This window comes from Ischnura elegans, chromosome 7 (assembly GCF_921293095.1).
Source record: "Ischnura elegans chromosome 7, ioIscEleg1.1, whole genome shotgun sequence".
NCBI classification, from domain to species: Eukaryota; Metazoa; Arthropoda; class Insecta; order Odonata; family Coenagrionidae; genus Ischnura; species Ischnura elegans.
In genome coordinates, this window is record NC_060252.1 from 100,910,844 (window position 1) to 102,064,276 (window position 1,153,433).

Here is a 1,153,433-nt window from a genome sequence, read left to right on the forward strand (position 1 = left end):
GTGGAGAATCCTCTGGGATATTCCTCTATTGGGTTCTGTTCTTCAGGATCTGCTCCAAGTAACCGGTGGACCCATTAAACAGAATCTACTGTATCCTTAAATCAAAATTGTACCACAAACCAACCTTACATTTCTCCAATAATAGAGCTTTGCAGTGTGACTAGAAAGCAAAGACTTAGTTCTATTTCGATTAACTGTGTTGTTTTAGCAAACATGAAACTTCTTTCTACTTGGAGTTCCAGACTCTAAAATTAACAAATAGTAAATTAAAGAGAAAAACAATTTCAACCACTTTATTTTCAAAACTGTTTTAGGGTTAACATGTGCATGGCACTCAATTATAACAAGTATGTGTGCATTGTAATGTTGAATAAGTATCCAAAATGTATTTTTATATTTGATTGTATAAATCCTAAAATTTATAGCAGCACCTTTGCATACATGGTTTATTAGATTTATCATTGATCTATGGATCACTCAAATAAATATGTACAACTTACACACATATGCATACCATTAAATGTGGGCGTAATAATAGAAAACTCCAATAGCTAGTTTTTGCTGATATTACACAGCTAATCATTCTTATTGGCAACAGAAAATAATAGAGAGTAATTTATCATATAAAATCAGCAAAAAAAAGAGAAAATAAATTTCTTCAAATTTCCCATGATATAACAATATGCATAATTAATGCCATTTTTCAATAAGAAGTCAAAGAAATCAACTATCCTTTCATTAATCCATCAAACTTAAACAATATACTTTCAAAGAGAAATTTTCAAATATTTCTTCAACCGACAAGAAATACTGCCATAGATAGTAAGAAACTGTACAGCATGGGTTCTATAAGTATACAGAAAACATCATGTATCAACATCCCAAATTTTCTGAACAGTCAATCAAACAGCTGATATGAATTTGGAGTGGATTGCAGTTCATGAATAACACACACCATTTAAGTTACATTTGTACTCATTAAGACATCCAATTTCTTACACAATAGTAATTGTAATAAAGTTATTATTTACACATTTTGTGATGAGCATAGATCTATCTCCAGCCTTGTATAAAGGGAGATAGAGACTTATTTGTTCATTTAATAAATACTTAAATGGCTACAAAATTATACTTTATAAAAATTGACAAATATTACAATGCATTCAAACTTTTTAAGAGAAGAAAAAATTCTCACAGCATAAACATGATGATCTACAAGAAACCTGTACTAGAATTTTCTCACATTTTTCATTATCATACAATGAACACATTATAAGGTGTAAAGATTTATGAGATAGACAATTGAAACTTACCTAGCATTTAAGTCACATTCTTCTTGAATTTAATATTTATTAACAGCTTATCCAATCACACTGATTGACAAAAACCACCATAATGGGAAAATCGGAGAGAGCCTGTTAGTATTACCAATATGAATGCACTATGACTATGTAGTCTACTTCCAATGGCTATGCTGCACTGATATGTAGTGCCATTCTAGTACAGGTTCAAATTCATCACCAAAATATTTCAATCCTCATAGTAATGTAAAATGGTAAGAAAATGGAATAATGAATTTCAACAGAGATATTTATAGACTGATGAATGAGGAGACAATAAATAGCAATTTTGACACTTAAACAGTCCCATTTCAAGGCTTGTTACCTAAATTGAGATTTTAACATAGAACATTAGGAACTAACTCAATGACACCAGAGGAACATCATAAAATATTCGTTTAACACAAACTTCACGGTTAACTCTAATAGAGTTTCATTTTTACTTTGAAGTTTGAAATTTAAGATGAACTATAACGAGGTAAAATAAGTTTGATACATTCGACTTTCTATCAACAGGCCATTTATAAGCAACATCTGACCACAACCAGTAATTAATGAAGAGATACCTAAAAGTTTGTCATTCTACATATGAATTGTACATGCAGGTTAAAAATTATTGAATTAAAAAAATATGTTGATGAGTCAATAACTTTTTTGAAGAGGCCTATTTTTCTATCCCTGGAATCATCCAATGAGATGTAATCACGACAAAAAATATTCATCAATGCTATGTACTGCCATGATAATCAAAAGAACAAGGGGAGTAGCACTTATTCTTACTCTTATTCAACCTTTCAGACATGATAATGGATCTCTGTACTTTGCTTTAAATTCATTAAACATTAAAGGATATTTGAAAATTTTTCATGAGATATCAAAAATAAACTAAAAGAATAGATGATCTCAAATAAAGCCCAGCAACAATCCACACTACCTATAAATACCCTAAGAATGAACACAATTGAATCAGTTTGAAATTCCAGAAAAAGGACACTACAAACATTTACAGCAGGGTTGAAAAACAAAAAAAAGGAGACTTTGGAAAAATCACTACTTAGTCGCACTCTTAAAATAAAAATCAGTCAAAAATAGTTTTTCATTTTAATTGTTTTTTCCCGAGCTGCATATGCCAGAAAATGATGAATCACACATGATAGAAAATGTTGTGCAAGCATAGAATATTGAAGACTTGATGATATTTAGAAAGGTCGAACAGAAGAAAAATACAACAAAAAAATAAATACCTTTTTAAAGCCAGATTTGCAGGACAAATCAGAAATAAATACCTCAGAAATAGCATGAATGACACGAGAAAAAAATATCAAGAAACTGCCTATGCCACTGGATAAAAAGGAATAGACAGACTAAAATAATTAACCACATTTCTTTCAAAATAGATCTTCAAAGATAGATCAAACAAGGATTATTTTTGTTATTCCTTTCCGTTTTAGCTAATGAGGCCAGATAGATGACCGATGAAGTAGAAAAGACTAATGACCAACACTCCAGAATTACAATACTAACAAATGCCATTCTTTAGCAAGCTTGACAGCAGCGAAATCCAACATCACAGCACTCATGTTCACAAGAGAGCGAATGAACCTCCGGGTGGTCGATGAGAATCATAAATACAATATTTTCAATGAGAAAAAATGTACAACAATCATACTGATTCACAATGGTTAAATTTCCACCAAGCAAATTGTATATTGCCTTTGGACATTTTCCATTATCAAGTTAGCAAAACCCTCCAGAATACCGACGGGCAAAAACCAAATGCATCCAAGAGCTATCACTGCCACTAGCAAAGACTTAACCATGCTTACAGGGAAATTTCTCACGTACACGTTACCTCCTTAAAGTCAACTTGCATGTGACACAGACCAGTCTTTTTCTGTCAACAAGGAGACACCACAATGGAGGAGCAATTAGCAGCCAAAAACAATTTTACAATAAATTGATCTGTATATTCAGTCATGTGCGACCTCGAATTCAGCCCACACATTGAGATATATGATTGGCGCGAGACTAAACCAGGAATTGAAATTCACTATCAGAATTTTCAATTTGTATAATGGGCATGAAACAAAAGAATGTACTTGGTCCTATCAAGTTTGTGGTTTTGTATAATTTATTCCGAAAAAATACTTGAGAGCTATCATAAATACTTGCAAAAATAATAAGTAACTTTAATTCAAAATAAAGTTTTGAAACATCCGAGCACTCTTCTTAGATTACAGAATTGGTATATGCTATCAATTAAACTTTAATCCTCAAGTGAGCTACCACAAATTATGTTGGAATGAGAAAAAATAGGACAAGAGATCACTTATTCGAGCACCCAGTAATAAAAAAAATATGGAACATTCTGGCAGAGGAAACAAGTTCACAGAACAAGTGTTTCACTAGCATCCAAGGCCCTCCATTCAATTCTTTAAATGAAGAGGCTTCGTAAAAAATATAACGATACTTAAAACCATCATAATATTCTACAGTCTCTGTCAATCTACAGCCTCACACCTCATTTTTTTTCATTTTTACAAAATCATCCCCAAATCTTTCAAGGATGATAAAAAAAATTCAGGAGTCATGTGCATGCTCCAACCTCACTCACTTCAGATTTCCCATATTTCTATGAACTGGAAGGACAGAGTGAATCAAATGCAGCTCTCCAACATCCACACTGTTCGGCCCTTGCCGCCAAGGGCCTTGGATGAGGCCTCCTCATCCTTCTCACTGCTCTCGACATGAGACGCTTCCCCCCCCTCCCTCCGGAGGGGGGTGCGGTCCTCTCAGAAGGCCTCCACGAAGCTGGCTGGGAAGAGGCCAGTGCGCCCCGTCCGCTGGAGTGTACCCTTGTACCAGCCATCGTCCCTCTTGCGGTGCACGTAGATGACATCTCCCACTTTAAGTTCAAGCTCATATTCACTGTTGGGGGGATACGCCACAATGCATCGGAACCTGCAACGGAATGAGCGGAAAATATACTAAGTTACATCTTCTATAACATGGCAGATGAATACTTCATCTCAACAGAAAGAAGAACATGCACTGAATTGTTGAGGCCTTTACTTTGTAGAATTCCATATTTAATGTTTGGAAGGAAATTTCTTAGCTTTTCTACAAGAACACACACTTTATTGCCGACTAGTTTCGGTTACACTGTACCATTTTCAAGACTAGTGACTAGTCTTGAAAATGGTACAGTGTAACCGAAACTAGTCGGCAATAAAGTGTGTGTTTTTGTAGAAAAGCTAAGAAATTTCCTTCCAAACATTAAAGAAAGAAGAACAAATAAAAACTATATTTTTGGCTAAATTCACTTTTTTCTTTCACGCATTACTTACAAACTCCGTGAGTAAAAGCACCCTCTTTGGTTTTTATTTTGATAAAATTTTTTTTTCAATCAAAATGTGGCCAGAAATTCCAAACAAAACAAGCTCTACAGGAATTGTTCACCAAAAGTTCCAGGTACATGGTTGCAAGACCAGTTATTGCCAGAGCCACAAATTATTGCGGCACAATTTCCTAACTGAAATAAGCCACAAACTATTAAGATTTAATATTTTCAGGAGTAACTTTGAGCTAGATCATTATGTAATAATGGTGAAAGCAACTATGTTTAAATCCACAGAATTTTTGATTCGTTACTGCAAGTATTGTGGCCACTACATCATCATCAGGTACAAACCAAATACAGTGAAACCTCGATATAACGACACCCCACGGTGCACTAATAAACACTCGCTATAGCGAATTGTCGCTTTACCGGAGTCGGTGGAGCAAATAATAGCCAATATACCTGTTGCGAACAGATATACAGGAACAGGAGTGGTGCGGCGACAGATAAACATCTATCCGATAAACGTAAGCATAAATCCAGACGAAAGGCGATGTTTTTTTGCATCACTAAATTTCCTTACTCAAATAACGACTAACTATTCAAACAATTTATAAGCGCCGCACTGAATAAAAATCATGCAAAGCATTGTTTCGTCATCATTATATTTATCGAACGACAGTTTACCACATAAATTTGAGACTGAGCACTCCATTAACTTCATTTCTAACAGATCGCTAGCAATTACAGAGGTTAAGGAGTCTTCATGAAAGTCTTCCGGCGGTAAAACCCTCGCTATGGCGAGAGCCAACACCGAAAGGGTCTCGTAAAAACGAATTCTTTAACACGCTTATTATAGGGTCAATTGATGGTGCATCGGCTATCTCTCGTAATAGCGGGGGTGTCGCTATAGCCCGTACTCGCTTTAACGAGGTTCCACTGCATTCAATTCCAGTGGTATAACTGAAATACAGGGAGGTGGAAGGGATAAGAAGAGGTTGCTAGTATGATGCGAGAATTCATGCAAAAATGATGTGAGGGTGGTTGGTTCCTGGAACGGCTCACACTGGGGTTTAAATTCTTAGCCCTAATAACAAGGGAACCATAAAGAGAGGGGTTGAGTCACTGGTTTCAAGTCCATCATCTTAACCTTCCACAATAGACAAAATATAAAACAAAATTTTTAAAACTTCTTATCCCAATAATCAGGGAGGCGTAAGTGGTGATGTTGAGTCACTGAATCCTTCCAATAAAATCTTTCTCCAATTGAGTTAAACTTGCAAATAGTAGGGGTTGTTAGTCAATTAAAATTTGTCGCTTTGCCAGCCTCGGTCACACAGAGATGTTTTTGGTGGTATGGTAATGAATAAATAAATAAAATGCCATTCACTAAAGAGTCCATGTTTTCGGTGCCTTCTTATCTCTCTTTACCAACTCATCTGTTTTACACCCTTTTTTGTCTCGTGTTGTGTTGCAGGATTGAATTCACTCCCGTGTCCTTCCTCAAGCAATTGCTTAGTAAAATGTGATTGTGAGACTGTTGAAATGTTGGTGATATGCAACAAATTAAACTGGTGGAAATCCAGAGAATATTTCATACAGAAAAATATCCATTATGCAAAAAGACCCTTTTACTATTCTGAGAAATATGGTCCACTGATAAAGATTTCAGTTCTAGCCATTAACTGTCTACTCCTCCACTCATTTAAATTTAATATTGAATTTCAAGTCAACAGCGTGTTGCTATTGATATCCGTAATCTGACAAGAGCTTATACAAGAGAGAACTTTGTAAGCGAGCGAACGCTTTATAAGCGAGAACTTGAAAGAATAACACAGTAAACCAGAGAAAATTGAAATATTCATCGTCAATTGATCATGCATTACAACCACACAAACACTGACTATGGCAACACGATTGGAAGTATTACACAAAATAATTATTTTATTTTGAATTCACAATTTTTTCAACAACCTTCAATGGAAAATTTCAACAACCTTCGCCGGCCTCGGTGGCAGCCGGGTAAAGTCCTCGCCTGCCAAACAGAAGGTCGCAGGTTCGAGTCCCGCCTGGGTAAGTTACCCCTATCAAGGGCATGGTTGTTTGTGTACGTTAAACTGTTAAAATGTTAAAAATCCCGATGTAAAAGGCTGTATTGAGCTGTTTTTGGTGTTATATAAATAAAAAAAGAAAACACCAGAATACTATTCCATTATAATAATGTTAATGCTTTCATTTTTCTTTCGGTTGATACAAGTTGTCTCATGCAGATATTTTCAAAATTATTTTCTTAAATTAATTGCCAAAAAACAAAGTACGAGTCTTACATGAGGGCATGTGGTACATGAGAATGAATTAATGGTACTTTCCTTAAATTCTTTCCCAAAACTATCACTGGCATTGACTGAAGTTAATTGCAACAATAACCTAGGTGAAACCATGACAAAAGAGACCATGCGGAAGAGATATTAAGGTAATATTTACCTCTCCTTGACAGGAGGAACAAGCTGTTTCGATTTCTTCACAGAATCTCCAGATCCCCCACTACTTAAGCAGGTGCCTGCATCCAGGGAGTTGGACTTGCGATGCCCACCGCTAGAGGAACTACTGCCGCCCCCCACAGCCATACCAGTTGCAGACGCTGAACCATTTTCTACTCCAACAACTCCAGGATTTGACCTATTACACGCCATTCACAAGAAATGTAGTAATTGGAAACAAAATTGGTACACACAAGAATTTAAGCTAAAGAATTAAGAAAAGCCAACAAAACATTTAATGAACCACTAGAAACATATTTTCAGAAATAGAATTAATACATAATTATGGATAATTCAATCAAAGGTAAAAAGCAAATTAAATATGTATATACATTCAATCGGTGAATATACTGGATGCAGCATAATTTTTGTCCTCAACAAACAAATCGATACCTCCACTGCAAAAACGTTCAACAATTGCCCACCGAAACAAATCCCCTCATCTAGTAGCCCAACAATACGAATCCACTCAGCTTGGAGAATAGGAGGTGAGCGTTTATGTTTTGGACACTGCCATCTGAGCGGATTTGTATTGTTGGGGTGCTAGATGAATGGACTTGATTCCGTGGTTAATTGTTGAGCATTTTTGCAGTGGAGGTATCAAAATCAAAACCAGTAAAAACATAAAAACAATTTGGCAGAGTAAACTGGCTTTAACAGAGCTTCATAATCAAGTTCATTCTAAAAAATATATTTAAAAAAATACTGCCACCAATGAAAAAAGGCATTTCTTTTAAGTTTCAACATCGATATTAGCCACAGAGCAAATATTCACACTGATAACAAAATTGAACTTGACTATCAAATCATGTGCAAAATGCAAATGGAGATAAAAAAAATATTGGGCTATCAAATAAATTTACTGTGTGGGGAAGAAGAGATAATTTAAAAAGTGGCACCTACTAAATCTGGGTGGTCCTATTTTCACTCAGCATTAGCTTTGAAAAATTTCTTGGCCGCATGAGACAGTTCTTAATTGATAGGAAATATTCTGTAATCATATGAAACCAACCACCTCTAAGCGAGGTTGTACCTCCAGTTGTTATCTTTCTAAACGGCCTTCTAAAATTAAGTACCAGGGAGAAAAAAAATGAACCACTAGGACTTGGACAGAAGACCACTTTCAAAAGTTCAGCATGTAGTGCCGAGGATTAACAACCTTGTACATCATCTTGTTCACTCTCTGGTAAGCTCAAAATTTCTACAAATTTGACGGTTCCTGTGACACTGGGGAAATACTGACACCTTTAAAAATACAAAAGCTTACTTCAAGTTCTTAATGTCTGTACACAATGGTGCATTGACTCAGTAAACAATTTAGGCCAATTAAGCTAATTCTTAGACAAAAAATCCAAATGGGGACATTGGTAGACATGAATATATTTCACACAAAATTTAGGTGCCAATGTGTGCAATAAGTGTTATATTTAATTTTGGAATGAATGAAGATGGTGAAATTTAAGTATAGAGTTTGGTGAAATATTTATTTAGAGTGCTGTATGGTGAAAAAGTGTCAATGTTTTATAAAATATGTATGGGCAATTGAAACTTAGTAATGACCCCCTACAGTGCCACAACACACTATGCACGGTGAGTTTTGTTCTCATCCATTACTCTTTTCCTTTGAATGAAAATTTATGATTTTTTTCTACAGCTATGAAATCCAAAGTGACCTGATAACCATCACTAATTATTCCCTGCATGAAATACCCGAGCTGAAAAAAATATGAAATTAAAAAAAAATCCCACTTGTAAGTTTCTTGTGCCTGAAATTGTTTTTGCCGATGAGAATCTTTCAAGGGGATTAATGAATGAGTGATCTAACCTCTAGACTAAATTAGACCAAATTTAATGGACATTGGCGTTCTTTTTGTAACCCACACAAAATTCATACTCCTTAGCTGTTTGTTGTCTGCTATGCCATTGGGTGTCTCAGGCTAGTTTTCCTCACTAATATTTGCTTTATCATGCCTCAAATTCCAGTACATAAGTACTTACTATGGCTAGTGGAAAAAAGACCTGTTAGTCCTGTGATAATTTTGAACTTCTTCCTGAATTAAAAGTAGTTTTCACTGAAATCCATTAATATTACTACCTTTTTATGAATGATTTATGTCTTTCCTTTTACGAAAAACAATAATTTTCTAATGGTGACATAATAATGTGGTAAAAGTTTGAGTAATCCAACAGGAATGGAGTAATGGACAAAAACTCACAGTGCATAGGGTGTTGTGGCACTGTCGGGGTCGTTACCAAATTTCAATTGCCCATATTTTATAAACTGTTAACATTTGAACATTAAAATTTCACATAATCTCTATTCATACAAAAATAAATGTCCATAGAAAGAAACATGAAAATCCAAGCTGGTGGGTGTCAGGGCCTAGTTGATTTGATGTGGTGTACGCCGTAAGATAACTAGTAACAGGCCAATAAAATACTAAAATATGATTTTATGAGAGAATTTGTATTGACTGGATGGTCTGTTTTCAACATTTGTAGTACTGATTAAGAAACTTTTAACTATCATGAGAATATACCATTGCAATAATGGCAACTTGCAGGTGATGAAGAATAGATAATATAAAAGAAAAGTGGCTCCTTCCAACCAAAATCTTGCCTGATCTACTGTATTTAATTATCCTCAATAATAGCATCGATTTTTAACTTCTATTATTTATTAAGCCAGATTCAAGTGAGAGGCCCATGCAAGAAATGAGGAAAAAGCAGTATATTCTGGAGGCAAATTATCACTGAATACAAAAAGGCTAACAGCAAGGATACTATTTATAAAGCAGGGGTGATTTCATCAAGCTAATTAACATTCCTTATTATTAAATAGAACACACATAATACAGTGTGAATGCACAGCAAAACCACATAAAACATTCTAGATGCATCAAACACAGATAACATGGGGCAAACATGAAATATTTCAACAAACATGCCAACATACAAGCTAGCTCAACACACACACACACACACATGAAAGTGAATGAAGATGAAATAAATGGAACCCTACAGGAACATTGAAAAACTTTGAATAGTTTTAAAATAAAAAAATTGAGGTAATTGTAGCAAAAGACAAACCTTCCAAAGAGAACTAGATTGGCTGTGACTACACTCGGTCTCTCTTTATGTTTCTGCCTCTGTGATTCTGAGCATAACAGTCGATGGTGATGTTTCAGTTCGGAGGTATTACCATCAGGAGGGAGTGCCTGCAGAAGCTGACTTGGACAGGACCCTGACCTGTCGCGCAACATATAATGTACATTTCTACAGTTAGATAACACAAAAGTCACACAACATGGAAAGCAGAAAAAAACAAGAGAAAAGAGACAAATGTGTTCAGATGGAGATGATCACAAGCAATTTCTGAGGTCAACACAGAAATACTAGGGTGATACAGGAATCTACTAAGTCAAGGAAGCTAGCAATTAATGCAAGGGAACACAAATTTTGGAGGTGTGTGATTAAGTACCATTCTTAGAGGTGCTTCTACAAGAATGATTAATAATGAAAATGTTTACTAAGGTTATTAGACAGCATCTACAACTATAATCGCATTACAGACTATTTTTAGTGAAAATCGAGATGATTTCAACTTAAAAATGTTTAGGCTTCATTATTTTACACAAAAAATAAACACTCCATAACAACAGCTTCACACCAGATAACCGATTTGTGCCTATGCATACATATTTGCAACATTTGCAGCATATTGACAAAAAAATATTACTGATATCTAAATGACATCTACTATTATTTACACTAGGGCAAGAGATGATATCAGCTACCAATCGAGATAGTAGAGAGGGAAGAGTAGGTAAAGGCAACCATTATGTACATAATTTATACCATGCTGTGAGTGAAACAAAACTATTCAGTTACAAAAGAAAAAAGGCCATTCACATGTAATGAGATGGGATTTGAACATTTGGATAATAGTTGAAAGTGGAATCATAGTCATCATGGAGTGGAATATACTTGATTGTAACTATAGCCTGACTTGAACCATGTGAATTTCAGCCCGACTTGACCCAAGTTGAAAATTTGGTGTTTGCGTAGCTCTTGGCAATTTCTATTACAATTCTTCTTATTTCATATGTTTGATTCAGGACTTAGTGACATGAATGAATCAGATAAAATTGTTCAGGTTCTTTCTTTTGACACTTTTTAACATAAAATTTGTTTTCTTTTCTATCTACTATAATACTTGACCACACACCACGCAGGCAATGAAGCGAAAAACTTTACTCACCTCACCATCAAAATATGAAAACCAAATTAATCCACCAAATTACCATATTTGGATGAAATATCAAATAAACAAATAATGATAAGGAACCTAACAGCTCCTCTATCACCATTAGTAAAATTATCGAAAATATGTTATGAATCCATTTATAACAATAAGAAACATTTAAGATGTCCATTTATTAAACAAACCATTAACTAAATCCCTAGAAGTTAAGACCAAAAAGAATTGTCTCACATTGTATTGTATTGGCAGAAAAGTTAAGAGGTGAAAATCTAATTAACCTAAATAATTTTCTTCACTAAGTGATGATAAATGTATGCACAAAAAAGCACCCCACATTAAGAGACATGTCACTCTCTTAAGAAACCAACAAGAAGCAAGTACAGGCGGTCCTCGACTTTCGTACACTCGACTTTCGTACAATTCGCACTTTCGTACGCTCAAAATTGACACATTTTACTCGACTTTCGTACGCTAAATTCGGACTTTCGGACGTTGGTCTGTAATTTTTTTAAAATTCCCGCGATGTTTATTGCGCATCCCAACATTCAATTGTTTTAAATGGCAGTATCGGCAGTATATGCGAACAATACGAACATATATAATGAAGGGAATTGTTGGTAATTGACTCTAATCTAGGTGATTTATTTGGGAGAGAGACTGCCTGCTATAGGATCCTTTATCAAGAGAAGAAGAAAGCCTTCATTGAAGATATTTTTCAAAAGAAGTTGACGAGACATCATCGAATAGCTTTCAATAAAACTAGTAAGACCTTCTTTCTAATTGTGTTTTTTCGTTTGAGTGCTGTTTAATTCATATAAACCTTCAGCAACGATATTGCACGAAATATCACCCGAATTCCGTTTGTCTTTTTTGAATAACATGCGGAATATACGCGATCACGAATGTCACCTGCCAAATATCGAATTTTGGTGTAAAAATTAAAAGGTATTCAGAGTGCGGGTTCAACAAATACATTTTGTTATGCTTCTTGATATGTCCTTTTATTTATAGTGGATGTAATAAGTGGAATGTCAACTTAAACGCCAAGAGGAAGTTTCACTCGATAGCCAACGGAGTTCTTGTTTTTCAAACTTTTATTTGCATTTTCTGCGTATTTTCGAAAGAAATTAGATGATTTGAGGAGTTTTATTAACATAATATTAAAATTAAGTCAATTGAAATGAATTCCGTGAAAAAAAAAGGTTTCAGTACGTATATTCCGCTCTTTTGGAACGTAACCCCTAATTAGTATGGAAGTCAATGGTTCGACTTTCGTACATTCAACTTTCGTACAAGTTTTCGGGAACGCATTGTGTACGAAAGTCGGGGACCACCTGTAATTGTACGATGCAAATTGCAAAACCTGGAATAAAAAATTTTAATGGCAACTATTGGTAATGATAATATGCTTCAAGAGAATTATTTATACAAGGGCATGAAGGATGATTTTTGTGGAGTAAAAAATATTAATACAACAGAGACATAACTAACAAGACACTATTTCAAATAATGCTGTTTTATTTTTATTTGGGGAATGCAATTAATAATAGTAATATTGTAATTCTTGCCATTTATTTTGAATTAGGTTTAGGGATAACAAAACAGACACAAATGAGAATCTGACACGACACATCCAATACAAGAAGTACCATTAAGCAGAAAGACAAGTTATGTTGAACATCAAGTAATGTAAATATTTCGGTTACTCTTTAGCCTAAGTCACACAACTTATGTACAATATTGTAAATGACTAAAAGAACTGAAGATTAGAAATAACGTAGCATATTAGCCACAGAAAAACCCCACTAATCCAACACCACCTCAAAAGAGAACATGATCAGAAAACAACATAAAGGGCAAGATGATTAATACTGAATAATTTATTTGCATAAAAATGTGATAAAATAGTATAATAGAAAATACGTTAATACACACAGTTTCAGAGACGTAATATTATGGTGAATTATACATAAAATATCTGCAATAAAAATATGTACTGTAAGAGAGCTCAAGACACTTGAAGTGAGGCCTATCGGTAGTTGTCAAAGACAAAGGTAACACACACCAATAAAAGCAAAGGCACGGTCAGACTAAGCAAGGAGTCAGACCATCTTCGGCCAGATTATCAAGGTGCTACTGACTGGTAAGATAGGATCAAAAGGTACCTTATGGATAGGTAAAAGTTGATATTATTTACTTGGCTGCTATCAACTCCAGAAAATTACTTCATTGAAGGATAAAATAGTTCAGGCAAAAATTATTCCATGACACCATCCACTTCCTCTACACAAAAGAATAGCAACAATATTTTAAAAAATTACATCTACCTGCTCAGAGTTTATACCTTCTGAACTATGCTAAGAAGTATTTTGCATCTATTATTCAGATCCTCACCCTCAAGGTTTTTGAAAATGCTCAATGAATTGACACAAGATACATGACATGAACACAGAAAAGTGGTACTTTTATGACAATGAAGGCCACTATACACGGTGAATGATCATGCGAATGAAATCATTCGCAGTGTATACAGGAAAAATTCACAAATGAACAGTCATGCACATGATCATTCACTGTGTATAACGGCCTTAAAAGATGTTAAAGAGTTATTATTAAAGCTTTAATAACTTAGCAATTATCCCCCACCAAATAATTACACACAACCATTGCAAAACATGCAAGTGCACATATTCTCCCACATGCAGTTCACAAACAAACATGAGAAAATAAACAAGCTAAAGGAACCAAGCCTTGTCATAAAATACTTTAAGTATGTGCTCTTAGTTATTGTTTAGTTCCTAAACAGAAGAAGGAGCTTTTCTCAAAGGAGAGCACTCTGTAAAGAATATTCGACCAATCAAAGTAAACAAGCATCAGATTTGATTGAAAATGGTATTGCAAATAGTTATTTTGATCACTATTCGAAATGAATTACGAGTTTTCTGACCTCTACAAATGAGATTTATTAAGATCTAAGTCCTTGATCACGCCAGTCAGAAAGTATTTCCTTCTTTTAGCTGTAATACGATTAATTGATACGATATCGATTACAATATTGTATCAATTTATTAGCAAATTTTGAGTTAAGCATGAAAAAATTAGGAGCAAAAATAAACATAGACAATATTTATGAAAAAAAAACTCCAGCTCATAAATGGAACCAGATCAGTTCATGTATATGGTATCGACATGATTAATTAAAATAATGCAGGATAAAATAGGAGCATTATCTTCTGGAAACATTTGAGTTTAATTACAGTCCGACCGCTGAGAGTTGTCCGTTGACAGCAAGAAGGGGAAGGGGGCAAGGTTGCCAGGTAAGAAAGGGAAACGCCCACATCTCATGTAAACAAAAGGGTTCCACGAAGAAAGTAGCCAGAAGGGACGACGAGCGTGAAGGATCCAAAGAAAGAATCGCACAATTTTCGCACAATTGTGCATTGCGGGTGACTCCCGTAAAAGTTATCACCGGGGCTAGTCCCGGTATACTTAAATTCGTCAAAGAGAGAACACCTATATGTGTTCAAAGTTCGGACTTTACTCTCCGGCTGTGGCGCCGTGCGCACGATTTGGACTGCTCGTCACATAACATGCTCAGCAGTCCATACCACCTTGTCCGGTATAGTCCACAAATTTCCACAGGGAAGAAAGACGTCTCGGTAGCTTAACTGGCTAAAGCACTCGGCCGGAAATCGAGGGATCCGGGTTCGAATCCCGGTCAAGGCGAATGATTTTTTCTCTGTGGATTTTTCGCACAAAGAATCCTTTGTTTTGGCGATTCGCAGAAAGGGCTTGTTTTGATGGTTCAGGCTTGTTTCAGTGCTTCATATATGCATGTGACAACGTTGTATGACTAGGCGAAGGTGTGAGGTGCATTTGGGGGACAGTGATTGGTTGCAAACCATGTTGGCACAGGGTTCTCCGCCCCTCCTTTTAAAGGTACCATCGGACAACTCTCGCCGGCTGGATTGTAGTGATTGGCCTTAAGTTCTTGCTATCCCAATGAGGCTGTATCAAAGTTTTACATTTTTAAAGTAAATTTGACAAAATTTACCATATTTATGTGGGTAACATGTCTTATTTAAGTGAATTTATAAATAGATATCAGTCCTTTATTTGCTAAAAAGCTTTTCAGTACATTAAAAAGGGTTATAACTCCTGTCTCGGTCCCTCCTTTTAAAGTGCCATTGGACAACTCTCGACGGCTGGACTGTAGAATATGGTAGAACGAAGAGCACATCCTTTCCTGTCCCCACACCAAGATAAAGTGAGTGCATACAAGACCAGAGTTGAAAGAAAGCATGCAACATATCTCACTGACCTAACATGCACAGAGTGCGTTCCAGGTGATCCATGATGAGGAGTCTGGTGTGCAGAAGAAAGGATCTGCCCACTCGGCCTAGTGGAAGGACCAGAAACAACCATGCACCCATCCTCAAACACTGGGTTGTCCATAGAATATGACGAAGGTGCCAGGGGTGGGGACTTCGACTTGGACTTCATGCTTGTCAAACGCCTCATCAAACTGACTCCGCTGCTCCCCCTATCTTTCTTATCTCTCATCTGCAAAATTCGAGAAAAGCATGAAAAAATTAGGAGCAAATATAAACATAGATGCAGTAAAACCTCTTTACATTGTAATGGAGGGGACCAAAATTGGTGCAATGTGACGTATTGAGGCAATATAGAGAGGTTTTAGTGATAGGCACCATTTTTTCATATCCTTCGGAAATGAAAGGCACTACTCTCATTTGAACCATTATATTTATGCGTTTAAACAAACATGCATGCATTAGTGATCATATATTTATATTTAATAATTAGAGAAAGCGAGCACTATCGCATGATTTCTAGCATGATTCGAGAGAAAACAATGTGAGCTCTCTTAATTCAAAAGTCACTTAAAATTATTAGGATAGTTGGACACCGTTTTTCTTATTTACTGCTAGGTATGCTCTCATATGGAACAAAATGGCCATAACTGACAGTTAACATGAAAATTACATTATATTAAAGGTGTATAAGAAAAAAAAATAAGCGTGAAACATTTATCACTGGAAATGTCATTCCATGAACGTAATCGCGGCTGCATTAATGGTCTCTGGTTGTCTCGGTACGATTGGCAGAGGTAGTTTGGTCATCTTGGGGGTGTCTGCTTGGTATTATAAATGGAGGTTTTACGAGATACAGAGGTTCACTACATAGAGGTTTGCCTATAAATTTACATGTAAATCAGAGGGGACCGTAGGGGTGGTATGAAGTATGGAGGTTTACGATGTAAAGAGGTTCACCACATAGAGGTTTTACTGCAAATATTTATGAAAAAAAAAAAACTTCAGCTCATAAATGGAACCAGCTAAGTTCATGTAAACTTAACCAGTATAATTGAGAATTCTACTTAAGAGGTATCTTGACAGGCATTTTCATTAATACAGTTAAACATATTCATAAACAAAGCAAAGGGACAGCAATTTAGATCATCTTGATGCATGGAAGTTCACAATCAAGATATTTTCCGACTGATGAATTACAGAGATTAATTAGGTCTCGAACTTAAATGAACTAGAACAATGGATTTGAATTTATATATTGGGACTTTGCCAAAAGTAATAATGCCCATGAGAAATTCATGTGATTGCAAGTCTTACTAGCGCTGCTCACACAGACTATGATAAACTTGGGAATTTTATGGTGTGGCGAGGAGAAATAGACAGCATCATTTTGATTAAGGAAGTGGGCCAAAACAATTTTAAATTAACTCTGCATAGTGAGAATTGCAAATCCATTACTTACTCTCTCTCTCATGGGGCACAATAAACTGGCTGTCAAGCAAATAACTTATTTATAATAGTTATTTATCATATGAAATGTAGAAAATATATTTCATGAGAAATCCCCACCAAAACTCTTCAGCCAATGCTGAGAGAGCATTAGGGTATTCTGACTGTATCTGAAGGTTGAATTCAATTTCTAATGGCATAAAATTTACAAGGCCCTGCACTGCCAAAATTCATGATTAAAATTTTCAATTATTATTGCCTGAAAAAATAATAACAATACTCCTTCATTCAGGGGTGCAATAGGGTGGCCTACAACAATGAAATTTTCCTCATTTTTTAAAATTTCACTCTTATATATTCGAGACTCAAGTCACCACTAGCGGCGCTAGTGTCGGTGACGTAATTTTCCAATATGGCCGACGAAAGCGGGATAAACTTTGAAGCTGTAAGTTGTGGTAAGTGGCTAGTCGTGCGTTGGAAGTGCTTTGTAGTGTTGTTGTAGGGAAGAGAAAGGGAAAAATGTCTGCCAGAGTGATTTTAAAGTTTGAGGAGATGGTTAGGTATTTGGGAGGGAATGTAGGATCGCGATGTGTGATTGAAGGCGAATGTGTTTTTAATGCGGGGCTCGTGATGGTAGTGGGCACTCGCGGAAGTAGAGAAGAAGACAAAATAAATATTTTATCGTTTGTATTGCAAACAAGTGCACTTTCTAAAGATCCTGTGCAAGTTTCTGGCTCATTAGAGGTCACCGAGGAGGGAGATTAGTCTGTGCGAATAATGAGTTGTTCATGCAAAGCGGGGAACTCGGAGAAATAATTTTGGAGATTTTTGATGTTTTGGTAAGGATTGGACCAACGTGAAATGTTTTTAGCTTTAGTAGTGTATTGCTTATTATAATTTGGCTCTCTCTAATTTGTAATAAATCTGTATATAGCTTTGAACTGGCATAAAATTTGAGGATAAGTAACCTATTGTTTTATCCTTTGCATTTTTGCTCACCCTTTGATATAATCGAAATAGCTCTATGAGTATAAATATTTTTCTACCAATGAACGTGCCTTCTCATTGATTGACTCAGTTCCCAACAGGCAAGTAAGGTATCTTATTTAAATTTTAGTTGTCTTATGTTTCAAAGAACCCCCTAATAGGCTAGATAGCAATGCTTTCAAAAGTGATATTTAAACTTGCAATGTATGGTGGTCTTCTTGTAAATGAAGAAATACCTATTAACTTCATTGGAAATAGCTAAATTTTCATGCTTAATTATTCCCATACTTTTAACGCTCTAGAATAATACCTTATAATTAATTTTTTGATATAACTGGTGCTTGTTATCATTAGTATCATACCTTTTCTTTGGAAACTGTTGGCGTGATAGTTAGTAAGGACAATATATCAGAGGATTTCATCTTATTTTTTAGCATATCATTCAGGGAGAAAATTCCAATGTCTTCTACGACTTGAAAGTATTCGCAAATTCAAATTTTGTTCAAAAATATTGAGTCCTGGGTCATTATGTGACTTTCTCTTAATATTATAGTCATTATTTTAAGAAATTTATCTTGAATCATTTCTGAAGCATTGGTGTGCCTCAAACTATGGATTCCATATCACAGTACAGTATTCCAGAACAGATCTCTCTAGAGTAGCATAGAGCAGTGATAGTCAGTTTTTAAAATCTCTTCAAATTCAGTAAATGAATGGCAACATTTTGTAAGTAATTTATTCAATATGCATTTCAAAGCCTAAATTATTTTCAAATAAAATTCCTAAGTCAGAGAAGCAACTAACTCTCTTCAAGGGGGTACTAGCTAAATCATAATGACATAATAGGCTTTACTTTTGAAAAAGACCTTGCACTTACCAAAATTTAATTGCATTTGGTTAGAACATCACCAAGTAAGTAAATTGTTAAAGAAATTTTGAAGTTTCTTGACATTCTCAGTGCAATCAATAGGGTGGTAAATTTTTATATTATCAGCATATTGGATACATTTTGTGGGGGGAATGTAAGAACATCTTTATTAATAACTGTAAAAAAAGTAATGGTTCTAGGTCGGATCCTTAATGTATGCCCAAAGTTGCCCAAATGAAAATTCTTTTTGAAATGTGGATTTTTAACGATGTCAGTAGTGTCAGGCTAAACATGATGGAACTCTTTCATAATGAAACAAGTTAGCAAGTGAATGAAAGAATTTTGATTTTTGTGGAGAGCTTTTGATTTTGTAGTTCATGGTAGTCTTAGAAATTGAAAGGAAGTTAAGCAACCATGTTTGGGATAGCCATAATTATGGAGCTTGCAAGGCATATGGAGCATAAAATTTAAGGGTAGATTTAGACTGTAAGAGAAGAATATCAGCAGGTAATAATCATAGGTCTTCTCAATGAGTCAAATAAGATGTGGTTGGCATTGCAGAACGGTTACTGTGTAACTGCAAAGCATTTATGAAAAACTCCGAATCATGAACTATTGTAATAATGGGTCATGGTTGACATTACAATTACCTTCCATTATAGGATAAGCAAGCATGCAATATTTCACAGGACTCATGGGGTTGTTAGGGATGTAACTTTAAGGCCCTATGAAATAGTTTAATTTATCTCAAGTCAACACATCTGTTTCCAATGTAAGTCAAAGCATTTCTTTTCTATGGAAAATTACTTCTTCCTATATGTTTCCTGCATACATGATCGAAAACGACTGAAGCGAAGTTTAGGGTGAGTTCTCGCTTTGGAATTGCACTGAGGGACACAACAATTCCGATTGAAATTGTTTTTCCTCGGCGAAAACTTCGTACCTCCACTAACCATTGCCAGAATCACTTCAAGACTAAGTGGCGATACCTAATATCTAACGCAAAACCCGGAATACCTAAGTAACTAACCTATTACTAACAACTATAAAAAGTTTTAAACTAATAATGCGTGTACAGGCATCCCCCGAGTTACGTAAGAGATGCGTTCCGGCAGACTATGCGTAAGTCGAAATTTACGTAAGTCGAAACTTTGCGTTGGCGCTTCAGAGATTGCTGTATAACAAGTTGTATCGTAAAGAAATGAGCGCAACCACATACGCCACCACATCCATCGCTAGAACTGCAAATTTTCACGTTGATTGCTGACTTGGGATTTATAAGCGATTTTTCTACAGAAATTAATGAAATTTCCTTCGAGGAATGACAAAAATGGGTCACTTTGTTATTTTTAGCACGTAAAAAACTCGATAACTATTCGATATTTTTTCTACCATAGGTTGTACGAGCGAATACCTACTTCTTCGCGCTCGCATTCGAAAATTAACGTAATCATTTGAAATACGGTTATCGCTTACGTAAGTACGGATTTACGTAAGTCGAGACATACGTAACTCGGGGGATGCCTGTAAATAACCAGTTAAATGATTTAAAAAATGATCTAATAAAACTAGTACACTAGAACAATGCTAACCTACTTAAAGAAGAATGACAATGACCCTTAAAACTGAATGAGCTATTCTAAAAACTAGAGAGATTATCAACAAGATACAGATTACTAAAATTTTCAATCAACAACCACCTAAGACTACAGAAAATTAAGGTAATAATAAATTAAAATCCTAAAAAAGCCTCGTAACTAATAGCTTAATTAATAACTTAAAATGGTATACTAACTCAGCTAAAACTATGTTACGAGGTAATTAATTATCTGTAATACGACGAAAAATTAAATTATAGAGATTAAAGTCAATGAAAAAGGTTTTAAATCTCAAAAAACTGCTCAACGCCACTGAATCTCAACGTGCTCCTTCTGAATGCTAATAGGGGTATCCCTCAACCTGTACTTGCGAATTCGGCCGCTAGATAGCGTCTCTCTTGTCTGGAATCTCGAATAGTATCATTGATTTTACTTATTTAAAATTACATAAACATCTATTGACCTTGGCCTCACTGAAATATAAACTATATAATCTAGTGCCTTCAAAAAGGTGAATTTTCTCTTTTATAACTACCTATCCCCTCTATAATGAAAAGACACAAACAATGAACATGGCAATGGTAGCCTGGTAACCAAGCCCTTATAAGCTGCAAGTGCAAGTAATAGCCATTTGATTCTCCACCTAAACCTACCTTGTCTGAATATGGAGTTGTGGCCGTTGGAGAGGGTCGCCCTGATGGACCAGGAGCAGCTGGGGCATATGCATTAGGACTACTTCCCACGGAGATATTCGGTGGGGGTGCTACAGCAGTAGAAAGTGGTGTGTGAGGCCCTCCCGGAGACCCCCTGCTCCCAGGTACACTTTCGCCTGGTTGGTGACATGCATGCCAGGAAGATGAAGTCGATGACGGAGTGCTTCCTCCCAGCATCCCACTGGTCGAGCCAGACGGTGGGGGTGCCGAAGTAGTGAGGGAGGAAGGAGGGGGCGGATGGAAGTGGTGGTGATGGTGGGGGCTGGGGCTTGAAGACCTCGGAGGCAGCTCAGGCGGGGGGGAGTTCACTGGCAATGAATGCTGAGGCTGGTGGTGATGTGAAGGAGTCCCTGAAAATTCAAACATGATCATCAGACTGTAAAATCTTCACAGCAGCGTTAATATTTTATATAATATTACAGTATTCTATTTGTATGTATACAATAATAATTACTGTATTCTAACGATTAAGGTAGGTTTCCATGGAGTACTATAGAAGTGATCTGGGAGCCTCCCTTCCCTTCCAGCGCTACCTTCTTCAATTCACTGTAAGGCCTACTCCCTTTCAATCTATCTAAAAATCCTATTCTTTTCCTTCCCCTCCCTCATTTCCCTAACATTCTATCTTCTAACACCATTTTCAACATCCCCTACCCGCTACGTATTTGCATCATCCATACATTCTGTCTCCTCCGTATCTCATCTAATAGCTGCCTCTCCTCGCCAACCATATCCAGCACTTCGTCGTTCCTCTTCCTCTCTGTCCATTTCACCTTCTCCATTCCCACATCTCGAATGCCTCCAATCTTCTCTCACCTTCTTTCCTCAATGTCCATGTTTCCGCACAGTAGAGCGCTACACTCCAGATCTAACTCTTCACTAACCTTTTCTTTAAACTCTTTTAACTCTAACTCTTTCAACTCTAAATATTTTATACTAGAAGAAAAAATACTATCACTGTTCACAGAGGAAATTAGCCTACTGAAACCTATTGGAGGATTATTCCGTAAAATATCGCTAACTCTTCCAAAATTAGAAGTGTCATCAGTGTCCTGTGCATACTGTAATAATTTTATAATTACAGCACCAGAGCCCCATTGACACTTATTATTTTTCCTTGTCTTAGATGAATCGAGGTTTCTAAGCTACTATGAATTACCAATGCAAGTGCTTCATGTCATACATTCTCTCTGTGCAGACATGTTGTGTGTAGAATGTGTAAAATAAAGAGAAAATGGTAGAAAATTCTGTCCTCGTATTTAAATATGTACTACATGCATAACCCTGAAGACTACCAAGATATTCGTCACATTTATATGAGAGATAACCAAATTGAATGGTGAAACCAAGGATTTATTTACTTATAAAAACAAAACGAAAGAAATAAATTTTCACGATCACACATCGATCGATGACAAAGAAAATCAACATCGTCCACTAAAAAAATAAATAACCAGGGTATCAGTGGTACGTCATGTGATTGGCCTGAATCTTAACTTCTAAATCGGATCCATTATGTATCTCTTTTTGACAATGGTGCTTACAACCACTCAAATGTAACCCTCAGCTCTCTTGGGGTTTCACAAGGTTCTACTCTTGGTCCAATTCTGATCTTAATTTACATTAATAACATGACTCACTGAATCACTGAAACCGTTGCTATATGCTTGCTTCTCTATGCCAATGACACGTTCTTGTTACCTCCTCTACATACCCTTCAGCCCTACACTGATCAAAAATGCTAATGTTATATAAAATAAACCCCAACACTGGTATCGAGAAAATTTCCTCTGCCATAATACCCAAAAATCACAAATAGGTAGATATTCTCTAAACAAAACTAACTCCATCAGCAGATTTCATAGTTAAAATGCAATAATGAAACTGTAGCGCAGGTTTTCTATAAAATTCCTCGGCATTCATTTCAGGGTAAACCTTTCTCGTGAACTTCATATTGACTCACTCAAGAAAATAAGTAGCTCAGTGTGTTACCTTGTATTATCCACTTATGTATCTATACCTTATGTATCCACTTCCTAGTATTTACATCATGTACTCTATACTATATGTGACACTAAATCTGTCCAAATTGACTATAAATGTATAATTCCATAGGCATAAGACTTGAATCTCAGAATATCTCCATTAAATAATAAATATTTGATCACAATGGGCATTTGAAAAAAAATGTTTGTAAATTCCAACAGAATTTACTTTACCCAATAAATGAATACATATAAGAATAATTATTCTGACTGTAAAACATTCTCAATCAATTGCTCTGAGTTTGGTTTTATTGTCCACACGTTTTCATTGTATATATCTTGAAATTCCTTGTATCATGAGCACACGATCTTTGGAAAAGTAGATTATAATAATAATAGCCTGCTAGAAATGAAAAATTATTGTTATATTTGTGCCTCCATCCATGGCTCAATGGAAGGATTCAAGAATGTAAAGGGGACGCTCACCCATAATGTGAGGGCTATGAGGCCGTGGCGGCTTGGGAGGCACGTTTCCACCATGTGGTGATGGAGATGAACTTTGAGCTCCCTCGCCAAAGTGGCGACCATCACCACTGGTGTTCAGGCCATGGCTCGATGGAGGGGGAACAGCAGGGGGCATGGGCACCTTGCCTCGCGTGAAAGACTGTGCCGACGGAGAGACTGAAGCGACAGGAATCCTCGAAGAATTGGAAGATGAGGGAGAGATGGATGCCTGTGGAGAAGTTCCGTGGCCACTGGGTCTCGATGGGGAACTGGAGGAGCCAGAGGAGAGCCGTGATGATGCAGATGATGATGTTGCCATACCGTGGTTGGACATTGACACCTGAGGTGACGAACCATTCTGATTTGGTTGACGGTACGGTGGGGGAGGATCCGGAGGTCTACAATTGAAACAGAAAAATCAGCATAAGAGACAGTCATCAAGTTATGCCCCTCCTTGACCGCCCAATTCCTACCCATAATTTACTGCTTCCAAGAAGGGTTATTCTTACAATATTACCTTGAGCAGCAATTATGATTATCATTAACAAAAAAGCTTCCAACAACACAGCAACACAGTATTATGAATTTACCAAGTAAACAGCTGATCTACCTAAATTCAACAAAAATGGAATATTTACTTTCACTACACGAGTTTCAATTGTTACTTAAATAGGCTGCAACCTTTGCTGGAGGACATCACACAAAACTGAATACACACCTAACAAGGGCAACATAATTCCCAGGGAATACACCACTCTTGTGAGTACGGAGAGATGTCCCTTTGAACCAACCATCCTGGCATTTCTCTGTCACTGTGTAAACAGATCCTTTGCGCAGTTCAAGCTCGTCACTCTTTTGAGGCTTGTATGGGTAGAGAGCAACATATCTACAAAGATAAGAATCTCACAATTAGAATACAATGGTAAGCATTCATTCCACAAATATCTGTACAACTTTGGGACCCAGAATAAATCCTGCTGCTCAGGATGCCATTTCACAACAAAGGGAGACTCAAAATATTAAACACTAGGTAATCATTAAAATTTCTTGAAATAAGACAAATTATTAATAGGGATTTTTAGCAATTTAGGATATCCACCCCTCAAAAATTAGCTATCTCTTGAAATTAGGCCCTGCAAGGTTACAAAAATTTGGTTTAACATTTGGTTAAAACTACTAAGTAACATAAATCTAACTGATCAAGGTTCACATCAGAGCTCACAAGGATAATAATTTACACGACCATGAGAACAGGTGCCTCAAATGAACAATAAACCCATTTTTAACCCTTTTACTGCCAGCCCATTTCAGGTGTGATGCGCGAAGACTGCCAAGGCTATTTTCTGGAATTAGCAACATTTCAGATTTAAAAAATTTTCAGCTACTTAATTCTATTTAACACTAGAAGGACGGCAGGGGTCATTTGACCCATTTTCAGAATTCAAATTTATTTTTCTCTAATTAAAATATTTTTTTAAATTTTGAAACTTTTTGACTTTGTTCATTTTGGTCTATATTTTGATAAATTAGTGAAAATTCAACAATAATGTTTTGTTTTAAATTTTTATGACGTGTTATACCTAGAAGGACGGCTAGGGGTCATTTGACCCACAACTGGTTTTCGCGCTATTTTCTTGCCCGTGGGCACTTTAGTGACATGAATATAATATAATCAGCAAGAGGCTAGTGTGGTAGATGATTTGCTTCATTTTGAATCTGGAAGTACCCGGTTCAATGCCAGTTTCGTCCCAAGGGCTCCTATCTGTATTCGAAAACCTAGGCATGGCGACTTGTTGTGCACAATCTTTCGATATTTTTTGGGCAGCAAAGGGAAATAAAACCTTTTCAATCCTTGATTTTCGTAAATTCATGTTATTATGATATTTTCATTTTGTTTTATTTATTGTTCAATGATTATTGTATTACCCACACCAAAAAATCGTCACGTATTCCAAGAATTGTTTTCCGTCGTCCAAGGTTCAGAGCTCTTAGAGACATTATTTTCAATATCGACTCATCAGGTTTACGAATAACTTTCATTTTTCTGGCCTGACGGCACTGTCACTTGACTTAGCCCCTTTGCCGTGTGTCCAGCATTAGTGCCGCCAGACCCCGTCGGGGTTTGGGGCGGGTTGACTGCACGCTGCGTCCTGGGGAAAAATCCTGTCTCTTTTTGAGAGAGCGGAGGAATTGGGTGGACTGTAAAATTCTACTGTAAATCCTACCCTTGGAATCCGCACGTAGGTCGGAGAAGAAGCATTACTGCAAGTTCCTGGAAGATACGAATCAGGATACGGTTGGCGGTTGAGTCCCTGCCTTTCGAATGGCAATTAGCGTTACTTCTGAAATTTAATTTGTCCTTTTGTATGAATTTCTAATGCTCTCCAGCTCTCTATACCTCCAATGCAACTAGAGAAGATTCTACCATAATGCGCTTTCGTTTGTAGATTTTTTTGCATGAATATCAGTAGCGAGTTGAGGAAGAAAGTAAGAAGTCGAGAAATACATAAAGAGAAGAGAATCGTCGCGATACAAATAGCTGTAGGGAATATTGAATATCAGTCTGGTAGTGAATCGTAAACATCAGTTCAAGGACATTCTGACCAATCCATCAACATTTGCGTGTGATGGAAGCGACGAAGACCAAGATAGTGAATCCGATGGTGACTTTGGCGTGATAGCAAATACACAGCTCTATCTAACAAAATGCAGCTGTCCTTTTATGAGGTAAATTCCAAATAAACCAGACAAATTTGGAATCGAGTACTGGGTTTTGACAGATGTGAAATGAAAATACAGCCTAAACGAATTTCCATATTGTGGCAAAGATGATGATTGGCCATCAAATCAAGCGTTGGGGAAATAAATAGTTACTAAAGTGACCGTAACATACAAGAATTCAGGAATAAATGTAACTTGTAACAATTATTTTCCATCTATCCAGCTGGCAGGAAGTCATAAAAAAATGGAAAACTTCTCTTGCATGGACGATCTGAAAAAAACAGGCGTGACGCACAGATATCCATGACCCCTAAAATAGCCATGTAATCCATTCAACGCGAGTGTGCAAAAATACCTTAGGCCATACTCTTTCGTAGAATCAGGCAAACTAGAACAATAATGTACTTTCACTCAGCAGCATGATCTCAGACGAAACTATTTCCGAAACGAATAAAAGAATGCCGGAGACCATCCTATTTCATAATAAAAACAAAGCGGGAGTAGATATGATGGATAGCATGTATCAATTTATTTACACGTCTCCAAATCCAACAGCCATATCTCCACGGGCACAAAAAAGAAAAAGGTCCCAAATACCATCAAATTGATCATTGCACCGATTTCCTTTCCATTTTCCAAATTCCTTTTCATGTGCAAATGGCTGGTGTCCTAACTACCCCTGCCGCACGCTTTTAAGTGGCTTGCGGGTTAGTGTGTGGATTTAGATGTAGATGAATAAATCGTCCAATGAACGCATTCAGCGCAAAAAAATATTTTGAGGAAACAGCGCTGAAAAAATACTGTCCGTCTGAGATTTACAACAAAGAAATAAGTTTTAAAAATTTTAATGCAAATTTTGTAAACCCAGTACCCCTATTGTTTAAACATGTAACACAACTTGTGTATTGACTGTATGTATTTTCATTATTAGATTTGCAATCGACTACTACATACGGTTTAATTCATGATTCTTTAAAATAATTGTTATTAACTTTTGACGATGGAAATAATATTTAATAATGTTAAATAGTGTTTTTAATGAACTGATTCAACAATTAATACGATTAAACTGAATATTGGTTGAAAATTAGGCGTTTTATTCCAAATTACATTTTAGGGGTCAAATGACCCATAGCCGTCCTTCTAGGTAGCGCGAAACTCCCGTCCTCCTAGTGTTAATATGTCTAGATTTTTTTTCCAATTCTTGAGATATATTTACATCTTATAACCATACAGAGATTATGGGGATTTACAGAAATTACAGCCGTTGAAAAGGCCACAATCACGAAAAAAAGTGAAATTATTGGGGCCGATAAATCGGCCCCTGGCAGTTTTCACTCAACCAGCGAGGGCCGATATATCGGCCTGGTGGCAGTAAAAGGATTAAGCAAGTTATTCAATTTTTGTTTCTGAAAAATCTTACGAAGCAGGTAGCATTGCAGACGATGAACTTTGATCCTGGAGAGAGGATGGCCCTTGAGAAGATGACGATGTCGAAGAGGCTAAGTCACTCCCCGATCGCCTGTGTCGATGTTGAGAACTCTTACTAGGTCCAGGGCCCGAGGACCCTTCAGGTTGACAATCCTGCCAATGAAACATGAAAATGAGGCTATCTCCATTCTCCACAAACATTTTAAATTTCATAAGACTGTTTACGAATAAAATAACGCTTGCAGAATCCATAAGCCAAATTATGGGTGACAACTTGTACTGGTATAACTAGTTACCAATGATATGAACACAATAAAATGATTAATAAAATTCAACTCTGCAGGATGTTTTTTTTCACAATTTTAAGAAGCAAAATATAATCACTTGAAAGTCACAATTTATTGATGCCCTGCAACTACAAAAGATGAATTTAAAGCAAAAATTTTCATCAAATAAAAGAATTCTACTTGCATTCATCAGCATATTTCCTCTTGTTCCAACATCATTATCTTTTCCCCAGAAAAACTTGTAACTCATGAATGCAAAGAAGCCTTTTAAGCTCACCTTCGATTGATCCTCTGGCAAATGCTCAGGAGCACTCGTATTAGTGGGACTCAGAATTTCAGCAGAATGCCTGGAAAACAAATTTAATTGTAACAACACTTCAGTGCTTAAGGATGTGAAAAGCATGAATCAGAAAACCTTAAATGCTCCGGGAAAAAATAATCTAATAATGACCAATATCTTAGTGCTTAATAATAATTTTTACTAAAAAAATACAAATTTATAAGAACTTTTGAAAACTATGAAGCACTAAATGCATCGATATTTAAAAAAAATGCAATAATACAATAATTTACATTTAGAATATTAGATATGAAGTGAAACACTTAGCATTTTTAGAATATTAGTGGATATCTAAAAATCAATGAGATTGGGACCTGAATGTTTCTCCTGAAAGACAAGCTTTTCAAATTAAAATTCAAATACAAAATTGTAAGCGGAACATCTTGAGTTCGCAGAGACGTGAAACCGGATGGTAATGCTATTCTGATCCCCATGCATAGAGAGTGCGTGGGAGTGATGCTGCCATCAGCACCTTCCGGGAAGCCGCAGGCCACGTGTGGAAAAGGCAGCGGGCAGTCGGCGGAAAGTACTCATGTGTAAAGGCCGCAGGCCATGTGTGCGACGCACGGTGTGTGATTGATAATAAATACCTTCACTAAATGAGTTGATTTCAATAATTCCTCTGGAGTGCCAACCCAATAGAAACCACGCGCTTACAACTGGTGTCAGAGTGCGACGTTGGCCTCCAACAAAAAGAGGAATCAAGTCTATAGTGAAGGTAAGCGAGGATGACGGGCAGAGTTAGCATATCGGGCCAAGAAATGGATATCCAACGCGCGTTAGACACGTTGACTGCGCAGTTAAAGGACTTGCAGGAGGAGAACGCGAGAATGAGGGCTCGGGAGGCCGAGAGACCCTTGCACCCCCTCGCCCCGACCGCTGAGAACTACGCGGATAGACAACCGAATTTCGCCCTCTTAGCCTCGGTTGAGAATTTCTGCGGCGGACCAGCGGAGGATGTGGATGCCTTTATCGAACGGTTCGACAGGGCTGCCTTGCTGAGTAAGTGGACGGAGGAGGAGAAACAGCATGCGATTAGGCTGCGACTAAAGGGGGCCGCGGACACGTATTGCCGAGCCAAGGCTGAGGGCAGAGAGGCATTGACTTATCCGGAGATTACCGAACTGCTGAAGGAGAGATACAGGTCAAGCAAAAGCCGGCGGTACTACCGGGAGTTGCTGTCCACCCTGCGGATGAAGACGGGGGAGACCATACAGGAATTCGCGGATCGGGTTCGTGAAACGAATGTACGGACCTATTCTGTCGAAGGCACTGAGGAGAGGGTGGCTGCCATCCGGGAAGAGGCCGACCAGAGGGCATTGGATGCCTTCTTAAACGGTCTCTCTGGCGAGGTGGGTAGACAAACGCGACTGAGGATGCCAGCGACGTTTGATGACGCCATTGAGAACGCCACGCGCATCGTGGAGGTGGAACGGCGTGCAAAGAGGCCAGTTGAGGAGAGGGAAGTCTTTGCATCGACGGCAAAGGCGTGTTTTTCGTGCGGGAAGGAGGGTCATTTCGCACGCTTATGTCCGAGCCGCCCCCGAGGGCCCTGCTTCGCCTGCGGCCGCCAGGGGCATTTTGCGAGGGACTGCAAGAGTACTCCGCGGCCGTCGAGCGACAGAAAGCCGGATTTAAACTAGGGTGGGGCCGAGTTAATCGCCAAACGCGGTCCCCCCAGGAGGTGGCGATCACACCTGTTTGCTCGCTCCGCGAGGCAAATGGACTGGTAGTGCGAGTGGAGAAGGACGGACGGGTGTGGCCTATGCTAGTGGACACAGGAGCCCAAGTTTCCCTAATGACTAGACAGTGCAGTGGCAAGTTGACCCCCACTTTCTCACCCTTTAGGATACGAGGGATTTCGGGGGGGCACATGCGAAATTACGGCGAAGTAGTGGCCCCTTTGAGAGTTGGCGGCATGTCACTGATGCTGCGTGCGCAAGTGGTGGACTCGCTGGGCGACTATGCTGGACTGTGGGGGATGGACTTTTTAAGAAAAAACGGCGCAGTGATTGATCTCACTCGGGGAGTGTTGGTATTGAATGGAAAAATAGTTCATTTGGCCGACGCGCGAGAGAGTGCGTCGACTAGGAGGGAGGCGGCGATGGGCGCGGTGGGTTGTTATCAGCGGGCCCCGTCCGACGGGATGGAAGGAAAAGTGGGCGTGGTTTCGCCCCAGCGCAAGAAGAGAGGGGGAAGAAGGAGACCGACCGACGGGCCGTCATCGCCCGCGGCTGATGGGGCCGCTCTTGCGGGGACGAGGAGCCCGCTGTCACCGGCAGTGGACCCGGCGCTAGCGGCGGCGACCGACCATGATCTCCCTTTCCGCCCCGACGCGGCGAGGAGAGGGGGCGAAAAGATACCACGAGGATACCCCACGAGGATGTACCATCGCCATGGAGCAGTTGACGTACCGGTTCGACTCCTGCGCGCTGAAATCGTTCCGGGTAGGAGCGTGCGACTCCTGCCTATTTTCTTGGACACCGAAGTTTGGCGGCCGGGTCAGGAGTGCCTGGTGGAATCTGCCCTGGAGGAGGAGGAGTGCTGGGTGGCCAGGTGTGTGTGCTTGGTGAGCGATGAGGGAAGCGTCACCACACACGTAAGTAATTTTGGACCTGATACACTTACGCTAAACAAGGGGACATTGATCGCGAGAGTTAGCGAGGTGCACTCGGGTGAGGACATTCAAACGGGCCGCGAAGAGGGGACAACTGGATGGGAGGAAAAGTGCGTTGGGGTAATGGAAGTGAAGGAATTCGGAAGGGACATTCGGGATAAGTTGGGGCACTTGAAAGGGGAGGAACGAGAAGTACTAGCCCCAGTGATTGAGAAATTTCAGAATTTGTTTACGCAAACGGGCGGGCCCCCTGCCACTCATCTAGTGGAGCACGAAATTCCGACGGGTGATGCCCGCCCGATTTATAAAAAACCCTATAGGACCCCGCACCACCTGAAGCCCCTGATAGAGAATTTCGTGAAAGAGCAATTAGACGGGGGGGTCATCCAGCCTAGCAATAGCCCGTGGGCGTTTCCGGTGGTGGTGGTTCCGAAAAAGTCACTGGATGGCAAGCCAAACTATCGATTCTGCATAGACTTTAGGGCCCTTAATGCTATCACTAAAGCAGATGTTTACCCCCTTCCCAATATCACAGAGACTTTGGAATATTTAGGCGGATGTAAGTACTTCACGACCCTCGACCTCACTAGCGGATATCACCAGATTCCGATGGCCGCGGACTCGCGTGAGAAGGCCGCCTTTATCGTAAACAGCGGCCATTACGAATACGTCCGCATGCCATTTGGACTTAGAAACGCGCCCGCGACATTCCAACGGATGATGGATGGAGTGCTACGGGGGATGACGCCGTCGGAATGTTTAGTTTATCTAGACGACGTCATCGTGTTTAGCGATTCGATTGACACGCACGCCTCACGGCTAAGCAAGGTATTCGAGAAGTTGGAAGCGGCCGGCCTGTCGTTGAAATTGACTAAGTGCCACTTTGCCCTCCCACAAGTAAAGTACCTTGGCCATGTTATCAGCGCCAACGGGATCAGGCCCGACCCAGAAAAAGTTGCTGCGGTGCGCGATTACCCAACCCCGAGAACGGCAAAGGAAATTCAGTCATTTTTAGGACTTACGAACTATTACCGCCGGTTCGTGGATAACTACGCCGTCCTCGCCCGACCACTGACAGCGTTGCTGCGGAAAGGGACTACTTTTAATTGGACGCCTGAGTGTGATGAGGCTGTGGAGAGTTTAAAGGAATCGTTGACGAGTAGTCCGGTATTAATTTACCCCGACTTCAACCGACCTTTCATCATCTCTACGGACGCGAGTAATTTCGCAATAGGAGCCGTGTTATCACAGGTGATCGATGGGGAGGAACATCCCGTGGCATACGCGTCTCGGCAAATGAAAAACCCCGAAATAAACTATACTACAACAGAGAAGGAACTCCTCGCTGTCGTGTGGGCAGTGCGACAGTTTAAGTGTTACGTGTTCGGCCGTAAATTCTTGATCGTAACTGACCATGCTGCTCTTAAGTGGTTGTTTGGTCTCAAGGATCCAAGCAGCAGGCTAATGCGTTGGACACTTAAGTTAAGCGAGTACGACTACGAAGTAGCGCACAAGCCCGGGAAGGCGCATTTAAATGCCGACACGCTCAGCCGGAAGGTGAGGGGCGTGGTCGCTGAGGGAGCGATAGACTTCGCGGATGCGCAAGGGAGTGATGAGGAGTGCCGAGGGTGGAGGGAAGACAAAAATTTCGCGGTAATCGACAACGTGTTGTTTAGGAAAACGAAACGGGGGAATAGGACTGTGGTGCCGAGAAGCTGTAGGGAGGAAATACTTAAGCAATGCCATGATCATATAATGGCGGGACATTTAGGTAGGGAAGCAACGGTGACTCGACTAGTATCGCAATATTGGTGGCCAGGTATCGAAAGAGCCGGGAGGGAGCACGTCAAGCACTGCATTGCGTGCAATCGAAGAAGCCCGTATGGAGGCTCTAAGGCCCCCTTGCAGGAAGTGCCTTATGCCTCGCGGCCGTTTGAGTTCTTAGCGCTAGATATTGTAGGCCCTTTGCCGCGAACAGATAAAGGAAACCGGTTCATATTGACAATTGTGGATCACTTTTCACGGTATGTAGTCATGACGGCCATGGCCGACCAAACTGCGGAGACGGTGGCTGCGGCGCTTGTTAGGAATTGGATTTTGCGATTCGGAGTCCCAAAGACGATCCTCACCGATCAGGGAACCAATTTTGAATCGGAGTTGTTCCGCGAGATGTGTAGACTGCTCGAAGAGAAGCGATTACGCACGTCATCGTATCACCCGGAGGCGAACGGGAGGGTTGAGCGAGTGCATCGCACGATCGCCCAAATACTGAGCCATTACGTGAATTACAATAACAACAATTGGGATTCTTTATTAAACTATGCAGTCTCTGTGTATAATATTAAAAAGCACCGTAGTACAGAGTACTCCCCCCACGAAGTGATATTCGGATTTCCGATGGCCTCCCCCTTTGAAGTCATAGCGGCGAACGATGTTCCGTCCAAGCACCCGGCTGTGGAAGAATTGTGTGCGAGACTAACAAAGTTGTGGGAAGTTTGCAAGGAAAACAATCGGAGGGCACAAAAGACGCAAGCAGAGGGGGTAAAAACAAAGGGAAAACAACGCAGGTACGAGGTGGGCGACTACGTATATTTACGCGACCCATGTTTGAAGCCAGGACAAGTGAAAAAGTTTCATTGCCCCTGGGAAGGGCCGTATCGAGTGATAAGAGTTTTGTCCGATTGCAATTTAGAGTTGGAGCTTCCATTTCGAAAAATTGTGGTGCATGTGAATCGTGTGAAACCTTATTCAGGTTCTATTCCACCCCCAGATTTAGGAAGGAGACGTGCTCGCCCCCGAGGAAGACCCCGGAAGAATCCACCCCTTCCTCCCCAAACCCCAATTCTACCCCCTTGCAGTGACATAGAGTTCGAATCTGTGGAGCCGCGGGGATACGCCGACGTTCCAGAAGCCAGCCAGCTGGGAACGGATAGCGGGGAAGGGTTTGACTCCCCCCCCTCAACCCCTCCAGACAGCGAGGCGCCGGCGAAGGGAGAAGGAGTGGTTTCCCCCCCTCCCAACCAAGATGAGAGCTCCTCCCAGCGGAACGAAGCAGCCTCCCCTCCACCGCCTTCCCCTCTCCTCCCAAGGCGGTCCCCTTACCCCCTCCGCAGCCGACAGCGAACAGCTGAGAGAACCGCAGCCCCTCCCCTGTCCCCTTCTCCAGCGCCCTCACACTCCTATTCGCTCCGATCACAAGGACCCTTGTCCACGGTTCTAGAGGAAGACGAACAAGAACAATGACCTTGGTATTCGCCATTTTAGTCGCCGCTGGGATAGCGGGACTTGAAATGGCTCAAGAATTAGTGCCATTAAAAAAAAAAAAAAAGAAAACGGTTTGGTATTTGATCGTGGACAAGATGTGGGGTTAATAGAACACGATTGGATGGTGGTAATTAATTTTGATTTGAAGGAATGAATAATGAGTATAAATTAATAGGTCAATTGTTTGACAGAGCTATGGGGAGGATACGTGATGGGGGGCGGGGACCCCTAGATAATGGGTATGCAATGTTAGATTTAAGGTTGTAAAAATGAAGGGTATAGCTTAACAGTGATAATGTGTAATGTGTGAAGTGCATCAGTAGTGTGGGGCGGGGTCGTGGGCGGTGAATTGCCAAGAGGGTTTTTAAAATCCAAGGGATTCCTGTGCAAAGATGACGAGTGCTTGGGAAGGTGGGAATTTGTGATTCTAGGAAAGTGTAGGCCACGGCCGAAGATTGAACTCTGGACCTATTGATCCACTTGAATTGATTCATATATTTCAACTTGTACGGTTTTCTGTTAAGTGCTTTAAGTTTTTTTTCTTTCTTTCATCTATCATTGGGTAACTTTTCATCTTTCTTTGTTTTACTGTGATTTTAATGGTTTCCATGTATTCTAGTATTGAATTGTTATGTTTTTAGGATATTCAACAATTCACTTTGGAGGGGGTATAGTTGTAAGCGGAACATCTTGAGTTCGCAGAGACGTGAAACCGGATGGTAATGCTATTCTGATCCCCATGCATAGAGAGTGCGTGGGAGTGATGCTGCCATCAGCACCTTCCGGGAAGCCGCAGGCCACGTGTGGAAAAGGCAGCGGGCAGTCGGCGGAAAGTACTCATGTGTAAAGGCCGCAGGCCATGTGTGCGACGCACGGTGTGTGATTGATAATAAATACCTTCACTAAATGAGTTGATTTCAATAATTCCTCTGGAGTGCCAACCCAATAGAAACCACGCGCTTACAAAATTAATAAGAACATGCTTTTGCTTAAGTAAAGCTTGGACTTTTTATAGATTAGGAAATTATCTTTTAAAAAATGATGAAAAAATTTAATTTTCCATAGTAAAGCAGACATAAAAAGTACAAGCAATTTCTGTAGTTTTCATTACTTTTGGAAACACTATTGGGTAAACCAATATAATTATGGAATTGATATAATAGGAGCACATTGAGTTAAACTTTTCATGAGACATTCTACAATATCAATACATGATTTTCAAGGGCATATATTTTAAAAGTCTTGGGGATCAGTTAAAAGCTTAAAATTTCTCTTCAACTAGAAAAAATTCATAATAACGGTAAGACTTTAGAGCAATTATTTGACGACATTCTCATCAAACATATTCCGTATTCCTCTGAAAGCCCCCCCCCCCCTAATTTTGAGGCTTCAGTTTCGGGAAAAAATTTAAATGATGTATTTGAATATAGTCCCCCTTTACTTTTACCAAAGGTATTTTTGAAAAAAAAGGGGGGACTATACACAGCTACTTCACCAAAATGCTTGTACAGACCAAATGCTATGGCTTGGAACGTGGAAAGTATGACATCCAAGAATTTTACACACAAATATTTTAAATTGCTTTGGCTTAAATGGGGCTGTAAAATATAGACATTCAATGCACAAACATGAATGTTGGATGTACTGCATCTCAAATATGCATTTTATGACTTACTATTAGAATGAATTTAATAACTGGCGTGTGAAATGAACAATAGGGTGGTTTCCTATTATTTTTTTATTGCCTAAATCGAAAGAATATTACTCCTGGAGTACGCATTTCACGCTCTTAGATTTTCGAACGACGACATCTATTTTTTGCGATTAAACGAAAAGTGAAAAATTTCAAGCGTGCGAAAACGCGATGGCTAAGTAGGAATGATGGGAAAAGTCCGTGTGACGTCATTCTGGTTCCCACTTCTGCCGTGTCAGGTGACCTTGGGGTGAGGATATTGTGTGCCGCTGCGACGCTGGCTGCTACCAGGTAGCAGAGTATCCTGCTAGCAGGTAGCGCTTGGCTTAAATAAGGATTATTAATACCTTATCAAACGAAGGAAACTTTCCGACTTTTGGCAGTTTTAATAGGTGATTATCAAGAGATGTTTCCCTGAAGTCTGAGCCTCATGCATACATTTGTAATCTCAGATGATGTAAAACTCCTATCTACTCGTATAGAAACTAGGTCCCTGTGACGTCACGTGGAGTGGCATCGCATGGGCGCCAGTCTGGCCTTTTTCAAATGAGGATAAAATTGACCATTAACTTCGTCTAAACTGGGATTTCTAAAACCAAATAATTTGTATATTATGAATACACTAATGGTGGGTAACCAATCGCAATCAATGCCTATTGTTTTCTTTGATGAAAGAAACTACCCTATTGGCTACCGTCACACTAGCCTCACCTGTGAGTGGCTTGCTGGGGAAAGTTCTGATTCGAATGGAGGACATTGAAACTGTGCCGCTTCTCTCTTTGGTACTGCTGTGGCAGTGGAAAGGATGAGCCCGGAGAGGGAGGCCTGCTCGAAGATGGCCCCCTCTGCTGCACCTGCGGCTGGTCCATGACACCGCCCGAAGTGGTTGGTGCAGCACTGGAGGACACTGCACTCAGCACCTCCTGCGATGACCCAGACGATGGGGGCAGCGGCGGAGGCAGGGGTGGGGGCGGTGGCGATGCAGGGGACGACGGAATGGAGCTGGGAACGGAGGACCCATTTGGAGAGTTGGTGGTGGCCGTGGAAGAGGAAGAAGACGATGCCGAGGTGGAGGACGATGGGGTGGACGACGTCGAAGAGGATGGAGAGGAAGAGGTGCTCGAAGACACTGACGATGACAGCGGAGTGGACACAACCGTAGTGGCCGGCTGGGCAGTCTGTAAGACTTGCTGCGCCTGGGATGCAGTCGCCTGCGGTGGCTGGGGATGAGACTGACTGTGGTGGTGACGATGGTGGCCGTGCCGCGACTGATGGTGGTGGTGAGGAGTGCTGTTGGCAGCCATCTGGTTGGCCTGATGCAGGGGCATGGCTGGGTGGGAAGCACTGACAGTTGTGGTGGCCACAAGGGGGGAAGACTGTGAGGGTGGGGTGGAATGGAACGATGTGGAGGAGTAGTGTGGGTTGGCCATCATGGATGGGGCGGACGTCACCAAGTGATCCGTGGGAATGAGTGGGGTCGCATCTTCGGAGGTGGGAGTGGGTGGAGCAACACGAGACGGCCCCGGCTGAGAGCTTTACAAGGGAGAAGGGAAGGAAACAAAATAATTCAGTTCAGGGAGATAACACAAATTATTAACACCAAAACCAGAGACAATTTCACACACATATTATCATGTGACCCTGCACAGACTATGCTATATAAACAAACAAGAAAATAAAAAAAACACTGTGTACACTAGCAAATCATAGCTTTAGCTTCTAGTGACTGGATTCCTATTTTTGGTAGCATTACACATTGAAGTTTAAGTATTTCTATAAACTAACATGCAATCTTACAAGAAATGAATGGGTAACTTACAATAGAGTTAATAAGTATTATCTCAGGTAGAGATCAAAACACAGATTGGAGAAAATTAATCTATATGTATACCTAATAAATTTAAAAAAAATATACTCTCTTCCTAGGGAAATTTGAATATAAAATTAATAAATGTGGATACGATTTTTTAACTTCTATAATCACAAAAAACTGCCACCCCGATACTATAATGGCTAAGTTGGTTAGATACCCAGCATTTTGGCTTGAGATTGCATTGAGATATTAGATTGTTTGTAGTACAGAGGATAGATATTCCAAATCAGGAGGTCCAAATTAAAAAAGCTGTTAACAGATGGTGTCTATAATAACAGTCTACACAAGCAAGCTATAAAAGCTAGGGTGACTCCAAAGAAAAAAAAAAACTCCTCTAAATATACGAGGAAAGTGTACTGATGAATGTGTAGTAACAAAATTAACAATAAACTAGCCATTGCACTTTAAATGGATTTTCCTCACCATTACCACACCAAATAATGAGATTTAAGATGCCATGATAAAAATGTCAACTGAAAGAATTCTTTTAATTTGAGAAGCCCAATAATAAAATGGACATTTTGATTACACAATAGAAAGAAGACCGATGGAACAAAAGTATCCATTGGGTATAATAAATAACTGCACTGATTAAATTTGGCGATTAAAAATTAACCACAATTTATAAGAATTTAAATTAATCATTAAATCTGTCAGAAATTTAGTTCCTTAGGTGAGAGGAGCTTTCCTTCTCACAATTAATTTACTCCAGGAATCGGATTGTATCTCTAAAATGAAGCTGTATGATCAAACTAAAACATAACCAATGCACTACACAATTGCATGCGCAATAAGTATAGAAAGCACCAACCACTTATATTGTCATCACTCAGGAGCACTTTGTTAGCCCACAAGACTCGGATATTGATTAAGAAAACCACTTCTGCTAGGATATTAGTAACATTCAGTCTTCATGCATAAAGAATTATTGGGTCTCCACAATGCTTTGTAATTTAGCAAAGAATGTGAGTGAGAACATGATTAGTTGATGCTCTCAGAGGTATGGTAGGAAGACTTATTGCGGTGCTAGGGAAATGACAAACAAATGGCCTCAGAGTGGTTGGTTTGAAGAAGGTAGATCAGGAAAAATGTATCAGTATGACACAATACATATTGTGTTTTAACCTGGGTTTTAACCACCTACATACAGTAGACTGGCCATAATCCATTCTGATGATTGCGAAGAGAGGCAGCAATAATAAAAAAATATGGATAATCCAAACAAACTTTCTTATTTCATTAGTCATTTACTTGACTTGAATCTAAGGTAAACACACAAGTATCAAGAGGGCTGTGCCATAAATAATTAGTAGGGATACTACACAATGAAATATGTTGCAACTAATGTAAAGATACATGAGACAAGGCAAGGTGATAGGTCAAAGATGGAATTCCAATAAAACGCCCTACCTAAAATGATGAAAGCAAATACAATAACAGTCACCAGTAAGTAAAAAACAACCAGTGAGTAATAAACCTTCTAAACTCACTAATGAGAAATATCAATTGGTATTAATAAAATTGATTTCTTCAGGTAATATTTCTAAACATAATTTCCCATTCAAAATACAGATACATTTTAATATTAAAAGAAGCTGAAACAATTTTATAAACAAGCACATTGAAATTTCATTCGTAAGCTCAATTTATTGGCATTAATGATAAAATCATGTGAACACAAAAGAAAGCTTCTGGTCAATTAAATAGATTTTTAAAAATCTTGAATTTAGCAAGTTATTATGTATTTAAATACATAAAAGTGCTACGATCTTTTATTTATTTAAATATGTCTAACTTCCACCAATTGAAGCCTGAATCTGTTGAAGTTATTATGTCACATGCTACTATGGAAGAGAGCCCTTTAAGGCTGAAGGGGTTATCTCCTAATCAAATTATAGATAAGAAATTTCATAAAACCATATAACATATATTATGAGATAACAGCTAAGCCATAATTAACCATTGCCACACACTTACTTAGAAGAGAGCTTAACAAGGGCTCGAGCAATGTCATTCAGTTCCACGAAAGCAAGGGGAAAAATGCCTATGCGGTCTGCTAGCTTGCCCTCCGCCCAGTTTTCATCCACACGACGGATCACTGTCAAAATTTCTCCCTGCAATTACAATACCAACAAGTTGAAAAAAAAAATTGCAACAATCCATCCCAACAAAATTCAGAGGATACAATCATTGACTTCCACTACAGATTGCAATTTTTAATACCTTTTTAAATGTTAAGCATCCTTCTTCATCATCATTTGTCATTTTAAAATCATAAAGAGCTTTACATTGAGGAATGTGAGATGGTAAAGGGGTGATCACCTGAAAGAATAAAAATCAAGACTTAGTGATAGTTATAAGGCTTATTAAAAAATCTACAACCAATTACATGACCAAAAAACCAAATTTGGAATTAAAACATATGCATTAGTATTTAGTGTTCAGTCACTATTCAAAATTTAAAAATAATAAATCTAACAAAATAATAAATTATGTTACCTGCACATAAGTCGAAGGGAAAACACCTGTATTTCCGGCCAACTCTCCCTCATACCAATTCACATCTATTTTCTTTTTCAGCAAGATTATGTCCCCTTTCTTGAAAATCAGATCTCTAATAGGGATGAAATAAAATAAACAAAATTATTCAGGGTTATGACAAAATTAAACCAAAAATAGCTCAAGTTTGCAACTCTTTTAGTGCCAACTTCTTCCACCTGGCTCATAAAAAAATGGTAACGTTTCTTGGCATGATTTGCTCTTTGAAATTTATTTAAAACCGAATATGGATGAGCTAAAAGAAAAATTTAAAATTCACATTTCTAATACCCATAGACTTAATAAAAGAATTTTTTCTCTTCTATATAGCCTGAAAAAAGTGAGCAGGGAAGAGAATACAGAAATATTTATTGCCAACAAATCAGCCTGAGGTGTTCTTAGCACATGCTCTCAGGGTCAAACATTGACCTAGTGGCACTAAAGAGTTAAAAATTATGAAAAAATACTTACCCTGGGACTCTAGACTGATAAGAAAACAGGGCTTTAGCACAAGGCTGGTTGGGAAACACCGGCTAAAAAAAAGAAAGAACACCAAAAATTAAAATAGAAAAATGGAACAATATGATGAGAAAATTTGTTCTTGCAAAATTTCAATCAATGACCTATTTCTACATATACATAAATTTATAAAAATTATTTAATGATACGAGGGGCTACATTTGACTAATCACGCAAGTTCAAGAATTATTTAAAAAAATCAGGTGTCTCGACAGGAGATAGAAAAATAGTCCGCAAGCAGGTTCACATGAAAACTAAGATGAGATTGACATTCATACCCACACTCCTCAACTGTTAATTGAATCTCTATCTTGACGTATGGTTTACCTCTGCATGATTTCACCTCTGAATACTTAAGTATAATGGTGTGCAATGTTATTACATATTATGCGGTTGAAGAACTGAGAGCAACCACTGTTTTACTATAGATGAATTACCATGAGAAAGAATTCCCCTGAACCGGGAATCAAACCACGGAACTTGAGCTTTCTGGGCCACTGCGCAGACCACTATGCTACCCAGCTTCCCGATTCCCCATGGCAATTGTGCAGAGGCTCATGGCATTAAATGTGAAGCCCTTGCTGTCCATCAAGAATGCCAACACGATGGAGAAAGGACTTCAATGAAGGACCACAACCGGTTGAGAGCCTCAAACCTGCACTCAAGCTGGGCATACTGGTATGCGTAATATTAATATTTCAAAGCCTGCCACATGAACAATTCATGTATATTTCAAAGCAGTTCATGGGGAAGGCTTTGAAATATTACACAATGTTTTGACATTATGAATGTCATATTCAAGCAATAATTAAAAAACATGGTAGAGGCCCAAACTTAACTTTTCCGCACCATTGCTAAAACACAATACTCAAAGTAGCGAACTATCAGCAGTCCATTGACATACTATGAGACAGAGGAGGGGGAGGGTTAGTCAAACCCATAAACTAACAGCAATATTCATGCATAAAAACAAAATTGAAAGGAAGATTAGCTCATTCAAGAAAATTCAACAACATAATAGCAATTAGCTATAAATACAAGGCAGGGAAAAATGTTGCCAACATACAGTTAACACAAATTGGGTTTTCCTTTCCCAAATGAGATAACTTTGATTTGATAGGCTATTTGATTTTTTGCCAGCTCGACCATGCAAATATGTATAGCTAATTTTGATTTTTTCGTCTAAAAAAGTAAAAAGCTGACTTCCTATTAGGAGTTAAGTGGAGCAGATTTCACCTTGCTGTTACATCACATATCTAAATCTTTTAACTTGAGATCATGCTGATTTTTGGAGATGCCATTATTTATGGAACCTTAAAAATGCAACACATTTCTCATGTACATTAGTTATTAGAATCGAAAATGAAAAGGAGACTTTGTTGACTTCCACAGATTGAAGTCAACGAAGTCTCCTTTTCATTTTTAAATTTCAACTTCCACATGGTTGAGCCTAATACCATTGAACGAGTCATTAGAATTCTGAAAACTAAAAAAAGATGCTGATGACTTAACTTTTGTAGCCTCATAGGAACACCTTGCACAGGTGAATCATAATTGTGTGATGTAATTTGATGAATTTCGTTAGCCAGGGCAGATATGAGACGAACAGTCTTGATCCTTAAAGTTATGAGCACTGAAGAGAGTTTTTCGACAGCAGGAATATGTAGGAGCAGAGTGGTCTGTGCAGTATTCCAGAAAGCCTAACCTAAATTGGTTGATTTCTGATCTACCTGGATGAATTTTACTTCATGGCAAGAGTGGGTGTTGTGCCCGATAGTGGGATTCTCATCTAATCCTTGCATAATAGCATAATCCAATGCAGTGAATAATGTGGGATGAATTTGAACACTAAATCACCAATTACACTCAAAGTGGATGAGGCAGTGTGATCTAAGATGCTATTTTAGGGGTTTGAAACTTGGAAGTAGAGGGCTATCATGATTTTGTTTAAATTAATAGTAATTTGAAAACACACTTGACAATAACTTTTGCCACTACAACTTTTCCCTTTCTCCTGACAGCACACACTTCAATTTTGCCTGATCACTCTCACCCCTAGTGGTAAGGTCTTTCCTTTGTTGAAGGGATCACACTTTGAGTCATGCTAAAGAATGTTTCTAAGACAATGGTTCAATTAGCATTTAAATAAAAGATAGTGTCCGGCGTGATACGGTAGAAATCTTTGATATTCAGCTTAGTAAAACCACTTGTCTGTTTCCACACACTTTTATTTAAACGGACCATGGTTTTGGCAACTCGTGCCACTATCAAGGTACATAGCCTTGACAGCCTTTTTATATTGGTAGAGTTTTTCAGGAGTGGGGGGGGGTTATAGGGGTGTCTTCATTCCAAGGTTAATGATGACGTCAATGGGCAATGGGTGGGAGGTAGGGTAATGTTCAGGAGGGGTGAATGGAATGGGAACATATGGTCGTTACATAATTTAAAATTAGCGGGGCAATTAACAATTTCAAACTGTTCTAAGAAGTCCAGTTTCCACCCCTTGTCATGTACATGTAAAATTTTTGCATCAAAATTGCACCAGTGGTGTTCGTCATTCAAATGTCTTGCAATTGCTAATGAGTCGTAATTATTTAAAAACATCGTCTATGTTCTCTCATTCTCATTTTAAAACTCCTCCCAGTCTGGCCAATATATTTGGTTTCACAATTGTCACAAATCAGTTCATACACTCCACTTTTATAATCATTACAATATGCATCTTTAGAGTTAAACAATAATTTACCTAGTGTCAATGGATTATAAAAAGCCACTTTCATTTTGTCATTTGAAATAATCTTGCCTAGTTTAAAAGAAATTTTCAGGATAAATGGTATCTTTCGCCAATTAGATGGTTTGTCTCTATTCTCATGTTTGCGGGCTATCATAATGAGGGCTTTTTTCCGTCTAGAACATTCCAAGAGTCTGTTTATTAAAAAGGCTGTCACCCAAGGCAATGTACCTTGATAATGGCACGAGTTGCCGAAACCATGGTCGGTTTAAATAAAAGTGTGTGGAAACAGACAAGTGGTTTTACTAAGCTGAATAGCATTTAAAACTCACCTTAACCAGTAGAATACTTAAACAATAATATTAATCACCTTAAAAGATCATGGTATGGGGAAATATGGTCTTTGTGGCTTAATAAAAATTAGCAACGCACACGACAAAAGGAATATAGGAAGTATTATTGGTTGGGTTGCGAAGCAGTTTCTCAAATTCTGAGCAAAAATCAAAAGTAAACATTAATTTACAAAATTTTCCAGAACTCCAACCCTTTACAGATAATGGGATAACCTCTGCCCCCTAGATATGAGTTCTCATATTGCTCTGCCACGGTGTTCCTGGATCAGAAATGGACAATGTGAAAATCAGGAGTAATATTCAACCTGAAAACCAAACCTACGCCTGTACCTAACCGATTCCTAAAAGGTAGAAGTGAAAGGAACATAGTATGGGCTGCATGAAACGGCATTTTCAAATAGACGAGTGTAGTTCTGGAAAGACTTTTTGCATTAAAAAGTTATTTAAATCCTTTTTAAAAAATATTTAATAAACCTGTTAAAACTTAGTTTGATTTTTCATAGTGTGGTCCCTACATCCTAGCAAATGATGTTTCTGCTAAGGAATTTGTTTGTGAATAACCTTGGTTGCTTGGCTCCAGGGTTGATCCCTACATACACACGAACAACTTACCACAAACAGCTGTGAGTGTGAGAGACTAAATCACATATAGGCGTCTATCAGGTTTCATTCCATCTGTCCATGTTCGATTTTTCTGAATTATCCCCTATTTTGAGTACAATTTAAAAAAAATTCCCCTTTACATCAGTGACAATTAGTAATTCGTAAGGATGTGAGAAAAAGCCCAGCAAGCTGCGTTACATACTACCCTGTAAGCTGCCTCAATAGTCAAGTGACAGGGGAGTTAGGACAAAGAAATTAGAAGAAATGTGGATGCAAGTTAGAGTAACTTGACAATGCAGTTTCACCTAGCATTTATTGAAGTCCTTTATTATTTGGTGCAGAAACAGATTCTTATACTCGTCTGTTCAGCAAAATATTTTTCATTTCATCATTTCTGCCAAACTTAATGAGGCTCTAAGATGATGTACATAGCTCGGAAAGATGGCAACAAAATACCTCACCATTCTAATGCAACAATGCTTCATACGTCTGAACAAAACTTAGTATTTTTGTTGCATCTGACAAAGGGAGTATTTCCCTGATTTCCAGATGCAATTTTTACTTCCCCGACCAGAACGATGGGTGGCCCAAAGTTTATTTTTCTGAAAGTATTAGCTGTGGAGGATTTTTTGTAGTTGTAGTTTCATCAGTAAAAAAGCAGCATGACTGCACATATGTATTAAGGCTCAGTCGAATAGTATTTTCAAACATTGGCTGGATTTATCAACAATTTCTCACTTTACAGGGGCATTTTAACCCGTATTTATTCATCATTTTTTGACATCACAGGCATCAACCAAGCTTTTTCTCAAGGGATCAGAGGGTGGCATCATAGTGAAAGGTGAAGTCATCCTATTGGGTTAAAAATAATGTCACACTAACACACTACCAATTAAAGAGCGTTTCCCTTAAAATAGATGGAATTATTTCCATAACATTCACTAATAGCATGATAATAATGAAAGTGAGAACCAATAAGACTTAGATCATGGCCCTTCCCTACTCATATATTCGAAGTATTACTTGACAGCTATAAAAATCTTGATCTTTTCAACCAAAAAAATGATGCTTCAATACCTGGAGACTCCATTTAAAACAGCCATTGGCCAGCGATAATAGCAAAAATATCATTCACACAATGGTGGAATTTAAACATCCTGACATAGAAATAGTAGGGACCATGATGTCTTTTGCAATAAAGTAATGATAAATTGATGAAGGTAAAAATGAAGGTGTCTTCCACATCATGAAAGCTGCTGGGAAAAACGGAGACTCAATGATGTAGAAAAAGCTAGAAGCAGTACACTGGAAATCAGAATAGACCTACGGCATTTTACTTTCTATAGTAGGCACTTTAAAATTTTGCCCGGAAATGTGATTGTACATTTTGAGAAGCAGGTTTAATATTTGCTGGAAAAACTAGAAAACAAGACTATTATAAGGAGATTAGAGGATTTGAGTAAACAATAGTGCATGGAAGTGACTACAATTGCCAGGGCAAAAGATGTCCGATGACAGCTTCCAAAGAGAGAGGGTGGAACCCCACCGATCCCATTCACCATCTAATTCCCATGCTGACCCTGGCGATATTTTCACCTGTGGCTGAGTACCTTTCTCTCTTTAGTCTCTTCATGAGCTACTGACCATAAGAACTTCAGACAAGGTACCTGGCTATTATTCCCTCTCATTCTTAGTCCACGATGTTAGCTGTTGTAAAACTTCTTTAGCCGTGGCAAGTGCACGATGGACAATGAAGGGTAGAAAAATATGGTATTTGGTGAGTATGGTGGCTAGAAGACTGTTTTCGAATCTGGTAGGCATATGGATACCGATGAAAATGAGGTACCATTCCCTCATTAAGATAAGTACCACACATAAAATTAATTTATTGGTTGTTGCAGTGCTTCTGTCCATACGTAGGATTGCTTAGAAAGTGAAAAATCCTAAATTTGGTGAAAATCCAACAAAAATTGTCCTTTTGATAAAAGTAGACTGTTTTCCTGTACCATCCCACCACAATTGGACAAAATTGGAGAGGAACACTTTGAGAATGTTCTTCCTTAGTTCCCCAGTCTTGACAAGTTGTGAAACGGTATAGTTACTTCCAGCATTGATGGATTAAACAAACTGAGTCGCTTGATCGATCTCAACATTTGCTCCAATAAGGGTAATAGTTGCAAGCGGAGGACACTACTTTTTCAATATTAATATTCACTTGGATTGAATTTTTACATAACAATTAGGAAATTTTGGCAGGTTGAATAACAACATGGGGTATCATGAACTCCACAGGCATGCTTGAAACGATGAAAATGAAAAATTCCATACTTCTTCACATTTTTAAATGCCATTTTTAAGCTTTCCGAACATCCCTGCTCTCCAAGATCAACACAACACTGAATAATGTAAAACATTTTGTTAACAGTTGAAGAATGAAACTGCTGAAGTGATTATCAAGCAATACAATAACTTGTACAAGTAGTAGTACCACTTAAGGTAAAAAGATGTATCCAACACTTTTATAATTGTATGTAAAACTTACTGCATGTTTCTGAATTTCTATTCTATATTCTATTTCTAACAGCATATAGTAGTATAGTTTGTTATTATACGGGACGTTTCTTGGACGGTGTGGTGTGCATGTGGGATTCCAAATGCATGCTGCATGCTGGTGATTGATCACCCCCTGCCAAACACCCTAGAGGTGGCTCGCAGGGTAATTTGTAGATGTAGATGTAGATGTATAATCTCTCCTGCTCGTGGAATAATTATACACCAGAACTTTACCCTGCACTCAATATTTTTGTCATTTTTGAATGGATTTAAAAATTAAAATAATTTTTGGCATTTCATGGTCTGTTTCTACTTGGTTAGAGTTACAAAATATCTCATTATATATCATACACCAATGGGTTTAGAAATGGACTTAGAAGTTGATGCGTAGGTGTACACCCTCCATTAAGTCAGGCTTCACTGTCAAGGGTATACTTAACATTACAGTGATTTAACACAAAGGAAGATGGAAACAAAAGAACTAGTATGAAGTAAGTGATATAAGAAACTGGATGAACCAATATCCAATCAAATGGTGAACCAGAATATTTATCAATACCTCCACTGGAAAAACACTCAACAATCGCCCACCGAATCAAATCCATCGCACCTAGTAGCCCAACAATACGAATGTGCTCAGCTGGTAGTAGCTGAAGCATAAACCCTCACCTCAAATTCTCCAACCTTCAGAGATGAGGGTTTGTACTTTGGCTACTGCCAGCTGAGCGCATTAATAATGTTGGGCTCCTAGATGAGCGGATTTGTTTCGATGGGGTATTTTTGAGCATTTGTGGAGTGGTGGCATCATTATCTTGTCTGTAAAACATGAAGATTTTCAGCAGGGTCACTAAATACAATTTATTACGCCATTAGTTTTTCTTATTTAAAGACATGTTTCAATAGACCTATTTGTTCTCAGTTGAAAGTAAGATTCAATGTTTTCGTCATTGTGGTCATAATTGAATATTATTACCAAGTTTCTACATAATATTACACTATACACAATGCTACTAAAGTCACATATCTTTCTCTGCAGGTAGAACAAAGCAGTCAAGACACCACAAATAATAAACTGGACTGAAAAAACTATATAGTTATGCCTATGTAGGCACTATGCCCACATAGGCACTTTACTGAAGTGAAGATGAAAGCAATTAATTTCGTTTATCCAATAGATGGAAGACTTGATGACAATTGAGTCTTAGAGCATAGCTTTTCCAGGTTAACCAAGAAGTGCTGTACAAAGGCCCAATCAAAAATGTCTTCAATTACGCATGAAACCACTTCAATGGTTACTGTACAAAATGTTATTAGTAAGATATTTAATACAAAATTGACATAAATCAATTGAATGAGGTGGTTTAACTTGATATAATTTACATAAAATAACCATTAACTGAATTCATGACCTAGCGAACACCTAAGACATCTTTAAAGTGGGTCTCACGCTTAAATGAAAACAATCATAATTTCATATAGGGGCATGACAAGATTGATATACAATCAATTTAGGAAAGGGTGTAGTATAAAAAATCTAGTATGCCCCAATCTGGAGCACTTCAGCCCAGCATTCTAATCCCAAATACATCATATTACTCTCAACATACTAAGAGTTTATTTCCATTAAGCAAGCATGCTATCACAAGCTTTCTACGAACTTTTAACTGATAAGATAGTGTCTGGCTGATAAAACGGTTCCACGAGATAACAATTACATTAGATACAGACAAAATCGACGCAAGCGATATAGTAACAACTGGAACCATACCTGCTTCACACAATCCCATGACCGGGTCAAAACAGTGAAGAGTGACAGTAACACTACTTTAAAATATTTAATGAATTCAGTACAAGATGGTAAACTAAAACAGAAACTTCCAACCAAAAAGAATGACTAATATTTACCTATTGAACATATGTTCGTCTAAGCTACTAAATCAATTCACCCCTATAAATACTTCAATTTAGATAAATATTTCAAAATAATATTATAACAACACTTCACCATGGGTAATATGCATCATTAACGACAATGGATGGAATGGATTCGTAGTGTGGTTTTCTATCACAGCATTTGTATGACAGGAAAACTGACTCATAACCGATGAGGTACGTGCCCCGGGAGTCCCGCATGACTTTACCTGTTTGGGGGAGTGGTGGGACCGGATGCTATGGTGTTCTCGGGCGGCCGGATGTGGGGCCAGATATGTGCGGTGGTGGTGTTGGTGGCCCGGTGACTGCTGCTGTGGTTGGGGGTTGTGTGGGCTGGAAAGGAAACCTTGCTGCTGCTGTTGTAGGAGCATTGCTGGGTGAGGTCTTGAAGAAGTTGAGGCAGAATTCGATACTCCTCTCTTCTTTGGTGCATTTCTCATTCCCTCCAATATCCTCATGAGGAGCACGTTAGGAGGCAGGTCGTCAATTCTTAATTCAACTAAAATGCGGCACTCGGGGCACCTTAACTCTTTGTGAGTGCTAACAATCTCTTCGAGGCACTTTCGGCAAAACGTATGCTGGCAAGGGAGCACCTTGCTGGACGTGTCCAGACGCTCCAGACACACAGAGCATTCCAAAAGATCATTTAACATCCACTCATCCATTGTGAAAATAAAAATTATTAAATTATTAACAAAATTACTCTTTACGAACAACCTGTTACAGACGCCTAAACATAAATAGCATTTTATGCAAACATGTACGATCACCGACGAAAGCCGAAAGCAACATTAAATCAGGTTATGTCTACAGATAGAATGAACAATTCCATGTTCAATCAGGAAATATCTGAAAAAGAAGGTATGGTATAATTAATTCATCACCAATTATATTAAGGATTGCAAAAAATAAGACTAAAACATTCATGGTTCATTTACCCGAGCGATACGCTATTAACTCCTACTACAAAGCGAAACAATTACATTTCACCCTTCAAACACTGGATACTTTTAGCCATTCCGCAATAGCACAAACTATAGGTCCCTTCACTTCATCCAATGAACACAATTAATTTTAATCCACTCCGAAAGGAGCCAATAATTGCTTCCTATTACTGAGTCACAGGCAAGATAATTCAGATGGAATCACATCCAGCGTATGATGAAAGCACAATCAAAACGGCGAAATAAACTTATTTTTAGCCAATTTTAGAACATGCTACAGGGAGCAACGAAAATATGTACTTACATATCAACAATAGAGCCATTACGAAATAAATTATACTCTGACACCACTTTCTTCAGTTCAGTCCACAAATATTACAGGCCCAATCAATTGCTCGTTTCCCTTCCTCTGTATTCTTCCGCTGAGGTATTCACACCCAGCCAGAGGACCGGATAAGTAATCCCTAAAAATATAATTTTTTTGTTAGACTTGGAATCGTTAGTTTCCATTAAATGAATATATCAGGTGAATTAACACGTGATAAAATTTACTTTTTTAAGCATTATTATTTCTGAAAAATATTTTTCCCTTTTTCCTCAAATGAACATATTCCATGAAAACAGCAGAAATCGAAAGAAATGCCGTATAGAAATAGAATTGAAATTGTTCATATTAAAATCCGATACTCTATCCAAATATTTTTATTTTAATTTTTATTGAAAGAAATTTACGATAATTCTTTAGTTATTTAAGTTTTAATTTTCTCGTGTGATCCTACGCGCATCCACTTGTCTCGCCATGTTTGGAACTCGGTAGGAATCAGAAAGAGTGGAAAGAAAGGAAGCAAAGATAAAGGAAGTGTGTAATGAAAGTGAATGTTGGCGTTGGTTGCATCTCTTGATGGAGCAGTGTTAACTTAATCTCTAGTATTTCATCTTTCGACATTACAGTTTATGTTTGTCATTCTGAGCTGTAGATAATTTTTGTTATTACTGATAAATACGATGTAGGCTGTGTTGCCGGCTGATGTGCCAGTGGAGCAAGAAGCTTCATATGTCGTGCCTTGCGGTAGTATTAAGAGAAGGATTAAGATCAACAGTTCAGTTAACCCCAAGGAGTATTTTTTATTAGTGTTCACTGTTTTCGATGCCAAGCGAAGAAATTTAGGGAATGGTGTAGCCATCCGTCAGCATGGATACGTCTCTCTTGAGACAAGCAATAAGGGCCATCAGGATGAAGCTCGGAAGTTCCTGATTTACGTACTATGTCGCTGGGCATACATTCCTTGAATATTTCACTTATATTATGATTACTATTTCTGTTAACCGAACCTACTGGGAATTTATATTGAGGTGCAGTTGCTGATTGCTCAAAGCTTAGGAAGTTGTGAATGTTGTAGCTGTAGAATATGGACAAAAATGTAAGGCAGTGTTTTAGACGGAAAATATGTGATGATATACTTAAAATTATCATGCATAAATACCGTTCCTTGATGTCGGTGTTGAATGGATCACCCATACATTTAATTAACGTTAACCTATTTTATGGTCGTACTTCAAATGTCAATGATATAGTTGTTAAGAAGATTAGTATACATTACTTATGCTATGGTTGCTATTTCTCTCCCCTACAGTCGAACATCCAGCGGCAGCTGACTGTAAAAGATGAGAACTTTATTTCCAGTGTATCACATTGTATTAGCAATTGAAGAAAGCAGGATGGAAGTTCCCACTAAAGGCAGGCTCCTTTAAAGCTTATATGAATATTGGAATTCGTTTTTTTCCAATGGCAAAGTTATTCCTCTTGGGGTAGTTATTCATGCGTAGCTATCTATGTATACCAGGATGGAAAATCTGGGAAGAATTTTCTTCTGAGTTTCATCCCGATGCCCCTTATTTCATCCATTCTTGTCTCTAGACAGATGTACCCTGACGGTTCAAAATCCATCAAAATGATGGAAAGTTTTGTGTTATATGTTGTCCTATCTAAATATATATCCTTATTTGAATAACCTGTCCTTTCAGGTGAACCTTGTATTATATTACTTCATTTTTTGTCTCGTAGGGCATGTTTTTGAAGTAAAGCTCTTTTTTCTCTTGCTTAACACACACAGAAATCTCTAAAGAGCTAAGTAATGTTTTGTGCGGAAACTCAAAATGGTTGCTGTCATCTGTTACAATTGTCACTTGATAGAGTAGTGAACCAAGGGATTGAATGTTGCCCTAAATTATTTTCAATTCTGGTTTTAAGTTATCACCTTCAAATCTGGTTGGAAAAAGGCCACTGCCGACTCAACAAAAATTCACAAGAGAATGTATACTAGATGTATCAGATGACATTATGTTGAAGGAAAAATAAAAACTTAAACATATGCTTATGGTACAATGAAAACATATGAAGTGTAGTTTGGAGATAAGTCCATGATCATCAGCTAAAATTCAGATATAATGATGAACTGGAATTCAGATGTATGGCCTTTGATTACCAGGTACAAGAGCCACCCTTTGATTCATTCTGCAGTTGGTCTTTAGGTGGGCAACCCCTACTACAAAGCTTACAGTTTGAAAGGCCTGATTTTTTTATTTTTCTTCTTGTCATACCACCGAAAACAGTACTTTTTTGACTTCACATTGGGGTTTTCATAACATTTAACAAGTATATGAATGAGCAATTTCATCGATTTAACAAGTATATGAATGAACCATAGTTGCAACCATGGCCCTTATATACGGGCCTTGGTTGCAACCTACCCAGGCAGGACTCGAATGTGCAACATTCGGTTTAGCCATGGGTTTAGTAGGCAAGGACTTTACCCAGAGGCTGGTGAGTCATTTCTATGACAAGTCAAAGATTGTTCATGATGTTATTGCCAAGTAGTATTTCAAATATGTGTACTCACATTTTCTGGACTTATTTGATTAGCTGCGGCTACTAATATCAAATTTAAGATTAAGTACACCGAAACTAGCTACGGTGATAACTTTACGGAGTCGCCCGCTATGCACATATTGCATGAAAAATCCACAGATAAAAATCATTTGCCTTGTCTGGGATTCGAACACGGATCTATTGATTTCTGGTTGAATGCGTTAGTCAGTAAAGCTACTGACACATTCTTCTCTGTGGAAATTTGAGGACTATACTGGACAAGATAGTATGAACTGCTGAGCATGCAATGCAACAAGCAGTCCAATTCATGCTCACAGCTGGACAGCAAAGCCCAAACTTTGAACACAGATATGTTTGCTCTTGTCTAATTTAAGTATTCCGGGACTAGCCATGGTGATAACTTGATGGAGTTACCGGCAATGCACAAATTGTGAGAATGATGTCTCGGTAGCTTAACTGGCTAAAGCACTTAACCAGAAATCAGGTTTCGAATCCCGGTCAAGGCAATTGGTATTTTCTTTGTGAATTTTGGTTGAAAAATGTGAATGGGAGAAATATTGATTTTTTTAGGATTGTATAAATGTTGTACCATTTTTCTTCCATTTACAGGTGATCTCATAAAGATTACTTTCACGACTTATGGAACTTTGTGTTTAATGGTCGAAGTTTTTGAAAAAAATTTGAATCTTCTTTAATCCTTTCCTGCCGGCACCTGCGATAGAAAAATGTTTTCATGCTACGAGTAGCATAAAAATATAAACCTCTCCGTACGGAGCTCTTTTTTGGGGGTGAGTTGCCTGGGTATTTTCGTCTATCAGATTTGGGACCCAGCTCAACAAGGTGCCCGTCCCTTACCATAGCCACTGGACTTCACCCTCTAACCCTATCATAGCACGAATCCACGGTCAACTTATTGTGTTACTGGTGTTTTCTTCAACCAAACATTGTAGTTAATTTTAAATAAGTTACTCTTCTAAAAGAATTATTAACTTTTTTTTAAGCATTGTGGAATTTTAAACGGGTTAATAGCAACAAAGTTAGTAAATATAAGGTAATAAGATAAGTCCAGAAGTCCGTTATTTTTAACGCTAAAATACCATTTAAAAATTGCTTGGGCACAGAACAAAAGGAAGAATTCATTTCAAAGTATAAAAACATAGTACATAGTATGCAATAAAACATATCACTGAAAAAACTATTGAAAACATAACTAATATGCAATGGATTCCTGCGGTGAGGATGGTCATAAATGAGTGGGAGGGTCGGGCTTTATTGCCTAGGAGTGGCCCTAAGGACTCGCTAAGCTGGGTCTCAAGCTGGGCCTGAATGCATCGAACAATTGCTATCTCGGTGGTCACTTCCCTTCCATCGTGTCAGCCAGAGCCGATGTCCGGTTGTCTGAGTTGAAAAATCCGTAACAGCTATACCCGACGTCAGGTTTTCTGCATATGAAAATGCCTGTCGGCTCCACCTAATGTCTGGCACGAAAGGGATAATCATAAATTTTATTGGGTTTTTATCATTACTTGACCCTTTGCTCTACATTACATCTATTCCGCTGTTGCCAATGCACATACTGTAAAAAATATTTTCTTTGTTGCATACATCCAGATAAATGGTCTTTTGACCAAAAATGACATTAATCTGGAATGTACCTATCTGGACCCAAGTGTTCTGGATTATTGTTCTTCTGCAGAGGAAATACTTTCTAATATTGAGGAAAAAGCCGATGTGATGACACAATTATAAAAACTAAATGGATTTTAGAATATAATATTTACCCAGAAAAAGGCACACTCGCAAAATTTTTAGCCAGACGTTCCAGTGAGGTGACCATTCTCAATGAGAGGGAATGGACCCATTAGTTCATCGCATCCCCACTCAGCACTCGTCCAATCCAAACCTTATGTCACTCCATATCTCATCTAAAAGCTGCCTCTCCTTACCCACAATTTCTGACACTTCTTGTTCCTCCTCTCCATCCACTTCACCTTCTCCATTCTTCTTCATATCCAATCTTGAATACCTCCAGTCTTTTCTCATCGTCCATCTTAAGTATGTATCCATATGTCAGCACTGCAGAATTCTACACTCCAGATCACACTCTTTAGAAGCCTTTTCTTCAACATTATAAGATTGAAAATCTCTACTTATTGCCCTGTAAAAGAATTTCATTCGGTGAATTTTCTAAAATATGAAGACATTGTTTTGGTGGAATGATTTCAGGGTAGGTCAAACAGTTTCTGAACTGGAGAAATTCATACTTTTTAGGCAACTATCAATATTTTAATACAAAAATGATTTAACCCCTTACGTGAGAATACATGTGGCCTTTCCTTGTTCTTATACTATGCTGTCAACACCCATTCTGATATTTTATTCCCTTTTCTTCAACCCACTACATCCCCCAAAACCCTTCTCACTTTACTCATCCCTATCTGTGTATTTGACAAGTGAGCGAGGTCAGGATATGTTTTTCTCTTAGCCAGTGAGGAAAAAATACTCGATTACGTATTTAGGATTTTTGTGATCATAGTCTCATTGAACTGGGATGAGATTGAGAGTATCCCATTCGCTTGAAATATTGGGTGATAAAAAACCTGTGAAAGGGACAGTTAATTTTATTAATAAATTCGAAAAGTACTACTTATTAAGATAAAAAAAAGTCTCAGAAAATGGAATATTTGGGTGGATTTATCCAATGATTCAACTGCGCTCAACACTTGCAATATATGGGATATGACAAATGTGTTTTGATTTATTTGTCTTATTTTGAAGAAAGATATGATATTTTTTTGGTGACTAGTGTTTGATTAATTATTCGTTATCCTTTGTTTTGGCTATGCTGTCATAGGGCTCTCATTTATAAAACTCATTGATTTGACCAATCTGGATGTTTGATCTTTATTTATTTTGCTGTGGAATATTAAGTTACTATTCCCTAAACTGTGAAGATAAGGGAAGTTTGTGTCCACTTATTTAATTAATAAATGGTTTCATTCGTATCTACAGGAAAGATTTCAGCTGGTTGAAATTTCTCATTTTGATTCATCGGCAAACCTAAAGCTAAATTTTCAGTCTGCCAAAAGAGCAATGAAATCTGGCGTCCCCCAGGGCTCGATACTCGGGCCCCTACTTTTTTTGTTGTATATAAACGACTTACCAAGTTGTGTCCCAGAAGCTGAAACTGTTTTATTTGCAGACGACACTAGTGTATTAATTCAAGGGACTACTCCAGAGTCATTACAATACAAAATAAATTGTACCATGAAATCTTTTCAAAATTGGTTACATGATAATCTGTTGGCCATAAATGTCCAAAAATCTGTGTGCCTAAATTTTAGCAAAGAACAGTGTACATCAGTACAACTTAACGATGTTGACCTCTTATTTACAGACAATGTAAAATTCCTTGGTGTTGTATTCGAGCCATCCTTAAAATGGTCCTCACACATCAATTCAATAATACCCAAGCTAAGTAAATCTCTGTATCAGCTTAGATATCTTCGCCTTAGCGTAAGCTTTAATATTCTGAAGATGATATATTTTTCTAACTTCCAATCCATACTGGCATATGGCCTCATTTTATGGGGCAGTTCCTGCCACAGTGCAAAAATTTTTAAATTGCAAAAGCAGGCCATAAGGACTCTCTTCAACCTATCTTATAGAGAGTCCTGTAGACCTTATTTTAGTAAGGCCAGTATAATGCCCCTACCCTCCTTGTATATTTTTGAACTCATTCTGTTTGTTAAAAATAACATGAATTTATATGAGTTAAACTGCAACATTCACCAGCATCATACCAGGTCAAACCTAGATATCCACATCAAAACTAGATCTACCACACTAAATACTGAGGGTCCATACCACAAAGGAGCAAAACTCCACAATTCACTCCCACAAAATATTAAAAAAATCAACAATTTTTGTAAATTCAAAACAGAGCTAAAAAAATTTTTAATACAAAAACCTTTATATTCTACTGATGAATTTTATGCTGTATGTAAAGAAAAACTTAAATGAGTTATGTTGTATGTAAGGAAAAACTTAAATGTAAATTAATGTATTAAATATTGTCCTGATGTATCTTTAATTGTCATTTGCATACACACTGTGTTCTATTGCCATTATTTGTTTGTGTTTTATCCTTTATGTAATGTAACTTGACGAAGCTATGCAATTGTATTGCCTTCAGCGAATAAACTATTATTATTATTATTATTATTATTGTAGCAGTCGATACATCTTTGTTATGTCTTCAGTAATTATGAGCTTTAGTACCACTTACCTTGGGCTACAACCTTGTCGTGGAGGAAAGGCTTGCGCATTCCTATGACCCCTAGAGCTGCACTGGTGGGATTAATTCTAAATTATTCCCGGCAGGGCCACCCATGCCAGATAGGTCGAAGGGTAGGAGCCAGAAAGGTAGTCCTAGATCAATCTCACAATCTTTCTGTTCTGTTGAATCACTATTCAAAATTCTCAAAACCAAGAATAATTTGCTATGAAAAGAGACTTGAAAAATATCCCCTCACCTTTATGCATCTATTTATTGAGTTTCATTCATAGAGAGGAAAATAAGTGATTGACGTGAAGCCCAAGCAGGGTTTAATAACTCTTTCAGTCGAATCTAGGATTATAGGTGAATTTTCTATGTTTGGTGAACCATTCCAAGGAGCAGGGGGGCAGCTAGGAATCAAGGCTTGGGGGGGTTTAGGTGCAACTAATACCGGGGTGTGTGGGGGTATGGAATACCACCAGGATAAGCGGTAGTTGCGAGATTAATAAATTGCGGAATTTTAAGATGCATGGTTCAAAATGGTGAGTTTTATGGCTTTATGTGGGATATTTTATTAATCCTTACAGTATTCTATTAGTAATATCAATCCGATTACGTAAAATGGATTAAACTTAAAAATTTCTCTGAGCTATTGTGGGGGGGGTTTATCCCCCAAGACCCCCCCCCTCGCTGCGCCACTGCCAAGGAGTGCATCATGAACACTTCTTGATTTCCATTTAGTTATCTAAGGGAACAGTTGAAAACCTAATGAATTCTGAATCCAAATTCTTGTAGTCTCTCCTCATCCACTTATTCCTCCTTGTGGTTGCTCTATTATAATAATAATAAGACATGATAATAATAACAGATGATAATAATTGAACTATCACGAGGTTGGTAGTCATACCTGAATCTCTACCACCAGAATCCTGTCACTAGCCTGATATATTCCTTTTCATTCCCTGCTTCCCTTTAATGCTAAAGCTACCTCTTATTGACTTTCCTACCCACCCCAATATAAAACCCTATTTACCATCACTCCAATAGTCCCCACCATCCTCCAGCTCATCCCACGCAGTCCCAAGTTATCTATACTCTGTTTCCTGTTCTTTGCAGACCTCACCGTTCAATAAGTTTCTGAAAGTTCAATTTATTGAACTAAGGGAAGAGATGGTTGGTATGGTTTCCCACTTTCATTCTAGCAGTGTTTTTTACGTCACACCATCATATGAACTGCCTTCCATTTGGTGCCTATCCTTTTATCTATCTGACATGAGTGGCCCTGCCAGGAGTAATTGAGAATTAACTCTACCAGTGCAGCTCTAAGGCTCATAGGAACACACAAGCCTTTCCACCTTGACAAAGTTGTAGGCCAATTGAAAGGGTTGCAATGATGAACTTTAAAAAATCCCTAGGGATACCAGTGTTTCAAATATTAAGATATTTTGAATGCAAGGAAAATAAAAGTATCTTCGAGGAAAATCAATAAAATTGAAGTTCATTTTTGGAACAGTTACAACTCTATTTAGCTAAGTTTTTCTCCTCATTGCAATGTTCTCCATTAGAATCACAAATGGCTCGGACCCAGCTCATAGCTTTCAGAAGAGAACAACACCTTTGTATAACAAAACCAGTGGAAAATTCACTACAATGTACTCCTCTGCGTAGTATATTGACTCCATGGTTCCATTGGAATGTGCAGGGCTTCCCACTTGGGGTTATTAGGAGGTTGCACCAGAAAAATAATTTTGGGTGATTTTTTAAATTCATGCCATATACTTGCAGATGGGAGGGAGAAGACATTGCTTTTGAATGGGAATGTGCCATGATGGGAAGGGGGAAAGGCACCTCTACGGATGCTGATATATTAATGGTACCTACCAGTGGCGCCGACTCCATGGGCCTGAGGGGGCCCAAGCCCCTCAAAAATTCGTTATGGGTGTGATGAAAAAATTTGCCAGGCTTGTCAATTTTCCTCGGAGTGTCCAGATATCGAGATTCGAGTTATCAGGGCTCTAATGTTGATCATATGACTCTCCTAAAATGCTTAAAAACTTAAAACTCATTACTTATAAAATTTCCCAGTGCAAGATCCCAAGTTTGGGCCCCCCCAATATTTTTTGTGAGTCGGCACCCCTGGTACCTACTACTTTCCATGTATGTATACTGAAGCAAGGTACATATGTGCTGATTTTCCAGGAGTTAACCTCAGTCTCCATTCCCATATTCTTGGACTTAATTGTAGTTAGTCATTTCTAGCAACTGCCCTCAAAAATAACTGGATGCTTACACTAACACTATCAGGTGGTATTCAAGAACTTAATGTTAAAAAAAGGATGGTAGCAATGTGAACTTGATTCCAGTACATCATCCTAAAATGTTATTCTACTTCTTCAAGATAAATCATGTGGGATACATAGGACAAAGTGCATTGAAAAAAACCAACCAACCTCTAGTTTACAGGCGAACGAGTATTTGGGCGAGGATCGGTTCGGTTTCAGAAAAGGAAAGTCAGATTGTGATGCAATAGCGATAATGAGGTCCATGGTGGAGAGGAACCCAGTATATGATCACGATGTGTATGTCTACTTTGTGGATTTTTAAAAGTGTTTGATGGAGTAGACTGAGTTAAGTTAATGGATACATATTCTCAAAATAATATGCGTAGATTGGAGGGATAGGCGACTGATTCGTAATCTGTATATGCATGACCCAGACTTTGCAAGTGAGAGTAGCAGATGGAGAGTCAGGGTGGGTGAGCATTTGCCGAGGAGCAAAGGAAGGCTGTTTACTATCTCTGTTGCTTTTTAGCGTCTACTCTGAGGACATGGTAAGAGAGGCGTGGGATGAGATGTAATGTGGAATAAAAGTGGGAGAATGATGTTTAAATCAGTGAGTTTGGAGGTGATTATGTGTTGTATATTATATGTATATTAGCCAGTTAGCAGGAGGGCTACAGGCTGTAGTGAATGCATTAGACAAGCGTTGCAAAGAGTAAGGGTATGAGGATTAATCACAAGAAGGCCAAGGTTGTGCAGTTTTGTAAAGCATCACGACCTAGGAAAGAGAGACTCAACGAGAAAAGTAGGTGGGGAAAAACTTGAGCAGATGGAGGCATTCAATTATTTGGGCATTATAATAGAGGAAAACAATAAGGACATCAGAAAGAGAAGATCGTTAGCAAAGGGGGTGAGATAAGTGCATCACATGAGTGTTTACACATTCAATGTCTTAACCAAAGTCTTAGATTTTAAATGAGCCATAAATTATGGCTCCTTGACAATTTGGTGGTGAAATAGAAGGAAATATATGATTCGAGGCATATTTTTTTTAAAGATGCATAAAAATTCAAATGTGCATAAAATGCACACTATTTTTGCGAAATGGTTGCGGGGTTTTTTGTTTGAGGTGGATATAGGTCCATAGAGAAATTTTCATCTAAATCTGAGACCATTACGACAAACGTTTGTTGAAATGAGGGAGAATTACTCAGAGATTACTGAGATTAACCAAGCAACAGTTATAGCTTAAATATCATTTAGTGAAAATTTTTATTGGAATGGGGATTTAAACCTCTGCAAAAAATTATTTCTGTTGTAATATTTCATTATAAATAACATTCAATGGTTTTCAATTCTTGATGGCGATTTTTTAACAGATTTATTTTTTCTTAGATACATATTTGAAATACAATATTTCAGATGAAGGTTAATTGCATCTTTCAATTGGTTTTGGTACAAAAGAAGTGTATGTTGACTTATTATGATATCCTATTAACTTTCTGGTTGTGTAAAATTGTTAAAGTTATTGGGAGAGTTAATCTTGTATTGCAAGGAAGAATAAATATAAAAGTACTTCTGGGTGTGTATCTTGAAATAGCTGTTTGTCTGGTTATTAGTTTGCCAACTCTTGCTGATGAGGGACACTGTGTTAATGTTTGCTCATTGTGGAAGCTTTATATCCACCTATAGCGATAGTCTTACTGCATACTACATCAGGATTTCAGAACGTTTTCCCATTAGCTGCTTTAATCTGTCTTTTTATGTTGGATGTAGTATTAAGGATTAAGTAATTACTTTTCATATGTGTTGGTATATATTCAACTATTATTATATTATTGATAACATTCACTTGAATGTAATCAAATTAAATAATATATGTATATTCATAAAATCAAAGGAATATTTAAAGCACTTTTTAAATTAGTAATAATAATTCATCTAGGTACTTATTCATCAAGGGAATTTCCTGTTGAGATTATGTGTATGAAAGGAATTGTAAATTGAATGTCTGAGGAAAGTGTGCATTGCTGGAAATACATACTACCATGCCTTTTAAGCATTAGGTGCTCAATTATACTGAAAACTTGTTTAATATACCATACAATATGAAAATAATCTTGAAGCAAGTACATGTTAATATTATCAATGTATCACATATGCTTGGATACTGCTGGATACCTTCTGATGTTTCTTTAATTCCTGGTGTTATCTCACTATTCAGTTTTCATTTTGATGAATCGGAGTGCATATCTATCACCAGAGAAAGTGTTCAGGAAATTTTGTTGATTACCCATTTTAATTTTTCCTTTTGGTAATTCATTACCTGTGCCTCTCAATTGTGGGTTTTACGGCATAGTAAAACCTTGATTTACAATTGGTTTGACTTAATGATAGATTCAGCATATGATCTGAGCTGATTTTGTGAGCTCTTTTTTTTTAATTTCACACTTTGATGATTTTGAAACTTTGTATGCACTCAGAAAAATCATAATGGAGTGTGCAATTCTTCTCCTTATTTGTCATTAAAGTATGTTTTTAACATGGCAACATTTATATGCACTGAAACTGTTGAAACTGACCCCTCGTCTAGAAATAATGCATAAGCAGCTTATGATGGAATTCACTTCACGGATAGTCCTCTGTAATTATTGTTAAGTGAGGGTCTACTGCAGGTCTTGAATCACTAAATTGAGGGAGTATAGGATGGGGAGGGTGGATTGGTAAGATTACTGGACACGGAATGAGTGCTTGGACGCTCTCTTGCTCGCAGATCACTGGTAGATCTCTTCAGCTTAGGGAATTTTGGATGTATTTTGGAGAAGCGTACTATATCTTGAAAAACAGACCACACCTGGAACAAATAATGGTATCAGTAAATAATGATGTTATCAGTGAATGGAATTTTTCAATTAGCTTGGATTTAAATTTTCTTGGGAGTTGGAAGGCAGGCCTAAACTTTGTGGGGGTGAAGGTAGAGAGGCTACCTGAATCAGTGACTCTACTTGGTTAGTGTGACTGTGGCCTCAGCTTTCAGAAATTCAGTCATGCGCTGATCTCTCTTAACAGGGGCACAGCTAAGAATTAAAGTTGGGGGGGTTTTAGGCGTAACTATAATACTTAGGGGTGTGAGGGTACTGCATACCCGCCAGGGTAAGCGGGAGTTGTGAGGGCCCTCCTCCAAAAATTTTTTAAGATTAATGGTTCAGTATGGCGAGTTTTACGGCTTTCTGAGGGATATTTGATTAATCGTAACACTATTCTGTAAGTAATACTAATCCATTAAGTAAAATGGATTAAATTTAAAAATTTCTCTGAGTTCTGGTGGGACTTTATCCCCCAAAACCCCCCCCTCGCTGCGCCACTGTCTCTTAACACATTCAATGCGGGCCCGATTTTCATGAAAGTCGTCAGAATCGGCTGATAAAATAAGAAAGAAAAATAAAGAGAGGTTTTCGCACCATAACTTGCGTTCAAATACTGCTATTTACACATGGGTCGAAAGAGGGAAGCTTGCTGAAGGTTATGCACACGATCGGAAGACTCGGAAGTGGATATAAGTCATGTACGGAGGCGGAGAAAGGGCTCCCGGGCCGACCAGCAGAGCATGTCAATTGACGTGCTCCGCCCTGAATGTTTTGCTTTGTGGATTGACTTGTGGGGTTGCCAAAATGGAGCATCTAGGTATTCTTCAGGTGGATTTCCTCAGTTGAAAATGCTAAGCTTGCTAATGTGTGCAGTTTGTGAAGGCTGCTCCCCAGCCTCTCAAAATGAAGATCTTCGACTTCCTAAGGAAATACATATAGGCACACATCCCCACACATTTTTGGCATGCCTCCCTGTACCCAAGATATTTGAATTTCATTACATATAATTGTTCACAGCATTACCCAATAGATACCCAATGTTTGAATTGGGAAGCTCTTATGTTTCCATGGAAAAACGGATCATAATATGGAAGGAGCTAGTAGAGATTAACAAATTTACCCCTTATTTTGAGGAAGGAGATGTACTAGATATATTGATTAACTGTCTTATCGATCAATTGACTGCCGGCCTCAGTGGTGGTGGGGTAAAGTCCTTGCCTGACAAACAAGAGGTCGCAGGTTTGAGTCCTGCCTGGGTAGGTTTCTCTTATCCAGAGCATGGTTGTTTGTAATGTGCAATAGGGTAGTTTCCTTCATCAAAGAAAACAAAAGGCATTGATTGCGTTTCGTTACCAACCATTAGTGTATTCATAATATACAAATTATTTCGTTTAAGAAATACCGGTTTAGACGAATGGCAGGGGTCAATTTTATCCTCATTTGAAAAAGGCCAGATTGGCGCCCATGCGATGCCACTCCACGTAACGTCACAGGGACCTAGTTTCTATACGAGTAGATAGGAGTTTTACATCGTCTGAGATTACCAATGCATGCATGAGGCACAGAGCTCAGGGAAACACAATCACCTATTAAAACTGGCTATGGTCGGAAAGTTTTCTTCGTTTGATAAGGTATTAATAATCCTTATTTAAGCCAAGCGCTACCAGCTAGCAGGGTACTCTGCTACCTGCTACCTGCTAGCATTCTGCATTGTATCAGCGCTCAGAGCCTCGCCCCAAGGTCACCTCACTTGTGGTAGCGGGAACCAGAACGACGTCACATGGAGATTTCCCAGCATTCAGACTTAACCGTCGCGTTTTCGTGCGGTTGAAAAATTTTATTTTTCATTTAATCGCGAAAAATAGATATCGTCATTTAAAAATCTAAAAGCGTGAAATACGTACTCCAGGAGTAATAATCTTTCGATTTAAAAAAATAATAGGAAACCACCCTATTGTTGAAATTTTTTAATACTCTGACATAAAATGGCCTATGAGAGCTGTGTTCGGTGGTTTGGGAATAAAATTAATTAAAATTGGAATAAAGGAAAAAAACGGGAGGAGTTTTTGCGGTAGCATGTTGGAGCTTCCCACATTTGCCCATGCAAGTGAATATGGTTAAGTGATGACATGCACCTCATCTAAGTTTTCACGAACTGAAATCTCATGGAAGGAAGCACATCCGATATCCTTACTCCTCCTTTCTCCTTCATCATGTGTCACCATTCTCTCTCCCCAAGCGTCAGTTTTGTTCCCCACCAGTATAACAATGGGTGTATCTGGTGCCACATTTGCTGCTGAGGAGCCTAAAGTAAAGTGAGATGACGATAGCCAAGGATTCCATGGTGCTGATATCGACCAACCCACTGTTGTGTCCTGTTCATAGAGAAATGGAGAAAGGAATGAATTTTGTGAGCATTTAAACTTATTCCTGGGTTATACCTGGCACACTTGATACAACTTTGAATGTGATAACTTTCCTAAGGATGAGATTCCCACCTTGATATGCCTCCAAAACGCAGGGTCCACTCCTGAAGAAAGTAGGAAGTGTCACCCAAATGTCAATGATCAACCTCAAAGTGGATTCTTAGACCCCAAGGGTATATCAAATAGTATACATATAAGGGTATATTATTCGATGGCAACAGGATTTGCCTCTTACTTTATTCTTGTACCTATCACTTTTTGATCCTTGAAAATTTGTCTTATTTTCAGAGAGAGCCCTTGCACCAACTTTGTTAGTTTGGAGTAATGAGTATTTTATAGCTGTAAAATACTTTGGTTAAACTTAGGGATGGTCAGATCGGATACCTCGGTTCCAAATATCCGTGGATATTGCCATTCATTGGATACATCGGATCCAAAGTTGTGGAAGACATCGGATCTGGATCCGAAATTTTAAATGATAGCTTCAGTGAATGCATAAATTGTGGAAAGAGTTCCGATTCTCTCTTCGAATGTGCCGTTGCATGCGATTTTTGTCCTACGCCACTGGTCAGTGGTTTATCCGAAGATTTTTCCTATTTTCATTTCCAAACCCAAGCGTAACAGTTTAGGTCCTGATCATGTAAAGATGTTTTAAAAAAACAACTTGAAAGCCTATAAAAATGATTTTTAATTTATAAAAATATTAAAATGTGTATGAAAATCTAAAAAGCATTCCTTCGATTGTACGTATCCAGAATAAACTTGAATAATTATTTCGTTTAATAGCAGGAATCGCAGGAAAATGCATTTGGATCCGAAAATATATGATCCGAAAGATCCGGCTCCGAAAATCAAGGAACCGATCCGAATTCAGTTCCGAAAAAAAATCCTGGATCCGTCCATCCCTAGTTAAACTGATTGAGGAAATGGGACTGAAAATTATTCTCTCTCTCAAAGTTGGACCTTCAGCTAGCATCATCATGATCCTTGAATGCTAATGGTAAATTACAAGAAAGGCTTCCATTGTGAAATGAAAATGAATGCTCCATGCTTAGGAGTACCTCACTTCATAATTATATTTAGAGAAAACACTTTTCCTCAAGTTCTATTCGACATCTACGGGTCAAAGTGTTGTTGCTGTGGTGCAGTAGAATGAATAGCCTGCTCTAAAATGCTGGGATGACAGCTATAGATAAATCCAACTGCTCGCCCATTAAAAAAATACAGTATGTAGTGGTTTGCAGTGGATATTGGTCATGTAAAATTCCCATAATTTTGGATTGCTTTCTTTTTTTAAATATAACAGAACAAAATTTCTCTTTGTGCTTTAAATAATGTTAGCAACTTCCAGATTATATTTTAGCATTATTTATGAATAGTATTAAGCTCTCCTCCAATGGCAGCATTACCAGGTGACTAAATGCAAGGTGAACTAGTGGTTAGAATACTTGGATGCTGATTGCAAGGTCCTGGATATAAAAGCCCTTCGGACACCCCCGAACAAAAATCCCCAAGTATGAGGTACTAGCCCCCATACTTAGTGTGAAAAGCACTTGCCTGTGACTCATAATGGGGTCTCGAGGGAACTTTAATCTTAATATTTAAAATCATATACATAATTTTAACATAGTTCACCAATGATAATGGTTATGCTTGTACATGATAATGAAGTACTCGCATAAAAAGCAGTATTCTTGCATATTACCCACCTAACCCATCAATAATGAAGAAAAGCATTCATTTGTTGAGAAACTACTGTTGTTCTATGCTTGTAATAGTACTTTCTCAATAATACTTCATATCAACTTTGGGTTACAACACAGGGTAAGAACTGAAAATTTGAGAAGTATGTTTAGAAGTGTAGGAAAACTGCAGTTTACAACCACATGCTCATGATTAGAAAGTAAATAAAATACCAATATTTCTCTCTCAACACTATGTAATGTTCCTTGAAAGTATTGCCCTAAGTGAGGGTAGTATACAAGGCAATATAATTTACTGTTTCTGCATCGTAGGCATTGAATGTTGTGGGGGCTATTTCACATCCTTGGATATCAATACAGTTGATGAGGCTCAGTGATAAAAAATCCTGGAGGTTGTTATCTTTAGTAGAGGCAATTAGGTACTTCATCAATATGCTATGGTAATTTGTGTTTTTGTTTTCCCCAAGCTTATAAAGAGGTGACATGAAAAATTTGGCAAATTCCTAACGCAAAATTTGGTAATTGCATGAAGATTGATTGGATTAATAGAGAGCAATGTTGAGACCCTGTAATCGGGCGGATCCAGGATTTTTTTCTGGGAGGGGCACAAGCAAGGCCGTATCCAGGATTTTGTTCTGGGTGGGGCACAAGGATACCTCGTAATACAAAACGAATGCAATGATAATGGGACCGTATAAAATATCATGCATTTTTTTGAGGGTCTGGGGGGGGCACGTGCCCCCGTGCCCCCCCCTGGATCCGCCTATGCCTGTAATGTTATATTGAAAACGGTGTTAAGCAAATACAAGTGAAACGAGGGATACCCATACACATTATTCTTGTAGCCATGGTTAAATAAAAACACAGTACTATTCCATTCAACTCATCCCGTAGTACGGCAAAACAGGCGTTTCTCTTCAATAAATCTGTTGATTTTATTCTTGTAGCCTTTCTGAAAAAGTTTTCTGCATGTAGGTGCCTTCTTTTTATTGATGAGTCTAATTGTCACTCATGTTTGCCTGGCTACCCTCTCCAGTAATGTATCCCTGGTTTATGAGAGCCATCATCATAAGACTACCTGCCAGACAATCCTGGATTTCTCTACATATAATACTAGAGCAGATTATCCTTGATCACAGGCAACCAACATTACTCCTAATTGGGACCACGACATTGCAAAATGATATGCATTACTTTATAATATTAATGAACTGTTAATTGTTTTTATGTAATTATGCTCTGAAAGATGAATATTTTCTGGAAATGGACTAAAGAATAGTTTAAAGAAATCACTCTTGTCAAAGAATAGTAGAAATGGCTTTTCATAAATGTTGATGAGATAACAGGATATCTCAGTACATGGATATGGAGCTTAACATCTTCTTTTATTTCAAATAAAGGATTTTTATCATGTGATGAGGAAAGACCCTTCATTTGGATGTGTGAAAATATGAGTAATATGCATGAAGATTGATTTATATGTCCTTCATTGTAATGTAAAAGCATGATCATCATCACTATAGTAAGCCATGTTAAGATTCCATATTTTCCCGGGGAATAAAATTAATGAAACTCTATTGCACTTAGGGAAAGGGCAAAATGAAGTGATGTTCAATGAGGAAATGAAACTCTGAAGGATAGGAATGTGATGGGGTTATAGGTGAAGGAAATGGAATTTTAATTTACATGAAGAATTTTGACTGGCTGTGGATATGGCAAGCCAGGTCAAAATGCTTTGCAGTCTTAAAATATTAGGATATATTGGGAAAAACAACCAAAGTTATTTTAAAATACAAACATTGAAAAATTCCCAAAATTTCATCTTTAAAATGAAACAAAAAAAATGCGTATTGAGGTAACATGTTCCTCTAATGATATAATTCTTTAATTATATATATTTATATCTGTATTTTTTATCTTAGTATCAATATCCCTCACTTAAACACTGTCGTTCCTAAAAAGTGTCATATTGAGTGAATTTTGTGTTGAGTGAGAGGTATTCATAAGGCAATATAATTTACACTTTCTGCACCATAGGCTGACTTTTCTGGAGACATTTTCACATTAGTACATGTACTTCACATAATGAATCCATGTCAGGCAGCACATCAGTGTTTTAGGATAGATTTTGCTTTGTAAATCATTAAATGCCTGTGTACATATGTAGGGCTGGTTTAAGCAGTTAGCAAACTATGTGGCCTCGTAGGGAGCCAAGCAAAAGGAGTGGCATAGCACTCAGTCCAGTGTTCAGAACTTATCAAACAAGGAGATTAAATGTTGCGTGTTGATTTTCTCCACCATATTGTCGTGTGCCAGGAAGGACTCACAGACTAGGAACATAGTTTAACTCGGATGTTGGGATCTTTCATACCTCGGAAAGAAATACACTCCAATTGTTTAAGCAAAGTCCATTTAATTAGAAAATGCTATAAAGTTTTAAACGTTAATTAGAAAATGTTATTGAGCGGAGATGCCAGCGTGCATGCTTAGAACGTGAGAAAGAGATGACCTTTCGAAATGGGCTAAGATTAGATTTTGGAAAGTGTGTGATTTGGAAGGTTAGGAACCAGTAAGATCCAGAACATAACAATGTTATTGTCGAAGTAAGGATATATCATGAAGTGGATACACCCATACCCCCACCACTCGGGTTATTGTTATTTCCAAATGGAATCGTCTGTTGGACGCCCCTCCGTCTTCTACTAACTCATTCGTAACTGTACTCTGAATTTTTATATGTAATTAGTTTTTATGCCTTAAAAACATCAAATTCTATATATAAGAGCCACGATGTTATAAGTTCGTGTTGATATTTAAGTCTTAACTTTTTTCCTAAAGTATTAACATTTATTCTAAAATGTATCCAGAGAGAATCCCATTTACCTCTCAGGTTATTTTCTAGGGGGGAAGTTGCTGGAATGTTTTTGGCTTGCTCTAGAAAAGTATCTAGAATTGGCCCTGTACATTTGTCACTTATGTCCACTGCGGCTTACAACCAATTCATGGGAACTCATCCTGCTCATATGTCGGAGAGTACCTGTTTATGGATATTTCTTCATGTATTAGAGCTTTCTTAAAAGGATGCATTCCACATGATATCAGCTTACAATTTTCAGGATACATGTTTAGTGTAGATCCTGTTCAAAAATTCACTTCATCTTAAATTTGAAATCTACTCACAGTATTTTCTCCTGTGCAAATTTCTTTGAGAGACAAGCAAATATTGTTAATGATATTCTCTGCATACTCTGAAAATTTCAAGATGCGATAGTTTTAAATGAGTCATACATATGTTTAGCTTATTTAAAACTTACGATATTTCATAAATATGTACATAAACCCCCCTAAAAGACAAAAAAGTACCAGTTGAGAGGGAGGTATGCATCCCCTTAAGCAGTTTTATTGCCAATAATGAAATGATTCTCTCAGTTTTTTTATGGTCAGACATCAGTTTCTAAATGTTAGATTTAATTATCATTAATCTGTAATGATATCAATGCTCTTACAATAGATAATTTTTTTCATGGAAGAGAAATGACCTACCTTACCAATGGTGCTGCTACCACCTCCACATCTCCTCATGAGTCGTCTCCGTTTATTGTAATTGATTAGAAATTTCAGTCTATTGCATTCATCAAATGAGCACTTGTCTGTCACTGAGTACATGAGCACAAAAGCCTCTGCCCACCTTATATTTGATTCCAGTCTAACATTTTCACCTTCCTGCAATGGAAATTGTTTATATAGAGTATTATATTAAGTATAGATAGAGTATTATACTAAGATAGTTGCTTAGTAAATGTATGTATGTACATATTATTATTCACATTTTGGGAAAAACACTGTTCAGTGGCCCTATGATTTATTCGCACACAGATACAGAAATTACAAGACTTTCCACACTTTCTTTCACGTGCTGTCCCTTCAAGAGCGGACTGTAGACTGCCAAAAAAAAAGGAAGTCCACCCAGGAACAGCCCGCCAGCCAACGGCACCCACACATTCAAATAGGCAGCGGGAGACGCACTCCCCAAACAAACACATCACATGTAATTATTTCTTGGCTAAGTAAGTCTAAAGAAATGCACCCTACTAAATGGTTGCCATGAAATGATTATTGGTGGATGTTTGAAAAGATAACTGCTCATCCACACTTTAAAAAGTGACCATATTATAGTTGATTCCTCTACAAGAATAGATATATGATTATTATTTTACTGATTGAGGCTAATTTGCTCAGTAGAGCAATCAGTGTTTGATGTGAGACTATCTAAGGTTTTAACATTTTACTACTTCCTATGGTAGAGAAAATTTTGCTATTTGAAAGTTACCCTTGCTTATTTGTTGAATTTGATGATTTTCTAATCTTTTAGACGTTGAGTGTACATCGTGGGATGGGAAAGATAATTGTGAGTTTTAAAATAAATTTCCATCTTTTTATGGTTATTTTATGCCTCTATTAATTTTGGTATTTGATGATAACATGTGATATCAGAGATGACTTTTTCTTATGAATTTTTGGTTGACTATTTTAGTTTTTTTTTTGTAAATTGTCAAACAGTGATTATTTTCAGGAAAATAACAATGAAATTTAAGAGTATATCCTCTGTGCATTTCAGGTTCAACTTCATTAAAAGGACATTTCTATACTAACTTTTTAAAATTTCTCTTGCAAAAATTACTGTGAAGTATGAAGAAAAATTTTAATATATGTATATATCAAAGATGTGAAATTTTTCTTTAGGAAAAGGAGGAGAGATATAAGATTGGAGTAAGAACATTATGTTATGTATAAATTATGTTCTCTCCTTAATTTTTAACAAGTTAACCAGGAATTAATGCTGGGGCTTATTTATAAAAATTACTATCTTCAAAAACACAACAAATAACTTCTTCTTGTGTAACAAGGCACTGAAATTAAAATTGAGGAAGAGATTGGTGAAATGCTATGTGTGGATGTTGTATGTATGGATGTGAGACTTGGACGATGGGGAAGAGAGACAGGGACAGGATTGGGGCGTTTGAGATGTGGGTTTGGAGGAAGATGGAGGGAATACGGTGGACGGATCGAGTTAGGAATGAGCATGTGTTAAATAGGATAGATGAGAAAAGAATGTTGGTGGACAAAATAAATCAAAGGAAGGGTAACTGGCTGGGACATTTGATGAGAGGGAATGGAATTTTGAAAGTAGCTTTGGAGGGAACGGTAGAAGGGATCAGAAGAAGGGGAAGGAGAAGGCTGAAGTTAATTGACAACATAAAAATTGGAAGACATGGAGTCTTCAAGGAGATGGCCAGAGTCAGGAGGGAATGGAGACAGCATTGGCGTGGGGGACCTGCCGACGGGCAGAACACCACAAGGTGATGATGACTATCTTCATAATTCATTACATATTTACTTATTAGATTTTCAATACATATATATTATATACGATATATAAATTATGTACAAATTCAACAAATCTTACGTGTGGCTGTCCTGCTGTGTCCAAGATCTCAAATGAAACAGCTTCTCCTCCTAGCATAGTATGGAAGGCATACACTTTTTCCAAATTTGGGTCATACTCTCCTATGTAGCGGCGGGTAATGAACCGGACCACCAAAGCTGACAGATGATTAAAATAAAAAAGAAAGAATCATTGTAAGCTAGTTCCATCTTTAATGATATGTAGAGATGCGTGAAAATTGCACTTTCATTTTTATTTTATCGTACTTTCAATAACAGTTTATCGCATTTTGTAGCGTCTATTTTTTTGTTTTCATAATGAGGTAGATGACGATAAAATGTAGTGGAACACAGTTATATGACAAAATACAGAATATTTTAAATAATTATGTTGTAGAACAATGATAAATTAAGCAATAAGACAGATAGTGGCGGAGGTGTAGCTTGCCCGTGCCCACTTGTAGTTCGCGGCCACATAAGAGTCCCAGCCAACTTTTTAGTACAACTGGCCAGTTACATAGTATGTACTACATATATAGCACAACCAACGGCCAACTATATAGTACAACTACAGCCAGTCGCTCACATGCTTTAAGCGGTGAGTGTCGGCGGAGCATTTAAACTGCACTCGGCACAAAATGTACGAATTTTGCTGTAGAAAAGGCAAATTTGCGTAAACATATCATAGAAGTCCAGTCATTGCATCTATGTCGCATTTATTTGTGCACATCGCGCTTATATCGCATTTGCTATTTTCATGCATCTCTAATGATATGTTTAAAAATATAGAACAGCATTAGGATAGTTCACTGCAGGATAATGGGTAGTGGATTTATTAGATGGCTTTTCTGAATACATATTTAAAAAGAATGGATATTTCATTTATTTTTCTCTATTGCCTCTCTGACAAATGTAATTATGGTAAAATATAAAACTGTCCATTTTGCAGGATTTTACACAAGTAAATATTCTCAGGTTCAATTTTATGGCTTGTTTTTCCCAATGATATCCACAATGGACCCTCACTTTGTGATATTGACCCATTTGGAGGATTGATCGTGAAGCAAATCCCACTGTATGTTGAAAATTGGCATTATTTCTGGATTAGAAATCAGTTTAAAGAGTATCAGTGCATGCATGTAAACATTATGCTAATATATGTGTTTAATTAATAAATAAGATTAATTAAATAAGATTAATAGATAAGATAAGAAGTTGAACCCATCAATAAGCCTTAGAGTGCCGGGGAGTGCTATTGCACACTTCCTATCTCTCGCAAAAAGTGCCAGGAGTGCGATCGCGCTCTTCCTGCAATGTCATTCTTGAAATTATAAAAATTAACTAATATTACCAAATATTCATCAAATAATACATTAAAAAGGTGAAACCACATATAGTAAAGATTTCTTAAAGTTCTTGAATATATACCTTTAGTTGTTTTTGAGACATAATTTTTATTCCTAACCTACTGCAATACCAACAAAAATGCCTCGGCACTTTTAGCATAGTACCTAGAAAACTGGTTGGCACTCAGAGGGTTAAGCAAGAGTCTTCTGGCAGCTGATTTTGAATCTTAAATGATATGCATGTATTTAATTTATAGCTTTCTCTCATTAATCCCTTCCATTTGATTGTATACTTTACAGTTTTGTTGTATGTATATTTACTTTACATTTTCGATTGTATGCTTCACAGTTACTCTACAGTTGAGCACAAAAAGCAACTGCATGCTAGGGGGATATTATAGTGAACTCCTTGGAAAGGTAGGCTTTTTAATAATACCCTATGAAGTGGCTGTGACTTAGTGACAGTAGGCTGTTTTGATCCGTGCTTCCCATCATCCAGAGGAGAAGGTACATAGTAGGTCGTTTAAATATAACTGAGGATGGAGATTACAGTGGTCAGTACAGCGACACTCATTTTATTTTGGGCTTTGTAATTAATTTGACGGCTCTTATACTGCCATATGTGACCAACAAATTATTTCACAAAGAAGTTGCAGTTGCTCAACTATTTTATTCATTTTTCGAGACGTGATGGCTCCCTTTTGAGCAAATATTCCAGAGGTAAAATAGTACCCTATTCCAATCACTGGGTGAGGGTTATATGAGACAGACAGTCAAATGTGAAGAACGTGAAAGAAGAATGCTCCAAAAGCCACAATGTATGATACATTACTATACGTTATGGCTTTCTGAGTATTTTAATATTCTATTCCATATTCAATGCCATAGAGCTCAAAGTCCAGTTTCAGGAAAGTAGACTTTTGGCGTGGATACTAAAGGGTTTGATAAGGCTTGACTGTAATGCCCATTCAGTCTGTCAAATCAGGTATAGAGGGCTTCAGCGAAATGATCATTTAAACTTGTATTCTTTAGCATCTACAGATTTGTTAAATTCTCATTAGATTGTGTTATCTTTTACATAAGGTACAACTTTCTGTGTTTAGGGTGTAGTAAACTGTAATTATGACCATTAATATGATGGCGGATTACATTTTTACTCATGTAAGTTTTACCCATCTACATGCCACAGTGTTTGAAGATGATGCCTTATGGCTTGGAATCTTTTTAAATAGGATGCATGCTCTATAACTTACCTGATTTTCCTACACCAGCTTGTCCTAAAACCATAACTCTTAGTGGTTTTGGTCGGGTCCCAAGACTTATCCTGCAGAAAGGAGAAGATAATACTGGCAGAGGGCTATTCGGAGTCGAAGAACTTGATGATGTTGAAATATTGCTTGTTTGGGTTGTGCCAGAGGATGAAGATGCATTTGTCACGCCTTCAAGGTAAGAAGAAGAAATTATTTACCATTGAGTTTTTAAATTCGTGAAATTATTTAGTTATTCTTTGTTATCATCAGCTTATTTTTTACTAAATTTTTGTAATTAAAACATCGCTTAGTCACTAGCATTCTATTAGGATTTGAGCTTTTGATTGCGTTTACTTTGATGAGCATCTGTACATTGTTGAGATTCGTCTTAAAAATTTTGCTGTCATCTATTGTGCACTAGTTTTAAATTTTTATTTATTTATGAGAAAGGTTTCGGTAGATAACTAAGGCCTGAAGGCAATATTGTAAAATTGGATGTATGTAATTGGGTTAATAATGTTCTGTGGAAATAAATGTTTTCCAAAGCGTGAAAAAGAGGAGATTTTGAATCTGAAAGTAATTACAGGAAAAATCTTCAAGAGTAGGTGAAGTACTTTTCCTTTCATAAATATTATGTGCTGATTTTGATCATATTTGACATTTTTGTCTCATCTCTTGTTCATGATAGTTTGCTAAGTTATTTTTCTGTTTCATCATTTTCATAATCGTGCCAAATTGAACTTAAGTGTTAAACTCACTAAAACAAAAACATTCTTTCTTATGTTTACCTGGTCTTCCCATGGTAAAATCAGATGATTTTCTTCCACAAATAGTGATTGACAGGTTTAATTTTATCCATAGCTATTGCTCCTGGCTCCTTAAAAAGAGTTAGTGCGGGAAGGCCATGATATACCCTTCATCGTATGTCCTTGAAAAGAGAAATTAATTTGGTTATTACATATGTAATTATGCCATTTTTATACCCCAATCTGATTTTTATCCTAATTTTTGTAACTACCCATTGGATTGAAATGATCAGCTATATTTTAACAATCACAATATATAACAGGGGGTACATGAGAAGACTCTTTATGTTATTCAAGTGGGATGCCTGATGGATCAGGTCCTGTGGATTTTACAGAAACCTAGTATCTACTGAAAAAAATTGTTACAGTAAGTTCAGCCAGTTTGAATCTAATAAAGGTTAAGGGTATTTTTTTGCTATGTGTACTACTTTTGGTGGGCTTCATTAGTTCCATTTTCACTAAAGAATATCTACATGTACACACTACCCCGCAAGCCAAGCACAATGGTTCGGGGGAGGAAGGAATTCACATATCTATCAGTTAGACAAAATATCTCTCTTAATTTATCGTTTCTGTTAGACCTGGAAATATAGTGGAGCTCTAATGTTCTCTGTGTCGCTCTTAAAGATATCTATTCTCAATTGTTCAAACAATCTAAGCCTAGCACGCCTCCAAGTCTCCAGCGGCTCCCAGCCTAATTTGCTTAATATTTGGGTAATGCTGTCTGTACGCCCGTAGCAGTTTTTGACGAACTGCACAGCCTTCCTTTGTATTTTATTCAGTTCGTGGATTAAGTCTTTCTGTACTGGATCCCATACGCTCTCTGCATATTCAAGGTGCGGTCAGACAAGTGTGAAGTAGCACCTTTCTTTTACTTTCTCATCCAAAAATCTTCCCACAATATGCTAGACAAATCCTAATTTCTTCAGGGCTATGCTGCAAATATTCCGTGTATGTGTTCCCCGTGAGAGGTTCGAGGTTATCGTAACTCCTAGGTACTTCATTTCATCTGTTGCCTTTATGTTAATACCATCCATAGCACAAACATGGTTAAAGTTGGACAAACTCTGCAAAAATTGTACTGACATGCATTTGCTCAAATTAAGTTGGAGTCCACACTCTTGGCTCCACAAATAAACCTTGTTCAAATCCGAGTTTATGATTGACCCTTAGGGTGCCGGGGAGCGCTATCGCACTCCTATCTCTCACGAAAAGTGCCAGGAGTGCGATAGTGCTCCTCCTACTATGTCTCTCTTAGATGCTGATAGTTCACTAATAATTCAATAGTCAGTATCAATTTTATTTTAACATGAACTATTTTCTTTTAATTATAAAAAATTAACTCATATTACCAAAAATTCGTCAAATAATACATTAAAAAGGTGAAACCACATATAATAAGGATTTCTTAAAGTTTTTGAATATATACCTTTAGTTGTTTTTGAAACCTAATTTTTTTTCCTAAACTACAGCAAAATCAGCAAAAGTGACTTGGCACATATAGCATAGTACCTGGAAAACCGGTTGGCACTAAAGGGTCAGGTGCAATATTTCAAAAATTGATAGTATTGGATATATTCCTCGTGTAAGTTGATATACATGCATTTTTTAATTTTTGGCTGACTATCACTGAGACACACAAAAAACATTTTCTCCCAGTGCCTAACGGAGGCTAATTGTAAGGGCAGATATGCATTTCAGGTTGCCTAGTCGTAAGGATGGACAATTTTACCATGTCAATTCTCAGAAGTTGTTCTATCAACTTATTTTACAGAGGTTGGTGGATTTAGAATTCAACGGTAATACGGCGAAAATTCTCGGTGAGAAAGCTCAACTAAATGCATTAGGGGTTTGTCAGGCAAGAGTGGATTATTGTAGTCTGCCGATGATTTTTCCTTGTTTTGGGAACATAGAGGGAGAGCTCTTTTTAGTCGAGAGCTTGAGAACTGCCCTATGGGGATCGATTTGATGGGACTTAACTCGGGAACGGAGGATAAGATTACTAGCAGTATTGTGGTTTTTATAGAAACCCTGATTCTCAAAGTAAAGCGGCTATTTGTGCCGCGAAAAATTGGGTTCATAGTGAAAACAGGTATATCTAATGCAATTGACAAAAATAAAGCATTAGAATATTATTTTGGGGAAAGGGGGGGTAATAGCGTACACTTAAGCATTTTTATTTTATATCTTTCAATTGAAAACTTCAATGAGAGGGGCAATCAAATTATTTCGAAGGAAATTCGATTTCCCACCAATTCTTTGTTTTATATTTGGAATATTTAACTTTGAGTGTTGAACCCATTTTACAAAACCCTTACACTGTACGGTTTTGTACCGGATGCTGGGGTAATACCGTGCACCAGTTAGGGGCAATACCGCTCTGTGCGGTATTCCTCCATGATGAACGTTATTGTGGAGACTGAGGGAAAAAACAAAGGTGGAAAATGTAATTTAAAGTTTTATTCTATCATCGAAATAAGTAAAACATAGCATATTAGTTTGCATTAAAATTAAAATAATACCAAACTCCCCATCTTACAATTAGTTGTAATAAAAGTGAGCTAACATAGAACTAAAATTTAAAAAATCCTTTTCTGTTTACGATGAAATATTTTATTGTAGCATCAAAATATGAAAAGCCATTAATAGCACAGTCAAACTGACGACACGACGGATGAAGGTCGCTCGGATTATTGAGGTGTCCCGACCACAAAATGTTCGGACTACCTTTACTTAGGAGGTTTGGCAACTCACCCAATCTAAGGTCCTTCATAATTCACGTAAACATTCTTAAAACATAAAAAATTTGATGTTCAAGTTACTCAGAAAATTTATAATACTATATGAGGCATTATGTTAATATTGGGGTAATCATTTAAAATTCAAATTGAATCAATAATTTCTTTCCTTACCTATTTCACCGACACGTCCTCTACTTATTAATATACATCTAAACATTTGTTCTTTTACTGACGCGGATGTACTTGAAACAGTATATGCGGATTAGTATAGGAATAAGATATAGAAATATATATATAAGAGGAAAATTATAGGAATAATATATAAGAATAGTATTTGAGATAACTAATTACGCGCTCAATTCAACCCACTTTTCTCGTAATTTTACACTATTTCTTGCGGAAAAAAAATTACCTCGTACTTGCTAGGACCTCTCTAATCTTCCCCATGACAGATTGGGTGAGAATCGGCTTGACCCCTTTCCCCCCCTAAACGCCCCACGTAATTATAATGAATGCCCCCCTAAGAGAATGAAGGGTGAAAGAGGTATCTTGGCATTCAATATTTATATAAAGCAACAGAAATATGTCAGTATTATTAAGATAAGCAACCTTTAGATAACTCTCACTGCCTAGCTTAAAACGAATCTACATCGATTTTTCTAAAATATTTAACGAATCTCGGAATCGTAATCAATCAATCACGTATCTACAACCGAGAACAGAATTCTCCTTCCATATTCACGCATAATTCATAGAAAAACGTTTCTGTGACCCTGATAACCTCTAAAACATAACGCGTATATTTGTATTTATTAAAAACCGTGCTCTTTCGTGATTCTAAATATGCTATTGTAGTGTCCTACAATTGAGTCATTAATTTGATTAATCGATCTCATTTAATCAGACTCATGGAAGCAATCAACAGTAAAAACGTCCTATTTTGGTAATGTCTTAGTTCTAACGTAAATGTGAATGAAAATATGTTTTGTTAGAGACTCTCGGCGCAAATTTGTGAGTATCCTGGGGTGAATAAATATATTTTAGTATTTGCGTCGGGAATTCATTCTTCATTTTCAGTTTGGCATAGCCATCGGGAAGATTGATTGGCGTTCGCAACCAATGCGATTGGAAAGCGACGAGACTCGGCACTTGTTCTCTCCGCAGAAGGAGGTGAAAGATTTTGATATTTCACTTGATCGTTAAAAAAAATCAAACAAACAATCTGTCACATATAGCGTTTCAACAACTAGACCGCGGACTCTCATATTCTCTCACCGGCGCATCTGTCTCCTCGAAATATCTCGTCCTCACCTCCCCCACTCATGTGGACTCGGGGCGAGCTGTCTTATCTCCCAGAGGGTGTGCGATTGACACTGATCGGCATTACTCCTATCGGTTTTCATTACGAGCGGTTGATTCCGAGTGGTTGGCAACGCGATCGGTATTCGTTGTGTTTGAAAATTTTCATTCCTACGTCTCACTGCGATGAGCTCATCTTAAGGATTGACGGCCGTGAAGAATATCTTTGGCGTTGGGTTCTTGCGGAGACTTGAAATTCTTGGGGGATTTTCAAGGTTACAGAAACGTTTTTCTATGAATTATGCGTGAGTATGGAAGGAGAATTCTTTTCTTGGTTTTAGATGGGTGATTTACTGATTACGATTCCGAGATTCGTTAAATATTGTGGAATGGTCGATGTAGATTCGTTTTCAGCTAGGCAGTGAGAGAGTATTTTTTCCAAAAAATCTCAAGGTCGCTTATCCTAATAATACTAACGTATGACTGTTGCTTTTATTCAATATTGGGTGCCGAGATACCTCTTTCGCCCTTCATTTTCTTTGGGGGCATCCATTGATTACGTGAGGCGTTTGAGGGAGTCAAGCCGATTCTTCGTAGGTCCTACGAGTAAGTACGAGGTGATTTTTTTTCCGCAAGAAGCAGTGTAAAATTGCGAGAAAAGTGGGTTGAATTGAGCGCCTAATCTCAATTACTAGTCTTAACTAATCTTAAATAAAATTTATTAAAGATTTTTTTAAATGAAACCAATGCAATGAAGCATAGGTTATCGTATTTACACTGAGAATACGCATTTTAAACAATCTAACACGAGATAAGAGGGAGGGGTACCAGCCAAATCTCACGATATCTCGCTAAGGAGGAAGGGAGGGGGGGGGGGGGGGGGCAAAAATTGGTCCATTGCTAAGTCAATCAATTTCTTCTTCAATGAATGAATTTTTGACTCAAAGATCATCTCCAAAAATTAAATTATTCACGAATCCGTAAATCAGAGCCTTCGGAGGTAGGGTTCCTACACAGGCGTGATTAGGAAACGAGTAATTTGATTGGGAAGCAAATAACTTCAACCGGCGGCCGCCATATAAATCCATAAGAATACCTCAGGTGAATAATACTCCGTTACTCGGAGTAAATAAATTCAGGTGAAATATTTTTCCATTAACTTTTAATATTGCCATATTATATCGGAATCGCAGAAACGTGTATGCTTTGTTTGTCCATAAAGCCTCTTGGTACCCTCAGAAAAAATTCCATGCTTAAATTTGTATATTACTGTGGGGAAATCGAAAATGGTCTCTGATAGGGATCATTCTCCTTCGCTGTCAATGTGTTGAATTGAATTCCCAGTGGCGGATCCATGGAGGGGTTAAGGGGCTATAGCCCCATCCATGGAGTATTTAATTTACACAATATAGAATGGTAATAGGGTAGTTTCCTTCATCAAAGAAAACGAAAGGCATTGATTGTGATTCGTTACCCACCTTTAGTGTATTCATTATATACACATTATTTAGTTTTATAAATCCCAGTTTAAACGAATGGCAATCGTCAATTTTAACCTCATTTGAAAAAGGCCAGATTGGCGGCCATGCGATGCCACTCCACGTGACGTCACAGGGTCTTAGTTTCTATACGAGTAGATAGGAGTTTTACATCGTCTGAGGTTACCAATGGATACATGAAGCACAGGGCTCAGGGAAACATCTCTTAATAATCACCCGTTAAAATTACCTATGTTCGGAAAGTTTCCTTCGTTTGATAGGGTATTAATGATCCTTATTTAAGCCAAGCGCTACCTGCTAGCATCCTGCGTCGTATCAGCTCGCAAAGCCTCGCGCCAAGGTCACCTCACACGGCGACAGCGGGAACCAGAATGACGTTACGCGGAGTTTTCCCAGCATTCATACTTAGCCGTCGCGTTTTCGCGTTCTTGAAAATTTTCACTTTTCATTTAATCGCGAAAAATAGATATCGTCATTAAAAATCTGTAAGCGTGAAATACGTACTCCAGGAGTAGTAATATTTCGATTTAGGCAATAAAAAAATAATAGGAAACTACCCTATTACTCAGTGATTGAATTCGCAGTGTTCTGACTGCCGAGTCTACCAGTCTTGACCTTCATGAGACGACCTGGGAGTCAAAATCATCCCTTCGCGTAGTGAAAGGCGTAGAGGTCCTATTGAATGTTCTCGAGGAAAGAAATGAAAGGCCAAGGTAGCGCTAGTGTTGTATTTGACTCGGTGAAATGAATACGTGAAACAACGTGGGCATACCTTCCCTCTACGAAGGGCGTCTTTCGCATTTTTCATTTTTGTGACTCTTGTTGCTAATATCGGCTGTAACTTAATGCTCGGGGAATGTCTGTATCTACTTATTATTATTCTATAAAAAGAGGTATGTCCCAATGCATGTTTGTTGCGCAAGGATTCACGCATAAGAAATTATATCCTTACCGACATTTGACATTGCCCACGACGTAATGCGTGTTTATTCGAATGCGTGTTGTTTTTCCGTTTCCATTTATCTCATTCATACTCTATTTACCACTCAGTATCTGTTACATGGAGACTAGAGCCATCTGTCACTTTTGCTGTTTCAAGCAGTCTTCCATTTATTTTTTTCTGGTTATAAAATTTCCGAGACTTGTACTCGTTTAGTTTTCGTTGATAAATACTCTTATGATATATGTCTTTCTAGGAGGCTTGTGGTATTAGGTTTGCTGGATTTCACACTTATTTTCACCGCATTTGCATATATGTATTTTCTTTAAATGCGACCGATTTGTCATTGGAATACAAATAATGAAAGAAGCAGCGAAAAATGATTGGCGCTATGCGAGAGTCTACTGCAACGCCGCCACTAGCCGTTTGAGTATTTTAGTGGTCACACCATGACGACTAACATAAGTTTACTAATAAAATGATATTAGGGGAATGGATTCTTATATTTTACGTGGTTAGTTAGCAGTTATCTACCAAGAAAACTGAAAAATCTATTTTTTGTTGTTGTAAGAAGGTTATATTAGCCCTGGACCTCGGGCGGTGTGAAGATGGTGAAATAAACTAATCAATAGAAATCAAATTTAATGCTGAGAAAAAACCAGGTAGAGATGTAAGATAAGCTCCCCGAGATTTGAGAATTCAAGGTATTTAATGTGGATGAATGGGTGAATATGAATGTCGTTACTGGCGTCAGGAAAATCAATCATTCATGAATAAATGCTGAACTTTTCAATTAAATGTCTACAGACTCTATCTATCTATATGCTCCCAGCCTAATTTGCTTAACATCTGGGTAACACTGTCTGTACGCCCTTAGCAGTTTTTGACGAACCCCGCAGCCTTCCTTGGTATCTTTTCAGTTCTCGGATTAAGTCTTTCTGCTCCGGATCCCATACGCTCGCTGCATATTCAAGGTGCGGTCGGACGAGAGCGAATTAGTACCTTTCTTTTACTTTCTCATTCGAAAAATCTTCACACAATACGCTTGACGAATCCTAATTTCTTCCGGGCTATGCCGCAAATATTCTTAATGTGTGTTCCCTACGTGAGGTTCGAGGTTATCGTAACTCCCAGGTACTTCACTTCGTCTGTTGCCTTTATGTTAATACCATCCACTGCATAAACATGGTTAGAGTTGGACGAATTCCGCAAGAAATGTACCGTCATGCATTCGCTCAGTTTAACTTCGAGTCCCCACTCTTGGCTCCACAAATGAACGTTGTTTAAGTCAGCTGATAGAATTTCATAGTCAGAGTGATCACTAATTTCGCGATAGATGACAGCGTCGTCAGCAAATAAACGTTTTTTACTGCTAATGCGGGAGCAGAGATCCTTAATGTATATAATGGACAACAGGGGGCCGATTACGCTTCCTTGTGGAACACCTGATGTAACTTTTACTACATCAGAGCTAATTCCATCAAGAACTACTTTTTGTTTACAATCACTGAGAAAGTCGCGAATCCAGTTTACAACTGTTTTGTTTAATCCGCATGACTGTAAATGTGGCTGTTTCACGCGCGAGCCAAAAGTACTGTACGTGTACCAACTATCTTTCCCTAAAAAATTATGAGGAGACGATGAAAAATTTGCTGGAGGGATACTTGGATGATGGAGGAAGAAAAGTGGGTTCTTGGGCATCGTAGGAAAAGTCTAATCGGCTTTAGAATATTTCTAATACTGACTAGAAGGAGAGGATATGATGGAGGAGGGGAACAGGCCGGAGTGATTAGTAAAATGTGTTATGTCAACCTACGATTGCACCGTAGATAACTTCATTAATTACGTCGCCACTAATATCTTTCGTGTGCCTGTGACCTTCGGAGATACATTGTTAGAACCTAATTTAATTATCGCCGTCATCGAAGAATTCCAAACCAGGCCGATCGCAGATGTGTAAACTAGATGAAAATTAGTCAATGCAATGGTGACAAATAATACTTCGTATGACGCTTAAAGTTCCTCCATTACGCCATCATTTTGGTTTACACGTGTGTCACTTTTTTCTGAGCTGCGATGAAATCTCCCTGGAAACTATATCCATGTATTCGAAGGGTAACGTTGTTTTTATGTGCGCAAAAGTGAATTTTGAAGATATAAAACTAGGGAAGCACAACGACGAGAATAGGCTGCTTCAAAGAATGACAATAATTCCTAATGTCACAATTATAGAAGTGACGACAGTGTGGTTGAAGTATGTCTAGCGAGTAAAGGAATATACTCTGAAATTCATGCAAAAAGGATAAGATTGCAGCTAAATGTCTATCAGGTTTGGTGGGAATTTTCCTCGAAGTTTTACCTGCGCGTGACGTGTTCCGAGTATTTTGTCATTATCAAGTACGCTGTCATAGCCCCTAGTCGAAACGCGTCGCTCGCAAGTAAGTCTTTGTGAAAAAGTGCCATCTTGTTTGATTAACATATTGGTGTTAGTCCAAGATATCTCGCCTTCTAGAGTTTCTTTTATCCGGAAAGTAAGTGGCCCGCCAGCCCTAAATCAGAGCCACCAAGATCGGCAGTCGATTATTTTAATAACAAAAAAAGCCCATCCCTATATGTTTTCCCCTTTTCCATTAAGAATTGCTTTAGGAAAGGGGGCATTAATGAATGGAAACAGCTGATTAGAGGATCGTTATGAGTGTTAAGAAAAGGCAAGTGGAAAGACTGACCTGGAGTAAAATTCATTACTCTTCGGAAACTTGGATACTTTGGGATAAACCTCCCCCCACAGAGCTCAGATAAAATGTTTAAATTTAATCCATTTTACTTCATTGGATTGATACAATTAATAGAATGGTGTAAGGATTAATAAATTATCCCTCAGAAAGTCGTAAAACTCACCATTTTGAACCGTTCATCTTAAAATTCCGCAATTTATTAATGTCATACCTAGCGCTTATCCTGGTGGGTATTCCATACCTCCACACACCCCGGTATTAGTTGCACCAACCCCCCCCCCCCCTGCGCCCCTGCTTAGGAAGGAGGACGAGAGGATGCTCGAGGGATTCGAGATGTGGGTATGGACCCAGTGAGAAATGGGTGGTGGAATCCACGTGGAATCCACGTTGACTCGTGGATATATGGTGGTGGTGGATATTGAGTGGTTGGACCCACGTGGAATCCACGTTGATTTCAAGTGGATTTGTGGTGATTAGCATAAAATGTTAAACAGAATTTCTAATTTGTGGAACTTAACTCTCTGGTGATATTGCGTCATTTATCATCCTGAAACCACGCTAGTGAAAATGTATCGCACATTCTATTTTTATATAATTTGTGGAAAGGCAGCCATGAGAGCACATGAAAAATCGTAGACACATATATAGAAGGTTTAGATGTAGAGTGGTTGAGGTTTTAATGGTTTTAGGACAGCACCTACTGCTGTTTTAATTTTTCCACCAAATTTCCACGTGGGTTCCACGTTGATTCCACGACCAAAAACACGTGGTATCCACGTTACATCTCCACGTGGGTTCCACGTGGATTCCACCACCCATTTCTCACTGGGGAGGAGAATAAAGAAGATGAAGTTTCAGCTAAGAAAGAGGAACGACGACATGGTGGACCATACGGGGTGTGCTTGACTCTGTTCGGAATTATGTCATTACGTTTTCATTGCGAAGGGTGGATTCCGATCGGTTTGCAACGCGACCAGAATTTTTGGTGCTTGAAATTGCATTCTGATTACAATATCAGCCCTCGCAGTGAATCGTCGAGGTGAACATTTTCGAAAACGACAATATCCAATCGCTTCGCAACCAGTGGGGCAGCCAAGAATTTCGTTCGGGGGGGTCCAAAATCAGGGGAAAATAAAAAACAGGGTACTAAGAAGCGGGTTTTAAACTAATTTGAACGCTTTTCTTAAAAAAAACTTCATTCTTCAAAGAAATATTTTTTAAATTCATGATTTTTCCCTATTTTGTTTTCTTTTATGAAGAAAAGTAAATGTGTTTTTGTATTTTTTTCGGGGGAGGGGAGTCCGGACCCCCCCTGGCTACTCCACTGCTTGCAACCAAGCGGAATCAACCTTTCTATCAATACTTCATTCACTTGGATTATTACACCCCACCCACCGCCGATTGACATCAGACATCAAATTTCTCTACTGTATCATGAATGGGTCCTTCATATGCATTTATCTCCTAACTTTCTTTTCACTCCGCATTCCAGCTCGCAAAACCCGCAATACTGAAGCTCTGCACCAGCCCAATTTCTGCCTCGCAATATCTCATAGATCCCTTTTTTATCACTTACCTTCCATTTGCAATTCAATCTCAAATACTTATTCTTCCCTTGACCTCTTTGCCTCCCGCACCAAATTTAATAACCAACTGAAAAGACTATATTTTTTACACCCACCTTTTGTATGCATTATATGTCGAAAATGGTTGTTATTTATGAGATTATTTTTATACATGTTTACTAATTATATTTACATAATTTATTTTGTTAATAAACCAAATGTAAAGGCCTAAGTGCTGTTTTTGGCGTTAAATAAAAAAATAAATAAGTACATAAAGAAATACATAAATAAATAAACAAATACATAAAGAAATACATAAATAAATAAATATATAAAAACTCTTCTCGGGATACCGCGCGGGTAAGATTACTTATGTGAGAGCGCCGACGTTTCGGGCACCGATTCGATACCCATTCTCACGGCTACGTTAAATAAAACATAATAAATACATAATAAATAAATGAATAAACAGGGAAAAACGAGAATGTGAGAAAGGATATCGGTAAAGCCAGAATCCTGGGATCATTTTTCCGTCCCTCAGAGTGACAGCTCCAGCGATAGTTTTTCAGGGACCAAAGGAGTGGTCGCTTGACCCATCATTTTCTGAATCACGAGGTCATTCCCACCGTCCCTTTATCCATCGCCTATCCCGCCACTTTTCGTATTTATAACCGCCATTCAATTAAAATCCAAGAGTGGCGTTACAATCGTTGTCAGCGGCCGTGCGTTCTACGATGCCAGCCACGACTATTACAATAGAGAATCCTCAACAGGGCCTCATAATGTGTTGTCGTCCACCGCGCCTTTAATTGGGTTTACAAAAGTCAACACTTGTGAAGCTGACGGACAAATTGATCCGAGTTTAAGGGGGAATAAGGTGTAATTAGGGGTATTAATCGAAATTTATACACATGATGATGTGATCTATCAAGTCCATTCCTTATCAGAGCTATTACTCGCAATCAGTGGCGCAGCGAGGGGGAGGGGTTTGGGGGCTAAACCCCCCCCCCCCACCAGAGCTCACAGAAATTTTTAAGTTAAATCTATTTTACTTAATTGGATTAATATTACTTGTAGAATAGTGTGAGGATGAATAAAATATCCCCTAGAAGGCTCTAAAAATCACCATTTTTGAACCATTTACCTTAATTTTTTCCGGCGGAGGGCCTCCGTACCTCCGTACCTCCAGCTTTTCCTGGCGAGGTGGCAAGCCTTGGGGGTATTCTTTCTGCAAATTTAGGAAAAAATTAGATCGCATTGCACTCATCACCGCGCCGCGGACATTTTTGAAAACCGATTTAAAGGCGACCGAAGTGGCAGCAGAAATCAGCCTTATATGGGATGGAGTTGGGTCCCCTTGGTGCCAGCAATGAGCCGAGCAATAGAATAAAGGATGGGATTTATATCCCTTGAGCCATCGCGGAAAGTGATTGCGTGACACGGTTATTTTTCCGCCACCGTTATAGCGATCGCAGGGAAGGGACGGAAATAATGATGGCGTGATCCTGGCTTGAGTCGAAAGTAAAGCCTGAATCACACGATCATTTTTTTCGTCGCGAAAAGTGATCACTATCGCGATCCCTTTTCCCGTCGCGAAAAGCGATCGCTCTAGTGATCATTTTTCTGAATCACACGGTCCCTCCCGCCGTCGGCTTTCGCATCACTTCCGATATCACAGCTCGTTGTCACGTGGCCCGCATAACGAAAATATACAGCGTGTGTGTTTATCTATGTCGCTCCCACGATTGTCAAACGTTGCGCTGCAATCGTTCCATTCGGGCATGCGTTCCTATCGGCTGATATGGGGTTTTAAGGACGGTTTTAGCGACGGAAAAAGCGACCGGACGAGTGATGAAAAATAGCGATGGGAATCCTCATCGCGATCGCGAAAAACAATCGCCGGCGTCGATCATTTGCGAGTGATCACTCTAGTGATCGCGATCATGGGCGCAGCTAGGAATTAAGGCTGGGGGGTGTTTAAGGTGCAACTAATACTGGGATGTGTGAGGGTATTGTATACCCACCAGGATAAGCGGTAGGTACGAGATTAATAAATTGCGTAATTTTAAAGATAAATGGTTAAAAATGGTGAGTTTTACGGCTTTATGAGGGATCTTTTTATTAATCCTTACACTATTCTATTAGTAATATGAATACAATGAAGTAAAATTGGTTAAACTTAAAAATTTCTCTCAGCTCTGGGGGGGGGGGGGGGATTTATCCCCCAAAACCACCCCCCTCGCTGCGCCACTGCGCGATAGTGATCACTTTTCGCGACGGAAATAATGATGGTGTGATTCAGGCTTGAGTCGAAAGTAAGGAACGGGTTGGGAACCCTTGTGGAAGCCATTGAATGCGCATTTTGCTTTGAAAAAAGCCGCGCAGCTCGATGCGAAAGGGGAAGGAAACGAGTAAAGCGGAGCGGGGAGGAAAAAAAAAGGAGGCATACCTTGATGCGTAACTGGATCGCCTTTGTCGGCTCTGCGGGGAGAACTTGGTGGATTCGTGAACAGTTTTCGAGAGGACGAGGACGTATTTGTTTTCCCCTGGACGCGCGGAATCGAAGAGCAACCGAATACGCGCGTTACGTAATCGAAAGGATATTAAGAAGTGAAGGGAGAGCTGGAACGCCTCATGGGCATCTGCGAGAGGGATGTCGGGACGGACGGCGAGTGAGAGAAGATATTATAAAAAGAGTTTGTAAAAAGGGATACGGGATAGGGACGTCCGGATTGAGTGACGGTTTACGGTCTGCGGTCAACTTTTGCGGTCTGGAGAGGGTGGCTTAGGGGGTCGCGATGTTTCCATCCACACCCCCTCTTTTCCTCCCCCACGCTGCGTCACCTCTTCGCCCCAGTGGACATCTTTGGTCATTCACCCAAACCTTTGATCGAAAGGTCATCTTATACGTTGTCCCAAGGCATTATGTCCCTCTTCAAGGGCCTTCTTATGCTAGCCTGTGGAGCGATTAATATGGAAGTGTGTCTACGTATACACACCAACCCGCAAATCGCCTAAAATGACGTTTAGCAGGGGGTGTTAGGACACCAGACGTTTACTCATAAAAAGTAAATGCTCTAACAAAATTTTGACTAGTATTCGCTTCAGTGGACATCTTTGGTCATTCACCAAAGATTTGATCGTAAGGTCATCTTAGACGTTTTCCCAAGGCATTATCACTTGAGGGCCCTTCTCGTGCTAGGCTGTGGAGGAATTAATATAGAACCGTCTCTTCATTTGAATACTAACCTACAAGCCGCTAAAAAAAGGCGTGTGGCAGGGGGGGTTAGCATAGGCGTATTTAGGGAGGGGGGGCACGTGCCCTCCCGGACGCTTAAAATATAGACAACATTTGTAATACGGTTATTATTACGTTCGTTTTGTTTTTTGTATAACGGTCCTTCAATAATTTTATTTTAATAACTTTCATATTAAATACACAAACAGAATATTTCGTGCAGTAATTGTTGTATGTTATTTTTAATCTCAAATATGATGAAACCGTTTGCCTGTCAGACCCTTGTGCCCACCAGAAAAAAATCTTGGGTCCGGCCTTGGATAATAGGACACCAATCGTTTACTTATAAAAAGCGAATTCTCAAAAAAATTACGACTAGTATTTATTGCAGTCCTTTATGATTCAGGGGAAAATGAATTCCCATATCAATCCGTTACTGGAAAATTTTCCGCTTTTAAAGATTCTCAATTGCTCAAGAAATCTAAGCCTAGGGACCGTATCCAGAAACCTCACTACTGCTAGATACGTCATCAGATGATGACGTAGCTGCTATTGCGGCCGAGCACCGCTACGATCACCCGCTGCAAAGTCTAGTGAGGTCCATGGCATGCTACTCGCTACAAGTAATATGGCCGCCAGATTTCGTCTGCTTATCGTCTCGCATTTATTATTAATAATTATTGATGTTGAAAGGGCCATTAGCTCATGATAACCATTTCTTATTACATAAAAATATAGTAGGAATGCTTCAATAACCGGCTTTTATGCTAATGAGTAAATATTTTACCTTATTTAACTGCCAATAACTATTGTCAACAATACCGTGATGAAACCTCTTCGGCTTTCCTTGAAAACCATATATAATTGCCCAAATAAAGTTGCAATCACCAGCTTTGTGCCTCTGACATCCACAATTTGCGTAAAATATTCAAAGCAACAAAGCCGTATTCTAGGGCGCTGTCTCCGTGTCTGTAGCGGCTCCCGGCCTAATTTGCGTATCATCTGCGTGACGCTGTCTTTACGCCCGTAGCAGTTTTTGACGAATCGCGCAGCTTTCCTTTGTATTTTATTCGGTTCACGGATTAAGTCTTTCTGTGTCAGTGTAGAGAGAATGAATACTGGCGTATTAAGCAGAAGTGCTACGTCATCATGTTGACACTCCAATTTCTTAGTCTAGCAGCATTGATAAAATAAAAGAGACATATTTCTGGAAGGATAAATAAATACTAGGTTATATTTTTAAAAAATTTCATAATTGAAAGAGCACTCAACTCGAATCAATCGAATGCGGAACTCAGTGGATTTACGCTCGATACTAAGCACTAGTTCCTCTTCCGGTGATGTAGCTATGCCTAAATCGATGAAAGCTCATTTTTTATCAGTGCTCGCAATAACAAAATCGGGTTTCAAATCTTTTATTGGTCGTATACTTACATACTCACTATAATTTGGTTCTTGACGATTGAGATGTGCTGGAAAAGTTTTAATTAATGCACAATTGTTCTTATAAATTTCCTCTTATGATTTTGAGAGTTTTAATAAGATTTTCAGGATTTCTCTCGATGTTCATCAGATACCTCAGGGTTGGTGGTGACTATTGCAGTAATTGAATGGGGGCCAAGTTACGAAATTATATTTATTTGTGGGTCATATGTAATTTTATAAGAATATAACACTTCGGAAATACTTTAGAGTATGAATTAGAGCAAAATTGCTATCCATGTATTAGGGAAATAAATTTTAAAACTTTTCAGTAGGTATCTGAATCCTGGATTGGGCAGATTTTTATGCGGCATGGCTCGTTCAGTTGAGTAATCGTTAGCTCTCGTTCTCTGAATTTGGAATAAATGAGAAGTTTAAGGCCATTAGACGTCGATTATGGTTTCGAAAACCTTTCCGTATGAGAAGTTAATGGAAAATTCTCTAGTAACAATATTAGTCGCTTGAATATTTTCTCCTGGGTCTCTTACCCTCTTGCAAATATTTCCTTCAGGTTACCACTTACTCAGTCTGTTATTCAACTCATAAGTTGGTAGAGGTGGACGAGGGTAGGGCTCACTCTTGACTAGATCACAGCCACGTAAATTAATTGTCAAGATTGGGTGTGGGGAGCCCTTTCCGTAAGTCACATCGCGCACTTGAGAATCAGAAAGCCAGCGCTGTCCCTACTGGGCCATCAGGCTCACATCTAATAGCTCTTATCATTATTATTTTTCCCACTCAATCAGAGGCGCCGACTCCATGGGGCCTGAGGGGGCCCGAGCCCCCTCAAAAATTTGTTATGGGCGTGAGGAAAAAATGTGTTAGGCTTGTTGATTTTCCCCGGAGTGTTCAGATATCGAGATTCGAGCTATAAGGGTTCTAATGTCGATCGTATGACTCTTATAAAATGCTTGAAAAACTTAAAACTCACTACTTATAAAATTTCCCGGGGCAAGATCCCCGGGTTGGTCCCCGCCAATATTTTTTGTAAGTCGGCATCCCTGTACTCAATATACATTCGATGTGTAATATTATCCTTGCAACACAGAGTATGTGATACTATAATTACAGAATTCCGGAATTCCTTCCTTAAATAAATCATAAATTTCTCCTAAAGCACTCCATAGTTGACTTTTTTTCGAAAATACTTTCTTTATTCGTGGATCTCTTCATCTTCCGGGGTTTCGCCGCGTTGGTTATCAGAGGTTGACGACAGTTTTGCCGGAATTCCACCAGGCGTCTACAGGACGAAGTGCCGATGTCGGCATTTTGGCTGCGTTTATATTATATCCCTCGTTCCGATCGTTATAGTGTTAGTCAGATGGTATCCGTCTACACTGTTGAAATTTCTTAGTGTTTTTGTGATCTTAACTTTTTTCATTGGTGAATTAATTAACGATGACCATTATTAATGAGGGAAATAGGAGAAAACATTTATTGTTAAGTATCCGTGACCGATGAGGGGAAGACAATATGTATGGTTGAATTATATATTAATTTGGATTACGGCCTTATTTCTGGGCTGATAAAGACGTAGATGTTTAGTTGAAAAGAGAAGGGTCATCAGGGAAAGGATATCAAACAAGAACATTATTGTTAAAAATTAAAGATTGTATTCTGTGCTATCAATTAGAACTTCATAAACAGTGCGTTTCAATGCTTAAATACATATCATCATCATCATCGGTTTCGAAAATTTTGTTTATTGCAATATTTTATGTTCAATTTAAATTTTGTTAAATGTTTGAAAGGATTAAAGTATTTATGTTTTGACCTTGACCGATTTTCTAAATCATTAAATTCTAAACATATTTTTTTCCATCCCAAGGGAATGAAAAAAATAGAAATTTTAACGTCTTTCCTCATATTTGCTTCCACTAAGTAGCCTGAAAATGATTCTGAGGTATTAAAAAAATAATTAAAAGAGAACCTCATCAAAATTGAGCGATTCATCAAGATTAAAGTGTAAGTTTCATTATATTTTCTGTATTTTTTCGAGATAGGCAAAGTTATTTATAAATATATATATTTAGAGTCGACTGCATTGAAAAAATAGGAATTGTTTGGAATAATGAAAGTAGCAGTTCGTAATAAGTAGAGGCTGTATAGCTTGACATCGGATCTGTTGACAGCTCCAAATAAAAGGAACAGAAATGGCGTCAAATCAAAATGTCGGTTTTGGGTTTCCCGCTTGGGTGGGCTGGGGATACACTTCTTATGTCTCGCTGTGGTCAGGACGAAAAGTGACCATTAAGGATGGAGATCAAGGAGAAAAAATGTATTTCCCGCGTCTCTTTCTCTTCTGAATCTCCTTCTCCTCTTTATACGTAAAAAAACCTGCTCTTTGACAGGAGTTTTCAAAGAACCCAATGACAAAATTAACAATCTTCGGCTAAGAGGGAAATTTTCGCTACCGTGGAGAAAGTCTTCTATTCCCTATCTTCATCAACTCTGCATTTTTGCTAACTTCTACGCTCTCATATGCACCATAGGACCTAAAGTTTGTCTCCATTACTTAATCTTATTAGTGTAATCGAAAATTCCATTTCATAGGCATAAGAAGAATTTAAGTATACCGGGACTAGCCACGGTGATAACTTTACGGGAGTCACCCGCAATGCACAATTGTGCGAAAAGTTATCACCGTGGCTAGTCCCGGTATACTTAAATTCGTCAAGAGAGAACACCTCTATGCGTTCAAAGTTCGGGCTTTACTCCCCGGCTGTGGCGCCATGCGCACGATTTGGACTGCTCGTCGCATAATATGCTCGGCAGTCCATTCCACCATGTCCAGTATAGTCCACAAATTTCCACAAGGAAGAATGACGCCTCGGAGCTTAACTGGCTAAAGCACTCGGCCGGAAATCGAGGGATCCGGGTTCGAATCCCGGTCAAGGCGAATGATTTTTTCTCTGTGGAATTTTCGCACATAAGAAGAATGTCGAGGGATTAATATTTTGAAACAGTATAGGTGTGAAGTACCGAGTCGGAAAGGGATAAGGGATTTCGCAAGTAGACAGAACATGCGGTAGTGTTGTGGCCAGGATAGTAACCAATTGTATAGGGTATTTATGCATGGGTTTACGCGCAAATATTTTCTCACGGTCAGGGAAAATACCCAAAATGGGAACATTATGACGGTATGAGCGTTTGGTTATTTGCAGTAAATTTTAAAAGTATTTTCAAATAGCATAGTGGCCATGAATTATCTGGAAATTCATTTAAGATTTTCTTTAAAATGACATGCTTATGCATTATTTCGCTCATTTTTTGCGCGCAACAATTCTGAAAGTTCTTTAACTTTAAAGAATTATTAAGTCACCAAAAATTAAAAAAAAATTACACAGGCATAGAGGAATGGATGTGTCCTCTTTATGACTTATTCGTTCGGAGTAATTCATTTGCCCTTTTGAAGAAACTCTTCGGTAAATTTCAACATATTTTATGGCCAACACACAATAAAGATCCTCTCGTCCTATCATCATTAGAAATTTTCAGAGTATATGGTAAGGTCCTACGTCAGAATTTTCTAGTATCTCCATAAAAAAATGTATCCGAGAATTAGGCCGAGGTAAAGTTGACAAATTTAAGATACGGAAAATGTAAACGAGGATCTATTCTGTTTACCCTATTTCATGTAGTTTTACTCCAAGCTGTTTTTTGGAATGGAATTGTCTGTTTTCCTTGCGTAAAAATTCAAGTATAAACTTATTCTGCCAGCCATATATTTATTTATTACTTTTTTTTTTAACCTTGCCTCATGCGAGTGCCTATGCCCTATAAAAATCGGGGAGGGGAGGCTCAAGTGAGGAGGGGCGCTCAATGGAGAGGTGCATATAGCGTAACTTTGGGTAAATCCGGCCCTGGAAGTAATCAGCCACCAAAATGATCCGGTCGTGCGGGAGACACGTATGCGTCTTTCGCAATTTTGGTCTTGCCGCCAGAAAAAATTGTATATGGCAATTGATCTTAGGCATCCCATACAACACATAAGGATTAACGAACTGAAATGCGAGTTGAACGAATAAAAAATATATGTTCTACATGCTTCTTTACTGAATCCATTGAAAATCATTTGTTTAAATTAGTAAATCTCTCGAAAAATTGATTGAATCTTTATCTTACTTCAAAAGTATTAGATGCAAATAGGCCCATACAGTTAAACGGATGGCTTAAGGTTAGGAATGACATAAAACTCGGTAGTTTTCCGCAAAACACGAATTATATCTCATCTGATTCGAATTGAGGACGAATTAATAGTGTTTTTATGGAAAACTACATGCACAAATTGATACTCCAAACAACAGATTCCAAATTACGATTTTTCACATCTCTGAGCTTATGAACTCATTAAATATGTAATGCAGAAGAATCATGCAGGTGTTAAAAGATTAGCTGATAGGAGATATAGTGGAGAGCTGCGACAAACCAATCCTAGGATTATTGACCAGTGATGATGATGATTACAATTATTGCGGTATTATTTCCTCTTTAGTTGAGCGGCATTGTTTAAATTATCTTTGGTTTGAAAATGAAGGTTTTTCAGGCTTCAAATTGACTTGACATAGTTAGCATGCATGAGTCACGTAAATGGAGTGGGTGCTGATACTGCTCCTTAGTGTTTTCCCCAGAATTATATCTCCTCCTTGGCATGAAGTACCTTTAAGTAGCATCCATGGATGATCGCCACAATGATGGTGGCTCTGTATTCTTCCTGGTGAGTTGGTATAGCCAAATCTCATTCCTAAAAGTGTCTTTTAGAGTTTATTAATATATATTTTAGGTACTAAAGCTAGTGTTTGCGGAAGTGATTGGTGAGTGACTTTTTAGATTTTTACAAAAATTGAAAAGGTATTCATTGGGATTGCGATGGGAGGCTTGATGTTCAAATACGACGCCTTGAATGGTGATAAGGATCAGCTGAGGCACTTGCGGTATGAATAATTAATGGCGTTTGAAGAGATATTTCTCTTCTTTTGTGCAGGGAGAAAATTAATCATTCCTTGGAGCACTTTGGGATTGACCTTTAAATGCCGATATTTACATACGATCTATAGTCCAATCTCGACGATTGCTAAAAGCTTGGACTACTCGGAAAAGGAATCTACTGTCACTTTTCGACTGGATATGGTACTACTTCATCTAATATTTTAGTTATTGCCTCAATTGCCAACGGTGAAAGAAAACTCAGACTCTTCAGCATGATTTTAATTCTACACTAGGGGATTGGAAAAAGTTAAGAGGCAGCGTGGTTGACAGCATGGAGCGAAGTGTGGTAGGAATGGAGTTATCGGGTACTTGGACCAGAACATTGGCCATCTCATAAAGGTCAATGCGTTATTTTTGGTGAAAGTTTTGGTCAAAGATCGTTAATACATTAAAATAAACTAACGAGCGCACTATGGTAAACTGTTTTTTTTACGTTATTGGTAGGTTTCGCGAAGTAATGTCTCGGAGAAAAATCATTAACGATCTCCACGGTTACAACTAGCTCAGCTGAAAATAAAGTTATACAAGTACGAATTAGTCATTTCCCTGCACTTCTACAGGTATTTAATTTGATAACACCCAATGGAAATATAAAGATCACTCAACGGCCACAATCATAGTACAAAAGTATGTTCATGAGTATATCCCCATCATTAATGTAGCTAATGGGACACAGAGGTTATATATTTAATGGTTGTATCACGAATGATCTGCAAAATCGTATAAAAATCAGCGGCTGAATAAAAGAGATTATGGCTGCAGTTCTCGTTTGACGAGTGAATTTGCAGAAAAAAACTTAGCCAACTAAAACTATCAGTCGGAGACTTAACACTGGCATGCCCGACCAATCCCTACACCCTATTATGCCCAAGTGGGTCAATTTGACCCAATATGACCATTGTTGCATATTTTACCAAAAATAATCAATTCGTTCCCAGTTTATTTATTAACATTGTTTATAAAGCATTTGGGAGGGTAGTAGAAAATTTAATTGGACGAAAAATATTACAATTGCAGTTGTTCAAAAATTTCTATGATGTTATGGGAAACTAGCTTCCACAAATTTGTGAATACTTATCACTTTTCCTCTGATGGGTTTGGGAGGTACAATGAGTTTCTATGGTATCAGGTTAAAAAAATTACAGAAACATTTTCGCAAAAAATCAGTATAAATCACACCGTTACTTTGAATAAAATGGAAAATAAAAAGGCTTCAAATGGATTTGAGAGTCTGGGTCAAAATGAGCCATCCGGGCATGGCAGGTGTAAGCGATGAGAAAATATGAAAAAAAAATAATAAAAATATCAGGCCTAACTCTTGCACAGTAGTAAATCAAACTAAAAAATTTTAAGTCATGAAATATAAGTCTAAAATTTTTCCTCCTTTCAAAATAATCAACATAAATAGTCTCTTTTGGGTCAAATTGACCTAGCCGGGCATTCTATTGTTAAGTCTAAAAATTGTCAAACTAAGATGGTGGAAGTCTGACTACGCAAAAAACTTGGAGACCGCGCCTCCAGGTTCTCAAACCTCCTTGATTCCATCCTACGACGAAGATCAGTATTGAAATTTGAGCCCAAATAGTCATGGGCGTACCCAGCGAGGGGCAGGAGGGTGCATCGGCCCCCCCGAGAAGCAAAAATCGCAATTTTTTTAAGGAAAATAATATTTTTCAAGCAAATAATAACAAAAATTAATAAAGAGCTGTTACAGTTTCCTTAAAATGTTGATTTCATTCACCTTTTCCATGCTTAAATCTTCCCTACAACTTGAACAACCATGGTTTGCCACCCCCTAGTTTTGATCCTGGATACGCCCTTGTAAATAGTTTGTAATAGTAAATTATTTGTGATGGCTTTGAATCACATACAACAGCACCCTAATCAGCATGGACTCCATCGCAGGGGTGCAACAAGGAATTAAGGCTAGGCGGGGTTTTAGGAGCAACTAATACTTGCGGGTGTAAGGGTATTGCATACTCACCAGGATAAGGAGGGGTTGCGGGGGCCCTCCTCCAGAAAAATGTATAGAATAATGGTTCAAAATGGCGAGTTTTATGGCTTCCTGAAGGATATTTGATAAATCCTGACACTATTCTATAAGTAATACTGATCCAAATAAGTAAAATGGATAAAACTTAAAAATTTCTCTGAGCTCTGGGGGGGGATTTACCCCCCAAAACCCCCCTCGCTGCGCCACTGCTCCATCGCACGCGCTTCGTAACTTTTACACCCGAGCAACCGGTTCCATTGGGCTAAGTAGTTCTTCGTAATTTAGTTAAGGTTTTTTCTCGTCACCACACCTTGTGTGACACCTGCCTTTCTTGGTCGTTTTGTCAGCCGCGGAACAGCAGGTCGACTGCGGTTGAGGGCCCGAGGACAAGCCCTGAAGTTCAATGAAGATCTTCGTCGATTGAGGACCTTTTTTCCCTTCAAAATTTTAAGACCCGAAAAAAAGAAATTGTATTGATTTTTCGCCTGGCATGTGGTTTATAGCGGCGCAGGTTGATCGAATGTTTGCAAACGACCTGAAACCTGCTCACCCAGAAATCGCTGACAAGGGAAAACATTCGGATCGCGTTTCATCTCCGACTTGAAGGTTATTCGGCTCAAGTCCGGAAATTAGTGAAAGGAATCCCAGGAAAGTCAACGCACTTTCATGTAAATGTCCAAAAAAATCAACCCCCAGGTTCGCCCTAAACGAGGACTAGTTCAAACTTTTTGTTGAATTTATATGTGCTAACATATGCTATAAAGCACACCTTGACATGAGGAGGCTTATGTTTTGTTAAGAGACTGAAATATTTATTCATTGGAACTGAAACTGATAAAGATTCTCATTACTTCATTATTCGAGACATATTAATTCCGATAGTCATTTCCGAATTAGTCTCTGTGCGATTATTTTCTAAAAATGATGTTTTTAATTTGATTCAGTTTGGTGCGTTCAAACGGTCATAACAAAAAATGGAGGTGCTACAATCCTAGGGTAAGGGGTAAAATACGAAAATCGGCTATATTTCACAAGTACATCCGTCATTAAATTTAAATTTCTCTCCATTACGTAAACATTAAGTTCAAAACGTTCTCCTAACGTTCATATCATCGTGGTAACTAAGACGACCTTAAGTATTGTTGATGGCGCATGAGCGAGTTGTTCGCCCATTCGGCCCATTTCAATGACATTTTGAGTGTTTTTTTTCGCTTTTTGTTAGCAACTTATGGGCCCAATACTTGAACACAGGTGACACAAATATGTTCCAACCCCCCTAATTACCCGCTTGATGAATTCAAGCGCCCATCGACTCGTTATGTTTATAAAGTTACTAAATTCAAATATTATGGTTTTAAAGTTGTATCACCCAAAATTTATTCTCATTTTACAGTTAAATTTATGAAATCAAGCAATATTTTTAGAATTAAAGAGCTTTTTTATAGTTATAATAAAATTTAAAAAGTATGTATATTGAACGAAGATAATGGGGATAACTGTTGGTACTTCACCGAGAAGTTCAGCAAGCGATTCATCGCAGAAAAAGGTACACAATAAGCTTCAAGGAAAAAAGGGAAAGAAAATGTAGACCAATTCCAGTTGACAAGTGAACCCTGTATTATCACACTGTAGTAAATGCAAACAATTTTATCACGATGTAGTGAACAGTAAATACAAACAATTTTATGATGTAACACAGTGTTTCAATGATTTCCCTGTGTACCGTATAGTGGCATTAGACTAAACATATTGCTTGGAAACTATGGGTGATACAAAAAAACTAAGGTCAGGTTTGGAATCGGCACATCAAAATCCAAAAAGATCAGCTATTAAAATAAAAATGTTTTCAAACAAAATATTTTTGTTGGCCTGTGTAATTCACCTATGATATTTAAATTTAAACGGATGGGATTATATGTCGATAAGTGTTAATTCAGCCAACGCATTGATTGATTGATTTTCTTTGAGCATAGGTCTTGAAAAATTTTAAATGCTAATTTTTGCCAACGTTTCGGTATATATTCATACACCTTCATCAGGGCTCTCGATGAATATGAGTACAAAATGTTGATGCGTAAAAGGTGATAAAATGTTTTTACAATAACAAAATAAAATAAGAATTCAGTTGTAAATTAATTAAAAGTCAAAATTCTAGTCTCTTCTTTTCAATTAATTTAGATCTGAATTATTTTTCATTTTATTATTGTAAAAACATTGTTATGACCTTTTATGTATCAAAATTATGTACCTATATTTATTCATAGCTATGATGAAGGCTTATAAATATACCAATCGTAGGAAAAATTTGCCTTTTAATTTACTCTAGACCTATACTCCGAGACACAGAAATTAACTAGGAATTAAACAATATTAGGAATTAAAAAGAAACTAAACATTAGGAATCAAAATTAGAAATAGAAGTCAACAGGAAGAAATAAAACCTCAATTTCAAGGAATATCACTGCATGTCACGGCCGTACCCTAGCGCAAGATTAATTGAACTGTTTTATACTTCGGTACTAAATCTGTTCATTATTTTTCTTATTTCGGGGACTTGAGGTAGGAACCTGGGTGCCTCTCCTCTGTATACGCCCTTGATCCGCATGTCCAAACCACTCGCGGCTGACCAATTTGTACCCAAAATTTGGTAAACAAAACACAATTGAAATTCATCGACCTGAGTGTAAATGGAAATTCTCCCTTACATTTATATCAATATGACACAATTATAACAACGGCGATCTTTAAACTGTAATTTTTTGATATTCGCAAAGTTAAATACATTTTTATCAATGAATAATTCAAGGAAAGAAAACAACAGAAAACTCAATTTTTCTCTATTTCTCGTTCCTCTGCAAGTAAAAACAAAGTTTTTTTTGGAGAATACTCAAGCCCTTGAATCTATTAGGCAACAAAATTTTATCATCCTCCCTGTTTAATCTTTTCACACCTTAAATGCTTTTTTTTCAATAGAAAATGTTATTATTACCCTATTTTTTGACTTTAAAAAAATTTTATTACATGACTTTATTTTAAGATACATAGCTCAAACATTAAAACACATTATAATACATTAAAAACATACCCTTTACAAAGATTTAATATGCTTTTCCCTGTGTTACAAACACATCTTTTGACTTATAGTGCAAGAAAAGAGAAAAAACCTTAAATTACAGTATTTTAGATTTAAAAATATTTTTACAATTAGAAGACCTTCTGAGGCACAACAGGCTCATCAACCATAATTCCGACCATAAAACCGACTCCATAATTCATTTTCAATTAGTTAAAACATCTAAAACATTAAAAGAAACAATAAAAAACTCATATTGCCTTAAAATTAAAATTATAGTCCTCCAGCAGATAATTAAAAAGTTTACTTTTAATAGCCGAATATATTTCTAAACCATGCATTTCCTTTAACCATGCATTTCATTTATTTGCTCAATCTTCCTTGAAGAGCTAGAAAAGTGATTTCCCTATCTCTTAAAATATCGTTAATAATTCGTGCTACAAGTGCCTCAGCCTGTCTCGCTTTGATATTAGTTTTCCTTCCCCTTCCAACGAGGGACGCATCTCCACATGAGCACTCGTTTACCTTGCCCCCCTTTTCGTCTTCCTTCCACGTCTATATTTAACTTCTGATTTAGCTTCTTCTGTCTCTACCGTCAACAAGAAATCATCTAACATAATCAAGTCTCCCGAATCGGATAATATTGACTGTAACATCAACAGCTATAGGCCTCTTTCCTCAACTTGACCTTCCAATAGCGCTTCAATAATAATCCATTACTGTTATTCTCTTTCCTTCCACCGTAGTTTGGAATAGAATCGAGGACATACGATTGGCACTAAGGAACCACATCTAAAGCTTAAGACAGCATAACTTTAGTATAAATACAAAAAATAGAGAAATAATTGATTAATTAGATCAGTGATATTCTTGCATTAATGTTTCTCTTTCGCTACCGATATGGCAATTAGATGCTTCGGTGAGCGGGGTAGCCTGTGGCTAATTCCAGGTTGAGTTCTACCTCACCTATCCAAGTCAAACTTCTGGTTAATTTACTGAGCGAGTGACCTTCATAGTTACTTTTTTATCTTAGCTAATAGTTACAGCCTAATCATTGGTAATAGTTCTTCGTTTCGAGTTTTTTCCTTGAAACTCATATTTTCCACGGCAATATTGGATGACTGATGACTTTTAAATAAAAATTAACCGCTTTCTTCTCTCAATGATCTGTGGAGTAAACTCTGAGCCCAAAGTCTGCCAGGTGCAGACTCGCCAAAAAATATAGCGAAGTTAACTAATAGTAGAGAATTATTGGCGGAGAGAGTAATTTTATCGATTCAAACTTGAACGCTGACTCTTCCTGAAGACACAATTAAAATAATCAATCAATTAATTTTAATCGTTGATTTTTTTATTAGTAATGACAGAAGAATCATCCACAGTCTATACAAAAACCAAGTAGCGGTGATAAAATCAGGGCCAAGCTGTGAAGAAGCAAGAATTAAGAAAGGAGTGCGACAAGGCTTTACATTGTCACCCGTAATTTTCAACGTTTACATTGAGAAAGCCATTAATGAAATCAAATAAAAGGCATTGGGAGTGAATATCCATGGAGAAAAAATAAGCATGCTAAGAATTTGCCGATGGCATAGCCGTTATAGCAGAAACAGAGGCGGATTTGAAAAATATTCTGGTTAATATGGGAAGGGTAATGAGTAGATATCAACTGAAAATAAGCACGAAGAAAACCAAGATCTTAGTAAGCAGTAGAAGAGAAGAAGTCAAGACGAACATTAAAATATGGAGGCAAAAACTGATGGAGGTGGATGAATTCGGTTATTTGGGAAGCAAGATAACTAGTGACGGGAGAAGTAAGAGAGAAATTATCAGCAGAATAGCCCAGGCGAAGAGAATGTTCCACCAAAAGAGAGACCTGCTTACAGCGGGAAACTTAAATATGGAAGTAAAGAAACAATTTATAAGACCTACATTTGGAGTTTGCTCCTATACGGAAGTGAGGCATGAACAATGACCGCAGCGGAGAAAGCAAGGATAGAGGCCTTCGAAATGTGGTGCTACAGAAGAATGATGAAAATCAAATGGATCGACCGAGTTAGTAACGAGGAAGTCCTAAGAAGAGTAGGAGAGAAGAGAAGCCTCATGAAAACCTTAACAAGAAGACGGAACAACCTTATAGGCCACATCTTGAGACATGATGGCCTGATGAAGACAATCGTCGAAGGACAAGTGGAAGGCAAGAACGGAAAAGGAAGACCTCGAAAAAAATATATGGAACAAGTAAAGAAAGATGTGAAAGAGAAGAAATACGTAGGTGTGAAAAGATTAGCAGATAGGAGAATTGAGTGGAGAGCTGCATCAAACCTAATGTATTTATATAGGTGCCGAAAAGACTCCATGGGTTACCTTCCCCCACTCTGAAGTTCATGTTTCAGCATTTCGTGTTTTTATTGCTTGATGATGCAAGCATGCAGTGGTGTAACTACGAATAGGATTTTGGAGGGGGATGAAGGAGGCTGGGGTGGGACCCCCCTCATGCAACCGGGGTACCGGGAAAATTTAAAAAATTGAAATTCCTGGAAATATATTTTACACCATTTTGGCACTTAAAATTTAACAGAAATAACAGTAGATGCAGTCATTATACGTCAAAACTGGACAATAGTTTTAAATGTTTTTTTTAATTTCTCTGAGGGTTTGGGGGTGGGGATCTATCCCCTCATCCCCCACCATTGTTACGCTACTGCCAGTATGAAAATATTACGTCGTAGTGAGAAAATACTTATCCAGCTGAAGAAGTCGATGGTACGACCTCGGTTCCCCACCGCTTACGACGCATTTGTATCCACGTTAATAGAAGATGCACATGAAAAATTTCGTTAAAAAAGAGGAATAGGAAACGATCCTGAAGTAGAGGGTATATATGCTGGACTGTGAGCAAGAATATGTCGCATCGTTCTTTCTGTGCGAAATTGAACTGCCGAGAAAGAATGTTGAGAACAGAATACTTCTCTGAATGAGGTGTTCATTAACAGAAAAGAGCTAATGAAAGGATTAGATAAGGTGTTGGGAGAGCGAAGTTCTCTTGTATAGGCTTGTATTAGTGAAACGGTACTCTTTTGGAAGAGGCTGAGGCTGCCAACGTTCAAAATGACTCCAGTGAGAGACAGAGAGTGAGATAATGTTAAAGAAATGAGAAAGAAGTCCTATTCACGGGGAGATGATTCAAATTTCTTGAGGCAGTCCTCGAAGTAGAAAATTAAGTGGTGGGAGTACCTACTTATGGCGGGTATATCTTTTTGTTTCCTCTTTGTGATAATTTACTTCGGGGATGCTGGAGTGTCATACCGGACAGGGGCGCAGCTAAGAATTAAGGCTACGGGGGCATCTGGTGCGGCACCGAACCAAAGGATATATCCCCCAAAAACTTAGATTTAAAATTCTATGGCCACATGAACGTTTTTCAGAAACAAATCAATGCATTTCCCACTTTTACTAATATTGTTATTGAGCCTACTCCATCTCGTTTAGTAACTTTGGTGTGGCTCCTACCCTATGACCTACGTACCATTTATTGCCCCACATGGAGCAATTCATATTGCCCACGCCAGGCCAGCCCCCGAGTTGTCATTCCATTGAGAGCATCCCCTTTCCATCGTGAAAGGCGCCCATGGGAAAGGCAAGTAGTGATAGTGCTTTATTATAGGATGCTACGTAATACTGAATCGGATAACCTTTTAAGACGATCTCGTCATTAAGAAGGGAGTATTCAGCTGTATCTGGCAGCCAAGCACGAATAAGGGAAAGTGATGAATGAAAATCAAGTGGGAATTTTTGTCCTATGGAGTACATTTACTAGAGCTTCAATTAGAAAAAATATATTCATATATTTCATTCACGTAAACCACAAGCTCTGAACGCACTCTCTCAGGGTAAAATGATTTTTTGAAAATAGCATCATTGTCGATTAGATTTCTATTCCTCAAATGAAATGAATTGTTGTTGACTCTCAATTTTTTATTCTGCAGGTGGGGAGTAAAAATATTTTTTACCCAATCAAATATATAGAAATTACTTTCATTCGTGTAGTCAAATTGTATCTTTAATACATGTTATCAATTGTATGAGGTGAATGAGGTATTTTTATGGAAAAACCAATTTAATATTGCTCAATTGTTCATCCCTCAACTTCTAACGACGAGTTATAATATCTTACGCTCTGCCATGCCTTCGCTGTGTCAAGTAGTGATGAATGACTTTCGCACGACGATGAGAGCAAAACGTTGTTGGAATCGGAAATTGAAAGGCAACTTCATGAGTGATCACGGTTACGGAGTCTAAGATAAGAGCTGTAATTGTGTTGATTATATTTGGATTGACAAGTATTGACATCAGCAAATGGCAGTATTTGACCGAATGTAGAAAGCTCAATTACAATAGTTATGTAGGTTAATTCAGTACGGAAGACTTGAGAATCGTGAGTTATGGTGAGGAACGTGGAAATATTCGTGAATGCGCATCATGCGATGCGTAATATCAATCGCTATGTGACCAATGAAAGGTTATCAGACCAAACTTCTAAACACCGTCCTTGTTTGAAGAGTAAAATGCTTGAAACCCGTAGCCTTGGGCGGAGAACAATTTCGAAAAGTGGCTCTTATATTCGTCTCACCCAGGTCTTGCCGGCTTCTTTCACCGATATGTATCGTATTCCTCGCGTAAGATGTACATTGAACTGGTGTATCAATTGTTAATCTTAATAACTCATTAAAAATTAATTCTTTTAATATTTGATAAGTATTTCTTAAAATAAAAATTCAAAGGTAAATTATCATAGCTCTGGGACACAGCGCTGGAGACTGACTGGAACTATATATAAAGAGAGGTGGAGCTATCCAAACAAAAGATAACCTTATTCTCAGGACCGTTATAACCAAGAAAAAGTTGTTTCACAATTGAAATTTTCATCGACACAGTTTTCAGTCGGAATACTGTGCAAATGCCTAAAATCATTCGCTCCTCAACAGGTTGAACTCCAATGAAACTTTAGTTAAAATGTGAGCTTCTACGAGGGCTGCGTTTTGCGTTAATGATAGGACGAGTGACGTAGAGGAAAAATCAGTTCTTATAGTCACGGCACCAACTGCATACATTCCTTTGACTTTTGATTTCATAACTGAGTAAGGAATTTCTTTTAAATAATCGAATTTTAAATAGAAATTAATCCTGATACTCATCTTATAGAGTATTTAAAAATTCAGAGTGGATTAATGGTATAAAATATTAAATTATTTTGCATGACTATGGCTAATCCGAAAATTCGTCGTAATACGCAATCCCGTTGAAATTGCGGGTTTACTTTCGTTCATACCATTCGTGATCATCATCCGCATAATTATCTCAAGTCCACCAGTTGAGATGGTTGTATAGAAAATTATCTTGACGCTTTATATTTCTAAGATAACAATCTGCGTCATATTTGGACGTTCTCTAGGCTGTTAATCTCTGTAAAGATATTTTCAGGGTATCTCTAGAAAAGCTGGTTTTCCACAAATTGAACGCTATATGCTGCTGCTTTCAGTGTAGATATGTTTCATATTTAAAGGAAGTTATGAACGCTCACTGATTATTTTAACTTTTCTCGTTTTGATTATAATATATTCGAATATATTCGGTAGATTTTGGTGATATATCGTTGACGTAATTTAGGCACCAAACCCTTAGAATCAAACTTTGTATGCTTATCGGAGATTTTTCATGAGAAAATATCATCGAGTAAATTGAACTTCCGAGCTCGTTCTGAACTCGTCTTAGTATTTGTATTTTTTTTCATGCAGGCTAAAAATCTTACTTTCTCGCGCTAACTTTACAATGATGTTGGAAAAAGTACTGCAGTAGTGAAATTTTCGGAGATTATGCATGCATTTTGATACATTCTGATCAACGGTCTGGTTGAAAATATATTTTTTCTGAGAAAAACGAAAGATATCAAATAAGATGCAAATATAATAAAAAATTTCCCATATTATTCCATAGCTATGTGCTCTTTAGTCGGGACTCAGGTCTCTCTCTGTACCAGTGGCGTAGCCAGGAATTTCGTTCGGGGGGGGGGGGGAGGGGGGGAATCCAATACCACGGGGGAAAATTAAAAAAAAGGGTATTATGCAATGGGTTTTAAACTAATTTTAACACTTTTCACAATAGAAAAAACTTCATTTGTTAAAAAAAAATTCTTTATAAATTCATGATTTTCAATAATTTGTTTTCTTTTACTAAGGAAAATAATTGTGCTTTTATATTTCGGGGAGGGGGGGGAGGGGTCCGGACCCCCTGGACCTTCCCCTGGCTATGCCACTGCTCTGTACTATCGATAGTCATTACGTCCGTGTCCACGAAATGTTTTGTCCTAGTCAATCAACAGCTCTATTTATATTAGTATTTGTTGAAGTTTATAAATAAGCAAAGGGTTGTCAAGGGTAAGAAAAAGTTGTTGACTAGTTACCAAAGCAGTTGAATAAATAAGTTAAAATGAGAGAACAACATCGTGTTTAATTAAGAAGAATAAAAAGTTACATTACGTTGTCAAGAGTTCGATTGAAGATATTGAGCTCTAAAATGGGTCTTTTCTAAATAAATGAAACCAAGAGTTGTATCATTGATTAATTAACAAGGGAAAGAGTTCGAGTAATTGTTTTAACGAAATGTTAATGTAAATCAACAAGGGAAAGTGTTGAAGTTAATAGTAATTATTTTAACGAAATGTTAATTTAAATCAAAAACATCGTGTGTAATTAAGAAGAATAATTGTGTTACATTAGTATTGCCTGTCAATTTTTGTAGTCCACGTTCGTGAGTGGTTAGTGGGGTAAGAAATGGAAGACGAGAATGATTACTCACCCGCAATGGGTGTGAACTCAAGGTAGGCGTGATTTTCAGGCGGTAGACTGCTCCGCTCTTGCGACTCTGGCGTGAACAATAGGATTAACCAGCTGGTGACCGGATGGACCCCTAATGATGAACTGAGCGCGAGAAGATTTGAACTCCGGAGAGGGAAGAGATAGAGAGAGAGAGAATCATCCCCTTCCTCTTCCTTCTCGCGGCGGTCAAATGGAGGGGTGCTGTGTCTATCCTCAGAATCCAAGTGCCGCCATCTCTCGGGGTTCCCGCTAACATAAAACTCCAGCAGATGGTCGCACGGCGGCGCACCGTTCCACTGAGGCATATTTTGGCGCGCATTCCTGAACTACATTCAGGAGACGCACTGTAGACTCATCGATATTTGTTCAAAAAGGGCTTTTCTAGGTCAATATCGCTGTGGTATTTTAATGATACTGTAAATGCTATTTTTCAGTTGTACTTTGGTAGAACAGCCGTTACTGTGAATGAGAAACATTAAAATTTTCGTTCAATCGTCTACATCTGGGTACGGAAATATGCCAAGAAGTCAGCTTGTCTCTACATTAATTTTTCCAAACTTCGACTACTGTTGCCTGTTTTATGATCTTACAGCCGAACTCAATATTAAGCTTCAACGCCTGATGAATTCCTCTGTAATATTCATATATAAATTTCGGAAAGATGCTCATATAACCCCACTACAGAAACATGTCTGTATGTCCTGCATTGTTGTTTGTATATTTTTCTTCCGTTGTATTTGATTAACTTGAAAATTTTGTAAATGTTCATTTCTGTTAATTGTTTCAAATTATTTTCTTCTATTGTATTTGATTAACTTGAAAGTTTTGTTAATTGGTTCAAATGATTATTCTATTTGTTAAACTGATTGCTGAGATAGAAATTGTTTATATAAAAATGTTCCATCGGATGTAAAGATCTGAGAACAATAAATTATATTATTCTTATTATTTTTATGATCGCTAAGTAGATGTAAAGTCTGGAGTGAGCAGAAAAGCTTACTCCGGAACCTGCATCCTTCTGTCTGTAATAAGAGATCCGAGTGCTCTACATACTGAACACAATTAGGTCACTTCAAGATCATAGAATTTGAATAGGTCTCATTTCATATCCATGGCAAAGCTGAATAGCTGACACAATCACACCATCCGGATCCCTATGTAAGGGTACACTTTTCTTCTTACAAGAGATGTCCCGCTAGTGGTACCACGTTATGTTACGTGAAACTAACCCCCAAGATCGGGATTCGAACTCGTGTCCCCTCAAACAGGAAGTGTGCACTCGGCTACCCGTATTTCCTCCTCCGCTCCCATTTTTCCGTCCTTTACGTTTCCGCATGAATTTGCCATTTTTCTCTATGCTTACCGTCAACTGCGGTCACTTTTCCAGCACAGTCTAGTAAAGTGAATGCAATAAACCATTAAAAATATTATTTACGCTTAAATTGTTCTCTTTTCTCTTCTTTGTAATTAGGGGCGGTCTGGGGTGATTGGGGGCCCTTTGCTGGGGGTCATGATGGGGTCCATCTTAAGGAGAGATTCGGGTGTCCTCCGGAAAATTTTAGGAAATTGTATGGACCCAATTACGGCTCTTAAACACTAGATAAAAGTTAGTAAAAAAAATGGCAATTTCGTAAAAAAAACTTTAAAAAGTGAGAATTTCACAGCTTATAATATTTAATTATGGATAGGGTAGTTTCCTTCATCAAAGAAAACGAAAGGCATTGATTGCGATTCGTTACCCACCATTACTGTATTCATAATATACAGATTATTTGGTTTTAGAAATCCCATTTCATACGAATGGCAATGGTCAATTTTAACAGCATTTGAAAAATGCCAGATTGGCGCCCATGCGATTCCACTCCACGTGACGTCACAGGGACCTAGTCTCTATACGAGTAGATAGGAGTTTTACATCGTGTGAGATAACCAATGCAAGCATGTGGCATAGAGCTCAGGGAAATATGCCTTAGTGATCAACTATTAAAACTCCCTATGGTCGGAAAGTTTCCTTCGTTTGATAAGGTAATAATAATCCATATTTAAGCCAAGCGCTACCTGCTAGCAGGGTACTCTGCTACCTGCTACCAGCCTGCGTCGTATTAGCGCTCAAACCTCGCCTCAAGGTCACCTCACGGGGCGGCAGCGGGAACCAGAAATACGTCACACGGACTTTTCCCATCATTCCTACTTAGCCGTCGCGTTTTCGCGCGCTTGAAAATTTTCGCTTTTCGTTTAATCGCGAAAAATAGATGTCGTCGTTCGAAAATCTAAGTGAGTGAAATGCGTACTCCAGGAGTAATAATCTTTCGATTTAGGCAGTAAAAAATAATAGGAAACCACCCTATTCATCAGATGGCACGTATGGAGCATGTTTCTCTATGGGAGCGGGAGTTGTAATCTGCAGGGAGGTCAAGAGTGGGAGCATTCTAATTGTGTTGCTACCGAAGCAAGGGCGTACCCAGGATCAAAACTAGGGGGGGCAAACCATGGTTGTTCAAGTTGTAGGTAAGATTTAAGAATGGAAAAGGCGAATGAAATCAACATTTTAAGAAAACTGTAACTGCACTTCATTTGTTTTTAAAAATTATTTGCTTGAAAAAATATTACTTTCCTTAAAAAAAATTGCGAATTTTGCTTTAAGGGGGGGGGGCAGCTGCCCCCTCCTGCCCCTCGCTGGGTACGCCCATGTACCAAAGAATGTTAAAGATAAAATTGATCGACCCAATAGGTACTGAGGGGCAAGCCATGGTTCTTCAGGTTTTAGGTAAGATTTAAGCATAAGCAAAAATATTATTTTCCTTAAAAACACTTGCGAATTTCGCTTTTAGGGGGGGCAGCTGCCCCCTCCTGCCCCTCGCTGGGTACACCCATTCACCGAAGAATGTTAAAGATAAAATTGATCGATCGAGTAGGAAGGACTGAGAAGTAGTAGTGAGGAATTGCTGTGAAGAGTGGGAGAAAAGAGAATATCTTTCTCCATATCCGCCGGCTCGACCTCTTCTATCCTTATCCCACTGTCATGTATGGGCGAATTGGTGGTATCTTGGATGCGTGTTCCGCTTTACTGCTAGATCAGGTGTAATCTTTTTCTTCTGCTCTTTTATTTCCTGTATCATCCAAAGCAGGATGATAGGAGTGATTTCAAAGTGTGGAGTGGGATAAGAACTCACCGCCTGCATCTGCAGCTCTTACCATGGCCTGCACCTTTTCTTTTCCTTAGTACCTCCTCCCTTACATTACCTCGCGAACCTATTTCTCTGTACTGTAATCAGTTTCATTTCGCCACACTCCTTGCCTTCGAAATACTATCGCCTGCATTCCGTGTTTTGTTTTTTTCCTTCTTAATTTTTTTTGCATAGCGTAGTTCCTTATTTTTTCATGCTGCCTCGACATATCCCTTCTAAAAACCTTAAGCAGAAGACGGTACAACTTAGTCAACACATCATGACACATTTTGCCCTGAGGAAGGCAATCGTCGTAGGAAAGGAGGGCAAGAGGAAGGGTTAGGTATGGCCCCGATTGAGTTACATTGGATAAGTTATTAAGGATGCAAAAGAGAGGAAATACGTCACTAAAATGATAGCGGATAGGAAAGCGGAAGAGAGAGTTGCGGCAAGCCAATCTTAAGGCCGTTTTACACGGGGCACGGAATTGCGCAGGTTAGAGCTGCATTTATTTCTAAAATGGCGTGGAACTGCGCGAATGCATGAACGAAATTAGAACAGGGGCTATTTTTCAGTCTCGCATCCACGCATTATCGCATGTGTTCTAGCAATTCACCGCTTTACACGACGCAATTTTGATTGCGCCTTCGCACGTACGTCAGATGGCGCAGTTCCTTGTACCGTGTAAAACGGCCTTTAGGATTGTCGAATCCCATGCAGTGTATTCGATGATTCCTCATGTATAGATATGTTTAGTCTGGGGTCGAGTCCCCGACACCATCACTGGGAATCTAAATTTCAGGACACGTTGCTGCGTTCACCGTTGATGGGTCAGGGATGGATACGGAGCTGCTGACCAGGTTAATCGCATCACGATTCACCATTCGATCGCTGGCCAAGACGCATCTCTCCCTTCAACTGGAAAAAAATAATAAATATCGGAGCATCCACTGGGGGTTTCGCGCACGCGCATTGAATCCACGACACCTTTCACCTCATACTTGCTGACGCAACGTCATTCCGTGGAGATTGCTGGAAGTGAATGCATGTAGGCCAAAACGTGACTGGCGGTGCCCAATTCCATCAGGCATCCATCCCACCGTTTTCTCCGTCTCTCCCTACTAAATATTTGCTGTTATTCATTTCGAGCTCCTTGCTATGGTTCCAGGATTAACATCGGAAAATTTATTTCTTTTGTTCTATTTTAATTTATTCAGTCTTGTCATGTATGGGTCACGGAAATATAACCCTCAATTTTCGGAAAAAACCGCTAATATATTGGAAAAAAGTAAAATTAGGTAAATATCCACAGTATTCAGGCTACACGTGTAAAGACGACCTCGGATATACGAGTTTATACCTTTATGAGTGATCGTAAAGAGTATCACAAAATATTATTTTAACTTGATACTAAAAAAATTTTTCCACACTCTTGTAATGTTATGCCTAAGCTATTTTATAGGAACCCAAGAATGTACCTTCTCTGAGTTTGTTTTGCTTCTAATGATACATTTTATTTAGTTGTTAGGAGGGAAAACATTCATTCGTCTATCAATATAGGCTTTTGCAAATGACAGGTTTTCCTGATTAATATATGTTCTGCTAATACGGACCGAAGAGAAAAGGCTCTTATTTTTCAACTATCGTTGTAGTTTATTTCAGTTATTGATGTTTACTAGAGTTGAAAAGTCATTAGTAGTTGTATTTCAGAGGCTGTTGCTTAAGTAAATGAGCGATAAGCATCGCTAAGTGAGGTTATGCGTTCATTTGCACGATTACCCGTGATTTCTTAGTTCTTGGCGTTCTTCATATTCATGGAAGATAGTAAACATTAAAGTCAGAGTAAAAAATCTTCACACGCAATGAAATTATGGACTTTCCATTGTCATACTGAATTTTCTCTCCCGATATTTACTGAGGACATCGCCATACGGTGGAGAAATATAGTATTGTTTTTCTAAGTACTGGAGGGGTGCTTAAAGGAATACAAGATCAACGCTTCAACACCCATGCTGTCAATAGGCAATCTAAATGAAAACCTTGGAAACGGACCTCTGTGATTCTCTGTGATTTCTAATGTAGGTAGATAGATTTTGATTATATGTACTATTTACGGAATTTATATTTTCTTCCCAAATAATTACTGGAGATGTAAGTTAATCATTCGAAGGGAATAAGTCATCGCTATTAGTTCTACAAACATTTTATTGATACTAAAATTCACAGGCCTACTTCAATGTCACTTCATGGCGTCGGAGCGTATAGCACAGGAGGAAATAGTGAGAGTATAGCTACTATGTTCAACTGGCCTCCTAGATGACGCTTTTCCTAACTACATATTATGTCTATGCACATCACTCAGAGGGAGTCGACCTTTCGAATTCAACCCTTTAAACTCAATGGCCGTTGAGGAAACTTGTTGGAGTTAATCTGGTGGAAATCAATGTTTTTATAGCAGTACTTATTCATGAAGGATCTAAGGTTTCCCCGGCGAATAGACTGGAGGAAGAGTTCTTGGGTTTCCAGCCGGGTCCAAGGGTTTTTCAGCACCGACGTTTCGAGGGCGAAGTCTGCCATCGTCTTCAGGGTGAATGAATTTTCATCCTGGGCTGGGGATCAGGGTGAATGTTCACCCTGAAGACGATGGCAGACTTCGCCCTCGAAACGTCGGTGCTGAAAAACCCTTGGACCCGGCTGGAAACCTGAGAAATCTTCCTCCAGTACTTATTCATAACTCCAATTTTTACCTTTAGAAAACTTTCTTCTTCCGAAATATGTAAAATACTGGGTTTATTCTCTAACTACTGCTACCCTGTTTATACTCTTGTGCTGCGTTTGATATTTATCTTCTTTATCATGGTTTGAAACGCTGTCGATTCTCTGGTTAATTAGGGCAAAGCGCCGTTTAAACGGGCCACGGGACGCGTTATGAGAAAAAAGGTAGTGGTATACGTAAAAGTGAATTTTCCAAGAAATCTTATAATGGAATACCACAAGTTTAAAATAGAGTTAATGAATTTTGAAGGTGAGATTCCTCTCCATACGTTTTGTGGAGATCAGTTGAAGTTAAAGGGTGCTGACGGAATATTTACTTATTCATGGGCTTAAGGATGTCGAAAATTGGAAATGCTGGGAAGAATTTGAGCAAGCGCGGAGGTAGAAGAAGGTTTTTCATGGATGAAGGAAAGAGTAGTGGCCTTCATACCGAACTGAAGAAGGAAATTCGACGCTGGGAGGCCGGGTTGATTTGAAAAATGCTCCATGAAAACATACCTCAAGAGGACGTATCACTCTTGCTGGATTGGTTGTATTTTATCATTTTCCTCACGTAATACTCTTTAAAACTCTATAGCTCACGCATAACTGACTCTCATCTTGAAAATTTAAGGGTACATTGAGTGCACGTTTGTCAAAATTTACCTCCGTCTCAAATATATTTTTTCCCGTTCAGAGAACTCATCGAGGTGAAATGTTTATTACTTTACATGCAGGTAATGTTGAAAGGGCCTTCTCGATATACTTACTCCTGATAATTTCAAGATGATAGATAGCATCAACTTTAAAAAATTTGTGGAATGTATGATAGAGAATTGTAATTTCGGGAGTAATATAGTGGAAACATTAAGTTTTTTTTAATAGCGTGAATGCCTTTGTCTTGTAGAATTGATGGCTCTTAAAACAAATTCTTTTGTACATTTAGTGTGACGTGACGTTCATAAGTACAAGAACTAATGTGTCAGGGAATCAGGCCGGTCGAGCGTGAATGGTTTAATAGTATTGTTCTTACTCATGGAAATGAACGCGGGTTAGCCAGCGGATTTCCTTTCGCCTCCGTTCACGCAGCCATATTATAATATATTGCGCGTATGAGCCGACGTTGGCAGTAAAATTACAGCACTGGACACCGGCTAAGAAAAGGACACCAGGATAACGCCTTCCAGTCACCACTTGACTTCATCTGCAACATAAAATCCATGAGCATCCTTTACACGGCGGTCTACGTGGGGTTTTTGCCGGTTTCCCTCAAGTTTCGGACGAATGTCAGACCAATAGCTATCCCGGAGGAAAAGATTTCCAGATAAATATGTATTACAATTGCTGCTACAAGCTCACAAACACCTGTAAACTTAAAATACCTATGGCAAACCCTGAAGAGGAAAATTGTCCTATAACGGGGTTCATGCTGTAAATATGTCTAAAGGCCTGGCTACACGGTACAGTCGGATTCAAAAGTATTGCAACAAATGGTGCGGCGCCACTTTCACCACAGTTTTGAAATCGAGTTTCGGTATTTTCTATTGCACCAGTGGGAGGGAAATTTGAACAATACATGGCTCCGTAGCCGAGTGGGTCTATACTGTGCGCTGTAACTTAATGAAAATTTTGCGAGGGTTCAAGTCCGAAGTAATCAATTTTTTCTCTATCTCTCTCTCATATCTCTCTCAATTTGTCGTTTCTGTCGGACCCGGAAATGTTGTGGTATTCTAATATCATGTTCTTCATCCAACATCTATTGAGTGTAAGGTAAGGGTATACCTTCCTTGGGACTCCTTCCCCTGCCATCTGACTGCCCTTCCTCTACACTCAATTAACGGTAAGGCAAGTTTAGGACTATCCTTCGTCCATCCTTCCTTGGAACCTCTTCTCTGTAAAATAACATAAGCAGCCTTTGATAGCAAAGCTAGACGGGATGCAAAACAAATATTTAAAAGTCCTCTAAGGAAAAGTAGTTGATATAATTGTGTGAAAAGGACCTAATGTTTCTATATGGCTGTCATGGAGACATCGCGAGAGTGATGTTCGGGATTTGAATGCCAATGTTATTTTCTAAAACAAATAAATAAATATATAGGCAAGGCTACCTTGGCAGCCGTGGGTCTCACGGTGTGTGGTTCGCGGATTCAAGTCCACACGAAGGGTAATTTTTTTCTGTCTTCTAATTTTAGAAATCACTGTTAAAACTCATCCCCATTCGTTTAATTTAGTTGCGATAATTATGTTGCGATTTTTTTATTTTCATATTATTTTATGGATTTTTAGTTTTCATATTAGTGCTCCCCTTCCTTTACCCTTCATTGAGAATGGCCCAACCCTTCATCTACCTTTACCCTACACTCCAGGAAGGATAGGGCCTACCCGCCAATGTTCTAAAATACGCTCCGTCTATCCTTGCTAAAGGGTATTGGAAGGGTAGTCCAAGGAAGGGTAGTTTTAGGAATCAGAAATAAAAAGATAACTGAGAGAGATTTATACGTATCTAGTGAGCCAGATATAATTGCAACAATAAAAAGCAATTTTTTAAGATGGATATCATCATCATCTGGAGTTTTTCCTGTTGGCAGGTCCCTTGAGCCAACGCTGTCTCCATTATTTCCTGTTTCTAGCCCTTTCTTTTTAGCCGCTATATTTTCCCATCTTTATATAGGGTAGTTTCCTTCATCAAAGAAAACGAAAGGCATATATTGCGATTCGTTACCCACCATTAGTGTATTCATAATACACAAATTATTTGGTTTTTGAAATACCGGTTTAGACGAATGGCAAGGGTCAAATTTTATCCTCATTTGAAAAAGGCCAGATTGGCGCCCATGCGATTCCACTCCACGTGACGTCACAGGGACCTAGTTTCTACACGAGAGGATAGGAGTTATACATAGTCTGAGGTTACCAACGCATGCATGAGGCACAGAGCTCAGGGAAACATGTCTTAATAATCACCTATTAAAACTGGCTAAGGTCGAAAAGTTTCCTTCGTTTGATAAGGTATTAATAATCCTTTTTTAAGCCAAGCGCTACCAGCCAGCAAGGTACTAGCTACCCGCTAGCATCCTGCGTCCTATCAGCGCTCAGAGCCTCGATCAAGGTCACCTCACAAGGCGGGAGGGGGAACCAGAAATGCGTCGCACGGACTTTTTCCCATCATTCCTACTTACGCGTCGCGTTTTCGCGCGCTTGAAATTTTACACTTTTCATTTAATCGCGAAAAATAGATATCGTCACTTAAAAATCTAAAAGCGTGAAATACGTACTCCAGGAGTAATAATCTTTCGATTTAGGCAATAAAAAAATAATAGGAAACCACCCTATTGTCAACTAACAGCCGGTATGATAAAACAGCCTGTTAACTGTAGACCAATTGATAAGACAAGTGACTGACCAAGACTGCGTTTGTGAGACCAAGTGCCAAAGGATGTAAATAGATGTGGACTGGAAATAGAAATGACAGAAGAGTGAATGCGGTTCGTTTGCGAGGCCAAAAACCATCATGGGTTCACATGGCCACACGAGTGAGTAAGTTATGTGGGAATCCATAAGCTCCTCAGGCCAGCAATGGGAGGGAGAGATGGAACAAGAAAGAGAAAATAACAGTTACATAAATGCTTGTCAAAAGTACAAAAAGCTTACTTTTTTGTTTTGTCTATTTATTGCATCTTACACCCCCAACAGGTATGAGGCCAGCAATTTTCTCCTGGGGAGCTTAGCAATTCCTACACTAGAAAATCGTACACATCATTAAATCAGCTACACATATTTTTCATTGGAATCTTGCCTGAAGTAAAATTCGAAGTTTTTTTGCTGACATTAGATATGTTGTAATGTTTGTTTTTTCTGTGACATCATCTTGGCCAATCGCCGCGGTGCATTTTGTTCTTCTTTTTTTTAACGTCTTCACCCTGCTGGTCGTGTATGACATGTAAGAGTGTTTTTTTCGGAAGTACAGATTAAAGTCAACCTTGTTGAAGTAAGAATGTGTGTTATTCCATGCGAAATTCATCATGAACAATAAGACATGGAATAAAACTAATGAGGCGATGGCAAAACTACACATAGGCCTAGAGTCTACCGATACTGTGACAAACGGCAATGACTGAGTTTATGCCTAATAGCAAGTACGCCAGAGTATTAGAATTCTATATAGAGTTTAATTTCACTCATTTAATTTTCTTTATTTCGATTGTTTTAAATTAATGACTTTCAACACAGTACAGTTTTTGACTTTAAGTAAAATATTGAATATTGTATGGATTTTGTTGTTTTATTGTGTACTATACTTTAAAATGTGCACATGAAAGAATTATTATACTGTGCTTATCACCTAAATATTAAATAAAATAACTATACTGTAAATAAAAAAGTCAATTTCTTTGAAAATATTTTGTCTTAGAGCTGTTTGCATTAAGCAGATGTTTGGATTGCATGTGTCTGCATTAGCTAGACTCCAATGTATTTGGAAAAATGGAGTATTCGAGGATGGATTGCCCTGGGCTAGTGGTCTCCTCAACAGATGTACCAACGGCAGTTGCCGTAAAGGAAAAATTTTGGTGGAAAGTGATACCTCCAATGCTCTTCCCTCGCCTGACATTCAGTTGCAAGAGTTAAGGCTACTCCATCTTCATCGCAAACTTCTCAAAAAAAAACAGCTCATGTTCGAGAGCTCATGTTCATTTCCTATGGGGTCCTTCAGTCAGACCCAATATTACAATTCTACCAGGCAATTCTGTTAGTGGATGGAAAAGATAAGTCATGACAAAAAAGGTATTTCTCATTCAGTCATTTTCTCATAACTTTTAAGTGAAAAAATGCAAAATTTACCAATTATTTTTCATGAGTTAGTGATGTTGTTAAGTTCTGGTTCATTAATTCATTTAGATAAAGAGGTAGATTTCACTGTTAATTTTCATCCTTTTCAGTAAAAAGAGCGATTCTTGATGAACCTTCCCAGCATATTAAAGTTGAGGACCTCAAATCCGGAATCCAGAACATTTGAAAATTCCTCTGCGTAGTGTTTTGACTTGCCACTCCAAGTGGCTTCACTTTATGACCATCAAATGATTCTAATATTTATGACGTGGGTTTCAATTCCACCTTCATCAAATTATCACTTTTACAATGTGCCAGTATTCTGTGAGGCAAAACATTCACTTGAGCACCGATATCTAGTTTAAATTTGACGTTTACACCATTAACATTAATAGTCTCAGACCAGACATTCGAATCATCTTTCATTCTTAAACTGTTCACAACACTTTCAATTACAAAATCATTAAGATCGTGTTCAACAATTACGTCTGGGGAATATAAGTCAACTAATTTTACTTTAGTATTATTATACAATTTTCTAAATTTACATGCAATTGCAAAATGATTTTGCTTTCCACAATTATTGAAAAATTTACCAAATTATCGACATTCTCCTTTTTTATGCTTAAAATTGCACGTTTTACACAAATTCACTACTGTCTCAGGTAGGTACTTATCAGTATGCCTCACTGACTCCTTCAATGCTTCAGCTCTCGTTCTTTTCCTGCTGACTGCATCCACGGGTTTGGTTCCTTGCTGGGTCTCAGCCTGATGTTTCCCCATCTCAGCTGCCTTGCAGATCTCTTTTATGCACCCTGAAAATTCCAAGTTGGTACATGAGTTTTAAGCTAGTAATCCGTCACAAAAAAGACCGATTGAGCTCGAGGTATGCGTCCTCTTAAAAACTAACACTAAATATCAGCGCTGAAGTTGGGCACTGCGTGATAGTTTTTGTATGAGCACATTTTTTTCGCATAATAAATCGAAGCTGTTAACTAGGGCTGGCAACTGATAAGCAACGGAGCTGTGGCAAGGCGACGTCACTGAAAATGAGTTCTAAGAGGTGTGTAAGGAGTTGTAGAAGACCGATAGCTGCTTTGAAAAAGTTAGGCAAGGAAAACAAACCTGTCTAGAGACAAAAGAAAAACCAAAGCTTAAAATATAGGAGTTATTCGAAGATAAGATCCTAGCTTAGGCCGAGAAGTTCATTTCTTGTCCTGGTTGGTTAGTGCAGGCCGAAGCAAGGAAAAGAGGTGGGATCTTAAAGGTTAGGAGGTAGAATGGTATGTATTGGTATATGGGCACTTTACTCGAGCAGAGAGGTTCAGATCCAGTTGAGTCTACCTGATTCACCCCAAAAAGAGGTAATGCGAAGTTGGATCTAACCGGTCATATCAACGTGTGGATAATAGCTGGAGATTTATTGTGAGTGGTATATAGGTCTAACGCCTCAACAGATGAAAGTTAGTCGGAAATAAGTTACATTTATGCAAACCGAAGGTTTTTATTGAAGAAAATTGGCCACACCATTCCCCTGCAGTTAATTTCATGGCCTAGAGAAACATTTCCGCCCCCCAGTATTTACGGGAATAGCAATTGATATGCCATGAATTTTTCTCGGACTTCCGACATACTGTTAGTGAGACGCGTCCATCGAAACGTCGGCAGAAATTGGGGAGCCTAACCCGGACGGAAACCCAGAGAGAAAAAGCCATCGCTGCAGCTCAACGGGAAAGCAGCAGCAGAAAAAATACTTCTCAGGCACTATAAATTTCATCGTTTAGCCCAACTTGTTGAAATCGTTGCGGTCTCGAAAATATTCACGCAAATGGCAGAAAATAATCATCAAGATGGACAGAGAATTTTGAATGATTTTTGGAATGTTATGTGAATTGGCACAGAAAATAGAGTAATTCGACACTTGAATAAACACTTGAAGAGGCATCGCATTGGTGTGAGCCATGCGTGAGAGAGTTACTATATTACCTTTACCGTTATTCAAATCAAGGCCGCGGTCGTAACATAGTGGGGATAGAACCACCCATGTAATTTCTGGGAAAATTGAAAATATTGCAATTGCTTTTAGTTGGCTTACCAATGAAAATTTTCGCACGACCAGATTATTGAACAATGTTTTAAAATAATTTATGAAAACCACAAAGTCACTCGTCAGCGTATATCAGGCTTCACACGTAATATCACTAACAGGTATTGCACACCACCAAGTCGCGGTATGGAAGTTAATGAACCCCCTAAATAACGATGTACAACGACTGCTCCAGCCATACACATAAAATGTCCTGGTAGGAGGGGTTCATTATGAGGGATTTCGCATATGATCATTCTCTCCTGAATTTCGATAGGAAGAGGAATTGAGAACTCCCTGGCTTTCCCACCGCTACCACGCCAATGCCCTTAAGCTATTACCATTATTTCATTGAAAAAACATTACGAAAATACATGCAAATGCGGATGAGTTGATCTTTACCATTAAGTTCTTAATGTACTATATGGAACTACCGAAACCGTAAATATATGGAAAGTGATAAGCAACACAAAAACAGCAATCCGATTGAATCTTAACGTACAACTCAACCACCCACTTAAAAGTGCAGCAAATTATCTCATTTAAATAATAATTTTAATGCTTTTAACACTGTCATGGAGATCAGTTAGCGACCGATTTTTACGTCCTTTAATTGCACTGCTATTTTGACGAAAAAATCACACCTCAAATAGCGAGATTTTACAAATGCCTATTACTTTTTTTCGATTCTTCCCACCCTACAAATACAACCAGTGAAATAATTACGAACATTATCCTAAAATATATCGCATGACTTTTTCAAAGTAAGTTTGTCCTATGAATTGTTCTACCGCCAGTAAAACATTCTCGTACTCACGTAAATGGCCATCCGAAGAGTTATTATATTTCTTTCGTAGTCTCCTTCGCACTGTCTTCTTACACTAACTCCGTAACTGCTGAGAAAGAAGGCGATCTTGACGAAGAGGGTTGGTTTGTTTATCAGCTGTCTAATCAAGAAATAAGTTGCTTGAAATGGCACCAAGGTTCGTGACGAGTTGACTAGAGGGGGGTAAGACTTGATAGGAGGCGGGGTAGGGCAGTTACTGAGGCCGTCGAATTAAGGCAGGCTGGACATCAAACAGCCATGACTACTGCCCAATTTTACGTCGCGGAGCAGACTGTTACGAGAGGCAATGGAATAATGCAATACTTTCGTGAAATGATGATTATCTTGCGGATGACGTCTTTGAATGACCTTTGAAGCAGATTTTCCCCCTCCCGCAATGGGATGATTTTTCTAGAAGGCGCGAAAAAAGGTTGGAAAAATTGCATCGAGACCCTCGCGGAAGGATACTGTTTTCCGCTAAAGTTATTCCGCGAAGACTTAAAATTAAATTCGTTCTTCCGCGTAACGAATCAATTTTCTAATCGCACCTAAACGTATTATTAAATTAATAAGCAACATCAAATATTAAAATTAATAGATTTAAATATTTTATAAGTTATTTATGTTATGCTGTAGCTTGCTTTTTACTGTTTTTTTTTAATTTATCGGAACTATTTATTGTGGTGGCTAGTTGTCACGTGACACTCGAAGAGGCCCACAATGCTTCTCCTGAAAATCTTTCATCAGTCTGGCGGCAACTTGCATTGAGTTTAGAGGTGAGTACGGGAGTGTTCCCAAAAAAGTTAACAACTTGGATTTTCTAAGTTTTCTTCAGTGTTGATTGTGTGTGATTTCAACTTTAGGCATGTGAAATAATTGTTGTAGCGAGTGACTATGGAACCCGTAAAGTAAATTAATTTTGCGGAAAATCGTGTTCAACGAAGTGCTGAGGACCAGTGACCCCGTATAGTCTTCAAGCTTATCAAGAGTAATTCTCATATTTTATTCGATGTTTGAGGCTACGTAATGTAATCGTTATCGATATGATGGTCGTGAATATATTTTTCGGAGGGAAGTTTCCATCGTTCGTTTACCTGAACCGTTCTCGTTTGGTCATGTTTTGGGACTTGCAAAATACTTGCAACGTATGAAATATCCATTTTTGTGTGTGGTGAATTTCTCTATTTTTTCTCTATAATTCTCTATTCTCTATAATTTTTACTATTTGATGAATTATCAATCATTGAATTATTTTTTACAAATGGATACAATTTAGGAGACTCAAATGTTCTTATGAACTCCTTCTTGAAGTCTATATCAATAATAACTGGGTCATTTAAGGTTCGATTTCCTTGTATTAGTTCATGCACTGTTCCTTTTTATTTCGATTTACTTTGTCCAATTGTTCCATGTAATATGAGTTAGCCGCATTACGGACACATATACACAGTTTATTCTTATCTTTACGTACTCTTTTCTCAAGCCGTTATTGTGCGGGTGGTGGCGGCGTAGTTTTAGAAAAAGATTTTTTTACGCGCAACTTTGCTCATCGAGGAGTCAGTCATCCAGGGCTTTAATTTTACGGTACGTTCATTCCTGACCATACTTAAGACTCATTGACACATGTTAACAGTATCTTTGAAAATGTAGTAAAAGTTTAGGCAATTTCATGTTCTTCATACAATACTTCCCAAGAATACAGTCGAACATTTTCATTTAATGATTTACGGCAGTGACATTAGATGGTGTACTTTCGTTTTCTTCGCGAGCAGAAAGATTGGGATTGGGTTGGACTCGAGAGTGATGCGTTATACCTATATGCATAAACTTGGCTTTGAGGTCTACATTGAATGTGTTAAACCACCGAGTGATTACATGATCTGAACAGGTAGCTCATTGTCTAGTCATTCTGGTTGCTTCATTGATTAAGGTAGTCAAGCCACATGAACTCATGAGATTTGTCAACTGCTTGGCGTCGCAGCTGGGCATTAGTAACTGAACATTCATATCACTGACCATTACTAATTTTTGAGATATGCACCTTGATTAGGGTTCAAAATCTGAAACAAATTGATCAATAGAAATTTTTTGTCCCTGTAGACGACAAAGACATCAAATATACAAAACCTGCATGAAACATTGATCAACAAGCAATCAGTAGGGTTTATATGACAAGGCCTCAGTACGGTTGTTATGTCATGTCTTATAAACGCTAACACACCTCTTGCTCTTTCAGAAGTATTACAATTTCCATAAGAATAGTACCTACCCACTCACTGTATATACATTAATTTAATCAGATTGTATTCCTATTTCATTCAAAGCTATAATATCGGGTAATTGTGAAATGCTATTTAAATGTGAAAGTAGTAAATTAAAGTTGCGTCTAACACTTCGGATATTTTGATGGACGATCAATAGGGAATTCATTCCATTAAAGGCATTTACAGTACTATTCATATCCATAAAATTGGCTTATAGTCAAGGTATACCTTCTATATCATTGAGTTATGAATCACAAAAGCAACGATCAAAGATGTTTTACATCATCCATGATGCTAACTACAATTGCTGGCTCCTTTTCTACTTTTCTCAAATAAATTTTACCTCCGCGAATCCATAGATGCTTACAGTGCTTATCATGCCGCGCCACCCCACCTTTCTACCAGCACAAAGGGTCTCATTGATGCAAACAAGTATTATCGTTTTCAATAATGTGCAGACACCTACCAGTCCCATTTCATTGATGGGGCCGTGTTGGTGACCACTTACAGGGTTGGCACTCAATGCGAGCTCCTTCCTTTGCCTTTACGTCGCCGACGAGGTCGGACGCGGATGCAGCCTGGCTAGCGAAATGGGAGTCGAACTCCCGGGGCAAAAACCCTAGTGGTTGCAATGCGCTGAGGAAACTCACGCACACGTTGGGCCATCGGAGTGTTTTCTTTCGGGCTCAGCGGCAAGTACAAACTATGATGTGACTCACTTGAGGGGGTGTATATCGGCCACACTGGGAGGAACTTCTTTACTCGTGTGTCCGAACGCAAAAGGTGCTTGGAGAACCGTGACCCAACTTTTCAAAGCGCCGAATGGCACACAAACATGCATCAAATTTTCGATATTAAATTATTCAGTTCCAAGAAAAAACGGCTTATTTTAGGTGCGGCCGAAAAGTGGGAAATGGTGAAAAAGAAAAGGAAGAAATTTGACTTACTGAACGGAAATGGGTTTTTTAGTCACTCCCCCATCTTATATGTACTCCCCTGACTGCTACCTAACCCCACTTCCTTCCCCAAAACCTTTTTTACCTCGTGACATGACGCAAGTCCGGAATTTAGGTTGTCTGTATGATGAACTCTTCTTGACTTACCGTCTGTGCCCCCTCCTACAACCCCTCCACCTACTTCATTCTGATCCTTCACCCTCACTACTTTTCAGTAACGGATACAGAAAAAACTCAAGGGGGAGGGCAAAAGATATTTTGAGCCTCCTGTACTTTAATCGTAATGAAGAATAATCAAGTTACATGCAAAGATTAAGATAGTTTTATTCAAAATGATTATACGCAAATATACAAGACAATGCTATCTTATGATATAAGAAAGTTACAATTTAGGTTCTGAAATATTAGGCGATGCGGGCGGTCCCGTAAGGGTAATATGTTTTCGCCACTGCTACTTTTGAAGATATATATTTCTGTCCGAAATAGTAATTTGTTTGTACCCGATTATGACTATATAGAAATCGAAACACGTGCTGTGAGGAGTGGAATGAAATTAGTGGGCAGTACGATATCTTTGCATCAATTCGATATTTTGTTCCGCGATATCTCTCCGGAAAAAGGTTGACTTCGCGCCATGGTACATCCTCTTTTCATTTTCATACGTGACTCACCGTTTCTGACTTACGAAGTTGTGGCTCTATAGCTTGCATGTGCGCTCTATATATTACATGTGCGGTTGTTGCGGTGAAATGTGGGAGGGTGTAAAATCGAATTAATTATTCTCTTTTACATTTTATAAAATAATAGAGTATACAAGAGTCGATACTACATTTATAAAAATAATGCCTCTATCTACCTTAACACATTTCTTTCTAAACAGATTAAATCACTGAGGTAAAATAAGTCGGGGAGGTGGCAGTGGTTGTATCTTAATTTCCTTGCGGCTAATCACTGTCAAATATCCATTGAGTAAAATCCCGACTTATAGTATCGGCAATACTCGATAACTAACCAGCTACATTCGTAGTTGAAATCATTTTATAGCCCTGGTGTATGAAAATTATTTTAACTCACTAAAATGGGACACGTGGATGTCTATGATATTATTGAAAACGATTGTACATCATTAGGAGGTAGGATTACAAGGTCAAGAGTCGAATAGAAAAAAAAAATTACTTGGCACTTAGCTAACAGCTTATCATTTACGTGCTGATTCAGAATTCGGAGTTGAATTCCTCCTGTTTCCCAACTAGATTTCGTCTTAACCGGGTAGTAGTGGACAATTAGGCTACTATTTATTTCTGCATCTAATGCAGCACAAACTTTATTCACTACTACTTCCATATTTTCATCATATTGGCTGGGGATGCCATTAAATTTCGTCTTAATACCTAACATGCCTTTCGCAAGGCCATCAGAACGGTTTAGTGCGTAAGAAAGTTGCGTCTTCAGCACCACATTTTCACTTTGCAATTTGGATATTTGATCTAAAAATTTCTCTAATATTTTACCCTGCGATTCAATTAACTTCAACCTGTCTCCCAATTTATCGTATGGCTTATGAATAGTGTTCCCTAGTTTTTTTGATCCGTTACATTTATTTATTTTACATTCCCTATGAACAAATAAAATATTTCCTGAAGGGATTTACCTTCCGATTTACTTCTGTCCATTCGGGATGTCTTTCGTAAATTTTGGCAGTACACACATTTCCAGGATTGTCCTCTTGATTCAATCCCTTCGATGTCAGCGACTCCTGTAGAGAAAATCCATGGAAGATTTAACGGCAGGTATCGCTATTGATGGAAGTTGTATTCCGTGTAGATGTGTTACACTTTGCACACGAACTAATGCCAGAAAGATGTTGTAGGCATGGCGGATATAACTCCTGTAAGCTCGATTTAGCACACTTTTCTTTACACAAATAAGGCTTCCACTCAATGAAGGCAACTATTTTCACACAGTTAGCCGGAAACTAAATGGCTCGCAACCGGCGATGCATAGCGTTGAGTCAACCACACGGAGTGAGAACTCATCCATACCCGACGGGAGCGGAACACGAACTGAATGTAGCCAATCTTAGCACCGGACCTCGTTGCACTCACTGCCCTTTAGTTTACATCTACATACTACCCCGCAAGCCGCCTAAAAAGGCGTGCGGCAGGGGGTGTTAGGACAAAAGCCGTTTACATATGAAAGAAAATGCTCTAACGAAATAACGGCTAGCATTTTTTTTAAAGTCCTTTATGATTCGGGGGAAAAACGAATTCACACATCTATCCGTTCGCCAAAATATCTCTTTTAATTTATTGCTTCTGTCGGACCTGGAAATATAGAGGGGCTCTAATACTATTATGTTCTCAATGTCACTCTTAAAGATATTTATACTCAATTGTTCAAACAATCTTAGCCTATCGCGCAGCCACCGAGTCTTCGGTGGCTACTTCGCTGGGTAACGCTGTCTGTACGCCCGTAGGAGTTCTATTACGAATCGTGCAGCTTTTATTTGTACTTTGTTCAGCTCGCGGATTATGTCTTTCTGCACCGCATCCCATATGCTTGCTGCATATTCAAGGTGTGGACAGGAAGAGCGTAAAATAGCACCTCTCTTTCAGTTTTTCATCCGAAAATCTTCCCACAATACGCTTCACGAATCTTAACTTCTTTAGGACTCTGCCAGAAATATTCCTTATATGTGTTCCCCACGATTGTTTAAGTTATCATAACTCCCAGGTACTTCACTTCGTCCGTTGCTTTAATGTTAATACCACAGTTTAATCAAGCGGAGAGGCACCGCGAAGTTTTCAGACACGGAAATGAACCTTTGATTACCGGAGTAACTAAAACAGTCGAACGTAATTAATTCCGTTACACAGAACGAAGGGAGTCGTATCAACATTAATTCGAGGCTGTAGAATCTCACCTGGTTAAGAAGCTCGGCTGCACGATTCTAGTGGTACCAAAATGACAATCAGCGAAATGGAAAATGAAGGCAGGTCTCACCAGATGTCAAATATTTCATATTGCTCTTCGGTAATCAATCACCTTCTCAGATGCCAGTGAAATTAACCCTCCACCACTTGCCCGTTATCGTTTATTTATCCAATGAGCAGTGTTGGTAAAAGTGCTGAGAAAAAGAAACTCGGCTATATTGCAGTTACTTTTTAAAAGGTAATCATTTACCGGTATAAATTACTGATTTTAAAAGTAATCAGTAAAGTTATATTAACTTCTTCTAAATTGTCCACTCTAAAGACCACTTGGCAATTAATGTCGAATATTGGAGTAAAAATATGGAAAACTAGAATCAGAAATAGCTAAAGTTGCACTTTAACTCGCGATGCATACAATGATAACTATTGTACCCATTTGTGTTGTTGGCTACAACATAAGAGTGGCTGAACCTAAGCAAGGGAATTATGACACTCAAGGATTAGAAGTTATACGTAGGCCTAGGCAAATCAGTAAAACCTATAATGTTAGCGTCGATTAGGAGCAATTAACGATTACATCGATAGTACCGATTCCTCTTCCAACGTAAGTAGTAAATTAAAAATAAAACTTGCATTTCGTAAAAGTAATTGCTACAATTTACTACAAATTACTGCAAAAGTAATCGTTTCAAGAATGCCGACGAGTTTTACTCGATTGCCAACCAAAAACTCCGATGAGGTACACTTACGGTAATTATTCCATGTTGGGTTATTCCCTGCATAGAGGAGGCATCAAATGAGATGAGACACGTTTTGCTCTGCCGTTCCAAGCACTCCAATACACACAATTCTAGCGTTGAAACACAACAAAGTACTCTGTTAACATCAAATAGATTAGCTTAAAGCCAGAGGTATCACGCTGAATTATTTTTGAAGGCGGACGTGGAGATTCGCACACGACATACTCACCTCTCGCACGCAACGGGCTGATAATGATTTTTCGGAGGACGAGGCATTCACACTGCGGATTGTCAAGTAGAAGAATGCTTGTGCCTTCATCCGTAAGGGCCCACAATTATTTACAGAATATTAAATGCAATCTCTAGAAATGCAGCTGTTTTTCAGAAATCCACCTTTTTTAACAAAGTTCCATGACAGGCTATAAAAAAATGTTTTTTTTTTCAACGATAAAGGTATTTTAATTTTCTCTATTTCAGAGGATATAATTATTTATGTAAAAACATTATTCCGTTATCCGAAATGTCACATTCGGGGACTTTCCTTGCCCTTATTTCCTTCCACCTGTCCTTCTAAGATAGTTTTCATCAGATTATCATGGCTCATATTATTGCCAACTCAATTTTCCCGTCTTATCCTATGGATTTTAGAATATTTCTCTTTTCTCCCACTTTTCTTGGCACTTCCTCATTATACTTAAGTCATACTCATAACATCACTCATATCTCATACTTATATCATACATCATATCATGTACTCATTAGTCGATCCATTTCACATTCATCATTCGTCTATAGCACCTATTCGCTTCATCAACTTTATCTTTATCATTCTCCGGTAGCACCGCATTTCGAATGCTTCCACTCTTGACTTCTCTACTGCTGTCAACGTCCAAGTCTCACAACACGCCATAACGACACGAATTTGAAATATTTCACGATTATTATCAATCAGCGATTGATAAATAGAATAGGTATTTACATCAGCATCGTCATGTGGGTAGATAGGCTATACCATTTTGAATTCAATTTCGAAAAATAGATATCACGACTAACAACATATATTAATATATTTTTAATAAAATGAACGTTACAGTGAGAGTAATTTACGGTTTTTATTGATAATAGGAATTTCTATCAACGCCGTCATATACGTAGCCAAGCCACAAAATTTCCAATACACTCGCGAATAATCGTAAGATGGCACTATACATTGCACAGAAAATGTTAGAGGTGGTTTACATTAGGATTCATTTGGTTATCGCGCGATTACTTTTCGAAACTTTTCCATTCTCCCCTCGTACGTAGAATGTAAGTACTATCGTTTTCCAAACATGTAGACACCCAGTAGTCGTACTTTAAACTGATGGGGCTGGGTCGGTGAAAACTTGACAGGTTGGCACATAGAGCGACCTGCATCCCTCACTCGTAAGCAACCAAGAGCCGACGAGGACGGAGGTGGACGCGACCTAGCCACCGAATCTGGAGTCAAACTCCATTAGCATTAGCCCAATCAGAATTAAGATTAGCGGATGGAATGTACCGAGGTAACCCACGTCCACACTGCCTGCCCACACTGCCCACTGTCGCAGTGTTTTCTTTCGGGCTCCTTGGCGAGGTTCTGCCTATCTTTAGACTCAAATTTGGACTCAACGTTTGTCTCTTACCACTTCGTGGCTCCGTCGCCGAGTACATCTTTACTGTGCGCGGTTGTTACGGAAAAGTTCTGGGGTTATAACTGAGCTCATCAGAGGCTCCGAAGTCTTGTACTGCAAAATGTTTTCGATGCTGGTTATTCTTCTGTTAACTAGAGTCGCGTTGAGAACTCGGAGCTGACAGCTGTTGTTGAGTCCTAGTTTATAACCGATTATTTATACGGATATCAGTACTCCTTTTTTAAACCTTATTTAGGCTTTATATGACAGTTGTTACAGTTTTTATAAGGTGTTTAAGTGGGCGTTGAATGCTGATACGCTGTAGTGAATATATTGTTGATGACTTACTTAGTATAGTGTAAGTAATACTATCTTAATATGGACGGGCTCTAGGAACCCTTTAACTATAAATGAAATACGGGATGGACAGACAGGGGTATACGCCATAATTTAATAAAATGTAATAATTTCATTGGAAATCGGGAAGTACTAACCATTGCCCAGGAAAATTACTGGAGTATTTGTTGGAAAATTGCCATATGACAAAATTGATTCGAGTTCTTTGTATGCCGCCAATGAATAAATTCAGATTAATTTTATAGTGTCCGTGAGCGATAAATCATGCGAAGAAAGGAAGTTAGGACCCAAGGAACGCAGTAAATTACATTTTCAACGATAGTTTCATTTGAAATCACGGGCCTCCTCTTACATTACTATCATGTTTCGTAAACATTTATGGAAGGTAGCTTACATGCTTGTGATAAGCCAACCCTGCCAAACACCTTTTCAGTTTGCTGACTGGATAAGTGTTTCTTTTTTTATAAGTATACCGGGACTAGCCACGGTGGTAACTTTACGAGAGTCACCCACAATGCACAAATTGTGCTAAAATCCACTGAGAAAAATTTTTTTAAGGGGGTATCCGGGTTCGAATCCTGGCGAATGATTTTTTTCTCCGTGGATTTTTCGCATAATGCTAGCTGGATATTATGCTGAGTTAGCATTTGACATAGGGATATATGTCTCACTCTCGTTGGCGCTAATTTAACTAAACCTTCAAAGGGCATCGGAAAAAATGTCACATGAAGCATAAATAAGCAAAGAAGCTGAGAAAAAGTGCATAAATAGTCTCTCGCGTACAGAAAGCTAGTACCTACGTGATTCGATTCAGTGAATGAGGCTAATCATTTATGACATAAGTTACAGGATAAGACCGTGCTTTAATTGTTTTTTAATCATATACTTCACCACCGAAGTTGAAACGTTTGAAAAATTATAATATATTTATTCAATATTTAGCATTTCATACTTTCAATTTCATAATTTTTTCGCAGATGGAGTTTTCACGCTTATCTTTTACGTGTCCGTACTCGATATACAGGTGAAAAATAAGAGAACCGAGTATTATTATCATATTATTCTCAAAGTTCCTCTCATTATAAACTGATAGACCCTCCACTTTCCCCTCGACTTGTAGGCACAACAGAGCCATACTTTTCGGACGTTAATGTCAAATAATGCTTCGTTGGTTTACTTCTACACCTTCCTTATTTCCTGAAAGGATTTTATTTTCTTATTTTTTTCAACATTCAAGCAAAATATACCACTTTCGTCTGTCAACTATATGTTTACTTTGTATCATACAAGATAATTCTTACGAATATTACATCTTTGTGGGTATCAATTAACCCTTTCGACACCGTGGTGTTGTTTCCTTACCATTCGACTGTTGGACTGAGCCCCAAGGGTCTCTTCCGTCCCCTCTGTACGGACCATTTTTGCAGGACATTGGTTAAGAAGGGTCTCACGGATAATCACACTCTCTCAGCGCCAACCTTATTCGACTTTTCCTAGCGGGGACTCCGCATTATCTCGGACTCAAAGTTTAATTGGTCTTCCTCCTTTCCGGGTTGAGAGCCCTAGCAGCGGATTTAGTGCCGGGTCACCTCGTGGTTAGTTTTTGTAAATTAGCTGCATGGATAATTGTTGTTTACCCGTATTTTGCAGATTTCGAATTCAATTCCTCGGTTTTTTTGTGCATTGCCAAATTTGAACGGAGCTATACCGTCCTAATTAACGAATTTAATACACCAACAATTTCTATGTTGATGTTTATATCAAAATCGAGATATAAGTTAATGATTATGGTAAAATTTCATTTAAAAATTGTAAGCGCTCCTTAAAAGACAAAAAAAGAACTCAATAGGGTGGTTTCCTATTATTTTTTATTGCCTAAATCGAAAGATTATTCTACGTGAAATACGTACTCCTGGAGTACGTATTTCACGCTTTTAGGTTTTTAAATGACGATATCTATTTTTCGCGATTAAATGAAAAGTGAAAATTTTCAAGCGCGCGAAAACGCGACGGCTAATTATGAATGCTGGGAAAAGCCCGTGTGACGTCGTTCTGGTTCCCGCTGCCGCCAAGTGAGGTGACCTTGGGGCGAGGCTTTGAGCGCTGATACGACGCAGGCTGCTAGCGGGTAGCTGAGTACCCTGCTGGCTGGTAGCGCTTGGCTTAAATAAGGATTATTAATACCTTATCAAACGAAGAAAACTTTCCGACCTAAGCCAGTTTTAATAAGTGATTATTAAGACATGTTTCCCTGAGCTCTGCGCCTCATGCATGCATTGGTAATCTCAGACGATGTTTAACTCCTATCTTCTCCTATAGAAACTAGGTCCCTGTGACCTCACGTGGAGTGTAATCGCATGGGCGCCAATCTGGCCCTTTTCAAATGAGGATAAAAATGGACCATTGCCATTCGTCTAAACCGGTGTTTCTAAAACGAAATAATTTATATATTATGAATACACTAGTGGTGGGTAACGAATCGCAATCAATGACTTTCGTTTTCTTTGATTAAGGAAACTACCCCATTATTAGTTTATATTTTTTGAGAAAGGATCTCTCAAAACTCAATAGGATTTCAAAAACTGACTAAATGATCGCTATCCCTTACCACAAAAAGGGTAATAGAAGACGAGGTATCCGGGTACCTGCTCCCGGATTTCGAGGGTACGGCCTATGTCCCCGCTTTGTTGGGTTCCGATAAGACTTCGCATAGCTGCGACCAGCATAAAAGGGCAACGAAATAGATATTTGCGGCATTCATTCGCCTGCGTAGGAAAATGTTAGACGAAAATTTGTTGCTTTCGTCTTCCGCGTCAAAAACCGTTCGGGCGAATATTTACTTTGTTAGTAGCGAAAGGGTTAGTCAGATGTGGTGTTTAGGATGGGCGAGGGGGTCAAGCCGATTCTCACCCAATCTCACGTCCTTGCAACTATCACGTAATTTTTTTCATAAAAAAATGATAACACATTGTTTTTTAACAAATCTAACGAATGAAGGTTAGATTAACGTGTTTACACTGAAAATACGCATTCAATTCTGTCGCGATAACAACGCATGCTTATGGGGCATGGTTTTAAGTTATTGATTTTTCATTTTACCACTAAGATAACCCGTGAAATATAGAAATAAGGTTCACTTGACTGCCCATTTTGTTTCCAGTATCAATTCCAACGATTTATATGAAGAGAGAAGGAAATTTTTATATAAATATTTACTGTGATTATTGATTAAAAATGAGCTTCCATACTATGTATCCATAATAAACGTATCCAAAATAAACTAGATACAGTTAAATCGTGATCTCGGTGGAACAAATCAACTTTGAATTCCGATTTGTACAAATCCAATATAGATAAAGAATCTTGCTCAAGTTGTAATACACTGACATCAAGTGGTCAATAACTTCAATTTTTTTAGTTATGAATTCAAATTTTGCTGTCTGCCTACTTTTTAAAACAAAATAGTTAATACGATGTAATATTTCCCAAAATGTTTGTTTGCTATGTATTTCTTTGGTAGTGCTTATTCTACGAATTCCCTAGTGTTGCTATTGGAATAATTAAAGTTATATATTTCTAAGCCATTTTACATATTTATACAAATCTTTCACTGCTAAAATCAATTGGATATAAAGAATTTCACATTAAATTACAATAATTTAATCTGTTTAAGAGAGATTTTAATATACCTACCCTATTCAATATCACTTTAGCAAGCTCCCTAAAAATAGCCTGTTGTTTAAAAGTCATTGAACAAATATGTGAATTTCTAGAGAATTTTTTGAGTATCCTTCTTTTTAAATAAACAGCCTTTGTTTTAGCATCCATTTCCACGAATTTTAAAGACAGACGGGTATAATAGTTTGAGTCATTCCACCTCAATTCCAAAAAAGCTTGTCCCGTAGGGTCTCAGATTTTGATGAATTCATGGTTGATATTTTATAGTTGACGCTGTAGGTCATACTACTATGATATAGACTACCAGTCTATGAGTGCACGTCCGTAGACTAGTATTAAAAGTAATCGGAAAGCCGCACGGGAGAAAAAGTAAACGTTTTAATATTTTCAAAAAATATCATTCAGGAGGTGATTTAAATTTAATTTTTGTAATTCTAAGGTAATGAATGAGCCTACATTCTAAATAATAAATGCGTGGGCCAATTCTGAGATGGATTATTTTGAGAAAAGTTGATTAACAATGTTTTTTAAATTTAAATATAACAATAATAGGGAAGTGCACTTTATAAATATTTTACTCAGAGTGACTGCCGAAAGGACTTAGCTGTAAAAAAAAGCAATACATAATGGCTATACGACAATTTGATAGTTAAATTGTGGGATTTATATGATTTAAGGCAATTTTCTTTTGGAAAAAACCGATAACGTATTAAAACCACATAAAAAAAGATCTCAGGGTATTTAGTTTGAGGTTGATGTAGACCCATATAGATAACAAAATCTGAGTCTCTTAGGGACAAACGCTTGTTGAATTTAGGTGGAGTGACCCATATTTAATAATCTAACCCCCGAATTTAATTTAAAATTTTGCTCTCTCCTTAGGTGCAAGCCATCCCCGGACGTGAGGGGGAGAATGAAGGGTAGAGCAGGAAGAATGAAGAAGAGAAGAAGACGGTGGCCTCGCGGGACATCCAATGCTAATTCCTTTTATGTTATTCGGAGAGATTTGACTCGAATTTTAATCCACATTTTTGCTTTTTCAATTTCAGAATGAATATTGAAGAATTAGAACATCATTCATCGACTTGAGTTGAATGCTGGGAAGAATGCAGTTTTCCTCGGACGTTGGTCATTGCCGTATCAGGTTTTCATCAGGTTATCTTGAACATGAAATGGTAAATTAGGGCCGACCTGAACCACACACCTGGAGTTATGAGAGACTCCTGGTGGAAAGTGAATTCACACTCTATTATCAAAGCACGACCTCTAGGTAACAACAGTACACGAAAGGTAACGGCTGTAAGGAGCAGGTTCAAAAAGGTTTCGAAACACCGCTGAAACTAAGGTACCAGAAAGTGCACTTTAAAGTTATTTTCTACGAATGATACCGGTCCTAGGAGACAAAGAATGCATTCTTAAGCAGGAAATCCATGTGGGTATTTTTGTGTGTGTAGTTTTTTAAGGTATTTGGGTGGGTTTTGTACTAACACCATTTATTGCAGGAATGAAGAATGAAGAAAGAAGACGTAGCTGAGGCCCCGAAGATAGAAGACATCGCAGGGGGCCTCGAAGAATGAAGAGTGAAGATAATGTGCAGGTGTATATCGGGAATGAGTGGACATTGATAATCCCTCGCCTGAAATGAGTGTTTTTTTTGTACTTAATTGTAACATGTCTGTAACTCTTTCCCTTCCAGCCATGAAGACTGAAGACATCAAATTGAGCTCGAAGAACGGCAAGGATCCGATTGCGTGTGTTTTTTTTTAATCTATCGTGTGATTTCGTGTGATATTTTTCTGCGTGTGATTATTTATATTTGCGTGTGCTGCGATTATTTTTCCGTTGCGTTGCGTTAGTGTTATTTATTTATTTATTTGTGCATGCACTAATCTTACCTCTTCACAGATTCAAGCCATCGCTGGACTTCAAGGAAGGAAGAGTGAAGACTGCACGAAGAAGAGAAGATTGATGACGCAAGTATTCACAGAAGAAAGAAGAGGAGCATCGTAAGAAGACGTGTGCGATATTTGCGGTTTAGTTTTGGGCCCTTCTGGTCAATGAACAAAAATTTTCGTAAGGCTAGGCGTTTTTCCGTGCGTTAGTTTTAGTTTTTTTGTGCCGTGGTTTTGCATTACGGATTCCATTGCGTCATGCAGGAATGTGGCTGTGGCTAGGTAGGAAATGTGTGGTTTCCTATTGATGCCATGGTCACGTTCTTGTGTGCTGCTTTGGAGTGGTGCAAATCCTCGGAAGGGTTATTTATTTGTGTATGCACTAACCCGCTCTCTCCCTAGGTCCGCAAGCCATCGCTGGATGTGAAGAGAAGAATGAAGATTCATCGGAAGAAGAGAAGACAGAAGACGATGGCATCGCGGGACCAGAAGAAGACGACATCTTAGCTTTGGGCCCTTCTGGCCAGTGAACATAAATTTGCGTAAGGCTAGGCGCTTTTTTTTGCGCGCGTTAGTTGTAGTTTTTTTGCCGTGGTTTTGCATTACGGATTCCATTGCGTCATGCAGGAATGTGGCTGTGGCTAGGTAGGAAATTTATGATTTCCTATTGATGCCATGGTCACGTTCTTGTGTGCTGCTATGGAGTGGTGCAAATCCTCGGAAGGGTTATTTATTTGTGTATGCACTAACCCGCTCTCTCCCTAGGTCCGCAAGCCATCGCTGGATGTGAAGAGAAGAATGAAGATTCATCGGAAGAAGAGAAGACAGAAGAGGATGGCATCGCAGGACCAGAAGAAGACGACATCTTAGCTTTGGGCCCTTCTGGCCAGTGAACATAAATTTGCGTAAGGCTAGGCGTTTTTTTTGCGCGCGTTAGTTGTAGTTTTTTGTGCCGTGGTTTTGCATTACGGATTCCATTGCGTCATGCAGGAATGTGGCTGTGGCTAGGTAGGAAATTTATCATTTCCTATCGATGCCATTGTCACGTTCTTGTGTGCTGCTTTGGAGTGGTGCAAATCCTCGGAAGGGTTATTTATTTGTGTATGCACTAACCCGCTCTGTCCTTAGGCGCGATTCATCGCTGGACATGATGATAAGGAGAAAGAAGACACTTGGAAGAAGATTGGATGGTGCACATTACCGAGCTGGCTTCTTACGGCTCTACATGAGTTGCAGCAGATAAGGAGCGGTATGATCTCAATACTCATTCAAATTTGGTTCATTTTTCCAATGCAAATTTTTAACTTAACGAGTTGCTTGAGAATGTTCAATTTTGCATTCATTAACGGAACTCAATTGTGCTCATGCTTATACTGAACTTCTTATTTGCCCATAATGCCATCAAAATTTACAAATAAACTTAATATCCCCCTCAATTTAGTCATTGACTACTTAGTTTGCAAAATTGTACTTGGTTATAAGGAACTGGAAGTGATATTTCATTGACCAATTAACTTCGAAATGAATTGAAAACTTATGAAATATATTGCAATGGGCAAAATATTTTTTTGTGCCAACATTTTTCTGGATGAATCATAATCACCTATTAACGTATTTTCTTTTCAAGTGTTTTCAAGTCAAAATATCACCTCCCTTAACAGTTTCCGCAAAATATTTTCACATTATAAAGCAGTCCGAAATACTTTTATTTGTAATCAGTTTCTAATTATCTGTTTATTCATTATAAATTTTATTTTGATTTTTCATTTTGAATTATTTAACTATTATTATCCTGTGAAAGGTACCCACTTCAAAATCAATCCTTAATTTTTCCTATTTAAACAAATATATAGTTCCATTTAATTGGAATTAACTTTTTATTTTAATAAGTATTATTAATTAATTGAATATTATTTTAATTTCCCCTGCAATACGGGAAATGTTATTTTTCACTCGAAGTTTTTTTAAATCTAATGAAAAGGTGAGCCTTATTACTCTCTAACGTCTATGCGCCATAAGAAAATTTATTGATTGATTCAGCCATGAGGCCTATTTTCTAGGACATTGGTTTGTCTCTTTATGAGTGTTCGTTTTTTTTCCATTGCAGAGTTCGTTGGATCGTCTTGTGTGAGTTGACTACTCGAGGCCTCGGTGAAAGCACGTGCAAAATGATCGAAAGAATGCAGCTCGTTGCCGCAGGCAGACGGTAAGATTTCATTCATTCCTCTTCCAAGTTTTGAGTTCAGTTCAGAACCATTATTTAGTGATCACAAAGGTATACTATAATTTTTACATTCAGGAACCACGATGATAAAAGTAATGAATGCGTAATAAAATAAATAAATATTTTCACTTTTCCAACGCGAAAATATTTAATTAAACCGCACCAAAAATTAAGATCTAGCGCTATTTTTGCTACACTCACAACACTTAAATCCCGCGCTGAATCTCAAGGCATTGATTGGTTGACGACGACGATAGCGTTTACTTTCATATATTTCGGTTTGATACCTCATTTCCATTAAATTTAATAATTCTAATGAAGGGCAATTATGGGGATTTTCGTGTATCTTTCATAAGTATTTACTTTTCTCTTTTATTTTCTCATTGTAATTTGGAGGTCGAGGTTTCCATATTGGCCTTGCTTTTGGTAACTCAGCAACCGTCATGCGCGCTCAAGTAATTACTTCCTCGGAGACCCTACCTGAGGGAAACATGAGATTCCGGTAATATTTTCTACCTTTCTGAAATTTTCCGTCAATTTAATGAGTATAAGTGACATATTTCAAAAAAAGTCGCAGCAATAATGTTACAATGATTGATACTCTTTTGTGTTTAATTTTGGGTACTTAATTTCTGGTGACGCGTTTTTCCTTGCTATTAAATATTTATTAAGCCAATGGTGTCAGAAAAAATCAGTATATATTTTTCATTTTTTTTCCGGCTGTTTTTTTCTGAAGTGATACTTTGACCTCTGGCTCTTTGCATGATCTTGAGAATTAACTTATATTATTTCTTTCGTATCAGAAGACTTTATTATTAAATTACATCTTAAAAGAAATTATTAAAATATATCCTCCTGGATAGGTGTTGTGTCCTTAATATGGATGCCATATTTGTAACTTCTGGTTTCGTCTTTTTAAATAGTTTCATCGTATTGATTTTTATAATTTCATTATTGTTTTCCAATTCATATAATCGTACATATATTAAATGCAGAATGGTGTATATTTGCTATCAATTTTTAGTAATACCCATGAAGTCCAAGTAAGTCGTAAAAAAGGTATATATATAACAGACTCAGCTCACTGTAATGATTTCCGGGAAAATTTTTAATATTGCTTGATCATATCTTTAAAATGTTTAAAGAATAATGAAAATACATTGAAATATCGCCAATGAGATAAGCGTCAAATAATTTGGAATTACCCGCTCTTGCATTTTTTTAATTTTAAAAATTTCTTGACAATTACAAAGTTAATATTTTCTCAACGCCTTCCTCGAAATGATATTTCTGAGCTGAGAGTTGACTTTTTAGGTCTCCCCTTTGTTGGATTTTGAGAATTTTTTGTTATATTACCACAGGTCATGCTTGTGGACAACGACAGCGATTGCTTTTGGAGACAATTGTGGAGGTCCATGAAATGGACACCTGAAGGTTACTGCGCCGACAACTAGAGACTTGAGGATTTATCGTGAGGAAAGGAAGAATGAAGATAGGAAGAAAGAAGACACCAAGCCTGAAGATAGTTGTTTTTTTTTGCATTTTTTTGTTGCAATTATTGTACAGGGTGTTTGTATATTTTTTATTTATGCATGTATTTTTTCCAGCTATAGATAAGATTTGCGGCAGGAGAGTAGGGATTTTATATTGCGTCCTGCCGTCGAGTAGAAATAACTCAGATTAGGCAGGTCTTCGTATATCGTGGCCACGATTCCGTATTTAGGCGTTTAATTAATTCAGGCGTATAAAGAAGTATTTAGGTAGGCAGGGCTGTACGAATGGATGAATGTGACTTTATGAATGAGTGAATGGAATGTGATTTTATGAATGAGAGGGTGGAATGTGATTTTATGAATGAGTGAATGGAATGTGGTTTATGAATGAGTGAATGATATTAGTAGTAGTAGTGCTTGATTGTTATGAATTGCTAATTCTTTTTTGTGTAGTTTTTTATTCTTATTAATTTTGGTCGTAGTGTAGTGCATGCCCCCCTCAAATCCAAACTGTTCCCTCATCGTGGGGAGGGGGTGTAACAGGGATAAGTCATTAATTTACGCCAAATGCTTGCAAAATTGCACCCTTATTGGGAATGTGATAGATTATTTTTTCTTTCAAAGTTTATGGAGTTTCCGCATGAGTTGCAAATTGTAAATGTTATTTGATAACATGCAAATATGACCTATCCCTGGCTAAAACAGTTGGTGCATTTGTGATTTGTATTTAAATATGTGAAATCATTGAATATAATATATTATATGATGCTATGTTCTTTATTCCAGTGCTAAGTACTATTTGCATTACTGTTTTTGTGGTTTTTCGATAATATTGTACAGAGCCTTCTTTTATTTTTGTAACTATTGCTTGTATTTATGCCAGCTATAGTTTAGACTTGGGGCAGGAGAGTAGGGATTTAATATTGCATCTGACAGTTGTTTAGAAATGACTCAGAATAGGCAGGTCTTCGTATTTGCGACCATGAAAATATAATTAAGTAACACCTTGACCAGAATAAATTGTACCCATTGCTAAGGTCAATTTGTATTATTGTTGTTGATAATTTGTCTCGATTTTTAATGATATTATTTTAATAGCATTTGAAATTATTAATTTAAGAATTTTAAATACTATTAAATTGTGTGCATGTTATTTCTCCCTACTACTTTGTACAAGTAAAGGCAATACAACTATTTTCTGTATACAATTGACTATGTTACAAAGGAGATGTTGTAAAAATAAAATATTTTAATATCTTTGTGATTGGTGACATATAATAAAACATTTTACATGTAATTTTTGTGAAAATTAAAGTTCTGGTACAAATCCAGTAAAATGGAATGTCGTTAAAGTATTGACAAAATTTTACATTCGTCAGTTGACAATTAACCTAAATAAATTGAACATTTTCAGAAAGCATCCATCAAGTGCAATTACATTGGGCATATATTGTGTGCATAACTATATTTTAATTCATTCTACTGTATGCAAATAGGCTATTTGTTAACATTGTTAATCCATTTTTTGTAATGATAATAGGACATTGATACACAAAAAGAATAATAACATGTATTTTTTCGGCTACAGTTTAGATTTGGAACGGGAGAATATGGGTTATATATTAATTATATAATGCTGTCGATGGTAAATAACTCAACTAGGCAGGCCTTTGGACATCGTACAATGAGTCCATATTATGGCGTTAGATTAATTCAGGCGTGCATGTTGAGGTATTTAGTTATGTAGGGCTTTAACAATGGATGAATGTAATTTTGTGAATAAGTGTAATAGTACTGGTAATGCTTGATCAGTATGAATTGATTTTAATAATGTATGTTTTAATTTTTTATAACCATAGGGGTGTTCTGGGGACATAAACATCCCTCATATTTCTCCCCTGGAGGTAACTGTCTGCAACGCATCTGCTGAGAAGACCACAAGCCCTCCAGCACTCCAATTTTCAAATTATGTTGTTACATTTCATTATGTATTCCAGTAATCAATGAATTGTTATAATGCTGAAAGATTATTTCATCGTTAAGTAGCTGAAAAGTTTGTAACGAGTGTATCGTTGTCTGATACCTGCGAGACGACGACGACAAAAGAGAATCAGTAAAGGCAAACCACATAACACCCAAACTCTTAGTACCTTTCTGGTTATGTGGCTGATTGAGAACTCGGCAGCGATCTGCCAGGTCAGTTCAACCATGACAATCAGAGCCTCATTTGCATAGCTAATTTGTATTGTGTTTTTTTTTTAATATCTAACACTGTTTGACAGTAAGATGGAGGGGAAGGGGCTTTGGGATATTAGCCTCGAATATTTGTACATATGAGATGAAAATATTCCAGGTTGGGCACGCACAGTATAAGACAATTTAATAAAAATCCTTTCTAACTCTGAGGAAGGTGGTAGTTGCCCCTGAAAATTTATTTATTTTCATCTTTAAGTGTGTATTTTACTGTGTGCGCCCAACCTGGGACATTTTTGTGTAACACACATCATAGAGGAATATCCTGAAATATTTATACATATAATGGTAAGCAGGGGCGGATATAGGAATTTCTTTCTTGGGGGGGGGGGGGGGGCACAAGCGCGACCATATTCAGGATTTTGTTCTAGGGGGCACAAGGATACTTTGTAATACAAAGCGAACGCAATGATAATGGGACCGTATTAAAAATATTGCATATTTTTTTAAGGGTCTGGGGGGGCACGGGCCCCCGTGCCCCCCTATAGATGCACCTATGATGGTAAGTTATTAGTTATATTTATATATTGTCACTTCTTGGTAGGGTAAGGTAGGTACCCCAAAAAACCAGATGCAGTAATATCCAGTATTATATGTATATATTTGAGTGTGCAAGAGCAATCTCACATGGTCACTAAGTGTCATACATCGCTGGCGAGAGCGGCGAGACAATTCCCGCAGCCGCTCCTGTGCGAACTCCCGTTCCCCATCCAGCGACGGGCTATGCTGTTATCACGCGAGGTTTGCGGAGAAGACGCATCGCTGTGTGTCCCCATGTAGCTTCGCGGAAAACATGTAGGGTAGTTGGTAAACGCGGCAAGTGCCCTGCAGTCAGCCGCCTTTTCATCACTGATGCCGCCTTTGAACTGCAGCATCACATCGACTCTGGATCGGACTTGTAGAATCCTGGAGGGAAAACTTCGCTGTCGCTTATATCCTTCATAAGTCAACTCTCTGTTCCTATGACCATGTCTGCGTCCTGAAATTTACACCCGATTTTAGCACTCTTGTTTATAACGCTATGAAAGTTAATTGCGACAAAGTTAATGTCATATTTTATAGATTACCTTTGGGTCGGTTCTTTTCTTCACTGTTCATAAGATGAATGTATCACTATGAGAGTGCTAATCAATTTAGATCCCTGCATTACTGCTCCTAAATTTACTTCATGTGATGTGAGGATTTACGCATGTGTGGATCACCTCGGAGTCTACATTTAGAAAACTTTACTCCTTAAAAAAATCCAGTATTGAATTTTTCGTAGTCACCATCATTATTATGTTGATAAAATAAACTGCATTGTTTTGCAATAATTTTGTTTAAAAAATGAAAAAAATTGATTACTTCGGACTTGATCCCTCGCAAAATTCTCATGAAGTTACAGCGCATAGTATAGACCTACTCGGCTACGGAGCCACGTATTGGGAAGAGGTAAAAGGTGAGTCCAAATATGAATCCAAAGATAGGAAATGATATCTGCGGAAATCAAAAAGAGAATTTTCTCCATTAAAAATTTTATAACGACAGCAGTGTTTAATTAAGTTAATATGCGTTTAAGTGGATTTAAAAAATTGTTACTGCCATCCCATGTAATTGAAAAAAAAATTTTGCCGAGAGGTTCGAAACACCTACTTCGGATTACTATCGCGGTAAGTCTGCTCCTTCACCACTACTCCATCTCACACGTTGACTCGGAAGGGGATTCATTACGAGCTTTGTCAGGAAAGGGAATGAACCAGTCTTCTAGTGTCACTAAATCAAACTGAATTTTAACACTCAGTGGCATTATTTGCTGTGATATTGCGGCGGATATTTTATGTGTATGTTTTGTTCGCTATCGCTTATCGAAAAGCTTCAGCGTTATTTGTAAGACAACATACTTCGACGGATCGGCCAGCTTACGAGAAGAAGTAAAGTGACGTTCTGGACGTAGATTTATTATCTAGTATGAGCTGCACAATTTATGTGGTATTAAACACTGCACATACCCCGCATACATTTCCCTTTAATGATGTTGTTATAAAAAATATTTCGGGAAGTGGGAATGTTGTTCAAATTTCCCTCCCACTATTGCAATAGAAAATACGAAAACTCGATTTCAAAACTGCGGCGAAAGTGGCGCCGCTCCATTTGTTGCAATACTTTTGAATCCGACTGTACATGAGAATGTACAAGAAAATGTGAGAATGTCTGAATCTCAGAATGAACGCGAAAATGCACTGTGTAACCACGCAAAATGTAAGAATGTATGAATTTCTGAACGCCTGCTCTAATTTCGTTCAGACAATCATACAATTTGAACTCAGAGTCACCTGGTGGCAGACTACGAAAACGACACATTCATTTCATCTGGCTTGTATAGGCGACTTCTTTGTTTACGTACGGACCCGATAGTTATTTCGATTTGATATGATCTTGCTTGACTTGGATATCTCACTGATTGGATATGGGTAGCGAAAGAATGGAACACAAGAAAAGGGGATGGGTAAAAGGAAGGATCAGATGGAAAGGCGCTGAATGTATGAACCGCGAGAATCGTCCAAGATTGAGATCCAAATGATCGTTAAAAGGTCATAAAAAAGCATGCGATAGGCAAAGAAATAAGATTCAAGTACTATTTACGCTGTATTTACTCAAGTTCCTGTTTTTGAATCGAGACCGACTGCAAAACGAGTCGAAATTTTAGGTGTTGCGTTGACATGCAGCGAACGTTATGGGTATCGCAGTAATAAATATTGAATTTACCTTGCCAAAAGCCTCATATTTCTCGTATATTCCTGTAGCGTGCGCCGATTCACAGGAGAAGGATGGAGAGAAATCACGACACACTCGCTTTCAAGTATAAAATTCAACTGCCTTTATTATGTCCTGTTTATTGTATCACAAGGCTTAAGGGCACGAGAAATTTTGAAAATGTGCTTTTATTATGGAACACTACTATCCAACAAAATTTTAACGATATCGGCGAAAGACACTTCGTGAATATTCCTTGTTAGGGGCTCCTTGTGACGAGAGGCCGGCCGCCCATTACATTCCTTATTTTTCAACGTGGTTTAATCGTAATCAGTATTTATTCTCGTAAACAGCCACTTTCCTTATAATTTGATCCTACAATGGGTAGAATGATAGGTTACATTTATAGAGTTGTTTACAAAGGAAATAAGTAACTTGATAAAATCCTGCGGTAACCCTGATTTAAGAGTGTACCCAGTCAACACAACAATTATGGCCACAATGTGGCCACACTGTGGCCGTACTGTGGCAAGGCATTATGGCCATAGTGGGTTGCCATTATGGCGCCATAATGGTTTTGACCCCCGGCCACACTGTGGCCAAAGTGTGGCTAGCCATAATGTGGCTTTAGTGTGGATAGCCACACTATGGCCACATTTTGGCTAGCCACAATGCTCCACCACTAATATATTAATATTTATGCATATAATAATTCCTTTTTACTGGTATTATTATGCCCCCTTCAATCCTAGCCATGCCCATCAATGCAAAAATAATGATATTTTGGAAAATTAGATGCGAACCAAAAATTTTAATTTACCATCAATTTAAATAATAAATACGATAAAATGCCCTCTGGTTGGCACCCCATACCCCAAGTAGCACTTTGCGATATAGAGTATCAGAAAGGCAAATGCAAATAAAAGTTCCTACTTAGTAAGTGATGTTTGTAAGCACTTTATTATTGCAGTAAATTCACCATTAATAATATAATATAACCATTAATGATCGCCTAGGTTAGCCACTAAAAAAACATAACAACATTGCAGATAAGCTAGTATTACAATATTGCCTTGGATTTGAGACAGTAACATGTTACACATCCACCTTAAGTTATTTTAGCTAGGCTTATGGACCCATCTGTAACAGGTAAAATCACATATTTAGTCATTACAACATTTACGGTAGGGTATCTAATCTTCCCCACATTTCAACATCACAGTACTCACGGAAAGACGCCGAAATAGATTAAATCAATAAATAATGTGGAAGCCTTTAATACATATTATTCTTTCTTTAACACACTTTCTTTATATCAATGAAATCAACCAACTCTCATTTTGATAACTCATCAACAAGTCTGCATCTATAGCAACCGTAAACAAACTTTATCATCTGTGGCAGCTGTGGCTTTCCAAAGTGTGGCCATAGTTGCATATATGTTTGGCAAGCCACACTATGGCTTGCCACATGGCAACCACAGTCTGGCCATAGTATGGCAAGCTGTGGCTAGCCATAGCCATAGTTGCCACAGGTAAACCACAGTTCGGCCACACTGTGGCCATAATTGTTGTGTTGACTGGGTACTTACGTTGAGGATATCCCGTTGACAATATAGATAATGTATTTGACTTCATTCTGCGGATCATCAACCACTTATTCCTCTTATTTTTGTCCCTTCGGACACGCAAAAAACTTCTCCGGCGAGTAAATAGAGGTACTAGACGTCGGGGCACTTTATATGGTTTTATGGGATACACGATTTATATGGTTTTCACACGTTTTTCTATTGAAGTTCCATGCTGCAATATACTTACTGTATTAAGCAAATGATGTAGGTGTGTAACGTAGATCACAATCTGCAATCAACTTATTTTAATTTAATCTTTCCAAAGCCCCCAAACAATCGCCTTTATTTATTTCAACAACGCCTTGGCAACCCAATATATTCACAATCCGAAGTTTGACGTTAAAGCAGCAATTATATTCGCCAAATTTGCGTTTGAGTCCCTACATAGACAGTTTTTCTATCCACTTCCTCAGTCTGCCATCAGTGGATTCCAGGCCGTGATGTAACGCGCGCACGCTCCGTCACGTGTTTTCAAACAGTCGATGAAGATTATTTTTAAAGACTCATATCTCAGCTATAAAACATTATTCATCCGCGAAATTTTCGGCAAGTACATTTGAGGTAAGGATCTTATTGTTCTAGTACTTTTAAAAAAGTTTGCATGTTCCCCATTAGTTTATATTTGAAGTTGAAATAATTTGTTGCGCATTTTAAAATGCACGAAAAAATGTCCGAAAAAATGTACCGTGTAACCACCTACTCGTGGATCTTGTCCATGAGAATGTACAAGAATCTGTTCAGAAAACCATTCAGAAAAATGTACAGATTCTTGTACATTTTAATGTACCGTGTAACCAGGCCTTTAAACCTACCAATACTATGTAAATATCCATGTACACTGGCAGCATTGGAAATAAGCATTTTTTGAATTGAATTGAAAACGACGTTGGACCAATTGGGCCGGTTGAGTAAAAGTGTACACTCGGGCGCATCTGTATCGTTTTATCAGAGAGCAGATTTATATTTTCGGTTTTATGTTCGGAGATGCGCCTCTTCCCAGGATGTCGTGGTCTCCACGAGCAGGTGCCCATTGTCGATGGGGACGCGAGCGTTGTCACCGCCGAGGAGTGGGGAACGGCCCTCGACGGGCGGACGGCGGCGGCGTGCGTCAACGCGCGTGACCCGAGTGAGCAGCCGTTGGCATTCCGCCGCCCAGCGTCCACATGGGAGTGGCCCCGTGCGCTGCCTGCCATCCCGTGAGAATGGCTCGGGTCTCTTGGCCATTCCACTCACGGTTTAGGACTAGGAGACAGAGCCAGCCAGTCCTTGGATCTTCCCCTCTCTTCACAGTGCCTCAACCAGCCGACAAGGGAATATCCAAGCCTCTCCCTAAAGGCTGACGGGTGGGGAGAAATATTGATGTCAGGCTAACGTTAACTCAACGTTGAAATCCCTGCATCTTCATGGAAACGTTGACGTTTAACAAATAGTGTAATTGGTGTAGCTCTTGAGGACAATCTAACGGGTAAAGCGATCTAACGTGTTGAAATAAATACTTGCAATTTTCCACGGTTATAAAATTTATTACGGCCTAGGTTTCAGTGGTACTAACTCATCTTCGAGGTGATGTAGTATCATTGAAATCTAGGTCGTAATACATTTTATAATCGTGGAATATTGCAAGTATTTATTTATTTCAACATGGAAAAAATTCACTCCATCACGCTTGAATATTCGGCTAACGTAGTTTTGTTGCAAGCATGAATATTAATATATTGAAAAAGACGTGCTGTCTGACAATACTTCAATATTCATTATGGAAATTACCTTCCTTCCGAGAATAATATATCCTTATAAAATAATTAATTTTATGTATATAAATAGTTATGATTTTTTTATGACACGAAGACGCTCCAAAATATTGAAGACGATGATAATCGAAGTGTGCTAAACGATGTCTTTCGCTTTTGATTGAAGAATGAGTGTTCATGAAAACTTAATGAATGCTTGATATAAAAGGCATGTATGTATATGGGCGTAAGATGAGGAAAAACTAGTGTTGAGAGTATGATATTATGCTGGCGGAATATCTGTGTATTTCTATTGAATGTATTTGGGTGAGTTGGGAGTGATTGATAGCTTAATAATGTCCATAAATCCCGCTTCCCTCTTTTTTACATCTTCATCTTGATTTAACCTCCGTTATTTATTTGATTGTATTCTCTTTCCTGTCTATCTCTTTTAGCCATGTATTAATATCAGTTGCTTCCTCTGCTCGCCGATAAAGTACTTCTTAGTTAGTCTCCCTCTGTGTACCTCTTTCCCTATTCTATTGTCCTCCGCGACCTTTTCTGGAATTTTTAATAATGAATTGTAAGTTCGGGAGTAATATGGTGGAAAAAGTCAGTTTTTTTAATAATGTGAATTCCTTTGCCTTGTAGAATCGATGGCTGTTAAAACAAATTATTTAGTAAATACAATGTGACGCGACGTTCATAAGGCATTGAGACCGTGTGTTATTTGTTACCCTTTTGGTTGAAGGACTGGTATAGAAAGAACTTGGGGAAAAATATGAGGAAAAAAACTACTTTAATTCAACCTAATTTAGAGTAAGGGACATGAACTAAATGGAAATTTATATTAATTTCCAGGGGGACCTTTTTATGTCATTTATGAAATATTTTTATGGAATTAAGTGGAAAATTGTGAAGGAAAGAAAGCACAAGATTATCATATCTATCTAGCGTAACCAGGATCCCTACACTTGTATTATTATGCATACCTAACAGAGGCAAAGAATGTCACTTAAAATTTAGTTTTTCTCTTCATTTTTAATTTAGTTTTTAACTCAATTTTTATGCCTGGTAGGTGTCGCAGCGCCAATGGTATTTCGTGGGCACGATGCGTACCATAGGGTGGTTTACTATTATTTTTTTATTACCTAAATCGAAAGATTATTGCTCCTGGAGTACGTATTTCACGCTTTTAGATTTTTAAATTACGATGTCTTTTTTTCGCGATTTAATGCAAAGTGAACATTTTCAACCGCGCGAAAACGCGACGGCTAAGTATGAATACTGGGAAAACCCCCGGTGACGTCATTCTGGTTCCAGCTGTCGCCGTGTGAGGTGACCTTGGGGCGAGGCTTTGCGAGCTGATACGATGCAAGATGCTAGCAGGTAGCAGAGTACCCTGCTAGCAGGTAGCGCTTGGCTTAAATAAGGATTTTTAATACCTTATCAAACGCATGAAACTTTCCGACCTCAGGCAGTTTTAATAGGTGATTATTAAGACATGTTTCCCTGAGCTCTGTGCCTCATGCATGCATTGTTGATCTCAGACGATGTAAAACTCCTATCTACTGGTATAGAAACTAGGTCCCTGTGACGTCACGTGGAGTGGAATCGCATGGGCGCCAATCTGGCCTTTTTCAAATGAGATTAAAATTGACGATTAACATTCGTCTAAACTGGGATTTCTAAGACTAAATAATTTATATATTATGAATACACTAATGGTGGGTAACGAATCGCAATCAATGCCTTTCGTTTTATTTGATGAAGGAAACTACCCTATTGAAAAATGAAGAAACTCCGTGATTTCTTTGAACTCTTTGCCAACTTTTTCTTTTTTATTTGTGTTGAACTTATTTCCGGAATGCGTTCTTTGGGACGCGTGCCGTTGTTTGGCAACGTAGCGTTGAAATCTTTCCGTCCATTATTACTTGGAACAAAGCATGGGGTGAGGGAGGAAGTGGCGTCATATTTACCCAGAAATTGGTCCTTTTGGGAGGTGCGGGCTGGCAAAGATATCGGCTACACTGCCAAGGGTTAAGATATGAAAGGAATGATTGGCGTGATCTCCGCAGGAAGTTGTGTGTGATTGATTTCCTGCCATTGGTATGCACACTGCAACGTGGTGACCTAATGTTTTGAGTAATCGGCTGCCGAACGACGGGTAATTCTGTTGAGGGCGTCTTCTGGACTAGCCCTTGATGTTCATTCATGACTGTTTCAAACGCATCTCCACTTTTAGCTGTCCAGTTCACTGCGAAGAAGGCGAAATGTCGTCGACCTTCAATAATTTTGTCAGTTGGAGACTCTAAATTTCCTCTATTGGGTTCACATTATGGATCCAAAGGTATGAAATGTGTAATCGGGAGACTCTTAACTCATTATAACCCAATGTTGCTTCTAAGCAACATCAAAAATGTTTATATTATATGCTCTGTTTAGGAAATATCTAAACAACGCATTATTTTGTGGCGTTTATTGTAATGACGAAATATTCAGCTTCCACGATAATTATGATCGATTGCAAAATTTTCAAGTTTTCATGATGAAAGATCTTGAAATTTGAATTCTTCCAAAAGCTGCTCTGGGTTACAAAAGGTTAAAAGGAACGATATTTTTTCCCGACGAGTTACTCCTTTCAAACCTTCGCTTCCAGAACATAAAATTTACATAGTGTACAGAGTGGATCCTTTTCGACATATACCTGTGACTAAAATTTGAAAATGTACCTTATTATTTTCTCAGGTCCAATTTTTTTTCTATTTGAGATGCAAGTAAATATAGGCGAATGATTATTCAGTGCACCATGAAGATTTATCGATAATAATGTTGTTTTAAAAGAGTACTTAGTTGCAAAAGAAAAATACAAAACACGATCGGTTGAGAGGAGGGGATGCTTCCTCTTAAAACACAAACCTTGTGCTCAAACCAGTTAAAGTCGCTTAATTTATTGAATTCTCATATTCATCTACATCTACAAAACACCCTGCAAGCCGCCTAAAAGGCGTGTGGCAGGGGGTGTTAGGACACCAGCCGTTTACAGCTAAAAAGAAAAAAAATGAAGTGCTCTAACGAAGTTGGAACTAGAGTTTATTGAAGTCCTTTATAGTTCGGGGGAAAAACGAATTCTCATATCTATCCGTTCGGCAAAACATCTCATTAATCTCACATTAATTTATCGCATCTATATTACCGGGGGGGGAGGGGCAATGGAGAAGTTGAAGTGGACAGAGAGCAGGTGGACGAATAAAGTGCTGGAAATGGTGGGTGAGGAGAGGCAGCTTCTAGATGAGTTTCGAAGGAGACAGAGGGCATTGATGGAGCGAATACGGAGTGGGGAGGGAATATCGATAGCAGTGTTAGAGGGTAGAATGTTGGGTAAACGAGGGAGGGGAAGGAAGAGAATAGGATTTTATAGATATAATGAAAGGGAGTTGGACTAGTACAGCTATCTTTACCTACCATTTTCACTGGTTCCCGCTTCCCACATTCTTCCCTCAGTTATTGTTCATAACTACTTTCAATAAATTTAATCAGAGTTGTTGGGCAATGGTGAATAAATAGTATTACAATATGCACCTATATTTCACTCAAGTGAATTGTAGAAAAACGTTAGTATAATAAGTAAAAAATAGTTTATAATTAGGTGTAATAAATAATAGTTTATACAATATATTAATGAAGCAATTAGAGTTTTCAATTCTCGCTATTACTGCACCAATTTTCCTCTGAATTGTCCTCATTTTAAGTATAGTAACAGGATAAAAGCAGGCCTGCCCGGAAAACTTATATTGTTGGAATAACTTCTTACTCCAGGGGGGTTGTGTTTGAATCGCTCGTAATAATTCCACTCACTCACCATCACGAGCGGTCCATTACGAGTGCTCACCAACACGAAGGGTAATTGGTGTGTTTGAAACTTTTCGTCTCGAAGTCGTATTGGAGCCTTCGTAATGAGATGGATCACGAGTGGTGGTTGTGGCAACGTTGTAATTTCCTTCATTTGTTTACGATTTCGTCAGTAGCGCGGTGTAAATTAAAGTAAACAAAGGCGTAAATATGAAGTTATCGCTGAGCAGAAATATATGCTTCGGCAATTCATTCTGAAGGTACACTATATAAAATGAAACGTATTGCGACATTAATGATTAATTCATTATTAATAAACCATTAAGCGTATTAGTTATTTATATTTACGCTACATTAGCCTCTTATTCTTCCATATCTGATCCATATTTTTCGGTAAATGATCGTTTTCTCATAAAGTAATTATTTTTTACAGAGTGATTAGCTTAAATGAAACGTAAAAATAACTACTTACTCAAAAATAGAAAAATATGTAGCATCGTATATGTTGCTGAGAAACTATGTTTCCATAAATTGCCATTTAAGAATCTCATAACATTTGTTGTGATTAATAAATTTTCCCTCAGCGTTGGCAAGATTTGAAATCTGCCGCTAAAGTAGCGTGTTACAATCGTGAGGGCACCAAGACTGGGAGTGGAGCCCTTAAATTTAGTGAGCTTAATCATATTAAAAAAACGTATGATAGCACTGATAGGGAAGAATGCGACACACGGGCATGAAGACTTGCAGGAAATACTAATCATTTTCGATATTGAGGTAATACTAACATTAGCGTAGCAGACCCCAAGTGTAGCTAAGTTGAGTATATATGTCACAAAATAGAATCATTGGTTATTTCAGCAACAGAATTCATCAGATAGCCAGGTAGGTAAAGAAAAAATAGTGAATCTGTGGACTCAAGTGATCTTTCTTCCTTTGACCCGACCCCATCAACCTCAAAATCTCCTTCCACATCTACTAAGAGTGTTTCAACACTTATTTCCACTTCTAATCCACTTTCCATAATTATTCAGACCCTCTCAATTACTAATCCCCACTCAAGCTCACTCACTTCCTCCTCAAATCAAACTACCACACCAAGCACCATTGTTTCAATTCTCACGACGAGGCGGACGACTCTAAAGCAAGTCTTGCATAATATCCCATGAGGAAAAGCTTATACAGCCTGTATGTGCGACTACATAGTATGTGCAGTAAAATGGCCCAACTTATGTAGCCATTTCCTCTTGGGATTTTAGCCTGAAATTAGCTCTGAGCTCTTATTTAGTGTTTGTGTGAACTTTCCGGCCTATTGTTTTTCATTGAGAGTTATTCTGTACCATAAGTATTACTACTTATGTGCTGAATCCACTATCCATAACCTAACACTCATACATGTTTCTATCCCCCTGCGCATTTTAATCAACTTTAATTATGCCTAGCACAAAAATTAATGCTGGAAGATAGGAGCAATGAGAGAAATGCCCATTTTTTCAAAGTTCAAGATGAAAAAAATTCCAGTAATGAAAAGAAAATTAGAAGATGAATAGGAATGGAGGGAGGTTTAAGATGTGAAAAAGATAAAATAGAATTTGATCTACATAGGGGATTCAGTATCCAATAAGACCTGCAAGAATATCCTCAAAGCAATGCATATATACTTCATGCCCAATTCTAATTTCTTGTGATTAAATAGGGGAAGAAACACAATATAATTGTTACAAAAAATGTACTCTCCTATTAAAAAAAATTCTATAGCCTCTTGCTTAATCCTATTGGTTCAATCTACGACTCATCTTGGTTTCTAAAGGATGCTGTTATAAAATTAATGCTATTCTAATCCATTAGCTTTGTCACTATTATAGGTGAACATTTAAATTTATCTTATACAAGGTCAAGGTTATATAAAAAATAGTATCAGTAACATGCATCTTGGCATTGAATTGTCTTTATTTTCAAAGAAAAGTACAACACACAGTATCGTTGATGCACTGCAATAGAAATAACGTTTTTTAAGGAGTTGGTATACATCACATTCATGGATCACATTAATGTAAAGTTGAGAAAGTACAGCATATCATAGAAACATAAAATGTTGTATGCCATAATGGATTTATTATTGAATATTGAGTATTAACAACCATTATGGATGGATAGAGCAGCAAAAGGCAAAGGCACATGCTCTCTTGCCATACCTGGCTGGAACGTCGGAAAGAATTGCTAGAGTTCTCGCCAAATATGACGTTCTGACGCGATTTATAAGTTTGAAGAAGACCTCTGACCTCCTCCGGAGTGAAAAAGATCGTCATCCATCAGATATCTATGAAGGAGTGTATGAAGTAACGTGTTCCTGTGGTTCATCATACATCGGGCAAACATCTAGATCCCTCAAATGCAGAATAAATGAACATCTTAAGGCAACCGAAAAGAAAATTTTTCGTCTTTCTGCGGTTGCAGAGCATGCATGGTCGGAACCTGGGCACGTCATATTTTTCAAGGAATCGAAAATCATCGCCAGGGAAAATAAATATATCCCTAGGCTGATGAGGGAGGCGATTGAAATAGCGAGTCACCCTAAGAACTTCAATAGGGAAGACGGCTATCCTTTATCCTCATCTTTCAAACGGCTTTTCCAACAATGGAATTAAAAATCAACATCCGTCTGACTAGCTGTAAATAAATAAGGATCACAGATCTGCAAATCATTTGGACCCGAAGACGGGAGCTGGAACGCGCCCGAAACTGTCGTCCGCAAAACATGTATCAACGCGGTGTAAACCCGGAAAACCATCACCAAATAACTAACCGCGGAAGCCTCCGTAATAATGCGTTTACTCTTTTTCATTTCGATTTTTTAATACAGTCCGATTATGTTATCTGCGGTACATACCTCCGGTCTTTTTAATTAAAAATTTCCAATTGTTAGCCATGCATTAAAGCCATTTATTTTCTAATAACTCTTGAGAGTATACCCCTTAATTCTTTTCTGAAGCGTTCTCAATATTAAATAACTGGAGTAACGGTATGCAATCAAAGGTTAATGCAGCAATGAACGACAAAAATAGAAGACCCGAAAGACAGAGAGAAATGGACAGCGTACTATGAATGAATACAATAGCTGTGGCAATCAGAGCATTTTAGCTCGGCCGAGGTTTACAATTCCATTTCCTAGTGGACATTCAAGGCACGATTCAGTTAGGATAATTACCAATCAGGGTCAATTACAATTGATTTTAAGGTACACACAACCAGCCGCATTGACAATGCTGTTCCGGAAATAATTGTTTTCTTCCTCCAAGTGGAAATTCCCTTTTCAGTATACAATAGTGGTCCGAAAATTTCGTTATCCACCATCGTGGATATGTTTCGGTTACCGATTGTCATTTGCCAAACCTTTATCGCTCGATGCTGTACCATGACTTTTGGAAATTCTCTTTATCCCTTTCCGGGATAATACATGCCGCCTCTTTTGTTCCCTGTTATGTGGTCACTCATTAATCACAAGAAGACTAAGGTAATGCGGTTTTGTAAAGTATCGAGAGTGAGGAATGTGAGACTCAAAATAAAAGTAGGTGGGGAAAAACTTGAGCAAGTAGAGCAATTTAACTATTTGGGCAGCACATTAGAGGAAAACGGACACAGTAGCAAGGACGAATTGCGACGAATTGCAAGGAAGGAAGCGAATTGCACTAGCAAAGGAGGCGTTCATGAACAGGAAGGAGCTTCTGAGAGGATCGTTACGTAAGAAAGAGTTTAAAGAAAAGGTTAGTGAAGAGTTTGATCTGGAGTGTAGCTCTCTACGGTGCGGAAACGTGGACACTGAGGAAAGAAGACGAGAGAACATTGGAGGCATTCGAGATGTGGGTATGGAGAGGAATGGAGAGGGTGAAATGGACGGAGAGGAAAAGGAATGACGAAGTGCTGGATGCGGTTGGCGAGGAGAGGCAGCTTTTAGATGAGATACGGAGGAGACAGAAGGTATGGATGGAGTTAGTGCTTAGCGGTGAGGGGATGTTGAAAATGGTGTTAGAGGGTAGAATGTTAGGGAAACGATTGAGGGGAAGGAAAAGAATAGGATTTTTAGATAGATTAAAAGGGAGTAGGCTTTACAGTGAATTAAAGAAGGCAGTGCTGGAAGGAAAGGAAGGCTCCCAGATCACTTCTTGAATGCTCCATGGAAACCTACCTTAATCGGTATAATACTATATTAATAATGTGGTCACTCATGCATTCATCTCATTCGTAAATCGACTTCGAGCTGCCGAATACATCGTTACCTCCACTCATTAGGTGGTACACATCTGAAACTGAGCGTCAGCCATTAGGTGACCGACTATGTACCCTTCCCTCGTTGAGCTTTCTAGGGTATCACCGTGCAAAAAATGTATTCTCAGAAAATTTGAAAAGGAGTGACTGGTGTTTGCGACCTGTTCTTTAAGGCCGTATCGGGAAAGAGGACAAAAACCAGTCATGAAGTACGTGATTGAAATTTTTACGCGGTGGTCCAGACGGATGGATGATGAAGGCACTGTTATGGCTGGGATGAGTTTATTTTTTCTGCATTAGCCTGACCAGCGTTCATACTTCGTCGCTAAGCGACGTGCTGAGAGGGGAGTTTTTGAAGACACGCGTTGGATACAAAAGCCAGGATCTTATGAGGGTGGGGTTAAATCGCTATAGTAGAAGTGATTACATTATTATTTGAAGAGAGTCTACTGGGATTTTTAGGGCTGTAAAGGATTTCTAGAGGTTCATTGTATTGAAGGGTTTTTTACCCCAACAGTGGCTTAGTAAGCACGACCTCGCCACATGTGCCACAATGTGGACTTGTGACGTCAACATCTTGTTCGGTAAAACCCATCCCGAAGATCGCTCTGAGAAAATGGCTTGGTGGTGGAACTGGTGAACACACCTGACCGGCAATCGGAAGATCCGGGTTCGAATTCCGGCTAAGTCAAATATTTTTTCATGGCGAACCTCATCCTTTGGTGTATTCAAATGATTGCCTTAGAGACGCTAACCGAAAGCTAAAATGGCTTAAAGTCAGAGAAAGACTTGGTGGTTTCTGGTGATACTTTATGGAAATTACTCATTACAAGCTGTACTCAGTGCAATTTCAACTCATTCACATTTAAAAAGAACATTTCAAATCGCTTAACACGCTCCCAGCATATTGACCAACAGATCCCGCAGCAAAAAACTGAAATGCCTCGTTAATCCTTCGTAGGTACGATACCACTGTATTGGAATGCAATCCCGGGGGATATAAAATTATGTCAATCTGTGACTAGTTTCAAAAGAAAATTATTGAACTACTTATTTTTGAAAAATGATTAATCTTCCTTAGTAAATTTTTTGAGCAGAAGGTATCCTAAATTTAGTTATTATCTGTGTTATTCATATTAATTTGTGATCCGTTTATTTCTCCTGTGCGGTAGTAGGTAAATGTGGAATTCCTGTAAATGTAGATAGGCATGTTGTGTCTTTAGTGTATACTACTATGTACAGTCACTTTTTCTTATATACTTTGCGAACTGTTCCAATTCCATCATGCTCGAGGTCAACACCGTCTCATATTTGGCTGTGTATTGAATGGAAGTTTTGTTGTTATATGGAGGTTACTAAATTAGTTTTTAATGTAATATTTCTGCTGTAGTTCTTTGGTATTTACTACGTCTTATTGCTTTCTAATTGTATAACCCACCCTGTAAAGTCTTTGGAACCATATGGGTCCACTAGAATAAAAGTTTGTTATTTTTATTATTATCACATACTTTATGGAAATTACTCATTACAAGCTTGCTTACAATTTGCTTTACAAGTCACCCCGGCCTGACACCCTCCCACAAATAGGGTAGTATCACACAGCAAAGAAAACGAAAGGCATTGATTGCGATTCGTTACCCACCATTAGTGTATTCATAATATACAAATTATTTGGTTTTACAAATTCCAGTTTAGACGAATGGCAATGGTCAATTTTAATCGCATTTGAAAAAGGCCAAAAGCGTCACAGGGACCTTGATTCTATACGAGTAGATAGGAGTTTTACACTGTCTGAGATTACCATATAACGATTTGATCGTTGGATTATTCTTCCTCGTAGAATAATCCCCCAAGGTCGTTAGAATATTAATTGCATATTGCTTGGTTTCGCTTATAGTAGGACCTGCCCGCCTTGTGACGGTGCAGGATTCCTCGTCCCGTCCTTCCTTCCCCGTCCTACCCCTGGAGGCGTCGTCGGGCTCTCATCGCGGCGATGCCTCTAATCCTTTGTTCCTATCTGTCCTCCCCCTCTCGAGAGGCTCGGGCGTATAAGTCTCAGACTTGGTTCCCGGTCCTCGAGAGCGTATCCTTGCGGGGGCCCGCCCTGGACCCCCGAACACATTGTCTGAGATTACCAATGCATGCATGAGGCACAGAGCTCAGGGAAACATGTCTAATAATCACCAATTAAAACTGCCTGGGGTGGGAAAGTTTCCTTCGTTTGATAGGGTATTAATAATCCTTATTTATGCCAAGCGCTACCTGCTAGCAGGGTACTCTGCTACAGGCTAGCATCCTGCGTCGTATCAGCGCTCAAAGACTCGCCCCAAGGTCACCTCACACAGCGACAGCTGGAACCTGAAATACGAGTCACGGACTTTTCCCAGTATTCCTACTTAGGCGTCGCGTTTTCGCGCGCTTGAAAATTTTCAATTCTCGTTTAATCGCGAAAAATAGATATCGTCTTTAGAAAATCTAAGAGCGTGAATTGCGTACTCCAGGAGTAATAATCTTTCGATTTAGGCAATAAAAAAATAATAAGGATTAACCCTATTATGCCTCTTCAATTCCCGGTAAGGCCTTCCTCCCTCGAGCACAGCTTTTAGCATCCCCTTACACTTCGCTCTCGCTCCATCCAAACCCTCTGTGTCCTCCGCAATCTCGTCTTGAAGTTTTCTCTCTCCGCCCTCCGCGTCTTATACTTCCGCTTCCTTCTCCTCTCCGACCATTCCACCTTCTCAATTCTCCAAACTAGCAGTAGAAGGCAATTTAAATTTTACCTAGGAAATTTTACCTGTTGCGGAAAAGTTATGGTCTGATATCCGGATCTCAGGTTCGACATTTTTAGTTGGATAATTTTTAACTTCCTCCACTTAATGGTTGAAGTTTTGAGAAAATACAAGCGAATTTGGGAAACAAACGCATTTGAAGACGTAGCCAATGATCTCTGGACTTCTCATTGGTCTATAGCTATGACTAGAAGAGTCAGAAATGTACCAACGCATTTTCAGTAGGGATGGTGGGATCGGATACCTCGGATCCAAATATCCGCGGATATTGCCCTTCATCGGATAAATCGGATCCTAAGTCGCGGAAGACATCGGATCTGCTTCCGAAGTTACGCAGCAGAATTTCAGCCGTGGAAAATAAAAAAGGCAAAATACGACTGGCACATAGTGTGACTCTTACCAAGAGATTGAACAACCATCGGGGGAATCTCAGAGTCGTAGGATAATAACTACGTCAAAAGTAACTACGTCGCAGATTTCAGAAAACCACCCTAGACCGTCCATCAGCCCGAGCCTCTGTTGTTTTTTCCGAAATCACAAGGACCATAAATCATTGTCTTCGTTAGGGGGAAATTTGTAAACAACATGGTACAAAGTAGAGGGTTTCAAACTAATTTTGACACCGTTCATAATCGAAAAAACGTCATTTTTCAAATAAATCTATTGTAAATTCTTAATTTTTCAATATTTTGTTTCCTTTTATGTAATAAAGTACTTGAATAATTACTTCGTTTAGTAGCAGAAATATGAAAATGCATTTGAATACGAAAATATCCGATCCGAAAGATCCGGCTCCGAAAATCAAGGATCCGATCCGAATCCGGATCCGAAAATAATCCTGGACCCGTCCATCCCTAATTTTCAGTTTAGTAAAATAAAATTTATGCTTTAGCGAGATGTGGAAATAGGGTAGTTTCCTTCATCAAAGAAAACGAAAGGCATTGATTGTGATTCGTAACCCACCATTAGTTTATTCATTATATACACATTATTTGGTTTTATAAATCCCAGTTTAAACGAATGGTAATGGTCAATTTTAACCACATTTGAAAAAGGCCAGATTGGCACCCATGCGATGCCACTCCACGTGACGGCACAGGGACCTAGTTTCTATACGAGTGGATAGGAGTTTTACATTGTCTGAGAACACCAATGCATGCATGAGGCACAGCGCTCAGGGAAACATGTCCACCTATTAAAACTGCCTGAGTTCAGAAAGTTTCATTCGTTTGATAAGGTATTAAAAATCCTAATTTATGCCAAGCGCTACCTGCTAGCAGGATACTCTGCTACCTGCTAGCATCCTGCATCGTATCAGCTCGCAAAGCCTCGCCCCAAGATCACCTCACACGGCGACAGCTGGAACCAGAATGACGTCACACGGGCTTTTCCCAGCATTCATACTTGGCCTTCGCGTTTTAGCGCTTGGAAATTTGCACTTTTCATATAATCGCGAAAATTAGATATCGTCATTTAAAAATCTAAAAACGTGAAATTCGTACTTCAGGAGTAATAATATTTCTAAGTAGGCAATAAAAAATAATAGGAAACCACCCTATTGACGGCAGATTTTGAGTTCGAGATCGAAGTTGGCTCGCATGCAGGTGTAAAGGCTCAAATGCCCGACGAGAGGAAGTGGTTGCGCTTTGGGAGACGTGCCTGGGATCGATGCGATTGACCATGAATATATGCCCCTTTCTCCTGCATCCCTCTCACCTGATGATAGGGTATCCACCTGCTTCGTCTTGACGATCGCGGTCGCGCTGTGCTGAGCCGAGTATTTTTTTCTATCCGCGGACGTGAATGATACCGTGTGAAGAATCAATTTCTTCGATTCAAGGGCAGTGGGAATCATTTTTCTTTCCGAGGTCCGCGGCAAGAAAAACGTGCGCTGAAATTCGCGAATCCATGAAATGGGAAAAGTTGGCCATGCGTTTAATTTCTTTCTTCGTTTTCCCCGTGAGAGTTTTTTTTTCTTTAAAGCATTAATTTCGCAGTCCCATTGCTAATGACGCATGGTAATAATGTTACGTGAGCGTAAACATTTTTCTCTATTTTTATATAAAATTCTGTTACGTAAATTGATTCGAAAGTTGATTAATAATTTTTTATTCTAGAAGCTTGCCTTTGATTTACACGCTCTTTTCCACTGAAAACAAAAAAAACCATATGAATTTTCTTACAATCCTATTTTTACCTGGAATGGTAATGCTCTTTTTTCTGGGTCTATTGCTGTAGTGGAATGAATAGTGTATGCTTTGTGAGAGGCGACTTGTACCAAATATGTCCGAGTATGTATGATCAGATAGATTTAGAATGTAGTTTTTTTCCGCGATTTTTAAGAGACTGTAACAGCAGCGCTACAACTTACAAACAGGTTTGTTGACTTGTAGTGTAGCCTACTGACTTATGTATCCCTATTATTTTCTGTGCATCCTGGCTTTATTGCCTTTAAGAATAGCTGGCAAGTTTTTTGACTTTGCACGAATGTGGAAGTATAATTTGTTAGAATGCATTACATTTTTATGTCCGTGTCGTGTGCACGTGTTTGTCCTTTTGCATGTTGTATATTAGTGATTGATCACACCTGCCAAACATCCTAGGGAAGAATTATGCTCTATTATGAAGATTTAGATGAGTAAGTTCAACAGATTCAGGCTTAAATTGGTGGAAGTTAGACATATTTAAATAAATAAAAGATCGTAGCACTTTTCCACAAGAATTTTTAATGCGTACAACACGTTTCGGCTCACTGAGCCATCATCTGGTATAAGACAGTCTGCGCATTAAAAAATCATGTGGAAAATTGCTACGATCTTTTATTTAATTAAATTTAGATAAGTGTTGTCGTGGTACTAATTACAAGTAGTTTAGTGCATGTTGGGGGAAACATACCCTCTGCCAATTGCAATAGTGCCAGCACAAGGAGTATCCTTTTGGTGCATATCTCATTGGTCTCATTAGATTTCTTTGTTAGTCGAAGACAGGCAACCCTTCCTTCTCATATGATTTCCTCATTATTTAGCCCATAAAATCTGACGATTAGAGCTCATTTGTTATACTTATTTGATGAAGCAAACCATTGCTTCAGCGTTGTAAAGTAGTTAAAGACGATTGGAGCGTCGTATTGTTATACATCCGGCCCCTTTGGCCTCGCTCTGAGCAGAGCGCGATCCAAGAGGGTAGCTTCCTTCATCAAAGAAAACGAAATGCATTGATTGCGACTCGTTACCCACCATTAGTGTATTCATAATATACAAATTATTTTCTTTCAGAAATCCCAGTTTATACGAATGGCAATGGTCAATTTTATCCTCATTTGAAAATGGCCAGATTGGCGCCCATGCGATGCCACTCCACCTGACGTCACTGGGACCTAGTTCTTATACGAGTTGATAGAAGTTTTACATCGTATAAGATTACTAATGCATGCATGAGGCACAGAGCTCAGGGAAACATGTCTTAATAATCACCCATTAAAACTGCCTGAGGTCGGAAAGTTTCATGCGTTTGATAAGTTATTAATAATCCTTATTTAAGCCAAGCGCTACCAGCTAGCAGGGTACTCTCCTACCTGCTAGCAGCCTGCATCGTATCAGCGCTCAAAGCCTCGCCCCAAGGTCACCTCCCTGCGGCAGCGGGAACCAGAACGACGTCACACGGGAGTTTTCTCTGCATTCATACTTAGCCGTCGTGTTTTCGCGCGGTTGAAAATGTTCACTTTTCATTTAATCGCGAAAAATAGATGTCTTAATTAAAAAAAACTAAAAGCGTGAAATACGTACTTCAGGAGTAATAATCTTTCGATTTAGGCAATAAAATAATAATAGGAAACCACCCTATAGTGGCGGCACATATAGGCGGCACTTTTGGTGCCTATCTCATTGGTCTCATTAGATTTCTTTGTTAGTAGAAGACGAGCAACCCTTCTTGGTATGGTTTTTGGGGGAGGCGACCGACAGCTGAGGTCATTTGCGCCTTGAGGGAAGGGTAGGTTTGGAATGGTGGAGAGAAACCCGGCGTCGGCATTAGCCTGCTCTTAACGAAAGGAGCCAGGGGGACCGCGGCTTAACGTCCCATCCGACGGACGGCGTGTTGCACTTGAAATGTCCTCCACACTACATTCAAGCAGGGATCGGGCAGTCTCTGAAAAATTTCTGCCACTGTCGAGATTTGAACCCGAGCCCACCGGGTGGGAAGCCAACACTCTAGCCACCACACCAACCCGATCCCAGCAACCCTTCCTTCTCATATGCTTCCCTGATTATTTTGCTTATGAAATCTGACGATTAGAGCTCATTAGCTATACTTGTTTGATGAAGCAAACCATTACTTCAGCATTGTGAAGTAGTTAAGGACGATTTGAGCGTCGTATTGTTGAACATCCGGGCCCTTTGGGCTCCTTCGGAGAAGAGCGCGATCCAATTAGCGCCTGGTGTCTGTGAGTGGCCGCCCTTCCCTGGGAAGTCTTGTTGGAGAGCGTTCGCAGACCCTGGACACGCCCTCCATACCTTTCCTCCCTCGGCCTGTCCCTGACTTGCTTATTTACGCCCGTGGCGTCAAAAGGGGGCGACCGACCATGACCCAACCTCGGCGGCGGGCCGGTGCAGGTGAATCCCTCGAGGGACCACCCTGAAGGAGTTGTGGCGGGGTCGCAGCGTGGTGATCTCCACCTCTTCCCCGTCTAGCAAACACTTTCCCGCCATATGCCTCGTTCACATTACGATTGCCCGAGCGATCGTCCTAACGACAGTTGGCCGAACTAGCCGTGTGAATGCATGTCCTGACAGTACGATCCCTCCACTGCATAAACGCTAAACAATCGCCTACCGAATCAAATCCGCTCATCTAGTATTATAAGGGCTATCTAGATGAGCGGATTTGAATCGGGGGGCGATTGTCGAGCGTTTATGCAGTGGAGGGATCGAATAGTTCACGTAGTTGCGAACGTTGCCACTTTACGATGGTTAGGCGCTGGGTGACCGGAAACGGAAGCGAAAAGAGAAAGACGAAAAGTTCGTGAAGCTCCCTTCGCTCTATTTTTTTCATGTATTTGTCGTAGGAAGGAAGAATATGGGCGGAAGAAAAATTATTCGGTAAATACACGTTGAACACAGTAATATCTTGACCCTGCATATCTCAACAGCTTTGCTAACCGTCAATTACCCGTTCACTTTAGATGTCAGCACTAGAGGGCAGCACAGGTTTTAACCATCGTCCTGTGAATGCACTATAGTTCCGACAATCGTTGGAACAATCGTAATGTGAATGAGGCAAAACACTTGCCCGCCATAGAAACCCCGTGTCATGCCTGCAGCCTTTCTCGTCGACCCTTCCGTAACTCACGGCTTCGTTTGGGTGTGCCCTTGACCTTGGCTTAACCTTGCTCTTAGGGAAACTTTCATGAGTCAATAGGGTGGTTTCCTATTATTTTTTTATTGCCTAATTCGAAATATTATTACTCCTGGGGTACGTATTTCACGCTTTTAGATTTTTTAATGACGATATCTATTTTTCGCGATTTAATGAAAAGTGAACATTTTCAAGCGCGCGAAAACGCGACGGCTAAGTATGAATGCTGGCAAAGCCCGTGTGATGTCATTCTGGTTCGGGCTGCCGCCGTGTACGGCCACCTTTGTGCGAGGCTATCAGAGTTGCTACGATGCAGGTTGCTAGCAGGTAGCAGAGTATCCAGCTAGCAGTTAGCGCTTGGCTTAAATAAGGATTATTAATACCGTATCATCCGAAGGAAACTTTCCGACCATAGGCAATTTTAATAGGTTATTATTAAGAGATGTTTCCCTTAGCTCTGTGCCGCATGCATGCATTGGTAATCTCAGACGATGTAATAGCATCTTGGTCCCTGTGATATCACGCGGAGTGGCATCCCATGGGCGCCAATCTGGCCTTTTTCAAAAGAGGTTAAAATTGACCATTAAAATTCGTCTAAACTGGAGTTTCTAAAACCGAATAATTTGTATATTATGAATACACTATATAATGGTGGGTAACGAAATGAAATCTTTGATGAAGGAAATTACCCTATTGCAGAAGAAGGGAAGAAAAAAACGAGACAATGCAATCGCAACGAGTGAATCAACAGGAATTGTTGGCAACGATATGACATGGTAGAACTTAATCCTGGTCTAAGTCATAGACGAGTGAAATTCACACATAAGGATAACGGTATGTCGATATGTACAAACAATCCACAGAGAAAAAAACTCATTCGCCTCGACCGGGATTCGAACCCGGATCCCTCGAATTCCATCCGAGTGTTTTAGCTTCTGACTGAATAGTCTTGGGTTCAAATATATGGCCTGTATATATTCAAAGTATATGTAATTATACTTTAAATATATGTACGGCGATTTCTGAAACTATTTATCAAAGTCGAGGTAGTTAGAAACTGACGGAAACTTGTGCAATTCAGACGATACCGATAATGTATAATAGCGTATTCGCATCAAACGCAGCATTAGTTCAAGTTACAACGTAATGTGTTTTCAAACATCATGAGCCACGATGATTTTATTAAAAGTGTCGCTGTTAGACAGCAGGAAGAGGATGACGGTAGAGGTAGGCCACGGGTGATTACTAAAACTTTTGTGGAACGTACAATATTATTGTATCTGTGATTATGTTTCATGTTGCATAGTTCCTTCAAATATCGCTATCCACTCTTTAAATTCAGTAGAAAACTTGTTTACCCCCTGATAATATAGCTTTTGAAACACGTCTGAGACAACTTTTTGTCGTCGAAACGGTTAAGTCTCATACTTATTTGTTTCTTAACGAGGGAAACTGTCGTCCTTGCGAAAAATTAACCGGTAAATCTCGTGAATGAGGGCCGGTAGTCGAGAGGGTTGGTCCTCACCGCAGAATGACACCTGCTGAGTCGACGTTGCGTGATTTTTTTTGGGATGCCAGAGCTTCCTCGCAAAACCACGAAGTTGGCCTACAGACACAAAACCGGCTCTGTAAACCTGATGCGTTACCTACCCCCTCGTGACGGATGGAACTCGAGTTAGCGCGGTGAGGTGTTCATTTTCCTCTGGTAACCGTTAAGTTTCTTAAACATAATGAAGAAGGCAAACACCCAAGTGACTTGACTAATGGAGAAGAAAGAGGAGGACAGAGGGTGCACGATGATACAGTCATTTTTATAATGATTTATATCATATATGTTTTGGAATGAAAGTAATGGCTTCTTTTTATTGCTCTTGCGCCTTTATTTATAATCAATCAGTTGTGAAAGTATGTCACAATGGAGATGTCAGTAGAAATATCTCAGATCCTGGATGACTGAATCATGGAAAAACATCTAATAATAATCTGATAGAGATAGACAAAATAAAGGTGTTGAATAAAGTTTAACCTTTATGATGAATATATAGAAATGACATAAAAATGCCTCCATATTTTTCGCTGAACTCGTCAAAAATAAATTGAAGAATAAAATCCTGATAAGGTATTAAGTAACATCACTCATGTGTCGGTTTTTATTTTTCAGTTTGTCATTGTTTTTGACATAATTTCAATCAAATGGACCCATTTAAATGATTTACTGCTTTTACATTGAGAAAAAGAACCTAGTTTTTCAGTTCAATACGGCGAACGAGTGAGCATCGGCTTCCTTTTTTTCTTAGCTCAAGAAAAAGTCACGTTTTTTTCTATTTCTAGCAATGTGAGGCGACTGGTGGGTGGATTAAATCTCTGTTTTGCAGTATATTTCTTTTATTTTATTCTCGTGATCACGTCTACCATAGTACGATGGTAAACGAAAGATATTTTTAGCAGGGTGCTCTGCTACCTGCTAGCAGCGTACATCTCATACCCTCGCACCATCACACGGCGGCAGCGGGAACGAGAACGACGTCACCCGGGGTTTTCCCAGAATTCATACTTAGCCGTCGCGTTTTCGCGCGCTTGAAAATTTTCACTTTTTATTTAATCGCAAAAAATAGATATCGTCATTTAAAAATCTAACAGCGTGAAATACGTACTCCAGGAGTAATAAACGTTCGATTTAGGAAATAAAAAAGTAATAGGAAACCACCCTATTATTACCACTGCCGAGTAGTCGCCCTTTCTGTCCAAGTTCCGTGTTGCGACTCGTCTTTCGAGCCGTTCCTTCCCCGCATCTTTCGAGAATTCCTTCCCATCCTCCACGTTCTCCCGCCTTCTAACGACCCTCCCTTCCCCCGCAAGTGTTCGTTGCGTCGAGATGACTAAACCCTTTGGCGTCCACATCGCACGGACGCGTCACATCTTGGCGGTGTGACCTCACTCGCTCGAGTGGCGATATTGTGACTCAAAGGCCGAAATTTCACGATGAAAGAATCTTAAAAAAAGCAATGGTTGACGATAGGGATGGTGGGATCGGATACCTCGGATCCAAATATCCGCTGATATCGCCCTTCATCGGATACATCGGATCGAAAGTCGCGGAAGGCATCGGATCTGGATCCGAAATTTTAAATAATAGCTTCAGTGAATACCTCATTAGGGTGGAAAGAGTTCCGATTCTCTCTTCGCATGCGATTCTTGTCCTACGCCACTGGACAGTGGTTTATCCGAAGATTTTTCCTATTTTCATTTCCAAACCCAAGCGTAACAGTTTCGGTCCCGAGCATGTAAAGATGTTAAAAAAAAGAACTTGAAAGCGTATAAAAATGATTTTTAATTTATAAATTTTAAAATGTGTATGAAAATCTAAAAAGCATTCCTTCGATTGTACGTACCCTGAATAATCTATAATAATTACTTCGTTTAATAGCAGGAATCGCAGGACAATGCATTTGGATCCGAAAATATCCGATCCGAAAGATCCGGCTCCGAAAGAAATCCTGGATCCGTCATTCCTAGTTGAGGACTTACCTTTTAAAAACGACGCTGACTTTTTCCACCTCAGACACGCGGCATTATATGGATCATTATCAAAATAATCACTACACCTGCGTTGGATACATCCAGAACTGTGATTATGATGAAATAGCATCGGACCAGTGGCGTAACTATGGGGGGTTGGGGGATAGATTCCCCCCCCCCCCCAAAGCCTTAGAGAAATAAAAATAATATTCAAAAGTATTGTCTAGTTTTGACTTGCAGTAAATTTTAGCGTAACCTTTTAATGAAACCTAAATTTTAAGTGCTAAAATTATGTAATATGTATCTGCAGGCATGTAATTTTTCCAAAATTTTCCTAAAATGGGGTGATGGGTGGGTGGGAGGTCGCCCTTCCCCATTCGAAGTTAACCATATCTTACGGACGCCAACATACTACGGAAGATCAGATCATATAAATAAAATAAGAGAGATAGATCGTAGAACAGACAGATTCAGAATGTCATTTTTTCCACGATCGATAAGAGATTATAACGGCAGAGATAGAACTCATAAATAGATTGCATGACTTGTAGTGTAGCCTACTAACCTATTTAAAACTTAGTGCATGTTTCTTCATTTTATTATTATTTCTAACAGCATATAGTAGTATAATTTGTTAGTATGCGTGACGTTTTTTGTACTGTGTGGTGTGCATGTTGGAGTCCAATTGCATGCTGCATGCTGGTGATTGATTACCCCCTGCCAAACACCCTAGAGATGGCTCGCAGGGTATTATGTAGATGTAGATCCCCTCTCATCCCCCCCAAATATATTCCTAGTAACGCCACTACATCGGACATAGTCAAAATATCAAATTTAAATTGAAAATTTCAAGGTCATATTTTCCTCTACCAACACCATCTTAGTTTTTACGATTTTCCGCCGATACTGTGAGCTACTTCACCAAATCCACTAACCATTAGTTCCGTGGTCACCTCTGGTAACGACATTAATTTATTGGCATACGATTCAGTGTCATGAATAATTTTTCTCGCCAAATAATCTTATGGCAATATTGACTAAAAATGTTCGTAAAGCACTATGAGGTTACGTACCCGACGTTGAGGACGCATTTGTCATGTTACTCCTACCACCTGTAAACTCTACTGGTCCACCTTTTTTTATAATAGATGGCTGCATGAGTGAGTCGGATGAAGTTAGGACGTTTGCTTAGGCGAAGAGAATGAAGTCTCAAGCTAGAATTGTGCAAAACTTCCATCTACATCAGTTTAAGTCTAAATCAGTTCAAGTCAGTAAGAAAAATTCTGTCTAATTTGGAGGATCTTTGGAATCCTATTGAAAAGATAATAATTTTGGTTGCGTCTTGTTCACCACCTCTTCAATTATTGGAAATTACCGATTTTAATTAACCCTGATGCTCTTTTATACGCAGCACATTGTTAAGAGATCCCATTTTTTGTGTGTATTAGCTATTTGTCAATAATATACTGTAGTTATTGCGGGAGTAGGATATGTTTTGATGGATATTATCTCTGATTTTCATTTTTAATTGTTCAAAATACTTTGGTCTATTTTGTCAACATAACTGAATCGCGTAGGATGTAGTAGGGTGCTAAAAATTGACCCATATATACGCCTGCGGTTGAAGTAGGTAATTGTGTATTCAATGAAGCGGAATACCTAATTTTTAGGAAGTACAATTGAAGAAAGTAAAAATATTTCCTAAGGGCCTTTTCTGTCATGGTGAACTTTGCGCGAAAATTTTCAAACCTATGGCGTAATTTACTTTCGCTGCCCGCAGAAGAAGGAAATCCTCTTGACCTTTCATTTATTGAGCACCGAAGGTAAGCCTTTATTCCCCAAAAAGATTCTATCTTCACCGAAAGTCATCTCATTCTTCAGTATTCTCATTTTGTTGTTTAATACTGATGAGGATACAAGCTATTGAAATATGGTTCAATCATTTATAAAATCCCAAAATAATTTCCCATATTTAACTCTGTTCCAAAAATTTCCTTTTTTGAATTAGGGAAAAGTATTGAAAAAATAGTCACCTCTCATTACAAAATGTATTGTAAGGGTGATAATACCGGTACGAAAAAGTTTAAAAGTGCACAGAGAACTCTTCATTTCATACCTCGTATACGAGGCAAGTGTATGGGATATGATGCAGTTAGATTAAGTAATGGGTAGTTTCCATTATCAAAGAAAACGAAAGGCATTGATTGCGATTCGTTACCCACCATTAGTATATTGATAATATATAAATTATTTGGTTTTATAAATACCGGTTTAGACGAATGGCAATGGTCAATTTTATCATCATTTTAAAAAGGCCAGATTGGCGCCCATACGATGCCACTCCACGTGACGTCACATCGACCTAGTTTCTTTACGATTGATAGGAGTTTTACATCGTCTGAGATTACCAATACATGCATGAGGCACAGAGCTCAGGGAAACATGTGTTAATAATCACCTATTAAAAATGGCTAAGGTCGGAAAGTTTTCTTCGTTTGATAAGGTATTAATAATCCTTATTTAAGGAAAGCGCTACCTGATAGCAGGGTACTCTGCTACCTGCTAGCATCCTGCGTCGTATCAGCGCTCGCCCCAAGGTCACCTCACTTGCGGCAGCGGGAACCAGAACGACGTCACGCGGAGTTTTTCCCGGCATTCATACTTACCCGTCGCGTTTTCGCGCGCTTGAAAATTTAAACGATAAAATAAGAGAGATAGGTATATTTCGATATGGATAGGTAAAGGGATTAGTTTTTTCTCCGATACATTAAGGATTTTAAGTAATAATAGCATAGGCGGATCTAGGGGAGGGGGGCGGGTCACGTGCTCCCCAGGCACATTTAAAAAATAAGGAAGATTTTAACACGGTCCCATTATCATCGCGTTCGTTTTGTTTTGCGAGGTATCCTTGAGTCCCCCCCCAGAAAGAAATCCTAGATCCGCCCCTGAATACTAGGAGGAATTTAGTAAGACAAATCTCTAGCATCGCGCACCTTAATGTATTGACTTTCAAATCATAGATATTCAGATAGATCAGAGGTATTCATATAAATAAAATAAGAGAGATAGGCTGTAAAACAGACAGATTCAGAATGTCTTTTTCCACGATCAATAAGAGCGTTAGAGCTCCTTAATAGATTAGATGACTAGTAGTGTAGCCTACTAACCTATGCAAAACTTAGTGCATTTTTCTGAATTTTATTATTATTTCTAACAGCATATGGTAGCATAATTTGTTAGTATGCGTGACGGTTTTTGGACCGTGGTGTGTGCATGTGGGAGTCCAATTGCATGCTGGTGATTGATCACCCCCTGCCAAACACCCTAGAGGTGGCTCGCAGGGTATTATGTAGATGTAGATCAACGGCTGGTTTCCTAGCACCTCTCGCCACGCACCTATTGATGTGATTTGCGGGGTAGTCAAGGAGGTTGTGAATATCTGGAGGGGCCACCACTGGTTTCGAGCGTGGAGCGAAGTGTGGGCGGAATGGCGGTGCTTGGGTAGGACAAGCCACGCCCCTTTCGACCAAAACATTGACAATCCCATAAGGGTCAATTCTGACTATTTGGTGAAATTCTTGGTCATAACTCGTAAATACATCAAAATATCTTCTTCATCATTGGTCTACAATCCCAGGATTGGTTTGACGCAGCTCTCCACTCAGTTCTCCTATCAGCTAAGGTTCATTCTTCGCATCTCCACCTTCAAGTTCTCTAGCCTACCGCAAGTACGAAGTGATCTAACGTTCCATGTTCCTATCCTTAACATTCTATCACCTTTGACCGATGTACCATCTCGAGTAGTCCCCGCCCTGAGATCCGAATGGGGGACTAGTTTACCTCCGGAATATTTTACTTGAGAGAATTCCATCATTTCATTATATAAATTGAGTGGAGTAGCTGTGACTCCTCGGGATGATAATGTGGTGGTTTCCCCTTGCCTTCCACATCGCAATACTACAGCCGTTAAAGTAAATGCTACCACGCCCGTAGTGAAATGTGTGTCGCTGTACCGACTAATATGGTCTCCACCTTCGCACATATGAAGAAGAGCTGCTGCCCTCTCCCCCGGGTGATGAGAGGCATAATTGTTGGCGGCCCCCAGTCGCCAAGTCACGGCATCTTCACAGGTTTTGGTATCACTTAAATGGTCTACCTTACCCAAGGGTAGCCCAATATTCCCCCAGAACACCGCCGCTTTTTGTCCACGACTGTTTATTCGACGAGAGAACTCGCTTATCTCGCAGCTAACCTCTATATCTAAAGGTCGAGCCACCATCCGCATCCCGGTGGACGCACTCGGTGGCTTTAAGTTCAGCCGCGATCAAAATATCTTATGGAACGCAAAATGTAAACTTTTTTCTTAATTCATTGGTTGGTATCGCGAAGTTATGACTCGAACATCTTTTCCCAGAGAAAAATTATTATCAATCACCACGGTTGCGTTCTACAACTCGGTTAGCTGAAAATAAAATTTACGAGAGGAAACTAATCATTTACCTGCATTTACACTGATATTTAATTTTATTATAACCGATGGAAATCTAACAATTACAGTAATAAAGTATATTTTCAAGGATATGCCCACTAGAAAAGTGGCTAACAGACACCGAATCTTCTATATTATTTCTACTATATAGATACCTTTTTCTCAACTTATACGCAACCAAACAAATGAGGTACCAAATTACACAGAATTTATCAGATAACATGCGACGGCATATCTTACTTCCTAAATATTGCTATTGTTTCCTAAAATTGGTGGACCTGCATTGAAAAGAGGGAAAGAAAGCGGGGGAAGCCCGCTGGGTGCGGGCGCAGCACGCTCGTTAATACATTAATAGAAGTATCGCGAAAGATGGGAAAAATCCGGTGACAGTCACCGGAGAAATACTAGTGATTATGGTAGCATTTTTCATTTAATCCACTTCATTTTCAGAGCAATACTTAGACATCCCAAAATATCAGTCGGAGACTAAGTCCCAAAATTGTCAAAACAAGATTGCGGAACTTTGACCACGCTAACAACTCGGAAACAGCGACTCCAGATATTTATTTATTTAAGGAGTTACTCACTTACAGCATTTCTGCCAATTTATAGTGACGTAGTAACAAACATGAAATTTTAACATAAAAAATCTGAACAAAGAGTGCAGGCATAAGATAGTAAAGAACAAAATAGAAGGCACGAGGAAAGGGAGGTGGAGAGGGAGGTTTATTTATTAGCCGAGGAATGGGACATGGCGAGATTGACAAATGAGTTTAAGGGCAGAAAAAAACGGATCAATATTGTCTGGTAATGAATTGAGCAGGGAGCAAAGGCGGTGTTGGAGTGAGCGCTTAGCGAGGGATAGTCTAGGGATAGGCGTATGGAGTTAGTAAGGAATGTGTACGAGTGGGTCGGCAAGGCAATCTGAAATTAATGGATGAAAGCAAATCAGGACAATCAATGTGTGAATTTAGAATATTGTTAATTAGTTTTAAGTCTGTTTTAATCCTTTGTTGGGAGAGATCAGTCATTGATAGGGAAAATAAGAGTGAGCTGGTGGACATGTCACGTAAGTGGGGACCTCTGCGTCTTACGATTCTGGCAAAGAAGCTGGTTATACTGTCAAGAGAGGTGAGGTTAGAAGGAGCTGTGATGGACCATATGGGAGAGCGATATCCGGTGACTGGAAGGACAAATGCCGAGAAGTATGATTTTAGAGCTGTGGGATCGGTTATTTCTGTGTAGCGGTAGAGGAGACCTAAAAGTAACATAGCTTTGCTCTTGATTAAATGAATGTGTTCCGAGAAGTTAAGTTTGTTGTCTGTTATGTCGGCTAAATCCTTCACAGCCGAAACACGTTGAAGAGACTCGGAATTAACTGAATATTGAAAAGTAATAGGGCAATTTTAATAGAGAAATCGAAAGGGAATTGCATTTACTGAAATTTATGTGTAGGTTAGCTTTTAGATTATGTAAGAAGGAGACAATGTATGGATGGAGCGAGTACTTAGCGGGGAGGGGATGTTGAAAATGGTGTTAGAGGGTGGAATGTTAGGGAAACGAGGAAGGGGAAGGAAAAGAATAGGATTTTGAGATAGATTGAAAGGGAGTAGGCCTTGCAGTGAATTGAAGAAGGTAGCGCTGGAAGGAAAGGGAGGCTCCCAGATCTCTTCTTTAGTACTCCATGGAAACCTACCTTAATCGGTTGAATACTGTAATAATAATGTGTAGGTTATTTAGGTATAGGTTTAAACCTCATTGGAGATAGTTCGTAAATGTAAATGGGCCCAGCCATTTCATTTTCAATTATTTTATCGGTTCGGACAGCGAACACTCAAAAGCACCACGTGCTGTGCGCGCGGCATGTCGCGTAGACATGCTCACTGCGGCTAATCGTGCCGACTTTTTTTTTTTTTTTTTTCCCGCGCCGGCAACTCGCCTCATGGAACATTCTTCTGTTCCCTCCGCTCATATTTTTTTCCCTCCTTTTTTTCCCACTCGGAATATCTGGCCGCTTCAAGAACTTTCACTCACGAGACTTGCGAGCGCGCTCCGGAGAACACGCGCGCCCCAGACCTCACGTTGCTTTAAAATGCTCCGAGGCGTTGAGGGAGCCTCCGTCGAGGAGATTGTCGGGGGGAGCGCACTTCATGTTGTACATATGCGTGTTCACGCAAAGCCCTTTCCCTCTGTGAATATGGCTCCCAACCGCTACGACGCGCCATCGTTGTTGAACATTTTGAAAATGTTCTCCCTGTTTCGTTTTCATGTTAAAATAGTTCTTGGGGTGTAGGTCAATGTATGTTATGCAAAAATGTTTTAGCCAACGTTTCTGTTTATTTGAAACTATCATCAGGGCTTCAATATATTCTAAGTTTCCTCTTGTATTTCTTGTTAAATTTTCCATTTTCGAAGTCCAAAAAATGGGTTAAGGTTTGATGATGTATTCTTCGGATTCTTCTCCTTGCACTTCACTATTGTAGTATGAGATGACGGTGATATGAAAGTGATGAATAACTTTCCTCCTTGGTGGATTAGATAATTATATTTTTTCCTTGTCTTGACCTCGTTTAATTTATGTCAACCGGAACAGCCAGCTCAAATCCATGCCTTGAGTGAGCTCCTCAGGTGAAAATGCGTACTGCGTGACGTCAGTAGTGTGGTTTTGTATTTTCGCCAACTGTTACGGGGGTAAGTGTATAAAAGAACTAGGGATGGTCGGATCGGATACCTCGGATCCAAATATCCGCGGATATTGCTCTTCATCGGCTACATCGGATCCAAACTCGCGGAAGACATCGGATCTGGATCCAAAATTTTAAATAATAGTTTCAATGCCCCATAAGGGTGGAAAGAGTTCCGTTTCTATTATTATCGAATGCGCTGTCGCATGCGATTCTTGTCCTCCTCATGAACCGTTTTGTTTGAAAGCTCTCGCAGAGGTTACGTAGCAGAATTTCAGCCGTGGAAAATGAAAAAGGCACAATACGACTGGCACATAGTGTGACTCTTCCCAAGAGATTGAACAATCATCGGGGGAATCTCAGCGTCAGGAATTTGAAAATGCATTTGGATCCGAAAATATCCGATCCGAAAGATCCGGCTCCGAAAATCAAGGTTCCGATCCGAATCCGGATCCGAAAAAAATCCTGGATCCGTCTATCCTCAAAAAATAACACATCTTTTACGTGTAAAATCGAAGTTTCACCTTTGCAACTCCCGAGGTCAATACTGGGTAGGTGTAGAAAATCTTTTGTCAATGGTGTATGGTAAATCGATCGTTGGAACTTATCCATTGCTCATCGGAAAATCACTTCCAATATCAATTGATATACCAACTATAATCTGTAGCCGTCGTTGGCTTTAGGCTGAAGATGTCCACATATCGAGTCAAGTTGTCAACATCGCTTTCCAAGAAGTGTTTTCAGTCATAATCAAATACACGTTGAAGATCTCCCCATGATTGAAAAAGCATTTTCCGTGACTTATTGTTATAAGTTAAGAATACCTCAATAACTCGGTGGTATTCAACGTAGTGATCATGCTAATTCCTACTCTGGTTGCGGATTATTTCTCACTTCACATCCCTCAGTAAACTTAATTTTAGCGTTACCCTTATGCCACTTTTTTAATTTGACTCAAGTTTTGGAATGCATCACTTAAAGTTTTTGGCCATCAACTGGGTTCTTAAATATCCCGACTCAGAGCAAATTTTTAGCTGTTTATTTTGATAACTCATTTTTTATTTCCCTCAATATGTCAGAATCGGTGGCGGTGGCGTCGTCGCCTCTCAACCTGAAGGTCGCAGTTCGAATGCCGCGTGGGTCCTCCACCACGTAGGATTGTCCGATTATAACTTCATTGTAAGAGACGACTTGATGGCTTTTAATGCGATAAATAATGGAGGCAATACTGTTTTCATTATGTTCATTATTAAGCATTATTTTTTCATAAAGTTTTCTCCTGTTTAAACTGAGTTTTATGTAAAGAGTATGGGTTCTCACCAATGTAACTCTTTGCTGTTGAGTTGAGAAATTTTCTCGTGGTGTGGCAAGTTGAGATTATTATGGCATTTTGGAGTTTGTTATATTTATTTGGAATAAGATCGAGTATTGTAAAATTATTTTGTATTTGCTATGGGACGATACCGGTAGCAGATATGGCAATAGGCGATGTACAAACCTGTTAAATACTGTATTTATTTCTATTGCCAATTCTAGGTACTTGTTTATTTTTCCGTCGTTGTCTTTTCGATGTTATTTGAGAGTGATACTACAATAAAAACTATGTAACCGCTTGACTTTTATAAAATCGCTTTGTTTGTCATCTTGTCCGGGTCAAATCTTGCAAATCAATTCCAACCCACATTCCGAATAGCTACCCTGGTGAAATTTTCAGGATAACTCAGAACCAGATGACAATGCAATAATCTAACACTTTTTTAAATGATTTTAACTGTAACTCGACTTTTAATCAGAATTTAAAATTAAATATTAAAATGTAACAAACTGTAGTTCACCATATTTCGTAGTTTCATTATGTTATGATGATAGTTATAAATTGGGTGTTATAGTGTAACAGGCGCCCAAAGTTTTTCGTTGTATATGAAGAAATTTATTTATAGACTCTAATTATTTTTTCTCCTTATCTTGACCTCGTTTAATTCATGTTAAAATATTTCTTGGAGTGTAGGTCAACGAATGTTATGCAAAAAAGTTATAGCCAACGTTTCTGTTTATTTTAAACCATCATCAGGGATATGAAAGAAATATCATAAGAACAATATAAAATACATAGATAACAAAGATATACAATATATTTACATAAATAAATGTTACAATAGCGTTTTTTTACTATAATATAATTTAATATATATACTGTTTTTTGTTTATGGTTCACATGTCAATGTATTGTATCAAGTTCGCGATGAAAACGTTATTTTTTTAATTAAAATTTACTTTTATTTTGTATTATTATTCTTTTTAATTAACACTATATTTGGTCTGTTATTGACACTGGTTTCATGTATTTGGATCTAAAAATCGCAATAGACTTCATTATTTTTACAATTGCTGAAGTTGGGATTTCATTGTATGCCTAAGGCTTTTGGGCATTGCGCGCCACACATGAGCGCTCGTCTATATCTTTTGGTAGGATGTTTAGACAGGGCAACCGTTCCCCTCCTTCACTCTTTCCCTCCCCTCTTAACCCCGTCCTCTCTATCACGGCCTTCAACATCCCATTACCACTTATTACCTGCTCCATCCAAACCTCCCGGCCTCCTAATCTCCTCTCAGAGAATCCTTTTCCTCCTTCCCGAACACGCTCAGCTATTCCTCGTTTGTCTTCCTTTCCGCCTACCTTATTTTTCTCCTCTCTTTCACACGCCCACATCTCGAAGGACTCTTATCCACTCTCCTTGAGGTTTGGTTTGCTAACGTTTCACTCATCAGTCGAATCCAATTCTTTACCTCCTCTAATTGGTCGCATTTTATCTGGTATGATTGTGCTCTTATCATATTCTAATGTTAATGATGCGAAGTTTGACTTCAAAGCGTTTTCTCATTATAAAACTAACTTCTATTCTTTTGCAATATTGTGATTTCCTGTCATTTTTTTATTGCCTAAATCGAAAGATTATTACTCCTGGAGTACGTATTTCACGCTTTCAGATTTTTAATTGACGATATCTATTTTTCGCGATTAAATGAAAAGTGAACATTTTTAAGCGCGAGAAAACGCGACGGCTAAGTATGAATGCCGGGAAAAGACCATGTGACGTCATTCTGGTTCCCGCTGCCGCAAAGTGAGGTGACCTTGGTGCGAGGCTTTGAGCGCTGATACGACGCAGGCTGCTAGCAGGTAGCTGAGTACCCTGCTAGCAGGTAGCGCTTGGCTTAAATAAGGATTATTATTCCCCTATCAAACGAAGGAAACTTTCCGAACTTAGGTATTTTTAATGTGTGATTATTAAGGGATGTTTCCCCGAGCTCTGTGCCTCATGCATGCATTGGTAATCTCAGATGATGTAAAACTCCTAACCACTTGTATAGAAACTAGGTCCCTGTGACGTCACGTGGAGTGGCATCGCATGGGTGCCAATCTGGCCTTTTTCAAATGCGGTTAAAATTGACCATTGCCATTCGTCTGAACTGGTATTTCTAAAACAAAATAATTTATTTATTACGAATACACTAATGGTGGGTAACGAATCGCAATCAATGCCTTTCGTTTTCTTTGATGAAGGAAACTACCTTATTATACAATCCTCCCCCACCTCTTCCTCAAATATGTAAATGTGATATTCTCTCGTACTGTGATGTCTTACATCAAATGATGGCTGTGTAAGCCAAAACGCATCAAAACAATTGTGGAAAAGTGACATTAAATTTTATTTTAATTTGTAGAGTTTCCATTGTGTCACGCCTGAATCGGATGAATTCAAGAGTCCAAAAGAATCATAGTCGTGGCATCGGTGGCGGCGGGGTTAAGTCCTCGACTGCCAAACCGAAGGTCGCGGGTTCGAGTCCCGTCTGGGTAAGTTACCCTTATCGAGGGCATGGGCGTGTGTGAATGTCCTTCATTGTTAATTGTTAATTCCCCATTGTAAAGGCCGTAAATGTGCTGTTTATGGGGTAATGGAAATAAATAAATAAATAAATAAATAAAATTGACGACACAATATTCTGATGCCTAAAAGAATGCAATGCTTATCCAGTTCGTGGAATGAAGCTTCGAAGAGGCGCTTCAGGTGTTGACGCGAGTACTGGTCACACAAACTCAAAACTTCGTCGACTTTCCAGAAAAATGCGGAGCTTATTTTGCGGTATCCCATTAGCTTATTTTTCTTACTAAAGTGTTTACCGAAAAAGATTCAGGTGCAATTCTGCGAGGGTATAACCAAACCAAAACTTAAAGGAAATATGGGCGTTCTTTCTTATATCTTTCAAAGAATTATTGGAATTTGGAAGATGAATTTGGAAGAAGGATCTACAATATTTGTAGAAAATTCCCCTGGACCGGGAAGTGAGCGGAGGACCGTTGGTTTTCCGGGCCACTACACAAACTACTATGGTATTTATATATAAATATTTAGGATCCTTTATTCTAGGGATGGTCGGATCGGATACCTCGGATCCAAATATCCGCGGATATTGTCCTTCATCGGATACATCGGATCCAAAGTCGCGGAAGACATCGGATCTGGATCCGAAATTTAAATAATAGCTTCAGTGAATGAAACGCCCCATAAGGGTGGAAAGAGTTCTGATTCTCTCTTCGAATGTGCCGTCACATGCGATTCTTGTCCTACGCCACTGGTCAGAGGTTTATCCGTAGGTTTTTCTTATTTTCATTTCCAAACCCAAGCGTAACAGTTTAGGTCCTGAGCATGTAAAAATGTTAAACAAAACAACTTGAAAGCCTATAAAAGTGATTTTTAATTAATGAAAATATTAAAATGTGTATGGAAATCTTAAAAGCAATCCTTTGAATGTATTTACCCAGAATAAACTTGAATAATTACTTCGTTTAATGGAAATCCGGATCCGAAATAAATCCTGGATCCGTCCATCCCTACTTAATTCCCATAGCACGATGGAATGATGCTGGACAGAACTTGCACAATAAGGGTTGTAGGAGCAATATCAAAGAGAGTTGGATTCAAAGTATTTTCTCCTTTTATTCGGCAACTTTAGCCATTTTGGAAGAAGTCGTTCGGCATCTATCATGGTGGCTGATTCCGCGGCAGATGAGGAGTTGGGTCCAAAATATAATTGCGCCCACACGTGCTGGCTGTGCGTGCTAGAAGGGCAGAGACCCCGCCCGGCAGTGGCGAATTCCTAATTCCCGCAGCGGAAGGGTCAATGGACCAATACATGAATAAATTTAACTGCTTGATGAAAATACCGTTTTGCGTCTTTTAAATGGCTGCAGATGTTTTTATCGAAAATTTTCGTAATCTAATTATGTATTGATTGATGTAATATTATTTATGAGGAAAGAAGTGATACAAGAGCCATTGTTCAAGCATTTTACGGATTAAGATAGGTTTGCATGGAGTATTCAAGAACTTTTCTGGTATTCTCCCCTCCATTCATGGGCTTCCCTCTTTAATTCACAATATGACCCACTCTCTTTCATTCTATCTAAAATCCTATCATTTCCCTTCTCCTCCCTCGTGTACTCAACAATCTACCCTCTAACACTTTTTTCAACATCCCAACAAGTAGGATTAAAATTTCGCGAAATAATTTTTCCCAACCCTGAATAGTTTCCTTGTTTCCATTTTGATGCCCTTGGGTCAGAGTAGGTTTCCATGGAGTACATGAGAAGAGTTGAGGGAGTCTCCCTTTCCATCAAGCACTTCCCTCTTCAATTCACAATTAAGAGTACTCCCTTTCCTTCTACCCAAAAATCCTCTTCTCTTCCTTCCCCTCCCTTGTTTACCTTGAATTCTACATTCTAACCATGTTTTCAACATACCCTCCCCGCTAAGTACTCTATCCAACCAAAATCTTCGTCTCTTTTCCGTATATCATCTAATAGCTGCCTCTCCTCACCCATCATGTCAATCACTTCGTCGTTCCTCCCCCTCTCCGTCCTTTTCACCTTCTCCATTCTTCTCCATACCTACATCTCGAATGCCTCCAGTCTTTTCTCGTCCTCCTTCCCAAGTGTCCACGTTTCTGCACCGTAAAGCGTTACACTCCAAATCAGACTCTTCCCTAACCTTTTCATTAACTCTTACATAATGATCCTCTCACAAGCTCCTTCCTGTTCATAAATTCAAGCGGAATTCTCTTCCTGATGTCCTTACTACTGCATCCATTTTCCTTTAGCATCATCAAAACTCAACAATCCTAAGATTAATTTGACGCAGCTCTCTATTCCTCTCTCCTATCCGCTTACCTTTTCATAGCGACGCGTATTTCTTCTATTTTACATCCTTCATAACCTGTCCTATATAACTCATTCGGGGCCGTCCCTTGCCCTTTTTCCCTTCCACTTGCCCTTCAACGAATGTCTTCATCAGACCATCGTGCCTCAAAATGTGGCCAACTATGTTGTCCCGTCTTCAGCTTAAGGTTTTTAGGAGGCTTCTCTTTTCTCCCACTCATCATTTTCAAATGTGGTTAAAATTTACCGTTAACATTCATCTAAACTGTGATTTCAAAAACCAAATAATTTGTATATTATGGATACACTAATGTTGGGTAACGAATCGCAATCAATGCCTTTCGTTTTCTTTGATGAAGGAAACTACCCTGTTGGTGGAATACTCTAGCAATTATAATAGCTCACCGTCGAGGGCTCATTAGCCTTAAGTTCGATGAGTCACATTCTAAAAGGAAAGGAGGAAAATGTAACGCATTCCGGATGCAGTATCGCGAGCCACCTTGTACTTATCAACCTTGGTGGGAATTCATTTCGCTTTTATTTATAACCCATTCGCGCGGCTGGTGGTGAACGCATCGCCATTCTTTCCCACCCGGTCTATACTTGCGGCTATCCCGTCCACCATTCACCTTTGCCGCTCCAGCCTCGTCGTGTCCTGCAGTGGAGGAATGTTTTCCCCTCTCAGTCCGTTACTTCCCGCCGACGGTAATTCCCTCGCTAACACTTTCTTAAAATCTCTTGGGTGTCATAACCCTTCTCTTTCTCATGTACCGTTCACCTTACCGACCATCGCCCTTACCCGCCACCTCTCTATCCTTTAAGCGTGTTTGTAACATTTTACTGTGCCTACCACTATTATAGAAGCAGCTCTACACACGTATATCCTCCAAGGTAAGAGCCACCTTGACCAGGAAAGGAACCCCATACCTTTGGCGGAACAGCAAACGTTAACGTGCCACTCGATTCTTTAAACATTATACTGTGCCTAGCACTAGAAGCATCTCTACACACGCATTTCCCCCACTAAAAATATCACCTTGACTGGGAAACGAACTGTAGACATTTGGCTGAATATCAAACGCTAACGCGCCGCTCTGTTCTTTAAACATGTTTGTTACTTTATACTGTGGATTACCCTCAAATCAGCTCTACAGCTGGATAAACGTATTTCCCTCAAGGAAAAAGCCACGTCAAATGAACCCCAAACCTTTGCCTGAAAGGCAAATGTCATTCCCTCGAGGAGCTAGTGAAACTAGGTTGGTCTACGCAGGATGGTGAAAACCTGAGCTTCCTTGCATCCTGTATGGTCTGCCTTGCTCGTTGAAGCTACATAATATTGTCATAAGATTGTGCTGTTGTCTAGGTAGGTAATGGCTGGAAAGCCATGATCGGAGTCACCGTCTATGCTGATTTTTGTGACTCATTGTTTTCGTATATTTGATCGCTATTATCACGGTTGACTTGAGACAATAGTGACCTAGGTCAGCAATGAAGATTCCACCAAGGAGCGAAAAAAGTGTTATGGGAGTTATAAAACGTGCACTTCTAATTTTGTGTCATCGCCAGGCGGTATCAAGCTGGGCTTTTTATTTTTTATTTTCTTAAATTTCCGCTCGAAAACACGATTTTTCACATTTTTATAATGCCGTTGCTTGTGTGCTGGTGGGAGGAATGCTGATTAAAATTAGAACCTAAATATCATAGCGTTGAAAATACGTATCAAACTCGTCGATAGGTTAATAAAAAAAATTGTAAGTAATTACAATACGAAAGAAAAATGTGGCAGTGCTTCAACAACAAGGGCCCCAACAATTATGAACTTTACTAGCACGAACACCCATCTCCTGCATAGAGGGAAAAGTAATTAAACTGTTATTTTAAGATAGTTTTAAAAAGTTATGCAATTGGAGTCAGTGGCGTAACTAGGAATATGCTTTGGGGAGATGGGAGGGTCTGGGGGAAGGACCCCCACTGAGCAACAAGGGATTTGGGGAAAATTTTTGAAAATAACATGCCTGGAAATGAATTTTACATAATTTTGGCACTTAAAATGTCACTTTGAGTAAATTCATTAATTATTTGTCAAAACTAGACAATAGTTTAAAATAGTTTTTTATTTCTCTGAGGCTTTGGGGGGGGGGAATCTATCCCCCTCATCCCACCCCATAGTTACGCCACTGATTGGAGTTAAATTACGCTATTTGATTGATATTCCCAACAGCAGTTGGCTCGAATTGTTTGAAAAAGGCGTTACTCAAAAAGGGTGAGCGAGGAATTTTGCAAATTCTTTCAGTCCTGAATTTTATTTATAACATCATTTAACGTAAACGGGGAAAACTATTCTTTTTTTAAATATTTGAAATGCATTTATTTTGTATTTTTCATCGACAATGATATGACAGGAGATCGCGTCACTCAACCTAGACTTAATTAGTATTTTGGTCTTTTTTTGCGACGAATTACTCGCTTAAAACTTACGGATAACATCTTGAAATTTTCATAATATATCGATTCGGACTTCATCAATACTTTTATACATCTCATACATGAGTACCACCATCATTACTCTAACTTTTGGATCACACACACTGGACAACGCCACTTGGGAGGTCGTAAAAATTCCGTTCGAATGATCTTTTTACGAAACGAATTTTTTGTTTAAAAGTTGTCCAATTATCTGGAAATTGTCAAGGTACATAAGGCCTATTCTAGTCAACTTTTACCTGAATCTCAAATTGAAATTTTCCGAAGTATATTCTCATTTTTAAATTTGGTGTATTGCCTATCTCTCTACTTTCTTCTTGTACTAGATGGGTAGACTTTTCATTTATTTATTTCAATATTTTTATCTTATGCTGCCACCAACCAATAGACTGCTTAAAGTAACACGTAATAATAGTAAATAAATAAACAACAGCCCCAAGTATGACTTATTTCCCAGTGATATTCGGATCGCTCTGCAGTAACGACGCGAGTCGCGACTTTTGTAAACTCATTTAACCGCGCAGTAGGTGACAAAACTTCTTTCAGTTCACAGTAGAGTCCTCCATTGTAATATTCGTGAAATAAGCATTTCTCCCTCTTCGGGCGTGCCTACGAAGCTCTTCCTCGGACGACTTTTCCAGCCGGACAAAACTTTAGCTCTCAAAGCAGCTTCAAACCACGTTCGGGTTTAATCCTCACCTCTATCTGTGCAAACGCGCCCTTCCCTACCTGTCCAAACCACCCGCTTTCTTCAAGTCGCGCCCCGCCCTTGCATGTGAAACAGCATTCGTTCAGTCACTTTTTACGAAGAAAACGAAAGGCATTAATTGCGATTCGTTACCCACCATTAGTGTATTCATAATATACAATTTATTTGGTTTTATAATTCCTAGTTAAGATGAATGGCAATGGTCAATTTTAACCGCATTTGAAAAAGGCCAGATTGGCGCCCATGCGATTCCACTCCACGTGACGTCACAGGAACCTAGTTTCTATACGAGTAGATAGGAGTTTTACATCGTCTGGGATTACCAATGCATGCATGAGGCACAGAGCTCAGGGAAACATGTCTTAATAATCACCTATTAAAACTGCCTATGGTCGGAAAGTTTCCTTCGGTTGATAAGGTATTAATAATCCTTATTTAAGCCAAGCGCCACCTGCTAGCATGGTACTCTGCTACCTGCTAGCAACCTGCATCGCAGCGGAGCCCATATCCTTGCCCCAAGGTCACCTCACACGGCGACAGCGGGAACCAGAATGACGTCACACGGGATTTTCCCAGCATTCATACTTAGTCGTCGCGTTTTCGCGCGCTTGAAATTTTTCACTTTTCATTTTATCGCAAAAAATAGATATCCTCATTTAAAAATCTAAAAGTGTGAAATACGTAGGTACTCCAGGAGTAATAATATTTCGATTTAGGCAATAAAAAAAATAGAAACCACCCTATTCCTCCGCGAGGGAGAGTATCCGATCGCTGGCATTTTTCCTCTCTTCGCATCTCCTCCGACTTCTCATCCCGTATTCACTCTGCTATGCAGGTCAAGCTTGCACGCACCAGTAAAATTCGTATTTACATACACAACACTGCCTCTCGTTATTGAGGCGCTATATTTGATCGTGGTCAACACCTCAAAAATTTCTGTCCATTCTTATGAGATACCGCATTCCTTAACATTAGTCCGTACCTGTGGCTCATTCGGACATTTTTATCTGAAGGATACGTTGAGTTTCTTTTTTAAGCGTAAGTAATAAATATTAGCGCGACATGCCAGAAAATTAAGGGAGGGTGATTTGTCTCATTTATTTTTATTTGTTATTGGAAGTATGCACGCACGGAGTTAATGTCATTATGTATATCTTTAACAGCGACACGGATAACATAATATTAGAGCGCCACTATATTTCCAGGTCCGATAGAGGCGATTAATTAAGAGAGATATTTTGCCGAAGGGATCGACATGGGAATTCGTTTTTCCCCGGACCATTAAGGACTTAAATAAATGCTAGTCGTGATTTCCTTTCCTTTTTTCTGCGTGAACGGCTGGTGTCCCGACACCCCTTGCCACACACCTTGCGAGGTATTATGTAGATGTGTTTTCATCGTCGGGGTACGCATACACGCGTAAAATCGAACCGCGACCGAGTGGCATGGGAAACCACGAAAAAAAAACAAGCAAAGCGACGACGATCTGACGAAGATACGACTCGTCACAAGACATCCGCTCATCGGTCACCGTGTTACGACGGCGATCAGTCCGTGAAGGTGATGGAGACTCCGGTGTGGTCAAGGGCATCGGAAAGCTACACCATACGGATGAGTCCAACAGATGCTGCGTCTTCCCACGACCACCAAACTGGTTAGGACGAGTAGGCTCAGCCATCTCACTTGGTTCGGATATCATTGCAACAATTGCGTAGTCGGGGAGGTTCAGGAAGTTAGATGTCCCTTAGACTTTTATTGATTGATGTTCAATCGAGGTGTAAATCAACATTCCTTTGAAAACTGTCTGAAACTATTAGCAATACTTGGCAGACGATGCATGGCCTGTGTATATTTTTTAAACTGGCCATGCGTAGATAAGAAAAATATATGCTGATAAGAGTGTATGATATATGTAATAGATAAGTGTGTATGATACATGATATAAAATATATACGAAAAAATGCATCCATAAAACTTAAAGCACGGAATGCAGCGAATACATAAGTGGTAGCACAATTTATTGCTCACTCAAATTTATTAAAATTAATAATTTAGTAATAAATTAATTGCATGGTCTGTATCACTTTATCATAAAATCGCCAGGTGTCAAGGAAAAATACTATGGTCAATAGTGAGAAAAATATATAAAAATACGATACGTAAGAGAGAGTTTACAATATGTAATTCTCTCCATTCGTCTATCCTACAAAGAAATCAAACCCTACTTATTGAATGAAAGTACTAAAAAAATGAAACCTTTTCACCAAACCCAATACTTGGTAAATGTACTACCAGGATTAGAGGGATTGGTGGCCTTGAGAGCAGACTAAAAAAGTAGGTAGTGTAAAAACCATCTCCTAGAAAAAATACATCAAATGTGTCCTCATTATGCTGATCGATGGACAGTATTGTCTCTTTATCTCGGACGTAAAAATATTCATTCATGTAGGCTTGAATTGATGAGTTAGAGGTGAGTTTTCGGTGTTTGCATACTTTTTTTTTTACTTGCTTAGAAAATACGTTGTGGGTGATAGACAACGCATTTTGCCTCCGCTGATGTGCCTATTATGTACGCGAACGCATTAAAATTGCGAATAGCACTGGAATGTTTTGCAATTTTTATTTTATTTTGGTAATTTGTATTTTTTTCGTGGTTTTAGGGAACTTAGATGAAACAATGCATGATCGGTGAGAGCTCACACCGCCTGCTGGCATATACAATGTACATGTGTTATGACCTATTTGTTTCTACGACTACGAAGACATAGCGCATTGCATGCTGCATGTTGGTGCATACTCACCCCATTCCAAACACCATTGAATTGACTAGAAGCGTATTATATAGATATAGAATGCAGGGCATGTACTTCCACGTTCATTGATTGATTTTACGCCTCTATGAACTTTTTTCAAGGTCTGACTAATTTGATAGTTTCATTGTAGTCCAGCTACATTTTTATTTTATTTTTTATTTATTACCAATCCACCGAGAACAGCTGTATACGGCCTTTTACATCGGGGTTATTAACATGTAAACAGTTTAACGTACATAAACAACCATACCCTGGATAGGGGTAACTTACTCTGGCGGGACTCGAACCCGAGACGTGAAAGAGAAAAAGAATCATTGTAACGAACACAATCTGACATTCGATTGTTTTTTTACGCGTGAGCGAATTTATCATCCTGAAGTAAAATTATGTTTTAATGGCTATTTCACCGTCCCCTTTTCAATTCTCTTCAGCCCTGCTATCCGTCCTCTCCCAATCAGGGCTAAATTATTCCGGAATTAAAGACCGGGAAGAGCGGAAGGCGAAGTTGAATAATGAAGACAAAAGAAAATTCACAGGTCAAATTATCACCGCTAGTCGACGGCAGATGGCGTAAAAATCATTCCGTGACCCGTTTAAACACAACTAAAACTTTGTAGTTATGCATTAGTCAACGCGAAAAGGTATGAAGTCTTCCGAGTTGGATATTTTCGGTTTCATCTCAAGGTCATCCATTCGTTTTGACATTTTCTTTCACTAGAAGATATTGAAAAGTAAAATTATCCTTTTTTGAATCATACCTACTCAATGTAGCAAATACATGCAAGTCACTCATACACCACCATTGAACGGGCAACTGGTTGGAGAAAGTAATTAGCACGACATGAAAAAAATAAGCGAGGTTTTTGGAAGAGGAAACCGGCAATTTAGATTATTTCGCCAATCGGAAGGGCAGGGAAGATATGGTGGAGAAAAACCCGTCGTCGGCATCGGGGTGCTCTTTACGAAAGACGCCTAAGGTAACGTACCATAGCTTTTCGTCTTATTCTACGGTAGGAGCGATGTGGTTGAAGTGAACGGCACAAAGCACTCAAGCGAGAATGGCGCAGCGTCTGAAGAATCTCTGTCACCGCCGGGATTCGAACCCGCGCCCACGGGGTTGGAAGCCAATACTCTTTCCACCACACCAGCCTAATATGTGATTGCCCGAAAAATTATTTCTGCAACACTAGCATTAGCGTCACCAAATGGAAGAATGAATAGAAGTAAATGGGTTCAACAGATTCAGGCTTCAATTGGTGGAAGTCAGACATATTTCAATAAATAAAAGATCGCAGCACTTTTCCACAAGATTTTTTCAATGCGTTTCGGCTCACTGAGCCATCATCGTCTTGTATCAGATGATGGCTCAGTGAGCCGAAACGCGTTGTAAGCATTAAAAAATCTTGTGGAAAAGTGCTGCGATCTTTTATTTATTCAAAGAAGTAAATGGCCTTGCTTCCTCCGTATCATTATTCTCCCGAGAATTCCACACTCATTTGGAGTCCTTTCAACTGAAGCCCGAACGGGATGACGCGGATAAGAGATGTTCTGGAGAATGTTCATCATCTCAGAAATGGATGGTACGCGTGGCCATAAAGTTACTCCCAGCGTATCGTAGCATCAAGGTGAGGTGAATGGCAGACTCCACCGGTGCCAAGGACAACCTCTTCTAAGCCATCAGTCCGTGCGTTGGGAGAGGAGCTGTTTGGGAGAGGAAAACTCGGTGGGATGAGAGGGGAATGAAGGAATAGACGAGGAGAGGGGAATAATCAAGGAGAATGGAGTGGGAAATAGCGAAAGTGCGAATCACGTGGGAGCACGCTTCTTCTCCCATTGTGGCTTGCGCCCTGTCTGCGGATATATTGTTTCATCGTGACATCTCCTACAAAGCCCATTGTCTTGCGTACGTAGTTAGCACCAGTGCAGATTTTGCGCTAATCCGACGAGACGCAATTCAATGAGGTAACCCTACCCTTGAGACCGTTTTTACACAGGGCACGGAATTGCGGCGGTTAGGACTGCATTGATTTCTAAAGGCCGTTTTACACGGTACACGGAATTGCGCAATCTGACGTACGTGCGAAGGCGCAATCAAAATTGCGTCGTGTAAAGCGGTGAATTGCTAGAACACATGCGAGAATGCGTGGACGCGAGACGGCAAAATAGCCCGTTCTAATTTCGTTCATGCATTCGCGCAATTCCGCGCCATTTTAGAAATCAATGCAGTTCTAACCTGCGCAATTCCGCAAACCTTAAAGGCCGTTTTACACGGTACACGGAATTGCGCAATCTGACGTACGTGCGAAGGCGCAATCAACATTGCGTCGTGTAAAGCGGTGAATTGCTAGAACACATGCGAGAATGCGTGGATGCGAGACGGCAAAATAGCCCATGTTCTAATTTCGTTCATGCATTCGCGCAATTCCACGCCATTTTAGAAATTAATGCAGCTCTAACCTGCGCAATTCCGAGTACCGTGTAAAACGGCCTTAAAATGGCATGGAATTGCGCGAATGCATGAACGGAATTAGAACAGGGGCTATTTTACCATATCAAGTCCACGCATTCTCGCATGTGTTTCAGCAATTCACCGATTTACACGAAGCAATTACGACTGCGCCATTGTTTACACGTCAGGTTGCCTTGAAGGCCGTTTTACACAGGGCACGTCACTGCGAAGGTTAGAACTGAAAACATTTGTTGAAATTGCGAGAATGCGAGCTCAGAATTAGAGCAGGGGCTCTTTTGTCACCTCGCATGCGCACTAGCAATTCATCGCTTCACACGACGCAATTTTGACTGCGTCTTCGTACACACGTCAGATTGTGCAAGTACGTTCCACGTGTAAATAGGACTTTATGCAATGTTCTGGGGCATCTACACTGCAGATGGCACACGTGTGGCTTGGTTCAAACACGCCACTGGAAAAGCGCGTCAATCGATAAATTTGAATGTGACGGGACGAAAAATGCTGTTTTTCAACTTGTACATAACATTGAATACGGTAGCGAAATCAGACACTAAGTAGCTTTAAAAAAAGATATTAATCTTTTAATCTAAAAGTCGAGTAAACTGATTGGGAGTGGAATGTGGAGGGAGATATGCACGGTGAAAGAGGAGAGGAAACTTCTAAATGAAATAGGGAGGACGCAGAGAGTTTGATTGGGGCGATGTTAAAAGACGTGTTAGAGGGATTAATGCTTGGTGAGCGGGGAAATATTGTCTACAAGTTGAGTTTACGCGTCTTGCATCCTCCCAGACTTTACTATTTTGCACTTTTTGTGAGGAAGCTTCTGATAGCCTTGTAACCCTCACTGTTTTAAGTCCATGAAAATATTATTAAAATTGATTGAAAATGAATTTAAAATCCACATTTACATTCTTACTAAAAGATGAATAAAAATAAAAAAACGCGCTTTTTCCAAAAACAGCATAAAATGCACTAAATTGTGAAAAACAAGCTTTTCCTCTCACAGTGACTCAAGCGTGGGTGCCAATCTTTACTCGCACCAGACAGACTCTTCTTCACTCAGTTCTAATAAATGTAATGAGCAGTTTTTGGAATAAGGGTGATTTTAAATCTTTTAATCCATTTATTGAGAATCGATTCGGATTTAGACTAAGCAATGGCATAGGACAAGCAATGAAGTTTTTCGGGAGATAATTTTTACGTGCCATATCGTTTCTTCAAAGTTAAGTTTTAAAAGATGATTGAAATAACTGGAAACAATTCCATGAAGCGCTGTACACTCCTGGCCACACCGTCATTCTCATTTTAATACCATTGTGATGTTTTAACCGTGAGTAGTTTGGTGATATTATTACTCAGCTGTGTTCATTTATGGGCCCATGCTGAGTGGGCTGTCTATCACTACTTCGGATCGACTTTTCCGTTAGCATCTTATGGTATAGGAATGTACGCTATACGCTCTCATTTTCTATCGAAATAGTGAACAAATTGCCTTCTGCCTTTTTACCAACGTCATTTTAGTTTTCAGGCCATCCTATAGTCAATTTCTCCATTTTTAGTACTTATTTTTATCATCTCCATTAACCTTTTTCCACGGAATATTTCCAGATAGTAATTGCAGAACTAACATTGTTTTTTGAGATAGAGCTTTTATTTTCATAGAAATGATAATGGCTTTGGGTGCCAGCTGTCATGAGTTTCAACAATAGATTGACGTCAAAAGGAAACTGTGGCCTATGTGTTGGTGGAGAGTACTGTAAGGAATGTGTAATTGAATTTAAACGTATTGCAGATTCGTATTCCCAGAATATGTAGACCTAAGATGGGAAGTCATCATCGCTATCCCATGAGTGTTTCCAAGGTCCCATAAAAATGGGCGGTAAAAATAAATTGGATCGGATATGAATTTGTGGTAGAAAAGGTGGAATTTCATTATTCACTTGCAGTCGCTGTTGGGAACAATTATTGAGTGAGAGGAATCCTTATTTATTGCGTCTCTTGAATAGCATTGCTTTGTTCATTTTTACATTTCTCTCTCTCATTAATGTCTCCTCTTCTATCTCTTTTACTTTCTTTGTGATGCAAAGAACCCATTTCTCAAGCCTCCATTCAAATTATGATTCGTCGGCATTCGTGCTAGCAACAAATTTTGCGACTCAGCATTATTATACTTTGTAAATATCTGCTTGAAGAAAATCTGTGTCAGAATATTTTGGGCCTTTGATGTCACAGTTTGCTTAAAGCCTTAACATAATACGCTCATCAAACCTTCAAGTTGTAGATTCAGCTGGAAAGAAGAGGTTCTTAAAGGAATGGGATTCAGTTTTGTCTTTAAACCGAAAAACGTCGTATTATTTTATCGTTATATTTAAACATCCTAGTTTTTAGGAACCGAATGTTTATGTTTGGAAAGCTTCCGGCCCTAAAATGCCATGCCAGAGAAAAGAATGTTTGTCTGAAGGAGAAGGAGTGGAGAGAATAGGATTTGCTCACGGAATTTAAGGGAATAGCCCTTCCCGGGAATCAAAGGAGGAAGTTGAATTTGGGTTGGTTCGCAGTGGAGGTGATTAGCAACATGCTCTATGTGCATATTGAAAATAATTAGGCATTACAGGGAATTGAAGAGGTAAGTTCAATTTTGAATGGAGCGATTCGCAAAGTAATCGTAGTAAAACTTAGATTAACCGTAAGAAAAACTCTCATACTATTTTTCATACAATCAAGTGTTAACGTCTCATTTGTTTGGTCTCCGAGCAAAGCGTGTCTAACACAAACTATTTTTTATTTCAGTCTTAACAGGTAGAAAACCATTAATAAGGCCGATATTTTAAAATATAAAGAGTTTTGAGAACTTAGTAGAAAAGTGGCCGAAAGTGGAAGCGAAAAATACGGGGATAATAATGGTCACAGGGGGGTTGTCGTTCATGGACAGGATGTCTTACGGGCGAAGGGAGAGCGATGAGGCTCTAGAGAGGAGTGCTGGCGTCCGGGACGCTGGATAGCCGAGAAGGCAAGGATGTAGCCTCTCCACAGCAAGACCACCACCTACTCCACCTCCCCGTCCTGAGCTTCGCACCCTCCCTCGGTCACGTGAAACCTCCTCCTTATTGCCTCCACAGCTCCCCCTCCACAGGCACGACCACTCTTTCCCTACCTTCCTTCACACTGCTCACAGCCAGCCCTCCTCCCCTCATTCCAACACACACCCATCGAACTCTTTTGCCGCTCTCGCTGCCTGGAGGCTGGCACTCACTCTGGCAGCGGCGGGGAGGCAGAAAGAGAGGCGGCGAGGTGGTGGGGGCGGTTGAAGGCGGGGAGGCTTCGGAGTGGCGGTGAGGTTGGCGCAGGAGTGGGGAGCCGAGGTGGAGGGCCGCCCGTGAGGGAGAACTCTGCTGTTGTGTGTAGTCTCGGCGAGGCTGACGCCAAGGCGAGGCCTCACTGCCGTCGGCCGCTCTTCCGCTGTGCTCCGTCTTCCCTAGTGGTCCCACAACCAGTGCGCGTCCTCCCCTTCACCTGTTCGTGCAGCCGTTGAGGTCTCCTCCCCGCTTGTTTGTTGTTATGGTGTGTTGTTGCGGCCGTTGAAGTCTCTTTCCGCCATGTAGCGCGTGGCGGTCCTCTCTCTCAGCACTTGTGGAATATGTTTTGCGGTGCCGTGTGGTCCAAGTTTGGTGTCTGTTCTGTGACGTGGCTGAAACGTGTTCGGTGACCCGTGAGGAATGATCCCCTGGGGATTCGGGCACGTCCGAGCCAACAGATCGTGCTCAGTGGTGGTCGGAGCGGAAGGGTTTTGTTGAGTGAGTGACTCGACGCTTGGCGGCGTTGGATGTCGTTGCCATGGATGCCAAGAGACGCCCGCCTCCTATCCCGGAGAAGACAGTGGCGGCAATGCCTCCGGCGAAGGCTTCTCCGGTCCCGGGGCCTCCGCCACCGACCCAACTCGAGAGGTAGGTGACCTCGGGAGCATCTCTCAAGAAGATGATGAGGAGGGAGGGGGGAGATCTGGGAATTATTTCGGATTTTTATTCTGGCATCTTCGGGTGGTGATGCGATGGTGGAAGGAATGCTAGCTTTATCATTTCGCGGCATTCCGCGGCGCATTCTTCTTCCCGTCGACTTGTTTACTGCGATCATGCATTATGTCGTAAACGCGTTGCACGCCTAATACACTTGGGTGAAACCCCTTGGTATCATTAGGCTCATGTTTTCTCCAACCAATCCTGCATGGGAGTTTCATTACTGGCATATAACAAGGAACTAAGACCCTCGTTGCTTTCGTAGGTGTTTTTATATTTATTTTTGCAAGGAATTTATCGTAAATCTAAATGTGACCATAAATGTGATGTTATCTTAAGCTGTTGACCCTTATATTAATCTATAGTGCCATTTATTTGCTTGTCTATTCTCGCTGTCCTTGCCTTTTCCTTCCAAATTGCTGCAATTGTCTTATCCATAAGTTTTTATGCTGATGTTAATATTTTTGCTTCAATCCTTTCGTCTACGGGTAAATCCTCAGTCTCTTCAGCCTTGCAAAGGAATGCGATAGCAACAATGAAGAAGTTTTCGCGCCATGAGCTTCAATTCTCACATATGGCTGTGTACAGGCTCTCGCACCGCTTCGAGTATTATTTTTCGAGACGAGGACTAACGCGTTTTACTCTCCTATGTGCTGCGCTTGACTTGTTTGCCGGCGGATATTGGAATGCAAAACGCATGGATTCAGGTTTTACGTGGGAAAGAAGATCGTAAATTTTGCTACGTCACTCCCATTTTTGAATGAGATCATCATGCATCTTCAATATCCTCCTCTCGAGAGAAAAGGTATTCACTTTTCATCAATGGCGAATCATTCATATTTAGCGTTTATTATTGCGGGCGTTTTCATCTTTATTTTATAAAACATTAGGTACTCTCCTAAATTTTCATGTCTTCTTCATGTCGTGAGTTGTATCCTTCTTTTTAGTGACTTGTATTTTGTATCTAATTTACCTGAATTTGTGATTTTGAATATAATATGAACTTATGAGTGCTGATGCAAACAAAAGCTATGTTGAATTTAATAAAATCTCTCCTGTTGATAAGCATACGTATTCTAAACTGTCGCTGTCCTGCAAATATTTCCAAAGTAGTTAGTGCAAAGAAAATCAAAAGCAATAGACGATAGTTACTGTAATGCACAAAAGCTGTATAATTTAAACGATATCCAGTTTTAGGCGCTTTCATTAGAGGATATAATGATAAGGTCAGGTCCAAATCTCTCTGAGGTTCTACTCAATATTATACTTGATATAATATTTTCTTCTCAATTAGTGTACGCTCTTCGAAACACGAATGAGGTATTTATTGGGAATAGAATAGCTCATTGAGCTCATGGCTATTTTTTTTACCGTTTTGAGGCTTTATCATATTTCAATTTCGCTTTCGTTTGTAGCTTCAAAATATGTTTGGAGATAAGATATAATTATGATCTTCTCTGATTAAATTATTTGCCCCTTAGACTCCATGGGAAGCGTTTATTCCCTTTGTCCTTTGGTGAAACATTTTCCCATGGAATTATATTTTTGCGGCGTAAGTTAATTCTGGTTCGGTTTAGTTCTAGCCCTGATTACGGTGACTCTCATACCCTTAATATTTTCAGGTTTGGCCAACTTTTGGAGCATTTTACCGCTGAAAAAGTACATAATTACAAATAAACTTATTTTTTGGGTGCATTCCGCGTATTTTATAATCACTTTTACTGGCACTTCCCCTCTCGTAAGTTCCTTCAGGTTGCAACGGATGTAAGCTACATTATGTTTTCACGCCTTGATTTATCCGCAAGCCCACTAAACGTACCGTTTACACACACCCAGATGTCCACTCATTAATGCGGGCGAAACCTTCGGTGATATTCGTTACCGGCGGAATTATCATCGTCACTGGTCAATAATCCGAGGATTGGTATGTCACAACTCTCCCTCCTCATATCTTGTATGATGTTGGGCACGGTATGGTGCAAGTTCTTAATATTATTAAAATGAGACATTGCAATATTTCCACTTAGTTTTATTATTACACAACGCGTTTCGTCGTTACTGTTGTTTGTGACGACGAAACGCAATGTCTCATTTTAATAATCTCACTCCTTAATTTCTCCAATTAGCTAATCCATTTTATACCAATGCATTTCTTCTCTTCCTCATCCTTCTTTACCAGTGCATGTTTTATTCTACCTTTTCCGATCTTGCCATCTACTTGTCCCTGGACGATTGTCTTCATCAGGCCATCATGTCTCAAAATACGGCTGATTTTGTTGTTCCGTCATTTTATCAATGTTACTCGAGGCTTCTCTTCACTACTGCTCTTCGTAGGATTTCCTCATTTCTTTAATGGTCTATCCTTTTAATCCTCATCATTTTTCTGTAGAACCATATTTCAAAATCCTCTTTTCTTGATTTCTGCATACCTGTCATTGTCTATGCCTCTCTTCCGTAGAGAATCATACTCCAAATGTAAGTTCTGATGAATTGTTTCCTCACTTCTACGTTGGAATTTATAAGTGGACTTCTTTTCCTTCAATTTTTCAAACCGCCGGAGGTTTGTTTTTACCTATTTCTTCAGTTTTTTAAAAAATTTATGGCCACAGTTGATATCTGCCTCGGGGTAGCTTTTGTAGTCCCTCACTGGTTCTGGATCGTCGTTTTGGTGGAATGTAGTTGAATTGTAATCTTCTAAGGTCTCAAGGCATTTTATTTGTACAGGGTGTTTAAATAATGCGTTTGCAATCACTAACCTAACCCTAGTTCCTTGCAGAATTCAAGTAACATTTTACCTTTTTTATTTCGGTTTCTTAATCCAAATTTCGTGATTATTCTTCCGTCTTGACCCCCGACGACGGCATTCGAATCACCTAAAATAATATGATTTTCTTCACCTCTTACCATCTTGATTTCTTCTGTCATATATTGGTAGAGGCCCCCTACTTCTTTATCTTAATCTGCTGCAGGTATGTAAACCTCCACCACTACAGCATATTCGGGTTATACGTTTATTTTTGAAAGTAATATTTTTTTTCGTCCAACTGCAGGCAGCTTTTCACGCGCATCCTACCGCTGTTTCGTAGCATTAATGCCACTCCAGGATTATCAGTCAGCGATCCTGAGTGTATCGTTCTGTAGCCTGGAGATCTGAATAGGGGGCTAGTTTACATCCGGGATATTTTACTCGAGACATAAGGGTAGTTTCCTTCATCAAAGAAAACGGAAGGCATTGATTGCGATTCGTTGACAACCATTAGTGTATTCATCATATACAAAGTATTTGATTCTAGAAATCCCAGTTTAGACGAATGTTAACGGTCAATTTTAACCTCATTTGAAAAAGACCAGATTGGCGCCCATGCGATGCCACTCCACGTGACGCCACAGGGACCTAGTTTCTATACGAGTAGATAGGAGTTTAGCATCGTCTGAGATTACCAATGCATGCATGAGGCACAGAGCTCAGGGAAACGTCTCTTAATAATCACCTATTAAAATTGGCTTTGGCCGGAAAGTTTCCTTCGTTTGATAGGGTATTAATAATCCTTATTTAAGCCAAGCGCTATCTGCTAGCAGGGTACTTCGCTACCTGCTATCAGCCTGCATCGTAGAGGGTCTAAAAGCCTCGCACCAAGGTCACCTCACACGAGGACAGCGGGAACCAGAATGACGTCACGCGGGGTTTTCCTAGCATTCATACTTAGCCGTCGCGTTATCGCGCGCTTGAAATTTTTCACTTTTCGTTTAATCGCGAAAAATAGATATCGTCATTAAAAATCTATAAGCGTGAAATACGTACTCCAGGAGTAATAATCTTTCGATTTAGGCAATAAAAAATTAATAGGAAACCACCCTATTCAATTATATCATGAGATAAAGATGAGTGGAGTAGTTGCCACTCCTCGGGATAATAATTTGGTGTTTTCCCTTTGCCTTACACATCGCAGTACCGCAGCCATTAAAGTAAATATTGGAGGAATATCAGTGCTGCGGCGATGCAAATATCCTGAAAAATATGGAGTGATCCCACTGATAAAAATTAATGCTCTTCGAGTTACGAATACATAGTGTGCAACTCATTACTGCATATTTCGCATCGTTAATTCGTTGGATTTTTTTTCATTTTCTATCATCATATGGTTTATTGATCGCATAACCTCACATTTTTTCAAATACTTTCTCAAGAGTGGTTGTCCTTGAATGCGTAACGCTCCATAAATCACAAATAGCTAGCCGTTTTATCTTCATCTCCCGTCATTGCTCTTCATGTCAGCTGCCAATGCGTGAAATTATATCTCCGTCTACATCGAAGCTTGAAACTTATGCCCGATGATAGAAACATTGCTTCTTGGAGTTGTTTCTTGTTATTCATAGGAAGACACCACTTTTTGCGAAGAATTCTGAAGCAATACCTCTGCGGCAAATACCTCTACCTAATACAGTGCTTATTCGATAAAAAGAAAGTTACAGTATACTGCCCTAGTGGATTGGCATTAAAAGAGAATGATGGCATAGATAGCTTTTGGATGCGATAGATATGATGTTAGCAGAGAGTGATTCGACGGAGGAAATAATGAATTTCGGTTTTAACTGTTCCAAATAGAGCTGAAATAAAAAGTATTGGTGAATGGAAAGTTGAACGTTTGTTTGGATCGTAGTCGAATAGAAATTCGTTTGACTATACTTTAATTAGTTAAAGTTTTCTTTGAAACTGTCCGAACTTCCTCTAGCTGGAATTGATAAGTTTGCCAGCATGAGTCTAGGAACAGAATTAATTCTAGTGATTCGCGCGATATTGATGTTGCATTTAAATTATTGACAAGGAAAATGATTGTGATGAGCGTAGTTTTAAAGAAAACCTTCATTTCTATCAAGGCTTCTAAGATATAAGTACTTAATTTTCAGGTTTTTCCTGCTATTTTTTAATTGGTGGTATATTGAAAATGTTATCTTCTTTTAGATTTTTTTGTTGAATCGTTGTAATAGAGGTGCATTTATGGCTGCAATCTGAAAGCTCCTGCTCGTGTAAAACTTATCTAATTTTATACTTTAATTTTAAAATATTTTGTTAATATTTTTTGAAAGCTGACCAGTCTGAATTCGTTGAGTATTTGATGAGGCTCTTCGTTGTCATTTGGTTGAATTATTATACGCAATGACGGCTTGATAATTGAGTTATACTTTGGATTTTATTTGCTTCCATGCATGTTTGTGGTACCCTTTATGAAGGTTTGACCCAGTTCAATATTGCCTAGTTACCTATAACATCAAGATGATCCATCCGTTACCGTAACCTGAAGGTAACTAATATTTCTGACAGACCTTGTTAGGTAAATCAGACTTTGAATTATGCCCGTAGTGATGAATGAGGGAATTTGTAAATCTCGCGTTTCTTATTTAGAATATTTTCAATAAGAAATAATGAAGCCTATCTCTAGTTCGCGAAGCAGTGATTTATCACTCGTTTCCCAGTAACTCTCTCGTTTCCGTGCGTCATTCTGATTACTATTTTTCCCATCGGCAAACGTTTCCTTGGAAACAATAAACAGGATTATCATAAAATAATGGTGCGGTTTAAGTGTTTCATAGGAAGATGTAGGGAGAGTTCGATAGAGATTTTTCGTAGAATGCCCAATGCCTGCTCGAGTGCCTTGAGGAGGGTTTTTCAAGCACAGAACTCCGTCCGTCGGATGGGGCGTTAAGCCGTGGTCCCCTTGGCGCTTTTTATCAAGAGTAGACTAATGTCGACGCCGGGTTTCTTTCTTCCTTAGCGACTTCATTCATTCACACGACGCTTTAAGCGTAAACATTCAGGTAGCATATTTCCCCTCTGATTTCTGGCTTTTTTCATCTACCACAGCACCGTTGTCCTCGTCCTTTTTCCATTATATGTTCCTATCCCTTTCTTTCCTTACCTTAATATAGAAACGGTCGAAAATTTGAATCCTCACGTGTGAGTGTCCTTTTATTTGTATTTCAGTTTTTTGCGGCCTCTCTTGGCATTTTTATGTATGGAAATTATTCATTATATAATAAAACTGTTTGAGGCGACAAATTCGAAAAATAAAACGTATAAAATATATTGCCGACCTCGGTGGCGGCGGGGTAACGTTCTCGCCTGCCAAACCAGAGGTCGCGGGTTCGAGTCCCGCCTGGGTAGGTTTCCCCGGTCCAGGGCATGGTCGTTTGTGTACGTTTACTTGTTGCACTTGTTGAACACCCCGGTGTAAAATGGCCAATAAGAGCTGTATCCGGTGGTTTGAGAATAAAATAAAAAAAATAAATAAAAAATAAAAATAAAATAAAAAGTAAGCGATTCCGTTTTCATTTAAACCATGTTCAAAACAGCACCATTCCTTTTTGACAACCCTGCATTTCATTCTTTGCCTTTCCTTAACCGACAATCTACTCAGGCTTGTTCTCGAGATCGTGGTTAAATCAAAAATAACATCATTACGACACTAATTCGAGTGTCGTTAGCCCAGAAGGGAGTGTAAGATCGTTCCCCTAATTGACTTCGATTGAGTATTCCTCATGCGGCGGAGGTTATCGTCGACATATCCGTTTATCTACCGGTAATGTCGCCGTCGTGAGTAGAATTTAAGATTGAGCGGATTCATTTACGGGGACACTAGGTTTAATTATTCCTCCTTTCCCTATATAGGTTAAGGCGATCACGAGTTCTGGGTGCACAGCGGCGTACTCCGTATATCAACGTGGCTTTATCGTGATTTTCCCGCCGGAGGAAAAGTACGATAATTTTGGGTTCGGGAATCTCGGAACCAAACTGCCCGATGTGGGACAGTCAAGAAGAAGGAAGAGCGAGGGGAATTTGTGTGACAGCTTAAAGGCTTAATGCAGGGCTCGGATGAACCGTGACTGCCTACCCTATGCCTTACCCCATTTCTTCGTCTCTTTTTAGACCTTTTTTCTCATAACCACAGCATAAGCCCTCTGCATTTGTCTCTTGATTTTCATTGAGTGTAACATTAGACAATTTATTCTTCCTAAGACCTCTCCATTCTTTTCAAATTACAAATTTTTCTCATCTCCCTCCCTCAAGCTCTTTTTATAAATGGCTTCCCTCCCAACAATCCTCTTTCTTCTCTAAATAACTCCTTGGCAACAATCCATCAGTATCAATTAAAAATCCACATCATATTAAACTTAAAAGTAAAAAAAATAACAGTACATGTTCGTTGAACATAAACATAAATATCAAACGTTACTTGGGGAACTTTTTCGTCGTTGGAATTTCTGATACTGGTATTTGATGGAGGCGACCAGCAGCTGAGATCATTTGCGCCATGAGGGAAGAGAATGGAAGGAGGGGTGGAGAGAAACTCGGCGTCGGCATTAGCCTGCTCTTAACGAAGGGTGCCAAGGGGATCACGACTTAACATCCCATCCGACGGACGGAGCGCTTCACCTAAAGTACCCTCCACAAAGCATTCTAGTAGGAATCGGGTAGTCTGAAAAATCTCTGCCACCGCCGGGATTTGAACCCAGACCATATGGGTAGGAAGCCAGCCACTCTCGCCACCACACAAACCCAATCCCCCTCTTATTTCCTTTTTGATACTTTTTTCTCATAACAACCTGGTTTGCCTTAAGCATTTGCTTCTTGGTTTTCTTTGGGGAACTTTTTCGTCATTAGAATTTCTCTTTCGACATATTTTACCCTAATGAGTCTCCTAGCGTGAAACCGGTCGATGACCCTTGAGGACTCCATTACCATAGCTCACTAAGTCACAATTTAACCCAATATTTAATGTGACGAAAGTACTCATTTATACTGTATTTCCACTGTTATTTATTTCAACCAACTCAAGTATCAGCATATAATGCCAAATCTGAGTTGGTTGAAATAATTAGTGAAATTTTATTGAGTTCGTGTGCAAATAAAAATAACATCATTACGACATGAATCGAGTACTACCAGCCCAGGAGGGAGTGTAAACTCGCCCCTAATTGTTCCAAAACGGGATGAAAATAGCATTATCCACCGAAACCTAGGTCGGTTGAAATAAATAAGTGTAGGAATATAGTATAAATAAGTACTTTCATTATGTTAATATTAGGGATGGTCGGATCGGATACATCGGATCCAAAGTCGCGGAAGACATCGGATCTGGATCCGAAATTTTAATTAATAGCTTCAGTGAATGCAATAAGGGTGGAAAGAGTTCCGATTCTCTCTTCGAATGCGCCGTCGCATGCGATTCTTGTTCTACTCATGAATCGTTTTGTTTAAAAGCTCTCGCAGAGGTTACGTAGGGGAGAATTTCAGCCGTGGAAAATAGCATAGGCAAAATACGACTGGCACATAGTGTGACTCTTCCCAAGGGGTTGAACAATCATCGGGGGAATCTCAGCGTCAGGACTTTGAAAATGCATTTGGATCCGAAAATATCCGATCCGAAATATCCGGCTCCGAAGATCAAGGATCCGATCCGAATCCGTATCCGAAAAAAATCCTGGATCCGTCCATCCCTAGTAAATATCAAAGATTTTTTTAACCCGATGGTTGGGGTACATACGTGAGAATTGATCTCACGGCATGCCAAGCCACAAGCCTGTGAATTTTACTCATTAGCAGTTAGGGTTTGGGGGCAAGCTCGTTTTTCCTCGACCATCTCGAACTTCGAGGATTTTTGTAACGAGTTTATAAAGGATTCATCTGGCATTGGAATGCGGAACTCATCGGTCAGTATAGCTCTCTGCCCACTGAACTACCAAACTTTTTCTTCAGCATCGTACGCCAGGAAAACCTTAGATATTTAATTTTTCCTCCGATTATTCCCACACAATGTTTCCCACGTAATCGATTTTGTCTCATGATGTAGCCAACTCCTCAGGTCGTATTTTGGCGAATATTCTTCCACGGTACGCCATATTCTCCTAATTTTGTGGAACCTCTTTTTTCTTTGTTTGTACATGTAATCTTAAACGTATTTCTTTCACGATTCTAATGCATATATAATGTCAAAGCCTTAAGGTATGGCTATGAAATATTTTAAGGAAAATGTTGTGAGCTGATGGCTCTCAAAGGTCACTGTGAATTAAAAAAGATTTTTCATTATAAAATTTTAAATGGTAGCTATTGGTCTTATATTTACGTATAGATCTTATCTTATACATGGTTTCATTTTTCACGCTCACTCACGCCGTCATGTTGCTTTAATGATTAAACTAAACGCATAACTGTATCCTCGCTCACCTCAAGGCCCACGTTTATGATCCATGAAAATCTGTTTATCTCTACAAATTATTACTGCTCCAAGTTCCCTTCGTAGCCCTTCCTTATCGTATTTGGCATATTTTGTCGATTTATTCATCTTATTACTACTGATAATAGAATTATCGTTGAGAGCCTTTTATTTCATTTCAAACGCTGCCTGTCTTACTATTCTTCTCAAGCCACAATTTTCAGCCTTTTTTCTCTTTTTTAACGTCTTTTTCTGCTTGAACTAAATGCGATTTCGGTGAAAGGTGGAGTATTAATTGCATTATGTCCTTAGAGATTAAAATGTTGTCTTCGCAATTATCTCTGAATTGTTGTATTCTTCCTTTATCCCAATGTATACCATATCGGGATTTACATCCGTTCGTTCTCAGTCACCGTCTGCGTCTCTTCTAATAATTGCCTGCACATCCCTGCCATCTTTTTTAGATACTTTGCTCTACTTTTCTATTTTTTACTTGCAGAAAAACGTTCAAAACTATGTTACTCTATAAAAGATGGGGTACTTATGGCCTACCATGGTACTCTGACACTTTTATTGTTTTTTTTTCTGTTGAAGTAATCAATAGAGTGATTCAAAGGTCTTGAGATGTTTTGGTTCTTCAATGGTATGAGGTTCTCCCTCTTTCTATCCCTATTGGTGTAAAGTTGCCTCAAGGTATAACGATTCTCCCATGTGATAAGATTGAGCGATTTATCGAAAGAATGCTACTATGAAATCTCTGTAGTCACGTGAAAAAACATCCATTGTCAATCACACTATAAAGTCCGTGATACTTGCATTAGGCAGTGAGAAATTCTAAGCAAACATTTTCAATTTTATGGTTTTAAGCCACAAATATAATTTATAATAATGCATTGTCCATTTTTCCTCGGGTGAATTAAATTGACTTTCGTTTCTACCAAGATAATTTACTTAGCTTCTTAATTGTGCTTCCCGTACAGCTTATCTGCATCAAGACCTATTTGTTAATTCCTCCTAACAATTTTAAAAAAATTTAATCATTCTATCCCTCCTTCCCATCTTTTCTTTTTCCGTTATCTTTCAGTTTCTTTCCACTACCGGATAAATTTTACTAGTCACTCATTCCTTTCCTGGCCCTATATCGTTCCATTTTCTTCCTTCCTTCATCTCTAAAGCTTCTCGTTTCCTACATCATTGTGCAAATTTCCAATCTGCCTCTTACCTACGATGTGTGTTCAGAAAATAACGTGAACAAGAGTTATTAATTTCTTGCGATTTTAGAGAGTTCTATTGTCCATTTTTTATTATGTTAGTGTATATTACGGCCTCGGTGGCGGTAGGGTAAAGTCCTTTCCTGCTAATCTGTAGGTCGCGGGTTCGAATCCGTAGGTCGTGAGTACCGCCACCAAAGCCGGCAATACACACAAACATAATAAAAAAAATTGACAATTGAACTCTCCAAAGCAGCAAGAAATTAATAACTCTTGTTCACGTTATTTTCTGAACACACATCGTAGGTAAGAGGCAGATTGAAAATTCACACAACAGGATGGAGGAAATCCTATCCAGGGCATGGATGCTTGTATTGTTCCGTTGTTAATGTTGAAACACCCTATGTAAAGGACGTTCTGAGCTGTTTACAGGGAAGTAAATAAAATAAATAATTTAAGTATACCGGGACTAGCCACGGTGATAACTTTTTCGGAGTCACCCGCAATGCACAAATTGTTCGTGTTCGAAGTTCGGGCTTTGCTCTCTGACTGTGGCGCCGTGCGCACGACTTGGACTGCTAAAAAAGTCGCAAAAAGCAGTCCATACCACCTTGTCCGGTATTGTCCACAAATTTCCACAGGTAGCTTAACTGGCTAAAGCACTCGGCCGGAAATCGAGGGATCCGTGTTCGAATCCCGGTCAAGGCGAATGATTTTTCCTCTGTGGATTTTCCGCACAAAATAAATGAATAAAATCCTCTTGAAATATGATAAAAATTTCAGCGGTGTTCGTTGTTTACTTCATCTTCGGCAGCCGCTGAGGTAAGTCTTCGACGTGGTCTCAAAAAAATCACTGCCTATTTATCAGCGCGAATTGGCCTCTCGACTCCCTCTCCCCCTCTTCAGCAGAGGCCGGAGAGGATGTGGAAAGTGCCTCCACCTCCTGTCAAGGTCAGGAATCCTTTATTTTTGTCAAGGTTTGCGCGCTTCCTTTCCGTTCCTATCCCCCCCTACCCACGCTACAATCTTGGGCACTGGCGGACTACCCCTCTTCAGCCCCTCTCCAAGCTCCCTCCCCTCCCCTTTAAGTACGTACCCCATCCCCCTCGCCTTTTGTGTGTGCATGTGCCGTAACATAAGCCAGGGGTCCACTCTTTTGAGTGTGGGAGAGAGAGCGCATTTCTCGGAAGTGGTCGGTGCAGGGCGGATGTCCACCAAGGCGCAGATGTTGCAAGGGACCCAGACGCGAAAATATTGACTTACGTGAGTCGATCGGACACTCGCGGGGTCATCGAGGAATGCGGAAGACGGGCGAGCTCCAGCCGCGAAGAGGGAGGCTGTTCTAGCGTCCGCGAAGAAGTGGAGGGAATAGTTTTCCGAGGAAGGTAAACACTTTCGCATGTATTTGTCGTCGCTCTTCTGTCCTGCATAATTATTGGCGGTGGTCGGAGCCTGTGTTTTGAGGTCGCCCCGTGTGTAGAGAGTGCCAGTATTGTGATGTGTTCCTGCGCAGTATCTTTGACCGATATGTTGTGACAAAAACATGATCCTGTCACTGTGTTGAATTCGCCGTTTATTGGTTCATGTGGATTTTGGTTATGTTATGTTTATTTATTCGATTCAGCTTTAATGGTTTAGTGGTGTGAAATGGACGTGGGTTAAAAAATCTTGAATTGGAGTTTTATCTTTTTACGCGTCTCATCGATAAGTTATTAAAATATAACGGCGTTCACGTAATATTGCAACGTGTGATCAGTGGCGTAGCCAGGAATTTCGTTCGGGGGGGGGGGGGAGGTCAAAAACCAGGGGGGAAAATGTTTGAGAAACCGAGCCCCAAGTAATGGGTTTTAAACTAATTTTAACTCTTTTCACAATCGAAAAAACTGAATTTGTTACAGAAAAATTTAGTAAATTCCTGATTTGTCAATATTTTGTTTTCTTTAATGAAGGACAATAATTGTGTTTTTATATTTCGGGGAGGTCCGGATTGCCTGTGATTATTTATTATGCTAGTTTCCCTCTTAAATGCGAACCTAAATCCGTGTCTCTGTATGATAGTATTTAACTCTTGCTACCATGTGTAATTCATTTTCATGTGTTATTTGTATCTCCAAAATTTGGCAAAGAGCGATATAAGGACTTAAAGCGGTTAGATATTAGTTTAATTCAAGCAGTAGGTTTTACGATCAGGCGGAGTAGGTCATTTGTTATGTCTCGTCGCGTACCCAAGGTCTTGAATGATGTTTCCTTGGACAGTCTCATCCATAGTGGACGTACTGCTGGACTCGACGACGCACATGGCCTATGCGTGTTGGGGATTTGCCAGATCCCTCCTTGGGCCTGTTTACTTTTCCGACCTCAAGGCTTGATGTGGGGTATGCTCTTCCTTCTGCAAGGTGGTCAACAGCTGCATCTGTTGGTGAAGATGAAGAAGTATCTCTAGGGAAAAAGGGGTGGACTTTGGCTCAACCTTATTGGAACGGTTTATTACGATTAAATGTGCGTCTTGGTTCTACGCAAAGGTATTCATTGTTGAATAGTAAAGTTAGCCTTTTATTGCGATAGAGCATCACCTGCAGATGACTGTACAGTTGAGATAGTAATATATTAGCCATGATATAACTTTTAAATTGATTACTTCTATTCTATGCTATCATTTATGGATGAATTTTTCATCGAAACATATCATCAATGGATATATAGTGAGTAGAAGGGCTTAAGTTTCAGTTGTACATTATAAAATTTACAAATAAGATAAAAGGTAATGATTAATATTAAATGCGAGGGAATGAATATTTTATGTACACTATTTAAAAGGTTCAAACTTCTGAAATATTCTTAGTTTGTTGGAAGGGTTCATTGGGAATTGTTCTTATTCAAGAGCGGCTTGTCGTTATCGAAGATCTTAGGTTCTTTTTGAATTTTTATTGATTATACACAAAGGACTAAGGGTGACGCATCGATTTTGTGCACGAGGATTTTATGAGGACTTAATCCGGCTATTTTAAAGGAAATGTCCCCTGAAGTGTCATTTTCACTCCCGCTAGGATCGTTTCGGGGTGATGGAACGTTCACATTCAAAACAAACCATTCAATCTAATAGTTTGAAAAAATATGGTCGTGTAATCCGTACCTCCCAGAAGAAAAAATGGCTTTGGAGTCAGAGAAATTATCCGTAAATAGAACATGCTTGAACTAGTGGTTTAGGGAAAAATACGAGTGTAATACACGCAAAGTTTCATAAATCTACATCCATATACCACCCTGCAAGCCGACTCAATAGGCGTGTGATAGACGGTGTTAGAACACCAGCCCATAAAAATAAAAAAGGAAATTTTCGAAAGAAATTACTCCTTACATAAATTAAATTATTTTATTGTTCGGAGACAAAAACGAATTCTCCTATCCGCGGGGCAAAATACTTCTCTTTATTTATCGTTTTTGTTGGAACTATAAATATAGAAATTGATAATTATATATTATGGTTGATTTGGGTGTTACTATAATCCATGGAGGTCATCATTAGTCAACAAAAATCAGCCGTAATCAGTCAGATTCCTGATCAAAATTGATCTGGTGCTTAAAAATTGATTTGCTATGTGCTCAAGGTATTAAGAATTATTAGGAAATGGTGCCTATCTCATCGGTGCCTCATCTCATGCCAATCGGTGTTTCATAATGATGTTGGTGCTATTTGTGGGCATTTTTGCTGTTAATAATGAACCATGAAGTGATGTGAAAACGGCTCAATCGTCTTTTACTCAATGACTAACTGGAAGATGATGTTGCTTTAAGGCCGTTTTACAAAGTGCTCGTAGTCTGACGCATGTACAAAGGCCCGGTCGAAATTGCGTCGTGTAAAGCCGCGAATTGCTAGAACGCGTGCGAGGTGACAAAATAGCCCCTTCTCTAATTCTGAGCTCGCATCCTCGCTATTTCAACAAATGTTTTCAGCTCTAACCTTCGCAGTGAAACGTGCCCTGTGTAAAACGGCCTTTAAGGCAATCTGACGAGTGTACGAAGGCGCAGTTGTAATTGCTTCGTGTCAAGCGGTGAATTGCTGGAACACATGCGAGAATGTGTGGACGTGAGATGGAAAAATAGCCCGTTCTAATTTCGCAGGTTAGAGCTGCATTAATTTCTAAAATGGCGTGGAATTGCGCGAATGCATGAACGAAATTAGAACAGGGGCTATTTTGCCGTCTCGCATCCACGCATTCTCGCATGTGTTCTAGCAATTCACCGCTTTACACGACGCAATTTTGATTGCGCCTTCACACGTACGTCAGACTGCGCAATTCCGTGTACCGTGTAAAACAGCCTTAAGAAGTCAATGCAGCTCTAACCTACGCAATTCCATGCCCCGTGTATTACGGCCTTAAGAATTTACTCGCGTCTGAAATATTTCTCCCTCGCCTGACGCTAAAAGGCGTGCTTTTACGGGAAATCAGGGCTGGTCCACTGCTTTGCATCGCCGGCGATACGGATCACCTGCAGGAAGGACCGTGAAGTCTTTCTTGTGTTTCCCTTTTCACCCCTCTTTACGCAGCTGAAGGCTCTCTTCCCTCGAGTGCTGTGGGATTCGGTGCGGTCGGTGCCGGTCGTACTTTTTGAGAGGGTGATCTTCAGCGCTGCCATCTGGCGGGCGCTCGCACTTGGGTCACGTACGGGAATTATTGGCCTTTTCTGTTTCCCTCTTCACCCCACTAACGTACCGACCACCGTCGTGTGTTGTTCATTGACAGGAAATGCCATGTGGGCTCTCGATATTACTATTAACTTTTTTTTGCATTTCTTTCGGAAGAGTCCAAAAATCGATGGAAGTGGAAGCATGGTGAACATACGTAGTTGACCGAAGGAGGATTGCAGAATTGTTATCTCGAAAATTATACCGATTTCATTCCCTTGAAATATTTGAAAGTGTTCGCACATGAAGGTGTTTTAACCTCCTCAGTACCGGGACATATTCACCATTATTTTTTTGTCTGAATTTAATATTTTCTGGCTAACCCATTATAGCCCAGTGTTGCTTCTAAGCAACATCAAAAATGAATACATTTTCATCTCTATTTAGGAAATATCTAATCCACGCATTAGTTTGTGGCGTAAATTGTAATGAAAAAATATTTAGCTTCCACGATAATTATGATTGAGTGCAAAATTTTCAAGTTTTCAAAATGAAAAATCTTGAAGTTAGATTTCTCCCAGAAGCAGCTCTGGGTTAGGAAGGGTTAATTAGATGTTAACAAATAACACCTGCGATTTCTCTGAATCACACTACTGTATGATGCTGTTATCGGTCAGAATGCTCTGAACTAGTTGCAACAACGACATTTCGCTAAGCCAAGCGGGAAATAATTCAAACGTCGATATATTTTATACAATAAGCCAAGAGCGAGGAGGTTATTTTCAATTGCATGACGCTGCTTGCTTTGAATGTGCCTTGTATTAATCGTGGAGAGTGCGCTGTTGGATTTAAGTGGTAACTATTTCAATTATAGCTATTTTGGCCAGCGATAGATAACTCAGTTTATAGTTAATTAAAGGTGGTTGAATTGTTAAGGGGAGAGAATTCAGTGAAATAAATACTCTTTAGGGCTTAATTTACATTTGGTCATGCTTACCATGTATAGTTCTGCTGGAGAAGATAAGACATTTTGTATATTATGAGATTCTTGAAATTTTTACAAATATCCATTCTTATAAATAAAAAATTCACTCTTTGATAAATTGCTTATATTTGGTTAGTGTGAATGGCGTAAAGCCTTGGGAAGATGTCAAAATATTTAAGAGACCTGGAATGATTAAATAGATGCAAGTAGTTCACGCGAAGGGTGAAATTCTCCATGGAAAATCATTTGTTTTTGACATTGAGATTTCACCAGGATCTCTCAATTACCAGTGAAGTATGCTACCAGTTACATCAACTTATGTTCCGAAAAATTTTAACTGACATCATTCAACCGTCCCAAAGTTGGGTGCTGTTTTCTCTTTCCGTATGTAACCTGCAAAACCGTAGAATTAAATGGATTTAAATCTACATCATACAACACGCTATACACGACCTTTGAATTCCCTGAACTGGTTTCTCTGTTCTCCGCAATACCAACTCGATCCACCCACTCGCATTCACCGCTCCATTTTCTATTCTCAGGATCTCTCTCATCAAGCGCCTTCACATCATTTCTCCTCCCTTTTCAAGTCACTCCTTTATACTATCGATCCATTTTATTCATCTCGTAACAATTTCACCGCCCAAGCTACATCCCACGTTACAAAAATAAAACATTTCTTCTTTTCATGCGAGTTTTTCATTGTTAATTTTTATATTTTTTGTCGGATTTAGGTAGAATTAAAGAGAGAAAGCTTCACTATGATTTGAAGAGAGAAGTCCACGATGGGAGGGGAGGCGGCCAGAATACTTTTTACAATACTCCATGGAAACCTACCTTATTCGGTAGAATAGTTAAATAATAATTGTGTGTTGCCCTTTTTCGTGCTTGTTTTGACGCTTGACAGAAATTTAGCGCCACTACTTTACGTGAAAAATTTGTCAAAATAATGAATATATTATGTGAGAACATTCGTAATTTGGACAGCTTTTGAGACCTCTGTGCGACGTGTAGTGGGCTGAAAAAGAAGTGGAAGTCACAAGTGTGATCAATGCTACCTATTCATCAGGTCAAGGCGTTGAGTATGAAAATATCATCCCTGAAGAAGATCAAAGATGAAATTTAATCGTGAAACTGAAAAAACGCCACGAAATATCAGCGACGCATCATATTTGCTTGGAAAACTAAAAATATGCAGAATAATGGACAAAATAAAAAAATAATACCCTAAAATTAAATTCAAATTTTTGCTAAAAGATTGAGAAATAGCATGGTGTATTTGAATGCTGAATAAAACAGCCCCTGTTTTAGAAAAAAATGTGTTGAATTACTTATTGAAATTCCCTTGTAGTAATGCCATAGCTAGAGATACGTGAAAATCGCACTTTCATTTTTATTTTATCGCACTTTCAATAACAGTTTATCGCATTTTGTAGCGTCTATTTTTTATTTTCATAATGAGGTGGATGACGATAAAATGTAGTCAAACACAGTTATATGACAATATATAGAATATTTTATATAACTGTATTGTAGAACAATAATAAATTAAGGAATAAGACATATAGTGGCGGAGGTGTAGCTTACCCGCGCCCACTTGTAGTTCGCGGCCACGTAGAGTCGCAGCCAACTAGTAGCTGGCCAGTAGCTCACATGCTTTAAGCGGTGAGTGTCGGCGGAGCATTTAAACTGCGCTCGGCACAAAATGTACGAATTTTGCCGTCGAAAAGGCAAATTTGCGTAAAAGTATCATAAAAGTCCAGTCATCGCATTTATTTGTGCACATCGCAACTATATCGCATTTATCGCATTTGCGATTTTCACGCATCTCTATCCATAGCCATGATGGTACGCACGGCATGATAGTGTTGTCGATCGGCCACCGAGAACGAGGGCGACATTGAGGGCGAGGGAGGGAATGGATTTTGTAGTGAGGGCTGAGGACGAGGGCTGAAGAAGGGCGTGGATGCTCTTCTTCCCTCTTTTTCAAAAGAAGTGCGCAGGGGGCGGAGCGGGGAGGTGTGCGTAGCCGAGGGTGACGGGGAGGCTGCTCGGGGTGTGGGTTGGGTCGTTTCCGGGGCCGCGTTCTCCCTTTCAACCTGTCACGGGCGCGGAGAAGGGGGGGGAGAAGACTAAATAGATCGCTCGGGGAGTTCATCAAGATAACTATTCATTCTTAAAAATGTGTCCCCTCCCCTCCTCCACAACGGCTTCTGTTTGCGCGAAGGGAGGATGCCATTAGGGGCTGTTCAGGGGCGGCCAAATATTGGGGCGAGCACATCCTCACCGACGGCCTCGTGCAAATAAACGTTCTGGTAATGGGCGAGGTTAGCCTCATCCTCAAATGCTTCACAGTGGAAGGGAAACGACCGATAATGACACAGGAGTGATAGTGCCTTTAGACCGCTGTATACTCGGTGAATCAGGGGCGCAGCTAGGAATTAAGGCTGGGGGGGTTTAGGTGCAACTAATACCGGGTTTTGTGGGGGTATGGTATAACCACCAGGATAAGCGGTAGGTGCGATATTAGTAAATTGCTTTGGAATTTTAAGATAAATGGTTGAAAATGGTGAGTTTTATGAGGGATATTTTTACTTATCCTTTCACTATTCTATGAATACATTGTCGTAAAATTGATTAAACTTAAAAATTTCTCTGAGCTCTGGGGGAGTTTTATCCCCCAAACCCCCCCCCCCCCCTCGCTGCGCCACTGCGGTGAATGAGCTAGCGAATGAAATCATTCGCCGTGTACAACGGAAAAATTCGCGAATGAGCCGTCATGCGCCTCGTCATTCAATGAAAATTTGAACATGTTTTATTCTGCTCGCATGAATGATCTCGTGATCATTCAACATGATCCTTCACCGTGTATAGCGGTCATTAGATGGGATAGTTCATTAAGACACGATGCCGCTAGTCATTGCGAATATTCCGCAAACGGATGGAAAAGTTATATAAAAAAAGAAGTCGCATTTTCGTGCGCTTGAAAATTTTAACTTTTTTTTTAATCGCGAAAAATAGATATCGTCATTTAAAAATCTAAAAGCGTGAAATGCGTACTCCTGGAGTAATAATCTTTCGATTTAGGCAATAAAAAAATAATAGGAAACCACCCTATTATTACGGTCACTACTCAGTCACTACTCCCCTCATAGGTTTAGATAGGTAAATAGATAGAACGTAATGTCTGAGGCCTTATCGTGAATTAAAGAGGGAACATAGCGAAATGTAAAAAAACTTCGTATTTTCATATAAATTTAACACTGCACGACTTATATATCGACGTTGCACGTCATCATATGGCGATGACGTGATGATCCAGATGATGACGTTCCACGTCGAAACTTACATATGTCGTAAAGTATTATATTTATGAGGTATCACAAAGTTTTTTTACATTTCACTATGTTCAGTCGATTCCATGAAGTCACGTGCGAGATGACGAATTATATTAATGAGTCCATAAAGGGAGGGGAGACAGATTACTTCTGAAATAATCAATGGGAACCTACTTTAATCGGTAAAATAATTCAATAATGTTACTCTCATTGTTCTCCTCCACGCCTATATCTCATAGGCCGCTTATCTCATTTCCTTACCTCTCCTTGTGGTCCAGATCCCGCCAACTTAATTCCCTACGACCAGTTTTGCTTTCATTTGACGTGCTCCCGAAGGTCCATCCACGCCACATTAGCCTCCCGGTGGGAATAGCGGCACGGCGGGCGTCATCTCCGGCGATTTGAATTTTTTTCCACTTTATATAAATGCGAGTTGTCTTTTTAACGACCGCCTACGTGAGGCCGTCGACCCCTTATTAACTCTCAATTTTTTTCTCTCTCTCCGAACTGTTCTTGACACTTTCTGTTGGACGGGGGAGGGCCCGCCCTTTTTTTTCGTGATAGAAGGGAGAACAAATTTGAGAAAATTTTGCCCAGGGCGACTATCGTTTCTGTGGTGGGCCACGTTGCGGATTCGCGTCGCTAGGTCCACTTTTATTGCAGGTACCTACGGAGGCGCAAAGTTTGTTCGCTGTTTGCCAAGATTTTTATCACTTGGTTCAAACTTTTCCGTCCATGTTTGAGATCAACGAAAGTGCAGCGGGCACCGGTGCACGTTTTGGCGGCTAACTTCATTGGTTGGGGGGCAGCCAGTGTGCATGGAAATTTTCTAGCCGAAAAAATCGTGTGTGACTTGAATTTAAACGTGCAGCTTGTAAAAAAACTGAAACTACGAAAAACAAATTAACCGCGGTGTTAGAAAAAGTGGATTGTCATTTGCAAATTTAACGATAAATTCGAAATGCGTGGTGCACACCTAAATTATTATGTAAATATCAGCCTTTTTTCGTAGCTTATAAGTTTTTAGTAGCCTAGTATTAGGAAAATAAAGAATTGCAATATTTATACTGACAATGAGTTTATTTTACCGATAAGTGCTTGAGAACCAAATTTTGATAAGGAAAGAGAGACTGCGAATGAGAAATCGACAGTAGGTACATAGGAGAGAATATAAAAAAAACAAGTTCAAATATCAAAAGTAATTTTCCTTAATCGAAAGATTTATTCCATGCAAACTAAAAATCCATTTTTCTCAATATTGTTGTCATTCGCTCAGCACCGATTTCCATCGAGAATGAGGAGGAAAATATGAACCAAAATGACTTTATTTTATTACGACAGGTTCTGTTTTTACAACATTCCCAAGGACTTGAGAATTTTGCTTTTAAATTCGGTGGAAATATCGCAATTTATTATGTAACTAATATGAATAACTTCCGCTACATCGTGCCGCATATGATACAAGATTCCCTGGTATTGATCGATTTGGTGGTGAAATTCGGAGGAAATATGCCGTTTAAATTTTTTATCTACCCGAATAATCGTATAGATGTACTAATGCGTATTTAATGCAATATATATATAATTTACAATCGTGTGCGACTCTCAATATGTCTATTCTTCTACAGAATATGTTCATGTACCTTAGACCTTTTTATTTATTTCTTTTGGTACATATTTTGCTCCAGGCTTTTTGTACAAATCGTTGCTTTTTGAATGAAACCGATAACACTGGGATAGAACGGCAGGGGAGGCTCTTAATGATTAATTTCCAAAATAATGACGCAAGTCATTGCAAGCATCATACTTTATTAATTATAAGTGAAAAACAGCCTAAATTATGATTATAAATGATTAGCATTGGTAGCGGGTGATGAGTTGTGCCCGTAACATCACGTCGGCTGTATTTGAATTAACTATTCGCCTATCGGACCCTAGAAGTGTTCAAATATATAATTTGCTGGAAAACAGTGAAACCATATTAAGAAAGAGGTTTTAAGTAAACTGCCCGAGTAGTTTACTGATCGGTGTTAATCAATGCTCTTATACGCGCTGAAATAACATAGTTTGGCATTTATAAGTGTTTCGGTAATTTAATCATTTCCTCTGCTCGATAGGGTAGTTTCCTTCATCAAAGAAAACGAAAGGCATTGATTGCGATTCGTTACCAACCATTAGTGTATTCATAATATACAATGGATTTGATTCTAGAAATCCCAGTTTAGACGAATGTTAACGGTCAATTTTAACCTCATTTGAAAAAGGCCAGATTGGCGCCCATGCGATGCCACTTCACGTGACGTCACAGGGACCTAGTTTCTATACGAGTACCGTCATTAAAAAATCTAAAAGCGTGTAGTACGTACTCCAGGTGTAATAATCTTCGATGTAGGCAATAAAAAATAATAGGAAACCACCCTATTGTAAACATGCTGTACTATCCGTAGAAAATGAAACGATTAACTATCCAACCAATAATAATGCATATCAGATTCGTGAACTCATGTATTACCTTTGATTAAAGAACATGGAAAAAATTGCCCTTTGGCTCAAGGCACTGTTTGAAACGTCGTCGTTCTTTTTGTTTAGCTGTTTTGGGGGACGGTTGGGGACAAATTTTTTGTATAGGTCATCCAGTGTTTACCTTCCCCTATCAGTATTTGATCGCAGCAAAAGATGAGCGTATCTGATAGGTAACATATAACTGCCGAGCAAACAGGCGGGCGGATCGGCCAGCGAGAGGAGAGAATGGCCCAGCTCGCTGGGAGATAGCGACTGTTGTGTGAGTAGCATCTGGGACGAGTCCCTCTTGCGTGGCGTCAGCTTTTTATTTTACGCGGGCGGCTCACCAACCTGTTTCCTCGCCGATAAGAAGGGTTCACATTCTTGCTAGACCGTGTGCTGTACCTGTGCAGCAGCTTTTTCGAATCGATCCTTGTCACAGTTTAATTGGAATGCATCGAAGACTGCTGACCACATCCGTTCGTGGTCATAGCAACGCTTACAGATTTAAAAAAGAGTAATCGTGCATCGTTATTGGACCGGTTGATGGTAGAAATCAAGGAAAAAAAAACGTTTTCATTGAAAACAGAAGAAGTTTCTCCTTCAACAAGACAATGCGCGGTTGCACACCTGTGCAGATACAATGGCCAAAATTGTGGAATTAAAGTTGAAATTGCAACAAAATTCACCACATTCACCATATTTTTGGGCCCCTGTGCTTTTTCTTATTTTTATTTTTTTTCTTACTATTAACTTGAATAAATGGCTTGGCGGAAAAAGTTTCTGCCCACTTGAATGTCTATTTTATAGAGATCACAAAATTTCTTCTCATTGGACGGATTAAAATGCTTAGAAAAAGGCTCATTGATATTTTTATAGAGCTGAAAGGAGACAATGATGAAAAATAATAAAAATTGACCCACTATTATTTGTTTTTCGACATTTTTCTAAAGACTTATTGAACAGCTTTCGTAAAATGCTAATCACATTGGTGCACTAATCGCATGAGTGACCGCTGCTTGCTTTTTTTATTTTTACTTAGCTTTGACGGAGATGGCCTCTTGCATCCCAAATGGAGTGAGATAAATCGTTTTCAACGTGCCCATATCAAACCTAGTTACTTTTTGCTTTTGCAAAAATAGTGCGAAAAGCAAAATGCGTTTAGCAAAATGTTTTTAGTTTCTATTGGATGAATTTTCCGAACATCGGACTCATTAATTAGGAAAGTTGGCGGCAAAATAATTCCGGTTGATTGATGATGAATTGGTTGATAAATCACCCAATAATTTTAGTTAAAAGAATGAATCTAAAACATAAATCAATTAAAATTATTGCGCCCGCCGGTGCATTGCGCATTATTTTTGTATTTTATCGCTTCGCTGAACTCGTGTTTCAATTGATGATGGAACTTTCTGTGTGGTTTAGTTCCATTTGATTTAATTACGGTAATTATGTACTTTTAATGTAGCTTAATAGCATTTATAACATGTACCAATCGTACCACGCATATAGAATCCGATTATGTTATTTTGAAATACTTACTTATATATCTCATAACACAATGATAAATTTATTTATATAAATATAATATTATAAATATAATTAAAAATGAAAACAATATAAAAATACATGTTTAATTCTGTGTTTGTCGTTCCTCAATCTGGATGCCAATTTATGTGAAATTAAGTGGAAAATATTGAAGTTGAAGTTGTGTTCTATCGAGTATTTTGCAGTAGGCCTCAGACATGACGTAAAAATAATTCTTTCTTTTGATTTCTGGTATCCATTAGAATTCCCTGCTTTATAGGTGAAACGATTAGTAGTTCAAGTGACTTTTTTTTCAATTCAATTCAATGCAATTAATTTATTATCGTGGGTCATTTGGCCCATGAGATAATTTACAAGTGCACAACAATTAAGTAAAAATCATTTGACAAAGGCTCAGAGAAAAAAGACTCAACAGATGCAAAAAATAGAGTAAAAAACAAAAACAAAATGTATACCTAAGCATATACATACAATTGCATCCCGAATGCAGATACCCGGGTATCTAGGCACACAACATTTTCAGACATGTTAAATTCATTTGAAACAGTATCACAATTTATTCAAAGAAAAATATTCAGGTGTAGCAGAAAAACGTAGGACCAATAGAAAATTACATCATGAATACAGAATATATTCTCCCCTCATCACATCAGTACTCAATCACGTCAGCATGATTAGTTACACTGGGAAATGCCATGAACTATCTTATATACTTTATTGTTAAATACATGTATTGATGGCAAATTTCGTATTTCTATCGGTAGTGAGTTCCATATTCTGGCAGCTGTAACCATGAATAATTGATTTATTGAGGTGAGATGTTCTATGGCGGGGGATATGAATGTCAAAGTTGTGATTTCTAGTGGGTATGGAATGAATATTTCTTTTCCAAATAAATCTTTCGTACAGATAAGGCGGGTTACCAGAAGAAAGTATTATGTATGTGAGGTAGGTGAGATGATTAAGGCGACGTTGTTTGAATTTCATCCAGTTTAGGCGGGCATACGAGCTACTAAATCCGATCCCACTTTTTGAGGCCAAAAATAAATCGCATTGTGGAGTTCATTGTCACTTGTAATTTGTTTGACTTTAAAATATCTTTCATCATCATCACTGGTCAACAATCCTAATGTTGGTTTGACGCATCTCGCCACTCAATTCTCTTATCAGCTAATCTTTTCACACCTACGTATTTCTTCTCTTTCACATCCTTCTTTACCTGTTTCATATATTTTATTCGAGGCCTTCCTTTTCCGTTCTTTCCTTCTACTCGTCCCTCGACGATTGTCATCATTAGGTCAAAATGCCATTATTATGACAAAAAATAACTACTTCTTCTTATGAAACATTCTGTGAATCATAATGCATAAAGATTTACGGTTTTAACCATGTATATTTATCTATAATTCTCATTTATATCAACCATACGTTTGAGATTGAATTGCCCTTTGGAATGAAGGGATATTAATAGCTTATCTGTGTGCACTGTAGCCCTGAAAGGCAAAGATTCGATTTCCCTTACGAGTTATTTTTTCCCATGGCAGATAATATTTATTTTTATGGTTGGTTTATACTGCTAAAATATTTTAGGAGAATTGGTAAAAAGAATTGCGAATCGTACAAGAGTGTTATCAGTTAATTTGAAAATGTGGATCAGGTATTTAAATAGCCGATACATTTTTTGCTTTGATAAAAAATGTGTCACTCTTAGCTGCAGTCTCCTCGTTTCTTCAGTATTTGTTGAGAAACAATGGCGATAATCTGTTTGCGAAGGTTATTAAGCTTCAGAAAATAAGGGCTTGCCTCCTAATTTTTTTTTGGTGTAATATGTCTCATCAGTCATTCTAGCGTGGGAAGTGTGAGAATATGTCTAATTGTGGGGACACATGCATACATTTTATTTATCTTTAACATGATTTATCTTGGATGAGATGGATTTCCTCCGGGTGAATCAACTTCCTTTATTGATAGAAATGGCCTCATTAAGTCAATTGCCGTATTTACGGAAGTCCATTTTGTTATCTGACTTCTGCCGTTGACAAGTAGATGCGAATATCGTGTATGTTTTTGATAAATTGAATTGCATTAACTACACCTAATGCGTTAAGCTACACTCAATCCCCAGTTTTGCGTCTTGTATGATTTTTAGTTTTTATTGGAGGAGGTATTTATATTTTAGGGTCGCTTTCGCTTGGCCTGCGGCATTTTCTGGTACTCTGCCAATTCTTACAAATTTTGTTGACCCATATGACTTAACCCCGTATTCCCTTGTAACTTAGGTAATAATTCACGAAATAGTGAAATCACACGATTTAGCCAAAATTTTAAGTTCCCCGGTCGGTCTGAAAATTGGTATCTCGACGTATCATGTGGTCTGGATCCAAAAAATGATATTTTTGAAAATAAAATCGATTTTTTGGCCCCCTAATCCTCCAAAAAGTAAAGGCATAGAGTTAGTTGGGAACATTGTAATAGATGAAAGATATTGTGTTTCGACAATTTTTCCTAAGGTTAGAGGCGATTTTAGAGGGGGTTCTATAGCTTTTAGCTGTAACTCGTCTCGTTTATCCCAAACATTTGCGTAAATAAGTCAGTCAGTCGTCAGGAATTGGTTGCTATGGAATATTATTTTCATGTAAGCATGGTTATATTTTACCATGTCGGCGGCGGCTACCTCTAATCGCGTACCCCGGAAATGCTTTGGTGATAGCTCTTTTTACTTGGGAGGGTTATGCATGGGAATGGGTGTGGAGTCAGGTCTCTTTATAAGTGAGAGTGAGGTGTTTCTTTTCTGGAAAACTGTGTGCCGGAGTGCTTTCTGTTTGCCCAGCGTTGCCATGCCTAGTGATTAGCGATAACGGAGGGGCTTGCCTTTGAGCGATATGGCGCGAGTACAGGTGTGTGTTGACACCGCTTCTGTCAGTGACTCAGTGACGCCGCGTTCCGTCTCATGCTAGTCTGCGCTGTGCTCGTAACCAACCTCTGGATAAGTGTTCTAATTCAACTGTTTCCTTACGTCGATTGTCTCCTGACCAGTTTTTAGTGTTTCGTCGCATCATGGCGGAGGTTTTGAGAAGGACGTGAGTACAACAATCCTGTAGTGGACTCTAAAGCCGAATCGCACGATCATTTTTTTTCGTTCTTTTCGAGCTCCAACGATCTGAAATGGGTCGAAACTATTCCTTCATTTCCCCCTCCGTTCAACTTCTGGGATCATAGCTAACTAGGGGGGACCGCGTACCTTGCTCCACATTTTTCAATACGTATTTTCTGTGGCATTCGGATTGGCGAATGCATCTCTGAACTGATTGTGGTTCCATTGAATAGGCCTTAGTTTGGCTGTAATTAATTAATTACCGCTCGGAAATAAATTAATTACAGCCAAACTAAGGCTCCTTGAATGGAACCACTATCAGTTCAGAGATGTGTTCGCCATTCCGAATGCCATAGAAAATACGGCATTGAACAAAAGGCTGTTCTCCCCTTGTTAGCTATGAGCAGCGGGGTTTCGATTAATTTAGTATCGTTTCTGTGAGTAAAGTTTCGTCCCAGGTCGCAACTAAACTCCTTGGAGATTTTAATTTCGTGCGGGAACGAAACTAAACCTAGGCCTCGTATTTATGTTTTCGAGTCGAAGCGAAACATTTTCGTTTCTCTTCGACACCTCTTTTTGCCATCCCTGGGTGAGCGATCACCATTTTGGTCCCTGAAAAGCCATCGCTAGAGTCATAACTCTGAGGGATGGAAAAATGATCGTGAGATTCAGGCTTAAGGAACAAATGTAAAATAAATGTGAAACAAATATGTATGGCCACTTCCCTTGGGGCTTTATAGTGATCAAGGTGCTCCGAGTCCTTTAGCCTCGCTTGTCAAATGGAATGCAATATTGCGAAACTGATACATTATGTTTTAGTTTGTGAGTCGACAGCGATGCAGATTCCTTGAATTTCGGGAAGTGTAACTTGTTGATGCCGGAATCTATATTTACAAATTCTGGATGTAAAAGTAGTTACGAATTATGCAATGATTTGAGATTTTTTGTCAAACTTTTCACTTTTATTTCCATCATAATTGGCTTGCTTCGTTAAATCAGCGTTTCAAAGTGCTCCAGTTATAAATTGTGGTTTACTACTTCCTATTTCTCCATGAATTCACCCTCGTTTATTGCTTTGTGAGTGCATGATTATTTCTCTGCAAAATTGAAAATGTTTCAGTTTTTATTTTCAATAGTTTCACGTACGTTGAAGTGCATTTTTGCTCATTTTGCTCCGGATCAATTAATATTATTATTTTTTTTAGTTTCGCAACGTAACTGCATGGTAGGAAATTTTAATTACGGCAGTTATTAGTCCAGGAGTGGTTTAGCATTCATTTTTCGAATTTATCTCTTAGTTTACGAGCTTAAAAATACACATTGTGAGTGATCATCATAGGATTACTTCCTTCATTTTGGCCCACCTTACTTTGACATTGTCTCTCGCATATTTTCGAAGAAGCAGAATCAGAAAAATCCTTTTAGGGGGCCATACATATGATGCTTAAAGAGTAGCAGGAGGATCCCGTTGAGTTGAAAAATGTGAGGAAGCTATTTCATTTCGTGCTTCAACAATAATCGATTAAGCTTGATGAATAGGAGGGCGATGGGTGCTTTTTAATACCTACTGGGGGAAAGTGAAAGTGCTCGGTGGTAGCTCTTTTAACATTGAAGGGTTATGCATGAGAAGCATTATGAGAGCAGAAACATCATTTGAAACAAATAAAGGGAATAGCATCATTAAGCCGTGTATGAATTAGCATTGAATAGTGGAACCAACATAGACTGGAGGCATGAACGCAGGCTCTGATTGCCCTGATGACGATGGAAAACTCGTGCATCGAAACGTCGGCCGAGATGGAGTTGAAGAAACGGACCCGGTGGAAAACTAGAGTAACCTTCCACGATAGGCCGGAGGCGATCGAGACGTGGGTATGAAGAAGGATGGGGAAGGTGAAGTGGACAGTGAGGAGGATGAATGACAAATCGCTGGACATCATGGTTGAGGAGAGCAGCATTTAGATGAAATACAGAGGTGACAGAAGGTTTGGATGGAGGGAGTACTTAGCGGGGAGGGAATATTTAAAACAGTGTTAGAGGGTGGAATGTTGGATAAACTAGGGAGAGGAAGGAGGAGAATTGGATATTTAGATAGAGTGAAAGGGACTAGGCCTTGTGAAATGATGAGGGAATTCCATGAATGGAGGGGAGGCTGCCAGAGTACTTCTTAAATAAAATTCACTAACTCTTGATTTACTTTGTGGTATTCCATTGTAAGTTTTCCTGGATATCAGAAAATAACTTATACCACTTATTTTTTATCAGAGCGCGACCCGGGTTTCAATGAATTATCATCATCTTCAGGCGCAAATTATGATTTGTTTATCTTATTATTTTTACGTAGTTACTTGATGAATTTTAAACAAGTAACTAGGTAACAATAATAAGATAAATAAATCATAATTTGCGCCTGAAGATGATGATAATTCATTGAAACCCGGGTCGCGCTCTGATAAAAAAATAAGTGGCATCAGTTATTGTCTAATATCTTGGAAAACTTACTTCTTAAATACTCCATGGAAACCTACCTTAATCCGTAGAATATTTTAATAATAATAATAGTGGTACGAATGATGGTTAAAAATCATTGGTTTTAGTATTTGAAGACCGTTGTCGGTATGTATTTTATCAGCCCCATTAGCCCTCCCAAAAAATGCTTTCCTCGGAATATTTCCGTGAGCGTCTCCAGACGAACGCCTCCGCCTTTCAACCTGTCATACCCTCTCCCCTCATCGCCCCTCCTGACTCATTTTTTTCATGATTCTCTCAAGGTCGCGAGACGCTTTTCTCTCTGGCCACAGCCGCCGCCTCTTCCCGTCCCCTCGTGCCTCGAACCCAGCGGCGGTTCCCCTCGACTGATGCCGAGCTCGCCCTCGTGTGTGTTGTCCGACGGAGCGATTCGTGTACTAAACGGCGCGGGGTAGCCAGATTAACCCTTTTTAACCCAGAACTGATTATGGGAGAAATCAAATTTGATGATTTTTCATTTTGAAAACTCGGAAATTTAACACTCAATAGGGTAGTTTGCTTCATCAAAGAAAACGAAAGACATTGATTGCGATTCGTTAACCAACATTAGTGTATTCATAATATACAAATTATTTGGTTTTAGAAATACCGGTAAAGACGAAATTTAATGGTCAATTTTGACCACATTTGGAAAAGGCCAGATTGGCGGCCATGCGATGCCACTCCACGTGACGTCACTGGGACCTAGTTTCTATAGAGTAGGGGTTTTACATCGTCTGAGATTACCAATGCATGCATGAGGCACAGAGCTCAGGGAAACATCTCTAAATAATCACCCATTAAAATTACCTAAGTTCGGAAAGTTTCCTTCGTTTGATAAGGTATTAATAATCCTTATTTAAGCCAAGCACTACCAGCTAGCAGGGTACTCTGCTACCTGCTAGCATCCTGCGTCGTATCAGCGCTCAAAGCCTCGCCCCATGGTCACCTCACTTGCAGCAGCGGGAACCAGAACGACGTCACACGGAGTTTTCCCAGCATTCATACTTAGCCGTCGCGTTTTCGCGCGCTTGACATTTTTCACTTTTCATTTAATCGCAAAAAATATATATCGTCTTTTAAAAATCTAAAAGCCTGACTCGAATACGTACTCCAGGAGTACTAATAATCTTTCGATTTAGGCAATAATAAATAATAGGAAACCACCCTATTATAAGTATCGTGGCAGCTAAAGATTTCGTCATTAAAATTTACTAAAATTACTTAATTAATTTTACAAAATAATGGGTAGCTTAGATACTTCCTAAATAGAGCTGATAGTTTAAACATTTTTGATGTTGCTTGGAAGAAACATTGGGTTATGAAGGGTTAATTATTTATGGCCGTGTCAACTGAAAATTAGCAAAAAGAACACTGAGAAAATAGTATGCAGCCGAATGAAGGAGGCTAGGGAAAATATTAAACTAGGAAACCAAAAGCTTGAAAAGTCGAAAGTGTTTTTGTTACCTAGGGAACCTAATAACCAACGATAGGCGAAGCAAGAAAGAAATAGTTAGTGGAATAGCATAGGCGACGAGGGCTTTCTCAGAAAAAAGGATCTACTTAAACTTGAAAATGCAGGCAGGAAGTTAGTCGACATTTCAACAACGTACAGGGATGGGATGGAATTTATTTTTATTCACTTATTCATTGAACTGAAAACAAAAAAATTGAAGGGGTGAAAGAATTTTATTATCTGGGAAGCCGAATTACCAAAGATAGGCGAAGAAAGAAGGAAACAACAGAATGGTTTTCTACAAAGAGAGGAATCTTATTACAGCATACAAGTATTGAAGTAAGGGGACAATTCCCTATATACTTCGTATGGAGCATGTTTCTCTATGGGAGCGAGGCTTTGACGTTAACAGGTACAAGGAAGTCAAGAGAGAAAACATTCAAAATGCGGTGCAACCGAAGAATGATGAAGTCAAAATGGATCGACCGAGTAAGTGATGAGGAAGTACTGAGACGAGTGGGAGAAAAGAGAAGTCTTCTAAAAACGTAAAGGAGAAGACGGGACAACTTAGTTGGCCCCGTTATGAGGCATGATTGCCTGATGAAAAGAATCGTGGAATCAGGAAGGGAAGAGGGTCAAGGGACGAGCCTGGATGAGTTACATTGGCCAGGTTATAAAGGATGTACAAGAGAATTAATACGTCTCTATGTAAATGCTAGCGGAATTGAGAGCTGAGTCAAACCAATCATAGGATTGTTGACTTATTATATAATATCGTTAGTTAGCTCTCTACGGTGCGGAAACGTGGACACTGAGGAAAGAAAACGAGAGAAGATTGGAGGCATTCGAGATGTGGGTATGGAGAAGAATGGAGAGGGTGAAATGGACAGAGAGGAGGAGAAACGAGGAAGTGCTGGAAATGGTGGGTGAGAAGAGGCAGCTTTTAGATAAGGTACGGAGAAGACAGAAGGTATGGATGGAGTTAGTGCTTAGCGGTGATGGGATGTTGAAAATGGTGTTAGAGGGTAGAATGTTATGGAAACGAGGGAGGGGAAGGAAAAGAATAGAATTTTTAGATAGATTGAAAGGGAGTAGGCCTTACAGTGAATTCAAGAAGGCAGTGCTGGAAGGAAAGGGAGGCTTCCAGATCACTTCTTGATCACTCCATGGAAACCTACGTTAATCGTTTGAATACTATAATAATAATAATTACTAATGCCTATATTAACGTGTTCAAATTTAAAGAGGAGAGATGCATCGCAAGTGAAAAGCCTCGCGGATAAAAAAGCAGAATGAAGGGCTGGTTCAAAATAATTTTAGGACTGTAACTAATGATGATTCTGATGGTGTGATGTTTTAATGTGAAAGAATTTGCTCACATATTCCGCAGCCAATGATGTTGAGATTGTGGGTAATAAGGCATTTGTAAGAGGCGATAGGAAATCATGTTCATTAGCGCTATGTGGAGAGGGAAGGGTGGAGAGAAACCAGCTGTCGTTATTACTGTGCTATTTACGGAAGACGCCGAGGGAGTTATGGGATGACTTCATCACCGACGGACGTTACTGAACTTGAAGGACCCTCCACACAGCACTCGTGCAGGAATCGCACAACCAATGAAAAATCTCCACTTGTTTCGGAATTGGAACCAGGACTTACAGGATGAGCAGATAAGCACTCTATCGAGCAAACCAGCGCGCTCCCCTGCTGTGACGATTTGTGGCGCGGCCCTCTCCTTAATTCTCCTACCGGTCAATATTTTCACTCTCCTACGATTCTTCTGGTTTATATTTTTATCACTCGCTGCCCATATTTTGTTTGAAGCCTACCTTAGACATTCTTCCCTTCCACTTGGCGCTCTGTGATTGTCCTCATCTGGCCATCGCGTGTCATATTCGTAGGATCTCAATTTTTCTTTCTCTCATTTGAAGACCTGAAGGCCATATTAGCCTAAAAATCGTTCCATTTGATCTCCATCTCTCTTAGTTTTCACCATTACTATCCCATCTCGTATGTGTCCACCGAAGAATTTGTCTGCAGATTAAAGTCTGAGTGATTCAATTTTTCTGTTCCTTAACAGGGAGAGACAATACAGTCCCTCTTATTCCCGTCTGATTGGCTAAGAGACAACTTTGCGATTTTTTCCGAAATAAGGAAATGGTAGAGTATGGGAAAGAAATTCCTTCAATATCCGCTACCTCTACGTGTAATCATGCGATCATTTAATCAGATAATGCATTTTCAGAGTATGTGGAAATCTACCATTCAAATATTTTGCCTTTCCAATCAATCGGCCATTTTTACCCAACCTTAGTGCCTTTACATCGTCCTTGGTCCCAATTTTCGGTGGCACGCTCGGAGACAATCTCTTTTCTTTGTTTTGTTAGTTTTCTGTTTTTAATAATAATTCCGATCACTTACTCTTCATGATTTTCACAAATTTTTTATCCCTTCCCATCATGTCCATCATAATTTTCGAGGTGACCAACCTTTTTTTATTTAAATTATCCTCCACCATGTTGTGTCCTTTCAATCATAGTCTAAATTTGAACCACCCAGCTTGGCGCAATCTATTTACATCCGTGTCCGATACCGAGATATCTCTCCAGATTATTTTGTATTTCACTCATGATTGCATCCCTTCTATTTCAACTGAAAATTGTTCTCAGATAACCAATATCTTATGAATGTGGTCATCGATCACACCCATTTATGCCCACTAAGTTCTGCTTTTTTTCGGTAAAAAAAACTCACTATTTACCTCCTGCAATATTTGCTTTTTTAGTCATACACCTTCAGATATGCTCTTTTCTTTACCGTGCCTTACCTTTTCACATTCTTAGAGCCTTAATCTCCTTAAACCAGGTTTAATTCCCCAGCTGATGCGACCGAAATTCATATCACATATTCTGCAATAATAGGGTAGTTTCCTTCATCAAAGAAAACGAAATGCATTGATTGCGATTCGTTACCCACCATTAGTGTATCCATAGCATAAAAATTATTTGGTTTTAGAAATCCCAGTTTAGACGAACGGCAATGGTAATTTTAAACGCATTTGAAAAAGGCCACATTGGCGCCCATGCGATGCCACTCCACGTGACATCACAGGGACCCAGTTTCTATACGAGTAGATAGGAGTTTTACATCGCCTGAGATTGCCAATGCATGCATGAGGCATAGCTCAGGGAAACATGCCTTAATAATCACCTATTTAAACTGGCTAAGGTCGGAAAGTTTCCTTCGTTTGATAGGGTATTAATAATCCTTATTTAAGCCAAGCGCTACCTGCTAGAAGGATAGTCTGCTAGCTGGCAGCCTGCATCGTATTGGCGATCATAGCTTCGCATCATCACACAGCGGCAGCGGGAACCAGAATGACGTCACACGGGGTTTTCCCACCATTCATACTTAGCCGTCGCGTTCTCGCGCGCTGGAAAATGTTCACTTTTAATTTAATCACGAAAAATAGATATCATTTAAAAATCTAAAAAGCTTTAAATGCGTACTCCAGAAGTAATAATCTTTCGACTTAGGCAATAAAAAATAATAGGAAACCACCCTGTTTACCTTCATCCTGGGCGGCTTAAGATGTCGACCCACTGTCTGCAACTGGGTGGACGCACTCGGTGACTTGAACTTCAGCCGCGAGTCCGAGCTTAGAGAGACACAAGAGATATAAGTGCTAAATATTTTTAATATTTATTTTATATTATATTTATTAATTTACTCTATATTTTTAGGCGACAGATAACGGTCATTCTGCGATAGAAATCAGTCCGAAGTCGACCGTTTTGCGGTAGACATGCCAAGTTCAAGGACTAGGGACAAGATCTTGAAATTAGGGTAGTCAATCACTTAAACGATGCCAATTTTTACGTATTCAACTTTTTTTCGTTTCCGCTGGAACCTAATGTTGCATGCGAGTAATTCTGATCCGGTTCTCGGACACCCGGAGGCTTTCCGTGAATCATTCTGAGCGACCACATGTCCTGCGATCATTAGATCAACAGGAAACTGGTGAGTGAGTCAGGCAGAAGGGCGAGTCTTCCTCCTGTCGTTAATTAAGTAGATATTCTGGTGGTTTGTTTATTTTTTTCCTGTCATATTTGATTGAATACCTTCTAGTTTTACTATTATTGTGGCGGGAGAACTATCGATTTAGTCATTTGAATTTTGGCTGGCTGACGAAACAAATTTCACTCTCGGCCCAGTTCAATTGAGTCGATATAGTATGCTGAAAATAAATGCGTTCTCGCAATTCAATTAAAAAAAAATGGCTATCGGTGTCATTTCCGGCATTCATGTCTCTTGCTGCCTCTATTAGAATGACCTCATTCTTCCTTCGCCAATGTGATATAATACTTTCATCCGAAACATAAAATACGTTCATGTACTTCCCTGTACGCAGTTTAATCAACCTAGTGGATTAATCAGCATTAATTAAAAACTAGCATTAATCAGATCTAGTACAGTGTCTCTTTATCTATTATTGCATCCCCTATTACTTGCTACCCTATCCCCTCCAGAGCGCCATGACATAATTTAGGTATCGACACTTAAATAAATATTCAATTATTATGCAAACAACTCATTTCCGTTCGAACCGATTTTCAATTGCCGTTCATTTATTTTACCATTTTTAATTGTCCTTCACTTTATTTTACCAATATTCCTACGTGTAACTTATCCTGTCCTGATTTAAGTACGCAATGATGTCATCGCTGTTTACCTCATCCAAAATTGTATTCTGAGAATATATCCGATGATGATGGTTTGAAAGCTTTCGCGGCGAATTATTTACGGAATGATACAGAAAGATATCGTACCGGCCACGTAATTTTAATGACAAAAACTCTAATATACGTGTTTCGATTGGCTTGTAATAGGGTGGTTTCCTATTAATTTTTTATTGCCTAAATCTAAAGATTATTATTCCTGGAGTACGTATTTGACGCTTTTAGATTTTTAAATGATGATATCTATTTTTCGCGATTAAATGAAAAGTGAAAAGTTTCAAGCGCGCGAAAACGCGACGGCTAAGTATGGATGCCGGGAAATCTCCGTGTGACGTCGTTATGGTTCCCGCTGCCGCAAGTGAGGTGACCTTGGGGCGAGGCTTTGAGCGCTGATACGACGCAGGATGTTAGCAGGTAGCAGAGTACCCTGCTAGCTGGTAGCGCTTGGCTTAAATAAGGATTATTAATACCTTATCAAATGAAGAAAACTTTTCGACCTTAGCCAGTTTTAATAAGTGATTATTAAGACATATTTCCCTGAGCTCTGTGCCTCATGCATGCATTGGTAATCTCAGAAAATGTAAAACTCCTATCTACTCGTATAGAAACTAGGTCCCTGTGACGTCACGTGAAGTGGCATCGCATGGGCGCCTATCTGGCTTTTTTCAAATGCGGTTAAAATTGACCATTGCCATTCGTCTTAACTGGAATTTTTTAAAACCAAATAATTTGTATATTATGAATACACTAATGGTGGGTAACGAATCGCAATCAATGCCTTTCGTTTTCGTTGATGAAGGAAACTACCCTATTAGCATCAGGTGCTAACATATTTCAATGGAATCGAAACATTGAAACATGGGGTACTAATATATTTTTAATGTAATTAATATAATACATGATGGCAATTGAAAGCCAATCGAAACAAGTGTAGTCGAGTTTGTGAAATTAAAATTAAGTGGTCAGTGAGTTGTTTTTGTGAATAATTTAATATACCGTTCCATGATATCTCTCCGGAAAAAGATGACTTTGTTAACGGAATTTCGGGTTGGCTTGGAAGTGGAGGAAGAGAATGGGATTTATAGAAAGAATGAAAAGAAGAAGGCCTTATTGTGAATTGAAGAGGTATGAGAACTTTCGGAGGCGAGATAGGCCGGGATGTATCGCAAAATTTTCCATGTCAACCTACCTTAACTGGCAGAATACCTGAATAATATTTACCCTTATCGTGCATGAGTACCATTTGAGAAGTGCAAATAGTTTTAGGCGTATTCTCAGCTGTATTCAGTGGCGGCTTGCCCATAAGGACTCTTGGACGCCGCCCCTCCCAAAGGTTTGAAAAAGGAAATAACATTGAATACCTATTCAATTATAATTATACATCTAATTAAACGAAGAGTTATCAATCGCATGTAGGAAAATGTAGGAAAAACATGCAAAAATAGCGCAGGAAGTTTGCATATGTAGCCGCGGGGCGCTGGCCAGAGGGTCACAATCCATCACCATGCAGTTATATGAAGAGTGGTAGTGGTGGGTTCTGCTGGTGCTATGACGCGTCTAAGTTTGTGCCTTACGGAAGTTTTGGGACGCCGCCCGAGCATGCGCAGAGCGACGCATCTAATGAGTTGACATCGCCGCGCCGGCCAGCGGCCGTATAATCTTGGTGTTGCAGTGTACCAGAATATTATTGGTGACCAGTTGACTTATTATGTGTAAATTTTTAAAAAGTAAATAAGCCTTGTTGTAATTGAGTTAATCGAGTTAGTGATTGTTAGTGTTTTAGTGTTAGTGATTGTTTTGTGTATTAGTGAGTCATAAAGGTCTCTAGATTGCATTAAAAACTTTCTAAAATACGCAAAATTTTCAAAAACTTCGACCCCCGGTGGAGTGTGCCCCTCCCAGCATTTGACTCACCAGCCGTCACTGGCTGTAAAAATGATTTGCTTTGGGTTGTTTCTTATCCTCCCAGGTGGAAAAAAAGTGTTTTGTCTCGTAAAATATTTGACCCACGCTAGTAACATCTGGCTCTGCACGAAGGCACACCTAGCAATATTCGTTCGTAATCGGTGGTTCTCCATTCATAAACTTTGCTATTATTCAATTTTTTCTTGACACGTGTTCTTCATTATCATTAGGTGTGAATTTGTTTTTATCATCGCCCAACACGCTCAGATGCCATCTGCTCTGAGGCACTAAACGTGGCCTATATCTTTTGGGGAAATCTCACGAATTTTCCCCAACGAGGGCGTGAGCAAAGCTGAGGCCAAGTGTGCAAGGTTAGTGAGCATAGAGCCCCATGGGCTCCTTTAGGGAAAATAATATAGCGGTTTCCGGTTTATGCGTTTTAATTAACTCGAACTTGTCCACCCATCAGTTGAATCATCTAAATGGTTCTTCCGCCCTAAGATTAATTAGTCCAGTTCTATCCTTTCGTCACTCTCTTGTTATTTCTGAGTTTAATGTTTACTTTTTCCTTTTCTTAGTATTATGGCCGAAATTTAAGTCCTTGTTCAATGACTTCATGAGGATCGGATGTCAACGGTAGGTTCACGTTGGGGACAACTAGAAAGATAAAATAGCGTTTTAGGTGAAATTTATTTATACATAACATTTTTGGTGGGAGAATGAGGCTTTTGAATAATAAAATCATCCGATATGCACCTCGGTGGAATTAATTCACTCAAAAAAGGGTTATTAATTGATTTGCGGATGAAGCGGTTTCCGGCGTTGCTTATTGTGTGTAATTGCAGTATTTAATTTATTCTGTTTCTACTATATGATTAGCGTTGTCCTCGTCCTTTTTCGATTATATGTTCCTATACTTTCTTTCCTTACCTTTGAATTTATTTGTATTTTAATATAAATAGTATTTTATACTCAGAATGTAATATTATTTTGATATAAATGGTGTGTTGTTCTTTTTGTCTTAATTGTCATATTAAAATATAGCTTAGGCTCTTTTTCCGACTACGTTTTTAGTTATTAGCGAATGAATTCTGTGATTGTAGTCAGAACACTTGAGTTAAATAAAAATCGCATAATGGTTGGTTTAAATTGATGAAAAAAGCGTTTATTTAAAAAATATGGATAAAATTACTCGCTTAATTTGCTTGTAAATTAGTAAATTTGAATGTCGGCTAAGATGGGAAAAAATAACCCGTGCGAAAAGTATTTGTTTTGCTTCGCCCGGTCGCAAACCTGACCCTTTAAATTTACGAACGAGGGACTGAAAGTGAAATCATGTTTTTGTGCGACATAGATCTTTTTTATGAATGTTTTTCGTATTCGCAAATTATATCGCGATTCGCGTCGGACTAGAGAGGACTAAACAGTTGAGGAAATGCTGTGGAAGCAATATCTCGTGAAAATATCGACCCAAATGCTAATTCCTAATGACTGCTCAGTGTTAATGGATCACACAATTACTGATCTCATGGAAAATACGTTCCACTCAACGAGCGAGAAAGTGGTTGTTTACAGCCCTACAACCTTAATTCTTCCGACGGTAGCGTATCGATCAGCATTGCGATGCGTCACGCTCCTCGATGAAAGTTTGATATTCTGATCCATATATTTCTCACGACCACACGTTTGCTCATACTATTAGGTCGGTATTTCTGATAATAAAAATAGTAGTCTCTCTGGGATTTTTCAGCACTTATTAAGTCATCTCTGTTTGCGAAACACATGAATATTTGATGATTTCGTCAATTATGGGTAGTTGTTGTCGACCGACCAGTTTGAGTCAAGAGTCATTTTTTTGTGAAATTAATGTGGTAAACCTTCTAGTCAACTTGGAAATGAAGGGAATTTCTTATCTGAGAAATTGTGAAATGTCAGTAAAAGTGAAATTTGAATCGGAAAAATCGAATTTTCTGCTGAATTCAAATCGTAATTTTTCTCGTCTATTTTTAACTACTGTGGAGGTGAAATACGTGCTGTAAAATAGTCTAGACTGTTTGGAAAATGGCCGAGAAAATCTGGAAAATTCAGGGAATTTCATTATGCTATTTGAGTGATCACGCTGTTGAAGGAATCGGATGATGTTAGATTCTGCGATTGTTGAGTTATCATAAAGGTGAGTTCTTTCGAAGATTTCGCTTGAATGACGACATGCATAAATTCCTCCGAATATTTCTCAACCATTGAATCATGACATGATGATTACCCCTTGTCTTTGCTGCAGTTATCCTGCAAACTACTTTCTTTTTCTCATCATTAGCATTGAATGAGATTCTCGAATCTAATGTCTCACTTAATTTCTCCTCTCCAATGTCCGTTCAATGTTTTCAAGTTGAAAAGCACTCAGTATCCGATGAAGTCATTACAGGTAGTTCCATTTTTATTTCACATTTAATGTATTTTATTCCACATATTTAATTCACGTTACCTTTTCTTCTCATTTTTATTGGAATTTGGACACCATGTGTTGAAAACCATGGGCAGAACTTTTCTCAGTCATATCTTACGACTGGTTCATGCATGATAATGTCAGTGCATCTTTTTACAATAACTCTATGTCTGTTTTTTACGCGCCGAAGTGTGAACCATTCCTTCATCTTCAGAAATATTTCAGACTATATGCGAATAATCCATTTACGCTTATGCTTGATTCTGCGTATGCATATAAAATGGATAGACACTGGTTTGAATATTCCTTTCCTCTTGGCAATGATGATGATGCAAATATTTTTATAATTTTATGTCGAATAACATTCGTAAACGTATCGCTGCTAAAATGAGTTTATACTTATCAAATATTTACGAATGTACGTCACAATTTGATAAATATTTCACTATTAAGAATAAATGTAAAACCTCTGATTCGCCAGACTGAGACTCATGAGTGTTAAAAATATTTTACTGCCCTAAGGATGGCAATAAAATTTCAGAGTCAATAACGACATATGCGGGGTGAATCTAACAAACTACATTCCTTTGGATTTCCTGACGGTAGTATTCAGTTAGAGGCCTTTTCTTCATTATTATAACGTTATCTTTTTAGGAAAACGCTGAGATTAACGTCTATCATTCGAGTCGGAAACTATTAAATTGCCTGTCAATATATTTGAATGTGAAAATGCTGGTGAATTTTATGGTTATAGAAAATTCATATTACCGATGCTGTACTTGCTGAAACGAACGGAACATTGTATTCTTTTTTTACTGATGAGTCTCGTCACTGTTCCGGACATGTATGACTTCGGGCGCTATGTTTTGGAAGCAACAGTCATCATCACGGCGGAGAGAATGTGAACTCATTGAAGTGCCTCTGGGAAAGCCCTCATAATGAAGCTTTTACTTGTGATTAACACGCGTGGGAATCACGTTACCGAATCTTCCCAAAATTATCTGGCCACTCACCTCTGGTGTCAAAAAGTGTACCTAATCGTTTCACCGTTAAATTCTCATTATGTATTATTTATTGCTCGATGCATGTCGTTTTCAAGCTTCTTCCAGTAGCAATGTGGATCCGAACTTTTCATAGAATCGGCTTTCATTTTTTGTCCACATTGCCTACCTTGGTCACCTTCATGAATTTACATTTCTCCATAGTTATCCCGTATATAATTGAATCTTTTCAGGACTCTGTTATAATTCAAGATATTTTTCCATCTTTGCCCCTGCTTTTTATATCACCTAACTTCTATTTAAATATGGGTTTCTTATTATTATTAGAGATTTGTTTGTATGGGAAAAATATGCATCCTCAAATACAGCGTTTATACTATAGGTGACAGCCATTATGATATACATTCACACTTATGCACAAGGCCATTTAGTTTCCATTCATTGCCATAATTCGTTAGTAGCGGATGCAAAAAAACTCAAGGGGGGGGGGGGGGCGCAAAAGAAATTTTTAACTAACTATATGCGGGCGGCCCCGCAAGGGGGGTACGCGCCCCCCATATGTATCCGCCACTGCAATTCATCGCTTTAGGTTTAATGCGCTGAAGGTAGCCAACGAATCACACTTTTTCTCTTCCATCCTGATAATAATAGTGCTTTTTATCGGAGTCACGCATTTATGATCATTTAGGAACCCTTTGAGTAATCGCCGCGAACTGGTGGAGGATATTCTTGACATAATATAGCATGTCCTGAATCTTTTTTACTGCTTGCCTTTGCTTCCTAGTATCGAAACACCTCCTTAAACCGAAGAAAAATCTTCCATGACATCCTCTACTTTATTTTTCGCAGAGCCTCCACGATTCATCCTATCACGCCAATTTAGTTGGTGGATTCCGGCGATATTTTGTGGAATTTAGTGAACATTTGGGATGAATAAATTTAAACTTGATTTTCCACAGAATTTTTGATTGAAAAACGACCACAGTTTCGACCTTCGAAATCGTAGTCGTGTTTTAATAAAAATACCGTGGAAAATTTTTTAAATTTATTCATCCAAAACATTACAACAATGTTATCATCACAAATATATCCTCGATTCGTCGGCCATGTTGACAATGGGGAATTCCACTGAAAATGGATGATTATGCGATAAAAAAACATCCTTCATGCTGAAAATTACAGTGAAAGCAGTTCTTCTCTAACTTGCGTATTATTCGTGGAATTCCAATTTGAAAATGGTGTTTGTATCTTGCGCTCCAAACGACCCATCGCACATATTGGCTGATCGTGACGTCAGAGTCCAGTAAACAGTACGTTTACGTGATGCCAGTAGAGAGTAGACTATTTGTCCCAGTTTTAGAAAAAGCTATGTATATCTCTGTACAATTTATTTTTTTGTATGTCAATTTCATCATCAGTCATGTGAAATATGTATCCTGAATGATTGGCAGGTTTAAAGAATGTATGCATTCTGGAAGATGCAGCACAGTCTTAACAAATAGGGCTTATTACTTTTTCATTATCCTTATTTACGGCGATTTCCACAGTATTAGAAAATTAATAAATTAATCTACCTTCAGAATGTTCCCAGAATGCGTCTTTTCGAAGTCGGAGTCAACCATTGCGCAATACAAGCACCGTAAGACTATAAAACTATTCACAAATGTTTCCACTCACCCTTAAAGTTATGAATCAGTATCATCATAAATGTTTGCTATCGTCGTTACTGTTTTGTTATTGCCAAGGACCGAGTCTGCTTACTCGCATTCTGACGTCAGAGGGCGTTCTTGTAGCGCGAAAGAATTAAGTTATTTTTGCGAACTTTGAAGCTCTCTAGCAACAAGATTATTGAGAATTATGAAGTCATATTTCGCATGCGTTAATAAATTTAACTTGATTAGCTAGACATGTAAAAAAATTACCTTTTTAATATTATGAGACCACCCTATTACGTCAGCGCCTGTGTTGGTGATTTGAGTCTCGCATTGTTGACGTGCGATGATGACGCATTTAAACGTTGAATGGCGCTCATATCGCACCGAGCGCGCGGGGCCTTCGCCGGCCAAGAGCACCTTTACCTTTCGGTACTGAGTTGGCCGACTGCGCCTCAAAACCATCCGCGTGGCTCCAGCCTCGATGGGCTCAGGCGGATGTTGAGATCTCCTCTCTCTGCCCCTTTCACTTTCCCGGTCGACCCGAAAACCTCGCCGGCTTGGCAACCCCGCTCTCCTCGCTCGCTCGCTCTCCTCGCAGTCGTTAAAGCCTCCCTGGGCGTCTTGGTGGTCTCTTCTGGTGTGGAGTGCGCCTCCTAGTGGAGATGATTTTTTCCTTCCCCGTTTCCCCTCTTCACTTTGAATGGAAAGCGAAGGTGTGGGGCCCGATCGTGGAGAGTGCTCGGGCCGGTGTGAGCACTTGCGCGAGTTTTGTACAAACAATTCCTCAGATTCGGTAATCTTCATTCTTTTTCACATTATTATTGAAGTATTCTACCTAACTGGGTAGGTTTCCATCGATATTTAAGAAGTATTCTGGCAGTCTTCCTTCCCTCAATGGACTACACTCTTCAATGGACTACACAATTCACAATAAGGACTCCTGCCTTTCATTCTGTCTAAAAATCCTATTCTCTTCCTCCCTCTCCCTCGTTTGCCCAACATTCTACCTTCCAACACTGTGTTCAGTTTGCCCTCCCAGGTCAGTACTCGCTCCATCCATACCTTCTGTCTCCTCCGTATCTCATCTATAACCTGCTTCTCCTCACCCACCATTTCCAACACTTCGTCGTTCCTCCTCTCCGTCCTTTTCATTTTCTCCATTCTTCACTAGACCACATTTCGAACGCCTCTAGTCTTCTCTCGTCCTCTTTCCTGAGTGTTTTCGTACCGTAAAGCGCCACACCCCAGTTCAAAATCTTCAGTAGCTTTGCTTGAAAGGACCATTATTTAACTATTCTATTGAATAAGGTATATACATAGAGAATTTTGCGTGATATCCCGGTCTGTCATCCCTACCAAATTGGAAGTCTAATTTCAATTCACAATTAGGCTTTCTCCGTCTCAATCGTTTAATAAATCCTATTCTCTTCATTCCCATCCCCTTCTTCTCTAATATCCCACCCTCTAACCGTGGATTTTATCATCCCATTCAACGCTGAGTACTCCCTCCAATCAAATCATCTTGTCTCCCCTGTAACTTCTGTTGAAGTTTCCTTACCTCGCCCACCTTATTTATTATTCGTCAAAACTGCTACTCGCGTACAGACAACATTAGACAGATGTTAAAAGAATTAGTCTAGGTGCCGCTGGAGACTCTGAGGTTGCGCTATAGGCTTAGATTGCTTGAGCAATTGAGGAAAGACATCTTTCAGAGCGACACGAAGAACTCCACTTCATTTCCATGTCCGAAAGGCACGATAATTTAAGAGATATATTTTGGCGAACCGATAGGCATGGGAATTCCTTTTTTCCCCGGACTATAATGGACCTAAGCAATTGGTAGGCGCAATGTTGTTAGAGTTATTTCCTTTTTATTTGCAAACGGCTGGTGTCGTGGCATGATGTCCTAACACCCCCCGCCACGCGCCAATTGAGGTTGCTTGCTGGCTAGTATGTAGATGTAGATCAGCTCATCCAGGGTCGGTCTGGCCCGGTCGGCTGGCCGGCGATCGCCGAGGGCCCCGAGCTTAGGGGGCCCCCACAACGCCCTTATCAATATTGAAGTTTATATGAAAGGTGCAACAAAAACGAGTCAGATTACTTGAACCAAAGTTTTCTGGCTATGATACAATTCTACTTTTTTATTAGCTGCTTTCTTTACTGCATACTATGTGTAAAAAGATTAAATAAAAATTAATCAAATAAAGTTGTAAGAAGATGAAAGAGAACCATTCGCTATCTTGAAAGGGTTATTTGAAAAGGTCATTTTAGAGGTTTTTATATTATAGTGAAATTACAAGAAACAAATTCAATAAAGTTATAATAGAACCATAATACATTTTTATAGTTTGTAAGCTGTGAAATTCTAACTTTTCATTGTATTTTTTCTTAACTTTTATCTAGTTTTTAAGAGCCAGAATATCGTGAAATCCTTTTTCGGACATGCAATTTCCTAAAATGTTTCAGAGGAGGCCTCCCTAATCTCCCGGTAATGAGGGGCCCGTCATAAGCCCCAGCCGAGGGCCCCCAATCAACCCAAACCACCCCTGACCTCGTCATTCCTCTTCTTTTCTGTTAACTTCACTCGATTCATCTGCTTACCCACATCTCGAGCGCCTCAAATCTGCGTGAAAGTATCCACGAAATATCTTAGCTCTAATCTTGAAATGTCTTCCGATGACATTTTTAAATTGTCTTCGTACTACACTCAGAAGAACACGTGAATATCGCCTTGCGAATTCTCGGTAGCTCAAGTGTGAACTTTTGATGAAGTGTATATTTAAAATCTCGCTTCCGGTGAGATGTATTCAACTATCCATGGACTATGCTGAAGTCAACTTGGATGGCACCTCTCATGATAATCTCATCTTAAACAAATACAGGCATATAAAAAACCTAAATTTGGTACATAATTGGTCATCGATGTCTGGCCTTAAGTTCTTGATAATAATGTTGTGTATGACTTTGGTGTCAATGGAATGAAATGGTTTTTTTATGAAGAAGAAATAAGTTCATAAAAATCTCTTAACTGCCTTATCAACGACTCCGATTTCATATCCTGCGCAGTTCTGAACTAAAATCTAAGTAAAATTCGTAACCCAGCTTAAGTATTATTCGGTGCCACTAATTTCATTAATTTTAGCATTCATCAAGAGAAAAGCATTTAATTAATGTTAATTTAAGTAACCATTAATCATTTAACATTATTTTATTAAACTCTACATGCTTTTTACACCAGAAGATTAGAACTTAAATTATTTGAACTCTTAATCTTGGAGTATCAAATGGTACAACTGTTGACACATATTATATCTCTAATGACTGTTCCCCTTGGCTCTGTGTATAACGACTGCGGTGTCGCTACATTACAATTTTTACCCGAAGAACTGGTGTGGTAGTCATTGAAACTGTTAGTCAGTCAGTGACCTTTTTGGTTGTCTTCTTGGTTTCCTCCGATCACGAAAGGATTGTGGAATTTCGATCAAAAGTCGTTGTTCGATTATAAATCAACCTGAAACCGTTGCTAATTTTGTTCTTTGTGTCAAATGTTTTCGTATGTTTTTGGAAGATCTTAATATTCTGTGATATATAGTGTCATTTAGTCCTGAGTATTTTACGATTTTCATTGTAATTTAAAAAAAATTAATATCGGAGCTTGGGGTCCAAAGTTTCCTTAGAACAAGAAAAGTAAGCTACTGGAATGGAGAGCAATAGGGGGCATATTTTTGTGAACACAATACAATTATGTATCACAATGTTACTTCAGGATTCTGCGGGCTAGTTTTCGCCACCACTGATCCTTCAAGAACCGAGACTGATCATTTGAAGTGGGTTTTCATCTGCTATATTTATGACGAAATTTGATGTTTTATTTTCCATCTTTACGTTTACACGGAAATAAACTAAGCTAAGAGAAGAGTTTCTTTTAGTTAGGTTTATTTCATTTTTTAGCCAATCTAATTATCTATGTTGCTGGTGGTTTTCGGGTATTGCTGTGTAGAAAACATTTTAACTCGACGTTTCACTCCTCCTACTGGGAGCGTTATCAAGAGAATGATCCACACAGCAATACCCGAAAACCACCAGCAACATAGATAAAAGAAGCTGTGAAAGTCTTCAGACGAAAACCAATCTAATTATCATTGAAGATCGTGTATTTCTATAATAATTGTCTCTTTCTTTGATGTATAACTTTACATCTCGTATTTAGAAAGAATTATATCAGAACCATTTATTTAATTCCAGACTCAGAATGCAACCCTCACTTCCGCAGAGTACTTTAAATTAGCTGAGAATCACTTTCTATGATCATAAATGCGACGATTTGCTAGAAGTTTCTTTTAGAGGATGGCAACGTATCTTTAGGAGAATGAAAGTTCTTCCATTCTCTTCAAGCGAAGATAGGTTTTTATCACCTTCGCTGCCGGTTCCTGGAAAGGAATTTAAGTTTTTTTTCACCCCCTCCTTCCTCTCTACGGCCGCTTACGGTACACCGGATGAGTCTCCGTCATCGCTTAGTGGGTAAAATCCAAAGCTTCGAAACGGCGCTCGACGCCTACTGATGGCCCGATGAATTTTTCTGTGGTCAAAATTAGATTTTCGTAATAAATTTCCTCGTTGTTGTTGCCTGAAAGGTAATTCAGCGTCTCAGTGTTTTCCTCCTAGCGCTTTTAAAGGGCCCAAATCACAAAAAAATATAATTTTTACTTTTATATTATATTATGTTGATTTGGAGTGTAGCTCTCTACGGTGCGGAAACGTGGACACTGAGGAAAGAAGGCGAGAGAAGATTGGAGGCATTCGAGATGTGGGTAAGGAGAAGAATGGAGAGGGTGAAATGGACGGAGAGGAAAAGGAATGACGAAGTGCTGGACATGGTGGGTGAGGGGAGGCAGCTTTTAGATGAGATACGGAGGAGACAGAAGGTATGGATGGAGTTAGTGCTTGTCGGGGAGGGGATCTTGAAAATGGTGTTTGAGGGTAGAATGTTAGGGAAACGAGGGAGGGGAAGGAAAAGAATAGGATTTTTAGATAGATTGAAAGGGAGTAGGCCTTACAGTGAATTGAAGAAGGCAGCGCTGGGAGGAAAGGGAGGCTCCCAGATCACTTCTTGAACACTCCATGGAATCCTACCTTAATCGGTAGAATACTATAATAATATGACGTTTTTAATTATTCATTTCCTTTGATTAGACCCTTAATTAATAGAAACGATAATGTTGAAGAATTACTTTAGATTCAGATGGTAAAATCATGAATGTAATCACATTTTAACTCATTTGCGGAGAAGGGTAACATGGGATCAACGAATCATCCAATAAAAATATGTTTTCCTCATTAAATCCACCATAAATAATCGCGGCAATGTGCAGGTTCCATTCTTTAATGGCGATAATTTTTTTTTCGTGTGGAAAGGCACGTTTCCGTGAATCCCAAGGCTTCCATTAATGTGGATGTTACAACATTGTGGCCAAATTACAGGTTTGGAACACTTGATTAGATAGTCGTATGATCAGATTTTTTTTTAAATTTCGGGGTCAATTCCCTGAAAATCTGGAAATATTGTTCCGTTCCTTGGAATTCGAAATCAAGCTTGGAGGATATTTCTGATTTAATTTATCCAATGACCGCAGTGAACGAAAGGTGAAGGCCTTCTGGCTGCTTTGTTAGTTAGTAACAGCGTATTGCTATTATGTGTCATCGCTGGTGATTTTAATGCTTGCTTTGCCGCTACGTTATCAACAAGGCTTTTCGTATACGTTTCACACAGTAATAATTGTAGGCGACTTTCAGGCGTGATTTTCTATTGCTATCGATATTTCATGGTATTTTCAAGAATTTGGTTATGAATATTAATGCAGGTGAACGCCATACCCCTATAATTTTCCTGGAGCATGCGCGTATGAGCATAAATACCCTGCTCATGTATTTTTATTGGTACCGTATTGGAATTCCAAGTTAAATGTTTATTTGAGCATACAATTTTATAGAATCAGTTTTCTGTCACCATACGTTTCACTGCGATAGTAAATGGCATAATTACGTAATTTATCGCTTGCAGAATAAATTATCCATTATATCCTTCTTTTTTTTCATTAAGTATTTTGAAGTCGTAAGTACACCACTGCTTCGCTTGTATATCACATAATGCATGCTCTGATATATTTAAATGATTCTTCTCATCCTCTTGTGTAATAATTTCATGTTTTATATATTTAAATAGTCTGAAATCCATTTCGATTTCTTAATTATAGTTTCTTTTAGTTTAGTTTATTTCATTTTTTAGCCAATCTAAACATCATTGAATATGGTATATTTCTATTATAAGTGTCTATTTCTTTGATTTATAACTTTAAATGTCGTATTTAGAAAGAATTATATCAGAACCATTTAGTAATAGGGTAGTTTCCTTCATCAAAGAAAACGAAAGGCATTGATTGTGATTCGTTACCCACCATGAGTTTATTCATTATATACACATTATTTGGTTTTATAAATCCCAGTTTAGACGAATGGCAATGGTAAATTTGATCCACATTTGAAAAAGGCCAGATTGGCGGCCATGCTATGCCACTCCACGTGACGTCAAAGGGACCTAGTTTCTATACAAGTAGATAGGAGTTTTACATCGTCTGAGATTACCAATGCATGAATGAGGCACAGAGCTCAGGGAAACATCTCTTAATAATCACCTATTATAACTGTCTATCGTCGGAAAGTTTCCTTCGTTTGGTAAGGTATTAACTATCCTTATTTAAGCCATTCGCTGCCTGCTAACTGGGTACTTTGCTACCTGCTAGCAGCCAGCATCGCAGCGGCACACAATATTCTCGCCCCAAGGTCACCTCGCTTTGCGACAGCGGGAACCAGAATGACGTCACACGGGGTTTTCCCAGCATTGATACTTAGCCGTCCCGTTTTCGCGCGTTTGAAAATTTTCACTTTTCGTTTTATCGCGAAAAATAGATATCGTCATTAAACAATTTGAAAGCGTGAAACGCGTACTCCAGGAGTGATAATCTTTCGATTTAGGCAACAAAAAAATGATGGGAAACCACCCTATTTGCTCAATATGATCACTATGCTATGTTAAATGAAAATTCCTACCCGACCAAATTAAGGGAACAACGTCATTGATTAAAGTATACTACCAGTAAAGTAGGTTTCCGTGGAGCATTTATGAAGTATTCTGGCAGTCTCCCCTCCCTCTATAGTCTTACTTCCCCCTTCAAGTCACAGCAATGCCTAGTCCCTTTCAATACATCTATAAAATTATATTCTCTTCCTTCTTCGCCGTCGTGTACCCAACATTCTACCCCCTAACACCCTTTTCAACATTCCCTCCCCGCTAAGCACTAACTCTATCCATACCTTCTGCCTCCCACGTATCTCATCTAAAAGCTGCCTCTCCTCGCCAACCATATCCAGCACTTCGTCGTTCCTTTTCCTCTCCATCCATTTCACCCTTCCCATCCTTCTCCATACCCACATCTCGAATGCCTCCAACCTTCTCTCGTCTTCTTTCTTCAATGTCCACGTTTCCGCTCCGTAGAGAGCTACGCTCCAGATCAAACTCTTCACTAACCTTTTCCTTTAACTCTTACCCAACGATCCTCTCAGAAGCTCCTTCCTGTTAATGAACGCCTCCTTTGCTAGTGCAATTCGCCTCTAGAAACCTATTCACTTCCTTCTCCTCCCTCGTTTACCCAAAATTCTACCCTCTGATACTGTTGTTAACGTCCCCTCCCCGCTAGGCTCTCGCTCCATCCATAGGCACCTTCGATCTCATCTAGAAGCTGGCCTTCCTCACCCACCATTTCCAGCACTTTGTCGTTCCTCCTCTTTTCCGTCCACTTTACTTTCTTCATTCTTCTCCACCCCCAGATCTTGAATGTCTCCAGTATTTACCCGCCCTCCTTCCTAAGTTTCCATGTTTCCGCACCGTAAAGCACTACACCCGGTATCATACTCCTCGTTAGACTTCTGTTTTAACTCTTTCCTGACGAACGTCTCAAAACCTCCTTTCTGTTCATGAACGCCTACTTTGCTAATGCAGTTATCTTCCCGATTTGTACTTCTGTATCCGTTCTCCTCTGTGTGTTGCCCAAAAAATTGAATGAGTGTACCTGATCAAGTTTTGTCCACTTACTTACATTTTGAGTTTCATATTCCTACCTGGTGATGCTTTACAAAGCCGCAAGACCTTGACATTCTAGGAATAACAAGATTTTATATAATGAGACGCCAATGCTTCCATTCCGAAGGGAGATAAAGAGTGAAAATTAAAGGAGACTTCGTTGATTTCCACAGATTTATTTCGTCCATACGACATGTTTCGAACCATGGAGGTCATTATCAAGTACTTGATAATGACATCTATGGTTCGAAACATCAAGTACTTGATAATGACCTCTATAGTTCGAAACATGTCGTACGGACGAAATAAATCTATGGAAATCAACGAAGTCTCCCTTTCATTTTCGTGTATTGATTTCCACATAGTTGAGCCTAATACAATTGAACGAAGATAAAGAGCATTTATTTGATTGAATATATTAAACTTTGTTTTTCCACTTTACTAAATCACGAATATGGTTTTGACGGTTAACGTCAATTTGTGGTCTAGATGATGGCAGAAAAGATAGCGTTAACCGTCGAAATCAAGGTCGTAATTTAATAAAAAAATTCTGTGGAAAAACAAAGTTTAAGTAATCCATTCAAAATGTTCAACAAATTCCGCAAAGCATAGCCGGAAACCACCGGCATTTATTTGGTTTACCAGATCGCAAAAGTTACAGTTTTCATCATAATCATATTTCGGTGTCAGTGGTGAGGAGGTTTTATCTAATACCTATGCAGGTGAGACTTGGAGAGGCCAAGGAGGTTTGTTATTTCCCGCCGTCCATCTCTGCGGGCGCTGTCTTTGGTCCCGATCGAAAGTGACGGCATTTATCTCTCGCTGCCGGGGAGTGCTCTGATTGCGGGCTGTTCGCATTTCTCGCAGGTGTGTGTTCATCCATTCGCGGCCAGTGTTGCCACCGAAGCATGCATCCTGTACACTCAGGGTAACACCTTTCCCCCACACCTATTCCAGTAATAACAGGTTTCTGTAGCGTCCAGAAAATCGAAACTTTTGTGGTTTACCTCAGCTCCAACATTTTTCTTTCCATTTATCTCTTCCTCGTGATTGTTTTGCTTCAAAATGGTCGAAGTTTTCTTTTTTTTTTCGCGAATAAGCCTGGAGTAATGGCTTTCACGAGTTGTTAGAGTAAAGCCCACCGATTCAGCTGGCTGGAAAATGAAAAGTTTTCTTCGCCATCATTGACAATAGGTGCAGATATTTGGAAATGGGTGAAAATTATGGTTTTGAAGCCGTTTTAGGCGTTGCTTTTGCGAGCCAATGCTCATAAATGTTACTATATAAACTCCGGAAAGTGTAACGGAAGATCATACCAGTGGTTTTGTTTTCTTCCGCCAGAACATGAAAGGAGCTCAAAGTTGCCACTGTTCCAACTTATTCAGCGTTTCAAATATTCCTGGATACCCTTTTTTCTGTAAAGTACTTGTGACCATCCACTTTTAAATATATTGACTATAAAATCGACATGAACAAAAATGCTACCTACTGAAACGTGATTGATTTTCCAATTGATGTGTAAATCGAATAGACTGGTGATCATGATACTCATACCTTCAAATATATAGCGTAGGAACTATATTTGCAAACCTCCTCCATTCATTGAGACTTACTTAATTTACTTAAGTTTACTTAATTTGCCTTATTATCTTGCTTTCTAACCTTATGTTGAATTGGACTGGCGATTATATGGATCATAAAATCCTAGGTTCATTTGTATTGAACGCTCTGGACACTTTCATCAAGACTCTTCGCGGTTCCGATTTCTGACTTTGTTTTGATTGTAGGTGTTCTTGAAAAAGGAGTAATGAAAATAGAAATACGTTGATTTTAATAGAACTTGAGCCGAGCTCAGAGAAGAATTGAAGTTTACATAATGAATAAATACTGGTCGCAAAAATAATTCCAAATTAGCAGGGTTAAAATGAGAAGAGTAATGATTTTAAAATGAATAAAAAACAAGAGGGTAAAAAGAGGACTGAAGACTAGAGAGAAATTAATCGACACTCGTGTGTATAATACCCTGTTCCGGATATTATTTCAATGTCTTCATTCACAACGTATAAAAGGTTAAAAGCAAACGTTTGTACCTCTGTCCTAAATCTCCTAGGGCTGATCTAAAAAGTGTGACTGGGGAATGTTTTCAGTCCTAACTAAAGTGTTTTGTCCTAACTAAAATTTGAAGGAGGTGAATTACGTTTCTGAGTCCGTGAAAGTGAACTGACATGGTTACATCCGCGGCTGATTGATATCTTTAGCGCTATCCCCATCTACCGAGGGTATTTTCATAATCTTATTATTCGGTGGAAGATGTATTGGAATTGGATGGCTAATGGAATTATTTGATTGGATAAAAATGCAAAGTATGGATTCTTTTATTCCAGGGATGGGATGGAAATAAAATATTTTTTTCCATAATCTGACCAAGTACCGCAATATTTGTGTGATGGGATGTTAATTACTATGATATGTGCGGGAAAAATGTTTTGGTTCCAAGAAAAACTGGCGATAACTCTCAGGAAGAAACAGAAGGCTCCAAGTAACCCACTTAGGTTCAATTGTCAGAATAGGAGCAATTTATTTAGGTTCAATTTATTCCGTTTCCTTCTTCTTTAGGTTCCAGTGTCAGAGCACTGCAGGAACAAGTGACTTTGTACGCAGTCACGCGCACGGGTGCAAAGTTAAATACACCAAAGTATGAAGTTCGCCATGAAAAAATATTTGACTTAGCTGGGATTCGAACCCGGATCTCCCGATTGCCGGTCAGGCGTGTTAACCAGTTCCACCACCAAGTCATTTTCTCAGAGCGATCGAGAGATCCGGGTTTGAATCCCGGCAAAGTCAAATATTTTTTCATGGCGAACTTCATACTTCATGGTGTATTTTCCATTGTCAGAGTAGAACAATTCCTGGAAAAAATAAGTTCCCGCAAATCGTAGTTGACGTATACCGCAATCGTAGTCGATTGCCCTAACGCCATGGAAATCTCCAAATATATGATAAAATTATGATAAAATAGCACAATATAATAATTATTTATTATTAAATGATGTAATATCATTTAATACATAATTTGATTATGGATTTGATTGCTGGGCATTTCCATGAAAATGTCAACTTTTTCTTTCAAATTAAAATATAGGCTGGAAATATTTTATCCTGATGAATCAACAGCTAAATGATTGAATTTTATGAAATCGGTATTTGAAACATTACTCGGAGCCTTGTTAAAAGTTTTCAAATTATACTTCGTTTCACTGAGTTTTGCAGATGTTTGAAATCATTACACTTAGGAGATTGACCTGGCAGTAATTCTGTCACGCGTTAATTTTGGGAATATTTAGAAGGTATTTAGACAATTAATTTTGTTTCTGTACGTGAATATCACCTTCAAAAATGTTTTTTGATCATGCTCAGTTAGAAGTTTTGCAATTTTTTTTTTTTACAATTTTATCGAAATATCCTATTGCATAGTTTTCTCTGAAAGTAATTCCGTCTCAAATGGAATTGCCGTGCTGCATTTCGTCTAATTGAGTAGTAGTATCTAGAAGTATGGCTTCAGGTACTAAACGGGGAAAACTAAGCAGTATGTTATTTTAATCGTTTAGCTCACGAAATTTAGAAGTAGCGATATGGTTGTATTCTTACGGCCGAGTCTCTTCTTTTGCCGACGACATGGAGGAATGGGTCGGACGAGTTGGAGTGTAAAAATAAACAGGCGGCGCGGCGTGAGAGCAGTGATTGCTCCGGCATTGATTGCGGCGGCGTCTTGCAACTGGAAGCTTTCCGCCAAGGCCGCGGACAAGAGCGCCATGTAAACAATGGATGGGAGCGGATGAACAAAGGAGATATGTGGATCGGCTGGGACGAAACGGAGCAGGAAACAGCGGAAGAATGCTTGAGCGCAATGCCAAAAAAGGAAAAAAAAAAGAACGAAAGAACGAGGTAGGTGATTGGAGTCCGTTCTTCTTCATCCGCTCCCGAAAAATACAAGTATTCAGAATGACGTCTCCCATCTTTGGCTTTTCCAATGGGGGAAGACAATGGTCTACTGTGATGAGGCTCGCATCGTGAATGGCAGGGCACTGCAGAGGAAGCAGTCTTCTATATAGGTTTTTATGGTCAAGGAGTTCAGCTACAGCGAAGTCATTTCTTTTGTCTTCCTACCCAGACGGTTCGTGCCATACTTTCCGTATTTATTTATTTATCAAATTGTCCACATACAGCATAGTTTGCCATTTTATAGTGGCAGAGTATAACAAACTTAAAAAGTACAAACAAAATCAAACATAATAAATTTAAAAAAATAACAATACATTGAAAGTAAACTTTGTGACCTTAAGAGTTTCTATTAAGGTAGGAAAGAGCGCGGTTTGTAAAGGAGTGGTTTGGAAAGAAGAACGGGTAAATGTGATCTGGAAGGGAATTAATGAGGGAAGAGAGGCGGGAGAGGATGGAACGTTTGGTTAGCGACAATCTGGAAATGGGCATATGCTGGAGCGAATGCGTTCGGGTGGGTCTGCATGGAAGTTTAAAAGTTAGATAATGTAATGATGTGCCATTTCATCTTTCTACTTTCGGTTCTAATCTTAAGAGGGGTGGACGCCTAACGGAAACCCTCCCCTTCCAGCTTGGGCCGATGTAGAATAAAAGAGAAGTGTACAGAAGGACAAGGGGAGTTCATTATCATCGGAGATTCATTGTTAGTTGTTGCTGGGGTAGTTAGCGTCATCAGAGTTCATAGTTAGTTATTGCTGGTTAGATTCGACATCCTGAGAATAAACCCACGGTAAGCCGTAACCCTTAAGAAGCCCCACTTTAAGACAGTCGACTTTATCTCTGCTTCGAGAATATTTGCACTCCCCGCCTTATTCCGCTACTTGGGTGTATAAACTGTCTGTGTGCAATAAAAATTGTCTTAAGACTTTGTTGAAGTGTTCTTAATCTTTGGTCAGCTGACAACCTGGCAAGATCCCTGAAATGTGCAGCGTCATGGAGTGATCCGTCATTTCACTTCGCGTGCGTATATTAGGCACTCTCACTTTCATGCTCTCCTGCCGTCTTCATCATTAAAGGCTCAAATATGAAGTGATACACATCTTATGGTTGTATTTTGTGGTGCCGAGAAATCTTAATTCGGAAATTTTTGGTTATAAATTCAAGTCGCGCACAATTCAAGCAGCCCCTTTAGCTTTTCTTGATGAGGGCATAAATGCGGATTCAGGAGACCATATTTTTTTGAATGATGAACCTGTTGTGCTTTTTTATCATATCAACCTTAAAGGTTATTTGTGAAGTGGCTCAAAGAATAACTGGAAGCAGTTATGTGAGCTTAATTATTGTTTTACGTTTTAGCCTGCAGTTAATCTCGCCATAGCGAAACTTATAATGCGCAATCCCTTCGATTGTACCAGAAAGGGAAAGAATTTTCACCATTCGTACAAAAATCGTCGATCATACCTGCCTTTCACTGAGTTTCAGTGAAACGTAATTGGGAATATTGGGTTTTGCATGGAATTTTGTGAAGTTACGGTTACTTAAATCAATCGGTTTTAGCATACTCATGGCTACCCGCACTTGTTCCAATTATTACATACATACATGCTTAATTAATGACACCATTATGCTATGAAGATAAAAAGGTTAATGTCCCGGAAAAATATATTCTTCTATGTTGGAACTGACTCTTGACCATATTTTAAGAAAGTATCTCCTTCACAACTCATTCCTTCCGGAGATGTATAAATGTCAAGAGGCTGTTTGCAATAATCTATCCTGCTCCATTCACATACATTTGGCTTTCTGGGCATTTGGTATTTACTGCTTCTCCCTAGAGATTTCTTTGTATGCCTGCTGGCAATATTCCAAAATCTCTAAGATTTACGTCCTGGTGAGCGTATATCGCGTAAGACACGTAGAGAGCAACATTATTTCATTGAGATATATGTGTTCCGATCGACATTCCTTAATTTTTAATTGTTTGCCGCAGCCATTAAAGGATTTTATGTTTTTTGTGAGATTGTATATATCGAGCACTTAAGTCACATAGAGGTTGTAGTAATTAGTTTAATATTTAGGAGTATTTTAGCAAGTTTATGCATAAAGCCTGGGTAGGATGCTTTGGCAAATGACTTGTCTACACTACAGACTTAACTGAAGTGACTTCACTTAAGTCTAATCTTAAGTGTGGTGCAGTAATTACACTTGAGCTTTAAGTCGCCTTCAGCGCCGTGATTGTCTATATCGGGAAACAGTCATGTTGACAGATGAAGATCTAGGAGAGCAATTAGTGATTCTGTGATCCAAAGCCACGGTTATTTGAAATAAACTTCCAAACTCCGTGAATTAACCATTTTGTATTTAGAAGGTTAAAAGGAGAGACCGATTTCAGTCCCAGAGCAAACGCTATTTGGCGAGAGGTGAAGGAGCCAGAGGAATTTAGAATTACTAAGTAAGCTTGACTTCGTGGAATCATTGGAATGACATATTAATAACGCAAACGAAAAAACTTACAATTAGTCAAATTCCACTCATTTATTAAAACCATTGATGTTAAATTTTAACCTTTAATTCCTCCCACGTCTAATTAAATCGCCATATCTTATCCCCCTGGGCATCCCCAAAAATTGAAGCCCAATGCAATGGTTTCAATAGCAGTGTATGAGATTTTACTAAGAGCATTCGTACACGTTATTTTCGATTATGACACCATGGAAGCTTAAATGTTTCACCGGATCCTCTGCCGTCGTCTCAGTCTTAAAATTCCTTTTAACGGTTCTGAGTTTTATAAAACGGGTGTCACCGTGAGAAACAGCCATAGCAATTAGTTTTCACGGAAATAAAACCCACAATACGATGAGAAACTCCAAAAAATAAATGCGTCGATTTAACAACCCCAACACTAGAAAGTTAACTAACGAAATAGAACGCTCAATAACCACATCATGGAATACAGCACAACATAATCAACGGGATGATTTAGGGGTGGGATGGGTATTATTATGTGCCATTTACAACACTTGAAGAGCGTCAACCGTGCGGAAACAGTTGCTTACGCAATTTAAGTATGGGTTTTCAGTGACTTAAGTGGAGGTGTACTTAAAGGAAGCTGGTGACACCTACACTACCACCTTAAATAGAGAGCCAACTTAAGTGGTCACTTAAGGTACTAGTGTAGACAAGGCAACAGAGCCTAATATTCAGTGATCCGCGGCGACCAAGGGTAAAAGAAAAGTCGCCTCTGAAGAAGGTGACCTCTCAATGAAGGTAAGAGATTTAAGGTTTTCAAGAATGGATAGTAATAAGAGCACTTTACCGTGAATAAATTTCCCTGAAAATGACTCGATTACCTTGTCCCTTATTAAATAGCCAAAGGCCCTTGGTTCGATTCCATATCCAGGGGACTTTTTCCCACGGCAGTTAATGTTAATGAGTTAAAGGTTTCCTCTCTCTCCACGCTCATAAGAACGTAGAGTTCCGGGAGGAAAGGGAGAACGGTGCCCAAACGATGTGCCTTAATATTTTGTCGAAATAAAAGTCGGGTCTGGTCACTTAAGGAGGAAAATGCTGCTGGTTATGGGGGTGGCCGCTGTCTAGAGGTTTAGGCTGGTTACAACGTACAGGGATGGGATGAAATTTATTTTTATTCACTTATTCATTGAACTGAAAACAAAAATTTGAAGGGGTGTAATAGTTTTGTTATCTGGGAAGCCGAATTACCAAAGAAAGACGAAGCAAGAAGGAAATAGCAGAATGGATTTCTACGAAGAGAGGAATCTTTTTACAGCTGAAAATACAAGTATTGAAGTAAGGAGACAATTCCCTAGATGCTTCGTGTGCAGCATGTTTATCTATGGGATCGAGGCTTGGACGTTGACAAGAGCAGAGAAGTCAAGAGTGGAAGCATTCGAAATGTGGTGCTAACGAAGAATGACGAAAATAAATTGGATCAACCGTGTAGGTAATGAAGAAATGCCAAGAAAGTGGGGGAAAAAATAAGTCTTCCAAAAACCTTAAGCGGAAGGCGGGACAACTTACTTGTCCACATTATGAGGCATGATGGCCTGATGAAAAACGATCCTGGAAGGACAGGTGGAAGTGAAGAAGGGCAAGGGACGGCCCCGAACGAGTTACATGGGACAGGTTGTAAAGGATGTAAAAAGAGAATAATGCACCACTATGAAAAAGCTAAAAAAATACAGAGCGAAATGGAGAGCTGCATCAAATCAATGTTTCGATTGTTGTCTTATGAGGGTGATTTTTAATTAATCTGAAGTATTCCCTGTAAATTAAACGCGCTTTAGTCATTGCTCCTTGCAGAATGAAGTCCTTATTTATTTTCATTTATTTATTTATATTTATTTTAAGTGATTTTCACATACAGCCGTGACGCCAATTTATAGTGAAATTTTTAACAATGGCAGGAATTAGACACAATACAATAACACCATAAAAACAAACAAAGAATTAACAAGTGGGGAAAGTATAACATTCAATTGGCAGACATATGGGACACAGCTTGTGCGGTGAATTTTTTTGCGTGACAGGTAAAAAGGATGTATGGAATGAGGGAGCGAATTTAGAAGGGAGGAGAGGCGATATAAAGGTAAGCGCTTGGTCAGGGAGATTCTGGGAATAGGGAGGTGGAGTAGGGAGGGCGAGCGGGTGGAACGAGTCGGTATTCTAAAATTCAACTGAGAGAGGAGTTCAGGGCAGTCAAAAGTCGAGTTCAAGATGTTGTGTAGAGAGTTGAAGTCCGTTTTAAGTCTGAGATTCTGCAGATTAGACAAGGAAAGAGAAGAGAATACAGCATCAGAGGACATATTGCGTAAATGAGGAACTCTATGCTTTATTTCCATACCACCGAAAACAGCTCTATACGGCCATTTCATCGGTGGGATTTACATCGGGGTTATTAACATGTTTACAGTTTAACGCGCACAAACAACCATGCCCTGGATAGCGATAACTCACCCAGGCGGGACTCGAACCCGCCACCTCCTGTTTGGCAGGCAAGGACTTCACCCCGCCGCCACCGAGGCTGGCGAAATTACGAAACAGTACCCCTGGCATTGTTTGCTGAAGTGTTCAATCCTTGTTGAGAATGGTTTGTCTGCAGCATCAGTTTCATCTTCTTCTACGAGCACGCCTCCCCAGCCCCATATCTCACGCACATTCTCTTTTGTCGTGATTCGCCACCGCTCCAGAGCAGATTCGTTGTCGTGGACACCGAGTCAATAAATTCATTCGCACATCCTAATGCAACTGACGTTTTAATTTCCCGTGAGATTGTCACGACTCCACAACTGCCTCATATCTCTGTTGAGCGCTCCAAGGCCTCATTTGCATGAATTTAAGGACGTGAGGTCACGGTTTTCCTGCACTGTTATTTCCATATCCCATGCGTGATTCCATGGAATCCTGCATTTGGGCCTTGCTGGTTCCCTTTGTATCCCTCGAGACATTCACATTGTGCAGCTGGAATAATGATGCGGAAAAGATTTTCTCCCGCATACCTACTGCTGAGGTGGTGGCGATATTATGCAGAGTGGGGGCTCGAGGAAAAGAATTGACGCGATGGATGGTATCCATGCATACTAGCAAGCTATGCAGAGTACCTATGAACTAGTTATTAAAGGCGAACGCAAGAGGGACTGCGATAGTGGAAGAGATGTATTGAGTTATGAAGGATATGAGACCGAGCAAGTTTAAATTTGACAATGATGTATCGGATTTCATTCACACTTTCATTAGCTGCACTTTTCCGGCTGGCAATAATTATTTATTTGAGTGAGTCCTTATAGTTTTTGTGGCAATTCCTCTCATTCGTGTCCAAATGTAAAAAATGGTAACCTTCCCCAGTAATGTTTTCGCATGTCTAAAAATATTTTATTTCGTGCTGTTTATTGTTTTAAATACATTGCGGCAATCAATGCTTTGGCATGAATGATACAATGCTTTTTATCTATACCATATCGGTTGATACCATGAGTGCTACATATCAGTTTTCGTGTAGTTTTTGGCACTTGAAAAGGGAAAAACTGCATTGTATCATCAACATTGCTAAATCAATGGCGGGGTAGTCATAGAAACATTACCACCTTTGTATCAGTCTGGGAAATGAACATACCTTGACACTTATTTCGATTATTCAAGCTATTCTTCTTCTGTGTTCTCTTTTATACCTTTGTCTTCCATTATGGTCTCTTATCCATCATGGAAAAAATGACGTTGTGAATCTATATGCTCTACATTCTATCTCTTTTATTTTTATTATCTAATCTACCGCAGTATGTTGGCGTTCGAGATAAGGCTGATTTCGTCGGAAAATAAACTGCTTTTGAGTTTACGTAATAGGTTTAGTGTAGTTGTCAGTCTACCACCTAAAAGGAGCAATTAAAACATATTATTATAAAAAAGAAGATAGGGTTGCGAGCGGATTTCGTATCGCGGCGTGAGAGAAGTGTTGTTTATTCCGGTTACTATGTTGAGGGTGACATTCCCAATCGCCTCCATCTCTTGCCCCGATCGTAAACTCGCCTCGAATCCCATCCTCCTACATGGTCGGAGATCCGCTCGTTTGATGGAAACTCTCCCGCCGCCCAATTTACCCCCCCCCCCCCCTTACCCCCCTCTATCTCTCCTCCGCACTTCCGCCTCCCCTCCCCTCACCCAAGATGTGACTTAACGCGCCCACGTGACCGCATCTCATTGACCTTGGGCGTGCGGAACCCCAATCACCCCAAACCACATCGCCCGCCTCCGGTGGCGGAGTCTATACTAGCTCCAGTTCTAAGAGTGGGATCGTTCCTCCCCAAAGATACGGACATCTCCGCACGCAACTTCTCTCAGGTGATGATGACCCGAATCGTTCATTTCGGTCGATCCGCTGATACAATTCAAGTGAATGAGTCATTGGGTGCGCTCAGCCTCCAAGTTTTTCAAGTTCCGAGCGTTCGAATTTCGATCGCAGTCAACCCCTTGCGATGAAATGAAGAGTCTAGCGCGTCATAAACTTCCGAAGCCAAATCGCGCGACGACGAGTGTAGCTCCGAGAATTTTTGGCGAGAAATAAGTCATCAAGAAAGACTGTTAGAGCGGTAAGGTTGCGTAGTCTTTATATTAGTACAATTTTGTCTGCTATGTTTGCTTCGAGTCCTTAATTCAATTTCTTCAAATACCTATGAATGCTCTCTCGACGGCATAAATATTTAAATGAATTTAAAATTGACCTTTGAGTGTGGTAATTGGTGGAAAATATATGTTTCGATCTAATGGTATTATTGTTATAGAAATGATTGCTGACGTTTACCCCTTAAGTTCCAAGTTTTTTTAAATGTGATGAAATTTCGGTTACTACTTTTCGCTTACCTCTTGCCATTCTACCTAAGTGGCATAATGGACTTATCATGGCTATTCGGGTCAAATGCTTTATCTTCTATATTATTTCTACTGTATAGATACCTTTTTCTCAACTTGTATGCAACCAAACTCTACAAATGAGGTACCAAACTGCACAGAATTTATCAGAAAACATGCGACGGCATATCTTGCTTCCTATATATTGCTATTGTTTCCTAAAATTCGTTTTTAAATAATAAAAAAAAACAAAAAAAAAATAAAAACCGGTAAATATTCCTGACGTTAACGGCGCACAAACTGATACATTGCTCACTTGCAACAATATCTCGCATTCTTTAAATAACGTTTATCAAAATGCGGCTGATTCAACCTTCAAGTCTCCTGTTGATACGTAAGTATGAGTCATCAAGTGCGTTTAACAGAGGATAGTGTAATTACTTCCAATGTTGTGTTTTAAGAGATCCTCTGACCTCAATTTGTACATGAACATTCCAATTAAATTTGTACATAAGACCATGTCTTTTTTTCTACATTTTAAAATTAGAAACGCGCCTATCCCTCTGTGGGCGGGCGCAGTACGCTCGTGACTACAAATATACAACTTTAATACGTAACTTTTCACAATGTAAGAATATAAATCCTCGGAGTTTGAGATGGCACATAGAACTGAGTTAGCTATCATACCAAAATATAGCTCATACGGCAATGGTCTAATTTAGGGTGCTCACTATCTCCACCTTTCCAAACCACCCTCTAGGTTGAATGACCAGGTATTATTGGCTCGAATCACTCCGCGTTGTATCATTGTTCATTTGCCGGAGAATACATGAAGGAGACCTCATTCCTTCACGTAAAAGGTTGTTTTATTGTGCCATTTCGATCGCATTTTAATCGATTTTCGAAAATGCCTGCAGCACGGCGATAAGTGCATTATGATCTACTTTTTTCTAATATGTTTTTAGTATGAAATGCAGGGAATACGTTTTCAGACATTGAAAAGTTATGGACTCCAGAAATCACATCATCAGGAATGTAAATTTCGCTTAACACCCCTGATTATACCATATGTCCCAATGAAACTACGGAATACCCCACCGGAAGAGGGAGGCGCTCTGCCGTGTATAAGTTTTTGAAATTCCCATTTTTTACGCATATTGGAGCTTAAAATTTCATTTTTATTCTTACAAAAAACCTGAAATTGAACAATTGTAGACATTTAAGAAGACATTTAATGAAGAAGTAATGATTAGCTGACTTGAAGTTTAAAATAATCATGAAATATTACAGTTTAATGCTGTAGAAATTTTTGGGACTTGTAGTCGTAAATTTGCATTTACACTCCCTTTACACCCAAATGCTATTTTAAAATTAAATTTTTTTAAATGAAAAAAAAATATTTTCAAATAAAATTTGGCGGGGGAGGGGGAGTATGAACCCTGTGACTCCCCTCTCTAAATCCTCCACTGTCTGGAGGGCGACTCGAGTATCATCTTCTAAAGCAGGGGTCTCCAATTTACTAGGCCACAAGGGCCGCATTCCAAGTTCCGAATCGCCCCGCGGGCCGGATAGCAAATTTACCGATGACTGAATCTTCGATACCTACGTTCACTGAAGAATCCGGTGGCGTATTTCTTATTTACGAACAGTTGAAGGCGACTTTGACGTGCATGAGAGCGCTGCAATGCTCCTAGAGGCGTCTCACATAGCTAAACGAGCGAGAATCGCACGCTACTTGAAACGAGTGCGCGGGCCGGATGAAAGCCCTCCGGGGGCCGTATTTTGGAGACCCCTTTCTAGAGTATTCGTGGTTCATTCAATCATTTTTAAAAGACCCGAATCATGTGAGTCGATCATTTGGATTTTTCCCGATCATTCATTCTTTTCTCGGTTTCTTGACCGGACGCTCCTATAATATCTGCTATTTTTTTTGTTCATATGCTTCGGATGGACTCAGAGCCTCCTACCAACCAGATTCCCCTCCTCCCTCTCTCTCGCTTTCCTCCGGCATTCCGAGTTTCTATCTCAACCCGTTCGCCGCTATTGGCCCGAGGGCGCCCCCTTCCTCACTCACAGATTCATTACTGAATTTCCCTTTAATCGACTCTTGCTCTCTCTTCATTGCTAGATTCGCTTTCGTTCCTTCCCTGCGATTGAGAACATTCACACAAGTGACGTGAGCACAAAATCCTGCCCTGATTATAAAAATGTATTACAGTTATTATAATTACGTTTGACATGATTATTTAAAGTGTTACTACTTTTTTAACCCTTAACCAGTGACGTGAAATATTTGATACACTACCAGTGACGTCCGGTCTGGGAGACCGCAATAAAACAAAAATTCGTAAAACGTTGCAAAGTCATTTTTATAGCTTAGTTTACTGTTTCTTTGGCCTCTCAACTATTATAAAACTTATATTTAATATTCTGCATTCCAAATACGAACCAACTTTTTCAGTAAAAATTGTCATTTGAAACAGGATCAAAAAACTGATTTCAAAAACACTTAAGTTATTATTTTAATTATGGTACTTTTTTAATTAATTACTTAATTATCCACGTTATGCAACTAGAAATGCTTACCTATAAATTGTTCAATATTATTATTATTCTTGAAAAATCACTAGGAGTTGTTTTAATAACTTTTTGAATCATTTCCATCAGCATTACGTCGTTTATTGGATTTCCAATTTAGTGACGTGAGGTCTCACAGACCACTACACTCAAATTCAGTAGCAAGTTTTCAGAAATAAATAATAAGAAAGTTAAATTTTAAGAGTGCTATGTCCTTAATATACTAAATTATGACGCTCACGACGATTATAGGTATTTTGAAATGGCAATTTTGAAAATATTCATAATTATAGAAACTCAGTGGTCTCTCAGACCGCACGTCACCGGTTAAAGGTTAAGACCACTCACGATGGTAGCATTAATCACCCGAAGACCAAGGTAATGCGGTTTTGTAAAGCATCGCGAGCGAGGAATGTGAGACTCAAGATAGAAGTAGGTGGGAAGAAGCTTGAGCAGGAAGAACAATTCAACTATTTAGGTAGCACATTAGAGGAAAACGGATACAGTAGTAAGGAAATCAAGAAGCGAATTGCATTAGCAAAGGAGGCGTTCATGAACAGGAAGGAGTTTCTGAGAGGTTCGCTATGTAAGAGTTAAAAGAAAAGGTTAGTGAAGAGTTTGATCTGGAGTGTAGCTCTATACGGTGCGGAAACGTGGACACTGAGGAAAGAAGACGAGAGAAGATTGGAGGAATTCGAGATGTTGGTATGGAGATGAATGAAGAGGGTGAAATGGACGGAGAGGAAAAGGAATGACGAAGTGCTGGATATGGTTGGCGTAGAGAGGCAGCTTTTAGATAAGATACGGAGGAGACAGAAGGTATGGATGGAGCGAGTACTAAGCGAGGAGGGGATGTTGAAAAGGGTGTTAGAGGGTAGAATGATAGGTGAACGATGGAGGAGAAGGAAGAGAATAGGATTTTTAGATAGAATGAAAGGGAATTCGTCTTATTTTATTTTAGAGACAAGTCCGTTAAGGGAGGGGAGGCTGCCAGAATACTTCAGAATGCCCCATGTAAACCTAGCTTAATCGGTAGAATACTTTTATAATAGTAAAAATAATGCAGGAAAAACTTTTGAAATCTGACAATATGTAACTCTATTAATGCTAAAATAATTCATATAGCTTATTTATTTCTACCATGGAATAAAGTCGCAACAATTCATTGGAAACCACGTGTAATTAAACACTCGTGCCAGCATAGATAACGGTCATTCCACGTCAACTCAACGCAAATACGTAATACTTTTAACCAGAATTTTCGAAATGTATGTTAAAATACTTATAATATATGTATTACAAATTGAATTAGAGACGTTGATACGTAGATAGCCACGCCCAAATTTTACTATATAAAAACACTTTTTTCTTGTAATTTTTTTAGTAGATCCTACTAATAATGGATCACAACTGATTTTAATAATTCCAACGTTCGCAAAAATGCAATTCCTACTCCTAAACTCCTCATCGGAGGTATCTCCACCCATCTCGACACTTACATTCGTGATATTTGTTGCAGCTAGTATGGCGAATCTTTTGACCTGCGCGTGACCTTCAGCTATGCGGCATGCAACTGCATTAGTCTTACGGCTCTCCAAATTGTTCAACGGATTGTCCTTCTCTGTACAAGACAAACGGGACAATACGCTCTTCCACTTATTTCAAAGTTGGGGACGGTTGCTAGAGGAGCAGCCCGCTTGCGTCGCATCCTTCCTGTTTTTCCCGGCAGGAAGCTCTCTCGTCGTCCTCTCCTATTCCTTTACTTGTGTTGTGTTCCAGTATCCTTGTTTTATTTGACTTCAAGCCCCACCGTGGGAGGTCGCTTCGGATTGCCGCGGAATTCCTGGCATCGCGCCCACACGTTAAAAATTGAAGTATCGAACTGCACTGCGCCGCTGCACCATTTCCCAGTGCGCGTTCGGACCGCTCTTTCACCCCCTTTAAATCTCGCGAATACATACATCCCTGTCGTGGAACGGCTTTTTTTGGCCACCGCGGAAAGCGCCATGCTTACTCTGAACGCTCATGGTGAATTACTCTTCGATTGCTTGTCCCACAAAGTGTTTTTAACATTAAGACTCACCCCACGGCAGTGGAGTGAGATATGGACGAACGTAGCGAACAACTAACTTAGAATATTGATGGAGACTTTCGCGGGGTGGTGCAGCATGCGTAGCAAGGTATTCGGGTTGACCTCCGCGTTGTTTCATCTTCATGACGACAGTTTCGCCGGCGTTGCAGCTGGCGTCTTCTGGCTGGCATCACTTAGAACCTGAAGACGCCAGCTGCAAAGCCGGCGAAACTGCCGTCATGAAGATGAAACGACGCGGAGGTCGACCCGAAAACCTTGCTTCGCAAACTAACTTAGAATGATCAAACCGGTTACGTCAATGTGGCCCTCTTCTGTTGGGAGGAATCGTAGGGAGGAGGTCATCATTGCAAGACTGAGAATCGGTCATTGCGCCCTGACACATTCCTATCTCTTCACCGAAGAGAAGATCCCACCTCGATGTGGCTATTGTGGCTGCCCTCTGACTGTGAGACACCTCTTGACGGAGTGTGATGAGTACCAGCTTACGCGTGACAGGATAGGCGTCAGGGGCAACCTAGAATGTATTCTGGGCGATGACCCTGACCGCCTAAGCCGTGTCATAGAATTCATTAAGAAAACTGGTCTTATAAATTCGATTTGAGTGGCTTAACTTTTACAGCAATATTCTCAACAGTGCCGCACTAAACTGAAATTATAGTATATGCTTATGTCACAATTTGATTGTGCGTGGTGCTAATGACCTTAGCTGACGACGCACACGTAACCCCAAACCTACTACCAACATTAAGCACGCTTAGAATAATTCGCTATTGCAAGATGCTGAATCCAACTCAGTCATTCTCAAAAGTGCTGAAAATCTATCAGTATTGAGTTCTGACGATTGCAATCTGAATAGGAGTACTTAATTTTTAATGAAAGAAATTAGGCATATTTTTTATTATTTTGAATAATAGTTAGAAATCTGTCATGTACCTATACTGCAAAACTCCACTTTTGTATCCTGCTCGGACTCTGATTATTGGTTATCGCCTCCATTAAAAACTTGCAATGAGTTTTAAGCTATTCTGTTCATTTCTCTCATTTATTGCTGTACGGAAGCCATTTCAAATTGTTGCAATGTTTTTTCGCGCAACAGAAGCAGGTAAAAACTAAGAAAAAAATCAACTTTATAGTAAATTAGAAATGTTTTGAAAATGCAAATTAAATGTACGATTTAACTCTACAAAAGGCACATGAGCGTCTGCAATAATCTGCTCTCCATGGTCACCATTAACAGTAGACAAAAAAAAAACAAAACACAAACGAAAAGCTCGCTACATCCAATGGTAGGCAAATGAGCGTGATGCAAACATCTTGGCGCCTGCGCAATGCGCTTTTCCAAGGAATAGTTCTGAGGATATAGAATCTCCCGAGTTTCTCCGCTATTGGCTTATTTCGTTGGGCAGAAGTTTTGCTTGCATTCCAGCAAGCTTTCTCTGAAAGTTTGGAGTGAATAGTTAAGCGAATAAGATGGTTGAGCGCCGGCGAAACTGGCATCGGAAAATATGGACCAACACGTAAGAAGCACCGAAGAATCTTCATCATCAACTCGTTTATCATGTCATATGACTATTTTTAATTAATTACAGCCTTCTGTTTGATAAAGTCAGTCAGTCCATTAGAGATAAATGTGTAGTTAGCTTTTTTAGGACTTTCTTTAAGCTTTTGAAGTAATGACCGCCATTTTATTTGCAGAAATTCTTTCGTATATATTACTAAAATTTTTCGATAATTTTCAATGGCAATAGTCCGAAAGATTTCCATCCTGCACCAATCCAATCACTCCCCTTTAACTTCCCCAATTGTTCATTTTTCTCTCCACCACATTATTCCTTCAGATCTTTCCCCCCACTGCATTTGAATATATATATATATATATATATATGTATCTATCTGGCATGGGATTTTGTTAGTACCTGATGATGATTGTGTTGCAATCGAAACACATGCTGTAAGCTATTATAATAAAATTAGTGGGCAATACGATATCTTCGTCTTTCATTCAACGTGTTGTTCCACGAAATCTCTCCGCCAAAAGTTGACTGAATCCATCGGATGTTTAGTTATTTTGAAATGTGTTTGGAGTAATCTATTATTATTATTTTTTTAAAAATTTTCACAGCATTTTTGCTGGTTTTAGGCGAGATACGGGTATCACCAAGCACTCTCGTCTTTGTACTCTGTGTTGAAAATTTTTCTTTTTATTATTATTATTATTATAACCTCGGGTCGGAAGGAAGGAGTGGAGATGAGTGAAGAGACCGTGATCCGTGGGATTCAGCGCCCCCCGGCGGAGGGGTTGGTGGCGCTGGTGTTGGGGCGAATCGGCCCCCCTTGGAGTCGCCCCTTTTTCCGCCTCCCCTCGCCTCCCCCCTTCCCTCCCACCGTCTTATTCGGCTGAATCGTGCTCCGTCCCGACGACTTCTCGTGTTTATTCGATCGAGACGCTTCCTTTTACGTCCACCAAGGCGAGAACAACGGTTTCGATATTTGGCAAAATCCCAGATGCGAGGCATTCCTCTCTCCATCTCCTGCCCTTCCATTTTCTTCTACTTCTTCCTCATTCAAATTCCTTCCTGCTGCAACCCCGTCCATCCTGCTTACATTTCGTTAAAAATATTCGCGATGAGCAACAAGAGCGGTGGACATAACTTGTGAGTACTAGGATGCTTAGGACATGTCGTAAGTATCCTTACGACATGTCATTACAAGTTGCATCCTAGTACTCACATGTATCCTTACGACATGTTGTAATCACACTAATTACACCACCAAGCCATTTTTCGCCACATGAGCCACAGTGTGGACTTGTGACGTCAACATCTTGTTCGGTAAATCCCATCCCGAAGTTTTCTCTGAGAAAATGGCTTGGTGGCGTATCTGGCGAACACACCTGACCGGCAATTGGGATATCCGGGTTCGAATCTAGGCTAAGTCAAATATTTTTTCATGACGAATTTTCATCCGTTGGTGTATTTAACCTTGCACCCGTGCGCGTGACTGCGTACAAAGTCACTTGTTCCTGCAGTGCTCTGGAGTGGATTTTTTCCATCTTGGAATAACTATTTGCAATTTCCCACAATTATACAATTTATTACCACCTACGTTTCAATCAGATATCCGGATTCGAATCCCGGCTAAGTCAAATATTTTTTCACGGTGAACTTCATCCGTTGGTGTATTTAAATCCACTTCATCCTGAATCTTCGGATTTTATCCAGCGAGTTAATTCCTTTTTGGCGAATTTGCCACGCCCGGGTGCAGGTGAGGATTAGCGTGTGATGGGTGCATGATTAACTTTATCTCTCTCCTCGGCAGTGCCGGCGGACATGCAGCGGTGGCGCGCAAGGATGCGGACGGAGACGGCGGCGTGGCTGCCCGGGGCGGAGTCGCGAGGGGCGCGGCGTCCTCCAACTCGGATGCGACGGATATCATCCAAGCGGATGGAGGGGCCAACGAACGGTAACGGAGAGACAACCTTTTGTTTTTTCCCCGCTTCTCCTTCTTCTTCTTCTTTGCCTTTTAGGATTTTCACGCTGTCGCGGTCTCCCCGCGTCGACCGCTCTCCTTCCCATGAGTCTTTGCTAGTGTCAGCATGGGAGAAGGAAGTAATTACTCCCCTCCAGCACCGTGAAGCTCACAATATATATATATATATGGATGTTTAATAAGAAAATGTTAATTAACCCTTGATCTTCCTCACAACTCCTTCTTGTTGTCAAGAAGGAAATGAATATAATCTGAGGTTTCAGGCGAGATGGAGTGGAAACGGATCATAATGAAGAAGAAGGAGCAATTTCCACTATTTTAAATTTTATTGGTAACATCAGGTACCTGATGATGCTGTAAGCGAAACCGGTAGTACCAATGAAATTTAAAATTGTGGAAATTGCTCCTGCTTCTTCATTAAGGAAATGAATTATAAATTTCGGTTCATTTCCGGTATATTTTTTTGCGATATATTTATTTCTGTTCCGCGACATGGTCCGCAAATAATATCGATTAGAGGATATCACATACATGCTTGCCTGAGCATGCTAAGTTTACAGCTTATAACTAAGTTGTTAATTGAGAAAAATTCCATGACATGAATATCCTGGTTCTTTCGTCGCTAGCCGTAAAACTGATTCAATAAAGGGTTACCATAAAAGAATGGTGCGGTTTGAGTATTTTATAGGACGGAAGGGGATCGCACACCTGGCGATTTTTCTTGTGGGGGTTAATCAATTAGTTGCGTTAGTTAGTAATTAGCAGCGTTGTTTATTGATGGAAAAATTTGCGACCTGAACCACATGGGCAAAATTAATGAAGCAATGACAAATATTTATGAAGAAATGTGAACTAATGTTTAGACAGAAGTGGACTATCGTTTGGATATTTGTCGAGATATTAAGGGCGCACATATTGAAAAATTAGTAATGTGAAAAAAAGGTTTGAGATGACAAATTCGAAAAATAAAAAACATAAACTTCAAGAAATTCTGTTACCATTCCATATTAACAACCGCACCATTCTTTAACGATAGACCTGTATTAGGTTGCTGTAAGAAGATAGAATAAAAATCGTCACGGGAGTTCTTTACTATCTTAAGGTAGCGGCCGCAATCGTTTCCAGAAATCAATGTTTGCGTACTTTTCCGTGAAGAGAAAACGAATGACTGTGATCTTAAATTAAATCGAAATTTGGAGCTTGTACGTGGTGGAAGGGATCCATTTTATCATCATATAAACTGATAATGGTGTGGAATGTACTTGATAATGGTGTAACAGCTGAAACCGGTCGAAATTAAAAAAAATATAATTTGGAAGTAACAAAGTGTGTTTTATTGATAATATGATTGTGATCTTGATTTGTATTCAGTTCTTTCGATCCGCATTACTGAAATTTCGTACGGTATTTTATTTAGAATAATCTACGTCTACCCTTACTTCGTCGCAGGACGTTAGCTACTTAACGTTTTTTTTTGGCAGAAGTGAGTTTTACCTTCATTCATTACGCTATGCATTCAATCGATTCGGCTTTTACCTTGTGAAAATCCATGTTGAAACAAAATACACGCCATGCACTCTATTGTTATGAAAAATAGCATTATCTAATAGTTATACATATTTATATTTGCGGCTAATGTGAGATATGACTCTCGTTAGAATAATTACTGTATAGAGTAGCGAAAATATTTCACACACTTTTGGAAATATTTTCTCGAGTTGTAATTATGTCATTTTATCATTTAATTTCGATTTAGATTGGAAAATTTTTGGATATGAATAAATTACGACATTATGATTCACCTGTAGTCGACGAAAGGAAACTTTTTGCCTTTCCGTTGGAAAAGATGTGCACAATTGAAAGAAAAAGTCATCACCACGGAAAATATTCGGCTGTTTTCCATGGCAGATATTCTTTCCTCCTATTTAATAAAGGTAACAAGTATTTAAATGCATGCAAAACTACCAAAGACCAGGCGTCGTTTTCATCGTCGAGTGCTCTTTCTCCCTTTAACTTCATTGATCTGTTCAATTGCGTCGAATTGCTTAGACGATTACTGAGGCAAGTGAATATTCCAGCACAAAGAAGGGAATTCTTAACTTTTTCGGAGAGGAATTTTTCTCGGGTTGTCAACCAGGTTAATTCAGTCGTATAGGCCGACGTTTCGGAAGACGAGTTGTCTCCCATTTTCAATGAATGTCCAATTTTAGCCTGAAATTGAATTTTGAATTGAAACTTGAGTATGAAATTGGACATTCATTGATTAATACGCCTTTATTAATTAACCTGGTTGAAAATCCGAGAAGAATTCCTCATTATTATTCACCAGGAGAAATTAAAATTGATTATTTTTCGGAGAGCTATCCCTGTTCGAGAAGTAGTATTTCAGTGACTGAAATTTGGGATTGTATCATTAGCACAATGCTTATGACCCTCGCTATATGTGACCTCAAGGTAAATTTGGTATTATATAATGCCCTTTTAAGTTTGCTAGAAAATCTCTTTCCCTGCAGAAAAGGAGATGTGGCTATGAAACTCAGGGTCATATCTTTAGCTTAATTCGTGGCGTGCTTGAGGGATGAAACAAATGATATAATACTGTAAAGGTATACTTGAAGTACTGCAATCCATTCCTTCTACACTACAGATGATGATATTGCTTGCCAGTTAATAAGATCAACTTCTCCTTTAGATACGATAAATTATTAGCTTTGGTTAAATTCCCTGAAAATTTTTTAAAAATTTTCTATCATAAATTTGGTCAATACATTTAGAATTTAGGACTAAAAAAGTGCGGCTTGTATCTTTTGATCACTCTGTGCCTAGTTTGATTTGCTCTTCTAATCGGTATTAAATGTGATTATGTGTAGATTGTATTTCAATAAATTATTTTGGTAATGGGGGCCAGTATCATTGCGAGCAATTTTCTTGCGAGTCGAGTAACGATAGAGGCCTCTTAGGAGGCTCGTTTTTAGTATAAATGGGAAAATATTTGGAAGTAGATATTATCATGGAGGAAAGAGTAATAAAAGTGAATTGGGACCATCAGGAGTTATGAATAAATGAGTGTATCATTTTCAGAGTAATCGTAACTAAATCGGTTGGTTAAATTTAAAAATCACTGCCTTATACTTCACTAAACTCAATGAAATTAAATGAATCACATTTTGCCTGCATCTTCACCAGCATCATCATCACCATTACATTTTGGTATCATTTCAGAGTAATCTTACCATAACCTTTTTCGGTCCAATTTTTTTAATCATATTATTTTTTTTCAAAATAACTTTTAGGAAAATATTGACATGTTTGTTTGTTGCCCTATAAATGTTCTTACAAAATCGTTTAAAGTAAAAAACCACTGGGTTTTAATAGTATCCATGTACTATCAAAGAGTTTTTTCTTGGAAAATTTTCAATGTGTGATATCCCTTTAAATAATGTATAATCCCTTGAGCCTTTGTATAATCGCAGTGCCTTGAGATGTCAAGCTGAACTTGTCGTTGGGTCTGATGCTAGTACAAGGCCTGTCGAGTCACCCTCGGCGTTGGACCGCAAAAGGTTAATAGGTTGGTTACACTAAAAATAACTGCCTCGTGCTTCCCTGAATTGAATGACATTAAATGCCTCAAATTTTACCCGCATATTTTTCACAAGGATAAGCTAAAACCATTTTCCATCGCGGTGTCAAATTCTAATCCTCCGATGAATATAATTTTGCTTGCATCCGTTGCACGTATTTGTGAACAACTGTTGTCAATAGACATATCTGCCTTTGGTATTCCTCCATACGTACCTACGCACGTACTTTTGCTTCGGAGTTTTGCAACGTTTCTCTTTTTTGTGACGTGTTTAGAGTATGACCTGTATATCGTGACCCCCCATGTCACGCTCTGCCAGTGTTTAGCGCTCATTGTGTTTCGCTTGAATAGCTCCGTTCAGTAACTCGATTGAAGTTCCCAGTCGTTCGTCCATTCTCCGTCATCTCTGCATATCTTTGAATTTTTTCGAAAGTTTGAGGATGCCTCGCGTTGCCTGAGATATGTGAACGTTTCAATTCGAAATTAAATCTTCTGGGTTCTAAAGAATTATGCAAAGCGTGTCATCAGGTCAGCTCGGACTGCGAAATCTGGAATGAGCTCTATTGAAGGTCAAAATCTTTACAAATTTTGTTGTTTTCATGCGAGCACGTATGCTTTGCGTATTAAAATTATTCTCGCCTCTTGTTTACTGCCTACGAGATTTTACCCGTAAACGTACCTACCATGGAGGGGAGAATAAATAACCTCACGAAGAACGTTAGGCGTTCCGTTTTACTACGAAGGTATAAATTCATAGAGAATTTCTCTCATGCTCCGGAATGCGCTGCTGGTATTGAAATATGTTTGCTCCTGATTTTATAAGGCATCAAAGTCTTTTTGGTGGAGACAAATTTCATTCAAAATGTATTACAAAGCATCCTGTTCTCCCTCGGCTTGCTCCTAGACCTTCCCTCAACGTTTAATGTGGGAATGAAGAATGTCGACACATTAGGTGCAGAGATCTTCCCTGCACCATGTGATCCATTTTAATAGAGAAAAGGGTCAGGAATATAAAAAAATTATTTAGACGGAAATGTTTTGCATGATAACGCCAATCCCGATGATACTGTGTAATCTTAATGGCAATGACCTCTTGTTGTTGTGAGAAAGAGATATATTTTTAGCTTATTGTTGTTAATTTCATGGAGCAAATCATTATTAGTCGACCATGTGGTCAGATGGAACAATACAGCTAAAAATTATATGAAGTGCAAAGTACAGAATGAAAAATGTTAAATAAAAAAACAAAAGATCTTGGCCTTCAAATTGATACTTCTATTGGATTTAAAATGTGTTATTTTTAATGATGGTTATCCGTGTAGGGAACTCGTCACGAGGGTTTGAATGTCCATTGTTCAATATTCAGTTATTAAGCTAGTCAGTCAACGATCGTCCGAAATGTCGAATGAAAAGGAAGCTCTTCATACTTGAAAATACTAGATTCCGTCTTTCCCTCACCAAACTGACATTTGCAGTAGGAGGAGGATACACGCTTGAGGAAGACTAAAATGAAAGAGAGTCAGTCATTCTGTACTTAGGGACCCATATTTTAATGTGAAATATACCTCCATTTTGTTTCAAAATTGGGTTATTTTGTTGCTGCATTATGATTGAGTTGTCTTCGGCCGTTTCCTAAAATGCCAAAGTTGCTATCTTCACTTGATGTGGAGACTCTTAGCTACGTCAAAATGAAGTAATTCACAACAGGTTTTGTGCGTTTTCTGTAATTTCAAGGATTGACGACGTATTTTGACGTAATAATGAGTCTGCGAATGAAGCGAAGACAACATATGTACACAGCCCAAAATATACGTCAATTAATAGGGCTAGAACTTATCTTAGCGTTTACCATTAGACCCAATTTATAATTTTTTTATGATTCAAAATAGTTAGACGTGTCTCTACTTTGTTGGTGAATGACGTCGGAGTTTTTTTCGGATAAATTATTATTGTACCATTTTTATGTAAAGGAAGCATGATTCATTGCGGTCTAAGAAAGTTTTCGATTTGAATAGACGGTGATGTTTTTTCTCGGGCTCATCACGACTTGTCGAGATAGAAGAATCAGAGGCAAAACAAAAGAACGGAGGTTGTCCCCTGACGTTCGTGAACTGCCTCTTGTCCGTGATTCGATTTCAAATCGCTTGCTTTTCTCACTCTTCTAGTGCGAGGATGTCAATGTGACGAGTTCAATCACCTTAATGGAAAATTTTGATTACACCTGTTTCTTTCCTCCCACTATTTGCACTTTCTTTGGAGACAACTGGGAGAATGTTATACACTCTCGTAAATAAAATCGAAATATGAGTCAAAATGTTGATTTAAAAAATGGTAAATGATTGGAAAATATAGCTAGCCGTATGAATGGCAAGGGTAAAATGATGTAGTTTCAAAATTTTCAGGTAAGAATATTTTGGTTGACTTTGGTTGTTTAACGAGCTTAGAGCTATCGAGATTTATCGATAATTATATTTATTATATAATTTAAGTGTCACTGTATTGACATACCTTTCCACTCGAGCTTTTTCCGTCGCTAAAACCGTCCCTAAAACCCCATATCAGCCAATCGGAACGCATGCCCGTATGGAGCGATTGCAGCGCAACGTTTGACAATCGTGGGAACGCCATGGATAAACAAACACGCTGTATATTTTCGTTATGCGGGTCCCATGACAACGAGCTGTGATATTGAAAGTGATGCGAAAGCCGACGGTGGGAGGGACCGTGTGATTCAGAAAAATGATCACTATCGCGATCACTTTTCCCGTCGCGAAAAGCGATCGCTCTAGTGATCACTTTTCGCGACGAAAGAAAATGATCGTGTGATTCAGGCTTAAGGAAAGGAAAACAAGTTCATTTACACGACGTGTCCGCAGATATATTTAGACGAAGACGTCTGATTTTGCGGTCCACTTTTTCCTGTAACTTTATGTAATAATTAAAGGTGTTCTACCGGTTTAGATAGGTTTACGTGGAGAATTTTGCGAACCTTGCGTGACTGTCCCTCAGATCTAGCTTAATTTTTTTTTCTTTACCGGTAGGACCATTTCCCTTTCATTCTACCAGAAAATTCTTAAATATTCTATCAGGATAGAATGTTTAAATATATAAGTTCAACAGATTCAGGCTTCAATTCAAGTTAGACATATTTTAAAAAATAAAGATCGTTGCACTTTTCCACCAGATTTTTTAATGCGTACAACGCGTTTCGGCTCACTGAGCCATCATCAGGTACAAGACACTGCAAAACATTTGAAAATCTCCTTTATACCCTTGAGAAAGGGGGGTTGGGAGGATTTGACATCTTTGAAGAAGGGGGTGGGAACAGGCGTACAGAGTAGAGACAGTGGGAAAAGATACACCTACGGGATGTGGGGAACTCAATTTGGAAGGAGGACTCTAGTCATAACTGTAAAATAGCGACACGTAGGAAAGAACGATAGAAAAACGGGAGGGGGGTTGAGAAGAGTGAAAAAAGGGGGGATTAGGGTAAAAAGAGAGGCCGCGTATCGTTAGAAAGGGAGAGGAGTAAGTAGCGACGCAGCAAAAGAGGCGGGGGAGAGGAGTCCCTTTAGAGTCCCCAAGGTTTAAATATATACATAATAATCTCTATTCAGAAATCCTAAGATTGGTTTGACGCAGCTGTCCACTCTATTCTCCGATCAGCTAATATTTTCACACTAACGCATTTTTTCTCTTACACATACTCGTTTATTTGTTCCATGTATTTTGTACGATATCTTTATTTCCGTTACTGCCATCTTTTGATGCCTCGACGATTGTCTTCATCAGTTCATCATGTCTCAAGATATGGTCTATAAGGTTATTCCCGGAGTAAACTTCCGTCTTCTTATCAAAGTTTCCCTTCTTTCCTACTCCCGTTAGGACTTCCTCATTCCTTACTCGGTCGATCCATTTGATCCCCATCATTCTTCTGTAGCACCACATTTCGAAGGCCTCAATCCTTGATTTCTTCGCGGCTGTCATTGTCCATGCCTCACATCCGTAGAGAACCATCCTCAAAATAAAGTTCTGATAAACTGTTTTCTTACTTGTATGTTTAAAATTCCAGCTATAAGTATATTTTTCTTTTGGTGGAATGCTCTCTTCGTCTTGGCTGTTCTGCAGATAATATATTTCTTGATTATAGTTATCCTACTTTCCAAATAACAGAATTCATCCACCTCTGATTTCTCCGCTGCTTCCATTGCCCATGCCTCACTTCCGTAGTCAGCATACTTCAAATAAATAGTTCCGATAAATTTTTCTTACTTCTATGTTCAAATTTCCCGTTGCCAGTAGATTTCTCTTTTGGTGGAAATAAATATTTTTATGCCTAATGAAAATTGTAAGTAATTAGTCTGTCAAGCTGGGAAAACGCTGCGGGCTTTTATACCCACAAGGTATTGTAACGTTTTTTTTTATTTCCTCTTTTCTAATTTTCTCATCTGCTTCTTTTTCTTTTCTTTGTTCTTTTTCTTCTCTTTACTTTTTTCTTCTATCTTGCTCCTCCCTAAATTGCCCCCACTATTCTGCATCTCTTCTAACTTGCTCCACTGCCCTATCTCTATCTCTTCTACCTTGCTCTTCCCTAAATTGCCTAAATAGCGCTTGCATCTCAGTTGCCACCGGTTCCTCATTATCGACGCTAAACTCATACGTACTTGTATCTATTCTCTCTTCTTCTAGCGTGTGTAATAATCGCTGCTGCAATTCTGGCTTGGTTCCCCCTACCAACAAGTCCCTCTCTCGTAATAGTTGCCGTAGTTCTGCCGACTTCAGCTCCGGAAATTTCTTCATTTTGCCCGCCATTTTCTTTCTTCACTGCTTCGGGATGGTCCTCTTTCTCTCCAGTTCTCGTGGTCTCACCTCTCGAGTAGTCAGGCCTCTCACGTTGGGCGCCAAAATGTAACGTTTTTTTTATTTTTTCCTCTTCAAACTTCACAATTATGGTTATTACACTATGTAAGCAAACTCGGGATCAAAGACACCTGCACGCCACAACTTTTACAATCCTACTCCCCATACTCTCCCTCCCGCGCCGTCAACAGCTATTGCTCCATTCCCCTCTCATTATTGCCCCTTTCATTGTCCTTCTCCCATCAATCGTCACAGCCACATCCAACCCAAAACAACTCAAAAATAAGTGCTACACGCCGTTTTCCAATTCGCAATTATTCACCCTTCGTGCACTTTTCATTCGTCAACTTACGGATGTGACGACAGCAAGGGTGTATCCCAATCGGTGAGGTCGCAAGGGAACAAAGGGTAAGTGAACATGGGAACGCGGATGCTCCCTCGTTAAAGTACACTCGTAGGAAGTAGACGTGAAAATGGCGGCAATGGAAAACTCAGAAATCTTGAACTGGATTTTAAAGTAATTTTTCGTTTATTATGTGAGCTCTTTTGCGTAATACTATATCGGCATTGTGAATTATTGCTCTTCACCTGCAAAATTATAAGTATAAAGGTGAAATTGATTCTTAAATCAACCACCAGATGTCCTAACACTACCCCGCGCGTCACATTTCGTTACTGTCAATAGTTCGCATTATTTCCGTTCACAATTTATGGCGCCAGTAGAGCATTAGTAAGGGAGCAGGGTGCAAGGAAATGAGTGCATACTACGTGGATTGGAAAACGGCCACAGTATCATATGAATAGAATAATTAAATAATCGGAAAGAGCTGTCCAAAAGATCAAGAGTGTCACACTCGGGTAGTTTTCGAGTGGTGAATCATCGATCTTTTCCGCCCGAGTGCCGTATGATTCCGTCACGGAACTGCTCGCTACATCTTGCGTGAAATAATCCAGGTTTTCCGTTTTCCTCTTCGAATTTCCCCGACCGCTTCGAGTCATCGCAGGACATGAGGCAAGGTTGTTGGCAGGCAACTCCGGCGTCTCCAACCGCGTCAAGTTCACGGTTTCGCATTCCTGAATGCTTAAGGCCGATTTACATTCCACGCAATCCGTGCCCAAGCGCACATCCTCCCCATCCCATCCATTCCCCTCTTTCCGGTTTCGAAGATTTTTTCCGTATGTATGCGCGCACCAAAACGCTTTCAAGAGAAAATGAACTGCAATGTTTACAATTACTCACTTACTCTCTTACTCCTGTGGCCATTGTAAACCTAAGTGGTCTTTGGCCTCACCAACCATGCGCCTCCTTGCACTTCTGCCTTCTGCCAGCTCTATGTCTGCTCCCATTCTTCTCAAGTCCTTCGTCACCTCGTCAATCCATCGCATCCTTGGTCTTCCTAGCGGTCTCCTACCCTCTGGCTTGCCTCTTAACACTTGTCTTATCATTTCTCTCTCATTTCTGCGTTGAATGTGGCCCAGCCACCTCAACCTCCTACTTTTTACTACGCCCACAATATCTGGCTGCCTATACAATTCTTTCAATTCTCTATTCTTCCTTATCCTCCATGTATCTCCTTCTTTTATCGGTCCAAAAATCCTTCTCAATATCTTATTTTCGAAAGTACTGAGGCTCTTCTGAGATTTTTTGGTGAATGCCCACGTTTCTGATCCATATATAACTACAGGTTGTACTATGGTTTTATACATTCTTATTTTAGTAGTTTTTGATAGAATTTTGCTTTTAAATAATTTGATAAGGCTCCAGTGTGATATTTCAGCAGCTGCGAGCCTGTTACGAATTTCAATGTCTTCTCTATTATTGTTTGCTATTGTTACTCCAAGATATTTACAGGTATCAGTTCTCTGGAACCTGTAGTTTAAGACTTCTAAGTAGTCTTCTTCATCGTCTTGTCTACTAATTTTCATGTAGTTGGTTTTACTTTCATTTATTTGTAAGCCTACTTTTCTTGCTTCCCTTATTAGTATTTCTGTCAGAGCTTGAAGATCATTTTTGTTTTTAGCTACAACGGCTACGTCATCTGCAAACGCTAGAAGGTTTATTTTATCAGGAATTCTTGCCCCTCCTTGACTATTTCTTGTTTTATTAACTGCTTCTTCTAGTGCTATATTGAATAGTAGTGGCGATAGACCATCGCCTTGTCTCACTCCAGTGTTTATATTGAATGTATCTGTATATTCCTTTCCTATTTTTACTTTACCTTTAGATTCATTCAGACACATTTTTGACAACTGAATTATTTTGTCAGGTACACCGTATCTTTTCATTATCTTCCAAAGTCTATGTCTGTCTATTGAGTCGTAAGCTTTACTAAAGTCAATGAACATTAAGAATATAACTTTGTCATATTCCCAGTATTTTGAGGTCAGTTGTTTTAGAATAAATATTTGGTCTGTTGTTGATCGCCCTTTCATAAAGCCTGCTTGATGGTCTCCTACTATTTCTTCTGCATGACTTTGAGTCTATTTAAAACAATTTTAGATATTATTTTATATGTGGTATTTATTAGAGATATGCCTCTATAGTTCTTACACTCTAGCTTGTTCCCTTTTTTGTGCAGTGGAACTAGAATTGCTTCAGACCACTCCTTTGGCATTTTTTCAGTTCTCCGTACTTGTAGAATTAGTTTGTGTATATGCATTAGCAGTTCTTCGGTTCCACTTTTTATTAATTCTATTGGGATACCATCTTCACCGGGAGCTTTGCCATTTTTAAATGTTTTTAAAACATCCATTATTTCTTGTATTGTGGGTTCAATACAAGGTATTTCTTCAATGTCTGAATTTTCTTCCTCCTCTAGTGTTACTTCCTCTTCAATATTCGTTGGTATATCTCCATTTAATAATTTGTCAAAGTATTCTTTCCACGTTTTTAGCACTTCTTTTGGCTCACATGTCACTGTCCCATTTCTATCTTTCACACCTATTACATTCGGTTTGAAACCTTTTTGGAAAAACCTAACTCTTCTATAGAAGTCTTTGGAGTTATTTTGGTTGCAGTCGTTTTCTGCTCTTGTTAGGGTATTGTTTAAATAGATATTTAAATATTTACAATCAGCGAAAACATATCCCTTTCGCTAGAATGAGTTTTTCAACATTGAAAAACTTCACTCGTCATTAATCTATCAGAAAGTCCATTTTCTGAATCTATTTACCCTTCATCAATACTATAATATTTTAGTCTTAGACCAAAAACCAAAATCTTGTATTTTCGTACTACGCCAAGGGTAACCGTTAAGCGTTGTTAATTTAGTCACTAAATTGGAGTGGACACTAAAGTTGAGAGCCTTGCTACATGAATTGCTACAATTTTGTTTGCCTTTACATAGGCCTTTAATTGTTTGATAGAAAAAATTAATCAGAATATAGATCATGTATCCCTACGTAAACAATCGTAAAAGGGCTGGTGGAAAGGAAGAAGGGCAAGAGACCTCTCCGAATGAGCTACACAGGACAGGTTATAAAGGATGTAGAAGAGAAGAAATAATCGCCATGAAAAGGCTAGCGGAATGGAGAGCAGCGTCAAACCAATGTTCTGATTGCGTGACGAGTTTTCGGGATCGCCCCCGGGTCCGGAAACATTATTGCCGACGTTTCGATGTCCGACCCGACCACCGCCCTCAGGGCTCTGCCCTCTGCACCCATTGTCCAGAGGACAATAATCGAGTCGGACATCGATACGTTGGCAGTGATGCAGTTCCTGACCCGGTGTTGATCCCGAGAAATCGTCATGCTATAGATTCGCCCGGGAAAGCACGAAATCTTTCTTCAATCTTAAGATATTTGACTTATGATGATGAGTCTGGGGAGCAACTTAACCTCTCTCTGTCGCTAGATGCGCTCCATTAGGACTAAGGGCACGTGGAACGAGACACCAAAGCGGGCTCGCGGGGGGCTACACTCCCGGGACAGGGTCTCTCGCTTTTCACCTCTGCACCGCGGAAGGGGGAGGACAAGGTAGGAAAAAGGAGGGAGGCGCCGCGCCGCCGCGATAGGAGCCCGACGACGCCTCCTGGGATAGGATAGGATTGTAAGGATAGGAAAGGGGAATCCCACACCGACACAGAGGGGGGCGGGTCCTACTACTAGCGAAAGCATAATTTTATATTTCTATAGAAAGGAAAAAAACGTCCATGAGGAAGGAAATTTCTATGATTTTCCGTAGATAGTACCATGGGCGAATGGAACGAGACTCCAAGGCGGACTCGCAAGGATGGGCAGGGTCTGTAAGCGTTAGCTTTTCACCTCTTCACCGCAGAAGGGGGAGGACAAAGAAGGAGAAAGGAAGGAGGCGCCGCCGCGATAGGAGCCCGACGCCTGCTGGGACGGGATAGGGAAGGAAGGGATGGGACGAGGAATCCCGCACCGTCACAAAGGCGGGCGGGTCCTACCACTAGCGAAACCTGGAAAACTATTTCTGTGCCAGCGATTTTAGAGGATTATTCTATGAGGAAGAATAATCCAACGATCAAATCGCTATAGAAAGTACCGTGGGCAAATGGATTAGGAGCTCAAGGGGAGCCCTTCAGGGATACAGCACACCGGGGCCGGGAACCAAGTCAGAGATTTATACGCCCGGGAGGGGCTGGAGAGGAAAGAAAAAGGAAAGAGGCGCCGCCACGATAGGAGCCCGTCGACGCCTCTGCGATAGGATAGGAGCGGAAGGAATGGGACGGGGAAAAACACCTCAACGCTATAGAAGCGAAGAGGGCCCAACTAAATAGCGAAACCAGGCAAAGCCATTTCTATTCTAACGATCTTGGAGGATCATTCTATGACGAAGAATAATCCAACGATCAAATCGCGAGAGAGTACCATGTGCAGTGGGCATAGGTACTCCCAGTCTGCCTTCAGTTTTTGTCGCTTTTCCACTTTTCCGTTTGCTGGAAGCTTGCCATCACATTGGCTCCCATGTACACCGAGGCAGGCGAAGGGGTTTCTCCCTATCCCCTTCCGCTCCGGGACTGCATCGCGCAGACGTTTTCAGCGCCGCCCCGCGGACCTGCCGGGCGCCGTGGTGCTTAAAGAGAGAAGTAGCGCGGGGGGATGTATTAGTAGGCGTCAGCTCATTGATTACGTGCTTAAAGCCGGGCCTGCTCGACTGTTTGCGGTCCTATCCACTCCTTGTATCCGTGTGGGTGTGTTTGCTCTTGCCTGAGGCGGAGAAGGATGCAAGCCGCGCCTCCTATCCCGGAGGCTGCATACGCGATGACATTATGCATTTCACGTGAAAGAGATCCACCGCTCGAACATCTCTCGCTATGTAATGCTCGCCTCCGGGTCTCATTTTCACGGTGACGTACGTTCCTCTGGAATGTATTAAGGGAATCGAAGAAAGGAGTTCTCCTTACCATACCAGTATTAATTAATCAACACTGTGGACTTTGAGAGGGCCTACCGGAACACGAAGTAACTGTCACTGCCATTATACTTCGGTTAACAATAGTCTCCAGCTCGCTATGGCAACACAATTGCCACTCCCCCCTAATTGAAATTCTTTTGTGGCATATTAAATAATAAATTATGTCCCAATGTGGTAAAAAGATTGCCGAACATAAGTAGAACTTTAACGGAGAGTATTTATTTTAATAAAAACACTCTGTAAAATATAAGATTTTACACTTTCCCGGCGAATAACTTTAGAAAAATCTTCCCGGGATTGCGCGCGGGTTAGATTATTTAAGAGCGCCGACGTTTCGGGTACCGACTCGCTACCCATTCTCACGGCTACTAATGAATGTAGCCGTGAGAATGGGTAGCGAGTCGGTACTAATGAATGTAGCCGTGAGAATGGGTAGCGAGTCGGTACTCGAAACGTCGGCGCTCTTAAATAATCTAACTCTGTAAAATGTTATACCTTAACTTGGATTACATTGAACAAATTTGACTATTTTAAAATGCTATCTGATTTCGATATATAATTTTGAGTACACTTGTCATATTTGTATTTTTTACATTGTTTTACGAGTATTTCAAGTTTTCTTTATGTTGTCAATTTTCTGCGCAAGATTAGGCCTAGAAACAAATTTAAGGTAATCATGCATCTATTACCGTTGCCCATACGTACCAATATGTTTTGTGGAGCTATTTATTAGCAATTATCATCAGGCATTAACTTAATTACTTTTAGTTCATGTCAGTCTTTAATTTCTCTAAGTTTGCAATGAATAAATCTAAGTGACACCGTAAAACACGACTTTAGCTTTCACTCACTAGGTTTTCGCAAGTTTTTCACGCCCCCCTTCTTGTGTGGGCGTTTTCCTGCAGTGGTTTTTATCATTGAATGATACTACACCCTTATCCTCATGTATTTTCCCACAAATGGAAACCTTTTAACACAAAATTTTCACATATAATTGTTTATATTTTTGACATTTCACACATAGTACATATTGTATATCCTTTGTATTGTAAACGTTTGTTTACCATTTTTTAACATGTTTCCATTGACGCTATCGAGGGGTTTGGTGGAAAAAGGGACTTCTTATTCTCAACCTCGCCCGAATAAAGGCATTTTATTACTATTATTATTAAAGAGCGCAAGTTTAGGCGCGATGTAATTTAGAGGTTTTCCAACTCTCGATAAAAAATTAAATTGGAATGGATTTCATTCTTGAACACTGAATACGGAATTGATTGTGGCAGTAGAGTAGTGTCTTATTCATGGAATCACACTTTCTAAAGACTTAGCAGGAATCTACTTGATTTAATATGATATCCTTTTGAATGAAATTTAGTCAGACGGCACGTGGAGCAATAGTTCGTTTTTGATTGAGTGGATTTCAAAAAAGCTGAAAGGAATGATTGGGAGAAAGTCAAAGGTATTGTTGAGGAGCGATGAAGAAGGTTGGGAGTCTTTGTGAGAAATTCCTGAGATTAAATGAGTGAAAAAATCGGAGGCATTTAGGTATTGGCAACATTAAGTGGGAATATAAGCGTCTTTGATCTCTGCTTTGGGTTTTGATGAAACTAATGTGATTGCGCATCAAATAATTCACATTGTGTTTTTGGAATAAATAAAATAGAAACTTTTTTTGGAAATTCGTTAATGCCAACATTCGCATAATAAAAATGGGACTAAACTTATCTTGGGACTAGGTAACTTATCTTCTCTATCTTGCGTAGGGTTTTGAGGTAAATGCTACATTTATTCTTCTCATCTTCTGCTCCTTATCCTGCCATGATCCATCGTTTTCAAACTTCATCGCTGGCTAAAGAAGGGAAAATGTTCATAAAATTATTACCTGGGTAATGGAGTGGATTTTGTGGAGTTAACTTAAGGTGTGTTGAGAATTAATTAAAATCTAATTAATCTAACTAATAAAGTCTTACGCTCTATGTTACTGTGATGAGATTTTAATTACTACTCGAAAGGACTCTTATTTTATCGTAGACCTCCGTATTTATCACAATAGCTATCCAACCAGCAAATTAATTCCTCGAAAACCTACTCATCTCTTCCCTGTGGCATACAAAAGCTTTTCCTTGCTTTTCATCGGAGACTTGCTATCTTAGAATTAGTCAGTTTTCCATTCTGTACGTTTATGCATTCCGTACGCTTATACATTTCGTACGTTTATACAAAGATTTTCTCCTAAATAACCAAGTTTTCTTTGTCTTCATTTAACCCAAACTCATCAAACGTGTTTCAAGTGTTTAGCAAGAATAGTTCGAACAGGATTGTATGAAGAAAGCCCAGCTTCGATATTGTTCTCTCTCAACCCTTTTACGGCCAGCCCATTTCAGGAGGGATGTACGAAGACTGCCAAGGCCATTTTCCGGAATTTGCAACATTTCAGATTTAAAATTTTCACCTACTTAATTTTATTTAATACATTACATTTTTTTCCCAATTCTTAAGATATATGTATATCTTATAACCATAGATAGATTTTGGCGGTTTACTTAAATTATAGCCGTTGAAAAGGCCACAATCACGAAAAAAAGTGAAATAAGTCGGGCCGATAAATCGGCCCCTGGCAGTTTTCCCTCAACCAGCGAGGGCCGATGTATCGGTCCCATGGCAGTGAAAGGTGTTGTGAAAAATAGCCTGGAAACTACGGCTTTACGTGTACAGAAGGAGTTCTGTGTTGTGATGCTATCCTCAGTTCATTAACTGAAGTTCAATTTGCTATGATGCTCATCCTGTTCTGTATGGTATGGTATTTAGAGGAGGCGACCGACAGCTGAGGTCATTTGCGCCATGAGGGAAGGGTATGGAAGGAAGGGTGGAGAGAAACCCGGCGTCGGCATTAGCCTGCTCTTAACGATAGGCGCCAAGGGGATCACGGCTTAACGTCCCATCCGACGGACGGAGTGTTGCCTTTGAAATGTCCTCCACACAACATTCAAGCAGGGATCGGGCAGTCTGTGAAAAATCTCTGCCACCGCCGGGATTTGAACCCGAGCACTCAGGGTGGGAAGCCAACACTCTAACCACCGCACCAACCCGATCCCCCGGTTCTGTAACCCAGACCCCCAGAGGAAGAGGGGCCCGGTTTGTAGCCTCATCTGGGCCAAGTAAAAGAAACGAACAAATCAAATAAAATCAAACCCCATTCGTGTAATTGAGACTGTCCAGACTCCAGACGCCATACATACCATTACTATGAACCCTTAGGTAATACGACCCCAGTATTTGATCCGTGATCCTGCCATGTATGATGGTTGAGGTATATGCTCGAAAATTTCATTTTCAAACCACCATACAGGATGAACCCATCAAATTGTACCAAAGCAGTAGCTGAAACTTGCACGCATAATAGCGTTGGTACAAGTAAATTTTTCCCTTATTGAACGCTACCCGCATCAATGCTGATGTTTGTTCCCCATGCGATTGTGGGTATGTTCTGAGTGTAATCCGATATCTCATTTTTTTTTTCAAATCTACAGCCAAAGTTAGACATTTTTCCCATCCACTACACATCCAATAAGGTCAAAACGACCCGAAAACGTTATTCATTGGGTACAAGGACGCAGTATGCAGCGAATAGCACAAAGGCGATGAATTTTTTATCTTTAGAGTTTTGAGCATTGAGGGTTTGTACACGATAGAAAAAAATTGCAGTTCCTGATATAATATTTCCGCTTAGTTTCCAATGATTACTCTACGGCTTAATTCCCAAGCGTGAAATTTTGCCGCGACTCGACATTATGGGTCAAATATTAGAAGAATTTCCAATTGTAGGGATAGAGATTCTCCATAAATCTGCTCACGGTGATTGCAGTCGTTTGGACCGATTCGGAATTTCGGAGATCATCCTAGCCCAAACTCATTGATCCGTCGGTCACGAATCGACAGCTGTCAAATCACAGTCGTGCTGATTCCTCTTAACTAGATTTTTGATGTTATAGCTTAAAGCTATCATACTTTGTGGCATCGTGAGCTGTCAAATAAATTTGTGTTGAGTATATTTTTTACTTTAGTATAAAATAAATAAATAAATGGTTTTTTATTACTCCAAAAATAAAAAAGTACAGAATAGAATTGCTTACATACAAAGGAGTAACTTTAGGTAGTCATTAAGAAGAACCTGTTTTATGGCTACCATCATTTACATAGGGTTATGCTGACATAGAAATATTTTAGGCACAGCATTTGAATTGAAGTAAGTACGTATATGTATTACATGGTATAATATCATAGAAAAATATCCTCCATACTTTGCATTGTAAACAACTAAGACTGTATATTTTTCATAATTAAGTTATTATCTTTTGATTTCAGACATGAATCAGGTAATAAATTATACACTTTTGGGCCTATAAACAAGAAACAACGTTTATATAGCGTAAGGTTAGGTCTGGGTAACGAAATACGTGATCTTCGTAGTGTGATGATAATAATGATACTGTCGTGTTATAAATTTGGCTGACTAAAAGTGGCTTATTTAAAGGTGAAATTCAATTTAACAGGGACATGTGTTTTATGTTATGTGCTTGCGTGTCAGTTTCTGTACATGTCCGTCTCGTGTCGGCCGAAATAAATGCGAGAAGTCTGACCCGGGGATTTTTATTGTCCCATGTGAGAAAGTAGCTTTGAAATGCCGGCTAATTTTTAGAATCACGAAGCGCTTAATTTTTGACGGTAGTGTATAAAACCTTGCGCATAGATTTGAAATAGCCTGTACTTACTTCGCCTCTGCTGACTTTTTCGATTCTAAACCTATATACCTCATCATTACTTTAACCTTCATTCCCATTGAAGGAACGGATAGGATAATGGAAAAAATTGACTCAGGGGAATCATGGAGCATGGAGGTTAGAAGTATGAGTAAGCAAAATAAACGGAGATTGTACCACCATTCTTATCTATCAAACAATTTATATACTACCGCTAGAATTTTCATCAATCATCATCATCATCATCATCACTGGTCAACAATCCTAGGATTGGTTTGACGCAGCTCTCCACTCAGTTCTCCTATCAGCTAATCTTTTCACTCCTACGTATTTCTTCTCTTTCACATCTCTCTTTACTTGTTCCATATATTTTGTTCGACGTCTTCCTTTTCCATTCTTGCCTTCCACTTGTCCTTCGACGATTGTCTTCATCAGGCCATCATGTCTCAAGATGTGGCCTATAAGGTTGTTCCGTCTTCTTATTAAGGTTTTCATGAGGCTTCTCTTCTCTCCTACCCTTCTTAGGACTTCCTCGTTACTAACTCGGTCGATCCATTTGATTTTCATCATTCTTCTGTAGCACCACATTTCGAAGGCCTCTATCCTTGCTTTCTCCGCTGCGGTCATTGTCCATGCCTCACTTCCGTATAGGAGCATACTCCAGATGTAGGTTCTTATAAATTGTTTCTTTACATCCATATTTAAGTTTCCCGCTGTAAGCAGGTCTCTCTTTTTCATCAAATCATGGGGAATGTAAAGGAAAAGTAAAGGAGATTCAGTTATTTAACTTTTTTTGCTTTATTAGTAAAATCTTCACGCATCTGTACACATATATTGATGGCTTCTCAATGGTATTTATACGGTTTCGAGGTTGAAACACAAGTATAAGGAAAACTTCTGTCTGCTTTAATAAAATAGCTTTTTTCTGTGGATTTAGCCACTCCAACGTCGATGGTGACTCTAGGAATCCCTATTCTACTAGGAATCCCATCGCTTAGACTTTGTGGATCGAAAATTTGGAAGATTTTAAGTTTGCATAGTTCTGCATAACATGCGTTATCTCAATTCTTTGTCTCACATATTTCTCACGCTCCTCTTTACAAGATCTACTGAGCTACATTTCTTTGTGTGAACATTCATATTCGGGACTGCGATGCGATCTTTGTGCTTGTCTTCCGGGACACATGTTGTTTTGTACCGAGAGATGTCTAGCTGTTAACGTTTTCACGTTCACAGCGTTTATTCGGCGAGGAGTAAAAGTCTTCACTGCACAGATGGGGTGCTACGACCTAGTTTACCAATCCGAGGAAAAAGGAACCGGCGGAGGAAACAACTATGAATCGTGAATTGAAATGTCACTCCAAAGGATTCTCTCGCCCCACGAAGCTCAATTTGTGGATTGCCGTTTCAGAACTGTGGCATAATCGTGATTGTTACGTAAAGTATTCCCTTTCTGTCTTTATTCTTTGTTTATAAGTTATGATTCAACGCGATAAAATTCTTCTTACGTTCAATGGTTTCCGGCTCAACTTTGTGGAAGTTAAAGTTGACAAATGGCAAAACGACTTCTTTTCCTTCCACGGATTTTTTTTTTGTTGGCACAATATGTTTCAACCTCAAGAGGTCATTTTCAAGTAAATCAAAGGTCAAAAGTTGTACAAATTTGTACCAAAAATATATAAATCCGTGGAAGAAAACGAGGTCGTTTTGTCCTTTGCGATAAAATTCTCTTTGTGTGAAGTAGAAAATTTCATTATGGATACTATGATTTTCCTAAGTAAGAATATTTGTGTTTTTTTCTATCAAGATTTAATTGGCCTCTAATTCAGGTGGTGCATATCCTTGGGACTAAGGCGATCGTTTTGGAAGTTCATTACGGGGAGCGAAAACATTATTCCACTAAAAGCAGAGGAAAGATCGTTGAATGTGATTAATATTATTTTTAGATATGGAAATATGCTGGTGCCCACGTATTGAGACGCAAATAAACCCCGAACTGGGGATAAAATGTCACTAGTTGTGCTGACAAATTGGCTATCACACTTGCTGGTGCAAAATAGAGAGTAATGCCATAATATCAGTTAATAAAAATGTTATTATATAAATATTATATTTCATCACTATGGATTGAATTAGAGATAAAAATGCATTTGGGGAGTACGAGAGAGTACAGTGAATGCAACGCCCCATACGGGTGGAAAGAGTTCCGATTCTATCTTCGAATGTGCCGTCGCATTCGATTCTTGTCCTACGCCACTGGTTAGTGGTTTATCCGAAGATTTTTCCTATTTTCATTTCCAAACCCAAGCGTAACAGTTGAGGTCCTGAACATGTAAAGATGTTAAAAAAACAACTTGAAAGCCTATAAAAATGATATTAATTTATAAAAACATTAAAATGTGTATGAAAATCTAAAAAGCATTCCTTCGATTGTACGTACCCAGAATAAAATTGAATAATTACTTCGTTTAATAGCAGGAATTTGAAAATGCGTTTGGATCCGAAAACATCCGATCCGAAGGATCCGGCTCCAAAAATCAAGGATCCGATCCGAATCCAGATCCGAAAAAAATCCTGGATCCGTCCATCCCTAGTGCATATGTATTTGCTCTTTCGGGGAAACCCAGAGTATTACTAAGCTTCATTCAATCCTGCACCACTTCTATACGTATTGGAAAATGGCCTAAGTTCTTATAGCCTGGCATCGACCTTCAGCGGGTCTTTCAGCTCCGTAGACTCTCCTGTGGCCCTCATAGCGGGCCCCGCCCCTCTTCGGCTCCTTTTGTTGGCTTCCCTCGGCGCCTTCCCTCGCACGGGTTTTTGTCTTCTGCCTCACTGTAGGCGAGGCGCCCCGTCGTCGTCCATCCCTTTGGTAATCAAACGTGTCGGTCACGGAGTGTGCTGTACGCTCGCAGGGAGGATTGGGAAGGGGGAAGCGTGAACGGTACATCGCCGCACAGCCGAGACGCCCAAGTTGGCTTCTATCCTGACGCCTCTGTAGCTCAGAGTAAAGATAGGGGAGAGGGATTTTTGGTGGACAACATTGAAAGGGTCGGGCTGGGTGTATGTCTCGTGACTTCAGGGGTATTTGCTGAAATCTGCCACTTGTATATTCAGGATTTCTGTGCGAGGAGATTAATTTTGTGGTCAATTAGATCCATGAAGTCAATATGATACAAACGGCCGTAGTACGAAACTCACATATTAGAGGGTAAAACTTTGTGTAAATGATAGAGAAGAATTAAGATAATAGGATTCTGTGATAGAATGGAAGGGAGTGCCTAAGCCTTATTGTGAGTTTAAGAGGGAAGTCCATTAAGGTATGGCTGACTGTCAGGATAACTAAATGCTTCAAAAATATGATCTTAGACTTTCCCGGCGTATCAGTTGCAGAAAACATAAATAAAAATAAGTACATACTTTTTGTTAGGATGCTCCATAAATACTCCACGAAAACTTACCTTAATCGGTAGAACACTTAAATAAATAACAGACTTGGTTCAGGCCTGAGATCAGATGTTTCAAACAGGTGCTACGTGTTCCTTAAGGGTCCATTTACCCACACGCTCTCCTAGTGGTTCAACTTGATAAATGGTTTGGATAGATGAGGTTGGAGCTCAATCCTAAATAATACACTGGCATGATACCAAAAATTCAGGGTAGGGTGCGAGTTCCTTCCCATGGACCACCTCGCCTTTATTGAATTTTTTTCGAGGCGTCCGAAGGCTTTGCGATCACCAGCCAAGCGCTCTGACCACTTATTGAAAGCTACCTTATACATATACTCCACTGAAATTGAATGATGATTCACAGGTCAGTTTGATAACCCTTTACGAACAAAACTGGTCGTTTCATACTTTTTTACAGGTGCTTACTTTTTGTTATTAATGCTCTCAATACCCCTTATATTTTTAATTTAATATTTTGGTTATTTATAATTTGGTTAATAGGGTAGTTTCCTTCATCACAGAAAACGAAAGGCATTGACTGCGATTCATTACCCACCATTAGTTTATTCATAATACACAAATTATTTGGTTTCAGAAATCACAGTTTAGACGAATGGCAATGGTCAATTTTAACCGCATTTGAAAAAGGCCAGTTTGGCGCCCATGCGATGCCACTCCACGTGACGTCACAGGGACCTAGTTTCTATACGAGGAGATAGGAGTTTTACATAATCTGAGATTACCAATGCATGCATGAGGCACAGACTTTTGGGAAACATCTCTTGATAATCACCTATTAAAACTGCCTATGGTCGGAAAGTTTCCTTCGTTTGATAAGGTATTAATAATCCTTATTTAAGCCACGCGCTACCTGCTAGCAGGGTATTCTGCTACCTGCTAGCAGCCTGCATTGCAGCAGCGCACATACCCTCGCCCCAAGGTCACCTCACACGGCGACAGCGGGAATCAGAATGACGCCACACGGGGTTTTCCCAGCATTCATACTTAGCCGTCGCGTTTTTGCGTGCTTGAGAATTTTCACTTTTCATTTAATCGCGAAAAATAGATATCGTAATTTAAAAATATAAAAGCGTGAAATGCGTTCTCCAGGAGTAATAATCTTTCGTTTTAGGCAATAAAAAATAATAGGAAACCACCCTATTATTTAAAAAAGGATAATTAATTCATTTAATCCAATTTAATGGGTGTTATTAACATATGATAAGTATTCGCTGCTAGCATTAATCAGTCTTGAAGCTGGGAAGTACCATTGCTGCCGATCAAGTCGATGGATTGGCATACTCGATTACCTAAGGTGGGTGACTAGAACTATGCTGCTTCTCTTTGCATACTACGTACGTTGACGCACTCAAATTATATTTTCCTTGGAAATCATAAGTCACGAATTAATTTTGCTTCTAAATGCGAATCGTGATAAACAACTATTTCATCATATCTGAGCTTTGAATAACGTCGAATTTCCTGTTTTATTCGGGGTTGTTTTTATGTGTGGAAAAAGGATTAAACTTAAAATTCTCCCTGCTATTTACCTAGAAGAGGAAAGATATGTTTGATAAATTTATTCTATATTATTGTTTTGTAATCTTGCACATTCGAATGTCACTTTGAAAAGCCATATCGGACGAGCCTGTGTGCTAACAGGGTCCATTGACCCACGGTAGTGAATGAATTTGCGCAACTATTTGTCGCAGCTGTTTTTAAGTTTACCATGACACTATGGGAGGATGATAATTCATGGTCATGATTTGATTACTAACTCGTTTTTGTGGAGCACAGAACGCCAGAATCATTAGCTTCCTTTCATTTGATTGATTAATTCCATTATAGGCTATTAGCGGTCAGATTTCTGATGAAAGAAGTGTATTTACGAGATGATAAAATGCGCTCAGTTATGTCCTTAAAGATTATATCATGGAAATCTAGTTTCATGAGGGATCTAAATAACCATAAATGACAAGTACTCATTTCTAACCTTGCATCGTTTACTCTGTCGCCTAATTTCCTGTTTCCATCAATAATTGAATTATGTTCAAGCGAAGAATCATCATTGCTCATCCCTTCGTCTTTCATTTTCATCTATTTCCATTTCATTTTCTTTTCAATGATAAATCGTTTTTTTCGAAAACCGTAAAGCAATTGATGCAACGTTTTCTTATTAAATTTTAAATTGTTTATGCGTGCCCTGATGATGATCCTCAGAATTACTTTAGCCATTCAAAGGATTCCATTCATTGTATCTTTACTTATGACGATACTCAAGCTATATTGTCCTTTTGACATCATCATTTGCGAAGAAGGTTTAATGATACATTATACATTCATGATTTTGTAAATAGTTTCCGGCCGTTTCGTCGAGTGAGCAGTGAGATTGGGGGTATAAAGCATAGTAACTTTGCTAATTTATTAGTATCTAAAAGACAGGAATTTCAAAGGATATGTATAAATAAATTATAGGTAAATTTTCTATCTCAGGTAAATTTTTTTTGTTATCCTCGCCAGGTAACTAAGCATTGTATTATACACTGTTTTGAGAATTAAAATTTAGTTTTCAATATGAATTTCTCGCTGCTTTCTATTGCCCATTATTATTAGCGAACATTATTTTCATTGTATTATGTTTATTCGGGAAACAAAGAAAAATTGAGCCTTAATCAATTAGGAATCAGCGCCTACCTATAGAAAGCTTAGAATATGCAATGAAGAGTGGCTTTTTTCATATGCATATGGATTTATTTTTATCGCATCGGTTCAATTGATTTATTTATGTTCCTATAATAAAATTCCTGGAAAAGTATAAAAAGGCCCAGTTCTACCACAGATATGAATTTTTAAAAATCCTCCGGCATTTCATGAAGAAATGGGTTCACAAAGATGTATAATGAGTTGCCTACATTTTAGGATAAATATTTTAATGGAGGATTGTCTGACAAATAAATGCGAAGTATGTCATTTAAGCGTTGGTCTAGGATGTTAGGTAGAGGGCTTCAAATTAAATCGGTGCAAATGATTTCTGTTCGAACCTCATTCCTGGTAAATACTCCAGTGCAGTTATTGGTGCAATTCAGCCATGACCATTTGGATCAACTCAACGTGATTGGCTTCAGCTGTCAATGATTTTATGTTAATACAGCAGCTAATAATATAATATTTTTGTTCAATGACAGTCGAAAAACCTTATTTAGAGCTAAAGTTTATGTCATTTCATTCACTTTTCAACAAAACCTAGGATATGATTATTTCGAATTGTTACAGCGCCACTTCGTTTTTTCTATGAGCATTAATTTTTATGAGAGTGTTGAATCATTTGCTAAGGTAGATCGTGTCATGGTGCAAAATTCATCCCAGACTAATTCACTTCTCCCTGAAAAACTCTCTTCATAGATATTTTCTAGAGGAATATATTTTCCAAGGTAAAAGTTTAGGTATGTCCGAAAATAGTAACAAACATATCATACCTTATGATTCACATGTCGTATCTACTGATTCCGTACTTTATTACTGAACTTCCTCATTACATTTATCATCTTTTTCCCCTTTTATTTATAAATCCAAGCTCATCCTGAGTGTGTTCACTAGGTAGGAGATTGGAGGATGTGGTCTGTAGATTATCGAAGATAATTATGTCAATTTTTCGCAATGAATTATCGTAGTGATGAATATATTTTTGTACTACAAAGAAATTGACCTTTGAAATAATGTATTTCAACACCAGAAGATAAAGCATTTATTTTAATAATGCGAATGAAAGTGAAATTGGTTTTGAGAAAGTGTTTTGCACAAAGTGAAAGGAATTAGGTTGATGTCGTTGATAATAATACCCGCGAATTATGATCATAATTTACGGTGAAGTTTTAAGGCATGGCTTAAAGCCAATTTAGTGCGAAGTAAAGCCATAAAATGGACCAACCCACGCTGAGTTTATACAGAAAACGGGTGCGGCAGGATTAAAGTGTCAGAGCTATAAGAATCCGAGGAATTTTTAAATCTGTGCTCAGTTTTGAAGGCAATAAAACTGAGTGTTCTTAAAAAGCGTCCTTGGCCCCACCCTTAACTCAGCCTCGTACACTGGATCAATTAACCTCATCCCGCAAGCTCCGTCGTAGGATGCTTTTCCGGGTGCACTTGACCCGCAATTTTCTGGGGTATATTTTAAAAAGATAACCCTTTTTCTTTTTCTCGCTTTCCCATAGCATTCAAAATCAACATTATAATCATCACACGCGCAACACATAATAATAAATAATTTTTCCACGCTTTTGGCGCATGTTGTCCGCGTTCGTATTATTTTCTTTTAATACGTCACATGTTTTGTTGTAAAAATTAAAAATATATTTACCGAAAAACACTTGTAAGAGTTTAATCTAAAAATATTAATCTTCATGATTACAGCAGTATTGTTCGTTATGATACTTGGTGTATTAAAATTCACCTCTTTATTGATGTGGCCAATGAGTGCAACATATTTTTTTTTAATATTTCTGCTCGGGAGTTTCATGCTTTGATTCGGTCATCTTTAACTTTGTACACTGTAAAAGCATTTAACCTTATACATAAATGTTTGCCAATTTGTATTGAAAAAAAGAACTCACTAATGCCATAGAAACTTAAGGGAGCGTTTAATTTTACGTCGCACATTTTTGGCCATTTTTTGTTCCCTCCCCCAATTCAAGCAAAATTAGGCATTTGCCGAACCGAAAAGCAAGCAAACGCATCACTCCCTTTTCCCAAGGAGTGCTTGAGTAATATGTGACATCCCTTAAGGATTTCCTCAATGAACAAGGATTATCCGAAAGACAAGCATCAATTTTCACGAGCTGAAAAGAAGCTGTTATCGTAATTCATGTATTCGTTGCGAGGAGAATATGATTTTAAGGGCTGAGTTCGTGGTGGTTGCGAATATGTTAAGCAAGCTCCGATAAAGAATCCATTAATGAATTGTTTGGCACGTCGGAACGGCATCCGAACATGATGAAGTTTTTTATGAATGAAGAACCACAATTGAATTCAAAAATGAGTAATTATTAGTGATTCTGTGTAAATTCGAGTCTCATAAAATATCCACTTGGTAACTGATTAGACATATTTAGAAATTTATTTAAAATAATGAAATTTTTTCAGAGATATTTTATACTACTGATTTTTTATGTTTGCTATTTGCCTTTTATCTTTTGTCCCAAGTAGCATGGTGGCCTTAGCAGGAAATAAATTTTCCTTACGGCGTACAAATAGTGGTTCATAAATGAAATTTACATGATAATATTGTCATTTATTGAAATTTACATGATAAGACTTAACATATGTGAAAGTGACGTAGATTTTTCCTATTCTTTCTTGCCTTCAATTTTAATCAGTCTTGCCAGCCCTTAAACGGTAACATATTTTATAATATGGCATAAAAATAAGTATCAGCGTCTATTCACGCTTATTGCTCTTTCCAATATTTGTTTGGAGGTTTTGTTTACCGCGACAGAAAGAAATTCTTCATTTATGTATTTAATTTCACCCCAACGTAACGCTCTGATTCTTGGTCCGAGTTCCAAGCCTTAGGATGTTTTTTAGTAAATGGAATTCTGTGCCAATACACATTCATTTTACTATGACTGAAGCAAGTATGAAAGTTTTCCTGAATATCTTTTTGCGAATGCTTGAGTAGTGAAGAGAAAATTGCTGCCGTTAGTGATTACGACCAATTTTCATAGCGGGAGCACGAACGGGAAACTGCGGTTACAAGCTCTCTCTCTATCTTAATGTTCTCTGTACGTCACTCATTGCAATTTGCAAAAGAAGAACATGAGGAAAGAAAGATACGAGGAGCGCACGTCAGAGTTCACCCCCGTGCAAAGATGCATTCCGCGTTTTCTGGGCCACGGGGTGAGGTGCTTGGAGGATTCGCCGCTACCGTCGACGGCGGCGCTGGCGTCGAGGTATTTCGGTTCGGAGGAGAAGGAGAGATGAGGAGGGAGGTGGATGAGGAGGAGGTGGGGGGTGGTGGGGGGGGGGAAGGAGTGGCGTGGGAGGGGGAAGAGGGGTTTTGCCGGTGTGTTTCGTGAAAGAGCGAGTCCGGGTTGGGTTGGGGATTGGGCCAGAGGGTTTGCATGTACCCCATCGAAAGAAGGGGTCACCCCTTTTTTTTGAGGCTTTACTCCAAGGAAGGAGGAAGGGGTGTGTGTGTGGAGAGAGGATCGAAACTACGGCGAGAAACCTCTCAAGTCATTTGTTTTCCCTCCCCCTCGTGTATTTCCCCGCCACGATCGTATGTATCCCGCGTCCGACTCCGGTCGGTGTCGTCTGCGCGAGGCATGCCCGCCGTTCCAGCCGGGATTTCGCGCCACTCCCGGTCGACGACGCGCCGGCTGACGGTCGCCCGCATCTCCCGTGCCGGCGAAAGCGGGACGACCGACTTTACCACCGGCCCAGCGCGTCTCAGCCCTCGGGGGACGGGCCGACATCCTCGCCGAGTGGAACCGCTGAGGTGTCCCTCGCACGCTTGTTCGTTTTACGCCGAGAAATATCGCGTGCCACCACCCCAGTCGACAACATATATATTTAGTCCTTTTAAAAGAGAGAATTTTTAAAAAGGATTCAGACTGGCATTTAGTAGTGTTTTCCGTTTTCACTTACGAGGCATCGCACGGCTGTGGACTTGTGTCTGTGATTCGTACCAGTTGGGTCGCGGTTCTTCCCCTCTCCCACTCAATTGGCTCTCTCGGTGCAAGAAGCACCGTTGATCCGTCTTGACCGGTGGTGGATGGAGAAGGTGGATGGATTCCAGTGTCTCCCGTTAAGGTTAATGAGTAACTGTGGCCGGGACAGACGTTTTTGGTGGTGGACGCGGCGGATCAGGGAATCCTCTCTGAGAAGTCATGCTCTACAGCTGGATTGTCGCCGGTCGGTTTGAATATCACGTCAGCAGCTGTCGCCTGAACCGCCTCCATCATGTTCTCCTGTCTTTGGCAGTGCTGGTCGTGGTAAAGTACCGCTCGTTCATCCTTATGGAAAAATGTACCTTCACTGCTTTCAACCCTTATCATTTTATTTCATGCTAACCCCTTCACTATACCGTTGATCACTTCGATGAAGTTGCCGTTATAGTTTTAGATAAAAGCGACTTAAGAATTTTTTACCATGCTTAAAAGGGTTTGAAGGGATTGTACAGAATGACATAGGCCATCTTGAAGTCTTGCAGAGAAAGTATTGTGGTGTTGCGGTGAATAAAAGTATTTCTCAACTCCCATATGCCCTAGATTCAGGATGTATTTACGTATGTAAGAATCATATCCCCTCGCCCACTGATTATATTCGTTGTATCTGTGGGAGCAATTGTTTTGCTTATTGGTTGTATTTTGGCACTAAGCGGCAAGAATTACCTAATTCTCGCAATATTGCAGAACCTTTTACTTTCAGGTTCCCATAGTTATGTGAATATTACGCCATTGGATGCGAAATTTTCCAACAATTTGATAATTTGGGGATATGAACATAATTATAATGCAGCAATGGATGCATTCAGATAAAAATCAGTGTTCTGTGCTTATTCTGCGTCGTCTTAGCTGTGCTTGTCAATGTTGTTATTCGGTAATTATTCGACCGAATGAATGCTAAGCTTTCTCTGCGAACCTACCCGCTCTATATACCTACATAAATGTATGCAATTACACAGTAATCACTGTGAATTGTGCACATATGGTTCGCTAATACTTGAAGCACGCTGTTTTTCGAAGGAATGCCGAAACCCGCGATATTGAGGTAGGTAGAGTGACCGCTTTGTCCCCTAAAGATAGCAGCGCCAATGTGGGAGAGATCTTAAAGGGAAAATTTCGCCCCGTTTCGCCGCTGTGTTAACAACGCGCCGATGAGAAATAATAGTGATCGCAAGGCATACTGACAGAGGAGGTCACATCCGACCGCAAACTGTGCCAAATGTAATCATGCACACAATGATGACGAGAAGTTAATGATCGATGCGGTATTCAAACCGCAACACGCGAAGAAAGGAAAGCCAGCATTTTCCACCGAAACAATCGTTTGTAGCCTTCACCGATGAAAATTACTTTGCCTGAAAAATCGTCTTATCGTACCGAGTTTTTCATCGTCATAAATTCCCAAATGCAGTCGAAAACAAGCGAGATCAGTTATAAGGCATGTTGTAATGGTGAAGAAGTAATTCAAATCAAAGGGGAATTGGCCATGAATGCTACACCGCGGTCAATATTATTTTGTACTGCAGTGGAAGAGCTGATAGGAGAAGGCCGCATACTGCATCCAGCGAGATAACTGCGGAGTGTTTTGAATTTGTTTTTTTTTTGTTTCACCGCCGTCCGCTGCCGTGTGGTTATCTACGAAAAGGTTTTTTCAGCCACACGTACTTTAAATTTGTAAACATGTTCCCTCCCATTTATTCTCGCCATAAAAAGAAAACAATAAACTCAAAGACGTCATTCCACCGCGGTTGTCGTTAATATTTTCATACTTCCTGCTTTTGTGTCGCGGATATTTTTGGACCCTTATCAGTACGGAATGTGGATTAATGCGAGGATTTATGCTTTTGTGTTTAATTTTTTTCGTCGCTTCTGTTGTCTGCGTTGCTTTCTCTTTTTTTTTTTTTTGATTCCGTCATTTATTCGGCTTCTCTCCTCGTCGGATTATTTTATTCCGACTCGATAAATGGATAGAAAGGCTTAAGGAGCGCCGTTGGTCTCGTTTCGCTTCTCCCGCGCTCCCCGACTCGTGTGACCAACGTCCCATCGATTTGACCAGAGGCGATAATATCGCTTCCTCGCGTCACGGCGACTGAAGGATTTGAAGTCGCCGTCTCGTTTGCCGGGTCCCTTTTTTATGTCCATCCGATCATACATACCCATAGGGTTCTCGAATTAAAGCGTCGCGATTGCCGCCCTTACGCCGTGTCCTTATAGTTCGCACCTTACCTAAATCCCACACGAATTCGATGCGTGTATTCTAAACATTTTCGATCTTCATTTGTCTGCAAAGGCAGTAACTTGTAAATTTGCGCCACGCGCGGACGAATGTCATCAATTTGTAGGTGTGAATTAATATTTCCTTAACCCTTTGAAGACCAAACTAACTTACCAACTGATATTTATTATTTTTTCTTCCTATCCTATTTATTTTACAACCAATTAAGAGATATTATGAAAGAAAACCCGAACCAAAATTTTAAAGTGCGTTTTTAAACATGTCCCCGAATGGGAACACGTCACAAAATTTTGTTATCACTTGAAAGATTAATGTTCACTTGACCAATAAACTAAGTTTAACAATGTAATCCATATTGTTCTTTTGAATAAATGAGCATTTGTTACTGAAGTGCGAGTCTAGGGAAAAATATCGAATAATCCGCATACTCACCGCAGAAATGATGAAAATATCCAATTTTGAAAAGGTATAATTTACGACGAATGTATACACAAGTCATGCGATTCACTTTAAAAAATACTCCCATACTTTTTTCACATGAAAGTGATCACAGATATGAAATATAATTTTCATGAATTTTTATAAATCTGTTCCCAAATGGGAACATTGGACTGTAAACGGTTAAATTTGACCGTAAAAATATTTCACCATATTTTTTCCTCCATGTATCGAAAGAGTCTTCGTGCAAAAAACTGCACATCGCTCGCATGGATACAGAAGGTTTTGTGCATTGCTGTTTTCAGCTGACTCCCAATGCACGGGTATAACTGAATTCAGTGAATGTTATGCAAACATATGCTTCCTCATAATTTTATCGTAGTTGATGAGGAGACATTCTCTAGGAGAGCATTCAAGTGATAAAAATATTTAGTCGCGGCTCAAACTTTCCGAAGTGGGAGCGACTAATAGACTATGAAGGAATGGAAAAGTTTCACTAAATTCTATTCGCCGCATAAAGGTCTGTTTTCTTAGCTAACTTGATGGACTAACTAATCAATGAAATAAGTCAAGTATTTGAACAGAAATTGCATAGAAAAAGTAATTCTCCCTTTTTTCTTTATTTTTGGCTAGTATTCATTTATCGTTAATGTAGTTCTTTTCTTGATTTATGCAAAGAGTATAAAAATAGGCTAAGATAATCATTTTAGGCATTCTCAAAAATTTGTCTGAACACTTTGCGTTAGAATTATGTATGGTGTAAATTATATCCGTTCCTATGTTGGGCAACTCTGTGAGAGAAAAAAAACATGGTTTTGGTAGCTTTTCACGATGATAATAAAGATGCACTTTGGGCAATGGAAGAAATGTTTGGCTTCGCTCTCTGGTATTCAGTTACCATTCAATCGTTTTGATCCCCGGTAAACTTTTGCCACACGTCTTTCGAGCAGATGCATTCTTGTGCTTTAGATTTCGTTGATTGTGTATATTTATGAAACGTTAAATAGGGTGGTGAACCATTTTAAAATGTGAAAATGTATATTATACATCAAAGGGGGTGAAAAATGTAAGGAGTCATGGATTCCAAGCATCCTCAGGCAAATGTTGGTCTGCCCACAAATTTTCTCCGAATACTCCTAGTAGATATTGTTTCTTGGCAAAAAAGTTTTTTGAACCTTCGAAAATGGATTCGCTTCGTATTCAAAACCTTTTAATTTGCTATTCTAATAAACTAATCTTCCCCTTTTGCGAAGGAAAAGAGTCAGGTGTTCGATCCGGGTGATGGTTATACTTTTTTAAGGGCTCATTTTACGGTTTATCCTGGGGATTACTAAACACGGAAGATTTTCATGGTGGTGGTCATCCGGGCTTGGCGTGATTGTTTTGTCCACTCACCACAGCAGTCTTCCGATTCGCGGCATCCCTCTGTCCCACGCGGCGGGTGTGTCCGTCCGCCTTGTTTATACCGCGCGCATTGTTTGTTTGTGTGTTTTCGTATGCGCGAGTCTTTCTCCGCGCTAGCATTGTGCGCGGTCGTGTTCCGGTCACGTGACTATTGGCAGACGGCTTAGGGGAGAGGGGGGGGGTGGGCGAGCGACGCTCCCGCCCTCCCATCTCGTGTTTGGCGCGTAAAACCATTGATATCATAAAACGCCCTCCGTTGAATGGCGCCCTCCCTGGGGTGGGAGAGGAACTCCCCCTGAAACCACCCCTCTGTACCCCTGTCGCAGCAATGCGGAGGAGCGTAATTGATCTGGAGTTGATGGCGGTGATCATTGATTGTTTTCACGAAGCAGTTGTGCTCTAGGTGGTGTCCTAGATGGCCGGTTCCAGATGCGACGAAGTTTACCTCTCCTCCGCGATCGAAGTTGTATGCAGGTTTCCGTCGTTACAGTGAGAGTATCTTCGCAAATGCTCCTCTGAGAGTCAAGGGCGTACCCAGGATCATAATAGGGTAGTTTCCTTCATCAAAGAAAACGAACGCATTGATTGCGATTCGTTACCCACCATTGGTCAACTTTGACCGCATTTGAAAAAGGCCAGATTGGCGCCCATGCGATGCCACTCCACGTGACGTCACGGGGACCTAGTTTCTATACGAGTAGATAGGAGTTTTACATCGTCTGAGATTACCAATGCATGCATGAGGCACAGAGCTCAGGGAAACATCTCTTGATAATCACCTATTAAAACTGCCTATGGTCGGAAAGTTTTCTTCGTTTGATAGGGTAATAATAATCCTTATTTAAGCCACGCGCTACCAGCTAGCAGGGTACTCTGCTACCTGATAGCATTCTGCGTCGTATCAGCGCTAAAAGCCTCGCCCCAAGGTCACCTCACTTGCGGCAGCGGGAACCAGAACGATGTCACACGGAGTTTTCCCAGCATTCATACTTACCCGTCGCGTTTTCGCGCGCTTGAAAACTTTCAAAAAATAGTTTTATTTTAGTTACTTATCTTATACTAATACATATCATTTTTCTTGGGTTTAAAGAAAATTTGTTTGAAACACTTTAGTTTCAATTCCATACCGATTTTGCTTAAATACTTTGCAATTTTTGCTTCAAAGGGGGGGGGGGGGGGTAGCGGCCCCCTCTGCCCTTCGATGGGTACACCTATGCTAAGAGTTCTGCTAGGGTGAAAAAAATGAAGCGAAGCATATGAACAGAGTCTGGTCTCAGAGGTTTCAGCTATGTCTCCCGCTCAGACTTCCACTTTCATGGTCAGATTGGTACTCATTTATGAATTAAAAATATATTTGTGAAAAATCATGCATCATGGTCTGACATATCACCATCTAAAGTAAAATTGAATTCTAGCAGTAGAAAAGCTATGGATCCCAGCTTTACTCTGATATGTGTGCATGTAATCAGTGGGATAGCAGTACCGTGGCTGATAGAAAGTTAAGGAATTATGCGGAAATGAATATAGATTTTAGAATTTTATCAAAGTTACTCTTTTACTGGATCAGCTTTGATTAAAAAGTGTTTTCTCAATCAGCATTTGACATGAAAATCGATGAATTCTTCATTAAACATCTTTCGGTCGCATAATTTTTTTTCGTGTCAGCCTGCATTTTTTGCACCATCATTTGAAATTTATGCTATTTTCAATTCTGGACTTTTATCCCATGCTTTCCTACTTCAACTTCGGCAGTAGTGTTTAATAAGCCTTCCTCATATTGTTTATTTATCTAAACTTACCCATTTTTCATAGATATTCCAAAATTAATCCCTTTTTATTTCCTTTGACGGGCACCCATGCTTCCCTAGTGTACAGCTAATATATTAATCAGCTCTTATACCCTTTTCCTTAATCATCCTTCAATAAGTCTTCTCTTTAGATTTTCATATTTTCTGTGAGTGCCTTCTTGATATTTATTTATTTAATCCAGTCCAAAAACAGCACGAGGCCAATTACAGAGGACTACAATAACAGGAGAAACAATTTAATGATATTAAACAACGTAACCAATAATGAACAAAAAATATTCAACAGTATTTACAAATAAATAACAAAGAATAGTAAATTTCATCGAGTGGTGTGAGGAATAGGGGGAAAATTACGATAGTGATGGTGCAAGAGGTATGAGGGATGAAAAAAAGGATCAAAATTTGGAACACATTTGGCATAGGAGTTAATGGAAGAGGGAAGTCCGAACAGAAAAGAACTTTTAGGGACAGAAAGGCGGGGGTTGAAACGATGATGTTTTTCAAAAGCCTATTCCGGTTTTAAAGAGAACTATGATAAAGTTTCAGGTTTTTTTTAGAAAGGCACATTGAATTTGTAATAGGTACCTGGACAACAAAGGAAGAGGTTACCACTTTTATTCTTATTTTTTTATGCTATAGTCCAAAACTCAATACATCGTGTTTACACCGTCTCTCATGAGAAATATAAGCTTGGTTTCTGTAATCATGTTGATTTTTCTAATTTTTATAGAAAATGCTCAGCGTGAGATTACTTCTTCGCGTCAAAGGACTAATGAATATTCAGGAAGGAATTATGAATATCCTCTGGCCTCATTGAAATAATCTTATAAAAATACAGCTTATATCTGAGTCTGTTAAGCCATGAATATTATCCGTGAATGGATCAGTAGAGAAAATTAGTCGGTCATTGATATTTATCTTTATATTGCTGTTCATGGTAGGACGTCTCGGGGAAAAAATTATATCAGTTATTGAAGCTTTCTAGTGGCAATAAAAATGTTTGGATTGGTTATTTTTCTGCTCCTAAAGCTGTCAAGGCTGTTTTTTTACGGCAATGAAATCCACCCCGACCGTAAGTTCGAATGCCTTGATCGCTCATCTGTTATTATGTCCATCATTTTCATCAGTTATTGCTACTTTTGCTTATCACCGATGTATTCATAGATAGCAGTCCTGAGAAGGGGTTGTCTGCCATTCATTATTGTAATATTATATTTATATTTAATTTTTCTCGGAAAGTTTTTTTAGGGTTTCCGTTTGGTTGAGAAAATCAATGGTATCCAACGAGTGGACGCGACGTCCGTTTCGATCCTAATGTTCGCACTTCTCACCCGGCTGAATACCTTAAGACTCTTTATCCCCTTGACTCGCCGGGAAAGCACTGTTTTTCTTTTCCCTCTTCAAAATGAATGGACGCAACCAGAATGTTACTGATGAGTACGCTAATATTCCAATATTTTTCCTATCAAATTACATGCCAAATCATAAAAATATGGCGATGATACATCACGAATCCGTTAAAAAATTCGTGATAGATAAAATTACACGATACAGGATGTGATATGTTCTGCTTGATGTGATATTATATAATGCGTGATATTTTATCGAAATGCGATTTTTATTGGGTTCTATATCACGATATTTTATCGTGAGATTTTCATCCTGCCCGATAAGGTGATGATGGTCATCTCAATCTCCAATGAATGATAGTTAAAAATTATCATTCTTTGATGTTTAATTTTCAATATCGCCGAGGCCCAGTTTCATGATTTCTATCGGACCTGGGCTTCCACTGACGTTCCCGGGAAATGTGGGTCTAGGTCTGGGGGGAGGCAATCTAGCCGAGAGAGTAGTGTTTGTGTTACATTTCATAACTTCCACAAGGGATCATGTCATCGTTTCCTAATGGGATCGCGGTCTGAGGTGAGTACATGGCGGTCTCCGATCGCAGATCAGTTCTCGAAGCTCTCGTTGCTCCTCCGGCATCGGTTGACGGCTTCCCTCGCTGCTATACCTACCGCTCTCTCGCCCTTGACGGCGGATTCGTGTGGATATATATTCCGTCGGCGCTCACGGACATCATATATCTCCGCGGACTTGTAGGCATACGCGGAGGGATATTGAATTTTCGCATCCACCTTGATACCCACGCGTCAAGAGGGAATAGTACACTCTCGGAATTATTTTTTTCTCTTTCTTTATGTTCGCCGTGCTTCGTCGAGCGTAAGGAGAAGACACGGGTATTCCGTGGCGTTCGCGAGAGAGCCGACGTCTTCGGAGATGTTTGATTGAGAAATGGCGACAGGAAATCCAAAATAGAGCCGAACGTTTCCTCGCTTCGTGGACTGAGAGAAATTGTCAGTTTCCAGGGGTTAGGGGAATGCGGTGGTTGTTCATCCGGCAAGAGATTCACTCAGAGCAAGTCTCGCTCTTTGCCTGCAATCAATCATTATGATAAAACAGCAACGGTACCTTTAATTATAAAATAAATAAAATAAATTACTTGGTTCTATTCCATACTTTATTTTGGCCTCGGTGGCGGCGGCGGGGTAAAGTCCACGCCTGCCAAACAAGAGGTCGCAGGTTCGAGTCCCGCTTGGGTAGTTTTCCCATATCCAGGGCATGGTTATTCGTGAACGTTTGATTCTTAAAATTTGTTGAATACCCCGATCTTAAATGCCCAATATGAGCTGTATTCGGTGGTTTAGGAATAAAATAAAATAAAAATGAAATAGCACGACCCGGGTTTCAGCATCTTGTGCTGTCATCAGGTCATTAAGATGCTGAAACCCGGGACGTGGTATTTAAAGTAAAGTGTGGAATAGAACCAAGTAATTTATTTTATTTATTTTATGATGAAGCAGTTCCACAAAGTAACGCCTGAGTCTTATAGTAACTTTAATTACTTACCCTCATTGTTTGCTTTCACCGATTTTTACTTTTTTGAAATTTCAAACCTGAAGGCATGTTATCTTTCACGCTGACTTTTTAATCAATAATTTTTACTAGATGAAAACATGGTTGTTTGAAAATTGAAGTGCTGATAATTTCTGTTCGTGTGTAATTTATATATTCAATCACTTTAGATATTCCCATTGTGTTTGCTAATATTTGTTTTCTTTCTTCGTGTGTCCATTCTGGGCTCTTTGTTTAAATAATTCCGGGAAAATATGTTTTCCATCTCAATTTAAAGTTCAATGCTTTCATTTCTTGTGTTAATATTCCAGTAAAAGTGGAGTTTATCTCTGAGCTTCATGGTTCGGTGACCATACTTATAAATGCTTCAGTATATTAAGCATTCTAAGCGAGGAGGGGAGGTTGAAAACAGCTTTAGAGGGTGGAATGTCAGGTAAACGAGGTAGGGGAAGGAAGAGAATAGGATTTTTAGTTAGATTGAAAAGAAGTAGGCCTTACAGTGAATTGATGAAGGCAGTGCTGGAAGGAAAGGTTGTCTTCTAGATTACTTCTTTGGTACTCCATGGAAACCTACCTTAATCGGTAGAATACTGTAATAATATAATCACTTTAGCTCTGCTTCCCAAACTGAGGGCATCAGTTGGATCTGATGCGTCATGTCGTATCGTTATTAATTAAAAATTTCAGGAATTTTAGCGTAATTTTACTATTTGATTACCATTTTCTGCCAATTCATATTTCTTTGCAGGTGGGCTTAGCGGCTACCACTTCTTATTTTGTCGAACGAATGAAGCTCTATCGAGTATACCAATCATTGTAGCAAAGCGGTTCACCAGCTTAGTTTTCAGTCTGTTTCATGGATTTCTTAAATGGGAATTTTGAAATTAATACAAAACTCTGTCTTCCGCAACTATTTTTAATTATTTTCTGCGTTATCAGGGTTGCCAATTTTTTTCTTAAAAGGGGTGAGATCACTTTGCACCTGCATTTTATTTCAAAGATTAATTTTGCTTCTTGTCCGAAAAAACCACCGACACGATTTCCACTCTTCATAGTAACAAATAGTCTCAAAAAATTAAACTCTGGCATGGGAAGAATAAATGCCGTTCAAATAATTACTTACATGACGCGTGTGTTTTAGTATTAAAGTTTTTTATTGCATTTCGCTTGGGGTCTACCTACTTCCATCTTGTGTACCTGAAGGAATGAACCCAATGTGGCACAGGGTTGACTTTAGGCATTGGTGAATTTTCATCCACGTAAGAGTACCTACACAGTAAGGTGTTCCTAAATATGAAAAGTATACTATCGGTTAAGGGAGGTTTACATGCGGAATTATATGAATCCTTTCCCCCTCCCCAACTTCAACTTCCCCCTACAATGCGCAGAAATTCTATTCCCGTTCAATCTATCTATGAATACTATTCTCTTCCTTTCCCTTCCCTAATTGACTAACGTTCTTTTCTCTAAAGACGGCTTTTAACATCCCCTTCCTACTACGTACTCGCTCCATCGAAACCTTCTGCCCACTCCGTATTTCTTCTAAAAGTTGCGTATCTAATGGTGAATCATTTTTTAAATATCGATCCCCGTGAATTATACTCGTGGAAATCAGTTAGGGAATGTCTTTTTGGTGACACTGGCGATAAAATTTGAGGAAGTGAGTTGTGGAGGGGTTTCCCCCTTGAAATCCGTGCTTTAGCCCTCGTGCCGATGCACTCGTTCGGACCTCGCGTGCGCCTAGTGACCCGATGAGCGCCCCCGATACTCGCCACGGCAGCGGGGCGTGGCTGGACGAGGGCCCAAGCACGCCGCCACTGAATCACGGGGCTCGATTTGCCAACCTGCCGCCAGGAAGGCACGTGGTGACCCATGGAACTAACGTAGCAACGTGCACTGCTCACGCTGGAGTGTATGCCGAGTTTAATAGCGTGCCTGGTCCAACTCCATTTTTATTTATTTTATTTGGCTTTATTTATTTCATTTCGTTCGTTACTTGGGTTTTTGATGGTATTAATTTATATGTTAATGAATTTTTCTTGGATTGATGCTGACGTGTATGTTGTAAATGTAATAGAAAACCCTCATTAACTCCACTTATAAAGTTAACATGGAAAATTACCGATAATGGGTTGTTGTTTATGTTTGGGGACGAAAGAGATAGAACACGGAAGTTTATATAATTTTTTGTACTGAAAAAGATAAAGAGGAAGAATAAAGGAGGTAAACAAAACTGTAAGTAGTGATAAGATAGTTAATTATATCGCTACAATACGATACAATGTTTTATTGTTTGTTTAAAAGAACGTTGCTATGCTGTTGAAGTTGTTTCGGGTTTCCCACCGGGTGAGGTTCTCCATCTCTGCCGACGTTTCGATGGCCGTGTCGTCCATCGTAATCAGGGCTCAAGCCCGGAACAACTTTAACATCATCATACGCCGGAAAAACCTCAGATCTATCTTAACGTTGCTATGAGTTGTTGATAAAAAGGAGGGGATTGTTGAAGAGAAAGTTTCAGAGAGAAGACGTGAAAGAAAGAGGGGCAATGCCAAATTGAATAATTTGAAGGATTTTTATATTATTTGAGGGATCCCTACGTCACACGAGTAAACGAAACACCTGCAGTAATTTCTGAATGGGATTTTGTCTCTCTCGCGTAATGCTTGAGTATATGTTGGAAATTTTTTTCAGGAGAATGTGTTTCAAGAAAAAATTATCGATAATGGGATTATATAACAGTTGTGTATGATTGCAGGTATTTAATACCTCGTGAGCGTGGAATCAGAAAAAGCAAAGGCAGAAAATCGTGAGAAAAGCCATAAATATTTTAAATGAATATAAAGTTCTAAAACCTTATGAAATAATCGTGTGAGAAAGTTTTTAATGGCTGGATAGTTCATGAGATATAGGTAAATTACCAAATGGTTTATTGTGATATTAATAATTGAATGGTGAGGTAACTTGAGCAGTATCAATGTGTATTGCTTCAGGTCCTATGTAATGGATAATTCCATAGAGTTTATATTACTACTGTTACTATTTAGTGTAGAGTATTTATGGATAATCTAATGAAAACTCTAAAAACTTCTAAAAATTTTCTCATGGTTAGATTGCTGTCTTCTATCACATTTTTCAATGAATATACGCCGGTTTTCGTCGTGGATTGGACCATTACAATATTTTATGGCTCAATAAAACCTTTCTGGCTATAATTTTAAATCATGTTTGTTTTCCATTTTTTATCACGCCAGGTTGATCTTTTCGGCAATTTCTGTAAAGTACTCATTTGCTTGAGGGTAGTACTTTTTGCTTGCACAAAAACTGAAATGAAAGTGGATTTTGATACCGCTAATAAAAAAATTTAAAGATTATTATTGAGGTATAATGACGTGACAAAGAAGGACTTTTACCGATGGGCACCTTAATTTTTTAATCCATAATTGCTTAGTGCATGCTAGGAGATTCGAAATAAGCTATAATTTACGAAATAGGATCATCTTGGTTGTATAATTTGGAGAATTCTAATCCTCCATTATCTCGAATTAGGGTATTTTACTGATTAATGCAGGGAATTTTGAAGGCTTTACAAACTGTAACAAAAGACAAGGCGTCAAAGAAGCGCGTGGAACGGTTTAAGGAATTGAAATTTTTCGTTTTACAACATGCAATTTTTACGACAATAGATGTAGTAGTTAGGGAATACGAGACTAAATTTATGAGTCAAGGATTTAAAGGTGACGATAAGGTTTTATGAGGAAAAACTCAATACCAATTGAGTCAAAAATCAGTGGCACCGTGGACTTCCATTACTATTTCTTATCTAAATTCCTATCGGTCAATATATCCGAGTTGTATATATCGAGGAGAGTCGTAAACATCTTCATACCAATATTATCAAGACCTGTTTATTGAAATATAAGGTTTCATAAATTACTGATCAGCGTATAAACATCAGTGGAGAAGAAATACTCATCACTAAATATTCATTTACTATAGATTTTAAGTGACTTTTGGATTCGCAAAATGCTCTTTGAATGAGTACCTTAATAAGTAGGATATCATTGATATAAATAAGGCGTTCCATCAGTCAGCTGTTCCTATCGCATTCGATACCTTCATGCGGTGCCTCATTCAGTAATTCAACCAGAGGGTTGCTGTGTATAGGTGATGGTAGAGTTCACCCCGAAGCCAGATAATTGCTACGGAATAACACTTGCGGTACTAACATCGGATATTCCTCGCCCATTTCGGTTACATAGGGGCTTTTGCCAAATTATATCTTCTGGCAAATAAATGCTTCTGGCAAACCTTTCGTCCCGATTTAATCTTAAAATCTCCTCTGGGAATTGCGTCAGCCCATTTTAATCAAAGTAACCAGGCCCCTGTGCAGATTCAGGGCAATGTAAAAAATCGCACTTTCTACGGGTTACTATCGTAACCAGACGAGCATCCCGGAACAGCACAACAATGTCTTGGCATTCTTATACAATGCTCTTAATACCTAAAGAAAATTGATCGTTTTAAAGTTGCTTCGATATTCGAAAGTATGCCGTAAAAAGATCACTACCGTAGTCACCATAAAACTCCTGTGATGTTTCGGGCTAGCTATAGCTTTTGCTATACGCTTCCCAATTAGGTACCACATGCAGCTCAACTGCGAGAAAATCTGGAATAAAAATATTCACGTGCAAGAGTAATTTTCTAAATTGCATAGCTGTTGGATTCTCTTTTATTTTCCTTTCGCCGTCGCTACTGATCTTTTTAAGGTTCCGGGTAACATACTCCTGTGATACAAACTGGAAAAAAACTCTACGGGTGGCCGAAGCTATTAACCCTTCTGTGGAAAGAGTTTCTTTCTGTTTACGGGCATCGTCTAAAAAGACCTCCAGGTCGGGAAAGTGGAAGCGAGCGAATTCTGAGTTGGAGCTGGCGACCGTGGGAAATGTGTGGATATGATCACGCGGGCTGCAGGAAACTCGAAAAGAGGATGGTAATTTTAAAAATAAAAGAGACAAGTCCTAGATATTCTGTTAAATTAAAAAGAGGGGGTAAGTTTCTAATTCGTGATTGATGAATTTTAGCAGTAGGTATTTATTTTTAAGCTGGAGTTACGTATTTTTACTGATGTTGGTACTTATTTTTAGTCGAAAGTGCATTATAAGGTGTGCAGTAATCGCTAGACACTTTATTTATGATAAGTATTTGTGTTAATTACCATCCTTGGTTTCACTTAATCTGCGAATCTTTCACGCTTTATGCTTCACTCAAGAATTTCTGAGAAAATGATTGGTATTTCAATTTTTAAGCTGATGATTGATTTGCAGATTGTTCGAGGTCGAATTCCTAAAATTGAAGTTATTCAATGGTTATGTATGAATATTTTTTAATGCGCATATAACCTAATACTTACTTTAATTCATTAATAGGCTTATGGAATTATTAGTAAACTGGTGATATTCAATTAAAAGTTTCACCTCGCCCATATAAATCAGTACTTAGTATAACTTTCTCTTTCGCGTAAGTACTTAAAAAGATGTGCCATATCTCTTACTTTTTACTATCTAACTTTATGCTAAAGTAGAAAGTGCTGTCAGGGGAGAAATACACGACAATGATTTTTATGAAAGGATCGATCGAATAGAACTGTTCGGCGGGTGAAGAGATGGAGCTTACTGTACAACTTTCTGAAGAAATTCGGTGCGAGCTCGCGAATTGTTGAGAGTTGCACCCTGGGAAACACCAAACGTGAGCAAGTGAGTGAGAAGTTGCAAAAAAGTTGCTGTAAATAGGGCTGGGAATGGGAAAAGTTGCCGACTTTGGAGAGACGAGGAAGAATGCCCGACCGAAAGAGATATGTAAATTCTGCGCTCTTGCATTGGAGTAAAAGTTTTGTTAGCTTAGGTCGTTCATACCTAGCTCTCCCTGCAATTGTCCTTTATGATATTAAAATTGAAAGTAATTTTAAAAGTTATTCACTTTTAAGACAGAAAAAACGAGAAAATCTTGTCGAGTGAAAGGTAAAAATTATGTTTGAGAGCACTCATTGGATTCATTGTTGCCTGCGTCTGATTTTCTGGCTCTGTCGATGCAAAAAGTGAACTTCTCAAGGTAAATATTATGCTAATTTGATACCTACAGACGGATTCCTGAAATTTAAGTTATTCAATTGTTTTGCGTGAATAGTTTTCAAATCGCACATAGCCTAATAATTACTTTAATTCATTTATAGGTTTATGGAATAATTAGTAAATATGTGATATTTATATGAAATTTTCACCTCGTCGCCCCGATAAATCAGTGGAATAGTTTTCTCTTTCACGTAAGACATTATGTGAGAGAAAAGTCATCGTTTTTTTCGGTGAGGTTGCGTGGTAAAGATGATTTTTATATTATTATGTATTCCTTTCTGTAATCGATACTTTTTGGGTAATCATTAATTACGTAATTGCCTTAAATTTACTCTCCCGTGTTCAAGTTTCTTCTCCTCGTTCATCTACTCCATCTGTACCTCCCAATAGCGTCTTAAGTGGCTATCCTAATCTTCGAATTAGTGTTTATTGGATTCACCTATTCTCACTGGATCCTATAGCTTTCGAGGCACGTGTTACATCCTGAATTCACTTTTGAAACCCTCACTAAATGAGCGATGATGGATCTTTTCCTTCACTTCTGTGACAAGAACTCTACCACAAACAAGAGAAAAACGCGGTTGAAAGAAAGACTCGGAGATCCTTTGAAAGTTTTCGACGACGTGCTAAAGTTTTCGGCGTAAAGCCTACAGAATTCAACTAACTCTTACTCAGGCTATAAAAAGAGTTTAGTGTATTGTGTTTCAAGAAAACATTTTCCTTTTCGGAAATATTTATTAGTCATTAATTTTTCAGCCTTTCACTCGGTCTATTTTTTTAAAGGCTCTACCAGGAAACATGTGATGCATCACTTGGTGAGCAGAACTCAGATTTCCACCAGTTTTTCTGACCTTTAACTACTAATGAAAGTGCTGTTCACCAAATGCCTTTTCGAAGAACGTGGAACTCGCTGTTGAAGATAGAGGAGGGAAAGGAAAAATAACTTCTTGAGCGCCATTTTTAACAGTTCGGTTGATTACATTCATGAATTACAGTGATAATATAACTGCTGAGGCCGTTCGTGAACCCTATGCCTTAGAATAACTTTACGCCTACTCACTTACCCGCACGCAATTCGTTTAAAATCTATGCAATGTTTCCTGTATGCCCGTAGCAGTATTTGACGAATCGTGCAGCTTTCCTTTGTATTTGATAAGTCTTTCTGCCCCGGATCCCATACGCTCGCTACGTATTCAAGGTGCGGTCGGACGAGTGCGAAATATTACCTCTCTTTTACTTTTTATCCGAAAATCTTCCCTCACCACGCTTAACGAATCCTAGCTTGCTGTTGTTGGTACTAACAGGAGCTTAAAAATTAAACCTTGAGGATACGAATCGAAGCATTTTTATAACAATAGCTTACAGATGTTAATTTCGAGTTTAATATGTTCAATTATTTCTGTAATTTCATCTTTTTTTTACTATTTTGTATTTCACGGGATTGGGAGGAACACTCCGCGATATAAGCTTAAATGGATTCTGTCAGTGGCAGTCACCAGTCACCAGGGGGTGGTGGATCCGAGGGGTCCGTACCCCCCCTCCGAAATATAAAAACACAGTTACTTCGCATCATATAAGTAAACAAAATATTGAAAATTCGTGAATTTACAAAAGATTTCTTTGAAAAATGAAGTTTTTTTGATTATGATAAGCGTTAAAATTAGTTTTAAACCCGTTACTTCGTACCCTGTTTTTTCAAACATTTTCTCCCCTGGTTTTGGAGCCCCCCCCTTCCCCCCCGAACGAAATTCCAGGCTTGATTCTGTCTTTCGTAGCTTTAAAGTCGCAGTCGCACCGTTTATTGATAGGAAGTTCTCGTTCGATAAAGACTTATTCGTCCGTGTGTATACGTGTTTGTTTCGCGAGCGACGTGCTATGATCCGAAAGGGCGCAAGTTGTCCATTAAAGGCATTAAAGTGAAAGCGGGAATTTTCTTCCTCGGCGGCACAAAAAGACAATCCTTCGTTCATTGACTGCGTAGGAATTATCGCTGTCAGCATCCTGCGGGTCGACAGAGAAAGTTTCGGAAAACCTCGCGCAAAGTGATGAGGTTAAATAAGGGCGGGTGGTTAATGTTTGATCCGGCCCTAATTCGTCTTTTGTTCGAATGCTGGAGATGCACCGGCAAAAGGTTTTTGCTACCCTCTATTCTCGACGCGTTCGGAGGAGTGTCGCTCACGAATAAGGAGTCATCATTCAAGTTTTGAAGGAGAAACTACAGCAAGTGCGCTGTTGTTAATCGTGGATCGCTTTTCTCCTGGTGATTGGGTTTGACTCGATGTTTCCCCGAACGTAAGCGAGACGAAGAGGATGTTTAAGGTCATCAGGTATCCATCCAGGAAATGGGATCGTATTGATTCTTATCTTTAGCGTACCTACTCGGGGAATTTGAGTTTGGTATTTGGGCCAATTTTCGATTGAACGTTAAGGTAATCATTCAATATTTTCATGGTTAAGTAAGTAAATATTTAACAATGCACTTCACCATGATTGATTAACGAGGTAGTAGCAGCGAGGTATGGTTGGATAAGCCTCTCTGAAGATATTTGTTGATGGTAAATATTCGGAAAGTCTACTGTTGCAAAAATGGGAATAATTCTCATTGTAGGCATGCACTTTGAAGCGCAATAATTTGACAAATGGGGCATTTTACACGAAATATTATCTCCGCATTGTTGCTGCTGTTGATTAATCGACTATCTTTGATATTATACGGATTTTATAATTTAAAAAATTATTTGTTTTTGTTTATAATACAAAAGATATTTGATGGTTTTTATGTTAGCATTCTACAAAACAGTTTAATTGCTATTAATTATGCTAGATAACATTTTTATGCGATTGGTCTTCTTAATTATTTTTACATCTTTCGTAAACCCCCGTGTAAGTTTAATTTATAAAGGGCTACACATTCCAAGTAGCCAAATTTACAGAACTAAACAGATAAGTGCTTCTGATTTTTTCAAAGTTTTTTTTTACAAATGCCTCATTTTAGGGTAAATTTTGGGAATGATTTTATTCTTTAATAAAGTTATTTCTCTTTTGAATTTTAGATCATTCATCCTATTTATTTTTCCTTACTTTGTCGATTTAGACTTTTTTGTTCCCTCTTTTGGAACAAATGTTTTAGCTATCTTTTGTGAGGCAATTTTTTGAAATGCGCCTTGAAAGTACGTCATTGTTCCTAGACAACTTGTATTTTACCATTTCCTAGGGCCAACCCAACTGTTTCGGCAGTTGGTAGTCCCTCCTCAATTTGAAAAGGGGTTATCGTTTTGCCTCTACTCCTCTTCCCATTTTGAACATCCCGCTACCAATCACAACCCGTAGAGTTTCCTTTCCCTCAAGATTTGACCTCTCCACCTTCTCTTCCTTTCTCTTATCGATCAATCTCCTCTTTTCAATCCTTCATTCTCTCTACCCCTTCCGGATTTTCAATTTTTGTTCTCATCTTCATTGTTGGCGTCTTCTGTGACCCACGCTTGCCTTATCCCCATGATGTCCCCTCCTTTGTTTTCCTCTGAAGGGGTTTGGAGATGCCTTCGAACCTCACAATATAATCGAGAATTCTCCTTTTCTGCTGTTTACAATGGGGGAGCGTGTTAGCCCTAGTAGCCTAGTGGGTGTAACGTCCGTATGCCTCAATATATAAGAATAAAAATCCTTTAAATTGTTCAATTTGGCGTTGTCCTTTCAAGGAACGTCTTCTCCCTTATAAATTTTAAATAACAATCCCCTTGTTTTATCAACAACAACATAGCAACCTCACTCGGAGGCTGCGCGCTAGGCTTAGATTGCTTGAACAATTGAGAATGGATATCTTCAAGACCGACACAGAGAACATAATATTAGAGCCACACTATATTTCCAGGTCCGATAGAAGGGATAAATTAAGAGAGATGTTTTGCCGAACGGATGGATATGGTAACTGGTTTTTCCCCCGAACCGTAAAGAACTTTAATAAATGCTAGTCCAAACTTCGTACAGCACTTCATTTTTTATGCTTAGATGGCTGGTGTCCGAACACCCCCTGCCACACGCCTTTTAGGGTATTATGTAGATGTAGATATTCAAACGAGAAATAAACAATCTGAAACATAAATAATAATATTAATAATAATGATTAATAATAATGATTAATAATAATAATTATTATGAAGATGATAATGATAACAGTAATAATTCGTCTTAATAGCGCGAGATTGGGACTTGTAAGTCCCTTCTTCCATTTAACCCCTCAATCAATCAAGGAAAACATGCTATGACATGTAAATTAATAAAATCAAAACCCAAATAACAAGCAGATTTAATAAATAAACTTAAATGAAATAAATAAAAATAAAGTTCACCGAGGCACGACGTTTCATGAGTGGAGCACTTTGCTGCTGATCGAGAGGTTCCTGTTTCGTATCCCGGGTGAAGTCTTCAGGCACCTCGAATCAAAATCTTTGAAGTCTGAGTGACCCTGGGAAGTGGATGTGTGAAGTTCACTCGCCTGTGGCATAGTCCGAGGTGAGGTCTACCCTAACCTTGCCACCCTGCTGTTGGTTTCTGCCTCGTTTATATACTGTAGGCTGGATGGGAGCTGCACTGTGATTCTGGTTGAATCACTGATTGAGTGTGACTATTTTCAATGTCACGCTTATTCTATCGGTTGTATTATATTTTAGTTCATTTTTCAAATGTTAGAACGTAGGTTTTCGCGGCGACGGTTTGATCTCTCCATTCTTCAGGGTTTTCTTCCGCGTCAGCTTGTTTGTGGACAACAGTTTCTCTGGCTATCCTGCCAGCGTCTTCAGGTCGAAGGTGTCGGCTGCTGGTTTCTGCCTCGTTTATATACTGTAGGCTGGATGGGAGCTGCACTGTGATTGGCTGTCTGACTGGGCGCTTCTCTCTGATTGGCTCTCTATTTGATGACTATTTTCCAGGCGCTGTGAAGGAAGTATCCATCTTCTCTGTTGAAATTCAATGGTGTTTTTTGAATTTCTATTGCTTCCCTGATTTGTCTTGGGAAGTATCGGCACTCCTTAACTAAAAGTTTCTTTTCCTCAAATTTGATGTCGTGGCCAGGTTCCGACCATGCATTTTCGGCAATGGCAGAGAACTGAAGGTGTTTTTTCTTGGTCGCTCTTTGATGTTCTTTAATCCTCACAGGCAGTGAGCGGCAAGTTTCCCCTGTGTAGAATTTTCCGCAGGAGCAAGTTAAATTTTCAAATTATGACTTTTGTGATGGACACTTTACATTACCACTTAGTCCTAGTCATGCAAGTGATAATGTGTAGGAATTTCCTCGCTGCATTATAATTTGTTGCTTAATCACGTGAATCATTACTTTTTCGTGTTATCCACTCTATCAGTAGTTGTTATGTTTCAAATGTCTTCGCTTACTCTATTTCTTCCTTAACCTACTCTTTTCTTCCACTGTCTATCATTGATTTATCTTTGCTCAAACGTTAATAAAACAGATTTCTCGAGTATTTAGGAGAGAAATGAAAGTAAAAAAAATATTTCATCAAGCTTCGTTTCATGTTAGTATTTATTGTTATCATTATAAAAATAAATCCTATGGTTACACTTTTAAGCGCCTTGCGAATAATTTTTAAGTGAATAATGTGCCATTAGTGGTATGATAACTGCATGGAAGAGCAATAAATGACACCCATTGATTCCACTCGAATGTCGTTTGGATAAGCGATTAAAATGACGGGAACATTTGAAATGTAGGAAATATCTGTTCGTTTCCAATTGTAAAATATGTATCCAATGAAGGTTATAAATTATAATGTATCCGTGGGAATCGCATTAATTTTTAGTTTTCTAACGTCTGGAAAAAACTACTAAATCAAGGAAAATAGAAAAGGGGCCAGGCCTTATGGAATTCATTTAGCGGGAGAGTAAGCGTTTGCTTTAATTAAAACTGAAACCAAAGGGATCGTGAGGCGGAATGCTCGTGAAAATGCTAAGTAGATGTGCAGATGACTTGGGGGGGGGGGGTGGGGCGCCCCGGGGTGTAAACCCTGTTCCAGGGCCTCCTCTACCCATGGGATCGATTTTTCCAGGGGCGATTCACTGTGCTCTCAAAGTAAAGCCCCCACCCCCTGCACCGCCACTTTCCACGAAAAGGCTCTTCCCTTCCCTTTCAGGGGCTCCTAAATTCCCAGAGAGGGCGCGCCAATGGGATGCCGCGGTGCACCTTATGTCGGAGAGATCTCAGCGGGCGGAAGTATGACAGCCCCCCTTATCCTTAGACGATACACAAAATATGGTACTGTTCAGGTGTCATCGGCCTATCTTCTCCTCTGTGTCCCCGACAAAGTAGTTACGACGGGCACAACCTCACTCTGCGGGTGAGCTGGTGTGGCCAAAGCAAGTGGAGATGAGGGGAGGGAAAGTTTCTTGACACGTGACTTTCCCTTTGCCAATCAGCAAACAGTAGGTGTGGCCTCAGTGAGTCGCTCTCAGACCTCCGCCGAGTAAACATCGTGAATCTGCTCGTGGAGCAGTGTTGCCAAACCTCACGCGTTCTCCTTGTATGTGACTAAGTACGGTGCCTCATTCAGCGCGGTAGCTGACAATGTCTTGGACTTCTGTGAAAGGACGATGCATTCCAAATGAGTAGGTATATTGTCTCGGCGTCGGGAACAAAATATCTGTGGCCACCTATGACTCACACGTTTTCAATGACAAAGTAGGGCGTCTATGTACATTTGGCAACGTTATGTTCGCTCCTCCTCTCTCTCTCTCTCGCGGTACTACTCCTCCCCTATCAGCGATGCCATGCGAGAGTGTCCGGGCTCTCACGAAAGCTCACTCGCAGACATAAAGTGAACAGACTATAATAAAAACTAGCCAATGGGTTGAATCACTGCGGCAGTGATTTGAATACACGCTAAACGTAAACATATTGTACGCATGCTATAAAATTTAAAAGATCTCTGCAATGAAGCATCTTAGGAATTATGCTGAAGCGGACGGAAAGTATTATGCGAAGGAGTGTAAAGGGTACGAAGGGAAAGTATTCAAGGAAGTATGCGGAAAATGAATGAGATTGGCGAGTGAGTGGTATTCATATTTTCCCTTGTTAGCCCGCTTAGGGAATGATTTTGTATTTTGCCATTTGGAATGAAAGTTTCTGAGAGATCGAAATGGAAAAAGCGGTTGGGCTGCTCGAGGAATAATAAGTCAAATGAAAAAAAAGAAACAAGGCGCAAGGAGAATTGGAGAAAGCTTTTCGCAAATGTGGTTGACCGAATTGAATGAAATATCGCTTGGAATTGAGCGAAGGAGACGGATATACGAGCCGTAAGTTATAAGGACATCAGTTATTACAGGTGTTTTTGCACAATGTTATTGATTCGTGATTGGGCAAAGGTAAACATAAAGCACTGCTCCACAGAAATTTTAAATCCTCTCGACTATTTTCAACGCCAATAGCGTCATTATAGAGAAAAACAGAAACATTACATTCACCACGCCTACGGCGCATTTGAAATTGTTGAAACGTTGAATCCAGTGGCTTACCCCAACCAACCAGTTTTCATGAACAATGAACTTTTAACCACTCTTTTTTTGGTCGTCAGTTTTCTGTGCGGGTTGGCTGAAAAATGAAACGTAAATCTAACAACTCGACATGGGAACAATAATGCATTTGCATAGGCGTAGAAAAATTACTAATTTACAGTTTAATAAATTTTTAGAATGACATTTGTTTAATATTATTATTGATTTTTTCTTTTCATTATATTGTTATATTTTTTAAGTACCAAACAGGTATTTTTTCTGTTTTCTGTTTTTGCTTTTTTTTAATTCGCAAATGCGAAATTAAAGATATTTTCGTAATTTTTTAATAACTTTATCAATATTAAAAATTATTCACATACCTAAGATTAGAAGGAAGTTTAGACACAGGCTAGACTAATAGAAGAGTGATTTGTTGAAGTAGCATCTATGTAGTTGGGACACTTGGATCGTGTTCTCAAATGTTTGTAAGATCACTCGAAAGCATTCCATCCGGTACTTCAATTTTGATGCAACGATGGAAATTAAAGGGATTGGAATATTTTTACGGGCTCCCTAGGAAGGATCATTTCGGTGGAATCTGAATTTCTCCAGAATTGTTGATTTGGTGAGTCTTTAAGAAATGTATTGAAAGAATAATGAATGCAAGATTTTCGCAGACCTCCTTTGGGTAACTGTAAATAAGTGAGCGTCGTGAACTCGGTGGAGGGCTTAATCTGTGGCCACTCAATCCGCGACCGGTTTCCACCGGTAAGAATAGGCGTGCCTTCTTGCTTGCGTCAAGCCTCGGCTATTCCTTTTTGTTTGAGAGCCACGCCCCTGAACTAGCTTTTCATAATCGACCTTGTAAACATGAATTAGAAGGGTAGGACTATTTTATTTCTATGCTATTTTAATTTACTAATTTACCATATTTAAAAAAAATGAACGTTCTACTGGACTGATCCAGGAAAATGATGCCAAATGAAGAAGAACGGCGTATTGTAGAGAAAGGGTTCAATTTAGCTTAATATGAACTCGTCAGGAGTGTGAATTTAGACTTCAGGGTGATGTATTTTTACTTAAGTATTCTACCGATTGAGGTAGGTTTCCATGGAGTATTTAAAAAGTATTATGGAAGTCTCTCCTCCCTTCATGGACGTCCTTCTTAAATTCACAATAATTCCTACTCCCTTTAATTCTATCTAAAAATCGTATTTTCTTTCTTCGGTCCCCCGTTTACCCAATACCATTCACTTACTATGACGATTTTAAATGGGAGAGATTCCATGACTTTTTGTCCTACATCGTCTCGTTCAACCCAGACATTTGTATGAATCAATCAGTCACTCAGTGGTCGGAGGTGGGTTTTATAGTATACGCGGCGCGTTTTTTAAAGTAAGTGCCGTGTTTGAAAAATAAAAAAAAGCCAAAGTTTTGTAACAGCTTAATTTTTACATAATAGCCCACAGTTTAAACTACTTCTCTACGTATTTTCCGTTAATTTTAAGGCAATTATCGTATGGAATACAAAGCTTTTGTATGCCGTTGCCATAGATAATTGCAGTCGAAGTTGACAGCCACAGTTGGCTGTATGTGGGCCAGTGTTTTTGGACAGGAAAGGGGTTGTGCTCGTCGATATTTTGCCTCGTGTTGACACAATAAATGCTCTGAGATATTGTGAGAACTTAAACACATTGTGCCATGCAATTGAGAACAAGAGACGAGGAATGATGGGTAAAGGGATCGTTTTGCTGCATGGTAATGCCCGTCCACATGCAGCTAGCAGAGCTCAAGATCTCGTTGCATCATTTGGGTGGGAAGAATTTGATCATACCTTATACAATCCCGACCCAGTGCCAAATGACTGCCACATTTGTTTTTTAACTGAAGAAAAACTTAGGAGGTGAGCGCCAAGATAACGATGAAAGCGTAAAAACAAGTTTTTCAGTGTCTGTCAATTCAGGCGGCATTTTTCGATGACGGCGGTAAACAAAAGCTTGTTGTTCGATATGATGATTGCCTTATTTATGAACAAAAATCATGTAATTTGAAGAGTGGGCTCTTATTAAAAAATAAAATTGTTACAAAATGACGCCGTTTTTTATATTTCCAAACGGTGCTTACTTAAAAAATGCGCCTCTCAGATGCAATCTTAGGGGCTGAAATTCCGTCAATCCTTTTTATTGACAGCTGTGCAAACGCTGCACGCTGTGTGGGATTACTGAAAAAAACTAGGTCGTATTTGTCGCCACCAGAGTCATCTTGCTGTGTTTGGGAGGCGTAAAGCTGACCTTTTGCGTGAAACCTCACTGAGAGCGGTAGAAAACGCGAATGCTTTCCCGCTGGTAATCACGTTCGTGACCTCGCATTGAGCTATTTTCCTCCCATCTCCGGATTCCACCTTCGCTTCACCCTGCCATTCAAAACTTAACTCCCCATTGTCGTTCTTTTTTTTCCCTCGGTCCTTTTTGTGCCCAGTCCGCTGGGGTCGACTGGTTACTATTTATCTCTGGCTTTGCTGGGCGTTTCCCTGAATTCTTTGCGCCTGGATATCTGTCCTTCATTTAGTGACTCTAATCGAATTTCTGGCTCGTGGTACTGCGATGGAAAGCAGGCTCAAGGTCTGGATTAGCCCCTGGAAATCGTGAGCCTCGGCATTTACCCGATACGTCACTTTTAATCCTCACGTCTATGGTAACCAGGAAAAGCACTCTCATTTAGTAATTGGTTTACTCTGTGCTAGACTCGAGCGAGGCTGTTCATGGTGTTTACTCAACTAAGATGGGAAACCAGTGCTTTCCCATGGGAGCTCAGATGTCCGCTTGATTTCGTTTTATCGCTCCGAAACAAAGTAATGCTTCGAATGGGTGCTTAGTGGAAGGCAGGGCTATTAAATGCGCTGGCACTGTTGTTTTTTTGTATCTAGCTTAAAATAAATGTTGAGCTTACAATGACTCGGTGCGTCCTTAGATGCCAACTGCCTCGGTTTCTGATTGGACATTGAATATTCAGTCTTGAGCCATATTTTTGCGGCTTTCATCCATTGCACGGGTCTTTATCTGGAATTTTCTTAATTTCTGCCAATGTATCGTATTACCGCGAGGATAATCACAGTTTGTCGTTGAAATTTTGGGAGAATTTTTAAGCTTGTGTGATTAAAAGTTACATAGAGTTTAGTGAAAAGTTACCTTATTTTTTGATTGGACTCGTACACCTCTTTTTGCAGTAAAGTTCACAAAAGTATTTTTCTGTAAGTTTCCTAGAGTTAAAATAGAATACCCTATGTCGGAAGGAAAGGAAACCAAAATAACTTCCCAATTTCAACATCATTTCCAATTAGCCTTAGAAGTTTTTCAGAATAATTAAATGTGAAAGTCCTGGGGCCATTTTTTGGCGGTATAAGGTCACTTGGCGAATCCTTTTATTCATAAACTGGCTCTTATGACTCTTAGAGTGGCTGATTAATATTTCATTGAAAGGAAATAATACTTGTTAAGCTGGTAATTTTTATAATTTTCGCCGTTGGGATCCTCCATTATTAGGTTATTATAATTATTATTTCTAAAACTATTTTCACAGAACTGAAGCTCGCGAAGGCAGCTTTAATTACTAAATGATAATTAAATTCTTGAGGTTTTGAAACTAAGATTTAATTCATTTTGATGGAAAATCCTTGGGTCAATCTCGGGTAACAGAAATGCTTACATGACTCCCACTAACAAGGAACCTTTGGTTTCCCCGAGTTTTATATTCATAGAAGTCATTATTTGGATGTTATGACGAAAGATTGGATTTCGTTTTGGCATACGCGTGAATACTTAATGCGCAAACATTGACGTCATCAGCTTTATCCGGTAACTGGTGATGTTTAGCATTCTGCGGGCGAATTATTTGTTAAGGATGTTTACATTGTATTGTTTGCTTTAAAAGATTTAATTTTGAAATGGTCATTTCCATTTATCAAATTAGGATTTTCCAGGAAGTCTTGGATGGTGATGGCCTCAGATGACGCTTAAAGCGAAAAATGAGTGGGTGCGTGGAAACAGCCTTCTTCGGAATGGGAGAGCGGTTAAGAGCCGTAAGAATAGGGTGGTTTTCTATAATTTTTTTATTACCTGCATCGAAAGATTATTACTCCTGGAGTACGCAATTCACGCTTTCAGATTTTAAAATGACGATATCTATTTTTCGCGATTAAATGAAAGGTGAAAAATTTCCAGCGCGAGAAAACTCGACGGCTAAGTATGAATGCTGGGAAAATCCCGTGTGACGTCATTCTGGTACCCGCTGTCGACGTGTGAGGCCACCTTGGGGCGAGGATGTGTGCGCCACTACGATGCAGGCTGCTAGCAGGGAGCAGAGTACCCTGCTAGCTGGTAGCGCTTGGCTTAAATAAGGATTATTAATACCCTATCAAACGAGGGAAACTTTCCGACCATAGGCAGTCTTAATAGGTGATTATTAAGAGATGTTTCCCTGAGGTCTGTGCCTCATGCATGGATTGGTAATCTCAGACGATGTATAACTCCTATTTCCTCGTAAAGAAACTAGGTCCCTGTGACGTCACGTGGAATGGCATCGCATGGGCGCCAATCTGGCCTTTTTCAAATGCAGTTAAAATTGATCATTGCCATTCGTCTAAACTGGGATTATTAAAGCCAAATAATTTGTGTATTATGAATACACTAATGGTGGGTAACGAATCGCAATCAATGCACTTCGTTTTCTTTGATGAAGGAAACTACCCTATTGAACGCGCCTGAGTGGCTGTTTGGAATGATAGCGTGGGCTCCGGGTATTCCGTTACGTCATACGAATCCATTCGGCAGTTGATAGTGCCGACACTATGACAAAGATGCAGGCATCCTAATCTATGTATGTATTATGCGCATAAATGTATGCTAGATCTGCTCGCAGTGGAGATGGGTGAAATTCCGCCGTAATCGATTAATCGTATCAAATGATCAGCGGTTCCCAAGCAGCGATTCAGTGTAAAAATCGGGAAGGCATAATCGATTATTTTGAAAATCGGTAGAATCATATGATTATTCAGTAGGAATCGAATCATATGATTTTTTAGTAGGCATCGAATCATATGATTCTGCCGATTATGTGCAGGCAACAAATCATACGATTATACCGATTCTATGTTGGATAATCGCGCGGATATCATACGATTTTTCGATACGAATTTTCCCTATCACTAGCAATTCAAATATAGTGCGATATAATTGCTATATAAAAATGTAGCCACCGGTACTTGATTATCACGCAATTAGAGATATATTAAAACAACTTGTGCCGCCGATTTTTTCAAGTGAAGATCGAGCTTAAACAATCGATTCAACGATTAAATCGACACCCCATAATCGATCACGTAATCGAAAAAATCTGTACACAATAATCAATTATTATCGAAAATCGATTATTTTCACCCATCACTAGCTCGCAGTCATCCACGCACTTGCTAAGGTAAGTGCGCCGTAGGATGAAAATCGGGAAGGGGAAGTCATTTGGAGCTTAATAGAAGCTTAAACCCGGAATTCCTTCCCCATAATATCCCTCCCCATAACCAGAGGCGTAGCCGGGAAAATCTTTCGAGTGGGAGGGGGGTGTCCAAAAGTAGGGTGGAAAATTTTGGAAAAACAGAGTACTAAGTAGAAGGTTTTAAAGTAATTATAAAACCTTTAACAGTCGAAAAAACTTCATTTGCCAAATAAATCTTTTGTAAATTCATTATTTTTCAATACTTTGATTTTCTTTTATGAATCAAAGTAACTGTGTTTTTGTATTTCGGGGGGGGGGGGACCATTTGGAGGCCCCCCACGCTACGCCACTGCCATGAATCCACCCTTCTGCCACACCGCGACTTTTTCATGATTAGCAATTTCTAAAATGACAATGATAGAAACCCGCTGTAGACAGCCTGAAGGCTGGGAATAATCCTGAAGACAGGATACAAAAGGAACATACGGCGTGGTGGTGGTACTCTAATTTGCCGACTATATGCATTGAGTTCCAGGAGGAGTCTGCAATGTTTCAGGAGTTGGTAGAGGAGACAATTTTGAGCATTTTTGGCCATACACAATGGTTCGCAACTTCTTAGTTACCGAGCCATAGCAACGCAAAAATTTTTGGATGCAATTTGCAATTGCAATGAAAACGGTTTTTCTTCGTCCTTCTCGGCATTTTTTTTCGACACTTTGTTTAATACTCTGGATTCTGAAGGCAAAAAAAATTGGAGGATTACTCACAATGTAATAGTGCAGTCATTGCTGAGTGGGTGAGAATATAGTGTTGAAATCGGATAGCAGCAAAATTATATCAAAATTAGATTACAGCATGCGTTCTCAGCACCCAAACAATATCAAGACTGAATTCCGTCATCGAGTGTTGCCCATGAAAGACCCTTACGAGATTAATCCACGGTATTTAAAAGATCTCACCATTGTTAAATTATACCTTTATTTAATTTATGAGGTACCTTCGAGGTGTGTGATTCAGTATTACTTGAGTAGAAATAAAGAAGGTTACCTGTGATTAATGACATTCCTAAAAAAAGGAAAAATTGGTAGGCTATCTTTTAGTTGATGTGTGTCCATGCCTTGCAGTTGCTAACTTGTTCAACCAATATTGCTTACCTTTATCTTGCGTTAAAATACAGCCATTTACTTTCGAATGCACTGGTCATAATTTTTTTGAGAAAATTTCAGTATTATCTCACGGAACCTTGAAATTTATGCGCGATTTTACATTTTATTTTTAAACATCGTCATCGGAATTTGGTGTTCGCGCTCCTTTAGCAACACTGTCGTGGTATTAATTCGTGGGTTTACGGTTCATCAACACGTCCCGTCTCTTACCTGATTCTCCACTCCTGTGCATATATTTTTCCCCGACGCAGCCGTCGATTCGTGGGCGTTCAGCCTTCGGGAGTAGGCGTAACCACGTCGCCTTTTCATCGAACACACACCGACGACTTTTCAACTTCCTGCTCACCCCAGGGCGCTCTTGGCTTACGAAACAATCCGTTGACAAAGTGACTTTGTGTCACATCCCACAACTTCCCGCCTCGGAGGCACACGCCCACGACAAGTTTTAAGAGCACGTTTTAGAGTGCGTGATTGTCACCATCCCGATTTACCTAGCACCGCGGGTCTCTCGTATTAATAAAGTCCTTTCCGTATCAATGCTATAATAGAAATTGTGTTTTTTTTCAACTGGCAGATAAACTTTGTTGAAAATCTCATAATTACAATGCCATTCTAAAATATTTACCTGGAGAGAGAATACGACTTATATCTGCTTCAAATTAGATTTTAAGCGACAAAATGATGTATAATGTATTTCCAGGTATGACATTTTTCAAAAAAATTTCCGGACACCTTGTTGCCGGGGGGGTCACCCTCCGAGGCTCCCCCATCCTCCCAAAGCTTATGTCTAGTTACGCCACTGGATGAGGCAGTAATAATTTACTAGTGTGTAGTGCGGGGATGCATTAAAAAGACTAAAATTTCGTAAGCACGTGATTGGTGCCCTCGGGACCCTAAATATATGCAGGAACTATTATGGAATGAGAATGATAGAATGGGATGTAAATTTACATTATATTGGGGGAAACATTCTACGTTTTCCGTCGCCAGTGAATTGCCTCCAAATACATCAATCAATTCCTCGATCCATTCTAATCCAGTGATAAGGTTGAATACGGTCGCCATTTATAAGCATAGAAGTATATATATCTCGACACATAATCGCGCTATAACGGGCCGAGATATCTGCCGCCGAGTATCTCGCCGCGCATGCCAAAGCGGTGCCTTAATGGGCTTGCGATAGCTGTGGAACGGGAAGAGGGGCAGAGGAGGAATGAAAGCAATGGGCCCACTTTTCAAGCTCAGTTCGGAAGTGCAAGATACGCATCTCTTGAGTTGCAGCGTGGACCCCAGCGTGGATCGATCAGATGAATGGAGCCGATACAATAAAAAGTGTTTCCCCTTTTTCTTTTCTCACTCGATCGAAGGCTGTGGTTCTGATATAGGTCCAATAGGGTAGTTTCCTTCATCAAAGAAGACGAAAGGCATTGATTGCGATTCGTTACCCACCATTAGTGTATTCATAATATACAAATTATTTGGTCTTAGAAATCCCAGTTCAGACGAATGACAATCGTCAATTTTGACCGCATTTGAAAAAGTCCAGATTGGCACCCATGCGATGCCACTCCATTTGACGTGACTAGGACCTAGTTTCTATACGAGTAGATAGGAGTTTTACATCGTCCGAGATTAGCAATGCATGCATGAGGGACAGAGCTCTGGTAGACATGTTTTAATAATCACCTATTAAAACTTGCTAAGGTCGGAAAGTTTTCTTCGTTTGATAAGGTATTAATAATCCTTATGTAAGCCAAGCGCTACCAGCTAGCAGGGTACTCTTCTACCTGCTAGCATCCTGCGTCGTATCAGCGCTCGAAGCCTCGCCCCAAGGTCACCTCACCTGGTGGCATCGGGAACAAGAACGACGTCACACGGAGTTTTCCCATCATTCATACTTAGCCGTCGCGTTTTCGAGCGCTAGAAAATTTTCAATTTTCATTTAATCGCGATAAATAGATATCGTCAAAAAAAAAATAAAAGCTTGAAATACGTACTTCAGGAGTAATAATCTTTCGATTTAGGCAATAAAAAAATAATAGGAAACCACCCTATTCTCGACTGAAGATCAAAGCTCCTTCATAAGGAAAATAAAGCTTCAAACCAAACTCATTCTCCAAAATCTTCGCCATAATGGCTTATGGCTACGGTTTACACCTGCAGGGGGCATGAACAACTGGAAATTCAATAATCACATAGTTGGTAGGCGCCGTAGTTCATACGGGATACGGATTTAAGTAAATTTATTTATTTACTTATTTAATCCAGTCCAAAAACAACACGAGGCCAATTACACAGGACTCACAATAACAGGAGAAACAATTTAATAATATTAAGCAACGTAACCAATAATTAACAAAAAATATTCAACAGTATGTACAAATAAGTAACAAAGAATAGTAAATTTAATTGGGTGGTGCAAGGAATAGGGGGAAAATTACGTGCCTCTAAATGCTCTAAATCATTCCAGTACTTACGGAAATTCAAGAAAGATTTACCCGTTTTCAAAAAATCTCTCTTGGCTGCTGAAAATTCAATAATAGACACACTTTGGGAGCTCGCCCCATCTGCAAACGTAACTCCACCATCCCAAATCCCCTCCCCTTAATTACCCATACGTCATACTGTGACTTATTCGTGATCAATGAACCTGAATGCGGAAACGTGGGCACTGAGGAAAGAAGACGAGAGAAGATTGGAGGCATTCGGGATGTGGGTATGGAGAAGGTGAGATGGACGGAGAGGAAAAGGAACGAAGAAGTGCTGGATATGGTTGGTGAGGAGAGGCAGCTTTTAAATGAGATACAGAGGAGACAGAAGGTATGGATGGAGCGAGTACTTAGCGGTGAGGGGGATTTGAAAATGGTGTTGGAGGGTAGAATGTTAGGGAAACGAGGGAGGGGAAGGAAAAGAATAGGATTTTTAGACAGATTGAAAGGGAGTAGGCCTTACAGTGAATCGAAGAAGGCAGTGAAGGAAAGGGAGGCTCCCAGATCACTTCTTTATTACTCCATGGAAAACTACCTTAATCGGTAGAATACTATAATAATAATAATAATAATTATAATTAACCTGAACAGAATTTTATTGATATGCACTAGAGGTAGCCTTTGGATGGGACTGGTTAAATAAAACAGAAATGATATTCCGGCCTGGCGCTGCGATTGACGGCTCTCAATCGTGATGTTTTATTCATTTTTTAAATTCATTTTTCCACCCTTTTATTTTGTCTTTTTTTGAGCTTTTAAAGGGTTGTGGAGGGTGAAGCTGACTTCGGCCACTTTGCATTGGATTTTTTTTCGTCTCTCTCGTGACCAAACGGAGTGAACCGTGTCCGCGCGACCGAAACTTTTTTTTTGTCCGCCACCCCATTCATGGGTTTATTTTTCAAACGACCATTTCTCTTTGACGCCCACCTCCATGGCTATTTCCGTGTTCCTGCCTCGGTGCACGCCAAATTTTGGCGTGCATGGTATGCTTTTGTTGAATTTCATCCTCAACTTTGGGTGCAGCTTCGTAAGGCGGAATAAGTAGGGAATTCGTGGTAGCCTTTTTTTTAACGTTTTCATCACGGACTAAGATGAAGTGCCTTTAAAAATTTTAACTCGCAGCAGTGGCCGGAATAGAATGAACTATCTTGTGTTAAATGGTTTTAAATATGTAAGGTATAACTTTTGTGAAATAGGGAATTTTATAAAAAATATATTATAACGCGAATAACCTTACTAATAGTATTAAACTTCATACATGGTAATTTCAGGTGTTCTACGTATTTTATATTCGGTTTATGTATTTATAAGTATTTCTCTTTATACGAAATTTTGAATTTTGAAAAATTTGAAAATTATTAGTGAGCCTAATTACTGAATATTTTAATGACATTAAATAAATTTTACTGTTAATTAAAAAATAGCCATAATTTCCTCTTCCGTTATAGAGTAACGACCTCGTTTTTTTAAATCAAATTAACTGACAACTTCGATTTTTTGGACTGCGCTGATTTTTAAGTTCTCAAGCACACCTTTGCAGTATTAGTTGATGAAAATGATTGTAGCTGGATATAAAATGTTTTGAATTTCCGACCCATCAAATATGTTATATTTATTCCACGTCGTTTTTTGTTTTTTAGTTAATTTAACGTGGGCGAATGGAAACTAGTCGCATTTTAAAATCTTCTCACGCTGACCCGAGCCACCTCAGAATATTAAAATTCACATAATATATTTCAAATATAATCGTGGTGATTTTGCGTTTAATTAATTAAATGACTGTTGGCAGAGTGGTGATTCACCGCATATATTCGCCCTCCCCTTCGGGCTAATTTTCGTGGTACATTGATCCGTCTGCTCAATATGGTATGCCCTTCATCTGAATTAAAACATAGAAATAGATGCAGATTATTGGGTTAATTTACTAAACCATTTCTCTATTCGAATGGCAACTATGAATTCTGGCTTATAAAGCCTGTTCTTAAGTACACTTAGACATTTAAGTTTGCCATCAATTAGATGTTGGCATATGTGTTAATTTTGCAGTTTTGGTCAGTGAAAATTACTCTGTAAAAAATAATGAAACTTTCAATAAGATGGACTATTTTAACTGTTCTAAAATATTATCTACCGATTAGATCGATGGATTTTTCTTCCTCATAGGAAAATCCACTAGGATTGGTAGAAAATTAATTGCGTATGCTTGGTTTCGCTATTTAGTGGGCCCTCTTCGCTTCTATAGCGTTGAAGTGTTTTTCCCCGTCCCATCCCTTCCGAACCTATCCCTTCCCAGAGGCGTCGTCGGGCTCCTGTCGCGGTGGCGCCTCTTTCCTTTTCCCTTCCTCTCCAGCCCCTCCCCGGGTGATCGGGCGTATATGCCACGGGCTTAGTTCCCGGCCCCGGTGTGTTGTACCCTTAAGAGGGTTCACCTAGAACTCTCATAGTCTCTGTTTTAAAATATTATTATCAACAGTATTGGAGAAAGCACCCGCACGGCTGAAACCGTCTATTATGAAAGTGCGCATTTTTTTTTGTCGATCACTGAGCAGAAAGACGATACGGTAGTCGTGTGGCCCCAGTGGCATTGGACGGTTGCAATGCTGCTAAAAATCGTGACCGTGAATTCAAACGATTCGGCTTTTACTTTGTGAAAATCCATGTTAAAATGAAAATACGAGGGAAGGACGGATCCAGGATTTTTTTCCGGATTCGGATCGGATCCTTGATTTTCGGAGCCGGATCTTTCGGATCGGATATTTTCGGATCCAAATTCATTTTCAAATTCCTGACGCTGAGATTCCCCCGATGATTGTTCAATCTCTTGGAAAAAGTCACACTATGTGCCAGTCGTATTTTGCCTTTTTTATTTTCCACGGCTGAAATTCTCCTACGTAACCTCTGCGAAAGCTTTCAAACAAAACGGTTCATGAGTAGGACAAGAATCGCATGCGACGGCGCATTCGAAGATAGAATCGGAACTCTTTCCACCCTTACGGGGGCGTTGCAATCACTGAAGCTATTATTTAAAATTTCGGATCCAGATCCGATGTCTTCCGCGACTTTGGATCTGATGTATCCGATGAAGAGCAATATCCGCGGATATTTGGATCCGAGGTATCCGATCCGACCATCCATAGAAAATGCACAACCTTGGTAACTTTTCACTGGAAAATTATTTATTGGTACGACGCGTTTCGACACTGAGGCGACATTCTCAAGTACAGTAACTTTTCCAGTGAAAAGTTACTAGGGTTGTGTATTTTCATTTAATCGTGACCGTGTTTTAACCGTACAATATGAAAGGTCTCGTAAAAATCTTCAGAGGACTAATAGAAAAAGGACCGTGCGTTTTTTTCCGCACGGGCGAAAACGTATAATGCGAAAGGAGCGTTAGGATGTAACTCCGTTATGAGGGAATCGAGGGTTTCCCGGATTCGCTCCGTCAAGGACGCTGGAATGCATCACGTCCCGAAATACCCGGTCCTGGGACGAGATTTCTCACGTAATTGTCCGTGGACGCATTCAGATTTTTTTTCTGGCACTGGCGTGGCGCAGGGGCGACGTCCTCTTGCGGTGACATTTCCACGGCGTTGCAGTTCGCCGCGGGATCGGGATTGGAGAGAGTCGAGTGCAGTCCTCTGTGCTGTGCGTGCCTACGTGCGATTCTTGCGTGAGCCAGTCGGATTCCGGAAATAGGTGAAGCCCCGGAAGGTTCGGAACGGATTTCTCAGTGCGCTTGTCGACTTTCTTCTCTTGTAATGTTGGTGGCGACCTCAGCGATGTCACGAGCACTCGAGGAAAAGTAGATGGGCTTTTCTCTCGAAGAATCCTTCCCGAATTGTGTTTCGTGTGGTTTATTATTCTGAAATGTAGTTCGATTCGAACTAAACATTAAACCGATTGTGTGTGATAAATGGGACCACAGTGTCATCTTCATTCTGACGGTATCGCACACGTGGTGCTTGTTCGTTATCTTTGCTTGGAATGCTGTTAGGACTTCCGCGAAGTCAAGGGCGTTTGAAGAAAAGAAGACGGTCTCCGTTGGTCAACTGTTTCTTTGAGGTGTTCTTAATCAATTGTGTTTATTTATTTATTTTTATTTTATTCTCAAACCACCGAATACTGCTCATATTGGCCATTTTAAATCGGGGTATTCAACAATTTTAACAAGTAAACGTACACGAACAACCAGGCCCTGGACCGGAGAAACCTACCCAGGTGGAACTCGAACCCGCGACCTCTTGTTTGACAGGCGAGGACGTTACCCCGCCTCCACCGAGGCCGGCCGTCTCTGAGGAGTTCTTGGTGAATTGTGTTTTGTGTGGTTTAGTTTTCTGAAATTTAGTTCGGTTCTATCGGAATATTCAGGTGAGTTATTAACAAGACGACTCTATCACCTTCATTTGGAACGGATGACACATGGTGCTAGTTTATTATTTTTGCTTGTAATGGTGGTAGGATCTCTGCGAAGTCAAGGGCGTTTGAGGAAAAGAAGACGTCTCCGTTGGTTAACTGTTTCTCTGAGGAGTTCTTGGTGAATTGTTTTATGTGGTTTAGTTTTTTGAAATCTAGCTCGGTTCGAGCGGAATATTCAAGTGAGTTATTATTGCTTGACTGTATCATCTTCATTTGGAACGGATTGCACATGGTGTTTGTCCAATATCTTCGCTTGAAATGCTGGTGGCGACCTATGCTATGTCACGTGCATTTGAAGAGAAGTTGACGGCCTCATTGGTGAACTGTTTTCCTGAATAGTTCTTCATGCATTGTGTTTCGTATGGTTTATTTTTTCGCAATCTAGTTCGGTGCTCACGAAATGTTCAAGTGAGTGATAAATAAAATGACTGCATCAGCTTCATTTCTGAAATTTTTGCGTTTAAATGTGAATAGTGGAAGTGTTTGGTGAACCCTTGATATACTTTTGGAGGTCTTCTCTGGAGTTGTTGTATTTCTCCAGTTCCGAGACTATCTGGATTTTGACTTGCCTTTAAAATAAATACTTTCAACAAACTGAAAAATGTGAGTGGCGCCCTGTGACGGAGAAGGAAATGGCAGACCTGATGCAGAATTGTTGATGCGGCTGAGGAACTACCAGGGCCTGAGTGGCCATTTCTATGCAAAAACTGAAGGCTCAGGCCATCCCGGAAGCTAAGGTACAATCATACGGCGTTGAAAGCGAGTCTGATATTTTAAAAGCTAAAAATTGGGACATTACTGTCCATTTCGCCAGAGTAGTTGCCGTCTTTAAAAACGTAACTGTTATTTTTGTCATTGATTGGTCACATATGTCTGGAATACTTGTTTTTGTTATGATCGCAAATTTCCCTGCCTATTTATTTTCTTTTTTTCTCAATTCTAACTACCACAGATTCTGTCTAGTTGATTATCTTTGGTTTTTACAAATCATTAAATTATTAAATACACCAACGAATGAAGTTCGCCATGAAAAAATATTTGACTTAGCCGGGATTCGAACCCGGATCTCCCGATTGCCGGTCAGGTGTGTTAGCCAGTTGCACCACCCACACTGTGGCACATGTGGTCGAGCTAACTTAGCCACTGTCGGGGTGAAAAACCCTTATTTTGTCGCTGGTCTGCGACGACGAATTTCAAAGCACTATGCCGAAGTTCGCTCTGAGAAAATGGCTTGGTGTTGCAACTGGCTAACACGCCTGACCGGCAATCGGGAGATCCGGGTTCGAATCCCGGCTAAGCCAAATATTTTTTCATGGCGAACTTCATCCGTTGGTGTATTTAACTTTGCACCCGTGCGCGTGACTGCGTACAAAGTCACTTGTTCCTGCAGTGCATTAAATTATTACTTTACTCCTTTGATTACAAGATATGAGGGGGTGAGAAGCCAAGGGGTACAAGTGATTCCAAAATCTCCATTCTTCCGGTGCTACCGCGTCTGGTTGTTTGTTGATGAGAACAGTTTCGCTAGCATTGCTGCTGTTGTCATCAACAAACAACCAGTCGCGATAGCACCGGAAGAATGGAGATTTTGGAACCTCGACGCCGCGGAAACCTAAGCAGTCACAGGGTACAAGTGATTTTTTTCTAAACAGGGTTAGTGACAGATATTAGTTACAGAAAACAAACAGGATGAACTAGATATTTAAAAATACATTTGATTTTCCACTCTGTGCCAGCACATAACAGAGACTCACCCGTGTCCCTTAGCCACTTAGTTTTTGCCTATTTATTTTATCGATTTCTGAACCTAACTCTCTTTAGAAAGAAAATCACTTGGCTTAAATAGGTATTCATATCTGCTTTAGATTTCTGAATTATAGTTCTTTATACTTGCCGCAGACTGCCGTCTTAAAACAAGATAGCTATTAAAAAATAAAGAGCTCACGGAAAGTGCCATATCGGTTTGTATTGTCTTAAAATTTAAGGAATAGCACCCATGGCTTCTCACCATTTTATATCTTCTCGTTTTAACTTTGAGTCACTAATGGCATTCAAATCCTTTTTTTCCTTCGAATGTGGAAAATAGCTTGGAATGGTTGAGATTACAGTATTATAGCATATTTAGTGTATGATTCACATATTGTAGTAATAGGATTTGATTTTTGTAAAGCATTAAATGAGTAAACTGGGGTCTTCTACAAATTGTCAGTGGAAAATATTCGAATCGGCAAATGGAGCGTAGTACGGAGGGTGAAATCCCATCTACGCTACGGCATGTTTTCCCTGAATTCGTATCCGAACCCAAGAAGCCCGTTAGAAGACGTGGCGGAAGAGTGTTTTCAGGAACAGCGTTGCGGAAACCTCGTATACCGGAAAAAATCAGTCTTTGAAGGGCTTCTTTCCCAATCCCTTTATGCACGCGCGCGGATTGCAACCCTTCGTTTTTATTCTACTGCAGTCGCGTGCCTCAGTTTTTTTTCTGTCCTTGAGGGTCCTCCCATCGTTTTTTGTGTGTTAAAATTTGGGTTGAAATTTCTGCAGCTTGCAGTGCTTTTTTCCGTTTCGCTTTACCCATTGTAACCCAATATTGCTTATAAGGAATGTCAAAAGTTTGGAATTTTTCAGCTCTATTCTGGAAAGATCCACATTACGCGTTCTTTTGTGATGAAATGTTTAATGGTAAAATGAGCTGCAACGATAATTATGATTGAGTAGAAAATTTTCACATTTTTAACATGAGAAATCTTGAAATTTGATTTCTCCCAGAACTAGCTCTGAGTTAGAAAGTGTCAAATACAAAGTTAAAATTTTAGGAACTTAGATCTTTAGAAAGCATGGTTTTAGATAAATTACTCATGGAGCTAGGCGCTGATGCAGAAGTCCGTAATTTATGGTACCCTTATCCTCAGTTATATTTGATTATAAGATACCCTTCTCATCAAGGCACTATGTCTGTGTACAGTTCACCATGCTTCCTATATCCCTATTTTTATATTGTAACCCTTGTTTAATTCTTCTTATTCTTTCACTTATATACATATATTAATTATTAGGAAAAGAGGGATGTTTGAAATGCCTTAAAGTTTTTTTAACCTTCAATATAAATAAATGGGATAAAAATTATTAACAAAAATATTTAAATGACCTGAAGTCGAACAAAGCATTTGCTACTTTTTTCGTTGTCAATGTAAATCCCGGGGCATAAACCACAGGGATGGCCTAGTTTATCAAAGCTGTTCACATACACGGTTGTCGTTTGTTTTGTGAGATGACATCATGGTTCCTTGATACCCTTGAAAAAAATTAAAAAGGTGAGAAACTGCTCTCCCCTCCTCTCAGCCATTTTGCGTTTACTTCAGACGTGAGAAGAGCACAGTCAGCTAAACACATCATTTGTAATATTTCTAACCCTGCCTCGTGAACGGCGGTGAAGTATAAAAGAATTGCCATGAGAAAAAATTCCCCTGGACCGGGAATCGAACCACGGACCTTTCGATTTCCGGTCCAGGGGAATTTTTTCTCATGGAAATTCTTGTATATTTCACCGCCGTTCACGCGGCAGGGTTAGAAATATTACACATAGCGCTTTGCGCGGCTTTAGCGCAGGTTTGAGGCTCTCAACCGGTAGTGGCTTCTTGGAAGTCCTTTCTCCCTCGCGTTGCCAACCTTATTGGACCGCGAGGGCCTAACACCTAATACCATGACTTTCGGTACAATCGCCATGGGATTAAAGAACCTAGATAGCGTAGTGGTCTGCGCATTGATTCGGAAAGCCAAAGGTCCTTGGTTCGATTCCCGGTCCAGGGAATTTTTTTCTCATGGCAATTCTTGTATAAACACATCATATCGTTCGGAATAGTAATTAGTGTGTCAATGGGTTAGTCGAGTAAGATAAACCTAAAAAAATCTGTGTTAATGAATGAAAACGAAAACTTTCGTGGGCGTTCATCCCCTTGAATTGGTTCCTCTCGAATAGGGGAGTCAGTGAGACCAAGCAACGCTACGCTACGCTACGCTACGCTACGCTGTGTATGGTAACCTTTACGGTTGTAGTCAAGATGTTCAGCCGTTGCTCGTAATCGACGTTTGGCTTTTCATTTTGTGTGTTGCGTTATTGTTCTAATTGGCTATGGTTTTTGTTTTATTGTGTTGATCGCGTGATTGCGGTTTTTGATCTGGAATATTTATAGTGTGGATTGTCTGTGTAACTCCAGAGCGGTGTCATTAGAGTGTTTTGGGTTTTCTTAAGTGAGTGTTGGAATGATTTTGCGATATCGTTAAGGCATTGTGTCTGTGTTTTGATTTTAAGGTTTTCGTGAATGTACGTGCTGCGGACGAACCGGGGGGCGCCCGTGATTGTCCTTGGTGTCTTGTTCTGTATAACGATGAGTTTATGTAAGTGTGTTTGCTATGGATCCTCAGGCTGGTAACCATATGTGAGGAATGGCCGGATCATGGATGTGTAGAGCATCTTTTTTGTGTGTAGTCCTAGGTGAGGACTTTTGAGGAGTGGAAAAATGGCTGCACCTATTTCTTCCCGCTATTTACGTGTTGCCGCGAAACCGATCCTAGTGATGAACTCCTAGCTGTGGCCCTATGGCCCTTTTGCCTGTTTCACGGTCGCGTTCGTCATGTTGACTTTCGACGTGTTTCCGAGGAAAGTGTGTGCTCGCCGATCGTCGCAGGTCTCTTGTCAGATTCACTAATAGGTATTCGCGAGGTCCTGAGAGACTATTGCAGATGGCGTTAGTGGCGTTGCTCTATTTGGGTGGTAAGCATCTACTTTGCTCTCTTCTCTGATGGTTAGTATTTTGTCATCTTCTTATTTTTTGTTTTCAATTATAGTCCGGTTTGCTAGCATCATATTTAGCGAAAATATCGTTCACGAATTTTTTCCTTTAACGGTATAATTTTATGCATTTTGAGCGCAAATAAAAATCTAACACCGATATATATTCTGTGACCTTTCTCGTTTAGGATTGTAATCCAAAAAACCCTTAAAAAATTATTGTTTTCTTTTGAAACATTGATTTGTAATTCCCAATTTGACATGCATGGTCATCATGTCGTATTATATTCATTTCAAATTTTCCTCATTTAATCAGTGAAGCAAAATATATCCTTTTATGCAATGGGAAAAAGTAATTAAATATATGGCTCCGCGATCTCCGCTCCACCCTGTGGTGCAATCTCTCTATTTCTCCGGACCGCGTGCTTGGGTTGTCCCTTTGAGGTGTCAGTCACTCTCGTTCGTCTCCCTGAGCGCATCGCTGGCGATGTTTCCTCTATGACGCCAACTTTTTCTGCCCCCCCCCCCCAACGTTCCACCATCGCCTCATCCCTAACACTTCTAGTAGGCCCCCATCTTGCGCGCGTTATTTATAACGCCCGGTGGCTGGAAGTGACTTCTTCTTCCGCTAGTCCCGTCCCCTCCCGGCCCCCCCGTGAAGCGGACGGAGCTAGCACGAAACTTAGCCCATGTGGCGATTCCTTCAAAAGTCGCGCATATAGGATGTCGTGAGCACCATGTCCCGTTTCTAATACTTTTATCCTCAGGGCACTATGTCGGTATTCAGTCCGCAATGCTTCCTACATCCCTTACTCTTCTCCATAAACCCTGCATAATTCTGATCATTTTGCATGCCAAAGTTTTTAGTAAAATTTTTCGGAACTCATGTTAAGTAGATTAGGTCGATGCGACCAGTGGCGTATCGAGGGGGGGGGTTTGGGGGATAAAACCTCCCCCCCAGAGCTCAGAAATTTTTAAAAGTTAAATCCATTTTACGTAATGCATTAATATTACAGAATTTTGTTAGGATATATAAAATATCCCTCAGAAAGTCGTAAAACTAAAATCGAAACTTGAAGCTTTTACGTGGTGGAAGGGCTCCATATTAATAATGAAATACACTTTGTTACTTCCACAAAATTCACAGTTTCTATTTATTACCGGTTTCGGCAATTACACCATTTTTCAAATACAATATGTATGTCCAGGGGCGCAGCTAAGAAATAAGGATAGGAGGGGTTTTAGGCGCAACTAATACATTGGTTTTTGGGGTATGGCATACCCGCCAGGGTAAGCGGGAGGTGCGGGGGCCCTCCCCAGAAAGACATTAGGATAAATAGTGAGTTTTACGACATTAATAATGAAATACACTTTGTTACTTTCACAAAATTTACAGAGTTTCTTTTTATTACCGGTTTCGGCTATTACACCATTTTCAAATACAATATGTGAAACTCACTATTTATCCTAATTTCTTTATGGTGAAGGCCCCCGCACCTTCCGCTTACCTTGGCGGGTATGCCATACCCCCAGACACCCCAGTATTAGCTGCGCCTAAAACCCCTCCTATCCTTATTTCTTAGCTGCGCCCCTGGATGGGACGATGCTCCTTTGTCCTCTACTCTTATCGATTAACCTTGCATAATTGTGATTGTTTTGCATGCCAATGTTTAGCCATTTTTTCGGAAATTATCATAAGTTTCTGAAGTCGATGTGACGGAACATTTTCGTCTGTTTTTGTGTGTTACAATTTCAATTGCAGCTTACAGTGCTTTTGTCTTGGATTAATTATTTACGAAAATAAATTACAGGAGCGACGATTCTTAGCATGCATGATTTTAGATAATTTGCTTATTGAGCCAGGTATGCATAGTTAAAACAAACAGTAATTATTCCGCTTTTTTAAATAATTTAATTAATAAGTTATTGTGCTCAAAGTTCCCTAAAAATTTATAGAAGTAGCTCAAAATATATCCGACGGTACTGTCACGACTCTTAGATTAATTTACTGGAATTTCTATCCTTGTTATTTTTTGTGGTTTTTCTTTTGTTAATAGTGCATGCAGTTTTAACGTGCGTGTGATTTTCTTCAAGCTGCTGTCTTGAGGAAGTGGTTGAAAATTTATTGGATTCGAAAAGTCAGGCCAGTAATGATTGGAGTTCATTAATAATCTGCCTTGGGGAAAAATGCGGAACCTTTCTTCCAATTTGATATGTATTTATTTACTAGGTCACTAAGGTATTTAAAATGACGAGCGTGATGCGCCCGCTCCCAGCGGGCTTCCCCCGCTCTTTTCAATGCAGGTCCACAGAGGGATAGGCGCGTTTCTAATTTTGAATGTAGAAAAAAAAGGCAGGGTCTTATGTACAAATTTAATTGGAATGTTCATGTACAAATTAAGGTCAGAGGACCTCTGTAAACACAACATTGGAAGTAGTTACACTATCCTCTGTTAATACTTGTTTAGCGTTTTCCTTAATATTTACAAAAATATTTTGAAGAGATCTTACCCTAGAGAATGATACATAAAGTAGGCCATGAGAGAATACAGGGTCAGGCAGGAAAAAGCCAGCTCTTTGCAAAGTCTGACCCTGAGACTTTTTAATAGTAATCGCATAGGAAACCTTAATGGGAAATTGTCTGCGAGTCAAATTAAAAGGCATGGTGGGATCCGACGGCGTTAACTGTATTCTTGGGATGAGGACAATCTTGCCGGAATCGATTTTTTTGAAACTAATTTTAGGAAACAATAGCATATAGGAAGTAAGATATACCGTCTCATATTCTCTGATAAATTCTGTGCATTTTGGTACCTCATTTGTAGAGTTTGGTTGCGTATAAGTTGAGAAAAAGGTATCTATACAGTAGAAATAATATAGAGGATTGTTTTGGATACTAAATGTGCAGTCAGGTATTATATCTTGGTTATAGGCTCTTGATTTTAAATGGTTACGTTGTGACTTTGATTCCTGTCACTTACTGTACAGCCCAGACGGAGGATCTCTTCAGTAGACAACGTGAGACAACAGAAACCTTGAGCGCTTATTTTGGCATGAGTTGTGTTTACGGATTTCCATCATTATGTCAGATCGCTGTTGTTCCACGCGCTAAAGAAGTTGAGCTTCCGGCGGTAAATGACTCATGCTCATCTGCTGAATTACTGAATGTTAATGCGCGCAGCAAGATATTAATGGTAGTTACATGTGTTAAAAAGGAAATGTATTTTATTTATAGGTGGTACCCTCAATTTCCTCTTCATTTAACTCCATCGTTTCAGGCCCATCTTTGTTCATTTTAATAGAATGAAGAAACGCAGCGATGATGATGCCGCTGTGTCGAAACTTGTCACACCTTAAAATAAATTGTTGGAAGGAAACAAATGTTTTAATTTTATTATCCTCTTCATTGTATTTTCTTGTTTTGAATGATTTCTGTCGTGATTTATTTGTACCTTCGTCGTTTCTTCAACGGTTAGCAGGAATTAGTTGTGAAGAATTCTAATGCATTGATTCTGCTTATATTAAATTCGAAGCACTGCAGGAACAAGTGAGTTTGTACGCAGTCATGCACACGGGTGCAAAGTTATATACACCAAAGGATAAAGTTTTCTATTTGATTGATATTTGAAGATTGATTTTTTTTCATGGCGAACTTCATCCGTTGGTGTATTTATATTAAATTCGATTTCAACCGGATTTAATTTGAATTTCTTTTAAATATTCTAAACAAATTCCAATGGCCCGGTTTTTAGAAAACATTTCCTTCCCCTTAGCATAACGCTGGCAAGTCTAAAGGCTATTTTCTGTTTTATTGTTAGTTATTTCTAATTTTCAGTGCGAAAGAATGTGAACTGTTTGAAAAATGATTTTAATATCAAATGTGATAGTAGAATAGCATGAGGGGGGAGCTTCGCAAATATTTTAACGGCTTACCACTCTCAGAGAAGATTCCTAGGAATGCATATATCTAAAAAGAAATATCTAAGCATGCATTGAAAGAATTTTGAGTCAGTCAAAATAGATGGGCAAAGCGGAAATTATTTCAAATATTTAAACACTTGGTACACGATTTAAAATTCAGCCTGATATTTATTTCTTTTTGGGAACCTAATTTTAAAGATGACCGAATGCAATTGAAATGGAGGCGTTAAGCATTGGGAATGATATTTATTTATACATAAGTTTTGGGATAAAAATAGTAATCCACTACTGAGATGGTATGTTAGCTGAAACGTTGTTACCAACTCAGGACACATGTGCGTCACGATCTAGATAATTTATATTCATTCATATCATGCCCATTGAGATGATACGGTTCTGAATACATATAAATTAGATTTCTGAATAATTAATTTTTCGAAATTTTCATTTGAATACTTTGCAACGCCATTCCTTTTTGGAGACGATTTTTATTTTTCATACACTTGCAATGAGGATCAGTAGAATTCTTCTCATTAGTACGCTGCGAAAAAACTAAATACTATTGAAAGAGGATATTTACACTATGTGTGATAAAATTCTGAAGAGTAGTGAGTAATATTTAAATAAAAAAAGCTTTTTTTACACCGCGTCATGAGTCTTGCCCTGCGATAATACTATGCCCTAATGAAATTCGGATATAAGGAGTTAATTATATCGGATTCTAATCTTCGACAAGTACTTGCTGTTTAAGGAAAGGTGAAGCTTTTCAAGATTGGTCCGTCATTGATAATATTTTAGGGATAAATGTGGGATCAAATTTCTTTGGTGAATATGGAATAATATTAACGTCCATGTAAAACTTAATACGAAAACAGGCTATATTGGGGATATCTTGTACTGGAAATGTAATTACTATGAAAGTGCTCTGTATAAACTAGGTAACGGCGTTGTTGATTGGTTGCGTGGAGATTTCAATTGTTGAGTCCTTGGTACTATCAATTTGTAGTGAGCCGAGCTTATTAATTAGATGCGTATCTCTTTTCCCTAATGATCATTGTTGAGATAAAACGTAATAAGTGAATTTATTTTTCGCTACGGCTCAAATGGAAAGAAAGGCGTTACAAGTATCAATTTTATTGGCATATGGCCAAAGCGTGGAAGACCGTGAACAGATTCGAAATCTGTGTGGCTTATTTCCCGTGAAAATCTTTCTGAGTTAGCGCGGCATAACGGAGTTCTTTCAAATGCAAGGATTATGATGTAAATTTATCCATCTCCCTCCCGAATGTATATTTCTTTCAGGCCAAGAGTCTTTCTCTCTTTGTCGCTCTCCTTTGAGTAGGATTGGATCGTTTGGGAGACGTGGCCCATCCCCTCCAGGCGGCGCCTAAAACAGACGCCTTTCGTCGCATCCGAGAAACCCTCTTAATCCCGGAGAAGGAAACCTTGACCGAGGAGCATTTTTAATCAGCGCTCTCATTCGTCGCGGCACAAGAAGGCCTTTTCATTCTCTCCGCCGGCGATGTCGGCGCCTCTTCACGGTCGCGGGGACACTTGGCAGCCTATTCCTCACATTTGGCGGCCGGCGTACCGCCGATACTTTCTTTCCTTCCTCAGCCATTTCGATCTGTCAGCGTCCCAACTGGAAAGCGGCAGCCGCATTCGGATCGAAAGGGAAAACCAAAGGGGACTTACTTTGTGGAGGCCACACTCCAACCCATTTATGGTTGATTTCTGTTGCGTTTCGGTCGCTTTCTTAATCGGTTTTCGGAAATGTCCGCGGTGCGGTTATGAGTGCAATTTTATCCAATGTTTAAAGATAATATGTAGTGTAGTAAATTAAGTGAGATGTTTTGCCGAACGGATAGATATGGGAATTCGATTTTCCCCCGAACCATAAAGGACTTTAATAAACGCTAGTCCCAACTTCGTTAGAGCACTTCAATATTTTTTTAAAGCTGTAAACGGCTGGTGTCCTAACACCCCCTGCCACACGCCTTTTAGGCGGCTTGCGGGGTATTGTGTAGATGTAGATGTAGGCATAGTATTTGCAAGTATGAACAGGAGAGGATACTTATTTAAGGTTTTAATGAAAAGGCGATTATGTAAAAGAAAAACTTCAACATCACTTGACACTATTTTATCTTTATTAATCCCTTGTCTATCAATATGGCTTCTTTTACAACAATCTCTAGTTTTTCTCTCTGTAATCGAGGCGCCAACAGAACACAAAACACTAAAACTTCAAAAAGCGAATACAACAAACAACAAGTGATATTCAGAAAATGAAAAACATAAAACAAGAATGAAAACTATTATAAAAATATGCATAAAAGTGACGTCGGTCATTCAAAGCACATGCATCATAGGTTACTTAAGAGTCTGATTTAGAGTGTAGCGCTTTACGGTGCGGAAACATGGACACTCCGGAATAAGGACAAGAAAAGGCTGTTGGCGTTCGAGATGTGGGTCTGGAGAACAATGGAGAAGTTGAAGTGGACGGAGAGGAGGACGAACCACGTTGTGGGTGATGAGAGGCAGCTTCTAGATGAGATACGGAGGAGACAGAAGGTATGGATGGAGCGAGTACTTAGCGTGGAGGGGATGTTGATAGCAGTTTTAGAGGGTAGTATATTGGGTAAACTAGGGAGAGGAAGGAAGAAAATGGGATTATTAGATAGAATGAAAGAGAGTAGGCCTCATTTTGAATTATAGAGGGAAGTCAGTGAGGGGAGGGGAGACTGCCAGAATACTTCATAAACACTTCATGGAAACCTACTTTAATAGGTAGATAGCTTCAATAATAATATATGCAATTGCGAGAAGAATTTATGAATATCATAGATCACGTTATCGGCTATTTAAAATTTTGTTTGAAGCCCTAATTACATCTTATTTCTCCGTGAAATTCGGCTCGCTTTGCCCGTAAGCGACGCTTGTGGTGACTTTTGTAAACCCATTTAACGTTTATATCAAGTGTTCAGGCTTCAAGTTGGTAGAACCACATATTTATGGAGCGAAATAACTCGCTTCGTAATGTTCCACAGTACCCCATTTAAATACGCGGTGAGCTCAACAAATCTAAGTAGAAGCCGATTTCAGGAACTTCTTTTGTAATTTTCGTTCGGAAAACTATTCATACGGGGAGCTCTTGGGGGAGAGAGGAACTAGTGACGGAATTCTTGTGACAGGGGCGATATACCCTAGAGATTCGGCGAGCTGCGTCTAAATAGGGTGAGGGGTGAAGTTGGAGGAAGTGGAACGCCCACGGAGTTCCGGTCCTCCGAACGCATCGAGGGACTCACTGGTTCCAGATCTTTTCCCTCCTTCTCGGGTGACATGTGTGAGGGGGAATGGATACTTTCCCCCCAATAGCGCGTCATCGTCGCATTGGTTTCCTCAAGGTGCGTCACGCTACTTCAATCTCAATTTTCTGTTGTGGGATTTTATTCTAAAAAGGATGGAAGTCAATAGGTTTTTAGGTTTTTCCCACTTTCTTTCACATCTTCTAACACTTGGTAAATACATCTTCGTTCATTGTGGCTGTCGGCCTCGGTGGCGGCGGGGTAACGTCCTCGCCTCCCAAATAAGAGGTCGCGGGTCGCGAGTCTCGTCTGTGTATGTTTCCCCATTCCAGCTCATGGTTGTTCGTGTACTTTTACTTGTTACATTCGTTGAATACCCCGGTATAAAATGGCCAATAAGATATATACTGTGGTTTAAGAATAAAATACAAAAAAAATTTCTCTCTAAAGCATCTTCTTCTAAGCCTATTTTGTTCTAATTTGACTACATTTAGTTTATAGAGTAACTTGACATTGTATTCCTCTGCCAATATTTTATATATGACGAGGGGTTAGATGAAAGATGGAACTTTGTAGTCCCTATCTCGCCCAATAAAGACGTATTATTATTAGTATTAATCCTGTAAAATCCAATTCCGACGACTGACTGACTGATTTATACAAATATTTGAGTTGAACGAGACGATATAGGACAAAAAGTCATTGAATCGACAGTCTCTAAAATCGTCCTAAACACTAGGAAAAATTGTCGAAATACTAAATTGTCTATCTATTACAGTTTAACCAACTGGCTCTGCTATTTATGGGAATTTTGGGGGTGGAAAAAATTCCATTTTTGAAAAATGTCATTTTTCAGAGCGATCGGAGCACTTTTAATTTTGGCCAAATCGTGAAATTTCACTATTACGTGAATATTTACCTCAACAACGGAAGAAGATTTTGTGTTATGTCACAGAATTCAACAAAAATTGTGATCAGAAAATTGACCGGGAAGGCCGCAGGCCTATTCCGGGGGGAAGTCGCTAGGGTGGTCACTGCCCCTCCAGCGAGTTTATTTATGTACGTACCCTGAAAATAGCACCACTACCCCTTCACAATGAGGGGCCACAAATAATAACTATCAGAAAGATTCATGCACTATATTGGAGCAATCTGCCTAGGCGAGGCTCGAACCCGTAACCATCGGTTTGGGAGTCAAGGGTACCCTGCCGCCTCGGAGGCCGATTGTATTTACGAATCCTCTTTTCACATGGATTATTCGATTTCCCAGAAATGCAAAGATGTTTTGCGAATATTTAAGTCACAGCATTTGTAGTTTGACAACGTGAAAAATATCGGTAGTGTAGTGATTAAAGTTTCGCAGTTCTTGGATTGTAGAACAATGCCCGTAAATGACTGTTGATGATGAAGCCAGGAGGTCACTGAGGGATGTCATGACCGTTTTTCAGTCTTCTTCTTTCCTCCGATATATCCAGACAGAGAAGTGCTTCTTCCATTCGTTAAAAGAGATATTTAGTCCTAGATATTCTTTATCGTATTTTCTGCATCTCTATCATTTTACTTTCAATTTCTAGTCAAGCCATTTCACTTTTAAATCAGCCTAATAATCTAGAAATCTCAGCCTAGAAATCTCTTGTGAGAGAGGAAATTTCCGCCATGTGCGATAAAATTCTTTTTTCCCTGTTACTAACGGTTGACATTTTTTTCAGTACATGTTCCTGTATTGGGGTGTTACTTATTGGGCAACTCGTCGAATTTATTCATCTGTATCATTCTTTTTCTGCCGCAACCGACGCGGTAGTATTCGAAAATGAAGAATTTTCGCTCTTGCTTTTTATGGGGGTAATATTGTGACGGTACTAATTTTTTTATATGTAATAATGTGTTTGGCCGTATTTTTTATTCCCGGAATATTCAAGTTGATGAGATGGGTTTCCCGCTCACTTAAAAAATGTTAAAATTGAAAGTGCCATGTATATCCGCTGAATTTAAAGGGAATATGGGCAAAGGCAGTGGCTTTTGTATTCCCATGGCTTAATTTAATTAAAAGAACGCGTTGAAACCCATTGCCCTCCATTGGGTAGTGCGCTTGTGGATATCCACCAAGAATTCTTCGTCCGAGATAAAACACCCCGATGGGACAGAGGGGCTCCTTCCCTTCCTTTTCAATTTGCCCCTTAATCTCCGGGGAGCCTGGAGAAATAATTTGTCCCGATTCGGCTCGCCACTGCCTTTGGCTATTCCTGTCGGGGAAGGGAGAGAGGGAAGAAAAGGGGTAGGGGAAATGCTTTTGGATTGGGGTCTGGAGACTGTGGAGACCCCTCAGGGATATTCCATCTAGCCTGAGGCATTCTTTCTCCAATTCCAAAATCCTCGCCCTTTCCAGGAACAAAGTAATTCGTGGTTATGGGACAACACCCGCATCTCCTGCAGGCGGGTCAGCTGTCATTCATGAAAAATATTGTCCGAGATATCGGTCAAAAATGGGATGGTGAGATTCACATGTGTAAGCTTTAACGGCATGATGAGCCTTCTTGAAAAAGTTTCAACAATGAAAAATTGAAAAACTGAGGATATTAATTTTTTGAAGTGAGGAATTCTCAATGAAATTTTTGTATAAATATATCTATTCTGCAGTTTTCATTGAGCTCATAATTGGCCTGGTCACGTCTTATTGGGTGGTGGTATGTATAACAATATAAATAGCTATGTCAGCCAAGTAAACTAAGTAAATAAGATAGACATTCATCGATGTAATCCATCAAATTGCACGCAAATGATTTTTCTTCGAATGACAGCAGAAAATTATGTGAGAGAAATAGCTTATTCGTTTGCTAGAGCTCATAGGCTTTTTAAGGCTCATATTTTGAATTAGCGAAAAGATATATGATTTCTTTTATGAGTGCTGCAAATGAATGTTGTTGATGCTCTCGTCGCAGGGAAAAACGGACCTTCAAGCATGCAGGAAGAATTGATAGATGACTCCGAAGGCCATGAAATTTAAGTGCAAAACTTCGTCCGTCAAAAGTGAGACAAAGATGAAGGAATGGAATAAAAAACCGTACTCATAGTTGAACTGTTGAGTAACTGTGAGGATTCATTAAAAGTCAACTCCTTTCTTCTTCATGGAATCCCACATATTCACTGCGTACATATTGGAGGTAAAAATGACGGATGGATGACAATGAAAACTATAGGAATCAAAGAAATTGAGCACTTCTGGTTCGTAACTCTGCCGCCAATAATATATTCATTTCTCAGTGACGAACTCTTTGCACAGCGGCGAAAAATATTTTCATACCGCGGGAGAAATAAAGGAGAAATGCGAAGAGTTTCCTTCCTACGTTTACGATGGAGTATTATAGCGGTCGCTTTTATCAGCTCTCCTTGGTATTTATTCCGCAAAATATTTTCCTCAGGCTGTTCCTTTTTCAGCAGGTCGTGGGGGTTTTTCACCTGCATTTGTTATTCTCGTAAATTCCGCCCGGAGGCGGGATGGATGCTTTGAGATATCTTACGTCAAACACGCGTTCGGGAGCGATCAAAGGCTGCGTGGGCGCAGCCATTCAAGGCGTTCGGTAAATATCTACTCTTGCTTGTTCCCTCGTAACGTTTTGACATGAGAACGTATTCGCGCATGAATTAAATGGTAAGAACTTGTACATTTTTAAAAATCTTTTGTGGTTATCTTTATTCCGCTACGGGGAATGTATTCCTTTGGAGAACGTGGCCAGCAAGTGGATCAAGATGCACATGGAATTAAACCTGCGATATTTTGTGACTTATCGTAGTAATTTTCCTTTCAGCAGTTCCATAATAGGTTGGCGATCGTGGCGAAGCTAAGTTTGATGGTGGCAATATTCGGAATGCTAACGTCGAATGTTTAAAGAATAGCGTTAAAATGGATTTCAAATTTATTCTCGACACCCTGAACACGTATATATGCATGTACCAAGGAAAAACTGGGAAAGTAACTCTTATATATCTTTAGGTGGTAATGTAAAAGGGCCTCAATTCTAATCGACAAAAATATCTTCCTGTACGGAATTCTGTCTTTACCATTAGTGGAGTGATTCTATTGATGCACACTTGCATATTATTTATACTATTTGCTCGGTAATAACGTCCATAATTGATTAATAGGTGAATAAGCCCTCTTATAGGGTACATCGTCCATTCGATAGAACTTAAGGGGTCCTCGTGCCTTATACAGGGTGGAGAAAAATCGTTTCTCAAAAATATAACCCTGGATAACTGATTCCAATAGGAACCAAAATTACTGATGATGTTTTGATCGAAAACGCACCATTTTTAAACAATAAAAACTTTGATCCAAGTTCTTCAATTGGCCACGAGTTTCCCCTGTTGCCGGATGTCTTGGATACATCGCGGTCTCCAGCAGGAAAATCATTGGAAGTACTGAGTTGTTCGGAGCATCCGGTATCCGGTTCACTTTCAGACTTCAGTTTCTCTGCTTCCTCATGCAAGTACCGGAGACATTTTTGAACGCTGACCTCTCCGGAATTTATTCGGCAAATAATGATAGATTTATGCGTCATAATACGGACTGGACATTACTGTTATCACTGCGCTGTAATTGCCATTTTAGGGGAGCTTGGTAGCCTAGTGGGTAGATTGCATGGCTGCTGATCGAAGGGTACGCGGTTCAATCCCCGGTTCACACCCTCAGACACCCCCAAATAAAAAATAAAATCCTTGAAATGCGAGATGGCTCAGAGAAAGAAACCCCCACCTTGGATATGTGGTCTGGGATGAACTCTACCCTCACCTATCCGCACCAATCTCATGGTTGAAGCACTGAGAGAGTAAATTGCAATGCAGGGGAATAATCCGGGAGAACAGACCTCTCCCCCAATGAGACATGAATCATAGTATTCCACGCCCTTGAAGCTTTGATACTCTCATTCTAATTCCTCCACTAAGTCCGCTCGGCCTGGATGTTCCCCATGGAGCTATCCGTTTTATCTCACAGCTCTGTTGGTGGAGACTCATAAACCCACTCCAGCCCGGTCTCCGTTGGATGGACCCTGAAGTTTCACCCTAAAAGGCTGCAGCTCATTGCTTAAGTCCACTCATTCCTCTTTCCGAGTACTAACGGCGGTTGCTGGGAGCTCCATTAAATGACCGCAAAGTACCTCACTACAAAATTAAGGAGGAAGGCTTACTTACAAATTACTACCCTCAATTTGTGTAAGTGTTGTTTTCATTAGCCACTACCTCGTTGAAAATTACTTATACTTACCGGCAATCGCGTGAGATTTTATGCTTGAGTGGAGAAGTTCTTTATCCGGTATGCCATTCTATTCATAATATTGGCAAATTCCGAAGGAAGAAAAAATACTGACTTGATTTTTCGCACGGTTGGTGCTTATTTCAGGTATTAATTCCGGGTGGTAAACGGTAAAATAAATTATTATTATTATTATAGTATTCTACCGATTAAGGTAGGTTTCCATGGAGTACGCAAGAAGTGATCTGGGAGCCTCCTTTTCCTTCCAGCACTGCCTTCTTTAACTCACAGTAAGGCCTACTCTCTTTCAATCTATCTAAAAATCCTATTCTTTTCCTTCCCCTCCCTCGTTTCCCTAACATTCTACCCTCTAACACCATTTTCAACATCCCCTCACCGCCAAGCACTAACTCCATCCATACCTTCTGTCTCCTCCGCATCTCATCTAAAAGCTGTCTCTCCTCGCCAACCATATCCAGCACTTCGTCATTCCTTTTCCTCTCCGTCCATTTCACCCTCTCCATTCTTCTCCATACCCACATCTCGAATGCCTCCAATCTTCTCTCGTCTTCTTTCCTCAGTGTCCACGTTTCCGCACCGTAGAGAGCTACACTCCAGATCAAACTCTTCACTAACCTTTTCTTTAAACTCTTACATAACGATCCTCTTAGGAGCTCCTTCCTGTTCATGAACGCCTCCTTCGCTAATGCAATTCTCTTCCTGATGTCCTTACTACTGTATCCGTTTTCCTCTAATGTACTGCCTAAATAGTTGAATTGCTCAACCTGCTCAAGTTTTTCACCTCCCACCTTTATCTTGAGTCTCACATTCCTCGCTCGTGATGCTTTACAAAACCGCATAACCTTAGTTTTCTTGTGATTAATCCTCATCCCATACTCCTCGCAACGCTCGTTTAACGCATCCACTAGAGCCTGAAGCCCCCTCGCTGACTGGCTAATCAGCGCCTGATCATCCGCGAATCTCACTGATTTGAACATCATTCCTCCCACTTTTATTCCAGCTTCTAACTCATCCCACGCTTCCCTTACCATCTCTTCAGCGTACACGTTAAAGAGCAGCGGCGATAGAGGACAGCCTTGCCTCACACCTCGGCCAATGCTTGCCCACCCAGATTCTCCGTCCGCTACCCTCACTTGCGCAGTCTGGGCCATATACAGATTACGAATCAGTCATCTATCCCTCCAATCTACACCTATTCTCTTGAGAATATCCATTAACTTTACCCAGTTCACCCTATCAAACGCTTTTTCAAAATCCACGAAACACGCATATACGTCCTGGTCATATTCTAGGTTCCTCTCGACGAGGGACCTCATTATTGCTATTGCATCACGAGTTGACTTCCCTTTTCTGAAACCAAATTGATCTTCGCCCAAATACTCGTTTGCCCTCGCCTCCATTCGTCTGTTCAATATCCTCAGCACCACTTTCGCCGCATGCGATATTAAGCTGATAGTCCTATAATCTCCGCATTCCACAGCTTTCTTCTTTTTCGGAAGCGGAATTAAAACCGTCTTCACGAAATCTTCCGGCCAATATCCCTCCTCATAGACCCTGCGCACTAGTTCGAAAAACCTTTTCTTACCTTCCCTCCCTAGATTCTTCAGAAGCTCACACGGGATATTGTCCACGCCAACTGCTTTCCTAGCCTTCATATCACGAATTGCTCTCTCTATTTCCGAATCTAATATCTCCGGCCCAAGATTATCCTCCTCCACTGCACTTTCCTCCTCTAGAGTCAATCTCTCTGGTCTATTCACTCCGTCATACAGGTCCTCCACGTATTCCTTCCATCTACTCTGTACCTCTTCTCGCTCGGTTAGCATCCTCCCATCTTTAGCCTTAATTTTAGACATGGCTTGTCCTCTTTTGCCGCCCGATAGCGACTTAACTTTGGCGTACAACGCGACTACTTCTCCATCCTTCTGGAACCTTTCTATTTCCTCACACTGTCTTTTCCACCAAGCCTCCCTTGCCCTCTTAGTTTCACGTCGCAATCGATTATTCAATTCCCTATACATTCTTTTGCCCTGTTCTGTGTCCACGTTCTTCCACTTCCTCCTCTCCTCCATTTCATTTACCATTGCCTCCGTTATCCACGGCTTCTTTATCCTTCTACTGTCGACGTAACCAATTGACTTCTCCGCCGCTTTGACTATTCCCGTTTTTATATTATCCCATCTTTCCTCTACGGTCTTGGTACTTTCAATCTCCCGTATACTAATGTGCACTAGTTCCTGATATTCTCTCCTCATACTCACCTTCAGGGCTTCTACGTTCCATTTCTTCGCCTTCCTAACTTTCATAAGTCTTTTGAATCTTACGTTGCATTTCATGAGCACTAGATTGTGGTCCGAATCCGCATCCGCTGCGGGGAAGCTGCGCGAGTTTTTTACACTATTCCTAAACCTCTGTCTTACCATAATGTAGTCTATTTGATATCTCCCCACATCCCCTGGACTTTTCCATGTGTACCTTCGCCCTTTATGATGTTTGAACCACGTGTTTGTGATGAATAACTTGTTTCTCTTGCAAAATTCTGCTACTTTCTCGCCCCTGTCGTTTCGAATTCCTAATCCAAATTCTCCTATTTCGTTTCCATCCCTACCTTCCCCGACTGAAGCGTTCCAGTCCCCCATCACTACCAGATTTTTCTTACCCGGTGTGTCTCTAATTATTTCCTCGAGCTGTTCATACACCTCATCTACTTCTTCCTCCCTATGATTGCTAGTGGGCATGTAAACTTGGACCACCACAAGGTTGGCGGGCCGCGCCTCAATTTCTACCACCAGAATCCTATCGCTTACCTGGTCTATACCTACCACACGCTTACCCATCTTCCCGTTTAATACTAATGCTACCCCTCGCTGGCTTTCTTCCCCTCCACTATATATAACCCTATACCCATCACTCCAATAGTCCCCCCCATCCCTCCACCTCACCTCGCATAATCCTAAGATATCTATCCTCCCCTTATCCATTTCCCTTTTGATATTTTCTAATTTCCCCGCCCTTAGCATTGTCCTCACATTCCACGTCCCTACATTTACAGCCGACTTCTTCTTCTCCATCTTCTTGGTCTTCTTTTCTTCCTTCTTCATTGCTGCTGCTGCTGATGATGATAAATATAAGTCTCTGCAAGGATTTCGCATGTTGACGACCCCGAGGACCTTGCCGACCTCGCTGCCGTGCCCGACACCCGCCCTTTGCGGACGGGTCCCGGGCGATGAGATTCCGAGGCTCATTTGGTTGTACTCCATGTGTTCAGGGAAGAGATAGTTGGTAGGGTTTCCCACTTCCATTCCAACAGTGTTTTTCACGTGACACCATCACGTGGACTACCTTTCGTCTGGCTCCTACCCTTCGACCTATCTGGCATGGGTGGCCCTACCGGGAATGATTTAGAATTAATCCCGCCAGTGCAGCTCTAGGGGTCATAGGAACGCGCAAGCGTTTCCACCGCGACAAGGTTGTAGCCCAATGGAAAGGGGTAAAATAAATAGGGGTTGCAAAAAACTTAGAGGCTAATATTTCTCATTTTATTTTATAAATATGAAATTACACCCCTTTCTTCTTGCCGAAAATCTCAACTCAATCCGATTCATGGGTGGGGAAATAGATTCTTGTCAAAAAATATCATTCTCTGCGCAGCAGTCAGCCTATCGCATCCTTAAGTAGGAAATACGCACTGCACTCGTGAATGTTGTTCTCCTCTTGAGAGTCAGTCATGCTCATAAATATGATTGTATTTCGAACTCTTTTTTTATCTCTCTGGAATCTGTAATTCGTGTTAAATCAACAAGAAGAGTTGATGTGATAAATGAAACGTCGACAGGGGAAAGGTTGTAAATGTGAATTTTATGCGAAACGAAAGAAAGAGGCTCGCCAACAATTTTAAGCCTATATTAGTGTAGAAACTGCCGCAATCGTAGCTACTGATATGTTGCACCAGTTGAATTTTTACCTTTTCCAGATCATATGCATGTGCATGTATTGCCTACTCCATGAAAAAACGAAATCTCGATTTTTTCTGACTTACTGCCTTTCCAAGGTCAACGCTTCGAACATAGTTGATGACGAAATAAAGATAGGGAACAAAATTAGGTACATGCTAATCCTTATTGTGATTGAAGAGATGTGCTGTGAATAACGTATTCTTTCCTCACTATCCCTATGTATGAATGGTTTAAGAATTTCGTCAGTTCACCCACACCTTGGGAAGTAGTAATTGAAGAATCAAATTACCAAAAAAGTATGGAGATTGCGAAAAATAAGAATTTTTCGATCTCAATAATATGCAGTGGTAAAATTCGCAATATGGTATATGTTTATCTAAATTTTATACGTTCCTATCTTCGTCATTTTCAAGTCGAAATTAATCCAGGGTCTGACCTCTAGAACTCTTTTTACAATGCCCTGTTGCATACCCTTCCTGTGAAAAGTCCCAGACGCCTCGTCGAGGCAATTATACCGGGAAGACCTGCTGACTTTCCCTTTCTTCTTCAGCCGTTTCTCATGGTTAGGTATCCAATTTCCCGTGAAAGTTAAACTGTATCTCGTTATCCAAGTTAATGACATGACTCGACGCATAAATAAGGATGCTGTTAGTGAACATACCGGGCTCGCGCAGGCTGCCGACATATTCAGAAGAAATGTGAGTTTATGCAAACACGAGCGTATTACTTAAATCTTCTTCTGGTGCTGAGTCGCTGTTTTTGTCTTCAATTAACAGCTAGAGTTGACTCATGAACGAGCTCTCGCTCGAAAGCGCTAATCTCTTGGTACAAGGATCTACCTGGGTAGTTTTTTCCCCATTGAGCCGCAGTGAAATCAAAGTAGATCTATTTTTATTTTATTAATTAATTTCCATTAAATTAATTTTATCATATTTATGATTCTCGGTAATGTATAGTTTATCCAGAGCAATTCTGCAAGCTTTGTGTTGGTATTTCAAAATTTAAATCGTCGTTTATTAATTTTTCCATTAAAAATATGTGAATAAATGGTGGTATTTTGTGATTCATTTATTCAGTCGTAAGAGGAAGGCCTCTAACAAAAAAAATATAGGAAACAGTTAAAGAGGGATGTTTAAGAGAAGAAATACGTATTTGTGAAAAGATTAGTCGATAGGAGAATTGAGTGGAGAGCTGCGTCAAACCAATCTAAGGACTGTTGACCAGTGGAGACGGTGCCTAATGATTTTCTGTTATGCTTTCTTCTCTAACTTGTCATGTATTTTAATCTTGTGATGTTTAGGGCTACAAAAAGTTTTGTTTCCTTCCTATATCCACTTCCCCTTCGTTTCTCTCCAATGAAAATGAAAATGTATCGATTAATCGAAATGATAGGTATTTTCGTGTTCAGGGTTGATATCGTGTATCAAAGCGTTAGTTTCGCGAAAGAGAATTCTTCGATTTATTAGGTGACTCCCGCCTTTTTCCGCTGTGATACCAGTATCAAAGACCCGTTCTTGAGAAAGCACTTTGATCCCTAAAAGTTGTGTCAGACTTTAATATGATACAAGGTTATCATAAAAGAATGGTGCGGTTTCAGTAACTCATAGTAAGACACCTGATCTCACACTTAGTGATTTTTCTTGTGGAGGTACATCAAAAGCGTTGTTTATTGGCAAAAAATTCGCGGCATAAACCACTTCATAAACTGGATTAATGAGGCAACGACAAACATTAGCGAAGTAATGTAAACTAATCTTTGGACGGGAGCTGAGTATCGCTTGGACATTTGTCGAGTAACTAAAGGCGCATGTATTACAATTTATTAATTATGTATAAAAATCGTCGAAGATGACCAATTGGAAGAATAAAAAGCGTAATTTTTAAGTAATTCGGTCTTCATTTAAACCATGTTCAAAACCACGCCATTCTATTATGATAACTCTGTACTTGCCTTCAAAAATGCCATTATGCTGAAAGCATTGATTCACTGCAGACGATACGAAAGCTTCCTTGGAACGATTTTCTCCTCTTTATTTTCAATTATCTGACATTTTAAACTCCCCTTTCATGTAAGCTTGTGGTTAAATTCTAGTTCAGATAATTATTAAGGCACTTAAAAGGACGATACCACATGAGAGGGAGAATTCTTTAAAAACCGGCCTTTGGTAAGAATTGGGAATAGGTTTTTTTTATCCATCCATCAGAATAAAAGGTTTTTATTTTCGGGTACGGAAAATGTTCTCCATAAATATTGATCGCCACATTTTGGTCCCAAAAGGTCTAGAGTTAGGGGAGGTTTGCTCGTTTTTTTTTACTTTTCGCCTCAGAAGTGACAAAAATTTGATTTACCTACAAGGCTAGAAAGCTTTCCCTCGGAAAACCCCTTCGCCTGGAGCGGCACGAGTTTTATGTTCGTAGATATCAGAAAATATTGGCGTTAAATATTGATTCGATCGAGTAGTGGACCTTGGAAGAGAGAATTGATACTGCCAATCCCATCTTGAGATTAAGAGTCATAGCGCTGCCCGGTACCAATTTGACCGTGCTATGAACTATGGATGCGAATCCATAGCTGTGAATTGAGTCCTACTTACCACCGTTATTGATGCAGCCTTTGTCGAACACGAAGTGAATCTTTAGAACGGAGGCTATCGTTTTGGTATGACATGTATTTGGGATAGACACTGCATTCGTAAAATATTTTACAGGGTATTTTGTTTAAGATAAAATTCTTCTAATCCTGCTATCGACTGCAGTTAAATGACATTTACTGAAGGAACTAGAACTAGCTTATGTCTAATTCTAAGTACAATCCTTACTTCATGTTTCACATGTATGTATTTTCTCCCTCAAAAGAACATTAACACGATTCAACAAGCAGATCTTTTTTCTACCTCATCCTGCCTTAATTATCCAGCTTATTTACTTCCTCTTATCTGTGTACTTCTTTTCTAAAAAATCGTCGAGAAATTTTCTTCTGAAGAAAATCTCTCCTTAGAAATGGAAACAGTATAGTCATAAAAATGTCCTATTCATGGAGAGTAAATCCATTTCAAAACCTTTTTACTGCAGGTATGAAAATTAGAATAGCTAATTTTTCGCTCATTTTGTAGCCAAGTGAAGTGATGTTGTTTTTATTTACTCTGAGCTAATATTCACCTTCTTTCAGAGTACCTCCATTTCTGTCCTACCTCCTTTCTCTACTGAAATTACCATTTACGTCTCAAATCTTCTTTGAAATTTGTTTTGTCAATTTTATTTGGAAACGATTAGCATCTCGATATTGATTCATATGTCTGCAAGCCTGAATCACACGAGCACTTTCCCGTCCCTCAGAATGATAGCTCCAGCGATAGGTTTTCATTGACCAAAAGAGTTATTGCCCGGCCCATCATTTTATGAATCACACGATCATTCCCACCGTCCCTTTTTCCATCGCTACTTCCGTCCTTTTCCCTATTTCCCATAAAACCTGTCGTTTAATTTAAAGCCAAGTGTAACGTTACAATCGCTCTTAGCGGCCGTACGTTTTGATTGGCTGAAATATGGTACCAGCGATGGTTTCAGCAACATCTACATCTACATACTTCCCCGCAAGCCGCCTAAAAGGCGTGTGGCAGGGGGTGTAAGGACACCAGACATTTGCACATAAAAAGGAAATGCTCTAAGAAAATTACGACTTGCATTACTTAAAGTCCTTTATGGTTCGGGGGAAAAAGGAATTCGCTTATCTATCCTTTCGGCAAAATATCTGTCTTAATTTATCGCTTCTGTTTGACCTGGAAATATAGTGGAGCTCTAATATTATGTTCTCCGTGTCGCTCTTAAAGATATCCATTCTGAATTCTTCAAGCAATCCAAGCCTAGCGCGCAGCCTCCGAGTCTCCAGCGTAATTCCCTTAATATCTGGGTTTAAACACTGTTTTTACGCCCGTAGCAGTTTTGGCTTCTTTATCTCAGTAAGGATCTTATTAATGTAAAATGGCATATGAGTCCGTAATTGGCAATCGTTCATGAGTATTTACGCTTGTAAGTTTTAAGTCTCCATTTAAAAAAAAAGCCATTTTGAACTTTGACCCCGTTTTATTTTCCGATTTCGAACCTCTGGGCGACGATTTAAAATCACCGCATTGCCATTATGAATGAACTGGGCCATGTCGTGAGAGGAATGGTTGAAAATGTGGTGGGAGCGAGGAAGAGCTCGGTCACAAATATAGAATGCGGACAAGATACGCGGACGGACTGATGTCTCCCCTGGAATCTGAGCCCGCACGAGTTTCCCTTCCAAGCTGCAGGAAGCCGTTTTGTGCCGAAGCGCCCTTCTCTCACCTCAGGCGATGGAACACGAGAACTCAAAACACACGCTTCCCTCATCCCTTTTTCCCTTCGAATACCCTTTCCCCAACCCGCCAATAAACGCCTCTCTTCTTTGAAATCTTTTTTTTTTCTTTTATTTTTCTTTTTTTATATCATTTCCTCCTTGGCTCTTCCTCCTTTCACTGCTTGCTGCACATCCAGCCGCTCCCTGGCCTTGGCTTATCGTGCCCGTGTCGTGACTCCACGACACCAGCACTCTTAAACGTCTCGCTGCGGAATGTGGCTCTCCCCGCTGCATCCTAAGTGATGTAGGGAATTGATTTTATTATTTGAGACTAAGTGCAGTATGCAACAAAATAGAGGAGGCTGGGAAAAGCCCATCATAACCCTATGTATTTTAAATATATATTTTTATTTAACTAAATTTATTACAACAATGAGACTCAGCAACCAAGCATTAAATAAATCAATATTCAGCCCCGATGATGAGTGCCGAGACGGTACTTGAAACGTTGGCCGTTATAAAAACATTAACCCGGTGGGAATCCCGAGAAAGGTTTACCCACATTATTCGCCGGGAAAGCATAAAATCATATTTCATAACCCTATATTGCTTCTAATTGTAAGTAACAAAAAAATGTATACATTTTTATTTATTTTATTTATTTATTTCAAAAGCCCACATACTGCAATTAGTGCCAATTTACAGTGGCGCAATAACAAGATAATAAATAATATATGACAAGAAACAAAATACATATAATGTTACGGGAGTCACATCAACCTAAAATATACCGAGAATCAAGTACATAAAATATAACGAGAATCAAAGCCTCGAAATTAAAGAACACAAGTGTATAAAGCTTAAGAAAATTGTAGCAATGGTAAGAAATGTGAAGTGTTGTTATTGATGTTCATATAGGTAAGATAGAGCCAGGTTAGTAAAGACTTTCGGGGATAGGGAAAAGGGATCAATACTCGGAGGAAGGGAATTAAGAAGTGAGGGAAGGCGGAAAAAAGTGAGCGTTGAATGAGTGATAATCTGGGAACTGGGCATTGTGTGGAGCAGTGAGTGGGTGCGTTTTAGCTGTATTCTGGAAATATTTGAACTACGTGTAATTTTGTCATGTAAAGTTTAATGGTGAAATATGTAGTTTGCTACAATAATTATGATTGAGCAGAAAATTTTTAACTTTTAAAAATGAGAAGTCTTGAAATTTGATTTCTCCCAGAAACAGCTCTTGGTTAGAGTGGGTTAATTAGGAAAAGTTGAAGAGGTGAAAGAGTTTCTACGTAAGAAGCCGAACGATGGACAAAGAAAGAAATAGTAGAATAGCGCAGGCGAAGAGGGCTTTCTACTACATGAAGAATCTTCTTACAGGTGAGAATACAAGTATAGAATTGAGGTAACAATTCATCAGACGCTACACATGGAGCATGGTTCTTTATGGGATCGGGAATTGGACGTTGATAGCAGCGGAAAAGTCAAGAGTAGAGCCATGTGAGATGTTGTGCTACTAAAGAATGATGATGATAAAATGGATCGACCGTGTAAGTAACGAGGGAGTGCTAAGAAAAGTGGGAGAAAGGAGTAGTCTCCTAAAAACCTTACGTAGAAGATGGGACGACTTAGTTTGCCACATTCGGAGGCACGATGAATACTATCGTAGAAGGACAGGTGGAAGGAAAGAAGGCCAAGGGGCGTCCAGTTACATACAACATGTTATAAAGGATGAGTTTCATACGACATGTTATGAAGCATGAAAATGAATACGTCTCTATGAAAATGCTAGCGGAATTGAGAGCTCTGTCAAACCAATCTTTGAATTGTTGACTTATGATATAATTTTGCCAGAGAATACTGATGTCTATATTATTATGTCCAAATTTAACGTCTTGCCGCGTCGCATTGCCTACGTTCAAAGCTTAGCGTCATTCATGACAACCACACCGCATGTCGTCAGTACACTACTCCATCGTAAATCGGAAAATTGCTTCACTCGATTCCTTTCGCGCTACAAATATATAGCTTAGTACACCTGAATATGTCCATTCTATGAAAGTATATTGTTCAGTGATTCGTGTGTGGTTCCAGAACACAATGAAGTATTGCGTGGCCAGGTAATTAGCGATGCACACATACCATCGTGCGTCATCTTGATTTGCAATGGAGCTATATATATCCACGCATCTCACCGCTTTCTTTCCTTGAGGCGCGTATTTCCGTCTCGTATCTTGTGTTACTTTCTAGATTACGTGGTTCAGTCTTCCATATTTGAGACACTGAGAAGGTGAGGAGATGAAGTGACTTGATACTCTATTATTCGACTCAATAACGTTCGGGAAATATTTCTTTAAGGTGACCGCCGAAAGAGGTACGTGGCAGTAATGTTTTCATGGTCTTTGTCCTTTCCACTAGAGTACCTATTTTCGATTCATTTCGTGCAGGTATGCCTAAATATGATAGCGGAAATGGTGTTACAAGTAGTGTTTGAGGATACTGGTGCGTTGGTTGAGATTTGAAGCCTAAGAGAAGTGTATGCACGTGTTTAATTTTTTGTTTTACTCGCTGTTTATTTTCAAAATCCTACGATTGCTGTTAAGATCATTTTTTGTTCTCTTCATTGACAACTTTATTAATAATCACCGCGTGCAGTAGTGCTTTGGAATGTTTATGAGTTGTTTCGGATTACTGTCGACATTACAGTGTTTATTTTTTTGTTTTACCTGCTGTTTCTTTTCAAAATCCTACGCTTGCTGATAATATTTATCATTTTTGTCCTCTTCATTGACAACTTTATCAATAACCACCTCGTGCATTAGCGCTTTGGAATATTTATGAGTTTTTTCGGATCACTGTCGAAATTGCCATTTAAAGATTGCTTTAAAATAAAATACGTAAGGATGTAGTGTATGTCCACTTTAATGTTTTCACGTAAAACTAGTACAACTCTCACGCGCAGTTTCATACAAACCGTGTCTTGATTGTGAATTGCCTGTATTGGACATTTTGCTTAATATAATAATAATAATAATTGTTTATTACTCCAAAAAATTAAAGTACAGAATAGAATTAATTACATAAAACGAAGTAACTTTAGGTAGCCATTAAGGACAACCTGTTTGATATGATTCTAAAATTGTTGGGAGTGTAAAATCAAATTCTGCATTTGTCAGGTGGGAAGATTTTTGCTGCTTTGCATGAGTATTTCCCCATCAATAGAATTTTACCCTTTTTTGATTATGTTTAACCCTCGAGTTTCGAAATAGACATGAGGGCCGATTTCCTTCTAAGTTAAAAAAATCTTATCCACCAGGGTCGCTTCATAACGGAATATTTTTGGGAATTTTTAGAATATTTGTTGTAAGTAAAAACATTAGATTGGAAATTTACTAAATCCTTTACGTATTTCATTTGTATCAGGATGTTCCACAACATATCACCGTTGATTTATCTTGTTTCTTCTAAATTTTATCCTAAGGGTACGAATTTTCTACCATCATTTCTTTGCCTTGACATTCATTCTTATTTTCATCAATGTGTATCTTTCGATTTCGGATATGTCTTCGATTGCCGCCTGTGATTCATTCCCGCGCTGAGCTTCTACACTACTATGTGGAGGGAAAGGGATAACTCTGTCCCTTCCGTACGGGCGAAGGACTGTTTGCAGCGTCCAATATCGGAGTCCCTTTCACGCTTCCAACCTAATGGCATAGTCTATCTCTCCGACCCACATACACCCGCATCCCTCTCCTTTGATTTCCAGTTGATTGTTGGCAACCTTTCCCGTGGCCGTCTGCCTTCAAAAGGAGTAGAATGAGTAAAAAAGAATCTGTCATCTATTTTCTGTGGCACGAACTAATTGCACGGGCTAATTCTCTATGGTTGACATTTTTAGATCAGTGCTCACCTATGATGTAAAATATTCGATCAAAATGCTTGCGACAGCTATGAGAAATGCGGAAGTGTCTCTAGCGACTCCCGAACTTAATCTAGGTAAATCTAGGGTGAAAGGAGATGTAAGGGGGCAGGGTTCTTGGTTTTAAATAAAAAAAAATTATTTTATTCATACAGGGAATAAGGACAAAAAAGACTGACGAGAAAAATAGACATGTCGTCCTCGATGTAGATATAACTGACCGGTATATATCAAACGGCGTAATGCCAGTAATAATAGGGTAGTTTCCTTCATCAAAGAAACGAAATGCACTAATTGCGATTCCTTAACCATCATTAGTGTATTCATAATATACAAATTATTTGGTTTTATAATTCCAAGTTTAGACGAATGGCAATTGTCAATTTTAACCGCATTTGAAAAAGGCCGGATTTGCGCCCATGCGATGTCACTCCACGTGACGTCACAGGGACCTAGTTTCTATACGAGTAGATAGGAGTTTTACATCGTCTGAGATTATCAATGCATGCACGAGGCACAGACTTCAGGGAAACAGATCTCAATAATCACTCATTAAATTACCTATGTTCGGAAAGTTTCCTTCGTATGATAGGGTAATAATAATCCTTATTGAAGCCATGCGCTACCTGCTAGCAGCCTGCATCGTATCAGCGCTCAAAGCCTCGCCCCAAGGTCACCTCACACGGCGACAGCGGGAACCAGAATGACGTCACACGGACTTTCCCCAGCATTCCCACTTAGCCGTCGCGTTTTCGCGCGCTTGAAATTTTTCACTTTTCGTTTAATCGTGAAAAATAGATATCTTCATTCAAAAATCTAAGAGCGTGAAATGCGTACTACAGGAGTGATAATCTTTCGATGTAGGCAATAAAAAAATAATAGGAAACCGCCCGATTATAATTCTTTTCCCCAGGTCCCAGCCTTCCTCAATTTATCTCTGTACATGGAGTTAATCAAGTGGCGCGCCGCATCAACCGCATCGACCGTTTCTTTTCGATTCGTCCCCCTTTAACGCTGTCGCCTGCTGTCTCTCCCTCTCTCTTATTTATGCATCCCGACGGCGATCAGTCCTCGCCCATTGTTTTGGCGCCAGGCGACTCACGGCGCGCGCCGCGTCGCCCCCTCTGATGTCCTTCGAATCCTTGAACACGGCCGAGCCCCGTTCGTGCTTCCTCGTCGTCCTGAGGCCGTTGCCACGTCTTCCTACCCACCCCCACCCTCGCAAGATGCGGGGATGTAGAACGCTACTTGCCGCGGAAGCTTAGCAGCGGGCGTGCAAGACCTCGTGTTGGCAGTTTGGTGCCGAGGAAAGTGCCGAAGAAATCGTTTTTGCTTGCGACATAGCCGAAAGGAAGGAATTTTCAAAACTATATTAATTTTTATTTCTTCTTATCTTGACCTCGTTTAATTCATGGTAAAATAGTTCTCGGAGTATAGGTCAAAAGTATGTGATGCAAAATAAGTTTTAGCCAATGTTTCAGTTTATTTTAAACTATCATGAGGGCTATGAAAGCAAACGTTAGAACAAAAGAAAATACAATGATTTATAATATTTTTACATAAATAAATGTTACGATAGAGTTGTTTTACAATTATATAATTAAAAAAAAATATATATATAAGAACAGAATACACAAAAAATTTAGACATACCTTAGCTTTGCACATTTTTACCGATATTACGTTACTAAGCTATTACCAACCTAGTTACCATTAATTTTGATTAATTAAATATAAATAAATTATACTAAGGTATTTTTTTATTTCTTTATTTGTATTTTTTATTTTATTTTTTAAATATTTTTTATTTTTTTTTATTTTTTGCTACTTTTTTATTTTTTATATTTTATTATTATTATTTTTGTTGACCTATACTCCGAGAACTATTTTACCATAAAAACTATATTGCAACAACATTTGTCCAACGTCGTCATTGATGAGCGGCCACCTAATAATGATAGCATCTGGGATTCCAGATGGCGATTACTTTTGCTGGGAAGCGTGGGACTAGTTGCCTCATTGGGTAGGGCGCTGGTGAATCCTTATGTCACCCCAAACAAAAAAATCCTGGAAGGGATAGGTAGCCCAGGGAAGTAAAACGACCTACGTGACCCAAATACGTTGTTGAAATGAAATTGTAAGTTATTTTTTGGCTAAATTAATCAATTAGATTTTCGCCCTTGCAGTTGATTCCTGTGATTGCTTCTAAATTAGATTAAATACTGCCCAATTACTTTTTTCGACTATTGGGCTATGACTGACTGAGGTGTGCCGTTATCATTTCCTCGATTATAGAAAAGCCAGCTTCAAAACTTGGCTGAAGGCTGTACAGATAAAATTAGTGTAACTTGTGGAGGCAGAAAAATAAATTTTGCATGAACCCTGGCATTAGACATCTATTAATTTCTTTGAGTGGAGTGATGGTTAGTTTCTGTCCTTATGAAATATTATCAAGTGGCCTCCGCTGGAATATGCAGTATTGCTTGTGGAATCGGTATAATTAACTGAACTCAATTTTCAGGCGATTTATTTCAAATAACCCGTCAGATTGTAGATACGTGGATACAGGGCAATTTTATTTCGAGTCGTGACTATGCTTGAGGAGATGGTGGCACCGCAGTGTTGACTTTCACCCATAGAATAGGTTGCCATCAATTTAGGCGGGGACATTATTTTCCTCTCAACCCAATTCATAGCCGGATTTAGGCGAATTTAGGGGCAAAATACATTGCCCCCCCCCCCCAGGCGCTTAAAAAGTTGAAAGAATTTTTTATACTGTTATCATTACGTTCGTATTGTTTTGTGTGTTACGGAGCATCAATTATTTAATTCATATTAATAACATTAATGTTAAAATAGAGAGAATATTTCGTAGAGAGATTGTTGCATCTTGTATTTAATCTCAATTATGAGAAGATGGTTAGCCTGCCAGACCTTGTAGCCCTCCCAGAAAAAATTTTGAATCCGACCCTGCCCCCATACATAAACTCCCAGCTTACTAAGGAGTGTACTTTGTTACCTCCAATCCAGTCTGATCTCCTAAAAAACCCTTTTCATCTCACTTTTTGCCTTCATTTTCGCTGTTTTCTTCTTTGGGATATTCTATACGCTGTCCATATACTCAGGTTTCCACTCTAGCCATCGAATTTTTTATTAGATGTTTACTTGAAAAATGAAAATAAAGGAAGGCAGATCTTTTTCTGTGCTCTTTTAAATCAATATTCTTAGCAGATTTCTACGACGGAGTGAACGGAGTGAAAAAATAACATTAAGTTAATTTTTCTGCATGTGGTTTGAATCGTTATTGATTATGCTTTATTTAAATATTTCAAATACTACTTATAAAGACATTTCCTTATTTTATTAATATGCTCTGCTGAAAATAGCGGTAAAAAATAGTTAAAGTGAAAATATAAACTTATGTTAAACGATTTTAATTTTTCCTGGTGAATACTTCTGACTTATATTTCTCGGGTTCTCAGCCAGGTTAATGCTTTTATTTAAGCCGACGTTTCGGGAGACGACTTGTCTCTAATCCTCAAGGCTGTGTTACTTTATGGAAGTCCAATTTCCCACTGAACTGGATCGACCGTTTACCGAGGACAACAATGCGGCGCAGGTGTCGTCCGATTGGCTGTAGGTCTTTTGAAATTCTTCACGTTCAACCCTTATGTTTTTTATATAAAAGCATTAACCTTGCTGAGAACCCGAGAAATATTCGTCAGAATTAAACATATGTTGTTATATTTCAAGTATTAGTAGTATTTTGTGTTAGGGTGCCTCGACAACTAAGGTCATTTGCACCACCGACAAATCTATAAAATCAATATTTTAAAAGATGCATTAAAAAGGTACTTAAACATTCATAAAAATAAAAGGGGTAGTCAGATGATAAAAATGTTAGCATTTTAACATTATTAATTAGCCCAAACTCTATTAAAAACTTAATGACACTCATATTTCAAGAAATTCAGGTGAAATTCATACGATAAGATTAAATTCATTCAATGTGAGGTTTATGGAGAGTGGAAAAGAGAAATTATAGTACATTCCGCAGTTATCTCTTCCCAAAGCTTAATCATACTTTATCATGATGTTCATAGGTATTAAAAATGGCGAATCACACTAGCTTACACTGAAAATAAATCAAGCCCTATCCATTCGATGTCTCCGCTTGAGGAAGTTAGTCCTCAAAAGGGTATATGCCACGACGCGTATTTTTTCGCGATGTACCTTTTTTTAAAAACTATCCATATTATCTAGAAATTTTCCATAAACGTAGGCACCAGTGTAGTACAGTAATAATATAGTAATTTGCGAATATTTCATAAGTTTAGGACAATTTTACAGCACTGTTTTCTCCAACATAGTTTTTTTATATTCTAGACACAGTTTAATTATTTCTCTGTAGACCATGAAAATTTGAAGACAATAGCTTAATCCACGAATATAACAAAAGAGGATTTTCAAAGTGACCTCTTAATGTGTTGTCATCCACCGCGTATTTGAATGGGTTTTCAAAATTCGCCACTCGCGTCACTGACGGACAAATTGATCCGAGTTTCGCGGGGAAATATGGTAAAATTAAGGGTGTTAGCCTGCCTATAGGTACATGATAATGTGATCTATCAAATTCGTAACTATTCTTTGCTATTCCTCGCAATTACAAACATTGCACTGCAAAGTTTGGGAAAAAGTGGATCGCATTGCACTCGTCACCACGCCGCGGACGTTTTTGAAAACCGATTAACCCTTCGTTAGTCGCGTCACATTTTGGAATGCAGTTTATTGCGCGGCGTCTCACAGACGGCATTCATTAATGGTTAAAGAAAATACATGCGAGTAGAAATAACTGTTTTAACTACAAAAAATCATTCATATAATATTTAATTTCATGCATTGGCGTCAAATATATGCATAATAATGATGGAGTTATTCATATTAATAAAATACTTAATACACGTTTTTTTTTACAGTTTTATTGCATCTAAATAATGTTAACATGCAAACAATCGTAAATGTGAAGGAAAACGTCGCGCACCCCAAATTTAATGCTTTATTTAGTCGTTAATAATGTTTGTTTAAATTATTAAACGCATTTAAAAACTTTACGATTAAAATCTCGAAGGAATTAGCATGCAACGTAATGTACCTCAAGTTGTCGCCAGGCAGACCCACGCGACAACTTGAGGTACAATAAGTTGCAGACCTACCAGACGCCAAAAGCAACAAAGTATTAGTATTAATTCCAGAAATGTGACGAAACATAAAATCATATTGGTGGCTAATTTAGTGGCATAAAATAATGAGATAGAAGGAAAGACAGTTTCCTTACTTTGAAAACACGATGTGGGTAAAGAAAAGAAAATGATTTGGCGTCTAGTAGAAGATTAAAATGCGACCGTGCGAAGTGGCGGTAGGAGTTAGCCTTGTATGGGAAGGAATTGGGACTCTTGGTTAAAGCTATGAATAAGAAATACGTGATTGAAAAAGAAAATAAGACCATTCGAGCGGTAGTGATGCACCCTCTCCATGAGATTTAGAGATTTTCGTCGCGTTCGCCTCGGGACGCACTCGCTTTAAAACGGTCCTTTGCCCGAAGCGCAGCCTTTCCATGAATACATTCCCTTCAAACCCGCGTCGCATGAGTCATCTGACATTTAGGCTTTGCGTCTGATCATATGGAATCACTTCTGGCTTGATTTTGTGGGAGTTCGATTCATCCATAATTAAAGAACACACATGATGATTTCCACTTACCATACCACTTAGGTGCCAGGCCTTGAAAATGCTACAATATGTTGAAACCATGGTCGGTTATTGAGTTTTGAATTAAAAGTGTGGAAATTACCGTTTGTTGTTCTTTTATCATGAATTTGTGTCTAATGCTTTCTTGAACACTCTTAACGGTGAAAGTAGTTTCTCGTGCATCTGAAAAATTACTTCCTCAACGAGTCGGGTTCCGTTTATCCATGCTCGGTTATTCCTTTGGTATATGTTCTGCCACCAATTATAAGGTTCTAAAAACTTTCTCCGAGGTCAGTGATTCTTAAAAGGAAAAAGTTGCAAGAAAATCGTACATTCTATCGGATATTTTTCAGGGTGGATGTGAACTTCCCCTGCACATAATATTTCACTTGAGTTGTGTTATCTCTTCTACACGTCACACTTTCATGATAGCAAAATTTGGCTTCCATCATATTTGTAGGCTTATTAACGCCTGTTTACACGATACATTAACGCCTACGAGTTACTGCCTGATTGCATGAATGATTTTTTTGGACCGGAACGGAACATGTACGAATGCATGAACCAAATTAGAACTGGTTCTATTATCTGTGCATGCATTCGTACAAGTTGGATAGTTACACGGTGCATTTTGGCGTTTATTCTCGCGTTCATACATTTAGAAATTAACTCGTACGTGTTAATGTACCGTGTGAACAGGCCTTTAGAGATTTATTTTATCGAACTTTTTTTGTGATTCTTTCTACCCTCGAAAACGCCTATAGAATAACTAAACTATTTAGGGTTATTGATGCTGCTTTAGGAAGTTATGAATACGTTAAATGATAGTTAAAATTGGATGATCTAATGAGAATGAGAAGAAAATTCTAATTGTGATGTTAATTTGCTAGTGATGTAAGCGTTGATAATTATCAGGCAATTAGTTGGGAAATGGTATGAAATTTAGGGAAAACAGTGGTTGCTGATGGTTACGGTACGAAAAATTAGCCCTAAAAAGTATTCAAATTAGATCGTGATTTGTCAGCGGTAGGTGAAATTCATGAAAGAGGATGAAGTTTGGAAAAACAGAATGATAATTATGGTCTCTGTCATTGCCCAAGTTAGGTAAAATATCTATACACTGTTCGAAGCATACTTACTCTATAAAGAAAGTGATTTTGGACGTGAAACGCTTTAGGTGGCCGAATGAGGTTAGGTAATACCCAAAACAGGCCGAACAAGTGCTGATTTTCAATGTCCGTGGCTTTAATATTTAATTTTGCTACCACTAATCATGGTAATCAGGAAATATATTCCTTGATACAATATCACCAACCTAAATTCAGGTTAATATGTCGTTATGTGTTGGAAAACAAATATTAAAACGTTTTCGTCGTATACATTACATTATGTTGGATACACGACCGTGATTTTTTCCTCGCAATCTGAGAGCAAGATTCCAGGGACGCCCAGATTCCATTAGGGTCCATTCGACCACGAGTCCTGTGCATAGTTGCCTCAACGCGTTTCAGCGCTTCCTCTGGGAAGATAAATTCCCTTAAGTCCGTTTAGAACTAGTCGCCGCAGGCCAATTCTCCTTCCTCTCTGTCATTTTGGAGTAGTATTAGAAGCCGTGAAGGCTCCTACCACTTCTCCCAAAAAGTAGACGCTACATTTACGAACCCTTTTTCTGTTAAAAATTCAACTGATTCAGACGTAATGTAGTGGAAGTTCGAAATTTTGAAATAAAGGTAGTTACACCTTTTTTTAAAATATTTTTTCGGTTATTAATTCACTGTGCTACATTTGCGCATTTCGAACGAAATCGGGCTTCCGATGGTTTCCCGAGCATCTAAAGCTTAGGCATTGCAATATATCCGCTGAAATTATTTTCACATTTCAAAATTCATTATAAATATTGCAATATTTTATTTAACTAATACTAATAACTTCCACTACATCGTGCCACATAGCATATTATGTATGGGAGATATTGATTATATTTTAGCTTTCTTTAAAAAATCATCCCCTTCAAGGTAGGATTCTAAAGACATTAAGGGGGGAGCTCGTGCCCTCCTTTGACGCTTAAAATTCAGGCGTGATATAGTGAAAGTTCAACATTTTGAAATAAAGGTAGTTACACCTTTTTTTTCAATACTTTTTCCGTTATTAATTCACTGTGCAACATGCGCGCATTTCGAACGAAATTGCTCTTCCGATGGTTTCACGAGCATCTAAATCTATTGGTTAAATCAGGCATTACAGTATTTCCGCTGGAATAATTTTGTTGTATATATTATTGTTGTTATAGGGGAAGGAAACGGTGGTGCGTGCCCTCCTCTGACGCTTACAAAATAGACGAGATGTTTGATACGGTTATTATTACGTTTGTTTTGTTTTGTGCATTAGGGAGCCTTTATTCTATTTATTTCATATTAATAACTCTCATATTGAAATGAAGAGAATATTTCGTACAGTAATTGATTTTTGTTGTTTTTAATCTCAAATATGAGAAGACCGTTTGCTATTTAATCCCTTGTGCCCCTACCAAAAATCCTGGATCCGGCCTTGTTGTATTACTAGTATTAGCGACCATAATAATTTTTTTTTTGCGATTTATATTATTCTCAACTGATGCGTTACGTCGATGTATGAGGTAGGGGGCACTGCTTTTATGATATTAAAATAATAAAAAATAAATTAGTTGGCTGAGACACTTGTTTGAAATTATTATCATGGAAAGGATACACAAATAATACTGCCTTCTTATTTTGATTTCAAAACGTATCATTAAAAGCAGTCGGCATCAGGTACTGGGAGTCAGTTGAAATACGTGTTTTAAAAATGTTTTTTTTTTTTAAATTAACACGTGTAGACAGTACGAAATCTTTGAAAATCTTTTCACTATGCTGTTCTGCTTTATCTCTTCAGAAAACGTTGACTTATTTCCATGGTCACGTTTATCTATGGACTTGCGTATCCAATTACGTCCGTTTCGAAGGTAAACTCTAACAAGTTGTTTCATCCAAATTTTACGGAAACCTACAGAGTATCTTACGACTATTTACACAATGGTGGCCTCTCGGGAAATCATCCCACTTTGGGACATGCTTCAGTATCACGGCGGACTAAATTGCTCCTGTGCTAATAAAGTGTTAGGGCCTCAGGGAGAGTAAACCACAACGCGTTGCTAGCCGCTGTTTCTTTGGCAAATTAGCTCTACGTTCGGTAAAAATGAACATGTCAATGGATTAACGAAGGCTGAACCGTAAACGCTAGACACCCTAAATGCCAATACATTGTAAAGAATTTATTATTTCCATGATAGTTTCACTCACTCAATGTTTACAATAAAAAAATTAAAGAGTAGTAAGGAGTTTCTTCACAAGTTTTATCATTTTTAAATGCCTGTGTCCTAGTTCAAGGTAAGTTCTACCCTCACCTAACCATACCAACCATACCATACCATTTTTGAATTAGATTTTTATCATTATCATTTGGGTTTAGAAATTAATGCGAATTAAATTTATCGATATGTTCTGTAGAGATAATGTAAAATGTGTTCTAAAGGCTGTTTTACACGGGGCACGTACTTGCACAATCTGACGTGTGTACGAAGGCGCAATCAAAATTGCATCGTCTAAAGCGGGGAATTGCTAGAACACATGCGAGAATGCGTGGACGTGAGATGGTAAAATAACCCCTGTTCTAATTTCGTTCATGCATTCGCGCAATTCCACGCCATTTTAGAAATTAATGCAGCTCTAACCTGCGCTATTCCGTGCCCCTTGCAAAACGGCCTTAATAGAGTAAATGCGAAAATATAGTGTTTTGTGGCGATTTTCTATGCTGGGTTTTTAAGGGTGCGCGTTAAAATAAATTATCAATCAGGTAAAATGATAAATTCGACAAAAATCGACAAGAAGAGAATGTTATCGCCGCAACGACGTACTGCAACGAGAAGGTCCGTATGTTCTACCCTAGAGATAAGGGTTGCAAAAAATAGAAGTCGATGCCCTTCAGGTCGGAATAAAAATAACTGCGGACGTCGGAGCAGGCTAGGGGCGTTTGTTTTGATTGAACCTACCGGTAAGAGAGTTGCGGGTAGCCAGAGTTCAGGGGAAGTTTCGGAGCACCGTAAATATTTGATGCGTTCCTTTCGCTTACCGGTATCTTTCCCATTATCTTTTTTCTCTCCCACATTCCACCTTCTTCGGCTTAAAATTTTTTTGGCTTTCTTCCTGAGCGCCGCTGTTTCCAGCTGCCGTCTGCTGCCTGAATTCGCTCGCATTTGCTTTATTTATCATATTACCATTAGAGGATTTCCGCCCTTACTAAGCGCCTTAAATTTTCCAAAAGGGTCTTCGCATTTGTATCCTAGCTTTAAAAGCTCGTAATTGGTCGGTCACAAAACGCACTAATTTATTAATGGTTTAAATGATTCGGTAAGAAATTAGTTACGCTTCGCGAAATTCATTAATAGAATCTGTTTGTCTATTTTATAAATGGAAAAAGTGAGGGGAAAAGCGAAGAATAGATATTTTGAATTTTCTCTCTATCTTCTCTGAGAAGACCGATTCGGAATAAATTCCCGTGTTGAAAGGAAAAAAATGAAGGCTAAAAAAAGTGGCCAATTAAAACGAATATATCATTGCTTTTGTTTGTTGCAAAAACCTCTGTGTTTCCTTGCTTGAAAAATATCTATGATTACTTCACGGAAAAACTATTATATCAGTCGGAAATTATGTCCCTACATAATTGTGTAAAATTTTATGCCATGCATATTTGAACACATTTTTATTTTTCTGCTAGCTATGTTAATAGCTCGTATAATATTGAATGTTTAGGAAGTAGGAACTACCGTCTTCTTTCTGCAGGAATGCTTATGTATTTTTCAGTTAATTTCTTACCTTTTGTTGAAATATCGCTTAAAGAGGTAATAATGCTTCACTTCTTAATGTTGCTCTTTATTCGCATATTGTGTTTATTTTTGTATAACATTGACATTCGATAAATTTATATTTTCCATAAAATTATCTTTATTTCAACTCTGTACTTACTATAAAACTCCTTAACTCTTCATTGCTAATTTGTTTTTATTTGTCTTTCAGGTTCGACCCACCGGTGGGAGGGCAGTTCACCAGTCCAGCCGTGGCTATCATGGACCCCATGAAAAAGGTAGGCCTGAAAGCGCATGTTATCTGTCGGTTAAGGAAGGGTTTCTTAACAGACGTTATACCACTACTGCATTTGAAGTCTTTTCGCACATTTAATTATTTGAGATATCATATTCTACCCATAAAATCTGTCCTCATAATTATTCCCGGATTGTCAATATCCTTCTATATTTGACAAACTTGTGTCTTCATCCTAACCTCGCCTCATCTAACACCATCTCTTGTGCTTTTGTCGATTCAATAATGCCAAATATACCCTCTCTTCCGCAATCAAGACCATCCATCTGCTATAATTTACTTTTCCCAACTTTACACCTTATCGTTTCTTCTCCACGGTTACTGCTGAAATGCGCTTCACATGGATTTTATTTTCTGGAGTAGGATTTATGATAGTTTTATATTGTCATGCTTCGTTGAACGAGTACCATCCATCTTTCAAAGTTTTGACAGCTGAAAAAATATTCTATTTTTGGCGTTGTAATTTTCTTTGCACACCTCTGTGGGATAATAAAAATCCTTGATATAATTAGGAGAGAGATGTAATTCTCGGAATGATAGCAATGCATGGCGCTTGGCATTTTTCTAATGCGTTTCTTCCCTCACCTAGCAAGAATTTAGTCACAAAAGGCTATTTATTCGGACGGTTTATTGGTCATGATGCTGAGATTTGTATTTGCAATGACATGTTAAGAGCATGGATGGTTATTTATGATATTTTGCAGTTTTTAGTTAGGTATTAGAGTAGCATTTAAAAAGTATTAAATAATATGTTATAAATTATATAAATAATTTAAATAGTATTTAGTTAGGTTAGTAATCGGCCTTCGTATTTCCATTCAGTTTGTGCAAGTGGTTCTCGAAATTCTCACTTCATAAATAACCGAAAATTAATATCATTTGAAAATACTAGCCTTCGTTGGAGAAACGTCTGTAACCGCCAGTATTGTTTCGTATTCATAGGATATTTGTGGCCAAAAACGCTGCTATAAACTTTGTCCTAGATGTTTGGCAATGGAACCAATTTTTGAATGAATACTCTGTAAAAAAAATATGGCATAAATATAAAGTCGATATCTATGTCTTCTTAAAATAGAATATTAGTCACAGAAATATAGTGTATTTATTTTTGTAAAATAAATCCAGAATGTCCTGGGTAAAAATCTTGTAGTAGCAAAAGTATAGTATATTTGAATTATTATTTCGCCTTGGTTCAATTTATTTCAATATTACGAGAATTTATATTGAAATTCAGATGAATATTCTATTTGGCATTTTTTCTTGCTGAATTCCATGTTGTCTGATACATTATCTAAGGAGTGTAGAAATTACTCCTTGCTTTCTGTTTATATCCGTGATAAAACTGCACTTCCAAAAATTCAAGATGCACTTCTATCTTTTGTTTCATTGAAGGAAGGGGGTAAATTTTAGGAAAAAAATATCAAATGATACAGTAATTTATTGCTTGGCGTGCTTTGGTATAAATACAACTACCATTGCCGTAACAATTTTCGAAGGGCAGAAAGTTCCGAGCGGGAAGTTAACGGTCTTGAACGATGTTATATAGGATTACATGGAAGAATAGTGATTGAAGAGAATAATAACCTAGTTAAGAATTAATTGGCCAATGCTGAGTTTGATAGACAGACATTTGAATTAATTAATGCAGTCCCTATGATTCATACCATGGTTATTTCAATGGTGAAGCCTGTGAATTTTTAGGTATTAGCGAAATAATGATCGAAAACTAGGATTAGAAAAACGGGCGAAGAGTTAAGTTTACATTTCATGGAATCTGCCATTTAGAAATAGGCTAGAGGGACAACTTTTCAATCAATTGGAGCAATTTATCAGAAAGGAACCAAATAAAGCAATGAAAGTGCTGTTTTAGCAAAGTTTCCTGATAAGCATATGTGGTGCGTTTCAGTATACGTCGACTATTCTTGTGTACTGCATTAGTGGCGTAACTATGAGTGGGGGATGAGGGAATGTATCCCCCTCCAAAATCTCAGATAAATCAAAAAAATTATTTGAAAATCTTGTCTGGATTTGGTATATAATAAATGCATATGTAGGTGTAATGTTAAATTTTAATTGCCAAAACGATGTAAAATGCTTTTTCAGGCATGTTATTTTTCAAAATATTTCATGAAAATTGAGGGAGTATTTAGCGTTGAGGGGATGTTGAAAATGGTGTTAGTGGGTAGAATGTTAGGGAAACGAGGGAGGGGAAGGAAAAGAATAGGATTTTTAGATAGATTGAAAGAGAGTAGTCCTTACAGTGAATTAGAGAAGACAGTGCTGGAAGGGAAGGAAGGCTCCCAGATCACTTCTTGAATACTCCATGGAAACCTACCTTTATCGGTAAAATACTATAATAATAATTTCGTGAACATCTCGTTTCTGGGGGGGTAGCCCCCACTAACCCACCTGATCCCCCCCCCCCAAATTCCGCTCATCCCCCTGAAGCATATTCCTATTTACGCCACTGTACTGCATTGCTGCGTAAAGCGCCTACCAGTAAAGTAACAAATTTTTTGTCTTATCATTGTGAGAGTCACTTTAGCGAATTGAAAACACCGAGTTCTTTGTTCACCCTGCACTGCCCGTCAAAGACTCCATTCCAAAGAGCTGGAGAAACGGCAGCGGAACACGAGCCTCTCTCTTTCAAGTCGTTTGGTCCGTCCTCGAGTGCGGTCGAGTGCACTCTTTCCATCCCGCCCGTGCGTGATGGCGAGATTAAATTTTTGCGCACGACGCGTGAGAGCTTTGAATGCAATTTATTATGTTAGTAGAACGGTGGGAAAACAGGAAGCCGGAGTGCCGTGCAATGTTTTTTTTTTAGACCTTGAGTTAATGCACAGTCTTCGCGAGAATGTACTTTATATCCTCAACTATCGCAGCCGCACTATTTCCATCTCACGCGTCGTCCGTTGGTTCGTCTACGGGGGAAGAGGACTTGTCTTCCAGTACGAGCGGATATGGTACTCTTAGATTGTTGAAGGTATTATTGCCGATCGTACTTGGGCGTCCGTCGAGACTCAATGAACTTCAGAGCTCTCCCTGACCTTTGAAACCTTTCTCGAAAAAAAGGGCTATTATTTCGCATAAAAACTATGATATCTTTCTGATATTACGTCCTTCCCCCTAGGAAAAAATTGTATAAACCTGTTTCAAATTTTTATACATTCTTATACATCACCATGGCAACGTATAAGAATGTATAAAAGTTTGAAACAGGTTTATACAATTTTTTCATAGTCCATAACTGCGTGAAAGTTGATATACAGTGGAAATTATACACATTTCTATTTTTCTGCAAGTTATGGTAGGGAATATTACAGTATTTTTTGAGGAGAGGTTACTGGCCTTGCTTGAAGTAATACAGGATTAAATTGAAGAATAAATAACTGGAGACAATAATGATTGACTTCTAAGAAATTTATGGACCGGGATTGATAGTCAGAAATGTGAATTACTTAACTTAATCTCTATTAGTCGCGCCAAGGTTGTTTCATTGGTAAAGCCTTTGAATAAGTAAGTAATTGCGAAGTAAATAATTGCAATCGAGGATGAGAAAAATGTTCAAAGAGGTAAGTTTACATTTTGCGGTATGTGCCATTTTGAAAAAGGGTAGCGGAAACAGTTTTCTATTGATTGGAGCTATTCATTGTAAAGGAACACTTTGCTATTGATTGGAACTATTCTATATCGCATTTGGAAAGAAGCTTGTGCTTCGGATTTTTTCTCGCGTTGTTTTCATAGCGTAGACGGCTCGTTGTCGAAACTATGCCGAAGACGAAAACTGGAGATTTGACCTGGAGGGAAACGAGACAGTTTTTGAAACATACCTTCTCCTTTTCATCGATATGTCATGGAAGAGTAGAATTTAAGTATTTTTTTTAAATTTTGGTTACCTAACTTATGTTATTTTCCCCCATGTCCTTCCTGGACCCTGAAGTCGAATGTGTTGCTGCAGTTAGCCATCATTTATTTATGTACATCTATCCGAAAACCGCGCATTTAAGTCCTGTACTTCAAGGGATTTTTAACATTCAAATATCGTTAAAATCCTTGCCCTGGATAGGCACAACTACCGAGGCGGGAATCGAACCCAAGACCAACGGTTTAGTAGGCAAGTATTTACCCCGCCGCTAACGAGGCTGAGGCAATTAGCTTCTAATTAAAATTTCCACAGCTAAAATAAGAGTGTTATCGCTAAAGTAGAGGATGGAAAAATCCTCATGAATATCTGAAAGACATCTTTTCCTCTTTTTAACGGGCGCGCACTCAGTCTAAGCTTATTACCGCTGTGCCAGCAGCACTCTGCGGTCGCTGAAGTTAATTTCGTTCAACTCCGCTCAAACCAGTTAGCTTCATCCTCCTCAAAGCAGTGAGAATTCACGCACGACTTTTCTCAGGGTGCTCTATTTGGCTGTCTGCGCCCTGTGTTATTTGATTATATCATCATTAGAGATACGTGAAAATCGCACTTTCATTTTTTTTAATCGCACTTTCAATAACAGTTTATCGCTTTTTGTAGAGCCTATTTTTTATTTTCATGATGAGGTAGACGACGATAAAACATGTAGTGAAACACAGTAAAATGGCAAAATACAGAATGTTTTAAATAATTATGTTGTAGAACAATAATAAATTAAGGAATAAGACATATAGTGGCGGAGGTGTAGCTTGCCCGCGCCCACTTGTAGTTCGCGGCCACGTAGAGTCCCAGCCAACTAGCAGCTGGCCAGTCGCTCACATGCTTTAAGCGGTGAGTGTCGGCGGAGCATTTAAACTACGCTCGGCACAAAATGTACGAATTTTGCCGTGGAAAAGGCAAATTTACGTAGAAATATCATAAAAAAACCCAGTCATCGCATCTATGTCGCATTTATTTGCGCACATCGCATCTATATCGCATTTGCGATTTTCACGTATCCCTAATCATCATCATCGCAGCATGTAGTCATGACTATACGATAATTATTTTCCTTCCTATATTTTATACGATAATTATTTTCCTAGCTATATAAGTCTTAGTTCGAATTTGGAAGGACAATTGTGGTAAATGGAAGTAGGTATGCAATGTGGCTTAATGTGTGAGAAACTGATAATACTTTATATTTGTTTATTTGTGACTATAGAAGTCGATGTTGATAATAGGAGAGAAATATTATTTTGTTGAAGGAAATATGTGAAGGAAGCAAAATATAAAGTAAATATTATTAAAATGTAAATATTTAAGTGAAGTAAGTTATTAATGTAAATATAATAAATTTTATAATATAAAATAGTTGCTTGGCCTGAGACAAATTTTCAATTAATCATTTCCATAAATGCCCTAAATATTTTTCATTTGAAGTTTCTCTACACAGAATATATGCTAAGTAATGAGTGATTAGCTCCATCTATGGTGTTGATGGTTTGGTATTTAAGCATGGATTGTACGCATAAATATGCGCCAGAGAGGTCGCTCAGTGGGGTGAAATCGATAAAAGTGGACATAATTATTTTGAAAAACGTTTTTCGAGATTGGTGCCCGAAAATTCGCTACACCATTCAAATATAGCAACCAACTAACGGGATGTCATATCTCAGGTAACTTCGCCATTGTCCAGTTACAGGCTACAAGTATGACAAAACCCTTTCGAGCAACGTTTTTCAGCTTTCATAGAAAGTCTTACAGAATTAGTACTTTTTAAATATATTTGGATAACTCAATGGGATAAAAATTTGTACAATCTATTAACATGACACATTTTATTTATTTTAAATTAGTTTCAGAGATTTTGAATGGAATGTGGGTGCCCTTACACTAAAAATGCTAATTATTTAAATGTTTTTTGATATAAAATGGGGCAAAAATATATCACACATAATAGATTTGGCACAATATTCAGCGTATTAAATTGCCGTAGGACCTACGAATACCAATTACTATTAAACAGCAAAATACGAGTCCCGAGCTTCCAACTGCCGTCGAGTCGCGCGAAGCAGAGCCCCGTCCACGTGTTCAAAATGTTTTCGTAACTTTCGGCGTCGCAAGCAGATCTTTCTTTAGATACGTCTTCTCAACGCTTAACCCTTTGAGTGCCGGGGAGCGCAATCGCGCTTCTCCTGTCTCTCGTAATGTCACTCTTAGATGCTGATAGTTTTCTAATCATTCAATAGTCAATGTTAATTTTATTTTCACATGAACTATTTTCTTTAAATTATAAAAATTAACTCATATTACCAAAACTTCGTCAGATAATACATTAAAGAGGTGAAAGCCACATATAATAGAGATTTCCTAAAGTTTTTGAATGTATACCTTTAGTCGTTTTTTATGCCTAATTTTTTTCCTAACCCACTGCAAGACATGCTGAAAAAATGATAGTTCACTCATCATTCAATAGTCAAAGTTTATTATATTTTAACTTAAAGTACTTTCTTTAAATTATAAAAATTAAATCATATTACTATGAATTCGACAAATAATACATTAAAAAGATGAAACCACATCTACTAAAGATTTCCTAAATTTTTTGAATATATACCTTACGTTATTTTTGAGAACTAATTCTTTTTCCTAACCTACTGCAAAATCAGAATAAATTCATCGGCATTTTTAGCATAATACTTAGAAAATCGGTTGCCACTCCAAGGGTTAAATAAATCGTCATTGGGGGTGAATTCGCTTTTTGAAAGTTATGCTTAGTGGAAGTTGATTGATGATGACGTAGAATACGTCGAAAATGGTTACCGAGTATGAAATCAGTGTGGAAAATAAAAAAGTACCTTTAATTATTAGGTGCTATGCTTAAGTAAATCCCTGGAATGAATTTTCGGCGCACACATTTTTAACGTGCATTTTTCGGTAAACCTTAATCGTTAGAATACTTTAATTACTTTTTTTTCAATTCCTGTTAATTAATGCCAACCATTTTTTATATAAATTGTAAAATATTTTCTGGCACCCACCTCGATAAATGTCATTTTATATATTTTTCCATTTTTTTTCGATTCCAACCCACTGTGCTTCGTTTCGGTTAACAATGACCAGAAATGATTGTTTGTGACGATCATCGAAACAAAAGTTGTTGAAGTACGAAAAATACATGCATTCACCGAATACATCTATGCAACAATGTTGTCCATAATAATTGTGCATTTAGCTTCCACGAATTGATTGATCATAATTAATCACACTGCTTTTATAAAATCTAGTGCAAATCATGGTGATAGCAATTTCGGTCTTTTGCTTGAAAATTAATTTTCAAAGACATACGTTGTGGTATGCAAAACCAATAATCTTTCAGGTTATGACGATTTTCATATCGTGAAAAGATACCACAAAGTGTGTACTGAAATCCTGTATCTTAATTTAGTGTATTATTACATAATTAATTTTTTTCATCTTATCTTGACCTTCTTTAATTAATAGTTAAATAGTTCTTGGAGTAAAGGTCCAGTATATATGATACAAAAAAGTTGTAGCAAAGGTTTCAGTTCATTTTAAACTATCATCAGGGCTATGAATGAAAACATGAAACCAATATAAAATACAATGATATACAATGTTTTACATGAATAAATGTTACGATAGTTTTTTTACAATAATATAATTTTAAAAAATATACATAAATAAGAACAGAATACACAAAAAATTTTGACATACCTTAGCTTTGCACATATTTATTGATATTACGTTACTAAGCTGTTACCAAACCTAGTTACCAATAATTTTGATTGATTAAATAAAAATAAATTTTGCTAAGGTTAGGTTTTTTTTGTTAGGTGCATTATTACTACCGCTCGTCTGCGCTCGCGTGCGAAAATTTCGGGCGTAAGGATATTCACCGGTGGTTGATTTGGTGCAAATTTATTGGCCCAGAAGGTTGTGGAGATGGGTCGGAAATTGCGTCAAAATTGATGACAGTGGAAGTCTTCAATTTGTCCTAATCCCATTTCTTTTCCCTTCATGTAAGGACGAAAGACTTGAGTTTTCTGGGCGCAGTGGGCGGGTGGAAACAACGCGTCGTTGGCGTCAAAACGTTCCTTGACATCTCCGCTCCACTCCGGCTTTTCGCGATCAATTAGAAATTTTTCGTTGAGACTCTTTGATGGGTTTGAAAATGCTTGAAGTCCCCGTGGAGATCAGATTTTTTTACGCTGGTTTTTCTTTTTTTGATTTTGTTCCGATTATTGTTTCATCAGGCATTAACGTCCATCATATTCTCTAGAATTTTCCGTGCACTCGCAGTAAGGGGCGTAGTTGGGTCAATGGTCATGGTTAGATATGTGCCATATCGTATAATTGGGTAATGGATGAAGCATATTAAGCAGCAATGTAAGCAGAGATATTAAAATACACTTCACGTGGAAATAAGATAAAATTAGAGCTATTTAACGAAATTATAGATTTAGCGTTACGAACAGCCCGTATATCTTTACTTATCTAAACTATACTATACTAAAACCTTACCTTACGCTATAAAAAAAGGTTTCTTGTTTATAGGCCCAAAAGTTTACAATGCATTACTGGAGTCATGTCAGAAATCGAAAAATCATAAACCAATTATAAAAAATATACATTCTTGGTTGTTCACAATATTAAGTATATCTTCCCTTGAAGTAATACAGATGTGCATTTAGTGTAAATTCAAATAATGTATCTAAAAATTTTCTATGCCCGCATGAACTTTTTATAAATGAAGGTAGGCATAAAATAAGTTATATCCATGATGATTTAAACTATAGAATTTATAACTTTCCAATACTTTTCCTCGCGTTTTCCAGTATTGTATTATAAATAATGATAATCAATTAATCGCTCTGTTCTCATCAACGCGCTGCGGAAATTTTTGGAAACCGATGAAAATGCCCACAGAGTGACAAAAAATTCAAGCTTCTATAGGGTAGTTTCCTTCAACAAAGAAAACGAAAGGCATTGATCGCGATTCCTTACCCACCATTAGTGTATTCATAATATACAAATTATTTGGTTTCAGAAATCCCAGTTTAGAAGAATGGCATTGGTCAATTTTAACCGCATTTGAAAAAGTCCAGATTGGCGCCCATGCGATTCCACTCCACGTGACGTCACAGGAGCCCAGTTTCTATACGAGTAGACAGGAGTTTTACATTGCTCTGAAATTACCAATGCATGCATGAGGCACAGAGCTCAGGGAAACATTTCTTAATAACCACCTATTAAAACTGCCTAAAGTCGGAAAGTTTCCTTCGTTTGATAAGGAATTAATAATCCTTATTTAAGCCAAGTGCTACCTTCTAGCAGCCTGAGTCGTATTAGCACTCAAAGCCTCGCCCCAAGGTCACCTCACTTGCGGCAGCGGGAACCAGAACGACGTCACACGGAGTTTTCCCAGCATTCATACTTAGCCGTCGCGTTTTCGCGCGCTTGAAAGTTTTCACTTTCCGTTTCACCGCGAAAAATAGACATCGTCATTAAAAAATCTAAAAGCGTGAAATACGTACTCCAGGAGTAATAAACTTTTGATTTAGGGAATAAAAAAATAATAGTAGACCACCCAATTGGACGGAAAACGGCCTCCTATACTTCGTCCCTATGCACAAAGTTATCATGTGCCCGTCAATTTAATTGCCATTTCACTTTTTCTTCATAAAAATTAATCTTAACCTATTTGCTGAGTCACGGCACTAATGATTTTGTTATCTTTGGTTAAGGACAAGTTTAAGAGGAACAGGCTCTTAGCAACGCATTATTGCCATCCATAATGGTAACCACACCTACATCTCGGCCGTGAAATGTTCACGAGAGAAACCGGTTGATGGGCGTTTTTCTTTTTTGTCGACGCAGTTCCTCGGTGCTATATCACGGAGCCGCTTGGAATGCGAGTTAGCTGGATTATTGTTGACCCGGAACATCTGAACTCTCTGGAACCTTTCTTTGATATTGCATCGGGTATTAACCCGCCCACCTATTGAATTAGCTTACCGACCCCATCATTGGACGACAATCCTACGGTTTATTAAAGTATTCCGGGGCTAGCCACGGTGGTAAATTTTTTACGGAGTCACCCGCAATCGTACGGTTGTTTAGAGGCCGCACTTCGTTCCTGTCCACCATCGGAATATATTTTTAATATATAATAATTATTATATATTAAGGATTACAAAGTGTATAAAAGGGGGTGTATAATGTAAAGGGGGTGAACAGTGTATTCATCCTTTAAAAACTTTTCCATTAGCTACCATATGATATGTCATAAAAAACGAAGAAAAATGGTTATTTTAATGTTTTTTAAAGTTTTTTTTTCAATTTTCACCCCCTAAATCTTTTTAACCCCAGTGAAGTTTGTCTCTTGACCCTGATAGCTTTAAAACGTCAGTTTTTTTCAATCCGAAGCAGATAAAATTAGTAAAAGTCCCTTGAAAAGCGATAAGTTTAGATAAGAGGTTGTTTTCCCCAATTTAGGGGTTGCTCGTAAAATTGGAGGGCGATAGAGAAAAACGGAGGTCATTTTCGGATTCAGCGACCCAAAATTAGCCAGAAACACCCTAAATTGTAGCCGGGTATTCTTTGAACTATTTTTTTGCAGAGCAGTGTAATTTCTTTTCTCCTTTGCATTCTTAATAACTTGATCAACGTTTATGGTACGAGGCCTTCCTTTTCCGTTCTTCCATTCAACTTTTTATCGATTCGATACTGTCGATTACTTGGTATCGTTATTCCATTCGTTGATCATCTTCATCAGACCACCATGTCTCATGATGTGACCAACTAGGTTGTCCCGTTTTCTTCTCCGGCTTTTCTCGTACTTTTCTCAGGACTTTCTCATTATTCACTCGGTCGATTCATATGATTTTCATGATTTTTCTGTAGTAGCACTTTTCGAGTGCCACAACCCTTGGCTTTTCTGCTGCTTTGATTGTGCATGCCTCACTGCCATAAGGAAATCTGGTGATTTGTTTCCATAATTCAACTTTTATATTTCCAGGTGTTAGTAGGTCCTTTAGAAGATTGCTCTCTTGACTTAGGCCGTAACATATTTTCCTCCGTACTCCAGTCATCGTTAGTTACTCGGTTTCCCATGTACGGTAGCGCATAATGAAAAAACTCAAGGGGGGAGCGCTAATACTATCTTGAGCTACCTTTAATTTTAAAGCAATGAAAAATAATCAAATCACATGCGAAGTTTGAGAATTTTTTTCAACTGATGATTCTATGGGCATATTTGATATATAAGACAATGGCATCTTATGATTTGAAAAAATTACAATTGTGGTTCTACAATGTGGGCGGCCAAGCAAGGGGGTCGCGCGCTCCCCATATGTATCCGCCACTGCCCATGAAACAGAACTCCATCATTTCGTAAGGTTTTTAGTTTCCTTGTTTAAGAGGATATGCCTCTCTCGCTTGACTGGTCTTTTTTCGTGGAATGTTACTCGTTAAAATCTTACGCTATCACATAAAAATGTACAGAATGTATAAAAGAGGCTCTCGCCAAAGTTTGTCTGTATTTGAAATCTGAAAATTTTGCCTCATTATTTTCTCGAATGTAATTTTTTTTATTTGGAGTGGAGGCAAACTTTGGCAGTGATTTTTTTCTTTCTTGAAAATCCGTTATTCAAAATATTAGCGTTAGTATTATACGAGTAATGAGGCACGAGAAAATACAAAAAAGACCCATTTTTGTTGCAGATTCTAGTTTTCCTCTTGCTGATCATCAGCTTACATGGCCGCTTTTTTTTCCAAATCGTTAGAATCTTTAATGGAGACAGTTTGAAACGTAATATTAAAATATAAAAAAAATTAAAATTAAAAATTGGTGTAAATTCCGTGACACCTTCACGAATTTTGAGACGCGGGTTTTTCTTCGGGTAAGATCTGCTGTCTACATTTCAATGGCTTACTCCACCATCGTCCTTAGGGCATTGAGCCGACCTGCGGACGGTGAACGCTCTGAGGACGAATCAACCCCCGAGAGGACCTTGCCCAATGTAGCAATTGAAACTTCGGCAGCAGAGGATTCAACTCAGTGGAAAAGCCGCGAAATTTTACCTCATTAGTTCGCCGGGAAAGAACTTTTCTTTGCTGAGCTAAGCGTGGACCATATCTCTCTATCGCTCACCTCTCCCGCACGGTGAAGTACTCGCGGAAAATTCTACCTCGCAGAAAACGGATTCCCCGACGCGCGTGTATGGGTATATAATAGTTAGAAACTAATCCTAATAGATCCCCCGCAAAGCCTAAGATAAATTTAAAAAATATTTAAAACCTTTGTCTAGATTTGGCATTTAAAAACTGACACTTTTAATATAAGACACGGTCTCCGGCGTTACTTTATGGCACTGCTTCATCATAAAATAAAAATACTTTGTTCTATTCCACCCTTTATTTTAAATAGTACGACCCGGGTTTCAGCATCTAATGCCATCATCAGGTAATGATCATATGCATCATATGCAAAATGATAACTGGTTGCATGATATGCAGAAACCCGGGTCGTACTATTTAAAACAAAGTGTGGAATAGAACAAAGTATTTTTATTTTATGATTTAAAAACTGCTTCAGCTTAAAGTTAAAGATCATTTATTAATTATGTAAAGAGTATATTCAGGCATCTATTTTTCAAATATTTCCCCGGACTCTCCGATGCCTGGGGGGCGGGGTCGCCTCGTCAGGCCGCCCCACCCTCCCCCAAAGCGTATCCCTAGCTACGCCACTGCTCCTGAGGATATGATTTCTCTCCCTCCTGCCCCGCAGATATGTACGTAGCACTGCGCGGCGGCAATTAGAAGACGTCTCGGCCATCCTCAAGGACGCTGGGATGTGTCGATCGGACGACACTGCGAACCTGCCCGAGGAGCGGGCGGGGGAGCAAGGGGATGGATGCAGGAATGCTCCCTCAGACGTGCGTGCGTGGGAAGCAGCCGATCTCGTCTTGGGGGAGTGTGCCACCGTTCCACGCCGGCGGGCATCAAGGTCCTCGAAAGGATCCCCTGGAAACTCGTTCTCGGCTGTCCATTTACCCTTCTCTCCCTCCCTTGCAATCTCTCCCCCGTTGGGACCGCAGGAAAATCAGGGCAGTGGGGGGATGATGCCGATGGAAGCGGGGGCAGCCGTAATCTGAGCCGGTGCGAGCGACGTCTCTGGTGCCCGCATCTACCCCAACCGGAGGCCGCACTGCAGGTGGAGAGGGGGTACACGTCGGAGGGAAAGGGTACGGGCCTGAGGGTATAAGCTGGCCCTACGACGAGCGGAAACTTGGGTATTGGTAGGTTGCTGACGGCTCGTCCGTACTCCGCAAATTCGTGAAATCGTTGTACGATTGTATAACGATTTTACCCCGCAAGCCGCCTAAAAGGCCTGTGGCAGGGGGTGTTAGGACACCAGCTGTTTACAGCTTAAAAAAAAAGGTGCTCTAACGAAGTTGGGACTAGCGTTTATTAAAAGTCCTTTTTGGTTAGGGGGAAAAACGAATTCCCATATCGCCGTTCGGCGAAACATTTCTCTTAATTTATCGCTTCTATCGGACCTGGAAATATAGTGTGGCTCTAATATTCTGTTCTCGGTGTCGCTCTTAAAGATATCCATTCTCAATTGTTCAAGCAATCTAAGCCCAGCGCGCAGCCTCCGAGTCTCCAGCGGCTCCCAGCCTAATTCGCTTAAAATCTGGGTAGCACTGTTTGTACGCCCGTATTAGTTTTGACGAAACGCGCAGCCTTCGTTTGTATTTTATTCAGTTCGCGGATTAAGTCTTTCTATACCGGATCCCATACGCTCGATGCATATTCAAGGCGCGGTCGGACGAGAGCGAAATAGCACCTTTCTTTTACTTTCTCATCCGAAAATATTCCCACATTACGCTTGACGAACCCTGATTCAGGGCTATGCCGCAAATATTATTTATATGTGTTCCCAACGTGAGGTTCGAGGTTATCGTAACTCCCAGGTACTTCTTTTCGTCTGTTGCATTTATGTTAATACCATCCACTGCATAAACATGGTTAGAGTGAGACGAATTCCGCAAGAAATGTACCGTCATGCATTTGCTCAGATTAATGCGGGGTATTATGGAGATGTTCCTAGATTGTTGTGGTACTCGGTCGAGATTTGCCTGTTTTCCTACGTCCTGAAAACCCTTCTCGTAGTGATGGTCATTCACCTTCCTGGTGGGCGTTCTTTTCCTCGGCACAAGGGCGTTTTTTTTTTACCAACAAAGTCTTCCTTCTGTTTTTTAAACAACCATTTTTTTCGTATCGTTAAGAGCGGGCCAATGCCGTAGAAGGATTCTCCTCCTCCATCCTTCCTCCTTTTCCACCCTCAAAGCGAGTGTACGTATCGGAAATGCACGGTGAATATCCGTTCGTCAGCAAATCACTTTTTTGTAAAAGTGCAACCTAAGCCAACCAGTGAAGTACAGCGTAGGAGTGTTTCAAGTGAGTAAAATAAGAGTGTACTCGTGACTCGTCCACGATAAGTGGCCTGCTAAACTCGAGGAGATTTTTTTGCAATCCGTCAACAGTAGTGCTTATCTATTCCCTGAGTAATATAGTTCGGAAAACGTTTTCCTTACCACGGTCAACTGGGGTAACTGTGGTCCTGTCTATGTAAGTTTGGACCAGAGGCGTTAAAAGATTCATAGTTCTGTTTTTTGCCATTTGCATTGAGTTATGACTTGGTTTTTGCATCAGGTGACAGTATATTCTTCTTCTTAGGACGGTTAATTAACATTCTGATAAAGGTTAGGAAGGAAATATGAACATTATCTGGCTATATATACATGGATACTTTGCAATACAAAATGATTTTCCAAGCAGAAATGTTGTTTTTTATTTTTAATTTTTACCTGAATATAATAATTTACAGGTTGAAACTGAGGAACAATAGAAAAGAAAATACAAAAAAGAGGTATTTTGTTTGAGATATCTTTGCTCCAACTAATTGTTTAGAACTAGATTTGTATGTTTTAATTGGATTGGGCCAAAGTTAACCCAATTCAAGACAAGTTTGGCCTAATTTTTTGAAGAAATATGCTAGTTGTTAAAATAGTTAGAGGATTATAAAAAGCCTTAAATTGAAGTTAAATGATCAGTCAATGTTTTAAACCACTTTATATTCGTTGTTCATTAGTTTTAAAATGAGGTAAGTTTGTTTGTTTACAAGAAATCATGAAAAGTTTACCCCAGTAGACGGTAACCGTGTCGGAGTGCGATAGATAGGACGTCACAATCATCGCCACTTCGCGAGGATCTTACGCTGCCGATGGAGAAAAACTTGCTGGAGGTCGTGGAGAAAAAAAGAATACTCGTCATTCTGTGGAATGGACGCCAGTTGAGGCGGTTGGTGTGATACGAAAAAACTGAGGTGGATTTTCCTCTTGATACTCTTACTCCAGATCCACTCCCTAATCCAGCTGGCCACCGCGGTCTTCTTAGTTCTGGCGGAGTCCGCAGTGGCAGTTGGAGAATTAGGGAAGAACAGGAACTGGTCCTTTGTCGGTCTGAAGTCTCCCCGACTTCTAGTTTTCCCACGACGGAGTCCGTAGCCGTCACGAAAGCTCGTTTCACTGGTAAAAATGAGCTTATAAAGGCGTCGTCCTTCGAAGTTTGAAGCCTGATTCGGTCCCGAATTTGTAGAAGCTTGAAGCTCAAAATAGTCCAATAGCGAGATTTGAAGCTGTAGAATGTCTTCCGGTAGTTTGGGGATTCGGGAAATTTCGTCAAAAAAATTACGCATCGGAAATGGGAATTGAGCGAGTTTCAATGCGTCAAACTAGTTAGGAGTAGTTGAAGTTTGTAAATCTAATCGAGCAACATTTAATTATTATTATTACATAAATTGTTACAAGTCGACCATGAAGTTGGGTGGTAACATAAAGTCAGGAAGTTCATTAAGACAAAAATATAAAATGCAAAGTACCAGCTTGGTTGATAAGTTACATCACACACAAAAATATACATAAACCAAAATAAAAAACAAAATACTAAGTGTAAAAAAATTTAAAAAGCCCTAAAAATACCATTTTTTACACAATACATGTCCCCATGTACATAGCACCAAATCAGCAGAAAACAATTTATGTCTACATTTACATTGCCCTCAAAATCCATTTTTACACAATAATATACGAAGACCATAGTAAAAAAAACAAGAAACACCAAATTAAAAAAAATACCATTACAAAGCCCTCAAAATTCAATTTTATTTATTCTATTGATAAATATAGTGGCGTTAGTTGGGAAGGGCTCAAAAAACTTTTCCTCCGGTAAACCATTCCAATCCTCTCTCCCCCGATGTAGGAAGGAAAATTTTAGTCTATTTGACAGCTTGGATTCCGCTTTACTTCTTAAATATTTATATCGGCGGCATTAGAGTTAATTCTTCGCTCCCTAGCCTTGCTGAGATACGAGATTCTTTCACTTGGGGCGCGTCCCGGTCGGAGAAGCTTTTCATCGCAGGGCATGGTACCCTGCTTTCTCAACAATTTCCAGAGATCGTTCGTTCGTCGCCTATTCGTTTTTTGAATGAAGACGCAGTTATCATTCAATAGCCAGCGTTTAGACTGGCCCTGATGTCACTGCTTACGCTTATCCAATTATCTAGTCTTATGCTCCATGCTCATGATTCAAGTTTGAGTTAAACCATTTTTAGAATTAATTGTTATTATTAAAGTATTCTACCGATTAAGGTGGGTTTCCATAGAATATTCAAGACGTATTCAGGGAGTCAACCCTACCTTCATGGAATTCTCTCATCAATTCACTTCAAGGTCTACTCCCTTTCATTCTATCTAAGAATCCTATTCTCTTCTTTCCTCTACCTCGTTTATCCCACATTCTCCCAATAATATCGTTTTTAACATGCCCTCCCGCTCATTATTTTCTCCATCCATACCTTCAGTCTCCTCCGTATCTCATCTACATGCTTCCTCTTCTCACCTCTCACCTACAATGCCCAATACTTCGTTGTTCCTCCTCTTCTTAGTCCTCATCACCTTCTCCATTCTTTTCAGACCTACTTATCGAACGTTTCCAGCCTTCTGCACCGTAAAGCGCTGCACTCCAGATCAGAATCTTAACTAGCCTTTTCTTTAAACTATACGTAACGATGCTCTCATAAGCCCCTTCCTGTTATAGAACGCCTCTGTTGCTAACGCAATTATTCTGCTGAGGTCCTTACTGTTGTATCCATTTTCCTCTCGTGTGCTGCTAAAGTATATAGAATGTTGTATTGTAGAGGTGAATCAGTTGTTGTAGATGAATTATAAAATTAATTATTATTATTACAGTACTCTACCGATTAAGGTAGGTTTCCATGGAGTACTAAAGAAGTGATCTGGGAGCCTCCCTTTCCTTCCAGCGTCGCGACGCGTCGCCTCCTTCAATTCGCTGTAAGGCCTAATCCCTTTCAATCTATCTAAAAATCCTATTCTTTTCCTTCCCCTGCCTCATTTCCCTAACATTCTCCTAACACACCGTTCAACAACACCATTTTCAACATCCCCTCCCCGCTAAGTACTCCCTCCATGCATACATTCTGTCTCCTCCGTATCTCATCTAAAAGCTGCCTCTCCTCTCCAACCATATCCAGCATTCGTAGTTCCTTTACCTCTCCGTCCATTTCACCTTCTCCATTCTTCTCTATACCCACATCTCGAATGCCTCCAATCTACTCTCGTCTTCTTTCCTTAGTGTCCATGTTTCCGCACCGTAGAGCGCTACATTCCAGATCAAACTCTTCACTAACCTTTTCTTTAAACTCTTACATAACGATCCTCCAAGAAGCTCCTTCCTGTTCATGAACGCCTCCTTTGCTAATGCAGTTCTCTTCCTAATAATCAGTAGCCGAAAGAAATTGTGTCAGGCCACTATATGTTAAAACCGTTACTAAAACTTTGTTGAATTTTTCATGTGTTCGGAATATAGCAACTCATGTTTACATTGATTCTTCATTGCCGAATCTGATGAGGAGAGTAGCCTCCTTATGCGGGGAGCACAGCTTGGTTTGACTGTGTCATGGGTACGTGAGCTCCAAGTGGTTCAAATATAGTGCTTCCCTACTTCTGTTTTTACTTATTTTTCATTTTTCTCTTGGCTTTTCTCTTTCTAGAGGGATTTTTTTTCGGGTAATTTGCTTACAGTATCCTTATGGCCTCCTCAATTGCGATCCTAATTCCAAGTCGACATAGCTCTTCTCACTTCCGATTTCTTTTCGCTACCGATGATGACTTAGTAATCTTTACCTGTTCGTCGAACTTCTGTTGTTTTTCCTTTACTTTTGTTTGTGTATTTCCCAACCTTTTCCACTCACCCAAATCCTCAGTTCTTTTTTCTATGCCAATCCAATTTTCTCTCTCTCTGCAAACTTCAGTGCTCTCAATTTCTGAAATCATTCATGCGTTTCTGGCATTTCATGTGTGATTTCAACGAAACGGTTTCTTGTGACCCAAAAGTATTTTTTTTTCATTCTACCACCAGTTTCATTCATTCACCGCGTTTTCTGATCCCCTTATACTGTATTCACCTGGAGGATAAAAATGGGCGCAAATGACCAAGTTGAGAGAAAAGAAGGCCCTTGTAAGACGCCAACACGACCCTTATCTGTAAACAAGTGCTCCCGCAACCCTCGCATACTTTTCTGTAGTGACTATGTTAAAGTGAAATAAATACCAACTTTTAGCCCTCTTCCTCGACTACCATTCAATCAGTCAGGGGCGGTCAGGGGTGATTGTGGGCCCTCGGCTGGGGCTCATGATGGCCCCCCTTCGGGGAATTCGGGGGTCCTCTCCAGAAAATTTTAGGAAATTGATTTTGACGCTGTTATGGCTCGTAAACATTATTATTATTATTGTATATTGCTGCAAAGAGGCAATAGGGTGGTTTCCTATTATTTTTTATTGCCTAAATCGAAAGATTATTTCTCCTAGAGTACGCATTTCAGGCTCTTAGATTTTCGAATGACGATATCGATTTTTCGCGGTTAAACTCAAAGTGAAAAATTTCAAGCGCACGAAAACGCGACGGCTAAGTAGGAATGATGGGAAAAGTCCATGAGACGTCATTCTGGTTCCCGCTGCCACAGGTGAGGTGACCTTGGGGCGAGGCTTTGAGCGCTGATACGATGCAGGCTACTAGCAGGTAGCAAAGTACCCTGCTAGCATGTAGCGCTTGGATTAAATAAGGATTATTAATACTCTATCACACGAAGGAAACTTTCCGACCAAAGGCAGTTTTAATATGTGATTATTAAGATATGTTTCCCTGTGCTCTGTGCCTCATGCATGCATTGGTAATCTCAGACGACGTAAAACTACTATCTACTCGTATAGAAACTATGAGTCCAGCTTTAGACCAATTTCTTTCCAACCCTGTTCTTCAGTAAAGGCTTTGTACACTCTGTATAACCTATAAAACATTGGATTACAGTTAATAAAAAATAGCAATTTCGTAAGAAAAAATGCTATGAAAATTGAGAATTTCAGAGCTTAAACATTTAATAATACTTACTAACATAATAACGGTTCTGTTATATATTTAGTGAATTTATTCCTTGAAAGTGTACTTAAGCCTGAAAAAAAACTCTAAAATAACCTTTTCGAGTATCCCCGTTATAAATTGTCAGGTTCTCTTTTATCTTCTGACACCTTTATTTCATATTATTTTTGTGTAAAGCTTTGCACTGAGTATGCTGAAAATGAAGCAACTAATGAAAACTTAGAATTTTATAATTGCAAAAAGCTTTGGTTTAAGTGCCCTCGAGTCTTTTTATTACACCTTTCATATACACATCACGATATACGCGGGCGTTGTGGGGGACCCTATGATCCGGGCCCTCGGCGATTGTCGACCAGCCGATCTGCCCAGGCCGCCCCTGCCTCCAATCATTGTTCAACTCTCTTGTGGTTTGCTTTACCTATGCTGTTTAGAGCGGCGAAACTTTTTTGAAATCTTTGCTATTATAATAACTACGAACTCCAGTTAATGGTTAATGTTTATTTTATTAATGTTCTGTAATTGTTATTCATTATCGCCTGAATAGGTGGTAGACTTGCAAAAGTACTTGTACAAAAAATGATTCTCCATCATCACTGGTGTGACGCAGCTCTCCACTCAGTTCTCCTATCAGCTAATCTTTTCACACTTACGTATTTCTTCTCTTTCACATCTTTCTTTACCTGTTCCACATATTTTGTTCGAGTCCTTCCTTTTCCGTTCTTGTCTTCAACTTGTCCCTCGACGACTGTCTTCATCAGGCCATCATGTCTCAAGATGTGGCCTATAAGGTTGTTCCGTCTTCTTATTAAGGTTTTCATGAGGCTTCTCTTCTCTCCTACTCTTCTTAGGACTTATTCGTTACTAACTCGGTCGATCCATTTGATTTTCATCATTCTTCTGTACCACCACATTTCGAAGGCCTCTATCCTTGCTTTCTCCGCTGCGGTCATGGTTCATGCCTCACTTCTGTATAGTAGCAGACTCCAAATGTAGGTTCTTATAAATTTTTCTCTACTTCCATATTTAAGTTTCACGCTATAAAAAAATGATTTTCCATAAGTACTAATATTTAGTTATAAGCATGGGTTTTCTCTAGAGTTAATCTTCAAGGGCACTCAATAATATTCACATTTGAAAGTTCTTAATGCGACTTGGTCTTCGAGTGTGAGGGAGCGGGATGAATGGGGATGGGGTGGTCCCCGTCCCCTTGAGGGCGTGTGGAGATTGTCGGACAAGTAGGTGGGCGTAGTGGGCGAGTCGAGGCCGGAGAGGTCATGTGCCGCATGGGCGAGGGCACACCCTCCGGGAGAATGTCCTGTTGGCGTGGCCGGGAGACGTTTCCAGATACCGTTAAGTTCCTTCACCGGAGGAAAGAGTGGCGGAAGACGCAAAATGTTTAGGATCCTCGGAGACCTGCAACAAAAGGTTCCTTTCACGGTGTATCATGCACGCTCATTCACTCACTGTCACGCACGTATGCACTCCTGTTTTCTATCTCGTTCGATTCTCCGCTCGAGTGGGACACTCGTTTCCGCATCCTGCTCACGGTAAGAGTCCTCCAGATCGGGTCTCGCAGGGTGTTAACACTGTTGTTACGAGGCGTTCGAAGCAGCGAGAGAGTATTCCGTTAGTTGGAAGGTGTTTTTATTCGGTGTAATCGGTGATATTATCGGTTTGATTCGCCCATTTTCTTTTTTTTACGTTTTTAGTCTGCTCATCCATCTCATCTGCAATAATACGGTGAAATTATCAATTCTATGAAAGATATAATGAACTTGCACAAAGTGGAGCCTTGGACGATATAGATAATGAAGAACGTGAGTGATCATGCCTTTGATTTGACTTTTTGACTTGACTTGTGAAATATTTCACCTGGCCGAGGTGTTGTACCTTAAGATGACGCCGCTGCGTCAAAACTAGTCGTACCTGAAAATAAATTGGTGGATACAACAAAGTGCTTCATTTCATCAAAGCCAAAATGAACATACACAAAGTTGAGCCTTAGCCAAAGTTATAGTGATAATACGGTGGTTTCCTATTATTTTTTTATTGCCTAATTTGAAATATTATTACTCCTGAAGTACGCAATTCACGCTTTTAGATTTTTAAATGACGATATCTATTTTTCGCGATTAAACGAAAAGGGAAGATTTTTAGGCGCGCGAAAACGCGACGTCTAAGTATGAATGCTGGGAAAACCCCGCGCGACGTCATTCTGGTTCCCGCTGTCGCCGCGTGAGGTGACCTTGGGGCGAGGGTATGTGTGCCGCTGTGATGCAGGCTGATAGCAAGTAGCAGACTACCCTGCGAGCGGGCAACGCTTGGCTTAAAAAAGGATTATTAATACCTTATCAAACGAAGGAAATATTCCAACCTTAGGCAGTTTTAATAGGTGATTATTAAGACATGTTTCCCTGAGCTCTATGCCTCATGCATGCATTGGTAATCTCAGACGATGTAAAACTCCTATCTACTCGTATAGAAACTAGGTCCCTTCGACGTCACGTGGAGTGGTATCGCATGGCTTACCTTAACTTTCGCCAATCTTACCTTATTATCTCACATCTTATCTTACAATCCTATTTCGCGGTTAAAATTGACCATTGCCAATCGTCTAAACTGGGATTTCTAAAACCAAATTATTTGTATATTATAAATACACTAATGGTGGGTAAGGAATCGCAATCAATGCCTTTCGTTCTCTTTGATGAAGGAAACTACCCTATTCATTTAAGAATGAATGAATTCTGCCATTCACGTATATTTGAGAGTAATCCTTACCTAAGCCCACCTTGGGCGCTTGATATCTGGCCTCCTCACTACGGTGGGACAAGATACTAGCCTGTTTTATGAGTAAATCACCCATCGACCTCTCTTTACCCTAATTCTTTTCCCTGCATCGTAATACCTCCAACGCCCCTCATCACTTAACGTTCCTTTGACCTCAAATCGACCCCATAAATGAGCAGGTCGCAGATTTCGTCCACTCATCACTCATTATCCAATCCTCCTTAACTGGGTGGAGAGGTGAGACATATTTAATTTTTTTTTTGGATGGAGGTATATAGGCCTCTTGACCGATCCGTCGGCCCCGCCCACCCCGGCTTCAGCTCCTGCACTTACATCTCATTTCGTGCGATCGATATCACGGGGAGCTCACGACTCTCAAACGTCCGTGTTCAAAGCCGAGCCGAGGCCCTTGTTTTCTCCTCTTCCGAGAGAGACTTTTCGCGTTTATTTTTTCTCTCTCTCTCTCCTCCCGGAGGCCACGCGCACATAACCCCCATCTCTTTCCTGACACGAGAGCACGCTCGGAGAGCTGCGTTCGTAATTTTCGCTTCGTCACAAAAATTTTGCTTTTATTACGAGCGCGTAGTCCATTCATGAGTTTTACTACGACAACATAACAGATCCCAAGCTAGTTTCACATTTATCTGAAGGTAGGATGAAATAGCGAGATTGTTGTAGGTAGAGATTGTAGGTTAATTATGAGTAGAGATAAATAAATAAAATAAATGAAGAAAATAAATCAAATATATAAATAAAGTAAATAAAAAAATAACATAAATAAAATAAATATAAAAAATAAAATAAATAAAATAAATAAAATAATTAAATTAAATTAAATAAAGTAAATAAAATAAATAAAATAAATAAAATAAATAAAATAAATAAAATAAAATAAATAAAATAAATAAATTAAATAAATTAAATAAATTAAATAAATTAAATAAATTAAATAAATTAAATAAATAAATAAATCAAAGGAAGGGACAAGCTTCGAAGAGGAAGGTGGAGTAAATGACGAGAGAAGCATGCACCGATTGTGTACTCAATGAAATATCATCGACATAGGTCATCAATCCTGAGATTGTTTTGATGAAGCTCCTCTCTCTCAGTGGCGTAAGAGGGGGATGAGGGGAGGGATGCCCCCCCCCCCAAAGCCTCAGAGAAATAAAAAAGCATTTAAAACTACTGATTAGTTTTGACATATAGTAACTGCATATGCTTAAAGTTAAATTTATTGCCAAAATGCTTTCAAATGTATTTCCAGGCCTGTCATTATTCAAACATTTTCCTGGGTCCCCGTTGCCTGGGGGTTAGGGGGGTCGCTCCCGCATAGATTCATTGTATTTTGAACATTCTTTGGTAGCACAACATTTTGAAACCTTTCACTATCGACTTCTCTGCAACTTTCAACGTCCAAGCCTCGCTCCCGTATAGGTTCATTTCATTTTCAACATTCTTCGGTAGCACAACATTTTGAAACCTTTCACTGTCGACTTCTCTGCAACTTTCAACGTCCAAGCCTAGCTCCGGCATAGATTCATTTTATTTTCAGCATTACTTGGTTGCACAACATTTTGAAACCTTTCACTATCGACTTCTCTGCAACTTTCAACGTCCAAGCTTCGCTCCCGCATAGATTCATTTCATTTTCAACGTTCTTCGGAAGCACAACATTTTGAAACCTTTCACCATCGACTTCTCTGCAACTTTCTTGCCAATTATGAGCCAATTTTTGTAAATTGTGTTTTGCTCCAAGGGTATGCCCAGAGCATGAATAAATATATATTCTATTCAACTTTTAACGTCCAAGCCTCTCTCCCGCATAGATTCATGCTCCATATGTAGCATCTGATGAATTTTCACGCGACACCACAGAAAATGTTATCGTTCCCGTCCTATAGTAATTGTACCACCAAACCGCTGAGTTACCGTACTCGAGCGTGGTTGTGGCGCGAGTACTAATACCAGTCGTAGTGGAAGTCTAGGGTGTGGGGGCGGTGCGATCAACTTCAACCCCGCGGGGGCACTGCCCTAGGATATCCCCGCTAGAGTCTTCCCCGCGCTGGGCGGGATCCGTCCGCGCCAGCGCGCTGTGCATGTCGGGGGAAAAACAACGTTGACGGCCAAAGAAGGGGTCGCCCAGGGCGCGAGGGAGTTTTAGGGCTTCCCAAATCGCAGCAACGGGGTAAGCGTGCTACATCGTGAGGGCTTCGAGCGTGGAATCGATACGAGAAATGATTGACCGGCTCGCATACCTTGTCCATCTCGTTCTCATTATCCAAGACTCGAGTGTTTTCTTAAATTGCGGACATTCTTGTGCCTTATTTTGAGTTCTGAGTGTCCTCTTTCTTTCCCCGCCGGCACTGGATTTGATGCGTGTGGTTCTTCGAGTGGTTCGATTATTGCATAGGGTGCAGTGGTGTTAGACGGCTTCTCATCGTAAGGTGAGTTCTCTGTGATTACTGGCTGGAAGCTTTTGGGTCGGTGACCTTTTCGTGCGATTTGTGTCTTACAATGTTCGGGGAGTTGTGAAATCAAAGGCTTCGGCATTGGGGCACGAATTATTATTTTCAGTGGAACTCGTACATTCGAAGGGTTGCTTGATTTTGAGGTCAGGTTAAATCTTAACAAATACAATGGTTACGGAAGAATGATCGAAGGCCTTCAAGGCGTATTATATCGAGGAAGATTACTTGGGATTTCCACCGGTTAAGGCCTCCATCACGGCAGACGTTTCGATGAACGAGTGGTCCATCGTCATCAGGACACTGGATGTAACCTTCCACGAAAAAATTGGTTACTGTTTAGGTGCGAGTACTTTATGTCGATACGTTGTACGTTGTGCGGGAACCCAAAAGTTACATTTAAGATAACCGAATGGTGTGTATTTATGGGTGCTGGGCTCTTTTCGAAAAGGTTTGGCATTACTATCTCCCTACTAATATATTTTTTCGGCAATGTGTTGTGACATTTGAACTTTAAGAATTTAGTGCATGGGAAGAGAGATATTTCTAAGTTCACTAAAAATTTATTGTTAGCTCAATTATTTGATTCGTGAAAATAATGGTATTAAAGCTACCACAGGATTATTATTCCAACTGCTATGGTTATTAGTTTTATGGGGGATATCGACGTGCACATTCTAAATCCTTAAAGCTTTGGGCTTCCTATTTGAAAGGATCATCAACTCCATTATGTCTATATTCATCAATGGTCCATCAATCGTTGGTCATAACTTGATCATTTTGTCGAGCTTGTTTGTGCTTTTCACTTTTACAGCAATTTTCGGTAATTTCAATCGATGACGAATACAAAATGTGTGTCCGTGAAGGCCGTAGCTGGTCGGGCCAGTGTATCGACGGGTATCGATTAAAGTGTAACATAATTTTCTTAACTTAGTAGAGTCTTTTCAGCAACGGTGTATAGAGCCAGCTTTCTGTAATTATTGCTGTAGAAACAGTGGGGAAGTTACATTTATGAGCACGAGGATTATGACGCTAAATAGACAGTGGAGCCAAGGTGTTCAACCCTTCAAAAATGTGTGGAAAGTACTCAAGTTCTAAGTCAGTTCTTTAGAATTGAAATCGCTTTAAAACGTGCTCGTGGGCTCTTCAGTTTATTCGCTTAAGTGCGTCCGATATCTTTTCGATCATCGCTCTCTCGGCGAGTCTATCCGGAGTTTGGTTTGGGTTAGAGGTGGTAGCGCTCACGCCGTATTAAACCGCAGGCGTATGAATTTCACACTGGTTAGAGTATGTCCTTTCCCCTGGGCTATGTCGCACTTCGAGGATTTCGATCTAAGGGTGCCACAAGGTTTCCGCCAGGATTTGAACCCGGCTTTCTTCCACGAGGAGCCCAACATTCCAATCACGAGGCAACTACGCTCCTCCATCACCGTTAAATGGGAAATATACCTATAAATTGGAGAGACTTTTTGTGAAAAAAATGCGCTGCTTTTTTAGCCACGTTTTATTTTGAAAGGCTCATCAACTAAATTATGTCTAGATTCATCAATGGTGAATCAATAGTTGGTCATAACTTAATAATATGTTCAAATGGTATATTCTTTTCACTTTCACTGCAATTTTTGGTAATTTAAAATGATGACTAATACAAAATGTGTCTCCGTGAAGGGCGATTTACTATATTAGCACCTGATTAGCTAGTGCGCTGTCAAGATAGCTGAGAACTGGATGTCAATGGAATGTTCTTACACTTTTTACTTGAACGCAAGAGTATATAGAGAAATATTCAGCAATCAAAATTAAAAGAGGAGTATCAAAAATTGCGACCAGAGTTAAATTAGAGCCGCTGCGAGAACTATAGGTGGAATAAATTGTCTTCAGAACGTTGGCATGACAACGTCCGCCGCAGCATGTTACAGTGGGTGACTATTGAGCAGGGATTGAGGTTCTCGTGTAGCCGTATTTTTACATCATACCAGCAGACAACCCGGCGTTTCTCGGGATGGTTAGTACCCAGAAAAGTGGGGAACTTGGAACTCTTGGTCACAGCAGGACTTTTGTTTTACTCTTTGAATGTGTTGAGGTGTGTGCATACCCTGCAGGATGTCGAACCGCCGACGCAGGGATGGCAAGTGACCCGGAGGGAAACGAAAATACCAGGCCTAGGTTTAGTTTCGTTCCGGCACGAAATTAAAATCACCAAGGAGTTTAGTTTCGACCTGGGACGAAACAAAATTAGTCGAAACTGCGATGCTCATATTTAAGTTTCGATCTCAGAAGTTGAGTGGAGGTGGATAAGAGGGAATAGTTTCGACCCATTACGTGTGACATACGTGTATGGAGGTTAAAACATCGAGCTTAAAAATCGTATGGCCAGTTTGTGTCCACCGTTCTCCTGTAAGTGGTCAAAATAGAGCCCCATGCATCTAATGGCGGTACGCCGAGCCTATACTTTAATCAGCCATACTTCGTACTTGGTATGTGTGGATCGAAACTAAACCCTTCGAAGGTGAAGCACCTGGTTCCTTCGGTGCGAAACATTATCTGCGTTTCGTTTCGTTCCAGAGTTTTAGTGGGTTCCGACCCGAAGTAGTTTTGGCTCCGATTTCGTTTCGACCCCGAGATTAAATCTATTTCGTTTCGTTTCCATATTTCGCTCCTGTGAACGAAAATATTGAAATTTTACTCGTTTTTGACTTTCGTTTGGTTTCCATCGCCATCCCTGGTTTTGTGACGTGACGTAAAATAATGTAACGAGAAAACAGCATAAAGGATTGGTCGGACGCAACCGAAAGTAGCACTACGAGCTTTGGAAGCCTGTAGTTCACCGATGTACTAACTTTGGTTGCAATCCGTCTAGCCGTATGGAAACGCATAGCGGACAAACAAACAGACATCCTATATAACAACTGCTCCCACTGAAGCACCACCAATCCCCGTCAACCGTTTTTCCTCCTCCCTCCATCTTTACCCTCTCCATTCCACCCTCCCTTCTTCCCTCACTTTTCATCCTCATCTCACGTGAGAAAGATGGGCTGCGTCCGATCGCAAAATCCAAGTAACTTTTCCCCGTAAGTTCCCTCCTTTCATTTTTCGTTTATTTTTCTATAGAACTAATTGTTTCTGTATCACCCAGTGACGGATCTATGAGGAGGGCTAAGGGCGCTATAGCCTCTCCCTAAGACTCCTTGCACACATACCGATTTTGGACGGCCGGTACTTTACCGGCGAAGCAATGCTTGCACACACGCCGCATTTTTACCGGTCTAACGAAGTTACTATGTTTTTGAGCCGGCGCCGGCGATCCACAGTGACAATGGCCGGCAGCTAACCGGCATTTTTCCCGTACCAGCGCGTGATCGGTGTGTGTGCAAGCTCCAATGCTCTCCCATTGTTCACTATTGGAATGTGGACGGACGATATTTTACCGTCCGTCCAAAATTGGCGTGTGTGCAAGGGGCCTTAGGTATCATACTTACACTAGACAAAATGGTAATTTTTTCCGTCCCCACTACTGCTGGAATTTTAACCTTCACTTAGCCCCCCAAACTTGTCCTATCCTGGATCCGCCACTGTGCCCACCCCAGGGCAAAAACGTTCATTTTAATTTCTTTATATAGATAGATAGATTGATAGAATTTTTTGATAGTGATATTCTAATAAGGCAAATTCGTTTTTTTGGTATTTTCGGGGTATGCTTTTCCTCCGGAAGGTGTCAGATAACGTGATTACGTTAAACGGTCGAGTTTTGGAATATTTATGGCCAACGCGTTACTTCCGGGCTGGAAAGCTTTGGCCAATTAGTCCGGTTCCCATGAGACAATGTGGCGGGGAGTGTGTGTAATGCGTATAAAATGGCACGATGAATGGGCGTTGGGGTAGGTCAGTGTTTCGTGGGGCCATTACACACACACTCGTCCTTCCCCTGCGTTTCCCACGCACTCGCATGATTATAGCGGCGCACGCAGGTGTTGAGGAGACCGTTCCCTTAAAAAGTTGCGTGTCGGTCCTTTTTGAGAGCCCAGCGCTTTGTAAGGGTGAGCATTGTGTTCGTCGAGTACTTTTCCCGGCTGCTCATTCACTCAGAGATCTTTCGAGGTGTTGAATTTGCTTTACTCTGCGCAAGAAAAAGACGGAAAATTGGAGGAGCTAAGGTTTTCCCGGCGAATAGACTGGAGGAAGAGTTCTCGGGTTTCCAGCCGTGTCCAGGGGTTTTTCAGCACCGACGTTTTGAGGGCGAAGCCTGCCATCATCTTCAAGCCCGTGTGACACTTCCCAATTTATTGGCCAATTCATTGGATATTGGATTGTGGTCCAACTGACACGCACCAATTTCTAGTCCAATATCCTTTTCAAAACATTGGACACAATTTATTGCCCAATTTGTAATTTAGAACCGGTTCTATTTTCTCGCGGCCAATCTCCAATCGGAAGTCAGTTATATTGACTCCTAGTGGCCAAAACAAGAACCTCTTCGCAAACCATCAGGTTTGGCTGTAAAAAAATGGATTTGTTCCGCAAATTCGCTTGAAGTTTCTTAAATGTGAACGAAGGAAGTTGTTTCAATACTGATTAAAAAGTGCAAATCACACGAATGCTTATGCAACGTAACATCATCGATATAAAATGGCGGTCTCTAGCGGGACATTAGAACACTACTTTGGCCAATATTGGTGTGAATATTGATACGTGTCATACTGTACGTAACGCCCAATATTTGAAACAATATTGCGCGTCTATTTATTGGCCAATAAATTGGAAAGTGTCATACGGGCTTCAGGGTGAATGATGGCCCTATTCACCCTGAAGACGATGGCAGACTTCACCCTCGAAACCTCGGTGCTGAAAAACCCCTGGACCCGGCTGGAATCCCGAGAACTCTTACTCCCGACGGAAAATTCTTTTCCACGGTTTTCTTGTAGAGCAGGTTTGGCGTTTACGATGTCTACCCGAAGCGGTGAATCAGTGTTTGATGGGCAGGCGCACTTGTTAAGAAAAAATTCTGTACAAATATACCATATTATTTTCTACATGTTTGGTCGTGTCAAATTTAACAGGGGAATTTTGAATACAAACATGCAGGGAAACAATACTGGTGAATTGAACCTCCTTAATAGTTTTAGAGGTCGTTGAATCGATATCAAGTCCAGGTTTTTATCTTATGAAGTTAAATTAATTCTCAAGTACGTTCGTAAGAACTCAATCACAAAACTGCTTCGAGAACTTCGAGAATGAAGTCAATTAACGTTGTGCAAATACGATAAATCCATGGTAAAATATAAAACAACAACAGAAATTTCCACACTTTAATGTGCTACTCCGCTACCGACCATGGTTTCAGCACTATAACACGACACTATGGTCATTCTCAAGATTTTATGTTTCATCATGGCTTCGAAAACTATTTAAGCATATGCTTTTGAGAGTTGGTGGATCAAAGCCCATCCTGAGACGATTTTTAAAAATATATTTTCATGGTTTTTTAACTTTACGTCGTTTTTTTAAATTTTATCAGAAGTTTGACTTGATGAATGAAATGAACGAGTCGGATTCACAAATTCAAGGTAAGGGGTGCAAATATGCACGGTATTTCCGATGCTGTTCGATGATAAAAGCGTAGGTGGTGGAAAGAATACTAGATAAGCGTGTGAGGAGGAGGAGGAAGAGAGTTCGATGAATATATTGAATGAAAGGGAGTATTCCTTATTGTGAGTTGAAAAGGAAAGTCCAATAAGTGAGAGATGATAGGCCGGAATAATTATTGCCCAAAAGCTTCATGTAAACCTTCCTTAACCGATGGAATACATACCTTTCCAGAGTTGGAGCCGGGACCTTTTCGGTCCTCAGGCAAGCGTTGAAACCAGGGGTGGCAATAGAAAATAAACGAAAGTCAAAACCAGTAAAATTTCAGTGGTTTCGTTTCCAGAAGCGAAATGTGGAAACGAAAAGAAATGGATTTAAACCTGAGGAGATAAACTCGGGGTCGAAACGAAATCGGAGTCAAAACTACTTCGGGTCGAAACTAAACTAAAACTCCGGGACGAAACGAAACGTAGAGAATGTTTCGCACCGGAGGGACCACGTGCTTCACCCTCGAACAATTTAGTTTCAACCCACATAGCGGGTACGAAGTATGGTTGAATAAAGTATAGGCTCGGCCTACCCCCATTAAATGCATGGGGCACTATTTTGACCACTTTCAGGAGAACGGTGAACGGAAACCGGCCATACGATTTTTAAGCTCAATGTTTAAACCTCTCTACACGTATGCCAAACGTAGTGGGTCGAAACTATTCCGTCTTATCCCCCTCCACTCAACTTCTGGGATCGAAACTTAAATATGAGCAGCGGACTTTTGATCAATTTAGTCTCGTTCCTGGGAGTAAAGTTTCGTACCGGGTCGAAACTAAACTCCTTTGTGATTATAATTTCGTGCGAGAACGCAGCTAAACCCAGGCCTCGTATATTCGTTTCCCTCCAGGTCGAAATGCAGTATTTTCGTTTCGTTTCACTTGCCATCCCTGCTTCAAACATATCAGCACGCGAAAACACCGTTCGTATTCCCACTTTCTTCCGTAGTCCTCAATTCTCCTCTCGTCATCTTTTTTCAGGTCAGCCACGCCCTCTCAAGTGCTCATCCTACCTTTTTCCTTTTCCTTTACGGAAGAACTTCTGCTTTCTTGAAAGCCTTAAGCATCCCATTTCACTTATTCCATTTTCGCTAGCTGTCTTCACTTTTAACTCGAGGAACTTCTCTTCCTTTAAATAAAGAAAGTTTTTCGCTCGCCTTCCCTGTCGTCAGAGCTGTATTTTCCATTCTCATTTTTAATTTTTTAGGAGTCACTGAATGAGGCCTGTGGTTGTCTCGCCGTTCGTTTTCATCGTCAATGATTGCCAAAATAAAACATTGTGGACCTTTAAAAAAACTATACGCACCAAAATTTACCAATAGTGCTGGTATATTTTATCATACTTCCACGCTTAAGTTTTTGAAGGGTTTTTCGTACTACGTGCGATGATTAATGTATGTTATCTTAATAATAATACATAATAAATGCATTTAATGTACTATGAGTGAACTCCTTTGAAACATTTTATCAATTTACAATGATGTGCAAGGTAATTAATCCGGGAATAAGACAATCCGAAAATCAGGAAACAAATAAGGGAAATTATCCAAGGAATTGTTAACAATAGGCATAATTATAACAAAATTATCATTAAAAAAATGTGAGAAACGGACTTAGTTGCTTCTTCTAGCACACAAATGAGCATTAAACTCATCAATCAACTCAGTCAGTAACAACCCAACAAAACTCAGTAACAACTGAAAAAAGGAGCAAAGTTTTCAATCAACAGTGCGAAAAAAACTAAGTTACTTCTTTTAACACAGCAATGAACATTAATCATATCAATAAATATATAAGCGAATTACATGATCAGCATTCATGGGTCACTGGAGACGATGATGAATTCACCTTATCATAATAATGCTAAAAACTAATGAATTCATCAATTGTTCATGGGATTAGTAAATGGATTGTAGGATTTATTCATAAGATTTATGAATGAATTCATGATAGGATTTATGAATGGATCGAATTAGATAGGTATGGAGTGGATATTTTCGTTTTACGTTTGGAAGTAATTCACGAATTGTATGATATGAAATTAGTCCAAAATTTTATCAAAAAGCAACGTACGATTATATTTTGAACAAAGATTTATCGGAAACAAGAGGGGGATAGAGCCGATGGTGACACAGAGATTAGCGTCATCCTTTTTCCTGCTTCGCGTTAACTGGTTTTATGTTCGCTACGCCATAATGGGAAACTGGAGAATGCTGTGGAAATTGGCGCTTTCGCTGGAAATGTGCTTTGAAATAGGGGGAACATTAAATTCTTTTGGAAGGCCTGCCTTGCATTTATGAGCCACCTCTACATCAATGTTTAGAGTTCAATGGCTCAGATGGAGTTCCAAGATAAGCGTATTGCTCTACTCGCGTCAAATTAATGTGTTGCCTTCTGGATAAAGGCAAACACACCGCCCCTGGTCGTATAAACAAGAGAACTGCTTGCTTTTCCGTTTGACGGGTTATCGTTTGGATTTGGTACCATATGGTGCGTTTTAAAGCTGGGTCTTCCTCGAAATCATGATAATGAGAACTTTCTCGTTGATTATGGATTTACGGTGGCTGAATTGCTTTTTTCAGTCGCGAATTTAAGGCCTAAATCAGTCATCACTCCATTTTGTATCCCGTTCTTTTCTTTCAATCCTTTTTTTAATCAATAACCGTTATAAAAGCATTTCCGGATCAATTATGAATGATCTACCTATTGATTTTGGCGATACATATCATTTCCCGTAATAGCCTGCGTAGGCTAACGTCTGTGTATTTATTTTTTTCAAACTTTCCCGTTTACAGTAAATAAAGGTCTTTACAACGAAGGGTTAACAAAGGACAACACGAAAATCTATGCCCTGATTAGGGACCGCCTATCCAGGCGAGATTTGAACCCACGGCCTTCGGTTTGGCAGGCGAGAACTTTACCCCAACGCCACCGAGGCCGGCAAAAAGCACTGCTTTTAAATTAACGCTATTTTCTTGCTCTTTAGGATTACATGGAATGCTGTATCAACCATCAATTAGAATATTTTTTAAATTAGGAATCTGTGGTGATGAATTAAAAAAATACATTAATCCGAGCGTCGATTTACGTGAAAGCAGTAAATGTGGGCTATTTTCCATTACTAGTAAAGTTACACGACTAGCTGTGAGGGTTATGATGATCCATGCAATTGATTGGATCGCGTAATTTAAATAGTTTTTTGGCTTTTATTATGTGCTTTCTTGGATAAGTACAACTGGTGCGAATTTTGGAGATCCGGGTTCGAATCCTGACAAAGATTAGTGATTTTTCTTCGATAGAATTTACGCCTCACTGTCACCAGCTATCCAAATATTTATTTTTTAACTCCTAGTGAATCTGGATTTACTCATTCCTCGCTTACAATTAGTAATGCTGTTTCGCTGATGGTACTTCCTTATTGAACGCTCATTAGACTGCCGCCTACTCTTCTGAGCTTAATAATTCCGTTAGCGTTATTATTGATCCGTTATTTTACTTCTCAGAGTAGTCCATTTTGCCATTTGTCCTGTAATAAGTAAACCCTTTCCCTCAAAATGAGAGATTTTCCATGGAGATTCTACCATTCCAATTAATTAAAATTGTGTATGTAAATAATTTCACCATGTGATATTTGATTTAGTGTTGATGTATCTATTTATTTTTTTTAACGCATGATCAACTTTTAGTATCGTTGATACACAATATTTTTCGTATCTTTTTCGGAGGAATTGACGGATTGGGCAATTAATACAACAACCTGCAAGAACACAAGTATTAAATCTACAGCAGAAGACTTATTTCGTCACAATTCAGAGGCGCATCACCGCAAAAGCTCAATCCTAACACAAGCATAATAGCTTTACCACTGACTTAAAATCACTCTTTACTTGATTCACAATGGGGTGGTTTCCTATTATTTTTTATTTCCTAAATCGAAAGATTATTACTCCTGGAGCACGCATTTCACGCTTTTAGATTTTTAAATGACGATATATATTTTTCGCGATTAATTGAAAAGTGAAAATGTTCAAGCGCGCGAAAACGCGACGGCTAATTATGAATGCTGGGAAAAGCCCGTGTGACGTCGTTCTGGTTCATGCTGCCGCCAAGTGAGGTGACCTTGGGGCGGGGATATTGTGCGCCGCAGCGTTGCTGGCTGCTAGCAGGTAGCAGAGTACCCTGCTAGGAGGTTTGCGCTTGGCTTAAATAAGGATTATCAATACCTTATCAACGAAGGAAACTTTCCGACCATGGGTAATTTTAATAGGTGATTATTAAGATATGTTTCCCTGAAGTCTTTGCCTCATGCATGCATTGGTAATCTCAGAAGATGTAAAAATCCTATCTACTCGTACAGAAACGAGGTCCTTGTGACGTCACGTGGAGTGGCATCGCATGGGCGCCAATGTGGCCTTTTTCAAATTTAGTTAAAATTGACGTCGTTTTGTTTGATGAAGGAAACTACCCTATTATGAACCCCTCACACTAGTCTTTCTGAAATAATCTCGTGCCACACAAGCTCTTTTTCATGGCAGTAGTGATTTTCAAGTAGATAAATGAGCAATGTTGTCAATGTATAAATAAAAAGACAAATATGTACATGAGAAACGAATCGCACAATGCAATATCGCCAGCGTATCGGGCATCACAATTTTCCTCGGTCACACCTCGGAACACTCATCTGTACGTTGCCCTTATTAGCGAAAAAGGAAGACACAGGCCAAAAAGGCTCTCTGGGAAATAACGCTACATATTTAAATTGGAGTGTATATATGTATATGTGTATGCTTTTATGTGGGCTTGAGTGGTCCCTCATACTCTGCATCTTCCTGCATGCTTTCGCAGCATTCAGCTTCTTCCCTCGTGAAGGGGAAAATAATAATAATAAAACGCTTTCTTTTTCGCATCGTGATCGTTTTTTATTTTTTCATCTCCAGGGAGTCTCTCTTTCTCTCTCACTCGAGACGACCCGGTGAACCGCTTGCTATGCTCGCGAAAAGCCCTCTCTTTTGTCGTCCGTGTGAATGCATTTATAAAATATACTTACGTGAAAGTACATACATATCCGGCGGGACGTCCACTTCACGTCGGGTCTCGAACTCGGTCGAGTAAGCTTTCACTCCCAGCGTAACCCAACGTCCTACAAACTGTTTTATTTATTTATTTCTTTAATGCTGATCCTCTCACTGGGACAATCCGTGGTAAATCTTTTTCTTTCGAAATCTAAATCCGCGTTTCGTTTTCGCTTTGTTTTTGTTCGTGGGAGGGAAAGACGTCTCGACTAGGGATTTAAGTCTTCTGCTCGACTTGATGTGTACCGAACTAATTAGCGCTCAAGCTGGATGGTGAGTATGGAGTTAAAGAAACAAAAAGCGTTTTCCATTTTTACGAGTCAGAGACGAAGCGCGATGCATTCCAGGGTGGTGGTTTTTTGTTTTTACGTTGGCCTAAATCTGTCCACCAGAAAAGAGTTTAGCAAAGAGAGAGGAAAAAAAAGAGGTGGTTAAGGTTGACGAAACGATTTTCCTGCGTGAAAGGTCTTTCCAATGAGAATTTGCGAGACTCGTAATTATTTCGGGAAGAGCGGCGTTGGCACGAATCAAGTAATGAATGATTGTGAGTCTGTTGTAAAACCTATTAGGGTTTAGTCAGGGTTAAGCATTTATAATGGCGCTTTTCTAAGTTGTGAGGAAATAAAACTCCTGCCATAGGCTTAATATTTGATAGAAAAATCCACAGAGGAAAAATCATTCGCCTTGACGGGGATTCGAACCTCAATCCCTCCATTTCCGGCCGAGTGCTTTAGCCAGTTAAGCTACCTCTCTTTAGTCAGTTATGCTAAAGCACTTGGCCGGAAATCGAGGGATCCGGGTTCGAATCCCGGTCAAGGCGAATGATTTTTCCTCTGTGGATTTTTCACACAATTTGTGCATTGCGGGTGATTCCGTAAAAGTTATCACCGTGGTTATTCTCGGTATACTGAAATTAATATTTGAGTTCTTGCTGATCATTGTATTCACTGCCCAATCTGTAAATTTCCCTGACAGTAAACAAATCTCTTTATGCTCTCCGTCTTCTTTTTCATTACAGTCAATTACATTTCAATTTACTGGTCCAATAGGTCTTATGAATATGTTAATTGTACATGTCTTCATCATACTCATAATTAAATTTATTCATTTCAGGTAAGCTCCCCTCCCATGATTAGTGAGAACTCGACCGATACTGCAGTTGCGGATTTCTTCGAGAGTCGAGAAAATTAACGGTTTGTACTAGGGATGGACGGATCCAGTTTTTTTTTCGGATCCGGATTCGGATCGGATCCTCGATTTTCGGAGCCGGATCTTTCGGATCGGATATTTTCGGATCAAATTGCATTTTCATATTTCTGCTACTAAACGAAGCAATTATTCAAGTACTTTCCTTCATAAAAGGAAACAAAATATTGAAAAATCATGAATTTACAATAGATTTATTTGAAAAATGAAGTTTTTTTTTTTGCTATTATGAAGGATGTTAAAATTAGTTTGAAACCCTCTACTTTGTTCCATGTTGTTTAAAAATTTTGGACTCCCCCCCCTAACGAAGACAATGATATATGGTCCGTGAGATTTCGGAAAAAAACGAGAGAGGCACGGGGTGATGGACGGACGAGGGTGGTTTTCCGAAATCTGCGACGCAGTTACTTTTGACGTAGTTATTATCCTACGACGCTGAGATTCCCCCGATTATTGTTCTATCTCTTGGGAAGAGTCACACTATGTGCCAGTCGTATTTTGCCTTTTTTATTTTTATCTTATTTAGCCACGGCTGAAATTCTCCTACGTAACCTCTGCAAGAGCTTTCAAACAAAACGATTGGAGACGATGAGAAAATGTGGAGGGCTCGATTTCCATTCTCAGTTTTTCCGAGAATGTTTTGTTCAGTTGGTAAATTTTAATTACGTATTGCATCATGTTGATCTTTTGCTATGGTATCTTGTACTGGTAGTTTAGCTAGTACCGGTGGAAAACCCGAGAAACATTTCTGCATATTTTATTGTGTTTTCTTTTTTCTAATTGCCACTTATAATCTGAGGTTATCAAACGTTCCTAATTTGGCTATGACTCTTCATTTTTACGTTATTTTGATGGTGCAACCGCTTCAATCCTTCTCTTCTTTAACCCTTTAAAGATCGAACTAACCTACCTACTGATTTTTATTTTTTTCATATCCCATTTATTTTACAACTAATTAAGAAATATTATGAAAGGAACCCCGAAAAAAAATTTAATGCGTTTTTTTAACCATGTCCACGAATGGGATCACAGAATTTTGCTATTGCTTGAGAAATAAATATATACTTGATCAAAAAACTAAGTTTAACAATGTAATATATATTGATCTTTTGAATAAATGGGCATTTGTTACTGGAGATCGAGTGTAGGGAGAAATATCGAATAAACCGCACACTCACTACAGAGGTGATGAACATAACCAGTTTTGAAAAGGTATAATTAACGACCAATTTATACACAAGTCATGCGATTCTCTTTTAAAATAATTCTATACTTTATTTGCATACAAAATCTATAAAAGTAATCACAGATACGAAATATAATCTTCATGAATTTTTATAAATATGTTCCCAATTGGGAACGTTGGACTCTAAACGGTTAACATTTGGTTTTCATTTTCATCGTCGTATCTCTGCAATTTTTTTACCTCAATTTCATTTTTTTACCTTTGAAAAATAGTGCTTACCTTTTCTGAAAAATATGTTATTCCTTTTTTACGAATACGCCATGGTTTGCGCGAAATCGCTTGAGTGGGATATGTTCAAAACAGTTTTAAAATTCATCTATGATTGATCTTTCGTTCCTTTAGATTCATCCTAATTCCTTGATTAGATAGTTAATTTTTTCCTCTTTTTATCTTGACCTCGTTTAATTAATGTTAAAATATTTCTCGGAGCATAGGTCAAATGTATGTGATGCAAAAAAGTTTTAGCCAACGTGTCAGTTTATTTTAAACTATCATCAGGGCTATGAAAGAAAACATGACATCAATATAAAATACAATGAAATGCAATATTTGTACATAAATAAATGTTACGATAGAGTTTTTTGCAATAATATAATTTAAGAAATACATATACAAGAATAGAATACACAAAAAATGTTGACATACCATAGCTTTGCATATATTTATTATTACGTTATTGATATTACGTTACTAAGCTATTACCAAACCTAGTCACCATTAATTTTCTATTTTTTAAATTATGTATTTAAAAAAATTATATTATTGTAAAAAAACTCTATAGTAACATTTATTTATGCAAAAATATTGTATATCATTGTATTTTATATCGTTCTCATGTTTTCTTTCATAGCCCTGATGATAGTTTAAAATAAACTGAAACGTTGGCTAAAACTTTTTTGCATCACATACATTGACCTATACTCCGGGAACTATTTTACCATGAATACCATGATTTATAGAATGACCCAGGTATCTAGGAAATTTCTAATATGCGCAGCTTCAATTTTAATGGTTAAGTGGTTATTTATCATGTGAATGTCCTTAGTAAATGTTAATTGATTTATCAAAGTGATGGTTTTATTTGAGCTGAATGCAGATACTTTTTATGAGTGAGTAACCTTTTGTCGACCTCTTAAAACTCTTGGGCTCATGTTAGTTCTTTTTACTCATTTGAGATGCGGACAATTTAGGGATTTTGATTTTAAAATAATTAGATTGTCGCATGTCGCAAGGTTCGGTGTAGTTTTATTTTATTAGAATCGAGATCTCAGTTTCGTATCCCCGAAGTCATTGTCATTTTATTCGATTTCTCTCTATATTCTTTTTTTAATGCGGCTCGGAAAACCGCTTTCCTCGCTTTATCATCCGAGTACACTCCGGGGATTCCTTCGTTTATTTGTGTCCATTGTTAACGTGTTTCCATGGGGTCTCCTTGGGAGCGGCTCTCTCCTCGCCAAGGGAAGTGAATAAAGAGAGAAGTATTGGAAAGGGTTTTTTTCCGGCTTGGCGAAGACATCGCTCCGTTTGACTGGATCGAAAGAGTCCTTCGGTTTTCCTTCGGCTAACTGGATTAGAGGAGAGACTTGAGTGGGGGAGGGATAGGCTTGAGGGAAAGGGTGGGGACCGTAGTGATGGGTCGGTCATGAACGATCGGATCCTGTGACCCGGTCATTGTTTATGACCCGGGTCACATGATTCGATCGTTCATGACCGACCCATCATTACGGTCCCCACCCTTCCCCTCAAGCCTCTCCCTCCCCCACTCAGGGTCAAATGAACCACCCATTCGGAGATTGATCGGTGAACGGGATCATTCCAGGACAGAGTTACTCAAATGAATGGTGACCGTGATTGGGATCGCGTGAATGACCGACTAAGCCCAACACTAGTGAGGAAGGAGAGCTTCGCTTCGGAAATGTATGCATCTGAGAGCATGTATTTCTCATCGCGAAGGATGAGGGATTTGCGAGACGACGTGGAATAAATTAGAAATAATTGGCCACCCCCCCCCACTATTACTCCCTCCTTCGTAATATGCACATGTTTTTGCATTGCATTATGGGCCGTATCCTTGCTGAGTCATGTATGCTCCCCCCAGACATGATCTTTCCTTTCCAGACAATTAACAGTCTCCTTCTGATAAGACATACGGTGCGGAAATGATCCATGTAGAACGTGACTGATCATCGGGAAAAGAAATGCTCTTGTACATGAGAGAAATTTTCCATTATATCCTTTCAAAGAGGGGGTATCCTTATGTTTCGAAGTCGATGGTGATGGAGGGACTTCTTCACTTTTTTATTTGCCTCATTTTCCCCTAGGTTTTCTCTGCTATTGTCCTATAAAGTGTTAGCTATTGAGATTAAATTAAGTATTTTATTTTAAAATTTTTTATTATTTACAGTTGCAGTTATCATAGCTTTACAGTTGTTAGTGAGTTAGAGATTTCCTGGCAATAACCTTTGATGAAGATCTGGTTATATGGATGAATGTTTTCTGGATGGCTTTTGGGGGGTTTAGATGCTGGCTTTATCAGTCCAGGAATTCGTTTGAGGAAGTGAATGCTGTAGATGTCGACTTGGGTGGAATATTTATAATTTTTCACCTTTATCTAAATTGGTGGGCTAATTTTGTTTGAACCAAACTTATGAATGAAAATTAGGCCTGGAAAATAATCTTATTTTATCGGATTGGAAGGATTTAAAATGAGTTTATAATTGTTGCAGTTGATAGAATAATTTTATCAGAATATAACGAAGTGTTGGAAATTTGCATATTTCCCAAAACTATTGTGTAGGACTGATCAATTTCGGCTTGCGTTAGCGTAAGAGCATTTTCATGAAAACTACTTTCATTTTCTTATTCATGCTTCTACAATTTTTCCTAAATCTCTATGTAAAATAATCTATGCGCCAATGGAATGTTTTCATTTTCGGTATTTAAAGAAAATAGTTGACCTGCATTTGATTCATCCCCTCCCTAAATACATTTCTGGCCATGTGCCTGGCCCTGGTGATGAAGCAAATCATAAACGCTCCTCAAGTGAATATAGTAATACGTGATATTAATGATTTCACACTTTATTTAAAGCCAATGCTTGATCCTTTTTTCAGTATATGTGTATAAAAATGATTGATTATGGCTTTGTATGAACTTATAGCGGTTGTTTGATAACCTGGCTCTCGCATTGCATTGTCAAAGACGGTCGCGCGTGAAAATTGTATTTTTTGCTACGGACGAAACTGGCTATCAAGGTTATAATCGACCGACAAACTAAAAATTTAGTTCACCTCAATGTTCTTCGAAGGCAATTCTATTTGAAATCAGTATGAATTAAAGGGAGGGTAAGTATCAGGGATGGCTAATGAAACGAAACGAATATGTTTCGGTTCGACCCGGAGGGAAACCAAAATAAGAGGTTCAATTCCGTTCCCACACGAAATTAAAATCACCAGTTTAGTTTCGAACCGGGACGAAACTTTACTCCCAGGAACGAAACTAAATTAATCGAAACTCCGCTGCTCATAGTTAAGTTTCGATCCCAAAAGTTGAGTGGAGGGGGATAAGAGGGAATAGTTTCGATCCATTACGTTTGACATACGTGTAGAGAGGTTAAAATATCGAGCTTAAAATTCGTATGGCCAGTTAACGTTCACCACTCTCCTGTTATATGAGTGCCCCATGCATCTAATGGCGGTGGGCCGTACCTCTACACCATTCAACCACACTTCGTACTCGGTGTTTGGGTCGAATGATAAATGAAATAACCATAACCATACCCCTCCTTTTCGCATGTATATTTATAATATTTCTTGACTGAAACCTGCAGATGTACCTGATTATGGCGAAGGTGATTTGCTGAAACGCGTCGTACGGTAATATACACTGTGGAGATACACAAAGTTTTTCATTTTTATTCATCATTCCAATACGTTCCACAACATCTCGCCGAACACCGTTGAATACACGTGTGGGTCGAAACTAAACCGTTCGAAGGTGGAGCACCTGGTCCCTCGTGTGCGAAACATTATCTGCGTTTCGTTTCGTCTCAGAGTTTTAGTTTAGTTTCGACCCGAAGTAGTTTCGACTCCGATTTCGTTTCGTCCCAGAGTTTTAGTTTAGTTTCGACCCGAATTAGTTTTGACTCCGATTTCGTTTCGACCCCGAGTTTAGATCCGCGGGTTATAAAATCCATTTCGTTTCCTTTCGTCATTTCGCTCCTGGGAACGAAACTATTGAAATTTTACTGGTTTTTACTTTCATGGTAAAATAGTTCTCGGAGTATAGGTCAATGTATGTGATGCAAAAAAGTTTTATCCAACGTTTCAGTTAATTTTTAAACTATCATCAGGGCTATGAAAGAAAACATGAGAACAATATAAAATACAATGGTATAAAATATTTTTACATAAATAAATGTTACGATAGAGTTTATTTTGCAATAATATAATTTAAAAAATATTTAAATATAAGAACAAAATAAAAATTTTAATTTTTTTAGTTTTTACTTTCGTTTCGTTTCTATTGCCATCTCTCGTAAATATATCCCCTTTAATGAAGCGTCACCTTCAACGCGCCAATAACTTTATTTCACACTCTTAATGTTAGGAGAAAGTTCATCCGTCGCGAGTTTCACCTCGATGAAGGATTTTATTCTCTCCATGTTGTGCACAAAATATTTTTTCCTGGGATTATGACGAAGTTACATCTCCATAGTTATTTTTAATTTCTGTTTCGGGAAGATTAAATTAGTCGATGCTGTATTCCGTCGCGTAATTGGATCCCCTCGCTTTTCGAGTTTGTTCCCTTTGTTCGAAAAATCCCTCTCTCACTCTCCTTTGCGTTACCAATGGTTTCAATTCCTGTTTGAGCCGGGTTAATCAAATTTCTAATTAACGTCATGCATTAGGTATCTTCCCAAGTCAGTTTTTCGCTATTTATTCTCCCTTTTCTCGTTTTTCATTCTCCGCGTCCACGTTCCGTATTTATTGGGCGTTTGGTTCATGATTCGGAGAAATAAATGCATATCTTTTATTGCCCAGCTCCCAACTCACGGATAGTTTTTTTTACTTAATTGCCGACACATTATCACTTTACTCAGCGTGTGAAAAAGACTTTTGATACCCTTTTTATCGTGACGTGTAAGTATTAAAGGAGTATGGGGTGAGGATTAATCACAGTAATGCGATTTTGTAAAGCATCGCGAGCGAGGAATGTGAGACGAAGGAAGATAAAAGTAGGTTGGGAGAAGCTTGAGCAGGTAGAGCAATTCAGCTATTTAGGCAGCACATTAGAGGAAAACGGGCAAAGTAGTAAAAGCGAATTGCACTGGCAAAGGAGGCGTTCATGAACAGGAAGGAGCTTCTGAGAGGATCGCTATGTAAGAGTTTAAAGAAAAGGTTAGTGAAGAATTTAATTTGGATTATAGCTCTCTACGGTGCGGAATCGTGGACACTGAGGAAAGAAGACGAGAGAAGTTTGGAGGCATTCGAGATGTGGGTATGGAGAAGAATGGAGAAGGTGAGATGGACGGAGAGGAAAAGGAACGAAGAAGTGCTGGATATGGTTGGAGAGGAGAGGCAGCTTTTAGATGAGATACGGAGGAGACAGAAGGTATGGATGGAGTTAGTGCTTAGCAGGCAGGGGATGTTTAAAATGGTGTTAGAGGGTAGAATGTTAGGGAAACGAGGGAGGGGAAGGAAAAGAATAGGATTATTAGATAGATTGAAAGGGAGTAGGTCTTACAGTGAATTGAAGAAGGCAGTGCTGGAAGGAAAGGGAGGCTCCCAGATCACTTCTTGAATACTCCATGGTAACCTACCTTAATCGGTAGAATACTATAATTATAATATTTTTATTATTATCATAGGCGCCGTCGAGGGTTTATTTTGTTCCCGATTCTCGCTGTTTGTGTGCGAATCGCACCTATGTGGTCGGTGAAGTCAGAAATACGTTCCCTTCCCTCGTATCTCCTTAATCCTCCTTTTTCGTTTCTCGTGTCCCTCGGTGGCTCTCTACGTTTCGTCGCGTGACTTTGCATTAATCTCATCCTCTCGTCGTCCATCCGCCTTCATTTATTCATGTATTTTTCCTCCCATTAGTCGACATTATGTTTTTTTCACTGTTCACGCAAACAACACCTCTCCTTATTCCGTTTTCTTTCTCTGTCAGTCCGCAAAAGGGATTAAGAACCGTAAAAACGTCATCGTACCCAAATATAATTCGTAGCAGAGCCAAATAACCATCATAGGTGTGTTGACTTCGCGAACATTCAGGCCTTCAAATGCAAAAATATGCACCTAGGGCTTGAGCTGTTTGCGTGACTTGCTGTATAAGAAGTGTAGTATCAAACATATAGACAGACTTAGGAAGAAATGAGGGAGTTCCGGATAGGTAGCTGTAGCGTGAATCTAAATATCCAATATGTTTCGCAGGTCCGAGTACACTAGCAAGTATAGCTATCGATGCTATCAAGTGCAGAATTGAATGAAGACAATAATTATTGAATACATAATATTCAGGCGATATATTTTGGAACTTCGGCTCATTAAAACAGAACATAATTTCAATTTTCACATTCATAAAAGAATTTAGCAATAGATAGATACGGTTGTGGAAGAGTGTAATTACATTTTATTTAAATAGCGATTTATGGTTTAAGATGAGATTAAGAAACTATATACATCCATAATTTGAAGATACGAAACCTCATTGGGATTGAAAAAAGTAGACCAACTCAGCATACTTATAAATTTAAATGGTTATAATCTAAGTAAATTTAAGTTATCTTTGGAAATTAGATTCTATCCATTTGCACAACATGGGATATTTTGATGCAGCATTTAAAAAACTGGAGGTTCAGTTAGACTAAAGTAGACATTAAATCATTGAATAGTTGTAAAATTGGAATAATGCAAAGAGGACCTTACGTATGTAAATAAAACATTACTTTAGGTATATTTAAATTAGAAAACAACTCCTATGCAGATTATTTATTTTTTATTATGCTCCATTTTGATTACAGATACCACTCGTTAATCATAGAAAAGCATCGAAAGCCCTTTTTAACGATCCCTTTGTGTATGTGGTAACGTTTACGAATTATCACAGCTACCGGTGGTCTCAGAGCTAGCAGTTTCGGTGCATCGTAGCGGGGGCTGTGATCGTTAGCACCGATTAAACTTCTTTTATTTTTCGTAGTTCACCGTTTAAAGAAGAACAATGACGCCAGAATATAAATATTGATGAGCTGTTCTACGATGCACAGAATAACCGCAGTGTAGACAATGCAAGAGCTGGGGGGTGTTTCAGAGTCTCGTAGGATTGGCGGCGTCGGAAACGGATTCATTCCGAGTCGATCGGGAACCTATCCTACGCTCGTCTTCCGTGCGTTTCACACATACTATCGGAAAGCGTTCCGCTTTTGGTATGACGTCAACAGTCATCCTCCTCCGGGAAACGAAAAAACGTCACAATTTTCAAGTAACAAGTGAGCAGCGAAAATAACCTCCCGCAAGATTTGATACTTCACAATGGAGGCGAAAGGTATATACGGGCATAAATAAGTGCTAATTGATACATTGTCACATAATTGACGCTGTTGCCGGGTAAAATAATTTTAGAATTGTTCGTATGTAGTTTTTTTTAACGTAATACCCTGTCGTTTTGAGCAAATTACGGGAATGAAGGAAAATTTGGAACGAGTTTGTTCTGTCATTCTCGTGAGAGCATAGTTGATTGTTTTTAAGAACTAAACTACAGGCAGTCACGAAATCCATAATTTTTTCCAACAACATATGGTTTACTTACTCAATTGTTTAACCAAATTGTCATATTTTCATTCAGTATCTCAATTAAATATGAATATTGATCATCATAAATGATGTTATGGCCTTCATGATATGCCGTAAACGTCTTACAAATTTTCCGTGAAAGTGGAGCTACGCTGGAAGAAAATACAGTGATTACATTAGGTTGAATAGTGTCCATTAATAGTAATGGCTCGAGTTATGTACGCTAAAATGACGCAAAATAATTTTGTTAGTTTGTTATCTGTTTTGCACGTTCTCGGTTATTTCTATAACACCATTTTATTTGGTACGAAAATGACAAATTGTTGCTATTGATGCACCTGGAAATACATCTTCTAAATTATATTTCAGTGAGCAATAAATCCACAAAGAAAAAAATATTCGCTGCAAAAGGGAATCGAACCCATAATCTTAACCTCACTGCATACTGCCTTAACCCGCTGCGCCACCGTCAATTGTTTATGAATGGTTGATATTTGTAACATATAAATAAAAGGATGGCATGAGGGAGCTTCGGTATAGTTGTTATCGTGGCTATTCCCGTTATGCTTGAACTAATATTTCGTATTAAAATGAATATTTAGAATGTACATGGAATGTACTGAAACCATGTACCATGGAATCAACTGAATTAGGTACATAACCACGTCTAATTTCGATGTGACTACGATGCCAAGTCATACACACAATCATTTCAAACTATACAAATTGTTATACTTATTAACCCACGGACACGTATTCAATGCATTATGCTACCTGCATATTTGTAAGTCCTTACGCCATGCATTCCAACTTGTTTCACGTTCTTTTTGCCAAATTACTCGTCCAAATAACAACGCAAACGAACTTGTACCGTCAGTGATACAGTCTGCCTATTTATCGCCTAATTTACACGAGAATTAAAGTCACTTGCACTTATATTACTCTATCAAAATATCCACATATATCAGCACTCATGAAATAAAGTGGTATGATTTTATTATAGCCAAATACTTAATAAAAAACAGCAATATAACATATCTCCACTCGCCACCGGAATGAGTTTCCGGCACCTCTAGCCCACTCGACTTCTATCCGATAGGAAAGCCGGCCTTGAGTCGATAGGAAGCCAGTCTGAAACGCACGGATTGCCTGGCCGATAGTAAGTGACGTAGAATCCGCGTCAAGTCTCCCGATCCGCTCGGAAAGGGAGACTCTGAAACACCCCCCTGGTCGGAGTTCACCTGCATTTGATTTCCTGTGGTCTCGAATCGTGCATCTATTTTGTTGTTAATGGGGGAGGAGGAGGCATGAAAGAAACTCAGAAAAGGGTTATTGATTTTTTTCAATATGTGTGCTCTAACTTATCAAGGCTTGGTGACCTGGTGGTCATTGAACTTTGCCTTTTATGGGCGATTTGTTCGAGAGGTGGCGACTCCATTGGCGGATAAATGATTTTTGAGGTGGAGAACGGTTACACGGATGCTTGTAAGTCTTGAGGTTTCGGGAGAGAGGGAGGATTAAATTCCTTTCAGTTATGGAATAAATCTGGAAGCGTCCGTCCTTAATACTTTTTTTTAATAACGTAAACATTTTCCTTTTTTACGGTTATTTGTCTTGAAACTGCTGTAAAAAAATTAGAACATTTATTTTAATTTTTACAACTTATCTCATTGAACTTACACACACGCGCAGGTTTCAACGCTTTTCCTAACTGAACAAATTAAGGGACCTGTTGACCATTTAGTTCACAACTTGAGCACGCCGATGGAATATTTTGTTTTTCTCGGTGGGGTTCGCTCCTATTTTAATCTGTCCATGAGACCATAAACCTGGCCTTAGCTTTGAGATTGTACCAAACGTCTTTTACACCGGAAATACAACTAAGAGCATGAGTTAAAAGAAATGGGTCCTTTTATTTATGGAAGCCTTCCTACTGTTCCCGTTTGAAAGTAATCTTTTCAATATGGATCCATTTCCTTTTATCAAGCTTTCTGATTCAAGCTCATCCTTGTGATACTGAAGAATATTTTATATATCTTCCTTGAATATTACGCGCAAAATCGGATTAAAATCCACTCGGATTTTTTTTAAAGATATACATTAGAGCTAGTTGATTTTTTGCTAATATTTCGGAGAGGTTACATTTGTCCTAAATTATCTACCGACCCTTCGCAATTAGTACCAATAAAATAGCCACCATCCGAGCATCTCCCATCTAAATGACCTCATTATGTATTTGTTATGTTTAATCGGCCATGAGAACATTTTCGTATACCAATCTTTCTCCCTTAATAACTATTTTCAGAAAAGTTATGAACTGAAATTTATTATTGCAACCGACCCGGTACGAAAAAATTAACTATTTGGGGAGCATATTAGAGAAAAATGGAAACGGTAATGAAAAAATCAGAAAAATCATCAGAAAAAAAATTGCTTTAGCAAAGGAGGCGTTCATGAACAGGAAGGTGCTCATGAGGGGATCGTTCTGTAAGAGTTTAAAGAAAAGTTTAGTTAAGAGTCTGATCTGGAATGTAGCGCTTTATGGTGTGGAAACGTGGACTCTGAGGAAGGAGGACCATAGAAGAATGGAGGCATTCGAGATGTGAGTGTGGCGAAGAATGGAGAGTGTGAAGTGGACGGAGAGGAGGAGGAACGGCGAAGTGCTGGACATGGTGGGTGAAGAGAAGCAGCTTCTAGATGAGATACGGAAGAAACAGAGATTATATATTGAGCGAGTACTGAGCGGGGAGGGTATGTTGAAAATAATTTTAAGAGCGTAGTATTTTGCTAGGGAGAGGAAGGAAGAGAATTGGATTTTTCAGATAGAATGAAAGAAAGTAGGCCTTATTGCGAATTGAAGAGGGAGAAGTCCATTAAGGGAGGAGAGACTGCCGGAATGCATCTTAAATACCCGATGCAAACCTACCGTAAATACTGGAACACTTCTATGCAAATAATAATAAAATCTCGATGAAGAAGTGAAGCCGTTGAACCCATATTTCTCGACACTTACGCGGTTTAGCGAGAATCTCTTGAAATCAATGGAGCGATTTATTCGATTGAATTTTCCGCTGCGATGCAATTCGCGCCCCCCTACGATTCGCACGCGAGTATCGCTGGAGTCAACGGCCCCGCTTGCCCACCGCTTTCGCCCGCTCCCGGCGTAAAACCCTTTCCGCACTCCTCCCCCGTAGAGGCCGCTCCCCGCCGCACCCAAGGTCTGGCCGCGCCGCGCCGCGCCCGGAGTGGGAAGGGGGGGGAGTGCGTGGCATGGCACACCTGGCTCCCTCGCCGCACCACGCAGCCTCGGGAGTGTACACAGAGACGGATCGACCCGGTTCAGAAGGGGGTTGGATGCGGGAAGGGGGGAGGGTGGATGAGGTCTTGGGAGGGGTCAAGAACGGGCAAGGAGTGTGAGGGAGAGAAGGGTAACCGTGAAAAGTTGGGATATCACTCCTTCAACTCCCTCCGCGACTTTAATCTTGGGGCGAAAGTGCCTGCCGAAGGAGTTCTCGTGCAATAATGCTTGCGGTTTGCGGTCGGCTGGAAGAGTTTTATTGGCACATTTTATTACAGTAATATTTGATGCTACTGGGAGAGTGGTAGTGTAGTTTACTACAGTATTATTCATTGAATAGATGAGGCAGACACTTTGTGGAGATCCATTATGAGATATCTACTTCTACATAATACCCCGAAAGCCGCCTAAAAGGCGTGTGCAGGAGGTGTTAGGACACCAGCCGTTTACAGCTAAAAAAAAGAGGTGCTCTAACGAAGTTGGGACTAGCGTTTATTAAAGTCCTTTATGGTCCGGGGGAAAAACGAATTCCCATACCTATCCGTTCGGCAAAACATCTCTCTTAATTTATCGCATCTATCGGACCCGGAAATATAGTGTGGCTCTAATATTCTGTTCTCGGTGTCGCTCTTAAAGATATCCATTCTCAATTGTTCAAGCAATCTAAGCCTAGCGCGCAGCCTCCGAGTCGCCAGCGGCTCCCAGCCTAATTCGCTTAACATCTGGGTAACACTGTCTTTACGCCCGTAGCAGTTTTTGACGAAACGCACAGCCTTCCTTTGTATTTTATTTAGTTCGCGGATTAAGTCTTTCTACACCGGATCCCATACGCTCGCTGCACATTCAAGGTGCGGTCGGAGATATGAAGTGAATCACTTTACACTTTCCACATAAAAATTTATTAAACTACAATCGACATGTTTTGATAAATGATGATAATGCTGCAGTGCAGCGAAACATGTCGACTATAGTTTAATAAATTTTTTATGTGGAAAGTGCAAAGTGTTTCACTTCATATCTCACAGTCTCACCGGTCTCTTAGGTGGCGGGGCAAAGTCCTCGCCTGCTAATCCAGGGGTTCGAATGTCCATCAATTTAATGTAAGATAGGACTTCGTAGTACTAAATTCGGTTGGTAAACTAAGATATAGTTATTACTATTACTGTAAAAATAGTAAGTTGGAGTGTAGGTCTTTAAAATAATGAAGTGCAATTTTTTCCAACAAGTGCAAGGTTCGGTTTATTTTCAAACCTTCATGACGCCTTGAAATGAAAATGAGAGTATAATTATGACACAGAAAGATAATAAAGGTTTAAGACAATGTCCTGTAAAATAATATAATAAAAAAAGAAACGAGTTCAGTCGTTAATTAGCGAAAAAGAAGAGACAAGAACAATGAAATACCTTTCAGGAGTGTTTATTGATGTTGGTATGGTATTTGGTGGAGGCGACCGACAGCTGAGGTCATTTGCACCATGAGGGAAGGGTGTGGAAGGAAGGGTGGAGAGAAACCCGGCGTCGGCGTTAGCCTGCTCTTAACGAAAGGCGCCAAGGGGACCACGGCTTAGCGTCCCATCCGACGGACGAATTGTTGCGCTTGAAATGTCCTCCACACAACATTCAAGCAGGAATCGGGCAGTCTCTGAAAATTTATTGATGTTAAGTATACTAATACAATCCTTGGTTACCTATCAATTTTAATGAATTAAATAAAAGTACATTTTGCTTAAATTGTCGAGAACTGATCCAAAACATTGGCAAAATTGCATTTCGATTTTTTAAAGACACACTCTCCAAGTTTTAACATTAAATATAGAGGCCAAGAGTAGGAAGAAAACTCATTTCACAGCACTACTTACAGCCATCCATGCTAACGTTATTCGGTCCACGGGTGATCTGTGACATAATTTCTCACTTTTGTCATTAATTATAGCATATTGTAATTCTCCTGTTACATCTAGGCGAATATCCCTAGGAAAGAGAATCAACGCTCTAAGCCTAGCACTTCGTGTGATAGGTTTTAGGTTCGAACCCCAGCAAATTTAAGTGATTTTTTAATGGTAAATTTCATCCTTGGTGTATATAACTTTGCACAAGTGCGCGTGACTGCGTACAAAGTTTCTTGATTCAAGTAGTGCTTTAAGTAATGTGTCATTTAAAAAAATATCCATTATGCGAAGTGACGTGAACAATTCAGCCTCTGATTTAATTTGAAATACTAATTATCAGCAGGAATTATTTCCACCCTCGCCCAAATTTGTGACCACGTATTCTCCTTTCATATTCCACAGTGGTCCTTCCTGACTCCCCTTGGCAATTATTCTCTATCAATATGACAGTCAGCCATTTGTCTTCATATCATCCGGGTTAAATTTCCACTGTATTCATGCACGCACCTCAAGAGCCCCGTGTCCTCCCGCACCCATCATCATTTCTCTGCGACAAGGCTTTGAAGCCGTACACCACCACTTCCTCCACCTAAGTGACTATTCTCTCATTCTCATCTTAACTGATGAGTCCACTTTGTCCATTCCTTCCTCTTAGCTAGTGCTTCTTTTGCGTTGGCCTCTATCTCATCGCCCGGCTTCTTCATCTTTTTCTCTCCCAACGTGCTCAACATCCCAGGCGAAACGGAAGTGTTGAGGAAGTGTTGGGGAAGCGTCGGACGGAGTGTTCGGGAAGTGGCGGGCAAGTGTTGGGGTAGCGTTGAGGAGGTGTCGCGGAAGTGTTCGGGAAGCAGATTATGGCCCACTTGGAACGCTTCCGCGGAAGTGTTTCGGAAGCGTTCGGGGAGTGTCGACAACGGTCGCGGTCGAGTGTCGGGGAAACGTCCAGCGAGCGTCGAGGAAGTGTTTCCCACGCTTCGGAAGCGTTCCGGGAGTGTCGGGGAAACGTCCGGGAAGTGTTTCAACCACGAAGTGGCGAGGAAGTGTTCGGCAAGCGAAGGGTCGACAGTCAGGTAGTGTTGAGGAAGTGTTCGGGAAGCTGCCGGGAAGCGTTCACGTACCGTTAAACGCTTCCTGAACACTCCCGCAACACTACCCGGACACTTCCCCGAACGCTTCCTTTTCGACAGCTAAAGCCTTTTTATCTATCCATGATTTTCTGTGCCATCGCTCTAAACCTGTGGATTTTGAATGATTTCATGACTTCTTTTGTCGTATTTTTCTTCTTGCTTGGTCCTTGATGTAGTGGAAACTTTAATCGCTAAAAGAATTTTCTAGTCACTAATGTCATTTGCCCTTTTCGTTAAAATAAAAATTAATCACGTCTAAATATGAATCACTTATTTTTAAGGGTAAAAAAATAAAAATGAGAGGAAATAAAAGTTATCCTTTATGTGATATCTAATCATCAACTTAAGAAATCGAAGGCGCGTGAAAAGATCACTGAGTGAAAGGACAAGTGTAAAAATCGTTTACGAGTAAAAGAAGGCTCCAGTAGAACTTTATTTTTGATTCTTAGTAGGGATGTGGGAGTACTCGGAAATTCGAGTCGAGTCGAGTAGTTGGTATACGACTCGAGTATTTCGAGTAGCATTACGAATGTCGAGTCGAGTAGTTTCGGTTACAGAGCTGTCGAGCTCAGAAAGTTCAGAAATCTGTCGACAGGAGGCAAAACCATTTGATAATGTTGCTGTTAAAGCCGATAAGTTGTTCTAGTGCCTTGGCCTGGGAGTTACAGTTTGCTGTATACGTAGCAGTCAACCACTATAGCACCATAGTAGTCGACGTGGGCGCCGAATATCTTTTCGTCAGTCGTGGTGGCCGCCCGTCTTCTAATCCGGCGGCGTAATTGGAGTGGGCCGCTGCATCGATCATACTTTCTTATGCTATAATTTTATTATACTTTACCCTCTTTATTTGCTCAAATGCCGAAAGAATATGTAAAATTGGTTAAGATTTCCATGAAAAAATATGTAACTTTCAGGTTTTTGCGGACAATGCCGGTTTTTCTTGAACCTTTTTAGCGCACTACGTAACGTCCTATGTCAATTTTAGTTTATTCCTTCGTTGCGTTTATTTTCTATCTTGAGCATACGAAAAAAGAGTTGCTAAGGTTGATTAAACGAAGTGGTAAATAAAATTTTTTAGTCCACAAAGCTAAAGCTAACAATAACTGATATAGTTCGTTCGCTTTGCCCACCTAAATTTCATGAAGATACAAGATCCAAAAAATTGTTGATATACTTTTTAACAAAAATTAATAAGGTTCCCAAATCTCACAATTTTGTTAATGAATTACTTGTGCTGCCACACAATTGTGTCGAGAAAGTCAATTTTCTGAAGGGAGTAACACTGTAATGAGAAGACGTCAAAACTCGGTATTCGTCGGATATTCATTGATATTCCAACCGCATATACCTACATTGGTACGCCACTGGTAGTATTACTGACATTATCTTCGTATTCACGCATATTCTTCGACGAGAGCATACACATTGGGGAATACCAATAAATATTTCCAGCAGAAAGTGAATTGCAAATTATATTAAATATATTTATATGCATTCCGTTAGCATAACGAAATTATCAATTTCTTTTTAATCATCAAATAATATTCCTCCTATGAATTATGGCAGATAAATGAATTTTCCTCTGTTCAGTAGTACATAAAATCATCATATTAAAGTTTTTAAATAAATACCATTTCAAGGAGACAAAGTACTGATATTTTCCTCTTAATAATAGGAAAAAATTTCCCAAATTGCTGTTTGAACTTTATATTTTCTAATAAATAAAATGCTGCAGAAGATTCATGAAAAGTCATTGCGTGAATAGATCGTTAGAGTTTTAGGTGTGGGATGCTAGTGGGCTGAATAGGGTGGTTTCCTTCATCAAAGAAAACGAAAGGCATTGATTGCAATTTGTTATCCACCATAAGTGTGTTCATAATATACAAATTATTTGGTTTAAGAAATCCCAGTTTAGACGAATGGCAATGGTCAATTTTAACCGCATTTGAAAAAGTCCAGATTGGCGCCCATGCGATGCCACTCTACGTGACGTCACAGGGACCTAGTTTCTACACGAAAGGTAGGAGTTTTACATCGTCTGAGATTACCAATGCATGCATGAGGCACAGAGCTTAGGGAAACATCTCTTCATAATAACCCATTAAAATTACCTAAGTTCGGAAAGTGTCCTTCGTTTGATAGGATAATAATAATCCTTATTTAAGCCAAGCGCTACCTGCTAGCAGGGTAATCTGCTACTTGCTAGCAGCCTGCGTCGTATCAGCGCTCAAGCCTCCCCCCAAGGTCACCTCACACGGCGACAGCGGGAACCAGAATGGCGTCACACGGACTTTTCCCAGCATTCATACTTAGCCGTCGCGTTTTCGCGCGCTTGAAAATTTTCACTTTTCATTTAATCGCGAAAAATATATATTGCCATTTAAAAATCTAAAAGCGTGAAATACGTACTCCAGGAGTAATAATCTTTCGACGTAGGCAATAAAAAAATAATAGGAAACCACTCTATTTACTTTATCTAAATCACCCTTTCGGCCATCATATACGTGTATTCATTCTTTCCCATCTGTGATGGTCACGTGGGAAGGGTACGATCGATGAAACCACGCGCACTTCCAACATCGTAAACGGCGGTTTGCGGTGTTTACGAGTTTAGGGTGTGGCGAATGGGCTGGATGGAAACTCGATAGCGTCATTAGCCTCCTCTTCCTCCGGAAGTTTTGAAACCGATGCGCTTAGTTAACGCTGGGGGAATTGCTAGTTGCGCAAGGGACACACATTCGTGTTTGTATTGTAAGCTTCCATTTCGTATTAATGTATAGGCAATGTACTAGATGACAACTTAAACGGCTAGAATGGCCTGATGAAGACATTCTCCAAAGGAAAAGTTGATAAATAAAAAAAAATGCCTTTATTCAGGCGAGGTTGAGATTAAGAAGTCCCCTCTTCCACCTAACCCCTCGATAGCGTCAATGCAAACATATTTAAAAATGGTAGACAAACGTTTACAATACAAAGGATATACAATATACACTAATTGTGAAATGTCCAAAAATATAAACAACTATATGTGAAAATTTTGTGTAAAAAAGATTTCTGTTTGTGGGAAAAACATGAGGATAAGGGTGTGGTATCCTTCAGCGAAAACATCCACTGCAGGAAAACGCCCACACAAGAAGGGGGCGTGAAAACCTGCGGAAACCTGCTGAGTGAAAATTAAAGTCGTGTTATTTGTAAAATACAACATAGTCAATGAGATACAAAGTATACACAAATATTACGAATGCAATTAAGATATAAAATATAACATATATATACAAGCATTCAGTGATACATATCACTTTGTCGCAGACGCTGCTCAGTTCTTGTATATCTAGTAGCTAGTTGTGAAGTGATAAGTGCTCTGTGTAGCCTTCTCTTAAAAGATGCCAATGATGATTAGTTCCTAGCTGAAAGGTTAAGATTATTCCATTCCCTAGATGCAGTAACGGTAAATGATTTGTTGTAAATGGCAGTTGATGGGAAGGAATATAAAGGACGCCCACCTACAGGGCAAGTTGCTAAGGATGTAAACGAAAATAAATACGCAAATGTGAAAACGTTAGCGTTAAGGAGACCTGAGTGTATTCCAGTTTCAATCAGATTGATTACTTGCGATGGCGAATGCAATTGATTGGTTCAGATGGAGGGAATGCTACCTTACAATTTACAAGTGTCATCACCAGATCTCGTTAAAATTTTGCTAGGTGATAGGAAATCTACATCTAAGTTCTACCACGCAAGTCGTCAAAAAAGGCGTGTGGCAGGGGGTGCTAGGACACCAGCCGTTTACGAATAAAAAGAGAATACTCTAATGAAGTTCTGTCTAGCATTTATTTAGTCCCATATTGTTCGGGGAAAAAACGAATTCCCATGCCTATCCGTTCGGCAAAATATCTCTCTTAAAATTTCATTTCTGTCGGACCATGGAAATATAATGGGATTCTAATATAATGTTCACCGTGTCGCTCTTTTATTCTCACTCGTTCAAGCAATAGAAGCCAAGCGCGTAGTCTCTAGCGGCTCCCAGCCTAATTCGCTTAACATCTAGGAACCGCTGGAAATGTATACTGTTGCATGCACCCCCACATGGCCCTGCTTCTGGTCATGCCTGCCTTTGGGGGGCGGTGGGCTGTTATCAACATCATGATGAATGTTGCATGCACCCCCACATGGCCCTGCTTCTGGTCATGCCTGCCTTTGGAGGGCGGTGGGCTGTTATCAACATCATGATGAAGAGCAGAGCCCTTTGGCCTTTTATCTACGCAAGAGGAGGATGTGTCCCCAGTCCTCTCCAGAGAGAGGAAGCGGCCGGGCTGGATCCCTCCGGCGTCTCGACGAGCTGGAGTAATTAGAGGGGACCTGTATTTTACTCTCAATAAATACCCTCACTAGTATCCAGCGGGAATTTTATTCATATTTTCCCCGATTCTCGACCACACCCGCGAGTCAGGAGGCAGCCACTCGACTCTTGCGACTCGCGATTGTCGTTACGTCCCGGCGAAGGCGTCGGGATGCGACATTAAAACTGGTGTTAGGTGTGTGGGGTTTTTCGAGAATCGTCGTCGTGGCCGCAGTGTGGAGACCTGAGAAGGCCACCGAAGAGCCTCACTGAGAAGCAGAGGACATCAGGCGCTGAGGGAGACCTGAGAAGGCCACCGAAGAGCCTCACTGAGAAGCAGAGGACATCAGGCGCTGAGAGGGGAGGCTCTACCGACTAGTCGCCGCCACCCCTGAGATTTCGGCATCACCTCATCGCAGCGGTTCGTCTAGAGAGGAAGCTGCGCTGAGAGAGGGTACAAAGGAGAAGTCGGCTTTACTGTAAGTAAGCCACCCTGATTCCTTTCCTCTGCCCTTTGTATCGCCCTTACTAAGTTTGTCTGCTAATTGTCATAATGTCCGTCACAACGATGACTAGCTCAGAAGGCCTTGATAGCCGCGGAACGTTCTGCAGTATTTCGGAAGCCATAAAGATTGTTAATAAGCCATTCGACGGGAACAAGAAAGAACTCCGGGAGTTTTTAGAAAACGTGGACGTTGTGTTCGAGTTAGTAAATCCGATCGATCATGACAAATTATTAAAGTTCGTGAAGGCTCGGATAACGGGGGATGCTCGTTCAAAAATTCTCGTCAGAGATCACGCTCACACGTGGCCCCAAGTGAGAGCTATTTTAGAAGAAAACTATGCTACAAGACGTACCCTAGACTATTACGCATGCGCAATGTTTAACTCCAAGCAAGGTCCGACGGAGAGCATTGCAAGTTGGGGTAATCGCATAGATTCTATGCAAACGGAATTGAGGGAAGCGGCCAGACGAGTATCTCAAGAGGAAGAGATCGCCGGCGCTTTAGCCTTAGTTAACCATCTCGCGAAAGCTTGCTTTGTTCAAGGGCTGGCTAATGAGCGCATACAAACAATTGTGAGGAGTAAGGGAGAAGTTATACTATTGCCTGCTGCGGTAGAAGTCGCCCTAGAAGAGGAGAGTGCCATATTGTCACTGAAAGAAAGAGGGAATATGAAAGGATATTTTAAATGTGAAAATTGCGGCAAGCCTGGGCATTCAGCGCAAAAATGCTACCTTAAAGGGAAGGTAAACATGAAAGAGAAGGAGATAAAAAAGGTAGAAAGTGTGAAATGTTTTAACTGCGGGCGATTAGGCCATTTTTCAAGAGACTGTCGCAGACCAAGAGCCAAATCCTCCGAAAATGGATCGCCACAGCCGCGTCAAATTATGGATGATAACTCGCGGTCGCTGAATGGGAAAGGGGATAAGAGCTTTCGTCTGTCGGAAGTAAGAAAATTGTCGAAAGGGCCGAGTCGCTGTGACGTAGCCGATACGATAACCTTCCAGAGTCGAGAGAGCAAACGAGGCATCTTGCGTCTTCTAATTGATACCGGTGCAGATGTGAGTATTATTAAAATGGAGTCCTTGAAGGGGGAAACCAGGTGTTGGCCGGAGGACTACTTGCTATTAAGAGGCATTACTGATAAGCCCATCAAGACAAAAGGGAAAGCGGCTATATTATTGGAGGCGAAAGGGAAGGAGATGCAACATGGTTTTCATTTGATAGAGGGAGCCGATGTTCGTCTTGAAGTAGATGGAATTCTCGGTAGGGACTTCCTGAATGATCTTGGCGCAGTGATTTATTGTACACAAAAAAGGGTCTACATGAGAGGCCTACTCATGGACTTTGACTCAAAAGAATCCATGGAAGACGTAACTAAGGAGATTAGAAAAATATCTATACCCTCCCGAAGTGAAGTGCGAGTAAAAATTCCTACTGCATCAACGGGGGTGGGAGTGATAAACAAGAAAGAGATAAAAGAGGGTGTCTTCTTAGCATCAGCTTTGACGGAGGGGAAGATGGGAGAGTGCATTGGAAGCATTTTGAATATCAGCGATGAGGAACAAGAGGTAGAGATTTCCCCTGTTGAGTTGGAATCTGTGGATACTGATATGAAAGAAATTCAATGCAATGTTGAAAATAATTTGTCAAGGAAAGAAGTTTTACGGAGATGCTTAAGGCAAGAGCATCTGTGTGATCTAGAAAAGAGAGTGATCACTGAATTGTGCGAAGAATTCGCAGATTTGTTTTATTTGCCTGGAGACAAGTTATCGCACACTAAGACGTTGAGTCACGAGATTCCCACTCCCAATTTAAGAGGAGCCATTAATACTCGACCCTACCGACTCCCTGAATCTCAAAAGGAAGAGGTAAAAAGGCAGATGGAGAAAATGCTAGAAGAGGGGATAATTGCTCCCAGTAAAAGTGCATGGAACTCCCCAATACTCGTTATACCGAAGAAAGCTGACGTTACGGGAGATAAAAAGTGGAGAATAGTGATGGATTTCAGAAAATTAAATGAAGAATCGGTGGGCGATGCCTATCCATTGCCAAATATTACAGACATTTTGGATCAATTGGGAAAGGCACGATATTTTAGCACATTAGATTTGGCAAGTGGGTTCTACCAAATCCCGTTGGATCGGAAGGACCAATTTAAAACGGCGTTTAGTGCCTTAGGAGCTCACTATGAGTTTCAAAGAGTGCCGATGGGTCTTAAAGGAGCTCCTTCTACTTTTCAGCGCCTTATGAATACGGTATTGAGTGGTTTACAAGGGTTACACTGTTATGTTTACCTTGATGATATAGTTGTGCATGGAGATAGCCTAGTTACGCACAATCAGCGCTTGAGAGAAGTGTTCCAAAGGCTAAGGGAACACAACTTGAAATTGCAGCCGGAAAAATGTGAGTTTCTTCGCAAGGAAGTGAACTACTTGGGGCATGTGATTTCAGAGACGGGGGTCAAACCAAATCCCTCGACTGTGGAGAAGGTGAAAAATTTCCCCAGGCCGGATAAAGTAAAAAGGCTGAAGGAATTTCTCGGATTGGCGGGGTATTATCGCCGCTTCATACCGGGGTTTGGACTGATAGCTAAACCTCTACATGATTTATTGAAAAAGGATGCAGAGTATGAATGGAAGGACGAGCAAGAAGATGCTTTTAAAAAACTGAAAAATCTTTTGATTACGGAGCCAGTTCTTCAATACCCAGATTTTTCACGCCCATTCATTCTCACGACCGACGCGAGCAATTACGCGTTGGGGGCTATATTATCTCAAGGCATCATTGGGCAGGATCCGCCCGTGGCTTATGCAAGCCGTACGCTCGGTAAAGCTGAGGTAAATTACTCCGCGACGGAGAAGGAAATGCTAGCCATCGTATGGGGAGTTAAGTACTTCCGTCCTTATCTTTACGGCAAAAGATTCACCGTAGTCACAGATCATAAGCCGCTGACTTGGGTATTCAATGTAAAGGACCCGAGCTCTCGGTTGATGAAATGGAGAATCAAATTGGCGGAATACGATTTCGATGTGGTATACAAGAAGGGATCGGAGAATGCTAATGCTGACGCGTTAAGTAGAATTTACTCTTTGGATGCTGAAGAGAAGACGGATGGTGTTGCCAATCCATGCGAAGAAAGAAAAAGAGAAATATTGAAGCAATATCATGACTCACCTCTTGGGGGACACACAGGAATGAATAAGACGTACAAACGAATCAAGCAGTATCATGCTTGGAAAGGAATGAAAAAGGACATAGAAGAATACATTCAAAGATGCGAGAGTTGCCAAAAAAATAAAATCACCAGGAGGAAAACTAAGATGCCGTTGGAGATAACCACTACGCCTGAATGCGTGTTTGAAAAATGTAGCCTCGACATCGTGGGACCCCTACCCGTTACAGATGACGGAAGTAGGTATTTGCTCACTTTTCAAGACGAGCTGTCAAAGTTTACGGAAGCAATCCCAGTAAAAGAACAGGATGCAACCACAGTGGCAAGAGCGTTTGTGGATAATATCATCTTGAAGTACGGTGTTCCTCAAACAATTTTAACTGACCAAGGCACTAATTTTCTAAGTGAAATATTCAGTAATACGTGCCGATTACTAGGAATAAAAAAGTTGAAGACCTCAGCGTACCATCCAGAATCGAACGGAGCCCTAGAGCGAAGTCACAGAACTCTGATAGAGTTTTTACGTCATTTCATCTCGGATGACCAGACAAATTGGACAGAGTGGGTGAAGTACGCCATTTTTGTGTATAACACTACACCGCATTGCGCAACGGGATTCTCTCCGCATGAGTTGATGTTCGGGAGAAAGGCTAACCTCCCAGGAATATTGCAAAAGGACCCCTCAGTTCCCTCGTACACGTATGACGACTACGTGAAGGAATTGCGGGATAGGATGCAAAGTAGTCACATGAGGGCCCGAGAAGTCTTACTAAAAGCAAAACAAAGAAGTAAGGAAATTTACGACAGGACTACTCACTTGGAGATATTTAAAGTGGGCGATAGGGTCCTGTTGCATGACGAAGCCGTTAGAAGGGGGCGTTCAAAGAAATTATCTTCTCAGTGGATCGGTCCGTATGATGTCACAGGGGTGGACGGAGTGAATGTTACGATAAGGAGGAGAAGGGGGTCGGAGGTGAAAGTCCATGCCAACCGGCTAAAGATATTCTTCTAATCTTCCGCAGGATCCTAAAAATGGAGATGGGAGCCTGCATCTTCCTCTGTTTGAGTCTCGCGACCATCGGAAAGGGGGAAGACCACAGAATAGAAGAGTACAAACAATCACCTGGGCTGTATTACGATTCACAAGGAGAGGCGGAAATGTATAGTAGTGAATGGAAATTAGTCACCTACGTAAATGTCACTCAACTGGAAGGAAACTTGGCCGTAGTAAATACTTATGCTTCGTTAACTGAAGACTTCTGCAGGAAATATCAGAATGCTTCGTGGATTCATCTGACTGGGTGCCGAACTACGTTTCATGGACTGAGAAATGATTTGAATAGAATTTATAAACTAAAGGACATAATGGAGCAGTTAACTTCCCGTTCGAGATCTCCTGATAGGCGAAGAAGAGGCCTTTTTAATTTTATAGGGGAAGTAAGTAAAGTTCTTTTTGGGACCCTGGATGACGCAGATGCATTGTACTATACAGGGCAAATAGGTAACCTGGAAGCTGAAAATAAGGACCTTCTAACTATTGTGAAGAAACAAGTAACTCTCATGAAATCCACTATTTCAGCTGTCAATCAGTCATTAATAGACGTCGAGGGAAATGAGAAAATACTTTCTGAAGGATTGAGAAGGTTAGAAAATTATATTGATAAAACAACGGGAGAACTGATTGATCATACAAAGTATATTATTTTGGTCTTATCAGGGAACGAACATGTCCAACAGTTAAGTCAAGCCATCGGAGAACTCTCCTATCAGTATACTGTTGTGATAGACTCACTAATAAACGCGCAAAAGGGAGTGCTGCAGCCACAAATTATTAGCCCAGAAGAAATAATGACTATGTTTGACAAGCACAAGGCAGACATTCCTAAAGACCTAACCCTACCTTTCCCTCAAAGTGTGGCTTACCGAAGTAAACTTCTCAAAATGCTAGAGCTGGATGTATTTCTATCTAATCACGTATTGGGATATGTTATTTCAATTCCTTTGAGTAACTTAGTAAGATTTAATGTGTACCATGTAATACCATTACCTATTAAGATTAACGGCACGACAATGAATTTTATTTTTATCCAGCCGGAGAGAGAGTATCTGCTGCTAGATAAAAGTGGGAGATATGTAACAAAACTTTCCAGAGAAGATTTTGCTGATTGTAAATTGGTGAGTGCAAATGCACGATTGTGTAAGCAAACATGCCCACTAAGACTTGTGCACGTGCTTGATGATTGTGAAACTCAGTTGCTTCTATCAGCTTCCTCAATACCATTAAATTGTGATCGAAGAATTGTGTCGTTAGAAAAAACATTCTGGACTCGTTTAGGATCGAGGGAGTGGTTATTTGTTTCTCCAGGACCTGAAAAGGTCACCGTGCTATGTAAGGGTGATGACCCTTACGACGTTACCATAAGTGGCACAGGAAAATTAATGTTTAATGACTATTGCAAAGGTTATAGCACTGGTGCTATTCTCCAGGGTGATATAAACCTTAAATATAATAATTCCAAGGATGATGTAATACCTCCTCTTTCATTGACCTTTGATTGCTGTTTATCAGAGGAGGATTTAGTATCTTTTGCGAGATTAAAATTAAACTTGCCGTTTTCGCCTTTGATTCGGCATTTGGATGACTTAAAATATGCTAGTGTAAAGGTCTCGGAGGTGGAGCAATTAATTGAAAAAGAGAGTTGGGACCAAGCTCACATCTATGAGCACAAGAAAATTTCTACATTTACTTATGTATCTTTGATTCTCATATTACTTGTAATGATTTATTGTTGTTGTTGTAAATGTTGTTTAAAAAGGTTGATCCCGTATTCAGATGACAGGGGACGCCGTGAATGTAAAGATTTATGTATAATCTTTAAGCCAAAAATTGTTAGTAAGGTGCATACATCTACAGAACAAATGCATCAAAGTCCACCATCTGATACGGTAAATCTACCGCTGGTACCCCTTCCGGGTTCAAGCCAGCAATTAGTATGGAGAACGGGTGGTAGCAATACGCCACAATCGGGAAAACGTTAGTGCTTTAACTGTGTGTATTTTTTTTTTCACTTTTGTATCAGTGACTCCAGCATTCATGTTTTTTTTTGTGTGTAACATGTATGTATATCTGCTTGGCATGTGTGCAGTTTGTCGAGAGAATCGTGTGGAAGATTCTCTCTGGTAAAAGGGGGAGGTGTTGCATGCACCCCCACATGGCCCTGCTTCTGGTCATGCCTGCCTTTGGGGGGCGGTGGGCTGTTATCAACATCATGATGAATGTTGCATGCACCCCCACATGGCCCTGCTTCTGGTCATGCCTGCCTTTGGAGGGCGGTGGGCTGTTATCAACATCATGATGAAGAGCAGAGCCCTTTGGCCTTTTATCTACGCAAGAGGAGGATGTGTCCCCAGTCCTCTCCAGAGAGAGGAAGCGGCCGGGCTGGATCCCTCCGGCGTCTCGACGAGCTGGAGTAATTAGAGGGGACCTGTATTTTACTCTCAATAAATACCCTCACTAGTATCCAGCGGGAATTTTATTCATATTTTCCCCGATTCTCGACCACACCCGCGAGTCAGGAGGCAGCCACTCGACTCTTGCGACTCGCGATTGTCGTTACGTCCCGGCGAAGGCGTCGGGATGCGACAATACTCATAATGTGTAGTTTTTGTTTCAGCCACCAATGTACAATACTTTTCGAGATGTTTGAGACGGAAAGTATTGTACATTGAAGACAGGAAATCACCTACCTTTATGCAACCTACAGCTCCTTAACAGACCCTTAAGGCCGTTTTACACGGTACACGGAATTGCGCAATCTGACGTACGTGCGAAGGCGCAATCAAAAATGCGTCGTGTAAAGTGGTGAATTGCTAGAACATATGCGAGAATGCTTGGATGCGAGACGGCAAAATAGCCCCTGTTCTAATTTTGTTCATGCATTCGCGCAATTCCACGCCATTTTAGAAATTAATGCAGCTCTAACCTGCGCAATTCCGTGTAAAACGGCCTTTACGCTCGGTTGCTACGTAAAGCGCTGAAAGTGTACTGTTGTGCGGTGGGTTTTATACATCAAGGCTTTTTCCCGTTACTACTGTCGCCAATATCGTATAGAGTATTGATCGATGGCAGCTGAAACGAAAACTACATCCTATGCGTATCCGTTTTCTATCACCTAGATATTATGAACGAAATCTGGTGTTGCCACTTGAGGGACTTTCCTTGTTAGTCCTCTTAGTTGCTAAGGATCTAAGAGAGAAGAGATATGTAAAAGCGAAAAGGTTAGCATTTAATGGACCTGAGTTAATGCAGTGTCAAAACAATTGATGACTTTCGATGATGAATTCAATCGATTGTTTTAGTTGGAGAGAATGTTACTTCACTATTGAGTCAAAGATCAAAACTATCGTTGTGCCTGTTACGCGATTTCATCGACCGAATCGTCATTCATTCTTCTCATTCTTTGTAACCCACTATTGAATTGTCCATTGAAATTGTGCGAGTTAATTCCAAGTATGCTACTGAATTGATCAGTTTCGGCTCTGTGTTCGGGAGAGTAAGAATTCAGCGCCCGAAATATCACCAAATGCACATTACATGGAAAGTCTCTTGCTCAAAAAGTTGCTTTTTTCTGTCCATGCACTCGACTGGAATGCGGACTATTCGGTCCTAAGGTTGCTTCGCAGTGGCAAATCGATCTCATCATGGAAAACGTTGGGGCTTTTCCTGGACTGACTCAAGACAAATAAATATCGCAGTTGAAGAATTAATTCAGTAATATGAGCAGGAACCTCAGTTTTCAGATTTCAGATATGAAAATTATTCGAGAAATGAGCTTTATGATGTTCATCTTTTTGGTTAAAAACGGGGAACTTGTTAATACATTATAAGTCCATTACAACGAATTCTAAATATCCCAAAGTAAAACAATAAAATCTCTATCATTAACTCCGAATCATGAAGATGTTAAGCTTTATGTATTTTCCCGGCGTATAATATCAGTGGATCATAGCAATTAATTTCAGATAAGAGTAATAGGCCACTCATAGAAAGATATTATGTACCATCGACGTATTGGTTCATTGAAAGTTTGGCTAGAAACGCCAATATTTAAACGAGGCTAAGTATAAAATTTTCAATGCACAAAATGTTCAATTTTTACGAAAATCAGTTAAATCATCGTATTTCGGACATTTATCTCTTTATAAAAAACGAGAGTAGTAGCTTCTCTGCCTATTTCTAAGGTCCTCCGTAACCATTAGAAGTATACGACCAATGGCAATGGGTGTGCCAATGTCAGAAAGTTTTCTTTGAGTGCTCCAGTGGTTGCTATGTTAACATCATCCCCTTTATCACGAATGGATAGGTTTTAGTGTTTTTCACCTAATGCAAAATATTTCGCCATCACTAAATATTTTAAAAACCAAGTAACTAGATTTTTATGTCTTTTTTCTTAGCCAGTTCGTATCAAAACAAAAATGCCCCTTATAATATGCACACACTTTTGGAGCCAGTCTAAGTGTGGATTTTACCAGAAAACATATACGAGCTGGTTACCTTCTGCATTAATGAAGGGAATACCTGCGGACGTAACACCTTCAAGGAGTCACCCGCAAATGAACGAATAAACGGGTGAAAATTCAAATCAGAAAGAATAATAATCGGCCTCATACGGGACTCGAACTCGGATTTCGCGAACAGGGTGGTTTCCTATTATTTTTTCATTGCCTAAATCGAAATATTATTAGTCCTGGAGTACGCATTTCACGCTTTCAGTTTTTTAAATGACGATATCTGTTTTTCGCGATTAATTGAAAAGCGCGCGAAAACGCGACGGCTAAGTAGGAATGATAGGGAAAGCCCGTGTGACGTCATTCTGGATCCCGCTTTCGCCGTGTGAGGTGACCTTGGGGCGATGATATTGTGCGCCGCTGCGATGCAGATTGCTAGCAGGTAGCGGATTGATCAGCTAGCAGGTAGCGCTTGGCTTAAATAAGGATTATTAATACCTTATCAAACGAAGGAAACTTTCCGACCATAGGCAGTTTTAATAGGTGATTATTAAGAGATGTTTCCCTGAAGTCTGTAATTGGTAATCTCAGACGATGTAAAACTCCTATCTACTCGTATAGAAACTAGGTCCCTGTGACGTCATGTGGAGTGACATCGCATCGCAATCTGGCCTATTTCAAATGCAGTTAAAATTGACCATTGCCATTCGTCTAAACTGGGAATTCTAAAACGAAATAATTTTTATATTATGAATACACTTAATGGGTAACGAATCGCAATCAATGCCTTTCGTTTTCTTTGACGAAGGAAACTACCCTATTCTGAAGACTATGGTTGGAATTCTTGTCAATATAAATTCGGAAAATGCGGAACTTTTCTTAAAGGCGGAAGATGTTCTTGGTATTAACTATCGTAATATTTTCGGTCTACTGAAATTCTTCCGTTATATCTTGCGGAAAAGAAAAATTCCAGTGTGAATCCAGCTAAATGGAGCGTCCACCTATCGGCGTGACCGTCCGCCGATTCAGTTCTCATATCGAATGTGTCGCGCGTTCCACACCAGTCTCTTTAGATACTCTACGGGGAGATCGGGGTCTGGTATATGGGATCATTGATCTCGCCTAGACGGCAGGGTTGGGGGGGGGGGAGGAGGGGTGGGGGAAGGTTTGGACCGCATTCAGGGGGAGGGCTGGCGCCAAGCTGGGTGGAGTGAAGTCAGGGATTTGAGGGTTGGAGTTCCCGCGAGGGATACGGAGACAGTGTGAGTGGTATTTGAGGTAGTTGATACAACTTTCTGTCAAAAGCGCACTTTTGCGTGCAACTGTGATCTTTTTCTTTTGTCAATGATATTTATGAATACAATCATGGATATGCGCCTCAATGAGTCACATTTGTTTTCATTGTATGTGATATTCAAATACAGCTTCATTCATAATGATGTCCGTCATGATTTGATTATAAATTATATCCTTCTGTTAATTTCTTAAATAATTGGTAGAAGGCGTGAGAAAACTTAAAATGGTTACCGGTAATTTATATCAGGCTGTCAGGTAAAATGAGATTAAGGCAAAATTAACTATGGTTACAAACGAGTATTCTATAGCTTAATGCTATACCTTGAAATACTGCAATATTTTGGTTCCACGAGTGAACTTAAGTATTACCGTGGCAGCAATTTTCAGCCTACAGCCACAGAATATCAAGGGGTCTACCTTATAATTGTATTATCTATACATATATAAAGTCCCTTCTCTTTTCAGAAGAGTAATTGCTATCGCTTTATTTTTTATCTTCCTAGGCTTTATCTGTTACTTATTCATGTATATATACTAATGTATTTACATATGGGCATGTAAAATCCATATCTGACTTCGTTATGTGGTGAGTTGCGCCGCTTTGATGGTATATCTGGCAAGGAATTCGGCGCTATTGTTTTTTCTACTATAAACTGCGTTATCCGCGATTGGCGTTCTGTCTTACTGTTAATGAGTTTGCAATTTAGCAGACTTCGCAATTTCTGTGATTTTTCAACCCTTAGAATCTACCGTTCTCTCGAATGCGTTTCGGCGGAAGCTACGGTTTGACTATGTGTACAAATGCATTTTTAAACCTTTTGTATTTTTGGGGTGGTTAGGGAGAGTTATCCCTTAAAGGTCTAAGGGCCATGCATATCCAAAATTTTTGTAATTCCCTCAAAATTGAATGAGAAGGTGTATGATTGTAAGAATTATTTCTATTGAAGAATAAGCTATTGACTTATATTTTTAAACTCTTTTTGTAATATCCTTTTGATATTATAGTTTACACATTTTTAAGAACTTTCACCTGAAGTGCTGTATACGAAGTGGAAATTTGATAGTTTATAACAAATGGATGAGAAGGTCAATTATAAAAGGATTTTCGGTTTATCCTTTATGTGTAACTAGTCTGTGTAGGCAGTACGAAAAACTACGCATACATGCTTTAATTTTCACAAAATTAGTGTTTATATGAGGGAGCAAGGATTGGTATTATTTCACGTCCCAGACTGTATCTCAGAAACTATTTGAGATATCTTTTTCATACAATTTTTTTGGAATCCACGCATAAATATTAGCCTAAAAACATATTTTGTCATGCAATGTAATGGTTACAATATTTATGGGCATTAAAGGATTAAAGCGATCCCTACTGTGGCCGTTTTCCAATTCGCAACCCTTCGTGCACTTTTCATTCGTCAAATTACGGATGTGACGACAGCAATGGTGGATCCAATCGGCGAGGGCCTAAGGGAACGAAGGGTAAGTGAACAAGGGAACGCGGATGCTCCCTCGTAGGAAGTGGACGTGAAAATGGCGGCAATCGATAACTCAGAAATATTGAAATGGAGTTATAGGTAATTTTGTGTTTATTATGTGCAGAGAGAGCGTCCAATCGGTGCCGGAAAAGTCAGAATACTAAGCAGTCTAAATTACAAACGTAAACAAACCGAGAAGCTGGGTGAAATTGATTCCTAAATCAACTGCCAGATGTCCTAACACTACCTTGCGCTTCACATTTTGTTACTGTCAATAGTTCACATTATTTCCGTTCACACTTAATGGCGCCAGTAGAGCATTAGTAAAGGAGCAGGGTGCAAAGGAGAAAGGGAACGAGGGAATGAGTGTATACTACGTGGATTGGAAAACGGCCAGCGTGGAAAAGCGCACTTAGGCTCTACCATGTAGCAATAAAAATTTGGGCAACTGAAGAAGGTAATCGAGCGATGGTCAAGCGTTTAAAAACGTTTTTACGCAGTCGGCGCACAAAACATATATACACGTTCCTGCATTCTAAGGGAGAGGGAAGTCCAAGAAAGGAGGGAAGACTGCCAGAATGCTTCTTGAATACTCCATGCAAACCTATCTTAACCGGTTGAGTACTTAACCCTTAGCTACACGGGCCCGCGAGGATAGCGCCAGTGCACATTTGCGGCTTTTTTTGCAGCAGTTTAATGTTTTTTGGTTATTCCTAAATATACATAAAAATGTTAGGGTATTTTAACGCTTTTGAATAACTTCTGATATTAAAAGCACTTTAAATATTTTCTTTTTCATTTACGAACAAAAATAAAGCTTATAAATATGAACATTTCTTCATGAATGCTTTGAATAATTTCTGTTAACGAGTAGGGTGATTTCCTATTTTTTTTTAATTGCCTAAAACGAAAGATTATTACTCCTGGAGTACGTATTTCATGCTATTAGATTTTAAATGACGATATCTATTTTTCGCGATTAAATGAAAAGTGAAAATGTTCAAGCGCTAGAAAACGCGACGGATAAGTATGAATGCTGGGTAAAGCCCGTGTGACGTCATTCTGGTTCCAGCTGTCGCCGTATGAGGCCACCTTGGTTTGAGGCTATGAGCGCCGATACGATTCAGGTTGCTAGCAAGTAGCAGAATACCCTGCTAGCAGGTAGCGCTTGGCTTAAATAAGGATTATTAATACCCCATCAAACGAAGGAAACTTTCTCACCCTGGCCAATTTTAACAGGTGATTATAAAGAAATATTTCCCTCAGACCTGTGCCTCATGCATGCATTGGTAATCTCAGACGATGTAAAACTCGTATCTACTCGTATAGAAACTGGGTCCCTGTGACGTCACGTGGAGTGGAATCGCATGGTCGCCAATCTGGCCTTTTCCTAATGAGGATAAAATTGATCATTGCTCTTCGTCTGAACTGGGATTTCTAAAACCAAATAATTTGTGTATTATGAATACAGTAATGGTGGGTAACGAATCGCAATCAATACCTTTCCTTTTATTTGATTAAGGAAACTACCCTATTGACGCGGCGACATGGCCCAAATTTTTTATTCAGCATGACGAGCACCCGCGACAGTTTTAACGAAGAATTAAAAAATCCCCGCTAAGCGTATAACTAGGGGTTAAATATAATATCCATGCATTGGCCATAGGGGTGATAGGAAGTCGCGGGAATCTCGGCAAGCGGGTGGTGGGTGGCGGACAGGAAATTGCCGACGGTGGCGCCGCATAGCGGGGCAAGAGGGAGGAGCGGGCGGAAGGGGATTTGAAGCCATTCATGCGTCGGGTCATCTGGAGAGGAGTGGGGTCTTTAATACGGGAAGCATCCCTGGGAGAAGAGACGCGAGTGCCGACATTGAATCGAAAATCCTCACCTTTTCGGCGTCGAAGTTGATTTCAACCGTGTTTGCGCTCCACCGGTGTTTCAATAGGAAAGGTGACTTCTTTCGCTTCCGCACTTGTTCCCGTTTTAAAATGAAAAGTATTCGAGCTCTTGCGTGTTTGATATTCGGAATAAAGTCGCAATGCTGTCGAGCGATCGAAAATGAGAATTTTATGATGGCACGGCACGTGATATTTGATACGTTATTGATAAAATTTCTAGATGAGAATCAGAGGAGACAGAATATATGGTTGGAGTGAGTACTGAGCGGGGAGGGGATGATGAAAACATAATGAAACTTAATTAGCAATTTTCCACAATCGTCTTTCATTATGAATCAATTCCACTCCATCTCGCTTGATCCCTCAAATTTTATACGTAACGCTAGCATAGCAGTACAAGGGAAACCCTCGAATTTTATATGATGAAAACAGTTTTAGAGGGTAGAATGTTGGGTAAACGAGGGAGAGGAAGGAAGGGAAAAGGATTTTTTTGATAGAATGAAAGGGAGTAGGCCTTTTTTAATAAATAAAAGATCGTAGCACTTTTCCAAAATTTTTTTGACTGCGTACAACGCGTTTCGGCTCACTGAGCCATCATCTGGTACAAGACAAGAAAAAGAATTGTGGAAAAGTGCTACGATCTTTTATTTATTTAAATATGTCGAACTTCCACCAATTTAAGCCTGAATCTGTTGAACTTATTCGGAGGAGGCCTTATTGTGAATTGAAGAGGGAAGTCTGTAAAGTAAGAAGAGAATGCCAGAATAGTTCTAAAATACTTCATGGAAACCTATAATAGGTAGATAGCTTTGATTATATTATTTGCAATTGCAATCGGAAGCATTATCAAGCTATGAATTCCATAGGTCACATCATCAGTGGTATAAAATTTGGTTAAAAGCCCTAATTATAGCTTATTTCTCCGCGTAATTCGGTTCGATTTGCCCGTAAGCGACGCTTGTGGTGACTTTTGTGAACCCGTTTAAAATATATATAGAGGAGGTAAGACTCGAGGTATCGCGACCTCTATGTCCACCTCCACCTCTAACCTCCTCACTATGCGAGTACCCTAAGAGAAAGGCGGGCGGGGAGGTGGAAGGTGTATTGGAGAAAGAAGCTGTGAAAGGCAGGAAGGGAATCATATTGAGAGACGCGAGGAGGCAGGAAGTTGTGAGTTTGAGTGGGGTGGTGCTGAGACGAAAGTTTATCGCGCATAGAAGGAAATGGTGAATGGATGCAATGTCATTCCAACCCCTTCTCATCCGTTGCATATGTATTCCGATAAAATCTGGCAGAGCTGTCGGCCATTCGATAAAATGACCATTTTTAGTTTAAAACTTAGAGGATCCATATTTCTGGGCCTAGACATATTCAAATATTTTCAATGAGGAGTAGTAAGGCATTGATTTTATATGCAGAACTTAAAATGCTACTATTACAGCGTAATTGCGCTGAATTTATGGTCTAAATCAATTCCGTCTCATTCGTTTAATGTTTTATCTGAAATGTTTTCTAAGAAAGTTCGTGCAAAAGGTAATCATAATCTCGAAAAAAGGAAAATTGCCTCAATTTCTACATTACTGTATCGTCTCATTCGTAAAATTTTTTATCTGAAATGCTTTCTACGAAAGCTCGTGCAAAAGGTAAGCATAATCTCGAAAAAAGGAAAATTGCATCAATATCTGTATTACTGTATGAATTACTTTTAGAATAAATTTGCCTATGATTACATTCTGATGAGTGTGAAACTTCGGGTGCATTTGTTTAGGCGAAAAACTTGCATCACGAAAAACAGTATTTAAAGGTTGTTCGTAAAAATACCTACCTCTATGAACAACCTTCCCTGTCTGCTCGCCGTTTGTCTTCGTATTTTTACCATCTTACGACGGCCTGATCGTTTTCTCTTTATCGTTGAATTGAGATGTTTCCTTCGTATCACATGAAAGCTGCTTCCCAATGCCATTTCCTTCGAGATTGTCTCACGTTCGCTGCTTCCGTCGCGTAACATCGGAGGTAACTATCCAGAATTTAGATCAGTATATGAGTTCTTCTCTTCTTTCGCCCGTCTCCTTTACTATGGGCTACAAAAGCGTGCAGTAGGAATGGCTTGATCGTTCCAAAGTCCTAGACGATTTAATTGTTTACTGTATATCGTATAATTAAAATTTTTATTGTTACACACCGTAATTATTTAAACTATTTCGTATTTTTTCAAATGAATGAGTTTCATCATACTTTGTCGTCAACTACTAGTGATACATAATGAAAATAAAGAAAAAAAATAGATGCTACAAAATTCTGTAAACGTGTACGTGAAAAATCATGTTGTATATACTCCCCGGGAAGGCACGCAGGAAAGTGAGCGGATCTTGGAGGGAGTAGGATGGGAATGAAAACGAGTGGGCCTTACGATCGCATTGGAATTCCGTCGGCCTTCTCAGATGCCGAGCGCTACGTAATGTCAGGGTAATATACGGGAGCGTGACCACGAACGTCCCAGCGAATCCTATGTGGGAGAGCTGGTGAAGAATGGAGTGGGACGAGTGAACGGGAAGAACGTTCCTCGCATGGATTTCGGGAAAGGACGCCGTTTTGGGGAGGTGTGAAATCTCTCGCGAATGCGAAAATTTCTTACGATACTGTGAGTCGCAGCCACGCTGAATAATTATTATGTGCCTGCTTTTTCCGTCGAGTGCCAGGAATTGTTTTAGTCGTCAAGTTCTTCGTAATGCATATGTGAAACTTCTTGATACTCTGAGAATTGACTTCATAAAACATTAAACAAATAAAATTCGTTCCATATATTTTGAGTTATTTGTCACGCCTAGGATGGGGTTGGCGAACCTATGACACGCGCGCTCGTGTAGGCATGGGAAATATTGAAATATTAGCACCTGAAGGCGATATTTTTTTAAATATCGATTTTTGTTCACACCCTGAAGATAATGCTAGCATACTGCAATTTCATCTATATCTCTATACTACCCTATAAGCCACCTCAATAGGCTAGTGGCGGAGGCTGTTAGGGCACAATCAATTTACACATAAAAAGGAAATGCTTTTGCGAAGTCCCGCCGAGCAATTATTGAAGTCCTTCATTGTTCAGGGGAAAAACGAATTCCATACCATACCTATCCGTTCGGTAAAATATCTCTCTTCATTATTCGTTTCTATTGGACCTGGAAATAAGTATAGCAGAGTTTTAATATGACGTTCTCCGTGTCGCTCTTAACCCTTAGACTGCCGGGGGGCGCTATCGCGCTCCTATCTCTCGCGAAAAGTGCCAGGAGCGCTATCGCGCACCTCATGCAATGTCACTCTTAGATGCTGGTAATTAACTAATCACTCAATTGTCAATATTCATTTTATTTTCACATTAACTATTTTCTTTAAATTATAAAAATTAACTCATATTACCAAAAATTTGTCAAATAATACCTACATTAAAAAGGTGAAACCACATATAATAAAGATTTCCTAAAGTTTTTGAATATATACCTTTAGTCGTTCTTGAGACCTAAATTTTTTTTTCTAACCTACTGCAAAATCAGCAAAAAATGCCTCGGCACTTTTAGCATAGTACCTGGAATATTGCTTGGCACTCAAAGGGTTAAAGATATCTATTCTGAATTTCTAAAGTAATTTGATACTAGCGCGAAGTCTGCGATTCTCTAGCGGCTCCCAGCCTAATTCGTTTGACATGTGTGTAACGCATGACTATGTCTACGCTGAGAATTTTCAACAATCGGGCACTTGTGTTGCGAATGGATGTGAGGGAGGTGGTCTCATGAGGTATGAAAGGGGTTTTCTATGCGAAGCCAGCCGCTAAGATCACATAGGGCTGAGAGTATGAGGTCTGTCATTCCGCGCTCCGAGCCATCCCGCTAATGAGAAGGGCGTTTGTTTGAAGGAAGAAAGGGAGCGAGAGAAAGACAGAGTCTCACCATTATTGGGATCCCTTTTGCTGGTCGCATCCCGTCAACGGTTGAACCACTTTCTTCCCTGTGGGGCTGGTAGTGCTCGACAATGGTGAACTTGTTCGTCACGGTGTCGTCCGATGCTCTGTTCTGGTGCTGCTGTTATGATTCCGTCCTTTATCTCCCTGAAATGCGGCCCAACCAGGCAAAAAATGCTTGGACGGATTCGATCGACATTTCCTTGTCTACTCACCATCTCAAGCTAGGGACTACTTAGGCCCGTATTCTTAGTCGACCCTGTAGGGCCAACCGACCCTGGATACGTCTTCAGCCCCTACATAAACCGATCTCGCCCTACATACGCTACATCAAGCCCTACATATTTTTTGGAACTAAACGGGCCCTACTTGATGCAGGGTAACCGAACCAGACCTAGGGCCGTATTCTTAGTCGACCCTACATATCCGTCCCTACATAACAAAAGGGCCCCACATGCGTTTCTCAGTCGACGCTACATAAGTGGTGGGGGTTGATTCCGTCGTCAAGTTCTCAGAAATGACGTAGATGATGGCGCAGCGCCAATTTTCCACTCTGGTGGCGTAATGGGAACTAACTATGAAACTAAGAAAAGACATCCGATAGTTATGAAACTGAAAAGGCTAAGTATGAATGCTGGGAAAAGCCCATGTGACGTCATTCTGGTTCCCACTGCCGCAAAGTGAGGTGACCTTGGGGCGAGTATGTGTGCGCCGCCGCAATACAGGATGCTAGCAGGTAGCAGAGTACCCTGCTAGCAGGTAGCGCTTGGCTTAAATAAGAATTATTAATACCCTATCAAACGGAGGAAACTTTCCGACCATAGGCAGTTTTAATAGGTGATTATTAAGAGATGTTTCCCTGAGCTCTGTGCCTCATGCATGCATTGATAATCTCAGACGATGTAAAACTCCTATCCTCTCGTATAGACACTAGGTCCCTGTGACGTTACGTGGAGTGGCATCGCATGGGCGCCAATCTGGCCTTTTTTCAAATGCGGTTAAAATTGACCATTGCCATTCGTCTAAAATGGGATTTCTAAAACCAAATAATTTGTACATTATGAATGCACTAATGGTGGGTAAGGAATCGCAATCAATGCATTTCGTTTTCCCTGATGAAGGAAACTACCCTATTCCTCCATTTCGACGAGAATCTTTTCTCATGATTTAATGCCCGAAATGAAGTCATCACTTGGCTGTGAATATCTCTCGAATAGCTCTGGCGGTGATAGCATATTGTTAGTATCCACGCCATTGTTACGGGGCAATCGATGGGTGCTAACGGCCGTGCAGCAGCTGTTGAATCCCTCACTCCAAGCGTCGTTACGGCGTGGTGGATTAATCATTGCAATTCGTGCGGTTGATCAATCGTTGGATGTGACTGAACAGCGATCTTTTCCCAGCAGAAAAGTGAGTAGTGGAGGATGAATAAATAAAGTACATCGATGCCTCCCTTCGATATTTGATGAAAATGAAGTCCACTTACTCTTCAGAAAAGGGCAAAAACTCGTGATTTTATGGTAATTTCAAGGAAAAATCCTAAACAGATCTTTTTCATCATTACCGATCGCTTTAGAGATTTGTTTTCCCTGAACCTCCAATCGAACGGATTAAAAAAATTAAAAAACTGAAATCCAATTAATAACCGATCAACCACGCTCCACTCTTTCTTGGCTCTAAATATATATCGTACGGTATTCGAGAATCCAGACAAGCAATACGCCAACTATCGGCCGAATTCGGAAGTAGAGCTCCGAGGATACCAAGCAGTTACCTAAGGAAATCACGTTGACAAGTCATTGCGACTGTTGGGTATTTACTGATTTTTATAATTATATATATGGTAATAAGCAATCAAAACGTCGTAATTAATATGCTAAATACATTCATAGTAATGTATAATGCCTTTCAGGTGCCATTCATTGCAAAAATTCATCTTTTACTGTGACATTGGTTTGAAGGTTTATGGTGTTTAAGGTAGCCAACGTATTAGTCTTTTATCTTCTACCCTAATAAGAATAGTGTTTTTTATCGGTGTCACGCAATTATGGTCAATGGAAAAGTCTTTTAGCAATCGCCGCGAGCTATTATATGCTATTTCAGCTATATTTATCAATGCCTGAATGCTTAATACGATTTGTCGTTGCTCCTAAAAATCGAAATACCTCCTCAAAACTTCGAAAAATCTTCCTTAAAATTTTCTACTTTAATATTCGCAGTGGCTCCACAATTCATCCTATTACACATGTATTATCATCACAACAATATCCTCAATGTGTCGGCCATATTGGCAAATTACGTCGGCGCCATCAGCGCCGCCATCGGTGATTTGAGTCTCGAATAGCCTCGCTTTCATAAAGCTGGTAATCAATTTCATTTAAGTATGACGAAATTTGTGCTGTTACATAAGTGAAAGTATTCCAAACCCTACACTCTTGATTCTTAGGCGGTCTAATAATTCCTTAAATCTCCTTCAATGAATCAATCTTAGGTTTCCATATTTGAGTGGTAAAGTGTCTGTATTCACGCTTCACCTCTGGCCTTTAACTCTCTTTCCATTCAGTTAACTGCGAAGAAGTTAAATTAAGGTCGACGAATATAAATTAATGAAGTCCTTTGGTCGATGGAGCGATCCGTATCAGGTGGCCGGTGAATCAGTCCTTCTTTGTATATTTCGAATCCATTCAAATTGAAAATTTCAATCGAGATAATATGATACGCGCTGATTTTCCAGCGCATTTGGATTATCATAAGAGGTTTATGTCGCGGTACACAAATAATATTAATAATTTGAATGTCATGCCGACGAGTGAATAATTACAGCTTCCGCTTTTAGATAACATCATTGTAAGTTTTACTTCCATAAATTATAATGCCCATTCTATATGTTTTATAAAACTAGTGATGGCTACTCCTGTTCGCATGATGTAACCGAATGAATTCGAATTGATCGATCCTTATTTATTTATTTAGATGATTTAATTTGGACAGTGCGCCACGATGCATAAAATATGGGGAAGCTAATGAGGAGTTAAAAAATGATATATTTGGTGAAAGTCGACTGTGATGAAATATGGTTTCAATCAGTAGCATATATATTATAGTTTATAGCATATTAAATAGCGTATAATTAATTAATTAATAGTATATAGCGTAGCGTATGAAGAATTACTTAGGAATTTCTTCGATATTTCTAGTATGCGGGCACTATAGAGTTAAAAGTTAAAACTAGCGATGGGTCGGTTCGATTCCTCGATTCTTCGATTCCTCGATTCTCGACCAAGAACCGGAATCGAAAACGAGTACTTGCCAAGGTGAAAAATCGATTCCGATTCCAGTAGTACTTCAAACAACAAAATATACGACCGCGTTTCCAAAGTCATTTGAATTTTCGCGCCACGTAATCGTAATGACAAAACGCATATCTTCTAGGGACGTGCGAGTATTCGAAAATTCAAGTCGATCGAGTAGTTGGTACTCGATTCGAGCGTTTCGAGTAGCATTACGAATGTCGAGTCGAGTAGTTAAGGTTACAGAGCTTTCGAGGCTAGTAGGTCCAGCCATCTGCCGACAGGAAGAGCTATCATAAAACTCATGTAATGATGCAGTTTTTAAAGCCGATAAGTCATTCTAATGCCTTGGCCAGGTAGTTTCAGCATGCCGAATACACTATCGTTGTCGACGTGGGCACCGAATACCTTTACGCCAGTCGCGGCGGCCGATCGTCTTCCTACCCGGCGCACTCTGGTCCGAAATCGGAAAAAGCTGGAATAAAGTCCAAAATGACCTTTTTGGGGATAGAGACTTGAAACTTAGCGTAAATAATCATAAATCAATACCAGATATATATTTATATGCCATTTTACATTAATACGAACCTTTAGTGAGATACAGAGGCCCAAACATGACCAATTTTTCGATGCCACGCGAGATATCGTTTTTCCTCAAAAAATCTTTGAATTTATCCAAGTAGTTTTGCGTTGGTATGAGTTTTATGGAATAAAAAACGCAATATTCCTTTGATCTGGTGCTTTGCCTATACTTTCGATGAATTTTGAAGATTTTGGCTCTCATCTGTCTGGTTTTACGACGCGAAATGGCCGACCCGTTTTTCACGTGAAATTTGACATAAAGTAGACATTATCTTTCGTTTACGAAAAATGTAACTCGGAAAATTTGAACAACAATATAAAGTTGAGATTTCTAAAGAGTACTATTTAGAAATCTTGGAAAAAAAAAGTCTGCAACGAAGGAAATAAGAGCGATTTTTCAATCGCGCGTCAAGGCTCAGCTACACGCCGCGGAACTCTAAGGCTCGGTAACTGAGGACGATTTTTTAAGTTTTTTAAAACATTAGTCCTGAAAATCGTCATTTAAGGCATGGATAATCGTCTTCATTGACTTAAAACACTAAACTGAGGATGTTAAAAAGGATTATGTACAGATCGACTAGAACATTTAGCGCATTAATCGAGTGGAAATACTAAGGATTGGATATTTTTCGGAACTATCCCACGCATAAGAAATATGCCTCGGGTATTGAAGTAAAGTGAAGAGATTACGTCAGCATGCTTAAGGGAGAGAAAAATGAACTGTTTCCGTGAAAGGCAGTAATAAAAATTCCAAAGTCTCCATAATCTTGCAATTTGGTAGGAAAGTACTTGCCCAATCACACAAGTGCGTAGCAAAAGGCAATTTTCTGCAGGCAGTAATACTGTAACATGGAGACGTCAAAACCTGCTGGCTGAGCATGTAAAATAATTGGTTTTCCTGCTTGAGAATTTGAAAGGGCCAAATATTACATGATTCATATATGTAGTATGTAATCATTATTACAGCTATGAAAATTTCTGTACTCATGGCTCTCCCTTGTAGTTTAGATACATGTATATGGTCGACATATTATGAGTGCCAATATTCTAAAGTAATACCTATCATGTAACACCACTTTTCAGGTATTTTATGTTTTGAAATTTAGCTATTATATTTTAATCACATAGTGATGATATGAAAGATGCTTTTGTCAACTGACTCTTTTACAGAGTAATATTTTTTAAAGTGTTTTTCTTGTTGCCTGGAATTAAGTCATATTTTTCTTGGAGCCTATGGTATCAGAATCGATGGAATCGGTATCGGTAGAATCGGAATCGAAATGTTAGAATCGGAATCGGGATCGGAATCGATAAAATTTTGGAATCGACCCATCACTAGTTAAAACTTTTCCTCATTTCTACAGGGCTCAGACCCCAAAGTAAATACGCCTTTGACTTGTGCTATTCAGTAATATGTTGATAAATCTTAATTATTTCCTTAAAAAACAGTGTAATTCTCATTTCTGCCTGCTTAAAGGTTTGCCATTCTATGAACCGATGAGTGGGCATAAATTACTTTCAGATTTTCTGCCCAATGCAAAGAAAGGGCTAAAATTTGGTGAAGTTTTGTACATATTTGATTGCTGTAAATTAAATACTTTATATTTGTGGCTTCCCATTCGCTAACAACAGGATGATGAATAAAGAACCGCTGGATCGACAGTAGCGATTAAAACCAGAGCAGCCTTCAATTTACCTTATAAAGATAAAATTTCCAAACAAATGCGATTCATCTTTACCTTTCGCTTCAAAAAAATAACGTGAATTTAATAGAAGTTCCGTTCTTTTATTCAACAGTTTCGTTCCTCCGGACATTAATGAACCCATTCGACCAAAATATAGCAACTAAGTCGTGAAAGTTTTTGAGAATTAGCAATTAGCAATAAAAAATCTTATCGTAAAAGTGTGTGTGTAAGTTGCCATGCAATGCTACAAAAAGTGCACTACTAGTTTTAATATGGAGATTTTCGAAAAAAAACTAATAGGGGTAATTTCTACAAAATATGTTTAACTTTGAGACGGTTTATTTTGTTTAAAGAACCAAAAAATGAAACGCGGTATGCAGCAAAACATGCACTAATGTTTTTGACAACAACTGTTCAAAGTTTCAACCTTCTCACTCCAAAAAAAGCATTTTTAAGGTTTTGACAAGTTTTTTTCGATTTTATCCCACTGTGCGTCAGAGTGATGTTTGTCGTTTTAATACTCAGCGTCATAATTTCCACTTTATGGAAGAAATGGGTGTGTGCGAGGCTAATAACCGCCAATCTAAAGTCCCTTAGTAGCGTCACATAAAGTCGCTCTTTTGTATGGTCCCAAAGATGCTTCCGGAGGAGAGATCACAGAGACATTATGTCATGATAATGCTTTGGCTTCACTGAATACAGTCTCCACATGGCTGCTATTAATTGACTCTTGAATAGCTATCACCTTGTTAACGGGTTTTCCTTTCTTGTGTTGATGCAGTAGCATGTCCCATTATTTTCTGGATTACGCCGTATTCATGAAGGAAATTGATGCATTCATTTGCCGTTTTATCTTTACTTTCACTTTCAGGGGTCGTAATTTTGCCAATGTCAAGTATAATGTGGGAAATGATGCTATATTTTAATAGCTATCATTGAAATTCCTGAGGGAAATACAAGGGTACATTTTCCTTTCATAGGAACAAAGTACCTATGTTGAGACTTCACATACTTAATAATTTTCTTATGGGTGTAATGACATTCCTTTGAATCGGTATCAAAGTAGGCTCTGTTTATCCGTCGTTATTTTAATTTTTTTAAATTTATTGTTTCATAATGCTGCAATCTCCATTCATTTGTGTTCGGGGTAAGCTCCACAATCACCAATTTAAACCAACTCTCGAGTTGAATCACTGAGTGAATGAACAATATAAGTTTTCTTGGATATTTCACTATTACTAATGCCATTATTTTTTACATAACGTGACCCGTGTTTCGATGAGTTATCATCATCTTCTGGTTAAATTATGATGGTAATCATAATCATCATAATTTACGCCTGAATATGATGATAACTCATCGAAACCCCGGTTGCGTTTTGTAAAAAAATAGTGGCATTAGTAATACTTAGTGAAATATCCAAGAGAAATTATAATGGAATACCACAAATTTGATTATGAGTTACTGAATTTTGAATGAACATTGCTGTATTCGATTCCATTAAGAAAGTCACTCATAAGAAAAGCAATTAAAACTTCACATCATTTTCAAAGAGAAAAAAGCGAAATGAACCTTATTTTCTTGGGCCTCTGGTACGCGGATTTGAGGTGTAAGGTAGGCTTATTGCAATCCTGATTTTCACAGGTTGAATACGATTTATTCCGTAGTTGAGTTTAAATTTTATTGTGCTAGTATAGATGAGATACGGAGGAGACAGAAGGTATGGATGGAGCTAGTGCTGGGAGGGGAGGGTATGTCGAAAACAGTGTTAGAGGGTAGAATGTTGCGTAAACGGGGGAGAGGAAGGAAGTGAATAGGATTTTTAGACAGATTGAAAGGGAGTAGGCCTTATTGTGAAATAAAGAGGAAATCTCCATGAAAGGAGGGGAGACTGTCAGAATACTTCTTAAACACTCTATGGTGTAATGACATTCCTTTGAATCGGTGTTTAAGTAAGCTCTGTTTATATGTCGTTATTTTAATTTATTTTATTTATGGAAACTTACCTTAATCGATAGAGTGCCTTATTCGCACAAAATTCACAATCTCTCAGCATGAATTAATAAATTCTAAAAGATAAATGGATGCGTTAACGTCAAATTAGAAATTTTACATCACGATGCTCTGTTGGAGCTAATTTAAGCCGAAAGATGAAGTGAGCATTCGAAAGTTTTCATAAGTACGTGCATAAGTGATTGAATTCAGTGAGAATGGTTTTCCTGCCCAGATTTGTACACGGAAGTTTAAGATTCCCCTCTCCGAACTCTCGGGCAACTCCTGCAAGGAGGGAAAGGCAGAGGTTTGCGTTCAAACTCAATTATGTTCGTCCCTAAAGATCCAGAATCGTGTGCGAGGGGCCAAGGCGAGTCGCATAAGGCAGTGAGGGGTAAGGGAAGGTCCGTAGCCGGCGTTTTGTCGCATTAGCGTCCTCCGAGTCTTACCGCCACTCAGACAGACACTCCCCGCTTCCCCTAAGACCTGCTCTGCACTCCGACTACTCCACGAATTCTTTTTTTCCCTACCTTCTCGTCCCCGTTTGTGAAATCCCTCTCCGATCCTTACTCTATAGACGACTTTTTTCATCCTAGAACGAGCTTACGTTTTCGCTATGACGTTCCTCACAGAAATATTTCTTTCAAATATATATGTATATTCACATCAATCTTCGCTGTATATAAAGAAAAATGTATGTGTATGCACACGTTTGAAGGTTACTCACATGTCCAGTATAAATAAAATTCTTCTTTGCATTGGGTGGACACACAAAAAACACTTACATTGCTAAAAGGGAATAACTTGAAATAGTGAAGCCGAATAATTATTCAAATATATTTTTTATTAAAGACATAAACGCTAGGCGCGTTCCCGCTGTCCCGGTGGACCAGTTCACCCTAACCAGCCAGTTGACATTAGATTGGTTTTGTGCGCAATTGTTTATGTTCACCTCACAGAAATATTTCTTTCAAATATATTGTGACGGGTGGTCACGATATTTTTTCTTTTCGTCCCATGTCAGCGCGCCTCACGCGGCTACGATCTTCCCCGTGGAAGATTACGTGGATCGGGCGAAGTGACTCTGACCTTCATGTAGTATAAGACGGTAAAATACCATGGTTTTAGTTCCCATTCAATTGTACCCATAGGATGTAAGGCGATCACGCCACTTGTGCAGTGACGTGATTGGCTAAAATTCAAAGTGAGTGACGTGTGTCAGCTTTCCGTAACGGAAAAATCGGGAATAGCGAGGTTACGTGGTAGGAGGAGAAGTGGGGATGAAGTCAGTTGGTGAACGGACACGGTACTGGTCTGTTGGTCGAGAGGGAGACAAGCCTGTCTCGAGGTACCAGCAGAGAGAGAGCACATAATTGGGAGCTGGCAGTCAATGCTCAGCTGTGAGAGGGAAGGAGACCCAAGAAAGGCAACGGCTGTGATTGCAGAGGTGTGTGACGGAGAGCGACCGGGGGAAGTGGAGCAGTTTCTGATTCCGGAGCACGGATAAAGGTGCTGGCCCAGGCGTTTGAGAAGGCGACATCTGTGCCGAAAGTGAGGCCGTCGCTGCGCTTGTGGGCCGTTTTCATCCGGAGCAGCCAAAAAGCTCCCCGAATCGCTGGCGACGGAGTCGTCGGGAACCACAGACTGCCATGCCCATAAGTATCAATCTCCAGTAATTATTCCCGTATTATCACATTCCCAAGTGCTTCAAGCAGTACCAAGAGGGTAAAGATTACCACTCTAAAGTCCGTCTACTTCATCCAAATACCGGTGATTCATGTAAAGACCAATCAAGTCACTTTCGCAAGAGTTCATGCGAGACTGCAAAAAGTCAATAACTGCACCGAGTTTTTAAATAGTTAATTGAACAGAAAAGGACTATTGATTGCACGTCTTACGCCCGTAAATAAGGGCAATTTAATGTATCATAATTTCCCGTCTTTCCAGGAGGCAGACGAGGAACATGTAATGGCTTTTCAATTCTTATTTCTTTGTGTCATCAAGGGTATTTCATCTTTTTGCTTGTGTTCATTCATCCATCATTAGTTTGTAGATTAGGCTTAGTATTGTTCAAGGGTGATTTTTCATCAGTGCGTTGATGGTTTTTCGTTGTTTTCGCCAAAGTCTCAATAATAAATGGTGATTTTTGTGCATAATGTAAAAGGTCAGTGTTCATTCGTCGGATCCTCAAACCCTTGTCCGTGCGTGAGTCAAACAACCAGTGTCCGCATTGTCATATTGTCCACCCGTATTAACAATTATTTAATCCTGGGAGTTTGGAACGTCCTTGCTTCTACCGGCAAAGCTAGTTCGTGGGCAGCGGTTTTGGGTGGCGCCCTAATAAACGATCTAAGATCGTATTCTTCTGCAATATTTTTCCCAAAATCACATTCTACCGAAACCAGATTTCGGAGTGGCGAGCTGTCGGGGAAGGAAAGAAGGAGGGGGCAACACTCGGGGGCGTGAGGGCTGAGACGGGTCGACGGGCTGGCAGGGAAACGGGCCTGTTCCGTCACAGTTTAATTGGCGTACCAACGCGGTGGGCCCGATCCGCCACAGATTTTGGCGATCACGACAATTTTTGGCATTCAACTAGGTGGAGAGTTTGGCCACAGTTTTTGACGCGGATGGTGAGATTGACGGGGTAGAGGCAGTGACACATGCCTTTAGAGGAGAGTCAGTTGTGTTTTTTTTTTTTTTTTTTTTTTTTTTTATGAATTGCGAAAGATACGGAATGGCGGACGAGAAAAAGGGGTCAGCTTTTACCCAGTATAGGGAGAGTGGGGTGATTCAAGACGAGGAATCGGAAGAGCGAAGTGAGAATTCAGACACCGATGATTTAGCGAATTGTATACAGGGAATGGTTTTGGATAAATCGGAGTATCGGGAAGAGGAACAGCGTGCCGATCATAAGGACGAATCCTTAGAAGTGATACAGCCGCAGGTTAGATCATGTAATAATGATATATTGATGTCCATTATGCAGGCAATACAAAAAAACCATGAAACTACACAAAAAGGCCAAATTAGTTTAGAAAGTAAAATACAAAATAACCATGAAACTATGCAAAAAGGCCAAGAAGCTATCCAAATTAGTTTTGAGCGTAAACTACAGTGTTTTGAAGATAGGATGCGCGATACCGTCGGTGAAATGCGATCAGAATGTAGGTTAGCGTTCAATCAATGTAGTGAGAAGATAGGAACTATGTCCCGCGATATTGCCAACCTACAACGAGAGGCAAAAACTGATAATGGTCGTCTCAGGAGAGAGATAGCCCAAGTCAATGATAGAGTGGGAACCGTCGAAGTAAAATTGAAAGATGTTCATGATGAGTGTCATAAAATAATTGAGGCAGAAGTAAGGCAGATTAACGCGCGTACGGACGCATTAGAGCATGTTCGTCGCGAACCCGACGAAAGGAATGATGAGAGGGTCAGTGCGATTGAGGCTAAGATCGCGGCCATAGAGGGAAGGGGGGCTATTTCCACAGAGTTCTCGAATCATATTCTAGCTGTGAACAAACCCCGCTTCTCCGCGCGAGATAATGAACATCCCATAGCATTTTTACGAGACGTAAAAAATTATTTCTCGTTAGCAGCAGTTCCGGAGGCATTAAAGCCACAATTGTTTTACCAAATGCTATCTGGTAACGCGAAAGTTTGGGGAAACGCGCTATTTCCATTGCCTCAAACCTATCAAGAATTTGAACAGAAGTTTTTGTCAAATTTCTGGGATGCGGACACGCAGTATAATTACCGTGCCAGAGTAATGACTGGTAGATACAGTCGAGAGGGTGCAGTAACGATGAAGCAATTTGCCACAGATAAATTGGCACAAGCTCGTTTGTGTTCTCCTCCGTTAAGTAATGGTGAAATTCTTCACGCGTTAGTTAGACAATTTCCATTACCAATACAAAACCATTTAAAATCGGTAGAGCAGTTGACCGTGGAAAGGTTAATAGTTTTACTTGGTTTATACGATCAATCTATCGAATCAGTAGCATTCGGGAACAGGGGAAATCCACCGCGGACGGCTACGGGTGATTCGAGGCCTCGGGACACAAATTACAACCTAAGGATAAATACGGCGAGTTTTGGGCGTGGGTCACAATGCCGTCCCGAACGACCAAAAGGTAGTACGTTTGCTAGTCAAGATTCTAATGAATCCGCGAGCCACGCCATCGCGGAAAATGGCGAGTGTAGTGAAGGAAGGAGTCCGTTAAACTCCAAACGTCTGGGATGAATAACCTCCACAAGCCAGGCGAGGAACTCCGCATGGAGGTACTAGGTCATTTCGTATCCACTTGCGAAATCACTCAAGCAGACTGGGAGGGGTATAACAGAGAATGGGTGAAATCAGAAAGACGCTTGTGTCCTGAAGTTAGTATAATAACACACGGCGTGCCAATCATGGCACTATTGGACACGGGAAGCGAGATATCAGCGATTTCCGAAGCGCTTTACAATAAGCTCAAAGCCAAGACTGATATACCGTCGTTCCCAATAAGTCGTTCGTGTATAATTTGCGCTGACAAGAAAAAATCGTCACCCATAACCCGACAAGTATTGTTGAACATGTGCATAGAAGGGAGGGAATTTGAAGCAGTTTGTCTCGTGGTTAAAAATTTAATTAAACCTGTTATTCTTGGCGTCGATTTCCTTACTGATAACAAGATGATAATTAATTTTGATCGAAAGACAGTGGAGATAAAAAGCTCAGACTCCGCGCTAATAGCACTGCCCATAAAAACCAGCCACTCAATCGACCATGCGCAGGTATTGTCTATCGAAAGCTCGTCACACGCGGAAGAGGTAGAGAGTGTCGTCAGGAGCGCAAGTCATTTAAGCAGTGGAGACAGAGATGAGTTACGCCATCTGTTAATGAAATATCAACCACTGTTTTCACCTATTCCCAGTCGAATTCTAGGTTTTCAACATAGGATTAGATTGTCGAATGATCAACCTTTTGTGCAGAAAACATATCCCGTTCCCTACGCATACCGGGAACAAGTCCAGGAGAAAATAAATGAGATGTTGACCCAGGGTATTATCAGGAAACAAACCACAGCCTACATTAATCCATTATTGGTTGTGAAGAAAAAGGATGGAACCATTCGCCTATGCCTGGATGCTAGGCGATTGAATAGCCTCACTATTCCGGAGAATGACATACCTCCGAAAATAGACGAGATTTTAATGAGCTTTCATGGGGCCAAATATTTTTCATGCGTCGACTTCACGGCATCGTACTGGCAGATTGAGTTACATCCTGAAGACCAGAAGTACACTGGCTTCATATTCAATTCCTGCAGTTACGTATTTCAGCGCGTAGCTTTCGGTTTAAAGAACAGTGGTGCCGCGTTGATTCGATGTTTAGACACCATACTTGGCTCGGAACTCGGTCATTGTTTGACCGTGTATGTGGATGACATACTAGTTTCTTCATCAACTTTCCATGAGCATTTAGAACAATTAGATGTCCTATTTCAGAAGTTGTTGAGGGCAAATATTTCGTTAAATTTATCGAAGTCCCACTTTGGTCGAAAAGAAATTAAATTCGTAGGGCACATTATATCTGAGAAAGGCGTTAGGCCAGATCCCGAAAAAATCAAGATGATTGAAACGGCCCTACCCCCCACAAATTTAAAACGATTAAGAGGTTTCTTAGGATTGTGTAATTATTATACCAAGTTTCTTAAAAAGTATGCTCAGCGTACGATCCCGTTGCTACGCCTGCTTAAGAAAGGAAATTCATGGAAATGGGGTGAAGAGCAACGCGATGCATTTGAGAGCATAAAACGAGGGTTCTTAGATACGGTTATGCTCAAATTTCCCGATTTTTCCAGGACGATTTACGTGCAGACTGATAGCAGCGATATAGGTTTAGGGGCCGTGATCTTTCAGAAGGACGACTACGGATCTGATCAAGTCATTTCGTTCGCAAGCCGTTCATTGAAGGGGCCGGAATTAGCCTATTCCACGACAGAAAAGGAAGCCCTCGCTATTGTCTGGACGTTGATTAAGTTCAGAACTTTGTTATTAGGGAGAGAAATAGTGATAGTTACCGATCACAAAGCACTCACGTTTTTAACAAAATGTCACTTTAATAATTGCCGATTAACTCGGTGGGCTTTACTTATTCAGGAATACCACTTTAGGGTCGAGTTTTGCCCAGGGAATGAGAATCCTGTAGCCGATTGGTTGAGTAGATACCCACCAGAACAATCCTCATCGAAAGCGCAGATTCCAGGGCATTACTCCATGGCAGAGATCGATTTTAAGTTCGCGCCGTTTCCCACAGACGAATTCAGGGATATCGGACGGAAGCAACGCGAAGACCCGTCATTACGTTTAGTAGTGGAATACTTACAGGGAAACCATGCTGAGGAGAATCCGGTACGTAGCGAGAGAGTAAGGAGATTGGCAGAATATGCCGTAATGCGCGGTGGAATCTTATTTAAGAAACTCCCGACACCAGACGGAAGGTTTAATTATAGAGTATGGCTCCCCGAAGAACTTAGGAAGAGTATCATAGAATATGCTCACTCACAATTCGCGCACTTTGGCAGTGCAAAAACAATCGCAGCAATCAAAGATAGATATTTTTGGTCCAATATGGATCGGGAAATCAGGCAGCAGATAGCTAAATGCGACATATGTCAACGGACGAAATATCCGTCGAAAAATTTTCAAGGGCCCATGGCCAATATAATCCCGGATGCACCAAGTCGACTCGTCGCGGTCGACGTCTATGGGCCGCTTCCAAAGGCAAGGGGGGGCAATAGATACGTATTCGTATGCATTGACGTATTTTCCAAATACGTAGAAGTGTATCCCTTTAACAGACCCAAAGCGAAAACGTGCCTGGGTTGCTTAAAAAAATATTTTCAAAAATGTGGCACACCCACAAGTGTATTGTCGGATCATGGTACCATGTTCACCAGTGGTCTCTGGAAGGACGAGTTGAATCGCTGGGGGATCAGGGTAATATATTCGTCCATACGACACCCACAGTCGAATCCCAGTGAACGGACAATGAAAGAATTATCTAGGGTTTTCCGCTTGTATTGCAATCAGGATCATCGAAGTTGGATAGAGGCTATACCGTATATAAACCAATGGTTTAACGAGGTGGTTCACGAATCTATTCAAATGACCCCAATTGAAGCCCATTTCGGTAAAAAAACCCCAAATCGCTTCCCCGATGGCTTACTATTCCCGAAGGATAAAATAATGGGTCGTAGATCAATTGTGAAGTTAATCACAAGAAACTTAAAGAAGTCCGCGAAACGGCGGGTAAAGCATCAGCAAAGGGTTTTTTCTAAATTCAAAATTGGAGACTCTGTACTCTTGAGGACACCAAGGGTGTCCGATACGAAATTGGGACTTTTTCATAAATTTTTTCATTTATTTACGGGACCCTTCAGGATCTCAGGCCAGGCAGGCCACAATGCTTATATGTTGGAAAGAGAGGACGGATCCAGACTAGGAACGTTCAATGCATATTCTTTAATTCCTTATCGGGCATAAAATTTAATTTGAGCAGCCCATGCCAAGTGAATTTTCCTTTGTCTGTATTTTTATTATCATTCGTGTTTGAAAATTGTTCGTTGGGTATTTATTTTTCGTTTCTGAGACGTGAACTCGTTTTTTTTTTCGGAAAAAAAACTCATTCACGCTGGGGGGCTTTGTGACGGGTGGTCACTATATTTTTTCTTTTCGTCCCATGTCAGCGCGCCTCACGCGGCTACGATCTTCCCCGTGGAAGATTACGTGGATCGGGCGAAGTGACTCTGACCTTCATGTAGTATAAGACGGTAAAATACCATGGTTTTAGTTCCCATTCAATTGTACCCATAGGATGTAAGGCGATCACGCCACTTGTGCAGTGACGTGATTGGCTAAAATTCAAAGTGAGTGACGTGTGTCAGCTTTCCGTAACGGAAAAATCGGGAATAGCGAGGTTACGTGGTAGGAGGAGAAGTGGGGATGAAGTCAGTTGGTGAACGGACACGGTACTGGTCTGTTGGTCGAGAGGGAGACAAGCCTGTCTCGAGGTACCAGCAGAGAGAGAGCACATAATTGGGAGCTGGCAGTCAATGCTCAGCTGTGAGAGGGAAGGAGACCCAAGAAAGGCAACGGCTGTGATTGCAGAGGTGTGTGACGGAGAGCGACCGGGGGAAGTGGAGCAGTTTCTGATTCCGGAGCACGGATAAAGGTGCTGGCCCAGGCGTTTGAGAAGGCGACATCTGTGCCGAAAGTGAGGCCGTCGCTGCGCTTGTGGGCCGTTTTCATCCGGAGCAGCCAAAAAGCTCCCCGAATCGCTGGCGACGGAGTCGTCGGGAACCACAGACTGCCATGCCCATAAGTATCAATCTCCAGTAATTATTCCCGTATTATCACATTCCCAAGTGCTTCAAGCAGTACCAAGAGGGTAAAGATTACCACTCTAAAGTCCGTCTACTTCATCCAAATACCGGTGATTCATGTAAAGACCAATCAAGTCACTTTCGCAAGAGTTCATGCGAGACTGCAAAAAGTCAATAACTGCACCGAGTTTTTAAATAGTTAATTGAACAGAAAAGGACTATTGATTGCACGTCTTACGCCCGTAAATAAGGGCAATTTAATGTATCATAATTTCCCGTCTTTCCAGGAGGCAGACGAGGAACATGTAATGGCTTTTCAATTCTTATTTCTTTGTGTCATCAAGGGTATTTCATCTTTTTGCTTGTGTTCATTCATCCATCATTAGTTTGTAGATTAGGCTTAGTATTGTTCAAGGGTGATTTTTCATCAGTGCGTTGATGGTTTTTCGTTGTTTTCGCCAAAGTCTCAATAATAAATGGTGATTTTTGTGCATAATGTAAAAGGTCAGTGTTCATTCGTCGGATCCTCAAACCCTTGTCCGTGCGTGAGTCAAACAACCAGTGTCCGCATTGTCATATTGTCCACCCGTATTAACAATTATTTAATCCTGGGAGTTTGGAACGTCCTTGCTTCTACCGGCAAAGCTAGTTCGTGGGCCGCGGTTTTGGGTGGCGCCCTAATAAACGATCTAAGATCGTATTCTTCTGCAATATTTTTCCCAAAATCACATTCTACCGAAACCAGATTTCGGAGTGGCGAGCTGTCGGGGAAGGAAAGAAGGAGGGGGCAACACTCGGGGGCGTGAGGGCTGAGACGGGTCGACGGGCTGGCAGGGAAACGGGCCTGTTCCGTCACAGTTTAATTGGCGTACCAACGCGGTGGGCCCGATCCGCCACAGATTTTGGCGATCACGACAATTTTTGGCATTCAACTAGGTGGAGAGTTTGGCCACAGTTTTTGACGCGGATGGTGAGATTGACGGGGTAGAGGCAGTGACACATGCCTTTAGAGGAGAGTCAGTTGTGTTTTTTTTTTTTTTTTTTTTTTTTTTTTTTATGAATTGCGAAAGATACGGAATGGCGGACGAGAAAAAGGGGTCAGCTTTTACCCAGTATAGGGAGAGTGGGGTGATTCAAGACGAGGAATCGGAAGAGCGAAGTGAGAATTCAGACACCGATGATTTAGCGAATTGTATACAGGGAATGGTTTTGGATAAATCGGAGTATCGGGAAGAGGAACAGCGTGCCGATCATAAGGACGAATCCTTAGAAGTGATACAGCCGCAGGTTAGATCATGTAATAATGATATATTGATGTCCATAATGCAGGCAATACAAAAAAACCATGAAACTACACAAAAAGGCCAAATTAGTTTAGAAAGTAAAATACAAAATAACCATGAAACTATGCAAAAAGGCCAAGAAGCTATCCAAATTAGTTTTGAGCGTAAACTACAGTGTTTTGAAGATAGGATGCGCGATACCGTCGGTGAAATGCGATCAGAATGTAGGTTAGCGTTCAATCAATGTAGTGAGAAGATAGGAACTATGTCCCGCGATATTGCCAACCTACAACGAGAGGCAAAAACTGATAATGGTCGTCTCAGGAGAGAGATAGCCCAAGTCAATGATAGAGTGGGAACCGTCGAAGTAAAATTGAAAGATGTTCATGATGAGTGTCATAAAATAATTGAGGCAGAAGTAAGGCAGATTAACGCGCGTACGGACGCATTAGAGCATGTTCGTCGCGAACCCGACGAAAGGAATGATGAGAGGGTCAGTGCGATTGAGGCTAAGATCGCGGCCATAGAGGGAAGGGGGGCTATTTCCACAGAGTTCTCGAATCATATTCTAGCTGTGAACAAACCCCGCTTCTCCGCGCGAGATAATGAACATCCCATAGCATTTTTACGAGACGTAAAAAATTATTTCTCGTTAGCAGCAGTTCCGGAGGCATTAAAGCCACAATTGTTTTACCAAATGCTATCTGGTAACGCGAAAGTTTGGGGAAACGCGCTATTTCCATTGCCTCAAACCTATCAAGAATTTGAACAGAAGTTTTTGTCAAATTTCTGGGATGCGGACACGCAGTATAATTACCGTGCCAGAGTAATGACTGGTAGATACAGTCGAGAGGGTGCAGTAACGATGAAGCAATTTGCCACAGATAAATTGGCACAAGCTCGTTTGTGTTCTCCTCCGTTAAGTAATGGTGAAATTCTTCACGCGTTAGTTAGACAATTTCCATTACCAATACAAAACCATTTAAAATCGGTAGAGCAGTTGACCGTGGAAAGGTTAATAGTTTTACTTGGTTTATACGATCAATCTATCGAATCAGTAGCATTCGGGAACAGGGGAAATCCACCGCGGACGGCTACGGGTGATTCGAGGCCTCGGGACACAAATTACAACCTAAGGATAAATACGGCGAGTTTTGGGCGTGGGTCACAATGCCGTCCCGAACGACCAAAAGGTAGTACGTTTGCTAGTCAAGATTCTAATGAATCCGCGAGCCACGCCATCGCGGAAAATGGCGAGTGTAGTGAAGGAAGGAGTCCGTTAAACTCCAAACGTCTGGGATGAATAACCTCCACAAGCCAGGCGAGGAACTCCGCATGGAGGTACTAGGTCATTTCGTATCCACTTGCGAAATCACTCAAGCAGACTGGGAGGGGTATAACAGAGAATGGGTGAAATCAGAAAGACGCTTGTGTCCTGAAGTTAGTATAATAACACACGGCGTGCCAATCATGGCACTATTGGACACGGGAAGCGAGATATCAGCGATTTCCGAAGCGCTTTACAATAAGCTCAAAGCCAAGACTGATATACCGTCGTTCCCAATAAGTCGTTCGTGTATAATTTGCGCTGACAAGAAAAAATCGTCACCCATAACCCGACAAGTATTGTTGAACATGTGCATAGAAGGGAGGGAATTTGAAGCAGTTTGTCTCGTGGTTAAAAATTTAATTAAACCTGTTATTCTTGGCGTCGATTTCCTTACTGATAACAAGATGATAATTAATTTTGATCGAAAGACAGTGGAGATAAAAAGCTCAGACTCCGCGCTAATAGCACTGCCCATAAAAACCAGCCACTCAATCGACCATGCGCAGGTATTGTCTATCGAAAGCTCGTCACACGCGGAAGAGGTAGAGAGTGTCGTCAGGAGCGCAAGTCATTTAAGCAGTGGAGACAGAGATGAGTTACGCCATCTGTTAATGAAATATCAACCACTGTTTTCACCTATTCCCAGTCGAATTCTAGGTTTTCAACATAGGATTAGATTGTCGAATGATCAACCTTTTGTGCAGAAAACATATCCCGTTCCCTACGCATACCGGGAACAAGTCCAGGAGAAAATAAATGAGATGTTGACCCAGGGTATTATCAGGAAACAAACCACAGCCTACATTAATCCATTATTGGTTGTGAAGAAAAAGGATGGAACCATTCGCCTATGCCTGGATGCTAGGCGATTGAATAGCCTCACTATTCCGGAGAATGACATACCTCCGAAAATAGACGAGATTTTAATGAGCTTTCATGGGGCCAAATATTTTTCATGCGTCGACTTCACGGCATCGTACTGGCAGATTGAGTTACATCCTGAAGACCAGAAGTACACTGGCTTCATATTCAATTCCTGCAGTTACGTATTTCAGCGCGTAGCTTTCGGTTTAAAGAACAGTGGTGCCGCGTTGATTCGATGTTTAGACACCATACTTGGCTCGGAACTCGGTCATTGTTTGACCGTGTATGTGGATGACATACTAGTTTCTTCATCAACTTTCCATGAGCATTTAGAACAATTAGATGTCCTATTTCAGAAGTTGTTGAGGGCAAATATTTCGTTAAATTTATCGAAGTCCCACTTTGGTCGAAAAGAAATTAAATTCGTAGGGCACATTATATCTGAGAAAGGCGTTAGGCCAGATCCCGAAAAAATCAAGATGATTGAAACGGCCCTACCCCCCACAAATTTAAAACGATTAAGAGGTTTCTTAGGATTGTGTAATTATTATACCAAGTTTCTTAAAAAGTATGCTCAGCGTACGATCCCGTTGCTACGCCTGCTTAAGAAAGGAAATTCATGGAAATGGGGTGAAGAGCAACGCGATGCATTTGAGAGCATAAAACGAGGGTTCTTAGATACGGTTATGCTCAAATTTCCCGATTTTTCCAGGACGATTTACGTGCAGACTGATAGCAGCGATATAGGTTTAGGGGCCGTGATCTTTCAGAAGGACGACTACGGATCTGATCAAGTCATTTCGTTCGCAAGCCGTTCATTGAAGGGGCCGGAATTAGCCTATTCCACGACAGAAAAGGAAGCCCTCGCTATTGTCTGGACGTTGATTAAGTTCAGAACTTTGTTATTAGGGAGAGAAATAGTGATAGTTACCGATCACAAAGCACTCACGTTTTTAACAAAATGTCACTTTAATAATTGCCGATTAACTCGGTGGGCTTTACTTATTCAGGAATACCACTTTAGGGTCGAGTTTTGCCCAGGGAATGAGAATCCTGTAGCCGATTGGTTGAGTAGATACCCACCAGAACAATCCTCATCGAAAGCGCAGATTCCAGGGCATTACTCCATGGCAGAGATCGATTTTAAGTTCGCGCCGTTTCCCACAGACGAATTCAGGGATATCGGACGGAAGCAACGCGAAGACCCGTCATTACGTTTAGTAGTGGAATACTTACAGGGAAACCATGCTGAGGAGAATCCGGTACGTAGCGAGAGAGTAAGGAGATTGGCAGAATATGCCGTAATGCGCGGTGGAATCTTATTTAAGAAACTCCCGACACCAGACGGAAGGTTTAATTATAGAGTATGGCTCCCCGAAGAACTTAGGAAGAGTATCATAGAATATGCTCACTCACAATTCGCGCACTTTGGCAGTGCAAAAACAATCGCAGCAATCAAAGATAGATATTTTTGGTCCAATATGGATCGGGAAATCAGGCAGCAGATAGCTAAATGCGACATATGTCAACGGACGAAATATCCGTCGAAAAATTTTCAAGGGCCCATGGCCAATATAATCCCGGATGCACCAAGTCGACTCGTCGCGGTCGACGTCTATGGGCCGCTTCCAAAGGCAAGGGGGGGCAATAGATACGTATTCGTATGCATTGACGTATTTTCCAAATACGTAGAAGTGTATCCCCTTAACAGACCCAAAGCGAAAACGTGCCTGGGTTGCTTAAAAAAATATTTTCAAAAATGTGGCACACCCACAAGTGTATTGTCGGATCATGGTACCATGTTCACCAGTGGTCTCTGGAAGGACGAGTTGAATCGCTGGGGGATCAGGGTAATATATTCGTCCATACGACACCCACAGTCGAATCCCAGTGAACGGACAATGAAAGAATTATCTAGGGTTTTCCGCTTGTATTGCAATCAGGATCATCGAAGTTGGATAGAGGCTATACCGTATATAAACCAATGGTTTAACGAGGTGGTTCACGAATCTATTCAAATGACCCCAATTGAAGCCCATTTCGGTAAAAAAACCCCAAATCGCTTCCCCGATGGCTTACTATTCCCGAAAGATAAAATAATGGGTCGTAGATCAATTGTGAAGTTAATCACAAGAAACTTAAAGAAGTCCGCGAAACGGCGGGTAAAGCATCAGCAAAGGGTTTTTTCTAAATTCAAAATTGGAGACTCTGTACTCTTGAGGACACCAAGGGTGTCCGATACGAAATTGGGACTTTTTCATAAATTTTTTCATTTATTTACGGGACCCTTCAGGATCTCAGGCCAGGCAGGCCACAATGCTTATATGTTGGAAAGAGAGGACGGATCCAGACTAGGAACGTTCAATGCATATTCTTTAATTCCTTATCGGGCATAAAATTTAATTTGAGCAGCCCATGCCAAGTGAATTTTCCTTTGTCTGTATTTTTATTATCATTCGTGTTTGAAAATTGTTCGTTGGGTATTTATTTTTCGTTTCTGAGACGTGAACTCGTTTTTTTTTTCGGAAAAAAAAACTCATTCACGCTGGGGGGCTTTGTGACGGGTGGTCACTATATTTTTTCTTTTCGTCCCATGTCAGCGCGCCTCACGCGGCTACGATCTTCCCCGTGGAAGATTACGTGGATCGGGCGAAGTGACTCTGACCTTCATGTAGTATAAGACGGTAAAATACCATGGTTTTAGTTCCCATTCAATTGTACCCATAGGATGTAAGGCGATCACGCCACTTGTGCAGTGACGTGATTGGCTAAAATTCAAAGTGAGTGACGTGTGTCAGCTTTCCGTAACGGAAAAATCGGGAATAGCGAGGTTACGTGGTAGGAGGAGAAGTGGGGATGAAGTCAGTTGGTGAACGGACACGGTACTGGTCTGTTGGTCGAGAGGGAGACAAGCCTGTCTCGAGGTACCAGCAGAGAGAGAGCACATAATTGGGAGCTGGCAGTCAATGCTCAGCTGTGAGAGGGAAGGAGACCCAAGAAAGGCAACGGCTGTGATTGCAGAGGTGTGTGACGGAGAGCGACCGGGGGAAGTGGAGCAGTTTCTGATTCCGGAGCACGGATAAAGGTGCTGGCCCAGGCGTTTGAGAAGGCGACATCTGTGCCGAAAGTGAGGCCGTCGCTGCGCTTGTGGGCCGTTTTCATCCGGAGCAGCCAAAAAGCTCCCCGAATCGCTGGCGACGGAGTCGTCGGGAACCACAGACTGCCATGCCCATAAGTATCAATCTCCAGTAATTATTCCCGTATTATCACATTCCCAAGTGCTTCAAGCAGTACCAAGAGGGTAAAGATTACCACTCTAAAGTCCGTCTACTTCATCCAAATACCGGTGATTCATGTAAAGACCAATCAAGTCACTTTCGCAAGAGTTCATGCGAGACTGCAAAAAGTCAATAACTGCACCGAGTTTTTAAATAGTTAATTGAACAGAAAAGGACTATTGATTGCACGTCTTACGCCCGTAAATAAGGGCAATTTAATGTATCATAATTTCCCGTCTTTCCAGGAGGCAGACGAGGAACATGTAATGGCTTTTCAATTCTTATTTCTTTGTGTCATCAAGGGTATTTCATCTTTTTGCTTGTGTTCATTCATCCATCATTAGTTTGTAGATTAGGCTTAGTATTGTTCAAGGGTGATTTTTCATCAGTGCGTTGATGGTTTTTCGTTGTTTTCGCCAAAGTCTCAATAATAAATGGTGATTTTTGTGCATAATGTAAAAGGTCAGTGTTCATTCGTCGGATCCTCAAACCCTTGTCCGTGCGTGAGTCAAACAACCAGTGTCCGCATTGTCATATTGTCCACCCGTATTAACAATTATTTAATCCTGGGAGTTTGGAACGTCCTTGCTTCTACCGGCAAAGCTAGTTCGTGGGCCGCGGTTTTGGGTGGCGCCCTAATAAACGATCTAAGATCGTATTCTTCTGCAATATTTTTCCCAAAATCACATTCTACCGAAACCAGATTTCGGAGTGGCGAGCTGTCGGGGAAGGAAAGAAGGAGGGGGCAACACTCGGGGGCGTGAGGGCTGAGACGGGTCGACGGGCTGGCAGGGAAACGGGCCTGTTCCGTCACAGTTTAATTGGCGTACCAACGCGGTGGGCCCGATCCGCCACAGATTTTGGCGATCACGACAATTTTTGGCATTCAACTAGGTGGAGAGTTTGGCCACAGTTTTTGACGCGGATGGTGAGATTGACGGGGTAGAGGCAGTGACACATGCCTTTAGAGGAGAGTCAGTTGTGTTTTTTTTTTTTTTTTTTTTTTTTTTTTTATTAATTGCGAAAGATACGGAATGGCGGACGAGAAAAAGGGGTCAGCTTTTACCCAGTATAGGGAGAGTGGGGTGATTCAAGACGAGGAATCGGAAGAGCGAAGTGAGAATTCAGACACCGATGATTTAGCGAATTGTATACAGGGAATGGTTTTGGATAAATCGGAGTATCGGGAAGAGGAACAGCGTGCCGATCATAAGGACGAATCCTTAGAAGTGATACAGCCGCAGGTTAGATCATGTAATAATGATATATTGATGTCCATAATGCAGGCAATACAAAAAAACCATGAAACTACACAAAAAGGCCAAATTAGTTTAGAAAGTAAAATACAAAATAACCATGAAACTATGCAAAAAGGCCAAGAAGCTATCCAAATTAGTTTTGAGCGTAAACTACAGTGTTTTGAAGATAGGATGCGCGATACCGTCGGTGAAATGCGATCAGAATGTAGGTTAGCGTTCAATCAATGTAGTGAGAAGATAGGAACTATGTCCCGCGATATTGCCAACCTACAACGAGAGGCAAAAACTGATAATGGTCGTCTCAGGAGAGAGATAGCCCAAGTCAATGATAGAGTGGGAACCGTCGAAGTAAAATTGAAAGATGTTCATGATGAGTGTCATAAAATAATTGAGGCAGAAGTAAGGCAGATTAACGCGCGTACGGACGCATTAGAGCATGTTCGTCGCGAACCCGACGAAAGGAATGATGAGAGGGTCAGTGCGATTGAGGCTAAGATCGCGGCCATAGAGGGAAGGGGGGCTATTTCCACAGAGTTCTCGAATCATATTCTAGCTGTGAACAAACCCCGCTTCTCCGCGCGAGATAATGAACATCCCATAGCATTTTTACGAGACGTAAAAAATTATTTCTCGTTAGCAGCAGTTCCGGAGGCATTAAAGCCACAATTGTTTTACCAAATGCTATCTGGTAACGCGAAAGTTTGGGGAAACGCGCTATTTCCATTGCCTCAAACCTATCAAGAATTTGAACAGAAGTTTTTGTCAAATTTCTGGGATGCGGACACGCAGTATAATTACCGTGCCAGAGTAATGACTGGTAGATACAGTCGAGAGGGTGCAGTAACGATGAAGCAATTTGCCACAGATAAATTGGCACAAGCTCGTTTGTGTTCTCCTCCGTTAAGTAATGGTGAAATTCTTCACGCGTTAGTTAGACAATTTCCATTACCAATACAAAACCATTTAAAATCGGTAGAGCAGTTGACCGTGGAAAGGTTAATAGTTTTACTTGGTTTATACGATCAATCTATCGAATCAGTAGCATTCGGGAACAGGGGAAATCCACCGCGGACGGCTACGGGTGATTCGAGGCCTCGGGACACAAATTACAACCTAAGGATAAATACGGCGAGTTTTGGGCGTGGGTCACAATGCCGTCCCGAACGACCAAAAGGTAGTACGTTTGCTAGTCAAGATTCTAATGAATCCGCGAGCCACGCCATCGCGGAAAATGGCGAGTGTAGTGAAGGAAGGAGTCCGTTAAACTCCAAACGTCTGGGATGAATAACCTCCACAAGCCAGGCGAGGAACTCCGCATGGAGGTACTAGGTCATTTCGTATCCACTTGCGAAATCACTCAAGCAGACTGGGAGGGGTATAACAGAGAATGGGTGAAATCAGAAAGACGCTTGTGTCCTGAAGTTAGTATAATAACACACGGCGTCTCCTGCTTCTCCGTCTTCGGCTTATCTCTTCCAGCCATCCTCTCTCTTCCATCTTGCCGAAAACTCACTTGTTTGCCTTTCCTGTCCGAACCCGTTTCTCTTGCACCTGCTGCCACTACTCATTCTCGGTCCTGGAATAACTTATTTCTGTGACTTACAGCCCTCCTTTTGAAATCAGGTTCTCCTATTCTTGAGTCCCATATTGGGAGTTACTTGTTTTTAAAGACTTATCCGAGGGTTCAATTACTCGAAATTATCATCAACTTTCGAATGAATTCAACAGATTTGGGCTTCAATTGGTGAAAGTTAGACATATTTAAATTAATAAAAGATCGTAGCACTTTTCCACAATTTTTTTTACTGCGTACTACGCGTTTCGGCTCACTGAGCCATCATCTGGTACAAGACCCAGATGATGACTCAGTGAGCCGAAACATGTTGTACGCAGTAAAAAAAATGTGGAAAAGTGCTACGATCTTTTATTTATTTAAATATATCATTAAATTGTTGAAATGGTTAATTTTAACCGTCAACTTTTCTTTGATGTGACTTAATTTTAAGTGAGTGAGTTAATGAGTTTCAATTTTTGCATCGATAAGCGACAACTTTACGGCTATGGTGTATTTTCAGGAACATATCGATTGTCCATAATTTATTTTTAGACTATTTCCTATGGTAAAATTATGGTCGATGACTTTGTTTGTGGTCTTATGTAAGTACTAGTTTATGACCACTCTTGACTTCTTCCAACGGGCGGGAACACTAAAGTATAATCCCGTGGCATACGTCCACCATGCCTGTTATATGGGCTACACCTATGGATGGTAGTTGGCAAGTTTTTGAAATGGCCGTAGCAACTTGAAACATGTTGTCCTGACCCCTACTTACCATAATTTACGATAACAACCAGCGATTGAGATGTCACGGCCAGCCACTTTCAGCGATGGCCACTGCCGTCTAATGTCATTGACTAATCCCTCACAGCGTCATGGATGCTGCAACCCAACGTTAAATTTTTGCTTTACTTGAAGGTAGCGAATTGATGTACGAATTAGGCTGGGAGCCGCTAGAGACTCGTGGGCTGGGCGCTTAGATTGCTTTAGCAATTATGAATCTTACAGAGCTATCCGCAAATTGGTCGGTACCAATAAATTACCGAGTGGAAATAGCCAAGTTTTTATATATTCTATTCCTATCATATTAGAACTCCAATATATTTCCAGGTCCGACAGTAACGATAAATTGAGTATTTTGCCAAACGGATAGAAATGGGAATTCGTTTATCACCCGAACAATGAAGAACTATAATTATTGCTAGGCGGAATTTCGTCAGAGCATTTCTTCTTTATTTGCTACCGGCTAGTGACCTCACACCCCCGCCACACGCCTATTGAGGCAGCTTGAAGGGTAGTATGCATATCGTGGATTAAACTAGCATTATCTTCAGGGTGTGAACAAAAATATGGAAATTACGTTCGCGCTACTTCGGAGAAAAAAAACGTCTTATGGCTCTTCAATTGTCCTCCACCTTCCAAAGTCCTTTCTCAGTCTCGACGGTTCAGCCGCTCGGAGAGAACTTCGTAGGGAGCTGAGCTAGGGTTCTCTTCCTACTTTGGACCGTTTCCAGAATCCATGATAGGATCTCTCCGACCGGAACCGCAGCATCGAGGTATTAAAGAGGCGAGAGGAGGAAGGAGGTCGTGGAGGGGGAAATGGGGGTGTTTGCGGGGGGAAGAGGGGGTTAACGGGGGAGAGAAATACGATGCGATGCTGCTTCCGACTCTGTCCGTAGCATCTCTCCTCCGCAAAGCGCTTCGGAAGTTCGTGATTTGATAAAAAGGATGGGAGCTGCTGCTAACCTCGCTCCGACCAGGATGACTAGTGTGTAAAGGAAAATGGATCGTAAAAACAGAGAGAGAGGTTGATGCTATTTTTTATGCTTGTCATTCCGGTTGAAACGATGTCTTCTGGCCATCAACGTCTCCCTGTTGTTAACGTGAAAGTTACATTTCCACAAATCTTTCTAGAAAGCACTCGTCTTGTAAAAGGCAGTGACGGAATGCTTCGAGGAAGAAAAATTTCGTGTTCAATGTCTGTGTAATTGGTGCTAAAAAGCTAAATTTTGTTGCTTCTTTTCTCAATGAATCTAATTTGACGGAACCTAAGACCCCATTTTGTTATACATATTTCTCAGGATTTTCGGGATTGTCTTATGTAATTCACTCTTGATTCCATGCTTCATCTGTTAGATCTGTGCCACGTTCACAGTGAGTAAAATTTACCTTCATTTAGCTATGAACTAAGAGAGGTTTATTTTGGGTAACTGTGATTTTTCAGGTCCTCCTTGAATTGAACTACTGAGATGGCGTGTCTGACTAGCATATATGAGCCTCAAATATAAACCTATCACGCATATATCCTTTGCCATATCGTGAAAATTACCAGGTCCGAAAAATTGCAAGGATTATATTCAATTTATTTTATCAATAATTTTAAGAGTATATAACGTCAGACGTTTGCTTTGCTTCAAAATCTCTTTATTTTATTAATGATATTTTATTTTTGTTTATTTTTTAGTTTATTTTGCCCAACTACTTCGAGAAACTTTCCCCTTTTTCCTCTCTTTTCCACAATTACCCCTCTCCGTCCATTAACAACTCCCTAACATCATTGCTATTTTAATATCAAACATTCTCATGGAATACAGAACTTGGAACCGAAATCGGTGATGCTTTTAAGATACTGAATTGTTTTAAGTTTTTTTCTTTTTCTTGACCTCAATTTTAAACGTTGATTAGTGTTTTGGAGTGCTTATCTTTTAGAATTAAGTGCAGTTTTTTTGGCCAACGTTTCGATATATTTTTATACTGCTCTCTGCATTTCTTCAGTTTTCTTCCGCGTAAGATTGTTTATAGACAACAGTTTCGCTGGCTATCCTGCCAGCAAAAATTACCAAGTGTGAGGATTTGCAAGGATTATATTCTATTTTTTTAAACCAATAATGTTAGAGCATATGACGTCGGACGATTCCTTTGCTTCAAAATCTATTTATTTTCCTAATGATACAGTTCATTCTTGCCCTACTACTACTACTTCGAGAAACTTTCCCTTATACTGCTGTCTATAAACAAAATAAAACTGTTAAATATAATAATAAAACAGATAAAAAATAAAAACTGTTGCCTATAAACAAGCTGACGCGGAAGAAAATCTTGAAGAAATGCGGAGAGCAGACCATCGCCGCGGAAACCTACGTTGTAATATTTTTATACTTTCATTTTTCGTACGACAAATATGGTTTTTTATGGTTGAGACTGAAAATTCTCAACTGAAGATCCAGGTGGATCTCAGGTTCTTTTTTATCATGTTCTTTCTTCTCGTCAGTGTGCGGTCTCTGAAATGCGTATAATTCACAGCAACATAATGAAAACGTGTATTTTTACTACTCTGCTGTGTGATAGCTATCAAAGGTAGGTATATCATAAGACCTCCCGGTTGGACATGGATTCCCTCCGTTTCATCCGTGCATAGTAATCTTGATCGTCTATAATGATTTAATATGTCATCAAAACGTGTAGTAAATGTTCGCTGTCGACGATTCGGTGGTATTCAACAGCGCGTGAAGTAGAAACTAAGTGAGTCGAAGCGTTGTTCGGCTCCCTAAGGATCCTCATCCCATTTTGGGTAGGTGGCCTGGAATAGTTATTATTGGAAGCGACCGGCAGCGGAGATAATTAGGGATGAATGGTAATTACAGCGTGGGAGGAATTCCTTTTAGCTCTGCGGGGACGGGGTGAAGACATTCTGCTTGGGAGCTTGTCACTCCTCCCTGAATCCAACCGTGTTTTACCCACTTTACGTCTGGGATACCTTTAGACCGAAGCGGTATTTTCAAAAACGGAGCTATGCAGTTAATAGAGAATACAATTTTAAACCTGACCTGTTTCTTGTATCGTAATTTCAACACAGTGTTTGCTCACAGAAAGTGTCATACGGTTTTTAGTGTAGTATGAATTATCATCAAATTTTGACTTGCCAAGCAAAAGGGTGCTATGCCTCTGCATGGTAATGATACCTTGAAAAGCATGTTGTTTTTTTTTCGAGTGCCATGAAATGAGTTACTCAAGTTTTCCGTATTGAATAGGGTAGTTCCCGTCATCTAAGAAAACGAAAGGCATTGATTGTGATTCGTTACCCACCATTAGTGTATTCATAATATAAAAAAAACATTAGTGTATAAATAATATAAATATTCATGGTTCTAGAAATCCCAGTTTAGACGAATGGCAATGGTCAATTTTAACCGCATTTGAAAAAAAGGCCAGATTGGCGCCCATGCGATGCCACTCCACGTGACGTCACAGGGACTTTGTTTCTATACGATTAGATATGATTTTTACATCGTCTGAGATCACCAATTCATACATGAGTCACGGAGCTCAGGGAAACAACTCTTAATAATCACTTATTATAACTGTCTAAGGTCGGAAAGTTTCGTTCGTTTGATAAGGTGGTAATAAACCTTATTTAAAACAAGCGCTACCTGCTAGCAGGGTACGCTGCTACCTGCTAACAGCCTGCGTCGTATCAGCGCTCAAATCCTCGCCCCAAGGTCACCTCACTGTGTGACAGCGGGAACCAGAACGACGTCACACGGAGTTTTCCCAGCATTTATACTTAGCCGTCGCGTTTTCGCGCGCTTAAAAATTTTCACCTTTCATTTAATCGCGAAAAATAGTTATCGTCATTTAAAAATCTAAAAGCGTGAAATGCGTACTCCAGGAGTAATAATCTTTCGATTCAGGCAATAAAAATATAATAAGAAACACCCTATTCCGCAGCGTCACTTGACTAATGATGCCAGTTAAAGGTATAACATCCGCTTGAACAGAATGTAAAGATTTCTATTTGCTATTCTTTAAATTGACGGTTCGCTTTGCAATATCATCGGTACCGTATTCCTATGTTCGTAAGACTGAGAATTATGAGGAGAAAAAGAAGAGGTAGGAATGGATCCACAAACGCAATACAAGCCCGGGCTTATCTCTCTTTCATTTTCGGATCATAAAGAGAATTTATGAGGTCATTCATCATTTGAGTATTCTACCGATAAAGGTAGGTTGTCATGGAGTATTTACGAAATATATTGACAGTATCCTCTCCCATCATTGACGTCACTCTTCAATTCACAGTAAGGCCCACTCTCTTTCATTGTATATAAAAATCCTATTATTTCCTCACCCTCTTTTACCCAACATTCTACCCTTTAATCCTTTCTAACCAGAGCTGCTTCTGAGAAAAATCAAATTTCAAGTTTTTTATTTTGAAAACTTGAAAATGTTGCACTCAATCATAATTATCGTTGCAGCTAAATATTTTGTCATTATAATTCACACCACAAAATAATGCATTGTTTATATATTTCCTAAATAGAGTATAAAATTTATACATTTTTGATGTTGCTTAGGAGCAAAATTGGGTTACAGTGGGTTAACACTGTTTTTGAAATCCGCTTCCTGCAAATTACTCGCTGTATCAATACCTTCTGTCTCCTTCGTATGTTATTTGGAAGCCGCCTCTCCTCACCCACCATGTCCAGCACTTCGTCGTTAATCCTCCTCTTCGCCAACTTCACCCTCTCATTTTCTTCCCCAGATCCACATCTTGAAAGCCTCCAGTCTTCTCTCAACCTCCCTCCTAAGCTTCCATGTGTAGCAGCGCCTACGACAAAGTGACATGTATAAATGAAAACTCAATTGCATGTTTAATATTTGTGTATAATTTGTACCTCTAACTATGTTGTATTTTACCTTAACTATGTTGTATTTTACCTTAACTATGTTGTATTTTACAAATAACTCGACTTTAGCTTTCACTCAGTAGGTTTTCGCAGGTTTTTCACGCCCCTCTTCTTGTTTGGGCGTTTTCCTGCAGTGGGTTTTTTCGCTGAAGGATACTACAGGATACTACTACTGTGCACCCTTATCCTCATGTTTTTTCCCACAAACAGAAATTTTTTTCACAAACTTTTCACATATATTTGTTTATATTTTTGACATTTCACAAATAGTGTGTATTGTATATCCTTTGTATTGTAAACGTTTGTCTACCATTTTTTAAAAATATGTTTACATTGAGGCAATCGAGTGGTTAGGTGGAAGACGGGACTTCTCAAGGCCGTATTACACGGGGCACGGAATTGCGCAGTTTAGAGCTGCATTAATTTCTAAAATGGCGTGGAATTGCGCGAATGCATGAACGAAATTAGAACAGGGGCTATTTTGCCGTCTCGCATCCACGCATTCTCGCATGTGTTCTAGCAATTCACCGCTTTACACGACGCATTTTTGATTGCGCCTTCGCACGTACGTCCGATTGCGCGATTCCGTGTACCGTGTAAAACGGCCTTTAGTCTCAACCTCGCCCGAATAAAGGCATTTTATTATTATTATTGTTTCCGCACCGTAAAGCGCTTAATTACAGATCAGTTTAGGAGAAAATGCATTCATAAGCTGTTGAGGTATTCGAGATGTGGGTATGGAGAAGAATGAAGAGGGTGAAATGGACGGAGAAGAATAGGAACGACGAAGTGTTGGACATGGTGGGTGAGGAGAGGAAGCTTTTAGATGAGATACGGAGGAGACAGAAGGTATGGATGGAGTTAGTGCTAGAGATGGAGTTAGCGGGGAGGGGATGTCGAAAGTGGTGTTAGAGGGTAGAATGTTAGGGAAACGAGGGAGGGGAAGGAAAAGAATAAGATTTTTAGATAGATTGAAAGGGAGTAGGCCTTACAGTGAATTGAAGAAGGCAGTGCTGGAAGGAAAGGGAGGCTCCCAGATCACTTCTTGAACACTCCGTGGAAACCTACCTTAATCGGTAGAGTACTATAATAATAATAGTAATCGTGAATATGTCCTCTTTCTTTGTTAATAAATATGGCCACTGCTTTATGTTCCGTTTCGCTTACGGCGAACATACCTTAATTGAATTGCTCCGGACCATAGAGTAAGTGACTGACATGTGCTCTCGCTTTACCCTCCGAACGGAAGGAACGGTTGGCTTGGTAATTTTCATCTATGAGTTGGCGATGCGGTTGAGGGAACTCGTTTACAGCGCCCCGACCTTCCCCGCGAAATGAGGGCATTTATGCCCGATGGAATTGAAACGACTCATCCCTCCCCACCTCTTGCTCGTATGCAATGCGGTTCTATCTATCGTGGAATAAACATAGTCGAGACATAACCGGTCAAGCTAATCGTAAAATGTGTTTTGTCAAAAGAATGTTAGGAAAGTGCGACGACAAAGTGAGAGAAATAAGCTACTTTTCCCTCGTTAGACCACATTTAGAATACGCTGCCAGTGTTTGGGACCCTCATGAAAAAGGCTTGATAACAGAGTTAGAACGCGTGCAAAGAAGAGCTGCCAGGTACGTGAAAAGTCGTTACGATAGTCTTGTTAGTGTAACTGACGTCTTAGATAAACTCGGATGGGAATCTCTGTCGGACCGTAGATTGAAAAATAGACTAAACCTTTTAGATAAATTCAAGAGCAGTGTATTTTCTAACGAAGTTAACCATATCTTACGGACGCCAACATACTACGGAAGATCAGATCATATAAATAAAACAAGAGAAATAGATTGTAGAACAGACAGATTCAGAATGTCTTTTTTTCCACGATCAATAAGAGATTATAACGGCAGCGATAGAACTCATAAATAAATTGCATGACTTGTAGTGTAGCCATGTAAAACTTAATGCATGTTTCTTAATTCAATTATTATTTCTGACAGCATATAGTAGTATAGTTTGTTAGTATGCGGGACGTTTTTTGGACGGTGTGGTGTGCATGTGGGAATCCAAATGCATGCTGCATGCTGGTGATTGATCACCCCCTGCCCAACTCCCTAGAGGTGGCTCGCAGGGTGTTATGTAGATGTAGATGTATCTCCTCTTTGTCCCCAACCACCGTCAACGTTTTGTGTTTTTTTATTACAATTGACGCACAAATTACGATAACAATCGGTGCACATGCACATTGTTGTAAACAAACAAAACTGTTTGAGTTGCTCTCTCAGTTGATGTTTTATTAATGGCTGTAAGTTAAGAGTAATAAATATTATAGAGCGTTAAAACCCCGCTTTTCATTTTGAAAAACCTAATATTAGCGTACTGGAATTTTAAAAGAATTATAGAATCAGAATATACACAAAGCTGGAACGAAAATTGGCGATGATTAAGTATTTTAAAGTTTTGGTGAAACTAATAATCGATGCATGAATAAGTTTTTTTATTAAATCTAATATTCTTTCTTTAGACAATGTTCATTCATTGAAATTTATAATGTGGTCACGAAATTCAATAGCTTCACTGCCGATGTCTTGATCGGTGACTAAGTTGAAAGAAATGGATTTTTTACGAGAATCTATTTTATTTTCTCTTCTATTTATCTAGCAGTGAATGCGAGTAGTAATGGCTTGAAGGTAAGTCGATGCCCCGTTAGAACAAAATCGTTATCACGTCGTTATAACTTCCTATTCTTTTCTTCGACTGCTACAGCGTTAACATCTGTAACATCAATCTTCTTTATTCACATTAAATCCAGAGCCTATCAATTTTCTGAAAGAGTGACTTCGTGTGTGTGTAGACTGTGTTCATTTTTCCTTTTTACCTCTGATAATTTTCCGCTGAAAATTTATTTAGTCCATGTACTATGCCTAGTGCTGGAGAACTCTCATTGAATTAAAATCGATTCTACCGTTAAGGAGAAAAATGCTACACAAAATCTTAAACTGAAGTTGTTATTTTGGATTCTCTCTCACGGTTGTAAACCTGAAAAAAATCATATGCTAGAGGCGCTGGATTGCAGTTCTCTCTATGGTTTCTAGGTTAGCTGCGCTGAAGTTGATTTCCGATGACGTTTGGTGGCCTTCGCACAAGATCGTGTCTTTTTAGTATTCTCCTGATCTTTTCCGTGGTTTCGGTTAAATGAAAAATAGAATGGCAACTTCTCTTGATTTTGAACTCGCCACAATCTCCTTCTCTTTCTTCATTTTATTTCCGAAATTTCAATAGAGATTTATGGACATAGACTCAATACAACCAGGATGAGATTAATTCGCGAAGCACGCCGAAATCGAGATCCTCGACGCTGATTGGTTGCGCCACTGGTAGGCCACCCTGAATATGATATATCAGGGTATGTTAGACCTGATCTGAAGGTGTGGCCAGCATAGACCACGAAATGCCATCGGAAATCAACTTCGACGCAGGTAACCCAGAAACCATGGAGAGAACTCCAGCAAAACCTTATTTAGTCTATTCTTCGGGGTATTACCATATCTATGTTCACCCTGAAAATGTCTTCATCGTTAAGTATATATTAAAAGATATTGAAACTTATAAGTGATTTTATTTGCTTTGCTCATTTATTTTTAGCATTAAATCTGAATGGTAATGACATGAAAATAGCTTAATGTCTAAGTTGAAGAAAGGTCATTAATTTCTCATTTTTACGTGGGGGTAACTTCTGAGTTTTACTTTCAACTGCTCTATAGATTTTGAGGTTAAAATATAATTTTTGAGTAAAATCTTTTTCTCATTTCATTTACATCATTCATGGCCTATTTTCTGAGAGCACTTTTTTGTGTGGACAGAATTCATTTTTACGAGCTAGCAGGGTCACTGCGGTCGGTTTCTCCGCGTATTGCGACCATACGTCATTCATGATATTTTCAAGAGCATCTGTGGAAACCGTTTATGAGTTTTACGTCCACATCAGCTGTGTTTTGAAATTATTTCCTCTTAATCCTGGGTTATTTCCAAGGAAAAAGACTGTTTCCTTGTTTTAAGCTCAGGAACTTTTATGTGTCCCTCGAATATCGCCTATTTCCGGAACCCATGAATTTTTCTGTGGTTTTATTACGTCAGTGAAACCAAAACTGCTATTTAGATGACCAACCTAATATTCATGACTCATAAAAGTCTTATTTGTAAATCTTCTCCGTTATAAAGATGCTCTGTTAATAAAAATAACAATTCCGTTACTTACAAAATTTTTCTCAATGCTCTAAATCGTGCATGCATTACCACTACAATATAATGCAACGTAATTGAATGTAATGCAGTGGAATAAAATACAATTCTATATAATGCAATGTATAACATAGATTATTTGCTTTTTCCTGGCTGGGAGACAACTCTCTGCTCTTGGGATGAAGTTTGATACAAGCTTTTAGGAAAGCTATGAATACTACTCTGCATACTCCAATAAAGGAGCACAGCATCCACCCATTCCCACAAGCGAATCCTGTAATAATGTACGAGATGCATTGAAGAAATAATAGGGTGGTTTCCTATTATTTTTTTATTGCCCAAATCGAAAGATTATTACTCCTGGAGTACGCATTTCTCGCCCTTAAATTTTCGAATGACGATATCTATTTTTCGCGTTTAAACGAAAAGTGAAAAATTTCAAGCGCGCGAAAACGCGACGGCTAAGTAGGAATGATGGGAAAAGTCCGCGTGATATATTTCTAGTTCCAGCTGTCGCCGTGTGAGGTGACCTTGGGGGGAGGCTTGAGCGCTGATACGACGCAGGTTGCTAGCAGGTAGCAGAGTACCCTGCTATCAGGTAGCGCTTGGCTTAAATAAGGATTATTAATACCTCATGCATGCATTGGTGATCTCAGACAATGTAAAACTCCAATCCACTCGTATAGAAACTAGGTCCCTGTGACGTCACGTGGAGTGGCATCGCATAGGCGCCAATCTGGACGTTTTCAAGTGCGGTTAAAATTGACCATTAGCATTCGTCTAAACTGGGATTTCTAAAACCAAATAATTTGTATATTATGAATACACTAATGGTGGGTAACGAATAGCAATCACTGCCTTTCGTTTTATTTGATGAAGGAAACTACCCTAGTGAGAGGCTGTGGCCTAAGGAGTACACTAAAGAATTTATGAAAATCCTGAATCTGGAATAAGAATACTGTTCGTAAAACGAGCTGGCAGATACGGTTGGCGGGATGAGACACTTATTGGAAAAATTAAACTCTGTAAATTGGAGAAGGATGCAGCCACGAGAGGAAGGAGGGAACAAACTATCCACGCCATAATTACAATGAAATGAGCAATGGCTCGTGTCGAGATGAAATCTTGTTTGGGATTTGTGGTCACTGCGGAGTGTTGGCACAAGTTATTAAAGTTAGATAGTTTTCATAATGTATCATTGTGGTTGGCATATGAATGTTTACATGGAGACATATTTTGGTTTCAGTAAATAAAATATAAGGTTGATTGTTGTTCCGTTTAGCACATTGTAATAAGGAGTCTTTATTTTTCCCTCGAATAATTAAAACCATAAATAATTAAGAATTCAACTCGGAGAGGATATAGCGGAGACGTTCTTGCGTCCTTTTGAGAAATCTTTGAGTGGCATATCATTAAAATAATTTTGAATTAAATTTCAGTACTATTCGATATGAAAACAAAAAACTTACTATGTGTGATGCAATGGAACTTCTTTGCATGAAATTTTTATGATGCATTCAATATGATTAAGAATTTATTCATGATGACCTCGCTTAGGATAAAATTGAATGGCTGATATGAATTAACTAAGTAGTGTTAATCAGAAAATAAGCTTAAAATATAACTGAACACGCCAGGACTATTTTGATTTAGATAAATCTAGCGAGGGCACATTACAGCAGCATTAAAAACTTTAGGTTGCCTTCTAACGGTGGAAACAAATGATTTTTAACTAGGAAATATGTTATCATATTTTCAAAAACAAAATAATAAACCCAATGGCAGTTTGGCAATAGATATTTGACTTGCATTATTTGAGCTTATAGTTAATTTTTTGAGGGCTATCCAAGTCATCATTTGGAAATGCTAACTATTCCAGCGAATAATTGCTCCCAGCTTATAGATACTTCTCCCTTTATTATTAATATGGACCCTTTTTTACATGACCTGGATCGTTGCTTTGGTGATTTGTGTAAACAGTTCAATTTAGCTCTTATTATTTTAAATCTGATGTGCTGAGGTTCTGTCTGCTTCATGAATAATCCAATTAGTATGTCGTTTACTTCCCTTTGCGCGAAATTTGCTAATTCTTTCTCATAAAGTTTTTTCTGTTTAGTATTAATAAAGTTTCGAGCATATACGTTGATCCGTAATTTGATTCATATTGCCTTCAGGCATTTTAACATTTTTGTTAACGTTATCTTTTAAGTTCTGTTACACCTGCTATATTTCCATCATGTTATGTTCAAATTTCGCTAGTGCGGATATTTCCTATGCATGAAAAAGTATATCTTTCACGTCAAATGCAGAGGAACAGACACTGATTTAAAATTTCTTCGTTATGGCACGTGGAAACATTTTAGTGTTTGCGCCGGGAGTTTTTTTTTATATATCTGACTACAAATCAAGTTACTGCTCATCGTTTCAATACTTTATATGCCTATAGGCAGTGGATAGCTGTTATTTATGAACAGCTGTCTTTATTTTTTCTGTTTATCTTTAAAATTACCCTATCTGCATATTATTGAATGGTATGCATATTTAAAAGAAAACATTAATTTGAATTTTGCTGGAGATGTGGGCGAAAATTTATTAGTACTTGGAAATGCAGCATATTTGGTTGCCTTCCGTGAAAAGTGGTAGTTGGGTTATCGAGGGCCTATTGAACAGATATGAAAGCTGCATCGTAATTTTCATTAGCGATTCATTTTCCGTAGCTTTTAGCGGTTATCCAGTTTGCCATTTTACACCATTGGATAAAACGTGTGTGTTGATTTTTTAAAAATCAGATGGGAGGTTATGATGTATGGAATAAAATGTAGGGGAGACATGTGATTTTAAAATAGCGGATGGGAAATAAATTAGTCATGCCTATCCGCCCGTCAACTCTGTGCAGTCAATTGTTTTTTTTTCATTTGAACCTCGTCTGAAATTAATTGATTCCAGTTGGGAAGCTGCAGGGTCAGCGATTCAAATTCTCCGCGATACTCCAATCCTGAAGTGTCCCTTGTTTCTTTTTTATACCTCTGTCATTCCTATTTGTCCCGCTATTAATATCCGTATATTCTTTTTCAAGTCGTTGATTTTTTTTCCAGTTTCAAATTATATTCACCTTTTCACTCCAATTAGATCCGCTTCGTTGTTTAGAAAAATTAACGTTCTCTATTTTTATCCACTTTATTCAGATTGCTTTTTACTCAATCCAATGCGATGAAATGCAACCCTGAATCAGGGTTTAAAGGTGGTTAAGTCACACGGTTCCTAAGATCAATTACCATGTATTTTTTGCTAGAATTTTCATGTAAAAGAACAATCACTTTTTGGGCATCTGTAAAATTGCTCTAGCAAAAGAGATATTTTCGCATTTATATTATAGAAGTAGTATTCGCGAAAAAGAGCGCGCAGTTACATGATGTGAATGTAAAACATAAAATATGATAATAATAAAAAAACTTTATTCCACTCGTACTCAACAACAGTATTACCCTATACGACAACAACAACATACCCAACAACAGTATGCCCTACACAAAAGCAGTGGAAGGTATAGGTACCCATTGTAAACCTGTTTTGGGGTTACCATCATGTATTTTTCCAACATAACTCGTGCCTATCAATATGTGATACAAAATTTCTTTAATTCAATTCAGTGATATTTTTTTCTTATTGTTTGTACAATGAGTTTTAAGAATCCACCATTATATTGACATAGAATAATTAATGTAATTGGTTGGATTCGGAAATGTAAAAGCTAATTTATAGCCTAGGGGCTGGGGGTCTAATTGTACGACTGCTTTTTGATATCGCTAGGAAAATAGTAAATGTGGATATAGGTAGGAAAGGCTGGGAAGTATTAATAATTTCTGTCAGCATGGAATTTGACAAACAATGAGAATGAGTTGAAAGTATTTTGACAATACCTTGCAGAAATATGAATTACATATATCACAAATATATGGTAATTCATAATTAGAAACTTTTTTTTGGTAGGGTTCAAGGTTTGCTAAATAAAATGAAAATGCCATCGAAACAGCGTTCCGAAGAGCTATTCGGATTGAAAACAATAGCAGCCTTTTCGGTGGACAGCTTTATGCTTACCTCTGCAAATGGCATTTATGAATGAAATTAAGAATAAAAACCCTAGACAGTTAATTATGCCAGTTTTCGGTTGAAAATTAATTAATGGCTCTTTTTATTTTTACTGGGCCCTATAAACCTTTTTCTCCTCTTTCCAGCGGTTACTTCTTAAGTGGCCACTTCCCTTAAATACGTTCGGTCGCTACTGTTTTTCGCAAATTCATTTCCAATCTACTTTTAAAACATTTGTCTTCACAGGGATAAATTTTGAAGTAAGAAATGACATAAATGAAAGTAAGAAATGAAAGAATGTAAAGGAAGAATTATCATCAAACTCGAGTAAGAATACATAATTAAATTGCAACATGGACAAATTACTATATGTAGGTTCCAAGATTTTCGCGGCGTTGATTAGATGATCTCTGCATTCTCTTCGGGTTTTCACCGCGTCCGTTGTGTTTTGGCGACAACAGTAGGACCTTCGACCTGAAGACGCTGACTGCAATGTCAGCGGAACTGTTGTCGGCAAAACACAACGGACGCGGTGAAAACCCGAAGAGAATGCAGAGATAAACAAATTACTAGATGTTAATCCATTTCAATTGCTTCATTGGAACTGTACAAGACACATTATATGATAATTGGTGTTACACTTAATTATTAGAAGTAATTTTTGGCTTCATTCTCGTATCAGAAAACGCAGAAATTAAAAAAAAAAAACCTAAGAGGTGTGTAGGAAAGTGGTACATAAACGAGGGAGTCTACTCTTCGTATCATTTTGGATAGTAAGTTTTGGATTGAATATGTTATGCAATTGAAATCGCACCAGGATCGAATGGTCATTACGCAGGGTCAGGCATCAAAAGCCTGCGTTCGCCGAGCACGCAGCCTGGGTCATGAGATTGATATTGGCCGCACGCTATTCTGTGCGAGGATTTATCGGAGATTTGAAATCAGGCTGTGTTGAGAAGCCGTCGAGATAAGGAAAAACAAATGGCTTTTCCATGAAAATGACGGCCCCCTGTTGACCCAAAAACATGTGTACATCATGAACCTCCCGATTGCCGGTAACAAGGAGAGGGGAATTAATTCTCCGTGAAAACGTGACCTGAAAGAATGATGAAACGTTAGAAAATTTTTGGGATTTGCGAGTACTAAAAAATTCTGTGCTCCGAGTTCTACTACGCATGTCAAGTCGAGTAGTTTCGGAAAATTGAATAGTATTGCTCTGTCGAGAAAGTATTAAATGATAATTCATTTCAGTTATCCGATCGTAACTGTTGAAAACACATTAATTTCCATTCATCACCTAAATGTGACACAATAGGTAGGTTTCCTATTATTTTTTACTACCTAAATTGAAAGATCAGTTCTCCTGGATTACGCATTTCACGCTTTTAGATATTTAAATGTCGATATCTATTAATCGCGATTAATTGAAAGGTGTAAATTTTCAAGCGCGCGATAACGCGACGGCTAACTATGAATGATGGGAAAAGCCCGTGTGACGTAATTCTTGTTCCCGATTTTTCCGTGTGAGGTGACCTTGGGGCGAGGATATTGTGCGCCGCTGCGATGCTGGCTGCTAGTAGGTTGTCGAGTACCCTGCCAGCAGGTAGCGCTTGGCTTAAATAAGGATTATTAATACCTTATCAAACGAATGAAACTTTCCGGTCTTAGACAGTTTTAATAGGCGATTATTAAGAGATGTTTCCCTGAGCTCTGTGCCTCATGCATGCATTGGTAATCTCATATGGTGTAAAACTCCTATCTACTCGTATAGAAACTAGGTCCTTGTGACGTGGAGTGGCATCGCATGTGCGCCAATGTGACCTTTTTCAAATGAGGTTAAAATTAACCATTAACATTCGTCTAAACTGGGAATTCTAAAACCAATTAATTTGTATATTATGAATACGCTAATAGTGGGTAACGAATCGCAATCAATGCCTTTCGTTTTCTTTGATGAAGGAAACTACCCTATTACCATCAACTTTCCTCATCTTATTTTCCATTCCTCTTCAGGCCAAGAGTTCACAAGAAAAAATGCACCTGGAGAATGGAAAAATGAGAGTATGCTCGTACGTGCATCATGATAGTGCCTAGTTCAGAAATTACGCGTGCGTGTCGACCTGACTCGAATCGATACTCACGAGAAGTCACAACCCGATTCGAAATAAAAAAATATTACTCTCAAATCCCTAGGAAATACTTTAACACAGCCTTGTAGAGTCAACCTGGAAATTGAAGTAATTAGAAGTGATATTTGTTTTTTTCATTTGAGTCACATTGTCCCCTGTATAGTTTCGTAAATTTCATCAAATGCTAATGTCCCCTTACAATTTGATTCAAAATTTGAATTCACTCCTTCCTCGATTGCTTAATTTTACCTTTGAGCTTGCGTGGTGGGGAAGAATTGATATTGGTGAGAAAGAGAAATTTTCTTCTATAAATTCCTTTGCCTCTATTGAATTATCCTATTCCTTGGTAGTGTTATCTGCTAAAGATGAATTTTCTTTTTGGTTTTTGACACGAAAGTGGATATCATCTCGCAAGTTATAGGTCTCCTATTGATTTTTAACCAAAATATTATTCTTATACCATTTGTTTTAAGTATGATGTATTATCTGAAAAAGAGGTGCTATTTTGGGAAATTTCATGAACAATCCTTGATTATCTTTTGTTTCACTATTTATTTCTTCTGAGTCACAATATTGCTGATTGCTATCTAGCCTGTTCCATCCTCAGGAAGGGTAATTGGCTATTGTTTTCTAAGTATTACAGAAATTGTTGTCATTCCCTAGATGCCTTTTAAATCAAAATGGTTTAGGGATGAAAATGCTATATTTGCAATAGTAGAACTGATAGAAAAAAAATGATACCATATTTTTATTCAGGGCTCCATATTTAGTAAAAATCAGTTAAAATGTTTTTATAACAAAAAATATTTCTAGACCCATGTAATCCTAAACACAAGGGTTTATCGTGTTAGGTGCTCTCGATAAGAATGGTCGTATTGTGAACTCTGTGTGATCGCAATCTCTGGAGTGCTTGACTCACGATGGAGTTTTTAGTGCGCTTTGGATGAGCATTAGAGCAGTCTTTTTTCCGACGTACCTAATGTTCTTTTAAAACTTACGCGATTACCACGAGATTTCCATGTTGTACTGCTTACGTATTAGGCATTATTTCCTTCAATAGGCTTTTCTTTTACTTCTTACACAAAGAATGAAGTTTTTAGAGTGCTTTGGGTGAGCATTAGAAAATAGACATATTGCCGTGCAGTGGCTATTTATTTTCAAATTTATTTGTTTTTGGTATTAGAAAATCTCATTACTTTTCATGGCATTTGCGTCCTTTTTCAGAGCACCCGATAACGATTCTTACACGTAATCTTAAGTACCAACGTGAACAGATGGCCAGCATCCTTGGCCATCCTTTTCGACTGCTCAGCGCACAGTGGGCTCTTCAGTCGTTGAGTCTTCGAACAGCAATTTCGTGAAAAAACATCCACGGGCTCCGACTTTGGACTCGGCCATCCGGACACCAGTCAAAACCCCAGTGGCGCAGCGAGGGGGGTTTTGGGGGATAAAATCCCCCCGCAGAACTCAGAGAAATTTTTAAGTTTAATCCATTTTACTTAATTCGATTGATATTACTTATAGAATAGTGTAAATATTAACACCACCTTTCGTTCTTAATGGTCGCGTTTCGGCTGATTTTTTGAAAGGAGGTTTTAGTTTTTTTTCCGACGTAATGTTATTTTAAAACTTTCGCGAATACCACGACATTTCCGTATTTTAAAGATTACATATTAGCCATTATTTCCTTCAATAGTCGTTTCTTTTACTTCTTACATAAAGAATGGAGTTTTTAGAGTGCTTTGTGTGAGCATTAGACATTTCGCCGTGCAGTCGCCATTTTTTTTTTATCTTATTTTTTTTGTGTGAGAAAATCTTATTACTTTTCATGGCATTTGCGTCCTTTTTCAAAGCACCCGATAACGGTTCTTACACGTAATCTCTAGGGACTCGGCCATCCGGACACCAGTCGCAACCCTACCTTTCGTTCTTAATGGTCGTGTTTCGGCTGGTCCTCCTTGGCCTACGAGCACATAAAGGGGTCACTTCGGGACTCAACTCCTTCGGCTCTTGCCAAATAGGAGTTCAATACGAACACTCTTAAGGGTTTTCCGTGTGGAAGTAGTTCCTCTCATTCAATACCCCGTCTGATGCCCAGCTCGGATTGGCCACCTTGCTTTCTCGAGGGTTAGGCGAGGGAATGGGTACTCTGTGCCTTACGAATGGGACGGTGGAATGGGGTGGTTGACGTTCTCTCCCACCCATTCGATCCCGTGTGTAGATTCTATCAAAGAGTTCCCCGAACTCAAGGCATCCAATCGATCGAGGAGGGCGAAATCGACTTCTGGTGCCTCGAAAACGGTCGAACCTGAGCACGCACGGCGAACTCGTGAACGACCCCGTCAAGTGATAGTGTTGGAAGAGAGGGCTGAGATGTAAAATTGTCTCCCCAGTTGAATTTAGCCCCCTTAATCGTTTCTCCCCGAGACCCCAGGACTGTTAAGTAGCTAAAGAAATAAACGCCAACGCCACGAGAACTCCACAAGTAACGAGGTCGTGTTGCTGAGTTGAAAACGGATTCGCCACTGCACGAACTTTGTATCCTTCACTCAGATTCGGTGCCTGCGTGACAGGAGCTCCAACATAATGGATACTTTCCGTATTCTCAGTCGTGAAAACATGCCAAGAGGCAGTGAAAACAGCCCAATAACCCTTCGATTTTGAATGTGCATGGAACTAAACGTCATACAAAAATAATTCAGTTCGTAAAACTATGCTCTTGTACACATCTGCATAGTTTTGTGAGCAAGTAATTCTGAAATTAGACATTCTGGAACACACACCAATTCTTACCACCCCTAGAATTCTTGAAATAGACCAATTGACCAGCTGCATGGTTTTATGAACAATTATTTGTTCACAAAGCAATGCAGCTGTGTAGAACAAAGACAAATATCGGCACAGGGATTCTATTGAAAAATTCTATCAATCAAATGACCAAAGATTGCATGCCTAATGTTTATAAGTCACAAGCGATACGACAGCATAAACTTACAATACAATTTACCGAGCGAATGCAGCCCAATTTACGGAACGGTCGAAAAAGCTAAGCTTTTTATTTTTATTTCAATGAACATTTTAATATGATAATTAAACCCTGCCAATTATTTTTATCGGCATTTTCGAGAAACTGTGCTCATCCATTATATGTATGACACCACCGATATAGAAAAATAAGGATGATCATTGCTTAAAGCCAAAATTGGCGGATGACAAGGTGATAACCGAAAAAATACATGCACATATTTTGAAAATGCTTTGAGTTCTGTTGAAATTTTACTTGCTTGCCTCGATACTTCTGAACATGATGGAATTAATCGAACGGATTAATTTCAATGCGCCGTCATTAACATGCAGATAATGCCTTTGGTTCAAAATGGAGGGATTTTCTCAATTGGAAATACCATTTTGCGATACTTTCACATTCCCATCAAATGCAGAACCATTTGCGAATCCCAGAGGAAAAGATATGGAGAAATTGGAAGAGAGGTCGTTGGATTTAGGTGAATGAAGGGTACAAGAATTGATAGACATTGACGATGGACCGTAGAAAAAGAGGAAACATTTAACGGAAAAGGTCACCTTGGGAAAATCGGCAGCCAGTAATAATAATAACGGACACCTGAGACCATTCTCATTTCACGAGAAAATAATCTCTGCGTCTTATCCTAGCACCCTTAGTTCATGGATATACCCTTTGAACCAATGATGATAAATATAGACGCTTGCATATAATTGACTGCTTACTATCATGAGATGAAAAAGCTATACAAATCGGTGAAAAACATAAAAGAATAAGGCGCCAAAGCTAAAAAATATGTAAAGTGTATTCCTTGCCGTCAACTATTGACGTAAAACGAAGAAATTGCCAAAAAGTAGGAGGTTATTAGTAGTTTATCGTTAGATATTCCTTCATAGTAAGTATTAGCTTGTTTCACAGATGTTGTATCGTGATTAGAATACGATTTACGAAATTTCTAAAGCTCAATCGGAAACGGTGAATTATGCGGGGGACAAAATAAAGATCGGTGAGTAAATATTAGTAGGTATATAAAAGTTTCACCACCCTTATGATAAAACGAATAAGCGCCTATGCCAAAGACGTACTGGAATAATATCAGTGTGGCTTCAGAGCCGGTAGAAGTGCCATTGACAATATCATTAACCCTTAACCGGTGACGTGCGGTCTGAGAGACCGCTGCGGTTCTAAAATTATGAATATTTTCAAAATTGCTATTTCAAAATATCAATAATAATCGTGATCGTCATAACTTTGCAAAATAAGAACATAACACTCTTAAAATTTAAGGTTCTTATTACCTATTTCTGAAAAGTTGAAACTGAATTTGAATAGCGGTCCGTGAGACCTCACGTCACTAAATTGGAAATCCAATAAACGTAATGCTGGTGGAATTGAATAAAAAAGTTGTCAATAACAATTCCTAGTGATTTTTCAATAATAATAATTATACTATAAATTTGTAATGAAACATTTTTAGTTGCATAACGTTGATAATTAAGTAGTTAATAAAAAAGTACCATAGTAAAAATAAAGACTCAAGTGTTTTTGATATCACTTTTTTGACCCTGTTTTAAATAACAATTTTTACTGAAAAGGTGGTTCGTATTTGGAATGCATAATGTATAATATAAGTTTTATAATAGTTGAGAAGACCAAGAAACATTAAACTAAGCAATAAAAATGACTCTGCAACGTTTTATGAATTTTTATTTTATTGCGGTCTCCCAGACCACATGTCACTGGTAGTGTAACAAGGATTGCACGTCACTGGTTAAGGGGTAAAAACAGTATTACTAAATAACTTTGAAATCATTCTAGACCGTCTACCGTAGTCCAATAATGACTCAAAGATAGCGTTCATTTCGGATAAGACATAGCTTACGTGTCCCTACCCCAAGTAATTATAGTTTTTGTATGCAGAGTGAGGGTATAAGTTATGCCTAGAGGCGTGCTTGCATCTATTATCCTGGAGTAGAGTTTACTATCTCACGCGTAAGGTCAATCGGGATGGTCAACTTCTTAAATCTCAGAGCAGATGTGGTTGGTCGTGAGGGATCGTTTACTTTGGCAGAAAATCTGCCGAGACTGCAATTTACATAACGTTGTATTTCGAGGTTCCAGTGTTTCCAGCACTTAGAGCGCCCTTAGGGCTGCACCGGTGCGATGCACCCTCCCAATTACTTGGGGTGTTTACTCGGGGTTAGGATTCTAACTGGCGGCTAATGTACACCCACTCCCACTACAACTTGAGCTCTCCGATCGAGTTCCCGCACTGGGGAAGCGGTTTGCCCACCCTCGTTAATGTGTTTGCGAGTTTAAATTTCGCTATTTGCCAAGAGGCTGTAATCATTAAGATTCCGTAATTGATTGGAGTTGGAGTGTCAGTTCCCATTAGTACGGTGTGTACGTAAGGATATATCTTAAAAATGCGGAGCCTTCGGCTAATGTGAAGTCATATTGAAGTGTTCTACGGATTAATGTTGGTTTGCAATGAATATTTCAGAAGAATTCTTGCATCTTCCCTATCTTTCATTCTGTCTAAAAATCCTATTCTCTTCCTTCCTCTCCCTCGTTTACCCAACATTCTACCCTCCAACATTGTTTTCAGCATCCCCTCCTCGCTCAGTACTCGATCCATCCATACCTTCTGTCTCCTCCATACCTCATCCACAATCTAGCCCATATCGCTCATCTGGTACCTGCTTTTCGTATCGTTTTTGTTTTCTTTTTTCGCCGCGAATCGCTCATTTAAAACTCAAGTTATCATCTTGAAATTCACAAGATACGTATGACCTATTTGACATTTGCCAACATTTACTAATATCTGAAATATAAATATTTTATCTGATTAAATAAATACGTAAAACTTTCAAGTTTTGCATTCAAGAAAATGTTGAAAATGATTATGCTTATTCGCTTATTTCTTATCCTACCTCTTCTTGTTTTTCATATCATCCATCTCAGCGTTTTCGTCCCTATCACATTCATTTTATTTTCACGGGCTCTCTTAACTGGCCAGGTTTCACTACCGTATGCCAGCCACCGTTCCACTTTTATTTTCCTATTCTCACACCACTACTCATTTTATGGACTTCTCCGTTACATTCATTAGGAATTATGATACACTTACGTATTCGGTGTTGGTACCGTGAGGGAAGAGGCGAGGAGCGATGATAATAATGGTAAGAGGTGGTAAGGATGACAAACTTGGGGATTAGTATTTTTTAGGAATGGACGGATCGGATACAAATATCCGCGGATATTGCCCTTCATCGGATACATCGGATCCAAAGTCGCGGAAGACATCGGATCTGGATCCGAAGTTACGCAGCAGAATTTCAGCCGTGGAAAATAAAAAAAGCAATATACGGCTGGCACATAGTGTGACTCTTCCCAAGAGATTGAACAATAATCGGGGGAATCTCAGCGTCGTAGGATAATAACTACGTCAAAAGTAACTGCGTCGCAGATTTCAGAAAACCACCCTCGGCCGTCCATCAGCCCGTGCCTCTGTCGTTTTTTTCCGAAATCTCACGGACCACATATCATTGTCTTCGTTAGGGGGGAAATTTGTAAACAACATGGTACAAAGTAGAGGGTTTCAAACTAATTTTAACAGCCTTCATTATAGCAAAAGAAACTTCATTTCTCAAATAAATCTATTGTAAATTCATGATTTTTCAATATTTTGTTTCCTTTTATGAAGGAAAGTACTTGAATAATTACTTCGTTTAATAGCAGAAATATGAAAATGCAACTTGATCCGAAAATATCCGATCCGTAAGATCCGGCTCCTAAAATCAAGGATCCGATCCGAATCCGGATCCGAAAAAAATCCTGGATCCGTCCATCCCCAGTATTTTTTGTGCTTGTCGTCCAGCTAAGGCGTTGACCCCATCCGAGGCTCACCCACCCCCCTACCGCTTGGTTCCCCTACTGCTAATATCTGCCGCTGCGTTTTGCTAATAAGCTGGCTTTTGTGTGAATTTTCTTATGGCCAAGAGATGCACTAGTTTACTTGTACGTGTTCGCCGTGGCCGTCCTACTTCTGATATGAGTTCAATTATTGTGTGCCTCCGCGGCTGAGGAAAACGCCCTTTACTTGAGAGGAGTTAGGAATATAACGTCATTCCTTAATGCTTCAGCTGATTTTTCGGAGTAGAACTTTTCCTTTGAGTTTCTGTTTAAAAAGATGTTTATTTATTTCAGACAAATTACGATGTGACTAAATTCATATTTGAACCCCACTATATTTTAGGTCCGACTGAAACGATAAATTAAGAGTGATATTTTGGCGAACAGATAAGTGAGGGAATTGGTTTTTTTTACCCGATCAATACAGAACTTTAATAATAAATGCTCGTCGGAACTTCGTTTGAGCTTTTCCTTTTTATTTGCTGACGGCTGTTGCTCTAACATCCCCCGCCACACGCCTATTGAGGCGGCTTAATGGGTAGTGTGTACATGGGGATAACTTCCCCCACTTTTGGGTTGAGCTTATTTTTCGGATTCGAATTGTTCTTTTGAACTGTAGTCGGAAAGATGTTTAATTATTTCAGAAAAGGTATAACATTACCTCATTACCGGCTTCTAGTTGCTTATCTCTGAAAAGAATGGAAATAAAATTATTATATGCGCTGGATTCTTTTGTTTATGGTGGTTAACCGTCCATCCTTTGGAGGTAGTATCGTTGATATACTATATCCTTTATGGAATTGGAATTTTTTGTTCGTCAGATTCCACGCATTTCCTTCACAAGCAAGTACTAGAATAAGTATCCCATATGCTATATAATATTTCAATGATAGTTTATCCCGTATACTCTCGGTGAATGATGTGTGCTTTTCCTAGTCTCTCATTGCTTTTACTAATGACTGAGGACATGAAATCAAATTAAGGTATACTTTGGTGGCGTTTTTACATTCATTTATTTATTTATCATGTTATATGTTCGCCCAACATATACATAATTATAGGGTGAACAAACAAAGAATGTAATTACAAAAAAAATGAAAATAAATTGGTCACCGCCACAAAAATTGTAACAATCATGATAACAAATGCTGAAAAATATTAACTAAATACTATCACGGTCAGCAGTCTTTCTTTTGATACAAGTCTAGATCGTTGAAATTTTTGTTATATACCTCACAAATCCTTCGTATTGGCGTATTGGAACAATAATTTGTTTTAACCTTTGATACGTAAAATGTTCCTTTCAACCGGCTATTAACATTTGGAACTCCATATTCATCTCATTTCCTTCAGTAACTCGTAACATAGGCCCTTATTGATGACATCATGCAGAAACAGCAGGTCGTTTATGATTCTTCTTTCTTTTTGTGAATGCCTTCCATTTTCACGGTTAACAGACTTAAGTGAATCAGTCTTCATGTCATTTCTGACTCTAGGCTTTGAAGTTAATGGTTCTAGATGACTATCTCGTCAGTCTTCCGGGGCGCCGCTCTGTTATCAATTATTCGTACGCGGTTCCATTCCGGAGATATTAATATTTCTTAGTGGAGAGTAGCTGTCTCTTTGCTCTGGCATTCATCTCCTGGGGTTCCCTCCGGGTGGGAAGATGTTTCCGTTTGTTCTCCCAACACGCTATTTAAAGCTGAAATTTTACAATTTGCATCACAAGTGGTATCATAGAGTAAGTATATTCTTTCCATACTCACATATTTACTTACATACATATTCTTACACAAGAGCGTATCCAGTATCAAAACTAGGGGGGGAGGGGCATGGCATGGTCGTTCAAGTAAAAAAATTTTATTATGGAAAAGATGAGTAAAACCAACATTGTAATAGAATTACGACAACGCTTCATTAGTTCATAAAATTTTTTGCTTGAAAAAAATAATTATTTTTGCCACATGTCTTGTACTAATATCATTGTTCGTGGGTTTAAAGGAAATTCATTGAAAACTATCGCTTTAATCCGGTCCTGATTTTCCTTAAAGGCTTTAGCGATTTTTGCTTCTGGGGGGGGGGGGGTGGCAGCTGCCCCCTTCTGTCCCCCGCTGGGTACGCCCATGTTCTTGCATACTTACTATATATACTTACCTCATGGTGGTATCAATAGCAATTAGCGTTAATTTTCATAGTAATTTCCCATTTTTGATGCGATTTCAAACGTTCCATTGAATATTTTCCCAATTTATAAGTGCTAGATATGGTGGGTGAGGATAGGCAGCTTTTGGATGACACACGGCGGATATAGAAGGCATGCTTGGATCGAGTACTTAGCGGGGAGGGGATGTCGAAAACTTGATGAATTTTAAAACGGACGCCAGAATAGGGGAAAAGGATGGGCAAAGATATTCATTTATAAGAGTACTGTCCTGACTTTCAATGATTTTTAAAATTTCGAACTGCTCTCTAGAGTCCGATTCACGGTGGTCATTGCAAAATTTTAAAATATTCATTTTAATATCGCTCCTATGACAGTTGCATATTAAGTGTTTAGCAAAATTACTTTTTTCATCTTTGTTATTTTTGTAAGCACTTAAATGTTCTTTCTTCCTGATTTCAAAACTTCTTCCTGTCTGCCCCACGTATACACCATTGCAACCAAAGTCAGGACAGTACTCTTATAAATGAATATCTTTTCCCATCCTTTTCCCCTATTCTGGCGTCCATTTTAAAATTCATCAAGTAACTAGGTAATAATAATAAGATAAACAAATCATAATTTTCGCCTGAAGATGATGATAATTCATCGAAACCAGGGTCGCGCTATGTAAAAAAGAAGTGGTACAAGTAATTGTGTAATATCCTAGAAAACTTAGAGGGTTTGGGCCTTACTGTGAATTGAAGAAGGCAGTGCTAGAAGGAAGGGGAGGCTCCAAGAATTCCTCTTATGTACTCCGTGGAAACCTACCTTGATCGGCAGAATACTTTGATAATAATGTTTAAAATACCGGTGTGAAAAGGCCTTCGTATTGATTAATGTAGTTTGTCCAGTTTCCTCTCTCCCTGGTTGGTCATAAATCTCTGGTACTCTTGGAGCCCACAGCTCAGAGTAATAATACATTGGCCATGTGTTTCTTAACTCATCTCCTCCATTTATGTCAAACCCTCCTTTCTCAATTGACCCATTCCTATTCCATATGTCATCTCTCCAGCCTAAATAGCGCACACAGCCAAAATATGATAATTAGCCGCTTTAATTATGAGTGAATAACCTTGGGCGAACATGGCGTGTATATTTTATTTACTGCAATGGCCGTATATTGAATTTTTTTAGAGAAAGAATTTTTTTCCAGCACAGTATGAAAACACAAATGCCTCCAATTCATGCCCAATTATGATAAAATCCAATGGATAAAATAAAAGGGAAATTGACATAATTAATAATTTCGAAGGGGCATTGTTCTAAGAGGAACGGATTCTAACTTAACATTTAAAGTAAAGTCAGTAATATTTTCACGAATTAACTACACTTTTTTTGCCGGTTGTGCGAAAATATCCAGCAGGTCGCGGATAGCTTACTTCTTTCGTTCTGGATTAAACTGCATTCATATAATTAACCTTGTGAAGTACTTGAATCCTTTAATTGCTCGCCGTTCATCTTGCGGCTTAAGTATCTGGAAATCTTTCGAATTAATGTTTTGCTTCCTATCTGGGTGAAAAGGAAAGCGACTGTGGAAATCGCTGGAAGTGATGAGCTAGGCCGTGGATGGTCGTGTCGCACGGAAGCGAAAGTGGGCGTTTCAAATGTGCTCTTGTTTGCAAACTCCCTCGGGAGAATGCGAGCAAAGTCACGGACACGTTGGAATGCCTTTTAAGAGCGAGTGTGCTTGGCGCGGCAGTGAGTGCTTGCGTGCTGGAGGACACGCGGAGCTCGTTAATTACGATGATAGGCGTGGGAGAAAGAGGCACGAATGAAAAATCCATCCCCCGCACGAGCAATAAATATGCATGTTTAATCGAGGAATTGCCGCTTCCCGGTGTGATTATGAGTGATCCCTAATCACCTTCGTGTTTATTTGGTTTCATTTATTCCGTGAGCTGATTTTACAAGCCATGGAGCGACGACAGCGCGCTCCAGCGGTGGAAATTGCCTGCAAGTTTTTTCTTTTATTTTGAGTCGCTGAAAGTATGAGAGAACCCCACTTCGCTGCTAATGAAGTTGATGCGTTATAAAGTTATCTCTGCCGGCGGGATTTAATTTGAGATTAAACAATATTACACTTGCAATCTTCGCTTCTTGCCGGCCTTTTTACTTATTCAATATCTATTTTTTTTAACTTTTTTGAGAAAATGAACCTGTGACTTTGTGGGAATAAAGGCGTGACCGAACAGCCGTAGACCTTGAAGTAAATGACTAACTTATTGTCGCCTTCAGGTGGTACTCTTTCGATCGAGCGGAATAGGGTGGTTTCCTATAATTTTTTTATTGCCTAAATTGAAAGATTATTACTCCTAGAGTACGTATTTCACGCTTTTAGATTTTTAAATGACGATATCTATTTTTCGCGATTAAATGAAAAGGGAAAATTTTCAAGCGCGCGAAAACGCGACGGCTTAGTATGAATGCTGGGAAAACCCCATATGACGTCGTTCTCGTTCCCGCTGCCACAAGTGAGATGACCTTGGGGCGAAGCTTTGAGAGCTAGTAGGTAGCAGAGTACCATGCTAGCTGGTGGCGCCTGGCTTAAATTAGGATTATTAATACCTTATCAAACGAAGAAAACTTTCCGACCTTAGCCAGTTTTAATAGGGGATTATTAAGAGATGTTTCCCTGGGCTCAGTGCCTCATGCATGCATTGGTAATCTCATACGCTGTAAAACTCCTATCTACTCGTATAGAAACTAGGTCCCTGTGACGTCACGTGGAGTGGCATATCAATATATATTAAGTGGTTAAATATCAAAAGTATATTTTATGGTGCAAACGATATCCCATTAAACATTTTAACGAATATATTTAGAGTAAAATGAAAACAAATTAATGAAATTAATGTAAAATGAATTTTTTGTGTTTGTTTTGTGCAGTTTAACTTGTTTGTTTGTAGGGTTTGTTATTGTACCTCTCTTATTTTCATGTAATAAGCCTTGAGAATGGAAATAAAATTACCGTAACGTTGATAAATATGTTCTTCATTAATTACGTAAACCTTAAGAGCTTATGTTAACTGGATTGTTTGACGTTGAGTGTGGTGGAGATGGAAAAGATGAAAGGGGCCGCATTACGTTAGGAATTGTGCGTGAGGAGTGGGAAACTTAATTATGAGATAAGGAGAAGTTTGAGCGAGTCGCTAGGCCCAAGAGAGAGAGAGAGAGGGAGAGTGATGTTTCATTCACACTTACCCCACGTCATTTAAGCATCTATTATGATAATCATTTTCAGCTAGCAACTCTTGCATTCTGTCTCACCCTACGGTATCCATAATTCCTTTTCTTCTTCGGCATTTGACACTGGAATGGTGGGCGAGGAGAGGAAAGTTCTAGAGGAGCAGAGGAAGAGACAAAGGGTTTGGATGGAGTGAGTACCAAGTTGGGAGGGGATTTTGAACACCGTGCCAGAGGGAATAATATTTGTCGACCGAGGGAGAGGACTAGGAGAATAGTAATAATGAAATGGAGTCACTGGGAATCGAAGTGAGAAGTTCAATTTGAGGATTGGAGACAATCGGGTGCAAGATATTCCTTGTGAAGCTGTCTTTACGGGTAGAATACCATAAATCATAGAAATAATGGAAAGTCATAGCTTCATGCTGTCATTCACAATATAGCACATGCCAATCACAACTAATCTGCAATCCCTTGATTGCATCACTCGCTTCTTTTCCAAAATAATCAGACATTATTATTTTATTAAAGTATTCTACCGATTAAGGTAGGTTTCCATGGAGTACTATAGAAATGATCTGGGAGCATCCCTTTCCTTCCAGCACTACCTTCTTTAATTCATTGTAAGGCCTACTCCTTTTCAATCTATCTAAATATCCTATTCTTTTCCTTCCCCTCCCTCGTTTCCCTAACATTCTACCCTCTAACACCATTTTCAACATCCCCTCCCCGCTACGCACTAACTCCATCCATACGTTCTGTCTCCTCCGTATCTCATCTAAAAGCTGCCTCTCTTCACCCAACATGTCCAGCACTTCGTCGTTCCTATTCCTCTCCGTCCATTTCACCCTTTCCATTCTTCTCCATACCCAAGTCAGACATATGGTCCCAGATTTACCCAAAATTCCCTCCGATGCTGTGCTGGCTTCTTTATCGTAATCCAATATACAGAGCCTTATGATAACGGAAATTTCCGCGGCGTGAGTTTAACTTCTTCATTTTCGGTTACTAACGCGTTGTTTGTTGTGGCGATGACAACAGCTCCTACGGCGCTAGTGCAAGCGAAACTGTTACCTGACTGTCAACCGACACGGTAGTAACCGCAATTGAAGAAGTTCTAAAGACCCTTAGATAGATATGGATTTAAATTGCTTCATAATACCCTAAAATCGACTGCTGACTGCCCTGAACTCCTTTCTCCGTTGAATTTTTGATTATCAACTTGATCCATCCGCTCACTCTCCCTAATCCATCAGCATATTCCCTGTATTTCCCCAACCAAGCCCTCATCTTTATATCGCCTCTCCTCCCTTCTAAACCCAATCCCTCCCTCCATCTATCCTTATTACATACTATGCAATAATTTCACCGTTCAAGCTACATCCCATCTGTCAGATAGTTCAATGTTATACTTCCTTTTTAGGTTTATTATCAGCTAGTTTTTAAATTCATGGCTAGGTTCTAACAACACGTATCTCAAAAATAGCAACTTTTGAAGGAGAGAAAAAAATGATTTATTTTTTCAATTGTATCTAATTTTAATTGAAATTAAAATCCAAAAGTACACATATATCTTAAACAGAAGCTTTTTTCTGCTTGAATTTTATTTTTTTATCAACAGTATTAGCAATATTAATTCAGAGCTGCCAAATTTTGATGTACGTGTTTTTAGAACTTGGCCAACGATATTGTTGTTGTATTTCGTCACCTTTTATGTTTTTGCTAAAATTTCACTTCAAATTGGCATCACGGCTGTGTGTGAAAATTGATTTTAATCCATTACAATTTTCCCAACTGACTCTATGCCTCTAATTTTTGGGGGAATTTGTGAGTCAAAACAATCATCAGCAAAACTTTCATTTCTCGAACCTAGACTACGTGATACGCGGAGGAGTCCAATTTTCACTCCGATGGGCGCACTTATAATTTTGGTCAGATTGCACAATTTTACTATTTCGTTAATAGGGTAGTTTCCTTCATCAAAGGAAACGAAAGGCATTGATTGCGATTCGTTACCCACCATTAGTGTATTCTTAATATACAAATTATTTGGTTTTAGAAATCCCAGTTTAGACGAATGGCAATGGTAAATTTAAACGCATTTGAAAAAGGCCAGTTTGACGCCCATGCGATGCCACTCCACGTGACGTCACAGGGGCCAAGTTTCTCTACGAGGAGATACGAGTTTTACATCGTCTGAGATTACCAATGCATGCATGAGGCACAGAGCTCATGGAAAAATCTCTTAATAATCACTTATTAAAATTGTCTACGGTCGGAAATTTTTCTTCGTTTGATAAGGTATTAATAATCCTAATTTAAGCCAAGCGCTAGCAGCTAGCATGGTACTCTGCTACCTCATAGCAGCCTTCATCGTATCAGCGCTCAAAGCCTCGCACCAAGGTCACCACACACGGCGACAGCTGGAACCAGAAATACGTCACATGGACTTTTCCCAGCATTCTTGCTAAGCCGTCGCGTTTCCGCGCGCTTGAAAATTTTCACTTTTCGTGTAATTGCGAAAAATAGATCATTTAAAAATCTAAAAGCGTGAAATGCGTACTTCAGGAGTAATAATCTTTTGATTCAGGCAATAAAAAAATAATAGGAAACCCCCCTATTATTACGGCAGATACGGTGTTGCGTCATTTGGTTATAAAAATGTGAGAGCTGGCAAATTGACCAACAAAGGCCTTAGGCCGTATTATGCCCGAGACCATTCTAAATTAGCGTGTCACCACTGGAACACCAGAGCCCATTCAGAGCAGCTCCGTTCAGTCAGGAGGGGCCACACGGCACATGTCTTATGCATGTGTGATTTCACGCCAGGCTCTGCCGGTCTTGTAAACTCCGTGCCCATGATGCACGATAAGCATGTCCGAGCAGATGGGATAACATGTCCTGAAACACTAAAGGGTCACGGTTGGGACGCGCAACGCCTGTAAGTGATAATATGTGCCAGCAGCACAGACCCTGGTAATGATGTCATCATTGATTCACAGGTCCGTGAAACCCGTTTTCCATATCGTACTTGTACTCTTTTTTTATATCACTTATATCACATATACGAGAGAAGATTGGAGGCATTCGAGATGTGGATATTGAGAAGAATGGAGAGGGTGAAATGGACGGAGAGGAAAAGGAACGACGAAGTGCTGGACATGGATGGCGAGGAGAGGTAGCTTTTATTTGAGATACTGAGGAGACAGAATGTATGGATGGAGCGAATACTTAGCGGAGAGGGGATGTTGAAAATGGTGTTAGAGGGTAGAATTTTTGGGAAACGAGCGAGAGGAAGGAAAAGAATAGGATATTTAGATAGATTGAAAGGGAGTGGGCCTTACAGTGAATTAAAGAAGGCAGTGCTGGAAGGAAAGGGAGGCTCCCAGATCACTTCTTTAGTACTCCATGGAAACCTACCTTAATCGGTAGAATACTGTTATAATAATATCACGTATCAATTATAATCACCCATATCGAGTGTAGAGAGGAGACGAATTTAAATGAAATTTGTGTATGCAACAATGGCGTAATTCTTTGGGGAGGGGGATAGATCCCCCCCAACAGGGGCGGAGCGAGGAATTGAGGCTGGGGGGGTTTGATTATAACTAATACCGGGGTGTGTGGGGGTATGGAATACCCACCAGGATAAGCGGTAGGTGCGAGATTAGTAAATTGCGGAATTTTAAGATAAATGGTTCAAAATGGTGAGTTTTACGGCACTCTGAGGGATATTTTATTAATCATTACACTAAACTATAAGTAATATTATTGCAATTAAGTAAAATGGTTTAAACTTAAGAAATTCTCTGAGCTCTGTTGGGGGGTTTATCCCCCAAACTCCCCCTCGCTGCGCCACTTCCCCCCAAAGCCTCAGAGAAATTAAAAAAATATTTAAAACTACTGTCTAGTTTTAAGGCATAATAAATGCATCAGCTTCAAGTAAAATTTTAAATGCTAAAATGGTGTAAAATGTATTTCCTGGCATATCATTTTTCCAAAATTTTCCCGGACCCCCCTTGTGGAGGGAATTCGCTCCACCAAAGCATATTCCTAGTTACGCCAAAGGTGTGTGACAAAGTGTGACAGCGAACAGGTTGGATTTTCCCGTGAAAAAACTGTAATCCTAAGCAGTGGCGCAGCGAAGGGGTTTTGGGGATAACCCCCCCCACCCCCAAAGATATTTTTGTAATTGGTCAAAAATAAAAAATAGAGTAGTCTCCATTATATGTCTGTCTCACGTTCGAAGAATATCATTACCGCACATCACCGATACTAGTCAGGTGCTCAAGTGTACTTGAGACCCAAAGACTAGCATCCTCCGATTTTATTCTTCTGAGAAATTGGCTACCCATTCATTCCATCCGGCCGATTTCACAAATCGATATGGCCGTTTGGGACGCGAGCATTAGCTTTTGAAGGCTATTTTTAACTGAGTAAATGTATTACATACACTGAATGAAACGTGAAGAATTATTAACATTATTAACATTTTCAGCAATGGCAACATGGCACTTTGTTCCTGCCATGCGGCTCTTACTGTCAGCTTATTTCTTCACAGCATTAGGATTTCATACGACTTACTCACTTTACGTGACAGTGGTTCACACGCCAATTGATATGGTTCGCCCTCGACATCTAAGTAAGTGTAATTAATTCCAAATAGTTAGCGTTCGACACACTAATAATAATACATTTCTTATCGTCTTACGTTGCAGGCTCGTCGGAAAGCCGCACATCCTGCCTACGTCAACCAGCAGCAACAACAACAACAGCTACAGCAACAGCAGCAGCAACAGCCGCTGCAGCAGCCAGGGTTCCAACGTGCCATCTCGCCGTCCCAGCTGCCGGCCCTGCCGTTCGGGCCCGCGGGTGGCGGCGGCGGCCCTCCCGCGCGTCCAATGACCAACAGCGTGTGTCCGCCCGCCAAGGGCACCATCTCCGCCTCCTCCTCCAACGGCTTCCACGCCGCGCCCGATGGCCTCCCGCACCAAGTGGTCCAAAACCAGACGGCGGCCATCCAGCAGCAGACGGCGCAGAAGCAACTGCGCTCGCCCACCGTGAAGAGGGCGCCAGGGGCCTCGGTGACCATGCAGGGGTGGCTGCACAAGCAGGGGTCGGACGGCCTCATGCTCTGGAAGAGGCGCTGGTTCGTCTTGTCCGAGTTCTGCCTCTTCTACTACAAAGGTGAGTGAAAGAGCCAGTGAGGTTATTTTTTTATTAAATTCATTCATTTAATCCACGAGTTGGGTGAAGAAACTGAATATTACAGCAGGAAAATTTCTATTAAAAAAATTACTCATGACGCTTTACTTGATTACAATTCTTTGTTTTGAATTCAGAGTACTTTGGTACTGTGAAGAAACAGAGACCGATAATCAAGTTCATTTTTAAAGGAACATCTGAATGAATATATTTATCATTTCAATATCATAGAAGTTACTACTATTACGTATGCCAGTGTAAAGTGAAATGCTGCCATTTAATACGAATGGTTCTTATTCAATCTTAAATATGACTCATTAACTACATTCCGATATCGTTTTTCATTCATAATTTGAACATGTATATGTAAACTTACCTGGCTGAATTGGTATCTTTTTCCGCTGCTTCATTATGAATCAATTTGTTTTAGACTTCTTGAAATGATATATTTTTGTTCAAAGTTTTTTTTGCAAGAATATTTCGAAAGGTTTAATAATAAGTCGGCCGTTTATTTTTCTATTTCTAAATCACTGTTAGGTCGCTCAGTCACTCCAATGAAATCAGCATCGCCTAGGATTGACTTTCCGAATATCAAAAGAAAAAAGATATCTATCAGCTCCGATTACACTCGCTCAAGCTGATCCGTGGGAAGCCCTTCAAGGAAACTTCTGCTTGATGGCTTAGCATTCTCTTAAGACAGTTACGATTGATTGTGGAAGTCGACGCTTCTCAAACGCTTGGAAAAACATTCTCTCGTCGTCTTCTCCATTGATTTTTCGACGCCCATTATTTCAATAGTCTTTCAAACGAATCACTCCTCTGAGAAAAATTGGAATACCGTCCTCTTGTGAATTTGCCTCCTATTCGGATTGGATGATTCGACTCACGTTATCGGCTGAAATATCTGCCGTAGATTTTCTTTGACTCGCGACTTTTGGTTGTTTATTTATTTATTTGCTCGCATAGACCATTACTGCCAATTTAGAGTGACTGTCGCGGGATGAAAAGAAAACGATGTTCGTACAAAATTCACTAACTCTTGGTTTACTTTGTGGTATTCCATTATAAGTTTTCCTGTTTATCACACAATTACTTATACCACTTCTTTTTTACCGAGCGCGACCCGGGTTTCGATGAATAATCATCATCTTCAGCCGCTAATTATGATTCGTTTATCTTATTATTACCTAGTTACTTGGTGAATTTTAAAACGGACGCCAGAATAGGGGAAAAGAATGGGTAGAGATATTCATTTATAAGAGTACTGTCTTGACTTTCAATAATTTTTAAAATTTCTAACTGCTCTATAGAGTCCAATCCGCAGCGGTCATTGCAAAATTTTAAAATAGTCATTTTAAAATCGCTCCTATGGCAGTTGCATATGGCAGTTGCTGATGTTCATACAACTATAACCCGAAGGGCCAGAGAAATACAATGCTCCTTTTAAACATTCAAATATATATATTCATGTCTTTAACAATATCATGACAATAGTAAATAATAACGGGTAAGTTTCCAGGGTCGACCTGAAGACGCCGGTTGGAATACCGGAGAAACTGTCATCGCAAAAAAGTGCAAAAGAAAATTTAATGAAATAAATAGAAACTTAATTGATTTTGCCATCCAAAAAAAAATTCTAAGCCCTCTATTGTTGGCTGAAATAACTTTAAAAAGCCAAAAATTAAACCACTGCACCAAATATAGTACATGGAACACCAGATGGGGATCTTCGAGGGCCCTGAAAACGAGCAACAAGTTGAATAGTGTAAAAACTAGGGATAGGTCGATTTCTAATGTCGATTCTCGATTCCAACGATTATGGGGCACGGAACTAAGAATTTATCTCATTAAGTTGATTCAGATTCCTTCAATTCCAGGAAGAGAAATATTTTCAAGTAGAATGTGAGCTTGGGGCATAAAGGCCGCGACGCAAATAAGCTATTGTGTACGGTACGTAATTAAGTTAACAATTTATACCTGAAACAAAGTAAAGTTTTATTGTTTATTAAAGCCGAAGATATATTACTGCAATTATAATTCGCTTTTTTATAAATATAATTTTTGTGCCAATTAATAGCCTTTGCTATTTAATTCCTTTTCAAATATTAAGTTTTAATGACAGCAATGCCACTGTCAAATCAATATCCGGGATGCTAGTATGAATACGAATCGATGGAATCGGAATCGAGGATCGATTTGAAAGAATCAGAATTGGAATCGAAAAAATTGGACTAGACTCATCCCTAATAAAATCTTCTCCTAGAAAAATACATTAACGTGCCTGCGTTCATAGAAATCGGTGTAATGGCGTCGTAGGCCATTTATCTCGCATATGTACAAACTTTCATTTTTTGTGTGTAGATTTGGGGGTTTCATCGTGGCATTGAAACCGACATTAAAGTTTCCCGCGCTGTTCGAGGCTTCATTATTTCTCACCGTCTCGAATGCCTCCGCGTGGCCGTGAATGATGGATTGACCTCCAGGCCTTGCTGCGAAACTCATCGTCATGAACAAACAGTCCTTGAGATTGCGGTGCTTTTGTTTTCTCAACAGCCAGCGTCTCACCAAGTCATTTTGTCGCGCTGTGTTAAAAAAAAAGAATTACGATACATTTTTGGCGACCGTTTTTTTTCTCTCATTGTTCCCGACGCATCCGCGGGAGGAGTAATTTTCCTTTCCGAGCGAGACAACGGATTTTTCTCTCGTCTCGCATTAACTGTCAAGCTCATTTTACACGCTTGTAGAATCCTTTTTGGTTTTCGCCAGAATAGGGTAAGGGGAGATCCATCTGGGAGTAGAAAAAGTATTTGGGTAAAAAAAAGAATAACCTTGTTTCCATTCTCTTCCTCATCGGAAATTCCCGGAGAAATAACGAGAGAAAGGAGAGAGAACAGAATATCTGTGTGAGTTGCGAATGTTTTCATACATGCGGATGAGGGCGATTGGCTTTCATTATTTTCCTTTAACGATTTGATTTTTTTTAAGTCTTTTTATAGGACTTATGATACATGAATCCCTTACCTATCATCTATCGCGAATATCCTCCACTTGTATTGCTGCACGAATCTAAAAGGGCGAAGGTCATGAAACGATTACCGGAAACATTTTTAAACGCTTTTGCTTACCTAACTTGTTTCTTGTGTTTTTCTGTTTCATCGAGGGAATCTTTAAATTGATTTTAACCCACCTCCAATGGTCGCATCGGTTCGAAATTTTATACACTTGCTTACTTCTGACGATAATAAAATATTCAATTATCAGAGTAGTGAAATTTCGAGCAATTATGCTCTGATTGGTTATCTTAAATTCCGTATGGAAAAACAGTTTTAAAATTTCTCCATAGATGACGTTATTTCTTTTAGAACTTCTTATGCAAATCAATTCGATTGGAATTCATTTTCCATTAATTTTTTGAGATACATTTCTTAAATAACTCTGGTTTAATCGATTACATGATTCATTACATATGAGAAAGTAAAAGAAAGGTGCTATTTCGCACTCGTCCTACCGCACCTTGAATATGCAGCGAGCGTATGGGATCCGGTGCAGAAAGATTTAATCGGCGAACTGAATACAATACAAATAAATGCTGCACAATTCGTCAAAAACTGCTTCGGGTGTAAAGACAGGGTTACGCTGGGAGCCGCTGGAGACTCGAGGGCTGCGCGCTAGGCTTAGATTGCTTGCAAAATTGAGAATGGATATCTCTAAGATCGACACGGAGAATATAATATTAGAGCCGCACTATATTTACAGGTCCGACAGAAGCGATAAATTGAGAGAGATGTTTTGCCGAACGGATGGATATGGACATTTGCTTTTCTCCCGAAACGTCAAGGGCTTTAATAAATGCTAGTCGTAATTTCCCTAGAGCACTTCCTTTTTATGTGCAAACGGCCGGTGTCCTACTGTCCTAACACACCCTGCCACACGCCTTTTAGGCGGCTTGCGGGGTTATATGTATATGTAGATTTCTAGAAAGTAGAAAATAAAAATAAATTAATAAAAGATAAAAAAACGCGCATTTCTCCAAAAACAAAATAAAATGCCATAAAAAGTATCTGTATTCTATAAGTACTAATTGTTTATTATTTTATTTTCGACATTGATGATCAACATAACGTTAAATGCTAGGGAAGAAAAAGCGTTATATCGTTAGTGCTGGCACCATTGTTGTAGTAAGTAAAAATTGTCGGAAATAAACCAATATTCCTTTATTGTGCGTGACATTATTAATCTCCATCAGTTGAAACAGGAGACCTTGTTTTACATCTTTGCATAGTAGTTTCCGAGAAAAATTGACGTGAGAACACACCCCGGAAAGGGAGAGTTAACCAAATGCCACCAAATATCGACGGAGGGGTAACAAAATGGAATCCATCACCTGATTTTCTCTCTAATCCCAATGTGACCAATTAGGGGCAGAGGAGGATCCAATTCCCCTTCCCCGGCCCGAAATGAGGAAAATAAATAAAAATTAAGCACCGTAGCCTAAATTATTGTGACGAAACATGCGTGACGGCATAGCTGCAGCATTCAGATGTTAGGTGAGAACGATACCACGTCATAAATATTATTTCTAGTCTATATTTAGTTATAGAATCCCATGAGGTGTTCTTATTTTGTTGAGTTAAAGCAATTATATTACATATAGGGCCAAACATGACTTATACTCGTTCATGGCAAAACAGGAGCTGAAGTACAGTAGCCCGACCTATGCTCGGGCTTAGTCCTGAAAGTGTTAACCAGAAAGGAGCTCTCGTGACTAGTCAGCTGTAAAAGTGTCGACTGTCTCCATGCCATACTTTCATTCTTGTTACCGATCAGCTGTAAAAGTTTCGACTATTGAACGCTTTAGTGAGCGTTTCACTTCTGCTTCCCGACGTAAATCAGACAGAAGGGAGGAAGAATGCGACAAAAAGCGTAAGAGAAGTTATTTTTTTCTAAAAAAAAGTACCCATTTTTGCGCGTAAAATCACGTTAGTTAGAGCATTAGTTAGCGTTTCACTCCTTCTTTCCGGCGTTAATCAGAAAGAAGAGTTTGAGGACCTCTATTGTCAAAACGAATCGACCGATTTTAATGTGATAAGGAGCAAGAGAGAGATTCCTTATTTCCGCATCACTTCATATGATTAAAACATTTATCTTCTCCTAAGTATTACTTGTAATTAATTTTTTAATATAAGACACGGTCTCAGGCGTTACTTTGTGGAATTGCTTAATTATAGATTAAATAAATAACTTAATTTTATTCCACACTTTATTTTAAATAGTACGACCCAGGTTTCAGCATCTAATGATAGCATTTGATGCTTAAACCCGGGTCGTGCTATTTAAAATAAAGTGTGGAATAAAACTAAGTTATTTATTTAATCTATACTTAATTTTTTTTCTCAAAAAAGTACCCCTTTTTTGCGCGTAAAATCACGTTAGTTAGAAGAGCATTAGTAAGCGTTTCACTCCTGCTTTCCGACGTTAATCAGCAAAAAAAAAGGGAGAAAGAACATGTACCCATGTCTCGTGTCGCCGTACGCGGAAGGGCGAATAAGAAAAAAAAATGTCCTCTTTGGCGATGAAAGGCGTTTCTATAATCGATGAAGGCAACGGTCATGACCTTTACGCCGCGTCGGTCTGGATCCTAGGCCGCGGCGGAGGGCGAGACGTGGTCGGTGGGGAAAGGGTCGTCGTCGGGAGCGGGGAAGGAAGGATATCGGTGAGCTCACAATAAGCTAGCTGCTGCTCACCTGGAGAGAGGTTTTTATGGCTGAGAGAGGGAGAGAGTTGAAGACGAGGATATATATCCGGCGAGAGGAGGGGGGAAGCGATCGGGTTCGTCAGCGTCACGCTAGGGGGACTCAGGAAGGGTCTCTGCGGGAGCAACTGGTAACTATAAAGGAGGTGAGGGGAAGTGGTATGAGGCTTGGTCAAATGGGGCAAAGTTAATGCATTCAAGTTATTTCCTCCTTCGCTCTTCCTTCTAAGTAATGAGATTTTTTCCTCAGAGAAAGACTTCTACGTAAATTTTGTGGGCTGGAGGTACACGGCAGGCCTGGACAGTTTTTCAAATAAAAGTATTATATAATACATGTTTAGATAATAATTATTTTTTTCTCCTTATCTTGACCTCGTTTAATTCATGTTAAAATAGTTCTTGGAGTTTAGGTCAACGTATGTGATGCAAAAAAGTTTTAGCCAACGTTTCTGTTAATTTTAAACTATCATTGATATGATAAACATGTGCAAAGGTAATAATAATTGTAATTGGTTTTCATCCATAAATATGTGCAAAGCTAAGCCCTGATGATAGTTTAAAATAAACAGGAACGTCGGCTAAAACTTGTTTTGCATAACATACATTGACCTACACTCCAAGAACTATTTTAACATAATACATGTTTGAAATATATTTGTAAATTTTATTTGGTATTTCGATCACACGACCAGAATGTATCTTGTGTTTTGTATTTAAAATGCAATTTTTTTTAAATTTTCCCTTTCTAAAATAAAAAGAATAAATTTGTAAAATACTGTTGAAGTAGCTTTGATAACACTTCTATGAAATTATGCCTAAGAGATTACTTCTCTTTCATAAGAATCGTTTTATTCATGTTTGTAACTATCCGTAACGTGCCGTAAAGGGCAGGTTATATTTTTTAAGATCTCTTAGTTTCCTTAGAAATGTATTTGGTATTTTAAAACGCATTTAAAATACTGTTTTGTAGTTTGTTTTTCAAATTATTAAAATTAGATATTGCAATATTTCCACTAAGACATAACTCAGTGGAAATATTGCAATGTCTAATTTTACTAATATCAAGAACTTCCTCCATATAAGTAGTGCCAACATCATACAATATGTTTTTCAAATACCCAACTCAAAGGTATTTTTTATTTTGCATTTCAAATACATTTGGAACAGTATTTTGAATTTCAAATATTCTTCGCCCTGTATTTTGCCAGCCCTGGGCACAGCTGATGTTATTTTCCGGCACATCGTGCCATCGTGCACAAAATTTTCATGCAGACGTACCACACTTCTTATTTATTATTTAAATGGAAGTTACTGGAAATTTTCCCCCTGTAGATAATACCTGATGATAGAACAAGATGTATTGCGACCCATCGTGAAGTGAAATTAAAGTAAGTAAGTAATTTTTTATAAAATACCTAAAACTCATCAATATGTTATAAATCTGCCAGGGTGAGACTGAAAGCGGTACATGAGGAATTATTTTAAAAAAACAATTAAGTATTTTGCTTTAAATTTTTGTTGGGCTTTCGTCTCGTAACTTGGCGTCAGATTAATTGGTGTCAGCAGGACACCAGGAAATGAGGGATCCCGGAAAATTTTTTATTTATTTATTTATTCATGTCACACCAAAAACAGCACTAAGGCCTTTACATTGGGCTTATAAACAAAATAAATTATATAAATATAATAATGAACATGTAAAAAATTAAATATCATAAATAACAATCATTTTCAGCTTATACAACAGATACAAAAGGTCAGTGTCAGAAAGATACTTGGTTATTAAAATTAGAGCGGGAGGCGAAGATGTCAAGAGAGGAAGAAGTACTGGAGACTGAATTGAAAATAGAAGGTAGGCGGGAAAAGAGGGCGAAAAGAGGGAAAACGCAAAGACATCTACTGTACGCGGAATGTACTGTCTTCGTTGGAATCACATTATTTAAATTGCTTTTAAAGTTGGGCTTAAAAAATATTTCTCGGTCCATAGTAAATATTGTTATCATATTAGATTTAAAAATGTATTTGGGATTAACCGCGTCTTGATTTTTAAGTGGAGCCGTCGTTTCTTCTCATTTGGCGGAGACTTTTACAGGGCTGGTGAAGAAGTCCCCGCGCTGAAAAGTTTTGCAACAAGGGCTTAGAAACGTTCCCTCCATTTTCCTCCATCATTCAGAAACGTCCCCTCCATTTTTCGCCATTCATGATACGGGTACCTCAAAAGCAATAGCAAGTCACCTAACATATTCTTTTCATCTGGATAGTATTGGGTTTGTTCATGAATGCTTGTTTCATAGTAAATGTTCGCCATAGAATCTTGATAGCTAATATGGTCAGTAATAATAAGAATGTCTTATTCATCATAAAATATGTCTTATATATCATAAAAGATGAATAAAACATCCTTTATTATACTGCTGGTGGTTGGTAGCAGTGGTAGCAGCCGAAGCCAACTTCACCGTATTCACAGTCGCAATGATTTCGAGTATTCAGTGATTTAGTCACCGGCAGTGATCGGCTACTTCTCTTCAATCACAGGTAACGATATATTGCTCATTACTTGGTAGCAGCCTGTGCTATCCTCACCGAATCCAGTGATCCAATCACAGTGATTTCGAGTATTAAGTCACCGACAGTGACTGCTATTTTTCAGTAACGGTGATTCAATTACAGTTAGCGATATATCGCTCATCACTATTCCAAACAGCGAGCAGTGATAGAGTTTCTATCGGCGAAAAACTGGGGTATCTCACATATTCATGGGCGCTTGCAGCATAGTTACAGTGATCTGGTGGTGGACAGAAGCACGGTAAGTCGTTGGGCAACGCGTATTTCATCATCGTCGCTACGGGGATGATGAAGAAGTTACTGGTGCAGTGGGATGTTGGCTCCGCGATCGAACATTGGAATGGTACACGGCAGCAGGTGTGGCAATAGAAACTAAACGAAAGTAAAAACCATTAAAATTTCAATAGTTTCATTACCAGGAGGGAAATGTAGAAACTAAACGAAACAGAATTAAACCTAGAGAGCTAAACTCAGGGTCGAAACGAAATCGGATTCAAAACTACTTCGGGTCGAAACTAAACTAAAACTCTGGGACGAGACGAAACGTAGATAATGTTTCGCTCCGGAGGGACCACGTGCTTCACCTTCGAACAATTTAGTTTCGACCCACACACCGAGTACGAAGTATGGTTGAATAAAGTAGAAGTTCGGCCTACCGCTATTAGATGCATGGGGCACTCATTTTTACCTCTGGTGAACGCAAACTGGCCATTCGATTTTGAAGCTCGATGTTTTAACCTCTCTACACGTATGTCAAACGTAATGGATCGAAACTATTCCCTCTTATCCCCCTCCACTCAACTTTTGGGATCAAAACTTAACTATGAGCGATTAATTTAGTTTCGTTCCCGGGAGTAAAGTTTCGTCCCGGGCCGAAACTAAACTCCTTGGTGATTTTAATTTCGTGCGAGTACGAAACTAATCCTAGGCCTCGTATTTTCGTTTCCAACAATTTCGTTTGGTTTCACTTGCCATCCCTGCACGGCAGGCATACAGGCTCTCCCTTAAAGATGGCCGTAGCATTGAATGGAGATTACGTTGAAAATAGTGTTGTGTAGCTAAAAGATTTGGAAAATACATGGTGTAGTTGAATGGTAATTAAAACAACACCTGTTACAGAAAAAAATGCTGCATAACTTGTTTAAACCCTCTCTGCTAGTATTCGCTCCATCCACACCTTCAGTTTCTGTTGGCGTTTCCAATTTCAATGCTTAGTTCTCTGAGTTACCGTGTGCATTGTTGTTTGTTGATTTTTTTATATCAGTTTCAGTCTGTGAACCTTATAAAAGAGATGAACCTTATAAAAGAGAATACATCTCCTTTTAGGATTCAAGTTAATAATAAATTTCCATACAGATTGAAAACCAACCCGAGACAGCAGTTTCCTCTGTATCTCATTTGGAAATTTCCTCTCCTCGCCCTCCATTTCTGGCAGATCCTTTTCCTCTCCGTCCACCTCAATATCTCCATTTTTTCCTCACCCACATCACAAACGCCTCCAGCCTTTTCTCTTCCTCTTTCCCCAGCGCCGACGTTTCCTCTCCGGAAAACCCGATCAAACTTTTATCTAGCATTATATTATCTCTCAAAACAGTGGTGATAGGGTTTCTTAATTCATAAAAATTTAAAGGCAGATATGATAACATGGATACCGTTCCGCCCTTTATTGACATATCAGCGGCCGTGTCTATATCTAAATTATACCCTGCGAGCCACCTATAGGGTGTTTGGCAGGGGGTGATCAATCACCAGCATGCAATTGGACTCCCACATGCACACCACACAGTACATAAAACGCCACGCATACTAACAAATTGTACTACCATATGATGTTAGAAAGAATATTAAAATTAAGAAACAATCATTAATTTTCTCATAGGCTAGTAGGCTACCCTACAAGTCATCTAATCTATTTATGAGTTCTATCGCTGCCGTTAAAATCTCTGATTGATCGTGGAAAAAAGACATTCTTAATATATCTGTTCTACAATCTATCCCTATTATTTTATTTATATGATCTGATCTTCCATAATATGTTGGCGTCCGTATACGGACGTCCGTATATCTTATAAGATATGGCTAACTTCCCTAGAAAAGACACTGCTCTTGAATTTATCTAAAAGGTTTAGTCTATTTTTCAATCTACGGTCTGACAGAGATTCCCATCCGAGTTTATCTAAGAGGGCAGTTACACTAACATGACTATCGTAACGACCTTTCACGTACCTGGCAGCTCTTCTTTGCACGCGTTCTAACTCTGTTATTAAGCCTTTTTCATGAGGGTCCCAAACACTGGCAGCGTATTCCAAATGTGGTCTAACGAGGGAAAAGTAGCTAATTTCTCTCACTTTGTCGTCACACTTTCCTAATATTCTTTTAGCAAAACCCATTTTACGATTACTTTTCCCGGTTATTTCTCGAATATGTTTATTCCACGATAGATCATTATTGAGTCTAACTCCTAGATATTTCACGGATTCAACTGCCTTTAATTGGGTGCCCCGAATGATATAGCTACGTTGTAGGGAGTTATTCATCTTCCAGAAATTCATTACCGCGCATTTTTACAAATTTAATTCTGACTGCCATTCATCGCACCACGCTTGGATAAGTGGCTAATTTCAGCGTTCAATAAACCTCAATGAAATGGGAATGTCATTGAAGGAAGAGATTTATAGTTTTTAATTGGATGAAGGAGATATATTTTTTTCTACAATCCCATCTAGAAAGCCTGTCATCCTAATGTCTACCACTTATTCCCAACAATATCCACTTGTTTTATAGAATAGCTCAGCTAGTAAAGAATAATGATGCTGAGCAATGGCGTCATGCTGTCGCACATCTCCTACCTACTCGACTACCTCGTTCTCAGGAAACCTACTTCGCATGCATGCAATAGCCTCTCGATGGCAAATCCAATTTCCAGGAGAATGCAGTGAGCGTTGAGGGCGAGTTGAGTGGACGTGATCTCCCTCATTGCTTTGAAAGACTGTCTTAATTGGCCAGGGCACATAATTAACTTTGTTCCATCCTCTCGAGAAAGTTTCTACTAAGGAGCACCGTATTTCATTGGCATGCCGCTGAGTACTTAGTACTCTGTATTTAGGAGACAGCTTGGCCATCCTCCGGAAACGTCACCATCTAGGGCGCTTCCCTTATTTTCCTCACTTATTATTTGGACTTATTTATGTAGCAGGAGATATGAGGTTCAAAAAAATGGAGGAAGCCGCATTAATTCCACAGCAAAAAATTACCAAAACGGAGGATGGAACTGTCGACCCCCGGCTTCCTCAACTGGTTTGATGGTTGGCATTAAGTATAGGGAACTGTAGAACCAAATGATGTTAGAAGATAATATGCAATTATAATTGCTGATAAATTCTGTTAGAAAGGACGTTCATGAGAAACATTCATGTGTTGGAGAGAGAATTAAACTGCTGGAGGAGGAACTTAGGCAAAGGTAATGTCAGTGGTGAAACAAATCGATGATTATAATGGACAAAAGACGAGTGATTTCCAATGTTGCCTTAAGGCGAGTACTAGAAGGTGGTCTGATATAATAAACCAGTCCATGATAAAATAGAAACTCGAAATGGTATTTTCCATTCAATGGAAATTTTCAAGGTTCGAAAAGGCAGGGAATGTCGAAACCATGGACGGTATTGGAGTTTTATATAAAATTGTGGAAATTACCAGTTGTAGTTAATATTTAATCTTGCACATATTGCATTTCCACCTCGTGAATCCTAAATTGAATTTATTGAAACCGGTCGTTTAAAATAAATTTAATGTTTGGGTTGATGCTGTTGATATAAGGTTACCTGACGCTAATACTACCTTTAGCTTTGAAATATCACACATGTGAGTCAGAGAGCGGGTTAATTTATATTATCTGCCAGCCACGTGAAATGTATGTTTTCAATCCATGCCTGAAATTTGCACAGCAAGCATTGGTCAATAATTTGCCGACGGCAATTATTAAAATTTGCTTCGCTCGGAAAAACTACAAAGGGCTCCATCTTGTGTTTCCTAGCGTTTAGCTTACTTATTTCAGTGGATGAGTTCCGCACCGCCATGTATCTTAATAAGTCGGGTGACTCCAAAATCAGTCATTATGAAATCGTGCATTTTATTCTTCAGATACTTGTTAATTACATATCATTTGTCGCCTCTTTCATCCCCTTGTTCAAATTTTTAAAGGGAAGGTTGAAGCTCTCAATTCTCATCCCGAGGTGATGAGTTACGGGGTTCATTCCGACCGTTCAACCGATTACCACACGAGTATTTATGTCTCCTCCCCATTTACCCATAATATTTCAATGCATCTAGGTTGCATCACACGGAAGTTCGCTCTGCGAATCATGCTATCGAGCCCCTCCGCCGGGTCGGTGGTTTATGAAGCATTTAATGAATACGCCGTGACGTCACAGACGATCAAGGTAAATGAGCTCCATTCGTTATCTCCGACCCTAGTGGAGGTCATGCCACGGGATAGTTCCAACGTTCACGCGCTCATCTTGACATGTCACGTGGTCATTCTTCTCTCCGTATCCGTGACGTGGCTTACGCGTGGCAATTTACCCTGTCGCAAGATGCTTTACCTTGCTGTAAGTCCATTAAGCCTTGACATGGGAAATATACGAGGGTCGTTAAATAACTCCTTAGAGAAAGGTATAAATAATATTATATTTGGTCATTTTTTTATTATTTTTCATTATAGTTTTCTGTCATTCACGTAATTTTTTAAGCATTTTTCCAAGCATTTTAAGCCGTTCACAAAGTAGAATTACGGAATCTGCTCAAAATACGCATTGGTTTGGGCGTTGATCTCTTCCATAGACGTAAATCTTTGTCCGAAAAGCCATTTATTCAACTTTTGAAATTAGAAATAGTCTTCGGAGGCCAAATCTGGCGAATACGGTGGTTTTTGTAATAATTGAAACTTTAATTATGTAATTATGGCTATTGACTCTGAACTGGTGTACAACCGTACATTGTTTTGTTGAAGGAAGAAAATTTTCTGCTTTAAACGAGGGCGGTTTTCTTGATTTCTAACATCAACCGGTCCTATAAAGATGCATAATTCGTTATCGTTTTTCCCTTTTCCAATTCATCGATGTAGATAATTCCGCATGAATTACAAGATATCGTTGCCATGACTTGACCGGCCCACTTTCAACATCTACGCCTGCTTTGGGGCCCGTTAATTTTCAAAATTCCATTGTTTTAGCTGTTGTTTTGTCACTGTAGTGCAGTGATGAATCCATATTTCATCAAAAGTTATGAATTAATGCAGAAAATCCTCAGGATTGCGAAGAAAAGGCGCTAAAACAGTCTTTTAATTGTCCACACGATTACGTTTATTCTCCAATGCGAAAAACGCGGCAGCGATTTTGTCGATATTTTTTTCACATCCAAATTTTCGTGCAAAATGAAATAAAACGTGAATTGCGATATGCCTTTGGCCTTACCTATATCGCGCACTTTGATTCGTCTAACACTTAAAATCATCTCGTTGATTTTGTTAATCATTTTGGGGAGTAGATACTTCCACAGAGCGTCCGGAACAATGTTCATTTTTTTGGATGTACGACCTCGTTTTAACTCATTTACTCAATTGTAAGTACCTCCAAACACAGGAGCAGATCTTCCATAAGCTTCATTCAAGTTGGCTTTGATATCTATCGGCGTTAACCCCTTCAAAAACAAATGTTTGATCACCGCACAAAACTGAATTTTATCAAGTTTTATAGGCAAATGAAGTTTGTTCACTACAATCGGCAATAGCAATGAAACTATGGGATGGATACAGCTGAAACTTTAACATATGACTAATAAAGAGTGCTTTTTTCTAATCAATATTAATTTTTTATGCTAAGCGAGTAATTTCTTGGAGATTCTTAGCACTTATCGAACGACCCTCGTTGTCTGTTAGAAAAAATCGAAATTTAGTTTTTTCAAGGAGAAGGTAATACATTCGCATGCCGATGGCATGTACATTGTACAAGGTAGGAAGTCAATGGTACAAATATCAGTTGCTACGATAGGCGAAGTTTCTTCTCTAATGTAAGCCTCACAATGTTGGCAAACCTCTTTCTTTAGTCTCCTTTAAAATTCACATGTAGTGACTTACAACCTTTCCCATGTCAACGCTTCAATTATCCCCTCCCTTGTGCAGATATTGATACGTAGTGAGTTGGGACATTGAAGGGATCTCATAAAAATGCCAACATACTGTTCGCACTCACTCAGTGTTTCAGCCCGTAGGTTGGTTTGGATCGGTGAGGGTAGATCTCACCACAGACTAACCCACAGGCGTGTGAATATCATGGATTCAGGGTGGGTGGGCTACTTCCGTTCTCTCCTACCCTTTCTTTCTACATCATGACAAGTTTAAAAATAAATCATATGTTAAGATGCGTTGCATTAATCATTTTTAAAACATGCTATACGGAGATAGTAATAGTTCGGAATTAGGTGAAGTGACGTTTATTAGCATTGAACAATGACATTGAACTTAAGTACGTATTACCATAGAGTAAGAATATAATAAAGTATATTCTATGGTATTACACAACGGGTTCACAAGGAATGGGAAATGAAGGAATGAGCAGTTATAGTGATAAGTAGTAAGCGAACTATTTATGCTTAATGGACACTAATAATGATAAATGGGGAACCTTTAATTTTTCTTTTTTCCATAGTGGAAAGGTTCTATTGAGTGAAGACGGAAGGTATTAGTGACAACCTTAATAATCTTTGGTGAGCTGAAGTTCAAATACCCTTGCTTTGACTGATGCTGGTTCTAGGCTACTAATTAATTTCTTGTTGCCGTTTTAACCACTTGTAGTTATTTAGGAGACGCTCCGTGTTTTAGGAATTGGTAAAATCTACTTTTAAAATAAAGCATATTAATTATTTAAAGATGTATCACATCATTGACTTTGAAACATGCTAAATAGTTTTTAAGTGCACTTCGGAATTGTAGTGGTGCAAATTTTCCATAAGCAATGCATCACAGAATCAAATGCTGATTTTTTACTGAGATGATATGTTTTTTTTCGGTTAGTTTTGACTGAAATAGTCAAACCTTATCCGTGTTCATCATCATCATCATCATTGGTCAACAATCCTAGGATTGGTTTGACGCAGCTCTCCACTCAGTTCTCCTATCAGCTAATCTTTTCACACCTACGTATTTCTTCTCTTTCCCATCTCTCTTTACTTGTTCCATATATTTTGTTCGAGGTCTTCCTTTTCCATTCTTGCCTTCCACTTGTCCTTCGACGACTGTCTTCATCAGGCCATCATGTCTTCTTATTAAGGTTTTCATGAGGCTTCTCTTCTCTCCTACTCTTCTTAGGACTTCCTCGTTACTAACTCGGTCGATCCATTTGATTTTCACCATTCTTCTGTGGCACCACATTTTGAAGGCCTCTATCCTTGCTTTCTACAAAATTTATTATTCATCCTATCATATTGAAATGAAAGATACTTGCACTCTTCCACCGTTATTTAATGCGAACGACGCTTGCAAGAGCCAAGAAGAATAGGATAGTTTCCTTTATCAAAGAAAACGAAAGGCATTGATTGCGAATCGTTACCAGGCATTAGTATATTCATAATATACAAATTATTTGGTTTTAGAAATCCCAGTTTAGACGAATGGCAATGGACAATTTTAACCGCATTTGAAAACGGCCAGATTGGCGCCCATGCGATGCCACTCCACGTGACGTCACAGGGACCTAGTTTCTATACGAGTTGATAGTAGTTTTACATCGTCTGAGATTACCAATGCATGCATGAGGCACAGAGCTCAGGGAAACATCACTTAATAATCACCTATTAAAATTGCCTATGGTCGGAAAGTTTCCTCCGTTTGATAAGGTATTAATAATCCTTATTTAAGCCAAGCGCGACCTGCTAGCAGGCTAAATCGTATCGGCACTCATAGCCTCGCACCAAGGTGGCCTCACACTGCGACAGCTGGAGCAAGAATGACGTCAAACGGTCTTTTACCAGCATTCATACTTAGCCGTCGCGTTTTCGCGCGCTTGAAAATTTTCCCTTTTCATTTAATCGCAAAAAATAGATATCGTCATTTAAATATCTACAAGCGTGAAATACGTACTCCTGGAGTAATAATCTTTCGATTTAGGCAATAAAAAAATAATAGGAAACCACTCTATTAAAGAGACCAAGTTTTGTACCAGGGGATAGCTCTTTTAGCCGAAACCCATTAAATAATTATGGAAAGTAAGTGCAACTACCTTTCATTTAAATTTTTCGAACTTTCGCTACTTTCGCTTTGAATCGGCTGAAATCTAACTTAACCCGGTAACGCCTAAATTAAAAATGCCATCCAAACTTTTTCGTAATATTCAATTTTAAAATCAATTACATTATCTTTAATTAGATGCAAATTTTATAATTTTAGCACTAATAGTCTTGAAGATAGAGCCTGGTACAATGTGGTACCGGTAGGCCCTTAAGGGGTTAAATAATCTAAATTTTAAAAATTAGGAATTTCACATTTTAATGCCAAAAACGTTGATTATTTTCTTTTTTTCACAAGAAGAAAGATTCATTTTCATCCAAAATCACTCAAAAATGTCAAATCTTGCTTAAAAAAGCAAACTATTCTGAAAAATGCAATTACAAATATGCTTTTCAGTTTAAAATTCAAAATCCTAAACAAATTACAATAAAGAGCAAAAAAGGTTCGTTTATTATGCACTACCTATTCGTACCATATGGTACCGCTAGGCGTTATCGGATTAACCTTCCGACTTCTCCTAAACTCTTTCGAAGCTTCCACTCCTCGCCGTCTATGCCATTAGATTGCCGCCTCGTTTTTATTTCTTTCCACTTTTTCCATTCCCCTCCTAACCCATGTCTTAAAAAAAAATGCAGACTATTTTCGTTTATCTTCGGAAACAATGGAGGTGTGACAGGAGGACCTCTTCAGCGCTTTGGAGGGGCGCGTATCAATGGTCCGAGAGGTCTTCTGAAGAGACCTTCACCACCTCTGCAGGTGGCATCTACCCCTTTACGTCACGATAGAGACACCCCTCCGAACGCGAAGCGCCCGTCTTTTTTTTATTCGGTCTCCGCCCGCGAGAGGGGGCGGGGGAGGAGGACGCCGGCGTCCGACGTGTGTTGTTGCCGGGCGTTATTTACTGACCCCTAACGGCTCGGAAAGCAAGGTTAATGATTGCGCCGCCCGAAATGGGTTCGGAGAGGGGGTGGGGGGGGGGGTAGGTTGTTTGGGGTGTTGGGGTTGGTTGGTTGGTGGGTTAGTCCGCGTTGAGGGTGGGCAGATGTCGGTGGGGGTTGGTTGGTTGGTGCCTCCCCCGTGTCCTCAGAAACATATGCGCCGCGTGATCAATAAGTCCTTTCGGTGAGCCCTTGGTGCGCGTTTTTTTAAGTCCCAGTGCCTCGCCTTCCCAAACGGCGTGGATTAGGGGTTTTCCGAAGTCAGTGCGAGCCAGCCCGGTAAGCCACGAAGTCAGGCGCGCGGTCTTCACTGCCTGTGTGGTGGAAAGGTAAAAAGTTCATCCCTATATATTTTGTTTACCTTACGTGTTAGATAAAAAAGTAAACTTTGTTGTAATCCACACAGTGTTTATGAAAACACTCGACCGACTTAAACATTTTCATGTCATTAACAAGAGGTTCATCTCTTGATAATGACCGGTCGAGTCTTGTAATTCCATACAGCTGTTACCTGTTCAAGTGGGTGGTTAATCATTTACACATTCAAAACCAAGTGACAATTGAAACGTGTAGTGATTTTTATTACTTTCACGCGATTCTCCTTTCATCTCACCAGTGGCGCCGACTTCATGGAGCCTGAGGGGGCCCGAGCCCCCTCAAAAATTCGTAATGGGGGTGAGGAAAAAATGTGTCAGGCTAGTCGATTTTACCCGGAGTGTCCAGATATCGAGATTCGAGTTATCAGGGTTCTAATGTTGATCATATGACTCTTCTAAAATGCCGTACAAATTAAAAAACCCCCTATGTGTAAACTTTCCCGGGGCAAGATCCCCGGTATTGGCCCCCCCAATATTTTTTATATCTCGGCACCCCTGCATCTCACCCAAAAGGTTATGATAATGCACTGAAAATGTTGAAACTGGTCGAGTCTTTTAATAAACACTTTGTGGATTATAAAAAAAAATACTTTTTCATCTATCATGTCACAATTCCTCTAAGTAACCTCGCAAGCAATTGATTTCATACCTGCCTTATATTTAGTATCGTGAACGTTGTTTATTGTGCCTCATAGATCGTATTCATTAAAGATATTCACATGGTAAAGCCGCGTTATTTTCATGAGCGTGACGTCTCAATTACGATCGACGTCAATTTTTTAATGGCAATCTTTGGAAACTTCGTAATTTTGGCATCAAAACTACGTCAATTTCGTGGATCGAAATTTGCGAGAATTTTATAACTTCTCTGAACCCCTGCAATTGGCGTTGTTGTTTTTTTGTTTTGTAATAACTCATACGGCTGTTCGCAGTTCAAGTTTTCTGAGCATTTACTCACTCAAACAAACAATTTTTAATATAAACGTGGAGTTTTTTTTCACGCGACTCTCCTACTATTTAATCCTTAAAGGCAGTTATCATTTTCACCCGAAATAAAAGAAAATTAGATTTTTTTAGCTTCTGAAAGATAACAGGAAAATATCATGATAACGTCTAAAATGCAAATGCCAAAATATTTTATTCGTTCGTCTGATTATCAGTTTATATTTTATTTTCGTTTTAGAAAATTCTAAAATAAAGTGGATAGGATCCTATTATAAATTCGATGGAGCTTAAATTTTTAAGGTTTTTTTTATAGATCATTGTTTCTTATTTAAGCGAGAGTGGATTCGCCTGATTATCTGTCTTCGAAGCCACGTTTTGAATACATGGAACAGATATTTTATTAATTTTTTCTCTCATTGTACGAGGCATGACGTCCCAGGGACCGATTTCGCGAAAACGGCTCGCTTCACAGTTCTTTTGTGTGATTTTGGCTCCTGGTGGTTGACTTCAAATTGTCAAATTGATCTTTACTCCATTTGACGAGTATTTATTTTGCAAGTGTAAAATGTTATAAAATACTATATGTTAGGGGACTATTCATGACAAATCCATGGACCTTTAATTCTCACTTGTACTCTAGGTCCGCTAATTATTTTGGTTTTTTAATGGCCTTTGGGTTTTAGTTTAGGCAGTTGCAAGTTATTCTCCATTCTTTAAACGGTTATAATATGCTCGTATTTATTACTCTTCGCTACATCAATATGTTTATTGTAATAAATAGTCGGAAGAGAATATCGGATTTTTACCTTCTCCACGGAGTCAATAGGCGCCATACATGCTCAAAACATGAAATTACCCATCATTAAGCATGATATTTTCAGTAACCACCGCAGCAGCAAAATCTTGTGAAAAAAATATTTTAACTTATATAGAACGCCTCCTTCGCTAATGCAATTCTCTTCCTGATGTCCTTACTACTGTATCCGTTTTCCTCTAACGTACTGCCTAAATAGTTGAATTGCTCAACCTGCTCAAGTTTTTCACCACCCACCTTTATCTTGAGTCTCACATTCCTCGCTCGTGATGCTTTACAAAACCGCATAACCTTAGTTTTCTTGTGATTAATTCTCATCCCATACTCCTCGCAACGCTCGTATAAAGCATCCACTGGAGCCTGAAGCCCACTCGCTGACTGGCTAATCAACGCCTGATCATCTGCGAATCTCACTGATTTGAACATCATTCCTCCCACTTTTATTCCAGCTTCTAACTCATCCCACGCTTCCCTTACCATCTCTTCAGCGTACCCGTTAGTGATTTGAAAACGTTTACGTATGTATATGGATATAATACTTATGTGTCGCTCGGTATGGTATCGTATTGTTTTCTCACATCAATCCAAGTCTTACCCGATTGCCGTTACTTGATCTAATTGAGCGTGTTTAATTTCATTTCAGGTCCTGAGGAAGAAAAGGTTTTGGGTTCCATCCTCCTGCCTTCTTATGTCATCAGTCCGTGCACTTCGGATGAGCGCAAGAGGGGTGGTAACAGGAAGCACTCGTTCAAGGCCGAGCACCACAACATGCGAACGTACTACTTCGCGGCAGATACGTTGGAACTCATGGAGAGGTGGATGCATGCCATGAACCTCGCCTCGTTCCTTCAGAAAGAGTTCACCGCCACAGCGCCACACACGGAGAGAGTCAGGTAATAATTTAATAAAATTTTAACTACCATCTTCTTTGTTGATGCGTAGTTTTCCGCGGCGTTGTCTAGATGATGTCTCCATGCGGGGCGCAGCTAGGAATTAAGGCTAGGGGGGGTTGTTGGCGCAACTAACATTGTGGTGTCTGAGGGTATGGCATACCCGCCAGGGTAAGCGGGTGGTGCGGGGGCCCTCCCCAAAAATATTTTAGGATAAATAGCGAGTTTTACGGCTTTCAGAGGGATATTTTACAAATCCTTTCACTATTCTATAGCTAATATTAATGTAATTAAGTAAAATGGATTTAACTTAAAAATTTCTCTGAGCTCTGCGGGGGGTTTTATCCCCCAAAACCCCCCCCTCGCTGCGCCACTGTCTCCATGCATGTGTGTTACACTGCGTGGATTTTCTTTGCGACGACAGTTTCTTCGGTATTCCAACCGGCGTCTTAGGTCGATGTCGGGATTCAATTTTTGGTGACATATAGTGCATTCTTGGCGCCAATTTTTCATGCTGGGATTGGCTGGATCTTCTTTAATGCGTTCACAATCGAGTAATTTACATAGCCCAGCTGATCAGTTGGAACAGTGGTGCTGCGAGGGGGTGGGGTTTGGGGGATAAAAACCCCCCAGAGCTCTCAGAAATTTTTAAGTTTAATCCAATTTACTTAATTGGATAAGCATTACTTATAGAATAGTGTTAGGATTAATCAAATATCCCTCAGAAAGCCGTAAAACTTGCCATTTTGAACCACTATTCTTTAAATTTTTCTGGAGGAGCGCCCCTCCGCAACTCCTGCTTACCCTGTAGGGTATGCAATACCTCCATACCCCTAAGTATTAGTTGTGCCTAAAACCCCCCCCTAGCCTGAATTCTTAGCTGCGCCCCTGAGTTGGAATATGATTAATTATCAAATCAACTGATTTAAGCGTTATTTGATGGAACAAGGTAATATTCTCGGTAGAAAAAAAAACAAAAACAAAGTATTGTTCAGCAAATAATTTAATGCTGTCTACTAGTTTCAACGGCTCAGCATCATTATTAAGACAAAGAGCTTGTCAGGAGCGGACTTAGGGGTGGTTGTTACAGGAGCCATGACTACCCCACCCCAAATTTCATCAAAAATTTTAATTTTTTTAGTTTAATAGTTTTTGTATCCTTGTAAAGGAATAAAAATGTGTATGAGCAAATGCATAGCTATAATTCTAAAATGTGAGAAAAGTTTTAGTTTTATTTATCGTAGAGCTTAGCACTCCCTGCTGTAAAAATGCCCCTCTCTCCTGGGTCTGGGGTATTTCAATCTCCCCCGACCGAGGCCGTGACCCCCCCAAAATTTGATGCTAAATCCTCCCCTGTAGGTTGTCTTGATAATGACACCAAGCTGTTGAAACTAGTAGGCAGCATTAAGTTATTTGTGGAACAATATTTTGTATTTGATTTGTTCAACTATTATAACAAATCTTTTGATGAATTATTATTTTCATAGAAATTAAGTTCAAGCCAAGAAATTTCTAAGTCTAAAAGATTGAGTAAAATTATTTCCTTGTTTTCTAATTCTCTATTATGTATGCAATGAATTTCTTAAATTGATAAGTTCATCTTGAGTCACTGGTGATGAGGGTATGAAGGAAGTACTGATTTCAGAGATTTGAAGTGTAAGGTTGATTTTTTTTAAATTTTGTCAATTGATTTAAAAAAACATTTTTTCTCCAAAATTGACCAAGGATATATGTGCACGACTTCCAGGTTGTTAGAAAGAGGTTGGCATATGATAACATACAGTGCAAATGAGGAGGATACCTCAGTAGGATAATTGTTGGTCTAATCTGAGTTTGCAATCTTCTTTGGTTTTTAGAATTTGGTACCTAATTTTTTTCGTTACTCATGATTTCCACTTCCTTTTTTATCTACTTGGCCTGGAACTCTTCTCTTTGTGCACTTAATTCTTCTATATCAGCTGAACATAATGGAATAGAATTGGTGTGTGTTTTTTTATAAAAGAATCTCAGAATATAAAATTTTAAACATTTAATTCATCCCTTTAAAATACTATATTAAAAGTTTTCATGGCTAAAAATCTTTCAAGATAACATCACATTCATTAACTAGTAAAATTTCTGGAAATTAATGTTTCTTTGCATTTATAATAATATCTTGGAAGGTTAATTTTTATTTTACCAGTAAATTGTAAGCAGTAACTATTCCATTAAAAATAATTGGACACTACGTAATGATCCTAATTACACTATTACCATATTGCTAATAGAATACATGATTCATTGTAGTTTTGAATGATACCATGGAGGGAAAATATTCTGAGTTTACTGCTCAAAATTTGACAGCGCATTTGAATGGGCTTTCATGACTAAACAACCTCTCCACAGTTGGGACGAAAGGCAATCCGGTCGCCCCAGTGTCTCCTCCTACAATTCTTTGCTCAACCAAAGTGCAGACGACAGTGACTCCGGCTTCCACGGATGCAGATCTCCGAAGCACGCCACGATAGCAGTCGGCTCTGCTGCGATCCCCGGCCAGGCTCTCTCCGTGCCCACTTGGGCACCAAAAGGCATGAAGATAGATGAGGAGACTATAAGTGATACTTCACGGGAGAGAGAAATGGCTTTGGCCTGCAGGAAAGGTCCCTCTCCCGAAGTGCCATCGCTCCCCGGTGAGTTTCAACCTCTGTACGCAAATGCGCCGCCTAAACCAAGGAGACTGAACAGTGGTGGCAGGGACTACTCAACCTCCCCAGAGAGATCTCCGGAGAGGAAGGCCAACGAGGAAGGGGGCGTCGTGATGCGTTCGAGGTTACCGCAGAACGAACCCCTCATGCCGAATGGGATGTATGTCGAGCGCGGAGAGCGTGCGTCCAGACCGATGGTTGCCTTCGCCTCGATACGGCATGAGAGGAATGTGACTTATCAGCACCAGCCGGTCCAGCCTGGGCAGCATCCGATGATTGTGCCTCCTCCCACGCAGATGATCTTCACGGGGGTGGACCGAAGGACCCCGGACACATACGGCCGTTCGAATACGGCAGAGGTCCCAGCTCCGAACGTGGCGAAGATGGCTCAGAATCGCGTCGACTACGAGGATGTGTACAATGTGAGCCACAACAGTGATGCCCTCGGTAGGGTTAACCGCTGGAGTAGTGGTCCTTATGACCTCCAGCACTACGTCCCGAACGATATCCACCAGAATGCCATTCAACCTCCCCCGCCGCCTGTCCCGACCCACGTGCACCACTGTCCCCCCCCTCCCAGTGGTCATTCTCCCCAGCAGGCCCACTTGCTGCACCCGCACGGACAGCAGCAACTCGGAATGATGCCCAGGATGCCACTCTCGCACCCATATTCGGTATCACCCACAACCGCGCAACACCAGCACCCTCCTCCCGTTCACCAGTACCCAAACCAGTTGTTGCCCCCGCAGCCCCAACCGCAAGTGGTACAACGCAGGACTCCCCCTCTGCCCCGCCCCCACAGTGCTGACTTCCTCGGTCATTACGAACAGAATCAGTTCACGTACGTTTTACCCCTCTCCCCAAATGTGGGCAGTGTGACTCCATCCATTGAGCAAAGTTCTCCGAAGATGCCGTCGACATCAGTGGATGAGCTACACAAACAGCAGCCAAATGCTCAGGTGATCGAAGTGAGAGAACAGCACACGGTGGACATTTATCATGGACAACCTGTGCCAAGGCCTAAATCTAGCATGGACATCAGGCCATACAATCAGGGTAGGACTTTCGATCCGGCAGATTATTGGTCCGAGGAAAGTTATGCAAGAATGATGCGCCAGTCACTTTACCTGCATGCCCAACACGTGCATCCTTCGTCATCTTCCTCCCACAAAGGTTCAGAGACCTCATCGGGGTTGGGGGTGCCGCAGCAGCCGAGCTGGCCGGCACAGCCGCAAGAACCACCTGCCCCTGCCCCTTCCCAACCAAGTCAATCGAGATCCCCGCAAAGTGGGCAGAAACAACAGCAAACCAGTGACGCTCTAGAAGTGTGGGGGAAAACCTCAGAGGATGCTGAAGCTGCTGCATCGAGCAGGCAGAGTGGCAAGAGAGACTTGCATCAGGCAGGGCACTTTCTGCGATCGGCCAGTGCCAGGATGCCGAGGTCCAGGTACAATTCAGAGGAGAGTGCAAAGGAACCATCTAGTGCCATGAGTGCCGTCTCAGGAGAGGAAGTTCGATATGGAGAAAGGAAAATGCAGCAGGTACGTAAATGGCTCCTATGTTGTAGATTATTTTTCTCTCTATGCATCAGTCAGGCCTGAGAGGGCCCTAGCCCCCTCAAAAATTCGTTATGAGTGTGAGGAAAAATTTTTCAGGCTTGTCGATTTTCCCCAGATTGTTCAGATTTCAAGATTCGAGTTATCAGAGTTCTAATGTTGATCATATGACCCTTCTAAATTGCTTAAAAATTTTAAAAATCACTACTTTTAAAATTTCCCAGGGAAAGATCCCTGGTTTGGGCCCCCACAAAATTTTTTGTAACTCGGCATCCCTGATATGTATGTGTATTATATTTATTAGCACTCGTGGATTCAATTTTGAAATGGAAATGAAATATGACAGTTTCCTGGCATCCAATGATATTTCTTGGCTGTGACATTTTTCCTATTTTTCTACTCTCCCACTCTAAAGTACATTCTCTCGCCCTAGTACCTATGATTCTCAAGTTCATTTTGCTGCTACATCTCATTTTCTGAATCAATATTTTATTTTATTACCTCTACATTGGTGCCTATTTGTGCATCTTTACCAAGGAAGCGATTTGTGTTATTAAAACTGTAATTTGATACTATTACATTATAACATAATGAACTTGATAATTATTCATACATCCCAGACTTTCTTTGTGCATCGGAAATCAAAGAGTTGTTTCAATCGTGTGTTTTTTTAGCATAAATTTGAGATTGCTATAAGACTCAACTGCTTTCTCCCCACAAGTATTCCTTGATTCTTCGGATCACCTTCTTTGGAACCATCCCTAAAATCTCCTGTTGTTTCATTTCCATTCCAACCACTTGGATTTTAGTTCCTTGAAGTTTCTACAGTAATATCCTCTTAATGGTTCTGTATGGACTGATGATGAAATTTCGTTTAGTATAAAGGTATGTCCTTAAGTAGGTTTTATCATGTCAATCATTTAGCTGAAGTCAACCATCAGAACAGCATGAAAATCATGTCAGATTTTTCCCAGGGGGAATGGGTGGAGGTGGTTTATCATATTTCTAGCCCTTTTCCAGCAGATTACATAGTATGTTTAGTGACATAAACATTCATTTTCAAACAGGGGATCAAATAGGGAAGTGGTAGATATGTAATCAAAGGAGTGGTTAATGGATCAGTGGATGATTGACGCTCTATCATTTTGATATAATCATATATATAGATAAGTATAAAATCCAAAGATTACTGCAATATTGAGTAGAATTTTTTTGGAAAGACTATAATATACAGGCCATATTAAAATTTATTTTGTGGACAATTGCTCCTTATTATTTCAGTATTTAGATAAGGTTTCACTTTAGTGCATGAAAATTTAATTTTTTTGTGTGGTAAACATTTATCACTGTTGTCATGCCATGCCATGCCATGTGAGATGCGTCTCTACTCATTTGCTAGAAAACTAATTGGACTACATTGTTGGCTCATCTCCCAACAGCTTACAATCCCTATGATCACGGTCAATGTCAAATGAGGGTTTTTAAAGAAGCTGAGCCTAGTATTAATATCAAGAATACATGATCTTGGATGGTATTGTCTTCTTGTGCAGTATACCCCTACTCCTTGATATTCTGACACAGTCTCATTGTGCTCTACTCTCTCTATACATTTCTGTTGTAGTTTGAGACTTTTGCTAAATTCCTGCTATTTATTTGTTGTGTCCAGTTTTGCTTCAAAATTTGTGGAGAACTTTCACATCTTAAGGAATACAAATTTTTATCCTTAGAGTTGATACTACTCCCCCTTCAAAACTTTCATGAGATATCCCGGCACAGCCTTCACGTGGAACAAAAAAAAAAGTCCAGCACGTCAGCCCCTGGATAATACAATGAAAATGCTTTCTTTCTCAGGATAAGGGAAATGTTTTTAGGTTCTATCATTCATTTGAAGCCTAGTAATCATCTTCTCTAATAAATGACTTATTTTGAGACATCACCTAAGGTCAAGATATTTTATGCTCAGGACTATTGACAGCTATTCAATATCCTGGGAGCAGGTGACATCATGGCAAAATTAGCAGAGCTGGAATGCACTTTCCTTAACTTTCTTTAGAAGTGAAATATTACTGTGTGTTTTTATCACGAGTTATTATTTACATCTTCTTACTAATATTTTTGGTTTGGTTACGAATGTATAAATTAAAAATTTTGAGGCAACAAAATTGATAAAAGTGTTATTTGACTATTGTCTTTTGTTAACCATTGCCGGAACGGCATTCCGGCATGCTCCTGTACCATGACACCACTCCTAGGAGCAGCTTCCTGAATACCTACTTCTCTATATATATTACAATTTTTTTTGTACACAACACTACTGTTCCCATGTGCTAAATTTCTCTTCACAAATATAGTTTCATTTGCTAGCTGAACTCTTCTGTATTGCTAGGGCATGTTTTTTTAATGTACATGTACCGCCTCTTGCATGGATGCTACATATCTGTAGCTCTTGCACCTTCCTTGCTGTTTGTTAAACTCATCTGAGAATTGCACGGTAATTCTTTTCTGTTTTACTAGTGAATATACGGTTCCTTGTTTACAAATTTTTTAATCATTTATACGTCTGATTTTCCGTGAAAATGATGAACAATGTGAAGCCTTCATTTTTAGAGAGAATTCACAAAAAAAACTCTTCTCTCTAATGCAGGGATACATCAGGTCTTACTTCAAGTGAGCACTCATTTTTGTTGGAATTTAATATTTTAATCCGATTTCATTTCAAAAGAAGTATCAGATAAATTTTATTTCCTCAGTGAGAAATCTTTCACTTCCCTCAGTTTGCTTGAAATTTATTCGCACTACGCAAAATTTTGTGACCTCAATGAATTCTATTAAGGTGGCACAGCGAGGGGTGGGTTTTGGGGGCTAACCCCCCCCCCCCCCAGAGCTCAGAGAAATATTTAAGTTTAATCCATTTTACTTAATTGGATTGGTATTACAAATACAACAGTGAACGGATTAAAAAAATATCCCTCAGAAAGCCGTAAAACTCACTATTTTGAACAATTTATCTTAAAATTCTGCAATTTATTGATCTCGCACTTACCGTTTATCCTGATGGATATTCCATACCCCCTCACACCCCGGTATTAGTTGCACCTAAACCCCCCCCAGCCTTAATTCCTGGCTGCCCCCCTGTTCAAGTAAATAATTATTGCTCTAGAATATTTGTTTTAAGAATATCATTGCCAGAGTTTACCAATGTTTAACCATTAATTCAAGGATGTGTACTTCATCCATTGCTATTGTGAAAAAATCTTAAGATGCACAGGGATTTTCCCTCTCAGCTTGTGCACGTTATTTAATCCTTTTACTCATGCTTCCTTTCACCCTAAGACATTGGGTGAAAAAATTTTCATCATTTCAAAGGTCAAAATTTTCAATTTGGATTTGGGCATGGCCTGTGTAAAAAATTGGATGGAGCTATAGAAAAGAGTGTGCATATTATGTATTAAATAAATAATCACCTCTTTCTCAACCTGATATTGTACAATTAAAGGATGCATGAGATAAACTAGTATAAGGCTTGAACAAATGAATATGGTTATTCAGCAAAATTTGAGGAGACAAATTATTTACCTTATCCTCGGTCAAATATCATGCATTAACTAACTCTGATTGGTAATGAGGTCTCTAGTGGAGAGGAACCTGGAATATGACCGAGATGTGTATGCCCGCTTTGTAGAATTTGAAAAAGTATTTGATGGAGTGGACTTGGTAAAGTTATGGGATATTATCAAGAAAATTGGAGTAGATTAGAGGGATAAGCGACTGATTCGTAATCTGTATATGGCCCAGACTGCACCAGTGAGGGTAGCGGATGGAGAATCTCGGTGGGCAAGCATTGGCTGAGTAATAAGGCAAGGCTGCCCACTGTTGCCAATACTTTTTAATGTGTACCCTGAGGAGATGGTAAAAGAGGCATGTGATGAGTTGGAAGCTGGAATGAAAGTGGGGAGAATATTATTTAAGTCAGTGAGGTTTGTGGATGGTCAGGAATTAATTACCCAGTTGGCAAGAGGGCTGCAGGTTGTGGTGTGGATTTATTAGACAAGCATTGTAAGGAGTATGGCTGGAGTATTAATCAGAAGAAGATCAAGGTCATGCGGTGTTGTAAAGCATCTCCAGCGAGGAATGTGAGACTCAAGATAAAAGTAGGTGGGGAAAACTTGGGCAGTAAGAGCAATTCAACTACATACATATTTAGGCATCACATTCGAGGAAATTGGATACAGCGGTTTGGGCATTAGGAATAGATTTGCTTTAGCAATGGAGTTATTCATGAACAGGAAAGAGTTTATGATAGGATCATTATGTAAGATTTTAAAGCAAAGACTAGTGAAGAGTCTGATCTAGATTGTAGCATTTTATGGTGCTGAAACGTGAGCATTTAAGGGGGAGGATGAGAGAAGACTGAAGGCGTTTGAGATGTGGGTCTAAAGAAGAATGGGGAAGGTGAAGTGTTTGGAGAGGAGGAATAATGAAGTTCTGTACATAATGATTGAGGAGAGGCAGCTTCTAGATGAGATATGGGTAGTGGCAGATCTGTGGTGGGGCTAAGGGTCGAAACACACTCTAGGTAAAATAAAAATTTTTAGAGGTTGCCACTTTGTACAAAAGTATTTTGTTACATTTTCCAATATATTTACCTACTTTAACGAATTGAAAGCAAAGGAGGCGTTCATGAACAGGAATGAGCTTCTGAGAGGATTGCTATGTGAGAGTTTAAAGAAAAGGTTAGTGAAGAGTTTGATCTGGAGTGTAGCTCTCTACGGTGCGGAAACGTGGACACTGAGGAAAGAAGACGAGAGAAGATTGGAGGCATTCGAGATGTGGGTATGGAGAAGAATGGAGAGGGTGAAATGGACGGAGAGGAAAAGGAACGACGAAGTGCTGGATATGGTTGGCGAGGAGAGGCAGCTTATAGATGAGATACGGAGGTGACAGAAGGTATGGTTGGAGCGAGTACTTAGCGGGGAGGGGATGTTGAAAAAGGTGTTAGAGGGTAGAATGTTAGGGAAACGAGGGAGGGGAAGGAAAAGAATAGGATTTTTAGATAGATTGAAAGGGAGTAGGCCTTACAGTGAATTGAAGAACGCAGCGCTGGAAGGAAAGGGAGGCTCCCAGATCATTTCTTTAGAACTCCATGGAAACCTACCTTTATCGGTAGAATACTATAATAATAAACAAATTGAAATATGAATCACCTCTAAAAGTAGGGACTATTTTTAATGTATGTGGTACGTTACAATCCAATGGCAGATCCAGAGAGGGGCTAGGGAGGTTATAGCCAATCCCATTGGATATCCAATTTACACTAGAAAGAATGGTAATTTTGTTCAGACCCCCAGTACTGCTGGAAGTTTACCCTCCCCCCCCCCCCCCCCCCCCTTCGGCCCCCCTTGTCACTAGCCTGGATCTGCCACTGGATACAGGAGGAACAGGTGGTATTGATGGAGTGAGTACTGATCTGGAAGGGGATGTTGAAAACAGGGTTTGAGGGGAGAACATTGGGTAAACGTGGGAGGGGAAGGAAGAGAACAGAATTTTTTAGATAGAATGAAATGGAATAGGCCTTATTGTGAATTCAAGAGGGGAGTCCATGAAGGGAGAGGAGACTGCTTTTCTGAAATGCAAAATAAATAAATAAGTCCATGGAAACCTACCTTAATCGGTAGAATACTTAATAATAATACATAGAGATGCGTGAAAATCGCAAATGCGATATAGATTCAATGTGCACAAATAAATGCAACATAGATGCGATGACTGGACTTTTATGATATTTTTCCGCAAATTTGCCTTTTCAACGGCATAATTCATACATTTTGTGCTGAGCTGAGTTTAAATGCTCCGCTGGCACTCACGGCTTAAAGCATGTGAGCGACTGGCCAGCTGCTAGTTGGCTGGGACTCTACTTAGCGGCGAACTACAAGTGGGTGTGGGCAAGCTACTCCTCCTCCACTATAAGTCTTATTCCTTAATTTATTATTGTTCTATCTATTGATTTTGAACGTTCAACTACCTCCTTCGGTTTCCCAAAATTTTTATTGCTACATGAGTATAGCTCAAGTGCACTTTCCTTCACTGTATGGATCACTAATGCGGTTTAACACTCCCCACCGATCCCAGAGAACATCCCAATAAACAAGGTTTAAAAACGTTCCTGCAGTCTAAGGGTTAAAATAAATTGATTTTTGAAATACGTTGAAACCTCGGCTAGCGAATGCCTCTGATAATGAACAATTCGGATAACGACCAAAAATTTTGCTAAAAATTTGCCTCAAATAGTGAATATAATTTCGGTTAGCGAACATATGTGTAGCGGCCATGTTTTATGTTCAGTGCTGTGCGATCTCAAATGGATACAAAGTAAAACAATGTCTACAACAGTAAGTCTACAAGTAATACTATGTAATACAATACCTATAGAGCCTGCAACTTTCATATAATAGCAAGTCAATATGAGCTAGGAACCAATTATTCCTATTTCCTTTATTTCTTATGGGGAAAATTGTTTCGGATAGCGAACATTTCAGATAACGACCAGCTTACTGGAACAGATGGTGGTCGTTATCCGAGGTTGTACTGTATATTATCTACTATCCTTCAATGAATCTTTATGGGGTTCCATAGCACTGCAAAGAACAAGTGACTTTGTACACCCTCATGTGCATGGGTGTAAAGTTATACGTGCTTGTCTTTCATACTGTCTTTTATTTCATCCTTGGTGTTTATAACTTTACGGAGTTGCCTGTTCTTGCACTTGTGATTCCAAAAATTTAAGAGAAGAAAACTCATCCACTTTTACCTGAATACCTCTTGATTTTTCTTAAGCCTGCCTTAAGATATATTTTCTGAGGTTTGATGTTCCATTCATAACCATTTTTCCCATGTGAACATTTATAAAATTGAGTTTGACATTTTTATGAAAAGGAGGTACTATCCACATCAATTTGAAAATAGCTTGTGACTTTTCTGAACCCACCTTTGTTCCTTAGAAAAACGGCTCTTTGCGTGTAAGTTGCTATTGATTCAACTTGTGGATTTCTTGTACGTTGAAGATGTATTACTGGACTGTGAATTCCATTTGAAATTAGTATAAGCATTGAGAACGTTTACTGCTTCATTGTAGGATATATGATTAGCTTAAGGTCTGTATTTGAAAACAACTGAAGTCTACTCGGCAGGGCTTGTTCCAAGCCATTATTTTGAGTGTCTTTAATGCTAGTGGTAATGCTGCTACGATTTGCGAATAGCTCAGTATTACATAAAATTGCATATGTTTTTATTGGAAAAATCAAAGTAATGGCAGTGGTAGCTTTGCAGTTGTGCAGAATTGGCTTTCTGCCACAAAACTTAGCTCAGTGGGCTTGTATTGATTAGGAATTCATTGCTTCAATTGTATGAGAGGGCAAAGAATTTGTGTCGGTACTTTTGAGTGGAAACGTTTGGTTGCAGCAAAATCCATGATAAATGATAGACATCATCTGTGATAGTGATTACTTTACTTACCTAGATTACCTTCTTACTTAGCTCTTTACATTTTAAATCATAATAACTTAATGCATTTTTTACAAATCCTTCATTCAATGACGTATTAGAATATTATAACCTACTAACAATTCCTTTCTAGTGAAAAAAAAAAACATTACATTGATACCTAAAATAGTAACTTTACATTGCATTTTTTTATAAAGTGCTACAAAATTCATAAATTTACCTTTCACCACTAGTACCACTGAATTTTGGTGGTGCTAATTGTAAGTGAGCTAAGTATTACTTTATATTTATATCATTTCAAATTCTTTTTCAGAGAGAGGAATCAATGAGGCGGTTATTGGAGTGGAAGCAGAGGATGCTTCAGTCTCCTCTTACAAGGAAGACATCATCATCTAGTGGTCCCAGGAAGTCCAACCAAGACATTTCTTCATACAATTCATCACAAATGGGATCATCGCACTACAAGCAAATGGTTCTCAAGCAGCTTGCCAGTCAGGAGGCGGCGGCATCAGCCAATAACTGGGAACACGTAAGCCGTAGGTCAAGTAGCCGAAGGGGACCAGATGATGTGCGTACCACTAGGAGCCGGAGTCATGACGGAAGGCGCTCATCGGCCTCCCTCAGTCGATACAACAGCTATTCTTCCGATGATGAAGGTAAGTGCACAATGATCATTTTACACTGTACGAGCTGTATTTAATCAGTGTCCATTTTTGGGGCTAAGTTGCATCTGCATTGCTTGGTGTTAGTGGGAAATGATTAATGGATATTAAATATAAAGTCCTTGTTATTGCAACCCTCATCTCCTCATGTCAACAGTTTTGATGCCCTAAATAATTAAGATTGATACTTGATCTGACCATTTGTCACAAGAAAAGGTAACTTTTAAATCAGATACCATGGGAAAGTTATTTTTTACTACAGTAACAGTGTTCAGTCAGAAAGGAGCATTATATATTTTTTTGTATCAGGTGTTAGCTGTTAGAATTTCCCACCGATTTACGTGGAAGTATGATTTTATGTGTCACGTAGTTGTGTTTCTTTCTTATGTTGGTTTTGTTCCACTGTTTAGATTCTCTTTGAAGTGTGTTACAAAAATATGTAGGTAAAAGTAAAATTCAATGACCTCATTTTAACACTTCATATACAAATGATTGCTTTCAAAGGCATGCGGAAGTGTTTTAAGTCCTGTATCTGAGTATAACAAAGGTCATATGCTGAATTTCAATGCAACCCAGTGTTGAATAATTCTAAACCATTGATCTCTCATGTATAACCTGTCTTTCTGGCATTATGATTCAGTCGGGCATTTGGTACCAGCTTATAATTTTTTATAATACATAAAACTTTTGATCATTTAAGGTTGAACATAGGTTTATTTGACCATTGCTTTCGAAAATGTTGTTGTTTATCTAAAATGGCTCAAAGAAATTCATGGCATGCATCGATAACGTAATCCATCTACCTATATTATGATGATATGCTTGCATGCATGATGGAATATAAGAGTTTGACATGGGGAAATGGATCTACCTTGGTAAAACCTAAAATTTCATCTCTTTGGTTCTGCCTACAGTAATTTCTTACTATGTATGTATTTAAAAATCGTTGTTACTTTCTTGATAGGCAGTTCATTTACTGATGTCGCAAGAATTGCCATTCTTGTAGGATGGCAAGTATATGTGTAATATTTAATTTGGAGGAGCTATACGTTTTATTTTTAATATTAATGGTTAGTTGTATTGTAGTTCCTAATACGTATTAATTCAGTGGAATATATGGCAATATTCTTCTTAGAGTCTATCTGGTGAAATGGATAAGTAAATACTTTTACTGGTCTTTTCTAATGGTGTTTTGGTTTCCAATTAACATGCCTTTCCCAATGCCTCATATAGCTGTTTCAGACTTAATGTAACATGTCGTGATTTTTGTTTTGGTTTTGAAGAAAAGCATTGTCTCTGCTCATCTTGGCATTTTTTTGCAGCTGATTAACTTATTATTTGTTCTCCTTGAAAATTTGGATATAAGGATGTGAGAGTAATCTATATGGTATCAACAAATTTCATTTAGCTCCAGAAGAATACATATTTAAGGTAATAGTTCCTCTCTCTAGGTCTTTTCATGTTCTTGTAAGAATGTGGTAAGTGATGGAGATAATTTAGTTAAGTCCATTCTGCTGACACCACGACTTCTGCTGCTGCCAAGCCTCCCTCAATGAAAATGAAGCAACATCATTAGTTTTCTTTCATGGCTTTTGTTTTCTTGGCAGTTTGAATTGAGTCATAAATTCTCTTGGTATTGTTAACTGTGATGCCAAGTTTACTTTGCTGCCAAGTTGAGGTCTACTACGTCTCGTCTGCACTGGGCAACAATCTTCAAGGGGAGAAGAGAGGAATAGCTTGATTATGAAAACATTTCTCAAACTCATTTTATAAAGGGAAAATCTTTCAAGCCTCTAATTTATAGGGAAATATTTCATTGAGAATTTTTTCTATCTTTTATCTGTTAAACCTTAAAATATTAGGAGTTGATTGCTTTCCCAATATAAGGATACTTTGATAGGCTGAGAACATCTTTTTCTTATATTTTTCCAGCCATTGTTTTTATCAAGGTTTATGAATTTAAATTTGGCTGCAAGAGATCATCAATGTGGAGTTTAAATACTTATTGACAGTGATACATAGGGGCATGACCAAACCTGAGCTTGGGGAAGGAATTAAGTATTCAGGTGATAAGTGGAAGGGAAATAAAATTAGTTGTGTTCAGGAGACGTGTCATGGAACCATTCCATCTTTCACTCATGATTAGGGAAAATTTTTACTTATGTATATGCATTTAGAGTAAATAAATTTAAAGGGGTCTACTATGCTGTGCCTCTTGTGCAATTCCATTAATTTCACCCCTTCTCTGATCTGAAAATATATTAATTGCTTCAAATCACATACATGGTGACATCCCTTAGGTCCCAAATGTTTCTCATTATCCTTCCCATTTGACTCTTATTTTCAAATGGAATGAGTACAAGATACAGAATTTTCTTGGCTAAGAATTAGAGTTGAATTTGATAGCAAAAACATTGGACATTCACAATTATTTCATTTATTTGAGCATCCCCACAAATTCCACAATCCCCACCATATAGGAACTGTGAATATAATGGGGAATTCTCATGATGATTATTTCCAGACTACAAGGAAATGCAAAATTTCTTTTTTGTTTTGGGTAAAGAAATTATATGTAATATTTGTTTTTAAAGCAGCCCACTGTTTTACATGGGAATTGTGTGAATCTCCAAATATATGGAATGAGAGAGAATCACACAGACATTGAAATCCTCTGAGAATAGTGATTTGCTATCACTGGATGCAATAGGTTGTGACTTACAGCAATGAGCACACACATCAGTGGTTGCCATGGTCACCACAGGTGTCATGGCTGAAGCACCGGCCATTTTTGTTAGATTTGACTCTCACTACCTCAATTACCTCAAAAAGTTTCATAATTCAACTTAGGTTATTTGGAAGGGCTCATTTTAAACAGTACTTCAAATTAATGGAATGTTAAAAATATTATGAGAATCCCTCATTGTACTTCAGGTGGATGAATTAAAGACAAGTCAAGAAGTTCTTGCAGTAGTTTAATAATTTACAACTTTGCCCTAAATACAATCAGGAATATGTAGCATATAATCTACAAAAAGTAATTCATAATGGGGTAAAGCATAATGGGTTCTACTTGCTTGATGTGAATAGTTGATTATGTATAGCTGGGCAGGTACTCCACTTATCGACAAGGGATACGAAAGACACATTTATTGCCCCAAATAATTATGCCACATAAAAGGTAATCTGTTTGCTGTAGCTTGAAAAGACCTCTGCCATTATACTGAAAGGCTGTGTAAATAATGACTCACTTCATGTTTGCCCATGGAGTCTTTGCTTCTTAAGATATTTTATCATTTACTGGGTGTCATGTGTTCATAAAATGGGGTTCTAATTTTGCATGCAACATTAATCATCGTTATTTCTAATCTTGTATTTTGATAATTATGGCTCATTTGGGTTCATTTATTTATATGCATTTTGTATATGACTTTAGATTTTCATTCCCTTGCTGGTAGAGGTACTTATTTTGATTTCTGCTTATATACTTTTGGTACATATTTAAACATACCTAATACTACCATCGGGACTTCGTTGCCTTGCATGTCCACAAGTACATTATTTTAACCTTTTGGGTGAGGATTGAACCGGAAAGAGTATCTTCCTTTGTATTTCTGTCATCATCATAAAGTGTCACTAAGTTCAGTTGTTTAACAATTTTTCCCATGCCACTTAATTTAATTTAATCCCATTGTTTGTAGATGGCATTTGTAAAGTAAGATTAAGATAGGTGTACCTATGGTTGCTTGAATCCATAGAATATATACTGCATTCTGAAATAGTTAAAAGAACTTTTATTGTAAAATTTAATTTATAGATGGAACTTGAGATCATTTCATAACTTTATCAGTTTATTACTCCTCATTTCATCAGAGTTATTTAATTTTTTTGTTGTTATTTAAAAAAATATTTTGAGGCTATTTCAATTTGTTTTCCTTAAGTTCTTTTGTTTTAAAGTTGAATTTTAGTTAGGTTCTGTTTAGGAAAGCTCTGTTATTAATATTGTGGTATGCGGGTGTTTCTCGTTTGCTGCAATCCCATCAGAGGCATTGGGAGAATCAAGGAAGCGCGTACGCAGGGGCAATCAAGGAGGCAGGAGTAGGAGGGGTGTTGCGGGAGGGGTGGGGGGTGAGGAACAGCCCCAGCCATCGTCCACCCCTGGAAACTCCTCCACCATGAACGCACCTAATCCTCACCCACACAACCTGTCCTCTAGCAAACCTTTGTCGCAACCTCACCTAGGTCACCATCACAAACAACCTCCTCCCGTCCAGAATGGGATGTACCAAAATGTACCACCTCCGAAATCCAACCAATCCAGAAACGATCATCTCATGCCCCCACAACATAGCCACCATGAAGGGGTGAGCTATGAGAATGCAAGATCTTCCAAGCTAGCCGATCAAGGCCACATTCCACCCAGTGTCGACTCGGGTGGGGGTATACCTCCAGACGCATCCTATGCGGATGTAGAGGCCTCCTCCCAGTTTGACCGATGGTGGGGAACTAGCAGAAGTGGAAGAACAACGGGGTCTGAAAGTCATCCTCGCGACCCCGAAAATCCGTCAGTTGTTCAGCGGGAAGAAAAGAAGCTCCATTTTGAAGATGAAATATCTAGGAAAAGCAGGGAAATCATGTCAAAGCCATCCAGACATTCCAGTCACATGGAGGATGAAAGAATACGTTTTGGTGCGAGTCCTTCAAGATATATGGCAGAAGCTAGTAATAGTGCTGAAGTATTAGGTTATGAAATGTCGAGAATTGAAAAAGTAGGTTTGGCGGGAACAATTGAAATGAATGGAAATGAATTGGGATTGCCTAAGATACCTCTAGAAGACTCTCAAAGAGTTTACCAGTCAGTGCCAATGGATGGAAATACTCATGAAGAAGGCCATTCTAGCAAGCTAAAATCACGGAAGACACTAATGGATCTAAGAAGTAAGAGGGAAACACCTCCAAAAAATATTGTACAAAACAGAATCAAAGCCTTTGAGCCAACTGATACAGATGCTAAGGACTCTAGTACAAAAATGCAACCTGGTCTATCATTGAAGGAGCCTATTAAGCCATCTCATTCCATGTACACCTTTAATGAAGCTCACATTTCTTCCCTTAGGGATTCAGACAGTACGTTAGTGGAAGAATTTGGTGAAATTCCTGCAGGAATGCATAAAAAGATAAGTCCATCAAGGGTTCACCTGCATAATGGTAACAACGGTGGTGCCGCTGCTGATATTGAGAGTAGTGATGATGGAGCGTCTTCCTCTCCTCCCCCTCCACTTCCAGTAGCACCTCCTCCATCACTATTAATAAGCCAACCTCATCTTGATTCTACTAAAAATATCAAGCCACCTTCTAATGCCAAAGGAGCACCATCCACGAGATCTGTGCGAGAACTCTTGGCAGATTTTGAAAGAAAATCTGAGCAGAAGAAAAAAATGATGGAGTCTCAGGGGCAAGGCATAGATGGTAGTAATAATGTAGATGGTGTAAGTACTAGTGGAAACGCCGAGGATGATCATTACTATCCTGGCCGCCGTTATGTCTTCAGTGATACGGAGACCTTACTATACGATACAGGAAGTGATTTAGATGAGGATGCTGAAATGGCACAGAGGTGGAAAGCCCAAAGAAAAGAGGTTTTGGAGGCTATTAACCATGGTGTTGGCAGGAGACCTGATAAATCGGATGTGAATGTCACAGCACCTGGAGATACTGCAGAGGAGGCTGATTTGGAGGTGGAGTCGGCTCTACAGCAAAATGGAGCAGGTGCTGGGAATAATGGGGTACAGGACCTCAGAAATGTACGCTCTCCCTTATCTGAGAAAGGAATGGGGAGGAGAATGGGTGATGCAACTCAGGCCAAGGATGATGGCTTCCCGCCTCCCCCTGCAGAATGTAAAATTCTCATTGAATCTGACGAAGGAATGGAGGTTATCACGACACCAGGGTATATAAGGCTCAGTGTTGCTGAGTCTTTGGTTACTCATGAGGACTTGATATCACCCTTTGGTAGCAGCGCAACTGCAACACCACCTCTTAACAACAACAATAATAACAACAACAACAGTGTGACTGATCAGGAGGAAGAACAGCACTATATGCCAATGACACCCTCTCGTAAGTCAATATTGGCTTCACCATCTTCTCTGCATCAAACTGGTGCTTCTCCGACTTCTGCCTCGCATTCGGTGATCATGGAGAGTGTCTTTGGAGCAAATGGAGCTTTTTGGGCTCAGATGGATGCGGAGGAAGAGAGCTCGTATGTGGAAATGACAGAAGAAGGGCTAGTGAAGTCTCTGCTAGTTTCGGATCCTCTGGCAGATTCACCATTAGCTCCTCTGTCGGTTTTTGCATCGCCCCATGGACGCTCTGGTCTTGAACTGTGTCGGAAGAGTTCAGGAGAGTCGACTGCTACGTACGCTGTACCTGAGAGTCCAAGGTATAGCGAAATACCAGGAGGCTCAATATTTGATACGACCCCCGGTAGAAGTCCAACAGCACACTATGAACTTCTCTCTAGGGCAACCACAATGTATGAGCCAGTATATATGGAAGTTCGTTCCGTTAAGGAGGGTGGGCAAGGGCAGGAAGATGATTCCAGCTCTCGCTCTAGAAATAGTGCTGAGAAACCATCCCCGGAAAAAGTGAAAGGTGTGTCTGTATCGGACGAGGAGCGCAGTTTTCGCAAGGATAAGAAGAAGAAATCTAAGTCCTCGTCATCAGATAGAGAGGACACAGGAAATTCCTCCAGGAGCGATGATTTCAGCGATCGCAAACCGTCCTGTCCGCCCGATAGCCACAGGGGATCGATGGGTGGTATACTTCCAGACATACTAAACGGTAGTTCCAACCCAAACAATTGTCGAATGCTCGAAGGAATAGGCACTGACAGCTCAGATGTCGGGGACGAAGATGAAGAGGACGCCGACGACGAGGCTTCGAAGGATCTGGACTCCTTGGATGCTCCCAGACATCCTAGGTTTAGTCTATCCGACACTTTCCGTCCTGCTTCATACTACCTCGGAGCCTCGGACCGGAACTTTTCGGCGGGTAGCTCTAGGAAGATGGGCCTTGGGGGTTGCGATTCTGGTTCTGTTGGAATCGGCCTCATGAATATGGTAGGTGGAGTTGATCCGTCCTCCAACGAACTTCATGGTGACTCATCGGACAGCGATCTTGTGTCGCCCCCTCCGATTCCCACCAGTCCTCCTCCTCCGCTGGAAGACGAGGATGATGTCCTACGGAAGTCACCAATTGAGGAATCAGAGGACAGGAAGAGCGGCAAGGCAGTGATGTCCAGTAACACTCACGTCCAATTAACAGGATCCCTAAGGAATCCATCACCAGGTCAGCGGCCGGTGATTAGTCCGCCGTCCGTCCAACCCGAAGGAAGTAGCATGAGTGATATGTCGGACACTGCGTCTACAGTTTGTTCACTTCGAAGGAGACCTGTCACGGGTAACATCTTGGACAACCTGATCAGCAGCGCTCCAAATAAGTCTGATATACCCTCGGAGTTGTACTTGCGCAGGAGCGAGATCCTGAACGAGTACGGTGAATACAAGAAATCTGGCGACTTTGAATCCCCCCTCTCACCTTCTCTACCTCCCGAACTGTGGCCTCGACTGGAAGACGGATTGCCCGCAGTGTCACCGGAAGCCTTGCACCGCAGAATTGCCTCGGCCGATGACGCCGCTGTCCTGTACGAAAACGTCCCTGTGATAATGAAACATCGATTGAATGTCAGTGATCCAGCGAGACCCCCTCTTCCGTCCGATCGGGCGATTTCTCCTTTCGTTAAGCTCCCTGAAAATCAAAGCTCTCAGCACGTTTCTCCGTCGGCGAATCCCATCACAAATAACTCGGATGCAATGAAAACTGGCCATCCTAATCCGAATATGATGGTCCCGAACGGAGATGCGGCTGCAGGCGCTCCATACTATTATTCTGATATAATACGAGGTGAAATGGAGGACCAAGGATTTTTGAGTTCAGCTTCAGAGAGAAGTGTGACCAGAAATTCAATGCATGGACCACCGTCAACGTGGCGTCCCGCCAGAATACCGTTGAACAATCAAAGGGATGACCTTCAGGAGACGGCAGCCAAAAGGAATGATGTCGGGAGGAAGGTTAATAGAATACAACCTCCTAATGACATTTTCCACGGGTCAACGAGGCACCTTGACCCACAGAGGGCGCCTCAATCAGAATACCCCATGGATAACCCTGAGGGTGTAGACAAGATAATGGCAGCTGATTTACTATTGATCGGTGCGGATAAATGTGTTGATGTGGACGAACGGAACATTTACGAGACCGATACATTGAAGAAAGCTGCTAGGAGACGTCAGGCCAAAGATCATGGGTGGGATGCTTCATTGCAGCAGTCGGGCAACCCTGTAGATCCCCCTATGCACCGGCGTTGCTACACGCCTGACTCACTTCCTGACTCACGCACGTCGAGGAATATTTATCCTTACGGATTGGTGGACAAGTCTGCGGAGGACTCTTTCCACGGAAATTCGAACGATCTCCAATTTTCAGATCAGAGCGGAGTGAGAGAGCGAGCCAATCGTTGGAGACGGCGGAGCCGCTCATTGGAAGGCCTGTTGGATGACGAAAATGAGTCCATGTTCCACCAGAATACGGTTCGAAGTCCATATACTAACGTCAGTCACAGCCGACAGGCGCCACTCACCTACGATAACTCACAAGGGAACACGTGGGCGACTCCGTCTTCGAGCCAAACCAATGCAATGAATCCTACTTCGCCCTCATCCCCAGAGAACCGACAAACCGGTAACGCGGTCTCGAACGGAAACTTCAACGGAGTGGACCCTTGGAGCGAGGATAATCTTTGGCGCGAGAGCCTGAGGCGCGTCAGTCTTCGTCACACGCGGTCTTTGGACCACCTGGATGATTGCGGACCGGCTGGCGGAAGCCAAGGCAACTCCTCCGGTCGTAGGAGCGTCGATCTTCTGGCTGCCGGCAACCCGGAAGTCGCGAGGAAACCCAAAGTGAGCCGAGGAGTCACTTACGTAAACGACAGCGTAGCCATGGCCACGGAACGGCGAAACAGAATGAGAGCCCTGAATAAACAAGCCGGAGTCCCAACCAGCGACGGAGCCCAAGAAGACGTGAGGGGCGCTGATGGGTTGACAGGTTCCCAGCGTCAGGCAGAGAGACAGTTTGCCGGGAGATACCCACCCAGGCTCGGTCAGGAACAGGAGATGGCGGGGCATCCGAGACCGGGTCCTGGCGTGCAGAGGGCTGCTTACGATCGGGGTAACGACCAGACCGGCAGGGTCGCGAGGCGCAGGGTCCCCGGAGAGGCGCAGCCGCACCCGGAGGACTCCCTGCCCCCGCCCGCGTCGTCCGAGAACCACCAAAGCCAGCACCGTCATTTTTTAGGGGAAGACGCCCCCCCCTCACCAACTCAATCACCACAACCCCAAGAACCCGGTCCTGGTTTCGAGATCGACCGGGAGAAATTGCGCCAGTGGGACTTGATGTCCAGCGCGCCGCTGCCCGGAATGGCGGGCTCGGCTGGGGGTGGGGCGGGGGCGGGGCGCAGCAACAGGCCCCCGGGGGCGGCGGGAGGAGGTGGTACGGAGGCTGGGGCTGGGGGCGGAGAGGGGAGCGCGGTGACGGGGGTGGCGGTGGGCAGGGCGGCGGCCCCAGGGGGGTTGCCTTGTGCAGACGAGACGGCGGCGAGGGCAGGGGATGAGGACGAGGCGTCCAAGATGCAGCAGCAGGAGTCGAGGACGTCGGCTCATCAGGGTGGCACAGGTGAGTGGCGACCAATCTGCGATCTTCCTGACCATCTCCCAACAGTGTTTCATGATGCCTATCCATCCATTGTGCGATAGTCGGTGTTTTTTTCCTCCACAGATTGTCGAAATAACGAATATCCATTAGGGCGTTAAAATCTTTTTTTCCAATTTTATTCATGTATGCGCCTTACGAACTCCATTTCCGCGTGAATATTTTAGAAATAATAAGTTTTATAGTATAATATAACAAACTTACATGTGTCATGATGCCTATCCATCCATTGTGGGATAGACGGTGGTTTTTTCCTCCACAGGTTGTCGAAATAACGAGTATCCATTAAGGCGTTAAAATCTTTTTTTCCAATTTTATTCATGTATCCGCCTTACGATAATTTCCGTGTGAATATTTTGGAAATAATAAGTTTTATAGTAGTACGTCTATTTTCGTTTGTATCTATTTTTCAGGAAAGCTCAACTTGAGCTCTTTCTTAGAGCATACCATCAGCCTATTGTGTTTTATGCTGACTAATTCATCTATTGTGGGATATACTGTCGTTTTTTCCTCCACAGGTTGTCGAAATTTATGATTATCCATTAGGGCGTTGAGCTGTTTCTCCAATTTCATTCATTCTTCTCCTTTACGATCTCAATTTCTGTGTGAATACTAAGTATCATTTAGTGTGTATGTTTTCCTCGAATTTACGGCGCTTTAATTTTTAATTGCAGGCAAATTATAATGTGGTGACTAACAAAAATTGTAGTCGAAAATAATGTTTGTTTATTCCTTTAAGAGAAATACGATTCGTATCGACGTCTTTTTTCATATGTCTCAATGTTTCAGAAAAGATCAAATGTTTGTGTCCTGATTTATATTAGTCGGACAATTTCAAACTTACATACATTCCAAATCAGATAAGCATGCAATACTTAGTAGGGATGGTCGGATCGGATACTTCGGATCCAAATATCCGCGGATATTACCCTTCATCGGATACTTCGGATCCATATTCGTTGAAGACATCGGATCTGGATCCGAAATTTTAATTTTGATTCAGGGAATCCAGCGTCCCATCCGAGGGAGTGGAAAGATTTTCGATTCTACCTTCGCATGCGCCGTTGCACTGCGATGCTTGGCCTACTCATTTTTTTTAAAGTAAGGTAAACATTTTTATTGACGTAAAGGGACATTTACATCATGTGCGTGGACTGTGAAGTGAAACTATCGCGAGGAAGTTGAAAATCCACCTCACCCCGACTGAAGCATTTGCGGGTGAAACACAAGTCAGTATGCGATGAGAAAGTGATAAAATTCTGGGGAAACGTATGTGAGGAATATCAAAAATCATTCAATGGTTTATCCGAAGATTGAAACCTATTTTCATTTCCAAACGCAAGCGTAACAGTTCACATCCTGAGCGTGTAAAGATTTTATCGTTTTAAAAAAAATTATTTGAAAGCTTATAAAAACGATTTTTAATCAGTAAACTTTTTTAGACGTGCATGTAAATCTAAATAGAATTCCTTTGATTGTATTTACTCAGAAGAAACTTGAATATTTACTTCGTTTATAGCAGACAGTTGAAAATGCAATAGGATCCGAAAATATCCGAAGATCCCGCTCCGAAAATCAAGGATCCGATCCGGATTCGGGTCCGAGAAAAATCCATCCGTAATACTTAGTCTGAGGTTTTCTGAGATACCCCTAATTTAGGATGCGTAAAATCGCAAGGGGATACGATGTTCCTTATTTAGGCACTCAACCACGTACTGTAAGTCATACGGGAAGAGACACTATTCATAATAAGTGAACTGTGGTGGATATGTAGGCTAATTTATATGGATTAGGTATCTCTTTCTTGGGGAATAATAATTATCAAAAGGCACTTCAGCAGAGCGCAAGATTTCGGTACTGTAGCTCCAGCTACTTATCTTTCATTGAAAATACGAGGCCAAATATTTCAAGTCTTTCCTCATCATTGGAGTTTTTCCCACACTCTCATTATTAGCATTAACGTCTGTCTCACAATTTACGTTACGTCAACCCGTCTATACGACGCATTATTGATGTATCATGTGAACAAATCAAGTCCACCTCGATGAAAGTAGAATGAAGGAGTTTTGTCTTTCTGCCATACACTTTAAGCAGTGATATTTATTTCATCGGCTCCGCTTTTATTTTTTCAAAACGTCATTCGCATTTATTTAAGTGAAATAAATGATGAACTTTCTTCTGAAGAGTGACGGAAAATTATTATTCGTTCTCATATTTAGTCCTTTACCAAGTCGAAGAAGCCGTAGGAGTAAAAAAATATTGCTTCATAACTCAGAGGTACTTGTGGGTTGTATTCATCTAAATATAAATGATCAGACCCGTTGGGCTGCAGATCAGTAATCGGCCACGAATGTCAGCAACACCAGACACTCTTTTTAATCGTTGGATGTATGGGGGGTGAAAATTACCCGAACCCCATTTAATTGTTACTCCATAATAAGTAGTTTCCTTCATCAAAGAAAACGAAAGGCATTGATTGCGATTCCTTACCCATCATTAGAGTATTCATAATATATAAATTATTTGGTTTTAGAAATCTCAGTTCAGACGAATGGCAATGGTCAATTTTAACCGCATTTGAAAAAGACCAGATTGGCGCCCATGCGATGCCACTCCACGTGAAGTCACAGGGACCTAGTTTCTATACGAGTAGATAGGAGTTTTACATCGCCTGATAATACCAATGCATGCATGAGGCACAGAGCTCAGGGAAACATCTCTTATAATCACCTATTAAAACTGCGTAAGATCGGAAAGTTTCCTTCGTTTGATAAGGTATTAATAATCCTTATTTAATCCAAGCGCTACCAGCTAGCATGGTACTCTGCTATCTGCTAGCAGCCTGCATCGTATCAGCGCTCTAAGCCTCGCCCCAAAGTCACCTCACACGCCGACAGCGGGAACCAGAATGACGTCACACGGGGTTTTCCAAGCATTCATACTTAGCCGTCGCGTTTTCGCACGCTTGAAAATTTTCCCTTTTCATTTAATCGCGAAAAATAGATATCGTCATTTAAAAATATAAAAGCGTGAAATACGTACTCCAGGAGTAATAATCTTTCGATTTACGCAATAAAAAAATAATAGGAAACCACCCTATTGTATGTTTGTACGATGTACCGCGCTTGGTTTCCGAGCTCTTGCGTCCGAAGTAAGATTGCTTGGCGGTAATTAGATTTGGAAACGACGATCCTGGTCCCTGAAGGTTTGAAGCTCTTTTCCCCGTAAAGCACACATCTCTTGAATATTCCACCTTAGAGTCGTCCCGACTCTGGCGTGGACTGATGAAAAGGATCCTTTTCAAAAGACCAAGCCGGTGACAGGGCTATCCCTTGAATTTTGCACGTAAAAATGCAATATTGATGTGTCGCTTCGATTCTAGTTTTCCCTTGTTCTTCGTCCACCGACATTATACATTCATAGCGAATGGGAACGAGGCCGGTATACATATAGCGTGCCCGTGAGCAAAGTTTTCGATCGACGGCGGGCCTTAAGGAATTTCTTACCTGTGCAAATTTGACCTGTCGCTGTGCCCTGGGGCATTACGGTGGCGCTGACGCGGATACCTCTTTTCCGTGACGTGGCGCTAAGGCCATTCATTCGATCACAGAAGTTGTACGGTGCCTTACTGCCTTACGGAGCTTGAATGCAGCCTTCTTTTACTACGTAAAGGAAAAAAATCTCGCAGTTTCGCTGAAAGGCATTCTTTACTTGTCGCTGTGTGAGGCATTTCTGGCATTTGTGCTGCGATTGCTTGATTTTATCGAGGCATGATCATTCAGTGGAATGGTTGGGAACGGACATGATGCATTCCATGAGTCAGGTGATTCATGTAATCTACTATACTCTTGCAATGGAAGAACGAGGGAAAAGTTCAAATAATTTATGAACTTTCTGGCTTTTTGTTCGATTTTCTATTTTAATCTATTTTCGCGGAGAAACTTTCAATGGGTAAGATAATTTCAAATGCCAAGGTGCGAACGTCAAGGAAACATCAATTATTGTAGAAAGGAATTAGTAATTAAATTTTTAGCAATTTTTCAATAGAATAAAGGGTGTGAAATCCATGAATTAATGCTTTAGTTTATCACGGAAGTCCTATCCACCATACCAAAACCTTTATATACGTGATTCGCATATTGAGGAGAATGTTTGTTAAATATTTGTTCCGTGAGAGGTCTTGCTTGTCTTCCTTTGAATAAAATGTGGAAAAATTAATAATGCAAGCTTGCTATACATTTTCAATTCGCTCATCTTTCCTCAATGATTACGCCGAATTGGTGAAATTCAATGGTGCATAATCATTGCATGCTTTCGGATTAATTCGAAAATTGTGGTCTATTTGTCAAAATAGTACCATATCATATTTGTAAAGCGACCTTTTATTTTCGCCTTTATTGTTCTTGTTTGAACAAAATATAATTTCAAATATTTTCTCCAAAGCATTACTCTAAAATTTCTGAGTGTTCGCTGTAAAAATGTATCCGCCAAATATGAAATTGACAGTAGGAATTTACGGTGATTTTTGTACTAATTATATGTATCTGTGAGGAGGCATCAAATTTTTTTGTTTCACGAATCAGAAAGACAGCGTATTTGTTCATCATGAGCGGAAATGAATTATATCTAATTAAAAGTTTCATTGTAGCAGAACGTCGGAATTGCAACTATTTCATGTTATAAATTAATATATATAATAGCTATTGCAGAAATATATATTGGTTATTATATTATTATACTGATTGATTTATGGGTAAGAGAACGCATTTTCAAAATTTGGCGTGAAAACGAGTGAATCAAATTTCATTTTCACATCCTAAAAAATACTCAGTACAGAGAAACATGCGATTACGACAACGGTCTATTGGTTGGTAACCACCCCAAGCAGCCTCTTTTGACTGAAACAAATCCGACACTCCGAGGCCTGAAAACAGTATTCGATCGATACTTATGGCATTGTCATTTATGCATGATAGTAAAAGTTTACAACTCTAACCGGATAATCATTCCAGTTAAAATTAATGTGCGGTATTAACTTAAAGGTTTGCTTGGTCTTGTCCCAGTTAACTTTCTGCAGATGGTACTTTTGTAAGTATCGCGAATAGGGTAGTTTCCTTCATCAAAGAAAACGAAAGGCATTGATTGCGATTCGTTACCCACCATTAGTGTATTCATAATACACAAATTATTTGGTTTTTGAAATACCGGTTTAGACGAATGGCAAGGGTCAAATTTTATCCTCATTTGAAAAAGGCCAGATTGGCGCCCATGCGATGCCACTCCACGTGACGTCACAGGTCACATCTAGTTTCTATACGAGTGGGAGTTTGACATCGTCTGAGATTACCAATGCATGCACGAGGCACAGAGCTCAGGGAAACATCTCATAATAATCACCCATTAAAATTGCCTAAGGTCGGAAAGTTTCCTTCGTTTGATAGGGTATTAATAATCCCTATTTAAGCCAAGCGCTACCTGCTAGCAGGGTACTCTACTACCTGCTAGCAGCCGGCATCGTATCAGCCCTCAAAGCCTCGCCCCAAGGTCACCTCACACGGCGGCAGCGGGAACCAGAATGACGTCACACGGAGTTTTCCCAGCATTCATACTTAGCCGTCGCGTTTTCGCGCGCTTGAAATTTTTCACTTTTCGTTTAGTCGCGAAAAATAGATATCGTCATTTAAAAAATATAAAAGCGCGAAATACGTACTCCAGGAGTAATAATATTTCGATTTAGGCAATAAAAAAATAATAGGAAACCACCCTATTCTCTGGCCTTTAAGAGATGGGAAAATGAAGTTGGGGAGAAAAAATATACACTTCGTCTGGAGGGATTCAAAGGCTATGAGGTCGGTCTTCAGTGGCGTCCCCTTGACATTGGCGTAAAATCCTCCAGAAATCGCTGCAATTAAAACTCGTCTCGCCTCACACGTCTGCAGCCGCGATAATGCCCATGAGCGATTCTGTCCCCGAGGCGTCGCATTTTTCTCCTTATTTTTCCCGGACGTGGCTTGACTTAGGTCGGAGACTTTTAATCGATTGGCGGTTGTCCATCCTTAATCTAAACAAACGATCGAGCGTTTTCTCCGATGCCGGCGCCAAGATGTGTACGTATTGCGCTCTTTTGTCTACTATTGGATGGAGCGAACATTTTCGTTTGTGTTTTGTTTTGTTTGTCTCCTGTTCATAGAGTTTACATTACTACGTGTAGAGTATTTATGCTCCTGTTGGTGGTAACCAGAGAGTGCAGATTGTTGCGGTCTCTCATGTGCCTTTGGAGAGTCAACTTGTTCAATTAACGAATGAAATCGTTTCAGGCTTGACGTGGTGGAAATGTGATATATCCACGATAAAATATATAAAAAATAAGTTGTAATTTCTACGCTTCAATATAAAACTCCACTACCGACCATGGTTTCGACACTCTTTCTAGGCACTTGTAAATATATGACATAGAGTGAATGGTTGGTAGTGGAGTTTTATATTTAAATGTGGAAAATACCATTTGTTGATCATATTTTATCATTGTAAAATTAATTTGCATTTACTTTATGGTCCACTGGTTTTCTTTGAAGTTGATTTTTTCTCACTTTATGCCTATTTATTAAGCACGAAATCACCCGGCCACATTACTTGCCTCTCCTTCGCATATCCTACGTTTCAGTTTCACGGTATCATGAGGTCTAAAGATAATGGGATATGCATTTCTTCCTAGGCTATATAGGCTCTTTACATCGGAAGGTCTTCTTATTCCTTGATGATTTTCCGTTGTGGTAGTTTTAAAATTGGTTACTTTTGTGGAACGACGCATATTTTTCCAGATTTTTGCAAAAAGTCCTGATTTAATTTTTTGATGATATTATTTGGTTTAGAAATTGTTTTTACTTAGCTGTTATAATGCTTATTGAATGGTTCAAAATGTCATTCAATTTAAAACTGTCGGTGAAAATACATTAGCCTCTTAAAAATATTCACCAGATCTTAAATTATGTTCAGGAAAGAAGAAAGGGGTTTTCCGAAATTTTAAAGTGACTAAACACTTCTTGTGTTAATCGTGTGCCGGAAAGAAAGGCCTACTGTTTTTTTTTTATCGGGCAGAAAACTGGTTTATCTCTTAATCTTCCATGAAGTTTTGTCCGCCGGCACACATTCCGGGTGACCATTGGCAATGACCCATTTGGTTTCGATTGTTCTCAATCCCCTCCGACCCCTACGTCCTAATTGCATCTCAATGATGCAGTTAACCAGCTTGCTGCTGCGAACATCCATTTTCAAGAAGATACAATCACACCCCCGGCCTTCATTTCCTTCATGACCGTGCACTCTCATACCGACAGCATTGTGATGGCTTTTTCGCCCCCGTGTTTTATAGCTTGCGACGTTTTTTAGCGTATGCAAGCTCGTTTTTTAGTCTTCTCCTCGCCATTTAGGTTCGCTGCATTGTATTTTAGATGTATTAATGTTCATTATACGGAAGATGCATAAAAAATGTGACAAAAGGAAGGTTATGGAGGCATGAGATTAATTTCAAGCCTACTTTCGGGGAAAATTTTTTTTGGTATTAAGGTTGTATCAATTTAAAATTGCGGTCTTTGAGCAATTATTATCAACATGGCGCATAATTTTTAAAATCCCCTGCGGTTATTTTGAATAGAGAAATGCGAACTTGAAGACTACGCTTAAACGGTAAAATTTGGATGACTTTGTAATCCTTGAAATAAATTATTGGAATTTACAAGGCATTTATTAATTTAATATTTTTTTAATGATGGATTTCCCTGAATGAACCGAAAGCTCCGATATGGTTAACGAATGTGATGGTAGATGATTCAATGTAAACCCTACAAGTATGCCACTTCTTATGTAGTCTTTATTGTTTACATATCTCCGTTTAGAATCACCGAAGCTCACAAAAAATGTTATTTGCGATGTTAATCAAAATTTTCTGTCGTTTCATTTTCTTCTTTAGCTCGATCTACTTCTCGCATTTCCTAATCTCATTCATGACGCCTTACCTTAACTATAAATAGATAAATATAATAAATAAATTGTTTTATTACTCCAAAAATAAAAAGTACATAATAGAATTAATTACATAAAACGGAGTAACTTTAGGTAGCCATTAAGGACAACCTGTTTTATGGCTACCATCAATTACATAGGGTCATGCTGACATATAAACATTTTAGGCTCAGCATTTGAATTGAAGTAAGTACGTACATGTATTACATGGTATTATATCATAAAAAAATATCCTCCATACTTTGCATTCTAAACAACCAAGACTGTATATTTTTCATAATTGCGTTATTATATTTTGCTTTCAGGCATGAATCAGGTAATAAGTTATACACTTTTGGGCCTATAAACAAGAAACAACGTTTATACGGCGTAAGGTTAGGTATTGGTAAAGTAATACGTGATCTTCGTAGGGTGAAGGAAGGACGGTTGTATAATAATAACCCCGTATTTCCACTTCTCATGAAAAATCGACGTAAAACCTTGTAAATAAAAAGATGTCTCAGGGGAAGCAAGCCTATACTACAAAATAAAGGAAAGGAACTTTCAAGACGGCTCTTTTTTTAAATTACTCTAATAAGCCTTTTTCGCAGTACAACAATGGATCTTATAGAATTTTTATGAGCTGCACCCCAACTAAAAACACCGTAGTTTAGCCTGGTATTTACTAGAGCGTTATAAACTATCAAGATTAAATTCTCTCTATGCAGTGAACATTCCATTATTCTATAGTGTCATATGTATTTTATAAACATGTGTTCCACGTTAGGGACCTATATATCTGAAACTCGTTTTTTTTACAAAATAATTTCTCTAAGTGAAGAGTGTCCTAATAATCTGACCTCAGGTTGACCATAAATAGGATCAATAAAAGCTCACCTGAATCGGTGAATTAACTAGCATAAAAGTATTTTAACACACAGCTCCTCTCAAAGTTTGTCTTTTCAGCGCATAGAAATTGCTATTTCGATTGAGTTTGACCGTATCGGACTGAGGTGTGAACTCTGGTTGTAATTCTTCTATGAGCCACAGAAATGTCTTTTGCATAAATCTTTCTTGGCTTAGCCTAAAAGATATGAACAAGACGAACGTAAATCCAATACTTCAATTCTATGGTCCGTGGATAAAGTTGCTGGCTTTCAAGGTTGTAGAATGGAAGTAGAAGATGAATGTGCCTGGTGTTTTTTTAAGAGGGAAATATTGACCATTTTTTTCTAAATTTCATAAGTAACGGGATATATCTAATGCCACTTGACGTAAATACTCGGGTTCAAACAATATGGAAATTGTAAGATTTCGTCTTTTCTCGGAGAATTATATTAGTAAATGATTCTAGAGTACTTATCCGTGTGAGAAAATATGTATCCGACTTTAAAATGGATAGAAACCCGAGAATTATTTATAAAATGGAAATTATTCAAAGCTTTTTTCTCTCGTTGTTGTTTTTAAGTGCTGTTAATCTTAATTTTATCCTTTATCCTTGGGTCAACTCTCATCTCTTATGTACTACACGAGGTTCATGCCATTAGTGTGACATTAAGCTTTGAATTTACTTTTATGGTCCCTTAAATAGTGCGCGATAATATCGTTTGCCTCCGACCACCTTCTGAAAAATCTTCCATCCACTTAGGGAAATTAAGTTTGGAAGTGCTTTCCACAGCGCGTGTTTTCGCAGACTTTTGCCCCGTAACCTCCGTGCCCATGTTTTTCGTGCGCCAGGACACGGCGCCGCCGGCTATACGCACGACGCGGCAGTCGGGATGACCTCCATCCGTCGCCGACTTTTCTGCTTGCGCTTGGAAGAATTCCAGGGGACTTGGAGGCACCCCCTTCCCTCGCACGAGACCCTAGAGAAGTCCCGTCTGCATGAGCGGGGATAAGCGCAATGTCTACCCCTCCTTCCTTGCCTCCCATTCCTTAAGGCCGTTTTACACGGGGCACGGAATTGCACAGGTTAAAGCTGCATTCATTTCTAAAATGGCGTGGAATTGCGCGAATGAATGAACGAAATTAGAAAAGGGGCTATTTTGCCGTCTCGCATTCTCGCATTTGTTCTAGCAATTCACCGCTTTACACGACGCAATGTTGATTGCGCCTTCGCACGTACGGCAGATTGCGCAATTCCGTGTACCGTGTAAAACGGCCTTTACGCTTGTTTACTCGAGTATCATTATTCTATACACGAGGTTTGTATTTTTTTAAGTACCATTTGGAAATATGAAAAAAATCGGTAAACTTTCTTTTACAATTTATTTGCACATAAAAGATGAAAAAACGTGGTAGTGCTTTGGCATTAGGTAGGGAATGTATGGAAGATGATCAAATAGTTCCCAACCGTATGATGTAATGAGATGTTGAGTTCGATTACCTACATGCGCACGGACATTGTTTTGCAGCAAAACGATCCCTATACTCAGCATTTCTCGTATTTTGTTCTGAATTTCACGGCGAACTTGAAGAAATTGAATCTAAAGATTGGATTTCGTGGATAAATTAACCCGTTGGGAATTCTGGGAAGAGTTACCCGGAAAAACTTTTTTGCAGTGACGATCACCTGAGTGCCAAATCTTGTTTTTCGATATGATAGGTTCCTTAATATTAACGGGAAATATTTGTAAAGGCAGTTTAAAATGAAGAATTTTGTATGAAAATAAAATTGTTGCAATAAGTTTGCCGATTTTTTTTAGCGTTTCAAAACGGTACTTACTTACAAAAACACGCCTCGTATTTCTTTTGTTTTTGAACTCATGTTTATATTTGAATATGAGGTCTTGAGTCAGTTAGATGAAACATTGCAATATTTATACAGGATTCATTTCGAAGACAACCCGTTTCGTTGTTATAACAATATTATCAGGTGCTTGATATTTTTTTTATATAATTTACCTACAACTCATGAGTTTATATAAGTTGGAATCATCATTTGGTTAAAATCCACACAAATTTCGTTGAAATGAGTCAGGTTTCAGTCTCTGCGTTTAACTAACAAATTCCAACAGCTATTTTTATCCTTGATAATAGCGCATGGCTCCTGAATTTACGATAATTTGATTGATGATCGTTCATTTTTTAGATACGAGTGGCTAGGAAATTATTCAGATTTTATCAGCAGTGATCTGGTGATAATACTCAGATCAATATTTTCTGTTTATAGTTTATAAAAAAGCCGAAGCAGTTGAAACACTTAACGGATACTGAGTATTATTAATGGGTATAATTTCCTTTGAGTTACGTTAGGGTAGCTGCTAGAGGTCTGAATTAGAATCTTCGGATAGGATTGTGAACGAAAGTTTTCATTGCGAATACTCAGCTTCCCTATGCAACTCTGCTTTGATTGAAGTCTTGGTGAACTGAGCTTATTCGACTTTATCCCACGAATGGATGAGCAAAGGTTGTGTTTTTTTCAATGGCTGGATCGATAAAGGGACCTATCGAAGGCATCATTAAAAGAACAGTGTAATATGTCAACGTGTCTGCGCAAAGCTTAAATACGGTTCCACTGTGAAAGCAGAAAATGTGGGTTGATTGAAATCAATGGGGGGGAACAAATCTTTTCTACGGAGTAACATAGAAAGATGCTATTTGAGGCTAGTTTAAATAGAAAAGTTTCATTTGAAATCTCATAGTCTATTTGTTTTGTTCGATTTACTCACTTCGAATCAATGCTAAAATAAATCGAATGTTAGTAAGCCACAGTTGTTTTGCGAAACTCGCTTCTATATAATCTCTCATGCGTTATTTTCACGGATGAAGCATTTTTATCTTGTTCGTATATGTTACACATATCCGTTTAGTTAACAACCCGGATCTCTGTAACTTAACGGCTTTTATTCCTGAAAGCAAAATTGTCATTGATGAATGAAAATGCTATGCACTTAAACATCGCCTGCAACGGGACAGTGCAAATGAGGCGATATTAATTTATCCCACAAATTGTTTTCTATTGCGCTTTTCAGAGATGGAGCGCCACCGTATTATCCCGGGTTTTGGTGTAGTAACGGAAAATGTGTTTTTGTGATTCGGTTAATGTGAAAATTAATATACACCATGGATCCTTTTATAAAGTACAAAACATGATACTGCGGGAAATGCCTACTTCACAGAGGTTAATTAATGCACGTCCTAACTTTGTAACCGCATTGACTGCGACATAGGACTGTGGAATGCGTGTTCTAGTAAATTTTAGGCGGTTAATGAATGTTGAATCAAAGGAAATCGTGCGGTAGGTTATTAATAGTGATGCAATTATGCAGGCCAAGCTCTTTCGACCCCGTTTGAAAGGGAACGGTTGGTGGCTGTAAACGAGTCAAGTGTTTCAATTCGCAACATCATTCTATTTGGTGACGGTGAACACAACGGATGGAGGAGCCTCCCATGGGTTGGAGGTGGGGGTTTGGGGCGCCGGCGCCTCGTGGCGCCTCCTAACGTCCCATCTCCTCCTCCCCTCTATTGTCGGAAACGCTCGTTAAAGGGCTTTATTGGTAGAAACAGTCTCCTCTTCTCCCGCCAGAGTCTTTGTCCATACATGCGAGCTTAAAGTCCCCTGACTTTCCGCTCGCCTAAATGCTGTGGTTTCCATTACTGCAGGACCCTCTCATTCATTTCGTGGAGAGATTCAAGCAGTGGAAGTTGCGTGAAAAGGGCCCACTCCGCGCTCCGGAACAGATTTTTAACTTTTTCTCCTCATCGAAAGTAAATTGTGACCTGAATTTCGAGATTTTGTTTTAGACCGTTATGCCTGCCATCACTTGAAAAAAATCTTCTGTATTATTTCTACTGTATAGATACCTTTTTCTCAAGTTATACGCAACCAAACTCTACAAATGAGGTGCCAAAATGCACAGAATTTATCAGAGAACATGCAACGGCATATCTTACTTCTTAAATATTGCTATTATTTCCAAAAATTGGTTTTTAAATAATAAACAAAAAAAAAACAAAAACCTGTAAATATTCCTGACGTTAACGGCACACAAACTGATACATTTGTTCATTTTCAACAATATCTCGCATTCTTTAAATAACTTTTATCAAAATGCTGCTGATTCCACATTCAAGTCTCCTGTTGATACGTAAGTATGAGTCATCATGTGCGTTTAACAGAGGATAGTGTAATTACTTCCAACGCTGTATTTAAAGAGGTCCTGTGACCTCAATTTGTACATGAACATTCCAATTAAATTTGTACATAAGACCTTGCCTTTTTTTCTGCATTTTAAAATTATAAACGCGCCTATTCCTCTGTGGACCTGCATTGAAAAGAGCGGGGGAAGGCCGCTGGGAGCGGGCGCAGCACGCTCGTATTAATATACTCCCATCACATTATATATGATATACGGAGGAGATAGAAGGTATGGATTGAGCGAATACTTAGCAGGGAGTGGATATTGAAAACAGTTTTAGAGGGAAGTATATAAGGAAAAATTAGAATGGTTAAAGAAGAATATTAGGTATTGAGGGAGAAGAAGGAAGAGAATAGATTTTTATGTACTATGAAAGGGAAATTATTGTAAATTATGAAGGAAGTCCACGATGGGATGGGAGACTGCCAGAATACTTCTTAAATACTCCATGGAAACCTACCTCAATCGGTAGAATACCCTTAATAATCAAATACGGATGTCCAATTTCCATGATTTCCAATCAGTACGTGGATTTATGGATCGGGGTAGTGCTTTCGTGATCCTGGATACGAGAAACAGCTACGCGTTCAACCGGAGAGAATCGATGCCTTAAAGTATTTCACTCGATAGCTGCTCGCTGAGTCTCATAAAAGTTTGCGCATCGTTCGGCACGCGAAGGTGGGATGCCGATTGGGTAGTTGGGGGAGCGGTAGACACTCGAGAGACGCGCGTTCTGCGATGTGACAATAAGGGGGAAGCGATTGACGAACTTCATTGTATTGCCACCGTATTCTATTCGCCAGTATGCGAGCCCTCAATATAATATGTCACTTATTAATCGCACACACACGCGTTATGCTGGTATTATCACACATTATGTCGGTATGATCTCACATTATGCTGCTGAGAGGGACCACGTTTTGTTAATGAGAAAAATAAAGGAAATTTAAAAAAAATATGGCTCTTTAACGTTTCCTCCGGTTAACCATTTTTATACTGCTTTCAGTCTACCTTGATTTTGGCTAGTTAAGGATCAATTTCACTTTCCTCTGATCTTTGATGCTTTCCTTAATGTTTTTTTCCTTATCAATAGATTCAAAGAGTCCCGATAACTTTACTTCAAAAAATTTTTAGCGTGGTTTTAGTTAAGGGTAAAATGACAAAATCTTGTTTTGACCATCTATAAGTCTAAAAAAGTTCACAGATACGAATTGCACATTTTTATTTTTTTTAACACTATTTTACAAGAAATTTCATTCCCTATTCATTTTCACCGACATTTTCCGAAGTGTTGGTGAAAATGAAGCCAATTACCTGGTGCTTAGCCCGAGAAAAATTCTTAAGTAACGTTTAGTTTTCATGGCTTTGTGTCGATCCTTTGTTTGAGGAAGGCATCGCTGCGAACATATTGGAAAAAAACTTTCGTTAATTTCGTTTTCTAAGTTTTCCTTGCTTTCTGTGCGGAACTCCAAAAGTCTTCGTTGAAATGGCTTAATTGTGCGTGCTTCATTCCATTGGGAGACATATATTTTCGTGTGTGAGCTTATTTTGACCTTGTAACAATGTTTCGAAGATGTAGGTGATCGATAACTATTCTTTCATCTGAAGATCTGCCAATGTTTTTTTTTATATCATAGTAGGTCAAGCTTTTATTTGGCATCAACGGTTGATTTTTTTTCTCAACCGAATGAGGGTAAGGCCGTTGCAAAAGTAGTGGAGATCACAAGTCTGGCAAAAAAATACATTCGCATTTGGCAATGAGTTTAAATGGGACATTTTCTCTTGCGGTCGGCCCCACATAAAAATTTGCGTTGAAGGACGAGACCTATAAGAAGTATTTGTTTAGAAATTTCGCATATTCACATTTAACGATGTTTTTGTGAAAATGCTCCGATGAATCATGGTGGTCATGAATGAATGGTCTAGTTTGGAAAGTTTCCACAAATATGTCGTAGCTCTGTCTACAAAGCAATATGTTGAACCTTTTTTCAAATGAAAATCATACAGTGCTATTGAAATAATTCTTTAAATTGCATGTTTTTTTCGATGAAAGAATAAATGAAACTATTTTCGTGCACAATAGCATAATTTAGCAAGATTATAATTGTGATTAGAAATAATTACAGCCGGAGAAACGACTGGTAAGCATATGCTAGCTTCTTTTCCTTGTTTTTTTTTCTGATTTTACATAGGATACTCGTCTTAATAAACGTGCACGACTGTAGAATGGTTCTAAAGAAAAAAATGAATTTGCAATACTTTAGTTCCTAGGAGTGAAATGTCGATGCGAAAAGAAGCAGGATGTAATCGTAACGACAGTAAAAAAATCATTTTGTGGCCGCGTTATATTTATAGTTTAGAGGAAAAAATAAAATCCGGAATATGAATTTCCAAAGAGATAGCCAAAATTCATTTCTTCGACGTCAAATATGTGGACAGCAAAAATTATACGAAAATCTCAAGTCTTTTAAGGAGTACTCATTGTCCAAATTTTTTCCTGTATTATACGTGGAGGCAGATAACTTTCCCCTGCCTTATGCCAATGGGGCGGCTCAACGAATTTTTTTAACTGAAGTATTCTTAAGATTATGGTATGTTTAAATGGAAATTTTGCCGAATAACCCAGGCACTTCTACCCTCGTAAATTTGAACTGCATTTATTTCCGTGATCAGGCTCTTCGCTTGTCTTTTATTTTAATTCTTACTGAGCGATCGTCTTATCAGGTCTTTCCTATTCATCAAAGCCTCTTTTACTAACACAATTATGTTCGTCATACCCTTACTGCTGTGTCAGTTTTACTTTACTATGCCTCCCAAATATCTGAAACGCTCCACCTGCTCAAGTTTGTAACTAACTTCTTCTATCATCAACCTCGAATTCTATGCTCGCGATGATTTAAAAATCGATTCAGAAAGTTCCTTGCAACTAAGGATTTTACCTCTTTACACCCTTAGAGACCGAGTTTGAACATAATGTCTTTTTTTGACGTTTTTGTGGGGATTATTTTTCTTGCATGATGAGGCTCATTCAACGTTCATGCTTCATTTCTTCGGTTTGTGGCTCTAAAGCGCCTGCGTAAAAGACGGCTAATTCCATTCTGAAAGGGCGGATGGGGTGGAGAGTGACACGGAGGAGAAGGAGGGGGGGGGGGGTAAGCAAAGAGGAAAACCCTCAAATCTCAACATTTGGCCCGTGGCGTTGTGGGGGTGAAACCAAACTCTTTTTGTGGAAGGAAATGAAAATAAGTAAGCCTCGAAAAAGGAGAACTGCGTGTCTTAAACAGAGGATTATGACAACTCCAAATTCCACGTTCTCAGTGTTTTGCGGTTTTTCTTTTCTCGTCGACGCATTTTCCGTCCCCAAACAAGCCACGCGCCGTCATCTCTCCTTCAGACTTGTCCGTCCCGCACCCCTCATATTTATTTATTTAATCCAGTCCAAAAACAGCACGAGGCCAATTACAGAGGATTACAATAACAGGAGAAACAATTTAATAATATTAAGCAACGTAACCAATGATGAAGAAAAAATATTCAACAGTGTTTACAAGTAAATAACAAAGAATAGTAAATTTCATCGGGTGGTGTTAGGAATAGGGGGAAAATTACGATATGGATGGTGCAAGATGGATGAGGGATGAAAAAAGGATCAAAATTTGGAACACATTTGGCATAGGAGTTAATGGAAGAAGGAAATTCTGAATAGAAAAGAACGTTTAGAGACAGAAAGGCGGGGGGTGAAACAATGAAATAGGTCACTCGACCTCGTCGTGCGTGATGATTCAAATGATTGTTCATAGGATTGATGGAAACATGTTGAAAAAGAATGATGTTGCATTATTTGATACTCGGTATGATCGTTGTTGATTACAAAGCAAAGATTTCATGAGTATGAACGAATCGTACGGGAAAAAGACGAAATGTCACTTGCAGCGGTATGATGTTGGAAAAAAAATTGTGCTCGTTGAATTGAGCTCATATGTTTTCGAATAGTGATTTGTTGAGGTAAATTTCACATTTGAGTGGCCAAAATCGCATTTTTTTTTTCACGACGTTTCACCACCTAAACATTCCTTTTTCATTAAAGTTGCCGAAAGGTATTAAAACACTCCTTCGAAACACATTTTTTATTTGCGGCCCTCTCAAAAATATTTTATGAAAACTAGCGTTTGAAATTTTCAAATCGACGCCATTTCTCTTTATGCAACTGAAAAGTTGTGAAAATTTTTGGGCATCTGGCCCATTAAGAAAGCACTCAAATGCCGCAAACTGCATTGAGAAATATTCTTTCTATCCCGAGATATTTAAAAAAACAGTGGAAATCGAATTTTCGAGCTAGCCGGCCCTGGTGAGCCTCCAGCGGGCTGGAAGTGTGGGGAGGTTAGTCCTTTTTGATCCCAAATCCTATGCCCCAAGTCCGGGAAAATTTCCGGAGGGGGACTTTTCACCCTCTTATTCGGCTATGCCCATTGAGGGTATATTGCCTAGACCCTTTTCAAAATTTGTCTTGTGAATTAATCACAAAATGGGTGAGATTGCGCAATTGTATTGTTGATATTTACTCTAAATTCTCGTTTAAATAAGCTCAATGGTTAATTGTTTCAGGCAGTTATAATTGCACATTTTCGTCCAACCTTAATTATTTAATGCCCTTAAAAATTCAGGGTATTAATAAATTGTCGAAAAGGCTGGTTACCCAAGAAAAACCGTTGTCATGGTGACTGCAAAGTGCATCCAAAAGAATATTTCCGTTGCCATGGTTCAGTAACTAAGTAATTGCGAGCCCATGTTTATGGACAAAAAATGCTTAAAATTATCTACCCCACCACCTCCTGAATTATTGCAGATTCCTCCTCAAACATCCTGTATTGAGAAACAGCTTGTATATAATTAAACAGCTTGAATTTTTTCACTTTTCAATTAATCGCGAAAAATAGAGATCGTCATTTAAAAATCTAAAAGCGTGAAATGCGTACTCCAGGAGTAATAATCTTTCGATTTAGGCTATAAAAAATAATAGGAAACCACCCTATTGATAATGTATTTGATTATTGCTGTAATAGAGAATATGTTTGGTGATATCGTATGCTGGAAAGTGTGATCTAGGAAGTCGTCGCGAAAAAAAGACTGAAAACCACCGCCTGAGAAGGAGTGATGCATCCTTATAAGGTTTAGAAAGTGGGAGATGAATGGATATGCATGTAGCCACTGCCTTATATCCATCCCCTTATTTCCAACCCCTCCTAATGCTACATTCTATTCCCCGGAGGCCCTCACGTTCCTCCGCCGATGTTTTTTGTCCATCCCTAGGGCCAGCGGATGGAAGCAAGTGCACATTCCGTATTGGGGTGGTTACTGTGTCCTTCGTGGCCGAATCGAGGGGAAGAGGGCTTTGTGAGAATGAATCTTTTTGGGGGATGGGGTGACAGGGGGGGGGGGGTAGTTTATGTGCATTTCGGGAAGTGTGGGGGTGAGGGCTAACGGGATGGTGTGTGCGAAGGGGGAATATGGGTTTAGCTTCTAAGGATGGTGGGGGTTGAGTTGGGCATGATGAGTCAGTGTTCCGAGTCTATCGATTTCTATCTAACGAATTCTCTTCACTTTTCCCTCCTGGCAAGACGAGACCACCCCTTGACTGCTACTATGCACAATCGAAAAGCATTGTGGCCTCCCCTCTCCCTGATGTTGTTGTTTACTCCTGCTTTTTCGGCGGGCCATCTTAGTTATCGATTCCAATAGATATTCCTCCAATATTTCGTGAGGAGTTCAATTTAATAACGATTTGTTGCACTACCATCCCAGTCGTCAATATCTGGATTTCTTCATCTGTCTCCAGTCGCTGCATTTTGATTGCAAGGTTATATTATCCTGTAACTCTTGGCCTTAAGGCCGTTTTACATGGTACACGGAATTGCGTAATCTGACGTACGTGCGAAGGCGCAATCAAAATTGCGTCGTGTAAAGCGGTGAATTGCTAGAACACATTCGAGAATACGTGGATGCGAGTCGGCAAAATAGCCTCTGTTCTAATTTCATTCATGCATTTGCGCAATTCCACACCATTTTAGAAATTGATGCAGCTCTAACCTGCGCAATTCCGTGCCCCGTGTAAAACGGCCTTGAAAGAATTCGACCGTGTCGACCGCTAGTAATCGTACACCAATTTGTAGTACTCGTTGTCACTGACAATACTTGCATTTTATTTGTATTGCCTTATTTGTATGTAATGGCAACCCCTAATCAAGACTTATCTTAAGGGGTGTCTAATTTCACTGTTAATGTATGCATATGTTGTAATATTTTGGGGCAGTGAAATAAATATCTTTATCTTTATTTCACCCTACTGATTCATGTAAAACTTTTCATAATTGCCGCCATACTCTTATGTGGCTTATCACCTTATCTTATGTGATTACTTGATAATCATCTTACCAATTGACTTGTCGAGTGGCATTAATCCATCCCTGATCCTTCAACCCAAAAACCGCTCTGTCATAGGATTTATCAGATAACAATGATATCATACCCTAATCTCTCTCGTAAACCTCGTTGATTGTAACTCTAAACGTGTCCGTTTCGAGCCACAATTATTCAGCGTGAAGCGAATCTGCGTTAGAAGTATTATTGTGCAAAATATTCTTCTTTACCTGATCTTTTTTTCCGAATTTCCATCAGTTATATCAAGGAAACCGCTTGCAAGTGAAATATCATTTCACTTTTGGCGAAGCAAGCAAGGTATCGATTGAGAATTCTCATGCATCGGAATATGCTTTCGGGGAAGCGGCGTATTGGGAAGTTTTATTATTATTATCGCAATCAGTAACAATTCGGCAACTGGCCAGGTGGTAACATGTACATCCAAAAAGGAAAATACAAAATATCCACAAAGTCACGTATAAACTAGACAGTGTACAACTTTTAAAAATCAATTGAAATTTCTAAAAAAATAAGTCACTTTTTTCAGCCTTTTCTTAAATATTTCTACATTAACAGGTAAGGGCTCAAATAACTCTGCAGGCATTCTTTTCCAATCTACAATTGTTTTATTGAGGTAGGAAATTTTTTTAACATCAGTCCTCTGCGCCCGGCATTTAATTTTGAACTGATGATCGCACTTTATTGCTTAGTTCTCTCCATGCATTATCCCGTTTGTATATTTTATACATACCGCATAGTTGGTTTCATTTTATTCTACTTTCCAAGTAGTTTCACTGAATGTCTTCCTTCGCACTAACATCCAGAGGTCCAGGACATTTTCGTTTTTTTTTAATTTGAATGAATTTGGGCTTGAAATTAATCTGATTCCCCGAGACGGCATCTTCGAGTGTTTACTCCAATTTATGGATCCTTTGGTCCAAAACCTTCGACATTGAAAGACCCACACCACCTCTAAGGCCGCCTCAATTTGGGCCACTCCCTTCAACTCAATTCTCATAGTGGCCTTTAGTCGTCAATATCGTCGGCTTCCACGGGTCTACAAGACGTCATACTTACTTTCTTGAGGATTTTAGTCAGGTGTCGGAAGTAGAACGACAGTGTCTCTTGAAGACTTGGGCTTCATAAACGCGTCTTTTCGCTTTTCTTAGCTACTCAAAAATTTTCAGTTACAACTCGGGCTTTGGTCCTCCCGGACATAATCAGGCATATCTAATTTTTTGCATCATAAGCACACGGTTGGCGTATCCTCAAAATTACTTATCCCTGGATCTCTCAAACATTTCCCTTTCGGAACACTCATGAGGCAACTTCGAAAAGTCGTCTTCTCCTGGTTCTTAATTGTTTTATTCTTTTGTTGTGTATCATAGGTTATATTTGGTAAATGATTTATCACTACTCATGTTCTACCCTAAATGTTGTGATGAGTATGTGTGTACACTAAGTATACTTATTTTTCTTTCCATGATTGATTGAGTAATTTCAAGATTTCATATTTACGTCGTGATGTGTTAGTTGCGCTGTATTCCATTTGGAAATATTTGATATATTATGTAAAAGTTTATTTTGTGACCTCTTTTGCATGCTGTAGCCATTGTATGTTCTTAATGAACAATTGTCCAAGAACAGTAAATATTATTATTATATTTTTTAAGGCTGCAGATTATAAGTTCTATATTCAATTCAAAATCCAAATTGCTTTTTTTTATAATAATCAAATAAATAAATAAAACGGATAGGAGATAGGCCGAAGCGGGAGTCAAGACGTCTTCGCTTACGTTTGCAACATCTTGTTTTCTTGCGCGGGGGGGCAATGTCACCCTGGCGTGCTTTCCCAGCCTCTACCCCGCTGTCTTTGGTGGAGCAGCGGGGGGAGTTCATGGGGGTCGCCAGCCTCTTGACGGAGTCGTCAGCGTAGCTTTGCGTGACGGGAGGAGGAGTTGGATGAGGGGGGTGGTGGTAGCAGGGGGGTTTGGAGCGCAAGGGACGCGCGGATTCCTCGTCTGGTCGGCGGCGGCGGTGCTTTTCGCTTGCCTTCTCCCGTCGCCTTCGGCCACGCCTCCCTTTGACTCTCCTCCGTCGCCGGCCCTAGGCGGTGCCTCTGGTCTTCTTGTTACCGTTCGCTGCGCGCGGTGGTCGGAAAGCGCGAGATCGCTGGCGAGGGAATAATTCTGGGGAAAAATTTCCCACCCATTAGAATTATTATTATAGTATTCTACCGATTAAGGTAGGTTTCTATGGAGTATTCAAGAAGTGATCTGGGCACCTCCCTTTCCTTCCAGCACTGCCTTCTTCAATTCACTGTAAGGCCTACTCTCTTTCAATCTATCTAAAAATCTTATTCTTTTCCTTCCCCTCCCTCGTTTCCCTAGCATTCTACCCTCTAACACCCTTTTCAACATCCCCTCCCCGATAAGTACTCGCTCCATCCATACATTCAGTCTCCTCTGTATCTCATTTAAAAGCTGCCTCTCCTCGCCAACCACATCACTTCGCCGTTTCTTTTCCTCTCCATTCTTCTCCATACCAACATCTCGAATACCTCCAATCTTCTCTCGTCTTCTTTCCTCAGTCTCCACGTTTCCGCACCGTAGAGAGCTACACTCCAGATCAAACTCTTCACTAACCTTTTCTTTAAACTCTTACATAACGATCCTCTCAGAAGTTCCCATTAGAATACTTATGAAAATTTCTAACTTTTTACTATCTGAATAAAGGCATTGTGCTTTCCCAGTGAAGAGACTGAATGAGGTTTTTTTGAAAAAAAATGTTATTACCCTTTATTTTGTTAATACATTAAATTTATACCCATTTTCATTTCAAGCCATGACGATGGGAAATAAAATTCCGAAACATCGCCTGAAAAATTGCATTTTAATTTTTTCAGCGCATGACCAACACTCCTGGAAACTCATTTCCTAATGAATAAATGGTCAAGAAATCAACTCATTATTTATTTTCTCGCAAAAATATATACACGGAGGTTAATTATGCGTCGGAAACCTTATCCACTTTATATTCTCTGTTAATCCTTTTTCGTCTCTGGTTGGCGGGTTGGCTAGAGCTTTGATTTCCCAACCCGTAGACCTGGGTTCAAATCCCGACGGTGGCGCAGATTTTTCCGTGGGTGCCCAATCGCCACTTAATCGTTTTATGGAGCGAGTGCACCACTCAGTCACCTGGATGAAATGTTTAACCGTGGTTCCCTTTGAAACATTCGGCTAGTACCGACAACAGGTTTCTCTCCACCCTTCCTTCCCTACGCAAATGAACTGCCTGTCGTTCACCCTACTCAAATGCCTACCTGATTTGATGAAGTTTTTTACTTGACCATCGCTACTAAGTTATCTTACATTGTATAGCCGAAAGTGGGTTATTGCTATCACATTTATATCCGCGATACTTGAGATTATGACTCTGGATGAATGAATGGAGTTTATTTGTGGTAATATAACAAATAAATATAACAATTTATAAATTCGATTGTTTCTGGCTTTACTTTGTGAAAATCCATTCTTAATAATAAAACGTTACTGTAATTTTCCACACGATTTAATTAATACGACCGATTTCGTCGCAGAGGCGACATCATCAGGATCAAGCCAACGCAACCCTCCCCTACCAACGTAATAGCAACCAGATAAACAAGAACAAAATAACTGTTATTATAACGGTTTCTGTACCTGATGATATCGCCTCTACGACGAAACCGGTCGTATTAATTAAATCGTGTGGAAAAGTACAATAACGTTTAATTATTAATAACAATTTATGCTCAAACAATAAAAATAAAAATACATCTCACACTCATACCGCACAATTCTCATGGCAATGAGAAGCAAAAAATATTACATCGAAGTAAAATTACTCCAAGTGCATCAGACAATATAGAATGATCTGGATGATGAGAAAAAAACAGAGGTACCTGATGATGCTGTTAAGCGAAACCGGTAGTACCAATAAATTTAAAATTGTGGAAATTGCTCCTGCTTCTTCATTATGTCACGTTTCCACTCCATCTCGCCTGAAACCTCAGATTATATTCGAGCTATTAATAGTTATTTTTTCTTTGAAAATGGACAGAGAAGAGGATTTAAAAAAAAATAAATACAGCGACAGAGAATTCCAGAGGTTACAATCATGTAGATATAAGAAAAGATTAAGATATTTTTATAAAATTTTAAGACTGTGGTACAAGATGTAAGGGTCAAGGGTGTCCAGGGAGGCACGTCACGAAGGTGAACTTTTCCGGTGGATACTAGGAATGGTCGGATCGGATACCTCGGATCCAAATATCCGCGGATATTGCCCTTCATCGGATACATCGGATCCAAAGTCGCAGAAAACATCGGATCTGGATCCGAAATTTTAAATAATAGCATCAGTGAATGCATAAGGATGGAAAGAGCTCCGATTCTATCTTCGAATGCGCCTTCGCATGCGATTCTTATCCTACCCATGAACCGTTTTGTTTAAAAGCTCTCGCAGAGGTTACGTAGGAGAATTTCAGCGGTGGAAAATAAAAAAAGGCGAAATTCGACTGGCACAAAGTGTGACTCTTCCCAAGAGATTGAACAATCATCGGGGGAATCTCAGCGTCAGGAATTTGAAAATGCATTTGGATCCGTAAAAATCCGATCCGTAAGATCCGGATCCGAAAAAAATCCTGGATCCGTCCATCCCGAGTGGATACCGTTGAGATACTACCACTCCCTCACTCGCCTGGACTTCCCCGATGTGGAATTAACCTCTGCGTAAATATTTTTGCGATAAAATTTAAACGCATCGTCTTATGCGCGAAGCAAGCATGGGAATGGAATTGTGGGATAACGGCGATGCTGGAGCCTAGGGCGAAATGCGAACGAAGGGAACGAGCGTGGCTCGAGAGCTGTTGAAATGCGAGTGAGCGAGCGAGGGAATGGTGGTGAGCGTTCCGATGGGACGTATTTTTTTCCGTGCGACGCGAGACGTGGAGACTGCATCGTCACCCCATGCGCATTTATGCTCTCCTGCAATATTTCGCATGAGCGGAATATTTTCTTTCAGCTGCGCAATACATTTTATTCTTTTGTTCTTACATTCAGGCTTCTGCGGGTTGATGAACGGGGAAAGACCAGAATGCTAGCTAGCATTTCGTCGCAAAATATCTTTGCTTTCGAAAGCGATGCGTCATATTTTTTAAAAAGTTTGATTCGAGGGACTCACTACTTGATACCATATGCTCCAGAGCAACGTACTTGATTTCAATACCGATATCAATGAGTTAAGTGGTTATTCCCATTCCATGTGCCTGCATATTCATGAGTTGTTAACCTTTACCCTTCGATACCCCTACGATAAAAAGTATTGGAAGTATAGGGGTACTATGAGGAATATACATTTTTGCTTTACGATTGCTTACTTAGAAATAAATATTCGTCAGGATTTCGCTTATGTCAATACGATTTTCATGTCGTCTCAATCTATGGATTGAAAGATTTTTGGGCACTTAAAATATTCTGCGCAAAATTATTAATTTTACTTCTATTAAGAATCCAATTTTCGTACATATTTCAATCTTATTTTCCTACCTTAATTTAGAATAAATGCTTCTCGTGACTAATTTTCATTACAATTTTGGCTTGAAAGTTATCGGTGGTTATAACCTACTGGTATTACTCCTGCAAAATGCTCGGATAATTTCTTATTTGTCAAATGCTGAAAAAAATATGCTCTTTCGCTAAACTTTAAGCAACTTTTCCTTCCTTGTGTAAGGTTGAAGGTGCCACTCAAGCATCATGCATACAAGAACCTCAGTCCATCCCGTAGAACTTTGGTAAATGCTGCCACCTCGCTCGCTTTTCAATATTTAAAAAAATGCCCTCAGTTCGGCGATGAGCACAGAGCGATCCATTCATTCGCAGTAATTGCGATGCGATATTTGCACTCGCCAAGAATACTATTGAAGATTTATTAATTCGATGCATTGAATCATTTTGAAGAGGGTAGCGTGGTAGCCTAGTGGGTTGAGCAATAGGGTAGTTTCCTTCATCAAAGAAAACAAAAGGCATTGATTGCGATTCGTTACCCACCATTAGTGTATTCATAATTTACAAATTATTTGGTTTTAGAAATACTGGTTTAGACGAATGGCAATGGTCAATTTTATCCTCATTTGAAAAAGGCCAGATTGGCGCCCATGAGATGCCACTCCACGTGACGTCACTGGGACCTAGTTTCTATACGAGTAGACAGGAGTTTTACATTGTCTGAGATTACTAATGCATGCATGAGGCACATAGCTCAGGGAAACATCTCTTAACAATCACACATTAAAATATCTAAGTTCGGAAAGTTTCCTTCGCTTGAAAGGGGAATAATATTCTTATTTAAGGAATAAGGCTACCAGCTAACAGGATACTCTACCACCTGCTAGCATCCTGCGTCGTATTAGCGCTCAAAGCCTCGCCCCAAGGTCACCTCACTTGCGGCAGCGGGAACCAGAACGACGTCACACGGAGTTTTCCCAGCATTCATACTTAGCTGTCGCGTTTTCGCGCGCTTGAAATTTTTCATTTAATCGCGGAAAATAGATATCGCCATTTAAAAATCTAAAATCGTTAAATACGTACTCCAAAAGGAATAATCTTTCGATTTAGGCAATAAAAAAATGATAGGAAACCACCCTATTATTGCTCATTTCCTCGTGGCATTAGCTATCTACCGTCATAGGCATGAGTGATGACTTTGGTGAACGCATTGAAATACGCGTAGGGTGACAGCATATTTAGTGATTCTATAGAGAATCCGTTTTTGTAATATTCGCGGCTCAGCCGTTGGTCCTCAGCGGAAGGTCCTTGTCTACTCCATGAGTGATTCTTAGCTTCGACTCAGACGAGTTCTCGTTTAAAGTACGCTCGTTAGGCACAAGAGCAGACTACGACGCGGGGAGCTGCTGAGCAAACGTGGCGGTGCGGCAAACTTGTCGTCAAAGGTGCATGAGGGTCATTAATAGTAATCGAGGGGAATAGCATGTGCTAGCTTGACTCGCTAACAAGGAACCATGGCTACCGAACCCAAGGGAAGAATGTGCAGTGATTGGAAATACTTTTGTCTCGGCTAACCAGGTCAAAGTCCTCGAGTAAGGCATGCGAGAGTCGTGTTGCATTATAATTGACGAGCGGTAAGGGAATTACAGTTGATAAATCGTCTATCTGGAATGAGACATAGTATAGCACAAGCGATAAAAACGGTGTTACGGCTCCTAGGAAATTCCTACTCGACGTTGGCAACGCATGCACCCACAAGTATTTTCTGTTCAAATTCAGCAAATACTGACGTATAAATTATATGCTTAGTCACCATAAATTTTAATATAGATTAGGATATCGTTATACGGCGAATTTATTTTTATTAAGGACTAATTTTGGCCATGGAAGACGAATATACTGACTTATTTACGTTCAGCTAAGAAATTTTCTATTCCACCCATGCAGTTATTTTATACAAGCATTACAAATTTTCCGACCATAATTGTGAGCCAAATGCTATCAGAACTCTGTTCTATGAGCAATTTTGTGCAAGCCTGCATTTTTAATGCATATGATAAAATCTGTGCTTAGTATTGGTCCTAAGATCAATTACTCCGTTGGTCACAAATGAGTGAGGAAATAGCTTGAAAATATTGAGTGTCAGAACTGATCAAAGTAAGAGCTGGTTTATTTCTTATTTTACATGTTTTTATTCAGCTACTGTTAATCGGAAGTGGTTTATTAGCGCTAGGAAAACGGGATAGGTCAATTTATCCAATCGTTATGTTCAAAAATCAATTAAACTACTCATTTTCCATCCTATTTCTCTGAAATAACGTGACTTTTTGAATGTTTTCTATGTAATTATATAAAGAAAATTACTTAAGTCTTTTTTACTGATACGAAGTTTACGAATGGATGTATACCTCTAAGGACGGCTTTGTCCCATTTCTACCCTTGACTGTTCTTCTACCATAAACTATCACTTAGGTAAAGTTTCCTCTTTGTTTTCTTCTATCCCATAGAATATTTATTTATGAATAAAATAAATTTTCCGAGTGCGTATAGATCGATATTTAAATCCGTTTTATTCCTGTCTACGTAACTCTTCGATATTTGAGGTTTTTCTGCCCTGCAGGTTGTCAGAATCACAATAATTACCTCAATTCTTTGGTTCAACTGATAATTTCATTTGCACCAGAAGGATGATTGATAACAAGTTATTTTTTCTCTGTGGCCTAAAACACGCTGCATAACGAAAATATTCCAAAGACAGTCATTTTGACGACAGAAATGGGCATGATGGTGGAAAACTTTATTGATTAAAATGGCCCCTGGTCGTCCTTCTAGGTAGTCTAAAACTCCCATCCTCCTAGCGTTAAGGCTTGAAGTGCTTGGTCTACATCTACATAATACCCTGCGAGCCACCTCTAGAGTGTTTGGCAGGGGGTGACAAATCACCAACATGCAGCATACATGAGGACCGCCACATGCACACGGAACGGTCATAGAAATATCACGCAAACTAGCAAAATATACATGCTTATTCATAAAAAAAATTGCTAATGGTTCGTAATTCCTAGAGCAAATACATGCAAGGTTATAACTATGAGAAAACATGCAATGAGTGATCGTAGCGAGCGACGCCATTAATCCTATCAATTGAGACAACATTGCTATCCTTAATAGCACGAGGGAAGAGTGACATTTTAAATCTCTCTGTTTTGCAGTCTATTTCTTTTATTTTATTCTCATGATCGCGTCTACTATAGTATGATGGTAAACGAAGGATATGATTCACGTCGTCTGAGAAAATATCTCCTTCGAATTTCCAAAGGAAGTTAAGACTATACTTCGATCTACGCTCCTGTAAAGATTCTCATCCTAACTCGTGTAACATACTTGAAACGCTGCACTTTTTGTCGTAACAACTCATCACAAATCCGACCGCCCTGGTCTTATCTTATTGACTCAAGATTTCAAGCAATGTGCGTCGTCTTTTGCGTCTTCGGTTTATACAATCCTATTTGTTTCTCGCTGCCTGTTCCCTCTCTTCGTTGTCTCCTCATTAATCCCGTCTTGAGACACCCCCTCGCTTTTCCCACCACCCCAGTACCATTTCGGCACCGCTCTGGGACCAGTAGGGTGAACCAAAGCAGAAATAGGGGTAGTGTAGCTGCTGGCAACCAAATGTGAGCAACCTTAGTCACACCTGAAAATATTATTTTACCCTTAGCAGGCCTCTCTTACAGGCACAGGCTTCGGTTTTTCTGGGCGATTTTTTTACCTTTTGAATTGCTTTGTTTTTTTGCATTAATAAATACTCAGGAATTAAAAAAAAATATATTTTCCCTTATTTTATACTCCCTTAACATGCTGTAGTGCATTGGTAAATTTAGCTTTAACTTAATACGGTGTTTTAGGGATTTTTTCCGTCATGAGCCTATCAGGCTCACCGCACCATTTTGATTTTTTGAGTTTAATGCCGGATTTTGAGAATTCCGGACCGCGCCCTTCGCAGAGTTAATGAATGAAAAAACCTAAGCTTCAAGGAGAGAGGCTGAATTTGCATTAGTTCTAATGGGAAAGAAATTCCCTGCTACATCCATGGACCATGGACCTTTGGATTTCTGAGATACTATACAGACTACTACGCTATCAAGGTTCTTGTATCCTATCGCAATTTTACCGAGGCCTTCTCTTATCTCCTACTCTTCTGAGGACTTCTTCGTTACGAACTCGGTCGATCCATTTGATCTTAATCATTCTTCTATAGCACCACATTTCAAAGGCCTCTATCCTTGCTTTCTCCGCTGCGTTCATTGTCCATGCCTCCCTTCAGTATAGGAGCGTTCTCCAAATGTAGGTTCTTATAAATTGTTTCTTTACTTCCATATTTAAGTTTCCCGCTGTAAGCAGGTCTCTCTTTTGGTGGAATGCTCTCTTCGCCTGGGCCATTCTGCTGATAATTTCTTTCTTGCTTCTCCCGTCACTAGTTATCTTGCTTCCCAAATAACCGAATTCATCTACCACTATCAGTTTTTGCTTCCCTATTTTAATGTTAGTCTTCACTTCTTCTCTTCTGCTGCATACTAAAATCTTGGTTTTCTTCGTGCTTATCTTCAGTTGATATTTACCCATTACCCTACCTATATTAGCGAGAATATTTTTTAAATCCTTCTGTTTCTGCTATTTACGCTATATATTATTATTTTATTTACATTTTTTACCATGAATTTTTATATATAATTGGTTTTTAAGCCCTAAAAATATCTCATTCATTATATAAGAGCAAAAACGTATTAAGTTTACGCTGATATTTAAGTCTCCACCCTTATTCTTTAAGTATTTGTATTCATTTTAAAACGTATCCGGAGAGAATACCTTTTACCTCTAACCTTGGTTATTTTTAAGGGGGAGGGGCGAAATGTTGTTGGCTTACACTAGAAAAATGTCTAGAACCGGCGCTGGTGACAGGATTTTACGACGGGTGGTGCAAATAACTATAGGCGAGATAAAATCCTTGCAAATCGTCCTCCATCATCATTCACCACCCCTTCATCGCCCCTCATCGTGGGTCCGGGCGTGTGCGGGCTCACGATTGTCACGTCTTCTCCGCCCCACACGCCTTCTCCACCCGTGAACGCGCGCGCGCTCTTCCGCATCCATGGGGGAGAAAGAATGCGTCGTTATGCACCCCATTCAGCACTTCACCCACCCATCCCCTTCCCGAAATCCCATCCACCCGAATGCCCGGAGCCCTTTCAAGTGGGTGGCCACGGACAAGCTATTTTTCTCACTCTAAACGCGCGAGAAATGAAGGATTTTTCGACACTGAGGCGACAGCGTGCGAAATATGGGGAGAAGGCACTACAGTCTCTCTTGGCTTATTCCTTCCCCGCCTTTCTGTTTTATTTTTTCTTTGTAGTTTGTATCGGTGCGTGGAATCGTAATCGTCTCCCGCAATTCAGTGAGTGCGTACGCGTGCATTGATGATCGTACATGAGCTGTCTTTCTGTTTAGTGTGATGATAGGAACTTGGAGGATCGAGGAGGCGTCGAAGGATGAATGTTATCGACGTTTCATTTAAGAATGAAGTCACACGGGGTTTTCCCAGCATTCGTACCTAGCCGTCGCGTTTTCGCGTCCTTGAAAATCTTCACTTTTCATTTAATCATGAAAAATAGATACGGTCATTTATAAATATAAAATTGTGAAATTCGTACACAAGGAGAAATAATCTTTCGATTTAGGCAATACAAAAATAATAGGAAACCACCCTATTATTTAGACAGCTACGTAGCGAGGACACCCGCGGAGGCAGGGGTGGGAATGTCGACATGATGGTGGGCAACTAAGATTTATATCTGGGGCATCATGCGACCGCGGAAAGACAAGGGGCAAAAAAAAGCATTAGCCACCACCCATGCTTGGGCTTATCGTGATCACTTCTGGGCGGGCGAGGTGGTGGTGCGATGGCGGCGACGCCTTGGGCTCTCGCCGGCATCCCCCCGCTCACTTCCCCCCGCTCTTTCTTCCTTTCCTCTCGCAAACACAGACAGACGTGCAAACCCTTACCGTCGCATCCTATCCGTCGCGTCTTGAGAGCGCCTCTTTACCAGTTCGACCCCGCCGCGCCGTAAGGAAACTCCGTGCCGACATTATGTTCTTGTCCCTACAGTCCCATTTTAAGGTCATTACCACTATTTCGTGTTGAAGAAGGCAATGCCGAGAGTACAAACTAATATCAGTTTCCTCTTACTCGAACTAATTTCAGAAGAATATCATCTTCCAATGAAGGCAGCAACTATTTTTAAACCACTCGCCTGTTTTTTTATATTTTGAACCTCAATTACGTGTTTTTAAATGCAATAATATATTTATATTTGAAACTGCACATGATTGCGCCCATTGTGAATGCATTTTGAGTGTAACATTCTGACAAAGAGAACTTTTCACCCTTTGTTTTACCATTTTGTCATAAATTCGATACATAACCTTGATGAGTGTTGAGTTCCTTCTGATTAAGTATGAATTGAAGGATAATGGGATTAGATAATGAGGACAAAGCTAGGAAGAAAATTATCCGAGGCCAGCCGAAAAAGAAATGTAAGTATATACCATTCTAAAATCAAAAATGCCATTACGATAAAATGTCAGTTGAACACATCCTTATCAGATTTAATATTTGTTTTTGCAAGGAATCAGCAAATTTTTGCTAGGTATTTGAATTAGTTAGCTAGTTTTGGTCACTTTATGTTGAGTGACTATTAGAATACCACGAAGAAAGGAAGTCCTCACGATTTCATCTCATGTTCAACGATATTTTTCCCGGCGATCGGTTGCTATGCAGCTTCTTGGAACAATCGTTTTTACTCACCCCGAGGGCGGGACTCGAACCTTTAACCTTCGAGTTTGCCATCGAGGATTATGACCCGCCACCTCCAAGGCCGTGTTCCTCGTGTCGCGAAAAAAAAGCGCACTGCAAAGAAAGCGCACACTTATTGGAGTATTTGGAGATCATATCAAAATCATCATGTGGCTTTGTCAATGGTAACTTTTTAAATGCATAAATTTACAGTTTTACATTATACTAAGGCTTGTTTTAAATCAGCATGAGTGTAGCTTTGTCAATATTATCTGTTTACTATTCACGTTCTTTTCTTGTATCATGGGCGTATCCAACGAGGGGCAGCAGGGGGCAGCAGCCTCCCCCCTAGACGCAAAAGTAAATTTAGTTCAGAACAAAAGTATTTTTTATACCCAAGATAATTGATATTATTGCATATTAATCATGTAATTATATTAAATGTATTTTTCGAGCAAATAATTATATAAAACTAATAAAGCGCTGTTATAGTTTTAGTGAAATATTGGTTTCCTTAACCTTTTATGGGTTACAACTTGAACGACCACTACTTGCCTCCCTCTAGTTTTGACCCTGGGTATGCCATTGTCTTGCATTGCTTTTCATATTGACAGAAGGTCTAGCCAAATAGGTATCTTGCTAGGAATTAAGAGAGATTTTTTACGGAACGGATAGGTATGAGAATTCGTTTTTCCCCTGAACCATAAAGGACTTAATAAATGCTAGTCCTAACTTCGTTAGAGCACTTCATTTTTATGTATAAACTGCTGGTGTCCGAAAACCTCCTGCCACACGCCTTTTAGGCGGCTTGCGGGGTATTATGTAGATGTAGATAAGGACGGTAATTCCTTCTAACGACGTTTCCGCGCTGTTTATCACCTCCCGCCAATCCAGCAAGGATATTTCCCGTGCAAGACGCACGCGGATTTAAGCGGTGGCTCGCATCGATTCCACCTTCCTTCCATTCAAACCTCCGAGGAGTGTCTGCCGGAGGTCTTTCGCAGTGGGAGGCTGGCGGGTGCTGCTTTCATCTTCCCCTCCCACCTTCCTTCCGACTGCTCGCTCGCTTGCATTTTTTTCGCCTCTTTCCTTTTTCTCTCTTCCCGCGCCGTCCTATTCGCGTCACTTTTGTTTTTTTCTGCTCAAACGTCCCATAACGTAATTTTCTCTCTATTCGTGCCCGGGTGGTGGGGGTGTGTGTGAGGAGGAGAGAAATCCCTCGTTTTATGCGCCTTATCTGCGTCCCTTCCCGTGAAAACCGTTGAACGGAACGTCTGCGCCAATCCCGGCGATAATTTCTTGACATCAGTTCAAAGCGTTAAACCGTAAATCCATTTGGGGTAGCTTTGGACTGGCTCCCAAGTGCCTTATCCAAACGTTTTGCCTTTAATCGCTGGATCCCTTGATTCGTGATTTCGTCAACCACTGCTCACTGATGCTGCCGGTAAAGTTTTCAATAGATAGCATAACTTAATGAACAAGTTTTGCTCTGCAGCCTTTGTTCCGAAGGTTTCGCTCGTTATGCTCAAAGACTCGTAGAAAAGAATTCGGTCATATGTAAATTGTTTATAGGATTGCTTAATTTGTATTCGCAACTTGTTACGTTGGTGTAACTTTGTGTAAATAAAGATTCATGAGCACTCCATTGTGTAGTTTAAGCTGGAAAGGTAAGGCTAGGGTTCGACTATTCCTTTGTCTCATTATCTACTGCTACTAAGGTCTGCATTTTCAATCCATATCCAACCTTACTGTAGTTTTCATCGTAACTTTCGATATTATACTTACCTTTAATTTATTGTCCAGATTAATCAGTGTCTGAGTGTGCCCTTATGGCTTTAATCAGTGTATTAATGACTTATAATGTATCAGAAACATTACTTTAAAGTTACCTTTACGTTAGACGTAAAGAAGGCAGTACACAGGACTTATATATAATGCCACCATGATTACCTTATATGAAGATTTCGCAAATGCCAACAAAGAATAACCATTCGATTAATTACGATATTAAGTACTCACGATGACTTAAATTAATTTTTTTTCGCATTAGATACCATAGCGGTCAGAGGAAAGTTAAATTCTTCCTCTATATCTAAATATTTCATTTTGGAGGTCGCTGTTTTGCGTTTTCAATCTACCTGACTTATTAGCTGAGTTCCAGCTTCCCTTAATGTGAAGCATCAGTCCCACTCGAGCAGTCGTCATTTGTATTGTAACATAAGTCCTTTTGTCGTGTCAAGTGTTACTAGGCAAACGTTTCGTCTCCGATGCTGGAGACATCATGCGGGTTGAAACGTTGACCCTTTAGCACTAGACGCGGGAATCAAACCCTAAAGAAGCATCGATGGACAACTTCATTATCACTGGTCAACAATCCTAAGATTGCTTTGTCGTAGCTCTCCACTCAGTTCTCCCATCAGCCAATCTTTTCACACCTACGTAGGTATTTCTACTCTTTCACATCCTTCTTTACCTGTTCCATATATTTCATTCGAGGTCTTCCTTTTCCGTTCTTGCTATCCACTTGTCCCTCGACGATTGTCTTCATCAGGCCATCATGTCTCAAGATGTGGTCTATGAGGTTGTTCCGTCTCCTTACCAATGTTTTCATAGTGCTTTTCATGAGGCTATCGGACTGTAAATTATTCCAAAATCGATGCATTCTTAGCAATTATCACAAGGCCGTTAGATTTCCACCCCTTGGTGAAGTACCTTGATGACTTTCGCTGGTCTCCAGACCTTCACTGCGTCGCTCTGTGTGGTGCTGGTCCATTCCCAGCATCCCTCTCTCCATCGCAGCCTCTTCTTCAAAGATCTCTCCGTCCACCCCCAAATCCATTTTGAGTACCCCTTCCCTTCTCAGCGACCGTTGAGGTGTCTGCATTGCCCTCCCACACCTTCACCCCCTCCTGTGACCACGCTCAGGCCTATCAAAGGCCCAATCCGCCATGAGGATATTCTCGGCCGCCTCGGCCTTGAAAAACCTGTTCACCTTGCGACCTCGGTCGTGATCTATGCGGTTCCATCGCTCCACTCGGATTTCCGGAGGTCTAACGATCATAATGATGGCTATTATATATATTTTTTTATCCCGCCACTTGCATCAACGACGTACCAGGGTATCATTCCCACGGATTGTTGTGTATACAAACAACCGTGTCATCACGCTGTATCATGTGATTTCTTAAGGTCGCTTTACACGGTGAATGATCATTCGAAAGATCTTTCGAAAGATTGATCATTCGAATGACCATCATTCACCGTGTATAACGGAAATTTCCTGCATTCGAATGAAATTTCGGGCCCGTTCTAATTTGCTTGAATGATTTCCGCGAAGGATATGAGCGCACGGCGTCCATCTTGCCATCGGAATCCACCTCAGAATTTTAATATCATATGTAAAAACTTTGGAAACACAGTAACCCATGAAAGAGCTAAAATAATTAAAATGTACTTTGAGAGAACATGAATTCACAAACATCAATTGTCTAAAGTGGTTAATTCGGAAATAACATTTGGGATATTTAATGAATAAAAACGTCGTTTTTCTCCTCGATTGCGTTTATTTTTTGTTTGATTTACAATTATTAAACTATATTTCGTGATTTGAGCGCTTAAGTTTGAGGTTAGAGTCCCAATTAATGACACGATCTCTGTTTATTCGGTGAACACAGTAGAACGAAAACGAGCCTTTAGAAATCTGAGGGAATTAGGAAGGTGTAATCTGGCCAACCTCTCTCGACATAGCCTCGCTTTAAAATTTTCAATGGAGCTGTCTTCACTTTTAGACATTCTAGGAAAAGACATTTTTTCTGCAGTTCGAATAAAATAGACTTAGGTACTTGAGTATATTTTTCTGTAAAATCAATATATTATCATGATATTTGGAAAATGAGACATTGCAATATTTCCATTGGATTTAAGTGAGACTTACGAATTGCAATTTGTGTAGGATTTTCAGATTTTTTAAAAATATTTCCAATTTGAATCCATATCAATCATGTAAAGATTCAACGTGCAATTTAGCTGCGAGCATATTACTCTCATATTTATGTTTTGTACCCATTTGAAAATTTTTCTCGCACCAGCAGAAATATATCATCAGTGAATGATGTCAGTGACCTTAATACCTAGATTAATTAGCTTTTATGTTTCACTAGGAATGTGGATGCAATAATTTTCCTCTCTCGCAGGGGTTTCTATATTTCTACCGGCATACCTCTGACGATGTAAAAAGGTGTATTTACTGAATAATTGACCTGTTGGCATCGGGTAGATTTATGATTCACTTTTAGGATGCGAATGGTAGGTAAAACTGTTATTTACATCCATGGTACATTTCTCGGTCTCGGAAATTTTATTATGGCACCTTATGTGAAATATTATCATGTTGCTTTCGTTTTATAGGAATTTTTATCTGGCAATAGAGATAGATATATCGATTATTGGTTTGGACAGGTGAGGGTAAAGTTCACTGGAGACTAAGCACAGGTTTATGAATTTTTAAATATTCAGAGCTAAGTCGATCTTCGAAAAATATAATTTTTACGTTATTTGAAATCTTAGCGTGAGATTTGAAGACGGGATCTTTCGAACATCACTCAAGTTCTCCATCGGCATGGCTTCCACTTTCAATTGAAGGATAAACACGATATATTGCTCCAAAATAAGCTAAACGGTTCTCATGTGGCGGGAAAAGTTAATTTTGGCGAACGTACAGTAAGAATTTAACCAATAATAGTTAGTTTTAACGTTGTCATTTTCTTTGCCTCTGTCGCACCCGGTGAATACACATATCAATTACGTATAAGCGGTGGAAATGTCTATAATGTTCATGTTAATGTCTATATTATCGGTTGGCTTCCTTTCTCGCGTCCGTGTCGCCGGTGACAGCGTCGCATTGGGTGCAAGCATTGAAAAAAAGCGCTTCGTTTAGCGAAAGCGTAGAGCATACAGTAGATCATATCCCGCTGCTTCGGCTATTCTTATTTAGCGATGCGCATCTTTTTTACTTCCTGCTGCGGATTCCATTGGTGATGCGTCACTACTATGTGTGGAAAACCCATTCACTAATGGATATTTGTTCTGGAATGCATGACACGGCAATGGCAACTAAAAGGTGAGCGAGTAGCCAAGATAATGAATAGAAATTATCTGACTTTACTTACTTAATAATCTTATATTCTAATTACTAGAATGATAGTAATGAGAACATAGATTTCTACTAAATTTCTCATTACATCATTCCACCACGCTGAAATAAAAACGTTAAATACTAATTCCAACATTCAATTCCAAGAAAAGAAGCTTTACTGCAATAATTTTATTGATAAATGTAAGTTACTTCCTTTTCAATTCAGTTCATACTCCCACATGAACTCTTTGAGTCAGGCTCAACCTAGTAAATAACGTCAGTAAATAAAGACTGATATTATGCAATAAATATAATGCTAGCTCTCAATCGGTCTACTGAATATTTTTTCCTCCATCTTACGTACCTATATCGCAAATGTTTCATTTTTAAATATGAACTCTTCGGGTTTTTTGTCATTTATAAAAAAATATATTTGCTGACGTTTCGGATATTTATTACCCAATTTTAAAGGCTAATTACGATGAGATGCAAAATAAATACAAAAGTGTTTCAGCATTAAAAATTAATATTACTATTAAAAAATATCCAATAATACATTCTAACAAATATATTTAAAATTATAAAAACGAATCAAGGAAATTGGATGTGACATACCTTTTTTATGCAGCTGTTTATTTTGTTTGTTAATTGATATGTTACAATGATTTACATATTAATTTAAATAAACATTATATTTATTTATATTATTTATTCATATTTATTTATATTTACAATTTTTAAATTTAAATCGATTTTGATCAATTGGTCACAATATCAAATGACGCGAGTTCACTTCGTGGAATGGTGACATTATAAATAAGAAAATACACGTTGTTATATTCCACACGGTATTTATTGAAAAATCTAACGACTTCGATCTTTTCAGGTCATAATCAACAGGTAACAGGACAACTTGATGCGATATGTTGCGAGATCCTACACTAGCATATATATATAGTCTTATTTGCTCTGTTACCTCGTTATAATGATCTGAAAAGGTCGAAACCGGTAGTGTTTTCAATAAATACTGTTACTAAAACGTTTATTTTTGAATTTATCAAGTTCCAATATATTTTGCCTAAACCATATACAGGGTGTCCCATTTATCTTGGCCACCCGAAATAACTTTTTGTCCAGATGCAAATTCAAAAATATGTCAAGCAAATGTTCATTGGCCGTCAGGGGGACATTAAATCAGCATGATAGCCTCCCTTGTAGCTTTGTTATTTACAAAGATATGAACAGGAGGAGTTATAGGAGAGGAAATGAATTGCCGAATAAAAAATATAGGGTGCCATTAAAAAAAGCATACCGCTGTTCATATCTTTGTAAATAACAAAGCTACAAGGAAGGCATTCATGCTGATTAATGTCCCCTTGACGGCTAATGAACATTTGCTTGACACATTTTTGAATTTGCATCTGGACAAAAAGTTATTTCGGGTGGTCAAGATAAATGGGACACCCTGTATATGTCTGTTACTTCACTAAAATTTTTGTGCGTTCTCCTATTTTTCAATGCAAATTTTAATTTCTTCGGTGTTCGGAAACTGGTTAAAAGTCAATTTTAAAGCAAGTGAGTGTTTGGTCCCGAACCCTCTGTTTATTCTTATCGGAAGTGTGGTGATATGGGTCGTATAGGGAGAAGGGATGTTTGAAAACAGCCTTGGGAGGATAGTGGAGGGAGGGGAGATCCGTTTTCGAAAGACGTCTGTCGTGGAAATTCCTGCCGCAGGAATTCGGAGGATGCCTCGGAAGGAGTCGAGTGGGAGTGCCGTAAAGGATGGCGAGTAACTGTGCCTCATCGCCATTTCCCTGGTGGACCGGTAACAGCCCACGAGGCGTCATTTTTTTATGTTCTTCACGCTTCCTAAGCCATAAAAATGATCAGCTTCGTGAGACGATGACCGAGTCACCGCGATTGGGAATGTAAATTCTGTGTCATTCACATTCCGTTGCATTCCCAGTTTTGAATTTATTCTTACGCATAAAATTACTATCAATGTTTTTTCTTCAGGTTATGAGTACCTATATTGGGTTCTATGTTTTTTTTCATTTTGTAATTAAAGAATGTTGAAGTTAGCCTAATTATAGGCTTGTTGCCATAGTCATATTTTTATGTAAATAAATTTTGATTATTAAGTTACAATATCAAATCAATGGTTCGCGAGTTCCATTCATGAAGGTGAGATATGATAGATTAAAAAATTAACGTTGTTATATTCCACACAGTTTTTAATGAAAATTCTACCGGCTTCGACCTTTCTTGTTGCCTTCCTTGAATGGAAATAATTACCTGTAAGAACATAGGTATGTGTGGAAGAATGAATATCACCATTATTCATTTTGCATGAGGAGTTAAAAATTTCGATGAAAATTTCATCAGGTTTGAGTCTTGATTTTTCGTATTAGAATATCGCAGCGAACTATTTGTTTTCATCTTCTCTGAATTCTATTGATTGGTTATGGCAACGTTTACGGTTTGAGCAGTATGTATCCAGACTACACATAGGTGATTCATCCCTCGAACCCACGCGTAATTCAGTATTTAGGTGCTAATTCTCTTTTTACCTTACGCCGTTAACTACTTTCTCAAAAATGAACAGTAACCACGTGTTATTTGCTCATATTCTCATATTATATTTAATCCCATTATTCACGCGTGCTAATCGCCGCTGAAGCTTCTACGACTCAATTCCTTATCCTGACTGCGAACCGATCGTCACCCCGGTATTTGCATTTGGTTATCATTTTTGTTTTTTATAACAATAGATATCTACTTCGATTTTTCCTCCAACTAATTGGTAGCTATCTATCGCGCGGGTAGCTATCTTAAAATCGTGGCGGGTTGCCTACAGTTAAGGATTCAGCGTACTGGAATAGAGTTTCGTTCTAGAATATCGCAATAAACTATTTGTTATCGTCTTTTCTGAATTGTATTGATTGGTAATGACCCTATTAGCACCTACAATTAAGGATTCAGCGTACTGGCATTAATTGGGTTCGGTTCGGATGAAAATTCGAATCGCTCTGCTGTCAGCGTACTGAGTGGCGGCATTTTTAAACCAATTTAAATGTGTTGTGGGTGATAGCATATTTTATTGTCGATTGGGAAATCCTAATTGTTATAGTATTGATGGCTACATGCAGAGCTGTGCGAAATACAGGCCTAGGAGTGTTATAAATAGAAAACACCGCCCCAAATGCATTTGAAATTCGATGTACTTTTTACTAGTGAGTTTGAAAAACAAACTAAAAATAGTATTTAAAAGCATTTTAAAATAAAAAAATACATTTGTATGGAAACTAAACGATCTTAAAAAATATATAACCTGCCTTTGCATGCTATGTATAGCTGCAAACAATAAGAAAACGATTCTAACGAAAACGAAGTAATATCTGAAGCATAATGTTACAGAATTATTGCCAGAGCTACTTCATAAGTATTTTACGCTTGTATTTTTTATTGTGTAATGGAAAAATGCCAAAAATCTCTATTTGAAAAACAAAAAACAAGAGACATTCTGGTCGTCCATTTGAAATACCAAATACAAATTACAAATGTGTTTCAAATACGTATTTTAAAATTCTTGTATTTGAAATACTGTCCAGATCTGTTAGTGCGTAAACAATTTTTTCATTCGTCAATTTTTTCCTCAGTAGTCAGGGCGAGAGTGAGCCAGTTTAAAGCATTTCCGTTTTAACGTAAAGGCTCTGTGTATCGATTCGCCTCCTAGTCCGGCTGGCCGCACCGCGCCCATCCCCGCGGCTACACTGAGACCTTTACGGCAGACCTTTTCCCAATTACTCGCGTCGAACGCCGCATCGCGGTCGTGAGCGTATGTAAACATGCCGATTGATTGAAATGGGTGACTTTGCATTTACGAGAGCGGCCGAGGGTCAACTCGAGGCTCGACGGTCGAGAGTCACGACTGTTTGGAGACGAGCGGGGGGTTGACATTTCCTCTCGAAGTCTTTCATATACCACGGTGTATCGGCGTAATGGGGGCGCTATTAATTAAAAGAAATTGGTAAATGGAAGGGAAAGATATTTTCAATACAATACTTACACTCAGGAGGACTAGCTTACGAGTAAAAGTAACTCTAACTAACTCTAACTGGCCTCGGTGGCGGTGGGGTAACGTCCTCGCCTGCCAAACAAGAGGTCGCGGGTTCATGTCCCGCCTGGGTCGGTTTCCCCGGTCCAGGGTATGGTTTTCGTTTAAGTGTTACATTTGTGAATACCCCGGTATAAAATGGCCAATAAGAGCTGTATCCGGTGGTTGACGAATAAAATAAAATAAAAAATGAACAAAATATATTCAGTTTACGATAACATATCGATTGAGTTCAACCCGTTCGAGAGTGATATAGTGGAAGTTTCTTGTATTTAAATGAGTGATAATTGCAATTTTCCACAATTATTTAATGCGTAGGACGTGTTTCGACTTCGGAAAAGTGCAATTACCTTTTATTTCTTAAAGCATATCGATTATATGTTTCGGTAAGCGGCCCTAATCATTGTGTATATATGCCCGTAAAATCCGGATCGATCTGCTTGCCAGCGTCGCGAGTGGCGACTTTTGTAAACCCAATAAAATGTGCTTTGGGTGACAGTATATTTATGTAGCTACCGTCTGAAAAACCCTCATTTGCTCGCGTGGTATTTCCTCGAAGCTTGCAATGTACCACGGTGTCTCAATAAATACCTTTATTCATTAAAAGAAATTGATAGATTGTTAGTGAGGCGGCATAGAAAAGGCCCCTCGAAAATTTATGTTAATGACGCTTTAATTCGTATTCGAGTGAGCAGTGTCGTAACTATGGGGGGATGAGGGGATAGATCCCCCCCAAAGCCTCTGAGAAATAAAAAAGTTTTTAAAAACTATTGCCTAGTTTTGAACTTAAATAACTGCATCTGCTTAAGGTTAAATTTTTAGTGCCAAAATGATGTAAAATGTACATCCAGGCATGTCATTTTTCAAAAATTTTCTCGAAACATTTGCCTGGTGGGAAGGGGGTCGCTACCCCGGCCATTTCACCCCACCCCCCCCCCCCCCCCAAAGCATATTCCTAGTTACGCCACAGCGGGTGAGAATCGATCCTAAAATTAAGTCAACCTGAGACTCAGGCGCAGTAAATTCATCGGGGCAGGGATGCATGTAAACACATTTGTGTCCTTTCATTTATACATTCTGAGTGAGAGTGTATTTCTTTAGTATTATGGGCTTGAACTTTATTATAAAATCTTGAGTGGCGATAGAATAGTGCGGTCGATTTTGTAAACAATTAGTAAACAAGCGATGCGTCCTTATGTCTCTTATATCTTCTCGCTCTTGTTCTCATCATAGAAAACATTCAAAAGGGCAATATGGGCTGGGGCGGAGATTGGAAGCCATGTGTATGTTATGTGGCAAAATGATGAAGATTAAATGGTTAGGAAGGATTCTCCACATCCCTCTAAGCCTAAAAATCCACTACTGGGATGTATGGCAGGGGATGTATGGTCTCTAACCATGAAAGATGGGAGTTGGGGGAACAGTTACAGGGTAGGGTGTTGGCTTTCCTACGCTCTTGTTCTGCTCTTTTTTGCGCGCCAGTCATGAATACTTAATGTGAAGGAAAAAATGGATGCTTCAATCTCTTTTTTTCCTTTTTATGTCTCTTATATCTTCTCGAACCGAAGGAGGAGCGTGGATCTTCTCATGCTTTGTTGATGCGTAAGTATAGCCTTCTTGCAGCATCTTTTTCCAAGACTTTTCCCAGAAAATTACAAACTTCCTTTAACACTTAACCGTTGACGTGCGGTCTGAGAGATCGCTGCGTTTTTGAAATTATGAATATTTTCAGAATGACTTTTTTTAATTGTCTGCAATCATCGTTAGCTTCATACTTTTGTATAATAAAGATGTAACTCTCTTAATATGAAACGCTTTTATTATTTGATTCCGTAAATTTGGAAATTAATTTGATTAGCGATCTGAGAGGCCTCACGTCATCCTACAGATTGCATCAAGAAAAGGAATAAACGAGGTAAATTCAGTTGTTTCTAATTAGCTAGGCATTCCACTTTAACATTGAAGGCATTATTTTGAAATATGTCGAGATATTGACACTTAAAAACGTCATAGTAGTACCTCAAGTGTTTTTGACGCCAGTTTTTGGATCCTGTTTTAAATTACCTTTTTAACCAAAAATTGATGCATATTGGTAACGCATAAAATATAGAGTTTAGAATAGTTTAGCAGATAAAAAAGCCTAAACCTAAGCAATAAAAATGCCGTCGCAAAAATTTATGAATATTTGATTTATTGTGGTTTCCCAAGACCGCCCGCCACTGGTAGTGTAACAAATGTTTCACGTCACTGGTTAAGGGCTAAGTTCTAAGCTCCGTTTCAGATCCGTCATCGCTCATATTTATTTCTACAGAAAGTCAGCGTTTTTCCATTTTAATTTCTAAAAGAGCTGGAGCACGTCGATCCAAGTCGAAATTCCTGGGAAGGCCTCGCTAAAGCGTCTAGTTGTTATTTTTATTAATAGTCAATATGTATAAGGTTTCCTTGAATACCATTTTATTGTTCTAGTTGTCGTGAGAGTGACGCCTCTCAACTTGCTTAAAATGCAGCCTAATGATAGGGTATAAATAATCCTTATTTAAGCCAATCGCTACCGGCTAGCAGCCTGCATCGTACCGGCACTCATAGCCTCGAACCAAGGTGGCCTCGCACGGCGGCAGCTGGAACCAGAGTGACGTCACACGGGCTTTTCCCAGCATTTATACTCCGCCGTCTCGTTTTCGCGCGCTTGAAAATTTTCATTTTTCATTTAATCGCGAAAAATAGATGTCGTCATTTAAAAATCTAAAAGTGTGAAATAAGTACTCCAGGAGTAATGATAGCCCCACATTTGTCGAATAAAATTACACACATGACGCCATCGCGGAAAACTCCGGATGTTTTACAAAAATGGGTGTTAAATAACATATTTTACCTCTTATTTTATTTATGCAGGCGCTCTTTCTCGCCTATTGTGATTCGTTCTTAGGTGATAAGGTGGGATCACCTCTTTCTCAACATTTATTTTGTAAAACCCACGTACTTCATAAGTTCAATATTTTAGGGAAAATTTTCTAAACCACGTCATATGCAAGCGATCCCTCCCGACCAACCAAGGTTTCAAACTTGAACCATTTCCGGGATTGATAAGAGCAGACGGTCTATCAGTACACGACGTGTTGTGTGTGTGGCGCTATTTTCTCTCCGAAGGGAATCTTTCTCAGGAGCTTCATTTCTTTCTCCACATACTATACCCTCATGGTGCAGACCCACCTTTTGGGACCTCGCGCACGTGTTCGTCGAGTGATTTCTTTTTCCCTCTCGGGAGGTCTTCTCGTGTGGGGACGGCGGCGTTGCTGTGGGTGTCTGTCGCACGTGGGTTCCACGGGGCGGAAGGGAAGCGTTTCATGTGGAGCTGGCGTATCAGTTATTTAGGAGTGGAGGCGGCGTTCATCCCCCATTCCCCCTCAACGAACACCACCCCCATCGGCGCAATCATTCCCTTGATCTCTCCCGACCCCCCTAGCATCGGTATCCCGATTCCCTGTGACAAATCTTGACGCTCCCTTACTATAGTCAGGAATAGGAGTACTGAGCTGAAGGGGAATGAGACCATGAGGACTGGTGGGACGTACCTACTTAGAACTGAAAACCGATATTTTAGCTACACATGCATACTAATCCGCTAGCAGCCTCCATTGGCATGTGGGGGGGGGGGGTGGGTGTTGGGATTTCCGCTGTTTACAAATTTGGAAGAAATGCTATAAAGACCGTTTTACACGGGCACGTACTTGCACAATATGACGGGTGTATGGAGGCGCAGTCTAAATTGCGTCGTGTAATGCGGCGAATTGCTAGAGCACATGCGAGATTGCTTGAGAACACGTGCGAGATTGCTTGGACGTGATATGGAAAAAATGCCCCTGTTCTAATTCCGTTTGTGCATTCGCGCTATTCCACCCCATAAAGAGACATTAATGCTGTTTGATTAATTCATGCTTAGTGTAGCATTTATGAATGGAGGAAGGTGGAAGGGTTTAAGAGTTGTATGACATTCAAGCCGGTAGATTACTTAGGGGTAGAGTGTTTTCCCAGTCATTTTTTATTGTGCAAAATGCAAATCATCTACTTTTTATTTGACTTCAGGGTCTGTGAAATTTCGGGGTTTGGTAATGATGAGGATATATTTAATAGTAATGGTACCAGGTTGTTGAAACAATTTTTCCGTGATATTGAAGCCCGAAGTTCTAACACACCGTGGGTAGCCTTTTCGCTCAACAAAACCCTCCTCTCCGACGATTTACGGATCATGTATTATTTCTTTCCATTGTTCAAATAACCTGCCGGACACATGACTTGTCAGGGTTATTTCTTTAAATAAAATAAGAAATTTATTTTCCACTTCACGCATTGGGCCTTTAAAGATGAATTTGAATAAAGAGAATTGATTTTCGTTATTTTGGAAATGCGTGGCAAAAGAGGTTGAACCTATGAGATTGGATTATTTTCTTGTTGTCATCGGTATGAAATTATCACTAGTTGCAATGGACATCCTAATCTTTGGTAAATTGGTTGATAGATCAACAAATTAAAAAATATTATTCCTTGATATTATTTCCCTTCTGAACTTTAATCCTTGCAATCATAGGGCGATGAATTCTAAAGAATACATTTTTTCATCGACTTGGCTTTCGCTGAAGCGTAAATTTTTTGCCCTGCTAGACCTTGTCGACCGAGGTGAATTTTAGTGCAGTTTTTCCTGGCAAAGTTTTCGAAGTGTCCTCTTGCATTTGGACATACGTTTGGATTGAAAACTGGTGGGACCCGCGCAGATTTTACGCCCGATATTTCATATGCATTTAAATACTGCCCAGCAAGAAGACTCAATTGGCGTTCTGCAGTGGCGTAGCCAGGAATTTCGATCGGGGGGGGGGGAGGGGTCCAAAACCAGGGGAAATTATAAAAAAAACGGGGTACTAAATAATGGCTTTTAAAATAATTTTAACACTTTCCATAATCGAAAAACTGCATTTGTTAAAGAAATATTTGGTAAATTCATGATTTTTCAATATTTTGTTTTCTTTTTTGAAGGAAAATAATTGTGTTCTTGTATTTCGGGGGAGGGGGGTACGGACCCCCCGGACCCACCCCTGGCTACGCCACTGGCGTTCGGCGTTGAAGTTAGAACACCAAAAGCTTACAAATAAAAAGGAAATGGTCCAGTCGAATTAATTATTAATAGCAATATGAAGCCATTTGTGTGGAAAACTCAGTCAGAGCCTAATTCTTCTGTCCATCCCCTCTGTCCCCTCTTGTCCAGCCCTTTATTTCTTCAGCATCACCCCTCTTCACAGCAAGTCATCTCACACACAGCACCTTTCAAGTAGCATGGCCAATTTAAATCACCGTGGGTCAGAATTACCCCATTTTCACGTCGGAATCGGCAGTGGAGTCCCCTGTGCCGAAAGGGGCGAAGTTCACCCCGAGAGCCTTTTTCTCCCTCTTGTGATACGCTCCGCGCACCCCTGAACCCTCCCCTCCCTTGATCTCACCGGGGTCCCCTCGCCACCCTTCCACAATCTGCCCCCTTCCCGCACATGTCGAATCCTTCCCTCCTCTCCTTCCCCCCCTTCCACCCTGCACAGAATCCTTTTTCCCTCCCCTCCCCCCTCTCCACTTCTTCCATCAGGAGTGTTTCCTCCCCCACCCTCGCGTACCCTTTTCCCGCGGCCACTACTACTACTACTACCACCACCACTACTTCGCGCGCTACACCCGAAGTCCCTATCCGCCGTTTCTTCCTTCGCGCGCGCGCGGGTGAGTTTTTTCCCGCCAACGCGCATGCCTTGGGAATCGTTGCATCTCGTATCTACCTACTCCCGTGGGTATGCATTCAAATCCCCCTCTCGCTCTCCATCTCAGATTCCTTCGGATACCATCTCTTGCTCTTCTTTTCATCTGTATCTTCATCCTTTCGTCGTCTCGTTATGCTCCCGTGGTGTCCTCTGTTTTCCACGGTAGTGAAAGCTGAATGCGGCTGAGTCGCGAGTTGCTTTGGGTATTGGAGGAGAGGAATATTATTTAAGTATTCCATAATTTCGTTCGGGGGGGGGGGGTCCAAAACCAGGGGTGAAAATGTTTGAAAAACAGGATACTATGTAGAGGTTTTTTAAAACAAATTTTAACATTTTACATGATCGAAAAAAACTTCATTTGTCAAAGAAATCTTTATTAAAGCCATGATTTGTCGATACTTTGTATTCTTTTATGAAGGAAAATAATTGCGTTTTTATATTTCGGGGAGGAGGGGGGTCCGGACCCCCTGGACCTCCCCCTGGCTATGCCACTGTAATCCACCGATAAAGTTAGGTTTCCATAGGGTATTTAAGAAGTTAGTATCCTTCACTCAGATTCGGTGCCTGCGTGATTGGAGCTCTCTCAGACTGACCTCTTTTCCGTTTTTTCAGTCATGAAAAAATGCCGATAGCCTGTTAAAGCAACACGTTTACTATTCGATTTTGATATGTATGGAACTAAAAATCTTGCAAAAATAATGCATCATCGTCATCATCACTGGTCAACAATCCTAGGATTGGTTTGACGCAGCTCTCCACTCAGTTCTCCTATCAGCTAATCTTTTCACACCTACGTTTTTCTTCTCTTTCGCATCCTTCTTTACTTGTTCCATATATTTTGTTCGAGGTCTTTTCCGTTCTTGCCTTCCACTTGTCCCTCGACGATTGTCTTCATCAGGCCATCATGTCTCAAGATGTGGCCTATAAGGTTGTTCCGTCTTCGGAACAGAAATAAATAAATATTTCCTTTACACACATACTTTAAGGGCGACATCGTGTATATACTTAGTCCATATCGTATACCGCACGCCTGTGTGACTATGGTAATGAATTCTTCGTTAAAAATTTCGTGGGTACTGTCAATGTTTACGGGTACATGTTAATGTTTCAAGGGATATTTACATGCTAATGTTTTAAGGGATTGTAGTGGACTCAACTCCCATATTTCATGGTTAGAGACCATACATCCCCTGCTATACATCCCAGTAGTGGAATTTTAGGCTTAGAGGGATGTGGAGAATCCTTCCTAACCATTTAATCTTCATCATTTTGCCACATAGCATACACATGGCTTCCAATCTCCGCCCAATGTCCATATTTCCCTTTTAAATGTTTTCTATGATGATGTTATCGCTTGTTTGCAAATTGTTTACAAAATCGAGAGCACTATTGTATCGTCACTCAAGATTTTTCAATAAAGTTCAAGCCCATAACACTGAACAAATACACTCTCACTTAGAATGTATAAATGAAAGGACACAAATGTGTTCACATGCATCCCTGCCCCGATGAATTTCTGCGCCTAAGTCTAAGGTTGACTTAAATTTAGGATGCCCTTGACAAAGCGGCCAGCATCGGTCGAGAAACGTTGTGGCCACCAGAAAATTGACGAGGCGACTATTCCCATAAGTTTTTTTGAGGTAACATGTCGTGATAAATATTTTTTAAATGCCAGAATTGCATCAGTAGAAAGGAGGAAAAGATAGGATTCAGTGGACTTGGAATTAGGGTTGTGGATAGGAACCGGTTTTCCGTGCGCATCGTTTCCGGTACTCTCCCCGATTCGCACCGCGGATCTCGCACTTCTTTTTTTTTGCGCAATCCCACCGACGCGTGGAGGCGAGGCGGTGCGTGGCTTTTGTGTCGGGGACAATGCCGCGCCGGGTGCAAATATTGTGGTTCGGAACCGCGTCCGGGGAGGTGGGGCTTTTGTGTCGCCTCAACGGCCGCACGTGGCACGCCGCCTGCTCTGCGTCTCGGGATCGCGGGATGCTTTATTATGCTCCTTGTTCGTGCTCCGTGCCTAGAATGGGCTTTTAATATCGCTTGTATTATTATCCTCCGTAAGATATAAGGTGGGTTGTGATAGGGCCTTCTTTTCGCTCACGACGGAAGGCGAAGTTAGGTGAGATTACCGAGAAATATTGGGTTCTTCTTCGTATGGAGCGCATTCATTTGTGTTAAAATTTGTCTTCTACTGAAAAATAAAATTTGTCCATTTTCTATACTTACTTTTTGAAGACCAATGGGCAAAATGAAGCCGATTCGCTTAGGTTCAATTGTGCAATTGTTGACGAGTTTAGTTTGTGGAAACTAATGGAAACTTTAACAAGATAGAAACAAAATTCGCTAACTCTTGATTATTGTGGTAAAATTGATTGTTTGAGGCGTAACTTGGTGAAAGCGATTCATTATTAAAATTAAAAAGAAGAACTTTGCGCTTGCACATGAATATTTATTAAAACATTTACACGACCATTGTGTCAACGTAAGACGTCATCATCAGGTGAACTCTACAGAGGTCCATCACATCCTATTATACCAGGCAAGGAGGGGAAGGGAGGAAGGTAATTAGGTTGAACGTATTTAACTCTTCTCTGATTGAATGCATTTCCTGACAATAGTTGACGTAGTTCCGGACGTTGCTACTTTACGATGGTTAGGCGCTGGGAGACCGGAAAAGGAAGCGACAAGAGAAAGCACGAAAAGCTCGTGAAGCTGTATTTTTCCATGGATATGTCCTAGGAAGAAAGAATATGGGCGGAAGAAAAATTATTCGGTAAATACACGTTGAACACGGTGATATCTTGTCCCTGCATACCTCAACAGCTTTGCTAACCGTCAATTTCCCGTTCACTTTGAATGTCAGCACTAGAGTGCAGCACAGGTTTTAACCATCGTTGTGTGAATGCGCGATAGTTCCGACAATCGCTGGAACAATCGTAATGTGAATGAGGCATGAACGAAATCCTGCTCGCCTCGACCTTCGTATATTGCGAGGTGAATGCACCGTGGGCCCGCGGCCGTTCGCAATATCGATACGCAACCGTCGAAATACGAAACGAGCGGAGAGCGCATCTTTGAAAATCAACCCCCGTTTTCCTTTCAAGCTGGGGTGGTTTTCCGACCCGGCAAGGAGGGGGAGGAGTCGTAAAGGGGAGGATGAGGGGGGTTTTGTGTGTAGGGTCGTGGGATAGGGGGAAGGGTATATTCTGTGAGGAGGGGAACGAGGTTCGCAAGAGAGAATGGGAAGAGATGGAGAAATGGGAGGGAGATGGAGCCGAACTCGTGCGGACGGTGGGGTGGGAGAAGTTTTCCAGCCTCCTTGCGGGAAGGGTGTGAGTTAGGGAGGGGAGGCAATGGAGGGGGCGGGAACGCACCTACGGGGGGAGGGGGAAAGAGGGGGTATATGTAGGGGAAGGGAGGAATCGTCGTTGGCCAGTCGTCGTCGTTCCTCGCAGACGGTTCGCAACGGTGTTAGCGCGAACCGGCCTGGCACCAAATCTCTCCGTCCCGTAGTGAACAGCTTGCGTTTCCAACAGAGAAGCCCGCTCCGGTAAACTTCGGATGAAAGCCGGCGAGATCATCTCGACTCGGGAGTTCCTCGCTCTTGTGCGAATAGATATCCCGATATTTTTTAAGTGCCGCTCCTTGGTTTTGTAGTGCTCGTGTACGAGAAGTAACCACTCCGGAAGCTCGGTTCTTACTCCAAAATCATCGCGACTGAATCCGAAATTTAGTGTGTGCCGTTGTTCTTAGTGTTTCCTGCCATTCAGTACGTCGGAAACCCAAAGCCGTGACAACCCCGCAGTGTCTTGGGGGAAGGCATCGTGTCCGCCAGGAGTTCGCGGTGCGGAGTCGTTATAACCGTTTCCCCGGAGAGTGGACGGGAATACTTGCAAAGTGCCTTGGCCGGCGGATACCTCTGGGGGGGACTGGAAGCTCTGCCCATGTCCCGCACCGCCGACGTCGACCCAGACTCCGCCGCACACTGGATGCTCCTGTTTCCCCACCATGGGAGGGAAAGTGGGACTCATCTGCGGGAGCTGCTGGTCAGGTAAACGGTCTTCGAAAGCCACTCTCCCCCCTCATCCTTGGATGCGATCAGGTGGATTTTGGCGGGGGCGGTCCGATCACGAGGTAGCATCCGAGTTTCACACATTTTCAAGAGAATTAGCACGTAAATACTGATGTACGCCTGGGTTCGAGAGATAAATCACCTATGTGTAGTCTAGATACATACTGCTCAAACCGTAAACACTGTCATTACCAATCAATATAATTCAGAAAAAGACGAAAAAACAAATATTTAGCTTAGTAAAACCACTTTTATGTTTCCACCGTATTACATCAAAGATTTCCACCTTATCACGCCGGACACTGTATCTTTTATTTAAAAAAACAAATAATTTCCTGCGATATTCTAGAACGAAAAATCAAAGCCCTCAAACCTGATCAAATTTTCATCAAAATTTTTAAGCACTCATGAAAAATGCATAATGTCAATATTAATTCTTCCATAAATATGTTCATTGAGATAATTATTTCCATTCAAGGAAGTAAGATAGCCTGTAAAGCAACACGCTTACCCGTGTGACACTACGTGTCGAAACCGGTTCGGTAATTTAGTAAATAAAACTGTGTGGAAGGTTACCATTTTAGTTTATTCTCATGGATTTCCTGAATAGAGCTGAAAATGTATACATTCTCATGTTACTTAGAAGCAATATTGGGTTATATTGGATAGAGACGACCATTTTACCGTAGGCATGGTAGCTATATGAGAATTTTGGACGATCGCGGTCGGGAAAGTTGGTTATAAGTGGTAATGTGCGGAATACAAACAGTCGCGGTTAATGTAGCTTTGGGCACTGTGCGGAAAACGGACGTTCTTATCTACCGAGGCTACCGAGGCAAGTAAAATGTGCGGAGTACGGACGGGCCGGCTCGCGAGAGGGTTCACTCCCCCAGGCGGCGGTGAGAGTGACTAGGGTGAAGCGATTAGGGGACGCAGGTACTTGTTCGCTTTCCACTTCATCCCCCTCTGCTTTACCTCTTCCGAGCATTGTTTCCCAGCCCAGAGTGGGGTAAACAGCCCGTCGAGAGAGACGCTGAGTGGTGTGACCACTTTGTTTATAGGGTTTATTTTCCGTGAAGACGGATGGTATCCACTGCCCCTCTCGGGAGTATAATGTGACGTCGATTTAGTGCGGAAATAACTCTTTAATCGGTTTTATACCTTGCTTATTTCCTAATTTCCCCGACGGCGCTCTTTCTTAATCCAACCTTTGCTGCTCAACCCAATTCATGTTGAAACATCACTTTTATCAACAATAGTTTAATAATCTTCTTTTAGAAACTTTAAATAAATAAAAGATCGTAGCACTTTTCCACAATGTTGTTTAATGCGTAAAACTCGTTTCGGCTCACTGAGCCATCATCTGGTACAAGAAGAAGGTACGTATTGTACCAGATGATGGCTCAGTGAGCCGAAACGCGTTGTACGCATTGAAAAATCTTGTGGAAAAGTGCTACGATCTTTTATTTATTTATATATGCCTAACTTCCACCAATTGAAGCCTGAATCTGTTGAACTTATTTTTGAAACTGTTTACTCAAAATTTATAACAAAGAACACTTATTTTGAAATATAGAATATATTATCTGATAGATTTTAGGAGAATGAATTATAAAATGGACTGAATGACTAAACTGAATGAATTATAAATAATAGGTTGGAGTAACGCGTGCAAAATCAGGAGACGAAATCGTTAGAGAATCTTTATTTGTGATCGCGATGTTTAATCCAGGTAAATTTGGTGGTCATACTTTTCCTTGATTTTCCGTAAACCACTCAACTTCCTCATTGCACTCCCTTGGCGAAACCGGAATATGGGTGTGGAGTTCTTTCCAACCAGCCGAATGACGTGTAGAAACTTCTTGCGCCTTTCTATATAACAGCTAAATGCCTGTAAAGGATTCTTCCCTCTTAACCTTCACATCTTCGCATTCGTCCAAGTTGGTCTTCTACTATTGGTTGTTTGGTGTTGTGTTCCTTTGGTGCTGAGTTGAAGTACGGCTAAAAAGGAATACTGTCGCGACTTATATCAATTCTTTGCCCCTTACTGCTTCTCTCTTAAATGCTTACTATATAGAGTTAATCTCTTGGGAAGTCTTTTTTCTCACAAGGAATTCTGATCCATTTATAACTCGCAGGAAAATTGGATTCCAGTGAGCGGGTAAAACAGTTAAAATTAACATTAAAAAAGTCCACTCTACTTTGGAAAATGCTTTAGCTAATGCTGACGCGGCCGAAAAATTGATTATGTAGACGCTTAGATTCGTATTCGTAAATTCTACGTTTCGATTATTTGATTGGATATATGTATTTTAACTTACATATCAATAAAAATTTAGTTTTCATCTTAAACGCTTTAGCATAATTTTTATCTAAATAAAGCTATTAAGGTAAACTACAATTATAGCGGAGATTCTTTCGGCGTATTACTTTTTTTCTAAGATGTGCGACCTGGTCCGTAGCCTAAGCACTAACCTCGAAGTTGAGTCTAGATGAAGACATTTGCCCAACTAGCAATCAGTAAATAGAAAAATCGAAAACCCATATCTGAGAAAAAGAAACCCACGCCCTATTCCTCCCTCCCCCACCCCCTGCTAAATGAGGAAAACTTTTCGTTTAAGCTGTATGCCTCCCGCCACTTACGGCTGTCCTACTACTCCTTATCTATATGTTAGTGCTACTTTCATTATTTTTCGTTACTCATGTGTTTTTCATGGCCCCCGAGCTTTTTTTGTTCACTCTCCCAGCTCTCATAATTTTTGTCCACCGTTTTTTCCTAAAGGATCGTTATTTTCGGTGGAATTTAGCCTACATCAATTGAATCCTTGGAATACCAAACAGTTCTCGGCTTCCAAGCTATCTGACTGTTACTAGGTGTGGACTAATGGTTGCCACAATAGGTAACTCTGGTGCCATTAGCAAGCCTCTCCGCTACATTCAAATTCCTCGTTACCATCGATTATGACCCCTAAGTTCCCCAAAAAATAGAGGCATAGAGACAGCTGATAACACTGTAATGCATAAAAAATTTAGTGTTTCGACAATTTTTCTAAGGGTTTTAGGCTATTTTAGTGTATTTTTTAGTATATTTTTCTATGATTTTTTGTCGTATCTCGTATTGTTCACCCCAGAAATTTTGTATGAATTAGTCAGCCAGTGGTCGGAAATGGGTTGCACCTGGGGGGCAGGTAGGAATTAAGGCTTGGGAGGGGGGGCGTTTAGATGCCACTAATACCGGTGTGTGTGGGGTATGGAATACCCACCAGGATAAGCGGCAGGTGCGAAATTAATAAATTGCGGAATTTTAAGATAAATGGTTCAAAATGGTGAGTTTTACGGCTTTCTGAGGGGTATTTTTAGTAGTCCTTACACTATTCTATTTGTAATATCAATCCAATTAAGTAAAATGGATCAAACTTTTAAAATTCTCTGAGCTCTGGGGGTGGATTTATCCCCCAAAACCCCCCCTCGCTGCGGCACTGGGTTGCACAGAATATAGATACATGGAGTCACATTCTATGGAGAGAGCTTTACAAAACATTTTAGGATTTTATTTCCTTACGGTAAAAATTGTCCATGGAATTTTTTTTTGCAATTCCGCTTAACCAAGAAACACGTGCCCGGGAATCGATTCCGTTTCCGCGTTTGACAGTTTCCGTTTAACAGAGGGCACCAATGCACGTAAACCCCTATTGTGACCGCCAGGATCAACCAAATTTTCCGGATAAGACAGGTTTCCGCTTTACTCAGGTTTCACTGTACTATGAGATGTCCTTCTAAAATTACTTGGACTAACCATAAATTGATTTTCCCACTCCCCCAGCCAAAATATTTCATCTCTGTGCGCTAACGAATAGCAACATTCAAACGAGTTGCTTGATGGTGGGAATGCATTAGAAGTCGAGGCGGAGGTGAAGACGACGAATCGTGTTCTCTGTTGGGTCGAAAAAGGTTGTTTCCCCCGAGGCGGTGGCTATCCCCGCATCGGAGTTTTTTCTCCGTCCGTTTTTCCTCCCTCCATTGATCCCCAAATCCAATTGCCCACTCATATTTAATGTGTTTATTCCTGCACCCACGTTGGCGTTCCGGGGAAGAGCAAGCTCAATACCGAGGAACGAGTTGAATGTGACGCTAAACTGATTGATCCCACGAGGGGCTGAAAGTTTGTTGGAGGAGTGGATTAAACCCTTTTCTCCTTTGCTTTTACCCTCTCGGCACGTGGCGCGGTTGTGTGCTGATTTTCCGGTCCTCCGGCAGTCATTACGCCACCCCGAGTGGAACGTTCATCTACACAAATGCGGCTGCGGGATACGGTGAAACATGCGTGAAATTACGTTATTGATCTCCTCTACTAATATCACCATCGCCACAGTTACTCTTTCTTCGTTTCGATGCGAAATATTTGTGTTAGTATTTTCTGTATCTGATAGGGATACCCTCTGCTTGAAATGTGCGCATCATGCATAAATAAATGGTATTTAGCGTAAAAATGATAAAATATTCTTAGTTTAAAAAATATTTCAATGAAGTTGGCAAATATCAGTGGAGGGGGACCTTCTTACTATTGCATAAATCATTGCTTTGTGCACTGTTCACTTAGCTCAACTATTTGTTACATCGGATGAGAAAACTCAACGTATTTTGCTAAAACTTTAAGAATGCGAATAATGAATTTGGTGCACCATATCTACATTTTATTTGATGTTTCATTATTGAATATTGACAGCCTTTACTCGGAATTCGGAACCTGTATTCGGAAAAAAATATGTATTATGCCTATTGATTAATTTTCCGTAATGAGTTTGATGCAAACCTGTACCGTGTGGAAATTACAAATTCAACGCACCAAGTGAAATTAAAATAAACCTTAAAGTTCAAACAATTAGGTCTCTTCGCAGCTTAGCGACTGTACATAGGTTTAAAGCCTTTGTTGTATCCCAATGATTTCTGTCTCATTCTTCTGTTTGTTGTCCACCTATTCCTCTCTATTCGAATTGCGGAAGGTTTCAGCAATGGACAGACTTCACTACCGTATTCGATCGGCTAATTTGTTCCTGCTGAACGATAATCACGTTTAGACAGGACGCTGCGATTACCATACGTTTCGCTTAGTCGTGATATCGATTTCGTAGAGGTCACGAGCTTGATTGTATGAGGGAAATGCAAACTCCTGGGTGCAGGAATTAATGTTGGGTGCCCCAAAATTGTTGCGATAAGTTTACCCCACGATATATGCTGTGCTTTCACCAATCAATGAGCGGTAGTATGGTATTTGGGGGAGGCGACGGACAGATTAGGTTAAATCCGCCTGGAGAGAACGGCAGGGAAGGATTGGGTGGAGAGAAACCCGGCGTCGGCGGTTGCCTCTCAGTGAGGGGCTGCAGGCTGTAGTGGATGCGTTATACGAGCGTTGCGAGGAGTATGGGATGAGGATTAATCACAAGAAGACTAAGGTAATGCGGTTTTGTAAGGCATCGCGAGCGAGGAATGTGAGACTCAAGATTAAAGTAGGTGGGGAAAAACTTGAGCAGGTAGAGCAATTTAACTATTTGGGCAGCACATTAGAGGAAAACGGACACAGTAGCAATGAAATCAGGAAGCAAATTGCACTAGCAAAGGAGGCGTTCATGAACAGGAAGGAGATTTTTAGAGGATCGTTATGTAAGGGTTTAAAGAAAAGGTTAGTGAAGAGTTTGATCTGGAGTGTAGCTCTCCACGGTGCGGAAACGTGGACATTGAGGAAAGAAGACGAGAGAAGATTGGAGGCATTCGAGATGTGGGTATGGAGAAGGTGAAATGGACAGAGAGGAAGAGGAACGACGAAGTGCTGGATATGGTTGGCGAGGAGAGGCAGCTTTTATATGAGATACGGAGGAGACAGGAGGTATGGATGGAGTTAGTGCTTAGCGGGGAGGGGATGTTGAAAATGGTGTTAGAAGGTATAATGTTAGGGAAACGAGGGAGGGGAAGGAAAAGAATACGATTTTTAGATAGCTTGAAAGAGAGTAGGCCTTACAGTGAATTAAAGAATGCAGAGCTGGAAGGGAAGGGAAGGCTTCCAGATTACTTCTTGAATACTCAATGGAAACCTACCTTTATCGGTAGAATACCATAATAATAATTCGATAAGTCCATCCTAGACGATGATGATTTGATTGGAGTTACTTAGCGACCTAACAGTAATTTTGCTATCGAAAAAATTACGGCCGGCTTATTATTAAACAACTCGAAACCTTCTTATAAAAAAGACTTTGAACAAAAATATATATTATTTCAAGAAATCTAAAACAATTCATTCATAATGACGCAGCGTAGAACGATACCGATTCAACCAGGGAAGCTTACATATAAATGTTTAAATCATGAATGAATTACCGTACCGGGACGATAAAAACGACAGGCCCGAAGGAGATCACGGGGATCTGACGGAAGGAATGCGGTGCTTATAGTGCCTCGGCATCTGAAATTCTATGAAAAATCTCTGCCTCCTCCGGGATTTGAACCCGGATCCTCAGGGTGGGAAGCCAGTGAACGTGCGTTTTCACCTTATTCACGGGCGGGGTTCCCGAGCAACCCCTGCCACGCGCCCCGGTGCCGGCTGGCAAGCGTGTACGCGCATGTAGAATAATGCAAATGACCTCAAGCTTTCGACGGCCCGCCGATATCGATTAACCGCGACATCAGAACACAAGCTCTACCTCCGCGCGAGAGAGTGCCTTCCTCCTACGCACCTACAGGTTGAGTGATGGCGTTGCATAATGTACTAGCCATGCATTGCGACAGAAATAACTTCGAAAGCAAAGAATGCATTTTCAATGGGTGCTTGGATAATAGCGAGTGAGTTCGTTTCAGGTTAAAATGCATTGGATTGTCTTTGAAGATTAAGGAACACCATAGATAATCATGTCAATGTCAGCTGACTGTCAATAATCATCAATCAAATTCTGAAATGGGCTAAAATTCCTTAATTAGCTCACATACTTATCGAAAATAGATTATTTATCAGAGTAGTTATCCTTTTTTATCTTTATAAGATAATGTTCCTGTTTTAATTCTGATTTTTTTTCCTTTCAGTCCTGAAATACATTGTAGCGTTATGTATCGCTTACTGTATATTGTGATTCATTAATCTGTCTCTTTAGGCTTGATGTTTTTAGGAAGGTTACGTTGTGTTGCAATACATCATGCCTTTCTCTCCTGTTTCCGCAGGTTTTCTTCTAAAATCGTTTTTTTCCATTACATATAAATGTACTGACTGTAAATCTCCTCCTTTGATGAATTACTCTTTTTATCACCTAATAAGTTTTCTTTTAAACTACCTTCAAACTCATCCATTGTTATTTTTTCCACTTAAGTTACCACCCAAGATCAACTATATAAGATTCATTTCAAATATTTATTACATTATCACTTTTAATAGGTATTTTATTCAGAAGGATTCAAATTGACATGTTTTCTGTAAGAGCTAAATAATATCGTTGGTAGATTGTGTTCGCTCATATCGATTCTGAATGAAATACCGACATGGGCAGATATTTTTCGTATATTATCACGAGATCCATGGGTAATGCGTCAGTATTCCGGTTATATGATATGATACAATTCCCGATAACTTATATCCCGAAGCATGTACGACCGGGATATCTGGTTCCTGTAGACGTTAAGTCCTTTAAAGCACTTCTTTTCTGTAAGGGCAAAATAATTTCGTAGAAATATTGCATTCGCTCAGAACAATTCCAAATGAAATACCGAGACCGGCAGATGTTTGGCGGATATTAATACGATATCCATGGGTAATTCATCAGTATCCCAGTTATATCCCGAGGTACAACCGATTACAACCCGGAAATCAGGTCCCCAATGGTGTCAATGCCTTTGCATGGACCTCAAATTGACGATGGTCGGCCTAAGGTCTGTTCCGTGGTAAGCCCCAAATCCTTGGCGATCTGACCAGCCAAACACGGCCGCACGTTGTTCATTATCGGTCGTACACACGACGCATTGGCCTGTGCGTGCCTTCGGAAGGAGAGAGGGTTGATACGAGACTGGCCCGAGGCGTGAGCCGTTTTATCCCCCAAACTGTGCGCGCCGCCGAAAGCAATTGTTTCCGGGGGGTAGACGCGGCGCGGGGGTTGGGAGATGGGACTCCGGTCGATGGTGGTGGTTTTCCTCTTGATGCCCCGTCTGCCACCTAGACGGCCGCCGTCGGGCAGACTCGCGTCCCTCGCCTCTCGAGGCAGTGGTCGTGATAGGCGAAGTTGCTGTGCCTTTGAGATTCATACTCGTAATTAAGGAGAAACTCTTGGCGTCATAAACGCAATATTCATTTGAATTTTTCCATAACGAAAAAAATGCTTACAATTTTCCACGATCGTACAATAGGGTAGTTTACTTCATCAAAGAAAACGAAAGGCATTGATTGCGATTCGTTACCCATCATTATTGTATTCATAATATACAAATTATTTGGTTTTAGAAATACCGGTTTAGACGAATGGCAAGGGTCAATTTTTATCCTCATTTGAAAAAGGCCAGATTGGCGCCCATGCGATGCCACTCCACGTGACGTAACAGGGACCTAGTTTCTATAAGAGTAGATAGGAGTTTTACATGGTCTGAGACTACCAATGTATGCATGAGGCACAGATCTCAGGGAAACGTCTCTTAATAATCACCTATTAAAACTACCTGTGGTTGGAAAGTTTCCTTCGTTCGATAGGGTATTAATAATTTCTATTTTACCTAAGCGACACCTGCTAGCAGGGTACTCTGCTACGTACCAGCGGACTGCGTCTTATCAGCGCTCAAAGCCTCGCCCCAAGGTCACCTCCCACTGCGACAGCGGGACGCAGAATGACGTCACACAAGGTTTTCCCAGCATTCATGTTTAGCCGTCGCGTTTTCGCGCGCTTGAAAATTTTTACTGTTTATTTAAAAGCGTGAAATACGTACTTCAGGAGTAATTATCTTTCGATTTAGGCAATAACAAAGGAAACCACCCTATTAAGGAACATTTATTGGCGTCCTAAGCACAATATTTATTTGATTTTTCCATAACGAAATAAATGCTCACAATTTTCCACGATCGTACAATTCGTATCGTATGTAGAACGGAATTATTTTTGGACGTGGGGTTGAATTTAAGGAACATTAGCTTCAATCCATTCCTTGTAAGCGATACAGCGAATGCATTTGAAATATATTAAATCAAAATTATTATTAAATATAATTGTATTGCGAAATGGCAAAATTTTCTATTCATAAGAAAAGCGCGCGAAAAATCGGTTGATTTTGTAAGTCGAATCCATCGTGAAGGTCACGCTATCATTGTGCCTAGAATCACGCTAGTACTACTAATAATAAGCACCGTAATGTATCACACTAGTATTACTTATCATCGTAAACCTACGTATCATCCTAGTGTTACTGAGAATCGTAAAGCAATGTACCACGCTGGTACTACTAAGCTTCGTAAAGCTACGTATCACGCTAATATTCCTGAGTATCGCTCAGAAACGTATCTCGCTAGTACTACTAAGCATCGTAAAGCTAATACTCTACTTGTGTTTCTGTTTCTATGTTCTTTGCCACTACTCTTCGCTCAAAGTAATTTTCCTTCGTCTCTTTCTCCACTACATAGAGCGTTTCCCTCCGCAACTTCTGGACCATGGTCGAAATAAATGAGTGGAAGAAAGAAATCTTTTCCTCTTTTTTTGTCTGAACGGTAACTCGGTCGTAACTTTTTTTCTCCTCGACGACGACAAAAGTGGGGGAAAAATTCTGTTCCTGCCCCGAAATAGTTTTAGGGTCCCAAGGCACGCCGTGGGGCGAATGCTAATTATTTCCCGATCTTTGAAAGATTGATGGGTCAAAAGTTCGACAGCTGGCGGCGATCATTCCCGCGAGGACCTGTTATTCGGTCGCCTAGGGAACTCACTGACACACTCACCGCTCACAATCACGTATCGGGAAACTTTTTCCAGCCCGATTAAAGGCTGTGAGGAGTAGAATATGATAGATAGGCGTTTTATCGATTGTCAACGAGACAAAAATGTATTTGATGTAGCCAACGGTTTGATATCTATGATACATTGATTCCGTACGGAGAACTTGGGCTAGTAAACAGCCTACCTATCTATTAAAGCTGCAGTCCCGTATCAAATCTGATTTACTCACACAATTTTACTCACTACCTTAGCCTGTTCCCATTCCCGCATCGTATTCTTTTCGTCAGCTTAGTGGGTAGAGCGCCTGTATGCTGACTAAACGGACTATGGAAAAGAATGAAGAAGGTGAAGTGGATAGAGAGAAAGAGGAACGACGAAGTGCTGGACATGGTGGGTGAAGAGAGGCAGCTTTTAGATGAGGTAAATTGGAGACAGAAGGTTTGGATGGAGCGAGTACTTAGCGGGGAGGGGATGTTGAAAACAGTATTAGAGGGTGGAAGTTGGATAAACGAGGGAGAGGAAGGAAGAGAGAAGAAGTAAGAGAAAAGAGTAAGCCTTACTGTGAATTGAAGATAAAAGTCCATGAACGGAGGGGAGGGTGATAGAATATTGATCAGAATACTCTACGAAACCTAGATTAATCGGTAGAATACTTTAATAATAATAAATGTAAGAATTGGAGAGGAATAAATTTCCTCATTTGTATTCCGCAATAGGGTAGTTTCCTTCATCAAAGAAAACGAAATGGTTTGATTGCTATTCCTTACCCACCATTAGTGTATCCATAATATACAAATTATTTGGTTTTAAAAAAATCCCAATGTAGACGAATGGCAATGGTCAATTTTAACCTCGTTTGAAAAAGGCCAGATTGGCGTCCATGCGATGCCACTCAACGTGACGTCACAGGGACCTAGTTTCCATACGAGTAGATAGGAGTTTTACATCGTCTGAGATTACCAATGCATGCATGAGGCACAGAGCTCAGGGAAACATCTCTTAATAATCAACTATTAAAACTGGCTAAGGTCGGAAAGTTTCCATCGTTTTATAAGGTATTACTAATCCTTATTTAAGCCCAGCACTACCTGTTAGCAGGGTACTCTGTTACCTGCTAGCATTCTGTGCCGTATCAGAGCTCAAAGCCTCGCCCCAAGGTCACCTCACACGGCGACAGCTGGAACCAGAAATACGTCACACGGACTTTTCCCAGTATTCCAATTTTGCCGTTGCGTTTTCGCGCGCTTAAAAATATTCACTTTTCGTTTAATCGCGAAAAATAGATATCGTCATTCAAAAATGTAAGAGCGTGAAATGCGTTCTCCAGGATTAATAATCTTTCGATTTAGGAAATAAAAAAATAATGGGAAACCACCCTATTTTCTTAGAGAGCTCTATGGCCCTCAGAATCTTAATCCTTTTAATAAATCCCAAGAATTTATATTGAGTGAGTACTTAGAATTAATGTTGAAGCATTCTAACTTAATCGGTTGGATACTTAAACACTAATCTAGGTAATAGTAGATCAGGCCAAAATGGCATATGTTCCTCGTGCGTTTCTGGGAATTGAGAGTGATTCCCCTCCCAAAGGAGTGTCATGAGGAAAACTCTTCATTCCGGTAATCTGCGATTGTGAGGCCATAGGTCTCGCGATTATTGATCGGACGTATTGAACTCGGCAGCGTGAGCGCGTTGAGTGCACTGCTCTCCGATTCCGAAGTAATTAACCTCCGCTTTTCCAAGACCTCCCCGATGATTTTATTTATGTATCCGCTCCGTGATTGTCATTTCGCAGCGAAACCAATCGCTTTATTAATCGCTTTCGAATCGGTATAGAGTGTGCTCATCTATGTCCCGGAATTTCTGTTTTGATTTTGGCCACTAGTCCCAGCCTGCTGGCTGTCTCCAGTGAGTTTCAATAAGGTTAGTTTCTGATTGTGTTTATCTTTATGTAAAATTAGTCATCCTGTTGGTGTGGTTTACGGGGAAGGGATGTGGTTTGGGATGAATGCGGAGTTTGGAGTACGGTGTTTGAGGTTTGGATCTGGAGTATGGTCCCAAAGGTTTGCAATTTTTTCATTGTTTGTGCGTTCTAGAGATTTTTTGAATATCGGTAAATTTGCTTTTAATTCTATGTAAATGGGAGTTATCTTGAGGTCCTTTCGTAGATCCTTATTTCGTATGAACCAAGGAGCGCCTGCAATTTTTCTTAGTAGCACGTTTTCTGTTTTTTGTATTTTAGAAATGTGAGTTTTCGACGCCATCAGCCAAACTGGTAATGCGTACGTTAGTAGAGGTTTTAGCATAGTTTTATATAAAAGAAATTTTGTTTTTAAGGATAGTTTTGATTTCTTTTGCAGAAGAGGGCCAAGAGCTGCTGCATGTACCCTCTTACCTCTGTCTCTTCTCCCCAATAACAGAGCGAAAGCACGATCGTACGTCGATTGAGACCTCAGCGGAAATTTCTCTTCTATTTTTACCACATTTTTTTCCCTCTCCTCGTCCGACGTGTTCCTCTTTCCGACAGGTCTTCTTGATTTCTGTCTCGTGGGAAAGTGGGCGTCGCCATTGCTCTCTCCCCCTTCGGTCGCCCAGACGACAGCGCCCTCAAGATCGTCAACTAGCCGCCGATGAGGTAATAATTTGTTTACCGTTGCGAGGTCACGCGCGTTCCGCAGTCTCACAGGATTGTGCGCCCCGGCCAAATTAGCCCTCTCCTCGGTGCAATCGGAAGAGCTGATGAATTCGGTCGCTACGCTGGACCGGTTTCCCTCCAGAGCCTCGGCCGACGCCCTGTAAAGTTGGCGGGACATTACCCACCTCGCTTCTCCCCGCTATTTTTCCGCCCGTCTCGAGTGATCCGTAATCCTTCGATTTCCTATCATATGCCCTGTGTGGCAAAGGCTGCGAATGTTTCTTGAAACGTCGCAACCTTTTTTTTAGATTTATTGCTTCACTGATTGAATGATAAACATCTGTTAAGTCCGTTTTATACGGGGCACGTACGTGCACAATCTGACATGTGTGCGAAGGCGCAGTCGAAATTTCCTCGAGTAGAATGCATGCGAGAATGCATGGAAGTGAGATGGCAAAATAGCCCCTGTTCAAATTTCGTTCATGCATTCGCGCAATTCCACGCCATTTTTAGAAATTAATGCAGCTCTAACCTGCACAGTTCCGTGCCCCGTGTAAAACGGCCTTAAGGTTATGATGGACGTTTTCGTTTTCATTCATTACTATTCAATCCTAATTCATTACTGATGGTTTATAAAACGTCATCATCATGACTGGTCGAAAATTCTGAGATTGTTTTGACTGCTTATGACGTAGTTATTCTTTGAGCTCTACTATCCGTTAACCTTATCATATTCACGTAAGTCTTTTCTTTTGCATCCTTTACGGCTTGTTCCGTACAACTAATTCGAGGCGTTCCATTGGCGTTCTTCTTTTCCACTCATCCTTTGCAAATGATCTTTATCAGACCCATAATTTTAATAATGAAGGTAAAGTCTTTACACTTTCAGGGATGTCTTCATGGCATAAAGTTCTGTAACGACAATTGGATAGGTGAAAAAATGTATTCCTCTGAAAATGGATAGGCAAATTATTTGATAGAAAAATGATGAATTTTCGGGTATGATATAAAGAGATTAGCTACTTCAACTTTCCTAAACGAGTGAATTCAATGGATTCAGGTGTCATATAATAAAAGTTCGACGTTTAATAAAAAAGCAGTTGCTTTTTTCAACGATTATTGTAATAAGTCCGTCGCGTCTTGTACCACGACCTCTGTGAGCCAAAAACTGTCGTAAGCATTGGATTGATGGTGGAAAAGTGCAATTTTATTTTATATTTATATGAATGAGCTTTACCCGGACACGCCACCGTGAAATAAAATTGAAGTTAGCCGACGTATCGAGTACCGACTTGTCACCCACTCTCAAGGCTACGTATCTTAAGTTTTCTTTCTCGGTTGAGTTCCAAAGAAAAAGTTCATCAATCCTTCAACTTCTATTATTTGTACTTCCATTTCGCGTATTTCTCAAATGTCATCCAATATACGGATTCTTACATCGGCACAAACATTTAAAAAATTATCCGATTTAAGAATTATAGCTCTTTAAATGTGCGAATTGGTGAGAGATTATTATAAAAAAACTTCCAGGTTCGTGCGACGACGGATAGCCGTGCTTTTTTTCCAGCCTTTATATCAACTCACCAACCTGTCTGTTTGTCTGGTACAAATCTTGTAACTCAAATTTGACTCACTTCCTGTGAAGCAAAAACGCTGAAATTTTGCACACTTCTTCATTTCCGATGACAATACATGAAAATATAACTTTTTCTCTCCAACCCCCCTTTAACCACCCCCCAGTCAACCTATAGCCCCCCAAAACATGTTTTTGATCTAAGAAGTTCCAAATGGTCGATTTTCGTGTTTTGCGACCACAGTAAAAGTTATCCACTTTAGGCATATCCACATAGTAGGCATTTAAAAGCATAGGGGTGGCATTTTGAAACATAGGGGGCTTACCATTCACTGAAAATTTAATAAATATAGTGACTTTTTTAATACGTCACTTTTGGTTTTTCGGGGTCACTGAGTTTTTTTGCTTTGTGTCATATATAAACGTTGCTCATCCCCTGCAATCTAAATATAAAGGCTGGTTTTTAAAAAAAATGTTTTTATAAGAGCTTATTTAGATAGACTTTCATTATAATTTTTCTCACCAATTCGCACAATAAAAGACCACAAATTCTTAAATCGGATCTTTTTTTTTAAATATAAGCGCCGTCCGAACGGATGGTGTCCTTACTACCGCTGCAATACCTCCCCGCAAGCCGCCCGTATTGAGGCGCCTTGTAGGGTAGTATGTCGATGTAGATGTAAACCCCTGTCTTATCTGAACTTTAAGCATTTGTATAGAATTTTGCCGAAGCTCCATAGGGGCGTGCGATATATCGTTTCATTCATTGTTAATTCGACAGAAATAAATCTTTAAACATTGTTTAGATGTAAAAGTACAGGTTCTAATCGAAAGAGTGAAGTTTTAAAAAAAGATATGATTTAAGAATTCGTAGTCCTTAAATGTGCGAATTTGTGAGAAAACAATACAATAAATAGCCTCAGGCCCGGCTATCCGTCTTCGCACGAACCTGGGGATTCATTATATTTTTCATTTTTTGTTATATGTTAATTTTTTTGTAGCGCTCTCGGTAATGGGGATGGTATCCTAACACCCTCCGCCACACACCAATTGAGACGGCTTGCGAGGTATTGCGTCGATGTGGAAGTAAACCTCCTCTGTATTAAGCCTGAATCACACGATCATTATCTTTCTTCGCGAAAAGTGATCACTAGTGCGATCGCTATTCGCGACGGGAATTTAAGTGATCGCTCTAGTGATCATTTTTCTGAATCACACGGTCCCTCCCGCCTCCGCTTTTCGCATCACTTCCGATATCACAGCTCGTTGCCATAGGACCCGCATAACGAAAAAAAAAATATATATATAGCGTGTTTGTTTATCTATGTAGTTCCCAGCATTGTTAAACGTTGCGCTGCAATCACTACATACAGGAATGCGTTCTGATTGGCTGATATATGGTTTTAGTGACGGCTTTAGCGATTGAAAAAATTACGAGTGATGAGAAATAGTGATGGGAATCCTCATCGCGATCGTGATCGCGAAAAACAATTGCCGGCGACGATCATTTGCGAGTGTTCACTCTAGTGATCGCGATAGTAATAACTAGGTAATGACAGATAAAATGATCGTGTGATTCAGGCTTTATCTAGTGCCCGTCCCGCTATCATTTTTTTTGGTAGCGCTCTCGGTCAGTGGCGCAGCGAGGGGGGGTTTTGAGGGATAAACCCCCCCCCCCCCAGAGCTCACAGAAATTTTTAAGTTGAATCTATTTTACGTAATTGGATTAACGTTGCTTATACAATAGTGTTAGAATTAATAAAACATCCCTCAGAAGGCCGTAAAAATCACAATTTTGAACCATTTATCTTAATTTTTTTCGGGCGAAAGACCTCCGCATCTCCCGCTTACCCTGGCGGGTATGCAATACCCCCACGCCCCTAGTATTAGTTGTGCCTTAACCCCCTCCCCTAGCCTTAATTCCTGGCTGCGCCCCTGCTCTCGGTAATCGGGCAATGCCCTTTGCGGGGCCCATTGCCATTCTGCTCCCGTCCCATCTTCAGGTGTTCAAAGACTGACTCACCGACGCGTTCGTCCGACATTCTCGTTTTCGTGCTCCGCGACCTTTTGCAAGTGGACGGGCTCTCACAAACAAGCTCTCTCGCGACCACACTGAGTGGATGCTGGAAAATCTCTCGGGCGGCACGTTTCAGTCCGTGTCGCTCCGCGTGTGATTTATTCTCAAGAACTTGTCGTCTCTTTGCGACAATCCAGCCTTTTGGTTCATTTCTGCCAGTTTTATTTATTTATTTATTTTGATCATTTTTCTCGTGCAATCTTGACGCCAATTTAAAGTGAAAATTTCGACCCACGAAATGGGACTGAATACAAAAATATCAACACGTTGAAAAGTTAATGTATGATCGATTCGAAATTTTATCAGAATCATTAAGATTTTGTGGACATTACGAAGATGAATTCAATTATGATGATAGTCTAGCCAATCCAGCGGAAAAAACGGAACGTGAAATTGGAATATGCATTTCGTCACCACATTTTCACATTTTTTACCCATAATTATTCCTTCATTTGCATTTGAAATAGCTATTCATCACGTCATACTTAAGGTTCATTATCACCAAAATCCCAGTGGCCATGGTGCCGGAACGCGGTTCCGGCAAAGGTTAAGAAAAGGCATAATAGCTAAAAAAAAAAAAAAAACTTTTATCAACTTTGTTGCATCAAATTTTCTAATAAAACCAATATTAGTAACCAAAACAAAAAATTGTAATAAAATTTAAATAATAACTTGTGATAAAAAACACAGAGAGTAATATTTCACTTCTAAAAACGTTAACGAAAGGGCTTTCCGGCACTGCTAATTTTGCAATGACGTCACTGCGAAAGCCGTTTTATAAATGTAAGGATGTCGTAAATTAAAAGCCGTTTGAAATGTATGAGTAAGGGTGTCCTAAATTAAAGGTAAACTCAATGAGAGAGGATGTGCTTGATATTTCAGGTAAAGGTCGAATAAAAGATAGTGAGTTATGTTGCGTTTTATTGCTTTAATGAAATGCAGTCAGAGGATCTGTTTTAGATCGCACCCATCCTTCACGTTGATCTACGTTCTTTTGTTACGCTAAAAAAAAGACCGAAGTACTCGAATAAACTTCATTATCTTCTGGTAATTGAACCTGAGAACCTCTCTTGTGAAAGGACCGTGATCTAACCGCTCCGCCAAGCCTACTCTTCATTAAAATTCACACTTACTTCCCGAGAATTGACGCATACGAGTACAGAGCTTATTGTTTGTAGAGATCATTTGAAAGGTACACATCGCCTGCTAGTCTCCACTATCTACGAGGAAATTATCGGTTTTTATTTTGAGTGACGTAATAAAAATAGAAATCTTTCCTCGAGCTCTTTCATTTCACATTATTTATTCGCGAGGTTTGAGTCTACCTTTTAACTATATTCCATGGTATCATTGTAAAAAAATATGTGCACACAAGTACAAAAATGTTTGAATGAATGCTGGGTAAAAACAGTAATACCTTACTTTAATGAAATAAATACCTTAACTGTAATTTGTGTCCAGCGTATCGGATCTGGCGTAGAAAGGATAATTCCGCGAACTAAAAAACTTGGAATAAATGTGGCGCAATTTGTCAAAAACTGAAGAATCTGAGCTTTTTTCGGTGAGTAGCGTGGATGAAAGGTTTATGGGTTTCCAACCGTGTGTAGGCCAGTTTTTTATTACCGCACAGGTTAACACGCATGCGTAGATTTGGTTGGTGCTTGCCCGTTCTTGATTTGATATCAGAATATGTGATCCTTAGACCGTTGCAGGTTGGAGACCAGTGCTTAAGGGGCCAAGAAAGTACCCTTTAAGGATTCTTCGTAGAGGTCGGAGGTCGTGAGCCCTGGGAGTGCCCTCTTTTCTCCCCATTCGTGCTCACCCGCGAACTCGGGAGCGAGGTCGAATTCCGAGCATGCCCGCGTCAACTCCAGGCATTTTGGCCGCGGGTCTCGCACGTCATCGCACGCCGCGGCAGACTGAGTCGTATCTCGTGCGTGGGTCTTGTCCTCAGCCCGCGATTCCCACCTGGGACAAGCGGCGGGGACGATCGGTATTCCGGTGACAGCTTCGTCGTCGGCGGCGGCGGACTAAGACGTGCCATGTGATTGGAGATAGGTAGTCCCTCTCCTACATCCACTCCCCTTCCGTTTCAACGTACCTTCTCCTAGTAATGCGGGTGGGTAAATACCCGCAGGACATGTATAAAGGCCAAAATGTAAAATATAAAATTCTAAATACAAAATCACATTCTGGCACTCTGGCATCCAATTTTGAGAAAAAACTTTCCAAATTCATGATCAAATATAAAATTTATTTTCCAAATAATAAATAATATTATAAGAATATAATTTAAAAATAATAAGAATATAATTTTTTATAAATCCATTATCAAGGCACAAGTTGCCGAACCCATGGTCGGTGTAAATAAAAGTGTGTGGAAACAGACAAGTGGTTTTAATAAGCTGAATATCAAAGATTTCCATCGTATCACGCCGGACAGTGTATCTCTTATAACCATAATAATAAACTGTGGCGTTCTGTATTTTTTAGCGATCGATTTTTCTGTCTCGGAGAGTAGGTACTTGTATATCGTCCTCACAGTAACTTCAGCGTTCGACGGAGTCGAAACCGAGTGAATGTCTTCGTTCCAATCACCCCACACCACCATACTTTTTCTCTTTCTTTCCTCTCTCGCGTTTATCGGTTCCGGTCCACTTGGCCTCCTTGAATTGTGGCTTCCTCGAGCCGGATTGGCTCCGTCCATCGGGACGGTGCCAAGAACACAAGAGGCAACTGCTGCTGCTGCTGCGTCGGAGTTGCCTTTCTTGATGTTTTGACGTATCTTTTCGGATCGATCGCTCCCACAAGCGGGCGTCTGAGCGTATTCACGCGTTTATTTATTTTTTATTCCTTCTCAGGGCTCTGCTTGAGGGCGAAACTTGTATCGCGAATTTGAGGCAACCCGAGAACACGTGATTTTATCAAGCGGTCCGCACCGATTTGCTCTTGAGATATCGGGAGAATGCAACTCACATCAAGTGTCTAGGCTTCACTCTGTCGAACCACATATCTAAAGTACGAAATGACTCACTTCGTAATGTTAAACATAACTTTAGTATTCCGACCCTGGGTTTCAACTACTAAATAGTCATTACTCGTTTCAGGCGTGACTTTATGGAATCTACTTGACATAGTGAAAAGTACAAATCTTTCTTTACTCATCACTATACTAGATAGTCATTGAAATTACTCACTTTGTAATGTTCCACATACCTTTATTGTTCCGACCTTGGGTTTCAACTTCTAGTTAGTGCATTCAATGGTTTCCTGCTCAACTTTGTGGAAGCTGAAGTTCACAAATGACTTCCACGAGTGATTTATTTGCCTAAAAACTTTTGTACTTGAAAATGACCTCTTGAGATTGAAACATGTCGTACCGAGGAAATAAATCCGTGGAAAATAGCAACATAAACTACAATGAAAATGACATTATCCATTTTCATGACATTATTTTCATGACAGATGAAAATGACATTATCCATTTTCATTGCAGTTTAATTAGTGCAAAAGAGATTCATCTCATCGGCGCCAGATGATTGATATATATCTGGTATGACCATAACGATCGAAAATAAAATCATGAAGGTTCAGATGATTCATAAATCATTGTAGAAAAATATATGGATAGTTTATCAATATCTGGAAATTAATCCTTGGGCGGTTTGAATGTCCTTGTAATTGATTTTTATAAAACAGAATTTATCTGATAATATACTCCCATTATTTACAAAAATTTCTGGGTTTCCTGAAGTAACCTATGAAGTGTAAAAAGAGCTACCATACCGTACTGAGTATATGTACAACTCACAGAGGTTTAAAGGCGAAAAAATTTCCGCATTCATTTTTATTGAGTGTTTGAAATTTTCTTTGCTGAATGAATATCCTTTTTTCCATCAGAATCGCCTTGAAAAATCATTAACACCTCGGATAATAGGGTAGTTTCCTTCAACAAGGAAAACTAAAGGCATTGATTGCGATTCCTTACCCACCATTAGTGTATTCAAAATATACAAATTATTTGGTTATAGAAATCCCATTTTAGACGAATGGCTATGGTCAATTTTAACCGCATTTGAAAAAGTCCAGATTGGCGCCCGTGCGATGCCACTCCACGTGACGTCACAGGGACCTAGTTTCTATACGTGTAGATAGGAGTTTTACATCGTCGGAGACTACCAATATATGCATGAGGCACAGAGCTCAGGGAAACATGTCTTAATAATCACCTATTAAAACTGCCTAAGGTCGGAAAGTTTCCTCCTTTCGATAGGGTATTAATAATCCTTATTTAAGCCAAGCGCTACCTGCTAGCAGTGTGCATCGCAGCGGCGCACATGTTCTCGCCCCAAGGTGACACGGCGACACACACGGCGACAGCGGGAACCAGAATGACGTCACACGGGCTTTTCCCAGCATTCACCCTTAGCCTTGAAAATTTTCACTTTTCATTTAATCGCGAAAAATAGATACCGTCATTTAAAAATGTAAAAGCGTGAAATACGTACTCCAGGAGTTATAATCTTTCGATTTAGGCAATAAAAAATAATAGGAAACCATCCTATTCCCACTACTATTCGTTCTTTTACTTGGGCTGAAAATCATATCGCAATCCACGATCTTCAACATTCCATCTCATAATGGGTTGCAACTGTTTTACTCAGGGCGACCGCAAGGCAATTCCCTCTTGACTCCCCCATCACTTCCATTTGTTATTCCTCTTCATCGGATGTTTTCCTTTCGTGGTTGTTTATTTCCGTCCCCGCGAAAGGAATATCATCAGGGAACGGGAGGGACAGCGTATTATCCCTTTCGGGGGTGGAGGGGCTGTTGAATCCCATTTTATCCATTGTTTACGTGCCATAGATACCGCTGAATTTGGTCCCGGCTGGCGTCCGTACTCTGCGCATTTTTTTCCGTATATATATCGGCTCTCTTTTTGTGGTTTCACCCCGGAGGAACCGGGGGAGAGGCCGATGCATTCATCCCGGTCGAGTATCATCCCCCTTCTTCATCGTATCGATCGATATGTTCGACCCATCCTCGAGTCTTTCAACTGACTCGAGAAAATGCGAGCGAAATGTTGAAAGTTCGCGTGCGCGATACTAAAAATGTTCCTCTTCCTTACTCTTCGAAGTGGCCTTAAAGTTAAGAGCAGTGGCGGCTTGCCCATAAGGACTCTCGGACGCCGCCCGTCCCAAAATTTTGAAAAAGGAAAAATATTGAATACCCATTCCATTATAATTTTAAATCTAATTAACCAAAGTTTTTTTCAGTCGCATGCATCGAAAATGTAGGAAAAAAACACGCAAAAATAGCGCGAGAATTTCGTATTTCTAGCCACGGGGCGCTGGCTAGAACGTCCCAATCCATCGCCATGCAGTTATATGAAGAGTGGTAATGGTGGGGGCTGCTGGTGATATGACGCGTCTAAGTTTGTGCCTTATGGAAGTCTTGGGTTCGCCGCCCGAGCATGCGCAGAGCGACGTATCTAGTGAGATGACATCGCCGCGCCGGCCGGCGGCCGTATCATCTTGGTGTTGCAGAGTTACAGAATTCCTTGTTTTGGTGACCAGTTTAATTATTATGTGTAAATTGTTTTGATTTAAATAGGCCTAGTTGTAGATGAGTTAATCGAGTGAGCGATTGTTAGTGTTTTAATGGTAGTGACTGTTTTGTGTTTTAGTGAATCATTATGGTCTCTGGATTGCCTTAAAAACTCAATGAAATACAAGTACACAAAATATTAAAAACTTTTGACCTCCCGGTGGAGTGTACCTCTCCCAGCATTAGACTCACGAGCCGCCACTGGTTAAGAGGCTCCATTGTCGCGCACTTATCACTTCCACATTCGGTATATCCCGCCGGGAACTCTCGCGAGAAAATGATTAATGAAAATGATTGAGAGGTACTCCTGTGGGGATTAAGAAGTGCCGCAAAAATAGTTAGTTCATGAACTATGAAACTGATTCTTTTCAGAATTTAATAGGTGCTATGAATTGGATGTAGTAGATTCTTTATAGCTGCTCAAATAAGTTTTATATACTGTGCAAATTTGATTTTAAAAAATCGAGTATATCCCTGGCGCGATTCGGCTTTGGGTTGTCATCAGTTGAGAAAAGCTCACATTTATCTGGAAATAGGCTAATAGGAAGAAAATTTGGTTCATCGAGATATATAAACATCTATTGAAATCGATTCCTCAATTGATGCGCGGTTTGTACTGTGGTTAAAGGAATATGCCAGTAATTGGTTTGGTTCACGCTACATCAAGTTAGGTCAATTGAAGTTGCCGTGAATGGGTCTTTACCCTTTCCGAACCCGCTTAAGTCTTCTGTTGTCCTGAAAAACTGGTACCGGAGTAAATGGATTTCTCCTAATGTCTTCTGAAGTCTTTGAAATGAATGGACCTCCTAGAGAAATAGTAGGCCATAGGCAACAGGCCTTTTTCCCCATTGTTTCAAGCCATAAAACGCCGCCGAACCGTTCCACGACCATGCTTTTCGTCTCCACTCAATTTCCGTCTGGGGAGAGAGAGAGAAGAGACCAGGATTTGGGATGGGTAGTTTTTATTGATGAGAATTCCTCTTTTTTTTACACCGAGAGAACTCGCGAGCTTCTGTTCCTTCTTTTATAATGGTTCGAAAACCGTTAATGGTGGCTTCTGCACTTAGCTCCCCTTCGGATGAAACTCTTCCCAAGGGAGTGGGGTGGTTTGGGGGTTATCTATTGAGGCTTCCGCGTTTGGCCCCGGCGATGTTTCGTAATATCGAAAAATATCACGATGCATAAAAATAAATCGGGGATCCAACATTGTATTTTGTTCGTTAGCGATCTGTGGTTGTCCGATAAAAATTGTGATATATTCCCCAAAACCAAAAGTGAAAATATCGCGTCTGATTAAAATATCATGATATTTAAATCGATAATTAATCTTCTCCCGTCAATATATTAGGATATATCATCTGCGAATCGCAGACGGCGTAGAAGTCATAGCCGAGGTAGAAAATTATTTATATAAGCCTGACAAATATGGAGAGGTCAATGGTCAGATATCAGCAGAAAATCAGCAAAGAGGAGACTACGATATTAGTGCTCAGCAAAAGAAAGGAGGCTAGGACAAACATTAAAGTAGGAAAACAAAAGCTGGAAAAAGTGAAAGATTTTATTACTTATGAAACCGAATAAGCAATGATGAACGTAGCATGAAAGAAATGGTTAATTTTGAAACGATATCTTTCGTCTTATCAGGACCGAATAAAAATCGTAATAAATTATTGCAACTTTTCATGAGATAAAACGCTTCCTAATTAATTAGCCGTGTCAAATCGGATTATTTCGGATGATATATCGTGATATCAGGTATTTAACAGATGATATCACAATCAATAAGTTTCCGTTATCGCCAGTTATGCATTGAAGGAATAATTCTTGGGATTTCCACCACGTGTGGTTTAGGGTGATTGGTCCTAACCTTTCGAAGGCCGAGTCTGCCATCGTCGTCAGGGGCAGAATGTAGAGCAAAATTCTTGTCTTATTTTATTTATAGAAAAAAATATTTGTTTTCGTATTTAAATAAATAAATACTAAAATAACGATAGGAATTTCTGTCGGACTATTATTTATTTAAATAAATACCTGTTTTTCGCATTTAAATGAATAAACAATAAAATAGCGATAAGAATTTCTGTCGGTGTATTAATTATTTAAATAAATACAGTTGTTTTCGTATTTAAATGAATACTAAAACACCGACAAGAATTTGGCTCCACATTCTTCCCCTGAAAACGATGGCAGACTCAGCCTTCGAAACGCTGGGGCCTAAAATCCAAAGCCATGTCCGGTGGCAAACCCAAGAATAGAGTGGTTTCCTATTATTTTTTTATTGCCTAAATCGAAAGATTATTACTCCTGGAGTACGTATTTCACGCTTTTAGATTTTTAAATGACGATATCCATTTTTCGCGATTAAATGAAAAGTGAAAATTTTCAAGAGCGCAAAAACGCGACGGCTAAGTTATGGGAAATGCTGGGAAAACCCCGTGTGACGTATTTCTGGTTCCAGCTGTCGCCGTGTGAGCTGATACGACGCAGGATGCTAGCAGGTAGCAGAGTACCCTGCTAGTAGGTAGCGCTTGTCTTAAATTAGGATTATTAATACATTATCAAACGAAGAAAATTTTCCGACCATAGCAAGTTTTAATAGGTGATTATTAAGAGATGTTTCCCTGAGCTCTGTGCCTCATGTATGCATTGGTAATCTCAGACGATCCAAAACTCCTATCTACTCGTATAGAAACTAGGTCCCTGTGACGTCACGTGGAGTGACATCGCATGGGCGCTAAACTGGCCCTTTTCTAATGCGGTTAAAATTGACCATTGCCATTCGTCTAAACTGGGATTAATAAAACCAAATACTTTGTATATTATGAATACACTAATGGTGGGTAACGAATCGCAATCAATGCCTTTCGTATTCTTTGATGAAGGAAACTACCCTATTGTTCCTTCAGAGTATACGCCGGGAAAAACTCAAATCTACGCCGATTAAGGACGCACAAAAATCATCGTTCTCCTATTTGGAATTTCCATCATGGACCAGCTATACTTCCGCGTCCCCTGCGACGACACCCGTATGCACTGTGGAAGAAGAGCCCTCATTGGCGTTCCGGTCAAATTCGTGGCCTTTTCTTCTCTCCCCACCGATACTCCCGTTCGGCCTCTTTCAGGGCTCTGAAGTCGCTCGTCCGAAACCATTTACTTTCAAATCCGTGACTTGTTTTGCGGCCGGAATGCCACAATCTCCTCACTCGCTTCTTATTTTGTCGATATCCAGCTCGACTCACGTACGGATGGAAGAAAACATATTAACCTCAGTTCAGAGAACAATATTACGCTAAGTGATTGGTAAAAGCCAGCTCCTTTTTAACCTCCTTTTGAGAGATTCATTGGGTTAATAGCCTTTGTAAGACTAATATATTTATTGTAGCTTAAAAAAGTGAAGGAAGATTTTTTAGAATAATTTTTGGAGAAGAAAAATCAATACAGTGGACCTTAACAGTGGGTGGCATCACCTCTTCTAAACAGGTCCTATTTTGTGTTGATTTGTAGGCAGTTATTTGAAGTCCGGACGTACTTGATTAAAACTTGTAACATTTATCCATTTAAAATTATAATCGTGATAATCATTAAACTTTTAGGGTGCATAAAATAAACCCATGTCAATATTCATCTTGATCTGTGGAACGTCTGTGATGTCCGGAGTCCGGACTCACTCGATTAAAACTTATGAAATTTATTTATTTAAACAAATAAGCGCCAAATTTTGAGGGTGAATTTTGAAATTATCAGGGTGTGCAAAATAAACCCTTAAAAATATTCAGCTTGACCTCTGCGAGGAACAGTTTCTTTGGCTCATTGTCAGTTATTAAGTGAAAATGTTCAGGTTTGGAGTAGAAGCGATCCTTGAAAAGGGTACAGGATATCTGTCCTGAAATTTTTAAGAGACTAGCGGAAGTTTTATGCAAGTAGGGTTTGCGGGAATCAAACCAAAATACAAATAATTAGAAGAGACCGTCCGATTTCTGGGATGTGCGTCCTGTTTTCCTTGAAAGACTATCCTTTTTTTAGAGTAATGTATTAAAAAGAAGGATAACATATATTAATGAGGAGGAAGGAAGAAAAGGGAATTTATAAATGGAAGGAAGATGGGTAGGATCTGAGTCTTACTGTAGCAGTGAAACATTTTCATCCATTTAATTGTAGACGCCTCTTTATCGCCGCTCCGATGGCTGTTAATTACCAAGAAATGATAGCCAAACACATGCGTTAATATTGAAATACATTTACTGTCTCCTTCTTTGGTTGGAATACAAACTTGTAATATGAATCCACCGTTATGGTATTAAATAATGAATATGTATCTGAATCTGAATATGAATTATTCTCTCGCCTTGCATTTTCACGGTTTGTCATTGAATGGTACTCTTTAGGGAGCGTCCATTGATGACGTGAGGTGTTTTTGGTGAGATATCGCAAGAATTGGCTAGATCCCTTTTTTCATTTTTTTGATACTTAAAATACTTTTTTAAAATCATTTTTATTTAATACTTGTTAAAACTAGTATTTAAAATTACTAAAATTGTAGTCTAGAATCACATTTTACACCGTTTCTGGCAGAAAAAAAATTACGCGATACTTACCAGGAACCCACCTCTTCCCCAAGTGATATTGGGTGAGAATCGGCTTGACCCCTCTAAACCCCCCCCCCCCCGAAACGCCTCACGTAATTAATGGATGGCCCGTTATATTTTTCATTTTGTCAATTTCTATAATTATTTAGTATTTTTTTCTGGATTAAAGCCAACTTGGCACTGTCGAGTTCCTTTGCATGGCTAAGCACAGTCACGCAGCCTGAATTTCTCTTCCGCCCATACCAATGCATATCTCGAGTATATGCGCCCTCCCGCCCTGGATGGAAGTTTTCCATCAGGTCATGGCATAACAGTGACGGTTTATTGCCCCGCGGCTCACATCCAAGGGCAGATTTCTTTTCGGTGAGCTGCTCGCGGAACTAGGCGAGGGTCTAATGGCTGGTGGGTATGGATAGCGCGTTTCCGCCGTTACCATCTCGGGCCGTGCTTTTTAGTCGGCTCCTGTGAAGTGTTGGCACTCATTCGTGGGGTCGCTTCCTCTCAGCCTTGAGGCTACGTGCCATTATGCAAGCAGCGGCGAGTCGTGGCGGATGGGGAGGAGCATAGATATCCGCCGAATACATTTCAGGAGTCATGACTTCGATTTTACGAGGGTACGTTTATGAGTCCGTTTTGTCGATGCTTTTGTTTCGCGCCGAACCTACGGCCCAAGGAGAATGCATAGATGAGGCCCAATTCCATCCCACCGAAGGCTGATTTCTCTTGCCACTTCTATTGCATTTTAATCGGTTTTCAATGATGCCCGCGGCGCAGTGATGAGTGCAATGCGAGCAGCTTTTTTCCAATATTTTGCATAATATTGTTATCTAATTGAGAGGAATAGCATTGAAAAGTTATTAATTTGATAGATACCATCATCATGTATGTAAATTTCGTTGAACATCCCTAATTAAACCTTATTTCCCCATGAAACTCGGATCACTTTGTCCGTCAGCGACGCGAGTGGCGAATTTAGCAAACCAATTTAAAGGCGCGGTGGGTGACAACACATTTAAGAGATCGACTTGAGGATCCTCTTTCGTAATATTCGCGGTAGTCCATCCCGTATAAACTTGTTTTTCGCTGACTCTCCGCTCTTTTTTTTTTAATTTCCGCGGCGGTTTTCAAAAATGTCCGCAGCGAGGGCGTACCCAGGATCAAAACTAGAGGGGGGCAAGCAGCGGTCGTTAAAGTTGTAACAAATACAAGGTTAAGGGATCTTAAATTTAAAAGAAAATCATAACGGCACTGTATTAGTTTTGAAAATTATTTGCTCGAAAAAAAAGTTTTATTTTAACTACGTGTACTATACTAACATCCCTTTTCTTGAATTTAAAGAAAATTTGTTCAAAACATTCGTTGTCAACTAAATTTACATTTTCTCCTGGGGGAGGGGGGGCTCTTACCACCCTGGGACTGGGTGCGCCCATGGCCCGCAGCTCGACGATGAGCGCAGAACGATCCATTTGATCTCTATTATTTTCCGGCTTCGATGGCGGCGGGTTAAAACCATCACGATAGAGTGTAATAAAGAGAGAGAGAGAGAGTATTCAGTCGTATTTATATTGAGAGAAGCTCCACTTTTACCATATTTTGAGGGTCTTTTACTTAAAGGTTATCCCTATGAAGGATATCTGTGAACTCATTTTAAAATACGTTCTCGAGTTAAATTATAACGCTATCGATTTGAACCCGATGCTATGGTGTTTTCTCCCTATTTCTGTTGAATTCATAAATATTTCTGTAAATTCCCTGGCCTTTTAACTTCAGCTACTTCGCTGTGATCATGAATTAGCCTTTCTTTGGGCGGGGTGAAGTCCTCGCCTGCTACATCGAAGTTCGCGGGTTCGAGTCCCGCCTGGGTAGATGTCCCCTATCCAGGGCATGGGTGGGTGTTTATGATTGTCCTAGATTGTTGTTTGTTATATTACCCTGCTGTAAAGATCTATAATGCGCTGTTTTACTGAAAAGTGACCATTGATTATGTCGTCAGGAACATAAATTTCGGTAAACAGCCCTCAGTATTTCCCCATGAAAATTCGGATGATCGTTATAGCGTCAGCGAGTTACGAGTGGCAACTTCAGCGAAGCTATTATAATGCACAGGTGAGTGGCACTATTTGTATTCGCCGACTTTCAAATCATCAACTGTAATATTCGTGCCGGTGGCAAAGGATGTTGTTTTTTTCCGAACTATTATGTCGGAGCCTGTTGAATTTCATAGGTGTAACGTGGGGTAAATTTCCGATGTTTTGAGATGATTGCCAGAGCGTGCTGCCTCATGTTACGTCACCGGTAATGTAAATACCTTTTGTTGAGGTCACGGGATTCGAATTGTTTTCATGTCGAATGGAGTTCCCCGTACATATTACGGAAGTTCTCCTTCTTTGAAATAGTTTGCGTCACGGTGACGTCAGAAGTACCATTTTACCCGGGTGACGCTTCGCGCCCATAATAGCGCCTCAGTGTTAAACATGCTCTAAGAGAACTGTGAGCGATATAGTAATTTCCTTCGTGTGGTGCTGCTGTAATTTTTTGTAAATATTGCATATAAAAAGCAGTGGGTTTATTCTCGTTCGTAAGTTTGTGTAGCCAACCAGCATCGTTACCGAGACTGTTTCCTACATATTATCCCCCGAAGCCTCAGAGAAATTCAAAAAAATATTTTAAAATCTTGCCTGGATTTGATATATAATAACTGCATCAGCTTAAAGTTAAATTTTAAGAACCAAAATGATTTTAAATGCATTTTCAGTCATGTTACTTTTCAAAAATTTTCAGTTTCCTGAGGGGGTGGCCCCCACTAACAACCCCCCCCCCACACCCCACTAACAACCCCCCCCCCCCACACCCCACTTCAAAGTCCCCTAATCCTCCCCAAAGCATATTCCTAGTTACGCCTCATGACTATTCTTCACCAAACCATTTTCGCGCGAGGAGAAAAATTACATTCAGTAATTAGCTACCAAACTATCGAATGCGCTTAGGTATCTTGCGTACGCTTTTAATTTGGGTTTAAAAAAATCCTCGCGAATGGTGCCGCGAATGGATTTAGATCAGCTTCAATGGGAGTGCAAACATGTACGCGTTAAAATGAGTCACGTGGATTAATCCTCGTTGCCGTTCGAAATTATTTTTCCCATTGCGGTTTTGGGGTCACTTCACGATCGGTAACAGCCGTAGACGGGCATTACTCTGCCGATTCGTCGAGATACTTTCCCAACGATGTGCGTGGCCTCGTGTCGCTTTTCGTAAATCCTGTTTTGATTTCGTGCATCGTGAGTAATCCCATCAAACGGCTTACATCACGCGGGTACAGTTCGCAAAGCAGAGTTCAGTTGACCTACTGCGTCATAAACGTACGTATGCATGGGGGAAATTGTCGAAAAAATTATTGCAACCATTCGTGATAGCATTGAGTGTGTCCCATTTTTTGCGTTACTGAAAGGGATTTTTATTCTTCTTTAATCATCTGAATTTTGTGGGCGAACTATGGTGGAAGCCATCACATCGGATTAGTATATTTTCCATTGTAGGCTTTTTACAGATAATAGGCAGTTATGTTGAAATACAAGTATATCATAGTCTGCGTTAACTGTCCCGGCCAAAGAGAATGATATGTTCCCATGATGAAATTTATTTCGTTTTTAGTTTTAAAAATCACAATAATTACGCTTATAAATTTATGGAAAAAAAGCTATGACTGGAAAAATGAAGGGATAATATGCAGCCCACCTATTTCCTATTCCGGGTAATATATAGGCGATAATTTAGTTCGTTAGGATTTTGTAACAATGAAATAATCTTTTAATGTATTCTGTGTTTGAATTAAGCTTAATCTGATGAAGCTATCGATTTTTTTGAAAACGCTATGTGGTGGTTTTTTTACTCCTTGCGCTTTTGCGTTATTTTTTTTACTTCCGAGCATACGAATGTGCCGTAATATTAAAAAATAAAAGCGTGGAGATCATTTATTAAAAAGCATGCATTTCATGTTTTGTGTGCATTCTAATACCATACTACTATTGCGAAATATCCCTAGGGAGGAAGATAATTCAGAAAAACACTCTTGGTGGATGAACTCCAAATCTGTATTTTTTTTGTTGAAGTTACTCGTACTTCTCCTAATTTTATTGAATGATTAGGGTCCGCTTAACTCATTGTTTAATTTTCTCCCCGACTAGGCTAAGTTACAGACAAATTAAAATACTCGTTGTCGGAATCTATGTTTTATAACTCCAAGTACTTAAGCATTTGATGGCCCCACTGAAGGATTTTCCGAACGAAATACCTGAAAAAGTGGAACATAAATAATTAACTTTTCTTTGCGTAATCGTACGTGGTGGACTAGAGTTATCTAATCCGTCGCTCAACTAGAGAACTAGGCTATGGAAAGGGATGTCTCAGGTTCCAGGGAAAACGCTATACTGCTCCCAAAAAATTTTTCGGTGACTTCCTGACCGAAAACATTGGATATCGCATAAGCATCGGGAAAAATAAACCCTTACCCCAATATTTATAGTGCCTGCCATTTACTTTGTTTATCGTGATTATTTTATGCAAGGGGGCTGCATAGAGGAGACCCAATTCCATCTAATAGAAGGATGATTTATGTTGCCGCTTCGGTCGCATTTTAATCGGGTTTCAAAAAAGTCAGCGGCGCGGTGATGAGTGCAATGCGATCCACTTTTTTCCCAATAATTTGCAGCATGGTATTCGCAAATATGAGGAATAGCACTGAATAATAAATAAATAAATTTTATTGGCTCTAGGAGCTTAACCTTTGGAGCCTATATTAGTAAATACATGAACACTCAGACTGAAAAAGTAATACATGAAAAAAAAAGAAATCATAAAAACACTCGGTATGATGGTAGCGAACTGGAAAGCAAAGATAACAAATTCTTATGTTAATTCATACATTATCAGTCATTCATATTTATACTACTATATATCTAATGTTAATTCATACATTAAATTTCATCAAAAACAAATGTTAACAAACATGTTTATAAAGATGTCCAACAACATCCAATAATCTCATTTTTTCCTCAACATAACAACTGTAATTTTCAACATAAATAATTTTTAGTGATTTTTAACAATGCAAAATACATAACCATAACATGCAATAACCATAAAAAAATCGAGATAAATTTGATGAACATGAAATCCCATGAATAGCAAGCTGCTCACGCTGATACATTTCAAGTTGAGTTCAAGAATACATTTCAATTGAAAAGTTATGAATTTGATAAATCACATCATTATGTATATAAATTTCGGTCGACTCCCTTAATTATGCCTTATTTCCCCGAGAAACTCGTATCAATTTGTTCGTCAGCGACGCGAATGGCGACTTTGGTAAACCCACTTAAATGCGCGGTGGATGACAACATATTTAGAAGCCGACTTGAGGATCCTCTTTTGTAATATTCGTGCTTTTATGGCAGGGCACTGGAAAGTTCTGCATTTCGTCGCATGAGGGGATTAGCCAATGACTTATCTTCGCGATGACTTGCCGCGTCGCCGCGGTGGAGTGTTTTCTCGCGAGTTTTCTCGCCTCCGCATCGGTGCAGTCAGTGAACATGCGCCCTCTTATAATTACTTCCGCGGCCTTGATCAGTTCGTATCCAGGTGAGAAGGCGCGAGCGAGCGCTTCCTTGCCGAAGGGAAAACCCTTGACGTACACGCGAGAAATGAGTTATGGGGCGCGGTCGTCTCTCCGCGCAAAGATTAAAATAAGGATTAAAAACACCACTAGTTTTCAAACGGCAGTAGAAATTAACCCTTCCGTTTGATTAAGATGCCGTGCTTCCTTTTTGTATGCGTATACTTGCAGTGACCGCTAAAATTTCGCAAATTTTGCTTAAATTATCTGGATCTTACCATGAAACTCGATGAATACCGGAATTTCTTCTCCATTTTTCGGAAACCCTGTTATACCGTTCATGTCGTCCCAGCAAGTTCAAGACACCATTGCTCACACAAACTTATGTGTTTTCATTCCATGATTTATAGCCTGTTCAGCATACCACTATCAAAAGAAGACTTTAAGAAAGAAATCATCACCAATAAAAAAATTTCTTCAGTCAACGGTTTTTCTCAAAATTTAATAGACAAACTGATTTTTAGAAAACAGAAAAGATTGGCTATCGACCAAATGTTTTCGACGGATGAGGATAAAAAGAAGTAGTGGTGCACAGTGACGTACCTCGATGCACTTTCTCTGAAAATGGCTTATCATTTACCCAAATTAAGGACAATTTCCGCATGGCTTTTAAACCTTATGCCACTCTGAGCAGACTGATTGTTAAATGTAAGGATCAGATGGACCAATTGGATAGATGTGGAGTGTATTCATTGAAATGCAGCGATTGCAATGGTGTATTCGTAAACGTAAACCCGGGTCGCGCTCTGTAAAAAATAAGTGGTATAAGTAATTGTGTAACATCCAAGAAAACTCATAATGGAATACCACAATGTTAATCAAGAGTTAGTGAATTTTGATAGAGAGAAAATTTTAAAAATGAATAAATGTAAATAAGCTGGACAGTTTAAAGAAACGTTGCACCACGCCGCGATTGGGAAGATATTTATATACAAGTCGTAAAAAATAAGTGGTATAAGTAACTCTGTAATATCCAAGATAACTTTCGCCTTATCTTTTGCTGACTCTCCAACTAATGTTATACATAAATGCCTAAACTGTATTTATTATCATTATTCTTAAAATATAATGTAATTTTTCACTTTTTTGGGCGACTAATACGATTACAGCTTCAATCTACATATTTCGTATTTTTGAGCAAGTATCTGCTTAAGAACATGTAATTGGGTGTGGAGTTTTGAATGCGATGTTCAAAGCATTCACCATACAAAGCCTACTTTATGTGGTTCTTGATCGACGAGACATAATTAGAAGAGGATATTTTTAAACGTAAGTTTCAATAAAAATGGCACGGGCATCTTTTCTTGGACCAACGTCCTTAATGGAACGAGGATAAAGGAGTGATGAATAACGTAGAATAACACGCTCCCTATTAAATCGTTCTTTTGCCCGTCCACCCGTCGTATCTGCCGGCATTTTCCTGTTTCCTCATCGGTTCTTCAAGCAGGCGATATCAGAAAACTTTAGAGGAAAGATTCTGAGTGCGGTAAGAGGATTGAGACGCGAGAATCGGAAAAGAGGATGGGAGAAATAAGTCGGATCGAACGGAAGGAATGATGAACATCGGAAGGGAGGGGAAGTAATGCGATCGGGATGGAAGAGGATGACGGTGGAAGGCGAAGGAAGTGGAAGAATAGTGGTGGGCGAAGGACGTAAAAGATGGATACCGGATGCCAATGCGGTCCGAAAACCTGGGAAAAGAGGATGGAGAAAGATTTTGAGGCATTTACGACGCAGTTTAGATGAACGGTGAGCAAAATAAGATCAAGCGATAGAAATGCGAGACGTTATGGAGGTAAAAATAGCTGGTAGTAGTGAATTTTTGGAGAGGGTCGTCATTGGCAGGAGTAATCGGGTAAGAGAGGGGTAGTAGTGATATCTAGCTTGTCAGCCTAGTGAGTGGAGCGCTAGGATGCTGACCGAAGTGTCTCTGATTCTTATCCTAGGTGCAGAATTTGTGTTTCCATTGGAATTCCGAAGTAGGTTTTCTATAGATGGACCCATTTTTGTAATCATCTACTATTAATGGGTTTATGTAATGATGATTATTAGATGCCCAATTTCGGCGATGCTTATCCCCAAAATCATGTTTGAAGTGTGGTGTTAATGAGGATGAAGTTGTTAATACTGATTAATTTAGAGCGCAATATAACCATAGATAATCCCAGTATTTACAAATAAACTTTACAGAAATTTTGCCTAATATATAATTTAATCAATATCTCCGTCTATTGTAACATACGATAGTTGATAACCTCCATCATTTGAGCTTCGTCGAATATGAAACGACCATATACTCCCGCTCTGCTCCCATCCATTGTAGTAAATGCAAAGAGTAGTCGATGCTTACTATTGTAATCTGAGCGAAGGGAATAGTTTCATAGGAATAGTTCCATCTTCGGGATTACAGAGGAAGAATCATGTTAGGGTACAACACCTACATCTCATGGCATATGTAACAAGATCGCTATAATTTTAAGAGGGAAAATTAGAAAAATTTGATCTATATCTGTTATTTATTTGTTTACGGAACAGTTTTAGTCATAGCAACTTGTGTGCGAATTTATCGTTGGAAAAGTCTCATGGCTACTTATTTGTAGGATATAGCTTTCCTGAACTTCCGTATTCATGTCTTAGAAGGGGCGCAGCTAGTAATTAAGGCTAGGGGGGGTTTAACTAGACCTGAAGTGTGTAGTATACCCGCCAGGATAAGCGGTAGGTGCGGGGGCCCTAACCTAGAAAATTTTTAAGATAAATGGTTCAAAATGGTGAGTTTTATGGCTTTCTGAGGGATATTCTATTAATCCTTACGCTATTGTAAAAGTAAATTAATCAAATTAAGTAAAATGGATTAAATTTAAAAGTTTCTCTAAGCTCTGGGGGGGGGTTTATCCCCCCATTCCCCCCCCCCCCTTCGCTGCGCCACTGTGTCTTAGCACTTCAGAACCCTCGTAGTGGCAAAACAACCATTTCCTGTACCATACTCTGTATATTCTCGCACCCACTCGAGTCCTTCACTTCTTTGCGCCTGTCCACCCTTCGCGACACCGTTCCGTTATCTCCACGCGGCATGACGGTGGTAGGAGAGGGAGGGGAAGTAGAAGAGGAGGAGAGGCGAATATGGAGTGAGAAAAATTCAGGAAACAAGTCTTTTTTATAACACATCCCTTCCTCATTCTACTTTCTTCGTTTCTTTATCCCCGCATATTTTTTCCCCGTGCTTTGGAGAGCGGAGGGATAGGGGTGGAGAAGTTGCCCCCTCGAGCCCAGCAGAGCTGGTCCTGCAACACTCTCAAGTGTCCTGCGGTCACACAAAAGAGTTTCCCCCGCCCTATTGTCACACTTCCACGAGCCCTACTCTCTCCTTGCTGGCATCTTGTCCGAGTCTCCCCTTTACACCTTATGTATTCGCCGTCTTCAACTTCTTCTCCCCTTACTTTCCGGCCGTCCTCTTTCGGGAAAAGTGACGCTCTACAATCACACATTTGACGTATAAAGGCCGTTTTACACTGTGCACTTACTTGTACAATCTGACGTGTGTACGAAGGCGCAGTCAAAATTGCGTCGTGTAAAGCGGTGGATTGATAGAACACATGCGAGAACGCGTGGACGTGAGATGGCAAAATAGCCCCCGTTCTAATTTCGTTCATACATTCAGCGCAATTCCTCGCCATTTTAGAAATTAATGCAGCTCTAACCTGCGCAATTCCGTACCTCGTGTATAACAGCCTTAAGAAACTAAATGAAATAAATACGTTTGGGTATAGCCCATGGAAGTAATTATCTTTGAGCGTAATCAAAGCTAAGAAGTAAAGCTAAGTCCACTTGACATATGAAGTAAAAGCTCTAGGTAGTCCTTTCTCAAATATGTAAACAAATTTTTGCGTCCAAATTTTTAATTTTTATGGATAAACATTTACTTTACGTTATTATTTAACAAGGCGGTTTTACCTGTGAACTACGACCTACTTCCCAAGGTAACATTCTCGTTTTAAACACGTACTTACTGCGGTAAAGGATGAATTTGGAAATTGAAAATTGAAAAAGAGCTAAATAAACTAATAACACGAAAATGAAGCGGTATCATATGTAACGAATATCAAACGTAACGCAGTAACGTATTATCACGTTTGCAAATACGTTGTTTCATATACGTTACTGCTTTATTTATACGTTATTGCTTTATATCACTCTTATTCAATTTTAATCCTCCAAAATTGATCCTTTACCGATGTAAGGACGTGCTTAGAACGAGAATGAAACAAAATCATCGGGAAGTAGGTCAAAGTTCATAAGTAAAACCGCCTTGTTAATTAACAGCATAGCAGACTGTTGCGGATTTATATGTCACACATATAATTCCTGGTCGTCACAATAGGAATTAAGTTGTTCATTAATTAGGATTATATTAATGAGCGCTACGGCTTATAATCCCATCCTTTAAATGCGAGTAATATGCATTTTTTAAGCGCTACCCTGAAACGTACACACACGATATTCTGAAAATTTAGGAAATGCTCTAGGTCGTTAGAGCATATTCTAAGAACCACAGTCGTTGGAACAGTGGAAAATACTTTTGTTATTTCCAAAATCATCGACACAAATATCGACTTATTTACTTACTCCAAGACTGATAGATACCACAACTCGAATGGCATTTAGGACCTTAAAACGTGGATATTGAGCAAAAATCGAGGGACACAGTGGACTCTGCAGTCTACCTCGACCATTCGTAGGTTTTCCTATTGCCTCGACGTTTTACCGCATTTTTTAGAAATTGAAACGGGGTCAAGAAGGTACCTAGGTATAAATAGGTAGCTTTTTAAGAGAACGCATCTCTTCAGCGTTACTTGCCTTTTTCGTGATAAATTAGTTTTGAAATGCCCCTGTATTAAACTGTAAGGGTATTAAGTAAGCCGTTATCTATTAAGTAGGTAGGCCATTATCTTGAAGCTCTTAGGCTATATTTACGTAGACCTCTGTTAGCATTTACTTTTTCATAAAATTTGAACATTTTATTCCAGCACTTTTTAGTATGTACTACAAATAGTATATTTAAATGCAGGAAAATGTCGAAATAGGTCTACTGCGACAACTTTAAGATGATTACGTAAGTTTTAATCGATTTATGTGGCTTTAACAAAGATAAAATACGACCATTAGAGAGACAGAGTGATGCATCCTCTTAAGTGCCATGAAATAACGTGGGTCCTTATCGAAGGGAGCGTGTCGCAAATTGATATTTGGCAAATCCCTCTCCGGATTCAAATTTACGGCGCACTGAACGTCACTTTAGCGGCGTCCCACTTTCATGATTTGGCGGAGAGAGATGACCGGAGTTGGGGTTGGGTATCCGCGTATATCCCAGCACGATGAAACAGGCACACATTCACTGCTGAGTGTTTATCGTCGTTACGGGTGGCTTTAAAAACAAAAAGAAAAAAGAAATAAGTCGGCGCACGTAATCGGCAGCTTCGCTCGAAACCTGTCGGAACTCGAGAAGAGAGTTTGCTGACCCCGTCGCCTTGGCTCTCCTTGTCCTCTGCGTGGGAGAGGTCCGCGGTCAAGCAATACGCCTGCCCCCCCTCCCCTCTCCACATGACCTTGAATCAGAGGGAGGCGTTCGAATTTCACACACCTCACGGTCCATCGCCTTGTCGTGTTGTCTTCCATAGTTTCAATCGTCACCTTTGATCCGTTTGCCCAGGGAACTGGTCCAGTCATTTTCCTAAGCCGTCATTGGGCATCATGTATTTAGCCAGCCTGATTCTGGGCAGCCAACCACAGGGGAGCATGTATTGGGACATCATTACGCGGGTGCTTCCATCTACTGGGCACTAGGCCAATTCAAAACAAGAGATATTCGGAATGATTTGAACAAATGATGAACGAAACCTATATTGTTAAAATGTGAATTGTCAAGTGATTTTGAGTTTTTTATGTAGGATAAGAGTATTTTGTCATGATTTTAGTATCTTAGACAAGCTTTTTGTTTTGTAATAGTAAAGTAGGGGTAGGTATACTTTCAAATTCGTGCACTAGTGCAAGCGAGCAACATTCCGTCACCCTCCTCAAAAATAACCTGAGATGTATGTAGTGGAGATTCTCTACGAAAACATTTTAAAATGAATACAAATACCTTGGGAGTAATGGTCGAGACTTAAATGTCAGCGTACATTTATAACGTGATTGCTTTTATGCATTGAATGTGGTATTTTTAGAGCTTACAAACCAATTATATATAAAAATTCAATGAAAAAATGTAAACAAATCAATAAATACAACACAGCTTTCCGGAAATTCAACCATTTATTTACTCGACAAATGAAAACAAACTTAATAAGTTTATTTTTAGAACACTAAGAAGAGAATTTTATAGCTTTTCATTTTGGCAAATTCGTATTGAAAATTAGTCTGAACTGATCAGCACTGAACAATGGACTGAGAGCATGGACGCCTCCTATTGCTTGGCGCCCTACGCGGCCTTACTACTTTGCTTACCGCTTAAACCGGTCTTGCGTTCGCCTTCACTTCGCCCGGAGCCCGTGACCGAGAGTTTATGAAATAGAGGAGCTGAGATAGATAGAAATGAAAGACATAATCTTACGTCACTCAGCATGTAAGTACCTTACCTGTCCATCGCCCCGCGGAGCTTTTCTCTGTTAGCCCTGAGCGCCGCCTACATTGACAATTCATCCACGCCGCGACGCTGATCTGCTCAAAAATATATCGTGTATATCAGTGGCGTAACTATTGGGGGATGAGGGGATTTATCCCCCCATCCCCCAAAGCCTCTGAGAAATCAAAAAATTATATAAAAAACTTGTCTGGATTTCATATAAGCGATATTTGCAACTGCTAAAAGATAAATTTTAAGTGCCAAAATGATTTGAAATGCATTTTCAGGCATGTTATATTGATTATATATGAAATGTTAACTTATGTATCTAAAATCGCCAGAGCGGTTATTTTTCGCCGGTATTATTAATGTTCTGCCAATTATTTGTGTCCCTTAAAATCAAATTTTTAGCATTAGAATTAAGAATAGTTGTAACATTAGCAGATTGAATTCACAGCTAATTTTCTACGTGTTTTTAGACAATTTCTTTTTTATTCTATGTATTTTATCATAGGGTTATTGCATAGAATACCTACTTAAGCTTTTTTTTCAAGTTGAATCACTAATTTGCCTAAAAATTGTGTGTTTTATTCGAAAATATTTTAAATTTGAGGTAAAATAAATGTACTTTGAAATATATTGTACGAAAGTAATTATTTATACAACAACACCACAACGAGAGAAAACACCTAATTGTCAAAATGACCCCTGCCGACGCTTTTAGACATGGGAAAAAGATGGCGCGGTGTTTCTTGGGTAAATGTAACCTTTGAACTCGGTGCTGACCTAGCCCGCGGCAGGTGCGTGCTTCTAGGGGTACTTAGTTGTGTCAATCACGGGTGGAACCGCTTCGTGACGCTTCCGCGGGCCGGAATAAATTGTTCGGTGAGTCTCGTCTCGGGTACCCGCCTCGCGTTCCGCCGCGAGCTTCCCATGTCACCCTCTACTGCGTCCCGCTCATCCTCCGCCAACTTCGACGCGACCCCTGCCTTTTTTCTAAGGAGGAGACGATTCCACTTTTTTCAATTTCAATTCCGATTCTTTCAAATCGATTCCTTCGATTCTTATTCGTACTAACGGGAGGGGTATTGATTTTTCTGTACCATTACTGTCATCCCTTATCCTCATGTTTTTTTTCCCTCAAACAGAAATCTTTTTTCCAGAAACTTTTCTCATACAGTTGTTCATATTTTTGAAATTTCACAAATATTGTATATCCTTTGTATTTGAAACGTTTGTCTACCATTTATTTATCATTTATTATTATTATTATTGATAATTAAAACAGCAGTGGTATTTTTCCGCCCTTTTTTTCCTCTTCCACCGGTTTCAATGCTTACGCATCATTATTAAGACTGTCTAACCTAATGAACCGTTGGCATTGAAACCGGTCGACGAGGAATAAAAAAAAGTGCGGAAAAATACTACTGATGTTTCAATTATCAGTATTCATGGACTTCCACAAAGTCAACTCGTCAACAATCAGTGTGACTGTAATGAAAATTTTAGAATCGAATGGAATTAAATAACAAAGACAATTGGGTGGCCCGAAAAGTATATTTATTAAAAATAGCGAATCTTTACTATAGTAATATATCCTCAGCTTGGATAAAATAATAAACAATTTAATTTTTCAGACATAAATTGTTAACTTTAAGATGTGCACATATAATTAATTATATATTGCAGTGCGCAAAGGCTCGGTTGTGTGGCGACCTTGATGCCCTAAGCTAATAGTCTGCGTTCAAAATAGAATAAAATAAAATTTCTTTGTTGTATTCCACACTTTATTTTAAATAGCACGACCCGGGTTTCAGCATCTAATGCTATCATCAGACCTGATTATAATTAAATACATTAAAGTAATTTTATTTTATTGAATAAAATAAAATAACTTTGTTTTATTTTATTCAATTATGAAGCAATTCCACAAAATAACGCCTGAGACCGTGTCTTAATTTTATTTTATTCTATGATGAAGCAATTCCACAAAGTAACGCCTGAGACCGTGTCTTATATGCGTTCAAAATATTTATCTTCCAGAAATCGATAGAATCGGAATAAACTTTAGGCGTTCTATTCCGACTATGCGCCTGAGAATCGGTGGAATCGAGGATCGACATTTGGAATCGACTCATTCCTAGTTTCTTTACCCCCAGAGATGGGCTTTTCAATCGATTCGAACCGACCCCTTGCTCATCTTCGCCACCCTTGTGTTCATTTATTGCCTCCCCGTGCGTTAGTACCGCCATCAACTCGGGGAAGTCGTATTGGTGTCGGGGAAATTAAAATGCCTGCCATAGAATTCGCGAGATACGATTTTTTTGCTTCCATCTCCTCCTAATTCCTAGTCCCTTCCCTGACGCCGTAGTTAATCACCCGGCTCGTCGTGAAACCCATCGTCATGTGAATTGTCGTCAAAAGGCGTCCGCAATAGGGATGAATATGTTTCATGCCCTATCCTACCGCGATAGTTAGAACAGGCTATAGGAAAAAGGCTCCCATGGGGGAGGTTTTACGTCAGGTCGTTTAAATCAAAATACGGAAAAACAATGGTGATCGGAATACAATGAAATTAATGAAAGAGTCACTTTTACGAAAACTAGTATGCATTGAAGGTAATATTGAAATAGAGATCTTAAACAAACTGAATATAAATGGGGTAAGAACATCATATTGGGCAAGATTTTACATCTTTTCATTTAAATTTAAATACGGGAAAACAATGGCGATCAAAATACAATGACATTAATGAGATATTAATGAAAGAATTGATAAGATCTCACTATTACAAAATCTGGTATGTATTGAAGGGAATATTGAAATAGAGATACATGCTAGAAAAACTAAATATTTCAACTTATAAAAAAAGTTTAGATTTTTAGAAACCTAGCTTCGCCTATCTCGGTGTGTGCCTATTCTCTCTTCGAAAAATTTATTTGTGAACTTATTATTAGTATTATTAGTTAGTGAACTTGAGAAGGTAGATTTGCATGATTATGATTGTAAGGGTAAAAAGAGGTAGATCTGGGATTAAGGAGGAGTAATCGAGAAGAGGAGAAGCAAGGTGATGAACGTGATGGTAGATTTGGATTATTCTGATAGTAATGGTAAAAAAAGGTCTGGGATTAAGGAGGAGTATTCGAGTCAGGAGTAGGACAGAAAGTTTAAAAGAAAATGCTACTTTGGCACCTATAATGAACTGTAAAGAGTTCTTCTCTGAGGAGAATTGTGATAAAGGAAAATTGTATTCAGAGAATACAGCTTCATTCTTAGAATATCTTCCTATTGATGAGTCATGTTGTGTATTGAATGCAATGTCTTTTTGCTAAAGTGTCATTGAGTCTGTTGTTGAGCCAGAGGAGAGGTGGGATAAAGGGAAATGGCTCAAAGCTGTGGATGATGAAATTCAGTCATTACTAGAAAATCACAAATGGGAACAAGTAAAATTACCTGAGGGAAGGAAATTAATAAAACATAAGTGGGTTTTTGACATCAAGGAAGATAGTGAGGGAAACATTGAGAGATACAAGGCAAGACTTAATGTTTAGGGATGTTTACAAAGGAAAGGTTTAGATTATTCCGAGACATATGCTCCTGTAGCAAAATCATCAACAGCTCGCTGCGTGGTTACGTGAGATACAATACGTTAAATAAATCTTTCGTAGCCTCAATGAAAAATTTTGTATGACGCGCGTTGCAATTACAAGATTTCTGAAAAATGGATCATATATTTATCCCAACTTGAACGAAGGCATTGTTTTACTTTTGTGCATTTATTTGGATTTTCCCTTGCTGAATGAATGAAAGCACCTCACAAAAATTTGCTGAAAGGAAGACTGGCGGAGAGTGTCATATTCAGTGTCGCCTTGAATTTGAGGGAAGCTTTAAACGTGGGAATGAGAACAGGCTTGATTGCTTGAGATTCGAGCAGTGACGTAGTGTGGACAATTATTTTTTCATGATATCTAAGGAAACTTTTTAATTGATTGATTGATGGAAGTTTATTTTTTTCTGAATGATTTTTGAAGTTCTTGTTTCTTCTCATTATCGTACAGTTGATTTCAATTTCAGTTTGTGGGCTTTCTTTTTTCTATTTATTTATTTTTTCATGCGAATCTCACCAGCAGTATTTCCTTGAACCGAAAAAAATTAAGTTGGTATAAATACAGTTTATGCGTCGAAAATGTCTTTGTTTTATGATTATGGGATTTATTGTTTGATTTTACTCGGAAAATTACTCTCAAATTGTATTTCCCCGAATTATCGCACCACTGACATCTTTACCCGGAATCTGTATAGTTTGAGGCTTAAACTTTTATAGCTACCATTAAGGAAAAAAATTGAGGCATCGTAATACGTTTCATCATTTCTTCAGAAATCACATCTTAAGTGGTGATTTGGCCATTTGTTTAATGGAAAGAGCTCGTTTCATTGTTGCTGACGTAAGATGTGCACTTCAAAGAAATTTTCTCATTACTTTCGACCTTTTCAAGGTGTTAATGTTTTTGTAAAGTTTCTTACTGGTGAGTCGACTTCAAAATTTTATTTTGATTTTAATTCATCCTGTTTTGTGAGATAAATACCTCTTTTTCAATCGAAATATATCGTTAGTACCTTGTATTAACAGTCTTTCTACTACATCACCCATGTTCGGATTAATTTCTTGCCCCGTTTTGACACCCTCAAGCGAAATGTGTTAGTTGTGTTAAAAAAAAGTTTGCGGAAAACATTCTACATACTAAACGATTTAAATTTTTCCTGGTGAATACTACTGTCGAATATTTCTCGGGTTCTCAGCCAGGTTAGTGCTTTGATTTAAGCCGACGTTTAGGGAGACGACTTGTCTCCCATCCTCAAGGCCGTGTTACTTTACGGAAGTCCGATTTCACACTATATAAAATATTTCTTGGAGTGTAGGTCAACGTATGTTATGAAAAAAAGTTGTAGCTAACGTTCCTGTTTATTTTAAACCATCATCAGGGCTTAACTTTGTACATATTTATTGATATTAATGTATGCAAATAATATTTAATATTGCTTCGGAGGCTTCCATGAGAGTATAATTTACCTCTGATTATAATTGCGGCACTTCCTAACACAATTTTATTTTGATTTTAAGTCATCCTGTTTTTTGAGATTAATACCTCTTTTTTAATCGAATTATATCGAATTATCGAAAAATTTATTGACATGAATTAAACGAGGTCAAGATAAGGAAAAAAATTACACTATATAAAAACATTAACCTGGCTGAGAACCCGAGAAATATTCTACATACTCTTGCTTGCTTGAATTTTTCTGTCTTTTGGGTGGCTCAACTTTCGGCTCCAAATCACGCGTTTGCTTCAGAGTCGGATGCCGGCATGATTTATGGCCGGAATACGAAATCCTGGTATCTGGGGTGGGTCAAATCCTTTGATTCTCCGTCCCGCTGAATGTTTAACAGCCCATGTTTATGAATCATCAGTGGATGGAGCGGAATTACTTAGTAAAGGGTATTCGCGAGCCAAGAGCCGTACATGGTCTCATTTATTCCTCCTCGTGCTTCCCATCAGTCTCATTCATCCCTTCCTTTGTTCCTCCCTCGCTTCATCCCTCCTTCACGTCTCTCCCCTTCCAGGAGTGTGGTTTGCGTCCAGGAAGCCCTCTGGCCCTTTGCGGCTGGAAATCTCTTGACGAGCCACAGAAACGTCAAGTTTAATGTCCAGACACTCCGCATTGTGTGGGGGCGAGGCTTGGAAACTAGAAGTCGTTCACCGTTAATTTCTCCCCGGCAGGGAAACCTTAACAGCTCGTTTTCCATCCGTTCCATTTCAAATTTCACGCGAAAATCGGGTATGACATATTCCGTAGCAAAACTAGATCGATGAGAGACAAAAACTTCTAAAGTTATGCATATGTGATTGGCACAGCACTAGGTCAAAAGAATATTGTGTTTTTTATCCCATAAAAAACATGCCACCCGCTTAAATTCAAAGATTTCCGAAGAAAAACGAGATTACATGATTTTTTTAAAATTGTCATTTTTGGGCTACTGTATGTCATTATTAATAGTAATGTATCTCAGTATTAGCAGTATTACATCCCAGATTTCGACTGGATATTTTGGGTTTTACCCTCTAATGATAGGATTATATGCATAAGAAGAAGATAAGTTATAGGCATAGACTCTTAGTGTTATTTTATAAGAAATGGTTGGGCTACTGTATGTCATTAATAATAATAATAATATATCTATTGTATTAGCAGTATTGAATTTCAAGATTTCGACTCGACATTTTGGGTTTTACCCTCTAATGATAGGATTATATCTGCATGCATAGGAAGAAGATGAGTTATAGGCATTGACTCTTAGACGGAGTGAATTCGAAAGTTTTGATGTTTGTAATCTTGAAAATAGAAGGTAATTACAAGGAAGTCTCTTTATTTTTTTAAGATATGTATTTCGTAGTAATCTCTAATTACTCGAGGGCATGTCAGTCGCAAAAAATTATTTGATGGCTGCATTTTGTAGCGGGTTATGATTTTCAGTAAATTTGTTTTATATTTCAAATATTTCTTTAAGACTGAAACATGGCAAGCATGGTCTATTTTTCAAGTCTCTAGATGAGATACGGAGGAGACAGAATGTATGGATGGAGCGAGTACTTAGCGGGGAGGGGATGTTGAAAATGGTGTTAGAGGGTAGAATATTAGGGAAACGAGGGAGGGGAAGGAAAAGAATAGGATTTTTAGATAGATTGAAAGGGATTAGGCCTTACAGTGAATTAAAGAAGGCAGTGCTGGAAGGAAAGGGAGGCTTCCAGATCACTATTTGAACACTCCATGGAAACCTAAATTAATCGGTAGAATACTATAATAACAATTTCAAAAAAATCCATTTGCAACTTTTATCCGGCTTTCTCCGATTTCGGACCAAGCGTGCAAGTTGGCTATCGCCGAGATTAGATTCTCCGGCACAATTTCCCTTTTCTGACGCGAATTTGCATCACCTCAGTTTTAATTTTATAATAATTCACCCCTATCGTGATTTTAATGCTGTAAGAGGAAGTGGAACGCGATATGATCACGTGTGAATGCGATGTCAAGGTTTGGTGAAGAAAAAACGCAAGTAGGCGATTAATGGCTTAGATTGCTTTCTTCCGATAAGCGTTTTATGGCCCAGATTTTAATTGAATACGGCGATAATTTATGAAATAATTCTCCATTTTTCATGTGCCATCCTTCCGGTTGCCGTATTATCTGTCCTTATGCAAGGGAAACAAATGTGTGAAGGCTAAGAGAAAACTAAAAAAATAATTTGCTTGCTTTTGAGGAAGACGTGTTATAATATTTCATTTGACACCTAGCCTCATTATGTAAATACGATAATATCGGTTGTAATGGCCTGAAGAATTCGGGTTTTAGGTGAAAATAAAGAGTTTTCGTAACAGTGACCCCAAAACTCGTACGGGACTCGATATTTTGGATTTCCCCTCGAAATGAAAGCAATAGGAAGAGGATAATTAATAGGAATAGGACTTGGACGTAGTGAATTCGAAGGCTTTAATGATAGTAATCTTGAAAACAGAAGGAAATTACACTCAAGTCACATTATTTATTGAATCCATATCTTTCGTAGAATTTTCGTAGACGACCTGTTAGTCGTCCAAACTTATCAAATAAATTAATTTTGTAGAGGGTCATCATGATTTTCGGTTATTTTTTACATTTCAAACATTTCTTAAGGCCAACCCTTTTTGATCATTTTGTTCATTATTTCCCATTTCTCTGTGAAATCTTTCGTGAGAAGCTGTGTTAAGACAGTATTTACTTGAGCTTCTCTTGGGAAGGACTACAAATCCATTTGATGTGCACATGAAGTTTGTGGAATGACTGTCAGTTCCATTCTCCTGTTCTTTGATATAGCAACGAAGTTGCCGCATAATAATGCTGAAGAATAATTCTATGTCGAGAATGTGGTCGTTAATTGAAAAAAATCCCTATCACATCTTTGACGAAAGAGGATGTTACCAAGGTTAATTCAAATTAAGTGGCGCTTTTTAAAGTAAGTACCGATTTGAAATGTACAAAAGCAGTAACGTTTTAGTAACAATTTTATTTTTTATATAAAAGCTCAAAAGGCAATTTTCTGTGACGACGGTGTGCAAAAGCTTGCTGTTCAATGCGATAAGTGCGAATCTGGGAGTTTCTCCGCAGGGAGTTTCTCCTCAAATCAAGGAGTCCATTCTGCCCCACCCTGTGCATCGTAAATTATGCGGAAAGGCAGTTTAAAGTGTGGGATTTATGTAAAAATAAAATTGTTGCAAAAATGATTCTGTATTTTTAATATTCCAAAACGGATCTTATTTAGAAAAAAGTGACTAATATCCCTTGTAGGCAGAACAAAGATAGCCAAATCAGTGCTAGGAGATTGGATATACTTGTTGTCAGTGATGGACATCAATATGATTATTTATAAAATCATTAAAGGTATAATTAGTGTCCCGTATACCGTCTTTTGGTGACTATGATCGAGATAAGAGTATGAGGGATGAAGAGGAACATTCATAATGAATCAAAAATGTATTAACTGTTCGGATGTCATACAATCTACCCCGCTGCAAGTAAAGCACAGGAGTGGAGTTCAAGAGAAAACATAAAAAAAATTGCTTGCTCTTGAGCGTGAAGCTTTATAATATTTCATTCCTTCGGTGATTAATTCGTTGTTTTCAGTAATATACGAAAAGAAATTATATGCAATTTTTCTGTGGGAATAAAATAGGCTACCTTGCATTTGTTTGCGTTGGTTTATTTTTTTCGTACTAATCTTCATAATTTGCTTTCAAAATGGAAATGTTGGACTTTCTTCAGAGCATGCCTAAAAACTATGTCAATACCCATTCATTTGTTATCATCATCATCACTGGTCAACAATCCTAGGATTGGTTTGACGCAGCTCTCCACTCAGTTCTCCTATCAGCTAGTCTCTTCACACCTACGTATTTCTTCTCTTTCACATCCCTCTTTACTTGTTCCATATATTTTGTTCGGGGTCTTCCTTTTCCGTTCTTGCCTTCCACTTGTCCTTCGACGATTGTCTTCAACAGGCCATCATGTCTCAAGATGTGGCCTATAAGGTTGTTCCGTCTTCTTATTAAGGTTTTCATGAGGCTTCTCTTCTCTCCTACCCTTCTTAGGACTTCCTCGTTACTAACTCGGTCGATCCATTTGATCTTCAAAATTCTTCTGTAGCACCACATTTCGAATGCCTCTGTCCTTGCTTTCTCCGCTTCGGTCATTGTCCATGCAAAGTTGCGAAATCATGCATATTTTTAGTATTTCAACGTGTATAATTTTCACAAAGTATCCATGTCCTACGACAGGCCTTGTGTTACACTTGATGCGTGATTTACCGCAGGCTTTCTCTCCTCGGGGCTGGTAACCAGTTTGGATTCCCCATTCTTCCGTTCACCACATCTCCACAATACCTCCGCATCCTCCTTCCGTAATCTCCATCATCCAATTTTCTCTCAAACTTGAGAGTAGCATCCTTTCCGTTTTGGTCCCAACGTCAAAATTTTAGGTCTCCGTGGTTATCCCGCGTTGTGCTGGAGGCGGTTATCATTTTGTCGAGACGCGGGGTTAGTGCTGAACTTTCTTTGATTGTCCTACCCCCGATTTGCCTCCAGACAACTGTTCCCCGTCTAGTTTGCAGTCTCCGCTATCTTTCGCGGAGGATACCTTCCTCGCCAACTGCAATTACCCTCGTGCGTGAGCTTTTTTTTATTAGAGGAGCTCTTTTACTTATCTTTATGCTTTGTTCCTTGAACTTCAATTTCCCGAACTAAGTAGGTTAACTCATGACTCTACGCTTGATTTGTTTGAAGAAGCTAATCTTTTGTAAATCCCCTGCAGTGGTAAAATATTTTGGTAGAAATTTAAGCACAATGTGGATTTATTCCCAGAGAGAAATTTTTATCCAATTTCTCTCTGGGAATAAAATCAGGCTCATTTGCTGATAATAGTAATTATTATAGTTATGTTTTAATGTTTTGGAGAATGACAGGCACGTCTATTTGTAAAAACTATTTTTGTTGGGAAATGAAATGGCTGCGAATAATTTTGCGGTAGGATCGTACACTCAAGTGCAAGATTGTGCTGAAATGAGAAGCTCATTGGGGAATCTTGGGTAAGTCGCGAAAGGAAAGGTTGGCAGTAGTTTTTACAGATGCGTATTATTCTCAAAAGAGACACATTTAGAGCAAATTGAGGCAAATGCCTTGTGTAATAGTCTTTAATTCAATTTCCATCGATCCTCGGGGTTATTCAATTACTTCCAAACTAGTTGGTATTTTGCTAAAGCCAATAAAATAAGAAATTATGGAAGTAATTTCGCGTTTTTATCACAATAAAAATTGGAGAGTGAATGAAATAGCCTTTATTTACAAAGGATAAACATATTTGTGGAAAAATGGAATTAGGCAGAACATTTGCGCTGTGTTTGCCAAATATATGATTCTTACGGGTACGTCACTTTCTTGAATAATCGTTTAAGCCACGGCAGTTAAAAATAATCCTAAGTTATATCCTTTGACTTAGAAATTCTATCATTTTAGAAGAGAGTGATATTTGGGAAATATCATTGTTCATAGTAATCAGTATTGCCTTTATTTGGAAGGGTAAATACTTAAATTACCTCTCAGGCCCTTGAGTAGGGAAAATCAAGGTTCTACTCATCCTACTTTGAGTGATACAAGATGACTGTAGCTGGCATCCTCTTTGGCCGATACAAATGATACACCCACGTCAGTGGAGTTCTCTTATCCCTGCGACCACTGTGCATGGCAGCCAGTTGCGCACGTGGCTCGCGGCGAGGTTTTTAATATCACCGCATTCGCGTGGAACAGAACTTGCTCCTAGAAAATTATTTGTTTCTCCTTCCCTGCCTTCCTTCATACCCCCTTGCCATTCTTTCGAGAAACTTTATGCTGACTGCCATTGAGGTTCAACTCTTCCTCTTTTGTCTTCGGCTAAGGTTAGCGTGGGGTCAAATTATTACATTATAGAATTTGCGTTGTAATACACCTTTTAGTTTTACATCGAGGGAATTTCCAACATCGAAACGATATTAGCCTGTGTTTTTTTATATATGCTTACTTTTTGATGGGCTCGAAAAGTTAAATAAGACAAGTTTTCTCTATTCTTCCCCATAATTTAAATTATGGCTCCCTTCTTTATGACGACCTGTATCTATGTATTGAAATTAACTCCTACCAGCTTTTTATCCGCGTAGATTCATGTGTTTTATAAAACCAAATGAAGCCACTATTATAAAGGTCACACTCGAAGTGAAATAGGTGTAAAGACACTTCCGAATTATTCGTCAAACTCAGCTAGACGATTTTGGCCCTCCCGTTTTCTTCTGTCTATCTCTCGCGTGTACCCTGGCTAATAGTTCTTAGCATAACTTAACTGAGATGATGGACCAATAAATTGTAAGAATAGGGGAGAGGGCCAGGTTGCAAGGTTAAGTTAACTTAGTTTAATGAGGAAACGAAATCCGAAGAAAATTTTTATCCATATTGAAATAAATTATTGCAATTTTTTACGATTATAAAATTTATTACGACTTAGAATTCAATTTTACTACACCGTCTTCAAGGTCTGTAAGTCACCTTGAAGAATATGTGGTGACATTGACACCTACGTCATAATGAATTCAATAATCGTGGAAATTTGCGAGTATATATTTCAAAAATGAGGAAAACGTGTATAAAATTCCTTTTTAAAAATATATTTGAATACTGAATAAATACATGACGGAGTATCGTTGCATGTGAAAGCCGTGTCCTCGTACAATATTGGTGAAACTAATTCCTACTGCGATTCTTATTTTTTCTCTATATTCATCATTTAGGGTAGAACGTGGAGGGGACTGGTTCTCCTTCCCCCAGGCCTCTGGTTCTCACGACAGTTTCCGCTGTTTTTTTAATTTTTATTTGCAACCTCTTGTTTTAGCACGCACGGAACTTACAGGGAAACTACTGGAACAATGATTATCCCAATTCATTCATTAGTGTCGATAGTATCGAAATTACAGGGAAGCTAATGGAAAAATGATTATTCTGATACATTAATTTGTGTTGATAGTTCCGAAGTTACGCGAAAGCTATTGGAACAGTGATTATTCTGGTCCATTCATTATTTTCGATAGCATCGCAATAGCAGAGAATCTATTGCCTCGTTCACATGACGATTGTCCGAGCGATCGTCCTAACGATAGTTGGCCGAATTAGCAGTGTGAATACATGTCATGACAATAGTTCACATAGTTCCGAACATTTGTAAAGCTCCCTTCGCTCTATTTTTTCATGGATTTGTCCAAACAAGGAATAATATGGGCGGAAGAAAAATTACTCGTTACATACGCGTTGAACGCAGTAATATCTTGTCCCTGCATACCTAAACAGCTTTGCTAACCGTCAATTTCCCGTTCACTTTTGATGTCAGCACTAGAGAGCAGCACAGGTTTTAAACATCTTTGTGTGAATGCACGATAGGTCCAACGATTGCTGGAACAAATGTAATCTGAACGAGGCATTACAGAGAAGCTATGGGAGCAATGATTATTCTGATCCATTCATTTGTGTCGATAATATCGTTCTGATGATCACCCGCGCCCTTCCGTTCTCAAGGGCATTCAACAGCGGAAAAATGCGATATTTATTGAGCAGTATCCCTTTCCATTCCTTTTTCTAGCCTTGTATCCCTCTCTCTCTCTGTCTCCGTTCCGTTTAACGTATTGCATCCAGAGATTCTCCCCATAACATCCTTCGCCCTACTCCCACGCGATCTTCCAGCCTCTCCCCCTCCCGTCACCCAACCCTCGCCGCCATCCTCCCCGCCTCCTACCCCCTTTCACTGCGGTTCCCGGCGCCTCCGTGTCCGGCGACCGACTCAGGGACACAGTAAACACCCTTCCAACCCTTTTCCCCTCTCTCTCCGGCCCCTCCCCCCCCCCCCGCCCCGAAATCTGCATTGTGGCTTTCGTTGGGAGGTGGGTGGGTGGGATGTCGGTCCCCCCTCGTGCTCTGCTGAGCGGTCAATTAAAGGAAGAAAAGGGGTTATCAATTTCGGAGCGGGTGGGCGCCTTTCTCCTCCTCCCCCCCCCCCCCCGCCGTACATTGGGTGCCGTGTCGGGGTCTTAAAGATGCTGCAGGATCTGGGGCAGGGATCCCCGAGTGAAATGCCGTTACGGAGTCGATACGTAATAATGTGTGCAGTCAGTGCGGTGACGCATATTCATTCTTATTCTTACAAAAATTCTATAAATAAAACAGAATCTTACAGACGTACAGTGCAGACGTGGTTTTACGTACAAAATTCTTTCAAAAATTCTCCCAAACGTTAGGAAACCTATCGTACAACGATAGCTAACAACGGTTGATTTAGTTCTACTCGTGAGTTTAATTTTTACTTGCTAATCGTTGGATGAAACTATTAAGTTCCAATAATTCGTTTTCTCGGGCGTGTCTTCATGGAATACTATAATTCCACCTAAAGGTATACTGTGCCAAATAAAGTAGGATATTGTGGTATTTTGCAGCCTTTTCCTGACGCGGTAAAGTTATTTAATGACGAGGAAACTTTTCCAATAAGTTCTAATTATTTTTCTCCAATTTTCAGTTTATTTATTTCATTATACTTGATGTACTACTATATTTGGCTTCGCTTCCGACGTAGCACCAGATTGACGTGATGACGTGCCACGTCAAAATCTACGTCGTACAATGTTAAATTTATGTGAAATTTTATAGTTTTTATATTTCATTAGATTAGCCGCAGAGCGAGAGCGATTCAGAATTTATTTTTGTATAATCAGCTGAAAATTTTCAATTTCATAAGAAACCATAGTATGTTTTCAAATCTCTCTGTGAATAGAGAGGAGATTACAAAATCGCGGTGTATTCAAAGATGGTAGATAGAACAACACTGGTTTTCAGTGTAGGTAGTTTTTGTACTCTATGTGCCTATTTCTCTTACATTGAACAAATATTCGGGTAACAATTTCTGATCCGTTTATGCATTGCGAGAAAATGACTAACTACGTATGAAAATAACTATTTTTCTTTTTTAACCTGGTAATTGTTGCGCTGTTACCCTTACTAAAAGTTAATAAACCAAAACTCCGACAAATTGGCGAGATGCTCATAAAATTTTACTTTATTGATTTACTTCATGGATTTGAAGGATTGAGTTAATTCATCAAATTATTTAATTTGACAAATTAAAAATGATGAAACAACCGCCATCACCTTTTCACTCTTCTTCCTTTAGACAGAAATCTCCTAATTTGTCTCTATGCCGGATCTTCTACAATATTGGAATGAACCTCTGTTTTTATTTTAATGCGGCATTTAATGAAACAAAAACTCGCATTGCTACAAGAATTCATTTATTTCATTCACTAAGTTCTTGAATTTAACATTTTACCGTCCTTGCTCTTGAGTATTCTGTTTCCGCAATTTTAGTTTCGCATCGTCGCCAAACAATAGAAATATCCAAACGTTGCCCTTTCTCCTTCCTGCCGTCCTCGTTTGTATGTCGTAATGTTTGATAGCTTTAATCTTCATAGGCTGTCTCCTCTTGTTATATTTCATATTGAGTCCATACAGTTTCGAGTAGAAAGTTTCATCTTGCAATCCAAACTTCATGCAGCTCTTCGACGATGTTCAGTTTTAGAAATAAGGCGTTTGAATTGTATGGGGCTTTTATTATTTTTATTGATGGTTCCAATCACTTAAGTTCCTCCAAGTAATCCGTCCCTCCAAGTGGATCACACGTCGATCCCATGCAATTTTGAATAGAAAGTTTGTACATGCGTTCCGAACTTCGTACACTTCCCTGGTTCTAATCCGATCCTGTATCTGCGCTGTGGAGCTCTTCAACTGTCGAGGTGTTCTCTCCGTTCTTTTCCGAAGTTTGTCTCCGCGGGTGGTTGGAGGGTAATGACCACAGGGGTTGGGGTGGGTGTGTGCGGATATGGTTGGGGTTGCCGGAAGGGGCCGCTGGAGTGGTTTTATTAAGCTCTCTTCGCGGGGGATGTGGGTCAGCGGGGTACTCATTTCTGAGGGGGGGGGAAAGGAATTGGTGGAGAGGCAGAAGATCGTGAGGATTTCTGCCTTTGGAATGGCGTAGAGAGGAATAAGACGCATTGCCGAAAATTATTAGCCCAGATTTTTTTCACCTGTTATTTTACTAGCATTGTTATTTTGTGTAAAGAGAATTCTCTAGTGATGGCAGTAAAAATTGATGTGCACCATTTCAATGAGTTGGAAACTTGTTTTTCTGATTATAGACGTGATAATCTTATATTCCCGTGATGGAGAATAATCGCTTTTTTTCTTAGATTCTAGTTTTTCTTTATTAATCATTTGATTATCTTTTAATTTTTGTGACTGCATTGGTCATCTTTTATTATTTTGCCGATAATTGCAAAATAATAATCAATTGAAAAAAAATAGCTTTAAGGCAAAGAAAATATTTGACAAATTCTATTTTTAACTATCACAAAATGTGAGCCGTTTATGAGCTAACACAGCATTAAATGCATCCTCTGAGGTATTTAATCTTTCATCATCTCCGGAGACGCCCTACGCCTTAAAAGTATAGTTGTATTTAATTTAACTCAATTATTCTTCTTAATTATACACGATGTTGTTGTCTCTTTTAACTTATTTATTCGTCTGCACTGGTAACTTGTCAACAACCAATTACCCTTGACAACCCTTTGCTTATTTATAAACTTCAACAGTCTTTTATCGGTCCCAGTTGGAGAAGTACTGCTAGCAGAATGAGGAATAAAAATGAAATAGTGATCAGGAAATTGCTAGAGATTTTTTGAAAATGAGGGACTTTTTTCATCTCCGAATTTCTGTGATCATGGCGAGCTCAGCTGGTGGAGACGAACAGCCTACTCCCTCCTCGCTCCTGATTCGATCTTTGTTCAATTACTCGGTGATTGGATCCTATTCTCGGATAGCCCTCTCCGCCATGTTATAATACTCTCTCGTAATCTACTTCCATTCATCCAGCTCTTTCATCCTATCTCTTTTGACCACACTACTCGACACGGGTGAGATTAGGGCAAATTCCTCAAGCGCCTCTTGAATAAGCACCAAAACAGTTTCAGGAGGTGTAAATATCGGTTGCGAATCAAACTCATCCAGACTTATTAACATGTGATGTATGCTCAATTCCAGTTCGTAATTACCTCGACCGAGTACTAAGCAGGGAGGATTGTTGAAAACAGTGTTAACCCTTAACCGGTGAGAGACCGCTGCGTTTCTAAAATTATGAATATTTTCAAAATTGATATTACAAAATATCTAAAATCCCCGTGAGCATCATAATTTTGTATAATAAAACTCTAAAAATTTAACGTTCTTATTATTTATTACTGAAAATGTGCAACTGAATTTTAGTAACGGTCTGTGAGACCTCACGTCACTAAATTAGGAATCCAATAAACGTAATGCTGGTGGAAATCATTCAAAAAGTTGTTAAAAACAATTCCTATTGATTTTTCAAGAATAACAATTATTAATAATTTGTAAGGAATCATTTTTAGTTGCATAGCGTGGATAATTTAGTACTTTATTAAACAACTACGATAATAATAACAACTCAAGTGATTTGGATATCAGTTTTTTGATCCTGTTTCAAATAACAATTTTTACTGAAAAAATTGGTCCATATTGGGAATGCATAATATTAAATATAAGTTTTATAATTGTTGTGAAGTCAAAGAAGCATTAAACTAAGCAATAAAAATGACTTTGCAACGTTTTATGAATTTTTGTTTTATTGCGGTCTCCCAGACCGCACGTCACTGGTTGTGTAACAAGGATTGCACGTCACTGGTTAGGGTTAGAGTGTAGAATGTTGGATAACGTTGGAGAGCAAGGGGAGGCATAGGATAGATAGAATGAAATGGAGTAGGCCTTCTTGTAAATCGAAGAGAAAAGTCAATGACGGGAGAGAAGACTTTCATAATATTTCTTAAATTCTCCATAGTAACCTCCCTTTATCGATGGAATACTTTTGCTAAAAATTACCTTGGTGAATATTTTTAGCTCAAATATCAATTATGACACATTTCAAGCGTGCAGTATTTATTTTTTTGAAATAATTAGGCCGATTTTTAATGATGTATGACTTTGCAATAAGAGACTAAGTAAAATTCATCCGCATCGGCCTATTTGTGCTAATGCGCATTTCTTAAATATATATTATCTTCCTTTTAAAAAAATCATTCATTACAGACGAAGTAATCTGACAGGCGAAAAGGTATTTTTTTAATCGCGAAAAATTCTGTCGCAATCTTTTGCCATAATGATGCTTAACAGATGAATTCGTTAGTAGCAGTTGTTGATAACGCTTTGATTGTTATGCGTTCGTATTTAAAAGGTGCCTATTGTCGCAAAAAAAGTCGTGAAAGTTCTCTGTGCTTTCTCATGTTTATCAAAAAGAGATATTCTCCAATCTCAGTTTAATTTATTTCTTGCTGTAATCAATTTTAGAAAGTTTATGACGCAGCCTCTGCAGCACTTGGCGGAAGTTTTCGGTTATTCTGTTGTGAAAAAAATATGAGAAAATTGAACTATTTATCGCTCTGTTGTTCTCATTTGCTTGCGGAACGAAATATTCCTCTCGACGCGTCCTTAACGGTTTCCCGCACGAGTAAATTTTCATGGGCTGAAATGTCATGAGAGACGAGACGCGGTTTACCAGATATAAAACGAAGCGAAAAAAACTTCCCCATTCTCTAAGTGGACCTTATAGAGATAAATTTCCAGGGAAAGCCACATATTCCCTCCATATTTTCCGTGAGTGAGGCTGTGTTTGAATGTTTTGAGAATTTCGGTTGCAGACAAAAATCCCGCGCGTTCGTTTCGCCTTGCGTTCATGAATGGAAGTCGTGTAGGCTATATTCAAATATAGGATGTGGTCCATTTTTCTATCAATAGGGTGGTTTCCTATAATTTTTTATTGCCTAAATCGAAAGGTTATTACTCCTGGAGTACGTATTTCATTATTTTAGATTTTTAAATGACGATCTCTATTTTTCGTGATTAAACGAAAAGTGAAAATTTTCAAGCGCGCGAAAACGCGACGGCTAAGTATGAAAGCTGGGAAAACCACGTGTGGCGTCATTCTGATTCCCGCTGTCGCCGTGTGAGGTGACCTTGGGGCGAGGGGTGCCTATGTGCGCTGCAGCAATGCAGGCTGCTAGCAGGTAGCAGAATACCCTGCTAGCAGGTAGCGCGTGGCTTAAATAAGGATTATTAATACCTTATCAAACGAAGGAAACTTTCCAACCATAGGCAGTTTTAATAGGTGATTATCAAGAGATGTTTCCCAGAAGTCTGTGCCTCATGCATGCATTGGTAATCTCAGACGATGTAAAACTCATATCTACTCGTATAGAAACTAGGTCCCTGTGACGTCACGTGGAGTGGCATCGCATGGGCGCCAATCTGGCCTTTTTCAAATTCGGTCAAAGTTGACCAATGGTGGGTAACGAATTGCAATCAATGCCGTTCGTTTTCTTTGATGAAGGAAACTACCCTATTATGATCCTAGGTACGCCCTTGACTCTCAGAGGAGCATTTGCGAAGTTACTCTCACTGTAACGACGGAAACCTGCATGCAACTTCGATCCATCTTTTGGCGTGTTAGGTGACCTTGGGGCGAGGCTTGAGCGCTGATACGACGCAGGCTGCTAGCAGGTAGCTGAGTACCCTGCTAGTAGGCAGCGCTTGGCTTAAATAAGTATTATTAATACCTTGTCAAACGAAGGAAACTTTCCGACCCTAGGCAGTTTTAATAGGTGATTATTAAGAGATGTTTCCCTGAGCTGTGCCTCATGCATGCATTGGTAATCTCAGACGATGTAAAACTCCTATCTACTCGTATAGAAACTAGGTCCCTGTGACGTCACGTGGAGTGGCATCGCATGGGCGTCAATCTGGCCTTTTTCAAATTCGGTTAAAATTGACCATTAACATTCATCTAAACCGGTATTTTTTAAAGGCAAATAATTTGTGTATTATGAATACACTAATGGTGGGTAACGAATCGCAATCAATGCCTTTCGTTTTCTTTGATGAAGGAAACTACCCTATTCTATCCGTCTTCCATTCAAATCTATTTCAAAAATATTAGCAGGCAAAAGGTTTTCCGAATCTTGTTACTCGATGTATCTGATACCATGGCGTCGCTAGTTGTGAATCTTTTAAGTGCGCGATCATGTGTAGCTTCAGCAGTAATCGCAGTGGTGATTTTAAAACAGCCTCCCATCTTTTGGTATGGATGGAGTGAGTACTTAGCGGGGAGGGGATGCTGACAACGGTGTTGGAGGGGAGAGAATTTTGGGTAAAAAGAAGTTAATAGGATTTATGTTGGGTAGAATTAAAATAGGTATGCCTTTTTTGTGAGTTAAAGAGGGAAGTACATGGGAGTTTGCCAGAATACTTATCAAATACTTCATGGAAGTCTACCTTAATTGGTAGAATGCTTTAACGTATCATCTCTTTAAAAATTTATGGCTGAGAGTAAATGAGTTTATCTGTTCTCGTTGCTTACCAGACCAGTGGCGCAGCGAGAGGGGGTTTTGGGCGATAAACCCCCCCCCCCCCAGAGCTCAGAGAAATTTTTAAATAAAATCAATTTTACTTAATTGGATTAATATTGCTTATAGAATAGTGTGAGTATTAACAAAATATCCCTCAGAAAGCCGTAAAACTCTACATTTTGGACCATTTATCTTAATTTTTTTCGGGAGGTGGGCCCCCGCACCTACCGCTTACCCTGGCGGGTATACCACACCACTAGGCACCCCAGTATTAGTTGCGCCTGAAACCCCCCCTAGCCTTAATTCCTAGCTGCGCCCCTGTACCAGACGAACCATATTTTGAGACGAAAGACTTGGGAAGGTTGGGAACCATCCACTCGAGGGCCCAGGATTGGCCGTGTGGGAGTTTTCGAAGCGTCTCAAGTGCCGACCTCGTTCAGGCAAATTCGCCTCTTAGCCGACGATCTGGTCCGCTTTTGAAGGGCCCGGATTGTGGTTAGAATTGTTTCCTCGTATGCGGATTTGAGACGTTTGGCCGAAGTCCGTGCCAATTTTCGAGATGAGGAGACCCACTTGAATAGCTCGCGTAGCCATCATTGTTAAAGAGTCAATATTTCTCCATCCTCTGCTCTTTCCTCTCGATATCGCCTCTATGTAGGCCAGCGGAAATACCTCCACCCCACTCCTTTGTCCTCTTTTTAAAGTCCGTGCTGGAATTTTAATGTGCCCGCAATGAGTCACCTCCGAAAGGAAAACAAAGTGATGAAATAGTGCGTGCAAATAGTGAATAGTGACTTTTTTCCTTGATACTCTCCCAAAGGATGTTTGCTTGCGTGGATAACCAAGCTCATATCTATCGAAATTTTTTTCATCTGGGTTATAACTCCATTTTTTTCCTTTGTGTTGGCAATGGAACCTTGTAACCCATTACGTTCTACTTGCAGTGGCGCCAACTCCATGGGGCCCGAGCCCCCTCAAAAATTCGCTATGGGTGAGCGGAAAAATGTTCCAGGCTTGTCGATTTTCTCCGGAGTGTCCAGATATCGAGATTCGAGTTAACGCGGTTCTAATGTTGATCATATGACTCTCCTAAAAAACTTAAAACTCATTACTTATAAAATTTCCCGGGGCAAGATCCCCGGTTTGAGCCCCCCCAATATTTTTTGTAAGTCGGCATCCCTGTCTACTTGGTTTATTGAAGTCACATTTTGTCTATCTATGGTACCATTTAGTTTTCATTAGTAAGCATTGGTGTTCATATTTGTACTTTCTGCTTTCGTCTGGAGTTAATTGCTCGTACGAATGTCTCTGGAAATTTCATTTTATCTTAAAACACATATGTACTCAGTTCACGATCGTCTTCATAAAGAAAGCTTGTACATCTGTGCGAAAAATCCACAGGGAAAAATCTTGTATGTTTAATCCAAGTATCTAAGCGTACGATTTACTACAACTTTGTATTGCTACATGAATTGATTCGTTTTTCAATAAAAGTTCTCTGCGCGTTAGCTCTTCTATATCATGCAGGATATCCGCTTGAGTATTTGAAAATTATTAGAAAGAATAATGCTCTTATTAAAGAGGATATCCATACAGTTATTTTGAGAAACAATTAGGTCGATGCATGTATACTGGAGATTGATATCCTATACTCAGTCTGTGAATTACCGACCCAACCCCGATCTACTGACCCAAGGGTACTGGTACAAGTTTCAGTTGAAGCCTTTAATTACCCCCGATGAATACCTTCTTGATCTGAGATGGCCTTAGGAAAGAAACAGTCCCATGAAACCTTAATGTATGAAATAAAATTCCTGCTCCAAATACCACCCGCCATGCTTAAAATACTCTATCGTCACGTATACCCGGGTGAAAGGGTGAATCTAAATATTGTGACATCCCACCTGATTTCAGTATGGACCTCCTCCTGCCTTTCAATGAATATATCTCAAGCGAAATCTAAATAATCCGTCACAGACTGATAGGAAACCCTCCTCTCCGTAAAGAAAGCAGCTGCCAATTCAGGTCTAGTAAAGTCAACACCTTCTCGTCTTTGTTCAAGTTGGAAGACTTTTTTTTCAATTCGACCCCTTCCCCTTCACTGTTACCCCTTGGTCTGATCGCTTCAAAACTTTTAATTGGCTCGAGACTCAAATCTGACTTGCGGAGGCTCACTCCTTCCGTCACAGGTTAATCGAATAGCTGGGAGCGCCGATAGGAAATGATCAAGGACGTCTGTATCTCTTAGATATTCTTCGTGGTGATCGGTATTGAGTTCTAAATTTCCTCGCGAATTCTATTTTTTATAAATTCGTTAAACGACTCTCATTATACGACTTTTCTAATTTTTTGTCATTCCACTTTTCTACTTTTCTTGTCTATGTTTAGGGTTCCTTATATAATATAAATGATCTGCTCGATATTCTTTCTCAATTTTTATGTATTAATTTACCAACAACCAGCATTTCTTCCGCTTGCTTCAGAAAGTAATGGCATATTATATTTTTTCGATTCTATTCTTTATTTGCCTTTGCGCTGGTATTTTTGTTCGTCTCATAGCAATTTCAGTGTGTTTTTTCACACTCATTTTGAATTATGCTGGTCAGTTAACAGCAACTACCATCAAATTAGCAGTACTCTCGTTGTTTGCCTTGCGGACTACGTGTACATATTTTTCATGGCTAATATTTAATGAATAATAATTTTAATATGCTTCTTCAAATTAAAAATAAATGTTTTATTCTAATTCATTATTTTCCCTCCATAAAATTCTTTTTAATTTTAGGATCTCTAAATTAGCCTTTAATCCATGATAAATAAGAAGGAAAAGCCTTTTGGTTATCATAAATTTATTTGACTGAATTCTGCACATGAACTGAATATTACTGATTGTGAGTGAATTCCAAGGAATTGAAATTTTCAAATTTTCTTCAGCGTCATGTAGCGAGTTCCGCTCCGCACAGCCTGATGAAATTTCTATTAAACGGGAAGTGCATAGTTTCTTTTTAATCCTTGTACTTTTATACTACTGGTCCCACTATCCTCCCGTAGGAATTTTCATGATATTTCCTTCATTTACAATGCCTTAAATGGCAACTTCCGATCATCAGAAATACTGCCTTTCTTTTCACTCCACATTCCCTCCCGCTCCTTCCGTAATAACCACCTACTACAACCAACCTAAATTCCGTCTTTCTCTCTCTCAGAGATAACTTTTTTACAGACTCTCTACCTCTTTCAATACCATTTCGACTAATCACCCTTCCCTGGATCCATCAATGCACATCAAATCATTCAAGAGGCAGCTTCGAAAAGCCATCTTCTGAATCCCTTTTTTTTCTATATTTTTTAATAGTTTTTTTATAGTTTATATTTGTTAAAGTTGCAGATTTTATGTTTTCTATTCAATGTAAAACCCGTTTTGGCTGTTTTCGAATAATTTAATAAATAAATAAATAATTCTATACCGAACCATGAATTATTCTCGAATACGCTAGTGTTCTTAAGCATATCTGGTAAGTTTTCATCTCCAAACAAGGCATTTTCCTCAGTCTTTTTCCCTCGGGCTTTTAAGCGCGAAGACACGGAGACGAGATGTACACAATGGTGCGTAGTCGTGGAATGAAAGGGACTTTTCTCGCCCTCGTCTCTTTTCTAAAGAATCGAGAGAAGATTTTAGTGGAGGATGGTATCGCTCCTGCATTGACCATTGCGTGCGCGGAGGCGACAGCTGAGGCATGAGGTTGGCCTTAAGGGGGAACGGGCAGAAATGTTGCGGTGCATCCAGGAATCGACTGTTTCGTATCCATGGCAACGGAGCGGCTGGCGTCTCGGCGCCGGGGCTACCCCCTTCCCCTCTCTCTCCCCTCCCCTTCCCCCGCCCTCTTAATCCCTCCCCTCCCTCAACAGCGGCTCCTCGCACCCCCTGCCACACATCTCAATCATTCATCCGCCCTCGTATATGAGCGCCCTGCCCCCGTCCCCCCCCCCCCAGGGAGTGCCTCCCTATACACCCCCAATGTCTCACGCCTCCGTTTGTCGCTAACCCGTTCCCCCCCCCCCCACACACATCCCCGGCGCCCTTTTTGTGGCCTCGCTGGCGGCGGGGTTAATTCCCTACCTGTAGGTCGTGGGTTCGACCCTCGCCTTCATGGTATTTATTATTTTTTTCTCCTTATCTTCATCTCGTTCAATACATGTCAAAATATTTCTTGGAGTTTAGGTCATATATATTTTAAATTATATTATTGTAAAAAACACGCTATCGTAACATTTATTTATGTAAAAATATTATATATCTTTGTTATCTATGTATTTTATATTGTTCTTATGTTTTTTCTTTCATAGCCCTGATGATAACAGAAATAAACATAAACGTTGGCTATAACGTTTTTTTGCATAAAATACGTTGACCTACACTCCAAGAAATATTTTAACTCTTAATGGTATTGTCATCGTATTGTTGTGGAGAAGCGTATGTGATTTCCCAGCCTACATGTTTATTTTATAGAAAGATCGTTCGGTCCTAATTATGCGTAATAAGGACGCAATTATTCTTAAGTTTTCCTGGATATCAGACAATTACTTATACCACTTATTCCTTATCAGAGCTGGACCCGGGTAGAGGGGACATTAGGTGGCTGTACCATAGGTTTCTCTGTAATGAAGAATCGCAAGGCGGCCATATTGAAAATAAGTAAATTTATGCGGTAAATTCAAACCAAATAGTGCTAACGACTTACCATCCACCGAAAAAAGAGGGTTTAAAATTCAAAGTAGCTTAATTATTTCTTTACTAATAAAGGTAGAGCAAGGAACGCCAAATCGCACGCACAAATCCGGCAGTTATTATGTAAATAACTGACAGTCTTGTTTCCTAAATCCGACCGACGACATCGAATCACCCATTCTTTGGACTTGCGCCAACACCACAAGTTCTTATCAAACTTTTTCGACAATTTCATTTCGCATGCAAAATAATACTCGAGTATAAGTTTAGTTTCTTCGATCAGCAATGTAACTCAGATAAAATATGAAATTACTTACCTCACAGGGTATTTCCGGAAACTGAAGAAACTCAACTATGCTTCCGTCATACCCGCATAGTTTTTGCAGTGACTGGCTGAACACCAAGCAAAACCTTTTCTTCTCGTCTTATTTTCCACTTCCTTCATTTTCCACGTTTCTTTAAAACACTAGCACACTACGTGAAAGCATTGACGAGTGGAGGAATAAAAAAAATTTGTATGACAACACTCCACGCCAAGCGCGAATGATAGCAACGATAGCAACCAAATAGCAACTCAAGCCACGTTTCCTTATTTAGAACATGGTGAAATGCGCAATGAGCTGATTACCGCCTTCAGCCGCTTTGTCCTCTCTGTATATCCCTACTCTGTGCCCGGGTTTCAATGAATTATCATCATCTTCAGGCGCAAGTTATGATCTATTTATCTTATTATTGTTGCCTAGTTACCTTCTTGGTGAATTTTAAAACGGACGTCAGAATAGGGGAAAAGGATGGGTAAAGATATTCATTTATAAGAGTACTGTCCTGACTTTCAATGATTTTTAAAATTTCTAACTGCTCCCTTGAGTCCAGTTCACGGCGGTCATTGCAAAATTTTAAAATATTCCAAAATATTTCAAAATTCATCGAAACCCGGGTCGCGCTCTGTAAAAAATAAGTGGTCTAAGTAACTGTGTAATATCAAAAAAAAACTTTCGCTCTATCTTTTGTTCACACTCCAATTAATGTTATACATGTTGCACATACCAGTCCTTTCATTCCATCGTTGAGTGAAATTACGTACACGAAGCAGTAGTTAGAACTTAAGGTAAGGGAATGCCTACTTTGTGATATTCCATTATAAAGTTTCCTGGATATCACACAATTACTTATACCACTTATTCCTTATCACAGTGCGACCCGGGTTGCAATGAATTATCATCAGCAAATTATGATTTTTGCGGCTGAAGATGATGATAATTCATTGAAACCCGTGTAGCGCTCTGTTAAGGAATAAGTGGTATAAGAGACAATTATAATTGTCTGATATCCAGGAAAACTTATAATGGAATACCACAAAGTAAATAAAGACTCAGTGAATTTTGGAATTATTCTCATCATTGTTCTTGCCAATTATTTCTTTTCGTAAGGTGAGCTCGGTGGAGTAAGAGTTAATTCTTCCGTAGGTCGTGAGTTTTACCATGATGAGTTTAACATCGCCCGCGGCGCTAGTGATTGTGCAGGATCTCAGCCGTCAGTGATTGTCCAGTCAACAAGTGTATTTTACCTGGAGACTAGTTGGTGTTTATTATGGTTTTATGAATAAAAATATATTTTTTTCAATATTTTCGTAAAACTGAACTTTTCCACGCAAAGTTTAGTTACGTAATTAACAAAAAATATTATTAAAACATTTATGTTAGTTTGTCATTCTGTCTTCTGAAACGTTACACTTCCTCCAGATTTAACCCGAAAGCACCCTTTATTTTTACCATATTTTTCCGATTTTGGATTAGCATCATCATCATCACTGGTCAACAATCCTAGAATTGGTTTGACGCAGCTCCCCACTCAATTCTCCTATCAGCTAATCTTTTCACACCTACGTATTTCTTCTCTTTCACATCTTTTTTACCTATTCCATATATTTTGCTCGAGGTCTTCCTCTTCCGTTCTTACCTTCCACTTACCCTTCGACGATTGTCTTCATCAGGCCATCATGTCTCAAGATGTGGCCTATAAGGTTGTTCCGTCTTCTTACTAAGATTTTCATGAGGCTTCTCATCTCTCCTACTCTTCTTAGGACTTTCTCATTACCTACTCGGTCGATCCATTTGGTTTTCATCATTCTTCTGTAGCATCACATTTCAAAGGCCTCTATCCTTGCTTTCTCCCATGCTGTCATAATCCGTGCATCTTTTTTTGAACTAACGTCTTGCAAAAATATTCAGGGGAAATTTTGCAATTTCTAACTAATATTAATAACTAGCACCGCGTAGTGCGACATATCATACAGGATTTGAGCACTTATTTTCTCCCCCTCCACTAACTTTAACGATGCGCGTTGATTTTATTTCGGCCTTATTTATTCCTTGGATTAAAACTTTCTGTTTGCTCGGGCACATAAGCGCTTTCTCCCCCAAGCTTATTAGAGGGGGAGGCTCGCATCTAAACCCCCTGTGGGTCACACTCCCATTTATCTTTCACCGGTTTACCCACACTCCCGGGATTTTGATCTTCCTGAATATTTCTTCTGCCATGGTAGCTTAGGTGGCTGCTTGGGACGTATTCTCATTTTTTTTGTTTGCCATCGAGAATTAGAAAGCTCAAGTATGACCTGGCACGAAAAATAAAAGAAACAACAACGTGAGGATATCAGTCTTTTAGTGGAGAAATCAGAAGATGGACAGTACTATTCCTCTTGCTTCAATAGGCAAATGGCGGCAGGCGTTGGGACAATAGCCATTTATATAAAACTGTGTATATTATCTATTTATTATAAAACTGGAGAAGAATGGAGAACGTTAAGCGGGCGGAGAGGAGGAGGAGCAACGAAGTGCTGGACATGGTGGGTGAGGAGAAAGGGCTTTTAGATTACTTACGGAGGAGATAGAAGGTATGGATGGAGTGAGTACTTAGCGGGGAGGGAATGCTGAAAACGGAGTTAGAAGGTAGAATGATGGGTAAACGAGGGAAAGGAAGGAAGAAGATAGGATTTGTAGGTAGAATGAAAGGGAGTAGGATTTATTGTGAATTGAAGAGGAGAGTGCTTGAAGTAGGGGAGGCTAACCCAGAACGCTTCTTTGGAGCTCCATGGAAACTTACCTTAATCGGTAGAATACTTTTATAATTGTACTAAAGCAGTTATAGTGTGCGTTGGTTGAGTGATGTTCTTCAAGCCAAACACTAATTAAATTCTGTTATTGTACGATGGAAAAACGAATTTCTTTACAGTATCGATCGACAAAATATTCATCATTTTATCGTTTTTTAAATTTGAAAATATAATGCACTTTTGATGATATTCGCGCCTCGTCTACGAGGTGTGATCTAATGAATCTTTATGGATATCTGAATATAAATATCTATCCTCGCTATGAATTTGGTACCCTGTTTTGTGCTATTTCCTGTTTTAAGTGGTATTTTGGCGTAATTATATTGTTTTTCTTGAAGAAAAACAGAAGGCTCTTGATTGCATTTAAATTACTCAATTAGCACCTCACTCGCCAATTGTTTTTCCTTTTTCCTCGTCTCTGTTTTCTCCGCCGCTATCCTTTTGCGGATATTACGTAAAAATAATGAGACGCGTGCGTGGGTGAAAGACGTCTTTGATCATCAGGAGCTGTTTCAGGCCAAGGATTCGGGAGTACGAGGTGCCAAGACCTCATGTTTAAAGGTTTTCTGCTTCTCTCTCAATTTCCTGCTCTTTCAATCTCCACAGCTTCCTTTGTGCAAATTTTACTCATAACTTTGTCTCGAGTATACTGCGTGTGGTTTTCCGAAAGCAGCAGCTCATTATATCGCTCTTTGTTCGCTGTGAGTTTCCTCTCATCTGAATGTGATTAATGTTTCCCTTTTCAAGTTGTTGCATCTTCTTTTTAAAGTTTTTTTTAATTAATCCCCTCCCATTTTCTTCTCCTGACATGGCTATTCAGAAGCGGATCTAAAAATATTTCATCACTTCTCTAAAAGTTGGTGAATTCGATTTGTTTAACGCGGACGAGGCGCCAAATAAGGGACAAGTCGACTCAATACCCATCCTTTCATACATGACTTTTTTCATTGGGCCAGATGGATTTGAGAAAAAAACGATTTTTCCGATCCGCCCTATTGTTCACCTGTCACGTTCTCGGTTGTGGGGGCAAAATCACCATCCTTTGCATTTGATTTTTTATACTTCGTCGGCTCAGGCTTCATTTTGTGTATACTTCATTCTTTCCTAGATAACACGTATTTAATTGTTATATTAATCCTCACTGAATTTTGTACTTCAACGCCCCTCCAATTACCAATATATATTGAGTAAATTTTTTTATCTGTATCGGTCAGATTATATGTGATTGAGCTCATAACCATTTCCGGTTTAAACTGGAAGTAAAAATCTGCTCTTAAATTGCCACTAATAGTCTCAAAAGGGTCTCGAATCAAACGGAGGTTGCTGATAGAAATCGGTGTACCTCTGAGCTGATGAATATCATTTCCTGCGCTAACCGGGAAAGAGTTATTGGTGAAGTAAAGTCATATGTATTTATATAGGTGTAGCTGCCCATAAAAAGGTTTTCATTTTTCATCGACGATGCCATTTGGCTTAATCTTGTCACTTTTGGTCTCAATCAGATACGGGATTGTAGCCATTTGTAGCAAATAAATCTTAATGAAGGTTACGATTGTATGTTCATCCCTATCGGTATGGCAATTGAACTGCTACATGATACTTCCGGCTGTCTCCACTTCCATGTTGAACTGTCCTCTTCAAAGCGCGATACGGCATATGGTTTACCTTTCATTTTGTCTAAAAATTCTACTCTCTTTCTCCCCTTCCCCCGCTCACCTTCACTCTTTTTTTTGCCGTCATCTTAATCTTCCTCAAACTATTTCTCACCATGAGCTGCCGATTTATTGAGAATTATTCCCTTAAATTACCTATTTGCCCATCGTAACTTGAGCACAACTGCACCCGCTGACTGTTCGAACGGAATTAATGCATAGACTTTCTCTGTATCTCTTCTTTCTATGGAGCGGTATATGAGGCAGGATAAAAATTTTATGGTCCGTATAGTGCACGTTCGTGACGGATGGTAGAGAAATATCCAGAGTGCGATCGTCAGTTGGAGATCTTTCCATAGCTTTAGCACTTATTTTGTTAAATGTTTCAGTTTAAGAAACCAATACGCTTGCCTGATCGTAGCTTCGTCGTCTATCAGACTTGGAAGTAGCCGTAAAAAAGTTTCGCATCGATTAAAGGAATATGGCTCACGTATCGCGCTCTGAAGTTTCCGCTGACTGTATACATCCTGAGGTGAATATACGGATGCGTTTCATTTTGGAAATTCAATTGGATTCTTTTTGTTCCTAGTGATTGTCTTTTTATGATTTCATATTTACCTTATCATTCCGCTGAGAAACGTTTTCTTCTCCCGCTGGGAATCATTTCCTTCCAGTGAGTCTCTCTGGAATACTAGTCCATTTGCTTGTCTTCCTGTGCTCACCCGACGCCACAAATATCCAATCTCTTCTCGTGTGTTTTGTCCAACCTTAGGGCATTTCAGGTTGGAAGCAATTGAATCTTGAACCTTTCGTCTGGTAATATATGATCTTGTTTTCTTTCGTCTGGTATTCCAGGTTTCGTCAGCTACGTTTTCTTCGACGTAACCTTCATGTTGAGCTATTCCTATATTCACAAGATGGAATTTCACCCTTCTGGCGTTTTCTTTTCGGTTCTCTTGAATGCCACTGGTCGATATTTTATTTACTGAAATTTCGTATTTGTTATCCTCGTCTATTCGGTGCAAGTTTTAATCTATCCCAATACTGAGTCTACCTAGCTTCATCGCCATAGTACTAGTTTCGGTTCTGTGCTCCATTGAATGATTTCAAATGTGGGCACTAAAATAAGAAGTTAAATACAAAGAGGGAACGGTCGTTGAAGTTTGTTAATATATGCATTTGTCTGGAATACTTTGACCTTACGTAAGCGTATTTTTGCTGATCAAGTACCCGTAGTTGGACCTGGCCTGAAAAATGATAATACTCGTTGGACTAATGTGTAAATGTGAATTTTCGTGTGTATTTCATGAAAGGATCTTGTTTTTTTTACTGAAAAATGGCCATCAGCTTACTCCTCTCTAAGTAATTTTATTGCTAGTATTATATATTATAATGGCAGAGCATAATGTGGGTACTAATTTTTTACATCACAGTTACAGCTAACATCACAATTGCGTTCGGTGGATTTCTCTGAGGTGTAAAATATTATTGTCGCCAATTCTTTTAAAGCTACACATCATGTAAAGAACAGCTATTACCACCATGCATTCCCTGTCATCATGTATTTAATGATACCACAATTGGTATCAGAAAGTTAGGGAAATATATAGCAGGAATATTTGTCCACTCGAAAAGACTTCCGAAGTTTTCGCTTTAGTGAAAATGGCTGTTGGCGATTAATTGGAAACAGGTTAAAACGTATACCTTCACGATCGTCGACTAATCTTTATCTCATTTGCGTAAATTTTTTTCACGATTGGAAAGGGAATTTCATAGTGGGAATAGGGTACAGGCGGTTTTTTTTCGCAAAATGCTCCATGAAAAAACCTGCGTTAACGAGTAAAATACCTTTAATCGTATTAATACGTTATATTAAGCGCGCTTAATTGCAAGCTGGATATTTTCAATGCATAAAACGAAAGATCGTGCATTGTTATTTTTACTCGCACCCTCGCTAACCCAGTCCCCTTAATGAGGCGTATTTTATGCTATACGGTTCCTCTTCCGTGACATTAATTATTTAAAGTCCGAGGGCCATTGACTACTTCCTCTTCCTCCTTCTTCTCCCCCCCCTCTCCCTGGGGTCCACTCTGCACCCCTTAGCACTCCTTTTTTCCATCTTCCACACCCTTCCTCCCCTCTCTCCTTCCTACGGTGATGCTGCTCTCGAGAGAGAAAGAAGGAAGGAAAGAAAGAGAGAAGAGGAACCCTCCTTCCCAACCTCATTACTTTATTTCCGTCTCCCGATGTCTTTGTCTTGCTCTCGTCCTCCACCTGTATTAGTCCTCTCACGCTCCTCTGTCCCTCCTCACCGCCCCTCTTCTCCACATTATTTATTTTAGCCTTCATCCAAGCCTCCCGCCCTTCCGTCTGCTCAATGGCACCTTTTTTCGAGTCTCACCGTATTCTTACTTTTCCATCTGAGTAGGGTGGTTTCGTATTATTTTTTTAATGCCTAAATCGAAAGATTATTACTCCTGGAGTACGCATTTCACGCTTTTAGATTTTTAAATGACGATATCTATTTTTCGCGATTCAATGAAAAGTGAAAAATTTCAAGCGCGCGAAAACATGACGGCTAAGTATGAATGCTGGGAAAACGCCGTGTGACGTCATTCTGGCTCCCGCTGTCACCGTGTGAGGTGACCTTGAGGCGAGGCTTTGAGCACTAATACGATGCAGGCTGGTTGCAGGTAGCAGAGCACCCTGCTAGCAGGTAGCGCTTGGCTTAAATTAGGGATTATTAATACCCTATGAAGCGAAGAAAACTTTCCAACCTTAGCCAGTTTAAATAAGTGATTATTAAGACATGTTTCCCTGAGCTCTTTGCCTCATGCATGCATTGGTAACCTCAGACGATGTTAAACTCCTATCTACTCGTATAGAAACTAGGTCCCTGTGATATCACGTGGAGTGGCATCGCATGAGCGCTAATCTGGCCTTTTTCAAATGCGGTTAAAATTGACCATTGCCATTCGTCTGAACTGGGATTTCTAAAACCAAATAGTTTGTATATTATGAATACACAAATGGTGGGTAACGAATCACAATCAATGCCTTTCGTTTTCTTTCATGAAGGAAACTACCCTATTGGTGGCAGTATTCTTATCATGATAGATTCAAATATAAACTTTATCATATTCCACACAGTGTTAAATGGAGACTTGAAATTCTTCGTTAAAACTTTCGCGGGTACTCGTCATGTTGAATGAAATCTCTTGGGATACGTCGCCGCGTCAATTTTTGGTCGGCCCCTACGTTTCCCGACCGATGCTAGTTGCTTTTTAAAGGAAAACTGCAACAGATTCCCTCGAATAAGCGGCCAACATCAGTCGGGAAACGTTGGGGCCAACCAAAAATTGACGCGGCGACATATCCCAAAAGATTTCATTTAACATGGAAACTTGAAGCTTTTAGGTGGTGGGAGGGCTCCATATTAGCAATGAAAAACAAAGGAAGGAAGTAACGAAGTTTTTTTTCATTTCCACACTATATTTATAAAAAAAAAAGGCTACCGGGTTCGACCTTTCAGGTCATTATCAAGACGTGAAATAAGAGGTATTCTTTTATCTCCTGATAATTACCTAGGAAGGTCGAAGCGGTGGAGTACTTTTATAAATACTGTGTGGAATATAAAAAAGTTTGTTTTTTTGAATCTATCATGGCACCATTCCACGACGTGAACTCACAAACCATTGCTTGCAGTTCTCTTCTCGTTTTACCTAATTTCGCAAAAGCTCCGTGCGAATTAGATTTTTGGCTAATTATTTCGTTCCCGATGTTGCAAGACCTGGGGTTTTGTTGAGGTTATTACTGTAGTAGTGCCAAACAACTTAATTTTGCAAATAAATTAGTAACTCTGGCTACGATTATTGTTTTACCTTCTTAAGGCTATCTAATGTTAGTTATGTAATGATATTCCCTTCCTCTTCTTGGCCTATATTTGCTCATACAGTCAGTTCTGTTGCACCTTCTGCCTGTCGTCCATATTTATTAGTTGGAATTAAGATTTTATGAAGAGGTATTTCCGTAACATAGGACGAAAATCACTAACGAAATTTGCGTATTTTTCAACATGCATTTCTTTGCTGCGATGAATGAATACAAATATGTGTTCATATTATTTTAATTCGAAGATTCGAATTAAAATAATTATTCGAAGGCATTCACATTTTATGCTGATGACCACCGTATAGACAAGAAAAAAAGGCGAGACAACAAAATATACCAACTTTAACCCCTGAAAAAACTAAAGCCTATAATTTTTCATCCAAATGATACACCGATAACTTCGTTTACGACATATGATTCCTTACGGCAATGATACGCCTCCGTGATGTTCTGGCGGATAAGGTTTACTATTCAGGCACCACCGCTTATAAAAAAAAATTTTTGAAGCTTTCATCCCCAAGATATCAGCGGTAATCTTGTAAAGTAATGGGTCATGATAATGTTACCTTCCAACGCTTAGGCTTCTCTTCATGTCTTCTCCTTCGTTGCTGGATCCTCAGAATATCTCAGCATCACGTAGATACCTCTAGATTACCTCCTCATCGCATTGTGTGGTCCTGGGTTTTCCTGATAAACATCGCCCACTGGAATATTATGCCATAACTGAGCCTCTCCCTCGAGATATCCCTTATCGATAAATTGTAATGGTATGCAGGCAAGGGAACCTTCCTGCCGGTTACCCCTGGTATGCGGGTCCTGAATGACATCTTTTTTTAGCTTCATCTACTCCACGTCAGTCAAGAGCACTAAAATCTCTTGCTGCTGATGATAAGGAAAATCAGTTTTACCAACGAGGATGAGTACTCCTTTTTCGAATTATATCTCATTAAGGAAGCAAGATATTTATAGAGACGCAAATTTTCTTTTTAACCCATTCGGGTAAATAGACGGCGATTCGCCGGTTTGATACGATTTTCTTTACGGTAAAGAGCCGGCGAACTGCCGGTAGCGCCATTGTTGTTGTTGCATTTGAAAATTGTTTATTGAATGAATATTATCTTATAACTAAATATCATGTGCGAAAAAAACAAATAAAATGCCCCATAAAAATTCTACGCATCTTGACACTAAATTTCATATTCTATAAAATAATAGGCAAATGAAAACCCTTGGAAAAATATAAACGGCAATTAGTTTAGAAATTACCGTGAAAAATTAAGATGTGAATGGGTTAATTTTATTGCTGATGAAAATAAAAAAAATAACACGAATACAAGGATCAAGAACTTTGCTATTTCCACATAATATTTTATTAGCACCGACCATGGTTTCGTTACAGAGTAACATTATCAATAACATTATCACCTTGATAATGTTACTCTGTAACGAAACCATGGTCGGTGCTAATAAAATATTATGTGGAAATAGCAAAGTTCTTGATCCTTGTATTCGTGATATTATGGATTTCCACCAAGTTACGCCCTCTACGATTAATTATTAAAAAAATAACTTCGACGACACATTATTCGTAACTGGGATTAAGTGTACGAGGAAGCATGTCAGGCAAATAAAATAGTACATCCTACTGATCGCGCAGAGTATAATAAGGGATTATATAGTGCAAATACTCATCACCCTAAATAAATTTACATTTTATGAATTCAAAAAAGGGTGGAAATAAGGCTGGAACTATTTCTGAATTTGCAGTTGCCACATCTGTGATTCATTGGTTGCTGTTCACAAATTTATTTTCAATTACAGCAAAGAAATTGCAATATTAATGGCGCCATATAACATAAATACATATTTGCTCCACCATATCAGGAAGTGAATGGGAACTAAAACAAAGCACGACGTGTACGCATTGAAACAAAAAAATACACCCCTCATGAGTAATCGCACCTTACTTCCTAAAAAAAACTCTAAATTATCTCTCTCCAGTGACCATAATTTCAACGTTCTTAGGAGAGCAGCTTCATTACTTATACGTAAGGTAATTATAATAATAAAAATGTCTTTATTCGGGCGAGGTTGAGATTAAGAAGTCCCCTCTTCCACCTAACCCCTCCATAGCGTCAATGGAAACATTAAAAAATGCAGTGAAGTTTTCTCGGGTTTCACACCGGGTCAGGTCCTCCATTTCTCCTTCCAACGTTTCGATGAGCAACTCGCCCATCGTCTTCAGGGATTCAGGAATCCAATACCAATTCCTCATATCCTGAATCCCTGAAGAAGATGGGCGAGTTGCTCATCGAAACGTTGGAAGGAGAAATGGAGGACCTGACCCGGTGTGAAACCCGAGAAAACTTCACTGCAATTGTTCGCCGGGAAAAAACCAAAAATTATATATTAAAAAATGGTAGACAAACGTTTACTATACAAAGGATATACAATATACACTAATTGTGAAATGTCAAAAATATAAACAACTATATGTGAAAATTTTGTGTAAAAAGATTTCTGTTTGTGGGAAAAAAAACGTGAGGATAAGGATGTAGTATCCTTCAGCGAAAAAACCCACTGCAGGAAAACGCCCGCACAAGAAGAGGGCGTGAAAACCTGCGAAAACCTACTGAGTGAAAGCGAAAGTTGTGTTATTTGTAAAATACATCATAGTTAATCAGGTACAAAGTATACACAAATATTACACATGCAATTAAGATATAAAATATAACATATATATACAAGCATTCAGTGATACATATCACTTTATTGTAGGCGCTGCTCATAGTCATGTATAAGGTCCTCGCCTGCCAAACCGTTTTCGTTTGGTCGCGGGTTTGAGTACCGCCTGGAAGGGTTGCCTCTACTCAAAGAATGGGTGTTTGTGAGTGTGTTTGATGCGTTATATTCCTTGTTGTAAAGGCTTCATACGCAATTTTTTCGTGTTTATAATTGGTCAACCACATTCAATGCGAATTAACACGCACCTTAAGAGGACGCATCACCTCACTCCACTTCCCTCATGCGTCAAATTACACAGGCCAACAATGAAAACACTTTTTTTTACCGAAAACACCTTATCCTTATGTTTTTAGTTGCTGAATCCAAATATGATGGTTTTAAAGTTGTATCACCCACCATTTATTCACATTTTACAGTTAAATTTATGAAATCAAGCAATATTTTTAGAATATAACAGCTTTTTTCTAGTTAAAATAAAATTGAAAAAGTAGGTCTAATGAACGAAGATAATGGGGGATTACTGTCGGTACTTCACCGAGAAGTTCAGCAAGTGATTCAAGGCATAAAAAGCCACAAAAGAAGCTTCAAGGAAAAAAGGGACAGAAAATGTAGACCAATTCCAGTTGACAAGTGAACCCTGTATCATCACGCTGTAGTAAATGCAAACAATTTTATCACGATGTGGTGAACAGTAAATAAAAACAATTTTATGATGTAACACAGTGTTTCATTGATTTCCCTATATATCGTACAGGGGTATTACACTGAACATTAAATACATATTGCTTGGGAACTATGGGTGATACAAAAAAACTAAGGCCAGGTTTGGATTCGGAACATAAAAATCTATAAAGATCAGCAATTAAAATAAAAAAAATTTCAAACAAAATTTTTTTTGTTGGTCTGTGTTATCAGTTTTAACAGAGAATATCAATTTCAAATTTCCAGAGTATAAACAGCAGCCCTTTGTCAACATTTTCCTGTTTCTCCAAATATATAAAAAATTCCACCTGACCTTAACACAGATCAAAGAAGTAAAAAAGAATTCAACCGCATAAAATTATTTTTTTCGCGAATAAACGCCACCCAATTGATTGTTCGCGAAATATTTTCGTGTGCATTCGCGCGAATTCTCGTGATAGTTGGGGAGCACTGATGTGTGTTTGAGCGCAAAGAATACCATGGTAACAGTTGAGTGCAGAAATCCCAGCAACGTATCCCTAGGGGTGGTTGCGAACATTCGGCGTCCGGTCCTCCACAATATCCCAGCACCCTCAGTCCACGTTTCAATAATCCCATCCAGTTTTGCGAGCTTTTGTATTGCCTTTCATTCGAGCGTTTATTTACTACTGGCTAACCCTAATGGAAGTGCGGGCAAATATTAAACACTCTCTCCCCCGGGCTGGAACTGCTGGTGAATTAGCACATATACTGTACTCGTGTATCGGCAGTGCGGGAATTTCATCGCTATCGTTTATCCAACCTCATGTTTTTTTTCGCGCGCCCGCTCGGGTGCTTCTCGTCTCGTGGAAGTTTGGGAAAAAAAACACCAGCGCCGAGCGCTTCATGGGCTCGAAGCTATGCCACGTTTTTTTATAGGAGCTGGAATGGCTCCATTCGCTTCCGTGCGGCTGCCCCCGGACAAAAGGATCTCTCGAACTGGGGAAAATAAATGCAATTATTGGGATGAGCGAGGCCACCTGGCGAATGTCAACGTGAGCAGCCAAGCTGAGCATCGCGATGCGAAGCGGAATGTGTGTCGTAAGAATGGTGACGACTCGATTTGGTGATGTGAGCGTTCGGCGATTTGGTCAAATGCCGTTTCCGACGGGGTGGGCTCGCGAAAAGACCCCATTCGATACGACGTCATTAACTATAATTTCGGATAGATTCGATACTCGCACAAATTTTAAGGTCAACCAGATTCATTTATTATTCGTTTAACGCGCGCCTTAAGAGGACACATAACTCCTCCCACCCCGATACGTCAAATTAGTCGAATATTAATTAATCAATTAAACACTTTGAGTGCCGCCCGCTAATTTCACAGCCCTACTGAAAAATCCAGCCATTTTTACTAAATTGGCAAAATTTTTTAAACATTAGAATCAAAAATATATTTATATCGATGTGTATTTGAATAAAATTGGACTTTGCCCTTCTGTATAAATGAGGTGAATAATATTTTATGCTAACTTTTATATACTTATGTATATTTTAATAATGAAAACCGAATGATTTTGAAAAATAAAAAAGTTAGAAAAATTGATCTACCGCCATAAAATGCATAAAATATTATATTTACTCTCAATTTGAACTATTTAAACCATGAAAATCATTCAAAATCCTGGATGACAAAAAGGGTCACTGCACCCTCAACGAACGGTTCTTTCCTCCAAAGAATTTTGACACAAAGTAGGCTGAGATAAGGGTGCCGGTAGCTACAGAGGATATTTCGTCAACAAGGCATTAAAAGAACTCTTTTTTCATCGAGCAGTTGATTTTTTAATTTACAGAACCACTAAGCAGTAAACTGGAAAAGTACCACGGGCGAAATATTACAGTTTCACGCAAACAAAGTCAATGAAGTAGAAAGACGTAACGTCCATGGCCATCTTCAGAAAGATTGACAGGACGTAATATTACGCTCATGGCACGCAAAGTGCTAAATAGATAATATTATTTTGGCATTTCCAGGTTATATAATTAGCAGGCCTTCGTCAACATTTGACTGTTTGCAAAAACGTAAAATTTTTACATCTGAGATGAAATTGCTGAGTGCTATCTTACGTTCCTATGGTTTTAATTCATTCAGGGTCAGAAATGCCGACTTACAAAAATATTGGGGGGCCAAAACCGGGGATCTTGCCCCGGGAAATTTTATAAGTAGTGAGTTTTAAGTATTTTAAGCATTTTAGAAGAGTCATATGATCAACATTAGAACCCTGACAACTCGAATATCGATATCAGGACACTCCGGGGAAAATCGACAAGCCTGATATATTTTTTCCTCACGCCCATAACGAATTTTTGAGGGGGCTCGGGACCCCTCAGGCAACATGGAGTCGGCGCCACTGTTCAGGGTATCGTGGCGAGGATGGAGTAGATTCATACGCGTTGTTCTCCCGCCCCGAGGAATGTAAGCCGTCATCTCCGTCTCCTTTGTTTTTGCTCCTTTTTCTTCATATTTTACGTTTCCTGTCTCATTTTTGCGCCCGCCACCCGTCGTGTCTCCTTCTGGCTGTCGCCACGGCGACCGTCATGATTCCGGTCATTCACCCGCTCTCCCATGCCTCCCGTTGCTCTTCGCTTTCTCCCGCCCGATAATTCGCGTGCCCTCCGGGCGCACTGCCTTCATTGATGGGCGTGCGAAATCGAGGCCTCAACGCGGCACCTCCATTCCCCAAAAACTGACGACTTAATCCCGCTCTAAGTTGCGACGCCTTACCTGCTAATAGGGTAGTTTCCTTCATCAAAGAAAACGAAAGGCATTGATTGCGATTCGTTACCCACCATTAGTGTATTCATAATATACAAAATATTTGGTTTTAGAAATCCCAGTTTAGACGAATGTTAATCGTCAATTTTAACCGCATTTGAAAAAGTCCAGATTGGCCCCCAGGCAATGCCACTCCTCGTGATGCCACAGGGACCTAGATTCCATACGAGTGGATAGGAGTTTAACATCGTCTGAGCTTACCAATGCATTCATGAGGCAAAGAGCTCTGGGAAACATCTCTTAATAATCACCTAATAAAACTGCCTATGGTCCGAAAGTTTCCCTCGTTTCATAAGGTATTAATAATCCTTATTTAAGCCAAGCGCTACCTGCTAGCAGCCTGCATCGTATCAGCGCTCAAAGCCTCGCCCCAAGGTCACCTCACACGTCGACAGCGGGAACCAGAATGATGTCACACGGGGTTTTCCCAGCATTCATACTTAGCCGTCGCGTTTTCGCGCGCTTGGACATTTTCACTTTTCATTTGATCGCGAAAAATATATATCCGCATTAAAATATCTAAAAGCGTGAAATACGTACTCCAGGAGTTATATTATAAATAGTAGTCCAGGAGTTTCGATTTAGGCAATAAAAAAATAATAGAAAAAACCACACTATTCTAATAATCTCGGGCGCTATGTCTACCAGACCAACCGAAATTTGGATCAAGGCCGCCTCCGACCGTAATCCACCCAGATAACTACAGTGGAGACGAATGCCAGGATTCAAGATAGGGCACTTGGGACAAATGCAAAAGAAAAACAGGATCCCCACTCTAGTTCAATTTCCGTATTTATTTAAATAAATTCCCAAATTTGTATAAACATAGAGAAAAGGTCTGCAATACACAAAAGCACCTGATACATAAATTAATCGAGGCTCATTCCCCTCGTCCACCATTTAAATAGATTTTCATAGTTGAAACATAATTAGCAAGGTAATCACTCTCCCTCAAATAAATCAGATATCTTGACACGCTTAGAATTAAAGAGCTTACTTCCTTACAATAGGTTGACTGATTATAGTGGCGCAGCGAGGGGGGGTTTTGGGGATTAAACCCCCCCCCCCCCAGACCTCAGAGAAATTTTTATGTTCAATCCATTTTACTTGATTGGATTGGTATCACTAGAATTATGATTTGTTAGCCATTATTATTAGAATTACGATTTATTATCTATTATTTATTATCTAGAATGATGATCCCTTATTAATAAAATAGGGTAAGGGTTATTGAATGTCCCTCAGAAAGTCGTTTAACTCGCCATTTTGAACCATTTATCTTAAAATTATGCAATTTATTAATCTCGCACCTACCGCTTATCCTGGTGGGTATTCCATACCCCCACACACCCCGGTGTTAGTTGCATCAAGATGGTGGAATGGGTGGCAAAGCGACATGCGTGTTGTTTGCTTCTTTTATCACTTTTTCATCGAAATCTTTTTGTGAATTATAGTCGGACTATGAATAGAATGTTTTCGATTCGGAATGATTACAATTAATTTATATACGTACCAATCATCATTTTATTATCAGAGCATGTATTAAGTACGTACCATTACGATGTTAGGCCGTGAATTTTATCGTGAACTTATGTTTTAACTCATGTTGGGATGTATTCAATCAACGTGGGTAATCTCCTTTCAATAACGAGATGAACTATAAGAAGGAAATCTATATTTGAAAAATGTAACTTTGTAAGCGTCTAGCAAATGAAAATTAAAATCCATTGTTGCCTTACATTCAGGTTTTCGGATAGTTTATTGTGACGCTAACTTAGGCCGTAGAATGTACACATGGGCATGTTTTTTCACAAAAAAAAAACCGTTGGATAACAATTTAACATGAACTTTCCGTGGTAGGGACGTACAGGTGGACCTAGGGAAAAAAACTGGATCCAATATGACCCGTCTTAAACATAATAACCCTTCCCCTTGCTGCTGGTATAAGCTTGCGATAATACCTTTAATTCCCTCGACAGTCTTTTCTTTTGAAGCTCCCTGCTACTGTGAGCTTTTCGTCATTAATCCTGTCTCTTTCACCCGAAGTGTTCCTTGTTTCATCCCCGCATAGAGTCCTCTCGCTCGCTGCGGGTTCTCTTCCTCTTTCATCTGTACATCCTCCGGTGTTAACTTCGTTCCCATCCATTCCCACTAGCCCTTTCCCGTCATCTCGTCTGCTCCTTCACATAATCCACCAATCCCATTCTGCCTTCAATTCATCACCTTTCTCCCTCCGCCCTCATCATCACATTCCTGAAAGTGCTCTTCGCTGAGAGAGAGGCCTATTGAATGTTTCTGGTTTTCTTTCCATTATGTGTCCTTTGATGTCGACTGCAATCTCTCACCCTCTACCTACCTGCAAGATGACATCTTGGAAAATTTTCATGCATCCTCCAAAAGCGCCACGCAGTTCATCTTTCGGGACATTTTCTAGAATTGAGTGCTAATTATCTATAGATTATAAGGCTGTCTATTCAGCAGTATTTATGTAGATACATAAGAAGAAATTTTTGTGGTAGTTAAAAGGTTTAACTGTAAGAGCACTTCGTCGTTCCTTTTCCTCTCCGTCCATTTCACCTTCTCCATTCTTCTCCATGTGGGTATGGAGAAGGATGGAGAGGGTGAAATGGACGGAGAGGAAAAGGAACGACGAAGTGCTGGATATGGTTGGCGAGGAGAGGCAGCTTTTAGGTGAGATACGGAGGAGACAGAAGGTATGGATGGAGCTAGTGCTTAGTGGGGAGGGGATGTTGAAAATGGTGTTAGAATGTAGAATGTTAGGGAAACGAGGGAGGGGAAAGAAAAGAATAGGATTTTTAGATAGATTGAAAGGGAGTAGGCCTTACAGTGAATTAAAGAAGGCAGCGCTGGAAGGAAAGGGAGGCTCCCAGATCACTTTTTAGTGCTCCATGGAAACCTACCTTAATCGGTAGAATACTGTAATAATAATAACTGTAAGCGATATACCGGTCAAGCCAGGTTACCAACCGGTGAGAGTGGACTATGTCCTAACTGCGACGAGTTGCGCCAATGTTGGTATCAGCGCCGATAAATTGCCATATCTTCTTTATCTTCTTTTTTCCTCATGTCAATAACTTCCTCGTATTGAACAATTTTAATATCTCCTGGTGAATTGTATTGATGAATTCTTCTCGGGTTTTCAACCGGGTTAACTCATTCATATAGGCCGACGTTTCGGAAGACGACTTTTCTACCATTTTTAAGGTGTATTACTCAATGACAGCCCAATTTTATCACTGTACCGGAACGACGATTTAGCAAGGTCAGCAATAAGGCTCAGGTGTCGTCCGATTAGCTGAAGGTCTTTTGATATACTTTTGAAACGATCTCTCCTGTATTGCTTCAGATATCTTCGACTATTTTTGCAATATTTTCTCTCGAATTAAAAGGTTAAACTTTACTGCCAAACCCTGGACGGATCAATTGCAGCTTAAGGTTGCCCTTTTTACACTCAATTTGGATTTCAAAGTGACCAGAATTCAGTTATATTTTTATCCATGTGTTCTCTAATGAGCGTTTTTCCCTTGCCATTTTCACTGTCGTGCACCTGCTCCGAGCGGAAATGAGTTTCGAGAATTTAAGCTCTTTCTTACAGCCGAACCTATATGACACACATTGGCTTCTGGCCAAGTAAACATCTCATTTTTTTCAGGAAAATAAACATCGAAGCTTATGCTATAACTACAGGGTGGGAAAGCTTACATCCATTTTACTTACGAATTATGTGGCGAATGGAAAATTTTATATCGTATTGCTGGTGCAATAGAAAATATTTCGCTCCAAATATATTCTTTAATTTTGTACCATAATTTATACATCAATTCAGGGTACTCCCCCTTAAAATCGCATATTCAGCGAGTGTTTAAATTAATTCATATTTTAAGAGCTTGGATGCCGTTCGTAGAGATTTTAAAGCAGCACTTGGAAGGATTATTGTGTGACTATTGCTACTGCTAGCAAATTTTTGGGAGTGGTGGTTACTCCAGTGTTAACCTCCGGTGTTAACTTATGGAGTGGTGGTTACTCCACTCCAAAAAGTTTGCTAGCCGCTAACCTTACCGCAAAGTAACGAATCATTCAGTTTAATAGGGAATTGATTTATTGATTCATAGCCCGAGGATGAGCACTCCCTTGTTCCAAAAGATTTCAACTTCTGTAACAAACTTTATGGATATTTGGTTGTGTGGATTGCTATTGTTTCGAAAAAGTTACTTTAGTGTAATTAACCACTCACTTTCAGCATATCAATCTTGATATTATTAGGTTTATTAAGATGACAGGATATTCAGGTTGATCAATTTTAATAATACTTAATCAGAAACAAGATGGAGAACGTCCTTCTTAAAGGAAGATATCAATCAGCAACTTCAACAATACGTTAAGAAAAAAAAAAGATAAACACAAGGAATAACAAAAATAAATAAACAATATACATACGATTACATTTCACTTAAAGTAAGATAGATTGCTCTGTTCAACTATCCTCCATTACTGCTGAATTAAATGCAACAGTTTTTGGATCATCATAGTAAGTCAACAATTTGACGCAGCGCTTGCGTCTGTTGAATCGTTTCACCACTTCTACACTTGTATTTATGGGCTGGGAACCCATCCGGAAAAATTGAACATTTATGTCTCTACAAATAACATCATTTGCTATTTTGGCAATTTAAATTTCACAATAGGGTAGTTTCCTTCATCAAAGGAAACGAAAGGAATTGATTGCGATTCGTTGCCCACCATTAGTATATACATAATATTATTTTGGCTTAGAAATCCCAGTTTAGACGAATTCTAATCGTCAATTTGAACCTCATTTGAAAAAGTCCAGATTGGCGCCCATCGATGCCACTCCACGTGACGTCAGGGACTCAGATGCTATACGAATATCCGTGAGTTTTGCATCGTCTGAGATTACCGATGCACGCATGAGGCGCACAGAGCTCAGGGAAACATTTCTTAATAATCATCTATAAAAATTGCCCATGGCTGGAAAGTTTCCTTCGTTTGATAGGGTTTTAATAATTCTAATTTAAGCCAAGCGCTACCTGCTAGCAGGATACTCTACGCTACCGCCATGCTCGACAGCAAGCAGCCTGCATCTTCACTCGTTGCAGTAATAATTTTTACTCCTGGAATTTTAACTTCCTTGATTTGAAATATTTGTCGGATCATCTGAACTTCTCCTTCAGTCTGACGGAGGGAATCACCCCAGACCATTTTTCACATCGTTTAATCATGCTTTTCATGATGTTTTTTTGCAAATTCGATTCGAATTCAATAAAAAAATAATAGGAAGCCACCCTATTGAAAGGTCGTCTGGAATCTGTTTTGCTAAAATATATTGGTGGAAAAAATTAATTTGTTTTATATAATAATATTTTTCTGCTAAGATTAATTGCTTTTTTGGGGGGAGGGCACGGGACCCCTGCGCCCTTCCCTTGATACGCCGCTGGATGGTGACAAATTACCATTTTTTTTAACCGAAAAAATTTCGCCGGTTTTTCTCCGGTACCTATTAGCCTCCTAGTCGTCGCCGGTGCGAATTGGTCCGAGGTAGACTGAAATTCCAGCCGTCGTGCGGTACCAAATTTTTTCCTCTCCTCCCACGCAGCCCCAACCACTGCTTCCTGCCCACCGTCCCACCATACCTCTTTTTATAACCCGTTCACCCGCTCCGCTCCGCACCCGGCGCCGCCGCCGTCTTAGCCTCGGGACAGCGCACCACGGCATCCGCGCCAACGAGCTCTCTCTCTCTCTGCTGGATTTTTACGGCGCCCAGAATTTCATGTTGGGCCGTTTCACTGCTCCGTCTGTTCTTTTTCATCATCATCGCGATGCGAATTCGACGCATTCCGTCCAGACGACGTTCGCATTCCTCGCCCGCCCGCAGGCGTCGTTCTCGGATTTCATTTTGTGGTCCGTCGCAGGTGAGATTCTTTCTTGATTTGAAATATTTGGCGGATCATCTTACCCTCTCCTTCAGTCTAACGGAGGGAATCACCCCAGAACATTTTCACATCGTGTAATCATGCTTTTCATGATTTTTTTCGATGTGCGGTCCCATACAGCTGCCGCGTAATTAAATCCTAAATCACACGATCTTTATTTTCGTTTATTTATGAAGAAGTTTTTGCACCCTGTCTTACTATCAACTAAATACCATTGGCATGTGTTACAGTCGTCTGTGGCAATAAAGTAATGGAGGAATGTGGTATTTGGTCATATTTTAGGAAGTATTCATAATCATCACTGACAAGGAGTGTCCACGTACCTTGCTCCGCCTTTTTCAATGCCGTATTTTTTGTGGCATTCGGAATGGAATTGAATATGGAATTCGACTGTAAACCCACATTGGCTTTTCACTGAACGACAGTTTTAAATATGGAAAGCGACGGAAAGAGGGACGGTGGGAATGACCGTGTGATTCAGAAAATGATAGGCCGAGCGATCATTTAATTGGTCCATGAAAAGCTATCGCTGTAGCTATCACTCTGAGGGACGGGAAAAATTCTCGTGAGATTCAGGTTTTTAGACTGCGATTCGGTGTTATTCTTTACCTTAACCTTATCCACGGGAGCATGCCTCATTGATAAACCTTTGAGGCAGCGTTTCGGTGCGAAGGAATCGAGATACGACTAAACCGTTGAAATTCTTGCCCAAAGAACTCTAAAATACCGTGTTTATCTAAGAAAACGTTTTATCGGGGTCAAAAAACTCAACATTCAAAATAACTGCATTAAGTACCTATAGGCGCCTTCAGGAGCCTCATGGACGGATATTCGACGTCGCAAGAGCCTTAAACTTAAAAAAAAAAAAATTTTTCTCACCATTTTGCACATTTTGAGACTACGAATTTTTAAATCGGATCATTTTGAAAAAAAATAAGCGCCGGCCTAGTGCGTCAAGCCAACCCAACGGAATTACGCTTCTGGTAAATTCATTTATTTTTTCTATTTCTTGACCTCAATTATTTAATGCTGAATTAAAGCCTCGGAGTGTAGATCTAAGAAATATATGGAAAATTGTTTTCCAACGTTTTGAAATATTTTTTACGACTTCTTCAGGTCTATGAGTGAGTATGATTTCATTAAATTGATACATGAAGGCATGAAAGATTATATCAACGATATTGTACAATAATAAAATAAAAAGAATTCAATTGTTTATAAATTAAAAAGAACAAACAAGAATTATGACATACCTTAGATTAATACATTAATTACGTGAGATGATTTTGGAGCTTTTTGATACCTCCTAGAGATATGGTGAGATTTGGCCCGACCTTCTCCCTCGAATCTCACGGGAGATTGTTCAAAATGCGTATTTTCAGCGTAAATACATTTATTTATAATTCATTGCGTTGATTCATTAAAAAACAATTCGTTTGATTATTTTTATTTAAGCTTAGTCAATACTAGTATTAGGTTTAGTAAGGTCTAGAATCACATTTCACACTTTTTTTTGCGGAAAAAAATTAATTACGTAATACTTGCCAGGACCCCCCTCCCCCCAAATGAGATTGGGTGAGAATCGATCAGACCCCCTCCCCTTTGAACGCCTCATTTAGTTAATGGTTGCCCCCGTATTTGCAAAGATTTGTTTACTGATTGTTGCTAAGCAAGTGCGATATCATAGTTACCATCTGTTTAGAAAATTAATCGTCAGATTAATCGGTTCAGGTAAATATTAATCGTTTTGAAAAACCAACTCGAAAACCACTTTCCGCGAGTTAATCCAGAGTGAGAAATTTTCCAACTGGTAGTGATGGGACTCGTCCCTGGTGGGGTGGCGGCGCGTAACACCCAAGGGGAAAAGGAGATGGATATGCAGGAGCAGTGCGGGAGGCTTTCGTAAATAATAGAAGAGAGAGGTGCTCGAAGGAAGAAGGAGGAAGAAGAGCCTTCACACTACACGGCGCGACGGATGAGGAGACAAGGTGGCAAAGCGCTCCATTGAGCGACGTCCCGAAGGTACAACGCGTGAAAATTTCAAGATCCTCCTCCAGCCAGAGTTTTATCTCGATTTATTTATTACCAACGCAAGAGGCACTCCAATGATCCAGACGACGCTGAAACTCCGTTGCCATATCAGTTGTGGTGTGTCGTTTCCGAGAAGAAATTCATATGTAGAATTCAATAGGGTTGTTTCCTATTATTTTTTATTACCTAAATCGAAAGATTATTACTCCTGGAGTACGCACTTCACGCTTTTAGATTTTTAAATGACGATATCTATTTTTCGCGATTAAATGAAAAGTGAAAAATTTCAAGCGCGCGAAAACGCGACGGCTAAGTATGAATAGTGGGAAAAACTCCGAGTGACGTCGTTCTGGTTCCCGCTACCGCAAGTGAGGTGACCTTGGGGCGAGGCTTTGAGCGCTGATACGACGCAGGATGCTAGCAGATAGCAAAGTACCCTGCTAGCTGGTAGCGCTTGGCTTAAATAAGGATTATTAATACCTTATCAAGCGAAGAAAACTTTCCGACCTTAGCCAGTTTTAATAGGTGATTATTAAGACATGTTTCCCTGAGCTCTGTTCCTCATGCATGCATTGGTAATCTCAGACGATGTAAAACTCCTATCTACTCGTATAGAAACTAGGTCCCTGTGACGTCACGTGGAGTGGCATCGCATGGGCGCCAATTTGGCCTTTTCCAAATGCGGTTAAAATTGACGATTAACAGTCGTCTAAACTGGGATTTCTAAAACCAAATAATTTGTATATTATGAATACACCAATGGTGGGTAAGGAAACGCAATCAATGCCTTTCGTTTTCTTTGATGAAGTAAACGACCCTATTAACCGCGGCCTGGCGCAGGAAGCGGCTCCCCTTCGACTTCACTTTTGACTTCAATAACTTTAGTAGCATCAAAAATTCAAGCAAATTATCTCTATTTATACGAATGGTACCACGCGTAAAACTTCTGGATCGAGTGCGGAATCCAATTTTTGCTAACCTTTTTCCTTGAGGGTCAAGGTATTTCCGTCCAATCGAAAACAAATACCCCGACAGAGCATTTGCTTGTGTTTCGCTATTGAATGAAATTTTTTTATCTCCTCGATCGGCATCAGGTAGCATTCAAACGCCTCGAGGAGAGCCAAAAATATAATGTTGGCCTGGACGTATTTGACATGGACGAAAATAGAGGCTATGCGGAAATGGTCTGGAGGGTGTTTGGGTGCTGGCGTGCTGTCTCGATGGCTAGGGTAAAGGATAGTCCGCTTATTTCACGGGAGTTTTCCCTTGCTCCTCTCAAGCGTCGTGTCCAATTAAGCTGTCACATTATGCAACCGATTATTGGCGTAACTAGGAATATGTTTTGGGGGGACGGGATGGCCTGGGGTGGCAACCCCTTCCCAGCGAAAAATGACACCTGGTAATACATTTTGCATCATTTTGACACTAAAAATTTTACTTTTAGCAAATGCAGTTATTTAATGTCAAAACTACACAGTGGAATAAATAAATATTTAAAAAAAAATTTTTTTTTTAATTCTCCGAGGCTTTGGTGGAGGGGAGGATCTATCCCCTCACCCCCCCATAGTTACGCCGCTGCAACTGATCACTATTCTTGCGTTCCTTCCTACGAGTTCTCTTTCCTCCCATCTGCACCACCGTGCCAACATTACACTTTGGCCTCTTTGTATTTTTCACACGCTTTTTCCTGACTTGCATTATTTGTTTCATCGATGGAATCTTTTAATTGATTTTCAACCGATTGTCGTATCGGCTTGAAATGTTGTACACTTGTATGACGTAAAGTCATAAAATTCACCACTATGAACCATTTATCTTAAATTTCTGCAATTTATTAATCTCGCACCTACTGCTTATCCTGGTGGATATTCCATACCCCCACACACCCCGGTATTAGTTGCACCTCACCCCCTCCCCCCAGCCTTAATTCCTAGCTGCGCCCCTATAATTCCTCATGTTTTTCCCCACAATCTGCTCAGCTCAAAGGAAGAGGGAATTGTCTCGATGAGGTTGCGTTTGACATGCTTTAGGCTACTAAAATAACATGAAGCATATGCATTGACAAGAAAAATGAAATCAATTGAACAAAGGTGAAAGCCCAGCATATTATTTACAATAAATCGTTAAAATATAAAATAAATCAAGTAGGGTTATAAAGCACTTTCCCTTACCGATAAAATTGTAGAGCCGTAAAAAAATGAAAGGTCGTATATTTTTTCAAATTTGAACCTATCATAAAGCAGTTTCATTAGACACTTTATATTTCATTCATATCCCGTCTCGTCCACGAATAATTCCTTTTATCTTCAACTAGATGATGATGATTCTGAAGTTATATTCCGTTTTCTCGGAAATCAAAAAGCTGTTCTTCCTCTGTGAATTTTCCATTTTTTCATCATCGGAGCGCAAGGCTCTTGACGGGGTGCGCTGTGAGAAATTAAGAGAACGGTCGATTGTGAATACATCGGGGTTCTACCCTTTCTGCTACTCGTGAGCGGCACCACGCCGTACGAATGCCCTAAGGGCGTTAAGGCATCCTGATAATAAATGCCGTTTGTGTTAGTGAATCTGCCTTCGACTGGAATAGGTGGGCGATTTTTTTTTCAATCAAGAGATCAAAGAGCCTCCTCAATCTAAGTAAGGCCAGCAAAATCCGTATTTCCGCCTGCCAGCCCGTGAGTGAGCTTTTCCCCTATGCCTCTGGAAGATCTCAAAAGGACTGAGGATCGTAATTTTCGCGTCTGACGGGTCACTTTGCAAATTTCACTGCGCGAGCCTCCTTGCTTTTCGTCTACTCGCGTTACTTACCGGCGTCCTTGCGGCCTGTTCTCGTTGCGTGATGACGTGAGAATATTCATCGACTTCGAGTTAGTGACACCGTGAACATATTTGGTGTGATTTTCACGTAAAATTTAAATCCGATTACTTGATTACCAGTGTTGATAAATGTACTGGAAAAAGTAACTGGTCTGATTTTCAGTTAATTTGTACAAAAAGTACTCAATTACGATTATAAAAGCCTGGTCACAAGATACATTAACACGTACGAGTTAATGTCTAACTGTATGAACGCGAAAATTAACGCCAAAATGCAACGTGTAGCCGCCCAACTTGTGCGAATGCATGAGCAGAAAATAGAACCTGTTATAACTTGGTTCATGCATTCGCACATGTTCCGTTCCGGTCCACCAAATAATTCACGCAAACGTACATTAACTTGTACGTGTTAATGTATCGTGTTACCAGGCCGTAAAAGACCGTAAGCTTACCCGGCGAATGCTATTGATGAAATCTTCTAACCTTATCGTCTAACCAGAAAAGATTTGATCAATTACGAGTTTAAATGGTTGATTTTTAAAAGTAATCAGTAAATTTACCGTTACAATCATAATGATTTCTTGTAAGATTGTCCACTCTATAGAAACCACCTGGAAACTGTCGAATATTGTTGTGAAAATGTGGAATAATAGAGTCAGAGGAAATGCTAATTGCAATTTCATTCGCAATCGCAAGAGGTGTCAAATTTTGAACCCATCATAAGGAGGTGTCGTGTGCGTAGTGTCGTAGCGAGGGGCGAGGTCCGGGGAGGTCCGGACGCCTCTCTTCCCCCCTCTCTCTCCCCCCCGAAATATAAAAACACAATTTCTTTCCTTCGTAAAAGAAAAAATGTTGAAAAATCATGAATTTACAAAAGATTTCTTTGATAAATTTAATTTTTTCTATTATGAAAATAAGCAAAATTAGTTTAAAACCCTCTACGTTCGTACGTAGCCCATTTTTTTCCACTCTGGTTTTGGACCCCACCACCCCCGAACGAAATTCCTAGCTGAACCTACGCAAACAAATTATGGTACTCAGTAAGAAGTTATCAGTAGGCCTTGGTAAATCATAGAAATCAATGAAGTAATCGTTGATTGCGAGCAAGTGACGATTACAACGAATTTAACGGTCCCTCTTTCACCGTAAGAAGTAAATTACAAATAAAAATTACTTTTCGTAAAAAATGATCGTCACAACTAAAAATTACGGCAAAAGTAATCGTTAGAAGAAATTCCCATTACTTTTACTCGATTGCTTATCCACACTATTGATCACGTCCGCAATTAGACGATTTTTGTACCCTCAGGAATTCATCTTTTTGCATGCGCGATTCGAATGCATTTTCACAAACATCCATATTATTATACATAGAAAACCTTCATTTATGGACACAAAATCGAGGGTGATTTATATTACGTTTTCTTAATCAACACGCTCTTGGTTACAGAAATAATTATTTTGGTTCTCAAAATTCTACTTTAAAAAGTTTTCCTAATATTTGACCTCAACTCGTACAGTGTAATTAACACGATTTCTATGCAAGCCAATATCCGTCTTTTCAGAAATACTTTCTGGTGCAGCTGTGTTTAATATTTGAAGGAAAGAAATTCGCTTCCTGGGAACGGTTTGAAACTACCTGCATATTTTGCAATGCTTTAAATTGAGTGTTCTGAATTGGAAGTGGTCGAATGGACGCGAAATATGCAAGTAGTTCATCGGTAGAATTATTAGTCAAATATATAATTATTATTTTGTAGGCTGCTCTAAATTTAATTGGCGCGGTTTATGGTCATCGGTAGGAAGACTAAGGCTATGTACAGCATATATTAAGGCCAAAGGCCGATATTAAAGTTTAAAGTAGCTGATTCATCTGCTTCGTAATCTTCTTTACGTAAAATTTCATCAAGGATATGTTTTGTGCAGTTCATTAATCTTACGGTAGTCACTAGAAATATAAACGTCTTTAAAACATTATTTGAATTAACGCAATAAGCCACAGCCCTAAGCATTTTTCTTTGCCAAAGGATATTTGACTCAACCAGTTTGGTGAAAGTTATTTTTTTACGTCCGTCACGCCTAGAGTAACGTCATTTGGTCCGAATTACGGAAAACTGGTCGAATATCAGATCCTTCCGCCTTGCTCCAGACGGTAAAAGCACCGACGCTGCGTACTTCTTTTTTTTTAATTTCGCGCGTCCGCTTTCCTTTTCCGTGGTCGCCCTCTCATCAAGTTCTGGCACGGGGATTTTTCGCGCCAATTAAAAGCACTCCCGTTCGCGGTAGCTCCTCTCATTGGCCGGGAGCTATTCTGTTTCGTGGAATGCGAAACGTTACCGAGGGAACTACGTGTGATACTCTTGGATGACGTTATTCAGGTTCGAATTGCTCCCGTGATAGTATTTTCCATCGCAATTAATTTTTAATCCTACTTCGTGAAGGGGTTACATAGTTTACTTCGTAGAATTGCTGCACAAAAATAGAAGCTTTTATGTGCTTTCAACGCTAAAATGCTTCCGAATACGGTATCGATAATCAGTGTCATTATCAACGTAATTAAATTACTAATACAGGTAATTATGACAGAATTTGTTATGATAACCTATTAATCTTTATCGAGGTAATGAAATAACTGACCTCAAATATGATGCAAAAGAAATTAAAGAAAGCCGTGAATCAAGAATGGCCAAGGTTCAAATTCTTCCGAAATGGCGTAAATTGAATGTGGTAGAAACGAGCATTAAGTATATAGTTGATGTTTTAGGACATGTCCCAAGAATTGTAATTTACGTATTAAATGAAGAGGTTTGAGATTTTTCAGCGTCTGTAAAAATTACATTAAGAGGATTTTGATCATTGCCCTATGAATTGAGCGCATTTCAATGAGTAATTCAATTCAGTCATATTCATGCTTTTTGAATTTCATGCATCAGAATTACTTTTGCGACACCCTGGATACACTCAGTTCACAAAGCTTTTCTTAATTTTAATTTATGCCTCAACCATTACAGAATATTTTTACAATAAAGGTGAAAAGTTAATGAGAAAATAACTATGGAAAACGATGTTTTTGACTTTGATGCCACACAGAGGATATCGCCCTAGCAAACAGCACATGAGATGAATGTAGGTATCCATCTCGTCTCAAATGCTTAATGGTAATGATATATCTCATTTAACCCTCAGAGAGTGACTTAAGATAGGGATGGCAATGCGATGGCACTTTGAGAGTCGTTATCGTGCATTTCCGTATACTTTTTCTTTCTTCAGATCGAAGCAAGGCCTGATCCCATCCAAAAAGCCTTTCTTTTCCTCTCCTCTTCCAATAACTTTCCAATCTTCAGCCTTCCCAACTGTCGGTTTTCCTTATCACCTTACCAGCATCATAATTATTACTTAACTTCTCTCCCCTGTTTTTTCGTACCTCCCTCCATTTGTGATTGTATTTCGGTAGTGAGTTCGTTCGCATTGGCGTTAATACATTACCTATTGTTATTGTATTCTCGTAAATGCTCATATTATTTATGGATTTCTTTCTCCCATTTTTTTGAATACTTGATAATTCGCATTCGAAGATAGAATCGGAACTCTTTCCGCACTTATATCGAAATTTTGCATTCACTGAAGCTATTATTCAAAATTTCGGATCCAGACCCGATGTCTTCCGCGACTTTGGATCTGATGCATGCGATGAAGGGCAATATCCGCGGATATTTGGATTCGAGGTATCCGATCCGACCATCCCTTATTTACGCTATTCTGTAAGTAATATTAATCCAATTAAGTAAAATGGATTAAACTTTTAAAAATTTCTGAGCTCTAAGGGGGGTTTATCCCCCAAAACCCCCCCTTCGCTGCGCCACTGATGTCTAGTATCATTCCTTTCCCAATAATAGTGAAGTTATAATCATCCTTTGGCTCGCAGTGTGCAATTTAATATTTAAGCATCGCCAAGTCCTCATACGTTCGCACCCTTTCAAGAGTCCGAACCTTTCGCTCCGCGCGATGGAGTGACGACGTCTGGTCGTCGTAGTGTTGTTCTTTTTTATTTCCTCCTTTTTTTGTTTTTTTTTGGGGGATGCGAAAGTTGGGTGGAAGCGGGCGCCCGCCGTCTGCTTGTCATTAGCGGGTGGAAACGAGCCGTACGTGCGAGGAGAGAGAGAGAGAGAGAGAGAGAGAGAGTATGGAGAAGGAGACAGTGAGATAGGGAGAGAGCAAAGGTTGTCGGGAATGTATTCGTACGTATGGCGGGGGTGAGGGAAAGACGCGCCCGGGGGATTGGCTCATTAAAAGGGGAAATTGTGGATCCAGCGCTGAAAGTGGAAACTCACTACTCTCCCGCTCTCTCTCTCCACAAATTATCTCCGCGTTCCATTTCGCCGTCCTCGTGCGAGTACGTATCCTGGCACTTGGGCTTCCGGAATCACTCAAATCGCCTCTTCCGCACGGAGTCTGCCGACTCGGATATCGAAGCAATCATTCAGTTTCGCTATCGAGGCATTTGACAATGTGAATGAATGGATGAGTGTTAATTAATTCTCTAGCATAACCTGTAATATAAAGAAAAGAAATTACACGCCTGGTAATGCAAAAAAAAAACAAATATCACAACAATTTTTAACTAAGTATTCGATGAGCCGGATATGGAAGCAATCATTCAGTTTCGCTATCGAGGCATTTGACAAGTTGAATGAATGGATGAATGTTTATTAATGCTCTAGCATAGCATGTAATAGAAAAGAAAATAAAGTGCATATCGTGATCTGCTCAAAAATCAAATTTAATAACAATTGTTAATAAAATATTCGATGACTCGGATATCGAGGTAGTAATTAAGGTTCGCTATCGAGGAATTTTACAAGGCGAATGAATGGATGAATTTTATTAATGATTTAGGAAAGCCTGTCAGAGAAAAGAAATTAGAGTGCATACCGTGCTCTTTTAGGTTTAAATATTTTTAGGTTTAAAATTCACAGCGGCCTTTTGCAAGAAAAAAATTTTTGACATCGAGTCCCGTCTGGGTTTTACCTCTATATCCAGAGCATGGATTTTTTTGCTTGTACAGTTGTTAATTGTAGGGTTCCTCGATGGAAATGCCATTATGAGCTGTTTTAGAGATATACGTAAATGAATAAAATCAACTTCCCTTCCATCTACCGAATTCATTCAATGAATTGCGCTTCCAGATCTGAGTGAACTACCCCATTCCATTTATAACTCGATTGCGATCCGGGCGAGCACAGTTACTCTTCTTTTTCAGTATCGCCCAGTTCATATTGCATATGGAAAACGGAGTAAGGGCGCGTGCGAAACCACCTTCTTGTAGCCAGTCGATCGGAGGTGATGAGTGCGCCACGCTTCGTCCATCGGGAATGCATTCTTTTCTTGAAGTGCGATGCTTTTCCACGAGAGATCGATAGCGCGTGGAATCGAAGAATGGCGCCCGAGGGGGTAAAATGGGGCAATCGGCGAGAAATTACGACGCCAAATTGAGACGGGCGCGCGATGCAGACGGCCACACAGAGAAGAAAAAAAACATTTGATTCCCGCACCCCCAATAATTCATCGGGATTTCTCGAGCGTTTTCTGCACTTGGAGAGACAGGAAGGAAAGAACCAGTAATTGAAAGTGTAGGGGAAGGAACTGGAATGTTTGATAGTAACACGGTATGAATTGGAGGTATTGGTGGGAATGTGATAGTGAAAACTTTTCTAGCCGATAAAAGCGTAATCGAAGAATGAAACGTCATTATGTACACAAATTAATGTTTAATGTTGGCCTTGATTTCGACTATCATTGCCATTGTTGTGATCAGTTATTTCATATCATTGATAAAATATTTTTTTATCTAAATGATATTATGTAATAATCATCAAAATAAGTTATGTCATTATATTGTTAATGACATAGATTATCGATTACATGTTCGGGAGAATTTAATCGTGGAATGCATGTGCAAGCTTCTATTCTTGTTCTGTAATTACGGCAACCCTAGGGAGGGAAGATTTAAAATAAATAATGGAGATAAATACTATCACGGAATCAATCCGAACCTAAGTAGCGTGATTAACAGTGTAGAAGCAGGTATAACTTTATGAGGCAACCAAGGGCGTAACCAGGATCAAAGCTAGAGCGGGGGCAGCCGTGGTGGTTCAAGTTGTAGCATGGAAAAGGTTAAGGAAAAAAATTTAAAGAAAATTATAACAGCGCTCTATTAGTTTCTAAAAGTTTTTGCTCGAAAAAAATACTTTTATTTTTATTACATGTTTTATACTAATGTAGATTTTCTTGAGCTTAAAAAAAGGTATAAAACTTCCGTTTTGAACTACATTTGCTTTTGAACCTACAGCTGCCCCTTCCTGCTCCCCGGCTGGATACGCCCATGGAAGCAACACAAGAAATCTCAAAGTTGTGTCAGAATATGCATTAATTTCGCTGAAACATATTTTATTCGGAAAAATTGCAATGATCCGGATATGGCTCCGTAATAATTTTTGTGTTTACAAATAATGTTATGAAAGAATACATGGAGAGAAAATTGCTTAGAGAGCTGAGCAAACCGCAGGTTTGTTGGACGAAGAAATAAAATTGTGGACTTCGAGTGCATGGTAATGCTTTTTCTACGTCGGGGAGAAAACGCCAGGAAAAATTACTGAGGCCCAAGACACCCTTCTTGAATCACAAACCATCCTAGATAACCAGAAGAATACCTTTGGCACTTACTGCTGATATATTATCGGAATATTTTTGTATAGGGACAACGAATACGACCCAACTACTACGGATTCTCTAACAATATGCGATGGAATATAACGCTGAAAGATGATATTTTGGCAGGCTGAGCCGTGTTGAATGATGCGCCGCTGCTGTAACCATGGGAAAATGATCCTTGAGGACTATAGGGGAGAAAAAATATATCGAGGGAAATGAATGGACTCGTTTGGAGAAGATCGGGAGAGGGACAGTAGTCTCGACATCGCATTGGCACTGGGTTCCCATTGGAAAATGGTTCAGAGCCATATGTATGAAAAAATCTTGGCTGTTAAGAAAATATCTCCCCACGTATGATTCAAGCGGTCGAATTTCTTCATGTAGAACGAATGTAACGTATGCACCAAAAGATTTTCATGTGAATGAAAACGATAAAATTGAGTTGAGGAAACCACTTTTATAAGGACAGATCACTCCTGTTCCACTGGTCGTTTTGGTCCGTATTACTTGTTTAAAACTTTTGCCATCGTCTTGAAAATTTCCGTATATGTTCCGTTCTCATCAATTACCTGCACCTTAAATTTGAAAATTCTTTCTAAATCTTTTCTCAAATGTATTTTTTCTCAATATACTTACTGAGAATTTTGTACAGAGTTTTACTCTATTTATCTGGATAGTTTTAAGGTAATGGCTTACGTTTTAAACGAGTGATACGCCAAGAAAGAGATACATCTCGACCAGCCGAGCAGGAGAAATTGTACTCTTGAGGAAATTCCCTACGAAGCTCTTTTTGTGATACCACTTCCTATGTTTATTCTTTCACTCCCTTACAGCAATCTAACCTCACCATCAGGCTGTGAAATTTATTACATAACATTTTATTTTAATTTTTTATTGATGTTAAAATTTCCGTCGTATTGAAGTTTATTTCTTTATTAAACCTATTAATTCGCAAATCAGTCTGATGGTACTCTCCACTCTTTTATTCATAGTTTCGGCCGTTTATGTGGTAATCTCTTGTGGTCTTTCTGGGAGTGCGAATGATTGGAAACAGTCCTCCTATCATTAAATTCCAAACTGATCAAATGTTGACTGATTTATTAATTGTTTATTTCTGACGTTTTAAGAAGTTTTTGACCAAATAATACCTGTGCCAAAAATTTTTCATTGAAATACGTATCAGTATAAATAAATTGGGTAATATATGTGGTCATATTTCTGTTGTCATGGTGTTACTTAGTTTAATACCATTAGGATAGTAACCAGATGTACATTTAAACTTGGAAACCAAGACACAGTCACAAAAATTAACATGAAAATACGCGTCAGAAGTGGTGATTGATTTTTCTCTCCCTCTAGGCCATTTAAAGACCTTCTTAGGAGATCCATATGCGACTCTATTCGATAGTTTCAGGACACTCTACATAGGTTGGTGATTATTATGGCTTTCTCAACCCTGGATATCCTTCTGAAACACTAATGCTTACCTTAGATGCACCAACCAACGTAGTGCACTTGCGAATGAAAATATCTATTTACACCTAGACATAAGCATACCTAGTTCATAGAAGCAAATGGTAATTAATTAGTCTCCCCGGATTACCCCTTAGGACAAGTTATTTTGTATAACTGGATCATGTAGTGGGTTGGCAATTACAATGCGATGATGATACACGTAATTATATAGTGAAGATATTAGCCTTAGATTACACCCGTCCTGTATTTCATGCAAGCTAGGTATATAGAATATCAATATTCCTATTATTTCACTTTGGTGGATCATTCAAATATTGGTAATAGATAGTTGAAAAATTGACACGCATATTAGGAGCAACATTTGTAATTCTTTCATTGCAATCGTTCTACAAAAATTTGAATAATGCATATAGTTTTTTGCATAGAAAGATATTTAGATAGAAAGAATATTTAATCCCAGTGTGTAATTCTGTCTGATCCACCAGCTTTCCTTGCCCTCTGTGAAAGTTTATTGTAAAGTGTTTTATGTGCATTTTTTACCTAATCATTTTTTTCGAGCAATTATAAATGTATGTTATTGTCGATGAAATCACTAATATTGTTGGAGCGTGGTTATTAGTGAAATTCATATTGGTTAGAATATTTTGATAGAAAATCACCTCCTCCCTGTGTTTCATTCCTTTGTGATAGAACTCCTATTGATAGTCAGTAGAGTATCTAGATCATTGTTTTATCTGAAACTTAAATTTTGCGACGTACGAACACTCTTGAGCTAAGGTTGAGTGCTTTTACACCTCTAAGATATCAAAAAATAGATGTAAAATAGCTTCACTTAAGTTGCTTGGCTAGTCAAAGATATTTTTCTCTAGATTTTTGCTTCATTTGATGTTAGCTTTATTCACTATTCCAAATCTCTCACCCGATTTTTGTTATTTCAACTTTAATTTAAAAGCACCAGCATCGTCTAAATATGTTGCTTTTTATTCTTGATTTCTCACATTTACTTTTGCTAATTCACCTTAAAACCCTGGAAAGTTACGTCCTTTATAGCAACATTATCATTTTTACAATGATAAAATACGTATTTTATACATTTAGAAATTTTTAAGATGCACATTTTTTTCCAACGATTAGTTCCTTTTGGTTTGAAAATAGTTAATAGCAATAGTGATAAACCTTGAGGAATGTAGCAAAGGCTCTTCCGAAATATTCTTAACTATATTTTCCAATAACTAGTTATAATATCCAACACACAGTAATACTATCTGAGAGAAATCATCAATGAAATTAATTGTACAATTCATCATTCTCATTTTGCAGAATTTTCAAGTGACTCATTGCACAATTCAATTATTTGCCAGACTTTTAAATTTTAATTTGCCATTTCACTTGTAAATTCAAGGAGCGAGCCCATTCTTGAGTCTCATTTCCACTGGTTAAAATTTCGAGGCATACTTTTTCTCCAACCTGCATAACTTTTCACCCGTGCGCGTGACTGCGTACAAAGTTACTGTTCCATGGATTGCTTTTGATAAGTTTTGAACTAGTAATACCTCGCGTCAAAAGAGCTTTCGGGAACGATGCGCCTTATTAATAACACAAGTACTTTCAATTGAGCTTAACATCCGAGTCTAACGCTTCCCCATCTGTTTTCTCTCCCCCCGGCAGCTTCTGGCACTGGCTCGATAAGAGAATCGGCTCCGGTGAGACACCCCAAGAATGACCCAGCGTCAACCATGCTCATCATCTCGCAGCCCACCTCGATGCCGACCTCGTCGCCGGCGTTTGTGCAGCCGAGGGTGGCGGCCAACCCCCAGCCCAAGCAGCAACACCAGCACCCTCAGCAACAACCGCCACAACAACAGCAGCAGCACGGAGTTCCCGCGCAGAACGGCGGCGTGGATGTCGACGGCCACATGGTCGGCGGCCACGTGGTCGGCGGAATGGCGGCCGGGGAGGCGGGAGGGATGGACGGCGGAACCAGCCGGCGTTGGAGGGGAGGAGGAGAGGGTCCCGTGGTGGTTGGCAAGGCGATGCCGATGCTGAGGTGGGACAAGGAGAACACCGTGGATACGACGACAATGAGGAGGCCACAGCCCGAACAGCCATCGCACACGCAGGAAGGAGACTTCCTTACCTTGCAGAGGGTGAGTTTGACCGCGGAATGCGGTAATGCGGAATGCGGAAAGCCCGTGCCTGATTTTTTTCATTTCTTTCATCGACGCATTTTCGTCTCTTTCTCGTAATTTCTGAATGGCGATATCGTTGCTATGTTTTTGCTAAAAGTATTTGTGAGCATGGGCGGAGTTTAGAGTCTTATGACCTGTTTACACAATATATTAACACGTACGAGTTAATGTCTGTTAGCATGAACGGTTTTTCTATCATCATCACTGGTCAACAATCCTAAGATTGGTTTGACGCAGCTCTCCACTCAATTCTCCGATCAGCTAATCTTTTCAAACCCACGCATTTCATCTCTTTCACATCATTCCTTTCAGATTTTTGTATAGCGGAATGGAACATGTACGAATGCATGAACCAAATTAAAACAGGTTCTATTTTTTGTACATGCATTCGCACAAGTTTGAGTGGTTACACGGTGCATTTTCGTGTTCATTGTCGTGTTCATATCTTTAGACATAAACTCTTACGGGTAAATGGACCGCGTAAACAGGCCTTTATATAGAGAGGGGCCATCGATCCTACCGGGCAGGGCCGAAACAAGGAGTTTGATCAGGGGGGGCAAAGATCAGTTTGCCGACCCTTTCCTCCATCCCCCCACCACTAAAATATAATACATGCGTAAGCTATTCTTTGAGATGCGGCTGTCGGAATTACATACCGTATACAGGGTGTCCCATTTATCTTGACCACCCGAAGTAACTTTATGTCCAGAGGCAAATTCAAAAATATGTGTCAAGTAAATGTTCATAAGCCGTCAGGGGGACATTAATCAGCATGACTGCCTTCCTTGTAGCTTTGTTATTTACAAAGATATGAACAGCGGTATGTATTTTTTAAATGGAGGTAATGAATTGCCGAATAAAAAATATAGGGTGCCATTTAAAAAAGAAATACCGCTGTTCATATCTTTGTAAATAACAAAGCTACGAGGAAGGCTATCATGCTAATTAATGTCCCCCTGACGGCTAATGGACATTTGCTTGACACATTTTTGAATTTACATCTGGATAAAAAGTTAATTCGGGTGGTCAAGATAAATGGGACACCCTGTACTTGCTATTAAAATTGTATTAATATTATTGTTTAATAATTTATACATTAAAAATATTGTTCAATATTTTAATTAGAAAAATTAAATAACTTTTTCAATAAACTTTTCAAATTTTGCCGCCCACTGAAATCTGCCACCCGGGGTACGTGCCCCCTCTACACCGCCTTAGTTCCGGGATTGCTGTAGGGGCTTTTGGGGCAATGGAATAACCTCCGGTGAAACAAGGGGTCCCGTGTCCTTCCCTGGAAAATTTGCTCACATTAGCCTCTGAAAACAGTATTATCTAAGACTAAAATTTAATTAAACTTTTTATGTTTTTGTTTTCTTTGTCCTTGAGTATTCTGGCCTCGTACTTTTTTTCGGACAAATTACCATTTAAGTTGGGGGGCAGGCCCCTCTTGGCCCCCTCTAAAACTCCGCCCATGTTTATGAGCCATTTTTTTATCCAAACTTTCTCTTTTCCGCGTGCTATGCATTTTGCTGACCGGTTTTGCTCCTTCATTCATTTTGTCTTGGTAGTGTAACTTTGTTCGAAATATTTTGAAAATGCCTGATTATTATGGGTGTATCTTGTTGAGTATGTATTTTTTCCGTCGTTTGTGAAGTACTTTGCTAATCATATTTTTACGAAAATGTCCGTGTAAATTTTGGGGACGGAAAATCGCTACCAAGTGTATGTATATAAAGGGTAAGCTGAAGTCAACTAGAGAGGCCTATAAAGTTACTGTTGGTAAGTTTCAAATCAAAAAATTTGTTTCAGAAAAACTTTTCTTATGCAACAACTTTTCTTATACGTGCTAACAACATCATGTAAATACCGACAACCTAAAGCTAAGTTTCTCAGGTTGTGTATTTGGAAAATCACTCAATTTTGATTGAATCAGATGCCAACATTGACAGACAGCCATTTGCCATTTTATGCCGTGTGGGTTGCATATATCGCAGGAAACTACGGCCCTTCTTTGCGAAGAGCAGGATCCACGTTGTGCATGATGCATACGTCACAGGATATGCTCCTATATTTTACTTGCTGTTAAACCTTAACTCTACACCTAATCGGAAGAAATCTTGGGATCTAATATTGGTAGCGGTAGATGGGCACGAACATAAACAGCTGGAGATTGAAACTATTTGGCCAACACATTACAGGAAAATAGACGCAGAAGCAGGGATATCAGGAAAATAATAGCTAGGAATAATTGGTGAAGGAGAATTTTATGAACGGGAAAGCGCTAATTAGGGGATCATGAGATATGAGTGTAAAGGAAAGACTAGTGAAGAGTATGATGTGGAGTGTAGCGATTTACTGTGAGGAAACCTGGACTCCAAAGAATGGGGATGAAAAAAGACTGGAGGTATTTAACAGTGAGAGTGTCATGGATGTAATATTTTTTCCAGGTAATCCCTCTGAAGATTGCCAAAGACGCATTGTTTCCTTGAATCAAATAGTTCAAATTGAACATAATAAAAAATTATAATGCATTTGATGGCTTTAGATGCACTGTTTCAACTTTTTTATTTTTCAAAAGCAGTAGATATTCAATGCTGCTTGGCATATTTAAAAGTCAGCAAAAATTTTTATTCAATTCATTTATAAATAAATGGTAATAAAGTTCATTTTTATTGAAAAATTCTTCGTAATTAATATAGTGTCCCTACTAATGTCTTAAAAATTTATGAACATAGTAAAAATGGACGGATTTTTCCTAACGGCTTTTAAATTAGCGACCGCCAATCAGAGTGGTTATGTGTGATTGTGAAGGAGTTGCAATAAATGGAGAGAAAAATGACTGAATAGGTGCTAGAGAGCAGTGGTTTGACGAGGAATATGCTGAGGGGGCCTTGAGGGGAATGAGGGGGGTGAGTGGGGGCAAACCCCCAGGAAACAGGGAGTTCAGGAAAATTTTTGAAAAATAACGTGCCTTAAAAAAACATTTTACATCATTTTAGCACTTTAAATTTAACTTTAAGCAGATGTATTTATTGTGTATCAAATCCAGACAAGATTTTTAAATAATTTTTTTGATTTCTCTGAGGCTCTGGGGGGGATAAATTCCCTCATTACTCCCCCCATGGTTACGCCACTGCTAAAGAGTGTAGTTTAGGAGTGGAGGCTTCTTGAGGAAATGAGGTGAGGACAGAAGGATTGGATTGAGTGAACACCAGTGGGCAGGGGATGCAAATATCTATCTTAGAAGGAGACGTCGCCAAAGTGATGTTCGGGATCTGGATGCGGATGTTATTTTCTGAAACTATATAGGTAAGGTAGAAAAAGTGTCACGACTTTCTTCCACATAGGCCCGGGTTCGAGAGATATTCGCATGTATAGACTTTGCGCAGGATGACATCCCTTGAGTAATTGCCATGGTAAAGCACAATTCGGAGTTTCGTTTAAAATCCATAAATTGATATTAAATTTAAAAAATTGCGAAGTAACTAAATAAAACGAATGGGGATAAAATGTAACAGTGATTTCAAAAATTAGAAGAGAGAAAAACACGGCCGTAGTTAAGAGGTAGCGATTACTTAAGGGATGTCATGCTGCGTGAAATCTTTACAAGCGAATATCTCTCGAGTCCGGGCCTATGTGGAAGAAAGCCGTGACACTTCTTCTACCTTACCTATATAATTTCAGTTAATGACATCCGCATGCAGATCCCGAATATCACTTTGGCGATGTCTCCTTGTTAGAAGGAAAAACTCTAGCAAGCAGGGTGGAGGGAGGAAGAGAGTAGATTTTATTGATTGAATGCAGACAAGTTTGCTTTTTTGTGAATTAAAAAGGGAAGCTCAATATGGAGTGGAGTGGACATGGGGGCAGAACAGGTAATTAATGTAAATGTGAAGTAAGTCAAAATAGTTTTGACCTGTCAGAATCCTCCGAGACATTCCAGCAGGGAGAAATATTTCACCAAATCTTAGGGTCGAAATTTACACATTTTTAATTATTCATCCCTTTAAATGTGGCGTAAAATATGGGATGGAGAAAAATTGTCATGAAAATTTTAGCTCTGTATTGCTGATGCCAGTTAGAACCAAAATTACTAATGATATTTAGGTTGAAAACGCACCATTCTTAAACTATGGAAACTTTTAGTCAAGGACTCCAATTGACAAGGGTTTACCCAGTTGCCAAATACTCTGGACAAGTCTTGACTACTTGTACTTGACTTGAGCACTTGACCTTGTATCCAAGGTATCCCGCAACAGGGCAATCTCACGGCCAATCAGAGTGCTTGGCTCAAAGATTTTATAGTTTAAAAATTGTGCATTTTCGAGCTATACATCAATGGTAATTTTGGTTTCTCATGGCATCAGCTATCCAGGGTTAAAATTTTGTGGCTCCACCCTCTACATCAATATACATTTATGAATTTCGGGAGCATTATCACTGTTAATATTTCAGTGATGATACCATGACTATTATTTCTTCCTGCACAAATTATGTACATGTTGAATATTTTGTAAGACTGCACTGGTATCATTTCATAATCTGGTATTTTTATGTGTTATATATTAATGTTTCTTGTTGTGTAAATGAAATTTCAGCCTTCAAGGAGGAGGCTTGTGCCTCCACCTTGGATCTACCAGTGCTTATATGTGTGGAAGGTTAGTTCTTGGGTGACTTTTCAATTGTCCATTTCAACACACAATTTAGAAGTAGCTGCCTGTTCTGTGACCATTGCATGACAATGCACAAGCTCTTTAAGAGAATGCTTTGAAAATATGGCCAGATATGCTTTATGGGTCAGTTTTATGCTCAAACCTAGTTTTAGATAAAATTGTTTTGTTTATTAAAATTGTAAAAAAGTGTTTTTTTAGTATTTTCCTCTAAAATACGACAAAATTGTCATCATTTCAACACATTATAAATGCTAACTTTTATCTTGAAAGCATTTAGTCAGATAGGAATTCACTTAACCAATTGCAGATAAAATTTACTCAATATTATTTTATGACCCATTTTTCATTTGTTCTGTTAAATTATAATTCACACACTGTTGCAATTTTGCTTTGCAAAATTTATGCACATTACTATCAGAAGCATTAAGTATTTGTCGTTTATTACTATTCATTGACCCTGTTACTAAATCTTATTTCAAAACTTGTAAACCACAATGGAATTTGGAGAAATTGGCCTTGTGTTAGTTTAACAGGAATGTTAGTGTAGTAAGGTTAATGAAACTACTGATTAATGAGATCTGCAGTAACAGCATATGATTCTTTATAGAATAAATAAGTTTGCATTTCCAATTAGTTTGTAGTTAGTCATATCCCCAGTAAAGTCAAGGATGATATGAGTGGAATCATTTAGGAGATTTCTGTTATTCATTTTATCAATACATATTGAAAGTTGAGATTTGTGTCATCCAGGGCTACCAGCATAGCGATAACATGGTGCCAGTTGCTCTATCAAGAGAAGTTTTCAGGAAATTAGTCTAGGTAACAATAGTTAGTTCTGGGGAAAGCACCATCAGCGTTAAGGAAGTTGACAACCCTGGTATTCTTTTCAGCAGTATTCTAAGATTGGGGATATATATGCACGTAGAAGTGTTCTCTCTTTTAAATATATATTTTGTATGGTTAGATAATTATCATAAATGTAGGCCATTTTGACTCATTGACGCACTGAAGCATCCTTAGAATATTATTTCTAGTGGCATCTGTCCAATAACCTATAGTGAGCTGCCAAACCATTTCAGCAAATTTTTTAGACATTGCTTTAATGTTTTTTCTGCACATATTTCTTCATGTTAAATGAAATAAAATCACTATGTTTTATTCCATAGTGATTTTATTTCATTTAACATGAAGCAATTCCACAAAGTAACGCCTGAGACCGTGTCTTACATATTTCTTCAGTCTCCTTTGATTAAAATATAGTTTTCTCAGATATTTTTAAGGAGAAAACTTATTTTGTAGATGAGGCAATGTATTCTGCTTAGGAATATGTTCCATGAAGGTCAGTAGGCTAAATGGGTATTGTAAATATATTCCTACCTTTACATAGAGACCTTATTTCAATATATGTATCCATGTAAAAATTAGAATAGTCTAGGAAATTTTGTAAAAATGTGAAACTTAGTTTGGTACAAATTATTTGAGCATTTGCATAGCTTTTTAACGCTGAGAATAAAGTGATTGTTGCATAAAAGCTTTTCACCAGTAACCCTTAAGCCTGAATCGGTTGCTTCATGGTTTAATAAGTATGGTTTTTATCAGTGATATCTAAAATTGACTTTTATTGAAAAATATTTTAGGATATTGCGAATAATATTTTTACGAGGAGAGATTTCTCAATCTACTTCCACAGGTTTTATCTGTTATCTAGGATAAAGGAACATCTGATTAATTATGACTAATTTTTTCTTGTGATTTTCTCATGATAGTTTGAAAAGTGGGTCTCAGCTACATGATGCAATTTTTAAATCTAATTTTACTGAATTTGATAGTTTGTGGTAGATGTTCTCAATTTTCTTGCCTGTTCATCTCCATAAATGTATATCACTGCAATCAAACGTTACCATTAGGATGCAGTTGTATGCATATCATTAGACTCTGTGCTAATTGACTTCTTTTAAGAGACAAAGGATTAGAATTTACTCATACTGAATCAATACCTATGACATAACTCCTGGTAAGTGTAGCAGCTTAGAGGAAATTGATAATCACCATTTTGGGTACATGAAACCAAGGAGTTCCTCATCCCCAAATATTTTTAGATTTAATAAGAATATACATACAAATGTACCACCAGCTAAACTTCTAGTCTTGTAAGCAATGTTAACACAAGTAATATAGATAATTTTTTAATTTAAAAAATGTGTACGACTGCAGTCCTGCACCCCAAATTCGGCACTTTTGGGACTTGGGTGATTCCAGGTTTGGGATTTTATTAACCAGTAACCAGTATCATTAGGGGGCCTGTGATAATATTTACAAGGGAAATCGAAAAGTTAGAGAGACATGAGATGAAATTCATATAATATGTTTAATATATAAATAATTTATGATTAACAAGAAAGTAATTGTTTCTAAATTTACAAACAAAGTCACATTCAACCATTAATTAGCATCACAATCCAGCTGCAAATCATATTTACCTTGAGCATATCCTTACTGTCACTTCCATAGCAGAGTGGTTCCTCACCAATGAGGCATGAAGCGTCCAATGGCGGTGGTATTAGGGGAAGGGTTGGCAGGGAATCTGGGGATGCTGTACAGGGGAGTAAGGAAAGGAATAGGGTTGACAGAGGAGGAGGGGGAGGCCCAGGAGGAAGGGCGGAAGTGTCCGTGTCGGCTGGTGACCTCCTTGGGCGAACTCACGAGGAGCTGGTGCTACTCCTTATCCAGCTTAGAAGACAAAGCGCTGCTGTTTCCAATGCCATTGACCTTTGCCAGGCAGATCTCAGGGCACAGGTCTGTTGAAGAGTGGTTTTTATATGGTGTGGGTTTGGTTTAATTGTACTAACATCGTCCGTCTGCTGTTCATCTCAAATCTTTAAAGCCCTGACTAATTTTACTGCTGCTTCTGGTATGGAGATGCTTAATGGGAAAGTTTAATGTAGCATATACCACTGTATTAAAGCTTATAGGAGCCTGGGTTGAGTGCGTGAATACTTCATATTGGCTTCTGAGTAAAGCATAGGTTTTATCTAATTGATAGCCTGTTATTTTTAGGGAAAGCATATTATGTACATAACTGAGTAAAAAACTGGGATTTCTATTTGCCATGTCAGTATTTTGTGAGTGCTACGCCTATTAGTGTTGAGGCATCTTCATGATCAAAACTTGTGCTTCAATTTCATGGTGTGTATTAATAATGTTAAAATAAATGTTTTTCTACCCCTTGTTTATACTGGAGTATTTTGGTGTGGAACGGTTAATCTTAATGTATAGGTGTAATTGTAAACTTGACAAATTCTTAAAAGTCATCTGTACTGGTGTGGGATCCTAACCAAGAAGTCTGCTAAGTTATACATAGGTTTAATGATTAAGCTGAATTTTTATCTTCCTATTGGCCTTAGGAAATCCGCATTATCACTTTGCTTCCAGAATTTTCTATCACTTTCCCCCAAAACTGATATGTATAATTTTCACTTTTCATGAAAATATCACTTTTCCATGAAACTGACATGTATTTGATTTATATCAAACGGATAACTCAGATAATTAATCATATTAACACACACTAAATTTAGTTCATTTGGTAAAACGGGATCACATATCTCATTTCATGTAAACAGTTTTTCCTCAGGAAAATGGTGCAATTCCTTTGTACATAACACTCTCATAAACAATGTCTCATATGTTTTTGTTTTTCCTAGCATGCTTTTAGTTATGAATTAATGCTATTCGCAAGATCTGTGTGCGCTTGTTTGAAAGTAGCTTTTGTTGCATAGCTAGCTTTATTTCTCATCGTATGTATACCTGGAATATTTCATGTATGTACCCATGTGAATCCCTGTGAATACCCCTATTCATTTTCAAAGTAATATGTTCCATTTCTGTTAGAAACTACATCTAGGAGTAAATTTGGAATTACAGTTAGTTCCAATCGCCTCCTATTTGGTGTAGGCATATAGATCCAAAAACTATTTCACTTACACCATATTATGCCAGTAATAATGTTTGACAGTAAATTTGTAAGGCTTCTCAGGAATCTAATTCTTTTGAACTTTTACTCCTGAGATGTCATCATTTTTTGACATTCATGAAATCATCAGAGACTCTGCAAAATATAGCTGTGAGTAGCTTCCATGAATTCCTGCATACAAATAATCTCATTTCCACTTAATTTTTATGTAATTTCCATGCTTTACCATGAAAATACATTTCAAATATTATTTTTATAAATTTATCATTGTGGTGAATCAATTTTTCATTTTCCTTTTAATAATTTGAAATTTGTCTTTGTATATTATTATTTATGATGAAAACAATATTGGACCAGATCAAACAAATGTTAATATGCCAAAGGATTGGTCTGATACAAACAAAGGCTAAATAATGGAAGTCTTATTTCTTTTGTTTTCTAAAGGCTCGGTTAGCTGAATTGGAAATGCACAGGAGAGTTGAACACCTGAAGAAATTAGAGGAGCTTAAGAAGCATTTACTAGAGCTAGAAAAACAGGTGAAGACCTAAACTGCATTTTAAAAATATAATAAGCCACTATCCATGAATTTTTCCCTCAAATTAACATTCTATTGCACAAAATAACATTCAAACATATGCTTGCATAAAACATGAAAAATTTGCAAGAATTTTTGTATTTTGATCTTTTTCCTGTGTCTACAAAAAGCACCTGTACACACAATATCACAAAGGTGCTTTGAAGAGATTAAATGTCATTTTTTTAAGAATTCAACTTTTAATGCATAAAATATTAAAAATTTTAAGACTAAAAAAATATGTGAAAGATGGTGCTCACTTTTTAATAATTTCTGTTTCATTTGATTTGGATTTAAGTTCTTATTTTCATCGCATTCATCATGATATAAAGTGTTATCATCTTAATAACTGTTCTCTTAAAATGAAGCAACTTAACTCTCACTTCTGTGATGCTAACATATTTGTGTGCATTGGCAAATGTAAATTTTTAATGCATTTGCACCTAAATATACAAAGCTTATCAGGAAGGAATCTCTAACCTGGATGTGAACCCAGGCCTTCCAGGTTAGTTCCTAAGGCTATAACCAGATAGACCTCAGGAACATTCTCCTTCATTGAAATTTTGAAGATTTCATGGAGGATCAAGTGATTAATTAAAATATTTTCTGTTAGGTATTCAGATGATGTGGATTCTGTCCATATAACCTGAATTCTTCCAAGCAAATGATTTTTTTCCTCAGTAAATTTCATGCATTTATGAGTCCCAAAGTGTGTGATTTTTCTACTTTAATTTTTTGGTAATCCATTTCAGACATGAAAATAATTTTTGTCCTGAATAAAAACATTTTCTTTTCCTCCTGCCCATCAATGTGTTTATAGTATGAGAAAGGAAAGCCGTTGATCAACCTAGTGGACAACATGGTTAAGCTTGGGTCCCTTTATCGAGGCAATACGGATGCTCAAGGGCAGGTGCGGAGTTGGCGCGGCACGGGTGGTGAGGTCATAACAGGCCCATCTCCGGCCAAGGATCGCCTTCAGTTCAACCAGAGGGTTCAAGAGCAGAGGCTGTTGGCGGAGGAGAGGAGAGACTGGAGCCGTCTGTCTCCTGACCATGGAGAACTACAGGTGATGAACCACTATCAGTCATGCAATTTTGACCTTCTTGAAAACACTCTATGCATAAAATAAATGAGAGGCAACAGGAATAAGCCCATAGTAATACACCTCCCTCATCATGCCATCCTCAATGGACCACGAGGACCTAACACCTAAACCATTTTTCCGAACTGATGGCAGCTGGGTGTAAAATAGAAACTAGTCAATGAGAAGCGCTGCCCTTTCCACCTCTCCATCGCTGCCCTTTCCATCCCCTTCCCTTTCCTCTTCCATCGCTGCCCTTTCCATCCCCTTCCCTTTTCCCCTCCATCCGGCCGACCAGCGTTGCCAGCCTTGGGAATAATGGTACTTTCTGTGGCGGCAGAACGAGTGTGAAAACCACCGGACCAACGTTGTGCGATCTCCAAAGATTCGGCTTGGCAACACTGCTAGCTGGAGAGTGATGTGCACTGCACAGAGTTTGGAGAAAGACTGCAGGCTCTTGCACACTTTCTCCTGTCGCTCTTCTGTGATTGGCTAGAAGAGTGGGTGGGTTTCGAGCACGCTCAAGGTCAGCCGCCGTCAGTTCAGAAAAATGGTGTAGTACCATGAGCCTCGGTATAATTGCCATGGGAATTAAAGAACCTGGATAGCGTAGTGGTCTGCGCAGTGGCCCAGAAAGCTAAAGGTCCATGGTTCTATTCCTGGTCAAGGAGAATTTTTTCTCATGGCAATTCTTGTGTATCATTAATTGGCGTTTGGAAACATATGGAGGTGTATTACTGTTGGTTTATGGAGCCTCATTAAATGTTTGCCGTATTGTCAGTTGTTTAGTGCTGATTTATAGTGGTAGTTCCAGCTCTTGTAATGTAAGTTTTCTCAAATTTAGAGTATCTCAAATTTAGAGTATCTCATACATTTAAACCCAGAAAAATTCTTCAAAGTAACAAGTTACATTCCAAAGTCATTCATGTAATACTCATATTTTTCCCCCTGTGGTGGTGATTTCCAATCGGAAAAGGAGGTGTCAGGACAGAAACAGGTAAATACTATAAAATGAGATTTAGTTAAATGAGAATCCTTGAGGGTTTCTATGTAAACTTAGTTATTGTTCACAAAATTGATTGAAAAAAGAACAACTCATATTTTCCACTACCTATTTGAAATTTCTACTAATTTTTCTGCCATAAATTTTTGAATTACCAGGAATAATTTAATACGAGGGGGATTCAGATGGAAGCTTTAAAAATACCTTTGAATTGCAAAAAATGGAAAGGTAATTGACAGCATTGTTACTTGAGGTTCACAAAGTACAATGCTGTGGGCAAAGTGATGTTTCAACACGGGAGAGGGCAACAATAGGTACTTAATGCTCCACTTTCCACATGCTGCAGGTTAGAGCAGTGATCTGTATTGCGTTTTGTGAGAAATGAAGTGAATTTAAATTCATCTCAGAATGACAGTGCAGTTCAGTATTTTGTGTAACGTTGTAGCTAGTTCAAAAGCAGTCAATTAGAAAAAAAATTTCGCGCATGGAATGGTACCACAGCTCATCTCCGAAACCACAGAATTTCCATAGTCAAAAGGCATGCTTACTCTTTTACGGGATGAAAAAAGAGGTAATTTCAAAGTGTTACATGGACAAGGGGGTGATAGTAATCAGCTATCCAGATATGCTAAAATATCATCTTTGCTCTGCAATCAGGAGTAAATATCGAGGACTCCTGACTTGCGGAGTGCTGCTACAGCGTGAAAGTGCCAAACCATATACAGCCGCTTACTGCAAACAGTTTTTACTGTTAAGATCATCCAATTTATCAATCTTTTGTGCCTCAGTCATCAACTTTATTCTCCATACCTCACTCTTAGTGTCTTTCATCTGTTTGGTGCACTCAAAGAAGCAATGGGATGTAAGCATTTATTAAGTGATGGAGGGGTGAAAACCGTGGTGTACTAGTGGCTACAGACTCAAACAGATTTCTTCTAAAGTTGTGTCTGTGCTTTTCCAAATCGTGGACAAACTTTGATGAACAGAGGATATTTAGAAAAAATTATATGCGAAAGTTGTTCTTTTTTTTGAAATAAATAAAAGATCGCAGCACTTTTCCACAAGATTTTTTAGTGCGTACAATGCGTTTCGGCTCACTGAGCCATTATCTGGTATAAGACGATCAGCTCAGTGAGCCGAAATGTATTGTACGCATTAAAAAATATTGTGAAAAAGTGCTACGATCTTTTATTTATTTGAATATGTCTAACTTCCACCAATTTAAGCCTGAATCTGTTGAACTTAAAGTTGTTCTTACTTGCTAGAGCAAAATATTAATTCACTTTTTAGGTTTTCATTTGAATCACCCTCGTAGTAGCAAGGAATTATCAAATGTTATCACATGACTAAAGTTTGTACCTTATTGCTGCTCTGAATCTATATTGATTCTAATAGTAATGTCTTTCATCTGTGATAACTATTCTTGTTCTCAACAGAGAACTGTGCATTTCATTTTTGCAAGCCCTATCTAATGTTATCTCTTGCGTGTTTCTTCTAGGCTAAGGTTCAACAGCTGTACCGCCTTGACCGTCTCTTGCAGGAAGAGTCTGTTACCATTCAAAGTCTTCAACAAGATAAGGTATGTGACTCGTGTAGTAATAATTCCTTTCAATTTACTCATTTTGCATTTTTAACTGAGAATTTCTGAAACCCTGAAGAATTTGATATGACATTCTCTGGCAAAAACCTTTCAGGATCTACTCCAAAAAATTTTATCTAATTTTTACAAAGAGCTAATTTCAAAGTTACAATAACTCTAGCACTTCTCAATACTGTGGTGTCTCCTGTAACAGGAAATTAAATTGGACTTGGTCTTTAAACAGCATAACCAATAAATGTAAAAAATCATAAAAGTTATAATTATATGCTTACGTTTCATGCATATATTGGAGAGAGGAATTACAAAGCTTTGGAATAATTGTGTGATTTATGGCATGACATTTTCAGGAGCTTCTAGAGAAGGCATTGGGAGGTCTCCGGCATAAGTTACAAGGCAGCACCATGTCCAGCTCTGGGAATCATACTGGCACGTCACCAAGGGACATGGGGGCATCAAAGGGGGGAGCAAGTGCTGCCACAGTTGATCCGGTGGAAGCTGAGCGCTACAGGAAGCAGCAAAGGATGTTGGAAAGAGAACTCAGCAGGGTGAGACAGCTGCTGGCTCAAAATTCAAAGGTAAGACCATTGGATTGGGTCATGAAACTTGCGATGACCCGTTATTGCATGATCAGTAGTCATGGATGAAAATTCCCTTATACTGCTGTAAATCTTTTTCCCAATTTTTCACATTAATTCATGGTATTGTAATCCTAGCACTGCCCTCCATTTATTCCTCTCCCAAGCTACTTTCCTGATGTTCTTATTCCATATGTCCTTTATTTTCCCCATATATGTGCTTGTCACTCAATATTCCTTGGAAGACGTTTCCTTTGATTTTACCATCCATTTCCCACATAAATTCTATGGTTGATCCAACTGGTCCTTTTCTGGCATGTGGTGTTCCACAGTCCTTTTTCTTACCCTATTCTTCAGTAAACCTTCTCTTTTCTCATTCTACCCTTCCATTTGATCTTCAGCACACTCCAGCACCATATCACCAAAGCTTTTAAAGTTCAAGTCTTCTCTTGCCAATGGCATATATATATATTTTTGGCAGTGACTGATAAAATTAAATTAGACTTTTTCAGTACGTATTAGCAACTTTACTATTGATTACATTCATTATTTAATTCATCATTTAAAATTGAGAAGATTTTTGTCAACATAAAACCTTGAATGTGTTTACAGAGATCATCAGAAGCCTTGAATTGAGGATGATTTGTTTTGAATTACTCCCAAAAGGATTGAATTAATCCATGGATTTATTTCCAGAAACTTGAAGAGACAGTGGCAGAGAATGCTCGGCTGGAGCAAGAACTGGTTGTGCTCAGGCAAAAATTGCAGCTCTCTCGGCGAACTGTCGACAACCAAGGGACCTCCCCCTCCCCTGCCTCTTCGTCGATGACAAATCCAGCCTCACCAACTGGAGCCACAGCATCCCTGGAGGCTGAGCTGCGTAGGGTGCAGTCGGCGGTTGGAGATTTGCAGAGGCAGAGACACGAGCTCAGTGTGCAAGTGCGCCAGCTCACGGAGAAGAGCCACTCATTGGTTGAGCAGATAAGGCCTGGGCCCACTGGAGTCGCAGGTGGGTGTGATTGCAATGATAAATTTGGGTTTAGCAAACTCTTTTGATTTTTTGGTCTTTTATCAATTCCTTATGCCTTGCATATTCACCTGTAAATGCTCTAGGTGCCAATATATATAAGCTTTCAGTTTTTGCCTTGAAATGCTAAAGGTGCTGATCTATCCGCCCCATATTTAATCCCATGTAAATTTTTTTTTTAATTATATATTTAGTTGTTTTCACTTACATATGGTGTATTATATAAGTAAATTTTTATCACTCCTGAGGACATGGTATTACTTCTAAAGTATTTAGTGTCCCATATATATTATTACGTATACATATTACAATATATTATTACGTATGCATCATCATCATCATCAGTCAACAATCCTAAGATTGGTTTGATGCAACTCTCCATTTCTCTCTCCTATCCGCTAATCTCTTCATAGCTACATATTTATTCTCTTTTACATCCTTTATAACTTGTCCTATATAACTCATTCGGGGCCGTCCCTTGCCCTTTTTCCCTTCAAATGTGGCCAACTAAGTTGTACCTTCTTCTGCTTAATGTTTTTAGGAGGCTTCTCTTTTCTCCTACTCTCCTTAGCACTTCCTGGTTACTCACACGGTCAATCCATTTTATCTTCATCGTTCTTCGGTAGCACCACATTTCGAATGCTTCCACTCTTGACTTCTCTGCTTACAATATTACATTATGCAATAATATATTACGTATACATATTACATTATATTATTACAATGAAAAAATTATAAGCTTAAATTGGCTTGAACTTTTTGGGAGTGAAAATGGAAATTGCTGTGAGAGAGTAAGATTAAATATATGTATTCACTCGCTCAGTGACTCAACTCTAGGGTTGGTTTGGATAGATGAGGGTTGAGCTGCCCCTGACTAAGCCTTGTCATGTGAAGATCACATATTCAGTCAAGATTGGGAAGGAGTTCCTTTCCCTGTGACTGGGAGTATTTGGGAGTGTTTGATTTTTTAACCAAGCACCTTTTAATCGGAAGCCCAATGCTCTACCCACTAGGCTACCATACTCCGAGTAATATATTTAAGGCTTTATTATTTTTATCTGAATTACGTCAGTGGCTGAGTATTTTTCCTGATAAGTCCCGATAACTGGCCCTTTCCTCAGCTCCTCGGCCCCCTCCTTTTTTTATTTCCTTGGCCCCAACATTGCCCCTTCAGCTCCTTTCTTCGTCCCTAGCTCAGGATCTAAGTGCCTTTCTTAGGTCCTGAAGCCCCATGCACAGTAAATTGCAAGTAATTTTATGATCCAGCCAGATCAGATGGCTAATCAAAGATGATTAAACTAAAATTCTGTCCTCAGGAAATGAATGCCTTTGTGATATGTTACCAAATGATATCCCTTTACATTTTGGCCAAAACCGATATTGTCTCGAAAGTGATTTTTTACCCCGAGCATCTGACAGACTTTTTGCTTCTATTCAATAATTATATTCCAGATACTTTAGTGCTCAATACCATTCCTCCAGCATTACTTCTTGCTTCCTTCAGCATGTGCTTTTTTTCTCTTCAAAAGAACAACACTCAGAATGACCTAAAAATGTCACTCCTCATTAATGCTTCAGTTTTTTCACTGCATTTAAAGATTAACATTGTCATATATCATGTAATGTACCCAAGTATGCACATAAACAATATATATGGACATAACCTTCTTTTTAATTATATTGAAAAGTTTAAGAGAATTTGTTTTGTTATTTCTTCAGGTGCTGGTCCAATTCCAGCTAAGAAGCGTCACCACAGTACCTGGATGGAAACTGATCTCGACTCAATGGAGAGTGTTGATTGTGGGATTGAGTCACCAGGACAGGGATTATCGCCATCGAGAGGCTTGCCTATGATTCAGACATTTGTACATACGCCGATGGAATCGACTCCTCTCTACGTGAACACCACTTTGGGCCAACATCCTGATCGCGATGATTTTGGGAGGAGGGTGTCCGAGGACCCACAGTCAATGGCCAACGGCTACGAGATGGCTGATGGTGATGCATTGGATGAAGCTCAAGGTTACCAAGCTATGGACATCAGTGAAGCTGATGATCGGATGAAAAGGTTTTATGGTGAGTAACACCCAATCTCTTCTTGTCTTTCAATTAAATTAATTTTCTCCACATTCTCTCATCATCGGGGCCGGTTCTAGACATTTTTCTCATGTAAGCAAAGAACATTCTGGCCACCCTCCTCAAAAATAACCTGAGAGGTAGTAGGATTAATACTGAACATTGGACTGAGTGGTTAGGCTCCTATGTTCCCACGTCCTTTGCTTACTGCTTAAACAGGCCCTGGTCACCATGAGAATCAATGATAATTCATACCAATGAATCCACTGGAACCATTTTGTTATAAAAGTCAAAAATTATAATGTTTTCAAAACTTTTTCATAGCGGAAAGCTCAAAGTGGATTGATAGGTCAGTAACATATCATCATAATATTTCTACCTATGAATATTAGATGTCCTTTATGGAATGTTATTTGGGGAGGGGTCACACCTCTAGCCTGAATCCCACGATCATTTTTGTTTGCCCCCGCCAAGCAATAGCTCCAGGAATCGCACCAATGATGACAGAAAAATTATTATTATTTCACCAGTAAGTCATGGGGAAATTAGTACCCATACAGCACAGGGAGAAATTTACTCGTGTATATTGAGTCGAAATTTGGTGTAAGGAATAAGTCGAGAATTCGCCCATTTTTACACGTGTAATTGCTGTGTAAATTTGGTCCAACTCCCTTGACCCTTACATACAAAAATATGAAGCAAAATGTGGTAATGCAGATGCTAATATGAGCAGTAATCTGAACATGATTAAAGTTTCAAGAGAGAGGATTCAATAAAGTCGTCAACCTTAGTACCAGCAAAATTTTCCCAACGAAATTTATTTAAATCATTTTACGAATCATCTTGCGGCATATATTTTATAGGTGTATATTTTATTAGGATTACATATATCCTCCTATCAAGATACAAACGAGTTAACCATTAATATCAACTAGAATAATGCTGTTTATTAATTTAAAATTCTCAGTAATTTCGAATCACTCCCGTCAATGCCTCGCACCACGCGAATTGAACGCTGGGAAAACAATCACATAACGATATAACTTTTGTGCCTCGAAATGGAAGCATGAACGACATTAACAATTCGCTAATTCTCTTTATCCTGATGTGCTTGTGCTCAGTGAAACTACTTGCGGTTTTACCAAGGTTTTGTGGTTTTTTAAACTATTCGGCAGTACTTTTAAGATTCATCCATCATCTCGTATTCGCTATTATCCTATCCATTATGTCATTCACATTATTTTTTACATCATCACCACTTTTTTGTCACATCATCACTACTCGTGTGTTGTGCTGTACGTATTTCCTGATGAATTATTTTATACAGAGGAACCCTTTATTGACATAATAAATGAAAATTTTTGAACGAATACGTTGACTATGTCTTATTACATGTTTAGTATTAGTAAAGTGCTGCTGTTTGCGTGGTCACTGGCATTTTCCGGTCATCAACTAGAAACCCTAACCCTGGTGGAGAAAGGAATAACTACAATGGTCCCGTTATTGGGTTCCTTGTGCATACACGTGTATAATCCGGTTTGGGGCGGACATAAGACCATATATACACCAGAATTATTCCGTTTTTACTCGGGTAATAACGGTTTTTACACGAGATAAAACACGTGAAATACACGACCTATATGCCAGCTTGCGACCGTTTGTGCTGCATGGGGTAGTGCCGGAATACATTTTCCTTAACTTTTTTTAGATGTGAAATATTACTCTGGTCATTTTTTTCATTACAAGTTATTATTTATATTTTATTACAAATTTTTATGTTTTGACTACGAACGTACTAATAGAGTTTTGAGGCAACAACATTGATAAAAGTATTATTTGGCTATCATGTCTTTTGTTAACCAGTGCTGGAAAGGCGTTCCGGCACCAAGACACCACTGCGTTTCACAAAATCACTTTCCGCGATGGCTCCAGGGATGGAAATGACATCTTTTTTTCCATTTCTCGGCACATCCATTTTTGCGTCGCTGAAACCATCGCTGGTACCGTCATTTAGTCAATCAGAGTGCATGGCCAACAACATCGATTGTAACGCCATGCTTCGCTTTTAATTGAATGACAGCTGTAAATACAGAAAGTGACGGAATAAGCGATGGAAACAGGTACGTTGGGAATGACCGCGTGATTCAGAGAATGATGTGTCAAGCTGTCACTATTGGTCCCTGAAAACGTATCTATGGACCTATCACTCTGAGGGACAGAAAGAAACGATTGAATGATTCAGCCTGAAGACGACACTAATGAGGACAGTCCCTCAAGTGTCACGACCAGATCTCGTTCAAATTTTGCAGGGTGATAGAAAATGGATTCCCATTAGTGATAGTTTTTGTTTCATCCGTCAACACTCAATACTTTACGAGATATTAGCGACGGAAAATATCACGGAAAACACCGTAAGTGCTCTTCGTCCTAGCAACGGAATATCATGCATTGGTGTGCTGCGGGTTGCATGAAGTTAGCCAGTTCCCGTTACTTTCCGTGACAAATATCTCAAAAAGTATTGAACTTTGGTGGCTGAAACAAAATCTACACCTCATAAGTATCAATTTTCTATCACCTAGCAAAATTTGAACGAGATCTGGTGGTGACTCTTGATGGACTTTCCTCGTAAGATTGACACAAAATGTTTGGTGCTGGCACAAATTTGGGTGTAATATTCTATATGTAAGGAGGCAAACATACAAGGTTCACGCCGCTTACGGAGAAAACTGCTCTTTAAAATTTGTTTTGGAACAACTAACTAATTTACATGGGACTCCATTTCCCGGCTGTTCCTCCACGTAAGCTTGGCTTGAGGGTGAACAGTTTCGTCCCCTTTCCTGGAGACTTCCTCAGTTCGAGTCTTCTAAAAATGATGTCACGCGACGCGACACCCGGAACATGGTTTCTTATAGCAGGCATCGAAGAAACATGCAGCATTATTTATGTTAATCATTCGTCAAATCTAGAATCAATTTTATCTATATCTCCACTCAATTTTACAATCATTCAATATTTTCTCACTCGCATACTTCTCTTTCATGATTTATTTTCATCCATTATCTGTCACCACATGTATCTTAACCGAAGCCTTAGTGATTTATGCGTTACTTTTTGTTTTAAACCTTTATAACCCAATGTTGCTTCTAAGCAACATCAAAAATGTATCAATTTTCTGCTATATTTAGGAAATATGTAAACTAAGCTTTATTTTGTGGTTTAAATTGTAATGACGACATTTTAGCTGCCACATACATTGCGTAAAAGTTTTCAAAATGAAACATCTTGAAATTTGATATCTCCCAGAAACAGCTCTGGGTTACAAAGGGTTAAGATGAAACTATCAAGTCATTGAAATTTCATAACTTCTTGTAAATATGTTGACGATATCTGGTTGTAAAGCTTGAGGGACCTCCCTTGTTAGGTATGTTTCACTTAACGTAGTAAAAGACATTTCGGTGGGGGGAATTAGAACACCTTACCCTCTCTCTCGCTACGGCCTAACTCACCGCTTAGTAAAACCAAAACAGCGAACTAACAAAGAAACCAGTGGCGCCGACTCCATGGGGCCTGAGGGGACTCGAGCCCCCTCAAAAATTCGTTATGGGCGTGAGGAAAAAGTGTGTCAGGCTTGTCCATTTTCCCCGGAGTGTCCAGATATCGAGATTCGAGTTATCAGAGTTCTAATATTGATCGTATGACTCTTCTAAAATGCTTAAAAACTTTAAACTCACTACTTATGAAATTTCCCGGAGCAAGATCCCCGGTTTGGGCCCCCCCAATATTTTTTGTAAGTCGGCATCCCTGGAAGAAACCCGAATTTTAATTTTTGAATCACGAGTTAAGGCGCTTTTATTTTACCTTGAACCATTTTTGTCGCTCAGAAACGGGTTAATATCGAGAGCCTATCCATTTCTTGATCGTTGTGGTGTGAATGCGCAGCAGAGAATGAATGGTCGCATCGACGGATTGCGTTTCGCGGTCCGCTCGAGTAAAAACCACCGCAAAGTTCTACTCGTGGTTGTGGGGTCGATCCATTTTCTTCCTCTCCCCCCTCTCCTCCTCCCCTCTCTCTCAGGATTCTCCGCATTGCAACATCACTTTGCTCAGACGTAATCTCTCCCGGCACATAATATCATTTTTTACGAGTCCCGCTTGTTTACGAAAACGTTTTATCCATTTTCTTTCTCCGTAATTGCGAACTTCGCAGGTGTCGTAATCTTCATTTTTTTCATCCAACAATAAGTTTGCTTTTGAAAGTTCTAAGAATAGTTTTTTTTAGACTTACAAAATGAGAATATTTGACCTTCAAATTGCGAAATTTTAATGTCTGAAAGGGAAGACTCGGAAATTGAAGAAGTTAGTGGTCTCCAAGAATGAAATATATATAATCGTAATCCGCTATATACCTACGTGATATTTTTGCCCATGTGTATTATTTTTTTCGACCATTCGACCGATTGTGAGTCGTTTTAATTTTTCCTCCTTGATTGATGATTCATGAAGAAAGGAACTTTTTTGCAGTGTTCATTGTTTCCAGTTACCTGTCGAATGCCTCGCTAAAGGGAGAACCAATTTATTCTTCCACATATTTCCTTGTGGTAATTTCAATCATTTTTTCATCAAAAAGGCACCCTGAAAATAAATAACTGGAATGGTAATGTCTATAGTTATATACATTTTAATGATTTTTTTGTTTTGATTGGAGACGGTTGCTTCTAAATGTTCTCATTTAGTAATGACGTCTGTTTATACCAAAGTATTTATTTTTTATCGCCCATGCCTGGTCGGAGGAAATACCTGCGGAAGTGTTAGTTTTAAGATATAAGTATTGGATTGTACACGTCCTCTATAACCTATTTTTTCCCATTCAATGATGGCAAAACATTTTTTAATACCATTTGCGAAAAGAATTTGTTTTCAGTCGTGAATTTGCCCCCTTAAACAGGAAATTGATCCATCCTTTTCATCCATAAAATAGATATGAAATTACTCCTAAATCAGAGCTTAGGGTCCATTCCTGCCATGATTCTCCGATGGGTTTCCATCGCACTTCTACCTGTTGCGTGGGAGGAGGAAAAAAAAAACAATTTTTTTCGTGATTTCCCGCTGCGCCCTTGGGGACACCTTTCCCCGGAAGTCGACGTCGATCAGAATGAAACTGAAAAAGTAAAAATAAAAGTACGCGCGCTATTGTTGTGGCGCCATTGAAATGGCCGGTGATCGGGCGGGATGAGTCGTCGTATTGTTGCGTCGGCGCCCACGTGACGTAACGCTCAATCTAAGCGTGGCCGCGACGCGGGAGTCCGTCGTTGCAGCGCTCTGTGAGCGGATACGGGTCAGCGGTGACGCCACCAGCGGGCGAAGGGGAAATTGGAGGAGGACTCGACTCGCGGCGTGCCAGTTGAAATTCTAGACGCGAACCTGGAAGCACCTCCGCTTAACCGTTCTCCGTGTCCAAGTGTCGTTTCCGCGATGCGCGCTCCACCGGCGTTGTCTCCGGACTAGTCCCATCCTCCCGAGGACCGGTCTCCAGTGAGTATTTTCCCAGTTTACCTCCGTAGATTTCTCAAGTATTGGGCGATTTCGCACCAGAGATGATTTGAGTAGGCAAGCTGTTCCATTAGACCGAGTGTATACGCGAGAAATATAATGGAGGGAGAAATAGGGGCAGTGACTATTTTCTAAAATTTTAGGTACCCGAACACATACACACATTTAATATACCCATGATTTTGAATTAAAAGCCGCCAACACCCCCATAAAAGAGAGAGAATATCTACCCTAGCAGCGCCAAAAGGTTTATATATGTATATTTTTAAGATTTCGAAATACATCGGTATACAGATTTTCAAATCTATATATTATACATATTTTATACATGTCTGATGATCCATGTTCCTTGATGTATACCAGAATCTTTAAAATATACAAATAATATCCTTACGGCGTAACCAGGGATCATCAGACATTTATAAGATATGTGTAATATACAGATTTACGACGAGTTATACGTATTAATTCTATGTAAAATCCATATTATGGCAGCAGATATAATACGTATAATATCTTGATATTATCTGCGTGGTTGAGGACATTTGCATGTATTTTATATAGATGTAATATGTATGCAGTGTATACTATGATACGTATTAAATCTAGATATAATCCTTTTGGTATTACTAGGGTAGTCCCGCGCCCGTTTCCCGGCAACAATATCTCACTAGCTGTGATGTTTTGTTTGAGTTCAACCATTGTCGGTGCCGGCGCAACGCCGAATTTTAGGACCAATTTTCCCAGTGAGGTGCCGGAACGCCGTTCCGACCGAATTAAGCTATGAATCTTGTCCCTTGAAGAAGACGAAGAGATATGTTGCTACTTCGGGGAGATACAGGACACAAGGAAGAAGAACAGTTCAGTGGTGCGAATCTATCTCTAGTTTTGTTTCGATAAGGCGGCATCATATAGAGAATATCATGTGGGAAAGAAGATAAGGGAACGATGTAGTGTGGACAATTAAAAAATATCACAATACGATGATCTTTCATGAAAATTTCTCAACCCAACGGGTTAGGCTTTGAATCGCTTCTGAAGGGTATGCATCTCCATACAGCCTCTTGATGACAGTTTACTCACTGTCCATGATGTAGACTATCATCATTACCATCTCCACTCAGTTCTCCTATCAGCTAATCTTTTCACACCTACGTATTTCTTCTCTTGCACATCCTTCTTTACTTGTTCCATATATTTTGTTCGAGGTCTTCCTTTTCCGTTCTTGCCTTCCACTTGTCCCTCGACGATTGTCTTCATCAGGCCATCATGTCTCAAGATGTGGCCTATAAGGTTGTTCCGTCTTCTTGTTAAGGTTTTCATGAGGCTTATCTTCTCTCCTACTCTTCCTAGGACTTCCTCGTTACTAACTCGGTAGATCCATTTGATCTTCATCATTCTTCTGTAGCACCACATTTCGAAGGCCTCTGTCCTTGCTTTCTCCGCTTCGGTCATTGTCCATGCCTCACTTCCGTATAGGAGCATACTCCAAATGTAGGTTCTTATAAATTGTTTCTTTACTTCCATATTTAAGTTTCCCGCTGAATGTAGACTATACTAAGGGCTAATTCATAGAAATACAAGTATCGATTTGAGGATTTTTCCCTCCACACAACGCTAAAGCAACGATATATGAAAGTGAATAATATGTGTCAAATAGGGAAATTAAATGTGTTACTCATTTAGCCAGTCTTTAAACTGTACGTTACGGCAAAGTCGGATTTTTTATTCTCCATTTATCGCCGAGTTAACTACCCTCTTTTCTAAATCCCTAACCTTTAAAATTTAACCATCCATGTAAAGAATACGCCACCTCTTGCCGGATGTCAAAATTCTACATGAATTATTGCCATTAGGAATAATATTAAGCAATTTAAGCGAATTTTCGATTAACAGAGACCTGTAAATAAATGCAAAAACGAGTGAACGAGCTAAAAAATAATGTGAGAAAAGTATCCCACGACGGCGAAAACAAATTTCATTGTAAAGCAAAAGTGGCGCCACAAACTTTGACTTAAAGCATTTGAAAGTGACTGTACATGTATACGAATTGAATCTGTGTCTACCTTTCCTAGTTTTTTCATTCTGATGGAAGTGCTTATTTGTAATATGTGCGTTTTCGTGAGGCAATATCTGATTTTTAATTTGTCATGTAATTCATTTGATAGTTGACATTAATTCGTTGGATTTATGAATATCGGAAAAATTCCCAACTCTTCCGAAGTCATTAAATTATTCTCTTATTTTCGGTATGAAAAAATGTTCAGAGATAAATCTGCACCCATGTTTTTCTGATCTTATGAATATTTATAATGGGATCATCCGCAGATATTTGGGGAATCCTGGGCCAAACGCCAGGATTAGGAAAAGTAGTATTAGCTGAAAGCCCATGTCACGGGGTAGATTTAGGCATTGATAACATTCCGTCCTGTGTATTTTATGTCTCGGCGGAAGATTCAGTTGCGAAGCTTCATTAAAGTCATTGGAATTCATATTGTCATAAATTTTATTCAAGGAAATAACCGCGGCAAAACTTTACGGACTCACCTGCAAACGCACGTGAAGTGCTAAAACAACACCGACAAAAAATAATTTTCCTTGACGGGGATTCTAACCCAGATATCGAGCATCGAAACTTCGGGGAGGAATAAGATCCCTTGGTAAATCAATTGGTAGGACATGAGGGGACAATTCGAGATATTCTGATTCTGATCCCGGTCGAGGTTAATCATTGCTCGAGTGTAGAATTTTTGCTCTTTGTCGTAAAAAGTTTGTCTCCCCAGAATCGCCATGTTTGTAGTAATGCCCAGTGGCGCAGCGAGGGGGGTATGGGGTATAAACCCCCCCCAGAGCTCACAGAAATTTTTAAGTTAAATTTATTTTACTTAATTGCATTAATATTGCTTATAGAATAGTGTGAGGATTAATAAAATATCTCTCAGAATACCGTAAAAATCACCATTTTGAACCATTTATCTTAATTTTTTTCCGGCGGAAGGCCTCCGCACCTCCCGCTTTCCCTGGCGAGTATGCAATACCCTCAAGCCAACCAGTATTAGTTGCGCCTGAAACCCCCCCTAGCCTTAATTCCTAGCTGCGCCCCTGCTAATGCCTACTGGATAGTATTCATCTGGTTAGATTCCCCCCTCATTTGCTTGCAAGATCTTCACCGTAGTCATATTTTCATTGCATTTTTGCCATCGCGCTTGACTTGTCTTCCAGTCTTCACTCTTCATCCTTCATCACTCAAGTTCCTTTACCATGGGGTGGCAAGCCTAAAGTGTATTCTTCAATAGGGTGGTTTCCTTACTTTCAAGAGAACGCTGTTTGCTGATTGACTCATCCGTGGTTATAAAACCTTATGTCCGTGGAATATATTGTTCCCAACATGTTTATTGCTTCTTTCTCCAAGGTTCTCTACTCATCACAGAGGCAGGCGGATACAGAGAAAATTCAAGGGGGGGGGGCGCAAAAGACACCTTGAGTTACCTTTACTTTTATCCTAATAAAAAGTAATCAAGTCACATGCAGAGCTTCAGAAATTTTAACTAAAGTGATTTAACACACATTCAAGACAATGCCATCTTATGATATAAAAAAGTTAAAATTATGGTTCTGCTATGTTTGGCAATACGGGTGGCCCCGCAAAGGGGGGGCGCGCGCCCCCTGCGCCCCCCATCTGTATCCGCCACAGACTCATCACAATCAAATGTCAATTTAAACTTGCTTTTACATGTACTTATGTCATATTATATATTAAGGTCGATGTTGTGAAACTGTTCCATCGTCTAATGGTGAGGAAAATAGATTTTTACTCACTAGAGTTGTCAGTTTTAAACTAGGTACTACCTAATGAGACGACCGATTTAAGTAGATAATTTCATTATAACTCTACTCTAAAATTATATACTGCATTGACACCATTCGTCGCATTAAAAAGTTATAAAAATGTTTTTAAAAATCCATTTGATTCACTCGTACATTATGCAATAATCACTCACCCTTTCGACAATGTGCCTTAAGAGTCCCTTTAGTTTTTAGCTTTTTTTATAGGAATGGTCGGGTCGGATACGTCGGATCCAAATATCCGCGGATATTGCCCTTCTTGAGATACATCGGATCCAAAGTCGCGGAAGACATCGGATCTGGATCCGAAAGTTTGAATAATAGCTTCAGTGAATGCATAATGGTGGGTGATGCCCCATAAGGGTGGAAAGAGTTCCGATTCTATCTTCGAATGCGCCGTCGCATGCGATTCTTGTCCTACTCATGAACCGTTTTGTTTTAAAGCTCTCGCAGAGGTTACGTAGGAGAATTTCAGCCGTGGAAAATAAGAAAGGCAAAGTACGACTGGCACATAATGTGACTCTTCCCAAGAGATTGAACAATCATCGGGGGAATCTCAGCGTCAGGAATTTGAAAATGCATTTGGATCCGAAAATATCCGATCCGAAAGATCCGGCTCCGAAAATCAAGGATCCGATCCGAATCCGGATCCGAAAAAATCCTGGATTCGATCATGCCTTTTTTTTAGTATCAACTCCGCAATTATTTAAGACGATAAAAAAAGCGGTTAAAAATGCGGATAAAAAGTGATAAAAAATCCTGAGTCCCTAGAAAATCGTAATGGGGAACGTTGATTGAACATATCAGAAATCATTCCCTGTCAAGGCTGTACGTAAATACTTTCTTGTTCCACAAACTTTCGTTTCGGTACTCCACCAAAAAAAATTCAGTCTTCTCTCTCTCCGGGCGTGAGAGAAAGGTTGACCCAGGCGCCCTGTTGCCCTGAACATCCCTTCAATTTGAGGTGGTGCTGTCTCACTTCCTGCCGTTCAGTGCTTTGAAAGCGCGAATTTGGGCCACTTGTTCTTGGTTAACCTCCGCGGACGAGCGGAGTTTTACGTCTGCGTCGTGCCGTGATTGACACAGAAGAGTTTGGCCCAATTCCCCTGTGCACTGCGCACGTTTTAAACGCTCCCTTCAGCTGTTTCAAGGTGATGTATGGATGTGAGGACGCCCGGGCAGTGGCGGCTCGCGAGCCAAATGCTGGGAGGGGCACACTCCACCGGGGGGTCAAAATGTTCTAATATTTTGTGTATTTTAGTGAGTTTTTAAGGCTATCTAGATACCATTATGACTCACTAATACACAAAACAATCACTAATACTAAAACACCAACAATCACTAACTCGATTAATTCAACTACAACTAGGCCTATTTACATTAAAACAATTTACACATAATAAGGCGACTGGTCATCAAAACAAGGTATTCTGCAACAAAGCAACACCAAGATTATACGGCCGCCGGCGATGTCATCTCACTAGATACGTCGCTCTGCACATGCTCGGACGGTGTCCCAAGACTTCCATTAGGCACAACTTCTCGCGCTATTTTTGCGTGTTTTTTCGACATTTTCGGTGTATGCGATTGAAAAAACACTTTGGTAAATTAGATGTATAATTATAATTGAATGGGTATTTTTTTTTTCCTTTTTCTAATAGTTGGGAGGGGCGGCGTCCGAGAGTCCTTATGGGCAAGCCGCCACTGCGCCCAGGACATTCAAAAGTATAGCCTGTACCTTGCATTGTGTTGGGGGTGTACCCCCAAAGCGCGCGAAGTAATTCATTCCTTACTTTCCGTTTCAAGGTGATCCTGACAACTTAGCGAAATTACCGTAAAAACTTGTCGAAAAAAGAACTTGAAATCATCTTTAGCTATGGAAATATTTTTTTATATCCGTGAGTATTAACTCCGCGACATTGCATTACCATTTCCAAGTTCGTCTTTTGCTGGGCTTATGGGAAAATATGGTATCTACTATTTGGTTTTGTGAGATAGAGTTTAACTAGTTCATTGACTTATACATTGCTGATCGCGTCGTGAATGTTTTCGACATTTTCGTATGAGTATTTAATGAGGAAAGCATAGACTCGGTGCTTTTTCTGCTAATAATTCTACCAATAACATGTCACCTTATCAATATTAGCCTCGTATAGTTTTCTATTTTGGTGCTGAAGAGGTTAGAAACATCGAAATACGTTTTCACCAAATGGAACCACTTCTCAATCTAAATATGAAGTAATTTAAAGCCTTCATCGCTGAGATTCAATTATTGAAAAGTACCTGAAATCATTTTTAGCCATGAAAAGAATTTTTATACCCGAGAATATTAACTCCACGACTGTGCATTATCATTTCTGAGTTCGTCTTTTGCTGGGATTAGTGAGTAAAGATGGCATTTACTACATGAGTTTTGTTAGATAGAGATCAACGCATATTTATTTCTTCCATAGTAATAGCCTGTAATACGACACAAAACAGATTTGGTTGCTAAATTGTTTCCCTTGTCACTCTTATTACGTAAAGATTTTTTCTCACGTTATTAATGGAGATCATTTATTCACCAGAACATGGCATACACAAAGGGCATGTATAGTATATTTTTTCACTAACATCTTAGTGATAATTCTAGCTATGGAAGTCTGTTGATTTTTCAAATACTTGCTGAAATCAGTGGTGTTACCAGATAACTGCTCTATGCGGAGTAATCGAAAGATATTTTCTATTATGAAACAGATAAAAATATTTAAATCAAATTATATAGATTTTAAAGAAGAAACTTTATAATTATAAGTAATTGAGAATAATTTTTATGACTCTCCTCTACTTGGTACGAGGTACTTGATAATGACCTCTATGGTTCGAAAAATGTCGTACGGACGAAATAAATCAGTGGAAATCAACGAAGTCTCCTTTTCATTTTCGACTCACCTCTGGTTATGCTTTCCTAGATGGCAGCTAGCTTAAATAGGATCACTAGATTATAATTATGTATTGAGCCAATTTTTTAGTGTAACACCCTGAATTTTTCGGTGGTTGTCTTGGTGAAAGTAGTTTCCACGCCCCACGACCATGTTAACAATAGATGCGTTGCTATGGCAAAGTGCCAGCATCAAAACTTTTTTCATGAGGAGTTTGCTGAGGGCCTCTAGCGTTTCTTACTACCCGTATTGTGCATGAACACGTAGAAGAAGTCCTGAATGGGCTCCTCAGACGTTAATATAAACAGAATGACGTTCCGGATTGACTATCGCACCTGTTGCTTCAATGGTAAAGGGTCATATCTCTTTACATGCACGATCGAAGGCCACGCCGATTCGTAACCCTAGCAGCACCAAAAAGATTATATCTAGATTTAATACGTATCATAGTATACACTGCATACATATTAAAACTGTATAAAATACATGCAAATTTCCTCTACCACGCAGATAATATCTAGATATTATACGTATTATAGCTGCTGCCATAATATGGATTTTACATAGATTTAATACGTATAACTCGTCGTAAATCTGTATATTATATACATGTTATACATGTATGACCATCCCTGGTTACGCCGTAAGGATATTATTTGTATATTTTGAAGATTCTGGCATACGTAAAGGGCAATGGATCATCAGACATGTATAAAATATGTATAATAATCTGCATACCGATGTATTTCGAAATCTTAAAAATATACAGATATAATCCTTTTGGTGCTACTAGGGAAGTAATGACTTCTTATTATGGAACAATGAGGTTGTAAATGAATGCTTACGACTCGAATAATGGTGTTGGGGCAGGTAGTAGTACTTGATGGATGGCATCGGAAATCAGTCGGAAGGGAGACGGAAGACGTGACTTTGTTTATCTTTGTTTCGCGATGCGTCCCCGACTAGTTATTAACCTCACGCACGCCGCTCCTCTCCTTTTCGATTGAGCCACTGAAAAGCGTTACGCAACGAAGGCATGCTAATAGCTAGCGCAGCGCGGCGGTCTCTTGAGTGACTCCCTCCCTCAATAATATGCTTTTAATACGTTCGGAACGACCTGCGGAGCACGCGCAATTCGCTCCTCTTTCCATGTGAAGGGCTTCGCTCCACGTAATGATGTTGTTGGCGAAGGTTGGAAGGTCACATCGGTCGCCAGCGTTTTCTTCCGACATTTTCTCGCGTGAGATAGTTCCACAGAGTAAAGAGGTACGTCCAATCGAACGTCTTTTATGGCAGAAGGTACGCTGTATCCGAATAATTCCAGCCAGGGTGGATTTATCACTATCCAGGGCATGGATGTATGTGATTGTTAAACTAGTAAATTGTAAGAAAGGTCTAAATAGTCCGAAATTCGCTTGAAATAAAGACGACATTATTATTATTACCCATCACCTAGAAAAATTTGAACGAGATATGATGGTGACACTTGGAGGACTTTCATTGTAAGATTGACTCGAAATTTTTGGAACCAGCGCTAAATTAGGTGTAATGTAAGGAAGAAAACGTACAAGGCTCACGCCGCTTACGGAGAAAACTGCTCTTTAAAATTTGTTTTGGAACAACTAACTAATTTACATGGGACTCCATTTTCCGGCTGTTCCTCTGCCTAAGCTTGGCTTGAGGGAGAACAGTTTCGTCCCCTTTCCTGGAGACTTCCTCAGTTCGAGTCTTCTAAAAATGATGTCACGCGACGCGACACCCGGAACATGGTTTCTTATAGCAGGCATCGAAGAAACATGCAGCATAACTTATATGAATCATTCATCAAATCTAGAATCAATTTTATCTATATCTCCACTCAATTTTACAATCATTCAATATTTTCTCACTCGCATACTTCTCTTTCATGATTTATTTTCATCCATTATCTGTCACCACATGTATCTTAACCTAAGTCTTAGTGATAATTACCTTACTTTTCGTTGTAAGATGAAACTAGCAACTCATTTAAATTTCATAACTTCCAGTTAAACCTTTATAACCCAATGTTGCTTGTAAGCAACATCAAAAATGTTTAAACTTTAAGATCTGCTTAGGAGTTATCTAAAATGCCTATTATTGTGTAGTGCAAATTTTGATAACGAAATATTTAGCTGCCGGGATAATTATCATTTACAGTTAAATTTTCAAGTTTTCAAAATGAAAAATCTTGAAATTTGATTTCTTCCAGAATCAGCTCTGGGTTGGAAAGGGTTAATATGTTGACATCGGCTGTAGTTTTTTGTCTCGCCATTTAGAAACGGTCATGAGCGGTTTTGATTAGGATACTCATGAGTCCGTGGCCATTGTCAGGGGCGTCTGGCCAGGTCGGCTGGTCGGCGATCGCCGAGGGGCCCGAGCTTAGTGGGACCCCACAACGCTCGCATTCATCGTGGAGTGTACATGAAAGGTGTAATAAAAAAGGCTAGGATTATTCAATCAAAGTTTTTTTGCAATTATAAAATTCTACCTTTTCTTTAGTTGCTTCATTTACAACACTTGTGAAAAGATTATATGGAAAAATAAATGTAATAAAGGAGTCAGAAGATAAAAAAGATCCGAATGTTTTTTTTTTGAAAGGCTCGTTCGAAAATGTTATAATAGAGGTTTTTTTTAGGTTTTAGTTTACTTTCAAGAAACAAATTCTCTAAAGGGATGGTAGAACCACAATATTTGCCATTTTATAATAATAATTGCCATTTTAAATTAACCTTTATCTAGTTTTTAAGAGCCAGAAAAGCGTCAATATCCATTTCCGGGAATGCAATTTCCTATAATTTTCCGAGGGAGGACCCCCGATTTCGTTTATAAGGAGGGCTCCCAATCACCCCAGACCGCCCCTATCCATTTTAAAGACTGTCTGCAAGTCAAAAACTTGATCGTTGCTGTTAAAAAGAATACTAATAAGATTTCATAGTGTTTTAACGGTCAATACTGAAAATCGGTTGTACGTTTTGCGTTACTGTGATTATTTAATTGGTTATTTTTCTCATCGCGTCGATATGCACGAGATAAGTTTTATGATGGAGCTGTTTTGATTGCCTCGGTGTCTCCCTTCCTACAGCTTTCTCATATTATAATTTTAACTGCTCTCTGTGAGCACGTCGAGCCAACTTCTTTCAATTGTTTGGTAATTGTTGTGAGCGTGCTCTTTCAACTTGGGAATGATTCATTTTACGCCATCCTCCAACTTTTACGACGCATAACGCTACTTCCTGCATTTCTTCAGGTGGCTATTTTATTCGCTTCATACAATTCAAAACAGACAGTAACTACTGCATTGATTACACATACATATATTCCCACCAATTTGTGGTTGTTAATGGGCAGGTATCGTCGAACCTTGAAGCTTCTCATTTATGTAAATTGCACGCGGAAATGGAGGCTCAGTGACTCGTCCGTAGCTCCATAGTATTTAACGACTGGTGTAAATAAAATTGCTTTGGTCCACTGACCTCAGAATATTAATCGAAATGGAGCATTTTCATCGTATTCTCGCTTTTATTGCTCATTGCCGGAGACAACTGTTGCTCTATGTTGTTTTACTGCCTCTTTACCGTTGCAGAAAGAGTTGGCCGGTTCAGTCACATTCTCCTTTATTTTAATTGCTAATGAAATTATGCTAGCATTGTAGTTTCCAAGGCAACCGCGAAAGGCATTAATTTCGGAAAACGTCAGCTATTTGAATAAGTTATGTTGCATTTTTCATTCCTTACAACATGGCGAGTACGAAGAAAAAAAATCATTGATTTATTTTATTAAATAAGCTAAAAATATTGTATTTTATATAATGCATAACCATTTTTTAATAACATAACATGGACCGTGTCTGGAGCCTAATCATAGCCCAGATGAAGCAGAAGAAATGCTCAACATAACTCATTTGAGTCTAATACGTACTGGAGTTCGATGGTAGGGTAGGGTATATATTTACTGAGTTTTTTCCATGGAATTTGGATAAAAATGTCATCAAATAACAAACATTTTCTCAGAAAAATTACAAGAAACGGAAAAACACCTTTCATTTTTCCCCTCGTACGGAGAATCCATGCATTCATATTTAGCGGGAATCGCGAAAGAGAGATTCGATACGTTTCGGCATAACCATTCCACTAGGCGAGAGGCGTTACGAGTTATTCGGAGTACGAGGATACAGAAATGTGCGCGTTGTCAAAGAAATTACAGCCTGAGTTGGACCCAGAGTTTATTTAAGTCCTTAAACGTTCAAGGAGGAAACTTTATTCCTACACCCATGCGTTCGGCAAAATACCTCTCATTTTTTATCAGTCCTGAAAATGCAGTCCTTTTCTGAGATGAATTCTTCGAGTCAATATGAAAGAATTCTGTCCTAAATTGCACAAGCAATCTCAGACTAGCACGTGGCCTCTGAGTCGTTAGCGGCTCCCAATCTAATTCTTTTAAAAGCTGTAATAAAGGGTACCGGTCCGCCGTAGATTCTCTCGAGATCTTTACCTCGTATTCGCCATTAAAATTTATATTTTTCCTAGATAAAATTCTTTTATAATTCTTGGATTCTCTTTTTGTCCTGCCTTTCCTGATATACTGCCATCTGCCTTGATATTTCCTATAATTTCTCTCTAATATTCTGCTCTGCAAGTCACTAACTCTTATTCAGCCTAGCAGTTGCAGGTATTGCTGTTTGCCTTCTTGTTTTTTTTTAATTGTAGTAATTATAAAATGAAGGAAGGGAACACGAACAATGCCAGTGTTGTGGTCAGGATGCAACCAAGTCCCACGATGCTATTCAGAGTTAATATGGAAGCGGAAATCTCAAGACTTGCAACTCTCCAGAAACGAAATTAAATTTCTTGAGAGCACTCGTTTATTTTTATTTCCCGGATTTCGAGCAACATCGCGCATTTTCTGCTTCGTTTTTTCACTGCTGGATTTTTGTATGAATTTTTGCATTTGGATAAATTGCCAATCTGAGGGAGCACATTATTTTATTTGCGTTCATTGGCGGAATTTTTTAATGGTTTACTGGATATGTTGTGTACATCTATTACAAAAGAAAAGGAGAGATTCATTTTGAGCCGATTATAAGTTCACCTTAAATCGTGTCATTGCTTTGGATGATGCAGCACTTCTCTTTACCATTGGGGCCGTGGATTATGGGCGAGCCAATGGATTTTCTTCGCCCATATTCTTGACTGCCCTTGCCTCACGCCGCAAAATGATACTGCGCTTAGTCACTTCTTCTTTGTGTTCAGAGACGGGTAGAGTACTCAACCAAGGAAAAGGAACTGGCTGCATTGGCTGATACAGAAAAAAAATTAGGAGGGCGCAAAAGATACCTTGAACTAGCTTTACATTTTTCGTAACAAAAGATCATTAAGTCACACGAAAAGTTTATAAGAGCTTTAGTTAAACTGATTATACACATATACAAGACAATGCCATCGTATATTATGAAAGAAGTTACAATTGTGAATCTGCTATGTTCGGAATTGCGGGCAGCCACGCAAGGGGGGGCCGCGCCCCCATTTGTATCTGCATCTGAATGGGTGTAATTACGGTTAAAAAATTTACCAATTGTAATTTGAAATACGAATTGGACTAAAAATGCAGGTTCGATTACTTTCCGTGGAAATGTTTTTTTGATTCTGGACGAGTAATAAATTGGGGTAATGCCAAATTGAATAATTTCAAGGAAGTTTATATTATTGGAGGGATCTCGACGTTGCAAATGTTAAAAAAACGGTAGATCTGTTAGTTTGATTGCCTATACCTCTGTATTGTGAATGCTGAATGGAATTGTATCCCTCGCTGTGCTCCGAAGCGCCCGGGAAGATGAGAGGGGCGTAGCCGGCAGGAAACAGTGTCCCCGTGTGGGGAATTACGCCCTATCCACGCCCTTCGACGCGATTCGCTGTCCTGTGATTGGAAGCAAGACTATTTTCTGCGGTTATACGCTGTGTAGAGCCAGAAATCTGAGTCCATGCATCATCACAGAGAAATGATTCCTCTGTGGTAGCTATTGTTGAGTTTCTATCTAAACCTCAATGAAGCGTTTTTCTGTCATGATGTCTGTGGGCGAGGATATCGTGCTCGTATACCAGCGTTTTTTCTCTGAATTATATGAGAAGAAGATTGTAGAAGCGGAGCTAGCCGTTAGTAATAGATAGAAAAGGTATTAATTAATGGAAGTACGTTTACGCGTCTAATAATTGGGGTGAAGTATTGTTTTGAAATTTCATTTTGTCACCCTGGTAGGATCGAGTTATTATTGAGAACTTTTTCTCCTTCGGGCTTTGAACTCAGTCCCCTGTTCTTGTTGGCCATGACATGCGCCTTCGTTCTTAACAGACTGTTTTTGGTAAATTTTTACAAGAGGTACAATCCGGATTTCGCCTTCAAACCTTCACTTTCATATTGGAATGGCGGTAAATGAGTTTCACGGAACATGTTTGAAATTGTAAACAAGAGAAAAATATCCCTAGTGATGGTCCAATACATAACAGAGTGGGAGGTAGAAGTGGGTAAATCACTTTCTGGGCACATGTACGGGCTGGTCAACTAGAAAAAAATATCCTTCGAGCTGGTTCAGTTGGTAAAGTGGGTAAATCACTTTCTGGGCACATGTACGGGCTGGTCAACTAGAAAAAAATATCCTTCGAGCTGGTCCAGTTGGTAAAGTGGGTAAATCACTTTCCCATGACTCTTCTTTTATTATGATGGTAATGTTTGCGCATGCGCAGAAGGTGAAGTGCGTAAAGTAAAGGGTGAGTAAGTGAAGATCGTAAATGGCGGCGCATGCGCAGAACCCGAAAATCGCTATCCATAAAAGTTAAAATATCTCGAAAACTATTAATTTCCGCCAGGAATGAATGTCACCACGTTAATCAGGAGGCAAAAATACTACAGGAAAGTGAAGGTTTGAAGGCGAAATCCGGATTGTACCTCTTGTAAAATAATACCCTGTTTTTAATTCATTCACATTGTTATCGCAGAAATTCCTATATGGGTCATCAATTAATAGCATGTACAATTATTCCTTTATGGTATTCCGTCATTCGATTCGTATTTCTCTAATTTCAATAATAATAGAGTGAGGTTAGGGGTCCCAAAAGAGCAATCTTTTGGTGGGGTTGGGATCCGATGCATCTTACAGCAGAGAAAAACCAAAATATATCAGCATCAAAGCAAGATTATGAACAGAAAAGTGTTCTTTAATTACAAAAATATCACAATCAGTGTGCAATAACTATAAAATAAAAATTATAATGACAAAAAAGGATATGGATACTTAATTGCTTAATAGTGTTGTGCGGAATATCACTCTCTCGATTTCATGATGAAAGTTACCCATCGTTCCCGATTGACATGGAAACCATTGTTGGCTAGTAGCTGACTCGAGAACAATGAATTGTGACACCCCGCTTATTAACGCGTAAAAAAAAGAATCTTCATAAAAAAAGAGAAATTTTATAAATTTTTAGAATGAAATTAAATAATCTTAGTAAAAACGAGAAACTTTATGAATTTTTAGAATAAATTAAAAGAAAGGCTTAAAACAAAAAGAGAAAATTTATTAGAATTTAGAATAAATAAAAAAGAGAAATTTTACGCACAGAGAAGCGTTAATTATTATAAAATCATCAAAACCAGTGCACGGTAACAGCAAAAATAGAAATCGTTTGACAAAAAAAAATAAATGAGTTTGTACTTAAATTGCTTTATAGTGCTGTGAAGAATAACACTCCTCTCGATTTCATGATGAAAGTTACCCATCGTTCCCGATTGACTTGGAAACAATTGTTAGCCAGCAGCTGAATCGAAAACAATGAAAAGGGCAGTTTCGTTCGTAAAAGAAAACGGAAGACATTGATTGCGATTCGTTACCCACCTTTAGTGTATTCATAATATACAAATTATTTGGTGTTACAAATCTCAGTTCAGACAAATGGCAATGGTCAATTTTCACCGCATTTGAAAAAAGCCAGATTGGCGCCCATGCGATGCCACTCCACATGACGTCACAGGGACCTAGTTTCTATACGAGTAGATAGGAGTTTTACTTCGTCTGAGATTGCCAATGCATGCATGAGGCATAGAGCTCAGGGAAACATCTCTTAATAATCACACATTAAAAATACCTAAGTTCGGAAAGTTTTCTTCGTTTGATAAGTTATTAATAATCCTTATTTAAGCCAAGCGCTACCAGCTACCAGGGTACTCTGCTACCTGCTAGCATTCTGCGTCATATCAGCGTTAAAATCCTCGCCCCAAGGTCACCTCACTTGCGGCAACGGGAACTAGAACGACGTGACACGGAGTTTTCCCGGCATTCATACTTAGCCGTCGCGTTTTCGCGCGCTTGAAATTTTTCACTTTTCATTTAATCGGGAAAAATTGATATCGTCATTAAAAAATCTAAAAGCGTGCAATACGTACTCCAGGAGTAATAATATTTAGATTTAGGCAATAAAAAAATAATAGGAAACCACCCTATTCTCGGGTTTCCCACCGGGCAAGGCTTTGGATTTTAGGCCTAAATGTTTCTAAGGCTGAGTCTGCCATCGTTTTCGGGGGAAGAATGTGGAGCCAAATTCTTGACGGTGTTTTAGTATTTATTTATTTATTTAAATACGAAAACAAAGGTATTTATTTAAATAAATAATATACCGACAGAAATTCTAAAAGCGGGAACCAGATCGACGTCACACGGGGTTTTCCCAGCATTCATACTTAGCCGTCGCGTTTTCGCGCGCTTGAAAATTTTCACTTTTCATTTAATCGGGAAAAATAGATATCGTCGTAAAAAATCTAAAAGCGTGAAATGCGTACTCCAGGAGTAATAATATATCGATTCAGGCAATAAAAAAATAATAGGAAACCACCCTATTGTGCACCCTCGCTTATTAACGCGAATATAAGGAAGAGAATCGCCTAACGGGCCATTTCGTTTGCTATCTCTCTCTCTCTTCCTGCCGCAACAGTTGAGGAGACGAATTAGCGCCGGGTCCCATCCGGCATAATGACCGCGTTTTTTTCCCACCCCACCACGCCGCAAATTGAAGGAATTGTTCACCCCGGCAACTCTCGTCTTCAACATTCGTATCGTATCGCCGTCCGCTTCCCACGACCACCACTTTGCCCTTTGTTTCAGAGCTTGGAGAAATTTCACTCCCGAGCGAGGCAGGGAAGTGCTCAAAGGTATTAATTTCGGTCCATATGGGAAAAAGCTTCCGAGACGGGAGAGAGAAATCATTTTTTTACGCAAGGGAAAAGTGTTTTGAAATGAGAATGTCAACCGCAGTAATTATTTTTAGCCGCAGAATATTGCAGCTAGAAGATAGTGGATTCCGCTCTACGTATTGAAATTTCCTGAGATTAGTGATAAATTGCTCACTTTTGTTTGAATCGTCAGCGTCGCTACGACATATTTGTGTTGAATAGCAAGAGATGTATGCCTTTTATTTCAATTGTGAGTTGGTTTAACTTATTCCCGCCGACAGATAGTGGCGCCAAAAATTTTTTTGGGTACAGAAAATTATTGTACAGCCCACATAGTACAGAAAAGCCATGGGGGATGTATTTGTTATAAATAGGTCCGTAATATAGATGAAATATTCTCTTGCGGCTATATTATGAAACTTGTATCATAGTAAGTGCATGTGGGTGGAGATTCGTTGGGTAGATGTAGGATTGTGCTGAGAATAAAATCGGTCAACCTTTTCTGCGGCTGCGTTCTGAAGCTTATTTTCCGAATTTAATTTGCCTTGTCGATAGGTTTTGTTTGGACCAATGCTTTGTTTAGATCAATTGTTCTCATGCCCCTTTATCATGAAACCAGTATCCTAGTACTCAGATGTAAAGATGATAATTAGTTAACATTTTCTGCGGCTGCAATCTGAAGCATCTTTTCCAAATTATAGTGTCTTATCAATAGATGCTTTGTATAAATCAATTATTCTTATGTCGCCAGGTCATGAAACCATTAATGTCGTTAGAAGATTTAGAGAAAAAAAATTGGTCAACCTTTTCTGCGACTGCAATGTGAAGCATTATTTCCTAATTTAAGTGCCATAATCAATAGATGCTTTATTTAGATCAATTACTTTCATGTCGCTAAGTCATGAAACCAATATCATCGTACGTAGATTTAGAGAAAAAAAAATGGTCAACCTTTTCAGCGACTGCAATGTGAAGCGTCATTTCCTAATTTAAGTGTCATAATCTATAGATGCTTTATTTAGATCAATTACTTGTATGTCGCTAAGTCATGAAACCATTATCATCGTACGTAGATTTAGAGAAAAAAAACTGGTCGGCCTTTTCTGCGGCTGCAATCTGAAGCATCTTCTCCTAATTTGATCCCTAGCCTTCCAACAATGACGGAATACGAAACACCCACCTGTATTTCCTCTCCCGCGAAATCTCAAATTAGGGGGCCCGAGACCCACAATTTTCTCCGCGGTTGCGGAGCCGAGAGCGGTATATCCCTCCCATCAACGCGAGTTCTTGGCTCTCACCCGTGAGCGTTTTATTATCTCACATTTGCCGTCTCCTGTGAGAGGCATCGTTCCCCATTGGTGCAAAAGGGCGTCCGTAAAAATTCCACTCTTCGCGCCAAATCTACCAGTTGGCCGTGCGCGCGCGCCTGTGCGTGTCCGGTCAACCGTAAAGGTATGCACAGACACAGAGAATGGACGTTTTGAGGGAATGGAGGTAATTTTTGTGTACACTTGGGTCTCGATTCTCTCACCGTTAGTCCTCAGTCGACCGTGACTGCGTCGTGTGATGTTTTCCAAGGTGATTGTTGGCGCTGTTTCCGAGTTTCTAGCTCGGTCAGGGATCAGCCATCATAGTTTGACAATTTTTGGACTTACAAGGGAAGTCTCTCAAGTGCCACCACCAATTCTCGTTCAAATGTTGCTAGGTAATACGAAATGGATATCCATGTCTAATAGTTTTTCTTTCGGCCGCCAACTCTACAACAACAATAACTTTTCGAGATATTAGGGATGGAAAGTACCAGAGAAATGCCTATATTTCTGCAAAACGCAGTGCAACAATGAACCCTTGTGCTGCATTGCTAGGTTGGTATATTTTCCCGGTACTTTCCTTCGCTGGTATCTCGAAAAGTATTGGGCGTTGGTGGCTGAAACAAAAACTATACCTTACAGTCACTCGTGATACCACTATGTATGTATGCATTGTGTCCTATAAGCCTATTTACTGCTGGGAATGTCCCCGTAAATGTACTTTTTAGGATAATTGTGACCGATCCGTGAACGTTGGCTGTAATCAAAGTAAACACTGGTAGAAGTGCAGGGAATGAGTTAGTTTGCACTCGTATGATTTTATTTTCAGTTGAGCTAGTTGTACTGTGTGACCGTAATGATTGATCATAATTTTTCCTTGGGATGTGATGTTTAAGACATAACTTCGCGAAGCATTACAGTAAAGTAAGAAAAAGAAGGTAAACTGTGAGCGTTCGGTAATGAATTTTAATGTATTGATGAGACAATATCAAAAATTTCTCCAAAAAATACGCATTGACCCTTATTTGATTGCCAATTTTTTGGTCAAAGTAGGCGTGGCTTATCCTACCCAATAACCCTATTCCTGCCACACTTCGCTTCACGCTCGGAGCCAATGGTACCCCCTCCAGTATATTCCAACCGCTTCGGATGTTTTCAAAGCCAGAGTATCACTTCCGAATATTTTCCGTGTCATCTGTCTATACCTACATCTGCGCACCACCCCACAAGCCGCCTTCATAGGTGTGTGGCGGAAGATGTTAGAGCAACAGCCGTTAACTTATACGAGAATGCAAAATAAAAGTGTGCGGATTTAGGGGGGGCACGTGCCCCCCCAGACGCTTAGAAAATAGGCATGATTTATACACGGTTATCATTACATTCGTTTCATTTCGTGTATTACGGAGCCTCTATCTTTTAATCTAATATTAATAACTTTCATATCAAAATAAAAAAAATATTTTCTACAGTAACTGTTGTATTTTGTTTTTAATCTCAAATATGAGAAGACCTGTAAGGCCACTGGTGCGGTGTTAATAGTGATATGACTGACTGAGTTCGACCAAACACTTATAAGTGTAGACCAAACACTTATAAGATTAAGGCCTCAAATAATTATTTAAGGCCTTGATCTTCGGGGAAATAGCGAATTACTATACGCATCATTTCGGCCAAATATATTATTTACTATTTAGTTTATGACAAATTCACCTGGAACCTATAATAAATCGTGTTAAACCGGGAAGTGCCTATGTTGGACGTAGGAATATACCATAAGTAAAATATATGTGTGGCGGGTTGCGTAATTTAGTGAACCCTCGTTCACCCGTTGCAGTCTCCGGAAATTTTTGGTTCCAAAATTCGAGTTTGGCGTTTTTTTTCAGAACCAACGTTGGGTCAAGAGAAATGAATGAAACATTTCAGGAATCGCGCCTTTATCTACTGATCAAATAATTAATTTAATTCGAGGTAAGTATGACATTTTCGGAGCCTGGACTATTCTAGTGTGGGAAACTACCTGAGAATCGCTATTTCCGTAATGTTTAATAATTTGGGTGGAAGGGGCAAGAGGGAAAAAATGTGGTATTTGGGACTTTCCTCCGGATCGTTTTCGACCCCACATCCAAGAAATTTTTTCAGCTCTGCAACTCTTCCGGAAGTGGCCTGGATTTTGTATAAGTGAGTCACTCACCAAATCAGATTTTGAGAACCCAATGATACAGGCGATATAATTAGCCTTAAGGAGAGTAGAAGAAAATTCGGCCGTTCTTACAATTGACGCGGGAAACTCAAAAATATAATTTTGTTTCATTTAAAAACACCACCCGTGAACGTTTTAATGCTATTATATTTTACTGCCCATTTGCAAAATCCAGTGATTTAATAGTGATCGAAAGAAAAGGTCTTCTGAAGATTTGCAAATTGAATGCAATTTCCTGAAATGAGCGGCAGTTTTTATTTCTTTGAATGTCACTGCGGTGAAAACGAAAATTTTGTCGGTTGATTGAATTCGTGACTGCCTTCGACCTTATTGCGGCCATTTCAATGATTATCCACATTCTAAATTCTCCTCCTCGCTTCTCTGTCGAGATCTTCCAACTTTTGAAAAAATCGTGACCATTCGTTAATTCCCTTTTTCTGTCTGTTATTGCGACTCTCTCAGAGCAAGAAGTTGCTGCATTTTATTTTGAAATATTTCGAAATTCTCATTAATCTTATGTCAATTTACCTGACTTGATCTTTTTCCACGATCTGTAGAAACAGCATCTATTGTTAGCAAATGCATGGTTTGGGGAAAGTTTTTTTATTAATCCTACAATCTTCGTTTTACGAGAGGTTTTTCAAACCGCATTGGGACTTATTTAAGGAACTAGGAGGTATATTCTTCATGGCTTTGTAACCGATCTGCAATATTATTCTGCGTTGGTGGAATTGAGAAAACGTCGTTACACGATACATTAACACTCTTACACGTTTACGTGTTTGTTAAATATAGGAACGAACTTGGTAGATGGGGGCAGAGTATGTACGAATGCATGAAACAAATTAGAACAGCTGTCTGTCAATCTAGATTATATTTTCTGTGTATGCATTCTTACGCGAGTAGGATGGTTACTCGGTGCATTTTCGCGTCTATGCATTTACACATTAAGTTGTATGTACTTATTAATAACCTGGTCTTTTCCTGTGAATATCTAGCGTGTAATTAATTTCTTCGAAAAGTTCCTCGCCGCATCCACCTACCACTTTTGTCTCAGGCTCTCGACCCCTTCACGTAGGTCACCTCTCATTCATTCTTATTCGTCCTTATTCATGTCACACCGTCCATTGTTCTCGCTGTTTGGGAATGACAGTTTCACCTGGCGTTGATTTTTTTGGTGCCAAATATGAAAGTCAAGGTTTCAGTTTCACGTTCAGGGTCACGCCCACAGCGTACCACGAACATTGTAAAAGAGGATGCTCAAATTTCTTCTAGTTGTGTTGTCACTCACCGCTCAATTTAATGAGTTTACGGAAGTCGCCACTCGCGTCGCTGACTGGCAATTGATCCGAATTTCCCGGAGAAATGAGGTATAATCGGTGGTGTTAACCGACGTTTATATTCACAGTGATATGATCTAGCCTATTAATAACTTATCAATACTATTCTTCGCAATTTAAAAGACTAGGCAAACTTATGGACCAAACGGGATCTCAAAACGCTCATCGCTGCGTTGCGGACGTTTTCGAAAACCGATTATAAAATGATCTAGCCTATTAATAACTCATCAATACTATTCTTCGCAATTTAAAAGACTAGGCAAACTTATGGACCAAACGGGATCTCAAAACGCTCATCGCTGCGTTGCGGACGTTTTCGAAAACCGATTATAAAGTGACAGAATGGCAACAGAAATCAACCTAGAAAGGAGCCTCTATGCAAATTGGTAAATGCAAAGAGAACAGAGGGCGCCCAATTACACTGTGCCCACGAATATTGCAAAAGAGGGTCCTTCAGTCGGCCTCTATATTGGTTGTCTCCCACCGCGCGTTTAAATCTGTTTACAAAAGTCGCCACTCGTGTCGCTGATGGACAAATTGATCCGAGTTTCACTGGGAAATAAGGTATAATTAGTGGTATTAACCGAAATTTATACACATTTCTACGTGATATATCAAATTCATTACTTTTCAATGATATTCCTCGTAATTACTAACATTATAATGAAATATATCGGAAAAAGGTGGATCGAAATTCAACACCGCGCCGCGGACATTATTGAAAACCGATTAAAATGCGACCGAAGTGGCAACAGAAATCAGCCTTTTTTGAGCTGGAATTGGTCCTCCTCTATCCAGTCCACTTGGCCAATGCGGTCATAGAGACCTCTATGAATGCGGTAATTTTTGAGGTAGGGTATTTACATTTTAAACATTTCCCTTTAAAATGGTTAGGTGATTTAACTATGGGAGACTTTCAAACATTCACTTTATTGTTTATGGTTAACTAAATGTAGAAATTACAAAAAAGACACTAACATCATAAATGTCGCATACCAGTTTTTCCACCTCCATATTCTTTTGATTCTGTATTAGGATAGAGACAGTAAGATAGCTCACTAGCACTATTAGTGGCATTATTATTTATTGTTTTTTTTGGTCAGGGCAACAAATTTCTAATAGGACGCAAAATAAAAGTTTCAGTATTTCACACAGATGCAAGTCAAAAACCAGGACATTTGGCGGTTCCAGGGACAAGCGGGAGTCCGGGGGACAAGAAGACACTGGGACAAGCGTTCTGAAAACGGGAATGTCCCGGGTAAACTGGGACGTATGGCTTTAGTTGTTCATCATGCTGTTTAACCATATGTTGCTCAATATAGTTATTAAGATAAGCCTTCCATTATCGTTGTATCTTTGTAGGTATAATACCAAGGGAGAAGACAGAGATCAAGACCGTGAGGATAGTGAAGCGCGAATCGGAGCGCAGGCATCGCGACCGCAGCAGCAAGAGAGTGGTGCTGGTCGAGGACACTGCAGAGGGTGGAGGAGCCACTTCCCCGTCCTCTTCGTCCGCCCTGAACCGCGTCCTCGAGGAGGAGCCAGCCGAAGGAGACGAGGGAGAAGGGGAGGAGACGGAAGGAGTGCCGGAGGGTGCCGCAGCCATGGCGGCCTACCACTCCCCGCACCATCACCTCATGCAGACGGCATCGGCCGCCACAACCCCTGTGGCGTCCACTTCATCCGTGCCTTACAGCTCGGGCTTCCTCACGTCCCCCGAGGATGACCCCATCCTGTCGCAGTTCTTCCAGAGGTCTATGTCACTGCCGAGGGTGCTGGGGAAGCAGCCGAGGGGACACCAGCCGTCCTCCATCCCGCCCCCGCCCCCCCTGAGGGTCGCCTCGCCCAGGGGCAGCTCAGCCGCTGTCCGGAGGCAGCAAATACTCCAGCAGAGAAGGGTAAGTACTAACCCATTCCTCGGTTTCCTTGGAGCCTCAATTGCTCATGAGCTGATATTTTTCATATTGCGTCCAACTATAAGAGGTAAGATTTGGAATATAGTCGGTTTTTCCCTAGTAGCACCAAAAGGATTATATCTAGATTTAATACGTATCATAGCATACACTGTATACATATTATATACGTATAAAATACATGCAAATGTCCTTTACCACGCAGATAATATCTAGATATTATACATATTATATCTGCTGCCATAATATGGATTTTATATAGATTAAATATGCATAACTCTCGTAAATCTGTATACTATACATATCTTATACATACCTGATGATCCCTGGTTACGCCGTTAGGATATAATTTGTATATTTGAAAGATTCTGGTATACATCAAGGATCATGGATCATCAGACATGTATAAAATATGCATAATACACAGATTTGCGAATCTGTATACCAGTGCATTTTGAAATCTTAAAAATATACAGATATAATCCTTTTGGTGCTACTAGGGTTATTGTTTACATCCCTAGCAATGATCACACGAAGCACATTTGTTTGTTTCTTTGTACTAATTCATGATAAAATCATTTATCAATGTTGATAAATCCCAAAGTATATGACTGTCGGTGATGAAGAACTTATTATTTCTTTTGAAGATTAGGTGAACTCTACTTTATTCACATTCTCATGTTCATTTCTCCCATTATTCCCATTGATCATCACTGCAAACAATTTTACTGTTTTAAACCACTTTGTTTTTCTTGTTTGCTGTGAAAAATTCAGTTGTCTATTAGGTGTGAGGGGAGGAATAAATAAAGCACAAGGTGTCATGAACCTATTTCAGTGCATGAATCCCTCAATTTTAAATTGTAGACTTTGTGTGATAATTATCATTACTGTTCATTGCCACCAATATAGAAATGACTAAAATTTTAGGGGCCTTTAAAAGTGCCAGTTAATTGTTAAGTTTTGGGGATATTAGATAATTGTACATAATTGAAGTCTCACTTTGTCTCCCTTTTTTGAAATTCTATAATTGATGATGGGTTTGGCCTTAATGTAGGTACTTCTGCTGGTCTTTCTCCGTGTCAGGAGAATATTTTTTTCATTTTCAAGTCAATGTCATACAAAATATTTCATTTATTTATTCATGGTATTTAATAATGTGCTTTTACTTGTGATTGCTGCTAAAAATCTAATTAAAATCAAGAGGAAGTATATTTTTAGATGAATAGAGCTCACCTATTTTTGCTGCCTATTTAAACTTATGAATGAGCATAATGCCATGCTTAATTTATTTTAGCTTGTCAGAATTAGAGGTTAGATCTGCTTGCTTTGATATGACTATTAGTATATTAGTAGCAAAAGCAGTTTTACAATTATTGACGCATGAAAAAGAGATTTCATAGCTGGGAAAAGATGTTACCTTTAGATATGGTCTATTTGAATCAGAGTGTTTCATTTCAATGTTAATACAGGTGTTGTTAAATTTGGTTAAGTTTTCACTTTCAATATATTTTTCATTTTCTTATTTTCATTTTTCTAAATACACAGCTCATACAAAAACAGGGATAAATTCTGCTGTAAATAATCAACTTCACTGTAATGAATTACCTGTTTTCCTAAGATGTGGAAGTTTTTATTCAAATGGTAGATCTTAAATATTTTGGTGGCTGTCAGGATGATTGAAATCTTCAAAATAAATAATTTTGAATTCATTGGTGCTGGTGATGACAGGAAATAATGCCATCACCAAGGAAAAAACTTTCCTTAGGGTTATTATTTTTAATGATATGTAATAAATTTCTTTTTTTTCAATCAGAGGACTGTGCAATAACTATATTTTCATGGAGCCTACATTTTTCAGTGTTAAAGTGATTTCATTTTTGTTGGTGAAACTTTAAAGCACCATTCGTTCAATGACACCATTTTCTATTTCTGCACAAAGTCAGTTTCCTCTGTGTTTGATCAATATCACACTTTTTCTCAGCTATGGGGAAAGCATTTTGAAAAAACATGCTAAGAGCAAAATACGTCTCTTTGGCATGCATCATCTCTCAATTTCTCAGTCCATCTCTATCCACTTATCTTTGTTGTTTTTTATGTGTTGTTTTTGTGTTATGTGTCTAACCATGTGGCATGTCCCTCACATTAAACCTAAGTGAAAATGAAAAGTCAAAATGATATCAGAAAAGTCGTAATACCATTATTTCTTTGAAGTGAAATGGTAATATAAACTATACTAAAAAATATTTATATCTCTTGTCAGATAAATTTCCAAGGCATATTTTCATTGAAAGTGAAGGCTACTGCCCAAAAGGATAGTGGCCAACAAACATGTACATAATGCATTAATTGATTGCATGAATTTATTTATAATGTGAGTCAAATTATGTCTTTTCTGCCTATGATGAAATGTAGGTTATGCATATGGTGTCCTCAGTGCCTTTTTGAACTCCCTGTTAAAAGATACAAGAAACTGCTTGCAATCTTTGATTAACCATTGTCTTATATGATTTTCCCTAAATCCAACTATTCAATCAGTTGTGGTCTGTATGCCGTAAAAATAACCATCCTTGTGTGATGAATTGCCTGGGTATAGGGGAGCAGTAGAGTGTATTTTATATTATACTTCCAAGTATTTGCAAGCTCTTACAAAGTAATTTCACTCTTATTTCACCTTTCACTTTGCCTAGATTTTTTTCTTAAGGCCAGCCATGAAGTTTGTAAAGTTGGCTGTTGATCACTCATATATCATACCATGGACGTCATCAGCTATTATTTATTGGGGGGGAAGCGTACTTTGTGCCTGGAAGTATACGGGTAATTTAAACAAAAGCAGTGACAATATTGAATGTAAATATCAAAACCATATATTCTTTGTCTATATACACTTTGTCTATCAATAACACTGGAGTGTTTTGCAGGTTCATTTAATGATGCAAATCTATTGTTTCAATACTCTATATCGTAAGAGAATTAAAAATTGACTCTGAATATTGGGTGGTGGAACTTCCCCTCGTACCCAAAGGGGATGGTACCCTTGCATCATATTGTAGCAAGGCCTGATTTCGACTAAAGAATACTCTCCTGAGCATTATTCGATATCATTTTGACTTCTGTTTCCACTTTGGTGTTTGTCACCCATCTCCCCAAAATGCACGCATACGCTCAAATGTAAAAAAAAATGCATGTGCCGTGCAGTCGGATGTTCGAGAGAGGCCAAGGTCAGCTCACGAGCAACTCTTCGGAGCCACCTCACCGGACGATTCGCCCATCCCTCAGACGCAGCACCACCTACCCAATCACCACCTCAACAACCTTGCGTACCCCTTGTACTCTCCCTCCTCCCCCTCCTCCCACTGCTCCGCCTCCCCAACCAATCCGCTTTACCCCCAGCCGCAGCCCGGCACGGTGCCCGTGTCGGATCGGGCTTACCCTCCCCCTCCACCCACCCCAGACTCCCCACCGCTGATTGCGTACAAGAGTGAGGCTGCACGAGAGATTGCACTGGAGATGGCGGCGGCGGCGTTGCACTCTGGGTCGGAGGATTGGGCCAACGGCGGAGGGAGAGGGAGGGTGAAGAAGAGAGCGACGCCCAAAGAGAAACGGAGGCACTACACGGTGTCGTGCAGCAGGCCTCTCGAGTTGGAATCGATCGTGATTCCCAAAATGGTACTTCTTTGAAAGGAATGGGAGAATTATGGTTATGGCTCCTGAAAGACAACATTTGGGGTGGATTTTATGTTGGAGTAAAAATTGGTTTTCTCTATTGGAAGCATACTGAGTGGCATAAAACTATGTATTTATGTTTTCATATGGTTTGCAGTCTGTCAGTGTATTTAATAATCATGACCCTCAAAGATAGTCAAAATTACAAGGAAGATCACGGATCTTTGACCAATGTGTATCTCTTTACTGAAGAGAGAGACCCTCCCGAATGTGATGATTATAGGTGCCCATCAAATATTAGACATATCCTGATAGATTGTGTTAAGTACTGCAACGCACGAAGACAGATTAATCTAGGGGGATCCTAGAAGCCCTTTTAGGAGACCACCGTACCAACTTATAAGTATATTATATTTAATTAAATTATGCATTTCAGTTCCTTAAAGAAATAAATATTTTTAATAAAATCTAATCATGCTCACTCTTTGTATGAAGATATCATATGAAGTTGCTTTCTTTCTACATAAGTTTTGAAATTAAATGACACAGTAGTGGTGCGAAATGACCTAGCCGTCGACACACCCTTAGTTTAAATACTACTACTACTACTGCAAAGAAGATTTATGGGATTTTACACCGTTTAAGGATAATGGATGACTTGCTCATCAAAATATTAGAAGGAGATATGGAGGACCTTCCTAACCCAGAGTGAAACATGAGAAATCTTCACTGCCATTGTTTGCTGGGAAAAAAACCAGATATTACTTTGTCATCAAAATATATAATGCCAGAAGAATAATCATTACTACATATGTAAGTAACTGCTAATAGCTAAGGTCAAAAGGATTAGGCTTTGGTTAGTGATTTGTAAAATCAAAAACTAGATCAACTATGAATCCCAAATACTTTTTATTTTTGAGGTTTGAATGTTTTTTGCTGAACATAAAAACAAAATTTTAATCCTTCTAATTTTATGGAATGTGTCCTTCATCACTTAACTTTCTTATACATACATCTCTTATCTGATAAATTATTTTGTGGCCTTATCATCATAAGGGTTTGAATTCTTTATTGAAAATGAATTATTCTATTTTCATATTATCTAGTAAGCATTTTAAAATTCTCTTTCTGACTTATAAAATTGTAGCATAAGAAATCAATCGTAGATTAACATATTTACACAATTAGTTGAAGAATGTGATATGGCTTCATTTTAAGTTGACTCCATTTGTTTCTGACAAGTAAAGCAGTGTGGAACCATTTTTCATGATATGAGTACAAATTGTTGTGACGTTCTGGTTGAAAGCTATATATCAAATGAAGGTTTTATTTTAATCGATAGGAATTTGGGCAGATATGGCTTTGTAAATAGATATTCTCTATGACAAGTATTTTTATAATGGACTGCATACCCCGTGATTATCATAATTTTTATGTTTTTTTGCCATTCCAGTACTTGGCTCATTCTAATTCTTTACCTCTTCTCTTTGACTTTTATTTTCCTACTTTATGAATAACAATTGGAAAAATTACGATTGAAATTTTTTACATGCTCATGGAGCTTAAATCTCTGACTAACACAGTTAAGATCAACCTTTTGTACAAATTGTATATGTGAATTAAAAGTTTTTGTAGCTATGTTTAGAAATCCTCCTCCTGGAAAACTTATAAACCATAATGTATCAAGAATATTTTCATTACTTTCTTCATGTTTCTGTTAGCACTACCATTGCTGTTTGGAATAATTGCGGCATCACTCGGAATGTATTTGTTGTATTGGGTCTAACCTTACACTAACCAATTACATTTTACCCTTTGGGTACAATATTATCGAGTGGCTCCAACTCAAAAGTCTTTGAATTTTGGAAAAGGAAACTTTTATTGAATTTTCACTGGATGCCTTTTTTACAGAACTTCTATTTTTTAATTTTTTTGGGCAAAAAACTTTATGCTTGAGTAATTTAAAAAATGAAATGGGTAAAATTCAATCATCTCTTACTGGCCAGTAGCAGGTGAAATTATCTGTTAAGGAATTCATAAAGGTCCTCATTTTGCTCATTTATGAAAATATAAATTGCAGCAATATTGATTTAGAACGACATCACTTTGTGTTCTTTGTGATGTGACATTTTTCTCTGCATTAATCAGCATAGTTAATTCTACCAATTTTTATGCTTTTTCATGACTTCAGTCCAAATCTCTTAAAGTCGTATTTCATATCTGCAGCATCCAAATACATATGTAGGAGTTGAAAATTTTTTTATCGTCTAATAAAAATCTTAATTTTTTATTTCATCATAAAAATGACATTGGAACCAATATATACATACAAAGCCAGTGATGTTGCCTTGGGGTTAAGCGCAGGCTTATTTCTTCAATTTACATGTGCACCTCATTCATATTCTCACAGAGAATAGATAACTTAGAGATAATATGTCTTCTTAAATTTTTCTCTCCTTTGATCTAATTTTTTTAGAATTTCATAGGATAACCATTCTCATTTGTTCAGTATTTGAGTACTAATTTTGTTTTTACATGATGTATGTATAATTTTTGGGTCTACCGCACTATCATATCAAAACATAATATAGATTGGAAAATATGTTAGTCTCCAAGCTAAGTATCAAAATCCTGTTGGGTCACCTGATTGATAATCCATGAGGATTTTAATCTAGTTTATTGCTATCATATTTCCTTTATTGAAAAATGTAATTTTGATATAGCCAGATTCCTTGTCTTTTTACCTTGCTTCGTTGTATGTACATGTATGCCTTTTATGTTAGCCCCTCAAGCGTGTACGATGCAGCATATGCATCCTCGCTTTTCCGTTCCTATACACTGCTTTAATGGTAGGAATTTAAACCAGCCAGGGTGCTTTAATTTAGAGGCGATGCAGATTTTGTGCAGACATGAAGTAAAATATTTTTTGCATCATTATCACTATCCAAAAAAATATATTCTATAAACAATTGTTTAAATTTTATAATTATGAATACGTACATACAATTTTCAGAGCCGTTTACTCTTTCCTGCTCCCCTTATCCAGTGGTTAATAGTTGACCTGTGTGTGATACTGCTCAAAACAGGGTTCTACAGGATACTGCTCAAAACAGGGTTCCTGGGCAGTTTTTGCATTTATATCTTGTTTCTTTTCTCTTTCCATTTTTGTGCACACAACACACTTTCTTCTGCCAACCTTAAATGTCTCAGTTTGTGGCTTTTGTTGAACAAAATGCTGCCCGGTCAATCGCGTACATTCCATATCAATATCCGAGGGCAGTCCTCTGCGCTGTTCTAAATTCTGTCCGAGATACTTAGCTATTATTTTGTTCACTAAGCTCATTCTGAATGCTAGGTGACCTTTGTTATTACCAGCCTTATGGTATAAAATGTATGCATTTAACACAGCTGAATTAACATAGTGGTTGATAAATTTCTTGTACCACACTATTGTCCTTTTTCTCTCCAGCGAGAACGATTCTAAAAGTTGATCTTTTAAATCTACACCGCCCATATATATATTATATTCTGTTACACACAGGTTTATTTGCACAATCTAGCCCGCCCTTTCGACTTACGGGTTGCATTTGGTCTGAATGTTTTGTAGTCAGCAAAGCAACATCGCATTTAACCTTCCACTACAAAGCAACCAATTTCCCATGCTTTGCACGAGCAACTTCACCTTTCTTTAGTTTCTTTTTGAGGTTTACTGGCTTACTGTAAAAAAACTGTACTTTTGACATGAAAATTAATATACCAGTATAGACTGTGGTTGTTTTAGTGCTATAGTGCTTTTTTATGTCCTCATTAACTAGTAGCCTCTATATAATGACTAACTTTGGGTTTTCTAAGCATGTCTTTTCTTAGTTTGTCTTGAAGCTGCTTGTGTATCATTCATCTGGAATGCCTTCTTGCCAAACCATGCATGGAGGCAATGCTCCTTGCCTTCATTTAAATAGATCAATTTAAAAGTAGGGTTAGTGATGTATACTAGGCAATAGCATTCTTGTTCCTTGAAGTTTATAACCTTATAAAAATTTTCCACATTGCAAATTAATTTTTCATAAAATAAATCATATCAATTTTTCATGTTATCAATGCATATTTTTGTTGAAGTTCATAACTTGAATAAGTGGTTTTGTGAAATTAATTGCACTGCACTACTCACCTATATGTGATTAGCAAGGTTCAAGGAAATGCATCTTCTAGAATAAAAGGCCTTCTAAGATTAAGAGTACATAGTGAGATATATTCACTGATTATCTTTTCTTTTAATTGGATAAATATTTAAAAAAAATAAGGTGAATTATGAGAACATACTATTTCTGCAAGAGTATACAAAATATATATTTATTCTCCTTTTGGAAGTAATGGGGCTGCCCAAGTGTATTTATATGTGGGTCTACATGCCTTTGAGCACATTGCAACTTTAATCACCTCCTCCTATCCGAAGAGGGCATAGAAATTTGTATAAGAGAAATCCACCATTATACAATGAGTTTTAATATGAAACATGTCCTTCACCATTCTGAAAGTCAGGGCTCTTGACAAATTGTCCCTTTTTTCCCCTTCTCTGGGCAACCATGTAGAAGTGCTGAGTCTCTGCTTTATGGAAATGGTAATGAGTGCTATGAGTTCATTTTCCTAATTAGTGATGCATTTTAATCTCATGCTTTTGTGTGTATTTTTTAGGGCTCTGCAAGATCACGGGATGATCTTGATATGGAGCAGGTTCTTCGCCCAAGGCTCAACGCCCCAGATGTTGTGCGGTCTACAATGAGCCATCGGGATTTCAAGTACAATGAACATACAATCGATAGTGTCTTAGGAACTCCAAACAAAATTGTCATTCCGGAGAGATACATACCAGAGCAGGTATATTACATTAAAAATAAATATCAAGTATGTTGTATGCATGTATATTTTTCATTGCTATTGCTATAAAACCCCTTTCTTGCATGCTATAAGGATGTAACATAGCAGCATTGGAAGTGGGGGACAAGCAGCTCAAGAGCTCTCTTCCCTAGCTTTGCCACGACCTCTGTCAGCTGAATTTGGCCCTTTGGTAAAGCCTGGTTTAAGTCCACATGAAGCTCCTTAAGAGCAGGGCCATTTTCAAGTTTGATTTTCCCCCAAATTTGTGTCAAAAAATTTAAAAGGAGGACTAAAGCTGAAAAATAGCATGATGAAGGTTCAAATGTCATTTTCTACATGTTTTCAACATCGCAAGAACTTGATGACATTTACAAAGGTTTAAGATATTTAAATAAATAAAAGATCGTAGCACTTTTCCACAAGATTTTTTAATGCGTATAGTACGTGCGGCCTCTCTTTTTACCCTAACCCCCCCCCCTTTTTTCACTCTTCTCAACCCCCCCTCCCATTTTTCTATCGTTCTTCCCCGCATGTTGTTATTGTACAGTTATGACTAGAGTCCTCCTTCCAACGTGGGTTCCCCACATCCCTTAGTTGTATCTTTTCCCACTGTCTCTACTCTGTACGCCCGTTCTCACCCCCTACTTCAAAGATGTCAAATCCTCCCCAACCCCCTCTCTAAAGGGTATAAAGGAGATTTTCAAATGTTTTGCAGTGTCTTGTACCAGATGGTGGCTCAGTGAGCTGAAACGCATTCTACATACATATTAAAAAAATCTTGTGGAAAAGTGCTACGATCTTTTATTTATTTAAATATGTCTAACTCTCACCAATTGAAGCCTGAATCTGTTGAAATTAAAGGTTAAAGAATTTATTTTCACCCTTAGAATTAAGGAATCACTGATGAACATGTATTATAGAATCTGACTATAGTGTGCCGAATCTCATTTTGGGTTGCATTGAATTTTCTATGTGATTCTATTCCTTTAGGCCCCTGAGTTGAGTGAGGAGGAACAAATGCAGAGGCTGAAGAAGGCCGAAGCCATTAGGAAAATGCTGTCTGAAACCACACCAATATCAGCCCCTGAAGTGGAAGGTAAATCCACCATTTGATTATGTACATAAGCTTATATGTATAATAATAATAATAGTTTTTTAAAATAATAATTGTTTATTTTACAGGTGTTAACACAATGTACAGAAAAAGTGTTACATTAATAAGCATATAGACATAGTGTTACACAATTAAGTATATATAAGAAGCATATAAACATTAATAAGCATTATTTAACACATTAATAAAATAAAGGGTAGTAAAAGGTAACATGAGATCAATATAAAAGGTTATAAAATAACAAACATATAAGAAGCGTACAAACATTAATAAGCACTATTTAACACGTTAAAAAAAGTAACGTAGCGAAGGATAACATTTGATAATATAAAAATTAAAGCAAACAAACATTAAAAGCATTATTTAACACGTTAAAAAAAAGTAAAAGGTAGCGAAAGATAACATGTAATCAATATAAAAAGTAAAGCGTTCCTTGTAAAAGATAACATGTAATCAATATAAAAAGTAAAGCGTTCCTTGTTCATGCATAAAGCAAGCGTTCCTTATATGTTCCTTGTTCATGCATTAATATTAGAGGAAAAATATTATTCCATGCCTTTCCCTCCGCTTTTAACACGTTGCGTAACAGAGTATATAAATGTGGAGGAACGACGTTCCTGGGTAGAGGGGTTAAGATTGAAAATATGTGCCAATTTGGGCGAACTGACTTTGGTTTAAATACCGTTAAAACACTGATGTTTCAAATAAAACTTCACATAGCCAAAAATTACAATACGTCCATTCATAATAAGTATAGAACAGTAACTGAAAACGTACAACCAAATACCTAATGTATGGTTTAAAATTGTTTAAGGTGACGTGCCTAAATGAGGAGAAACTTCGTCATCTGTCCAGAACACTCGTGAAAAAAATGACGAGAATACTCACCATCCGCACGCAACGTGTTAACATGGTGAAAAGACTCACATGTTCCAATGACACCTGTGGCTGAACCAGGGGGGGTAATTTTTAATTACTTTGGTCACCCTTGTCAGAAAGGTTAAAGGGTAGGACCCAGACAAATGGTAGTCTGCATTGTGGTGACACATAAAGCACAATGCTGGAATGGATGTGAGAAATCCTACGAACGGAGGCGAATCATATGGTTATCTCTGGATTTGCAGATGGCCAAACTAAAATGAAAAATATTAACAAGAGTTGATAATAGGCTGGAAAACGATTTAAAGTAAGATGCCATAGGAGTTGTTCCATTTGCTGTCTAAGAATTGATGTAAAATTATCGGAAAAAAAGCCATAGGTTTTCTGGTTTTGGAGAATCTGTATTGGCGGTGATTCAGCTCCCCTTTCCCACCCTTACCAATCCCCTTCAAGATGGCTATTGCTTTTAAGTGGGCTTGTCATCACTGAGGCCAGCGTGTCCCTGCTCATTTGGATTCTCTTAGTCACGCTCAGTAACTCTCTTTAGGATAGGCTAGTAAGTGCAGCTTTCCCTATTTTCTGAGATGGACTAGGCCCACCTGCATAGTAGGTGTGTTGGCCAACTTTTTGCAAATGAACCAGTTAAGGTTTCAATTGCCTCTTACGTCAATGTAGGTGAAAAGAGGCAGTCTCCATATCTGCCCCTCTTGGGTGAACCAAATGGCATGAGGCGAATTAAAGTTACATATTTAGTGAAAGGAGGTGGCCACGTTGAGGTTTTTTTGCCGCAATATCTCAGGTGGACCAAGGTTTTTTTTTTTATAGTATTCTACCGATTAAGGTAGGTTTCCATGGAGTGTTCAAGAAGTGATCTGGAAGCCTCCCTTTCCTTCCAGCACTGCCTTCTTTAATTCACTTTAAGGCCTAATCCCTTTCAATCTATCTAAAAATCCAATTTTTTTCCTTCCCCTCCCTCGTTTCCCTAACATTCTACATTCTAACACCATTTTCAACATCCCCTCCCCACTAAGTACTCGCTCCATCCATACCTTCTGTCTCCTCCGTATCTCATCTAAAAGCTGCCTCTTCTCACCCACCATATCCAGCACTTCGTCGTTCCATTTCCTCTCCGTCCATTTCACCCTCTCCATTCTTCTCCATACCCACATCTCGAATGCCTCCAATCTTCTCTCGTCTTCTATCCCACGTTTCTGAACCGTAGAGCGCTACACTCAGATCAAACTCTTCACTAGCCTTTCCTTTAAACTCTTACATAACGATCCCCAGAAGCATCAGAAGCTCCTTCCTGTTCATGAACGCCTCCTTTGGCAGAGCAATTCTCTTCCTGATGTCCTTGCTACTGTGTCCGTTTTCCTCTAATGTGCTGCCCAAATAGTTAAACTGCTCTGCCTGTTCAAGTTTTTGCCCACCTACTGGACCAAAGTTAAACATTAAAAATTCTTATGACTTAGTGTAAGATAGGCATGACTATGATTGTACACGTGATATACCTAGTAAAGTTGTATAGTACTTTTAAAATCCTCTGTTATTGTTGCCTATGATAGACTTATAATTTCTCTTTCAAAATTACAGATACTCAGCAGAAAAAGACTTCCGTGATAAAAAAGAAGGTCGCTGAAGAGAAAAGGCAGCGAGACCATATACTTCAGTTAAATCAAATTCTTGCCAAACAAGTAATGGAAAAAAGTAAGATGGTTGCTGGTAAGTGGAAATGTCCATGGATGATTCACCTTTAAGAAGTATCCACAGAGCCAATTATCCCATTTTTAAGGATGTTACATGTCTTTAATGTGAGCAAAGTGGTTTAGCTATAGACACGAGCTTGGTTCAGTTCCCTAACTTGGGCATCAGTGTGTCAGTAAATGTTTTACTGAAGAATTAACAAAGCTCTAATTTCACATAACAAGCTAGAAGCCTTGTGGATTTTATGTTGGAAAATTACCTCTTAACTAACACCTGTGTGTGGGATAAGTGTGATTAATGTCCTCTCACTCTCATGGTGTCTCACGCAGAAAAGTACAAGTTCAATTATCTCTGCCGTTAGTTCTTAAAAACAATATTTGTGCAGTGAAACTTAATCACTTTTTTTTATCTCTTTGGAATAATATAAATCCCTCAATATCTTACATTATTTAATCCCTTGTTTAATATAATGCCTTTCAATAAATCAAACAGTCAAGTAATTCTTCACATTTATTGAACTTTCCTCATTACTTCATCCAATTAGAATAACTCTGATTTTTTGGCATATGCTGAGAGCTAGAGATGGGACATGAGAACCAAACTGCTAAAAAAAAAAACAGTTCACTGAAATGAACCGGTTCAAAAATGAACAGTTCTCTAGAACTCCCTGTTGACTATTCATGTCTGCACTGCACTCATGAGCCATAATATTAGGGCGAGTAGGTATGCTCACCATGAGGTATTTCGAACTGCAGCTTAATTACCAGCTTACTCCACCAAGTGCGTTGCGATCACAACAAATGATGGTTACAATGTAGACCAACCAAGGCTGCCAAAGCCACCTCATAGACCAAAGAGCCCTCCCCCTTTGTTCTCTCGCATGCCCTTCCGCCTTACCTCAAGTCAGCTCGAATAGCAAATACCCAGATGAAAATGAACAGTTTAACAACCAAATAGTTTGTCTGGGCGTTCTTTTTCATCTGGCTACTGATTTCCTCTTAGTGTTCATTTTTAACTGGGTCACAGTGGGCTGAAATCGAAAAAAGCTCGACAAAACCTCAAAATCGATTTTTTTGAGTGCGGTAATTGAAACTTTGCACAGTTGTTGTCAATACTTTAGAGAATTTTTTACGCAAACCGTTTTTCATATAGGTAAATTTTTTAAACAAATTACTTGGCATCAAAGTTGAGCAAATTTCACAAAAATAGCCCTCGTTGAATTTTTTTCGAAATTCATCATGTTAAAACTAATGCCACACCTTCTGTAGTAATTCAATAGAAACAAAAATTTACAATATTATTGTGCGGTTTATTATTGTTAATTACTGGCAACTTTCACGACTCAGTTATAATATTTGTGGCCGATACGATACAAAATGGCGGACCCTGTTTGTTTCCTCTTAGCATTAGTTTTCATCTGAGCGTTTGTTTTCATCCGGGGGTTCATCTTCATTTTACTGTTTGCATTCATCTTGTCGTTTGCATATATTACTTGCTGTTTCAGCACTATTGAATTAAAATTTTAAAGCAGTAGGGAAGAACTTCCAACTCGGTTGGAAAGAGTTGACGAAAGCGGACATTGAGGAAGGAGGAGGGGGAATGGCAGACTGATCTTTGGCAAAACTCCTAATTCTGGACCTTCTGATATGACTGTTCTTTTTACTGAACAGGATAAAAATGAACGGTTCATCAAAACGAACAGTTTAACCCACCTCTACTGATGGCTATTGCTTTAGATCCGATTGTGAAAATTTGAAAAAAATCATTAAAATTAATAGCATTTCTTAAATATTTTTTATTTTGGCTCCAGCAATTTTTTGTGTAAATTCCATGGCCAACACTTCTACAAATTCTTTGCTTGATGGTTCAGATTCAAGGATCTGGACAGTTGTATCTCTACTTCAATTAAAGTTAACATTATCTTGCATAGAAATTCAATTCATTTTGACTACATGAATTGGATTTTTTAAGTGTTTCTCATTCTGCTTATCAATTTCATGACGAAGGAAAGATTATAATGAAAACTTGGAATTTTTTTCATATGATCACTTTTTAATTTAGCAACAGTAAAATTATGTGGGTACTGATAAAAAATGAAGTACCTAACTTTATGTAATTTCAAGATAATTTCTTGGGAATTCTTAAATGAATTCATAGTGTCGTAGTGGTTAAAGTAGTGGATGAAAATGAACAGTCCCATATACCATTATCACAAATTCATTATAAGGCCCAAGTATGAGTGAGACCTTTAAACTCTCACAAAAGATATGAAATTTTCTTTATGCTAGGTGGCTCAGGAATGGGAACTGGCCCAATTACCCTATCCTGAGGCTCAATTAGTATTTTGAGTTTCATCCTTTCCTTAAATCAGTTTTCCGGTGTTAGCCATGATGAGTAATGTGAAATCCTAATTGAGAATTCTGAATTTCCTTCATTTTTCATCTGGTATTTTAAAAATTAATTATAAATCTGTTAAAAGTGACCATTATAAAGTGATAATTGCTATTTAAACAAATATGTTTCATTACCTCATAAAATGATGAATTGTTACAGAAAATAAGTTGAATATGTGGAGCATTTAATTTTTAATTAAATATAAAATTTATTTTACTTTTAAAGTGCCCATATGTTACATCTATTTGCATTAAATTCCATATCTGCTAAGATCAAATGAAATAATTTTTAAAATTTATTCAATTATTTATTATAATAAATTATGTTGACCTAATCCTCATGTATATGTAGGAATAATAACCATAATATTTTATAAAATCGAATTATTACGCAGGAAAAGGGCTCAACTTTTCGGGATATATGTACTAGTTTTAGAAAAAAATATATTACAAATGATATCTTCTTCCCTTATCAAAACTTTCTAGTAAAAGACTATAGATGCTCTAAAATACTCTTGAATGAATTAGCTTCCTTGCTCAATTTAATTTTTTTCCTTCAAATGAAATTGTAGCCAGTGCCCAGTGAGAAATGGGTGGTGGAATCCACGTGGAGAATTAACGTGGATACCATGTGTTTTTGGTCGTGGAATCAACGTGGAACCCACGTGGAAATTTGGTGGAAAAATTAAAACAGCAGTAGGTGCTGTCCTAAAACCATTAAAACCTCAACCACTCTATATCTAAACCTTCTATATATGTGTCTACAATTTTTCATGTGCTCTCATGGCTGCCTTTCCACGAATTATATAAAAATAGAATGTGCGATACATTTTCACATAACTAGCGTGGTTTCAGGATGATAAATGACGCAATGTCACCAGAGAGTTAAGTTCCACAAATTAGAAATTCTGTTTAACATTTTATGATAATCACCACAAATCCACTTGAAATCAACGTGGATTCCACGTGGGTCCAACCACTCAATATCCACCACCACCAAATATCCACCACTCAACGTGGATTCCACGTGGGTTCCACGTGGATTCCACCACCCATTTCTCACTGGGTGATGATGAGTGCCTATCTCATTTTTCTTAGAATTAAGGAATATTTTTCTGTCGTACCTCTGAATCTTTTAAGATGTATCATGCCACTTAACTATAATCATGAGTAACCATATTGAATGTCTTTTAGTAGTTAAGTCCATAGCCTTCATCATATGCCAATAATATCCATTTCAAATTACATCATCACAAATTCATTTTAATGTGCACAATGAACCTAAGAGATCTGTTTATGCAGGTTTTACTCATCCTGCTACATATTTGTGGCCTAATAACTGCCTCTAAATGATATTTTAAAATCTTTTTCTTGCTTTTTAGATTACTTTTAGAAAAGCATTCATTTTTATTTTATTCAAAGATTTAGTGGCATGCTTTTTCAATATGAATGAATTAATGCAAAATATCTGCATGGTTTTGCCTTTTTCAATGGTCACTTGATTTGCATCAATTATGAGGATAAAATGACTTTACTCATTTGGGACTGTATCAAAATTCACTGCCAGTACTTTAGTCAAATACGAGATGAGAAAGTGTAATATTATCCCAGCTGTGGTATGTTCCAGCTTTCATTGGCAACTGAACATTCATTGGGAATTATAATGACCGTTTGCACTGAGGTTTAAATATGCCTTTTTGCAAATTGAAAAAAAATCTAGAGCTAGAAGGATAAATTTTACTTCTTCACTTTCTTGGCATTCATTATTTTTGAAATTGTATTTCTAACAATATTAGAAAAAAATCAAATGTAAGAATCCCACACATTTCCCCAGCACTAACTATTGAAGCGGAAGGGATGCGGTGTGTTTGAACCTGATCCCCCCTTTAGACAAAGAAATATTAAAGTTAATGAGTTATGAGTGTGAAAACGATAATTATTTAATGAGCCCTGGCCCTACTCAGCCTCAATGTGCATTTTATTAATTAATTCTTCATTTTCATAATTAAAAGAGGAGAGCATTTGAAGAATTAAATCATTTGGACCATCCACATCCTTTCAATCATGGTCAAGTCACATTTATTTTTTCCTAGTAATTTTCATGATTAATTTTCATGGGTCTGTTTAACTCGGCAATCATGTGTGCAACTGCTTGGAAAGGAATTTTTTTCAGATTTTTCTTCAAATTTCCAATTAAATGACCAATGATTCAACTTTCTTTCATCATTTCATAAGCAATCATAGAAATTAATTCCACAGAATTTGCAAAGCAGTAAGTAGCTCAAGGCTCTTGGTACATTTTTTATCCATTTTTCTCCCTGTTTCAAAATATCAGCTTTTTCTTACTATTATTTTTCACGGTTGCCACAGCTATGGCTTTTCTGTCACGTGCTGCTTCTCTTGAGCTCAGTTAGTGGGAAATATATGTAGTGAGAATCATCTATTGGGTGAAGATATTGGCCATTGCCAGTATACACTTTATTCGGTGCCAATAGTTAAATGCAGAAAGCTTTTTCAGCACACTTATTGCTGGAAGTGAATTTTGGAACTCCCCTACGATTGCATTGATATTTAAGTGTTCATTGTTGTTTGGTTTGTTTTAGTACTAGATAGCGAGCATGCTCTCTGTTGCGCTGATGTTTTATTTGTTGTAGCTGACCTGTAGTTGTTTTATAGGTACAACTCCTGTGGCAGCAATTGGCACTCAGGATTGAAATTACTGCATTACCCCGTGTGCCATGGCAGGTTGGTTTTGCTTTGTTTTGTTTTATTTTATTTCTACCCCAAGGCAACACTCACCCTTTTTCCCCCTAAATCAAGATGCAGCATTCAATTTTATTTTTGTTATTCAACTATACATTTTCCTTTTCAGTTGATGAGAAATTTGGCATTTTAAGAGGTTATTTTCTGTAATTCTTTGAGCATAATTCTCCTCACGACGCTTCCTTTTTTTGTTTTCAGCGGATATTTTTTTCATATAATAATCACTTTGAAATCCAGTGATGATATTATTTATTTATAGATACTAAAAACTGTTGTAGATTAGGCTTTACCTTTTTTTTTATTAATTTTTGTTGGCCAAATTTCGCAAAATACTTTTGATTCTTGTAAAAAATAGAGAATGGGAGTGTGAATCTACAGAACGTGCATGAAATAATAAGTTTGAACTTGTTATTGAACCAGTAATTTCAGTGGTGATCTTTTCCTTTTATTAAAAATTTCTGTCACTGGCTGAGCATGTTTATATTTGTTACTTGCAAGTAAATACCTGGAAATATTCTGTAATAACACACATGTATTATGTACATATATGCAGAGTTTTTTTGGGGAATGTGTCAGCTTATTGATTGGCCACCATTTTTACACAGAAGTTTTCTTATTCAGAAGGAATTTCCCTCCAAAGTAAAGCACATGGATGTGCAAATCTTTGGCACAAATTAGTTCGAACACCTTTTGCTCAGGGATTGGTGCCCTGCTTAAATGTACTCTAATTACATGCAAGTGTACTTAATGACATTACTGATATCTTCTTATTTAGTTATTATGAATCATTAACATTATATTTGGTATTTTTATCCTAAAAATTAGTCTAATTTATCTGTGAAAGAATAATCCCTTTAACCTCTTTTTTTCTCTATTTGTTGTGCATGTGCTTTATTTTATTAATAGATTCATTATATGTATATAACTACCCAGCATTGTTTTTAATATTGAAGCTTTCATGTTCCGCTAACATCGAAATATAATTTTTCTGCTGATTTTAAATCTTGCTTTCCTTTTTTTCTTTTCTGATATTGTGTCCCATATCTCAGTTTGGTTAAGTTCCTGCATAGAAAAAAATCATAGTGGTATTAAATATTTTAATTAGTCATTAAATAGTTGTTTATTATCGAGTTGATTGCATACTACACAAACTTGCTTTATTTTGAGAGGACTGTCTTCATAAAAAAATTGTTGTACAATTCAGTTTCTAGAGTCGGTAGTAAAATATTTATTTTTCTCTCTTTGTCCCTTAATCTTATCATATATCTCCATGTCATGATTTACAATCAATCCATTACTTTCACTGCACATTTCATGTGTATTTATGCATAGCTGAATTATTGTTGCCATCCAGCCTTCTGCCTTATTCATGGGCTTAGGCATGTTTAACTTACTATATCCCTTGACCTAAAAAACTTTAATCCAACTTCCCTTGCCTTATTTTCCTCCTATGCTACTTTTTTTCTTACCAGCAGGTAAAAAAATTACAATGACTGTAGACACTCTTGGGTTGTGGGACGAAGCAGAAAATTTGGAAGAGGTCATATATAGGCAGGCAGGCAGGACCATATACTAGATGGTAACCAAGGGCGGATTTAGGATTTTTTTTCAGGGGGGGGGGGGGGAGGGAGGGGTGCCAGGGTCGGACAGGCGAACTGTCTTCTCAATATTTGGATTAAAAACTACATGCAATTATTTATTTATATATTTATTTATTATTTATTTATGCAACAATATTACTCTACGAAATACATATACATACTCTTAATTTCAATATAAAAGTATTAATATGTAAATATTCATAACTTTTACCTTAAAACATACATTTTTTTAATATTTGTAAAAAAAATATCATGTATTTTTTGAGCATCAGGGGGCACGTTCCCCTCTCCCCCAAAATCCACCTGCGATGGTAACATACATAACAAAAACAAGTCGTGTGGATATTTTGACATGATTGATATATCATAAAGACATGCTTTACATTTAAAATCAAGCTATGTTGGACTTTCATTGGGCCACCTTGAAACTGTCAAAGAACTGGAATCTGTCAAAATGTATTAGTATATGTGCAAGTCTTGGATTGAAAAAGAATCACCCTTTCATTATTCCCTTGTGGAACTATCGCACCATTTTGTGATATTGCTTATTCTTATAGTTACAAGTCTCTCATATTCTTACTATTCTGATTTTTAGATTTCTACTGTCAATGCAGCTGTTTGTAGATTCTTTGTAGTCTTTACGCAGAGCACTTTTTGGTACACTGTTAGACTCGTGCACACTCTCCATTATTACTTTAAAGTCGCGAGAAAAATCCCATTCATTTTTCATAGATATTCATGGACATTACTCGTATTATACTTTATGAACTATAGTGATATCAAGTCCTTTACAATATGTTAGTTTCATATTCCACTCATTTTTTGAACATTAGTAGACATAACCCTTTTGCCATCTAGATGAAAAAACATTCTTTGCTCTTGCTGAAACTATAGTTATATAATATGTATATTAAATTTCACTGATTAATTTCCAATGGCCATTGAATTATCTGAGTTTTCAGCAATATTGGTTGATGAAAGTTTCTTATGTCATGCATAAAATATTATGAAGAATGTGTAGCAAGGGCTTCATGTAGTCCATCTGGAATTTGACGACAGCAAAATAGTTGAAGAACTGCATTTGGTATCGCTAATTATGCAGTGGGTAAATCATTGGAAATTATATCCAATATTTTCCAGGAAATTTGGCTTTAATAGGATCAATAATACACTGCAAAGCTTGCTACCACACTTTGATGTACATTTTGAACATTTCCTAACTCTATAGAGCTTTAAAAATGGATAATATGTACTTCAAACATGCAACAAAGGCTTAAGTGGCATTTTAATAGCAATTGATGCACAAAATCTTTGCTAAAGTTACTGACATAGCAATGCTACCTGGACAATCTGAGTGAAAAGTGACTCTTCTCAAGTAATTACTTTTATCAAAATAAAATGTCATTGTGTATTGGAATAAGTTAGTGGTGATTTTAAAATTTTAAATGGTAGCAGAATCATAGAACAGAACTTTTCTTGAAAGAATTGGCTTTTTTTGGCTTTATGACATCCCTATCTTGGTGATATGGATGTTCTTCAATCCAAGAATATATTGTAAAATCTAGCCCCCATTTTCCTAAATTATTTACCTTGGTTTGGGAGTATGATTTTTAGGTTTGAGATTTGTGTGTTATCTTCATGTTGGCTCTTCCAAATTAGCTTTATTTGGGTCATGGTCCATCAAATTTGTCAAAGTTTCGCTTATGTGTTTTAACGTAGGTACATTCCTAGGAAAATTATTTGATTAGACATAATGTAGCTTGCTAGTGGAATGAATACTGCATGCTCTGCATGACATACAGTGTATCTTGGTGCAAGAAACTTCAGTTTACTTAATTGCTCGTTTTCTAACAAAAAAAAATCTGTATATGAAAAGAAATGTTTACCAATTTGATTTAGTGATTCATTGAACATTAGTGGAAAACAAACATTTTGGGATTTATAAATTTTGCATGCTGTATTTTGAAGCGCTTATGGTACTGTGATATATTTTTTAATGCAGTCATCTTCATTCAAGAATTCAAATGGGCTGCTTTCCAGAGTAAAAAAAATATACCAATTGGTGTCAATCCATTTATGGAGTAAGACCAGGGTAGGGGTGGCTTCGAGCAGGTGTTGGCAGTTGCCCCAAGAATGCCGTTGAGATCTTAATTTTTCATTCTGTGAATAATTTAAATATATCCTCTTCCCAGACATAAGCATAAAATAAATGTGAGATTTGCATTCATGCAATGTGCTTCAAAAATCATTTCAACATTATGTGTTTACATGTGTAATTTTTTCATTGGAGGGGTGTGTTTAAATGGAACAAAACTCGATAAACCCCAACACCAAAACTTTGACATCTAGACTTGTCCCTTGATCAGAATGGTATCATCCACTTACAAATTTGTCACTATTATTCTCACACCTGTCATACACTATCCTGTACTCAGTCAGTAAGGTAAAAATACATCAATTTGGTGGTCCTCTACAATTTATATACACTTATGAACTTATGGATTTTTGAGCAATATCTCCACGGTTTGAAAAAGTAGAGGTCTTTTTGGCATAATGCCTTGTAAATATGTATGTATATATGCTTGTGAAAATAGGTTAATTTTAATAATCCAAAAAAATTAAGCTTTTAATCAAAAAGAAGTAATATTTAGACCTATTTCTAATGGTGATTAACATGGCTTGCTTGATAGGCCAACCATCCTTCCTTCACTGAAGTTGATTTATTCTTTTCCTTTTCCAGTGAGGGCACTAGCCACACTCCCACTTCATGAAACCAGTACTGATGACGATGACCTATCATCACCCGTTCAACCTCTGCCTCTAACCCAACAGCGAGATAACTTCTTTTCATAGTAGGGCTTATTTGTCTTAACTCTTCCTGTGAACTCATTTAGGTGAAAAGAAAGCTATGTATAAATAAATGAATTTTTTAAAAAATGGAGGTGAAAGTGAAGGTATATCCGTGGACTACATGTTTCTGAAGATTTATCATGGTGACTGTGCTAGTGAAAGGAAGAAATGGGACATGTTTATCAAATTTCTGTTGTGTTATCAAGTGTCATATGTAAGCCCTTGGGAATCACAGGGTTTATCTATGCAAAAGTGCTTCCATGTGGTTGCATAAGATGAGTCCAATAATTAGTGTTAGGGATGAGAAAACATTGAGTAGAACAATCGTTGATACTTGAAATTGAATCTTTATCATAACCTTAGTTTTTCCTCTGTTTTCATGCTGTAAACTCACCAAATGATGTTTGTTAATGGCTTTTTCAAATGTGCAATAGCACCTCAGTTATCCAAGCTTGACCAACAGTATTGAACGCATGATGCCACCAACAAATCAAAGGACTTTCCTCAATCATTTTGAAGTTCAATTAATTCTAATGTATGTTATATTTTATATGTGTTAATATGAGATTTTCTATTATATTGATGCTTGTTGTACCGATAGTTTGGTCCATGTCTTCATCTCATGGAATGATGGAATCAAGGGCATATTTTTTATTATGTATATTTATACTTTTATGTCGCAAAGTTATCAGTGAAGGTATATTAAGGTCTCATTTACGTTGGATAAATGAGGTACTATTAAACAGCAGCAGCTATTTTTGTAGCATAGTTGTTTTACAGAATCACTTTTGTTGATTTATGTTTTATGAACAGTCAGTTGACTTGAATGAAACAGCAATTTTTTTCATGTCCTAAGGTTGTGATACATGGAAAAGTGCCTGTTCATTTAAAATTAGTGTACTTGTCATATTGCACATAACAGTATTTAAATGAGCTCTGGGAGAACACAGCATTGGTGCAATGAATTATGTACATATTTAAATATTTGTTAGATTGTTTCTTTTGTAAAATGTAAACATTTTATTAAAACCAAAATTTTAACAGAAATTGCTTGTTATTACATTTTTTTGTGAACTCAATTGTGATTTAGATATGTACTTACAGATATGTGGATAAAGTACTTTAATTTTTCATCAAAAAGTGCTTGAGAAAACAATGCCCACTCAGCAGGCAGGTCTTAATAGTTCAGACAGTGAATGTCCCGTCTGCCAGGATGTCTGTCAACTTTATACATTTTTACAAATTGTTTTCTAAAGAAATCTGCCTCCTGTCAGTATCTCGCAGAAACTGTTAGCCGTTGTCAATGGCATGTTATGTGTGGACTCTAAATGGGGGTGGACTCAACTATAAATTAAATCTAGCAGCGGTTTTAGGCACAGCTAATACTGAAGGGTCTGGGGGGTATGGAAAACCCAGGTGCGTGGGGGCCCTCCCCCAGAAAATATTTAAGATAAATCGTTCAAAATGGTGAGTTTTACCACTGTGTGAATAGTTCGATGTTTTGTTTGTGAGTCATCCGTCCCCCTAATATTAATAACGAAATTTTTCCAATTGAAATCTCTAATATATAAAATTCTCGTGTCACGCTTTTTTGTTACCATAGTCCTCCGAAACGGCTGGACCGATTCCTGCAAAATTTGGTATGCATGTTCAGTAGGACTGAGAATATCTTGTAAACTATTTTTCATTCTTCTCCAGGGCCCACGAGGCCCTGGAATGGGCCCTGAGTCATTTCCATAAGAAATACATGTAAAATTTATTTTTAATAACTGCAGACCTTTTTCTTTTTTATATTTAAGCCTTAACCGGTGACATGCGGTCTGAGAGACCGCTGAATTTCTAAAATTATGAATATTTTCAAAATTAATATTTCAAAATATCTATAATTCTCGTTAGCTTCATATTTTTGCATAACAAGGACATCCCACTCTTAAAAAATAATGTTCCTTTTATTAAATTTTGTAAATTTGAATTTCAATTCAATTAGCGGTCTGTGAGACCGTACGTCACTGGCATGAGAAAGCATCAAGAAAGGAATAAGCTGGATAAATTTCATAGCCACTTACTACTTAGCCTTCCAACTTTAACATTTAAGGCTTTTTTTAATCTGGCGACATATTGATGCATAAATAGAATAATTATAACTCAAATGTTTTGGGCATCAGTTTTTTGAGCCTGCTTCAAATCACAATTTTTAATGACAATTGGTTTGTATTGGGAGTGTAAAAATTTTAATATAAGTTTAAGAATAGTTAAGCATTCAAACAAAAATAAAAGAAAAAAATAAAAATGGTGTTGCAACATTTTATGAATTTTTGATTTACGCATTGCGGTCTCCAAGACCGCACGTCACTGGTAGTGTAACAACGCAGCAAAGAAAAACTGATTTCCATCAGATTTGACACTGATTTCCTACAGGTTTGACACACTGATTTCCTACTCCTTTGAATCTGTTTTTAAAATTGAAACAGCTGGAAATCAGTTGGAAGACAGTTGGAAATCAGTTGTGAAGGTCCAACATGGCGGCTGTTTTCCTACTCATTTCCATGCATGTGGTTTGACTCTGGTTTCCACCGTTCAACAGATTTGAATCCGGTTTCCCCGTTTTAGCTATTTCGAATCTGTTTTCCACATTCATACCGATCTGAATCTTGTTTGCGACTCGATTCTCACCTCCTATGACCTGCTGATGTATGAGTTAACTTGATACATGAGGCGGAAATAATTATTTCCGCCAATTCCTAGTTTCGCTGAGCTGCACTCAACCAACGTTTCTAACTTCACATACTACATCTCTATCATCAATCTGGATGTAGACTCAGCTGAAAAAAGTTTACAAAATACATCCTAACAAAATGAACTTCATGTAAGTCTATGTAAGTAAGGACCACAACAAAATAACATAGGCTCTATTAACGTATTTATTAAGTATGCACAAACCCTATTTGAGGTACATATGTACTTAAGTATTTCACGTCACTGGTTAAGGGTTAAATTAGTGATAATGGTCACATTAAGTTGAGACATATACCATTGGAATGAAAAAGAAATGCACATTCTTATTCTTGCAATCAAATTCAAGTGACTTATGGTGAATTTAGAGAAAAACATCCAAAGAAAGCTGAAAATTTAGCATTTTTGGCTCACTGTCCCCTTGGTGACCGTCACTATTGTTTATGTCATTTGAAATCTCTTTCTATCATCATAAATGATGAATGACAATTTCCAAGGAGATGTATTACTACCAGGAATCGCTATTATTCTGACAGATGTGCCAATTGAATATAAACGGGTTTAATTTCCAGTTAGATTGGCATTCGCATTGACAATGTCTCAAGGCCAAACGATGTCTTTTTGAGGCTTTGAGGCACACCGTGCTCTTCATACAGAAAATTGTAGGTGGCATATTCACGCGTGGGTAAACAATCCAGTTCAATCAATCAAACAATGGTTTTGGCTAAAGATAGATTTACTAAAAAAATCGTACACTCCATTGAACTCAGAGGCTGATAATGTTTTTTTTAATAGTCATAATTTGTGATAGAGATGTAATTTGAAATTTATTGATTACTAGCAGGCCACCCGGTGCAGTTGCTCGGGAACTATAGTACCCAGAGAAGTGGGAGACTTGGAACTTGGAATTCATGGTCACACGGCAGGATTTTTAGGTAAAGGAACAAAGCAGGTATGATGATGGTATACATGTATAACTGCAAACAATGGAAACAATGATTTCTGTATATCGAGCACAGGATGAAATTACGCATACCCCAGAAAAAATATTTGCACCAAAAGTATTAATAGGTAAGAGTAGAATCCTTTTAGTTATGTTTTACCAGACCGTGTCAAAGATTTTTCCCACACAGCAGGATTAGCAACCACAGAAGTTGCATGACGTGGAGTAATTAATAGTAATGAAATAAGGACGTGTCGGACAAAACCAAAAGTAGCACAACTTGATTTGGGAGCATGAGATGCACCTACAGACAAACTTTGGTTGACAAACAGACGTACTCTTTTATATATGTATATAAAAGATAATAAAAGTTAAATGAATTTAAAAAAATGAATGTTTACTGTTTTGTATAGGTCAACATCGTTCACAGCATCTTCCTCTTTCAGTCATATACCACTTACTCACACACTTACAATAAGTTAGTTATTTTTTATTTGATCCCAAAAATATTTACAATAAATAATTTATATGGAAAAACATCGTTTGTGGGGTCAGCTAGTATTTTTATAAAAAAAAGTCCTCTAAGCTCTGGGGGGGTTTTATCTCCCAAATCCTCTCTCCCCCTCGCTGCACCATGGCTAAATGGTGTACATAATATTACTAAGAGCATGTGCATTTGACTTACCAGTGCCCATTATTTTAGAGTTAAAATTATGTATGACTGTTTACTATCATTTTGGATCCTTATCTGTAATTATTTCGCAAAGAGAAGATACCTGTTTACATGTATGGCACTATGGTGAATTGCAGTGGCGCAGCGAGTGGGGGGTTTTGGGGGATATAATCCCCCCCAAAGCTCAGAGAAATTTTTAAGTTAAAATCCATTTTACTTAATTGGATTTACTTAATATTCATTTTCCATTAATCATTCAATAATACATTTTACTTAATCCAATTTACTTAATATTATTTACAGAATAGTGTAAAGATGAATAAAGTATCCCTCCGAAAGCCGTAAAACTCACCATTTTGAACCATTTATCATAATTTTTTTCTGGAGGAGTGCCCCTGCACCTCCTGCTTACCTGGTGCGTATTCTATAACCCCCAGGTCCCCCAGTATAAGTTGTCCCTAAAACACCCCCAAGCCTTAATTCCTGGCTGCGCTGCTGGTGAATAGTATCCTTGAGGAGACACATCAGCAGCATCCAAAATGAAGAGAAGATGACCAAGGCAGGGCCAGGTCAAGGCAAAATACTTACCCAGGCAAACTGCTCTCACCCCCCCTTCCTGTTTAGCATGGAATGCCGCCCAATTAAATTAAGAGTTGGCTGAAACTTTTAAAGTTCATAAAAATAAATTCGCACAAGATAGTTGTTAAAAAATATTAACTCTATAAAATAGGAAAAAATAATTTTTTTGTAGATTGGGCGTTTCATTGCCCCCCTAAGTCACCCCGGGCAGTTGTCCGGGTCCTGGACCAAGGAGATAGAAGAAGGATAACAAACGAGGGAACATGGTATGTAAGGGCAATAAGGAAGGCTGGTAAGCTGAAGAATATCAAAAGGAATGTAGAAAAAGGCAAGAATAGATACGAAGGGGCTTTGTGAGGTTAGATGGAATGAGAGTGGAGTGATGAATAATAAGCAGTGGAGATGAAAGCCAACAAGGGGTACTCTACCCAGCCAGCACACTCTCCGACGTTTATGTAAACATCCAAGGCAATGAAGTGGCAACAGTTTGTCCTTTGACGTTGCGCCGTGTATGATATCAACGCGACGGCAACGTGTTGCTGTGAAGTTGCTCAGTTTGGACGGTTGCTTCGTATCCCATTTTATGTGAATGCATTCGCTCTAATGAATGATCAGCTATAAATAAAAGGTTTTACGACTTATGTAAATAACTTTGTACAATGTGTTTTATGGAATAATTGGTATTTATTCGATGATTTTGTGGATTTATTAACGAATATGTCTCCAAGTCGCTCGGTGGTGATTGAAAAAGATTGAGATAATATAATATAAGCATCTCAAGATCTCGAGGTTGATGAATCTCTGGATATTCGCTATCGGCGAAGTGAAATTATTTGTGTACAATTGACCAACTTTTTATTTAAATACTGCACTAATCTGCATTACTTGCAGTGTTCAGCACATGATATTGCATAGAACAGTACAATAAGATGAGGCACAGGAATTATTTAAGTGTATGATGTAACAAAGAAATAAATAGTATCTCTAATGTTTTTTTGTTCTATTCGAATTAGTCGCTTCGTTTGTCGATAGAAATCATCAAACATGAGTTTATGGCCTTTTTTAACCCAGAGTAGCACCAATATTTTCTCGGGACTGGATAAATATGAGTTTGAATATTGCGCCGAATTTGCCATCTGCTACAGAAAAAGGTGAGCATCGAAATCACAAGTACGTTTTTGTTGTGGTTCGCAGGTGTGTTACGTAAAGAGGTGAAAACTCAGAGTAATTGTCGCTACAAATCCTACATAGGGATTTCCTGAGTAGCTCCGCCGTAGAAATCAAGTCCATTTTTCTCCAACAACATGTTTCTTTCAAGAGCTCTGCGGATGGTGGCTAAAAAGGTATGGAAACTCAAAAAAACTCCATGTCCATATTCTCACCCTTCTGGGAGTCACTTGATACAACTACGATTGACATTGCTATAATTATTTTCAGGATTTGTCGGTCATTAGTCGTAGCATATGTTCAACTCCCCGAATGTGCTCCAACTATAATGACATGCATACTCCCACGGACATCGTCGAGCCTCAAATCCCGCCTTATGTAGAAAAACTAGATGAGGCAGTCGACGTTAAAAGAGCTAGGTGAGTTATATTTAGCATTTAATCCGTTTTTAAGGTATTAAATAGAAGTTGGAGAAATACTTACGATACATGGTCATCGTAAACTAAAAATACCTTAACAGCTTTTACTAATGTTTTCTTTTCACTATAGGATTACTTGAATAGTTATCTTGATATGCGAATTTGGGCCTATATGGCGCATTATCACCAATTTTTTGGTGAGAAGATATTCCGCATTATGCAGATCTGATAGAGTTGGCGAATCAAGTGTCTAAGGCTATGCGTTGTAGGCTTATATTTCCTGAAATTTAGAAATGAATCATTTGGTTGTTTTTATAAAACTTTATCAGTTGGTATGTCAGTGATCCTTGTTCATTCATTTTTAGTGACCTTTCGTGGCTTCTATATTTCACTGTCCCCTTTTTCGATTTAGTACTCGATATAACTTACCACCCTCATCATTTTCCTGACATTCTTTCTGACTGACACTCATCCTGGCTCCTCTTCAGGTTGTTGATTTGATGCTACAGTGTCCCCTGAAATAGCAAATGATGAAGCGTAGCCTGTGCTACACATCTGGGTATAACTGGATGTACTGAACTAAGTTCCACTGTTTCAAGATTAATTTTTTCAGCCACTTTCATAATTACAGAAGAGATTTAATTGGGTACCTGGTATCCATTTCCATTTTTTTAATGTGATGTATGTAGAAAAACACCATTCCGGCACAGGTTAAGAAAAGACATAAAAGTCAAATAACATTTTTATGAATTTTGGTGCCTCAAAAGTTCTAATATATTGGTAACCAAAACAATTTTTTCCATTTGTTTATTCTGTATTCGCTGAAATAATTGAAAACACACAGATCAATATTTCATTCGTAAATAAAGTTGAGGAAATGGTGATCCGGCTCTGCTAATTTTGCCATGACACCACTGTTAAGGGATCGATTAGATATGCTGAAGTTCTCAGCATAGATGTTTGCAAAATAATTTTTGCGGCGATGGTGATAACTCAAATTTTATAAAAGATGGAGCAAAGTTTGTTTTGTTGGAATTTTTATTCTCATTTGTGGGAGAACCTATCATTTCAATTTAGTCCTGTTATTTTACATGTACCAGTATCTGATGATTATGTGTTATTAATATTTTCATAGGTTGCTGTATCAGTCACGGAAGAGAGGAATGTTGGAAAATGGTCTTATATTGAGTACATTTGCTGCTAAGCATCTTGCCAAAATGTCTGCAGATATGTTGGCTGAGTATGATCGTATGATTAACCTGCCATCAAATGACTGGGACTTATACTATTGGGCAACAGGTAACTTTATGAAACCCTTATCTCTTTTCCTACATTTATGGCATCCAGCGAGTGCGACTAGATTTAAGGAAGGCATAATTACAATGTTATGGGAGAAGTGAATGTTGTTTGAATGACCTTTTTTCCTATTGAATTTACTTGTCAGCAGAAAATAACCTTCGACAGATAATCCTGCAGGTAAACTATTACTTTTACCGCACATAATTAATTTCACAATCAGAATTTAATGATTCAGTGCCTTCAGCCTAGGAATGCTGTACACATCAATGTATTTAACAAGCTCAAAGACTTCAATTATGGGGGCCAATGCCAAATTTTAATAAATAAACAAAACCACCATCACGTAATAGGGTAGTATCCTTCATCAAAGAAAGCGAAAGGCATTGATTGCGATTCGTTACCCACGTGCATTCATAATATACAAATTATTTGGTTTTAGAAATCCCAGTTTAGACGAATGGCCATGGTCAATTTTAACCGCATTTAAAAAAAAGGCCAGATTGGCACCCATGCGATGCCACTCCACAAAACATCACAGGGACCTAGTTTCTATCCTAGTAGATAGGAGTTTTACAAGGTCTGAGATTACCAATGCATGCATGAGGCACAGAGCTCAGGGAAACATGTCTTAATAATCACCTATTGAAACTGCTTATGGTCGGAAAGTTTCCTTCATTTGATAAGGTATTAATAATCCTTATTTAAGCCAAGCACTACCTGCTAGAAGCCTGCGTCGTATCAGCGCTCAAAGCCTGGCCCCAAGGTCACCTCACACGGCGACAGCGGGAAACAGAATGACATCACACGGGGTTTTACCAGCATTCGTACTTAGCCGTCGCATTTTCGCGCACTTGAAAATTTTCACTTTGCACTTAATTGCAAAAAATAGATATCATTATTTAAAAACCTAAAAGTGTGAAATGTATACTGCAGGAGTAATAATCTTTCGATCTAGGCAATAAAAAAATAATAGGAAACCACCCTATTCATGAAGACGATTGCACTCCATCACCTCTCTGCTTGTGATTGAGCTGCAATCATCAGATTTGCTAATAGCAAATATGTAGATAGATTCTATTGCCACACTGAGGCAAAAGTGGCCCCAATTGCAGTATTTTTGGATTTAAATGCACTTACAAAACACTTGAGATGCCATCAAAATGGTAGACACAGGACCACAATTCCAGATTTATTTTACCCTAACTGAAATATAGGCTAAATAAAATAGCTCACCTGCAGGATTATCTGTAGAAGGTTATTTGCTGCTGGCAAGTAAATTCAATAGCAAAAAGGGTCATTCAAACAACATTCACTTCTCCCATAACATTATAATTATGCCTTCCTTAAATCTAGTTGCACTTGCTGGATGCCATGTATCTAGATCACGTATCTCACGATTAATATCTGTTTAAAGGAGGCAAATTATTTGACTACATATGTCTAGGTGCACTGATTTTGTTATTCAGGATGTTGGAAACCAGTTCAAATTCTTTCAAAAATGTGTTGTTGACATGAAATTCTTAAATTTTATGTTCCTGAAATCAAAAAACAAATGTTCAGAATTGGTAGATTCTTTGATAAAATTTAAAGTCCCTGACTCTTTGTATTTCTTTAAAAAAATTGATAAACTCAAGAAGGCATTAAAATTCATAGCAAATATTATTTTATTCTATGCAATAATTTATACTCTGACTATGATGTTCAGGCTGCTTGAGGAACTTGCTTTTTAATGTAGTCCCTGAAATTAATTTTTTGTGGAGATCTTCAGCAAAAAGTGTGGTACAGGCATCCCCCGAGTTACGTAAGAGATGCGTTCCGGCAGACTATGCGTAAGTCGAAATTTACGTAAGTCGAACTTTTGCGTTGGCGCTTCAGATATTGCTGTATAACAAGTTGTATCGTACAGGAATGAGCGCAACCACATACGCCACCACATCCATCGCTAGAACTGCAAATTTTCACGTTGATTGCTGACTTGGGATTTATAAGCGATTTTTCTACAGAAATTAATGAAATTTCCTTCGAGGAATGACAAAAATGGGTCAATTTGTTATTTTTAGCACGTAAAAACTCTATAACTATTCGATATTTTGTCTACCATAGGTTGTACGAGCGAATATCTACTTCTTCGCGCTCGCATTCGAAAATTAACGTAATCATTTGAAATACGGTTATCGCTTACGTAAGTACGGATTTACGTAAGTCGAGACATACGTAACTCGGGGGATGCCTGTACTACATTCATAAAAATACAACAGCTGATGAATTAGCAATAAGAGAAATATAAGATCTGAATTTGGGTGGTCCTCAAAGTTTCATTTTTACCATGCACATAGTACCGGGTGTTTATAAATGAATATCGGGGTTATTAAATATATTTTCATTTAGTTCAATTTTTATGGGTGTTTATTACTGTAAAGCACAAAATGCTTTCTGTTCACTAGTCACCCATCTTTGCTACTACCGCTTTCTAGCAGATCGCAGCGGAAGCATTTCATGCAAATTTGCATTGTTGCTAAATAACAAAACTGTTTGAGTTGTTCTCTCATTTGACATATAATTTAGAACTGTAAGTATAATTAATAAATATTATAAAGAGTTAAAACCCCAATATTCATTTATAAACACCCATAAAAATGGAATTAAATGAAAATATGTTTTATCATATGATCCATCTAATTTATTGCATCTTATTTTGTTAAGGTGTGCGACCAGTTCCTGCAGAATTTGACAACCAAGTAATGAAATTACTTCAGGACCACATAAAAAATACCAACCGGGAGTTGAGGATTCGCCAACCTGATCTTTACTAACTCCGTTAATGAGTTAATTAATAGTGATCTCCTCTTGATAGTTGAACTTACACAATTTTTTGTATATATTTTTACCTTCTCTGTTAAGTACTGAAATAAAATCACATGTAAATTATTTTTTAGCAAACACTATTTGTGATTATTATTTATGAAATATGATGTGGTTTATGTACTTTTGTTGTTTTTACCTAAGAGAGGTGAAGTATTAAAGAAAGTGAATTAATGCATCGTTAAACTATCACTGCTTACATAAGTACATAAAGATTATACATAACCTATAGCTTAAGTAATAATTTAAAGTAAAACTAATCCATGAATGTGGCAAAAACAAATAATTAGCAATTGCAAGACAAAATTGAGGACTTTTAATCCTTCCGCTGAACCCCACCCGTCACATGCAGAGAAAGTGCTGAGCACATGGCAGGGAGAATGAAAAGGTACTGTAATAGTACAGCCCGCCACCTCGAAGTTGCGGGTCCCACGCTATGAAATGTGTGGGTTCTTGCCCTTGGTGTCGGGAAGCGAATAGTCACGGACAAGTATTTAAAGTTTTTACCCCAAAGTTTATTTCCCAATTATAAGTCCCAATTTCGAAATCAGTTCATTGAAAATACATAAAGTTATGATGAATTTGTGCATCCAGAATAGCCAAAATTTAGCACATTACCAAAAGTCTCGGGAAGGAGAGGAACTGCTGGTGATGGCACGGGTGGATAGCGAGGAGCTTTGGTCGCACGGACCATACGGCCCGCGCTTCGACTCCAACTGATGGCTAAATTGCTGACTGACCACTGGTGAGTCTACTGGTGACTGAGTAACCGAGTCCAGTAAGTGAGTGTGTTACTGAGTGCCAATAGCATCTCCACCGTGCCATTAGATAGGGAAGTGGAACAAGGATGTTTTCATCATAGAGGAAGAGGAAGGTTAGGCATTCTTGAAAGTGAAAAGGCACAAATCCCGAGGCATAGTTTGTCATAGCTGTTCTGAGGCGTCACACAACAACATATTTATGCATATTTTGGAAATGGAAATCTTCCATTTTTGGATCACTACAGTACGTTCACAGCAGTGAAAGGGTTAAAATAGTGAAATTACAAGTACATAAAGTCTATCAAGGAAAAGTCAGCTCATTCCATCATCCATTTAAAAATTCAATTTTTCATACCATTAGGTTTGATTGTGTGATGATTCAACTTCAACTTTTGTTTGCATAGTTTTGTATATCCACTGATAACTGTAAATATTTTTTAATGGATGATAATTTCAATAAAGGTGGGTTAAAAGAGATGTATGATCAAAACTTGCAAAATGAGATTGGGTATATTAGCTGCTCCAATTTGTCTGGTTGCCTTGAGATACTCCCATATCAATTCAATGGTGGCTGAGATCTTAGATTTAGGCTCATACTCGTAGAGTCAGACTCATGTCAAAGAATAGCACCTTTTTGGTAGGGTTGAAATGCACAAGTTTTCGCATTTCATTATTAATGAGATGTTTGGAATTGAATAATCCTCTAGTATAACCAATGGCCGCTGAAATTTGATAAAATATAAATTTGGGATGCTGCCCATGGTGAATTATGAATGTGATCATTAATCATAAGTATGATTTTACCCAATTTTAAAATTTGGAGTCAACTGACATTTTCCTAGCTTGAGTAAACATTGAATGCCATTCCATTTTTATTGTAATGAATATTGTGCACAGGTGCCATTTTTATTAACATGAATATTGTGTGGAATAGGGTAGTTTCCTTCATCTAAGAAAACGAAATGCATTGATTGTGATTCGTTACCCTCCATTAGTGTATTCATAATATACAAATTATTTGGTTTTAGAAATCCCAGTTCAGGCGAATGGCAATGGTCAATTTTAACAGCATTTGAAAAAGGCCAGATTGGCGCCCATGCGATGCCACTCCACGTGACGTCACAGGGACCTAGATGGTATACCAGTAGTCAGGAGTTTTACATCGTCTGAGATTACCAGTGCATGCATGATACACAGAGCTCAGAGAAATATCTCGTAATAATCACTATATAAAACTACAAGGTCACCTTACACGGCGACAGCGGGAACCAGAAATACGTCACACTGGCTTTTCCCAGCATTCATACTAAGCCGTCGCGTTTTCGCGTGCTTGAAAATTTTCACTTTTCATTTTATCGCGAAAAATAGATATCGTCATTTCAAAATCTAAGAGTGTGAAATACGTACTCCAGGAGTAATAATCTTTCGATTTAGGCAATAAAAAAATTATAGGAAACCACCCTAATGCATATTTTGGTGCCATCATGTAGCATTTGCGTATTAATTTTTACTTTCTCCTCTGTGGCAGTTATTTAAACGGATTTGAATGACTCTAATCTACTTCCAGTGAAAACCTGCTATTTACATAATGTCTAGCATAGGCGGATCCAGGGGGGGGGGCACGGGGGCACGTGCCCCCCCCAGACCCTTAAAAATATGCTAGATTTTTAATACGGTCCCATTATCATTTCGTTCGTTTTGTATAACAAGGTATCCTCGTGCCCCCCCCTGAACAAAATTCTGGATACGGCCTTGCTTGTGCCCCTCCCAGAAAGAAATCCTGGATCCGCCCCTGATGTCTAGCATCTCCTCACGGGGGACAATGGTACCCTTTGTCAATCTGATTTTGTGTTGAGAAAGGGAGATGATGGTATCATCTTCAACAGCAACTTGAAAAATTTGTCTACAGAAAATTTATAACTACCCCTATCAGTTGAGTAAGAATGCCACGTCTATTGGCATTATATTATCATATATCCAATGTTCCTCATTTCGGTATGAGGGGGCGATACTGAAAATTCAATATCAGATTACGACGATTTTTTTAGCATTGATAATTGGCGATTGCGATGCTTAATATCGGGACAGTAAATTTCGGACAAGATAAAGAATCATGACACGATTTGGAAGGTGTATATGGAGTATTTACATTTTTCTTCTAAACCCGTAGCAATTCGCTGAGATAGGACAAAGATAAACCCGCCGAAAAGTTTAAAAAATATTATAACTGCGGCGTAAAATTGTTTTAATGCATATATGTATTTTCCATGTCGAATTTATTTTGTCTTTCCGGCTTATTTTTCCGGAATTGAAATTTACATATTATTCATCTCGTTTAGCTCAAAATAATAATTGGTAGATCGAAAATGGCCTTATCGTTAGTCCAGAAATGTTGTCACAGTAATAGCATTCACATTTTATTTCAATCGCTGTGAGATCAATATGTGCAGGTATCATTACGGGTTGATGGAAGTATTAAATATTTGAAATCGTTTTCGATATAAACATGCGAAGTCTAAAATTCATGCATTGTAATCCTAGCCTCCTTCCATTATTATATTTATTATTAATACACATAATAATTAGTTTTAATCCAGCAGTTTTCTCGACACTGCGAGTGCACATTTATTCTACGCGTTCATATAATCCCGCGGATTCATTCGGAGGTGACGCCACCATCGGCGTACTTTCGAATTTCGCTATCTTCGCCAGCTCAACTCGTTCAATTCCTCTCCTCGCATCGCCGTGCCGGGGTGGAACGTAGGATTGGTGGCGGAGTTGCGAGGTATGATGTGAAGGCAAGGAAGGAATTTCAATCATCTGACACCAGTGGCGCAGCGAGGGGGGGGGTTTTGGGGGATAACCCCCCCCCCCCCAGAGCTCAGAAAAATTTTGATGTTTAATCCATTTTACTTAATTGGGTTGATATTACTAAGAGAATAGTGTAAGGATTAATAAATATCCCTCAGAAAGCCTTAAAACTCACCATTTAGAACCATTTATCTTAAAATTCCGCAATTTACCTACTAATCTCGCACCTACCGATTATCCTGGTGGGTATACCATACCCCCAAATACCCCGGTACATAGGGGGATCTGGGGGGGGAGGGGCACGGGGGCACGTGCCCCCTCCCCAGAACCTTAAATAACATGGAAGATTTTAATAAAGTCCCATTATCATTGCGTTCGTTTTGTATTTCAAGGAAACCTTGTGCCCCCCCAGAACAAAATCCTGGACACGGCCTTGGGTGTGACCTCCCCAGAAAGAAATCCTGGATCCGCCCCTGCCCCGGTATTTAGTTGCACCTTAACCCCCTCCGCAGCCTTAATTCCAAGCTGCGCCCCTGTCTGACACATCAGAAGATTTGGCTGGGGCAAAGATGACATCGGTTTTACTCAAAATGTTGAGATGACAAAACTATGCGCTTATCAATAGGGCCCACTAACTTGGAAAATAATGGCTCTCATAAATTTGTATTACGGTAAATTTAAAAAAATATTTATTTTCTTAATGGTGGACTCGGGGTGGAATCTCCTTCTATGATGAGACCCCATCAATTAATACACAGCGAATCAACAAATTAAGTAATAATGAAGCAGATTTGTCTACGGTAAGGATTTAAAAGTAACAAATGATATTCGTGAAGATATCTGCAGTCACCTGAAAGTACAGCGGTAGAAAAAAAAAATTATGAGGGCATTGAAAATTTGAACGTTGTGTCATACATCATATAAGAACTCCTCTTTATTTCCAGGGCCTAGAGAAACGATAAATAAAGAGAGATATTTTGTCTAAAGGATAGGTATGGGAATTCGTTTTTCCCCCGAACAATAAAGGGCTTTACTAAATGCTAGGCTTGATTTCGTTCGAGCATTTCCTTCATATTTGTAAAAGGCTGTCCTAATGCCCCACTTTAAACGCATATTGGAGCGGCTTGCGGGGTAGTATGTAGAGCACAAAATAGGTATAGAATCGGGTTGATGAAAACTTACCACGACCAATAAATTCTTAATATACTCGCTTGTAGTTGAATGTTTATATAAATACCATATGGTCTTCCACCGACGATAGCTCGATAAGTATAACATGTCAATGGAGTCAATGATGCCAGCGAAAGGGTCAATGATGCGTCGAATTTTCGATACATATATCTCGATGAGCAGACGACAGACCGAAAAAAGGAAAAGTATAGGTATGTTTAATTTTCAAGCTCTATCAGACTTGACAATAATAAAAAAAATGATGAACAAGCCTTTTTTATTTCGGCATAATACGGAAAAGACCATACGTAATATGTAATAACCTTACCTAATATCCATTTTCGCTATTTTCAGTAGGCCTCTCCGCTTTATACTAGCAGTCACAAATGAATCATTGGCATATCAGATATAAATGAAAGGCTGCTTTGGTAAAAGACTAATGCAGCATTTGCAATGATAATTATGCAATTATGTTCTTCCCGAACACAAAGCAACCGTAAATGATAATGACCTCCATCGGGTTGTATGGCATGGTAATGACATGACCAAGGAAACCAAATATTAAAACTTTTATTTGTGAAGGGAGATTGTCATTGCCAATTTAACTGAATATATTTCTCTAATGCAAAACCCAAAACGTACCATACCATCCCCGTAATGGATCATTAGTTACTACATAAATTCAAGCTAGGAGAGAAAAATATTGAAGCAGAGAGATTGAGGTTTTTTAAATGACAGAATCTTAGGCCTAAAAGAATCTATGTCTGACATCTAATCTGTCATTACGAATCAGCGGTTTAATAAGAATGAATTTCACTACGTCCTACGGCGTAGAAATTTTACTGATTTTACGGCAAAATGTAAAGACTATAGAATAAGCGTATCCCATTAAAAACACTAACAAGACATAGGATTCAGCTATTTTGCAAAGGTAAAGGTAAACACCTCTTTAAACCGTCTTATCTCTACAAAATAAGATCGAAAAGACAATTTCCCGTACCATTTACACTGATAAGAAGTCGAAAAGTATCTTTCCACACTTCAGATATTTGGTCGGTTACAAGTTCTTTCAGCAACCGTGGAGGGTAGAATACTGAGGCAAGGCAGATTTCATGCCTTAAACTAAAAACCGAGTAATTTATAGGCCTTACTATTTTCTGCCCGTTGTATGAGTCAAACGGTGATAAAAATTTGATTGCTTGATATTAAAAATGATTGATTCCATAAAGGATAGAATCTCCGAAATTGCTACATGACACATACATCCACCGACAACTATTAAATGGAAATCAATGTCGTTAAACCTGTAATGGCATGCCGATTCGTACATAAAGTGATCAAAGAAATTTATGAACAAAAAAGGACTTGGAGCCAATTTATAACGGAGATAATTCCCAATGCGTTTCCCAGTTAAAATGTGCTCGGAAAAAAATCATATCTTTTTATGACCACTATATCTAATATCCCATAAGAAAAAGGTCGATAAGGCGCCGATATTATGAAATTTATTCCTAAAAATAACTTTCATCGTGATTCATGGTTTCCCACACATCAGTTTGGGGTCCTTACTTGAAAAAGTGTTGGATAGGCCAGGGGGGTCTGGCTGGTCGGCAATCGCCGAGGGCCCCGAGCTTAGGGGGCCCCCCACAACGCTCGCATTTATCATGAAGCGTATATGAAAGGTGCAATAAACAAAGACTCAGATTACTTGAACCAAAGTTTTTTTACAACATTCTCTGAAAAATAAGATTATATAAATATATGAAATAAAGGTGTCAGAAGATTTAAGAGAAGTTGATGCTTTTTTGAAAGGGTTATTCGAAAACGTTATTGTAGAGAAATTTTAGATTTCAGCGCCGTTTTAAGGAAAAGATTTACTAAATAATAGATAATAGAACCATTATGCATTATTAAATTTTTCAAGCTGCGAAGTTCTCACTTTTCATTGCATTATTTCTTAAGAAATTGTTATTTTTTGTTAACTTTTATCTGGCTTTTAAGTGCCATAATAGCGTCAAAATTCCGAAAATGAAAAGGAGACTTCGTTGATTTCCACTGATTGATTTCGTCCGTACGACATGTTTCGAACCAAAGAGGTCATTATCAAGTACAACAAATTTGAATGGTAAGCAAACATATATGGTTCGAAACATGTCGTACGGACGAAATAAATCAGTGGAAATCAACGAAGTCTCCTTTTCATTCTCGAGTATTAACTTCCACATAGTTGAGCCTAATACAATTGAACGTGTCAAAATCTATTTCCGGGCATGCAATTTTCTAAAAATTTTCTGGGGGAGGCCTTCTGAATCCCCCTAAGTGGGCCCCCCTTATAGCCCGAGCGGAGGGCCCTTAATCACCCTAGATCGCCCCTGAGAGAGGCGATACTTTGACCTCGTCAGGCCGCATCTCGAATACTCGACAAAAGATTCGGCGCAGATACATTCAATTCGTGAACTAAATGAAGCCTGAATCAAATGGTCATTTTTCCGTCCCCCAGAGTGATCGCTCCGGCGATGGATTTTCAGCGACCCATCATTTTCTGAATAACAAGGCTATTCCCACCGTCCCTTTTTCCAAGGAATATGGTCTTCCAAGAAGTCACTACCGAAAGGTGAACCCCATTACAGTGCTTACGCCGCCCTCGGCGGTAAATGTGGTTTATTTGTCCTAAAGGTGTATTTTTCGACAACAGCGTCGAGTTAATTCCACTTGCAAATTGTCCCAATTGGGGGCAGAGGTTAAGTTTCGCTTTTTCGGCTTCGCCATGTGGTTCCAAGAATTTGACAATGCTGCATGACACATACATCCATCGACAACTATTAAATGGAAATCAATGTCGTTAAACCTGATATGGCATGCCGATTCTCACATAAAGTGATCAACGAAATTTATGAACGAAAAAGTACTTTGAGCCAATTTATAACGGAGATAATTCCCAATGCGTTTGTATTATTGTGGGAATCAATTTCAGGACTCGAATGGTGGAAAACGTTTACATAAAAAACTCCGTTACTTCTCTGGACTAGATTCACAAGAAGGAGGGAATTGTTGAGCAACGGAGACCAATAGGGTGGTTTCCTGTAATTTTTTTATTGCCTAAATCGAAAGATTATTACTTCTGGAGTACGCATTTCAAACTTTTAGAGTTTTAAATGACGATATCTATTTTTCGCGATAAAATGAAAAGTGAAAATTTTCAAGCGCGCGAAAACTGGACGGGTAAGTATGAATGCTGGGAAAAGCCCGTGTGACGTCATCCTGGTTCCAGCTGCTGTCGTGTGAGCTGACCTTGGGGCGAGGCTTCGAGCGCTGATACGACGCATAACCAAAGATAGATGAAATAAAGGTGTCAGAAGTTAATAGAGGAACTAATGCTTTTTTTTGAGAGGGTCATCTTAAAGTTTTTTTCTCTTATGTTTGAGTGCAATTTCAAGGAATAAATTAAATAAATAGATAATAAATTACCAAATTTCATAAGCTGTGGAGTTCTCGCTTTTCAGTGTAGTTTTTTTACGAAAGTGATATTTTTTTTATTAAATTTAATCTAGTTTTTAAGAGGCAGAATAGCGTCAAAATCCATTCGTGGGCATGAATTTTCCTAAAATTGTCCGTAGGAGGGCCCCCGAATCCCCCGGAAAGGGAAGCCCCATCATTATCTCCAGCCCAGGGCCCCAAAATCAACCCGGACCGCCCCTGCCTCATAGGCTTTCCGTTTCGCTCCCGTCTCTTTCCGTGGGAGGGGTTATATCGACCTGATTCGAAGATAAAGTAATACGCATGTTGAAAGCTTCAACAAAATAAATGGACTTTAAGTGCCGGTCACTAATTTAAAAGCCCTACTGAAAAATCCAGCCGTTTTTACTAAATTCGTATATTTTTTAACACATTAGTAGAGATGCGTGAAAATCGCAAATGCGATGAATGCGATATAGATGCGATGTGCGCAAATACATGCGACGTAGATGCGATGACTGGACTTTTATGATATTTTTACGCAAATTTGCCTTTTCGACGGCCAAATTTGTACATTTTAAACCGAGCGCAGTTTAAATGCTCCGCCGACACTCACCGCCAGCTGCTAGTTGGCTGGGACTCTACGTGGCCTCGAACAACAAGTGAGCGCGGGCAAGCTACCCTCCGCCACTATATGTCTTATTCCTTAATTTATTATTGTTCTATAACATAATTATTTAAAATACTCTGTATTTTGTCATATAACTGTGTTTCACTACATTTTATCGTCACCTACCTCATTATGAAAACAAAAAATAGACGCTACAAAATGCGATAAACTGTTATTGAAAGTGCGATAAAATAAAAATGAAAGTGCGATTTTCACGTATCTCTACACATTAGTATCAAAACTATATTTATGACGATGTGTATTCCAATAAAAATGAACTTTTCTCTTGTTAATGAATGAGTTTAATAAAATTTATTGCTAACTTTTAAACATATAATTTAACAATGAAAACCTACTGTTGTTGAAAAATAAAAAAGTTGTAATAAATAATGACCAGCCATAAAATGCATATTAATTTTTTTTATTACGCTCAATTTGAACTCTTTAAACCAAGGAAATCATAAAAGAATCATTGTTCCAAGCAAAGCATTTAAAATTCCGGATGACAAAAAGGGTCACTGCGCCCTCAACGAACGGTTCTTTCCTCCAAAGAATTTTCACACAATGTGGGCTAAGATAAGGGTGCCGGTAGCTACAGAGGAATTTTCGTCCTCAAGACATAAAGTGAACTCTTTTTCCATCGAGCAGTTGATTTTTGAAATAACAGAACCACTATAGTATAGAACCACCATATATACTTAGAAGTACTAAACTGGAAAAGTTCCACGGGCGAAATATTACGGCTTCACGCAAACATAGTCAATAAAATAGAAATACGTAATGTTACGTCCATGGCATTCTTCAGAAAGATGAACTGGTCGTATTATCACGTCCATGGCACGCAAGGTGTTAAGTTATTACAAGCTTCAGCAACATACTTGTGACAGTTTGATAGCAAAAAGGAGTCCCGGTTTTCGTTAAGACTGCTCAGAATATGCTCAGAATGTAGCCATAGGGCTAGGGCGGGCGGAAATAGGTCATCCAATCGTCGATGAGACGAAAAGTTGATCGTTTTCAAGGAAAGAAAGGTAAGTTCTGGAGGTTTTGAAAAGATAAAAATAACATATAAAAAATAAATACGTAAAACCTATTGATCAGTGTAGAAACACACCTGATACCACTCCGATAAAAAAGAGTGGATCGGACTTATCGGAATCGGTGGATGTGGGAGGTAGTCACACTGTTTCCTCAGCATCTGATAATTATTGTCTGTCGCAATAGAGTGGTCGGACAGAGCGATAATCTACCGTGTTGTCTCGCTCCACATAATGGTAGGCCCAATCATTTATTAGTTACAATGGCGCAGCGAGGGGGGGGGGGTTTGGGGGATAGACCCCCCCCCCCTAGAGCTCGGAGAAATTTTGAAGTTCAATCCATTTTACTTAATTACATTGATATCACTTATAGAATAGCTTAAGGATTAATAAAATATCCCTCAGAAAACCGTAACACTCACCATTTTGAGCCATTTATCTGAAAAAATTTCTAGGGTGGGAACCGCACCTCCCGCTTACCCTGGCGGGTATTCCACACCCTCAGACACCCCAGTGTTAGTTGCACCTAAAACTCCCCCTAGTCTTATTCCTAGCTACGCCCCTGCTTAGTTAAGTTCCTACTTCTAGCTTGAAGAACCAAGCTTGACGTTTGGGGGACAGTTTGAATTTCAGCGTTAAAAATTTGCATGGAACTTTAAACGTTTAAAATATGAGTACTAAACATGTAAAGAAGATGTGGATGCAGGAACAGGGATCAATAATTTTCAATCGATAGCGAAAGTATGTAACCAAAGGAGATAATGTAATATAAGAAGCCGACAGAAATTACTCATGGTCACCTTAATGAGTGAAATAACACAATACGACCAAAAATAAAGATGTATACGTATTTATCACAGAGGAGAGAACAGTATCAGGCAAACAAGTAAGAAATAAGGCAATATAAACTGAAAGGATGGAAATAAATATCTCCGTAGTGTTTCAAAATTTTAATCAAAAAGGAGAAGTAGCGAAACAAACATAAGAGATAAGTTTATCGTTACAGATAAGTTTAAATAAAATTTACGATAGCGAGCCACGATCCGTGTACGATGATGAAGATAGATACGATATCACGACGAATGGATCCGACCAATGCCAATCAATTTCCTTAGACTGTTTCAATAAGCGGTAGCGTTCCATTTCATGAAATAGGTTAAGTATGGAAAAAAAGTCTGCTAAATTTGCATGGAAAATTAAACTTTAAAAATATAAGTAGGTAATGAAAAAAAGAAAGAAGAAATAGATGCAGGAACAGGGCTAAAAAAATTTCAATCAAGAGTTATACTTAGTTCATACAAAAGGAGATAAAATAACATAAGAAATCAACAGAACTTGCTCATGATCATCGTAAAGAGCAAACAATTACATTTTTATATTTCTTGCTCTTTTTAATGGCGGACATTTTGGAACCAAAAATCTTCAGCATTTTTAAAATTTAGATCGTATATTAGTTCAAGACTTTTTGCGGTGTTTTGGGTGAGTAGGAAATTTTACAAAAATAAAAAATAAATTTCCAAGGAATTTTCCAAACTCACAAAGCATAAGTCAACATTTTACCGTTGAAATAACTCTCTCTCTTCCAAAGCTCTTTTCCAAATCTGCTGAAAAAATTAGTGGTGTACTGGGTACCTGTACATTTTCTGTGTCACCATTGTTGCACATAAGTGATGCTGTACCAACACGCAAGGACGGATCCCGGATCATAATCTGGGGGGTGAAGGGGGTGCAAAAGAGTCTGAAAGGCATACGGTCCTCTCATTTTTGTGATAAAAAATATCATACAACAATTACAGTACAAAATATTCCCAATTTAATACGATATCAATAAGTTATTAATATGAAATCAAATGATTAAGTCTCTGTAATACACAAATCAAAACGAACGAAATGATAACCGTATAAAAATCTTGTATATTTCTTAAGCGTCCGGGGGGAGAGGGGGTGTGCCCCCCCTGAATCCGTCTATGCCTACATGAACTCCGGCCAACCAAAGGAATACCATCAATGGTTTCTACTGCTTAGATCACTGTGATGCGAGGAGAACGTGCTATCCTTCAGGGATGCCGACTTACAAAAAATATTGGGGGGGCCCCAAATCTTGCCCCGGGAGATTTTATAAGTAGTGAGTTTTAAGGTTTTTTTAAGCATTTTAGAAGAGTCATATGATCAACATTAGAGCCCTAATAACTCGAATCTCCATATCTGGACACTCCAAGGAAAATCGACAAGCTGGCCCCTTATTTTCCTCACACCCATAACGAATTTTTGAGGGGGCTCGGGCCCCCTCAGGCCCCATGGAGTCGGCGCCACTGCTATCGTTTGAATCCAGTATCGTCTCATTGACACTTTCCTCCAGGTTAAGATGCCTCCCCAGTGGGCGTGGCTTTTAGGTTATCGGGACACAAGTGAGGGGGGGATGGGCTGAAACATTTTTTTTATTTACGAGCATCAATCTTCTCGAGCTGCGAGGAAAAAAAGGAAGTCCTCACGTATATATAAAGTGTATAAATATATCTCCGAGTGGAACAGATTAGCGTGGCCGCGTTGACGTGATGCGTAGAGGGCGAGAGGAGTGGAGTGGAGTTTTTCGGCAGTTGTCGACCGCAGAGTAGGAGCATATCGCTCTCGTATCCCGTAAGGAGTGGGAGCCGAGACAGAGGAAAACCCTGCCCGTGTTCCGGTTGCAGTTGCTTCCACTTCCGGCAACCGTGGGATATTCTCGAGCGAGGTGAGTTTCAACCTCTCCCCGCTCCATGCGCCTTGGTCTCCCTCGGAACCGCCCGAAGTGGTCGCATGCAGGGCCGGTTTAAGCAATAAGTACGCGGCCGCATAGAGGCCCTAAAGTACTCAGTACAAACCACTAGAAAAGGGGGGGAGGGATGGGGTTGTCATTACTTTCCGTGACGCGTGGTACTTCATACCAATCTTATGGTATTAATCTGCTCAACCCTCCTGGGCTCTTCAGATTATGATTTGCTTCGGGTTTCACATTGCCAAGGCACTCATTCCCTGTAAAAGTCTCCTGTTTTGAGGCCGTAAAACGTTACGGGACCACGTTCTTTTGTTTCTTCGGAGGAAGATCTTCTGTTTGTCCGGTTCCGGCGCGGGGTCTTCTGTATTTGTCCCTGGGCCGGACAGGGAATTCTGCTATCCGTCGCAGCTCCGGAAACTGATTCCGCGACCTCCTGGAAAAGTTTCTGTGCCTGGAAAAATATTTCTGTGTACATTCCGTGGCGCCTTGGTGGTATGCAATTATATCCCAGTGATGTAGCTGACGTCCAATATGCGTGGAAAAGTGACTTTGAGATACTAATAAATCAGTTTTACAAGTTTGTTAATCAGGTGAACTGTAAGATCCACCTTAAAAATTACCACCTTTTCAATGTCAATTTAATGCAACGCTGACGGCGTATCACTGCAAGCCGCGGTCATGGCCTAGAAAATTATCCATTAAAATAAACCATTTAAAAAAATCCATTCAGAATTCATTTTTTAAAAATCCGGACTATTGTACGTAACTTTTTTTACTTGACTCGCGTGAGCCCCTGACCTCTGAGGCGAACATTTTGTATAAGAAATTTCTTTGAGATAATATGATAGCTTTTTTAAGGCCTTTCACAATATACTTTAAGCTCATTCAAAAATATCACATTCATTATATGAGAGCAAGCATTTTATAAGTTTACGCTGATATTTAAGTCCCTACCCTTATTCCTAAATTATTTGTATTTATTTTAAAATGCATCTAGAGAGAATCCCTACTACCTTTCAGGTTATTTTTGAGGGGCGCAATAAGGGATGTTGTTCGCTAATACTAGAAATATGTCTAGAACCGACCCTGGTATGAATTTAACGAGTTCAATGCGGATGTCCTTTTAAAGATGTAGTTTTCTTGCGAGTGAAGGATGACCTTTTATGAGTCTTTGTAACATTTAATTCTTGAAATCAGTGTCTCTATTGGCTTATTTTTTATTATTCTCGACCTGAGTCATAACGCAATTTCCCATTTTCTTGTCTTAGTTTCCAGTAATTAATTTTGTTTATTTTTATCATGTTTTTTTCGCTCAGTATTTAGTAATCGTACAGTTTAATTAATTTATTATTATTATTTTTTTTACATCAAAATTAATGGTAACCTAGGTTGTGGCAATACCTTAGAAACAAAACATAAATAAATGTGTTCAAAGCTTAGAGGTATGTAAAAATTTTTTGTATATTCCATTATGTTCTTATATATATGTTTATATATACATATTTCTTTAAATTATATTGTATTATATAAAAAAACCCAATTGTTCCTTCTTTATGTATAAATATTGTGTATCGTCTTATTCTCTGTATTTTATATTGTTTCACACTTTTTCTAACATAGCCCTGAAGATGATTTAAGAAAATAAATCGAAACGTTGGCTGCTAACTTTTGTATAAATGACCTATACTCCAGGAAATACCATATTATATTTAATTACTTTGACATTACGATTTTTTTCTTCGCATGTTTAAGTAATGATTTCAGTGATATTCATGGTATAACCCAGGGTAAACATGAGCAATATGAATTACGTTTGATTTAGCAAACTTTTATCACCATTATAGTGTAGATCTTAAAACAATCAATGCGTTTAGGAATGAAAATTTATTATTTATCGTCTGAGGAAAGCGTACCTACGTGTATGAAAAAATTAAATACTTTAGACCCGTCGTTACCAGTTTCTTTTGTCAAATAATGTATTTTTTAAATTTTTTAATGTTAAAGTAAGATTGTCCTCACCAAGTCATGTTCCCATAAGACTTTTCCATGCTGAATGTTTAACAGAACGCAGCACTTCCGCCCGACTGGTTTAAATCATACAATATTATATTTTAATTTCTGCCATCTACAGAGTCTCTCTTTGGTTTTATAGAATTCCTGCGTGGAGGAATAAATAAGTAAAATGACCTTCCTGAAGAAATTTTTAAGATCTTCCCCGCAAATATTAAAATTTTTAAGAATAAGTATTCATCGATTCTTGATTTTTTAATTAAATAATAATTTTATTAAAATAATTGCATTAGTTTGCAGTATGGTATTCATATTAGTGTAAGGTTCAGTAAATCGATAGCATCAGGGAAAGGCAGGATTAGTTTAAAGGAAAAACTCCATTACTCAAGCAGGTTTATTGGGCACATCCGCACTCTACAGCCGCCAAACACACACTCCGCTCTTCGTGGACGCAACTCCAACGGCCGTTCTCATAGCACGCCTCTCCGCGTGATATCTGTATTACCCAATTCGCGGCCACCCAAGAGGCTGCCTTCTGCTGACGCTGCACGGTTCTCACGCCTGAGGAGATGTGGAGTGGGGTGTGTGACAGGAAGGGTGATAAGACGAGAAGCAAACCGCCAATGCAGCGGCACGTGGGTGGTGGGTGGCGAGAGGTGGAAAAAGGAGGTCACGTCCCATCTTCGTGATACTTACATCATCCTCCCTCCAAACAAAATTTAATCCCCCGATTAAATGGGGATGGCCGGAAACTGAAAAAATGCTTAATAAGTGACAGTATATACCAAAGAACCAAAAACATCAAAGCAATTGGGATTACCCACACGATACAAAAGAAAAAAAATTAACACTCAATAATGGTAAATCATGTCCCCAAAATAAAAGAAAAAACATAGAATTCAAGGAATAATGTTCACACAAAAATTAATTTTGAGAGATAATAAAAAATAAACATTATCAAAACCATCGTGGAATAATAATTACACTTCTACCATTACACAAATCAACAAACTCAGTACATCAACAATAAAAGCACAAACCAAACTATGAAAGTACAATTCAAACGCCACCGTGAAAGAAAGAATTGGGAAGAAAACAAATCATTCAAATATTTCACGCGCCTTTCTCTCTCTCACTTCACTTCTCCTCACTTTCATTTACTCTACGCGATACACAATAAAAATTTCTTCACTTTTCTCAGGATCTCTGACAGCCACGAAAAAGCTCTTCGGGGCAAGGGGGTTGGGAAGGGCAAACAGTTTTATTTTAAATCAGTCACACACTCTGAACATTTCACGCTACAATCACTGGCCTTTGAATTACTTTTCTCGTCTCGGCCGTAAGTCGTAGACACGGGGACCACTCACACCCACTGGGACCTCGTCGGGGGGGGCAGGGGAGGGTAAGGGCGTCTTCTCGTCAATGACGTCTTCTCCAGCTGGCGGCGAGACGTCCTGCCGAGGGCGGAGATGATATGGGGGTCTCCGCGGAAGTGCCGGCGTGTCGACCTTCGCAGGAATGCAGCCTATCTCACGCTCACCGCCCAGATGATGCCGCACTGTTTGTTGACACTCTTCTTCGCCGGCCGCCGAGTTAACACTCGATTCTTCGTTACACTCCGTATTCAAGTCTGGGCTTGATGCTTCCTCTCGAGAGACAGTGGACTCAGGGGGGGAAACTTGAGGGATTTCACCAACACTAGGGGTGGGGGAGGGCTCACTTTGGGAAGGGGGGGCTTCAATTCGCGTATTCGGCGATTCTTGAGGAGGACATGTGGAATTAGTCATATAAGGTAAATTTTTCCTTGGTCTTCCCCTCCCCCTTCTAAACACTTCAGGGCGGAAAATACAGTCAGCTTCTCGCTTTTGTTTTTTGCACGCTCGATCAGCACACGCAAACGGAATTTCGCCAATGCATTCCTCCCATTCACTATCGGATACGGCCTTTCTCGGTCTGCCACGCCGTCTTTCTCCGTGGGGTGGGGGAGGAATCGAAAGTTGACTAGGGTGGGGTTTCACTCGATCCTTATGTACGATCACAGTTCTATGCTGAAGCTGCAATTTTAAATTGGAGGGGGAAAGTACTTCTATCACCCTATACGGTCCTTTCCAGGGGCTGTGAAACTTTCGCACTTTGCCCGGTTTAAGAACTGGGTCCGTCAAGTACACATACTCACCCGCGACATAATTTATCCCCCTTTTAGTGTTTTTTAATCCTTTAGCTTGTTCCTCATGGGCTCTGCGATTATTCCGTTTACAATCTTTCCAAATCACTTGCAGTCTATTTTGTAGCTGGGACACAAAATCGTCCACGGAAACAGGGGCGTTTTTCATGCACTCAAAGGGGGTCTTTAGCCTTTCCCCGAATATCACTTCATGAGGGGAACGACGTACGCTTCTATGCCAGCTTGAATTGTATGCACAGACTGCATAACCTACCCATAAATCCCAGTCATTGTTTTTGCAATTAACATAGTGGGAGATGATCTGAGCTATTGTACGGTGTACTCTCTCGACCCTGCCGTTACATTGGGGGTGGAATGGGGAGGTTTGTAACTTCTCTATGCCCAACAACCGACACACATTCTGGAAGAGTTCCGAGGTAAAATTACTACCCTGATCGGAAAGTATTTTTTCCGGGACACCGAACTTAAGTATCCAATCGCGCACCAGAGTAACGGACACAGATTCCGCGGTTTGATCCCCCAAGGGCGCCATCACCAAATACCGTGAAAAATGATCTATGATGGATAATACGTAACGATTTCCGCGTTCCGTTTTTGGGAGCGGCCCCACGATGTCTAGTGCAATGAATTGGAATGGTCGGTCCGCCTCCGGCAGCGGCTGCAATGGCGCCTTTGTCTTCCCATATGGCGACCTACGTAGACATGACACGCACCCCCTGACGTAATCAGTACAGTCTTTCTTCCATCCCGGCCACCAATACTGACCGCCCACGCGATACTTCGTGGAATTTACACCCATGTGCCCAGCGAGCCTATGGTCATGACACTGCCTTAGTATTTGCCTCCTCAAACCAGCAGGAACAACTACTTTGTGCACCCCTTCCTCAATTCGACACAGCAAGCCATCCGCAAATTCAAACTTATTCTTCCCGATCCATCCGATGCACTCTGCGTCTGCTTCTTGCGCCTCCTTTAGATTCAGTTCCTCCTCTGCAGCGACTTTTCTTACCTTGCGGCTCAACCCATCGGCATTCCCATGCAATTTCCCCGGCTTATGACACACCTCGTAATCGTATTCCGACAATTTTAATGTCCAACGAATCAACCGGCTATTAGGATCCTTCAGACTAAATAACCATTTAAGAGCCGCATGATCAGTGATAATGTTAAATTTTCGCCCATATAAGTAACACCTGAAATACCCTACGGCCCAAACGACGGCGAGTAATTCTCGTTCAGTGGCAGAATAATTTTGCTCCGCTTGATTAAGCCTACGAGATGCAAAGGCGACGGGATGTTCTTCTCCACCAATCTCTTGTGATAACACGGCGCCGAGGGCGTGATTACTAGCATCGGTAGACAACGTGAACGGTTTCCGAAAATCAGGATATGCCAGCACAGGGGTGGAAGTTAGAGAGTATTTCAATTGACTCAAAGCAGCCTCGCATTCAGCGTCCCACTCGAATGCCCTCCCCTTTTTAAGAAGATTTGTGAGCGGCTTTGCAATCGACGCGAATCCCTTTACAAATCGCCGATAGTAGTTAGCCAGGCCGAGAAATGACTGCAGCTCTCGGACGTTCGTAGGTGTTGGAAAATCTCGCACCGCTTGAATTTTTTCTGATTCCGGTCGCACCCCTTCACCACTTATCACATGACCCAAATACTTCACGCTGCTTTCCGCAAAATTGCATTTCTCTATTTTTAACGACAACCCAGCGTCACTTAGCCGCTGGAAAACAGAGCGTAACCGGACAACATGATCATCCACCGTGTCACTGAATACGATAATATCGTCTAAATAGACGAGACAACGTTCCGGCTTAAGGCCTCTAAGTACGCCGTCCATCATCCGCTGAAAACTTCCCGGCGCGTTCCTAAGGCCGAAGGGCATGCGTTTATACTCATACAGGCCACTATCGACAATAAACGCGGTTTTCTCCTGCGAGTCTTTAGCCATGGGTATCTGGTGATAACCACTCGTCATATCCAAAGTAGTGAAATAGCGACACCCCCCTAAATAATCCAAAGTTTCTACTATGTTAGGTAGCGGGTACACGTCAGGAATTGTGACAGCATTAAGTGCCCTAAAGTCTACACAAAAACGGTACGCCGGCTTTCCATCGGTAGACTTTTTTGGAACAATAACAATTGGGCTCGCCCAAGGACTGGAACTAGGGGATATTACCCCAGTTTTTAACTGCTCTTGGACGAATTGTTCAACCAAGGGCTTCTGGTGAAAAGGAATCCGATACGGACGTCGGTATATTGGACGAGCGTCACCAGTAGGAATATGATGTTCGACGAGATTAGTAACAGGGATGGATTCCTTTTCACTAAATAGTCCCCGAAAACTTTCTATTAGTTCCTGAAGAGGTTTCCTTTCCGACTCTGATAGGTGTGCAAGTTTTTCCGTGAGATTCCACCCCGACTTGTCCTTCTCCGCGCGTCTAATTGCTCTTTCCGGAACTTCACTAATTTCCACACCGTTTGCCGCGGCAATCGTCGTACCTCGACGTATTCTAATTCCCTCGTCACTCCAATTAGACATCATTACTATTACCCGGTTTTCCTCATCCACCCTACTCAGGGTCCGGGCAACGGCGCACCCTTCCACTTCGATCAATCTGGGTTCTATCACAACCATTTCTGCGCCCCCTACCGCCGCGCGTGGTACAGTCACTAGAAACCTTTTTTCCGACCGCGGCGGTATGTACTCCTCATCTGAAAGAATTACCGCATGGTCCTTGTCCGTAGTGATCCGGAACGCACTAAATGTCTTTTCCGAACGATCATTCTCTACCCCATCAGCCCCGTGCAGCGGAATTACACGCCCGTCTAGTTTCATTGCCCTTTCTGGAAGGTTGATTACACATCCGTATTTACATAGAAAATCTAACCCCAAAATCCCTTCAAAACCGCCCAATGTTTCAACTACTTGCACATTGATTGGATAAACATAACCGCCTATTTCTAAAGACACCGGCTTCTCACCATAACTTTTCAGCACCCGCCCCGCGACGCCTCGGATGCGATATTGTGACGGCTTCATCCCGCTCCCTCTACACGATCCCCGCACTAATAATGACACTTGGGCCCCAGTGTCTAACAGAAACGAGCACATTTTCCCTTCAACCACCGCTCGCACGACTAAGTCCTTCACTCCCGCACTCACCTGGACGGCTGGAATCAGCACTTCCTTTACCAGGGGTCGGCGCCGGCGGGACGGTCGACCCCTTTGCCGTTTAAATTGGCCGCCCGGCTCGATGACCCCTTCCTGCACTCACGAGCAAAATGGCCCTCCACGCCGCAGCTGTAGCACTTCCCACGGCGTTGGCTGCGACACTCACGGGCGAAATGGCCAGTGCGCCCGCAATTGTAGCACTCACGAGCCGTCACCTGGAACGCTCGACGACTGGGCGATGGATTACGCGGCGTCCTCTCAGCCTCCCGGATTCTCACTGCCGTCGCGACGGCGGCGTCGAAACTCTCGGGCATTGCGAGTCGGCATAGCCTGCCCAATTCGCCCGAAAGGCCTCTCAAGAAGGCATCCAAGGCTCGCTGATCAGCCTCGTATCTCATTGCCTCCATCCGCTCCGGAGTTCCGCCGATTTCCGCCGTCCGCGCGTTGATCCGCCTGACTCGATCCGCGAACACTTCGATGTCCTCCTTCGGCTCCATGTGAATGACTGTTAGGAGCTCTCGGTAGAAACGAGCGGTCTTTTTCGAGTGATAGCGGTCGAGAATGATGTTCTTCCATGCCGAGTAAGTGGCCGCCGTCTTACATTCTAGTCTCGTGCGCTCGTATACCGCGGCTTCCCCACCCAGACGTAGCCGCGCGGCGGCGAGCGTTTCCCCATCGCTCCATCCGCTCAGGGACGCCACCTGCTGGACTCGCTCGAGGTAGGCACCGACGTCATCGCCGGGGCGACCATGGAAGGGTTCTATGGAATTTAGGAGGGTGAATTTTGCACTCGCGGGTGAAGCGACCTCCTGCCCTTCTCCCCTGGCGACGACGGCTCTCAAACGCTCGTTCTCAGCACCCAGCTGCTCAAGTTTGTCTGAAAAGTCGTCGATCACCCGTTGGAGGTCCACCTCTTGCCCGCCAAAACTAACCCGACTCGCCATCTCGCCTTAGGTCGTCTCGTGTACTGCCCCTTGATACATATCGATCCCCACTTCGGACACCAGATGTAAGGTTCAGTAAATCGATAGCATCAGGGAAAGGCAGGATTAGTTTAAAGGAAAAACTCCATTACTCAAGCAGGTTTATTGGGCACATCCGCACTCTACAGCCGCCAAACACACACTCCGCTCTTCGTGGACGCAACTCCAACGGCCGTTCTCATAGCACGCCTCTCCGCGTGATATCTGTATTACCCAATTCGCGGCCACCCAAGAGGCTGCCTTCTGCTGACGCTGCACGGTTCTCACGCCTGAGGAGATGTGGAGTGGGGTGTGTGACAGGAAGGGTGATAAGACGAGAAGCAAACCGCCAATGCAGCGGCACGTGGGTGGTGGGTGGCGAGAGGTGGAAAAAGGAGGTCACGTCCCATCTTCGTGATACTTACATTAGAACATTTTTTAATGTCCAAAAGGTGTATTTTCTGTTTCTTAACTTTGCTCTTAGTTACTTAGGCTTTTCATTGATTTATTTAACGTATTTTCAACTGTTAACATCGAATTCATCTCGGCCCACCCCGTAGTTATAATCTATGTTCGCCACTGCTTGAGATCCCGGCGATTGTTGACGTATTCGAACTCTTCATAGTCCAAAAATAAGGATACTTACTACTTTTATAATTAAATTGATATGAATAAATTTATGTGCAAAGATGGATGAAGACTTTTTTCTGGAGGGCGGGGTTCACAGCTTTCCGCAATGCTTTGGTGGTATGCAATATCTCCCAGCAATAAAGTGTCTGACGTCCGATATACATGGACAAGTGATATTAATAAATTATTTTTACATGCCAGTTAATGTGGTGATCTTTCATTTCAGAGCCACCAAAAAAATTACCATCTTTTCGAATTTTCAGGAAATTGCGGGGAGAAACGACCACTATGACTCAATGTACCACTGACGGCGTATCACTGCAAGCCGTGGCCTTATAATTGATCCATTAAAATAATTTGAGCCACAATACGTAATTATTCTTCACTTAGATCGCAGACGCCTCTGACCTCAGTGGCGAATATTTTGCAAAAGTCTTTTCTTTGAGGTAATATTTTTATAATTGAGACACATGTCATTCACAAGTGTTTTCTGTGTATACCAGAAACATTTCAAGAAGTGAGAGTGAATTTTAAAAAGTACCTGAGAGCGTTTCAACGTAACTGTCATATTAGTGTTCAAAAATTCAATTTGAGATATATAGACCGTTCAAAATCCTGACCTGGTACAAATATTCCAAATTTTAATAATCCGTACCTGTTTCTCCCCATACTCCAACCATTTTTTACGAAAACGCCGCGGAATTGAGCTATCGTTTCATCTGAGCAAATGATTCCGTTCACAGAGTCATTCTATTATCGAAGATTTCGCAACTAAGATACGATTTTTCTATGAAAATTCCCAGTTAACCATCCTCCCCAATCATGACTGTGTCTTACCAATCCATTTAATCAATACTTGAAAGTCACATGTTCACGCAGAGGAATGTAACGCAACAGTGCGTCGTTTTGGTGTCAGTCAGTGACGATTGACATACATTTATTTTTCCGCTGACCAAAATCGAGGGATGCGGGAGATAAATCGTTTCGTATCCAAATCAAGTCCATCCCAAGGATGAAAGGTCAGAATAAAAAAATCCCCAGTATTAGAATACGTCAGCATATCGATAAAAAAATAGGATGTGCACTTGTGGTGATATCAGAATAACGTGTTCCGCACACTTTACGTCGCAGGGACGTTAGATTTCGGGAGATTGGGGTCAACACCGCATACCATTGGTCTTCTTGTGATTAATTCGCATCCCATACTCCTCGTGGCGATCGTTTAACGTATCCAAGAGAGCCTAAAGCCCCCTCGTTGACTGGCTAATCAACACCTAATCATCTGCGAACCTCACTGATTTAAACATCATTCCCCCCATTTTGACTCCAGCTTTCAACTTATTCCACGCCTCTCTTACCATCTCCTCAGCGTACACGTTAGAAAGCAACCGAGATAGTGGAAAGCCAGGGATGCCGACTTACAAAAAATATTGGGGGGGCCCAAACCGGGGATCTTGCCCCGGGAAATTTTATAAGTGAGTTTTAAGTTTTTCAACCATTTTAGAAGAGTCATATGATCAACATTAGAACCCTAATAACTCGAATCTCGATATCTGGACAATCCGGGGAAAATCTACAAGCCTGACACATTTTTTCTTCACACCCATAATGAATTTTTAAGGCGGCTCGGGTCGCCTCAGGCCCCATGGAGTCGGCGCCACTGTGGACAGTCTAGCCCCACTCCTAGGCAAAAGCTTGCCCACGTAGATTCTCTGTCCGCTACCCTCACCTACGCAGTCTGGGCCATATCCAGATTACGAATGAGTTGCCTTTCCGTACAATCTACGCCTATTTTCTTGAGACTGACTTCATCCTCCTTATATTGACCCGCAAGCTCTTTCAATACGCATGTGACGGGCGGTGTTAGAAGTTAGAACACCAGCCGTTTACAAATAAAAAGAGAATGCTCTAACGAAGTTCCACCAAAAATTTATTAAAGTCCTTTACTGTTCGGGGGAAAAACGAATTCCCGTACCCATCCATTTGGCCAGGGGCGGATCCAGGATTTCTTTCTGGGGGGCACAAGCAAGGCTGTAACCAGGATTTTATTCTGTGGGGGCACAAGGATACCTCATAATACAAAATGAATGCAATCATAATGGGAACGTATTAAAATCATGCAAATTTTTAAAGGTTTTGGGGGGGGGGGCACGTGCCCCCTTGCCCCCCCGTAGACCCGCATATGCATTTGGAAAGATATATCTATTAATTTATAGTATCTGCCGGACGTGGAAATATACTGGGGCTCTTATATGATATTGTCCGTATCGCTCTTACAATTAGATTTATCTATTCTCAATTACTGAAGCAGTCTAAGCCTAGCGCGCAGTCTTCGATCATCTAGAGGCTTCTAGCCTAACTAATTAAACATCTATGTACTTAACGCTCTCTGTACATCTGTTGCAGTTTTTGACGAATCGCACAGCTTTCCTTTGTATTTTTTTTATTAAGTTCAAGGAATAAGTCTCTCTGCGCCGGATCCTATATACTCGCTAATTTATCCCATATGATCATGGGCGGAATTTTTGAGGGCTCAGGGAGAGCCACGGTAATTTATCCGGCAAAAGTGCGAAACTTGTACATTCAAGTACAATGAAAACCAAAACATTAGAAGTTGAAATAAAGTTTTTAGTATTAGTTCAGAGGGTAATTTAAGAAAAATTTCCAGGGGAAAGCCCCGGAAATTCGATTGGGGGATATTCCATAGCCCCTAAACCTCTGGCAGGATTCCTGGCCCCCCAACATAAAACCTAAAACTCCGCCCATGCATATGCTGTCCCTAGTAGCACCAAAAGGATTATATCTAGATTTAATACAATTATAGTATACACTGTATACATATTATATCTGTATAAAATACATGCAGATGTCCTCTACCACGCAGATAACATCTAGATATTATACATATTACATCTGCTGCTATAGTATGGGTTTTATATAGATTAAATACGTATAACTCGTCGTAAATCTGTATATTATACATATGTAATACATGTCTGATGATCCCTGGTTACGCCGTAAGGATATTATTTGTATATTTTAAAGATTCTGGTATACATCAAGGACCATGGATCATCAGACATGTATAAAATATATATAATACGAGCGTGATGCGCCCGCTCCCAGCGGGCTTCCCCCGCTCTTTTCAATGCAGGTCCACAGACGGATAGGCGCGTTTCTAATTTTAAAATGTAGAAAAAAAGGCAGGGTCTTTTGTTCAAATTTAATTGGAATGTTCATGTACAAATCGAGGTCAGAGGACCTCTTTAATCACAACATTAGAAGTAATTACACTATCCTCTGTTAAAAGCACATGATGACTCATACTTACGTATCAACAGGAGACTTGAATGTGGAATCAGCCGCATTTTGATAAAAGTTATTTAAAGAACCCGAGATATTGTTGCAAATGAACAAATGTATCAGTTTGTGCGCCGTTAACGTCGGGAATATTTATCGTTTTTTTTATTATTTAAAAACCAATTTTAGGAAATAATAGCAATATTTATGAAGTAGGTATGCCGTCGCATGTTCTCTTATAAATTCTGTGCATTTTGGTACCTCATTTGTAGAGTTTGGTTGCGTATATGTTGAGAAAAAGGTATCTATACAGTAGAAATAATATAGAAGATACAGATTTTGCAAATCTGTGTACCGATGTATTTCGAAATCTTAAAAATATACTGATATAATCCTTTTGGTGCCACAAGGGCAATACTTTTGCTGCTATTACGTAATTCTACCATGTCCGCACAGGGTCTGGCAGCTTCAGACAGAGGAGGAGGACCTTAGAGAGTCCCGTTTTGAGGCCAAGACATGGAGAATGGTGAGGATACGAACGGCGTTGCGGCCGAGGGAGGAGATGATGGGACGATCGTCAAATCGCCGTGGGCCAGTCACGCGGATTCCATCGTCACTCCCGACGTATCTGCGGCCGATTATCTCCTCGGAGCCCTGAGCATGAATCAGGAGTACTTCAAGCACAAGCCTTGGGTGGTGAGTTCCAAAATCAGTCGGGAAATTATATGGGTTGATAACTTGTGATGGATTTTTTTAACTTGTGCAGATTATTACAACTTAAAAAAAATTGATTGTTTGAGGCGTAACTTGGTGAAAGCGTCCATAGAGTTCACCTGATGATGACGTCTAACGTTGAAACCATGGTCGTGAATAAATATTAATGTGAAAGCACAAAGTTCTTATTTTTAATGTTAATTACAACTTTTTATTTGGTGATTGTTTTTCGGGTTCATTCCGCGTCCAAGTGCTTCGGGTTTCGGGTTTTTTGGACCCGAAGACGGGAGCTGGAACGCGCCCGAAACTGTCGTCCGCAAAATATGAGTCAACGCGGAATTATTATTTTTATTACAGTATTCTACCGATAAAGGTAGGTTTCCATGGAGTATTTAAGAAGTGATCTGGGAGCCTCCCTTTCCTTCCAGCACTGCCTTCTTCAATTCACTGTAAGGCCTACTCCCTTTCAATCTATCTAAAAATCCTATTCTTTTCCTTCCCCTCCCTCGTTTCCCCAACATTCTCCCTCTAGCACCATGAACCCGAAAAACAATCACCAATTAACTCACCGCGGCAGCCTCCGTAACAACTTTTTTATTATTTTTATCGGGAGGTAGTTTAAAAATGGCGAGATTTCAAAACCTAATTTACATATAACACTAATATTCTATCAAAAATTCTATTTTATAAATCTAGTGCAACCAAAATCAGTCAGGAAATATTATAAATTGTGAAGATATGATAATATTTTTTTAACTGTCGGAAATTATGACATCGTTCTTTATTATTTTATTTTTATCTTTATGTACACATATTGTGGACATGTGATGGAACATTTTCAAAAAGTCTAGAAAATATAATCATATTTTTTTATAATTAAATATTTCTATCTTGCCGTATTTAAAAATGTGATGTTTCAAAGTCTAACACGTAAACAGTTATAAAATTATATCATAAATTCTATGCTTTGCTTTGACTTTTGTGCAACCAAAATCAGTTGGAAAATAATGCAGATTGTGAACATGTGATGGGATATTTTCAAAAGTCTAGAAAATAATTATATTGTTTTTTTTATGATTATATTTTTATCGGGCCGCATTTTAAAAATGGCGTTCACCAATTTTCTTTAATTTACAGGAACGTTAGGAGTACCCCTCTAATTAAATCCTGAAAAGCCCCCATTGATTCAGTGTGTGCAAAAAATTTTATTCAAGGTCAAAGGTCACAGAAATAGGTTTTTATTGCATTTTTGGCCAAACTGTTAGTTTTAAAAAGTGTTCAGACAAAAATTGTAGATCAATCAACAGCTGCTGCGCTCTCCGAACATTATTGGACAACTCCAGCTAACTTTCGAATGGCTTTTTCTCAGAAATCGTATGGTAATGTTTTCTCAGAGAAAAAAGTTCTGTAACAATTTTGTAGATAATTTCCTGATCTAAAATTTTGCCCTCATCAATTTTTATCGTAAAACTAATAATTTTGCTAAAAAATGCAAAAAAAACAATTTTTGTGGCCGTTGACCTTGAATAAAAGTTTTTGCACGCACGGGATCGATGGGTACTTTTCAGGATTTCATAAGAAGGGCATTCCTGTAAATTTTAGCTTTTGGGCTCTTAGCTCTATTTTGACCGGGCTATTAGCCACATCTCAGCATTTTTATCCCAAGCTCTTCCATTAAGCACTGGTATGTCTAAATATTTCATCAAACTTACCAATAATCTACGTAGTGGATTAAACAGCAGAATTTTTCGCAAAATAATTTTTGTGAGCATGAAAGTTCAGCATATAAGCATTTCTCCCTCAAAATTCGCGTTATTATCGATTGTATCAGAAAAAAACTTCAACCAGTCACGATATTACCTCCATTACTCATAGGAAAAAATATTTGATACAAGTATCCTTTGATAAACTTGGTTTTGCCATTGTTTTACCCAGAAATAATCTAATATTATCTATATAATGACTCCCCTATCGTGAAAATATCTCGTGATGTGTGAAGTGTTGCCTATGTGCAAGGGAAATAAGGTTAAACTCCGTAGCAACTTTCAAATTCGAATATGCAAGCGAATACGAGGTCATTCCCTCACCCATGGTTTCAACCCAAAGATAAGTGATAGGTCTGGTTAAAGCTCACACAAGATCAACCCTAACACGGGCAACACATTTTTCTGACGTAATCGGGCAAGGTGAGTCCAATGGACTCTTTTAACTTTTGCTTTTAATTTAAACTATTAAACAGTGAAAAATATTACTTTTCACATCAATTTGAACATATTGTACACTATAGAATCATTTAACATAAAATTGATTATTTTTTGTTTACAAAAGTTTTAAATTACTTATTAATTTCATACATAGTCAAACACCGAGTACAGTGGACTCTTTTGACTAATTATTTCTGTTTTCATTACATAAAACACCAAATATTTATCATTACATGTACATAGTGATAATTTTACTTTATTTTGACAATTCAAACCAAATATGTATTTGTAAAAGGCACATTACTTTTTACATTATGTGCAAACAGTCTCACCTTGCCTGGATTTGTGGGAATTCAGGGAAAAAAATTATTTCTAAGTTACTTTAATTCCGAAAGAAGTTTGAATTATTCTAATTTATAGGAAATATACAATTAGAAGAAGTAAAAAATTTACAACATGCTGGCATGTCAATAACATAATAAAATTCTCAAAAATGTAATGCGATGAGTCCAAGAGACTCACCTTGCCTGTATTAGGGTTAAGTAATAGGTGTGTAGTTACCTTCAATGTAAGGGGAGCAGTTCCTTTCCCTGGGCCACCTGGAATTTCGAGGATTTTTGTTTTGGTGTATGTTTCATGGTTACATTCAGGTTTTGAACCCAAGACCCTTCGGCCGGAATCCAAATGCTCTGCTCTCTTAAGTCATCATAGTGTCAAATACACAATAAAATGCGAGATATAAATCTTAGAAGTTGTTTCTAATTTGTATTTTCAGCTATTTTCCCGTGGATAACACAGCCCAACTAAAAAAATTTGTTTGAAAACTTTTTTATTTTAATAGCTGATCTTTACAGATTATTATGTGCCGAATCCAAACCTGGCCTTAGTTTTTTTGTATCACCTATAGTTTCCAAGCAATATGTATTTGATATTTAGTCTAATACCCCTATACAATATATAGGGAAATCAATGAAACACTGTGTTACATCATAAAATTGTTTATATTTACTGTTCACTATATCGTGATAAAATTGTTTGTATTTACTAAAGCGTGATAATACAGGGTTGACTTGTCAACTGGAATTGGTCGACATTTTCTTTCCCTTTTTTCCTTGAAGCATCTTGTGTAGCTTTTTCCGCAATGAATCGCTTGCTGAACTTCTCGGTGAAGTACCAACAGTAATCCTCCATTATCTTTGTTCATTAGACCTACTTTTTCAATTTTATTATAACTATAAAAAAGCTCTTAAATTCTAAAAATATTGCTTGATTTCATAAATTTAACTGTAAAATGTGAATAAATGGTGGGTGATACAACTTTAAAACCATCATATATGGATCCAGCAACTTTAAAAACATAAGATTAAGGTATTTTCAGTAAAAAAGTGTTTTCATTGTTGGCCTGTGTAATGGGTTCCTAATTTCCAACTATTGGGACCAAAATCAAAGTTAAATTCTTTTGTAATAATACAATTATAAAGGCATGGAAGCCAAGCAGGCAGAGAGCTTGGCTTCTGACTAGAGGGTAACAGGCCCAAATCCCTGGTGAAGCCTGTAGACACCCTTAAATAAAATACTTGAGTGCAAGGTAGCAGAGGGAAGAGAATTGACTCCCCTTTCCAGAATGAGTGAAATTCGTACGCTTGATGCTTACCTTGGGCTAAACCATACCTTTCTCAACCAACCATCACATCAAATCATTGAGTGAGGAAAAATTATTGTAATTCTGATTTTATTTCCCTTGTATGTCACAATCAAAGCATATATGTAGGTATTCGATTTGATTAGAGATGAAATACTACGACTGATTTTTTTTCAAGCACTAGAAAATCAACAAAATTCATTGCTTGAATTAATCAGTTTCACTACACAGTGGCACAAGAATTATGATTGATGAATGCTCATATTTTCAGGTGGACGTGATAAGGAAAAAGTCCATCCTTTTCAGTGAGATTGAACCATTTTCATACAGAATTGCAAGTGCACTCACCAAGATGGGCTTCCAAAAGGGGGACTGGCTCTACTTTGTGACCTATGAAGTAGCCCTCATCTATGTGGTACATATTGGTGTATGGCGGTGCGGTGGTGCTGTCCGAGGCTGTTATCAGAATGAAGAAGAAGGTAATAACAGAGATTTTATTCTAGCAATAACTACAGCAGACTCTCGATTATCCGGCTGTGGTTTATCCGGGTTACGGATTATCCGAGCATGATTTTCACTCTCGCTCAATTTTTTCCGCGAACTTTATAAAAAAATAAAATCGGACACAAAATCATCGGAATTACTGCATTAATGCGTAATTTAAGCGATCGTGCGCTAGCTGCATTCATGGGGGCACCGTGTCCCTGTTTTCCAAGCTCTCCGTGATCACGGATACACGTCCCGCAGCAGTTGCAACCCGGGCAACTTGTGAGAGATGCAACTACGTGGCGTGGTGCCTGACAGTGTAGTTTCTGACGTCGAGCAGTGGTTTTGAAGCATTCGTGCAAACCACTTTTCCATGGTGCTATGCCACTTTTCTGTATCCGTGATCACACAGCCACGGATACGAGTACAACCCTGTTATCGCCGCTAAAGAGATCGCAAACTAGCAAAGAAAGCTCTCATTGAGTCCGGGAAGCACTCTAAAATAACAGAATACCTGCATAAATAATAATGCATTGTTTGTTTTACGTAAATTATGATCATTACAAGACATTTAAGTGAAAATTTGGGTTATACGTGTTTTCCGATTATTCGTGCCGTCCCTCCCAATCATTAGCCATTGGGATAATCGGGAGTGTACTGTACATGAAATCATTTTCTATAATCCCTGTACCACCAAAAAGAAATTGAATGCTGAATATTTCTTGAAAATTATTAAAAATCACAATGAATGAAAGAATTTTTATTCACTTATGCTTTGGGGTAACCAATAGAAGCAAAAAAAAAACAAATTAAATTTCCATAATCTGCTAAGAAAAAAGTAGATTTATCTTATAAACAAAATTTTCAATATCAACAACACAAAAAAATATGCAAGTTTAAAGGTTTTAAAGATATAAAAAGAAAACTGTCACAAGAAAGGAATAGTTTAGCAACAATAACAAGAGAAATAGAAAACTAACTTAAATGTAAGTCCTCAAAATAACAGCTCTAGTATGATTAATTATTCACAATCATTGAAAATATTGATAATTATAACACGGCATCTCATGAGATAACTTCCATATGGCTCATGAATGCTACTTATGCTGCTCATGAGTTTTATATGAGTGCATATCCCTCCTCATTTTTTTAAAATCAGAGTGTTCCAAGCATAAAATTACATAATTCATATGTATTTGGTTTAAAATTTATCAAATGATTCAGTTTATCCATAAACTCATCATTTTTGGTGTCCCTATGCTGCAGAGGAATTTCAAAGGCAGTTAGAAGAAACGAGGGCCCGCTTTGTTCTTTGTGATCGAGAAACAGCTGCAAAAATAAAGAGAGTCATCAATCGTCTGTCTTGGCCTGTTACTTTATTATCAGTTGGTGGCGTGGTGACTGGTGCTACATCCATTGAAGATATGATTGAAAAAGATGATGGCTCAGGTAAGTGTATTGCCATAGCAGCTATTACAAAAACGCACTTAAACCTTTTTAAATATCATATAAAGAAACTCAAGGGTGTTGTTCTTTTATTTGAAATGAAGTTTATATAATCTTTCATCATTGTATAATATCAATATCTATTGAAATAATTTTAATGGGAATTAATTGATGCTTTAACAATTTTTAAACTACCAATTAATGCAACAGACCCCAATTAAGCAGAGAAATTAAATAAATATACATATAAAATATAACTTTCTTCTTAAAGTATTCCAGAAAAAATTGTCAGAATCTAGCCCAAATTTTCTTCTGGAAGTAGGAATTCAAGTACATATATATTCACGTAAAATTATATTAAAAATCCACATCCAAGGAAGTGAAAATATGTATTCAACTCTGCTGAACAGCATTAAAATATTTCAAGCTGTGTTGTGAGAAATGCTCACACTTTTCATGGGTGATTACACTCACCCAATGGCATTTCACCACATTTTTATGTATTAAGAATTTTAGATCTTTCGGCCACGTATAGATTATTTATAATATGTACCAGCACTAAAATGTTGCATAAAAATAACGACATAAAGGCAGTGACTGTATTTGAAGAGAAATTTTGCGAAAGAGAATAATCATTGTGTCATACACTTGAATGAGTCAAGAGCTAACACTTCTATGTGTTCAAAGTTGGGGTTTGCTCTCCGTCTGTGGCACTGTGGACTGCTATTAGCATAATATGCTCAGCAGTCCGTACCACCTTGTTCGGAATAGTCCTCAAATTTCCACAGGGGAGAATGACGCCTCGGTAGCTTAACTGGCAAATGCACTTGACCAGAGATGGGAGATCTGGGTTCGAATCCCTGTTTGATTTTTCCCTGTGGATTTTTTGCACAATTTGTGCAATGCAGGTGAATCCGTAAAGTTATCACCATGGCATGTCCCAGTATGTATACTTAAATTAGAATACAGTAAAACCTCTTTACATCGTAATGGAGGGGACCAAAATTTGGGCAATTTGATGTATGGAGATTCACTATAGAGAGGTTTCAGTGATAGGCACCATTTCTTCATATCCTTTGGAATGGAAAGGCACTACATTCTGTCTTTTAAACCATCATATTGATGCGTTTAATAAACATGCATGCATTAGTGAACATATATTTATTATTTAATGATAACACATAGTGAGCGCTATCGCGTGATTTTTACCATGATTCGAGAGAATACGATGTGATCTCTCTTAATTCAACAATCTCTTAAAATGATTAGGATAGTTGGATATCTTTTTTCTTATTTACTGTCAGGTATGCTCTCATATGGAACAAAATGGCCATAACTAACAGTTAACATATGAAAATTGCAGCATATTAAAGGTGTAAATGAAAAAAAAGGGTGAAATATTTATTGCTGAAAATGTCATTCCATGTATGCAACCGTGGCTGCATTAATGGTTTATAGTTGTCTCGGTACAATTTTCGGAGGTAGTTAAGCAGTCTCGGGGGTTTCTCCTTGGTATGATAAGTGAAGGTTTCATGAGATAAAGAGGTTCACTGCAAAGAGGTTTGCCTATAAATTTGCATGTAAATCTAGTGGGACCATAGGGGTGGTATGAAGTATGGAGGTTTATGATGTAAAGAGGCTCACTACATAGAGGTTTTACTGTAATTATTTCTGAATTACAGCATTCCCTCGGGATGTAAAAATTAACCCTAAGGAAGATGTTATAACTGTGCCAAACACAAGTGGCAGCACAGGGAGACCAAAGGGTGCTATGCACACTCACCACAACATAGTATCCTTCATGCAAAACATGGGAGGGCCAAAAAAACTGCAAAAGTGAGTATGTAATTATGGCATTGATTTCCTGGTAGGTTTCTTTAGAAAGTTTTGCTAATCACCCTATCAGTCCCCATTTCCGTAATAGAGTAGTTTCCCTCATCAAAGAAGACGAAAGGCATTGATTACGATTCCTTACCCACCATTAGTGTATTCATAATATATAAATTATTTGGTTTTAGAAATCCCAGTTTAGACGAATGGCAATGGTCAATTTTAACCGCCTTTGAAAAAGTCCAGATTGGCGCCCATGCGATGCCACTCCACGTGACGTCACAGGGACCTAGTTTCTATACAGATAGCAGTTTTACCTCATCCGAGGTTACCAATGCCTGCATGAGGCATAGAGCTCAGGGAAACATCTCTTAATAATCACCTATTAAAACTGCCTAAGTTTGGAAAGTTTCCTTCGTTTGATAAGGTACCAATAATCCTTATTTAAGTCAAGCGCTACCTGCTAGCAGGGTACTCTACTACCTGCTAGCAGCCTGCATCATATTAGTGCTTTTTATTGCCTAAATGGAAAGATTATTACTCCTGGAGTATGTTTTTCATGCTTTTAGATTTTTAATGACGATATCTATTTTTTGCGGTTAAATGAAAAGTGAAAATTTTCAAGCACGCGAAAACACAACGGCTAAGTATGAATGCTGGGAAAACTCCGTGTGACTTCATTCTGGTTCCCACTGTTGTCGTGTGAGGTGAACTTGGGGCAAGGCTTTGAGCGCTCACACTATGCAGGCTTGATACGATGCAGTTAGCGCTTGGCTTAAATAAGGATTATTAATACCTTATCAAACGAGGAAACCTTTCCGACCTTAGCCAGTTTTAATAAATGATTATTAAGACATTTTTCCCTGAGCTCTGTGCCTCATGTATGCATTGGTAACCTCGGATGATGTAAAAATCCAATCTACTCATATAGAAACTAGGTCCCTGTGACGTCACGTGGAGTGGCATCGCATGGGCGCCAATCTGGACTTTTTCAAACACGGTTAAAATTTAACATTGCCATTCGTCTATACTGGGATTTCTAAAACCAAATAATTTGTATATTATGAATACACTAATGGTGGATAACAAATCGCAATCAAAGCCTTTCGTTTTCTTTTGATGAAGGAAACTACCCTACTGCAAATCAGTTCAATGGAAAAACATCAAGTAATGAATTTGTTCTCTAGAATAGCCAAAATTTAGGACATTACCCATGTCTCTGGAAGGAGAGGATCTTCTGGAGATGGCACAGGTGGATAGCAAGGATCTTTGGTAGCATGTGCTTCAACTCCCACTGACGGCTACCAACATTGTGACTGACCACTGACGAGAGAGGAGTCATAACTGTTGCGTGATGATAGATGACTTCAAGTCCTCTCTAGTGACTGAGTGACAATAGTCTCGCTTGTGCCATTATATAGGAAATGTGAAACTGGGATGTTTTTGACAAAGGGGAAAGAGAAAAGGAAGGTTATCCATTCTCGAAAGTTTAAGGTACAAATCCCGAGGCATAGTTTGACACAGCTGGCTATTCTGAGATGTCACACAACAATATATTTATGCCTATTTTTGGAAATGGAAATATTCCGTTTCTAGATCACTGCACTGCAACCATGATAAATATAAAGTAAAGATATAATTAGAGACAAATTTGGCTCTATGTATTTGAGCTTTTGAGAAAAAAAATAAAAATATGTTTTCTCTATCATAAATATTTAAATTAAACATTGTACCCTGTATATTTAAACGCTTAATTATGTTTTTTTTTTCAGGGCTCCAGAAACAGAATCTCTATTGACTCTAATGGGAAATTTCTCTGTCGGAGCTTTCATGCACACTTGCATGGCAATAATATTTGGATATTCACTGATTTCCATTTCCAAATACAATAAACACTCATTCATGTCGCATGTGTTGAGCTACAAGGTGAGATAAGGCATTCTATTTTCTATGAAGAGTGGAAAACTAAGCATTAAACTCACCCGACAACTCTTTAAAGGGAGTCAATGAAAAATATCAATGACTTGGCAATGAGAGAAATACATACCACTAATTTGATGCAGAGCCAATAATTATGCATGTTGTACACATTATTTTTGTATTGCATGACTAGCAGAGATTATTTAAAACAGTTTAGTGGGCATTGATCATTATAATGAGCCAATCTACGAAATAAGGTAGAACTTTCACCCAACATTACCTTTTTTTTACTTCCCTGAAATTGATTCCCAGGTTCAACCATGGCTAAAGGCCACATCTTGCCTATCAATATTTATTTAAGAGCTGAACGTTTTCTTCTTGCAGCCTAATTCAATTGCACTGTACCACTACGTTGCATCATGGTTGGCTAATAGTGGAGAACTGCTGAAGCATGATATGTCCTTCTTAAAATGCATAATTTGTGGAGGATCCATATTTGATATTTCAACATTACAGAAGATTTCTGAAGCAATACCACACATTAAAATTTATCAAGTAAGTATATTTCTGGATATCCCCTAGAATTCTAGATCATGTGAGCTTATGCATATACATACAATAAATTTCAATAGGGTAGTTTCCTTCATCAAAGAAGACGAAAGGCATTGATTGCGATTTGTTACCCACCATTAGTGTATTCATTACATACAAATAATTTTGTTTTAGAAATCCCAGTTTAGATGAATGTCAATGGTCAATTTTTACCTCATTTGAAAAAGGCCAGATTGGCGCCCATGTGATGGCACCCCTCGTGATGTCACGGGGACCTAGATTCTATACCAGTAGATAGTAGTTTTACATCATCTGAGATTACCAATGCATGCATGAGGCACAGAGCTCAGGGAAACATTTCTTAATAATCACCTATTAAAATTGCCTATAGTCAGAAAGTTTCCTTCGTTTGATGGGGTATTAATAATCCTTATTTAAGCCAAGCGCTATCTGCTAGCAGGGTAATCTATGCTACCGCCATGCTCGGCAGCAATCAGCCTGCATCGTAGCAGTGTTCATAGCCTCGCCCCCAGGTAGCCTCACACAGCAGCAGCCAGACATTACACCGGATTTTCCCAGCATTCATACTTAACCTCCTGTGATAGAAAATTTTCACTTTTCCTTTAATCGCAAAAAATAGCTATCGTGATTTAAAAATCTAAAAGCGTGAAATATGTACTCCAGGAGTATTAATTTTTCAATTTAGTCAATAAAAAAATAATCGGAAACCACCCTATTTGTGAATTCCACTTTCCTTGAGTATATATGTGTTTTTTTGCCTTGACTGCCACACCCATTCATCAGTCACATGCATCATAAATTATTATTTGTAAATGTGAAGTTAATTTAAGATCCCTCTATAGTCCATGAATATATCCCTTCATTTAAATGCCAATGTCCTTTAGCACCAATCTTTTTTGGACCCATCTCTGGCTTCCATAGGCAGATTTAGGGACACATGCCTCCCCAGATGCTTAAGCATATGCAAGATTTTTAATATGATTACATAACATTATGTTTGTTTTATTTTAAGCATTTCAGAGCCTTGAACATTTAATTTCATATTATTAACTTTTATATTGAAATAAAGAGAATATTTTGTATACTAATTTTGTATGTATATTGCTCTCAAATATGAGACAACTGTTTGCCTGCCTGGCCCCTGTGCCCCCCAGAAAAAATTCAGGATCTGCCCTTGCTGGCTTCTATGTGCAGGTTTAAATCTATTCAGCAAGTATGAAGCATGACATTCCTCCCCCAAGAACTCATACTAATTTGATGTGCAGAGGAAGGAAAAGATATAGCTAGACTCTCCAAAGGAGTGAAAAGAAGATCTATTTATGCATAAATATTGCAAGAAAATTAATAGCAGGGGTGCATACCAGCAATTCACAAAAATTAATTTTTATTTTATTTTTGTGTTCATATCTTCAATTATTTTCCTGGGCTTACAATTTCCTTATATTGTTTTGAACTTGAGTCATCTAAGTTTGCCAAGGAAGTTTAGAAATGGACTAGAATATCGCATTGCTGCTACACAACTTTTTCTGTGATGACTTAGTCACTAACTCTAAAAGCAAATGAACTGAACTTGGATTTCCATTCATTTTCAATAGAACTGCTGGAGGTACAGAGTTAGATAAAATAAAGTTATTGGGCTAGAAGACTGTGATAATAGAAGCTTAGTTCTACCAATCTGTATTCCAGGACCATAAATTAATATCCAAAATCCTAATTTTCCCAATAATTAATTATTCAAGGATATACTGTCTGACATACATGCATGCTGATATTTATTGAAACTCATTTTGTTTCTCTCATTTATTATCAATTGTATAAAGTTGAAACCCATCTCACAATTAAGTTCACAAGGCATTGTAAAATATAAGCAGTATAGATAATGAATGAAACTCTTTGCAAATTCCACTTTAAAAGTGAAAACTGAGTGAAAGTGATGAGAGAATATCATCAAAGATATCATGCCACAAACATATCTCTAATATAATATTCAAGCACACAATAATTGCCTAAGAAAATAATTACCTAGATATAACTTGTGATAATTTATACATTGTTCAGCCATAGGTCTTATTGTTGTAGTCATATGGAACATCCGAAACATTGGTGGTAACTACAACAGGATCACCAGCTTGTGAAGGAGGATGCCCATCCATTGCAGGATTGAAAAAAGCAACAATCAAGGAAGGAGAGAATACAAGTAAGCCAAATTGGGAAAGTTGGCAAAAAAATTATTAAAGTTACAGTTAATCTTAAAAGGGTACTCCCTCAAGGATCTTCACCAGATCATGTTCAAATTTTGTTAGGTAGTTTTTGTTTCAGCCGCCAATGCTCGATACTCTACAAGATATAGGTGAAGGTAAGCACTAGAAAAATACCTAAATCTATGCAATCCATTTAACAACAATAGCCCCGTACACTCCTTGCACATTACACATTTTTGCCCGTGCAGGAAAAAAACCGCACAGGTTTAAATCTTGGCCAGTTGCTTTTCATACAGTACGATTGTAACGGTACAAAAAGACTATTATCAACAGTACTGGAGACAGCTCCCGCACAACTGAAACCATCTAGTGTGAAAGTTTGCATTTGTTTGCGTGGATCATTAAGCAGAAAGACGAAACAGTAGTCATGTGGCCCCAGTGGCTCTGTACGGCTGCAATGTAGCTAAAAGTCGCCCGCAAGTGCAAAAACGTGCAAGGAGCAGGAGTGCCGACTTAGAAAAAATATTGGAGGGGCCAAAAGCTCCCCCGGGAAATTTTATAAGTAGCGAGTTTTAAGTTTCTGAAGTATTTTAGAAGAGTCATGTGATCAATATTAGAACCCTGATAAGTCGAATCTCGATATCTGGACTCTCCGGGGAAAATCGACAAGCCTGAAACATTTTTTCCTCGCACCCATTACAAATTTTTGAGGGGGCTCGGGCCCCTCAGGCCCCATGGAATCGGCGCCACTGGCAAGGAGCATTATACTCCATTGCTAGGATGAAGAGCAATGACAGTGTATTGTTGTGCTGTGGATTGCATAAATTTAGGTATCTTTCTTGTATATACTTTCCTTTGTAACGTCCTGAAAATTATTGAGTGTTGGCCGCTGAAACCAAAACTAAACCTCATGGGTATCCATTCCCTATTACCAAGAAAAAAATTGAACAAGATCTGGTGGTGACACTTGAAGGCTTTCTCTTGTCAGTAACAGTAACTAGTTAAATTTAAAAGTTACCATTGTCTGAAAAAGCTGAATTAAGATAGTGTTAAAAAAAATTTTTATCCACCATTTCTCATATTTCTGACCAGTAGTGCCGCGAGGGGGGGTTGTGGGGGATAAATGTTGCATGTTTGCATGTGTTTTATGCTTACCGCCACGTACGCTAGCGCCTTGAGTGGCTTGTCTTGTAAGCACCTGTTTTCATCACTTGCTCTCTCCCGGTCTAGTAAAAGGACATGATGCACTTGAAAACTGCTGTCTCATTACACAAGAACGGATATTATTCCCTGCTAAGTATGAAAAACCCTGGTCACGTTGACCAGAGTCACAACAGTAAAACTTCAGAGACTTCAGAGAAATTTATAAGTTAAATCCATTTTTCTCAATTGCATTAATATTACTTATAGAATAGTGTAAGGATTTATAAAATGTCCCTCAGAAAGCTGTAAAACTCACCATTTTTTGTACCATTTATCCTAAAATTTTTCTGGAGAGGGCCCCTGTACCTCCCACTTATCCTGACGGGTATTCCATACCCCCAAGCACCCCAATAGTAGTTGTGCCTAACAGGGGGGCAGCTAAGAATTAAGGCCAAGGGGGGTTTTAGGCACAACTAATACTTTGGGGTGTGAGAGTATTGCATACTCACCAGGGTAAGTGGGAGTTGCAGGGGCCCTCCTCCAGAAAATTTTAAGATTAATGGTTCAAAATGACCAGTTTTACTGCTTTATGAGAGATGTTTGATTAATCCTAACACTATTCTATATGTAATACTAATCCATTAAGTAAAATGAATTAAACTTAAAAATCTCTCCAAGCTCTGGGGAGGGTTTTATCCCCCAAAAAACCTCTCGCTGAGCCACTGGCTCTTAAAACCCCTCCTAGCCCCAATTCCTAACTGTGCCCCTGTTTCTGACCTCTGGTTCCTTTTTCCTTCCTCTGTCCTCCCCCTCAAGAGGTGTGCAGGAGAAATGTCTCGGACTTACAGACCCAGCACTTAGGTTGTAACCCTGCGGGCCTGTCCTGCGTACTCGATTCCGTTAACAATAAATGGGCATGTTGTAGCAATTTAAGTATGGGTTGGAAGTTGCAGTAAACTTTTGGAAAAAAATAGCTTATAAGCGGGAAAGCTATCATTGTGATTGCAACAGACCAATTTATTATTTTCATAAAATATTTTGCATCGGTAGGCCAACATTGATGAAGTAGAAATATGAAAGTTAAAAATTATATAATAATTTAATTATAATGAGCATTAAAAACACTTCATCATAGAGATGTAAAATAAAATGTTTTCAATGCATTTGAAGAATACATAAATATAATCTTTTGATATTTTTTATCAAGACATTTTCTTTTGCTTCTTTCAGGGATACATGTGACAACAGGAGTGCTCTTCCCTCAAGCTGAAGGAAAGGTTAGTATTTTGTATAACTGATCATTGCATCGATTGATAAAAAATCTTCTGAGTGAACTGATACATCAATTAGCCCTTGAAAATAACATTAACTCGTCAAGTTTCCAAAAATTGATGAAAATAAATGCTGATACCAAGGGACCACCAGTGGTGTAGCAAGGGGGGGGGGGAGGCTCCAGACCTCCCCTGAAATATATATAAACACACTTTGCATCACAAAAGAAAACCAAATAGAGTAGAGTAGTAGAACCGGAACCCGGGTAAACCGCAGCCAGATATTCTGGAGTCTGCTGTATTGACAAAACATGAATTTACAATAGAATTCTTTGAAAAATGAAGTTTTTCTAATATAAAAAAGTGTTAAAATTAGTCTAAAACCCTCAGTACCTGTTTTTTTAATTTTCCCTCCTGGTTTTGGATCCCTCCTGAACAAAATTCCTGGCTACGCCACTGGGGATGACAGGTGGAAGTTACCACTGTCTTATGCTCTCATACATTTTTAGTAAATCAGGACTCTCAATCATTTCTGGGCTAACTTTTGCATAATTTGGCACAACCATCACTCCTCATTCTGGGATCATTGTCAGGAAAGACCATTCAATAGCTCCAATCATTGGCATAACTATAATAAGGGTGGATGAGGGGGATAGATTCCCCCCAAAGCCTCAGAGAAATGAAAAAAATATTAAAACTATTGTCTAGTTTGGACATATAAATCATGTTGTGATGCTATTCCGCATAATCACGAGTGAAATACAAATTTTAAGAGCCAAAATTCTGTAAAATAGATGTACATATATAAATACGTAATTTATGTCCAGGCATGCCATTTTTCAACAATAGGTTAGTTTCCTTCATCAAAGAAAACGAAAGGCATTGATTGTGATTCGCTACCCACCATTAGTGTATTCGTAATATACTAATTATGTATTTGGTGTTAGAAATCCCAGTTCAGATGAATGGGAATGGTCAATTTTAACAGCATTGAAAAAGGCCAGATTGGCACCGATGCGATTCCGCTCCACGTGACTTCACAGGGACCTAGATTCTATACGAGTAGTCAGGAGTTTTGCACCGTCTGAGATTACCAATGCATGCATGAGGCACAGAGCTCAGGGAAACATGTTTTAATAATCACCTATTAAAACTGCCCATGGTCGGAAAGTTTCCTTCGTTTGATAAGGTATTAGTAATCCTTATTTAAGCCAGGCTCTACCTGCTAGCAGGGTACTCTGCTACCTGCTAGCAGCCTGCATCTCAGTGGCGCACACATCCTCACTCCAAGGTCTCCTCTCTTTGCGACAGCAGGAACCAGAATGACGTCACACGGGATTTTCCCAGCATTCATACTTAGCCATCACGTTCTCGTACGCTTGAAAATTTTCACTTTTCGTTTAATCACGAAAAATAGATACCGTCATTTAAAATCTAAAAGCATGAAATACATACTCCAGGAATAATAACCTTTCGATTTAGGCAATAAAAAAATATGTAATAGGAAACCACCCTATTTTCCCAGAAAATTTTTTTCCAGATTGTTGCCTGGGGGGCAGGTCACCCCATGTGCCCCCCAATTCATCCAAAGCATATTCCTTGTTATGCCACTATAGCACAAGATATGAATGAAAGTTCTACATCTAATTGACTGAGAAAACCTAAAAAACAAAAAAAATCAGTGAATCAAGTTTTGAAAAAAGCAATCTATTATAGCATGAACATGATTGTTGATGTGCATTCTTCCATTTCAGATAGTAGATGTAGATACTGGCCATGCTCTGAAGAGAGGTTCTATCGGAAGGCTCTTCCTCAGATGCCCTTTCATAATGAAAGGATACATGAGCCATGAAGGTGAGAAGGTGAGCAATCAAAGTTGCTGACTACATATGTATTATGCTTGGCCAAATCCATGCATAATTCATATGCTTATGGTGACTGAATAAATTGAATGGAATTGTACTATTTTATAAAATATTGATGAAGACTTCATAAAGACCTGCAGTAAACCAGACAATTTTGCCACTTTTTTCTTTTTCAACTGCTTTCGTGTAAATTAAGGTATAATAATGATTTGAAACCATTATAAATAATTAGTCTTGGTTTCTACTTTCCATATGTGTGAAAAAATGACAGCCTAAGTAAAAGTTTATGCGTTAAAAAAATTAGGAACAAACATAGTTGGCAAATATTCCCTGGAAATGGGGCAACTTTACCAACTGAGTTATAACCAGTAACCAGTTATGACCAATCTCAGTAAAACAATGGAAAAAAATTCAACTTTGAAATACATATAAGTTAAGAGGTAGCAAAGATCTCAATGGGATTTGTACAGGTTGAAACAAAGTTCAACTGATGTCATTTGATTTATTTTTTTCCAGGAAAATACCTCTGTAGTAGATGCTGATGGATGGTATGACACAGGGGATCATGGATTTTTTGACGAGTCCGACAATTTATATATTGTTGAGCGGAGCAATCTGATATTTAAATACTATATGCATCAGGTAAGGAAAGAAACAAATAAGATTTTTGATTAATTTGGAATTGTCAATGTTGTTTGATTTTGTATGAAAGTCCAATCCCTTAGTTTGTATGTTTGTATGAACTATGAATATCATAATATTTGCCTAAATACATACTCTGCAGGCCCAGAACAGTGGCATAACTGGGGCGGATGTCCGGGGGGTCCGGACTGAATCTTAAAAGAAAGTTCCTTGTTTCTCACTCATTACAATAAAAAGTAATCACCAATACCTGATATGATATGAAATATTTTTTACCATTATAAAAATTGACTATATGTTCTAAATTTTCAGAGCATACTTAATTTTTTTAACAGACATTGTGGGCATCCTTGATTCAATTTGATTAACCATATAATTTTTATCGAAATAACTTGCCTGTCCTCTTACCATTACAAGGTCGTCCATAAATCCTTTTTTCATACTCAGAGGATTTTAGCTAGAGTTATCACCTTCCAAACCATCTGAAATTCTCTCATCCATCATAACTTCATGTATTAATATGTACTATGTGTACTTCAGCTAGTGGCACAACGAGGGTTGGGGTTTTGGGGGGTAAAACCCCCCAAAGCTCAGAGAAATATTTTTTATGAAATTATGTGATCTTAATTAAATTTTATCTGAGGTATGTAATTTAATAGGATACTATTATTTAATGTCATAACTATTTAAACTTTTTGTCTATTATTATTATTATAAAATACTTTAAGTTTAATCCATTTTACTTTATTGGATTCATATTTCTTATAGACCAGAGTAAGTATCAATAAAATACCCCTCAGAAAGTGGGTATCCTATACCACCAAGGCCCACCAGTATTAGTGCCTAAAACCCCCCTGGCCTTAATTCCTAGCTGCACCCCAGACTTCAGCAGCCTAGTGTGCTTTCTCTGATTGTCTTTGAACAACTTCCTTTCATCTTTCACCATATTAGCTACAATCATGTACTCTTTCTATTCTTCCACCCACCTCAGTATCATAATGAAAATGGGTTGCTATGAACAAGGGTTAAGTTTGGCAATTTAATTAATTGTTTAGAAAATTTACAAAAAGAAAATTTACTACCTTAACCCTTAGAGTGCCGGGGAGCGCTATCGTGCTCCTCCTATCTCTTGCAAAAATTGCCAGGAGTGCTACTGCACTCCTCATGCAATGTCACTCTTAGATGCTGATAATTAACTTATCACACAATTGTCAATATTCATTTTATTTTAACATTAACTATTTTCTTTAAATTATAAAAATTAACTCATGTAAGCCCGATGTACCGGGGATTAAGGTGTAAACATATTCCGGACACGCATTAATGTAAAGGGAGTTTATTGGCTCCAAGAAAAGAAAATATATTTTACAATACACTGTGACACTGTTAGTTATGAAGCACTGACACTCAGCCGACACGCGCGTAAGTCCTTATCACCAGTCCTCTCTCTCTGTAGAACTGACTGTACTTTCTCGCGCCCCTGGCGTGGCGCTCCTCATCCCTCTATCGGCGAGCCCTTAAATTACTTGCTGGAGACTCGCACAGGGGCGCCACACCACCCCCTTCCTAGTGACAGAGGCAATCTGGCATGACAAAAGAAAGAGAAAAAAAAAAGAAAATTTAAATGCAAACAAAATTAACCCACTGAGAGAGACAATTTAAGGCAAAAAATCCCGGAGGTGCTCAGGAAAGTGCACTCTTCTTCCCGATCGGGTCGTCTGCCCTTCCTTTTCGGGTGCTGTGGGCACTCTGAGGGGTTCCCCCTGTGGTCCCCCTGACGCTATGACCCCCTGTGGAGGTATCAATGGTGTCTCAGGTCGTGGTGGCCGCAGGATGGTACTTGCTGGTGCAGCTGGTGTGGCCACTGTTGGGTCATCGGAGGCGATGAAAGCGGGCTTAAGGCGGTCAATTGAAACATTGGCCTCTCGCCCACGGATCCTCAGGGTGAAAAATTTGTCATGCCTCCGAAGGACTTCAAAGGGGCCCTCATATGGCTGCTGTAATGCTCCGCGTGTGAGATCACACCTAACAAAAACAAAGGGAGAAGAGAACAAGGATTTAAATACAAATGTTGATCGTGCTCCATGGCGCGAAGCAGGTTGGGGACGAAGGCTTTGCATATGCTGCCGCAGCTGGACCACATAGTTGGTTTGGTCGTCTATGGTGTGGCTCTCGGTGGGGGAAAGGAAATCTCCTGGTAGGCGAAGCGGCTCTCCATATACCAACTCTGCTGATGTGGTCTGCAGGTCCTCCTTCCAGGCGGAGCGGAGGCCGAGGAGGATGGTCGGAAGAATATCCACCCAACCCTCAGTCTCATGACTGCGGATGGCGGCTTTCAGCTGCCGATGGAGGCGTTCCACAAAACCATTTGAGGCCGGGTGGTAAGCCGTCGTCCGCAGGTGTACGGCTCCGGAGAGATCTGCCAGTTGTTGGAAGAGCTGGCTCTCGAATTGGCGACCCTGGTCGGTGGTAATGCGCTGTGGGACGCCAAAACGAGCGATCCACTCGCGAAAGAAGGCTTGGGCCACCGTCTCCGCCGTGATGTTTGCTATGGGGATGGCTTCCGGCCATCGGGTGTAACGGTCGATGACAGTGAGGCAGAACCTACAGCCCCGGGAGTGCGGTAATGGGCCCACAATATCCATGTGGACGTGCTCGAAGCGGTGGGAGGGTGTTGGAAATGTACTAATAGGGGACTGCACATGGCGTGTTATCTTCGCGCGCTGACAGGGGAGGCACTCTCTTGCCCAAGAAATGCAATCCTTCCTCATGAAGGGCCACACGTAACGGGACCCGACCAGGCGCGAGGACGCCTTTCCACCCGGATGGGACAAGCCGTGAAGGGAGAGGAAGACTCGTCGGCGTAACTGGGAGGGCACAAAGGGGCGGGCTTTCGAAGTAGAAACGTCACAGTACAGGGCCACTTCACTGTCCGGGAGTAATACTTGTCGCAGGACGAGCGAGGAGGAATTTGAGCGGAGCAGCTCGGCGAGTTCGCTGTCACCCTCCTGCGCTACAGCGAGTTCATCGTGACTGACGGCGGCGGTGATCTCCTCGATCCGAGAGAGAGTGTCGGCCACTAAATTGTCCTTTCCAGCTAAATGGCGTACGTCTACGGTGAACTGAGCGATGTATGTCAGATGACGGCACTGTCTTGGCGATGTTTTATCATTCTTCTGCCGAAAGGCAAAAATGAGGGGCTTGTGGTCAGTGAATACACTGAATTCGCGGCCTTCGACCATGTGCCGGAAATGGCGCACAGATTCGTAAATGGCCAAGAGCTCCCGGTCGTAAGGGCTATAATTTTGTTGCGGCTTGGTCAGCTTACGGGAAAAGAATGCTAAAGGTTGCCAACCTAAAGGGGTCTTCTGTTGGAGGGCTGCTCCAATTGCAAAATCCGAGGCATCCGTGAAAAGGGCTAATGGTAGAGTCACGTCCGGGTGTGCGAGGAGGGCTGCATTTGCTAAACTGTCTTTGCAGGCGTCAAACGCTTTCCGTAACCCCGGTGTCCACGAAATGCGGTCCTTCCCCTTAGCCCCCCCGCGTAGCACTTCACTTAAAGGCGCCTGAAATTTAGCCGCGCCTGGTATGAAACGGCGGTAAAAGTTCACCATGCCCAGAAACTTTCTTAAATGCTCCACCGTTTCTGGCAAGCCAAAACCCGTTATCGCGTCCACCTTTTCCGGTAAAGGCGTGTAACCACTGCCAGACACACGATAACCGAGGAAATCCACCTCCGGCTGCCCAAAGACGCACTTAGATGGGTTGATGACTATCCCGTACTTACACAATCGGGCGCATAGCTGTCGGAGGTGATCTTCGTGCTCCTCTGCGGATTCCGATGCAACCAGGATGTCGTCGATGTACACGAAGCAAAACTCTAACCCCCGGAGGACCTCGTCCATGAAGCGTTGGAATGTCTGAGCGGCATTTCGTAGTCCAAACGTCATGTACGGGAATTCGAACAAGCCGAAAGGTGTTGTGATGGCTGTTTTCGGGATGTCATCTGGGTTGATGGGGATCTGGTTGTACGCGCGCACAAGGTCAACGGTGGAAAACACGCGGTTTCCGCGGAGGTTGTGGGCAAAGTCTGCAATATGCGGAACTGGATATTGGTCAGGTATCGTCCGGGCGTTGAGAGCCCGATAATCACCGCAGGGCCTCCACTCATCCCCCTTCTTCGGGACTAGGTGGAGGGGGGATGACCAACAACTCTCGGACGGGCGCGCCGTACCAGCGCGCAACATGTCATCAAACACCCGCTTAGCGACACGCTGATGATCCGGTGCGAGTCTTCGCGGTCGGCAAGAAGTGGGTGGTCCGGCTGTGGTGCGAATGTAGTGCACGGTAGAATGTAGGGGATCTCTAGGGGCACCAGCTGGGCGCGTAATATCCGGGAAACAAGCGAGAATGCGGTGAAATTTGTTGTCGCTGCTTACCGCTTTGACGTGTGGGAACGGTTCCCGCACGGCTTTACCGCTCGCTTTAAGGTGGGTGGTGCCGTCGATGAGGCGTTGGTTCCTCATGTCCACTAGCAGTCCGTAAAAACGGAGAAAATCCGCACCAATGATGGGTTTGGACACGTCCGCCACCACAAAGCGCCAATTGAAGTCCCGCCGGAGGCCAAGGTTTATACATAATTCCAGCGCTCCATACGTCGGGATGACACTTTCGTTCGCAGCGAAAAGTTCATAAGTGGACTTCGTACGGGGGCCTCTCACTAGAGCGCGAGGGTATACACAGAGGTCCGAACCCGTGTCTACAAGGAATTGCCGCTTAGTGCTCGCGTCTGTGACAAAAAGGCGGCTGACATTCGGGCGGTAGTCGGTGGCCGCGTTCACCGACGGCCCTATAGGTTTCCCGCCGCCGTGTAAGAACACGGGGATTCGCAGCGGTGAGCCTTCTCTCCGAAGGTATAGTGGTACCAGCACATGTCCGACTCCCTATGACGGGAGCGGCGGCGAGGGTTCCCCCGGGAATGGCTGCGGGACCTCGGGCGGGACCGGTTATCCGTAGGACCGGAGATTTGCGCTGTGACGGCGGTGGCCATGTTTGTCATCTGCGTCATCAGGGCAGCGACTTGTTTGGTTAGTTCCTCTACCCGCTGGAGGAGGGCGTCGTTATCGGCGGGGGCGGTTGCGCTGGCCACTTGGGGGTGGGGGGTCACCCTCAGAGGAAATATATGAAGAGCGCTTATTATAGCTGCGCAGTAGCCGGGATGTGAGGACAAGATTGAAACCACGTGACTCCGGGGAAAAGTGCGGGAAATTTGAATACGCTTGAGCTACTTATAACACTACTACGTACGAATATGCACACGATTTGAAATTAAAATATGACGAGAAGTTAGCTCTACGATATTTTAAATGAATGTAGGGTTAATATATTACTGTGTCCAACGTGTTTTCAACGTAAGATCCTTATCATTAGCATGCTTGCTGAAGGATTTCTTCCCAAATGGAAATAAATATTACCAATATTACAGCAATGAAGTCGACGTACGATTGGACAACTCATCCACTGAGAGATATTTATAATTGCAATTTAAGGAACTTCGAAAATATCATCACGGTCTTAAGAAGCTGGTATAGTTTTAAAGATGTAAGGTTGAAATGAAATAAAAGGTATTTAACATTTGACACAAGATTAACCCTATCCGAAAAATGCTACACTCAACTTAAGGTATTCAGCCGTTTAAGGACCAGAAAATTTTTAATAAAAATTATTAATGACAAATTAATTACATTAAAGAGAGAGAAAATAATTTTTGCATCAGTAAAAATTAATAGGAAAAAGGTCAAGCAGACTGATTTAGATGAATTCAGAAATCAAATAACTAAGGAAACATTGCAGGGAAAGTGCAATTAACCATGCACAAAAACCTTGTTAAGTTAATTAAGGGAGGCATTATTTTGAAAGAGAACACAAATTAAAACTCATTAAATCATTTATTAAATAACAACCAATCATCAGAATATAAAACATTAAGCAAGCTATGAACATTTGTGACAGCCACAGAAGCTCCAAAGTAATTCATTCACTGAAGTAGAATTTCAACTTCATAACTTCATTGACTGCAGCCCTGAAAGCAAAAAAATTGAAATATTAAAAGAAGTTCATCATGGATAATCATATAAAGATTATGTTAAAAGAGTTATAGAGTATGATGCTGAATGTTTTATTGTTTAAAGCCATTATGATTCATGGCATGTTTATGAAAATTATTAATATCAAACCAAATAGGTATGTAAGCAACTACATGAAGGACCTAACATAAGCAACTAAGGTAAAAATGCAATAAACTGTATGATTCTAATCTTGACGGCATAATTTATTATTAGGCAAGTCATGTTAATGTCCTCAGAAGTTAAACTCAAAAAAGGCAAAATGACTATGATAATTTTAAGCTATGATGACAAATAAAACAACTTTGAAAGCTACCGTCACAAATTAACAACACTAAAAATCCATGACTTAGGTCGTTAGAATATAATGAAATCGAATTGCCACAGAACGAGACTAAAAAAATAACAGCATGGAAATTAAAATGATGAGTCATAGCGAGGAAAAACATAACTGGTGAGTACTAAGTAAGTCGAGACAATATACTGATATTTGAAAGAAATTATGCAGTAAGCGAATAAATAATTGTCTGCGATAATATACCTTGTAGGGAAGGTATTGCAGAAGAATAATGTACCAAAAAAGGTTCAATGAAAATAGGAAAAGTAAGGTTAACAAAAAATGATACTTGATATATAATCATAAAACAATAAAAACACCAAATAAAATCCGTTACCAGTCATTGTCCACAGAAATAATCCTCACCGGAATACTGCAATATAAGGAAAGGGATTGAATACATGAGGACTGAAAACATTAAGCTCAATAACAATACTAAAAGGCACTTTAAAATCAAGTGTTATGATCATCCCAAAAGCCTGTCAGCACAAAAGAAGTGAAAGAAATATGGAAGTAGGCACTTCAGGTTGGATATGTAACTGTTTCTATGAGCATTCAAAACAATATTTAAACACACTTATAAAATCATGAAGCTTCAAAGCAAATATCATGAGCATCAACCAATAACCAGCACTGAAAGAAGCATAAGTGTGTCTATGAGATTTCAAAACAATATTCACAGGCCCTCATAAAGCATATTTAAAATAGAAGCAGGCCCTTAAGAATGGATCATTAAAAAAGTGTCTCTTTGCACTCAAGAACTAGGGCTAAACACAAATTAAACGAGCAGCTTCAAGCAATTGTCATGATAATCCTCTAATAGTCAGCACTAAAAGAAGCATATTAAAAATAAGCACTCAAAAACAAAGGCACAAGAACAATATAATGATGCAGCTTCAAAGCAAATTTCATGAGCATCCCCCAGTGCTCAGCACCATGGTACAGAAGCATATTTAAAATAAGCACTCAAAATTAAGTCACAAGGTCAATAGAATTATGCAGCTTCAAAGCAAATGTCATGAGCATCCCCCAATACTCAGCAGTTAAAGAAGTATATTAAACATATAAACAAGCACTTCAGGATGGATATTTAAGAGAAAATTTCTATCAGCACTCGAAAAAAATCCACTAGCAAGATATAATAAGGCAACGTTAAAGCCAAAGTAATGAGCACCCCAACTACTCAGCACTACAAGAAGCATGGTTAAAATAGAAGATGAACTTCTGGATGGATTTTTCATCCACAATAATCAGAACTAAATTAAGCATATTCAAAATAGAAGAAGGAACTTGAGGATGGATCTTTAAGTGTCTCTCTCAGCAGTCAAAAAGAAGGGCATAAGCACAAAATAATCAAGTCTCTTCAAAGCAAATGTCTTGGCTATCCCCCTATGCTCAGCACAAAAAGAAGCATGTTGAAAATATAAGCATGCACTCCAGGATGGATACATAAAAGTGTCTTCCAGTACTCGAAAACAAGGTCAAAAGCACTAATTAATCCATCAGCTTCAGCAAATGTCATGAGTATCCCCAATACTCCGCACAAAAGAAGAATGTTGAAAATAGAAGCAGGAATACAGAATGGACATTAAAAGAATGTCTTTCAGCACTATAAAAAAGTAACAAGCATAAAATAATTCCGGCAGCTTCAAAGAAAATGTCATGAGCAACCTCCCATGATCAGCAGTAAAAGTAGCACATTAAAAATAGAAACAAGCAATAAAGAATGGATATTTATGAGAGACAATGTCCATTAGTACTTGAAAACAAATCCAGAAGCAAGACATAATAAGGAAGCTTCCAATCCAATGTCATGAGTTACCTCAAATGCTCATCACAAAAGAAGGGTGTATAAATATGAATGGGCACTTTAACGTGAATATTAAAGAGAGAGGATGTCTATTAACAATTAAAAACATAGGCATAAGCAGATGAGGATGCCCCAAACAATCAGCACTAAATGAAGCATTTTGAAAATAGAAGGTGCTTCAGGAAGGACATACAAATGTATAATTGTCTGTTAGCACTCAAAAACAAGAGCATGAGCACAAATTGATAGAGCTTCTTCTGTCTTGAGCATCCTTCAAAACCCAGCACTAATAGAAGCATATCAAAATTAAGTACTCATAAGAAAGTCACAGGAACAATATAATAATGCAGCTTCAAAGCAAATGCCATGAGCTTCCCCAATACTAAGAAAAAAAAGAAGCAAAAGAGCATCTATGAGCACTCAAAAAAGATTAATATACACAAATAAAATCATGAAGCTTCAAAGCAAACACCATGAGCATGCCCCAATACTCAGCGCTAAAAGAAGCTTGAAGAGAAAGGAGCAGGCACTTCAGGTTGGATATTAAAAAGTGTCTATGAGCACTCAAAACAATTAGCACAATCATGAAAATTCAAAGCAAAAATCATTAGCAACCCCCAACACTCAGGAAAAAAAGAAGCGAAAGAGCATCTGAGAGAACTCAAAATAACTTTCACAAGCACTTATAAATCCCTGAATCTTCAAAGCAAATGTCATGAGTATTCACTAATACCCAGCACTAATAGAAGCATATTAAAAATAAGCACTCAGAAGAAAGTCACAGGAACAATATAATAATGCAGCTTCAAAGCAAATGTCTTGAGCATCCTTCAATACCCAGCACTAATAGAAGGATATCAAAAATAAGCAAATGTATTTAGCATCCTTCAATACCCAGCACTAATAGAAGCTTATCAGAAAGAAGCACTCAGAAGAAAGTCACAGGTACAATATAATAATGCAGCTTCAAAGCAAATGTCTTGAGCATCCTTCAATACCCAGCACTAATAGAAGGATATAAAAAATAAGCAAATGTATTTAGCATCCTTCAATACCCAGCACTAATAGAAGCATATCAAAAATAAGCAAATGTCTTGAGCATCCCCCAATACTCAGCACTAATATAAGCATATCAAAAATAAGCACTCAGAAGAAAGTCACAGGAACAATATAATAATGCAGCTTCATAGCAAATGTCTTGAGCATCCCCCAATACTCAGCACTAATAGAAGCTTATCAGAAATAAGCACTCAGAAGAAAGTCACAGGAACAATATAATAATGCAGCTTCATAGCAAATGTCTTGAGCATCCTTCAATACCCAGCACTAATAGAAGCATATCAAAAATAAGCAATCACACAATTTGATTTCCCGACAACGTGAAGATTTTCTTAGACAGAAAGAACTTACCGCATTTCATCGTTCAGCGAGTACGCATTTTTAACACGAGCCATTAATTATATTTACCAATTAAAAAGTATGTGACTTATAACAGTGGTGGAATCGCTTTAAAAATCAGCAACCAAGGATGTGGACAGAAGCACACATTTACGTTGTTAACCATGTGATCTCATCACCAACGTAGCTAAACACTATACTTAAACATATTTGTAGCAGGGTACTTCTAGCGGATAGAAATAAAACACATGGTACACATAAAAAAGAAATACTTACGAGTGGAAAGTAATTTTTCCTCCTTTCACGTACGATTCCGTACAATTCCAAGCGCAGCAATACATAACCATCTTACCGGTATATTTGAAGCTAATTAAGGCACAAAATAGGCGATGTATCGGCCCAAAGATTCTTCCGTGATAAGAACAATATCTCTTCTTCAACGTGAGGGCACTAGAATCTTCTACATAAAAATATTTATGCCGAATTCACTGCAAAATAGCATACCTCGTACAGAAATCCCATGCATTTAAATAGGAGATTCCAGCAAAAAGCCCCGATGACACGTGACCTACCCCCACCACGGCTCTTTCAATGTTGTCCGCATGCGCAGAAACCAAAAATCTCTCTCCCTATCCTTACTCTGAGGGGTCACCTCGTGCACCTTATCCGCCAAGGCGGAAAGCGAGTCTAGGTCCGCTCCGCTCTGTACGGACAAAATGGCGTGCATGTTGGCGGGAAGGCGATTGACCCAAAGGGTGCGAAGAAAAGCGTCCGGAACGACGCCGCCTGCGAGGTTGCGAAGGTGGCGCAAAAATTGAGACGGCTTTCGATCTCCCATCTCTTCATGCTCCAGGAGCTGTCGGATGCGCTGCTCCTGCGATGCCGTCAAGCGCCTGATAAGTTCCTCTTTTAGGCGAACGTATTTGTCTTGGGCGGGAGGGGAAGTAATTATGTCACTCACTTCCGCGGCATATTTATGGTCCAATTGTGACATAACGTAGTAAAATTTAGTGGCATCCTGGGTGATGCCGTTAAGGTGAAATTGCCCTTCCACTTGCGCGAACCATACCGCGGGATCCTCGGGCCAGAATGGGGGCACACGAATACTGATTCGGTCGACGGACGCGGCTGAACCTCCCTCCATTTTTGCAAGGGGAAATAAAAAATAATGGCGAAAATACAGGTCACAAACACACACAAAAATAAAACGGCGCACACGGTCACTAGGGGGAATAAGACGGCCCACGTGGTCGTTAACTTTATCGGGGATCACGTCGGGGTCACCACTGTAAGCCCGATGTACCGGGGATTAAGGTGTAAACATATTCCGGACACGCATTAATGTAAAGGGAGTTTATTGGCTCCAAGAAAAGAAAATATATTTTACAATACACTGTGACACTGTTAGTTATGAAGCACTGACACTCAGCCGACACGCGCGTAAGTCCTTATCACCAGTCCTCTCTCTCTGTAGAACTGACTGTACCAGGCCAAGGAATCTGCGGCAAATTTAAAGCGTACGTCATATCCCTCTGGTAGAAGTTGTCAATCGGGTTCCTAGGTGGCGCGGATCGACATATATTCGAAAAGTTTGAAATTTGGTCGGTAGGTGGCGTCGGCGGCAAATTTGAATTCGTGCACGGTCGCCATGCAGATCTATCTCTCTCAATTTTTTCTGTCGCTTCATTTTTTTGTGAAATTGAAATTATAGAAACCAATTAAAGCTCTTTAATTGGTTTCTATAATTTCAATTTCACAAAAAAATGAAGCGACAGAAAAAATTGAGCCAAAAACATTTGAAATCGACATAGGATAGGTAATATGGAAAGAAAACGGCCAATTGAGGAAATAACATTTATTAGCACTGATCGTTGGTAAACAGACCATAGATACAAGTAAAAATAATACTGTAAAAAATGAAAATAAATTCCAAATGCAATCAAGATCCATATCCCTTTAAGACCACATCCCATAGGGCAAGAACACAGAATAAGTTGCGACAATAGCAAAGAGATGGCATCTAATGATTCACGTGGTGACACAAGCACAGGGCAAGCATCATATCAAAAAGTACGATGTCCGTTTAAGACAACATCCCACAGAGCAAGAACACTCATTAAGTTTTGCCAATAGCAAAGGATTGGCATCAATACAATGATTCATGCAGTTATACAAGCATAGGGCAAGCATTATAGCAAAAAGTAAAATGTCCCTTTAAGACCACATCCCACAGAGCAAGAACACAGATAAGTTGAGCCAATAGCAAAAGGGTGGCATTTCATGATTCACTTGGTGACACAAGCACAGGGCAAGCATCATATCAAGCACGATGTCCCTTTAAGACCACATCCCACAGAGTAAGAACACTCATTAGGTTTTGTCAATAGCAAAGGGATGGCATCTATATAATGATTCATGTGGTTACACAAGCACAGGGCAATCATCATAGCAAAAAGTATAATGTCCCTTTAAGACTGCATCCCACAGGGCAAGAACACAAAGTAAGTTGTGACAATAGCAAAGGGATGGGATCTAATGATTCAGGCAGTGATACAAGCACGGGGCAAGCATTATAGTAAAAAAAATCCTAAGCCCCTTTATGACCACATCCCACAGGGCAAGAAAACAGAGTAGTGGTCCAATTAGTAAGGGAATGGCATCAAATGATTCAGGCAGTGATACAAGCACAGGGCAAGCATTATAGTAAAATGTACAATTTCCCTTTAAGACCACATCCCACAGGGCAAGAACACAAAGTAAGTTGTGACAATAGCAAAGGGATGGGATCTAATGATTCAGGCAGTGATACAAGCACGGGGCAAGCATTATAGTAAAAAAAATCCTAAGCCCCTTTATGACCACATCCCACAGGGCGAGAAAACAGAGTAGTGGTCCAATTAGTAAGGGAATGGCATCAAATGATTCAGGCAGTGATACAAGCACAGGGCAAGCATTATAGTAAAATGTACAATTTCCCTTTAAGACCACATCCCACAGGGCAAGAACACAAAGTAAGTTGTGACAATAGCAAAGGGATGGGATCTAATGATTCAGGCAGTGATACAAGCACGGGGCAAGCATTATAGTAAAAAAAATCCTAAGCCCCTTTATGACCACATCCCACAGGGCAAGAAAACAGAGTAGTGGTCCAATTAGTAAGGGAATGGCATCAAATGATTCAGGCAGTGATACAAGCACAGGGCAAGCATTATAGTAAAATGTACAATTTCCCTTTAAGACCACATCCCACAGGGCAAGAACACAAAGTAAGTTGTGACAATAGCAAAGGGATGGGATCTAATGATTCAGGCAGTGATACAAGCATGGGGCAAGCATTATAGCAAAAAAAATCCTATGCCCCTTTAAGACCACATCCCACAGGGCAAGAAAACAGAGTAGTGGTCCAATTAGTAAGGGAATGGCATCAAATGATTCAGGCAGTGATACAAGCACAGGGCAAGCATTATAGTAAAATGTACAATTTCCCTTTAAGACCACATCTCACAGGGCAAGAACACAAAGTAAGTTGTGACAATAGCAAAGGGATTGCATCTAATGATTCAGGCAGTGATACAAGCACGTAAGCATTATAGCAAAAAAATCCTATGCCCCTTTAAGACCACATCCCACAGGGCAAGAAAACAGAGTAGTTGTCCAATTAGTAAGGGAATGGCATCAAATGATTCAGGCAGTGATACAAGCACAGGGCAAGCATTATAGTAAAATGTACAATTTCCCTTTAAGACCACATCCCACAGGGCAAGAACACAAAATAAGTTGTGACAATAGCAAAGGGATGGGATCTAATGATTCAGGCAGTGATACAAGCACGGGGCAAGCATTATAGCAAAAAAAATCCTATGCCCCTTTAAGACCACATCCCACAGGGCAAGAAAACAGAGTAGTGGTCCAATTAGTAAGGGAATGGCATCAAATGATTCAGGCAGTGATACAAGCACAGGGCAAGCATTATAGTAAAATGTACAATTTCCCTTTAAGACCACATCTCACAGGGCAAGAACACAAAGTAAGTTGTGACAATAGCAAAGGGATTGCATCTAATGATTCAGGCAGTGATACAAGCACGTAAGCATTATAGCAAAAAAATCCTATGCCCCTTTAAGACCACATCCCACAGGGCAAGAAAACAGAGTAGTGGTCCAATTAGTAAGGGAATGGCATCAAATGATTCAGGCAGTGATACAAGCACAGGGCAAGCATTATAGTAAAATGTACAATTTCCCTTTAAGACCACATCCCACAGGGCAAGAACACAAAATAAGTTGTGACAATAGCAAAGGGATTGCATCTAATGATTCAGGCAGTGATAGAAGCACAGGGCAAGCATTATAGCAAAAAAAATCCTATGCCCCTTTAAGACCACATCCCACAGGGCGTGAAAACAGAGTAGTCGTCCAATTAGTAAAGGAATGGCATCAAATGATTCAGGCAGTGATGCAAGCACAGGTACTACATTAAAAATAAATCCCTAATCACTTCAGGACCTCCCCCAAGCAAAAACAAAATATAGCAAAAAAACACTAGAAGAGAGACACTATGGATCTAATAAAACTGTAATTATACAAGTATGTAATCAAAATTAGATATTAATGACATTTTCCATTAAAAAAATAATTTTACACCTCAAAGTGAAACACTACATGCTAATATGAAAGTCACAAAATACATTCCTATAAACATTAAACAGACATGCACTGATAACGCAATGAAACCCTTAAAAATAAATAAAATAACTACTCAAACTATTCTATTATTCTCTATTTACTATCCGTATATATTTTTCTATACCTACTATTACAATGCATTTAACTATATTTGCCTGAAGGGCCTTACCATGAATCTCACACAAAATGAAAGAAAAGTTGACTTTTTGGGACAACTTTTCTTCCATTTTGTGAGAGAGTCGCTCTTCATGGCCTCTCACAGGCAATTCCTCCAGCAACCATGTAATCCCCTCCCCGACGGCGACCACTAACTCCTCAGTGGGACACTGAGAAGGTTCATGGTCTCCCCTCTGCATCTCAAGAAAGAGATTACATGGATCTGGATTGTCTGTGAGAAGGCATGAAGAGCACAAGTTACATGTGTTGTCCTTCAGAACTGTCCTTGCCACGTGTTGTGCAACGACTGCAACTGATTGCATTTCTTTGGCAGACAACTTCACCATTTTAGGTGATGTTCTATTGGCCACAGAAATCAATCCTAGAGCATATTCTTCATGCAATAGGGAAGAGCTATCCTCATTATCTCCACTGAAAAGCTCATTCAACCCACTCAAAGAGCTGCAGTCATCAATTTCACAGTTACCACGTGAATTTGTGATAACCAATCCATTGATGACAGCAGTCTTCAAGGCTGAGACAAATTGAGATGCATTTGGAGTGCGATTACACCCACAATTTTGTCTCACAAGGTTGAATAAGTTTTCAATGGGATCCTGATTCAAACTCCGAGTGTTCATATGGCCGTACCTGCTTCCCACCCGCTCCCATAACATAGTAATTCCCCTAAGGGTAGCTATCCACCCCATTATAGAAGGGGGAGGTCCTGAAATCGCATTGGGAGGAGGCACTTTCTTCCCCTTATACTTGGGCCGCCATTCAGGAGGGATGTGGTCTCCAGCAACCCCACGGCCCTTGAACATTTTTAGTGCCCTGATTTTCTCCTCCATGAGCCGGAATGTTTCCAAATGGTGGCTTCTGGCTGTCATTGGCACCCGGTACATGCTACTGCTCCCAATCCTCTTCGCTCCCGCCTTATCTCCATTCATGGAATCGAAGAGGTTGTTCATCAGGAGCAGCAGCTCTGCTGTCCCCAGTGCAGCAGTTGGTAAAACAGCTGCAGATAAAGGGACAGAATGAGATCGCGAATATAATCTTGATCCAATATTATATGAGAGCTGATGAATGAACCTACCTCTACCAACTAAAGCCCCGACTCCCCGGCTAACATGGAGGCTGAAAACTTGGGCCGCAAGGAAAACCCTCATTTTCAAATAGCCCTCTGGGCTCAAATGGTTTTCCGTGAGCTTAAATAATCTGAAAATCACAAGAAATTAATGTGAAATGACACCAAGCAACACAGCTGCAAATTTAAATGATAAACAATAGTAATTCCATTTTGAATAGCATCTTACCTTCCACATGGATTTTGGCCATCATCATCATATACTGCCCGCACATGGCTCCAAGATGCCCTCATCATGACCACATTGCCCCCTATAGTTACAGGAACCATGAAGTCATGTGCCCAGAACAAGTTCCGGACACACTTCAAAAGATGTGGAGGGTCAAAAATTGTAACCACTGTCTTCCCTTCGAACTCAAAGGATGGTTCATCAAATGAAGCTCCCAAGAGCTGAAGGGCCCTGACATTTGTTGTAGCCATGTCACAGACAGTGGCTACTATTTTTAACCCTGTCCTCATAAGATGGTGGAGGACTTCCTGTATCAGGTGTTGTAGGGAAGTGGAAGTAACTGCCCCATTGCTGAAGTAGTATGCCACAGGGCACTTCCACTTGGACCAGAGGCCACGGACCATGAAAACCAAAGCCTTTTCAGCAATGACTTCCCGCCGTCTGCCACTTCCATGGTCCTCATATCCAGCAATATGGTCATGAACCCTGTCCCACACCAGCTCCTTTTTGAGTGACATCTCATCAAACAGCAAGCAGCAGTGCCTATCCCTTTCCTCCATTCTCTGTGCGGAGGTGGTGAGGAGGTTGAAAATGGTAGGGTTGATCCCCGTGGTGAATGGGAAAGAAGAAAGAAGCTTGGTGAGGGTTTTGCGGCAAGGAATTGGAAGGAAATTACGAAGGAAAGTATATGCACGAGGGCTCTTCTTAAAAATGGATAGGGCTTTTACCTTTAGCTCATGGGTCCACCTCCTACCTTTTGGCTTTTTCTGCCCTTCCCTCAAAAGAGTGCTTAAAAAAGTGACAGCAGAGGGGGATAAATTTTTTTCGATGGCCTTCATTAATCTGCTGTCAGGGTTAAGATCAGAGAAATTAGACTTTTTAGTCACAAGCTTTCTCCACCGATTTATTTGTCGGCGCTGATTCACCAACCTCTTGTACATGATTTTCTTGCGAGGAGTCAACTGATTGACCCTCGTCATGCCAAGGTCGAAGAGAATGGAGCGCTTTCCACCTTTCCGAGCAGCAGATGATGACAAAGGTGTAGCAAGAATCTCACTAGATTTTGAAACATCTGCTGACCGGGAAGATTCAGTGACAAATGAAGAGGTGGGATTACAATTAAGGGTAGGCACTTCATCTTCCATCATTTCTAAAGAAGGTGAACTATCTCGAAGTATTGCAGAACACCCTTCCCTAGATGTGATGGGAGAGGTCGAAATAGGGGTGAAATTTAGAGATAAACGATGGGGAGCTGAGGTGCCGGGAGTAGAAAAAACCAAATTGGTTGATGATGAATCCACAGAACATGGTAAAGGAGGAGGGGTCATATGATGGGGAGGAGTGCTGAGATCATTGGTTGGGGGGACAGGAACATCAGGAGTGCTAACAGGGTCAAGGGAAGATGGAGGAAAAAGAGTAGGCACAGCGTTCCTATTCAACTTGATGCGCTCGCTTGTTTGGAACTGGGTGGTACAGAAATGCAACTTGCACATCTGCACTCGAGCATGTAGTACATTTGCGGGGATATTCGCCAGGGCTGGGCTCTGGCAGAACCTACGCCACATCTCTGCCCTGAAAAAAAATGAAGTCATTTATCGGAAACAGCTAATGAAGACATTGAATGAAGTAACGTCATTCAAAGTTGAAACAAGCACATAGCATTTACAACTGGGAGTGAGAGAATGAAAATTCCTTTGCCTTGAGAATTAAGAGTTTCAATGACTAAAGATATCAGACCTGCGACTGATAGAGCATAGGAATAGTTACACCAGCATAAAATGAGCAGATCAAAGTGTATTCCATTGAGGCGAGGAAACCAGAAAATCAAGAACAAATTCAGTACTTTCTCACCATCATGAAGTTAGTGATGTTTCACTATGTCAAAATGATAATAGCCTCGGAAAAAGTATTAGCGATGACATTTGAAAGCATTGTAATGTAATTACGATGCCACCCTAGCACTACTAATAACTGGTCAAAAAACTTTATAACCTAAACTTCAAATTACCAACACAATGAATGCCAGAGGGGATACCTGAAAGTACCTTTTCACACAAGATTTTCCCTTCGCTATACACAGCGGGAATCCGAATCGTCCATGTAAACACAATACCCCCAAGCACATCTTGATGTCGATGATAACAAAGAAGTTAGCGCTTGTGGGACATGTCATGACACCATCGAAAATTAACATTATGTCGCGGCGAAATGAAAATATAATGAGAAAATATTGTCAACCAAATAAATCATACCCTTTAGTGAATAAGTAAGAAAACAATCGTGCTTCGGGTGTCCGGAATTCGGAGTCGCACGACCCTAACCGGAGACGGCGAGGATAGGGCTCTCATTAACTAATCCGCAATTAAGCATTTAATATACCCCTCCCCCCCTTAGAGCTGTAATATTATCAATCTGGCTTGCAATTGCTCGAATGCAAGCACGCAAATCATGCGACGCAGATAGTCACCAAACCCTCGAAAAGCAATCATTAAGAAGGGAAATATATTTTTAAAATATACATGTGTTATTTCAGCGGATCCACAATTCAGTCATAGAGAGCATTCATTATTAAGGGAAATATAATTAATTAACAGTGGCATTACCAGAACTGCGTTAATACAAACCACCTTCGCCGATATTTGCAACACGACCAATTTCACTATAATAAATAATAACATTTAATCAATAATTACTTACCTTTCCACCGTCATAGGAAACCTATGCATGCCGTCAACTTTTCGGCTGCTGCAGCCGGCCACTGCACAAGTTGTCTTCGGCATTTTTCACTGACAAGATGTTTCAGCAGGCAAAAGCGTGCAGGAAAAACATGTGACCACAAGTGAACACGTGAGAACGTTCGCGTTTCTCAGAGTCGACGGGACTGATACCTGATACCCCCTCCCCTCATGCGCATGTGATCTTCCCCTCATGCGCCTGTGAACCTCGCCTCCGGCGTCAGTGTCGACACCTACCATACAAAGAGGAGTACTACGTGTATATCTGCCTAGACCCCATGCGCCCTCTTGAAACCCGACTTGCGAACTTCTTCCGATTTGAAACAGCCTACCCCGTCGCGCCATTACTGATTCCTTGGCCTGGTCCAGGCCAAGGAATCAGTAATGGCGCGACGGGGTAGGCTGTTTCAAATCGGAAGAAGTTCGCAAGTCGGGTTTCAAGAGGGCGCATGGGGTCTAGGCAGATATACACGTAGTACTCCTCTTTGTATGGTAGGTGTCGACACTGACGCCGGAGGCGAGGTTCACAGGCGCATGAGGGGAAGATCACATGCGCATGAGGGGAGGGGGTATCAGGTATCAGTCCCGTCGACTCTGAGAAACGCGAACGTTCTCACGTGTTCACTTGTGGTCACATGTTTTTCCTGCACGCTTTTGCCTGCTGAAACATCTTGTCAGTGAAAAATGCCGAAGACAACTTGTGCAGTGGCCGGCTGCAGCAGCCGAAAAGTTGACGGCATGCATAGGTTTCCTATGACGGTGGAAAGGTAAGTAATTATTGATTAAATGTTATTATTTATTATAGTGAAATTGGTCGTGTTGCAAATATCGGCGAAGGTGGTTTGTATTAACGCAGTTCTGGTAATGCCACTGTTAATTAATTATATTTCCCTTAATAATGAATGCTCTCTATGACTGAATTGTGGATCCGCTGAAATAACACATGTATATTTTAAAAATATATTTCCCTTCTTAATGATTGCTTTTCGAGGGTTTGGTGACTATCTGCGTCGCATGATTTGCGTGCTTGCATTCGAGCAATTGCAAGCCAGATTGATAATATTACAGCTCTAAGGGGGGGAGGGGTATATTAAATGCTTAATTGCGGATTAGTTAATGAGAGCCCTATCCTCGCCGTCTCCGGTTAGGGTCGTGCGACTCCGAATTCCGGACACCCGAAGCACGATTGTTTTCTTACTTATTCACTAAAGGGTATGATTTATTTGGTTGACAATATTTTCTCATTATATTTTCATTTCGCCGCGACATAATGTTAATTTTCGATGGTGTCATGACATGTCCCACAAGCGCTAACTTCTTTGTTATCATCGACATCAAGATGTGCTTGGGGGTATTGTGTTTACATGGACGATTCGGATTCCCGCTGTGTATAGCGAAGGGAAAATCTTGTGTGAAAAGGTACTTTCAGGTATCCCCTCTGGCATTCATTGTGTTGGTAATTTGAAGTTTAGGTTATAAAGTTTTTTGACCAGTTATTAGTAGTGCTAGGGTGGCATCGTAATTACATTACAATGCTTTCAAATGTCATCGCTAATACTTTTTCCGAGGCTATTATCATTTTGACATAGTGAAACATCACTAACTTCATGATGGTGAGAAAGTACTGAATTTGTTCTTGATTTTCTGGTTTCCTCGCCTCAATGGAATACACTTTGATCTGCTCATTTTATGCTGGTGTAACTATTCCTATGCTCTATCAGTCGCAGGTCTGATATCTTTAGTCATTGAAACTCTTAATTCTCAAGGCAAAGGAATTTTCATTCTCTCACTCCCAGTTGTAAATGCTATGTGCTTGTTTCAACTTTGAATGACGTTACTTCATTCAATGTCTTCATTAGCTGTTTCCGATAAATGACTTCATTTTTTTTCAGGGCAGAGATGTGGCGTAGGTTCTGCCAGAGCCCAGCCCTGGCGAATATCCCCGCAAATGTACTACATGCTCGAGTGCAGATGTGCAAGTTGCATTTCTGTACCACCCAGTTCCAAACAAGCGAGCGCATCAAGTTGAATAGGAACGCTGTGCCTACTCTTTTTCCTCCATCTTCCCTTGACCCTGTTAGCACTCCTGATGTTCCTGTCCCCCCAACCAATGATCTCAGCACTCCTCCCCATCATATGACCCCTCCTCCTTTACCATGTTCTGTGGATTCATCATCAACCAATTTGGTTTTTTCTACTCCCGGCACCTCAGCTCCCCATCGTTTATCTCTAAATTTCACCCCTATTTCGACCTCTCCCATCACATCTAGGGAAGGGTGTTCTGCAATACTTCGAGATAGTTCACCTTCTTTAGAAATGATGGAAGATGAAGTGCCTACCCTTAATTGTAATCCCACCTCTTCATTTGTCACTGAATCTTCCCGGTCAGCAGATGTTTCAAAATCTAGTGAGATTCTTGCTACACCTTTGTCATCATCTGCTGCTCGGAAAGGTGGAAAGCGCTCCATTCTCTTCGACCTTGGCATGACGAGGGTCAATCAGTTGACTCCTCGCAAGAAAATCATGTACAAGAGGTTGGTGAATCAGCGCCGACAAATAAATCGGTGGAGAAAGCTTGTGACTAAAAAGTCTAATTTCTCTGATCTTAACCCTGACAGCAGATTAATGAAGGCCATCGAAAAAAATTTATCCCCCTCTGCTGTCACTTTTTTAAGCACTCTTTTGAGGGAAGGGCAGAAAAAGCCAAAAGGTAGGAGGTGGACCCATGAGCTAAAGGTAAAAGCCCTATCCATTTTTAAGAAGAGCCCTCGTGCATATACTTTCCTTCGTAATTTCCTTCCAATTCCTTGCCGCAAAACCCTCACCAAGCTTCTTTCTTCTTTCCCATTCACCACGGGGATCAACCCTACCATTTTCAACCTCCTCACCACCTCCGCACAGAGAATGGAGGAAAGGGATAGGCACTGCTGCTTGCTGTTTGATGAGATGTCACTCAAAAAGGAGCTGGTGTGGGACAGGGTTCATGACCATATTGCTGGATATGAGGACCATGGAAGTGGCAGACGGCGGGAAGTCATTGCTGAAAAGGCTTTGGTTTTCATGGTCCGTGGCCTCTGGTCCAAGTGGAAGTGCCCTGTGGCATACTACTTCAGCAATGGGGCAGTTACTTCCACTTCCCTACAACACCTGATACAGGAAGTCCTCCACCATCTTATGAGGACAGGGTTAAAAATAGTAGCCACTGTCTGTGACATGGCTACAACAAATGTCAGGGCCCTTCAGCTCTTGGGAGCTTCATTTGATGAACCATCCTTTGAGTTCGAAGGGAAGACAGTGGTTACAATTTTTGACCCTCCACATCTTTTGAAGTGTGTCCGGAACTTGTTCTGGGCACATGACTTCATGGTTCCTGTAACTATAGGGGGCAATGTGGTCATGATGAGGGCATCTTGGAGCCATGTGCGGGCAGTATATGATGATGATGGCCAAAATCCATGTGGAAGGTAAGATGCTATTCAAAATGGAATTACTATTGTTTATCATTTAAATTTGCAGCTGTGTTGCTTGGTGTCATTTCACATTAATTTCTTGTGATTTTCAGATTATTTAAGCTCACGGAAAACCATTTGAGCCCAGAGGGCTATTTGAAAATGAGGGTTTTCCTTGCGGCCCAAGTTTTCAGCCTCCATGTTAGCCGGGGAGTCGGGGCTTTAGTTGGTAGAGGTAGGTTCATTCATCAGCTCTCATATAATATTGGATCAAGATTATATTCGCGATCTCATTCTGTCCCTTTATCTGCAGCTGTTTTACCAACTGCTGCACTGGGGACAGCAGAGCTGCTGCTCCTGATGAACAACCTCTTCGATTCCATGAATGGAGATAAGGCGGGAGCGAAGAGGATTGGGAGCAGTAGCATGTACCGGGTGCCAATGACAGCCAGAAGCCACCATTTGGAAACATTCCGGCTCATGGAGGAGAAAATCAGGGCACTAAAAATGTTCAAGGGCCGTGGGGTTGCTGGAGACCACATCCCTCCTGAATGGCGGCCCAAGTATAAGGGGAAGAAAGTGCCTCCTCCCAATGCGATTTCAGGACCTCCCCCTTCTATAATGGGGTGGATAGCTACCCTTAGGGGAATTACTATGTTATGGGAGCGGGTGGGAAGCAGGTACGGCCATATGAACACTCGGAGTTTGAATCAGGATCCCATTGAAAACTTATTCAACCTTGTGAGACAAAATTGTGGGTGTAATCGCACTCCAAATGCATCTCAATTTGTCTCAGCCTTGAAGACTGCTGTCATCAATGGATTGGTTATCACAAATTCACGTGGTAACTGTGAAATTGATGACTGCAGCTCTTTGAGTGGGTTGAATGAGCTTTTCAGTGGAGATAATGAGGATAGCTCTTCCCTATTGCATGAAGAATATGCTCTAGGATTGATTCCTGTGGCCAATAGAACATCACCTAAAATGGTGAAGTTGTCTGCCAAAGAAATGCAATCAGTTGCAGTCGTTGCACAACACGTGGCAAGGACAGTTCTGAAGGACAACACATGTAACTTGTGCTCTTCATGCCTTCTCACAGACAATCCAGATCCATGTAATCTCTTTCTTGAGATGCAGAGGGGAGACCATGAACCTTCTCAGTGTCCCACTGAGGAGTTAGTGGTCGCCGTCGGGGAGGGGATTACATGGTTGCTGGAGGAATTGCCTGTGAGAGGCCATGAAGAGCGACTCTCTCACAAAATGGAAGAAGAGTTGTCCCAAAAAGTCAACTTTTCTTTCATTTTGTGTGAGATTCATTGTAAGGCCCTTCAGGCAAATATAGTTAAATGCATTGTGATAGTAGGTATAGAAAAATATATAAGGAAAGTAAATAGGGAATAATAGAATAGTTTGAGTAGTTATTTTATTTGTTTTTAAGGGTTTCATTGCGTTATCAGTGCATGTCTGTTTAATGTTTATAGGAATGTATTTTGTGACTTTCATATTAGCATGTAGTGTTTCACTTTGAGGTGTAAAATTATTTTTTTAAAGGAAAATGTCATTAATATCTAAACTTGATTACATACTTGTATAATTACAGTTTTATTAGATCCATAGTGTCTCTCTTCTAGTGTTTTTTTGCTATATTTTGTTTTTGCTTGGGGGAGGTCCTGAAGTGATTAGGGATTTATTTTTAATGTAGTACCTGTGCTTGCATCACTGCCTGAATCATTTGATGCCATTCCTTTACTAATTGGACGACTACTCTGTTTTCTTGCCCTGTGGGATGTGGTCTTAAAGGGGCATAGGATTTTTTTTGCTATAATGCTTGCCCTGTGCTTCTATCACTGCCTGAATCATTAGATGCAATCCCTTTGCTATTGTCACAACTTATTTTGTGTTCTTGCCCTGTGGGATGTGGTCTTAAAGGGAAATTGTACATTTTACTATAATGCTTGCCCTGTGCTTGTATCACTGCCTGAATCATTTGATGCCATTCCCTTACTAATTGGACAACTACTCTGTTTTCTTGCCCTGTGGGATGTGGTCTTAAAGGGGCATAGGATTTTTTTGCTATAATGCTTACGTGCTTGTATCACTGCCTGAATCATTAGATGCAATCCCTTTGCTATTGTCACAACTTACTTTGTGTTCTTGCCCTGTGAGATGTGGTCTTAAAGGGAAATTGTACATTTTACTATAATGCTTGCCCTGTGCTTGTATCACTGCCTGAATCATTTGATGCCATTCCCTTACTAATTGGACCACTACTCTGTTTTCTTGCCCTGTGGGATGTGGTCTTAAAGGGAAATTGTACATTTTACTATAATGCTTGCCCTGTGCTTGTATCACTGCCTGAATCATTTGATGCCATTCCCTTACTAATTGGACCACTACTCTGTTTTCTTGCCCTGTGGGATGTGGTCATAAAGGGGCTTAGGATTTTTTTTACTATAATGCTTGCCCCGTGCTTGTATCATTGCCTGAATCATTAGATCCCATCCCTTTGCTATTGTCACAACTTACTTTGTGTTCTTGCCCTGTGGGATGTGGTCTTAAAGGGAAATTGTACATTTTACTATAATGCTTGCCCTGTGCTTGTATCACTGCCTGAATCATTTGATGCCATTCCCTTACTAATTGGACCACTACTCTGTTTTCTTGCCCTGTGGGATGTGGTCATAAAGGGGCTTAGGATTTTTTTTACTATAATGCTTGCCCCGTGCTTGTATCACTGCCTGAATCATTAGATCCCATCCCTTTGCTATTGTCACAACTTACTTTGTGTTCTTGCCCTGTGGGATGTGGTCTTAAAGGGAAATTGTACATTTTACTATAATGCTTGCCCTGTGCTTGTATCACTGCCTGAATCATTCCCTTACTAATTGGACAACTACTCTGTTTTCTTGCCCTGTGGGATGTGGTCATAAAGGGGCTTAGGATTTTTTTTACTATAATGCTTGCCCCGTGCTTGTATCACTGCCTGAATCATTAGATCCCATCCCTTTGCTATTGTCACAACTTACTTTGTGTTCTTGCCCTGTGGGATGCAGTCTTAAAGGGACATTATACTTTTTGCTATGATGATTGCCCTGTGCTTGTGTAACCACATGAATCATTATATAGATGCCATCCCTTTGCTATTGACAAAACCTAATGAGTGTTCTTACTCTGTGGGATGTGGTCTTAAAGGGACATCGTGCTTGATATGATGCTTGCCCTGTGCTTGTGTCACCAAGTGAATCATGAAATGCCACCCTTTTGCTATTGGCTCAACTTATCTGTGTTCTTGCTCTGTGGGATGTGGTCTTAAAGGGACATTTTACTTTTTGCTATAATGCTTGCCCTATGCTTGTATAACTGCATGAATCATTGTATTGATGCCAATCCTTTGCTATTGGCAAAACTTAATGAGTGTTCTTGCTCTGTGGGATGTTGTCTTAAACGGACATCGTACTTTTTGATATGATGCTTGCCCTGTGCTTGTGTCACCACGTGAATCATTAGATGCCATCTCTTTGCTATTGTCGCAACTTATTCTGTGTTCTTGCCCTATGGGATGTGGTCTTAAAGGGATATGGATCTTGATTGCATTTGGAATTTATTTTCATTTTTTACAGTATTATTTTTACTTGTATCTATGGTCTGTTTACCAACGATCAGTGCTAATAAATGTTATTTCCTCAATTGGCCGTTTTCTTTCCATATTACCTATCCTATGTCGATTTCAAATGTTTTTGGCTCAATTTTTTCTGTCGCTTCATTTTTTTGTGAAATTGAAATTATAGAAACCAATTAAAGCTATCTGCATGGCGACCGTGCACGAATTCAAATTTGCCGCCGACGCCACCTACCGACCAAATTTCAAACTTTTTGAATATATGTCGATCCGCGCCACCTAGGAACCCGATTGACAACTTCTACCAGAGGGATATGACGTACGCTTTAAATTTGCCGCAGATTCCTTGGCCTGGCCTGGACTGTACTTTCTCGCGCCCCTGGCGTGGCGCTCCTCATCCCTCTATCGGCGAGCCCTTAAATTACTTGCTGGAGACTCGCACAGGGGCGCCACAACTCATATTACCAAAAATTCATCAAATAATGTTATAAAAAGGTGAAACAACATATAGTAAAGATTTCCTTAAGTTTTTGAACATATACCTTTACTTGTTTTTGAAACAATTTCTTTCCATAACCTACTGCAAAATCAGCAAAAATGCCTCGGCACTTTTGGCATAGTGCCTAGAAAATCGGTAGGCACTTAAAGAGTTAAGTTTAGTAATATAAAAATGATACATTTTTATTAAATTTTATTTGATTGCCTCTTAATCCTTCTAGCGCTATCCTTCTTCCTGGGGTACTGGCGAGAAACACGGAGGATATTTTCATAAAATATAGCAGCTAGGAAAAAAACTATACAAAGCTATTTTATTACATATCCACAAACAGTTTTGTTAATTGTTGAGGTTAAACTGGTTAATATTGACAAAATATTTTTACGTTTACTGAAATAAAATATATCTATATAATTTTGTAGTAAGTCATAGCAAATTAAATACATAATGTACTATGCAAGAGCCAATATATCAGCCCACCACACTTTTCACCCAAATGGAAAAACCGATATATCGGTCCGCCACATTAAGAGTGTTAAAACAAAATGCCTACATTTAGTGTATCATCTCACAATTTCATTTTGCATTCTTCTTCATTTGCAGGTTTCTCCAGTTGAAATTGAGGCTGTCATAGCAGAACATCCTGATGTACTTTCTGTTGGTGTTGTTGCTCTTCCTAATCCTGAAACAACATCTCTGGCAAGGGCATATGTAGTTCGCAAACCAGGAAAGTCAGTCACTGAAGATGAAGTACTGCTCCATGTCGCAGGTACAAATGATTTTCATACCTTAAATTTCCCCATGCCCAAAGAAGCTTACAGTATGTAGTTTTGAGCAGTGGCAGATCCAGGATAGGGAAAAGGGAGGGTTAATTAATCTGACAATATTTCTAATTAATTAACCTGACAATAGGACTGAGTGAACAATCTCATTCACGAGACTCAAGGGTCAAAGGGTCAATGGGACAATGAAATGGAAGAGAGGCAGGCACTACACAAAACAAAAACATTGAATTTTCATCAAAAGATGATTCATCAACATGTACCTGTTTTTTTAAGCAAAAGTTTGTGTGCACTTGTGTGAAAAGGTAATAGGATTATTTCAGTGATTTGATACACTGTGATGAAATCATGAATTTAATCCAATCAAATCAACATATAAATCTGACAAATAATATGTACTACTATTCATAAATCATGATGATCTATATCAGCGGCACAGCGATCGCTCGAGGTGGGGCTTTAGGGGATGAAACCTCCCCCCCACCCCCCAGAGCTCAGAAATATTTTTAAGTTTAATCCATTTTTCCAAATTGGATTTATAATTCTTATAGAATAGTATAATTATTAATAAAGTATCCCTCAGAGAGCTGTAAAGCTCACCATTTACCTTAAAAGTTTTCTGGGGAAGGGTCCCCGCACTTACCCCCAGATTTCTCTGTATTAGTTGCACCTAAAACCCCCCCCCTTCATTTCTAGCTGTGTCCCTAATTTACTAAGAACTAACATAGGTGCATTTCACCAAAATCTCTCCAATCCTTAAACATCAAGCCTCTTTTACAGTTTCATACTAATCGTAAGTTAATAATTAACTTTTCAAATTTTTTCAGGTAAATTAGAATTCTATAAACATCTACATGGAGGAGTAAAATTTGTAAGCTATCTGCCAATCAATAGTGGAGGGAAGCTGGACAGAAAAGAACTACATGACAAGGCTATAAAAGAAATGCAACATATGGTAAAAACTCTCTAATGTAGAAAACAATAATAGCTATTAATAAATACTAAACAATACTAAGAATGTACAAATTATCTCAAGTTATTCCACCTCTTTGATTAAGACCAAATAGCCTCATTTTTCATTATTTTATTTCACAAAAATATAACATTATATATCAAATAAGGCATAACAATACGATAAAACAGTCATTACCAGTATCATAATAAATGCATATTATTTTACACACTTCAACAATTTTCACACCCACAGGAATGAATTTCGGAGTAAGCGTAGGATTCAAAGCCTTTGCTTACACCAATATTTTAAGAAGTCTTCTCAACTGTACACACACACGCACACAGGCACACGCAAGTACACTCAAACTTTGAATTGCACAATCACACGGAATACTGTTTCTCACGAGGTCACATTTGACACAACTTCATCATCACCACATTACCCACATTAAAAGGCAGAGAGGGGTAGTTTGTAACCCCTGGTGAATTATAAAAGCAGCAAATAAAATAACAGGGTGCTTGCATGTGGTTTTCCACGTTATGATGTTAGATGCCACTGCTCCTTGACCGGCAATCACACTTCTCCAACTGATAGTACATATGTTGATACCTTCAGTAAATAATCATCCTGGAAATGAATTACCTACAGAGGCACTTAGCAATATAGGTAATTTATCAGAAATTGATGGGTGATTTGCCAGAACCCAAAGACCTGATCAAATCCAATAAAAGATTCAGTGGAGGAGGGGATAGAAGAAATATACTCTTCGAAGAGCAATTGTTGGTAGTGAATCAGTTTCTTACAGTTGTATCCACACACAAAGGTCCTTAAAAGGAAGGTTCTCACCACTATTCGTAACCATAGGTAAGAGGCCTTCTCCAAGGAGATGGTAAATAATCCTCACAGATTCATTTTATGCACAAATTTCCTGGGTCCACTGGTCCTAGGACTGGTCCACAACAAAAATCGTTTTCACCTCCTACCACCAGATGATGAATCCGCACTGGCCTGCGAGATACCCTCGATGGTATGCCTTATCCAGTCTAAACTTCCTTTTATACCCTCAAATTCCAATTTTCCGCAAGCAACCCCATTGCTTGTGGCAATCCTTCCTGTTTCCACACCCAACACTGTCCACTTTGGCAGCATTTGCTGACTATCATCCAAATGGATAGTTTGCTGCAACAGGGGAGCTCCAGGAAGCTGCATAGCCTATATTGGAAATTTGCATGACTCGTTTAATGTGTCAGAATAATATTGTTTATTTTTTCAATATTACATACTTCATATTAACATTAGCATCAGACAAACATTTTCATATTAACATTTGGAGTATGCTCCTATACGGAAATGAGGCATGGACAATGACTGAAGCAGAGAAAGCAAGGATAGAGGCCTTCGAAATGTGGTGCTACAGAAGAGTGATGAGGATCAAATGGATCGACCGAGTTAGTAACGAGGAAGTTCTCAGAAGATTAGGTGAGAAGAGAAGCCTCATGAAAACCTTGATAGGAAGACGGAACAACCACATAGGCCACATCTTGAGACATGATGGCCTGATGAAGACAATCGTCGAGGGACAAGTGGAAGGCAAGAATGGAAAAGGAATACCTCGAACAAAATATATGGAACAAGTAAAGAGAGATGTGAAAGAGAAGAAATACCTACGTAGGTGTTAAAAGATTAGCTGATAGGAGAACTGAGTGGATAGCTGCGTCAAACCAATCCTAGGATTGTTGACCAGTGATGATGATGAACATTAGCATTCTAACCCAGTCAACACAACAATTGTGGCCATAATGTGGCCGTACTGTGGTCATAGTGGGTTGCCATCATGGCCCCATAGTGGTTTTGACCCCCGGCCATAGTGTGGCCAAAGTGTGGCTCGCCATAATGTGGCTTAAGTGTGGATAATACACATTCTTTATACCAATTGAATCAATCAACTTCCATTTTAATAGCTTACCAACTAACCTGTATCAATAGCAACCGTAATATACTTATGTTTACAAATGTTTGGTTTGCCAATCTGTGGCATTCCTGAGACGATCCACAGTGTGGCCATAGTTTAGTATGTTTGGCAAGCCAAACTATGGCTTGCCGCATGGCAACCGCAGTCTGGCCGTAATATGGCAAGCTGTGGCTAGACATAGCCATAGTTGCCACAGGCAACCCACAATTTGGCCACACTGTGGCCATAAATGTTGTGTTGACTGGGAATTTACATATAAATTCTATAGTTGAAAGATTATGTTTGAAGAAAGAAAGTCTGAACCTAAAGATGTAAGTTGTAATATCGTAGAAACCAGTTTCTGGCCACACCTTTAGGAAATAAACCTGAGAAATTCTCAAGTTGAGGAGGGATATTTCCAGAAAAATTAGTTATTTTGAGGTCATTTGGAGATTTCACAGTTTTGATAATTATGGCATTTGCAGTGCTCCTTTGTGATGTGAGGGAACTATTTTGAAGGCCCGCCATGATCCACCAATATCGATTATATCGAACCGGTGGATCATGGCGGGCCTTCAAAATAGTTCGCGGGCCTTCAAAATAGTTCCCTCACATCACTTTGGATACCTCAAAATTTAAAATTTCGTCTTCCCGAAGTTGCTAGCATGAGTGGTTTTCCAAAGTTTACCTCATTCATTGGAGGCATTCTCTTTCAGGTAACTGGGATGTAAGGTGAAAATTTTAATTTTAAGATTATAGTGTCCTAGAGGACATGGAAATCATGGACCCTTATTTCATCTCAAAATTTTTGTTTTTTTTTTTAATTAAGTACCAATATAATTAAACCTGTTTTGTGTGGAGAGTTCATCTGACTCAACATTACATATTCTGAGATAATATGGATCTAATGAATGTACTTTGCTTCTTTGAGCACTCAACTTAAGGAGATACCTCGTCAGCATTTACAACTTCAGAATTACTGCAACTGTACCCATGGGCGTACCCAGCAAGGGGCAAGGTAGGAGAAGCTGCCCCCCCTAGAAGCAAAAATTGAAAAGTCTTTAAGCCTTTCGAGACGGCGGAGTTTTCGTCTTAGCATGACTGCTGTACTGAGCCCCAAGAGACTCTTCTTTCTCGTGGTACGGGGCATTTTAGGAGGACATTCCTTTAGAAGGGTCTCGCTGAACCTTTTTCGACCCCTCCACGCTGGGACTTTGCATTATGTCGAACTCCAAGAGTAGTTGTGCTCCCTCCTTTCCGGGTTTACGACCATATCTGCGGCATTGGTTCGCGGTCAACCTATGTATTGCTTATATATATTTAGCAAATGGATAATTGTTGCCGGCACATAAATTACAGACTTTGAATTGGATTCCTCATTTTTTTCTAAGCATTTTCAAATTTTAATCGAAGTTCTAAGGCCAATATTAACGCATTTAATGCAGCAACATTTTCCATGTTGATTTTTATACATAACTGGAGATATAAGTTAATATTTATCGTAGAATTTCATTTAAAAATTGTAAACGCTGCTCAAAAGACAAATAATTCAATTCTTAGTTTATTTTTCTTGAGAAATGAACAAATATTTATTTCGAAACCTGACTGGATAAACAATTGTATGACCGCTGTCCCTTACCGCTAAGATGGGTTATAGTAGACGATTCCTTAGGCTTTCGTTTTCCTGGCTAGGAAAATCTCACACGTAAATATACGCCCGTCGTCTCCCGGGTCACGAAACGTCCACACGTATATTTACGTGTATAGTAGTAGGGAAAAGGTTAAGCAAAATCAGTACCTAATTGAAATTAAAGTACCGTATTTATCTTGATATAGCCCACCCCCTTTTTTTTAAATGCCTGTGGTAAAGTAAAGTGGGGACTACATTCAAACCTATTATTTAAATATTTTCCCGAAACTGAAGCCTCAAAATTAGGGGGGTGGGACTATATTCAGAGGGGGACTATATTTCGAGAAATACGGTATTTAATAAATTTTCTTTAAACCCACGAAAAATGATATGTATTAGAATAAGATATGTAACAAAAATAAAACTATTTTTTCAAATGTCACAACTTGGCTTACCCCCCCTAGACCATGGTTTGCCCTCTCCCCTAGTTATGATCCTGGGTACACCTTTGACGTACTGTACCTCGAATAAGCTAGCAGATGTTATGGTTTACCTATATGTGTACTCCATTGGATGGAATTCAGATCAAAATTATACTGGTTATTTGAAATCAAATATGCAATGTGTACTTACACTACAGGATTTCTTGGAATCCGAATAAACCTCTTCTGCACAAACAGTTCTTGAAAATTCACTGCTTGAGTTGCTGCATGGTACCAAGTTTAAGTTGATTGGTTCCAAGCGATCTCCTGAAATACAATTATATGTATGAGAAATCAAGGCCATCATTTTATATTTACATATACATATGCACCTGACTTGGAGAATAAAAGTTTTCCTCCTCTAAAATCGAGATCCATAAAATGTTCATTAAAAAGGCTGCCACTAAACTTTTATCAACTATTACTATTGTATGGGCACAAGAGAAAGGCCCCACTCACAATCAGTGCCTGGTACATGGGCACAAGGAAATTACCCAGTCAGCACAAAAGATAACAGAAAATTTTCTGGTAATTTGGGGCAAATTTACCCTAGTAACCTTTACCCTTTCTTTAACATGTTATTACTCGACGCATGCAGAATTGCCAAAAGTGAAGTGTAAAAAATATATAGTGGTGCATTTATTTGATTGTATGAGGTTGAGAAAAGTTTAAAGCAGAAAAGTAAAGTTCAATATAACCACAGCAACACTGTAGTGATATTTTTCAAATTATTTTCGATTTTATTTCGCAAATAGTTTCACATTATATACACGCTATCGATGAAAGGCTATGGTCATTAACAAAAATTCAAGTACTTAAAAATTACCTGATTTTTTCGTAAATAAATAGAAAAGAGTACTAATTTTCGTCGGATAACTAATTATTTTAGATAAAATAATTTTATGAAAGATCGAATTCACATCTTGACGGTTGGCTATTTTTGATCGTCAACTGCGATTTGCATCTAATGGACCGTAATGTTGGCTACGAGTGGACAAATAAACAATGAAGGAGGAATATGAATGCGACTGCAAGTGCCGAAGTAGAGTGCCTGGCAATTATAATTTCTAGCTATTACTGGAGCATGAAGTAAACTAAACTAAGTTGCCTGATACAATGCTGAAAATAGTAAAATATAATTCAGTAGAAAATTTAACCAGAGAGTTGCATCACTTTTTGTTGTGACGCCATGGTGAGACAATATACTTTTTAATAACCAATATAACTGAAATTTGGTTCCCTCAACCTCTGCTAAAGTATAGTGCTCTTTATTTACAGTGATTTCATTGAAAATTTCAGGTGAAAAAGTTTGGAAAAAACAGTGTTTAGGATTCTCATTTGGGCAAATTTGTTTCCCCGTAATCATGCCCTGAGCATGTACTGTTAGTTCACAATAGCACCGATAGAGAGGGTGTTGTCATGTTTATTTTAAAGCTCCACAGATGGCTCTGATGTCACATCGGGAAGTTTTACCCGGAAAAAGTATGAATTTTACCCATGTTTTACCACGAAATTACCCGAGTTTTTCCACTTAAATTTACAGATATTTTACCCGTAACCCAGGTTACCCATGTTTTACCACAATTTTACTCGTGTAAAATTAGGGTAATAATGGGGTAAAATATCTTTTGTGCTGACTGGGTAGCAGGTTGGAACTGGGGGTTGATACATTGGTGAAGTAATCCGAAAATATCATAAAATACTGCAATAATTAATGGTTCAAAAACAAGCAGGATGGAGGGAACAATACATACCTTTCACTCCCCATGACAAGGAAACATGCCCTCCTTTTTGTGTATTATCAGCAAGCTCTGGAAGACATGCGACTCCTATGTAGTTATCTGACTTGATTGGATTTGTGAGTCTCCCAAGGGCAAGACCTCCGACTGGTGATGTAACCATGCCAACAAGAGATGTTTCCTGCAGCCATGGATGCTGAGATCCAGTTGGACGAAGGGCCCCGAGACGAACCATCCACGATAAAGTAGGAGGCCTGAACCTATGATCCAAAGTTAAAACTTTAGAATTGCACTTCTACATATTTTTTTACTTGTACAGGAAAAAATGCACAAGCTCACCTATAATATAATATGGGCTTTTAAAAATGGAAATACCATTCTATCATTCATACAGTTTTAAATGAGGAATGCAGCTGGTCAGGGCAAAAATAGGTTTAAAAACTTTGACAGAACAATTAATCAAGTCTCTTATTTAAATATTCAAATGGCAAAATTTCACCCTGGATATCATAAATACAATATCAGAGGTGATAATATGCCTGGTGATCATACTCCATGAACGAATCATGATTTTATTCTGCTTGTTCGACATGTCTTTTAATGCATACACATATTACACACGTTTTTAAATGTATTATGCCATCTCTGTTCAAATTTAACCTCAAGCAGTATTGGGTAAGCTGGTGGGTAGCTAGGTACCTTTTTTTACCTTGCTATTCATTAAATTTATTGTTGAAGCCAATAATTTCAGTACATAAAAAGAAACTATCTACAGTACACTCCCGATTTTAGGGGCTAATGATGGGGAGGGATGGCACGAATAATCGGAAAACACGGATAATACAAACTTTCACTTAAACGTCTTGTAATGCTCATAATTTACGTAAAACAAACAATATATTATTATTTATTATTTAATCAGTTATTCTGTTATTTAAGAGTGCTTCCCGTACTCCTTGAGAGCTTTCTTTGCCAGTTCACAATCTTTTTAGCGGCAATGATATGGTTGTACTCGTATTATTAATGCTCAATGTAAGGCATGGTTTCGAAAACCACACATCCGCGGCTGTGTGATCACTGATACAGGAAAGTGCAGGAATGCTTCAAAACCATTGCTCGACGTCGGAAACTACACCGTCAGGCACCAAACCATGTAGTCGCGTCTCACACAAGTTGCCCGGGTTGCAACTGCTGCGCGACGTGTATCTGTGACCAAAGAGCACGGTCGCGCACTGCAAGGCTTGGAAAACAGGAACAAAGTGATTCCGTGAACGCAGCTAGTGTGTGAACGCTTCCGTTTTACGAAGGGGATTTTAATGGAAATGCAGGTTTATGCTAGCATTAACCTCTTCCCTACGCAGGGCGTGATTTCACGGCCTGAATTTTCTGATGCTAAAGAAGGAAGGTCGGCTTTTCACGGCTCGAATTTTTCGAGGCAAAAGGCCAAAGGCTGTGTTTTCACGGTTTCGCTGTCAAGCATGTCAAGTGGGTCCCAACCGCTATTAGGGTCCCTCAGCGCGAGAGGTCCGACCCTTTCCTATTGTCCGTGTGGGGATTACCTTGGCCCATTCCGGCTCTCAGTGTCCTACTCAAGAAAGGTGCTCATGGTCACTTATTTGTTTATAAGGTGGAATAACTAAATACGTAAATGTTGCATTTTGTGAAAATCAATGCGAGTACATAATTACATTCTGTATGTTCTGCTGATTGGTTCCAAATTTTAAACGGAATTCTAGCGTTCATATTAACGGAGTTGATCATCATCTAGAACAATTTTTGGAGACGCTAAGGTCAGATGTTTAATTGTTATTTTTATAACTTACTAGCAAGTTTATAGGAGAGATATTGTAATGACTTACATCTAAAAATATACATTACTCTGTTAGCTACATTCTAAGTGTACATTTGCGGTGAAATTTGATAGAATATCCGATTTAACTTCTATGAAAAAAAGCCCTCGTAATGTAATAAAATTTGATTCTCTCAGTTCTTTGTCGTGAGCCAAAATTACAGCGGCTATTTTTAATAGCCTCTTACCAACCTTTGAATACAAAGGTATTATAAACGAATTTCGCTATAAATACTGATTAATGCATATCCTAAAAATTCGTAAATTTAATGTACCAATAGGGAATGTTTTACGTAGACACATGTTGTGAGAAGCACTCCATACCATAGCAGGAATAAGAACTGCTATACCCAGGTAATGACTCTCATACTGAAATATGTACGTGGAAGATGATAACCTCACTCTTCTCGGAAAAGCTCATTTGGCTATGATATTGTGCCGTTTTGCTGAAAACCCTAAAATAACCGTAGAACTTCGTTTAAAAGTTCTACAGGCATTGCAAAATGAAAGGAATACATTGATGAACTGACATCTAATGCAACAATAACAATTGAAAAAATTAAAATTGCACTGGCAACAATAAACTGACCGCAAAAGTACGCCGGGATGGGCTGCCTTCGGGGAAAAGGGTCAAGGATTATATTTATTCAGTTGCCGCGGAAAGGGTCCGGGACCCCGCTAGGAAAGGTCATTAAGGGGAGGAAGAGACTACCTGGTCCCAAGCCGAAAAAAAAACTCCGTACGGGGCGAAAAAGAAAATCTCAAACCCTTCGTAGAGCCAAAAGCAACTTCCCGCGAAGGAGCTCGGCGCGAAAAGGTTAATGCTGTAATTCTGATGATTTTGCATCCATTTTTTTAAAATGAAGATCGCGGAAAAAATTGAGCGAGAGCAAAAATCATGCATGGATAATCCCCAACCCGGATAAACTGCAACTGGATAATCGGGAGTCTGCTGTAATTCATACTTTCCATACAGCTTCATAATTTCCCCAATTGATTTCAATAACAATGAGGGGAAAGAGGGAGGTGGAGGGAGAGCTTGAAGTTGAAATCAATTGCAGTTACTTTAAAAGCTGAGTGGAAAGTACAAAGTAAATTTTTATAATTTTTTATCCATGCCCAAAATGATTTAAAGTTTCTCATACCTTCAAACAATTGCAGTAAAACCTCTACGTAGTGAACCTCTTTACATCATAAACTTCCATACTTCATACCACCCCTACGGTCCCATCAGATTTACATGTAAATTTATAGACAAACCTCTTTATGGTGAACCTCTTTATCTCATAAAATCTCCTAAGTTATAACTACCTCTGCAAATCGTACCGAGACAACTGGAGACAATTAATACAGCCGCGATTACGTACATGGAATGATATTATCAGCAATAAATGTTTCACGCTTATTTTTTTCTAACACACTTTTAATATGCTGTAATTTTTACGTTAATCATTAGTTGTGGCAATTTTGTTCCATATGAGAGCATACCTGACAGTAAATAAGAAAAAAGATATCCAACCATCCTAATCATATTAAGAGACTGTTGAATTAAAAGAGATCACATCGTTTTCCCTCGAATCATCGTAAAAATCATGTGATAGTACTCGCTTTCTGTAATTATTAAATAATAAATATATGTTCACTAATGCATGCATGTTTGTTTAAACACATAAATATATGTAATGGTTTAAAAGACAATACATAGTTCCTTTCTTTTCCAAAGGATATGAAAAAATGGGGCCTATCACTAGAACCTCTCTATAGTGAACCTCCATACATCAAATTGCCCAAATTTTGGTCCTCTCCATTATGATTTAAAGAGATTTTACTGTATGTTGCTTGGGTATAAGTTGGTTTTAACACGCTAATGACATGACAATAAGGAGGGCTTAACTTTCTGGAGGTAGATTACTGGTGAAGTATGAATGCTAGTAAGTGTAGTTTTTATGCCTGCATAGATAGTCACAACAGAAAAAAATTTAGTGGTCAAAGTGGGGCAAAAGGAGAGATTTAAACTTGAGGTACTCACCCGTCAAAGCAAGAAGCAGCTGTTAAAATCCAATGAGGAGAGACAAGAGTTGCATCACATACGTGACGGCCATCTTTCAGAAGGACAGCCTGCCAAGGCCAATCTCCGGGAAGAGCAGCTGCAGCAGTCATGATCGAGTCTTTCCCTCTCAATTGGTTGTCATGGCCAATCAACATTGGCTGTAATCCGCATTCTAGCCAAGAAAAAAGTTGTATAAATATTTCATTCATCAATCAATATTCCTACCCATGATCTAATGCTGCATCGAATTTTAAAGAAGCTAACAAAAAAATAAATCCCTAGTAGCACCAAAAGGATTATATCTGTATATTTTTAAGATTTTGAAATACATCGGTATACAGATTTGCAAATCTGTATATTAAACAAATTTTATACATGTCTGATGATCCATGGTCCTTGATGTATACCAGAATCTTTAAAATATACAAATAATATCCTTACGGCGTAACCAGGGATCATCACACATGTATAAGATATGAATAGTATACAGATTTACGACAGTTATACATATTTAATCTATATAAAATCCATATTATGGCAGCAGATATAATATGTATAATAATCTAGATATTATCTTTGTGGTAGAGTGGTACATTTTTGTGTACATTGTGGTACATTTGCATGTATTTTATACACATATAATATGTATATAGTGTATACTATGATACATATTAAATCTAGATATAATCCTTTTGGTACTACTAGGGAAATATAGGCATAATGAAAATATAATTTTCTCATTTTCAATTCTCATTTACAGTTTTTTGCTTCAATAAGGAGGAGTTTCAGTCATTATAAGCTTTTGACAAATGTTTCTCGGGTTTGCATCCAGGTTAAAGCTTTTATGTAAGCCGACGTTTCGGAAGACGACTTGTCTTCCATCCTCAAGGCTGTGTTACTTGAATGAAGTTCAATTTCACACTGAACAGGATCGACCGTTTACGGAGACAACAATACGGCTCAGGTGTCGTCCGATTGGCTGTAGGTCTTTTGAAATTCTTCACGTTTAACCCTTATGTTTTTCATGCAGCTGAATACAGGTCTCCATGTAGTGCTTAGATGAAAACCGGTGTCCCGATTGAAATTTTTGGGATTGAGGCGGATCTCTATTGCTTCCTTAACTACGCGGTCCCAGTAACGTTGAGCATGGCAAAGGATTTTGGTGTCGTCCCATTTAATAGCATGGTCTTCATTAATGCTGTGTTCCGCCACGGCCGACTTTTCTGGTTGCGCTAATCTGAAAAATCTCCGGTGTTCTTTCAGCCTCGTCTCAATCGTTCGGCCTGTCTCCCCCACATACATTTTACCACATTCACAAGGTATTCCATAAACCCCTGGTGTCTTCAACCCAATCGGATCTTTCACCCTAACCAAGCGGTGCCTTAATTTAGGTGGTGGCAGATGGACAGTTTTGATATTATACCGTCGTAGAATGCGGTGGATCTTACCAGATATGGTTGACACATATGGGATTAAGGCTGTTGATAGCGGTTTTTCAGGCGGCTCATCCGGGCAACTCTTTTGTTTTATGTTGAGTCTGCTTAGGGCCTTAAAAATCTCTTGTTTTCCATAGCCATTCCGTAAAAATGTTTTCTTAAGGTGGTCTAACTCGGCTGAGATGCTTGTATTATCTGATATTAACTTGGCTCTATGGACCAAGGTAGATAATACAGCGGCCTTCTGCGATGGATGGTGGTGGCTCTGTCCGTTGAGATACAGGTCAGTATGCGTTGGCTTCCTATAAACGGAATGACCTAGGCTCCCATCTTCTTTCCTATGTATTAGGATGTCCAGGAAAGGAAGTCGCCCATTCTCTTCTACCTCCATGGTAAATGTGATACTCGGGTGTTGGTTGTTCATATGAGTCAAAAATTCGTGCAATGCAGCTGTGCCATGTGGCCAAACTAAAAAAGAATCGTCCACATATCTGAAAAAACATTTTGGACGGCAGGGAGCGGTATCGAGGGCTTTTCTCTCAAAATCTTCCATGAAGAAATTAGCGATAGCCGGTGATATTGGTGAACCCATTGCGACACCATCCATTTGCTCATAAAAAATATCCTCAAAAGAAAAATAGGAGGAAGTGAGCACATGATGAAAAAGTTTGACCGTCTTCTTATCGAATTTACTCTCTAGCAGACTCAAGGTGTCAACAAGAGGGACCCGCGTGAAGAGAGACACCACATCCAAACTAACCATCAAATCGGTAGGATCTAAACGAATACCCTTAAGAGTGTTCACAAATTCTAGTGAGTTTTTCACATGGTGTTCACTGAGACCCAAGAATGGTGTTAGGATACCCGTAAGATATTTGGCAACGTAATATGTGGGAGAGTTAATTGCGCTGACAATCGGCCTCAACGGTGTTCCTTCCTTATGAATCTTGGGCAACCCATAAAACCTAGGAGGCACTGGTGCTTGAGGTAGCAGGTTCTTTGCTGTCTCTGGTGGCAAATTCAGCCTGTATTCAGCTGCATGAAAAACATAAGGGTTAAACGTGAAGAATTTCAAAAGACCTACAGCCAATCGGACGACACCTGAGCCGTATTGTTGTCTCCGTAAACGGTCGATCCTGTTCAGTGTGAAATTGAACTTCATTCAAGTAACACAGCCTTGAGGATGGAAGACAAGTCGTCTTCCGAAACGTCGGCTTACATAAAAGCTTTAACCTGGATGCAAACCCGAGAAACATTTGTCAGAAGTATTCACCAGGAAAAACTTAAATCGTTTATAATAAGCTTTGGTTTTTTTTTTAAATTTGCACACTGATTCCACAGGATCTGGATCATATATATCACTAATTATTGAAAATATGCACATTTATAGCAAAATAAGAAAAAAAAATAAGCAGAGTCATCAGATAAATCATGGAAAACTTAAACAGGTAGAGAGAGTTAAATAATTACCACGACGATGACATTTCAAATGGAGAGTCCTTCCGCTAGGGCATGATGTGGGAACAAAAGATGATAATCCTGCAGTCGGTCTGAGGAAATGCTTGCTACTTGATAGACTCAATTTCAAAGATCTTACATCCCTGAAATAGATTTTAACATTTCATTTAAGAAAAATGCATAGGAATCTTTGGAGTATATTGCCATAAAAATAGAATTCAGGTGCCATTTTTGATCTGTGGCAAATAATTTATTTAGGTACATATAAATTCATTATTAGAAAAAATTCTGATTAATTTCAACCATATTTAATATGTTTGCAAATCCCAAACAAAAATCATCAAATATTCACCAGTGAAAATGGAATTTAAAGTTTTTATACTTGATGAGGAAGTAAAATGTATTCGCAACACCAGTACATGAGTAGTACAGAGAATTTCATTGTCAACTTGAAATGAAGTAAGAATGACTTATAATGTGCAAGTTTGAAGAAGATGCCACAGGAAAACTTCACACTTATAGTATCTCATACCATAGCGCAGTATTGAAAGAAACTTGTTGCAAACTATGCTCACATGGAAATCCCCAGTTGAGATTATGTATTTGGTATCTTGAGGCTGAAGTTTGGCAAGGCCTAGGAATTTTATAGGAATACAGTCAGTAATGAGATGGGATGGAGGGTTGGAGGAGGGCTTTTTTTTAGCCACATTTTAGGGTTTCAAAAGTAATAAAATTAGTTTAAAAATGTCAATAACAAAGAATGAAACTATCACTTGTTATAAATAGCACCTTCAATACTGATTCAACCTGAAGGTTGGTTTGAAAAGGTGAGGAAAGAATTCATCCCAGATTGAGCCTTATAACGGGCTTTTGAATTTCTCACATTCAGGGGTTTCTACAGTATTTAAAGGTCTATATAAACAAAAGAATTTGCTCTTACAGATATTTATTCATATAACAACTGACAAATTCTTGAATTGGGCTTGAGCTTTCCGGGAGAGAAAACGGTAATTGCCACGAGGGCAGAAGGGTTAGTTGCACTAATGATCATACTTGCTTACCCTTGATGAAGCTTGTTGCACACCCAGGATGCAATTTCCTCATTAGAGGTATTCTGGCTCAAAGAGGATGTTTCTTCATCCCCACATATAGTGTAGAGCTCACCATGATGAATAACCATCACTTCCGCTGGTCCACCACTCGTTTCTGAAGTCTCACTCTTAAAGAAAACTGCAATCAGAGAAGAGAGTATTTAGCATGTCAATTGAAACAGAAATACTTTTACATGAGATTGAATGGATTACATCTGTATTGCTTTATGATAGTTTTGCACATATTTCCTGATGGAGAAATAAAACCCAGAGTGATACAACATTGGATTACAACTGTTTTACCATTGCTATTCTGTGAGATGATGACATACGGCATTTGCTCCTAGCATCATTGCAGCAAAAGACAGTTCAACATCGCACATTAATGAGATGATGTGGGAGATGGTAAATCAGCAAACCAGTACTTCCAAGAATAGTTGATTAAATGAATCAGCATGCATTAATTTTTGGTGTCACATCCCAGAGAATACATGAAGTAGCTATGATGGTTTAGATACACGTAAACAAATTTTAATCTGAAAATATGTATTCCTGGCACTAAATTCATAAGCCATTCCGTTAATCATCTTACAAAAAAATTTGCTTCATTTGAAGAGCTAAGATGCTAGAGGAAAAATTTTCAATATTTAATTTTTAATATTTATTATTTCAATAATTCCAAAAAAAAAAACCTTTCACAAGGAAATTTTATTGCTAATTTAGATTCTTTAGTTAAAGAGGATGAAAAAAGAGTGATAGAAGTTGAGATATAAGCATTGAGAAGAAAGGAGGAACAAAGGAAGAGGACAGAGAGGAGGAAGAACAACAATGTGCGACATAAATTAAGCAAAGGGAAAGAGCTTTGTAAAGGAGATATGTATAGAGGAGACAGAAGGTCTGATGGAGCAAGTGGTTAATGCAGAGGGAGCCATGTTAAAAGGAGGAATACTGGGTGAGTTGGCAAAGGAGACTTAAAGATAAAATGATAGGGAATATGCAATACTGGGAAGAGTAAATTATTGAAAATCAAAAGCAATAATAGGGTGATTTCCTATTATTTTTTATTGCCTAAGTAAAAGATTATTACTCCTGGAGTACGAATTTCACACTTTTAGATTTTTAAATGACGATATCTATTTTTTGCGATTAAATGAAAAGTGAAAATTTTCAAGCGCGCGAGAATGCGATGGCTAAGTATGAATGCTGGAAAAATCCTGTGTGATGTCATTCTGCTATCCGCTGTCGCAAAGTGAGGTGACCTTGGGACGAGGATGTGTGCACCGCTGAGATGCAGGCTGCTAGCAGGTAGCAGAGTACCCTGCCAGCAGGTAGAGCCTGGCTTAAATAAGGATTATTAATACCTTATCAAACGAAGAAAACTTTCTGACCTTAGCCAGTTTTAATAGGTGATTACTAAGACATGTTTCCCTGAGCTCTGTGCCTCATGCATGCATAGGTAATCTCAGACAACGTAAAACTCCTATCTACTTGCATAGAAACTAGGTCCCTGTGACGTCACGTGGAGTGGCATCGCATGGGCACCAATCTGGCCTTTTTCAAATGCGGTTTAAAGTGACCATTGCCATTCGTCTAAACTGTGATATCTAAAACAAAATAGTTTGTATATTATGAATACACTAATGGTGGGTAACGAATTGCAATCAATGCCTTTCGTTTTCTTTGATGAAGGAAACTACCCTATTGGGGCAAAGTGCACAAGTCCCGTTATGTCCCTATTAAGCGGCTGACCCAATTAGGAGAAAACTCTTGTATATGGGCATAAAAAAACGTTGAAATGATAGAAAGAAGACTAAAGAATGTTTATGATGCAACATAAGTTTATTAAACTATTAATTTGATTAATAAATCAGCGAGTTTAGTTAATTTATTATCATTTTCAAGAATTATAATATTTTTGTTAAAAATATTTTTCGCAGCCTTGGGCGACAATGAATGAATGTCTTTTACTAAGTCCTATTAAAGAAAAGTCCTATCCTCTTGTGGATAGTATAACAACAAGAGCTTTCAAAATAGGGCAAGAATAGGAACATTTGTGGAAAATAAGAATAAATCAAAGGAGGAAAATATAAAAAAATAGTATTCTGGAAACAAAAAATTTCAATTTCGTCGCGAATATAGAGTCTATGTCGCGGACTCATGGCCCAATAAAGCAGCATGCTGTCCCAATTAAGTGGAGAATACTCTAGGATATTCCTCTATTGGGTTCTGTTCCTCAAGATCTGCCCCAATTAAGCGGCTGCCCCAAATGAGTGGTAGACCCATTAAACGGAATCTACTTTATTATTTCACGTTGGAAAGTCATCAAATAATGGTGGAATACATACCACATCCTTTCTCATCTCCGCCTCTGGCACAGTCCTCCACACCATCACATCTCTTGTGCTTCTCCACACACTTGGCCATGCCACCCTGGTCACCTTCATCACAATGAAACACATCTTGCTTGCTGGAGCAGGAGCTGCTACACTTCTCCAGCGTCTCATCAGCTCTATCCTGACAATCAGGGAGGCCATCACATAGGAGATGGCTCAGACTTCGACCAGAAAGTTCAGCCACACATCCTGAAACAAACATACATAGAGAGTTAAAAAAACACTGCTGCAGAGGAATTCCCTACACACTATGATTTAGTAGAGACAAATTCGAAGAGCAAAATTATTAGTAGCCCATTCACTCCAATGATAGTGAACACAATGAAACTTATAATTATATACTGCCAGCTGGAATTCTAAACTAAGGCAGTAATCATTACTGATCAATTGGTAAATACTAATTAACAAATATATGAATGCCAACATGCATGCATGCATCATATAAGTAAAGAAATATATGCATTCCTTTGCCATTAATTACCAAATATTAAACAATTAAATATAGGTATAAAAATATTTAATAAAAACTGGATTAAGCAGCAATGCAACTTCACAGAGTCACCAGTAAGTGCATGGCAGAGCTTTAATTCCATAGAAGAGAATACAAATGAACTCCCTTGATTAAGATTGCCATACTTCATGCAAGTGCTTTGATCAATTAAGCTTCTATGTGACTACCACTCTACTGTTGTTTTTTATAGCTTTGGAGAATTAAGATGCAATGAGACAAATTCTTGCAAAGGTACATAATTTTGTAAAATAATTATCAATTTTACAAGTTCAAATTTAATATATAAATACATTAATCTAAATTTGATACATATTAACTCCAAATTCATGCATGGAATGTAATTGGTGATAATAATCTTCATAATTTTGAATTTTACGCATTCATTAATTATTGATTACTGAATAATTTTCATGACTATAGCAGAAGATTCATTTATTGTTAATTGGTAAGGAATAGATATTCATAAAATCATGTTCATTAACAATTAATTACAGTGCTAGAGTTATAATTAAAATCATTCCTTAATCATTATCCTATGTTTAATTTATGCTACCTAAAGTAAAACAACTAATAAAATACAGTAAACAGTAGAATAGCATACCAGGTCTTTGAATGCAAGTTCCATTTTCAGGATAGGATTGACAGTTGACTTTGGACCATAACTTAGGTGGTATTCTGTCTCCACAAGCACTTGAAAGTTCCTCACAAAAACTTCTGCAGGGAAGAGGCAATACAGGACCTTTTTCTGAGGAATAAAATTATGCAATTAATGAGCAAAAAATAAAAAATAGGGTATTTGGATGTACGAAAGAGGGGGAATCTTGGAGGGGGAATTTTCTTCCGGGCCCCTTTCTGCATCTTATGTGAAACTTGACACAAAGTAATATGTATATTAAATTGCAAAAAACTTTTGCTTTACTTAATACATATATGGCTTGCTAATGTTTTTTGGAACACCCACTAAGGTAATGCACAAAAGTTGAAATTTATTTTAAAGTTGCTTTAGTGTGAGAAAGATGTGATCAGTGACTACTCAGAAAATGATAAAAATCAAATGACTGTGTGCTGCCTGCTATGGGAACGACAAATTCACCTCTATTTTATTCTAATTATTGATAACATCTATAAAAATGTTAGCATTTAAAGAACAAAATGAGTGATATTTACAATAAAAACTGGATTTCATTTGTTTTGCATTCGCCTTCAGAAACTACTTGAATGGTCATTTATTCTAACGCAATGCATTTAAGAAAAACGAAGAGCTTAAATATCCACTTTGTACAACTATAGATGCTTCCTAACAAAAATTAACTATTTATATGCTTAATAAATCACTACGAATAGTTTTTAACAACTTTTTGAATCATTTCCACCCGCATTACTTTCATTGATTTTTCTAATTTAGTGACGTGCGGTCTCACAGACCGCCATTTGAATTCAATTTCAAATTTACGGAAATTAATAAAAGGAACTTTAAATTTTAAGAGTGGGATGTGCTTGTTATGCAAAAATATGAAGCTGACGAGAATTATAGATATTTTAAAAGATTAATTTTGAAAATATTCACATTTTTAGAAACGCAGCGGTCTCTCAGACTCTCTCACTGGTTAAAGGTTAAGGAGGAGCTTTTCCTTGCAGGTCTTTCTTTTCTCCTCCCTCATTCAGTAACGATACGAAGCAAAGGGCTGAGTTGTGAACGCATGACTAACCTACAGATGAGGATGCCTCCCCGATTTCCGTTGTTTGCTCAACTTCCCAGCATGGAGGCTGTAAGAGAGAGCAGAAGAAGAAATGTGCAAGGGGATGACACTCTGAATCCACCGTCTCCCTGTAAAATGACAGGAAAAAATGAAGTAACAACTGACTCCACAAAGCATGCTCTCAAAAACTACGTACGCAAAATGCACATTTCAGATAAAAAGTAGAGCAATGAAGAGACGCATGAATCCAATCAAGAAAATAATTCAATTACTGGAAGACAAGTAATATGATCAATAAATGAATATGATCAATGAAAAGCCTTGGCTTTGTGATTAGGAATTCAAGGAATTTTCACATTGACATTATAGGGCATTTGTACACTAATTTAATACGTCCAATAATTGAATATGCTTCTATTGTGTGGTGGCCATACAAGAGTACAAAACTCAAACGTATTGAGAGAATTCAGCACAAATTACTTAGGTATGTTAATGTCAAAATCAAGGGATTCTCCTTTGACGTTAATTATGGGGTAATACTTTCTATGCTTCAATTAGATGCTTTATACTATAGAAGAGTTAAGGCGGATTTAATATTTTTGTATAAACTTCTAAATAATAGAACTGTTTCTCCAGATCTTCTTGGTGCTGTAAATCTAAGAGTCCCATCTCATAATACAAGGACTAACCTAGTGTTTTCAAACAACTACCACAGGACTTCTTATGGTCATGGTGCCCCAATTGAAAGAATATTGAGGAATTTTAATCTCTTTGGACGTTCACTGGATGTATTTAACTCTTCAATTACCCAAATTAGGAATTTAAAGATTGTTTGCTATAAAGAATGTGACATCTGTCAATGATGTTTTTTTTGTTTTTAAGCATTTTATTGTGATATACAATTTGTATTTTATATTGATACTTGAGAATGTTTAGATAATTGTATTTTATAATGTGTTTATGTGTTGTTCTACTGTGTCTTATAACATCTGTTGATGCTATGGTACTGATTTGTTTATAATTTTTATAATGTTTTTATATGGTAATATGGGAATTTTGCCTGTTAAAGCAAATAAATAAATAAATAAATATGCAGCTTATTGTCATTTCTTGATGCCACTTAATAAATAAGCCCAGGATAGATTTAAATGAATTCCAGGATGTGTAACAGAATCAGTGGGAGATCAATATTAATATTCCGCCAAGTAACATTAAGCAAGAAATCAGGATGCCATCCCTCAGCAGTAAGAAAAATAATGAACCAGCAGCTCGATTCTGTAAATGTGATATGGCCGTCACAAGCGGATTTCGTCAATGTATTCACGGCTTTGACGCTGGAGCGATTCTGAAACTTTTTAGTGACGTCACTCTCACAGCCGCGTCCGTGAAAATATTCACGCCCAAGAGGGCCCGTGGTAGCTTCGTCGCGGCAATGCGCTCTAATTTTTCATTATGAATTTACGCTGTGATTGATAATTAATAGCACATAATTCATTAATTACGATGGTGGCTATTTCATATTGTCACTTCCCATAAGTAATATGTATTAAAAACAAATAAAAGAAATGCGTAAAGTTAAATTTACATCAGCGTACCATTTAATATTGCGATATTGCCTTTATTGCGATTGAAGTTGGTGAGAAGTTAAAATTTGCGGAGGGTTTGACGATTATATTATATTTCTGCATCTGCTAGAATATACAAGTCAAATACTGAAAACTTAATGTTCATAATAATTTGGAGTAGAACCAATGGTAAAAGTATTGTACGGTATTGAATGTTAACAGATTTATTTAATATTTGTTTTGTACGTTCAAGCCTTCGATTTGTTTTTATTAAGGAGAATTGAGGCTCTTTGCATAGCTCCGCTACTGTTGCATGAGCATCAATGTCGACGGAGGCAATAGATGCACATACTTCAGCGGCAGATACGCGATATCAACAATCCCTTCGAGATGCGGGAAGAGGATTTAAGAGGTTTGTCCCGCGTATCTCGATGATTGGCGATGGAAATTGTCACTGAGCTCAAACCACTATTAACTCGTAGACGTATAGGTGGCTTGCCGGGGCATGATTTAGTACGTTAAGGTAAACATTAATCATCCATTCCATCTCTTCCATGCATTATTTCTGCCGACGTTCAGTAACACGACCAACATGACTCTTTTTTCTGTTGACATAATAGAAATACTAAGACATGTAAACATCTCGTCTTCTAGCAGAAACTTTTAATAATCAACTCGTATTCGCGCCAGAAACATTTTCACCAGTATAAATCGTGGATATAGTGGCATGTGCTTGCACAATCAGACAATTAAATATGCACGACGGCGCATTTAGAATTATCTACTGAAATGATGAGAACAGCTCAAACGCATACGAGAATGAACCATTATCAAATAATAAAATAACACTTGTTCTCATTCCGCGTAAGCATTTGCTCCATATTATTATTGCTATTGCTGAGAAAATTAGTGCTAATTATGAATTACGAGCCTGCTACGTGATAACTGGCTTCGATACGCAGCACTTGGCAACATATAAAAGAGGTAATATACAGTAGCTACAGCTAGAAACTAATTAAGCAACCGTAACTTATCATTAATAGGTACTTTTAAAAGAAAAGACCTCACTCAAAATTGAGTAAAGAAGTATTATTTACTTTGGGAGTGAATATTCCACGGCATTGTATATGTTTCTCTATGGTAACTGAAGTTGCAGTTGGCCGCTGAAGTAAGTTTGTATCGGAGATTCTGATTCGTTCCTCGCGTCCGCACAGCTACCAACATAAGAAACTGAAGTGATCGTTCGCAATCCGTCAAACATCTCACGACACAGGCTTACAGGATCGCTTGAACGTCTTTCACGGTGAGAGGCGTGAGAACTCCACTGTGGTTCGAACCACGCGAAGCACAGGTATGACATTTACAGAATCGAGCTGCAGGTCGTATCAGTAGTCATTATTTAGCCAAAAATATTTAATCACCATTTATTTTCTACATTCCTAATTAAGATTTCATATAGAGTCCCTCAATGAAGTATATGTTTCATCATTGAAAGAAAGCATGAAAATTTTCACATTTCAAATATGGCCAAGTATGGTTATATGAGGTGAACACAAAAAACAGGTATGTACGTACTTATTTGAGCTATGTATACAAGATAACTGTTTTTTGATCATAAAAGTATTCTTCAAGAAAATCCATAAGGAAATTGTACGTGCTGAAGAATAAAAATAATTAGGTATTCCAAAACCTTAGGCCACATTAAGAATTATATCATTGTTACAGAAAATGGCACCTAAAGTCTTGCTTTAAATAATTGGTAGGGACAATGGATTACCATTATTTAGGAAGGTAAAGAGGAATTTTCTCAGTTTCATGTATCTCTATAAAGTTTTTGAATGAAATTTTCCACTCAAATACAACAAGTACTAGAAGATAATACCCATAAGCTCTTAAATGAAGATTTATTAACAAAAATCATATCTACAGTGAAAAAATGAACATTTAAGGGTTGTATTTATTGGATTGATTAACTTAAATATATATGGTTCTCCAATTTAAATCGTTAACTTACCTAAATGTTATCAGATCTTGCATCACCTCCGCGATTGACTTATGATTGAACACATTAGGGTAAGAGATCAAAGTAGATACACTCTCTGCACCATTGCCAACTGCGCAGTACTTCAGCTTCCCTTCTTCACACCACCTAGGTGGCTCCGGAGTCATTGTCGTTTCCTCTCGAGATTGAGCAGAAGTTGTCGTCTCAACTTGGGCTCCCTCTTCTGTGATTATGAAAATAATAGGAACAGTAATGAGCAAGTTAATTAATGTTGCAAATATACAAACAGGCATACCACAACCTATGACCCAAAAATATCATGTTTATGGCCCAATTCGACTGGTTTTTATTAAACACTCCCTTCTTGCTGGCCAAGAAAGCCCAGCACGGATTAATTGAGCCTAAAAATCAGACACACTTTTTTGTATAGGTTTCATGAAGGAGGAGAAGAAAAATTTACTTCAGGGCATAAATTAAACACATTATTATGACAGCTGCAATAAGTACTTCGAGGGAAGAAAACATGTGGGGTTACCAAGAATAATGTCTTCATGAAGCTTAAGCAAAGAATTACTCTCAAGCAAAGAACTGCACTCCTACAAGACTCCATATTTTATTAAAACTGAATGCATCAAATTCTAACTAAAAGAATAGCAGTCTGGAGTAAAACAGTTAAATGGCATGGTTAAAAACAAGTTAATGGGGTCATAGCAGTTGAATAGACCCTCATGCTATTTCCAGCTGCGCAATTCTACTTATGATATCCGCAATCAAACTGTGCATAGTTGAAAGCTGGAGGTATGTAGGTAAATCATTTATTGAACCCTAACTAAACACTGCATAGAAAAAAGAATGGAATGTCAGCACATTTTTAGGCATCAAATACTTAGCTTAACAATTTTGTTGTACCCACCTTGCACGTATAAGCTTTTCGGATCCACAGTGATGTTTGCAAAATATACCCTAGTTGGAGGAAACAGCTCTTGTTCAAGGATTCGGTGGACATTTGCAGCGTTGAGTGGTTCGCCAGATTCATTGTCCAACCACTTGGTGTCAAAGATGATCTCTGAATGGAAACCCAGGTCTCCATCTCCTAGGCTAAAAAATAACAGCATAAATATAAAAAGCCTATTTCCAAATGGCTACGGATCTGCTGTGATTGAAGCACTAATATAATTATTTCTGATTCACTCAGAGCCACCATTTTGATCACATTAAAACCTTGACAGATTTATGAGGACAGCCTACCCTTTATTAACAATGGATGCGAATTATTAGCATTTTAGTCAGTTTTATTTGCATTTTCCAGTCAATGCCCACTTAATATCACCAATACAGCTTTATCAATCCGTAATTACATCAGAAACAGAATTCAATAAAATCTTCAACTCCAAAATTCCAAAACATTTTTCTTTTGTGGCATAATCAGTAGGGTTATAATTGTCTCATTTGTGTGAAAATAATCCTTGGACATCATATTATTCTAGAATGCATTCAAATCTTGATAAATCAAGACATTTTCCAAATAAAAAGGTACATAATAGGTTACAAAGAATTATAATTACTATGCCTAATCTATGAAATGGTACCTATCTGATTCAGTTACTAGGAAAATGAGTTTTATGAAGACAGTAGATGAAATAAAAATTCTCTGGCAATTTCTAAAATACACCAAAAACCCTTATGTATTATGTACCACCAACTGAGAGAGTAAAGATTGTAAATACTGGTGAATGTAAAAATAACTTCAACCCCATACAATAACGAGCAGGGATAGATTTAGGTATTCAGCCCCTCATGTTTAAAGGATTCGGTATTAAGTGATGACCCTTTCAATTGAAGCCCACAAAATGTAGATGACACCTCTTTCCAAATGAGCCCTCACTACGCACTAAACTGTATAATAATTTGCCATTATGTTTAAAAGAAATAAAAAGCATCAATGCTTTTAAATCTGATCTAAAAAGGTACTTACAAAAAAGCGATTCTATTCAATCGATGAATATCTCACTGAATCTTAATGTAAAAATATTCAATTGTATATAATACATGCATATGTATTTGATGTGTTTATGACGTGCCTCATACCTATGCATTACGATCAATCTAGATGTATCAGATCTCCAGGCAAATAAAGATTTATTATTATTACCCTGGGATAATTTTCTGGTTTCAGCCTTGTTTCAACTATCACTTAACCCTTCCTAACCCATAGCTACTTTTGGGAGAATTCAAATTTCAAGATTTTTCATCATGAAAACTTGAAACTTTTGCACTCAATAATAAATATTGTGGTAGCTAAATTATTAGTCATTACAATTAACACCACAAAATAGTGCGTAGTTTAGATATTTCCTGAATAGAACAGATGATTTCTACATTTTTGATGATGCTTTGTTAGAAGCAACATTGGGTTATAATGGGTAAAAAATTAAAGATCTTATGTGCTAATTAATCTGTTTGATACTCACCCATGAAGTGCCACAACCTTGGATCCAACAAAGGCAGATCTCACTTTGCTTCTCCGAAAGATCAAGTTGACCCTTTCACGGAGGTCTCGTGAGGCTGTGCGCAAAAGATGTGGAGTGTCAATGAGATGAACAGGATCTCTGTAGGAATGGACGAGCCCTGAAGAAATGAAAATACAATACCTTGAATGGGTATTTATCTTATTAACATTCGCCCGTATTTCAAAAACTACAGAAATATATTCTAAAAAATTCTGAGATGAAATATTCAAATTTGAGATACAGCAAAATGTTGAACAGTGAAATGGGTCAATTTATACACCCTAAACGAGTATTTTAGCGCTAGAATTCTTCAAGCGGGTTCGAGTTGAGCAGTGGCACAGCGAGGTTTTGAGGGATAAACCCCCCCCCCCCCCCAGAGCTTCGAGAAATTTTTAGGTTTAATCCATTTTACTTAATTTGATTGATATTACTAATGGAATAGTGTAAGGATTAATTAAATAGCCCTCAAAAAGCCGTAAAACTCACCATTTTCAACCATTTATCTGAAAATTCCGCAATAATTTATCTCGCACCTACCGTTTATCCTGGTGGGTATACCATACTCCCACACATTCCGGTATTAGTTACACCCCCTCCCCCCCCCCCAGCCTTAATTCCTAGCTGCGCCCCTGGAGTTGAGGGCTGATACATTGTTGAGTCACGTAATTTTGCGTGTTGTGCCCATAAGCGATTCACATGCTCATTCACAGTCAACAATGCTTGAGGTCGCGCTGGCAACCATTCCGTAGATGAGGACCAAATCGTGGAACATCACGTTGAAATGAGCGATTTGCGAATTGGAGTGCTCGAGAAATGCATTGGCTCCATTGACTTCACTGAAATGCATATTACAAGAATACCATTACTCCTTATTCCAGGTTATTTTCAGTGTCCGTTATTTTTATTAATACGTCCCGATAAAGACTGGTTTCCTCTTCCAATGAAAGGTAAGAGATTACTTTTATGAAGGCAAGCTGGGAATTGGAATAACTTTCAGTGCCTTCACATCGAAAGATTTATAAAAAGTACTCTTGCGCGTGTGATAGGGACTTCAACCATACGTGCACATTGCCTCATCTTAATATCGCTCTGAATCTCGAAGCCAATAGCGTATCATTCATTCCGTGCGCGACCTTGGATTGCAAGCGACGCAGTTCGCACATTCTTGAAACTGGATGGATGAAAAAAAATAGAATATGGATGTGAGAACCTTTCTAAATGAGCACTAGAGTGGACGAACTAGTTTCTATGGTATGCAAAACATACTTCGGTGGTCAGAGCTTCATATGTGATACACGGGAGAAAACACGCGTGACTCACTTCTGAGCCTCCTATCCCCTTCGTAATCCTCCATCAAAACTAATCTATATTTACGACTAATATGACCGCTACTGCCGCCACCATAGGCGGATCCAGGGGGGGGGGGGGGGCACGGGGGCACATGCCCCCCCCCCAGACCCTTAAAAATATGATAGATTTTTAATACGGTCCCATTCTCATTTCTTTCGTTTTGTATGACGAGGTATCCTTGTGCCTCCCCCTGAACAAAATCCTGGATACGGCTTTGCTTGTGCCCCTCCCAGAAAGAAATCCTGGATCCGCCCCTGGCCGCCACGATAGAAAAATAAGTAGGCAATGAGAGAAATTCAACTCTAGATTCTTCTCCAAATTAGTCCGAGGAATGAAAGTGTGGTTATGTAGGAAAGTGGTGGGAAGAGAATATGACAAAATGGACCCACGCATTGTCGATTACTGAAAAATGTTTGCCCTCAACGAGCGATTAAGCGCTGGATTTTATTCGCAGCCTTTCAATTTTTGCCTTGCCTTTTAAAATGAACCTAAAATATCAAACAAACTTTTTACGTGAATTTCATGACTACAGGTACACGATGAATTTCGTAAAGACACGGAGTTCCGATGGAAAAAAATCCCTTTAACGTGAATAAAATATGCCAGGTAAATCGGATGCTGATCATGTTGGAATTTTTCAGAGGAATGAGAAGATAACTTATACTACACAAACCAATTGTGAACACTAGGGTTACTTTCCGTGGAATAAAAATTGAGTGGATTTCAAAGTTATGCATTCATAACGAGTGAAATGAAAGAAAATATGCATGAATGCATATATAAATACACCTGAGAAATTCATCGCTGTCTAATCCATAATGTCCCTCCTTATATTTAAAAAAAATTGTTTGCTGTTAGTTTTTTATTTATTGTGTTATCTTTGAGCTATTATTTATTTACGTAAACAGCCAATGTAAAAGCATTTTGGCGATGAAATAAATATAAATAAATGACCCGTCATTGAATCACTAAAATGCACACTACTAGTCAAATTCACATTTTCTAAACCAATTACAAAATAACAATAAAATTTGACCCAGACGCTTCCGCATGAGCCAACCATATTACCACGCGAGGACCATCTCCAAAGTGGATATCGAATTTATCAAAAAAAGATGAAAAAATATTATTATAGGGGTCTTGTATGTATCCAAAGTAACAAGTAAAGTGTCGAAAAGGCTGGATACCAAAGAAAAACCGTTTCCATGGTGACTGCAAAGTGCGTCCAAAAGAATGTTTAGGTTGCCATGGCTCAGTAACTAAGGAGTTGCGACCCCAAGTTTATTGGACAAAAAATGTTTACAATCGTCTGACCTACCACCTCATGAAGTAGGTATTGGAGATTCCTCCTGAAACGCCATGTATAAATATACGCACAAGGTATAGTCCAGAAGAAGTAAAAGAAACAACCAAACCGCGAAATAGAATATTTATCATTCATCTATAAAAAGACATTGAACACTTAAATGCACACTACCAGTTGATTTGTTGAAACCAACAGGGGTCTTATATCTTCCTCATCCCTGGTTTGTATCACCAAAACGGAACAGATTTTGGAGGAAGCCCGGCCCATACCAGAGTGGCGTTCTGGGGAACACTTCAAGTGCAGCAATCTGTCGATCGAACGAAAAAAAAACTATCGAGCCCTCCAAATATTATGTGTCAACAACGTACAGGTTACCAGACCAGCACACTTCCCAACCGAACCAAAATATAGCACCTGTACCGTCCCGCGCACCTGCCCACAAAAGATGCGAATGAAATCACCTGTATGAGCACCTTCCATGGTTACAAACACTTTTTCATTTCAAGGAAGATTTCAAGGATCGTTTCCTTTCATTTTTGTAGAAAAAAACTCACTGAAGTGGTAAAACTTATTTCGAAGGGCAAAGACACTTATGGACCACTGATTATGCACTCAAAAATAAAACAAAGTTGAAGTACTTTTATCGTTTAAGTATTCTACTGATTAAGGTGGATTAGCAAGGAGTATGTAAGAAGTATTCTCCTTCATGGACTTCCCTCTTAAATTCACAACAAGACCCACTCCCTTTTATTCTTTGGAAAAATCCTATTCTGTCCCTCGTTTACCCAACATTCTCCCCTCTAAACACCTTTTTAAACATCCCCTCCTCGCTAAGTACTCCCTCCATCCGTACCTTCTTTCTCCTCCGTATCTCATCTAAAAGCTGCCTCCCCTCACCCACCATGTTCAGCACTTCGTCGTACCTCCTCCTCTTCGTCCACTTCACACTTTCCATTCTTCTCCTGATTACTGAAACCGCACGCGTATTCTTTTGTGATAACCCGGTATTCACATTTGATATCCAGGAAAATGTTGGCAAAGATACCCTGTGTATATCCAGAAATTTTCAAGATAGAGGGAGATTGAGGGCTCTAGTCTTAATTTAAAATATAAGCCCGAAATAAAAATACCAAAAACTCAACATGAAAAAAAAAACACGAAAGCGATGCCCACTGTATTGCCGTCTAAGTCAGAATGAATGTTTATTTTTTTCAAACAAAATCCTTTGCTTAGCAACAATGAAAAATTGACTCTAAATAAAATTATAAACTCGATAAACTAGAAAATAATGAAGTTACTCGTACTATTAAGTAGAAACAATAAAGTAGACGCCGTAGGAGTGATGCATCCTCTTAAACGCGTTTGGGACTGAAACGGAAAGATCGAATCTATAAGTGTCTAATATAAGGAGAGCGCCTTTCGTTCCAAATTTTTCGCTCAAGTGGGTCACAGCGGCCTCCCCTTTTAAGAGTGAGAACCGGGAGGGAGGCATGGGAGTCGATCCATTGACCCCGTGCGGCAAAATGTGTCGCCTGACTCACCCAGACCGGTCGACCGGCGGGAGCGGAGACCATCAAGCCTTGAGCGCCGCATTTCGACCGCCATTTCCATTTATTAAGGGCCGATTTTATAATGTCTGGATAACGCTATCCATTTAGACGAGCGTTGCAAGGAGTGTTAATCACAAGGATGAGGATAAATCACAAGGATCAATCAATCATGAAGACCATCGATCACGAGAATTAATTCATTGCAAACATTTTTATTTATCATTTGAATCAATATAAATGTGTTCCTATTTCTGTGCTTAAATAAATACTCGTTCTAATCACAAGGAGACCAAAGTAATGCGATATTTGAAAATATGGCAAGCTAAGAATGTGAGACTCAAGATGAAATTAGGTGCGCAAAAACTTGAGCAGGACCAGAGCAATTCAACTATTTGGGATGCAACTCAAAACGGATAAATAAGTAAGGGCATCAGGAAGAGAATTGAGTCGGAAAAGAAGGCGTTCATGAAGAGGAAAGAGATCGTGAGAGGATGGTTAAGTAAGAATTTAAAGAAAGGGTTACTAAAGAGTCTAATCTAAAGTGTAGCGCTTTGCGGTGCAGAAACGTGGACACTGAGGAAAGAAGACGAGAGAAGACATGATGCATTCGAGATGTGGGTGTGGAGAAGAATGGAGAAGGTGAATTGGACGGAAAGAAGGAGGAACGGCGAAGTGCTGGACATGGAGGGGAGGCAGTTTCTGGATGAGATACGGAGGAGACAGAAGGTACGGATGGAGTACTTAACGGTGAGGGGATGTTTAAAAAGGTGTTTGAGGGGGGAATGTTTGGTAAACGAGATAGCAATTGGTAAATGAGGACAGAATAGGATTTTTCTATAGAATAAAAGGGAGTGGGTGTTACTTAATGTGAATTTAAGAGGGGAGTCCATGAAGGGAAGGAAGACATGATAGAATACTTCTTAAATGCTCCATGAGAACCTAACTTAGTCGGTAGAATGCTTTAATAATACAACGCTAACCATAATATGATAGGCAGATCGCCTTCATAAGTAGGAAATAGTAGATTATGTGTCATATGTAGCGTACATGACGCGTAGTGCATGTAAATGGAAGCAAATTTTAATCCTTTGGCGCACGTTGGCGATATTTCACTCCCTGCCAAACACTTCTGTCGGTGGCTTGCAGGGTAATATATAGATATTAGTGTGCGTGGGGCATATTAAAAAAATAGACGCGAAATAAACATCGTAATATGAATAAAGAATGAATTCCATTTTCGATAAATACATCGCATGGGTTATTGTCTCTAAGCAGTGACCCATTAGTGACGAAAAATAGCCACTCAAAATAAATTGTTTGATAATGAGTTGTTTCCAATCAATAGACTCAGATATGTCGTCGCATCAGGAACGTCAACTGAATAATTTTTCCAATTCCCAAAAAGATCTTTTCAGAGGGCACTTTGACCAAATGCTCCCTGACATTATTTTGGAATGATAAAGACTTGAGATAAAAAGTTTAGACTCCCCTTGCGTCCACCACCACATTAAAACAGTCGTAATTTTTTTTTAGTGGTCCCGAGAGACAGGTGGACGGGTGAGGTTACTGACCGCCTCCTAATACCCTCTTAGTGTGAATTTCACGCCCAGTTGATACATAAAGGAGCGAGGCAAGTTCTCCTCTTACCAATTTTAACGACCTGCACGTTGAATTTAACACATTGTATAACATCTCTGATAGATGCCGGTACTCACTTTTATGAAGAACTACTCAAGAAGTCGAGAGGTTTTACGTCCACATGTGAATTTCTAGTCCTTTTCTTTCCCTTCTCCTAAATGAACTAACGGGGTGGCCAGCTTTTTCACGTCTGAACCGGAACTCAATAACTCGAAACTCAAAGAGGTGCAGACGCTTCGGGCGGAAAACTATGAATTTTTTATTAAAATTTGATCACACTTCATATGCGTTTTAATGATACGCTTACCCCCTTTGAAGCACGTGTTACAACATATTGTTTGGCGGGAGATGTTAGGGCACAAGCCGTAGACAAATAGCAAGGACATACTCTAACAAAGTTCCGCCTAGTAATTACCCCAGTAGCACCAAAAGGATTATATCTGAATATTTTTAAGATTTCGAAATACATCGGTACACAGATTTGCAAATCTGTACATTATACATATTTTATACATGTCTGATGATCCATATGGTCCTTGATGCATACCAGAATCTTTAAAATATACAAATAATATCCTTACGGCGTAACCAGGGATCATCAGACATGTACAAGATATGTATAATATACAGATTTACGACGAGTTATACGTATTTAATCTATATAAAATCCATGTTATGGCAGCAGATATAATACGCATAATATCTAGATATTATCTGCGTGGTACAGGACATTTGCATGTATTTACTACAGATATAATATGTATACAGTGTATACTACTATGCGTATTAAATCTAGATATAATCCTTTTGGTACTACTAGGGTATATTTGAGTCCTCTATATCTGATTGTAACAAAATATCAAAATCACTGCGCAATATAAACATAATTGAAATCATTATAACAAAAATTATAAGGATACTTAAATTGCTTATGGAAGTTTTTAGTATTTTCCACCAAAAAAGAGCGATCACGCCGCGGTGTGCGTCCCATGAAGGAATTTTACTCAGGAATGAGGAGAATAAGCAAATTTTAAAGAAAAGTTAATTCATTTTCGTTGGGCATATAAGAGAAGACGCGAAATAAAAATTATAACATGAATGAAGAGCGAATTCCATTTTCGACAGATTTATCATATGTGTTACTGTCAGAAGGGAGGTATTCATCTTCTCTTTGCAGCATCATTTGCTACATTCTAAGCACTATCTGTTAGTTATTTCGGTTTTCACAGCAAATAAAAGTGCGCAAAGTATCTGAGATACGTAAGACCAAAATAATTTAAAGGATTAGGCTGCTTCTTGTGGAAGTGACGCCTGTCGTGTGGTCGTCTCTTACCGCCAGCCGTCATTGAATTTTACCCTTGGCAAGCCTCCGTATTCCCCATCATATCCCCTACCTAATTGAGTAAGCGGATACTCCTCCTATTCCTCTTTCTAAATAGAGTTCAGGTTTACAATCATACCTCCCACCTCTTGAGCCCTCGTGAGGGTACGAGATTCTGAAAAAATGAGGACAATTCAGGGCCTTATATACTTATGACGATGACGTCGTCTAATAAAAAATTAACCTATGCAAACATTTTATATGCTTATTAACTTATTAATTAAATAAAGATAAATTTATAATACAAATGATGAAAAATAAATAATTATAAAATAAAGAACTTAGAAAACGAACACAACAGAAATATTCATATTTACGCTTTCCGCTAGAACACGGTAGTGTAAGCGCCTAGCGGTACCATATGGTACCACCAAAATGTTTTGCATCATAACATCCCAAATATTAGGCTCACATCAAAAAACTATACTCAGTATGAAATGTGCATGTTATAACAATCATAATTACATAAAAACATTTTCCTATAATGAGTACATAAGACGCAAGTAAAGAAAATCGAAGTGCTTGCACTAAAAATGCCGTTTTTTCGGATATTTGAAATTTCTCAATTTTCAAACGGCTCTAAATGCGTTAAATGCTGCTTTAAAAAAGAAAACTTTTCCGAAAAATATAAATAAAAACATTACAATTATATTTAAGCTCTGAAAAACCCAAATAAATTACGATATAATAAACAAAAAAGTACGTTTAGCATTGCGCTACCGGCTGGTACCATATGGTACCGAAAAGCGTTAACGGGTTAAAGCAGTGTCCCATTAGTGACGAAAAATAGCCACCCAAAATAAATTCTTTGATAATGAGTTGTTTCCAATAAATAGACCCAGATATGTCGTCGCATTAAATAATTTATTAGTATTTAAATTTCTAACCTTCTCCACATCCCATAGTTATTCTGAAGTGACGGTTAACGATGATGGCCTTAGCCTATAGTTTCCAGGCAGCCTATTTGAGCGTTCACGCATACATTTACTCTGAGGGGACGGCATCTTTGCCATAAATGCGAAAACATCCACCAGTTGCCATCTGACTTCTTCTTCCGGTTGAGCAGGTAAGATTTCGCCGGCTGACACGTGGTGAGTTGGGCAGGTGTTCACGTGCCTTTAAGTGCCGAGTTTCTCGAGTCGCTGACGAAGAAACGTGAGCACCAGCTGCTTAAAAATCTGCAAGCGGAAAGAATTTCCTCGTGGACGAGCCGCAGAGATGCGCTACAACGCTAGAAAACTCAAAAGGTATTTTGGAATCAAGCATGCTAGTAAATAGCATGTAATTTAAATTTCCCACAGAAAGAACCTCGGAGAAGTATGGGAAAATATCAGTAGTAAACATAATTAAATATGAGTTAGCTTCCTGACAAACGTTAATTTTCCGATCCCAAATATAGTTAATTATGATTACTTATTCCATGCGTAAGCATTTTAACGGCGCGGCGTTATAAGGCAAAGTATTCCCTCCGAAGGTAAAATTGTAGTATATTCGCATTGTATATTTTATCAAAGCTACAGCTCCCATAATTAAGCGATATTGATAGAGTTCCCTCCGTCATATCCCTGGTTAAATGCCACGTGTTAGTCATTGGGTTTCAAATGTCATAATGTTCACCGTCAACCTCACAACACGTTCTTTTGACGATAAATTTTTACTGCTAATTAAAAGCGAAGTACTGAACCTCCATCGAAACCCGCAACGAATATTTCGCTTGTAAATTGATATGAACAGAAAAAGAGTCTATGATACTCTCCAAAATATCATCGGAAATTCAAAATCTCAGAGTTGAATGAGATGAAAAAATAACCCATAATTTAACGCGATTGCCATTTAAAATAATATCTTTGGGGCTACATGATTTCCAAGCGATAAAAATAAGCCTAATTCAAATTTGGTACAGGAGTACGCCATGTGCAAACGAAAAAAAATAGCCGTGGTGGAATGGAAATGTTAACTGAATATTTATCTCCGTTTTTCACATTCTAGATATTTAATAACCAACGTAAATCTATGATCATACGCGAAAAACCTTCACACCTACATAAACTTAATGCACATATTAGAAAGATGCAGATACTACAATAGAATACTATGCTCACTTTTTTCCATTTTTTTCATGGGACACAATCCAAATATTTGAATTATTGTATGATTGTATTGTGTGATTCCAGGTTTTTTCTAATATTTTTGTATTCTATTTTCCCTCCACCAAAATATCAAAAAGCTTAAAAAATCAGTGGTATTTTTTCAAATACGAAAGTTACACTAATTTATTTTACTCTGCCTTATCCCATGAAATGACAACGTCGCAAACTTTAGAGGTAAAATTATACCGAAGCAGTTGGAATGAGCCACTTCCAGAGTGGACAAGATAACTAGCGCTTTAATTTAGCCCACAACACATTTCTCTCGGAAATTTCCCCCTAAACTTTGAAACGGACTCCACTTTCTTTCGGAAACTTTCATTTCTCTCTCAAATTTGTACCACGGTACTGCTATGCTTCGAGACGAAACTGCATTCTCGGAACCGTTCCCTCTGAATGGGCTCGGCATCGAGCAATGACCACTTCGCGAGTACATTATATACGCCGATGAGGCATCGGAACGGAGAGCGAAAAGTGACTGAACTTGGCCTCCAATTACCCTGGGAACTTTCCCTTCCGTTCCCTGAATTAGGCACACTAATTAAAATCCCACATTCATCTTCGCTGTCTCAACAAGATGGAAGAATGATGACGAGTGAAAAAACCATGGGTAATGACACTTTTAGAAGAGTAATGAAGGAGAGAGCTTTGTGTCGAGGCGATCAAATATGCGTTATTTTCAAATTTAGCGTAAATTTTCCGATCTCAAAAATTGTTCAGATATATTGATCATTTATTCCATACATATGGTTTATATATGGTAACATATGGCAAAGAATAAAGAATATATAATTTAACAATAAAAACCTACCGTTTTTTGAAAAAAAAGTTGCAACACATGATGCACCGCCATAACATGCATAATAATTTTTTATTACTCTCAATTTGAACTATTTAAAGCATGGAAATCATAAAAAAGCATTGTTCCGAGCAAAGCATTATAAATCCTGGATGACAAAAAGGGTCACTGCACCCTCAAGGAACGGTTCATTGGCCCAAAGAATTTTCACACAGAGTGGCCTAAGATAAGGATGCCGGTAGCTATAGAGGACTTTTCGTCCTCAAGAAATAAAGTGAACTCTTTTTCCATCGAGCTGTTGATTTTTGAAATAACAGAACCACTAAGCAGTAAACTGGAAAAGTACCAAGGACGAAATATTACGGCTTCACGCATACAAAACCAATTAAATGGAAAGACGTAATATTACGTCCATGGCAATATTCAGAAACATTAACAGGACGTAATATTACGTCCATGGCACGCAAAGTGTTAACTTATTTAAACATCGTGATACATTCCAATATATCGATATATCGCCCAGGTTTGGTTGTTGGTACTCACCATCTTCATCTGGTTTGCCCTCGTTGTCTTGGTGGGGGGGCAGTACGACCCCCACTCCGCCGCCCCCGAGCTCAGCTCCTTCATCCTGCCCCTTCCTGTCCGTCCCCCTCCGCCCCAGCCACTGCTTCAGTCCGTCCCAGCCGAGGATCCGCATGGACACGCGGAATACCTTCTCCGTCGACCCCTCCTCATTGCCGAGGTACGTGTCTGCGAGACGGGCGAGAAAAAAGTTCAAATTAACACCGAAATAAAATAATCGCATCGACACCCTTTCCATGTCTAAACCTCCCAATGCGAAAAGATGACCCTACCCCTATGAAAAAATTATTAATTAATAAATAAACCTGTATAAAATTTGTATACATTCTTAAGGTCGTCTTAGAAAAAAAGAGAGAGTACTTTTAATTATTGCGTTTTTATTAATATTACTGTTCGTTAAGGCCGTATTACACGGTACACGGAATTGCGCAATTTGACGTACGTGCGAAGGCGCAATCAAAATTGCGTCGTGTATTGCGGTGAATTGCTAGAATACATGCGAGAATGCGTGGATGCGAGACGGCAAAATAGCCCCTGTTCTAATTTCGTTCATGCATTCGCGCAATTCCACGCCATTTTAGAAATTAATGCAGCTCTAACCTGCGCAATTCCTAGCCCCGTGTAAAACGGCCTTTATACATTGCCATGACAGTTGTATAAGAATGTATACAAATTTTATACAGGTTTATGCAATTTTTATAGGGGTCACGTATCAAAGCGATTAAATAAAAGAACTCCAATATCACTTTAAACTATTTCATCTTTCTCCATCCCTCATCATATCAATATGGCGTCTAGAACAACCCCTTGTTTTTCTCTCCGTAATCACGGCGCTAACTCAATGCAAAACAATTTTTAAAAAATCAAAAAGTAAATACTACAAAAAACAAATGAACTTCAGAAAATGAAACACACATATAAAACAATGTAAGAGTGATGGCGGTCATTCAAAGTACATGCATCAACCCAAATGCCTATTATGCCGCGGATATTATTGTGAAATCATAAATTGTGTCGATTTATATAACTTGCAATTAAATAAATAATGAATAATTCATACATAATTTTTTATTCAAAAATCAAAATAAAAAATAGCCTTGAAAATGCTCTACCAAGCGCGCGCCGTTTTTCAGTTACAAAGACACCCATATTTGTCACGGTAATAAAAATGATGGTCATAATTTATTCCAAGCGTTTTATTTCACACAAAATTTAAGGATGTTCAAATTTCAATTAATCCGATAAATAACAATGCAAGAAATCATAGATCTTTACCATAATCTCTATAGTAGAAGTTTTTGGATTACTCATCAGTTGAACACACAACTCAAGTAATAATCAAGATTTGTTGCAATAAAAACATGAAGTGTATTCTTATTAAGCTAAAAATGAAATGTTCCCACAAATTTAAATTAATCTAATAAATATCAATGGGAGAAATCATAGATCTTTACCATGATCTCTGTAGTAGAATTTTTTGGATTACTCATCTGTTGAACAAACAACTTCGGCAGTAATAATCAAGATTTGTTTTAATAAAAACATAAATAAAAAACATATTCTTATTAAGTTACAAATGAAATATTCCCGTAAACTTACAAACAATTAATTATATAGTTGACATATTTAAAAAAGAATTGAAAAGACTAAACAACCATTATGACAAACGACGATAGGTGATTAAAGTAATATCTTCTTAATTTAATTTAATGAAAAACATAAACAACCTTATTTGATGGATCCAACATTGCTTTGAAAATATATTTTGTACATTTTTTTTTGTTTTTTTGCTGTTTTATTTTTTTTAATCACCAGCATTAATTTCCCAACATCAAAGGACGTTAGTGACCTTTGTATCTATATTCAATCATTCGATGAAGCCTCTCTCACTGTGCATAAGTTGCAACCCCGACTGCAGCGAATGCCTTCGTATTTTCACGTGATTGTTGTTAAGTGATTCTCAGCTAAAAATGTGCCATTGCGGCACCTTACTAAACATACTCCGATTCTTCGGTTCAAAGACACTTAAAAAATAATCGATTCATTCATGTTATAAGAAACGGGTCCAAAACACCACATAATGAATTACATTGGAAAAACGTAAATACAAATATGAGAACCCTCATTACATTAACAGCACACGAATTAAGCACTGCTAGTACTGTTACTAAAGCGTTATAAAAATAAATAATGGTCAGGCAGGCGTTATTCAATTGCTCGGGGCCGTTAAAGGCTGTTCCGTACGGAATGCTTTCCGTGTGTACCGACCCCTGTCATATATATCATATCATAAGGAGTGTATGAGCCGCTGCCGCCTTGAAAGAGCAAAGAAGGGCTAAAACTGATTACCTCTCACTCACTCAAGGATTCAACTCTAAGGTCGGTTTTGATAAGTGAGGGTAGAGCTCACCACAGGCAGACTCAGGCGTGTGGATTGCACCCAATGGCCACCTCGCACTCCGAGGACTTTTTGCACGAATATTTCAAAAGAGGATCCTCAATTCGCCCTCTAAATCTGTTGTCACCCACCGCGCATTTAAATGGGTTTACAAAAGTCGCCACTCGCGTCGCTGACGGACAAATTGATCCGAGTTTCACGGGTAAATTAGATATAACTAGGGGTGTTGAGCGAAATTTATATAGATGATGATGTGATCTATCAAATGCATAAAAGCTCGATGCTATTCCTCGCAATCGCAAACATTGTCTTGCAAAATATTGGAAAAAAGCGGATCGCATTGCACTCATCACCGCGCCGCGGACATTTTTGAAAACCGATTAAAATGCAACCGAAGTAGCAACAGAAATCAGCCTTCTATGGGATGGAATTGGGCCTCCTCTATGCTTTCCCCATGAATTTTTGTTGGGGCTGTCCGAAGGATACACCCGGGATTTGAACACGGGACACCTCAGTACCCGAGCCTTTTACCCACTGCGCTACCAAACTAACAACCTAACCACGATAACACGTGAATCCATTATTGTTGCTGGTGAGCTAACGACATTATTCGTTTGTCGCCCACAATGCCCACGATAGGTGTTCATTGAGAAGATCTCTCCGAGCCTTTGATGCATTTTATAACTCAGTGTCTCTCGTTCCTCGGTTTAATAATTTCCATTCACTTGAACAACACCCTTTATATTTGAGGGACCAAAGAATGCAACACGAACATATATTAAGTCCTAATATTTTTATTAATGGCTAAAATGGAAAAGCCGCCATGACAGAGTGGATGGACTTAGTTTGTGCAGGGTAGACTGGGAAATAATTATAACGTTTGATCAACTATCTACGTGAGTCACTATTCTTGCGCCTCTGTTATTTCAATCTATTTTCCATTCAATTCATATTATTCCAGCTTGCTCCAAGGGAACAGCATGAAACCAAAAGAATACAATAATTTGCTATTTTTGTTCCTTTTAAATGATACAATTTGTTGAAAAAGATACTAATTAATACTTCAAACCATGGTGAGTGATACACATAAGAAGATCGTATAAGAAACAATTTTCTCAAGGCAAAGGCAGCTCAAATGATTAACACTTAGTGCTCCACGGACGTAATACTCTGTCAAGTAATATCTCTGAAGATTGCCTAGTACGTAATATTACATCTTAAACAACATTTATTATAATTTCCTTCAATAATATAGTTCATATCGAAGATACTAAAAATTTATAACACATTTAACGGCTGTAGAACAATTGTTTTAACTTTTTTAGTTTTCAAAAACAGTACGTTTTCATAGTTACATGATATATTTTAACATCAGCGAAAAAAATATTCAACTCATCTTATTCGTAAATGAGTACAGAGTTCGTTTTTATTGAATTACTCTCTAAAATAAATATGTACAAAATTTCCGCTGATGTTTGAAAAAATTATACGAATTTGGTCAAAATGGCAGGATATTTCAGAAAGGCATTTAAATTAACGACTGTCACTGAAAGTGTTAACATTCGAGCAGGCGAATCATGATGGACTGCGTCCATACTTTACATCCTTTCAATGCGTGAAACAGTTGAGAGCCTTCTGCGAACTGAAAAAAAGGCTTCCAAATTTCTCAAAATACCTAATTCCCTTTTTAAATTTCCCATTGTAGGCCCAGCTAGATAATTTTCCAACAATGTATTCAAGTGTCCTCACATGATTACAAAATGCACGACGGAATATGCAAATGCAGAGGGCATTCCTAAGGCAATTACCGGAGCTAAACTAAATTCAGGCGGTTTCTTCATAGCTTTTTCCATTCAAAGGGTCTTCGTCCATCCTGGCGGCGATTTAAGCCTGGGAAATTCATACGAGACATTCCGGTGTAAATAGGTCTTCGTTTCTCCACATTTCCTCTGTTTTGCATATTTCTGTACTGCCCGCGAAAGGCTTACGTTCAAACACTCCACATGAGCTGGAATTACCAGTATAAATGGGGAATGGGTAACAACAAAAGTACATTACAAATGAAAAAAGGTGAAAAAACTGAAATTCACTAATTTACCCTACTTTAATTCCTCTAATTCCTCTAATTTACCACAGAAAATATTCATCAGTCCCACATATATTTATGCAAAACAATGATCCGTAAAATGATTTTTGGAAGTTATCGAAATATTTTTTGAGTTACGGCGACCTCCACTAGTTTCAGTCTTGTATAGAATGGAAGAAATAATTTAACCGACCCTTTACTATCAGCTATGGCTAAGGCTAAATATGCATCGGTAGTGACGTATTCAGAGATTCAATGCTAAACCAAAGGTATCCCTGGCGCACGATGACCCGAAGTCGTAAAAAATATGGACAGAGTCTGAAATAGTTTTTTTGAAATATACAGTTCAGAGTTAACATAAATACCCATAATAGATTAACGATTATGAATTTATATGGATATAAATGAAAGCGTCGTGTTTCTCAGCCTTGACGTGCGATCGAAAAATCGCTCTCATTTCCGCAGACGCAAACCTTTTATCAAAATTTCTGATTAATATTTAAAAAAACCTCCAATTTACACTGTGATTTAAATTTTCCGACTTAGATGCTACGTAAACGAAAGATAATGTATAACTTTACAATAGTGAACTTTACGTCAAGTAAAATAAATTTTATATCAAATTTTACGCGAAAAACAAGTTAGCCAACTCCCCTACGCGAAACCAGGCAGATGTGAGCCAAAATCTGCAAAACCCATGAAAAATTCAGGCAAAGTATTGTATTTTTTGATTTCATAAAAATCGTACCATCGCAACACCACTTGCTTATAGTCAAAGATTGTTGAAGAAAATACGTGATCAAGCGTATTTTTGAAAAATTGGGGTCATGTTTGGGATACTGTATCTCCATTAAGGTAGCATTAATGTAAATTGGCATATTAATCCATAATCTATAATCATTTATGAGTACTTACGCTAAGTTTCCGGGATCGGGTTGGTGTCGTGATCCCTGCTTGAATGCTGTATGGAGGATATTTTCAAGCGCACACTCCGCCCATCGGATGGGACGTTAAGCCGTGGTCCCCTTGGTGCCTTTCGTTAAGAGCAGGCTAATGCCGACGCCGGGTTTCTCTCCACCCTTCCTCACCTACCCTTCCCTCATGGCGCAAATGACCTCAGCTGTCGGTCGCCTCCTCCAAATACCATATCATACCATACCGCTAAGTTTCCAGTCTTTAACCCAAAAAGGTAATATTTTACTTTTGTTCAGCTATCACTGTCATTCTTTTGGTCCTTGGAAAACTGAAGCCTGTACTATCACTTTGAGGGACGGTAAAATGACCGTGTGAATTAGGCTTAAACAAAAATCACCACAAGGTATCGAGGTATCCCCACTTAAATGGCCAGGGGATTCGGTCCATCCTGGCGGCGATTTAAGAGTCGGAGAAATTCGTGGGAGACATGTCGGCGGTATAATTGGTCTCCGTTGCTCCACATTCCCTCCATTTTGCGAATCTAGTCCAGAGAAGTAACGGATCTTGTTGTGCAAACGTTTTGTACCGCCCGAGTCACGAAATTGATTCCCACAATAGCCCATTGTCAAATCCTTTGAGTTGGGAACCATGGCGGAGCTGAAAAGCGAAATTTTCCCTCTGCCCTCAGCTGGAACATTTTGGAAGTGTAAGGAACTCGATGCTGCCGACGAAAAACATACCTATGGGTAAATAAACCTCTTTTTCCGCCTAGCGCGGCGTTAGTGCTGGCATAGGGTTCAAATTTTGAAGGATCTGATACTTTTCCGGCGAATCTTGTTGATGAAATCTTCTCGGGAAATCAGCCGCGTCAAGATTGACGTCGCTGCCAACGTTTCAATGGCCTTCTCTGCCATCGTCCTCAGGGCGAATGATGGACATGGTTAGTGGCGGGCTTATACAGTGGTATAGTGGCGGGCGGGATTCTCGTGTCCGAAAACCTAAGAATTGACATATTGGTCAATGAAATTCAAACATTTTCCTATCTCGATTTTTTTAACATTGAAACCCCATAAGGCAAATTCAAATTTTTGGTTTGGACCGAAATTGTCAGGTCAAAAGGTCAAAATTGTAAAATTTTGCTTACACTCAACAAAACTTAGGACCTTTCCCTATAAGTGTGCCAATTTTCATGAAAATTGCTCGATGGAAAATTACTAAAATTACAGGTCAAAAATGACACACGACCCTTGGGACAGTCTGTATACCCATTTGGTATTCATTCCCATTATATGCCCATTTGGTACCCTATTTCACCGTTTGTGATCTGATAACCTGGTTTCAATTGTTCTTCCTCCTCTTAATTCAATTGTTCAATTGCATTCTAAAAAAAACGCAACATTGAGGCAATTCACAAGCTACCAGAAAAACTACGCAGCCAACTTGTGAAGATTAAAGACAAAATGGGACTCAAGACCTCTGGCGTCCAAAACATACAATGTGAATGCGGAGATAGCTACATTGGGGAAACCGGAAGAACAATTGAAACCAGGATACCAGAGCACAAACGGTGCATTAGGCTTGGAAACCCAGAGAAATCTGTTGTAGCCGACCACTGCATTGAGTACAATCATAACATCACGTTCAATGAAACCAAAGTCCTCTGCAAGGCAAAGGGATATTGGGACCGTCTTACAAAAGAGGCCATTGAAATAAGAATCGAAAATGATAAAATGAATAGAGACGCGGGATTCAACCTCATCAAAACATGGAATCCCATGATAAAAAGAATGAGAAATCTAAGAGGAGGAAGACAACCTAAAACTGACCAATCACAGACGACTTGACCGCCCCAAATGGTTATATAAGCCCGCCACTAACCATGTCCATCATTCGCCCTGAAGAAGATGTCAGAGTAGGCCACTGAAACGTTGGCAACAATGTCAATCTTGACCCGGCTGATTTCCCGTGAAGACTTCATCAACGGTTCAAATTTTGTTAGTGGGTGCTTGGAAGTCCATATCCCCTGGCGTTGCCAACCCCGATAGACCGCAAGGGCATAGCATACAGCACCGTTGAACCTTGGTAAAATTACTAAGGTAAATAAAGAACATGGATAACGTAGTGGACCAGGAAGCCAAAAGCCCCTGGTTCTATTATCAGACCAGTGGAATGTTTTCTTATGGCAATAAATGTGAATACCTATGAATGTTCGAATATGTATGGATTTTCTAATGTTGATGTTTAATAGTTGAGTCTTACTTCTATTTTCGAAATAGCTTTACATTTAGGTCTGACTTTACTCTCAGTGAGATAGTTGAAATAAGAGAAAGCATTCAAAGAAAGAACTTTTTTTAATGAGATTATTTTCAAAAATCTCTCCACCCGATGGCATAATTGAATAAAAACCCGCCACATATTTACCTTAAAATTAATGAAATTGACGATCAGAGACTTTCAAATAAAAATGGGAGCCAAAAATAAAATCCAAATTTTCCATCCCAAATTCAAGAAAAATATTTTAAGAAATTAGGAATGAAGGAATATAATCGAATCAATTAATAAGGAAACGTATAAGCGCGCTTAAGTAACATTGTTACTTTTAGTAATATTGCTACAACTACCACTCTAGAAGTTTATTTTAATATGTTTGTATCACAAGTCAATTCATTTATTATATCATATAATTTTTTTCAAAATTTTACTCGAGGTAGATGTTTAAATTCCATATGGTTAATTTATTTTTATGCTGTGTTAATTTTTTCTATCGCTATTATATGGTCTTTGTTGTTATGGGGCTTGCCTCAGGGTACAAAATTTATGTATTTCTCATTAATACGAGTATATAGGTTCCAATATCATCAAAGCTGTCAAAATTGAATATTAAGTGGTACTTAAATATCAGTATCATCAATTATAGTTAGATACTCGAGGCCTTTGTACAGGGTACATTAACTCGTGCGAGTTAATGTCTAAATGTAGGTAAGTGTGAATGGACAAGAAAATGCACCGTGTAAACCATCCAACTTGGGCGAATGCATGAACAAAAAATAGAACCTGTTCTAATATTTTTCATGCATTCGTACATGATAAGTCCCGGACCACCAAAAGCATTAATGTAATTAGATATTAACTCGTGCGTGTTAATGTATCGCGTACCAGCAGTGGCACCAACTCCATGGGGCCTGAGGGGGCCCGAGCCCCCTCAAAAATTCATTATGGGTGCGAGGAAAAAATGTGTCAAGCTTGTAGATTTTCCCCGGAGTGCCCAGATATCGAGATTCGACTTATCAGGGTTCTAATGTTGATCATATGACTCTTCTAAAATGCTTAAAAACTTAAAACTCACTACTTATAAAATTTCCCGGGCCAAGATCCCCGGTTTGGGCCCCCCAATATTTTTTGTAAGTCGGCACCCCTGCGTACCAGGCCTTAAGAATCTCAAAGTGTATATTGGTATAACTCCTCCAGCCCAGAGGAATGTTCCGCCGTCCAATCTTAATGTCGAGGTCACTGGACCACCTTGAAATGTAGTGGGTGGCGCAGCAACGCCCTGCGATAGCCATAACAAACGATTTGACGGCGGAGCCACGGGCCGATTGGGTGGGGCCCAAATAACATGGCCTCGACACGACAAGAAATTGGGGGTGGATCGGGAAGTTCCTCGTTTCCGTGACGAGCAGCGCGAGGAATGGCATCCTGATTCAAAAACTTGTTTGTCGGAACGTGCGCGTGAGCAGAGGTCCATCACTGAGGGGGTGACACGCAGTTGGCCCTCTTCCAACGGTAATTGACAAGTGAACAGAGGAAAGTTTGGTCGTGGACGTCTAGCAAATAGAGATTAAGCATCTATGTAGCCACAGCAAATAACTCGCATGTGAGGGGCTCAATTGTTATTTACAGAACAATTGTTCAAAAGAATAAATAAAAAAATAATAATATACTAATAAAAATATGTATTTAAAACATAATAAAAAATATACATAAATGAAAAGAAAAAGAAATTAAAATTCACTAATTATTGATTTACTTTGTGGCATTCCATTATGAGTTTTCCTGGATATCAGACAATTACTCATACCACTTATTTTTTATTAGAGCGCGACCCGGGTTTAATGAATTATCATCATCTTTTATCATTATCGTTATTATCATTATCACACAAACAACACTTCAAACAACAACAGAAGATATGCGCACGTCACCTGTATCATTGTAATTCTGTCTGACTGGTTGAGGTGAGGTTGACTCACCGGTATAGTAATTATCGAGGCGCCTTCGGCGCGGCCTGTAAGTGAGACCGAATGATTATTATCATGGACATTAAAAAATTAAAGGATGACACACTTCGCCATAATGTATTCGCTGGAGCCAACCGCGGCGCGGCGCCACCAGTCCATGTGAGGCTACCAACCACGAATATTACAAAAGAGGATCCTCAAGTTGTTCACTAAATGTGTTGCCACCGAGGAGGTTGTTAATATCTGTCGGAGGCACCACCGGTTTCGAGCGTGGAGCGAAGCGTGGCCGTAATGGGGGTGCTTGGGGAGGACAAGCCACGCCCACTTTGATGACCAAAACATTGACAATCCCATAAGGGCCAATGCTTACTATTTGGCGGAATTTTCGGGCATAACTCGGTAATACATTAAAATAAACCATGGAACGCTTAATTTAAACCTCTTTTTCTTACTTTATTGGTAGACTTCGCAAAGTTATGACTCGAACATCTTTTCTCAGGGAAAAATTATTGTTAATCACCTTCAGATAAGCCTCATCTTATAATAAAATTTTACGAGAGTTAACTACGTACTCATTTACCTGCTCTTATACTGGCATTGAATTTCATTATAGCCTGATTCAGGATGAAGTAAAATATTAGTGAGCGAGCTCATTCCATTCCCACTCAGGTGTTTGGTGTTTCTGAGTGATGAATTTTCAGACGGAATTTAAGTAAATTGGGCATCCATTTTCAGGCGCGTTAATAAATATTTAGATAAAGCCATATAAGAAAGTTAATTCAGTAAATTACACCTTTTACACATGAACTGGTCTTTTACACACTATACCTTAACCTTTGGTGAGCTCCACTTTCAACAATACAAATCAATCTCAGTTATAACTTATTGAGTGAGTGAGTGAAATTGTGTGTATCTGCGAAACGTTAAACAAGTATTGTACTTGAAACATCTAAAGTCTAACCTACGAATCAAGAAAACACAACGTTGATTTGTACCGCCACGATCTTGAAGTTAGAAGGTCAGCTCTAAAATATGTATGAGAAAGTTTGACAGATAATGACATTAGGACTACGACAGTAAAAGGCTTCAGTAGCACATATAAAGTTGTCATTTTTTCATGCATGGACAATTGAACAGGAAATGGGACACCCATTAGTATTTTCACACGGTCAAATTCCATTTGACCAATTATCAAGACTCAGGCATCATTCCAATTTGTCAAAGCTAATTGCTTCATTAGTGCCTACGGAGATAAGGAGCCATTACAGACAATGTCTTATCGGCAACATTGGATTCTTTTCTGATGACACCTCTCCCTCAGCTATGAAAAAAGTCAAAACATACTCGAGAGTTACTGAATACAAGCGAGAAATACCGTAGAAATTGCGTCTAATAACAATTCTTTTGAAAATATTTAGGTGAAAAAATTCAAAGCAATAGGGAGCTAATTTATTTGAAACATCAATGTAAAAATATGATAAATTCTAGGAAAATAATGCATTCAGTATTTTATTTCTAAAGTACTGCGATTACTCAAAGAGTATTTATAATGATCATCTATGTACTAGGTACTATACTTAAAAAAATCGTTCATATGCAGAAATTAGTTAAATAAAATTTTAACTCATGCATAGAAAAATAATTGCAGAAATAGTTTTGTATTCCGCTAATATATAGAATCTATCCCTCAATTTGTCTTATTTGCATTTCTACTCCATGAAACCTCAAGTCAATTTAATTAAAATAGGCGTAGTACGCTAGGTTAAATTTTTGGTGGGCATGATTTTATCCAATAGTTTATTCCCCAAAGTGAATAAAAAAATCATTTACTTTTTTGGAGCGCAAATTTTGGACGATTCCATGGTGTATATTTTACATTAACCTCTCTATGTGACCTAGCCATTTCCTTATCTTTATATTGTGTGTGGAATCTGGTACTGTATGATACTATTTGAAAAATCAAGTTGAAATAAGGTTTTTAATCGGAAAAATAAATAATTTAAGTTTTATGCCCGTGATTAACATTTAAATCCGTAAAAATATGCTCCAAAGTAAATAAAAATATGCGTTCATTTAAATGTATTCAAATAATTAAAAAATGATTTTAATTAGATATTTAAAAAAAATGTTTTCACGCCGCAAAATTTCATTTGACCAATCATCGAGACTTATGCATCATTTTTGTCCATGCTAATTGCTTCATTAGTTCTTACGAAGATAAGGAGCCATTTGAGGCAATTAAGTGTCTTATCGGCACCATTGGATTCTTCTCCGTTGGCACTGATAATGAGTTGCGAGGAATCCGTAGGAATTGCGTCTAGTGACAGTGTTTTTGAGAATAATGAGGTGAAAATAGAAGAAAAATTCAATTCTTACACTGAATGTGTGGTATGTCGCACCTGTGGCTTAACTTTGAGTGAGCTCTACCATGAACTATGCATATCAGTTCTGAAGATCTTATTATACGGTACATTAGCTCTTGCGAGTTAATGTCTAAATAAATGAACACGACAATAAACGCCAAAATGCACCGTGTAACCACTAACCACCCATCTAGTGTGAACGCATGTACTGCAGAAAACAGAACCTGTCCTAATTCGGTTCATGCATTCGTACCAGTAGCGGATACAGAAAAAAAACTCAAAGGGGGCGCAAAAGATATCTCGAGCTACCTTTACTTTTATTATAATAAAAAGATAATCAAGTCATATGCTAAGTTTAAGAAAGTTTTTTTAATTGATTATACACGTATAAAATAAAATGCCATATTATGAGATTTAAAAAAAAGTTATAATAGTGGTTATGCAGTGTTCGGCAATATGGGGGGCCCAGCAAGGGAGCGGGCCTCATTTGTATCCGCCACTGATTCGTACATGTTTCATGTTAATTAAAGACATACTAGTCAATTTTATCAATTTTCTCAATTTTGGTCCTTCAAAAATTACAATATATACAATCGTAACCAAAACAAAAATGTAATAAAACGTAAATAATAAATTATAATAAAAAATTAAAATAAATTATAATAATAAATTAAATAAAAAATAGACAGAGTAATATTTCACTTCTAAAAGAAGTTAAGGAAAGTGCATTCCGTCATTGTTAATTTTGCCGTTTCATCACTGTAAATCACTGTAAATGTAAAATGTGTAAGAGTAACCAAAACAAAAAAGTAATAAAATGTAAATGATAACTTGTAATAAAAGAACACAGAGTAATATTTTTTTTCCTAAAAAAAGTTAAGGAAAGTGCGTTCCGGCACTGCTAAATTTTCCGTGACGTAACTGTATGTATGTGGAATCTTAGACGAAGCAGGCATCTCTCTTTTTCTTTAAGGAATATTCATGCCGATTGATTTCACTTACAGCCAAGATAGACGGAGGAGGCTGCGATGAGGAGGATGAGCAGGAAGGCCGAGAGGAAAGTGAAGCTCCACCTGTAGTATCGGCGGACGCTCAACTTTCGGGTGAACCTCAAGGCATCCTCACTCCCGGTGGCCGAGTACGACGACGGCGATATCGAGAACTGAAACGAGAGGAGGAAGACATTGAATCACTCAGGCGCATCAGAAAGAAAAAATAATGCAACAATCATTAGCAATTTGCGTTTTGCGGGCGTAATATGACGCCATCCGTCTTTAGAAAGATCGTAGTTTGCCATTAAAAAGGTTGTACTAACATCTAAATAACCAAATAAAAAAACGAAAGCAAAATTCATTCTACAAAACACACACTTTATTGCCGACTAGTTTCGGTTACATTGAACCATTTTCAAGTGTAACCGAAACTAGTCGGCAATAAAGTGTGTGTTTTGTAGAAAAGCAAAGTAATTTCATTCCAACCATATAATGGAGTTCTACAAAGTAAAGGCCTCAACAATTCAGTGCATCAAAATTCATTCCTTAAAATAATACCAAACACCTATTCATCGCATTAAAGGTTGGTTGATAGCAAAGAAATAAAATATAATTATAAAAATTAAATACAAAGAGATGAGTAACAAACAAGTAGAGCTACGTATAAAGGGCGAGGAGAGACAGCTTCTAAATGAAATGCGGAGGAAACAGAAGATATGGATGAGTACTGAGCGGGGAGGGGATGTTGAAAACAGAGTCGAAGGAAACAATGTTGGGTAAACGAGGGAGAGCGGAGAAGAATTAAAGAGGGAAGTCCATGATGGGATGGGAGTATGCCAGAATACTTCTTAAATACTCCATGAATATATACTTTAAAAAAACAACGCAAAATCTACGTGCACTATAAATGAGACGCTTACCGATACTTAAGTAACAATCACACGTTCATACGATTGCAAGCTAAGTGGAATATCATTATTTTTAATTTTCTCTGACAATAACAGATAGGTATTTACAATTCAAGATTGGTGTGAGAGAGAGGAAGTTAGAAGATAAAAGATCGTAGGCTTTCCCGGCGAATATATTGATAAAATTTTCTGGGGTTTGACACCGGGTAAGGCTTTGTGAGGCCTTAAACAGCATTACGCGGTGCCATACCCGAGAAGATTTTATCAATCGAAAAACACGAAGGTGTGCAATGTTTAGCCGAAAAGAGATTAGAGTAGAGAGCTGAGTCAAAACAATCTTCTTATTTTGCACCAGTGATGATGATAATGATGAATTACAGTTTTCCCGGTTTTCACATTAATTATTAATTCTGTGAGTGCCAACCGGTTTTCCAGGAACTATGCTGAAAGTGCCGAGGCATTTTTGCTGATTTTGCAGTAGGTTAGGGGAAAAAATTGGTCTCAAACACAGCAAAAAGTATATATTCAGAAACTTTAGGAAATCTTTATTATATGTGGTTTCACCTTTTTATGTATTATTTGACGAATTTTTGGTATAACGAGTCAATTTTTATAATTTAAAGAAAATAGTTAATGTAAAAATAAAATGAATATTGACCGTTGAATGATTAGTGAACTATCAGCACCTACGAGTGATATTGCGCTACAGCGCTCTTGGAACTTTTCGCGAGAAATAGGAGGAGCTCGATGGCGATCCTCGGCACTCCAACGGTTAAATAAAAATTAATTTCAATTCTCAATTGGCTTTCTTCGTTACACTTTATTGTCCGCGCGCGCCCATTTTCTGAATAATTCGCACAAATTGGACAGCCGCTCAATGGGGGAAAAGTGTACTGGTCCCAATATGCCCCCTTTCAGTGGCGTGACTATGGGGGAGATGAGGGGATAGATCCCCCTCAAAGCCTCAGATTAAAAAAAACATTTAAAGCTATAGTCTAGTTTTGACACTTAATAAATGTATCTGCTTAAAGTTAAATTTTTATTGCCAAAATGATTTAAAATGTATTTCCAGGCATGTCATTTTTCAAATTTTATTTCAGACCCCCCCCCCTTTATCTGGGGAGGGGGATCGCCACTTCAGGCCATCCCATCCCTAGTAGCACCAAAAGGATTATATCTGTACATTTTTAAGATTTCGAAATACATCAATATACAGATTTGCAAATCTGTATATTAAACAAATTTTATACATGTCTGATGATCCATGGTCCTTGATGTATACCAGAATCCTTAAAATATACAAATAATATCCTTACGGCGTAACCAGGGATCATCACATATGTATAAGATATGTATAATATAAAGATTTACGACGAGTTATATGTATTTAATCTATATAAAATCCATATTATGGCAGCAGCTATAATACGCATAATATCTAGATATTATCTGCGTGGTAGAGGACATTTGCATGTATTTAATACATATATAATATGTATACAGTGTATACTACGATGCGTATTAAATCTAGATATAATGCTTTTGATACTACTAGAGATCCCTCCCCCCCCAAAGCATATTCCTAGTTACGCCACTGCCCCAATTAACCGGAGTATTCTGTTTACGTACTGTATATTCCATTGTAATTCCTCACAGTGCTTTGGAATTCCCCGTTCCCACCCAAGAATACATTCCCCTCATTGGCTGAGCGCACCACACCTGGCGCAGTTGAGCGTGAGAGGCACCTTCCCTTGTGGAGGTCGTGGCATCCAAAGTGAGAGTTAACGAGTCCCAGGAATGCAAACATCCCCATAGAGCACGCGAGAGATAACAGATTCGGAATTTACATATCTATGAAATGAAAGCTGCTTATGGGGAGGGAGAGAGTTTGTGTAGGCAGGTCTGTGGAATGAGCCTTTTGGAGAGAGAAGTGACGATAGCCTAGCTATCGAAGAACACGAGTGGTTTGTAATACGAAGCAATTAATACAATTTACGTATTCTACCGTTTCAGGTAGGTTAACGTGGAAGATTTAACATCAAAATACTTCCCTAACAACAAAAACTGGAAGAGGTGGGGGAGAATTCATTGAATTACATTCAAAACATTCTCAGAGGTGGATGAATTCTGTTATTTGGAAAGTGGGATAACTATAAGCAAGAAAGATATTATCTTCAGAATAGCCCAGACGAAGAGACAATTCCACCAAAAGAAAAATCTACTTACAGCTGGAATTTTAAACATAGAAGCAAGGAAACAGTTCATCAGAACTTTTATTTTGAACATGCTTCTCAACGGAAGTGAGGCATGGACAATGAGAGCTGCGGAGAAATCAAGGATAGAGGCCTGGGAAATGTGGTGCTACAAAAGAATGATGGGTATCAAATGGATCGACCGAGAAATTGAAAATACTTCAGAAAGAAGTCTTAAGAAGAATAGGAGATAAGAAAATCCTTATGAAAACATTAACAAGAAGACGTATCAACCTCATACCCCACATCTTGAGACATGATGGCCTGATGAAGACAATCGTCGAGGGACAAGTAGATGGTAAGAACGGAAGAGGCAGACCTCGAATAAAATGCATGGAACAAGTAAAGGCCTCGTATTTTTGTTTCTCTCCAGATCGAAGCAAAACATTTTCATTTCGTTCCACTAGCTATCCTTGGTTTTACGACACTAGTCGTTAGCAGATAAAAAAGAAATGCTCTCACGAAGTTACCTAGGATTTGTTAAAGTCATTATTGTTCGGGAAAAAAAGAATTGCCAAACCTATCCGTTCGGCAAAGAATATCTCTTAATGCATCGTTGCTGACGAATCAGGTATTATAGTAGAGTTTTAATATGGCGATCTCCGCGTCGCTCTGAAAGATATCTAATATCAATTGTTCAATCAAGCTTTCTAAGCCTACCGCGCAGCCTCCGAATCTCTAGCGGCTCCCAACGTAAAAGATTTATGTCGGTCTGTCTCCCCTCCAACATCGGAGTTCCCAACTCACTTCACATTATGGTCGATTCCATTTCTTTCAATCTATAAATCCTATTCTCTTCCTCCTGCTTTCTCGCTTCCCCAACACCTTTCACAATAACATCCCCTCCTCGCTCAGTACTCCCTCCATCAAAACCTTGTGTCTCCTTCATATCTGAATCGGTGTTTCCTCTCATCGCCTACCATGTGTAATTAGTAGCGCAATTAGTATCTACTTTAATATTACCTTTATTTGACTATTCTGACATTGCCTACCAGGACCTTTCTCAAGAACTTAGTCTTAAGCTTCAACGTATATTTGTTATATTTTATATCTTAATTGCATGCGTAATATTTGTGTATACTTTGTACCTCATTAACTATGTTGTATTTTACATGTAACATGACATTAGCTTTCACTCAGTAGGTTTTCGCAGGTTTTTCACGCCCCCCTTCTTGTGTGGGCGTTCTCCTGCAGTGGGTTTTTTCGCTGAAGGATATTACACCCTTATCCTCATGTTTTTTCCCACAAACAGAAATTTTTTTACACAAAATTTTTACACATACTTGTTTATATTTTTTGACATTTCACAAATAGTGTATATTGTGTATACTTTGTATTGTAAACGTTTGTCTACCATTTTTTGATATGTTTGCATTGACGCTATCGAGGGGTTAGGTGGAAGAGGGGACTTTTTAGTCTCAACCTCGCCCGAATAAAGGCATTTTATAATTATTATGTGTAGGTAGCACTTCGTCGTTACTCCACCTGTTTATCAATTTCACCTTTTACAATCTCCTCTGCGCTCCTATCACGAACGCCTCCAGTCTTCTTTCGTCCGCCTTCCTCAACGCCTACGTTTCTCCATATTAAAATGCTCCACCCCAGACACTTCACTAACCTTTTCTTTAAACTCTTACGTAACGACCCTCTAATCGGAGTTTTCTTATTCATGAACGCCTCATTTGTTAACTTTGTTAATTCTCTTCTCGATGCCCTTGGTATGAAGTAATTATGTCCATTTAAACAGGGAAATAAGGACGACACGGTAGCGCTCTGGCTAGGGTGCCCCAAAAAAACAGAAAGTTTGAAAGTTGAGGGGGCATTTCCATTTTCCTATGCGAATGCATGAAAAAACATCCCATAAAAATTTTCAGCTCAATCGGACAATATTTGACCCTGCCGAAACGCATTCAAAGATTGAATTTTTGAGTTTTCCAAATTTCATGCAATGTTGCCTACCCTGCAGGAGGCTCGAGTGTTAAAAAACAGCCAATTTTAAGTTCAAACCATCTCCTCTAGCTCTATAGTCGTTGACAGCAACACTTGAGTCAAAATGAGCAAAGTTTCACCAGCAAGCAAGAAATACAATGGAACTAGGGATGGTCGGATCGGATACCTCGGATCCAAATATCCGCGGATATTGCCCTTCACCGGATACATCGGATCCAAAGTCGCGGAAGACATCGGATCTGAATCCGAAATTTCAAATAATGCAATGCAACAACAATACATAAGGGTGGAAAGAGTTCCGATTCTCTCTTCGAATGTGCCGTCGCATGCGATTCTTGTCCTACGCCACTGGTCAGTGGTTTATCCGAAGATTTTTCCAATTTTCATTTCCAAACCCAAGCGTAACAGTTTAGGTACTGAGCATGTAAAGATGTTTAAAAAAACAACTTGAAAACCTATAAAAATGATTTTTAATTTATAAAAATATTAAAATGTGTATGAAAATCTAAATGTCATTCCTTCTATTGTACGTACCCAGAATAAACTTGAATAAATACTTCGTTTAATAGCAGGAATTTTAAAATATATTAGGATCCGAAAATAACCGATCCGAAATATCCGGCTCCGAAAATCAAGGATCCGATCCGAATCCGGTTCCGAAAAATATCCTGGATCCGTCCATCTTTAATTGGAACCATTTTCGCGTTTCCTTTTCCGAATAATTCGAAATTGAAAAACCTTCATTTACCTATAAGCACATCAAAATGTGAATAACGGTTTTATGACGTCAACTGGGGGAGAGTGGTAGGCAGTAAGAAAAATAAAACACGTAATGTAAGGGGATATCAATTTTTTTCCTTTTTGGTGGAACCAAGAGTAGGCACATGTTAAGCCCAAAAATTCTTTCGGCTCACCACGCTGCGTTTGCTGTTGTATTTTATTTACAAGCAACTAAATTTTGCGGGTGCTAATCCAAAAAAATATCTGTACTATGGTTGTATAAGAGGGGAGCGTGATGGCATCGTGGGTAGAGCGCTTGGCTGCTGAACGAGCGATTCCGGGTTCATATCCCGGACGAAGCCTTCGGACACTCTCATAACAAAATTCTCGGAATGAGAGGTGGCCCAAGGAAAGGAACCGATCCCCATACCTTGAGTATGTGAATATCTCACGTCTTTGGCTTGGTTCGGGGGGAGCGCTAACCTCACCAATCCAAACCAACATTCGTATTGAACCTCTGAGTGTTGAGTGTGGTGTCATCGGCTTAATATCATCACTTTCCAGTAGCGGATACAGAAAAAAACTCAAGGGGGGGCACAATCCTGAGTTACCTTTACTTTTATCCTAATAAAAAATAATCAAGTCACATGCAGAATTTAAGAAAATTTTAGTTAAATTTATAACACACATATACAAGAAAATGCCATCTTATGATATAAAGAAGTTATAATTGTGGTTCTGCAATGTTTGGCACTACGGGGGGTGGGGGTTTCGCGCGCCCCCATCTGTATCCGCCACTATCACTTTCTTCCCTATACACGAACAAACATTATGATTTTCGAGCAGATTTTCATAGCTGATATCATCGCTGCTTGGCTGGCTTTTCATCAAAATATACCTTCCAGTAGCAGTAATTGAGAGACTGGAAAAGCAATTGGCCTTGCAATGACTCGCAACGGTGAACATTGACGGGCAGAAAAACTTGATTGCAAGAGGATCATGTTCATGGGTTCAGAGTGACCGTTATAAAAATCGATGCGCCTCTCTACGCAACCTTCGAGAGTATTTTGCGATAATTCCTCCATAAATCAACCGAATGTAATTAGAAACATTCTCTGTCATGTGATAACGAGGCATGTTTTATACACAATCGTCCAATATTTGCTTATCCAAGCTTCTCTTGCGGTCGCTAGCAAAAAGACATTTTTAAGCTACAAGAATGAGTTGAATGCAAAGATGCTAGAAACCAGTGGGAAATATTAAATCAATCTAAAATTTCTCTCACGCAATTCAATTACAATAATATTTGGAAGCATCTTCATTTTATTCGCGTATATATTTACTAAATAATGCAAAAATTGAGGTCAAAATGCGTACATGAAAACTTCAGTGCAGTCTAACGCCAAAAAATTATAAGGCATATTTCGACACCTATTGCTAGGCTATACATTTTCAGGCGCAGAAGGCATCAATAGCATTTTACGAGTACCATGGTGATAAACGCGGATAGAATATCACGTGAAATGTCACGGTACTGCAAATTCAGTTGTTTACCCTCCGCATTCGTGGTAGATTCAAGAGAAAACAGTCGGCAAAACTTAGCACTTGATAAGCTAAACTAAAACTCCTCTAGCTCCTAGCTCCCTTAAAACATCGTATTTTGCTACGCACTACACAATATTTCTCCATAGTATCTCTTGAAGAAATCTAACATTCTGGGGTTTGAGATGCCCTATAGGTAAGGTGCGGTTCAGTGGCGTAACTAGGGATATGCCTTGGGGGGATGGGATGGCCTGGGGTGGCGACCCCTACCCCCAAGACAAAATCTGGTAAAATTAAAAAAAAACAATATGCCTGGAAATAAATTTGAAATCATCTTGGCACTAAAAATTGAATTCTAAGCAGATGGAGTTACTACACGTCAAAACTAGACAATAGTTGTAAATATTTTTTTTGCTCCTCTGAGGCTTTGGGTATAGGGGGATCGATCCCCTCATCCCCCCCCCATAGTTACGCCACTGGTATAAGGTTAAATCACACGTTCGATTGGCAAGTAGTAAGATATTTGTAGCCTGGTTGGTTGGGCCTTTGCCGTGGAGTAGTACGCATTCAAAAAATTTGTAATCTCCAGTTGAGCTGACAAGTGTTTTGGATAGACGGAAAATGAGTGCACCGTTCTTATCATCCATTAAAGATGAAAATATAAGCCATTAGTGTATCGGAAGCTAGTTTCTTCAATCGTTTGAAAACATGAAAAATATAATGCGTATTCTTACGCCATACCTTTTTATCCCGAAAGCTTTTTTGTTTATCTTCGTCGCCCCGAAAACAGTGGACTTAAATCTTTTACAGCGAGAGAAATTAAGGAGTATCAACGTAGGACGATCACAAACATCCATGCCTTGAATAGAGAATGTACTCAGGCGGTACTCGAAGCCGCGACCTCCGACTTGGCTGGCTAGAACTTTTTACTCCGCCTCCACCGAGGCCGGCAAAAAAGTTCAATCCGCCCTTCATAGTCTATTAAGATTTAAAAACGAATCCTTTGAACATAAAATGCTCGTTCCTTCAAAACTTTAAAAATATGCTTAACTTGAATTCGGTTTTATTCGGTGAAGAGCCTACTCCAAAATTGGTTGTGTCCGTAAGGATATGCTCAACTGTAATGTGTTTTTCTTGCATTGTTACTTTTATCCAGGGGTGGCAAGTGAAACGAAACGAAAATGTATCATTTCGATCCGAAGCGAAATGAAAATACGAGGCTAGGTTTTAGTTTCGTTCCCGAACGAAATTAAAATCACCAAGGAGTTTAGTTTCGACCCGGGACGAAACTTTACTCCCGGGAACGAAACTAAATTAATCGAAACTCCGCTGCTCATAGTTAAGTTTCGATCCCAGAAGCTGAGTGGAGGGGGATAAGGGGGAATTGTTTAAACCAATTACGTTTGGCATGCGTGTAGAGAGGTTGAAACATCGAGCTTAGAAAATCGAATGGCCAGTTTGCGTTCATCGTTCTCCTGTAAGTGGTAAAAATATTACTGCCCCATGCATCTAATGGCGGTAGGCCAAACCTATACCTACTTCATTTAGCCATACTTCGTACTTAGTGTGTCGGTCGAAACTAAACTGTTTAAAGGTAAATCACGTGGTCCCTCCGGTGCGAAACATTATCTACGTTTCGTTTTGTCCCATAGTTTTAGTTAAGTTTGGACCCGAAGTAGTCTTGACTCCGATTTCGTTTTGACCCTGAGTCTAGCACCCCAGGTTTAAATCTATTTCGTTTCGTTTCTACATTTCGCTCCCGTGAACGATACTATTGAAATTTTACTAGTTTTAACTTTCGTTTCGTTCCACTTGCCATCCCTGCTTTTATCCCAATAGCTGAGTGAATAGGCAGAAATTATTACTTGTTTTGACAAGCGTAGTGGAAACGGAATTTCGTGTGGGGCAGGGCACACTTCTCCCACGCACGAGGAAGCGGCGAAACTGGAAAGCTTCCACGAGAAGCCCCCCCTCCGGGCATTCTCGATCTTGGCATTTTCGTAATCGCATTGCAGTCCAACACTGATGAGAGGAGTTGCCCATCAATCCTGCGAAGGTGTGTTTCGACTTACGTCTCTCACAGCGCCAATCGGCGCCTCGGGTTCCTCTTATGCCTTTCACCAACCGCTCAGCCTTGGAAACGGGCCCGATTGCAAATCTCAGGTAATTCAGCCTTCAATATACCTCAAGACACCGTCTACCGGCTGGATCCCAGACGTTACAGATCGCGTGGACAAGTTTGCATTTGAGGGAGACAACACCCAACGAGAGGGCCACGAGCTTTGGAAACAAAAGGAAGGTTGTAATTTGAAATTTATGTCGAGGGCGGGCTAATTTCTGGTTAAGAGTTGCCATAAAACAGCGCAGCCTTCACCAAAAGATAGCTAAAATTCACTGTCATACTCAAATGATCAGAAATACCGTCAACTAAGGTGATTTTTTTCAGCAGATAAATGGTTAACTGCAGCCACAATATGGCGTAGCCTTCATTTAAAGATGGCTTAAGGTCACATTCAGACGTATATGATCAGAACTACCATCAATTAAGGTGATTTGTCGACAGAGAAATTCATTATCATCGTACTTAACGTGCAGAAAAAGATTAAGCTAGATTATAAACATGGTTTAGTGCAAAACAAAAGCGAGAGATCAAGTGTATGGTCGACACTAATAACTGCTCATTACTCAATCCATGAGGCATGGTATGCATACAATTTCGCTTGAATCACGACTTGCAGCCTAATGATTCGTTTTAGTCTGTAGAAAACAAGGGGTTGGGTTTTTCCATATCGTAGTGAATTCCTTGAGATATTTAAATCATTCGTCCATACATTCTTAAAGCATAACTAGAACAGAGAACCTAGTTTCCATCAACCTGCAAAATTTTCAAATTTCAAATGTAAAGACTGGGACTAAAGTGACGTGACGCCTCAGATTTTTCCAAAACGATCCCATTCCTGTTTAAATGTGTTTTTATTACATTCCGTCAATTCTTAAAAGCTCTGCGATAAAATTAATAGGGCTTCCAACTAGGCTAGGATCTCAGTAATATATTCCAACACTTGTGTGAGTGGGCTAGTTATCTATAAAAACCGTGAGTGGAAATCGAATGATTTGTGTTCTATACGTGGTCAGCTTATTTCAATACTCGGGTCGCAGGCTTCAAAATACAGCCAAACCTTGGATTTCGAGTTTCGAAATTAATAGATACATATGACAGGTTAATACAGACAGGGCTCTATGGCTGCATTGTAAGAGGTTGATAAATACGTACATTGTAATGGCTTTCACTTGAACCGGTATAAATCTCTAATAAGGGCTTCTGATCTCATTAATGAGCAACCGAATGCTGTCACAAGTAGACGTTACTCCTGGACTAGTAATAACCTAAAAATTTCAACTTTGAATTTATTACCGGTCAAAAATAAATGTCACTAATATCTACCAATAGCAATTGAAAATTAGACATTTTAACTCTAACATTCCACTGAAAGAACGTAAAAAATATGAGTAGGTATACCACTTGTATCATACAGTACAAAACATTTCCAATGAATTTTCAGATCCGGTGAGAACCTTCAATTCGATGTCATGAGGAAGGATTTTCAGATCACTGCCCTTAAGGCATCTGGTGGAGTCATTCATGATCGTGTATTTTCAGCAGAGACCTATCGTTACAATCTACGAATGATGTACAGAAAAAAATAAAAGATAAAAGAGATGCACAGACCGGAAAATAGTGAGCAAAAAACTATCATTGGAATAAAGTAATTATGCGGAAAGAGCGGAGACCTTGTATCATTGGCTACGATTACATAACATGACATGAGACAACCTCAAACTCCCGCACGTACAGGAGATCGCAGTTTAGCGACAAACATCAAGCGGTGGTCCTGTTTTTTAGCAAACATATCCTGCCATCAGTAATAAGAAAAAAGTAATTTGTTCTGCAAAGCATGCCACAAATAAGTCAAAGAACGGAGAAACAAAACTAAATCGAAAGAGCCATGCCGGACGAACAAATAATATCCACTTCCTGAGGACAAAATATCGCATACCTCACACAATCAATGCGCTTCCAAGGAACATGGAAATAATTTTTAGACGGGATTAAAAATAACAGGATAATATGACGCACAAAAGAAAAAAGAATTACAGAGAGACAAGTTACCAATAGCAATAGCCATAAAACTAAGATTTCCTAAATCGACTATCGCTAAAATACAGAGCCTACGTTGAAATATAGAACTCACGAAATGCCTGATTCGCGTGTATAAATTTGCTTTTTCTAATTACCCAGATACGGATTATAAATGTCGTCGGTTTTATAATAATTACATTATTATACAATGATTATAGTCAATTTTGTTTATTCATATCTTAAAAGATGGTGGTGGTGATGGTGGTTGGGGAGAAACAGTAGACAGGAAATAAAATACGGAAAATATATAAGACTATCGGCAAACGAGCTCACCTGATGTTTTGAACGTTGATTAGAAACGCGGACAAAAGTGACACAAGTCGTCATTGCCAGCCCTTTAAAAAAAATTTCACATGGAAGATTCTCTGAAATACTTAAAATAAAAAAAATAAATCAGAATTCTCATTGTCGTGTAATCGAATGCGGCTTCACAGCGTTTATTACCACCGGAGGCAAGCAATCACAAAAACCAATTATCATGGCTACTTTTCCCACCCCGCAGCACCTCGTGGAAATGTAGAGATATAGATGACCTCGCCCCTCCCATAAAGTTCAATTTCTACTTTTTTCATGGAAAACAAGAAGTTCGCAAGAGAACCACACCCACTTCAAAATATTTTTTACTCAAATTACTCAAGGGAATGAGGAAATGAATACGCTGAGAATCGCCTTACTAAAAAATGCCAGAGAATGGCGAAATGCATTCAAAGACTTTTTTTTATTGCGTGTAATCTCGATGCATGCTTTGAATAAATTAACGGGTAATGAATAATAAAACTGTGATCTCCTTTATCCCAGCCATCAATTTTAACGACAGTCCGCGGCTTCGAAGCCGCTAGGGAAAGTAAATTGATTGTTTTTACTGGAAGATCTGGGTCATTCCGAGCCATTTGGGAAAACGAGTGGGAGGCTGGCTGCACCAGTATTATCAGCACGTCCTCAGTTTCGGGATCTTCACGTTCCAACGAAGCCGAGGATCAATTATTGATCCTCCCTAACTTTCGCTCGACTAGATTCGCTATGGAAACAGCTAAGGCATGAAATCGCCCACCCAATGCCGATTAACCCTCAACCGGTGACGTGCGGTCTGAGAGACCTCTGTGTTTTTAAAATTATGAATATTTTCAAATTTGCTGTTTTTAAATATTTAAAATCATCTTTAGCTTCAAATGTTTGTATAATAAGGTTATAAAACTATTAAAATTAAACGTTTTTATTTTTTAAGCACCAGTATTATCAGCACGTCCTAAGTTTCGGGATCTTCACGTTCCAACGAAGCCGAGGATCAATTATTGATCCTCCCTAACTTTCGCTCGACTAGATTCGCTATGGAAACAGCTAAGGCATGAAATCGCCCACCCAATGCCGATTAACCCTCAACCGGTGACGTGCGGTCTGAGAGACCTCTGTGTTTTTAAAATTATGAATATTTTCAAATTTGCTGTTTTTAAATATTTAAAATCATCTTTAGCTTCAAATGTTTGTATAATAAGGTTATAAAACTATTAAAATTAAACGTTTTAATTTTTTAATTCTTTAAATTTACAAATTTATTCGATTAGCGGTCTGAGAGACCTCACGTCACGCCTGCAGAACACATCAAGAAAAAGAATATAAACGAGATAAATTCAATTTTTTCCTATTATTTAGCCATATTTCATTGACATTTAAGGCGTTATTTTGAATAATGGCGAGATATTGACGCTTAAAAACGATGACAATAATTCATGTGTGTTTGATATCAGTTTTTGGATCCTGTTTTAAATTACTTTTTTTTACCGAAAAATTGATTCGTATTGGTGACTAAATATATAGTTATTGGTTATATATGGTAAATATATTGGTGTAAATATAAAGTTTGGAATAGTTTAGAAGACAAAGAAACATATACTTAAGCAATGAAAATGATGTCGCAACATTTTATGAATATTTGATTCATTGCGATCTCCTAGAACGCACGCCACTGGTAGTGTAACAAATATTTCACGTCACTGGTTAAGGGTCAAGGAAAAAGGCGTTGCATTTCCCGTTTTTTATGCCTTTCAACGAAGCAACTTTTCTAACCTCACATAAACACAGTTAAACTTATTCGAGCCAGGGAGGTTTCTGACACTGACACTGCTCAGCATGATTTCATGTTCGAGAATGTATTAGGTATGCTGTAACATACCAGAAAAATTAAACCAAATTTTTGTTTGCCTCACACCTTAAACGCATAAAGGTAAAGAAAAATACCGCGTTGGTTTCTACTGTCGGTTGCAGTAAACAAAAAGACACTGTAATTTTGCAGCTTTTTAATTTACCATTCATAAATTCCTATATTCAAAATCAGTTCTTTAAAATTATGGATCATGATTTTAAAGAACTGATTATGAATATAGAAATGTAAAAGTACATAGTGTCGATACATTAAGGGTTCAATCAGTCATTCAGTGTGAGGATGAATTAGCTAGAGGTTAAGTAGGTGCGTGAATAAATGAAGAGTTCACTTGGTTTTCAAAAAATTGGAAGGAAAACGTTTTTACATTACACTCAGCTCATATATGCTTTGACAAAGGACAAAGTGTAAATTCGATCAATCTGTTGACCTAAAACCGAATGAGAATTATTACTATGGTATAAAGGTTTCTAAATGAACACGTAAATGGACCATCAACCAATATCGTTTTCATATTTTCGTTTTTCTATCGTCTTCGACATCGTTTGCGACTTCATTTTATTTTTATTTATTTTATTTATACTCAAACCTCCGAATACAGCTCATATTGGCCATTTTATATCGCGGTATTCAACAAATTTTACAATTAAACGTACACGAATAACCATGCCCCGGACAGGGGAAACCTACCCACGCGGGACTCGAACCCGCGACCTCTTGTTTGGCAGGCGAGGACGTTACCCCGCCGGCACCGAGGCCGACTTTTTCACCTTTGGCTATAATATTCATCGACTACTGATATTTTCAAGAATTCTGTTTGAATTCATTAACAGCAAACCATTTGACTAGTTTCAGCTACACTATGTTCTCAATTCTATGCATGGCCTTATATAATTAAGATCAGGAAAATGCTACCTTTCAGGCCGGATAATGAGGGAACTTTATTTACAATTTTATCGCACTTTTTCTTGAGATATTAAAATTTCACTAACCTTCAAAATTATTCCATGTGACCAGTGTTCCTACAAAAAATAACACATGCCCAGCTTGGACTTAAACGTGATCATAAAATGCTCACCATGTTAGCATTTTTACCTATTGCGCCAAGGAAATTGTACGGAGGAAAGACAATGAAGATACAGTCCCTAAATATCGGTAGTCAACGCAAAATTTGACACGGAATAATATTGAAAGGAACTTGTTATTCTATCTAAATTGGTAGCTATTTAAATGGAAATATAATCAGTCAATTTTTATTTCGACAAGCCAATAAAGCCGAGTCATAGGCCTTCATCAAAAGCATATATCATTTGACCTTCGAGAAAGACAGTCTAAAATGACGACGTGAAATTTATCGAATCGCTCTCCGGATTTCTTTCAGGTGGAACCAATTGATCAATTGATTGACGATACATTTAAATCAACTCCAATATTCAGCAGTAAAAGTTTATGGCACTGTTCGCTGCAAAGTGACATTGATTGAAAATCATTCAACTATTGAAACTGGGATGCCATTAATTACAACACTATTTTCACAGTCTGGCGCTGATAGCAACAATGGCGGGTATAATAACAGAGCGGAGTGAATTAGGGCGGTCATTGAGGGATTATAAAACTACACCACGATCGGAAACACGTCAATTTCTACCGGGGAAGAAATCGAGGGACGAGGAGTATAATCAAGGCAGGGAAAGGCTCAAGTCGTGACACGAAGGAAAAACACGGACTGCCTCTTTCAGACAGCCTTCCGCGGTATCAGAGGAAAAGCCCAGGCCGCCCCATTAGACATCCTTTCGCGCCAACGAGAGATCACGCATCCCTACACCCGTAACCGTCCGCGGGTTTTCTCCATCATTCCGACACTAGCGCCGCCGCGGAGGAGAAAGAAAAGACCCGCGGAGGTGAAACAAAGCAGATGCAATATTTCGCTTTCCAATTGATTATTTCGCCGCTGCTCCACTTTCTCCCCTAATAAATACTTACCGATAAATTAAAGCGAATCGGCGGCTGCTGCAGATCCAGGCCGATGGGGATGATAAGTTATTCCACGACCCAGCGACGGAACCGGGTTTGTCTCTCTGAAAGTGTCTCATTTAACTGTCTCTTGCAAAGCTCCATAACCATTGCCTGCCTTAACCGCTTCACATGCGATTCGCGGATAGATCTCTCTCGTAAAGATATTGGAAACGAGAGAGCAAAACGAGTTGACCTCAGCGCTGCCTCGATTTCATGGACCAGTGCGTGAGCTTCAGCTTTAAAGTAATGACAGCGTTATCGGATTTTAGCGGCTGATATCGGATCAGGAAGTACCATGAACGGCAGAGTAATTATAACGGTTTCGAAATTCATATAGAGTCGAAATAAAACAAAGAGGCAAATCACGAAGACAAACTATACAGCGCCAATAAAAGTGAACGATAATAGCTGCACTGGATAAAGATTGGAACACATGAATGGCTTGAACGAGGGCTTTTGAGACGATATTAATGTAAACGAACCTATATTCCTTCTAGAATCTTCCTTGCACTTTTCTATTGTATGAAACACTGTAGAAATTAAATTGAGACAATAAATATTTAAAGCGCTATACACTAGAATATCAAATATATGGTAGCAATCAAAGTCGAATAATGCGGAAGAAAAATATAGGCTTACCGACAAAACTACTATGAAGAAAATGGAGAGTTTTTACGTCATTCGCATAGGATTACAAAATAAAAATGCCCACATCAGATAGGTGTTTAACAAAACCTTAAAATTTTGTCATATGCAATAAGTCAGTTATTAATCAAGCCGCATAGTGAGGATTTAGTCAGGTAGTTATACATTTGGCGCTTATAATACATCTTAATTTGTCCACACATGAAAACTGTAGTAAAAATTTACCTCACGTGAGGTATAGGCTGTAGAAATGTTATTTTGATTTTTTCTTCTGTACAGCATCACCGGGCGAAAAACCTACCTGCGAAGACGATATCAATGTATACGAACCACTTTCCATTATCGCATTCCATATTCATCCTCAAGCTTTTAACAATATGTAACACTAAAGAAATTAAATTAAGGCAATAAATTTTAAACAATTTTACTAGTCACTGTGCCACGTACAGCACCTCACAACTTGGCTCCACAGGATACATGCAAGAGATGGGTCACGAATAAGAATTCACTAGTGAGGTTAATTTCTAAGCAATCAGCAGTATTTATAGGGAGTAAATAAAAAACTAGTTATAAACCAACGACATATAAATGCTTAAGTTTTTTTCGACGTCTGAAACATGAAAGAATTCCCTCAGGAGCTAGGGTTTAGTAAGCCGCTTTTCAGGGAATGAAAAAATGTAAAATCATACATCCTTTCACTTAATTTTTTTAAGTGACTAAGGGAAGCGAATGTCTTTACCCCAAGAAATATCAGAGCAGCATAGTACCGTTCTTTTAAGTTTTTTTTCTTACGAATGCATCAGGCAACCAATACCCATTAATAAGGCCTCAAAGGTCAATTTCTTCATTTACTGCCTCGTAAAACGAATATCTTACATAATGAAAGGCAGGAAAAGTTAAAAAGTAGGGGAAAAAGAGAAGCATACATTAATCAGACTTAAAAGGGAACTGCTCGTGTTCAATAACGCTCGTGTTAGTTTTTCCACAACGATGACCACGTTAATATCTGGCATCATTACACCCACTTATGAGGATACGTACCTATCAGAAACAGTTTTTCCACCGCGACAACGTAATTCAGTGCAAATACTTAACTGCAACTTCTCTCAACAAAGTTCAAAACATTTCTGCTTCCGTATTTTCGAAGTACTATCAGGAACAATAAGGGTAGGTATTTATTATGCAATCAGTCAACACATTTACACAAAAAAATACACAAGAGATAAATCCAGATTTTTGCGCTGAATGTTGCGTCGTTTATCTGAATTGAAGATATTTTAGCGTGAGCCATGGGAAAAATTAAATTCAAAGCGTGTTAAAATCTGGTATGCACGTTTAATTTTTATTTCTAGGACGTCGTATTTTTTCTTTACATATCATTTTGAATTAATACGTCACCATAATTATGGCGTGCCTTTTTTACTCTTAAAAACACATATTAATCATTATAATATAAATTTCTTCTACGCATAGACTAAAACTCATCGAAATTAGTGTTTTTTCAAATGCAAGTTCCAAAAATCAGTCGTCACGCCATTTTTTCCTCAATTCCTCAATAGTCCATCGAGTAAGCGGCTACATTAAGCGGAGTTATGATAATTTCAGGAGAATGGCAAATGGCTACGTTTTTCGGTGGAATAGCTATGATAATTACGTCTACTCTAAATCTACGTCAAAGGAAAATCAGTGTAGCATAGTATAGCTTTTTAAAGTTTTTTTCTGCCAAGTGGTACACCAAAGCGAGGAAAGAGTGCGGAATACGTCTGAAATAATCGTCGCATACCAAAAATGAATGGAAAAAGGTATTGGTAATAAGGTAGTGATTTATTAGATAAATATTATCCATATACATTACCATTTATGAAATGAAGACGAAGAAAAAGGTCATATTGGCAACTGATCTAAAGATTGCATTATAAGAATGTATTATATCCCAGTATTGAACATATTCATCTACATCTACACAGTACCCCGCTAGCCGTCTAAAAGGCGTATGGCAGGGGGTGTCATGACACCATCCATTTGCACATAAAAAGGAAGTGCTCTAACGAAATTACGACTGGCATTTATTAAAATCCTTTACGGTTCGGGGAAAAAAACGAATTCCCATATCTATCCGTTCGGCAAAATATCTCCCTAAATTTATATCTTCTGTCGGATCTGGAAATACAGTGGGGCTCTAATAATACTATTATAGTATCAGAAAAAAATCATATTCTAGTATCAGAAATGTCAATAATCATATAGCAAGCCTTATTTTTTCATTTAATCATATATTTGCTTTCAAAATTGATTTATATGTAATTCACACAAAGGCGGCACTGATCTTCGCAGAGACGCAATAACTGTACGGGAAGTGAAAACCTCATGACCCAGAAGCAAGGTCAAACTTCCTCTTCCTTCGCGTGAGGATATTATGGCTAACCACATAGTTGGCCTGTGGCTTCTCAGTGCTTCCGTTCTGCGAGGAAAAGTCTTCAAATGTAAAATCAGTGCAATTTCGTCTGCCAACTACCTCTTAAACTCTTATTTTAACAACTTTAATTCTCGTATTTCTTATTTATAAGGCTAAATTGAAGGCATCTGTGAAATAAGGTCAAAAGAATTAAAAGGAAGTAATTAATGGATATATTTTAGATAGATCAAGATCTGAAATAAATGGGTATATATTTATACGGAGAGGGCGTCTTAAACGAAACTGGACGTGGTGTGCATTGGAAACTTGTTGATTTTACGATGTGCTGCCACTGAGGAGTAAGCTGTGAGATCAGTGGGGATGGGTCCAAATGAGAGTGAGGAGAAATATAGATAGCCGAATATAGGCTCTCTTGAAACATATCAATTAGGAAAGAGATCTATTATATATATATTTTTTTTAAATGGTTTATTTTATGATAAAATGGTTCTTGCTCAAAAAATAGCCCCTTTATAATGGAGGAAAAAGTTTATGGAAAAAATATACTGGATGAGAAATCATTTTCTTCAGATCCATTTTGTATAATTTTTTTATCATTGACTAAAACTTGATCCTTCATTAATGACCTCTCACATTACCCAAATATCAACCAATGCAAACCTTCTTCTGTAGATGCAAAAAAACCATAATTCTGCTCGTAACGTATTTCATGCCCTCGCTCAAAAGTTTCAACCAAAGCGTTAGTTTAATGGTTTACGATATTCGCATTTTTTGGCCCCTAAAAACTTTTTTAAAGTCTGTTTCTACCAATACCCATTTCATTCAACTGTGAATCTATACACCAAGCAAATAAAATTTGTACCACCTCTGCAGAACTATCTTTCACACACAAGGGCGTACCCTGGATCAAAACTAGGGGGGCAAGCCATGCTTTTTCAAGTTATGGGTAAGATTTAAGCATAGAAAAGGTGAATGAAACCAACATTTTAAGGAAATTGTAACAGCTCTTTATTAGTTTGTAAAATTATTTGCTTGAAAAATATTATTTTCCTTAAAGACATTTGCGATTTTTGCTTCTAGGGGGGGCTGCCCCCTCCCCCTAGAAGACCATAATCAAACATCTATTTACAAAACTATCAAAATCCGTTCCGAGTTCAATTCCATCTATATCGCGAGGTGAGTAAGGATATATGGGACGTTGTTCCCTCATTTGATCCTAAAGACGGAAAATAATTACTCATGAAAATCTCTTGACTTTGTTCCACTTGGGATTGGAACGATTCTTATGCTAATGATAACGTTTTTTGGAAAGTTTTCATTTCGTTTCCCCGGAGGCGGAGAGCTTAGGAAGGAAAGGAATACGTGCACAGCTAATGCTTTCGTTTTCTCATTCAGGTTCGCATTTTGCTACAGACGGCGCTGCGCCGACGAAGATTTAATTTCTCGTCGGCATAAAATGAGAGCGGTGACTGAGATGATCAGAGCATGACTGCTCGCATTCCATTGTCAGATTAAAGGCTGGGACGCCTGAACCACTACTGTACGTAAATTCAACCCTCACTCAGAGTTCCACCCAAAACCTAATTTCGTTCTACGATCGTAGAACTCACACTACACATAGGAGCGCAGCTAGGAATTAAGGCTGTGGGGGGTTTAGGTGCAAATTATTCCCGGTTGTGTGTGGGGGTACAGAATACCCACCAGGATAATCGGTAGGTGCGAGATTTATAAATTACGGAATTTTAAGATAAATGATTTAAAATAGTGAGTTTTACGGCTTTCTGTGGGATATTTCATTAATCCTTACGCTATTCTGTTACTAATATCAATCCGATTAAGTAAAATATATTAAACTTAAAAATTTCTCTGAGCTCTGGGGAGAGTTTTATCCCCCAAACCCCCCCCCCCCCCCTCCTCGCTCCGCCACTGCACTACACTAATCAAATCAACTTATCTCGGGGTTAACTGGCGGAACGAGGTAATAGTCTTGGTAGAACAAAACAAAATCTATGTACTGTTTCACAAATAATTTAATTCAGCGTACTAGTCTAAGCGGCTTAGTATCATCAGCTGCTTGTCTAGATACTGACGCCAAGCCGTTGAAACTAAGAGATAGTATTAAATTATTTGTGGAACTACTTTATTTTTCCTTTGTTCTATCATGGATACACTAATAAAGCTACTAATGCGTTCAATTCAGATATTCAGGAGGTATGAGAGTATGATTTCCCGTCTATGGTATGGCATGGTGTTCTAAACAAAGGAGCAACTCTTATCCGAATTAAATTCAGACACAAAGGGATACTCAATTAAAAAAAAATCCAAATCCATGCCTGATGAACCCAAAATCATGATGTCCCAATGATGTTTTAATTGGGGTTACCTTAATTATTATTATTTTTATCCATCTATCAGTTACAGTAATATAAAATCCATGAATGTCGGCTATCGCGATTTTTTTGTTTCGATTACTAACACTAGAAGTGCCGTCTTCTTCCCATGCCTGAAAGCGCCAGCAGCGGTCATTTTAACCAGTACTTCTTATCTCTCGTTGTGGTAGTAATGTGTAAATAATTTCTTTCGTGTATTTTATTTTGGAGTGCGTTTAATTTATTTTTAACTCAAATATATAATATTTTCAAATGATAAAAAAATTTTTGAAAGAAATTAGTTTTCCAGTTTGAGCACAAACTTTGGTAGGTAAACTCGTGAGTAATCCATACTAATATCCTGTGATTTGAATTGAATTGAATTTAATACTCCAAGCTTAAATGTACACTTTTTTTAACAGGACAACACAAATGGAGCTTTAGGTAGCTCCAGTGGTTAAAAACCAGCATGGGAGCTACCATCTTAAAAATTAATTTCACGGCAGACCAGAAACAAAAAGAAAGTATATATAATTTTCTGAAACATTATCACTATGAAACATATATGTGATACAATAACTTACAATAAGCAAAATTAAAGTATAATATGTGGAGAGAACAAAATTAATTTCTTTTTCCTCCTTTCACAAAAATATAAAAATAATATATAATAATATGTATATTATTCACAAACATCAAAAAGATCATCCATATCACCATGGGACAACAACCAATCTTTGGCCTTTTCACAAAACTTATTTATACTCTTTAACTCTTTGATCAAGCAAGGTAATTTATTAAAAATCTTCGGCCCCAAATAAAGAAATGATCTTTTAAATAAAGAAAGATTAGGCTTTCAGATTTAACTGCAGAGCATTAAAAAAATGAAAATGAATAGGAGCATGCAGAAAATCAGTCGTTAATTCAATCTGTTATCGTGATTGCTAATCATAATGTTAGAAAAAATCTGATTTTAAAGGACACAAATAACATGCAGAACATTACTGATACCGGTAAGAATGACCGCTCTGGCAATTTAAGGATATCAGCAATTATTTCATAAGTCACGAAGCCATAGAAAAGTTGAAAATAAATTAAGAAGTGTTTCTATCAATTTTATTTTATCTGTCGGGGAAAACTGTAGGACTAGATAGTGTTTAAACATGTTAATTATTTTATAACAGAATATTTTTTCTAAAAATTAAATACGCCATTTTATTAATCTAAATTAATTTTTTCAACTTATTGTGGAAGATGAGTGTTGGAGACGTAGGTAGCAGTTTTCCCTAGGTTGAGTTACAAAGTTCATGAAGTTGAAAAAATGGCTAATTTTATGGTGCGGAGAGTCACTTATTGCACTTGCGTGTCCATATTTTTTAAATTTTCATCAAACAAAAAATTAATCAGAATTAAGAATAAAGTTTCCTTTAAAATTACGTATTATTCATTATTAAAGCATGCACTGAAGTCTCCAGACATAACTTTGCAAAGTACAGCGGCACATCATTTTGACGCCGACAGTAACGTACGCGATTATGCTGCTTAAGCAAGGATTATTAGAAAGATATTTAGAAAGGATTATTGTTAGTAATTACTAACAATGATCCTTTCACGTCCTCCTCTCGTCGTGTTCTCATTCGAGATGAACTCATTCAGTCATCAGAAATTTTCGAGGAGATCAGTTTTCGATAAACGGAACCATCTGGGGCTCCTTTCTCCGGGGGAGGAAAAGAAACAGTTGGGCGAACCCATTCGATTGGTACCTCAAGGCACCTTTAGTGGCCCGCAGAGGGTGCGTGGGGTGGCCACCGGGTCACGACTCCTACGCTCTCGATTTCCCGTCACGGCGATGGGCCACGCACTCGTGGTACGTCCAGGGCACTTTTTTTCTGTTCCGTTTTGCCCTTTCCTTTGGAATTGCAACGCCTAAACGCCCACGCCGTGTGATGAGCTACGGGCCCAGAAGCAGTGAAGGGCAGGCGGTTCTTGTACGTAGATTCGTTCGCAAACACGCTTTCGGCGTACGAATTTGAGAGCACAGCTATCAATCAAATGCGTAATATCGATAAGATATCATATTGGGAATCTTATCAACAAGTTTATCAACAATAGGATTATATGTAGATTTAATACGTATCATAGTATACACTGTATACATATTATATCGGTATAAAATACATGCAAATGTCCTCTACCACACAGATAATATCTAGATATTATACGTATTATATCCGCTGCCATAATATGGATTTTATATAGATTAAATACGTATAACTCGTAGAAAATCTGTATATTATACATATCTTATGATCCCTGGTTACGCCTTAAGGATATTGTTTGTATATTTTAAAGATTCTGGTATACATCAAGGACCATGGATCGTCAGACATGTATAAAATATGTATAATATACAGATTTGCAAATCTGGATACCTATGTATTTCGAAATCTTAAAAATGTACAGATATTATCCTTTTGGTGCTACTAGGGAAGATTATTTACAAGAGAAATGTTGACAAGGCTCATTCAATAATTTAAGAACATATAATTAGTTGATTCGCATTTTATGTCCATGTGAATCGTGTCCTAATTAATGCATAATTGCCAAACTGAACCATTCGTAATAATACAACAACTTATCTAAATACATAAAAAGGCTATTTTCTGAGAAAAGGTCTATAAAAATATTATCCTACAAAAGTAATTTTTTTTATTTAAGTGTGTAATATGCATTATTACGTTTCCACTACGAGCTATCTTACCCCGCAAAGAAATAGCTTTTTTATTCAAAATGATTAAGACAACCAATCAGCTAAGGTATTTATTAACAAAATACTATAATTATTAATATTTAAAAAAATGAAATGGTTCATTTTATAATAAAACGACCCTTACTTAAAAAGCAGCCCTTTTATAATGGGGGGAAAATAAAATGCTTATTACTAAAAAGTCTGAAAGTATTTAAAGGTAAACGGCAATTATCATTTAAAAACATTCAGCGCAGTACAAGAAACGTTATTCCACAGACTTAGGTACACAATTTTTTTCTCTTTCACCTGATGCATGATACTGATCTTCCGAATCATTAAGCTTCTATACTTTATATAAAACAATAGTTCACACTTAAGACAGTCTGTAACCATGCTAGGTGAAGCACCACCGTTTGACTCAAGCTAGGGAAAGAGGGAATGGCAATGACTAGCAAGTCTTATGCTACTCCTCTATTGAAATTAGCGAGCTTTTGAGAGGATTGGAAGACAGCAGTGATGGATAACGGTAAGAATTAGCGATTCCGCCATCGCCTGGAATATACCCTTCCCTCTGAGCATTCCCTAAAATAGGACGTCACGATGCGATGCGTGGAGATGACGACCATTCACATGCCAGGACACTCAACCCATGCTACTCGCGCACAATTTATACGAGTGAAGGGAATTCTCTTTCGGAGAAGGGAAGAGAGTGGCGCGATCCAGGTTGGGCCAAGCGAAGAGAATGTAAAGAAGATTGGGGGCGTTACAGTTAGGACAATATATATTATGAGGACGCATACCTCCCACTCGAATAGTCTTTTTTGGCGAAGAGACGCATAAAACTAGAGCAATGGTGCATGCTTATTTGTGGGATCGAGTCTTTCACGTTGACACCAGCAGAGAAGTAAAGAGTGGAAGAATTCGTAATTGTACGGCACTACCGAAGAAATGAAATCATACCAAAATTAAGGTGTTTTGAAAGAGGCTCAACCAGGGGCAGATTCAGGATTTCTTTCTGGGGGGGAAGGCACAAGCAAGGCCGTATCCAGGATTTTGTTCTGGGGGGGGGGGCAAGGATACCCCGTAATACAAAACGAACGCAATGATAACGGGCCCGTATTAAAAAAATCGTGCATATTTTTAAGGGCCTATGGGCTCAACAACCAAATGGTCTGGATGAAATAGGGTATAATGTTTTGGCATAGCTGCAAATAAAAAAAACATGGAATGCATTGATATAATAATTCTGTGAATTGACTCTTCGTTTATTTTTTCTTCGATTGGTAAACGGATAATGATCCAGGAATCGTAGTTCTTGCTAGGAGCGCGTTCGAAGTTGCCACTGAATGATTTAGATAATTGATTGGCAATGCAAAAAACCCAATTAACATTACTTTCTGGGATAAGGGCCATTCGATCATTTGCCTTCGCAACAGATCCTCAAATAATGTTACGCACTGGAACTATATTTTCCCTTTCTAAAAGAAAGTGTAATACTTTTAATGGAAACGGCGGAAATAAACCATCCCTCGGTGCACCTCATAAGTCTCAAATCAACTTCTCAATATTCTCTCCTGCGAATGAGATGACCTACACCAGCTGCGGGTAATGAGGCGGCAAAAAATGGACCACGGATGAAGCGAAAGTAATTATTATAATTATACATGACTTTATTTAATTTGTTTACATAATTTATAGCATATAATAAGCATCATTTGTAAAAGAATGAAATTAGGCACCCCAGAAGGGCACTATTTTGGTGGGATCGAAACTTATGGAAGCACAGAAAAACAAAAATATCTCAGAATCAGGGCAGGTTCTTGCACAGAAAAGAGTTCATAATAAGAAAAATATCAAAATCAGTGCGGAATAACTACAACATAGAAATCATTACAACAAAAATCATTTTGAAAAATTTATGGATACTCAAATTGCTTATCAAGTCCCCTCAATCGTGAATAATACTCGTCTTTAAGAGATCTTCCACAACTTAATCTTGACCGGTCGTATTTTTTTCCTGGATATACGCAATTACTTACACCACTTATTTTTTTATCAGAGCGCGATCCGGGTTTCAATGATTTATCATCATCTTCAGGCGCTAATAATAAGATGATGATAATTCATTGAAACCCGGGTCAAGCTTTCATAAAAAAATTAGTGCTATAAGTAATTGTGCATATCCAGGAAAAACTTTGTAACATAATGTAAACAAGCCACCATGTTGTTTGTAAATAATTTAAAACTAACAATGGTAGTGAGGGACGCGGAGATTGTTGTGAACGGAAAAGGGGAGGTGTGTATGGAGAGAAGGAGGAAGTAGAGGTGTTATGAAGAAAGATCGGGAGAAAGACTAAAGTAGCGGTGTATTGAGAAAGCGGAGGAAGAGATACGGCAGAATTTAAGATTGGCAGGGAGAAGAAGATAACGCAGAGAAAAGGAGGCGCCTACGAGAGGAGAAGAGAACGGGAGGAAGAGATACGGCAGAACTCAAGATCCACACTGGTGCACTTCATGACGGTGGTTCAGTGAGTGGTAGTACGGATAATATAAATGGGATTGTGATAATCATGGTGGCTTTTTGATGTTTTTTTTTGTTCCCAAGTTTCAAAATATAGAGCTTGTTTTTGAATTGCACTGAAATTATTTGTTAAGTTAGTAGTGGATATTTAAAAACGTTACAACTTAAAATGGAATACCACAAATTAAACCAAGAGTTAGTGAATTTTGTATTTTTTCCATTAAGCGATATATTACCCGCTTAAAATTTATCATCATATTTATCATCATTATCATTTAACTTATCATTACACGCTTATTCATTTACATATCTCATAGGATCAATTGTAAAATAATGAAATTAAGCCTGACATGACCTGAAATATTTTTGCGAATTGCCGCAGTAAATTGAACTAGCGAAGTTTCAATTTTGACATTGTGCATCATTCATAATTTTTATCTGTATTTGCACGAGAATAAATTTAAGAATTGGTGAAATACTTTTATAAATTACTACGGCAACTCTTCGTTATAAATCCCATTTCCCGAGCCTGACTTTCTTTCTCCCGAATAAATTTGTACACGTTTCGTGCACTTGAGAATTACTCCGTAATGGTTACGCCGCTGGTTAGTCCGCTATTATTTTCGTAAACAAAATCTCACAAGTTCTTTCTATATGTAACCTCATCCTACTTGGCCATAGCATTTATCACGCGATCCTCCTCGCTGGATTGATTTCTTATTTCAGCCTATGACAAGGTAGGCATGAGTAAAAACTGAATCTGGGACCAGGAAATGTTTGTACGGCCCGATGACCGTCCCCAAATTAACGTTCACCATCCAAATCGGAATGGAATCTATGGGTTGGTGCAATGAGTGGGCAACTTTCACATTGCCTGGTCATGCCCACACCAGTTTGTAATCCAAAAGAATGCGTGAATCACGATTCACTTTCATACGATCCTTCCTTGTGTTTGTTGTGACAGGACTTGGAGTTCAAACGTACGTTTCGAACCCAAGTGCAGCCAGACTATTGTTCACAACAATAAATTTTCATCTACACCTACGTACTGTCTTGTGAGCAGGGATTGCAAGTGAAACGAAACGAAAAAGTTTCGTTTCGACCCGGAGGGAAACTCAAATACAATGCCTAGGCTTAGTTCCGTTCCCGCACGAAATTAAAATCACCAAGGAGTTTAGTTTCGACCCGGGACGAAACTTTACTCCCGGGAACGAAACTAAATTAATCGAAACTCCGCTGCTCAAGGTTGAGTTTCGACCCCAGAAGTTGAATGGAGGGGGATAAGAGGGAATAGTTTCGACCCATTACGTTTGAAATACGTGTGGAGAGGTTATAACATCGAGTTTAAAAATCAAATGGTAGTTCTCCGTTCTCCTGTTAGTGGTAAAAATATGACTGCCCCATGCATCTATGGGCGGTAGGTTGAAACTCTACTTCATTTAACCATGCTCCCTACTCGGTGTGCGAGTCGAAACTAAACCATTCCAAGGTGAAGCACAAGGTCCCTCCGGTGCGAAACATTATCTACGTTTCTTTTCGTCCCAGAGTTTTAGTTTAGTTTACACCGAAGTAGTTTTGACTCCGATTTCGTTTCGACCCTGAGTTTAGCTCCCCGGGTTTAGATCCATTTCGCTTCGTTTCTAAATGTCGCTCCTGGGAACGAAACTTGAAATTTTCCTGGTTTTGACTTTCGTTTAGTTTCGATTGCCATCCCTGCTTGTGAATCACCTCAACAGGCATGTGAAGGAAAGTGTTAGTGCATCAGCCTTTAAGCTGTACGAAGAAAAAACTGGTAGTAGGGCGTTGTAAAGATTACATCGCCGAGCTCGAAGTAGAGTGGAGGTGGTTAAGCGGGTAATATTTAGGTACTACAGATGCACTCATGATGACCGAAAATATTGTGGTCTTCATTCCTCATCTATGAGCCGATTAAACAAAGGTGGGTGGGGTCGCTAATTGGATGAAATGAAATTTAGAAGATCATCTCGAAAATCAAATTAAAATATGAATTAATATCTCCGAAATGGCGTTAAGAGAAACTTTTGAGTCGAATATTTCAGTTCTTTACTGTTGGGCGACAAAAAAATCTTACATATCTCCTTTCGGAAATATATCAAAATTATTTTATCTTTTATACCGAACCTACCTGAAGTATAATTCGGTTCCATTTTGATGTTTTTCCTGTCGCTATGAAAAATATTAACTTAGATATTTTGGTACAATGCTGGGGGATTGCGGCCGGAAATCATTGGTTTTTATTAGGAGATTCTTCCACATTAAATTATCTAAGATGAAAACATATCCTTAAGTACTACCTAACATGACTATATATCTAATTAACATGACTCACCCAATAAATTCTCATTCTCCTGATTACTACAATTTCGAGTTCAGCCCGACACCTCATGCGCTGCCATTAAACTGTTTCTCCTTATAAAACAATCCTTGGATCCCGGAACCATTTCACTTGTATCAATTGGAAAGAGAAAAGCTCTTTGAACTTTATGGGGAAGAATATGAGACGGAAGAAAGCGAGAAGTCTGACGTAACAGACGTTATGGGCGGCTGTTTCGTCTCAAAGGGGAGCACTAAAATGGGGTCGGTGAAATAATAAAGAAACACCGAAAGGCCAACGGTAAAAGGGTGAGTCACGGGAGGAATTTCGATCTTCCCCGTGAGATGTTTACGTGAAAATTAGGCCCCGTCCGTCTCCCTCTCTGGACTACCGCGCCGTTGCGATGCCTCAAGGCGTCTAAAGTGTTTTTTGAACGCGTGCGGGTAGGCGGCTCGCCGTTGATGCGATGGGGAGATGGGAAAAATATATTTATCATTCTCTTGGTCGTCTCGGGACGGCTGGGTCAACTTGTTTTTTGTTTCCTCTGCGTGTACTGGGACGATGCGTGAGCCTCGACCGTTACCTCGAGGTGCCAGAGATTTCAATGGCTGCATTGTCTCCATCCGGGCGGTAGGCGAGTGCACTGTCAATACAGGCCTCATGAATTTAGAGTGAGGGAGCGGTAAAGATTGCTTTTTGTCAGGGGAAAGAGGCTATTTTTTTTAGCTTCCTAAGCATCGGTATCAAGAAATCATATCACTACCTCCGGCGGCATTTACTGAGCAATAGGGTGGTTTCCTATTTTTTTATTACTTAAATCGAAAAATTATTGCTCCTGGAGTACGCATTTCACGCTTTTAGATTTTTAAATGACGATGTCTATTTTTCGCGATTAAATGAAAAGTGAAAATTTTCAAGCGCGCGAAAATGCGACGGCTAAGTATGAATGCTGGGAAAAGCCCGTGTAACGTCTGGCTACTGCTGTGTGAGGCCACCTTGGTGAGAGGCTATGAACGCCGCTACGATGCAGGCTGCTTGCTGCCGAGCATGGCGGTAGCATAGAGTACCATGCTAGTATACCTGGTAGCGCATGGCTTAAATAAGGATTATTAATACCCTATCAAGCGAAGAAAACTTTCCGACCTTAGCCAGTTTTAATAGGTGATCATTAAGGCATGTTTCCCTGATACAGCTCATAGGCATATACAACTCATGACTTCCAGTTCTTCGCCTGCAGTTGTCTTAGACTTTGTCCAGGGCATCCGAAAACAGGGTAAACTAGCGGCCAATCGGAGCGCTTAGCTCAATGTTTCTTTAGTTTAAAAATTGTGCGTTTTCGACCTATACATCATCAGTAATTTTGTTTCTAGTGGCATCCCTTTTCCCTACCCTGTATGTTTTGAGTTCCGACAAAAGCATGAAGTCCACATCAAAATATTGCCTATAACTTTCATAATTCTGCTGATTATAAGAATTGTGAGTTGGTTACCACACCTGATAAGTCATTTATGCTCTTCAAATAGTTGCGGGAGATTGAATCAAAATGTGAGGGCTCATCCGGTGATCCGTAATACCTTGACGTTTTGAGGAAAAATTGAATAAAAATAAGTCAAGTCGCTTCACTAATTAATAATAAGTATCCTTTCTCTACATCTGAATGCGACGAAAAGATGCTTGGAATATATTTTTTTCTGTAGAAATACACATACATTTTCCGCAAACAAAATTTGAACCCAATCATGGATAACAAACTGCTATTTCGTTATAATTCAATGAAACTATTAACTTAAGTAAGAAAATACAGCGCTATATTGAAAAAGGAGGAAACCTCAATTATTTATTAGAATTTATTGGCTATCACATAAAACGGAAAGAAATTTTTTCACAGAAAAATACAAAGATATCGTGTAGACACCAATTGGCGTAACCGTGCAGTATATTCCATGAATTTTCGCTTTCACAAATGGTTATTCCATTTCGAGAACCACTTAAGTTTTCCATCTTTGGCGATAGAAAAAATAAATACTTCTCCAGGAGAGAAATTTTCCGTTGACTTCAGTGGTTTTGCAAACGATAATAGTCACATTCCCCCTTGTTCAGAGCCGGGCTCCACAGCTCGTGATGGACTTGGATGTCTCTTCAATCCATCCCATTACGGAGAGATACGCTCGCTTCGAGAAATTTCGAAACGGAAAAAAAGGACGGTCGCCAAAAACCCGCGTCTACCGGGAAGAAGAAGACATTTGACGTGCTGCCATTTAACTGTTATCCCCTGGCAACTGGAACGGAAGACCGTATCGTCAAACTAGGAAGGCTGGCGCGAAAGAAGAAAAGGACAGACGGAGAAATGAACGGTATTGCCGCAACAAACGGGAACCACTGACGACACATTTCTCCACCGCTTACTCCCACGAGGCAAACTGGAATCGTTATGCACCTAAAATTGTCATGTTCCCCTCCGCGGGAATATCGGAGCTGCGTTTCCCGCACGCATTCCCAGCGATCGAACAGATATCGATTTTCTATCGGCGTAAAGCTTCTCGTCCGATCGGGATCGAGAGAGAATGGACACATAAACTATTATAGATCGTTCCTTCGATCCGTTCCTTGGGAGGATTTCTACATTTCCGCTCCACCGGTCGTATTTTGCATTGTAAACGGACCTGAAACTTGTGTCAAAGTTAAATAAATCATTTTGACATTTTCCGCATATAATTTCGACCCTTATCAATCTCGTTTAACATTGACCTCGTAATATTATTTCTTTATTTTTTTTATTTTTTTTATTCTCAAACCACCGAATACAGCTCATAATGGCCATTTTACATCGGGGTACTCAACAAATTTTAACAAGTAAACGTACACGAACAACCATGCCCTGAACAGGGGAAATCTACCTAGGCGGGACTCGAACCCGTGACCTCTTGTTTGGCAGGCTAGGACGTTACCCCGCCGCCACCGAGGCCGGTGTTATATATTATATTAATATATTACATATTGAGTCAATGTTATACATATTTCTCATTATATACAACATTAACCTCTAATTACAACATGAAATTATTTTATATTCCTTTTAGTATGTAACAGTATGAGCTTATGGTCCTTAATAAGGTAGTAAAAAAGTTGGGACGGATATTTGTGTAATGATAACAAAAAATATTTTATTTTATATATTCCTAATTCATCGCTGTGAATAATTGAAGCTCATATGCAAGAGAAGTATTCCACTCGTAAGGCCTGAATAGAGCAGTGCTTTTTCAGCGAAGAATAGGTAAATAGCCTTAAATAAGCACCAAATATTCGCTCAAGTGACTAATAAACATATCGAAAACATGAATATACACATTCTTTAAAACGGTACTTAAAAGTAATGTTCAAAGAATTATCAACTTCAATAAATTCCAGTCTACAACGACTGCAGCTTGAATTAGTTTACTCTTCACGTGTGTACGACGAAATTATTTTCAATATTTTACACTATTTTTAAAAAATAATGACTTTTCTTTTAATCTAATAACGAGTGTGGATTCAGATTAAAAAAGGAAAATGTTACGGATATTTGATCTTCATAACTTCATGTAATTGATTTCAAGATGAGCTTTCAAGCACAGTGATGTAATTACCAATACATACATACATGTCAAGAAAAATTTACAATGCAAAAGAAATAAATCAAGTTACAAGGGTTAAAAACGTAAGTCGTCTTACTGATCGAGAGGGCTTCAAAAAAAGATTGTAGGTGAGAAAATACTAATATAAATGTATTCCAAAATTACATTTCCACCTTTAAAAAAATTGAAAACTGTAATATGTTAAAACAACCACTGGAAATTAATTTCTTCTATTAATGACTCCTATTTAATTCCGTTGTGAGAAATATAGGACTTGATATTTTTCCTATCAATTTTAATAAAAAAATAATTTTCCTCTATCTTCAGCCATGCAAAATAATTCGTCGAAATAAAATATTTTCGTCGCAAATGAACACGATTGCAAATTGAAAATCGTACCACAGTTCACACGTCGAGTCAAATTGTACCTCTTCGGATAGCAATTGAAACTTCGAAGACTTTCACTTCGAGGATCCACCAGTCGGAAAATGAAGGACATCGTAAATGTCACCGACGTGGGTCGAAGATCTAGCAATGTCTCGGACTGAATCCAAAGAATAGGGTAGTTTCCTTCATCAAGGAAAGCGAAAGGCATTGATTGCGATTCCTTACCCACCATTAGTGTATTCATAATATACTAATTATTTGGTTTTAGAAATACCGGTTTAAACGAAAAGCAACGGTCAATTTTAACCTCATTTGAAAAAGGCCAGATTGGCGCCCATGCGATGCCACTCCACGTGACGTCACAGGGACCTAGTTTATATACGAGTAGATAGGAGTTTTACATCGTCAGACATTACCAATGGATGCATGAGGCACAGAGCTCAGGGAAGCATCTCTTAATAATCATCCATTAAAATTACCTAAGTGCGGAAAGTTTCCTTCGTTTGATAGGGGAATAATAATCATAATATAAGCACTACCTGCTAGCAGGGTACTCTGCTATCTACTAGCAGCCTGCGCCGTATCAGAGCTCAAGCTTCGCCCCTAGGTCACCTCACACGCCGACAGCTGGAACCAGAAATACGTCACACGGACTTTTCCCAGCATTCCTACTTAGCCGTCGCGTTTTCGCGCGCTTGAAATTTTTCGCTTTTCGTTTAGTTGCGAAAAATAGATATCGTCATTCGAAAACCTAAGATCGTGAAATGCGTACTCCAGAAGTAATAATCTTTCGAATTAGGCAATGAAAAAATAATAGGAAACCACCCTATTACCATGAACAGAAAGCTGTAAGAATAAATTTAAACACCAAGCAGAAAGAAAAAATAGAAAGCTGAAAAGATAGATAAAAACTAGCGCTAATATGGTAGCCTAATGTGAGTATTCTTAAGTTTCAGTTTAACTATATGATTAAGAAAATAAATATTTTCCTACGACTTATTTTCCATTTTGCTGATTTAATTGAAGAATAAATGAGAATTTTGAGTCGACATTAATTTCCTCAGAGAAATTTTATCGCTTTAACTCTAAACTATATTGCTCAATATCTCCATCCATTTTATGGAAAATTACTACCCACAAGAATAAAAAAGTGAACATTAAAAAAAATAAATTTCATAAATTTTGAATTCTACAAAATTGAACGAGATATTCTTAGTCACTGAAAAGAGAAAAATGGATTTCGTTGCTGACCCGTTGAAGTTTGTATCAGTAAATCATAATGATCATACGGTAGGTATAGCCATGTAAACCAAATAATGCTTCTCTATGAACTGTCTCTCGCCTACTCACTCATGTGGCCACACAAATACTCACTGATTTTTGACCTCGTAAATCACCTCTTCTGTCCTCCTCATCTCAATCTCACCACGCAATTTTCTCACGTCATTTGCTACTTGGTCATTCCATATTCATCTTGGTATTTCTGGTGGTTGCTTTCCATCCGGATGTCCCCTATATACACTTCTCATAATTCTGTCCTAATCTCATTTTCTCACAGACCAAGCCATGTGATCCTACTGCTTCTTACGACAATCACAATAGCAGGCCTTCCGGATGATTTTCTACGTTATTTTCAACTCATAATGTCACTGTTTCAAAGGTTGATCCATAAATCCTTCTTTACATTTTTTTTTCGAACGCTACCAACTTGTTTAGTCTTCTTTATTTTTTGAATATTTTTTCACCGAACAAAACCAAATGAAAAACATGACCAACCTCTGTTAGACAATTTATTCGATAGAAGCAAATTTTTGGTATCGTTGAAGATCGATAATTAACTTTCAACGGCTCATTTAATTAATGAAAATAATTAGCTCTTTTTCAGTAACTATTCCTATCATACATTTCCTGACCCATGACTCATAAGTTAAATGTAAAAAAATAGGTTAAAAGTGATACCTGCACTGAACTTTGAATAAAAATTGCCATGCATTTTTATGCCCGATACGATAACAATCAGCAAAACCGGTTTTTCGGGAAACACGTGAAGAGGCGACGGCATCGCAGCAGATGAATATGGCACAGAAAGGTGCGCCAGAGTCCCACAAAAAGACCGGTCGGGAGGTAAGGCTTTTCGGGAAAAATATTATAAAGTGGAATAGCGTCTCCTTTCCAGCCAAACTATTAAGATGCAGCCGCGCTCCGAATACTAGGTGGAGATGCGAGACTACATCATTTTCTCTACAGTACGATTACAGTACAGAAACGAGGCTGATTTATTCACGAAAGCACTAAATGGTGTAACAACTAACACGATCAGAAAGTGGGTTGGATCAAAGGATTAATTAGGTTGTTGATTGATTGATCGGTTGATTATTGAGGTATTGTTTTTGTTTTATCATTTTATAATTGGTTGTTCATTGATGAATTAATTACAGAAAATTTAATTGAATGTAAATGGGAAATGTTGGAATGAGCAAATATTGTGGATCGCTAAACCTGGGAAGGATATTTACTCTTGGAAATGCTAACAAGAACTACCAAATAATTTGGCATGAAAAAATGAAAAATCGATCGACGAAGCTTATCCTCCATCATCCATTCACCGCATGGCTTATACACGTATCAAACGCATAGTTTTACCAGATTCTAACATCTACTGCTCATATTATGAGCGAAAAACTGGAAGTTGAGATAGTAGAAAATTAGTCGAAAACTTTTAAGGAAAGGGATTTCTCTTTCCCTTATCTTATGTAATGGAGAAATTTATGTTATGTTTCGAGTAACCTTTCGCAAGTATTAATGTGGCCACTGTATTTTTATTCGTTTTAATATAACCAGGATATCAACTTTATGTGAACTGCTCTCTAAGTTTTCCTCATACATGTAGGCACTCATATTCAACCTGAAGTGCAAAAATATCGATTTCTAGGATGAAACATTGAGATTAATGAAATATTAACAGTACTTCTAGGCGATAACATAGCCAAATATGTACTCAAATTGAATAACTGAGTTGATTCTGTGACTGTGATGACTGAGAGATTCGATGAGCTGTTAGAAAAGGAGGACATTTATCTAGAGTCGATGCTGGATAGAAAGCACGACAATAGTATATTGAAATGAAATTTTCTTACCACTGCCGTTCTGACCTGATGCTCCCGCGGAATTCTGATGGATATCGATGAAAAGACTGTGATAAAAACTTGGACTATCTTTCCGAATCATTCAGAAGATCCCCGTTAAATATTGAGAAAATATAACGAATCATTGTTGCAGGTTTCCTAAAACTATGCACTCGGATGCAGGAACATCGATTCAAGAACACTAAACTATAATAACGCACCGCCATATTAGGGATACAGAAAGAGCGCTGGAAAACATTCATAAAACAAAAAAAAGTCAATAGACACGCAGATAGTGATGGAAAAATGTTAGACAAAATCGATTTTTCGAAATGAATACATTTTTCGACTTTTCAAAACAATCGAGATTTGAAACAAAGTATCGATTATTCGGAAAAATCGTGAAGAAAAAATCTACTTAAAATACATGCTTGAATCATTAGTAGTAAAAATTAACAAATTCTCGCACATTAAAGTTGTGGGATAACTGCTTATGGATAACTGATATGCGTGGGATAGTTGGGAACCATTCGGCTTCACTAAAACTTCTAGTTAGATCAACTGATTGAGATGCTTCCTTGATGATCGATGGCGGGCCAATCCAATTTTCGCACTCATCTTCTACCACCGATTTGTCACAAATGTTTTTTTATTGCTTTAAATAAACTTAATCCAGAAGAAAGATCTGAGGTTTTCCCGGCGTATGATGTTGTTGAAGTTATTTCGGGTTTCCCACCGGATAAGGTTCTCCATCTCTGCCGACTTTTCGATGGTCGTGTCGTCCATCGTCATCAGGGCTTTCGTCATCGTCATCAAGCCCTGATGACGATGGACGACACGACCATCGAAACGTCGGCAGAGATGGAGAACCTTATCCGGTGAGAAACCCGAAATAACTTCAACAAAACTTAATCCAGCTTTCATTTTATTTTTTTGAAGACGGTCGAAAAAAAGTCAACGACCGGAAGGAGACGGAGTGAAACAGAAATTCAATATGGACGCCAATTTTTATTATAATAAAAAAGAGATTGAACTACATTAGATTCTGACCTCGTTACCAGGATAGTGTAGCTACACGGTTACTGAGAATTCTGAAGAAACAAGTTGATGGTACACCATAATATTTCACTTAATTGCCAAAGACGACCACTCTTCGCAGTCTCAAGCAGAGAGTTTTATGGGCGGGAATGGATTAAATAATTAATTATAATTATATGATGAAAATGTATTTGGTTATTTACCATGATGATGTATCTAAATTACATAATATATGGAATGAGGAAAATCAATGGAATATCAATGTTCTTTAGTGCTTTCATATATTAAATCCATATGAAAATTCAAATTTGTTTGTTCTACTCGTGGATTTCCTTACAACTGCCAGGATTAAGACTCCTTGTCCAAATATGCATATTTGAACAAGGAGTCGCATATTTAAACAAGGAGTCTCAATGCTGCAAAGGAGTCATCACATCCCAAAAATCCGTATCTCGAGTAAATGTATGTCAAAATGTATGTAATGTATGTACGAGTCGGTAACCCCAAACGGAATCTTAATTCCAATGGAGTACTTAAGATCGAAATTATACATATGCTACTAAAAATTACATTTATGAGTGGAACAAATATTACCGTAATTGCTATTATTATCGTCTTTTTTTTATTAATTTTATTCAGTTTTCACTGAGTTTTTTTATGTAAAGAGTACGGGTACTCTCTAAGGTTACTCTTTACTGTTCTATTGCGTTGATAAATTTTCTCGTGATATGGCAAGTTAGAATTATTTCGGCCTTTTTTAATTTGATGAATGTATTTAAACGAAGGTTGAGTATTCTGAAACTATTTTGCATAAGTTTCTCTGATGATACCGATAGCAGAGATGACAATTGGAGCTATAAAAACCTGTTCCATATTCCGTATTCTTTTCATTTCTATTGCCAATTCTTGGTAATTGTTTATTTTTCCGGGTATTCTCTTTCCGATGTTATGCGAGAGTGTTACATCAATATCAGCTATGTAGCATGTTCTTTTTTCTCATCAACCAACACTATATCAGTTTCGGGGTGGTATTCATAACATGGGGCTTCAATAACTATTCAGGGCAGGGCTCCATTCTTGGGCCACTACTATTTTTCGTCTTCATAAATGATCTACCTGCGAATGTACCACTCTCCCATACTCTCCTATTTGCTGATGATACTAACTTAATTTTTAATAACCATTATCCCATTCAGCTAATGAACGAGGTAAAAGAAACTACACACAATTTGATAAACTACCTCACCGATAATAAGCTATCTTTAAATGTTAGTAAAACCCATTATTTAAACTTCAATCTCAGGAAGAAGTTAATAAGTTTTAATCCCATAATTAATAGTTGCACCATAAAAGAACTAAAGGTTACAAAGTTATTAGGTATTTGAATTGACTATAATTTTTCATGGGAGGAACATATTAATAAATTAACTCATAAAATGGCACAAATCTGTGATACATTCCGTGTACTCGATGAGATCACTTGCATTGAGGTATTGAGAACTATAAATTTTGGCTATGTGCAGTCACTTCTCAATTACGGTATTCCCTTTTGGGTCTACTCTATCTTCCTTCCAAAATTATTTGAAATGCAAAAAAAAAGATTATTCGCATAATAAATAATTCTAATAATAGAGCTCCCAGCAAACCTATTTTTAAAACCTAGAAATCTTACCTCTTCCTTGCATAAACAGTCTTGAAACAGTGCCTCTTATTAACAAAAATCAAGACATGTTTATTGAAAATTGTGACCTTCATAGTCATAATACGAGAAGCCAAAATGCATTCCATGTAAGTCAGCACAGAGTAAATAAAACGATTAAAGGGATATATCATCAGGGAATACTTATGTACAATAAATTGCCTACTTATATGAAAAATATCAACAGTTCCTATGAAATCAAGTGTGCTGTGAAAAAACTACTTCTATGTAAATTATTCTATAGTGTAGATGATTTTCTGATGCAAACTAATTTAAATGTAAAATTGAAATGTGTTAATCCAAAAAAATTGTAAGTATTGTATTTTTCATATTGTTTTGATAATGTGCATAATGTTTTTTATTTATATGAAGTGTAAAACATGTAATATATTGACAAAGCCATGCATAATTCATATGCTTATGGTGACTGAATAAATTGAATTGAATTAATAATAATGCTACAATTATATTATATCAACAAGCATCCGTTATAATATCTTCACCATGAATTTAAGCGCTCTCGGATGAGTGGGTGTCGTCCGAAAACGGGGCCATCGACCAATATAAGAAGTGCGGAAGCGAACCTCACACCTGCATTCTCATTTTTTAGTCCAGAATAGGATTGAGATGGAGAATGGGAGAAAAGAAAGAGACGAATTCTCTCAGCCGTGGTGAACTCATTTCCGCAGAGGATGAGTTCGGGAGATTTTGTGGTGTTTTTTTAATAAAAATCAAACTTATTATTAGTCCACAATGTTCAGACTTCATCAAAACCATATCAATGTGCCCGCAGGACTTTATTATTATTACAGTATTCTACCGATTAAGGTAGGTTTCCATGGAGTACTAAAGAAGTGATCTGGTGGCCTTCTTTTCCTTCCAGCGCTACCTTCTTTAATTCACTGTCAGGCCTCCTCCCTTTCAATCTATCTAAAAATCCTATTATTTTCTTTCCCCTCCCTCGTTTCCCTAACATTCTACCCTCTAACACCCTTTTCAATATCCCCTCCCCGCTAAGCACTAACTCCATCCATACCTTCTGTCTCCTCCGTACCTCATCTAAAAGCCTCCTCTCCTCGCCAACCATATCCAGCACTTCGTCGTTCCTTTTCCTCTCCGTCCATTTCACCCTCTCCATCCTTCTCCATACCCACATCTCGAATGCATCCAATCTTCTCTCGTCTTCTTTCCTCAATGTCCACGTTCCCGCACCGTAGAGCGCTACACTCCAGATCAAACTCTTCACTAACCCTTTCTTTAAACTCTTACATAACGATACTCTTAGAAGCTTCCTTCTGTTCATGAACGCCTCCTTTGCTGATGCAATTCCCTTCCTGATGTCCTTACTACTGTATCCGATTTCCTCTAACGTACTGCCTAAATAGTTGAATTGCTCAACCTGCTCCAGTTTTTCACCACCCACCTTTATCTTGAGTCTCACATTTCTCGCTCGTGATGCTTTACAAAACCGCATAACCTTAGTTATCTTGTGATTAATCCTCATGCAGGACTTCATAGGTCAGAATATAGCGAAAAATCCCGTTTTATTACGTTAAAAACAGTAATTTCAATCATAAGTTAATTACACAACTTGCTAGAAGTTTTGTTCCTGGGACTAAGAATATACAGTGTGTCCCAAAAAGAATGACTCGATTTCATCTTGTAATAATATTGGAACAAATTTCACTAGGCAAGCGATACAGCGCCAGATGTGATCGGCATTGTTTAGAGCTTTAGAAAAATTCGCTGAATGTCACTACGAGCGCTGATGTGGAGCGTGCAACCCTTAGACCATTGGTCTAACAATTACGTCTAAGAATAAGGTGCAGCCAGTCTCGCTGAAGATGACGTACAGGACTTTGATGAACAGGCTTTACACTCTTGGCCTCCTAGGTCCCCTGACATAACACCATGCGATTATTTCCTTTTGGGAAATGTTAAACAGCGTGATTACGTTCCTCCCTTACCTCGTGACATTGATGAACAAAAACATGAATATCAGCTGCTTCAGTGACAGAAGACATCTTACACTCAGTTTGGGATGAATTCAGCTTTCGGCTATATGTCGTCCGCGCAGCCAATAGAGGACATATTGAACATTTATGATGGTTTTTATAAACTTTTGTCTTTTATGAGGAAATTAATATACAATATGTTGATGTTAAGCCCTTCTTCCTAATAAATAATCTTATTTAAAATCGGGTCATTCTTTTTGGGGCACACTGTAAATACTTCTCTCATATGTTAGTAACATTAGGCGCGGATACGATGGTAGCGGCACGAGGACTATGATCGCCTCTGCTCTGAGACAGGATTACACCCAGAAAGTCTGAAGAAATTAAATTTATATACTTGTCAGCCGGAGGCATGAAGCTGAAAAACATTAAACGGGAATGCAAACACAGATTGGTATAAAAACTGACGTTAAGTACACCATACACGCCATAAAAACGCCAAAAAGACACCACCAGTAGCGGATACAGGAAAAACTCGAGAGGGGGGTGGTCGCAAAAGATATCTTGATACACCTTTATTTTTACCCTAATAAAAAAATAATCCAGTGACATGCAGATTTAACAAAATTTTAGTAAAATGTATTGCACACGTATAAAAGACAATGCCATCTTATGCAATAAAAAAGTTATAATTGTGGTTCAGCAATGTTTGGCAATGCGGGCGGGCCCGCAAGGGGGGCGCGCGCCCCCCACTGTATCCTCCACTGGACACCACACCATACTACGCTTTGAATAATGAAGATATTAATGTGCAAAATGAGATAAGAAGCGTTTCTTAAAGATAACGTCCCTACATTCTGCTTAAAAAGGTTGAGAAAAGTATAAATATACTTATTGCTGGTCAAAGAAATAAAACTACTAACAATTTTTACGTAATAAAACGTAATATAACGGAGTTTTTGTCACAATTTTATGAGCGAAGAAGTCTTGCGTGATTTATATAGGTATGATATAGCCTTAATATGGTGAACTAATAAACCTATCACAGGTGAGGTGTTATGGTAGATGCAGATATTATATATATTACCAAATAGTGATTGCGTACATTAGGGCTGCAACCTATGCTTGGCATTCGTTTTGCTCTTATGTTACGTATACATTAAAAACTACACGTCACATGTAATGGTCATGAATATGAAGTTAGGGACCGACTTGTACCCGTACAGTGAATGTTAAAAATGGCAACAAACTATTTCAGACTTTCGTAAATTGGAGGATGATTCGCAAGAGTGGCCAAGAATAAGGGTATGAGCGGACAACGTTCAGTTCAGACCCTTTTCACCCTGTCCCCAGCTTCCTTGGGCTCCAGTTTCGAGGGACATGCTGCAGAATCAACGCCGAGAATGGCCTTTGATCGTGTCGAATTTCGGGAGAGACGAGAGAGGCGCGAAAAATAAAATGATCGGCGAACATGTCACGAGCACTCAAGGACAACGAAGGTCACAATGTTTCAGCGTCTGTTCTCGAAGCTACGGGCAATGCGTCAAGAAGTACAATGGTACCGAGGGGATATCAACTATCGAGAAGAAATATTACTCGATTAGAATTCACTTAATTCCCACCCTTAAGCCTGAAATGACACATCGATGGCTAAGTTCTAACAACACGTATCTCAAAAATAGCAAATTTTCAGGATAGAAAAAATGAGATTTATTTTTTAATTGGATAGGTACACTTTTAATTGAAATAAAAAAAATCATGAATACATAAAACTGAAAAAGAAGCATATATTTAGAAACAAAGAGTTGTTTTTTGGTTGAATTTTATTTTTTATTAACAGTATTAGCAGTATGAACTCAGACCGACCGAATTTTGAGATACGTGTTGTTAGAACTTAGCCATCGATATGGAATATATTTCTCGATGGAAACGAGGCTCGGACGTTGACAGCAGCAGAGAAGTCAAGAGTGGAAGCATTTGAAATGTGGTGCTACCGAAGAATTATGAAGATGAAATGGATTGTCCTGTAAGTAACGAGGAAGTGCTAAGAAGAGTTAGGTAAGAAAAGAGGAGTCTTCTAAAAACAGTAAGCAGAAGACGGGACAATTTAGTTGGCCACATTTTGAGGCATAATGGCCTGATGAATACAACCGTTGGAGCACAGGTGGAAGGTAAGAAGGGCAAGGGACAGTCCCGAATAAGTTACATAAGACAGGTTACAGGAAAAATCTATCAAAGCCAGATCTTTATTTCAGCGTAAAGATGGAATTCACACGGCACTAGGTCGGCATTTGCACGGCGGTTGATCGAAAATGTCCCATTGAAATTGCTCAAGAAGCAGTTAGGCTGCATCAGCACTAAGATGACGGTCGTTGTCGTGGATCAGAACACTTCCAGAAGTCAGCATGTCTCTTCTTTTGTTTTGAATGGGAATGGGCATAATTTTTCACATTGTTTCACACTCTAGCCACAGTGCATTAAAAAATTCTCTTTTTATCGGTATAAAGGTCTAGACATGTCAATGATGAAGACGTTCGGCGAGTTTTCTGGCTGTCGCTCCGCGGTGCACATTTGGCGGGAGAATGAATTGAGCCAGTGCAGTTAATGAGATTGCCACTAACCTTAAATTAACAACTTACGGTCAGAAATGACTTGAGCGTGTGGTGCGGAGGACGTGCAGTCGCGTTATGCCCGCAGTATCCGCCTGTCGCTTGTACGGTACTTCTGCTGAGCTATTGGAGGTTGAAAAATCGTCCCTCGTACATATGAAGGGGTATGGGAGGAAAAAAAGGTTGGGATCGCTGTCCCAAAGCATATTCATTCATTCATACAATGATTTTCCAGAGAAATTTATACCGCAGCTCCTTAAGGCCGTTTTACACGGTACACGGAATTGCGCAATCTGACGTACGTGCGGAGGCGCAATCAAAATTGCGTCGTGTAAAGCGGTGAATTGCTATAACACATGCGAGAATGCGTTGATGCGAGACGGCAAAATAGCCCCTGTTCTAATTTCGTTCATGCATTCGCGCAATTCCACGCCATTTTAGAAAATAATGCAGCTCTAACCTGCGCAATTCCGTGCCCCATGTAAAACGGCCTTTAGATATCATTATTTTCAAGCGACTATAACCGCGGAATAGCCCATCTCCGCGTTTCCACTCGTATCTCCGCAAACGCTAGTTCCCCATCCTCCCGCCGACGTCGCGTCGGTCGAGGAGAGAGAGAGAGAGAGGGGGATAAAAGTGGGAAGAGTTGAGGGATGCGTGCATAACGGTCCCGCCTAACCATTCCGCCTACCACCCCTCCCCGCCCAGCCCTTTTAACGGACTTCCCCTACTATCACATGTTCTCCCCCACCCCCATATCCCGCTGCCCTACAGCTTCGGGGCTCCTCTTTCTACCCCCCTCACTCCTCAACTTCCCTCGTTCGCTGGAAGAAGTCCTTGCTTGGGGGAGAAGTCCGTTGGAAAGGGGGTAAGCTGCGCCATTCAACGAACCAGTCAAATGCCATACTGCTCAGCTGCGTCTCTCTCAGGAGCGAGCGAACCCATTTCTCTTGTGCCCGCGGTATCGCTTCGAGAGAGAGAGAGACCACCGGAGTACCGTAAGCCCACTGCCAAGGTAGCTGCGAAATGCGGGGGTGAGGTTTTGCGTCGTCGCTCCGTGAGGATGACTTTTTGAGACGCGCAAACGGCGTGATAAATTGTGACTCGAAGCGATCCCGGACCGAGGGATAACGCGATAAATTTGACGGTTTCATGCATCGATTTACGAGAAAAAAGCATCTTCAGCAGGAAAAAATGGGTGTATAACTGTCACGATAGGGCGTTCACAGTAATTTGGGCCGTCTCCGCTAATTATGAGGGATGACCAACTTCTTAAAAGCAAGACGCCTAACCCACCCGTGAAAACGGCGATTTTCGGTATTTAGTGGGACTAATAAGAAATGATTCGATGATATTTTGATTCAGTTCGTTGAATTTTTTAAATCATGAGAGCGACGGGTGCGACAAAGCGTCGTCTTTTGTCTGTTATGACTGACATTTTGATAACATTTTATTTCATCACTTCTATTTTCAAGTCTCCCTAATTATTTTTAAACTGCACTCATTTCATAAAAAATTCAACGAATTCAATTCAATGAAGTACAGGCGAGGTAAAATCCTTACGTTGCCAAGTTCTGAACAGCGAATTTACAAGGAAATGGATGCAATAGCAATGCAATATAGCAATATTCTATTCCAAATTTGGAAGACATCACTCCCTTGATATTATGAATCTTTTTCCACGTAGCTCGAAAGTACCATATCACTATTTTTAGCAAGTGAACCCGAATTTACCATAACACCTCTCATATTTTACTTACTAGTTCTTAATTGCTCACATATTGAGGCTTTATTATACCCATATCATTGTGCACGGAAGGCTTCATACCTCATGAAGTAGTGAAAAAATCCCGATGCATTACCTATAACTGCATAAAAAAATACTGCACCATCATCAATTACTTGCGAATAATTTTTGGAAGTTTTGTTCGTTAGACTAAGTAAAATAGGAACCTGTGTTTGAGGTTCATAATTTCAAGTCGTTTCAAATATTTGTCATGTATAATTCTGAAAAACCGTAGCCTCATTACACCGTCAATTACACAGTCGTGCATATATTCCATAGCTAAATATCAGTGGCGCCGTCTCCATGGGACCTGAGGGGGCCCAAGCCCCCTCAAAAATTCGTTTTGGGCGTGAGGAAAAAATGTGTCAGGCTTGTCGATTTTCCCCGGAGTGTCCAGATATCGAGATTCGAGTTATCAGGGTTCTAATGTTGATCATATAACTCTTCTAAAATTCTTAAAAACCTTTAAACTCACAACTAATAAAATTTCCCGGGGCAAGAAGGTTTTTTTGGGAAAAGGGGTTTTGGGCCCCCCCAATATTTTTGTAAGTCGGCATCCCCGCTAAATATATTTGATTTTAAAGATTGAGGGATTATCATTCTCATTTCAAAATGGATAACCTGAGGAGACAATCATCTTGGCTTGATAAATTTTTATTCGAACAAAGAGTATTTCAGAATATCTTATTCATTTTTTTGATTATTGCTGACGAGTAGTAATTGGGTGCTAGATTGAACTATCCAATTTTGTTGATACGATGCTGGTTTTTTTGAAATATAAATCCTGGTGTAGAGAATCTAATTTCATGTTCAACTTTCTCGGTAGGCGATGCAATCAAAGAAGATGATCCCGACTTGACTGAGCACGACCTTGGCCTTGCAGTGCTGGGCTGGACCACACACAGGAAGGGCCAGATTGAGGGCGACGGCTGTGTAGGAGGTCGGAAGGCATATAACACGACAGGAGCCCAAATCCTCTCGGAGGCTGGGCGTTAATCTGATGCCGGGCCTTCTTTTATTTCTCATCCAAGGGACCCAATCACGTTAAGCCGGACAGGACTGATGTATCCTATTACGCTCATTTGGGGCCTATAGTTATAATAATAATCCATTTATTACCCTGAACCCCTGGCCCATCTACAAATAACCGTACGTAGCTCTTAACAATTGAAAATCGACCCAAGCATAAAAACGAAGGGAAAGAATTAGAATTAGGAATGGACGGATCCAGGATTTTTTTCGGATCCGGATTCGGATCGGATCCTTGATTTTCGGAGCTGGATCTTTCGGATCCAAATGCATTTTCATATTTCTGCTACTAAACGAAGTAATTATTCAAGTACCTACTTTCCTTCATAAAAGGAAACAAAATGATGAAAAATCATGAATTTACGATAGATTTATTTGAAAAATGAAGTTTTTTTTCGATTATGAAGGGTGTTATAAGTTACTAGTCATGTTTTACACGCTGAACGAAGAAAAGAAAATATATATACAGTGGCAAAGAACACACCCTTGGATGCCATAATTAGAGATACGTGAAAATCGCACTTTCATTTTTATTTTATCGCACTTTCAATAACAGTTTATCGCACTTTGTAGCGTCTATTTTTTATTTTCATAATGACGATAAAATGTAGTGAAACACAGTTATATGACCAAGTACAGAATATTTTAAATAACTATGTTTGTCGAAAAATGATAAATTAAGGAATAAGACATATAGTGGCGGTGGTGTAGCTTTCCCGCGCCCACTAGTAGTTCGCGGCCACGTAGAGTCCCAGCGGTCCCAGCCAACTAGCAGCTGGCCAGTCGCTCACATGCTTTAAGCGGTGAGTGTCGGCGGAGCATTTAAACTGCGCTCGGAACAAAATGTACGTATTTTGCCGTCGAAAAGGCAAATTTGCATACAAAGATCATAAAAGTCCAGTCATCGCATCTATGTCGCATTTATTTGCGCAAATCGATTTTATCGCATTTGCGATTTTCACGCATCTCTAGCCATAATACTTCAGCTCATAAGGTACATTTCCATATGGTCAGGGAGCATGGGCGTACCCAGCGAGGGGCTGGAGGGGGCAGCTGCCCCCCTCCCCTAGAAGTAAAATTAGCAAAAATCTTTTTTTAAATCAGGAATCATGCATTGAAACTTTCGTTGTTGTGGGCGGCTGCTGAAATAATTTTTCTTTAAACCCATGAAAAATTATACTAGTATAAGACATGTCACAAAAATAATTTTTCAAGCAAATAATATTAAAAACTAATGACGCGCTCTTATAGTTTTCTTAAAATGTAGGTTTCAATCACCTTTTCCATGCTTAAATGTTACAACTTGAACAACCATGGCTTACCCCCTTAGTTTTAATCCTGGGCACCCCCTTGACAGGGAGTACTGAAAGCATATTAAGCGTTCCACAGTGTACATTATAACAAAAAAGAAATATCACACTATGATTATAGTTAAATTCAAATAACGCATGGTATTCCACCAAAGCCATAATTAACCGAAGACACCGCGGCCATTTTATTATTTAAAACATGCGGTGGCTATCTCAATTGCTATCACCAGGGTCATATCTTGACGTTTAATTTCATGAAGCTATCAGAATAAGATTGGTCGTTCATCCGAAATCTAAATGCAAGTTGCGTTTCCCGGAAGGTTTAAAAAAAATTGTTTCCCTCCTCCGCACCACTTTTCACAAAAATTATACATAAATGAAGCATAAACAATCTATCTTCTATCGCAATATAAACTGTGCCAAACTGAAAATTTCACGATGTATTTCACCTAGAATTTTTTTCCTTAAAGTAGCTTGTGTAATAACTCGTGGAGCCATATTCCTATTCATCAGTAGGCATCGAATATAGAGGTAGGCTTCAGAAGCAGGAAGTTAATATTAATTGGAAACACTAGGTAGTGGCAATAATTCAAATGATGTAACATTTTTACTTGCCTCAGTCAAATGTATATCAAAGAGGCAATAATCCAACTATGCAATAACCCGTTTTTTTAGGAACCGCGTTCACCAAGGTGAGGCTATGAAATAGTTGACATTTATACCTATGAATGAAATATTCAACAAATATTTGAATAACATTGATGGCACAATTTAGAACCGTGAAAACGCTGTAGTTGACAAAAGTACTTGCTTAATCTTGTCGTACAATTGTTTCACCACATTTATACTTCCTTCGTATGAGTTTAACGTAGGTATAACAAGCTTTCATCGTTCGAAATGGATCGTTAACTATATACGTATGAAACTTTCTGATCTAATTCCCTGCACATTTTGCGTGAACTTGAGATTTAGTAAAAAAAATATACGAAGGCCGAGAAAAGAAAGATGCGAACTTTCTCTTCGGGAGCAACAGAAGAAAAAAAATTCAGAAGAAAGGAGGGATGAATATGAAAAAAAAGCACCTGCGACGGCGCACCAAAAAAAGTCCTGTAATCGCTGATGCGTTTCTGATAGTAAAACCATCCCGATCAGGGTCATTTCCTGCTCGTCGATGAGGGAGCGCATGACTAAAACATCGTTCGCTACGCTACTTTAATTGCTGGGTCGTAAGATTTATTTACTCTAATTACCCTCGGCCGCTGCATGAGTGCGGCCCACGGACGTGCTTCCAAGTGCATAGTTGGCAAACAAGGGGTTGGGGGAGGAAAAGGCAGTGGAGTGGGTGTGTGCATAAGCAAAGCGAAGTTCCCTCGCCGCGTAATCTTAGGAAGCAACGGAGTACGTAGCCGCCTTCAGATGTCTGACCGCACGGTGACCTTCTTTCCCCCGCCTCCAGCCGAATGACCTCGAGGCAGAGAATCTTCTTCCTCCTCCTGCTTGAATCCTGCTCCTCAGGCTAACAGTCCACCTATCCATTCTTTTCTCGTACTCTATAGTTGGCAACACTTAGCCAGTCGCATCCAGGATACACACTACAGAACAGTGGCGTAGCCAGGGGAGGGTCCGAGGGGTCCGCACCCCCCCCCCCGCCGAAATATAAAAACACAATTATTTTCTTTCGTAAAATAAAACAAAATGTTAAAATATCATGAATTAAAAAAGCATAAAAATACCCCGGGTTGGGCAGGATCACAGGACACAAAAAAAGATAAAAAACACTCACAGTAAGTACTAAATTTTCGGTGGCGCGTTACCACCTTCCTCAGAGTTAGTTAGGAGACTCAACCTACCTAATTCTGAGGAAGGTGGTAATGTGCCACCGAAAATTTAGTACTGTGAGTGTTTTTTATCTTTTTTTGTGTCCTGTGATTCTGCCCAACCTGGGGTATTTTTATGTTATTTACCTCGTCGAGCAACATTTCGAAGTATGAATTTTTAAAGAAAATTCTTTAACAATGAAGTTTTTTCGATTATGAAAAGTGTCAAAATTAGTTTAAAACCCATTTCTTAGTGCTCTTTTTTCCAAAAAAATTTCCCCCTGGTTTTGGACCCCCCCGAACGAAATTTCTGGCTACGCCACTGCTACAGAAAACAATATTCCTCAATTCGATCAATCCTTCGGATCAAATTCAATCCCTAAGTTCTATCTATGAACGATGCCATACACCATTCATTATTTATTTTTTCCACCGATTACGGTAAGTTTTAATGGAGCATAGATATCATGGCTTGGTGCCTAATCTTATAGCGGAGAGCAGAGACTTAAATACCTTTCATACAGCACTAATATAGGCATCTATCTTCTTACGAACAATGTGCGACAACTTCAGGAGTTGATCCCAGGTATAGGAACATACCAGTCACTTCACCAACGATACCTTGGAAATACACTGCGTCTTAAATCTGGATTTGAATACAAGCCCAGAAACATACCAGTCAATTCACCGACCCGATCCTTGTTTGAAGCAGACCACGTTTTAAAGCCAATGCCGCGGAGTCGTCGGCAGAAAATTCATACGCAAGTCGAGTAAGAAATAAGCCTTTCGGTAACTAAAAGTACTTATACTTTAAGGCAACCACATGGCCATCAGACAGTGTGAGAGAATTTGGAGAGATCAATATAAAGATGTTTTTCATGGCTAAAATACTGTTCTCGGACATTATTTCAGTCTTTCATGAATTGCATCACTACAACACATCGTGTCTATCGCATCAGCCTCAGGAATATTCCACATTTACAGAGACTATACCGAAAAATAAAAATGTTTTCATTTTATCCTACCCGAATTCTGACATATTTTCATGTCCTAATCATCACGTACTTTTATCAGAGTTACGGGAGCGAATGGTGCGGGGAGGTATGCTAGTTAAAAGAGTAAGGAGTTAAGGAATTACGTTGATTCCTGAACATTAATGAGTAAACCATATTTAAGGCATCAATAAGGTTGGCATGCATAAAGATTAACTTTGAATTCACAAAATATAGGCCTCGTGAATTATTATTATTATAATTATTAAATTGTTACATGTAGGCCAATGGCCTGGTGGTAACATGTGAATATGATGCAAAAACAATAGAAAACACTATAAGAAGCCCTAGGTCCCCACTTCTTCAACCGCTTTATAAAAATATGTAAATTTTTCGGGAAGGGCTCAAATAGTTTTGCTGGTAGGTCGTTCCAGATCCTTATGGTCCTATTCAAGAAGGAGAACTGCTTTGAATTTGTACTTTGTGATCGAAACTTTATCTTGAATTGGTGATCATTTTTTCCAACAAAGCTGGGTTTTTAAATGTCCTTTCCGAATTCTTTCCATGATTTTTCCCCACTCAATATTCTAAACATGCCACATGGCCTGCTTCTTTTCCTCCTCTCTTGTAAACTCACCGGGAGGAAGAACCAGCAGTAACAGCACAAGCCTACAACCGTCTTTACAACATATCACCCTGCATAATTCTTTCTTTCTTTCAAGTAACATGACTCTTCCCATGAAGGGACTCGAACCCGCGGCCTCAGGGGCATAGGTCGATTGGCGTGATAATAACCAACCTAATAGGACCCGTTACCTAAGTCTACCACAGAGACAATGGCATGAATTTGAAACAACGGCGCTTCGGCGGTATCCACCTGGAATCTAACCTCCTCGTTGCGTTGGCAACTCTACGCGCCGTCGCGGGCGAACACGAGACCGCATTACGGGAATAGTGATTACTCTCGACAGCTTCCTTCCCTAAACGACCGCACCGTAGTCTCGGCGTCCTTCCGTCTGGACACAAATCCGGCATCTCTTGCCTCCACTCATCAATCTCACCCCATTCCATCTCCTTCAGGATCGTCACCGCAAGATTTAAATTCCAGCTGATCCCTCTCTAGTAGGGTGGTTTCCTATTATTTTTTTATTGCACAAATCGAAAGATTATTACTCCTGAAATACGCATTTCACGATTTTAGATTTTTAAATGACGATATCTATTTTTCGCGATTAAACGAAAATTGAAAATTTTCAAGCGCGCGAAAACGCGACGGCTAAGTATGAATGCTGGGAAAAGCCCGTGTGGCGTATTTCTGGTTCCAACTGTCGCCGTGTGAGGTGACCTTGGGGCGAGGCTTTGAACGCTGATACGACGCATGCTACTGGCAGGTAGCAGAGTACCCTGCTAGCAGGTAGCTCTTGGTTTAATTAAGGATTATTATTACCCTATCAAACGAAGGAAACTTTCCGAACTTAGGTAATTTTAATAGGTGATTATTAAGACATGTTTCCCTGAGCTCTGTGCCGATTGCTAATCTCAGACGACGTAAAACTCCTGTCTACTCGTATAGAAACTAGGTCCCTCTGACATCACCTGGAGTGGAATTGCATGGGCGGAAATCTGGCCTTTTTCAAATGCGGTTAAAATTCACCATTGCCATTCGTCTAAACTAGGATTCCTAAAATCGCATAATTTGTATATTATGGCTACACTAATTGTGGGTAAGGAATCGCAATCAATGCATTTCGTTTTCCTTGATGAAGGAAACTACCCTATTCTATCCAAAGCCGTCGCACACCAGTAGCGCGACTATAACCAAACTGAACATGCAAATTTTCGGGCTTGACTTGAATTACTTATTAATTACCATTCTATTGCTCATTTGGGAATGGTATTACGTGGTATAGCAAGCATAAAACCATTGTAGCGGCTCTCAAGGGCGGAATCAGGATTTTTCTCTGGGGTGGACACAAGGGTCTGACAGGCAAACAGTCTTCTCATATTTGGGACTAAGAACAACACGCAACATTTACTGCAGGAAATATACTTTTTATTTTAATAAACAAATTGTTAGTATGAAAATATTCATTAGTAACATATACGATAATAACAGCTCCCTTTTATGTTAATTTTAGACAGCTTATAATTTTATTATTATCAACTAACGATCAAAAGTTGATAAAACAGTACGGATTGTTTGCATGGAGTTGAACATCTTTGCATGGCATGCTCTATGTGGCCTAAATGATTAACTGATTTTCGCGTCATACCATCTTGGTTCGCTACCATCTTTTTTTTTATTTTGCTAGAAAATATAACTATTGGTACCTGCATTTATGTGCGAAAGAAAAGCTTTTCAATTACCCTATCCATTTACCTCTATTGCTGATTACACAAAACAAAACGAACGTAATGATAACGGGGGCGTATTAAAAATCTTGTCTAATTTTTAAGCGTCTGGAGGGGGACACGTTCCCCCGTGCCCAACCCCTCTTTCATCTGCCTATGGTGGTTCTAGCAGGCGTTGCGGAGATAGAGAAGCTGTTTTATATTTTAATGGGATAATTATTAATTAACAAAGATGTAAACTCAGAGGGTATATTCTAGCGAGCTGAAGAGCAATGGAATATATGCATTACTAACTAGAGAACGGAATGGTGAAAGACGAAATGACTTTCTAAATGAGATGAGGGTTCCAGCTTTCATTGAGTCACACCATGAGTGGAGGGTAAATTAGCATATACCTTAAGTTTTTGCCGTAAAAAACTATGTCAGTTGTCGGTCACTTTTTTTAGCAACCTAAAAAATACCGTTCACGTATCGGTTCTCAGTATTCGTGAGCATCAACTGGTGCTCAAGCGGTATATATTCACACGATTCTCTGCGAAAGCTATCCAAAATTTATTCAGATTTTTCGATAAAAAGAGGCCCAGGATGAAATTTGACGCGCTCGTGAACGGGCCGAGAGAAGAAAATTTCAGAATCTTCGTTACAAGGAAGGAGGACGAGAAAGTCCATTTCATGCGGCACAATTTGAAATTACATGGGGACATTCAAAATGCACAGTAAATGCATTTATACGTGGATGCACGAGTTATAAGTGGGTAATCCACAACTGGGTCATGGAGAAGCGCGAGAACTCAGAGCGACTCCCAGGAATAATATCACGTCCCAGATCCAAGGGATGTTGCGCGCATTTTTTTTACTCTCTTTTTGAATGAGGCGGGAAGTGACCAATGAAAAACTTCACCCACTCCGACCGGAAAACGAATTTCTCCTCGCGCGTAATTAAAGCCGTGGGAAATATGAAAGAATACAGTCTATAAGAGATCGCCAGAGGCAGTGTGGAAAGACTCAGGGCTAACAACTCATACGGTTCGCTATGGGCAGAAAAAATGACACACCCGTCCACTCGCTTTGCTTCGCACGGAAATCCTCCACAAAGATATGGCATTTGAAAGTGAAAGGAGTACCGAAAGTCGAAACAGATGCATACAGCATCTCATAAAAAATGGTGCGGGACTGGAACGTAGTAATCTAGGAATAATGAGACGGAAATGAACACAGAGAGTACGGAATGACAATAGGGAATAAGGTTGCGGGGAAGGTATGAGCCGGACGTTGTAGCAGAATTTTGTAGTATTTAATATTTTTTATCAGAGACAAAAGGTTTTAATTTTTTAAGTTTTCTTGGATATTACTCTATTACTTATACCACTGATTTTTTACATAACGCGACCCGGGTTTCGATGAATTATCATCATCTTCAGGCGCAAATTATGATTTGTCTATCTTATTATTGTTACCTAGTTACTTGATGGATTTTGAAACGGACGCCAGAATAGGGGAAAAGTATGGATAGAGATATTCATTTATAAGAGTACTGTCCTGACTTTCAATAATTTTTAAAATTTCTAACTGCTCCCTGGAGTCCAGTACACGACGGTCATTGCAAAATTTTAAAATATTCATTTTAAAATCGCTCCTATGGCAGTTGCATATTAAGTGTTTAGCAAAATTACTTTGTCATCTTTGTTATTTTTGTAAGCACTTAAATGTCCTTTCTTCCTGATTTCAAAACTTATTCCTGTCTGTCCCACGTATACACCATTGCAATCGCTGCATTTCAATGAATATACTTCACATCTATCCAATTGGTCTCTCTGATCCTTAGATTTAACAATCAGTCTGCTCAGAGTGGCATTAGGTTTAAAAGCCATGCGGAATTTGTCTCTAGGTAAATGATGATCCATTTTCATAGGAAGTGCATCGAGGTACGTCACTGAGTTAGTGAATTTTCATTTTTTATAAGAAACGAAAGGTTTAAATTTTAAAACCGCAGGTACACATGTAAGAGTCCAAGGGATACTGGAAGATGCCAAATATCAGAACTACATTATGTTAACCCATTACCTCTCAGTGATCTCATATGATATCACTTAAAAATTAACAATTTTCAGACGAAAGCTTGCATATAATTTAAAGAAAATATTTTTTAAATCTCATGTAGTTATCAGAGAAATATACCTTACAGATACAGCAAGGAAGTTAGATATGCTAATATACAGACAAGTAATTAAGAAATCTGTTAGTTTTTAAGTGATCTCATATGATATCACTTAAAAATTAACAGTTTTCAGGCGAAAGCTTGCATATAATTTAAAGAAAATATTTATAAAATCTCACATAGTTATCAGAGAAATATACCTTACAAATACAGCAAGGAAGTTAGATATGCTAATATACAGAAGTAATTAAGAAATCTGTTAGTTTTTAAGTGACCTCATATGGGTTCACTTAAAAATTAACAGATTTCAAACAAAAGCTTGTATGTCAACTAATTTAAAGAAAATATTTTTAAAATCTAATGTAGATATCAGAAAAATATGCCCTACACATGCAGCATGGAAGTTAGATATGCAAATATACTGACAAATAATTAAGAAATATGTATGTTTTTAAGTGATTTCTTAAGGAGTCACTTAAAAATTAAAAGATTTCAAATAAAAGCTTGTGCATGTATTAACTAATTTTTAAAAAATATTTTTAAAATATAATGTAGATATCAGAGAAATATGCCCTACACATGCAGCATGGAAGTTAGATATGCAAATATACTGACAAATAATTAAGAAATATGTTAATTTTTAAGTGATTTCATGTGAGATCACCGAGAGGTATTGGATTAAGAGATATGTTTAGGAACAGTAAAAAATCCCACGTGGCCTTCGAAGGCAGTTTTAAAATGTCACAAGAGTAACAACGCATATGGCTCTACATGGGAAAAAAATGACACACCAAGCAGGCTATCTACTCTGCTTCGCTTGCTTTCCAAAAACAGTGGACGGAAATCCGTCTCACGATATGACATTTGAAAGTGAAAGGAATACTAAATGTCTTATTGCACTCGTAAAGGCTTCTTTAAAAATTTAACTGTGGTCGGATACGGCAGTAAGGAAATCAGGAAGAGAAATCCATTAGCATGGGAGGCGTTCGTGTACAGGAAGGAACTTATGAGAGAATGCTGACGTAAGAATTTAAAGAAAAGGCTGGTGAAGCGTCTGATGTAGAATGTGGATGTAGGTGCGGAAAAATGGACTCTTCTAGGAATTAAGGCTAGACTTTTAGGCGCAACTATTACTTAGGGGCGTGGGGCATTGCATAACCGCCAGGGTAAGCAGGAGTTGCGGGGACCCTCCTCCAGAAAAAAATTAAGAATAATGGTTCAAAATGGCGAGTTTTACGGCTTTCTGATGGATATTTGATTAATCCCAACACTATTCTATAAGTAATATTGATCCAATTAAGTAAAATGGATTAAACTTAAAAATTTCTCTGAGCTGTGGGGGTGGGGCGGTTTATCCCCCAAAACCCCCCCTCGCTGCGCCACTGAGTAGCAGGCCTTATTATAAATTTAAGAGGCAAGTCCATTAAGGGAAGGGAGACTGCCAGAGTACTTCATGGAAACTTAACTTATTCGGTGGAATACTTTAATAAGGGCTCCTAAAAGAATTTCCCAACAGTGATGAGGGACTGGAACGCGGTAGTATGGGAAGGTATGGATCGAAATGAAATCAGCAAAGAATATTGAGGTACTAATCATTGAAGCATGTTTTTTTCTTTTCAAATTTTAATATTCTACTCACAACCTGACTCACAACACTCCTAAACGCCTGACTAAGTGGCAAGTAGATTGGTTCATGAACTGAGATTCTCTATCTAGAGGTAAAATAAACACTCGTATTCTTAAAAAAAATCCTGAAATATATTAGTATTTCCAAAAATAATTCTTGATAAGATAAATTCCAAAAGGCGCGGATGACTTCAGCTACATTAATGGGTGAAATTCAAACAACGATCATGTTTGGATTCTACCCGTTTTCCCCAGCGAAAAAATACCAACGCGTATCTCGTTAAGATGAAATAGGTGAAGCGTCTCGGATCTTTGTCCTCAAATAACTGTGTATCGATGACAGAAAAAACACAATTTACGGGCATTGTTTTTCCACCTCATTGACTTCGAGGTCAGCATCCATGTCCGGAAATAATAAAATTTCTACTACAAGACAGCGGATCCTCTGCTTGAAATCGAACATTGCTTCTTATCGTTCACTGGCGGGAGCATGAAATTTATGATGGGTCACAAAGTAATTTTTTTATATTTCTTTTGCAGAGCATAAGAATTATTACTTTAATATTCAATACGTTAAATGAATTCCACCAATAGTCATCGCTATTCGTGGATGGCTTTAACACATGGAGGATTAGTTTTCGATCCAGGAAGGTCTTCCTATAATTTCATTGCGCAGAATTCATTTTAAGGGAAACAATTTATGCCGAGTTATTTCGTAAAAACACCGCATTTGCGTACGATATTTAAGCAAAGAGACAACAAGAACGAATCAATCCTCTCTAAAAAGATATTCTCAGACATTTTAACATTCAATCACAATATGAATGTCACTAAGAGCTCTTTTCTTGTAATTCTTGATCTTTGTAATTTGGCGGATGCTATCTTTAGGGAACTTGAGTTACCTGCGATTCTCTCTCCTTCTACACAACTCAAATCGCTTTAGAAGAGCATGAAAAGAGAAAAATTTAAACACTAGGTAGTAGTTTTTCAAAGCTATTTCAGCAATGGAATGTTAAGCTCATAAGAAGGCCCTACAGTTCCCAAAATAAGATTCCTTAGGTAAATCTAATTAACATTTAGCATATGATATATTAAGGCAGTGTCGTAGCCAGGGGGGCGGTAGGGGGGGTCCGGACCCCCCCGAAATATAAAAACACAATTAGTTTCCTTCATAAAGGAAACCAAATATTGTAAAATCATTAATTTACAAAATATTTCTTTCATAAATTACGTTTTTTACATTATGAAAAGTGTTAAAATTAGTTAAAAACCCAGTACTTAGTACACTGTTTTTCAAAAAAATTTCACCCTGGTTTTGGACCCCCCTCCGAACGAAATTCCTGGCTACGCCACTGTATTAAGGTTACCTACAGTGATATTCGTTATGAAAAAATCATAGGTGTAACCGGGATTCTAATCGGAATCTCCCGAATACTGGTCAGGCTTGCCATTAGTTACATCACTAACAATAAGTAAGTCTTATTCTTCCAAGGCGAGTCTCATACTGGGTTTAACCGAACAAGGTGTGGGCGTCTGAAGCCCACATTGTACCACAGGAAACGGAGGTCGTGCTTACCAAACCGCTGTCGGAGAACTGACAGAGAAACCTCTGGTCTCCGACAGTGGTGTGATGCCTTTGATCTATCTCTTTCCACTCCTATCCCTAGACCACTTCTGCCACATCATTTCTACTTGACGAAACTTACGCTTTTATCATGAAATTTTAATTTTACAGCAGATTGTTTTTAAGCATTACCCTGAATTTTCCGGCTTCGGTGGTGATGGGGTCTAAACCACCCTCCAAACCAAAGGTTGTGAGTTCCAATGCCGATTTGGTAGGTTGCCCCTATCAACGGCAGAGGATGTGTTTGTGATCGTCCAGCATTTTTATTCGTTAGATTCCTCGTTATAGATTGAAAAATAGACTGAACCTTTTAGATAAATTAAAGAGCTGTGTCTTTTCTTACGAAGTTAACCATATCTTACGGACGCCAACATACTACGGAAGATCAGATCATATAAATAAAATAAGAGAGAGATTGTAGAACAGACAGATTCAGAATGTCTTTTTTTCCACGATCAATAAGAAAGTATAATGGCAGCGATAGAACTCATAAATAGATTGCATGACTTGTAGAGTAGCCAACTAACCTATGTAAAACTTAATGCATGTTTCTTAATTTTATTTTTATTTATAACAGCATATGGTAATGTAATTTGTTAGTATACGTGACGATTTTTGGACCGTGTGGTGTGCATGTGGGAGTCCAATTGCATGCTGCATGCTGGTGATTGATCACACCCTGCCAAACACCCTAGAGGTGGCTCGCTGGGTATTATGTAGATGTAGATGTTATAAATTCCTGAAACGCGCAGTTGTCGGGGCAGGAATGATGAACAAACAGATAACTCTAAACGCTGCATCTGTAAAAATGCTGAAGTAGCATATTCAAATTTTTGATAGAGAAAACTTTTGACAAAGGTGTACTGTATGTACCGACCTTGAAATTTTCAAGATGATAATGGATGTTCTTTAAGAATAAAACAACACGAAAAAAGACGCTTATACTGGGAGTGATGCGTCCTCTTAAAATCAGGTCCCCAACATCTTTTTGTCCTCGAAAACACTCAACGTTCCCTAGGTCTGCAGTGGCAGGGGATGATGGCAGTGGATGGTGTTTAGAATCGGTGTTTGCCCAACGGTGAACACAGCTTCAAACACTCCTTCCGTCCCATCGATTCTAAGAAAGAGAGTTAGTAATCCAACACCCCGGGACACTTCCACTCACTACACCCTCCACGTCCAAGGATCTTGTCTCGCTGAACTCGGGACATGACACGGGCTAGAAGACAAACAGTGACCCACTTCCAGAGAGAGGTCCGAAAGAGTTTTGGGACAACGCGCTTGCTGAATATAAATTATTAAAGATGACACACCAGATAAAAAGGTATACCGCTTTGTGCCAGAATGAGAACGACGAGCACAGCATTTAAATAGAATGTGCATCAACACTAAGGGTTGTGCCGCTGAAAAACATTCATAAAGAAGGTTATCGTGAAAGCGAAGTAACAAACTGTTATTCTAAGACACGGTCTCAGGCGATACTTTGTGCAACTACTTCATCATAGAAATAAAATAAATTACTTTGTTTAATTCCACACTTTATTTTAAATAGCACGACCCGGGTTTCTGCATCTTATGCTATCATCAGGTGTAATAGAACAAAGTAATTTATTTTATTTTTACAACTGTTATTCCTGAAGCCATGAAAACATAAGATGGTTTTTGGTCTCGCCAATGAGACTCATCTCTGTCCTCCGCTTTTTTATTTCTGCTCTAATTGTAAGCATTCTTATATCCTTCAGTAGTTTGTCTCTCCAACGCATTCTTGGTCTTTCTCGAGGTTTTCTACCATTGGTTCTACCTTAAAAAACCTGGTTTATCATGTCAGTGTTGTTCCTTCTCAACATGCAGCCCAGACATCTTCAACCTTTGCTATTTATTGTTGCAATTATATTCAGCTCACTAAAAATCTCTCTCGGTTATCTATTTTTTTCTGATTCTCCAAGATCCTTCTTTATGAATAGGCAAAAGATTTTTCCTTAGTACTTAACTTTCAGAGGTTATGAGATTTTTTCAGTTACCAACCTTCACATAGGTACTGTATTTAAGGTTGTTTTACAGTCTTACAGATCCTTCCTTATTTTTAGGTTTCTTACAAAGATATTTTCTTTTCAGCAGCTCCTTCAGGCCCCAGTAGCATCCATCCGCGGTTGTAATTCTATTTATAATTTCATTTACCTCTCCTTTTCTAGAACTCTATTTTCTTCGTAAAAGCAATGCTTGGGTATAATTTTTGATTCAACTCACCAATAAATTTTTACGGCCACAATAAAGTCTTTTTTTGGTATTGCACCAAACTGAGCGTGGTAGAGCGCTTATTGTTGGCGTCTGCCGCAAGGGGTTCAAATACAGCGTGAAGCCTTAGAGCTCCCAGCAAACCTATTTTTGAAAAACTAGAAATCTTACCTCTTCCCTGCAATATACATTCTTGAAACAATGTCTCTTATTAACAAAAATCAAGGCATGTTTATTAAAAATTGTGACCTTCATAGTCATAATACGAGAAGCCAAAATGCATTCCATGTAAGTCAGCACAGAGTAAATAAAACAATTAAAGGGATAGATCATTAGGTAATACTTATGTACAATTAATTGCCTACCTATATTTAAAATATCAACAGTTCCTTTAAATTCAAGTGTGCTGTGAAAAAACTACTTCTATGTAAATTATTCTATAGTGTAGATGATTTTCTGATGCAAACTAATTTAAATGTATAATTGAAATGTGGTAATCGAAAAAAATTGTAAGTATTGTATTTTTCATATCGTTTTGATATTGTGCATAATGTTTTTTATTTATATGAAGTGTAAAATATGTAATATCTTGACAAAGCCATGCATAGTTTATAAGATTATGGTGACTGAATAAATTGAATTGAATTGACACCCCCAACTCAATTCTCAAAAATATGGACCACAGAAAGTCCTTTCAGGTCCCCGCTATCCTAAATGTTTGAAACACATTGCCTGCAGTCGAGAATGAAGTGAGTTCTTCTATCAACTATACAAGCCAGCTTTGAGTGGGTGAGTACGTAAAGCAACCAATTTATCTTTCATCTCGCATGAAAATTCTGGCGCAATATTTATCTCAAAGGTTGTCGAAGGGCGCAGGAGAAGTTTTGGCTAAAGACCAATTCGGTGTAATTCGGGTCACTGTTGCGTGTAACGACCATGCCATGAAACACTCGCAGAATTACTGAAAAAAACGAACTGAATTAATGTAATAGAAAAAGGTAAGACGGCACACGCTTGAAACTGAAAATGAAAACAAACTAATACTATGAAATAATTTTGAAAGTAACCATGTTTAAATCAACAGTATTTTTAATTCGATAATAATAGTATCGATGCCACTACATCATCATCAGGCACCACAGTGGTGTCGATACTAGCAGATCCGAATAAAAAATGCTGTGGATTTAAACAAGTGCTTTCATATTTAGTTCATTATGATCGCCTTCAAAGTTACGCCTGAACATATTTAATTCAAACATATATTGGCTGAAGTAGACGATATTACATTTACGATATTGTTTTCGAAACAAAGGGTCCAAGCATTCAAAGGAGAGATTCAAGGAATATGCTCATCATAAGCCTTGTAACATTTGAAACAAACGCATTTAGGAAACGATAATGCCTGTTCTGTGGCATTCAAAGAATTAAATTCAGCCGGATATCTCATGCATTCTCAACGATTATCCTCGTGACTCGGCTCAGCATTTCGCGTGAAAGTTACCCTAAGGCTCTCTGACCAAAAAAGCAAGAGGTTTGTAGACTCCGAGCGCAATTTTCCCCTGGCGGAGGGAATGAATAAACGGTGACAAGACGCGAGTCGGATTTGGGCCTGCAATTGAGGGAAGATACAAACAACAGAGGAATGAAATAAAGATTGACAGACGTTGAACCCGTTCTATACACATAGTATTAACACTAAATAATTTTAGAGGTTAGATAAAAGACCTCAACACTCATTGATTCTGATGAATTAATAATCCTCTGAAAACAAGATAGTGAACATGTAACGAAAAAATTTAAAGCAATATTAAGAAAGAATTATTAGGAGTTTACTGAATTTTTTTCTCATTATTCCAAACTGTATGGCACTTATACTAAACTCCACACACACAATTTATATTAAACTGCATTACTGAAAAAATAAAAACTAATCAAGGGGTTTACATGAGCAGCATTTATTCCAAGCTAAAATTCATGACTAAAATTTATCATTCTAATTTATTATTTAACAAAAACTTATATAATCCAATTAAGCAAAACATAGTAATGTAAACTGGAGTGAAATTCACTGCACACTCAAAAAGAAATCTGGCCGAGAAATGAGTACATTGGGGTGGCAATATTACTATCATGCAGGGGATTTATGGATTACCCATCATCAGGGCTTGGCTTTGCACATATTTATGAAAAATAAATATGTACAAAGTTAAGCCCTAATGATGGTTTTAAATAAACAGAAACGTTGGCTAACAACTTTTTTGCATCATATACATTTGACCTACAGGTATACTCCAAGAATTATTTTATCATTAACTATGAGTAAATGGCTTAGTAATAAACTCGATAAATTATAAAATAAAGAACTTAGAAATATATATGCGATACAATGAACGAATAACGAGTTAGGACGCCGTACAAATATTCCGAAAAAAATATCATGTATCTTTCCTTCAGCGGGAGCTAGCCCAAGCTGCAGGCAAGAAAGCCATCCTAAGCATTGCCTCAAAGGGGTAACGGCTAAACAGGCGTCCAGCGAAATCCAACCCGAGCTTCAAGGGAGCATGAGAGTGACAGTATGAGAGGCTGGAAGGGAAGATGATTCGTATTTGTGTCCGCGAGGGAGAGAAAGGGCTGTGGTGGTGTGGGAGGGATGGAGGGGGGGGGGTGAAACGGTCCACGGAGATGAGCATCCTCGATGGACGCCTCGCGCACTTTCCACTCTTTCCCCCCATTTATGAGCGCCGTGTGCTCAATTTCTCCCTTCTCCAATTGCCCCGATTTATTTATCGAGTAAGAGCGTTTTAATCTGGGTTGGAAGAAGATGCAAGTCTATCCACGCGATCCAGCTCACTCATTCCCCAATCCTGCCTCAGCAAAAAAAATATAGGTACTCAGTGATTCATCTTTTTAAAAAAGTATGCATCCGTGACGCTGACGCTTTAGCTCTTCATTTTTTCGTGAGGGAGGACATGCTTGAGTGTGGGAGGAATTTGAGTTTTGATGTGATATTGTTCCTGTCGCTGATGGAGGACATATTGAACGTCTGTGATCTAAACTTAAGAGGTTCGTAAATAGGTGTATGAAGTTTCATATTCGCATGCAAGGCCGGATCCAGGATTTTGTTCTGGGGGGCACAAGGATACCCCGTAATACAAAACGAACGCAATGATAACGGGACGGTGTTAAAAATGTTGCTTATTTCCTAAGGGTCTTGGGCGGGGGCACGTGTCCCCGTGCATTTCCCCCCCTAAATCCGCTTATGTTCATATCTTTTAAAGTTTAATTAAAATATGCATTCTAAATACGTATATTTATTTATAAACACCCTATATTTCGGTCAATTAATCTCTAATATCCCTAAAGCAAGAAAAAGATAACTTTTAGCATCACATTAGGAGGAATAAGGTTTGGGACCGACTGGCAGTTTCTTGAATAAAGTGATACGAAATATTGTGCCGAATTGAAAAATATGCATCACATTCTAGTACTGCTTAATAATGGGGATTTTGGTACCTTTCTCTGGCTTTGTTGTATTGGAATCAATCAGCTCTTTAACTTAGTCTGTTGATGATTGTCCTCGTATAAAAATGAAGAAACCCTACCTTCGGTAAGATACTGAAAAGGAGGCGAGAATTGCACATAGCCTCCACTTCCAACGAACTTTCCAACATCGCCTTACGAGAGAGAAGGAAATCGCTGTTGGCCAATTTCTACTAGGAACAACGATGATCATTCCCACGCTGCCTGCGTGGTCCACTTGCCTAGAAGACGGACTCTAAAAAAATCCTATTGGGAACGTAACGGCTTTATATATTTCCTTTCTAAACGGAACTTGAGTTTTACATTATATTTAAAACTAATTCGTCCATATTTCCAGCATTTCCACGAAATTAATGCACTCTTATATCTGGTTATTGGAGGATTAATTTCCAGAGGTCAAGTCAGTTATTTAACAAAAGACGACGGTTACAGTTTTTGGGAAATAGCCATCGCATTATTTTCTAATTTTCGTAAAAAGTATCATCGTAAACTACATACTATTTGTTCGGTGAGACCTGAAGTGGTCAAAAATCAATGCCATTCATTCAGTCCTTGATGACAATTGCCTGAAAACATTATCCTCAAGTTCCTGGTAAGTTCCTCAAGTAAGAAATATTTAGCTAAGAAAAGACACTGCAAATTTTCAAAGTTGCATCTAATCGCTTCTGATTCCATCAATGCTAAATTTTAAGCCTCATGAACGAAGCGTTGTGGTTTACCACTTATTTACCACTTGCTGGTAATAATATAACTGAAGATGGTAGATATATTGAAAAAATGACAAATGGTGAGTCGGGTACACAACTAAGCCGTATTGAAATACCGTTCTTGAATTCTCAGCCGTGCATTACATAGTTTACAAAGAAAAAATCTATCGGTACACATTGATAGAGGACTAATATTAAAACACAGGAAATAACCTTTTGAAAAATTCATCAGCTGATATTTATTTCAAATTCTAATTGAGAACGATACCGTTATAGTACAGCAGTGAACTGATACCATCGCATTGGTACGCATGAGTTAACTCAATAACAGCCACGGGGTTAATAGCCGGAAATACAAGCCTGCATGCTTTTACTTTTAAAGCTATTATTACGCATACAATTGATACTTTAGAAAATTGCTATAGTCTTTATTCTTCGGTAGATATTAGCTCGTTTTCTTAGTATCCCATTGTCCGTGTCATTATTGCAATCCCGTTATAATTCATACGAAGTAAATGGGAATCAATTGGCCTGGTCATGAAAAGGCCATACTAAAAACCAATTTGCACGCATTGAATGTTTTGAGAAAAACTCTATTGCTTTAAATTCTACGTTCAATCAAGAATATATTACGCAGATAAATTCTGTTGGAATTAAATTTAGATCTGAGAAAAATACTTCTACATATCCAAATACCAATCAGTCGCACTAAGAGAACATTGCATGAAAACGTGCTTATATTTCACGCAATAATGATGAAGCGAAAATTGAAAGCTAAATTTTGTTCCTTATAGAACAAAATACATCTACCCAGGAGATCCCAGGAAGGAAAATATTTTATGACAGAACCGAACGCATATGATAAAATAGGACGATAATGGAAGAGTTCAAGAAGTGCAACATACCACATTACATTCAATGCTGAAAATATGTGATTGCACATTTTTCATTGGTATTACGGGGAATGACAACGAAGACGGAAAGAAGAAATAATCACTGAGGGAAATTAGAGAAGATTATCGGTTAAGGAGCGTTTGGTGGGGACATGGAGCAGGTAGTCCGAAGATGGGCGTGGTACACCCTCCGTAGGGTCCTTAATCCTCAACCCTTTCCTCGACGCGTTCGCCCTCGCTGGCCCGTGTCTTGGACCCTCCCAGCGGGGGGCCTCCCTCCCGAAAAGTGACCGCTATGACTGCAATTTGGAAATCAATCAATCAATCCAATAATCAAAAAATGACTGTTTGCATAGTACTCCAGTCAATCGTGCGATCAAGTACGTCTTTGAAGCGTGATTCTGCGATGAAAAATAACGATTTTGTTAACTTTGCTAAACACGTGGAATATTTTCGGATGAGCAAGTGAAAGAAAGGTGCTATTTCGCAATTGTACGTCCGCAACTTGAATATGCAGCGAGTGTATGGGATCCGGTACCGAAAGACTCAATGCGCGAACTGAATAAAATACAAAGGAAGGCTGCGCATTTCGTCAAAAACTGCTACGGGCGTACAGACAGCGTTTCGCAGATGTTAAGCGAATTAGGCTGGGACCCGCTGGAGACTCGTAGGCTGCGCACTAAGCTTAGATTGCTTTAACAATTGAGAATAGATTTCTTTAAGGGCGACACGTAGAACAAAATATCAAGGACAAACTATATTTCCAGGCCCGATAGAAGCGATAAATTAAGAGAGATGTTTTGCCGAACGGATAGATATAGGAATTCGTTTTTCCCCCGGACCATAAAAGACTTAAATAAATGCTAGTCACAACTTTGTAGAGCACTTCATTTTTTATACGTAGACGGCTGGTATCCTGACACCCCATTCCACACGCCTTTTAGGCAGCTTGCGGGGTATTATGTAGATGTAGATGAACCATGAGGTATGGAATATGTGCCTTGTGGTCAATAATAACAGCCTCAGTTCTGAATTCGCACTCGCTGCCAAGAGGTCGAGGTTGTTGTTACCCCTGGTAGGTGTATTTTGCATAATAATATAATACGTAAGGGGACTCGCAGTCACCGTCTAAAACTCACACAACCTATCCACCTTTCGGGTGTCTTTTGACTTTTTGAAGTAGTTCGACTGCTTTAACCCTTCAATATCCGACTTAGGGAATAATTGACCCTTTATCTCGACGCAGGTTATCTAATCGGAGACTATGTGGAACTGAAGGTAAATTAACTGAAGCTTTGGCGTGCAAATGAGCGGTACCAGATGGCAAAATCATGCTCGTAACTCATTCAAACAGCCCGCTACTTTGCCCATTCCAAAGCGCTGTTGCCATTTTCCGGTGGTCCACAGCCACGTGTTTAGCAAAGTTAACAAAATCGTTATTTTTCATCGCAGAATCACGCTTCAAAGACGTACTTGATCGCACGATTGACTGGAGTACTATGCAAACAGTCATTTTTTGATTATTGGATTGATTGATTGATTTCCAAATTGCAGTCATTGCGGTCACTTTTCGGGAGGGAGACCCCCCGCTGGGAGGGTCCAAGACACGGGCCAGCGAGGGCGAACGCGTCGAGGAAAGGGTTGAGGATTAAGGACCCTACGGAGGGTGTACCACGCCCATCTTCGGACTACCTGCTCCATGTCCCCACCAAACGCACCTTAACCAGATTATCTTCTTAGTGACAGGGGAGCACTAAATTCTAGTCTTTACTTACAAATCACACATCCTCAACGCCCATTATTATCAGCATACTACTTCACCTATCTCAAACTATTTACAAGAAAAATTGTTCTGCTGAGGCTTGAATATAATAATAGTCAATCATCCACAGTCTGATTAAAAAAGACAGACAACTTCAAATTCGAAATTAGCGTTGTTCATGATGCCGCTTATTGTAATCTGAAATAGGATCCACCTATCAAGGTTATGGAAAAATTTAACGCCTGAAAGCCATCTTTTCTAATAAAAAAATAATTTTCCTCACATACGAATTGTACAATAAATTATAACAAAATTATTGACGAGGTTACAGCCACTGTTATTTCAAAAAGGAGACAAAAAATACCAAAGATAACTATAAGAAGACATGTAATAACGTCTCTAGGAACAAACTCACTCCCTCAGTGATTCAACACGAAGGTTGGTTTCGTTAGATGAGGATAGAGATAACCCATGACTAGCGTGTGAGCTTTACAAATTCTGGCTACGAAGGCTAGTTCCTTTTCTTATGCCCGCCTCGTACTTCGAGTGTTTATGATTTGGGGTATCCGATCGCTTCACTCGGGATTTAAAACCAAGACCCCTTGATCAATAGCCAAATCTTATTTTTTTTAAAGGCATTCGGGCGCATAGCCGGGTTATCCCTCTGTATTCGGCCAAAGTTTCGGAAACCGAGTCGCGTTCCATCATCAGGGCTGGTAATGATAATAATCAGGAGAGAGATAACCCGGCTGGAAGCCCTAATAGCCTTTTTTTCTATATTCGCCGGGAAAGCATTAGAATCTTACTTCAGCAAGCATTAAAGTTTGATTCGAGCAGTCGGTAATTTATGCGAAATCATGCGTGCAGTACCCGTTGCGCTGTTTTACGGATCGATAAAAAAACAATTGCAATATTTCCACTGAGTTTTATTATGACACAACGCGTTTCGTCGTTACAAACAACATTATCAAATGTAACAAGTGTTCCTCCATATACAGGGTGTCCCATTTATCTTGACCACCCGAAATAACTTTTTGTCCAGCAGTAAATTCAAAAATGTGTCAAGCAAATGTCCATTAGCCGTCAGGGGAACATTAATGAGCATGATTGCCTTCCGTGTAGCTTCGTTATTTACAAAGATATGAACAGCGGTATGTCTTTTTTAAATGGCACCCTATATTTTTTATTCGGCAATTCATTTCCTCTCCTAAAGACTTATTCAAAAATGTAGCACAGTGGACCATTAACATAAACACAATGTTATGAAAACATAAGAAACTCGTCCACTCACTGGAGTTAGCAGTAAACAAATGACAAGCAAGTCAAAACATAACACAAAAGTCACTTTGAGCCCGGGACCACAACCGCGTCCACGTCTAGGGTGCCATTTAAAAAAGACATACCGCTGTTCATATCTTTGTATATAACATATCTACAAGGAAGGCAGTCATGCTGATTAATGTCCCCCTGACGCCCAATGAACATTTTCTTGACACATTTTTGAATTTGCATCTGGACAAAAAGTAACTTCGGGTGGTCAAGATGAATGGGACACCCTGTTAATGTCTTGGTGTTGGAACAAGATAATTCTTCGATGATTGGCTTTCGAGAGAAAAAGGATTGCTGAACTTATACAACAAATGGATTTTTAAAAAGTTAACACAACAAGTGGGGTGACTGATTTCGGTAAAACCTAGAAATTAAATCAAATTTGAAATGACGATAAATCAGCACGAACGACCAAGGTTTTCAGTTTGCGCTTCGCATCATGATTTCAGTAAAAGTATTTCTTCCATAAAACCATTCCTCGATAATAATCGTTCAACACCGCTTATAAAATTTAATGATTGGAAATTACCCCCAACTTAACTGCAATAAAGATTCTAATATTAAAATTTGACGAGCGTGCTGCGCCCGCTCCCAGCGGGCTTCCCCCGCTCTTTTCTATGCAGGTCCACAGAGGGATAGGCGCATTTTTAATTTTAAAATGTTGGAAAAAAGGCAGGGTCTTATGTACAAATTTAATTGGAATGTTCATGTTCAAAATGTTTGAGGTCAGAGGACCTCTTTAAACACAACAATGGAAGTAATTACACTATCCTTTGTTAAACGCACATGATGACTCATACTTACCTACGTATCAACAGGAGACTTGAATGTGGAATCAGCCGCATTTTGATAAAAGTTATTTAAAGAATGCGAGATATTGTTGCAAATGAACAAATGTATCAGTTTGTGCGCCGTTCACGTCAAGAATATTTACCGGTTTTTGTTTTTTTTGTTTTTTAATTATTTAAAAACCAATTTTAGGAAACAATAGCAAAAATTAGGAAGTAAGATATGCCGTCGCATGTTCTCTGATAAATTCTGTGCATTTTGGTACCTCATTTGTAGAGCTTGGTTGCGTAAAAGTTGAGAAAAAGGTATCTATACAGTAGAAATAATTAAAGTTTGATGATTGATTCGAGCAGTCGGTAATTTATGCGAAGTCATGGCGTGCAGTACCTGTTGCGCTGTTTAACGGATTGATAAAAAAACGGAAAATACGAGAGCTCCCTTTCGCGGCAGCGATCGAGAAGCCGTAGAATGCGAGGCCGCGGTTGCAATCCAGTTTGATTTTTTTTGTTTTCGTCTGGCCGGGAATGCCGTTGCTCGGTTAAGATTAAACCGCTGTGAAAGTGGCATTACTTTTTGTTCCGCACAGAGCGCGAAATAGGCACATACCTGTGCCGCGCGGGCACTCACAAAAAAATTTCGTGGTGGAAAGGTCCATTTTCCTCCTCCGCAAGTGAATTTCACGAATCGCCACCCACCCCGTTCCATTTTGTATTTTTCCTGAAAACGCGCTCATATTTCACATAATAATGGTGAAGCGAGAACTGAAAGTTAAATTTCGTACCTTATGGAACAATAAAAAGCAATACAACCGATACGTCTGACCGCAATGAAAAAGTAGTGGCTCTATTTGGGGATTATACGAAAATATTGTACGAAATACCACTTCGGTACAAGAAAAAATATAGTTATATTCAATATTTCAACATTCTCCCAAGGTTCAAAAATTTACAAACATTTAGTGGCGGATATATACGGGGGGCGCAGGGAGCTCGCGCCCCCCCTCCCCTTGCGGACCCGACTTCATTGCTGAACATTGCAAAACCACAATTGTAACTTTTTAATATCATAAGATTGCATTGTCTTGCATATGTGTATATTCAGTTTAATTAATACTTTGCATGTAACATGATTATTTTTCATTACGATAAAAACATAGGTAGCTCAAAATATGTTTCGCGCCTCCCCCTTGAGTGTTTTCTGTATCCGCTACTTTTATGCTTTCAAACTAAAAAATATTTACTAAGAAAATGAATCAATGCACTTCAATAGCAGAATTTTAGTTTCAAGAAGTAAATGAACTGAGCTAAGTCTACATCTACACCTACATCTACATAATACCCTGCGAGCCGCCTCTAGGGTGTTTGACGGGAGGTGATCAATCACCAGCATGCAGCATGCAATTAGAACATGCACACCACACAGTACAAAATACGTCTCGCATACTAACAAATTATACTACCATACGCTTTTAGAAATAATAATAAAATTAAAAAACATACATTAAGTTTACATTGGTTAGTAGGCTACACTACAAGTCATCCAATCTATTTATGAGTTTTATCACTGCCGTTATAATCTCTCATTGATCGTGGAAAAGATACATTCTGAATCTGTCTGTTTTACAGTCTATCTTCTAAGTACTACGTCATAGGCTAAGGGAGAATTGAAGAGCATAAAATTCGGAGCAATACGTTCTCTCCCTGAGAAAACCTTGACATCAGGAAGAGGATAATGCACAAAAGAGGATAATAAATTTATTCCCATGGAAAAGAGAATGGCAGAAGAGGAGAGAGAAAATTCTTTTGACGGGTTTTCCCACACGCGCATCGTTCCGTGGCGAAAACAAATCTCACCAAATGTCAGACTAAAAATGAAATTAAGCTATTAGGCCCGTGAACTCGTGGAAACCATAAACTCATTTTATTCATGACTAATTTCAAGATGAGTTAATTTTTTTACTCTAGTCAAAATTGAAATATTCCCTCATTTACCAATATTACTATTTACCAATATTATTGTTTGGTGCGCAAAAGTATTGAAGAATTTTCAACGCTCCCTACAGCTAGTAAATGGCTAGAACAACAGGCAACGCAATAAAACCCGTTACTTCCTCGAATCCTTCGATCGCAAGTCTTATGGAGAATAAATACATATTTTTCTATAAATAAGGCTCAAGTTTTCATTGAATTTAGAAATAAATAACAGCCAAATAATTTCCGTCAATGAAGTTAATAAGCATTGCCTAATTATGCATAGTGTAACGACTTTGACTATGGAATTGGAATCCTGAGATGGATTATACTCGACTTACCCTCAAAAATGAAATATGATTCAAGGAATAAACGGTGACCATTTTCAGATGCATAACTTGGGAACGAAGATTTATGAAATTGTTGTAAACGTAAGGCCCGATTTCCATGCATGTATTACATAGCGGGGAAAAATTCATTCATTAATAAATATTTCTCGAAAATAAATTGAGAGGGAAATTACGTCTAAAATTACACTAAAATATTTCAGCTGCACCGTACTGTTTTACAACCAAACCAATACGCTATAATTCAAGACCAATTTCTCCCAGCCCAAATAAGAAGCAGTAGAAATATCAACAGGTTTAAACATAGCACATATGGGTTTATGAAGAATGCCTCCTTAACCTTAAGTTGAATTTCTTTTGTTTATATTCATGTTTAGCCTAATTATTATTATTATTACTCTTATTTTTATTGATACACATGTGAATAAATGGTAAACTAAATTTAGAATTGTGCTAAATCACAGTGTTATCCTAATGTCATGGTTTCTTTAAAAATGTTTTTTTGACATAATTGTCATAACGTATTATCACCTTAAATTTTTGTAATTAGTATGTTATATCGAATTGCGATTGTTTACTTTTTTGTTGAAAATATTGTATTGTTTTTTTCATGCTCTTGGAAATTTGCACTGGTTGCATTTGTCTGTAATTATATTTATTTACATTTTTACTTCTATTTATCAACCAAGTTGGAAATGTAGAAAGCTGTACTTTCATTTTCTCATGGGCCCCAGTGCCTACGAAAATAAACGACATTATTATTATTATAATTTCAGAATCAAATTCAGCATATTAATCACCAACCCAAGCCGTTACGTTTATAGTAGGGGTAATCACATATTTTTTAGAAGGCTATTATGGATTATAACCAGGTGTATGGGTTCTTAGCAAGAGGCTAATGTGGAGGAGGAGAGCTAGGGTGGCAATATAAAACAAAATTGCGTTTTTAAGGGTTCCGGAAATCATTGTAACCCCTCATACGCCGCGCTTACGTGAGCAGTCACTCGGGTGTGACATCGTTTCCTGGGGGTCACGTAGGGCACTCTCAGAGGGGGCGGAGAAAGGCACTCGAGTGAAGAAAAGCCGTCTCCCGGGAGAGCACAGCTGCCGCGGCGCAGACGGAGTGAATACGACGCCTCGCCAAGGGCTTTGAACTGCAGCGGAAAATACCCTTGCGTTAGTGGCGAGACGCAGTCTATTGTTCTCGAATCCTCGTGCCCACAGAGGCGGTCTACATTTTATTATACTCCAAATGTCAATTGATCGCGATATAGCTCCTTATATTGGCATAATTCTAGGTAATATCTATCTTACCTCTCTGAACATCAATAACAACACTTCACATTTCTTACCATTGCTACAATTTTCTTTAGCTTTATGTACTTGTGTTCTTTAATTTCTAGGTTTTTGATTCTCATTATATTCTATGTTCTTGCTTCTCGGCGTATTTTAGGTTGATGTAACTCACGTAACGTTATATGTATTTTTTTCTTGTTGTATATTATTTATTTTCTTGTTACTGCGCCACTGAAAATTTGCAATGATTGCTGTACGTGGGCTTTTGAAATAAATAAATAAATAAAATATATAATTTAGCACTTAGCGTGCCAATCACATCCATTGACGGTATGGTGAGACAACTCCAAAACTGCTTTTCACGTAAATTGACGAAACGCTCTTTTAAACAATATTTAAATGAGTTGTTCCGTCACTAGAAGTAGTGAAGTAGCGAAAATAACCATCATACAGGGAATGACCAGCAGTTTTTGGGCCGGCATGCTAAGTGTTAGGAGTTATTCGACAAAATAAACTTTTAAAAAGCCTGTATTTGGGATTTTGAAATGCTGTGGAATGCCGGTAATCGAATCTGTCCATAAACCGCATACTATAATCTATTCACAGACAACGAGGACCACATTGAGCAAGGCTTCAAAATTTTCCAACCAAGTACGTAAAAGATTTCAAGCCGGGAACCAGAAAATTTCAAACTTTGTCACGCGTTTAACGAAGCTGAGATTTTAAACAACCATGAGGCGAAAACATTCGAAGCTTCACAACATTACGAAGTGTACAGAAAATGAATTCATTTTAGGGCACTATTTTCCGAAACTGTAAGACTTACTCAGACTGGCATTTTACACTTTATTTATAAGGAGCTATTATAAATGAAGATACTGCGACCCCAGTTTACGTAGAAAGTGATTTTCGTACTATAAAGAATTGAGGATAAAGAACTTTAATCTATCGGCAGGATTTTGTTTGAAATTTGTTTCAACATGTTCTTGGCTGTAAACAGGTTGTCGATAAATAAGAGGGTTGATTGTTGGTTTTGAGGTAGGAAAGAGCCTATCGTTACCAAACATGAGATATTTTTTAGTTTATATTTAGCTAACAATCACACTCATTTACGACAATTCTTAGCATTAGATGCAGAGTGAATTAATACTTTCACATAAAAAAAAAGAGATCTGACGCCACAGAGACCCAAGTGTATGACGCTAAAACTTAGATTCAACGACTCTCAAGAGAAGAATCCAATGAGGATTTTCGGTAGATGACGACGAGAAAAGAATGTAGGCATTCGAGATGTGGGTGTGGGGAAGATTGGAGAGGGTGAAGTGGATGGAGAAGAGGAGGAACGACGAAGTGCTGGACATGGCGGGTGAGGACTGAGGAGATGCGGCTTCTAGATGAGATACGGAAGAGACAGAAGGAATGAATGGAGCGGGTACTTAGCGGTGAGGGGATGTTGAAAACAGTGTTGGAGGGTAGAATGTTGGGTAAACGAGGGAGAGGAAGGAAGAGAATAGGATTTTTAAACAGATTGAAAGAGAGTAGGCCTTACACTGAATTGAAGAGGGCAGTGCTGGAAGGAAAAGGAGGCTCCCAGATTGCTTCTTTAGTACTTCATGGAAACCTACCCTAATCAGTAGATAATAATAATAAAAATGATAAAATGATAATAATAATGATAATAATGTAGACCTAGTATGGTAAACTACATCAAACATCATACAGATGGGCGACTACAAGAAAAGTGGAATTCGAAGAAACAGAATGGGATGCAAGAAATGAAATAGAAGGTGAGCTCATAAAGATAACGAAAAATAGGGCTGTCATCAGCAGAGCTGCTGAAAGAAATAGAACGGTATAAAAAGGTAATGTGCCTCAAATCTACAATATCGAACAAGTTTGCGCCTTTCTAGTGCAATCGTCTGCATTGGTTAGATCAGACTCAGATAGTCAGCAAGATTAGAAGGTTGAATTGAGGAGGCTTAAACACTTCTTTGAAAAATGTAGAGATTTTTAGGATATTTTTTTGTAGAATGAAAGGGCAGTAGGCCTTATTATAAATTGAAGAGGGAAGTCCATTCAGGGAGGGAGACTGCCAGAATTCTTCTTAATCCTTTGAGTGCCAACCGGTTTTCTAGGTCCTATGCCAAAAGTGCCGAGGCATTTTTGCCGTTTTTGCAGTAGGTTAGGATAAAAAATTAGGTCTCAAAAACAACTTAAAGTATATATTCAAAAATTTTAAGAAATCTTTATTGTATGTGGTTTTACCTTTCTAATGTATTATTTGGCAAATTTTTGGTAATATGAGTTAATTTTTATAATTTGAAGAAAATAGTTATTGTTAAAATAAAATGAATACTGACTATTGAATTATTAGTGAAATATCAGCATCTAAGAGAGACATAGCAGGAGGAGCGCGACAGCCCCTCCCGGCACTCTAAGGGTTAGGAAACATAATAAAGATACACTTTTGTATGTTCCACAGAAGTCTTAATAACCGGCCCAGGTTTCGACAGTACACTACGTCATTATCAAGGTCATCACCTAATTTTTGTTAATGTCACCTTGATAATGACATAGTGTACTGTCGAAACCTGGGTCGGTTATTAAAACTTCTGAGTAACATACAAAAGTGTATCTCTATTATGTTTCCTGTCACCAAGTTCCACCAAGTATCGCATTCCAGCCTTAAGTTAACTCTAAGGATAAAATACTCAATGCCTCCCATCCTTAATCGGTATAATACATAAATAATCGTAAAAAAGACAGCTGAGTGATCTACGAATATCTCCGACGCCGTTCACTGCGACACGTACGAGCAAACCGCTGCGACCACCTGCGGTTTGTTAAGGGGCAGAGAGATGCTTATACAACCACCAGCTCGCTCTCCGAAGTTTTCTCTCCGCTCACCGCGAAATCTCGAGACGAATCCTACAACGTCCGCGTCTCATTTTCAGTTTCCCCGTCGACCGGTTCGACTTCGTGCCGGCTGAAAGTCAACACAGCAGCGTCGCGGGGAAATGCAATCGAGGGAGTTCCAGTGTCTGCCGCCCCTCTTCCTCGCGGGGCCGACGATAACCCCCCCCCCCCCCCAGTCCGAGTCGGAGACTTCCGGCTTCGAACGGAGACCACTCCCCAGACCGGAGAGAGAGAGAGGGGACCACGGCCCGGTGACTCGGTTTTAGGCGCGGCGGAACACCACGACCGCCCATCGCCCGCCACAAGAGCCTTTCACGCCTTCTCGCGAGAATGCATTGCTCCACGCCCACGACACGAACTGAGACATTTCAGGAGTACACAAAACGTTTCCGACCAAAATAGTAGAAGAGCAAAACAAAGTGGAGAGATTTCCGTTATTTTTTCCGCATCCGCCCATCTTTATGCGCAAGATGTTCTGTTCGAATTATCGCCTTAGCCAATGACGTGCAATTCTTGTTACACCACCAGAGACATGCAGTCTGGGATTCCGCAATAAAACAAAAATTCATGAAACGTCGCAAAGCCATTTTTATTGCTTAGTTTAATGTTTCTTCGACTTCTCAACTATTATAAAACTTATATTTAATATTATGCATTCTTAATACGAACCAACTTTTTCAGTAAAAATTGTTATTTGAAACAGGATAAAAAAAACTGGCATAAAAACACTTGAGTTATTATTTTTACCATGGTACTTTTTAAATTTAGAGCTTAATTATCCTGGTTATGCAACTAAAAATGCTTCCTTAAAAATTATTAATTATTATTATTATTAAAAAATCACAAGGAATTGTTTTTAACAACTTTTTGAATCATTTCCACCAGCATTACGTTTATTGTTTTTTACCAATTTAGTGACGTGAGGTCTCACAGACCGCTACTAAAATTCAATTGCAAATTTTCAGAAATAAATGATCAGAACGTTATATTTTAAGAGTAATATGTCTTTATTATACAAAATTATGACGCTCACGAGGATTATAGATATTTTGAAAATATTCACAATTTTAGAAACGCAGCGGTCTCACAGACCGCACGTCACCGGTTAAGGGTTTTGTACCCACCGGGCCTCTTCGCGTTTCTAGTCAATCTTGTTAGAAAATAATACGGTGACTGAAGGCCGTTTCACACGGGGTAAATACTTGCTCAATCTTACGAAGGCGCAGTCAAAGTTGCGTCGTGTAAAGCGGTGAATTGCTGGAACGCATGCGAGAATGCGTGGACGTGAGGTGGCAAAATAGCCCGTTGTGAATTCTTTCAAGCATTCGCGCAATTCCACGCAATATAAAGAAATTAATGCAGTTCTAGCCTGCATAATTATATCCCCCGAGTAAAACGGCCTTAGCAAACAGCAACTCGCCTGAATTCATTCATTTCGAGCATAGCAATGTAGAATGTGGAGCACCTATCAGTCACTAAGGGTATCCACTCGAAGGATAGTGAGGATAAGAGAGGGTAAAGCTCACCCCAGACTGAGATGAAGACGTGCCCTGTTTATTTCCCTGACCCACGCTGACTATCTCTAATTAAGATGTCCGAAGGCTTCACTCGGGGTTAAAACCCTGGTTCCTTACGTCAGTGTGCGAAAGCTTTACTCTCCATGCTGCTAGGCACCACTATAAATTACAATGGATGAAGAAAATATTAACTACGATTTAACCACAGAATTATTAATTATACGACTAGTCTCTACGTGTAGGTCTCATCCAGGACAAAGTTTTCATCCGATAGGTAATCAGTGCTCAGCGCAGTAAATAAAAGGGTGGAAGCTAGGTGTTGATACAATTATTTTTTCTCCACGCCTCCAATTTTTATTGATACAGAAGTATTACAAGATGGAAAAATTCTGGAGGAATAAATTAACTAGGGAGTATACATTTTCCGCGTATTAGGGTGGATTGCGATCTCCAAAACAAACAAAAACCCTGTAAACAAACTGGAAATTTGGTGGATGAACGGCACTAACGCATGATCTCAAACCGTACACATCATAAGGACCAACCACATTGTGCAAGACGGTGAAACATGACTATCTCCTCGAATTCTGACCAGAGCGCTAGATGAAGATCCATGAGAATGAATTACTACCGCGGAAAATAGTCCATAAACTGGATATAACTGGGAGAAAGTGATGTTTCGTTCAGAATACACGAAATAAACGAACGATATAACCGCACCATGGACTTCATTCGCCACTGATTTCTATCGCGTGCGTTCCCACGCAGGATGAAGGACGAACCTGGATACTTAATTAAAGCGAAGAAATAACCTCCAAAGGCCAGAGCACGAAATTTTCAAGTTGGCTGAGCTTCTCTTAGGTATCTAGATTAAGTTTAATCAAGGCCAGGCATTTCATCTCACTCTCTTTCGAGCTAGAAACAGAAATGAGATGACACAACACCATTCAGGGTATTATTTTACATTATTATAAGAGCATTCTACCGATTAAAGTAAGTTTTCATGGAGTATTTAAAAGGAAATATGGCATTCCCCCCTACTCTAAAAGAGCAAATTTCTGACCCACACGTATGGTATTCATAAAACAGCTTAGGTAAGAGGTTATAGCTATAAATAAATACAATGGCACTAAAAATTTCAGCTATAATCCTTCGATGATTGACTTTCACGAGTAAAAGGACTGCTAAACTTGTACAACGAACGAAGTGCCGAATGTGAGGAGTCATACAGAGAATTAAAATAGGGACCGAGTTTCCCCTCTAATTTCTCCGTAATTACTAAGATTTGAGCTCAAGCCCAAAAAGGTATTTTAATAAAATTCATACTACCGCAATATCAGAGTCATCAGTCATCCGATGGGTTCATGATTTCACAATAAATTTTAAAATTGATAGAATAAGTTGGCAAATTCTACGAGCTTGCTTCAAAAGAGAGCTATTTTTTTAACCCACATACTTGATGAAGTGAAAAAGTTTTGGTAAGACATGAACTCAATATCAGGTTAAAATGCGCACAATACGCACTTAAACTTTTAATAACTATCATTCGATGATTGGCTTTCGAGAGAAAATGTATCGCTGAACTTTTACAAAAAACGGAGTTTTTCAAAAGTTACCACAATAAATGCGGCGACTGATTCTGTTAAAATCCAGAAAATAAATCAAGTTTGATATTATGATAAATCAGCATGAAAGACCGAGATTTTCACTTTGAGCTCCGCATCATGATTTCAGTAAAAATGTTTCTCCTATAAAATCACGCCTCAATAAACATAGTCAAACACAACTTACACAATTTAATGATTTAAAATTACCGCCAACTTAATCGCAATTAAGATCCTAATATTAAAGCAAGCTGAGCTGTACTTTCTCATTGTCCTTCAAGGGCAATGAGAAAGTACAGCTCATAGCCATAAACGTAGCACTAACTTGATAATGCGAAAATAATTGAATGTATATCCAAACAAAAACAAAGAGAAACATCTAAACTGCTAATGTAGGAAGTAAAGTTGAAATTTTCATGAAGATTTTACGGTATTTCTTACATCAAATAATTGCTTGCGGGAATACTTTTCATGTAAAACTAAAATTCGGATATTAATGCGAGCTTTTTAAAGTGAAGCACTCATTCCCGGATAGCTCAAATAATAAAATATAAAGTTTTTGGAATATTCTCCGCTTACATTTACAAGAGCCATGGAAAAAGACAGTGACTTAAAGTAAATCTTTTATAGACCTATACACTTTATAAATTCGATTGCTAAAACTTTGAAAGCAAATATGTAACGATGCGGATTCCTTTTCTCATTCCGCTACACACGTTTTCTTTCCCCTCAGCTGCTCAAGCTAACGACTTAACACTCGGGTTCTACCCACCACTGCCAGGGAGGATGCAATCTTCGAAATCGTGAGAAGAGGAGACGCCGTGAGAACTTCGTTCCGAGCTATTAAAAAAAACGAAGGGTCAAAATACACGGCGTGAAGGCCGAAATGAAGCTCCATACAGCCGTCAATGCCAGTTTGCTACTGTAGAAAAAACAAACGAGTAGAAATGTGAATTCATATTTGTAATATACATGAAGTTAGCAGTGGAAAGTCGAGTAAAATTGGGAGAAAAAAGATGGGCCTTAAAGAACAAAGTACACATGTCAGGGAGTATTATTTCGGAAAAATGTATTTGTATACAGACCCATTGGGAGAGGGGCATAACTAACGAATAAATTTAGGAAAAAATATAGGCCTTAAAGTAGACTGTAGATATGTCAGGGAGTATTATTTCGGGAAAATGTATACATACCCATTATAAAAAGCCAAATTTGCACTGGCAAAGACTGCTCTCGCAACCGACATATCAATTGGTTAGAATTAGGGAAGATTCGATTCCAAACGTCGATTCTCGATTCCACCGATTCTCGAGCACGAAATTGGAATCGAGAATCGATCGTCTACAGTCGATTCCGATTCTACTGATTCCAGGAAGATAAATATTTTGAAATACACTATAAGCTCGGGGCATAAACACCGCCACACACCTGACCAATTGTACACTATACAAGTTAATAAATTAACAATTTATGCCTGAAAAAGTTTAAGTGTTTATAATTTCAATAGCTAAGGTTATTTTACTGTAATACAAATTTGCTATTTTTGATAAATATACTTTACGTGCCACTTAATTGCCTTCTTTTTTCCATTCGATTCTTAAATTTATGAAAGCAATACTACTGATAAATCAATATCCCAACTTTCAGTGTGACTAAAAATCGAGGGAATCGAAATCGAGAATCATGCATCGATTTTCAAGAATCGGAATCCAAAAAGTGGTACAGAATCATCCCTAGCTAGAAGGATTTAAAGAGAAAGTATTAAAGTCTCACTACATTATCAAAGCATGTAAAAGTCGCAGCAGAAACTAAAGATAGGGTAATAAATGAGAAATATAATTATGAGAGACCAGAATTTGAATACATTCCTCAAGCGTAAACTTCACCCACCTCCTGAACTTATACCGACGGTGGTCAATTTCATTCGTTTGGGTAATTTTTTGAAAATTACCCAAACGATTGAAACGATTGATTTAAACCTTATTTCATCTAAAAAATTTGAAAATTTCTATGTACTTTGGCCACAGGAATTCACTGTACGATTTATAGCTAAAAAAGGGATTATCCAATCGTAATCACACCATAAAAATTTCTATTTTTAGCTAAATGATTGGGAAAATTTATCATGATAGGTATATGAGTAAACTTTTGGACGAGAAATTTCAATTTATTTTTTCCGTCAAATCTTCAGATGAAAGGAGTGAGACACTAACTATTCAAAATCAGTTTAAAAAACGTAGGATTTCTTATGAATTCAATCGATTCGGCTTTTACTGTGTGAAAATCATTGTTGAAATGAAAACACGCAACCCTGGTAACTTTTCACAGGAAAATTATTTACTGGTACGACGCGTTTCGACGCTGAGGCGTCATTCTCAAGTACATTGTTTATAATATCGACAATCCAATAAATACCCAAATTCTGGCAGGGGGGAGGGAGAAGGGTTATACGGGGGGAAAATTTCCCCTCCTTCTCCCTCCCCCCTCCCAGAATTTGGGTATTTACTGGATTGTCGATATTATTAACAGTGTACTTGAGAATGACGCCTCAGCGTCGAAAGGCGTCGTACCAATAAATAATTTTCCAGTGAAAAGTTACCAGGGTTACGTATTTTCATTTCACGTAGGATTTCATTCAAAATTGTAACCCAAACCTTGGTGATGCAATATTCTTCCCAGAAGGTCAGGTTTATTTCCATTTCAACTCTTAAGATTAGTCGCAGATAGGATTGAAAAGTATCGTTCGTAAGGCAAGAGCATACCAAATTACATTCAATAAACTTAACCACGTGAATCATCTTTTTTAATTCTTCCGTTCTTTGAACCTTTCGTCCTCCCTTAACCGACAGGAAGTGTATAGCGTAATGACGGAAGAAGAACCCCGCACTCGAGCAGAGCCGTGCACTCCGTGGCCATCCAAGCGACCGATAATTATCCCGTCCATCAACCTCACAACGGCCTCTCATCGGGACTATCATCCAAAAACGACCAACTAACTCCAAAATCCCACTGCCAATTTTTGGATGCATACATGTCTTAATTCTGAACCAAATGACGACGCCGAAGCTCAGTTAAGTCACACAGACATGTGGAGACCATTGGGCCACATCGTGCATGCACAGTTTTGGACCATGAAGAATATCAGGAGGAGATTTCGTTAACGGAGGCATCCATGAGCAGGAATGACCTTATGAGAGGATCGCTATGCAAGAATAGAGTGGTTTCCTATTATTTTTTATTGCCTAAATCGAAAGATTATTACTCCTGGAGTACGTATTTTGCCCTTTCAGATTTTTAAAAGACGATATCTATTTTTCGCGATTAAATGAAAAGTGAAAAATTTCAAGCGCGCGAAAACGCGACGGGTAAGTATGAATGCCGGCAAAACTCCCGTGTTACGTCGTTCTGGTTCCCGCTGCCGCAAGTGAGGTGACCTTGGGGCGAGGCTCTGAGCGCTGATACGATGAAGGATGCTAGCAGGTAGCAGAGTACCATGCTAGCTGGTAGCGCTTGGCTTAAATAAGGATTAATAATACCTTATCAAACGAGGAAAACTTTCCGACCTTAGCCAGTTCAATAGGTGATTAATAAGACATGTTTCCCTGAGCTCTGTGCCTCATACGATGTAAAACTCCTATCTACTCGTATAGAAACTAGGTCCCTGTGGCGTCACGAGGAGTGGCATCGCATGGGCGCCAATCTAGCCTTTTTCAAATGCGGTTAAATTGACCATTGCTATTCGTCTAAACTGGGATTTCTAAAGCAAAATAATTTGTATATTATGAATACACTAATGGTGGGTAACGAATCGCAATCAATGCCTTTCGTTTTCTTTAATGAAGGAAACTACCCAATTCTGAACCAGATGACGATGCCGCAGTTCAATTAAGTCTTTAACACACAGGAATGTGTAGACAACTGGACCAACTCAAACACACACAGTTTTGGACAATTAAATATCAGGAAGAGAATTTTGTTAGCGGAGGAGTTCACGAGCAGGAATGAGCTTGTGAGAGTATCGCTCTGCAAGGATTGAAGAAAAGGCTAGTGAAGAGTCTGATATGTAGTGCAGTACGAAAATATGGACACTCAGAAACGAGGACGAGAGAAGACTGGAGGTATATATCTTTTGAGGGAATAAGAATTTTAGTATAACAGCATAACTTCACCTAACAGGCAAACATATCAAGAAATCGGCTATAAAATAGCTGTGAGACGCGATGACGTCTACGTTTATGCTGAGTTGACCAATCAGCAGTAGAATAGGCTTTAAATATTCTGTAAAAAAGAAAACTTATCGAAAATAGCCAAACACAGAACCTAGAGTAGTACACTAAAGCAGAACGAGAAAATTAATCGTATAAAAAATGATTACATATTACTAAAACTAACTTAATAATGTATTAATGCAAAATTAAATACGAATGATGACTCAGGTATAATGAAGAAGAAGTAATGAGATAGGTTGGGACAAATTCGGGTATGAAGAGAGCAATGTGAAGTTTTGAAAACAGACAAGCACGGAGAAAAAGGAGCGAACGTTGAACGAGATAATATAGAAAAGAAAGGAGATATAGGGCTGAGATGGAGGAACAGTTAGATTTATTTGAAAATAGAAGAAATTAGGTTGAAGAGAAAGTGACCTTGAATACAAGTAAACTCCAATGAATGACACAAAAATGCATATTTGGTGCATCCGGTCGCGGCGTGGGCATAAAATTATCATAGATAGCAGATTCGAACGCTTGGAACTGGTAAGAGATCATTCTAGTTCAAGAGTGATTGGGGATAATCAAATAGTTTCTCGCGGGGAGGGGAGATATTTACAGATAAAATTGAAATATTTAAAGCCAAATAATACTATTGCATTAATATATTTTACTCTGCAAATTTTACTACCGCTGTTACAATTATTATTAACTATGCAAAAGAGTTACTTTAGGACCAAGTAGAATCTTTTCCCATAAAAATTTAATTTTCAACGCTACAATGTATTTCCCAAATTTCAAAAAGGATCGTACGGCATAAAAATAGAAAGGCCTAAAGATAAGCAATAGAATATAGGCGCTAACAGGAGTTAAACCGGACAGAAATGACAGCGAAAATTCACGCTCACTCTTAATCATTTCAGGTCCCTAAATCAGAAATTTAATTCATATTCCGTTTCGTAAAGGCGGCAAGCGACAAGGTGGCACGGCTTATGTGATTGTATCACTCACTCGGTGTACTTAGCTCCAAAGAGGATGGATTGGATGAATGAGGGTTGGTCGCACCCCAGATTATCTTACAGGCAAAGCTTATGTATTTCTATCCCTCTCTCGCTATCCCGAAGGTATTTTTGAATCAATAACTTAAACTTATTTTTTCCATAGAATATTTTTATTTTACGACCATTTCTATTTTTCGACGGTTGACGTCATTTTCAGCTTCATCATAACGTCGTCATCGGTCCAGAAGATGAAACCATGAAACTGTCTAAACCATGGCCGTGTTTTAATAAAAAAATTCTTATGTGAAAAGCTTACGTATCAGTATCTCTCACCCGGTATACTTAGCCCCGAAGGTTGGTCGGGGTGGGTGAGGGTGGAGCTCACCCCAGATTAAGTCACAGGGGCATAAGTTTCTCAAAATCAGGGTGGACGGAGTCAATACCTTTCCCTGGGCTTCTTCGCATTTTAAGGATTACATTCTGGAGTTGATGAAATGGTTCAACCGTGATTTTAAATCTTTGACCTATCCAATAGAAGTTAAACGCTCTACGTACTATTATTTTTTATCAGGTTAAGAAAGCGGAGGAATGCGGAGATTAAGGGACTGTTAGCCTAATATCGCACGCGGCGAAAGTGGTACTAAGAGTTTGATTTGGAGTGTAGCTCTCTACGGTGCGGAAACGTGGACACTGAGGAAAGAAGACGAGAGAAGATTGGAGGCATTCGAGATGTAGGTATGGAGAAGAATGGAGAGGGTGAAATGGAAGGAGAGGAAAAGGAACGACGAAGTGCTGGACATGGTGGGTGAGGAGAGGCAGCTTTTAGATGAGGTACGGAGGAGACAGAATGTATGGATGGAGTTAGTACTTAGCGGGGAGGGGATGTTGAAAATGGTATTAGGGGGTAGAATGTTAGGGAAACGAGGGAGGGGAAGGAAAAGAATAGGATTTTTGGATAGATTGAAAGGGATTAGGCCTTACAATGAATTAAAGAAGGCAGTGCTGGAAGGAAAGGGAGGCTCTCAGATCACTTCTTGAATACTCCATGGAAACCTACCTTAATTGGTAGAAAACTGTAATAATCCATGTTCCCATTGGAAGACACCCCTATCTCTATAATACGCCAAAGAGTGTTTTTAGCTCGACTCTGACCGATTTTACTGGGACACGATACATTTTTTTTTTTTCCCTTGCCATCCCCGTCGACAGTCGCAAGCTGGAAAGCGGAACGCTTAAATTTTCCCTCCGAGCTAACTGAGGCGTGCGAGGAGGCGTCGCCCAGGGTAGCCGCCACCCTGCTTCCTGCTATCCCCCAGCCACGCCGAAAGCGTCTCCCGAAACGCAGGAGCTTCACCCTCTGGGGAATCCGTAATTGGAGAAGGGGCTCTCGGATGTTGTGGATGTTCGCAAGCATCGCAGGAATTCCACCAAGCAAACGGTGAACCCAAAAGGATCCAACCTGGACGAGAGGAGAGAACTATCGCACGAGATGAGGAGACATTTTGTAGGTATCTAGGATGTTGTGGATGTTCACAAGCACTATAGGAATTCCACCTAGCAAATGTTGAACCTATAAGGACGAAACCTGGACGAAAAGAGGGAATTATCGCGTGAGATGAGGAGAGATTGTGTACAGGGGTGCCGACTTACAAAAAATATTGGGGGGGGCCAAACCGGGTATCTTGCCCCGGTAAATTTTATAAGTAGAGGGTTTTTAGTTTTTTAAGAATTTTAGAAGAGTGATATGATCAACATTAGAACACTGATAACTCGAATCTCGATATCTGGACACTCCGGGGAAATCGACGAGCCTGAAACATTTTTTCCTCACACCCATAACTAATTTTTGAGGGGGCTCGGGCCCCCTCAGGCCCCAAGGAGTCGGCGCCACTGATTGTGTAGGTCTTACAGAGACGATGAATTAAATGAGATTTTTGTCGAGCGGATAGATGTAGCAGCTTATTAAACCTCACAGCAATGTAGATTTCAATGGATGCCAGATCGAAATTTAGCAGTCAAATCTCTCACAACGCGTGCATGAATTTATTCTGATTTCTGTTATAGATTTGAGTGATCATTTGACAGTACCTCATTTGACAATCCACTTTTACCGGTTCATTTGACTGTAACTCATTTAACAATGAACTTTTGTCGGCATCGGTGAAGGTGAGTTCAAGTCCTCGCCAGCCAAACCGAAAGTCGCGGGTTCAAGCCCCGCCCGTGTAAAAATCCCAACTATTCAAGGCATTGGTGTTTTTAAATGTGTTCTTCTAATACAATACAATGATGGTTATTGAGGAACCTTTGATCATTTGAGACATCTATTTTATTATAGAGTAAAAAATAATGCCTCTGGAAAATACCAAGGTAATATAATCAAATTTTATGTAAGAAGGACGTGTCACACGGGATAAATGCATCCTCTCAATGGCTGGGGTCCTAAATCACTCGTCACATGCCTATCTAGGCGGCTTTGGGGGGGGGGAGGTGAGAGAAAGGGTAGTGCGTAGATTTAAATGGAGGCAATCGGTAAGACATAGGTAAGGATAGGGGATGGCTATTCCGTAATTCACGACGCACTTAAGAGTGTTTGGTTGAGTGCTGAAGTGGAAGGAGGAGAGCTAAATTTACGAGTGAAAAGAAGGCAATTTCTTTTAGATTTTGTTGAAGGATATTTATTTAGCCTTTTGTTGATTACTCTCATGAATCAGCCAGCCATGGCTATATGTACGGTAAATATGGAAGAATATTTATTTAGTAAAAATATTTTGCGAGGAAACTAAAGCATACTCTGCGGGTCAATAAATCTGATTGAGCATATATCGTAAATGGATGGATAAGCTTCTAATACAAACATTTTATTAATTATAGATTAAAATATAAACGAATTATTGCAATGCCTTAACATTTGCAATCAAGCCAATTTTTCTTCAAACTCCAGCCACAATATTTTCATGTGGTTTGTATGCCCCAACACAATCATATCCCTAAAATAATATCTCCCATTTGTTTTTCCTCCCTATAATTTTCAACTACCTGTTATCATTGGGCTAATTCCCCCAGTTAAAAGCTTGAGATAAATTCATTAATTAAAATGTCTTTAATCCATTTCTCATACCCTCTTGCTTGAGGCCTCAAATTTACACCAGCCCCTATGATTTGGAATTATCTAACTTAGCGTTTTTGTAATAATCTTAATATAAAATTTTGATGATTTTATGGAGGGCTTGTCACCGTTGAGAAAACTTGATCAATAAGTATGAATACGGAAAAAAATTCCCGAAGCATCCTACAAACAAAGGGATAAAATTCGTTCTTACCTTGGATTCAAGGGACGGCTTCCTCCTTCCACTCTTTGGCACAACGTCCGCTGTCATGTTCCTCCGTGGACGAGACACAAGTTATTGACAAAGGTCATGCGTCCCAAACACAGAGCACGCGGATCGTTTGTTTGTTTTTCTCCGGAAAAATGCAATCCCTCACTCACTTAAGAGGGTAAAATAATTCCTTTGGAGACGGACAGTCTCTGGAGGCACTTATATATCACCCAAGGAAACGGTAGCACTTAGGAAGAACTTCAATATATGCCGGAAACAGGGTGACTTCAACGCCCGATATATGATGGAAACTTGGTGACTTCAACGCCCGCAGCGTTAGAATTGAACGCGCCGAATGTTATCGGGCGCGCTGCCGGAGACCTCGGCTGGCGATGTTCGCTGGGTCACTAGGTCGGTTTTTTCCGAACACAAACACTTCCCCGAATAGGAGGACAGTTTCGCGGTGCAAATCAAATCGACTCCTTTCCTTCCTTCTCAAAATCACTCGGACAACTGTAAGCACAATCACGCGATTCCTTCCCTCTCACCACACTGCAGTAGGCGGGTCCGATACGTTTATTCTCGAGCGGCGATACCACTACGTGAAGCTTAACGACGTCATTTGGTGAAGCGGGACCTCCTCCACGTCTGCCTCACGGGAAGAAACGGTGTGGACTGCCTTACCGGCGAGCAGATGAAGGGAAAAAAGAGAAGGGGGGACCGCGTGGAGTGGGAGGGGCGGAGAGAGCCACGGGAGGGGTAGAGTTCCTCCGTGGTTGAGAGATCAACGCTGGCAGCAGGGAAAGGGGAAGAGAGGGTATCGGGAATAACGAGAAGCTGTAACGAGGAACAGTAATGATTGCTTAAACGACTTTTACTAGTAAATTATTCTTCCGATGCTGGTAGGTTTAAATGGGGTATGTTAGAAGGATTCAAGCAGTCTCCCCGCCCTTCATGGACTTCCCTCTTCAATTCACAATAAGTTCTATTCCCTTTCATTCCATCTAAAAATCCTATTCTCTTCATTCCTCTCCCTCGATTACCCAACATTCCTCGCATGTCAGGCACCCTCTTTGGTTCACCTTTTCCCTAGGCTTACACTTTTTTGACATGCCCTCCCTGCTCAATACTCGCTCCTTCCATACCTTCTGCCAATACTCCAAAAACTTTTTATGCAGTATAATTTACTCAACTAAGTTGAATGCATGAAAAATAAAAATATTATAATTTAAAATCACTACAAAACCTATTATTTATAGTTAAACAATAATTTGCTTAAATTATTAACTATTACAAAACATGTTAGGTTACATTTTCATCTTTTTCAAAAAGTGCTTCATTTAAATTAGTCATGAAGCATTTGATTACGTTGATTACTTTCCGTATAATATAAAAATAAGTATTCTGCGCCGACTGCTCTAAAATCAGTGGTTTAGAATAACAAAGGAACACAATCACAAAATATTCAGCACTTAGACGTTGTAAGAGCCATAATATTTCCTTTACATGTTCCGCTTGGAATACGTTACTTATTGTTAAGTTTTCTAATGATTAAAGGAGGTTCGCATGGAATATTTACAAAGTATCTTGCAGTCTTCCCTCCCTACATGGACTTCCTGCTGTGATACACAATAAGGCCTACTTACCTTCATACTATCTAGAAATCCTATTCTCCTTCTTCCTCTCCTTCGTTAACCCAACATTCTTCCCTCAAACACTGTTTTCAACATCCCCTCCCCGCTCATACTCATTCCATCCATATATTTTGCCACCAGTGGCGTAGCTAGGAATTTCGTTCGGGAGGGGGGGTCCAAAACCAAAGGGGAAATTTTTGGGAAACAGGGTATTAAGTAGAGGGTTTTAAACTAATGTCAACAATTTTCATTATCGAAAAAAAACTTCACTTGTAAAAGAAATATTTTGTAAATTCACGATTTTTTATTACTTTGTTTTCTTTTATGAAGGAAAATAATTATGTTTATATATTTCGGGTAAGTGGGGGTCCGGACCCCCCTCCCCCTATACGCCACTGCTTACCACCTACGTATCTTATCTAGAAGCTGCTTCTCCTCCCCTCGCATGTCAGGCACTTTGTCGTTCGAATAATTTTTCAGGTTAAGAAAACGAACAGTCTCCTAACCTTTCCATCAAACTTGGTTTGTATACAAATCCCGCCCAGCGGTCGCGCTCCCAAGTCTGTTCCGCCGCGTTGCCTTCCTATGCGACGGATGGAGTTTGGGGGAGGGGAGGAGATGGAGCAGTTGTGTGAGTTGGGAGTGGGGCTTTTTTTGAGGGCAGGTGAGCGGAGGGTGGCGAAAAGAAAGGAGAGGGTAGATGTGAAGGGGAGAAGGGAAGGGTGGGAAAAGGCCATGGCTCGCAGGCGGTGTATGCTCACCCACTCTGCATACCAACTCTCGAAAGGTCTTGAAGGCGAAGGTGGCTCGCGTGTAAGCCAACACATAATCGGGACGAAGCAATCCTCCGATGGGTATCGTTGCCCACAACCTCGGAATTCGGGTCTAATCGAGAATATGGTCAGTGTATCATCACCCTCTATGTACATTCGGTGACAGGTGACTGATGTGTTGCCGGAAAGAATACAAAAAAATTAAAAACATGCACATTTTTTTATAATTGTGCCTATTCCTGAAGGTCAACCAATCCTGATCAATATTAATCAAAATCGCCGCAGAAGCGTACTATATTTCCATGTTCGATAAAAACAATATAATGAGGGGGACAATTTTCCGAACGGATATTTATAGGCATTCACTTTTCCCCCTAACTGTAAAGGACTTCAATGAATGCGAGGTCAAACTCGGACAATCAAATCCGTAGCACCGCATAGCTTATTTTTTTGTATTTTCGTACATATTAGCGGTAGAGCTTCTCCCAACACACACTTACTTAGGCGGCTGGCGTGGTAGTATGTAGATGTAGGTAAACCAACCATCAGGTCGAAATACAAAGTGAGGTAGTGAGGATTCATCTACACATCTACATCTCCGTACGACCCCGCAAGCCACCTAAACAGGCGTGTAGAGGGGGGTGTTAGGTCACAAGCCGATAACAAATAAAGAGGAAAATGCTCTTACCAAGTTCCGCCTGGCCTTTATGAAAGATCTTTTTAGATAGGGGAAAAACGAATACATATACCTAATCCTGTCTGAAGGACCCTTCAATTTAGTTTTGTTTTAATATGATCTCCGTGTCGCTCAGAAAGATATCTATTCTCGATTGCTTCTGCAATCTAAGCCTTGCGCGTAGCCTCCGAGTCTCCAGCTATCAATCTAATTCGTTTAACATTTGTAAAATTCTCCCTGTAAGCCCGTAACAGTTTTTGACGTATCGCGCTGCTTTCTTTTATATTTTATTATTTTCCTTTGTTTTCAGTCTTCGGGGGGTAAATGCCTGTCTCGCGTTCTGTTACAGACTTTTGTGATTTGGAAGCTAGAATCTGATTCCCAAATGAGTTCGTAGCCGATTATAGGCATTTTTCAAGCCCGAGCGAACATTTTTCGTCGCCCCCTCTTAACCATGGTGTCTGAAATACATCCGCGGAATGGGGGAGTACTGATTGATCCCGCTGCTATTCTTTTTATTTTATTAAGAGCACGAATTAAGTCTTTCTGCAACGGATTCCATATGCTCGCTCCATATTCAAGGTGTGGGCAGACGAGTGCGAGATAGCAGCTCTCTTTAAGAAAAGTTTCTCGGGTTTTCCACCGGTCGATGTCGTCCATGTCTCCCAACGTTTCGATCCGCGACTTGCTGATCATCATCAGGTGATCTTCCGAATGCCGTTCTTCGAATTTTTTTTCGAAAAAATTTCTAAGAACGGCATTCGGAAGATCCCCTGAGGATGATCAGCAAGTCGCGGATCGAAACGTCGGGAGACATGGACGACATCAACCGGTGGAAAACCCGAGAAACTTTTCTGCAACTGATTCACCGGGAAAACATAAGATCATACAGCTCTCTTTAACTTTTTCGTCCGAAAATCTTCCCACAACACGGATGTGGATGTAGGTGAACCAACAATAGGGTCGAACTACAAAGTGAGCAGGAGAGGATATTTGTGGTTGAATCTTACCGTAGTTCGAAACTGCTGGAAGAATCACCGCAAGGAGTTGAGAGCGATTTATTTCCTTCCCTCGTGGGCGTAGACTCCGATCCGTACTCCAAGCATGGTCCAGTGCACGGCACGAGCGGTGACCGGGGTGGAAGGAACCGATATTCGCTCCGCTGCCCCCAGGCGATATGAAATATCTGCGGCGAGTGCGCGATTCTCTTTTTTTCATTCTATTCAGCATCCTTGTTTCGCAATTGTGGAGAAATCCATAAAAGTTTTACCTCTCTAGAAAACCCGATGCGGTTCAATGACCGCGTTGGTACAATTTATTGGTTCCGACCATAAATCGGTGCGCATTGTGGTCGAGTCAGAAGCTTAAACTTTTGAGGCAGATCATGGTTGGAGTAACTTCCGGTAGAAGTTTTGAAATATCAGATCCTAGACGAGGGCTATTCACTGAAAATTTCAGTAGCAGCGCAGCGCGAAACACCGAGTGAAAAAAAATCAATTTTAATTAATGAAATCATCAATTTTCCTTAACGCCCGCCGAGAGTTTTAACACTTACAACTTTTCTTATAACACCAAATAATTTCCAAACACTGTATTCCTTATTATACTCCTATACGTTTTTTTCATTTTAGTACCTTGTAATGCAGCGCTCTACCTCTAGTTTGAATTGAAGCCTTCTTCTCTCATGCTTCCTCACAAATTTATGTCCTACAAGCCTCTACATAATTCATTACCCGTTATATCATATAAAAGCCCGATTTTAAGGACCTGAAGGGCCATTTCAACTCAAATAAGGCAGATAGTGCAAAATCATGTCAGGTGACCATCACCGATTTCTTTGAAATGTATATACGTGAAAGCAGTATCCTTATGATGAATAATGATGACTTTTTCTCAGCTCAGAACTGAACCGTTATAAAGTTACCATCCTTTGAACATTGCAGAGTCAGGCCTCAGAGTAAAAAATGAAAAATCACATAAATGCTCATTGCAAAGGAACCATGGTAAAGCAGTGGTTATTGTTTGATTTTGAAGAAAATTCATTTATGCACATTCTGGCATAACTTGCAAGTCATTTGAAGCAATAATAAACAAATAGGACTTGTTTTAACAATAAAAATGAGCCATTATTTAACAATTTATTACTAAAAAAGGCCACCTTTTATTTTCTTTAAAATTTCTCAGCGGGTAGTTTAAATGTTCTGCTTTCAATTAAAAAAATAAAAAGGTAGTATTTTTATACTTTTTGTTTTAAGGCATGTCAAAGTTATGCATGTTTTCGACTCTTTTACACCAAGATTGCATACCTTCAAGGGAAAAATGAAGTTTCATTCTACTCAGCATTCATAACAGGGAAAAGATCATATCTGAATGATTGGTTACATCTATTGACTGAAAGCAAGTTCAATCTTGTTTACTTCCATGGCATCCAATGTGTGCAAACACCCACTGCTACTGGCTGGAAACGGTGAATGAGTGGCAATTTGCACAGAGTATTTTTCTATAGCACTTCACATAAGTCTTCTACTTTGGGCCATGTGGAACATTTCGATGGACCATGTAGATGCATATACGAGACACTAATTTCATTCTCTTCTAAACAAACTACAGTGGTTTTAGAAATTCACCAGGTTTTTCGGAAACACACAATGAAGTCATTTATGGTGAGATTTTGAGTACTGTATGTCTTTATATCTGAATTTGTTAGTGTCACAGCCTGTTTGATTGCGTGGTTTGCAGAGCGAGCTATAGTTGTCCCGTGTCTGTTAACTACCAAGACATGAAACTATTGATCCCATGTACAGGTGTTCCTTTCATCACATCATTTTTTCTCTAAATAGAGCTAGTTGCCATGTGTAAAATGCAAGTTTCATATTAGGCAAGAATTTACCACAAGAAAGTGATAATTGTCAAACATGTACTTCATACGAAAATAATGTCTCGGCAGTTTTTGAAGAAGCGAGAGTGAAATGACTATGAGTGACCATGTTCAAATTTTATCATTCCTTTCCACAAGTTAATCATAACAACATTATATGGCTGCTTTTTTCAGTTTCAACCAAACATACAATTAACATATCATGCAGAGCTAAAAACAAAAAAGTCGCTATTAGCAGAATAAGTGACGATTTTAGCCACTGCTTGACTGAAATCCCTCTTACCCTTGGCACGGCCGTTAAGAAATCCAGGAAAAATATTCTCGCAGGAAAAAAAGTGATCACAGTTAAACTGGAAGTTGCTGGCCCTTCAGTGCAATCATATTTGCGGCTTATTAAGGCGATCGTTTGGTAAATGCCATCTATAGAAACGTGTGTAGCTAAATGTCATTTTTTCTTCAAGGATTGGCATACTCAAAATAATTTCTCTCGTCGCGTCGTTCCAAATTCACTATTCCTGCTAACACATCTACTTCTACGTGGTCTCGTGCCATTTACCACCAGGGCATGTGGCTTGGTGTGATTCCATACCAGGTATACTCGCGTCCTAATTTAAGATCTAACAAATCATTCTCCTAGTTTCTAGCCTGACCGCGTACTTGCTCTGTGCCCGGCAAACGAGCGCGTTTTTATCAAGGCTATTCTGATCAAGTGAAAAAATTATAATATTGAACCTACTTTATTCTGTATTTGACAGCTTCCGAGTATTCAAAAAAATCAGGCGCGTATCTAAACATGACATCCAGCAATGGTTCCCGGTATTTTCCAGCTTTAATACCTTTCTAATACAGAGCTGCTTCTGGGATAAATTAAATTTCAAGACTTCTCATTTTAAAATAGTGAACATTTTCCACTCAGTCATAACTAATTTGGCAGCTACATATTTCACCATTAAACTTGATTGCACAAAAGAACACTTAGTTTCAATATTTCCTGAATAGTGCTGAAAATGTTAACATTTTGTTACTTAGAAGAAAAATTGGGTAATAAGGGGTTTAATAAGAAAAGAAGAAACCTTGTTAACATCTTTATGGAACAACGATCTGAGGTAATGCAACTTTTTACCCCGTGAAAAGCCTCGGGTATGTTCACAACCTGTCTTGTTAATGATAGTTGAAATGATTAGCATTTTAAATTATTACAGTATTCTACAGATTAAGATAGGTTTCCATGGAGTACTTAAGAAGTTATCTGGGAGCCTCCCTTTCCTTCCAGCGCTGCCTTCTTCAATTCACTGTAAGGCCTACTCCATTTCAATCTATCTAAAAATCCTATTCTTTTCCTTCCCCTCCCTCGTTTCCCTAACATTCTACCCTCTAACACCATTTTCAACATCCCCTCCCCGCTAAGTACTCGCTCCATCCATACCTTCTGTCTCCTCCGTACCTCATCTAAAAGCTGCCTCTCCTTGCCGACCGTATCCAGCACTTCGTCGTTCCTTTTCCTTTCCGTCCATTTCACCCTCTCCATTCTTCTCCATACCCACATCTCGAAAGCCCCCAACCTTCTCTCGTCTTCTTTCCTCAGTGTCCACGTTTCCGCACCGTAAGAGCTACACTCCAGATCAAACTCTTCACTAACCTTTTCTTTAAACTCTTACATAACGATCCTCTCAGAAGCTCCTTCCTATTCATGAACGCCTCCTTTGCTAACGCAATTCTCTTCCTAATATCCTTACTACTGTATCCGTTTTCCTCTAACGCACTGCCTAAGTAGTTGAACTGCTCAAACCGTTCAAGTTTTTCACCACCCACCTTTATCTTAAGTCTAACATTCTTTGCTCGTGAGGCTTTACAAAACCGCATAACCTTGGTCTTCTTGTGATTAATCCTCATCCCATATTCCTCGCAACGCACGTGTAACGCATCCACTAGAGCCTGAAGCCCCCTCGCTGACTGGCTAATCAACGCCTGATCATCCGCAAATCTCACTGATTTGAACATCACTCCTCCCAATTTTAGCTTCTAGCTCATCCCACGCTTCCCTTATATGGGTTAAATAAAGAAAGAAAAAAGCCTTGTTAACATTTTAATGGAACGCCGACCTGAAGTAATGCAACTTTTTACCCCGTTAATTGCCTCCGGGATAATTAGTGCCTGTCTTATTAATGATAGCTGAAATGATTAGCATTATGAAGTGAAAATGTCCTGTCAATGCAATCCATTCACTTTGACAATGACCATGGAAAGCCTTGCAGGTATGGGCAGTGGGCAGCTTATTGCTTCTCTCATTATCTCCGACCACATTTCCATGGCATGCAGCAGAGTTGATAGTCTTGTCAGCTGTGACCGCTTGCCCTGTCTGGTTTAGTTCCGGGGCATTGTTTTCTAGCCTAGTAAAGGGCATGGTTCTCATCGCATCGATTCCCCCTTCACTTTGTGGAGGAGCAAAAATTTAAGCGGCGAGAATCTTAATCAACCTGTGAGGCATTTATCCCGCATAAAATGAGCTCCTGGAAGGCGGCTTGGCAGCTGTCGCAGGAAGGACGTCGTTCCATTGCCTGCACTTTGGGAATGTCTTTTTATGGTCGTTAGCATTCGGGTCTAATCCGCTCAGTCGTTGAAAGAAAATAACCCTAATACATATATTCACTGTGCTCCTTTATCATTATTAGTGATGCACATAATCGGTTCCTATTGTAATAGGATAATTATCCGAAATGGAACCGATCACATGGATATGATTAGGGAAATAGAGTGCGGAATAAATAGATTTAAGATCTCGTTTATTACGCGTACAATAAGGGACCATAATACCTGCGATTGTTTAGCTCTAGGGTATATTGACTAGGACTAGGTAAAATAGGCTCTTTACGTTTCGTCGATAATTAAATTTATAAATACTCACTATCTGCATGAAATTTTGGCATGTTATAACTCATGCATGAATCACTTACTACGCTAACCTATCGTTTTCCTATGACTAAATAGTAGTTTTATTCGAAAGATAGCATGTTCGTGTCATTGTATTCTCCTAGTATATGGTCTTACCAATGTTTGCCCTGTAAACGGCAAACGAAGGCGTTTCTGATGATTGCAAAGTAAATTATTATGATATTCCACTAACTTTCTGTAATTAACAGCTTCCGCGTATTAAAAAATCAGGTGCGTTTTTAACTAATGCAATATGCGTTCAGTAACGATTTCGGGTGCTTTCTATCTTGTAAATAAAGACAGGTAGTACACCGACTACTCATGACATTATTTTTGTATTATTTCAATAGCTAAAAATGTAATATCAGTGCAATAGTCCTAATTTTTTCCAACCTCAAATATTTCTGATCAAGAAAAGTTTTTTATTGCGTTTCATTACATAGCTTAGCCACCAATAATCCGAGTAAATATACATCATCCTTCAGAAAAGTGCATTTTTTTGTCAGGAGCAATGATTTCAGATGCAATATTATCAAGTATTAGTTTCTATGAATGGATATCTACTGCTTTTAGTCGTCCAGATGGCAAATACAGTCTGAATCATCCACACACAAGAAATGAATAATCAGCAGTGAGAATGTCATGTGTGATCCTAAGCTCTACATGAAACAGCAGGCTTACGTGCCACGTATGTAGAAAAGTAAAACTTTTCACCACGGAATTCACTGGCATTCCGTAGGGGTTGTAAGATCACTGGAGCAACAACGCATCCAAAAGTTGGAGAAAGGCCCGCATGTTTGAAAGTCAACGTTCTTATTTTGGATTAAGACGCTCACTTTACATTCTCTGAAGTTGAAGAGTCAAAAAATTATTTTTTTCTGCCTCTATAGCTATTGGAATACAAAAGAAGACAGAAGCACAATATGAATGCAGCACCAAACGGTAGTGTGTAAGTAATAGTAACGCAAAAAGAATCAATAATTTTACTCAAGGAAAATACGAAGTCCTATAATTAATATAACCAGTAATCGGGTGACAACTATCATGTATTAACGATTCAAGGTATCATCCCTACAGTTATAGTTGCCGCATACGGTAAGGTTCCCGTTTTGGTCACCGCTACAAAATGCCCATTGCCAGACATTTTTTATAACGTAAGATAGTTTTTTCACAGAATTCCATGAAAATTAATTAACTTTTACCAATAAGTTCAACAGATTCAGGCTTCAATTGGTGGAAGTTAGACATATTTAAATAAATAAAAGATATTTTATTTATTTAAACTTTTACCAAGCCATTAGTTGTACAGTTCATATTAGCATTAAACTTCAATCTAAGTCTTATTAATTCAGCAACTATTTCTTAAACCGCAGTTAAATTGTATTATTATTACAGTATTCTACCGATTAAAGATAGGTTTCCATGGAGTACTAAAGAAGTGATCTGGTAGCCTCCCTTTTCTTCCAGCACTGCCTTCTTTAATTCACTGTAAGGCCTAATCTCTTTAAATCTACCTAAAAATCCTATTCTTTTCCTTCCCCTCCCTCGTTTCCATAACATTCCACCCTCTGACACCATTTTCAACATCCCCTCCCCGCTAAGCACTAACTCCATCCATACCTTCTGTCTCCTCCGTATCTCATCTAAAAGCTACCTCTCCTCGCCAACCATATCCAACACTTCGTCGTTCCTTTTCCTCTCCGTCCATTTCACCCTCTCCATTCTACTCCATATCCACATCTCGAATGCCTCCATTAAATTGTATAAAACTACGAAATTATCAGCCTAACCTCACTCTGATTTAAGAAATCTCAGCGCGATAATGAGGAAAGACGAAGTATTTGACGAAGCCTAATCAGGTATTAATTTTTCTCTAATTTTATCATAATTATTTCAAAATGTTCAATATTCTTATAAAATGGAGGCGATAAAATTTGGATTTTTGAATTGCTAATTTATCCATTTCAAGTATCCATTATTTCGACCCAAGGATATGGCGTCAAAAAGGAAGCGCAAGGACAGATGTCCCATTTAATTAATGGGAGGAGAATACTTGAGTGCATGATGCATATGGAATGAAGAGGATAGATTCTATTGACATTTATAATCGAGAGAAAGTATGAGCCACTGACATAATTGCAATAGATACCTGTACAGATTTCTAAACGTGGCAGTGATTGAAGCCGAGATGCATATTGAGGTGACTCAAATTAAGCACTTAGGGAGGTGGAATAAACACCATTTTTACCGAAGAGATAAATAAATAAAGATCTAAGGGCATTTCAGCACTAGCACGTAAAGTTTGTTAAAAAGAAATCCATTAAAATGTATCAGAATTCGTAATATCTCGTCATGATCACATAATAATTCTGATTGTTCCGAAAAATTAAAAAAAAAGTGTAAGGATGATGTTGTACCAAGGGAATAGAAAATACAATCTCTGAAAACCCCTTGCGTATGGGATACTGCAATATTTTTGCAGTCCGAAAAATATTGAAAAAGGCGTTGCCCCAATCTACACCATTAAAAAGAGAACTCGTCATAAAAGTTCCTGGGCGTCACCTGGACGAAAAGCTCACATGGAGCGCCAATACGACAGCAGCGCACAGTGGGCGGAAATCGGAAAAAGCCGGACAAAATTACAAAATGGCTTTTTTTGAGTTATAAACTTGAAACTTCGCAGGTATACTCAAAAATGATTGAAATTTATTGATATGTACTTCATTTGACATAGATCCTACCCGTTACTGAGATACAGAGGCTCAAACGTGAGCAAATTTCCATAAAAACGCCTGTCTTCAATTTTCTCTGAAATTCTTCCAAAGAAAGTGAATGGTAAAGTTATGGGTGGATTCTTGCCGAATAAAAAACCACATAATCTGTTAGCATGGTGTTTTTTATTTACTTTTCCGTAATCTTAAAGAATACAGCCCATAAATTCTTACCGTGCAGTAACAAAATAGCGGATACTGTTTTTCGACGAAGTTTTACATTTAGGTAGAGTTTCAAATAGGTTTTCGGCAAGGTCGCGCAGAGTCGCTTATATAAGAGCATTGTTTAAAGATTTCTTGAGGTCTTCATTCAGTTTTCTTTGAAATAAGTTTGCGTCGCCGGAAATTACATTGATTTTTCGATCGCGCGGCAGGGTTCTTCTCCGCGCGTCGGGAGTTGGATTAGCCGCGCCGCGGTAAGGTTATTGAAGCTGTATGGGTTTTAACGCTCAACATTCACCGTTTTTATGTTTTGCTTCAAGACATCGATTCTCAAATGGTCTATGGTGAAGACAGTGGAGGTTTTTCATGCGATGTACTTGCACGTTTCATCGAAGTTCATTTCGTTAATTTTGGATACGATCGAAGACCATGCTTCTATTAAAAGCGTTCAAACCTCGACAAAGTGAGTTGTTTTCCTGGGACTCATACAAAAAGACCTACCAGAAAGATACCAGCTGAGACCCTTATACCTTCTTCAATCACCGATCCCTGACCCTCAGGATTCTAATTTCGAAAACGGTCGTTTTATGACACCCTGGAGCGGAGCCCTTGGCCGTCTTAACGGAGGTATTTCCATGGGAACTTCTAGCTTTTTTAAAATGTGCATCATACCCTCAGTTCTACTTTGACATACAGATTACCATGTCTTTACACGTTTACCATACGTTCCTCCCCGTATACGCATTAGGGCATTGGATAACCATAGGTTCGACAAATTTATTATTTCTATATTTTACATAGGCTCCATCCGCCATTCCATAGAAAATGCCACCTCACATTATCACATGACTTGATATCTACAAAATAGTATTGGAAATGGTAAAAAAATCATTCACTCGGTAAAAAGTATTTGCTCCATTATTTATCGCGGAGGCTGAATTTAAGACAAGGCCCTGATTCTCTGAAATTTCTCAATGACTTCCTGACAAAACGCATTCTATGGCCATACCTTAAGAAATGGGTAGATAGTTCTCGATATAATGAATGATTTTTGTGTCGATACAAAAGTTGGCTCGCTGACTCTATAACATTTCCAGAATTTGTTATGCATCACTTTCCCGATACTTCAACGACAGCCGGTTGAGTATTGTATTTTTGTAAAAATCTATTCCTCTCAAATTGATTGACTAAATAAAATTCCCCCTGTAGCTTCATGCTACAAAATTCATATTATATTTGCCAGGCATTCCAGGGCGGCCAAAAAAATGTCGCACCTAATGTGTTAGATCACGCAGAAGAAAATTCAAACTTTAAAAACTACTGCTACTACTGCTGAGCTTGCTCTCGCGGCATCTGTGAGTTTGAGAGAGAGGGGAGACACTGCAGCAGCTCACCTAATTGCAGAAATAACAACTACGACCCCTACTCGGGCTAAGAGAGTTCTTTCAAAGTGGAGGACGAGTGAAAAGGTCCACCCTGAGATGACAGTGGAAGAGGCACTGTCATTGATAATTGCCTCTGATTTGACCAAGCGTCAACATGGGTCTTTTCGTAGGACAGCTCTGAGCCATGGACACGAATTGTATCGCAGTTATGATAGAATAGCGATAGCAAAAAAAGGCAGCTTATAACGAAGGAATTAAAATAACTGAGACCATGTGCGAAGTAAACCTTCAAGCACCACTGAACCACACCATATTGGGAACAATAGCCTGCTTAGCCACCACTTCCACCTCTCAAGAATTAAAATGTGTGGTGAACTACAGATTAATCTCTAAGTACGGTTTTGATGGAAGTTCGGGCCACTCTCAATGTAAGCAAATGTGGCAACAAGTGGATGTTTCAGATAAATTCCTAGTCATGAGTTCCCTTGTATCTCTTAGTTTGATTAAAAAGCAGCAGGTAATAAAGGCGCTACAGGTAACGACTGAAGTTTCCACTTTCTCTTGGTTAATTACATTTATCTCTAAACTTTTGATAAAGAATTTAAATTGCATCGGAGGCACTTCTCACATATAGGCTCTACAATTTTAGATGACACTATCTGGGAAAATCCACTGCCGACGTCGACACGATTTTGTCATCCCAACCGCTATAGGTGAAAAAAAGAGACAAAAGAAGTTACAAAATCAGAAAGACATTACCTATATCGAAAGGCAGGTGGATGGTCTTAATGATTTCAACTCTGGATTTTACACGATCAAGTTCTGTTTACTACTGACCATGATCAACGGAAAAGTAATGCTTACATTGCTTACCTTATTTTCCTAATTTTTTCTTAATCTTAAAACCCATATAATTTATTATCCTACAGGGAAGTATAGTCATTTCGAAATTAAGAAAAACGATAGTTTTAAGTTTGCAACACACTGAAGGACAGCTGAATCATGGGGTTCTAAATCTGCGGTGCAATAGCGTCGGGTATGAATAACTTAGGAGATGTAAAATATCGTTCACCTGATATCGATAAATATTCTGTTGGTTTGTGTACGCTGCACTGCCACATATGATTTTCTGAATGCATATTGGATATGTCGTATCGATTGGAATTTAAACAGTGGCATTTGATAATGTAAATTTTAATTTATTTTAGTTAGGAAAGCAATGCTAAGAAAATTTTCAGCTAAAATTGATTATATAAATTAAAATAACTATTTTGAAAAAGATGTTCGGGGATTTATTCAAAAACGTACTTACAGGCAAGTGGAAGTTTGAAATTTCTACGCTCCACAAGCAAATTAAAATCACTTTCACAAATTCTGCGCACTCAAGAGAACTTAACTTTCCTTCACCACAGTCAAAGTAGAACTGAGGGTATGATACACTTTTTAAAAAATCTAGAAGTTCCCGTGGAATTGTCTACCTAAACTACCCTGTCTTCATCGTATCTGCTTCAACAACTTTCTAGTGCTTACTGTAGGTGCAGAACATGAGGTTGTCACGCGATCCATAATTTTCGTCCATAAAATTTTGATTATTTAGTTGCCATCAGTAATCTATGTTCATGATTAGTAATGTTAAGTCACTGAACACTGCTATATTAGCCATCTTCTTGAACATTATTCTCTTCATCTCAAGAGTAAAACATTAGATTTAATGACGCTTTTTGCAGTTCGTTATTTGTTCAATTTGCCGACTTGGGTGGCGGCGGGGTAAAATGCTCGCCTGTCAAAGAAGTGTCGGGTTCGAGTCCCGCATGGGTAAGTTTCCTTTATCAAGCGCAACGTTGTCGCAGAATAATTTATTCACGCCATTCATGTCAATATTGATCCGTCGGTACGCATGAATAAAGTATGAATTTTGTAACGTAAAGCTAAATGTGGAATAGTATTTATTCAATAAATTTGAAAGAAATAGATTTTTACAAAAATACCAACTCCCGTAGAAGTATTGAGAAAGTAATGCAAAGCATATTCCGGGAATGTTATGGATTCAGCGAGCCAATTTTTGAAGCGACACAAAAATCGTTCATTTTTTCGTTCCCATGGAAATACCTCCATTAAGACGGCCAAGGGCTCCACTCCAGGGTGTCATAAAACGACCGTTTTCGAAATTAGAATCCTGAGGGTCAGGGATCGATGATTGAAGAAGGTATAAGGGTCTCAGCTGGTATCTTTCTGGTAGGTCTTTTTGTATGAGTCCCAGGAAAACAACTCACTTTGTCGAGGTTTGAACGCTTTTAATAGAAGCATGGTCTTCGATCGTATCCAAAGATAACGAAATGAACTTCGATGAAACGTGCAAGTACATCGCATGAAAAACCTCCACTGTCTTCACCATAGACCATTTGAGAATCGATGTCTTGAAGCAAAACATAAAAACGGTGAATGTTGAGCGTTAAAACCCATACAGCTTCAATAACCTTACCGCGGCGCGGCTAATCCAACTCCCGACGCGCGGAGAAGAACCCTGCCGCGCGATCGAAAAATCAATGTAATTTCCGGCGACGCAAACTTATTTCAAAGAAAACTGAATGAAGACCTCAAGAAATCTTCAAACAATGCTCTTATATAAGCGACTCTGCGCGACCTTGCCGAAAACCTATTTGAAACTCTACCTAAATGTAAAACTTCGTCGAAAAACAGTATCCGCTATTTTGTTACTGCACGGTAAGAATTTATGGGCTGTATTCTTTAAGATTACGGAAAAGTAAATAAAAAACACCATGCTAACAGATTATGTGGTTTTTTATTCGGCAAGAATCCACCCATAACTTTACCATTCACTTTCTTTGGAAGATTTTCAGAGAAAATTGAAGACAGGCGTTTTTATGGAAATTTGCTCACGTTTGAGCCCCTGTATCTCAGTAACGGGTAGGATCTATGTCAAATGAAGTACATATCAATAAATTTCAATCATTTTTGAGTATACCTGCGAAGTTTCAAGTTTATAACTCAAAAAAAGCCATTTTGTAATTTTGTCCGGCTTTTTCCGATTTCCGCCCACTGTGCAGCGGTTCAAAAGGCAAAAAGTGCGTCTGCAGCCATTTTTCCCCTCTTAAAAAGTCCACACCTAGGACTACACACAAAAAAGATTTTATACACGGCCATTATACGGCCACTCCTCACGTATGGTTACCCTGCCTGAACAAAAAACCCACACAAACTCACAGTACTTACTACAAAATAAAACACTAAGGACAATCAAGGGCGCCCCCTGGTTCGTCCGCAACACGTACATCCACAAAAACCTAAAAATCAAAACACTGACACAATGCCTTAATGATATCGCAAAATCATTCCAACACTCACTCCACAAAACCCAAAACACTCTACTGACACCGCTCTGGAGCTACACAGACAATCCACGCTTTAAATATTCCAGATCAAAAACAGCAATCACGCGATCAACACAATAAAACAAAAAACATAGCCAATTAGAACAATAACGCCACACACAAAATAAAAATCCAAAACGTCGATTACTAACAACGGCTGAGCATCGAAAACATTACTGATAGCAGTTACCATATTTAGCGTAGCGTAGGCTCTACATTAAAAATGATTATTCAATTAAGGTTTCTGAAAAAATTAAACCTTCACCTAATTAGGAATCAAATGTCAAGCGGCAACTTTGTGAGAAACACTTTTTTCCCTATAGGAGACTTCTATTTTCGGTATACACCCTTTTTCCTTTCGATGGTCATAAATTAACCGAGACTTAAAGACATTCAAAGGAGTAGTGAAATGTCTTCAGCAGCCATGGCCTTTTTTTATATGCTCTTGGAAACGGAGAGAACTAACAACTACGTGGGTGGACTTTGAAATTATGCCAAAGCTGCTTTTAAGCGCCCCAATTTCTTTAAAGTCCGCATACAACGTCATTATCGTTCGCGCGTGCTGGGACGTAAATGGTCGCCGATATCTCTTTTACGCGCAAAAACGATACGATGATCGTTTCTAAGAAAGCAGAGAGGAGAAAGGTGAGCGGTATTCGTCAAAGAAGGAGCACAGTTGTGGTTGAATCGGTGCGGAAGCTGGAAAGGAAAAAAATAAAGAAAACTGGTCGAAAGAAATGTAAGGAGAGTGGAAAGTTTAAAAAAAAGGGAGGGCGGGGATCTTCTTAAGGGAAACTAGCGGTCGTGGACAAGAGAAAAAGAAGTTTGGCGAGGAATCTGGTCTAAAAAGGTCGCTGGAAACGAGGTTTACAGCCATGAGAATTATTTCCACGGAAAGGAAGCAAACTCCTTCTCCGCCCATTACGACAGGAAGCTAAGACCTGTATTTATGTTTCCCCCCTGTATAACCCATCTCCCTCCCCCCTGCCAGAGTTAGGGTATTTATTGGATTGTTGATATTATAACCAGTGTACTTTAGAATGACGCCTCAGCGTCGAAACGCGTCGTACAAGTAAATAATTTTCTAGTGAAAAGTTACCAGGGTTGTGTTTTTCATTTCAACATGGTTTTTCACAAAGTAAAAGCTGAATCGATTGAATTCACCTGTATTTATAGTCACTCAAAGGCCATTAGAGGTACGAAACTAGTGTTATTATCCTTCTTTATTGTCATGACATGGAGTTAATAATTGGTTTCTGTGGATCAATTGCTCTTATTGTTCAAACAAATTTAGTTCCATCGTGATATTTCATGCAACATTCTCTTCGAGTGAAAACGTTTTTCAAAGAAATATTCAGAAGAAAACGTTATAAGAATTATAGAAACAACTCTCGGCCACTAGAGCATTAAAAATATTTAATTTTTAGGCCGCCACTTGAGGTGAGTGGCGGGAGGTGTAAGAACAATGGTCATTTGCTCGTACTGGATAAAAAATTAAGAAAACAGAGATTAATAAAATCTCCGTCTGGCAAATAATGTCCTAGTCTCTAGTTTCTCCCAAAAAAATTCATGTAAAGGCTATTTTACGCTCTCTGTACCCTCGGAAAAGTGATTGAAGAGTCGTGCCGCTTCCCGTAATATTTTATTTAGTTCATGATCCTTCCGGATCCCATATAATTGCCACGAATCAGAGATGCGGCCTGACAAGTAGGAAGTTGCACCTTTATTTCACGTTTTCGCCCGCCTTCTCGCTTTATGCTTGATGAATCCAAGCGTCTTAAGGGTTTTGCACAGCAATTTCCCATGATCCGATCCGATCCCCTATTTCCGCCATCGGTTTGAAGTTATCGTAACTCCCAGATATTTGACTTCATCCGACGCCTCAATGACATCATATAATGGGGTTGGAAGGATAGAGCTAGGTCACGGAAGTTCGTTTATAATAGTGCCGCATGACAGATAGCAGGAATATATTTAGAACGTGAGCATCAAAAAATATATTTCAAGAAGGTATAAAATAAAATAGTATCTCATAATGATGCAACGGGTAAACCTAGTGGTGTATGAGTAATCATTCACCCAGTAATTATGATTAAAAATGTAGCATTTTAGTGAATAATGCATAGCAAATCTGATTTATCTACACTTGGACTTTTTTTTTGTTTCTAACCTTTTGCATGAATAAGTTGAGTCCTCGATAAAGGAGGACTCGTTTATTTTGAATGATAACGCCTTTATTCCAAATTTATAACGGGGCTTGAATTATTGCACTTGAGGCTGAATGGCGATTGCATCGGTCATAGATTGACGTGCGTCATTGAAATGTCAGGTAACTATTCTCGTTGGCTAATGTCATTCGAACGGCCGGTGCATTATTGGCTCACGTCACAAGAGCTTACTGATTCTCGGGAACACACCTCGTGACCTTCGAAGTCAAGAACTCTCATTTCGAATCGAACACGTTTTGAGAGCATTCTATTTCAGAGACAGTATATTTCCGACTTCTACGGTCCGTTTCGTAAGGCGAATATTGCACCGGGGAAAAATGGATGAAAATGGAAACATTATCACAATAACCAAGGTAGTGAAAATCTGGAAACATATACAGGAGCTATTAAATAAATGAGGGAATTTTTTAAAGATGTATACAGGGTATTTTAAGAGGAATCTGCAATACTTCAGGAGTTGGCCGTGGAGACAAGTTTTAGCATTCTTTTGTCGCATAAACATGGGGTTGTAACTCCCTAGTTAAAAGTTTGCATGCATGTTAGCTTGTATGGCTATGGCAACGCAAACATTTTTCGGATGGACTTCGCAGTTACCATGAAACAGGTTTTCTTGGGTATTCAGCCTTTTTGACTTTTTATTTAATAGCCTGGATTTTTTAGGACATTAAATAATTAAGGCAGGACGAAAATGTGCGGTTATTATTGTATGAAACAATTAATCTTTGAGCTTAGTCTAACTAAAGCCTTGAGCGATATCTGCAATATGTTTGCGCAATCTCTCCCATTTTGACGTAGCCCTCCGTTCCAGTTTTCCATCCGCTAGCTTTTTCATAGCTTCGTATTTCTTCTCTTTAACATTCTTTATTACCTGTTCCATGTAACTCTTTCGGGGCTGTCTCTTGCCTTTCTTCCCTTGCACTTGTCCTTATAAGACTGTTTTCATCAGGCCATCATGTCTCATAATATGGCGAATTAAGTTGTCCCGTCTTCTCCTTAAGGTATGTAGGGGACTTTTCTTTTCTCCCACTCTTCTTAGCACTTCCTCATTACTTACTTGGTCGAACCATTTTATCTTCATCATTCTTCGGTAGCTCCACATTTCGAATGCTTCCACTCTTGACTTCTCTGCTGCTGTCAACGTCCAAGCCTCGTTTCCATAGAGAAACATACTCCATATCGATGGCTAAGTTCTAACAACACTTATCTCAAAATTCGGTCGGTCTGAGTTCATACTGCAAATACTGTTAATAAAAAATAAAATTCAACCAAAAAACAATTCTTTGTTTCCAAATATGTGCTTCTTTTTCAGTTTTATGTATTCATGATTTTTTTTTAAATTTCAATTAAAAGTGTACCTATCCAATTAAAAAATAAATCTTATTTTTGCTATCCTGAAAATTTGCTATTTTTGAGATACGTGTTGTTAGAACTTAGCCATCGATGTGTCATTTCAGGCTTAAGGGTGGGAATTAAGTGAATTCTAATCGAGTAATATTTCTTCTCGATAGTTGATATCCCCTCGGTACCATTGAACTTCTTGACGCATTGCCCGTAGCTTCGAGAACAGACGCTGAAACATTGTGACCTTCGTTGTCCTTGAGTGCTCGTAACATGTTCGCCGATCATTTTATTTTTCGCGCCTCACTCGTCTCTCCTGAAATTCGACACGATCAAAGGCCGTTCTCGGCGTTGATTCTGCATCATGCCCCTCGAAACTGGAGCCCAAGGAAGCTGGGGACAGGGTGAAAAGGGTCTGCACTGAACGTTGTCCGCTCATACCTCATTCTTGGCCACCCTTGCGAATCATCCTCCAATTTACGAGAGTCTCAAAATTCGGTCGGTCTGAGTTCATACTGCTAATACTGTTAATAAAAAATAAAATTCAACGAAAAAACAACTCTTTGTTTCCAAATATATGCCTCTTTTTCAGTTTTATGTATTCTTGATTTTATTAATTTCAATTAAAAGTGTATCCAATTAAAAAATAAATCGTTTTTTTTTGCTATCCTAAAAGTTGCTATTTTTGAGAAACGTTGTTAGAACTTAGCCATCGATTTGTCATTTCAGGATTAAGGGTGGGAATTAAGTGAATTCTAATCGAGTAATATTTCTTGTAGATAGTTCTCCCATCAGTGCCATTGTCGAATACTCCCACTTCTGACTTAACTGTTCCTGTCAACGTCCAAGCCTTGCTTCCATAGAGAAACATACTCTATTTGTAGCATTTGATGAATTTATTCCTCATTTCTATGCTTGCATTTTCATCTGTAAGTAGATTTTTTCGAGAAAGCTCTCCTCGCCTGTGCTATTCTACTGACTTTTTCTTTCTCACTTCCTCTATCCTTGGTCATTCGGGTTTTCAAGAAACTAAACTCTTGCACCTCTTCACAGAAAAATCATGGAAAATTATATTGATCAATGGAGGGAATAATTAGGAAGTCTTTATCAGATAAGAAGAAATGAGAAGCCTTCATCGAGTCATTGTTGGGATTTTTGACCACTGACGAAGATGACATTTTGCAAGACGGTTGGGGGGCATGTTATACCCAGAGAGTGCGTTTCTTTTATCCCACGAAGTCCCTCCTTCCGCTGTTTCCAGTGAAACGGAAACGGATAGGCATTTTTCATGAATTATGATCGTGTTTTTCCCTTCTGATTATTTTTCACATCCGATTTGATTCAATTCAATCATTGATTCACTTCACATATAAACATTTCCGGATAACAATTCAGTCAATTTGAATGCTCAGTGAGCAGTGTTAGCCTTCGTTCTGCTCGACGGATAGATCAGTTCTGCTTCACTGGAAAGGGCCACCAGTAGGATTCACCGGCGAAGTAACATCCTACATCCTCGCTTTCCCACGCGTAGAAATAGCAATGGGCAGAATGTTCGAAAATGCAATCGGCAGAACGACGTGTTCCGCCCCACTGCACTGGAGTTGATTCTTAAATATAAAACTGGATTCTCGAACTTGAGGCTAGGTTCTGGAGAAATGTGGTGGAGCGTGTAGCGGAAATTGAGAAAAACTAACAAGTTTGTTAAAAAAAATTAGTTTTATCAAATGAATGAGCAACGAGAGGAACATTTATAATGAGAAACTGTAACCATAGTAATGAGTTCATGAATAAATATGCTTGCTGACGATGGAGAAGTTTTTCGCGACCTAATTGGTATTTAGAAATTACGCTGAAATCAGACTCCAGCTGCGGTATAAAAAATATGGCATTCGTTGGGTACTGACCGATGAAAGTTTATACTTCTTTGGCGTTAATTGTAAAAGACTTATTTTGCATCTGAAATTTTTCCCCATTTTATGAATTGCAATTAATTACCGTTTTAAATATATTTATATCAATAATTTTTAGAGATACGTGAAAATCGCACTTTCAGTTTTATTTTATCGCACTTTCAATAACAGTTTATCGCATTTTGTAGCGTCTATTTTTTATTTTCATAATGAGGTAGATGAAGATAAAAAGTTGTAAAACACAGTTATTTGACAAGATAAAGAATATTTTAAATAGTTATGCTGTAGAACAATAATAAATGAAGGAATAATACATATAGCGGCGGAGGTGTAGCATACCCGCGTCCACTTGTAGTTCGCGGCCACGTAGAGTCCCAGCCAACTAGCAGCTGGCCAATCGCTCACATGCTTTAAGCGGTGATTGTCGGCGGAGCATTTAAACTGACTCAGCACAAAATGTACGAATTTTGCCGTCGAAAAGGCAAATTTACGTAAAAATATCACAAAAGTCCAGTCATCGCATCTATGCCGCATTTTTTTGCGCACATCGCATCTATACCGCATTTATCGCATTAGCGATTTTCACGCACCTCTAATAATTTGATTTTTTGTTACAATCTTCAATATTGGAAAAAAAACTCTTCATAGTATGACCTTGTAAACAATTATTTTGTAGTAAAAGAGGACGTACGTGCCTATTTTCTCATTCTTAACGAATAAAAAAGGCCCAAAAAAATCAATTTCCTCAAATAATAAATTGGACAGTCGCATGTCCAACTACAATCCAATATCGTGCTTTATAATGATCCTAACATCGTATTGTCCCAATAAAGATTGCACAGGGTGGAGAAAATTTGTGTCGAGAAATTTTAACCCTGGATAGCTAATGACGTTAGGAACCAAAATTATCAATGATGTTTGGGTCGAAAAGCACCATTGTTAATCTATAGAAATTTTGTGTCAAGCGCTCCGATTGGCCGCGAGTTTGGCCTGATGCCGAATGCCTTGGACACATCGCGATCTTTAGCATTCGAAGTCATGAGTTGCCCACAATATTTCTCCACCCTGTAAAGTTCCTGATTCTGCGGCTATCTCCATCCTCCTATCTATTCGTCCTGGGCTGCACCATAGGGTGGTTTCCTATTATTTTTTTATTGCCTTAATCGAAAGATTATTACTCCTGAAGTACGTATTTCACGCTTTCAGATTTTTTAATGACGATATCTATTTTTCGCGATTAAATGAAAAGTGAAAATTTTCTAGCGCGCGAAAACGCGACGCGTAAGTATGAATGTCGGGAAATCTCTCCTTGTGACGTATTTCTGGTTCCCGCTGCCGCCCTGTGAGGTGACCTTGAGGCGAGTTGAGCGCTGATACGACGCAGGCTGCTAGCAGGTAGCAGAGTACCCTGCTAGCAGGTAGCGCTTGGCTTAAATAAGGATTATTAACACCTTATCAAACGAAGGAAAATTTCCGACCTCAGTCAGTTTTAATAAGTGATTATTTAGTCATGTTTCCCTGAGCTCTGTGCCTCATGCATGCGTTGGCAATCTCAAACGATGTAAAACTCCTGACTACTCTGGCGTAGGTTTCCGCGGCGTTGCTCATGGTCAGTGCTGATTTTCGGGTTCCTCAGCCGCGTTGGTTGTTTTTGGATGACAACAGTTCCGGGAGCCATCCTGCTCCCGAAATCGCAATCAATCAATTCCTTTCGTTTTCTTTGATGAAGGAAACTACCCTATTAGGGCGGTCCTTATTTTTCCATTTTTCGAAATTCTTTCGGGAGACCCCTTCATTTTATGCCAACTGGAGTAAAAACATATCCTGTAAAATATTATTGCAATTTAATAAAGGGAAGAAGTGCCGCGTTGCACAAGAAGTTGAGAAATTTTGGCATTTTTGGCTGTTATTGGGATATGAATGGCGATAAGAAGGCGCTGGTATTTTTCAACTGATTTCCTATGGTAACCAACGATACATTGGGTACTTTAAATACTGCACCTAAAATATTTTCCACTTTCGACCACTGGTTCCCGAGATAAGGCCCCAAGAGTGAGCGCGTGCCACCCCAGGCAGACGATATGGGTGGCACGCGGGTTGCAAACGTTCAATATTTTCTTAAAACCATAAAATTCTTTAGATAAACTTTAAACTTTGTCAATATAACCTTGAATGCTATATTTATCACCATTTATTGCCAAAACGAGATATGACATGTTTACTACAGGATATGTTTTTACATCAGTTGACATAAAATTAGAGGGTGTCCCGTCAGAAATTCGAAAAATCGAAAAATAAGGACCACACTACTGCACCATGCATTTTCCCAAGCACCCGCCTCTCAAAAACTTATAGTTTGTTCAAGTTTTGTTTCCTTGTGCTTAAGGTTAAGAAGGTAATTTTTTTTCGGTCCATGCTGTTTTCTCTTTTTATTGGTAAAATCTTACGGAGGACGGCAGACAGTCACATTTTTCGCGGCAACAGAGGAAATAATCTTGACACCTCAATTGGTTTTTAATGCACTCCTCTCACTTTCTAACCTTGCGCACGAGCACACATTTTCTGGTAAAATGCCATAAGTTGCGCCACGACGGAGCTCCGAGGACTTGGATTGTGTATCAATGCGACTGTACGAAGAGCTTTAAGTAAATTTTATGCATTATCACCAAAATATTCCAGAAAAATAAATGATACATTTACCCTGGCTAAAAACCGTGCTTTAAAATTGTGGCAAGACAGGTTTTACGTTATCCAGTATACAAATTACTTGCACTAACGAAGAAACAACTTCATAAAACCCCTCAACTACTGATTACGGAATGCAAATCAGTTTCCGGTCATTACCCGTAAATTCAACGAAAAAATAACATTTTAATGCCGACCCCAACCCGACTCCTTACAAATGCGTTACATTTAGATATCCTTGAATGTTGTGAGAAGAAGACGCTATTTGAAGAGCTATGCGACAATTTGCATGTAAGTTAAATGAAGCGGACACTGGGAAAGCGTATAATATTTGAGCGTATCGATCTATAGATAAATTTCTATAACTCTATTTTTAATAAGTTCAACAGATTCAGGCTTTAATTGGTGGAAGTTAGACATATTTAAGTAAATGAAAGATCAGCTGGGGAAAATTATCCAAAAAATTCCACAATTAATTCCGGGAACCATCAAAATCCAATGAGCAGTATAACAGTTTACTGGTGCACACATGAAGACATGTGAAAGGATAGAGTTTTTTTTACTCGAAGTTGTCATGAAGACGTATTATTACAAACATGGCTTTAAATTTTGTAAATTAGCACTCACAACATCTTTCCAAGACTGGGTACACTGATTTATCAAAAGAACCGTCCGTTTGCCGAAAACGTGTGGAAAAACAAACCGAGTCACTCAACGTGATAAAATTTCCAGACACCAACCCAGATGTGAAGGGATCATTGTGTAAAACGGGACAATAATTCTGATCCGGAGAACTTTATGGCACGGAAACGTGGACTTTTGTGAAGGAGGTCGAGTAAATACTAGAGGCCAGTGTGGTTAATGTCGCTCTCGTGGGGACTACCGATGGTCAGTCGCTCTAATGAGTAGTCCCCACCATCGGTAGTCCCCACGAGAGCGACATTAACCGAAACAACTACGTGCTGGACGTGCTGGTGGCTGAGGAGAAGCAACTTCTAGGTGAGATACGGAAGAGACAGAAGATATGGATTGAGTACTTAGCAGGGAGGGGATGTTAAAAACAGTCAGAGGGGAAAATGTTGGGTACCTAAACGAGGAAGAGGAGGAAGAGAAAAGGATTTTTTTGATAAAATGAATGAGAGTAGACTTTATTGTAAATTGAAAAGAGAAGTTTTTGAAGGGAAGGGAGAGTGACAAAATGCTTCTTAAATACTCCATGCATGCCTGTCTTAATCTATAGAAGACTGTCATAATAATAACGCAAAGGAATTGGATTTGAATGATAGACAGTTCCCTCGGAGAGGGAAGAGTAAATCCTAAAATTTCGCCAAGCAGTGCTCTCGAAATAGCCTCAACAAAAGCCAAGTCAACAGATCATTCTTGAGCGCTGAGACCGCCCCAAAATTAGCGCGCCAATATATACCATAGGCATGCGTGAGCGACTTGGAGCTGGCCCACATTTCCCGAATCATCGATTCCCGTTCCTTGACCCGCCAAGTCGTGAGCTGAGCATCCAGAGCGCGTGCGCGTGTGTGTGTGTTTTTCGGTCCTTTGGGATGGTAAGCCTTTTCGGGAGTGGATTTATTCAACCGATGGCCGAGATTTAGGCGGGCGCACAGTGGTCTGAAATCGGAAAAAGCCGGACAAAAGTCCAAATTGGCTTTTTTGTGACAGAGACTTAAAACTTAAAATAAATACTCATGAATGATGGTTAATTATGGATATGTATGCCATTTTACATCTATTTGATCCGTTGCTGAGATACAGCAGCTCAAACATAACCAACTTTTCAAAAACGCGCGCGATCTCGTTTTTCTACGAAAATCTTTGAACTTAAGCGGGTGGTGTGGTAGTTGTATGATTTTTATGGAATAAAAAACAAAATATTCCTTTGAACAGATGCTTTGGCTATATTGCTCATGATTTTTGAAATTTTGGTTCACATCTGCATGGTTTTACAACACAAAATGGCGTACCCCTTTTTCGCGTGAAATTTTAAATAAAGTACAAATTATCTTTCGTTTAAGAAATATGGTAATCGGGAAATTTACATCACAGTATTAAGTAGAAATATTTGAAGAATACTGCGAAGAAATCTTGGAAAAAAGTTTGCGACCAAGGAAATGAGAGCAATTTTTCGATCGCGCGTCAAGTCTGAACTACGCGACGAGGGACCTCGAGGCTCGGTAACTGAGGTCGATGTATCAAGTTTTTCCAGAATTAATTATTTAAAATCGTCATGGCACATATTGACCTAAAACACTATTACCAGGATAATGGATCGATCGCCTTGACCAATTAACGCATTACTCTAGTGAAGATGGTAAGGATTAGATTTTTGTCCGAACCATTCTACGTGTAAGGAGTATGCTTTGGATATTGAAGTATTGTTCAGAGATTAAGTCGGCATGCGAAAGAGCGAGAGAAATAAACAGGTTCTGGGAAAGGTAACAACCTATACTCTTTGTCCCTACCCTTCCTTTTCAATCCTCGCCGAGGAGGGTCGCGCGGAAAGATAAGTAATTGCAGCCCGTGGGGAAGCAGATAGGTCCCATTTAGCCTATTTATTCATCGATTTTCAGTTAAAGACGTAATGGGTCCTGTTTGATTCAAATTCGTCCCATTCCATGAGTTTATAAAAATTGATTGAACATCGAGCTCATTTATTTAAGCATTATGGGTGACTGACTGTCTTTATGTCACCATTTTCTTCCCACGTCCTTATATTCCAAGTAGTCATCTTCTTGTGGTAATTATAAATAGACAAGTGGTCAAGTATTAATAATCAATTTTAGAGAGCAAAAAATATCCAGTATAATATTTTAGCAAATATCATATTGAATTTTTTATATTTTTATGCTTAAAATAATTAGAAATATTTTTTATTTTGCATATGCATAAATATATAACATAGCAACTAAAAAACTAACCAAATAACTACATAAAAGATATGTCACATCAATTTTATTACTTTTTAAAATGTTCTATTTGTTAAATATTTATCGAATATTTTTTTCTGAAAAATTTGAAAAAAGTTAACTTTTCTTGCGTTATTTCATAAAAAATTAACCATACCCGAATTAAAAATTAAATAAATGACTTTCTTAACATAAGAGGCCATGAATAATAATTACTAAAGTATTCTACCGACTAAGGTATGTTTGCATGGAGTATTTACAAAGTATTCTAGCAGCATCACCTCTCTTCATGGACTTCCCTCTTCAACTCACTATAAGACCTTCTCCCTTATATGCTATCTAAAAATCCTATTCTCTTCCTTCCTCTCCCTCATTTACCCATCATTCTTTCATCTAACACAGTTTTCAACATCCCCTCCTCGCTCAACACTAGCTTCATCCAAAACTTACCTATGTCTTCTTCGTATATCATCATGAAGCATTCTCTCCTCACCCACCATGTCCAGTATTTATTCGCTCTTCCTACTCTACGCCCACTTAACCTTCTCCATTATTTTCCTTTTCTCCATTATTCCCTCCACCCACATCTGGAACGTCTCTAGGCAATTCTCGTACTCCTCCCAAAAATTCTGAGTTTCCGCACCATAAAGCGCCTCGCCCCAGATCAGACTCTTCACTAGGCTTTTCATAACATTCCTAAAAGCGATCCTCATTGTGCCTATTTTTATTCATTAATATCTCCTGTGCTTACACAATTTTATCTCTGAAAAACGTCTTCTATTCCTTCAATGGCCCGCCCAAATAGTGGAACTGCTCCATCGGCCTCACGTTATTTGATTGCGATGCTTCGCAAAACGTATCACCAAAGTCTTACAAATTAATCGGTTAAAAATCAATATATTTAAATAATATAAGATGGTATCTGGCGTCACTCACAATGTATAATTCATGTTGAACCAACAAGTAAAACTTGAGCCTGCAATCACCCGATGATGATAAATAATATTATTGAAGTGTACACAGTTTTTCTTGTTGGGTCAACATAAAATATATTCAATTATAAGATGCAGTACATTCAATAAACTCCCAGTTCTGACATTCTGGAGTGCTTAGGTCAGGGAAATGAGGTTAAATTTAGTTTGGTTAGAATCCAACATGATGCCTTCCAAGATAATGGGGCAATCATATGACAAACATCTATTTGTTCAATTTTTGGTAGCAGATTCGACAAATCTGAAATAAAATTTCAGGGAGATGAAAATAATATTTATCAGCTCTTATTAGAAAAATACACAAACCTCTACTGATAACGCGGACTACTAATTTAGTTATTTTGGGAAGTTACATCAAGCAATGGATTAATGTCAATTAGCAGACGACCAATAGCCACTTAGGCCACCGGCCGACTTTGTTGCGATCTACTTATTGGTAAGAATAATACTTTTTCTATTTATAGTGAACGTATCTTCCTCATATCACAATTTTAAGTTATCGGAGTGACAACGATGGTAGTAGCAAGCGCTGACAGCTAGGGAACTTAATAAAACGCGCATAAAATATGTACTTCTTTGGGAAAAATTACATACGAATGATGCGAAAGAGCAGAGGATTTTTAAAAATAGCCTAAAATATAAAATATTCCAAAATTTAGGCTGGTTAAAATTAAAAATGCACCATAAAAATTGCTTGAGTTTTCTACATTTTTAACCGTTAACCACATGAGATATCTCCTGGAATATAAGTTTCACAGGGCAATCATTTGAGAGTGCAAAAATGCTGTTGATGACTTATTAGTTATTAGTCATTATCCATTTAATAAAATTCTCGGAGCCAACCGACATTATAGCACAGAAGCACAACACTAAACGCGTCCAGTGGCCACTAAGTGTCCTGTTTTTAAATACACGCGACATCTATTCAAACAGCTATAAACGATTAATCCCCGAGCAATAGAAAATATTGGGCCTTGTTAATGGATTCCTCTCAGGAGGAGTTCGTTTTACAGTTCTAGTGAACCACCATCTGACATCAACTCCATCAAATCAAACTGAGAAAGATACTAATTATAATTTTCCACATATGATAGAATTTCTGCTTTACAATTTTTGTGATATCTTACAGCAAAGTGAGTTCAAAGCCTTCCTTGAGATTTATGTTTAATTCAGGTTTTCGAATCCTTCTATAATTGTTCCTCAAAAGGTATAGCGTTTGAATTACTTCGAAGACGCTATTCAAACGGCGCCAAATCAAATGCGGAGCTGCGAACGCTTCTAATAACTGCCACAGGTGTCGCTACGTGCCGCCAAATGTGATCCAGAGGAGGAATTGCAATCGGAAAAGGCTGCTACCTCCCAATTAATTTATCATTTCGGCGGCAAAACCAATCTTCTATCTCAAGGATAGTACACTTTTTATCTTTTACTAGCTGACCCAGCGAACTTCGTACCGCCTAACAATCAATGAACTTACAGTTTACTTACACCACTTACACCATTTATAAATCAAGAGCGGCTGTATCGTTTTTAGTCATGTTTAATTTATTATAATAAAATAAGGATACAAATTCAATAAAACTACGTAAATGAGTACCAAAATTGCATTGTAATGAAAATGTGTATATTTTAGCGTTAGTTTTACTCAAGTAAAACGTCAATAAATGCGACAAAATGCAATCGCTCAACCGGGAGTGATGCGTCGCCCACTAGAGTGTAATTAATGATGAACCGCTCGAAGATGATGCGAGGACCAGAGGAGTAGCTGAGAACCGGTGACCTGCTCGGCAGGAGAGGGTGACGTCATCAACTTATCAGGGAGAGTGCTTAGACCGGATGCGAAATTTTTCTGTAGAAATCTCAAAGATGCCTTATATTTTACCAGTGAAAGTAACACTCGAAATTATATTGGTGGTGAAAAAAAAAGTTAAAGTGCCAAAAATAAACCCCTATCCATCACTTCTAGCGTTCAAATTCGAATGCGCTGGGTGATGACGCGTAAACTCTTCGCATGAGGAATTCCAATAATCATAACGGGAAAATCCTAGGTATGGAAGGGTTTAGGGGTTCGTATTCCATTCAATAATCCGTATTTTATCAAGAACTCTGACCACTTGAATACCACAGCAACACCAGTCAAATGGCCCTTGAAACTGTTGTTATCTTGACACATTTTAGGCATTCGGAATACAGCATCTACTCCGCTTTTCTCTCCTCCCTTGCACTAATTCCCTATTAATTCTTCAATCATAAGTCCAATTTATACTTCCTCCCACAGAAACCCAACTTTTCAGGACCCTGTAGCGAGAGAAGAGTTATTTTTTTATTTTCACGAAAAATTCAAAATATGCTCTTTTACTTTTGCCTCTTCGACTTACCACAACAAAGAATTGGCGTTCCGTCAGTGGCGTAACTAGGAATATGCTTTGGGGGGGATGAGAGGGCTTTGGGGGGGATGAGAGGGCCTTGGGGGGGGGGGGCGGATGAGAGGGGTTAGTGGGGGCTACCCCCCCCCCCTAAGAAAATAAAGAGAATACTTCGTAAAGCAATTGTTGTTCGTTGTTTTTAATCTCAAATATGAGAGGACCAGTTGCCTACTAGACTCTTGTGCACCCATCCCCAAGGAAAAAATTCTGGTTCCGCCCTTGACCGCGATGTTGAATGGAATGAATCGAAAATTGGAAGGTTAGCATCTGAGAGATCGACCATGCGTTGAAGTGGTAAAATAGAGGTCATTAGTGCGGTTACGAACGGTATCTGACCTCTTCAAAGCGTTATTATATTTTGAGAATGAAAGACGGGCTGGGATTAACCCTTGACAACAATTGCCAACAACAAAAGAAAGATGGGTCTGCGGCGTATTCATAATTGCCGCCATTGGTGACTACGACCTGAACGGAATAATTCAATCGAGTATCACATCCAAGGTCACTTGATGGTCAGTTCTTGGAACCGTCTGAGATGTCGGAGAGGAAAAGCCAAACCAATGAGTGAGTCGCCTTTGAGGAAACCGCCCGAGGATTTCGTGTAGGAAGTGACCAAATCAGGAAGTGGGCTAGTCACACTTCCTCGGGATTTGAGGTGAAAAGAACAGTGACTTCGCATCGCAAAGATTTGGTTAACTGCGGAAAATCACGGTCGAACAACATGAAGAAGATCGGAAACTCTCTTTCACGTGCTCCATGGCACATATTCCTTTTGTTCCTGACGAACTTCTTGGAGAGCGACGTAAGTTGACGCAATTTCCTTCCTTCTTGGTGGCGGTTTGTTAAAGCATTTTTAAAGTATTCCATCCACGAGTCGCGAGAGTGATAATGCGATGTCTTCCTTCACAGGGAGCTTTAAACGACACCAAAAGGTTAGCGGAGTGGGTGGAACCCTACAAGTTTGTAAAGTTGGGTAAGTTTGTGATTTATATTTCGTTGCGGTTAATTTTATTAGCGATTTAATCGCGAGACATGTATCACAGACGTGATAATACTTACACATTGTTCGGGTAATATGCACGTATTATACCACGCCGTTGGAGTAATATATGCGCATAAGATGCTCATAACTCTCGCGTGAATATGTCACTTTTATGTCCCCATAAACCGCTAATTATTTCCATATCAGTGGCATAGCAAGGTAAAGGTCAAGGGGGTCCGGAACCCCCCCTTCCTCCGAGATATTAAAATATAAATAAATGCATAAAAATTAAAATATTTAAAAACAATTAATTTGCTTCATAAAAGAAAAGAAAATAGTGAAAAATTATGGATTGACGAAAGATTTATTTTGAAAAATGAAGTTTTTTCCATAGTTAAAAGTGTTAAAATTAGTTTATAACCCTTCACCCTGTTGTTCAAAAATTAGCTCCCCTGGTTTTGGACCCCTCCCCCCCCCCCCGTGAACGAAATTCCTGGCTTCCCCACTGTCGCAAATTATACCAAATTTATGAACGGAGTCAAATGAAGGGAGTTTACAAATTTTTTTCATAATAAATGAATATTATGCGCATATTTTGGATTTTTTCTAAGCACAACACAGCATGAAATTGACGATTTATAAATATTATTCTGCCATTATGGATCTAATGAGTAAACATGTTCATCTAATGCCTAATAAATGCATCCAACTCAACCTTCACTGGGTGAGTGAGAGTAATTACTTTCAAGCATCTAATATGAAACCGATGGTAATAATTCTTGAATTAACTGTTCTAATAAATGAATGAAATTGTTCATAATGGCATATCGTCCTTATATACCAAATTATAGTTATTCTCATATTACACAAACTTTATGAAGAGTCAGGATGAATATTTTATACCATTTTAACTTCAAAAGCAATAAAGGGATAGAAATTTCTACGTCTAACGAAGACAGAAGAAGGGATCACAAAAACTGCCAAGGCACAAGCTGATAAAGGATGGGTAAATCATAAATTAAAACCAATTTTTTAGTCTATATAAACAAAATTATTAGCTATCTAATACTCACATCAATCCTTTGAGTGCCAACCAATTTTCTAGGTAGTATGCCAAAAGTGCCGAGGTATTTTTGCTGATTTTGCAGTAGGTTAGGGGAAAAAATTAGTTCTCAAAAAAACTAAAGATATATTTTAAAAAACTTTAGGAAACCTTTATTATATGTGGTTTCACCTTTTTAATTTGTTGTTTGATGAATTTTTGGTATTATAAGTTAATTTTGATACTGTAAAGAAAATAGTTGATGTTAAAATAAAATGACTATTGAATAATTAGTGAACTATCAGGACCTAAGAGTGATATTGCAGGTAGGCTGGCACTTTAGGGGGAGATAGGAGCACGATAGCGCTCCCCTGCACTCTAAGGGTTAATGCCAAAAGATTACGGGTAACCATTCGATTGTACAGTGATTAACAAATCCTATTAGCATTGTAGTAATTGAACAATGTGTCTTAAAATCCATGTTTTATTTCCTGATCCTGAAAAAAACCTCAACATACAACAATATGAAAATGAATAGGGGAAAGGATATTTGAGATGTAGTAGCATGAACTCTGGTGACCTCTTAGTAGATACACCCCTGACTCCAGTAATTTTTTCTCTTTAGCTTAGTAGTCAACCTAACGATCACTCTCATTAATCTTGATCCAGCATGCCCCAGGAACACCCACAGATTGAGTCACAAACACCCTGCCTCGATGCATAAAACTCACCGCTCCTTCTTTTAAACTCAATAAATAAAATTTATACAACACAAGAAAAGTCAATCCCTGAGCAAAAAAATGTTTTACCCTAAATTTCTACTGCTACAAATACAGCAAAATTCAACTAACTTTTTTGCATTTACTAATTTCATTAAACAGATGGCTGTAACAAAGACTTCATGAAAGACTTTGGAAAGGTTGTTGAAGGCAGTGCATGTAAGCCACGACCAGTCCTCATAGACATCATGTCACCATCTTCAGAGATACAGGTATGTATAATAGGGTAATGTGGAATACCTGATTAAAAAATGTTTGTGAGGGGATCTTTCGGCTAATAGGCCACTATAGTCCCTTCAGTTTGCAAGCCACAGGAATAAGAAGGTGGAATATAAACTCTATATTTATTTCTTTTCCAAAGTTATAAATTTTGAAATAATATAAGATATCTAATTGAATGGAAAAGTGCCTCTTTTGTTTAAAGTTTTAAATTTTTCTTTTAAAAGCTATCAACTTTTCTATTTATTCGTAATGCTTGTGATGAGAAAAACTGATGACATCTACCGCAATTAATATTGTACTAAAGATGAATAAATCCCTTAAAACCTTTGTTGTCTAGTCCCCTAAGCATACAAAATTAGGTGCTCCAAAATTGTTTCCAACCAAGAGCCTTTATGCCCCCATGCCACCTTGTATATTGCCCCCTGAATAATGAAATGGTTTTTGTCAATCTTAGCTCACGATATGAATATCTACCAAAAAATCTACTATACGTATATCAGTCCTTGATGATGAAAACAATGCAGTAATTGGTAACACTCCATTCTTCTTACATTCAGTCTTTACTTAAGTAAGAAATATATACTAAAGATAAATTTATTTTATTGTACAATACCTTACCTTAGGGAATTATCCGAGTTATGTCTGTTAAACTGCTTTCTATATTACTTCAAAATTTGAATCTCAAAAACAAAAGGATAATTAGCTAGATTAATCAGCATCTTTGGCAAATACAAGTTATTTCAGTCCGATTATTTTCATCTTTCAAGCACATGATTTTATCAACTATTGCAATCAATAAGTAATTATTTGATTTTTCAAACCAGTAAATTGATAATTTTATTTCATTTTAACAGTTCCTGCCGAATAAAGTGGTGGTCAACCGCTGTGATGGTATTTGTCATACTAAGCTGAAGTGCATCCCAACATCCACAGTGAATATTTCAGTAAAGGTAAGACATAGCTGTAAACAAATGGTCCACACCATAGAGATTGGAAACCTGTGACCAGGGTAATGGCAGGTTGTGTTGGGTCCCAAATCGGAGGGACAAGAATACCTGGGCAACTCCTCCTGAACAAAGAGCCCTGTACAGAGAGGCTTAAAATATTCTTATGCTACTCGCAGTGCGGAAAAATATTTTCCTCTCGCAGGCACCAGCAGGAAAAGATTAACAGAAAGAAGATGACAGTCATCAATGTGAGATGTAAAGAAAAGGATGTGGAAGAACAGATGGGGATGGATGAGCAAAAAATGGAGGGCAACAAAAGATAGATACAGTAAACTCTCAATTATACGAAGTCAGTGGGACCGGAAAAATTGGCACTTCGTAAAATCGAGTTTCGTAATTTCAAATCTTTTTCATAGGCCACGAAAAAATGTTAGCTTTTGTTTCTTCCGCCCTTTTTTGCCTTCAGTGGCCTTTTTAAATGTTTTCGGTGCTTATTCACGGTAGAATTCTTAGAAAAGGCTTTTTGTTGTCGACTTATGCTGTGAAAGGTCGTTAAATAATTATACCACCATAAAATTCCCATTTCTTGTATATGCTTCAATATCAACGACTGCTTAAGAAATTCCCGACCAGTTTAGAAAACGTAATCAAATAATGAATTGCAAAGTTTATTGTAAGAATTTAATGTTATGTACATATTTATTTACATATGCCTCCAAATACTTCAGAGAGGAAGAGATGATAGAAAATACAAATAATGAGACCTAATTCACCTTCCAAAATTCTTGGAGAATGAGTATTTTTTTGCTTTACATACTAGATAATAAATAGGAAGGATAAAATGTTTAATCCTGAATTATAAATGGTGAATTTACATATCATTATTTGATACTATAGCCTTAATAGGTGGTGCAATTACGAGAACTGGTCATGCCATACCTAAGGGGGAGGCCCAGTGGACCTTGAAATGAGGAAAAGTTTTTGCTTTTAAGTTTTGTAATGCCCAAAACTTAGACCTATCCAAGTACTTTCCATCCATTACAGCTTCTACTATCGTATGCCCTTCATTTTTTAATGTCACTTTTTATGCATAAAATATCATGGGGTCCTAAAATTTAGAATTACCTAGCCTTGCATTGATATTAGCCATCCACCTCAGAGATATTATCTCCTCTGCATTCACTTCTGAGACCTTGTACCTATCAACAGTAAGTTCAAAAATAGAGGCAATTCAGTTTATGATTCAAATTTTAAAATTATAAATTAAAATACAGACAAAAAATACCCCCTTTGCCAGTGATTTCATAGTTAATTGTTGCTCTAGATATATCTGGCATTCCTAGTTGGAACATTGCATTGATTGGCATCACAACAATTGCCAGTCAACCAAACAATTTTTTCTAGGATCCCCTCTCTACCAAAATTTAGGCTTCAGTACATATCTCCAGTAGTTTTCAGGATTATGAGATACTTTAGAAGTGTACTTTTTTAACAGTCATCTGATCGATGGTACAAGTCTCCAAAAGTCATGAATCCCTGAATTCTTTTTTCAACGGGAAGTGGAAGTGATAGAGACATGTGTCATAGAGATAGGTACCTTGACTGCCTCAAGCTGATAAGTGACATAAAAAAATATCAGAAGACTTAAAAAAGATAAAATTTTGTGCTGCTCACTTAGCCATCTCTTGAATTCAAAAATACCTGTTTTCTTATGATTCTTTATTTTCTGTAATAGGTACAGCAGATAAATTATTTGGAGAGTAACATACAACGTGACTGCGGTGAAGTGCAAGTTGAAGAACACACAAAATGTAACTGCCAGTGCCCAGTGACTAAGGAGCACTGCAATAAAAACCAAGTAAGTGCATTCAGATCCTAAAATACATAGTTCTCTCATTATAATTTCTATTTTGCAATAATTGCTTTAAAATTTAATTCTGCCTAATTTCCCGAATGTGCACATTCCTTGTTAGACCTTATTTTAGGCTGCTGTGAATGTTGATTTTAGTTCTAACTCCAATTATATGTGGGTACATTTTCCTTCTTCACTTTCTTCAACTTAGATCCTTCATGAGCCAAGTTATTCCTTGTACATATTTAAGTGCGTTAACTGCCCACACCCACTTTCTTGAAACGGAAATTAGATCAGAAGGTTATGGAGGTTGGATAGCATGGCAAGATAGAATTTACTGAAATAATTCAAGGTACTTTTATGGGTATAAGAAAAATGTCTCCTTTGCGACAGTTCCTTTCATGCTCATACTCAACAGACCCTTAATACTGAGGGGTTTACTATGCAAACATATACATAGTTGCATAACGCAAACCAAAAATATATGTTTTCAAATCAATTAGGCACCTGCTTCAAACATTAATTCTTATACAGTGTCTCAGGAGGTAAATTTTATTAACCATTAAGGTTTCTTAAACACAAAGTGCGAATATTGAACATCACATGTGAAAGATCATGTGGAAAATTTTGTCAGTTGAAAATGAATCACGTGGATTCAAATAAATATTTTTTATAGTCTGGTAACATTTTTTTGTGATATTTTGGTAAAATTGATAAAAATTGTCTCTCATTACAGTAACATGATTGGTTTATGATGCATTCACGCTGCAATAAATTTAAGATTATCAATCACCTAATTGGTTAGTAATTAAAAATTTTATCCACAGGTTTATCAACCAGGTGAATGCAGCTGCCTTTGCACAAATGAAGATGAAAAAACAAAATGTTTCTATGAAGAGAAAACATGGGACAATGACCGATGCTCATGTGTATAATGAAAAACACCAAGAATTGTGATTGTATTTTAAATGCAAAGTCATTGGACACTTGATAGCCAGCAGAGAGAATATGAAGTTTGAGAGCTGAGTATTGATGGTTATAAAAAAACAGAGGTGAACAATATACTACATGTAAAAAGTGACTTTTTCTGCAGCCCAGTTAGCTTTTTGATTTTCCTTACTCTGGACATATTCATTAGTGTCAATTAGTTGCTCATCTCATAATTATTCTCATTATCATGCCACGTTGACTAGGCAAGACATTCATACTATATTGAAATATTGGTAAAATTGCAGTACATGATTATGTGGCGAACCCAAATGCAATGGAATACCATGTACAAGGAATTCGTTAAAATACAACTGGTGAGGTAAAAAAAATTTAATAGATAACAGGCGTGCAATTGCATATGCTTGTAAAGTGAAGTTAGGCATGAAAGCGAATTTCCAAATGCAGAACAGCTTTTCCTCTTTTATTTCTATCGCCTGAGTGAATAACGGTAGTAAATACATATCAGCAAAATTTTGCGATCAAAATGCATTACTATTTTTTCATATCGTATTATTTTTGTAAAATAATTATTAAACTATGCTTTTTAGCCAAGTCATTAGTTTTATCCTAAATAAATACTATTGTATTGTTGAAAAACATGTATGCATACACATTTTTTGTAGCAAACATTTATCTTGAAAAAAATATGGTAAACCAATCATTAGTGTTTCTAATTTATTACTTATTCCTATGAAAAAAATTTTAATTCTCTTATGGAATTATAGTACCATGATCATGCATACCCTTCACTGCAAACTCTTCTCATTTGTGGCAACTAGAAGAAAGCTTAATACTCCCCTATTCTATTTAACTTCATTTCACCTCATTGAATCGGATAAATTATGAATGAATCTCAATTTTAAATTTATATCCATGGAATTTCTCAGAAATCATAATTTCACTAAAAATTACATAACACTGTAAATTTCTCTACAATAAATTCTACTTTTTAATGATTAGTCAGTCTAATTCAGGATACGTACATCATAAGTCGGTCACCCCATGACAGATAAATTTTCCAAGATACAGGTCATCATATAATTTTTGGTGAAGTTATAAAATCAAAAATCAGAATTGCTGACTTCTTAGCACTTTGGTGATTCAGATTTAGAGGTATGCACTGTGAGTAAAAACTTGACAATGGTGGCATCCAGGCATATTGCAGTACACTCGCGATTATCCGGGCTAACGATGGGAAGAGACGGCATGAATAATCGGAAAACACAAATAACCCAAACTTTCACTGAAACGTCTTGTAATATTCATTATTTACGTAAAACAAACATTATATTATTATCTATGCAGTTATTCTGTTATTTTAGAGTGCTTCCCGGACTCAATGAGACCTTTCTTCACTAGTTCGTGATCTTTTTAGCGGCGATAATATTGTTGTACTCAAATCATTAATGCTCCATGTAAGGGCTTGTTTCGAAAACCACATTTCCGTGGCTGTGTGGTCACGAGTACAGAAAAGTAGTTTGCATGAATACTTCAAAACCACTGCTCAACATCGGAAACTACACTGTCAGGCACCACACCACGTAGTCGCATCTCGCACAAGTTGCCCCCGTCGCAACTGCCGTGTATCTGTGATCGAGGAGCGAGGTTGCGAACTGCAAGGCTTGGAAAACAGGAACACGGTGCTCCCGTGAATGCAGCTAGCGTGAGATCGCTTCCGTTTTACGAATTCAAGTTTTTATTTAGAAAAAACTTTGGGTCCAAAATTATTAAGGACAAAATTAAGCGAAGAAAATGCTTTTGAGAGTTTCAAAACTCAATAACTTTTCTTAAAGCCTCCACTATTAAAATCGTAATTTCATCAAAAAAATTAAACTTGAAAAAACACTACAAGCCTCCAGCAGTCTCATTACGTAGGAGAAAACTAAAGATGACATTAGTAAGGATGTTGCTCTTAATTCTATAAATTGGAGAATATCGACTGCAACAAGTCTCCACCAAGGAGGAGAGATAATTTTGACCTGCTAGTAAAAATTGTTTGACAATGAGAAATCTAAGCAGTCAATATATCAGCCACTTAGTCATTCCTATAGTATTTTTGGGTATAAAATTTGAAAATGCTTTGGGAGCCGAAGAGTTAAGTATTATTTAAATACCTCCCACTTATTCCACAGGCGCACGCAGTTTATTTTTCTCGACAACATCTTGATTGTTAAAAAATGCACCAATGTAGTTGAAGGTTTATGGCAATATTTTATGGAAGTTACTCATTTTATAATCATTACTACACGAGTTCTAACAAAAATATCTGTGGAAAAACAAAGTTTAATTTTTCATTCAAAATGTACCAATGCCATGAAAAATGGCACCACTGAGTCAACAGTTTAGAATTCTATTTTATGGACCCTTGAACCCAGAAGAGGGCTACCAAAAAGGCGGACGTGGTTATAGTTTCCCAGGATGCTAAGGGCATCTAGGGGCACTTTCTCCCCATGATGGAAACATCAAGCAACAGAGACATAACATGGGTGAGAGTAGAGGTTAATATGGCCAGGCTTAAGTGATCGCCATTCAGCACTCATAAAAGTTGTTGATTCCAATGAAAAGGGAATGTAATCTGGACCATTACTGTGGCAATACATCAATCCAGATATGGAAAAAATCTCATTCCCCTGAGGCAATTTGGTAACTCCAATGCAAAGGTTTAGCAAGGTGAAGGAATAAAAAGTATACCAACAATCGTATTTCATTTAAAAAAAAACTGTAAGGCCAACATGGATACGTGTGGGTATAGAGCTCACCCAGGACTTGACAACAAATTGCATGAAACCATAGCATGGCGTCATTCTAAATTGTTCACCATTCACACCTATCTTCAGGTAATTCACATGCCATAAGGCAATATTGAGAATGGGTATATTTATTGACAGTTGTAATTTGAATGCATGTTTTGTATGTAAATTGATTCAAGTTCCTTTCAAGACTATATCTTTAACCCTTAGATACACCCTAAGCGGGGATTTTGCAGCATTTTTATAAAATTCGAAACAGCGCATTTACTGCGTGTAGATTACTAGTGGCACAGTTTGGTATGCGATTTTTGTACTTTTTCCTCGACCAAGAGCATTATCTTCTGCAATTCCTCAAGAAAAATTATTCAAAGAATTAATAAAGAAATTTGCAAATAAGCTTTATTTTTGTTTACAATTAAAAGAGAAAAATATTTAGAGTGCTTTTATTCATTACAATTTTTATTCAAATGCGTTGAAATACCCTAAAATTTTAATGCATACGTAGGAAAACCAAAAATATTAAAGAGCGGCAAAAAAGCCGCAAGCGTGCACTGGCACCATACTCAGGGGCGCTTGTAGCTAAGGGTTAAAAATAACAGTGTGCTAATGAGTTATGTCACTGTCTCCCACTTTCCTCAAGAGTAACACGGTATTAAAGGCTTTTCAGGAATTTCCCAGGAAGAGGTGCAACACTGGATAATTCATTTGAGAGGAAGTGGTATTGTGGTTAATTTTATCTTTCCATGACCACTACATAACCCTTCACTTCACAGCAAAAGTTACTTGGTTACCTAAAAGCACTCAATGCCACATCAAATATGGAGCTGTACAGATATTGGTGCTTAGCATTCTTCAATATTTTACCATTTGCATGTCTCAGCAATGCCCTCAAAAACGTAAGTATAACTGAAAATTTTCATACATAAAAATTCAGTGATATCCACGCATGAACCACGATTTTCTAAAGCCATTTCTCATTTATAGGATGAGGTGCATTTGGGAAAGAGATATGCACCCCATGAGAAGCCACACGTCTTTGAAGAACATGGTGAGTTATAAAGCCTTGGGTTAAAGGGAAGGACTTGTCTTAGCTTTCAAGCTTTCAGAGCAATTTCTGTTTTCACTCCCAGAAAACATAAGCCCAATTCAGGACTGCATCAGGTGTTTGGAAGAAGTGACAAATTCTTTTGTTAACATGGAACACTAAATACTGTAGAAAATATACCATTCACTTAGGAGTGATAAAAATTTATACAATCTCCCATGAAAAAGTGAAAAATTCAAAATATAATAAACAAACATTTTTGCATGGGATTAAGCACTGTGCTGATACATCAACACCTTGAGCATCAAAAGTTAAATTTATGTCTTTTTGATGGATGTTTTTGGTGATACAAGAAGTGCTAATCAAAACAAGGCCACTGCATTTTGTTAAGGACATCATGCATTTCCCACGCAAATACTCTCATCCAGGCAAGATTACGATAAGAGCCTTGCAGGGCAATATGACCCATTCTTATTTATTCTGAGTCAGTTATTCTATACAGACTGCATTGTAGTGTTGTAGTACTATGAGGCCCTGGAGTGCCTTGTCTTGTTGCGTTAATTTTTTCATCACTCTTTTCTGTGTTTTATTCCTTGCATTTAGTAAGATGATTTTCTATGCTATTGTGATAAATTTATGCTTCCCTATATCCCACATCAGGATAGCAATATAAAGGATAAGATATAAGTGAGTTTTATTTAAGTGTGTTGTTTCCTCTTCTTTTAATACATTTTACTCTATTTCGCATATTAATACTATGTACATATTTAGCAACAGGCTCCTGGCCCATGATTTAAAAATTTATTAAAAATATTATAGTGTATATGAGCTTAAATTTATAATATTATTTCAAAGTGATATGAATTAAATTTAACCAGTACGATAGAAAATACTAAATGAAACCTTGTTGATGTGAATTAAAAACATTTAATTCCTTGCAGCTAAATGCAGTCGTGAATTTATGAAAAGCTTAAGTAGCGTCATGATGGAAAGCAACTGTATGCCACGTCAGAAGGTTGTGCAAATTATCTCCCATTCAACAGATACACTTGTAAGTACATGCATATTCTTGGATTCAAGAGAGAGGTGTCTTGTACCCAGATCCCTTACAATTAGATATCTATAATTTTAAAACGTGTAATTGCCTCCATTTTCTTTTCAAGAAAATTAATTTCATAACTTTAATTAATAACTATGGGAAATAAAAATAAGTTTTTCTGGGAGTATAAACAGGAGTAAATATTTCTTAGGCATTACACGAGGTGATGGATTTCATTTTCATTGATATTTCAGGAAGAGAATTGTTTTCCAAATTCAGGGCATGTTAACCCAGCTGTATCAGTTAGTGTTAAAAACCAGCAGAATGAAAAAAAAGTTGCTTTCCTGAACCTTGGCATAAATAACCCTGATCACCTAATGTAAGGCCTGAGAAAATTTAATAGGGTGGTTTCCTGTTATTTTTTTATTGCCTAAATTGAAAGATTATTACTCCTGGAGTACGTATTTCACGCTTTTAGATTTTTAAATGACCATATCTATTTTTTGCGATAATATGAAAAGTGAACATTTTCAAGCGCGCGAAAACTCAACGGCTGAGTATGAATGCCGGGAAAACTCAATAGGACGTCGTTCTGATTCCCGCTGCCGCAAGTGAGGTGACCTTGAGGCGAGTCTTTGAGCGCTGATACGATGCAGGCTACCAGCAGGTAGCTGAGTATCCTGCTAGCAGGTAGCGCTTGGCTTAAAGAAGGATTATTATTCCCCTATCAAACGAAGGAAACTTTCCGAGCTTAGGTAATTTTAATGTGTGATTATTAAGAGATGTTCCCCTGAGCTCAGTGCCTCATGCATGCATTGGTAATCTCAGACAATGTAAAACTCCTATCTACTCGTATAGAAACTATGTCCCTGTGACGTCACGTGGAGTGGAATCGCATGGGCGCCAATCTGGCCTTTTTCAAATGAGGTTAAAATTGACCCTTGCCATTCGTCTAAACCCGTATTTCTAAAACCAAATGATTAATATATAATGAATGCACTAATGGTGGGTAAGGAATCGCAATCAATGCATTTCGTTTTCTTTGATGAAGGAAACTACCGTATTAGCATCATGAGGATTCAGATTTTAAATACTTCAACAACAAGACTGTTCCAGGGTTCGTAAGGCAAAATAACAATTCCACAAGGTTAAAACCATTGTAGTTCTCCTGCCAACTCAGAATTTTAAAAAATATAGAAAGTTATCTGGATAACATGACACATAAAAGCACCTCTAAATATATGCTTAGATAGACAAATTGCAGAAAGTTCATTTAGCAATGAGCCAAATGTAGCTAAGACAGATCTTGATGCATAAATTTTGCACTCATTATAAAAACCAAAATAAAAACTCTTCAAGTTTCCACATCCGTAAAGCAAAGAAATATTATTGGTCAAATTACCAATGGCAAGTGGATTTCATTTGAACAATAGTTAAATCCATATTCTGACACAATTCACGAGAAATTTAGAATAAGAGCTATCAAATGAGTGACTGGATACATGGCTGGTTTAACTGTTTGTGATCTATACACATGACTGGAAATACCACAAATATTTTACACTTCAAGAGTCATTCTAAAAATAGAATGGTCTGTATCAAATTGCTATAGCAATGCTTCCACATTTGAGATGATTTATCAGCTTTATTACCCAATATTTTTCATAGATTGTACCGAGTAAGGTTGTGGTAAACCGCTGTGATGGAATGTGCCATGCCAAACAATCATGCCTGGCTACTGAAATGAAGGAAATCCCTATAGTGGTGAGTACAGCTTTTCATCTCCGTTCAACATTTCTGCATTCCATCAAAAAGGAAATAAAGCAGTATCCTAACCTCAATTTGCATTTTTCATGTAACTTCTTCAAAATATTAAAACGATGACCAAAGAAATAATGAAATTGACTTAAATAACCCTTATTGTGCCAGCGGGCTGATCCATCAGCTAACCTCAATTTGCATTTTTCATGTAACTTCTTCAAAATGTTAAAATGATGACCAAAGAAATGATGTAATTGACTGAAATAACCCTTATTGTGCCAGGGGGCCGATCCATCAGCCCACGGGCAACGTACAGAGTGCCAAGGGCCGATCTATCAGCCGGGTTTTTTCACACTCATGTCTTTTATTTTCTGTGCTTCATGTAGCTTTCGTAACTATTTTTTAGTATCATTCATGCTTTAATATACCCGTAAGTATTTATTTTCTGGAAATGCATATCAGGCAATATAAAAAATTTTAAGTTAAAACCTATAAATTCGCCAAAAAGCCCTGGCATTCTTCAGCATACAAGACAAAATAGGCTGGCACTAAAAGGATTAGTTATCACTGATGACAAAATAACTTGGTAGAGTGAGAACTGCCTTAACCTTCCGTCAGGTGCAACATTTGAAAACCTGAGTTCAGGCACAATTCGCCAGATAGGCACACACGGGAAAAAAAACATAATTAACTCTTTGCATACTCAGCAGTATAATTTTAAAGTTTGAATCACTATTATTCGTGTTATCTAACACTTCAATGATGTCTTATGTGCAAGACCCCTTTACATGCCATCATATGGTCTCAATAAAACCCAGCAAGGGGGGGTTTTGGGGGATAAAACCCCCCCAGAGCTTAGATAAATTTTAAGCATGTCAGAACAGACAGCTACTATGAGTCTCAAGGGTGTATGCCACCTGGTGGCACGGGAAAATGAAAAAACACTCGTGCTGTGTCAGATCCTTTGTGCCCAACGGAAGGTTAAGCAGTCTCCAAACGGGTTGAAATAAGTTAAGCACTAAATAGAAGAGAGATGTAAAATTTAAAGTAATCAGTGGTTAAACAATGAGCCTAATTAATTTTCTACTTGACCCTTTTAGTGCAGCAGGCCGATATGTATATCGGCTTTTGTCGCTCGGGCAAATAAATCGGCTCTCACATAGTCCATTATTTAATTTGCTATAACTTATTTCAGTAAATGTAAAAATATTTTGTCAATATTAATCAGTTTAACCTCATCAACTTCAAAAATTCACACGGATATGTAATAAATAGCTCTGTATCGTATTTTTATCATAGTTGCTACATTTTATGAAAATACCCTCCCCGCACTTCTTGCCAGTAACCCAGGAAGAAGGATAGCACTTACAGGGATTTTAGATAGAAAATTTAAGATAGAGGTGTAAAGGAGTGAACAATACTAAAATAAGCATGATTAGCTAGCTGTAGATTAAAAAGTATAATTTCATGTACAATCCCATTTTCAGAGGAGTGAATAAAGCAATTCTGGTAGCAGGAAATGTAGGGGCATCTATTTCAAAAATTGAGATCTCAAGAAAGTAGTATAACCATGAGCTACTAGTTTTACTGCCTATTTACTTTACTTGCCTCTTGTGATTGCTTACCAATTATGGTAGTAATGGCGACCTTTTACATCACTAATGGAACCTTCTATGCTTGCATGGAGACCCAAAATAATTTTCAATATTGTTCCATGAACTTCAATGATAGGTATCAATACAGAATACCTTTTTTAATAATTAAAAGCACCATCATTATTATTTTTACCACAAGGTCCAGCAATTAAACTTGCAAGATCCAGCAGCCATGCCAAAATGTGGAGTAGTTTATGTGGAGGAGCATTTGAGATGTAAATGTCAGTGCACAGTAATGAAAGAGCACTGCAATGAGAAACAGGTATGGAGTGCATAAATTAAGGAGATTTGATTCCACTTGGGAGCAGCATATTTTTTTCTTATTTTGCTATTTATAATTTAAATTATGCTAAAATTAGGTCAATGCTAAAATTTGGTCAATAACTCAATGGACAACCTTCTCACTGGTCATTTTTGATAATAGTATTGGTTGGAGCCAAAGTAAAAAAAAAAAAAAAAAAAAAAATTCATCGCTTCAGTTACAAAAGCTTCATGGTGAAAAGTTCAAAATAAGCGTGTGACATGAAACATTATATTTGGTAGGACTAATATGCTTATGACATGAAAAATCACATTCCATAGGACTACCAGCCAGGGGAATGCATGTGCTTATGCATGAACGATGACGACAGAAGACAATGCTTGGAAGAAGGGAAGCAGTGGGACGACTCCACGTGCTCCTGCCAGTGTCCCCTAGAACAAGAGTGCAGCACCGGAGAAGTTTGGGTGCACAAGTACTGCAGGCAAGTACATTGACCTTTTCAAGATGACACCATTTTCATTATCAACCTCTTAACACATTCAGCACAGAGCACATCAATAGGGTGGTTTCCTATTATTTTTTTATTGCCTAAATCGAAAGATTATTACTCCTGGAGTACGTATTGCACGCTCTTAGATTTTTGAATAACGATATTTTTCGCGATTAAACGAAAAGTGAAAATTTTCAAGCGCGAAAACGCAACGGCTATGTATGAATGCTGGGAAAACCCCGTGTGACGTCATTCTGGTTCCCGCTGCCGTTGTGTGAGGTGACCTTGGGGCAAGGCTTTGAGCACTGATACGATGCAGGTTGCTAGCAGATAGCAGAGTACCCTGCTAGCAGGTAGCGCTTGGCTTAAATAAGGATTATTAATACCCTATCAAATGAAGGAAACTTTCCGAACTTTTAATGGGTGATTATGAAGGCATGTTTCTCTGAGCTCTGTGCCTCATGCATGCATTGGTAATCTCAGACGATGTAAAACTCCTATCTACTCGTATTGAAACTAATAGGTCCCTGTGACGTCACGTGGAGTGGAATCGCATGGGCGCCAATCTGGCCTTTTTCAAATGAGGTTAAAATTGACCATTATCATTCGTCTAAACTGGGATTTCTAAAACGAAAGAATTTGTATATTATGAATACACTAATGGTGGATAACGAATAGCAATCTATGCATTTTGTTTTCTTTGATGAAGGAGACTACCCTATTGACGTGGTCCCGTCCTAGCCGAGAGTCATAGCACGTCAATTGACGTGCTCTGCCGGTAGCCCAGGCCAGGAGCCCTTTCTCCGCCTCCATACGCGACTAATATCCACTTCCGAGTCTTCCAATTCATGTGCATGGCCTTCAGCTAGCTTCCCTCTTTCGACCTTTGTGCGCTATTTGTAAATATCAGGATTTGAACGGAAGTTATGGCGCAAAAACCTTTCTCAATTTTTCTTTCTTATTTCATCGGCCGATTCTGATGACTTTCATGAAAATCGGGCCCACATTGAATGTGTTAATTGGCAGCAAGCCAATAACCAGCCCTCATAGGAAAAGCAAAATGTAATATGGGCATGGCTGAACGAAACGCATTTTAACCTTTCTGCCGCATGTGAGGAGAAGGTTTTCGGAGATTGAACAGCAGCGAAAGGGTCAAAGACTTTTGTCAGCTACTTACGGAATTTTGGGGCTGCGACACTGAGTTGCTGAGTTGATATATGTACTGTATAATGTTCACTACCCTAGAAATCCACTTTAACACATTCAGCACGGAGTATGTCAATTGACGTGGTCCACTCCGAGCCGAGATAAGTAGCAAGTCAATTGATGTGCTCCGTCAGTCGGGCCGGGAGCCCTTTTTCCACCTCCGTACGTGACTAATATCCACTTCTGATCGTTTGCATGGTCTTCAGCAAGCTTCCCTCTTTTGACCCGTGTGCACCGTTAGTAAATAGCAGTGTTTGAACGGAAGTTATGGCGTGGAAACCTCTCTCTATTTTTCTTTCTTATTTTATCAGCCGATTCTGACAACTTTCATGAAAATCAGGCCCGCATTAAATGTGTTAATTACCTTTTTCCGTAACTTTATATTGAACAAATTTGACATTTCTTAGATATTATTATAACATATTATGCTATGAATTTTCCTCCACAGCTGTGCCAAACTCATGGGAAATGAAATAGAGTGATGTCTGAACATAAAATTATTATGTATACACCTGAGGATCCAGCATGCAGAGTTCAGAGGAATCAATACAATATTGATTTATAAGCAACCTGTTTACAAAAAGTTAACATTGTCATGAACTGAATAAACATTTTCTTGTTGCTGTATATGATAATATGAATTTGAATTCCAACCATTACTTTATTTATGCAAAAGGGGCCTGATAATTTTCATGAAGGAGGTTTACACTAATAGATTCCACACTGAATTAAAAGCTAACCTGGAGCAAGAAAATTGAACTTCTTATGACAATGCCCAATGATAAAAATAAATGGGTGGAACATTCATTTTAACAATGTTATCAACTGGTACTCTCGCAGAATACTGGTAGCATACTCAACTAACTTTTTATTTTTATGCCAACTAGATACGAGTAATGTTGTCGAAAAAAATAACCTAAATACTGTTATCACTATAATATTATATTCAAGTTGTAGGATCACAGAATGTAAAGAAGTAGGAAGTTGATAACCTTCCCTCCATTGGAGATAAAAAGATTACTTTTACAAAGGTTGAACATAAAAGTTTTCCTTTCCGTGGATAATCTCCAAAAACTACATACTTACATGAAATTCCAAAATAGAGAAATATTTCTATTATTAAATACTTGATTTATAAAAAATTCTTGAATTACTCATCCTGATTTGCCTTATACATGGGCTGTAATTCACGAACCATCATTCTGATAAATAAAGCTGATGTTGAATGGGGTGGAATAGTTATCAAAATATGTATCAGTGGCAAAAAGACAAAGACTGCCTTGAGCCATAAATACAGAAATATATACCTTTCAAATACCAAGTGGCCAAAAATGTCAGCCACTGAGGCAACTACCTAGTACAGTAGACCTTCACTTTACGATGGGTTTGACTTACAATCGATTTAGCGTACAAAAGCATGTGTAGCGTAGCACAATATAATAAAGTAAATGTGTAGCATCAGCTCTGATGAACTGATATCATGCATGCTTTATAAAATTTCAAATTTTGCCAATTTTTTCCATGCTTACAATATGCCATCAATCACTACCACATATTTGTTAACAAAACATTTCCTAACATTGCAAAATTTACATGTGATGATGCTCTTCAAGTTGCTCCCTCATCCAGAAATAATATCAATGCAACATATGATGGAATTTGTTTCACGATATGCCCTCTGGAACAGATAAATTTTGTAAAGCAAAGGTCTACCGAATTTGTATCAATTTTGAATAAACCTTGGGAGTGGAAGACTTAAGGCAGAAAATAGAATTTATTCACTTACATGGTAATGGTAAAAATTGCTTGGAGATAACTCTGCCTAAAATTTTCACTTCCGATTTCAATCTGTAACTTTATAAGAAGGAAATCACATTTCCCTAAATCACTTTCATCCGGCCAATAAATTATCCAGGTCAGCACATCAGCAGCCGCTTTCAGAGAGCGTATCTTCTAGGTACCGTAAGTTGGGGCGAGTTCGGACACGCGGGGCGAGTCCGGACGATCGCGCCGGCTGATGCTTACATTGTATTTCCTTCCGACTTTCGCTTTGTAATACACTGTAATCATGGCTTTAAGACAAAGAAAGGTACAATGTATCATATTACGTATAAAAGCGATGGATCTGTCGCTTTTGGTCGCAGTTCATCCGATTAGTTTGCAGCGCAACATTAGAGTGAAAAATCTTACCGGCGAAAAGAAACATCTCTCCTCTTTGGTAAGTACTTCTGAATATAATAATACTCAATTCCTCCAAAAGCTGTGCTATTTCTCATTAAGTGTGAAAAATTTCGTGTAAATATTTCGAATACTCTATTTATTAGAGCGCGTTATTTGATTTCATGCACCTAGCTCCGAGGGCAGAATGGTGAGAAATTACGCAAGGGTCGTTGGAGGCCGGCGCTCACACGGACACGACAACCAACAAATTGAGAAGGCTGTTGAGGCTGTGAAATCTGGAAGAATGAGTCTTCGGGGGGCCTGCAAGGAGTTTGGAGTGCCAAAATCCACAGTTCACGACATATTGAAGGATAAACACCCAAAGAAATCTGGAGGACAAACGGTTTTATCCGCCAAGGAAGAGGACCAGCTAGCGCAAGGGATTCTCAAATGTGCCGAGTGGGGCATTCCCTTGCGAGCAATAGACTTAAGGTTAGTCGTTCGGGAATACCTGAACAGGATGGGACGAAAAGAAAAAGTTTTTAAAGACAACTTTCCGGGAATGGAATGGGTTCGTGGTTTCTTGTCAAGACGGCGGGAACTCACCGTGCGTTTGGGAGAGAACATTAAGAGAGTCCGCGCAGCAGTGACAAGGGAAGTTCTGGAAAAATACTTTAATAATTTAGAGGTGGTTTTAAATGGTGTTCCTCCGGAAAATATTGTCAACTACGATGAGACTAATTTCAGTGACGATCCTGGAAAGTCCCGGGTGATTGTTAAGAGGGGGGAGAAACATCCGTCAGTGATTAAGGACACCAGCAAAACGAGTGTTTCTGTAATGATCGCCGCATCAGCGAGCGGGGAACTTTTACCCCCATACACGGTATATAAAGCCGTTCACTTGTATCCTACCTGGGTAGAAGGCGGCATTGAGGGATCGAGGTTCAATAGGAATATTAGTGGATGGTTTGACATCACAACCTTCGAAGACTGGTTCACCACGACGTGCGTGCCATTCTTCAAAAACAGGCAGGGGCCGAAAGTTATGATTGGGGACAATCTATCGAGTCACCTCTCGGTGGAAGTAATTAGGAAGTGTGAAGAAATGGGAATAGACTTTGTCATGCTTCCACCTAATTCGACCCATTTATGTCAGCCCCTCGATGTAGCTTTTTTTAGACCTCTCAAAATTGCATGGCGAAAATGTTTAGACCAGTGGAAGCGCAAAAATCGTGGCGTTCTTCCGAAAAGTGGGTTCCCCAGGTTATTAAAGTCTGCCTTTGAGTCCATGGGATCTTCATTGTCTCCCAATATTTGTGCAGGGTTTAGAGCCACGGGAATTTTTCCATTCGACAAAAGTCGAGTCATTAGTAAAGTCCCCTCTTTAAATCCAAAGGAAAATTCTGACGCAGCCTCCGATGCTTGGTCCAACGCATTTCTGGAGATGTTAGCATCATCCCGCGCAGAAACACCAGAGGGTAGAAAATCGCGGGGGAAGAAACTAAATGTTGAAGCAGGAAAAAGTGTGAGTGCTGAAATTAAAAATGAATCTGTTTGTGATGATGTGGTTGACATTTCCTCAGAGAAAAATCTGTATGTTGATGAGGTTTTGGCATCGCATGTCAACAATGAAGTCGATTTTGAAATTCCCGGCTCTCTCACAGAAAATTCGTTCGTGTTATTAAAATTTGGGACCAATAAACGAGATAGGCTGTTTGTAGGGAAAGTGATTGAAGTCTGCTCCAACAAAAAAATCCGTGTGCAGTGCCTTCGAAAAAAAAATACAGCGAAGGAAACTTATTTCAGGTTTCCAGATGTTGCTGACGAGTGCATAGTGGGAAAATCGCAAATTGTTCGTCAGCTTGCTCCGCCAAGGGACTTGCGAAGGGGCCGCTTCGTTTTTAGTTCTTTAAGTGATGTTAATGATGTCGATTAATATGTCAAATTTTGTATCTGATTGTCATTAAAAATTCATTATTAATACTGGTGAAAAATTGATATTATTGTAAATTTTTTCATTTCCGTTTTCATCGACAACCATTTCGAGGCCTCGGAATTTAACCTGAGCTATTCGGTCCGATTGAGAGTTTAACCTAAAGAAATTTCTTGTTTCAATGATACTTATTTCATACCAAAGAGTTAAATTAAAACTCCGTCTGTATTTAATGTATAAAATTGACGCGAAATGCCACCATATGTTAGTCCACATCTATCAATGCAACGCTCGCGAGATATGCGATTCGCTTTTCAATTTCAACAAATTTGCTGATAGTAAAATAAAAATAAAAGCTCACAGTTGCCGTTTAACATCACCAAGATAAGTAGAAAGTAATATTTTAAATAAATTAACATGTTTTAAGAAAAATATTTCGTTCACAACAACATTAACGCTAACAACTCGCATGCGTCCGAACTCGCCCCAAAACGTGAGGCTTGTTCGAATGGTGTTATTGATCATTTTTCGAAGTTAAATCTAAGACAATATCTTATGATTCCTTTGCTTAGTATTTTCAAAGGATTAAGGATTTTAAATTTCGATTTTCACGCATTTTGACAAGTTTTTCGATGCGTAAATCGCATTTATATGTAAAAAAGTGCCCGAACTCGCCCCAACTTACGGTACCTGCCAGAAAGTCCACGTGAATTGCTTCAGTTTATAATCAACACATATGACTGAGATGACAGACCCTTCGCAGATCAATAAACAGAAATCTACACACATACATGCATACAAAAATTTACAAGTCCCACTTTTTGCATCTACCTTCGCAAAATGTTCACATTTTATCTCTCCTTGAACAGTGCTTAAGGCAGAGTGCAGGTCCCATCGTCAAATTTTGTGAATGTCCTGTCACCAAAGTTGGTCCACGTGTAATCCCATAATGCTGGATGCGATCTTGGATCCATGGGAAGGTTGGTGGGAGGTAAAGCTGAGATGCTGTGCTTCTCCAAATCTTTCAGAAGCTCTTGGAGCTTATCAGGAAATATCTCAGCCAAATTCCTCCTTTCACATGGATCAAATCTGAGATTAAACAGGCATGGCTTGACTAGCGGATTGCATGGGATTGAAGGACCCAATATGTGGTCCGTGTTGTAGTTAATCCCACTTAGAGAACTTTTGTCAACCTCGCATTTCACTCTGGCTTGCTCCCTTAAGGAAAGGACTTCCTTGCCATGAAGACTAAAGCCAATTGTGTTCATTGCACGGCTAACATCACTGTTCAATACAAGGTCCAACCTATAACGATAACTTGGATCCAAACCTGACGGGCCATACCAGTCATCCCAGGTACCATTCATAAATGACCCTGGAAGAAATAAGAAATGTTAGACCTTTACAGAAAGTTTTCTTCAATTAGCCCCTTTCTGTTGACTTTACATTTCCAATTAAACCTATTCTAATTTCTTACTTTATTATATACATACTTTACTTTATTTGTCATTGACTGAAAATCTCAGACAAAATTAAAAAACAAAGTTTTCATGACAAATTTATAAGGTCAAAAATACATATTGCACAAATAATGAACAAATCTAACCAGAAAAATAAGTCACTTGGGAGTAAACAAGGTAACTTACTAAAAAAATACTCAAAAGAAGTATGCTCTTCCCTCCTTTTGGTAAAGTAATGAATATTAATAATTTGAAAATGCATAGTAATATCATATGAGTAAAATAGCTTGAAGGCAGTTGAGTATCCAAAGATAAGGGGGAACATTGGGTACTTGAAGCAGAAAGCCTATGACAGCTATAAATAATTCTAAAATGAATACAAAACAACCAGGGAACTTGGAGGATAATAGAAGGGCACAAATACTTCATGAAATTAAAATTACTACCACAAGGATATCAAACTTAGGGGTAAATAGGTAGTATCCAGGGGTGTCGAGTTATTAAAAATATTGGGGGCTCATAAAGGGAAATGTTATCAATGTTAGGGTCTTGCCCTGGGAAATTTTATAAATAGTGAGTTTTAAAGTTTTTAAAGAATTTGAGATGAGTCATATGATCAACATTAGAGCCCTGAAAACTGAACTCCCAATAAATGGATACTCCAGGGAAAATTTACAAGCCTGACACATTTTTCTTCACCCCATATCAAATTTTTAAGGGGGTCGAGCCCCCTCAGGCCCAATGGAGTCGGCACCACTGATAGTATCAGATCATGACAATAGCAGCTCATTGGCCAATGTGAACAACGTGACAAAGTGTACATCAGGTAATGTCAGAGACACCCCTCAGAGAAAATAAAGGTGCACCTACCATAATTAACCTTCCAATCCCCATTTATGAGGGCAGCCTCGTTTGTTTTACTGTCAATGTTTAGCAATGCTTCTTTTCTTTGTGTGGGAAGGTCCTCCGATAGTGCCTTCCACGAATCAAATCCATCCAAAGCATGCAGTCCTTCGGTGGATCTATTCACAGCAGATATCAAGGTTGGTAACCAGTCAGATATGTGAAAAAACTGATCAGATACCCTGCCAGGCTTCTTAAAGAATGGACTCCAGACAAGGGCAGCACCTCTTGTACCACCTTGCCAAAGCGAGCGTTTCCCCTATAATAATGTGAGCATAAAAAAAAATGTAGTCCACATTTTTCAACAATAAATAAAAGATGAAAGACATATCTAAATAAAGCCCAAAAAGCGGTAAGTACTGTAATAAATATACAGAAAAACCTCTATGAAGTGAACCTCTTTACACCATAAACCTCCATACTTCATACCACCCTTACGGTCCCATCAGATTTATTTTCTGTAATTATTAAATTATAAATACATGCTCACTAATGCATGCATGTTTGTTTAAACACGTAAATTCAATGGTTTAAAAGACATTAGTGCCTTTCATTTCCAAAGGATATGAAAAAATGGTGCCTATCACTAAAACCCCTCTATAGTGAACCTCCATGCATCAAATTACCCAAATTTTGGTCCCCTCCATTTCGATATCAAGAGGTTTTACTGTGTATACATAATAAAGCAACTCCCATTATTAAAAATATCATCATTCCTGCATGGCACTGCCTAGTGATGCCCGAATTTGATGACTGTTAAACTTAGTAATGATTGTAAAATGCATGGGTTTTCTTGAATGTATAGGGGAGAAAACTTATAACATGTGCGCATCTTATACATTCTATGTACGTAAAAATTATCAGTTTATTCTGAAAGGCATATGATGAATATTTGACATGAAGCAGTTATCTAGAAAAAGAGCTTTGACAGCACAGATAATATGTATCAAAATTACCCTCAAAGTTGAATGAAGGAAGAATTGTACTCAGTATAGTTTTTCTCCTCTAAAGTAAATTGTGGAGGTTCATACATCCATAAGATCCGGAAAAGCCTTTCATTTGTCTATTGCAGTCTCATCGACTGAAACCACTTTGGGATTACAACCCATGACCCTGGAAATATCTATCAAGGCCTTTATCCCCATTATCACGGCCATATCAAGTGGGGTAGGATCAAGGGGTGTCCACACTGTCCACAATAATCAGGAATTACTTTCTTTGGAGTACCCCATCCAAATGAACTCACATAATGCATTACCTTTCCCAGCAAAAGCCTCAAAAGTTTTTTTTGCCAATTTGGAGGAAACCAAATAAGTATCTTATTAGAAAAGCTTTCCTTGAGCTGCTCATTCAATGACTGATGAAGGAACTATTTGTTATCCTTCAGATTTAATTTACATACATACCTCAAAGACTCCTTTAATTTATACCAAACATACATGACATTTTGGCTTTCCAGACATTTTTCTCAAGAGTCTTTAGAGTTATCTAGTAGGCACTACAAAGTACATCATCAAAACTTAAATGCAATTCAAAATTATCACATTAGAAACAGATGGAACTCCAATCACTTAAAAACCCCTCATCCTAATACATAACAAGCTGAGAGAATAAAAAAAATTGGAATCATGGCAATACCACAAATCACATTGAATACAAAATCGCATTGAAACATTCTATTAATAACACTAATTTTTAGCATGCAATGACCGTAGCTCACCCCTCTCAAAGGCCAATTCGATGCAGCATTCATGTCAAAACCAGCAGCAGCTCCTCCATTATCTGTGGTGAATATTATGATGGAGTTATCCAGCATATTATTCTCAGATAATGCTTCCACAACTTTCCCCACTGATGCATCCAACTCATGAACGATAGCTACAAGTAGAAAATGATAAGAGCAATTTAGCTATAAAAAGAGGGCATCATTTAAAATATTGGGTACATTCTACCACAACGAGCGATCACCATCACCTACTGATCAACAGTGTTGCGTCATTTAGGAACTTAGTGAAATTACACCACAACACCAATTATGCAAATGTAATTGCATGCCTCAATGAAATGGATATACATGCATGCATCAATTTGGGTCATTATTTCTCAGATTTACGAATTTTACAGCTAAAAACAATTAACTAGAGGAGCCTGGCCAGGATCATTGCCTCTGGTAACAAAAAACTAACAATTGTCGTCCATATTTTTAAAACTATTCCAAATTAAAAAGACAAAATATTGGCAGTACAGATCACCTAAGATCCAAAATGCTTTCTCTTCATTTCATTTTTATTTCACCTATATTACAACATCATGATCCCAGCATGGGCGTACCCAGCGTGAAGCAAAAATTACAAAAGTCTTTAAGAAAAATCAGTACATACTGAATTGAAACGAAAGTATTAAACAAATTTTCTTTAAACCCACAAAAAATGATAAGTATTAGTGTAAGATATGTAACTAAAATAAAAGTATTTTGTCATGGAAATGATCTCATAAACTAATGTCACAACTTGGCTTGCCCCCCACTAGACCATGGATTGCCCCCCACCCCCCAAGTTATGATTCTGGGTACGCCGCCCTTGGATCCCAGCCAACGGGGTCTGAACTGCATTTTAGATAATAGAGGCAAATGGTTCCCAAGTTCAGACCAGATTTGAGTATCACTAATTCAATAAATATTCAATTATTACATACATATTGCAATAATGTTATTGACTCACCAGCATAACGTCTCCTTCTATAATCTTTTATATTTGAAAACTTGGCCACTGTCTCATCAGGAGCAGGGAGAGGATTGTATGGATTCCCAGAATGCACAGCAGTGTGAGCAATGTACAAAAATAGAGGGTTTTCTTCACCATCTTTATCTGCGTGATTGTTTTTAATTCCATGGGAATTAATTATTTTCACAGCCTCTTCTGTGTAGAATACTGTTGAGTATTTTCCATGTGCATCCCACGCAGGCTCCAAACCCCTGTGCATGTCAAGTCCCCAAAGTTCCTAAAACACAACAATTGGCACTTTAGATAATTTTGGCAGATTTCTTAATGCATTAGACCAGAATCAAGTGGGATCCTTGTTACATAAAACACATTTTAACCCTTTCTAACTATACAGAGCTCTTTTGTGGGATGGAGTTACCCTTGTATATTCTTCCCTCAGATTTGGGACCCAACTGAACAGGGCACCCAACCCTTAACTCAGCCAGGGGCACAGCTAGGAATTAAGGCTAGGGGGGGGGGGGGTTTCAGGCACAACTAATACTGGGGGGCTTGGGGTATTGCAAGCATGCTTACCCGCCAAGGTAAGCGGGAGGCGCGGAAGCCCTCCGCCGGAAAAAATTTAGATAAATGGTTCAAAATGGTGATTTTTACGGCCTTCTGAGGGATATTTTATTAATTCTCACACTATTCTATAAGCAATATTAATCCAATTAAGTAAAATAGATTTAACTAAAAAATTTCTATGAGCTCTGGGGGGGGGGGGGGGGGGTTTTATCCCCCCAAACCCCCCCCTCGCTGTGCCACTGAACCCAGCCACTAGACTAGAGCCTCTATCCCTATCATAGCACAAATCCATGGTCAACTTATTGCGTTACCAGTGTTTTTTTTTTCAATCAGGCATTGTATTTTATTTTCAATACATAATTAACTCTTCTAAAAGAACTACAAACATTTTTTAAGCACTATGGAATATCAAACGGATTTCTAGCGTTAATAACAACAAAGTTAGTGAATACAGGCCGGGCCTGAATGCATCCAAAAATTGCTACCTCAGCGGTCACTTCCCTTCCCTCACGTCAGCTAGAGCCGACATTTGTTCATATGCTTTGAAAAATCCCCAACGACTATATCCAGCGGCAGGTCTTCTGCATATGAAAATGCCCGTTGGCTCCACCCGACGCTCGGTGCAAAAAGGTTAAGGAGTAAAATCCTTTCTTACAAAACATTCAAATGGAACAATTACCCCACTCCACAATTTGATATACAATGCAGCCCAGTATGACCAATGGTGTTATGGCAAAATTAGCAGTGCCGCAATGCACTATCCCTAGCTTTTTTTTACGAGTGAAATTATACTCTGGGTGTTTTTTTTATTACAAGTTATAACTTAAATTTTACTACACTAATTTTTGTTTTGGTTACGAACTATATTAAAAATTTGCAGGCACCAAAATTGATACATATAAGTGGTATTATATGTCTTCTCTTAACTAGTGCTGGGACAGCATTCTAGCACCACGGCACTTCTGACTGTGACTTGTAATAGTACAATATTTACACTTTGCTAACCCTTATAGAACTACGGAGAGTTCATGAGAGATAGCAAAGTTCAGGTTCAAAGAGGCAGAACCGTCTGCAGTTATCAAGCATGCACCTCTGCATTTTTTAAGTTTTGGTAATGAAAGATATACTTGCAATTTTTAGAGAATTCATCAGCCAACGTGAAAAGAACAATGGTACAGTTGGGGTCAACCATTTTGCTTCTGAGCCTATCTTAAAAATTTACCCTGAAATTCCAACAATACTTAGTTCTAACTCATGAGCAGTGTACAAATAAAATTTTTGTCCAAAATAGTTGCTGCCAGTAAATCAGCCACTTATTAGTATAAGATTCGAATTTACCATATATATAACACGGTAAAATTATGCAATTATTAATGTTAGGATTGCAAAAAATACTTTACCTCTTCAGTGGCAGAATGGTCATAATAGTCCTGCTGGCCAGTCCAATGTCCGACATGCGAATCAAAACCACGGTATTCAGGGGTGTATTCCTTCAAATAAAATCCAAGATGCCATTTTCCAACAGCATGAGTAGAATATCCCAAACTTTTCAAGTATTCAGGCAGTATTCGCTCAGAAAGGGGCAGACCTCTTGCTTCCCAATTCAGCAGCACAAAATGCTGCATTCCTGAAAAATTTAAGCAAGCACTAAGTAAATATACAAGCCACGGGAATTGAAGAGAATGATTCATTACTCAGTGACGTAATAGCCAAAATTAGGCGAAATAATGTGAAGGAAAATTCAACAAATTACGATCAGAAAAATAAAATTATTATTGCAACAGATTTTAATTTTTCTAGCATTACTCAGCTCTTTAAAAGTGCTAATGTGGACATTTCAAGCAAAAAAAGATACTTCAAGAGTCAACTAAAATAATTTTGTCAGAGGTGAAATAATTAACTTAAATAGTTGCCAAATACAAAGGATGGAATATATTCAATTAATCAAATGCCAATACACTCTTGTAGCAGTCAGATAAATAAAGAAAGCAATCTTCATTTCCAAATTAAATTGAATATGCAAGAAGACGTCAACATTCCAGATTACCTCAACAGCGCATTAATTAGAATAATATTTCTTGCCCTGAAAAATGGATACTATCACTTGCCGCCTCTTCAAATGCATGCCTTCATCCATGGATGGCTGAAAATTCAGGAATGAATGAATTTTGATCCTTTTCCTAACAGCTGCAATGCTAGGTACGACTCCATTAGAGAAAAGGCTTAATTGAAACTGACTGACTTCATTAATTATCCAATGAAGCTTCGCTCTTCCCGATTTTGAGGGCAATATACGACAGTAACTTTTTTGTGTATTTTATCATTTTTAAGAGAACTCATCTTGGACCACTTGATCAAACGAAATGCCGAAATTTAAAATACTCGGCCTTAATCTTTTTCCTCACAAGTGTGAAGTTTGGAGGTACGTTAATTCGACTGACAAGCACAGGATTTTATGTTCACGTATTATGAGACACGCAAGGACAGTTAAGAATCACTCAGATAAAAACAATAAAAAAGCGCCTACCTATGCATCATTCATCTTCACCTTTGCATCCATCACTCCGCCCTCAAAATATAAAACGCATTATATCAACAACTTCCTGCATCTTTAACACTAAATAGATGATGATAACACGTCTATGTAGAGAATATTGCAATTATATCACATAAAGCAATACTTTTGACGCTTTTGACACATTTGAAAACGATCGCAGAGTCACGTGCGCCAATAACATGAACGTGATTAACAAGTGCTTACACATCGGCGCAAACTCTTTTCAGCGCGTTATTTAATTGGATATGTCACGAATACAAACACATTTTGCAAAGATGAATCGTTAATCGGTGATTTAAACCTCTCTTACCTTTCAAATAATCATCCAAATTAATTTTAAGAAATATAATTAGTTTATTGTCATTGAGGCAAGGTTTTACTTGGCCACACTGAATTTTAATTATCGCATATTAAATCGCCAATTGATGAACAAACGTTTATTAGTGTCAACGATAAGGATGAGTTACTATGCATGTGAATCACTTTAAAATACAGCACAACTATGATAACATTTTAAGCAAAGTTTGATTTGTAATCATACTCTTGCTACATGTTAAAAACTTTATGTATTATATGGGCTATTAATCTTCAAAAATGATAGAATCGTAACAGCCCGAATAATTTTTTCTGACTGTGACACATGCTTAAAACAATAACTGGCATGGTGATACACACTTCAAGAATTCCAAAATGTTATTCAACACTTACCTGTGTGTATGGGATATTTCCCAGTCATTAGGGCACTCCTGGAAGGTGTACACAGAGGCGCAACGTAGTAATTATTTAGAATTATTCCACGATACGCCAGTGCATCAATATTAGGAGTAGGGATTTCATCTGAGCCATGGAAGCCAACGTCATTCCATCCCTGAGAAGCAGAAAAAAAATTAAACGCACTGACTGTTAGATCTCCGAAGAAAAATAAAAAAAAAATCATCCCCCATTTGTATACAAAAGGAAATGATTTTGATTCACATTATCCAAAACTATTCAAATTTTTGTCTTGTAAAACTTTCCACACTAGACAAAATACAACTTTTAAGAAAAAAATGCCAAAATGCCAGAGATCTAACACAAATTGAAAGATACCAACATGACCTTGCAGAAGTGATTTATTCAATTTAAAGTTTCTCTAATACCTACCAGGTCATCGGCAATGATGAATATTATGTTTGGCTGAGGCTTGGAACTTAGTCCTGAGCTTCCCCAAATCAGAGCACATGCTGTCGCGAGCAGTATCCCTGTCTTCATCATTTACAGTTGTGTGGAATTTGTAATTCTGCGGATGGTAGACATGCAGCTGAAAGAAAGAAAAGCACAATTATTACCAGAACCCTCGTTCAGTTATTCAAATCGAAGGTTATTGGCAGACGTTAAAAAATTGACTGAACGGTCGTGAAAGAAATATAGATCGCCATGTCACGGGAAAAAAAAGATTCTCTAATAACTATACGCAGTAGCATCTCGCGGCCCCAGGTTCTAATCCCGGCAGTGGCGGAGATTATCCAGAGATTTCCCGATACCCACTAGAGTGCTTTAAGGAGGGCAACTCAAATTCAGCAGTCCGTCCGCGAGATGGAACGTTTAAGCCCGTATGACACTTGCCAATTTATTGGCCAATCCATTGGATATTGGATTGTGTACCCACTGACACACGCCAATTTCTAGCCCAATCTCAGTTTCACAATATTGGGCACAATTTCTTGGCCAATCTACAATTTAGAACAGGTTCTATTTTCTCGAGGCCAATCTCCAATCAGAACTCAGTCTTGTCGACTCCTAGTGGCCAAAACTAGAAGCTCTTTGCAAAACATTTCACCTCGGAATTTTAATATCATATATAAAAACTTTACAAGCATAGCAACCCATGAAATAGCTCAAATAATTAATGTGTACTTTGAGAGAATATAAATTCACAAACATCAACTGTCTAAAGTGGGTAATTCGGAAATAACATTTCGGATATTTAATGAATAAAAACGTCGTTTCTCCTCGATAGCGTCTATATTTTGCTTATTTTACAATTATTAAACTATTTTTCATGATTTGAGCGCTAAAGTTTCGGGTGAAAGTCCCAATTGATGACACAATCTCTGTTTATTCGATGAACATATTCCAGCCAAAACGAGCCGCTACGTTATCTTGGCTCACCTATGAGATCGCCATATTGCCTATCTCTCATCATTCAAGGAACTCACCCGAATGAAATTTCGAGCAATTCGAGAATATCTTTGCAGCCCCTCGAAATAGTTATTAAATTTACAATTATTATGCCACCTCCCATTCTGTAGCTCATTGGCAATTAACCTGCGTCTTGAGATGCTCTTTTGTCATTTTGTGTTATGTGGCGTTCTCTAGTGGGGTATTAGAACACTATAACGGCCAATATTGGTGTAAATATTGGTACGTGTCATACGATGCCTAAAGCCCAATATTTTAACCAATATTGCGCGCCGATATATTGGCCAATAAATTGGCAAGTGTCATACGGGCTTACCCGTGGTCCCCTTGGAGGCTCTCTTCAAGAGCGCTTCACGCTTATAAGAAACCAAAGAGTCCTGACCTGTACATGCAGACTTGGATAGAATGAAATAAATAGACGAAGTAAAATGGAATTTGATGCCATTCCTGGTGAAAATGAACTGTTCTCGTGCACAAACCGTGCAAACGGTTCACAAATTTCCTGGGCCGTTCATGAAGTATTTTTTTTGTTTGGGAACGTTGGGAACTGGTCGCACCAACTTGAACGGTTCGTGAACAGTTCATTTTCACCAGGGATTGGAGATCAAACATGTATGAGAAAGTTTAAAATGTTCTCGTGGTTCATTCACAATTAATTGCTCAAAGATTGTCCAAAAATAAACAATAAAATTCATTGAATATATTTTTTAACTATCGAATTCAGTTTTTTAAGATGAAGTATTAATAATAATATTAAATTTCATTGGCTTTTTTGAAAAATTAAAAATTGTTCAAACAAAATGTGAAATGACATCGCTCGTCAAATGCTAATTCTTCCCCTGGCCCCTTCGGCTGGAGTCGCTTCATGTGCTTCATGTTTTATGGTATTCTATGAACGGAACTTGAGGAAAAAACCAGAGCGCCCTTTTGTAAAAGGCATGCACTGGAAGGGGTAGCTCTTCGCACAGGTTATGAGATATTTTATTTCTTGGTTTCTGCGGCAAGACCGACAGACCCGAGGCGAAATTTCCGTCTCATTTCTAAGCCGTCAAAATTTTCTTGCTATTGTGTATCTGTGTATTGAGATGAAAACATTCCTGTTACAACGTATGAGTATTCTCTGTTCAGCATGTCAAATGAAGAAGTACATATTTCCTAATATGCATAGTAAAAATCACCTTTTCAGCCCGAGAATTTTCTATCTGCGCGCAAGGAGTGCAAAGCAAGCTAATCTCGTCAGGTGCAGGCTAATGCTGACACCGAGATTCTCTCCACCCTCCCCCCCTGTCCTTCCAGAGAGCGGAGATAACCTAGCCTGTCGGTCGCCTACTCCAGAGACCACACACTAATATCAGCACTTTACCGTTAACTCTGAACCATAACAGGGTGCTTTCCTATTATTTTTTTGCCTAAATCGAAAGATTATTACTCCTGGAGTAATAACAATTCGAAATCGAAAGATTAGCCTAGTAACGAAACTTTTCTATCACAGAGCCCTGAGGAAGGAGAATAAATATCCGAAACGTTGGCCAAATGTGTATTTAATTTAAATCATGACCTATACTCCAAGATCATAAACACTACATTGTCGCTTTTATATTTATAAATGACGATATCTATTTTTCGCAATTAAATGAAAAGTGAAAATTTTCAAGCGCGCGAAAACGCGACGGCTAAGGGGGCCTTCACAGTTCGGCGTTGCGTTGACGCCGCGGCTAGCGAGCCAATCAGAGCCCGTCTTTGAGAATTGATGACGTCACGTCTCCAGCTCGCTGCGTCGTCGCAGAAAAACTGAACCTGTTCAATTTTCTCTGCGTCAAGGCGGCAGTACGCCGACGATTTCGAATTGGTGTTTGTTTATGGGTATGCAAATATGCAAGATTAGCTGTAATGGGAGTGGCAAATGCTATTTATTTCTTTATTTACTATTATTTTGAAGTGTTCAGCTTAGATATTTCGTATCTTTCCTAAACATAAGACAATTGTTAACCCTAAATTAGATTACAATCACTGAGGAGCATAGATTAGCGTAACTCATACCCGTAAATTATATCAAAAGCTAAATACAGCGTTAGAGGTGCTTGTTGGTAGCTAAGGTCGTTTAAATTCCATTTTATATCCAATAACTGTGCCCTCATGATCTACTCAGTTAGAGCTATTTAGATAACATGACTAGGACAATCTGTTTGAACAATATATATCATTAATAAATATTCCTGATAACATTCCACGTTACTCATGTTCATTGAGTGTATGTAATTAGCTATTTTTCGATTATTCCGAGTTAGGAAATAAAATTTAAAGGTCATAATAATACATAGGCAAGGGCCATCACTACATGCATTATTATCGACTTTATGGTCGCCATAGTAACTTCAAATACTATTTATAGTTAAGAAGAATATTTTAAGAAATGAAACTGTGTTAACATGCAGAAAACAACGTATGTATTGTGCGTTTAGTTCGAAATCATAAGATGATATGCTCACAGGCTGATTTTTTAGGAGCCGACGCTTTTTGCCTTTCATTTGTTTTCGCAACGCAGAGCTGTGAAGGGCTCCAGCTTGCTGCGATGAGTTAGCTCCGCCCCCAAGTACGCAACGCCGAGCCGAGCTATGAAGGCACCCTAAGTAGGAATGCTGGGTAAAGTTCGTGTGACGTATTTCTGGTTCCAGCTGTCGCCGTGTGAGGCCACCTTTTACGAGGCTATGAGAGCCGCTACAATGAAGGCTGCTAGCAGGTAGCAGAGTACCGTGCTACCAGGCAGCGCTTGGCTTAAATAAGGATTATTATTACCCTATCAAACGAAAGAAACTATCCGAACTTAAGTAATTTTAATGGGTGATTATTAATAGATGTTTTCCTGAGCTTTGTGCCTCATGCATGCATTGGTAATCTCACACAATGTAAAACTCCTATCTACTCGTATAGAAACTAGGTCCCTTTGACGTCACGTGGAGTGGCATCGCATGGGCGCCAATCTGGCCTTTTTCAAATGCGGTTAAAATTGACCCTTGCCATTCGTCTAAACCGGTATTTCTAAAACCAAATAATTTGTATATAATGAATACACTAATGGTGGGTAACGAATCACAATCAATGGATTTCGTTTTCTTTCATGAAGGAAACTACCCTATTAAAGTACTCACTCAGTGATTCACCCAAAGGTTGGTGTGTATAGGTGATAGCTCTTTCTTTGGCAAAATCTCCATATATCTATACTTTAGGTGCAAATGAACGTGTCTACGGATCACCGAAGGCTGAACTAGTAAGTCTAAATACCCTAAATGCCCTTACATTGTAAAGAATGCTACATATTACCAGGGATGACTTACAAAACATATTGGGCCCAAACCGGGGATCTCGCCCCGGGAAATTTTATAAGTAGTGAGTTCTAAGTTTTCTACGCATTTTAGAAGAGTCATATGACCAACATTAGAACCCTGATGACTCGAATCTCGATATCTGGACACTAGGGAAAATCAACAAGTCTGGCACATTTTTCCTCACACCCATAACGAATTTTTGAGGGGGCTCGAGCCTCCTCAGGTTCCATGGAGTCGGCGCCACTGCATATTACCATGCTAGGTCAACTCACTCACTTTTAGTGGCTCAACCCGAAGGTTGGTGTGGATGAATTACGGTAGAGCTCACCCAGAACTAAGCCACAGGCAAGTGAATGACACACATTCAGGGTTGGGGGGCAAGTTCATTTTCCTAGGCCACTTCGCACTTCGAAGAATTTTCTTGAGGGTTTGTTTCTGAAGCTTAAAGAAGAATAGATTTGAACCCAGGAACGGAACGATCACCAGCCCATTGCGCAACAACTCTCTCCCTACCAATTGAAAGAGCCAACCGGAGAGGTGTGGGAATTCATTTTTTCACCGAGCAATAAACGACTTCAATAGGTGTTTGCTTGAACTCAGGCATTCAAATCTCCCACAATGCGGACCTAATCTTTTTATTCATTTACGGGCTAACCGCCGAAGTCGCAGCAAATCTTTACTCCTCCCGCCACACGCCTATTGAGGATAGTATGTAAAAGAGGCTTTCATGAACAGGAAGGAGCTTCTGAGAGGATCGCTACGTAAGGGTTTAAAGAAAAGGTTAGTGAAGATTCTGATCTGGAGTGTAGCTCTCTACGGTGCGGAAACGTGGACACTGAGGAAGGAGGATGAGAGAAGATTGGAGGCATTCGAGTGTGGATATGGAGAAGATTGGAGAGGGTGAAATGGACGGAGAGGAAAAGGAACGACGAAGTGCTGAACATGGTGGGTGAGGAGAGGCAACTTTTAGATGAGATACGGAGGAGACAGAAGGTATGGATGGAGCTAGTGCTTAGCGGGGAGGGGATGTTGAAAACGGTGTTAGAGAGTAGAATGTTAGGGAAACGAGGGAGGGGAAGAGGAGAATAAGATTTTTATATAGATTGAAAGGGAGTAGGCCTTACAGTGAATTGAAGAGGGCAGTGCTGGGAGAAAAAGGAGGCTCCCAGATTGCTTGTTTAGTACTCCATAGAAACCTACCTTAATCGGTAGATAATAATAATAACAATAATAATAATAACAATAATAATAATGATAAAAATAATAATGATAAAAATAATAATGATAAAATAATAATGATAAAAATAATAATAATAATGTAGACCTAGTATGGTAAACTACATCAAACACCATACAGACGGGTGACTAGAAGAAGAGTGGAATTCGAAGAAACAGAATGGGATGGAAGAAATAAAATAGAAGGCGAGTTCATAAAGACAACGAAAAATAGGCCTATAGTCAGCAGAGCTGCTGAAAGAAATAGAACGGGATAAAATGGGAATGTATCTCAGATCTACATTATCGAACAAGTTAGCGCCTCATTTCTACTGCAATCATCTACATTGGTATGATCAGAAGGTTGACACTTCTCTGAAAAATGTACGATGTAAAGTATTTAATTTGTGATAAGCTGGGGCTATTATTACAATATTCTACTGATAAGTTAGATTTCAATGGAGTACTTAAGTATTCTGTCAGTCTTTCACACTTCATGGATATCCCCCTGCAGTTCACAATAAGGCCCATTCCCTTTCAATCTATTTAGAAATCCTATTCTCCTGTTTCCTCTTCCTCGTTTACCCAATATTCTACCCTCTAACACTGTTATTAACACCCTATCCCCGCTCAGTACTCACTCCATCCACTCCTCCTGTCTCCTACGCATCTCATCCAGAAGCTGCCTCTCCTCACCCACCATATCTAGCACTTCGTCGCTCCTCCTCCTCTCCGTCCGCTTCATCTTCTCCATTCTTCCCCGGACCCACATCTTGAACGCCTCCACACTTTTCTCGCCCGCCTTCCTGAGTGCCCGTGTTCCCGCATCGCAAAGCGCTGCAATCCAGATCTCGAGATCATCAAGGTATCAGAAGCGCTGATACTTAACCCACAGGAACAGTAAAGCAATGAGAAATTCATCTTCCGTGGCCTGAATTACAAGGATGGAAGAGGTTTACGTATTGTCGCTCAGCAAAACTCAGCCTAAGGTGTTACATACAAAGTTTATGTGCAATAAAGAGACTAATTTCTACTTGATCCATCATTTAGGACGTAATACGACTAACTTTTTCGCCCTTTTAGCTTCGTTTAGTGATATATCCTCGTTTACTCTAATTTTGCTTAGTTGCTCTCTCAGGACCCCACTATAAATTTTGCATCTTCTGTTCCCTAATCAACATGCATTGAAACCCAGCAAAAAAGTGCGCCCATTTGGCTATTTATTCGCTTTCAGAATGAATTTTAAAATTATTTTCTGCGCGAAATTATTTCATTGCTACATTATTTGTAATTCACGATCCTTTCATCGCTAGAGGTTATCTCAAACCGCCAATCCGCCAGCCTTAACTTATGATAATCATAGAAATGCCTCTCCCTTTATCAAAAGTGACTCATATACATTGGCACATTTGACTAGCCCACATGGTCACTATCCATGGCAATAGTCGTGATATGGTGGCTGATTACGCAGGGCGTACACTTTCACCACTAGGGAGTTAAGAATGGCGCATTCCTCAATCGTCAACCCTTTCTCACCCAGAGTTGATTATTGGATTTATAACCTCAAATTGCTCGCAACTCCAGGGTTAGTCCAGAAAAAGGTCAGCCTAGAAATGAACGATTCCATTTATGAAAGTTGGAAAATCCATCGTACGCCCGAGAACAACCCGGTGGATTGGTCACGACATAAGACACAACAATAGGGTGGTTTCCTGTTATTTTTTAATTGCCTGAATTGAAAGATTATTACTCCTGGAGTACGTATTTCACGCTCTTAGATTTTTAAATGACGATATGTATTTTTCACTATTAAACGAAAAGTGAAAAATTTCAAGCGCGCGAAAACGCGACGGCTAAGTATTAATGCTGGGAAAAATCCGTGTGACGTCATTCTGGTTCTAACTGCCGCCGTGTAAGACCACCTTTTGCGAGGCTATGAGAGTCGCTACAATGAAGGCTGCTAGCAGATAGCAGAGTACCCTGCTAGCAGGTAGCGCTTGGCTTAAATAAGGATTGTTATTACCCTATCAAACGAGGGAAATTTTCCGACCTTAGGCAGTTTTAATAGGTGATTATTAAGACATGTTTGCCTGAGCTCTGTGGCTCATGCATGCATTGGTAATCTCAGACGATGTAAAACTCCTATCTACTCGTATAGGAACTAGGTCCCTGTGTCGTCATGTGGAGTGGAATCGCATGGGCGCCAATCTGGCCTTTTTCAAATGAGGTTAAAATTGACCATTGCCATTCGTCTAAACTGGGATTTCTAAAGCCAAATAATTTGTATATTATGAATACACTAATGGTGGGTAAGGAATCGCCATCAATGCCTTGCGCATTCTTTGATGAAGGAGACTACCCCATTAATCCAGGAAAGTAATGGAGGTATAATTGGAGGAAAAGTCCCTTGGTGAAGACCAAAAGATCCGCTTGGAGCATGTAAAACAGGACACTAGGAAGGAGAACAGAGCCGTTTAAGTTAAACTACGGCGAACAATAGTGAATTTATTTGACAATTTTAGTAATAAATGAGACTTTTTTCATGAAATCGCCAACTGAATTCTTTTTAAATACGAATGACAATATGATTGTTCAGCAATTTTATTTTACCATTGAAAGAGGGATGATTTTTTAAAAAATAAATAGATATTTTATATAGATATAGTATTTTTCCTTTTTTTCGATGCATCGCCTGCTTTTCGAGCTATTCGCGGTGGAAAATCAATGACCATGATCTATTTGCAGATAAGTTGAGGACGTCATTGGCTCCTGCTTAGTGGGGCAACTTTTCTCAGAAAATCCTCGGGTTCTTCTCATATGCATCGCGATGGTCGTTTGATCCTTACTTTTGTGTGATGTATAAAATTTTTTGATGAATACCTAATGGCCACTTTTCTATAAAGAGGAGAGTTCTTTACCATAAGACATGTTAAAGAGGAGACTTTTTGCACAAAGTTTCAAAGGTTTGCTAAAAAACGATTAATGTCTTGCATAAACATGCAAATGTGCTTCGTTAACATTTATTTTATTTTCTATTGTTGCCAGAGTCAAGTGGGATGTTAAAGAACGATTGGCCGTTTTTATGAAACAATTTTTTTCACAATGAAACACCGTTACATCATTCGTGTAGGGAATGTAAAAAAAACCTATTGGTACCCTCAAAGCAGGTCTTTTGCCTTGTAAAGCACCTAAATTACAAATGTATTTATAAATATTGTGTGAATACATTTGTAATTTTCGTTTATAATAATAATTATTATCATCATTATTATTACTACAACTTTATCGGTTCACACCTCTAAGCAAAGTGAAGGTTCTATCTCGAGATAGGGGTAATGGAGTGCTACAGTGCACCAATATTAGCATTGTACTACTATGAATGAATAGGGTGGTTTCCTATTATTTTTTATTGCCTAAATCGAAAGATTATTACACCTGGAGTACGTATTTCACGCTTTTAGATTTTTTATTGCCGATATCTATTTTTCGCGATTAAATGAAAAGTGAAAAGTTTCAAGCGCGCGAAAACGCGACGGCTATGTATGAATGCCGGGAATGACGTCTTTCTGGTTCTCACTGCCGCAAGTGAGTTGACCTAAGGGGCGAGGCTTTGAGCGCTGATACGACGCAGGCTGCTAGCATGTAGCGCTTGGCTTAAATAAGGATTGTTATTACCCTATCAAACGAGGGAAATTTTCCGACCTTAGGCAGTTTTAATAGGTGATTATTAAGACATGTTTGCCTGAGCTCTGTGCCTCATGCATGCATTGGTAATCTCAGACGATGTAAAACTCCTATCTACTCGTATAGAAACTAGGTCCCTATATCGTCACGTGGAGTGGCATTGTATGGGCGCCAATCTGGCCTTTTTCAAATGAGAATAAAATTGACCATTGCCATTCGTCTAAACCGGTATTTCCAAAACCAAATAATTTGTATATTATGAATACACTAATGGTGGGTAACGAATCGCAATCAATGCCTTTCGTTTTCTTTGATGAAGGAAACTACGCTATTCTTCTCTGTTTTCAACGCAGTATTAATAAAGAGTTCAAGGTGGTAACAACGCACTTCAATAGACCGTCGCGTCGCCAAGCACTTAACAGCGAGTATCTCGCCAGCACCTTCACCACCCCAAGTCCACTTCATTATTGACCGCACTTGGAAAGTGATCCATCCATACATCTGGCTCGAAAGGCTCACTTGTCGCCTCGAACTCTTGCCAATTGGGTTTCGAATACCCGACTGCAGTCGACGTACATTTCAGTTTCCTCCAACTTCCTCGCACCTCATAGGCCCCAGAAAGGTGGACTAAATATGCGCAAATAGTAAAAATTTGATATCAGCAGAGTCTTGTGGGCATTATTTTTGCGGCGCGAGTGAGCGTCCACGACGATGGTCACCACGGTGCTAATAGGGTTGTTTCCTATTATTTTTTATTGCCTAAATCGAAAGATTATTACTCCTGGAGTACGCGTTTCACGCTCTTAGATTTTTGAATGACGATATCTATTTTTCGCGATTAAACGAAAAGTGAAAATTTTCAAGCGCGCGAAAAAGCGACGGCTAAGTAAGGAGCAATGCTGGGAAAATCCCGTGTGAAGTCATTCTGGTTCCAGCCGCTGCCGTGTGAGGTGACCTTGGTGCGAGGCTATGAGCGCCGCTACAATGCAGGCTGCTAGCAGGTAGCAGCGTATCCTGCTAGCAGCCAGCTCTTGGCTTGAATAAGGATTATTAATACCTTATCAAACGAAAGAAACTTTCCGACCTTAGGCAATTTTAATAGGTGATATTAAGAGATGTTTCCCTGAGCTTTGTGCCCAATGTATGCATTAATTGGTAATCTCAGATGTTGCAAAACTACTGACTACTCCATAATAGCATTTAGGTCCCTGTGACGTCACGTGGAGTGGCATCGCATGGGCTCCAATATGTCCTTTTTCAAATGAGGTTAAAATTGACCGTTGCCATTCGTCTAAACTGGGATTTCTGAAACCATATAATTTGTATATTATGAATACACTAATGGTGGGTAAGGAATCGCAATCAATGCATTTCATTTTCTTTGATGAAGGAAACTACCCTATTGGTCATCAAATATTAAAATTTGAGTATAATCCCGGTAGTGGCGGATTAAGAGGGCCACAGAGCCCCCAGACATTTCTGGTGGCACTTTAATGAAAGTTTGTTTTTCAATATCTGGACAAACAATGTTAAAAAATAATTGATGGATATCTAAAAGACACTTTTCCATAAACAAGTGTGTTCTATTCTATCTGAGCGAATACGCATTATCACTAGTTGGATAATCGACGGAGAGGAGGGAAGAGAATAGTATTTTTCGATAGAATGAAAGGGTGTGGGCCTTATTGTAGACTTAATAGGGAGGCCCACGAAGGAAAAAGAGCCTGGCAGTATCCTTCTGAAATACTCCATGGAAATCTACCTTAATCAGTAGAATACGTTAATAATTGGTATCTCTCTTACCAGGGAGCTTAGACTAAGTGGTTCAATGTGTCAGCATAGTCTTCATAGGAGCCGACAGGGCGGCGTAGGCTCCGGAACGTGAAGTACTTGTCTTTATCCGCGGCACACAGATCGATAGGAAATGTTCCCGACGAGTAGATATTCGAAGAGCATCGACGTTTCGGGTTCCGACGAGTCACCCATTCTTGAGAATGAGAATGAATGTAGCATTGAGAATGGGTGACGAGTCGGAACACGAAACGTCGGCGCTCTTCAAATATCTTACCCACACGGAAACCCGAGAAAAGTTTAAACATTTTTAGCCACGTAAATATAGGGTCCCAACCACTTAGTTGCTGAGGTGTGGCAACGCAAAATTTTTTGGATGGCCTTTGCGGTTACGATGAAACTATTTTTGTGTCCGAGCTTTTCGATTTTTTCAATACTCAGGATTTTTGTGCGATTATAACTGCCAGAAACTATTAATCTCAACATGGGTGAGATTGTGCAATCATATTGCTGATGTTCCCTCAAAGCTCTCGTTTAACCAAGCAGACAATTATAATCGCACATTTTCGCTCATCTTAATTATTTTATCCTTAAAAATCCAGGGTATTAAATAAATATGCTATCGAAAACGAGAGGGAAGTGGATGCCGATGACATGGGAGCCCCAATTTTAAGATCGGAATTTGATGCGGCTGTAAGAGACCTCAGGATAAATTAAGCGTCTGGCATTGATGACATTCCTGCAGAACTAATCAAAAATTCAGGAGAGAAGACGTTGAACCAGCTATACAAAATCATTAGTGAAATGTATACGACAGGTGAGATACCAAAGGATTTCGAGAGGAACATTGTAATCCCTATTCCTTAGAAGAAACGAGCGGAGAAGTGCGAAGATTTTAGGACCATAAGCCTTACTACACATGCATCAAAGATACTGACAAGGATCATCTATAGAAGAATAGAACGAAAAGCAGAAGAGTACTTGGATGAGGACCAATTTGGATTCAGAAAAAACAAAGGCACAAGGGAAGCAATATTGGCCATAAGACTGCTCATAGAAAAGAGAATGGAAAAGAACAAGCCAACATTCGTTGCGTTTGTGGACTTAGAGAAAGCATTTGAAAACGTGGATTGGAGCACAATGCTTGGAATCCTAAAGGAAATTGGGGTTCTTTATAATGACAGAAGAATCATCCACAGTTTATACAAAAACCAAGTAGCCGTGATAAAATCAGGGCCCAGCTGTGAAGAAGCAAGAATTAAGAAAGGAGTGCGATAAGGCTGTACATCGTGTCCCGTAATTTTCAACGTTTACATTGAAAAAGCCATTAAGGAAATCAAAGAAAAGGCATTGGGAGTGAATATCCATGGAGAAAAAATAAGCATGCTAAGATTTGCCGATGACATAGCCGTTATAGCAGAAACAGAGGAGGATTTGAAAAATATTCTGGTTAATATGGTTAGGGTAATGAGTAGATATCAACTGAAAATAAGCACGAAGAAAACCAAGATCTTAGTATGCAGCAGAAGAGAAGAAGTCAAGACCAACATTAAAATAGGGAAGCAAAAACTGATAGAAGTGGATGAATTCTGTTATTTGGGAAGCAAGATAACTAGTGACGGGAGAAGCAAGAAAGAAATTATCAGCAGAATAGCCCAGGCGAAGAGAGCATTCCACCAAAAGAGAGACCTGCTTACAGCGGGAAACTTAAATATGGATGTAAAGAAACAATATATAAGAACCTACATCTGGAGTATGCTCCTATACGGAAGTGAGGCATGGACAATGACCGCAGTGGAGAAAGCAAGGATAGAGGCCTTTGAAATGTGGTGCTACAGAAGAATGATGAAAATCAAATGGATCGACCGAGTTAGTAACGAGGAAGTCCTAAGAAGGGTAGGAGAGAAGAGAAGCCTCATGAAAACCTTAATAAGAAGACGGAACAACCTTATAGGCCACATCTTGAGACATGATGGCCTGATGAAGACAATCGTCGAAGGACAGGTGGAAGGCAAGAATGGAAAAGGAAGACCTCGAACAAAATATGTGGAACAAGTAAAGAGAGATGTGAAAGAGAAGAAATACGTAGGAGTGAAAAGATTAGCTGATAGGAGAACTGAGTGGAGAGCTGCGTCAAACCAATCCTAGGATTGTTGACCAGTGATGATGATTAAATAAATTGTCGGAAAGGCTGGATACACAAGAAAAAACATTTTCGAGGTAACTCCAAAGTGCATACAAAACATTTTTGCGCTGTCATAGCTCAGTAACTACTGTCTGTAAAAAAAAGAAAGACACCCGAGTTTGAGCTCTATTGTCTAAACAAGGCAAAGAATTTCAATGCAACAAAAGGCATACGAAAGAGACTTCCACGTGACGTCATTTACTTTTTAAAAAAAATTCCGCGCCATATTATTTCCTATACCTAATTTTTTTCTAAAAAAGTACCCGTTTTCTGCGCGTAAAATCAAGTTGCCGAACTTTGAGCGCTTGGTATTCCCGCAGTTTTCGTTCCAATAACTTGGAACGTTGATACAAGGAAGCCATATCTATTACTGATAATTTGCAGAAAACAAATTCTTTATACCACGAAAATTCATAGATTCGCTGAAAACAGCGCAAATCTCTGCGAACTTCGAAACCAATGGGGTCGATTGAAAATTCTTTGTTGTATTCATTCATCTTTTTGGAAAGGGCAGCGATCCCATGTGTTATTATTATTATAGTATTCTACCGATTAAGGTAGGTTTCCATGGAGTATTCAAGAAGTGATCTGGGAGCCTCCCTTTCCTTCCAGCACTGCCTTCTTCAATTCACTGTAAGGCCTACTCCCTTTCAATCTATCTAAAAATCCTAATCTTTTCCTTCCCCTCCCTCGTTTCCCTAACATTCTACCCTCTAACAACATTTTCAACATCCCTTCCCCGCTAAGTATTCGCTCCATCCATACATTCTGTCTCCTCCGTATCTCATCTAAAAGCTGCCTCTCCTCACCCACCAACGGGACAAAAAATGTTTGCAATTTTCTCCCCCATCACCTGCTGAAGTACCGCATATTCCTCCTGAAACAGCCTGTACATATTTGCATTACGCATTTACCGATATGCTCCAGCCACTTCCCGCTTCCTATGTGGATCGGATATCGAGCCTTTCCATTGCCCGCTAGAATGCGATGGGCGAGGTCACGCCGCTCAACAAGGAATATAAAAAAAACAAGTGAATAAACTTCGCTTCCACGCGCGACATTGATTGCCAAGCGGACTTTCGGAATGCGGCGAGGCAAAGCGAGCACACCTCCCGTCGACCGATTCGTCCCTCGCAGAGAGGACACTCGAACGCACGCGTAGGACACCCACATTAAAGCTGCTGCTCGGTCAACTTATACCGCGAATCCCACTCAAAACTGCATCCAGAAGATAGCCTCCCGTTTCCTCGCAACGTCGCTCATTCATTTTCCCCCATGGATTAGTAATGGAACGCAACTAAAGACACTCTAAACAGAGCAGACCTTTGGTTTGTAAGGATTACTTTGAGTGAGAAACAAAGTACAGTGGAACCTGAATAATTCGAACTTCTTTTAACCGAAATATTCTTTAATTCGAACATTTATCTTGGTCCCTAGCATTTTGTATTCAAACATTGCCAAAAAATATTAAAATAATTTTAATCTTATTTTGGATAAATCAAATTTTTGGTGTGTCAAATTAACGTATAAATGATAAAGTATTAATATTCTGTTGTTCAATAAAGTACGTATTAAATCTCTTTGGTTATTATGATTCTATTGCAGTGTATTATGCTATGACATCTTGTCTAAACGTATATGATTACGAGTTAAGTTGGTAGTGCATAGCAGTTCAGATACTGAGGACATTTTAAGGCTAGAATAAAAATATTACTGTACTTTACTTCGTAGTTTGTTGAAATTAATATTCCTGTTTTAAGGTTACATTAATTTTGTTAATTGGTGTTCATAAAAGTATTTATAATTCAAGAGTATCAATTTAATAAAGAATTTTGATTTGAAATATGAATTTTATTGTTTTGGACCTAATTATTAAGGACTTCTTTAATTCTAATTTTTTGATAGTTCGAAGTTTTTAACTGGTCCATTGATGTTCGCTTTATCCATGTTCCACTATATATGTCATTCGCATGTATACATCAAATGATGCTCACCCTGTACTTCATATATGAGAAATAAACATAAAAAAATAGGCTTTCCAATCTACAATTTCTAGAAATTATACTAGATAGTCGGAATTTTTATCCAGGCTCTCGTGGTAGTTTTTGTCATCGGAAAAATGTTGATTGCTATGTAGAGAATGTCATTCTATATAGTACTACACACATAATTGCTGTAGAAAATTAATGACATTTGCCACGACATGACAGGTACCGTAATAATCATAATAAAATAAATAGGTGTTTCACAGTGCTACTTTTTGAGTTATTAGCGAGTGAATAATGAGATAAAATGATATGATGTAAATAACATTACAAGTATTAATATAAAATTTATCAATAAAACATTAAAACCTTATGTATCATGCCTTTTATTTTTGACCTCGATGGATGTCGTTTGTAGAGATAAAGCTTTCCTTAATAGCACAGGCAGAAAGTACTTGTATTGGAGAATGCAGTCGTGAACTTTCCCCCTTAATCTAAGTAAGTAACACATTCAGATTCGGAATCCACAATTAGGACACTGAGGTGGACTAGTGAGTTGGATACTGGGGCGCTAAATTTAAATTTTGGTTAAGCCACGAAGCAGACGAATCGTGGACTTTCGGTTCGACTTCAAATTAAGGGGTGTAGTTTTTCCTTGTTAAGAAAATTAAATCACGGATTTTTACACGCATTCTCAAGTATCTATTTCTTTTATCAAGAGTGCAGTTCCTAATTAAAGCGCCTGCTGACAAATATAAGGCCGACGGATGAAAAATATGTACATCGTACAAAAGCTAAAATTATGTTTCATCAATTCTAAGACATTTTTGCGGTTTAAATCGTAAATAAATTTTATGAGCAAAATATATCGCAAAAATGCATATTAGCAGCTGTAGTTACCATACAAATATTTTATACAGGGTATTCCAGGAGGAATCTGCAATACTTCAGGAGGTGGTAGGGGATACAATTTTAAGCATATTTTGTCCATAAACAATAGTTTATAACTCCTTAGTTACAGCACTATGGCAATGCAATCTTTTTTAGTCTTTGAGTTTAATTAATGAGAGCTTTGAGCGAGTAACAGCAATACGAATGTGCAATCTCACCCATTTTGAGATTAATTTCTTCATAAAATTAAAATCCCACATATTCTGATAACTTCAGGCTATGTAGCATCCTATGTAAAACGGTTTTCGTCAGAAACTGCACAAATGTCTTGACAACAACTGTGCTAAGTTTCGTATTCCGTGCTCAAAAAACCATTTTTGAAGTTTTGTCCAGCATATTTAGATTTCAGCCCACTGTGCGTCGGTCTAATAGTTTTTGCGCTCGTTTTAATAACGAAAACTCCTGATACAACAAACTGATATAATGTTACCTCTTTGAAATTCTATAAAGAGTGCTATTTGGAGGGTGCGACCAACAGCTAGGGTCACCGACGTAACGTGGTAGGAAATGGAGAGATGGACAGAGGATAGGAACGGGTGACGCCAAAGGGACCAGGACTTAACGTCCCCTCCGACGGACGTAGAGATGGACCCGAGTGAGATACACTCCACACAGTACTCTCAAGCAGGGATTTGGCCACATCAGAAAAAAAACTGCTGCTGCCGGGTTTCGAACCCGTTCCAACACCAGCCCGATTCTATACACAATCAACTTTCGCGCGATGCTAATGTATTAAATCGATTTAAATATTTATTGAAGGGATTGAGTCCATGAGACAATTTTGAAAGCTGAAAAACCACCCACAAGACCTTCAGCGATATCCTTCCAGAAGCTCTAAAAAAAAAGATTTTGAGGAGCGCGATCTAATTTCCTCCTTTCACTTCGTCGCTAAACGCAGCAGAGGTTACTCGGTAAACCCATCGGATGCGGAAATATATCAACAGCCTGTTCCCTTTCAGGTGGGAATCGGGTCTAAAAATAAACTAAAATTCATTGAACAAGGTCGCACAGAATGAACTTCAGACGCTCGTTTTTTTTTTGAGTCGTACAGCTGGGAGTACCGGTAATGCTTGCAAGGCCCCACTTGGAATATGCTGCTAGAGTGTGGGACCCTTACGAGGTAGGACTAATAGCTGAAATCAATCGAGTACAGCGCAAGACGGCCAGATTTTTGATGAGTTGCTGCGAAAAAAAGTGCGGCGTTTCCAGTATGTTATACGAGTTAGGATGGGAATCTTTACCGGAGCGTAGATCGAAGTATAGGCTTAACTTAATTAGGAAATTCGAAGAAGATCTTTTCTCAGACGACGTGAATCACATCCTTCGTTTACCATCGTACTATAGTAGACGCGATCATGAGAATAAAATAAATGAAATAGACTGCAAAACAGAGAGATTTAAAATGTCGTTCTTCCCTCGTACTAGCAACGTTGTCTCAATTGATAGGATTAATGGCATCGCTCGCTAGGATCACTCATTGCATGTTTTTTTCACAGTTCTAACTTTGCATGTATTTGCTCTAGGAATTACTAACCATTAGCAATTTTTTTATGAATATGCATGTATATTTTGTTAGTATGCGTGACGTTTTTTAGACCGTGCGGTGTGCATGTGGCTGTCCTCTTGCATGCTGCCTGTTGGTGATTTGTCACCCCCTGCCAAGCACCCTAGAGGTGGCTCGCAGGATATTATGTAGATGCTTATGATCCTTACAAGGTCCCCATTCGCATTTTTGCCAACCATTAAAGGCAAAGTATTTTCATGAACCTCGAAGAGCTGGATATGGTGGGTGAGGAGAGGCAGCTTATAGATAAGATACGTAGGAGACATAAGGTATGAATGGAGCGAGTACCTACTGAGCGAGGAGGAGGTGTTACAAACAGTGCATGAGGGTAGAAAGTTGAGTAAATGAGGGAGAAGGAGGAGGATAATAAGATATTTAGATAGAATGAAAGTGAGTAGGCATTATTGTGAATTCAAAAGGGAAGTCCATGAGTAGTGAGAAGACTGCCAGAACACTAATTACATACTCCATGGAAACTTACCTTAATCGGTAGAACACTTTCATTATCATTAACCCACTAAAGCCCAGACGTATCTCTAGATACGTCATACTTAAAAAATTCCTAAATACTCTTTATTTTGTTGTTTATGCAATTTCTTTACGTAATATGACAGAAGAAAATCCTCAAATGGTATGCAGGTGATTTAGATTATTTAAGCCTATATTTGCAATTGTTCTGGTCATGAAGTACTCAGAAATCGCCACGGATTGGTCAGATTTGGTCAAATGTTAGAGATTTTTTCCGCATCATATATGATGTCTAATCATAATTCAAGCGAAAAAAAGTAAAATATTTTGAAAAAAAAATTCTGGGCATTAATGGGTTAACATATTCAATTGAATCCTACCATGTTTATTGTCATATTTCAGCTGCTAAATATTGCTGTTGTCATATATACTACTGTTATATATTGCTGTTTATGTGTAGTATTGCAGGCTAAGAAGAGGAGAAGTTGTACAGACTGCAGAAACAGAAGTTATCGTTGAAAGTCTTTTCAGGAAAACAGCAAAGAAAATTTTCTTATAGCTTTCGTCGGTAAACAGAAATTAGGGCACCACATTTTTAAAGTTCCACGAAAATAACGTTCAATTAGTTTTTCGGTAGGGATTCCATAATTCCGAGTTGACTTATGATAGGCTTGTAAAAAAAAGAGCCTCTGCATCTTCACTCCAGAGAAGGAAGCCAAAGTTAGCTCCAGCGATAGGTTTTCAGGAATCAGGATAGTGTTCGCTCGACCCATAATTTTCTAAATCGCTCGATAAGATTAGATCCTCTCTTGGCATTGCGACTTTAGCTGATCGCTGTATCCTCAATGACCGGAGACTCTTCTTAAGTATCATTAATGGCAAATACAGATCATCTGACCTTTCTTTTTTCCCGCTTCGTGTTCCTTAGCGCACGACGAGGTCGAGTGACCTATTTCATTGTTTCACCCCCCGCCTTTCTGTCTCTAAACGTTCTTTTCTATTCAGACCTCCCTCTTCCATTAACTCCTATGCCAAATGTGTTCCAAATTTTGATCCTTTTTTTCATCCCTCATCCACCTTGCACCATCAATATCGTAATTTTCCCCCTATTCCTCGCACCACTCGATGAAATTTACTATTCTTTGTTATTTATTTGTAAATACTGTTGAATATTTTTTGTTCATTATTGGCTACGTTGCTCAATATTATTAAATCGTTTCTCCTGCTATTGTAGTTCTCTGTAATTGGTCTCGTGCTGTTTTTGGACTGGATTAAATGAATAAATAATTCCCCCCGCCCCTTTTTCCATCGCTTATTCCGCCACTTTCCGTATTTGCAACAGTCAATCAATTAAGAGGCAAACCTGGCGTTAAAATTGCTGTTAGCGGCCGTGTGTTCTGATCGGCTGAAAGACCAGCCACGATACCAGCTGATATACTGCTCCATTGAAATAAGTTTGGTAGGTGGGCTCCTTTCGATATATACCGAATCTGTGTTTTCTTAAACTATATCGAATTGCTAAAACTTAAGGAAATGCTCATCTATTAGGATAGTTGAGACGATATTATATGGAGAATGACCAATTCCTGGAAGGGAAACCAATATGGTCGCGGATTTTTCACTACAGGGGTCAGTTTAATCGAAAGTTCGATTTTTATAGGAAGTACGCTAATTGGCATATCTTGATAAGTATTTTCGTCAGACCTATGAAATTTGGTGAATGCGTACATCTTATTATTCTTGACACCAGCTATGTTTTATAAATTTATGTTTAAAAATGTTTATAAATTTACTTAGTAAATTCGAAGAAGACATTTTCTCAGACGACGTGAATCATATCCCTCGTTTACCGTCGTACTATGGTAGACGTAACCATGGGAAGAAAATAAAAGGAAATAACTGCAAAACAGAGAGATTTAAAATTTCATTCTTCCCTTGTGATTATTAAGGATAGCAACCCTTTCTTAATTAACGATAAAAAAGTTGTCACTCGCTAGAATGACTCATGATTATGATTTTTTTTCTCCACAAGCTCTAACCTCGCATGTATTTGCTATAGGAATTACTAACCATTGGCAAGTTTTGTTTTGCATACACATATATTTTGCTAGTGTGCGTAATATTTCTATGACCGTGCGGTGTCAACTTCTACATCTACACAATACCCCGCGAGCCACCTCTAGGGTGTTTGGCAGGGGGTGACAAATGACCAACATGCAGCATGCAAGAGAACCGCCGCATGCACACCGCACGGTCATAGAAATATTTATTTTTTATTTTTACGCCATTTTAGAAATAAATGCTGCTCTATCCTGCGCAATTCCATGACCCGTGTAAAACGGCATTTAGAGTTGTCGTCTAAATATTCGCCCAATATTTTTGTTTTGAATTCACTCAACGCATCCCTAATTGTTTTCTTCGTCTCTTTTTTTCATTTTTTTAATCATTTTCACGCATTTCCTGTATTTTCTCACAAGTAGGTCCCGCATGCGGCGGTCCCCTTGCATGCTGCATGTTGGCGATTGGTCACCCCCTACCAGGCACCCTAGAGGTGGCTCGCAGGGTATTATGTAGATGTAGATGTATGTTACCAGCGATGGTTTCAGCGACGGAAAAAGGGACGTGCCGAGTGATGGAAAAAGCTATGGAATTTTCCATCCCTGAAGCCATCACGGAATATGTTTTCGTGAAACGGTCATTATTCCGCCATCATTGGAGCTATCGCTCTGAAGGGACAGAAAAAATGATCGCGTGATTCAGGCCTTGGGATACGTATGATGTTACTGCATTCAGAGCACTCCCAATTTTGTTATATCACAGCACTCCATTTCTCCCTGCCCCAGGCTTGTCTCTTCAGTTCCCTAGCGTTCTCCTTTCTAGTACCCTTTTCCTGCCCCAAGCACTTTTACCTCGGTCTTCGTAGCAAGCTTTTGCCTTCAAAATATTCCTTCATTTTATTTCTCAGCTAATTAGGGTATTTTTTGGAAATTATTTCCAATTCTTTCGATCTATAGAAGAGTGATAAGGATTCTATAAAAGAATGATAAGGATCAAATGGATCAACCAAGTTGCTAAATAAGGAAGTCCTAAGAAGGCTAGGGTAGAAGAAAAGCCTCATGAAAATCTTGAAAAGAAAACGAAACAGCCGAATCGGCCATATCTTGAGAAATGATGTCCTGATTAAAACAATCGTCGAGGGATGAGTAGATGGCAAGAACGACAAAGAAAAATCTCGAACAAAATAAAGTGAACAGGTTAAGAAGGACGTAAGAGGGAATAAGTAGAAGTGAAAATATTAGGTAATATGAGAATTTGAGAGGGTGTGAATCCAAGAGGTACAAGTGATTTCTTATTCCTATGCAGTGATAGGCACAGAAATCATGTACAGGAAAAAAAAAACCAGACCAGTTAGATGCTATTAGTGCATTTGATTTTCCACTCGATGTCGGTACAGAACGGAGACTCACTCGTATCCCAGGGCAACCAAGTTTTTGTCGATTTCTTCTAACAATTAACTTTACCTAACTCTGTTGAAAAAAATATCACTTGTACCCCTTGGCTTCTCACCCTTTCAATTGAGAGGAGAGCTGCATCAAACCAGTCTTTGGATTGTTGACCAGTAAAGGTGGCGAATAGGGTGGTTTCCTATTATTTTTTTAATGCCTAAATCAAAAGATTATTTGTATTATTATCCTGGAATACGCATTTCACGCTTTTAGATTTTTAAATGATGATACATTTTTTTCGCGATTAATTGAGAAGTGAAAATTTTCAAGCGCGCGAAAACGCGACGGCTAAGTATGAATGCTGTGAAAAGGCCGTGTGACGTCATTCTGGTATCCGCTGCCACCGTATGAGGTGACCTTGGGGCGAGGATAGGAGCGCTGATACGATGCAGGCTGCTAACAGGTAGCAGAGTATCCTGCTAGCAGGTAGCGCTTGGCTTAAATAAGGATTATTAATACATTATCAAACGAAGAAAACTTTCCGACCATAGGCAGTTTTAAGTGGTGATTATTAAGAGATGTTTCCCTGAGCTCTTTGCCTCAAGCATGCATTGGTAATATCAGACGATGTAAAACTCCTATCTACTCGCATAGAAACTAGGTCCCTTTGACGTCACGTGGAGTGGCATCGCATGGGCGCCAATCTGGCCTTTTTCAAATGCGGTTAAAATTGACCATTGCCATTCGTCTAAACTGGGATTTCTAAAACCAAATAATTTGTATATTATGAATACAATAATAGTGGATAACGAATCGCAATCAATGCCTTTCGTTTTCTTTGATGAAGGTAACTACCCTATTACGGTACTGTGATAAAGCACAGAGAAGTGTGGCGGCCTGGTGTCTAGGACATAGGAGTACCTCATCAAAGGGCTTGAAGTGCGAGCTTGCCCAATGAAAGTAACTTACTCCTCTACCCTGACTTTTTCCACTGATAAGCCCGTGGCTTAGTCTGGGACGAGCTCTACCCTAACCTATCGAAACTAACCGTAGGGTTGAATCGCAGGGTGGCTAGTGCCTTATCCACAATAATTATGGCAGGCACGTCGCACGCTACATCACCTGGAATTTCCGCGTATGATATCACGGGCCTCGATGGATCTACGATGACACCTATCTCCATTCATGGTCGATAAATACGACGCTTACGTCTGCACTTGAGTTCTTACTAGATTTTACGTAAGCATAATGGGTTTAGTATTTATGAACGAGTGTGTCCATTTAGAAGCTCTATGGAACCAGCAACAGAGTTGTGTTACCGATTAAAATGACCTAATTTATTTGAAAACATATAACCAAAAATGTTCAATATATCCTCCTTGAGTAATCTAAGCAAATACAAGTCGCTTTTGAAAGTCCTCTGATATTCTCTTATGCATATTAGCAAGCATCCACACCTAAAGGTAATTATACCTCGCAGTTAATGCATTAATGGATATACAAACACTTGGCCACGGACATCTCACAAAATGATAAAAGAAGACCTGAGCGGCGCGGCGGGAGATAAAGAGCTGGAACGCTGAAACACTTCCTTATTTGGGGGGAGGGGGTCCATCGTGCATACAGGCACTATCGGAATCAAATATGCCTGTAGAGGATCAATATACTTTTACTTAGGAGCGATTTTATGCATTGCATAATTTTAAAATTGATATTTTAAAATTATGCAATGACTGCCGTGAACTGGACTCTAGGGAGTAGTTAGAAATTTTAAAAATTACTGAAAGTCAGGACAGCAATCTGATAAACGAATACCTTTAACAATCCCTTTCCCCTATTTTGGTGTCCATTTTAAAATTTATCTCTTCCTCCGTTGAGTAACTAGGTAACAATAATAAGATAAATACATCATAATTTACGACTGAAGACGATGACTACTCATCGAAACCCGGGTCGCTTTATGCAAAAAACTAGTGATGTAAGTAAAATTGAAATATCCAAGAAAGTTTGATAAATGTTTCCCAAAGCGATCTTCTTGAACAAAAACATCATGAGAGTTGGCGACTGATATATTTTCCCTACCCAGCAGCCACGATGAAAAAGATACAAGAAATACTTCTGAGGATACGTCATAACGATTGCAAAATACGATCAAAATTCAATAGGGAGCAGATGACATGCATGAAAAGAAAGGTATAGACCGACTATATAGGGGGACACTTGCATGTTAAGCGAAGAGCAATTCCATGCCACCCATATGAAGTTGGCAAAGATATACGCAAGTCTATGCCAATGACAATAGCTCCAGCGGCCGGCTGTTAGAACGGAAAACGGCTGCCAAGAATTCGTGCCGTCCGACCACGGAAACTACAAAAAGAGCAAGGTAAAAGGGGAAAGGAAGGTAGGAGATATACGGACCGGTTGGAAGGAATTAAGGAGGAAAGTCAGCGACTACGAGATCCAAAACCAAACACTTTTCGCGTACATTCTGAAAAAAATGTTTTTCACCACGAATCACCACCAACTAGGTTAAATATCAATATGCAGTGCCATCTCGATAATCCGAGACATATGCTGTCGTGGCATAGTCGGGTATTCGGAAACGGATTATTTGAAACGTAAATGAAACAAACACAATCCACAAAAAACTTTTTGGGGATAACATTGCAATGAAATACATATAGTGATACCAACTCTTCCGACTGCTTAATGTGTGATTCAAGGTATGTAAAAAAGTAGCAATAACGATTATGCTCGATTTAGACAGAATAAACCCTAGAAACCACTGTGATGCACTACAATGAACAGTTCTTTTCCCGATTCAGTGTGTCACTTAACCAAAACTTTATGCAAATTATGGACTGACGAAAACCCTCATAAAAAATAATAAAACAAATGCTAATAATGAATTGAAAACTCTTTTACTTGAAACTGACGAAATTCTATTAGCCGATGGTAGGTCGCCAGTCCTATGCACACCGGATTACTGGAAGTGTCGGATTACTGATAGGCCGGATTACACAGACTGTTCTGTATAGATAACACAGACTAGTAAAGTTCAATCCTCAAATTTTGAAGTTAGTATTTTTTCCTCCAATTTCATCCGACCATAGAGCCCTTTTCGTGAAAATAACGTGATTTTACTTAATTCACAAGTTTCGTTTCCTAATAACTCAAGAAGTAGTAAGATGACGCGCCGACATGTTTTTCAAATCACGTGTCATATGGTGCAAAGAAAATTATTTCATTTTATTGTCCAAACGGCAAATTTATTCAATCATTGTCAAAATTTCTCCTCTTCTTTGAGAAACAATAATAGAACTTGAATAGAAATGGAGATTTTAAAATAAAATTTCAGGGAAAGAAAGTCGGTAAGTCAATTTTTTGTGAATATCAGCCCATGATAAACAGTTCGAAGGGCATATTATGAAATGTTCATGGAAATGGCATGTACCTACTTCAATTCCCATACCAACCCCTTAAGCCCGCTATCGTTAAGCAAAAACAAATAAGCGAGCAAAATAAGTAATATGGAACGAAGATATTTTTCCTTTTGACACTTCAACTTCGAGGATAGCAAGAGACATTTTCACGGAGGCTTTTTATAATAATAATAATCTAATTTACTATCCTCAGATTATTAAATCCGATTGGAACATTGTTTAAAGCTCAGAATTCAGTTTAATGTCTTAATACATTTATTATTAGAAATACGTAACGAAAGAAAATATACAACATAAATTCAGAACATTGACGCATGCGATACAGCGTTGAAGTGATCAATAAGTTTGGGTAATAAGTCAATAATTCCTTTAACTTTGCTTTTAAACCGATGCTTTTCCTTTGGCATTTTTCCACCACAATGGAAAACTGCTAATGTTATCCCCATTCATAAATCCGGGCCAAAAAATGTTGCATCAAACTATAGACCCATCTCCTTACTTCCAGTTCTCTCTTCTGTTTGTGAAAGAATAATCTTAAATCGACTATACTACTTCACCTCCCCTCATCTCTCTGATAATCAACATGGTTTTCTTCCGGGTCGCTCATGCATGACCAACTTATCCGTCTTTCAGCATAATGCCATTAACTCCATTAATAATAAATCACAGTTAGACACCATTTTCCTGGATTTTTCCAAAGCTTTTGACTCTATCAATCATAGCCTCCTCCTCCACAAATTAGGTGAACGATTTAATATTTCTGGTAATTTCAAAAGTCTCCTAACTAGCTTCCTCAACAATCGAACTCAAAGGGTTATTCTTTCTGGCTCATCTTCTCCTTGGTCTCCTCTGACATATGGGGTTCCTCAGGGGAGTGTCCTTGGTCCTTATCTGTTTAACTTGTATATTGATGATCTTGCCTCTTTGCTACCTTCTTCCCAAGCTCAAACTCTCCTTTATGCTGACGATTGTAAATTGTTCAAGGAAATTCAAAAACCATCTGATTGCCAAGACCTACAAGATGCCTTACGTCAGACATCGAATTGGTGTAATGTCTGGAATCTTGCATTAAACCCAGATAAATGTAGTGTGATGTCCATTTCCCTAAAGAAGATAACTCATCAATTTGACTACAGTATTTTTAATCACTCGCTGAAACGTGTATCAACATCTAAGGACCTAGGCATTATCACTGATGATAAATTAAATTTTTCTCCACACATACAATCCATCAAGTCTAAAGCAATGTCCCTCTTAGGACTCCTGTTCCGTTTCACTGAAATTAAAGACCCCCAGGCACTTCGAACTTTTTTTTCATCTATCATTCTTCCAATTCTTACCTACTCTTGTCCCATTTGGTCTATCTCTTCACAAACCAACCTCTCATCCCTGGACTGTGTCAGCAATTTCTTTGCCAATATAGTAAAAAATAGAATACCGCATTTACGCAACATGTCCACTAATGCTATTCTCTCCTCCCTCTTCATCCCTAATCTCACTACCCATAGGCTCACAGCTGATTTAAAACTTATTTATAAGATTCTCAATTCCACCATCGACTGCCCAGCATTGCTCTCTTTTATCAATTTTAAAGTTCCACCCCGCCCTACCCGTTCTCATCCCCTAATCCACATGCCCATTCCTAGACTTTCGCTCACTAAACGTTCGTTTTTCTACCGCATTACTTCTGTGTTGAACTCACTCCCTCCACACATCGACCCCTTTGCACTTCCATTGAAATCCTTCATAAGCCTTTCCCTATCCTATCTGTCACCGAAGTAGTCTGTCACTGCAGTTTCTTGTTGTCCTTTTGTTTTTGTAAATGTAATTATTGTTTTCTACATGTTATATTGCGTCTTCGTCCTCTAATTTATGTATTGTTACCTGGCCACTATAAAATGGCATATGCTGTATGTGGTTATATTTCTTTAAAATAAAAAATAAAAAATAAAATAGTTAGGAATGAGTATATTTTTTCTAAAATTTTTTAGGGATGAAGAATCTTTGATTTGTTTAGGAAGGTAGTCACTGAAGTTTGACTTAGATTACAACATTCATTTCATAATAACTCAGGAACCGGAATGCTGACGAGCCAGCATTTTTTTCAAATCATGTATGATATGAAGTACGATAATTATATCAGTTTAAAAAAATTAAAATGGCAAATTTATACAAGAATTGGCAAAAATTTTCCTGTTTTGAGAAGCTCTGCTAAAAACTGTATGAAAATGCAGATTTTTAATCAAGCATTTGTGTTTAGGACGATGACACAGACATTGTAGATCAGCTTGGACAAATTGCATATTTAGTAGCGACCAACTTTGGTGGCCATCAAAGAAACAATCGCGACCGTGAAAAGACCATTTTTCGCTCAAAGAACGCGTTTCTAAGGAATCATGTAGAGATTTTTTTGCCCCAGGCCTTCAGAGAGCGAATGACACATCCATTAGGGCACGAAAACGTAAAGACCACTATATCTCGAGCCACTGGCTAACTGGGTCGCATATGATACCCGCGCGAGAAACTCGCTCACTTTGAGGTTTAAAAGGAGACTGTCACTTTCCACCTCACTCCCATGCGACGGCTCCTGATAACAACCTTGAAATGTGTTCCGTTCCTTCCTCCTCAGACGAGACCAAACGGGATGGCTGCAACGGCTCTTTCTGGAAGTCTTCCTTTCACCATGACGACTACTAGAGATTACTGCCACTTCGATAAAGTGCATGGACCCGGGACGCAGCTAGGAATCAAGGCTGGGGGGAGTTTTAGGCGCAACTAATACTTATGGGTGTGGGGATATTGCATACCCACCAGGGTAAGCAGGAGTTGCGGGGGCCCTCCTCCCGAAAATTTTTAAGAATAATGGTTCAAAATGACTAGTTTTACCGTTTTTGAGAGATATTTGATTAATCCTAACACTATTATACAAGTAATACTAATCCATTAAGTAAAATGGATTAAACTTAAAAAATTCTCTGAGCTCTGGGGAGGGGGGTTATCCACCAAAGTCCCCCCCTCGCTGCGCCACTGGCAGGAGTTTTACATCGTCTGAGATTACCAATGCATGCATGAGGCACAGAACTCAGGGAAACATCTCTTCATAATCTATTTTTCGATTAAATAAATCAACAATATCTATTTTTGGCGATTAAATGAAAAGTGAAAATTTTCAAGCGCGCGAAAACGCGACGGCTAAGTATGAATGCTGGGAAAACCCCGTGTGACGTCATTCTGATTCCCGCTATCGCCGTGTGAGGTGACCTTGGGGCGAGGGTATGTGCGCCGCGGCGATGCAGGCTGCTAGCAGGTAGTGCTTGGCTTAAATAAGGATTATTAAGACCTTTTCCAACGAAGGAAACGTTCCGACCTTAGGCAGTTTTAATAGGTGATTATTAAGAGATGTTTCCCTGAGCTATGTGCCTCATGCATGCATTGGTAATCTCAGACGATGTAAAACTCTTATCTACTCATATATAAACTAGGTCCCTGTGACGTCACGGGGAGTGGCATCGGATGGGCGCCAATCTGGCCTTTTTCAAACGAGGTTAAAATTGACCATTGCCTTTCGTCTAAACTGGGATTTCTAAAACCAAATAATTTGTATATTATGAATACACTAATGGTGGGTAACGAATCGCAATCAATGCCTTTCGTTTTCTTTGATGAAGGAAACTACCCTATTTACTGCTCCTAAGGAAATGGGAGAGCATCCTATAGAGATCTCATTACCTTTGATAACAAAGGATTGAGGTATATGTTTGGGCCTATCCATGAAGCAGGAGTTTGGAGAATCAGATTAAATACATTACTGAGAGGGATTTAGATTGAGCTGGATATAATTGCAACAATATATAGCACACGTTTAAGATAGCTGAACCACTTTGAGAAGGGACGATACCAGAACGATTTAACAAATTTTTGATGGTAGACCCAATGGTAGAAGACCTCAAGGAAGATCAAGACTTCCATGGAGAGACCAAGTAGTGAAGGATGTAAGAATACTTAGAGAAGAGTAGAAATAGAAACGCCGGAGGACAGAAAAGAGTAAGGTCGGTCTTTAGCGAGGCCAAAATCCATCTTGGGTTTACATGGCCATAGGCGTACCCAGAATCATTACTAGGGAGGGGCAAAACTAGCCGTGGTCGTTCAAGTTTTAACTTTTTTGCATAGAAGAGGCTAATTAAACCAAACTTTTAACCCCTTATAACTCAATGCTGCTTCTAAGAAACATCAAGAATTTATACATTTTCAGCTCTCTTCAGGAAAGATTTAAACTATGTGTTCCTTTGTGCTGTGAAGTTAATTTCCAAAATATGGAGGTGCCACAATAATAATGATTGAATAGAAAATTTTCAAATTTTGAAAATGAGAAGTCATCAAATTTAATTTCTCCCAGAAGCAGCTCAGGGTTAGGAAGGGTTAAGGAAATTATGACAGCAATTTATTAGTTTTTATAATTATTTCCTTGAAAAAAAAATATTATTTTTATTATAGTTCCATTTCTTATACTAATATCATTTTTTTCAAAAGGAAAATTTGTTATTAACTTTCGTTTTAAACTAAATTAATTACCGCTTCTAGGGGGGGCAGATCCCCCCCCCTGTTCCCCTCTGGATACACCCATGTGCATGGCCACAGATATCCGAAAGTAAGTAATCCTATAGCAAGAATCATACAAAGATTTTTCCTCTAGATAGTCGAAACACGCGAAGCACGCACTTAATTTTTTAATAATATTTCCTAACTGGCTAACGGTTGGTCTCCACCCAAAAACCAATCGCCACATGCCAAAAGAGGCGTAGTTAGGGGTAGCATATAGCTATAAATCATTTTAGGCGCTCGCGTTAGCTTATCAAAATCTCTGGATCGCGGTATGACGACACCTCTATCCCCAGAAGGAGCTGGCTTTCCAAAGCCCCCTACTGGCGCTAGAATTTCCCCAACCTCGGAGGTACTACCTCGGCAAACCCAGTCTTCGTTCCGGTGTATGGTTCCGCAAACAATCCCTTTCGCTCTCCGTGGCAACGACCTTATAGCATTAGAGCCGGGCGCCTACGGATGGCCAGATGATGGCGAAAGGCACGATCTTGGGGAATGAAAAGAAAGATAACAAGGCGCGCACAGTAGTCCACGAACACGAAGGCCTCCGCAGTCGTTCGCCTCTTTAAGCGTGCCACCAAGACCCGTGCGGTATTCAAGGAACTGGAAAGTGAAACGATATCAATGACGCATTTAATATTCGCTAGGTAGCTATTAACGAGTAGCTATATAGTGACGAAAATATTATGCTATCGGTAGGAATAGTGTGCCATAATTGGTACGGTATGATATTGGAGGAGCCAACCAACATCGCAGTTAGGCTGGGAGTATTTACTTAAGCTATGAATGAAATATAAAGTGAACCTACTAGGCAGTTTCAGAGAGGATGTATTCGCAGATGACAAGAAAGGTCTAATTCACGAACCGACACATAATGGTAGAAGAGATCACGAGAGGCAGATAAAATAAATAGACTGGAAAACTGAGAGATTTAAGATGCAGTTGTTTCCTAAGCCTATTAAGGATATTAATAGATGAGTCATTAATGTTAATAATCTGTGCACTCGCTACGTCGACAAATGCATGTATTTTTTCTTTTGTGACGTCATTCTGGTTCCCGCTCCGCCGTGTGAGGTGACCTTGGGGAGAGGATATTGTGCGCCGCTGTGATGCTGGCTACTAGCAGGTAGCGCTTGGCTAAAATAAGGATTATTAATACCTTATCAAACGAAGGAAACTTTTCGGCATTAGGCAGTTTTAGTTGGTGATTATTAAGGGATGTTTCCCTGAGCTCTGCGCCTCGTGCATGCATTGGTAATCTCAGACGATGTAAAACTCCTATCTACTCGTATAGAAATAGGTCCCTGTGACGTCACGTGGAGTGGCATCGCATGGCCGCCAATCTGGCCTTTTTCAAATGAGGATAAAATTGACCATTGCCATTCGTCTAAACTGGGGTTTCTAAAACCAAATAATTTGTATATTATGAATACACTAATGGTGGGTAAGGAATCGCAATCAATGCCATTCGTTTTCTTTGATGAAGGAAACTACCGTATTCCTTAACTTAATAGATAAGTGGAGTGGATGGGTGCATGAAATAAATAACGCCACCTAGAAAAATTTTGGGGTTAGAGGAGTGGGAAAAAAATATATACCTTTTGGTAGCTTAAAATGACAACGCAGGTGAAACGTAAGTGTGGAGCAATAAACCAGGTCAACGGTTGGGCGCACAATCAAATTTTAGTCCTCAGTAAGTGATTTTATGCGGGCAGAGTGAGGATATAGATTGCTCTTTTCTGAAGAAGGCGTGCGTCATCATTGTGGAGGATGGCTGTCTCAGATTTTAAGTCAATAATGGAAGGGAAGACGTTTGGCAGACGTGTGAAGTTAAGAAGGAGAACAAGTGTTTTTGGATATGATGGTGGAAGCTACGCAGGACAGAAGAACATAAACCTACATCAATATGTATCAGATAAGCAGTACCTTTATGATATCCAATCTTGATCAAAAGATTATTTTGAATTAAATTTCAAAACTTAAAAAATAATTTTCGTGATGAAATAGTATTTTGCATGATTGAATCGATTTCCAACGTAATTTTCGGGGGTGATCCGGACCCCCCGAAATATAAAAACACAATTATTTTCCTTCATAAAGGAAAACAAAATATTGAAAAATCATGAATTTACAAAATATTTCTTTAACAAATTAAGTTTTTCAGATTATGAAAAGTGCGAAAATTAGTTTATTACCCATTACTTAGTACCATGACATTAAAAAATGCCCCCCCCCTGGTTTTAAACCCCCCGAACGAAATTCATGTCTACGCCACTGTCTTCAGTTATTCCTTATTGTTTTTCGCCCGCCAGACCTCGTTTCTATTCCTCTTCAAGAGTAGGAAATAATCTACTTCGCCATCCCTTCTTTCACTTGAATCGAGTAACCCCCCACGATAAATAAACTGCCTCGCCGATATGGAAACGGGATCCACCACAATTTGGTGTAGTGTTTTTTTCTCATCCTTCGTCTTTTTGAACTTCCTTACTAAGGCACTCATTCTTATTTTAAAACAAGGAAACAAAATTTTTACAAAAAAACCAAATTATCGTTGTCGAATCGCGATGGTAATTTCTGTTGAATATGATCAATAAATCATTATTTATCAATACGATCCAACAATGTGCCTTCTCAATAAATATCTACAATTTATCGTTTCTGTTGGTAATAAATATAATATAAGCCCACAAGAATTCAAATACTCAACCAAGGCTTTAAGTTTTATAAAATCTGAGAAAAATAACCTGAAATTATGGAAGTATGAATGCTATAATAGATAGACTAGATATTTAATAAGGCTGAGAAAATCATTAGGCGCACACGGAACAGAGGTGCATGGAAAGTAAAAATTGAAGACGCAAAAGAGCATGTGTAATGAGGATCAACGCAATAAGTTTTCTTCTTGATGACATGATAAAGTGCTGTTATGTCATGACTTGCTGTGAATTTATTTTCAATTCCAAATTGGTTAAACAGCAGAAATTTTCCCTGATCAGGCATATACAGCTATTCTATTTTGAAAAGATTCCTTTGAAAGGGAACTTAAAGCAATAAAATTTGGTAAAAAGTGTATCTCTGTGAATAAACATCTCATTCGGTAAAAAGTGTAAAAAAATCTCTATTTGTATTCTTCGTAGAACGATTTTCATACTTACAATAAATAGGTAAAAAAAAACTTTTCAAGAAGAAACCAGGTTACCCAATAAAATTATTTAAATTCCCAATTTGGGCTTATAAAACGTGGAACCACACTTCTAATACTTTAAAAAAGTAACACATGGACAGAAACACTTTTAAAGGACGCCCCACTTCAGCCAGGATATTAAGCTTTTCGAGAAAATCAGTTTTACGGCCAAATTTCGACCCGAGCAAAAATGACCGATAGACCGGAATATCTCTTGGGTTTCCAACGAGGAAAAGTCCTTCATTTCGGACAGCAGCGGTTTGAAAAGCTATTGGCCCACAGCTGTCAGGGGGTTCCCGGAAGCTATTCGGAGCAAGCACTGGGGAAAAACCGGAATGGCCCACGCACTAGATCCATTAGGAAAGGATGACACGACGGAAAACGTCATTAATATTGTGTACAGGATTCTTCACCCCCAGTTGCAAAATCCTTTAAGTTAAGAGATCTGAAATAACAGATGGCAATGAGAGAGCGCAAGCATGAGTAACTTTAGGATATGATCAATGGGGTAGTTTCCTTCGTCAAAGAAAACGAAAGGCATTGATTGCGATTCGTTACCCACCATTAGTGTATTCATAATATACAAATTATTTGGTTTTAGAAATACCGGTTTAGACGAATGGCAATGGTCCATTTTTATCCTCATTTGAAAAGGGCCAGATTGGCGCCCATGCGATGCCACTCCACGTGACGTCACAGGGACCTAGTCTCTATAGGAGAAGATAGGAGTTATACATCGCCTGAGGTTACTAATGCATGTATGAGGCGCAGAGCTCAGGGAAACATGTCTTAATAATCACTTATTAAAACTGGCTAAGGTCGGAAAGTTTTCCTCGTTTGATAAGGTATTAATAATCCTTATTTAAGCCAAGCGCTACCAGCCAGCAGGGTACTCGGCTACCCGCTAGCAGCCTGCGTCGTATCAGCGCTAAGCCTTGCCTCAAGGTCACCTCACAGGGCGGCAGCGGGAACCAGAAATAGGTCACACGGAGAGATTTCCCGGCATCCATACTTATGCGTCGCGTTTTCGCGCGCTTGAAAATTTTCACTTTTCATTAAATTGCGAAAAATATATATCGTCATTTAAAAATCTAAAAGCTTGAAATACGTACTCCAGGAGTAATAATCGTTCGATTTAGGCAATAAAAGAATAATAGGAAACCACCCTATTACGGAGACTATTATAAAAATAGGGATGTACGTATCCTGGATTTTTTTCGGATCCGGATTCGGATCGGATCCTTGATTTTCGGAGCCGGATCTTGCGGATCGGATATTTTCGGATCCAAATGCATTTTCAAATTCCTGACGCTAAGATTCCCCCGATGATTGTTCAATTTCTTGGGAAGAGTCACACCATGTAAGTACTTACCAGTCGTATTTTGCCTTTTCTATTTTCCACGGCTGAAATTCTCCCCTACGTAACCTCTGCGAGAGCTTTTAAACAAAACGGTTCATGAGTGGGACAAGAATCGCATGCGAGGGCACATTCGAAGAAAGAATCGGAACTCTTTCCACCCTTATGGGGCGTTGCATTCACTGAAGCTATTATTTAAAATTTCGGATCCAGATCCGATGTCTTCCGCGAGTTTGGATCCGATGTATCCGATGAAGGGCAATATCCGCGGATATTTGGATCCGAGGTATGCGATCCGACCATCCCTGATAAAAATAATAAGCAACATCTTCATACTTTCCCGTAAGCAGTCTCAATAGGCGTGTGTAAGGACACCAACAAAAAAAAATTCTAACGAACTAATGGCTAGCATTTATGAAAGTCCTATATCCCTCGGGGAAATCGAATTCCCATACCTTATCCGGTCGGCTTTTAATTTATCGCTTCAGTCGGACATGGAATTGTAGGGGGGGTTCTAATATGCTGTTCTCCGTGTCACGCTTACAGATATCTATTGCTCAAGCAATCTAAGCCTAGCGCACAGCCTCCATGCCTCTAGCGGCTTCCAGCATAATTTGTAGCAGTTTCTGACGTATCGCGCAGCTTTCCTTTGTATTTTATTACGTTCACAGATTACATATTTCTCCAAACGCTCGCTTTATATTCAAGGTGTGGCCGGAAGAGTGCGAAATAGCACTTCTTTCAATTTTTCATCCGTAAATCTTCCCACAATACGCTTGACGAATCCTAGCTTCTTCAGGGTTTTGCCTCAATTATTTCTTGTGCTCCCAGCAATAGGTTCGGAGGTATCGTAACTCCCAGATACTTCACTTCGTCTGTCGCCTTTACGTTAACACCACTCGCAGCTAATACATGGGCATAGTTGGACGATCGAACTTCATCTGTACAAACAAGAGCGTTTACTCAGATTAAGTTCGGGTACCAGCTCTTTGCTTCACACAGGAGCGTTGTTTAAATCCGATGATAATGGGCTGGTTGGTGATTTTGAAGGCAAGAATTAAATAATTTCGACGAAAAAACCAAGAACGGGGACTTAAGTCATGGACCAGAGGGAAAATGATCGGCACAGGTGAGAAGAGACGAGGTTGTTGAAAAGTTACCAGTTACAAAAAATTATCGTAATCGCCTTAACCCGGGAATCGCACCTCGGACGTTTTGCTCCTCGAGTAACTGGGCATACCATTTCGCTATCCAGGTGCAGTAGCACCTCGATTATCCGGACCTCAATTATCCAGATCTCTGGTTCATCCGGATTATAGATCTGGGCCAACAATCCACGAACATTACCGTATAAGAATGTACTTTTCAATGTTGCGGTTAAACGCCACAAAAAAAATTAAAAAAAAAGAAGGTGGACGATTTCTTCGTAAACAAAAAATAAATACCTTTCTCCTTTGTATGTAGTTCATTGTGTAGTGAGCTGTTCTTAAGGTCGATATCATAATAAAATAACGGTAATTTTTCCTATTACAATGCAGTACTTATTGTTAATATTGATATTCATATTGCTACCGGTTGATCCGGAATTTCGTTTATCCGGATCATGTCCGGTCCCAGTTAATCCAAGTAAACGTGGTTCTATTGTACTTTCATTCCAATAGCAATGAGAAATAAATCCATATTTGTTGGTAACTTTTGCTCGAAAATTCTGAGTATCTCTTACCGCAATTATCTGTTGGTTAATTTCATCACTGTATTCTGATGAATATTAATTCTATCAATTAATATAAACTTTTCGAGCACTCAAAAGCCTAAATGTGAGGTTAATGTTGATAGGTACGTATTGCTTAAACCCAAACGAAAGCTTCCCAGAAGGTGCAAAGATAACGCAGTGTCTTTAAAAGTTAAATCATCAATTATCAACCGTATTTTTTAAGCCTTGTAAATCAGAAACAACAACAAAAAAACGCAAGTGAATAGGTATGATATTCAAATATTAATAGCAAAACTAGGTGAAATAGAATTTAGCCTAACTAAACTGACAGAAAACTTTTAAAATTAGCTCCATACATATTTATTGCCATTGGCAGAGAAGGAGAAGGAATTAAATTAAGGAGAAATCGGAAACGCCACTAATTGAAATCGCCTGAATGCCTTCGCATGAATCACTCTCGTTTTTTTTACGGATCCCGACGAGAAGCGACCGTGATTCAGATAGTCTGCTGAGTTTGGAATAGAAAATCGTAAGGATCTGGGAAAGAGCAGAACTCAAACGGGGCCATGCTCAAGTCGCTTTCACAATAGCTGGCACAATCCCTTCACCAAAAGACACGCACTAGCACCCTTCCACGAGGGGAAATATGCGATGCAAGCGAAGACAATCAGAAGCTCTCACTTGGGATTGAACTTCAATATAACTTCAGGGGAATTACATGTTATGGTACATAAAAATCGTACCCTGAAATACAACATCAGGTTGCTTATTGGGGATAGGGATTCTTAACAATTTCCTTTATAATTCATAATAAATTTACTATAGGTTTCTTGATAACATAATCACTGTACATCTACATCTACATTATACCCTGCGAGCCACCGCAAGGGTGTTTGGCAGGGGGTGATCAATAACCAGCATGCAGCATGGAATTAGAAAATGCACACCACACAGTACGTCACGCATACTAACAAATTATACTACCATATGCTGTAAGAAATAATAATAAAATTAAGAAACATGCATTAAGCTTTACATAGATTAGTAGGCTACACTAAAAGTCATTCTAATCTATTTATGAGTTTTATTGCTACCGTTATAATCTCTTACTGGTCGTGGAAAAAAAGACATTTTGAATCTGTCTATTCTACAGTCTATCTTATTTTATTTATATGATCTGATCTTCCGTAGTATGTTGGCGTCCGTTAGATATGGCTAACTTCGTTAGAAAAAACACTGCTCTTGAATTTTTGTAAAAGGTTTATTCTATTTTTCAATCTACGGGCCGACAGAGATTCCCATCCGAGTTTATCTAAGAGGTCAGTTACACTAACAAGACTATCGTAACTACCTTTCACGTACCTGGCATCTCTTCTTTTCACGCGTTCTAACTCTGTTATTAAGCCTTTTTCATGAGGGTTCCAAACACTGGCAGCGTATTCTAAATGGGGAAAATAGATGTACATGGATGAATTATAATTCTCCCGAAGTTAAAGGAATGCAAATCCACGATGTGCGAGTTGGCCCTGGGAAAGCCTCTCTTGAATGAGAGAATTTCACTCCGGTGGGTCAGTCCAGGCTGAGCTTTACCCTCACCTAACCAAACCAATTATCGGTTTAAATTACTGATAGAATGAATTGAATGGCAAAGGATACCACTGCCGAATTTGGAGTTGGGCACGAAAAGAAGTGAAAGGGTAGAATCCAATCGACTTCAAGAATCACACTAAGGACGAAAAAAAGACTAAAACTTTAGATTAGGTTGCAAATAAAGCTAAAGGGTAAAATGAGGATCAAAGGGTTGAACGCTAATGCTAGCATTCAGGAAAAATGATGATTGAGGTAGATAAACTGTTAGGATGCTGGCCGACGTGAAAGTCCAATACGGAGAAAATGAATGTCAGTTTCTGCATCCAGCGAATAAAACTAATATACTTCATGGAAATGACATAAAATAAAGCGAAACTTAACGCATGAATAGAGACATTGTCAGCTCTGAAAATCATTTCTATAGATAATTAACCACCAAATAATGTACCATCTAAGGTTAGTTTTTCCCAAAAGTCCTTGCACCTAAATAATATGTAGCAATAAATATATTAAGGGTATCGAGAAAAAGAGATTACAATTTGGTGAAAATTAATATATATTCCAACAAAAACCTATTTTCAGAAAAATAAATAAAAATATAATACATCGGAAATCTATATCGGAAGCTACAACAAGAGTACGATAACCTTCGGATTAACGCACAACTCACAATTGGTGATTACAACAGAAAGAGGATGTATATAAACTTACGATGCATACGAATACGGAGAAAAAGAATGTCAGTTTTTTTAATATGTACATAATACCCCGCAAGCCGCCTAAAAGGCGTGCGTCAGGGGGTGTTAGGACACCAGCCGTTTACAGATAAATAAAATGAAGTGATCTAACAAAGTTGGGACTAGCACATCTGGTGAATCAGTGCAAGAAAGGCACTACATTGAATTAACTGGTAAAAATGAAGTGAAATTTAACACATTGAAAGAGACATTGCCAGATCTTAAAAATCTATCGATAAAAATTGAATTGGTGGAAAGCATTAACTAATATTGTCCTCCTCAATATTTCAAAAGCCCTCGAATATTCATTTCAGTCCAAAAAATATTTTATATTTTTTAGGAATGCACCAACTTATTCCACGGAGTAAATCCAGAAATGGTGTAACCAAAGATAAGCGATTGAAATAGAAAAATTAACGAAAGACAATAATCAGTGGGAAACACAAAAAAGTTATTGACAAATGGGAGCAAAAAATAAAAACACAACGTTGGAACGATTAATGAGTATAAAAAATTATGTGGATACTGATATGAAATTGAGAGTACCTACAATGAAGGAAATGTATTTATCTGATTATTTATATTTCCCAGGATATTCGCCATAGATATGTTCTTAAAATTACGCAAATTACAATTATCTCACAACACAGGAAATCATCTCAATTCTTCCAACTAGAGAGGCTTTATATTACAGCAATATAATTCTTATCGCGATGGAACACCGAAGAAAACGCGTTTGGATAATTCATGAAGAAAAAAATAGTATTGCTTTATCAATCAGTTATGACGACATTGACAAAAATCTATGGTGATCAGCGTAATTTTTTACATTCCACCGATTTCTAGAGAAGGAGTATCAACTCATAAAAAATACACCGCGAGATCACTCCGAACAATTCCAAGAAATTTGCCAGACGCAGATCGAAAGATAGCCCCTATACATCAGATAAATATTTTTGATGTATTCAGTGGAGGATCGCATCTAGTGGGTACAGCATTGGTCTACTGGTCGGAGAGTTTCCGGTTCGAATTCCGGATGAAGCCTTTGGATATCTCCAACAAAAATCCTCGAAACATGATGCGGCTTTGGGAAAGAACCCCCAATTAATCTATACGTACGAAAGTTCACAAGCTTGTGGCTTAGTCTGGGGTGAGCTGTGATAATCAACGTAGTTTTCATGATTTCACTAATTTCTTGAGAAAGATTATTAGCTCCTAAAAATAGTGATTCGAAACCAATCTTCGGATTGAATCACTGGAAGATCTACAGCCATTTCACACATCTAAATATTACTCCGCAAGCCACCTCAATAGGCGTGTGGTGGGGGGTGTTGCAACTCCTACCGCTAATTAATAAAAAGGAAATTCTCTAACGAAATTCTGTCTAGATTTATTTAAGTCCACGTAATTTTCTACACTCCACCAATTTCTATAGAAAGATTATCTACTCATAAAAAATACATTGCGAGATTACTCCGCACAATACCAAAAAATTCGCCCGACGCAGATCGAAAGATAGCCCCTATACATCAGATAAATCTTTTTGATGTAGATACATAGAGGAGGATCGCATCAAGTGGGTAACGCATTGGGTTATTGGTCGGAGGGTTCCCTGGGAAAAAACCAACGCTCACACCGTTCGGCAAAACCACTCTCTTAATTTAACGTTTCTGTCGGACCGCGGCAAGGAGGAGCCACGAAATATTCTTCTCCTGTAACTACGGCGTTAGCCATCACATCCTCTCGGCAATTCCCATCATCGACCATATCATTCCTCAAGTAAATGCAACTGAAATATTTACACAATTAAAAATACGAAGCCCGAAACGGATAAGCAAACCAATTTATTAAGGTGCTATTTCACATCTTACCTATCCTTTAAAACAGAAACCATGAGTTCCACACCCTATGTATCCTCTGAATGTATTCGATTGGCAAACTCAATCGCTGACTGAAGCCTGATTCCCTTTTTGTTAGCAAAGTCAACAAGAGATATTCTTTCCAAATGATTTACTATATCTTGAGTGATTACCATAGTCTTTTCGTCTGAGTTTCTCAGTTTTTGGGGCTTGGAGTGGGGACTCCACAAAAGCGTATTGATAAAGGCAACACAACGCCGCTGGTATGAGAGTTTAACTATTGACGATTTCGCAAATATTACCATATGCAAAATACGCTAAAGAGGAGAAATAAGTAATACATTCACTACAATTTAAGTCTCTATCCGAGGAAAACCCGAATTTTCATCCGCCACTCAATTCTCACAAAGTTATTCTGAGATTTATAATATTAAAACTTCTACGTAAGTCCCTCAAGTGTGACCACCAGATCTCGTTCAAATTTCGCTGCGTGATAGGAAATGGATTCCCATGAGACGTAGTTTTGATTGCAGCCGACAACGGTCAATACTTTTCGAGATATCAGCGACGGAAAGTACCACCAGAAAACGCCTAAATAGACGGAAATGCGGCGGCCTGCCCGATTCCGGAAATTCGCGTAAAGCGGCGCCGGACGGCTGTGAACTGGATCAGTCCGGGAGGGGAGCCTTGCGGTACATACCCGGGAGAGCCGCTTCGTAGTTCCTCTGCGCGCGGGTCCCGCCTTTCACCTGGCTCGGATGGAAACTGCGGATCGCCGCTTCGGTTTACCGCCTCGTCCACTTCCCTGCAACCCCCCCCCCCTTCCCCACACCCACATGAAGACCCTTCCCACCACCCCGGGCCGGAGCCAAGGAAAATCCACAACAAAACTCCACACATGCACACGAGGTCTCCCCTTCCCGCGGTCACCACGCCCCCTTGCGGAACAACACCTTACCTCCGCGTCTCCCCCTGAAGGTGCAGGGAAAAGTCTTCCGAGGCCTTGGAACGGGACGACCTTGATCGTGTGACAGGGTGACCATCGGTCGGTCGGAGGGGATATACGTCATAATATGTTGCGATCATGGTCATCCCTCGCGGGCAACATTTGTTTCCCGTCAATGAATAAAATATAGACGCCCACGCGCGAGTTCACCGGCCTACGGGAGGAGATCTACTGGTTTATCAACGCAGATTTGGCAAGAGAGATAGCATTTCATCGCCAGAGGCATCGAATTTTCGCGAACAGCGATGATGAGTTCAGCTTATCTCAACAATGATCATATCCCCGCTTGAAATACGGAAGAAAAACTCGTCTCCTTCGGTAATTTTTTATTGCCGATTTTGATGAAGTCAGCAAAATAAAGAGACTCACATTTTTCCGTTTTTTAATCCGCCACATATTTCTCGATCTCTTCGCGACAAAAAATCGACTACCTTGACCCTTTCCAGCTAAGTTGGTGACGTCACAAACTGTTTCCGAGCCTGTCTCCGCCTCTCAGCTTTTCTTCCGTCTTGTGCATAAACCTCGCTTGGTTCTTTGCTTTCCACACTCAATTGAGCGACTCTTTTCCTCAGTAAAAGGTTCTGCTTTATCGTGTTAAAATAGACCAAATGTCTAATTGCGTCACTAACTCATAAAAAGTGGGAGGCAACTTTTTTAATTTAGCTGAATATGGAATATTTTTCACTGGTAATATATCCCATCCCTCCATCTCTCGAACTCCTTCAATAAATTGCGATTTCGCAAAATAGTGCAGGTACACACTTTACAACCCCACTGAAAATGATTGATGAATAAGTATGCGTAAAAATATAAGCAACATTTCCATAAAACATATTTTATGTTACGTTACGGTGCGTTATCCCCCAAAAGGAAAAAATGGTATCTTAATACACCGTTTTTATAATCCAAAATATGACGAATGCCACCCTAAAAGTTTCCTTATCTATGAAATGAACCATAAAATAGCAAACTTGTCCTCCTTTTCAGAAAAAAATATTTTTCATTTCTTTAAATTCTTTGCTAATAATTAAATGCTTTACTTTGTGAAACTTTTCCAACATGGAAACAGGCATACACTTTGTAAAGTAAATTGTGATTATTGTGAGGTGCAATACATTTTTTCCATTTAAAATCGATGCAAACGAATGTTCAAAAACGAAAACGAACGGTCATATGTACTATGTACTCTGTAATATATGACAATGGAAATTATTTATGAAGTAGATCGTCTAAGAACGCACGCATTCTCCATCAAGCCTACCAAAAAATATTATTTGAAACAACAAGTCATTGGCATTTATTGAATTTTATTATGGTAATTGTTTCAGAAATTGATTCCCTCTTTCGCACCTTCGTTTGTTTCCACTTCAGCGCCTCTTTTTAACTCGAGGCGTTAATGCTATTTCACATTCTAAATGCTAATATGTTGTCTTCACGTGGCAATGCAGCCGCATTTAATAAGAAATGGAAAGTTTTAAAATTAATTTAACCTAACATAACTTCAAAAAAATATAAATACGACTATAGTTGAACTACAGTATGTTTCCCAAACGTAAAATGAAACGAAACATTTATTTTGGTAAGTCACCTCTAGAAAACCTCAGAAAAGGGTGTAGTTGGAGTAAAAAAATATTTGTCGCAATTGAAGAACTTTTTTTTATTAAAAGAAATTACGGCACCTGATTTCTAATAATAAAAATAGTTGTCCTTGGCCCTCCTTGCAGTTCGCGATACCGAAGGTCACCTTCGTCAACAACCAACTTTCGAATCAATATCTTGAGCAGTAGCTATTAAAAAGATTCGTTTTGTTGCACTGAAATAAAAAATACTATTACTTAGCAATTTGCGCAACGGCCAATATACGCGGTTGGTGGTGAATTAGTTATATACTCTCACTAATAAGACTTCCGGTGAAGTTGACTTCGGTTAAATCTTCCCAAGGCTTGGCATGTTGAGGTCCTTTGGCATCTTACAAACCTCCCTTCACTCTGAGGCAATGTAAATCCAACATCTGTTCATGCCCTCATCCAAACATACGGTATTCTGATTTTTAGAGGAAAACCATTCCAGACCAACGAAGTTATGATATGATACGTACTTCGGCTTCCCGGAGAGGGAAAATTAATGACATTAGCTGAGGTTAAAGAGCTCTAATAAGGAGAAAATTCATCTGAAGTCACGTAATGCTCGAAAATCGATAAGCATATCATTCATAAGTTTCATTTTTCACGTTATTTCTATTGGTTGATAGCTACGCCGATTTTCGAGGTTGATTACCATCGAGTCGTTCTAGGAACTTAATCCAACATAATAGATAATTCCATAAACTTCAACGGCGAAAAGAGAAAAAACTCTGATTAGGTATCAGGTTATCGCATTTCTTAGAGGAGAGACGTGAATGGACATTTTTTGCTATCATTTCTTAACATGCGACAGGTTCGATGTCATGTCGCATCATCTCAAACCGCAAGCCCGTTATTAAATATTATGATTTACAATGAATTGCCGAGCCTTTATTCATTCCCCAACACGGTATGAAAGATAGATAGTTCATTGAAAGAAAATTATAGATCGCAGATAAAGTTTAATGCTAAAAATTTAATCGTTTAACATATTTATAATTACCATCGAGAATAGCCTCTCGCTTTCCAGAGAAGTATGCCATAAAAGCAGCTAAACCGCTTGGGAAAACTGACAGATGCATACACTAGTTGCCGTAATTCAAATTTGAATGAACTCGCAATTAAAAGATAGGCACAGAAAATTATACAAGAATTGCCATGAGGAAAAATTCCCCTGGACCAGAAATCGAACCACGGACCTTTGGCTCTCCGGTCCAGGGGAATGTTTTCTCATGGCAATCTTCTATATTTTTTATACAGTATAGATCCCTTTTTCTCAACTTATACGCAACCAAACTCTACAAATGAGGTACCAAAATGCACAGAATTTATCAGAGAACATGCGACGGCATATCTTACTTCATAAATATTGTAATTGTTTCCTAAAATTGTTTTTTTTTAATAATAAAAAAAAAACAAAAAAAAAACAAAAACCGGTAAATATTCCTGACGTTAACGGCGCACAAACTGATACATTTGTTCATTAGCAACAATATCTCGCATTCTTTAAATAACTTTTATCAAAATGCGGCAGATTCCACATTCAAGTCTCCTGTTGATACGTAAGTATGAGTCATCATGTGCGTTTAACAGAGGATAGTGTAATTACTTCCAATGTTGTGTTTAAAGAGGTCCTCTGACCTCAATTTGTGCATGAACATTCCAATTAAATTTGTACACAAGACCCTGCCTTTTTTATACATTTTACAATTAGAAACGCACCTATCCCTCTGTGGACCTGCATTGAAAAGAGCGGGGGAATCCCGCTGGGAGCGGGCGCAGCACGCTCGTTCTTGTATATTTCACCGCCGTTCACGCGGCAGGGTTAGAAATATTACAGAAAATTATTTTTGATGCAAAATTTTATTTTTAATTTTCTACCAACTTTGGAAATGTTTTAATTGAATCTAACGTTAACTAACTGCGGCAATTACTGTATTCAGAACACAGAAACGGATAGTTGGAAATTGAATCATTCCGTAAATGATGAGATGTTTTAGAGGTAAATGGTGTATTGCGTGCCAGTCGGTGATTAAATCTATTCTGACTTACGATGAGCTGTCATTGCAGCTAGATTCACGAACTGAAAGTACCAGTAATTATGAAAGAGGTTGGTGACGTCAATTACCATTGGGAAAGTGTGATAAAATATGGATTCCACCAGAAAGGACTTATTTTCTTTCTCAGCCAAAAAAGATAAGAGAGATTAAAATCACGACGAGATTATTTTTCAAGACTTAGCCCTATCAATATTCTTTTTTATGGCAAATAAATGCTGTCAACTTTCTGTTGTAGACGATTAAATAGCATTTGCCATTCAATTAAACATCCTTTCACACTTAAACAAGTATACCACTCTGCTTTCATCTCTCACAATTCCATTCTCAACTTCGTATTTGCTTGTCCTTCCGATCTTTCCCAATCTAAAGTTAATGATAAGGAGCGATTCAATGAAAATAAGCGTAATTACCATTGCATATAACCATAGAGTAAGTATATACTTACTCTATGATAAAACTCAGAAATAATGATTACGAAACAGGTGTGACCTGATCTCAGACCTGATTTGAAGATGTGGCCAGCATAGGGCAGGTAACGTCATCTGAAATCAACTTCAACGCAGCTAGGCCGAGAACAATACAGAGAACCGAAATAGATATGGTTCCAGAACCTTATCAAGGGTGGGGTATCAATGGAGAGAATAGGGGGTTATCAGAGCAGGGGCGGTCTGGGATGATTGGGGGCCCTATTTACCGGGGGATTCCGGTGTCCTCGCCCGGAAAATTTAAGGAAATTGAATGCCCGGAAATGAATTTTGACACTATTCTGGCTCTTAAAAAAAAGCAGATAGAAGCTCATAAATATCAGCAGTTTCGAAAGAAAAATGAGAATTACAGACCTTATAAAATTTAATAATGTATATAATGGTTGTATTATTTATTATTAAGTGAATTTTTGATTTCAAACTGCACTGAACCATAAAAAAAACTAAAATGACCTTATCGAATAACGAAAATTTCGTTTCAAAATATCATCAGGTTCTCTTTTATCTTCTAAGACTTTTATTTTGTTTGTATTTTTACGTAAATGTTTTACAATGAGTATGCATACAGTGTAAAGTAACTAATGAAAGAGTAGAATGGTATAAATCCAAAAGACTTTGGTTCAAGTATTCTAAGTCTTTTTTATTACACCTTTCATAAAGACTTCAAGATATACGCGAGCGTTGTGGGGGCCCCCTTAGCTCGGGGCCCTGGGCTATTGCCGACCAGCCAGACCGCCCCTGGATCCGAGGCTTTAAAAACCATTGTAAATTGCGAGTAGTGCACTTACGTTAAAAAAATATATGTTATTAATTATTAACAGTAATTTTACGCACAAACCGACGATAAAAAATGTTTTCGGATTCCGGGTGAACTTTTTGAACACCCAAAACATCAAAATCCTCGAAAGGTGAGGTGGCCCAGGGGAAGGAACTGGCCCCCGACTCGTGTGAAGTTCACACGCCTGCGGCCTGGTCCGGGGTGAACTCTACCCTCACCTAATCAAACCAACCTTCGGGTTATATCACTGTGTTAATCTGTAGTAATATGGGACTCTATGGAGGAGGAACTTTATCCTTCTCATAGGCCATTAACTATATTGTTGACCAAAGCCCATGACTTGCACCGTCTCCGGTATACCATTTCAGAATTTTATTATTTTTCACATATCCTGACTGTACACTGTATCTAGCTGCAGTAATGGATACTTATCACTACAGCACCAAGCTAGAGAAAAATGCTTTATAAATGCCTATGTAATGTGATGACTCTTAATTTCGATAATTGAACAGCTAGGGATCTAGAGTGATCCAGAAAAGACGTGGGTATCAATTCAGTCTCAGATAATAAATTATTAATAATTATTTATCAATTTTCACGACGCATATCAATTAAGTGAACGCTTCTCGGCTATGCTTCTGAAGTGCATTTCCTTATTCCCCAATCAGTAATTTTTCAACGATTTCAACAATGATAAAGGAGTTCGCAGCATAAAATTGTTAAATATCGAGACAAAGAATGAGGTAATATGAAGTAAATATCAGTGTTTCAATTTCTAAATCTTTCTTTTTTAATTTCGTCCATAATTACTAAATCTAGACTTACAGCCACGAAAAAGCAGTTGTGTTGTAAATAAATTGGGAATATATTGAATGAGCTATCAATTTGTGCATAACATACCCCTCAGTGAGGTTTATTAAGAGCCAGGTGGACAATCGGTTTCATTATATTTCGACGAAGTGCAAAAGAAACTCCTAGAAAAAAAATTAAAAATTGGGAACCAATCGATTATAACTCGAATGGTTCCCAATTTTTTAAATATTAAAATTTTTATTAAATATTGTATCAATATGCGAATTTACAAAAAGATGAAGAAAAGAGATTTTTCAGTGAAAACTATGCATCATGATATGAGGAGGTGAATAAAAAGGGAATGTTTTTAACAGTATACTGAATAGTTTGAAAATATTTCCTGCTAGAAGTCGGTTTTTAATTTTTTTTTGAGCCCTCATCTCGCCCTTGGCTAATTGCATCAGTAGGTTTTATATTTTATTCGCCTCACGAACAAGTATACTCAAATAAACCCATTCCTACTACCTGCCGAAGGCCACTTAGACCATTTACAAGGCTGTTTTACCTCCCAGTCTAATTCCCATTAAATGAACAGAAGCAACGCATTTAAAAATACAGGTTTGGTTGAAGAAAATCAATGAGCGATCGTCGATTCCATCTCGGGCACTCTCCAATGCTAAAATCAAACTAAAGACAAATAATCGGTAAAAATAAAAACTCCATGGGACGCACTTTTTCTTAGAAATACACACCGCCTTCAATGACACGATTGTCATAAAAATGATACAACCGGTCTGTCCCAAGTAATTAATTCCACGTGTTATAGTACACGTGTCTCATGAAAGCATTCGAAACTGAATGCTTTACAATATAAAACATTGAATTCTAAGACTCACTGTTAACAACATCCACTACTGCGCATTCGGTCGACGAAGAATGCTTCACGAAAACCAGCGATTGGAACGTGCTGGCACTAAAATTCTTCCCACAAGATTTTACCGGCATATTCATTACTTCCCATATTCCTTCCCACTTCCCATTAATGTACATTTAATTTTTTCCGTAGTATCACTTTTTGGCAACACGCTCTCCAAAGCACTGCAGGAACAAATGACTTTGTACGCAGTCACGCGCACGGGTGCAAAGTTAAATACACCAACGGATGAAGTTCGCCATGAAAAAATATTTGACTTAGCCGGGATTCGAACCCTAATCTCCCGATTGCCGGTCAGGCGAGTTAACCAATTCCACCACCAAGCCTTTCTCAGAGCCAACTTCGGAATGGGATTTACCGAACAAGATGTTGACGTCACAAGTCCACACTGTGGCTCATGTGGCGAGGGTCGTGCTTACTAAGCCACTGTCGGGGTGAAAAACCCTTATTTTTCCGCTGGTCTGCGACGACGACTTTCAAAGCACTGCAGGAACAAGTGACTTTGTACGCAGTCACGTGCACGGGTGCAAAGTTAAATACACCAACGGATGAAGTTCGCCATGGAAAAATATTTGACTTAGCCGGGATTCGAACCCGGATCTCCCGATTGCCCGTCAGGTGTGTTAGCCAGATACATCACCAAGGCATTTTTCGCCACATGTGCCACAGTGTGGACTTGTGACGTCAACATATTGTTCGGTAAATCCCATCCCGAAGTTCACTTTGAGAAAATGGTGGTGTAAACGCCTAACCGGCAATCGGGATATCCGGGTTCATATGGCGAACTTCATCCGTTGGTGTATTTAAACACGCTATCCATTGGAACTGATTTCATGCCCGCATGACTTACCAGCAGAGTGAAAACTACAAAAAAAATAAATGTCGAAAAGAAATAAACTCATCTTACTCATTCTGACTGATGTGGGTTCAGCAAATATTCCAGGTGCCTTATTTCGGGAACTGGAGCTACTCGGGTCCAATTCCAAACTGCCTCAATTTTACTGAACGACAGAGGTCGACGAACGATTTGCTGCATGAATTTGTCGCACCAATTGTCCCACGAAATTTCTTAAAGCATGGATGATCAAGTCAAAGAAAATTCCTGGAAAATTTCATAAAAAGCCGAACCGAATGAGAATATCATTTAATGTGGACATAAATTTCCGCATTTACATATACTCCGATTTAAAAAATCCGTATACTGAATTTTAATTAGGTTGAGCCTGAATGGGGTAGTTTCCTTCATCAAAGAAAACGAAAGGCATTGATTGGGATTCGTTACCCAACATTACTGTACTCACAAAAAACAAATTATTTGGTTTTAGAAATCCCAGTTTAGACGAATGGCAATGGTTAATTTTAACCTCATTTGAAAAAGACTATATTGGCGGCCATGCGATGCCACTCCACGTGACGTCACAGGGACCTAAATTCTATACGAGTAGTCAGGAGTTTTACATCGTTTGAGATTACCAACGCATGCATGAGGCAGAGAGCTCAGGGAAACATCCCTTAATGATCACCTATTAAAATTGCCCAAGGTCGGAAAGTTTCCTTCGTTTGATAGGGCATTGATAATCATTATTTTAGGCAAGCGCTAGCTGCTATCAAGGTACTCCGCTACCTGCTAGCAACCTGCATTGTAGCGGCGGTCATAGCCTCACACCAACACTTCTTTAACATTCTAAACAATCTTAAATATAGACGAAAGCGCTGCGACGGACATTAAATGAATTGTATTCATGGCAATTAACTTAACGAGGGAATGGTACATCGTTTATATCGGCGTCCATAACAGATGACGATAGACGATCGAGTCTACAAGCAGCTAAGATACGTTCATATTCACCATTAATTTCATTGTAGTCGCAGTGCTTCCGTCTATGTTTTCTAGTGCTTTGAAAATAAAATAAGAGAATAATACTAAATATGTTGGAAAGCCGACTAAAATTGCCTATTCGATAAATCTTTACCGTAACCGTAGAGTCAATACAGTCAAATACATTTTCTGACACAAATACCTAATAAATACAGAAGCCAAGGAAGGAAGAGAATAGGATTTATCGGTATAATGGAAGGGATTAGTCCTTATTCTGACTTTAAGAGGGAACTACATGAAGGGATGGGATACAGCCAGAATACTTCTCAAATAATCCATGGAAACCTAAATTAATCGATAGTGGAATTTTAATGGTATTTAACTTAAATTTAGTCTTTTAAATTAAGTAAAAATCAGGATATTATGCTTCATACTAAAATACTGCCCAGAAAATATCATTTTAAATACTAAGCTGAAGTAACAAACACCAATTAAATATGAGATAATGAAGATCCCAAGATGCCACAGTTCAAACGTTGATAGTGAATGTTTTTTGAAAAATTATTCGAAGTAGAGTAAATGTTTTTCCTATCAATGTCAATGCCCAATTATAGATTTTAGGACAAAACACTTTCATGTCGAGTATACGCGGAATTATCGAAAGCCCCCCGCCATAATAAGGTTTCGCGGAACTCAGGTAAAACTGCCCATGACCTGGCGAGAGACACTGTGGTCTTGGCGATGGTGAAATTAATTAAAAATTTAGAGCGGAACATCTCATGAAGTGGACGAAGACTACATGGAAATCTTGGCGAACTTCAAGCTGCTGGTGGGCGTGGGAAAATCTAAGATACCTCAAGAGAGCTAAATCAACATCATTCATATTATTTTTTTATTAAAGGATAATCTACTGTTAAATGGTAGTAGGTTTAATCGTTACATTTTGTCGATCATCCTGGCCTGTACCCCTTTCCACAGACCATCGCTTCTTATCACCAGCGTTTTCGGTGATGCGTAATCAATTGGTCAATGTATCTCGTATTATACACCATTCGATCAGGTTAGCGTAAAAAATATCCACGTATATCTGCGCACGACGGCCGCTGTCAGCGATTGCATTAGCTTGGAATAAACTCGTGTTATGTTCCCAAGGCATGTTCAACTGCCGTCATCTCTTGGAGTTTTTGCGAACTACTTTGATGCTTCGTGGATTTCAACATGGCAACGAGCAGATCGCTACTTTGTGAACCATTGATAAGTTTTGTTTATATAATTTATTAATTACGGACATATGGAAGTCCCATACCATTCTATCTTATATAATTTGGAGTCTCTTTTGAATACATTTTTCACCAATGCAAATTAATTATTTTGCCAAAATGGACAACTTTTCTCAGGATATTCATTGCATTATAACATAATTGATCAACATTCTTGTAAATAAACTAATATTTACTGTACTATATGTTAGATTTACCTTGATTGCACGTAAAAGAATATTTTCACCCCAAAATTTTAATATTTAACCGATTAAGGGTTACCAGGTGACATAAGCCTCTTCGAATAACTTCATATTCAATGACACAAAATATAATTTCTTCAATTCAAATCAATTTTTCTTTGTAAGAGACATATAACACACACTGAATTTAAAGTTGCTCCATAATATTGCTTCATGAAGCATATTCGGCTTAGAATTCAATAATATTTCTATCATTAATTTTAAGAGTGCAATGATGTTCTCTAAAAACCAGCACTTACAGTGCATTAATTTCGTGGAAACGACGCCAGAGATATGGATGAATTGGAACTTATCATGAGTTTAAACATCAATACGTATTTGAACTTCAAATTCTACAGTGGATTGCGGTATTAGACACCTTTGTAGCACTTCCGGGAAAATAACAACAGAAATGGCACAGTGAGACTGAGCCGTTACTGGTTATCACATTAGCACGAAACGAATCAAATTAAAGCAGTGGCGTAGCCAGGGGGGCGGGGGGTCCGGACTCCCCCCGAAATATAAAAAATACAATTATTTTTACTTCATAAAAGAAAAGAAAATACTGGAAAAGTATAAATTTACATAATATTTCTTTAACAAATGAAGTTTTTTCGATTATGAAAAGTGTTTAAATTAGTTTAAAACCCATTACTTAGTACCCTGTTTTTCAAAAATTTCCCCCCCTGGTTTTGGACCCCACCCCCTCGAACGAGATTCCTGGCTGCGCAACTGAATTAAAGCAGTATCTAAAACCAATAATTGTAATTTTTAATCATCAAGAAACCAATCGAAATCGAAATAAAGAGAATATTTTTACTACAGTCATAGGGTGGTTTCCTATTATTTTTTATTGCCTAAATCGAAAGATTATTACTCCTTGAGTACGTATTTCACGCTTTTGGATTTTTAAATGACGATATCTATTTTTCGCGATTAAATGAAAAGTGAAAATTTTTAAGCGCGCGAATAGGCGACGGCTAAGTATGAATGCCGGGAAAAGCCCGTGTGACGTCATTTTGGTTCCCGCTGTCGCCGTGTGAGGTGACCTTGGGGCGAGGGTATGTGCGCCGCGGCGATGCAGGTTTCTAGCAGGTAGCAGAGTACCCTACTAGCAAGTAGCGCTTGGCTTAATTATGGATTATACCTTATTAAATACTTAATACACCTTATCGTATATTATACTTAATATATCTTATCAAACGAAGGAAACTTTCCGACCATGGCCAGTTTTAATAGGTTATTATTAAGACATGTTTCCCTGAGCTCTGTGTCTCATGCATGCATTGGTAATCTCAGACGATGTAAAACTCCTATCTACTCGTATGGAATCTAGGTCCCTGTGACGTCACCTGGAGTGGCATCGCATGGGCGATAATCTGGCCTTTTTCAAATGCGGTTAAAACTGACCATTGCCGTTCGTCTAAACTGGTATTTCTAAAACCAAATAATTTGTATATTATGAATACACTAATGGTGGGTAACGAATCGCAATCAATGCCTTTCGTTTTCTTTGATGAAGGGAACTACCCTATTACCGTATCTTGTTCTTGATCTCAAGTATTAGAAGATCGCATGCCTGTCAGACCCTTGTGCTCCCCCCCCCCCCACAGAAAAATTCCTGGATCCGCCCCCGATGCAACTGACTGGTTGCTAACTTTGAGCTTGGAAATGTTGCGCGTGATTACATAAACTCCTCTGTCAGAATATGGCCAGCCAGGAAACTGTCGGACGAGATAAAATGGAATAGGATGTGGTTGGAATGGTTACTGGGGAGGGGCAGAAATCCGTCATAGGAGGAAGGAGTTTCAGCGGGAAAGAGAAGGAGGAGACCATGAAGTGAAAAGACATCGACACAATACAAAACCAACAGTAAGTAAAGTATGGACATGACTCCTTTCACTTGCTGTTAAAGCCTGGTTACAAGGTACATTAACACGTACACGCACGCACTAGTACGTATTCGGGAAATAACCGGTCAAGCTAATCGTAAAATGGGTTTTGTTAAAAGAATATTAGGGAAGTGCGACGACAAATCGAGAGAAATTAGTTACTTTTCCCTCGTTAGACCCCATTTAGAATACGCTGCCAGTGTTTGGAACCTCATGAAAAAGGCTTAATAACAGAGTTAGAACGCGTGCAAAGAAGAGCTGCCAGGTATGTGAAAGGTCGTTACGATAGTCTTGTTAGTGTAACTGACCTCTTAAATAAACTCGGATGGGAATCTCTGTCAGATCGTAGATTGAAAAATAGAATAAACCTTTTACATAAATTCAAGAGCAGTGTTTTTTCTAACGAAGTTAGCCATAGCTAACGGACGCTAACATACTACGGAAGATCAGATCATATAAATAAAATAAGATAGACTGTAGAATAGACAGATTCAGAATGTCTTTTTTTTCCACGACCAGTAAGAGATTATAACGGCAGGAATAAAACTCATAAATAGATTAGATGACTTTTAGTGTAGCCTACTAATCTATGTAAAGCTTAATGCATGTTTCTTAATTTTATTATTATTTCTAACAGCATATGGTAGTATAATTTGTTAGTATGCGTGGCGTTTTATGTACTGTTGGTGAGCATTTTCTAATTGCATGCTGGTGATTGATCACCCCCTGCCAAACACCCTAGAGGTGGCTCGCAGGATGTTATGTAGATGAACAAGTGAATGTACGTTTGCGTGAATGATTTTGGTGGACCGGAACGGAACACGTTCGAATGCATGAACCAAATTAGAACAGGTTTTATTTTCTGCGCATGCATTCGCATAAGTTGGGTGGTTACACGGTGCATTTTGGCGTTCATTCTCGCGTTCATGCATTTAGACATTAATCCGTACGTGTTAATGTACTGTTTAACAAGGCTTTTGGAGCGATGGCATAGCGAGAAATTTCCAAAGAAGTGAGTGACAGACATATGTGTATATACTCAGGTATCACGGCTTTCATGTAAAACAAAGTGTTCACCAAATATTCTCTATTATTATTTTTCAATTTTTTTAAGAGAAAATAACCGATAGCTCCGTAAGCAAATAAAACTGACCCGATTTCTTTCCTTTTTTATTATTTATAGAGAATATATCGGCAGCTTTGAAATAATATTCTCCAAAAGTTATACCATATCAGGTTCCTACCGAAATAGATGTATAGAAAAAGATTCATGAAATTAAGACACGTAAATTATATCGAATAATTCTTAATAGCCTTGCATCACCGAAGGAGACTATTTTTTCCAAGAATTTAACATTGCCATCTCTAGTACTAGCTGCTCATAAGACCTAATAGGACCATGGATAATTCGTATCCTTTCACAAAATACGTACATCATAAGGTTCAGAATGAACCTACCTCACCTCCATCGCCTCACCATGCTTCCATACATAGCGTATTTATTGTTAGACACAGAAAATGGAAACGAACGAAATAAACGGTGAATTACACTATACATTATTATAATATACATAACTGTATAGTTTAAACTGAGATTTCTAAAACCAAATAATTTGTATATTATGGATACACTAATGGTGGGTAACGAACCGCAATAAATGCCTTTCGTTTTCTTTGATGAAGGAAACTACCCTTTTATTAAAATAATTCGCTAAATGGATGTGAAAGATAAATTGTGACGAAAATAACCTTCGTTCATCCATTCTCTATTATTTTAAATAAAATAATGCTTTAGTTTCCGCCCCCTCTCCATGAGCCGCTAATGTCATTAGCATCGCTCACAAGGGTGTAAACAACAATTAACTTCATGGGAACCATGCGAGGAAGGAAGGAGTCGCTGAAAAATGGAGACCCGATCGTCAGGAGTGCATGACGTCATCAAATCACCTGAAAAATTCCATCGATTTTTTCCCGAAAATAGTTCCAGGAAAGAACCAAAAAACAGGAACCCACGGTTCTTTTTATTTTTCAAACTTTATCACAATCAGCAATAAAAAGTTAGTGAAAGAGCCTATTTCAGGCAGAACACTCACAAATTCTCTCAAAAATTCTTTGCCGTCAATACCACTGAACTTTGCACTGAATGCAACCAGAGATACAACCCTAGGTGGCCACCCACTCGGTAAATTCAGGAAAAAAACTAAGAAACTACCGCAAAAAACGTACGAGAAAAACCCAGGAATCATAACGCATCACAGAAAAAATTTTTGATTTCCTTAATACTGCCTGAAATCATACCATATTTTACGCAGTAAATTGAACTACCTGCTGTACTTACTGCTTTAAACCGTGAAAGTATGTTACCTCCTGTACATGATGTTGCCCGCACTAAAATTACACTCTACAGGTCTTTTTAATTCGTTTGAATTTTAATTCTGAATTATAAATTAATAATTAATTTTTATTGATTTCTAGCGTTTTCCACATACAAATTCGCATTAAAATCATCTGTTCCAATCGATGATTTCACCAGCCAAGGTATATTTATACTTGGTATACATATAAAAGACAAACTGTGTAACATCATTGTGAAACAAAGGGGTAAATTATTTAAATGTTCTCAATGAAATGGGACTAAAAGGGGAATTTTTATTGCTTTATATGGGTGGACACCATGTAAAATTTTGATTCCCCATAGGCTAGGTCACATGAGGTCACGAAAAAAAAATCATCATCTCATGGAATGGAAGGTTAAAAGTCAGCCTTGACATCCAGTTGAAGATTCCAGGCCAATCTTCACTACCACTAATTGAAAATTAGCCACGGAGTCCGGACCATTTGACCTCCCGCTAATTATATTGCCAACACTAAAATTATACTTTAAAACTTGGATTTTAAAAAAATCCAAATTTTCCCTTATAAAATTCACAATAAAACCATCCATTTCAATCGATGATTACCCCAGGTGAGGTATATATTTCTTCTTTGTGCACGCATAAAACTGAGTGACAACATTGCGAAACGAAGGGGAAATTTATTAAAATGTTCTCAGTGACATGGGACGAAAAGTGGAATTTTATTTCTGAATATGAGAGGACACCAAGCAAACGTGGAACTTCCTCCATAGGCCAGTCACATGAGGTAATTTAGAAAAATCAGTGTCTCATAAATGAAAGGTTTAAATCTAGCCTTGACATCCAGTCGAAGTTTCCAGGCCGCTCCTCATTAGCACTAATTGAAAACTAACCTCGGAGTCCTGGCAGATATGAGGCGCCTATGACATCCTAATGTCCGAAATGGAAGGGAGATACAGGAATGAAAACGTTAAATTTTAAGTCGTCTGAAGCAATTTCCACATCCTTGGCTCTTAACTTACATCCGAGCACCCTTAGCATCAAATTTCGACGGCAAGGACATTATTTACGACAGAGAGAGAAACTTGAAGTGTGTACGGGGGAGGAAGTCGTGTGTCGTTCAAGGGAGTTATTTCGACTGAGGAATTCTTCGCAATGGTTTAGAAAGGATCCCGTCCCACGGACAAGGGTTGCCAAACACGGTCGGTCGCTGATCGAGGAGGGGAGGGGGGGAAATCAAGGCAGAGGGACGCCACAACAAATAGGATGGTCGAAATCACTTCCTGGAATGCCATTGGCAACCTCCTTCCTCACTCCGCGCAAATTTCGGATCGGGAGGATTGAATTTTAACTCGAAAAGAAAAAGCAATGATAAGGGCAAAGTCCGTACCTAGGGCAACTACCTTTTGTACTTAGGGCAACTACCCGTTTAACCCTAGTAGAGCAGTTACAGGATAACCCAAAAGCATTTTGGTCATATGTTAGGGAAGTTCAAGGTAAACGATCTACCGTATGTTCGCTGAGAAACGACAATGGAGATATGTTGACAAGCAGTTACGATAAAGCCAATTTATTAAATTCCTACTTTAAGAGCGTGTTCACGGAGCCTTCCGAAAACTCACCCGAGACCGGTGACAATCCCTGTCTACATAAGATGCCAGCTATTGACATTAGTACGCTCGGAATAGAAAATATATTGAAATCGCTTAGTCCAAATAAATCACCTGGTCCAGACGAAATCCCTTCTCGCGTATATAAAGAACTAGCTTCAGAACTTGCCCCCTACTTGCAGTTAATATTCAGTAAATCCATCAAGCAACACGAAGTACCTAATGACTGGAAAATCGCTAATGTAACGCCTATATTTAAAAGTGGAGACAAGGAACAGCCATCTAATTACAGGCCGATATCTTTAACGTCCATCTCTTGCAAAGTCCTTGAACACATCGTAGTCAGCTCGGTAATGAAACACCTAGACGCGCAAAACTTATTAATGGGAAATCAACATGGATTCAGGAAAAGCAGATCGTGCGAAACTCAGTTAGCGCTTTTCGCCCACGATATTTTAGTCTCCGGGGAAGACAACATTCCAGTAGACGCGATTTTTCTTGATTTCAAAAAGGCATTTGATAAAGTACCCCACGGAAAGTTAATAATAAAACTGAAATCTTATGGTCTAGACGAAGATGTCATTTCCTGGATTAGAGAATTTTTGAGCGACCGCGTCCAAAGAGTAGTATTAGACGGTGCGGTATCCAATGAGGTTAGAGTCACTTCTGGCGTTCCTCAGGGTAGTGTCATTGGCCCACTCCTATTCCTTCTTTATATAAACGACATTGGCGAAGTAGTGCAGAGTAAGTTACGATTATTTGCAGACGACGCTGTTGTTTACAGAGAAATTCGTTCCAGCAAAGATATAGATGAACTAACGAATGACCTTGCTGCTATCCAAGCTTGGTGCGATGCTTGGCAGTTAGAATTAAATTTGGAAAAATGCGTCGTAATGAATTTCTGGAAGAAGAATAACTCCCTACAGCGTAACTATGTCATTCGGGGCACGCAGTTAAAGGCAGTTGAATCTGTGAAATATCTAGGGGTTAGACTCAATAATGATCTATCGTGGAATAAACATATTCGAGAAATAACCGGTCAAGCTAATCGTAAAATGGGTTTTGTTAAAAGAATATTAGGAAAGTGCGACGACAAAGTGAGAGAAATTAGCTACTTTTCCCTCGTTAGACCACATTTGGAATACGCTGCCAGTGTTTGGGACCCTCATGAAAAAGGCTTAATAACAGAGTTAGAACGCGTGCAAAGAAGAGCTGCCAGGTATGTGAAAGGTCGTTACGATAGTCTTGTTAGTGTAACTGACCTCTTAGATAAACTCGGATGGGAATCTCTGTCGGACCGTAGATTGAAAAATAGACTAAACCTTTTAGATAAATTCAAGAGCAGTGTCTTTTCTGACGAAGTTAACCATATCTTGCGGACGCCAACGTACTACGGAAGATCAGATCATATAAATAAAATAAGAGAGATAGATTGCAGAACAGACAGATTCCGAATGTCATTTTTTCCACGATCAATAAGAGATTATAACGGCAGCAATAGAACGCGTAAATAGATTGCATGACTTGTAGTGTAGCCTACTAACCTATGTAAAACTTACTGCATGTTTCTTATTTTCTATTCTATATTCTATTTCTAACAGCATATAGTAGTATAGTTTGTTATTATACGGGACGTTTCTTGGACGGTGTGGTGTGCATGTGGGAGTCCAAATGCATGCTGCATGCTGGTGATTGATCACCCCCTGCCAAACACCCTAGAGGTGGCTCGCAGGGTAATTTGTAGATGTAGATGTAGCATGAAGCGTAAAACAATAATTGCGAAGATATGAAGTGAAACACTTTGCACTTTCCACACAAAAATTTATTAAACTACAGTCGACATGTTTCGCTGTACGGCAGTATTATCAAGACTAAACCAAGAAATTAACCATTCCAATATATATACAAAAATGCACACTCGCAAACATTTGATAAATTGGGGGTCAAATGTTTGCGAGTATACATTTATTTATTTATATTGGTATGGTTAATTTCTTGGTTTAGTCTTGATAATGCTGCAGTGCAGCGAAACATGTCGACTGTAGTTTAATAAATTTTTATGTGAAAAGTGCAAAATGTTTCACTACATATCTCATAATGGATCTCTACAAAGTATCTGTCTCATCCATCCAATTCAATAATTGCAAAAGTTATGAACAGAAAGCTAAAATACAGATCGTAGAAAAGGTCACACACTGTCTAATTTCATTTACCTTTACATGAGGAAACATTTATCAGTACCGATTGATAAAAAAACGAGAAAAAAAGTAAGATAGGTACTACCAGCCTCGGTGATGGCATGGTACCGGCATCGCCTCGGGTAGGTTACCCCTAACTACGGCTTGGTTGTCTGTCATCGTCCATTGCTATTTGTTGTAACCCCCCAGGTCTAGGCCAAATAGTGATGTAAAATTTTAGGTTTTCCCGGCGCATAGATTGATGAAAAATTTCTCGGGATTCCTGCGTCGGGACACCGAAAGATGACTTGGGCCTCAAAACCTCGGGAGTGTACAGCGTCCCATGTGAGTGCGGTCACGTTTACATTGGGGAAACTGGCTGCAGAATCGAAAAACGTCTGACGGAGCATGAAAGATGTATACGCCTGTTTTATCTGCTAAAGTCGGCGGTAGCGGAGCATTGCTTGGACCTCGGTCATAGGATGGACTTCAAAAATACAAAGGTTTTGTGCCGTACTAATAACTATTGGGATAGAATTGTAAAGGAGGCAATAGGGCAGTTTCCTTCATCAAAGAAAATGAAAGGCATTGATTGCGATTCGTTACCCACCATTAGTGTATTCATAATACACAAATTATTTGGTTTATGAAATACCGGTTTAGACGAATGGCAAGGGTCAAATTTTATCCTCATTTGAAAAAGGCCAGATTGGCGCCCATGCGATTCCACTCCACGTGACGTCACAGGGACCTAGTTTCTACACGAGAGGATAGGAGTTATACATCGTCTGAGGTTACCAATGCATGCATGAGGCACAGAGCTCAGGGAAACATGTCTTAATTATCACCTATTAAAACTGGCTAAGGTTGGAAAGTTTTCTTCGTTTGATAAGGTATTTATAAACCTTTTTTAAGCCAAGCGCTACCAGCCAGCAAGGTACTCAGCTACCCGCTAGCATCCTGCGTCCTATCAGCGCTCAGAGCCTCGATCAAGGACACCTCACAAGGTGGGAGGGGGAACCAGAAATGCGTCGCACGGAGTTTTTCCTATCATTCCTACTAACGCGTCGCGTTGCCGCGCGCTTGAAATTTTTCTCTTTTCATTTAATCGCGAAAAATACATATCGTCATTTAAAAGTCTTAAAGTGTGAAATACGTACTCCAAGAGTAACAATATTTCGATTTAGGCAATAAAAAATAATAGGAAACCACCCTATTGCTATTAGCCTTGAGGAGAAGAGCTTAAACAAAGATAAAGGCTTCCAACTGAGCAGTGCCTGGAATGCCATAATTAATCGCTACATCCGCACACAACAATAAATACAAACCGCAAAAAGATATATGATCAAATAAATAACTAAATACCGTAAGAAAGTACAATTAAGAGTAATCCCATGAAGACGATGGCAGACTCAGCCATTGAAACGTTGGGAGAATTAACCCAATACCACACCCGGTGGGAATATCAAAAAATTTTTCACCAGATAGTGATGTTTTCGGTGTAATGAATAGAAATATCGTTTATGTCGTTTAATCACGAAAAATAGATATCGTCATCGCCAGGAGAAAAGCGAGAGAAAAGCAGAAGTTCGTGGATAGGAAAGAGCTGATCATGAGAATTGAAATGTAAGCATTTAAAGAAAAGGCTTACGAAGAATATTATAGGGATGGAGAGATATATGGATGAGATAGAGAGAGAGAGTTGGGATGGAGTGAGTATAGGGTAGTTTCCTTCATCAAAGAAAACGAAATGCATTGATTGCGATTCCTTACCCACCATAAGTGTATTCATAATATACAAATTATTTGGTTTTAGAAACCCCAGTTTAGACGAATTGCAATGGTCAATTTTAACCTCATTCTAAAAAGGCCAGATTGGCGCCCTTGCGATGCCACTCCACGTGACGTCAAAGGGACCTAGTTTCTATACGAGTAGATAGGAGTTTTACAATGCCTGAGACTACCAATGTATGCATGAGGCACAGACGTCAGGGAAACATCTCTTAATAATCACCCATTAAAATTGCCTAAGTTCGGAAAATTTCCTTCGTTTGATAGGGGAATAATAATCCTTATTTAAGCCAAGCGCTACCTGCTAGCAGGGTACTCTGCTACCTGCTAGCAGCCTGCGTCGTATCAGCGCTCAAAGCCTCGCCTCAAGGTCACCCTACACGGCGACAGCTGGAACCAGAAATACCTCACACGGACTTTTCCCAGCATTCCTACTTAGCCGCCGCGTTTTCGCGCGCTTGAAAATATTCTCTTTTCGTTTAATCGCGAAAAATAGATATCGTCATCCGAAAATCTAAGAGCGTGAAATACGTACTCCAGGAGTAATAATCTTTCGATTTAGGCAATAAAAAAATAATAGGAAACCACCCTATTGAGCGGGGAGGAAATGTTGATAACTGTATTTGAAGTAAGATTGCTTTGTGAGCGTGGTAGGGGAGGAAGAGAGAACGAATAAGACAAAATCGAAGAGAATAGGTTTTATTTAAACCGTTTGAAGGCTTAAACAAACTGTTTTGAGCACAATTCCATAGGCAATGAAGAAAACGACGATTACAAGCCAGAAAAAATATAAGAAATCGCCTAAAGTGTGGGTTGAATTATATTCCTTTCTCAAAACATTAATGAATAAAGGGATACTCTGCCTTTATCCAGCTGATCTGAACTCAAATAGGAGTTATTTAGAAAGAAAATTAATGAAGCTGAAATTTCATGATGATGTGGTGCTCGACTTGAAGAAAATTTCACAATCTTTCTTTTTGTCCGTTTTCAAAGTATTTCAGGAAAACAGCAGTGACGGTTTTTAAAAAAGAGAATGACGGGAAAAAGAGCAAATCAAGAATTAATTTTCCATACTTTCATACCCAGCCAGTTTCAACGTTACAGTAACACCACCAAAGATCTATATTGTTAAGAAACCGATCGGGTTAAAAGCAAAAAGTGTGGAGGTAATTTCTCATTCCAGGCCATCAAGTAGTTTGTCGCTCAAGAACCGCGATGGGACAGTCTCATTCAAGAGAGAGAATGTAGTTCCGAATATAAGTAGCGAGTATAAAAAGCATTCAAACGTCTCGAGATAAAAAGCTACTAAATATCCCCTATGAAAAAATTGTATAAACCTGTATAAAATTTGTATACGAGTACATTCTTATACATTGTCATGACAATTGTATAAGAATGTTTACAAATTTTAATGCAGTTTATACCATTTTTTCATAGGGGATTAGATGGTAGGTGGAATAAAGTAAGTTGGCTGTGGGCAGGCACGCAGCTAGGAATTAAGTTTAGGGTGGGTTTTAGGAACTAATACTGGGGGGTAATGGAATTAATAAAAAAGACAATGAGAAAGATACCAGAGTTCATATTTTAAAATCTTCAATGTTAATTTTATATGGTCTTTTGTTGTTCACCACTGTAGGAGGAGAAATAACTTTAATCACCTCTCTCCTTATTGTATGCAATGCAATCGGGCGGCATTTGCCATTTATAATGCCCTGGAGGACCTGTGGGTACCATCGGGGATGCAGCTGGGAATTAAGGCTATAGGGGGTTTTAGGCGCAACTAATAGTGGGGATCTTGGGGGTATGGAATACCTGCCAAGGCAAGCAGGAGGTGTGGGTGCCCTCCCCCAGAAAATTTTTATGATTGATAGTTCAAAATGGTGAGTTTTATGGCTCTCTGAGGGATGTTTTACGAATGCTTACACTATGCTATAAGTAATATTTATACAATGAAGTAAAATGGATTAAATTTTAAAATTTATCTGAGTTCTGGTGGGGTTCTAAGCCCCCCCTCGCTGCGCCACTGGTTGTGGGAATAGATTTAGGTTGATTATGATAGATTTATCCAAAGTGTAGTAGAGTCACCCACCGAAAATAGCGCTCGAAAGATTTCGTTGGCGATTAATTTACTTGACCACGAAAAATATCCTAAAACAGCATAGGCGGATCCAGGGGGGGGGGGGCACGGGGGTACGTGCCACCCCCCCCCCCCAGACCCTCAAAAATATGCAAGATTTTTAATACGGTCTCATTATCATTGCGCTCGTTTTGTATTACGAGGTATCCTTGTGCCCCACCAGAACAAAATCCTAGGTACGGCCTTGCTTGTGCCTCCCCCAGAAAGAAATCCTGGATTCGCCCCTGTAAAACTGTAATTAATCTACATAACTGTGGTATGGATTTACAGTTTTATATTCAATGATAACACACCAGATGACTTCATATTCATTTACACATACATTTTACATACTCATTTACACAGATGACAGAGAGATACAAGAAATTGTTTTAAGTTTATCCAGAAAAGTTTAAATGGTTAAACTGCATTCGCTCGCGGATTTTTCTTTTAAATTCATTATCCCTTCTTAAACATCTGCTCGATTTTTCCATATATAGTGACTATATTGTTCGCTTCTACGCAATATATGACTTCGTTTATCCTTGATTGTCTTTTCCCACTCCATAAATCTCGGATTCAAGCTTGCTGGATGCATTGCACAAGCAATTTTAGAAATATAGAATCTCAATAAATCGTGAGAAACCGAAAAACGCGTGTTTTTACAAGACTCACAATCAGATAAAAGAAAGCCAACCAAAATGTCATATTGTCGGAAACAAACTTAAGTAGGTTCCAAAAATTTTCTTCATAATTGGAGTAACTCTGAAATATTAATTATAATGAAAAACGTATTTCAGTTATTTTCTACAAAAATGTTTTTTTATTCAAAATTCTATTACATCACACTATAAATATATCTTTCTTGTAAGAACATAGAATTAAGATCCATTGCAATTTTTTCCCAGTAATAACATTTACGAAGGATAAAAAAATTGTCTGCTGAATTTATTCTATGGAACAAACACATTTTATAACAATTATTTTAATCAATGACCAATAACTAAAAAGTAAATGTGAACAGAACCTTAACTGCTATCAATATTATACATATTCCAATAATGTATTATTTTACTATTTTCAGTTTTCCAAAAAAAAGCGTTAATATTAAAAAGGAGTTCTCCCGCCGGTAATATAATCTAGTCATTTACAGAACGCGAATTGAGGTTCCATATGCTTAAAAAAAACTCTATAAAAATTAATTGTTCATCAATCTCATTGAGACTGCTAGCTGAAATATGACATTTCTTTTTCTTAATGATACCTTTTAATAGAAATAAAAACACTAGGGATAAGAGTAACCTGAGCTCTTTCTGCCAAAAACAATAATCAACATCCAAAAGTCTATTACCGCAATAGCTCAGCTTACTGGGTATAATAACCAATCCATGATGGCCTGCCGCATATTTTTTGCGTAATGAACACTTTCGTCACCGTTTTAATTCTCATAAGTAAACACCATACTGGAATACCCTTCAAAGAGGGTCACCTCAGATATCGGCCATTGACGTATGATGCGGTGGAATTTCAGTATTATCGATCAGTAGCCAAATTAACAAAATAAAGGCATTCTTTCATTTTGGACAACTTAATGTCTTGACCAAACATCCGCCACTTTCTTGAGCACGCATGCACATAAAAAGCTGTAATAGGCTAATTAATCTCCCACCAACGATTTCAAAATACATAAAATGGTATTAATACTCTCGGTAACGGGCCTTCCAACTTCATAACTCGAGCCTTTTTATATTTGTTTTCATTCCTAAAAGATGTAAGAGAGGAAAAATAGCGTAACGAAATTTCTCCAGCGCAAAAAATGTCATTCGCGTGATTTTTCCGCAACCATTTTACTGCGTAGGGCGCGAGTTATCACTAACAAACCCCATAATGCTGCGTTTTGTGTAAGATGAGAGGTCCCATTCGTAAAATGTTGATAAATCGTGCCATTATTTATTCCCCGCACCGGGATTGAATTATTTTTCGGGGCTATTCCTAATAGCTAATACCATTCTAACCCTGTGAAGTCTAATGGGAATGACCTCGCCCTTAATGAATGAGAGAGATTTTTTTTAATTGCTTACCGACATCCTCTGATCGATCTGCGTCATATCTACGCAGTGTTTATCAGGAAAAAATCCGAGAGTTCATGCAAAGCAACACAAACAGTAAGATACCGATAGGGTGGTTTCCTATAATTTTCTTGTTGCCTAAATCGAAAGATTATTACTCCTGGAGTACGTATTTCACGCTTTTACATTTTTTAATGACGATATCTATTTTTCGCGATTAAATGAAAAGTGAACATTTTCAAGCGCGTGAAAAGGCGACGGCTAAGCATGAATGATGGGAAAAGCCCGTGTGACGTCATTCTGGTTCCCGCTGCCGCCATGTAAGGACACCTTGGTGCGAGGCTTAGAGCGCCGCTGTGATGCTGGCTGCTAGCAGGTAGCAGAGTACCCTGCTAGCAGGTAGCGCTTGGCTTAAATAAGGATTATTAATACATTATCAAACGAAGGAAACTTTCCGACCATAGGCAGTTTTAATAGTGATTATTAAGAAATGTTTCCCTGAGCTCTGTGCCTCATGCATGCATTGATAATCTCAGACGATGTAAAACTCCTATCTACTCGAACAGAAACTAGTTCCCTATGACGTCACGTGGAGTGGCATCGCATGGGCGCCAATCTGGTTTTTTTCAAATGCGGTTAAAATTGACCATTGCCATTCGTCTAAACTGGGATTTCTATAGCCAAATAATTTCTCCATTATGAATACATTAATTATGGATAACAAATCGCAATCAATGCCTATCGTTTTCTTTGATTAAGGGAACTACCCTATTACCAGTAGTAGTTATGAGCGATCATGATAATGAAAATTTTCAGCGAAGAGTCACTACGAATGTATTCGCACCATTCGAGCATAGTCGAATTTTGAATGAATATATTTATGAATCACCCATCGCTCACACAATAAACTCATGAAGAAGGTAAAAATATTATCAATGATTCATTCGGAATGTAGAAATCTTCTAAGTACGCAAAAACTACTTATTTATTTTTATATGAGAAAGACGCAAAACCGAGTTCGCCAGAGCGAATTTTATACGTTTTTTTAAATGTAACCGCAACAGCTCGGAAGCTACAATTCAACAGAAACATCGGGTACTAACATTTATAAATGCTTTCGCTTTCCACTACTAGATTCTTTCCTCTATTCCGCTATTCCACTACTATACAGGGTGTCCCGTTTATCTTGATCACCCGAAATAACTTTTTGTCCAGATGTAAACGCTGGAAGAAAGTGCTATCCACATTGGAAAAAAGTGTACAATATAGAGTTCTCGTCCTTTTATATTATTATTAGCATCATTGCTAAAATAATTTGACTATAGCATAGTATGATATTTGTTTATGCAGCCGACAGCTGAGGTCATATGCTCAATGAGTGAGGGGTGGAAGGGGGAGGGTTGGAAAGAAAGCCAGTGTCGGTATTAGCATCAGTTTTCCTGGATATTAGACAGTTACTTATACCACTTATTTTTTATCAGAGCGCGACCCGGGTTTCAATAAATTATGAACGGGCGCTAATTATGATTTGTTTATCTTATTGTTACCTAGTTACTAGATGAATTTTAAACCGGACGCCAGAATAGGGGAAAAGGATGGATAGAGATATTCATTTATACGAGTAATGTCCTGGCTTTCAATATTTTTTTAAATTTCTAACTGCTCCCTAGAGTCCAGTTCATGGCGGTCATTGCAAAATTTTAAAATATTCATTTTAAAATCGCTTCTATGGTAGTTGCATATTAAGTGTTTAGCAAAATTACTTTTTTCATCTTTACTATATTTGTAAGCAATAATAATAGCAATTTTAGTAATTCTCTGATATACAGGAAAACTTATAATGGAATACCATAAAGTAAATCAAGAATTAGTGAATTTTGGGAGTAGCATGCTCTTAAAGAAAGGTGCCAAAAATATTACGACATAGCGTCCCATTCGAAGGACGACTGCTGTACTTGAAGCCCCTTCCACGAAGCACCCGAAGGAGCATTGGGAGGTCTAATTTTATAATCCACGAAAATTATTTAATATTTTATTCGAAGAGGATGGTGCCTTTAAGTCATGGGTTACATAAGAAAAACAATCTCAGTCTTTTCCTTTATTGCTCTTTGCTATGTGCATTCTTAGCTTTACTATTAAAATTAAAGGCCTTACTATAGCTGGAAAATTGTTCGAAGGACAGTTACTTTCAGTGGCTACTTTTGGATTCTGTTGCAAAATATACTGCTGAGTAAGCATATATCACTCGCATCGCAGATAAATATTAATTTTGCCGGCCAGTGAGTGTAATCCTCAAGATAAAAGCAGGTGGGTAAAAACTTGAGCAGGTAGAGTAATTCAACAATTTGGGAAGCACATTGGAAGAATGCGGATTCAGCAGAAAGGACATGAGGAGGAGAACTGCACTGGCAAAGGAGGCATTCATAAACAGGAAGGAGCTTATGAGAGGATTGCCATATAAGAGTTTAAAGAAAAGGCTAGTGAAGAGCTTTGGCCGGGTGGCAAAAAAATTTATAGATATAAGTTTTCCCAGAAATAAATCACTGATACCCATGGCGGATCCAGGATAAGGACAAGGGGGGCTAGGTGGGGGGCTTCGGGGGTAACCTCCCAGTAATAGAGGGGTTCTTAAAAACAAAATCTTTAAGACTTCAAGGCTTGTTGCAACTCGTAACGGTCGTCTCATAAGTAATTTTCTTAACAATTACATTTTAAAAATAAATATCTATGTGAATTTTAAGTAATTTCACCTCATGGTGAGTTTCTATAATGCAACAAAACAAAATTACCATTTTATCAAGTGTAAAAGCACTGCAGGAACAAGTGACTTAGTACGCAGTCACGCGCACGGGTGCAAAGTTAAATACACCTTCGGATGAAGTTCGCCGAGAAAAAATATTCAACTTCGCACCCGTGCGCGTGACTGCGTACAAAGTCACATCTTCCTGCAGTGCTTTGAAATTCGTCGTCGCAGACCAGCGACAACATAAGGGTTTTGTCGCTGTGGCCCCGAAAGTGGCTTAGTAAGCACGACCCTTGCCACATGTGCCACAGTGTGGACTTCTTGTTGTCCATGGAATGGGTGGGATGGGTTTTACCGAACAAGTGTCACAGTGGACGTCCACATCTTGTTCGGTAAAACCCATCCCTAAGTTTGCTCTGAGAAAATGGCTTGGTGGTGGAACTGGTTAACACGCCTGACCGGCAATCGGGAGATCTGGGTTCGTATCCCGTCTAAGTCAAATATTTTTTCAAGGCGAACTACATCCTTTGGTGTATTTATCTAGTGTAAATTGGAAATCCCCAGGTAGCCTTCGATCCACCACTGCTGATACCTACATAATAAGAGAGAATTCCGTCCTCCGAGATCGTCCAAAGTCGAAGGAAATTACTGCAGACCGATTCCTCCCGGACAGGTGGCATGGTTGCACACTCGTTCCGCATCTGCCGCCGTCGAAACCGTCACTTCACCGTGTTTCATCGTAAATTTCCCTGCTTGGCAAAACGTTCCGCACACATAAAGAACACGCGCGCAAACAAGCGAAACTCTCGGGACAGTAGAGTCGAGAGAATGCGCACACACAAATACACGTGGCCAACAATCGAGGGACGAAAGCGCACTGCTTCGCTCGCTCAACCATCCTACGCCCGCCCTCCGGTTCCCCGAACGGCGGGCGGAGGAGGAGGAGGCGGTCGGGGTGGTCACTTTAATTTTCAATCATTAAGTCGTTTGATGGGAGATTTGTGCTGATGGGAAGGTCGATCAATGAGTTCCCTCTTCCTCTAGCAAAAGCCTTCCCCCCACCCGATCGGGTTCGAGTGTTGAATTTGGAAAAATCGGAAAACGTCCGCCGTTGAAAACTGCGTCGCACAGTGGTCTGGATTCGGAAAAAGGCGGACAAAAATCATTTTTTCGACTTTCTTGAAACTCGCTTAGACTATATAAGTTATGTAGTAATATGTCTGGGGTATCATCTTTCATGCTTACTCTTTTTATAAAAAAAAATTTTTGCTCCGATATATTGCGTCAAAGTAGCACTATTTCTAATGGAAACTTGATTTTTCCGTTTTTTCGAAAATTACGTATTTTAGATTTATTTTTGGCTTTACGCCGCCAATTATATTCGTAAACTAACTTTGCACTATAGTAATATAGAAATTTTACTGTGATAAAATATAGATTTCAACCTTTTAGAGACGTAGATGATTACTATATAATTATTTGAAGAGGAGTAATATTTTTCGGAAAAATGTCGTAGAAATGTTGAATTATAAAAAAGAGACGTCGATTTGCGCGGATTCGGCTATTGGTGACAATAAAGTATTGTATTATGAAGGTATTAGTAAAGGAATCAGCTGCAAGTTCTTGCAAGTAAGCGAATAACAACGATTTGTTCCTTGCCACGTCGTCGCTCAAAACCGTATTAACAATAAAAACCTACTTGTCACGCACTTTTTCGGCCATAACTGTGATAAATTTCCTTTTTTGGCATTCCCAGCTGGTTCTCTACCCGAGATAATTGAAATCATAATTAAAAGGCAGTTGGGCGTGTTCAAAGGGGCGTTGCCACCCCAGTGGCGCTGCGAGGGGGGAGTTTTGGGGGATAAACCCCCCCCCCCCAGAGCTCAGAGAAAATTTTAAGTTTAATCCATTTTAACTATTTGGATCAGTATTACTTATAGAATAGTGTTAGGATTAATCAAATATACCTCCTTAAGCCGTAAAACTCGCCATTCTGAACCATTTTTCCTAAATTTTTTCTGGAGGACGGCCCCCGCAACTCCTGCTTACCCTGGTGGGTATGCAATACCCCACATTCTAAGTATTACTTGCACCTAAAACTCCCCCCAGCCTTAATTCTTAGCTGCGCCCCTGTGTCACCCCTACGCCCGAAATGATATTTTTTGTGTTTAAGATACCGCCCGCTGCTAAGACTTACCGTAGAACATCCTATACATCTACGCAAGGACGGATTCAGGATTTTTTCTGAAGGGGACATAAGGGTTTGACAGGTAAACGATCTTCTCATACTAGAAATTAAAAAAAAGATGCAACAATTACTGTACTAAATATGGCCTTGATTTTAATATGAAATTTATTGATAAGAAATCAATTGATGGAGGCTCCGTAACGCACAAATCAAAACGGACGTAATAATGACCATATTAAAAATTTTATTTATATTTTAAACTTCGGGGGGGGGGGGGGGGGGGGGGAAGTGCCTCCTTGCCCCCATCCTAAATTTGCCTATGCATCTACGAGTACTCATGTACTTTAATTTTTTTTTTTCAATTTCATATATTTTTAAATGTATATCACCTCGGAATATTCTTACATAATTTCATAAAATTACTAATCCAAACCTTAGAGCAATGTTGCCCTTCCCCCCCCCCCCCCCCCATCAAAGATATATGAGTGCCCTATTAGCGATTGATATCCATACAATATCTATAATATCCAACTGTAATATCCAAACAATATTCAGTTTTTATCCAACAATATTTCTTAGATATCCACATAATATCCGAAGTTGCCGCTAAATGCCATCAATATAATATCCAACTTGGATATTACCTAATATCCAATTTTCATCCAATAATGTTGTATGAATATCCACAAAATATCGAAATTAGCAAAACTAAAACTAAAAACTCTGTTCTGGTGGCTGTATGTATTTAGTGCAAGCATGGAAGTACTAGCACATCCGTTGTGTCATTTAGTGCGAGTGACAGCGTCAGCATTTTGAAGCGTTTACGTGCATTTGAGAACATTCTGTCTAGGCAGTAGAGAGCGTTCATCAACATAATGTAACATGCTGGTGTGATATCATGATATACCCATGCCTGTGGCTTAGTCTATGGTGAACTCTACTCTGACCTTAACATACTATGGGTTGAATAACTGCGTAAAGATGTGATCTATTGGTTGACATGGGATAAGATGGAATTGGATCCATGCAACGCCTAATAACTTGAAATGGAGGTACGTAAAAATGTTTGTAAATTATGAAAAACATTTAGATCTCAGCAATTGGAACATCTCATAAAGATCATCTCAATGAAAGAAATTACCAGAAAATCAAAATAATGCAAACTAATTCAAATAAAAAATATTGAAGTTGAAGAAAAGGCATAAAAAGAGTTTATTTTAGAGGTTACATAACAAAATTGCGAAACAAAGGATAATATTAATAATTCCTGACACTACCCAGAAATTCATGAATAATTTACATAAATATACCATTTCTGAAAATTCTTGATTACCTTATTTTCAAGGGTCCGTGCATCAGCGCGAGTGCTCTAAATGATTTTCCTCGATAACATTCTTTATACCCTTTTCCTGAACTCCGTAATTTGAGGAAATAGAAGACCTTACTTTACCGCCAGAGGAAAATAGTCTTGCTAACCGCTTACCTTTGATTCACTCCCATAAAAGCATAGACAGATATTTCATTATCAATCCAATACAGGTAAGCAGATTACATTCACCCAAAGCAATTACTTTTTAAATTAAAGCTCTTTACATATCTTACATTTCTGACATTGCTCCACTAACCTGAATCATACAGGTCCCTAGTTTCATCCCATTATCTTGCTAAACTTTTTTATCCTATAAACTCCCACAAGTTGCGTATGATGCAAGTGACATACAGCCGAATCCCGATTATCCGGCTCCGGTTTGTACGTGTTGCGGATTATCCGTGCTTGAGTTTACACAGTGACAGTGTAGTTCTCGACGTCTCGCAGTGGATTTGGCAGCATCCGTGCAAAATCACTGCGCGAATCTCTTTTCAGAATCTGTTATCTCGCAGCCACGGATGCGTGGTTTTCGGAAACCAGGTATTATATGGAGCAGTAGGAATAAGAATACCATCACGTTATCGCCGCTAAAAAGATCGCGGTTGGGAATAGAAAGTTATCGAAAATAACGGACAATGTGCGCACATAATAGTGCATCATTTGATTTACGTTAATTGTGAAAATTACATGAAATTAAAGTAAAAGTTTGAATTATTCGTGTTTTCCGATTATTCGTGCCGCCTGTCCCCATCTTTAGCCCGGATAATTGGGAGTTTTTCTGTATTTCATATGATGTATGATGTTAAAAAAATACAAATTTTACATCCTGTCATTGGTATCATACCTCTTCAATTCATAATGTAGGGTGATAAGGGGTGGCATTTTTTTGGACAAAATGCTTTGAAAATCAACCTTAGAGTACCTACAGAAATGATGCTTACTTTTTAGTTGTTTTTTTCATGTACGCACTTAAGCTTTGTTAGTATAGATTATCAAGGTAACACAAAATGAGCTGAGCTATAAGTAAAGCATAATGTTTTATTATTTTGGATGGTAGCCTTAAACAGGTTATCCTTCGCGGCTACCTAAAACTACTCAATTTTGCTATTGTCATGTAATTTGTGTGTGGAGTTATAAACTTATTTATTATCATTCATTATTATTATTTCTTTTTATAATATTTTCAGGGGAGGATTCTCAAGTCTAGATCCTACACCCTTGTTCCTCTGCCATTAACCATGGCACCCCAATTTCAAAACTAAAAGTTTGGCCTGCTCATATTACAAACAAGCCAAATAGGGAATTCTTTCATGTTCCATTTAATTCTGTGACTAAATTGATGGGAGCAATATAAACTGCCCTAAGGAGAGGCTGTGGACCAATCACATTGGATTTGTTACTGGTAATCTGTGAGTGATCATATTTTTATATGAAAAAGTAGCTCATATTGCATTTTCCATCACTGCCTGTTCTAATCTCATAGTGAATTTCTTTATTCATTATGGTTTAAAGTCTATACAATGGAGAGAGAGGAAGAATAACAACAAAGTGTTTGACAAGGAGGACAATGAAAGGAAACTTGTGATATATAAATGTGATATATTGAGGGTTTGGATGGAGCAAGTGCCTAGTAAGCTGGAAGGGGATGTTAATAATCAGTTGAAGGGAAGATTGTTAGGTGAGCGGGTCGTGGGAGAAAGGGAATAGGTGTTATGTATTCAATGAAATAGATTTGGCCTTACCATGTACCAAAAAAGGCAGTCCATTTGGGAAAAGAGTCAGGTGATATACTAATATCTAAAATAAATAAGGCCCATTACTCTCCATGGTTACCTGGTCCTCTTTCTCCTAGTACTCTATGACCTTCTTCCTCCAGTCATTTCTCGCTTACAATCTGATGCTTTCTGATTTAATTTCCATTTGCCCTGCTCCTTACCAGTGGGGCAGCGAGGGGGGTTTTGAGGGATAAAACCCCTCCCACAGCTCAGAGAAATGTTAAAGTTTAATCCATTTAATCCAGTTTAATCCATTAATTGGATTGATATTACCGATAGAATAGTATATTAATTAATAATTATGGATTAATAAAATATCCCTGAGAAAGCCATAAAGCTCACCATTTTGAACATTTTATCTTAAAATTCCGCAATTTATTAATCTTGCACCTACCACTGATCCTGGTGGATGTTCCATACCTTCACACACCCCGGTATTAGTTGCAAACCCCAGCCTAAATTCTAGCTTCGCCCCTGCTTCTTACCACCATATTCCCATCTTCCTTCACTATTAGTACATAATTCCAACTCAGGATTTCTAAAAGTATTTTGTACCTTTAAGATCCTTATTTTCCTTATTCCCTTTGTCTTTTACAGTTATCCATTCTATAGGTATGTAAACCGAGACCACTACAAAATAAGTGGGATATCATTCTATTTCTGCCCACAAAATCCAATGGATAATCTGATTTATGACTACCACCCAAGTTCCCAGAAGCCAATTCCGCACCAAAGTTACTGTTTTTTTTACTCATTCACCATCACTAGGTTGTACCTTGGAACCACCACCTTTCATGGTTTTCCATCCTGTGATCTACAGAGTATGTGAAAACTCTTCAGGTGGTCATTTAAGTTATACCATAGAGTAAGTATAGAATAGAATATACATACTTACTCTATGGTTATACCCATTTGTCCAGCTCTATGCGTCACTATGGATTACTTACAAATAGTAAGCTGAAATGCCAATGCTGTTGATTGAGGACTACTGCAAAATGACATTCCATATCAGTCCATATCTAATACACCTAATTAGTCTACACAATATATTAAATGGATTTTCAAATATCACCAGAAATCCAATACATGTAGTTGATTGATGCATTCACGAGTCCAATCACGATTTCAATTACTACTGACTGCTGTATAACGTGCATCAACATTTGTTACAGACACTATTCATACATACATATCTAGTTATATGGGTTACTGCAATCTTGAAATAATCAATACTGCCATGTTGTAGTCCAACCACTAGCTAGATATTCTTTAATATCAATAAGGCAGAAAACTGAACATACACCATCTTCCAAACACATGTATCTGATAATAATTCACTGAATTTGACAAAAATATTCCTGAAATAATTATAGCCAGCATGTACAGTAGGGCGGATCGCAAAAATCGATTTTTTTCAAATCTATCTGGCCCAATGAAAAAAAGTTGTGGGACCGATCAAAAAGAAGGCCTGAAAAATTTGAGACCTGTACGTGAACCCCTGACCCTCGCTCAAATGCAATTTAGGGGGGGAGGGACAAAATTCGAAAAATATAATATTTTATGATCATTTCCTATAGATTTTGCCGAGTTACTGCCCTTCTAGAGCAAAAATTTCGTGCATTTTGACGTATATGCCACCGTTTATCCACAAAATGCCTAATTTGAGTCCGCGTCCGCGAAGAAAATATTCCAACGCCCACGCAGCGTCGCGGATACCAGAGCCGCAGGCCGATCCCTTCCCCTCCACGCTCACTTCTCCCCCTCCCACGCCTCTAATACAGCTAAATTCATCCCGCGCATGCTGCTAGGAGGTCGTTTATCTTTGATAATATAAATCAGAAGATGGTAGAAGGTAAAAAACGATACTTAGTGAGACGACTTGTCCCTTATTTGGCGCCTCGTCGGCGTAAAAACAAATCGATGTTACCAACTTTTAGAGAAGTGATGGAATATTTTTAGATCTGCGCACGCAGGAAAGGAGACTACGGTCTATGAAGACGCCTCTCGAGTGGCTATGAAGGTTTTCGAACTATGGTGACGCGCTCCTCTTCCATTATGAATGTGACTAAATGGATTTAGCGGTACCACAGGAAGTACTAAAACTTACGGAAAATCGTAATAGGCCAAAAGTAGGGTTTTATTAAAGTATAAGACTCAATAAAATTTAAAGGAACATTTTGAATTATGCGATATCTTTGCGTGTAAGTGCATGGAGGAGCATAAGGTTCCCCCAATGAAGAAGTATTTTGAGAGACAAGCTGACGAAAAGAAAGATGATGGCTGCTGGATTGAACCCTGAAGAAACTCGACAACTGAGGAAAAAAGGGAATCGTAGGAGAGCGTTGAGTCATCATCGTCAATTCTTGTACGGGAAAATAGTATCAAAAATTTTCTTCATCAATTCATCCGAAGAAAATTAAACTGGCGAGAAATTAGCCGATTTGTATCTCTACTTTCCTCATAAAATAAACATTAAGGACTATAAACTCAAATGGGAACTTTTTCGGGAAAATGCGTCTGCCAACTGTGATAGAGGTATATGCAAGAACCAAGCAACAGCAATGATCGTTCCCGCAACTTTAGCTGACGCAAAAGTCATAACTTCGTGAGATACATTCAAGCTAGCGTACCAGAATTACTTACGTAGACAGAAAAAGATGCTAATTACCGTGAATAAGAAAAGAGAGGTGTCATCAAAGGGCCTTATTTTATTGGAATGAAAGACTATACTCTTGTCTGATGAAAAAAGGGAAGAAGACTTATCAATACAAGTTTAGAGGGGAATGTGTGGTGTTAGTTGAAGAAACAGGTTCCCACTTTTGGAGGTTTGCCTCCCCCGTCGGAGGATTAGAGCAAAAGTTACAAAATCTGCGATTATCGATTCCTTTCCGAGTGAAAAGTAGATACACAGAATGAAAAAGAATTTGATTATGGTGGTACCAAGCGAATACCGCCCAAAAAGGAGGCATCATCCCTTTGCTATAAGCATAATTCCAACATCCCTTGCAGTGTGGGTAGACTCTTCTCGGGATTCCCACCGGGTTAATTTTTCCATTATGGCCAACATTTCAAGCTCCGACTGGGGGCTCATCCTAAGGGATAAATTGTGTTGAACCCCGAAAAGAGTTCACCCTCATCATTCGCCAGGAAAGCATCAAATCGTATTTCATCCCTTACAGAGGTCTATTTGCTAATTGCACTATGTTGACTTGGATTTGCGACATAAACGTTGGGAGGGTAATGTAGGGACCCAATTTGCGTTTCTGCAAGGATGCGTTTGGCGATCAATCCGAGATTTTTTTAATAGCTGGATTTTAATATCGACGTAAAGTACTACCCGCTGATGATATATTGGAGAGAGACTCCGGTTCCTTCGGCTATATCTGAGCTTAGCGCTGTGGAATTGAAAAATCTATTGATGAAAGTTCATATTTGAATTTAAATATTCCTTTTATTATACATACGGACGAGAGATTCGCGAAAAAATTTACCAAAACTTTGTTGACAGCAGCAAAAGACGAGGAATGACATTAACATAAGAAATACAGACTGGAAAGCAGGTAATTGAGTAATTCTTTCGTGATTGTTCCTCACCGGACGATGCTGATACATCAAATAATAGTAAGACTAACGAAGAAAGACGCACTTGGTGTGAGTTTTGGTGCATCTGGGGCGTTCGAGGGGGGAGCGGGGAGGGGACGCCGGCGGCCTTCACCCAAAATCCATTTAGTCACAGCTGTCGGACAATACCGGAATAGAAGTGCATAACCTAAGTTCCCAAACCTTCGTAGCCACTCGAGAGGCGTCTTCATAGACCGTAGTCTCCTTTCCTGCGTGCGCAGATCTAAAAATATTTCATCACTTCTCTAAAAGTTGGTAACGTCGATTTGTTTTTACGCCGACGAGGCGCCAAATAAGGGACAAGTCGTCTCACTAAGTATCGTTTTTTACCTTCTACCATCTTCTGATTTATATTATCAAAGATAAACGACCTCCTAGCAGCATGCGCGGGATGAATTTAGCTATATTAGAGGCGTGGGAGGGGGAGAAGCGAGCGTGGAGGGGAAGGGATCGGCCTGCGGCTCTGGTATCCGCGACGCTGCGTGGGCGTTGGAATATTTTCTTCGCGGACGCGGGCTCAAATTAGGCATTTTGTGGCTAAACGGTGGCAGATATGTCAAAATACACGAAAGTTTTGCCCTAAAAGGGCAGTAACTCGGCAAAATCTATAGGAAATGATCATAAAGTATTATATTTTTCGAATTTTGACCCTCCCCCCCTAAATTGCATTTGAGCGAGGGTCAGGGTTTCACGTACAGATAGTGCGAAATTGCGGGTGACTCCGTAAAAAGTTATCACCGTGGCTAGTCCCGGTATACTTTAATATTTCACGTACAGGTCTCAAATTTTTCAGGCCTTCCTTTTTGATCGGTCCCACAACTTTTTTTCATTGGGCCAGATAGATTTGAAAAAAATCGATTTTTGCGATCCGCCCTAATGTACAGTCGGATTCAAAAGTATTGCAACAAATGGAGCGGCGCCACTTTCGCCGCAGTTTTGAAATCGAGTTTCGGTATTTTCTATTGCACCAGTGGGAGGGAAATTTGAACAACATTCCCACTTCCCGCAATATTTTTATAACAACATCATTAAAGGGAAATGTATGCGGGATATGTGCAGTGTTTAATACCACATAAATTGTGCAGCTCATGCTAGATAATAAATCTACGTCCAGAACATTGTTTACTTCCTCTCGGTAGTTTGGTCGATCTGTCGAAGTACATTGTCGCTTACAATTAACGCTGAAGCTTTTCTGTCAGCGACAGCAAACGAAACATACACATGAAATATCCGCCGCAATATCACATCAAATAATGCCACTGAGTGTTAAAATTCAGTTTGATTTAGTGACACTAGAAGACTGGTTCATTCCCTTTCCTGACAAAGCTCGTAATGAATCCCCTTCGGAGTCAACAAGTGAGATAGACTAGTGGTTAAGGAGAAGACCTACTGCGGTAGTAATCCGAAGTCAGTGTTTCGAACCTCTCCGCAACATTTTTTTTTTCAGTTACATGGTATGGCAGTAACAATTTTTTAAATCCACTTTAACGCATATTAACTTAATTAAACACTGCTGTCGTTATAAAACGGCATAGCCGAATTAGAAGTTGAAAAGTCCTCCCTCCGGGATTTTTTTCGGACTTGCTGCATAGGATTTTGGATCAGAAAGGACTAACATCCCCACACTACCAGTCCGTTAGAGGCCCACCAGCTTGAAATTTCGATTTCCACTGTTTTTTAAATATCTCGGGATAGAAACCATATTTTTCAATGAAGTTTGAGCCATTTGATGTTTTTCTTAATGAAGCAGATGCTTCATTTTTTTCACAACTTTTCAGTGGCATAAGGAGAAATGGCGTCGATATGAAAATTTCAAACGCTAGTTTTCATAAAATATTTTTGAGAGGGCCACAAAGAAAAAATGTATTTCGAAGTAGTATTTTAATATCTTTCGGCTAATTTAATGAAAATGGAACATTTAGGAAGTGGAACACCGCGAAAAACAATAAATTATTCGATTTTGGCCATTTTTTGCTGTTTATTTCATGACCTGTGCCCCCATAACACCCGTTTCATACCATCTCGTACATATTAGGTCCTCTCACTAACGCTTAAAATCATACCGATTGTTGCATGATTCATATTATAACAAACGGTCTCTTCGTTATAATATGAATCTATTTTACAATCTACATGCAAAAAATGACGAAGGATCTGAGATAAGTTGTTGTAAAATGGGGCAAAAGTTCCATTTGCAGATAGTTTTACTTAAAAAATACTTTGTAAATTTCACGTAAATTGTTATTGTCGACGTCATCTGCTACAGATGACGTCGACTCCCACCCCATGATACGTGATCGCAATTATGGGCGCGTACAGTTTTCCTTTCTCGCCTCAATTAGTCAGATTGCCAGAAACAAAGAAAACGACATGGCGCGTATTTATTATTATTGTCTTGTTTAGTGTTGTTTTTGTGAAAATGAGGCTTAAAAACTAATTGGGTTAAAAGTTTACGAAGACATGAAACTTGGAGATTGCATGGAATTACTAGTCGGGGCAGTTGAGGGCACTTCCCCTCCCCTCTATTCCCCCTCCCTCAGGTCATTGACCTTGCGACAAGAAAGATTTGATGCTTTCCCGGCGAATGATGTGAATAAACTTCTCTCGGGTTTCCCACCGGGTTAAAGGCTTCATAATGGCCATTATGAAGCCGTTAACCCGGTGGGAAACCCGAGAGAAGTTTACTCAGACCGTGCGACAGTTTGAGTCCCCTCCCCGGGTGATTGGTATGGTATTTGGAGGAGGCGACCGATAGCTGAGGTCATTTGCGCCATGAGGGAAGGGTATGGAAGGAAGGGTGGAGAGAAACCCGGCGTCGGCATTAGCCTGCTCTTAACGATAGGCGCCAAGGGGACCACGGCTTAACGCCCATCCGACGGACGGAGTGTTGCGCTTGAAATATCCTCCACGTAGCACTCAATCATTGATCGGGCAGTCTCTGAAAATTCTCTGCCACCGCCGGGATTTGAACCCGAGCCCGTCGGGTGGGAAGCCAACACTCTAGCCACCACACCCACCCGATCCCCCCCGGGTGATTGAGAACAACCCTTTAGGGAATTGTGTTTTAAAATTTAAATGCATATACGGCATAAAATCCATCATCTTAGAGGACAAGAAAGACAATAGTGAACAAACCAGTGTTTACTTAGCACAATCCTCTCGGTATGGACTGATGGCCTTTGCTGATTGTGTTAATATGCGATCGGAAGAGCGGAACACATGGTTCTCCTACGCCGTAAGAAGAATAACAGCCTTCCATGAAGAACCAGGGAAAATCAAGATCTCAGATGGGATACATGGTGATTCCTAAACGACGCAAAGATAGAAATACAATTTAATTTGTTTTAATTTGGAACGAGGAATGTGAAAATAATTTCTCGTCGTAATTTTACGCATGAATTGTTTTCAGCTTGTTCTGATGATTCGACTCCAGGTTTAAAAATATCCAGAGTAAATGTAATAGAACACAAAACAGCGAATGTATGCAGTGATATTGCAATCTTTAAATTGAATTGATGACTTTAATGCGTAGAGGGTGGCGCCCTGAGTCACTTTCCCCACCCTCGTCCTCTCCGACGGTCTTTCCCTACCTCTCCTTAACCAACAACTCAATCCCTGCCGTGCTATGTGGCCCACCGACGGACGTCTATACCGAAACTCACCCGTCAAAACTCCTGATTCACAGCTACTCAAATTCAGTTCAACACTTTTTGACTCTGCCTTGGGATATTCTTGCCACGATACACCCTCTACATTCCTTAGCAATTCCCCATCCTCGAATAGCAATGAGTAAGAAGCAGTGCACCGCTTTCGGTTTTTCCTCGTAGTCCTCATTCCGTTAAAGTGAAGTACGAGTCTCACAGCTGTTCGTTTGGTGTTGAGAGATGGATGGTCTGTTTGCTGAAGAGTGGAGGTATGTCTTAAACTCTTAACTTTTATTCCATTATCTTTATGCATATTAAATAATTACGTTTTGCACGTTAGGTACAAAATTACAATATATTTTTTTGGCATTGAGATATAGGTAGTCAAAATGAAAGTAATTTTTGCAACCCGAATTTTTGGGGTTTGGTTCCCTAATTTATGTATCAGGGGCTGGTTATGCCATAAAATACTAAGTGAAATTATACATAGGAATGCATGAGCCGAAAATATACGTGAAAATTTACATCTTAACCACCCATATTTTACGAAATGATGATCAGAATATAGTATATATTTTAATTCGTTTCACCACTTCGCACAACCTTCCCTTCATAAAAACTGTTCAGAGATAAACAAGGACTTACAATAGCTTATCCATCACAAAAACAGGTTTTAAAGAATTGCTAAAATTTATATGCATTGAATGCATTTCCGGTGTCACCATTCCTTCTTTCCTATAATTGGATGTATGGTGTCGTAGGTGCAATTTATTTTTTGGGTTATAGCTTTATGACCACTACTTATTTTCCAGGTTTAACGTGAAAGGAGTGAATGATACAATTTATCAACCGATTTGATACAGGCTTAAAAAAAAAGCTTCCATCGCTCCCTTTCAAGCCGTCACCTACGAAATCCCTAGGAAATAAAGTGAATATTTCTACTGTATATAACCAATGGCAGAAGGCAGTGCTCATCTTGCTATACAGTGAAGAAGAAGTGTCAAGTTTGTATGGATAAAGTCATGGTCAGTTGTGTGTTGAATGTGAAGTGTTGGTGAATGCGTGTATTTTGTGGAATCGCTGATGGACAGCTGAGCTCTGCCGCCGATGGACATGCCATCGAATGAAAGGTAAGTAGCCTTCTCCTCCTGCACTCGATGTGAAGCTTAAACATAATTAGAGACTATTATTTGAAACCAAACTAGGTGTTGCACACATTTTTTATGACGAGGATTTGAATTATTTTACACTAAATGGCGTTTTTTTTTTAATTAAAAAATTTTTGTGATACTTGGCTTCTTAGCGTGATTTTGTGCTATCGTGGGTTACAATTAAAAAATATACAATTCTAAAATTAGTTTATTGGGTATAAAAATGCAATACTTTCCTTCATTATTCACCGTGAAGAGAAACAAATTGCAATAAGTTCTACCATAGAGTACGTGTATAGTTGAATTGCCAAGGGATATATAATAACCTTCGAAATCTCCGAAATCATATATTTTACGATCTAATGAAAAAAAAACAAATTGCAAGAAGTTCTACTTAGTTGAATTACGGTGCCATGGGATAAATAATCTTTGAAATTCTCCTAGATTATAAATATTATGCTCTAACATACTCTAAAAGATTCAGCAGTTATGCGTGTTCTTAGCGGTTAAACGGTTAGTTAACTACTTACTACTACTAGTTAGTTAAACTAAAAAATCTGTTGATTCTATAAGTCTAAAGCCCACTGCGCTCTCCAAACATTGATGTGCTAAGCCAATTGAGGCAGTGATGTCGGCCGTCAAGCCCCTGTTTGACCGGGTCTTTGTTCGATTTCTTAGACAACAGGTGGATGGTTTTATAAGTCTTAAGATGGCTTTTCTACATTTCTCCTTAATTACATAATATAAAAGTATGTAAATCATTTTACTTAGGGCAGCATCATTATAAAAATTTATATTTTCTGTTAACCAGGCATTAGTGTTTTATTTTGTTTTATCGCGGGACTGAATTGAAAAAATATAGTAGTCAGATTAGTTCAATTAGTATTAATAGCATATTTATCTCTTATATTCCTGTGTGGCATTATGAAAATCTGTTGTTAACTCTACCCAAATCAATTGCGATGCCATGGATTATATAATGACATTCGCAAACCTTAGTACATTTCTTTACTCTTCAACAGATGCAACACGTATGCATCGTCTTACTTTACTTACTTAACGGTTAAAAATTAATGGAAGTCTCTTGGAGTTCAACTTACGTGCAAAGCAAGTTGACCTGGGTTTGATGAAAATCAATGTTGAGAGAATAGAAAAACTGATTCGTCGCAAGAAAAAAGTGGGTTGACGTGAGAAAGGTATCTAGTGGGGGATGTAGATAAGCTTTCCCCACTACACCGCTGAAACATGAGCTCGCAAACATATGTAATGTAGTGATCTTGGTTACCGGGAACTCAAGCCATGTCTACTAATTTAAGATCTCGGCTCAATTGATTACTTTGATTTGTTTTCCAAAAATAAAAAAAATCATCCCTTTCTTCTTCATGGACTCCACTAAAATTATTTATTTCGAGAGCGTTTCGGAATATAAGCCAAATATGAAAACATTTACTGGATGTATTCCTATAGAACGTCTTAACTTACGTTAGGTCATTCAACAACGCAAAATTCTCCGTCCGTGTGACTCATGCTTAAAGGTTTATATGCCCATACAAAGGATCACTTTTCCAATCAATGCTATTATGGCTAATGGGAATGATTTATGCAATATTGATTAGCACAACCCTTTCAGGCCCAGCCGCTTTAGCGCTACCGGTGAAAACCTTAGCAATATTCCCATGCAAACAGACGTTTATTAAAATCCATGAACGCGTTTGATGAGCAGTTAGTAATGTAGAAGTCACTTCGGAGGGGATAACTACGGTATGAAATTGGCGAGCGCTGAAGGTGAAATAATCTAAATAACATCGTGACCACTTCTTTTGCATTCTGCACGCATTACAACGTCGAAAATTGCAGTAACTTCGATCGTTAAAGGTTTCTCCTGTATTTATGTCTATGAAGAACCTCAGACACTTCAATATCCACAGCTTTTAATGGCGCCTAGATTGCAGAATTGTTTCTTAAGGTAACTAAATACTGCTAAATTAATATTATAAGGCAAATAAGTTTCTGCAAGCTAATTTTTGTCATGAAATCTGTTCAATTCAGATGATAATATAACATTACCTACCTCGAAAACGAATCGATGGCGAAGACCACACATGTAGAGAGAATTTGTAGCCATCAGAAGGTCCTTGTATTCTTCTTTATTTCTTCACCTTTCAAAGGAAAATTATATCTTGAGTTGATAATGGAGACTTCACTGTTGCCCGAAATAAATCACTTGGTATTCCATTCCGTATTACGACAGTGGCGTCAGCGCACTCAACTCTGCAATGGCTACAGTTTTTGAATTTTGAAGTAAACGAATCTGCGAATAAATAGAAAAAAAATTATTAGGTTCTTATTATATTTCATCCGTGAGTCTTCATTCCAATAACGTTCACTTGAAATAATAATATAATAATTATTCGTACTGCATGGTCTTTTATTATTGCATATTTCATTGGTACTTACATACATGCCATTAGAATTTTGATACTTCTTGCCAATGAAAGTTCTGTAGAGACACTTATGAGGTTTTTATGATTACGCTTGTACTATTCATTAGACAAGAGACAATTCACTTGTGTCATATGTGAGATTGAATGTAGGAGAGGAATCATGGAAACAACGAATAATGCACACGCAGCCGAAATTAATTTAGGAAATCAGTACGATATTTTCATGTTATAGAATATAATATGTTATCACCAATATACCACGTCCATGCGAAGGAGATATAGATGGTATTACCACGGAGCGATTAATACCAGCCTTGACTTTAATGCAAGCCACTTACAGTTAACCTCCTACAATTTTGAGGTCTTTATAATTAAATCCGCAATGGCTCCATACACCGATGGCCACACGAAACAGAAGTGGTGATTGCCATTAAGTGTATTTTACAGGGGAGCATTTTCATGGACAAATGCGAAAAACTTTATACTTTAAGTGTTTGCACTTACCGCATAATGCATTTACTAATGTACTTATAATTCCAAAACTCCGCTTTATGAATTTGCAATCTCCGCTATTCTATTTTATAGGCAATCATTCTACATGCTAAGCCATGTTAGACACGGATATTTTTGCAATTGTGTACTCTCGAACACACCATAATTAATATTATATCAATTGTAAATTATAACTCTGTTATGTCAATTACATGTACACACGTACCTTAGTCTACACCGCTGCTTATTTTCCTCGTATATCTGTTGATAGATCTCCTGTATCGCTCACCATATCCTCGTTCCTACGAAATGAAACGGTGACTTCAATGAACGAATAAACGGGTGAAACAGTCCAAAGAAATGTTTTAAACTTGCACAAATACGATTTAATCGAAATGACGTTTGGTGAGGGAATGAGGGCGTGTTGCGGAGTAGGGGTGGGGGAGTGCTGGATTGGAAATAACAGTTGAATGGAGACTCTAAGAAGATCGTTTGACTGTTCGAGCTGTGACCGTTCTATGACGTCTTTTGCACTCAAACCGACCTTCGTATATGTTTGGAACATTCTGGAATATTGTTCCACGTGTGCTGTGACCGTTGGCTGATTACGGAATTTTTCGCTACGCATACAACGCCAATTTTAAAGCTTTTTCCCCCTCCAAAAAATGGGATATAATTTTTATAATTACATGGAACACAACGGTTTATGAATTCATTTTAATTTATAAAAATTCGAATATTATAACATGTACGATTTTCAGTGGTTTTAAGGCTTCTCATTGGTTGAAAAATAAATCGATCGGAATACATCGTGACGTCACAGCAATACGTCATGTGGTCGAGAGTATCAGAATTCCCTCTCTTTGGACTTCACTTCGCGGCAAGCTGTCTTGGGGATAAGAGGTGAGTACCTTACCCATTCTTTTGGTGATACTTTCCTTATCATTATTAGTGCATTTTCAATTCCTGAGCCGAGGATTAATCGCGAATACAATTTATTCTGATTTATTAAGTAATCGTTGTAAGATTTACTATAATTTTGAAAAACCAATTTTTATTACGACTTCCGTCTTCTGCATAAAAATCTATGTGAGGAATTTGTTAGTGTTAAAATTAGCATAGTGTTTTCAAGGAAGTCTGTGATAGGGAAACATTTTCAACTCGGTTTCAAATCCAAGTTTTCTCCTCAGCACTGAATTTCGTATGAAAATAACTTCTTCTGTGATAAGTGTTTCGGCTATAAACCAGTTTTCATTGCCCATTTCTGCCGTAGAGATTTAAGGTGAGCATTACCGCATTAATTAACTGGTTCGATCATCCTCTAACATGTTCGTATGTAATAGTTTACGAGTGTAAGACGTGTTACTTCTGTGTAATTGCATTTCGATCTAGACTCTGCATTTGACTAGTGTAGGTGACCTGTGAGTAGTTCTGTTGTTTTTTGACGTGTTTAACCCTTAATCAATATTTTAATCAATATTATTATCAAATACAACGCTTGCTTTCCTGGACCTATGTTCTCTTTTGCTCTCCGATAACTTAATTTTAGTAATGCGGTAACTTTCTCTTACCTTTTTAAGAAGATCATACATATGAATGTGGAATCGCTGTGGCAGTTACTGCGGGGTGCTAAATGTAGTTTCTCAATAGTGTATGATACCTGCCACACTATTTCCTTAGTGATTATGAGCGCACTGTCGTGTCAAAATTGTCACATGGTCAATGGCTTCAGTTGCCAGTCATCAACCCTCATTCGACCTTCATGCATTACTTTTTATGCTAACCCGACAGTGAGTTAATATAATAGTAGTTTGTGAAAAGGTTTTTCAAAAGCTTTTTACGATATTTAGGTCTACGTAGTTGTAATCCGCCAATTCAGTTACGATACAGCAAACATGCTTTATTTCTAACTTTAATCGACTGTGCGTTAATTAATAATTGTGTAACCCCTCTTTGATTATTAGTACTTGAATTTTATAACCGATGCTTTCTCTACATTAATAAGTTGGAAAATATTTGCGATCAACATTTGATATACAACCACTCATTCGGTATTTCCTTTCTTCCACTTCTTTCGAGGTCATAAGCATGAACTCCTGTAGCATCACGTTGCACTGTCATCCTTAAACAATGCTTCAGTTAACTATGATCTTTTTGGGCTTTAATATTTTCATCCTGTAATATGTTTTAATTATTTTCAGGTTTTCGAGTAATATTGGGGTGGCGAATCAACTCCGTTAAATGGGTGGGGTTTGGCGGGGAGTTCCGATGAGATTTCATGGATGGAGAAGCCTGGGAAAATATGGTAAGTCAATATTCCTCACTTTTAAAATATTTTATGTATCTTTAAATATTCCCATGTACCGATATTCTTTTCCTTATTGCGTGGATTTTTAGCAACAGGCTATCAAAGCCCTAAATAGTTCGGTAAACATTATTTCTTCTTACTTAATAATTATGACATTTACGACTTTTTGCGATGCTTTACATTAGACGATTTTTTACAATGCTTTTGATGCCAATTGAGTCTTATGTTACCAATAATCAGGTATATTACTGGCACGGCACTTCGTGACGCTTATTCCTAAGTCGGCGATCAAGAAGAATTCAGAGTTAGTTGTATTCATGATAGAGAGTAGCTATTTTCGAAGGTGACATTAAATAGTAGGTGTTTGCATTTCAATAATATTTAAAGAAGTCTATTACAGAGAGGTGCGATATTTAAATGATTATACCTTTTGCCATGCAGGATTCAATTTGTCTTGCTTTCCGTTAACAATTTCTAAGAATTACCGTCGGCGTGTATGAGCCTGCGAAATAATCGTCAAATGAATTTTATGTTTTTGGAGTTATTTTTCCAAAGAAGTATTAGTTAGACTTTTTCATCTAGATTTTTGACGATCTGTTAAGTGAATTATACGGGAATATGGTATTAAAGATCTCATTATTTTTAGAAATTCATACAGATTTGTGGCACTTAATTATTTTTCAGGCAGTGAGCCTGTTTATCTTCATCTTATTGAAAAGCAAATTAACTACATTCGATAGTCTGCTTAGACACTATCGATATATCGATGGTTGGTTGTAGCATGCTGTGCGATTCACACCATGTGCTCAGTTGAAGTCAATTCTGTTTCGTGTGAAGAAGAAGTTCTCATTGTATTTGTGTTTGATATTAAAATAACGTTACCACTATCTAGACGTCAATAATTTCAACAGGTTATGGACCCAGACTGCTTAATCACCGGAAATGTGCGGTCAGTTTTAGTGAGAACGTTATTTTTTGTGAACTCCAATCGCAACTTTGTTCTTCGGTTCTATGTTCCAAACGGACTATAAAATGGATTTCCGAGCCAATATTGAAAAACTGAAGGGTGCGGAAAATTGGAGTAGATGGAAACGGCAAATAGAATTATTCTTGAAGCATCACGAAGTGGCCGATGTAGTTCACGGAGGAAGACATCCCGGTATACTTGCCACGGCTGCTTCTGAAGGTGAAATTACTGCGCATAGACTTGCTGTGCGAGAGTATGAAAAAGCCGACTCTCTGGCACAAATTATACTCGTGAGTAGCATGGGTGATGCTGATGTTGAATTGACGGCGACATGTGCCACTGCTGAAGAAATTTGGAAGAAGCTGCTGTCAGTATATGAGCAAAGTTCGGGCCAAAGAGTGGATCGGTTGATGGAGAAATTTTTCTCGTCGGAGAAAAAGGAATCCGAAGACATCGCAGCGTACGTTGCTCGTCTCCAGAAGGACTTCACGGACCTGAATGACGAGCTGAAGCGATTGACCGATGCTGTGCTCCCTGAATTGCTCTTGATGAGCAGAATTATGTCGACTTTACCCAGGGAATACTTTGAATTCAAAAGTGTGTGGGAGAGTATACCCATTCCTGATCGTTCTATCAATATTCTGATTGAGAGACTTCGATTAATTGAGATGAGGCTTCCGGAAAAGGAAATAGACTCATCTGCTTTTGCTGTGAAAGCCGAATCGAAGAAAGGTAAAGAAGAGACTAGAAAATGTTTTAAATGCCATCAGCGTGGTCATCTAGCGAACAAGTGCCCTGAACAAGGTAAAAAGAGGAACAAACATTTTTCAGGCAAGGGTGCAAGTTTTTTATCTTTCTTAGTTGAGGGTAATAATGTGCCTAGAGAAGCATGGCTTGCAGACACTGGTGCCTCTCAGCATATGTCTAATAATAAGGGTTACTTCATGGACTACACTCCTTTTACTAAGCCTGTGAATATCACGATAGGAAATGGTGAAGTAATTAAGGCGCATGGCTGTGGGACTGTGAGTGTGAAGGCGTCAATAGACAAAAACCTTGTTTCATGTGATATTTCAAGTCAAGTTTCAAGTCAACAACTTTACGATTTGTTTGACGCAGTTCTCCATTCCCCTCTCCTATACGCTTTCGTTTTCATAGCGACGTATTTCATCTCGTTTACATCCTTTAATAGACTGTCCTATGTGAGTTTTTCGAGGCCGTCCCTTGCCCTTCTTCCCTTCCACCTGACCTTATACTATTGTTTTCATAAGGCCTTCATGTCACATAATGTGGCCAACTAAGTTATCCCGACTTCTGATTAAGGTTTTTAAAAGACTTCTCTTTTCTCCCACTCTTCTTAGCACTTCCTCATTGCTTAATCGGTCTATCCATTTATCTCTATCATTCTCCCCTCCCTTGTTTGTTGAACTGTACCCTCAGTTCTATGCTTATATTCTCAGCTGTTAGGAGATTCTTCTTTTTGTAGTAAGCCCTCTTCGCCTGTGCTGTTCTGCTTTTTGTTTCGAGCGTCGTACATCTTTGGTGATTTGGCTTTTTTAGGCGACAAAACTCTTTCATTTCTTCTAGCTTTGGCTTTCCTAGGCTAATATTTGTCCTAGACCCCTCTCTTTGGCTGCATACTAATATTTTAGTCTTCTTTTTATTGATTTTCAACTGATATCTGGCCATTGTCCTTTCCATATTTGACAGTCTTCTTCAAATCATTCTTTGTCTCGGCTATGACTGGTATGTCGTCAGCCAATCGCAGCATACTAATTCTTTCTCCGTGGATGTTGACACCCAAGGCCCTCTCCTTCATTTAATTGATGGCCTCCTCTATGTAAACATTAGAAATTAGACAGGACCGGGCACTCCCTTGTCTCACTTCTTTTCTCATTCTTGCTTCCACACAGTTAGGTCCACATTATACCACAGCTACCTGGCTGTTATACAAGCAGTGAGGTCTTCTACGATTATCACAGAGCACTCCATATTCTTTCTGAATTCTAATCATCGAGTTTCAGTCCACGCCATCAAAGGTCTTCACCAAGTCGGCATATGCTATGAAATTCGTTTTATTCTTTTCCATTCTCTTGTCTATGAGCAGCCCAGAAGTATTTCAAATAAAAGTATTTTAAAATAGGTATATATTTGATATACATTTGTAATACTTGTTTGATATTTCAAGTACACGACCTGATTGTATCTTGTATTCTGTATTTCAGATATAAATTTCTGGTATTTTCCCATTTTAAAATAAAAAAATGAAAATGTTAATTTACTTTTGAAGTAGCTCCGATGTCACTTCTATGACATTATGTTTCAGATATTGCTCCATTTTCATTAAAATCGATTTCTTAATATTTGTGCTATCCATAACGTGCCAAGGCAGGTTATAACTTTTTAAGATCATTTGGTCACCATACAAAGGTATTTTGTATTTAAAAATAGTTTGTTACTATAAGATACTACTATTTGGATGGTGGGATCGTTTAATACTATTTTGTAGGTAGTTTTTCAAATACCCAAGTCGAAGGTTTTTTGTAATTTGCATTCCAAATACTCCTCGGCTTGTATTTATCCCAACCCTGCCAATGGGCCGCTTCGACTTTTCCTTTATTATATTTCCCTTTATTATTTTGCCAATCCTCGTATGGATTCTGTCGTTTTCGATAGTGTATAGACACTCACGAGTCTCACTCAACCGATGTGGCCGGTTCGGTGAAAACTTGGAAGGTTGGCACATGAAGCAACCTGCATCCTTTGCCTTCAAGGCACCAAGAGCCGACGAGGACGGACGCGGACGCGACAGTGCTTGCTGGAGTCAAACTCCATAAGCAAAAGCCCCATCACATTGAAGACTAGCGGATGGAATGCACTGAGAAAATTCACGTCCACACACACGTTGGGCCTTCAGAGTGTTTTAATCCACATACTACCCTACAAGCCGCCTCAATAGGCCTGTGACATTGGGGGTGTACTTAATGACAGTCGCCGTTTACACACAAAAAAGAAATACTACAACGCAATTACTCCTGGCATTTATTAAAGTCCTTCGTCGTGCGAGGGAAAACGAATTTCCATGACTACCTGTTAGGCAAAATATCTCTCTTAAAGCATCGCTTCTGTCGGACATGGAAATGTAGTGGGGCTCTACCTCATGATATTCTACGTGTCGCTTTGAAAGAATTCCATTCTCAATTGCTCAAGCTTTTCGCGTAATCTCAGTCTCTCCAGCGGCTTCAAACCTGATTCGTATAATATCTGTGTATCGCCCATATTTTGAAGAATCGCGACGCTTTTCTTTGTAATTCAATAAGCTCACGGATTAATTATTTGTGCACTGGATCCCATTCGCTCGTTGCATATTCAAGGTGTGGTCGGTCGAGTGCGAAATAGCACCTTTTATTTTACTTTTCATACTAAAATATTCCCACAGTAAGCTGGGCGAACACCAGCTTCTTCTGGACTCAGCAATAAATATATATTTCCTCTGCGTGTTTCCCACGATAGCCCCGATGTTATCGTAACTCCTGGATACTACGCTTCATCTGCCCCTTTTATGTTTACATAATCAACTGAATATCAATGGGTATAGTCAGAAAACCTACGTAAGAACTGTACCGCCGTAAATTTTCTCAGATTAAGTTTGACAGTCTTGACTCGACACTTGGTTCTCGACACATGAACGTTGTTTAAATTCGATGATATAATGTCAAAGCCGTACAGATTGTTAATTTCGCGATAGATGGCAGCGTCGTCAGCTAATGAACGTATTTTACTGCTAATACGAGAGCAGAAATCATTTACCTGTATGTATAACGAATCAAATGGGACCGATTACGTTTCATCTTGAGACACCTGATGTCAATTGAACTACATCAGAGATAATTCCGTTAAGAACTAATTTTACCTTACGATCACTCTTGACGATTTTAGCTTACGAAAGTCTTGTATCGAGTTAACTACAGTTTCGTTTAAGGCGTACGATTGTAATTACTATAAAAGTTTGTTGTGAGGTACCGTGTCGAAGGCTTTCTTGAAATCTCTGGTAGTTGTCCGTCGGCCTGTCCTTCCAATTCACCAATTTGAGAACCTGACAGCTATGGAGGAAGTTATAACTGTCCAGGAAAGCCATACTATTGCTAACTAAGATACGCTCAAGTAACCTGCCTTGACGTTAATGGCGTTTAATAATAATCGACGTTAATGAAATTGAGCGGTAGTTTCCTGGGTCATGTCAGTTTCCCCTTTTGAATATCGGTATTTGCAATTACCAGTGTATTAGTATCTGTCCTTCAGATAGGCACTTCTTGAATATTATCTCTAAGAACGGTGTGATCTGTGTCGCTAACTCCTTGAGGACACGCGCGGGTATTCCCTCGGGCCCCGGAGATTTACTATTCTTTACCACTTGTATGCCGTCGCGTTGAATATTGATTTCTTTCATCGGTTCCTCAGAGAATGCAACGTCGAAATTACATGTATTATCGTGCATACACTTTGTAAGTGGTAATTTAACGCGTTGGCTTTGTTAATATTTTCGTTGACAAGTTTCCCATCTTTATCAAATAACGAGTCCACAGTTGCAGATTTTCTCTGAATATCTCTTGCTTGTGACCATTATTTTGCTTCAAGTTCCATCGATTTTTCACCTTACGTAACGGACATCTTGAGCAAGTTTTACAGTTTCGTAAGGTCCATCCTAACATTGTTGCTGTAACCTGCGAGGTTCTTTACTATCACATCTCAGTATTTGTAGAATATATATTCGTTGATTCCTTGGTGTAGGATTTCTAAGACGTATTTTAATGATACGTCAGCGGTTTTATTCTACGCTTTAGCTTCGAAGTCCGAGTATTATTAATCAAGAATCACGCCAAATTTAATGAAGTAGCATTTATAAAATAAATATTCCGTTTTGGTTTTACAAATCACTTCAATATTTTTAGCGCTGAAAAAGTTACTTAGGGATAACTAGTATCGTCAATGATATCAATTTATATCATCAACATAGAATGACTTACTGCTAAAAAGTCTTTAAAAACTTTCCCTCTCATAAGCTTGCCAAGTACTTGAGCAAGTGAGTGATTAGCTAGTGCGTTTAGTAAACTCTTGTCTATTTCTCTATTTCTTGAGTTTGGTTTCACAGTGTAAAAACCCCAAATCATAAATGGGAGATTGAAATTGTAATTCTTGATTGTCTAATAATTCTCGTTGCTTCATTGGTTAAGGTAGTAAAGCCAAATGAACTCATGAGATTTGTAAACTGCTTGGAATCGCAGCTGGGCATAATTAACTGAAAATTCATATCACCGACCATTACTAATTTTTGAGATATGCCCCTTGATTAGGGTTCAAAATCTAAAAAAATTGATCAATAGAAATTTTTTGTCCCTGTAGACGACAAAGAGATCAAATATACAAAACTTGCATGAAACATTGATCAACAAGCAATCAGTAGGGCTTATATGACAAGGCCTCAGTCCGGTTGTTATTTCATGCCTTATAAACGCTAACTCACCTCTTGCTCTTTCAGAAGTATTACAATTTCCATATGAGTACCTACCCACTCACTGTTTATACATTAATTTGATCAGATTGTATTCATATTTCATTCAAAGCTATAATATCGGGTAATTGTGAAATGCTATTTAAATGTGAAAGTAGTAAATTAAAATTGCGTCTAGCACTTCGGATATTCTGATGGACGAACAATAGGGAATTCATTCCATTAAACGCATTTACAGTAATATTTATACCCATAAAATTGGCTTATATTCTAGGTATACGTTCTATACCATTGAAGTATGAATCACAAAAGCAATGATCAAAGATGTTTTACATCATCCATGATGCTAACTACAATTGCTGGCTCCTTTTCCACTTTTCTCAATTAAATTTTACCTCCACGAATCCAAAGATACTTATCATTCTGCGCCACCCCACCTTTCTACCAGCACAAAGGGTCTCATTAATGTAAACAAGTATTATCACTTTCAATAATATGCAGACACCCACCAGTCCCATTTTATTGATGTGGCCGTGTCGGTGAACACTTACAGGCATGGAACATAATGCAAGCTGCTTCCTTTGCCTTTACGTCGCCGACGAGGTCGGACGCGGATGCAGCCTGGCTAGCGAAATGGGAGTCGAAATCCCGGGGCAAAAATCCTAGCGGATGCAATGAACTGAGGAAACTCACTCATGAGTGTTTTTTTTCGGCTAGTACAAACTATGATGTGACTCACTTAAGGGGTGTACATCGGCCACACTGGGAGGAACTTATTTACTCGTGTGTCCGAACGCAAAAGATGCTTGGAGAACCGTGACCCAACTTTTCAAAGCGCCCAATGGCACAAAAACATCTAATTTTCGATACTAAAATTATTCGGTTCCAAGAAAAGGGATAGGGCCGAGAAGTGGAAAATAGTGAAAAATAAAAGGAAGATATTTGACTTACTGAACGGAAATGAGTTTTTTAGTCACTCCTTCATCTTATATGTACTCCCCTGACTGCTACCTAACCCCACTTCCTTCCCCAAAACCTTTTTTACCTCGTGACATGACGCAAGTCCGGAATTACTTACCGTCTGTGCCTCCTCCTACAACCCCTCCACCTACTTCCTTCTGATCCTTCCCCCTCACTACTTTTCAGTAACGGATATAGAACAAAACTCAAGGGGGAGCGCAAAAGATATTTTGAGCTACCTATACTTAACCCGCCGTGACTCGCGCCCTAAATACGAACGTGAGAGCTTGCGTGGGGTGTTTCTGACACCCCACTCGTTTTTTTTGCTTTTTTCAATTGTTTAATTGTATTTTGCCTTAATTTTTGCTATTTACCTATCCTTTCATAACTCCTGATAATATTTGTTTGTTTGATATGAATAATTGTCACATAGGAATATTTTGTTGTAATTTTGTTAATTTTCAAAAGAATTTGAAGTACAAAAGATGCGGACGTTGATACAATTTGTAAACATTCTTACATATTGGCTGTATTCTAATTAAAGCAATAATAATTATGTTCACATAAATTAACTAATTGCATTACCTGGCTAAATAATTTTATACGTTACTTCGTTTCAATATTTTATATGAATTGAATTTTGATTATTTGATGGAAAAACCGGCCGCGAGTCTTGCGATTTGCCTGCTTTTGAGCTAATGGAAATGATTTGATGATTAGGGTTTTTTACATTTGTTATAACGATCAAATAGTATTCTAAGTTGTTAATAATGATTCTGAAAAGTATTTTTGAAGAATTTTATCTCAATCACTGGCTCTTTCAAGTGGGAAAATTCTGAATAATCTTCTAGTCTATAAATTCCAAATTTGCCTGGGAAATGCTGTATCTTTTCGTAATCGTAATGAAGAATAATCAAGTCACATGCAAAGTTTAAGATATTTTTATTCAAAATGATTATACGCATATACAAGACAATGCTATCTTATGATATAAAAAAGTTACAATTTAGTTTCTGAAAAATTAGGCGATGCGGGCGGTCCCGCAAGGGGGGGGGGCACTATGTATTCGCCACTGTTACTTTTGAATATATATATTTCTGTCCGAAATAGTAATTTGTTGGTACCCGATTATGACTGTATAGGAATCGAAACACGTGCTGTGAGGAGTGGAATGAAATTAGTGGGCAGTACGATATATTTGCATCAATTCGATATTTTGTTCCGCGATATCTCCCCGGAAAAAGGTTGACTTTGCGGCATGGTATATCCTAATTTCCTATTCATACGTGAATCACCGTTTCTGACTCACGAAGTTGTGGCTCCATAGCTTAGTAGGTTCATTAAATGTGCATTTGTTGCGGTTAAATGTGAGAGGGTTTAAATTTGAATTAATTATTCTCTTTTTCATTTTATAAAATAATAGAGTATACAAGAGTCAATACAGCATTTAAAAAAATAACGGCTTTATCTACCTTGACACATTTCTTTCTAAACAGATTAAATCACTGAGGTGAAATAGGTAGGGGAAGTGGCAGTAGTTGTGTCTTAATTTCCTTGCGGCTAATTACTGTCAAATATCCGTTGAGTAAAATCCCAACGTATAGTATCGACAATACTCGATAACTAACGAGATACATTCGTAGTTGAAGTCATTTATAGGTATGGAAATTCTTTTAACTCACTAAAATGGGACACGTGGATGTCTACATATTATTGAAAACGATTGCACATCACTAGGAGGTACGGATTACAAGGTCAAGAGTCGAATAGAAAAAATTATTTTTACTTGGCACTTAGCTAACAGGTTATCATTTACATGCTGATTCAGAACTCGGAGTTGAATTCCTCCTGTTTCCCAACTAGATTTCGTCTTAATCGGGCCATTATTTACTTTTTACATCTAATGCAGCACAAACTTTATTCACTACTACTTCCATATTTTCATCAAATTGGCTCGGGATGCCATGAATTCCCGTGTTAATACCTAACAAGCGTTTCTCAAGGCCATCAGAACGGTTTAGTGCGTCAGAAAGTTGCGTCTTAAGCACCACATTTTCACTTTGCAATTTGGATATTTGAATTAAAAACTTTTCTAATATTTTACCCTGTGATTCAATTAACTTTAACCTGTCTTCCAATTTATCGTATGGCTTATGAATAGTGTTCCCTAGTTTTTTTGATCCGTTATCTTTAGTTATTTTATAACCTCTACGAACAAATAAAATATTTCCTGAAGGGATTTACCTTCAGATTTACTTCTGTCCATCCTGGGATGTCTTTCGTAAATTTTGGCAGTCCACACATTTCCAGGATTGTCCTCTTGATTCAATCCCTTCGATGTCAGCGACTCCTGTAGAGAAAATCCATGGAAGGTTTTACGGCAGGTATCGCTATTGATGGAAGTTGTATTCCGTGTAGATGTGTTACACTTTGCACACGAACTAATGCCAGAAAGATGTTGTAGGCCTGGCGGATATAAGCTCGATTTATCACACTTTTCTTTACACAAATAAGGCTTCCACACAATGAAGGCAACTATTTTCACAAATTTAGCCGGAAACTAAATGGCTAGCAACCGGCGATGCATAGCGTTGAGTCAACCATACGGATTGAGAACACATCCATACCCGACGGAGCGGAACACGAACTGAATGTAGCCAATCTTAGCACCGGACCTCGTTGCACTCACTGCCCTTTAGTTTACATCTATATACTACCCCGCAAGCCGCCTAAAAAGGCGTGCGGCAGGGGGTGTTAGAACACCTGTCGTTTACATATGAAAGAAAATGCTCTAACGAAATAACGACTAGCATTTTTTAAAGTCCTTTATGGTTCGGGGGAAAAGGAATTCACACATCAATCCGTTCGGCAAAATATCTCTCTTAATTTATTGCTTCTGTCGGACCTGGAAATATAGAGGGGCTCTAATATTATGCTCTCAATGTCACTCTTAAAGCTACCTGTTCTCAATTGTTCAAACAATCTTAGCCTAGCGCGCAGCCACCGAGTCTCCGGTGGCTGAATTGCGGGTAGCGCTGTCTGTACGCCCATAGCAGTTCTCTTACGAATCGCGCAGCTTTTATTTGTACTTTTTTCAGCTCACGGATTATGTCTTTCTGCACCGCATCCCATATGCTTGCTGCATATTCAAGGTGTGGACTGGAATAGCGTAAAATAGCACCTCTCTTTCAGTTTTTTATCCGAAAATCTTCCCACAATGTGCTTCACGAATCTTAATTTCTTCAGGGCTCTGCCAGAAATATTCCTTATATGTGTTCCCCACGATTGATTGTAAGTTATCATAACTCCCAGGTACTTCACTTTGTCCGTTGTTTTAATGCTAATACCACAGTTTAATCAAGCGAAGGGGCAACGCGAAGTTTTCAGACGCGGAAATGAACCTTTGATTACTGGAGTAACTAAAAAGTCGAACGTAATTAATTCCGTTACACAATATGAAGGGAGTCATATTAATTAATATTAATTCGAGGCTGTAGAATCTTACCTGGTTAAGAAGATCGACTGCACAAATCTAGTGGTACCAAAATGATAATCAGCGAAATGGAAAATGAAGGCAGGTCTCACCAGATGTCAAATATTGCATATTGCTCCTTGGTAATCAATCACCTCCTCGGATGCCAGTGAAATTAACCCTCCACCACTATATCGTATATTTATCCAATGAGCAGTGTTAGTGAAAGTGCTGAGAAAAAGAAACTGGGATCAATTGCAGTTACTTTTTAAAAGGCAATCATTTACGGGTATAAATAACTGATTTTATAAGTAATCAGTAAAATTATATTTACTTCTTGTAAAATTGTCCACTCTAAAGACCACTTGGTAATTAATGTCGAATATTGGAGTAAAAATGTGGAATACTAGAGTCAGAAATAGCTAAAGTTGCATTTTAACTCGCGATACATACATTGATAACTATTGTAACACCTCAATTGTGACAGTACAAACACCCATTTGTGTTGTTGGCTAAAACATATGAGTGGATGAACCTAAGCAAGGAAATTATGGCACTCAAGGATTAGAAGTTAAACGTAGGCCTAGGCAAATCAGTGAAATCTGTAATGTTAGCGTCGATTAGAAGCCGTTTACGATTACATCGATAGTACCGATTCCTCTTCCAACGTAAGTAGTAAATTACAAATAAAACTTTCATTTCGTAAAAAGTAATTGTTACAAATACAAATTACTGCAAAAGTAATCGTTTCAAGAAATCCGATGAGTTTTACTCGATTACCAACCAAAAACTCCAATGAGGTACACTTTGGTAAATATTCTATATGGGGTTATTCACTGCATAGATAAGACGTGAAATGAGATGAGACACGTTTTGCTCTGCCGTTCCAAGCACTCCAATACACAAAATTCTAGCGGTGAAATACAACAAATTACTATGTTAATATTAAATGGATTTGCTTAAAGCCAGAGATAGCACGCTGAATTATTTTTGAAGGCGGACGTGGAGATTCGCACACGACCTACTCACCTCTCGCACGCAACGAGCTGATAATGATTTTTCGGATGACGAGACATTCACACAGCCAATTGTCAAGTAGAAGAATGCTTGTGCCTTAATCCGTAAGGGCCCAAGAATATTTACAGAATATTAAATGCAATCTCTAGATATGCCGATATTTTTCCGAAATCCACCTTCTTTAACAATGTTCCATGACAGACTATAAAAAATGTTTTTTTAACGATAAAGATATTTTAATTTTCTCTATTTCAAAGGAAATAAGTCTTTCTGTAAAAACGACATTCCATTCCGTTATCCGAATTGTCACATTCGGAGACTTTCCTTTCCCTTCTTTCCTTCCTCCTGTACTTCTTCGATTGTTTTTATCAGATTATCATGGCTCATATTATTGCCAACTTAATTTTCCTTGTTATCCTTAAGGATAAGTTAAGGATTTTAGAATGTTTCTCTTTTCTCCGAATTTTCTTGGCACTTCCTCATTGTACTTCATCATCATCACTGGTTAGCAATCCTAGGATTGGTTTGACGCAGCTCTCCACTCAGTTCTCCTATCAGCTAATCTTTTCACACCTACGTATTTCTTCTCTTTCCCATCTCTCTTTACTTGTTCCATATATTTTGTTCGAGGTCTTCCTTTTCCATTCTTGCCTTCCACTTGTCCTTCGACGATTGTCTTCATCAGGCCATCATGTTTCAAGATGTGGCCTATAAGGTTGTTCCGTCTTCTTATTAAGGTTTTCATGAGGCTTCTCTTCTCTCCTACCCTTCTTAGGACTTCCTCGTTACTAACTCGGTCGACTCATTTGATTTTCATCATTCTTCTGTAGCACCACATTTCGAAGGCCTCTTTCCTTGCTTTCTCCGCTGCGGTCATTGTCCATGCCCCACTTCCGTATAGGAGCATACTCCAGATGTAGGTTCTTATGAATTGTTTCTTTACTTCCATATTTAAGTTTCCCGCTGTAAGCTGGTCTCTCTTTTGGTGGAATGCTCTCCTCGCCTGGGCTATTCTGCTGATAATTTCTATCTTGCTTCTCCCGTCACTAGTTATCTTGCTTCCCAAATAACAGAATTCATCCACCTCTATCAGTTTTTGCCTCCCTATTTTAATGTTGGTCTTGACTTCTTCTCTTCTGCTGCATACTAAGATCTTGGTTTTCTTCGTGCTTATTTTCAGTTGATATCTACTCATTACCCTACCCATATTAACCAGAATATTTTTCAAATCCTTCTCTGTTTCTGCTATAACAGCTATGTCATCGGCAAATCTTAGCATGCTAATTTTTTCTCCATGGATATTCACTCCCAATTCCTTTTCTTTGATTTCATTAATGGCTTTTTCAATGTAAACGTTGAAAATTACGGGTGACTATGTACAGCCTTGTCGCACTCCTTTCTTAATTCTTGCTTCTTCACAGCTGGGCCCTGATTTTATCACGGCTACTTGGTTTTTGCATAAACTGTGGATGATTCTTCTGTCATTATAAAGAACCCCAATTTCCTTTAGGATTCCAAGCATTGTGCTCCAATCCACGTTGTCAAATGATTTCTCTAAGTCCACAAACGCAACGAACGTTGGCTTGTTCTTTTCCATTCTCTTTTCTATGAGCAGTCTTAGGGCCAATATTGCTTCCCTTGTGCCTTTGTTTTTTCTGTATCCAAATTGGTCCTCATCCAAATATTCCTCTGCTTTTCGTTCTATTCTTCTATAGTTGATCCTTGTCAGTATCTTTGACCCATGTGTAGTAAGGCTTATGGTCCTAAAATCTTGTCACTTCTCCGCTCTTTTCTTCTTAGGAATAGGGATTATTATGTTCCTCTCGAAATCCTTTGGTATCTCACCTGTCGTATGCATTTCACTAATGATTTTGTATAGCTGGTTCAACGTCTTCTCTCCTGAATTTTTAATTAGTTCTGCAGGAATGTCATCAATGCCAGACGCTTTATTTATCCTGAGGTCTCTTACAGCCGCATCAAATTCCGATCTTGAATGTTTCTCTTTTCTCCCAATTTTCTTGGCACTTCCTCATTATACTTAGTCGATCTATTTAATATTCATCATTCGTCTATAGCACCTATTCGCTTCATCAACTTTATCCTTATCATTCTCCGGTAGCACCACATTTTGAATGCTTCCAGTATTGACTTCTCTGCTGCTGTCAACGTCCACGTCTCACAACACGCCATAACGACACGAATTTGAAATATTTCACGATTTTTATCAATTAGCTTATTAATTAATTATTATTATTATTTAGCTAGCTTATTAATTAGCTAATTAAAAGAAAATTGGGAGAAAAGAGAAACATTCAAGATCGGAATTTGATGCGGCTGTAAGAGACCTCAGGATAAATAAAGCGTCTGGCATTGATGACATTCCTGCAGATTGATAAATAGAATAGGTATTTACATCAACATCGTCATGTGTGTAGATAAGCTACACACACCATTTTGAATTCAATTTCGAAAAATAGATATCACAACTAACATCACACATTAATACATTTTTAATGAAATGAAAGCTACAGTGAGAGTAATTTACGATTGTTATTGATAATAGGAATTTCTATCAACGCCGTCATATACGTAGCCAAGCCAAAAAATTTCCAATACACTCGCGAATAATCGTAATATGGCCTAATACATTGCACAGAAAATGTTAGAGGTGGTTTACATAGAATTCATTTGGTTATCGCGCGATTACTTCTCGGAAAGTTTTCCATTCTTCCGTCATACGTAGAATGTAAGTACTGTCGTTTTACAAAGTATGTAGACACCCAGTAATCCGATGGGGCCGGGCCGGTGAAAACTTGAGAGGTTGGCACATAGAGCGACCTGCATCCCTCACTCGTAAGCAACCAAGAGCCGACGAGGATGGAGGTGGACGCGACCCAGCCACCGAATCTGGAGTCAAACTCCATTAGCATTACCCCAATCAGAATTAAGATTAGCGGATGGAATGTACTGACGTAACCCACGTCCATACTCACGTTGGGCCGTCGCAGTGTTTTCTTTCGGGCTCCGTGGCGAGGTTTTGCCTATCTTTAGATTCACATTTGGACTCACCGTTTGTCTCTTTCTACTACGTGGCTCCGTCGCCGAGTACGTCTATACTGTGCGCGGTTGTTACGGAAAAGTTCGGGAGTATAACTGAGCTCATCAGAGGCTCCGAAGTCTTGTACTGCAAAAGGTTTTCGGTCTGGTTATTCTTCTGTTAACTTGAGTCGCGTTGAGAACTCGGAGCTGACAGCTGTTGTTTAGTCCTATTTTATAACGGATTATTTATACGGATATCAGTACTCCTTTTTAAAACCTTATTTAGGCTTTATATGACAGTTGTTACAGTTTTTATAAGGTGTTCAAGTAGGCTTGGAATGCTAATACGCTGTTGTGAATACATTGTTGATGACTTAGTTTAATGTAAGTAATACTATCGCAATATGGACTGGCTCTAGGACCCCTTTAACTATGATGAAGCACGGGAAGGAGAGGCAAAGGTATACGTCATAAGAAAACATATGAAGCGAAAATAAAATGTTTGTGTGAAATATTATAATTGTCATAACTAGATGATTCAGGAGGCTTCAATCAACTTGAGGAGCCACCTGCCAAAAATTTTTCCTGAATCCCTTCACGGAGGGATTTCGATTTAATCTATCCTTTTACCTTATTACTGAGAAAATGTTTTATATATACACGGCTTCCGGAAACACAGCTCGCGCTCTTTCTTCACGATGTCGTTCAATCTGTCGAATCGAAAAGACATGATTACACTTCTTAGATTTTAAGAAAGCATTTGACACGGTACCTCACAAATAACTCATATACTATTTACAGTCATGCGGATTAGATGAAACAGTGGTAAACTGGATACGCGACTTTCAGAGTAATCGTAAGTAACAAGTAGTTCAATACGGCATTAGCTCTGATGTAGTTGAAGTGACATAAGGTGCCCCACAAGGAAGCGTAATGGCCCCCGTTTTGTTCATTAAGCATAAACATAAATGATCTATGCCCTAGCATTAGCAGTAAAATACGCTTATTTGCTAACGACGCCGTCATCTATCGCGATATTAGTGATCACTCTGGCAATGAAATCTATAATCGAATTTAAGCAGCGTTCATTTGTGAAGCCAAGAGTGGGGACTCGAACCTAATTCATGTCGGTGCATTTTTTTGCAGAGTTCGTCCAACTATAACCCTGCTAATGCTGTGGATGGTATTAACGTAAAGGCTACAGAGGAAGTGAAGATGGCAACGTCGCGACGTTGCCAACCATCCCGCCGTATTAGTGATCACTCTGGCTTTTAAATTCCATCAACGAATTTAAACAACGTCCATGTGTGGAGCCAAGTGTGGGGACTCGAACTTAATCTGATCAAATGCACGACGGTGAATTTTTTGCTCGGGTCGCCCTAATATCTCCATGTTTTTTCTGTGGATGTTTTTAAAATTATGGCGACAGATGAAGTAAGGTATCTGGGAGTTACCATAACATCGACCATATCTTGGGGAACGCATATAATGGCCTGTTTGCACGATACATTAACACGTACGAGTAGTTGTTTACATGAATGATTTTTGTGGATCGGAACGGAACACTAATGAATGCATGAACCAAATTAGAACCGGTTCTGTTTTCTGTGCATCCATTCACACAAGTTGGGTGGTTACACGGTGTATTTTGGCGTTGATTCTCGCGTTCGTACATTTAGACTCGTACGTGTTAATTTACCGTGTAAACAGGCCTTAAGAAATATTTTTATCAGAGCCCTGAAGAAGCTGGGATTCGTCAAGCGTTCAGTGGGTGGATTTTCGGATGAGAAAGTAAAAGAGAGGTGCTATTTCGCACTCGCCAGGCCACACCTTAAATATGCAGCGAGCGTATGGGATCCGGTGAGAAAGACTTAATTCGTGAAATTAATAAAATACAAAGGAAAGCCGCACGATTCATAATAAACCCGCTTCGGGCGTACAGAAAGTGTTACACAGATGTTAAACGAATTAGGTTGGGAACCGCTGTAGATTCGAAGGCTGCGCGTTAGACTTGGAATGCTTGAGCAATTGACGATGGATATCTTTCGAAGCGAAAACGGAGAACATCGTATCAGAGCCCCACCACATTTCCAGGTCTAACAGAAACGATAAATTGAGAGAGATATATAGCCGAACGGGAATTTGCCGTATGGGAATTAGTTTTTCCCCGTCGACAATAAAGCACTTTACCAAATGCTGGGCGTAATTTCATTAGAGCATAACCTTTTTATTTGTCAACGGCAAGTGACCTAACACCCCCTGCCACACGCCTACTTAGGCGGCTTGCTGGTTAGTATGTAGATGCAGATTTACGTGATCAAAACAATTTGTAAATAATGTATATTATGCTGTGGATTGGTTCTGTAAAATGGTAACGCGCCGTCTAAATAACGCCCAGATGACGAGTAACGACTAATTAATGATAAAATGCGTTAGTGTATAAATTTTTACAAATGCGCTCGTAATTATATCGTGTGCTTTCGAGTTTATACTTTCCTTTACGCTGACAAGAACGCATGTAATCTTCTTTTTTCATTCCGTTAGAATTTTTCACCTGCCCTCTTGTCGAGAGTCAGAAATTATTATTATCATATTATTCCGAATTCCGAGAAACCGAATATTATTATCATATTATTCTCAAAGTTCCTCTCATAAATTGATAGACCCTTCACTTTCCCCTTCACTTGTAGGCACAACAGAGCTATATTTTTCGGACGTTAATGTAAAATAATGCTTCGTTGGTTTACTACTCCACCTTCCTTATTTCCTGAAAGGATTTTATTTCCTTATTTTTTTCAACATTCAAGCAAAATATACCTTTTTCGTCTGTCAGCTATATATTTACTCTGTATCATACAAGCCAATTCTTGCGAATATTACATCTTTGGGGGTATCCATTAACCCTTTCGCCACAGTGGTGTTGTTTCCTTAGCATGACTGTTGGACTGAGCCCCAAGGGTCCCTTCCGTCCCCTCTGTACGGACAATTTTTGCAGGACATTGGTTAAGAAGGGTCTCACGGATAATCACACTCTCGACTTTTCCTAGCGGGGACTCCGCATTATCTCGGACTCAAAGTATAGTTGGTCTTCCTCCTTTCCGGGTTGATAGCCCTTGCAGCGGAATTGGTTCCGGGTCAACTCATGATTAGTTTTTGTGAATTAGCTACCTGGATAATTGTTGTTTGCCCGTATGTTGCAGACTTCGAATTCAATTCCTCGGTTTTTTTCTATGCATTGTCAACTTATGAACGGAGCTATTTCGTCCCAATTAACGGTTTTAATGCATCAACAATTTCTATGTTGATGTTTATATTGAAATTGAGATATAAGTTAATAATTACGGTAAAATTTCATTTAAAAATTGTAAACTCTCCTTAAAAGACAGAGAATTAAATCATTAGTTTATATTTTTTTGAGAAAGGAACAAATGCTTATTACAAAAACTGACTGAATGATCGCTATCCCTTACCAAAAAAAGGGGTAATAGAAGACGAGGTATCCGGGTACCTTTTCCCGGATTTCGAGGGTATGGCCTATGTCCCCGCTTCGTTGGGTCCCGATAAGACTTCGCGTAGCTGCGACCGGCATAAAAGGGCAACGAAACGGATATTTGCGGAATTCGTTCGCCGGCGTAGGAAAGTATGAGACGAAAATTTGCGGCTTTCGTCTTCCGTGTCAAAAACCGTCCGGGCGAATATTTACATTGTTATTAGCGAAAGGGTTAATTAGATGTGGCGTTTAGGAGGGGCGAGGGGGTCAAGCCGTTTCTCACCCAATCTCATGTGGGGGACCAGGGGTACTTGCAAGTATCACGTAATTATTTTCATAAAAAATGATAAAACATTATATTTTTAATAAATTTAACGAATGAAGGTTAGATTAACGTATATAAACTGAAAATACGCATTTAATTCTGTCGCGATAATAACGCATTATGGGCCATGGTTTTAAGTTATTGATTTTTCATTTTACCACTAAGATAACCCGTGAACTATATAAATAAGGTTCACTTGACTGCCTTCTTTGTTTCCAGCATCAATTTCAACGACTTATTTGAAGAGAGAAGGAAATTTTTATATAAATATTGACTCTGATTATTGATTAAAAATGAGCTTCCGTACTAATTTATCCAAAATAAACGTATCCAAAATAAACTAGATAAAGTTAAATCGTGATATCGGTGGAACAAAGCAACTTTGAATTCCAATTTCTACAAATCCAATATAGTTAGATAATCTCTTTCAGCTTTTATTATGTTAACATCGTGTTGTCAATAACTTTAAATTTTGTTGCCTGTCTATTTTTAAAACAAAATAGTTGATACGATGTAATATTTCCCAAAATGTTTGTTTGCTATGTATTTATTTGGTACTGTTTATTCTACGAATTCTCTAGTGTTGCTACTATAATAATTAAAGTTATGTATTTCTAAGTCAGTTTACATACTTATACAAATCTTTCACTGCTAAAATCAAGAGGATATAAAGAATTCCGCATTAAAGTACAATAATTTAATCTGTTTACGAGAGATTTTAATATACCTACCCTATTCAATATCACTGTAGCAAGCTCCCTAAAAAAATGCCTATTGTTTAAAAGTCATTGAAAAAATATGAGAATATTTAGAGAATTTTTGGGTGACCTTCTTTTTAAATAAACAGCCTTAGTTTTAGAATCCATTTCCACGATTTTTAAAGACAGACGGGCATAATAGTTTGAGTCATTCCACCTCAATTCCAAGAAAGCTTGTCCCGTAAAGTCTCAGATTTTGATGAATTCATAGTTTATAGTTGAAGCTGTAGGTCGTGCTACTATGATATAGAATACCAGTCTATGAGTACACGTCCATAGACTGGTATTAAAAATAATCGGAAAGCCGCACGGGAGAAAAAGTAAACGTTTAAATATTTTCAAAAAATATCATTTAGGAGTTGATTTAAATTTAGTTATTGTAATTCTAATGATATGAATGAGCCTGCAATCTAAAGAATAAATGCTTGGGCCAATTCTGAGATGGATTATTTGAGAAAAGTTGATTAAAATGTTTTAAACTATTTAAATATAACAATAATAGGGAAGTGCACTTTAAAAATATTTTACTCAGAGTGACTTCCGAAAGGACTAAGCTGTAAAATAAGCAATAAATAATGGCTCTACTACAATTTGATAGCTACATTGTGGTATTTATATGATTTAAGGCATTTTTTTGAAAAATATTCGATAACGTGTTAAAACCACATTTAAAAAAAGATCTCAGGGTATTTCGTTTGAGGTTGATGTAGACCCATACAGATATCAAAATCTGAGTCTCTTAGGGACAAAAGCTTGTTGAATTAAGGTGGAGTAACCCATATTTAATAATCTAACCCCTGAATTAAATTTAATTTATTGCTCTCTCCTTAGGTGCAAGCCATCCCCGGACGTGAGGGGAAGAATGAAGGGTGAAGCAGGAAGAATGAAGAAGAGAAGACGACGATGGCCTCGCGGGACATCCAATGCTAATTCCTTTAATGTTATTCGGAGAGATTTGACTCGATTTTTAATCCACATTTTTGCTTTTTCAATTTCAGAATGAATATTGAAGAATTAGAACACCATTCATCGACTCGAGTTGAAGGCTGGGAAGAGTGCAGTTTTCCTCGGACGCTGTGCATTGCCGTATATTTTCATCAGGTTTACATCAGGTTATCTTGAACGTGAAATGGTAAATTAGGGCCGACCTGAACCACACAACTGGAGTTATGAGAGACTCCTGGTGGAAAATGAATTCACCCTCGATTATCAAAGCACGTGCTCTAGGTAACAACAGTACACGAAAGGTAACGGCTCAAAGAAGCAAGTTTAAAAAGGTTTCGAAACAGCGCTGAAACAAAGGTACAAGAGAGTGCACTAGTGCAAGTTATTTACTACGAATTAGACCGGTCCTAGGATACAAAGAATGCTTTCTTAGGCAGGAAATCCATGTGGGTATTTTTGTGTGTGTAGTTTTTTTAAGGTATTTGGGTGGGGTTTGTACTAACACCATTTCTTGCAGGAGTGAAGAATGAAGAAAGAAGACGTAGCTGAGGCCCCGAAGATTGAAGACGTCGCATGGGGTCTCGAAGAATGAAGAGGGAAGATAATGTGTGTGTGTAACGGGAATGAGTGGACATTGATAATCCCTCGCCTGAACTGAGTGTGTTTTTTTTGTACTTTATTGTAACATGTCTGTAACTCTTTACCTTCCAGCCTCGAAGATTGAATACATCAAACTGAGCTCGAAGACCGGCAAGAATCCGATTGCGTGTGTTTTTCATCTATCGTGTGATTTCGTGTGATATTTTTCTGCGTGTGATTATTGATATTTGCGTGTGCTGCGAGTATTTTTCCGTTGCGTCGCGTTAGGGCTTGCATGTCAGTGTTATTTATTTATTTGTTTGTGCATGCACTAATCTTACCTCTTCACAGATTCAAGCCATCGCTGGACTTCAAGGAAGGAAGAGTGAAGACTGCTCGAAGGAGAGAAGATTGAAGACGCAAGTATTCACAGAAGAGAAGCATCGTAAGAAGACGTGTGCGATATTTGCGGCTTAGTTTTGGGCCCTTCCGGCCAAAGAACATAAATTTGCGTAAGGCTAGGCGTTTTTTTCGCGCGTTAGCTGTAGTTTTTTGTGTGCCGTGGTTTTGCATTACATATTCCATTGCGTCATGCAGGAATGTGGCTGTGGTTAGGTAGGAAATTTATGATTTCATATCGATGCCATTGCCACGTTCTTGTGTGCTGCTTTGGAGTGGTGCAAATCCTCGGAAGGGTTATTTATTTGTGTATGCACTAACCCGCTCTCTCCCTAGGTCCACAAGCCATCGCTGGATGTGAAGAGAAGAGTGAAGATCCATCGGAAGAACAGAAGACAGAAGAGGATGGCACCGCGGGACCAGAAGAAGACGACATCTTAGCTTTGGGCCCTTCTGGCCAATGAACATAAATTTGCGTAAGGCTAGGCGTTTTTTTGCGCGTTAGTTTTAGTTTTTTGTGCCGTGGTTTTGCATTACATATTCCATTGCGTCATGCAGGAATGTGGCTGTGGCTAGGTAGGAAACTTATGATTTCCTATTGATGCCATTGTCATGTTCTTGTGTGCTGCTTTGGAGTGGTGCAAATCCTCGGAAGGGTTATTTATTTGTGTATGCACTAACCCGCTCTCTCCCTAGGTCCGCAAGCCATCGCTGGATGTGAAGAGAAGAGTGAAGATCCATCGGAAGAAGAGAAGACAGAAGAGGATGGCACCGCGGGACCAGAAGAAGACGATCTCTTAGCTTTGGGCCCTTCTGGCCAATGAACATAAATTTGCGTAAGGCTAGGCGTTTTTTTGCGCGTTAGTTTTAGTTTTTTGTCCCGTGGTTTTGCATTACATATTCCATTGCGTCATGCAGGAATGTGGCTGTGGCTAGGTAGGAAACTTATGATTTCCTATTGATGCCATTGTCATGTTCTTGTGTGCTGCTTTGGAGTGGTGCAAATCCTCGGAAGGGTATTTATTTGTGTATGTACTAATCCGCTCTCTCCTTAGGCGCGAGTCATCGCTGGACTTCATGATAAGAAGAAAGAAGACACTTGGAAGAAGATGGGATGGTGCACCTTACTGAGCCGGCTTCTTGCGGCTCTACATGAGTTGCAGCAGATAAGGAGCGGTATGATCTCATAACATTCATTCATATTTGGTTCATTTTTCCCATACAAATTTTTAAATTAACGAGTTTCTTGAGAATGTTCAATTTTGCATTCATTAACGGAACTCAATTGTGCTTATGCTTATACTGAACTTCTAATTTGCCCATAATGCCATCAAAATTTACAAATAAACTTAATATCTTCCTCAATTTAGTCATTGACTACTCAGTTTGAAAATTGTGCTTGGTACTTCGTAACTCGAAGTGATATTGCACTGACCTATATTACCTTTGATTTGAATTGAAAAGTTGTGAAAAAATACTGCAACGGGCATAATATTTTTTTGTGCCAACATTTCTCGGGAATACTCATAATCACACATCAACGTATCTTCTTTACAAATGTTTTTGAGTCAAAATATCACCTCCCTTAACAGTCTCCGCAAAATATTTTCACATTGTAATGCAGTCCGAATAACTTTTATTTATAATTAGTTTCTAATTATCTGTTTTTTCATTACAAATTTTATTTTCCATCATGATTTTTCATTCTGAATCAGAATTATTTAACTATTTTTTGTCCTGTGAAAAGTAACCCACTTCAAAATCCTTAATTTTTCCTATTTAAACAAAGATATATATCCATTTAATTGGAATTATATTATTATAATAAGTATTATTATTTAATTGAATATTATGTTAATTTCCTCTGTAATACGGGAAATTTTATTTTTCACTCGTAGTTTTTTTTAAATGTAATTAAAAGGTGAGCCTATTAACTCTGTAACGTCCGTGATCCATAAGCAAATTTATTCGGCCATGAAGCCGATTTTCTAGGACATTGCTTTTTCTTTATGAGTGTTCGTTTTTTTCAATTGCAGAGTTCGTTGGATTGGATTGTGTGAGGTGACTACTCGAGGCCTCGATGAAAGCACGTGCAAAGAGATCGAAAGAATACAGCTCGTCGCAGCAGGCAGACGGTAAGATTTCATTCATTCCTCTTCCAATTTTTGAGTTCAGTTGAGAACCATTATTTAGAGATCACATAGGCACACTAAAACTTTTACATTCAGGACCCTCGATGATAAAAGTAATAAAAGTAATTAATTGTTTTCACTTTTTCAACGCGAAAATATTTAATGAAACCGCACCCAAAATTGAGATCTCGCGATTTTTTGCAACACTCACAAAACTTAAATCGCGCGCTGAATCTCAAGGCATTGATTGGTTGACGACGACGATAGCGTTTGCTTTCATATATTTCGATTTGAAACTTCATTTCCATTAAATTTAATAATTCGAATGAAGGACAGTTATGAGGATTTTCGTGAATCTATCATAAGTATTTACTTTGCTGTTTAATTTTCTCATTGTAATGTGGAGGTCGAGGTTTCCATATTGGCCTTGCTTTCGGTAACTCAGCAACCGTCATGCGCGCTAAAGTAAGTTCTTCCCCGGAGACCCTACCTGAGAGAAACATGAGATTCCGGTCATATTTTCTACCTTTCTGAATTTTTCCGTGAATTTAACGAGTATAAGTGACATATTTCAAAAAAAGTTGCAACAATAATGTTACAATGATTGATACTCTTTTTATTTTAATTTTGGGTACCTACCTACTCAATTTCCGGTGACGCGTTTTTCCTTGCTATTAATAATTATTAAGCCCATGGTGTCGGAAAATTCAATATATATTTTCCATTTTTTCGGCTGTTTTGTTTCTGAAGTGATACTTTGACCTCTGGCTCTTTGCATGATCTTGAGAATTAACTTATATTATTTCTTTCGTATCAGAAGACTTCATTATTAAATTACATCCTACAAGAAATCATTAAAATACATCCTCCTGGATAGGTGTGGTGTCCTTAATATGGATGCCATATTTGTAACTTCTGTTTTCGTCTTTTTAAATAATTTCATCGTATTGATTTTTATAATTTCATTATTGTTTTCCAATTCATATAATAGTACATATGTAGAATGGTATATATTTGCTATCAATTTTTAGTAATACCCATGAAGTCCAAGTCTTTAAAAAATGTTATATAAATAACACACTCAGCTCACTGTAATGATTTCCGGGAAAATTTTTAATATCGCCCAATCATATCTTTAAAATTTTTAAAGAATAATGAAAATACATTGAAATATCGCTGATTAGATAAGCGTCAAATAATTTGGAATTACCCACTCTCGCATTTTTTTAATGTTAAAAATTTCTAGACACTTAAAAAGATAATATTTTCTGAACGTCTTCGTCGAAATGATATTTCTGAGCTGAGAGTTAGCTTTTTAGGTCTCCCCTTCGTTGGATTTTGAGAATTTTTTGTTATATTACCACAGGTCAACCTTGTAGACAACGACAGCGATTGCTTTTGGAGACTACTGTGGAGGTCCATGAAATGGACACCTGAAGGTTACTGCTCCGACAACAAGAGACTTGAGGATTTTATCGTGAAGAAAGGAAGAATGAAGATAGGAAGAAAGGAGACACCAAGCCTGAAGATAGTTGTTTTTTTTGCATTTTTTGTTGCAATTATTGTACAGGGTGTTTGTATATTTTTTATTAATGTATGTATTTTTTCCAGCTGTAGTTAGGATTTGCAGCAGGGGAGTAGGGATTTTATTGCGTCCTACCGTCGAGTGGAAATTACTCAGATTAGGCAGGTCTTCGTATATCGTGGCCACGATTCCGTATTTAGGCGTATAATTAATTCAGGCGTATAAAGCACTATTTAGGTAGGCAGGGCTGTATGAATGGATGAATGTGGTTTTATGAATGAGTGAACGGAATGTGATTTTATGAATGAAAGAGTGGAATGTGGTTTGATGAGTGAGTGAATGGAATGTGATTTTATGAATGAGTGAATGGAATGTGGTTTATGAATGAATGAATGATATTAGTAGTAGTAGTGCTTGATTGCTAATTATATTTTGTGTAGTTTTTTTATTCTTATTAATTTTGGTCGTAGTGTAGTGCATGCCCCCCTCAAATCCAAACTGTTCCCTCATCGTGGGGAGGGGGTGTAACAGGGATAAGTCATTAATTTGCACTAAATGCTTACAAAATTGCACCCTTATTGGGAATGTGATGGAATATTTTTTCTTCCAAAGTTTGTGGTTTTTCTGCACGAGTTGCAATTGTAAAGGTTATTTGATAACATGCAAATATGACTTATCCCTGGCTAAAACAGTTGGTGCATTTGTGATTTCTATTTAAATATGTGAAACCATTGAATATAATGTATATATTTCCGTGATCTTTATTCCAGTGCTTAGTACTATTTGCATTACTGTTTTTGTGATGTTTTTCGATAATATTGTACAGAGCCTTTTTTATTTTTGTAACTAATGCATGTATTTTTTTCCAGCTATAGTTTAGACTAAGGGCAGGAGAGTAGGGATTTAATATTGCATCCATCTTATAGTTGATAGGAAATGACTCAGAATAGGCAGGTCTTCGTATATTGCGACCATGAAAATATAATTAAGTAACACCCTGACCAGAATAAATTGTACCCATTGCTAAGGTAGATTTGTATTATTGTTTTTGATATTTTGTCTCAATTTTTT

General features: G+C 39.0%; 13 protein-coding genes and 3 long non-coding RNA genes across 36 annotated transcripts; 10 read left to right on the top strand and 6 right to left on the bottom strand.

Moving 5' to 3' along the window:
- Window positions 1-279: 279 nt before the first annotated feature.
- On the bottom strand, window positions 280-50,753 carry LOC124162910 (E3 ubiquitin-protein ligase SH3RF3). Of its 3 annotated transcripts, XM_046539632.1 has the most exons (17): window positions 50,623-50,753; window positions 50,313-50,488; window positions 49,584-50,223; window positions 41,155-41,216; window positions 40,645-40,759; window positions 40,369-40,467; window positions 40,123-40,259; window positions 36,984-37,805; window positions 28,636-28,705; window positions 28,064-28,224; window positions 24,638-24,805; window positions 23,902-24,317; window positions 21,371-21,780; window positions 15,806-16,047; window positions 10,311-10,469; window positions 7,165-7,359; window positions 280-4,301 (listed from the first exon to the last, which is right to left on the bottom strand). In XM_046539632.1, exons 3-17 carry the CDS (start codon window positions 50,037-50,039, stop codon window positions 4,133-4,135), a joined length of 3,681 nt encoding a protein of 1,226 aa, XP_046395588.1. In that variant the 5' UTR covers window positions 50,040-50,223; window positions 50,313-50,488; window positions 50,623-50,753; the 3' UTR covers window positions 280-4,132. The 3 variants fall into 3 exon arrangements, with proteins under 3 accessions (XP_046395588.1, XP_046395586.1, XP_046395589.1); XM_046539630.1 differs by lacking the exon at window positions 50,313-50,488; XM_046539633.1 differs by lacking the exons at window positions 10,311-10,469; window positions 50,313-50,488 and having other exon boundaries at window positions 50,623-50,752.
- A 381-nt stretch (window positions 50,754-51,134) lies between these two features.
- On the top strand, window positions 51,135-52,690 carry LOC124162106. The gene is made up of 2 exons (XR_006865483.1): window positions 51,135-51,739; window positions 51,953-52,690. It is a non-coding gene; the product is annotated as an uncharacterized LOC124162106 (long non-coding RNA).
- Window positions 52,691-61,124: 8,434 nt separating this feature from the next.
- LOC124162498 (ras-related and estrogen-regulated growth inhibitor) lies at window positions 61,125-108,209 on the bottom strand. Of its 5 annotated transcripts, XM_046539058.1 has the most exons (8): window positions 108,019-108,207; window positions 87,533-87,616; window positions 75,592-75,731; window positions 74,807-74,992; window positions 72,230-72,366; window positions 70,306-70,485; window positions 64,769-65,008; window positions 61,125-62,620 (listed from the first exon to the last, which is right to left on the bottom strand). In XM_046539058.1, exons 3-8 carry the CDS (start codon window positions 75,602-75,604, stop codon window positions 62,453-62,455), a joined length of 924 nt encoding a protein of 307 aa, XP_046395014.1. In that variant the 5' UTR covers window positions 75,605-75,731; window positions 87,533-87,616; window positions 108,019-108,207; the 3' UTR covers window positions 61,125-62,452. The 5 variants fall into 5 exon arrangements, with proteins under 5 accessions (XP_046395014.1, XP_046395013.1, XP_046395015.1 ...); XM_046539057.1 differs by lacking the exon at window positions 87,533-87,616; XM_046539059.1 differs by lacking the exon at window positions 87,533-87,616 and having other exon boundaries at window positions 62,474-62,620; window positions 64,828-65,008; window positions 108,019-108,208.
- An 85,065-nt stretch (window positions 108,210-193,274) lies between these two features.
- On the top strand, window positions 193,275-762,033 carry LOC124162285. Of its 8 annotated transcripts, XM_046538767.1 has the most exons (24): window positions 193,275-193,815; window positions 263,594-263,737; window positions 368,821-368,887; window positions 501,696-502,164; window positions 522,498-522,747; window positions 525,130-526,969; window positions 534,798-535,140; window positions 692,908-692,976; window positions 694,693-695,171; window positions 702,398-702,682; window positions 704,304-704,396; window positions 705,255-705,500; window positions 706,492-706,512; window positions 708,017-708,097; window positions 708,466-708,693; window positions 709,390-709,702; window positions 711,440-711,796; window positions 739,563-740,098; window positions 743,309-743,779; window positions 748,469-748,651; window positions 749,642-749,747; window positions 752,238-752,366; window positions 757,418-757,486; window positions 761,846-762,033. In XM_046538767.1, the coding sequence occupies exons 1-23, from the start codon at window positions 193,706-193,708 to the stop codon at window positions 757,453-757,455; spliced, it is 6,858 nt and encodes a 2,285-aa protein (XP_046394723.1). In that variant the 5' UTR covers window positions 193,275-193,705; the 3' UTR covers window positions 757,456-757,486; window positions 761,846-762,033. The 8 variants fall into 8 exon arrangements, with proteins under 8 accessions (XP_046394723.1, XP_046394724.1, XP_046394719.1 ...); XM_046538768.1 differs by lacking the exons at window positions 702,398-702,682; window positions 757,418-757,486 and adding an exon at window positions 699,812-699,871; XM_046538763.1 differs by lacking the exon at window positions 757,418-757,486.
- LOC124162287 lies at window positions 425,650-430,165 on the top strand. Its single transcript, XR_006865529.1, has 2 exons — window positions 425,650-425,688; window positions 429,910-430,165. It is a non-coding gene; the product is annotated as an uncharacterized LOC124162287 (long non-coding RNA).
- Window positions 762,034-768,036: 6,003 nt separating the features above from the next.
- LOC124162638 (succinate dehydrogenase assembly factor 2, mitochondrial-like) lies at window positions 768,037-772,713 on the top strand. Its single transcript, XM_046539229.1, has 4 exons — window positions 768,037-768,226; window positions 768,321-768,469; window positions 769,605-769,768; window positions 772,472-772,713. Exons 1-4 carry the CDS (start codon window positions 768,188-768,190, stop codon window positions 772,579-772,581), a joined length of 462 nt encoding a protein of 153 aa, XP_046395185.1. The 5' UTR covers window positions 768,037-768,187; the 3' UTR covers window positions 772,582-772,713.
- A 12,283-nt stretch (window positions 772,714-784,996) lies between these two features.
- Window positions 784,997-843,411, top strand: LOC124162673 (4-coumarate--CoA ligase-like 5). The gene is made up of 13 exons (XM_046539275.1): window positions 784,997-785,263; window positions 798,012-798,251; window positions 802,387-802,594; window positions 803,868-804,050; window positions 805,730-805,883; window positions 807,650-807,803; window positions 808,182-808,352; window positions 810,450-810,567; window positions 812,945-812,991; window positions 814,740-814,847; window positions 815,367-815,492; window positions 842,222-842,387; window positions 843,228-843,411. Exons 2-13 carry the CDS (start codon window positions 798,072-798,074, stop codon window positions 843,368-843,370), a joined length of 1,758 nt encoding a protein of 585 aa, XP_046395231.1. The 5' UTR covers window positions 784,997-785,263; window positions 798,012-798,071; the 3' UTR covers window positions 843,371-843,411.
- LOC124162675 lies at window positions 821,422-825,801 on the bottom strand. The gene is made up of 2 exons (XR_006865645.1): window positions 825,439-825,801; window positions 821,422-822,327 (listed from the first exon to the last, which is right to left on the bottom strand). It is a non-coding gene; the product is annotated as an uncharacterized LOC124162675 (long non-coding RNA).
- LOC124162670 lies at window positions 827,003-834,360 on the bottom strand. Its single transcript, XM_046539272.1, has 4 exons — window positions 834,017-834,360; window positions 831,320-832,891; window positions 831,100-831,221; window positions 827,003-831,021 (listed from the first exon to the last, which is right to left on the bottom strand). The coding sequence occupies exons 1-4, from the start codon at window positions 834,097-834,099 to the stop codon at window positions 829,934-829,936; spliced, it is 2,865 nt and encodes a 954-aa protein (XP_046395228.1). The 5' UTR covers window positions 834,100-834,360; the 3' UTR covers window positions 827,003-829,933.
- On the top strand, window positions 834,611-841,190 carry LOC124162671. Its single transcript, XM_046539273.1, has 4 exons — window positions 834,611-834,821; window positions 835,947-837,518; window positions 837,617-837,738; window positions 837,817-841,190. Exons 1-4 carry the CDS (start codon window positions 834,739-834,741, stop codon window positions 838,902-838,904), a joined length of 2,865 nt encoding a protein of 954 aa, XP_046395229.1. The 5' UTR covers window positions 834,611-834,738; the 3' UTR covers window positions 838,905-841,190.
- Window positions 843,412-843,468: 57 nt separating the features above from the next.
- Window positions 843,469-979,462, bottom strand: LOC124162672 (atrial natriuretic peptide-converting enzyme). The gene is made up of 15 exons (XM_046539274.1): window positions 978,805-979,462; window positions 891,478-891,637; window positions 878,437-878,643; window positions 867,684-867,840; window positions 866,126-866,310; window positions 865,225-865,435; window positions 861,655-861,773; window positions 860,547-860,690; window positions 859,387-859,623; window positions 857,012-857,180; window positions 855,963-856,093; window positions 853,036-853,228; window positions 849,173-849,417; window positions 847,570-847,685; window positions 843,469-844,567 (listed from the first exon to the last, which is right to left on the bottom strand). The coding sequence occupies exons 1-15, from the start codon at window positions 978,859-978,861 to the stop codon at window positions 844,328-844,330; spliced, it is 2,571 nt and encodes an 856-aa protein (XP_046395230.1). The 5' UTR covers window positions 978,862-979,462; the 3' UTR covers window positions 843,469-844,327.
- A 30,940-nt stretch (window positions 979,463-1,010,402) lies between these two features.
- Window positions 1,010,403-1,017,375, top strand: LOC124162585. Its single transcript, XM_046539163.1, has 6 exons — window positions 1,010,403-1,010,702; window positions 1,010,810-1,010,873; window positions 1,012,806-1,012,915; window positions 1,013,780-1,013,875; window positions 1,015,608-1,015,730; window positions 1,016,552-1,017,375. The coding sequence occupies exons 1-6, from the start codon at window positions 1,010,622-1,010,624 to the stop codon at window positions 1,016,657-1,016,659; spliced, it is 582 nt and encodes a 193-aa protein (XP_046395119.1). The 5' UTR covers window positions 1,010,403-1,010,621; the 3' UTR covers window positions 1,016,660-1,017,375.
- Window positions 1,017,376-1,020,174: 2,799 nt separating this feature from the next.
- Window positions 1,020,175-1,027,549, top strand: LOC124162070 (balbiani ring protein 3-like). Its single transcript, XM_046538427.1, has 7 exons — window positions 1,020,175-1,020,360; window positions 1,020,449-1,020,512; window positions 1,021,451-1,021,560; window positions 1,023,217-1,023,312; window positions 1,025,104-1,025,226; window positions 1,025,547-1,025,707; window positions 1,027,371-1,027,549. Exons 1-7 carry the CDS (start codon window positions 1,020,283-1,020,285, stop codon window positions 1,027,402-1,027,404), a joined length of 666 nt encoding a protein of 221 aa, XP_046394383.1. The 5' UTR covers window positions 1,020,175-1,020,282; the 3' UTR covers window positions 1,027,405-1,027,549.
- Window positions 1,027,550-1,028,890: 1,341 nt separating this feature from the next.
- Window positions 1,028,891-1,031,080, top strand: LOC124162069. The gene is made up of 2 exons (XM_046538426.1): window positions 1,028,891-1,029,140; window positions 1,029,275-1,031,080. Exon 2 carries the CDS (start codon window positions 1,029,288-1,029,290, stop codon window positions 1,031,016-1,031,018), a length of 1,731 nt encoding a protein of 576 aa, XP_046394382.1. The 5' UTR covers window positions 1,028,891-1,029,140; window positions 1,029,275-1,029,287; the 3' UTR covers window positions 1,031,019-1,031,080.
- A 767-nt stretch (window positions 1,031,081-1,031,847) lies between these two features.
- On the bottom strand, window positions 1,031,848-1,124,309 carry LOC124162067 (arylsulfatase B-like). 8 transcript variants are annotated; one of them, XM_046538419.1, is made up of 8 exons: window positions 1,124,070-1,124,309; window positions 1,040,366-1,040,522; window positions 1,039,931-1,040,090; window positions 1,038,066-1,038,292; window positions 1,036,099-1,036,378; window positions 1,035,099-1,035,256; window positions 1,033,346-1,033,637; window positions 1,031,848-1,032,390 (listed from the first exon to the last, which is right to left on the bottom strand). In XM_046538419.1, the coding sequence occupies exons 2-8, from the start codon at window positions 1,040,474-1,040,476 to the stop codon at window positions 1,031,888-1,031,890; spliced, it is 1,731 nt and encodes a 576-aa protein (XP_046394375.1). In that variant the 5' UTR covers window positions 1,040,477-1,040,522; window positions 1,124,070-1,124,309; the 3' UTR covers window positions 1,031,848-1,031,887. The 8 variants fall into 8 exon arrangements, with proteins under 8 accessions (XP_046394375.1, XP_046394379.1, XP_046394377.1 ...); XM_046538423.1 differs by lacking the exon at window positions 1,124,070-1,124,309 and adding an exon at window positions 1,108,847-1,109,091; XM_046538421.1 differs by lacking the exon at window positions 1,124,070-1,124,309 and adding an exon at window positions 1,081,202-1,081,259.
- A 3,775-nt stretch (window positions 1,124,310-1,128,084) lies between these two features.
- On the top strand, window positions 1,128,085-1,129,676 carry LOC124163053. The gene is made up of 2 exons (XM_046539836.1): window positions 1,128,085-1,129,317; window positions 1,129,670-1,129,676. The coding sequence occupies exons 1-2, from the start codon at window positions 1,128,254-1,128,256 to the stop codon at window positions 1,129,674-1,129,676; spliced, it is 1,071 nt and encodes a 356-aa protein (XP_046395792.1). The 5' UTR covers window positions 1,128,085-1,128,253.
- Window positions 1,129,677-1,153,433: the final 23,757 nt, after the last annotated feature.

What these genes read in the sequence shown, in the direction of transcription:
- LOC124162070 (XM_046538427.1), top strand. Translation starts at nt 1,020,283, where the DNA reads ATGGAGCTGTACAGATATTGGTGCTTAGCATTCTTCAATATTTTACCA. An exon ending in AGCACTGCAATGAGAAACAG is followed by an intron (nt 1,025,227 to 1,025,546) that starts GTATGGAGTGCA and finishes CACATTCCATAG; the next exon opens with GACTACCAGCCAGGGGAATG. An exon ending in TGGGTGCACAAGTACTGCAG is followed by an intron (nt 1,025,708 to 1,027,370) that starts GCAAGTACATTG and finishes TTTCCTCCACAG; the next exon opens with CTGTGCCAAACTCATGGGAA.
- LOC124162671 (XM_046539273.1), top strand. Translation starts at nt 834,739, where the DNA reads ATGCCGAAGACAACTTGTGCAGTGGCCGGCTGCAGCAGCCGAAAAGTT. An exon ending in GGCCAAAATCCATGTGGAAG is followed by an intron (nt 837,519 to 837,616) that starts GTAAGATGCTAT and finishes TGTGATTTTCAG; the next exon opens with ATTATTTAAGCTCACGGAAA. An exon ending in CGGGGCTTTAGTTGGTAGAG is followed by an intron (nt 837,739 to 837,816) that starts GTAGGTTCATTC and finishes CTTTATCTGCAG; the next exon opens with CTGTTTTACCAACTGCTGCA.
- LOC124162910 (XM_046539630.1), bottom strand. Translation starts at nt 50,039, where the DNA reads ATGGATGAGTGGATGTTAAATGATCTTTTGGAATGCTCTGTGTGTCTG. An exon ending in TCATAGCCCTCACATTATGG is followed by an intron (nt 21,781 to 23,901) that starts GTGAGCGTCCCC and finishes TTGAATTTTCAG; the next exon opens with GGACTCCTTCACATCACCAC. An exon ending in GTTCCTCCTGTCAAGGAGAG is followed by an intron (nt 4,302 to 7,164) that starts GTAAATATTACC and finishes ATTCCGTTGCAG; the next exon opens with GTTCCGATGCATTGTGGCGT.
- LOC124162673 (XM_046539275.1), top strand. Translation starts at nt 798,072, where the DNA reads ATGGAGAATGGTGAGGATACGAACGGCGTTGCGGCCGAGGGAGGAGAT. An exon ending in GGGCCAAAAAAACTGCAAAA is followed by an intron (nt 805,884 to 807,649) that starts GTGAGTATGTAA and finishes TTTTTTTTTCAG; the next exon opens with GGCTCCAGAAACAGAATCTC. An exon ending in CACACATTAAAATTTATCAA is followed by an intron (nt 808,353 to 810,449) that starts GTAAGTATATTT and finishes TTATTGTTGTAG; the next exon opens with TCATATGGAACATCCGAAAC.
- LOC124162638 (XM_046539229.1), top strand. Translation starts at nt 768,188, where the DNA reads ATGTTTCTTTCAAGAGCTCTGCGGATGGTGGCTAAAAAG. An exon ending in TGCGGATGGTGGCTAAAAAG is followed by an intron (nt 768,227 to 768,320) that starts GTATGGAAACTC and finishes AATTATTTTCAG; the next exon opens with GATTTGTCGGTCATTAGTCG. An exon ending in CTTATACTATTGGGCAACAG is followed by an intron (nt 769,769 to 772,471) that starts GTAACTTTATGA and finishes TATTTTGTTAAG; the next exon opens with GTGTGCGACCAGTTCCTGCA.
- LOC124163053 (XM_046539836.1), top strand. Translation starts at nt 1,128,254, where the DNA reads ATGTTCCAAACGGACTATAAAATGGATTTCCGAGCCAATATTGAAAAA.
- LOC124162672 (XM_046539274.1), bottom strand. Translation starts at nt 978,861, where the DNA reads ATGACAGCGGACGTTGTGCCAAAGAGTGGAAGGAGGAAGCCGTCCCTT. An exon ending in AAGGTTGTGGCACTTCATGG is followed by an intron (nt 866,311 to 867,683) that starts GTGAGTATCAAA and finishes GTTATTTTTTAG; the next exon opens with CCTAGGAGATGGAGACCTGG. An exon ending in TTTGAAATGTCATCGTCGTG is followed by an intron (nt 853,229 to 855,962) that starts GTAATTATTTAA and finishes TTTCTTGGCTAG; the next exon opens with AATGCGGATTACAGCCAATG.
- LOC124162670 (XM_046539272.1), bottom strand. Translation starts at nt 834,099, where the DNA reads ATGCCGAAGACAACTTGTGCAGTGGCCGGCTGCAGCAGCCGAAAAGTT. An exon ending in TTTCCTATGACGGTGGAAAG is followed by an intron (nt 832,892 to 834,016) that starts GTAAGTAATTAT and finishes ATTTTTTTTCAG; the next exon opens with GGCAGAGATGTGGCGTAGGT. An exon ending in CGGGGCTTTAGTTGGTAGAG is followed by an intron (nt 831,022 to 831,099) that starts GTAGGTTCATTC and finishes CTTTATCTGCAG; the next exon opens with CTGTTTTACCAACTGCTGCA.
- LOC124162285 (XM_046538763.1), top strand. Translation starts at nt 193,706, where the DNA reads ATGGATGCCAAGAGACGCCCGCCTCCTATCCCGGAGAAGACAGTGGCG. An exon ending in TGGGCCCACTGGAGTCGCAG is followed by an intron (nt 709,703 to 711,439) that starts GTGGGTGTGATT and finishes TTATTTCTTCAG; the next exon opens with GTGCTGGTCCAATTCCAGCT. An exon ending in AGAGATACATACCAGAGCAG is followed by an intron (nt 748,652 to 749,641) that starts GTATATTACATT and finishes CTATTCCTTTAG; the next exon opens with GCCCCTGAGTTGAGTGAGGA.
- LOC124162067 (XM_046538419.1), bottom strand. Translation starts at nt 1,040,476, where the DNA reads ATGATGAAGACAGGGATACTGCTCGCGACAGCATGTGCTCTGATTTGG. An exon ending in GAAATATCCCATACACACAG is followed by an intron (nt 1,038,293 to 1,039,930) that starts GTAAGTGTTGAA and finishes TAAATTTTTCAG; the next exon opens with GAATGCAGCATTTTGTGCTG. An exon ending in ACCATTCTGCCACTGAAGAG is followed by an intron (nt 1,036,379 to 1,038,065) that starts GTAAAGTATTTT and finishes GTTGTGTTTTAG; the next exon opens with GAACTTTGGGGACTTGACAT.
- LOC124162585 (XM_046539163.1), top strand. Translation starts at nt 1,010,622, where the DNA reads ATGAAGAAGATCGGAAACTCTCTTTCACGTGCTCCATGGCACATATTC. An exon ending in CACCATCTTCAGAGATACAG is followed by an intron (nt 1,012,916 to 1,013,779) that starts GTATGTATAATA and finishes TCATTTTAACAG; the next exon opens with TTCCTGCCGAATAAAGTGGT. An exon ending in AGCACTGCAATAAAAACCAA is followed by an intron (nt 1,015,731 to 1,016,551) that starts GTAAGTGCATTC and finishes TTTTATCCACAG; the next exon opens with GTTTATCAACCAGGTGAATG.
- LOC124162498 (XM_046539057.1), bottom strand. An exon ending in GTAGCAGCACCATTGGTAAG is followed by an intron (nt 65,009 to 70,305) that starts GTAGGTCATTTC and finishes CTCTATGAACAG; the next exon opens with GACACAACAGTGGGTTGGTC. An exon ending in TTCGTGAAAACTTAGATGAG is followed by an intron (nt 62,621 to 64,768) that starts GTGCATGTCATC and finishes TATTTGTTCCAG; the next exon opens with GTGTGGTCTGTTTTTCAAGA.
- LOC124162069 (XM_046538426.1), top strand. Translation starts at nt 1,029,288, where the DNA reads ATGGTGAGAAATTACGCAAGGGTCGTTGGAGGCCGGCGCTCACACGGA.